We start from the raw sequence: 1,116,288 nt of genomic DNA on the forward strand, positions 1-1,116,288 counted from the left end.
TTATACACTTTTGTAATATTTATGAAATGCATATTGTTATATTTGGTAGCACTTATTTGTTTTTCCTTTGTCTCCAACCCCTTTCGATGTGTGGAACGGATGTGGGTGGGGCTAGGTCTACATAAGGGTGCTAATTTCAGAAAATTCACAAAAGCTCTGACGAAGGCCGTGAGGCCGATACGTAACCTTATTAAATATCAGTGATACTATCAAGAGCAGTGTGCGGTTTCCTTTTTCCTTCATCTTGTTCAACTGTTGCCATGCACCTGCAAAAAATGTTGCTCATGTGCTCAGAATTTTATATAAAGGTGGTATAAAAGGTGTTATATCTGGAGTTTAATAAAGGTGTTATATAAAGGTGTTATATCTGGAGTTTAATAAAGGTGTTATATAAAGGTTATATCTGGAGTTTAATAAAGGTTATAGAAAGGTGTTATATAAATGTGTTATATCTGGAGTTTAATAAAGGTGTTATATAAAGGTGGTATAAAAGGTGTTATAGGTGGAGTTTAATAAAGGTGTTATATAAAGGTGGTATAAAAGGTATATAAAGGTGGTATAAGAGGAAGATTCCTGGAGTGGTTTGTATTTGTGTATTTATCAGGGATCCCCATTAGTTACTCTTCCTGGGATCCAAACACACTAAAGCATCAACATGACATATAAAACAACAGATGAAACAGTGAACTATGTTTGTACTGAATGAGCTAAAGATAAAACAGTACATCATATGACATCCCTACACCACCACATCTCCACAACACAAAATGTTCAATACCACAATACAACAATATCACAATGTGTGCTTATGCATGTGTCTGTACCTTTGTGTGTGTCTCTTCACAGTCCCCGTTGTTCCATAAGGTGGTATTTTTACCTGCTTTTTAAATCTGATTCTACTGCTGGCATCAGTTACCTGATGTGGAAAAGAGTTCCATGTGGTCATGGCTCTATGTAGTACTGTGCGCCTCCCATAGTCTGTTCTGGACTTGGGGATTGTGAAGAGACCTCCGGTGGCATGTCTTGTGGGGTATTCATGGGTTTCCAAGCTGTGTGCTAGTATTTTAAACAGACAGCTCGGTACATTCTGCTTGTCAACAGCTCTTAATAAAACAAGTAATGATGAAGTCAATCTCTCTTCCACTTTGAGCCATGAGAGATTGACATGCATGTCATTAATGTTAGCTCTCCGTGTACTTTTAAGGGCCAGCCGTGCTGCACTGTTATGAACCAACTGCAATTTTCCCAAGTCCCTCTTTGTGGCACCTGACCACACTACTGAACAGTAGTCTAGGTGTGATAAAACGAGGGACCTGCCTTGTTGATAGTGTTGTTAAGAAGGCAGAGTAACACTTTATTATGGACAGACTTCTCCCCATCTTAGCTACTGTTGTATCAATATGTTTTGACCATCACAGTTTACAACCCAGGGTTACTCCAAGCAGTTAATCACCTCAACTTGCTCAATTTCCACATTATTCATAAGGAGACGTAGTTGAGCCACATCCGTTTTTCCAGCAGCAGACTATGATCGATAATGTCAAAAGCTGCACTGAAGTCTAAGAAGACAGCCCCCACAATCATTTTATCATCAATTTCTCTCAGCCAATCATCAGTAATTTGTGTAAGTGTTGAGTGTCGAGTGTCCTTCTCAAACATAATTCTTTCCAGAAGTTTGTTGACAGGCTGATTGGTTGGCTATTTGAGTCAATAAAGGGGGCTTTACTATTCTTTGGTAGCAGAATGACTTTATCTTCCCTCCAGGCCTGAGGGCACACACTTTCTAGTAGGCTTAAATTGAAGATGTGGCAATATCATCTGCTATTATCCTCAGTCATTTTCCATCTCAATTTTTTTAACATTTATTTGATGAGGCAAGACAGTTAATTAAGAACAAATTCTTATTTACAATGACGGCCTATTGGGGTCATTGTGGGTTAACTGCCCTGTTCAGAACAACAGATTTTTACCTTATCAGCTCAGGGATTTGATCCAGCAACCTTCCAGTTAAGGGCCCCAAGCTCTAACCAGTAGGCTTCCTGCCGCCACTAGATTGTCAGACCCCGGTGGCTTCTCATTGTTGAAAGACAACAATCATTTTTTTCACCTCTTCCACACCGACTTTACGGAATTCAAAAGTACATTTCTTGTCTTTCATAATTTGGTCAGATATACTTGGATGTGTAGTGTCAGCGTTTGTTGCTGGCATGTCATCCCTAAGTTTGTTTATCTTGGCAATATCAGTGGGTTTTGCGATAAATGAGCCATCTGATTCAATGTGTGAAGGAGCCGAGTTGGATTCTTTTCCCAGAATTTTGTTTAATGTGCTCCAACGCTTTTTACTATCATTCTTTATATAGTTTCTCTTTGTTTCATAGTATAGTTTATTTTTATTTCATTTAGTCACATGATTTCTTAATTTGCAGTACATTTGCCAATCAGTTGGGCTGCCAGACTTCCTCATCAATGCAAGGAGATTCCTCATCAATGCAAGGATATTTAACAGTTTTTACAGTCATTTCCTTAATAGGTGCGTGCTTATTAGTAACTGGAATAATCAGTTTAATAAATGTGTCAAGTGCAGCGTCTGGTTGCTCCTCATTACACACCACAGACCAGAAAATATTCTAGAAATAGCATTTCACAATCAACATCTTGATCAACTCTATGCAAAGGAGATGTGTCCTGCAGGAGGCTACGACCCCCTTCTCATGTAATGTGGTAGGGACTTCCCAAGGATCCCGGAATGCACGGACGGTGTTAGTGGGGGAACAGGAAGTTCCGGGAAGGCGCCCACCATTCTTCAGTATAAAGAAATCGCCAGAACGATGCGGTCTAGAAGATAATCTTCGTGTCCGTTTCTATTTATTACTACAGGTATGTAATAGCACGTTTAAACTTTCTAAAGAATATATTTACTTGAGATTTCTGAATTCGTTTTGCAAGTTATTGATTTTGTGTAAAATTCACGAGCTGGTAAAATGGCGGCACCACTCGGTCTGCGTCAACGGATTTCTTTATTTTTTTATTGCAACAATAATAACAATATTACACATTAGTACAGGGACATTCCTGTGAATACAATTTAAAAAAATGTAAAGTACAGGCAGTGAGGGTGCAGCAGAGAGACAATTTCACGGTTGCACTACTGTTTTGAAGCTGAATGTGATGATTATCAGTTTTCTACATGTGTACTAATATTCAGAGACATTAAGTTGTTTCTATCTTTATTTATAAATGTTACTATGGTGTGAACAGACATACTATTGGTTTTGATTGAAATAATACAGTGAAGACAAGGTTATTCAGGAAAATAGTACATAGTGCTGCCTAAAACAAAAGGCAACCTTGTACTAAATGGTTTTTGAGACATTTATGCGAATTCAGGAAATCTGCTATAGTTGAAATGCCTTTAAGTTCTGTAGCCTAATTTAAAGTGTATACTTTGTCTAATGTGAATTAATGAATGTTTTGTTGTCAATGCTTAGCTACCAGATTTATTGAAATGAGATCAGTGCTTGACTTGGACAGGAGCTCACTGGAGCTGAGAACCGTCACCTCAAATGTCTACTGTTTGAGCTCATGTTCCTCTTATAGAATATTAGCTTTACAGTATTGTGGAGCTCCTGCACCTAAATATAAACCATATTTTTAGAGAATAAATCAAGTGCCTGAACTGTCAAGACTAACTTTTGTGTCCGTTTCTCTTTATTACTACTGGCCGCCTCAGATTAACCATGAGGGCGGTAAACATCAACAGTGAGGACAAACCCAGCCTGCCTCTCTCCTTCCACACTGAGTCCAAACCTACAGTCACTGGGTCCTGATTGTGACAGTGGAGCCCAGTTTGCACTGCAGGATCCAGAGATGGCATCAGTGAAGCTGGAGGACTGCAGTCAAACACTGGAGCTGAGTGTCAACATTAAAGATGAAGAAGAGGAGGAGAAGATTGGGACATCTGTTAGTCATGGTAAGAGCAGGTTCTATCTAACTAAGTTTGTTGTTCGTTCCAACTTCCTACTGTGCATGAAAAGTTGCAGTAGAACTGTTTCATGATGATGTAACGTGGGTCGTATAAAGGGGACCAAGGCGCAGCGTTTAGAGTGCTCATACTTTACTTTAATGATAACACTTAAACAAAACGACAGCCAACAGTTCCGTCAGGTGATACTCACAAAACAACTACCCACACCAACACAGGAAAAGCAGGCTGCCTAAGTATGGCTTCCAATCAGAGACAACGATAGACAGCTGCCTCTGATTGGAAACCATACCTGGCCAAAACATAGAAAACAAAAACATAGAATGCCCACCCATCTATCACACCCTGACCTAACTAAACAGAAAAACACAGCTCTCATAGGTCAGAGCGTGACAGTACCCCCCCCCCCCCCAAAGGTGCGGACTCCCGGCCGCAAACCTGAACTTATTGGGGAGGGTCCGGGTGGGCATCCATATTTGGCGGCGACTCTGGTTCCGGGCGTAGAACCCCCCCGCCCACTGATCCCCCCCGCTTCTGTGTGTCCGGGGGAACCAGACCGTGGGTCATCGCCGGAGGCTCTGAAACGCCAACCGCCGCTGAAGACTCTGAGCTGAAGGCCGCAGCTGAAGGCTTTGGGCTGCGGACCGCCACTGAAGGCTCCGGGCTGCGGAACGCCGCTAACGGCTCCGGACTGGGGACCGCAGCTGACGGCTCGGGACTGGGGACCGCAGCTGACGGCTCCGGACTGGGGACCGCAGCTGACGGCTCCGGACTGGGGACCGCCGCTGAAGACTCCGGGCTGCGGACCACTGCGGACCGCCACTAACGGCTCCGGACTGGGGACCGCCGATGACGGCTCCGGACTGGGGACCGCAGCTGACGGCTCCGGACTAGGGACCGCCGCTGACGGCTCCGGACTAGGGACCGCCGCTGGAGGCTCCGGACTAGGGACCGCCGCTGACGGCTCCGGACTAGGGACCGCCGCTGGAGGCTCCGTACTGGGGAGCGCCGCTGGAGGCTCCGTACTGGGGAGCGCCGCTGCAGGCTCCGTACTGGGGAGCGCCGCTGGAGGCTCCGTACTGGGGAGCGCCGCTGGAGGCTCCGTACTGGGGAGCGCCGCTGGAGGCTCCGTACTGGGGAGCGCCGTTGGAGGCTCCGTACTGGGGAGCGTCGTTGGAGGCTCCCTACTGTTGAGCGTCGCTGGAGGCTCTGGACTAAGGAGTGTTGCTGGAGGCTCCGGACGGAGGAGTGTTGCCGGAGGGTCCGGACTGGGAAGCGTCATTATCGGTTCCGGACTAGTGACCGTTGCTGATGGCTTCATGCTATGGATCATCACAGGAGGCTTCACACCATGGATGATCTCTACAGGTGCCGGGCTATGGATTATTCCTACAGGCTTTGTGCCAGGGTTTATCCCTGCAGGCTCCGGACCATTTATAATCCCTTCAGGCTTTTTGCAAAGGATTATTTCTACAGGCTCCGGGCCATGGATTACCTCTAGAGGCTTCGTGCCATGGAACATCCTTACAGGCTCCGGGTCATGGATCATCAGTAGAGGCCTCGTGCCATGGATCATCTCTATAGGCTTCGGACCATCGCTTATCACAAGAGGCTTAGATTGTGGAGCTGAAACAGGTCTCACCGGACTAGGAAGACGCACTGAGGACCGAGTGCTCAAAGCAGGCACCGACCGTACTGGGCTATGGAGGCGAACTGGAGGGAGAGTGCGAGGGGCAGGCACAGAACGTACTGGGCTACAGAGGCGCACTGGAGAGAGAGCGCGAGAGGCAGGCACATGCTCACCACAATAAGCACGGGGAGTTGGCTCAGGTCTCAGTCCTGGCCCAGCCAAACTACCCGTGTGCCCCCCCAAATTTCTTTGGGGGGGGCTGCCTCCCATTCTTCCCCGGTAGGCTCCGATATCTCTCTATTACTTGCCCCCAAGTCCAGTTTCTCCTTTCTATCCACTCCTCACTTGACCAGGTGTCCATTTCTGCCCGGGCACGCCGCTTGATCTAATCATGGTGGGTAGTTCTGTAACGCGGGTCGTTTAAAAGGGACCAAGGCGCGGCGTGTAGAGTGCTCATACTTTACTTTAATGATACTTTAATGATAACACTTAAACAAAACGACAGCCAACAGTTCCGTCAGGTGATACTCACAAAACCGAAAAAACTACCCACACCAACACAGGAAAAACAGGCTGCCTAAGTATCTGTATCTCTGATTGGAAACCATACCTGGCCAAAACATAGATGGGTGGGCATTCTATGTTTTTATTTTCTATCACACCCTGACCTAACTAAACAGAAAAACACAGCTCTCCTAGGTCAGAGCGTGACAGATGAACTGTTAAAATGAAGCGGTAGATGTTATTTCATGCTACTGACACTTGCATGGTTTGACACCAGTATTGCCAGAATTAGTTTTATTCACTGGGATATCTGGAGTGATCACTAAATAATTGAAGTAGTGTTTTAAAGTTATATGACATGAGTCTGTGTAGATACTAACCCTTGTGATAGTGATTAGAGGATGACACTCCCCATCTTACCCACTTTTAGAATAGTTTTATTCCCCTTTTGTATTGCACAACCTTCTTATATGAATACATACAGTGCATTTGGAAAGTATTCAGAGCCCTTGGCTTTTTCCACATTTTGTTACGTTACAGCCTTATTCTAAAATTGATTAAATAAAAAAATGATCATCAATGTTCTTCACAAAGGAAACACAGGTTTTTTAGAAATGTTTGTACATGTATTAAAAATTAGAAACAAAAAGACCTTTATTTACATAAGTATTCAGGCCCTTTGCGCTGAGACTCGACATTGAGCTCAGGTGCATCCTGTTTCCATTGATCATCCTTGAGATATTTCTACAACTTGATTGAGAGTCCACCTGTGGTAAATTTAATTGATTGGACATGATTTAGAAAGGCACACACCTGTCTATATAAGGTTCCACATTTGTCAGTGCATGTCAGAGTGAAAACCAAGCCACGAGTTTGAAGGAATTGTCCGTAGAGCTCCATGAAAGGATTATGTCGAGGCACAGATCTGGGGAAGGGTACCAAAACATTTCCAAATAAGAAGTGTAATATGCAGTTGCAGATAATGCAGATTACTCTAAGAACTAGAGCCAATATTCACATAAAAAATAGAGGATTTACAGTTCCAATGCTTCTAGAATATCACCGGTTTGCAAAAACTCACAAAACAGATCCCAAATATTATGAAACTCTGGGGCTTTCTTTTTAACTATATAAGTATATTTGTCAAGAGCCAGGCTTGACGTTAATTATTTTAACCAACGACCAAGTGAGGGAATTGACATGCTTCCATTGGAGAGCAATTGAACGTCTAGCTTGTAATAGACAGAGGTCAACCATTTTATTTTCTCTCCTATGTAAAGAGAGATTCTTTGGGTAAAGATTTAGGAGGCATAGTTTAGGGATTAGTGGTATTTGGGCAGAGGTCATCTCAGAGATATAGCGCAGTACTGAGCTCCAAAACGTTTGTATCTCAACAAATTCCTCCAGGCAATGATACAAGGTGCCTAAATGTGTGTTACATTTAACACACAGCTCTGGGGTATTAGAGTCACATTTGTGGAGCTTAACAAGGGTGATATATGTTCTCATTATCCAATCTCGGGCGGGTGTTTATTGTCTGTATCTGAGCTCTAGAGCATATCATACCCCAATACACTGTACATATCCGAAAGTGGACCTAGAAGTTTGTCCTTAAATATCTATTGGGAGCCCATCTGGACCTGCCTCTTTACCTCCCTTCATATTGAAAATAGCATCAGATATTTCAACACCATCCACTTCCTTTTCCAGATCCAATTTAGTGTCTTCTGAACTAGAGGGAACATCAAGACCTGATTAGTTCTCAGGAGATTCAGTGTTGTAAAGTGTGTTGTAGTAGGAAGCAAATGTTTGGTTTTTTTCTACAGGATCCATTGATAATTGTCCTGTTAATTATGAATTGCAGGAATGGCTCGGTCTGAATTGAACTTCTTAATGCACCAGGCCAGCAATTTAACAGGTTTTCACCATGATCATAGGACTGTTTCAGCCTAGTTAAGCTGTTTGCAGCCTTTGAGGTGGAAAGTTCTTCATACTGAGCTATAAGAGAAAATAATTCCATGTTTACTTCTACTGAGTTATCCAAAAAAGCTTCCCTCTGCAATTCTCTGATTTTGCTGTCCAGCGCTCATTTTCTGATTTAAATTTCATTGAGTTGATTTGAAACTGGTAGAATGTATAGTTTCCCCCCCAATACATGCTTAAGAGGCTTTCAATCTGGTACTCACTGACATTTGTTTAGTGTTCAATACATGACAAGATCCTGAGGGCCATTGTCCTGCCATTCATCCGTCGCCATCACCTCATGTTTCAGCATGACAATGCACAGCCCCATGTTGCAAGGATCTGTACACAATTGAAAATGCTGAATATGTCCCAATTCTTCCATGGCCTGCATACTCAGACATGTCACCCTTTGAGCATGTTTTGGATGGTCTGGATCAACGTGAACGACAGCTTGATCCAGTACCCGCCAATATCCAGGAATTTCGCACAGCCATTGAAGAGCAGTGGGACAACATTCCACAGGCCACAATCAACAGCCTGATGAACTCTAGGCAAAAGAGAGGGAGGCATTGGCAGCTACCCACTTCTCCAGTGCTTCATTTGTAAATTGGGTGGTGCCGGAACCAAAAGTGAACCCAAGAGGGGAGGTGACCTGGGGGGCTCTGAGGTATGTCGTGACTGTCCTGATCAGGTCAGGTTACAGGAGACCAGAACCCTACAGATTATCTCTCACCCCAACAGAGGAGGAGAGAGCTAGGGGTCTGAAGATGTGGGGGTTTTATGACCCCTCACGCCCATGATTTATCTTAGGCCACAGACAAAATTCCTTTGTCCTCTCACTATGGAGAACCAGCCTCAGAACATTAAACATGCTGTAAAGGGACTTTGGAACAATGGTTTCCGTCAGCCACAATGGTGGTCATGATGATAGATGGAATATGAAAATGTATGTAATTTTTGTTTTGTTATTAAAGGTTAATAGATGACGTTATTACAAAAACATTGTAACTTTAAGAGTTTTCCCCGTATATGCCTGATGTTTATACATTGTACGGTGTGGAAAATGTCCAAATCAAAGAGAATGTTTTGGTATAGATGCAATGTGAAGTTAGTTGTCTAAAATTGGATTTGAATAAAATCTAGACCTTGCCTTTTAACTTGGTACGTCCAGAGAATTGCCCTAAAGGCGGTTACGCCCACTTCTGACCCGAGGGTATAAGACATGGGAGTTAAGAATGAACAGATCAGACTAAGTGACCCAAGCTACAGCCGAGGTCTAAAAAGTCAACGAACCCCAAAACGCAACACAAGGTTGAAGACAAATCTCTTTTCTACCCAAGCTACGGATGAGTAGCTGTGTCTAAGTGGGTGAATTCAAGCCGAACCACCTAACCTCCACTCTCCATCGAATCGTGGTATCTACACTGTTTCATTCCTAGGCTGTGAGCTCTGAGCTACAGAGCTGTCTGTCCTCAGAAGACCCCTTCCAGAGCAAGGGCGAGGAATCAGACCACTAAGCCAAAAAGGACACTGACATCGTGAGGACAACCAGAGAGTTGCGCCGGAGAAGTGCGTCATTGAGAAGCCCAAACGACCCACGCGGAGCTTCCCATCTGAGACCTCCAACACGTAATTACGTCATTATATTCTGACCCATAAGAGCGGCAGTTCGGGGCAAGGCTAGGGTTAAAATAAGCATAGCTGACAAATGCACCCAAATGTATATTTCTCTCGTGTACTTTCTCTGTTTCTCTCTTTTAAATCCCCATTTTTGGTAACATGCACCATAGTGTGTTGCCCCGTTATACTAAGTTCTAATCAATAGCCTAGACTGTGTTTTGTGTATCTTTTATCATTATTTTAGCTTTCTAGTAAATAAATAATGAACTAAGATAGGTGTGGTAAACTCATTGGTGGGACCCGGGTCCGTGCAGATTCCCGGATTATGCGACGTTCAGACATGAGACTAGAGGAAATTGATTAATTAGCGACTGTTGTAAAATCGATATTCTGATATTCTTTGAGTTAATTTGGGAAATAGAAACTCAATAAAACCAATTTTCCCATGGTGCCCCAGGTTAATGAGTTAATAATTGCTTGATTCATTTAATCACGCAATTAGAAACCTTTAATCATTCGATGAGCAACAGTCGTCACATTAACTAATACAACGTCACGACAGGTACCAGAACATATTAAATAAAATACCTTTATAATAAGGCATTGCATGCACTATCATGGCTTTAGTGTACTGGCAAAGAGCAGTGGTGTGGAGCCGCTTGCAGAAGTTGTACACATGGAGTACATTTATTGTAGCCTGGAGTCCTGGTAAAATGTTGCCTTTAATAAACAGATTTCTTGCGGTTCTACATCATTTTAGATGGCTGGAGACTTTTGCAGAATCTTTTTTAATACCTCTCAATGACCAAAATGACCGACTCCTTTGACACTGACAAACTGAGAATCTGAGATCAATAAAAACGACCTTGTCTCTAATCCATCAATAGCCTAGGCCAGGTGTGAGGAGAAACACATTGTACAATATGAGGAGGAAGTTATAGTCCTTAACAAGCTTTCCAGTTTCACTGACTCACCCAATGATGTTCAGCTCACTCACCGGCCAAAAGCTCATCTTTCTCTTGCTTTACTTTGTAAAACTATGCTGTTTGCTCAATAGACCTATTTGGAAGTTGATAACTTGGTAACAGACAGATTAGTATGTTCTATTCAGCAGGATCTATTTGCTTTACAACCTATGTTTTCTAGCGATTGTATTAGAAATATAATAGGAAATAAATTATGAAGTGCAATGCTGGAGAGAAGAGTTGCTGGCTCATGTCTATAACAGCACAGAGAGGGAGAGAGATCATAGAAAGTGAATCTCATTTTAGTTCTGTGAGAGATACAGGCGTGCTTCTCTCTCACCACAGCAATGGCCACGCCTTGGTCTAAATAGGCTACAATGTTGCACAAACCATAAACCTGGGATGGCCCAACATCAATCAATTCACAGAATATCAGGCACGTTTTCACATTACGTTTTTTTAGGAGGCATGACAATTACAGAGGAATCCAAATGTAATTACTCTGATGGCTTTTATTAGGATTTTTACATTGCAAATAGTGGACATTTATTTTTCATGCCACAAGAGCTTGGTTACCTGATCCTGACAAATAAGTTCCAGAGCGAAAGACTACAAAACTGAGAGGTGCCGGAAGATCCGGCTCAAATTAAGTACCGCCCTTCTCATATAATGGGGTAGGGACATAATAATCCCTGAAAGCACGGAGGGTTGCACCATATTTTTTTATAACTAAACCGGACGTTTGCAATGGGAAGAGTTGAGTCATAGTGGGCAGAGCCAAGCACAAGGTAACGAGATCCTATTAGCGCGTTCTAGCACACATCTGCATATTTCTTAGGGAACGCCTCCTCTGTGAATATTTATTATGGATCCCCATTAGCTGCTGCTGTTTTTTAAAATAAAATTGTACTGCATAATTGTGGAATAGAGTTCCATGTAGTCATGGCTCTATGTAGTACTGTGCGCTTCCCATAGTCTGTTCTGGGGCATAGTGGGCAGAGCCAAGCACAAGGTAACGAGATCCTATTAGCGCGTTCTAGCACACATCTGCATATTTCTGTTAGGGAACACCTCCTCACCTCTGAAGCGCTCGTGTGCAATAACTCAAGTCACCTTTGCGTTCCTTCTAAACAAAGCGATTTATAAAAAATATAAAAGATAAACTTCTACAAAACGTAGTCCACTCTGTTCATAACAGATTTTAGTTTGGTAGTGAGTGGAAACGCTAAGCGCATACTTCACATTTATACATCTGGTGAAATATCTGTCTCATTGTTCTATCTGTGGCTGCACTGTGGTTGTGGGGGAACAGGAAGTCCCAGGCAGGCACACACCATTCTTCAGAATAAAGAAAACGTTTCAGAACTGTGATGTTAAGGACATAACCCTTGTGTCTGTTTCTATTTATTACTGCAGGTATGTAATGGCACGTTTAAACTTTCTAATTTCGAAAGAACATGTCATACCATGCTAGGTAACATCCGTTAAGGTATCATCACGTTTGGTAAAGGGTTGATGTGTTATTTTTGTGTCAAACCGAGTGAACGTGATACACAGATATTCACATAGCTAGACACTTTGGGTTTGTCTGAGTGGATGTACATAATTTCCTCAAGGTCATTTAATAAAGAATCCATTTATTTGAGATTTCTGAGTTTGTTTAGCATGTTATTGGTTTTGTGTAAAATTCACGAGCTGGTAAAATGGCAACGCCCACTCGGTCTGCGTCAACGAACTAAAGTGCGGGTGCAGAGAGACATTTTCACGGTCACACTACAGTTTTGAAGCTGAATGTAATGAATCAGTTTCCTACATGTGTACTAATATTCAGACACATTCAGTTGTTTCTATATTTATCTATAAATGTTACTATGGTGTGAACAGGAAATACTATTAGTTTTTTATTTGAAATGATAGTGAAGACAAGGTTATTCAGGAAAATAGTATAGTGCTGCCATAAACATACTGTAATCTTGTACTAAAGGCTTTGTTGTCATTTATGCATTTATGTGAATTTGGGAAATCTACTATAGATTAAGTGCATTTAAATTGTGTAGCCTAATTTAAAGTGTATACTTTGTCTAATTTAAATGAATGAATGTTGAGTCAATTCTTAGCTACCTGATCTATTGAAATGAGATCAGTGCTTGACTTGGACAGGAGCTCACCAGAGCTGAGTACCAGTACCTTCTACTGCTTCTGCTCGTTTCTTTTATAGAATATTAGCTCAAAAGTATTGTGGAGTTCCTGCACCTAAATATAAACAGTACCGTCACCCACAATGAGTATCGGCACCTATTTCAGTCCAAGTCCAGCACTGAATTAGATAATTGAACATGAAGAAATATAATATATTTTTAGAGAATAAAGAAAGTGCCGGAACTGTCAAGATTAACTTTTGGTGCCTGTTTCTCATTGTTACTACAGGCAGACTATAATGAAGTATGAGAACAGTGAGGACAAACTTAGCCTGCCTCTCTCCTTCCACAGTGAGTCCAAACCTACAGTCACTGGGTCCTGATTGTGACAGTGGAGCCCAGTTTGCACTGCAGGATCCAGAGATGACATCAGTGAAGCTGGAAGACTGCAGTCAAACACTGGAGCTGAATGTCAACATTAAAGATGAAGAAGAGGAGGAGAAGATTGGGAAATCTGTTTCTCATGGTAAGAGCAGGTTCTATCTAAGTTTGTTCGTTCCAACTTCCCACTGTGTATGAAAAGTTGCAGTAGAACTGTTTCATGATGAACTGTTTTAAATGAGAAGGTAGATGTTATTTCATGCTACTCAGACTTGCATGGTTTGACACCAGTATTGCCAGCATTTGTTTTATTCACTGGGTTATCTGGAGTGATCAGAGAGTAGACTAAAGAAGTGAAGTAGACAAACTGCCAGTGTTTTTAAAATGTGTCTGTAGTTACTGTTGTGTAAATATTGAATAAAATATTTCTCAGATACCGGAGCTTGTGAATTCAAATAGACTTTATTACAAAAGTAACAAAGCCGAGCAATTCCATGGAAGAACTGATTCTCCATTCTTAGTACTCAGCTTTTATACAGTTTTACCCATACATAAGTGTCACTCCACTTTATGTAAAAGATTAATACCTTCTAGCTTTGGCCACCTTAATCTTACTGCCTTTCTTATTGTCTCAGACATTAGGGCATAGATTCTATTGGTGGCGTGACACACAGACATGCACACTCCTACTGCAGGTCTAATGGTGCCTATAACTGATTAGCTAATGTTCCTGTCCATAGGTCTTCACAAGTTCAGGCCGATGTTGTCTATGTATGATTAACCCATGTGCATGTCCAGTAGCCTTCACAAGATCAGACATGGCCCAGACCAGTCATGTCTGTGTTGGTCTACCTTGCCTCATCCACACGGATTATGCTTATGTTCTGTTTTTTACATGTCTAATGGTTAACTCGATGTTGATCAGGCTCTGTACATTCACATGGGCTCAGCCTTCATTCTGCTTACACCTGTCTAATAATTAACCTTAAATCGATTCTTCTTTCTGCTTCAAAGAGAACAGTATAGGTACTGAAAATCACCGGATGACTGGAAATTCTCTAACATTACTAACACTTGTGAGTGGAGAATGACACGCCCCTTTTTTGTTAATTTTGCAAGTGACTATTGTAGCTGGAAACTGCTTTTTTTTTTTTTAATTCTTTTTTTAATGGAATATCTACATAGGTGTACAGAGGCCCATTATCAGCAACCATCACTCCTGTGTTCCAATGGAATGTTGTGTTAGCTATTCCAAGTTTATCATTTAAAAACTATTTTTCTAATGATCAATTAGCCTTTTTAAAATTATAAATTTGGATTAGCTAACACAACGTGCCATTGGAACACAGGAGTGATGGTTGCTGATAATGGGCCTCTACGCCTATGTAGATATTCCATTTAAAAAATCAGCCATTTCCAGCTATGATAGTTATTTCCAACATTAACAATGTCTACACTGTATTTCTGATCAATTTTATTAAACACATTTTTGGGGTTTTCTTTCAAAACAAGGACATTTAAAAGTGACCCAAAACTTTTTTTAAATGTAGTGTATGTCACCCGGTATAGCCAGAAGAGGACCGGCCACCCCTTTGAGTCTGGTTCCTCTGTTTCTTCCTATGTTCCTACTTTCTAGGAAGTTTGTCATAACCACTGTGCTTCTACATCTGCATTGCTTGCTCTTTTGTGATTTTAGGCTGGATTTCTGTAAAGCATTTTGTGATAACTGCTGATGTAAAAAGGTCTTCGTAAAATAAATTTGGTGACATGTACAGTACCAGTCAAAAGTTTGGACACCTACTCATTCAAGAGTTTTTCTTTCTGCATTGTAGAATAATAGTGAGGACATCAAAACTATGAAATAACATGTATGGAATTGTGTAGTAAAAAAAAAAGTGTTAAACAAATCAAAATATATTTGAGATTCTTTAAAGTAGCCACCCTTTTGCCTTGACAGCTTTGCAAACTCTTGGCATTCTCTCAACCAGCTTCATGAGGAAGTCACCTGGAATGCATTTCAATTAACAGGTGTGCCTTGTTAAAAGTTAATTTGTGGAATATCTTTCCTTAATGCGTTCGAGCCAATCAGTTGTGTTGTGACAAGGTAGGGGTGGTATACACAAGAGAGCCCTATTTGGTAAAAGACCAAGTCCATATTATGGAAAGAACAGCTCAAATAAGCAAAGAGAAATGACATTCCATCATTACTTTAAGACCTGAAGCTCAGTCAATCTGGAACATTTCAAGAACTTTGACAGTTTCTTCAAGTGCAGTTGGAAAACCATCAAGTGCTATGATGAAACTGGCTTTCATTAGGACCGCCACAGGAATGGAAGACCCAGAGTTACCTCTGCTGCAGGGGATAAGTCAATTAGAGTTATCAGCCTCAGAAATTGCAGCCCAAATAAATGCTTCAGAGTTCAAGTAACAGACACATCAACATCAACTGTTCAGAGGAGACTGCGTGAGTCAGGCCTTCATGGTCGGATTGCTGCATAGAAACCACTACTAAAGCACACCAATAACAAGAGATTTGCTTGGGCCAAGAAACACGAGCAATGGACATTAGACCTGTGGAAATCTGTCCTTTGGTCTGATGAGTCCAAATTTCAGATTTTTGCTTCCAACCGCCGTGTCTTTGTGAGATGCAGAATAGGTGACCGGATGATCTCCGCATGTGTATTTCCTACCGTGAAGCATGGAGGAGATTTGACGTTGTGGGGGTGCTTTGCTGGTGACACTGTCTGATTTACTTAGATATCAAGGCACACGTAACCAGCATGGCTACCACAGCATTCTGCAGCGATACGCCATTCCATCTGGTTTGGGCTTAGTAGGACTCATTTGTTTTTCAACAGGACAATGACACAACTCACCTCCAGGCTGTGTAAGGGCTATTTGACCAAGAAGGAGAGTGATGGAGTGCTGCATCAGATGACCTGGCCTCCACAATCACCAGACCGTAACCCAATTGAGTTAGTTTAGGATGAGTTGGATTGCAGAGTGAAGGAAAAGCAGCCAACAATTGCTCAGCATGTGTGTGAACTTCAAGACTGTTGGAAAAGCATTCCTGGTGAAGCTGGTTGAGAGGGTGCCAAGCGTGAATCTAAAATACAAGCTATTTTGATTTAACACTTTTTTTGGGGGGTTACTACATGATTCTATATGTGTTATTCCATAGTTTTGATGTTTTCACTTATTATTCAATGTAGAAAATAGTAAAAATAAAGAAAAACCCTTGAATGAGTAGGTGTGTCCAAACGTTTGACTGGTACTGTATAATACACGAACTGACTGGTTCTTCTGATGTTCACACAGGAGATCATGTTGAGACATTCTCTACATCCAGAAAGCAACAGCAGGAAGATCACAGAGCTAAGAGGTCTCACCACTGCCCACATTGTGAGGAGATTTTCCCAATTCTATCAAAGCTAAAAATACACCTAAAAATACATACAGGAGAGAATCTGTATTTCTGCACTGACTGTGGGAAGAATTTCACAACATCAAGGGCTATGACAGTTCATCAGAGAGTACACACAGGAGAAAAGCCTTACTCCTGCTCTGACTGTAGGAAGAGTTTCTCTCAATCGAGCCACCTAAAACAACATGAACGTATACATACAGGAGAGAAGCCTTACTCCTGTTCTGTCTGTGGAAATAGTTTCTCTGGAGTGGGACATCTAAAACAACATGAACGTATACACACAGGAGAGAAGCCTTACTCTTGCTCTGACTGTTGGAAGAGTTTCTCTCACTCGAGCCACCTAAAACAACATGAACGTATACACACAGGAGAGAAGCCTTACTCCTGCTCTGACTGTGGAAAATGCTTTACACAATCGTCTCAGCTAAAAGTTCACCAGAGAACACACACAGGAGAGAAGCCTTACTCCTGTTCTGTCTGTGGAAATAGTTTCTCTGGACTGGGACATCTAAAACAACATGAACGTATACACACAGGAGAGAAGCCATACTCCTGCTCTGACTGTGGAAAAGGCTTCACAACATCAACTGAGCTAAAAGTTCATCAGAGAACACACACAGGAGAGAAGCCTTGCTCCTGCTCTGACTGTGGAAAATGCTTCACAACATCAACTGAGCTAAAAGTTCATCAGAGAACACACACTGGAGAGAAGCCTTACTTCTGCTCTGACTGTAGAGCGAGTTTCTCTCAATCGAGCCACCTAAAACGACATGAACGTATACACACAGGAGAGAAGCCTTACTACTGCTCTGACTGTGGAAAATGTTTTAAATCATCAGCTGAGCTAAACAGTCATCAGAGAACACACACAGGAGAGAAGCCTTTCTTCTGCTCTTACTGTGGCAAGAACTTCTCCCGATTGGGCAGTGTAAAAACACACCAACGGCTACACACAGGAGAGAAGCCTTACTCCTGTTCTGACTGTAGGGTGAGTTTCTCTCAAATGGGCCAGTTAAAAAGACACCAAGGTGTACATAATAGTAGCCTCATCAGTTCTCTCAGACCAGCTAAGATTAGTCACTCCACTTAATTATCATCTCATAAAATAATTGGCAACGTTGAATTGGATCAAATGAAGAAGTGTAGAACACTTGTAATCCTATTGTTTCTCACTGTGAGAACAAGGCAGAGGAAAGGGAGCGTCATAGAATGTTAGCCTCTCTTTACTGATCAGTGTGCACCTTGTCAGTTATGCTGTGTTTTTTTAGCCCGCGTCCGTAGAGACACATACCAGCTCTACTGGTAGTACTGGTACTACCAGCAGTACTGCACCTGTCAACGGCACAAGTTGTTCTGCTTCCATGAGCACATCCAATGCTAGCATCAGCAATTCTACATTTGTTGTTAGCCCAGCTAGCATGGACACTGACAGTTGTGATTCTGATTCAGCCGAAGCACTACTGTCCCTTTACCCGGGAAAGCACCGAACAACAGACGGATGTTGGACCATCGAAGAGGTGCATTTTGGTGAGAACTACATTGATTTGGGGTTCACTTATATTGGGAATAGTGCCTTTCCTCAGCCACAGTGTGTTTATATCTCACAACTCGATGAAACCTTCACTCTTGCGCAGACATTTAGAAACAAAACATGCCAATTTGAAAAATAAGCCACAGGAGTTTTTTGAGCGAGAGTTGAGACAACTTTCGAGTAGGAAGACATGTATAAAAGCAACAGATACCATTTAATAAGAAGGGCCTAGAAGCGTCTTATATGGTGAGCTACCGAGTGGCTAGGACAGGCAAGCTCCATACTATTGTGGAGGACTTAATTATTCCTGCTTCCGCGGATATGGCTGGGACAATGCTGGGGGAAAATGCCCCCAAAATTATACCGTTTCATGACGCATCAGTGACATGGCAGATGTTTTGAAACAATTACTGCTTCGCATACAAGCCAGTGAATTCAGCTGGATGAGTCAACAGACGGGCCTGGCACAGCTCCTGGTATGTCTGTTACGTTTTTGGGGGGTCAATTAAGGAAGACATCCTCTTCTGCAAACCACTGGAAACCTGGATAACAGGATATATGTTTAAAGTACTGGACAGCTTTGTGACATCAAATGGACTTTGGTGGTCAAGATGTGTTGGTATCTGTACTGATGGCGCGAAAGCCATGACAGGGAGACATAGTGGAGTGGTATGCGCGTGCAAGCAGTTGCTCCCAACGCTACTTGGGTACACTAGCATCCACCGAGAGGCTCTTAATGCCAAGGGAATGCCTGACAGCTGGAAAGACGTTTTGGACACTACAGTGAAAATGGTTAACTTTGTTAACAAGGACAACACACAGGTCTTTCCGTCATTGTATGATTTTTTTGTGTGCAAATGAACTCAAGCTTACGGACAATGTCAAATGTGATCTAGCGAAGCACCTGAGTGAGTTTGGTGTGCAAATACGCAGGTACTTTCCTGAAACGGATGACACAAACTAGATTCGTTTTCCGTTTCATGCCCTACCTCCAGTCCACTTACCGATATCTGAACAAGAGAGCCTCATCATAATTTGCAACAAGCGGTTCTGTGAAAATATAATTTAATCAGAAGCTACTGCCAGATTTCTGAATTGGGCTGCGCTCAGAGTATCCTGCTTTGGCAAATCGCGCTGTTAAGACACTGATACCCTTTGCAACCACGTACCTATGTGAGAGTGGATTCTCGGCCCTCACTAGCATGAATACTAAATACAGGCACAGACTGTGTGGAAAAGGATTTAAGACCGACTCTCTCCAATACAACCCAACATTGCAGAGTTATGTGCATCCTTTCAAGCACACACTTCTCATTAACCTGTGGTGAGTTATTCACAATTTTCAATGAGCAAGTAAGGTTTTATATGTAAGATGGCTAAATAAAGAGCAAAATTGATTATTATTATTATTATTTGTGCCCTGGTCCTATAAGAACTCTTTGTCACTTCCCACGAGCCTGGTTGTGACAAACTCACACTCATTCTTATGTTTAATAAATGTATTGTGTGTGTGTGTATGTGTGTGTGTGTGAGACAGGCTAACAATATTTGAGAGCGTGCTGACCCTGGTGCTAGAGGGGGTACGCAGCTGGAGGTTGAATGTTTGAAGGGGTACGGGACTATAAACATTTTGGGAACCACTGGTCTAGATAATCCCAGTTCCTGCTGTGTCATGCTGATGGGATACTAGGGTATGGAGAAAACCATGAGTACATGCATCCATGCCGTGTATCAGCATTGCAGGCTGGTGGTGGTGGTGTGATGGTGTGTTTTCATGGCACACATTGGGCTCCTTGATAAAAGTGGAGCAACGTTTTAATGCCACAGTATATCTAAACATCATTGCCAATCAGGTGCATCCCTTCATGGCAGCAATGTATCCAGCTGCAAATTGATTTTTTCAGCAGCATTATGCCCCATGCCACAAGGCTTGTCCAGGAATGGTTCCATGGAAACCGTGACAGGGAATTCAGCTTACTGCAGTGGCCTGCCGAGTCACCAGATCTCAATCCAATTGTGCATCTATGGGAGGATATGGAACGAGCTATTCGGAGTAGAGATCCACTCCCAGCCAACCCGACACAACTGTGGGAAGCATTGGAGTCATCGTGGCCCAGCATCCCTGTGGGTTTCTTTCCACACCAGGTGGAGTCCATGGCCTGGCGAATTGAGGCTGTTCTGAGGACAAAGGGGATTCCAACTCAATATTAGGAAGGTGTTCCTAATGTTTTGTACACTCAGTGCCAAAGAAAATTATTCAGACCTGGACTTTTTCCACATTTTGTTACAAAAAATCCTCAATCTACACACAATAGCCCATAAAAACAAATTGAAAACACTTTTTTAGATTTTTTGGGGCAAATAATAAACAAGTATTCATACTGTTTACTATGGAGACTCAATTATTCTCAGGTGCATCCTGTTTCCATTAAGTATCCTTGTGATGTTTCAACAACTTGATTTGGAGTCCACTTTGTATATTTAATTCAAACAGGCACACACCTGTCTATATAAGGTCCCACAGTTGACAGTGCATGTCAGAGCATAGTGAAGCATGGTGGTGACAGCATCATGCTGTGGGTATGTTTTTCAACGGCAGGGACTGGGAGACTAGTCAGGATCGAGGGGAAAGTTGAACGGAGCAAAGCACAGAGAAATCCTTGATGAAAACCTGCTCCAGAGTGCTCAGGACCTCACACTGGTCCACCTTCCAACATTACAACAACCCTAAGCACACAGCTAAGACAATGTTTGCAAAATACCTGTTTTTGCGTTGTAATTTGGGGTGTTGTGTGTAGATTGATGAGGAAAAAAACGATTTAATACATTTTATAATAATGCTGTAACGTAACAAAAGGTGGAAAAAGTCAAGGGGTTTGAATACTTTTTGAATGCACTGTATCAGATAAAGATGATGTGATGATCAGTTTTCAGCATTAGTTTCAGTGGATTATTTTTATATTAGCAAACACGTTTTGTTTAATGAGAAACAGGCTATGAATTGACTAGTGTTTATTAAATTGTCTTTTAATGCTAGATTCATTAGTTTAGTCATTGATGAATTTATTTTAACAACTGTTGAAGTTAATTGATATAATGTTTGTACATTAATTTGTTCTGGGCAACATCTTCTCTTGTGTATAATTTTAAGTGAAACAAACTGTTTTAAGTGAAATAGTGTCTATATATGAACCAAATTTGATCCCATTCACATTCTCACAAACAAATGGCGTACACTGTGTATATACAATTGTTGACATCCGATGGTCATTCTTATGGTGGATTGCAAAATGCAGGATCCTTCCAAGTTGAACCCACCAGAGGGGGACTGTCATAACTGGCCTGTGAGGATCAGGTTACAATGGATCACGGTTCTACAGAGATATCTCTCCCTCCCGAAGAGGGGGAGAAGTATAGAGGGATTGATGAGGGGGGTTTATGACCTCACGCCCATCGTAAATTATAAGGCAACAGCCCAACTCCATTCTGTTCTCTAATGTGAGAGACTGGAATGTCTGTGTGCCTTAGGAAGAGTTTACAGCTCAAAACTACACAACATCAAATAAATGGACTTTGGGAAATGTATATTTGATCAGCCAAATGGTGGAAACAATGATGGATGGAATATGAAAATGAATGTCTATTTTATGATGTTCTTAAAAGTGAAATGAGGATGTTATAACGAAAACATTAACTTGAAGAGTTTTCATAATGTATATGTGATGTTTACATACTTTGTGTAGAGAATATGCAGATGAAAGAGAATGTTTTGGTGATGATAAGACTGATTTTAGTTGTCTAAACAAGATCATAGTAAATCCTAATACCTTGCCTTGTAACTAGCTACACCTAGGGAACCCAGAGAGTGTGTCATAAAGATGGAAACGCCCCTTTACTCTACGGTATAAAACATGAGTTAAGAATTTACATATCAGACTAAGTTGACCATGCGCTGCAGCCGAGGTCTACGACTAGTCGTGACCCCGAAACGCAACACGAGGTTGAAGACAAAGTAAATCTCTGAACAATCAAGTTTATGGTGGAGTAGCTATTCTAAGTACTGTATCTAGGAAGTTGAATTTAAGCAGAACCATTCGACTATTCTTTTCAAGTCATCGGTTGTCTACACGGCCCTCTTACCCACGCCGGGAGCATCGACACGGCTCATTAGCCTCCTCAGAAGCCCACTGTCACAGAACGAGTGCAAGGAAACTGACAAGAGAAAGGACATTGTGACATCGTTTGGAAAATCAGAGACTTACACCTGAAGACGAATGAACAAGGCGTTGGCCAAACCTTTCCCACTAAGCGGAACTCGACCCACAAAGAGATACCCAACGGAGAACTTCAACACGTAAATACATGCATTACACTTTTTACCCATAACGGGCAGTTCAGGGCAAGGTGTTAGGGCTGAAACTAAGCATAGTTTACAAATGTATCCAAGTGTTGAATTTCTCTCTTTCTCTCTCTCTCTCTGTAAATCTCCATCTTGTGTTGGTCCACTAGGGACCTGTTGCCATTGTATGAAGTTTTAACCAATAACCTAGACTGTTTGTGTATATTTATCTTATGTTATCATTTAACTGGTTAGTAAATAAATAATCAACTCAATTTGTGTGGTATGTAATAATTAGTGAGACCCGGGTTTGTGCAGATTTACTAATTATATGACATTCAGAATGAGACTGAGGAAATGAATTAATTGGTGACTGCTATGAAATCTATATATTCTGAGTTAATTTGGGAAACGGTAACTCATTAAACAAACTTTTCCCGTGGTGCTCCAGGTTACTGAGTTAATTTTTACAGGATTAATTTAATCACGTAATAATAAACAGTTAATTATTTGATAAATAGCATGTCATCACATTAACGATAACGTCACAACATATTGATGCCCCCGTGCGAGGAATCTAAGATAAAACTAGGCCTCACTGTTGAATTCAGTCCATATTAATTGTGTAGCAAGTTACTCATACACCAATCAGGATTATTGTTGAGAGTGGCGTGTGTGTGGTTTTTCTTTTTCACCAAGATACTAGTGGAGCAAGATTGACTCGTGTTGTATATCTGACACAAATCAGTGTGTAGGGGATTTACTGAATGCTATGAGCTAGGGCGTATGTACCAGCCGATGCAGGCATTCTGAGAAAAATACTAGTTGGGCCCAATGTAGTGTTACTTCTGTCTATCGCGTTCAGGAGCGAGTAGACTTGGTCATAATTAATTTCTTTAGCGTGGACATAGGGCCAGCCAATTAAAAATTGAGTAGATACTGAGGGGGGAAAAAAGTATTTAGTCAGCCACCAATTGTGCAAGTTCTCACACTTAAAAAGATGAGAGAGGCCTGTAATTTTCATCATAGGTACACTATAACGATGACAGACAAAATGAGAAAAGAAAATCCAGAAAATCACATTGTAGGATTTTTAATGAATTTATTAGCAAATTATGGTGGAAAATAAGTATTTGGTCAATAACAAAAGTATATCTCAATACTTTGTTTTATACCCTTTGTTGGCAATGACACAGGTCAAACGTTTTCTGTAAGTCTTCACAAGGTTTTCACACACTGTTGCTGGTATTTTGGCCCATTCCGCCATGCAGATCTCCTCTAGAGCAGTGATGTTTTGGGGCTGTCGCTGGGCAATACTGACTTTCAACTCCCTCCAAAGATTTTCTATGCGGTTGAGCTCTGGAGACTGGCTGGGCCACTCCAGGACCTTGAAATGCTTCTTACGAAGCCACTCCTTTGTTGCCCGGGTGGTGTGTTTGGGATCATTGTCATGCTGAAAGACCCAGCCATGTTTCATCTTCAATGCCCTTGCTGATGGAAGGAGGTTTTCACTCAAAATCTCACGATACATGGCCCCATTCATTCTTTCCTTTACACGGATCAGTCGTCCTGGTCCCTTTGCAGAAAAACAGCCACAAAGCATGATGTTTCCACCCCCATGCTTCACAGTAGGTATGATGTTCTTTGGATGCAACTCAGCATTCTTTGTCCTCCAAACACGACGAGTTGAGTTTTTACCAAAAAGTTATATTTTGGTTTCATCTGACCATATGACATTCTCCCAATCCTCTTCTGGATCATCCAAATGCTCTCTAGCAAACTTCAGACGGGCCTGGACATGTACTCGCTTAAGCAGGGGGACACGTCTGGCACTGCAGGATTTGAGTCCCTGGCGGCGTAGTGTGTTACTGATGGTAGGCTTTATTACTTTGGTCCCAGCTCTCTGCAGGTCATTCACTAGTTCCCCTCGTGTGGTTCTGGGATTTTTGCTCACCGTTCTTGTGATAATTTTGACCCCACGGGGTGAGATCTTGTGTGGAGCCCCAGATCGAGGGAGATTATCAGTGGTCTTGTACGTCTTCCATTTCCTAATAATTGCTCCCACAGTTGATTTCTTCAAACCAAGCTGCTTACCTATTGCAGATTCAGTCTTCCCAGCCTGGTGCAGGTCTACAATTTTGTTTCTGGTGTCCTTTGACAGCTCTTTGGTCTTGGCCATAGTGGAGTTTGGAGTGTGACTGTTTGAGGTTGTGGACAGGTGTCTTTTATACTGATAACACGTTCAAACAGGTGCCATTAATACAGGTAACGAGTGGAGGACAGAGGAGCCTCTTAAAGAAGAAGTTACAGGTCTGTGAGAGCCAGAAATGTTGCTTGTTTGTAGGTGACCAAATACTTATTTTCCACCATAATTTGCAAATAAATTCATTAAAAATCCTACAATGTGATTTTCTGGATTTTTTTTCTCTCACTTTGTCTGTCATAGTTGAAGTGTACCTATGATGAAAATTACAGGCCTCTCTCATCTTTTTAAGTGGGAAAACTTGCACAATTGGTGGCTGACTAAATACTTTTTTCCCCCACTGTATTGGCTTGACCAAGTTAGTAATTATCTCTCTGTCTCGCGTTTTCATTGGTGCGAGTAGACCAACGGGGTATTTGTGTTTTCCGCACGTTCCGGTTAATCGCAAAAAATATTGCTGAAAGGTTGAACGTGAGACGTCACTTAGTAAACCCGTTCTCTTGTTGGAGGGGACTTTTGCTGTGCGGAGTCTCACTTTCCAGCACAAGTGAAGCTAAGCATTGCATCAAATGCTAAGCTAACAAGGGGGAGGAGCCATTTTTGTTTTCCCCTTTGTTCAAAGTGAAATCCCTTGCCGTGCGGGAATCCCATGTGATTTCAGCTTGCGCTATCAGTGACCTCTGGTGCTGAAGAATCGGCAGTAATTGTTTTTAAATAATTCGGGTTACACTGTATGATATGATTTTCAACTTTCTACATAAACTTAGATTAAGCAACGTTTTCAGGTTAATTTAAAGTTTAATTTTCAAATAGCCTAGACAGGTATGATTCATCAATAACATTATTTAAATTGAACAATTACATTTGCAAGCTCATTAGGGCCAACTCCCACTTTACTGATCTGGTATTGTTGGAAGTCCCGCCTTTGCTAGAATCCAGTGGGATTTCAGCTTTCAGGGATAAGTGGTGGTGATGAATAGGAAGTAATTACATTTTTATAATTTCTTTTGACAGCAACCATATGCTCAAATAAAATGTTATTGGGTCACATACACATGGTTAGCAGATGTTAATGCGAGTGTAGCGACATGCTTGTGCTTCTAGTTCAGACAGTGCAGTAAAATCTAACAAGTAATCTAACAATTCCACAACTACCTAATACAGACAAATCTAAAGGGATGGAATAAGAATATGTACATATAAACATATGGATGAGCGGCATAGGCAAGATGCAATAGATGGTATAAGATACAGTATAAAGATGAGTATTGTAGGATATGTAAACATTATTAAAGTGGCATTTTTTAAAGTGACTAGTGATCCATTTATTAAAGTGGCCAATGATTTGAGTCTGTATGTAGGCAGCAGCCTCTCTGTGTTAGTGATGGTTTTTCAGTCTCTCAGTCCCAGCTTTGATGCACCCGTACTGACCTTGCCTTCTGGATGGTAGCGGGGTTAACAGGCAGTGGCTCGGGTGGTTGTTGTCCTTGATATTTTTGGTCTTCCTGTGACATCGGGGGCTGTAGGTGTCCTGGAGGGCAGGTAGTTTTCCCCCGTTGATGTGTTGTGCAGACCGCACCACCCGCTAGAGAGCCTTGCGGTTGAGGGCGGTGCAGTTGCCGTATCAGGCTATGATACAGCCCGACAGGATGCTCTCAATTGTGCATCTGTAAAAGTTTGTCAGGGTTTTAGGTGACGAGCCAATTTTCTTCAACCTCCTGCTGTTGCCGAGGAACTTAAAAACTTTCCACCTTTTCCACTACTGTCCTGTCGATGTGGATGGGGGTGCTCCCTCTGCTGTTTCCTGAAGTCCACGATCATCTCCTTAGTTTTGTTGAAGTTGAGTGAGAGGTTGTTGCTCACGTTTGTTACAACGGGGTACACTGTACTGTATCCAACCAATCTCAACTGATTGGATATCATTGTCTCGTTGACAATAAAAGCCGACAATGACAAACTACTGCTAGACGAGGAACTACATTTGAGAACATATCAATTGCAAGATCAGAGGAACTGCATTTGAGAACAGATTAATTGAAAGATCTGGCTAAGACTTATAACAGAGAACGTGAACAAACTCTTGACCAAGTCCATATTCTACAGGAACAATTCGTTTTAGCCCAAAATATATACGATGAAGTCCACGCAAATCTAAATGAATCAGCTAAAAACAGGGGTGAGCAATTTGATGCCCTGCAAACAGTTTTGTATGAAACCACTCAAAGCAATAATGTTCTATTCCAAAAGCTGCAGACCAAAGACAATCAGTTAATGAACACATTTACCAAGTTGGATGACAAAACAGCGGAACTCCTTGAAGTCGCTGATTCAATGAACGATGAGAAAGTTGGAAAACGTGACCTCTAGGCAAAAGGAGCACATCACTTAATCTCTTGCTTCTCACTCGAGACCTCTCCCTGAAAACAATGACAGATAAGTATGAGGCGGAGCAAGTGCAACACCTATGTGTCTAAGATAAACACCCTCAACTCCCAGGTGGACTCTGCGATACAGCAGAATACCACCCTTAGGTATCATCTGGAGGAACTCCAGAACAGTCACGCGTTTTCGCGGGACTACCTAACCGAGCAACCTAGCTTACAACCAGAGCTCAGGGAACGAAGGAATGTAGATGACAGGAAATTTCAGACTTCACCTCTCTTAGGGGTCCCTCAGTCTTTTCCTCTTGACCATTCGGCCCACAGTACCCTGGCGCCTCCCCGCGCACTTGGCAGGGTTCGCCTTGACAAAATCGTCAAAGTTCCGCATCTTTGACCCCGGTCCTGGAAAGCCAAACGACACTGAGACGTTCTTATCAGACATAGAGGACGCCTTGGATGGCTACCCTAATGCTACAAATACTAACAGGCTTTACCTGTTGAAGCTAACGTCCAACAGACATGTGACAAGGTTCACCCGTCTACAACAGCAACACGTGCAAAACGACTACGCTAAACTTGCCACGGCTTTGAAAATAGAATTCAGTGGTTCTGAGACTCGCAAACATGATAGCTCATTGGCTAACAATGTCAAACAAGCTCGAAATAAACACTCACAAGCCTACTATCATTGTTCAGCTTTGTTCAGCTTACTTTGGCATGCTCACTGAAACAGGAATAGAAGAGCTATTGCCGCTCAAACAATTGTTTCTGTCGAACATGTATCCCAACTTCATTGACTTCTTGGGCCCTACTGCCCACATTGCCAACGGGCCCTTTGCCAATTTCGTCACTTCTAGAGCTTGCGAGCACAGCTAAGAGCCCGGACAACTAGATTTTCATGCTCGATCCAGATCGACTGGGTCGGCCCAGTTGCCAGGTCGGCCAGATGCGAGAAATATCTCCTCACAGTGACTTGCACATTCACAAAGTAGGTGGAGTGCCTGCCCGCAAACCAATGACACAGCGGAAAGCACGGCCATCATTTAGCTCAACCACATTTTCAGTCGTTTCAGCCTGCCAGGAGAAACCATTGACGGCAACAGAGGAACCCACTTTTCAGCAGCTGTAATGACCGAACTGTGGTGGCTCCTGGGAGTCAAAGCTAAACTCCACATCGCGTACCACCCTAGGAGCTCTGGCAGGGTAGTAAGGAGCAACCAGACAATCATCAGAATCCTGAGGAAATATGTGGCAGCCAACCACAAAGATTGAGACCTCAAACTCCCACTGGTACTGATTGCGATCAGAGCCACACGCAACAGGTCTACGGGAATAACACCAATCGAGATGATGACGGGCCGGCAAATGACACTTCTACTGCATCTCCTGTACCAACCGGGAGATGTCGCCGCAGCCACCGCCTACACGGCTCATCAACACGTGACGGACTTGCGAACCCACCTCCAAACTACCTTTGCGTACGCTCAAGGAAAGTTGGAAAGAAGTGCAGAAGGTGACAAGACCCATTACGACAAAAAGGCCTCGCACCAGGTGTTCGAGGTAGGGGATTATGTGTGGTACTACATATACACCAAACCCGCGGGCATTGCGGCAAAGTTCCTGCCCCACTGGACGGGGCCACAAGAGATTGTGGTGTAACTGTCACCTGTAGCTTATCAAATCAGGAAAGGTCGACAATCCACCATGTTAGTGGGTCCACAGGAACCAAATTGTTTTACACTCCCCCATGTCAGCCAGCACCGAATAGACAGAAACCTAGCAAAGTCAGAGGTACTAAGAAAATTCTTACGTTTCCTCAGCTCATCCCTGCCAGGAGATTAGTATGTTGCAGGACAATATCAACAGTGACAACGAATGTACACTACAGTTCAACAGTTTGGGGTCACTTATAAATGTCCTTGTTTTTTAAAGAAAAACACTTTATTTGTCCATTAAAAAAACATAAAATTTATCAGAAATACAGTGTAGACATTGTTAATGTTGTAAATGACTATTGTAGCTGCAAACAGCAGATTTTTAATGGAATATCTACATAGGCTTAGAGGCCCATCATTAGCAACCATCACTCCTGTGTTCCAATGGCACGTTGTGTTAGCTAATCCAAGTTTATCATTTTAAAAGGCGAATTGATCATTAGAAAACCCTTTTACAATTACGTTAGCACAGCTGAAAACTGTTGTTCTGATTAAAGAAGCAGTAAAACTGGCCTTCTTTAGACTAGTTGAGTATCTGGAGCATCAGCATTTGTGGGTTCGATTACAGGCTAAAAATGGCCAGAAACAAAGAACTTTCTTCTGAAACTCATCAGTCTATTCTTGTTCTGAGAAATGAAGGCTATTCCATGTGAGAAATTGGCAAGAAACTGAAGATCTCGTGCAACGCTATGTACTACTCCCTTTGACAGAACAACACAAACTGGCTCTATCCAGAATAGAAAGAGGAGTGGGAGGCCCCGGTGCACAAATGGGCAAGAGGACAAGTACATTAGAGGGTCTAGTTTGAGAAACAGACGCCTCACAAGTCCTCAACTGGCAGCTTCATTAAATAGTACCCGCAAAACACCAGTCTCAATGTCAACAGTGAAGAGGCACTCCAGGATGCTGGCCTTCTAGGCAGAGTTCCTCTGTCCAATGTCTGTGTTATTTTGCCCATCTTAATCTTTTATTTTTATTGGCCAGTCTCAGATATGGCTCAGCATCCCGGAGTCGCCTCGTCACTGTTGACGTTGAGACTGGTCAAGTATTCATAAAATGTTTTTTTGTTTTTTTACATGGCTAAAAGAGAAATAATATAATATATATTGTTTACAGGAAACTCATTCTACAAATATAGATGAGGTTGAGTTTAAAAAGGACTGGGAGGGAGAAAAATATTTTTGTCATGGTCAAAGAAACTCAAAAGGGGTGATTATACTAATTAATACAATTTTTTATCCGAATTGTGCAAATAGAACCGCAAGGAAGATAGATTATTTTAAATATGCTATTGGACCAAAAACAGATCTGGCTAATTAATCTATATGGGCCAAATAATGATGATCCACACTTTTTTTAAAATACATGTAATAATCTATTGAGCTCACAAGCAATGAAATAATCTATTATTATGGTGGGAGATTATAATACGGTTTTAAGTACCTCAATGGATCGTAAAGGAAATCATTCTGCAAACTATCACCCTCAAGCATTTAAGGAGATTACAAAGATCATGGATACATTAGAACTAGTGGATATATGGAGGTTGAAAAACCCTGACCTAGTGTGTTATACATGGAGGAGGCTTAATCAAGCTAGCCGTCTTGATTACTTCCTAGTCTTGTTCTTGCTGGCATCAAAAGTATTAATAGGAGACCGAATGCGATCAGACCACCATCTAATTGGCCTCCATATAGCTCTTACAGAATTTCCACGTGGACAGGGATATTGGAAATTTAATCAAAGCCTATTGGATGACAATTTGTTCTTAACTAAGACAAAATAATTCATAATTGACTTTTATTTGTACAACATAGGTACAGCAGATCCTCTTATTGTATGGGACACTTTCAAATGTACTTTCAGAGGCCATTCAATACAATACTCATCATTAAAACAAAAGCAGTTTAGGTCTAAAGAGATTAGACTAATAAAGGAAAGAGAGGAAGTAACAGAGCAGGTAGATGGTAATGGAAACTATTATAGAGGCACAAAATATGTTAGTGGAAAAACAAAAAGAACTGGAGGTACTTATTTAAGAATGATCAAGTGTAATGTATTACAAAAATAAAGCCAATTTGATGGAAAATGCACACAATTGTTCTTGAATCTTCAACACAGAAATTCTAAGAAAAATAATTTACAGAAACTCATTACAAATGATGGAGTTATCCATGATTCACCAAATGATATTTTGAAAGAGGAAGCAAAATATTTTAAGTAAATGTTTTCTTTTCAGTCTCCTCCATTTCCACTGTTAACTGTAAGCATTTCTTTCATAATAATAATAATGTAAAATTAACACATTTACAGAAAGACCGGTGTGAAGGCCAACTTACAGAAGAGAAACTTTGAGGCAATAAAATCTTTTCAGTCTGGAAAAACACCAGGGCTTGACAGTATACCAGTAGAGGGATATCAGACCTTTTTGTGGTACTCAAAGATCCATTACTAGCATGTTTTAATTACTTTTATACAAATGGTAGACTTTCAGGTACTCAAGAAGAAGGTCTGATTTCATTACTATTAAAACAGGAACAAGGTGGTAAGTATAAAGATCCAGTCCATTTAAAAACTGGAGGCCTCTAACACTTTAATGTTGTGATGTGAAAATCCTGGCAAAATGCATAGCATAGAACAAAAAAAGGTTATACCAGATATTGTTCATCCTGATCAGACAGTTTTTTTACATGGATGATATATTGGAGATAATATACAACAATTACTTGAAACAATTGAACATTATGAAATGTTGAAGATACCAGGTCTGGTCTTCATAGCAGGTTTTGAAAAGGTGTTTGATAAAGTACGATTAGAATTTATATATAAATGCCTGGAATGCTTTAATTTTGGTGAATCTCTTATACAATGGGTTAAAGTTATGTACAGCAATCCCAGATGTAAAATAGTAAACAATGGTTACTTCTCAGAAAGTATTGAGCTTTTAAGAGGAGTAAAACAAGGCTGTCCATTGTCTCCATATCAATTTATTATGGCCATTGAAATGCTAGCTATTAAAATTACATCCAACAAGAACATCAAGGTGTTAGAAATCCAGGGGATAAAAACAAAAGTGTCAATGTATGCTGATAACTCCAGTTTTTTCTTAAGTCCACAATCTGGATCCCTGCACAGTTTCATTGAAGATCTTGATCACTTTTCTAGCGCCTCTGGATTAAAACCTAATTATGACAATATTACGTATTGGATCGTTAAAAAATAGTGTTGACACTACCTTGTAGTTTACCAATAAAATGGGCGGATGGTGAAGTAGACATACTTGGTATTCACATCTCAAAAAATAAATTAATTTACAACAACTAATTTCAATAGAAAGTTAGCAAAATAGATACGATTCTACAACCATGGAGAGGTAAATACTTGTCTAGTTATGGAAAAATTACATTGATTAACTCTTTGGTCCATCACAGTTTACTTGCTTACTAATAGCATTGCCTACTCCAGATGATTTGTTTTTAAAATCATACGAGCAAAAAATATTTCATTTTATTTGGAATGCTAAGCCAGACAAAATTAAACGTGCCTATTTATATAATGAATATGAGTTTGGTGGACTAAAATGATGAAATATTAAAGCTTTAAATATCTCACTAAAAGCTTCATTCATACATAAGTTATACTTAAACCCAAATTGGTTTTCCAGTAGATTAAGAAAAACATCCTTTGTTCAAAAATAGCTTTTTTGCCATCATACAGATTACAACTTCTCATTTCCGACTAATTGAAAATGAAATTTTGTTTAAAGTAGCGCCCCTTCTTAAACAAGCCATACAAAGCTGGCTACAATTTCAGTTTTGTCCTCCAGAAAAGATAGAACAAATATTACAACAAATGTAATGGTTAAACTCAAATATATTGATTAATAAAAAAACATTCTTTATGGAAAAAATGTTTTAAATGGTATTATATTTATTAATGATATTATGAATAGAAAGTGAGGAGTTATGTCACATATGCAGTTGTCGAAAATATATGGGAATATCTCTGGATAAGAGCGTCTGCTAAATGACTTAAATGTAAATGTAAATATCTTCTCAATCCAAATTTAGAACAAACTGATTGCAGCACTACCACAAAAATGGAGGAGGCAAGTGGAAAAGGGAGAAAGTAGGGAACTTGTTTGTCTGCCATATATTAAAGATACAAATTGGCTGAAAGGAATTGGTATAAATAGAAAATATACCAGTTTCATCTGAGGGCAAAAATGTTGACAGCTGAGCCATACAGGTTGCAAAATAAATGGGAGGAAATGTTTGATGTACCAATTCCATGGCACATGGTTTATGAACTGGTACAAAAGACTGCACTTGACTCAACACTTAGTTTTTCAATTTAAATGATTATATAAAAGTATTGCCACCAACAGAATGCTATATAAATGGGGCATACAGCAATCTCAGCTCTGTAATACTCGTAGGAAAGGTTTATCTTTAGCTCACAATCTGTGGATACTATACGTTTAGAAAGATTCAAACATTTTGTAAAACATCACAGCACAATTGAAAAATATATGGCACATGGAAACCAAACAAGGGCAGTCTATGGTGATAGGTGGGATGGGCTGAGAGTGGCTGAAGGTTGGGATTAAAGACTTTGTTTGGTAATGTATTGTTGTTTTATATATAAAAGTACCATGTATGTAAAATATATTGGTAAAATGTGTGTATATGTAGCAAAAAAGTTGTAAAAAAAGAGGACAAATAGGGGTTTAAAAATAAAGAATTATGGAAATTACTCGAATATGGCTTATTGAGAGTGTCTTGTTTTGCACGCTTTGTACAAAACAATAAAATGCAGTACTACAGGATATTTCTTAACGTAGTTCTTTATTAGCTAGCTACAACTGGCATGTTCATGTATCTCCAACCATGATCAACTGACCATGACCTAACCATCTGGGTGGTCTTAACCAATCATAGCACAGTATGATACGGTGGTAAAATGCATCCAATTGCAATTCAGTATGTTTACACATATGAATATTACATCCCCCTTCTTTTAAAACAAAATAATTTTTCTACATATTCTAAGTGTTTCTTTTGAATACATGCTCTGCAGTTTGAACTCAAGTAACCATTTATATTGCATACTACACCAACTGAATCAACATAGACTCTGAAACGATGATCCAACATACTGTTACTTTTCGAACAAGGGATTCTCAGCAACTCGGCTTTCACTGTAGAAATGACATCTTAACATTTCAAACAAATACAATACCAAAGCATTTCAAGTGAACTTTCAATAACAAGTTTACAGTCTGGAACTCTTTTAGGGCAGCGATCCGCCAACACCCTTTGGCATTTCACAGGTCTAGGACAGCTCTGGGCTTGACCTCTCTTCCTGACCTTGTGCAATATGATGCTGAGCATGCTTCTGTGTCTGTCAACAGTTCTTGTGGTGTTGCAGGTAAGTTTGGTGTATGTTGTGCTGTGTGTGTGTTTAGTCCATCACGTTCTCTTTCAGGGGAACAGTTCATCTCATCAGTCTGTTGTTCTTTTGTGTTCAGTAGGTGACGACGATTCTGCGGTGCGGACGTGATATGAACGTTCAGTGTCAGCTGGCTGGATGACGAATGCTGGCTTCCAGAGGCCATGCTCCTGGATTCTAACTGACTCTCCGTCGATCAGTGGTGGCAGTGGTCTAGCTGACCTGTCGTAGTATCGCTTTTGTTGTTGTTGTCTCTGTGCACGCATTTCATGCATTTCCTTGTAGCTGACGACCTCAGGTTGCAGCTGCTGGTTGGTGCTGGGAAGGACTGAGCGAGGTCTGCAGCTCATCAACAGCTGGGCTGGTGATTTGAAGTTGCGGTATTCAAGGAGACTGAGGTAGGGGTCTCTCTTGTCTGCTTTTACTTTGTCCATGAGTGATTTAGCAATCTGCTCAGATTTTTCAGCAAGACCATTACTTTGAGGGTAATGTAGGCTTGTGGTGACGTGTGAACTCCCATGCTTTTGTGAAGGATTCAAACTCATTTGATTTGTAACAGGGCCCATTGTCAGATATTAAAGTCTCTACAATGCGATGCCTGGCAAAGGCTGCTTTCAGCTTGTGTATCACAGCTGTAGATGTGGTGCTGCGAAGCTTGTCGAGTTCGAAGTATCTGCTGTAGTAGTCCACTGTTACGATATAGTCCTCGTTGTTCCAGGTGAACAGGGCGTGAGGGCTTGTAGGCCTGTTGTAAGGCAGGTCCGCACCAGACATCACCGGTAACAACGTCGCCTAAGACAGCGCTACAGGGAGACAGGACGGACAGTTGATCGTCCTCGCCGTGGCAGACCACGTGTAACAACACCTGCACAGGATCGGTACATCTGAACATCACACCTGCGGGACAGGTACAGGATGGCAACAACAACTGCCCGAGTTACACCAGGAACACACAATCCCTCCATCAGTGCTCAGACTGTCCGCAATACGCTGAGAGAGGCTGGAATGAGGGCTTGTATGCCTGTTGTAAGGCAGGTCCTCACCAGACATCACCGGCAACAACGTCGCCTATGGGCACAATCCCACCGGGCTGGACCAGATAGGACTGGCAAAAAGTGCTCTTCACTGATGAGTCGCAGTTTTGTCTCATCAGGGGTGATGTTCGGATTCGCGTTTATCGTCAAAGGAATGAGCATTACACTGAGGCCTGTTCTCTGGAGCGGGATCGATTTGGAGGTGGAAGGTCCATCATGGTCTGGGGTGGTGTGTCACAGCATCATTGGACTGAGCTTGTTGACATTGAAGCCAGTCTCAATGCTGTGCATTACAGGGAAGACATCCTCCTCCCTCATGTGGTACCCTTCCTGCAGGCTCATCCTGACATGACCCTCCAGCATGACAATGGCACCAGTCATATTGCTCGTTCTGTGCGTGATTTCCTGCAAGACAGGAATGTCAGTGTTCTGCCATGGCCAGCGAAGAGCCCGGATCTCAATCCCATTGAGCACATCTGTGACCTGTTGTATCGGAGGGTGAGGGTTTGGGCCATTCCCCCCAGAAATGTCCGGGAACTTGCAGGTGCCTTGGTGGAAGAGTGGGGTAACATCTCACAGCAAGAACTGGCAAATCTGGTGCAGTCCATGAGGAGGAGATGCACTGCAGTACTTAATGCAGCTGGTGGCCACACCAGATACTGACTGTTACCTTAGATTTTTGTCTCAGTTGTTGAATCTTGTTATATTCATACACATGTTACGTTTGCTGAAAATGAACGCAGTTGACAGTGAGAGGACGCTTCTTTTTCTGCTGAGTTTAGATCTAACAGTGGGGAACCATGAGGGCCAAGGCGACCTGCCGCCCCAAGCTTGCTGATATATCTTTGCTGTAATGTTCAGCCAGCTGGCTTGCCGTCTAGTAGAGCGCATCATCTGCGTTGGCCAGGGTAGTTGGATGGATGTAGTCAAACAGACTCGATGTTGCCCTCAGGCTTTTAAATCTGTTTGACAGCTGGTGAATAACGATGTCAAGGTTTGCATTAAAGACTTTGACTCTAAAACTACTCTCCCCATCAGTTGCTCGTCCTCGCATAGCTCATCAAAATGACGCCTCGCCTTCCTTGCCTTCCTTCTCCGAGTGTCTTCAAATGCGTTCTGAGCTCCCCATTTGTCGGCAAGGGTCTTTGCAGTGACTTTGGCCTTCTCAAAATCCTGTCGGAATCCGGACAGGACCTCTATAATGTCCTTGAGTAGGCTAACTGCCCTGTGCAGGTCTGCATCTTTGGCCTGTAGCATTTTGGAGATGACGTTCACATTTTCTAAAACCTTAGTCTGCAGAACGACTAAAATTGAAGTGCTGCTGCATCATCCATCTCGTCCTTCTTGTCACTTAAGCACAATCTTGGTGAGGGCCTTCATTATGTCCACATATCTGTATCTCAGGGCGGCAAGGGACTCATATCTAGATGACCAGCGGGTGGGACCCAGTCATTTTAGAGTTATATTTGATTTTGCATCATAAAAAGAAAATGTACCACTCAACATTGACCATCTCTTTATGCGATGCCTGAAGGTGTATAACAGTTCAACAGTATCATACTGTTTAATCTCTGGCACATTTTTGATAGAGTCGTTGAGAGCCAGGTTAAGATTATGTGCTGCGCAATGCACAAACAGCAAGCGGCTCCTTTTTGGATATTCTGGCCTGCACACCCGAATACAACCCGCTCATGTTAGCAGCTCCATCATACCACTGCCCACGACATTTTGAAATATCCAGCCCCATATCCTCTATGCTGCCCAAGGTTTTTATGTTGAAGTCTCCAGAAATCTCAAAAACAACTCTGTGATGGTCAGATCTGTGGCGACATTATTTGGATCCCATAGTGATAAACTTGGCTTAACTGGTCTACTTTGGATACATCTGGTGTGGTGTCCATAATAATAGAAAAAAATGGGGCTTCCTGCATCTCTCCCTGAATGTCACACTTCACTCGCTCGGCTAAGATATAAATCAGATCATTTTGGATTTGAGGACTGAGATAGTTAACGGGGCATTCTAAAAATTATTTCAGAACTGGGTCGTAAAATGACAGCAGTTCAATTATACTGAGAAAATTCGCAGTGTTGACCTGCCCCAGCTTTTCACAGTGCCCCAGCTGAACGCCAAATTACATGATGCAAGTGTGAGAGTTACATTAACTATGTGCTCCAACACCTGTCGCCAGAAATTTGCTGAGTTACACACGCCTCTCTCCATTTCTGCGTCAATAGTGCCATTGAGCTTCCATTGCTCATATACCAAACAGGCACCCATGTGAATCTGGGATGTCTCATGACATGCTATTTTGGGTGTTAGATGGCGCCAATCTCTCACTCCATTCACCCACGCATCAGAGAAGAAAGGGGCACTCCGATCTCCGAACACCCAGCAAGGCTCACAATACGTACAATCTAGCTTGGCTGAATAACATAGCCATGTACGTGGTAATTTGATTCCAGCCTTGGTTGTTGTGGTGTAATACGACTAGGAAAAACACCGCCTTTCCTCATCTCTTGGGAATGGGCCAGTAGGTTTACACGAGCCTAATGCAATAACGTCCTGTTTAACTTTTGCATCCACATTTGTTGTCAGTTGGATAAGTAAAAAGGCTGTCTGTCCCACTTCCACCTTTTTCCTCAGCCGCCACGATTCTAGCCTCGCCCTGCTCCTCTTCCTCCCCACCCGGCCCGGGGAAAGCTTGTCCGGCCTGGCTTGTGCTCAGGGTCGTATCCGCCGATACATGACAACCTGTATCCTCCTCTGTCAAAGTTGCTTCTTCTGGTACGATGGAACAGCTTGGCCTTGGCTCACTTGACCCGCTAAAAGCTGCTGCTGGCGATGATAAACCTACATCCTCTTCTGGTCCCACTTCATTGCTTGTGCTAGCAATGGCTGCACTTGAACTGCATTTGAAAAAGGAATCTAATGTAACTAATTTTGATACCTCCTTTGCTTTCTCATTTTTGGCCTTGCTTTTTTGGGCTCCACTTTTGTGTTGATACATTGCTGATTTTTAAATCCGTAATTATCTTTTCTCGACATTCTCTCAATTTCTTTTCCCGCCCGTTGTCTCTTGATAGCTAGCTCAACTGTTGCTTAAAACGATGACAGAAACAACAAAGCTTTGGAGAGTATTTGCACAATGAATCCCAGAATGCATTTCATTATCTTAACATGGTATTGAAACTATTGAATAATATGATTTATTTAGCAAATTAATTAGATTTATTGTCGTCAATACACTAAAATATCATGCTGACTTATGTAGTGACAAAAACATTTTGTTGATGAAACCATCATTGGGATCATTTATCATATAGCCTAAATTAAAGAAAGCTCTTCTCGTTAAATCATGGGCATAATGGACTCGTGTCAACAATTAATACTTGGGCATGGAAGAGCGGAATTCAAATTACGTTGGGGGCCCGTGGCTCCGTAGATCCGGGCTCATGTACGCCGCGGGCCTTGGTGCAACCACACCGGCTTAGTTAGTCCAACACAATGCTTGAGCTTTGCTGTCAGCACCATGGAGTGAATCCTTACCACCACTGCACCTGGCTATCAGCCACAGGAGCCTCATTTACTGCCTTTTTAAAAACGTAGCTGATATGGCTGACTTGCTTTAACACATATGGTTTCTACTGACTCCTTGTGGATTTGTGTAAGTCGATAAGAACCGCCTAGTTAAATAAAGGTTAAATAACAATAAAATATGTACATGCTAAAATCGCCACTGTAAAGCACACAGGGTGTTCACTCCTTCCTTTCTGCGTTGGACTTCAGCCTCAAGTCTGGGGTGGATGTAACATGTCTGAATGTAACATGCTTAGATTCATAATGACATCTCAGATTGAACTCTTTGCAAACAGCGACAGTCTCGTTACAAACAAGACACACTGGTTTGAAATTGGAGAAGTACGATGAATATGGGTGATCAAATCCAATTTTATGTCACATGCGCCGAATACAACAGGTGTAGACATTACAGTGAAATGCTTACTTACAAGCCCTTAACCAACAACGCAGTTTTAATAAATAAATAAATATAAAAGTAACAAATTATTAAAGACCAGCAGTAAAATAACAATAGCAAGGCTATATGCAGGGGGTACTGGTACAGAGTCAATGTGCAGGGGCACCGGTTAGTCAAGGTAATTGAGGTAATATGTACATGTAGGTGGGGTTATTAAAGCGACTATGCATAGATAATAACAGAGAGTAGCAGCAGCATAAAAGAGGGGGGACGGGGCAATGCAAATAGTCTGGTTAGCCATTTGATTAGCTGTTCAGGAGTCTTATGGCTTGGGGGTAGAAGCTGTTTAGAAGCCTCATGGACCTTGACTTGGAGCTCCAGTACCGCTTGCCGTGCGTTAGCAGAGAGAACAGTCTATGACTAGGGCAGCTAGAGTCTTTGACAATTTTTATGGCCTTCCTCTGACACCGCCTGGTATAGAGGTCCTGGATGGCAGAAAGCTTGGCCCTAGTGATGTACTGGGTCGTACGCATTACCTTATGTAGTGCCGTGCGGTCGGAGGCCGAGCAGTTGCCATAACAGGCAGTGATGCAACCAGTCAGGATGCTCTCGATGGTGCAGCTGTAGAACCTTTTGAGGATCTGAGGACCCATGCCAAATCTTTTCAGTCTCCTGAGGGGAATAGGTTTTGTTGTGCCCTCTTCACAACGGGCCTTTTTGTGTCTCAGGGTTCAATTTTTAAGATAAAATGTTTATTTAGATTTGTTTATTTCACATCCATTAAGTAGATACTAAATAACCTCAAACTCTTTTTTTTTTTCAGCTTAAATTTTTTACATTTTCTTCAGCATGTCATGTCTGGATTTCACTGTTTTTGTTCTGTCTCACACCTAGACTTTTGACATTATTCTATGTATTACACTTAAAAAAGTATTGATAATTACAAAATATTTAATGCACCTGTAATAACCTTTTTTCAAGCGTTTGTACTTGGTTACCATGGGTATGATGTACTTGGTTACCATGGATATGAATAGTGACAGTGGAGCACATGGATGTCTGTCACGATATCCATCGTGGATTTGAAGGAGGACCAAGGCGCAGCGGAAGTGTGGACACTCATGTTTCTTTAATTAACAAAACAAGTAAAGTATCCACTGGAAAAAACAATAAACAAAACAATGAACAGTACTCACGATACGACAGTGTAGCAGGCTAAACCAAAAAAGCAGTGCTCACAACAATTCCCCACAAACACACAGACAAACACACCCAACTAATATAGGACTTCCAATCAAAGGCAACACCACACAGCTGCCTTCAATTGGAAGTCCACCCCAATTACCTCTACATAGAAACACCCAACCTAGACAGAACAAAGAAAACCCAACTTCTTCTGCCACGCCCTGACCAACCCTTATACACCTACTCCACCTGCTGGTCAGGACGTGACAATGTCATGGAGTCTATTTGGTCATTACCAAATAGTCTATAATTCTATCACATTATGTTAATTTTTGAAATTGTTTTAATTATATGTATTTAGGATATATGTATGCTAGCTGTTCAACTGGAGTTAGCATGCTAGAATCCCTGCTATTTATGACCAAATGTCGTAAAAATTTCATTCCCACCATACGTCATTACCACCACATAATGAACTGTGATGGTAAAGACAGAATGTGGTGGTAATGACAAAATGTGTTAGTTCATACATTTATACTTGCTGTAAGACCTGAAAACACAAACAAATGACATATATGATCATGGTTCAGTTGAAATTGAACACTAAATAAGACCATTACATGTTGTATTGTGTTAGGATGGTTGAGTGATTGATGTCTATTCATGTGACTTACTATGGTTATTACAGGCTGACTACCCCGCTCGCGTCGCAAAATACATTTCGAAACGTGATATCACCGATTTGAAACACTATTAGCGCGCACCCGCTAACTAGCTAGCCATTTCACATCGGTTACACATATAATTAAGAAAACTTACAAATAGTAAAAAAATAATAATAATACAATTCATGTGAAATGTTATATAAAACACCTTAGGTGCAATTTCTGTAATTTCCTTTTCAACTAAAATAGCTAATTTTATGACGTAGTGGTAATGACATTTCCCCTCAGGTATTCGGAGAAACCGATTGTCACGGTTGTCGTAGTGATGAGACCAAAATGCCGCAGCTATGTGTATACTCATCTTCTTTATTATATGGAAAGAAGGCAAACCCAAAATAAACACGTATACAAAAGAAACACACCGACAATAAACAGTCCTGTAAGGCTTGACGCTATACACGGAACAATCTCCCACAAACACAAACACACCCTAATATATGGGACTCTCAATCAAAGGCAAATAGACAACACCTGCCTTCAACTGAGAGTCCCAACCCCAATTAACCAAACATAGAAACAGGCACACTAGACTAAACAGAATACATGAAAATCAAACAGTGCCCAAACACCCCGGAATACTTAAATCAAATGCCCCTTCAACAAACACACCACCCCGAACCACATAAAACGAATACCCTCTGCCACGTCCTGGCCAAACTACAATAACAATTAACCCTTATACTGGCCAGGACGTGACAGTACCCCCCCCCCCCTAAAGGTGCTAACCCCGGAAGCACCTCAAGAATAACAAAACCCCAAACAACAACAAAAAAATCCCCCTAAACTAAAGGGAGGGAAGGGAGGGTGGCTGCCGTCACCGAAGCACTTGTGCTACACCCCCCCTCCCCAACCCACCTATGCAGGTGGTGGTTCAGGCTCCGGCCTATTGTCCTCCAGAGTGCCGACCGACCCGATCAGCCTCGGACCGTAGGCAGACTCCCCCTGCTCCGGATCATGGGCAGACCTCCACCTCTCCACCCTGTATGCAGACTCAGTAATTAAACAGTTAATCTCTTTAAGTTCTGAATTGTCAGGCTTACTCAGTTCAAGGTTGCTGCTAGACTCCCTTGGGTTTTGGTCATCGGCAGACTCTGGGCAGATGGGCCACTCTGGCTGATCCTGGCCGCTGGGGCAGTCTGGCAGCTCCGGGCAGTCTGGCCACTCGGGCAGTCTGGCCACTCGGGCAGCTCCGGGCAGTCTGGCCACTCTGGCAGCTCCGGGCAGTCTGGCCACTCTGGCAGCTCCGGGCAGTCTGGCCACTCTGGCAGCTCCGGGCAGTCTGGCCACTCTGGCAGCTCCGGGCAGTCTGGCCACTCTGGCAGCTCCGGGCAGTCTGGCCACTCTGGCAGCTCCGGGCAGTCTGGCCACTCTGGCAGCTCCGGGCAGTCTGGCAGCTCCGGGCAGTCTGGCCACTCTGGCAGCTCCGGGCAGTCTGGCAGCTCCGGGCAGTCTGGGCGGCTCGGGCGACTCCTGACTGACGGGCGGCTCGGGCGACTCCTGACTGACGGGCGGCTCGGGCGACTCCTGACTGACGGGCGGCTCGGGCGACTCCTGACTGACGGGCGGCTCGGGCGACTCCTGACTGACGGGCGGCTCGGGCGACTCCTGACTGACGGGCGGCTCGGGCGACTCTTGACTGACGGGCGGCTCGGGCGACTCTTGACTGACGGGCGGCTCTAGCGACGTCGGACTGACGGGCGGCTCGGGCGACTCTTGACTGACGGGCGGCTCTAGCGACGTCAGACTGGGATGACGCACTTGAAGCCTGGTGCGTGGTGCTGGTACTGGACGTACCAGACCGGAGACACGCACCTTCGGGCTAGTGCGGGGAGCTGGCCTGGGGCTCCATTCTTGCCCCGCAAACAGCCCTTGTGCCCCCCCCAAAAAAATTCTTGGGGCTGCCTCTCGAGTTTCCTAAACTCCTCCATAGCTCTGGAAACGCTCAACCTTATTTCTGTCCATGTCCATCCTTCCTCCTCGTTCCTCTGCTGCTTGGTCCAAGTTTGGTGGTGGGAGATTCTGTCACGGTTGTCGTAGTGATGAGACCAAAATGCCGCAGGTATGTGTATACTCATCTTCTTTATCATATGGAAAGAAGGCAAACCCAAAATAAACACGTATACAAAAGAAACACACCGACAATAAACAGTCCTGTAAGGCTTGACGCTATACACGGAACAATCTCCCACCAATCACAAACACACCCTAATATATGGGACTCTCAATCAAAGGCAAATAGACAACACCTGCCTTCAACTGAGAGTCCCAACCCCAATTAACCAAACATAGAAACAGGCACACTAGACTAAACATAGAATACATGAAAATCAAACAGTGCCCAAACACCCCGGAATACTTAAATCAAATGCCCCTTCAACAAACACACCACCCCGAACCACATAAAACGAATACCCTCTGCCACGTCCTGGCCAAACTACAATAACAATTAACCCTTATACTGGTGTCGTGACGTTGTATTAGTTAATGTGACGACTGCTGCTCATCGAATGATTAACGGTTTATAATTGCGTGATTAAATGAATTAAGCAATGAATCAAGCAATTATTAACTCATTAACCTGGGGCACCATGGGAACATTGTTTTGATTGAGTTTCTATTTCCCAAATTAACTCAAAGGATATCAGAATATCGATTACAACAGTCGCTAAATTAATCAATTTCCTCTACAGTCTCATAATCTGAACGTCGTACAATCCGGGAATCTGCACGGACCCGGGCTTTACCACTGAATTTACCACACCAATCTTAGTTGATTATTTATTGACTAGCAAGCTAAAAGGATGATAAAAATACACATACACAAAACACATTCTAGCTATTGATTAGGACTTAGTATAACGGGCCAACACACTATGGCGCTTGTTACCCAAAATGGGGATTTTAAAGAGAGAGAAACAAAGGAAGTACACGAGAGAAATATACATTTGGGTTCATTTGTCAGCCATGCTTATTTAACTAGCCTTGCCCCGAACTGCCGCTCTTATGGGTCAGAATATAATGATGTAATTACGTGTTGGAGGTCTCAGGTGGGAAGCTCCGCGTGGGTCGTTTAGGCTTCTAAATGACGCACTTCTCCGGCGCAACTCTCTGGTTGTCCTCACGATGTCAGTGTCCTTCTTGGCTAAATGGTCTGATCCCTCACCCTTGATCTGAAAGGGGTCTTCTGAGGACAGACAGCTCTGTAGCTCAGAGCTCACAGCTTCGGCCCGAACGGGGTCGATACCACGATTCAATGGAGAGTGGAGGCTGGGTGGTTCGGCTTGAATTCACCCGCTTAGACACAGCTACTTGTCCGTAGCTCGTGTAGAAAAATATTTCTTTGTCTTCAACCTTGTGTTTCGTTTTGGGGTTCGTCGACTTTGTTAGACCTTAGCTGCAGCTTGGGGTCAATAGTCTTCTATGTTAATTCTTCACTCTCCTGTCTTATACCCTCGGGTCAGAAGTGGGTGTAACCGCCTTTAGGGCAATTCTCTGGGCGGACCAAGTAAAGGGGGCAAGGCTTAGATTTGGCTAAAAATCCGATTTTAGACACTAACTTCACATTTCATCTTTACCAAAACATTCTGTTTGATTTGGATATTTTCCAAACAGCGTACAATGTATAAACATCAGGCATATACTGGGAAAACTCTTAAAGGTACAATGTTTTCATAATAACGTCATCTCTTAACCTTTAAAAACAAATACAAAAGTTACATACATTTTAATATTCCACTTTTCGTCATAACCACCATTGTGGCTGACGGAAACCATTGTTCCAAAGTCCCTTTATTGCATGTTTAATGTTCTGAGGCCAGTTCTCCATTGTTAGGACAAAGGAATTTCTCTGTGGCCTAAGTTTATTATGGGCATGAGGTGTCATAAAACCCCCACATCTTCAGACCCCTAGATCTCTCCTCCTCTGTTGGGGGTTTGGGAGATAATCTGTAGGGTGGTGGTCTCCTGTACCCTGACCTGATCAGGACAGTCATGACACTGGCCAGGACGTGACACCGATAAAAATCTTTCATTCTTAAATAGTTTGGTCTCAGCCACTATTAGATCTTGTTTCCAGACAGAGTGAAGAAGATATTCAGAGAAAAAGCAGTTTCAAGAGATTTCATTTTCCAAAACATTTAACATCCAAAAGTGCCCGTATTTGCAAAATCAACCATATGTTTTAAAAGAACAGGTAGGCCGCTGCGACCTGTATGCTCTCATTGGCTGGCCCTCGCTTCATATTCGTTGCCAAACCCACTGGCTCCAGGTCATCTATAACTCTTTGCCAGGTAAAGCCCCGCCTTATCTCAGCTCACTGGTCACCATAGCAGCACCCACCCATAACACGCGCTCCAGCAGGTATATCTCACTGGTCTAGGCTATTTGTTAACAGCTTAATTATGTTCTGGCCCACAGACTAGCTACAAGTGTCATGCCCTGATCTGTTTCACCTGTTCTTGTGCTTGTCTCCACCCTCCTCCAGGTGTTGCCCATCTTCCCCACTTATCCCCTGGGTATGTATACCTGTGTTTTCTGTCTGTCTGTGACAATGTGTCTTGTTTGTTCAACCCTACCAGCGGTTTGTGTCTCAACTCCTGCTTTTTCCAGTCTCTTTTCTCGCCCTCCTGGTTTTGACCCCTGCCCGTCCTGACTCCGAGCCCGCCTGCCTGACCACTCTGCCTGCCTGCTGTCCTGTACCTTATACCAACCTTTACTGACCTCTACCGATTATCGACCTCTGCCTGATCTGACCCTGGGCCTGCCTGCTGTCCTGTACCTTTGGCTTTACTCTGGATTACCGACCTCTGCCTGACCTGACCCTGGGCTTGCCTGCCATCCTGTACCTTGGCCCCACTACTCTGGATTATCGACCCCAGCCTACCTTGACCTGTCGTTTGCCTGCTCCTGTTGTTACAATAAACATTGTTACTTCTACACAGTCTGCACTTGGGTCTTACCTGAAACCTGATAACAAGTTAGGCAACAAATTGACTGGAGGCCAAACCTAATTGCCAACCCCCATTGTAAATTCAATCTCCCCCTTCATCATCAAACAGATCATTAAAACATGTGGATATAGGGCTAAACTTGAAGGACTCATTGTCTCTGTGAATTTAAATTATGTTCCCCACCAGTGACCTCAGAAGAGGAAACAACGATACAATGTAGTCTAACAACATCGCTCTCAAACAGCACAGATGTGAGATGTGTTTCACTGTAGAAGCACTGGTCCTCTTACATTTTAATTCCAGGTTGCATACAGTGGGGGGGGAAAAGTATTTGATCCCCTGCTGAATTTGTACGTTTGCCCACTGACAAAGAAAGTATCAGTCTATAATTTTAATGGTAAGTTTATTTGAACAGTGAGAGACAGAATAACAACAAAAATATCCAGAAAAACGCATGTCAAAAATGTTATTTACGTTTACGTCATTTAGCAGACACTCTTAAAGGGATTGCTCCTACCGCAGCGTGTTACCTGTAAAAAAGACACCTGTCCACAGAAGCAATCAATCAGATTCCAAACTCTCCACCATGGCCAAGACCAAAGAGCTGTCCAAGGATGTCAGGGACAAGATTGTAGACCTACACAAGGCTGGAATGGGCTACAAGACCATCGCCAAGCAGCTTGGTGAGAAGGTGACAACATTTGGTGTGATTTTTTGCAAATTGAAGAAACACAAGGAACTGTCAATATCCCTCGGCCTGGGGCTCCATGCAAGATCTCACCTCGTTGAGTTGCAATGATCATGAGAACGGTGAGGAATCAGCCCAGAACTACACGGGAGGATCTTGTCAATGATCTCAAGGCAGCTGGGACCATAGTCACCAAGAAAACAATTGGTAACACACTACACCGTGAAGGACTGAAATCCTGCAGCGCCCGCAAGGTCCCCCTGCTCAAGAATACATATACATGCCCGTCTGAAGTCTGCCAATGAACATCTGAATGACTCCGAGGACAACTGGGGAAAGTGTTGTAGTCAGATGAGACCAAAATGGAGCTCGTTGACATCAACTCAACTCGCCGTGTTTGGAGGAGGAGGAATGCTGCATATGACCCCAAGAACACCTTCTCCACCGTCAAACATGGAGGTGGAAACACTATGCTTTGTGGGTGTTTTTCTGCTAAGGGGACAGGACAACTTCACCGCATCAAAGGGACAATGGATGTGGCCATGTACCGTCAAATCTTGGGTGAAAACCTCCTTCCCTCAGCCAGGTTATTGAAAATGGGTCATGGATGGGTATTCCAGCATGACAATGACCCAAAACACACGGCCAAGGCAACAAAGGAGTGGCTCAAGAAGAAGCACATTAAGGTCCTGGAGTGGCCTAGCCAGTCTCCAGACCTTAATCCCATAGAAAATCTGTGGAGGGAGCTGAAGGTTCGAGTTGCCAAACGTCAGCCTCGAAACCTTAATGACTTGGAGAAGATCTGCAAAGAGGAGTGGGACAAAATTCCTCCTGAGATGTGTGCAAACCTGGTGGCCAACTACAAGAAACGTCTGACCTCTGTGATTGCCAACAAGGGTTTTGCCACCAAGTACTAAGTCATGTTTTGCAGAGGGGTCAAATACTTATTTCCCTCATTAAAATGCAAATCATTTTATAACATTTTGACATGTGTTTTTCTGGATTTTTTTGTTGTTATTCTGTCTCTCACTGTTCAAATAAACCTACTATTAAAATTATAGACTGATCATTTCTTTGTAAGTGGGCAAACGTACAAAATCAGCAGGGGATCAAATACTTTCCCCCCCACTGTATTACAATATTTAAGGAAATATCAGATGGTCTGCTCTGACCATAACAGTCACACCAAGCATAGGGTTGGTTGGTATAAGATTGAAATGGGTAAATAATGTACCCGTGAAAACCCTATGAAATAGCTCCCCAATACCATCTGATGTATATATTTAATGTATTACATGAATGGTGACCACAGCCCTTCCAACAATACATTTAAATAACATTTTACTGTGATTGTCTCCACCCTGCTGCATGTATTCTATGTATTCCATTTCAAATGTGTCTCCCAGTGCTGCTTTACTTCCAGGCTATTATGACACATCTGGCAGTTTCTTCTATGTTCCTAGGTCTAGTACAATAAAAAACATATCGTTTTTTGGTCACTACCATTCCACAAAAATACCATGCTATATATTTTTCATTGTACTACAATCGTACATTTTAGTACAGTTCTTCACATCGGAGTGCTGCTGCATGTCCATTGCATCTCTTGACCATCTCGGGCGGTCCGGGCACAATGCACAAAGGTCAAGGCGGCTCTCCACTTCCCTCCAGTAGTTATTTAACAAGCCTGATAACACATCTCTCCTGACAGACACAAGCAAAAACTCTTGTATAAATGTAGCAGCCTATACACCTAATCATTAGTGATCTGACATGCTGTATTGCATGGAAACTGTAGGCTACTAACAACAGCAGCTACATAGTCTAGCCTACTATGGTCCTGTACCTCTGGCCAGGGTAAACAAAGAGGTAATGTTGTGTATTGTATATACAGTATTTCACTTCAGTTTATTTAATTTAATTATACACAAGAGGAAAAAAGTGGTTAAATTAATGTACAAACATTTTTCATTACATTTATGTCATTTAGTATATGCTCTTACACAGAGCAATTTACAGGACAAATAAGAGTTAATTGGCTTGCTCAAGTGCACAATGCCAGATTATTCACCTAGTCGGCTCAGGATTCAAACCAGCAACCTTTCAGTTACTGGGCCAACACTCTTAACCGCTAGGCTACCTGCCACCAGATCAATTAACTTCAATACAGTTATTCAAATACATTCATCATCAATGACTAAAATAATGAATCTAGTATTAAAATACAATTTAATAAATTCATAGCCTGTTTACCATTTAACAAAAGTTTAGTAATATAAAATAATCCACCCAAAAGAATACAAAAAACTGATCATCGCACCATCTTTATCTGATCTACACGGAGTGTACAAAACATTAGAAACATATTATTGAGTTGCACACCCCTCTGTCCGCAGAAAAGCCTACATTTGTCAGGACATGGACTGTCCAAGGTGTTGAGAGCCTTCCACAGGGATGCTGGCCCATGTTGACTCCAATGCTTCCTACAAGTTGGCTGGGAGTGGATCTACTCCGAATAGCTTGTTCCATCTCCTCCCACAGATGCACAATTGGATTGAGATCTGGTGACTCGGCAGGCCACCGCAGTAAGCTGAATTCACTGTAATGTTCTTGGAACCATTCCTGGACAAGCCATGTGGCATGGGGCATAATCCTGCTGAAAAAATCTATTTGCAGATCGATACACTGCCGCCATGAAGGGATGCACCTGATTGGCAATGATGTTTAGATATTGTGGTGAAATTATTGTAATCAAAAGGAGAGCCTTTTACATTTCTTCAAAACAATCAAACTTTATTATTTAATTACTGCAATATAAAAACACAATTGTGCCATCTGGTTTGCTTAAAAACCTCTTAAGGATCATACCCTTTAAAAAAAAAAAAAAAAAAACACCTAAAATGACATACCCAAATCTAACTGCCGGTAGCTCAGCACCTGAAGCAAAGATATGCATATTCTTGATACCATTTGAAAGGAAACACTTAAGTTTGTGGAAATGTGAAATTAATGTAGGAGAATATAACACAATAGATCTGGTACAAGATAATACAAACAAACAAACAACTGTTTTTCTTTTTCATCATCTTTGAAATGCAAGAGAAAGTCAATACTTTCAGATAGGAGTCTAGGTGTAATTTATATTTTTGTCCACCAGATGGAAGCAGTGTGCACAGTTTGACTGATGCAGTGAAGAATCACATTACTGCACCATATCAAGTCTGCCAGGAGTTTGCCAAAACGTCCCGAATTGGTCAATTGATACATGTGTGTACATAACTATAGAGAAAATATACAAATGCTATGGTAATAAAAAATGTAAGATTACACACTCAGGAATGTCATACACGATGGATCATTAGCTTACACACTAACTTTCACACATCTAGATGGCTGGGCAGGGTGGGTGTGGTGCTAGAGACAGCAGGGGTTCAAAATGTAGAACGCAGTTCCTACATTTGAACAAGAAAATAGATTTTAATCAAACAAAACTATATTACATTTTATCTATGGGACCCTGAGGATGACAAATCAGAGCAAGATTACTGAATGTAAGTACATTATTTACCTTCAGAGGTGAAGGTATCAAACCAGTTGGCGTGATACAAGTTGTTGTTGTACACGCTCCTCAAACAATAGCAAGGTATTTTTCAATGTAATAGCTACTGTTAATTGGACACTGCAGTTAGATTAACAAGAATTTAAGCTTGTCAATGTCCTGGAAAGTTGGCTGTTGAATACAAGGTCATTCTAGTCACATTAGCGCAAGTTAGCAACAACCGTCCGGTTTAGGGACACCCATCCCATAGAGATGAATTTAAGGAATTTGAAATGATTCATACTTTTACTTTGGATACTTAAGTATATTTTAGCTATTACATTTACTTTTGATACATAAATATATTTACAACCAAAAACTTTTAGACTTACACTAAAGTAGTATTTTACTTGGTGACTTTCACTTGAGTTACTCTTGCCACATTAGGAGAATAAGTAAGGCTTCTCTCCTGTGTCTGCTCTCTGATAACCTTTTAGCTCAGCTGTGTTTTAAAACATTTTATACAGTCAGATCAGTGGTAAGGCTTCTCTCCTTTATGTTTACCTTGGTGTCTTTTTAACTGGCCCATTTGAGAGAAACTCGTTCCACAGTCAGAGCAGGAGTAAGACTTCTCTCCTGAATGTAAACGTTCATGTGTTTTTAAGTTGCCCAGTACAGAAAAACTCTTTCCACAGTCAGAGCAGGAGTAAGGCTTCTCTCCTGTGTGTGTTCTCTGATGAATATTTAGCTCAGTTGATGTTGTGAAGCATTTTCCACAGTCAGAGCAGGAGTAAGGCTTCACTCCTGTATGTAAATGTTCATGTATTTTTAAGTTGCCCAGTACAGAGAAACTCTTTCCACAGTCAGAGCAGGAGTAAGGCTTCACTCCTGTGTGTGTTCTCTGATGAACCTTTAGCTCTGTTGATGTTGTGAAGCATTTTCCACAGTCAGAGCAGGAGTAAGGCTTCACTCCTGTATGCATACGTTCATGTGTTTTTAAGTTGCCCATTACAGAGAAACTCTTTCCACAGTCAGAGCAGGAGTAAGGCTTCTCTCCTGTGTGTGTTCTCTGATGAATATTTAGCTCAGTTGATGTTGTGAAGCATTTTCCACAGTCAGAGCAGGAGTAAGGCTTCACTCCTGTATGTATAAGTTCATGTGTTTTTAAGAGGCCCAGTCGAGAGAAACTCTTCCCACAGTCAGAGCAGGAGTAAGGCTTCTCTTCTGTGTGTGTACTCTGATGAACTTTAAGATGAGTTGATGTTGTGAAGCATTTTCCACAGTCAGAGCAGTAGTAAGGCTTCACTCCTGTATGTATATGTTCATGTCTTTTTAAGTGGCCCAGTTGAGAGAAAATCTTTCCACAGTCAGAGCAGGAGTAAGGCTTCACTCCTGTATGTATACGTTCATGTGTTTTTAAGTTGCCCATTACAGAGAAACTCTTCCCACAGTCAGAACAGGAGTAAGGCTTTTCACCTGTATGTATAAGTTGGTGTGTTTTTAAGGTATTGAGTCGAGAGAAACTCGCCCCACAGTCAGAGCAGGAGTAAGGCTTCTCTCCTGTATGTATTCGCTGGTGATATTTTAAGTTGTTCTGTTTAGAGAAACTCTTTCCACAGTCAGAGCAGAAGTAAGGCTTCTCTCCAGTGTGCACTCTCTGATGAACTGTCAGAACCCCTGATGTTGTGAATCTCTTCCCACAGTCAGTACAGGAATAGGGATTCTCTCCTGTGTGTATTTTTAGGTGTGTTTTTAGCTTTGATAGAATTGGGAAAATCTCCTCACAATGTGGGCAGTGGTGAGACCTCTTAGCTCTGTGATCTTCCTGCTGTTGCTCTCTGGATGTAGAGAATGTCTCAACATGGTCTCCTGTGTGAACAGAAGAACCAGTCAGTTGGTGTGATATACCAACTTATTACATCAGAAGTTGTCACAAAGTGCTTAACAGAAACCCATCCTGAAATCCCCAATAGCAAGCAATTCAGATGTAGATGTAAAAGCACAGTGGCCACGAAAACCCCCCTAGAAAATAGGAACCTTGGAAGAAACAGAGAGGAACCAGGCCCAAAGGGGTGGCCAGTCCTCTTCTGGCTGTACCGGGTGACATATTTATTCATATCAGTAGTCTGTACAACACAAAAGGGGAATTAAACTATTCTAAAAGTGGGTAAGAGTCCTCCACTCACTATCACAAGGGTTAGTAACTACACAGACTCATTTCATAGATCTTTAAAACACTGGCAGTTTGTCTACATCCCTTCTTTAGTCTACTCTATGATCACTCCAGATAGCCCAGTGAATAAAACAAATGCTGGCAATACTGGTGACAAACCATGCAAGTGTCAGTAGAATGAAATAACATCTACCTTCTCATTGAAACAGTTCTACTCCAACTTTTCATGCACAGTGGGAAGTTGGAATGAATAACACAAACTTAGTTAGATTGAACCTGTTCTTACCATGAGAAACAGATTTCCCAATCTTCTCCTCCTCTTCTTCATCTATAATGTTGACATTCAGCTCCAGTGTTTGACTGCAGTCTTCCAGCTTCACTGATGCCATCTCTGGACCCTGCAGTGCAAACTGGGTCCCACTGTCACAATCAGGACCCAGTGACTGTAGGTTTGGACTCAGTGTGGAAGGAGAGAGGCAGGCTGGGTTTGTCCTCACTGTTGATGTTACCGGCCTCAGACCTAAATTTAGTCGTCCTGTAGTAACAATGAGAAACAGACAAAAAGTGACTGTCTTGACAGTTCCGGCACTTTCTTTATTCTCTAAAAATATATGATATTTCTTCTTGTTCAATTATCTAATTCAGTGCTTGACTTGGACTGAAATAGGTACCGGTACTGTTTATATTTAGGTGCAGGAGCTCCACAATACTGTTGAGATTATATTCTATTAGAGGAACATGAGCTCAACATTACTTAATTCAAATTAGACAAAGTACACATTTTAAATTAGTCTACACAACGTAAGTTAACTTAATCTATAGTAGATTTCCCAAATTCAGATAAATGCATAAATTACAAAAAACATTTAGTACAAGGTTGCAGTTTGTTTTAAGCAGCACTATGTACTATTTTCCTGAATAACCTTGTTTTCGCTGTGTTATTTCAATCAAAAATCAATTTGTATTTCCCGTTCAAATAATATAATTTATATGAATATTAGTACACATGTAGGAAACTGATAATCATTAAATTAAGCTTCAAACCTGTAGCGCGACCGTGAAATTGTCTCTCTGCACCAGCACTGAAGTCCATTGGCACAGACAGAGTGGGCGCCGCCATTTTACCAGCTCGTGAATTTTACACAAAACCAATAACATGCACAACGAACTCAGAAATCTCAAATAAATTGATTATTTATGAAATGACCTTGAGAAAATAATGTACATCCCTTCAGACAAACCCAAAGTTTCTAGCTATGTGACTTGTAAAACAGTTTATCACGTTCTTCAGTTCGTTTTACACAAAAATAACACATCAAACCTTTACCAAACGTGATAATAGTTGTGTTATCTAGCATGGAATGACATGTTCTTTCTTTATTAGGAAGTTTTGACCTACTATTCCATACCTGTAGTAATAAATAGAAACGGACACAAAGGTTGTCTTCTAGACATTCTTAGTGCTTTCTTTATTCTGAAGAATGATGCCTGCCTGCATGGAACTTCCTTTTCCCCCACAACCACAGTGCAGCCACAGATAGAACAATGAGACAGATATTTCACAGGATGTAGAAATGTGAAGCATCTGCTTAGCGTTTCCACTCACTACCAAATATGATAAATATGATAATAGTTGTGTTATTTAGCATGGAATGACATGACAATAGCAAATATGGTAGTGAGAGGAAGCCCACTGGCAGGCAGTGGGAGAAGATGGATTTTGGCCGACATTCTGCAGATGTTCTAATCGATGAAACATATGATTTTAATATAGTTTTCTGTTCCCAAAACTAAAATCTGTTGTGAACAGAGTGGACAAAGTTTTGTAGACTTTACCCGTTGCAACAATTTTATCACGTTGTTTAGAAGGAACACAAATGTAGTTATTGCACACGAGCGCATCAAAGGAGCCGTTCCCAAACAGAAATATGCAGATGTGTGCTAGAACGCGCCAATAAGATCTCGCTGACTCGTGCTTGGCCCTGCCCACTCTGACTCATCTCTTGCCATTGGAAACGACCGGCTGTGGTCCATCTTGGTTTGGCACAACCGTCCATGCATTCAGGGATCCTTGGGATGGCTCTACCACATTATATGAGAAGGGCGGCGCTTAATTTGAGCCGGATCCTCCAGCACCTCTCAGTTTTGTAGTCTTTCGTTCCGGAACCCATTCGAAAAGATCAGGTAGGCTACCTTGTGGCATGAACAATTATTTCCACTGTTTGCAAGGTAAAAATCCTATTAAAACGAGAGTAATTACATTTGGATTCCTCTGTAATTGTCATGCCCCCTAAAAAACGTAATGTGAAGAAATGCCTGACCTTCTAAGAATGTATTAATGTTGGGCCGCCCCAGGTTTATGGTTTGTGCAACATTGTAGCCTATTTAGACCAAGGCGTGGCCATTGCTGTGGTGAGAGAGAAGCACGCCTGTATCTCTCACAGAACTAAAATGAGATTCACTTTCTATGATCTCTCTCCCTCTCTGTGCTGTTATAGACATGAGCCAGCAACTCATCTCTCCAGCATTGCACTTCATTTATTTCCTAATAGAATAATAGCTGTGGGAAGTGTGTTGAGGTGCTGCAGCACTCTGCAGTCTGTTCAGAAAGAAATGAAATAATTCCCAAAACTACACCAGGAGTATTTAGCTACAGAGGATCAATAGATAATTTAAATAAAATAGCCTAGCTGTGGATTGTGTGTAGCCAAATCACAAGGCATGTCTACAGTCAAGAACATGTGGCAAATCTGTCAGTGACCAGCATGCAGCCAAAACAGGCCTTTAGCAATATTTCTAATACAGTCACTGGAAAACACAGGTTGTAAAGCAAATGGATCCTGCTGAAAATAAAATACTAATCTGTCTGTATGTTACCAAGTTCTCAACTTCTAAATAGGTCTATTGAGCGAACAGCATGTTTTACAAAGTAAAGCAAGAGAGAGATGAGCTTTTGGCCGGTGAGTGAGCTGCACATCATTGGGTGAGTCAGTGAAACTGAAAAGCTTGTTAAGGACTATAACTTCCTCCTCGTATTGTACAATGTGTTTCTCCTCACACCTGGCCTAGGCTATTGATGGATTAGAGACAAGGTCGTTTTTATTGATCTCAGCGTCAAAGTAGCCTGTCATTTTGGTCATTGGTGAGGTGTTAAAAAAGATTCTCAGAAAGTCTCCAGTCATCTAAAATGATGTAGAATTGCATGAAATCCATTTATAAAAGGTCATATTTTTCCACAGGTCTGCAGTTGGGCATACTGCCAGATTCTCTAAAACAACAGTGGAGGCTGCTTATGGTAGAAAAATGAACATTAAAATCTCAGGCAACAGCTCTGGTGGAAATTCCTGCAGTCAGCTTGCCAATTGCATGCTCCCTCAAAACTTGAGACATCTGTGGAATTGTTTTGTGTGACAAAACAGCCCAATTTTGAGTGGCATTTTTGTATTTGCATTAATTAGGGATCCCCATTAGCTGCTGCCAAGGTACCTACTCAGCTCCTCTTGTCCCCAGCACAAGGTGCATCTGTGTAATGATGATCATGCTATTTAATCAGCTTCTTGATATGACACACCTGTTCGGTGGATGGATTATCTTGGCAAAAGAGAAATGCTCACTAACAGGTATGTAAACAAATGTGTGCAGAAATTTGGAACATTTCTGGGATCTTTTATTTCCCCTCATGAAACATGGGACCAACTCTTTACATGTTGCATTTATATGTTTGTTCAGTGTATACAGTATGTAAAAAAAATCTAACTATCAATAACAAAATTAATTCAAATCAGCCAAAAACCATAAAACTATTCAATTAAATCAGCCAGCTTTTCAGTTCTAATCAGGTGCCTACACAGGCTGAGAAGGATCCTGTAAGAGCAGAACATTATCTGGTGACAGTAGTCCTTGTAGTCTTGGAGGCCCAAAAACTTCTCAACTGCAGATATAATGATGTCCAGCTTCTTGGACTTCTTGTGCAGTACAATTCATAACTGTGGCTATAAATGCTACAAAATCCACCTTTTCACAATAAGTGTATCCATATCACTTGATTGACGTAAAACATTTGCAACTGGTTGTGGTGCATCCACCACCATATCTTCTTCAGAACTGTGGCCTCTTGCCCCTATAACTCTTCACCACCTCCACATAGGAGATTTGCTGTACAGTCCTGATCCTTGACACCTCAACCTCTTTCACCCTAACAGGGCACTCTGGGAATTCAGGAATATGACCCCCTCCACAGTTGCAACATTCACATACTTTTCAATAACATATTCCTTCTGTCTGCAAACACTTGACATGTGGCCAAACCTTTAAAATGTCTTGCTTTGGGTCGGGTTTTACACCAACTCTCTTATGGAGTACCTTATATATCCCAGCTTTACATAGGGTGGTAGATACTCTTCATCAAACATCAATAATAGAGATGAACTTTGCTCCTTTTTCACATTCTCCATACGGGTCAAGTGATGTGCACTTTCGTCCTTCTTTGGGATTTGATTGGAGGATCGCATCCAACTTTCAGCTAGATACACCTCCACCTACTGTACTGTTGTGAGGGATTTCACAGCCTACATACATTCAATTCATAGATATAGTAATTAATACAGAGATGCCTTGCCAACTATTAGCCCTCAAAAAAAAATGTGATGAATGTTCTTGATTCGTTCAGGAGATTGTGACCTCCTCCTCAGACCAATTGTCAGTACGCCCGGAACATTGTTCTGGGAACCAAAAGGGATATCTCAGTTTCAAAGTCTCAGCTTGGAAAGAAGAAGCCTCGTGAGGTACTGGTTGATCACATGCAGGAACCAAACGTTAATGATTAATTAATTATGACTAATGAATAATCTAAATCATTCAAATATAACTTGTCTTTCTAAGAAGTGTATATATATATATATATATATATATAACTCTATATAAAAATAACTATATATATATATATTATATATAACTCTCTCATATATATATATATATATAGAGAGAGAGAGAGAGAGAGTTATTTATATATATATTTACACACACAGTTGAAGTTGGGAGTTTACATACACTTAGGTTGGAGTCATTAAAACTTGTTTTTCAATCACCCCACAAATTTCTTGTTAACAAACTATAATTTTGGCAAGTTAGGACATCTACTTCCTAACAGGGAAATGGTTCCAATCCTTTTTCCACCATTCACTTTTCCCATAGAGGATTTTAGAAACACTTAAAATAAGGGCTGTGTTTCGTGTAGGCTTACCCTGGCGTGACGTTTTGAAAACCGTGTAAATCTCTCTAGGACAAGGTGAGGTATCAATATAGTCACCTGTATTTACCAACCACAAAAATGAAATGTTAATTAGCTGCTAATGTGGCTATCATAAAGAACTACAAATGCCATGATGATCTGGACAAGGCTGTCCGAATCGAGGCAAAGGTAAGGATCTCTGGGTTAACTAATGTTAGCTAAATTTAGTAATGAATAAATAGGCTACATTTATTTAAATGGACAATTCTGTGAAATGTCTTGAGCAAGTTTTAAATTGACACAATACCTGTTAGCAAAGGTGTGCGCTAGAGATGACGTTCAAGAGCTTGCAGTGATTTGTTGTTTTCCATGATGTCTACTTTTATGCTAATTGGGTTCAAGTCTGGGCTCTGGCTGGGCCACTCAAGGACATTCAGAGACTTGTCCCGAAGCCACTCCTGCGTTGTCCTGGCTGTGTGCTTAGGGTCGTCGTCCTGTTGGAAGGTGAACCGTCACCCCAGTATGAGGTCCTGAGTGCTCTGGAGCAGGTTTTCATCAAGGATCTCTGTACTTTGCGCCGTTCATCTTTCAATCGATTCCGACTAGTCTCCCAGTCTCTGCTGCTGAAAAACATCCCCACAGCATGATGCTGCCACCACCATACTATACTGTAGGGATGGTGCCAGGATGCCTCAAGACGTGACGCTTGGCATTCAGGCCAAAGAGTTCAATCTTGGTTTCATCAGACCAGAGAATCTTGTTTCCCATGGTCTGAGAGTCTTTTAGGCACCTTTTGGCAAAGTCCAAGCGGGCTGTCATGTGCCTTTTATTGAGGAGTGGCTTCCGTCTGGGCACTCTACCATAAAGGCCTGATTGGTGGAGTGCTGCAGAGATGGTTGTCCTTCTGGAAGGTTCTCCCATCGCCAAAGAGGAAGTCTGGAGCTCTGTCAGAGTGACCATCGGCTTCTTGGTCACCTCCCTGACCAAGGCTCTTCTCCCCCGATATCTCAGTTTGGCCGGGCGGCCAGCTCTAAAAAAAAGTATTGGTGGTTCCAAACTTTTTAAGAATGATGGAGGCCTTCGATCATATCCTTGGACTAAAATGATTGCACATGATGTTCGGCTTGCACACTAACATCATGTGCAAAGGGCCTTTGGGTAACGAAGCACATATTCAACGGTATCCCTTTTCCTTACATAGGCTGTTCATTTCTGATCTTTGATACTTTTTGTAGTTTATAAACGTATCATGGTATACTACATTAACGCTATATGTGAGGGCCATTTTGTTACTTGGTAGCTACTAGCTAAAGACCCTGTGTTGTGGATCATCTACAACTATTTTGGACTGTCCATACTATAACGTTAGTCTCAGGCTTCACTAACTAGCGTTACTGTTTTAGGTGGAGCTATTCTTTGCTACTTTTCAAACAAATACTATGTGATATTTCACATATCTTTCTAGATATGCCTTTTGTTTTGATATTTCACATAACATCTAGCAAGATATGCCTTTAGTTTTGTTCGTGAGGAGTAATGGCCGAGAGAAGGCTGGAGACATTTTGTTTTGTGTCGCTTAGGTTAGACTGCTCCCTTTAATGGATCAGTCGTCCACCAGGCTACACTCTATGATTAGGGGGAGGTGGGAGAGGAAGTGTTGGGTGTCTCAGTTAAGGAGATAGTGGAATGGTACTAACAGTGTTTTACTGTTAGGATAGATGTATTTTTTGTTTGTTCCAACAGATCTTTACATATTTTTCTCACTACAAAATATTCCTGCATTCCTTGTGGTTACTAAACATATTTTAGACATGTCTTTATGCTATAGCTTATTCCATGTTTACAGCTTGGTTAAACGACTTCAAATGCAAAACTGAAATGTACTTTGTGGAATGTTTGTGGAGTTTGTAAACTATTCAAGTTTAAACAGGTTATTACTAGGCTTAACAACTTCATCTATTGTGATCCTAGTAGAAACTCACTTGTTGAAGGCTGAGCTACTGAAAGTATGCAGGAGATGGCAAGTAATAGCATCCTGTTTCTCCTCTCATTCTCATGATGTTATGGTTTTAATTCACAATCTGTTCTGTTTCAAGTGGATAATATTATAACTGATACATCTGGTAGATACATTTTCATACAGGGAACTCTTTTGAATGAGCATATTCATCTGGTTAATGTTTATGGTCCTAATGATGAAATCAAAAATTATTTGAGAATTTATTTCTACTGATAACCAGGAAGAAAGGTTAAGTTCTAATGGCAGAGAATATTATTTGATCCTCATCTAGATTGTTCCTCTGGGTTTAGACATTGTTCTATAGGGATACAAAACGAGTAAAAATACCCTCTAGATGGCGTTTGTATCCCAGATGGTTACAGGACCAAGACTTCATACATTACGTTGGAGTGCATATAGATGTTTATTTTACATTGAACACTGACCAACCGTCAGTGAGTACCAGATGGGAGGCTTTCAAAGCATGTATTAGGGGGCAATTTATACGTTTTACCAGTTTTAAATCAATTCGATCTGAAAATGAGAGAGCTGGACAGCAAAATAAGAGAATTGGAGAGGGAAACTTTTTGAGATAACTCAGTAGAAGTAAACAAGGAATTATTTGCTCTTAAAGCTCAGTATGAAGAACGTTCCACCTCAAAGGCTGAAAACAGCTTAACTAGGATGAAATAGTCCTATGATCAAGGTGGAAAACCTGGTAAATTGGCGGCCTGGCGCATTAAGCTCATTAAGACGTTAATGAGCCATTAATGACTGAGCCATTAATGCAATTCATAATTAACAAGGACGATTATCAATGGATCCTGTAGAAATAAACCAAACATTTGCTTCCTACTACAACACACTTTACAACTCTGAATCTCCTGAGAACTAAATCAGGTCTTGATGTTCCCTCTATTTCAGAAGACACTAAATTGGATCTGGAAAAGGAATTGGATGGTGTTGTTGCTATTTTCAATATGAAGGGAGGTAAAGAGGCAGGTCCAGATGGGCTGCCAATAGATATTTTGAAGATATTTAAGGACAAACTTCTAGGTCCACTTTTGGATGTTTACAGTGCATTTGGAAAGTATTCAGACCCCTTGATCTTTTCCACATTTTGCTACTTTACAACCTTATTCTAAAATGGATTAAATAAAAAAATTCTCATCAATCTACACACAATACCCCATAATGACAAAGTGAAAACAGGTTTAGAAATGTTCGCAAATGTATTTGAAATTAAAAACAGAAAAACCTTATTTACATGGCTATTCAGATCCTTTGCTATGAGACTCGAAATTGGGCTGTGTTCTTGGGGACCTTCAACACTGCAGAATTTTTTTGTTGTTGTCCTATATTGTCCTATATTGACATAACCTGAAAGGCCGCTCAGCAAGGAAGATGCCACTGCTCCAAAACTGCCATAAAAAAAGCCAGACTATGGTTTGCAACTGCACATGGGGATAAAGATTGTACTTTTTGGAGAAATGTCCTCTGGTCTGATGAAAACAAAATAGAACTGTTTGGCCATAATGACCATCGTTATGTATGGAAGGAAAAGGGGGAGGCTTGCAAGCCGTAGAACACCATCCCAACCGTGAAACACGGTGGTGGCAGCATCATGTTGTGCGGGTGCTTTGCTGCAGGAGGGACTGGTACACTTCACAAAATGCATGGCATCATGAGGAAGGGAAATTATGTGGATATATTGAAGCAACATCTCAAGACATCAGTCAAGAAGTTAAGGCTTGGTCACAAATGGTTCTTCCAAATGGACAATGACCCCAAGCATACTTCCAAAGTTGTGGCAAAATGGCTTAAGGACAACAAAGTCCTTAAGTCCTTAAAGGTAAGTCCTTAAAGGTATTGGAATGGCCATCACAAAGCCCTGACCTCAATCCTATAGAAAATTTGTGGGGAGAACTGAAAAGGCGTGTGCGAGCAAAGAGGCCTACAAACCTGACTCAGTTACACCAGCTCTGTCAGGAGGAATGGGCCAAAATTCACCCAACTTATTGTGGGAAACTTTTGGAAAGCTACCCTAAATGTTTGACCCAAGTTAAACAATTGAAAGGCAATGCTACCAAATACTAATTGAGTGTATGTAAACGTTTTACCCACTGGGAATGTAATGAAAGAAATAAAACTGAAATAAATCATTCTCTCTACTATTATTCTGACATTTCACATTCTTAAAATAAAGTGGTGATCCTAACTGACCTAAGACAGGGAATTTTTACTAGGATTAAATGTCAGGAATTGTGAAAAACTGAGTTTAAATGTATTTGGCTAAGGTGTATGTAAACTTCCGACTTCAACTGTATATATTCTTAATTCCATTCCCTTACTTAGATTTGTGTGTATTTTGGCACATGTGGTGATATTGTTAGAAACACAAGCATTTCGCTACACCGCAATAACATCTGCTAAACACATGTATGTGACCAATAAAATTTGATTTGATTTGAAACTTAGTTAGATAGAACCTGCACTTACCATGAGAAACAGATTTCCCAATCTTCTCCTCCTCTTCTTCATCTTTAATGTTGACATTCAGCTCCAGTGTTTGACTGCAGTCTTCCTGCTTCACTGATGCCATCTCTGGATCCTGCAGTGCAAACTGGGCTCCACTGTCACAATCAGGACCCAGTGACCATAGGTTTGGACACATTGTGGAAGGAGAGAGGCAGGCTTGGTCTGTCCTCACTGTTGATGTTACCGGCCTCATACCTGAGTTGGCCAGTAGTAATGATGAGAAACGGAAACAAACGTTTTTTGACAGTTCTGGCACTTTCTTTATTCTATAAAATATATTCAATTTTTTCTTGTTCAATTATCTAATTCAATGCCTGACTTGGACTGAAATAAGTGCCGATACTGTTTATATTTAGGTGCAGGAGCTCCACAATACTTTTGAGCTAATACTTAACCTATAGTAGATAACTGCATAAATTACTCAAAAACATTTAGTACAAGGTTAGTTTGTTTAAGCAGCACTATGTGCTATTTTCCTTAATAACCTTGTCTTCACCGTATTACTTCAATCAAAAAAGAATTGTATTTCCTGTTCACACCAGAGTAACATTTATAGATAAAGACAGAAACAACTTAATGTGTCTGATATTAATACACATGAAGAAAACCGATAATCAATACATTTCATGCATAAACAGTCCGTTGACCCAGACCGAGGGGCGCCGCCATTTTACCAGCTTGTGAATTTTACACAAACCTAATAACATGCTAAACGAACTCAGAAATCTCAAATAAATTGGATTATTTATGAAATGACCATGAGACAATTATGTACATCCATTCAGACAAACCCAGAGTCTCTAGCTATGTGACTTGTAAAATAGTTTTTAATCACGTACTTCACTCGGCTTGACACAAAAAATAACACGTCAAACCTTTACCAAACGTGATCACATGTTAACGGATTTGTTACCTAGCATGGTATGACATGTTCTTTCGACAAAAAGTTTAAACGTGTTATTACATACCTGTCGTAATAAATTGAAACGGACACTAAGGTTATCTTCTTGACTGCACAGTTCTGACGCCTTTTTTCTGAAGAATGTTGCGCGCCTGTCTGGAACTTCCTGTTCCCCCGCTACCACAGTCCAACGGTCCGTGCATTCCGGGATCCTTGGGATGAGAAGGGGGTAGCTCCCGGTGCCTCTTCCTCCGGGACACTTCTCCTTTGCATAGAGTTGGTCAAGCTGTTGAATGTGGCCTGTGGAATGTTGTCTCATTCCTATTTAGTGGAGGACATTTTAGAGTGCCATTTTTTTTCTTCTTACCTGTATCTTTTATATCCCAGTTTTACATAGGGTGGTAGATAGGCTTACCCTGGTGTAACGTTTTGATAACGGTGTAAATCTCTCCAGGACAAGGTGACTTTGAGCAATATATTCGCCAGTATTTACATCCCCAAAAGGAACCGCTAATTAGCTGCTAATGTGGCTATCCTAAAGAACTACAAATGCCATGATGATCTGGACAAGACTGCCGATTCCAGTCAACGGTAAGGATCTCTGATTTAACTATATAATGTTAGCTAAATGTAGTAATGAATAAGTAGACTACATTTATTTAAATGAACAATTCTGTTAACTGTCTTGTGCAAGTTGTAAATTGACACAACACCTGTCAGCAAAAGTATCAGCTAGAGATTACTTGCAGTGATTTGATGCTAATCAGCGTTTTATAATCTGAGAGGAAATAAAGTCGAATATATTGATAAAAGTTACATTGTCCGAGAGAAATGTACATGGTTATCAAAACGTCACACCGGGGTAAGCCTACACGAAACACAGCCCTTATTTTAAGTGTTTATAAAATGAATGAAAATGAAAAATGATTGGAACCATTTCCCTGTTTGACCGCTAGGTTTTATGACACAGTTTTTGCAAATGTAATAAAAAAACTTAAATATCACATTTACGTAAGTATTCAGACCCTTTACTCCGGACTTTGTTGAAGCACCTTTGGCAGCCTTATCTTCTTGGGTATGACACTACAAGCTTGGCATACCTGTATTTGGGGAGTTTCTCCCATTCTTCTCTGCATATCCTCTCAAGCTCTGTCAGGTTAGATAGAGAATGTCGCTGCACAGTTATTTTCAGGTCTCTCCAGAGATGTTCAACCCCCCTGTAATTCACATTAGGACAACAAGATTTCACCAAATTATTTTCCCAATTTCCTTTGTGTCATCACAACTTTTGGAGATATTTAAACAAAATTATTTTGTGGTAAATCGATTTTCTTTTTAATTATGGAGAAAAAGTTGTAGATATATTTCAATTTTATTTATTTTATTTCACCTTTATTTAACCAGGTAGGCAAGTTGAGAACAAGTTCTCATTTACAATTGCGACCTGGCCAAGATAAAGCAAAGCAGTTCGACAACATACAAAAACACAGAGTTACACATAGAGTAAAACAACATACAATCAATAATACAGTAGACAAAAATAAGACTATATACAATGTGAGCAAATGATGTGAGATAAGGGAGGTAAATGCAAAAAAGGCCATGGTGGCAAAGTAAATAAAGTATAGCAAGTAAAACACTGGAATGGTAGATTTATAATTTGAAGAAAGTTCAAAGTTAAAATGTAAATAATATGGTGCAAAGGAGAAAAATAATAAACAAAATAAATAAATACAGTAGGGGAAGAGGTAGTAGTTTGGGCTAAATTATAGATGGGCTATGTACAGGTGCAGTGATCTGGGAGCTGCTCTGATAGCTGGTGCTTAAAGCTAGTGAGGGAGATAAGTGTTTCCAGTTTCAGAGATTTTTGTAGTTCGTTCCAGTCATTGGCAGCTGAGAACTGGAAGGAGAGACGACCAAAGGAGGAGTTGGCTTTAGGGGTGACCAGAGAGATATACCTGCTGGAGCGCGTGCTACAGGTGGGTGCTGCTATGGTGACCAGTGAGCGGAGATAAGGGGGGACTTTACCTAGCAGGGTTTTGTAGATGACCTGGAGCCAATGTGTTTGGTGACGATTATGAAGCGAAGGCCAGCCAACGAGAGCGTACAGGTCGCAGTGGTGGGTAGTATATGGGGCTTTGGTGACAAAACGGATGGCACTGTGATAGACTGCATCCAGCTTGTTGAGTAGGGTATTGGAGGCTATTTTGTAAATTACATCGCCGAAGTCGAGGATTGGTAGGATGGTCAGTTTTACGAGAGTATGCTTGGCAGCATGAGTGAAGGATGCTTTGTTGCGAAATAGGAAGCCAATTCTAGATTTAACTTTGGATTGGAGATGATTGATGTGAGTCTGGAAGGAGAGTTTACAGTCTAACCAGACACCTAGGTATTTGTAGTTGTCCACAAATTCTAAGTCAGAACCGTCCAGAGAAGTGATGCTGGACAGGCGGGCAGGTGCAGGCAGCGATCGGTTGAAGAGCATGCATTTAGTTTTACTTGTATTTAGGAGCAGTTGGAGACCACGGAAGGAGAGTTGTATGGCATTGAAGCTCGTCTGGAGGGTTGTTAACACAGTGTCCAAAGAAGGGCCAGAAGTATACAGAATGGTGTCGTCTGCGTAGAGGTGGATCAGAGATTCACCAGCAGCAAGAGCGACATCATTGATGTAGACAGAAAAAAGAGTTGGCCCAAGAATTGAACCCTGTGGTACCCCTATAGAGACTGCCAGAGGTCCGGACAGCAGGCCCTCCGATTTGACACACTGAACTCTATCAGAGAAGTAGTTGGTGAACCAGGCGACGCAATCGTTTGAGAAACCAAGGCTACTGAGTCTGCCGATGAGGATGTGGTGATTAACAGAGTCAAAAGCTTTGGCCAGGTCAATGAATACGGCAGCACAGTATTGTTTCTTATCGATGGCGGTTACGATGTCGTTTAGGACCTTGAGCGTGGCTGAGGTGCACCCATGACCAGCTCTGAAACCAGATTGCATAGCGGAGAGGGTGCGGTGGGATTCGAAATGGTCGGTAATCTGTTTGTTGACTTGGCTTTCGAAGACCTTAGAAAGGCAGGGTAGAATGGATATAGGTCTGTAGCAATTTGGGTCAAGAGTGTCACCTCCTTTGAAGAGGGGGATGACAGCAGCTGCTTTCCAATCTATGGGAATCTCAGACGACACGAAAGTGAGGTTGAACAGGCTAGTAATAGGGGTTGCAATAATTTCGGCAGATAATTTTAGAAAGAAAGGGTCCAGATTGTCAAGCCCAGCTGATTTGTAGGGGTCCAGATTTTGCAGCTCTTTCAGAACATCAGCTGAATGGATTTGGGAGAAGGAGAAATGGGGGAGGCTTGGGCGAGTAGCTGTGGGGGGTGCAGTGCTGTTGAATGCAGTAGGGGTAGTTAGGTGGAAAGCATGGCCAGCCGTAGAAAAATGCTTATTGAAATTCTCAATTATAGTGGGCTTATCGGTGGTGACAGAGTTTCCTATCCTCAGTGCAGTGGGCAGTTGGGAGGAGGTGTTCTTATTCTCCATGGACTTTACAGTGTCCCAGAACTTTTTAGAGTTTGAGTTGCAGGTAGCAAATCTCTGTTTGAAAAAGCTAGCCTTGGTGTTTCTAACTGCCTGTGTGTATTGGTTTCTAACTTCTCTGAAAAGTTGCATATTGCGGGGGCAGTTCGATGCTAATGCAGAACGCCACAGGATATTTTTGTGTTGGTTAAGGGCAGTCAGGTCTGGGGAGAACCAAGGACTATATCTGTTCCTGGTTCTAAATTTCTTGAAAGGGGCATGCTTATTTAAGATGGTGAGGAAGGCATTTTTTTAAAATAACCAGGCATCCTCTACTGAAGGGATGAGGTCAATATCCTTCCAGGATACCAGGGCCAGGTCGATTAGAAAGGCTTGCTCGTTGAAATGTTTCAGGGAGCGTTTGACAGTGATGAGTGGAGGTCGTTTGACCGCTGACCCATTACGGATGCAGGCAATAAGGCAGTGATCGCTGAGATCTTGGTTGAAAACAGCAGAGGTGTATTTAGAGGGCATGTTGGTTAGGATGATATCTAACTGGCTTTGGGGTTGTACCTGGTGGGTTCATTAATAATTTGTGTGAGATTGAGGGCATCAAGCTTGGATTGTAGGATGGCTGGGGTGTTAAGCATGTCCCATTTTAGGTCACCTAGTAGCACGAGCTCTGAAGATAGATGGGGGGCAATCAGTTCACATATGGTGTCCAGAGCACAGCTAGGGGCCGAGGGGGGTCTATAGCAGGCGGCGACGGTGAGAGACTTGTTTTTGGAGAGGTGGATTTTTAAAAGTAGAAGTTCAAATTGTTTGGGTACAGACCTGGATAGCAGGACAGAGCTCTGCAGGCTATCTCTGCAGTAGATTGCATCACCGCCCCCTTTGGTCGTTCTATCTTGTCTGAAAACGTTGTAGTTAGGGATGAAGATTTCAGAGTTTTTGGTGGACTTCCTAAGCCAAGATTCAGACACAGCTAGGACATCCGGGTTGGCAGAGTGTGCTAAAGCAGTGAATAAAACAAACTTAGGGGGGAGGCTTCTAATGTTAACATGCATGAAACCAAGGCTATTACGGTTACAGAAGTCATCAAAAGAGAGCGCCTGGGGAGTAGGAGTGGAGCCAGGCACTGCAGGGCCTGGATTCACCTCTACATCCCCAGAGGAGCAGAGAAGAATGAGTATGAGGGTACGGCTAAAAGCTATAAGAATTGGTTGTCTGTGACGTCCAGAATAGAGAGAAAAAGGAGCAGGTTTCTGGGGGCGATAAAATAGCTTCAAGGTATAATGTACAGACAAAGGTATGGTGGGATGTGAATACAGAGGAGGTGAACCTAGGCATTTAGTGATGATGAGAGAGATATTGTCTCTAGAAACATCATTGAAACCAGAAGATGTCATAGCATGTGTGGGTGGAGGAACTGAGAGGTTGGATAAGGTATAATGAGCAGGGCTAGAGGCTCTACAGTGAAATAAGCCAATAAACACTAACCAGAACAGCAATGGACATTGCATATTGACATTGAGGAGAGGCAATGAAGTTAGATCTATAATAGTTTTTTAAACATACAAGTAGGAAAGCCTTAAGATAAATAATAACTTGTTTAGAGAGAAACATTTGGATCATTTTTGAGTAAAGTTGTAATATGTTGGATGAGTGTGTTGGGGGCAACTCGCCCTACTTGGGGGTAACTGGCCCCTGGGGGCTAGTTATCCCTTAATGGCTATGAATGTGTTTCGACCTGTCATTTAGACAATAACTGTGTTCGAATACTCATACTAACCGTACTATTTGGGATGTGAATTGAGTATATAGTATTCTTATTCGTCATAGTATGGATATAGTTAAAGTAGTGACTTTTCAAATAAGTTACCTTACACGTTATATTAGCTGACAATTCGTTAGCTACGCTGTCCTTACGAACCACATAGCGTATCATTACAGCAGTATGTACCGGTATGTTCTTAGCTAGCTACCTAACATTAGTTGGCAAAATATACATCCAACTTGCCAGTACATTAACTATAGGCTATCTAACTAACTACCCAACGTTTATTGACTTGATTATTTCTGTCATTCTTAGCTTAGCTAAATGGTATAGTCGTTGTGCAATCTCAATGTACATTCGGGTTCTTTCATAAATTTGCTCTGGCTATCTACACCGATTTCAGAGCTATCTACTCCGATTTTTTCTCATCTGAGTGTACCAGAACGCAGAATAATGAACTTACGAGCGCTCAACACCCATTGAATATGGCCGGTGTCAGTAAACGTCTGCAAAAAAATAAATTGTTGCCAGCAGCACAGTTACAGTCACCAACGCTCTGGATAACATGAAAACTGCCTAACCAGCTCTGCTAGGGCGAGTAAAATGGTCAGAGTGGTCTCATTTGTGTCTGGAAGTAGCTAGCAAGCTAGCCAATGTTAGCTTGGGTGTTTGAATTTTGTTGTAAGGTCAAAATGCTCAAATCAACCTTATTCCTCAGCACGAGTGTCCAGTGTGCGCTCTGCATTTACAAACGGACAATCTGGCAACGCTCTGAATTTACGAGCGCACTCTGGCACTCCAGATTGAATTTAAGAACACACCCAAAGTCGTAAAATGTCTAACTAGTAATTTGTTATGCTAACTAGCTAGACATGCGAAGAGCTAGTACGCTCAACTGAGAGCATACTGTTCATTTACAGTATACTAAAATTAACTAATAGTATGTAGTATATACTCATTAAGTACGTAGTACACAGTATGTTAGTATTCGAACACAGTATGTTAGTATTCGAACACAGTTAATGACTATCCCAGTTAGCACTAGTTTATTCTAACTTGCTAGCTAGCAACTTCACTAGCAGTAAATGCTAGCTAGTTAGCAAAAGCTGCTAGGAGTGCTAGCTAGCAACCTTACTACCAGATCGTCTGAGGTAAAATACATTAAAAAGATAACATAACTTAATTGCAGTTGTAAATGCTTGCATTAGTGACTGACAGCTTTAGAGTTAATGTTACTTTATAGCCTTTTAGATATTTTACACAGCATTTTATGTCATGTAGCTAGATAGCTAGCTAAGTGTTTGAGAGAGCTTTTAAATTGGCATCTCTCCCCCTATTTCAGTGGGGACTAGATTAGGTCTGAGCAGTGCAGGAGGTGGGCTCATGAGTTGTGCTCCAATTTTACTGGGGATTGCTTTATTTTTGACCTATATTCAAACTAGAATTGTGCAATAGCAGAGCATAAGAGAGTTGCCACATCAATGTTACACTGAATTAATTAGTTAAGTTATTGTTGTAAAATGTTATATTCCAGTGTTATTTAATGTTCTATTCCATTCCAATTTGTTTCATGAATTTAAAACAACTATTGAAAAACTTTTGCTCCTGAATGTCATTTTAAAGACTGCTGGGATTTTAAATCTTGCATTATTCAAATAATATTTAGTGCAATTGTACATAATGGATTGTATGGAAAAGGAACCACAAAGAAAGTACAATGAAATTAATGTGCAGGTAGTGCTGATATTAATGGTGACGTGCAATCCCCCCCACATATTGTATTTATATAATTAAAATAAGACAACTAGACTTAGCTTTGAAGTATTACTTACTAAATCATTTCTAAATAAAACTGATAAAATAGATTAACACACCTGTGTGAAACCCTATGCCATAGTCTTCTACCGGGGTAACTGTAGCCATTTAATCTACATACCATTTTCCCAAACGCTGCTTTTTTGTGTCAGTAATTCCCACCTTGTACCCTACCTTGTGACAATGTAGGACTACTGAAATCATTTGTAACACATTTTTGTTAGTCAAGGTGCAAGCATGCTTCCCATCCGAAAGAGTTTGGAAGAATTATGTGCATATATTATGATGACATTTTGTGACCTATGTTTGTAAATGCAGAAAGGGGTCTATGGCGTCTCAAAGTGGACATACAGCTGACGCTTTTTTCTCATTTTTTAAGCAAAGGTCTTTAATAAGGGAGTATGAGAGCAGACTCGTTAGGTTCACCTAGCCTCCTTAAGAGATGACAAAAGCAGTTTTCTTTATAAAATAAATGAATCTTTATTGATAGCACATGCTTAGGGCAAATGCACCTCTAACTAAATGAAACTCCAATGGAACTCCAATTAAAGGGATAGTTCAATCAAATTACAAATGTACAGACTGTTTTCTTCACCCTGTATACAATCCAAATAATGTGCACGTCAACAGTGAAGTTCTGAAGATTGAGGACTTTCAGTACAGCAGTGTTCCCCAATCCTTGTCCAAAAGGGGTGTACATGTGTGTTTTTGCCCTAGCATTCACATACCTTATTCAATTCAAAGGCTTGAGTTGCTTAGTTGAACCCAGTGTGTGAGTGTTATGGCAAAAACAAAAAACGCACCTCTTTGGTCCCCTGGACCAGGATTAGGAAACACTGCAGTACATAGCAGTACATTTTTAAACATCCCTTTCATAGCACTTACCGGTCCATTACAAGAGTAGTTCACTATTTGAAGGCCTGTATGTAAGATTACTAGGTTTGTATTCAGGGGACTAGGTATGTACTCAAGATTCGATGGTGTGTACTCAGGAGATTAATGATTGATCTTAGCAGCGCCATTCTTCCACCTTCACTTCATTGTGCTGTGGTTCTTCAATGTTTTCCTGATTTTTTTTAAAAAAAAATTGGGGGGGGGGGGGTTGTTGATTTTTTTGTTTAATTAACCTGGGTTAATGGAAACCTGTCTAAATGGAAACCTGTCTACTGATGCCATCTCTGGATCCTGCAGTGCAAACTAGGCTCCACTGTCACAATCAGGACCCAGTGACTGTAGGTTTGGAGTGTGGAAGGAGAGAGGCAGGCTGGGTCTGTCCTCACTGTTAATCTGTCAACCCTGGATAGGAACCCAGTTCTAAATAGAAGTCTGAGATCAACTTCCTGGTCCTCCCCTGTGCATGCTACATCCCCTCCCATTGTTACTGTGTGTATGAAAACATTTTGAACAATGGCTGCCTAAAATGCTGTGGTGCTGACTAACACAATAGGAAAGTTTGTGGTAGATGTGGACCATCACAGGTGAGTTCACAGCTCTTTCACTCTGAACATTCATATCAATGACTCACCCTCAAATGGACCATCAATACCAGAGTTCTACAAGACTATTTACATAATCAACTGGGCATTTCAACAGTCTGACCCTCAATATAGTACTGGGGATACAGTATATTAAACTCTAACAATGGGGTGTTGAAAGCGTTTACAAGTTGGAAGGCCACCTCAATTCAAGAATGTATGACCCAAACAACAGTGTCACTATTGTTTGATCACCTCACCAGACCTCCATTTTGGTTGATCCCTGTTTTACTAATCTATCCTCTATCCTTATGGAGCCATATTGAAATAACATTGTGCAATCAAACCAAGTGTATTCATCATTTTGTTAAATTAAAAGTACTTAAAACCTGTTTGGGATAGGGGGCAGTATTTTCACGGCCGGATAAAAAACGTACCCGATTTAATCTGGTTACTACTCCTACCCAGAAACTAGAATATGCATATAATTAATAGATTTGGATAGAAAACACTCTAAAGTTTCTAAAACTGTTTGAATGGTGTCTGTGAGTATAACAGAACTCATATGGCAGGCCAAAACCTGAGAAGATTCCATACAGGAAGTGCCCTGTCTGACAATTTGTTCTCCTTCTGGGGCATCTCTATCAAAAATACAGCATCTCTGCTGTAACGTGACATTTTCTAAGGCTTTCATTGGCTCTCAGAAGGCGCCAGAAAGTGGAATGACGTCTCTGCAGTCTCTGGGCGAAAAACAGCAGGAGTTTTTGTGAGTGGTCAGGCAGGGAACAATGACACTGGAGTGCGCTTCCACGAGAGGACTCCATGTTTTTCTTTCAGTGTTTGAATGAAAATAACGTCGCCCGGTTGGAATATTAGCGCTATTTTACGAGAAAAATAGCATAAAAATTGATTTTAAACAGCGTTTGACATGCTTCGAAGTACGGTAATGGAATATTTAGATTTTTTTTTTGTCACGAAACGCACCTGCGCGTCACCCTTTGGATAGTGACCTCAACGCACGAACAAAACAGAGCTATTTCAATATAACTATGATTATGTCGAACCAAAACAACATTTGTTGTTGAAGTAGAAGTCCTGGGAGTGCATTCTGATGAAGAACAGCAAAGGTAGTCCAATTTTTCCTATAGTAATTCTGAGTTTAGTCAGCACCAAACTTGGTGGGTGTCAAATTAGCTAGCCTGTGATGGCCGGGCTATCTACTCAGAATATTGCAAAATGTGCTTTCGCCGAAAAACTATTTTAAAATGTGACACCGCGATTGCATAAAGGAGTTCTGTATCTATAATTCTTTAAAAAATTATGTTTTTTTGTAAACGTTTATCGTGAGTAATTTAGTAAATTCACCGGAAGTTTGCGGTGGGTATGCTAGTTCTGAACATCACATGCTAATATAAAAAGCTGTTTTTTGATATAAATATGAACTTGATTGAACAAAACATGCATGTATTGTATAACATAATGTCCTAGGAGTGTCATCTGATGAAGATCATCAAAGGTTAGTGCTGCATTTAGCTGTGGTTTTGGTTTTTGTGACATATATGCTTGCTTTGAAAATGGCTGTGTGATTATTTTTGGCAGGGTACTCTCCTGACATAATCTAATGTTTTGCTTTCGCTGTAAAGCCTTTTTGAAATTGGACAATGTGGTTAGATTAACGAGAGTCTTGTCTTTAAAATGGTGTAAAATAGTCATATGTTTGAGAAATTGAAGTTATAGCATTTTTAAGGTATTTGTATTTCGCGCCACGCTCTCCCATTGGATATTGATGTCCCTAACAGGTTATTACATTTTTTTTAATTGTGTGCTCTCACTGAGTGCAAAAAGCAGGGAGGGAGGAGCCCTCCAAACAGTAATCTTTGCCTCTCTGTCATGTTGTCAACAAGGCAGCTAGGTGCATCAACCAGAAACATGCATTTCTTTTCCATAGAAAAAAGGTTACATGTTCAAACTATACTGAACAAAAATATAAACGCAACATGTAAAGATGTAAAGAAATGTTCCACATGCACAAAAAGCTTATTTCTCTCAAATTTTGTGCACAAATTTGTTTACATCCCTGTTTAGTGAGCATTTCTCCTTCGCCAAGATAATCCATCCACCTGACAGGTGTGGCATATCAAGAAGCTGATTAAACAGCATGATCATTACACAGGTGAACCTTGTAAACAGCAGGGGACCCTACAGATTTGACTGATTTTAATATAACTGAAATAACAGTTTGATACATGGAACTAGGAAGCACTGAATTAAGTGGCATATGTGTTGTCATGTGTAAACACGAGAGCTACTTTGTCCCAAAATGCTAAATAGAATTCTAAGAATTCTTTAATTCTAATTCCCCAATAGTAAGTGGGCCATTCTGTAATTGTTGTGGTAATGCTGTCCCTGGACTGTGGCACCTTAGAAAACTATTCAAAATGAATACAGACAAATACATTTTTCATTTTATTTAACTGGTTTTACATAAGGAAACAAATGTAAGTCCTTTATACTGATTAACATATTTGTATGCATTGTAGAAAAATACAGGTGGCTAGCAAAATGGCTTGTCCCTGTGGTGATGTGTAAAGGTGTAGTGACATGTTTTTGAGTAGATCAATGTAAATATATTTTGAATGCCATGATTTAAACAAAAACATTGTATTTTCTGTAAAGATAACCCAGAGGTTGACCAGCAAAAATGCATGTACAACATTTATTTTTCATTAGTAATTCAATTACATTCATTGCAGTTATCCAAATACATTAATCATCAATGACTAAAATAGTAAATCTAGTTTTAAAAGACAATTTAATAAACACATGTATTTGTTTTATAACCTGTGTATCATTAAACAAAAGCCATTTAGTAGAAATAAGTATCCACCCAAACTAATGGTGAAAACTGATCATCACACCATCTCTATCTGATACATGTTGTGTCTACTAACTCATTCCCACAGAGAACTGATCATCACACCATCTCTATCTGATACATGTTGTGTCTACTAGCTCATTCCCACAGAAAACTGATCATCTCTATCTGACACATGTTGTGTCTACTAGCTCATTCCCACAGAAAACTGATCATCTCTATCTGATACATGTTGTGTCTACTAGCTCATTCCCACAGAAAACTGCAGAAGGAAGCAGTGCCACCCAGTCAACCATCACACTCCATTGTTTTAACAAGAGATCACTCAGAGGGTTTTCAACGCTAAGGGCAAATCCAAGGTAATCTCAATATCTTTACAGTAGAAGCTAACAAAACACACCAGAACTGACAAGGTGAATACTGATCACTAAAGTAAAGAGAGGCTAACATTCTATAACGCTCCTTTTCCTCTGTAAAGTTCTCACAGTGAGAAACAATAGGATTACAATAGTGTGTTACTCTCTTAATGTTATCAAATGCACTCTTACCACTTCCTTTATGAGATGAGAATGAAGTGATGGAGTGACTTTAATCTTAACTGGCCTGAGAGAACTGATGAGGCTTCTTTCCTTTATGTATACGTTGGTGTGTTATTAAGTTGCTCTGTTGAGAGAAACTCTTCCCACAGTCAGAGCAGGAGTAAGGTTTCTCTCCTGTGTGTGTTCTCTGGTGAACTTTTAGCTCAGATGATGTTGTGAAGCACTTCACACAGTCAGAGCATGAGAAAGGCTTCTCTCCTGTATGTATAAGTTTGTGTGTTTTTAAGTTGCTCTGTTGAGAGAAACTCTTCCCACAGTCAGAGCAGCAGTAAGGCTTCTCTCCTGTGTGTGTTCTCTGGTGAACTTTTACCTCAGCTGATGTTGTGAAGTACTTCCCACAGTCAGAGCAGGAGTAAGGCTTCTCTGCTTTATGTATATGTTGGTGTGATTTTAAGCTGCTTTGATGAGAGAAACTCTTCCCACAGTCAGAGCAGGAGTAAGGCTTCTCTCCTGTGTGTATACGTTGGTGTGACTTTAAGCTGCTCTGTTGAGAGAAACTCATCCCACAGTCAGAGCAGTAGTAAGGCTTCTCTCCTGTGTGTGTTCTCTGATGAACTTTTAACTCAAATGATGCTGTGAAGCATTTTCCACAGTCAGAGCAGTAGTAAGGCTTCTCTCCTGTGTGTATATGTTTGTGCGAGTTTAAGCTGCTCTGTTGAGAGAAACTCTTCCCACAGTCAGAGCAGGAGTAAGGCTTCTCTCCTGTGTGTATACGTTGGTGTCTTTTTAAGTGACCCAATCCTGAGAAACTCTTCCCACAGTCAGAGCAGGAGTAAGGCTTCTCTCCAGTGTGCACTCTCTGATGAACTGTCAGAGCCCTTGATGTTGTGAAGCGCGTCCCACAGTCAGTGCAGGAATAAGGCTTCTCTCCTGTGTGTATTTGTAGGTGTATTTTTAGCTTTGATAGAAATGGGAAAATCTCCTCACAATGTGGGCAGTGGTGAGACCTCTTAGCTCTATGATCTTCCTGCTGTTGCTCTCTGGATGTAGATAATGTATCAACATGGTCTCCTGTGTGAACAACATCAGAAGAACCAGTCAGTTGGTGTGATATACATGTCAAATGTATACATGCCATATCATCCTCCACTCATTATCACAAGGGTTAGTAACTACCAGGGTTGGGGTCGATTAAATTTTTAATTACAGTCAATTCAAATGAACCAAATTTCTATTTCAAATGTTCCTCTTTGAAAAGCACTGAAGAGAATTGTAATTTCAGTGATCTTCCTGAAATAACTGGAATTTAAAAAAAAATTCTGACAATACTAGTGTCAAACTATGCAAGTCTCAGTAGAATGAAGTAACATCTACCTTCTCATTGAAACAGTTCATCATGAAACAGTTCCACTGTAACATTTCATGCACAGTGGGGAGTTGGAACGAACAACACAAGCAATAGAATGTCAGGGTCATGTGTGAGTCAGATACAGAATTCTACCTAGCAATAGACTGGGTGATAACTTATGGAGGTCTAGCTTATGAAGATAACTTATAGTTAGATAGAACCTGCTCTTACCATGAGAAACAGATGTCCCAATCTTCTCCTCCTCTTCTTCATCTTTAATGTTGACATTCAGCTCCAGTGTTTGACTGCAGTCCTCCAGCTTCACTGATGCCATCTCTGGATCCTGCAGTGCAAACTGGGCTCCACTGTCACAATCAGGACCCAGTGACTGTAGGTTTGGACTCAGTGTGGAAGGAGAGAGGCAGGCTGGGTTTGCCCTCACTGTTGATGTTACCGGCCTCAGCCTTAATCTGAGTTGGCCAGTAGTAATAAAGAGAAACGGACACAAAGGTTATTTTCTTGACAATATATATATATTTTTATTGTTCAACTAAGCATTGACAACATTAATTCACATTAGACAAGTGCACACTTTAATTTACACAACATAAGTGCACTTAACCTATAGTAGATTTCCTACATTAAAATAATGCATAAATGAATCACAAACATTTAGTACAAGGTTACAGTATGTTGTAGGCAGCACTATGTACTATTTTACTGAATAACCTTGTCTACACTGTATTGTTTCACTTAAAACCCATTGGTCAGTGGTGGAAAAAGTACTACATATGCATACTTGAGTGAAAGTAAAAAGTTAAAGTAAATGTCATACATCAAATTCCTAATATTAAGCAAACCAGATGATTTTCTAGTGTTTTTTATGTATTTATTTACAGATGGCAAGGGGCACACTCCAACACTCAGACATAATTGACAACTTTGTGTGTCTCCCCTTCTCGTAGAACCATTTTATGGGGACATCATTTTTATGGATCTGTTGGTCATTGTTAGCAGAGTAGACTAGACTACCCTGGATTTTTTTTCGATTTAACAAATATTCTGCTAATATCTCCAGTCATATAGAGTGTAGTAGAATAGCATTAAATATGTTTTTAAAAGGCCAAGAAACGTATCTGATATAGATCGCCTATTCTACGCAACTACGTGCTCAGACATGCGTTGAACAGTATTTTTTGCAAACAGCGATTGAGTTATATTATTAGCCTAAATTATGACTATACAATCTACTGTCTCGGCGCTCTATGGACAATTCCTTCGACCAAATGGCTTGGCTTTAGCTCTGACATGCACTGTCAACTGTGGGACCTTATCTAGACAGGTGTGTGCCTTTCCAAATCATGTCCAATGCATTGAATTTACCCCAGCTGGACTCCAATCAAGTTGTAGAAACATCTCAAGGATGATCAGTGGAAACAGGATGCACCTGAGCTCAATTTCGAGTCTCATATCAAAGGGTCTGAATACTTATGTAAATAAGGTATTTCTGTTATTTATTGATTTTACATTTGCAAAAATTCCTTAACCTGTTTTCGCTTTGTCATTATGGGGTATTGTGTGTAGATTGATGAGGAAAACATTTTATTTAATCAATTTTAGAATAAGGCTGTAACGTATCAAAATGTGGAAAAAGAAAAAGGGTCTGAATATGTTCCGAATGCACTGTACTCGTGGGTAAACAAAACAACATTGTGGGTTAGTATTATGGATAGCGGGAGCTAGCAATTGCATTTTTATTCATCAAGATGGCCAAGCTTTGTGTGGTAACAGGTTGTAGCAACACTTGCTGTGCAAATGTGACTATGGCCACGCAAATTAAACACTTTAAAAAGCGGGATACATTTGTGGCCACAATGCTGGCGAATTTGACATCTACTCGTCAATCTGTGGGGCATTTAACTTTCATGGCTATCAACAATGGAAGGAGGGCTTCAGCAAAACGTTCCTTTTCAAAGTGGATGCTGTCCATACCAACAACGTGGTTAGAAAGTATCAGAAACAGCCAGCAACAGCAAAGACCGAGCATTATAGCTTCACCAGGTAACTTAAGTGAAAGAGCTAGCTTACTATGCTAGCTAGCTACAGAGCTGCCGCATTCAGATCACGTCTTCCATCTAAATCAACTTGGCCATCTCTTCTTAATGTGATTTTAAACCTAACCCCTAACCACACTGATTAACGCTAAAGTAACATGTCTGCTAGATGTTGGTAGCTAATTTCCGGCGCTGTCATACTATAAATCGTGCAAACATACGGGATAAGATAGTTTTGGTCACGATGGTTAATGTTTACGTATAGAGCCAGATACGTGCACAGAACGGGCTCTCCCTCTGCAGAGCACATTCCCATTTGCCCTTCCAGTCTCCAAAATGCCCTTTTCGGCGGTGGTGTTATATATATATATATATATATATATATTTGTTGTTGTTCTGAACCCACTGCCCGCAAGTCTTTTATAAATGCTCATCTATGTTTCAGAACCAAAACGTTGCATGTCTTGATTGTTGATCAATGACTGTAGAAAAGGCCCATGGAGTTGGTGGAAGAATCCTTTAATTCATGGCCACTTGCTCAGCTGGGCCAGGGGCGCTTTAATTAGATCAGGTGGAAATGTCCGACAGATGTCAACTCATTAAAAGGAGGAAATCGCCACAGCCCGATCTCGCTGCTTCCTCTTCCTTAACTCCGTCTAATCCAGACGTTCTGTGCGTCCATGAATCCACGTAAATCCACCGAATCTGTTACCTTTCATCTGAACTATCTGTAGCGATCGGGAGAGCGGGCCATCAGTTATTGTTTATAGTTATTACCGCGGAGCCTGGCTTGGAGCGCACGCTTCAAACCTATTGTGTAATGTAAATGGTCAATGATCACAGCCCTACAGATCATCACAGGCCAATTATGCCATCGATATATGGTTAATATGCAATGAAATTATATGTACATATGAGGACAAACTTGAAAGTGTGAAATATGAAACGTCATTGTTTGCTGAACTGATCAATTCTGATATCAAACTGATGGGGATTATAGACTGAATAACCGATCACTGACTGAATTATTTATATTCTTATGATTATGATGAATAGTTACGAGCCTAAATGACTCAAGGATGATTCCTATTGAACTGAATTGCTGAATTACCTAATTATGTTAATAATGAATGATTGTTATGATTTGGTCTTTGTGATTATGAATTTGATTGGAGACATGTTATTATGTTTCCTTTGTTATGCAGCACAGACTACCCAGTAAATATACCACTTTATGGTTAAAGGAATTTCTGCCCCAGTCTCATCCATTCCTCTGTCACCTGACCCGTGACCACCTGTTCACCTTCACTGTCAGTCATCCTACCTGTCCAGCTACCCACACAGATTCCACTAATCTTTCAATGACAGTCAGTAAAAAAAAAAGTAAGCTTTTCATTTCCTCTAGTTTGGCAAAAACAGAGTAAGCCTACGTTTATCATCCATATAGAATACAGTTTAGCAATCTACTACCGACTCGTCTCTACTACCGACTCGTCTTTGCCAAAACCTGGTGATTTGATTGATAATTTTCCTATTTCATACAAGCCTTGTTTGGGTGCCTACTGGCTATATGTCTATAGATAAGCAGCTGTTACATCACACTGACTTCAATAGGATGAAGATTTAACATGGTGAATTTATGATATTTGTGAGGAAGAACAGGGCTACCCGGCTGGCAACAAGCATATGCACTCTGCAGGCAGGCTGCCCTCCACAGTGATGGCTGGTGCAGACAGCACATGCTTTCCATCTGATCCTGCAACCTCCTCTGCTACATGTAGCTGTATGATTCTGACATGATATATCCCTAGTTGATTCTGCTCTAGACTCCAGAGAAGTGACATGATATATCCCTAGTTGATTCTGCTCTAGACTCCAGAGAAGAAGTGACATGATAAATCCCTAGTTGATTCTGCTCTAGACTCCAGAGAAGAAGTGACATGATAAATCCCTAGTTGATTCTGCTCTAGACTCCAGAGAAGAAGTGACATGATAAATCCCTAGTTGATTCTGCTCTAGACTCCAGAGAAGAAGTGACATGATAAATCCCTAGTTGATTCTGCTCTAGACTCCAGAGAAGTGACATGATAAATCCCTAGTTGATTCTGCTCTAGACTCCAGAGAAGAAGTGACATGATAAATCCCTAGTTGATTCTGCTCTAGACTCCAGAGAAGTGACATGATAAATCCCTAGTTGATTCTGCTCTAGACTCCAGAGAAGTGACATGATATATCCCTAGTTGATTCTGCTCTAGACTCCAGAGAAGTGACATGATAAATCCCTAGTTGATTCTGCTCTAGACTCCAGAGAAGTGACATGATAAATCCCTAGTTGATTCTGCTCTAGACTCCAGAGAAGTGACATGATAAATCCCTAGTTGATTCTGCTCTAGACTCCAGAGAAGAAGTGACATGATATATCCCTAGTTGATTCTGCTCTAGACTCCAGAGAAGTGACATGATAAATCCCTAGTTGATTCTGCTCTAGACTCCAGAGAAGAAGTGACATGATATATCCCTAGTTGATTCTGCTCTAGACTCCAGAGAAGTGACATGATAAATCCCTAGTTGATTCTGCTCTAGACTCCAGAGAAGAAGTGACATGATAAATCCCTAGTTGATTCTGCTCTAGACTCCAGAGAAGAAGTGACATGATAAATCCCTAGTTGATTCTGCTCTAGACTCCAGAGAAGAAGTGACATGATAAATCCCTAGTTGATTCTGCTCTAGACTCCAGAGAAGTGACATGATAAATCCCTAGTTGATTCTGCCTGCTAACATGAATGACTTTCAGCTCCAAATGCAGGTGTAAAATGCAGTTTGTTTCTGTAGCCTATCTTGCCTTTTATGGCTGTAATGACAGGCTACATTTGCGTAGCAATTGTGCGCTCATGTTTGCGTGTGCACGCATATTGCACAATATTGTACCACTCCTTTTTGTGGGTCACGGGTCAAAAAAGTTTGCAAACCACTGGGATACATGATAGTGGCAACAAATGGAGTTGGGTTGGATATAGTCATGGTAGGCTACAGTATGTCTTACAATCTTCTATTTTGACTGGAATTCAGAAGCCTTTTTCAACCTCAATTACGCTTGAAGTTTTGCATTTCCTGTTCTAAATAGTTTATCTGAATACTTTACTCCTCAGATGGTGCTGCTTTCCCCTCTTCTTGTAATAATAGCTCAACAGAGCCCCACAGTGGAGGTGTCATAATACCCATAAAACCTAGCGGTCAAGAAAGGAAATGGTTCCAATCCATAGGGGATTTCTATTATGATTTTTGTCATTCATTTGCATTGAAGAGCACATAAATAACATGTACCATACATACACAACTTATATTTGCTGTCTTTACAAAGGAGCGGAATTGCATTCATATGTTAAGGGTACATTTTGCCTGTATAGAGCAAATATTTCAAGAGTCTGAATAAGAATACAATTTGGATGAAGCCACAGAAAAACAGAAATAATAAAAAAAATCCAGAAATGACAGAATAAGAGCAGTACGATATGTCAGGAACTGTGGCCAGATCATAGGGGATTTGTTGATAACCATGTAAATCTCTCTCGGACGAGGCAACTTTTTTTCTCCAATATATTTGGCTCTATTTCCTCTCAGATTTGAAAATGCTAATTAGAGTCAAAGTAGACATAATGAAAAACTACAATTTCCTGCAAGCGCCTGCACGTCATCTCTAGCTGACACCTTTGCTAACAGGTATTGTGTCAATTTAAAACTTGCACAAGACAGTACACAGAATTGGTCATTTAAATAAATGCAGCCAATTTATGAATTACTACATTTAGCTAACATTAAATAGTTAATCCAGAGACTCTTACTTTTTCCTCACTTCAGCAGTCTCATCCAGATCAACATGGCATTTGTAGTTCTTTATGATAGCCACATTTAGAAGCTAATTAGCATTTCTTTTTTGGGGGGGGGGGGGGTAAATACAGGCAAATATACTGCTCAAAAAAATAAAGGGAACAATTAAACAACACAATGTAACTCCAGCTCAATCACACTTCTGTGAAATCAAACTGTCCACTTAGGAGGCAACACTGATTGACAATAAATTTCACATGCTGTTGTGCAAATGGAATAGACAACAGTTGGAAATTATAGGCAATAAGCAAGACACTCCTTTATTGGGGGTGGTTCTGCAGGTGGAGACCACAGACCACTTCTCAGTTCCTATGCTTCCTGGCTGATGTTTTGGTCACTTTTGAATGCTGGCGGTGCTTTCACTCTAGTGGTAGCATGAGACGAAGTCTACAACCCACACAAGTGGCTCAGGTATTGCAGCTCATCCAGGATGGCACATCAATGCGAGCTGTGGCAAGAAGTTTTGCTGTGTCTGTCAGCGTAGTGTCCAGAGCATGGAGGCGCTACCAGGAGACAGGCCAGTACATCAGGAGACGTGGAGGAGGCCGTAGGAGGGCAACAACCCAGCAGCAGGACCGCTACCTCCGCCTTTGTGCAAGGAGGAGCAGGAGAAGCACTGCCAGAGCCCTGCAAAATGACCTCCAGCAGGCCACAAATGTGCATGTGTCTGCTCAAACGGTCAGAAACAGACTCCATGAGGGTGGTATGAGGGCCCGATGTCCACAGGTGGGGGTTGTGCTTACAGCCCAACACCGTGCAGGACGTTTGGCATTTGCCAGAGAACACTAAGATTGGCAAATTCGCCACTGGCGACCTGTGCTCTTCACAGATGAAAGCAGGTTCACACTGAGCACGTGACAGACGTGACAGAGTCTGGAGACGCCATGGAGAACGTTCTGCTGCCTGCAACATCCTCCAGCATGACCGGTTTGGCGGTGGGTCAGTCATGGTGTGGGGTGGCATTTCTTTGGGGGGCCGCACAGCCCTCCATGTGCTCGCCAGAGGTAGCCTGACTGCCATTAGGTACCGAGATGAGATCCTCAGACCCCTTGTGAGAACATATGCTGGTGCGGTTGGCCCTGGGTTCCTCCTAATGCAAGACAATGCTAGACCTCAGGTGGCTGGAGTGTGTCAGCAGTTCCTGCAAGAGGAAGGCATTGATGCTATGGACTGGCCCGCCCGTTCCCCAGACCTGAATCCAATTGAGCACATCTGGGACATCATGTCTCGCTCCATCCACCAACGCCACGTTGCACCACAGACTGTCCAGGAGTTGGCGGATGCTTTAGTCCAGGTCTGGGAGGAGATCCCTCAGGAGACCATCCGCCACCTCATCAGGAGCATGCCCAGGCGTTGTAGGGAGGTCATACAGGCACGTGGAGGCCACACACACTACTGAGCTTCATTTTGACTTGTTTTAAGGACATTACATCAAAGTTGGATCAGCCTGTAGTGTGGTTTTCCACTTTAATTTTGAGTGCGACTCCAAATCCAGACCTCCATGGGTTGATAAATTTGATTTCCATTGATTATTTTTGTGTGATTTTGTTGTCAGCACATTCAACTATGTAAAGAAAAAAGTATTTAATAAGATTATTTCATTCATTCAGATCTAGGGTGTGTTGTTTAAGTGTTCTCTTTATTTTTTTGAGCAGTGTATATTGATAAAAGTCACCGTGTCCTAGAGAGATTTACAATGTTATCAAAATGTCATGCCAGGGTAAGTCTACATGAAACACATCCCTTATTTTAAGTGATTCTAAAATCCCCTATGGGAAAAATGAATGGTGGAAAAATGATTGGAACCATTTCATGTTTGACTGCTAGGTTTTATGGGTATTAGGAAAGGACAGGGGGATACCTAGTCAGTTGTACAACTGAATGCCTTAAACCGAAATGTGTCTTCCACATTTAACCCAACCCCTCTGAATCAGAGAGGTGCAGGGGGCTGCCTTAAATTGACATCCACATCTTCGGCACCCGGGTAACAGTGGGTTAAAATGCTTTGCTCGGGCAGAACGACACATTTTTACCTTGTCAGCTCGGGGATTCGATCCAGCAACCTTTCGGTTACTGGCCCAACGCTCTAACCACTAGGTACTCTATGAGTCTGTGACCACAGTTGCTGGGAATTCTTTTTTGGGGGCTGTCCTTTTTTAGCTTGAGCACATGCTCCCCAAAAGGTCTGTGCATGGCTCTGTATAGAGCCCTGTGGCTGGGGTCGAAACTGTGTGTGTGTGTGGATGGTGTGCTAAACCAAGATGTGGCCATGTATTCCATCGTGGATCGGTTGGCATTTTGGAGTAGTCCAGGAGCCAGGTTTTCTTTAGAAGGGTGGATTTTGCTCAATGGGAAAGTTTATTTTGGGAGTTTGGGATCAATGTTGTCACAGTTGCTTCTTGTTGAAGAGGCATTAGCTGACCTTAGCTTGCTCCGATTCTGAATTAATTTGTGTCCGTTTCTTTCTAGCTGGCAAAATAAGTGAGCTAGACTATGTTTGATCCCGCCATGTGTCAATAACATCGTTTGTTTGTCACTGGTATGGGCTAAATATCCTAAACCTAGACAGTGATAGCAGCAAGCTAAAACCAGGGAGAGGGGGAGATAATTCAGGTTCTGTTCGTCTGCTGCTGGCTTGATAATGTTCACTCAAATACGTTTTTCCATACATTAAATGAGATTTGTATTCTCTAAAGATTGTAATTGTGTTCATATCTGATGAATATTGAAGAAAAATCATCACAGCCGTTTGCCATACCAAAATGTGAACTACAATTTGGTGCGCACCATTTTACCATACAATAGGCAGTAAGCTCACCATGTGTCATCAAAATTACCATCTTGTGTACGTGGTTTATATATGAGGGGAGCATAAACGAATAAATAATGGTATAAGTTAGAACCAATGTATATTAGTTAATATACTGTACCAACTACATAAATGTATGATCAGACAGTGGGCGCAGACAGTGGGCGCCGCCATTTTACCAGCTCGTGAGATTTTATTTTTTTACACAACCAATAACCATATAAAACGAACTCAGAAATCTCAAATAAATTGATTATTTTTAAATTACCTTGACGAAATTGTGTACATTAACTCAGACAAACCCCAAATCTCAAGCTATATGACTTCGTCTTCATCACGACACAAAAATAACACATAAAATCTGGTAATCCCTTGACGGATTTGTTACCTATCATGTTATGGCATGTTCTGTCGATATTAGGAAGTGTAAACGTGCTATTACCAACCTGTAGTAATGAATAGAAACGGAGACAAAAATGATCGTCTTCACCTCTGCTGCTTTCTTTATTCTGAACAATGGTGCGCATCCATAGAGATGGATAGAGGACTCATCTTTGTATCTGTGTCATTATAGCGTCTGTGACAGAATATGCAGCGGCATTGAGGGGATTCGATTAATCTGGCCTTGTTTTTGCAAGGGGTGAAAATTGATGGCATTCGTTTTGGAACTGGGCTGCCTTCCAGGCGGGAGACGGGTGCCACATTCAAAGCCCACAGGGAAGTCTCCTCAAAACAAAAGTGTTGTAATTAAGCACTTGGCGCAATGAGTAGGATTCTGTGTTTTCACATGAAAAAATTCGAGCAAATATTTTATGGAAGAGATGTATGTTTCTGGATGATGCACCTTGTTGACTAAATGACAGAACCGTAATCTGCACCTTTCTATTTGAGAAGAGCGCTCCTCCCTTGCCGCATTTGCCTGTTCACCGTTTACACCACAGGCCATAAAACGGTGCCCTGTGGCTCAGCATAATCAAATCTTCCCATTCTCCATTTGAAGTGGTACATTTTCTTCTTCACAATTGGCTTATCCCTCCTGATGACCCAGTTGGACATGACTCCAACGGAGTCACCAGGAGATCTCAGCCAATGAATCTGGAAGTCCCACCCAGTTGACTACATTAAAATGGTGGAAGCCCACAATGCATTTAGTTATAATAAGAACTAGAGACAGCCTCCAAGATGGCCGACCGTTGTTTTGAACGTAATCTACTCACGGTTGCATATGCCTGCTCATGGAGGCTGACATCTTGCTAGTTCCGGTTTCAGGAGCCCATCAGTAAATGCCAGTGGCGGTCGGTGGAGTTTAAGATGGAGGGCCGTTCTTTTTTTTTTTTACCACAGCCTTATTTCTAAAATAATATGTTGGATGACTATAATTCCTATGCCATTCAACCAGCTCAATGTAACATCAATAGGTTTAGGCTACTACATGGTACTCTAATTTTCCCCATACCCATCCTGTGCTTGCTACAACTTAGCCTATGAAGGAAAGTTTACAACGTAGGTGCACAGGTAGAGAGAAATTTGAGACAGACATTGACACATTCAATACCGCCTTGCACACTTTTGCCTGTATCTAGCTGATCTAGGGTGTAATCATTAGTCCAAGAGTTTCTATTGGACAAATTCTGGTATGTTTATCCCAGTTTCATTCCGTTTGCTTCCGTTTTAAGAAACGTTTTTCTACAGAATCGGTGGAATGAATACACCCCTGATCACACACAAACACAGTTCACTTTCAAAGCAGCCACATACAAACAGCAGATCCTGGACTATCCATTCACTTCAGTCAGTCTGTCTCATCTTCCAATGTCAGGAATCCATCACATTGAATGAGCAGGTCCTGGATGAGAGCACGTGAGTGATTTCCATTGTTTTTCCTTCTGCATGTGGTACAAGCTCTTCCATGTAATAGCATGAATATAAAACGCTAATAACTTTGGCTGTGATTGGTGGAGGAAAAAATCGGTCTCGAAGACAATTCATGAAAAAATTCTATGGATTTGTTTTGCACAAAGGTGATAACGAATTTCCTTCTCTACGGTGGCGTCTATTGGAATTATCTTTGTGGAAAGGTGACATCCTATGAGGGTGCCATGTTGAACGTCACTGAGCTCTTCAGTAAGGCCATTCTACTGCCAATGTTTGTGTCACACGTTGATCTGTTTCACCTGTCTTTGTGCTTGTCTCCACCCCCCTCCAAGTGTCGCCCATTATCCCCAGTGTACCTGTGTTCTCTGTCTGTTGCCAGTTCAATTTGTCTCATCAAGCGTAACACCATTTTCCCAGTGCTCCTGTTTTTTTCTAGTTCCTGTTTTCCTGGTTTTGACCATTCTGCCTCCCTGCGGTTATGTACCTTGTCACACCACCCAGGATTACTGACCTCTACCTGCCCTTGACCTGTCGTTTGCCTGCCCCCCTGTTTTAGTAATACACTTTTGTTACTTCTAAAATGTCTGCATCCTGGTCTTCTCCTGAGCGTTAATAGTTTGACTATGGAGATTGCATGGCTGTGTGCTCCATTTTATACACCTGTCAGAAACGGGTGTGATTAAAAATAGCCGAATCCACTAATTTGAAGGTGTGTCCACATACTTTTGGTAGTGTATAATCAGTTGGCTAGAGGCCTATTTCAATGTAATGTTCAATCGAGTTCTATTTTGCTACTTGTAGGCTGGCTACTGTCTGTAATGTATGTCAATAGACGCTGAATGTCCAAAACATTAGAAACACAATACGGAGTTGGACCCCCTTTGCCCTCAGAACAGCCTCAGTTCATCGGGGCATGTACTCTACAAGGTGTCAAGTGTTCTACAGGGATGCTGGCCCTTATTGACTCCAATGCCTCCCACACTTGTGTCAATTTGGCTGGTAGTTGGCTGAATTCCCTGTCATGTTCATGAAACCATTCCTGGACAATCCTAGCCTTGTGGCATGGGGCATTATCCTGCTGAAAAAAAATCAATTTGCAGATGGATAAACTGCTGCCATTGAGGGATGCACCTGATTGGCAATGATGTTTTAGATATCCTGTGGCATTCAAACGTTGCTCCACTTTTATCAAGGGGCCCAATATGTGCCATGAAAACACACTCCACACCATCACCACCAGCCTGCTATGTTAACACGAGGCATGATGGATGCATGTACTCATGTGGTTTTTAAAGATGGCGCCGATTATAAACTCAGCAAAAAAAGAAACGTCCCTTTTTCAGGACCCTGTCTTTCAAAGATAATTTGAAAATCCAAATAACTAAACAGATCTTCATTGTAAAGGGTTTAAACACTGTTTCCTATGCTTGTTCAATGAACCATAAACAATTAATGAACATGCACCTGTGGAACGGTAGTTAAGACATGAACAGCTTAAGCAATTAAGGTCACAGTTATGAAAACTTAGGACACTAAAGAGGCCTTTCTACGGACTCTGAAAAACACCAAAAGAAAGATGCTCAGGGTCCTGGATTGTGGGCTTGTAGGCCTGTTGTAAGGCAGGTCCTCACCAGACATCACAGGCAACAACATCGCCTATGGGCACAAACCCACCGTCGCTGGACCAGACAGTACTGGCAAAAAGTGCTCTTCACTGATGAGTCGCGGTTTTGTCTGATGGTCGGATTCAAATCTATCGTCGAAGGAATGAGCGGTACACCGAGGCCTGTACTCTGGAGTGGGATCGATTTGGAGGTGGAGGGTCTGTCATGGTCTGGGGCGGTGTGTCACAGCATCATCGGACTGAGCTTGTTGTCATTGCAAGCAATCTCAACGCTGTGCGTTACAGGGAAGACATCCTCCTCCCTCATGTGGTACCCTTCCTGCAGGCTCATCCTGACATGACCCTCCAGCATGACAATGCCACCAGCCATACTGCTCATTCTGTGCGTGATTTCTTGCAAGACAGGAATGTCAGTGTTCTGCCATGGCCAGTGAAGAGCCCGGATCTCAATCTCATTGAGCACGTCTGGGACCTGTTGGATCGGAGGGTGAGGGCTAGGGCTATTCCCCCCAGAAATGTCCGGGAACTTGCAGGTGCCTTGTTGGAAGATTGGGGTAACATCTCACAGAAAGAACGGGCAAATCTGGTGCAGTCCATGAGGAGGAGATGCACTGCAGTACTTCATGCAACTGGTGGCCACACCAGATACTGACTGTTACTTTTGATTTTGACCCCCCTTTGTTCAGGGACACATTATTCCATTTCTGTTAGTCACATGTCTGTGGAACTTGTTAAGTTTATGTCTCAGTTGTTGAAACTTGTTATGTTCATACAAATATTTACACATGTTAAGTTTGCTGAAAATAAATGCATTTCACAGTGAGAGGACGTTTCTTTTTTTTGCTGAGTTTACATGGACGCCTAGTTACTTGCACCTAAGCAACTTTGTGCTATTTATTGTGGAGGGGAGGGGTTATTTCTTGCATTATTTGTTCAGAACGTTTCTTGCATTTATTACCTATTGGATTGGTGGTCACTCACCAGCATTTCGACCAGATATACAACTTTCCTGAATTTGATCCTTTGTTCGTACTCTCCAAGGCAATTCCACTGATTCCAGGGGCTGTTCCAAGGCGCCGCAGATGGAGAAGAGGTGTGCGGAGTGGACCTTTGGTTCAACTCACGGTAGGTTTTGACCAGAAGCGGCTCCTCCACTTGACAACACTACGCTCCAAAAGATTGGCCGCTTCCTGGGATTAATCTATTCAAGTAAATCAGTAAATATATTTTGAAAATGCAAAAAAAAAAACTGTATTATTAGCTAGCTAGCCACAGCAGGCCACTGTGTGTAGGCTGATAAGCTGCTAGCTAGCAACTTTACATACTAGAGCTAAGTGAAATATCATCAGCTAGCTAACACCATATTAGCTTGTTGTCTTAATGTTCACCTATTTATCATTCATTGTAAGTTAAAAACTCACAATCCAAATGTGTTTGTAGATAACAGCAATGGAAGAGGGTGAAATGATTTTCTGCTCCAGCTGTCAGAAAAGGGAGTGTTGGTACTAGTTAGACAGGGCAGGTTGTGGCAGGACATTATGACAAGATTCTCCAGTTCGAGTCCTCGAGAGGAAAACTATGAAACCAGAGAGATAATAGTCAGGGCTGCTAATTGGAATATAATGAATCTTCTTTCTTTGTGATGTCTGTTCTCAGATATGGAGAGCTGTGAAAGCCTGTCTGCAGATGAAGAGGTCCCAGTGAAGGTCCCAAAAGACTACAGGCACATCCTTGTATACCATGGGTTGTATGTGTACTGATGTTAGCACATGTTGTACACAACAATACAGTTAAAATTCACACAATGTAGGCTACAAACGTATTACAACTGTAGCAGGCCAATCCTGCTCCTGGAGGTCTGCTGGGTGTGCAGACTTCTTTTCCCACCCTGCACTAACACACCTGATACAACATATCAATCCTAATGAGTTGATAATAATGTGTATTATTGTTGGGCTGGAATAGAAGTCTGCTCACCCAGTAGATCAGGGAGTGGATCAAGGTTGGCCACCTCTGGTATGGATATTTTTATTTTTCTAAAAATGATGCTTTAGTAATAATAGCAAACTTACTAAGATGTCTAACATTTACAAACAAGTTAGCTTATATGTACATTAAAATTATATGTTGATTCATTCCATTTTTATTAATTCTTTAAACTTGTTTTAATTGTTAATGTAAAAACATTCAAGATGAACTAGTATCAATGTTCATTAATTACAGACCAGAATTCTACAATAAAAAGGTGTGAAGGGGATCTGTCACTAATTTGTCTGTGTTTCTGTGTTGCTGTCTCAAATGAATATGACCTTTTAGTCCAGTTGTAATCTCTCTCTTAGTGGTTTTATTTGATTGTCACACTGTCTCAGGATATCATCCATTTAGCTGCTTATCATAATGGCATGCATTACCAATGCAGCCATATGTCTACAGTATGATGGCATTACTGGCCTAATGGACATGTGCAATCAATGTGCCCCTTGTCATTATACATCAGCAGCAGAGAATAGCTAAACTCACATCATTTGCTTATTGTTGAGCTAGCTGTATGTTCTACATTTGAAATAGATAATGTATATGAGGTTAACCATAAGCCATATTTGAGACATGATTTATCTGACATTATATTGTTTAGTGCAAATCCAACCCTTGTATTCTAGGTACAGGATATTGACATGGGACCAAGACTGGGACCAAGACTTTACATGTTGCATGTATATATTTTTTCAGTGTATGAGTGTACTGAGTGTACAAAACATTAAGGACACCTCCCTAATATTGAGTTGAACCCCCCCCCCCCACACACTTTTGCTCTCAGAACAGCCTCAATTCATCAGAGCATGGACTGGGGATTATGGTGTTGATGTGAGCCATGACCAGCCTTTCGAAGCGCTTCATGGATACAGACGTGAGTGCTATGGGTAGGTAGTCATTTAGGCAGGTTACCTTGGTGTTCTCAGGCACAGGGACTATGGTGGTCTGCTTGAAACATGTAGGTATTACAGACTCAGTCAGGGACAGGTTGAAAATGTCAGTGAAGACACTTGCTAGTTGGTCAACACATGCTCTGAGTACACGTCCAGGTAATCTGTCTGGCCCTGCGCCCTTGTTAATGTTGACCTGTTTAAAGATCTTACTTAACGGGGACTGTCAAATTATTATTATTTTTTTTACAATGTTACAGATATTCAGAGATGCAGAGAATGAGGTTGGGTTACTTCTAAGTAACTTTGGCTCACTCCTATGTCATCATTTCCAACCTGTCATCTTCCATTCTAGAGCTTTGCTTTGGTGTGGATTGAGGCCTATACATTCATATCAGTTGTATTCATTGAATACATGGAATTGGATTGTGATGATACCGATGAATGAATGATGCACACAATGTGCTTATTTTTTTAGTTATATATTTTTTGGGGGAATCAAATTTGATGTCTATGAAATTGTTTGGTGAAATATGCATAAAAGGAGAGTAATTGCCAATAATCCTGCACCTTTGGATAGTTGTACTTCCAGTTTTGATCATTATTAGTGACTGCAAAGAACATTTTATGGATCTACTGGTCTTTTTAAAAGACAAACTTTCTATTTTGTCTGCTTGCACTCAAGAGATAAGTACAGTTGTCTATCTTTTTGCAGGCAGACGTGGTCTTTTGATGAATGTATTTGCAATTTTGACTTTATAATATGTTTTTGTTTTAAAAAGACAACTACATTTACAAAAATAATTTACTGTTTTGCAAAAGTTGTGCGTCTTGTGGACTCTGTTTCTTGAATATTGACAACATTGTTCCAAAAAATGCTTGTAAGAATTGAGAGAAACTGTAACACATAAAGAAGGTTGCTCCCTGATTAAATAGTACAAGAGTACACCCTGCTGGACAAAAATGTTTACTGCACCTGGTATTTTCAGGTAGCGTACCATACAAGTACTAACCAGGCCCGACCCATCTTAGCTTCCGTAAAAAATATTTGTTAAAAATATTTGTTGGTCTGATGTGATTAATGAGGAGCATGCAGATGCTGCACTTGATGAATTTATGAGATTGCTTCTTCCAATTATTGATAAACATGCACCTGTTAAGAAACTGACTGTTAGAACTGTTAAGGCTCCATGGATTGATGAGGAATTGAAAAACTGTATGGTTGAAAGAGATGGGGCAAAAGGAGTGGCTAATAAGTCTGGCTGTACAGTCATGGCCAAAAGTTTTGAGAATGACACAAATATTAATTTTAAGTCTGCTTTAAGTCTGCTGCCTCAGTTTGTATGATGGCAATTTGCATATACTCCAGAATGTTATGAAGAGTGATCAAATGAATTGCAATTAATTGCTGGAGTTCACTCTGTCATGCTGATTGAGTTCGAATAACAGACTGGAAGCTTCAAAAGGAGGGTGGTGCTTGGAATCATTGTTCTTCCTCTGTCAACCATGGTTACCTGCAAGGAAACACGTGCCTTCATCATTGCTTTGCCCAAAAAGGGCTTCACAGGCAAGGATTTTGCTGCCAGTAAGATTGCACCTAAATCAACCATTTATCGGATCATCAAGAACTTCAAGGAGAGCGGTTCAATTCTTGTGAAGAAGGCTTCAGGGCGCCCAAGAAAGTCCAGCAAGTGCCAGGACCGTCTCCTAAACTTGATTCAGCTGCGGGATCGGGGCACCACTAGTACAGAGCTTGCTCAGGAATGGCAGCAGGCAGGTGTGAGTGCATTTGCACGCACAGTGAGGCGATGACTTTTGGAGGATGGCCTGGTGTCAAGAAGGTTCAGCAAAGAAGCCACTTCTCTCCAGGAAAAACATCAGGGACAGACTGATATTCTGCAAAAGGGACATGGATTGGACTGCTGAGGACTGGGGTAAAGTCATTTTCTCTGATGAATCCCCTTTCCGATTGTTTGGGGCACCCGGAAAAAAGCTTGTCCGGAGAAGACAAGGTGAGCGCTACCATCAGTCCCGTGTCATGCCAACAGTAAAGCATCCTGAGACCATTCATGTGTGGGGTTGCTTCTCAGCCAAGGGAGTGGACTCACTCACAATTTTGCCTAAGAACACAGCCATGAATAAAGAATGGTACCAGCAACTTCTCCCAACCATCCAGGAACAGTTTGGTGCCTTTTCCAGCATGATGGAGCACCTTGCCATAAGGTAAAAAGTGATAACTAAGTGGCTCGGGGAACAAAACATCGATATTTTGGGTCCATGGCCAGGAAACTCCCCAGACCTTAATCCCATTGAGAACTTGTGGTCAATCCTCAAGAGGCGGGTGGACAAACAAAAACCCACAAATTCTGACAAACTCCAAGCATTGATTATGCAAGAATGGGCTGCCATCAGTCAGGATGTGGCCCAGAAGTTAATTGACAGCATGCAAGGGCGGATTACAGCGGTCTTGAAAAAGAAGGGTCAACACTACAAATATTTACTCTTTGCATCAACTTCATGTAATTGTCAATAAAAGCCTTTGACACTTGTGAAATGCTTGTAATTATACTTCAGTATACATCTGACAAAATGTCTAAAGGCACTGAAGCAGCAAACTTTCTGGAAATTAATATTTGTGTCATTCTCAAAACCTTTGGCCATGACTGTACATCTGACTGGCTTACTTACTGCAAATTGAGAAATTATGTGAATGAACTCAACAAAATGAAGAAGACACTTTATTATGAAGCCAAGATCAATGATATAAAGAATGATGGAAAATAACTTTGGAGTACTCTTTACGGATTGGGGGCAGCATTGGGAAGTTTGGATGAAAAGCGTGCCCAAAGTAAACTGCCTGTTACTCAGGCCCGGAAACTTTGTGAAGACTTTGTATACACAGTGAAACGCTTACTTGCAAGCTCACCTGTGTTTACGACTCTGACGAGCCAGAGGCGGAGGATATACGGCTCGCTTGGGAACAGGCTCCGACCCCCGTGATCTGCGTGAAGAGGAGGCGGAGTAAGAGAGGCCAGAGAGCGGGCTGCCTGCTGAGAATTCAATCGAATAAACCCACATTTCCCTCAATTCTGCTCGCAAACGTCCAATCTTTGGACAATAAAATCAACGAGCTACGGGGAAGATTAAACTACCAATGGAACATTAAAAACTATAACATCTTATGCTTCACGGAGTCGTGGCTGAACGATGACAACATCAACATATTTTACGATGTACCGGCAGGATAGAACAGTGGCGTCTGGTAAGACAAGGGGCAGCGGACTATGTGTTTTTTTAAATAACAGCTGGTGCACTATATCTAAGGAAGTCTCGAGCTATTGCTCGCCTGAGGTTTAGTTTGTCACGATAAGCTATAGACCACATTACCTACCGAGAGAGTTCTCATCTGTATTCTTCGTAGCTGTTTACATACCACCTCAGTCAGAGGTTGGCACTAAGATAGCATTGAATGAGCTGTGTTCCGCCATAAGCAAACAAGAAAACGCTCACCCCGAGGTGGCGCTCCTAGTAGCTAGGGACTTTATGGCAGGGAAACTTAAATCAGATTACCAAATTTCTAACAGCATGTTAAATGTGCAACCAGAGAGAAAATAACTCTGAGCCACCAATACTCCACACACAGAGACGCATACAAAACTCTCTCTCGCCCTCCATTTGGCAAATCTGACCATAATTCCATCCTCCTGATTCCTGCTTACGAGCAAAAATTAAAGCAGGAAGCACCCGTGACTAGATCAATAAAAAAGTGGTCAGATGAAGCAGATGCTAAGCTACAGGACTGTTTTGCTAGCACAGACTGGAATATGTTCCGGGATTCCTCCAATGGCATTGAAGGCATTCTGTCATTGGCTTCATCAATAAGTGCATCGATGACGTTGTCCCCACAGTGACCATATGTACATACCCCAACCAGAAGCCACGGATTACAGGCAGCATCCGCACTGAGCAAAAGGCTAGAGCTGCCGCTTTCAAGGAGCGGGACTCTAACCCGGAAGCTTATAAGAAATCCCGCTATGCCCCAGCCAAAGAGTCAATACAGGACCAAGATCAAGTCGTACTACACCGGCTCTGACACTTGGCGGATGTGGCAGGGCTTGCAAACCATTACAGACTACAAAGGGAAGCACAGCCGAGAGCTGCCCAGTGACACGAGCCTACCAGATGAGCTAAACTACTTCTATGCTCACTTCGAGGCAAATAACCCTGAAACATGCATGAGAGCACCAGCTGTACCGGAAGACTGTGTGATCACGCTCTCCGCAGCCGATGTGAGTAAGACCTTTAGACAGGTCAACAGGGTCATACCAATTACCAGGACGTGTACTGCGAGCATGCGCTGACCAACTAGCAAGTGTCTTCACTGACATTTTCAACCTCTCCCTGTCCGAGTCTGTAATACCAACATGTTTCAAGCAGACCATCATAGTGCCCGTGCCCAAGAACACTAAGGTAACCTGCCTAAATGACTACCGACTCGTAGCACTCACGTCTGTAGCCATGAAGTGCTTTGAAAGGCTGGTCATGGTTCAGATCAACACCATCATCCCAGAAACCCTAGAACAACTCCAATTTGTATACCACCCCAACCGACCCACAGATGATGCAATCTCTATTGCACTCTACACTGCCCTTTCACACCTGGAAAAAAGGAACACCTATGTGAGAATGCTATTCATTGACTACAGCTCAGCATTCAACACCATAGTGACCTCAAAGCTCATCAATAAGCTAAGGACCCTGAGACTGAACACCTCCCTCTGCAACTGGATTTTGGACTTCCTGACGGAAATCCCTTCCACCAGCCTCTATAGGCTGGTACATTTGATCTCTACGGATGAACTCATATCCTCCCCAAAATAAATGAAACAGTACCCGTATGAACATTTTTCTTAGAGACACCGGCATGGGAAACACATAGGCAAGGTTAAATAATGAAGGCAGAATGTCCGCCTTCAGCACTAACACCTTTTCAGCTAAAAGATAGTCGCCTCACTTTCCACAGTCCCAATCTTTTATTAAGCGAAAATTGTTTTTCTTTCCAATTAACATGTCATCTTTAATTTAATTTCCAAAAGATATCCCAAGCACTACCATTGGTCTGGTGCACACAGTCAAACCACATAACCAATCAGTTCTCCATTTCCACTATATTTTATTTCTGCTTTATTCTTGTTTATCTTCAACCCGGAGGCAACAGAGAATTCATCATGTAGCTATCATCTCTATCTATGCAGAAGAGTGCATCTGACTCGGAAGACATCAGTAGATTTATAATTGAACACATTTATAAAGATTTTACACTATTATGGATGTACTGCTTAGATTTTTTTTACCTACAATAGAAATAATCTGAAACAATTTTATGTAATTAACTTAATTATTATTTTTGCCAAATGTCATATTCACAAATGTAAATGTACAAACCAAACACCACATTTTCTTACCTTCCAAAAAGAAATTGAACTGTATTTTAAGACAATTAAAAACTCTACCAACAAAACAAGCGGTTAGAATTATAAATGTGTATGTCCCTTAAGGTCCTTGTCTAATGTGATATTGAACCCCCCCTAGCCCCGCCCCCAGCCCCGCCCCCTATCCCCCCTAGCCCAATTGTCCTTTGTATATGCTTTATATATACTTGTGTTCCCCTATGTACTTTTTGTATTGATTTGTTGTTAATAATAATTATTATATTAATAACAAAATGAGTGCATCCGACTTAGTTTCCTTACCAGAAAACACGTGATACCGTAAAGTGCTGTGTATTTAACGCACGAAAATTCAGGAGGAAACTGAAAATCATAAAACATGTTATGCTGGTCATGTCATTAACAAAAGGAAAATTCTGTGCACTCCAAAATTAAGTGTCAATTTAGCACAACTATTTCACCAATAGTGTTGCCTTCAACCAAATAAATCAATGAATCAGTTAATTTAATTGAACTGTTGGGGTTACAGAGGGTAAAGGAAGCATTATGAAAGGTAGTCAGTCAGAGTGACCAGGAGTGGTTTTGATTTGTATTTGTATTTATTATTGATCCCCATTAGCTGCTGCTAAAGCAGCAGCTACTCTTCCTGGGTTACAGCAAAATGAAGGCAGTTTATACAATTTTAAAAACATTACAATACATTCACAGATTTCACAACACACTGTGTGCCCTCAGTCCCCTACTCCACCACTACCACATATCTACAGTACTAAATCCATGTGTATGTATAGTGCGTAAGTTATCGTGTGTGTGTCTGTGCCAATGTTTGTGTTGCTTCACAGTCCCCGCTGTTCCAAAAGGTGTTTTTTAAATCTAATTTTACTGCTTGCATTAGTTACTTGATGTGGAATAGAGTTCCATGTAGTCATGGCTCTATGTAGTACTGTGCACCTCCCATAGTCTGGACTTGATGACTGTGAAGAGACCTCTTGTGGCATGTCTTGTGGGGTATGCATGGGTATCCGAGTTTAGACGGACAGCTCGGTGCATTCAACATGTCAATACCTCTCATAAATAAAAGTATCGATGAAGTCAATCTCACCTCCACTTTCAGCCAGGAGAGATTAACATGCATATTATTAATATTAGCTCTCTGTGTAAGTCCAAGGGCCAGCCGTGCTGCCCTGTTCTGAGCCAATTGCAATTTTCCTAAGTCATTTTTTGTGGCACCCGACCACACGACTGAACAGTAGTCAAGGTGCGACAAAACTAGGGCTTGTAGGACCTGCCTTGTTGATAGTTTTGTTAAGAAGGCAGAGCATCGCTTTATTATAGACAGACTTCTCCCCATCTTAGCTACTACTGCATCAATAAGTTTTGACCATGACAGTTTACAATCTAGGGTTACTCCAAGCAGTTTAGTCATCTCAACTTGCTCAATTTCCACATTATTTATTATAAGATTTAGTTGAGGTTTAGTGAGTGTTTTGTTCCAAATACAATGCTTTTAGTTTTAGAAATATTTAGGGCTAACTTATTCCTTGCCACTCACTCTGAAACTAACGGCGGCTCTTTGTTGAGTGTTGCAGTCATTTTAGTCGATTTAGTTGAGTATCATGGGACAGACACATGCATTTGTGTCAAGAATTGAGACAGAAATATAATGGTGGCAAGAGGCCAAGGGGTGTAAATCATCTGCATAGAGGGGAGTGACCATGTGTGGAAACCTATAAAGTGGAAACCTATAAAGTCTGAGGTCTGTGGAAAGAGAATTTGGTTCTTCCATGGAAGTGCACGGCTTTGCTACTTTGTAATAAAGTCTAATTTGAATTCACAAGTTCCAGTAAAGGTGTAATATTTCTGAGTCAATATTCCACAAAACTATCAACCATGCAATTTTTCTATTCCTCATCAATACAAGGAGATTTAACAGTTTTTACAGTCATTTCCTTAATAGGTGCGTGCTTATTAGTAACTGGGATAATCAATTTCATAAATGTGTCAAGTGCAGCGTCTGGTTGCTCCTCATTACACACCACAGACCAGAAAATATTCTAGAAATAGCATTACACAATCAACATCTTGATCAACTCTATGCAAAGGAGATGTGTCCTGCAGGAGGCTACGACCCCCTTCTCATGTAATGTGGTAGGGACTTCCCAAGGATCCCGGAATGCACGGACGGTGTAAGTGGGAGAACAGGAAGTTCCGGGAAGGCGCACACCATTCTTCAGTATAAAGAAATCGCCAGAACGATGCGGTCTAGAAGATAACCTTAGTGTCCGTTTCTATTTATTACTACAAGTATGTAATAGCACGTTTAAACTTTCTAATATCGAAAGAATATGTCATACCATTTTAGGTAATACATCCGTTAAGGTATTATCACGTTTGGTAAAGGTTTGATGTGTTTTTGTGTCAAGCCGGTGAAGAACGTGATAACTATTTTACAAGTTACATAGTTAGAGCCGTTGGGGTTTGTCAGAGTGGATGTACATCATTTTCTCAAGGTCATTTCATAAAGAATATATTTACTTGAGATTTCTGAATTCGTGTTGCAAGTTATTGGTTTTGTGTAAAATTCACGAGCTGGTAAAATGGCGGCACCACTCGGTCTGCGTCAACGGATTTCTTAATTTTTTTATTGCAACAATAATAACAATATTACACATCAGTACAGCGACATTCCTGTGAATACAATGAAAAAAATATGTAAAGTCCAGGCAGTGAGGGTGCAGCAGAGAGAGGGGGTTGCACTACTGTTTTGAAGCTGAATGTAATGATTATACATTTTTCTACATGTGTACTAATATTCAGACGCGTTAAGTTGTTTCTATCTTTATCTAGAAATGTTACTATGGTGTGAACAGACATACTATTGGTTTTGATTGAAATAATACAGTGAAGACAATGTTTTTTAGGAAAATAGTACATAGTGCTGCCTAAAACACTGTACTAAATGTTTTTTGCATTTGTGAATTCAGGAAATCTACTATAGATTAAGTGCACTTAAGTTGTGTAGCCTAATTTTAAACTGTATACTTTGTCTAATGTGAATCAGATCTATTGAAATGAGATCAGTGCTTGACTTGGACAGGAGCTCACCGGAGCTGAGAACCGGCACCTCAAATTTCTACTGTTTGAGCTCATGTTCCTCTTATAGAATATTATCTCAACAGTATTGTGGAGCTCCTGCACCTAAATATAAAGTGTATTTTTAGAAAATAAAGTGCCTGAACTGTCAAGACTAACTTTTGTGTCCGTTTCTCTTTATTAATACTGGCCAATTCAGATTAAGTCTGAGGCCGGTAACATCAACAGTGAGGACAGACCCAGCCTGCCTCTCTCCTTCCACACTGAGTCCAAACCTACAGTCACTGGGTCCTGATTGTGACAGTGGAGCCCAGTTTGCACAGCAGGATCCAGAGATGGCATCAGTGAAGCTGGAGGACTGCAGTCAAACACTGGAGCTGAATGTCAACATTAAAGATGAAGAAGAGGAGGAGAAGATTGGGAAATCTGTTTCTCCTGGTAAGAGCAGGTTCTATCTAACTAAGTTTGTTGTTTGTTCCAACTTCCCACTGTGCATGAAAAGTTACAGTAGAACTGTTTCATGATGATCTGTTTCAATGAAAATGTAGCTGTTATTTCATGCTCTTGAGACTTGCATGGTTTGACACCAGTATTGCCAGCATTTGCTTTATTCACTGGGCTATCTGGAGTGATCACTAAATAAGTGAAGTAGACAAACTGCCAGTGTTTTAAAGTTCTAGAAAACTAATCTGTGTAGTTACTAACCCTTGTGATAGTGAGTGGAGGATGACACGCCCTATCTTACCCACTTTTAGAACAGTTTTATTCCCACAGCCTTCCTAAATGAATACAGCCACCGTGCTTCTACACCTGCATTGCTTGCTGTTTGGGGTTTTAGGCTGGGTTTCTGTACAGCACTTTGAGATATCAGCTGATGTAAGAAGGGCTATAGAAATAAATTTGATTTGATTCAGAAAGTATTCAGACCCCTTGACCTTTTCCACATTTTGTTGCATTACTGCCTTATTCTAAAATTTATTAAATAAAAAAATTATCAATGTTCCTCACAATACCTCATAATGACAAAGGAAACAAAGGTTTTTAGAAATGTTTGTACATGTATTAAAAATTCATAACAAAAATACCTTAATTACATAAGTATTCAGGCCCTTTGCTATGAGACTTGACATTGAGCTCAGGTGCATCTTGTTTCCATTGATCATCCTTGAGATGTTTCTACAACTTGATTGAGAGTCCACCTGTGGTGAATTACATTTATTGGACTTGATTTAGAAAGGCACACACCTGTCTACAGTTGATGTCGGAAGTTTACATACACTTAGGTTGGAGTCATTAAAACTTGTTTTTCAATCACCCCACACATTTCTTGTTAACAAACTATAGATTTGGCAAGTCGGTTAGGACATCAACTTTGTGCATGACACAAGTAATTTTTCCAACAATTGTTTACAGACAGATTATTTCACTTCTAATTCACTGTATCACAATTCCATTGGGTCAGAAGTTTACATACACTAAGTTGACTGGTTAAGGTGTATGTAAACTTCCGACTTTAACTGTATATAAGGTCCCACATTTGTCAGTGCATGTCAGAGTAAAAACCAAGCCACGAGGTCGAAGGAATTGTCCGTAGAGCTCCATGAAAGGATTATGTCGAGGCACAGATCTGGGGAAGGGTACCAAAACATGTCCAGTTAAAAAGTATAATATGCAGTCGCAGATAATGCAGATTACACTTCGACTGTAGCCAATTATCACAGAAAAAAATAGAGAATATACAGATTTACAGTTCCACTGCTTCTACAATATCACCGGTTTGCAAAAACTCACAAAACATCCCAAATATTATTAAACTCTGGGGGTTTCTTTTTCACTATATAAGTACATTTCTCAAGAACCAGGTTTGGTGTTAATTATTTTAACCAATGACCAAGTGAGGGAACTGACATACTTCCAGTGGAGAGCAATTGAACATCTAGCTTGTAATAGACAGAGGTCAACCATTTTCTTTTCTCTCCTCTCCTATGTAAAGAGAGATTCTCTGGGTAAAGATTTTAGGAGGCATAGTTTAGGGATTAGTGGTATTGGGGTAGAGGTCATCAAATCAAATGTATTTATATAGCCCTTCTTACATCAGCTGATATCTCAAAGTGCTGTACAGAAACCCAGCCTAAAACCCCAAACAGCAAGCAATGCAGGTGTAGAAGCACGGTGGCTAGGAAAAACTCCCTAGAAAGGCCAAAACCTAGGAAGAAACCTAGAGAGGAACCAGGCTATGAGGGGTGGCCAGTCCTCTTCTGGCTGTGCCGGGTGGAGATTATAACAGCACATGGCCTAGATGTTCAAAAATGACCACCATTGTCAAATAATAATAATCATAGTAGTTGTCGAGGGTGCAACAAGTCAGTAACACAAGAGTAAGTGTCAGTTGGCTTTTTCATAGCTGATCTTTGAGAGTATCTCTACCGCTCCTGCTGTCTCTAGAGAGTTGAAAACAGCAGGTCTGGGACAGGTAGCACGTCCGGTGAATAGGTCAGAGTTCCAGCAGGTCTGGGACAACAGGTCTGGGACAGGTAGCACGTCCGGTGAACAGGTCAGGGTTCCATAGCTGCAGGCAGAACAGTTGGAACTGGAGCAGCAGCACGGCCAGGTGAACTGGGGACAGCAAAGAGTCATCAAGCCAGGTAGTCCTGAGGCATGGTCCTAGGGCTCAGGTCCTTCGAGAGAGAGAGAGAGAAAGAAAGAAAGAGAAAGAGAGAATTAGAGAGAGCATATTTAAATTCACACAGGACACCAGAAAAGACAAGAGAAATATTCCAGATGTGACAGACTGACCCTAGCCTCCCAACACATAAACTACTGCAGCATAAATACTGGAGGCTGAGACAGGAGGGGTCAGGAGACACTGTGGCCCCATCCGATGAAACCCCCGGACAGGGCCAAACAGGTAGGATATAACCCCACCCACTTTGCCAAAGCACAGCCTCCACACCACTGGAGGGATATCTCCAACCACCAACATACCATCCCGGGACAAGGCCGAGTATAGCCCACAAAGATCTCCGCCACGGCACAGCCCAAGGGGGGGCACCAACCCAGACTGGAAGACCACGTCAGTGACTCAACCCACTCAAGTGACTTATCCCTCCCAGGGACGGCATGGAAGAACACCAGTAAGCCAGTGACTCAGCCCCCGTAATAGGGGTAGAGGCAGAGAATCCCAGTGGAAAGAGGGGAAACCGGCCAGGCAGAGACAGCAAGGGCGGTTCGTTGCTCCAGCCTTTCCGTTCACCTTCACACCCCTGGGCCAGACTACACTTAATCATAGGACCTACTGAAGAGATGTGTCTTCAGTAAAGACTTAAAGGTTGAGACTGAGTCTGCGTCTCTCACATGGGTAGGCAGACTATTCCATAAAAATGGAGCTCTATAGGAGAAAGCCCTGCCTCCAGCTGTTTGCTTAGAAATTCTAGGAATAATTAGGAGTGTAGGTATGTACGGCAGGACCAAATCGGAAAGATAGGTAGGAGCAAGCCCATGTCATCCCATGTCATCCCATGCAAGCCCATGTCATCTCAGAGCTATAGCGCAGTACTGAGTTCCAAAACGTTTGTATCTCAACACATTCCTCCAGGCAATGATACATGGTGCCTAAATGTGTGTTACATTTAACACACAGGTCTGGGGTATTGGGGTCACATTTGTGGAGCTTAACAAGTGTGATATATGTTCTCATTATCCAATTGTATTGCAACAATCTCAGGTGGGTGTTTATTGTCTGTATCTGAGCTCTTGAGCATATCATACCCCAGTCCTCTGCTGAAATATATATGATATATATATACCCCAATACACTGTACATATCCAGAAGTGGACCTAGAAGTTTGTCCTTAAATATCTTCTAAATATCTATTGGGAGCCCATCTGGACCTGCCTCTTTACCTCCCTTCATATTGAAAATAGCATCAGATATTTCAACACCATCCAATTCCTTTTCCAGATCCAATTTAGTGTCTTCTGAAATAGAGGGAAAATCAAGACCTCATTAGTTAAGTTCTCAGGAGATTCAAAGTTGTAAAACTTATAATTTGCCCCCTAATATATGCTTTGAAAGCCTCCCATCTGGTACTCACTGACGTTTGGTTAGTGTTCAATGTAAAATAAACATCTATATGCACTCCAACGTATTGTAAGAAGTCCTGGTCCTGTAACCATCTGGGATGCAAACACCATCTAGAGGATCCTTTTACTAGTGTTGTCATTAACGTAGTATACCATGATACGTTTATAAACCAAAAAAAGTATCAAAGATCAGAAATGAACAGCCTACGTGAGAAAGGGATACCATTGAATATGTGCTACATTACCCAAAGGCGCTTTGCACATGGTGTTGCATGTGAGTGTCATCCTTTTAGTCCAAGGATATGATCGAAAATCCTTCATCAAGAGCCTTGGTCAGGGAGGTGACCAAGAACCCAATCAGGCCTATATGGTAGAGTGGCCAGATGGAAGCCACTCCTCAGTAAAAAGCATATGACAGCTGGCTTGGAGTTTTCCAAAAGGTACCTAAAGGACTCTCGGACCATGAGAAACAAGATTTTTTTGGTCAGATGGAATGAAGATTGAACTCTCAAGGCATCACTACTGTGTCTCGCCACCTTGGCCTGGATGAGGGCAAGGTTCTTGGCAGTCTGGCAAAGTACACTTCCAAGCAAGGACTTTGGGATGGAAATGCAATATGGCAGTCGTGCCAACATATCTCATCAGCCTCCTGGTGGAATGGACTTTGTGGATCTGAGGCTCTTTCCCCATGTTGCCTCCAAATCCCACCAACATCAGCCTGCCTCAGAGCGCAACTGGTCCTTGTTTGAGAACACACACACCAAAGCACGCAACAGGCTGACCAATACAAGGGTTGAAAAATTGGTGGCCGTCCGGACAAATTTGAGGCTTTTTGAGCCTGACATCAAACCATCCTCAAAGAGGTTGGAAAGTGACAGTGAAGATGAGTCCTCAGTGTCCTATGTTCAAGAGGTGGACATTGAGGAGGTCCAGGAAGAAGACATGGAAGCCTGAGAGGAAGACAACCAAAGCTTTAGTTTCTAGACTATCAGTTTACAGATGTATGTTGAAAATGTTTTTTGGGAGATGCGATGGATCATTCAATATTCCCTTTTTTGTTTTTCAGTGAAATCATCCCATGTGAATAGTCAACTCATTTAATTGAAAGTTTTTTAAAATTTCTATTGGAAGGATTTAATCATCTGCAATTGTCTACTTATGACAAGGTAAAATGTTTCTGTCTCCATATGATATTGTAAATATATCCAATGCAAAAAACAACTACATTTAAATGGTATTAATTTGCATCTATTCCCATATATTCCTGTTAATTCCCACAGAAAGTTTCCACCTCTGAATATTCCCCAAAATGTGCAACCCTAGGTGTGCAGGAGGGCAAAGATGAAGGAATGTGTGGTATCAGTGGAGATAGTTGTGGGGGTGCCAATGGGGCTAGAGATCTGAGGTGTTAGGTGAGAGAAAGGCAGATTGAGGTTGCCAGGATTACAGTACTACAGAAAGTGTAGTATGCCGAATTAGTGAAGAGAGTGGTAGAGGAAGATGGGTACAGGGTGAGGGATCTTGAGAGGATTCCTGTGAGTAGGCAGAGACCAAGAGAGAGTGGTGGCAATGTGCTTCAGCAAGGTGGGCTTTTTAGCATTTATAGCTATGGTTGTCAGTTGTACTGCAGAAATGGATAGAAGGTCACAGAAAATAGAGGTTGTGGTGGCAGCGGCAGAGAAGTACTTGGGCTTGCATGGATTTACTGCAGAACAGCTGCAGGGGTGTTGAGTGGTAGTGGTCTGGTGTAGGACTAGATAGGGTTAAATAGTGGAATGGGGTGGTGGGTTTTTATTGTGGAAAATCACCACAAAGGGACTCAGTCAAACTTAGGGGAATCATTCTTTATTATCAGCAAGCTAAAGAGGTTCTAACAAACCTAAAGCACCAGAGTACACGTCGGTCGGGAGCTCTGCCGGGGCAGTCCCGTTAGTTCTCCTATATACTGCTTAAACAGACAAGTTATATTTGCATGATTTAAGCTTATTAATTTTTCATCATTAACGTTTGGTTGACCGACCAGTACCTCATGAGGCTTCTTCTCTCCAAGCTGAGACCTTGAAACTGAGAGATCCCTTTTGGTTCCCAACCAAATCCCAAAGAAGGACCCAAATTCACATCGCTTGAACCGTATGGAGAATGTGAAAAAGGAGCAAAGTTAATCTCTATTATTGATGTTTAATGAAGAGTATCTACCACCCTATGTAAAGCTGGGATATATGAGAGTTGTGTAAAACCCAATGCAACGCAAGAAATGTAAAAGGTTTGGCCACATGTCAAGTGTTTGCAGATGGAAGGAATATGTTATTGAAGGGTATGTGAATGTAAAATGTTGCAACTGTGGTAGGGGTCATATTCCTGAATTCCCAGAGTGCCCTGTTAGGGTGAAAGAGGTTGAGGTGTCAAGGATCAGGGCTGTACAGAAAATCTCTTATGTGGAGGTGGTGAAGAGTTAAAGGGGCTAGAGGCCACAACCAGTTGCAAAAGTTGTACCTCAATCAAGTGATCTGGATACAAATATTGTGAAGGTGGATATTTTATTATTTATAACCACAGTTATTAATTGAATGCACAAGAAGTCCAAGAAGCTGGACAACATATCTGCAGCTGATAAGTTTTTGGGCCTTCAAGACTACAAGGACTACTGTCACCAGATAATGTTCCGCTCTTACAGGATCCTTCTCAGCCTGTGTAGGGACCTGATTAGAACAGAAAGCAGGCTGATTTATTTTACATTTCATTATTGATAGTTTGTGATTAAAAAAATAAATACTGTATACACTGAACAAACATATAAACACAACATGTAAAGTGTTGGTTCCATGTTTCATGAGGTAAAATAAAAGATCCCAGAAATGTTCCAGACACACAAACTTATTTCTCTCAAAGTTTGTGCACACATTTGTTTACATCCCTGTTAGTGAGGATTTCTCCTTTGCCAACATAATCCATCCACCTCACAGGTGTGGCATATCAATAAGCTGATTAAATAGCATGATCATCATTACACAGGTGCACCTTGTGCTGGGGACACGTGTAGGTGCTTGGCAGCAGCTAATGGTGATCCCTAATAAATACAAAATTGCCACTCTAAAATGTTCTGTTTTGTCACACAACACAATGCCACAGATGTCTGAAGTTTTGAGGGAGCATGCAATTGGCAAGCTGACTGCAGGAATTTCCACCAGAACTGTTGCAAGATAATTCAATGTGAATTTCTCTACCTTAAGCCGCCTCCAATGTTGTTTTAGAGAATTTGGCAGTATGCCCAACCAGCCTCAACTGCAGACCACCGTGTATGGCGTTGTGTGGGCGTGTGGTTTGCTGATGTCAATGTTGTGAACAGAGTTCCCCATGGTGGGGTTATGGTATGGGCAGGCATAAGCTACAGACTACCAACACAATTGCATTTAACGATGTCAATTTGAATGCACAGAGATACCATGACAAGATCCTGAGGGCCATTGTCCTGCCATTCATCCGCCGCCATCACCTCATGTTTCAGCATGACAACGCACAGCCCGATGTCGCAAGGATCTGTACTCAATTGAAAATGCTGAACATGTCCCAATTCTCCCATGGCCTGCATACTCACCAGACATGTCACCCTTTGAGCATGTTTGGGATGGTCTGGATCGACGTGTATGACAGCTTGTTCCAATATCCAGGAATTTCGCACAGCCATTGAAGAGCAGTGGGACAACATTCCACAAGCCACAATCAACAGCCTGATGAACTCTAGGCAAAAGAGCTGTGTCCCATCAGAGGCAGTGGCAGCAACCCACTTCTCCAGTGCTTAATTTGTAAATTGGGAGGTGCTGGAACCAAAAGTGAACCTGAGAGGTGGTGACCTGGAGGTCTCTGAGGTACCAGAACACACAAAATACCTTTATAATAAAGCATTGCATGCATTATCATGGCTTTAGCATACTGGCATAGAGCAGTGGTGTGGAGACACTTACAGAAGTTACACCATTTATTGTAGCCTATAGTCCAGGAAAAATATGGCCTTTTATAAACAGATTTCATGCAATTCTTCATAATTTTAGATGACTGGAGACTTTTGAAGAATCTTTTTTTAATACCTCACAAATGACCAAAATGACAGGCTACTTTGACACTGACAAACTGAGAATCTGAGATCAATAAAAACGACCTTGTCTCTAATCCATCATGTGAGGAGAAACACATTGTACAATATGAGGAGGAAGTTATAGTCCTTAACAAGCTTTCCAGTTTCACTGACTCACCCAATGATGTGCAGCTCACTCACCGGCCAAAAGCTTCTCTCTCTTGCTTTACTTTGTAAAAAAAAATGTGGTTGCTCAATAGGCCTATTTGGAAGTTGATAACTTGGTAACATACAGACAGATTAGTATTTTATTTTCAGCAGGATTCATTTGCTTTACAACCTGTGTTTTCCAGTGACTGTATTAGAAATATTGCTAAAGGCCTGTTTTGGCTGCATGCTATTCACTGACAGATTTGCCACACGTTCCCAACTGTAGGCATGTCTTGTGATTTGGCTACACACAATCCACAGCTAGGCTATTTTATTTAAATTATCTATTGATCCTCTGTAGCTAAATACTCCTGGTGTAGTTTTGGGAATTATTTCATTTCTTTCTGAACAGACTGCAGAGTGCTGCAGCACCTCAACACACTTCCCACAGCTATTATTCTATTAGGAAATAAATGAAGTGCAATGCTGGAGAGATGAGTTGCTGGCTCATGTCTATAACAGCACAGAGAGGGAGAGAGATCATAGAAAGTGAATCTCATTCTAGTTCTGTGAGAGATGCAGGCGTGCTTCTCTCTCACCACAGCAATGGCCACGCCTTGGTCTAAATAGGCTACAATGTTGCACAAACCATAAACCTGGGACTGCCCAACATTAATACATTCTTAGAATATCAGGCACGTTTTCACATTACGTTTTTTAGGAGGCATGACAATTACAGAGGAATCCAAATGTAATTACTCTGATTGCTTTTATTAGGATTTTTACATTGCCAACAGTGGAAATTATTTTTCATGCTACCTGATCTTGGCAAATGGGTTCTGGAATGAAAGACCACAAAACTGAGAGGTGCTGGAGGATCTGGCTGAAATTAAGCACCACCCTTCTCATATAATGGGGAAGGGCCATCCCAAGGATCCCTGAATCCACGGACAGTTGCACCAAATATTTTTTATAAGTAAACAAAGATAGACCACAACCGGTCGTTTCCAATAGGAACAGATGAGTCATAGTGGGCAGAGCCAAGCACGAGCTAACAAGATCCTATTGGCGCGTTCTAGCACACATATTTATGTTAGGGAACTACTCTGTGAAGTGCTCGTGTGCAACAACTCAATTCGCCTTTGCTTTCCTTCTAAACAATGCTATAAAAAAAGATACACTTTTGCAAGGAGTAAAGTCTACAAAACTTAGTCCACTCTTGTTTATAACAGATTTTAGTTCTGGCAACAGAAAACTGTATCAGACGTTTCATCGATTAGAACATTTGCTGAATGTCGTCCAAACTCCATCTCGTTCCATCTTTGGTTTTGTGTAAAATTCACGAGCTGGTAAAATGGCGTTGCCCAATCTGTCTGCGTCAACGGACTTCAGTGCGGGTGCAGAGAGACAATTTCAGGTCGCACTACAGTTTTGAAGCTGAATGTAATGATAATCATGTGTTCTAATATTCAGACACATTCAGTTGTTTCTATCTTTATAAATGTTCTATGATGTAAACGGGAAATATTATTGGTTTTTGATGTGAAATAATACAGTGAAGACAATGTTATTCAGGAAAATATGACATACTGCTGCCTAAAACAAACTGTAACCTTGAACTAAATGTTTTTGTCATTTCTGCATTTATGTGAATTTGGGACATCTACTTTTGATTAAGTTCACTTACGTTGTGTAGATTCATTTTAAAGCGTGTACTTGTCTAATTTGAATGATTTCAATGCTTAGCTACCTGATCTGTTGAAATGACTTGGACAGGAGCTCACCGGAGCTGAGTACAGTCACCTCACATTTCTACTGCTGAAGCTCATGTTCCTCTTATAGAATATTAGTTCAACAGTATTGTGGAGCTCCTGCACCTAAATATAAACACTACTGGCACCTATTTCAGTCCGAGTCAAGCACTGAATTACATAATTGAACAAGAAGAAATATAATATATTTTTAGAGAATAAAGAAAGTGCCAGAACTGTCAAGACTAACTTTTATGTCTGTTTCTCATTGTTACTACAGGACGACTAGAATTAAGTCTGAAGCCGGTAACATCAACAATGAGGACAAACCCAGCCTGCCTCTCTCCTTCCACACGGAGTCCAAACCTACAGTCACTGGGTCCTGATTGTGACAGTGGAGCCCAGTTTGCACTGCAGGATCCAGAGATGGCATCAGTGAAGCTGGAAGACTGCAGTCAAACACTGGAGCTGAATGTCAACATTAAAGATGAAGAAGAGGAGGAGAAGATTGGGAAATCTGTTTGTCCTGGTAAGATCAGGTTGTGTTTTTCATTCCAACATCCCACTGTGCATGAAAAGTTGCAGTATAATTGTTTCAATGAAAAGGTAGCTGTTATTTCATGCTACTGACACAAGTTTGACACCAGTATTGCCAGCATTTGTTTTATTCACTGGAGTGATCAGAGAGTAGACGAAACTGGTGAAGTAGACAAACTGCCAGTGTTTTAAATTTCTATGAAATGAGTCTGTGTAGTTACTAACCCTTGTGATAGTGAGTGGAGGATGATATGAAATGAGTCTGTGTAGTTACTAACCCTTGTGATAGTGAGAGGAGGATGATATGAAATGAGTCTGTGTAGTTACTAACCCTTGTGATAGTGAGAGGAGGATGATATGAAATGAGTCTGTGTAGTTACTAACCCTTGTGATAGTGAGTAGAGGATGACACACCCCTTTTTAGCTTTCAACTCTTACCCACTTTTAGAATAGTTTTATTCCCTTTTGTGTTGTACACCCTACTGGTATGAATACATATGTCACCCGGTACAGCCAGAAGAGGACTGGCCACCCATTTGAGCCTGGTTCCTCTCTACATTTCTTCCAAGGTTGCTGCTTTTTATGGAGTTTTTCCTGGCTACTGTGCTTCTACATCTGCATTGCTTGCTCTTTCGGGATTTTAGGCTGGGTTTCTGTAGAACGCTTTCTGACAACTGCTGATGTAAAAAGGGCTTCATAATATGCATTTGATTGACATGTATATCACACCAACTGATTGGTTCTTCTGGTGTTGTTCACACAGGAGACCATGTTGAGACATTCTCTACATCCAGAGAGCAACAGCAGGAAGATGACAGAGCTAAGAGGTCTCACCACTGCCCACATTGTGAGGAGATTTTCCCAATTCTATCAAAGCTAAAAATACACCTAAAAATACACACAGGAGAGAATCCGTATTCCTGTACTGACTGTGGGAAGAGATTCACAACATCAGGGAATCTGACAGTTCATCAGAGAGTGCACACTGGAGAGAAGCCTTACTCCTGCTCTGACTGTGGGGCGAGTTTCTCTCGACTGGGCCACTTAAAAACACATGAACGTATACATACAGGATTGAAGCCTTACTCCTGCTCTGACTGTGTAAAATGCTTCACAACATCAGCTGAGCTAACAGTTCATCAGAGAACACACACAGGAGAGAAGCCTTTCTTCTGCTCTGACTGTGGAAATAGTTTCTCTCAACTTTCCCACTTAAAAACACATGAACGTATACATACAGGAGTGAAGCCTTACTCCTGCTCTGACTGTGTAAAATGCTTCACAACATCAGCTGAGCTAAAAGTTCATCAGAGAACACACACAGGAGAGAAGCCTTTCTTCTGTTCTGACTGTGGAAAGAGTTACTCTGTACTGTGCAACTTAAAAACACATGAACGTATACATACAGGAGTGAAGCCTTACTCCTGCTCTGACTGTGGAAAGAGTTTCTCTCGACTGGCCATCTTAAAAACACATGAACTTATACATACAGGAGTGAAGCCTTACTCCTGCTCTGACTGTGTAAAATGCTTCACAACAACAGCTGAGCTAAAAGTTCACCAGAGAACACACACAGGAGAGAAGCCTTACTCCTGCTCTGACTGTGGAAAGAGTTTCCCTCTACTGAGAACCTTAAAACACATGAACGTATACATACAGTAGTGAAGCCTTATTCCTGCTCTAACTGTGGAAAGAGTTTTTCTCAACTGGGCCACTTAAAAACACATGAACGTATACATACAGGAGAGAAGCCTTACTCCTGCTGTGACTGTGTAAAATGCTTCAAAACATCAGCTGAGCTGAAAGTTCATCAGAGAACACACACATCAGAGAAGCCTTGCTCCTGCTCTGACTGTGGAAAGAGTTTTTCTCGACTGGACCTCTTAAAAACACATGAACGTAGACATACAGGAGTGAAGCCTTACTTCTGCTCTGACTGTGTCAAATGTTTCACAACATCAGCTGAGCTAAAAGTTCATCAGAGAACACACACAGGAGAGAAGCCTTACTCCTGCTCTGACTGTGGAAAGATTTTTTCTCAACTGGGCCACTTAAAAACACATGAACGTATACATACAGGAGTGAAGCCTTACTCCTGCCCTGACTGTGTAAAATGCTTCACAACATCAGCTGAGCTAAAAGTTCATCAGAGAACACACACTGGAGAGAAGCCATACTCCTGCTCTGACTGTGGAAAGAGTTTCTCTCGACGGGACTACTTAAAAACACATGAACGTATACACACAGGAGAGAAGCCTTACTCCTGCTCTGACTGTTGAAAGAGTTTCTCTTGAATGTGTCAGTTAAAAAGACACCAAGGTAAACATAAAGGAGAGAAGCCTTACCACTGATCTGACTGTAGATTTTGTTTTTAAAACAACAGCTGAGCTAAAAGGTCATCAGTGAACAGACACAGGAGAGAAGCCTTATTTCTGCTCTTAATGTGGCCAGAGTAACTCAAGTAAAAGTGAAAGTCACCAAGTAAAATACTACTTGAGTTAAAGTCTAAGTATTTGGTTGTAAATAGACTTAAGTATCAAAAGTAAAAGTATGAATAAATTCACATTCCTTAAATTACCCTCTACTGCAGGGGTGGGCAATTCCAGTCCTCGAGGGCCTGATTGGTGTCACAGTTTTGCCCCAGCCCCAGCTAACACACCTGACTCCAATTATCACCTATTCACGATCTTCAGTTTAGAATGCAATTTGATTTATCTGTTGTGTTTGCTAGGGATGGAGAAAAAGTATGACACCAATCAGGCCCGAGGACTGGAGTTGCCCACCCCTGCTCAACGGGATGGGTGTCCCTAAACCGGGACGGTTGTTGCTAACATGCGCTAATTTGACTAGAATGACGTTGTATACAACAGACAACTTTCTGGGACATAGACATGTCTTTATATCGGCAGAAAGCTAAAATTATTGTTAATCTAACTGCAGTGTTCAATTAGCAGTAGCTATGACAGTGAAAAAATATCATGCTATTGTTTGAGGAGAGTGCACAACAACAAAAAATATCTAAACATCATTGCCAATCAGATGCATCCCTTCATGGCACCACTGTATCCATCTGCAAATAGATTGTGCCACAAGGCTTGTCCAGGAATGGTTCCAAGAACATGACAGTGAATTCAGCTTACTTAATTCACTGTAATTGTGCATCTGTGGGAGGAGATGGAACAAGCTATGTGGGAGGAGATGGAACGAGCAATTCGGAGTAGATCCACTCCCAGCCAACTTGACACATTTGTAGGAAGCATTGGAGTCAACATGGGCCATCATCCCTCTGAAACGCACACAACACCTTGGACAATCCATGCCCCAATGATATTAAGGCTGTTCTGAGGACAAAGGGTGGTGCAACTCAATATTAGGAAGGTGTTCGTAATGTTTTATACTCAGTGTATATCAGATAAAGATGGTGTGATGAGTTTTTAGCATTAGTTTGGGTGGATTATTTTATATTACTAAACAACTTTTGTTTAATGATAAACAGGCTATGAATCGACTACTTGTGTTTATTAAATTGTCTTTTAAATCTAGATTCATTATTTTAGTCATTGATGATGAATGTATTTGAATAACTGTATTGAAGTTAATTGATCTGGCGGCAGGTAGCCTAGCGCTTAAGAGTGTTGGGCCAGTAACTGAAAGGTTGCTGGTTTGAATCCCAAGCTGACTAGGTGAAAAATCTTTCATTGTGCCCTTAAGCAAGGCAATTAACCCTTATTTGTCCTGTAAGTCGCTCTGGATAAGAGCATCTGCTAAATGACGATAATGTTATGAAAAATAATGTTTGTACATACATTTGTTTCTCTTGTGTATAATTAAATGAAATAAACTGTTTGAAGTGAAATACTGTATATACAATACACAACATTAAAACACTCTCCTGCAACCCACCTCACCAATTTAAAAAAAAAAGTATTATTTACCTTAAATCTGAAATCCACAACAGAAGCTAGCCAGAAGTTAGCTTGTTCACTAGCTAACGTTAGAATTCTGCTAACCACGGTTGGCGGTCATCAGCTTTCCCTTAGCTCGAAAAGCTATCGGCAGTTTTGTACAACGCGATTCAGACCAGAGCATACCGGACCTATTTTCTCTTCATATCCCCGGATTTCTACCGCAAGCTCTGGACATTTACAGCTGGATCTTGCAGCTAGCTAGCTGCTATCCGAGTGACTATTGGCTAACGTCGGTCCCGGAGCTAACATCAATTATTCCGGAGCTAGCCAGCTGAAGAGTTCCATCAGCCACTCCTGGGCTTCAATCACCTATCCGGACCCGTTTTACTGCCGATGCGGAGCCCCACCGGGCCTTCATGACTGGACTACCGACGTTATCTGCCCGAGGGAGTTATCCAACTGGTCCTCCGTCGAGACGTAACCTGAACGCCCATCTGCGGCCAGCTAATCGTTAGCTGTCTTATCGGCTGCTATCTGAATAGGTCTATCGGGCAATTTTCTTGGGCCACTATAACTATAACTATTTTTGCCAATTGGATTGGTCCCCTCTACCACACGGAACCCCACTAATCTACCGACGGAAACACACGAGGTGGCTAAAAACAGACCCGGCTAGCTGTCTGAACCGCCGTGACCGCAACCAACCTCAACACTCACTGGACCTTTTTGATCACTTGGCTAAGCATGCCTCTCCTTAATGTCAATATGCCTTGTCCATTGCTGTTCTGGTTAGTGTTTATTGGCTTATTTCACTGTAGAGCCTCTAGCCCTGCTCATTATACCTTATCCAACCTCTCAGTTCCACCACCCACACATGTGATGACATCACCTGGTTTCAATGATGTTTCTGGAGACAATATCTCTCTCATCATCAATCAATGCCTAGGTTTACCTCCACTGTATTCACATCCTACCATACCTTTGTCTGTACATTATACCTTGAAGCTATTTTATCGCCCCCAGAAACCTACTCCTTTTACTCTCTGTTCCGGATGTCCTAGACGACCAATTCTCATAACTTTTAGCCGTACCCTTATCCTACTCCTCTGTACCTCTGGCAATGTAGAGGTGAATCCAGGCCCTGCAGTGTCTAGCTCCACTCCTATTCCCCAGGCGCTCTCTTTTGATGACTTCTGTAACCGTAATAGCCTTGGTTTCATGCATGTTAACATTAGAAGCCTCCTCCCTAAGTTTGTTTTATTCACTGCTTTAGCACACTCTGCCAACTCGGATGTCCTAGCCGTATCTGAATCCTGGCTTAGGAAGACCACCAAAAACTCTGAAATCTCCATCCCTAACTACAACATTTTCAGACAAGATAGAACGGCCAAAGGGGGCGGTGTTGCAATCTACTGCAGAGATAGGCTGCAGAGTTCTGTCCTACTATCCAGGTCTGTACCCAAACAATTTGAACTTCTACTTTTAAAAATCCACCTCTCTAAAAACAAGTCTCTCACCGTTGCCGCCTGCTATAGACCACCCTCTGCCCCCAGCTGTGCTCTGGACACCATATGTGAACTGATTGCCCCCCATCTATCTTCAGAGCTCGTGCTGCTAGGTGACCTAAACTGGGACATGCTTAAACTTCTTCTGGCTGGAATCCCGTTAGCGGGATCGATATGACAACAGCCAGTGAAAGTGCAGGGCACCAAATTCAAAACAACAAATTAATATTTATAGCACATGCTTAGAGCAAATGCATCTCTAACTAAATGTAACTCCAAAGGAACTCTAATTAAAGGGATAGTTCAATCAAATTACAAATGTCCACCTTGGTTTCTTCACCCTGTATACAATCCCAATAATGTGCACGTCAGCAAGGAAGTTCTCAAGATGGAGGACTTTCAGTACAGCAGTGTTCCCCAATCCTTGTCCCAAAGGGGTGTACATGTTTGTTTTTGCCCTAGCACTCTCATACCTTATTCAGTTCAAAGGCTTGAGTTGCTTAGTTGAATCCAGTGTGTGAGTGTTAGGGCAAAAACAAAAAAGCTCACCTCTTTGGATCCCCAGGACCAGGATTGGAAAACAATGTAGTACATAACAAAAGGTGTGATGATGCAATTATCATTTTGCTCATTTGCATATAATTTGCATAAGCAGCCCACTTTTTTCTCCATACTGAAAGTGCTCTATCTTGAAAACTTGATTGCTAACATGCAACCTTTTTGGCATTGTATTAACAGTGGACTAATGAACAAAATACGACAAGAATGTTTTTTTTTAAACTTCCCTTTCATAGCACCTACCACTCCATTAAAGGAGTAGTTCACTATTTTGCTACTTGAAGTCCTGTATGTAAGATTACTTGGTTTGTATTCAGGGGACTAGGTGTGTATTCAAGATTTGTGGTGTGTACTCAGGAGATGACTCTCTGATCTTAGCAGTGCCATTCTTACACCTTCACAGCATTGCACTGTGGTTCTTTAATGTTTTCCTGCCCCTGTTCGAACGGATAAAACATTTGTGGATCTTTAGAAAATGTCTCCTGTTTCTGCCGTTTACATCACGTTGCAATGATTGTTTTCATATCAATGACTCACCCTCAAATGGACCATCAATACCAGAGTTCTACAAGACTATTTACATAATCAACTGGGCATTTCAACAGTCTGACCCTCAATATAGTCCTGGGTATATATTGAGCTCTAACAAAGGGGTGTGGAAAAGGTCTGTTGAAATGAATACTGTAGTGGTGTGAGGAAGGTAACACAAGCTTCCTCTCTGGTTCCATTCCCCAATAGTAACTGGGTCATTATTGTATTGTGGTGGTAATGCTGTCCCTGGACTTTGGCACCATAAAAAAAGACTAATAATACATTACAATACTATGCTGACACATGGAATGGTTTTAAGGTCATACCGTGGATTGTTTAGATCATTTATTTAGTATTTTAGGACTACATTAGGTATAAACAATATATTTTAAAATGATTTGATAAAATACTGAATTTGGCCTTTACTACTATATCCCATAGAAACACATTGAATGACACCTTCATTAAAATACTAATGGTGAAAACTGATCAACACGTCATCAATATCTGATACATTTAGTACAATTTAGTATCTTATTAGGATCCCCAGCGGCTACTCTTCCAGGGGTCAAACAGGAATCACAAAAAATACATAATATACATACAAGCTCTACATTTATCATTAAACAAAAGTTGTTTAGTAATATAAAATAATCCACCCAAACTAATGCTAAAAATGGATCATCACACCATCTTTATCTGATATACACTGTGTACAAAACATTAGGAACACCTTCCTAATATTAAGTTGCACCCTCCTTTGTCCTCAGAACAGCCTCAAATCGTCACGGCATGGACTGTCCAAGGTGTTGTGTGTGTTCCACAGGGATGCTTGTCCATGTTGACTCCAATGCTTCCTACAATTGTGTAAAGTTGGCTGGGAGTGGATCTACTCTGAATAGCTCCTTCCATCTCCTCCCACAGATGCACAATTGGATTGAGATCTGGTGACTCAGGCCACTACAGTAACATTTTACATTTTAGTCATTTAGCAGACGCTCTTATCCAGAGCGACTTACAGTAGTGAATGCATACATTTCATTTCATACATTTTTTTGTACTGGCCCCCCGTGGGAATCGAACCCACAACCCTGGCGTTGCACACACCATGCTGGCGTTGCAAACACCATGCTCTACCAACTGAGCCACAGGGAAGACCAGTAAGCTGAATTCACTGTCATGTTCTTGGAACCATTCCTGGACAAGCCTTGTGGCATAATCCTGCTGAAAAAATCTATTTGCAGATGGATACACTGCTGCCATGAAGGGAGGCACCTGATTGGCAATGATTCTTTAGATATCCTGTGGTATTCAAACATTGTTCATCTTTTATCAAGGGGCCCAATGTGGGCCCTGAAAACACACCCCACGCCATCAGCCTGCAATGCTGACACACGCATGGATGCATGCAGTGGTGTAAAGTACTGAAGTAAAAATGATTTAAACTACTTCAGTGGTTTTGGGGGGTATCTGTACTTTACTATTTATATTGTTGACAACTTTTACTTTTATTTCACAAATTATGTACTTTTTACTCCATACATTTTCCCTGACACCCAAAAGTACTAGTTACATTTTTTATGATTAGCAGGACAGAAAATGGTCCAATTCACACACTTATGATAACATCCCTGGTCATCCCTACTGCCTCTGACCTAGCAGACTCACTAAACACAAATGCTTTGTTTGTAAATGGTGTTGAAGTGTGCCCCTGGCTCTACGTAATATAAAAAAACAACACAATTGTGCCGTCTGGTTTGCTTAAAAACCTCAAGGATCGTACCCTTTTTAAAAAACAATGGTCACCTAAAATGACATACCCAAATCTAACTGCCTGTAGCTCAGTACCTGAAGCAAGGATATGTATATTCTTGATACCATTTGAAAGGAAACAATTTGAAGTTTGTGGAATTGTGAAATTAATGTCGGAGAATAACACATTAGATCTTGTAAAAGATGATACAAACAAAAAAACCTTTTTTTTCATCATCTTTGAAATGCAAGAGAAAGCTATACTTTCTGATAAGAGTCTAGGTGTAATTTAGATTTTGGCCACCAGATGGCAGCAGTGTGTTTGCAACGTTTGACTGATCCAGTGAGGAATTACATTACTGCACTGTATCAAGTCTGCCAGGAGTTTGCCAAATTGGTCAATTGATACATTAAAGTACATAACTATAGAGAACATACAAAAATGCTATGGTAATAAAAAAATAAAGTTTACACACTCCCAGGAATGTCATACATGATGGACCATTATCTTATACACTAACTTTCACACATCTAGATGGCCGGGTGGGTTTGGTGGGGAGCCAGAGACAGCAGGGGTTAAAAATGTAGAAAACAGTTCCTACATTTGAACATGAAAATGGATTTTATCAAACAAAACTACGCTATATTCTATCTCTGGGAGCCTCAGGATGACAAATCAGAGCAAGATTACTGAATGTAAGTACATTATTTACCTTCAGAGGTGAATGTATCAAACCAGTTACCGTGATACAAATTGTTGTTGTGCACTCTCCTCAAACAATAGCATGGTATTTTTTTCACTGTAATAGCTATTGTTAATTGGACACTGCAGTTAGATTAACAAGAATTTAAGCTTTCTGCCCATATAAGACATGGCTATATCCCAGAAAGTTGGCTGTCGAATACAATGTCCTTCTAGTCACATTAGTGCACGTTAGCAACAACCGTCCCGGTTTAGGGACACCCATCCCGTAGAGGTTAATTTAAGGAATTTGAAATGATTCCTACTTTTACTTTTGATACTTAAGTATGTTTACAACCAAATACTTTTACTCAAGTAGTATTTTAATGGGTGACTTTCACTTTTAGTTGAGTTACTCTTGCAACATTAAGAGCAGAAGTAAGGTTCACTCCTGTGTGTGTTCTCTACAGTCAGATCAGTAGCAATGCTTCTCTCCTTTGTTTACCTTGGTGGCTTTTTAACTGGCCCATTTGAGAGAAACTCTTTCCACAGTCAAAGCAGGAGTAAGGCTTCGCTCCCGTGTGTGTTCTCTGATTAACTTCTAGATGAGCTGAATTTGTGATGCATTTTACACAGTCAGAGCAGGAGTAAGACTTCACTGCTGTATGTATACGTTCATGTATTTTGACGGTGCTCGGTAGAGAGAGAAACTCTTTCCACAGTCAGAGCAGGAGTAAGGCTTCTCTCCTGTGTGCGTTCTCTGATTAACTTCTAGATGAGCTGATGTTGTGAAGCATTTTACACAGTCAGAGCAGGAGTAAGGTTTCCCTCCAGTGTGCACTCTCTGATGAACTGCCAAAGCTCCTGGTGTTGTGAATCTCTTCCCACAGTCAGTACAGGAATACGGATTCTCTCCAGTGTGTATTTTTAGCTTTGATAGAAATGGGAAAATCTCCTCACAATGTGGGCAGTGGTGAGACCTCTTAGCCCTGTGATCTTCCTGCTGTTGCTCTCTGGATGTAGAGAATATCTCAACAAGGTCTCCTGTGTAAACAACATCAGAAGAACCAGTCAGTTGGTGTGATGTACATGTCAATCAAATTTATATTATGAAGCCCTTTTTATATCAGCAGTTGTCTGCTCTACAAGAAACCCAGCCCAAAATCCCCAAAGAGCAAGCAATGCAAATGTAGAACAACAGTGGCCAGGAAAAACTCCATAGCAAGCAAGAACCTTGGAAGAAATGTAGAGAGGAACCAGGCCCAAAGGGGTGGCCAGTCCTCTTCTGGCTGTACCGGGTGACATACGTATTCATATCAGTAGACTGTACAATACAAAAGGGAATAAAACTATTCTAAAAGTGGGTAAGCGTTGAAAGCTAAAAAGGGGGTGTCGTTCTCTACTCACTATCACAAGGGTTAGTAACTACACAAACTCATTTCATAGATCTTTAAAACACTGGCAGTTTGTCATCTTCACTTCTTTAGTCTACTCTCTGATCACTCCAGATAGCCCAGTTAATAAAACAAATGCTGGCAATACTGGTGTCAAACCATGCAAGTGTCAGTAGCATGAAATAACATTACCTTCTCATTGAAACAGTTCATCATGAAACAGTTATACTGCAACGTTTCATGCACAGTGGGAAGTTGGAATGAATAACACAAACTTAGCTAGAACCTGCTCTTACCATGAGAAACAGATGTCCCAATCTTCTCCTCCTCTTCTTCATCTTTAATGTTGACATTCAGCTCCAGTGTTTGACTGCAGTCTTCCAGCTTCACTGATGCCATCTCTGGATCCTGCAGTGCAAACTGGGCTCCACTGTCACAATCAGGACCCAGTGACTGTAGGTTTGGACTCAGTGTGGAAGAAGAGAGGCAGGCTGGGTTTGTCCTCACTGTTGATGTTACCGGCCTCAGACTTAATCTGAGTTGGCCAGTAGTAATGAAGAGAGACGGACACAAAAGTTAGTGCCAGAACTGTCAAGACTTTCTTTATTCTCTAAAAATATGGTTTATATTTAGGTGCAGGAGCTCCACAATACTGTTGAGCTAATATTCTATAAGAGGAACATGAGCTCAAACAGTAGACATTTGAGGTGACGGTTCTCAGCTCCAGTGAGCTCCTGTCCAAGTCAAGCACTGATCTCATTTCAATAGATCTGGTAACTAAGCATTGACAAAACATTGATTCACATTAGACAAAGCATACACTTTAAATTAGGCTACAGAACTTAAATGCACTTAAACTATAGTAGATTTCCTGAATTCACATAAATGCATAAATTACTCAAAAAACATTTTGTACAAGTTTGCAGTATGTTTTAGGCAGCACTATGTACTATTTTCCTGAATAACCATGTCTTCACTGTACTTTTCCAATCAAAAACCAATAGTATTTCCGTTCACACCATAGTAACATTTATAGATAGACAGAAACAACTGAATGTCTAAATATTAGTACAAATGTAGAAAACTGATAATCATTACATTTAGCTCCAAAACAGTAGTGCAACCGTAAAATTGTCTCTCTGCTGCACCCTCACTGCCTGCACTGAAGTACGTTGATGCAGACCGAGTGGAAACCGCCATTTTACCATCTCGTAAATTTTACACAAAACCAAAAACGACATGTAAAACGAACCCAGAAACCTCAGATAAATGTGTCCTTTATGAAATGACCTTGACGAAATGATATACATCTGTCGTATGATCTAAAATAAGGAGCGGCGACAACGAGGTTCTAGCTCCAGCCTGTTTATTAACCTAACCCTCGCATGTCATACATACATAGGTACATAGGTACGGATACCCCCAAGGGACATCCTACTACATCTTCCCCTCTCCCATGAACAACAACTCAACATGCATAACCACTGAAGCATAACTGAAATGCAATTTGGAAACCAGTATTATTCTCTAACATGCTACTTCACATCCTGAAACAGTATGAAAGCATTAAATCACACAGTATGAACATTAACTTTGGTACAGTCTCTTTTTGCTGGGTATGGTCCCCAACAGTATGTTTTCTCTTCATGTAACATAGTCTTTCAGCCTAGTGGCTTCACATCCCTTTTTGGGCGTCCTTGTGGCTCTGTGAGCATTCGCTCTCCTTCACCCTCTTTTTGTGCATTTTCTGTGGCCTCAGTCTGTGTGGCTGGTAGATCTGGAAGAGCTCTGAGGTGTGTTTTGTTCCTTCGTACCTCTTCTGAGCCTGTGTCCACCACATAGGAGCGTGGGGCATCCGCTTTCCTCAGCACTATTGCTGGTGTCTTTGAGTTTGTAATCCACACACGTTGACCTTCGGTCAGCTCTGGCCTCTCCTTAGCACGGTGTCTCCGATTAAAGTCTCCAGTTTGCGTTTGTTTCAGCCGTTTGTCCCTCTCAGCGAAGGCCTTCCTGTTAGGCCATCGGGGTTTAAGCTGAGCCGGCGAGACAGGCAATGGGGAATGCAGCCTCCTGCCCATCAGGAGCTCGGCAGGCCACGGCCCATGGATGCAGTGGTGTAACTCTGTAAGCTAACAGAGCCCTGTATGGATCCTTGTTCTTTTTCAGCAGTCCCTTGACTGTTTTCACAGCTCTCTCTGCCTCACCATTACTCTGTGCGTGGTAGGGGCTACTGGTCACGTGTGAAGTCATATTCTGCGGCAAAAGCAGAAAAGGAGCTTGCAGTGAACTGGGGAGCGTTATCTGTAACCAGGACCTCAGCGACCCCTTGCCTGGAAAAAATTGACTTAAATCCATTGATAACACCAGCTAATGTGGTTATGGGTGTCTTTGCTATTTCAATGTATCTTGAGTAGTAATCTACCACTAGCAGATAAGTGTCATTTTTCCAATAGAACATATCTGCCACTACTTTTTGCCCTGGCCATTTTGGCAGCTCCGTTGCCATCATTGGCTCCGGATGACAAGGTTGACATTTTGTACAGACCTCACACTGGGCCACCAGCTTGGCAATCTGAGTACTCAGACCAAGCCACCACACTGACTGCTGAGCCCTCAGTCTGCATTTGGTTATCCCCATGTGGCCATCATGCACTCTGTCTAGCATTTCTGGTTGTGGAGTCTCTGGGATAACTATCCGTTGTCCTTTCATGAGGTCTCCATTACAGTGGAAGTCACTTTGGTGCACCCAATAGGGCTTCAGCAGCTGAGGCAGTTCCTCCTGCCTGGGCCATCCCCTTTTGCACTATCTGTCGGCAGATGTGGTCTCGTTGTTGCTCTTCTGCAATCTGCTGCAGTTTGGTCTGAGATGCAGGTAGGCTGTCTCTTACTGCATTAATGGACACCTGTACCTCACCCTCTAGACATTGCTCCTCCTCTGATAATGGACGTTTAATTGGGGCCCTGGAGAGTGCATCTGCTGTGATCAGTGCCTTCCCTGGCACATACACCATCTTGTAGGTGAACCTCAGTAATCTGAGGCGGAAGCGCAGAACTCTGGGAGGCAAGTCGTCCAGTGCTTTTGTCCCTAACAGAGCCAACAGTGGTCAGTCTCTGCTGTAAACTGCAGGCCAATAAGGTATTGGCTGAGCCTTTCACATGCCCATGTGATAGCCAACGCCTCCTTCTCCACTTGAGCATACCTTTGCTCTGTGTCGGATAAGCTTTGGGAGATGTATGCTATTGGACGCCACTCCATGTTGTCTTGCATCTGTGTGAGGACCGCCCCTAGCCCGATGCATCTGCTGATACCTTTGTCTTAGCGTGGGGACGGTACTGGGCCAGCACTCTCTGTGAGGCCAGGTCTCCTTTGATTTTGTCAAACGCTACCTGTTGCATGTGACCCTATGACCAGTCATTCTCTTTGGCTAGTAAGTCTCTGAGGTTTGGTTGTATCTGAGAACTGTGGGAGGAACTTACCCACATGTGTGACCATGCCTAAGAAGGTCCTGACTTCAGCCACGTTCTGGGGTCTGGGCATATCTGTGATGGCGCTGATCTTCTCCGGGTCTGGCTCTATTCCAGCTGCACTGATTGTGTGTACCAAGAACAAGACCTCTGACTGTGCAAAAGTGCATTTTTCATTGAGTGTCAGGCCAGTCTCCTGGAGTTGGGTCAGAACTGCTGTGAGCCTTACATCATTGTTCTGCTCTGTCCCTTCCGCACACGAGCACATCGTCCGTGTGGACTATGACGCCACTCAGCCCATCCAACAGCTGGGACATGCGTCTTTGGAAATGCTCAGGACCGGAAGCGGTTCCAAATGGCAAAACATTAAAACAGTAGCGGCCAAACGGTGTTATAAACGTTGTGAGCGCCCTACTCTCTGATGACAGAGGTATCTGCCAGAAACCTGAGCGGGCATCCAGCTTTGTGAAGACTTGTGAGCCATCCAACTGAGCCAGTGACTGCTCCACTGATGGTAAGATGTGTCTCTCTCTGCAGAGTGCCTCATTCAAGTTAGTCATGTCCACACAGATCCTTATGTCCCCATTGGCTTTTGGGACCACTACCATCCCTGCACACCAGTCTGTGGGACTCTATTTTAGACACTGCCCCAATTTCTTCCATCCTCCCCAACTCTTCCTTTACTCTGGCCAATAAAGGGATAGGCACACGGCGGGGGTGGTAAGGGCATAGGGGACAGCATCCTCTTTCAGGTGGATTTTGTAGTCACCTTCTATCCTTCCTAGACCAGAAAACACTTTTGGGAACACTTCTGGCAGCCCCAGCAACGGTCTGGCTAGAGAGTCAATGACGAAGACAGGCTGGATGGCACTTTTGTCTTTACTCTCCAGTTTAATCACCAAGTGCCCTACCACTGGTAGAATCTTATTACTGGGCCCGTACAGTTTTTTGTTTGTAGAGAGCAAAGGGCCATCTCTGCTATAGCTATACAGCCTAGTTGGGATAGCTGTCACTGCTGCCCCAGTGTCTAGTTTAAATGACACAACCTCCCCATTGAGTTTAATGTCTGAATGCCAGCCAGCATTGTTTTCCTTTACTTCTCCCAGAAAGATGCTGTCCTGCTGTACCTCCTATGAGACCTCATGCATTTGCTTTAATCGACAGACAGCTGAAAAGTGTCCTCTCCTGTGACATCTCCTGCATTCCGCATCCTTTGCTGGGCAATCTTTCCATCTGAGGGAAGGGGATTTCCCACATTTACAACAAACACTTGAACTAGCTACTGGTGCTGTCTGTGATCTGTCTGTTCTGTTTTCCCCTCCGTTTTTTTTAGCTCGGTATGAAAATACATGCATTTTCTCACTCTCTTCGCTCTGCAAGGAGCTGCTGTCGCGCAGTATCGTCTGCTGTCTTTTTACTCTCACTCTGCCTAACCTGGTTTACAACTTTGGACAAGGTAAGCTGGGAATCCAACTAACTTTTCAGGAAGTGATATATTTCTTATTCCCACTACAATCCGATCTCGGATCAGCTCTTCCCTGAGCGCGCCAAACTGACAATGTTCTGCTAGTTTGTGAACAGCTGTGATAAAACTGTCGGTGGTTTCACCCTGCTCCTGTTTGCGCATATTAAACCTAGCTCTCTCAAATATAATGTTGTGTCTCCCTACAAAATGCGTTTCAAAACAGTCTTTAACGGCACTGTAGTTAAATTTCTCTTCCTCAACGTTGAAGCATTTAATATATCCTCGGCTTCATCACCCATAGAGTAGATCAGTGTATTAACTTGAAATGCCTCATTTTCACGTTTAAGCCTGATGCTACCCTGTACCTTTCAAAGCGCCTGATCCTTTTCGGCCAGTTTTGAATGTCCATACAAACAAAATTCTCAGGGGGACTAATGCGAAATCCGTCAGCCCTAGCCACTGGCCTGTCCGTGTTTGCGCCAGAGCCCGTTGAACTTGGAGTCGCAAACCCTGAAATCCCGCCAGCTTCTTCCTCTTGCAACATGTTGCTTAGCAGTAACTTAGTCCTTGCTCGTTAGCTAGCAAAATAATTCTATGCGCTGTTTTATCTCCAACACTGCCCTCCCTGCTTTGAAACAGCCTGAATGTATGATTTACTTGGTACGTCCTTCACGTTTATGTGAATTTTAAAACCTCTTCTGACACCATGTAGTATGATCTAAAATAAGGACGCACGACGAGGTTCTAGCTCCAGCATGTTTATTAACCTAACCCACGCATGTCATACATAGGTACGGATACTCCCAAGGGACATCCTACTACAACATCCACTCAGACTAACCCAAAGTCTCTAACTATGTGACTTGTAAAAAAGTGATCACGTTCACTCACGCGGTTTGACATAAAAATAGCACATAAAACCTTTATCAAACGTGATATTAACTTGACGTATTTGTTACCTAGCATGTTATGACATGTTCTTTCGGTATTATAACGTGCTATTACATACCAGTAGTAATACATTTGAAACGGACACAGAAGTTGTCGTCTCGACTGCACAATTCTGACGTATCCTTTATTCTGAAGAATGATGCGCGCCTGCGCGGAACTTCCTGTTCCCCCACTACCAGTTTCTAAACCCAGAGACGTAACAACGCGAGACTTCAGAGAACGCCTGTGAAGCAGACCAAGCCGTGGTTTGAGAAGTCAATGAGAGAAGAGGACAATTCTGATACTTTTGCAGCGGCTAATGGGGATCCTAATAAATACCAAAAAGATTCCGTCGGCACACACTTGAAACATGGCCATTCTTTTATCAATTTCATAACTGCAGTGGTTTATTCACAATACCAATCTTACATATCGCAGCATCACATGAGTAGGCAGACACTCTTCACTCCTCCAACGAAACTTCAGATATAACACATTTTATCGGTGCCCTGCTCCGAAAAACACAATGCTCTCCCCTTCTCTGCTCTTCTGAGACGCATGAAATCAATACAAAACCACTACTGGTCACTCTGACTACCTTTCCTAATGCCTCCTTCACCATCTTCCTGACCTCAAATGGTCTCCCAAAAATAGATAATTGTTGATGAATCGCGCTCCAAAAGAAACCAATGTTCATTTACAACTTTTGGTCTGTTTGCTCCATTTTTCGTTGTCTCCGTCTTCCATTCATTCTTACCAACTTTACTCAACTGGGAGATATCAGACTTGAACAGCACTTCCGCTTCGCCATATTTCCTACCCAAAACCAGACACACCCCGCTACGGACTAACTCCTGCATGTAGAATCCTGCATTGAATAAAGCCAACAACTACAGGTTAAAGGGGAATTTCACGCTGGCTTTGCCTTGGCATCAGTGGCGACGTCCACTGCTGTTTTCAACTCTCTAGAGACAGCAGGAGAGATACTCTGAATGATCGGCTATGAAAAGCCAACTGACATTTACTCCTGAGGTGCTGATCCGTTGCACCCTCGACAACCACTGTGATTATTTGACCCTGCTGGTCATCCATGAACATTTGAACATCTTGGCCATGTTCTGTTATAATCTCCACCCGGCACAGCCAGAAGAGGACTGGCCACCCTCAGCCTGGTTCCTCTAGGTTTCTTCCTAGGTCCTGGCCTTTCTAGTGAGTTTTTCCTAGCGACCGTGCTTCTACACCTGCATTGCTTGCTGTTTGGGGTTTTAGGCTGGGTTTCTGTACAGCACTTTGAGATATCAGCTGATGTAAGAAGGGCTTTATAAATAACTGGCCCAACACTCTTAACCGCTAGGCTACCTGCCACCAGATCAATTAACTTCAATACAGTTATTCAAATACATTCATCATCAATGACTAAAATAATGAATCTAGTATTAAAAGACAATTTAATAAACACAAGTAGTCGATTCATAGCATGTTTATCATTGACCAAAAGGTATTTAGTAATATAAAATAATCCACCCAAACTAATGCTGAAAACTAATCATCACACCATCTTTATCTGATATACACTGAGTGTACAAAACATTAGGAACACCTTCCTAATATTAAGTTGCACCTCCTTTTGTACTCAGAACATCCTCAATTCATCGTGGATGGACTCTCCAAGGTGTTGAGAGCGTTCCACAGGGATGCTGGCCCATGTTGCCTCCAATGCTTCCTACAATTGTGTCAAGTTGGCTGGGAGTGGATCTCTACTACGAAAAGGTTGTTCCATCTCCTCCCACAGATGGACAATTGGATTGAGATCTGGTGACTCGGCAGGCCACTGCAGTAAGCTGAATTCCCTGTCATGTTCTTGGAATCATTCCTGGACAAGCCTTGTACCATGGGGCATAAACCTGCTGAAAAAATCTATTTGCAGATGGATACACTGCTGCCATTAAGGGATGCACCTGATTGGCAATGATGTTTACAAATCCTGTGGCATTCAAACGTTGTTCCACTTTTAACAAGGAACCCAATGTGTAGCATGAAAATACACTCCACACCATCACACCACCACCAGCCTGCAATGTTGTACCCTAGTCCTTCCATCAGCGTGAAACAGCATGAACCGGGATTCATCAGACCAGGCAATGTTTTTCAAAATTAACCAGTGTCCAGTGTTTTCATTCCTTAGCCCACTGCAACTGCAGTCTCTTGTTTTCTAGTGAAAGCTAAATGGGGATCCATAATAAATACACAACAACTACACTATTAAGGATCATAGCTTTCACCTGGGTTCACCTGGTCAGTCTATGTCATGGAAAGAGTAGGTCTCCATAATGTTTTGTACACTCAGTGTAGGTTGTGTCGACCAGCTCATTCCCACAGAAAACTGCAGAGGCAATCAGAGGCAACCACCCAGTCACCCATCAGACTCCATTGTGAGACGCCTCATAGAGGATATTCAACCGTAAGGTAATCTCAATATCTTTACAGTAGAAACTAACAAAACACACCAATACTGATCAGTGTGCACCATGTCAGTTAAGTAGAGGCTAACATTCTATAACGCTCCCTTTCGTCTGCACAGTTCTCTCACAGTGAGAAACTAAAGGATTACAATGGAGTGTCCTACGCTTTCTTCATTTGATCCAATTCAACGTTGCCAATTATTTAATGACATGAGAATTAAGTGGAGTGTCTAATCTTAGCTGGTCTGAGAGAACTGATGAGGCTGCTCTCCTTTATGTATACATTGGTGTCTTTAAATGGCCCAATCTGTAGAATCTCTTCTCACAGTCAGTGCAGTGATAAGGCTTCTCTCAAGTGTGTATCCATTAGTGTGTTTTTACATTGCCCAATTGGGAAAAACTCTTGCCACATTGAGAGCAGAAGTAAGGCTTCTTTCCGGTGTCTTTTCTATGATAAAGAACAGCTGAGCTAAAAGGTTAACTTATTCTACAGTCAGATCAGTGACAAGGCTCCTCTCTTATGTTTACCTTGGTGTCTTTTAAAATGGCACATTCGATAGAAACTCTTCCCAAAGTCAGAGCAGGATTAAGGCTTCTCTCCTGTGTGTGCTCTCTGATGAACTTTTAACTCAGTTGATGTTTTGAAGTGTTTTACACAGTCAGACCAGTAGTAAGGCTTCACTTCTGTATGTATACGTTCATGTGTTTTTAAGTGGCCCAGTTGAGAGAAACTCTTTCCACAGTCAGAGCAGGGGTAAGGCTTCTCTCCTGTGTGTATATGTTCATGTTGTTTTAAGATGCCCAGTTGAGAGAAACTCTTTCCACAGTCAGAGCAGGAGTAAGGCTTCTCTCCTGTGTGTATACGTTCATGGTTTTTTAAGGTTCCCAGTCGAGAGAAACTCACCCCACAGTCAGAGCAGGAGTAAGGCTTGTCTCCTGTGTGTGTTCTCTGATGATCTTTCAGCTCAGTTGATGTTTTGAAGCATTTTACACAGTCAGAGCAGTAGAAAGGCTTCACTTCTGAATGTATACGTTCATGTGTTTTTAAGTGGCCCAGTTGAGAGAAACTCTTTCCACAATCAGAGCAGGAGAAAGGCTTCTCTCCTGTGTGTATATGTTCATGTCGTTTTAAGGTGTCCGGACGAGAGAAACTCGCCCCACATTCAGAGCAGGAGTAAGGCTTCTCTCCTGTGTGTATACATTCATGGATTTTTAAGGTGCCCAGTTGAGAGAAACTCTTTCCACAGTCAGAGCAGGAGTAAGGCTTCTCTCCTGTGTGTGTTCCATGATGAACTTTTAGCGCAGTTGACGTTTTGAAGCATTTTACACAGTCAGAGCAGGAGTAAGGCTTCACTTCTGTATGTATACGTTCATGTTTTTTTAAGTTGCCCAGTTGAGAGAAACTCTTTCCACAGTCAGAGCAGGAGTAAGCCTTCTCTCCTGTGTGTGTTCCATGATGAACTTTTAGCGCAGTTGACGGTTTGAAGCATTTTACACAGTCAGAGCAGGAGTAAGGTTTTTCTCCTGTGTGTATTTTTAGGTGTATTTTTAGCTTTGATAGAAATGGGAAAATCTCCCTCATAATGTGGGCAGTGGTGAGACCTCTTCGCTCTGTGATCTTCCTGCTGATGCTCTCTGGATGTAGAGAATGTCTCAACACGGTCTCCTGTGTGAACAACATCAGAAGAACCAGTCAGTTGGTATGATATACATGTCAATCAAATGTATTTCATGAAGCCCTTTTTTTACAAGTTGTAACAAAGTGCTTTACAGAAACCCACCCAAAATCCCCAAAGAGCAAGCAATGCAGATGTAGAAGCACAGTGGCCAGGAAAAACTCCCTAGAAGGCAGGAAGCTAGGGAAGAAACGCAGAGAGGAACCAGGCTCAAAGGGGTGGCCAGTCCTCTTCTGGCTGTACCGGGTGACATATGTACTCATTTCAGTAGGCTGTACAACACCAAAGGGGAATAAAACTAGTCTAAAAGTGGGTAAGATATTAAAGCAAAAAAGGAGCAAAAGTCAAATTATGAGCCATATCATCCTCCACTCACTATCACAAGGGTTAGTAACTACACAGACTCATTTCATAGAACTTTATAACACTAAGATTGTCAACTTCACTTCTTTAGTCTACTCTCTGAGCACTCCAGATAGACCAGTGAATAAAACAAATGCTGGCAATACTGGTGTCAAACCATGCAAGTGTCAGTAGCATGAAATAACATTACCTTCTCATTGTAACATCACAGTGGAAAGTTGGAATGAATAACACAAACTTACTTAGATAGAACCTGCTCTTACCATGAGAAACAGATTTCCTAATCTTCTCCTCCTCTTCTTCATCTTTAATGTTGACATTCAGCTCCAGTGTTTGACTGCAGTCTTCCAGCTTCACTGATGCCATCTCTGGATCCTGCAGTGCAAACTGGGCTCCACTGTCACAATCAGGACCCAGTGACTGTAGGTTTGGACTCAGTGTGGAAGAAGAGAGGCAGGCTGGGTTTGTCGTCACTGTTGATGTTACCGGCCTCAGACAATTCTAGTCATCCTGTAGTAACAATGAGAAACAGACAAAAGTTATTGTCTTGACAGTTCTGGAACTTTCTTTATTCTCTAAAAATATATTATATTGCTTCTTGTTCAATTATCTAATTCAGTGCTTGACTTGGACTAAAATAGGTGCCAGTACTGTTTATATTTAGGTGCAAGAGCCCCACAATACTGTTGAGCTAATATTCTATATGAGGAACATGAGCTCAAACAGTAGACATTTGAGGTGACGGTTCTCAGCTCCGGTGAGCTCCTGTCCAAGTCAAGCACTGATCTCATTTCAATAAATCTGGTAGCTAAGCATTGACAACAAAACATTAATTAATTCATATTAGACAAAGTATACACTTTAAATTAGTCTACACAACGTAAGTGCACTTAAACTATAGTAGATTTCCCAAATTCACATAAATGCATAAATGGGAAAAAACATTTAGTACAAGTTTTGTTTGAACCTTGTCTTCACTGTATTATTTCAATCAAAAACCAATTGCATTTCCAGTTCATATGGTGTTGATTGACGGAGATCAAACTGGTTTCATACAAAATAGGCAGACACAGGACAATATAAGGAGAACACTACATGTCATGGACCACATTACTCAGAATAAGACAAGTGCAATATTAATCAGTCTAGATGCAGAAAAAGCCTTTGATTCAGTGGGATGGGATTATCTATTCCAAGTTATGGAAAGATTTGGTTTCAACAAAGAAGTGATACAGTGCATCAAAACACTGTATTCATGTCCGACCGCTAGAATAAAGATAAATGGACATTTGTCACGAACGATAAAATTAGAGCGAGGAGCAAGACAAGGCTGTAGTATTTCACCCACGCTCTTCTCCTTGTACCTCGAACCATTAGCACAGGCAATAAGACAGGACCCAACCTTAGAGGGAATAACAATAAAGAGGCAGTCAACATAAGATATGCATGTATGCTGATGACGTTCTGTTATTCCTTAAAGACCCAGGCTGTACCTAGATTGATGGATGTTTTACAAACATTTGGAACATATTCAGGGTATGTGCTTAACGTACACATGACCCAAGCTCTAGTATATAATTATACCCCACAGGAAGAGCTGAAGAGTAGGTATAACTTCCACTGGACCTCTTCATCCATTAAATATCTTGGATTATATCTACCAAAAGATACTGTTGTGGAAAATATCAAATACTTCTCAGATACCGGAGCTTGTGAGTTCAATAGACTTTATTACAGAGAGTAACAAAGCCGAGCAATTCCATGGAAGAACTGACTCTTCATTCTTAGTGCTTGGCTTTTATACAGTCTTACCCTTACATAACATCGTCACTCCACTTTATGAATCTTGTTGTCTTATTTAGTTTCCATTCTCTTATTGGCTCAGACATTGGGGCATAGATTCTATTTGTGGCGTGACATGCATACTCCTACTGGTGCCTATCACTGATTAGCTAATGTTCCTGTCCAAAGGCCTTCACAAGTTCAGGCCGATGTTGTCTATGTATGATTAACCCATGTCCAGTAGCCTTCACAAGATCAGATATGGCCCAGAACAGTCACGTCTGTGTTGATCTACCTTGCCTCATCCACACGGATTCTGCTTTCTGTTTTTTACATGTCTAATGGTTAACTCGATATTGATCCAGCTCTGTACATTCAAATGGGCTCAGCCTTCATTCTGCTTACACATGTCTAATATTTAACCTTATATCGATTCTTCTTTCTACTTCAAAGAGAACAGTATAGGTACTGAAAATCACCGGATGACTGGAAAACTCTCCGACAATACACCCAAACTTTATTGCATGAATTATGATCACATCAACAAGAAAATATATGATGACCTAGACAGGTGGAATTCACTTCCCTTAGATCGAGGAAGTAGAATTGAAACAATCAAAATGAACATCCTGCCGAGGTTACGGTATTTGTTCCAATCACTGCCCATAGAAATCCCACCTAAACAGTTTAGGGATAAACGGATATCAAGGGTTATCTGGAACAGGAAGAGACCAATAATTAGATATACAACATTACAATTACCAAACAACTGTGGGGGTGTGGCCTTACCAAACCTAAAAGATTATTTTGTGTCAGCCCAATTAAGACCTCTGGTGTGTTGGTGCAATTCAGAATCCGAATCCAAATGGAAAGACATTGAGGCTACTTTGACAGAGAGGACAAAATAAGGACATGGTAATAGAAACATACAATAGACAAAATCAGTGGATTAATTTCTCTCTGAAGACATGGTTTAGGGTAGTTAAGCAAAATAATTTAGATAGCTTCATCCCTGCAACTCAGGACAGCAGATTTAAACAATGGATGCAGAAAGGCATCACATCATTAAGTACAATTATAAGGAATGGGGACCTAGATAACTTCCAGGACCTAAGTAAAAAAAACATGGCTTGGATAAACAAGATTTTTACAGATACCTACAAGTTCGACACTATTTCTTAAGGGAGATAAGTGATTGACCCTCGAGCACCTCAAAAATTAATCCAAGTATTCACTAACGCATACAACTTGGGGAGTAACAAAAAAACTATTTCAAATCTCTACTTGGGTATTCAATCCTCAAAGAAACATTCTACAAACTATATTAAAAAGAAATGGAACTTAACATTGAAATAACTGATGAAACATGGTTGAACATATTAGAGACTCAACAAAGCTCCACCAACTCAAGGTCATGGAGAGAATTCTATTGGAAGAATGTTATAAGTTTCGATATCACTCATCTTTTGAACCTGCCCCGCAATCGAAACTTACTGGGGAGAAATAAGATCTAACATTGGGAAAATAATGGGATTTGACATAGAACAAACATTAATTTCTTTGTACTTAGGTGAAATACCTGATAACTTACACAATAGAGAAAAGTACCTCTTGAAGGTCCTTCTGGCAGCCAGTAAAAAGGCTATCAATAGGAAATGGCTACAAAAAGACCCTCCCACAGTGACACAATGGATAGTCATTGTAAAATCAGTAAACCACATGGAGCGTATGACCTTTGCATTAAGAACACAACAGGAGAGAGTTCAGGAATACTGGGGAAAAATGGGTTTCGTACTTGAAAAAGGTCTAATTCAAAGATGTCAATGTAACTAATATGATGAAGGTATGATGTGCACTGTAACTGCCAGATCTTTTTGTTGTCGTTTTATTTTACTGTATTGGTACTTTCTTTGTGTTCCTCAATAAAAACAAAGTATATAAAAAAAAAAGCTCAGTATGAAGAACTTTCCATCTCAAACGCTGCAAACAGCTTAACTAGGCTGAAACAGTCCTATGATCAAGGTGAAAAACCTGGTAAATTGCCGGCCTGGCGCATTAAGAAGTTAAATTCAGAATGAGCCATTAATGCAATTGATAATTAACAAGGACAATTATCAATGGATCCTGTAGAAATAAACCAAACATTTGCTTCCTACTACAACACACTTTACAACTCTGAATCTCCTGAGAACTAATCAGGTCTTGATGTTTCCTCTATTTCAGAAGACACTAAATTGGATCTGGAAAAGGAATTGGATGGTGTTGAAATATCTGATGCTATTTTCAATATGAAGGGAGGTAAAGAGGCAGGTCCAGATGGGCTCCCAATAGATATTTAGAAGATATTTAAGGACAAACTTCTAGGTCCACTTTTGGATATGTACAGTGTATATATATATCATATATATTTCAGCAGAGGACTGGGGTATGATATGCTGTAGAGCTCAGATACAGACAAACACCCCCCTGAGATTGTTGCAATACAATTGGATAATGAGAACATATATCACCCTTGTTAAGCTCCACAAATTAGACCCCAATACCCCAGACCTGTGTGTTAAATGTAACATGCATTTAGGCACCTTGTATCATTGCCTGTGGGAATGTGCTGAGATAAACGTTTTGTAACTTTAGTACTGCGCTATAGCTCTGAGATTACCTCTACCCCAATACCACTAATCTCTAAACTAGCGGCGCACAATTGGCCCAGTGTAGTCCGGGTTAAGCCGTCATTGTAAACAATTATTTGTTCTTAACCAATTTGCCTAGTTAAATAAAGGTTAAATAAAAAATAAAATAAACACTGCATTAATGTTTTCCCACCCTCCCCCAGATCTGTGCCTTGACATAATCCTTTCATGGAGCTCTACAGAGAATGGTGTCTGAATGTTATTACACATGTAGAAAACTGATAACCGATAAACAGTACTGCAACCATAAAAATTCTCTCTCTCTCTGCCTGCACTGAAGTCCGTTGACGCAGACCGAGTGGGTGCCGCCATTTTACCAGTTTGTGAATTAGTCCTTTCATGGAGATCTACGGACAATTCCGTCGACTTCATGGCTTGGTTTTTGCTCGGACATGCACTGTCAAATGTGGGACCTTATATAGACAGGTGTGTGCCTTTCCAAATCATGTCCAATCAATTGAATTTACCACAGGTTGACAACACTCAAGTAGTAGAAATATCTCAAGGGGCAGAATTACATATTTTTACCTTGTCAGCTCGGGGATTCAATCCAACAACTTTTCGGTTACTGGCCCAACTAATGCAAAAGGGGAATAAAACTATTCTAAAAGTATCTCATAAGTCATGAAAATTATGAGCCATATCATCCTCCACTCACTATCACAAGGGTTAGTAACTACACAGACTCATTTCATATCATCCTCCTCTCACTATCACAAGGGTTACTAACTACACAGACTCATTTCATATCATCCTCCTCTCACTATCACAAGGGTTACTAACTACACAGACTCATTTCATATCATCCTCCTCTCACTATCACAAGGGTTAAAAACTACACAGACTGATTTCATATCATCCTCCTCTCACTATCACAAGGGTTAGTAACTACACAGACTCATTTCATATCATCCTCCACTCACTATCACAAGGGTTAGTAACTACACAGACTCATTTCATATCATCCTCCTCTCACTATCACAAGGGTTAGTAACTACACAGACTCATTTCATATCATCCTCCTCTCACTACCACAAGGGTTAGAAACTACACAGACTCATTTCATATCATCCTCCTCTCACTATCACAAGGGTTAGTAACTACACAGACTCATTTCATATCATCCTCCACTCACTATCACAAGGGTTAGTAACTACACAGACTCATTTCATATCATCCTCCTCTCACTATCACAAGGGTTAGTAACTACACAGACTCATTTCATATCATCCTCCTCTCACTATCACAAGGGTTAGTAACTACACAGACTCATTTCATATCATCCTCCTCTCACTATCACAAGGGTTAGTAACTACACAGACTCATTTCATATCATCCTCCACTCACTATCACAAGGGTTAGTAACTACACAGACTCATTTCATATCATCCTCCACTCACTATCACAAGGGTTAGTAACTACACAGACTCATTTCATATCATCCTCCTCTCACTATCACAAGGGTTAGAAACTATAGACTCATTTCATAGAACTTTAAAACACTGGCAGTTTGTCTACTTCACTTCTTTAGTCTACTCTCTGATCACTCCAGATAGCCCAGTGAATAAAACAAATGCTGGCAATACTGGTGTCAAACCATGCAAGTGTCAGTAGCAGTGATGCACCGATATGACATTTTTTTTGCCAATACTGATATCCGATATTTTCCTTGACAAAAAAAAAACAGATACCGATACTGAAAATTTTTGCGGCCTTTTATGCATTCTAGTACAGTTAAATAGTTCACACACACACACACACACACACACACACACACACACACACACACACACACACACACACACACACACACACACACACACACACACACACACACACACAGCAGTCTAAGGCACAGCATCTCAGTGCAAGAGGCGTCACTACAGTCCCTGGTTCGAATCCAGGCTGTATCACATCAGGCCGTGATTGGGCGGCACACAACTGGCCCAGCGTCGTCCGGGTTTGCCCGGGTAGGCCATCATTGTAAATAAGAATTTGTTATTAACCGACTTGCCTAGTTAAATAAAGGTTACACACACGCACCAAAAAGTTATTGTTGGCATTTACGTATGTCCCCATTACCAGTGAAACATAATCAAAACCTATTTCTTCACTTACTTGCTGTGCTGTTTCCTTGTTCAGTCGTTTCATTCTCAACCAGGATTTCTATGGAACGGCGTTTATGGAAGGCCGTTTGGGTCTTTGCTTGTCAAAAAAGATACAGTAGCACTGTCAAAGCTGTACAAAAAGTAGGCAAACAAGCAAACACTGGCCACGAACTATGTGTTTACAATACCGCGTTGGTAATAAAGCTTCATTTGTTCGACCGCAACTTCTTGGGTAGCTAGCTTTAGCTTGGTACCTAGCTAGCACCAATACAACCAGCCTGAAAACAATGACCAGTAGAAACTGCAGTCATTTTCATTATTCTTAGCAATCCTTGTGAGTAAGTATTAGCTAGGTTGCCACTTGTTGTTCGCCTATTGAAATTGAACTTCAGTTCATGAACACAAACAGCTAGCCAGCTACTTAACCCTGTTGCCCAAAGCTTCCATTATAAGCAGCCATCTGGCTAGTGAGGCTCGACAGGACCGGGTTATGTGTTGTGAAGCTAGCCACAATAAGGATTAGGCACAAAAGTGGAATTTGCGATTTGTTTTCAAAATAAAAGTATGCCATTGATAGTGATGAAAATGAATACAAATAGTAGAATTATGCCCTACTTTTACTTTTTTTAATTTCACCTTTATTTAACCAGGTAGACAAGTTGAGAACAAGTTCTCATTTACAATTGCGACCTGGCCAAGATAAAGCAAAGGAGTGTGACACAGACAACAACACAGAGTTACACATGGAGTAAACAATAAACAAGCCAATAACACAATAAACAAGTCAATGATACAGTAGAAAAAATAAAGTCTATATACAGTGTGTGCAAAAGGCATGAGGAGGTAGGCAATAAATAGGCCATAGGAGCGAATAACTACAATTTAGCAGATTAACACTGGAGTGATAAATGAGCAGATGATGATGTGCATGTAGAGATACTGGTGTAGTATACTGGTGTAGTAACAGATACTGGTGTAGTAACAGTAAGGGGGTGAGGTAGGTAGATGGGGTGGGCAATGTACAGATGGGCTATGTACAGCTGCAGCGATCGGTTAGCTGCTGCTGATGTTTAAAGTTGGTGAGGGAAATAAAAGTCTCCAACTTCAGCGATTTTTGCAATTCGTTCCAGTCACTGGCAGCAGAGAACTGGAAGGAAAGGCGGCCAAATGGGGTGTTGGCTTTGGGGATGACCAGTGAGATATACCTGCTGGAACGTGTGCTACGGGTGAGTGTTGTTATCGTGACCAGTGAACATCGCCGAAATCGAGGATTTGAAGGCTAACCGCAAATTCCACTGTTGTGGCTAATCCTTATTGTGGCTAGTTTCACATAGATGGATCCTGACCACCATTAATCAAATAAGAACTGTCTCATAAATTAGGGTTATTTTAGATGACACCTAGTGTAGGTGAAAATCCATGACAATGGTTGATTTTCCAGTATCTAGACTGTTCTCCCAGCAGTATTAAGACAGAAAACATAGGGTTAATTAATAGACATGTGTAAGCAAAATAAAGGCTGAGCTCAGGAGAATGTACAGACTGGGTCAGCATGGAGTTAATCACTACACATGCAAAAACAAGAACGTAAGCGGAAAATGTATGCCGTGCTGTTGTTATAGGCATGAGGAAGAAATTACCTGGTTCTATGACTTGCGTTGAGACATGTGATTGTATATGTATGTCTGTGCCATTATAGGCGTGGGGAGAGCCATTGTGTAGTCCCATGAGTATCATGGGACAGACACATGCATTTGTGTATGAATCGGTAAACAAGCCAGAATTGAGACAGAAAGATAATGGTGGCAAGAGGTCAAGGGGTGTTAATCATCTACATAGAGGGGAGAGACCATGTGTGTTATCTGAAAGTGTGAACCTATAAAGCCTGAGGTTTGTGGCAAGAGAAGTTGGTTCTTCCATGGAATTGCTCAGGTTTGTTACTTTTGTTATAAAGTCTAATTGAATTTACAAGTTCCAGTATCTGTGAAATATTTGATTCAATATTCCACAACACTAGCTATATAGCTAGCTAGCTAACTATATAGCTACCGAAACCGATTATGTCGGTTTGCGATGTTTTTGGGGAAGAACATTGTTTGCATCCATGAGTTAGCTAGCTTTTTTTATGACCAGCACCATAGGTACGCAAGACAACTTTACTAGCATCATAGCATACGTATTGATAAATCATTGTGACATACAGTAAGGGAAAAAAGTATTTGATCCCCTGCTGATTTTGTACGTTTGCCCACTGACAAAGAAATGATCAGTCTATAATTTTAATGGTAGGTTTATTTGAACAGTGAGAGACAGAATAACAACCAAAAAATCCAGAAAAACGCATGTCAAAAATGTTATAAAATGATTTGCATTTTAATGAGGGAAATAAGTATTTGACCCCTCTGCAAAACATGACTTAGTACTTAGTGGCAAAACCCTTGTTGGCAATCACAGAGGTCAGACGTTTCTTGTAGTTGGCCACCAGGTTTGCACACATCTCAGGAGGGATTTTGTCCCACTCCTCTTTGCAGATCTTCTCCAAGTCATTAAGGTTTCGAGGCTGACGTTTGACAACTCGAACCTTCAGCTCCCTCCACAGATTTTCTATGGGATTAAGGTCTGGAGACTGGCTAGATTGACAGTTCTTTTGTGTTTCTTCCATTTGCGAATAACTGTTGTCACCTTCTCACCAAGCTGCTTGGCGATGGTCTTGTAGCCCATTCCAGCCTTGTGTAGGTCTACAATCTTGTCCCTGACATCCTTGGAGGGCTCTTTGGTCTTGGCCATGGTGGAGAGTTTGGAATCTGATTGATTGATTGCTTCTGTGGACAGGTGTCTTTTATACAGGTAACAAACTGAGATTGGGAGCACTCCCTTTAAGAGTGTGCTCCTAATCTCAGCTCGTTACCTGTATAAAAGACACCTAGGAGCCAGAAATCTTTCTGATTTAGAGGGGGTCAAATACTTATTTCCCTCATTAAAATGCAAATCAATTTATAACATTTTTGACATGCGTTTTTCTGGATTTTTTGTTGTTATTCTGTCTCTCACTGTTCAAATAAACCTACCATTAAAATTATAGACTGATCATTTCTTTGTCAGTGGGCAAACGTACAAAATCAGCAGGGGATCAAATACTTTTTTCTCTCACTGTATGTTAGTGTTTTCTCAGTGGCCATGTTGAGAGAAACTCTTCCAACAGTCAGAGCAGGAGTGAAGCTTCTCTCCTGTGTGTATACGTTGGAATGTTCTTAAGTTGCTCTGCTGAGAGAAAATATTCCCACAGTCAGAACAGGAGTAGGGCTTCTCTCCAGTGTTGAATTATGAACTGTCAGATCCCTTGACATTTTGCAGCTTTTCCCACAGTAAGAGCAGGGATACAGATTCCCTCCTGTGTGTATTTTTGGCTTTGATAGAATTGGGAAAATCTCCTCAATGTTGGCAGTGGTGAGACGTCTTAGCTCTGGGATCTTCCTGTTGTTGCTCTCTGGATGTAGAGAATGTCTCAGTATGGTCTCCTGTGTGAGCAACATCAGAAGAACAAGTCAGTTGGTGTGATATACATGTCAATCAAATGTATTTTATAAAGCCCTTTTTACATCTGCAGTTGTCACAAAGTGTTCTACAGATACCCTAACGTATCAGGCGTAGAAGAAACACCACAAGCTTACGGTTTTCAGGCTTTGGCTTCCTCTCTGTCTTTTCCCTGAAAAACGGATGCTTCCGGTGTTTGTTGACTCCACTGAGGGTGCAGGTACCGAGACTAAAACCCCAAAGAGCAAGCAATGCAGAAGCACAGTGGCTAGTAAAAACTCCCTAGAAGGAAGGAACCTAGGAAGAAACCTTGACAGGAACCAGGCTCCGAGCAGTGGCCGGGCTCTGGCTGGGCCACTCAAGGACATTATGAGACTTGTCCAGAAGCCACTCCTGCGCTGTCTTGGCTGTGTGTTTAGGGTCGTTGTCCTGTTGGAAGGTGAACCTTCACCCCAGTCTAAAGTCCTGAGTGCACTCTGGAGCAGGTTTTCATCAAGAATCTCTCTGACATCTACTGTGGGTGCTGGTACTGTTTATATTTAGGTGCAGGAGCTCCACAATACTTTTGAGCTAATACTTAACCTGTAGTAGATAAATGCATAAATGACTCAAAAAACATTTAGTACAAGGTTCCAGTTAGTTTTAGGCAGCACCATGTGCTATTTTCCTTAATGACCTTCCATGTATTCACTGTATTACTTCAAAAACACAACACAGTAACGCAACCGTAAAATTGTCTCCCTCTGAGGATGAAGTTTGTTGATGCAGACCGAGTGTCGCCGCCATTTTACCAGCTTGTGAACATTTCCTTTCATGGCGTTCTACGGACAATTCCTTTAACCTCATGGCTTGGTTTTTGCTCTGACATGCACTGTCAAATGTGGGACCTTATATAGACAGGTGTGTGCCTTTCCAAATCATGTCCAATCAATTGAATTTACCACAGGTGGACTCCAATCAAGTTGTAGAAACATCTCAAGGATGATCAATGTAAACAGGATGCACCTGAGCTCAATTTCGAGTCTCATAGCAAAGGGTCTGAATACTTACATAAATAAGGTATTTCTGTTTAAATTTGTTTTTTTACAAACATTTCTAAAAGCCTGTTTTCTTTGGTATTATGGAGTATTGTGTGTAGATTGCTGAGGAAAACGTTTTATTTAATACATTTTAGAGTAAGGCTATAAAGTAACAAAATGTGGAAAAAGTCAAAGGGGTCTAAATACTTTCCAAAGCACTGTAGCTAATTAAGAAAAACGGGATTGTCTTTTTGTCCTCCTTTTTAATGTTACAAATAACAATGAAAATCAACAACTCTGTCTCTGTTGTCATATGTTTCTTTCTAGTAAGTCTTTTCCCATCCTGGAGTCTGAGACCTTGTGGAAATCTGTGGTAGAGAAGAATGTATGGCAATTTAGACACTACGTTACCCTACAGTAGTTATCCTGTTGTCCATATTTGAATGTTAGCTGAATTTTATAGCCAGTGATGAGAAACAGATCCTTCCACTGTAAACTAGCTGATAAACTGTATGATTCAGTAACAACAATTTTCAAAGACAAAACTGTTACCTTGTAAAGGTTCATACCCTGCTTGCAATGCAGTGGAAAAGGAAGTTCCTTCAAACTGTGTAATCTGGTTGAAAGGAGTAGCTAGGGAAATTGGCTAATAAAATTAGCATATTAAAGAACGCATTAAGTTAGCATGTGTAAGTGTATATTTAGCAGCTGTAGGCGTTATTTCGACGTGTGCAGGACCACTTGCAGCTGTTTATTTAGCACATTTGCACGCGCTTATTTGACGTGTGTAGGCGTTAATTTAGCGGGTGAAGACGTTAATTTAGCGTCTACACCTGCTTACTTTACACACGCAGCATTAACAATATCGCGTTTTGACCACGTGCTTTAAGACCCAAACGGCGTTCCATACGCAGCAGTCGCAGTGCAAACTGCATTGCTACAGATGCTAGTTCGATGCCAGTGCCGGCCGTGACCAGGAGACATGAGGCGACGCACGATTGGCCCAGCGTCGTCTGAGTTAGGGGAGGGTTTGGCCGGCCAGGATGTCCTTGTCCCATACAGCGTTTCCTCTGACGTAATTTTTTTGGGGGTAGATGGGTATAATTTGTATGCATAATAGTAATTTTGGGGTGGATGGGTATAATTTGTATGCATAATGTATAATAGTAATATTTAAAATTACTGTCGGGTAATTTTGTATACATTTATTTAAATTTGCATCGGGCCGCTTCTGGGGGGGATTCTGGTAAGAATCCAGCAGAGCTGGCTCAATTCCGGTAGATAGGAACAGCCTGATGTACTTGGGCCGATTCTTGGCAGTCATTCATTTTGATTACGGGCCGAGTCCGACACCCGATTCCGGGCCGATTCAATCAGTTCCGGCCCCCCGGAAGAGGGCCGCTTCTGGGCCTATTCTTCATTGCGAAGTTGCTATATATTGTCAGGAACTGGAACAAGCTGTGTTACACGTCGATCCAGACCACCCCAATGCTGCTCTGGACTCAGGCAGGGCCATGACAATGCCAATTAGAAGAACAGACTTAGGTCCTCTTAGCAATAGAGACTAGTTGGAAGGTGTAAATATGTAATTGTGTGACTTGTATGTTGTATTTACAGCTGACGTATCCAGTAGGTTGAATAAATCTGGTGTGTGCTTTTACTAGTTGTCAATCTGAGTTTCTCCTCTGTTCATTCAGAACTTAACAATCCTTTTATTGAGACCACACTTGGCACACTTGATATTGCGGACCCAGCAGAGAATCAGGGAGGAGGGCCGTCATGAGATATAATAAGCAACTAATTCTCAAACCCTGAGCAGTATGACATTTGATTGATTACAAATTACATGACACTCCCTGAACTAAATGTAAAAATACTAAACCCTCCCCTTGACTGAAATCTAAAAAGAATGACACTCCCTCATTTTCCTCCAGGTAACAATTATGTAAATTTCACCTCTCCCTAAGCGACGGTTGTTTAATGATATACATACTTTGAAACTACTACATATGTTTATTAAATTGTCTTTTAAAACTAGATGTATTATTTTCGTCCTTCATGATGAAGAATGTATTTGGATAACTGCATGGAACTTGATTGATCCGCTAATGAAAAATAAATATTCTACATTCTACTGCTCAGCCTATGGGTTATCTATACAGAAAATGTGTTTGTTTAATTGATAGCATGCTAAATAATTTAAATGTCTATGTATCTACTCAATACATGTCACTACACCTCTACATGCCAATTAACTAGCCCCCAGTATGTTTTACAATGCATACAAATAATGTTTTGCACTATAAAGGACATGTTTTCAAATGTAAATAAATGTGAAATAAAACAAATGTATTATTTGTTATTTTTCATAATTTTAAAGTGTTTTCTATGGTGCCAAAGTCCAGGGATAATATTACTACCACAATTCAAGTATGATCCACTTACTATTGGGGAATGGAACCAGAGAGGAAGCTTGCGTTTCCCTTTCCATGTCCCATTGTTCAGAGTGGAAGAGCTGTGAACTCACCTGTGTTGATCCACATCTACCACAACATTTCCTATTGTGTTAGTAAGCACCACAGCATTTTAGGAAGCCATTGTTCAAAATGTGTTCATAGGTAAGATTACAATGGGAGGGGGTGTGGCATGCACAGGGGAAGAAGTTGATCTCAGACTTCTATTTAGTACTGGGATCCAATTCAGAGTTGACAGATTAACAGTGAGGACAAACCCAACCTGCCTCTCTCCTTCCACACTGAGTATAAACCTACAGTCACTGGGTCCTGATTGTGACAGTGGAGCCCAGTTTGCACTGCAGGATCCAGAGATGGCATCAGTGAAACTGGAAGACTGCAGTCAAACACTGGAGCTGAATGTCAACATTAAAGATGAGGAAGAGGAGAAGATTGGGAAATCTGTTAATCATGGTAAGAGCAGGTTCTATCTATAAATTATTTTAAAATGTAGACCTCCATAAATTAAATTATGACCCAGTCTATTGTTAGGTTGAATTCTGTAATTCTGACATCCAATTATCTTCAAAGCTTTTGATTGAGGAAAATGTGGAATTGGAATTTGGGTTACCCTGTGAATTGACTGGAATTGAAATGGAATTGACCCTGACAGTTGCTAACCCTTTTGATAGTGAGCGGGGGATGAGGGAAGTTGGTTTTGAAGTTTCTGTCCTATATCTGAGAGATTAAGAAAGATCAGTAAAACATATATATATATTTACCTGTATTTAACCCATTTTTTCAATATATACTTCTCAAAAAAAATGTTTTTTACTTGTACCTGCTACCTTCAGACACTTGTGGGCGTCCTAGAGCAAAATGTACTTGTTCATGAGTCTCACCTTGTAGACTACAGACAGAAGTTAGTGTCTCCTGGTCTGACAAACAACACCACAGCTCTGCCACCTTCCACCGCAGATGCAAAGGCTGACATCAGCAGATGTGGTGGATTGAGACACAGCACATGCAAAAATACATCTCTAGCTTAAACATTAGGCTTTTGATGGGGATTTTTTATTATTAAGCTAATTTGATTTCGGCAGGGGTGCGGACATTGACTCTTGGGTTTTTAAAAGCACACCAGCGTATACATAAAGAAGAGATGCTGGTAACACTTCCTTTCATGGGGTCCTTATTACAGACTCTAATTAATAATTGCCAGCAATATACCCCCCTGCATCCCACTGCTAGCTAGCCTCTGAAGCTAAGCAGGGTTGGTCCTGGTCGGTCTCTGGATGGGAGAACAGATGCTGCTGGAAGTGGTGTTGGAGGGCCAGCAGGAGCAATCTTTCCTCTGGTCTAAAAAAAATCACAATGCCCCAGGACAGTGATTGGAGACATTGCCCTGTGTGCCATCTTTTGGATGGGACCTTAAACGGGTGCCCTGACTCTCTGCGGTCACTATATTTCCCATGCCACTTTTCATAAGAGTAGGGGTGTTAACCCCAGTGTCCTGGCTAAATTCCCAATCTGGCCCTAATACCATCATGGCCACCTAATCATCCCTAGCTTCCAATTGGCTCATTCATCCCCCCTCCTCTCCACTGTAACTATTCCCTCTCCTTAACACAGATTGTAAACTGGTCACCAAGATGCTATCTAAGAGACGGAAGTCATGTCTTCAGTCATGTCTGTTGGTCAACCCAGATCAGACTGGCTTCATAATTAATAGATTGTCCTCCAATAATCTCAGAAGGTTCTTTGATATAATTCACCTTGCTAACAAAAACAAAATACCTAGTTTCGCAGTCTCCCTCGACGCTGAAAAGGCCTTTGATAGGGTTGAATGGCCATACCTTTTTCGCGTCTTGGAAAAGTTTGGTTTAGGTACCGTGTTTGTAAATTTGATAATATCACTCTACAAATCTCCTAAAGCTAGGATTGCTACCAATGGGATTACTTCCTCCTCTTTCCCTCTCTATAGGGGGAACAGACAAGGTTGCCAAATTAGCCCCCACCTCTTTGCCCTCGCCATCGAACCGTTGGCTGAGGCTATTAGAACGTGCCCTGACATACATGGTTTTGAGGTGGGCCCTCATACCCAGAAGTTATCACTCTTTGCGGACGACCTTATCTCATTTCTAACAAACCCAGAACACTCCCTCTCTCACTTGCAGATCCTACTACAGTGTTATAGTTCTTTCTCTGGTTATAAGGTTCATTTTGATAAAAGCGAAATCTTACCGTTGTCTGTCTTTGACCATCATACCATCAAGCACAAGTTTCCTTTTAGATGGTCGCCACTGGGCTTCACATATTTGGGCATAATGGTGGATGGTAACCTGAACAACCTCTATAAACTCAATCTGGCCAGCTTGTTGCAAAAGGTGGAGGGTGACCTGTGTAAGTGGATGGACTTGCCCCTCACTCTACTGGGTAGAATCAATGTGATTAATATGAATGTCCTGCCCAGATTTCTATATTTGTTTCAATCTCTCCTTATCCCTGTGCCCGCAGCATTCTTTTCCTCTCTCGACAAGCTGACCAGACGGTTTATCTGGCATGGCAAAACCCCTAGGGTTAGCCTGGACAAACTGACCCTTGATTACGGTCAAGGGGGCTTAAACCTCCCCAATTTTAGAATGTACTACTGGGCTGCACAGTCTAGGTTTCTGGCTCAGAGGTTTGACAATGGTCCCTCTCCCTCATGGTTGAACATTGAAAAGCTTGAGGTAAATGATGACACAGGGGCAGAATTGTTTTACAAATGGGACAGAAAATCTATAAAAACCATCACAGACAACCCTTTAATCATACATTCTGTCCTGGCATGGTGCAAACTGCATGAGCTGTTCAGACGAGAGGGATTCCTTTCCCCTAAAACCCCTTTATGGAACAACAGACTGATCCCTATGTTTTTCCAGAATAGTAACTTTAGACCATGGTCTGATAAGGGGATCACTCTTCTGGAACACTGTTATGAGGAGGGAGTTCGTATGTCTTTTTATCAGCTGAAACAGAAATACCACTTGTCTAACAGGGACTTCTTTAGCTACCTACATCTACGAAACTTTATTAGGGTGACTCTCAAGGGACAATGGAACCTACCTAAGATGTCACCTATTGAACAACTCTGCCATGCAGACCAACCACTATTCAAGACCATTTCCCGTGTTTACGCTGCTCTTATGTCAGTACTAACACTGCCTGAGCTAGATAAACCCTGACTTAGATGGGGAAAAGATCTGGGTATTGATCTTGATGAGGGTCTATGGAGTGACCTATGCAGGGATGGTGTTACATCCACATTGAACTCCAGATGACAGACTGATCCAGTTTAATTTCCTCCATCAGCTCTATATCACCCCATCTAGACTGCACAAGTTCAACCCTGATATCTCCTCCCTATGTTTTAGATGTGGCTCAGATGAAGGAACATTCCTCCATTCCATTTGGCAGTGTTCAAAACTACACGGTTTCTGGCAGGGGGTATGAGATACCATATCCTCAATTCACGGGGTTGCATTCCCTTTAGACCCCGAGGTCTGTCTACTGGGTAACTTTACTAACGCCAATCTTAGGCAAAGCCATACTATAAAGCTAACAGAAATATTGCTAGCGATTGCCAAGAAATGTTTTGCCTTGAAATGGAAATCGGATTCCTCCCTGCCAGTTGCAATGTGGCTATCGGAAGTTAATAGTTGTATCCCACTGGAGAAAATCACTTACTGCTTGAGGAATAAGTTAAAGACATTTTACAGAATTTGGCAACCTTTTATTGACTATATGGAGAATCTCCCCCCACATCACACTGATTGAATCTCTAGATAATCCTTATATATTGTTTCACACGTAATGTATAATATGTAGCTTACGGCAGGTGACCATATGATCCAATGTCTAATTATTATTATTTTTTATTTTACTCTTTATTATGACTTATGTATTATGTGTGTTTGTATATATTATTTGTTTTGTTACGCTCGTCTGTTACCGTCACTTTGCCCTATTGTTGTCTAATATCTTTTCACTTTTGTTTTGAATGTTCTTAATTGGAAAATGCAAAAATAAAATATATTTTAAAAAATTAAAAAATGTAATTAGTTTGTATCCTGTTTAGTGAATGATTACTGCGAGTATTAATGGAGTTTAGGACATAAAACTGTGAGGATGCTCATTTAGAAATGTTGACCCAATCAGAGAAGAGGAAATTGCCTCGGATCAGAGAGCAGGGTCAGGCCCAGAACAGAAGATGGACGAGTTGTGATTCTGACATCTGGCTAAACAAAGAGGACCATGGACATTCCACAGGGGAAAAGAGGGAAACTCATTGGGGCCATAAAATGTATAGCTGGGGAGGTGACGCCAATAAGGGAAGAGTATAAAATGTGTTGTGAGCTTTCTGAATGCATGCACTCAGCTGACTGTATCCTTGGTATTAAACACTCTCTTAGACTTCTCTTGAGCTTTAGGTCTCAATTCCTTATTGCAAAGAGGTTGCAATTGCATTTTTCTTTTTAACACTATCAAAGCTAAAAATACACCTAAAAATACACTCAGGAGAGAATCTGTATCTCTGCTCTGTCTGTGGGAAGAGCTGCAAAATATCAAGAGATCTGACAGTTCATCAGTCAACACTGGAGAGAAGACTTACTCCTGTTCTGACTGTGGCAATATTTTCATTCAGCAGAGCAACTTAAAAGGACACCAACATATATAAATATGACAATCCTCCTCTGTTCTGTGACTAGCTAAGATTAAAATCATTCCATCACTTAATTCTCAATAAATCGTATTCTTTCTCACTGTGAGAGAACTGTGCAGAGGAAAGGGAGCGTTATAGAATGTTGGCCTCTCTGTACTTTACTGATCAGTTTGCACCTTGTCAGTTTTGGTGTGTTTTGTTAGCTTCTACTGGAAAGATATTGAGATGACCTTGGATTTGCCCTTAGGGTTGAATATCCTCTGTGGGGCTGGTTAACTGGGTGGTAGTAGTTCCCTCTGCAGTTTTCTGTGGTAATGAGCTGGTAGACATAACATGTATCAGGTAGAGATGGTGTGATGATCAGTTTTCTGTGGGAATGAGTTAGTAGACACAACATGTATCAGATAGAGATGATGTGATGATCAGTTTTCTGTGGGAATGAGTTAGTAGACACAACATGTATCAGATAGAGATGGTGTGATGATCAGTTCTCTGTGGGAATGAGTTAGTAGACACAACATGTATCAGATAGAGATGGTGTGATTATCAGTTTTCACCATTAGTTTGGGGGGAGACATTTTTTACTACATAGCCTGTACATCAATAAACTAAAGTATATGTGTTTATTACATTTTATTTTAAAACTAGATTAGTTATTTTAGTCATTGATGATGAATATGTTTGGACAGCTCCATTGAAGCCAGCTTAATTGATCTTCCCATGAAAAATAAAGTTTGTACATTCATTTGTACTGGTCAAACTCTAATTCTCTTGTATAATGAATTACAAAAAAAAACATATTTTAAGTGAAATATTTAGTGCTTAGACAGGAAGTTGAAATGAGCATCACAAAGCTAAATCTGACCTATTCTCTAACATGTTTTGTCAGCATAAGCAGCTGTGAGACCTTTAATTTAACCTTTATTTAACTAGGCAAGTCAGTTAAGAACAAATTATTATTTACAATGACAGCCTACTAAGGAACAGTGGGTTAACTGCCTTGTTCAGGGGCAGAATGACAGATTTTTTACCTTGTCAGATCGGGGATTCGAGCCAGACAACCTTTCGGCTACTGGCTCAACGTTCTAACCACTAGGTTAACTGTGATGCTAGGATATATGATACGCAGTGACAACTATTGTGAATAAGCCACTGCAATTATGAAATTGATCAAATGTTTCAAGTGTGTGCCGACGGAATCTTTTTGGTATTTATTAGGATCCCATTAGCCGCTGCAAAAGTATCAGAATTGTTCACTTCTCTCATTGACTTCTCAAACCACGGCTTGGTCTGCTTCACAGGCGTTCTCTGAAGTCTCGCGTTGTTACGTCTCTGGGTTTAGAAACTGGTAGTGGGGGAACAGGAAGTTCCGCGCAGGCGCGCATCATTCTTCAGAATAAAGGATACGTCAGAATTGTGCAGTCGAGACGACAACTTCTGTGTCCGTTTCAAATGTATTACTACTGGTATGTAATAGCACGTTCTAATACCGAAAGAACATGTCATAACATGCTAGGTAACAAATACGTCAAGTTAATATCACGTTTGGTAAAGGTTTTATGTGCTAATTTTGTGTCAAACCGCGTGAGTGAACGTGATCACTTTTTTCAAGTCACATAGTTATAGATTTTTTGGTTAGTCTGAGTATAATTTCGTCAAGGTAATTTCATTAAGGATCAATTTCTTTTAGATTTCTGGGTTCGTTTTACATGTCGTTTTTGGTTTTGTGTAAAATTCACGAGATGGTAAAATGGCGGTTCCCCCTCGGTCTGCATCAACGTACTTCAGTCCAGGCAGTGAGGGTGCAGCAGAGAGACAATTTACGGTTGCACTACTGTTTTGGATCTAAATGTAATGATTATCAGTTTTCTACATGTGTACTAATATTCAGAGACATTCAGTTGTTTCTGTCTATACATGTTTCTATGGTGTGAACGGAAATACTATTGGTTTTTGATTGGAATAATACAGTGAAGACGAGGTTATTCAGGAAAATAGTACATAGTGCTGCCTAAAACATACTGCAACCTTGTACTAAATGTTTTTTGAGTCATTTATGCATTTATGTGAAATCAGGAGATCTACTATAGATTAAGTGCATTTAAATTGTGTAGCCTGATTTAAAGTGTATACTTTGTCTAATGTAAATGAATTCATGTTTTGTTGTCAATGCTTAGCTACCAGATTAATTGAAATGAGATCAGTGTTTGACTTGGACAGGAGCTCACTGGAGCTGAGAACCGTCACCTCAAATTTCTACTGTTTGAGCTGATGTTCTTCTTATAGAATATTAGCTCAACGGTATTGTGGAGCTCCTGCACCTAAATATAAACCATATTTTTTGAGAATTAAGAAAGTGCCAGAACTGTCAAGACTAACTTTTGTGTCCGTTTCGCTTTATTACTACTGGCCGACTCAGATTAAGTCTGAGGCCGGTAACATCAACAGTGAGGACAAAATCCAGCCTGCCTCTCTCCTTCCACACTGAGTCCAAACCTACAGTCACTGGGTCCTGATTGTGACAGTGGAGCCCAGTTTGCACTGCAGGATCCAGAGATGGCATCAGTGAAGCTGGAAGACTGCAGTCAAACACTGGAGCTGAATGTCAACATTAAAGATGAAGAAGAGGAGGAGAAGATTGGGACATCTGTTTCTCATGGTAAGAGCAGGTTCTAACTAAGTTTGTTGTTCATTCCAACTTCCCACTGTGCATGAAAAGTTGCTGTAGAACTGTTTCATGATGAACTGTTTCAATGAGAAGGTGGATGTTATTTCATTCTACTGACACTTGCATGGTTTGACACCAGTATTGCCAGCATTTGTTTTATTCACTGGGATATCTGGAGTGATCAGAGAGTAGACTAAAGAAGTGAAGTACCGTAAATTCCGGACTATAAGCCGCAACTTTTTTCCCACGCATTGAACATCGCGGCTTAAACAATGACACGGCTAATATATGGATTTTTCCCACTTTCAAATTTTTTTCCCAAAAAAAACATTCTGTGACGTGCTCAGTTTTTTGGCGGCATGAAGCTTTCATTAGACCAATGAAATTTCCGAACGGGTTATGGTCAAACAACTGTTTTGTTTACTGTTTAGATTAAATCGAGCGCTCTCAAACTTCCCATCATTCTGATTACGGTAGTCATTTTGTCACCCTCATCATGGCAAAGACACGGAGAAATGCATATGATGCAGCTTTCAAGTTGAAGGCGATTGATCTGGCTGTTGGAAAAGGAAATAGAGCTGCTGCACGGGAGCTTGGTCTTAATGAGTCGATGATAAGACGTTGGAAACAGCAGCGTGAGGAATTGACTCAGTGCAAAAAGACAACTAAAGCTTACTGCAAAAAATTTTTTTGTTACAAGCCGTGTTTCGTTAAAGCCTATTTATTTTTGTTACAAGCCGTGTTTCGTTAAAGCCTGTGTAAAGTTAATTTGTTTCAATGTACCGGTAGGCACCTGCGGCTTATAGACATGTGCGGCTTATTTATGTTCAAAATAATAATTTTTTAAAAATTCAGTGGGTGCGGCTTATATTCAGGTGCGCTTAATAGTCCGGAAATTACGGTAGACAAACTGCCAGTGTTTTTAAAGTTCTATGAAATGGGTCTGTGTAGTTACTAACCCTTGTGATAGTGAGAGGAGGATGATATGAAATGAGTCTGTGTAGTTACTAACCCTTGTGATAGTGAGTGGAGGATGATATGAAATGAGTCTGTGTAGTTACTAACCCTTGTGATATTGAGTGGAGGATGATATGAAATGAGTCTGTGTAGTTACTAACCCTTGTGATAGTGAGTGGAGGATGATATGAAATGAGTCTGTGTAGTTACTAACCCTTGTGATAGTGAGTGGAGGATGAAATGAAATGAGTCTGTGTAGTTACTAACCCTTGTGATAGTGAGTGGAGGATGATATGAAATGAGTCTGTGTAGTTACTAACCCTTGTGATAGTGAGTGGAGGATGATATGAAATGAGTCTGTGTAGTTACTAACCCTTGTGATAGTGAGAGGAGGATGATATGAAATGAGTCTGTGTAGTTACTAACCCTTGTGATAGTGAGTGGAGGATGATATGAAATGAGTCTGTGTAGTTACTAACCCTTGTGATAGTGAGAGGAGGATGATATGAAATGAGTCTGTGTAGTTACTAACTCTTGTGATAGTGAGAGGAGGATGATATAAATTATTTTCTTGACTTATGAGTTACTTTTAGAATAGTTGTATTCCCCTTTTGTATTGCACAGCCTACTTATATGATTACGTACAGGTAGCTTAGTGGTTAGAGCGTTGGGCAAGTAACCGAAAGGTTGCTGGATCGAATCCCTGAGCTGACAAGATGGCTCCGACAGAGATGGTTGCCTCGCTTCAGGTCCTTAGGAAACTTTGCAGTTCTGAAGAAGATATGGTGGATGCACCTCAACCAGTTGTAAATGTTATACATCAATCAAGTGATCTGGATGCATTTATTGTGAAGAAGGTGGATATTTTAGTATTTATAGCCACAGTTATTAATTGTACTGCACAAGAAGTCCAAGAAGCTGGACATCATTATATCTGCAGCTGATAAGTTTTTGGGCCTCCAAGACTACAAGGACTACTGTCACCAGAAAATGTTCTGCTCTTACAGGATCCTTCTCAGTCTGTGTAGGGACCTGATTAGAACTGAAAAGCAGGCTGATTTAGTTGAATAGTTTTATGGTTTTTAAAAATACTGTATATACCAGAAATAAAAAATCCCTGAAATGTTCCAGACACAAACTTATTTCTCAATTATGTCCACAAATGTGTTTATATTCCTATTAGTGAGTATTTCTCTTTTGCCAAGATAATCCATCCACCTGGCAGGTGTGGCATATCAGGATCATCATTACACAGGTGCACCTTGTGCCAGGGACAAGAGTAACTGAGTAGGTGCTTGGCAGCAGCTAATGGGGATCCCTAATAAATACAAAAATGCCACTTCAAAATGTAAAGTTTTGTCACACAACCCAATGCCACAGTCTCAAGTTTTGAGGGAGCATGCAATTGGCAGACCGCAGGAATTTCCACCAGAGCTGTTGCCAGAGAATTTTATCTTAATTTTTCTATGTTGTTAGAGAATTTGGCACACTGCAGACCACCATGTATGGCATTGTGTGGGCGTGTGGTTTGCTGATGTCAATGTTGTGAACAGAGTGCCCCATGGTGGTATCAGGGTTATGGTATGGGCAGGCATAAGCTACAGACAACCAACACAATTACATTTAACAATGTCAATTTGAATGCACAGAGAAACCATGACAAGATCCTGAGGCCCATTGTCCTGCCATTCATCCGCCGCCATCACCTCATGTTTCAGCATGACAATGCACAGCCCCATGTGGCAAGGATCTGTACACAATTGAAAATGCTGAACATGTCCCAATTCTTCCACTCAGACATGTCACCCTTTGAGCATGTTTGGGATTGACGTGTACGACAGCTTGTTCCAGTTCCCTCCAATATCCAGGAATTTCACACAGCCTTTGAAGAGTGGGATAACATTCCAGATGCCACAATCAACAGCCTGATGAACTCTATGTAAAGAAGATGTGTCCTGGAGGAGGCAGCAGCAGCTACCCACTTCTCCAGTGCTTACTGTGTATATTGGGAGGTGTTGGAACCAAAAGTGAACCTGAGAGGGGGGTGACCTGGGGGGTTCGGAGGTGCCAGAACACACAAAATACCTTTATAATAAAGCATTGCATGCATTATCATGGCTTTAGCGTACTGGCATAGAGCAGTGGTGTGGAGACGCTTGCAGAAGTTGGCCTTTTATAAACAGATTTCATGCAATTCTACATCATTTTACATGACTGGAGACTTTCGCACAATATTTTTTAATACCTCACAAATGACCAAAATGACAGGCTACTTTGACACTGAGACTCTGAGTTCTCTAATCCATCAATAGCCTAGGCCAGGTGTGAGGAGAAACACATTGTACAATATGAGGAGGAAGTTATAGTCCTTAACAAGCTTTCCAGTTTCACTGACTCACCCAATGATGTGCAGCTCACTCACTGGCCAAAAGCTTCTTTCTCTTGCTTTACTTTGTAAAACAGTGCTGATCACTCAATAGGCCTATTTGGAAGTTGATAACTTGGTAACATACAGATTAGCATTTTATTTTCAGCAGGATGCATTTGCTTTACAACCTGTTTTCCAGCGATTTGTATAAAAAATATTGTGAAAGGCCTGTTAGGAGAGATGAGTTGCAGGCTCATGTCTATAACAGCACAGAGAGGGAGAGAGATCATATAAAGTGAATCTCATTTTAGTTCTGTGAGAGATACAGGCGTGCTTCTCTCTCACCACAGCAATGGCCACGCCTTGGTCTAAATAGGCTACAATGTTGCACAAACAATAAACCTGGGACGGCCCAACATGAATCAATTCATAGAATATCAGGCACGTTTTTACATTACGTTTTTTAGGAGGCATGACAATTACAGAGGAATCCAAATATGATTAATCTGATTGCTTTTATGGGGATTTTTTGCATTGCAAACAGTGGAAATAATTTTTCATGTCACAAGTGGTAGGCTACCTGATCTTGGCAAATGGGTTCCGGAACAAAAGACCACAAAACTCAGAGGTGCTGGAGGATCTGGCTCAAATTAAGCACCACCCTTCTCATATAATGAGGTAGGGCCATCCCAAGGATCCCTGAATGCATGGACGATTGCACTTTTTATAACTAAATCAAGGTAGACCACAGCTGGTCGTTTCCAATGGGAACAGATGAGTCATAGTGGGCAGAGCCAAGCACGAGTCAGTGAGAACCTATTGGTGCGTTCTAGCAAACATCTGCATATTTATGTTAGGGAACTTCTCTGTGAAGCACTCGTGTGCAATAACTCAATTCACCTTTACGTTCTTTCTAAATAACGCAAGTATTTTTTTTGCAAAGGGTAAAGTCTACAAAACTTGGTCCTCTGTTCATAACAGATTTTCGTTTTGGGAACAGAACTGTATTAAGATCAGATGTTTCATAGATTAGAACATTTGCAGAATGTCGGCCAAAATCCATCTCGTTCCATCTTCTCCCACTGCCGGCCAGTGGGCTTCCTCTCACTACCATAATCAAATCAAATTTTATTGGTCACATACACATAGCTAGCAAATGTTAATGCGAGTGTAGTGAAATGCTTGTGCTTCTAGTTTCAACTATGCAGTAATATCTAACAAGTAATCAAACAAATTCACAACTACCTTATACACACATACACACACACACGTAAAGGCATGAATAGAATATGTACATATAAATATATGGATGAGCGATGGCATACGGCATAGGCAAGATGCAGTAGATGGTATAGAATACAGTATATGCATATGAGATGAGTAATGCAGGTTATGTAAACATTATTAAAGTGATGTTATTTAAAGTGACTAATAAATGGACTTAATAAAAGGTATCACTAAAGTGGCCATAGATTTGAGTCTGTATGTTGGCAGCAGCCTCTCTATGTTAGTGATGGCTGTTTAACAGTCTGATGGCCTTGAGATAGAAGCTGTTTTTCAGTCTCTCGGTCCCTGCTTTGATGCACCTGTACTAACCTCGCCTTCTGGATGGTAGCGGGGTGAACAGGCAGTGGCTCAGGTGGTTGTTGTCCTTGATGATCTTTTTGGCCTTCCTGTGACATCGGGTGGTGTAGGTGTCCTGGGGGGCAGGTAGTTTGCCCCCGGTGATGCGTTGTGCAGACCTCACTACCCTCTGGAGAGCATTACGGTTGAGGGCGGTGCAATTGCTGTACCAGGCGTTGTTACAGCCTGACAGGATGCTCTCGATTGTGCATCTGTAAAAGTTTGAGTGTTTTTAGATGACAAGCCAAATTTCTTCAGCCTCCTGAGGTTGAAGAGGTGCTGTTGCACCTTCACCATGCTGTCTGTGTGGGTGGACCATTTCAGTTTGTCCGTGATGTGTACGCCGAGGAACTTAACTTTCCACCTTCTCCACTACTGTTCCGTTGATGTTGATGGGGGGGTGCTCCCTCTGCTGTTTCCTGTAGTCCACGATCATCTCTTTTGTTTTGTTGACGTTGAGTGAGAGGTTATTTTCCTGACACCACACTCCGAGGGCCCTCACCTCCTCCCTGTAGACCGTCTCATCGTTGTTGGTAATCAGGCCTTCCACTGTAGTGTCGTCTGCAAACTTGATGATTGAGTTGGAAGCGTGCATGGCCACGCAGTCATGGGTGAACAGGGAGTACAGGAGAGGGCTGAGAACGCACCCTTGTTGGGCCCCAGTGTTGAGGATCAGCGGGGTGGAGATGTTGTTTCCTACCATCACTACCTGGGGGCGGCCCGTCAAAGTCCAGGACCCAGTTGCACAGGGTGGGGTTGAGACCCAGGGACTCGAGCTTAATAACGAGTTTGGAGGGTACTATGGTGTTAAATGCTGAGCTGTAGTCAATGAACAGCATTCTTACGTATTCCTCTTGTCCAGATGGGATAGAGCAGTCGGTGTGCAGTGTGATGGCGATTGCATCGTCAGTGGACCTATTGGGGTGCTAAGCAAATTAGAGTGGGTCTAGGGTATCAGGTAGGGTGGAGGTGATATGATCCTTGACTAGTCTCTCAAAGCACTTCATGATGACAGAAGTGAGTGCATTTAGTTCAGTTACCTTAGCTTTCTTGGGAACAGGAACAATGGTGGCCATCTTGAAGCATGTGGGGACAACAGACTGGAATATGGATTGGTTGAAAATGTCCGTTAACACACCAGCCAGCTGGTCTGCGCGTGCTCTGAGGGATGCCGTCTGGACCGGCAGCCTTGCAGGGGTTAACACGTTTAAATGTTTTACTCACGTCGCCACGGAGAAGGAGAGCCCACAGGCTTTGGTAGCGGGCCGTGTCAGTGGCACTGTATTGTCCTCAAAACGAGCAAAGAAGTTGTTTAGTTTGTCTGGGAGCAAGACGTTGATGTCCGCGCCGGGCTGGTTTTCTTTTTGTAATCCGTGATTGACTGTAGACCCTGCCACATACGTCTTGTTTTTGAATTGTGACTCGACTTTCTCTATACTGACGCTTTTGTTGTTTGATTGCCTTGTGGAGGGAATAGCTGCACTGTTTGTATTCGGTCATGTTTCCGGTCACCTTGCCATGATTAAAAGAGGTGGTTTGCGCTTTCAGTTTTGCGCTAATGCTGCCATTAATCCACGGTTTCTGGTTGGGGAAGGTTTTAATCGTCACAGCTGGTACGACATCTCCGATGCACTTGCTAATAAACTCGCTCACCGAGTCAGCGTATACATCAATGTTATTGTCTGAGGCTATCCGGAACATATCCCAGTCCACGTGATTGAAGCAATCCGATTGGTCAGACCAGTGTTGTATTGACCTGAGCACGGACGTTTCCTGTTTTAGTTTCTGTCTATAGGCTGGGAACAAAAAAAATGATTAATGGTCAGATTTGCCGAAGACAGGGCGCGGGAGGGCTTTGTATGCATCCCGGAAGTTCGAGTAGCAATGATCCCGAATATTCAGAATAAAGAAAGCGCCAGAACTGTGATGTTAAAAAGATAACCTTGTGTCCATTTCTATTTATTACTACGTGTATGTAATAGTTTAAACGTGCTATATAATATTAAAATAACATGTCATTCCATGTTAGGTAACATATCCGTTAAAGTATTTTCACTTTTGGTAAAGGTTTGTTATTTTTTTGTGTCAAACCAAGTGAACGTGATAAACTATTTTAAAAGTCACACAGCTAGAATCTTTGGGTTTGTCTGAATGGATGTACATAATTTCTTCATGGTAATTTTAATTAAAAATCTATTTATTTGAGATTTCTGAGTTTGTTTGGCATGTTATTGGTTTTGTGTGAAATTCACAAGCTGGTTACATGGCTGGGCCCACTCTGTCTGTGTCAACAGACTTCAGTGCGGGTGCAAAGGGACAATTTTACCGTTGCATTACAGTTTTGAAGCTGAATGTAATTATAATCAGTTTTCTACATATGTACTAATATTCAGAGACATTCAGATGTTTCTATATTTATCTATAAATGTTACTATGGTGTGAACGGAAATACTATTGGTTTTTGATGTGAAATACAGCGAAGACAAGGTTATTCAGGAAAATAGTACATAGTGCTGCCTAAAACATACTGCAACCTTGTACTAAATGTTTTTGTCATTTATGCATTTGTTAGTTTGGGACATCTACTTTTGACTAAGTTCACTTACGTTGTGTAGCCTAATTTTAAAGCGTGTACTTTGTCTAATTTGAATGCATTGATGTTTTGTTGTCAGTGCTTACCTACCTCATCTATTTAAATGAGATGGACAAGAGCTCACTGGAGCTGAGAACCATCACCTCAAATTTCTACTGTTTGAGCTCATGTTCCTCTTATAGAATATTAGTTCAACAGTATTGTGGAGCTCCTGCACCTAAATATAAACAGTACCGGCACCTATTTCAGTCCAAGTCAAGCACTGAATTAGATAATTGAACAAGAAGAAATAATAATATATATTTTTGTGCCAGAACTGTCAAGATTAACTTTTTTTGTCTGTTTTTCATTGTTACTACAGGACGACTAGAAATAAGTCTGAAGCCGGTAACATCAACAGTGAGGACAAACCCAGCCTGCCTCTCTCCTTCCACACTGAGTCCAAACCTACAGTCACTGGGTCCTGATTGTGACAGTGGAGCCCAGTTTGCACTGCAGGATCCAGAGATGGCATCAGTGAAGCTGGAAGACTGCAGTCAAACACTGGAGCTGAATGTCAACATTAAAGATGAAGAAGAGGAGGAGAAGATTGGGAAATCTGTTTCTCATGGTAAGAGCAGATTCTAAGTGTGTTGTTCGTTCCAACTTCCCACTGTGCGTGAAAAGTTGCAGTAGAACTGTTTCATGATGAACTGTTTCAATGAGAAGGTAGATGTTATTTCATGCTACTGACACTTGCATGGTTTGACAGCAGTATTGCCAGCATTTGTTTTATTCACTGGGCTATCTGGAGTGATCAGAGAGTAGACTAAAGAAGTGAAGTAGACAAACTGCCAGTGTTTTAAAGTTCTATGAAATGAGTCTGTGTAGTTACTAACCCTTTTGATAGTAAGTGGAGGATGACAAGTCCCTTTTTAGCTTTCAACTCTTACCCACTTTTAGAATAGTTTTATTCCCCTTTTGTATTGTACAGCCTACTGATATGAATACATATTATTTATTTCACCTTTATTTAACCATGTAAGCTAGTTGAGAACAAGTTCTCATTTACAGAATTTACAGAACTTGTTCTGTCACCCGGTACAGCCAGAAGAGGAAAGGCCACTCATTTGGGCCTGGTTCCTCTAACTTTCTTCCAAGGTTCCTGCTTTCTAGGGAGTTTTTTCTGGCAACTGTGCTTCTACATCTGTATTGCTTGCTCTTTGGGGATTTTAGGCTGGGTTTCTGTTAAGCACTTTGTGACAACTGCTGATGTAAAAAGGGCTTCATAATATACATTTGATTGACATGTATATCACTCCTACTGACTGGTTCTTCTGATGTTGTTCACACAGGAGACCATGTTGAGACATTCTCTACATCCAGAGAGAAACAGCAGGAAGATCACAGAACTAAGAGGTCTCACCACTGCCCACATTGTGAGGAGATTTTCCCATTTCTATCAAAGCTAAAAATACACCTAAAAATACACACAGGAGAGAATCCGTATTCCTGTTCTGACTGTGGGAAGAGATTCACAACATCAAGGAATCTGACAGTTCATCAGAGTGTGCACACTGGAGTGAAGCCTTACTCCTGCTCTGACTGTGGGAAGAGTTTTTCTCGAATGAACTTCTTAAAAACACATCAACGTAGACATACAGGACTGAAGCCTTACTCCTGCTCTGAATGTGTAAAATTATTCACAACATCAGCTGAGCTAAAAGTTCATCAGAGAACACACACAGGAGAGAAGCCTTACTCCTGCTCTGACTGTGGAAAGATTTTCTCTCAACTTGGCCCCTTAAAAAGACATGAACGTATACATACAGGAGTAAAGCCTTACTCCTGCTCTGACTGTTTAAAATGCTTCACAACATCAGCTGAGCTAAAAGTTCATCGGAGAAAACACACAGGAGAGAAGCCTTACTCCTGCTCTGACTGTGGAAAGACTTTCTCTCAACTGGGCCCCTTAAAAAGACATGAACATATACATACAGGAGTGAAGCCTTACTCCTGCTCTGACTGTGGGAAATGCTTCACAACATCAGGTCAGCTAGAAGTTCATCAGAGAACACACACTGGAGAGAAACCTTACTCCTGCTCTGACTGTGGAAATAGTTTCTCTCTACTGTTCAACTTAAAAACACATGAACGTATACATACAGGAGTGAAGCCTTACTCCTGCTCTGACTGTGTAAAATGCTTCACAACATCATCTGACCTAAAAGTTCACCAGAGAACACACACAGGAGAGAAGCCTTACTCCTGCTCTGACTGTGGGGTGAGTTTCTCTCAACTGGGCACCTTAAAACAACATGAACGTATACACACAGGAGAGAAGCCTTACTCCTGCTCTGACTGTGGAAAGATGTTCTCTCAACTGGGCCCCTTAAAAAGCCATGAACTTATACATTTAGGAGTGAAGCCTTACTCCTGCTCTGACTGTTTAAAATGCTTCACAACATCAGCTGAGCTAAAAGTTCATCAGAGAACACACACAGGAGAAAAGCCTTACTCCTGCTCTGACTGTGGAAAGAGTTTCTCTCAACTGGTTCTCTTAAAAAGACATGCACGTATACATACAGGAGTGAAGCCTTACTCCTGCTCTGACTGTGTAAAATGCTTCACAACATCAGGTCAGCTAAAAGTTCATCAGAGAACACACACAGGAGAGAAGCCTTACTCCTGCTCTGACTGTGGAAAGAGTTTCTCTCTACTGTGCAACTTAAAAACACATGAACGTATACATACAGGAGTGAAGCCTTACTCATGCTCTGACTGTGGAAAGAGTTTCTCTCTACTGTGTAACTTAAAAACACATGAACGTTTACATACATGAGTGAAGCCTCACCGCTGATCTGACTCTAGAAAATGTTTTAAAACAACAGCTGAGCTAAAAGGTCATCAGAGAACAGACACAGGAGAGAAGCCTTACTTCTGCTCTTAATGTGGCAAGAGTAACTCAAGTAAAACTGAAAGTCACCAAGTAGAATACCTCTTGAGTAAAAGTATTTGGTTTTAAATATACGTAAGTATCAAAAAATAAAAGTATGAATCATTTCAACATCCTTAAATTAAATGTATCAATTGACCAATTCAGGACATTTGGGCAAACTCCTGGTAGACTTGATACAGTGCAGTAATGTAATTCTTCACTGGATCAGTCAGAACCTTTGCACACACACTAATCTAAATTAAATCTAAATTACACCTAGACTCCTGTCTGAAAGTATTGTTTCCTTTCAGAAGATATCAAGAATATGCATGTCTTTGCTTCAGGTGCTGAGCTACAGGCAGTAAGATGTGGGTATGTCATTTTAGGCTAAAATGTTTTTAAAAAAGGGTACAATCCTTAAGAGGTTTTTAAGCAAACCAGTGAGTCTACCAGATCAGAGGCAGTAGGGATGACCAGGGATGTTATCTTGATAAGTGTGGGAATTGGACCATTTTCTGTCCTGGTAATCATATAAAATGTAACTAGTACTTTTGGGTGTCTGGGAAAATATATGGAGTAAAAATATTTTTTGGGGGGGGGGAATTTAGTGAAATAAAAGTAAAAATTGTCAATAGTAAAGTAGTAAATAGTAAAAAAAATAGTACTTAAGTAACTTAAGTAAAAATGATTTAAAGAACTACTTAAGTACTTTACACCACTGTATGCATCCATGCCGTGTGTCAGCATTGCAGGCTGGTGGTGTGATGGTTGGGGTGTGTTTTCAGGGCACACATTGGGCCCCTTGATAAAAGATGAACAATGTTTGAATGCCACAGTATATATCTAAACATCATTGCCAATCAGGTGCATCCCTTCATGGCAGCAGTGTATCCATCTGCAAAATTATTTTTTTCAGCAGGATTATGCCCCATGCCACAAGGTTTGTCCAGGAATGGTTCCAAGAACATTACTTCTTTGTCCATCTGTGGGAGGAGATGGAATGAGCTATTCGGAGTAGATCCATTCCCAGCCAACTTGACACAATTGTAGGAAGCATTGGAGTCAACATGGGCCAGCATCCCTGTGTTCTGAAGACAAAGGGTGCAACTCAATATTAGGACGGTATTCCTAATGTTTTGTACTCGGTGTATATCAGATAAAGATGGTGTGATCAGTTTTTAGCATTAGTTTGGCTGGATTATTTTATATTACTAAACTTTAGTTTAATGATAAACAGGCTATGAATCGACTACTTGTTTATTAAATTGTATTTTAATATTAGATTCATTATTTTAGTCATTGATGAATGTATTTGAATAACTGTATTGCAGTTAATTGATCTGGTGGCAGGTAGCCTAGCGGTTAAGAGTGTTGGGCCAGTAACTGAAAGGTTGCTGGTTTGAATCACAAGCCGACTAGGTGAAAAATCTGTCATTGTGCCCTTCAGCAAGCCAATTAACTCTTATTTGTGCTGTAAGTTGCTCTGGATAAGAGCATCTGCTAAATGACAAGATTGTAATGAATAATGTTTGTACATGAATTTATGCTGGGAAACCACTTTTTTTCTCTTAAATGAAATAAACTGTTTGAAATGAAATACTGTACGGTATATACAATACACAACATTGCCGCTTTGTTTACCCTGGTCAGAGGTACAGGACCATAGTAGGCTAGACTATGTAGCTGCTGTTGTTGGTACAATACAGCATGTCAGATCGCTAATTATTAGGTGTACAGGCTACTACATTTACTTTTTGCTTGTGGTCTGGTGTGATGTGTTATTAGTAGAGGTCGACCGATTAATCGGTATTTTTGGACGGCGTTTAAAAAAAAAAAGTTTTTTTTTTTTTTTTTAGACCATTATTTAACTAGGCAAGTCAGTTAAGAACACATTCTTATTTTCAATGACGGCCTAGGAATGGTGGGTTAACTGCCTTGTTCAGGGGCAGAACGACAGATTTTTACCTTGTCAGCTCAGGGATTCAATCTTGCAACTTTATGGTTAACTAGTCCAACGCTCTAACCACCTGCTTTACATTGCACTCCACGAGGAGCCTGCCTGTTACGCGAATGCAGTAAGAAGCCAAGGTAAGTTGCTAGCTAGCATTAAACTTATCTTATAAAAACAATCAATCATAATCACTAGTTAACTACACATGGTTGATGATATTACTAATTTATCTAGCCTGTCCTACGTTGCATATAATCGCTTAGGTACACGTTGCTCCAACCATAAACATCAATGCCCTTCTTAAAATCAATACACAAGTATATATTTTTAAACCTGCATATTTAGTTAATATTGCCTGCTAACATGAATTTCTTTTAACTAGGGAAAATGTGTCACTTCTCTTGCAAATAGAGTCAGGGTATATGCAGCAGTTTGGGCCGCCTGGCTTGTTGCGAACTGTGAAGACTATTTCTTTCTAACAAAGACAGCCGACTTCGCCAAACGGGGGATGATTTAACAAAAGCGAATTTGCGAAAAAAGCACAATCGTTGCACGACTGTACCTAACCATAAATATCAATGCCTTTCTTAAAATCAATACACAGAAGTATATATTTTTAAACCTGCATATTTAGCTAAAAGAAATCCAGGTTAGCAGGCAATATTAACCAGGTGAAATTGTGTCATTTTTGCGTTCATTGCACGCAGTCAGGGTATATGCAACAGTTTGGGCCGCCTGGCTCGTTGCGAACTAATTTGCCAGAATTTTACGTAATTGACATAACATTGAAGGTTGTGTAATGTAACAGGAATAACATTTTGTTTTCGAGATGATAGTTTCCGGATTCGACCATATTAATGACCTAAGGCTCGTATTTCTGTGTTATTATGTTATAATTAAGTCTATGATTTGGTAGAGCAGTCTGACTGAGCGGTGGTAGGCAGCAGCAGGCTCGTAAGCATTCATTCAAAATAGCACTTTCATGCGTTTTGCCAGCAGCCCTTCGCAATGCATTGCGCTGTTTATGACTTCAAGCCTGTCAACTCCCAAGATTAGGCTGGTGTAACCGATATGAAATGGCTAGCTAGTTAGCCGGGTGCGCGCTAATAGCGTTTCAAACGTCACTCGCTCTGAGACTTGGAGTAGTTGTTTCCCCTTGCTCTACATGGGTAACGCTGCTTCGAGGGTGGCTGTTGTCGATGTGTTCCTGGTTCAAGCCCAGGTAGGAGCGAGGAGAGGGACGGAAGCTATACTGTTACACTGGCAATACTAAAGTGCCTATAAGAACATCCAATAGTCAAAGGTATATGAAATACAAATCGTATAGAGAGAAATAGTCCTATAATTCCTATAATAACTACAACCTTTCATGAGGTCACAAACATGAAACAAAATGGACCGGGTCGTAGCTAGCTTCTCCACCGATCGTTTACACATTCTCCAAAACATGGATATTGTTCAGTTCTCAAGTTCTGTGATAGAGAGAACAAAGGAACTTCTTCTACATGTGTCTCTTTCTGCATGGCCAGGGGGAGAGAGTCTTCTCCAGGAATTTATGACCTGAGATAACTTGTTATCAGGTTTCAGGTAAGACCCAAGTGCAGACTGTGTAGAAGTAACAATGTTTATTGTAACAACACGGACAGGCGAATGACAGGTCAAGGTAGGCTGGGGTTGATAATCCAGAGTAGTGGGGCCAAGGTACAGGACGGTAGGCAGGCCCAGGGTCAGGTCAGGCAGAGGTCGGTAATCCAGAGTAAAGCCAAAGGTACAGGACAGCAGGCAGAATGGTCAGGCAGGCGGGCTCAGAGTCAGGACAGGCGGGGGTCAAAACCAGGAGGGAGAGAAAAGAAAGACTGGAAAAAGCAGGAGCTGAGACACAAAACACTGTTAGGCTTGAACTAAGAAGACAAACTGGCACAGGCATAAATACCCTGGGGATAAGTGGGGAAGATGGGCGACACCTGGAGGAGGGTGGAGACAAGCACAAGGACAGGTGAAACAGATCAGGGCGTGACACTTGTAGCTGGTGTGGGGGCCAGAACATAATTATCCTATTAACAAATAGCCTATAGCTGCCCAATTCATAGTCCTACACAGTGTGGGCTACACTACACATTTAACACGTGGTTAGTGGGCTAATCAATTCAATGACCATAACATAATAATGTTGATCTGATTACAGTGGTAAAATCACCCATGTCTATATTAATAGTCAACCTGTTCTTTTAAAATATATGGTTGATTTTACAAATACAGGCATGTTAAATGTTTTGGAAAATAAAATCTCTTGAAACTGCTTTTTCTCTGAATATCTTCTTCACTCTGTCTGGAAACAAGATCTAATAGTGGCTGAGACCAAACTATTTAACAACTACAGATTTTTAGCGGTTTCTCCGAATACCTGAGGGGAAATGTCATTACCACTACGCCATAAAATTAGCTATTTTAGTTGAAAAGGGAATTACAGAAATTGCGCCTAAGGTGTTTTATATAACATGTCAGAGGAAGGCCCTAAAAATTGTCAAAGACTCCAGCCACCCTAGTCATAGACTGTTCTCTCTGCTACCGCACAGCAAGCAGTACCAGAGCACCAAGTCTAGGACCAAGAGGCTTCTAAACAGCTTCTACCCCCAAGCCATAAGACTCCTGAACAGCTAATCAAATGGCTACCCACTATTTGCATTGCCCCCCCCCCCCTTTTTATACTGATGCTACTCTGTTATTTTCTATGCATAGTCACTTTAATAACTCTACTTACATGTACATATTACCTCAATTACCTTGACTAACCGGTGCCCACGCACATTGACTCTGTACCAGTACCCCCTGGATATAGCCTCGCTATTGTTATTTTACTGCTGCTCTTTAATAATTTGTTACTTTTATTTTTATTTATTTTTATTCTTAAAACTGCATTGTTGGTTAAGGGCTTGTAAGTTAGCATTTCACTGTAATGTCTACACCTGTTGTATTCGGCACATGTGACATAAAATTGGATTTGATCACCCATATTCATCGTACTTCTCCAATTTCAAACCAGTGTGTCTTGTTTGTAACGAGACTGTCGCTGTTTGCAAAGAATTCAATCTGAGATGTCATTATGAATCTAAGCATGGTACTTTCAGAAGTAGATGTTCCACCCCAGACATGAGGCTGAAGTCCAACGCAGAAAGGAAGGAAGGCCTAAGGAGTGAACACCCTATGTGCTTTACAGTGGTGTTTTTAGCATGTACATATTTTATTGTTATTTAACCTTAATTTAACTAGGCAAGTCAGTTAAGAACAAATTCTTATTTTCAATGACTGCCTTGTTCAGGGGCAGAACGACAGATTTTTACCTTGTCAGCTCGGGGATTCGATCTAGCAACCTTTCGGTTACTACTAATGATCGAACCACTAGGCTACCTGCCGCCCCCACAATTCTGGGATTCATTGTGCAAATACTCTCCAAAGCGTTGTTGTTTCTGTCATTGTTGTAAGCAACAGTTGAGCTAGCTATCAAGTGACGGGTGAAAAAAATAATAAAGACAGAATGTCGAGAATAGAAAATTACGGATTTAAAAATGAGCAATGTATCAACACAAAAGTGGAGCACAAAAAAGCAAGGCCAAAAATGAGAAAGCAAAGGAGGTATCAAAATGAGTTACATTAGATTCCTTTTTCAAGTGCAGTTCAAGTGCAGCCATTGCTAGCACAAGCAATGTAGCGGGACCAGAAGAGGATGTAGGTTTATCATTGCCAGCAGCAGCTTTTAGCGGGTCAAGTGAGCCAAGGCCAAGCTGTTCCATCGTACCAGAAGAAGCAACTTTGACAGAGGAGGATACAGGTTGTCAGGTATTCGCGGATACGACCCTGAACACAAGCCAGGCCGGACAAGCTATCCCCGGGCCGGGCGGGGAGGAAGAGGAGCAGGGCGAAGCTAGAATCGTGGCGGGTAAGGAAACAGGCGGAAGTGGGACAGACGGCCTTTTTACCTATGCAACAAATGTGGATCCAAAAGTTAAACAGCACGTTATTGCATTAGGCTCGTGTAAACCTACTGGCCCATTCCCAAGAGATGAGGAAAGGCGGTGTTTTTCCGAGTCGAATTACACCACTACAACCAAGGCTGGAATCAAATTACCACGTACATGGCTATGTTATTCAGCCAAGCTAGATTGTACGTATTGTGAGCCTTGCTAGTAGTTCGGAGATCAGAGTGCCCCGTTCTTCTCTGATGCATGGGTGAATGGGGTGAGAGATTGGCGCCATCTAACACCCAAAATAGCATGTCATGAGACATCCCAGATTCACATGGGTGCCTGTTTGGTATATGAGCAATGGAAGCTCAATGGCACTATTGACGCAGAAATGGAGAGAGGCGTGTGTAACTCAGCAAATTTCTGGCGACAGGTGTTGGAGCGCATAGTTAATGTAACTCTCACACTTGCATCATGTAATTTGTCGTTCAGCTGGGGCACTGTGAAAAGCTGGGGCAGGTCAACAGTGGGAATCTTCTCAGTATAATTGAACTGCTGTCATTTTACGACCCAGTTCTGAAATAACTTTTAGAATGCCCCACAGGATCCGTTAACTATCTCAGTCCTCAAATCCAAAATGAGCTGATTTATATCTTAGCCGAGCGAGTGAAGTGTGACATTCAGGGAGAGATGCAGGAAGCTCATGTTTTTCTATTATTATGGACACCACACTCGCTGAGATTGGCTGCAATGACAACCAGCTAGGTCCGATGATGCTGTGACACACCGCCCCAGACCATGACGGACCCTCCACCTCCAAATCGATCCCGCTCCAGAGTACAGGCCTCAGTGTAACGCTCATTCCTTCGACGATAAACGCGAATCCGACCATCACCCCTGGTGAGACAAAACCGCGACTCGTCAGTGAAGAGCACTTTTTGCTAGTCCTGTCTGGTCCAGCGACGGTGGGTTTGTGCCCATAGGCGACGTTGGTACCGGTGATGTCTGGTGAGGACCTGCCTTACAACAGGCCTATAAGCCCTCAGTCCAGCCTCTCTCAACCTATTGCGGACAGTCTGAGCACTGATGGAGGGATTGTGCGTTCCTGGTGTAACTCGGGCAGTTGTTGTTGCCATCCTGTACCTGTCTCGCAGGTGTGATGTTTGCATGTACCGATCCTGTGCAGGTGTTGTTACACGTGGTCTGCCACTGTGAGGACGATCTCCCTGTAGTGCTGTCTTAGGCAGCTCACAGTACGGACATTGCAATTTATTTCCCTGACCACATCTGCAGTCCTCATTCCTCCTTGAAGCATGCCTAAGGCACGTTCACGCAGATGAGCAGGGACCCTGGGCATCTTTCTTTTGGTGTTTTTCAGAGTCAGTAGAAAGGCCTCTTTAGTGTCCTAAGCTTTCATAACTGTGACCTTAATTGCCTAACGTCTGTAAGCTGTTAGTGTCTTAGCTACCGTTCCACAGGTGCATGTTCATTAATTGTTTATGGTTCATTGAATAAGCATGGGAAACAGTGTTTAAACCCTTTACAATGAAGATCTGTGAAGTTATTTGGATTTTTACAAATTATCAGTTGTCGTTGTGTAGAAGGAAGGACCAATACGCAGCGGGAATGTCAATGCTCATCTTTATATTTATTAAATAAAGAGACCACGAAAAAACAACAAAACAGTTAGAACGACGAAGGACAGTTTCACAGGCTAAATGAATACTAGCAGTGCAAAATACAACTACCCACAAAACCCAAACCAAACACACACCTAATTATGGGACTCTCAATTAGACGCAACTAGAAACACCTGCCTCCAATTGAGAGTCCAACACCCAAACCTAAACAGAAAAACTAAACTAGACAGAATGTAGAAATACATACAAAGACACAAACCCTCTGCCACGTCCTGACCAAAACGAATACAATTACTCCCTCTGCTGGTCAGGACGTGACAGTACCCCCCCCCCTAAAGGTGCAGACCCCGACTGCACCTAAAAGAAAAGACAAAAACCCCCCAAACAACAAAAAATATCCCCCTAAACTAAAGGGAGGGAAGGGAGGGTGGCTGCCGTCAACGACGGCACTGTGCTACACCCCCCCTCCCCAACCCACCTATATAGGAGGCGGCTCAGGTGCGGGATGTGGACCTCGCCCCACCTTCGGCGTCGCCCACTTAGGTGGCGCCCCTGGCTGTGCCCGGCTGGCGGGCGGCGATGGCTGCGCCGGGCAGACGGGCCACTCTGGCTGACCAGGGCAGACGGGCCACTCTGGCTGGGCCGGAGGACAGGCGGGTCACTCTGGCTGGGCCGGAGGACAGGCTGGCCACTCTTGCTGGGCCGGAGGACAGGCGGGCCACTCTGGCTGGGCCGGAGGACAGGCGAGCCACTCTGGCTGGGCCGGAGGATAGGCGGGCCACTCTGGCAGCTCCAGGCAGACGGGCCACTCTGGCTGATCCAGGCAGACGGGCCACTCTGGCTGATCCGGGCAGACGGGCCACTCTGGCTGATCCGGGCAGACGGGCCACTCTGGCTGATCCGGGCAGACGGGCCACTCTGGCTGATCCGGGCAGACGGGCCACACTGGCTGATCCGGGCAGACGGGCCGCTCTGGCAGCTCCTGACTGACGGGCGGCTCTGGCGACTCCTGACTGGCGGGCAGCTCTGGCCACTCCTGACTGGCGGGCAGCTCTGGCGACTCCTGACTGGCGGGCAGCTCTGGCGGCTCCTGACTGGCAAGCGGCTCTGGCAGCTCCTGACTGGCGAGGCTGGGCTGACGCACTAGATGCCTGATGCGTGGGGCTGGTACTGGACGTGCCAGCCTGGAGACACGCACCTCAAGGCTAGTGCGTGTAGCGGGAAACACTGGACCGTAGAGGCGCACTGGCGGTCTCGAGCTCAGGGTTGGCATCACCCCTTCAGGCTGGATGCCCACTCTCCCCTGGCACATGCGGGGCGCTGGTACTGCGCGTACCGGCCTAAAAATACCAGGCCTCACCACAGCACCTACCCCAAAGCACGGGACCTGTCCAGTCTGTTTCTGTCCAAAAAGAGTATGGGGAGCTGGCCTGGGTCTCCAACCTCGCCCCGCCAAACAGCCCTTGTGCCTACTTTTTCTTCCATACAATTTCCCTGACACCCAAAAGTACTTGTTACATTTCGAATGCTCAGGCAGGAGAGCAATATGGTCCAATAAACGCGTTGTCATCCCTACTGCCTCTGATCTGTCAGACTAACTAAACGCAAATATTGCGTTTGTGTCACGGCTGTCGTATAGAGGGGACCAAAGCGCAGCGTGGTTGTAGTTCCACATTTTATTACATCCTGGAAACTTTGCAAAACATAAATAACTGAACTGACAAAAACAACAAACCGTGACACAGAGAGAAACAAACACTACTCAAAATATAATAACCCACAAAAATCCAGGGAGAAAAACCCCTTCTTAAATATGATCTCCAATCAGAGACAACGAGGACCAGCTACCTCCAATTGGAGATCAACCCAAAAAAACCAACATAGAAATAGAAACTTAGAACATATACATAGAAATACAAAACATAGAAAAACACAAAACACCCCCTGTCACGCCCTGACCTACTCTACTATAGAAAATGACATCTTACTAGGGTCAGGACGTGACAGTACCCCCCCCCAAAGGTGCAGACTCCGAATGCAACATAAAACAACAAAAGAAACCACAAAACAAAAGGGAGGGTAGGGAGGGTGATAATTGTCTATGGCGGCTCAAATGCAGTCCACATAACCTCCAGTAGAGGAGGCGGCTCCAGTTCGGGGCGTAATCCCGCTCCACCCGCTGATCCCTCTGCTTTAGTACCACCAGACCGTGGATCGTCGTCATCGGAACCGGACTGTAGATCATCTCTGGAGGTTCTGGGCTGCAGGCCGGCGCTGGAGGTTCTGGGCTGCAGGCCACCGCTGGAGGTTCTGGGCTGCAGGCCGCCGCTGGAGACTCTGGGCTGCAGGCCGCCGCTGGAGGCTCTGGGCTGCAGGCCGTCGCTGGAGACTCTGAGCTGCAGGCCGTCGCTGGAGACTCTGGGCTGCAGGCCATTGCTGGAGACTCTGGACTGGGGAACTTCTCAGGAGGTTCCGGACTGTAGGCCGTCTCAGAAGGTTCCGGACTGTTGACCGTCTCAGGAGGTTCTGGACTGTATGCCATCTCAGGAGGTTCCGGACTGTGGACCCTCTCCGAAGGTTCCGGACTGTAGGCCGTCTCAGGAGGTTCTGGACGAGAGGCCGTCTCAGGAGGTTCCGGACTGTAGGCCGTCTCAGGAGGTTCCGGACTGTAGGCCGTCTCAGGAGGTTCCGAACTGTGGACCGTCTCAGGAGGTTCCGAACTGTGGACCGTCACTGCAGGCTCCGTGCCATGGATCATCACTACAGGTTCCGGGCCACTGATCATCCCTAAAGGCTTCTTGCCATGGATTATCCCTACAGGCTCCGGGCCAGGGATCATCCCTACAGGCTTCTTGCTATGGATCATCTCTACAGGCTTCGGACCATAGATCATCACTCGAGGCTTCATTCGTGGAGCTGGAATAGGTCTCACCGGACTAGGGAACGTAGCTGGGAGTTCTGGACTAGGGAACGTCGCTGGAGACTTCCTTCGTGGAGCTGGAATAGGTCTCACCGGACTAGGGAACGTCGCTGGGAGTTCTGGACTAGGGAACGTTGCTGGAGGCTTCCTTCATGGAGCTGGAATAGATCTCACCGGACTAGGGAACGTCGCTGGGAGTTCTGGACTAGGGAAGGTCGCTGGAGGCTCCGGATTGGAGAGTGTCGCCGGAGGCCAGGTGCGCAGAGCAGGCACAGGGTATACTGGGTTGTGGAGGCACACTGAAGATCTGGAGCTTATGGCTGGCACAACCCGTCCTAGCTGGATAACCTCCGTAGCCCGACAAGCGCGAGGCGTTGTGTCAGGTCGCACAGGTTTGTGTTGGCGAACTGGCGGTACCGTGCGTAGAGCTGGCGCAGGATAACCTGGGCTGAGAAGACGCACCGGAGACCAGGAGCGCTGAGCAGGCATACTCCTTCCTGGCTGAATGCCAACTCTAGCACGGCACCTGTGAGGAGCTTGCACCGAGCGCACCGGGCTGTGGCTGCGCACTGGCGACACAGTGCGTATCTCAGCATAACATGGTGCTTGCTCGGTCACTCGCCCCCCACAGTAAGCACGGGGAGTTGGCACAGGTCTCCAACCTGACTCTGCCAATCTCCCCGTGTGCCCCCCCCCAAAAAAAAATTGGGGGCTGCAACTCGCACTTGCCTCGCCGTTGGTATCGTGCCTCCACCTGCTTCCCCGGCAGGCTGTTGTATCTCTCCAATACCTGCTCCCAAGTCCAGTCTATCCTTTCCTCCAACTCCTCCAGCGACCAGGATGCCATCTCCTCCCGGGCACGCTGCTTAATCCAGTCCTCCTGCCCACGCTGCTTGGTCCTTTGATGGTGGGTTATTCTGTCACAGCTGTCGTATAGAGGGGACCAAAGCGCAGCGTGGTTGTAGTTCCACATTTTATTAAATCCGTGAAACTTTGCAAAACATAAATAACTGAATTGACAAAAACAAGAAACCATGACGCAGAGAGAAACAAACACTACTCAAAATATAATAACCCACAAAAGCCCAGGAAGAAAAACCCCTACTTAAATATGATCTCCAATCAGAGATAACGAGGACCAGCTGCCTCCAATTGGAGATCAACCCAAAAAAACAACATAGAAATAGAAACTTAGAACATAAACATAGAAATACAAAACATAGAAAACACAAAACACCCCCTGTCACACCCTGACCTACTCTACTATAGAAAATTACATCTTACTAGGGTCAGGACGTGACAGTTTGTAAATGATGCCTGAGTGTTGGAGTGTGCCCCTGGCCATCCATAAATAAATAAAAACAGTCTGGTTTGCTTAAAGATGCGTTATGCAGAAATCCCTCCTCCATTTCCTGGTTGCATGAATTTGAATAAAACTGATAATTTCAGTTTGTGACAAAACCAGCGGTGTGGAGAATCATTGTACCATCTAAACTGGTGTGAAATAACTTTTCCATAACCACAAATATTGTACAGTGCATTTTGAAAGTATTCAGACCCCTTGACTTTTTCCACATTTTATTACGTTACAGCCTTATTCTAAAATTGATTAAATAGTTTTTTTCCCTCATCAATATACACACAATACTCCATAATGACAAAGTAAAAACTTAAATACCACATTTACATAAGTATTCAGACCCTTTACTCAGTACTTTGTTGACACTAAAAATGAAAAAAATAATTTAAAAAAGCACCTTTGGCAGCAATTACAGCCTTGATTCTTCTTGGGTATGACGCTACAAGCTTGGCAGACCTGTATTTGGGGAGTTTCTCCCATCTCCACAGAGAAACTCTGGAGCTCTGTCAGAGTGAATACTTATGTAAAATGTTAGTTTTTTGTTTGTTTTTAAAACATTTGCAAAAATGTCTAAACCTGTTTTTGCTTTTTAATTATTGGGTTTTGTGTGTAGATTGATGAGGAAAACATTTTATTTAATCAATTTTAGAATAAGGCTGTAACGTAACAAAATGTGGAAAAAGTCAAGGGGTCTGAATACTTTCCGAATGAGCGGTAGTTATCCTCTATTTAGGTGTACAAAACCAAAAGACAAGACAAGAACTAAACTTAGGAAGGGAAAGCATAGAAATATCACACACAGAACAGATCTACCGCTTCTTAGACTATAACTCACATTTCTATGTGCATTTGGTCAGGTTGCCCAAAAAGTTACATATTGTAGCTTTATTAATATACGGAATTTGATCTATAGCAGTTACTTTTAACTTTCACTCAAATATAACAATTTAGTACTTTTTTCCACCACTGACCATTGGTTGTGTGTGAAATAATACAGCGAAGACAAGGTTATTCAGGAAAATAGTTCATAGTGCTGCCTAAAACATACTGCAACCTCGTACTAAATGATTTTTGAGTCATTTATATGAATTTAGGAACTCTACCATAGGTTAAGTGCAACTTACGTTGTCTAATTTAAAGTATTTGTGTCTAATGTGAATTCATGTTTTGTTGACAATGTTTAGCTACCTAATCTACTGAAATTAGATAATTGAACAAGAAAAAATATAATATATTTTTTAGAGAATAAAGAAATGCGCCAGTGTAACCGATGTGAAATGGCTAGTTAGTTAGCGGTGGTGCGCGCTAATAGCGTTTCAATCAGTGACGTCACTCGCTCTGAGACCTGAAGTGGTTGTTCCCCTTGCGTTGCAAGAGCCGCAGCTTTTGTGGCGCGATGGGTAACGATGCTTCGTGGGTGTCAGTTGTTGATGTGTGCAAGGGTCCCTGGTTCGAGCCCAGGTTGGGGCGAAGAGAGGGACGGAACCTACACTGTTACACCAGAGCAGTGAAGACAATGACTTTTGTGTCCGTTATTCTTTATTACTACAGGCCGACCGAGATTAAGTCTGAGGCCGGTAACATCAACAGTGAGGACAAACCCTGCCTGCCTCTCTCCTTCCACACTGAGTCCAAACCCACAGTCACTGGGTCCTGATTGTGACAGTGGAGCCCAGTTTGCACTGCAGGATCCAGAGATGGCATCAGTGAAGCTGGAAGACTGTAGTCAAACACTGGAGCTGAATGTCAACATTAAAGATGAAGAAGAGGAGGAGAAGATTGGGAAATCTGATAGTTTGTCATGGTAAGAGCAGGTTCTAACTAAGTTTGTTGTTCGTTCCAACTTTCTACTGTGTATGAAAAGTTTCGTGATGAACCGTTTCAATGAGAAAGTAGATGTTATTTCATGCTACTGACACTTGCATGGTTTGATACCAGTATTGCCAGCATTTAAAAAAAATGCAATTCCAGTTAATTGAACACTGAAATTACAGTTATCATCAATCCTTTGAAAAGAGGAACATTTGGAATTGGAATTTGGTTTGCTTTCTGAATTAACTCCAATAGTAATGGAATTGACTCGAATAGAAATGGAATTGACCCCAACCCTGGTGGTTGCTAACTTGTGATAGTGAGTGGAGGATGATATGGCTCCTAATTTTCACTACTTTTGCCCCTTTTTGCCTTCAACTCTTATCCACTTTTAGAATAGTTTGTTCAGGAAAATAGTACATAGTGCTGCCTAAAACATACTGCAAACTTGTAATAAATGTTTTTTGAGTCATTTATGTGAATTCAGAAATCTACTATAGATTAAGTTCTGTAGCCTAATTTAAAATGTATACTTTGTCTAATGTGAACTAATTCATGTTTTGTTGTCTATGCTTAGCTACCAGATTTATTGAAATGAGATCAGTGTTTGACTTGGACGGGAGCTCACTGGAGCTGAGAACGTCACCTCAAATGTCTACTGTTTGAGCTCATGTTCCTCTTATAGAATATTAGCTCAACAGTATTGTGGAGCTCCTGCACATAAATATAAACAATATTTTTAGAGAGTAAAGAAAGTGCCAGAACTGTCAAGACTAACTTTTGTGTCCGTTTCTCTTTATTACTACAGGCCGACTCAGATTAAGTCTGAGGCCAGTAACATCAACAGTGAGGACAGACTCAGACTGCCTCTTATTGGGAATTTTCCAGTACATGTGTGCACATTATACATCTTAGAGTAGTCAGCAGAATAAGTGCACTCTATATGTGTGTCTAGGTCATTAGGCACCATTAAACATGCACCTGTCTTGGGAGTGGAAATGTCTGTTTATTATTGTACCATTGCTATAGCCTAATATGTACTGTTGCTATGGTTATGCCACAAATGGAATCTATGCCCTACATGCACCTGTCTTGGGAGTGGGCGTGTCTGTTTATTTTTGTACCATTGCTATGGCCTAATATTTACTGTTGCTATGGTTACTCCACGAATGGAATCTATGCCCTAATGTGAAACCAAGCTAAAATTAGTGCAAGGCAATAAGATAAGGGTGGCTAAATGCCAGAGGGGATGAAACATTAACATAAAGAGGAGTTACTATGTGTGTGACGTAAGGAGGAAAACTATAAAAAAGTCTGGAAAGACATTGACTGAATATTTCCACTACACTCTCCTTCCGCACTGAGTCCAAACCTACAGTCACTGGGTCCTGATTGTGACAGTGGAGCCCAGTTTGCACTGCAGGATACAGAGATGGCATCAGTGAAGCTGGAAGACTGTAGTCAAACACTGGAGCTGAATGTCAACATTAAAGATGAAGAAGAGGAGGAGAAGATTGGGAAATCTGTTTCTCATGGTAAGAGCAGGTTCTAAGTTTGTATTTTTCATTCCAACTTCCCACTGTGCATGAAAAGTTGCTGTAGAACTGTTTCAGGATGAACTGTTTCAATGAGAAGGTAGATGTTATTTCAAACCGATGTCAAAGCTGACGTGAATACCTTAAATAACAGATACCGGACCTAATGAACTCACGTGAAATGTTGCACTACACATGCAACACAGCATTCCTATCCTAGCCCTCCATGTCTAGCCCTCCATGTCTGCTGTGTGGATCGACCAGTCATTTGAAAGAGTAAGAACATTTCAGTGAAACAAAGGCGAAATCCATTAAAGCCAAGATAATGGAATTCATTGCCCTTGACAATCAACCGTTCTCTGTCGTGGGTGATGTTGGCTTTCACCGCACTGGTACACACGACCAAGTGCGCTATTTTTCCGATTTCGCCCTACCGGAGTTACACAGTAATAGCGTCACTGCTATTAGCTTCACGACATACATGCTATGGAACGCCGTTTGGGTCATTGTGTGTCAAAAAAAGATACAGTTGCACTGTCAAAGCTGTACAAAAGAAGTCTGCAAACAAGCAAACCGGCCGCGAACTATGTGTTTACAATACCGCGTTGGTAATAAAGCACACTTTGTTCGAACGCAACTTTTGGGGTAGCTAGCTTTAGCCTGGTACCTTAGCTAGCACCAATACAACTAGCCAATGACCAGTAGAAACTGCAGTAATTTTCATTATTCTTAGCAATGATTTAGGAATCCTTGTGAGTAAGTATTAGCTAGGTTGCCACTTGTTGTTCGCCTATTGAAAATGAACTTCAGTTCATGAAAATAAACAGCTAGCCAGCTACTTAACCCTGTTGCCCAAAGCTTCCGTTATAAGCAGCCAGCTAGCTTCATCTGGCTAGTGAGGCTCGACAGGACCGGGTTATGTGTTGTCAAGCTAGCTACAATAAGGATTAGGCAGAATAGTGGAATTTGCGGTTTGTCTTCAAAATAAAAGTGTGTCATTGACAGTGATGCAAATGAATACAAATAGTAGAATTATGCCATACGTTTATTTTGAAGGCTAACTGCAAAATCCACTATTGTGGCTAATCCTTATTGTGGCTAGCAACTGAAACAGATTATGTCGGTTTGCTATGTTTTTGGGGAAGAACATTGTTTGCATCCAATCGTTGACATATGAAATACGAGTGATTGTGTAATCAATGTGTAATAACTACGTACATTTTTTTATGAACTCATAAAATTATTGTGACGGGCAGTCATATTCAGGTCCTGATTGGTCAACAAGCTTATTTGACATGTCAAATAGTGTTATTTGACATGTATCTTTTTTGACACGCAAAGACCCACGGCGTTCCATAGAAATCCTGGTTGAGAATGAAACTACTGAACAAACGAACAAGGAAACAGCACAGCAAGTAAGTGAAAGAAATAGGTTTTACATTTACGTCATTTAGCAGACGCTCTTACAGAGCGACTTGATTATGTTTTACTGGTAATGGGGACATATGTAAATGCTAACAAAATAACTTTTTGGTGTGTGTGAAACCTTTATTTAACTAGGCAAGTCAGTTAATAACACTCGGTCTGCGTCAACAGACTTCAGTGCAGGCAGTGCGGTGATTATCAGTTTTCTACATGTGTAATAATATTCAGACACAATTGTCCATAGAGCTAAATGAAAGGATTATGTTGAGGCACAGATCTGGGTGAGGGTACCAAAACAGGTTTAAGTGTTAAGGAGGAGCAGTTGAAATGGAATATTCCAGGTGTCTGTGATGCCCATCTTTTGGTGAGACGTTGATCCGGTGTAGAGCGCAGGGAAACAGAGAATACATTGTCTGTCATGTGGAGTTTTGATGCAGAGTCTCTGCCAGATAAGGTCAAGGTAGGAAGTGTCAGTTATCCCGTGAGCGCTTTTGTTCCTTAATAACCTCTTATGGCTAGGGGGCAGTATTTTCACGGCTGGATAAAAAACGTACCCAATTTAATCTGATTATTAGTCCTGCCCAGAAACTAGAATATGCATATAATTATTAGCTTTGGATAGAAAACACTCCAAAGTTTCTAAAACTGTTTGAATGGTGTCTGTGAGTATAACAGAACTCATTTGGCAGGCCAAAACGTGAGAAGATTCTGTACAGGAAGTACCCTGTCTGGTGGGTTTTTGTCATCTCTATCTATTACAACGGATCTCTGCTGTTATGTGACACTTCCTACGGCTCCAATGGGCTCTCAGAGCCCGGGAAAAACCTGAATGACGTAATTCAAAGCCCTGGCTGAAACACACGAGTGCTTTTGCTAAGTGGTCTATCAGAGGACAAAGGGCTTAGGCGTGGGCACTGGCCGCCCCCGCCTTTCTGTTTTTCCCTCTGTTTACAGACACGCAGATTCCCGGTCGGAATATTATCGCTTTTCTACGAGATAAATTGCATAAAAATTGATTTTAAACAGCGGTTGACATGCTTCGAAGTACGGTAATGGAATATTTAGACATTTTTTGTCACGTTATGCACCATGCGCACGACCGTGATTTACCATTCTGATAGTGTCTAGAACTCAGGAACAAAACGTCGCTGATGGAACATAACGATGGATTATTTGGGACCAAACCTACATTTGTTATTGAAGTAGAAGTCCTGGGAGTGCATTCTGACGAAGAACAGGAAAGGTAAGACCATTTTTCTTATAGTAAATGTGATTTTGGTGAAGGCTAAACTTGCCGGGTGTCTAAATAGCTAGCCCGTGATGGCTGGGCTATCTACTCAGAATATTGCAAAATGTGCTTCATCCGAAAAGCTATTTTAAAATCGGACATATCAAGTGCATAGAGGAGTTCTGTATCTATAATTCTTAAAATAATTGTTATGCTTTTTGTGAACGTTTATCGTGAGTAATTTAGTAAATTGTTAGTAAATTCCCCGGAAGTTTGCGGGGGGTATGCTAGTTCTGAACGTCACATGCTAATGTAAAAAGCTGTTTTTTGATATAAATATGAACTTGATTGAACAGACATGCATGTATTGTATAACATAATGTCCTAGGTGTGTCATCTGATGAAGATCATCAAAGGTTAGTGCTGCATTTAGCTGTCTTCTGGGTTTTTGTGACATTATATGCTAGCTTGAAAAATGGGTGTCTGATTATTTCTGGCTTGGTACTCTGCTGACATAATCTAATGTTTTGCTTTCGCTGTAAAGCCTTTTTGAAATCAGACAGTGTGGTTAGATTAACGAGTCTTGTCTTTAAATAGCTGTAAAATAGTCATATGTTTGAAAAATGGAAGTTTTCGGATTTTAGAGGAATTTGTATTTCGCGCCACGCCCATCATTGGATATTGGAGCAGACGTTCCACTAGCGGAACATCTAGATGTAAGAGGTTAAATACTACAGTGTTTTAGGTGTCAGGTTTATGGGCCTGTTGCAGCAGTGTGTAGGAGTGAGATGCCTAGATGTGAGAAGTGTGCAGGAGGGCATGAGATGAAGGAATGTGTGGTATCGGTGGATAAAGTTCTGTGTGTTAGTTGTGGGGGTGCCAATGGGGCTGGAGATCTGAGGTGTCAGGTGAGAGAAAGGCAGATTGAAGTTGCCAGGGTTACAGTTGTACAGAAAGTGTTGTATGCCGATGCAGTGAAGAGAGTGGTAGAGGGAGATGGGTACAGGGTGAGTGATCTTGAGAGGATTCTTGTGAGAAGGCAGAGACCAAGAAAGAGTGATGGGAAGAATATGTGCTTCAGTAAGGTGGGCTTTTTAGCGTTTATAGCCGTGATTGTCAATTATAATGCAGAAATGTATAGAAAGTCACAGATAGAGGTTGTGGTAGCTGCGGCAGAGAAGTACTTGGGATTGCAAGGATTTACTGCAGAACAACTGCAGGGGGTGTTGAGTGGTAGTGGTCTGGCATAGGACTAGATAGGGTTAAATAGTGGAATGGGCTGGTGGGTTTTTATTGTGGAAAATCACCACAAAGGGACTCAGTCAAACTTAAATGAATCATTCTTTATTATCAGCAAGCTAGAGAAGTTCTAACAAACTTAAAGCACCATAGTACACGTCAGTCAGGAGCTCTGCCGGGGCAGTCCCGTTAGTTCTCCTATATACTGCTTAGACAGACAAGTTATATTTGCATGATTTAGCTTATTCATTATTCACCAGTACAGTAGGAGTATGCAGCTAAAAGTTTGATGCGATCCGCCAACCAAATCCCAAAGAAGAAGAAGGACGCACGTGCACGTCGCTTGACCAGTATGTAGAATGTGAAAAAGGAGCAAAGTTCATATCTATTATTGATGTTTGATGAAGAGTATCTACCACCCTATGTGAAGCTGGGATATAAAATATACCCCATAAGAGAGTTTGTGTAAAACCCGACGCAATGCAAGAAATGTAAAAAGTTTGGCCACATGTCAAGTGTTTGCAGACGGAAATTTATGCAACTGTGGTGGGGGGTCATATTCCTGAATTCCCAGAGTGCCCTGTTAGGGTGAAAGAGGTTGAGGTGTCAAGGATCAGGACTGTACAGCAAATCTCCTATGTGGAGGTGGTGAAGAGCGTTATAGGGGCAAGAGGCCACAGTTCTGAAGAAGATATGGCAGTGGATGCACCACAACCAGTTGCAAATGTTTTACGTCAATCAAGTGATCTGGATACACTTACTGTGAAGAAGATGGATTTTTTAGCATTTATAGCCACAGTTATGAATTGTACTGCACAAGAAGTCCAAGTAGCTGGACATCATTATATCTGCAGCTGGGACGTTTTTGGGCCTCCAAGACTGCAAGGACTACTGTCACCAGAAAAGGTTCTGCTCTTACAGGATCCTTCTCAGCCTGTGTATGGACCTGATTAGAACAGAAAAGCATGCTGATTTAGTTGAATTTAAATTTTGTTATTGATAGTTTGTATGATTTTGAAAATGCTGTATACACTGAACAAACATACAGTGCCTTGCAAAAGTATTCACCCCCTTGGTGTTTTTTTTGTTCCATTACAACCTGTAATTTAAATGGATTTATATTTCAATTTCATGAAATGGACATACACAAAATAGTTTAAATTGGTGAAGTGAAATGAAATGAAAAAAATAACTTGTTTCAAATATTTCAATTTTTTTTCTCTCAAAAAAACAGAAAAGTGGTGCATGCATATGTATTCACCCCCTTTGCTATGAAGCCCCGAGAAAGATCTGGTGCAACCAATTACCTACAGAAGTCACATAATTAGTTAAATACAATCCACCTGTGTGCAATCTTAAGTGTCACATGATCTCAGTATATCTACACCTGTTCTGAAAGGCCCTGTTCTGAGATTGCCTGCAATGACAACAAGCTCAGTCCGATGATGCTGTGACACACCGCCCCAGACCATGACGGACCCTCCACCTCCAAATCGATCCCGCTCCAGAGTACAGGCCTCAGTGTAACGCTCATTCCTTCAACGATAAACAAGAATCTGACCATAACCCCTGGTGAGACAAAGCCACAACTCGTCAGTGAAGGGCACTTTTTGCCAGTCCTGTCTGGTCCAGTGACGGTGGGTTTGTGCCCATAGGTGACGTTGTTGCCGGTGATGTCTGGTGAGGACCTGCCTTACAACAGGCCTACAAGCTGTTAGAGATTCACCTAGGGGTCATGATAGGGCTGTACTAAATGTTTGATGTATTATAATAATTGATTATGCTTATGTTGTATAGAAGGGGGGGTTATAAGACCCCTCCCTCCTCACATTTATAGGGTCCTAGACTACAGATGAACAAAATATATACGTTATTAGGTTTAATATTGTTCCACAGTACTTTTCTAGTCTCTGCCTCTTATAAAGAAACTGTCTGAGAAATGTGTGACTGTGAAGACAGAACTGTGGGGGAGATAAGAGACTAATCAGACATTCCACAATAAATCAAATTTGTGGAGTGAACATTTAGTGCCTAGCTTTTAGATAACACTGAAACTCTATGTTTGTGTAGTTGTGGATGCATGGGCTTGGTCTGATGAGCCAATGATTTGCAAGGAACATGGAATGAACGAACCCCAACAAAGCCCTCAGTCCAGCCTCTCTCAGCCTATTGCGGACAGTCTGAGCGCTGATGGAGGGACTGTGCGTTCCTGGTGTAACTCGGGCAGTTGTTGCCATCCTGTACCTGTCCCGCAGGTGTGATGTTCAGATGTACCGATCCTGTGCAGGTGTTGTTACACGTGGTCTGCCACTGCGAGGACGACCAGCTGTCCGTCCTGTCTCCCTGTAGCGCTGTCTTAGGCGTCTCACAGTACGGACATTGCCATTTATTTCCCTGGCCACATTTGCAGTCCTCATGCTTCCTTGCATCCTTGCAGCATGCCTAAGGCACGTTCACGCAGATGAGCAGGGACCCTGGGCATCTTTCTTTTGGTGTTTTTCAGAGTCAGTAGAAAGGCCTCTTTAGTGTCCTAAGTTTTCATAACTGTGACCTTAAATTACTACCGTCTGTAAGCTGTTAGTGTCTTAATGACTGTTCCACAGGTGCATGTTCATTAATTGTTTATGGTTCATTGAACACGCATGGGAAACAGTGTTTAAACCATTTACAATGAAGATCTGTGAAGTTATTTTGATATTTAAGAATTATCTATTAAAGACTGGGTCCTGAAATAGGGACGTTTCTTTTTTTTCCTGAGTTTATAACAGCACAGAGAGGGAGAGAAATCATAGAAAGTGAATCTCATTTTAGTTTTGTGAGAGATACAGGCGTGCTTCTCTCTCACCACAGCAATGGCCACGCCTTGGTCTAAATAGGCTACAATGTTGCACAAAGCATAAACCTGGGACGTCCCAACATTAATACATTCTTAGAATATCTGGCACGTTTTCACATTACGTTTTTAGGGGACATGACAATTCCAGAGGAATCCAAATGTAATTACTCTGATTGTTACATTGCAAACAGTGGAAATTACTTTTCATGCCACAAAATGTAGGCTACCTGATCCTGGCAAATGGGTTCCGGAACGAAAGACTACAAAACTCAGAGGTGCCGGAGGATCCAACAACAAGCACTGCGCTTCTCATATAACGGGGTAGGGCCATCCCAAGAATCCCTGAATGCATGGACGATTGCAGCAAAGATCTTTATAACTAAATCAAGATAGACCACAGCTGGTTGTTTCCAATGGGAACAGATGAGTCATAGTGGGCAGTGCCAAGCACGATCTAGCGAGATCCTATTGGCGCGTTCTAGCAAACATCTGCATATTTCTGTTAGGGAACTCCTCTGTGGAGCACTTGTGTGCAATAACTCAATTCGCCTTTTCGTTCCTTCTAAACAACGTGATTTAAAAAAAACTTGTGCAAAGGGTGAAGTCTACAAAACTTAGTCCACTCTGTTCATAACAGATTTTAGTTTTGGAAACAGAAAACTGTATTAAGCTCAGATGTTTCATCGATTAGAACATTTGCAGAATGTCGGCCAAAATCCATCTCGTTCCATTTTCTCCCACTGCCGGCCAGTGGGCATATTTGATAGTGAGTGGAAACGCTAAGCGGATTCTTCACATTTCTACATCCAGTGAAATATCTGTCTCATTGTTCTGTCTGTGGCTGCACTGTTGTAGTGGGAGAACAGTAAGTTCCAGGCAGGCACACACCATTCTTCAGAATAAAGAAAACGCCAGAACTGTGATGTTAAGAACCTTTGTGTCGGTTTCTATTTATTCTTTCTAATATCAAAAGAACATGTCATACCATGCTACGTAACAAATCTGTTAATGTATTATCACGTTTGATAAAGCGTTGATTTGTTATTTTTGTGTCAAACCAAGTGAAGAACGTGATAACTATTTTATGAGCCACATAGCTAGAGACTTTGGGTTTGTCTGAGTGGGTGTACATCATTTTATCAAGGTAACTTAATTTGATAAATAATCAATTTACTTGAGATTTCTGAGTTCGTTTTGCATGTTATTGGTATTTTGTCAAATTCACAAGCTGGGAAAATGGCGGCGCCCACTCTGTCTGCGTCAAAGAGAGAAAATTTCACGGGTGCACTACTGTTTTGAAGCTGAATGTAATGATTATCAGTTTCCTACATGTGTACTTGTCATAGACGGCGTAAGGATTGGACCAAGGCGCAGCGGGTAAAGTGCTCATCTTCTTATTTATTTAAAGAAAACACTTAAACAAAATAAACAAATGACGAAAACAGTTCCATAAGGCGCCCAGGCTATACAGAAAATAACCACCCACAAAACACAAGTGAAACAAACACAACTAAATATGGCCTCCTATTAGAGACAACGACAACCAGCTGCCTCTAATTGGAGGTCATTGCCAAAAAGCCAACATAGAAATAGAAAACTAGATATAAACATAGAACCTAAACCAAACACACAAAACAAACACCCCCTGCCACGCCCTGAGCAAACTACAATGACAAATAACCCCTTTTACTGGTCAGGACGTGACAGTACTAATATTCAGACACATTTAGTTTCTATTTTTGTCTATAAATGTTAATATGGTGTGACGGGAAATACAATTGGTTTTTGATTCAAATAATACATTGAAGACAAAATGATTCAGGAAAATAGTACGTAGTGATGCTTACCTACCGGAGTCGAGTACCGGCACCTCAATTTTCTACTGCTTGAGCTCGTGTTCCTCTTATAGAATATAAGTATTGTGGAGCTCCTGTATCTAAATAATAACAGTACTGGCAACCACAATGAGTACTTACACCTATTTCTGTCCATGTCAAGCACTGAATTAGATAATTGAACAAGAAGAAATAGAATATATTTTAATTGAGAATAAAGAAAGTGCCAGAACTGTCAAGACAATTACATTTTTGTGTCTTTTTCTCATTGTTACTACAGGGCGACTAGAATTAAGTCTGAGGCCGGTAACATTAATAGTGAGCACAAACCCAGCCTGCCTCTCTCATTCCACACTATGTCCAAGCCTACATTCACTGGGTCCTGATTGTGACAGTGGAGCCCAGTTTGCACTGCAGGATCCAGAGATGGCATCAGTGAAGCTGGAAGACTGCAGTCAAACACTGGACCTGAATGTCAACATTAAAGATGAAGAAGAGGAGGAGACAATTGGGAAATCTGTTTCTCATGGTAAGATCAGGTTCTATCTAAGTTTGTTATTCATTCCAACTTCCCACTGTGCATGAAAAGTTGCAGTAGAACTGTTTCATGATGAACTGTTTCAATGAGAAGGTAGATGTTATTTCATGCTACTGATACTTACATGGTTTGACACCAGTATTGTCAGCATTTGTTTTATTAATCTGGGACATCTGGGACGCTAGCGTCCCACCCGCGGTACACACTATCAACAGCCAGTGAAATATCAGGGCGGCAAATTCAAAATTACAAAATCTCATAATTCAAATTTCTCAAACATCCAACTATTTTACACCATTTTAAAGATACACTTCTCCTTAATCCAACCACATTGTCCGATTTCAAAAAGGCTATACGGTGAAAGCATAAAATTAGATTATGTTAGGACAGAGCCTAAACAAGAAAAACACACAGCCATTTTCCAAGCAGGAGAGGTGTCACAAAAAAACAGAAATACAGCTAAGATTAAGCACTAACCTCTGACGATCTTCATCAGATGACACTCCTAGGACTCAATGTTACACAGTACATGTATGTTTTGCTCGATAAAGTTCATATTTATATCCAAAAAAACCATTTTACATTGGCGCGTGATGTTCAGGAAATATTTTGCCTCCAAAACTTCCGGTGAATGAGCACAAAAATGTACAAACATACTCATCATAAACGTTGATAAAATATTAAACTGTTATTCAAAGAATTATAGATAAACATCTCCTTAATGCAACCGCTGTGACAGATTTCATAAAAGCTTCACGGGGAAAGTACACTTTGCAATAATCTGAGTACAGCGCTCAGAAAACAACAGCAGGCAATACAGATACCCGCCATTTTGGAGTCATCTAAAATCATAAATAGCATTATAAATATTCACTTACTTTTGATGATCTTCATCAGAATGCACTCTCAGGGATCCCAGGTCCACAATAAATGTTGTTTTGTTCGATAAAGTCCATAATTTATGTCCAAATACCTCCTTGTTGTTAGCGCGTTCAGTAAGCTACTCCAAATGTAGGAAGCGTGACGAACATTTCACAACGAAAAGGGAAAAAAAGCTCTATTTACGTTCGTAGAAACATGTCAAACGATGTATAGCATCAATCTTTAGGGCCTTTTTAACAGAAGTCTTCCATAATATTCCAACCGGACGATTCCAAAGTCTTCAAAAACGTTATGGAACACAGCTACCTCTCACGTGAATGTGCGCAACTGAACTCATGTCATTTTCTGAATCACCAACTTCAAGGCCTTCTTGTTCGCTCTCTGTTCACTGCAAAAGCCTGAAACAAGGTTCTAAAGACTGTTGACATCTAGTGGAAGCCTTAGGAAGTGCAAAATAAACCATAAGTCACTGTGTGTTAGATAGGCAATGACTTGAAAAGACTACAAGCATCAGATTTCCCACTTCCTGGTTGGATTTTTCTCAGGTTCTTGCCTGCCATATGAGTTCTGTTATACTCACAGACATCATTCAAACAGTTTTAGAAACTTCAGAGTGTTTTCTATCCAAATCTACTAATATCACTAAAAAGTTAAGTGGGCTATCTGGAGTACTCAGAGAGTAGACTAAAGAAGTGAAGTAGACAAACTGCCAGGGTTTTAAAGTATTATGAAATGAGTTTTTTTAACCTTTATTTAACTAGTCAAGTCAGTTAAGAACAAATTATTATTTACATTGACGGCCTACTTCCTGCCAAATCCTAGGTTCCTGCTTGCTAGGGAGTTTTTCGTGGCCACTTTGCTTCTACATCTGCATTGCTTGCTCTTTGGGGATTGAGGCTGGGTTTCTGTAAAGCACTTTGTGACAACTTCTAATGTAATAAGGGCTACATAAAATACATGTGATTGACATGTATATCACACCAACTGACTGGTTCTTCTGATGTTGTTCACACAGGACACCGTGTTGAGACATTCTCTACATCCAGAGAGCAACAGCAGGAAGATCACAGAGCGAAGAGGTTTCACCACTGCCCACATTGTGAGGAGATTTTCCCATTTGTAGCAAAGCTAAAAATACACCTAAAAATACACACAATAGAGAATCGGTATTCCTGTTCTGACGGTGGGAAGAATTTCACAACATCAAAGGCTCTGACAGTTCATCAGAGAGTGCATACAGGAGAGAAGTCTTACTCCTGCTCTGACTGTGTAAAATGCTTCACAACATCAACTGAGCTAAAAGTTCATCAGAGAATACACACAGGAGAGAAGCCTTACTCCTGCTCTGATTGTGGAAAGAGTTTCTCTCAACTGGGCACCTTAAAACACCATGAACGTATACACACAGGAGAAAAGCCTTACTCCTGCTCTGACTGTGGAAAGAGTTTCTCTGTACTGGAACACTTAAAAGCACATGAACGTATACATACGGGCGAGAAGCCTTACTCCTGCTCTGAATGTGTTAAATGCTTCACAACATCAACTGGGCTAAAAGTTCATCAGAGAACACATACAGGAGAGAAGCCTTACTCCTGCTCTGATTGTGTAAAATGCTTCACAACATCATGTAGGCTAAAAGTTCATCGGAGAACCCATACAGGAGAGAAGCCTTACTTCTGCTCTGACTGTGCGGTGAGTTTCTCTCTACTGAGCCACTTAAAACGACATGCACATATACACACAGGAGAGAAGCCTTACTCCTGCTCTGACTGTGGAACGAGTTTCTCTTTACTGTGCCACTTAAAACGACATGAACGTATACACACAGGAGAGAAGCCTTACTCCTGCTCTGACTGTGGAAAGAGTTTCTCTGTTCTGGGCCACTTAAAAAGACACCAACAAATACATAAGGGAGAGAAGCCTTACTCCTGCTCTGACTGTGTAAAATGCTTCACAACATCAACTGAGCTAAAAGTTCATCGAAGAACACACACAGGAGAGAAGCCTTACTCTTGCTCTGATTGTGAAAAATGCTTCACAACATCAACTGGGCTAAAAACTCATCAGAGAAAACACACAGGAGAAAAGCCTTACTCCTGCTCTGATTGTGTAAAATTCTTCACAACATCAACTGGGCTAAAAGTTCATCAGAGAACACACACAGGAGAGAAGCCTTACTCTTGCTCTGACTGTGGAAAGCGTCTCTCTCGAATGGGCCAGTTAAGAAGACACCAAGGAAGAAGACACCTTAATTCTGCTCTCAATGTGGCAAGAGTTTCTCCCGATTGGGCAATGTAAAAACACACCAACGGATACACACTTAAGAGAAGCCTTATCACTGCACTAACTGTGAGAAGCGATTCAGATTGGGCCATTTAAAAGACACCAATGTATACATAAAGGAGAGAAGCCTCATCAGTTCTCTCAGACCATCTAAGATTAGTCACTCCACTTAATTCCAATCTCATAAAGTAATTGGCAACGTTGAATTGGCTCAAATGAAGAAAGCGTAGAGCACTCTATTGTAATCCTATTGTTTCTCACTGTGAGAGAACTGTGCAGAGGAAAGGGAGTGTTATAGAATGTTAGCCTCTCGTTACTTTACTGATCAGTGGGCACCTTGTCAGTTTTGGTGTGTTTTGTTAGCTTCTACTGCAAAGATATTGAGCTGACCTTGGATTTGCCCTTAAGGTTTAATATCCTCTGTGAGGCGTCTCACTATGGATTCTGATGGTTGACTGGGTGGTACTGCTTCCCTCTGCAGTTTTCTGTGGGAATGAGCTAGTAGACACATCATGCACTGAGTGTACAAAACATTAGGTACACCTGTTCTTTCCATGAGTAGACTGACCAGGTGAATCCAGGTGAAGCTATCATCCTTAATGATGTAGTTGTTGTGTATTTATTATGGATCCTCATTAGCTTTCAGCAAAAAACAAGAAACTGCGGTTGCAGTGGAATGAAAACACTGAAAAATTGGGAACATATTGCCTGGTGTGATGAATCCTGGTTCCTGCTATTTCACGCTTTTAGGAGGACTAGGGTATGGAGGAAACCACGAGTACATGCATCCAGTGGTGGAAAAAGTACCTAACTGTCATACTTGAGTTGTAAACGGTACATTATTTTCTTTAGGAATGTAGTGAAATAAAAGTAAAAGTTGTCAACAATATAAATAGTAAAGTACAGATACCCCTTAAAATTATTTTTACTTAACAACTTTACACCTCTGTATGCATCCATGCCATGTGTCAGCATTGCAAGGTGGTGGTGTGACGAGTGGGGTGTGTTTTCAGGGCACACATTGGGCCCCTTGATAAAAGTTGAACAATGTTTGAATGCCACAGGATATCTAAATAATCATTGCCAATCAGGTGCATCCCTTCATGGCAGCAGTGTGCAAATAGATCCATCTGCAAGTATATATTTTTTGTAGGATTATGCCCCATGCCACAAGGCTTGTCCAGGAATGGTTCCAAGAACATGACAGTGAATTCAGCTTACTGCAGTTGCCTGCCGAGTCACCAGATCTCAATCCAATTTTGCATCTGTGGGAGGAGATAGAACGAGTTATTTTGAGTACAGTGGGGAAAAAAGTATTTGATCCCCTGCTGATTTTCTACGTTTGCCAACTGATAAAGAAAGGATCAGTCTATAATTTTAATGGTAAGTTTATTTGAACAGTGAGAGATAGAATGACAACAAAAATATTGAGAAAAACGCATGTCAAAAATGTTATAAATTGATTTGCATTTTAAGGAGGGAAATAAGTATTTGACCCCCTCTCAATCAGAAAGATTTCTGGCTCCTAGGTGTCTTTTATACAGGTAACGAGCTGAGATTAGGAGCACACTCTTAAAGGGAGTGCTCCTAATCTCAGTTTGTTACCTGTATAAAAGACACCTGTCCACAGAAGCAATCAATTAGATTCCAAACTCTCCACCATGGCCAAGACCAAAGAGTTCTCCAAGGATGTCAGTGACAAGACTGTAGACCTACACAAGGCTGGAATGGGCTACAAGACCATCGCCAAACAGCTTGGTGAGAAGGTGGTGCGATTATTGTTGGTGCGATTATTCACAAATGGAAGAAACACAAAAGAACTGTCAATATCCCTCGGCCTGGGGCTCCATGCAAGATCTCCCCTCGTGGGGTTGCAATGATCATGAGAACGGTTAGGAATCAGCCCAGAACTACACGGGAGGATCTTGTCAATGATCTCAAGGCAGCTGGGACCATAGTCACCAAGAAAACAATTGGTAACACACTACGCCGTGAAGGACTGAAATCCTGCAGCGCCCGCAAGGTCCCCCTGCTCAAGAATACATATACACGCCCGTCTGAAGTTTGCCAATGAACATCTGAATGATTCAGAGGACAACTGGTGAAAGTGTTGTGGTCAGATGAGACCAAAATGGAGCTCTTTGGCATCAACTCAACTCGCCGTGTTTGGAGGAGGAGGAATGCTGCCTATGACCCCAAGAACACCATCTCCACCGTCAAACATGGAGGTGGAAACATTATGCTTTGGGGGTGTTTTTCTGCTGAGGGGACAGGACAACTTCACCGCATCATTTGACGGGGACATGTACTGTCAAATCTTGGGTGAGAACCTCCTTCCCTCAGCCAGGGCATTGAGAATGGATCGTGGATGGGTATTCCAGCATGACAATGACCCAAAACACACGGCCAAGGCAACAAAGGAGTGGCTCAAGAAGAACCACATTAAGGTCCTGGAGTGGCCTAGCCAGTCTCCAGACCTTAATCCCATAGAAAATCTGTTGAGGGAGCTCAACGTTCGAGTTGCCAAACGTCAGCCTCAAAACGTTAATGACTTGGAGAAGATCTGCAAAGAGGAGTGGGACAAAATCCCTCCTGAGATGTGTGCAAACCTGGTGGCCAACTACAAGAAACGTCTGACCTCTGTGATTGCTAACAAGGGTTTTGCCACCAAGTACTAAGTCATGTTTTGCAGAGGGGTCAAATACTTATTTCTCTCATCAAAATGCAAATCATTTTATAACAATTTTGACATGCGTTTTTCTGGATTTTTTTGTTGTTATTCTGTCTCTCACTGTTCAAATAAACCTACCATTCAAATTATAGACTGATCATTTCTTTGTAAGTGGGCAAACGTACAAAATCAGCAGGGGATCAAATACTTTTTTCCCCCACTGTAGAGATCAATTCCCAGCCAACTTGACACAATTGTGGGAAGCATTGGAGTCAACATGGGTCAGCATCCCTGTGGAACGCTCTCAACACCTTGGACAGTCCATGCCCGACAAATTGAAGCTGTTTTGAGGACGAAAGGAGTTGCAACTCAATATTAGGAAGGTGTTTCTAATGTTTTGTACACTCAGTGTACATCAGATAAAGATGTTGTGATAAGTTTTTAACATTAGTTTGGGTGGATTATTTTATATTCGTAAACAATTTTGTTTAATGATAAACAGGCTATGAATCGACTAGTTGTGTTTTTTAAATTGTCTTTTAATTCTTGATTCATTATTGTAGTCATTGATGATAAATGTATTTGAATAACTGTATTGAAGTTAATTGATCTGGCGGCAGGTAGCCTAGTGGTTAAGAGTGTTGGGCCAGTAACTGAAAGGTTGCTGGTTTGAATCCCGAGCCGACTAGGTGAAAAATCTGTCATTGTGCCCTTGAGCAAGGCAATTAAGCCTTATTTTTCCTGTAAGTTGCCCTGGATAAGAACATCTGCTAAATGACAAGAATGTAATGAAAAATGTTTGTACATGAATTTATGCTGGGCAACCACTTTTTTCTCTTGTGTATAATTAAATGAAATAAACTGTTTTTAGTGAAATACTGTATATACAATACACAACATTGCTGCTTTGTTTACCCTGGCCAGAGGGACAGGGCCATAGTAAGCTAGACTATGTAGCTGCTGTTGTTAGTAGCTGTCACGTCCTGACCAGCAGAAGGAGCAATTGTATTAGTTTTGGTCAGAACGTGGCAGAGATTTTTGTGTTACGTGTGAGTTGGTTGTTGGACTCCCAATTGAAGGCAGGTGTGTTGAGTTGCCTTTGATTGGGAGTCCTATATAGTAGTGTGTGTTTTTCCTTGTGGTTGTGGGTAGTTGTTTTTGCACTGCGTTTTGTGTGCCTGCAAAACTGTTCCTGTCGTGTTTATAGTTTTTTTTCCTGTGGATGCTTTACTCGTGTTTATTAAAAATATGAGTATCCACATTCCCGCTGTGCCTTGGTCCATTCCTGATGACAGACCTTACAATAGCCTACAGTTTCCATGCAATACAGCATGTCAGATCACTAATGATTAGGTGTATAGGCTGCTACATTTGTACAAGAGTTTTTGCTTGTGTCTATCAGGAGTGATGTGTTATCAGGCTTGTTAAATAACTACTGGAGGGAAGTGGAGAGCGCGCATTGACCTTTGTGCATTGTGCCCGGACCGCCCGACATGGTAAAGAGAGGCAAAGGACATGCAGCAGCACTCCAATGTGAAGAACTGTACAAAATGTACAATTGTACTAGAATGAAAAAAATATAGCATGATATTTTGGTGGAATGGTAGTGACCAAACAACAATATATGGTTTCCATTGTACTAAACCTAGGAACATAGAAGAAACTGCCAGATGCGTTGTAATAGCTCGGAATTAGAGCCACATTTGAAATTGAATGCATGCAGCACGGTGGAAAAAAATCACATTTAAAACATGATTTAAAGGTAAATGTATTTTCGGAAGGACTGTGGTCACTATTCATGTAATACATTAAATACATACATCAGATGGTATTGGGGAGCTATTTCATAGGGTTTTCATGGGTACATTATTTACCCATTTCAATCTTTTACCAACCAACCTTATGCTTGGTGGGACTGTTATGGTCAGAGCAGACCATCAGATATGCCCTTAAATATTGTGATTATCAACCTGGAATTAAAATGTAAGAGGACCAGTGCTTCTACAGTGAAACACATCTCACATCTGTGCTGTTTGAGAGAGATGTTGTTAGACTACATTGTATTGTTGTTTCCTCTTCTGAGGTCACTGGTGGGGAACAACATTTCAATTCACAGAGACAATGAGTCCTTCAAGTTTAGCACTATATCCACACGTTTGAATTATCTGAATGATGATGGTGAAGGGGGAGATTGAATTTACAATATACAACGGGGGCAACTAGGCTTTTAGCTAGTCTGTGGGCCAGAACATAATTAGCCTATTAACAAATAGCCTATAGCTGCCCAATTCATAGTCCTACACAGTGTGGGCTACACTACACTTTTAACATGTGGTAAGTGGGCTAATCAATTCAATGACCATAACATAATAATGTTGATCTGATTACAGTGGTAAAATCACCAATGTCTATATTAATAGTCCTACCTGTTCTGTTACAATATATTCATCGTATTTCTGCAATGCCAAACCAGTGTGTCTTGTTTGCATCGACACTGTCACTGTTTGCAAAGAATTCAATCTGAGATGTCATTATGAATCTAAGCATGGTACTTTCAGAAGTAGATGTCCCACCTCAGACATGAGGCTGAAGTCTGACGCAGAAAGGAAGGTGGGCCTAAGGAGTGAACACCCTGTGTGTTTTACAGTGGAGATTTTAGCATGTAGATATTGTATTATTATTATTTAACCTTTAATTAACAAGGCAAGTTGTGAAACATGCTGACGCCTTAAAGGCTAAGAAAAAGTCTGTCTAACAATGGTTTCAGTGGTCCTACATTGTCACAAGGTATAGGTTGTACACCTATTTAGACCTGAAGTAGCAGACAGTCTAAATCCAGATTAGTGACAATGTCGGACTACTAAAACCATTTGTAACATTATTTAAATTAGTCCAGCATAAAGTTTGAGCTTTCCTTTCAGCACCATGGAGTGAATCCTTACCACCGCTACACCTGGCTATCAAGCCTTATCTGGCAGCGAAGCGGTTAATTCAGCCTCATTTACTGCCTTTAAAAAAAACTGCTGATATGGCTGACTTGCTTAACCAATATGGTTTCTACTGACTCCTTGTGGATTTCTGTAAGTCGATAAGAACCGCCTAGTTAAATAAAGGTTAAACAAAAACAGCCGAAACAGTTCGGAAGAGTTTGTGCATATGTTATGACGACATGTTGTGATGTTTTCGTTTTGGACATTGTGTAAGGTTTTTTTTGGCTATTCCGTGCACACACTTTTTTCCTGGAGGCAGGCCGAAGTCAGTAGCTGAAGTCTAAGCCCCTTCATTGGGGATTGGTCAACATTAATGACAGATTTATTGAGTTATCTGACTATTTTGAGGAAGTAGCTATAGACCCTTTTCCAGTACTGGACACACTGACGTCACTCACAGATGTGTGAGACTCTTGGCGACAGTAGCCTAGATTTGCGTTTTTATTGCTTCTAAACAAAATATATTTTTGCAGTTTATATACGCTTTCAATGTTGTTTTGAATCTTGCTTGAACAGTTGCTAAGATTACAGAATGCTAATGCTCAATTTGTAAGTCGCTCTGGATAAGAGCGTCTGCTAAATGACTTAAATGTAAATGTAATGATATAGGCTATAGCAAAAGCTAGCCAAAGAACCATTTTACTGGTTGAAGTGTTTTTTTAAAGTATAATGCAGCTGATTTGTGATGATGACACAAACATTATATGAAGCAGGACATTCATACAAATCATACAATCCAATTATAATCCAAAAGTAGTGTGAAATGCACTAATAAGCAACATGTAAATAGAGGCTTTTTTTGCTGGCGTTCTATAAGAACTTGTTCTGCCACCAACTTGCGCGCCTCACCCTCTTGCAGCAAATTTGTAAACACAGAAAGGGTTCTATGGCGTCTCAAAATGGACTAACAGCACTACTGCCGCTTTTTATTCAAGCAAAGGTCTTTAAAGGAAGTATGCAAGCACACTCGTTAGGTTCACCTAGCCTTCTTAATTAAAAGATGACTGTGGCGGATGAATCAGAATTAGTTGGGTAACATAGATAATTAAGATGTTTTATTTGCATAATATGCGTTTGTGAGATACTTGTCATTAGAATGTATCCTTTTGGACTCTGGTGTTGGCAGTGGCACTTTTCCCTTAGCTAGGGCTTAGTCACTTGGGGCCCAGAGAGGGGAGAGGTCAGGATTGTCTTTCACATATCCCTGGTGCTATGTAGAATATCAGAAAGGGAAAAGGACAGAATGGAACATTGTCTTCATATGGGAATGTGTCTTTACCTATTCTTAAACCATGTGAAAGGATGGCGTGATTAATGGGGAACCAATTACTTGTCTCCACAATGTCTGTGCGCAAGTCACTCCCTCCTTTGGCATTGGGGGAAGGTGTATGGCAGTGTCTGGAACCATTGTATGTCCCCTCTGATGTTGCACTTATCTTGGGATAGTGTATGACCTAGAGAGTCACTCCCCTCAGTGAGCTTGTCCAGGAGTGGGATTAAGAGGGGGTTTACTTGAGATGGGAGTATCTAGAGTTGTCAATTGATTTATGCCATTGGATGAGATGGTGTTTTTGTGCTATGAAGTACCAGGAACGAGATTAGAACCTCGTCTTAGGGACCAAACTGAACGATAATTTATAGCGAATGTTATCTGGCTAAGGGATACTCCTTTCTCAAATATAAAGTCCCTTTGTGAACTGTTTCTAAGATCTGTGGTTCGTCATGTAGGTTGAGAGGGGTGTACCTTGGCTATAAAATAACTTTGTACTTTTGTGTTGACACTTTTTAATGGTTCGTTAGAGATGGCGCATCATTGAAAGTCAAGTGCTTTTGCAAAAGCTCTTAATTATTAAAGATGTAGTTTAAGTATAACTCTGACTTGTGTGTGAAGTTTGTAACTCTCCTCATTTGGTAATGCAGAAATTAGACACCACATGACAAAAGCAGTTTTCTTTATAAAATAAATGTATGTTTATTTATAGCACATGCTTAGAGCAAATGCACCTCTAACTAAATTAACTCCAAAGGAACTCTAATTAAAGGGATAGTTCAATCAAATTACAAATGCCCATCTTGGTTTCCTCATCCTGTATACAATCCCAATAATGTGCACGTCAGCAGTGAAGTTCTCAAAATGGAGGACTTTCAGTACAGCAGTACCCTTGTCCCAAAGGGGTGTACATGTATGTTTTTGCCATAGCACTCACATACCTTAATCAATTCAAAGGCTTGCGTTGCTTAGTTGAATCCAGTGTGTGAGTGTTAGGGCAAAAACAAAAAAACACACCCATTTGGGTCCCCTGGACCACGATTGGGAAACATTGGAGTACTTAGCAAAAAGTGTGATGATGCAAAATGTATGCAATTATCATTTTGGTCATTTGCATATCATTTGCATCATCTTCACACTTTTTGCTTTGTACTGAAAGTTCTTGAAAATGTGATTACAGTGTACTAATGAACAAAATACTACAACTTTTTTGGGGTGAAACATCCCTTTCATAGAGCCTACCACTCCATTAAAGGAGTAGTTCACTATTTTACAACTTGAAGTCCTGTATGTAAGATTACTTGGCTTGTATTCAGGGGACTAGGTACAGTATGTACTCAGGAGATGAATCTCTGATCTTAGCACCGCCATTCTTACACCTTCACGTCATTGCACTGTGGTTCTTCAATGTTTTCCTGATTGTTATTTTTTATTTTTTTTTATAAACCTGGGTCAATGGAAACCTGTCTACTGATGAACAACGGCTTCCTAAAATGCTGTGGTGCTTACTAACACGAAAGGAAAAGTTGTGGTAGACGTGGGCCATCACAGGTGAGTTCACAGCTCTTTCACTCTGAGAATTCATATCAATGACTCACCCTCAAATGGACCATCAGTACCACAGTTCTACAAGACTATTTACATAATCAATTGCATTTCAACAGCCTGATCCTCAATATAGTCCTGGGGAGACAGTATATTAAGCTCTAACAATGGGGTGTTGAAAGGGTTTGCAAGTTGGAAGGCCACCTCAATTCAATTAGCTCTTCCCCAGCAGTTCCAACCTAGCTAGCTTGCTAGCTCATCCAACAGGTTTAAGCTACAGTGAAACAGAGACCAGACAACCTGACCACGATCCTATTGTGTTTAAGATTTTTAAATAATTTTTATAGATAATATAAATATATTTGTTTCCCCCTCAGAGCTTCCTAATATAGCAAGCCAGTTGATAATACAGTAGCTAGGATGAATGCAATGTATGACATTAGTAACTATATCAAAGACTTTGATTTGTAGCTCATTGTTCTGTGGCTATATGGCCAGGCGACATTAGATCTGAGTGATATTAAATCAGAAGGAATGTCTGATCACATCAGAAAAAGGACACCTATACAGGAATTACTGAGTCTAATGTTACAGATATCCACTGGGAAATCTTTACATAAATTACATCATCAAAAAGGTGCACCAGAGAGACGATTAAATGGTTGCGCCTACTATAGATTAAGTGCACTATTTACGTTGTGTAGCCTAATTTAAAGTGTGTACTTTGTGTCTAATATGAATGAATTCATGTATTGTTGTCAATACTTACCTACCTGATCTATTGAAATGAGATCAGTGCTTGACTTGGACAGGAGCTCACCTCAAATGTCTACTGCTTGAGCTCATGTTCCTCTTATAGAATATTAGCTCAACAGTATTGTGGAGCTCCTGCACCTAAATATAAACTGTACCAGCACCTAAACTCAGCAACAAAAAAAAGAAACGTCCTCTCACTGTCACCTGCGTTCATTTTCAGCAAACTTAAGATGTGTAAATATTTGTATGAACATAACCAGATTCAACACCTGAGACATAAACTGAAGAAGTTCCACAGACATGTGACTAACAGAAATGGAATAATGTGTCCCTGAACAAAGGGGGGGTCCAAAAGTAACAGTCAGTATCTGGTGTGGCCACCAGCTGCATTAAGTACTGCACTGCATCTCCTCCTCATGGACTGCACCAGATTTGCCAGTTCTTGCTGTGAGATGTTACCCCACTCTTCCACCAAGGCACCTGCAAGTTCCCGGACATTTCTGGGGGGAACGGCCCTAGCCCTCACCCTCCGATCCAACAGGTCCCAGACGTGCTCAATGGGATTGAGATCCGGGCTCTTCGCTGGCCATGGCAGAACACTGACATTCCTGTCTTGCAGGAAATCACGCACAGAACGAGCAGTATAGCTGGTGGCATTGTCATGCTGGAGGGTCATGTCAGGATGAGCCTGCAGGAAGGGTACCACATGAGGGAGGAGGATGTCTTCCCTGTAACGCACAGCGTTGAGATTGCCTGCAATGACAACAAACTCAGTCCGATGATGCTGTGACACACCGCCCCAGACCATGACAGACCCTCCACCTCCAAATCGATCCCGCTCCAGAGTACAGGCCTCGGTGTAACGCTCATTCCTTCGACGATAAACGCGAATCCAACCATCACCCCTGGTGAGACAAAACCGCGACTAGTCAGTGAAGAGCACTTTTTGACAGTCCTGTCTGGTCCAGCGCCCATTGGCGACGATGTTGCCGGTGATGTCTGGTGAGGACCTGCCTTACAACAGCCCTACAAGCCCCCAGTTCAGCCTCTCTCAGCCTATTGCGGACAGTCTGAGCACTGATGGAGGGATTGTGCGTTCCTGGTGTAACTCGGGCAGTTGTTGTTGTACTGATCCTATGCAATTGCTGTTACACGTGCTCTGCCACTGCGAGGATGATCAGCTGTCCGTCCTGTCTCCCTGTAGCACTGTCTTAGGCGTCTCACAGTACTGACATTGCAATTTATTGCCCTGGCCACATCTGCAGTCCTCATGCCTCCTTGCAGCATGGCTAAGGCACGTTCACGCAGATGAGCAGGGACCCTGGGCATCTTTCTTTTGGTGTTTTTCAGAGTCTGTAGAAAGGCCTCTTTAGTGTCCTAAGTTTTCATAACTGTGACCTTAATTGCCTACCGTCTGTACGCTGTTAGTGTCTTAACGACCGTTTCACAGGTGCATGTTCATTAATTGTTTATGGTTCATTGAACAAGCATGGGAAACAGTATTTAAACCCTTTACAATGAAGATCTGTGAAGTTATTTGGATTTTTACGAATTATCTTTGAAAGACAAGGTCCTGAAAAAGGGACGTTTCTTTTTTTGCTGAGTTTATTTCAGTACAAGTCAAACATTGAATTTGATATTTGGACAAGAAGAAATATAATATATTTTTTGAGAATAAAGAACGTTCCAGAACTGTCAAGACAATAACTTTTGCGTCCGTTCCTCTTTATTACTACTGGCCGACTCAGATTAAATCTGAGGCCTGAAACATCAATAGTGATGTCATGACGTTGGCCCTCTTTGGGTACAGCGTGTACCATCCCCCTCTCTCTCTCCTACACCCAGGCTGCTGTTAGGCAGGTCATAAATTCATGGAGGAACTCTTCCTCATGGCCAGACAGTATAGAGAGAGAGTGAGTTTTCATAGAGAGAATAATGTTCTGTACACTCAATTTATAAACGCAACATGTAAAGTGTTGGTCCCATGTTTTATGAGCTGAAATAAAATATCCTGTCCCTAGAATACAAGGGTTGGATTTGCACTAAACAATTTAATGTCAGATAAATCATGTAACAAATCTGGCTTATGGTTAACCTCATATACATTATCTATTTAAAATGTAGAACATACAGCTAGCTCAACAATAAGCAAATGATGTGAGTTTAGCTATTGTCTGCTGCTGATGTATAATGACAAGGGGCACATTGATTGCACATGTCCATTAGGCCAGTAATGCCATCATACTGTAGACATATGGCTGCATTGGTAATGCATGCCATTATGATAAGAAGCTAAATGGATGATATCCTGAGACAGCATGACAATCAAATAAAACCGCTCAGAGAGATTACAACTGGACAAAAAGGTCATATTCATTTGAGACAGCAACACAGAAACACAGACAAATTAGTGACAGATCCCCTTCACACCTTTTTATTGTAGAATTCTGGTCTGTAATTAATGAACAGTTAATCTTAATCTAGTTCATCTTGGATAATGTTTTCACGTTACAATTAAAACAAGTTTAAACGATTAATAAAAATGGAATGAATCAACATATAATTTCAATGTACAAATGAGCTAACTTGTTTGTAAATGTTAGACATCTTAGTAAGTTTGCTATTATTACTAAAGCATCATTTTTAGAAAAACAAAAATATCCATACCAGAGGTGGCCAACCTTGATCCACTCCCTGATCTACTGGGTGAGCAGACTTCTATTCCAGCCCAACAATAATACACATTATTATCAACTCATTAGGATTGATACGTTGAATCAGGTGTGTTAGTGCAGGGTGGGAAGAGAAGCCTGCACACCCAGCAGACCTCCAGGAGCAGGATTGGCCTGCTACAGTTGTAATACGTTTGTAGCCTACATTGTGTGTGAATTTTAACTGTATTGTTGTGTACAACTTGTGCTAACATAAGTATACACAAATCCAATGGCATACAAGGATGTGCCTGCAGTCTCTTGGACCTTCACTGGGACCTCTTCATCTGCAGACAGTCTCTTGGGACCTTCACTGGGACCTCTTCATCTGCAGACAGGCTTTCGCAGCTCTCCATATCTGAGGGCAGACATCACAAAGAAAGAACTTCATTATATTCCAATTAGACAGCCCTGACTATTATCTCTGTCTGTCTTCATAGTTTTTCTTTTCTGACAGCTGGAGCAGAAAATCCTTTCACCCTCTTCCATTGCTGTTATCTACAAACTCATTTGGATTATGAGTTTTTAATTTACAATGATAAATAGGTGTACATTAAGATAACAAGCTAATATGGTCTTACCTAGCTGATGATATTTAATTCTATGAGAATTAAGGTGTTTCTAATGTTTTGTACACTCAGTGTCTATTGAGACACATTACAGACAGTAGCCTACAAGTAGCAAAACAGAACTCACTTGACTGACAATTAAATGTATTTCAACATTGAAATTGGCCTATAGGCTACTGTTTATACACTACATTACCAAAAGTATGTGGACACCCCTTCAAATTTGTGGATTTGGCTATTTTAGCCACACCCGTTCCTGACAGGTATTTAAAATTGAGGCACACAACCACCATCTCCATAGACAAACACAGGCAGTAGAATGGCCTTACTGAAGAGCTCAGTGACGTTCAACGTGGCACCGTCATAGGATGTCACCTTTCCAGAAAGATAATTCCAATAGACGCCCCATAGAGAAGGCAATTTTCAAAATTCCAAAAAAGACAGTTTCGTTATCACCTTTGTGCCAAAAATATCAATGGAATTTGTCCATGAATTGTCTTAAAGACAGATTCCCCCCCCCCCCCCACAAATCACAGCTAAAGTTAATGTTTTATATTTATACTATTACATGGAAGAGCTTGTGCCGCACGCAGAAGGAAAAACAATGGAAATCACTCACGCGCTCTCATCCAGGACCTGCTCATTCAGTGTGATGGATTCCTGACATTGGAAGATGAGACAGACTGACTGAAGTGAATGGATAGTCCAGGATCTGCTGTTTGTATGTGGCTGCTTTGAAAGTGAACTGTGTTTGTGTGTGATCAGGGTTGTATTCATTCTGCCGATTCTGTTGAAAAACGTTCATTAAATGGAAGCAAACGAAATGAAGATAAACATACCGGAATTTGTCCAATAGAAACTCTTGTTTGCAACTGTTGGACTAATGATTACACCCCAGGTCAGACAGATACAGGCAAGAGTGTGCAAGGCGGTATTGAATGTGTCAATGTCACCTTGATTACTGAAATTTCTCTCGACCTGTGCACCTATGTTGTAAACCTTCATTCATAGGCTAGGTTGTAGCAACCTCTTGATGGGTATAGGGAAAATTAGAGTATCATGTAGTAGCCTAAACCTATCGATTTTACATTGAGCTGGGTGAATGGCATATGAATGAGTCAACCAATATGCTGTTTTTGAAATAAGGCCATACTCATAAAAAAAAAGACCTGTCCTCCCTTGTCTTAAAGGCACCGACCGCCACTGGCATTTACTAATGGGCTCCTGAAACCGCAGCAAGATGTCAGCCTCCTTGAATAGGCGTATCTGACCGTGAGTAGATTACGTTCAAAACAACGGTCGGCCATCTTGGAGGCTGTCTCTCGTTCTTATTATAACTCAAGGCATTGCCGGCTTCCACCATTTTAATGTAGTTAACTGGGTGGTACTTCCATCTACATTGGCTGATCCCTCCTGACCCTGTTGGAGTCATCTCCAGCTGGCTCATCAGTAGGGATTATGCTGAGCCACAGGGCACAGGTCTATGGCCCGTGATGTAAACGGTGAACAGGCAAATGTGGCAAGGGATTTAGCGCCCTTCTCAAATAGCAACAGAAATCTGCGCTTTTCGGTCATTTTGTCAACAAGGCAGCATGGTGCATCATCCAGAAACATCTCTTTTCCATAAAATATTTGTTCACATTTTTTAAACCAGGTTTCATTGGGAAAGCAGGTAAAGCTTTTTATCAAAACCAATAACTTTTTCATTTGAAAACACAGAATCATTACTCCAAATGCCTAATTACATCACTTTTGTTTGGAGCAGACTATGCTGTGTGCTTTGAATGTGGCACCTGGCTTAAAACAAAACGAATGCCATCAACTTTCACCCCGCCCAAAACACGCCTATCCAGGAGCCCAGGCCAGATGAATCGAATCCCCTCAATGCCGCTGCGCATTCTGTCACAGACGCAATAATGAATGACACAGATACAAAGATGAGTCCTCTATCTATCTCTATGGCTGCGCACCATTGTTCAGAATCTGTGCTGTGAAGACGATGCGTTTTGTCTCCGCTTCTATTCATTACTATAGGTAGGTAATAGCACGTTTAAACTATCTAAAATCGACAGAACATGTCATAACATGATAGATTACAAATCCGTCAAGGGATTGCCAGGTTTCTTATGTTACATTTGTGTCGTGATGAGAACGATTTTACAAGTCAAATAGCTTGAGATTTTGGGTTCGTCTGACTTAATGTACACCATTTCGTCAAGGTAATGTAAAAATATTACATTTATTTGAGATTTCTGAGTTCGTTTAATGTTATTGGTTTTGTGTATTTTAAAAAAATCTCACGAGCTGGTAAAATGGCGGCGCCCGCTGTCTGCGTTTTAAAGTCCAAATAGAAGACAATGGACCGATCATATATTTATGTAGTTGGTGCAGTATATTAACTAATATACATGGATTCTAACTTGAACCATTATTTATTAATTTACAATTGTACAATTTATGCTCCCCGCATATATAAACCACTAACACAAGCTCGTAATTTTGATGACACCTGGTTAGTTTACTGCCTACTGTACATAGTAAAATGGTGCGCACCAAATTGTAGTTCACATTTTGCTGTGGAAAACGGTTGTGAGGATTTTTCTTCAATATTCATCAAATATGAACACAATTACAGTCTTTAGAGAATATAAATCTCATTTAATCAATTGCATGTGGAAAAACGTTATCAAGCCAGCAGCAGATGAAACAGAACCTGAATTATCTCCCCCTCTCCCTGGTTTTAGCTTGCTGCTATCACTGTCTAGGTTTAGGATATTTAGCCCATACCAGTGACAAACTAGCTCACTTATTTTGCCAGCTAGAAAGAAACAGACACACATTTATTCAGAATCGGAGCAAGCTGCCCACCCAGCAAACTGTCTTTAAAAAGACGACTATGCCCGTTCCGTTTTGGTTGAAAGGGACAGTTGAATAGACGTATTTTTCATGTCGTTGAAAAGACGCCTATAAAAAGACGTCCATCTACGGCCCGTTTTGGTTGAAAGTTGAAAATAAGTATTTTTCAGGTCGTTGTTTTAACGACTCGCAAAGAACATAATTTAAATGTACTTGTAGCCTATACACATGGACGCAGTAACCAAAAACATTTATAATAAAAAAAAGTAACAATCACACTACTCATTACATTACTCCAGTATTTGCACAAAACATTCAGTCAAAGAATACTATATAGTACAGTGATAACAGACAAAATACAGTTAAGTTCAAATGAATCTAATTAATTATATTCATTGAATAATTATCCATCAAAATTATAGATATATTTGCTCTACCAGGAGCATGTTTGAGGTGGTCTGCCACAGCTCTCTGAACGTCATGGTCAGTGGCCTTGCTGTTCCATTTCTTGACTGCAGCTGTAACACCAAAATAAACACAGTAAGTTATAGAAAAGACTAATAGATATGGAGCATCTTACAGGTTCCCCACGGCATCTAAATCAGCATTCAGGGCTCAAACCACCGGTTTATCACTAACCAATGGTGGCTATTTTGTGTTGTGCAGTAATAATGATCATTTATTACATTTATTCAGAATAATTTAGAAGTGGATAAATGTGTTTGCTTTTCCGTGTCTGTCAAAGACATAAGCAATTTACAAGATAAGTTTGGTTAAAGTTGTCCTTCTCAGGGGCTGACAATTGATTAGGGCCGGGCTCAAACTTGCACGCAGTGTAGAAAAGAAGAGGGCCTGTTTGAATGGCGCAAGTTGTCTCTTTCACTCCTCCCTAATAGACTATTATAATCACATTCATTGGTAAACTGAACACTGTAGCCTAATATATTTGTCAGTATGCGGAGATCGCAAGTAAAAAATGTTTTTATCAATTTGAAAATGGGGGAATGTTTTGCTGACATTTGACTTGAACTCATAGAAAGAGGAAGGAGACAGCGCTGCATGTGCCAAACAAGTGCTGTAGGCTACTGTATATTTTTTTCTGATTGCTTGGTACAGTGTAAACAACACAAAATAAAATTATAGCTGTTCCAGAGAGTTGATCTGTACTAATGAAAAAAAAATGATAAAGCCTTTATTATTATTATTTAGGCCATTGGATACTGTAGGCTGATTATTCAAGAGAATGCTTGACTGCATTTAAATGCAGGACCAGTAGGCTGTGTGATGAAATGAAGTAATAATAAGGACTAATTGATAACATGCCAGAAAGCTGAACAAAACCAGCATAATGACATTCTAGAGAGTCGAATGAAGAAAAAACATGGTAAAGCATTTATTAGGGCTAAAGCATAGCAAAATAAATAAAAACAAAATTTGAGAAAATCTCACGCTGGATGGACCATTATACATGTTTAAGCATTTAGGGCTACAGCATAGCAAAATACATTTTTTAAAAGAATTCGAGAAAATGTCAACTTGAGCGGACCGTCATACATTTTTAGAGCTTGCCATTAATGCCATTAAGGTCACCTCATTCAAAATTGCCAAGCTCCTAAAACCATTCTTCTCAAAAAGGGACCACACAAATTACCACCATTCAAATTAATAATTGGTTTAGAAGACAAAATAAGAATCTAGCCTATTAAAACAAACAGAGCACGTCATTTTCATTGTGTGACCTTAGTGTCCCTTTAAGCAATGGGAGGGTGTAGTAAAGGCTTTTCTCATGCACAACGCAACTCAGCGTGCCTGGATACTGGTTACAGTACCACAAAAAACAGAGGACTTTGCTTTTACGGCTATGACACTTACAGCCATGATAAAAATGTCATAACACATGGGCTCATGTATTATTGCTTAAATATACCATGGCTGTTAGCCAATCAGCTTTCAGGGCTCAAACCACCCAGTTATTAATACAAAATATACTACAGAATAATGACATGTTTGTAGGTACCGTTGACAACAGAGTACACAGTTGTGTTTCCTAGTCCCTGCTTTGCGTGATGGCCGTTGAAGTTGAACAAGGACATCAGGCCGTTGGTAAAAAGCCTGAAAGTCAAGCACACATAGGATGTTCTTTGTGAATTGAACACTTTCAAACAGCTGAGGAGATTAGGCTCTTGGATTTACTGTCTTTGTTGCAGACAGTTTGCATCACTAACGATACCTTTAAAATTACTTTCTTATTGGATCCATTCTAAAGATATGACATACCTGTCCATGACCTTGTTGGCACAGTCCTTTGTGTCATTACCACCACTTTTGCTTAACCTTCCAATCTGTGTCAAGAGACTGTTTGAAACCCTGGAAGTTATGCAGTAACCTCTGTCTCAGTAGGACTAATTAAAAAATAATAATCAATTCTACAGGCATTGCTTGTAAGAGTGGAATTAACTAATTGTATCGCTTTAGGTAGTGTGAAAACTGCTGACTAAATCTACAGTGTAAATGAAATGTCAAAATAAATGTCAATTTCACCATCAGATTCTATGCATCCACACTTTGGAGCTGCTTCTCTTGTTGCTCAAAGTCTTGCTCCGTCTCCATCATCTTGACATGGAACTCAAAGAGTCTTGGGGCTCTGATCTCCCAACATGTTTCACTTCCTCCAATATCTCCACCAATTTAGTTAGGACACACTTCTGAAATGAGAACATTTTGTTGACACTGTGGAAATATGGGGTTGTCACACGCAAGAGGATCCTGACAGTTGATTGCAAATAAAAGTGGCATTTTACTTGCAATAATACATAGTTCAACATTTCAATAATATTCTATATTCTAATGGAGTCAATGTTTAACTTTAACACAAGTTTCAATTTTGTAGTACATTTTGAGTCGTTCCACAAAATAGGTCCCTTTTGAATTAGTGCATCACTTATACATAAAATATCAGAGAGAATCAAAAGGCACACATTTCATGGAACAATCCACTTACTGGCATTGTTCATGGGAAACAGCTCTGGTCTAGCGGAGGGAATGGGAGGGTGAGAGCTGCGATGCTCTTGGCTCCGTTGGGACTGGCAAATAGAAGTCCAGGATGAATCTGCAGAATTCAAAGCCAACTCAGTGTCAACCCAGAGGTAAACAGCAAAAAGAAATAGTAATTGATTTTTGTAAACCTACACACTACAATACATATTTTAAGGATAGTTTAAATCTTCAGTTATCAAGACTGAACATGATGTGTATAATTTCTGCTCATTGTAAAGAAACTAGCACTGATGAGCGAATGCGTCCCCGTCGTGTGCATATTGTCTGTGTGTGCTCTTTAGTTACTACATAACTGCTCTCACCTTGTCTGGTAGAGTAACAGGATGGATATGGAAAACGTCTGTGCTCTCTGCTCTGGAGGTGGGACTGACTAGTAGAAGCCCTGGATGATTCGACAACATTCAAAACCAATGAATAAACCTTCCTTAGTAGTTGACCGGTTAGCTGATTAAGATTTCTGGACTTGTCTGTCAAGCTGTACTCTTGACCCACCGTGTGTGAAATGAGATGGGGAAGGAGAGCATCTAGAACGGCCAGCTGAATCCCTGGATTGCCCTGAAACACAAATAAAAACCCAATTTGGGTGTGATCAGGACAACTTAAAAGCAAGGATTTGGATAGGAAAATGTACATGTACTGTATATCATGTGTGAATAATGATCCTGGTAGGCAGTGATGCCTGATACAATAAGGAAAATCGCATCTATGCTACTATGTGAAAGGTTTGACATTTCCCACTGACTCTTCAGTTTCTCTTACCCTGTCTAGGCGTGTCCCCATTAAATTCATCCTGGGCTGGGGTAGAGGGAGAACAAGACCGGCTTTTCTGCCTTTTTTGGGACTGCCCAAGTGAACTTCTGGATAGTCCTGCAACAAACATTAAGCACATGACATACAGTAAATCATGCATGCAATGTCATTAGATGCACATCAAAACCCATAATTTATACATAAAATATCAGAGAGAATCAAAAGGCACACATTTTGTGGAACAATCCACTTACTGGCATTATTCATGGGGAAACAGCTCTGGTCTTGATCAGTTGTGGATGTATAATTATAATCTTCACTCTTCATTTTCTGACAAAAGTTCATAGAGGTAAATAGTAAACAAACTGTAGTAATGAATACACTGAGAGCAAGTTTGAACTACAGTTTGACAGGCTTCTTAGCTAGTTAATTTTGGTCAATGCATTTTGCACTCATTCTCCTGTCTTATTTGTAACATATTAACGCCCTCTCTCCTGTGAGCTAACGTTCTTAGCTAGCTAGATATCTAACCCATACTACAGTTAGTTAGCAAACCAACCAGCTTCACGGTAGGTACCCAGAGAGTAACGTTGATGTTGGACTCTAGCTAGTTAATTTTTTTTAAAAAGTCTGTCAAAAAAACATGACTCCACACCGGTTACCAGAAAACATAGCTAACCGTAGTTAGCTAAACCGATACAGTAAGCTAGCTAACAGTACAACTATCAAATATGTTATCCCTGCTTTCCCATCTAGCTAGCAACTAAGTTGGTGTTAACGTTAGCTAGCAAGTTAGCATGCAAGTATCCAGGCAGAGAGAGTTAGCCAAGAGAAAATAATAGTTTGCGACATTAACAGAAACTGCTAATTAATATAACAACCTTATAAAATTAAACGTTTTCAGAAATGTTGAGCTTACAATTATCCGCGTGTCATTGTGTTACCGTTTTGAGGAACAAATGTCGGGTCAATGACTTGCTCTTCCTGCTTCTCCCAGTTTTGAGACATGACGGTTATAAATTGTAATACATTCCATTGTGATATTGTAAACTAATGATTTGAAATTACAGGTAATTTTCAGTCATTCTGTCTATATCAGAACATCTAACAAGCTATTCGATTTAAAAAAAAAATGTAATTCAATATATTTCATTACATTGTGTATATCAAAAAAGAATCAAACTTATACTGTTGGCATGTGGACTAATATGTTGTTGAGTTGTGTTCTTACACTGGTACAGTCATGCCCTATGAGAGATGTATGACTGCGCATGTGCGAAAATAAATAAAGTGCATTTTCCCCGTTCTGGTTAAAACACCAATGATGAACATGTGTGTTTATTCCTCCGTTAAGTAAACCGGTATTCCTGTCCTGAAAATGTCAGCACCAACAGGTTATGGGCCCAGGAGGGAACATGGAAGCCGATTAAATAGATTATATTTCGACGGAGATGAAAAAAACTACGAGTTATGGGAGACAAAGTTTTTGGGGCACTTGCGTTTGCTTGGGCTAAAGGCCGCCATATTGAGCGTGGATGAAGATGAAGAAGACAGAGAGAAAAATGAAGAAGCCTACGCCGAATTGATACAGGTTTTGGATGATAAAAGTCTTTCCCTGATAATGAGAGAAGCAGCAGATGATGGGAGAAAAGCGTTGAAGATATTGAGGGAACATTATGCAGGTAAAGGGAAGCCACGTGTGATTAGCCTCTACACTGAACTAACTTCTCTTCAGAAAGCCGCTGACGAAAGTGTTACGGACTATATCATTCGTGCTGAGACGGCTATTACAGCACTGAGAAATGCTGAAGAGACTTTAAGTGACGGGCTGTTGATTGCAATGATTCTGAAAGGTTTGCCCGACTCATTTAAGCCGTTTGCCATCCACATAAAGCAGAGTGACGAGCCGACAACTTTTGGCAAGTTCAAAACCAAGTTGAGGAGCTATGAAAGCACCGAGAAGTTTAGCGCCATTTCCACTGACGACAACGTGATGAAGGCAAGTAACATTAAAGTTAGCTGGCCAAGAGGGCCAGTTAGCTGGCCTTCCCTGTAGCTCAGTTGGTAGAGCATGGTGTTTGCAACACCAGGGTTGTGGGTTCGATTCCCACGGGGGGCCAGCACAGAAAAAAAATGTATGATGTTGTATGAAATGTATGCATTCACTACTGTAAGTCGCTCTAGATAAGAGCGTCTGCTAAATGACTAAAATGTAAATGTATAAAGGGACTGAGATAACCTGCTTCAACTGTGGCCAGAAAGGGCACAAGGCCCGGGAATGTACCGCTACTGGAGAGCGCAAAGAACGGAGACAGTGGTGTAGTTTTTGCAAGAGCTCCACTCATACTGACGCAAATTGCAGACGAAAAAGAAGAGACAATGTGAAACAAGCAACAGATGCTGAATGCCACACATTTGCATTCAGAATAAGTGACTGTCAGGTTAGTGGACTGAAACAGAAAGGGCTGATGGTTGATACCGGAGCAACATCACATATAGTCACGGACATCGGGAAGTTTAAGGAGTTTGACGAGACTTTCAAACCAGAAAAACATTCCGTGGAGCTGACTGACGGAACAAGAACGAATGGTGTCGCGGAGAGGAGAGGTGCAGCGGAGGTTTACCTGAGAGACAACATGGGTCGTCGAGTAAAAACAACGCTGACGAAGGCGCTGTACGTGCCGTCGTTTCCACAGGGCATTTTCTCTGTTAAAGCAGCGACAGCCAACGGAGCTTCAGTCAACTTTCGACAGGGGTGTAACAAGCTCATCCACAAGAACGGTACCACTTTTGACATCGAGGAGTACGATAGTAAAGTCTATCTTAACACTGTAAGTGATGAAAATGATGATGGATGTCATGGGTGCTATGATATTCACACATGGCACAAAATTCTTGGCCACTGTAATTTTGAGGATGTGTCAAAGTTAGAAAATGTGACAGAGGGAATGAAAATCACAGGTAAGATTGACAAATCTACCCTCAACTGTGAAATCTGCACTCAGGGAAAATTTGTTCAGAGCAGAAACAGAGAGGCTGATGAAAAGGCAAAAGCGGCTCTTGAGCTTGTGCACACTGATTTGGCTGGCCCTATTGAGCCAGAGGCGAAAGATGGGTTCAGATATACTCTAGCATTTACGGATAATTATTCAGGGGCAGTTTTTGTGTATTTCCTAAAAGCAAAGAGTGATACTGTAAAAGCTACTGAGAAGTTTATTGCTGATGTGGCCCCTTATGGGAAAATAAAGTGTGTCAGGTCAGATAATGGCACAGAGTTCACAGCCAAAGAGTTCCAGTCACTGCTCAGTAAGAACGCCATAAGACATGAAACTTCAGCCCCTTACTCACCCCATCAAAATGGGACCGCTGAGAGAAATTGGAGAACACTGTTGGAAATGGCAAGATGCATGCTACTTGAAAGCAACCTACCAAAGAACTTGTGGACATATGCTGTAATGACTGCTGCAGTAATTCGCAATAGGTGTTACAATAAGCGTGTAGGACAGACTCCACACTACATGTTTACTGGGAGAAAGCCTGATCTTTCAAAGATGAAAGAATTTGGATCTGTTTGCTATGCATATAGACAGAACAAGAAAAAGTTAGACTCAAGATGTGAAAAGGGTATTTTTGTCGGGTATGATAAAAATAGTCCAGCATACCTAGTCTACTACCCAGACACTGGGAAAGTTCTTAAAAACAGAGTAGTCAAGTGTGTTACAAAAGGTGTAGTCGAACACCAAACTCAGACAGATTTGGAAATCAGTGATGATCTTCATGGGGAGAGATTTGAAAACCCCATGCCGAAAGCCAAGATGGCAGATCAAAACTCAGAAGAGACACAAGATGTGCAAATTGAGACTTCAGATGGTCAAAGTCCACGCTATCCAGACAGAGCGAGGAAGAAACCCCAGTACTTAAAAGACTATGAGTGTAAAGTGAAATGTGATGACCAGATACCACCTAGTGTTGACTACTGCTACAGAGTAATGTGCAATGCACCACAAACCTTCAAAGAAGCAATGATTTCACCAAAATCAGAGATTTGGGCTACTGCTATGAAGGAGGTAGATGGATTCCCTTAGGGAAAATGATACATTCACATTAACCACACTGCCAGAGGGTAAAAATGCAGTGGGGGGCAGGTGGGTCTATGCGGTCAAAAACAATTCAGATGAGACTGAGACATACAAGGCAAGATATGTTGCAAAGGGGTATAGTCAAGTGGCAGGAATAGACTATAAGGAGACTTTTTCTCCAACTGCAAATATGACATCAGTACGCTGTTTGATGCAGCTAGCAGCTCAGTATGACTTAGAGTTACATCAGATGGATGTCAAAACAGCATATCTACATGCTCCTATTGACTGTGAAGTGTACATGGAGCAACCAGAGGGTTTTGAAGTCAGGTCAGATACAGGTGAGCAACTAGTCTGCAAACTGAACAAGTCACTGTACGGCCTGAAACAGTCAGGAAGGAACTGGAACAAAATGTTGCATGATCACCTTAGTGAAAATGGTTTTACACAGAACCCAGCTGATCACTGTGTTTATAACAAACAAATTGCAACAGAAAGGATCATTTTGATAATTTGGGTCGATGATCTAATTATCGCTGCTAGTGATAGTGACTCACTCACAAGTGTAAAAATTTAAGATGAAAGATCTTGGGAGGCTTGGACATTTCCTAGGCATTGATTTTACACAAAGTGAAGGGAAAATAAAGATGAACCAAACAAGGTACATAACTAAGATACTGGAAAGGTTTGGTATGTCAGACTGTAAAACAAGGTCAACACCATGTGAACAAAAACTAAACTTTGATGGTGATGGTGAACTTACTGATTCAAAAAGGTATCGTGAAGTGATAGGCAGCTTGATATATGTGATGACATGTACAAGACCGGATATCAGTTGGATTGTCAGCAAGCTGTCACAATACCTATCAGAACCAAAAGAGCACCACTGGATAACAGCTAAACATGTGTTGAGGTACTTGAAGGGAACAATGAATCAGGAGTTGTGTTACAAAAAGGGGGTGGAAAAACTCAACCTCGTAGCATATAGTGATGCTGATTGGGCAGCAGATCAAAGTGACAGATGAAGCATAACAGGGTATTGTTTTAGTTTAACTAAATGTGGACCTGTCATTTCATGGAGGTCTAAGAAGCAGCCAACAGTAGCTTTATCTACATGTGAAGCGGAGTACATGGCACTGGCTGCTACTACACAAGAAAGTTTGTACCTTGTACAGTTATTGGGCGAGATGGATAGTGAGTGCCAATATACACCAGTAACAATCTTTGAAGATAACCAAGGTGCAATTGCTCTGTCAAAGAACCCAGTATGTCGTCAGAGATGTAAACATGTCGACATCAGATATCATTTCATTCGATCTGCACTCAGTGATGGTAAAATAAGTATTGAATATTGTCCAACGGCAGACATGGCTGCAGATGTTTTGACTAAACCTGTAACGAAGTTCAAAAATGAAAAATTCTTGGGTTACATGTTTGGAATATAAACTGACATTTGTGAGATGAATAACTGTAAGCTAAATGTGTTGATAAAGTTAGGTTGAATACGACTTGTACAGTATAAGAGCAAGTGGGGGTGTTGGCATGTGGACTAATATGTTGTTGAGTTGTGTTCTTACACTGGTACAGTCATGCCCTATGAGAGATGTATGACTGCGCATGTGCGAAAATAAATAAAGTGCATTTTCCCCCGTTCTGGTTAAAACACCAATGATGAACATGTGTGTTTATTCCTCCGTTAAGTAAACCGGTATTCCTGTCCTGAAGATGTCAGCACCAACATATACTATATGCAATATTGTATTCGTGTATCTCATGCATTTCAATGAGTACAAGCTGATCAGGCTGACCTTCAGCTATATTTGGATCAAAACAGAGGGACAATTTTGGGCGAAATAAAGTCCATGATGAACGTCGCCACTGATGCCAAGGCAAAGCCAGCGTGAAATTCCCCTTTAAACTGTAGTTGTTGGTTTTATTCAATGCAGGATTCTACATGCAGGAGTTAGTCCGTAGCGGGGTGTGTCTGGTTTTGGGTAGGAAATATGGCGAAGCGGAAGTGCTGTTCGAGTCTGATATCTCCCAGAAGCAAACAGACCAAAAGTTGTAATCGAACATTGGTTTCTTTTGGAGCGCGATTAATCAACAATTGTGTATTTTGGGAGATCATTTGAGGTCAGGAAGATGGTAATGGAGGCATTAGGAAAGGTAGAGTCAGTCAGAGTGACCAGTAGTGGTTTTGTTTTGATTTCATGCGTCTCAGAAGAGAGCATTGTTTTTCGGAGCAGGGCACCGATAAAATGTGTTATATCTGGAGTTTCGTTGGAAGAGTGAAGAGTGTCTGCCTACTCATGTGAATCTGCAATATTTTTATTTATTTATTTTTAGTTCATCTTTATTTAACCAGGTCAGAGTGGTGAGGGTAGGTAACAACATCTCCACCCCGCTGATCCTCAACACTGGGTCCCTACAAGGGTGCGTTCTCAGCCCTCTTCTGTACTCCCTGTTCACCCACGACTGCGTGGCCATGCATGCATCCAACTCAATCATCAAGTTTGCAGACGACACTACATTGGTAGGCTTGATTACCAACAACGACGAGACGGCCTACAGGGAGGAGGTGAGGGCCCTCGGAGTGTGGTGTCGGGAAAATAACCTCTCACTCAATGTCAACAAAACAAAAGAGATGATCGTGGACTTCAGGAAACAGCAGAGGGAGCAGCCCCCTATCTACATTGACGGGACAGTAGTGGAGAGGGTGGAGAGTTTTAAGTTCCTCGGCATACACATCACGGACAAACTGAAATGGTCCACCCACACAGACAGCGTGGTGAAGAAGGCGCAGCAGCGCCTCTTCAACCTCAGGAGGCTGAAGAAATTTGGATTGTCACCAAAAACACTCACAAACTTACAGATGCACAATCGAGAGCATCCTGTTGGGCTGTATCACTGCCTGGTACGGCAGCTGCTCCGCCCATAACCGGAAGGCTCTCCAGAGGGTAGTGAGGTCTGCACAACGCATCACCGGGTGCAAACTACCCGCCCTCTAGGACACCTACACCACCCGATGTCACAGGAAGGCCAAAAAGATCATCAAGGACAGCAACCACCCGAGCCACTGCCTGTTCACCCCGCTAACATCCAGAAGGCGAGGTCAGTACAGGTGCATCAAAGCTGGAACCGAGAGACTGAAAAACAGCTTCTATCTCAAGGCCATCAGACTGTTAAACAGCCATCACTAACATTGAGTGGCTGCTGCCAACATACTGACTCAACTCAAGCCACTTTAATAATGGGAAAATTGATGTAATCAATTTATCACTTGCCACTTTATATTATTTATATTAGATAATTTTTACATAACCTACATTATTCATCTCATATGTATATACTGTACGCCATACCATCTACTGCATTTTGCCATCTTGATGTAATTAGATGTATCACTAGCCACTTTAAACAATGGCACTTTATATAATGTTTACATAACCTACATTACTCATCTCATATGTATATACTGTACTCTATACCATCTACTGCATCTAGCCATCCTGATGTAATGTATCACTAGCCACCTTTAAACAATGCTGCTTTATATGTTTTCATACCCTACAATACTCATCTCATATGTATATACTGTACTCCATACCATCTATTACATCTTGCCTATGCCGTTCGGCCGTCACTCATTTATATATTTTTATGTACATATTCGTATTCATTCCTTTACACTTGTGTGTACAAGGTAGTTGTTGTGGAATTGTTAGATTACTTGTTAGATATTACTGCATGGTCGGAACTTGAAGCACAAGCATTTCGCTACACTCGCATTAACACCTGCTAACCATGTGTATGTGACAAATAGATTTGATTTGATTTGAGGTAGGCAAGTACAACTGCGACCTGGCCAAGATAAAGCAAAGCAGTTCGACACATAACACAGAGTTACACATGGAGTAAAACAAACATACAGTCAATAATACAGTAGAAAAATAAGTCTATATACAATGTGAGCAAATGATGTGAGATAAGGGAGGTAAAGGCAATAAATAGTCCATGGTGGCGAAGTAAATACAATATAGCAATTAAAACACTGGAATGGTAGGTTTGACAGTAGATGAGTGTGCAAAGTAGAAATACTGGGGTGCAAAGGAGCTAAATAAATAAATACAGTAGGGGATGGGGTAGTTGTTTGGGCTATTTATAGATGGGCTATGTACAGGTGCAGTGATCTGTGAGCTGCTCTGACAGCTGGGGCTTAAAGCTAGTGAGGGAGATAAGTGTTTCCAGTTTCAGAGATTTTTGTAGTTTGTTCCAGTCATTGGCAGCAGAGAACTGGAAGGAGAGGCAATAATAATGTGTGTGTGTGTGTGTGTGTGATACACAGTGAGAGCTATTGTGAATAAACCACTGCAGTTATGAAATTTGTAAAAGAATGTCCATGTGTCAAATGTGTGCCGACGGAATCTTTTTGGTATTTATTAGGATCCCCATTAGCCGCTGCAAAATTATCAGAATTGTTCACTTCTCTCATTGACTTCTCAAACCCCGTCTTGGTCTGCTTCACAGACGTTCTCTGAAGTCTCGCGTTGTTACGTCTCTGGGTTTAGCAACTGGTAGTGGGGAGAAGGCAGTCCCGCGCAGGCGCGCATCATTCTTCAGAATAAAGGATACGTCAGAATTGTGCAGTCGAGACGACAATTTCTGTGTTGGTTTCAAATGTATTACTACTGGTATGTAATAGCACGTTCTAATATCGAAAGAACATGTCATAACATGCTAGGTAACATACGTCAAGGTATTATGACGTTTTGATAAAGGTTTTATGTGCTATTTTTGTGTCAAACCGCATGAGTGAACGTGAAACCTTTTTTTACAAGTCACATAGAGACTTTGTGTTAGTCTGAGTGGATGTATATCATTTCGTCAAGGTCATTTCATTAAGGATCAATTTATTTTCGATTTCTGGGTTCGTTTTACATGTCGTTTTTAGTTTTGTGTAAAATTCACGAGATGGTAAAATGGCGGTTCCCCCTCGGTCTGCATCAACGTACTTCAGTGCAGGCAGTGAGGGTGCAGCAGAGATAACGTTAGACCCTTTTACGGTTGCACTACTGTTTTGGAGCTAAACGTAATTATCAGTTTTCTACATGTGTACTAATATTCAGAGACATTCAGTTGTTTCTGTCTATAAATGTTACTATGGTGTGAACAGAAATACTATTGGTTTTTGATTGGAATAATACAGTGAAGACAAGGTTATTCAGGAAAATGGTACATAGTGCTGCCTAAAACATACTGCAACCTTGTACTAAATGTTTTTTGAGACATTTATGCATTTATGTGAATTCAGGAGATCTACTATAGATTAAGTGCATTTAAGTTGTGTAGCCTGATTTAAAGTGTATACTTTGCCTAATGTGAATTAATTATTGTTTTGTTGTCTGTGCTTAGTTACCAGATCTATTGAAATGAGATCAGTGCTTGACTTGGACAGGAGCTCACTGGAGCTGAGAACTGGCACCTCAAATGTCTACTGTTTGAGCTCATGTTCCTCTTATAGAATATTAGCTCAACAATATTGTGGAGTTCCTGCACCTAAATATAAACCATATTTTTTGAGAATAAAGAAAGTCTTGACAGTTCTGACACTAACTTTTGTGTCCGTTTCTCTTTATTACTACTGGCTGACTCAGATTAAGTCTGAGGCCTGTAACATCAACAGTGAGGACAAACCCAGCCTGCCTCTCTCCTTCCACACTGAGTCCAAACCTACAGTCACTGGGTCCTGATTGTGACAGTGGAGCCCAGTTTGCACTGCAGGGTCCTGAGATGGCATCAGTGAAGCTGGAAGACTGCAGTCAAACACTGGAGCTGAATGTTAACATTAAAGATGAAGAAGAGGAGGAGGAGATTGGGACATCTGTTTCTCATGGTAAGAGCGGGTTCTATCTAACTAAGTTTGTGTTATTCACTCCAACTTCCCACTGTGCATGAAAAGTTGCTGTAGAACTGTTTTATTTTATTTCACCTTTATTTAACCAGGTAGGCCAGTTGAAAACAAGTTCTAATTTATAACTGTGAGCTCGCCAAGATAAAGCAAAGCAGTGCGACAAACTCAACAACAGAGTTACACATGGGATAAACAAACGTACAGTCATTAACACAATATAAAAACCTATATGCATTGTGTGCAAATGTAGTAAGATTAGGGAGGTAAGGCAATAAATAGGCCATAGTGGCAAAATAATTACAATTTAGCGTTAACACTGGAGTGATAGATGTGCAAGTAGAGATACTGGGGTGCAAAAGAGCAAAAATAAATAACAATATGGGGATGAGTTAGTTGGGTGGGCTATTTACAGATGGGCTGTGTACAGGTGCAGTGGTCGGTAAGCTGCTCTGACAGCAGATGCTTAAAGTTAGTGAGGGAGATACTGTTGAAGTCGGAAGTTTACATACGCCTTAGCCAAATACATTTAAACTCAGTTTTTCACAATTCCTGACATTTAATCCTAGTCAAAATTCCCTGTTTTAGGTCAGTTAGGATCACCACTTAATTTAAAAATGTGAAATTGTCAGAATAATGTTAGAGAGAAGGATTTATTTCAGCTTTTGTTTCTTTCATCGCATTCCCAGTGAGTCAGAAGTTTACATACACTCAATTAGTATTTGGTAGCATTGTCTTTAACCTCTTCGGGCTAGAGGGTAGTATTCGGAAGTTCGGAGAGCTGGCATGCCCAAAGTAAAATGCCTGTTACTCAGGCCCAGAAGCTAGGATGTGCATATAATTTGGATTTGGATAGAAAACACTCTGAAGTTTCCAAAACTGTTAAAATAATGTCTGAGTATAACAGAACTGATATGGCAGACAAAAACCAGAGGAGAACCCATCCAGATTTATTTATTTTTGACCTCACCACCCATTATAATGGGAAAATAAATGGAAATCCTCCCAGATTGCAGTTCCTAGGGCTTCTACTAGATTCAACAGTCTTTAGAAAGCGTTTCAGGCTTGTTTTTAGAAAAATGAGCTGGAATTTGTAGTTTTTCCAGGTGGCTCCCATTTTGGCTTGTAGTGTTATGACGCGAATGGATGAGAGCGCGTACTTTGTTGTTTATCTCTGGTAATGGACATACTATTCTCCGTCTTAAATTGTATCGTTAATTTACATAATACGGCACCTGAGGATTAATTATAAATGTTGTTTGACTTGTTTGGAGAAATTTATTGGTAACGTTTGGGATTCATTTTGTATTCATTTTGAACGAGGTTAACCAGTGGATTACTGAGTCAAGCGCGCCAGCTAAACTGTCTTTTTGGATATAAAGAAGGACTTTATCGAACAAAAGGACCATTTGTGATGTAACTGGGACTCTTATGATTGCAACCAGATGAAGATTTTCAAAGGTAAGTGATTTATTTAATCGCTATTTCTGACTTTAGTGATGACTCTGCTTGGTTGAAAAATGAATGTAATGCTTTTGTGTGCGGGAAGCTGTCCACAGATAATCGCATGGTATGCTTTCACCGTAAAGCCTTTTTGAAATCTGACAAAGGGGCTGGATTAACAAGAAGTTAAGCTTTTAAATTATTTAGGACACTTGTTTAATATTACGAATATTGTATTTTTGAATTTCGCGCTCTGCAATTTCACCGGATGTTGGCCAGATGGGACGCTAGCGTCCCACCTAGCGCAGAGAGGTTAAATTGTTTAACTTGGGTCAAACATTTCGGGTAGCCTTCCACAAGCTTCCCACAATAAGTTGGGTGAATTTTGGCCCAATCCTCCTGACAGAGCTGGTGTAACTGTCAGGTTTGTATGCCTCCTTATTGACACACGCTTTTTCAGTTCTGCCCACAACTTTTCTATAGGAATAAGGTCAGGGCTTTGTGATGGCCACTCCAATACCTTGACTTTGTTGTCCTTTGTGGTGGCTAATTTCTGCATTACCAAATGAGGAGAGTTACAAACTTCACACACAAGTCAGAGTTATACTTAAACTACATCTTTAATAATTAAGAGCTTTTGCAAAAGCACTTAAACTTTCAATGATGCGCAATCTCTAACGAACCATTAAAAAGTGACTACACAAAAGTACAAAGATCTTTTATAGCCAAGATACACCCCTCTCAACGTACATGACGAACCACAGATCTTAGAAACAGTTCACAAAGGGACTTTGAGAAAAGAGTATCCCTTAGCCAGATAACATTCGCTATAAATTATAGTTCAGTTTGGTCCCCAAGAGGAGGTTCTAATCTCGTTCCTGGTACTTCATAGTACAAAAACACCAACTCATCCAATGGCATATATCAATTGACAACTCTACATACTCCCATCTCAAGTAAACCCCCTCTTGATCCCACTCCTGGACAAGCTCACTGAGGGGAGTGACTTGCGCACAGACATTGTGGAGACAAGTAATTGGTTCCCCATTAATCAATTATGCAAATAAAACAAATTAATTATCTATGTTACCCAACTAATTCTGATTCATCCGCCACACCTTAATCCATTTTGCCACAACTTTGGAAGTATGCTTGGGGTCATTGTCCATTTGGAAGACCCATTTGCGACCAAGCTTTAACTTCCTGACTGATGTCTTGAGATGTTGCTTCAATATATCCACATAATATTCTTTCCTCATGATGCCATCTATTTTGTGAAGTGCACCAGTCCTTCCTGCAGCAAAGCACCCCCACAACATGATGCTGCCACCCCCGTGCTTCACGGTCGGGATGGTGTTCTTCGGCTTGCAAGGCTCCACCTTTTTCCTCCAAACATAACAATGGTCATTATGACCAAACAGTTCTATTTTTGTTTCAATAGACCAGAGGATATTTCTCCAAAAAACACAATCTTTGTCCCCATGTGCAGTTGCAAGTGTGGCTTTTAGTATGGCGGTAGTGTGGCTTTTTTTATGGCGGTTTTGGAGCATTGGCTTCTTCCTTGCTGAGCGGCATTTCAGGTTATGTCGATATAGGACTCGTTTTACTGTGGATATAGATACTTTTGTACCTGTTGCCTCCAGCATCTTCACAAGGTCCTTTGCTGTTGTTCTGGGATTGAGTGGCATTTTTTGCACTAAAGTACGTTAATCTCTAGGAGACAGATACGAGTCTCCTTCCTGAGCGGTATGACGGCTGCTTGGTCCCATGGTGTTTATACTTGCGTGCTATTGTTTGTACAGATAAACGTGGTACCTTCAGGCATTTAGAAATTGCTCCCAAGGATGAACCAGACTTGTTGAGGTCTACAATTTATTTTCTGAGGTATTGGCTGATTTCTTTTGATTTTCCAATGATGTCCATCAGAATTATTGAGTTTGAAGGTAGGCCTTGAAATACATCCACAGGTACACCTCCAATTGACTCAAACGATGTCAATTAGCCTATCGGAAGCTTCTAAAGCTTTAACAACATTTTCAGGGAATTTTCCAAGCTGTTTAAAGGTACAGTCAACTTAGTGCATGTTAATTTCTGACCCACTGGAGAATTGTGATACAGTGAATTATAAGTGAAATCTGTTTAAACAATTGTTGGAAAAATTACTTGTGTCATGCACAAAGTAGATGTCCAAGAAATTTGTGGAGTGGTTGAAAAACAAGTTTTAATGACTCCAACCTAAGTGTATGTAAACTTCCGACTTCAACTGTATGTCTCCAGCTTCAGTGATTTTTGAAATTCGTTCCAGTCATTGGCAGCAGAGAACTGGAAGGACAGGTGGCCAAATGAGGAGTTAGCTTTGGGGATGACCAGTGAAATATACCTGCTGGAGCGCTTGCTATGGGTGGGTGTTGCTATGGTGACCAGTGAGCTGAGATTAGGTGGGCCTTAACCTAGCAAAGACTTACCTGGAGCCAGTGGGTTTGGTGACCAATATGAAGCGAGGGCCAGCCTATGAGAGCATACAAGTCGCAGTGGTGGGTAGTATATGGGCCTTTGGTGACAAAACAGATGGCACTGTGATAGACTACATCCAATTTGCTGAGTAGAGTGTTGGAGGCTATTTTGTAAATGAAATCGCCAAAGTCAAGGATCAGTAGGATAGTCAGTTTTACGAGGGTAGGTTTGGCAGCATGAGTGAAGGAGGCTTTGTTGCGAAATAGGAAGCCGATTCTAGATTTAATTTCGGATTGGAGATGCTTAATGTGAGTCTGGAAGGAGAGTTTTCAGTCTAACAAGACACATAGGTATTTGTAGTTGTCCACATATTCTAAGTCAGAACCATCCAGAGTAGTGATGCTAGTCGGGCGGGCGGGTGCGGTCAGCGATCGGTTGAAGAGCAGTTGGAGGCCACGGAAGGAGTGTTGTATGGCATTGAAGCTCGTCTGGAGGTTTGTTAACACAGTGTCCAAAGAAGGGCCACTTGTATACAGAATGGTGTTGTCTGCGTAGACAGAGAAATGTCTGCCCGAGAATTGAACCCTGTGGCACCACCATAGAAACTTCCAGAGGTCCGGACAACATGCCCTCCAATTTTGACACACTGAACTCTTGTCTGAAAAGTAGTTGGTGAACCAGGCAAGGCAGTCATTTGAGAAACCAAGGCTGTTGAGTCTGCCGATAAGAATGCGGTGATTGACAGTGTCGAAAGCCTTGGCCAGGTTGATGATGACGGCTGCACAGTACTGTCTTTTATCGATGGCGGTTATCATATTGTTTAGGACCTTGAGCGTTGCTGAGGTGCACCCATGACCAACTCGGAAACCAGATTGCATAGCGGAGAAGTTACGGTGGGATTCTAAATGGTCGGTGATCTGTTTAGTTACTAACCCTTGTGATAGTGAGTGCAGGATGATCTAGCTCATAATTTTCATGACTTATTAGATACTTTTAGAATAGTTTTATTCCCATTTTGTATTGCACATTCTTATATGAATACACACAGTGCATTCGGAAAGTTTTCAGACCCCTTGACTTTTTCAACATTTTGTTACGTTACAGCCTTTTTCTAAAATTGTTTAACCTTTATGGGACCGGGGGCCGTATTGAGAAGTTTGGATGAAAAGCGTGCCCAAAGTAAACTGCCTGCTTCTCAGGCCCAGAAGATAGGATATGCATATAATTGGTAGATTTGGATAGAAAACACTAAAGTTTCCAAAACTGTGAAAATGTTTGAGATTAACAGAACTGATATGGCAGGCGAAAATCCGACCAGAATTGTTTTTGAATTCAATCACAGGCTTTTATTTTGCAAAGCTATAGAAAACCCCTATGTCCGTCCACCAGATTGCAATTGATATAGCTTTTACTAGCTGTCAACCGTCTTTATTCTAGGTTTTGCGGCTATTATTTTGAAAAATGAATTAGTATTTTGACTTAGTGTGGTGACTGCTAGGGTCACATCAGTGGTTTTGCGCACAATAGAGAAGGTGAGCTCTTGCTAATTTGGCGTTCATTATGAACACAGTCCTTTCCATATGAAATATTATAGTTGTTTTACATTTTAGACAACCTGAGGATGATATAGACACGTTGTTTGACTTGTTTTGACTGAGTTTGCCGGTAGCTTTTAGAACTTTGTCTGCATTTTTCAACGAGAGAAACCGGTGGATTACTGAGTCAAGCGCGCCAGCTAAACTGACTTTTTTTTAATACAAAGAAGAACTTTATCGAACAAAGGGACCATTTGTGATGTTTCTGTGACTCTTATGATTGCAACCAGCTGAAGATCTTCAAAGATAAGTGATTAATTTTATCGCTATTTCTGACTTTCGTGACTCTTCTACTTGGCTTGAAATTGTTAGTATGCTTTCGTAAGCGGGGCGCTGTCCTCAGATAATCGCATGGTATGCTTTCACCGTAAAGCCTTTTTGAAATCTGACATAGCGGCTGGATTAACAAGAAGTTGAGCTTTATTTTGATGTATGATACTACTATTTTCATGAATGTTAAATATTTCTATTTCTGCAATTTGAAATTCGCGCTCAGCAATTCCACCGGATGTTGGTGAGGTGGTGCGCTAGCGGCACGCCTAGCCCAAAGAGGTTTTCATGAAAAACGTTCCTCATCAATCTACACACAATACCCCATAATGACAAAGCAAACGCAGGTTTTTAGAAATGTTTAAACATTTATAAAAAATTTAAAACAGATACCTTATTTACATAAGTATTCATACCCTTTGCTATGAGACTTGACGTTGAGCTCAGGTGCATCTTGTTGCCACTGATCATAAGGTCACACATTTCACAGTGCATGTCAGAGCAAAAACCAAGCCATGAGGTTGAAGGAGTTGTCCGTTGAGCTCCATGAAAGGAAAAATTCACAAGCTGGTAAAATGGCGGCACCCACTCGGTCTGCGTCAACGTACTTCAGTGCAGGCAGTGTGGATGCAGCAGAGGGAGACCATTTTACGGTTGCTCTACTGTTTTGGAGCTAAATGTAATGATTATCGGTTTTCTACATGTGTAATAATATTGACGCATTCGGTTTGTCTTTATCTATAAATGTTACTATGGTGTGAACAGGAAATGCAATTGTTTTTTGAAGTGAAACAGTGAATACAAGGTTATTATCGAAAATGGCACATAGTGATGCCTAAAACTAACTAACCTTGTACGAAATGGTTTTTGAGTCATTTATGCATTTATCTACTATAGGGTAAGTATTAGCTCAAAAGTATTGTGGAGGAAGGATGCTGCATGGAGTCCGTTGACGCAACTTAGGAAATGGCTGCCTAGTTTTTTGTACTGCACATCGGTTGGGTATTTCCCCCCCAAAATTCAAGTATTTACTCTGAGCATTATAATAACTTACTCAAAATGGAAAAGGGGAAAATAGGAAAAGGTCGCGGAGCTACAACAACAACCCGTAACAAGACAGCAGAAGATATAATCGCAGATGAACCCGAGATGGCTAATGCTAGTGCAAATAAGATAGCAGCAGCAAAAGAACCCTCAGTTCGTGAGGTGAGGCGCTCACAGGCTTACGAGAGGAACTTCGAGAAGATGTAATAAAATAACTAAATGAGTTCAAGAAGGACATTAACCAGAATCTCGAATAAAAGCTGTGATGTTCTTCTTTCTAATCAACAAGAATGGGGGACGCAGAACAGCGCATTGGGGAAACGGACACATGGAACTCCGCAGTCAAGGAAATAATTGAACAGTCACTGAAAAGCCAACACGCACTACAGACAAAAGTGACAGAACTCGAAGGTTTCTCACGTCGAAACAACATTAGACTTTATAACGTAGTAGAGGGTGCAGAAAAAGACTCTATGCCCAAATTCGTGGAGGGTCTTTTCAAAGACATACTTGAAGACGACACTGACCTGGGAATCAAGAGAGCACACCGAGCTCTGGCCTCAACCCCCAGCAGCGCCCCACCAAGATGCATAGTAGTACGGTTCCTAAAATTCTCAGTCGAAGAGAAAGTCTTATATGCAACCTGGAAAAAGCCTAACTTCCAAGGCCAACGAGTGTTCTTTGATCATGACTACGCGAGAGAGTTACTGAAAAGAAGGAAAGAATACACCCCCATTAAGAAAGCACTTAAAGAGAAGGGTATTCGCTTCCAAACACCATTCCTGGCAAAAATGCGGGTATTTCTGGAAAATAGCCCGGTCACATACGAGCATGCAGACGAGGCGGCTGAGGTCGAGGGGCATCCCAGTGGAGCATACCGCCAGGAGAAAGGCGACATCACCGGCGGAAAGACTCGAGCAGGCTCTCCCATGGATTGTTGTCGACAAGCAGAGTCATGGAGAACAAGGGAAACCACCTCGGCGAGAGGACGTTCACATCCGAGAGAGACTCAGGCATTTCCAACGGGAAGATGGAAGACACTGAACCGGATTTAACAGAATTAATAGTTACCGGGAGCTGTTAAGACGTTGGGTTGTTACGGTTGACATTGCAATAAGTAAAATATCTCCCCTATTTTCCCCCAATGCTGAACAAGGGCGAGTAGCCAAAAGTATGTGTTCTTTATGAACACACTAAGTAGCGTCATATAAATAACGTATATATTAGTTAACCTCTCTGGGACATCTGGGACGCTAGCATCCCACCCGCGGTACACACTATCAACAGCCAGTGAAATAGCAGGGTGGCAAATTCAAAACAACAAAAATCTCATAATTCAAATTTCTCAAACATACAAGTATTATACACCATTTTAAAGATAAGATTCTCCTTAATCCAACCACATTGTCCGATTTCAAAAAGGCTTTACGGCGAAAGCATAGCATTAGATTATGTTAGGACAGCGCCGAGACAAGAAAAACCACACAGCCATTTTCCAAGCAAGGAGAGGCGTCACAAAAACCAGAAATACAGCTAAAATTAATCACTAACCTTTGATGATCTTCATCAGATGACACTCCCAGGACTCAATGTTACAAAATACATGTATGTTTTGCTTGATAAAGTTCATATTTATATCCATAAACCCCATTTTATATTGGAGCGTGATGTTCAGAAAAGGTATTCCCACCAAAACATCCGGTGAATGAGCACATCAATTTACAAAAATACTCATCATAAACGTTGATAAAATTTACAACAGTTATTGAAAGAATTATAGATACACTTCTCCTTAATACAACCGCTGTGTCAGATTTTAAAATAGCTTTACGGCGAAAGCACATTTTTCAATATTCTGAGTACAGAGCTCAGCCATCAAAGCAAGCTATACAGTTACCCGCCAAGTTCTGGAGTCAACTAAACTCAGAATTAGTATTATAAATCTTCCCTTACCTTTGCTGATCTTCGTCGGAATGCACTCCCAGGACTCTCACTTCCACAAGAAATGTTATTTTTGTTCGAAAAACTCCATATTTATGTCCAAATACCTCCGTTTTGTTCACGCGTTCAGATCACTAATCCAAAGGCATAACGTGAGAGCGCAAAACCAGAGACGAAAAGTCAAATAGTTCCATTACCATTTGTAAAAACATGTCAAATGATATTTACAATCAATCCTTAGGGTATTTTTAACATAAAACTTTGATAATATTCCAACCGGACAATAGCGTATTCATTACAGAGGAAAAAGAAGGAGCGGCGTGCCAGCATGCCCGCGCAGTAAACAACTCACTGGTCCCAGGCAGTCCACTGATTGACTGAGCTCCTATTCTCTGCCCAGTAACAGTAGACACATGAAACAAGTTTCTAAAGACTGTTGACAGCCAATGGAAGCCTTAGGAAGTGCAAAATGACCCCACAGACACTGTAGTTTGAATAGGGATTAGATAGGAAAAACTACAAGTCACTTCCTGGTTGACTTTTTCTCAGGTTTTTGCCTTCCATTTGAGTTCTGTTATACTCACAGACATCATTCAAACAGTTTTAGAAACTTCAGAGTGTTTTCTATCCAAATATAGTAATAAGTAATATGCATATCCTACCTTCTGGGCCCGAGAAGCAGGCAGTTTAATTTGGGCACTTATTCATCTGAATTTCTGAATACTGCCCCGTCACCAAGAAGTTAACCTCTACGGGCTAGGGGGCAGTATTGAGAATTTTGGAAAAAATATGTGCCCATTTTTAACTGCCTCCTACACCAACTCAGAAGCTAGAATATGCATATTATTGTTCAGGTTTGGATAGAAAACACCCTAAAGTTTCTAAAACTGTTTGAATGGTGTCTGTGAGTATAACAGAACTCCTATGGCAGGCAAAAACCTGAGAAGGTTTCATGCAGGAAGTACCCTGTCTGACAAGGTGTTGTTGTTCTTGCTTCTGTTTATTGAAGAGTCAGGATCTTAGCTGTAACGTGACAATTCCTAGGGCTCCAATAGGCTCTCAGAACCCGGGAAAAACCTGAACGATGACGAGGCAGCCTCAGGCTGAAACACAAAATCCCCTTTTCCAAGTGTCCCATCAGAGGACAATAGAATTAGGCGCGATTCGACCCCGTGCAGTATTTTCCTTCGGCTCTTTAGCTAATTGCAGATTCCCGGTCGGAATATTATCGCTTTTCTACAAGATAAATTGCATAAAAATTGATTTTAAACAGCGGTTGACATGCTTCGAAGTACGGTAATGGAATATTTAGAATTTTTTTGTCACGTTCTGCGCCATGCGCACGACCGTGATTTACCATTCTGATAGTGTCTAGAACGCACAAACAAAACTCCGCTGTTTGGATATAACGATGGATTATTTGGGACCAAACCGACATTTGTTGTTGAAGTAGAAGTCCTGGGAGTGCATTCTGACGAAGAACAGGAAAGGTAAGACCATTTTTCTTATAGGAAATGTGATTTTGGTGAAGGCTAAACTGGGTGGGTGTCTAAATAGCTAGCCCGTGATGGCTGGGCTATGTACTTAGAATATTGCAAAATGTGCTTCATCCGAAAAGCTATTTTAAAATCGGACATATCGAGTGCATAGAGGAGTAATGTATCTATAATTCTTAAAATAATTGTTATGCTTTTTGTGAACGTTTATCGTGAGTAATTTAGCAAATTGTTAGTAAATTCCCCGGAAGTTTGCAGGGGGTATGCTTTTTCTGAACGTCACATGCTAATGTAAAAAGCTGGTTTTTGATATAAATATGAACTTGATTGAACAGACATGCATGTATTGTATAACATAATGTCCTAGGTGTGTCATCTGATGAAGATCATAAAAGGTTAGTGCTGCATTTAGCTGTGGTTTGGGTTTTTGTGACATTATATGCTAGCTTGAAAAATGGGTGTCTGATTATTTCTGGCTGGGCACTCTCCTGACATAATCTAATGTTTTGCATTCGTTGTAAAGCCTTTTTGAAATCGGACAGTGTGGTTAGATTAACGAGTCTTGTCTTTAAATAGCTGTAAAATAGTCATATGTTTGAGAAATTGAAGTAATAGTATTTCAAACGTTTTAAAAATCGCGCCACAGGATTCAACTGGCTGTTACGTAGGTGGGACGAATTCGTCCCGCCGGTCCCATAGAGGTTAAGGATTAATTACACATTGACAACGGGGTGACAGAAGGGCATATCAAGGGGAGGATTCATGATATGCACTCATGACCAATATAGTTTTCACTTGTAATTAACTGATGTGTATAAGCGACGAAATAGGCGCCCTTATTATTTTCGGATCCAACAGGTCTTGTTTGTGACAACGTCACGCATTTTCATATCTGAGCGAGGGGCCCCTCCTGCGGATAGGCTCATCCCCTCAAACCCCAGAGGCAAGAGACAGTCCTCTGACATGGGAGTCCAAATACCAAAGTATTTTCCCACTTTGGTTTACCTTATTATTGTTCTTCATTTTTAGGCTCATGATAAGCCGGCAGATATGGTGCACAGGTTTTTTTAAATTTATATCGATGCATCATCAGGAATTTATTAAGGTCATAAGTCTCAATGTAAACGGACTGGGGAGTGCCATCAAGAGAAGTAAGGTAATAGCAAAGATGAAACAGGAGAGAGTTGACATATTATTCTGGCAGGAAACTCACTTATCCACACCTGCAATCTTGATCCCAAATTCAGTTAATTTTGAGTTTGTCAGTAATAAAAGACGAGGGTAGATTTATACTTGTTAAATGTAAACTGGATAACAAGGAATTTACATTATTTAATGTATACGCACCACCAGGGAGTGACATGGTCTTCTACAGGAAGGTGTTTGATTGAATTGCCACAGAAACCTCTGGCACTCTTATCTGTGGAGGGGATTTTAACACGATTTTAAACTCAAAATTGGACAGCACAAATCAACATAGGAAAATGAGTCTAGTTGCTAAAAAGATCAATAGGATATTGCAGGATCTAGGACTGCTCGATGTATGGCGTGACACCCACAAGACAGATGAGGAATATACTTTTTACTCAGCCCGCCACACTGAATACTCCAGGTTAGACTACTTTTTCATGTACAATGCAGATAGACACAGGCTTAAGGATTGTAGGATCGGGCAGAGCGACTTATCAGATCATAATGGAGTTTACGTTTTGCTACACCTTGATAGCAAACCAAGAAATACTATATGGAGACTTAATACAAGCATGCTGAATGATCCAGCATTCAAGGAATCAATAAAGACCGAATTGAACATCTATCTGGAGAATAATGATAACGGGGAAGTATCTCCTGCTACATTGTGGGATGCAGCTAAGGCGGTTATTAGAGGAAAGATCATAGCCACATCATCTCTCAAGAAAAAGATTAAAGCACAGAATCTGCTGAAATTACAGGAAACCCTAAGAAACTTAGAAGGATCTCATAGTCAATACAAAGACCCTCTTACTTTACAAGAGATCCAAAAGGTAAAACAGGAAATTTACCAGATTTATAGTGAAGAAGTAGAGAAAAAGCTGAGGTTCCTGAAACAACGATATTATGGAGCAGGCTCAAAGGCAACCAAATTACTAGCATGGAGACTCCGGAAACAACAAGCACAGAATACCATTTTCAAAATAAAAGACCCCAAAACAAAGAAGATCACATGCAAATTAGATGAAATACAGAATGCATTTGAATCATATTATACATCTGTACAAGCAACCAGAGAAGGCAGATGCACAGACAATAGAGCGTTTTTTGAACTCACTTGATCTCCCCTAAATTGGGACAGAGCAAAATGATAGACTAACTTTAGAAATAACCACCGAAGAAGTTAATAAAGCAATATCTCAACTAAAAGTAAACAAGTCTCCAGGCCCTGATGGCTTCCCTTCAGAATGGTTCAAGACCTTCAGAGAACAACTAACACCTCTACTTAAGGCCTGTTTTAACTGGACTCTGCGGGAGGTCGGTCTCCCACCATCATGGAGGGAGGCCATCATATCTGTAATCCCAAAAGAGGGTAAAGATAAGAAGGAATGCAGTTCATATAGACCTATCGCAATTCTTAACACAGATTATAAACTATATGCATCAATAATAGCCAAAAGAATGGAGAACAAAATCCCAGAATTGATTGACGGAGATCAAACTGGTTTCATACAAAATAGGCAGACACAGGACAATAAGGAGAACACTACATGTTATGGACCACATTACTCAGAATAAGACACGTGCAATATTAATCAGTCTAGATGCAGAAAAAGCATTTGATTCAGTGGGATGGGATTATCTATTCCAATTTAAGAAGTGATACAGTACATCAAAACACTGTATTCAGGTCCGACCGCTAGAATAAAGATAAATGGACCTTTGTCACGAGCGAGGAACAAGACAAGGCTGTAATATTTCACCCACGCTCTTCTCCTTGTACCTCGAACCATTAGCACAGGCAATAAGACAGGACCCAACTTTAGAGGGAATAACAATAAGAGGCAGTGAACATAAGATATGCATGTATGCTGAGGACGTTCTGTTATTCCTTAAAGACCCAGGCTCAAGTGTACCTAGATTGATGGATGTTTTACAAACATTTGGAACATATTCAGGCTATGTGCTTCACGTACACAAGACTCAAGCCCTAGTATATGATTATACCTCACAGGAAGAGCTGAAGAGTACAGTCGTGGCCAAAAGTTTTGAGAATAACACAAATATTAATTTTCACAAAGTTTGCTGCTTCAGTGTCTAGATATTTTTGTCAGATGTTAATATGGAATACTGAAGTATAATTACAAGCATTTCATAAGTGAAAGGCTTTTATTACATGAAGTTGATGCACAATATTTGCAGTGTTGAACCTTCTTTTTCGAGACCTCTGCAATCCGCCCTGGAATGTTGTCAATTAACTTCTGGGCCACATCCTGACTGATGGCAGCCCATTCTTGCATAATCAATGCTTGGAGTTTGTCAGAATTTGTGGGTTTTTGTTTGTCCAGACGCCTCTTGAGAATTGACCAACTTCTCAATGGGATTAAGGTCTGGGGAGTTTCCTGGCCATGGACCCAAAATATCGATGTTTTGTTCCCCGAGCCACTTAGTTATCTCTTTTGCCTTATGGCAAGGTGCTTCATCATGCTGGAAAAGGCATTGTTTGTCACCAAACTTTTCCTGGATGGTTGGGAGAAGTTGCTCTCGGAGGATGTGTTGGTACCATTCTTTATTCATGGCTGTGTTCTTAGGCAAAATTGTGAGTGAGTCTACTTCCTTGGCCGAGAAGCAACCCCACACATGAATGGTCTCAGGATGCTGTACTGTTGGCATGACACAGGACTGATGGTAGCGCTCACCTTGTCTTCTACGGACAAGCTTTTTTCCGGATGACCCAAACAATCGGAAAGGGGATTTATCAGAGAAAATGACTTTACCCCAGTCCTCAGCAGTCCAATCCCTGTACCTTTTGCAGAAAATCAGTCTGTCCCTGATGTTGTTCCTTTAGATAAGTGGCTTCTTTGCTGCCCTTCTTGACACCAGGCCATCCTCCAAAAGTCTTCGCCTCACTGTGCATGCAGATGCACTCACACCTGCCTGCTGCCATTTTTGAGCAAGCTCTGTACTGGTGGTGTCCCAATCTCGCAGCTGAATCAACTTTAGGAGACGGTCCTGGCGCTTGCTGGACTTTCTTGGGCGCCCTGAAGCCTTCTTCACAACAATTGAACCGCTCTCCTTGATGTTCTTGATGATCCGATAAATGGTTGATTTAGGTGCAATCATACTGGCAGCAATATCCTTGCCTGTGAAGCTCTTTTTGTGCAAAGCAATGACGGCACGTTTTTCCTTGCAGGTAACCATGATTGACAAAGGAAGAACAATGATTCCAAGCACCACCCTCCTTTTGAAGCTTCCAGTCTGTTATTCAAACTCAATCAGCATGACAGAGTGATCTCCAGCCTTGTCCTCGTCAACACTCACACCAGTGTTAACGAGAGAATCACTGACATGATGTCAACTGATCTTTTTGTGGCAGGGCTGAAATGCAGTGCAACTGGTTTTGGCGATTCAGTTCATTTGCATGACAAAGAGGGACTTTGCAATTAATTGCAATTCATCTGATCACTCTTCATAACATTCCGAGTATATGCAAATTGCCATCATACAAACTGAGGCAGCAGACTTTGCGAAAATTAATATTTGTGTCATTCTCAAAACTTTGGGCCACGACTGTAGGTATAAATTCCACTGGACTTCTTCATCCATTAAATATCTTGGAGTATATCTACCAAAAGATATACCCAAACTTTATTGCATGAATTACGATCACATCAACAAGAAAATATATGATGACCTAGACAGGTGGAATTCACTTCCCTTAGATCTTAGAAGTAGAATTGAAACAATCAAAATGAACATCCTGCCGAGGTTACTGTATTTGTTCCAATCACTGCCCATAGAAATCCCACCTAAACAGTTTAGGGATAAACGGATATCAAGGTTTATCTGGAACAGTAGGAGACCAACAATTATATATACAACATTACAATTACCAAACAACTGTGGGGGTGTGGCCTTACCAAACCTAAAAGATTATTTTGTGTCAGCCCAATTAAGACCTCTGGTGTGTTGGTGCAATTCAGAATCCGAATCCAAATGGAAAGACATTGAGGCTACTTTGACAGAGAGGACAAAATAAGGACATGGTAATAGAAACATACAATAGGCAAAATCAGTGGATTAATTTCTCTCTGAAGACATGGTTTAGGGTAGTTATGGAAAATAATTTAGACAGAGATCAAACTGCTGAGTTGGCCCGCATACGACCCCAGCTTCATCCCTGCATCTCAGGACAGCAGATTTAAACAATGGATGCAGAAAGGCATCACATCATTCAGTACAATTATAAGGAATGGGGACCTAGATAACTTCCAGGACCTAAGTAAAAAAAACATGGCTTGGATAAAGAAGATTTTTTACAGATACCTACAAGTTCGACACTATTTCTGAAGGGAGATAAAAGCGATTGACCCTCGAGCACCTCAAAAATTAATCCAAGTATTCACTAACGCATACAACTTGGGGAGTAACAAGAAAACTATTTCAAATCTCTACTTGGGTATTCAATCCTCAAATAAACATTCTACAAACTATATTAAAAAGAAATGGAACTTAACATTGAAATAACTGATGAAACATGGTTGAACATATTAGAGACTCAACAAAACTCCATCTCAAGGTCATGGAGAAAATTCTGTTGGAAGAATGTTATACGTTTCTTCATAATACCTAAACTGAAATCAAAACAGACTGGCTCCCTACAACCTTGTTGGAGAGAATGCTGTCTTGAGGGTGGATCACTCTCATATCTTTTGAACCTGCACCGCAATCGAAACCTACTGGGGAGAAATAAGATCTAACATTGGGAAAATAATGGGATTTGACATAGAACAAACATTAATTTCTTTGTACTTGGGTGAAATACCTGATAACTTACACAATAGAGAAAAGTACCTCTTGAAGGTCCTACTGGCAGCCAGTAAAAAGGCTATCACTAGGAAATGGCTACAAAAAGACCCTCCCACAGTGACACAATGGATAGTCATTGTAAAATCAGTACACCACATGGAGCGTATGACCTTTGCATTAAGAACACAACAGGAGAGAGGTCAGGAATACTGGGGAAAAATAGGTTTTGTACTTGGAAAAGCTCTAATTCAAAGATGTCAATGTAACTAATATGATGAAGGTATGACGTGCACTGGTACTCCTGCACCTAAATATAGACAGTACCGACACCCAAAATGAGTATCGGCAACTATTTCAGTCCAAGTCCAGCACTGAATTAGATAATTGAACAAGAAAAAATATTATATATTTAATAGAGAATAAAGAAGGTATCAGAACTGTCAAGAAAATAATTTTTGTGTCTCTTTCTCTTGTACTACTTGCCGACTCAGGTATGAGGCCGGTAACATCAACAGTGAGGACAAACCCAACCTGCCTCTCTCCTTCCACACTGAGTCCAAACCTACAGTCACTGGGTCCTGATTGTGACAGTGGAGCCCAGTTTGCACTGCAGGATCCAGAGATGGCATCAGTGAAGCTGGAAGACTGCAGTCAAACACTGGAGCTGAATGTCAACATTAAAGATGAAGAAGAGGAGGAGAAGATTGGGACATCTGTTTCTCATGGTAAGCACAGGTTCTATCTAACTAATTTTGTTGTTTGTTACAACTTCCCACTGTGTATGAAAAGTTGCAGTGAGAAGGTGAGAAGGTCAATGAGAAGGTCGATGTTGCTTCATTCTACTGAGACTTGCATGGTTTGACACCAGTATTGCCAGCATTTGTTTTATTCACTGGGCTATCTGGAGTGTTCAGAGAGTAGACTAAAGAAGTGAAGTAAAACTGCCAGTGTTTTAAAGTTCTATGAAATGAGTCTGTGTAGTTACTAACCCTTGTGATAGTGAGAGGAGGATGATATGAAATTAGTCTGTGTAGTTACTAACCCTTGTGATAGTGAGAGGAGGATGATATGAAATGAGTCTGTGTAGTTACTAACCCTTGTGATAGTGAGTGGAGGATGATATGAAATGAGTCTGTATAGTTACTAACCCTTGTGATAGTGAGTGGAGGATGATATAGGTCATAATTTTCTTGACTTATGAGATACTTTTAGAATAGTTTTATTCTCCTTTTGTATTGCGCAGCCTACTTATATGAATACGTACAGGTAACCTAGTGGCTAGAGAGTTGGGCCAGTAATCGAAAGGTTGTTGGATCGAATCCCTGAGTTGATAAGGTAAATATAAACTCGGCAAAAAATGAAAACCTCTTACTGTCAACTGCGTTTATTTTCAGCTTACTTAACATGTGTAAATATTTGTATGAACGTAAGATTCAACAACTGAGACATAAACTGAACAAGTTCCACAGACATGTGACTAACAGAAATTGAATAATGTGTCCCTGAACAAAGGGGTGGGTCAAAATCAAAAGTAACAGTCTGTATCTGGTGTGGCCACCAGCTGCATTAAGTACTGCAGTGCATCTCCTCCTCATGGACTGCACCAGATTTGCCAGTTCTTGCTGTGATGTGAGATGTTACCTCAGTCTTCCACCAAGGCACCTGCAAGATCCCAGACATTTCCTGGGGGAATGGCCCTAGCCCTCACCCTCCGATCCAACAGGTCCCAGACGTGCTCAATGGGATTGAGATCCGGGCTCTTCGCTGGCCATGGCAAAACACTGACATTCCTGTCTAGCAGGTGTGATGTTCGGATGTACCGATCCTGTTCAGGTGTTGTTACACGTGGTCTATTCCACAGGCCAAAATCAACATCCTCACCAATTCTATGTAAAAGAGATGTGTCCCGGAGGAGGCAGCGGCAGCTACCCACTTCTCCAGTGCTTACTGTGTAAATTGGGAGGTGCTGGAACCAAAAGTGAGCCTGAGAGGGTTGACCTGGGGGTCTCTGAGGTACCAGAACACATTAAATAAAATACCTTTATAATAAAGCATTGCATGCATTATCATGGCTTTTGCGTACTGGCATATTATAATTGTTTTATTTTATTTAACTAGGCAAGTCAGTTAAGAACAAATTCTTATTTACAATGACGGCCTACCCGTACCAAACTCGGACGCTGCTGGGCCAATTGTGCACCGCCATATGGGACTCCCAATCACGGCCAGAGGTGATACAGACTGGATTCGAACCAGAGACTGTTGTGATGCCTCTTGCACTGAGATGCAGTGCCTTAGACCGCTGTGCCACTCTGGAGCAGTGGTGTTGAACCGCTTACAGAAGTTACACACATGAAGTACATTTTTTGTAGCCTAGAGTCCGGGAAAAATGTGGCAAAACGGATTTCATGCAGTTCTACATCATTTTAGATGACTGGGGACTTTTGAAGAATCTTTTTTAATACCTCACAAATGACCAAAATGACAGGCTACTTTGACACTGACAAACCGAGAATCTGAGGTCAATAAAAACGACCTTGTCTCTAATCCATCAATAGCCTAGGCCAGGTATGAGGAGAAACACATTGTACAATATGAGGAGGAAGTTATAGTCCTAAACAAGCTTTCCAGTTTCACTGACTCACCCAATGATGTGCAGCTCACTCACCGGCCAAAAGCCCATCTCTCTCTTGCTTTACTTTGTAAAAAAAATGCTGTTTGCTCAATAGTCCTATTTGGAAGTTGATAACTTGGTAACATACAGACAGATTAGTATTTTATTTTCAGCAGGATCCATTTGCTTTACAACCTGTGTTTTCCAGTGACTGTATTAGAAATATTGCTAAAGGCCTGTTTTGGCTGTATGCTGTTCACTGACAGATTTGCCACATGTTCCTGACTGTAGACATGCCTTGTGATTTGGCTACACACAACTAGGCTTTTTTATTTAAATTATCTATTGATCCTCTGTAGCTAAATACTCCTGGTGTAGTTTTGGGAATTATTTCATTTCTTTCTGAACAGACTGTAGTGCTGCAGCACCTCAACACACTTCCCACAGCTATTATTCTATTAGGAAATAAATGAAGTGCAATGCTGGAGAGATGAGTTGCTGGCTCATGTCTATAACAGCACAGAGAGGGAGAGAGATCATAGAAAGTGAATCTCATTTTAGTTCTGTGAGAGATACAGGCGTACTTCTCTCTCACCACAGCAATGGCCATGCCTTGGTCTAAATAGGCTACAATGTTGCATAAACCATAAACCTGGGACGGCCCAACATTAATACATTCTTAGAATATCAGGCACGTTTTCACATTACGTTTTTTAGGAGGCATGACAATTACAGAGGAATCCAAATGTAATTAGGATTTTTACATTGCAAACAGTGGAAATTATTTTTCATGTCACTAGAGGTACAGTTGAAGTCGGAAGTTTACATACACTTAGGTTGGAGTCATTAAAACTCGTTTTTCAACCACTCCACAAATTTCTTGTTAACAAACTATAGTTTTGGCAAGTCGGTTAGGATATCTACTTTGTGCATGACACAAGTCATTTTTCCAGCCATTGTTTACAGACAGATTATTTCACTTATAATTCACTGTATCATAATTCCAGTGGGTCAGAAGTTTACATACACTAAGTTGACTGTGCCTTTAACTTCTATGGGCTACGTGGGATGCTAGCGTCCCACCTGCGGGACACAGCCAGTGAAATATCAGGGCGGCAAATTCAAAAACAACAAAATGTCATAATTCAACTTTCTCAAACATACAACTATTTTACACCATTTTAAAGATGCACTTCTCCTTGATGTAACCACATTGTCCGATTTCAAAAAGGCTTTACAGCGAAAGCAAACCATTAGATTATGTTGGGAGAGTACATAGACAAAAATAATCACACAGCCATTTTCCAAGCAAGGACATGTGTCAATAAAACCCAAAACACAGCTAAATGAAGCACTAACCTTTGACGATCTTCATCAGATGACACTCCTAGGACATTATGTTACACAATACATGTATATTTTGTTCGATAATGTTCATATTTATATCCAAAAACAGAATTTTACATTGGCGCGTGATGTTCAGAAAATGTATTCCCACCAAAACTTCCGGTGAATGTGCACATCAATTTACTAAAATACTCATCATAAACGTTGACAAAATATATAACAATTATTTAAAGAATTATAGATAGACTATTCCTGGATGCAACCGCTTTGTCAGATTTTAAAATAGCTTTATGGAGAAAGCACATTTTTCAATATTCTGAGTACATAGCTCAGCCATCAGAGAGCTATACAGACACCCGCCAAGTTCGGGGCAACCTAAACTCAGAATTAGTATTAGAAATATTCTCTTACCTTTGCTGATCTTCGTCAGAATGCACTCCCATGACTACTACTTCCACAAGAAATGTTGTTTTTGTTCGAAATAATCTATATTTATGTACAAATACCTCCGTTTTGTTTGTGCGTACAGATCACTTATCCAAAGGCATAACGCACGAGCGCGGAACCAGAGACGAAAAGTCAAAATGTTCCATTACCGTACTTAGAAGCATGTCAAATGCTGTTTAAAATCAATCTTTATGGTATTTTTAACGTAAAATTGCGATAATATTCCAACCGGACAATAGCATATTAATTCAAGAAGAAAAAGAAGGAACGGGGCACTCGTGTGACCGCGCATATCCCATCCCTTTGTTGCCAGGCAGACCACTCAGTAACTGAGCTCCTATTATCTGCCCAGTGACAGGAGAATGCTCAAACCACTTTCTGAAGGCTTTTGACAGCCAATGGAAGCCTTAGGAAGTGCAACATAACCCCACAGATACTGTAGTTTCGAAAGGGACTAGAAAGAACTACAATTCTCAGATCCTCCACTTCCTGGTTGACTTTTTCTCAGGTTTTTGCCTTCCATTTGAGTTCTGTTATACTCACAGGCACCATTCAAACAGTTTTAGAAACTTCAGAGTGTTTTATATCCAAATCTACTAATAATACGCATATTCTAGTTTCTGGGCCAGAGTAGTAACCTGTTTAAATTGGGTACGTTTTTCATCCGGCCGTGAAAATACTGCCCCCTAGCCCAGACAGGTTAATCAGCTTGGTAAATTCCAGAAAATGATGTCATGGCTGTAGAAGCTTCTGATAGTCTAATTGACATCATTTGAGTCAATTGGAGGTGTACCTGTGGATGTATTTCAAGGCCTACCTTCAAACTCAGTGCCTCTTTGCTTGACATCATGGGAAAATAAAAAGAAATCAACCAAGACTTCAGAAAAAAATTGTAGACCTCAACAAGTCTGGTTCATTCTTGGGAGCAATTTCCAAACGCCTGAAGGTACCACGTTCATCTGTACAAACAATAGTACGCAAGTATAAACACCATGGGGCCACGCAGCCGTCATACCGCTCAGGAAGGAGACGTATTCTGTCTCCTAGAGATGAACATTCCTCTGGTGCGAAAAGTGCAAATCAATCCCTGAACAACAGCAAAGGACCTTGTGAAGATGCTGGAGGAAACAGATACAAAAGTATCTACATCCACAGTAAAACGAGTCCTATATCGACGCTCAGCAAGGAAGAAGCCACTGCTCCAAAACCACCATTAAAAAAGCCACACTACGGTTTGCAACTGCACATGGGGACAAAAATCTTACTTTTTGGGGAAATGTCCTCTGGTCTGATGAAACAAAAATAGAACTTTTTGGCTATAATGACCATCGTTAAATTTGGAGGAAAATGAGGAGACTTGCAAGCCGAAGAACACCATCCCAACCGTGAAGCACGGGGGTGGCAGCATCATACTGCAGGGGGGACTGGTTCACATCACAAAATAGATGGCATCACGAGGAAGGAAAATGATGTGGATGTATTGAAGCAACATCTCAAGACATCAGTCAGGAAGTTAAAGCTTGGTCACAAATAGGTCTTCCAAATGGACAATGACCCCAAGCATACTTCCAAAGTTGTGGCAAAATGGCTTAAGGACAACAAAGTCAAGGTATTGGAGTGGCCATCACAAAGCCCTGACCTCAATCCGATAGAAAATTTGTGGACAGAGCTGAAAAAGCGTGTGCGAGCAAGGAGGCCTACAAACCTGACTCTCTCTCAGGAGGAATGGGCCAAAATTCGCCCAACTTATTGTGGGAAGCTTGTGGAAGGCTACCTGAAACGTTTGACCCAAGTTAAACAATTTAAAGGCAATGCTACCAAATACTAATTGAGTGTATGTAAACTTCTGACCCACTGGGAATATGATGAAAGAAATGAAAGCTAAAATAAATCATTCTCTCTGCTATTATTCTGACATTTCACATTCTTAAAATAAAGTGGTGATCCTAACTGACTTAAAACAGAGAATATTTACTAGGATTAAATGTCAGCAATTGTGAAAAACTAAGTTTTTAAATGTATTTGGCTAAGGTGTATGTAAACTTCCATCTTCATCTGTAGTCTACCTGACCCTGGCAAATGGGTTCCAGAACGAAAGACTACAAAACTGAGAGGTGCTGGAGGATCCGGCTCAAATTAAGCACCGCCCTTCTCATAATGGGGTAGGGCCATCCCAAGGATCCCTGAATGCATGGACGATTGCACTGAAGATAGACCACAACCAGTCGTTTCCGATGGGGAACAGATGAGTTATAGCGGGCAGAGCCAAGCACCAGCTACCGAGATCCAATTTGGCGCGTTCTAGCACACATCTGCATATTTCTGTTAGGCACCGCCTCCTCTGTGAAGCACTTGTGTGCAATAACTCAATTCGCCTTTACATTCCTTCTAAACAACGCAATTAAAAAAAATAATTTTGCGAAGGGTAAAGTCTACAAAACTTAGTCCACTCTGTTCATAACAGATTTTAGTTTTGGGAACAGAAAATTGTATTAAGATCAGATGTTTCATTGATTAGAACATTTGCAGAATGTCGGCCAAAATCCATCTCGTTCCATCTTCTCCCACTGCTGGCCAGCGGGCTTCCTCTCTCTACGATATTTGGCAGTGAGTGGAAACGCAAAGCGAATGCTTCACATTTATACATCCGGTGAAATATCTGTCTCATTGTTCTATCTGTGGCTGCACTGTGGTAGTGGGGAAACAGGACGTTTTGGGCAGGCACACACCATTCTTCAGAATAAAGTGCAACAACTGTGATGTTAAGAAGATAACATTTGTGTCCTTTTATATTTATTACTACAGATGTGTAGTAGCAGGTTTAAACTTCCTAATATCAAAAGAACATGTCATACCATGCTAGGTAACATCCGTGAAGGTATTATCACGTTTGGTAAAGGGTTGATTTGTTATTTTTGGGTCAAACCAAGTGAAGAACGTGATAACTATTTTACAAGTCACATAGCTAGAGACTTTGGGTTTGTCTGAATGGATGTACATAATTTTCTCAAGGTAATTTCAAATTATCAATTTATTTGAGATTTCTGAGTTCGTTTTGCATGTTATTGGTTTTGTGTAAAATTCACAAGCTGGGAAAACTGCGGCGCCCACTCTGTCTGCGTCAAAGAGAGACAATTTTATGTAGTAATATTCAGACACATTCCGTTTCTATCTTTGTCTATAAATGTTAATATGGTGTGAAAGGGAAATACAATTGCTTTTTGATTGAAATAATACATTGAAGACAAGGTTATTCAGGAAAATAGTACATAGTGCTGCCTAAAACATACTGGAACCTTGTACTAAATGGTTTTTGAGGAATTTATGAATTTTTGTAAATCCAAGAAATCTACTATAGGTTAAGTTTAGTTACGTTGTGTAGCGTGTACTTTGTCTAATTTGAATGAATTCATTTTTTGTTGTCAATGCTTACCTACCTGATCTATTGACATGAGATGGACAGGAGCTCACTGGAGCTGAGAACCGACACCTCAATTTTCTACTGTTTGAGCTCATGTTCTTCTTATAGAATATTACCTCAACAGTATTGTGGAGCTCCTGCATCTAAATATAAACACTACCGCCACCCAAAATGAGTATCGACAACTATTTCAGTCCAAGTCAAGCACTGATTTAGATAATTGAACAAGAAAAAATACAATGTATTTTAATAGAAAATAAAGAATGTGCCAGAACTGTCAAGACAATAACTTTTTATGTCTGTTTCTCATTGTTACTACAGGACGACTAGAAGTAAATCTGAGGCCGGTAACATCAATAGTGAGGACAAACCCAGCCTGTCTGTCTTCTTCCACACTGAGTCCAAACCTACAGTCACTGGGTCCTGATTGTGACAGTGGAGCCCAGTTTGCACTGCAGGATCCAGAGATGGCATCAGTGAAGCTGGAAGACTGCAGTCAAACACTGGAGCTGAATGTCAACATTAAAGATGATGAAGAAGAGGAGGAGAAGTTTGGGAAATCTGTTTCTCATGGTAAGAGCAGGTTCTATCTATCTGATTTTGTTGTTCGTTCCAACTTCCTACTGTGCAGGAAAAGTTGCAGTAGAACTGTTTCATGATTAACTGTTTCAATGAGAAGGTAGATGTTATTTTATGCTACTCAGACTTGCATACCAGTATTGTCAGCATTTGTTTTATTCATTGGGTTATCTGGAGTGATCAGAGAGTAGACTAAAGAAGTGAAGTAGACAAACTGCCAGTGTTTTAAAGTTTTATGAAATTACTCTCCTTTTTTTAACCTTTATTTATCTAGGCAAGTCAGTTAACCTCTCTGCACTAGGTGGGACGCTACCGTCCCACCTGGCCAACATCCGGTGAAATTGCAGACCGCCAAATTCAAATTACAGAAATAGTCATAATAAACTTTCATGAAAATACAAGTGTTATATATCAGCTTAAAGATTAACTTCTTGTTAATCCAGCCACTTTGTGAAATCTGACAAAGGCTTTTCGGCGAAAGCATACCATGCGACTATCTAAGGACAGCGCCCCGCTTACAAAAGCTTACAAACATTTTCCAACCAATTAGAGGAGTCACGGAAGTCAGAAATAGCGATGAAATGAATCACTTACCTTTTGAAGATCTTCATCTGGTTGCAATCATAAGGCTCCCAGCTACACAATACATGGTTGTTTTGTTCGATAAAGTCCCTCTTTATATCCAAAAAACTCAAACAAGCCTGAAACCATGTCTAAAGACTGACATCTAGTGGAAGCCATAGGAACTGCAATCGGGCCCTAACCCATGACATAATTAATAGGCTGTCAATGGAAAACCACTCACATCAAAAAGATCCCACTTCCTGGATGGATTTTCCTAGGGTTTTCGGCTGCCATATCAGTTCTGTTATACTCACAGACATTATTTTAACAGTTTTGGAAACTTTAGAGTTTTCTATCCAATACTACCAATTATATGCATATCCTAGCTTCTGGGCCTGAGTAACAGGTTTACTTTGGGTACCTCATTCATCCAAACTTCTGAATACTGCCCCCTAGACCGAAGAAGTTAAGAACAAATTATTATTTACATTGACGGCCTACCCCTGGCCAAACCCGGACGATGCTGGGCCAATTGTGTGCCACCCTATGGGACTCCCAGTTACGGTCAGATGTGATACAGCCTGGTTACTAACCCTTGTGATAGTGACTGGAGGATGATATGATGATAATATTTATGATGATATTTTCATGACTTTTACCCACTTTTAGAATAGTTTTATTCGCTTTTGTATTGTACAGCCTACTGATATGAATACGTATGTCACCCGGTACAGCCAGAAGAGGACTGGCCACCCCTTTGGGCCTGTTTCCTCTCTACGTTTCTTCCTAGGTTCCTTCTTGCTGGGAAGTTTTTTATGGCCACTTTGCTTCTACACCTGCATTGCTTGCTCTTTGGGGATTGAGGCTGGGTTACTGTAAAGCACTTTGTGAAAACTTCTGATGTAATAAGGGCTACATAAAATACATGTGATTGACATGTATATCACACCAATTGACTGGTTCTTCTGATGTTGTTCACACAGGAGACCGTGTTGAGACATTCTCTACATCTAGAGAGCAACAGCAGGAAGATCACAGAGCTAAGAGGTCTCATCACTGCCCACATTGTGAGGAGATTTTCCCAATTCTATCAAAACTAGAAATACACCTAAAAATACACAAAGGAGATAATCAGTATTCCTATACTGACGGTGGGAAGAATTTCACATCATCAAAGGCTCTGACAGTTCATCAGAGAGTGCAGACAAGAGAGAAGACTTACTCCTGCTCTGACTGTGTAAAATGCTTCACAACATCAACTTGGCTAAAAGTTCATCAGAGAACACACACAGGAGAGAAGCCTTACTCCTGCTCTGATTGTATAAAATGCTTCACAACATCAGCTAAACTAAAAGTTCATCAGAGAACACACACAGGAGAGAAGCCTTACTTCTGCTCTGCCTGTGCGGCGAGTTTCTCTCTAATGTGCAACTTAAAACGACATGAACGTATACACACAGAGAAGCTTTACTCCTGCTCTGACTGTGCGGCAAGTTTCTCTCTACTGTGCAAATTAAAACGACATGAATGCATACACACAGGAGAGAAGCCTTACTCCTGCTCTGACTGTGGAAAGAGTTTCTCTCGACTGGGCCACTTAAAAACACATCAACAAAAACATACAGGAGAGAAGCCTTACTCCTGCTCTGACTGTGGAAAGAGTTTCTCTATACTGGGCCACTTAAAAATTCACCAACATATACATACTGGAGAGAAGCCTTACTCCTGCTCTGACTGTGGAAAGAGTTTCTCTCGACTAGGCCTCTTAAAAACACACGAACAAAAACATACAGGAGAGAAGCCTTACTCCTGCTCTGACTGTGTAAAATGCTTCACAACATCAACTGAGCTAAAACTTCATCAAAGAACACACACAGGAGAGAGGCCATACTCTTGCTCTAACTGTGTAAAATGCTTCCCAACATCATCTAGGCTAAAAGTTCATCAGAGAACACACACAGGAGAGAAGCCTTACATCTGCTCTGACTGTGCGGCGAGTTTCTCTCTACTGTGCAACTTAAAACGACATGAAAGTATACACACGGGAGAGAAGCCTTACTCCTGCTCTGACTGTGCGGCGAGTTTCTCTCTACTGTGCAACTTAAAACGACATGAACGTATACACACAGGAGAGAAGCCTTATCACTGCACTGACTGTGAGAAGAGATTCTACAGATTGAGCCATTTAAAAAGACACCAATGTATACATAAAGGAGAGAAGCCTCATCAGTTCTCTCAGACCAGCTAAGATTAGACACTCCACTTAATTATCATGTCATTAAATAATTGGCAATGTTGAATTGGATCAAATGAAGAAAGCGTAGAACACTCTATTGTAATCCTTTAGTTTCTCACTGTGAGAGAACTGTACAGAGGAAAGGGAGCGTTATAGAATGTTTGCCTCCCTTTACTTTACTGATTAGTGTGCACCTTGTCAGTTTTGTTGAGTTTTGTTAGTTTCTACTGTAAAGATATTGAGATTAATTTAGGGTTGAATATCCTCTGTGAGATGTCTCACAATGGAGTCTGATGGTTTACTGGGTATTACTGCTTCCCTCTGCAGTTTTCTGTGGGATTGAGCTGGTAGACACAACATACAGTGGGGGAAAAAAGTATTTAGTCAGCCACCAATTGTGCAAGTTTTCCCACTTAAAAAGATGAGAGAGGCCTGTAATTTTCATCATAGGTACACGTCAGCTATGACAGACAAAGTGAGAGAAAAAAAATCCAGAAAATCACATTGTAGGATTTTTTATGAATTTATTTGCAAATTATGATGGAAAATAAGTATTTGGTCACCTACAAACAAGCAAGATTTCTGGCTCTCACAGACCTGTAACTTCTTCTTTAAGAGGCTCCTCTGTCCTCCACTCGTTACCTGTATTAATGGCACCTGTTTGAACGTGTTATCAGTATAAAAGACACCTGTCCACAACCTCAAACAGTCACACTCCAAACTCCACTATGGCCAAGACCAAAGAGCTGTCAAAGGACACCAGAAACAAAATTGTAGACCTGCACCAGGCTGGGAAGACTGAATCTGCAATAGGTAAGCAGCTTGGTTTGAAGAAATCAACTGTGGGAGCAATTATTAGGAAATGGAAGACATACAAGACCACTGATAATCTCCCTCGATCTGGGGCTCCACGCAAGATCTCACCCCGTGGGGTCAAAATTATCACAAGAACGGTGAGCAAAAATCCCAGAAGCACACGGGGGGACCTAGTGAATGACCTGCAGAGAGCTGGGACCAAAGTAACAAAGCCTACCATCAGTAACACACTACGCCGCCAGGGACTCAAATCCTGCAGTGCCAGACGTGTCCCCCTGCTTATTAAGCCAGTACATGTCCAGGCCCGTCTGAAGTTTGCTAGAGAGCATTTGGATGATGCAGAAGAGGATTGGGAGAATGTCATATGGTCAGATGAAACCAAAATATAACTTTTTGGTAAAAACTCAACTCGTCGTGTTTGGAGGACAAAGAATGCTGAGTTGCATCCAAAGAACACCATACCTACTGTGAAGCATGGGGGTGGAAACATCATGCTTTGTGGCTGTTTTTCTGCAAAGGGACCAGGACGACTGATCCGTGTAAAGGAAAGAATGAATGGGGCCATGTATCGTGAGATTTTGAGTGAAAACCTCCTTCCATCAGCAAGGGCATTGAAGATGAAACATGGCTGGGTCTTTCATGACAATGATCCCAAACACACCGCCCGGGCAACAAAGGAGTGGCTTCGTAAGAAGCATTTCAAGGTCCTGGAGTGGCCTAGCCAGTCTCCAGATCTCAACCCCATAGAAAATCTTTGGAGGGAGTTGAAAGTCAGTGTTGTCCAGCGACAGCCCCAAAACATCACTGCTCTAGAGGAGATCTGCATGGCGGAATGGGCCAAAATACCAGCAACAGTGTGTGAAAACCTTGTGAAGACTTACAGAAAACGTTTGACCTGTGTCATTGCCAACAAAGGGTATATAACAAAGTATTGAGATAGACTTTTGTTATTGACCAAATACTTATTTTCCACCATAATTTGCAAATAAATTCATAAAAAATCCTACAATGTGATTTTCTGGATTTTTTTCTCATTTTGTCTGTCATAGTTGAAGTGTACCTATGATGAAACTTACAGGCCTCTCTCATCTTTTTAAGTGGGAGAACTTGCACAATTGGTGGCTGACTAAATACTTTTTTCCCCCACTGTACTCTGAGTGTACAAAACATTAAGGACACCATGACATAGACTGACCAGGAGAATCCAGGGGAAAAGCTATGATCCTTAATAATGTAGTTGTGGTGTATTTATTATGGATCCCCATTAGCTTTCAGTAGAAAACAAGATACTGTGGTTGCAGAGGGCTAAGGAATGAAAACACTGGAAAATTGGGAACATATTGCCTGGTCTGATGAATCCCTGTTCCTGTTGTTTCACGCTGATGGGAGGACTAGGGTATGGAGGAAACTACGAGTACATGCATTGGAAAAATTACCTAACTGTCATACTTGAGTAAAAGTAATGATACATTAATAGAAAATTACTCAAGTGAAAGTCGCACATTAAAATACTACTTGAGTAAAAGTATTTGGTTGTAAGTATACTTAGGTATCAAAAGTAGAAGTATGAATAATTTCAAATTCCTTAAATTAAGCAAACCAGATCGCACAATCGTCTTGTTTTTTTAAATATATTACAGATAGCCAGGGGCACACTCCAACACTCAGACATCATTTACAAATGGAGCATTTGTGTTTAGTGAGTCTGCCAGATCAGAGGCAGTAGGGGAGGACCAGGGATCTTAATAAGTGTGTGAATTGGACCATTTTCTGTCCTGCTAATCATAAAAAATGTAACTAGTACTTTTGGGTTTCAGGGAAAATGTATGGAGTAAAAAATATTTTCTTTTCTTTAGGAATGTAGTGAAATAAAAGTTATAAACAATATAAATAGTAAAGTACAGATATGCCCAAAAAACTGCTAAAGTAGTCTTTACACCACTGCCTGCATCCATGCCGTGTGTCAGCATTGCAGGGTGGTGGTGTGATGTGTGTTTTCAGGGAACAGATTGGGCCCCTTGATAAAAGTTGCACAATGTTTGAATGCCACAGGATGTCTAAATAATCCTTGCCAATCAGATGCATCCCTTCACGGCAGCAGTGTATCCTTCTGCAAAGGGATCTTTCAGCAGGATTATGCCCCATGGTACAAGGCTTGTCCAGGAATGGTTCCAAGAACATGACAGTGAAATCAGCTTACTGCAGTGGCCTGCCGAGTCACCAGATCTCAATCCAATTGTGCATCTGTGGGAGGAGATGGAACAAGCTATTCAGAGTTGATCCACTCCCAGGCAACTTGACACAATTGTAGGAAGCATTGGAGTCAACATGGACCAGCATCCCTGTGGAACGCTCTCAACACCTTGGACAGTCCATGTCCTGACGAATTGAGGCTGTTCTGAGGATAAAGGGGGTGCAACTTAATATTAGGAAGATGTTTCTAATGTTTTGTACACAGTGAATATCAGATAAAGATGGTGTGATGATTAGTTTTCAGCATTAGTTTGGGTGGATTATTTTATATTACTAAACAACTATTGTTTAATGATAAACAGGCTATGAATCGACTACTTGTGTTTATTAAATTGTATTTTAATACTAGATTCATTATTTTAGTCATTGATGAATGTATTTGAATAACTGTATTGAAGGTAATTGATCTGGTGGCAGGTAGCTAGCGGTTAAGAGTGTTGGGCCAGTAACTGAAAGGTCGCTGGTTTGAATCATTTACATTTACGTCATTTAGCAGACGCTCTTATCCAGAGCGACTTACAAATTGAATCCTGAGCCGACTAGGTGGAAAATCTGGCATTGTGCCCTTGATCAAGCCAATTAACATTTATTTGTCCTGTAAATTGCTCTGGATAAAAACATCTGCTAAATGACAAGAATGTAATGAAAAATAATGTTTGAACATTCATTTTTGCTGGGCAACCTCTTCTTCTCTTGTGTATAATTAAATTAAATAAACTGAAGTGAAATACTGTATATACAATATACAACATTACCACTTTGTTTACCCTGGTCAGAGGGACAGGACCATAGTAAGCTAGACTATGTAGCTGCTGTTGTTAGTAGCCTACAGTTTCCATGCAATACAGCATGTCAGATCACTAATGATTAGGTGTACAGGCTGCTACATTTATACAAGAGTTTCTGCTTGTGTCTGTCAGGAGTGATGTGTTATCAGGATTGTTAAATAACTACTGGAGGGAAGTGGAGAGCCGCCTTGACCTTTGTGCCCGGCCCGCCCGACATGGTAAAGCGACGCAAAGTGCATGCCGCAGCACTCCAATGTGAAGAACAGCCCTTACGGGGAATGGTAGTGACCAAAAAAACTATGTTTTTCATTGTACTAGGCCTAGGAACATAGAAGAAACTGACAGATGTCATTATAGCCCAGATCTAAAGCTGCACTGGGAATGGAATACATTGAATACATTCAGCAGGGTGGAAATGATCACAGTAAAACAAGATTTAAATGTATTTTCGGAAGGACTGTGGTCACTATTCATGTAATACATTAAATATATACATCAGACGGTATTGGGGAGCTATTTCATAGGGTTTTCACAGGTACATTATTTTCCCATTTAAATCTTTGACCAACCAACCCTATGCTTGGTGGGACTGTTATGGTCAGAGCAGACCATCTGATATGCCCTTAAATAGTGTAATATGATATATTGCCAATATACCACGACTAAGGGCTGTGTCCAGGCACTCCGCTTTGCAACCTGGGATTCAAATGTAAAAGGACCAGTGCTTCTACAGTGAAACACGTCTTTGCCGTTTGTTTCCTCTTCTGAGTGCACTGGTGGGCAACAACATTTCAATAAACAGAGCCAATGAGTCCTTCAAATGTAGCACTATATCCACACGTTTGAATTATCTGAATGATAGTGAATGGGGAGATTGAATTAAGCAATAAGGCCCGAGGAGGTGTGATATATGGCCAATATACCACGGCTAAGAGCTGTTATTATGCACGAAGCAAAGCGGAGTGCCTGGACACAGCCCTTAGTCGTGGTATATTGGCAATACATCACAAACCCCGGATTTGCCTTATTGCTATTATAAACTGGTTACCAACGTTATTAGAGCAGTAAGAATAAATGTTTTGTCATACCCAGCTAATCAGCATTCAGGGCTTGAACCACCCAGTTTATAATTTACATTATACAATGTGGGTTGGTAACTAGGTTTGGCCTCCAGTCAATTTAATGCTGAGTTTGTAGCTAGTCTGCAGGCCAGAACATAACTAGCCTATAGCTGCCCAATTCATAGTCCTACACAGTGTAGGCTACACTACACATTTAACATGTGGTTAGTGGGCTAATCAATTCAATGACCATAACATAATAATGTTGATCTGATTACAGTGGTAAAATCACCAATGTCTATATTAATAGTCCTACCTGTTCTGTTACAATATATTCATCGTATTTCTCCAATGCCAAACCAGTGTGTCTTGTTTGTAACGAGACTGTCGCTGTTTGCAAAGAATTCAATCTGAGATGTCATTATGAATCTAAGCATGGTACTTTCAGAAGTAGATGTTCCACCCCAGACATGAGGCTGAAGTCTGACGCAGAAAGGAAGGTGGGCCTAAGGAGTGAACACCCTGTGTGTTTTACAGTGGTGATTTTAGCGTGTACATTTTTTATTATTATTTAACCTTTATTTAACTAGGCGGTTCTTATCGACTTACACAAATCCACAAGGAGTCAGTAGAAACCATATTTGTTTAAGCAAGTCAGTCATATCAGCAGTAACTGAGGCTGAATTAACTGTTTAGCTGCCAGGTGAGACTCCGGTGGCTGATAGCCAGATGTAGCGGTGGTAAGGATTCACTCCATGGTGCTGAAAGGAAAGCTCAAGCTTTATGTTGGACTAAGTAAAATTCTATAACAAATGGTTTAATTGAGCTGTTCTTGCCACAATATGGACTTGGTCTTTTACCAAATAGGCCTATATTCTGTACACCACCCCTACCTTGTCACAACACAACTGATTGGCTCAAACACATTAAGAAGGAAAGAAATTCCACAAATTCATACACATGTTAATTGAAATGCATTACATGAAGCTGGTTGAGAGAATGCCACGAGTGTGCAAAGCTGTCATCAAGGCAAAGGGTGGCTACTATTTTGATTTGTTTAACACTTTTTTTTGGTTAATACATTATTCCGTATGTGCTATTTCATAGTTTTGATGTCTTCACTATTATTCTACAATGTAGAAAAAAGTAAAAATAAAGAAAAACCCTTAAATGAGTAGGTGTGTCCAAACTGTTGGCTGGTACTGTATGTATTCATATCAGAACAACACAAAAGGGGAATACAACTATTCTAAAAGTGGGTAAGAGTTGAAAGCTAAAAAGGGGAGTGTTATCCTCCACTCACTATCACAAGGGTTAGTAACTACACAAACTCATTTCATATCATCCTCCACTCACTATCACAAGGGTTAGTAACTACACAAACTCATTTCATATCATCCTCCAATCACTATCACAAGGGTTAGTAACTACACAAACTCATTTCATATCATCCTCCTCTCACTATCACAAGGGTTAGTAACTACACAGACTCATTTCATATCATCCTCCACTCACTATCATAAGGGTTAGTAACTACACAGACTCATTTCATATCATCCTCCTCTCACTATCACAAGGGTTAGTAACTACACAGACTCATTTCATATCATCCTCCACTCACTATCACAAGGGTTAGTAACTACACAGACTAATTTCATATCATCCTCCTCTCACTATCACAAGGGTTAGTAACTACACAGACTCATTTCATATCATCCTCTCAATATCACAAGGGTTAGTAACTACACAGACTCATTTCATATCATCCTCCTCTCACTATCACAAGGGTTAGAAACTATAGACTCATTTCATATCATCCTCCACTCACTATCACAAGGGTTAGTAACTACACAGACTCATTTCATATCATCCTCCACTCACTATCACAAGGGTTAGTAACTACACAGACTCATTTCATATCATCCTCCACTCACTATCAGTTAGAAACTACAGACTCATTTCATATAACTTTTTAAAAAATAACAGCGTTTTATTAGGTACCAAAGTCCAGAGACAATATTTCCCATTCAATTCGAGAATTACCCACTATCTATCTATTGGGGAATGGAACCAGAGAGGAAGCTTGTGTTACCTTTCTCACACCACTACAGTATTCATTTCAACAGACCTTTTCCATGGCCCTTTGTTAGAGTTCAATATATACCCAGGACTATATTGAGGGTCAGACTGTTGTGATGCCCAGTTGATTATGTAAATAGTCTTCTAGAACTCTGGTATTGATGGTCCATTTGAGGGTGAGTCATTGATATGAATGTTCAGAGTGAAAGAGCTGTGAACTCACCTGTGATGGCCCACATCTACCACAACCTTTCCTATTGTGTTAGTCAGCACCACAGCATTTTAGGAAGCCATTGTTCAAAATGTGTTCATACACTCCGTAACAATGGGAGGGCGTGTAGCATGCACAGGGGAGGACCAGGAGGTTCTCAGACTTCTATTTAGAACTGGGATCCTATCCAGAGTTGACAGATTAACAGTGAGGACAAACCCAGCCTGCCTCTCTCCTTCCACATTCCAAACCTACAGTCACTGGGTCCTGATTGTGACAGTGGAGCCTAGTTTGCACTGCAGGATCCAGAGATGGCATCAGTAGACAGGTTTCCATTGGCCTATGTTTATTTGACTATTTTTTATTATTTTAAATCTGGAAAACATTGAAGAACCACAGTGCAATGATGTGAAGGTGTAAGAATGGTGCTGCGAAGATCAGGTATTTGTATTTATTAGGGATCCCTATTAGCTGCTGCAAAGGTGATATAAATGGTGTTATATAAAGGTGGTATAAAAGGTGTTACATCTCCAGTTTAATAAAGGTGTTATATCTGGAGTTTAATAAAGGTGTTATATAAAGGTGGTATAAAAGGTGTTATATCTCCAGTTTAATAAAGGTGTTATATCTGGAGTTTAATAAAGGTGGTATAAAAGGTGTTATATCTGGAGTTGAATAAAGGTGTTATATAAAGGTGGTATAAAAGGTGTTATAGCTGGAGTTTAATAAAGGTGTTATATCTGGAGTTTAATAAAGGTGGTATAAAAGGTGTTATATCTGGAGTTGAATAAAGGTGTTATATAAAAGTGGTATGAAGGAAAAAGGAAACCGCACACTGCTCTTGATAGTATCACTGATATTTAATAAGGTTACGTATCGGCCTCACGGCCTTCGTCAGAGCTTTTGTGAATTTTCTGAAATTAGCACCCTTATGTAGACCTAGCCCCACCCACATCCGTTCCACACATCGAAAGGGGTTGGAGACAAAGGAAAAACAAATAAGTGCTACCAAATATAACAATATGCATTTCATAAATATTACAAAAGTGTATAAATAACACGTATTAAACACGTCTGTTAAACAACAATGAGGACATGGACCTACCGAGCAAGTTTTCATTAATCATTGGGTACATCGTACGAAAAACATCAGAGTAATCTTAAATAGGCACATAATTCATGTTCAAATTCACAACATAACATACATAGGCATTTCATCATTAAGTCCTTTAGGAAATAATGTCTGGAGGGTGAAAATCCAAATAAATGACATTATTACGTGTTCCACCACCCATGTTATTTACATTATTAAATGTCCATCTGGGCTCTGCTATGTCGGTAAAACATCCCGCTCTCTCAAACAGAGAATTAGTGAACATAAAAGTTAAATCAGGAGAAACGACAGGGATTATCCAGTCGCAGTACATTTTAATGACCTGAAGCATGACATTTCTACCTTTAGATTTTGTGGCATAGAGAAAGTTAAGATATCAGATAGGGGAGGTGATATTAATAATACTCTGAGTAAAAGACAATGTTTTGAGATTTTCACCCTCCAGACATTATTTCCTAAAAGACTTATAAAACAACAGATTAAACAGTGAACTATGTTTGTACTGAATGAGCTAAAGATAAAACAGTACATCATATGACATCCCTACACCACCACATCTCCACAACACAAAATGTTCAATACCACCATACAACAATATCACAATGTGTGCTTATGCATGTGTCTGTACCTTTGTGTGTGTCTCTTCACAGTCCCCGTTGTTCCATAAGGTGGTATTTTTACCTGCTTTTTAAATCTGATTCTACTGCTGGCATCAGTTACCTGATGTGGAATAGAGTTCCATGTAGTCATGGCTCTATGTAGTACTGTGCGCCTCCTAAAGTCTGTTCTGGACTTGGGGATTGTGAAGAGACCTCCGGTGGCATGTCTTGTGGTGTATTCATGGGTTTCCAAGCTGTGTGCTAGTATTTTAAACAGACAGCTCGGTACATTCTGCTTGTCAACAGCTCTTAAAAAAACAAGTAATGATGAAGTCAATCTCTCTTCCACTTTGAGCCATGAGAGATTGACATGCATGTCATTAATGTTAGCTCTCCGTGTACTTTTAAGAGCCAGCCATGCTGCCCTGTTCTGAGCCAACTGCAATTTTCCAAAGTCCCTCTTTGTGGCACCTGACCACACTACTGAACAGTAGTCTAGGTGTGATAAAACGAGGGACCTGCCTTGTTGATAGTGTTGTTAAGAAGGCAGAGTAACGCTTTATTATGGACAGACTTCTCCCCATCTTAGCTACTGTTGTATCAATATGTTTTGACCATCACAGTTTACAACCCAGGGTTACTCCAAGCAGTTTAGTCACCTCAACTTGCTCAATTTCCACATTATTCATAACGAGACGTAGTTGAGCCACATACGTTTTTCCAGCAGCAGACTATGATTGATAATGTCAAAAGCTGCACTGAAGTCTAACAAGACAGCCCCCACAATCATTTTATCATCAATTTCTCTCAGCCAATCATCAGTAATTTGTGTAAGTGTTGAGTGTCGAGTGTCCTTCTCAAACATAATTTTTTCCAGAAGTTTGTTGACAGGCTGATTGGTTGGCTATTTGAGTCAATAAAGGGAGCTTTACTATTCTTTGGTAGCAGAATGACTTTATCTTCCCTCCAGGCCTGAGGGCACACACTTTCTAGTAGGCTTAAATTGACGATGTGGAAACATCATCTGCTATTATCCTCAGTCATTTTCCATCTCGATTTTTTTAACCTTTATTTGATGAGGCAAGTCAGTTAAGAACAAATTCTTATTTACAATGACGGCCTATTGGGGTCATTGTGGGTTAACTGCCCTGTTCAGAACAACAGATTTTTACCTTGTCAGCTCAGGGATTTGATTCAGCAACCTTCCAGTTACTGGCCCCACTAGGCTACCTGCCGCCCCTAGATTATCAGACCCCAGTGGCTTCTCATTGTTGAAAGACAACAATCGTTTTTTTCACCTCTTCCACACTGACTTTACGGAATTCAAAAGTACATTTCTTGTCTTTCAGAATTTGGTCAGATATACTTGGATATGTAGTGTCAGCGTTTGTTGCTGGCATGTCATCCCTAAGTTTGCTTATCTTGGCAATATCAGTGGGTTTTGTGATAAATGAGCCACCTGATTCAATGTATGAAGGAGCCAAGTTGACTTTTTCCCCCCAGAATTTTGTTTAATGTGCTCCAACGCTTTTTACTATCATTCTTTATATAATTTATCTTTGTTTCATAGTATAGTTTATTTTTATTTAATTTAGTCATTTCTTAATTTGCAGTACGTTTACCAATCAGTTGTGCAGACAGACTTATTTACCATACCTTTTACCTCATCCCTCTCAACCATACAATGTTTTAATTCCTCATCAATACAAGGAGATTTAACAGTTTTTACAGTAATTTCCTTAGTAGGTGCGTGCTTATTAGTAACTGGAAAAATCAATTTCATAAATGTGTCAAGTGCAGCATCTGGTTGCTCCTCATTACACACCACAGACCAGAAAATATTCTAGAAATAGCATCACACAATCAACATCTTGATCAACTCTATGCAAAGGAGATGTGTCCTGCAGGAGGCTACGACACCTTCTCATGTAATGTGGTAGGGCCTTCCCAAGGATCCGGAATGCACGGACGGTGTTAGTGGGGGAACAGGAAGTTCCGGGAAGGCGCCCACCATTCTTCAGTATAAAGAAATCGCCAGAACGATGCGGTGTAGAAGATAACCTTCGTGTCCGTTTCTATTTATTACTACAAGTATGTAATAGCACGTTTAAACTTTATAATATCGAAAGAATATGTCATACCATTTTAGGTAATACATCCGTTAAGGTATTATCACGTTTGGTAAAGGTTTGATGTGTTTTTGTGTCAAGCTGGTGAAGAACGTGATAACTATTTTACAAGTTACATAGTTAGAGCCGTTGGGGTTTGTCAGAGTGGATGTACATCATTTTCTCAAGGTCATTTCATAAAGAATATATTTACTTGAGATTTCTGAATTCGTGTTGCAAGTTATTGGTTTTGTGTAAAATTCACGAGCTGGTAAAATGGCGGCACCACTCGGTCTGCGTCAACGGATTTCTTTATTTTTTTATTGCAACAATAATAACAATATTACACATCAGTACAGCGACATTCCTGTGAATACAATGAAATGTAAAGTCCAGGCAGTGAGGGTGCAGCAGAGAGAGAGGGGGTTGCACTACTGTTTTGGATCTAAATGTAATGATTATCAGTTTTCTACATGTGTACTAATATTCAGAGACATTCAGTTGTTTCTATCTTTATCTAGAAATGTTACTATGGTGTGAACAGACATACTATTGGTTTTGATTGAAATAATACAGTGAAGACAAGGTTATTCAGGAAAATAGTACATAGTGCTGCCTAAAACAAACGGTAACCTTGTACTAAATGTTTTTTGAGTCATTTATGCATTTGTGAATTCAGGAAATCTACTATAGTTGAGTGCACTTAAGTTGTGTAGTCTGATTTAAAGTGTATACATTGTCTAATGTGAATCGGAGTTATTGAAATTAGATCAGTGCTTGACTTGGACAGGAGCTCACCAAAGCTGAGTACCGTCACTTCAAATTTCTACTGTTTGAGCTCATGTTCCTCTTATAGAATATTAGCTTTACAGTATTGTGGAGCTCCTGCACCAAAATATAAAGTGTTTTTTGAGGATAAAGAAAGTGCCTGAACTGTCAATACTAACTTTTGTGTCCGTTTCTCTTTATTACTACTGGCCGACTCAGAGTAAGTCTGAGGCCGGTAACATCAACAGTGAGGACAAACCCAGCCCTCCTCTCTCCTTCCACACTGAGTCCAAACCTACAGTCACTGGGTCCTGATTGTGACAGTGGAGCCCAGTTTGCACTGCAGGATCCAGAGATGGCATCAGTGAAGCTGGAAGACTGCAGTCAAACACTGGAGCTGAATGTCAACATTAAAGATGAAGAAGAGGAGGAGAAGATTGGGAAATCTGTTAATCATGGTAAGAGCAGGTTCTATCTAACTAAGTTTGTTGTTCGTTCCAACTTCCCACTGTGTATGAGAAGTTGCAGTAGAACTGTTTCATGATGAACTGTTACAATGAGAAGGTAGATGTTATTTCATGCTACTGAGACTTGCATGGTTTGACACCAGTATTGCCAGCATTTGTTTTATTCACTGGGCTATCAGGAGTGATCACTAAATAATTGAAGTAGTGTTTTAAAGTTCTATGAAATGAGTCTGTGTAGATACTAACCCTTGTGATAGTGAGTAGAGGATGACACTCCCCATCTTACCCACTTTTAGAATAGTTTTATTCCTCTTTTGTATTGCACAGCCTTCTTATATGAATACATACAGTGCATTCGGGAAAGTATTCAGACCCCTTGACTTTTTCCACATTTTGTTATGTTACAGCCTTATTATAAAATGTATTAAATTTAAAAAATGACACAGGTTTTTTAGAAATGTTTGTACATGTATTAAAAATTCTAAACAAAAATACCTTATTTACATAAGTATTCAGGCCCTTTGCGCTGAGACTCGACATTGAGCTCAGGTGCATCCTGTTTCCATTGATCATCCTTGAGATGTTTCTACAACTTGATTGAGAGTCCACCTGTGGTAAATTACATTGATTGGACATGATTTAGAAAGGCACACACCTGTCTATATAAGGTCCCACATTTGACAGTACATGTCAGAGTGAAAACCAAGCCATGAGGTCGAAGGACTTGTCCGTAGAGCTCCATGAAAGGATTATGTCGAGGTACAGATCTGGGGAAGGGTACCAAAACATTTAAAAATAAAAAGTGTGATATGTAGGTTACTCTAGGAACTACAGCCAATATTCACATAAAAAAATAGAGAATATACAGATTTACAGTTCCAATGCTTCTACAATATCACCGGTTTCCAAAAACTCACAAAACAGATCCCAAATATTATTAAACTCTGGGGCTTTCTTTTTAACTATATAAGTACATTTTTCAAGAGCCAGGCTTGACGTTAATTATTTTAACCAATGACCAAGTGAGGGAACTGACATACTTCCTGTGGAGAGCAATTAAACGTCTAGCTTGTAATAGACAGAGGTCAAACATTTTGTTTTTTCTCTTATGTAAAGAGATATTCTCTGGGTAAAGATTTAGGAGGCATAGTTTAGGGATTAGTGGTATTGGGGTACAGGTAATCTAAGAGATATAACGCAGTACTGAGCTCTCAGCACATTCCTCCAGGCAATGATACAAGGTGCCTAAATGCGTGTTACATTTAACACACAGGTCACAACCATTTTCACAGGTCTGGGGTATTAGGGTCAAATTTGTGGAGCTTAACAAGGGTGATATACAGTTGAAGTCGGAAGTTTACATACTTAGGTTGGAGTCATTGAAACTCGTTTTTCCACCACTCCACAAATTTCTTGTAAAAAAAAAACTATCGTTTTGGCAAGTCGGTTAGGACATCTACTTTGTGCATGACACAAGACATTTTTCCAACAATTGTTTACAGACAGATTATTTAACTTAGAATTCACTGTATCACAATTCCAGTGGGTCAGAAGTTTACATACACTAAGTTGACTGTGCCTTTAAACAGCTTGGGTGTCTCGGTTAAGGAGACAGTGGAATGGGGTTCAGTGTTTTACTGTTAGGATAGATGTATTTTTTGTTTGCTCCAACAGATCTTTACATATTTTTCTCACAACAAAATATTCCTGCATTCCTTGTGGTTACTAAACATATTTTAGATATGCCTTTATGCTATAGCTTATTCCATGTTTACATCTTGGTTAAATGACTTCAAATGCAAAACTGAAATGTACTTTATGGAATGTCTGTGGAGTTTGTAAACTATCCAAGTTTAAACAGGTTATTACTAGGCTTAACAACTTCATCTATTGTGATCCTAGAAGAAACTCACTTGTTGAAGGCTGAGCTACTGAAAGTATGCAGGAGATGGCAAGTAATAGCATCCTGTTTCTCCTCATTCTCATGATGTTATGGTTTTAATTCACAAATCTGTTCTGTTTCAAGTGGATAATATTATAACTGATACATCTGGTAGATACAATTTCATACAGGAAACTCTTTTGAATGAGCATATTAATCTGGTTAATGTTTATGGTCCTAATGATGATGATCTTTGCTTTATCTTGGCCAAGTCGCAGTTGTAAATGAGAACTTGTTCTCAACTAGCTTACCTGGTTAAATAAAGGTGGGAAAAAAATAAATTTGGTGGACGACTGATCCGTTAAAGGGATCAGTCTAACCTAAGCGACTAAACAAAACGGTGCCTCCTGCCTTCTCTCGGCCGTTACTCCTCACGAACAAAACAAAAGGCATATCTAGCAAGATGTTATGTAAAATATCACATAGTATTTGTTTGAAAAGAAGCAAAGAATAGCTCCACCTAAAACAGTGGTAGTGGCCAGACAGAAGCCACTCCTCAGTAAAAGGCACATGACAGCCCGCTTGGAGTTTTCCAAAAGGCACCTAAAGGACTCTGACCATGAGAAACAAGATTCTCTGGTCTGATGAAACCAAGATTGAACTCTTTGGCCTGAATGCCAAGCGTCACGTCTGGAGGAAACCTGGCACCATTCCTACGGTGTAGCATGGTGGTGGCAGCATCATGCTGTGGGCATGTTTTTCAGCAGCAGAGACTGGGAGACTAGTCAGGATCGAGGGAAAGATGAACGGAGCAAAGTACAGAGCTCCTTGATGAAAACCTGCTCTAGAGCACTCAGGACCTCATACTGGGGCGACGGTTCACCTTCCAACAGGACGACGACCCTAAGCACACAGCCAGGACAACGCAGGAGTGGCTTCGGGACAAGTCTCTGAATGTCCTTGAGTGGCCCAGCCAGAGCCCAGACTTGAACCCAATCGAACATCTCTGGGGAGACCTGAAAATAGCTGTGCAGTGACACATCCAACCTGACGGAGCTTGAGAGGATCTGCAGATCCGAATGGGAGAAACTCCCCAAATACAGGTGTGCCAAGCTTGTAGCATCATTCCCAAGAAGACTCGAGGCTGTAATCGCTGCCAAAGGTGCTTCAACAAAGTACTAAGTAAAGGGTCTGAATACTTATGTAAATGTCATATTTCTGTTTTTTATTTGTATTCAGTTAGCAAGAGATTGTCATAAAACCTAACAGGGAAATGGTTCCTTTCATTTTAGAAACACTTAAAATAAGGATTGTGTTTTGTGTAGGCTTACCCTGGTGTGATGTTTTGATAACCCTGTAAATTTCTCTCAGACAAGTTGACTTGTATCAATATATTCCGCTTTATTTCCTCTCAGATTATAAAACTCTAATTAGCATCAAAGTAGACATCATGGAAAATAACATCACTGCATCACTGTAGCATATTTATACATTACTAAATTTAACTAACATTAGTTCACCCAGAGATCCTTTGCCTAGATTCAGCACTCTTGTCCAGATCATCATGGCATTTGTAGTTCTTTATGATAGCCACATTAGCAGCTAATTAACATTTCATTTTTGTTGTTGGTAAAAGCAGGCGACTATATTGATACCTCACTGCCCTTATTTTAAGTGTTTCTAAAAATCCTCTATGAGAAAAGTGAATGGTGGAAAAATAATTGGAACCATTTTCTTGTTTGACTGATATGTTTTTTATGGGTATTTTTGATTTATTCTACGGTACTCTATTGGTATGCAGCTACCCAAAGCTAGAGGGGTGTGGATGAGCTGAGACAATTTTTTTGGCGAACAAGGAAAAAAAGTGGAATGGGGGATTGCACAAGCCTTCTGGAAGATCTGATGAAGGAGAAGATGGTGGACAAGGAAAAAAAGGAGAAAGGTGGAATATGTTTTGAGTGAATATGTAATGGAGGATCACACAGAACTTTTAGAAGAGCTACAGGAGGAAAGTGAACGTGATGAGTGAGGATGAATTTACTGCAATGGCCGGTGCAATGATGACCCTCTAGATGGAGCTGAGTGTAGAGGGAAGCAGTGTGGTGAGGAAGGAGCTGAATGTAGAGGGAAGCAGTGTGGTGAGGAAGGAGCTGAGTGTAGAGGGAAGCAGTGTGGTGAGGAAGGAGCTGAATGTAGAGGGAAGCAGTGTGGTGAGGAAGGAGCTGAATGTAGAGGGAAGCAGTGTGGTGAGGAAGGAGCTGAGTGTAGAGGGAAGCAGTGTGGTGAGGAAGGAGCTGAATGTAGAGGGAAGCAGTGTTGTGAGGAAGGAGCTGAATGTAGAGGGAAGCAGTGTGGTGAGGAAGGAGCTGAATGTAGAGGGAAGCAATGTGGTGAGGAAGGAGCTGAATGTAGAGGGAAGCAGTGTGGTGAGGAAGGAGCTGAATGTAGAGGGAAGCAGTGTGGTGAGGAAGGAGCTGAGTGTAGAGGGAAGCAGTGTGGTGAGGAAGGAGCTGAATGTAGAGGGAAGCAGTGTGGTGAGGAAGGAGCTGAGTGTAGAGGGAAGCAGTGTGGTGAGGAAGGAGCTGCATGTAGAGGGAAGCAGTGTGGTGAGGAAGGAGCTGAGTGTAGAGGGAAGCAGTGTGGTGAGGAAGGAGCTGAATGTAGAGGGAAGCAGTGTGGTGAGGAAGGAGCTGAATGTAGAGGGAAGTTGAGTTGATGAAAGTAACTGAGTGGACTCATATTGATTGATTGTTTCTCCTCTGTCCAGAGGAAGCGGGCGCTCCGGATTATGCGATTAGGAACAAGAACTGTGACTCGACTTGCTCTACAGAACAGGGCGGCATTGAAAGGAGTGATAATTGGGATTAGGTTTAAGTGTTAAGGAGGAGCAGTTGAAATGGAATATTCCAGGTGTTTGTGATGCCCGCCGTTTGGTGAGACATAGATCCGGTGTAGAGCCTTGGGAGTTTTGATGCAGAGTCTCTGCCAGAAAGGTAAAGGTAGGAAGTGTCAGTTATCACGTGGGCGCTTTTGTTCCGTAAATACTACAGTGTTTTAGGTGTCAGGTTTATGGGCCTGTTGCAGCAGTGTGTAGGCATGAGAATAAGGAATGTGTGGTATCGTGGAGAAAGTTCTGTTTATTAGTTGTGGGGGGGCCAATGGGGCTGGAGATCTGAGGTGTCAGGTGAGAGAAAGGCAGATTGAGGTTGCCAGGGTTACAGTAGTACAGAAAGTGTTGTATATCGATGCAGTAAAGAGAGTGGTAGAGGAAGATGGGTACAGGGTAAGTGATCTTGAGAGGAAGTGGTCTGGCGTAGGACTAGATAGGGTTAAATAGTGAAATGGGGTGGTGGGTTTTTGTCGTGGAAAATCACCACATAGGGACTAAGTGAAACTTAAATGAATCGTTCTTTATTATCAGCAAGCTGGAGAGGTTCCAACAAACCTAAAGCACCATAGTACACGTCGGTCTGGAGCTCTGCCGGGGCAGTCCTGTTAGTTCTCCTATATACTGCTTAGACAAGTTATATTTGTATGATTTAGCTTATTCATCATTAATGTTTGGTTCCTGCATGTGACCAACCAGTACCTCATGAGGCTTCTTCTCTCCAAGCTGAGACCTTGAAACTGAGAGATCCCTTTTGGTAAATAAAAGCTGAAATAAATCACTCTCTCTACTGTTATTCTGACATTAAAACATTCTTAAAATAAAGTGGTGATCTTAACTGACCTAAGACAGGGAATCTTTACTGGGATTAAATGTCAGGAATTGTGAAAAACTGAGTTTAAATATATTTTGCTAAGGAGTATGTAAACTTCCGACATTAACTGTATGTGAATTTGTGAAATCTACTATAGGTTAACTGCACTTACCTTACTTACCTAATTTAAAGAGTCTACTTTGTCTAATTTGGATGAATTAATGTTTTATTGTCAATGCTTACCTACCTGATCTATTGAAATGAGTATCAGCACCTCACATTTCTACTGTTTGAGCTACATTTACATTTTAGTCATTTAGCAGACGCTCTTATCCAGAGCGACTTACAGTAGTGAATGCATACATTTCATTATTTTTATTTTTTTTCCGCACTGGTCCCCCGTGGGAATCAAACCCACAACCCTGGCATTGCAAACACCATGCTCTACCAACTGAGCTCAACATGAGCTCACGCTCATGTTCCTCTAATAGAATATTAGCTCAACAGTATTGTGGAGCTCCTGCACCTAAATATAAACAGTACCGGTAGCTATTTCAGTCCAAGTCGTGTGGTGAATTAGATAATTGAACAAGAAGAAATGTATAATATATTTTTAGAGAATAAAGTGTCGGAACTGTCAAGACAATAACTTGTCTGTTTCTCATTGTTACTACAGGCCGACTCAGATTAAGTGTGAGTCCGGTAACATCAACAGTGAGGACAAACCCAGCCTGCCTCTCTCCTTCTACACTGAGTGCAAACCTACAGTCACTGGGTCCTGATTGTGACAGTGGAGCGCAGTTTGCATTGCAGGATCCAGAGATGGCATCAGTGAAGCTGGAAGACTGCAGTCAAACACTGGAGCTGAATGTCAACATTAAAGATGAAGAAGAGGAGGAGAAGATTGGGAAATCTGTTTCTCATGGTAAGAGCAGGTTCTATCTAACTACTGTAAATTCCGGACTATAAGCCGCAACTTTTTTCCCACGCTTTGAACCTCGCGGCTTAAACAATGACGCGGCTAATATATGGATTTTTCCCGCTTTAAATTAAAAAAAATAAAAAAAACACATTCTGTGACGTGCTCAGTTTTTTGGCGGCATGAAGCTTTCATTAGACCAATGAAATTGCCGAACGAGTTAAGCTCAAACAGTGACGAGAACGACAATGAAAACGATCCAATATCGGATGAAGCAATTCTGAGGCTATTCAACTCCGACACCGAAGGAGATGACTTCGGTGGTTTCAGTGCACAGGAGGAGGAAGATAGTGACCAATGACTTTCTTGGTAGGCTACTGTTTACTGCTAATTGTTTATTTTTTGTTACAAGCCGTGTTTCGTTAAAGCCTGTGTAAAGTTAATTTGTTTCAATGTACCCTGTAGGCACCTGCGGCTTATAGACATGTGCGGCTTATTTATGTTCAAAATAATACTTTTTTTAAAATTCAGTGGGTGCGGCTTATATTCAGGTGCGCTCAATAGTCCGGAAATTACGGTGATTTTGTTGTTCGTTCCAACTTCCCACTGTGTATGAAAAGTTGCAGTAGAACTGTTTCATGATGAACTGTTACAATGAGAAGGTAGATGTTATTTCATGCTACTCAGACTTACATGGTTTAACACCAGTTTTGCCAACATTTTGTTTTATTCACTGGGCTGTCTGGAGTGATCAGAGAGTAGACTAAAGAAGTGAAGTAGACAAACTGCCAGTGTTTTTGGGTTCTATAAAATGAGTCTGTGTAGTTACTAACCCTTGTGATAGTGAGTAGAGGATGACACACCCCTTTTTAGCTTTCAACTCTTACCCACTTTTAGAATAGTTTTGTGACAACTGCTGATGTTAAAAGGGCTTTGTAAAATAAATGTGATTGTTTAATGTACTGTACCAGTCTAAATTTTGGACACCTACTCATTTAAGAGTTTTTCTTTCTACATTGTAGAATAATAGTGAAGACATCAAAACTATGAAATAACACATATGGAATCATGTAGTAAATAACATATTTTTTGAGATTCTTCAAAGTAGCCACCTTGATGACAGCTTTGCAAACTCTTGGCATTCTCTCAACCAGCTTCATGAGGTAGTCACCCGGAATGCATTTCAATTAACACCTGTGCCGCCTTTAAAGTTAATTTGTGGAATATCTTTCCTTAATGCGTTTGAGCCAATCAGTTGTGTTGTGACAAGGTAGGTGTGGTATACAGAAGAGAGCCCTATTTGGTAAAAGACCAAGTCCATATTATGGCAAGAACAGCTCAAATAAGCAAAGAGAAACGACATTCCATCATTACTTTAAGACCTGAAGCTCAGTCAATCCGGAACATTTCAGGAACTTTGACAGTTTCTTCAAGTGCAGTCGCAAAAACCATCAAGCGCTATGATGAAACTGGCTTTCATGAGGACAGCCACAGGAAAGGAAGACCCAGAGTTACCTCTGCTGCAGGGGATAAGTTCATTAGAGTTACCAATCTCAGAAATTGCAGCCCAAATAAATGCTTCAGAGTTCAAGTAACAGACACATCAACATCAACTGTTCAGAGGAGACTGCGTGAAGCAGATTGCTGCAAAGAAACCACTACTAAAGCACACCAATAAGAAGAGACTTGCTTGGGCTAAGAAACACGAGCAATGGACATTAGACCTGTGGAAATCTGTCCTTTGGTCTGATGAGTCCAAATTTCCGATTTTTGCTTTTAACCGCCGTGTCTTTGTGAGACTCAGAGTAGGTGACCGGATGATTTCCGCATGTGTATTTCCTACCGTGAAGCATGGAGGAAGTGTGATGTTGCGGGGGTGCTTTGCTGGTGACACTATGATTTATTTAGAATTCAAGGCACACATAACCAGCATGGCTACCACAGCATTCTGCAGCGATACGCCATTCCATCTGGTTTGGGCTTAGTGGAACTCATTTTGTTTTTCAACAAGACAATGACCCAACACACCTCCAGGCTGTGTAAGGGCTATTTGACCAAGAAGGAGAGTGATGGAGTGATGCATCAGATGACCTGGCCTCCACAATCACCCGACCTCAACCCAATTGAGATGGTTTGGGATGAGTTGGATCGCAGCGTGAAGGAAAAGCAGCCAACAATTGCTCAGCATGTGTGTGAACTTCAAGACTGTTGGAAAAGCATTCCAGGTGAAGCTGGTTGAGAGAATGCCAAGAGTATGCAAAGCTGTCAAGGCAAAATAAAATATGTTTTGATTCGTTTTAACACTTTTTTGGTTACTACATGAGTCCATATGTGTTATTTCATAGTTTTGATGTCTTCACTATTATTATTCAATGTAGAAAATAGTAAAAATAAAGAAAAACCCTTGAATGAGTAGGTGTGTCCAAACTTTTGACTGGTACTGTATATTACACCAATTGACTGGTTCTTCTGATGTTGTTCACAGAAAACCATGTTGAGACATTCTCTACATCCAGAGAGCAACAGCAGGAAGATCACAGAGCCAAGAGGTCTCACCACTGCCCACATTGTGAGGAGATTTTCCCAATTCTATCAAAGTTAAAGATACACCTAAAAATACACACAGGAGAGAATCTGTATTTCTGCACTGACGGTGGGAAGAATTTCACAACATCAAAGACAGTTCAACAGAGAGCACACACAGGAGAGAAGCCTTACTCCTGCTCTGACTGTGGAAAGACTTTCACTCGACTGGGCGACCTAAAAATACATGAACGAATACATACAGGAGAGAAGCCTTACTCCTGCTCTAATTGTGTAAAATGCTTCACAACATCAGGTGAGCTAAAAGTTCATCAGAGAACACACACAGGAGAGAAGCCTTACTTCTGCTCTAACTGTAGGGCGAGTTTCTCTCAACTGGGAAACTTAAAACAACATGAACGTATACACACAGGAGAGAAGCCTTACTCCTGCTCTGACTGTGGAAAATGCTTCACAACATCAGGTGAGTTAAAAGTTCATCAGAGAACACACACAGGAGAGAAGCCTTACTTCTGCTCTGACTGTAGGGCGAGTTTCTCTCAACTGGGAAACTTAAAACAACATGAACGTATACACACAGGAGAGAAGCCTTACTCCTGCTCTGACTGTGGAAATAGTTTCTCTCGACTGGGCCACTTTAAAACACATGAACATATACATACAGGTGAGAAGCCTTACTCCTGCTCTGACTGTGGAAAGAGTTTCTCTCGACGGGGCGACCTAAAAATACATGAACGTATACATACAGGAGAGAAGCCTTACTCCTGCTCTAATTGTGTAAAATGCTTCACAACATCAGGTGAGCTAAAAGTTCATCAGAGAACACACACAGGAGAGAAGCCATACTCCTGCTCTGACTGTAGGGCGAGTTTCTGTCAACTGAGCCACCTAAAACAGCATGAACGTATACACACAGGAGAGAAGCCTTACTCCTGCTCTGACTGTAGGAAGAGTTTCTCTCAATCGAGCCACCTAAAACAACATGAACGTATACACACAGGAGAAAAGTCTTACTCCTGCTCTGACTGTGGAAAATGCTTCACAACATCATCTGAGCTAAAAGTTCACCAGAGAACACACACAGGAGAGAAGCCTTACTTCTGCTCTGACTGTAGGGCGAGTTTCTCTCAACTTGGAAACTTAAAACAACATGAACGTATACACACAGGAGAGAAGCCTTACTCCTGCTCTGACTGTGGGGCGAATTTCTCTCAACCGTGCAACCTAAAAAATCATGAACGTATACACACAGGAGAGAAGCCTTATTCCTGCTCTGAATGTAGGAAGAGTTTCTCTCAAATGGGCCACTTAAAAAGACACCAAGGTATACATAAAGGAGAGTAGCCTTACTACTGCTCTGACTGTGGAAAATGTTTTAAATCATCAGCTGAGCTAAACGGTCATAGGAGAACAGTCACAGGAGAGAGGCTTTTCTTCTGCTCTTACTGTGGCAAGAGCTTCTCCCGTTCGGGCAATGTAAAAACCCACCAACGGCTACACACTTGAGAGAAGCCTCATCTGTTCTCTCAGACCAGCTGAGATTAGTCACTCCACTTAATTCTTATCTCATAAAATAATTGGCAACGTTGAATTGAACAATGAAGAGAACAGGGAGCATTATAGAATGTTAGCCTCCCTTTACTTTACTGATCAGTGTGCATCTTGTCAGTTTTGCTGTGTTTTTTTTTAGCTTTTACTGTTTTTCTTCACATTTTCAAACAGCCATTTCAATTTTCCAACTGGGCTATACTTGTGGGTGAGGTTTTTTCTCGCCTGAGTAGCCTCGTTTCACTGCCAAAAATACTAGTGTAGCGAAATAACAACACAATGTCAAATACAGGTAGCCTAGTCAAATAATTAACATCCAATCACGTTAACCATTACTCTCTCGCAGGAATTCCACTCATGGTCCGTATGTAGCCAAACGTAGCTGCCACTCATTCCTTTTGCTCGAAAATTGATTAATGGTTAAAACAAGTAAGGCCCGCGTCCATAGAGACACTACACCTGCTTCCACGAGCACATCCAATGCTAGCATCAGTAATTCTACATTTGTTGTTTGCCCAGCTAGCATGGACACTGACAGTTGTGAATCTGATGCAGCCGAAGAGCTACTGTCCCTTTACCCGGGAAAGCACCGAACAACAGACAGGGATGTTGGACCATCGAAGAAGTGCAAATATGATGAGAACTACATTGATTTGGGATTTACTTATATTGGGAATAGTGCCTTTCCTCAGCCACAGTGTGTTTATCTCACAACTCGATGAAACCTTCACTCTTGCGCAGACATTTAGAAACAAAACATGCCAATTTGAAAAATAAGCCACAGGAGTTTTTTGAGTGAGAATTAAGACGACTTTCGCATAGTAAGACATGTATAAAAGCAACAGATACCATTAATAAGAAGGGGCTAGAAGCATTTTATACGGTGAGCTACTGAGTGGCTAGGACAGGTAAGCCCCATACTATTGTGGAAGACTTCATTCTTCCTGCTTCCGCGGATATGGCTGGAGGAAAAGGCGATACCGTTTCACGACGCATCAGTGACATGGCAGGAGATGTTTTGAAACAATTACTGCTTTGCGTACAAGCCAGTGAATTCTATGCGTTACAGCTGGATGAGTCAACAGACATGGCGGGCCTGGCACAGCTCCTGGTATATGTCCGTTACGTTTTTGGGGGTCAATAAAGAAAGACATCCTCTTCTGCAAACCAGGACAACAGGATATCTTTTTAAAGTACTGGACAGCTTGGTGACATCAAATGGACTTTGGTGGTCAGGATGTGTTGGTATCTGTACTGATGGCACGAAAGCCATGACAGGAAGACATAGTGGAGTGGTATGCGCGTGCAAGCAGTTGCTCCCGACGCTACTTGGGTACACTGCAGCATCCACCGAGAGGCTCCTGCTGCCAAGGGAATGCCTGACAGCTTGAAAGATGTTTTGGACACTACAGTGAAAATGGTTAGCTTTGTTAAAGCAAGGCCCCTGAACTCTTGTGCATTTTCTGCACTATGCAATGATATGGGCAGCGACCATTTAACGCTTTCACAACATACAGAAGTGCGCTGGTTATCAAGGGGCAAAGTATTGACACGTTTTTTGGAATTGAGAGACGAGCTTAAAGTTTTCTTCACTGACCATCATTTTCACTTGTCTGACCGCTTGCATGATGAGTTCCTCACACAACTGGCCTATCTGGATGATGTTTTTTCTCACCTGAATGATCTGAATCTAGGATTACAGGGACTCTCCGCAGCAATATTCAATGTGCAGGACAAAATTGAGGCTAGGATTTAAGAAGTTGGAGCTCTTCTCTGTGTGCATTAACAAGGACAACACACAGGTCTTTCCATCATTGTATGATTTTTTTTTGTGTGCAAATGAACTCAAGCTTACGGACAATGTCAAATGTGATCTAGCGAAGCACCTGAGTGAGTTGGGTGCGCAAATACGCAGGTACTTTCCCGAAACGGATGACACAAACAGCTGGATTCGTTATCCCTTTCATGCCCTGTCTCCAGTCCACTTACCGATATCTGAACAAGAGCCTCATCAAAATTGCAACGAGGTTCTGTGAAAATGGAATTTAATCATATGCCACTGCCAGATTTCTGGATTGGGCTGCGCTCAGAGTATCCTGGTTTGGCAAATCGCGCTGTTAAGACACTGATGCCCTTTGCAACCACGTACTTATGTGAGAGTGGATTCTCGGCCCTCACTAGCATAAAAACTAAATACAGGTACAGACTGTGTGTGGAAAATGATTTAAGACTGAGCCTCTCTCCAATACAACCCAACATTGCAGAGTTATGTGCATCCTTTCAAGCACACCCTTCTCATTAACTTGTGGTGAATTATTCACAATTTTCAATGAACAAGTAAGGTTTTATATGTAAGATGGTTAAATAAAGAGCAAAATGTATTATTATTTGTGCCCTGGTCCTATAAGAACTCTTTGTCACTTCCCACGAGCCGGGTTGTGACGACAACTCACACTCATTCTTATGTTTAATAAGTGTATCGTATAGTGTGTGTGTTGACAGGCTTACAATATTTGAGAGCGCGCTGACCCTGGTGCTAGAGGGGGTACGCAGCTGGAGGTTGAATGTTTGAAGGGGTACGGGACTATAAACATTTTGGGAACCGCTGGTCTAGATAATCCCAGTTCCTGCTGTGTAATGCTGATGGGAATACTAGGGTATGGAGAAAACCATGAGTGAATGCATCCATGCCGTGTATCAGCATTGCAGGCTGGTAGTGTGAAGGCGTTGGGGTGTGTTTTCATGGCACACATTGGGCCCCTTGATAAAAGTGGAGCAACATTTGAATGCCACAGGATGTCTAAACATCATTGCCAATCAGGTGCATCCCTTTTTGGGAGCAATGTATCCAGCTGCAAAATGATTTTCTTTCAGCAGGATTATGCCCCATGCCACAAGGCTTGTCCAGGGATGGTTCTACGAACATACGTGAATTCAGTGGCCTGCTGAGTCACCAGATCTCAATCCAATTGAGCATCTGTGAGAGGAGATGGAACGAGCTATTCGGAGTAGAGATCCACTCCCAGCCAACCCGACACAACTGTGGGAAGCATTGGAGTCATCATGGCCCAGCATCCCTGTGGGTTTCTTTCGACACCATGTGGAGTCCATGGCCTGACGAATTGAGGCTGTTCTGAGGACAAAGGGGATTGCAACTCAATATTAGGAAGGTGTTCCTAATGTTTTGTACACTCAGTGCCAAAGGAAAGTATTCAGACCCCTGGACTTTTTCCACATTTTGTTACGTTACAGCCTTATAATAAAATCGATTTAAATAAAAAAATGTCCTCAATCTACACACAATAGCCCATAATGAGAAATTGAAAACAAATTTTTGCAAATAATAAATAAGTATTCATACCCTTTGCTATGAGACTCAAAATTGTTCTCAGGTGCATCCTGTTTCCATTAAGTATCCTTGTGATGTTTCAACAACTTGATTGGAGTCCACTTGGTAAATTCAATTCAAACAGGCTCACACCTGTCTACATAAGGTCCCACAGTTGACAGTGCATGTCAGAGCATGGTGAAGCATGGTGGTGGCGTCATCATGCTGTGGGTATGTTTTTCAACGGCAGGGACTGGGAGAGTAGTCAGGATCGAGGGAAAGTTGAACGGAGCAAAGTACAGAGAGATCCTTGATGAAAACCTGCTCCCGAGTGCTCAGGACCTCACACTGGGGCGAAGGTTCACCTTCCAACAGGACAACGACGCTAGCACACAGCTAAGACAATGTTTGCAAAAATTTTGAAAAACCTGTTTTTGCGTTGTAATTTGCGGGTATTGTGTGTAGATTGATAAGGGAAAAAAACAATTTAATACATTTTAGAATAATGCTGTAACGTAACAAAATGTGGAAAAAGTCAAGGGGTTTGAATAGTTTTTGAATGCACTGTATCAGATAGATGGTGTGATGATCAGTTTTCAGCATTAGTTTCGGTGGATTATTTTTATATTACTAAACAAGTTTTGTTTAATGATAAACAGGCTATGAATTGACTAATTGTGTGTATTAAATTTGTCTTTTAATGCTAGATTCATTAGTTTAGTCATTGATTAATTTATTTTGACTGTTAAAGTTTAATTGATATAATGTTTGTACATTAATTTGTTCTGGGCAACATCTTCTCTTGTGTATAGTTTTAAATGAAACAAACTGTTTTAATTGAAATAGTGTCTATCTATATCTATATCTATATATATATATATCTATATATATATATATATAATGTGAATAGGATCAAATTTGGTTTATATATATATATATAAACCAAATTTGATCCTATTCACATTCTCACAAACAAATGGCCTACACTGTGTATATACAATTGTTGACATCCGATGGTCATTCTTATGGTGGGTTGCAAAATGCAGGATCCTTCCAAGTTGAACCCACCAGAGGGGGACTGACATAACTGGCCTGTGAGGATCAGGTTACAATGGATCATGGTTCTACAGAGATATCTCTCCCTCCTGAAGAGGTGGAGAAGTATAGAGGGATTGATGAGGGGGGTTTACCACCTCACGCCCATCGGGTGGGGTAATGCAAATAGTCTGGGTAGCCATTTGATTAGCTGTCCAGGAGTCTTATGGCTTGGGGGTAGAAGCTGTTTAGAAGCCTCTTGGGCCTTGACTTGGCACTCCAGTACCGCTTGCTGTGTGGTAGCAGAGAGAACAGTCTATGACTAGGGCAGCTGGAGTCTTTGACAATTTTTAGGGCCTTCCTCTGACACCGCCTGGTATACAGGTCCTGGATTGCAGGAAGCTTGGCCCTAGTTATGTACTGGGCCGTACGCACTACCCTCTGTAGTGCCTTGCACAGTGATGCAACCAGTCAGGATGCTCTCGATGGTGCAGCTGTAGAACTTTTTGAGGATCTGCGGACCCATGCCACATCTTTTCAGTCTCCTGAGGGGAAAAGGTTTTGTTGTGCCCTCTTCACAACGGGCCATTTGTGTCTCAGGGTTCGATTTTTAAGATAAAATGTTAATTTAGATTTGTTTATTTCACATCCATTAAGTAGATACTAAAATAACCTTCAACTCTTTTTCAGCATGTCTGGATTTCACTGTTTTTGTTCTGTCTCACACCCAGACTTTTGACATTATTCTATGTATTACACTTAAAAAAGTATTTAATTACAAAATATTTAATGCACTTGTTTAAAAAGAGTCAAATACATGGAAACTATATACATATTAGATGTGCATAAGCCATTTGATACTTTATTTTACACAAAATACAGTCGTCTCTAAGTATTGTGTCATTAACACCACCACAAGCAAATTACATGACAATAACCTTTTTTCAAAAGTTTGTACTTGGTTACCATGGATATGAATAGTGACAGTGGAGCACATGGATGTCATGGAGTCTATTTGGTCATTACCAAATAGGCTATAATTCCATCACATTATGTTAATTTTTGAAATTGTTTTAATTATATGTATTTAGGATATATGTATGCTAGCTGTTCAACTGGAGTTAGCATGCTAGAATCCCTGCTATTTATGACCAAATGTCGTAAAAATGTCATTCCCACCACACGTCATTCCCACCACATAATGAACTGTGATGGTAAAGACAGAATGTGGTGGTAATGACAAAATGTGTTAGTGCATACATTTATACTTGCTGTAAGACCTGAAAACACAAACAAATGACATATATGATCATGGTTCAGTTGAAATTGAACACTAAATAAGACCATTACATGTTGTATTGTGTTAGGATGGTTGAGTGATTTTGATGTCTATTCATGTGACTTACTATAGTTATTGCTGGGTTAAGGTTAAATGACAACATTTAGACATGACAACTCACTACCGAGTTCCAAACTGCCACTATCACAAGGGTTAGTAACTACCAAGGGTGAGAAAGAATTCATTTCAAGTAGTTCCAGTGAAAGAAAATCTTAACGCTACAGCAAACAATGACATTCTAGATGATTCTGTGCTTCCAACTTTGTGGCAACAGTTTTGGGGAAGGCCCTTTCCTGTTACAGCATGACAATGTACCCACGCACAAAGCAAGGTCCATACAGAAGTGGTTTGTTGAGATCGGTGTGGAAGAACTTGACTGGCCCGCACAGAGCCCTGACCCTTACCCCATCGAACACCTTTGGGATGAATTGGAACAAATGGTCTGTTCTATATCTTCAATCAAATTAAACATGTACTACTGTGACATTAAAATGTTTCATGGTATTTTTCCCATATGTGAACCTTTGTTCTTAAGATCATTTCTAAAGTAATGTAAAATATTAAGATTTTGATGTGGTAAATACATGTTTCTGAGTATAATAATCAAGGCATGTATTGATATTTAGACATGACAATGATGAATACATATAATTAAGAACACTTCCAAATAGTAAAAAAAATTCAAATACAATTCATGTGAAATATTATATTAAACACCTTAGGCGCAATTTCTGTAATTTCATTTTCAACTAAAATAGCACATTTTATGACGTAGTGGTAATGACATTTCCCCTCAGGTATTTGGAGAAACCGATAAAAATCTTTAATTGTTAAATAGTTTGGTCTCAGCCACTATTAGATCTTGTTTCCAGAGAGAGTGAAGATATTCAGAGAAAAAGCAGTTTCAAGAGATTTCATTTTCCAAAACATTTAACATGCCTGTATTTGTAAAATCAACCATATATTTATAACAGTTTGACTGTTAATATAGACATTGGTAATTTTACCACTGTAATCAGATCAACATTATTATCTTATGGTCATTGAATTGATTAGCCCACTAACCACGTGTTAAATGTGTAGTGTAGCTTCACTGTGTAGGACTATGAATTGGGCAGCTATAGGCTATTTGTTAATAGGATAATTATGTTCTGGCCCACAGACTAGCTACAAGCTCAGCAACAAACTGACTGGAGGACAAACCTAGTTACCAATCCCCGTTGTAATATAGTCAATTCAGTCTTCCCCTTCACCATCATCCAGATAATTCAAACACGTGTGGATATAGTGTTAAACTTCAAGGACTCATCGTCTCAGTGAATTGAAATTATGTTGTTCCCCACCAGTGACCTCAGAAGAGGAAACAATTATACAATGTAGTCTAACAACATCGCTCTCAAACAGCACAGATGTGAGATGTGTTTCACTGTAGAAGAATACATTTAAATAATGTTTTACTGTGATTTTTCTTTTCAACCCTGCTGCATTTATTCAATGTAATCCATTTCAAATGTGTCTCCCATGCAGCTTTACTTCCAGGCTATTATGACACATCTGGCAGTTTCTTCTATGTTCTAAGGTCTAGTACAATAACAAAAAAAACACGTGTTTTTTGGTCACTACCATTGCAGGAAAAGACCATGCTACTGGAGCAACTAGCAAACCAAAAACAACATAATAGTAGTTATTTAGCCTGATAACACATCACTCCTGACAGACACAAACAGAAATGTAGCAGCCTATACACCTAATCATTAATGATCTGACATGCTGTATTGCATGGAAACTGTAGGCTACTAACAACAGCAGCTACATAGTCTAGCTTACTATGGCCCTGTACCTCTGGCCAGGGTAAACAAAGTGGTAATGTTGTGTATTGTATATACAGTATTTCACTTCAAACTGTTTATTTCATTTAATTATACACAGGAGAATAAAAATGTATGTACAAACATTTTTCATTACATTCTTGTCATTTAGCAGATGTTCTTATCCAGAGCGATTTACAAGACAAATAACGGGTTAATTGCCTTGCTCAAGGGCACACTGACAAATTTTTCACCTAGTCGGCTCGGGATTCAAACCAGCAACCTTTCAGTTACTGGCCCAACACTCTTAACCGCTAGGCTACCTGCCACCAGATCAATTAACTTCAATACAGTTATTCAAATACATTCATCATCAACGCCATCTTTATCTGATATACACTGTGTACAAAACATTAGGAACACCTTCCTAATATTGAGTTGCACCCCCCTTTGTCCTCAGAACAGCCTCAATTCATCGGTGCATAGACTGTCCAAGGTGTTGAGAGCGTTCCACAGGGATGCTGGCCCAATACTTCCCCCAATTGTGGCAAGTTGGCTGCGAGTGGATCTCTACTCTGAATAGCTTGTTCCATCTCCTCCCACAGATGCACAATTGGATTGAGATCTGGTGACTCGGCAGGCCACTGCAGTAAGCTGAATTCACTGTCATGTTCTTGGAACACTTCCTGGACAAGCCTTGTGGCATGGGGCATAATCCTGCTGAAAAAAATCTATTTGCAGATGGATACACTGCTGCCATGAAGGGATGCACCTGATTGGCAATGATTCTTTAGACATCCTGTAGCATTCAAACATCGTTCATCTTTTATCAAGGGGCCCAATGTGTGCCCTGAAAACACACCCCAGCCATCACACCACCAGCCTGCAATGCTGACACACGGCATGGATGCATATAGTGGTGTAAAGTACTTAAGTAAAAATTATTTAAACTACTTTAGTAGTATCTGTACTTTACTATTTATATTGTTGACAACTTTTATTTCACTACATTCCTAAAGAAAATAATGTACTTTTTACTCCATACATTTTCCCTGAAACCCAAAAGTACCCCTTACATTTTTTATGATTAGCAGGACAGAAAATGGTCCAATTCACACACTTCTCAAGGTAACATCCCTGCTCCTCCCCTACTGCCTCTGATCTGGCGGACTCACTAAACACAAATGCTCTGTTTGTAAATGATGTCTGAGTGTTAGAGTGAGCCCCTGGCTGTCCGTAATATATATTTTTTTGAAGACAATTGTGCCGTCTGGTTTGCTTAATTTAAGGAATTTGAAATTATTAATACTTTTACTTTTGATACATAAGTATATTTACAACCAAATATTTCTCAAGTAGTATTTTAATGGGTGACTCACTTTACTTGAGAAATTTTCTATTAAGGTATCATTACTTTTACTTAAGTATGACAGGTAATTTTTCCACCACTGGATGCATGTACTCGTGGTTTCCTCCATACCCTAGTCCTGACATCAGTGTGAAACAGCAGGAACCGGGATTCATCAGACCAGGCAATATGTTCCCAGTTATCCAGTGTCCAGTGTTTTCATTCCTTAGCCCACTGCAACCGCAGTTTTTGTTTTGTTGAAAGGTAATGAGGATCCATAATAAATACACAAAAACTACATCATTAAGGATCACAGCTTTCACCTGGGTTCAGCTGGTCAGTCTATGTCATGGAAAGAACAGGTGTCCTTAATGTTTTCTACACTCATTCAATTCAATGTTGCCAATTATTTAATGACATGAGAATTAAGTGGAGTGTCTAATCTTAGCTGGTCTGAGAAAACGTCTCTCCTTTATGTATACATTGGTGTCTTTTTAAATGGCCCAATCTGTAGAATCTCTTCTCACAGTCAGTGCAGTGATAAGGTTTCTCTCCTGTGTGTATACGTTCATGTCGTTTTAAGTTGCACAGTAGAGAGAAACTCGCCGCACAGTCAGAGCAGGAGTAAGGCTTCTCTCCTGTGTGTATAGTTTCATGTCGTTTTAAGTGGCAGAGTACAGAGAAACTCGCCGCACAGTCAGAGCAGATGTAAGGCTTCTCTCCTGTGTGTGTTCTCTGATGGACTTTTAGCCTAGTTGATGTTGTGAAGCATTTTACACAATCAGAGCAGGAGTAAGGCTTCTCTCCTGTGTGTGTTCTTTGATGAACTTTTAGCTCAGTTGATGTTGTGAAGCATTTTACACAGTCAGTGCAGGAGTAAGGCTTCTCTCCTGTATGTATATGTTTATGTGTTTTTAAGTGGCCCAGTCGAGAGAAACTCTTTCCACAGTCAGAGCAGGAGTAAGGCTTCTCTCCCGTATGTATATGTTGGTGTCTTTTTAAGTGGCCCAGTAGAGAGAAACTCTTTCCACAGTCAGAGCAGGAGTAAGGCTTCTCTCCTGTGTGTATAAGTTCATGTCGTTTTAAGTTGCACAGTAGAGAGAAACGCGCCGCACAGTCAGAGCAGGAGTAAAGCTTCTCTCCTGTGTGTATACGTTCATGTCGTTTTAAGTTGCGCAGTAGAGAGAAACTCGCCGCACAGTTAGAGCAGGAGTAAGGCTTCTCTCCTGTGTGTGTTCTCTGATGAACTTTTAGCCTAGTTGATGTTGTGAAGCATTTTACACAGTCAGAGCAGGAGAACAGCTTCTCTCCTGTGTGCACTCTCTGATGAACTGTCAGAGCCTTGGATGTTGTGAAATTCTTCCCACCGTCCGTATAGGAAAACCGATTCTCTCCTGTGTGTATTTTTAGGTGTACTTTTAGCTTTGATAGAATTGGGAAAATCTCCTCACAATGTGGGCAGGGGTGAGACCTCTTAGCTCTGTGATCTTCCTGCTGTTGCTCTCTGGATGTAGAGGATGTCTCAACAAGGTGTCCTGTGTGAACAACATCAAAAGAACCAGTCAGTTGGTGTGATATACATGTCAATCACATGTATTTTATGTAGCCCTTATTACATCAGAAGTTGTCACAAAGTGCTTTACAGTAACCCAGCCTCAATCCCCAAAGAGCAAGCAATGCAGGTGTAGAAGCAAAGTGGCCATGAAAAACTCCCTAGCAAGCAGGAACCTAGGAAGAAACGTAGAGAGGAACCAGGCTCAAAGGGGTGGTCAGTCCTCTTCTGGCTGTACCGAGTGACATACGTATTCATATCAGTAGGCTGTACAATACAAAAGGGAATAAAACTATTCTAAAAGTGGGTAAAAGTCGTGAAAATTATGAGCCATATCATCCTCCACTCATTATCACAAGGGTTAGTAACCAGGCTGTATCACATCCGACCGTAACTGGGAGTCCCATATGGCGGCACACAATTGGCCCAGCGTCGTCCGGGTTTGGCCGGGGGTAGGCCGTGAATGTAAATAATAATTTGTTCTTAACTTGTTATGGATAGGGGGCAGTATTTTCACGGCCGGATAAAAAACGTACCCGATTTAATCTGATTATTACTCCTGCCCAGAAACTAGAATATGCATATAATTATTAGCTTTGGATAGAAAACACTCCAAAGTTTCTAAAACTGTTTGAATGGTGTCCGTGAGTATAACAGAACTCATTTGGCAGGCCAAAACCTGAGAAGATTCCAAACAGGAAGCGCCCTCTCTGACTATTTCTTGGCCTTCTTGATCATCTCTATCCAAAACAGGGGATCTCTGCTGTAACGTGACATTTTCTAACGCTCCCATAGGCTCTCAGAAGGCGCCAGAACGTTGAATGATGACTTTGCAGGCCATGGCTGAAAAACAGTAGCGCATTTGGATAGTGGTCGATCTGAGAACAATGAGACTGGTGCGCGCGTGCACGAGACGACTCCATGTTTTTATTTTCAGTCTTTGAACGAAAACAGGGTTTCCCGGTCGGAATATTATCGCTTTTTTACGAGAAAAATCGCATAAAAATGTATTTTAAACAGCGTTTGACATGCTTCGAAGTACAGTAATGGAATATTTTGAATTTTTTTGTCACGAAACGCGCCGGGCGCGTCACCCTTCTTTACCCTTCGGATAGTGTCTTGAACGCACAACAAAACGCCACTATTTGGATATAACTATGGATTATTTGGAACCAAACCGACATTTGTTATTGAAGTAGAAGTCCTGGGAGTGCATTCTGACGAAGAACAGCAAAGGTAATCCAATTTTTCTTATAGTAAATCTGAGTTTGGTGAGTACCAAACTTGGTGGGTGTCAAAATAGCTAGCCATGATGGCCGGGCTATCTACTCAGAATATTGCAAAATGTGCTTTCACCGAAAAGCTATTTTAAAATCGGACACCGCGATTGCATAAAGGAGTTCTGTATCTATAATTCTTAAAATAATTGTTATGTTTTTTGTGAACGTTTATCGTGAGTAATTTAGTAAATTCACCGGAAGTGTTCGGTGGGAATGCTAGTTCTGAACGTCACATGCTAATGTAAAAAGCTGGTTTTTGATATAAATATGAACTTGATTGAACAAAACATGCATGTATTGTATAACATAATGTCCTAGGAGTGTCATCTGATGAAGATCATCAAAGGTTAGTGCTGCATTTAGCTGTAGTTTTGTTTTTTGTGACATTATATGCTAGCTTGAAAAATGGGTGTCTGATTATTTCTGGCTGGGTACTCTGCTGACATAATCTAATGTTTTGCTTTCGCTGTAAAGCCTTTTTGAAATCGGACAGTGTGGTTAGATAAAGGTGGGTCTTATCTTTAAAATGGTGTAAAATAGTCATATGTTTGAAAAATTGAAGTTTTTGGATTTTCGAGGAGTTTGTATTTCGCGCCACGCCTATCATTGGATATTGGAGCAGGTGTTCCGCTAGCGGAACGTCTAGATGTAAGAGGTTTTTAACTGACTTGCCTAGATAAAAAAAGGTTAAAAAAAAATGTTTTAAGACTAATTTCATAGAACTTCAAAACACTGGCAGATTGTCTACTTCACCACTTTCGTCTACTCTTTGAGCACTCCAGATATCCCAGTGAATAAAACAAATGCTGGCAATACTGGTGTCAAACTATGCAAGTCGGAGTAGCATGAAATAACATCCACCTTCTCATTGAAACAGTTCATCGTGAAACAGTTATACTGCAACTTTTCATGCACAGTGAGAAGTTGGAACGAACAACAAACGTAGTTAGATAGAACCTGCTCTTACCATGAGAAACAGGTTTCCCAATCTTCTCCTCCACTTCTTCATCTTTAATATTGACATTCAGCTCCAGTGTTTGACTGCAGTCTTCCAGCTTCACTGATGCCATCTCTGGATCCTGCAGTGCAAACTGGGCTCCACTGTCACAATCAGGACCCAGTGAATGTAGGTTTGGACATAGTGTAGAACGAGAGAGGCAGGCTGGGTTTGTCCTCACTATTGATGTTACCGGCCTCAAACTTAATTCTAGTCGTCCTGTAGTAACAATGAGAAACAAACAAAAAGTTATTGTCTTGACAGTTCTGGCAAATTCTTTATTCTCTATTACAATATATTATATTTTTTCTTGTTCAATTATCTAAATCAGTGCTTGACTTGGACTGAAATAGTTGTCGATACTCATTTTGGGTGGCGGTACTGTTTATATTTAGATGCAGAAGCTCCACAATACTGTTGAGGTAAAATTCTATAAGAACATGAGCTCAAGCAGTAGAAAATTGAGGTGCCGGTACTCAGCTGCAGTGAGCTCCTGTCCATCTCATTTCAATAGATCAGGTAGGTAAGCATTGACAACAAAACATGAATTCTTTCAAATTAGACAAATTACCGACATAATCTGCCCGAGGATTGAAACAGGCCCATCAAGCGCGACGTCCCCAGAAGGCCCATTCTGCTAACCACGGCCTGCTACCTATCTAGAGCATATTGGGCTGTTAGTGGTCCAAGAAACTGGCCGATGGATCAGCTATACCCATTTTGCCAATTGTACTTAGACCCCTCTGCTACTTGAAACCCTACTAATTCCATGACTGGTCTATCGACTTTCCCCCATCACGATGTCCTTCTAAGGCCCTTATGCTAGCTTGCTAGCCCCGGCCTACTAACTGCTAGCCCCGGCCTGCTAACTGTCTGAATGGCCGTGTCCCCAGCCAGCCCAACCACTCACTGGACCCATACGATCACTGGGCTACGCATGCCTCTCCCTAATATCAATATGCCTTGTCCATTACTGTCCTGGTTAGTGATTACTGTCTTATTTCACTGTAAAGCCTCTAGCCTTGCACAATATGCCTTAACCAACCATGTTGTTCCACCTCCCACATATGCGATGACATCACCTGGTTTAAACGTCTCTAGAGACTATATCTCTCTCATGTGTACTCAATGCCTAGGTTTACCTCCAATGTACTCTCTTCCTACCATACCTTTGTCTGTACATAAGAACCTTGGCGTGATCCTGGACAACACCCTGTCGTTCTCCACTAACATCAAGGCGGTGACCCGATCCTGTAGGTTCATGCTCTACAACATTCGCAGAGTACGACCCTGTCTCACACAGGAAGCGACGCAGGTCCTAATCCAGGCACTTGTCATCTCCCGTCTAGATTACTGCAACTCGCTGTTGGCTGGGCTCCCTGCCTGTGCCATTAAACCCCTACAACTCATCCAGAACACCGCAGCCCGTCTGGTGTTCAACCTTCCCAAGTTCTCTCACGTCACCCCGCTCCTCCGCTCTCTCCACTGGCTTCCAGTTGAAGCTCGCATCCGCTGCAAGACCATGGTGCTTGCCTACGGAGCTGTGAGGGGAACGGCACCTCCATACCTTCAGGCTCTGATCAGGCCCTACACCCAAACAAGGGCACTGCGTTCATCCACCTCTGGCCTGCTGGCCCCCCTACCTCTGAGGAAGCACAGTTCCCGCTCAGCCCAGTCAAAACTGTTCGCTGCTCTGGCAACCCAATGGTGGAACAAGCTCCCTCACGACGCCAGGACAGCGGAGTCAATCACCACCTTCCGGAGACACCTGAAACCCTACCTCTTTAAGGAATACCTGGGATAGGATAAAATATTTAGATGCACTATTGTAAAGTGGTTGTTCCACTGGATATCATAAGGTGAATGCACCAATTTGTAAGTCGCTCTGGATAAGAGCGTCTGCTAAATGACTTAAATGTACATTATGCCTTGAATCTAAGCTATCGTGCCCAGAAACCTGCTCCCATTACTCTGTTCCGAAAGTGCTAGACGGCCAGTTCTTATAGCCTTTAGCCGTACCCTTATCCTACTTCTCCTCTGTTCCTCTGGTGAGGTAGAGGTTAATCCAGGACCTGTAGTGCCTAGCCACTCCTACTCTCCAGGTGCTCTCATTTGTTGACTTCTGTAACCGTAAAAGCCTTGGTTTCATGCATGTTAACATTAGAAGCCTCCTCCCTAAGTTTGCTTTATTCACTGCTTTAGCACATTCTGCCAACCCGGATGTCTTAGCCGTGTCTGAATCCTGGCTTAGGAAAAACACCAAAAAACCTTACTATCCAGGTCTGTACCAAAACAATTTGAGCTTCTACTTCTAAAAATGTACCTTTCCAGAAACAAGTCTCTCACCGTTGCCGCTTGCTATAGACCACCCTCTGTCCCCAGGTGTGTCCTGGACACCATATGTGAATTGATTGCACCCCATCTATCTTCTGAGCTCGTGCTGCTAGGTGACCTAAACTGGGACATGCTTAACACCCCGGCCATCCTACAATCTAAGCTTGATGCCCTCAATCGAACACAAATGATTAATGAACCTACCAGGTACAACCCCAAATCCGTAAACACGGGCACCCTCATAGATATCATCCTAACTAACTCGCCCTCCAAATGCACCTCTGCTGTTTTCAACCAAGATCTCAGCCTCATTGCCTGCATCCGTAATGGGTCTGCCGTCAAACGACCACCCCTCATCACTGTCAAACGCTCCCTAAAACACTTCAGCGAACAGGCCTTTCTAATCTACCTGGCCGCGGTATCCTGGAATGACATTGACCTCATCCCGTCAGTAGAGGATGCCTGGTTATTTTTTTTGTATTATTTGACCCCCTCTCAATCAGAAAGATTTCTGGCTCCCAGGTGTCTTTTGTACAGGTAACGAGCTGAGATTAGGAGCACACTCTTAAAGGGAGTGCTCCTAATCTCAGGTTGTTACCTGTATAAAAGACACCTGTCCACAGAAGCAATCAATCAGATTCCAAACTCTCCACCATGGCCAAGACCAAAGAGCTCTCCAAGGATGTCAGGGACAAGATTGTAGACCTACACAAGGCTGGAATGGGCTACAAGACCATCGCCAAGCAGCTTGGTGAGAAGGTGACAACAGTTGGTGCGATTATTTGCAAATGGAAGAAACACAAAAGAACTGTGAATCTCCCTCGACCTGGGGCTCCATGCAAGATCTCACCTCGTGGAGTTGCAATGATCATGAGAACGGTGAGGAATCAGCCCAGAACTACACAGGAGGATCTTGTCAATGATCTCAAGGCAGCCGGGACCATTGTCACCAAGAAAACAATTGGTAACACACTACGCCGTGAAGGTCTGAAATCCTGCAGCGCCCGCAAGGTCCCCCTGCTCAAGAAAGCACATATACATGCCCGTCTGAAGTTTGCCAATGAACATCTGAATGATTCAGAGGACAACTGGGTGAAAGTGTTGTGGTCAGATGAGACCAAAATGGATTTCTTTGGCATCAACTCAACTCGCTGTGTTTGGAGGAGGAGGAATGCTGCCTATGACCAAGAACACCATCCCCACCATCAAACATGGAGGTGGAAACATTATGCTTTGGGGGTGTTTTTCTGCTAAGGGGACAGGACAACTTCACCGCATCAAAGGGACGATGGACGGGACCATGTACCGTCAAATCTCAGCCAGGGCAATGAAAATGGGTCGTGGATGGGTATTCCAGCATGACAAGGACCCAAAACACACGGCCAAGGCAACAAAGGAGTAGCTCAAGAAGAAGCACATTAAGGTCCTGGAGTGGCCTAGCCAGTCTCCAGACCTTAATCCCATAGAAAATCTGTGGAGGGAGCTGAAGGTTCGAGTTGCCAAACGTCAGCCTCGAAACCTTAATGACTTGGAGAAGATCTGCAAAGAGGAGTGGGACAAAATCCCTCCTGAGATGTGTGCAAACCTGGTGGCCAACTACAAGAAACGTCTGACCTCTGTGATTACCAACAAAGGTTTTGCCACCAAGTACTCAGTCATGTTTTGCAGAGGGGTCAAATACTTATTTCCCTCATTAAAATGCTAATCATTTTATAACATTTTTGACATGTGTTTTTCTGGATTTTTTTGTTATTCTGTCTCTCACTGTTCAAATAAGCCTACCAATAAAATTATAGACTGATAATTTCTTTGTTAGTGGGCAAACGTACAAAATCAACAGGGAATCAAATACTTTTTTCCCCTCACTGTAGCCCTTGGTTCACTCCAGACCTGTCTGCCCTTGACCAGCACAAAAACATCCTGTGGCGTTCTGTATTAGCATCGAATAGCCCCCGTGATATGCAACTTTTCAGGGAAGTTAGGAACCAATATACACAGGCAGTTAGGAAAGCTAAGGCTAGCTTTTTCAAGCAGAAATTTGCATTCTGTAGTACAAACTCAAAAAGGTTCTGGGACACTGTAAAGTCCATGGAGAATAAGAGCACCTCCTCCCAGCTGCCCACTGCACTGAGGCTAGGAAACACTGCCACTACCGATAAATCCACAAAATTTGAGAATTTCAATACGTTTTTTTCTACGGCTGGACATGCTTTCCACCTGGCTACCCCTACAACAGCCCTGCGCTCCCCACAGCAACTCGCCCAAACCTCCCCCATTTCTCCTTCACCCAAATCTAGATAGCTGATGTTCTGAAAGAGCTGCAAAATCTGGACCCCTACAAATCAGCCGGGCTAGACAATCTGGACCCTCTCTTTCTAAAATTATTTGCCGAAATTGTTGCAACCCCTATTACTAGCCTGTTCAACCTCTCATATCATCTGAGATTCCCAAAGATTGGAAAGTTGCCGCGGTCATCCCCCTCTTCAAAGGGGGAGACACTCTAGACCCAAACTGCTACAGACCTATATCTATTCTACCCTGCCTTTCTAAGGTCTTTGAAAGCCAAGTTACCAAACAGATTAACGACCATTTCGAATCTCACCGTACCTTCTCCGCTATGCAATCTGGTTTCAGAGCTGGTCATGGGTGCATCTCAGCCACACTCAAGGTCCTAAACGATATCATAACCGCCATCGATAAGAGACATTCCTGTGCAGCCGTATTCATCGACCTGGCTAAGGCGTTCGACTCTGTCAATCACAACATTCTTATTGGCAGACTCAACAGCCTTGGTTTCTCAAATGATTGCCTCGCATGGTTCACCAACTACTTCTCCGAGAGTTCAGTATGTCAAATCGGAGGGCCTGTTGTCCGTACCTCTGGCAGTCTCTATGGGGGTGCCACAGGGTTCAATTCTCGGGCCGACTCTCTTCTCTGTATACCTCAATGATGTCGCTCTCGCTGCTGGTGATTCTTTGATCCACCTCTACGCGGACAACACCATTCTGTATACCTCTGGCCCTTCTTTGGACACTGTGTTAACCTCTCTAGGGTAGGGGGCAGTATTTTCACGGCCGGATGAAAAACGTACCCAAATTAAACGGCCTACTACTCGGGCCCAGGAACTAGCATATGCATATTATTAGTAGATTTGTATAGAAAACACTCTGAAGTTTCTAAAACTGTTTGAATGATGTCTGTGAGTATAACAGAACTCATATGGCAAAAACCTGAGAAAAATCTAACCAGGAAGTGAGAATTCTGGTGCTTGTAGTCCTTTCAAGTCATTGCCTATCGAACACACGGTGACTTAGGGTTCATTTTGCACTTCCTAAGGCTTCCACTAGATGTCAACAGTCTTTAGAAAGTTGTTTGAGGCGTCTATGATGAACAGAGAGCGAACAGAGGAAGTTGGAAGTTGTTGACTCAGGAAGGTACTGGCGTTCATTGGCGCGCATTCACGTGAGTTAGCTGTGTTTCAAAACATTTTTCAAGACAATGGAATCGTCCGGTTGGAATATTGTTGAAGTTCTAAGTGATAAAGTCCCTAAAGATTGATGCTATACAACGTTTGAACTAATGTAAATATAACTTTTTTTACTTTTCGTTGTGACATTTTCCGCCCGCTTCCTACACTTGGAGTAGCTAACTGAACGCGCTAACAACAAGGAGCTATTTGGACACAAATTATGGAGTTTATCGAACAAAACAACATTTATTGTGGACCTGGGATTCCTGGAAGTGCCTTCTGATGAAGATCAAAGGTAAGTGAATATTTCTAATGCTATTTATGATTTTAGATGACTCCAAAATGGAGGTATCTGTATTGCCTAGTGTATTTTCTGAGCGCAGTACTCAGATTATTGCAAAGTGTGCTTTCCTCGTGAAGCTTTTTTGAAATCTGTCACAGTGTTTGCATAAAGGAGATGTTCATCTATAATTATTTGAATAACAGTTTAATATTTTATCAACGTTTATGGTGAGTATTTTTGTAAATTGTTGTGCTGATTGGAAGCAAAATATTTTCTGAACATCACACGCCAATATAAAATGGGGTTTATGGATATAAATATGAACTTGATCGAACAAAAAATGCATGTATTATGTAACATGATGTCCTAGGAGTGACATCTGATGAAGATCGTCAAAGGTTAATGCATAATTTTAGCTGGTTTTCTGGTTTTTGTGATGCCTGTCCTTGCTAGGAAAATGGCTGTGTGCTTTTTCTTGTGTTGGAACTGTCCTAAATCAAATCAAATTTATTTATATAGCCCTTCGTACATCAGCTGATATCTCAAAGTGCTGTACAGAAACCCAGCCTACAACCCCAAACAGCAAGCAATGCATGTGAAAGAAGCACGGTGGCTAGGAAAAACTCCCTAGGAAAAACTCCCTAGAAAGGCAAAAACCTAGGAAGAAACCTGGAGAGGAACCAGGCTATGAGGGGTGGCCAGTCCTCTTCTGGTTGTGCCGGGTGGATATTATAACAGAACATGGTCAAGATGTTAAAATGTTCATAAATGACCAGCATGGTCAAATAATAATAATCATAGTAGTTGTCGAGGGTGCAACAAGCACATCCGGTGAACAGGTCAGGGTTCCATAGCCGAGGGCAGAACAGTTGAAACTGGAGCAGCAGCACGGCCAGGTGGACTGGGGACAGCAAGGAGTCATCATGCCAGGTAGTCCTGAGGCATGGTCCTAGGGCTCAGGTCCTCGGAGAGAAAGAAAGAAAGAAAGAGAGAATTAGAGAGAGCATATTTAAATTCACACAGGACACCGGATAAGACAAGAGAAATACTCCAGATGTAACAGACTGACCCTAGCCCCCCGACACATAAACTACTGCAGCATAAATACTGGAGGCTGAGACAGGAGAGATCAGAAGACACTGTGGCCCCATCCGATGATACCCCCGGACAGGGCCAAACAGGCAGGATATAACCCCACCCACTTTGCCAAAGCACAGCCCCCACACCACTAGAGGGATGTCTACAACCACCAACGTACCGTCCTAGGACAAGGCCGAGTATAGCCCACAAAGATCTCTGCCATGGCACAACCCAAGGGGTGGCGCCAATCCAGACAGGAAGACCACGTCAGTGACTCAACCCACTCAAGTGACGCACCCCTCCCAGGGACGGCATGGAAGAACACCAGTAAGCCAGTGACTCAGCCCCTGTAATAGGGTTAGAGGCAGAGAATCCCAGTGGAAAGAGGGGAACCGGCAAGGCAGCAAGGGCGGTTCGTTGCTCCAGCCTTTCCGTTCACCTTCACACTCCTGGGCCAGACTATACTTAATCATAGGACCTACTGAAGAGATAAGTCTTCAGTAAAGACTTAAAGGTTGAGACTGAGTCTGCGTCTCTCACATGGGTAGGCAGACCATTCCATAAAAATGGAGCTCTATAGGAGAAAGCCCTGCCTCCAGCCGTTTGCTTAGAAATTCTAGGGACAATTAGGAGGCCTGCGTCTTGTGACCGTAGCGTACGTGTAGGTATGTACGGCAGGACCAAATCGGAAAGATAGGTAGGAGCAAGCCCATGTAATGCTTTGTAGGTTAGCAGTAAAACCTTGAAATCAGCCCTTGCCTTAACAGGAAGCCAGTGTAGGGAGGCTAGCACTGGAGTAATATGATCAATTTTTTTGGTTCTAGTCAGGATTCTAGCAGCCGTATTTAGCACTAACTGAAGTTTGTTTAGTGCTTTATCCGGGTAGCCGGAAAGTAGAGCATTGCAGTAGTCCAGCCTTGAAGTAACATAATCTAACTTTATGCTTTCGCCATAAAGCCTTTTTGAAATCGGATTTTGTGGTTACATTAAGGAGACGTGTTCCTTTAAAATGGTGTAAAATAGTCCTTTGTTTGAGAACTTTGAATTATGACATTTTGTGGTTTTGAATGTGGCCCTCTGATTTTTCACTGGCTGTTGAATACTTTGAACCGCTAGCGTCCCACCTGCCCAAGAGAGGTTAACCTCTTACATCTAGACGTTCCGCTAGCGGAACACCGCTCCAATTTCCAATGATAGGGCGTGGCGCGAAATACAAACTCCTCGAAAATCCGAAAACTTCCATTTTTCAAACATATGACTATTTTACACCATTTTAAAGACAAGACTCTCCTTTATCTAACCACACTGTCCGATTTCAAAAAGGCTTTACAACGAAAGCAAAACATTATGTCAGGAGCGTACCCAGCCAGAAATAATCAGACACCCATTTTTCAAGCTAGCATATAATGTCACAAAAACCAAAACCACAGCTAAATGCAGCACTAACCTTTGATGATCTTCATCAGATGACACTCCTAGGACATTATGTTATACAATACATGCATGTTTTGTTCAATCAAGTTCATATTTATATCAAAAACCAGCTTTTTACATTAGCATGTGACGTTCAGAACTAGCATTCCCACCGAACACTTCCGGTGAATTTACTAAATTACTCACGATAAACGTTCACAAAAAACATAATTATTTTAAGAATTATAGATACAGAACTCCTTTATGCAATCGCGGTGTCCGATTTTAAAATAGCTTTTCGGTGAAAGCACATTTTGCAATATTCTGAGTAGATAGCCCAGCCATCACAGGCTAGCTATTTTGACACCCACCAAGTTTGGTACTCACCAAACTCAGATTTACTATAAGAAAAATTGGATTACCTTTGCTGTTCTTCGTCAGAATGCACTCCCAGGACTTCTACTTCAACAACAAATGTTGGTTTGGTTCCAAATAATCCATAGTTATATCCAAATAGCGGCGTTTTGTTCGTTCGTTCAAGACACTATCCGAAGGGTAATGAAGGGTGACACGCGTATCGTGACAACAAATTTCATTACCGTACTTCGAAGCATGTCAAACGCTGTTTAAAATCCATTTTTATGCGATTTTTCTCGTAAAATAGCGATAATATTCCGACCGGGAGTCGTTGTTTTCGTTCAAAGACTGAAAATGTGAAATGGCCTCTTCACGTGCACGTGCATGCCCGTCTCATTGTTCTCAGATCGACCACTATCCAAATGCGCTACTGTTTTTCAGCCAGAGACTGCAGAGTCATCAATCAACGTTCTGGCGCCTTCTGAGAGCGTATGGGAGCCTTAGAAAGTGTCACGTTACAGCAGAAATCCTCTGTTTTGGATAGAGATGACAAAGAAGGCCAAGAAATGGTCAGACAGGGTACTTCCTGTACAGAATCTTCTCAGGTTTTGGCCTGCCATTTGAGTTCTGTTATACTCACAGACACCATTCAAACAGTTTTAGAAACTTTGGAGTGTTTTCTATCCAAAGCTACTAATTATATGCATATTCTAGTTTCTGGGCAGGAGTAATAAGCAGATTAAATCGGGTACGTTTTTTATCCGGCTGTGAAAATACTGCCCCCTATCCATAACAAGTTAACTAACCTCCAGATGAGCTTCAATGCCATACAACTCCTTACGTGGCCTCCAACTGCTCTTATATGCAAGTAAAACTAAATGCATGCTCTTCAACCGATTGCTGCCCGCACCTGCCCGCCCATCCAGCATCACTACTCTGGACGGTTCTGACTTAGAATATGTGGACAACTACAAATACCTAGGTGTCTGGTTAGACTGTAAACTCTCCTTCCAGACTCACATTAAACATCTCCAATCCAAAAATAAATCTAGAACCGGCTTCCTATTTCACAACGATGCCTCCTTCACTCATGCTGCCAAACATACCCTCGTAAAACTGACCATCCTACCGATCCTCGACTTCGGCGATGTCATTTACAAAATAGTCATTTACAAAATAGCCTCCAACACTCTACTCAACAAATTGGATGCAGTCTATCACAGTGCCATCCGTTTTGTCACCAAAGCCCCATATACTACCCACCACTGCAACCTGTATGATCTCGTTGGCTGGTCCTCGCTTCATACTCGTCGCCAAACCCACTGGCTTCAGGTCATCTACAAGTCTCTGCTAGGTAAAGCCCCGCCTTATCTCAGCTCACTGGTCACCATAGCAGCACCCGTAGCACGCGCTCCAGCAGGCATATCTCACTGGTCACCCCCAAAGCCAATTCTTCCCTTGGCCCACTCTCCTTCCAATTCCCTGCTGCCAATGACGGGAACGAACTGCAAAAATCTCTGAAGTTGGAGACTCTTACCTCCCTCACTAGCTTTAAGCACCAGCTGTCAGAGCAGCTCACAGATCACTGCACCCGTACATAGCTCATCTGTAAATAGCCCATCCAATCTACCCCATCCCCATACTGTATTTATTTATCTTGTTCCTTTGCACCCCAGCATCTCTACTTGCATATTCATCTTCTGCACATCCTACCATTCCAGTGTTTAATTGCTATATTGTAATTACTTCGCCACCATGGCCTATTTATTGCCTTACTTCTCTTATCCTACCTCATTTGCACATGCTGTATATAGATTTTTCTACTGTATTATTGATTGTATGTTTGTTTATTCCATGTGTAACTCTGTGTTGTTGTATGTGTCGAACTGCTTTGCTTTATCTTGGCCAGTCGCAGTTGCAAATGAGAACTTGTTCTCAACTAGCCTACCTGGTTAAATAAAGGTGAAAAAAAGACAAACCCAAAGTCTCTAGCTATGTGGCTTTTAAAAAAGTTATCACGTTCTTCACTTGGTTTGACACAAAAATAACAAATCAACCCTGTACCAAACGTGATAATACCTTAACAGATTTGTTACCTAGCATGGTATGACATGTTCTTTTAATATTAGGAAGTTTAAACCTGCTATTACATACCTGTAGTAATAAATAGAAACGGACACAAGGGTTATCTTCTTAACATCACAGTTCTGGAGATTTCTTTATTCTTTAGAATGGCGCCGGAAGAAATGGCAGCAGTTTTACGGGCACCAAACCAATTGCACTGGTATGTGTTTTTTCCCGCGTTATTTGTAACTTATTTTGTACATAATGTTTCTGCAACCGTATCTTATGGCAAAAAAGATCTTCTGGATATCAGGACAGTGATCACTCACCTCGGATTAGACAAAGATTTTTTCCACAACAAAGACGACGCACAAGACATTCTCCAAACACCCCACAGGACCGACATCCCCGTTATTTGCAAAAGGAAGCGATGCAGGTACAGAGGACAAAGAGCCGGATGCCTGGTCAGGAGCCGGCGAAGGCGACTGGGAAAGCTGCCGTTACTGTCAATACTACTCGCCAACGTGCAATCATAGGACAATAAATTAGACGAGGTACGATCACGAATATCCTACCAACGGGACATCAAAAACTGTAATATCCTATGTTTCACGGAATCGTGGCTGAATGACGACATGGATATTCAGCTAGCGGGATATACACTGCACCGGCAAGATAGAACAGCACACTCTGGTAAGACGAGGGGGGCGGTCTGTGCATATTTGTAAACCACAGCTGGTGAATGAAATCTAAGGAAGTCTCTACATTTTGCTCGCCTGAAGTAGAGTATAGTGATAAATTGCAGGCCACACTACTTGCCTAGAGAGTTTTCAGCTATACTTTTCGTGGCTGTTTATTTACCACCACAGACAGATGTTGGCACTAAGACCACACTCAGACAGCTGTATAAAGGAAATAAGCAAACAGGAAACCACTCACCCAGAGGCGGCGCTCCTATTGGCCGGAGACTTTAATGCAGGGAAACTTAAATCAGTTCTACCAAATTTCTATCAACATGTTAAATGTGCAACTAGAGGGGAAAAAAATTCTAGATCACCTGTACTCCACACACAGACGCATACAAAGCTCTCCCTCGCCCTCCATTTGGTAAATCCAACCACAACTCTATCCTCCTGATTCCTGCTTACAAGCAAAAATTAAAGCAGGAAGCACCAGTGACTCGATCTATAAAAAAGTGGTCAGATGAAGCAGATGCTAAACTACAGGACTGTTTTGCTATCACAGAATGGAACATGTTCTGGGATTCTTCCGATGGCATTGAGGAGTACACCACATCAGTCACTGGCTTTATCAATAAGTGCATCGAGGACGTCGTCCCCACAGTGACTGTACGTACATACCCCAACCAGAAGCCATGGATTACAGGCAACATTCGCACTGAGCTAAAGGGTAGAGCTGCCGCTTTCAAGGTGTGGGACTCTAACCTGGAAGCTTACAAGAAATCCTGCTATGCCCTGCGACAAACCATCAAACAGGCAAAGCGTCAATACAGGGCTAAGATCGAATCATACTACACCGGCTCCGACGCTCGTCTTATGTGGCAGGGCTTGCAAACTATTATAGACTACAAAGGGAAGCACAGCTGCGAGCTGCCCAGTGACACGAGCCTACCAGACGGGCTAAATCACTTCTATGCTTGCGTCGAGGCAAGCAACACTGAGGCATGCATGAGGGCATCAGCTTTTCCGGACGACTGTGTGATCACGCTCTTCGCAGCCGACGTAAAACCTTTAAACAGGTCAACATACACAAGGCTGCGGGGCCAGACGGATTACCAGGACGTGTGCTCCGGGCATGTGCTGACCAACTGGCAGGTGTCTTCACTGACATTTTCAACATGTCCCTGATTGAGTCTGTAATACCATCATGTTTCAAGCAGACCACCATAGTCACTGTGCCCAAAACACAAAGGCAACCTGCCTAAATGACTACAGACCCGTAGCACTCACGTCCGTAGCCATAAAGTGCTTTGAAAGGTTGGTAATGGCTCACATCAACACCATTATCCCAGAAACCCTAGACCCACTCCAATTTGCATACCGCCCAAACAGATCCACAGATGATGCAATCTCTATTGCACTCCACACTGCCCTTTCCCACCTGGACAAAAGGAACACTTATGTGAGAATGCTATTCATTGACTACAGCTCAGCGTTCAACACTATAGTACCCTCAAAGCTCATGCATGGCCAGGCACGACTCCAACACCATCATTAAGTTTGCAGACGACACAACAATGGTAGGCCTGATCACAGACAACGATGAGACAGCCTATAGGGAGGTCGTCAGAGACCTGGCCGTGTGGTGCCAGAATAACAACCTATCCCTCAACGTAGCCTTGACTAAGGAGATGATTGTGGACTACAGAAAAAGGAGGACTGAGCACGCCCCCATTCTCATCGACGGGGCTGTTGTGGAGCAGGTTGAGAGCTTCAAGTTCCTCAGTATCCACATCAACAACAAACTAGATTGGTACAAACACACCAAGACAGTCGTGAAGAGGGCACAACAAAGCCTATTCCCCCTCAGGAAACTAAAAAGATTTGGCATGGGTCCTGATTTGGCATGGGTCCTTGTAGGCCTAACAACAGGCCTACGAGCCCTCAGTCCAGCCTCTCTCAGACTATTGTGGACAGTCTGAGCACTGATGGAGGGATTGTGCGTTCCTGGTGTAACTCGGGCAGTTGTTATTGCCATCCTCTACCTGTCCAGCAGGTGTGATGTTCGGATGTACCGATCCTGTGCAGGTGTTGTTACACGTGGTCTGCCACTGCAAAGACGATCAGCTGTCCGTCCTGTCTCCCTGTAGCGCTGTCTTAGGCGTCTCACAGTGCATACATTGAAATGTATTGCCCTGGCCACATCTGCAGTCCTCATGCCTCCTTGTAGTATTCCTAAGGCACGTTCACGCAGATGAGCAGGGACCCTGGACATCGTTCTTTTGGTGTTTTTCAGAGTCAGTAGAAAGGCCTCTTCAGTGTCATAAGTTTTCATAACTGTGACCTTAATTGCCTACCCTCTGTAAGCCGTTAGTGTCTTAACGACCGTTTCACAGGTGCATGTTCATTAATTGTTTATAGGTCAATGAACAAGCATGGGAAACAGTGTTTAAACTCTTTACAATTTAGAACTGTGAAGTTATTTGGATTTTTACAAATTATCTTTGAAAGACAGAGTCCTGAAAAAGAGATGTTTCTTTTTTTTGTTGAGATGTCATGCTGCCCGTGCGCCGAAGACATGGATGTCCATTATGGCAGCCCCCTGCACCTCTCTGACTCAGAGGGGTTGGGTTAAATGTGGAAGACACATTTTAGTTGAATGCATTCAGTTGTACAACTGACTAGGTATCCCCCTCTCCCATTTGGAAAGTATTTAGACCCCTTGACTTTTTCCACATTTTGTTACGTCACAGCATTATTCTAAAATTTAGTAAATAAAACATTTCTCAATCTACACACAATACCCAATAATGACAAAGCAAACAAGTTTTTAGAAATGTTTTCACAAAAAAAAACAGAAATACCTTATTTACGTAAGTATTCAGACCCTTTGCTATGAGACTCAACATTGAGCTCAGGTACATCCTGTTTCCATTGATCATCCTTGAGATGTTTCTACAACTTGATTGTTACCAACCTGTGGTAAATTCAATTGATTGGACATGATTTGTAAAGGCACACACCTGTCTAGATAAGGTCCCACATTTGACAGTGCATCTCAGAGCAAAAACCAAGCCATGAGGTCGACGGAATTGTCTGTAGATCTCCATGAAAGGATTATGTCGATGCACAGATCTGGGGGAGGGCACCAAAACATTTCTGCAGTGTTTATTTTTTATTGAACCTTAATTAAACTAGGCAAGTCGGTTAAGAACTAATTATTTTTTACAATGACGGCCTACGCTGGGCCAATTGTGCGCAGCCCTATGGGACTCCCAATAACGACCGGTTGTGATATAGCCTGGAATCGAACCAGGGTCTGTAGTGAGATGCAGTACCTTATACCGCTGCGCCACTCAGGCGCCCCTTGAAGCGTTGAAGGTCCCCAAGAACATAGTGGCCTCCATCATTCATATATATATATATTTATTAGTTCCAAGTATGACAAATCGGCAATTACAGAAATACAATTCTCTTTTCTTTTTTACACCCCCCCTCAACACAAAGATAGAAAAACAAAACAACCAAACAAATAAAAAGTACAATGTGCGGTTGCTTCGACAAGAGCCAATATTCAATGCTTCCACAATATCACCAGTTTGCAAAAACTCACAAAACTGATCAGAAATATTATGAAACCCTAGGGCTTTCTTTTTCACTATATAAGTTAATTTTTCAAGAGCCAGGCTTGATGTTAATTATTTTAACCAATGACCAAGTGAAGGAACTGACATACTTCCAGTGGAGAGCAATTGAACGTCTAGCTTGTAATAGACAGAGGTCAACCATTTTCTTTTCTCTCCTCTCCTCTGTAAAGAGAGATTCTCTGGGTAAAGATTTAGGAGGCATAGTTTAGGGATTAGTGGTATTGGGGTACAGGTAATCTAAGAGATATAACGCAGTACTGAGCTCTCAGCACATTCCTCCAGGCAATGATACAAGGTGCCTAAATGCGTGTAACATTTAACACACAGGTCACAACCATTTTCACAGGTCTGGGGTATTAGGGTCAAATTTGTGGAGCTTAACAAGGGTGATATATGTTCTCATTATCCAATTGTATTGCAACTATCTCAGGCGGGTGTTTATTGTCTGTCTCTGAGCTTTAGAGGATACCATACCTCAATACACTACATATCCGAAAGTGGACCTAGAAGTTCGTCCTTAAATATCTATTGGGAGCCCATCTGGACCTGCCTCTTTACCTCCCTTCATATTGAAAATAGCATCAGATATTTCAACACCATCCAATTCCTTTTCCTGATCCAATTTAGTATCTTCTGAACTAGAGGGAACATCAAGACCTAATTAGTTCTCAGGAGATTCAGAGTTGTAAAGTGTGTTGTAGTAGGAAGCAAATGTTTGGTTTATTTCTACAGGATCCATTGATAATTGTCAATATTAATTATGAATTGCATTAATGGCTCGGTCTTAATTGAACTTCTTAATGAGCCAGGCCAGCAATATACGAGGTTTTTCACCTTGATCATAGGACTGTTTCAGCCTAGTTAAGCTGTTTGCAGCCTTTGGAGGTGGAAAGTTCTTCAAAATGAGCTTTAATGCAGCTGGTGGCCACACCAGATACTGACTGTTACTTTTGATTTTGACTAGAGGTCGACCGATTATGATTTTTCAACGCTGATACCGATACCGATTATTGGAGGGCCAAAAACCCCGATACCGATGAATCGGACGATTTATTTTTTATTTTATATGTAATAATGACAATTAGAACAATACTGAATGAACACTTATTTTAACTTAATATAATACATCAATAAAATCAATTTAGCCTCAAATAAATAATGAAACATGTTCAATTTGGTTTAAATAATGCAAAAACAAAGTGTTGGAGAAGAAAGTAAAAGTGCAATATGTGCCATGTAAAAAAGCTAACGTTTAAGTTCCTTGCTCAGAACATGAGAACATATGAAAGCTGGTGGTTCCTTTTAACATGAGTCTTCAATATTCCCAGATAAGATGTTTTAGGTTGTAGATATTATAGGAATTATAGGACTATTTCTCTCTATATGATTTGTATTTCATATACCTTTGACTATTGGATGTTCTTACAGGCACTTTATTCTTGCCAGTGTAACAGTATAGCTTCCGTCCCTCTCCTCGCTCCTACCTGGGCTCAAACCAGGAACACATCGACAACAGCCTCCCTCGAAGCAGCGTTACCCATGCAGAGGAGGGGAAACAACTACTCCAAGTCTCAGAGCGAGTGACGTTTGAAACGCTATTAGCGCGCACCCGGCTAACTAGCTAGCCATTTCACATGGGTTACACAAGCCTAATCTCGGGAGTTGACAGGCTTGAAGTCATAAACAGCGCAATGCTTGAAGCATTGCGAAGAGCTGCTGGCAAAACGCACGGAAGTGCTATTTTGAATGAATGCTTATGAGCCTGCTGTTGCCTACCACCGCTCAGTCAGACTGCTCTTTCAAATCATAGACATAATTATAACATAATAACACACAGAAATACGAGCCTTAGGTCATTAATATGGTCGAATCCGGAAACTATCATCTCGAAAACAAAACGTTATTCCTGTTACATTGCACAATCTTCAATGTTATGTCATAATTACGTAAAATTCTGGCAAATTAGTTCGCAGCGAGCCAGGCGACCCAAACTGTTGCATATACACTGACTCTGCGTGCAATGAACACAAAATGACACAATTTCACCTGGTTAATATTGCCTGCTAACCTGGATTTATTTTAGCTAAATATGCAGGTTTAAAAATATATACTTGTGTATTGATTTTAAGAAAGGCATTGATGTTTATGGTTGGAGCAACGTGTACCTAAGCGATTATATGCAACGCAGGACAGGCTAGGTAAACTAGTAATATCATCAACCACGTGTAGTTAACTAGTGATTATGATTGATTGGTTTTTATAAGATAAGTTTAATGCTAGCTAGCAACTTACCGTAGCTTCTTACTGCGTTCTCGTAACCTCGTGGAGTGCAATGTAAAGCAGGTGGTTAGAGCGTTAGACTAGTTAACCGTAAGGTTGCAAGATTGAATCCCTGAGCTGACAAGGTAAAAATCTGTCGTTCTGCCCCTGAACAAGGCAGTTACCCCACCGTTCCTAGGCCATCATTGAAAATAAGAATGTGTTCTTAACTGACTTCCCAAGTTAAATAAAGGTCCAAAAAATAATAATAATAATAATAATTGGTTTAAATTAAAAATCGGCGTCCAAAAATACCGATTTCCGATTGTTATGAAAACTTGAAATCGGCCCTAATTAAATCGGCCATTCCGACTAATCGTCAACCTCTAATTTTGACCCCCCCCCCTTTGTTCAGGGACACATTACTCAATTTGTTAGTCACATGTCTGTGGAACTTGTTCAGCTTATATCTCAGCTGTTGAATCTTATGTTCATACAAATATTTACACATGTTAAGTTTGCTGAAAATTAACACAGTTGACAGTAAGAGGACGTTTCTTTTCTTGATGAGTTTATTTTTACCTTGTCAGTTCAGGGATTCGATCCAGCAACCTTTCGATTACTGGCCCAACGCTTTAACCATTAGGCTACCTGTACGTATTCATATGAGTAGGCTGTGCAATACAAAAAGAGAATAAAACTATTCTAAAAGTATCTCATAAGTCAAGAAAATTATGACCTACATCATCCTCCACTCACTATCACAAGGGTTAGTAACTACACAGACTAATTTCATAGAACTTTAAAACACTGGCAGTTTGTCTACTTCACTTCTTTAGTCTACTCTGATCACTCCAGTGAATAAAAAAATGCTGGCAATACTGGTGTCAAACCATGAAATAATATTTACCTTCTCATGGAAACAGTTCATCATGAAACAGTTATACTGCAACTTTTCATACACAGTGGGAAGTTGTAACAAACAACAAAATTAGATAGATAGAACATGCTCTTACCATGAGAAACAGATGTCCCAATCTTCTCCTCCTCTTCTTCATCTTTAATGTTGGCATTCATCTCCAGTGTTTGACTGCAGTCTTCCAGCTTCACTGATGCCATCTCTGGATCCTGCAGTGCAAACTGGGCTCCACTGTCACAATCAGGACCCCGTGACTGTAGGTTTGGACTCAGTGTGGAAGGAGAGAGGAAGGCTGGGTTTGTCCTCATTGTTGATGTTACCGGCCTCGTACCTGACTCGGCAAGTAGTACAAGAGAGACAGACCCAAGTTATTTTCTTGAAAGTTCTGGCAAGGTCTTTATTCTCTATTAAATATATTATATTTTATATTGTTCAATTATCTAATTCAGTGCTTGACTTGGACAGAAATAGTTGCTGATAAACATTTTGGGTGCCGGTACTGTTTATATTTAGGTGCAGGAATTCCACAATACTTTTGAGCTAATACTTAACCTATAGTAGACAGGTGTGTGCCTTTCCAAATCATGTCCAATCAATTGAACTTAACACAGGTTGACAACAATCAAGTTGTAGAAATATCTCAACAATGATCAATGGAAACAAGATGCACCTGAGCTCAATGTCAAGTCTCATAGCAAAGTGTCTGAATACTTATGTAAATAAGGTATTTCTGTTCACATTTTTTATAAATGTGAAAACATTTCTAAAAACCTGCGTTTGCTTTGTCATTATGGGGAATTGTGTGTAGATTGAGGAACATGTTTTATTTAATCCATTTTAGCGTAACGTAACAAAATGTGGAAAAAGTCACGTGGTCTGAATACTTTCAAAATGGATGTATTCATACGAGTAGGCTGTGCAATACAAAAGAGGAATAAAACTATTCTAAAAGTATCTCATAAGTCATGAAAATTATGAGCAATATCATCCTCCACTCACTATCACAAGGGTTAGAAACTACACAAACTCACTTCCTAGAACTTTAAAACACTGGCAGTTTGTCTACTTCACTTCTTTAGTCTACTCTCTGATCACTCCAGATAGACCAGTGAATAAAACAAATGCTGGCAATACTGGTGTCAAACCATGCAAGTCTCAGTAGCATGAAATAACATCTACCTTCTCATTAAAACAGTTCATCATGAAATCCTGCCCTGCCTTTCTAAAGTCTTCGAAAGCCAAGTTAACAAACAGATCACCGACCATTTCGAATCCCACCATACCTTCTCCGCTATGCAATCTGGTTTCCGAGCTGGTCACGGGTGCACCTCAGCCACGCTCAAGGTCCTAAACAATATCATAACTGCCATCGATAAAAGACAGTACTGTGCAGCAGTCTTCATTGACCTGGCCAAGGCTTTTGACTCTGTCAATCACTGTATTCTTATCGGCAGACTCAACAGCCTTGATTTCTCAAATGACTTCCTCGTCTGGTTCACCAACTACATATCAGACAGAGTTCAGTGTGTCAAATCGGAGGGCCTGTTGTCCGGACCTCTGGCAGTCTCTATTGGGGTTCCGCAGGGTTCAATTCTCGGGCCGACTCTTTTCTCTGTATAAATCAATGATGTCACTCTTGCGGCTGGTGATTCTCTGATCTACCTCTACGCAGACGACACCATTCTGTCTACTTCTGGTCCTTCTTTGGACACTGTTAAACCTCCAGACGAGCTTCAATGCCGTACAACACTCCTTCCGTGGCCCCCCAACTGCTCTTAAATGCTAGTAAAACTAATTGCATGCTCTTAAACTGATCGCTGTCTGTACCCGCCCGCCCGACTAGCATCACTACTCTGGACGGTTCTGACTTAGAATATGTGGACAACTACAAATACCTAGGTATCTGGTTAGACTGTAAACTCTCCTTCCAGACTCACATTAAGCATCTCCAATCCAAAATTAAATCTAGAATCGGCTTCCTATTTCACAACAATGCCTCCTTCACTCATGCTGCCAAACCTACCCTCGTAAAACTGACTATCCTACCGATCCTTGACTTCGGCAATGTCATTTACAAAATAGCCTCCAACACTACTCAGCAAATTGGATGTAGTCTATCACAGTGCCATCTGTTTTGTCACCAAAGCCCCATATACTACCCACCACTGCGACCTGTATGCTCTCGTTGGCTGGCCCTCGCTTCATATTCGTCGCCAAACCCACTGGCTCCAGGTCATCTATAAGTCTTTGCTAGGTAAAGAACTGCCTTATCTCAGCTCACTGGTCACCATAGCAACACCCACCCGTAGCACACGCTCCAGCAGGCTTATTTCACTGGTCATCCCCAAAGCCAACTCCTCTTTTGGCCGCCTGTTCTTCCAGTTCTCTGCTGCCAATGACTGGAACGAATTGCAAAAATCACTGAAGCTGGAGTCTTATATCTCCCTCTCTAACTTTAAACATCAGCTGTTAGAGCAGCTTACCGATCACTGCACCTGTGCACAGCCCATCTGTAAATAGCCCACCCAACTTCCTCATCCCCATATTGTTATTTATTTTTGCTATTTTGCACCACAGTATCTCTACTTGCACATCTATCACTCCAGTGTTAATGCTAAATTGTAATTAATTCCCCACTATGGCCTTTATTGCCTTAACTCACTAATCTTACTACATTTGCATACACTGCATATAGATTTTTCTATTGTGTTATTGACTGTACGTTCATTTATCCCATGTGGAAGTCTGTGTAGTTTTTGTCGCACTGCTTTGCTTTATCTTGGCCAGGTCGCAGTTGTTAATGAGAACTTGTTCTCAACTGGCCTACCTGGTTAAATAAAGGTGAAATAATTTAAATAAATAAAACAGTTCTACAGCAACTTTTCATACACAGTGGGAAGTTGGAACGAATAAACAACTTAGTTAGATAGAACCTGTGCTTACCATGAGAAACTGATGTCCCAATCTTCTCCTCCTCTTCTTCATCTTTAATGTTGACATTCATCTCCAGTGTTTGACTGCAGTCTTCCAGCTTCACTGATGTCATCTCTGGATCCTGCAGTGCAAACTGGGCTCCACTGTCACAATCAGGACCCAGTGACTGTAGGTTTAGACTCAGTGTGGAAGGAGAGAGGCAGGCTGGCTTTGTCCTCACTGTTGATATTACCGGCCTCAGACTTAATCTGAGTCAGCCAGTAGTAATAAAGAGAAACGGACACAAAAGTTAGTGCCAGAACTGTCAAGACTTTCTTTATTCTCTAAAAATATGGTTTATATTTAGGTGCAGGAGCTCCACAATACTGTTGAGCTAATATTCTATAAGAGGAAGATGAGCTCAAACAGTAGACATTTGAGGTGACGGTACTCAGCTCCAGTGAGCTCCTGTCCAAGTCAAGCACTGATCTCATTTCAATAAATCTGGTATATAGGCATTGACAAAACATTAATTCACATTAGACAAAGCATACACTTTAAATTAGGCTACACAACTCAATGCACTTAATCTATAGTAGGTTTCCTGAATTCACATAAATGCATAAATTACTCCAAAAACATTTAGTACAAGGTTGCAGTATGTTTTAGGCAGCACTATGTACTATTTTCCTGAATAACCTTGTCTTCACTGTATTATTCCAATCAAAAACCAATAGTATTTCCGTTCACACCATAGTAGTAACATGTATAGATAGACAGAAACAACTGAATGTCTTAATATTAGTACAAATGTAGAAAACTGATAATCATTACATTTAGCTCCAAAACAGTAGTGCAGCCGTAAAATTGTCTCTCTGCTGCTCCCTCACTGCCTGCACTGAAGTACGTTGATGCAGACCGAGTGGGAACCGCCATTTTACCAGCTCATGAATTTTACACAAAACCAAAAACGACATGTAAAACGAACCCAGAAATCTCAAAGATTGATCCTTTATGAAATTACCTTGACGAAATGATATCCATCCACTCAGACTAACACAACGTATCTAACTATGTGACTTGTAAAAAAGGTATCACGTTCACTCACGCGGTTTGACACAAAAATAGCACATACAACCTTTATCAAAACGTTATAATACCTTGACGTATTTGTTACCTAGCATGTTATGACATGTTCTTTCGGTATTAGAACGTGCTATTACATACCAGTAGTAATACATTTGAAACGGACACAAAATTTGTCGTCTCGACCGCACAATTCTGACGTATCCTTTATTCTGAAGAATGATGCGCGCCTGCGCGGAACTTCCTGTTCCCCCACTACCAGTTTCTAAACCCAGAGACGTAACAACGCGAGACTTCAGAGAACGTCTGTGAAGCAGACCAATCCGTGGTTTGAGAAGTCAGTGAGAGAAGTGAACAATTCTGATACTTTTGCAGCGTTTAATGGGGATCCAAATAAATACCAAAAAGATTCCGTCGGCACTCACTTGATACATGGCCATTATTTGATCAATTTCATAACTGTAGTGGTTAATTCACAATAGCTCTCACTGTGTATCTTACATATCCTAGCATCACATGAGTAGGTATTGGAAATCTTCCAGTACATATGTGTTCATTACACATTTTGTAGTCGTCAGCTTGATGAGTGCACTATATATGTGTGTCTAGGTCATTAGACATGCACCTGTCTGGGGAGTGACCATGACTGTTTATTGTTTAACCATTGCTATGGCTCTAATGTTTCCATGCCCTAATATGAAACCAAACTAAAATTAGTGCAAAGCAAAAAGATAATGGTGGCTAAATGCCAGAGGGGATAATCATTAACATAGTTACTATGTGTGTGACATAAGGATGAAACCTGTATAAAAAAGTGTGTGCCAAGGCTAGAAAGTTAGTTGTTTTCATGAACCAGCAAGGCTGATATTACTCTGTAATAAAAGTCTATTTGAACTCACAGGCTCCGGTATTTGAGAAATATTATTGACTGAATATTTCCACAACATAGGCAGACACTCTTCACTCTTCCAACGAAACTCCAGATATAACACCCTTTTATCGGTGCCCTGCTCTGAAAAACACAATGCTCTCCCCTTCTCTTCTCTTCTGAGACGCATGAAATCAAATCAAAACCACTACTGGTCACTCTGACTGACTACCTTTCCTAAGGCCTCCTTTACCATCTTCCTGACCTCAAATGATCTCCCAAAAATAGATAATTGTTGACGAATCGCACTCCAAAAAAAACGATGTTCGTTTACAACTTTTTGTATTTTTGTTAAACTTTTCGTTGTCTCCGTCTTCCATTCCTTCTTACCAACTTTACTGAACTGGGAGATATCAGACTCGAACAGCACTTCCGCTTCGCCATATTTCCTACCCAAAACCAGACACACCCCGCTACGGACTAACTCCTGCATGTAGAATCCTGCATTGAAGAAATTTAACAACTACAGTTTAAAGGGGAATTTCACCCTGGCTCTGCTGTGGCATATAGTCATTAGTATAAGAACATTCCGTTTTTGTAATAAACTTCAAAATTATCCAAACCACAAGCTAGAACTAGTAAGTTTTAATTTCACTGGTAGAATCGGGAAGTTTCTACTTCCTGTGTATTCATCTGCTCATAGTGAACCACCAAGTCCCGCATTCATAGCAGGCATGGCGGGAGTTGAACAGCTGTTGTCAAGTCGAGAGAGAGAGAGCGTAAGGGAGTTTGAGGCACCAATCTTGAATGTCATTGAGTGACTAGAAAAACAGTCTGAGGGTGAGTTATTGGCAGATGTAATCACCAAAGTCTGAAAAATCAATAATTAAATCAATCAATATTACTGTCTGTTGAGCTGTATCTGAACAGCCAATTACATGTTTTGCTTTGCCTCAGGTGAGGTGACATCAGCTCACCTACTTTAAAATATGTCCACCCTGGATGACAGACCAAAAGGATAGCTGTAGATACATCAACTCTCCACTAGGAGGTGCTGGCCAGCCTATTGTCTTTTCTGATAGTGGATATAAGGTTGAAGATATCATGTTGTTTCAAAGGTACAAATTCAACATATATTCAACCTATTTATACAAGGTTTAACTATGTTGAAAATTGGTTAAAATGATGCCATAATCCTGTGGTTGAACCTCAAAACAACAGTTTTTCCAATGTACAGTATTCTACACGTACATTCCACGTCACAATACGTTGACAAATTATGTTGAAACAACATTGATTCAACCAGTTTGTGCCCAGTTGGCACCTTGTCAGTTGTGCTGTGTTTTGTTAGGTTCTACTGAAAGATATTAACTTGGATTTGCCCTTAGAGTTGAATACACTCTGGCTTCTGACAATTAAACAATTTGTGGTGAGAACCAATATAGATAATTAGATATGATATTGATTTTGTTTGATATAGATATGAGCAAGGCATATTGTGATATTGGTTTATCCTTGCTGTTAACCTACACTTTTATGTATAGTAGAACAGCCTATGTGACTGTTGCTGGAGGCTCAAAACCTTCTCAATTTAGCATAGTTAACTGATGGACCATGGTCTATCAATTGGTTCCTATTGTATTCAAACTGTTTAGGTATGTTAGACACCCAGAACAATCACACTTGGCCCAAAGAGCATTCCGCATCACTTTTCTGGACTTCACAAAGCCATGGAAGTGAAGTGTAGACAGTTGCATTGTAATTCATTGAAATAGATATGATCTCAGTGGAGGCTGAGAGGAGGATGGCTCATAATAATGACTAGGACGGAACGAATGGAACGGCATCAAACACCTGGAAACCATGGAAACCATGTGTTTGTATTTTATACCATTCCAACCACTATCACCAGCCTGGCCTCCCCAATTAAGGTGCCACCAACCTCCTGAGTTTGGTATCCATATCAGTTTGAAAAAATCCTACTGTTATTGATATATATATTTTCCATATTGGTGCCCATCACTTAAAACAATGGAGTCTGACAGTTGACTGGGTGGTACTGCTTCCCTGTGCACTTTCTGTGGGAATGAGCTGGTAGACACAACATGTATCAGATAGAGATGGTGTGATGATCCGTTCTCTGTGGGAATGAGTTAGTAGACACAACATGTATCAGATAGAGATGATGTGATGATCAGTTTTCTGTGGGAATGAGTTAGTAGACACAACATGTATCAGATAGAGATGGTGTGATGATCAGTTCTCTGTGGGAATGAGTTAGTAGATACAACATGTATCAGATAGAGATGATGTGATGATCAGTTCTCTGTGGGAATGAGTTAGTAGACACAACATGTATCAGATAGAGATGATGTGATGATCAGTTCTCTGTGGGAATGAGTTAGTAGACACAACATGTATCAGATAGAGATGATGTGATGATCAGTTTTCACCACTAGTTTGGGATAATGTTTTACTACTAAATGACTATTTCTTTAATTATAAACAAGCTGTGAAATGACTGACTACATGTGTTTATTAAATTGTATTTTCAAAACTAGATTTGTTATGTTAGTCATTGATAATAAATATGTTTGGAAAACAACATTCAAGCCAACTAAATTGATCTGCCAATGAAAAATAAAGTTTGTATATGAATTTGTGCTGATCAAACTCTTCTTCACTTTTGTGTAATGAATTACAAAAAATGATGTTTCAAGTGACATATTTACTGTTTTTCTGAAGCTGAACAAGACAGGAAGTTGAAATGAAAGTCCCGTGTGGCTCAGTTGGTAGAGCATGGTGTTTGTAACGCCAGGGTTGTGGGTTTGATTCCCACGGGGGACCAGTACGAAGAAAAAAATGTATGAAATGTATGCATTCACTACTGTAAATCGCTCTGGATAAGAGCGTCTACTAAAATGTAAAATGTTTTAAGTTCCTGGGCCTACACATCACAGACAAACTGAAAAGGTCCACCCACACAGACAGTGTGGTGAAGAAGGCGCAATAGCGCCTCTTCAACCTCAGGAGGCTGAAGAAATTTGGCTTGTCACCCAAAACCCTGGCAAACTTTTACAGATGCACAATTGAGCATCCTGTCGGGCTGTATCACAGCCTAGTACGGCAACTGCACCGCCATCAACCGCAAGACTCTCCAGAGGGTGGTGAGGTCTGCACAACGCATCACCAGGGGGCAAACTACCTGCCCTCCTTGACAGCTACAGCACCCAATGTCACAGGAAGGCCAAAAAGATCATCAAGGACAACAACCACCCGAGCAACTGCCTGTTCACACCGCTATCATCCAGAAGGTGAGGTCAGTACATGTGCATCAAAGCGGGGACCGAGAGATTGAAAAACAGCTTCTATCTCAAGGTCATCAGACTGCTAAACCGCAATCACTAACTCAGAGAGGCTGCTGCCTACATTGAGCCCCAGTCACTAGACACTTTAATAAATGAATCACTAGTCACTTTAAACAATGACACTTTAAATAATGGCACTTTAATCATGTTTACATATCTTACATTACTCATGTCACCTGTATATACCGTATTTTATACCATCTATTGCAACTTGCCTATGCCGCTCGGCCATCGGTCATCCATGTACTTATTTGTACATATTCTCATTCACCCCTTTAGATTTGTGTGATATAGGTAGTTGTTAGGGAATTGGTAGATTACTTGTTAGGTATTACTGCACTGTCAGAACTTGAAGCACAAGCATTTCGCTAACATCTGCTGACCATGTGTATGTGACCAATAAAATGTGATTTGAGCATCACAAAGCCAAATCTGACCTATTCTCTAACATGTTTTTTCAGCATAATCAGCTGTGAGACTTGCTAGAGTACTGTAACTTTATTGATCTACTGAATCATTGTAGTTTTGGGGGGTTATCTTTACAGTAAATATAATGCTTTTGTTTAATTCATGGAATTAAAAATAATACATGTTTATTGATCTACTCAATACATGTCACCACACCTCTACACATTGGGACAAGCCTATTTGCTAGTCACCAATATCCTCTAAATCAAATCAGCGATGACTGTTTAACAGTCTTGTGGCCTGGAGATTGAAGTGGTTTCATTCTCTCTGTCCCAGCTTTGATGCACCTGTACTGTCTCCGCCTGATAGATGGTAACAGGGTGAACAGGCCGTGTCTCTGGTGGCTGAGATTCTTGATGATCTTCTTGGCCTTCCACAGAGATCATCTACAATGCATATGTAATGGGTTGAAAAACTTAGAAACTAAAACAGACACCGCTTTAGTTTTTTAAACTAAGTTTTATTTGTGTTGCTAATCAATCTCACTTTTATATTCTACATGCTTTAGTAGTAGTTAGTCCATCAGTCCAATAGATGGCGCTGTTGCACTGTGGTAGTGGGGGACAGGAAGTTCCGGTTTGGCGCGCACCATTCTTCATAATAAAGAAAACACCCGAACTGTGCTTTCCGTTTCTCTTTATTACTACAGGTATGTAATAGCACGTTTAAACTTCCTAATATCGAAAGAACGTCATAACATGTTAGATAACAAATCCGTCAAGCTATTGGCGCGGCAGGTAACCTAGTGGTTAGAGCGTTGGGCCAGTAACCGAAAGGTTGCTGGATTGAATTCCCGAGCTGACAAGGTAAAAACATGTTGTTCTGCACCTGAACAAGGCAGTTAACCCACTGTTCCCCCGTAGGCCGTCATTGTAAATAATGTGTTCTTAACTGACTTGCCTAGTTAGATAACGGTAAAATAAAATCATGTTTGGGAAAGGTTTTGTCTTATTTTCTTGTCCACCCGAGTGAGAGAAGAACGTGATAAAAAATATGTTACAAGCACACGGAGCGGTGTCCACCACACGTTTTCAATTGTAAGGCTTTCCAGGTTCACACTCTGCTTTTCGCCTGGGGAAGTTCTGTACAAAAACGTCGTGGAAAGTTGCAGATAGAAATGCTGTGAATAGAACTGACATTATTCATTGGAATCAGAGGCATGTTTGTTCTACATAATACATTTATATCTGAAAGTGTCCAACGTCTCCGTCCTCCTGGAAGCAGCCCTGGTATTCGCTTGTCCCTACCTATGTGAAACTAGCCACAATAACGATTAGCCACAATAGTAGAATTTGTATTGAAAGCAATGCAAACTGATACAAATTAATGGAATCATGTAATATTTGGACTAAATAACGCTAAACATGGTTGCAGTGTTACTTAACTTAAAATAAATTACAATAATTCATTAATTTGAAAATAAACAGAACAAACGGTTGAAATCCCACTGTGGATGTTATAGACCACATAATTGCATTGGGGACATTTTTATATGAACTTATGAAACGGGTTGGATTGTGCACCCATATAACGGTGACACCCACAGAATACAATTACCAAGAGTTTACACATATTAATATCTTAGCTCTTATTGCAGGACTTGGACTGAAAAATCACCTTCCCAGTCAGTCTATTGCAGGGATACTCCAGTACTATTTGAGAAGGTCCAGTCACACACATTTCCTAGGTGGCAAAGGTCCAGATGGATATTGTTATTTGTTGGCGTAGTAACAAATCCCTAACTTGAAACCCATACGACCCCAAACTGTTCACAACCCCCTTGTTGGTGGAGAAAATATTTTACAGTTTTAAGGGTATATCCCACAACTCTACGCATTTTGTGATGCGGCCGAGATGGGTTTTTTGGCTGTTTTGAAGCAAATTTCCTGCAATTCAACACGTTTCCATTTCTGTGTGTTTATATGATACCAGGGGTCGAAGCCCGAGGTCCGTATTGATCCCGTTCAGTTGCAGTCCGCCAGTTGAGTATGGAGGGTCTTTTGTTTGTGTTGGACATTTATATTGCACTCTACAGCCTTATCTATGGATTGTTGAGTCTACTCAGTGACACCCACAGAACACAACTATGTAGAGTTTACACAAATATTAGCATCTCCGCTCTATTGCAGGACTCTGAAACCTCTGTTGTCCGGGAGTTGAACCCCGTGTGTAAACGCATTGATTCTCATTGCCAATAGGCTCAGGATAAGTCCTAATTAAATTGGGTAGCTGATGGGTCTATTCAGAGCTCAAATAGACTAAATGATTAGTCACAGGAACTAGGACTAATAAAGCCAATGCAACTGGCTGTTTTACAAACGCTAGGCCTACCACATGGATGGACATTCATAAAATTCCATTGCAGACCGACACTGTAGGATACACCCTAGTAAGGACGGACGGACCGACGCTGACTTCTTTTTAATGCCTTTTTTGACTTGGCCCAAACATTAAACCTGACCAAATCTGAACCACTCACTCAGACATCATTAGGCAGGTTTCCATTGACTCGGGTGAATTCAACAAAAGTAATGTGGCTAAAATACGATGAAGACACTATTATTCAGGAAAAAAGTACTTAGTGACGCCTAAAACATACTGCAATGTTTCTTTGTCATTTATGCATTTATGTAAATTCAGGAAATCTACTATAGATTAAGTTCACTTAAGTTGTGTGGCTTAATTTAAAGCATGTACTTTGTGTCTAATGTGAATTAATTAATATTTTGTTGTCAATGCTTAGCTACCTGATCCATTGAAATGAGATCAGTGCTTGACTTGGACAGGAGCTCACTGGAGCTGAGAACCGTCACCTCAAATGTCTACTGTTTGAGCTCATGTTCCTCTTATAGAATATTAGCTCAACAATATTGTGGAGCTCCTGCACCTAAATATAAACAGCATTTTTAGAGAATAAAGAAAGTGCCAGAACTGTCAAGACTAACTTTTGTGTCTGTTTCTCTTTATTACTACTTGCCGACTCAGGTATGAGGCCGGTAACATCAACAGTGAGGACAAACCCAGCCTGCCTCTCTCCTTCCACACTGAGTCCAAACCTACAGTCACTGGGTCCTGATTGTGACAGTGGAGCCCAGTTTGCACTGCAGGGTCCAGAGATGGCATCAGTGAAGCTGGAAGACTGCAGTCAAACACTGGAGCTGAATGTCAACATTAAAGATGAAGAAGAGGAGGAGAAGATTGGGAAATCTGTTTCTCATGGTAAGCACAGGTTCTATCTAGGTTTGTGTTATTCGTTCCAACTTCCCACTGTGCATGAAAAGTTGCTATGAAGTTGCAGTAAGTCTATTGCAGGGATACTCCAGTACTATTTGAGAAGGTTCGGTCACATAAAGTTCCTAGGTGGCAAAGGTCCGGATGGATATTGTCATTTGTTGTCGTAGTAACAAATCCCTAACTTGAAACCCATACGACCCCATCGAATCCCCGAGCTGACAAGGTAAAAATGTGCGTTCTGCCCCTGAACAAGGCAGTTAACCCACTGTTCCCTGGTAGGCCGTCATTGTAAATAAGAATTTGTTCTTAACTGACTTTCCTAGTTTAATAAAGGTTAAATAAAAATATATAAATATTTGACCCGTATGGAGAATGTGAAAAAGGAGCAAAGTTGATCTCTATTATTGATGTTTGATGAAGAGTATCTACCACCCTATGTAAAGCTGGGATATATAAGATACCCCATAAGAGAGTTGGTGTAAAACCCGATGCAACGGAATAAATGTAAAAGGTTTGGCCATATGTCAAGTGTTTGCAGACTGAAGGAACATGTTAAGAGTGAATGTAAAATGCTGCAACTGTTGTGGGGGTCATATTCCTGAATTCCCAGAGTGCCATGTTAGGGTGAAAGAGGTTGAGGTGTCAAGGATCAGGACTGTACAGCAAATCTCCTATGTCCACTCCCGGCCAATGGCCTTCCTCTCACTACCATATTTGTTAGTGAGTGGAAACGCTAAGCGCATGCTTCACATTTATACATCCGGTGAAATATCTGTCTCATTGTTCTATCTGTGGCTGCACTGTGGTAGTGGGGGAACAGGAAGTTCCAGGCAGGCAGGCACCATTCTTCAGAATAAAGAAAACACCAGAACTGTTATGTGAAGAAGATAACCTTTGTATCCGTTTCTGTTTATTACTACAGGTATGTAATAGCACGTTTAAAATGTCTAATGTTGAAAGAACATGTCATACCATGCTAGGTAGCATCCGTTCAGGTATTATCACGTTTGGTAAAGGTTTGATGTTTCATTTTTGAGTCAAACCAGGTGATTGTGATCAACTATTTAACAAGTCACATAGCTGGAAGCTTTGGGTTTGTCTGAATGGATGTACATCATTTCCTCAAGGTAATCTTAATAAAGAATACATTTATTTGAGATTTCTGAGTATGTTTAGCATGTTATTGGTTTTGTGTAAAATACACAAGCTGGTAAAATGGCGCTGTCCACTCTGTCTTCACCAATGGGCTTCAGTGCTGGTGCAGAGAGACATTTTCACGGTCACACTACAGTTTTGAAGCTGAATGTAATGATTATCAGTTTTCTACATGTGTACTAATATTCAGACACATTCAGTTGTTTCTATATTTATCTATAAATGTTACTATGGTGTGAACGGAAATACTATTGGTTTTGATTGAAATAATACAGCGAAGACAAGGTTACTAAGGAAAATAGTACATAGTGCTGCCTAAAACAATGTGAATTCGGGAAATCTACTATAGTTTAAGTGCACTTACATTGTGTAGCTTAATTTATGTTGTGTAGACTAATTTTAAAGTGTGTACTTTGTCTAATGTGAATGAATTAATGTTTTGTTGTCAATGCTTAGCTACCAGATCTATTGAAATGAGATCAGTGCTTGACTTGGACAGGAGCTCACTGGAGCTGAGAACAGTCACCTCAAATGTCTACTGTTTGAGCTCATGTTCCTCTTATAGAATATTAGTTCAACAGTATTGTGGAGCTCCTGCACCTAAATATAAACAGTACCGGTACCTATTTCAGTCCAAGTCAAGCACTGAATTAAATAATTAAACAAGAAGAAATATCATATATTTTTGGAGAATAAAGAAAGTGCCAGAACTGTCAAGACTAACATTTTGTGTCTGTTTGTCATTGTTACTACAGGACAACTAGAATTAAGTCTGTGGCCGGTAACATTAACAGTGAGGACAAACCCAGCCTGCCTCTCTCCTTCCACACTGAGTCCAAACCTACAGTCACTGGGTCCTGATTGTGACAGTGGAGCCCAGTTTGCACTGCAGGATTCAGAGATGGCATCAGTGAAGCTGGAAGACTGCAGTCAAACACTGGAGCTGAATGTCAACATTAAAGATGAAGAAGAGGAGGAGAAGATTGGGACATCAGTTTCTCATGGTAAGAGCAGGTTCTATCTAACTTAAGTTTGTTGTTCGTTCCAACTTCCCACTGTGCAGGAAAAGTTGCTGTAGAACTGTTTCATGATGAACTGTTTCAATGAGAAGGTAGATGTTATTTCATGCTACTGAGACTTGCATGGTTTGACACCAGTTTTGTCAGCATTTGTTTTATTCACTGGGCTATCTGAACACTCCAGATCGCCCAGTGAATAAAACAAATGCTGACAATACTGGTGTCAAACCATGCAAAAGTAGACTGAAGATGTGAAGTAGATAAACTGCCAGTGTTTTAAAGTTCTATGAAATGAGTCTGTGTAGTTGCAAACCCTTGTGATAGTGAGTGGAGGATGATATGAAATGAGTCTGTGTAGTTACTAACCCTTGTGATAGTGAATGGAGGATGATATGAAATGAGTCTGTGTAGTTACTAACCCTTGTGATAGTGAGTGGAGGATGATATGAAGTCAGTCTGTGTAGTTACTAACCCTTGTGATAGTGAGTGGAGGATGATATGAAATGAGTCTGTGTAGTTACTAACCCTTGTGATAGTGAATGGAGGATGATATGAAATGAGTCTGTGTAGTTACTAACCCTTGTGATAGTGAGTGGAGGATGATATGAAATGAGTCTGTGTAGTTACTAACCCTTGTGATAGTGAGTGGAGGATGATGTGGTTTATTTTCATGACTTTTGCCCCTTTTTAGCTTTCAACTCTTATCCACTTTTAGAATAGTTTTATTCCCTTTTGTGTTGTACAGACTACTGATATGAATAAATATGTCACCCGGTACAGCCAGAAGAGGACTGGCCACCCCTTTGAGCCTGGTTACTCTCTGTTTCTTCCAAGGATCCTGCCTTCTATTGAGTTTTTCCTGGCCACTGTGCTTCTACATCTGCATTACTTGATCTTTGGGGTTTTAGGCTGGGTTTCTGTAAAGCACTTTGTGACAACTGCTGATGTAAAAAGGGTTTGTGAAATAAATTTGATTGACATGGACAGTACCAGTCAAAAGTTTGGACACACCTACTCATTCCAGGGTTTTTCTTAATTTTTACTTTTTTCTACATTGTAGAATAATAGTGAAAACAAACTTTTAAATAACACATGTGGAATCATGTAGTAACCAAAAAAGTGTTAAACAAATAAAAATATATTTTATATTTGAGATTCTTCAAAGTAGCCACCCTTTGCCTTGATTACAGCTTTGAACACTCTTGGCATGCTCTCAACCATCTTCATGAGGAAGTCACCTGGAATGCATTTCAATTAACAGGTGTGCCTTGTTAAAAGTTAATTTGTGGAATTGCCTTTTTAATGCATTTGAGCCAATCAGTTTTGTTGTGACACGGTTGGGGTGGTATAGAAATGACAGTCCATCATTACTTTAAGACATGAAGGTCAGTTAATGCGGAACATTTCTAGAACTTTGAAAGTGTATTCAAGTGCAGTCTCAAAAACCATCAAGCACTATGATGAAACTGGGCTCTCACGAGGACCGCCACAGGAAAGGAAGACCCAGAGATACCTCTGCGGCAGAGGATAAGTTAGATTTGCCAGCCTCAGAATTTGCAGCCCAAACAAATGCTTCACAGAGTTCAAGTAACAGACACATCTCAACATCAACTGTTCAGAGGAGACTGCGTGAATCAGGCCTTCATGGTCAAATTGATGCAGAGAAACCAATACTAAAGGACACCAATAAGAAGAGACTTGCTTGGGCCAAGAAACATGAGCAATGGACATGAGACCAGTGGAAATGTGTCATTTGGTCTGATGAGTCCAAATTTCAGATTTTTGGTTCCAACCGCTGTGTCTTTGTGAGACGTAGGTGAACGGATCATTTCTGCATGTGTGGTTCCCACTGTGAAGCATGGAGGAGGAGGTGTGATGGTGTGGGGGTGCTTTGCTGGTGACAGTGTCTGATTTATTTAGAATTCAAGGCACACTTAACCAGCCTGGCTACCACAGCATTCTGCAGCGATATGCCATCCCATCTGGTATGTGCTTAGTGGGACTATCATTTGTTTTTCAACAGGACAATGACCCAAAACACCCCTCCAGGATGTGTAAGGGCTATTTGACCAAGAATGCGAGTGATGGAGGGCTGCATCAGATGACCTGGCCTCCACAATCCCTGGACCTCAACCCAATTGAGATGGCTTGGGATAAGTTGGACCGCAAAGTGAAGGAAAAGCAGCCAACATGTGCTCACCATATGTGGGAAGTCCTTCAAACGGTTGGTAAAGCATTCCAGGTGAAGCTTTTTGAGAGAATGCCAAGAGTGCAAAGCTGTCATCAAGGCAAAGGGTGGCTACTTTGAAGAATCTAAAATATAACACTTTTTTGGTTACTACATGATTCCATAGTTTTGATGTCTTCACTGTTATTCTACAATGTAGAAAATAGTCAAAATAAAGAGTAGGTGTGTCCAAACTTTGGACTGGTACTGTATATTACACCAACTGACTGGTTCTTCTGATGTTCACACAGGAGACCATGTTGAGACATTCTCTACATCCAGAGAGCAACAGCAGGAAGATCACAGAACTAAGAGGTCTCACCACTGCCCACATTGTGAGGAGATTTTCCCAATTCTATCAAAGCTAAAAATACACCTAAAAATACACACAGGAGAGAATCTGTATTCCTGTACTGACTGTGGGAAGGACTTTACAACATTAAAGGTTCTGATAGTTCATCAGAGAGTGCATGAACAGATACATACAGGATTGAAGCCTTACTTCTGCTCTGACTGTGGAAAAAGTTTCTCTCGACTGGGCACCTTAAAAAGACATGAACATATACATACAGGAGAGAAGCCTTACTCCTGCTCTGACTGTGGGGCAAGTTTCTCTCGACTGGGCCACCTAAAAACACACGAAGGTATACATACAGGAGAGAAGCCTTACTCCTGCTCTGACTGTGGAAAGAGTTTCTCTCGACTGGGCCACCTAAAAACACATGAACGTATCCATACAGGAGAGAAGCCTTACTCCTGCTCTGACTGTGGGAAGAGTTTCTCTCTACTGAGCAACTTAAAAGCACATGAACGTATGCATACAGGAGTGAAGCCTTACTCCTGCTCTGACTGTGGAAAGAGTTTCTCTCGACTGGGCCACCTAAAAACACATGAACGTATACATACAGGAGAGAAGCCTTACTTCTGCTCTGACTGTTTAAAATGCTTCACAACATCAAATGACCTAAAAGTTCATCAGAGAACACACACAGGAGAGAAGCCTTACTCCTGCTCTGATTGTGTAAAATGCTTCACAACATACTCTGGTCTTGAAAGTCATCAGAGAACACACACAGGAGAGAAGCCTTATGCCTGCTCTAATTGTGTAAAATGCTTCACATCATCAACTAACCTAAAAATTCACCAGAGAACACACACAGGAGAGAAGCCTTACTCCTGCTCTGACTGTGGAAAGAGTTTCTCCCGACTGGGCAACTTAAAAAGACATGAACGTATACATACAGGAGTGAAGCCTTACTAATGCTCTGACTGTTGGAAGAGTTTCTCCCAACAGGGCAACTTAAAAATACACCAATGTATACATAAAGGAGAGAAGCCTTACTCCTGCTCTAACTGTGGGAAGTGCTACACAACATCAACTGACCAAAAAGTTAATCAACGACGACACACATGAGAGAAGCCTTAATCCTGCTGTGACTGTGGGAAGTGCTACACAACGTCAACTGAGCAAAAAGTTAATCAAATAGGACACACAGGAGAGAAGCCTTGCTTCTGCTCTGACTGTGGGAAGAGTTTCTCCCAACAGGGCAACTAAAAAATACCCCAACGTATACATAAAGGAGAGAAGCCTTACTCCTGCTCTGACTGTGGAAAATGCTTCTTAGAGTTCATCAGAGAACAAACACAGGAGAGAAGCCTTACTGTTGCTCTGACTGTGGGAAGTGTCTCTCCCAACAGATCCACTTAAAATGTCACCAGCGAATACACACAGGAGAGAAGCCTTACTCCTGCTCTGACTGTGGGAAGAGTTTCTCCCGATTGGCCACCTTATTAAAAACACATCAATGTATACATAAAGGTGAGAAGCCTCATCAGTTGTCTCAGACCAGCCAAGATTAGTCACTACATCACCTCATTCTCATCTTATAAAGGAAGTGGTAACATTGAATTTGATAACATTATCACTCTATTGTAATCATATTTTTTTCTCAATGTGTTATCTGTGCAGAGGAAAGGGAGCATTATAGAATGTCATTGGAAATGATCTTTCTCCATATTTTTTACTACAAAACATAGAAGCGCATCAACATGTACTTTAGCATTTGAGCTAATAAGCAACTTTGCAACAACATTGCATGACCAAAAGTATGTGGACTCCTGCTCGTTGAACATCTCATTCTAAAATCATGGACATTGATATGGACTTGGTCCCCCTTTGCTGAAATAACAGCCTCCACTCTTCTGGGAAGGCTTTCCACTAGATGTTGGAACATTGCCGTGGGGACTTTCTTTCGTTCAGTCACAATGGATGTTGGGTGATTAGGCCTGGCTCGAAGTTGGCATTCCAATTCATCCCAAAGTTGTTAAATGGGGTTCAGGTCAGGGCTCTGTGCAGGCCAGTCAAGTTCTTCCACACCGATCTCGATAAACCATTTCTGTATGGACCTCGCTTTGTGTAAAGGAGCATTGTCATGCTGAAACAGGAAAGGGTCTTCATCAAACTGTTGCCACAAAGTTGGCAGCACAGAATCGTCTAGAATGTCATTGTATGCTGTAGCGTTATGATTTCCCTTCACTGGAACTAAGGGGCCTAGCCTGAACCATGAAAAACAGCCTCAGACCATTATTCCTCCTCCACCAAACTTTACAGTTGGCACTATGCATTGGGACAGGTAGCATTCTTCTGGCATCCGCCAAAACCAGATTTGTCCATCAGACTTCCAGATGATAAGGCGTGATTCATAACTCCAGAGAACGTGTTTCCACTGCTTCAGAGTCCAATGGCGGTGAGCTTTACACCACTCCAGCTGACGCTTGGCATTGCGCATGGTTATCTTAGGCTTGTTTGCGGCTGCTCGGCCATAGAAACACATTTTTTGTGAAGCTCCTGACAAACAGTTCTTGTGTTGACGTTGCTTCCAGAGGCAGTTTGCAACTCGGTAGTGAGTGTTGCAACCGAGGACAGACAATTCTTACGCGCTTCAGCACTTGGCGGTCCCGTTCTGTAAGCTTGTGTGACCTACCACTTCGCTCCTAGACGTTTCCACTTCAATATAGCAGCACTTATAGTTGACCGGGGCAGGTCTAGCAGGGCAGATATTTGACGAACTGACTTGTTGGAAAGGTGGCATCCCATGACGATGCCACTTTGAAAGTCGCTGAGCTCTTCAGGCCATTCTACTGCCAATGTTTGTCTATGGAGATTGCATGGCTGTGTGCTCGATTTTATTCACCTGTCAGTAACGGGTGTGGCTGAAATAGCTGACTCTACTAATTTAAGGGGGTGTCTATATACCTTTCTGTTTATATAGTGTACTAAGCATGTTAGGTTAGCATGCAACTACTTAGCATGTTCATTAACGTTAGCAACAACAAATTGGAATAAGTAAAATATACGTATTGCATATTCGTAACCTATTGTATGAATTGTAATTCGTAACATACTATATGTCATACAAATCTTATTACATTGTACGACTCATTTTACATTTGTAGGCCAATGTAATATAACAAAGCATACTGTATCATACTAAAGTGAGTGGTATGGCTTTTTGTTACATATAATACGTTTTGCTCTGACACCAAGTTGTCCCTCTGCAGTTCTCTGTGGGAATGAAGATAGAGTCAGATAGAGATGGTGTTTTGATCAGTTTTCAGCATTAGTTTGAGTGGATTATTTTGAACTACATAACAACTTTTTTTTAATGATATGCAGGCTCTGAAACGACTACAAGTGTTTTATTAAATTGCCTTAGAAAACTAGATTGATTACTTTAGTCATTGGTTAATGTATTTGGATAACTGCAATGAACTTAATTGATCTGCCTATGAAAAATAAACATTCTACATGAATTTGTGCCGGTCATACTTTGTTTTTTGGGTTATCTATACAGAAAATACAATGATTTGTTTAATTCATGAAATTCAAAATAATTTACATGTCTATCTACTCAAAATATGTCACTACATCTCTACACATCACCATGGGGACAAGCCAATTTGCAGTATAAATGACTTAAATATGTTTCTTATTAAATAACAGTTAAATAAAACAAACAAAGTATTATTTCTTATTTTAAAGTGTTTTATATGGTGCCAAAGTCCAGGGACAGCATTACCACCACAATCCAATAATGACCCAGTTACTATTGGGGAATGGAACCAGAGGAAGCTTGTGTTACCTTTCTCACATCACTACAGTATTCATTCTTCATTGTTAGAGCTCAATATATGCCCAGGATTATATTGAGGCTCAGGCTGTTGAAATGCCTTGTTGATTATGTAAATAGTCTTGTAGAACTCTGGTATTGATGGTGCATTTGAGGGTGTCATTGTTATGAATGCTCAGAGTGAAAGACCTGTGAACTCTCTTGCCGAATGGAACCAGAGTGGAGCTTGTGTTAACCCTTCCACGCCCCATTGTTCAGAGTGGAAGACCTGTGAACTCTCTTACCAAATGGAACCAGAGTGGAGCTTGTGTTAACCTTTCCACGCCCCATTGTTAAGAGTGGAAGAGCTGTGAACTCGCCAGTGAAGGCCCACCTCTACCACAACCTTTCCTATTGTGTTAGTCAGCACCACAGCATTTTAGGAAGCCATTGTTCAAAATGTTTTCATACACACAGTAACAATGGGAGGGTGTGTGGCATGAACAGAGGAGGACCAGGAGGTTGAGCTCAGACTTCTATTTCGGACTGGGATCCTATCCAGAGTTGACAGATTGACAGTGAGGACAAACCCAACCTGCCTCTCTCCTTCCACACTGAGTATAAACCTACAGTCACTGGGTCCTGATTGTGACAGTGGAGCCCAGTTTGTACTGCAGGATCCAGAGATGGCATCAGTGAAGCTGGAAGACTGTAGTCAAACACTGGAGCTGAATGTCAACATTAAAGATGAAGAAGAGGAGGAGAAGATTGGGAAATCTGTTTTTCATGGTAAGAGCAGGTTCTATCTATAAATGATCTTGATAATTTAGACCTCCATACATTATGACCCAGTCTACTGTTAGGTTGTATTCTGTCATTCTGACATCCAATTCTCTTCAAAGCTTTTGAACAAGGAAAATGTGGAATTGGAATTTGGGATACTTTGTGAATTGACTGGAATTGAAATGGACCCTGAGTGTACAAAACATTAAGGACACCTGTTCTTTCCATGAGTAGACTGACCAGCTGAACCCAGGTGAAAGCTATGATCCTTAATGATGTAGTTGTGGTGTATTTATTATAGATCCTCATTAGCTTCCACCAAAAAAACAGAAAACTGTGGTTGCAGTGGGCTAAGGAATGAAAACACTGGACTCTATAATTGGAAAACTATTGCCTGGTCTGATGAATCCTGGTTCCTGCTGTTTCACGCTGATGGGAGGACTAGGGTATGGAGGAAACCACAAGTACATGCATCCAGTGGTGGAAAAATTACCTGTCATATTTAAGTAAAAGTAATGATACCTTAATAGAAAATTACTCAAGTAAAAGTGAGTCACCCATTAAAATACTACTTGAGTAAAAGTATTTGGTTGTAAATATACTTAAGTATCAAAAGTAAAAGAATGAATAATTTCAAATTCCTTAAATTAAGCAAACCAGACGGCACAGTAAAAAGTACATTATTTTCTTTAGGAATGTAGTGAAATAAAAGTTGTCAACAATATAAATAGTAAAATACAGATACTACTAAAGTAGTTTAAATAATTTTTACTTCATTACTTTACACCACTGTATGCATCCATGCCGTTTGTCAGCATTGCAGGCTGGTGGTGTGATGGCTGGGGTGTGTTTTCAGGGCACACATTGGGCCCCTTGATAAAAGATGAACAATGTTTGAATGCTACAGGATGTCTAAAGAATCATTGCCAATCAGGTGCCTCCCTTCATGGCAGCAGTGTATCCATCTGCAAATAGATTTTTTTCAGCAGGATTATGCCCCATGCCACAAGGCTTGTCCAGGAAGTGTTCCAAGAACATGACAGTGAATTCAGCTTACTGCAGTGGCCTGCCGAGTCACCAGATCTCAATCCAATTGTGCATCTGTGGGAGGAGATGGAACAAGCTATTCAGAGTAGATCCACTCCCAGTCAACTTGCCACAGTTGTGGGAAGCATTGGGCCAGAATCCCTGTGGAACGCTCTCAACACCTTGGACAGTCTATGCACCGATGAATTGAGGCTGTTCTGAGGACAAAGGGGGGCTGCAACTCAATATTAGGAAGGTGTTCCTAATGTTTTGTACACAGTGCATATCAGATAAAGATGGTGGTGATGATGAATGTATTTGAATAACTGTATTGAAGTTAATTGATCTGGCGGCAGGTAGCCTAGCGGTTAAGAGTGTTGGGCCAGTAACTGAAAGATTGCTGGTTTGAATCCCGAGCCGACTAGGTGAAAAATCTGTCAGTGTGCCCTTGAGCAAGGCAATTAACCCGTTATTTGTCTTGTAAATCGCTCTGGATAAGAACATCTGCTAAATGACAAGAATGTAATGAAAAATAATGTTTGTACATACATGTTTTTTCTCCTGTGTATAATTAAATGAAATAAACTGTTTTGAAGTGAAATACTGTATATACAATACACAACATTACCACTGTGTTTACCCTGGCCAGAGGTACAGGGCCATAGTAGGCTAGACTATGTAGCTGCTGTTGTTAGTAGTCTACAGTTTCCATACAATACAGCATGTCAGATCACTAATGATTAGGTGTATAGGCTGCTACATTTCTGTTTGTGTCTGTCAGGAGTGATGTGTTATCAGGCTAAATATCTACTATTATGTTGTTTTTGTTTTGCTAGTTGCTCCAGTAGCATGGTATTTTCCTGCAATGGTAGTGACCAAAAAACATATGTTTTTTATTGTACTAGGCCTTGGAACATAGAAGAAACTGCCAGATGTGTCATAATAGCCTGGAAGTAAAGCTGCACTGGGAGACACATTTGAAATGGAATACATAGAATACATGCAGCAGGGTGGAAACAATCACAGTAAAACACGATTTAAATGTATTGTTGGAAGGACTGTGGTCACTATTCATGTAATACATTAAATATATACATCAGATGGTATTGGGGAGATATTTCATAGGGTTTTCATGGGTACATTATTTTCCCATTTCAATCTTTTACCAACCAACCCTATGCTTGGTGTGACTGTTATGGTCAGAGCAGACCATCAGATATGCCCTTAAATATTGTGATTATCAACCTGGAATTAAAATGTAAGAGGACCAGTGCTTCTTCAGTGAAACACATCTCACATCTGTGCTGTTTGAGAGAGATGTTGTTAGACTACATTGTATCGTTGTTTCCTCTTCTGAGGTCACTGGTGGGGAACAACAATTTCAATTCACCGAGACAATGAGTCCTTCAAGTTTAACACTATATCCACACGTTTGAATTATCTGAATGATGATGATGGTGAAGGGGAAGACTGAATTGACTATATACACAACGGGGATTTGTTGCTGAGCTGGTAGCTAGTCTGCAGGCCAGAACATAATTATCCTATTAACAAATAGCCTATAGCTGCCCAATTCATAGTCCTACACATTTAACATGTGGTTAGTGGGCTAATCAATCCAATGACCATAACATAATAATGTTGATCTGATTACAGTGGTAAAATCAACAATGTCTATATTAATAGTCCTACCTGTTCTATTAAAATATATGGTTGATTTTACAAATACAGGCATGTTAAATGTTTTGGAAAATGAAAACTCTTGAAACTGCTTTTTCTCTGAATATCTTCTTCACTCTGTCTGGAAACAATATCTAATAGTGGCTGAGACCACACTATTTAAGAATTAAAGATTTTTAAAAGGGGAAATGTCATTACCACTACGTCATAAAATGTGCTATTTTAGTTGAAAATGAAATTACAGAAATTGCGCCTAAGGTGTTTAATATAACATTTCACATGAATTGTATTTTATTTTTTTACTATTTGGAAGTGTTCTTAATTATATGTATTCATCATTGTCATGTCTAAATATCAATACATGCCTTGATTATTATACTCAGAAACATGTATTTACCACATCAAAATCTTAATTTCTAAAGTAATGTAAAATATTATCTTAAGAACAAGTATAAAAGGTTCACATATGGGAAAAATAATTTATATCAGTTGTAATTTAATAACCTTTTCCACAGAAATATGTACCGTGATGGTAATGACTTAGCGTTGTGGTAATAGAGTGTGGTGGAAATGACATTTCATATAAAACAACTGATGAAAAATACCATGAAACATTTTAATGTCACAGTAGTACATGTTTAATTTGATTGAAGATATAGAACAGACCATTTGTTCCAATTCATCCCAAAGGTGTTCGATGGGGTAAGGGTCAGGGCTCTGTGCGGGCCAGTCAAGTTCTTCCACACCGATCTCAACAAACCACTTCTGTATGGACCTTGCTTTGTGCGTGGGTACATTGTCATGCTGTAACAGGAAAGGGCCTTCCCCAAAACTGTTGCCACAAAGTTGGAAGCACAGAATCATCTAGAATGTCATTGTTTGCTGTAGCGTTAAGATTTTCTTTCACTGGAACTACTTGAAATGAATTCTTTCTCACCCTTGGTAGTTACTAACCCTTGTGATAGTGGCAGTTTGGAACTCGGTAGTGAGTTGTCATGTCTAAATGTTGTCATTTAACCTTAACCCAGCAATAACTATAGTAAGTCACATGAATAGACATCAAAATCACTCAACCATCCTAACATAATACAACATGTAATGGTCTTATTTAGTGTTCAATTTCAACTGAACCATGATAATAGATGTCATTTGTTTGTCTTTTCAAGTCTTACGGCAAGTAAAAATGTATGAACTAACACATTTTGTCATTACCACCACATTCTGCCTTTACCATCACAGTTCATTATGTGGTGGTAATGACGTGTGGTGGGAATGACATTTTTACGACATTTGGTCATAAATAGCAGGGATTCTAGCATGCTAACTCCAGTTGAACAGCTAGCATACATATATCCTAAATACATATAATTAAAACAATTTCAAAAATTAACATAATGTGATGGAATTATAGACTATTTGGTAATGACCAAATAGACTCCATGACATCCATGTGCTCCACTGTCACTATTCATATCCATGGTAACCAAGTACAAACTTTTGAAAAAAGGTTATTGTCATGTAGTTAATGACACAATACTTAGAGATGACTGTATTAAGTGTAATACATAGAATAATGTCAAAAGTCTGGGTGTGAGACAGAACAAAAACAGTGAAATCCAGACATGACATGCTGAAAAAGAGTTGAAGGTTATTTTAGTATCTACTTAATGGATGTGAAATAAACAAATCTAAATTAACATTTTATCTTAAAAATCGAACCCTGAGACACAAAAAGGCCCGTTGTGAAGAGGGCACAACAAAACCTATTCCTCTCAGGAGACTGAAAAGATTTGGCATGGGTCCTCAGATCCTCAAAAAGTTCTACAGCTGCACCATCGAGAGCATCCTGACTGGTTGCATCACTGCCTGGTATGGCAACTGCTCGGCCTCCGACTGCAAGGCACTACAGAGGGTAGTGCGTACGGCCCAGTACATCACTAGGGCCAAGCTTCCTGCCATCCAGGACTTCTATAACAGGCGGTGTCAGAGGAAGGCCCTAAAAATTGTCAAAGACTCCAGCCACCCTAGTCATAAACTGTTCTCTCTGCTAACGCATGGCAAGCGGTACTGGAGCGCCAAGTCAAGATCCAAGAGGCTTCTAAACAGCTTCTACCCCCAAGCCATAAGACTCCTGAACAGCTAGTCAACTTTTTTTTTTTTTTCTTAAAACTGCATTGTTGGTTAAGGGCTTGTAAGTAAGCATTTCACTGTAAGGTTGTATTCGTTGTATTCAGCGCATGTGACATAAAATTGTATTTGATCTCCCATATTCATCGTATTTCTCCAATTTCAAACCAGTGTGACTTGTTTGCATCGACACTGTCGCTGTTTGCAAAAAGTTCAATCTGAGATGTCATTATGAATCTAAGCATGTTACATTCAGAAGTAGATGTTCCACCCCAGAAGTCCGACACAGAAAGGAAGGCCTAAGGAGTGAACACCCTATGTGCTTTACAGTGGCGATTTTAGCATGTACATATTTTGTTATTTTACCTTGATTTAACTAGGCGGTTCTTATCGACTTAAACAAATCCACAAGGAGTCAGTAGAAACCATATTTGTTTAAGCAAGTCAGTCATATCAGCAGTAAATGAGGCTGAATTAACTGTTTAGCTGCCAGACGAGGCTCCGGTGGCTGATAGCCAGGTGTAGCGGTGGTAAGGATTCACTCCATGGTGCTGAAAGGAAAGCTCAAGCATTATGTTGGACTAACTCAAATTCAAATGGTTTATTTGAGCTGTTCTTGCCATAATATAGACTTGGTATTTTCCCAAATCTTCTGTATACCACCCAGTGGCGTAGCTTTAGCCGGTGCAGCCGGTGCGATTGCACCAGGGCCCGCGGCGTACATGAGGCCTGATCTGTGGAGCCACGGCCCCTATGTAATTCAATACCGCCCTACCGTGCCCAAGTATTAATTTTTGACATGGGTCCATCATGCCCACAATTTGAGAAGATTGTTCTTTAATGTAGGCTAAATCATAAATGATCCCACTGATGGTTTCACCAACAATTTCTTTTTTGTCACTATATAAGTCAGCATGATATTTTAGTGTATTGATGATAATAAATCAATACATTTTCTAAATAAAATCATATCTTTCAATAGTTTCAATACCATGTTAAGATAATGAAATGCAATCTGGGATTCATTGTGCAAATACTCTCCAAAGCGTTGTTGTTTCTGTCATCGTTTTAACCTCTATGGGCTAGGTGGGACGTTTGCGTCCCACCCTAGTCAACAGCCAGTGGAATCCCGTGGCGCGATATTCAAATACCTTAGAAATGCTATTACTTCAATTTCTCAAACATATGACTATTTTACACCATTTTAAAGAAATGGCTCTCGTTAATCTAACCACATTGTCCGATTTCAAAAAGGCTTTACAACGAAAGCAAAACATTAGATTATGTCAGCAGAGTACCCAGCCAGAAATAATCAGACACCCATTTTTCAAGCTAGCATATAATGTCACAAAAACCAAAACCACAGCTAAATGCAGCACTAACCTTTGATGATCTTCATCAGATGACACTCCTAGGACATTATGTTATACAATACATGCATGTTTTGTTCAATCAAGTTCATATTTATATCAAAAACCAGCTTTTTACATTAGCATGTTACTAGCATGTGACTAGCATTCCCACCGAACACTTCCGGTGAATTTACTAAATTACTCATGATAAACGTTCACAAAAAACATAACAATTATTTTAAGAATTATAGATACAGAACTCCTTTAAGCAATCGCTATGTCCGATTTTAAAATAGCTTTTCGGTGAAAGCACATTTTGCAATATTCTGAGTAGATAGCCCGGCCATCACAGGCTAGCTATTTTGACACCCACCAAGTTTGGTACTCACCAAACTCAGATTTACTATAAGAAAAATTGGATTACCTTTGCTGTTCTTCGTCAGAATGCACTCCCAGGACTTCTACTTCAATAACAAATGTTGGTTTGGTTCCAAATAATCCATAGTTATATCCAAATAGCGGCGTTTTCTTCGTGCATTCAAGACACTATCCGAAGGGTAATGTAGGGTGACGCGCCCGGCGCGTTTCGTGACAAAACATTTCAAAATATTCCATTACCGTACTTCGAAGCATGTCAAATGCTGTTTAAAATCAATTTTTATGCTTTTTTTCTCGTAAAATAGCGATAATATTCCGACCGGGAAACCCTGTTTTCGTTCAAAGACTGAAAATGTAAACATGGAGTCGTCTCGTGCACGCGCGCCCCAGTCTCATTGTTCTCAGATCGACCATTTACCAACTGCACTACTGTTTTTCAGCCATGGCCTGCAAAGTCATCATTCAACATTCTGGCGCCTTCTGAGAGCCTATGGGAGCGTTAGAAAATGTCACATTATGCCAGAGATCCCCTGTTTTGGTTAGAGATGACAAAGAAGGCCAAGAAATGGTCAGAGAGGGCGCTTCCTGTTTGGAATCTTCTCAGGTTTTGGCCTGCCAAATGAGTTCTGTTATACTCACAGACAACATTCAAACAGTTTTAGAAACTTTAGGGTGTTTTCTATCCAAATCAAACAATTATATGCATATTCTAGTTACTGGGCAAGAGTAGTAACCAGATTAAATCGGGTACGTTTTTTATCCGGCCGTGCAAATACTGCCCCCTATCCCCAACAGGAACAGTTGAGCTAGCTATCAAGAGACAACTGGCAAAAAAAAAGAAAAAGAGAAAGTCGAGAATAGAAAATTACAGATTTAAAAATCAGCAATGTATCAACACAAAAGTGGGGCCCAAAAGAGCAAGGCCAAAAATGAGAAGGCAAAGGAGGTATCAAAATTAGTTAAATTGGATTTATTTTTCAAATGCAGTTCAAGTGCAGCCATTGCTAGCACAAGCAATGTAGCGGGACCAGAAGAGGATGTAGGTTTATCATCGCCAGCAGCAGCTTTTAGCGGGTCAAGTGAGCCAAGGCCAAGCTGTTCCATCGTACCAGAAGAAGCAACTTTGACAGAGGAGGATACAGGTTGTCATGTATCGGCGGATACGACCCTGAGCACAAGAAAGGCCGGACAAGCTATCCCCGGGCCGGGCGGGGAGGAAGATGAGCAGGGCGAGACTAGAATGGTGGCTGAGGAAACAGGTGGAAGTGGGACAGACGGCCTTTTTACCTATCCAACTGACAGGGGGCATCATGCAACAAATGTGGATGCAAAAGTTAAACGGCACGTTATTTATTAGGCTCGTGTAAGCCTACCGGCCCATTCACAAGAGATGACGAAAAGCGGTGTTTTTCCTAGTCGTATTACACCACTACAACCAAGGCTGGAATCAAATTACCACGTACATGGTTACACACAGACATGTGATGAACAGAAATGGAATAATGTGTCCCTGAACAAAGGGGGGTCAAAATCAAAAGTAACAGTCAGTTTCTGGTGTGGCCACCAGCTGCATTAAGTACTACAGTGCATCTCCTCACGTACTGCACCAGATTTGCCAGTTCTTGCTGTGAGATGTTACCCCACTCTTCCACCAAGGCACCTGCAAGTTCCCGGACATTTCTGGGGGGAATGGCCCTAGCCCTCACCCTCCGATCCAACAGATCCCAGACGTGCTCAATGGGATTGAGATCCGGGCTCTTCGCTGTCCATGGCAGAACACTGACATTCCTGTCTTGCAGGAAATCACGCACAGAACGAGCAGCATGGCTGGTGGCATTGTCATGCTGGAGGGTCATGTCAGGATGAGCCTGCAGGAAGGGTACCACATGAGGGAGGAGGATGTCTTTCCTGTAACGCACAGTGCTGTGATTGGCTGCAATGACCCTCCACCTCCAAATCAATCCAGAGTACAGGCCTTGGTGTAACGCTCATTCCTTGGACGATAAACGCGAATCCGACCATCACCCCTGGTGAGACAAAACCGCGACTCGTCAGTGAAGAGCACTTTTTGCTAGTCCTGTCTGGTCCAGCGATGGTGGGTTTGTGCCCATAGGCGACGTTGTTGCCGGTGATGTCTGGTGAGGACCTGCCTTACAACAGGCCTACAAGCCCACAGTCCAGCCTCTCTCAGCCTATTGCGGACAGTCTGAGCACTGATAGAGGGATTGTGCGTTCCTGGTGTACCTCGGGCAGTTGTTGTTGCCATCCTGTACCTGTCCCGCAGGTGTGATGTTCGAATGTTCCGATCCTGTGTAGGTGTAGTTACACGTGCTCTGCCACTGCGAGGACGATCAGCTGTCCGTCCTGTCTCCCTGTAGCGCTGTCTTAGGCGTCTCACGGTACGGACATTGCAATTTATTACCCTGGCCACATCTGCAGTCCTCATGCCTCCTTGCAGCATGCCTAAGGCACGTTCACGCAGATGAGCAGGGACCCTGGGCATCTTTCTTTTGGTGTTTTTCAGAGTCAGTAGAAAGGCCTCTTTAGTGTCCTAAGTTTTCATAACTGTGACCTTAATTGCCTACCGTATGTAAGCTGTTAGTGTCTTAACGACTGTTCCACAGGTACATATTCATTAATTGTTTATGGTTCATTGAGCAAGCATGGGAACCAGTGTTTAAACCCTTTACAATGAAGATCTGTGAAGTTATTTGAATTTTTACAAATTATCTTTGAAAGACAGGGTCCTGAAAAAGGGGCGTTTCTCTTTTTTTGCTGAGTTTAGTTTACTATTGATATTTCCTGGCAACTTTTACTCCACTACATTCCTAAAGAATATATGTACTTTTTGCTCCCATACATTTTCACTGACACCCAAAAGTACTTGTCACATTTCGAATGCTCAGGCAGGAGAGCAATATGGTCCAATTCATGCGTTGTCATCGCTACTGCCTCTGATCTGTCAGACTCACTAAACACAAATGTTGCATTTGTAAATGATCCCTGAGTGTTGGAGTGTGCCCCTGGCCGTCCATAAATAAATAAAAACAGTCTGGTTTGCTTAAAGATGCGTTATGCAGAAATCCCTCCTCCATTTCCTGTTTGCATGAATTTGAATAATACGGATTTCAGTTTGTGACAAAACAAGCGGTGTGGAGAATCATTGTACCATCTAAACTGCTGTGAAATAACTTTTCCATAACCACAAATATTGTACAGTGCATTTGGAAAGTATTCAGACCCCTTTACTTTTTCCACATTTTATGACGTTACAGCCTTATTCTAAAATGTATTAAATCGTTTTTTCCCCCTCATCAATCTACACACAATACTCCATAACGACAAGGTAAAAACTGAAATACCACATTGTCACGCTTGTCGTCGGTGAAGGAGGACCAAAACGCAGCAGGTACGTGCAGGCTCATCTTGACGTTTATTTATATTCAAAATGAACATACAAAAATAACAAAAACACGAACGATCGAACAACAAAACAGTCTGACTAGGCACAAGGCTAAGCACAGAACAATCACCCACCAATCACAAACACACCCCAATATATGGGACTCTCAATCAAAGGCAAAGAGAAAACACCTGCCTTCAATTGAGAGTCCCAACCCCAATTAATCACCCATAGACATACACTCACTAGACTCCACATAGACATACATAAACCTAGACCATAAACCAAAACCCCGGAAATACTAAATCAAACACCCTTTAAACAAACACACCACCCTGAACCACATAAAACAAATACCCTCTGCCACGTCCTGACCAAACTACAATACTAATTAACCCTTATCCTGGCCAGGACGTGACACACATTTACATAAGTACTCAGACCCTTTCCTCAGTACTTTGTTGAAGTACCTTTGCCAGCGATTACAGCCTTGAATCTTCTGTCGTATGACGCTACAAGCTTGGCACACTTGTATTTGGGGAGTTTCTCCCATCTCCACAGAGGAACTCTGGAACTGAATACTTATGTAAAATGTTAGTTTGTTTTTAATACATTTGCAAAAATGTTAACTTGTTTTCGCCTTTTAATACTTGGTATTGTGTGTAGATTGATGAGGAAAATGTTTTATTTAATCCATTTTCGAATAAGGCTGTAACGTAACAGTGGAAAAACTCAAGGGGTCTGAATACTTTCCGAATTCACTGTAGTTATCCTCTATTCAGGTGTACAAAACCAAAAGTAAAAGACAATAACTAAACTTAGGAAGGGAAAGCATAGAAATATCACACACAGAACAGATCTACCGCTTCTTAGACTTGCTTTCAATGAGACTGACAGATCTATAACTCACATTTATATGTGCATTTGGTCGGGTTGCCCAAAAAGTTACATATTGTAGCTTTAATGTAAGGAATTTGATGTATAGCAGTTATTTTTTACTTTTACTCATAACTAACCATTGGTTATGAGCGAAATAATACAGCGAAGACAAGGTTATTCAGGAAAATAGTACATAGTGCTGCCTAAAACATACTGCAAACTTGTACTAAATGGTTTTTGAGTCATTTATATGAATTTAGGAAATCTACTATAGAATAAGTGCACTTACGTTGTGACATTTACAGTATGTGTCTCTAATGTGAATTCAGGTTTTGTTTTCAGTGTTTAGTTACCTGATCTATTGAAATTAGATAATTGAACAAGAAAAAATTGAATATTATTTTAGAGAATAAAGAATGTGCCAGAACTGTGAAGACAATAACTTTTTTGTGTCCGTTTCTCTTTATTACTACAGGCCGACTCAGATTAAGTCTGAGGCCGGTAACATCAACAGTGAGGACAAACCCAGCCTGCCTCTCTCCTTCCACACTGAGTGCAAACCTACAGTCACTGGGTCCTGATTGTGACAGTGGAGCCCAGTTTGCACTGCAGGATCCAGATATGGCATCAGTGAAGCTGGAAGACTGCAGTCAAACACTGGAGCTGAATGTTAACATTAAAGATGAAGAAGTGGAGGACAAGATTGGGAAATCTGTTAATCATGGTAACAGCAGGTTCTATCTATAAGTTATCTTAAGTTAGACCTCCATTCGTTATGACCCAGTCTACTTCTAGGTTAAATTCTGTAATTCTGACATCACACATCCCTGAGAAACTCCAGACTGCACAACAAAGTTTGTTTTTCATTCCAACTTCCCACTGTGTATGAAAAGTTGCAGTAGAACTGTTTCCTGATGAACTGTTTCAATGAGAAGGTAGATGTTATTTCATGCTACTGACACTTGCATGGTTTGATACCAGTATTGTCAACATTTAAAAAAATGCAAATTCAGTTAATTGAACACTGAAATTAGTTATTGTCAAGCCTTTGAAAAGAGGAAATTTGGAATTGGAATTTGGTTTACTTTCTGAATTAACTCCAATAGAAATGGAATTGACTCCAATAGAAATGGAATTGATGGTTGCTAACTTGTCATCCTCCACTCACTATCACATCATTTTCACTCCTTTTGCCCCTATTTTGCCTTCAACTCTTATCCACTTTTAGAATTAGTTTTATTCCCTTTTGTATTGAACAGCCTACTGATATGAAGTCATATGTATATCTCATCAACTGACTGGTTCTTCTGATGTTGTTCACACATGTCACATTGAGACATTCTCTACATCCAGAGAGCAACAGCAGGAAGATCACAGACCGAAGAGGTCTCACCACTGCCCACATTGTGAGGAGATTTTCCCAATTCTATCAAAACTAGAAATGCACCTAAAAATACACACAAGAGATCATCTGTATTCCTGTACTGACTGTGGAAAAAGCTTCAAAACATCAAGGTCTCTGACAGTTCATCAGAGAACACACACAGGAGAGACGCCTTACTCTTGCTCCGAATGTGGAAAAAGTTTCTCTCAACAGAGCAGTTTAAAAACACACCAACGTATACATAAAGGAGAGAAGCCTTACTCCTGCTCTGACTGTGGGGTCAGTTTCTCTGGATTGGATACCTTAAAAACACACAAACATATACATACAGGAGAGAAGCCATATTCCTGCTCTGACTGTGGGAAGACATTTTCTCAACTGGTCCATTTAAATGCACACCAACGTATACATACAGGAGAGAAGCCTTACTTCTGCTCTGACTGTGGAAAGAGTTTCTCTCAACAGAGCAGCTTAAAATCACACCAGCGTATACATACAGGAGAGAAGCCTTACTCCTGCTCTGACTGTGGGAAGTGCTTCACAACATCATCTGCAATAAATGTCCATCAGAGAACACACACAGGAGAGAAGCCTTACTTCTGCTCTGACTGTGGAATGAGTTTTTCCCGATTGAATACCTTAAACTGTCACCAGCTAATACATACAGGACAGAAGCCTTACTTCTGCTCTGACTGTGGGAAGAATTTCTCTCGACAGGGCAGCTTAAAATCACACCAACCTATACATACAGGAGAGAAGCCTTACTCTTGCTCTGACTGTGGGAAGAGTTTCTCTCGACAGGGCAGCTTAAAATCACACCAACGGCTACACACGAGAGAAGCCTTACTCCTGCTCTGACTGGGAAATGCTTCAAAACATCAGCTGAGCTGAAAGTTCATCAGCTAACACACACAGGAGAGAAGCCTTTTTCAGATTAAAACTTTACATTTTGGGTGGATTGACAATGGACCCATGTTTTAAACTACCCTCCTTTTAAATTAAGTCATACAGAGTTGGCTACAATGTCATCCTCCAGATAAATTACATCAAATAATATGGCTAAACTCCAATGTACTGATAGATTAAAAAAATCGATTTTCTTGTAAAAGAAATTGTATAATATCTATGAAGGACATTGTAAACAAGAACAGTCAAATGATGTCACACAACTAACAACAGCGTATGGAGGTGTATACACAATACAAGATAACCAACTCATCGTGGCTCTGCCACAAAATTGGAAGAGTCAATTACTTAAGAAATGAAACAATTTGTCTAGTTTTCTCCCATTTAAAAATCAGAAATGGCTTAAAATTATTAGTATAAATTGAAAAATGTATCTGTTTCACTTAGTCAAAATGTTTGACAGCAATACGGTATAAAATGCAAGCAATTTGGAAACAGGTTTTTGAGGTCCCAATACTTTGGCATCGGGTCTATGAACTGACATAACTATTGACACTGCAGTCCCATTCGCTTCGATATAAGCTATTATACAACATAGTTGTTACAAAAAGAATGCTCAATATATGGGGCATAGAACAGTCAGCCCTGTGCAGACTCTGCCAGGAGGAAACAGAATCAATAGGACAGTCAGCCCTGTGCAGACTCTGCCACGAGGAAACAGAATCAATAGGACAGTCAGCCCTGTGCAGACTCTACCACGAGGAAACAGAATCAATAGGACAGTCAGCCCTGTGCAGACTCTGCCACGAGGAAACAGAATCAATAGGACAGTCAGCCCTGTGCAGACTCTGCCACGAGGAAACAGAATCAATAGGACAGTCAGCCCTGTGCAGACTCTGCCACGAGGAAACAGAATCAATAGGACAGTCAGCCCTGTGCAGACTCTGCCATGAGGAAACAGTATCAATAGGACAGTCAGCCCTGTGCAGACTCTGCCACGAGGAAACAGAATCAATAGGACAGTCAGCCCTGTGCAGACTCTGCCACGAGGAAACAGAATCAATAGGACATATTTTCTGGTACTGTCCATCGGTGGCTCGCTTTTGGAGTCAGGTCCAGGAATGGTTGTGGCGTCATATTATCAGGGTTAAGATGGACTTGCAAACTGTATTGTTAAGGGATCTGAAAAACCACGATCAGTCAGTGGGTAATATCATTATACTCTGGGGTAAAGTATTTATTTTTAGGGCGATATGGTAGAAATGTTACAAATAGGGAGGTTCAGGACCCTCGGGTGACATCACAGTCAAATGGAGACATGTATTGCCAAGTCAAATAGCAAAATGGCATTATACTGGAAAAGGTGGGTTAATCTGTGGACATCGGAGGGTTGGAGTTCAGATCAGAATGAATGGCAATATATGTATAATATACTGCTCAAAAAAATAAAGGGAACACTTAAACAACACATCCTAGATCTGAATGAAAGAAATAATCTTATTAAATACTTTTTTCTTTACATAGTTGAATGTGCTGACAACAAAATCACACAAAAATAATCAATGGAAATCCAATTTATCAACCCATGGAGGTCTGGATTTGGAGTCACACTCAAAATTAAAGTGGAAAACCACACTACAGGCTGATCCAACTTTGATGTAATGTCCTTAAAACAAGTCAAAATGAGGCTCAGTAGTGTGTGTGGCCTCCACGTGCCTGTATGACCTCCCTACAACGCCTGGGCATGCTCCTGATTAGGTGGCGGATGGACTCCTGAGGGATCTCCTCCCAGACCTGGACTAAAGCATCCGCCAACTCCTGGACAGTCTGTGGTGCAACGTGGCATTGGTGGATGGAGCGAGACATGATGTCCCAGATGTGCTCAATTGGATTCAGGTCTGGGGAACGGGCGGGCCAGTCCATAGCATCAATGCCTTCCTCTTGCAGGAACTGCTGACACACTCCAGCCACATGAGGTCTAACATTGTCTTGCATTAGGAGGAACCCAGGGCCAACCGCACCAGCATATGGTCTCACAAGGGGTCTGAGGATCTCATCTCGGTACCTAATGGCAGTCAGGCTACCTCTGGCGAGCACATGGAGGGCTGTGCGGCCCCCCAAAGAAATGCCACCCCACACCATGACTGACCCACCGCCAAACCGGTCATGCTGGAGGATGTTGCAGGCAGCGGAACGTTCTCCACGGCGTCTCCAGACTCTGTCACGCGCTCAGTGTGAACCTGCTTTCATCTGTGAAGAGCACAGGGCGCCAGTGGCCAATTTGCCAATCTTGGTGTACTCTGGCAAATGCCAAATGTCCTGCACGGTGTTGGGCTGTAAGCACAACCCCCACCTGTGGACGTCAGGCCCTCATACCACCCTCATGGAGTCTGTTTCTGACTGTTTGAGCAGACACATGCACATTTGTGGCCTGCCGGAGGTCATTTTGCAGGGCTCTGGCAGTGCTTCTCCTGCTCCTCCTTGCACAAAGGCGGAGGTAGCGGTCCTGCTGCTGGGTTGTTGCCCTCCTACGGCCTTCTCCACATCTCCTGATGTACTGGCTTGTCTCCTGATAGCGCCTCCATGCTCTGGACACTATGCTGACAGACACAGCAAACCTTCTTGCCACAGCTCGCATTGATGTGCCATCCTGGATGAGCTGCACTACCTGAGCCACTTGTGTGGGTTGTAGACTCCGTCTCATGCTACCAATAGAGTGAAAGCACCGCCAGCATTCAAAAGTGACCAAAACATCAGCCAGGAAGCATAGGAACTGAGAAGTGGTCTGTGGTCCCCACCTGCAGAACCACTCCTTTATTGGGGGTGTCTTGCTAATTGTCTATAATTTCCACCTGTTGTTTATTCCATTTGCACAACAGCATGTGAAATTTATTGTCAATCAGTGTTGCTTCCTAAGTGGACAGTTTGATTTCACAGAAGTGTGATTGACTTGGAGTTACATTGTGTTGTTTAAGTGTTCCCTTTATTTTTTTGAGCAGTGTATTTATTTACAGGTACCGTAGATGTGAGCGAAAATAGCTGTATGTAGCAGTAGAAGTATTGTTGTCTGTTGGTTTACTCCAACCAGGGGAGGGACGGTAGGGTCAACCAGTGACCTAAGCAACTTTGAGTGTGGTATGATAGTTGCCAGGTACGTGACTTTGAGCGTGGTATGATAGTCGTTGCCAGGTACACAACTTTGAGCGTGGTTTGATAGTTGCCAGGTACGTGACTTTAAGCGTGGTATGATAGTCGTTGCCAGGTACGCAACTTTGAGCGTGGTATGATAGTTACCAGGTACGTGACTTTGAGCGTGGTATGATAGTTGCCAGGTACGTGACTTTGAGCGTGGTATGATAGTCGTTGTCAGGTACGCAACTTTGAGCGTGGTATGATAGTTGCCAGGTACGTGACTTTGAGCGTGGTATGATAGTTGCCAGATGCGTGACTTTGAGCGTGGTATGATAGTTGCCAGGTACGTGACTTTGAGCGTGGTATGATAGTTGCCAGATGCGTGACTTTGAGCATGGTATGATAGTTGCCAGGTACGTGACTTTGAGCGTGGTATGATAGTTGCCAGGTGCATGACTTTGAGCGTGGTATGATAGTCATTGCCAGGTACGTGACTTTTAGCGTGGTATGATAGTTACCAGGTACTTGACTTTGAGCGTGGTATGATAGTTGCCAGGTACGTGACTTTGAGCGTGGTATGATAGTTACCAGGTACGTGACTTTGAGCGTGGTATGATATTTGCCAGGTAAGCTGGATCCAGTATCTCAGAAACAGCCACCCTCCTGGGCTTTTCACACATGACAGTGTCTAGGGTTTACAGAGAATGGTGCGACCAAACATCCAGTCAGCAGCAGTCCTGTGGGGGTTGAACACAGCTTGTTGAAGAAAGAGGTCGAAGGGGAATGGCGAGAGTCGTGCACACTAACAGGCAGGCCACAAACAGACAAATAATCCCACAGCACAACAAGTGTTGTGCAGAACGGCATCTCGGAATGCTGCAACTTGTCGATCCTTGTCACGGATGGTTCTATTGCAGCAGACAACCTCACCGGGTTCCACTCCTATCATCTAACAACAAGGAAGAAGCGGCTCCAGTGGGCACACCATCAACCCTGGACAATTTGAGGAGTGCAAAAATATTGCCTGGTCTGACGAATCCCAGATCCTGTTGCATCATGCTGATGGCAGAGGCAGGATTTGGCATAAGCAGCATGAGTCTATGGACCCATCCTGCCTGGTGTCAACGGTACAGGCTGGTGGCAGTGGTGTTCCGAGGTCCAATCAGCAGCAACTCTGCTACACAGCTGATGCCTGCTGGACTGTTCATTAACACGGTACTTCATTTTGTTTATCTGTTGGCCCCAGACTCGAACTCAGGCCCTGTGTGTAGCTAACTGACCCTCTCTGCCCATTCATCACCATTTACCCGTTGTTTTTGTCTTAGCTGTTTACCCGTTTTTGTCTCACCCGTTGTCTTAGCTCTCCCAATCGACACCTGTGATTGCTTTATGCCTTTCTCTAATGTCAATATGCCTTGTAAACTGTTGTTTAGGGCAGCTCTCATTGTTTTATTTTACTGCAGAGCCCCTAGTTCCGCTCAACATGCCTCAGATAGCCCCCTTGTCCCACCCCCCACACCTTTCGGAGACTGCACCTAGCTTAACTGGCCTCCAGAGATGCAACCTCTCTCATCGTCACTCAATGCCTAGGTTTACCTCCACTGTACTCGCACCCTACCGTAACCTTACCATGCCCTGAATCTATCTTACCACGCCAAGAAATCTGTTCCTTTTATTCTCTGTTCCAAAAGCATGAGACGACCAGTTCTTATAGCCTTTAGCCGTACCCTCATCCTACTCCTCCTCTGTTCCTCTGGTGATGTAGAGGTTAACCCAGACCCTGTGTGTCCCCAGGTGCTCTCATTTGTTGACTTCTGCATGCGCTCTCATTTGTTGACTTCTGCAACCGTAAATGCCTTGGAATATTTCACCAGGTAGGCAAGTTGAGAACAAGTTCTCATTTACAATTGCGACCTGGCCAAGATAAAGCAAAGCAGTTCGACACATACAACACAGAGTTACACATGGAGTAAAACAAACATACAGTCAATAATACAGTAGAAAAATAAGTCTATATACAAAGTGAGCAAATGAGGTGAGGTAAGGGAGGTAAAGGCAAAAAAGGCCATGGTGGCGAAGTAAATACAATATAGCAAGTAAAACACTGGAATGGTAGATTTGCAGTGGAAGAAAGTGCAAAGTAGAAATAGAAATAATGATGACCTGACCGAGACAATGGAATATTTTAAAATGTTTTGGCAATTGAATGTTCAATATTTTGGCCTTCGGAATTTTCATTAAAAAGCTTTACAATTATTGTTGTCATTGTCCTTATTTATTTAATGTTTTTTATTTTTATTATTTGAAACCAAACCAACTTTCAAGGCAGGCAACACTGAACCATGAGTGAAAGCATCAGCTGTTCCGGCCAACTATATGACCACGCTCTCCGTAGACCTTAAACAGTAAGACCTTTAAACAGGTTAACATTCACAAGGTCGCCGGGGCCAGACAGATTACCATGACGCGTACTCAGAACATGTGCTGACCAGCTGACAAGTGTCTTCAGTGACATTTTCAACCTCTTCCTGACCCAGTCTGTATACCTACATGTTTCAAGCAAACCACCATAGTACCTGTGCCCATGAACACTAAGGTAACCTGTCTAAATGACTATCGCCCCGTAGCACTCACATCTGTAGCCATGAAATGCTTTCAAAGGCTGGTCATGGCTCACATCAACACCATCATCCCAGAAACCCTTGACCCACTCCAATTTGTCTACTGCCCCAACAGACGCACAGACGACACGATCTCTTCCCTGTGGCTCAGTTGGTAGAGCATGGTGTGTGCAACGCCAGGGTTGTGGGTTCAATTCCCACGGGGGGCCAGTACAAAAAAAAAAAAAAATGCATGAAATGTATGCATTCACTACTGTAAGTTGCTCTGGATAAGAGCGTCTGCTAAATGACTAAAATATCAATGTAAATCTCTATTGTACTCAACACTGCCCTCTCTCATCTGGATAAAAGGAACACCTATGTAAGAATGATGTTCATAAGGAGCTTATCGAGGACTAAAGGAAACTGACACGATTTACATTTACTTGCCTCATCGAGCTCTAGTGGCAGGCCGGGTGCCTGCAGGCTGACTTCGGTCGTCAGTTGAACGGTGTTTCCTCAGACACATTGGTGCAGCTGGCTTCCGGGTTAAGTGAGAGGATGTTAAGAAGCGCAGCTTGGCGGGTCATGTTTTGGAGAACACATGACTCGACATTCGCCTCTCCCGAGCCTTTTGGGGAGACAAGATCGTAATCACGAAATTGGGGAGAAAAGGGGGTGTAACAATTAGCCCTCCCCCCAAAAAGTCTAATACTCCAGCCAACCAAGTCATAGACTGCTCTCTCTGCTACCACAAGGCAAGCGGTACCGGAGCGCTAAGTCTGGGACCAAAAGGCTCTTGAAAAGCTTCTACCCCTAAGCCATAGGACTGTTTTATAGTTAATCAAATGGCTAACTGGACTATTTACATTGACACCCTTTATTAGTTATGTCTTAGTTACAATTAATTATTTAGCACTACTTTACACACACAAACTACACATACACACGCATATTGACTTCACACACAAATACACAGCTGCTACTCTGATTATTGTATATCCTGATTGTCTAGTCACTTTTAACTCCTACATGCTGTATTACCTCAATTAACCCTGCACGTTGACTCGGTACTGGTACTCCTTGAACATAGACTCGTTTTTATTGTGCTACTTGTACTTCATTTAGAAAATATTAGCCTCAAATTGTATTACTATGCATTGTTGGGAATGGGCTCGTAAGTAAGCATTTCACTGTAAAGTAAATGTGGAAGACATTTCAGTTGAAGGCATTCAGCCCTTTCCCTAAAGTCTACCAGTTGTATTTGGCGCATGTGACCAATAAAATGTGATTTGGCTAGTAAAAAACAATTGTATTTCCCATTCACACCATAGTAACCAATATAGATAAGATAGAAACAACTGAATGTGTCTGAATATTACTACACATGTAGAAAACTGATAATCATTACATTTTAGGACCACTATTGTTTTCACTATATATTTTACCTCTTGGGGATGTCATTCGAAAACATAATGTTAAATTTCACTGCTATGCGGATGACACACAGCTGTACATTTCAAAGAAACATGGTGAAGCCCCAAAATTGCCCTCGCTAGAAGCCTGTGTCTCAGACATAAGGAAGTGGATGGCTGCAAACTTTCTACTGTTAAACTCGGACAAAACAGAGATGCTTGTTCTAGGTCCCAAGAAACAAAGAGATCTTCTGTTGAATCTGACAATTAATCTGGATGGTTGTACAGTCGTCTCAAATAAAACTGTGAAGGACCTCGGCGTTACTCTGGACCCTGATCTATCTTTTGAAGAACATATCAAGACTGTTTCAAGGACAGCTTTTTTCCATCTACATAACATTGCAAAAATCAGAATCTTTCTGTCCAAAAATGACGCAGAAAAATTCATCCATGCCTTTGTTACTTCTAGGTTGGACTACTGCAATGCTCTACTTTCCGGCTACCCGGATAAAGCACTAAATAAACTTCAGTTAGTGCTAAATACGGCTGCTAGAATCCTGACTAGAACCAAAAAATTTGATCATATTACTCCAGTGCTAGCCTCCCTACACTGGCTTCCTGTTAAGGCAAGGGCTGATTTCAAGGTTTTCCTGCTAACCTACAAAGCATTACATGTGCTTGCTCCTACCTATCTTTCCGATTTGGTCCTGCCGTACATACCTACACGTACGCTATGGTCACAAGACGCGGGCCTCCTAATTGTTCCTAGAATTTCTAAGCAAACTGCTGGAGGCAGGGCTTTCTCCTATAGAGCTCCATTTTTATGGAATAGTCTGCCTACCCATGTGAGAGACGCAGACTCAGTCTCAACCTTTAAGTCTTTACTGAAGACACATCTCTTCAGTAGGTCCTATGATTAAGTGTAGTCTGGCCCAGGGGTGTGAAGGTGAACGGAAAGGCTGGAGCAACGAACCGCCCTTGCCGTCTCTGCCTGGCCGGTTTCCCCTCTTTCCACTGGGATTCCATGCCTCTACCCCTATTACGGGGGCTGAGTCACTGGCTTACTGGTGTTCTTCCATGCCGTCCCTGGGAGGGGTGCGTCACTTGAGTGGGTTGAGTCACTGACGTGGTCTTCCTGTCTGGGTTGGTGCCCCCACCTTGGGCTGTGCCGTGGCGGAGATCTTTGTGGGCTATACTCGGCCTTGTCCCGGGATGGTATGTTGGTGGCTGGAGATATCCCTCCAGTGGTGTGGAGGCTGTGCTTTGGCAAAGTGGGTGGGGTTATATCCTACCTGTTTGGCCCTGTCCGGGGGTTTCATCGGATGGGGCCACAGTGTCTCCTGACCCCTCCTGTCTCAGCCTCCAGTATTTATGCTGCAGTAGTTTATGTGTCGGGGGGCTAGGGTCAGTCTGTCACATCTGGAGTATTTCTCTTGTCTTTTCCGGTGTCCTGTGTGAATTGAAATATGCTCTCTCTAATTCTCTCTTTCTCTTTCTTTCTTTCTTTCTTTCTTTCTTTCTCTCTCTCGGAGGACCTGAGCCCTAGGACCATGCCTCAGGACTACCTGGCTTGATGACTCCTTGCTGTCCCCAGTACACCTGGCCGTGCTGCTGCTCCAGTTCCAACTGTTCTGCCTGCAGCTATGGAACCCTGACCTGTTCACCGGACGTGCTACCTGTCCCAGACCTGTTGTCCCAGACCTGCTGGAACCCTGACCTATTCACCGGACGTGCTACCTGTCCTGGACCTGCTGTTTTCAACTCTCTAGAGACAGCAGGAGCGGTAGAGATACTCTCAAAGATCGGCTATGAAAAAGCCAACTGACATTTACTCTTGTGTTACTGACTTGTTGCACCCTCGACAACTACTATGATTATTATTATTTGACAATGCTGGTCATTTATGAACATTTGAACATCTAGGCCATGTGCTGTTATAATCTTCACCCGGCACAGCCAGAAGAGGACTGGCCACCCCTCATAGCCTGGTTCCCCTCTAGGTATCTTCCTAGGTTCTGGTATTTCTAGGGAGTTTTTCCTAGCCACTGTGCTTCTACACCTGCATTGCTTGCTGTTTGGGGTTTTAGGCTGGGTTTCTGTACAGCACTTTGAGATATCAGCTGATGTAAGAAGGGCTATATAAATAAATTTGATTTGATTTGATTCAGCTTCAAAACAGAAAAGCAACCGTGAAATTGTCTCTGATGCACCGGACTGCCTGCACTGAAGTCCGTTGACTCAGAGTGGACGCCGCCATGTTACAAGCTAATACATTTTTTTTACACAAAAAAATAAAAACACGTAAAACGAACTCAGAAATTAAACTACATTATTTCGTCAAGATTTCATAAAGATTCCATTAACAGGAATCTTTATGAAATCTTGACGTAATAATGTAGTTTAATTCACTCAGACAAACCCAGTCGTCTCGAACTGTGTGACTTATCACGTCCTTCGCTCGGTTTGACACATAAATAACACATAAAACCTTTACCAAACGTGATAATACCTTGACGGATTATCAACCTAGCATGTTATGACATGTTATTAAGATATTAGTAAGTTGAAACGCGCTATTACATACCTGTAGTAATACATTTGAAACGGACACAAAACCTTTCGTCTTCACAGCACAGATCTAGTGCTTAGTGGTGGGGAGTCGATTCCTATTTCTGGGTGCCAAGCGGAATCTACTCCTAAGATTCTGGATTTTTGGCATGGTTGGAAACTATTTTCGGTCGTCTACTTCGAGAGGCATAGGTAGGCAGACAGTCAGAACCGTGCGTCGGGCTTCTGTCACAAAAGTCAATAAAAAGGGGGCCGTTTGGAATCATCCTCTGGAATAATGTAGGATCCATCTGCTTGGATAATATTTACAAAACCAACGTCTCTAGTAATGCCTGAACGTCTCTAGTAATGCCTTAACGTCTCTAGTAATGCCTGAATGTCTCTAGTAATGTCTGAACGTCTCTAGTAATGCCTGAACGTCTCTAGTAATGCCTGAACGTCTCTAGTAATGCCTGGACGTCTCTAGTAATGCCTGAACGTCTCTAGTAATGCCTGAACGTCTCTAGAAACGCCTGTCCCAATAGGGCTTTAACATGGCAAAGAACAGGTTTATCATCCCATGGGATCTGTCAAAGCTACACACAGCAGAAATATCACTGAAATATTCGAGTTCCTACACAACACCTATATTCAAAGTTTTTAGGAGTCACATTATGTTGACAATCCAAAGGGTGGATTGTTCAGCATGATATAGATGCAGTTTAATGGGGTTGAGAGTTTTGTGGGAAGGTGTTGATTTAAATCATTATTTTTACAGTAAAAAATTAGGCAGACCATAAATGATCTCACACTTCAGCACAGGTGGCGGAATGCACCTTAAACGTTTGTTTGCTAGGTAGTTTATGCTTGTGGCTAGAAACTTCAGCGAGAATTTGAAAATGTTTTATACCTGGAGAGAAAGAGGCATGCAGTGTGCGATGCGTGTGTAACAGTGTAGGTTCCGTCCCTCTCTTCGCCCCAACCCGGGCTCGAACCAGGGACCCTTGCACACATCAACAACTGACACCCCACGAAGCATCGTTACCCATCGCGCCACAAAAGCCGCGGCTCTTGCAACGACCCTACTTCAAGTCTCAGAGCGAGGGACGTCACTGATTGAAACGCTATTAGCGCGCACCACCGCTAACTAACTAGCCATTTCACATCGGTTACACGTGTTCGGCCTTGCGTCCACAGAGACAGGGAGGCATCAGGCCATTCATTGGGAGAAAGACGGACATAGGAGGCAGACTCAGGAAGGCTAGAAGATGGCGGAGGGGATGTTTTGTTTGAAACTGATGGCGTGTTGAGTGGAGACGAGTGAAGGAATAAAAGGGGATACTAGAGAAGTGGTCGTGGAGTAAATCCAAGCCTACTTCTGACTGTTCTTTAGATCCATCTAGATACCTGGGAGATCCGTTTGAAGTCTCCATGGTGATGTGTAGGATCCATCTAGATACCTGGGAGATCCGTTTGAAGTCTCCATGAAAATCATAGATGAGTTAATGGGTCTAAGGTTTTTAAACCATTACATATGCATTAGTGAGAATACTTGTGGCTGGCATATTGGCTTGTCACCATGGTGATGTGTAGAGGTGTAGTGACATGTTTTGAGTAGATAAATATAAATATAAATTTTGAATTTTAAGAAATAAAACAAAAACACATTTACAGTATAGAAACCCCCCAAAACAAAGGCTGACCAGCACAAATTAATGTAGAACATTTTCATTAGTAGATCAATTAAGTTCACCACAGTTATCCAAATACATGAATGATCAATGCCTAAAATAACAAATCTACAAAATATAAACGCAACGTAAAGTGTTGGTCCAATGTTTCATGAAGCTGAAATAAAAGATCCCAGAAATTCAACAAGTTCAAATGAGCCTCACAAAGCTGCATTATCATGCTGAAACATGGTGATGGCGGCAGATGAACGGCACAAAAATTGTTTTTGTTGTCCGTAGTTTATGCCTAACAATAGCGTAACCTCACTGCCACCATGGGGCACTCTGTTCACAACATTCACATCAGCAAACCGCTCTCCCACACAACACCATACATGTGGTCTGCGGTTGAGGCCGGTTGGAGGTACTGCAAAATTCTCTAAAACAATGTTGGAGGCAGCTTATTGTAGGGAAATGAACATTCAATTCTCTGGCAACAGCTCTGGTGGGTATTCCTGCAGTCAGCATGCCAATTGCACGTTCCCTTAAAACTTGAGACATCTGTAGCATTGGGTTGTGAGACAAAACTGCACATTTTAGATTGTCTTTTTATTGTCCCCAGCACAAGGTTCACCTGTGTAATGATCATGCTGTTTAATCAGCTTCTTGATATGCCACGCCTGTCAGATGGACAGATTATATTGGCAAAGAAAAAATGCTAACTAACAGGGATGGAAACAAATTTGAGCACAGAATTTGAGAGAAAAATACTTTTTGTGCATATGGAAAATGGGACCAACACTTTACATGTTGCATTTATATATTTTTTTCAGTGTAGATGTTTCAAAGCCTGTTTAAAGTTAAACAAAGTTGATTAATAGCAAAAATAATATACCCAAATTAGTGGTGAAAACTGATCATCACACCATCTCTATCTGATACATGTTGTGTCTACTAACTCATTCCCACAGAAAACTGATCATCACATCATCTCTATCTGATACATGTTGTGTCTACTAACTCATTCCCACAGAGAACTGATCATCACACCATCTCTATCTGATACATGTTGTGTCTACCAGCTCATTCCCACAGAGAACTGATCATCACATCATCTCTATCTGATACATGTTGTGTCTACCAGCTCATTCCCACAGAACACTGATCATCACATCATCTCTATCTGATACATGTTGTGTCTACTAACTCATTCCCACAGAAAACTGCAGAGGACACCTTACCACCCAGTCAACCATCACACTCCATTGTTTTAAGTGATCCCTCAGAGGGTTTTCAACACTAAGGGAAAATCCAAGGTAATCTCAATATGTTTACAGTAGAATCTAAAACACACCAAAACTGACAAGGTGCACACTGATCAGTAAAGTAAAGAGAGGCTAACATTCTATAACGCTCCCTTTCCTCTGCACAGGGAAATTGTTTCTCTCAATTGTTTCTCTCAGTGAGAAACAATTGGATTACAATAGAGTGTTCTACGCTTTCTTCATTTGATCCAATTCACTGTTAACACTTATCAATTGAGAATTAAGTGATGGAGTGACTTTAATCTTAGCTGGTCTGAGAGAACTTCTCTCCTTTATTTATACGTTGGTGTGTTTTTAAGTTGCTCAATTGAGAGAAACTCGTCCCAGTCAGAGCAGTAGTGAGGCTTCTCTCCTGTGTGAGTTTTCTGATGAGATTTTAGCTCAGTTGATGTTTTAAAGCCTTTCCCACAGTCAGAGCAGGAGTAAGGCTTCTCTCCTTTATGTATACGTTGGTGTGTTTTTAAGTTGCCCTGTTGAGAGAATCTCTTTCCACATTCAGAGCAGGAGTAAGGCTTCACTGCTGTATGCATTTGTTGGTGACATTTTAAGGTATCCAATCGGGAGAATCTCCCCCCACAGTCAGAGCAGGAGTAAGGCTTCTCTACTGTGTGTATTTTTTTTTAACTTTGATAGAATTGCGAAAATCTCCACACAATGTGGACAGTGGTGAGACCTCTTAGCTCTGGGATCTTCCTGCTGTTGCTCTCTGGATGTAGAGAATGTCTCAACATGGTCTCCTGTGTGAACAACATCAGAAGAATCAGTCAGTTTGTGTGATATACCAACTCTGTGATTTTTTATGAAGCCTTTTATAAATTAGCAGTTTTCAAAGTGCTGAACAGAAACTCAGCCTAAAACCCCAAAGAGCAAGCAATGCAGAAGCGCAGTGGCTTGGGGAAAACTCAGTAGAAAGGCAGGAACCTAGAAAGAAACAGAGAGCAACCAGTCTCTGAGGGGTGGCCAGTCCTCTTCTGGCTGTACCGGGTGACATATGTATTCATATGTGACCGACCGGCTCGATCTTATGTAGCAACATTTGAAATTATGTTTTTTAACATTGGATAAAAGTAGAGACTCAGAGCTAGAAAATTGTATATCATACACTACAATTGAGGAACAATAGGAAAGTAATTATGCGGAGGAGTAGGGTTGATTCAAGCGTTCTGACCTCACAACAGCAGTCAAGCATCCAAGCGAACTGGTTAACTTTGGCTAGCTTGCTAGCTCCATCCAGTACAAATGAGAGAACTCTGACATTTTACACGCCTTAGCTAGGGTGACCATACGTCCTCTTTTTCACGGACATGTCCTCTTTTTGAACCTAAAAAAATGCGTCCGGCCGGGACGGGATTCGGGATTCGGCTTTTGCTTTCTACAGTCGCCATTCATTGTGTGCGTTTGGGTTTTTTGCGTTGCTTTGACCTTTCTCTTTAGGTCCCGCCTTCTCACACGCCACCATTGGTGGGTCATGTCAAGGCCTACGCAAACATTGGTCAGACGCAACCCCTGTGGTCTACCCCCCGAGAAAGATTCCCCTTGCTCTCCGTGCCCTTCTGAAGAAAGAGTTGGAGAGCATGGAGCAATCTGACATAGTCACCAAGGTTACAGAACCGACTGACTGGGTAAACGCGTTAGTGGTGGTGGAGAAACCCCGCACAGGCAAGCTCCGAGTATGCCTCGACCCAAGAGACTCTAACAAGGCTATCAAACGGCCCCATTACCCTTTACCGACGCTAGATGGTATCACACACAAGCTAGCGGGAGCACACTACTTCAGTGTCATGGACGCTAGATCAGGCTACTGGGCTATCAAGCTCACAGAAGAGTCATCTAAGCTCACAACATTCAACACACCGTTTGGACGCTACGGGTTCCGTCGCCTGCCTTTTGGGATTATCTCAGCCCAAGACGAGTTTCAGCGAAAGATCGACGAAGTGTATGAAGGCCTCGATGGAGTTGTGGCAATTGTGGTCGACATCCTTGTTTATGGTCGAACCAAAGAGGAGCACGACCGAAACCTCCGCGCGATGCTGCAAATGGACTAGGTGCAGTGCTACTGCAAGAAGGAAAGCCCATCAGCTACGCTTCCAAATCTCTCACAGACTGTGAAATCAACTATGCTCTAATCGAAAAGGAGCTCTATGCCATTCTGTTCGGATGTAAACGTTTCCATCAGTACGTATATGGACGACAAGTCATTGTGGAATCCGACCACAAGCCCCTCGAGTCAATCATGAGGAAACCACTAGCTGCAGCCCTGCCAAGGCTACAGAGAATGATCCTTCAACTACAAAAATATGACTTCACAATCACTCACCGTCCAGGCAAAGACATCCCTGTCGCAGACACACTCTCCAGGAAGTTTCTTACCTACAAGGACAGCAGCCTCAGTGAAGGCATGGACATGCAAGTGCACACTGTGTACAGCAACTTATCAGTTAGTGACACGAAACTGAAGGAGAACCAAGCCGAAACAGACAAGGACTCACAACTCACACAGCTGAGGAAAGTCATACAGGATGGATGGCCTGAGGAGAGGAGAAAATGCCCTCAGAGCGTCTCAGAATTCTGGAAACCAGCAGTCGTCATCCAGCCAGCTGACACTGAACGTTCATATCACGTCCGCACAGCAGAAGGAGCAGTGTACCGCCGCAATCGTCGTCACTTACTGAACACAAAAGAACAACACACTGATGAGATGAACTGTTCCCCTGAAAGAGAACGTGATGGACTAAACACACACAGCACAACATACACCACACTTACCTGCAACACCACAAGAACTGATGACTGACACAGAAGCATGCTCAACATCATATCGCACAAGGTCAGGAAGAGAGGTCAAGCCCAGAGCTGTCCTCGACCTGTGAAATGTCAAAGGGTGTAGGCGGATCCCTGCCCTAAAAGAGTTCCAGACTGTAAACATGTTATTGAAAGTTCACTTGACATGCTTTGGTATTGTATTTGTTTGAAATGTTAAGATGTAATTTCTACAGTGAAAGCTGAGTTGCTGAGAATCCCTTGTTCGAAAAGTAACAGTATGTTGGATCATTGTTTCAGAGTCTATGTTGATTCAGTTGGTATAGTATGCAATATAAATGGTTACTTACCTTGAGTTCAAACTGCAGAGCATGTATTCAAAAGAAACGCTTAGAATATGTAAAACATTTTTCTTTTGTTTTAAAAGAAGGGGATTTAATATTCATATGTGTAAACATACTGAATTGTAATTGGATGCACTTTACCGCCGTATCATACTGTGCGGTGATTGGTTAAGACCACCCACGGTTAGGGCATCGTCAGTTGATCGTGGTTGGAGATAGGCGAACATGCAGTTGTAGCTAGTTAATAAAGAGTTATGTTAAGAAACATCCTGTAGTTCTGCGTTTTATTATTTTGTACAAAGCGTGCAAAACAAGACATTCGTCAGGTAAATTTAACTGACTATTTTATGAGAGCAGGTAAAACAGAAGATGCTGTTACTGCTGCGGAGGGAGTTTTTGCATTCCATAACACTAGGGTGACCATACGTCCTCTTTTTCCCGGACATGTCCTCTTTTTCCCGGACATGTCCTCTTTTTCCCGGACATGTCCTCTTTTTCCCGGACATGTCCTCTTTTTCCCGGACATGTCCTCTTTTTCCCGGACATGTCCTCTTTTTCCCGGACATGTCCTCTTTTTCCCGGACATGTCCTCTTTTTCCCGGACATGTCCTCTTTTTCCCGGACATGTCCTCTTTTTCCCGGACATGTCCTCTTTTTTGAAAACTAAAATATGGTCACTCTACCTTAGCAGAGCTGGTTAGGCTGTGTTCATGTTATCCAGAACATTGGTGACTTTATCTGTGCTACAGGCAACAATTTAATTACGCGTTTTTTGCCGACGTTTACTGACACCGGCCCTATTCAAGGATGTGGAGCGTTCGTTTTTCATTATTATTCTGCCCTCTGGCAGCCTCAGACCAGAGTGCTCTGAAATCGGAGTATATAGCCAGAGCGAATTTAGGAACGCGCCCTGAGTGTTGGAATGAGCCCCTGACTATCCGTACATTTAAACACAAGAAAATCGCGCTGTCTGGTTTGCTCAATTTTACTATTACTTTTGATACTTAAGTATATTTTAGCAATTACATTTACTTTTGATACTTATATGTTAAACTAAATACTTTTACTCAAGTAGTATTTTACTCGGTGTCTTTCACTTTTACCTTGATAGGAAAGGACTCAAGTATATTTACTTTTACTCAAGTATGACAATTAGGTACTTTTTCCTCCACTGCCTGCAATGCTTCCAATGTTAATTCCTGAACTCCCAAAAACCTTTCAGCTGCACATACAATTAATCTTTACAATCGGTATCCTTCAACTGGTAAATTACATTATGAATCTCAACCGGCTGCGGGACATCCACTGCCATAGCTTCCTCAGCACCAATCGCTCTTTCAACTATTTCCCGCGCCTCCCAGTAGGAGAACTACTGTACAGTTTCTTGATGTGGATGTTCCCTGATATAAGAAAAATGTATTCATGCCATTGGTCAGTTCCGGTGTTCTGAAACTGATGGAGACTATTTGTAAAAAAAAAATGTATTTAACTAGGCACATAGCATACATAACAGGTTAGGATTATTAAAGTGGCAGGTTAGGATAATTAAAGTGGTAGGTTAGGATAATTAACGTGGCAGGTTAGGAGACTGAGGTTAAGGTTAGGAAAATGGTGAGGGTTAGGGACTTGTTTACCATGCAGGTTTGGATAACTAACGTGGCAGGTTAGGATAATTAAAGTGGCAGGTTAGGATAATTAACATGGCAGGTTAGGAGACTGAGGTTAAGGTTAGGAAAATGGTGAGGTTAGGGACTTGTTTACCATGCAGGTTTGGATAACTAACGTGGCAGGTTATGATAATTAACGTGGCGGTTAGGAGACTGAGGTTAAGGTTAGGAAAAGGGTGATGGTTAGGGATTTGTTTACCATGCCGGTTTGGATAACTAACGTGGCAGGTTATGATAATTAATGTGGCGGTTAGGAGACTCAGATTAAGGTTAGGAAAAGGGTGATGGTTAGGGACTTGTTTACCATGCAGGTTTGGATAACTAACGTGGCAGGTTATGATAATTAACGTGACGGTTAGGAGACTGAGGTTAAGGTTAGGAAAAGGGTTAGGGTTATGTTTAGCTACAATGCTACAGTTGTCAACAACTGTTGTCCCCAACGCAAAAGAAACGGCCACGGACCAATGAGGAGCATCAATTAGTGTAAACTTGATATCATGAAACACCCGATATCAGAGAACGCCCCTAATTGCGGTCTGCAATTACACCCTTTTCGGATCAAGGGGCCAGGCTTCCGGTCTATAAGCATGCTTTCCACTGTGCTCAGAGGACATGTTCGGTACTGCAGTTCAGCTGAAGCACGGCCCAATTCCAATTGACGGCCCCATAGCGAAGTCACTTTTTATTTATTTAAACAAGACAATTTACTCATCAAGTTTGTAAACAAAACATCTATTGAATTATTCAAGTAATTGCCTTAGAGTCTGATTTTTTCCCATCACTCACAGCCAAAGATATTAACCATTTTAGATTCATGCTGTCAGGTGGGTGAGCTTATGCCACATGCAGATGCTGAAGGGAAAACACACCTCTTGACCTGCATGCGCATAATGTAGGTCAAGGAGCAGCTTCGTCTCCTATACTAGAGGTAACAGAGTAAATATAAATCCTGGACTCTCAAAATAGTATTATGCTACGTTTTTATGGTTACTTAATAAATGGAATTTGGTGGTGCTGTACTATAACAGCGAGCTGAGCCAGTTGAAAGTATTGACACCAGATATATATATATATATTGTTGGTGACTGTGTGCTCCTTCATTAGTTTAGTGTTTTTATTCATTTATTTCTGGTACCCTCCTACCTGAGAGGCATGAGGCCTGTGTGGCATTGCACTGATAAAATCATCCCAGTGTGGAGATGAAACACCTGTGTGTTGCAAAGCCACATGCTCTGTCCTCTCTGTTCTACCTAGGTGTTTTAATGTGGATAATACTAATACAGAGATAACCACTGCTCTACCTAGGTGTTTTAATGTTGGTAATACAGAGATAATACTAATACAGAGATAACCACTGATCTACCTAGGTGTTTTAAGGTGGATAATACAGAGATAATACTAATACAGAGATAACCACTGATCTACCTAGGTGTTTTAATGTGGGTAATACAGAGATAATACTAATACAGAGATAACCACTGCTCTACCTAGGTGTTTTAATGTTGGTAATACAGAGATAATACTAATACAGAGATAACCACTGATCTACCTAGGTGTTTTAATGTGGGTAATACAGAGATAATACTAATACACAGATAACCACTGTTCTACCTAGGTGTTTTAATGTGGGTAATACAGAGATAATACTAATACAGAGATAACCACTGATCTACCTAGGTGTTTTAAGGTGGATAATACAGAGATAATACTAATACAGAGATAACCACTGATCTACCTAGGTGTTTTAATGTGGGTAATACAGAGATAATACTAATACAGAGATAACCACTGATCTACCTAGGTGTTTTAAGGTGGATAATACAGAGATAATACTAATACAGAGATAACCACTGTTCTACCTAGGTGTTTTAATGTGGGTAATACAGAGATAATACTAATACAGAGATAACCACTGCTCTACCTAGGTGTTTTAATGTGGATAATACTAATACAGAGATAATACTAATATAGAGATAACCACTGCTCTACCTAGGTGTTTTAATGTGGGTAGTACAGAGATAATACTAATATAGAGATAACCACTGCTCTACCTAGGTGTTTTAATGTGGGTAGTACAGAGATAATACTAATACAGAGATAACCACTGATCTACCTAGGTGTTTTAATGTGGATAATACTAATACAGAGATAACCACTGCTCTACCTAGGTGTTTTAATGTGGGTAATACAGAGATAATACTAATACAGAGATAACCACTGCTCTACCTAGGTGTTTTAACATGGGTAAAACAGAGATAATACTAATACAGAGATAACCACTGCTCTACCTAGGTGTTTTAATGTGGATAATACTAATACAGAGATATCCATTGAACATGCATTTCCCATTTTTTCATTGTGTTTACTACTTCAGTTCCATAAATCTGTAGTTTGAAGCATATACAGGGCATTATACAAGACCCCTTGAGTTTTTCCAGATTTTGTTACATTACAGCCTTATTTGAAAATGTATTAAATGCATTTTTTCCCTCGTCAATATAAACACAATACCCCATAATGACAAAGCGAAAACAGGTTTTTAGACATTTTTGCAAATTTATAAAAATTAATACTTTATTTGGTAACTATTCAGACCCTTTGATCTGAGACTCGAAATTGAGCTCAATTGCATCCTGTTTCCATTGATTATCCTTGAGATGTTTCTACAACTTGACTGGAGTCCACATGTGGTAAATTCAAATGATTGGACATGATTGGAAAAGCACACACCTGTCTATAAGGTCCCACAGTTGATAGTGCATGTCAGAGCAAAAACCAAGCAATGAGGTCAAAGAAATTGTCAGTCGAGCTTCGAGACAGGTTTGTGGCGAGGCACAGATCTGGAGAAGAGTACCAACACATTTCTCAAATCTCTGTTGGCTGGGCTCCCCACGCTTGTGCCGTCAAACTCCTACCCCACGTTGGGTTCAAACCTTTTAAGGGCTCTCGAGTGGCACAGCGGTCTAAGGCACTGCATCTCAGTGCAAGAGGCGTCACTACAGTCCCTGGTTCGAATCCAGTCTAAATCACATCCGACTGTGATTGGGAGTCCCATAGGGACACAATTGGCCCAGCATCGTCCAGGTTTGACTGGGGTAGGCCATCAATGTAAATAAGAATTTGTTCTTAACTGACTTTCCTAGATAAATAAAGAATACGTTTTTTTAAAAGTGGGATGCATGCCAGCAAAGCCACTAAACAATACATTAATTGCAATATAACGGTGAGAAACGGTTCCCACAAACTGTTAGGGCCTACATAAAGCTGCAGCATAGTCCCAACAATTTACCACTGCTACACCTGGCTATCAGCGGAGCCTTGTCTGGCAGCGAAACAGTTCATTAAGCCTCATTTACTGCCTTTAAAAAAAACATGGCTGACTTACTTAAATGGTTTCTACTGACAATTGAGATGTACAAACTATGGCATAAGGGGAGAACAAGCGGATAAGATGCAATCTGTAATTTCGATTAAGACATTAATGAGCGAGCTAGGACGGACGTAGTCAATATAACTATTTGTTCAGCTCTTTTGAAATGTACAGCGACAGAATTCAGAACATGGGCCCGTACGCCAAGTCAGAAGCGTAGGATAAATAAAGGGGCATAAACGCACACAAAGAAAACTCTTACAATATTTAATGATTACATTTCTCAATAACAGGTTATAGGCTACATGTGAACCACCAAGTCAGAACAGTAGGTAAAATTAAGAGTTGAAAATAGACCAAATTATTAGGATGAGGCACATGGGCTACTAACATCTTCCTACACAACATACACTTAGTATTACTTTCTTAACTACAGTATACATATCTCCCTGGCATACTACATCATTTATGCAGCAGCATACAAGACATTTTTGGACTCTCCTTGTTGTGCTGTGCTCACTTGAACAGGAAGGTGGAGCAGTGGTCCTTCGTGGTCATATTTTGTCATCAAATTTTGTCATCAAAGTCTGGCATTCTCTAGATTTATGGTTCTTTCAAGACATCCAGGAACTGGAAGAAAAAAAATGACGTCAGGTCGTAGCTGTAAAAAGAAGCCTGAGTTCCCAATTGACAATTCCGAGTTGGATGAAAGTTCAAAACTTATTTTTACAGTTATAGCTTGTTTTTCCCCGAGTTCCCAGTTGTCTTGAACTCACTCAAGTCAGATTTTGCAGTTCCGAACTAAGTTGTTTTGAGCGCGGTACAAATCAAGCTTAATTGACAGCACGGCCAATGTTGAATGTTTACCATTTTAAACTAGGAAAACAGCCCCTTAATCTTAGACCTGGGACCACACACCCAGTCCACTGAATAGCACGCTAATGATTGCTTTGCGATGCTTGCAGTTGGCCACTGATTCCTTCCAAAACACTCATTGTTGAATTTGCAATTTCCAACTTGTTGTGTAACGTTTATGTCAAATGGCCGATGAGCACCGATACATTTTATCTATAATTTCTCATTATTTCTCTTCATATGATAAAGATTAGAAAGGATTTGCCAGTAGATTGTCGACTTGATTCATGATGATGACTGCTAGCTCAGATTTTGAAAGTATGATGTTGACATGATCAGTCCAATCAAAGTGACTGTAGATATAACATGATTTGACGTTATTTTATCTGTGGACAATGACCTTGAGCCTTCTGGGATGGGCACTTCTAATGTAACTCTATGGCAGTACCCAAGGGGCTTGAATTTTCAAGTTCTACCTTTAGACTTGGCAGTGACAAATTGTCCCCATGAATGACAGAACACTGAGCCAATCACAGCGCAACGCTCCGTATTTTCTGCTGGCTTACTGTCTTACTTAAGAAAACAAAAAAGAGACCATGTCTGTATGCGGCTTTAATAATTACTCAATTATATATGTTTTTTTAACATTGTTTGCAAACAGATGATTTTTTCTCTCACTTTTTCATTGCTAAAACTGTGGGGCTCAAAATAGGTGGTCCACCTGCCCTGAATGATGGGTCACCACTGAACTTATCTAGAACACTGCAGTCTGTCTGGGTGTTTAACCTTGCCAAGTTCCCCCATGTCACCCTGCCCCTCCATACATTCCACTGGCTTCCAGTCGAAGCTCACATCCACTACAAGACAATGGTGTTCACTTACGGTGCAGCAAGAGGAACTGCCCCATCTCTACATTCAAGCTATGCTCAAACCCTATATCCCAACCCGAGCACTCAGTTCTGCCACCTCTGGTCTCATGGCCGTCCCACTGCTACAGGAGGTCAAGCTCCCTCTCAGCCCAGTCAAAGCACTTCTCTGTCCTGGTACCCCAATGGTGGCACCAGCTTCCCTCTGATGCTAGGACAGCAGAGTCCCTGCCCATCTGCCCGAAAAGGTCTGAAACCCTATATCTTTAAAGAGTATCCCCCCAAAAATATAAATAAGAATAATAATACAAATAATGTGACACTTGTCCTACTAACACTGACTAATTGAGGAGAAATGTATTTACTGTGATATGTGGTTGTCTCACCTGGCTATGTTAAGATGAATGTACTTAATGTGCTGGTGACATCACAGGGTCAGAGAGAACTCCTGACTGTAGTCATACAAAAACACTCCCTGCACTCAGCCCATAAGAACCATTCATACTGTCAGATCTAATATGAAGAACTGAATACAACCATAAGAACCATTCATACTGTCAGATCTAATATGAAGAACTGAATACAACCATAAGAACCATTCATACTGTCAGATCTAATATGAAGAACTGAATACAACCATAAGAACCATTCATACTGTCAGATCTAATATGAAGAACTGAATACAACCATAAGAACCATTCATACTGTCAGATCTAATATGAAGAACTGAATACAACCATAAGAACCATTCATACTGTCAGATCTAATATGAAGTACTGAATACAACCATAAGAACCATTCATACTGTCAGATCTAATATGGAATAACTGAATACAACCATAAGAACCATTCATACTGTCAGATCTAATATGAAGAACTGAATACAACCATAAGAACCATTCATACTGTCAGATCTAATATGAAGAACTGAATACAACCATAAGAACCATTCATACTGTCAGATCTAATATTAAGAACTGAATACAACCATAAGAACCATTCATACTGTCAGATCTAATATGAAGAACTGAATACAACCATAAGAACCATTCATACTGTCAGATCTAATATGAAGAACTGAATACAACCATAAGAACCATTCATACTGTCAGATCTAATATGAAGAACTGAATACTAAAGAGAAGAAGAGATTGACCAGTACATATTCATGTAACTTTATTTTACATTGGCAGATCAATAAAGTTTGCTTCAATGCAGTCATCCAAACACCTTCATGATCAGTAACTAAAATAACTAATCTAGTTTTAAAGACAATTAATAAACACATGTATTCATTTCATAAGCTGTCTATCATTAAATCAAGTTGTAAAAGAATCCCTCCAAACTAGTGGTGAAAAGTGATCATCACACCATCTCTATCTGATACATGTTAGGGATGGAAGGTAGCCTAGTGGTTGGAGCGTTGGGCCAGTAACCAAAAGGTTGCTAGATTGAATCCCCGAGCTGACAAGGTAAACATCTGTCCTTCTGCCTCTCACCAAGGCAGTTAATCCACTGTTCCAAGGCCATCATTGTAAATAAGAATTTGTTCTTAACTGACTTGCCTTGTTAAATAAAGGTTCAATAAAAAAAGTGTCTACTAGCTCATCCCCACAGAATACTGCATAGGGACAACCTGGTCTCAGAGCAAAACATATTATATGTTACAAAAACATCCATGCCACTCCATTTAGTATGTTACGTTAGGTTACATTATATTTTGCCTAACAATTTTGCCTAACAATTTTGCCTAACAATATAAACTGAACAATATAAACGAAAACTGTAAATTGTTGGTTTCATGAGCCGAAATAAAAAAATCACAGGAATTTTCCATATGCACAAAAAGCTTATTTCTCTCAAATGTTGTGTTTATATCCCTGTTAGTGAGCATTTCAGCCTTTGTCAAGATAATCCATCCACCTGACAGGTGTGGCATATCAAGAAGCTGATAAAACAGCAGGAGGTGCACAAGGTGCACCTTGTGCTGAGGACAATAAAAGGCCACACAACACAATGTCACAGATGTCTCAAGTTCAGGGAATGTGCAATTTTCATGATGACTGCAGGAATGTCCACCAGAGCTGTTGCCAGAGAATTCAATATTTATATCTCTACGATAAGCCACCTGTAACGTCCTTTTAGAGAATTTGGCAGAAAATCAACCCCGGCAGCCCAGGACCTCTTCACCTGCAGGATTGTCTGGGGGGGGGGCTGAGTAGTATTTCTGTCTGTAATAAAGTCCTTTTGTGGGGAAAAACTCATGCTGATTGGCTGGGCCTGGCTCCCAAGTGGGCCTATGCCCTCCCAAGTCCCACCCATGGCTGGGCCCCTGCCCAGTCATGTGAAATCCATAGATTAGGGCCTCATTTATATATTTAAATGGACTGATTTCCTTATACGAACTGTAAGTCTTTGAAATTGTTGCGTTTAGATTGTTGTTCAGTATAATACGACTTGTAGGACGTATCGTATGTTACGAATTACAATTCGTATGTTATTTTACGCATTGCTATTCATACATTATGTTACGAACTTGTAATATGTATGATATGTTACGAATTCCAATTTGTTGTTGCTAACGTTAGCTAGGTTAGGAGTGAGGGGTTTAAGGTAGAGTTAAATGGGTTTAGGGGAAAGGTTAGCTAACATGCTAAGTAGTTGCATGCTAAGCTAACATGCTAATTAATAGCTAAAAAGAAGTAAGTAGTTGCAAAGTTGCTAATTAGCTAAAATCCTCCGTGACGAGATTCAAACACGCAGCCTTTGGCTAGACGTTTGAGTTACACGCCCACCCCTCCACAGAGCAGGAGTAAGGCTTCTCTCCTACCTGTAAACGGTGGTGTGTTTTTAAGCTGCCCAGTTGAAACTCTCCCCACAGACAGAGTCAGACCAGGCTGAGAGGGAAGCAGTACCACCCTGTCAATTGGCAGACTAGTGTTAGTTTTCAAAATGAGAAGCCTCACAGAGGGTATTCAACACTAAGTGCAAATCTTAGTAGAAGCTAACAAAACAAAGTACACTAAAACTAACAAGGTGCACACTGATCAGTAAAGTAAAGAGAGGCTAACATTCTATAACACTCCCTTTCCTCTGCACAGTTCTCTCACAGTGAGAAACAATAGGATTACTATAGAGTGTTCTACATTTTCTTCATTTGACCAAATTCAACGTTACAACTTCTTTTATGAGATGAGAATTAAGTGATGGAGTGACTTTATTCTTAGCTGGTCAGAGAATTGATGAGGCTTTTCTCCTTAATGTATACGCTGGTGTGTTTTTAAGTTGCTCTGGTGAGAGAAACTCTTGCCACAGCCAGAGCAGACATAAGGCTTCTCTCCTGTGTGTGTTCTCTGGTGAACTTTTAGCTCATTTGATGTTTTAAAACATTTTCCACAGAGAGAGCAGTAATAAGGCTTCTCTCCTGTGTGTGTTTTCTGATGAACTTTTAGCTCAGTTGATGTTTTGAAGCATTTTACACAGTCAGAGCAGGAGTAAGGGTTTTCTCCTGTATGTATACGTTCATGTGTTTTTAAGGTATCCAATCGGGAGAAACTCTTCCCACAGTCAGAGCAGAAGTAAGGCTTCTCTCCTGTATGTGTTCTCTGATGAAGTTTTAGCTCAGTTGAGGTTTTAAAACATTTCCCACAGTCAGAGCAGTAGTAACGCCTCTCTCCTGTGTGTGTTCTCTGATGTACTTTTAGCTCAGTTGATGTTTTGAAGCATTTTACACAGTCAGAGCAGGAGTATGGCTTCTCTCCTGTATGTATACGTTCATGTGATTTTAAGTTATCCAATCGGGAGAAACGTTTTCCACAGTCAGAGCAGTAGTAAGGCTTCTCTCCTGTATGTATACGTTCATGTGATTTCAAGGTATCCGATCGGGAGAAACTCTTCCCACAATCAGAGCAGGAGTAAGGCTTCTCTCCTGTATGTACTTGTTGGTGTGCTTTTAAGCTGCTCATTTGAGAGAATCTCTCCCCACAGTCAGAGCAGTAGTAAGGCTTCTCTCCCGTATGTATACGTTGGTGTGTTTTTAAGGTATCCAGTCGAGAGAAACTCACCCCACAGTCAGAGCAGGAGTAAGGCTTCTCTCCTGTGTGTATTTTTAGGTGTATTTTTAGCTTTGATAGAAATGGGAAAATCTCCACACAATGTGGGCAGTGGTGAGACCTCTTAGCTCTGTGATCTTCCTGCTGTTGCTCTCTGGATGTAGAGAATGTCTCAACACGGTCTCCTGTGTGAACAACATCAGAAGAACCAGTCAGTTGGTGTGATATACATGTCAATGAAATGTATATTAGGAAGCCCTTCTTACATCAGTAGTTTGTCAAAGTGCATTACAGAAACCCAGCCTAAAACACCAAAGAGCAACCTATGCAGATGTAGAAGCACAGTGGCCACGAAAAACTCGCGAGAAAGGTAGGAACCTCGGAACAAACTTTAAGAGGAACCAGGCTCTGAAGGGTGGCCAGTCCTCTTCTGACTGTACCGGGTGACATATGAATTCATGTAAGTTGGCTGTACAATACAAGAGGGAATAAAAATAGTCTAAAACTGGGTAGGAGTCAAAAACTAAAAAAGGGGCGAAAGTCAAAAACCACTCACTATCACAAGAGTTAGTAACTACACAGCCGTATCATAGAACTTTACTACTTCACTTCTTTAGTCTACTCTCTGATCACTCCAGATAACCCAGTGAATAAAACAAATGCTGACAATACTGGTGTCAAACCATGCAAGTCTCAGTAGCATGAAATAACATCTACCTTCTCATTGTAACAGTTCATCATGAAACAGTTCTACTGCAACTTTTCATACACAGTGAGAAGTTGGAATGAATAACAAACTTAGTTAGATAGAACCTGTGCTTACCATGAGAAACAGATTTCCCAATCTTCTCCTCCTCTTCTTCATCTTTAATGTTGACATTCAGCTCCAGTGTTTGACTGCAGTCTTCCAGCTTCACTGATGCCATCTCTGGATCCTGCAGTGCAAACTGGGCTCCACTGTCACAATCAGGACCCAGTGACTGTAGGTTTGGACTCAGTGTGGAAGGAGAGAGGCAGGTTGGGTTTGTCCTCACTGTTGATGTTACCGGCCTCAGACTTAATCTGAATTGGCCAGTATTAATAAAGAGAAACGGACACAAAAGTTAGTCTTGACAGTTCAGGCACTCGGTCTATCCTCACTGTCGATGTTACAGTCCTCAGACTTAATTCAAGTTGTCCTGTAGTTATAATGAGAAACGGACACAAAAAGTTGTCTTGACAGTTCTGCCGCTTTCTTTACTATAACTAAATATATTAAAATGTTTTCTTGTTCATTTCTCTCATTTCCATATATCAGGTAACTAATCATTGACAACAAAACATTAATTGACATTAGACAAAGTGCACACTTTAAATTATACAACATAAGTGCACTTAATCTATAGTAGATTTCCTACATTAAAATAAATGACTCAAAAACCATTTAGTTCAAGGTTACAGTATGTTTTAGGCAGCACTATGTACTATTTTCCTGAATAATATTCACTGTATTATTTAGCGTTATTTTGGCCTTTGGCCGTCCCCATCTACCGTCCAACGGAGAGGGATGGAGGACAGAGATAGGGAGAGAGGACAGAGATAGGGAGAGAGGACAGAGATAGGGAGAGAGGACAGAGATAGGGAGAGAGGACACACACACAGAGAGAAAGAGAGAGTGAGAGAGAGAACGAGAGCGAGCGAAAGATGGAGGGCAGAGAGAGAGAGAGAGGCCGAAGAGAGAGAGAGATGGAGGCCAGAGAGAGAGAGAGATGGAGACCAGAGAGAGAGAGAAAGAGAGATGGAGACCAGAGAGAGAGAGAGAGATGAAGGCCAGAGAGAGAGAGAGAGAGAGAGAGAGAGAGAGAGAGAGAGAGAGAGAGAGAGAGAGATGGAGGCCAGAGAGAGAGAGAGATGGAGGCCAGAGAGAGAGAGAGATGGAGGCCAGAGAGAGAGAGATGGAGGCCAAAGAGAGAGAGATGGAGGTCAGAGAGAGAGATGGAGGCCAGAGAGAGAGAGAGATGGAGGCCAAAGAGAGAGAGATGGAGGTCAGAGAGAGAGAGAGAGAGAGAGAGAGAGAGAGAGAGAGAGAGAGAGAGAGAGAGAGAGAGAAAGAGAGAGAGAGAGAGAGAGAGAGAGAGAGAGAGAGAGATGGAGGCCAGAGAGAGAGAGAGATGGAGGCCAGAGAGAGAGAGAGATGGAGGCCAGAGAGAGAGAGATGGAGGCCAGAGAGAGAGAGATGGAGGCCAAAGAGAGAGAGATGGAGGTCAGAGAGAGAGATGGAGGCCAGAGAGAGAGAGAGATGGAGGTCAGAGAGAGATGGAGGTCAGAGAGAGAGATGGAGGCCAGAGAGAGAGATGGAGGCCAAAGAGAGAGATGGAGGCCAGAGAGAGAGATGGAGGCCAAAGAGAGAGAGATGGAGGTCAGAGAGAGAGAGAGATGGAGGCCAAAGAGAGAGAGATGGAGGTCAGAGAGAGAGATGGAGGCCAGTGAGAGAGATGGACTGACCAGCTGGGAGAGGTAGATATAGGGGGGAGTATGTGTGGAGAGAGTGAGAGTGTGTGTGTGTGTGTGTGTGGAGAAAGAGTGTGTGATATGAACAATTAATCAAATGTAATCAAACAGTACCGACCACTCCCCCTCTCCAGCTATTTGACACCAACACACACCTTTGCAATTTCCATTAAAAAGCTCTACAATTATTGTTGTCATTATTTCATGTAATCTAAAATTTTTTTTTTTTAAATAAACTCAAATCCGTGAGTCTTTTTTAATAATTGAACCGAAACCAAACTGATCTCAAAAACGCACTAATCGCTCAGCACTAGTATTATGGATTACAAAGGGATACCCAGCCGAGAGCTGCCCAGTGACACAAGCCTAAATGCGTTCTATGCTCACTTCGAGGCAAGCAACACTGAACCATGAGTGAAAGCACCAGCTGTTCCCGGATGACTGTATGACCACGCTCTCCGTAGTCTTTAAACAGTAGGATCTTTAAACAGGTTAACATTAACAAGGCCGACGGGGCCAGACGGATTACCATGACGCGTACTCAGAACATGTGCTGACCAGCTGACAAGTGTCTTCAGTGACATTTTCAACCTCTTCCTGACCCAGTCTGTATACCTACATGTTTCAAGCAAACCACCATAGTACCTGTGCCCATGAACACTAAGGTAACCTGTCTAAATGACTATCGCCCTGTAGCACTCACATCTGTAGATATAAAATGTTTTGAAAGGCTGGTCATGGCTCACATCAACACCATCTTCCCAGAAACCCTGGACCCACTCCAATTTGTCTACTTCCCCAACAGACCCACAGATGACGCAATCTCTATTACACTCCCCTTTCTCATCTGGACAAGAGGAACACCTACGTAAGAATGATGTTCAATGACTACAGCTCAGCGTTCAACACCATAGTACCCTCCAAGCTCATCACTAAGCTAAGGACCCTGGGACTGAACACCTCACTCTGCAACTGGATCCTGGACTTCATGACGAGCCGTCCGAGAGGTGGTGAGGGTAGGCAAAAACACATACACCACGCTGACCTGTAACACGGGGGCCTCTCAGGTAGAGGTCGACCGATTATGATTTTTCAACGCCGATGCCGATACCGTTTATTGGCGGACCAAAAAGGCCGATACCGATTAATGAGTCAAAAATGAGAACACAGTCTTTAACACACACACACACACACACACACACACACACACACACACACACACACACACACACACACACACACACACACACACACACAGCTCTGAAGTGACAACGACACTGAAGAGTCTGCTTAGGAGACAAATACTCTCAACTGTTTGAATAATAAAAATAGAGTTTAAGTTACCTGTGATGAATGCTGAAAACAAAAACTGTAATTTCTATATGCAGGAAATCCTATTTTAATAATGGGCATGGTAAGAATTGACTACCAAAGTGCGAGTCACATTTCCCATGACACCTAGCAAAATCTGAAAAGCGGTTCCTTAATTTATTCCATAGGATATTTTTAGATTAACTTAAAATAAGGTCTGTGTTTGGTTTAGGCTTACACCACCTTTCCAATTTTATAACTGTGTAGATATCCATAGGATATAACTGATCAATATAAGCGAAGATCATTTTTTTTGTTGAGTGGATTTATGAAAACATGTTGACAAATGTTACCTAGTGAGATTTACACGGGTATCAAAACGCCGAGGCGGTTTAAGCACAAAACACAGACCTTATTTGAAGTAGATCAAGACATTCTCTATGGAAGACATGAACGGTAAAATAACGAAGGAACCCCTTTCAAGTTCAGCCGCAAGTTATTACAGGAATTATGACGCGTCGACTATTTCTCTCTAAACCATATATCTTTGACTATTACGAGCCTGCTGCTGCCTACCACCGCTCAGGCAGACTGTTCTATCAAATATCAAATCATAGACTTAACTATAATATAATAAACCTTAGGTCATTAATATGGTCAAATCCGGAAACTATCATCTCGAAAACATTATTCTTTCAGTGACATACGGAACCGTTCCGTATTTTATCTAACGGAGTGGCATCCATAAGTCTAAATATTCCTGTTACGTCACACAACCTACAATGTTATTTCATAGTTCCGTAAAAGTCTAGCAAATTAGTTCGCAATGAGCCAGATTCTGTATATCCTGATTCTGCGTGCAACGAACGCAAGAGAACTGACACAATTTCACCTGGTTAATATTGCCTGCTAACCTGGATTTCTTTTAGCTAAATATGCAGGTTTAAAAATATATACTTCTGTGTATTGATTTTAAGAAAGGCATTGATGTTTATGGTTTGGTACAGTCGTGCAACGATTGTGCTTTTTTTCGCAAATGCGCTTTTGTTAAATCATCCCCCGTTGGGCGAAGTCTGCTGTCTTTGTTAGGAAGAAATAGTCTTCACAGTTTGCAACAAGCCAGGCGGCCCAAACTGCTGCATATACCCTGACTCTGTTTGCAAGAGAAGTGACACATTTTCCCTAGTTAAAAGAAATTCATGTTAGCAGGCAATATTAACTAAATATGCCGGTTTAAAAATATATACTTGTGTATTGATTTTAAGAAAGACATTGATGTTTATGGTTAGGTACACGTCGGAGCAAAGACGGTCCTTTTTCGCGAATGCGCACCACATCGATTATATGCAAAGCAGGACAGGCTAGATAAACTAGTAATATCATCAACCATGTGTAGTTAACTAGTGTTTATGATTGATTGTATTTTTTTAGAAGATAAGTTTAATGCTAGCTAGCAACTTACCTTGGCAACGTAAAGCAGGTGGTTAGAGCGTTGGGCTAGTTAACGTAAGGTTGCATCCCCAAGCTGACAAGGTAAAAATCTGTCGTTCTGCCCCTGAACAAGGCAGTTAACCCACCGTTCCTAGGCCGTCATTGAAAATAAAAACGTGTTCTTAACTGACTTGCCTAGTTAAATAAAGGTTTAAAAAAAAAAAAAAAAAAAAAAAAATTAAATTGGCAAATCGGTGGCCAAAAATACCGATTACCGATTGTTATGAAAACTTGAAATCGGCCCTAACTAATCGGACATTCCGATTAATTGGTCGACCTCCACTCTCAGGGGTGCGTGGTCCTGTACTTCCTGTTCACCCACGGCTGCGTGGCAGCGCACAACTTCAACACCATCGTTAAGTTAGCCGACGGTGGTAGGCTTGATCACTGACGACGACGAGGCAGCCTATAGGGAGTAGGTCAGAGACCTGGCAGTGTGGTGCTAGGACAACAACCTCTCCCTCAACATGGGCAAAACTAAGGAGCTTATCGAGGACTAAAGGAAACAGAGGGCCGAACACGCCCCCTCATTCACCTTGACGGGATGTAGTGGAGAGGGTCGAGACCTTCGAGTTCCTCAGTGTCCACGTCACTAAGGACCTATCATGGTCCAAACACAAGAACAGTCATGAAGAGGTCAACGCCTCTTCCCCCTCAGGAGGCTGACAAGTTTAGGCATGGGCCCTCTGAACACTGGCTCTATGCACACCCACTTCTCAACCCACACAAACTACACTGACACTCAACACACATACGCATATTGACTCCACACACACACACACACACACACACACACACACACACACACACACACACACACACACACACACACACACACACACACACACACACACACACACACACACACACACAGAGATTACTATATGCTGATTGTCTAGTCACTTTTACCCCTAGCTACATCCTGTATTACCACAATTAACCCTGCAGATTCATCCTGTATTACCTCAATTAACCCTGCAGATTCATCCTGTATTACCTCAATTAACCCTGCAGATTCATCCTGTATTACCACAACTAACCCTGCAGATTCATCCTGTATTACCTCAATTAACCCTGCAGATTCATCCTGTATTACCACAACTAACCCTGCAGATTCATCCTGTATTACCACAATTAACCCTGCAGATTCATCCTGTATTACCTCAATTAACCCTGCAGATTCATCCTGTATTACCACAATTAACCCTGCAGATTCATCCTGTATTACCTCAATTAACCCTGCAGATTCATCCTGTATTACCACAATTAACCCTGCAGAATCATCCTGTATTACCTCAATTAACCCTGCAGATTCATCCTGTATTACCACAACTAACCCTGCAGATTCATCCTGTATTACCTCAATTAACCCTGCAGATTCATCCTGTCTTACCTCAATTAACCCTGCAGATTCATCCTGTATTACCACAACTAACCCTGCAGATTCATCCTGTATTACCACAATTAACCCTGCAGATTCATCCTGTATTACCACCCTGCACATTGACTCGGTACTGGTACTCCTTGTGCTACTATTACTTTATTAATTTAGAAAATATTTCCCTTTATTTTTTAACTATGTATTATTGGAAGTAAGCGTTTCACTGTAAACGTCTACACATTGTATTTGGCGCATGTGACCAATAAAATGTGATTTAGCTCGCAAAAACCATTTGCATTTACCATTCACATCATAGTAACAAATATAGATGAGATAGAAACAGCTGAAGGTGTCTGAATATGTAGAAAACTGATAATCATTACACTCAGCTTCAAAACAGTAGAGCAACCGTGAAATTGTCTCTCTGATTCAACCTCACTGCCTGCACTGAAGTCCACTGACCCAGACAGAGTTGCCGCCGCCATTTTATCAGCTCGTAAAAAAACATTACACAACAAAACAATAACATGTAAAACGAACTCAGAAATCTCAAATACATATATTCTTTATGAATTTATCTTGACGAAATAATGTATATTCATTCACTCAGACAAACCCAGTCTCTAACGATGTGACTTATCACGTTCTTCACTCACTCGGTTTGACACAACAATAAGGTCATAAAACCTTTAGCAAACGTGACAATACCTTGACGGATTTGCTACCTAACATGTTATGACATGTTCTTTCGATATTAGAAAGTGTAAACGTGCTATTACATACCTGTAGTAAACATTTCAAATGGACACAAAAACTATCGTCTTCATAGCACAGTGCTAGTGCTAGTGTTCCTTCTTCTTCTATGAGGTTTAACGGCGGTTGGCATCCAATGCATGTTTCATTACCGCCACCTACTAGACTGGAATACAACTCGTTAATACTTCGCTTGGAAAAATAAACAAATACGCTACTATCTCCACTTACAAATTAAAAAATAAAAATACACCACACTACTCCACTATTTAAATCTATTTAGTCCTACCTCAGGCCAACAACCTGAAAGGATGGGACACCAACACTTAACACACCCTGTAACTCCTTTGATGTCAAGTCTCGCACACACAAATACCTCTCTGCAGCTGCCACCACAACCTCAGTTTTCTGCGACCTACATTCCATCCCTTCAGTACAGTTGATAACCATTGCTATAAATGCCAAAAATCCAATCTTACTGAAAAATATATCAATTGTTGGTTTACCTCTCTGTGCTGGTACAGATCTATTACTCACACCACTCCTCTCAGAATGCCTCACCCTTGACCCATCTTCCTCTACTTTCTTCACTGCCTTAGCATATGACAACTTCTGCACTACACTAATCCTGGAAACCTCAACCTACCTCTCTCGCACGGGACATTTCTGATCCCCAGCCCCATGGGCACCCCTACAATTAACACATACCACTACTTTCCCCAATACTACACATTCCTTTGTCTCATGCCCTTCTGCACACTTCTCACACCCAGGAACCTCCCTCCTACACACTGCTGCCACATGCCCATAACCTTGACACCTGTAACAACGTAATGTATTCAGCACAAAAGCTTGTACAGGATAACTTATATCCTAACATCACTTTTAGTGCTAGTTCTTCTTCTCCTTCAATGTTAAATGGCAGACTACACGTATTGGTGTATTGCTGCCAACTACAGTACCGGTAGTAAATAAAAAAATCTAAATATCAGGCCTCCCGAGTGGCGCAGTGGTCTAACACACTGCATTGCAGTACTAGCTGTGCCACTAGAGATCCTGGTTCGAGTCCAGGCTTAAACATCTCATTTGAAAATCATGGGCATTATTAATATGGAGTTGGTCCCTCCTTTGCTGCTATAACAGCCTCCACTCTTCTGGGAAGGCTTTCCAATAGATGTTGGAACATTGCTGCTGGGACTTCCTTCCATTCAGCCACAAGAGCATTAGTGAGGTTGGGCAATTAGGCCTGGCTCGCAGTTGCCATTCCAATTCATCCCAAAGGTGTTCGATGGGATTGAGGTCAGGGCTCTGTGCAGGCCAGTCAAGTTCTTCCACACCAATCGACAAACCATTTCTGTATGGACTTCGCATTGTCATACGGGAAACGGCCTTCCCAAAACTGTTACCACAGAATCGTCTAGAATGTATGCTGTAAGATTTCCCTTCACTGGAACTAAGGGGCCTAGCCCGAACCATGAAAAACAGCTCCAGACCATTATGCCTCCTCCACCAAACTTTACGGACAGGTAGCAATCCGCCAAACCCAGATTCATCCATCGGACTGCCAGATGATGAAGCCTGATTGCTCACTCCAGAGAACGTCAATGGCGGGCTTTACACCACTCAAGCCGACACTTGGCATTGCACATGGCTTGTGTGCATCTGCTCGGCTATGGAAACTCATTTCATGAAGCTCCTGATGAACAGTTCTGACATTGCTTCCAGAGGCAGTTTGGAACTCGGTAGTAAGTGTTGCAACCGTGGACAGACGATTTTTACACACTACGCGCTTTAGCACTTGGCAATCCCATTCTGTGAGCTTGTGTGGCCTACCACTTCGCAGCTGAGCTGTTGTTGATCCTTGACGTTTCCACTTCACAATAACAGCACTTACAGTTGACCGGAGCAGCTATAGCAGGACAGAAATTTGATGAAGTGACTTGTTGGAAAGGTGTAAAGTTGAAAGTCACTGTGCTCTTCAGTAAGACCATTCTACTGCCAATGTTTTTCTATGGAGATTGCATTGCTTTGTTACAGAGACATTTTGCAGCCCAAAACTCTTAAGGTCTAAAGACTGAACTTTGGAACAATATTTATAAGATAGGAATGTTACGAATGGTCTGTGGAGATCTAAAGAATAATCCTGTCATATCGCTTTTCATTTTGTGATGTCATTAAAAAACTGTATAACGAAAATACTGTAACTTAGGATGGCAACACATTCTAGCTGTAAAGCTTCCATTCAATAGGATGTTAATACAATATAAAGAACGATAAAACTATTTTTGTTAAGATAGAAACTTCATTTTGGTTTTCTAATGAGATAATGGTTTTTCATGTCCGTTGCACATTAACTAAGCCATGCCCCTAATGAGGTCAGAAGAGCGTATCAGTGTGATGGAACCGCCTTTCCGACCAGAGCGCTTAAAAGGATTCGCTAAGAATTTTTTTAATTTAACATTTTTTATACTTGCAGTGAAGCTGCTCATTAACTACATCATACCAGTCATCCAACAGATTCCCATTCAGAGTGACACACAGATGCATCCAGGGTCAATGCCCTGCTCAAGGTCATGTTGACCAATCTACCACCAGGCCAAAAAAATGTGAACGCAAACCCTCCAAGATCCCCCCACAGTTCCCCAATAGCTGTCCCTCAACCATTTGAGATGCCTCCCACAGTCCCCCCCAGGAAGAAGAAATTAAATAAAAAATACAATTAATTCCATTCCCCACCCCCAAGAACACCCCAATGCACCAACAACCAAGAGAATGAACTAAAGAGAAAAAAGGAAAAGACAGAAGAAAACAGCAAACAACAATGGAAAAAATAAACTAAATAATAAATTTAAAACAAAAGGACATCAAGGACAACTAAAATCATAAGAGCAATGCCAACTGTATATGTTTGTATGCAAGTCTGACACAATTACATGTATGTTCTTGTATGTGTTTATTTGAATGAGAGTGTGTGTATATGCAGGTGTACAAACACCTGCACAGCATCAGCCTCAGGCAAACCGACATTAGTTGTAAAAACACTGCCACTTAGTGTCATTCAAATGTACTTTTTATTATGATTAAAAAAAATATATAATACTTTTATCTTTGACCATCATTCTATCTCTCACACAGCAACTCCACTCCTACTTGTCTCCAATTCCACATACCAACCCTCAGCCCATCCCATCTATCTATGCTGGCCACCCACTTCGGGTTTCTACGCAACACATATCTTTCAACTATACTGTGATGTTTAATGTACAATTTCAATCTATCTAATCGAATAGAATCCACAGATTGCGAGTTGAAGACAAATACTTTTACTAAGAATATTAGTATATTAGTAATTGACTGACCCGGTCTCTCCAGATCTCCTAACAGTAATATTTCTAGGGTATATTTTAGATCACATGGTCCCGTGTGGCTCAGTTGGTAGAGCATGGTGTTTGCAACGCCAGGGTTGTGGGTTCGATTCCCACGGGGGACCAGTACAGGGAATTTATTTTTTGAAATGTATGCATTCACTACTGTAAGCCGCTCTGGATAAGAGCGTCTGCTAAATGACTTAAATGTAGATCAAAGCTATGCATTTTCAGCCATTCCTGAACCTGAGACCAGAAACAGGAGGAGAATTCAATATAATTCAATATAATAATTTTAGCTGAAAAGCACGAAGACTTGAATCTTGCATTGTTTTATATATCAACTCATACACCCTGTACCATGGAATCGGTACATCAAAAATCTCTTCCCAACTATTTTGCAATCTGTATGGCACAGTTGTCAACATCCTGGTCCTCAAATGAAACTGGTATACTTTCCTATTTATGCTATTTTTATTCCTACGTGAGTTTTGATCCTTTATAATGGGCAGACAGGCCAGTTCCCTACCTCCTTCCGCTGCCAACCGCCTCCTCCATTTTTGGGGCAATGCTGTAATCAATTGGTTGTACTCTTGGATTGAGCAGACCTTTCCGTACAATTCTGATAACTCCATGAAGGACATAAATCTACCATTCCAATTTACAACATAATTTAAGAACAAAATATCCTTTTCAAACATCTTTCCCAAAAATACAATTATTTTATCAACCAGCACATTTGAGTTCAACCATAATATTTGTTGTAAAATTTGTTCTATCTTTTCAGGGGGATGAAATTGAAATTTTAGCCAGTTCTGCAACGCTTGTTTGAAAAAGAGAGCAATCTGCACAAAGGCAAAAAGGCAATTTTTAAACAATGGATGAGCTTTTCTTAGTAATCTACTTCAGAAACATTTAGGGTTCAAATACAACTTTTGAATGAGTGAAGCTTTTAGAGAGAGGTTTAGTGCTTTTATATTTAATAATCTCAACCCACCCAATTCATATCCATTATATAGATAGGCACGTTTTATTTTGTCTGGTTTAGCGTCCCAGATAAAGCAAAATATTTTTTGCTCATATGATTTGAAAAACGAATCATCAGGAGTAGGCAGCGCCATAAGTAAGTGCGTAAACTGAGTTATGACTAAGGAGTTAATCAGGGCAATTTTTCCATAATTTTTCCATTGCTCTCCATGGTTGCAGGATCTTGTCTATTTTTACAAGTTTTCTATTGAAATTAGTTGTGGAGAGCTTATTTATATGTTTTGTGATATGAATACCGAGTATGTCTACTTCACCATCAGCCCATTTTATAGGTAAACTGCAGGGTAATGTAAAAGTTGCATTTTTTAAGGATCCAATAATAATGTACACTTATCATAATTAGGTTTAAGTCCAGAGAGTACAGAAAAGTTATCTAGATCTTTAATGAGACATTGCAGGGATCTAGCTTGCAGACTTAATATAAAACTTGAGTCATTGGCATACATGGACAGCTTTGTTTTTAAGCCTTGGATTTCTAATCCTCTAATGTTATTGGATCTGATTTTAATAGCTAGCATTTCGATGGCCATAACGAATAGATATGGTGACAGCAGACACCCTTGTTTAACTCCTCTTGACAATTCAAGAGTAGCCATTATTTACTATTTTACACCTGGGTTTGCTATACATTATTTTTACCCATTTTATAAGAGAATTAACGAAATTGAAAAAAATCCATAAATTTACAAATAAAATCCAGTTTTACTTGATCAAATACCTTTTCAAAATCCGCTATAAATACCATTCCTGGCTTCTTATATGTTTCATGATGTTCTATTATTTCTAGTAGTTGTCGTATATTATCTCCAAAGTATCGTCCATGTAAAAAACCTGTCTGATCATGATAGAATAATTTGTATGTTTTAAGATAATGGCTAAAGTGTTCCACTCTGAAACTGTATAATTGTGTGAAATGTATTAGAATTATAAGACTATAATCCAATAATGTGTGTGTAAGACAAGTTAAGACAAAACACATTGTGTTACTATGTAGCAATGTGAGAAATGTATAGTTGAGACAACAAAGGACAACTGAACTACAGATTACCTATTTATAACTCTGTAAACTGACAACAGGAAAGAGGCCCCTTCAAAGGCCCCTCTAATCTAGGCCCCTTCCAAGGCCCCTCTAATCTAGGGAGGAGAGGAATGGCTAGAAACTGCCAGGCTGGTAGAAAAGTGATAAACTAGGAATGTGAACTGTGGAAAAAGATACAGCCCGCCTAAAAGAAAGGTGGAGTTTCTATTGATAAGAATTCAGTTGTGTGTGTGTGTGTGTGTGTGTGTGTGTGTGTGTGTGTGTGTGTGTGTGTGTGTGTGTGTGTGTGTGTGTGTGTGTGTGTGTGTGTGTGTGTGATAAAGACTGTGTTCTCATTTTTGACTTCAGAGCTCTCTGAATAAAGGACTGATCTATTGCAGACTAGGGCTTTGTCTAATTCTTCATTAACCAGGGTCTTACAAACCTCTGGGAATTGGTCAAAGTTATAAATGATTGTTTAGTTATCATCACTGGGATTGAAAATTCTCGTGACAGATCAGGATGAACAATACCTGGTAAAACCCTTTTAATTCTGAGTGCTATGCATTTTGCTAGTATTTTTGCCACAGCATTGAAGTGGATAGACTGGGTCTTTATATTTGCCATCTGGGTCTTGTTTTAATAATAGAGAAATCAGACCTTCCTGCTGAGTACCTGTCAGACTACCATTTCTATAGGAGTAGTTAAAACAATCTAACAATGGAGCTTTTAGTATATCAAAAAATACTTGATTTACCTCTACCGGTATGCCATCAAGCCCTGGGTTTTTTCCAGACTGAAAGGATTTAATAGCCTCAAAAAGTTCTACCTCTGTAATTTGGCCTTCGCCCTGATCTTTCTGTACATTTGTTAATTTCAATTTTTTTATATTATTTGGAAAGAACTCCTTACCATAATCTTCATTCAGTGGGAAAGGATGAGACGGAAAAGAGAACATCTGCCTAAAATAATTAGCTTCCTCTTTTAAAATATCATTCGGAGAATCATAGATGACTCCGTCTTCAGTAATGAGTTTCTGCAAATTCTTTTTGTTAGCGTTCCTATATTGGAGATTCAGGAAGAATTTTGTGCATTTTTCTCCATATTCCATACAGTTAGCTTTATTTTTGTAATAGATTACATTAGATTGTTCTTGAATAAGTTCCTCAAGTTCTATTTGTTTTTCCTCTAACTTATTTTGTATCTCTGTAGTATCATTTTTATTGCTATCTACCTGTACTATTAGTTCATGGATTTCCCTTGTTAGTCTTGGCTCTTTAGCCAGAAACTGCTTTTTTATTATGGATGAATATTGAATTGAATGACCCCTGAAGGTACATTTAAAGGTATCCCAAAAAATAAGGGGATTTGCTGAACCTATATTATACTGGAAACATTCAGTTATAAATTATTTTGTCTTAGTTAAAAATAAGTTGTCCTCCAGTAAACTTTGATTAAATTTCCAATATCAGTCTGGAAAAAACCCAGGGCTTGATGGCATACTGGTAGAGGTATATCAAGTATTTTTCCACGTGGAAAATCTATACGAGTTATGTGAATGCCAATTAGATGATGATCCGATCGCATTCTGTCTCCTATTAAAACTTTTTTAACCTTTGATGCAAGAGAGAAAGAGACAAGAAAGTAGTCAAGACGACTAGCTTGATTAAGTCTCCATGTATATCTCACTAGGTCAGGGTTTTTTAGTCTCCAAATATCCACTATTTCTAATGTGTCTATAATATTTCTGATTTCCTTAAGGGCACGGTGATGATAGTTTGTAGAGTGATTACCTTTACGGTCCATTGAGGTACTTAACACTGTGTTATAGTCTCCTACCATAATGATTAGATCATTTGTTGCCTGTAAGTTCAATAAATTGGTATAAATGTTTTCGAAGAAGTGTGGATCATCCTGATTTGGACCATATAAATTAATGAGCCAAATCTCTTTTTCGTCCACTTTCATATTCAAAAGGATCCACCTTCCTTGCGAATCATTCCTGACTATTTGCACATTCAGATCGAAATTATTGTTAATTAATATCATGACACCCTTTCCCCATTCCTTTTTCCACGCAACTTCATCTAAGGATGTAGAGTGAGTTTCCTGTAAACAGTATATGTTATATTCCTTTTCTTTTAGCCATGTAAAGACTGATCTTCTTTTTTTATAATCTGCTAAACCATTACAATTATAACTGGCTATACTTATTTCACCCCTTACCATAACTAGATACTATTCTCAGTCTAAATTGACCATAATTAGTGCTTGTAAAGTTACTGCCATCAGAGGTATTATGAAGGTCAAAACTAGAGTTTTCAAATGTCTGATATTTAGAATTCAAGAAATAGGTTCTAGCAATATTTGTTTTATTCCCTTGCCTGTGAGCCAATGCCACAGATGATAGAAAATTGAGACAAGATATTATGTGTGTGGCAAATCTGAGTAGGTTGATGTGTATGATATTGGATGGGATATAGTGAGAGTGTGTACAATGTCTGTATAAGAGTAAGACTATAATCTGTGATGTCCAAATAAATAACAACACTGCCAATTCGCATGGTTGAGTGTCTATGTGTGTAACATGTAGTGCGTATAGCCTTGATATTCATGATGATAATTGTAATCCATATCGTATCACCATCATAGTTTCATCATAATTATGTTTAACATAATTGAAAAACATATCCCAGCATTTCCATAGCAATTGACGTTTCACATGATCATGAAAGAAACCTTACATTACTCTAGAGACGACTTCACTACAGTACAAATGTATTCCATACAATATGTTATTATTCCCCAATGCCCCTATTCTGATAACTTCCCCTTGCTTGTTGTAAACATATACACTGCTCAAAAGAATAAAGGGAACACTTAAACAACACAATGTAACTCCAAGTCAATCACACTTCTGTGAAATCAAACTGTCCACTTAGGAAGCAACACTGATTGACAATAAATGTCACATGCTGTTGTGCAAATGGAATAGACAACAGTTGGAAATTATAGGCAATTAGCAAGACACCCCCAATAAAGGAGTGGTTGTGCAGGTGGTGACCACAGACCACTTCTCAGTTCCTATGCTTCCTGGCTGATGTTTTGGTCACTTTTGAATGCTGGCGGTGCTTTCACTCTAGTGGTAGCATGAGACGGAGTCTACAACCCACACAAGTGGCTCAGGTAGTGCAGCTCATCCAGGATGGCACATCAATGCGAGCTGTGGCAAGAAGGTTTGCTGTGTCTGTCAGCATAGTGTCCAGAGCATGGAGGCGCTACCAGGAGACAGGCCAGTACATCAGGAGATGTGGAGGAGGCCGTAGGAGGGCAACAACCCAGCAGCAGGACCGCTACCTCCGCCTTTGTGCAAGGAGGAGCAGGAGGAGCACTGCCAGAGCCCTGCAAAATGACCTCCAGCAGGCCACAAATGTGCATGTGTCTGCTCAAACGGTCAGAAACAGAGTCCATGAGGGTGGTATGAGGGCCCGACGTCCACAGGTGGGGGTTGTGCTTACAGCCCAACACTGTGCAGGACGTTTGGCATTTGCCAGAAAACACCAAGGTTGGCAAATTTGCCACTGGCGCCCTGTGCTCTTCACAGATGAAAGCAGGTTCACACTGAGCACGTGACAGACGTGACAGAGTCTGGAGACGCCGTGGAGAACGTTCTGCTGCCTGAAACATCCTCCAGCATGACCGGTTTGGCAGTGGGTCAGTCATGGTGTGGGGTGGCATTTCTTTGGGGGGCCGCACAGCCCTCCATGTGCTCGCCAGAGGTAGCCTGACTGCCATTAGGTACCGAGATGAGATCCTCAGACCCCTTGTGAGACCATATGCTGGTGCGGTTGGCCCTGGGTTCCTCCTAATTTTTATTTATTTATTTTATTTTACCGTTATTTTACCAGGTAAGTTGACTGAGAACACATTCTCATTTACAGCAACGACCTGGGGAATAGTTACAGGGGAGAGGAGGGGGATGAATGAGCCAATTGTAATGCAAGACAATGCTAGACCTCATTTGGCTGTAGTGTGTCAGCAGTTCCTGCAAGAGGATGGCATTGATGCTATGGACTGGCCCGCCCATTCCCCAGACCTGAATCCAATTGAGCACATCTGGCACATCATGTCTCGCTCCATCCACCAACGCCACGTTGCACCACAGACTGTCCAGGAGTTGGCGGATGCTTTAGTCCAGGTCTGGGAGGAGATCCCTCAGGAGACCATCCGCCACCTCATCAGGAGCATGCCCAGGCGTTGTAGGGAGGTCATACAGGCACGTGGCGGCCACACAAACTACTGAGCCTCATTTTGACTTGTTTTAAGGACATTATATCAAAGTTGGATCAGCCTGTAGTGTGGTTTTCCACTTTAATTTTGAGTGTGACTCCAAATCCAGACCTCCAGGGGTTGATAAATTGGATTTCCAATGATTATTTTTGTGTGATTTTGTTGTCAGCACATTCAACTATGTAAAGAAAAAAGGATTTAATAAGATTATTTCTTTCATTCAGATCTAGGATGTGTTGTTTAAGTGTTCCCTTTATTTTTTTGAGCAGTATATAAACTTGTAGACAAATACAAAAAAGATAGACAAACAATAAACACATAAAATTATAAAACAGTTCTCGACAATAGAAAGAAAGGGAGAGAAGAGATGAGAAAAGAGAGAAAGAGAGAGAGAGGAGAGCGAGATCAGGTGTGTGTGTGTGTGTGTATGTATAAGTCCGTATGTGTAAGCAAGAATGTAATTGAGTACGTGTGTGTTCATATCCACTTCATAATGTTCAGATCATTTTACAGTTCCCATACCTTTTTTTTTACTCGTAAGCTGAAGTCCCTGTAGAATTTAGTACAGCCACGGTGTTATGGAGCTGTCTCGGAATAGCTGTCCATCTATAAAGAGTTTGTCCACAATGATAAAGGCACGCCTTTGTTGTCTTTGTACCGGATACAGTCTCTTACGACGTTCGTTTATCTCCCTTAGAAATTGGTCAGTGAGACCGAATTTGGTCCCTTTAAACTCCTTTTCTCTGCTTTTGATCAGCTCCTTTTGTTGGTAGTGTTCAAATTTTGCTATGATCGGTCGGGGACCCTTGGTCTTGTCGCTCCGAGCTCCAAGTCTGTGTACTCGGTGGAAAGCCACCTTGTTTACAGACTCTATAGGAAGTTTCAAGGCGGATTGCATGAATTCTCTGATCCCGCCCTCTGGATTATTGGATGCGTCCACAGGAATCCCAGAAAAAAATAGATTTTCACGCATGTCTAGTAGCGACTCCTTCATCACCCTGTTTTCCCTGAGTAGACAATCCATGTTGGAATCATGGATTTTTACCTTGGCTGTGAGTGTCTTGTTTTCTCTTTGGAGCATGAGAATTTCACTCTGGCTGAATTCCAAACTCCCCCTCAGCCCTGCTAAGTAAATCGTCCATGTCTGTAGATTAATCTGTTTTTATTTTTTTGTCGGGTTAAGGTTATTTTGTGAGGTGGTCAGATCTTTCCATGAAGGAGTATGTTGTTCCTCCATAGCATAAAGCTGTTGGTACTCGTCGATTTCCCTCAGGATCTCATTCAACCAGTTGTTTTACGAAAAGATAACAATGAGTCTTTCCCACGACGACGTAAGGTGTCTGTAGTACAGCCAGCTAGCACTCGCTGAATCCACGCAACAACAAAAAAGGAACACAAATGTGCAGTCCCAGCCGCAAAGGCTAACCGCGTCGTGGAATCCTTAGCAACAAAACTTTTGTAAGGATTAACATCGATTTATAAAATGTTTTAATGTAAACAACAAACCGAGTGTAGACAGTACAATGTCCTGTTGCGCGCTCTGATGACGTTTAAAATACTTTTAGACTGTTACTCAAGTAGTATTTTACTGGGTGGCTTTCACTTTTACCTTGATAGGAAAGGACTCAAGTATCTTTACTTTTACTCACATATGACAATTAGGTACTTTTTCCATCACTGCCTGCAATGCTTCCAATGTTAATTCCTGAACTCCCAAAAACCTTTCAGCCGCACATACAATTCATCTTTACAATCGGTATCCTTCAACTGGTGAACGATGTTATGAATCTCAACAGGCTGCGGGCCATCCACTGCCATCGCTTCCTCAGCACCAATCGCTCTTTCAACTATTTCCCGCGCCGCACAGCAGGAGAACTACTGTACAGTCATGGCCAAAAGTTTTGAGAATGACACAAATATACATTTTCTCAAAGTCTGCTGCCTCAGTTTGTATGATGGCAATTTGCATATACTCCAGAATGTTATGAAAAGTGATCAGATTAATTGCAATTAATTGTAGTCTCTATTTGCCATACAAATGAACTGAATCCCCCAAAAACATTTCCACTGCATTTCAGCCCTGCCACAAAAGGACCAGCTGACATCATGTCAGTGATTCTCTCGTTAACACAGGTGTGAGTGTTGACGAGGACAAGGCTGGAGATCACTCTGTCATGCTGATTGAGTTCGAATAACAGACTACAAGCTTCAAAAGGAGGGTGGTGCTTGGAATCATTGTTCTTCCTCTGTCAATCGTGGTTACCTGCAAGGAAACATGTGCCGTCATCATTGCTTTGCACAAAAAGGGCTTCACAGGCAAGGATATTGCTGCCAGTAAGATTGCACCTAAATCAACCATTTATCGGATCATCAAGAACTTCAAGGAGAGCGGTTCAATTGTTGAGAAGAAGGCTTCAGGGCGCCCAAGAAAGTCCAGCAAGCGCCAGGACCGTCTCCTAAAGTTGATTCAGCTGCGGGATCGGGGCACCACCAGTACAGAGCTTGCTCAGGAATGGCAGCAGGCAAGTGTGAGTGCATCTGCACGCACAGTGAGACAAAGACTTTTGGAGGATGGCCTGGTGTCAAGAAGGGCAGCAAAGAAGCCACTTCTCTCCAGGAAAAACATCAGGGACAGACTGATATTCTGCAAAAGGTACAGGGATTGGACTGCTGAGGACTGGGGTAAAGTCATTTTCTCTGATGAATCCCCTTTCCGATTGTTTGGGGCATCCGGAAAAAGCTTGTCCGGAGAAGACGAGATGAGCGCTACCATCAGTCCTGTGTCATGCCAACAGTAAAGCATCCTGAGACCATTCATGTGTGGGGTTGCTTCTCAGCCAAGGGAGTGGGCTCACTCCCAATTGTGCCTGAGAACACAGCCATGAATAAAGAATGGTACCAACACATCCTCTGAGAGCAACTTCTCCCAACCATCCAGGAACAGTTTGGTGACGAACAATGTCTTTTCCAGCATGATGGAGCACCTTGCCATAAGGTAAAAGTGATAACTAAGTGGCTCGGGGGAACAAAACAGATATTTTGGGTCCATGGCTAGGAAACTCCCCAGACCTTAATCCCATTGAGAACTTGTGGTCAATCCACAAGAGGCGGGTGGACAAACAATAACCCACAAATTCTGACAAACTCCAAGCATTGATTATGCAAGAATGGGCTGCCATCAGTCAGGATGTGGCCCAGAAGTTAATTGACAGCATGCCAAGGCGGATTGCAGAGGTCTTGAAAAAGAAGGGTCAACACTGCAAATATTGACTCTTTGCATCAACTTCATGTAATTGTCAATAAAAGCCTTTGACACTTATGAAATGCTTGTAATTATACTTCAGTATTCCATAGTAACATCTGACAAAAATATCTAGACACTGAAGCAGCAAACTTTGTGAAAATTAATATTTCTGTCATTCTCAAAACTTTTGGCCACGACTGTACAGTTTCTTGATGTGGATGTTCCCTAATATAATAAAAATTGCTAATACTAATACAGAGATAACCACTGCTCTACCTAGGTGTTTTAATGTGGGTAATACAGAGAAAATACTAATACCAAGATAACCACTGATCTACCGAGGTGTTTTAATGTGGGTAAAACAGAGATAATACTAATACTGAGATAACCACTGCTCTACCTAGGTGTTTTAATGTGACTAATACAGAGATAATACTAATACCGAGATAACCACTGTTATATGTTTCTATAACGCTCCTGTGGCGGGCCGGGCGCAGTGCACGCTGACCAGGTCGTTACGTGTACGGTGTTTCCTCCAACACATTGGTGCGGCTGGCTTCCGGGTTGGATGTACGCTGTGTCAAGAAGCAGTGCGGCTTGGTTGGGTTGTGTTTCGGAGGACGCATGACTCTCGACCTTCGCCTCTCCCGAGTCCGTACGGGAGTTGCAGCGATGAGACAAGACAGTAACTACTACCAATTGGATACCATGAAATTGGGGAGAAAAAGGGGGTAAAATAATTTAAAAAATGAATTTGTTCTTAACTGACTTGCCTAGATAAATAAAGATTAAATAAAACAATAAAAAAGTGTGATGCATTGCCAGCAAAGCCACTACACAACATAACACTAAACAATACATTAATTGCACTGAAACAGTGCCCACAAACTGTTAGGGCCTACATAAAGCTGTCCCAACAACTTACCACTGCTACACCTGGCTATCAGCAGAGCCTTGTCTGGCAGCGAAACAGTTCATTCAGCCTCATTCACTGCCTTTTAAAAAAACATGGCTGACTTGCTTAAACAAATGTGGTTTCTACTAACAATTGAGATGTACAAACTATGGCATTAGGGGACGACAAGCGGATAAGAGGCCATCTGTAATTTCGATTCAGACATTAATGAGCGAGCTAGGACGGACATATTCAATATAACTATTTGTTCAGCCCTTTTGAAATGTACAGCGACAGAATTCAGAACATGGGCCGTTCTTACAGTGTTCTCCCTGTACGCCAAGTCAGAACCGTAGGATACATAAAAGGGCATACATGCAGACAATGAAAATTCTTACAATGATTACATTTCTCAAAAACAGGTTATAGGCTACATGTGAACCACCAAGTCAGAACAGTAAGCAAAATTAAGAGGTGAAAATAGACAAAATTACAAGGGTGAGGCACAAGGGCTACTAACATCTTACTACACAACATACACTTAGTATTACTTTCATAGCTACGGTATACATATCTCCCTGGCATATTACATCATTTATGCAGCAGCATACAAGACATTTTTGGACCTTATTGTTCTGTGCTCACTTGAACAGGAAGGTGGCACGGCAGTCCTTCGTGGGCATATTTGTCATCAAACTATATAATCAAAGTCTGGCATTCTCTGGATTTATGGTGCTTTCAAGACAACTGAGAACTCGAAGGGAAAAAAATGGAATCACGATGACGTCAGTGATCTTCAGGTCGTAGCTGTAGAAAGAGGCTCGAGTTCCCAATTTACAATTCCGAGTTGGATGAAAGTTTAAAACGTATTTTCTCAGTCGTAGCTTGTTTTTGCCCCGAGTTCCCAGTTGTCTTGAACTCACTCAAGTCAGATTTTGCAGTTCCGAGTTAAATTGTTTTGTGCGCGGCACAAATCAAGCTTCATTGACAGCATGGCCAATGTTGAATGTTTACAGTTTTAAACTAGGAAAGACTTGGGACCACACAGCCACTCCACTGAATAGCAGGCTAATGATTGCTTTGCAATGCTTGCAGTTAGCCACTGATTCCTTCCAAACCACTCATTGTTGAATTTGCAATTTCCAACTTGTTGTGTAATGTTTGTCCAATGGCCGACGAGCACCGATGCGTTTTATCTATAATTTCTCTTCATATGACAAAGATTAAAAAGGATTTGCTAGTAGATTGTCGACTTGATTCATGATGATGACTGCTAGCTCAGATTTTGAAAGTATGATGATCAAAGCGACTGTAGATATAACATGATTTGCTGTTATCTGGTCATTATCTGGTCATTATCATTATCTGTCGACAATGACCTTGAGCCTTCTTGGATGGGCACGTCTAATGTAACTCTATGGCAGCACCCAAGGGGCTTGAATTTTCAGGTTCTACCCTTAAACTTGGCAGTGATGTATTGTCCCCATGAATGACAGAACACTGAGCCAATCACAGCACAACGCTCCGTATTTTCTGCTGGCTTGCCACACCTCCACAGAAAGTACTGAGCTAGGCTGAAACACCTGCATTTTGGAGCTGCCGTACTCAAGAAAACAAAATAGAGACCATGTTTGTATGCGGCTTTATTAATAACTCAATTATATATGTATTTTTTACATTGTTTGCAAACAGATCATTTTATTCTCACTTTTTTATTGCTAAAACTGTGGGGCTCAAAACAGGTGGTCCACCTGCCCTGAATGATGGGTCACCACTGAACTCATCTAGAACACTGCAGTCCGTCTGGGTGTTTAACCTTCCCAAGTTCCCCCATGTCACCCTGCTCCTCCGTACATTCCACTGGCTTCCAGTTGAAGCTCACATTCACTACAAGACAATGGTGCTTACCTACGGTGCAGCAAGAGGAACTGCCCCATCTCTACCTTCAGGCTATGCTCAAACCCTATATCCCAACCTGAGCACTCAGTTCTGCCACCTCTGGTCTCATGGCCGTCCCACTGCTACAGGAGGTCAAGCTCCCTCTCAGCCCAGTCAAAGCACTTCTCTGTCCTGGTACCCCAATGGTGGCACCAGCTTCCCTCTGATGCTAGGACAGCAGAGTCCCTGCCCATCTGCCCGAAAAGGTCTGAAACCCTACGTCTTTAAAGAGTATCCCTCCCCCAAAATACAAATAATAATAATAATAATAGAAATAATAATAATGTGACACTGGTCCTACTAACACTGACTAATTGAGGAGAAATGTATTTACTGTGATATGTGGTTGTCTCACCTGGCTATGTTAAGATGAATGTACTTAATGTGCTGGTGACATCACAGGGTCAGAGAGAACTCCTGACTTGTAGTCATACAAAAACACTCCCTGCACTCAGCCCATAAGAACCATTCATACTGTCAGATCTAATATGAAGTACTGAATACAACCATAAGAACCATTCATACTGTCAGATCTAATATGAAGAACTGAATACAACCATAAGAACCATTCATACTGTCAGATCTAATATGAAGAACTGAATACAACCATAAGAACCATTCATACTGTCAGATCTAATATGAAGAACTGAATACTAAAGAGAAGAAGAGATTGACCAGTACATATTCATGTAACTTTATTTTTCATTGGCAGATCAATAAAGTTTGCTTCAATGCAGTTATCCAAACACATTCATGATCAGTAACTAAAATAACTCATCTAGTTTTAAAGACAATTAATAAACACATGTATTCACAAATACGTAACATTGCAAAAATCAGAAACTTTCTGTCCAAAAATGATGCAGAAAAATTAATCCATGCTTTTGTTACTTCTAGGTTGGACTACTGCAATGCTCTACTTTCCGGCTACCCGGATAAAGCACTAAATAAACTTCAGTTAGTGCCAAATAAGGCTGCTACAGTCCTGACTAGATCCAAAAAATGTGATCATATTACTCCAGTGCTAGCCTCCCTACACTGGCTTCCTGTTAAGGCAAGGGCTGATTTCAAGGTTTTACTGCTAACCTACAAAGCATTACATGGGGATGCTCCAACCTATCTTTCCGATTTGGTCCTGCCGTACATACCTACACGTACGCTACGGTCACAAGACGCAGGGCTCCAAATTGTCCCTAGAATTTCTAAGCAAACACCTGGAGGCAGGGCTTTCTCCTATAGAGCTCAATTTTTATGGAATGCTGTCTCTGCCTGGCCGGTTCCCCTCTCTCCACTGGGATTCTCTGCCTCTAACCCTATTACAGGGGCTGAGTCACTGGCTTATTGGTGTTCTTCCATGCCATCCCTAGGAGGAGTCGCGTCACTTGAGTGGGTTGAGTCACTGACGTGATCTTCCTGTCTGGGTTGGTGCCCCCCCTTGGGTTGTGCCGTGGCGGAGATCTTTGTGGGCTATACTCGGCCTTGTCTCAGGACGGTAAGTTGGTGGTTGAAGATATCGCTCTAGTGGTGTGGGGGCTGTGCTTTGGCAAAGTGGGTGGGGTTATATCCTGCCTGTTTGGCCCTGTCCGGGGGTATCATCGGATGGGGCCACAGTGTCTCCTGACCCCTCCTGTCTCAGCCTCCAGTATTTATGCTGCAGTAGTTTATGTGTCGGGGGGGCTGGGTCAGTTTGTTCTATCTGGAGTATTTCTCCTGTCTTATCCGGTGTCCTGTGTGAATCTAAGTATGCTCTCTCTAATTCTCTCTTTCTTTCTCTCTCTCGGAGGACCTGAGCCCTAGGACCTTGCCTCAGGACTACCTGGCATGATGACTCCTTGCTGTCCCCAGTCCACCTGGCCGTGCTGCTGCTCCAGTTTCAACTAGTCTTCCTCCGACCAACCATGGAAGCTCCATCAGTCTGACAGCAGGTCCTCTTACTATGGGACCAACCATGGAAGCTCCATCAGTCTGACAGTAGGTCCTCTTACTACAGGACCAACCATGGAAGCACCATCAGTCTGCCCTGTAGTTCCACCAGTCTGTCTTACAGGGGGGGGCAGTGCCCCTGTGACAACAATTTTGGACCCCCTTGTGGCCCCCCTAAATGTGGCGTATGAAATAATTTTTACATAACATTTTTTTGCTATCGTTCTTTTTTACATCCGTTATTAGACAGTGGCAACGCGGAACACTAATGATTATGAACATGGTCTTTTGCTTGCTAATGCCTGCAATGCAGTGAAGAAAACGATATGATACCAATAAAGTCTAATGTAACTGGCCCCTCTAGCAGTACAACAGGCCCCAGCTTGGCCCCCCCAGTTGAAATGGTCTAGAACCGCTGCTTACAGTCTCTGCATATGATACATCATGACGGATTCTATATCTCTGAGCATCTCTCTGCACCTGGCATCCACCAAATGCTGCTCTGTGTCCTCCGCACAATTGCAACACTTAACCGTCACATTGCTCCAACATGCACTGTAATCATGTTCCCCACCACACTTGGCACATCTTTCCACTCAACAGCTACATGTCCCATTCTTTGGCATTTAAAAACACTGATGATTCACCGTTGCTGCTCCAGTTTCAACTGTTCTGCTATGGAACCCTGACCTGTTCACCGGACGTGCTACCTGTCCCAGACCTGCTGTTTTCAACTCTCTAGAGACAGCAGGAGTGGTAGAGATACTCTGAATGATCGGCAATGAAAAGCCAACTGACATTTACTCGAGGTGCTGACTTGCTGCACCCTCGACAACTACTGTGATTATTATTATTTGACCATGCTGGTCATTTATGAACATTTGAACATCTTGGCCATGTTCTGTTATAATCTCCACCAGGCACAGCCAGAAGAGGACTGGCCACCCCTCATAGCCTGGTTCCTCTCTAGGTTTCTTCCTAGGTTTTGGCCTTTCTAGTGAGTTTTTCCTAGCCACCGTGCTTCTACACCTGAATTGCCTGCTGTTTGTGGTTTTAGGCTGGGTTTCTGCACAGCACTTTGAGATATCAGCTGATGTAAGAAGGGCTATATAAATAAATCTGATTAGATTTATTCATTTCATAAGTTGTATCATTAAATCAAGTTGTAAAATAATCCCCCCCAAACTAGTGGTGAAAAGTGATCATCACACCATCTCTATCTGATACATGTTAGGGGCGGAAGGTAGCCTAGTGGTTAGAGTGTTGGGCCAGTAACCAAAAAGTTGCTAGCTCGAATCCCCGAGGTGACAAGGTAAAAAAATCTGTCATTCAACCTCTGAACAAGGCAGTTAACCCAGTGTTCCTAGGCCATCATTGTAAATAAGAATGTGTTCTTAACTGACTTGCCTAGCTAAATAAAGGTAAAAAACAAAAAAAGTGTCTACTAGCTCATTCCCAAAGAATACTGCAGAGGGACAACCTGGTCTCAGAGCAAAACGTATTATATGTTACAAAAACATCCGTGCCATTCCATTTAGTATGTTACATTACATTGGCCTACCAATATAAGCTGAACTAAAATATAAACAAAACAAGTAAAGTGTTGCTTCCATGAGCTGAAATAAAAAATTCCAGAAATGTTCCACATGCACAAAAAGCTTATTTCTCTCAAATGTTGTTAACAAATTTGTTCATATCCCTGTTAGTGAGCATTTCAGCCTTTGTCAAGATAATCCATCCACCTGACAGGTGTGGCATATCAAGAAGCTGATAAAACAGCATGATCATTACACAGGTGCACCTTGTGCTGGGGCCAATAAAAGGCCACACAACACAATGTCACAGATGTCTCAAGTTCAGGGAATGTGCAATTGGGGGGGTAGTATTTATGTCTGTAATAAAGACCTTTTGTGGGGAAAAACTCTTTCTGATTGGCTGGGCCTTGCTCCCAAGTGGGCCTATACCCTCCCAAGTCCCACCCATGGCTGAGCCCCTGCCCAGTCATGTGAAATCCATAGATTAGGACCTCATTTATTTATTTCAATTGACTGATTTCCTTATACGAACTGTAAATCGTTGAAATTGTTGCATTTAGATTGTTTTTCAGTATAATACGACTTGTAGAATTACAATTCGTATGTAAGTTTATGCATTGCTATTCATACAATATGTTATGAACTTGTAATATGTATGATATGTTACGAATTCCAATTTGTTGTTGCTAACGTTAGCTGGGTGAGGGGTTTAAGGTAGAGTTAAATGGGTTTAGGGGAAAGGTTAGCTAACATGCTAAGTAGTTGCATGCTACGCTAACATGCTAATTAATAGCTAAAAAGAAGTAAGTAGTTGCAAAGTTGATAATTAGCTAAAATCCTCCGTGATGAGATTCAAACACGCAACCTTTGGCTAGACATTTGAGTTACACGCCCACCCCTCCACAGAGCAGGAGTAAGGCTTCTCTCCTACCTGTAAACGGTGGTGTGTTTTTAAGCTGCCCAGTTGAAACTCTCCCCACAGACAGAGTCAGACCAGGCTGAGAGGGAAGCAGTACCACCCTGTCAATTGGCAGACTAGTGTTAGTTTTCAAAATGAGAAGCCTCACAGAGGGTATTCAACACTAAGGGCAAATATTTACAGTAGAAGCTAACAAAACAAAACACACTAAAACTGACAAGGTACACACTGACCAGTAAAGAGAGGCTAATATTCTATAATGCTCCCTTTCCTCTGCACAGTTCTCTCATAGTGAGAAACAATAGGATTACAGTGTTCTACACTTTCTTCATTTGATCCACTTCAACTTCTTTCATGAGATGAGAATTAAGTGATGGAGTGACTTTATTCTTAGCTGGTCAGAGAACTGATGAGGCTTTTCTCCTTAATGTATACGTTGGTGTGTTTTTAAGTTGCTCTGGTGAGAGAAACTCTTCCCACAGTCAGAGCAGAAGTAAGGCTTCTCTCCTGTGTGTATTCTCTGATGAAGTTTTAGCTCAGTTGATGTTTTGAAGCATTTTCCACAGTCAGAGCAGTAGTAATGCTTCTCTCCTGTGTGTGTTCTCTGATGTACTTTTAGCTCAGTTGATGTTTTGAAGCATTTTACACATTCAGAGCAGGAGTATGGCCTCTCTCCTGTATGTATACGTTCATGTGATTTCAAGGTACCCGATCGAGAGAAACGTTTTCCACAGTCAGAGCAGTAGTAAGGCTTCTCTCCTGTATGTATACGTTCATGTGATTTCAAGGTACCCGATAGGGAGAAACTCTTCCCACAAACAGAGCAGGAGTAAGGCTTCTCTCCTGTATGTATTTGCTGGTGAGCTTTTAAGTTGGTCTTTTGAGAAAATCTCTCCCCACAGTCAGGGCAGTAGTAAGGCTTCTCTCCCGTATGTATACGTTGGTGTGTTTTTAAGGTATCCAGTCGAGAGAAACTCGCCCCACAGTCAGAGCAGGAGTAAGGCTTCTCTCCTGTGTGTGTTCTCTGATGAAGTTTTAGCACCGTTGATGTTTTGAAGCATTTTACACAGTCGGAACAGGAGTAAGGCTTTTCTCCTGTATGTGTTCTCTGATGAACTTTTAGCTCAGATGATGTTTTGAAGCATTTTCCACAGTCAGAGCAGAAGTAAGACTTCTCTCCTGTGTGTGTTTTCTGATGAACTGTTAGCCCAGTTGATGTTTTGAAGAATTTTCCACAGTCAGAGCAGGAGTATGGCTTCTCTCCTGTATGTATACGTTCATGTGATTTTAAGTTTTCTGATCGGGAGAAACTTTTTCCACAGTCAGAGCAGGAGTAAGGCTTCTCTCCTGTATGTAATTGTTGGTGTGCTTTTAAGTTGGTCTTTTGAGAGAATCTCTCCCCACAGTCAGGGCAGTAGTAAGGCTTCTCTCCCGTATGTATACGTTGGTGTGTTTTTAAGGTATCCAGTCGAGAGAAACTCGCCCCACAGTCAGAGCAGGAGTAAGGCTTCTCTCCTGTGTGTATTTTTAGGTGTATTTTTAGCTTTGATAGAAATGGGAAAATCTCTTCACAATGTGGGCAGTGGTGAGAGCTCTTAGCTCTGTGATCTTCCTGCTGTTGCTCTCTGGATGTAGAGCATGTCTCAAAATGGTATCCTGTGTGAACATCAGAAGAACCAGTCAGTTGGTGTGATATACATGTCAGTCAAATGTATTTTATGAAACCCTTTTACATCAGTAGTTGTCACAAAGTGCTTAACAGAAACCCAGCCTAAATTCCCCAAAAAGCAAGCAATGCAGATGTAGAAGCACAGTGGCCACAAAAAACTCCCTAGAAAGCAGGAACCTAGGAAGAAACCTAGAGAGGAACCAGGCTCAGAGCGGTGACCAGTCCTCTTCTGGCTGTACCGGGTGACAGGTAGCCTAGTGGTTAGAGCAACCGAAAGGTTGCAAGATCGAATCCCCGAGCTGACAAGGTAAAAATCTGTCGTTCTGCCCCGAACAAGGCCGTTAACCCACTGTTCCTAGGCCGTCATTGAAAATAAGAATTTGTTCTTAACTGACTTGCCTAGTTAAATAAAGGTTAAAAAAACAATAAAAAATAAAATAAAATACACTACCATTCAAAAGTTTGGGGTCACTTGGAAATGTCCTTGTTTTCGAAAGAAAAGTAGATTTTTTTGTCCGTTAAAATAATGTCAAATTGATCAGAAATACAGTGTAGACATTGTTAATGTTGTAAATGACTATTGTAGCTGGAAACGCCTGAAGATCTCGTAAAACGCTGTGTACTACTCCCTTCACAGAACAGCACAAACTGGCTCTAACCAGAATAGTGTCTAGAAGGCCAGCATCCCGGAGTCACCTCTTCACTGTTGACTTTGAGACTGGTGTTCTGCAGGTACTATTTAATGAAGCTGCCAGTTGAGGACTTGTGAGACGTCTGTTTCTCAAACGAGACACTCTAATGTACTTGTCCTCTTGCCCAGTTGTGCACCAGGGCCTCCCACTCCTCTTTCTATTCTGGTTAGAGCCAGTTTGCGCTGTTCTGTGATGGGAGTAGTACACAGCGTTGTACGAGATATTCAGTTTCTTGGCAATTTCTTGCATGGAATAGCCTTCATTTCTCAGAACAAGAATAGACTGACGAGTTTCAGAAGAAAGGTCTTTGTTTCTGGCCATTTTGAGGAGGTAATCGAACCTACAAATGCTCCAGATTGATCAATTAGTCTATTAAAATTATAAACTTGGATTAGCTAACACAACATGCCATTGGATCACAGGAGTGATGGTTGCTGATAATGGGCCTCTGTACACCTACGTAGATATTCTTTTTTTTTTTAAATCAGCAGTTTCCAGCTACAATAGTCATTTACAACATTAACAATGTCTACACTGTATTAATGATCAATTTGATGTTATTTTAATGGACAATTTTTTAAAACTTTTCTTTACTTACTTTTCAACGGTAGTGTATGTATTCATTTCAGTAGGCTGTATGGGAATACAACTATTCTAAAACTGGGTAGGAGTCAAAAACTACAAAGAGACAAAGTCATGAAAATGATGAGCTATATTATCCTCCACTCACTATCACAAGGGTTAGAAACTACACAGACTCATTTCATAGAACTTTAAACCACTGGCAGTTTGTCTACTTCACTTCTTTAGTCTACTCTCTGATCTCTCCAGACAGCCCAGTTAATAAACCAAATGCTGGCAATACTGGTGTCATCCATATAAGTCTCAGTAGCATTAAATAACATCTACAATGCATTCGAAAAGTATTCAGACCTTGACTTTTTCCACATTTTGTTATGTTGATCAGAAATACAGTGTAGACATTGTTAATATTGTAGATGACTATTGTACATGTTAACGGCAGATTTTTTATGTAATATCTACATAGGCGTACAGAGGCCCATTATCAGCAACCATCACTCCTGTAATCCAATGGCATGTTGTGTTACCTAATCCAAGTTTGTCATTAGAAAACCCTTTTGCAATTATGTTAGCACAGGTTTAAACTGTGGTGCTGATTAAAGAAGCAATAAAACTGGCCTTTGCAATTCTGCCTAGAAGGCCAGCATCTCGGAGTCACCTCTTCACTGTTGACGTTGAGACTGGTGATAAGTGACCCCAAACTTTTGAATTGAGCTCAGGTGCATCCTGTTTCCATTGATCATCCTTGAGATGTTTCTACAACTTCATATATAAAAATATTAAACATATATGTATCAGATATAAATCATCAGGATGTGGTAATCTACTGGTTATGTTCAACACTTCTCCAATCGTTGTTGAGATCTGATATTCTGTGCAGCGCAAAACGATACGTAGGCCTAATCCTCAACCAATCATATTTCTCAAATCCTTTTCAGGCTAAATTCCAGCCGAACATGGAGAGGACAGTAATGCCTAACTACACTGAAAAAAACTATAAACGCAACATTTAAAGTGTTGGTCCCATGTTTCATGAGCTGAAATAAAAAATCTCCGAAATTTTCCAATACACACAAAAAAGCTTATTTCTCTCAAATTGTGTGTACAAATAAGTTTACATCCCTATTAGTGAGCATTTCTCCTTTGCCAAGATAATCCATCCACCTGACAGGTGTGACATATCAAGAAGCTGATTAAACAGCATAATCATTACACAGCTGCACCTTGTGCTGGGGACAATAAAAGGACACTTTAAAATGTACAGTTTTGTTACACAACACAATGTCACAGATGACTCAAGTTTTGAGGGAGCGTGCAATTGGCATGCTGACTGCAGGAATGTCAACCAGACCTGTTGCCAGAGAATTGAATGTTAATTCCTCTACCATAAGCTGCCTCCAACGTCGTATTAGAGTATATGGCAGTACGTCCAACCGGCCTCACAATCGTAGACCACGTGTAACAACGTCACCCCAGGACCTCCACATCTGGCTTCTTCACCAGCGGGATCATCTGAGGGGGGGTATTTATGTCTGTAATAAAGCCCTTCTGTGGGGAAAACTCATTCTGATTAGCTGGACCTGGCTCCCCAGTGGGTGGGTCTGGCTTCCAAGTGGGTGGGCCTATGCCTTCCAAGGCCCACTCATGGCTGCAACTCTGCCCAGTCATGTGAAATCTACAGGTTAGGGCCTAATTCATTTCAATTGACTGATGTCCTTATTATATATATATATATATATATATATATTTTAATTACATTTAACCTTTATTTAACTACGCAAGTCAGTAAAGAACAATTCTTACTGACAATGACAGCCTTCCGGAGAACAGTGGGTTAACTGCATTGTTCAGGGGCAGAACGACAGATTTTTACCTTGTCAGCTCAGGGATTCGATCCAGCAACCTTTCGGTTACAGGCCCAACGCTCTAACCACTAGGCTACCTGCCGCCCCTTATATGAACTGTAACTCAGTAAAATCGTTGAAATTGTTGCATGTTGCGTTTATATTTATGTATAATAAACATACAAGAAGCTGGTGAAGAGCTACAAAAGGAAGTAAATAGCCCTATTAGACTGAACGATAAAGGAATTTCATCAAACTTATGAGCTCCCGTGTGGCGCAGAGGTCTAAGGCACTGCATCTCAGTGCTAGAGGCGTCACTACAGACACCCTGGTTAGAGTCCAGGCTGTATCACAACTAGTCGTGATTGGGAGTCCCATAGGGCGGCGCAAAGTTGGCCAAGCGTCGTCCATGTTTGGCCGGTGTAGGCCGTCATTGTAAATAATAATTTGTTGTTAACGGAGTTGCCTAGTTAAATAAAGGTAAATAATAATAATAATTGTTAGGCTCTCCATGAGCATTAGCTGCTACTTCACTCAAACCCGTTTTAAAAAGTCTCCCTGTGTGACATTCCTTGAGACCAACCAGAAATGTTTCCTTGGCCAAATATTCCCAGATTTTCATAAAAACAGCCAAACATGTTCTCTCGTTCTCTCTCACCAAATGTTGTGCGAGGCAAAAGAGTAGGCTAGGTGAGCATCAATCGCTAGTTCGGTGCAGCAGACTGCAGGGGTGTAGTGCTGCAGGAGCGATGAGCCGCCACAATGGTGTTTGTTTAGTAAAGTTAGATCAATGTCTTGGACGATCACCTAATGATTAATTAGTAGTCCACATAACCAAATATTATAGCATAACATTACTGTTACAACAAAAACAACACCTCATTTCTTACGAGATTTTAGGATGGTTTGCTGAATCGTCCCAAACTCAACAGCGCGCGACATTAGGCAGAATGTGCTTTGATTAAAACAAAATACAGGAAGTCTATATAATTTAACACCATCTGCTCTAATTTGCTAACCAAACAGTAATTTAAGAAGATTTAAATGCATATTCACATGAAATTGATTGAGATCAAACCATTGGCCTGCAGACGCAGCTTGGTCATTTCACTGGTAAAACGTGAAGAATTATAATTCAATATTGACAGTGATGATGCCATGGCCTATTTTGAAATGAGGTATGCCTAACTTGGTGATTGAGGGTATGAAACATTTATAACGTTCTTGAGACAATGTGTGGGCATAGGCAGGCGTTACATGTTTACATTTTTTTGCTTCGCTGTGAAGTCTTGAGTGATTCAGGGATGTGTGATGTCAGAATTACAGAATTCAACCTAGCAATAGACTGGGTTACAACTTATGGAGGTCTAATTTATGAAGATAACATAGATAGAACCTGCTCTTACCATGACTAACAGTTGTCCTAATCTTCTCCTCCTCTTCTTCATCTTTAATGTTGACATTCAGCTCCAGTGTTTGACTGCAGTCTTCCAGCTTCACTGATGCCATCTCTGGATCCTGCAGTGCAAACTGGGCTCCACTGTCACAATCAGGACCCAGTGACTGTAGGTTTGGACTCAGTGTGGAAGGAGAAAGGCAGGCTGGGTTTGTCCTCACTTGATGTTACCGGCCTCAGACTTAATCTGAGTCGGCCTGTAGTAATAAAGACAAACGGACACAAAAGTTATTGTCTTGACAGTTCTGGCACTTTATTCTGTAAAAATATTTTCTCTTTTTTCTTGTTCAATTAACTCATTTCAGTAGATCAGGTAGCTAATCCTTGACAAAACATTCACTCACAGACACAAAGTACACATTTTAAATTGCACAACATAAGCCTGCCCCTGTACAAGGCAGTTCTGCCCCTGTACAAGGCAGTTAACCAACTGTTCCTAGGCCGTCAGTAAAAATAAGAATTTGTTCTTAACTGACTTGCCTAGTTAAATAAAGGTAAAATTAAAAAAATAAAATGTATATCTATAGTAGATTTCCTAAATTCACATAAATACATAAATGACTCAAAAACCATTTAGCACAAGGTTGCAGTATGTTGTAGGCAGTACTATGTAAAAAATAATATGAATAACCTTGCCTTTACTGTATTATTTCACTCACAAAAAACCATCGCATTTCCCATTCACACCATAGTAAGAATTATCAGAGTTCGTACAGTGGCAAATTCAAGGACTTAAGTACTTTTTCAAGCACTAATATTTATTTACTTTAAGCCCGTGTGAAAACCCTGAAATACAGATAAATACAGAAACAACTGAATGTGTCTGAATATTAGTACACATGTAAAAAACTGACAATCATTACATTCAGCTTCAAAACTGTAGCGCAACTGAAATGTTCTCTCTCTGATGAGGCACTACCTGCACTGAAGTCCGTTGATGCCGACCTCCTATGGTATCATGGTGGTCCGCAAACAAACGTTTAAGGTTCATGTCTGTCTAATTCTGTACTAAGAAAATAAACAAAGAAATCCCTATTAACTTCTACCACATCCTCCCCTTCCCCCAAAAACCCTCCCACACCCCTAATAAACTTTATCAATAGATCCCTTTCTGTGTTTGCAAACATTGGGGTTTATATCATGCTGAGACAATCCACCCTTAGGTTATCCAGCTTATCAAATACCATGCCAACAGTAACATCTGTTACCACCACCAACAACTCTGCTGAAGTTTACAAGATCACTTTAAACCTGGTATTTCTGCTTTACACAATCCAAGATGTTGATAAGCTTACCAATGAATGCTATGAAGTACATTTTATTCAATATTAAAGTATCCTTTGTCACAGCGCATTTATGGACACAAGATTTCTGAACAGGCCTCGAAACCATGTCAGGACTAGTAGGATGACCAGTTCTGACAGAAGGTTTTCTTACTACGGGACCAACCATGGAAGCTCCATCAGTCTGACAGTAGGTCCTCTTACTACGGGACCAACCATGGAAGCTCCATCAGTCTGACAGTAGGTTCTCTTACTACGGGACCAACCATGGAAGCTCCATCAGTATGACAGAAGGTCCTCTTACTACAGGACCAACCATGGAAGCTCCATCAGTCTGACAGTAGGTCCTCTTACTACGGGACCAACCATGGAAGCTCCATCAGTCTGACAGTAGGTCCTCTTACTACGGGACCAGCCATGGAAGCTCCATCAGTCTGACAGTAGTTCCACCAGTCTGTCTTACAGCCTCTGCATATCATACATCATGACGGGTTCTATATCTCTGAGCATCTCTCTGCACCTGGCATCCACCAAATGCTGCAATGTGTGCCCTCCGCACAATTGCAACACTTAACCGTCACATTGCTCCAACATTCACCGTAATCATGTTCCCCACCACACTTGGCACATCTTTCCACTCAACAGCTACATGTCCCATTCTTTGGCATTTAAAAACACTGATGATTCACCGTTGCTGCTCCAGTTTCAACTCTTCTGCTATGGAACCCTGACCTGTTCACCGGACGTGCTACCTGTCCCAGACCTGCTGTTTTCAACTCTCTAGAGACAGCAGGAGCGGTAGAGATACTCTCAATGATCGGTTATGAAAATCCAACTGACATCCCTGTAGCTCAGTTGGTAGAGCATGGTGTTTGCAATGCCAGGGTTGTGGGTTCCCACGGGGCCAGCACAGAAAAAAAAGGATGAAATGAAAATGTATGCATTCACTACTGTAAGTCGCTCTGTATAAGAGCGTCTGCTAAATGACATTAATGTGCACAGCCAGAAGAAGACTGGCCACCCCTCATAGCCTGGTTCCTCTCAAGGTTTCTTCCTAGGTTCTGGCCTTTCTAGGGAGTTTTCTAGCCACTGTGCTTCTACACCTGCATTGCTTGCTGTTTGGGGTTTCAGGCTGGGATTCTGTACAGCACTTTGTGACATCAGCTGATGTAATAAGGGCTTTATAAATACATTTGAATGGTTGATTGATGAGGCTGGGTCAAATTCTCTGACATTGAAGCTAAGGAATCCTATTCTGTACTTTTCCAGACAAAACCTTTTCAAACCTCAACAGCACTGATAAGCTTTCACTTCTTTAACCCTCTTTCCTACTGATCAACCTTTAGTCTTCAACCACTGTCTCCCTTCACATGTTCTTTAACAATATCATCCATGGACATAGATATTGGTCATCAGAGATTACTCCCTTCAATTTAGCATGGCTTCTGAGCTTCTTCCCATTATGATTTTCCAATTGAAGAATCTTCCCTTGCTGAACCTGACTAGCAGACGATATTAACAATCTACCATTTTCAATGAACGGCCCAGTTTAACTTCCTCTCTTTTTATGGCCTTGGTTAATCAGATAGGGTGTAAATGAGGCCCTGTGGTCTCCTCAAACACCATCCCAACTTTCCACTGTGACACATTATTACTCTAGCTCCCTACCTTGGACCTCTTTAGAGTTTCTATACTACATGCGCCACTGCTTCCAGTATCATTATCTCTGTTCTTCCTATGTCTTTCACCTACAGGCCATTCACATTCTAGGCCCTCATCCTCCCGCTCCATATCATCAGAACTGTCCCCCACATTGATCGCATTCCAGCACAGCTGTTGCTTCTCAAACTCTCTCTCCATTTCCATTGTTTCAGGGGTGTCAAACTCATTCCATTGAGGGCCGAGTCTCCGCAAGTTTTCGTTTTTTCCTTTCAATTAAAACCTAGACAATTAGGTGAGGGGAGTTCCTTACTAATTATTGACCTTAATTAATTAATCAAGTACAAAGGTGGAGAGAAAACCCGCAGACACTCCATGGAATGAGTTTGACACGTGCTCCGATTCATCCGCATTAATCGACGCCATTCCATGCAGTTGGCCTCTCTCTCCAAATGGTGAAGGATAACTTCAGTTAGCTTCCCTCTACTTTGACACTACATCACACAGCCTCATGTCACCATTTCACCACGAGCAAACTCCTAGAAAGACGACCGAAACCGTTGAAGCCGCCATTTGACTAGCCTCGTCCGAACCATCCTGATCTCGCGAGCTTACATTAATGAAACAGTGTATGTAAACTCGCGAGATCAGGATGGTTCGGACGAGGCTATTTACCAGCTCATAAACAACATTTTACACAAAAACCAAGAACACATAAAAACGAACTCAAATAAGTGGAATCTTTATGAAATTACTTTGACGAAATTGTGTCCATACACTCAAACAAACCCAGAGTCTAGCTGTGTGACTTGTAAAATCGTTTTTAATCACGTTCTTCCCTCACTCGGATTGACCCCAAAACAACACATACAATTAAAACCTTTACCAAACGTGATAATACCTTGACGGATTTGTTACCTAGCATATTATATATTCTTTCGACATTAGAAAGTTTAAACGTGCTATTACATACCTACAACAATACATTTGAAACGGACATAACAGCACAGTTCTGTCGTTTTCTACCCGGAACTTCCTGTTCCCCACAACCACAATACAACAGCGTCATCTTCTTCTCTGGTATACTGACATTTACACAAATATAACCTGTCTGCCGCCACCTACTGTACGGTTAGTAAACTGTAGAAAGAAATACATGTCCATTGCGGAAACAACATCAAAACAAAATACAAAAATAGATAAATAAAAACATCCCACTCCTTCAGTCACAGTCCTATTCAAATCACATCCCTACACAGTCTCATGGACCTCGTAGGGAGGAACATCTTCAGTCAGTAATCCCTGCAATCAGTGGTGTAAAGTACTTAAGTAGAAATATTTTAAGTACTGCATAAGTAGTATTTTGGGGTATCTGTACTTTACTTTTGATATTTTTGACAACTTCTACTTTTACTCCACTACATTCCTAAATAAAATAATGTACTTTCTACTCCATACAATTTCCCTGACACTCAAAAGTACTCGTTACATTTGCATGGACAGGAAATGGACAGGAAAATTGTTCAATTCACGCATCCCTACTGCATCTGATCTGGCAGACTCACTAAACAGAAATACTTTGTTTGTAAATTATGGTTGTGATCTTAAATGTAATCTGGAGTGCCAGAGTGCGCTTGGGCGTTCGTAAATTCAGAGCGTTGTCAGATTGTCAGTTCGTATCGGTCTCGGAGCGTTCAGAACCACACTGGACGCTCTGGCGGAGGAGTATGGTTGATTCAAGCTTTCTGACCTCACAACGGCAGTCAAGCATCCAAGCTAACTGGTTAACATTGGCTAGCTTGCTAGCTCCTTCCAGTACAAATGAGAGAACTCTGACCATTTTACTCGCCTTAGCAGAGCTGGTTAGGCTGTGTTTATGTTATCCAGAGCATTGGTGACTTTAACTGTGCTGCAGGCAACAATTTAATTACGTTTTTTTTGCCGACGTTTACTGACACCGGCCGTACGCAAGGGTTGTTAAGCGTTCGTTTTTCATCATCTGCCCTCTGGCAGCCTCAGACCAGAGTGCTCTGAAATCGGAAAATATAGGCAGAGCAAATTTAGGAACGCATCCTATGTCTGAGTGTTGGAGTGTGCCCCTGACTATCCGTACATTTAAACTACAATAAAATCGTTTGCTTAATATAATGAACATTAAATAATTTATACTTTTACTTTTGATACTTAAGTATATTTTAGCGATTACATGTACTTTTGATACTGATGTATATGTCAAACCAAATACTTTTAGACTTTTACTCAAGTAGTATTTTACTGGGTGGCTTTCACTTTTACCTTGATAGGAAAGGACTCAAGTATCTTTACTTTTACTCAAGTATGACAATTGGGTACTTTTTCCACCACTGCCTGCAATGCTTCAAATGTTAATTCCTGAACTACCAAAAACCTTTCAGCCGCACGTACAATTAATCTTTACAATCGGTATCCTTCAACTGGTAAATGACACCTGCGTGGCAGGTTAGGAGACTGAGGTTAAGGTTAGGAAAACGGTGAGGTTTAGGGATTTGTTTACCATGTAGGTTTGGATAACTAACGTGGCAGGTTATGATAATTAACGTGGTGGTTAGGAGACTCAGATTAAGGTTAGGGAAAGGGTTAGGGTTAGCTACAATGCTACAGTTGTCAAAAACTGTTGTCCCCAACGCAAAAGAAAACGACCACGGACCAATGGGGAGCATAAATTGGTGTAAACTTGATATAATGAAACACCCGATATCAGAGAACGCTCCTAATTGCGGTCTGCAATTACACCCTTTTCGGATCAAGGGGCCAGGCTTCCAGTCTATAAGCATGCTTTCCACTGTGCTTAGAGGACATGTTCGGTACTGCAGTTCAGCTGACGTATGCCATATGCAGATGCTGAAGGGAAACACACCTCTTGACCTGCATGTGCATAATGTAGGTCAAGGAGCAGCCTCGTCTCATATACTAGAGGTAACAGAGTAAATATAAATCCTGGACTCTCAAAATAGTATGATATGTTACGTTTTTATGGTTACATAAGACAGATGGTTACTTAATAAATGGAATTTGGTGGTGCTGTACTGTAACAGCGAGCTGAGCCAGTTGAAAGTATTGACACCAGAGATATATTGTTGGTGACTGTGTGCTCCGTCATTAGTTTAGTGTTTTTTATTCATTTATTTCTGATACCCTCCTACCTGAGAGGCATGAGGCCTGTGTGGCGTTGCACTGTTAAAATCATCCCAGTGTGGAGATGAAACATCTGTGTGTTGCAAAGCCACATGCTCTGTCCTCTCTGTTCTACCTAGGTGTTTTAATGTGGGTAATACAGAGATAATACTAATACAGAGATAACCACTGATCTATCTAGGTGTTTTAATGTGGGTAATACAGAGATAATACTAATACAGAGATAACCACTGATCTACCTAGGTGTTTTAATGTGGGTAATACAGAGATAATACTAATACAGAGATAACCACTGATCTACCTAGGTGTTTTAATGTGGGTAATACAGAGATAATACTAATACAGAGATAACCACTGATCTACCTAGGTGTTTTAATGTGGGTAATACAGAGATAATACTAATACAGAGATAACCACTGATCTATCTAGGTGTTTTAATGTGGGTAATACAGAGAACCACTGCTCTACCTAGGTGTTTTAATGTTGGTAATACAGAGAACCACTGCTCTACCTAGGTGTTTTAATGTTGATAATACTAATACAGAGATAATAGTAATACAGAGATAACCACTGCTCTACCTAGGTGTTTTAATGTAGGTAATACAGAGATAATACTAATACAGAGATAACCACTGATCTACCTAGGTGTTTTAATGTGGGTAATACAGAGATAATACTAATACAGAGATAACCACTGCTCTACCTAGGTGTTTTAATGTGGATAATACTAATACAGAGATAATACTAATACAGTGATAACCACTGCTCTACCTTGGTGTTTTAATGTGGATAATACTAATACAGAGATAACCATTGGACATGCATTTTCCATTATGCCATTGTGTTAACCACTTCAGTTCCTTAAATTTGTAGTTTAAAGCATATATAGGGCATTATACAAGACCTCTTGACTTTTTCCACATTTGTTACATTACAGCCTTATACGAAAATGGATTAATTGCATTTTTTACCCTTCATCAATATACACACAATACTCCGTAATGACAAAGCGAAAAAAAGATTTTTAGACATTTTGGCAAATTTATAAAAATGAATACCTTATTTGCATAAGTATTCAGACCCTTTGCTCTGAGAAGGAGAAAGGCAGGCTGGGTTTGTCCTCACTTGATGTTACCGGCCTCAGACTTAATCTGAGTCGGCCTGTAGTAATAAAGACAAACGGACACAAAAGTTATTGTCTTGACAGTTCTGGCACTTTATTCTGTAAAAATATTTTCTCTTTTTTCTTGTTCAATTAACTCATTTCAGTAGATCAGGTAGCTAATCCTTGACAAAACATTCACTCACAGACACAAAGTACACATTTTAAATTGCACAACATAAGCCTGCCCCTGTACAAGGCAGTTCTGCCCCTGTACAAGGCAGTTAACCAACTGTTCCTAGGCCGTCAGTAAAAATAAGAATTTGTTCTTAACTGACTTGCCTAGTTAAATAAAGGTAAAATTAAAAAAATAAAATGTATATCTATAGTAGATTTCCTAAATTCACATAAATACATAAATGACTCAAAAACCATTTAGCACAAGGTTGCAGTATGTTGTAGGCAGTACTATGTAAAAAATAATATGAATAACCTTGCCTTTACTGTATTATTTCACTCACAAAAAACCATCGCATTTCCCATTCACACCATAGTAAGAATTATCAGAGTTCGTACAGTGGCAAATTCAAGGACTTAAGTACTTTTTCAAGCACTAATATTTATTTACTTTAAGCCCGTGTGAAAACCCTGAAATACAGATAAATACAGAAACAACTGAATGTGTCTGAATATTAGTACACATGTAAAAAACTGACAATCATTACATTCAGCTTCAAAACTGTAGCGCAACTGAAATGTTCTCTCTCTGATGAGGCACTACCTGCACTGAAGTCCGTTGATGCCGACCTCCTATGGTATCATGGTGGTCCGCAAACAAACGTTTAAGGTTCATGTCTGTCTAATTCTGTACTAAGAAAATAAACCAAGAAATCCCTATTAACTTCTACCACATCCTCCCCTTCCCCCAAAAACCCTCCCACACCCCTAATAAACTTTATCAATAGATCCCTTTCTGTGTTTGCAAACATTGGGGTTTATATCATGCTGAGACAATCCACCCTTAGGTTATCCAGCTTATCAAATACCATGCCAACAGTAACATCTGTTACCACCACCAACAACTCTGCTGAAGTTTACAAGATCACTTTAAACCTGGTATTTCTGCTTTACACAATCCAAGATGTTGATAAGCTTACCAATGAATGCTATGAAGTACATTTTATTCAATATTAAAGTATCCTTTGTCACAGCGCATTTATGGACACAAGATTTCTGAACAGGCCTCGAAACCATGTCAGGACTAGTAGGATGACCAGTTCTGACAGAAGGTTTTCTTACTACGGGACCAACCATGGAAGCTCCATCAGTCTGACAGTAGGTCCTCTTACTACGGGACCAACCATGGAAGCTCCATCAGTCTGACAGTAGGTTCTCTTACTACGGGACCAACCATGGAAGCTCCATCAGTATGACAGAAGGTCCTCTTACTACAGGACCAACCATGGAAGCTCCATCAGTCTGACAGTAGGTCCTCTTACTACGGGACCAACCATGGAAGCTCCATCAGTCTGACAGTAGGTCCTCTTACTACGGGACCAGCCATGGAAGCTCCATCAGTCTGACAGTAGTTCCACCAGTCTGTCTTACAGCCTCTGCATATCATACATCATGACGGGTTCTATATCTCTGAGCATCTCTCTGCACCTGGCATCCACCAAATGCTGCAATGTGTGCCCTCCGCACAATTGCAACACTTAACCGTCACATTGCTCCAACATTCACCGTAATCATGTTCCCCACCACACTTGGCACATCTTTCCACTCAACAGCTACATGTCCCATTCTTTGGCATTTAAAAACACTGATGATTCACCGTTGCTGCTCCAGTTTCAACTCTTCTGCTATGGAACCCTGACCTGTTCACCGGACGTGCTACCTGTCCCAGACCTGCTGTTTTCAACTCTCTAGAGACAGCAGGAGCGGTAGAGATACTCTCAATGATCGGTTATGAAAATCCAACTGACATCCCTGTAGCTCAGTTGGTAGAGCATGGTGTTTGCAATGCCAGGGTTGTGGGTTCCCACGGGGCCAGCACAGAAAAAAAAGGATGAAATGAAAATGTATGCATTCACTACTGTAAGTCGCTCTGTATAAGAGCGTCTGCTAAATGACATTAATGTGCACAGCCAGAAGAAGACTGGCCACCCCTCATAGCCTGGTTCCTCTCAAGGTTTCTTCCTAGGTTCTGGCCTTTCTAGGGAGTTTTCTAGCCACTGTGCTTCTACACCTGCATTGCTTGCTGTTTGGGGTTTCAGGCTGGGATTCTGTACAGCACTTTGTGACATCAGCTGATGTAATAAGGGCTTTATAAATACATTTGAATGGTTGATTGATGAGGCTGGGTCAAATTCTCTGACATTGAAGCTAAGGAATCCTATTCTGTACTTTTCCAGACAAAACCTTTTCAAACCTCAACAGCACTGATAAGCTTTCACTTCTTTAACCCTCTTTCCTACTGATCAACCTTTAGTCTTCAACCACTGTCTCCCTTCACATGTTCTTTAACAATATCATCCATGGACATAGATATTGGTCATCAGAGATTACTCCCTTCAATTTAGCATGGCTTCTGAGCTTCTTCCCATTATGATTTTCCAATTGAAGAATCTTCCCTTGCTGAACCTGACTAGCAGACGATATTAACAATCTACCATTTTCAATGAACGGCCCAGTTTAACTTCCTCTCTTTTTATGGCCTTGGTTAATCAGATAGGGTGTAAATGAGGCCCTGTGGTCTCCTCAAACACCATCCCAACTTTCCACTGTGACACATTATTACTCTAGCTCCCTACCTTGGACCTCTTTAGAGTTTCTATACTACATGCGCCACTGCTTCCAGTATCATTATCTCTGTTCTTCCTATGTCTTTCACCTACAGGCCATTCACATTCTAGGCCCTCATCCTCCCGCTCCATATCATCAGAACTGTCCCCCACATTGATCGCATTCCAGCACAGCTGTTGCTTCTCAAACTCTCTCTCCATTTCCATTGTTTCAGGGGTGTCAAACTCATTCCATTGAGGGCCGAGTCTCCGCAAGTTTTCGTTTTTTCCTTTCAATTAAAACCTAGACAATTAGGTGAGGGGAGTTCCTTACTAATTATTGACCTTAATTAATTAATCAAGTACAAAGGTGGAGAGAAAACCCGCAGACACTCCATGGAATGAGTTTGACACGTGCTCCGATTCATCCGCATTAATCGACGCCATTCCATGCAGTTGGCCTCTCTCTCCAAATGGTGAAGGATAACTTCAGTTAGCTTCCCTCTACTTTGACACTACATCACACAGCCTCATGTCACCATTTCACCACGAGCAAACTCCTAGAAAGACGACCGAAACCGTTGAAGCCGCCATTTGACTAGCCTCGTCCGAACCATCCTGATCTCGCGAGCTTACATTAATGAAACAGTGTATGTAAACTCGCGAGATCAGGATGGTTCGGACGAGGCTATTTACCAGCTCATAAACAACATTTTACACAAAAACCAAGAACACATAAAAACGAACTCAAATAAGTGGAATCTTTATGAAATTACTTTGACGAAATTGTGTCCATACACTCAAACAAACCCAGAGTCTAGCTGTGTGACTTGTAAAATCGTTTTTAATCACGTTCTTCCCTCACTCGGATTGACCCCAAAACAACACATACAATTAAAACCTTTACCAAACGTGATAATACCTTGACGGATTTGTTACCTAGCATATTATATATTCTTTCGACATTAGAAAGTTTAAACGTGCTATTACATACCTACAACAATACATTTGAAACGGACATAACAGCACAGTTCTGTCGTTTTCTACCCGGAACTTCCTGTTCCCCACAACCACAATACAACAGCGTCATCTTCTTCTCTGGTATACTGACATTTACACAAATATAACCTGTCTGCCGCCACCTACTGTACGGTTAGTAAACTGTAGAAAGAAATACATGTCCATTGCGGAAACAACATCAAAACAAAATACAAAAATAGATAAATAAAAACATCCCACTCCTTCAGTCACAGTCCTATTCAAATCACATCCCTACACAGTCTCATGGACCTCGTAGGGAGGAACATCTTCAGTCAGTAATCCCTGCAATCAGTGGTGTAAAGTACTTAAGTAGAAATATTTTAAGTACTGCATAAGTAGTATTTTGGGGTATCTGTACTTTACTTTTGATATTTTTGACAACTTCTACTTTTACTCCACTACATTCCTAAATAAAATAATGTACTTTCTACTCCATACAATTTCCCTGACACTCAAAAGTACTCGTTACATTTGCATGGACAGGAAATGGACAGGAAAATTGTTCAATTCACGCATCCCTACTGCATCTGATCTGGCAGACTCACTAAACAGAAATACTTTGTTTGTAAATTATGGTTGTGATCTTAAATGTAATCTGGAGTGCCAGAGTGCGCTTGGGCGTTCGTAAATTCAGAGCGTTGTCAGATTGTCAGTTCGTATCGGTCTCGGAGCGTTCAGAACCACACTGGACGCTCTGGCGGAGGAGTATGGTTGATTCAAGCTTTCTGACCTCACAACGGCAGTCAAGCATCCAAGCTAACTGGTTAACATTGGCTAGCTTGCTAGCTCCTTCCAGTACAAATGAGAGAACTCTGACCATTTTACTCGCCTTAGCAGAGCTGGTTAGGCTGTGTTTATGTTATCCAGAGCATTGGTGACTTTAACTGTGCTGCAGGCAACAATTTAATTACGTTTTTTTTGCCGACGTTTACTGACACCGGCCGTACGCAAGGGTTGTTAAGCGTTCGTTTTTCATCATCTGCCCTCTGGCAGCCTCAGACCAGAGTGCTCTGAAATCGGAAAATATAGGCAGAGCAAATTTAGGAACGCATCCTATGTCTGAGTGTTGGAGTGTGCCCCTGACTATCCGTACATTTAAACTACAATAAAATCGTTTGCTTAATATAATGAACATTAAATAATTTATACTTTTACTTTTGATACTTAAGTATATTTTAGCGATTACATGTACTTTTGATACTGATGTATATGTCAAACCAAATACTTTTAGACTTTTACTCAAGTAGTATTTTACTGGGTGGCTTTCACTTTTACCTTGATAGGAAAGGACTCAAGTATCTTTACTTTTACTCAAGTATGACAATTGGGTACTTTTTCCACCACTGCCTGCAATGCTTCAAATGTTAATTCCTGAACTACCAAAAACCTTTCAGCCGCACGTACAATTAATCTTTACAATCGGTATCCTTCAACTGGTAAATGACACCTGCGTGGCAGGTTAGGAGACTGAGGTTAAGGTTAGGAAAACGGTGAGGTTTAGGGATTTGTTTACCATGTAGGTTTGGATAACTAACGTGGCAGGTTATGATAATTAACGTGGTGGTTAGGAGACTCAGATTAAGGTTAGGGAAAGGGTTAGGGTTAGCTACAATGCTACAGTTGTCAAAAACTGTTGTCCCCAACGCAAAAGAAAACGACCACGGACCAATGGGGAGCATAAATTGGTGTAAACTTGATATAATGAAACACCCGATATCAGAGAACGCTCCTAATTGCGGTCTGCAATTACACCCTTTTCGGATCAAGGGGCCAGGCTTCCAGTCTATAAGCATGCTTTCCACTGTGCTTAGAGGACATGTTCGGTACTGCAGTTCAGCTGACGTATGCCATATGCAGATGCTGAAGGGAAACACACCTCTTGACCTGCATGTGCATAATGTAGGTCAAGGAGCAGCCTCGTCTCATATACTAGAGGTAACAGAGTAAATATAAATCCTGGACTCTCAAAATAGTATGATATGTTACGTTTTTATGGTTACATAAGACAGATGGTTACTTAATAAATGGAATTTGGTGGTGCTGTACTGTAACAGCGAGCTGAGCCAGTTGAAAGTATTGACACCAGAGATATATTGTTGGTGACTGTGTGCTCCGTCATTAGTTTAGTGTTTTTTATTCATTTATTTCTGATACCCTCCTACCTGAGAGGCATGAGGCCTGTGTGGCGTTGCACTGTTAAAATCATCCCAGTGTGGAGATGAAACATCTGTGTGTTGCAAAGCCACATGCTCTGTCCTCTCTGTTCTACCTAGGTGTTTTAATGTGGGTAATACAGAGATAATACTAATACAGAGATAACCACTGATCTATCTAGGTGTTTTAATGTGGGTAATACAGAGATAATACTAATACAGAGATAACCACTGATCTACCTAGGTGTTTTAATGTGGGTAATACAGAGATAATACTAATACAGAGATAACCACTGATCTACCTAGGTGTTTTAATGTGGGTAATACAGAGATAATACTAATACAGAGATAACCACTGATCTACCTAGGTGTTTTAATGTGGGTAATACAGAGATAATACTAATACAGAGATAACCACTGATCTATCTAGGTGTTTTAATGTGGGTAATACAGAGAACCACTGCTCTACCTAGGTGTTTTAATGTTGGTAATACAGAGAACCACTGCTCTACCTAGGTGTTTTAATGTTGATAATACTAATACAGAGATAATAGTAATACAGAGATAACCACTGCTCTACCTAGGTGTTTTAATGTAGGTAATACAGAGATAATACTAATACAGAGATAACCACTGATCTACCTAGGTGTTTTAATGTGGGTAATACAGAGATAATACTAATACAGAGATAACCACTGCTCTACCTAGGTGTTTTAATGTGGATAATACTAATACAGAGATAATACTAATACAGTGATAACCACTGCTCTACCTTGGTGTTTTAATGTGGATAATACTAATACAGAGATAACCATTGGACATGCATTTTCCATTATGCCATTGTGTTAACCACTTCAGTTCCTTAAATTTGTAGTTTAAAGCATATATAGGGCATTATACAAGACCTCTTGACTTTTTCCACATTTGTTACATTACAGCCTTATACGAAAATGGATTAATTGCATTTTTTACCCTTCATCAATATACACACAATACTCCGTAATGACAAAGCGAAAAAAAGATTTTTAGACATTTTGGCAAATTTATAAAAATGAATACCTTATTTGCATAAGTATTCAGACCCTTTGCTCTGAGACTCGAAAGTGAGCTCAATTGCATCCTGTTTCCATTGATCATCCTTGAGATGTTTCTACAACTTGACTGGAGTCCACCTGTTGTAAATTCAAATGATTGGACATGATTGGAAACGGAACACAGCTGTCTATATAAGGTCCCACAGTTGACAGTGCATGACAGAGCAAAAACTAAGCAATGAGGTCGAAGAAATAGTCCGTGGAGCTCCGAGACAGGTTTGTGGCGAGGAACAGATGTGGGGAAGAGGACCAACACATTTCTCAGATCTCTGTTGGCTGGGCTCCCCGCTTGTGCCGTCAAACTCCTGCCCCACGTTGGGCGCAAACCTTTTAAGGGCTCCCGAGTGGCACAGCGGTCTAAGGCACTGCATCTAAGTGCAAGAGGCATCACTACAGTCCCTGGTTTGAATCCAGGCTGAGTCACATCTGGCCGTGATTGGGAGTCCCATAGAGAAGTGCGCAATAAGAAGTCGACCAAAACCGTCATCCCTGTAGAGGTGCAGGAGGAGCTAGCTAACGTTAGCGAATCTAACAACATTGCGGATCCAGGCACAATGGACCTGGTGATTCAAAGGATGACAGATAACATTACTAAAGTGATCGATATTAAGATAAGAACGGTCCTGGAAGCAATAGCAGGCCATTCAGCTGAACTACAGAGGGTTGTCAAACGTGTTGATGAGGCGGAAGGAAGAATTGCTACTGTGGAAACTTCAACTACATCCATGGACACTAAGATAAAAGCACTTGAGAAGCAGGTGCGCGAAATGGCGGAGCACATTGACGACTTGGATAATCGAGGACGCAGATGCAATATCCGTGTTGTGGGACTCCCGGAAAATTCTGAAGGGACACGTTCAGTAAAAATTTTTGAGGAATGGATCCCTGGCTACCTACAAATGGACACTAAGGCTGGTCGTGTGAAGCTAGACAGAGCACATCGCTCTCAAGCACCGATACCCGGTCCCAATCAGCGCCCACGACCAGTGGTTATAAAGTTCCACAACTTTACCGACAAGCAGCGCGTCATGGATGCGGCTAGAAACATCGGTTCTGACGGTAGTCAACGTAAAGGTCTCATTCTTCAATGATTATTCCACAGCGGTTGTACGAAGGCGCAAAGCGTTTGATGAGGTGAAGGCTCGACTCAAGAGAATGAAGATCGACTACGCACTGCTGTACCCGGCCACATTGAAGATTATGGTCAACGGATCGCCTAAAAAACTCTACACATCTGAAGAGGCTGCTGCGTTTATTGACTCTCTCGGGTAAATAACCTTAAGCTGCACCTCCGCAGCATAGGATAACGTCTTATTTCATTTTGAATCTGATCATGAAACAGTGGTGTAAGTTCTCATATGCTCCTGTTCAGTAATATTCGTATCGGTATTATTTTTCTTGCTAAAGTAACTGCCGCCGTAGCTCAGACTGAGATATGTGTGAACCTATATTGGTGCCCAGGCTTGGTTTTAGGTGGAAGAGCCTCAATCTTCTTCTATTGATTTTAATTTCCACATATATAAAGGATGAGGCTATTGAGTGGCAATGCGGACTTAAGAGTCTACATTGGAAAGTTGAAATCCCCTGCATGTTAGCTAGTGGGAAAACCCCCCTTTGGATTTTTACATGTTTATTTTTTGGGTTTTGTATAGTTCAAGTTCAGGGTTCATATCGTTTGTTTACGCTCAGTGAGATAGAGGAGAGTTCAACACATGGAAAAAGGTACCACCCCATTTTTACAGTAAGATTCAGTCTGGATATTGAATGGTCAAAGCGCAATGGCAGGTAACAGACTACGTGTATGTACATGGAACATTAGAGGGAGCCATAACCCCATTAAAAGGAAGAAGGTACTATCCTTTTTGAAAAAAGAAAATATTGATATTGCCCTGTTACAAGAAACCCATTTGAATGATAAGGAGCATCTGAAATTACAACAAGGGGGGTTTGGTCAAGTGTATTTTTCATCATTTACATCCAGAAGTAGAGGTGTAGCAATTCTTGTGAAAAAGAACCTGCCACTTAAGGTCTTGAAGTGTGTGAAAGATAAATTGGGTCGCTTTGTTATAATTAATGGTACTTTACAAGGGCAGAGCATTTCCATAATGAATATTTACTTCCCCCCTGCCCACCCCCCTGACTTCCTCACTAAGGTATTTCTAGACTTTTCAGAATTAAACTCAGACACTGCAGTGGTCGGAGGGGATTTTAATTGTTTGTTGAACCCCCTTATTGATAAGCTTCCCAGTGGTATAGCCTCGCTCTCTCCTCAAGCTAAGTCACTTACAGCCATTTGTGATGATCTGGGGTATGCTGATGTTTGGAGAGCTTTTCATCCCTCCAACAGAGAGTTCACTTTTTTTCTCTGCACCTCATGGATGTCAGACTAGAATAGATTACTTTTTTATGCCCAGGACGTCGCTGCAGTCTGTTTTATCCGCTAGGATAGGAAGCATAGTCATATCTGATCATGCGGAGGTGATCCTGGACATAAAACTCAACGGGGCATTCAATCAGTCAAGACATTGGAGGTTGAATACAACCATTCTTAAAGACCATACATTCACATCATATTTTATTACAGAGTTTAAAGCATTTTTCTCTATTAACTCTCAATCAACAGATAACCCCTCACTCCTTTGGGAAACCTGTAAGGCGTACGCCAGGGGTCTGATTATGTCATACACAGCCACTAAGAGGCGGAAAAAGCGTGAAAAGCAAAAAACACTAGAGGGTGAATTGGGAACTAAAGAGAAGGACTACATTAAAACTCCCACTCCTGCCCTATTAAAGGAAATAGCAGTCATTAGATCAACGCTGGACTCCCTCCTAACACAGGACGCTGAAAAGAAAATGAGATTTGTCAAGCAAAAGCTATATGAACATGGCGATAAGCCAGGAAAGTACTTGGCGTACCTAGCTAAAAAGAGAGCTGACTCACAGTCAATTGCGGCTATTACTGATTCTGATGGCAATCATTTATATGAAAATAAATTGATAAATGACTCATTTAAGACATTTTATGCAAATCTTTACGCCTCAGAACTGCCAAATGACGCACCCAAGTTAATGGAGAACTTCTTTTCTAAGATTGAGCTCCCTACTATCTCCGAAGAACAGAAGTCTCTCCTTAATGCCCCTATTACTGAGGAAGAGATAATGTCCGCAATTAAGAATCTGCAAAATGGTAAGGCCCCAGGACCGGACGGGTTTTGTAGTGAGTTCTATAAAGAGTTCCATGGCCTGATCCTTGAGCCATTGCGTGATATGTTTAACCACTCATTTTCAAATGACCAGCTCCCCCAAACGCTGCGAGAAGCCAACATATCACTTATTCTCAAAAAGGGAAAATGTCCGGAGTCTTGTTCCTCGTACAGACCAATTTCCCTTCTGAATGTGGATAGAAAATTGCTTTCTAAAATCCTAGCCACAAGATTAGAGGACTCACTGCCACTAATTGTGAAAGGAGACCAAACTGGCTTCATTAAGGGACGTAGGTCATGTAACAATGTCAGACGGCTCCTTAATGTAATTGAAGTCTACCAACAAAGTGCTATGGATGGTCTTGTGCTCTCCCTAGATGCTGAGAAAGCATTTGATCGTGTGGAGTGGTCTTACCTATTCTTTGCTCTAAATAAATTTGGTCTGGGGGACAACTTTATAAAATGGGTGAAAGTTTTATATGATGATCCTCAGGCTGCTGTCCTTACTAATGGACTACGGTCAAATAGCTTCTCTATACACAGAGGTACCAGACAGGGCTGTCCTCTGTCCCCCCTCCTATTTGCACTTGTTATGGAACCACTGGCCGAGGCCATCAGGGTAACGCCTGCTATACAGGGGCTGCTCATTGGTGATGTTCACCATAAAATAAGCTTGTATGCTGATGATGTCCTGATATTCATTTCTAATCCCGAGACTTCAATCACATCTCTGATTAACACTATTGAGTTATTCAGCGGATTCTCAGGCTACAAGATTAACCTAACTAAATCAGAGGCTATGCCACTTGGTAACCTTCACTCTGTACCTAACACTTCTCCCCCCTTCCCTTTTAAATGGTCTCCCTCAGGTTTTACGTATCTGGGTATATTTGTAACTCCTAAATTCCAACAAATGTACAAAGCCAATTTTGTTCCCTTGTTTGACACAATAAGACAGGATCTGGAGCGCTGGAACTCTCTTCCGATTTCATGGTTGGGTAGAATATCCCTCTTGAAAATGAACATTTTACCTAGGCTACTTTACCCAAACCAAATGATCCCAGTATTACTCTCCAATAAGGTAATAAAGGATGTAAATGGATGGCTAAGTTCCTTTATATGGAGTAAACGCAAGCCAAGACTTAAGATGGCAATATTGCAGCTGCCAAATTCTATGGGTGGCTTGGATCTACCCAATATCAGGCTCTATCAGTGGTGTGCCCACCTATGTTATATCTCAGACTGGATCACAAACGATGACTCCTCTATTTGGTTAGACATTGAGACTTCTCTTTCAAACTACCCTTTACAGGACCTTTTGTTTCTCACAAGTTTCAAGTCTGTAAAAGATCGCTGTAACAACCCCATTACACTTAACACACTCAAAGTATGGAGGTCAGTTCAACGTTTCCTGGGAAGGTCCAAACTAACCTCTGCTCTTACCCCAATTCTTAACAACCCAGATTTTGTCCCAGGATTGCTGGATGCTGGCTTTAACGTTTGGCTTAATAAGGGCATACGCAGACTAAATGACTTATTTGCGGATAAGATTTTATTGTCATTTGAGCAGATGGTCGAGAAATATCAACTCCCAAAGCAGGACTTTTTCCGTTTCCTACAAGTAAGACACTATATTCTGAAGAGCACCACCTTAATTGGTAACCCTGATATGTCTGTCATTGAAAGAATGCTTTTTTCCCCACAAAGGAAAATGTCTGTAAGTCTGTTTTATGATGCTTTAAGGTCCTTTTCCGCTGTCGACACACAGAGAGTGAAACAAGTGTGGGAGAAAGAACTGTCTGTTACCATTGACGAAGAGATGTGGGAGGACATTTGGAAATATGCAAAAACAATATCTATATGTAATCGTACTAGAGCAATTCAATTAAGAATAATACACAGATTGCATATATCCCCAAATCGCAGACATGCATTTAGCCCCGCTTCCTCCTCTCCTCAGTGTCTCAAATGTAAAACTGATACAGGCACCCTAACACATTGTTTATGGTCATGTCCCAAAATACAAAGATATTGGTCTGGTGTTCTGCAAGAGATTGAAAAGATCCTAGGGGTCGATCTAGAATTGGACCCAGTTTCTCTACTGTTAGGTCTCCCTAGTAGGCATGTAACTTCTGTGGGTAAGAGGAGGCTTTACAACATCCTCACCTTCGCAGCGAGAAAAAACATACTTTTACAGTGGATTAGTGATAAGGTTCCCTCTATTAAAGATTGGCATAAGATACTATTTGAATGGGTCCCGCTGGAATATCTGACATGTACATTGCACTCTAAGACAGATCAGTTCTACAAAGTATGGGAACCTTACCTAAATTACCTAGAACCTGAAGTATCAGCTATTATGCTGCAAGGATTCTCTTAGAATGGTGATCTATGTATTCCAGAATTACACTGTACGGTCCGTGTGAGGAACTCAACTTCTTGGTTTAAACTGAGCATTTTATTTTATTTATTTATTATGTCTTTATTGTTATTTTTTTCTGTTTATGTTTGTTTAAAATGTATGTATTGAGGGATGCAATGGGGGGGATGGGGTGAGAGAAGCGGGGAGAGGGAAACGGTGGGTGTGTGTGTACGTGCGTGCATACATACGGATATGTGTAAGCGAGTGCTGTTTTTTTTGCCTTGTCTTTGTTGTTGTATCTCTTGATATGGGTGAAAATTGTGAAACTCCAATAAAAAATACTGTTACAAAATGATTAAATGAAAAAATGTAAAAAGTGGGATGCATGCCAGCAAAGCCACTACACAACAGAATACTAAACAATACATTAATTGCACTATAACGGTGAGAAACGGTGCCCACAAACTGTTAGGGCCTACATAAAGCTGACCCAACAGCATAGTCCCAACAATTTACCACTACTACACCTGGCTATCAGCGGAGCCTTGTCTGGCAGCGAAACAGTTCATTCAGCCTCATTTACTGCCTTTAAAAAAAAAACATGGCTGACTTACTTAAACAAATGTGGTTTCTACTGACAATTGAGATGTACAAACTATGGCATAAGGGGACGACAAGCAAATAAGAGGTCCTGTGTGGCTCAGTTGGTAGAGCATGGTGTTTGGAACGCCAGGGTTGTGGGTTCGATTCCCACGGGGGGCCAGTACTAAGAAAAAAAATAAGATTAAAAAAATGTATGAAATGTATGCATTCACTACTGTAAGTCACTCTGGATAAGAGCGTCTGCTAAATGACTAAAATGTGTAAAGAGGCAATCCGTAATTTCGATTAAGACATTAATGAGCTAGGACGGACGAGGTCAGTATAACTATTTGTTCAGCCCTTTTGAAATGTACAGCTTCAGAATATGGGCCGTTCTTACAGTGTTCTCCCTGTACGCCAAGTCAGAACCGTAGGATAAATAAAGGGGCATATAAGGAGACAATGAAAGCTCTTACAATATTCAATGATTACATTTCTCAAAAACAGGTTATAGGCTACATGTGAACCACCAAGTCAGAACGGTAGGCAAAATTAAGAGTTGAAAATAGACCAAATTATTAGGATGAGGCACATGGGCTACTAACATCTTCCTACACAACATACACTTAGTATTACTTTCTTAGCTACAGTATACATATCTCCCTAGCATATTACATCATTTATGCAGCAGCATACAATACATTTTTGGACTCTCCTTGTTGTGCTGTGCTCACTTGAACAGGAAGGTTGAACGGCAGTCCTTCGTGGGCATATTTGTCATCAAACTATATAATCAAAGTCTGGCATTCTCTGGATTTATGGTGCTTTCAAGACAACTGAGAACTCGAAGGGAAAAAAATGGAATCACGATGACGTCAGTGATTTTCAGGTCGTAGCTGTAGAAAGAGGCCCGAGTTCCCAATTTACAATTCTGAGTTGGATGAAAGTTCAAAACGTATTTTCTCAGTCGTAGCTTGTTTTCTCGGAACTCAGTCTCGCCTAATCTTCTGAGAATAGATCAACTTGTTTCCTCACACAGACATGTTCCATCCTAACCGACACATTATTTTATGCATTCAATATTTCTCCAACCTACTGTTAAACACACTTACAAATGCTAAATGTTCTCTTCTGTTATTCAACATTAACTCAATAAATGAATACTATTTACAAGTTTTCTCCAACACACGGCACAAATCAAGCTTCATTGACAGCATGGCCAATGTTGAATGTTTACAATTTTAAACTAGGAAAATAGCCCCTTAATCTTAGACTTGAGACCACACAGCCACTCCACTGAATAGCACGCTAATGATTGCTTTGCAATGCTTGCAGTTAGCCACTGATTCCTTCCAAACCACTCATTGTTGAATTTGCAATTTCCAACTTGTTGTGTAATGTTTGTCCAATGGCCTATGAGCACCGATACGCTTAATCTATCATTTTTCATTATTTCTCTTCATATGACAAAGATTAAAAAGGATTTGCCAGTAGATTGTCGACTTGATTCGTGATGATGACTGCTAGCTCAGATTTTGAAAGTATGATGTTGACATGATCAGTCCAATCAAAGTGACTGTAGATATAAAATGATTTGACGTTATTTTATCTGTGGACAATGACCTTGAGCCTTCTTGGATGGGCACTTCTAATGTAACTCTATGGCAGTACCCAAGGGGCTTGAATTTTCAAGTTCTACCCTTAGACTTGGCAGTGACGTATTGTCCCCATGAATGACAGAACACTGAGCCAATTACAGTGCAACGCTCCGTATTTTCTGCTGGCTTGCCCCACCTCCAAAGAAAGCACTGAGCTAGGCTGAAACACCTGCATTTTGGAGCTGCCTTACTCAAGAAAACAAAAAAGAGACCATGTCTGTATGCGGCTTTATTACTAACTCAATTATGTTTTTTTACATTGTTTGCAAACAGATCATTTTTTTCTCACTTTTTTATTGCTAAAACTGTGGGGCTCAAAACAGGTGGCCCACCTGCCCTGAATGATGGGTCACCACTGAACTTATCTAGAACACTGCAGTCCGTCTGGGTGTTTAACCTTCCCAAGTTCCCCCATGTCATCCTGCTCCTCCGTACATTCCACTGGCTTCCATTCGAAGCTCACATCCACTACAAGACAATGGTGTTCACTTACGGTGCAGCAAGAGGAACTGCCCCATCTCTACCTTCAGGCTATGCTCAAACCCTGTATCCCAACCTGATAGAATAATTTGTATGTTTAAGATAATGCCTAAAGTATTCCACCCTGAAACCATATAATTGTATGAAATGTGTTAAGACTCAATTCAATAATGTGTGTGACTAGGCCATTGTGTTACTATTTTGCAATATGAGCTGGGTATAGTTGAGACATTCAAGGACAAATGAACTGTCGACTTGTAACTAATAAGCTGGGTATAGTTGAGACATTCAAGGACAAATGAACTGTCGACTTGTAACTAATAACTGGAAAGAGGCCTCCCCACCCTAAGGAGGAGAAAAACTGTTAGAAATGGCTAGGCTTGCAGAAGATTATGAAACACGTTGCAGAAGTGTGATAAACAATGTATGTGAACTTTGGAAAAATACAGCCCACCTAAAGAGAGGTGGAGTTTGTACTGATGTGAGTTCATTTGTGGGTGTGTGTGCTATAAAAAGATTGTGTTCTCATTTTGAAGACAGAGCGAGCTCTGAATAAAGTATTGATCTATTGCAGAATCTGAGACTTTGTCTAACTCTTTATTAACCGGAGATTTACAACCTCTGGGGAATTGGTCAAAGCTAGAGTGATAGTTGAGTTCAACCATTGAGATAGCAAAATTCTCATGACACAACCCGAGCAGTCAATTCTGCCACCTCTGGTCTCATGGCCGTCCCACTGCTACAGGAGGTCAAGCTCCCTCTCAGCCCAGTCAAAGCACTTCTCTGTCCTGGTACCCCAATGGTGGCACCAGCTTCCCTCTGATGCTAGGACAGCAGAGTCCCTGCCCATCTGCCCGAAAAGGTCTGAAACCCTACATCTTTAAAGAGTATCCCCCCAAAATACAAATAATAATAATAATAATAATAATAATGTGACACTTGTCCTACTAACACTGACTAATTGAGGAGAAATGTATTTACTGTGATATGTGGTTGTCTCAACTGGCTATGTTAAGATGAATGTACTTAATGTGCTGGTGACATCACAGGGTCAGAGAGAACTCCTGAAGGTAGTCATACAAAAACACTCCCTGCACTCAGCCCATAAGAACCATTCATACTGTCAGATCTAATATGAAGAACTGAATACAACCATAAGAACCATTCATACTGTCAGATCTAATATGAAGAACTGAATACAACCATAAGAACCATTCATACTGTCAGATCTAATATGAAGAACTGAATACAACCATAAGAACCATTCATACTGTCAGATCTAATATGAAGAACTGAATACAACCATAAGAACCATTCATACTGTCAGATCTAATATGAAGAACTGAATACAACCATAAGAACCATTCATACTGTCAGATCTAATATGAAGAACTGAATACAACCATAAGAACCATTCATACTGTCAGATCTAATATGAAGAACTGAATACTAAAGAGAAGAAGAGATTGACCAGTACATATTCATGTAACTTTATTTTACATTGGCAGATCAATAAAGTTTGCTTCAATGCAGTTATCCAAACACATTCATGATCAGTAACTAAAATAACTAATCTAGTTTTAAAGACAATTAATAAACACATGTATTCATTTCATAAGCTGTGTATCATTAAATCAAGTTGTAAAATAATCCCCCCCAAACTAATGGTGAAAAGTGACCATCACACCATCTCTATCTGATACATGTTAGGGATGGAAGGTAGCCTAGTGGTTGGAGCGTTGGGCCAGTAACCAAAAGGTTGCTAGATCGAATCCCCGAGCTGACAAGTTAAAAATCTGTCATTCAGCCTCTGAACAAGGCAGTTAACACACTGTTCCTAGGCCATCATTGTAAATAAGATTTTTTTTCTTAACTGACTTTCCTAGTTAAATAAATGTTCAATAAAAAATAAAAAAAGAGTGTCTACTAGCTCATTCCCACAGAATAATGCAGAGGGACAACCTGGTCTCAAACAAAATGTATTATATGTTACATCCATGCCACTCCATTTACCATGTTAGGTTACATTACATTGGCCTACCAATATAAACTGAACTAAAATATAAACAAAACATGTATAGTGTTGGTTTCATGAGCTGAAATAAAAAATTCCAGAAATGTTCCATATGCACAAAAATCTTATTTCTCTCAAATGTTGTGCACAAATTTGTTTATATCCCTGTTAGTGAGCATTTCAGCCTTTGTCAAGATAATCCATCCACCTGACAGGTGTGGCATATCAAGAAGCTGATAAAACAGCAGGATCATTCCACAGGTGCACCTTGTGCTGGGGACAATAAAAGGCCACACAACACAATGTCACAGATGTCTCAAGTTGAGGGAATGTGCAATTGTCATGATGACCGCAGGAATGTCCACCATAGCTGTTGCCAGAGAACTCAATATTTATATCTCTACCATAAGCCACCTGTAACGTCCTTTTAGAGAATTTGGCAGTACATCCAACCGGCCTCACAACTGCAGATCACACGTAACCACGGCAGCCCAGGACCTCTTCACCTGCAGGATTGTCTGGGGGGGCTGAGTAGTATTTCTGTCTGTAATAAAGACCTTTTGTGGGGAAAAACTTGTTCTGATTGGCTGGGCCTGGCTCCCAAGTGGGACTATGCCCTCCCAAGTCCCACCCATGGCTGAGCCCCTGCCCAGTCATGTGAAATCCATAGATTTGGTCCTCATTTATTTATTTAAATTGACTGATTTCCTTATACGAACTGTAAATCTTTGAAATTGTTGCGTTTAGATTGTTGTTCAGTATAATACGACTTGTAGGACGTATCGTATGTTACGAATTACAATTCGTATGTTATTTTACGCATTGCTATTCATACAATATGTTACGAACTTGTAATATGTATGATATGTTATGAATTCCAATTTGTTGTTGCTAACGTTAGCTAGGTTAGGAGTGAGGGGTTTAAGGTAGAGTTAAATGGGTTTAGGGGAAAGGTTAGCTAACATGCTAAGTAGTTGCATGCTAAGCTAAAATGCTCAGTAACAGCAAAAAAAGTAGTAAGTAGTTGAAAAGTTGCTAATTAGCTAAAATACTTAAGTCCTCCGTGATGAGATTCAAACACGCAGCCTTTGGCTAGATGTTTGAGTTACACGCCCACCCTTCCACAGAGCAGGAGTAAGGCATCTCTTCTGTGTGTGTGTTCTCTGATGAACTTTTGGCTAAGTTTATGTTTTAAAGCGTTTTACACAGTCAGAGCAGGAGTAAGGGTTTTCACCTGTATGTATACGTTCATGTGTTTTTAAGGTATCCAATCGGGAGAAACTTTTCCCACAGTCAGAGCAGAAGTAAGGCTTCTCTCCTGTGTGTGTTCTCTGATGACGTTTTAGCTCATTTGATGTTTTAAAACATTTTCCACAGTCAGGGCAGTAGTAATGCTTCTCTCCTGTGTGTACACGTTCATGTGATTTTAAGTGATCCAATCGGGAGAAACGTTTTCCACAGTCAGAGCAGTAGTAAGGCTTCTCTCCTGTATGTATACGTTCATGTGATTTTAAGTGAGCCGATCTGGAGAAACTCTTCCCACAATCAGAGCAGGAGTAAGGCTTCTCTCCGGTATGTATTTGTTGGTGTGCTTTTAAGCTGCTCTTTTGAGAGAAACCCTCCCCACAGTCAGAGCAGTAGTAAGGCTTCTCTCCCGTATGTATACGTTGGTGTGTTTTTAAGGTATCCAGTCGAGAGAAACTCACCCCACAGTCAGAGCAGGAGTAAGGCTTCTCTCCTGTGTGTATTTTTAGGTGTATTTTTAGCTTTGATAGAAATGGGAAAATCTCCACACAATGTGGGCAGTGGTGAGACCTCTTAGCTCTGTGATCTTCCTGCTGTTGCTCTATGGATGTAGAGAATGTCTCAACATGGTCTCCTGTGTGAACAAAATCAGAAGAACCAGTCAGTTGGTGTGATATACATGTCAATCAAATGTATTTTAGGAAGCCCTTTTTACATCCGCAGTTGTCACAAAGTGTTCTACAGAAACCCAGCCTAAAACCCCAAAGAGCAGCCTATGATGTAGAAACACAGTGGCCACAAAAAACTCGCTAGGAAGGTAGGAACCTCGGAACAAACCTAAAGAGGAACCAGGCTCTGAGGAGTGGTCAATCCTCTTCTGGCTGTACCGGGTGACATATGAATTCATGTAAGTAGGCTGTACAATTACAGAACGGGAATAAAACTATTCTAAAACTGGGTAGGAGTCAAAAACTAAAAAGGGGCAAAAGTCATGAAAACTATGAGCCATATCATCCTCCACTCACTACCACAAGTTAGAACCTACACAGACTCATTTCATAAAACTTAACTACTTCACTTCTTTAGTCTACTCTCTGATCACTCCAGATAGCCCAGTGAATAAAACAAATGCTGGCAATACTGGTGTCAAACCATGCAAGTGTCAGTAGCATGAAATAACATCTACCTTCTCATTGAAACAGTTCATCATGAAACAGTTCTACTGCAACTTTTCATGCGTAGTGGGAAGTTGGAATTATTAACACAAACTTAGTTAGATAGAACCTGCTCTTACCATGAAAAACAGATTTCCCAATCTTCTCCTCCTCTTCTTCATCTTTAATGTTAACATTCAGCTCCAGTGTTTGACTACAGTCTTCCAGCTTCACTGATGCCATCACTGGATCCTGCAGTGCAAACTGGGCTCCACTGTCACAATCAGGACCCAGTGACTGTAGGTTTGGACTCAGTGGGGAAGGAGAGAGACAGAAAAGTTATTGTCTTGACAGTTCTGGCACTCTCTTTATTATAACAAAATATATTAAAATGTTTTCTTGTTAATTTCTCTCATTTCCATATATCAGGTAACTAATCATTGACAATAAAACATGAATTCACATTAAACAAAGTGCACACTTTAAATTACACTTAACCTAGTGCACTTAACCTATAGTAGATTTCCTACATTAAAATGAATGACTCAAAAACCATTTAGTTCAAGGTTACAGTATGTTTTAGGCAGCACTATGTGCTATTTTCCTGAATAATATTCACTGTATTATTTAGCGTTGAGCAATTACATTTTTTGTTTGTACAACTAATTGTCAGTTCAATTACTTGAATTCTATTTAGTTAGTTTTTTTGTGTGTGAGCCAAACGTGACATTTCTCTAGAGAGAAATCAAATCATTAAACGAAAGTCAGGAACTCCAATATGTGGTATGCTCGTTCTAAAGAGAGTTGTAGTTTTCATAAAGCAAATATTCAACCTAGTTTAGCACAGAAACTTGGTAATGAACTACAATGACCATCATGGGGTTTTTCAGACTCGACAGATCACTAGATGGATACACTTTCATAGGCCCAACCACTAGGGTGCCAGGCACAGCAAAATCAGTATGAGTTATTCCCCACAAAAGGGCATTAGAACAGACAGAAATACTCCTCAGTTTCATCAGCTGTCAGGGTGGAGGGTCTCAGACAATCCCGCAGGTAAAGAAGCCAGATGTGGAGGTCCTTGGCTGGCACAGTTACACTTGCTCTACGGTTGTGAGGCCAGTTGGACATACTGCCAAATTCTCTAAAACGACGATGTTCATTTCTTAAGGTAGAGAAATTAACATTAAATTCTCTGACATTCCTACAGTCAGCATGTCAATTGCAAGCTCCATCAAAACTTGAGACATCTGTGGCATTGTGTTGTGTGACAAAACTGTACATTTTAGAGTGGCCTTTTATTGTCCCCAGCACAAGGTGCACCTGTTTAATGATCATGCTGTTTAATCAGCTTATTGATATGCCACACCTGTCAGGTGGATGGATTATCGTGGCAAAGGAGAAATGCTCACCAACAGGGATATAAACACATTTCTGTACAACATTTTAGAGTAATAAGGTTTTTGTGCATATTTCTGGAGTCTTTTATTTCAGCTCATGAAACATGGGAGCAACACTTTACATGTTGTGTTTATAATTTTGTTCAGTATAATATACACAACTGAAATATTTGATTTTGTCATAGTAATTGACTACTTTTCTATTGATGTCTACCGAAAATGGACCTGACAGATACAATGGAATATTTTCAATGTTTTTGCAATTGAATGTTCACTATTTTGGCCTTGGGCCATCCCTATCTATCATCAAAATGAGAGGGATGGAGGACAGAGAAAGAGAGAGAGAGATGGAGGACAGAGAAAGAGAGAGAGATGGAGGACAGAGAAAGAGAGAGAGAGATGGAAGACAGAGAAAGAGAGAGAGAGATGGAGGACAGAGAAAGAGAGAGAGAGATGGAGGACAGAGAAAGAGAGAGAGAGATGGAGGACAGAGAAAGAGAGAGAGAGATGGAGGACAGAGAAAGAGAGAGAGAGATGGAGGACAGAGAAAGAGAGAGAGAGATGGAGGACAGAGAAAGAGAGAGAGAGATGGAGGACAGAGAAAGAGAGAGAGAGATGGAAGACAGAGAAAGAGAGAGAGAGATGGAGGACAGAGAAAGAGAGAGATGGACTGACCTGCTGGGAAAGGTAGATATAGGGGAAGTGTGTGTGGAGAGAGAGAGCGAGCGAGAGTGTGTGTGTATGTGTTTAGAGAGCTAGAGCGTGTGATATGAACAATAAGTCAAACCGTACCGACCAACCCCCTCTCCAGCTATTTGACACCAACACACACACACACACACACACACACACACCTTTGCAATTTCCATTAAAAAGCTCTAAAATGATTGATGTCATTATTTCATTAGTTCATGTAATGTAAAGAAAAAATTAAATAATTGAAACTCAAATCCGTGTGCCTTTTTTAATAATTGAACCGAAACTGACCTCAAATATGCACTAATCCCTCAGCAGTAGATTTATGGATTACAAAGGGATACCCAGCCAAGAGCTGCCTAGTGACGCAAGCCTACCAGACAAGCTAAATGCGTTCTATGCTCCCTTCGAGGCAAGTAACACTGAACCATGAGTGAAAGCACCAGCTGTTCTGGATGACTGTATGACCACGCTCTCCGGAGCCTTTAAACAGTAGGATCTTTAAACAGGTTAACATTAACAAGGCCGACGGGGCCAGACGGATTACCATGACGCGTACTCAGAACATGTGCTGACCAGCTGACAAGTGTCTTCAGTGACATTTTCAACCTCTTCCTGACCCAGTCTGTATACCTACATGTTTCAAGCAAACCACCATAGTACCTGTGCCCATGAACACTAAGGTAACCTGTCTAAATGACTATTGCCCTGTAACACTCACATTTGTAGATATAAAATGTTTTGAAAGGCTGGTCATGGCTCACATCAACACCATCTTCCCAGAAACCCTGGACCCACTCCAATTTGTCTACTTCCCCAACAGACCCACAGATGACGCAATCTCTATTACACTCCCCTTTCTCATCTGGACAAGAGGAACACCTACGTAAGAATGATGTTCAATGACTACAGCTCAGCGTTCAACACCATAGTACCCTCCAAGCTAATCAATAAGCTAAGGACCCTGGGACTGAACACCTCACTCTGCAACTGGATCCTGGACTTCATGACGAGCCGCCCGAGAGGTGGTGAGGGTAGGCAAAAACACATTCACCGCGCTGACCGTTAACACGGGGGCCTCTCAGGGGTGCGTGTTCCTGTACTTCCTGTTCACCCACGGCTGCGTGGCAGCGCACAACTTCAACACCATCGTTAAGTTAACCAACGGTGGTAGGCTTGATCACCGACGAGACAGCCTATAGGGAGTAGGTCAGAGACCTGGCAGTGTGGTGCTAGGACAACAACCTCTCCCTCAACATGGGCAAAACTAAGGAGCTTATCGACGACTAAAGGAAACAGAGGGCCGAACACGCCCCCTCATTCACCTTGACGGGATATAGTGGAGAGGGTCGAGACCTTCGAGTTCCTCAGTGTCCATGTCACTAAGGACCTATCATGGTCCAAACACACCAACAGTCATGAAGAGGGCAACGCCTCTTCCCCCTCAGGAGGCTGACAAGTTTAGGCATGGGCCCTCTGAACACTGGCTCTATGCACACCCACTTCTCAACCCACACAAACTACACTGACACTCAACACACACAGCTGCTACTCTGATTATTATACATCCTCATTGTCTAGTAGCTAGGGGTGAAAGTGACATGTACATATGGTATTACCTCAATTAACCCTGCAGATTCATCCTGTATTATCACAACTAACCCTGCAGATTCATCCTGTATTACCACAACTAACCCTGCAGATTCATCCTGTATTACCTCAATTAACCCTGCAGATTTATCCTGTATTACCACAACTAACCCTGCAGATTCATCCTGTATTACCACAACTAACCCTGCAGATTCATCCTGTATTACCTCAATTAACCCTGCAGATTCATCCTGTATTACCTCAATTAACCCTGCAGATTCATCCTGTATTACCTCAATTAACCCTGCAGATTCATCCTGTATTACCTCAATTAACCCTGCAGATTTATCCTGTATTACCACAACTAACCCTGCAGATTCATCCTGTATTACCACAACTAACCCTGCAGATTCATCCTGTATTACCTCAATTAACCCTGCAGATTCATCCTGTATTACCACAATTAACCCTGCAGATTCATCCTGTATTACCACAATTAACCCTGCAGATTTATCCTGTATTACCACAATTAACCCTGCAGATTCATCCTGTATTACCTCAATTAACCCTGCAGATTCATCCTGTATTACCACAATTAACCCTGCAGATTCATCCTGTATTACCACAATTAACCCTGCAGATTTATCCTGTATTACCACAATTAACCCTGCAGATTCATCCTGTATTACCTCAATTAACCCTGCAGATTCATCCTGTATTACCTCAATTAACCCTGCAGATTTATCATGTATTACCACAATTAACCCTGCAGATTCATCTTGTATTACCTCAATTAACCCTGCAGATTCATCCTGTATTACCACAATTAACCCTGCAGATTCATCTTGTATTACCACCCTGCACATTGACTCGGTACTGGTACTCCTTGTGCTACTATTACTTTATTAATTTAGAAAATATTTCCCTTTATTTTTTAACTATGTATTATTGGAAGTAAGCGTTTCACTGTAGAGTCTACACATTGGCGCATGTGACCAATAAAATATGATTTAGCTCGCAAAAAACATTTGTATTTACCATTCACATCATAGTAACAAATATAGATAAGATAGAAACAGCTGAAGGTGTCTGAATATGTAGAAAACTGATAATCATTACACTCAGCTTCAAAACAGTAGAGCAACCGTGAAATTGTCTCTCTGATTCAACCTCACTGCCTGCACTGAAGTCCACTGACCCAGACAGAGTTGCCGCCGCCATTTTATCAGCTCGTAAAAAAACATTACACAACAAAACAATAACATGTAAAACGAACTCAGAAATCTCAAATACATAGATTCTTTATGAATTTATCTTGACGAAATAATGTATATTCATTCACTCAGACAAACCCAGTCTCTAACGATGTGACTTATCACGTTCTTCACTCGGTTTGACACAACAGTAACGTCATAAAACCTTTAGCAAACGTGACAATACCTTGACGGATTTGCTACCTAACATGTTATGACATGTTCTTTCGATATTAGAAAGTGTAAACGTGCTATTACATACCTGTAGTAAACATTTCAAACGGACACAAAAACTATCGTCTTCATATCACAGTGCTAGTGTTCCTGTTCCTTCTCCTTCTTCTTCTTCTTCGGTTGGCATCCAATGCATGTTTCATTACCGCCACCTACTAGACTGGAATACAACTCGTTAATACTTCGCTTGGAAAAATAAACAAATACGCTACTATCTCCACTTACAAATTAAAAAATTTAAATACACCACCCTACTCCACTATTTAAATCTATTTAGTCCTACCTCAGGCCAACAACCTGAAAGGATGGGACACCAACACTTAACACACCCTGTAACTATTTTGATGTCAAGTCTCGCACACACAAATACCTCTCTGCAGCTGCCACCACAACCTCAGTTTTCTGCGACCTACATTCCATCCCTTCAGTACAGTTGATAACCATTGCTATAAATGCCAAAAATCCAATGTTACTGAAAAATATATCAATTGTTGGTTTACCTCTCTGTGCTGGTACAGATCTATTACTCACACCACTCCTCTCAGAATGCCTCACCCTTGACCCATCTTCCTCTACTTTCTTCACTGCCTTAGCATATGACAACTTCTGCACTACACTAATCCTGGAAACCTCAACCTACCTCTCTCGCATGGGACATTTCTGATCCCCAGCCCCATGGGCACCCCTACAATTAACACATACCACTACTTTCCCCAATACTACACATTCCTTTGTCTCATGCCCTTCTGCACACTTCTCACACCCAGGAACCTCCCTCCTACACACTGCTGCCACATGCCCATAACCTTGACACCTGTAACAACGTAATGTATTCAGCACAAAAGCTTGTACAGGATAACTTATATATCCTAACATCACTTTTAGTGCTAGTTCTTCTTCTCCTTCAATGTTAAATGGCAGACTACACGTATTGGTGTATTGCTGCCAACTACAGTACCGGTAGTGAATAAAAAATCTAAAAATCAGGCCTCCCGAGTGGAGTTGTGGTCTAACGCACTGCATCACAGTAGTAGCTGTGCAACTAGAGATCCTGGCTCGAGTTCAGGCTCTGTCACAGCCGGCCACAAACAGGAGACCCATTGGGCGGTGCACAATTGGCCCAGTGTCGTCCAGGTCAGGGGAGGGTTTGGCTGGCAGGGATGTTCTTGTCCCATCGCGCACTAGCGACTTCTCTGGTTTGCTGGGTGCAGTGCATGCTGTGTATGGTGTTTTGTCTGACACATTGGTGCCTCTGGGTTAATAGCCATTGTGGGAAAGGGGGGGAATACAATTTATAAAAAATACAAAAATTTCTACCCCACTCCTTCAGTAATAATCCAAATCACATCCGAACATAGGCTCAGGTGCCTGTGTGAATGGAACATTCATTGACAAGATTCCTTGTAATGCCTCTGTTATAAAATACAGTACATGACCTAAAGTATGTGGACACTTGCTCATTGAACATCTCATTCCAAAATCATGGGCATTAATATGGAGTTGGTCCCTCCTTTGCGGCTATAACAGCCTCCACTCTTCTGGGAAGGCTTTGCACTAGATGTAGGAACATTTCTGCTGGGACTTCCTTCCATTCAGCCACAAGAGCATTAGTGAGGTCGAGCACTGATGTTGGGCGATTAGGCCTGGCTCGCAGTTGCCATTCCAATTCATCCCAAAGGTGTTTGATAGGATTGAGGTCAGGGCTCTGTGCAGGCCAGTCAAGTTCTTCCACACCGATCTCGACAAACCATTTCTGTATGGACCTCGCTTTGTGCAAGGGGGCATTGTCATGCTGAAACAGGAAAGGGCCTTCCCCAAACTGTTGCCACAGAATCGTCTAGAATGTCATTGTATGCTGTAGAAATAAGATTTCCCTTCACTGGAAGGGGCCTAGCCCGAACCATGAAAAACAGCTCCAGACCATTATGCCTCCTCCACCAAACTTTACAGTTGACACTATGCATTCGGACAGGTAGCAATCCGCCAAACCCAGATTCATCCATCGGACTGCCAGATGATGAAGCCTGATTGCTCACTCCAGAGAACACCAATGGCGGCGGGCTTTACACCACTCAAGCCGATGCTTGGCATTGCACATGGTGATCTTAGGCTTGTGTGCGACTGCTCGGCTATGGAAACTCATTTCATGAAGCTCCTGATGAACAGTTCTGACGTTGCTTCCAGAGGCAGTTTGGAACTCGGTAGTGAGTGTTGCAACCAAGGACAGACGATTTTTACATGCTACGCGCTTTAGCACTTGGCAATCCCATTCTGTGAGCTTGTGTGGCCTACCACTTCACAGCTGAGCCGTTGTTGATCCTAGACGTTTCCACTTCACAATAACAGCACTTACAGTTGACCGGAGCTCTAGCAGGACAGAAATTTAATGAAGTGACTTGTTGGAAAGGTGCGAAGTTGAAAGTCACTGTGCTCTTCAGTAAGGCCATTCTACTGCCAATGTTTTTTCTATGGACATTGTATTGCTTTGTTACAGAGACATTTTGCAGCCCAAAACTCTTAAGGTCTAAAGACTGAACTTTGGAACAATATTTATAAGATAGTAATGTTACAAATGGTCCGTGGGGATCTAAAGAATAATCCTGTCATGTCGCTTTTCATTTTGTGATGTCATTAAAAAACTGTATAACGGAAATACTGTAACTTAGGAAGGAAACGCATTCTAGCTGTAAAGCTTCCATTCAATATGATGTTAATACAATATAAAGAACGATAAAACTATTTTTGTTAAGATAGGAATTTGATTTTGGTTTTCTAATGAGATAATGGTTTTTCATGTCCGTTGCACATGAACTAAGCCACGCCCCTAATAGAGGTCAGAAGAGCGTATTAGTGTGATGGAACTGCCTTTCCAACCAGAGCGCATTTAAGGATTCACTAAGAATTAACATAGTCAGACTAACATTACAAATGGTTGAAACTACCAAACCAGAAAAGCATGGAGCGTTAGGTAAATGTGGGAAATGGTTGAAATCGTGGAACCAACACGAGGTGAAGAAGATAACCTCACCTACCAGACCAGAAACATTGACAGTCTGCAGTTGTTCATGTAAACGTGGTCCTAGAACTTTGACTAAAGACACGAGGTGGGAAGGAAGAAATCTCATTACTGGTGCATCTGAGTAGCTTTTTTGAAGAAACATCCACTACAAGCCAGAACAACTAAGGACATTGTGACCTCTGGTGGACAACCAGAGCCTTACACGGAACCCAAACCGGCTGCGCGCGTGCACCATCATGTGCCATCCAGCAATGATTTATTTTGTCCCCCCCACACCAAACGCGATCGCGACACGCAGTTTAAAATATCAAAACAAACTCTGAACCAATTACATACATTTTGGGAAAGGTCGAAAAGCATTAAACATTTATGGCAATTTAGCTAGCTAGCTTGCACTTGCTAGCTAAATTTGTCCTATTTAGCTAGCTTGTTGTTGCTAGCTAATTTATCCTGGGATATAAACATGGAGATGTTATTTTACCTGAAATGCACAAGGTCCTCTACAATTAATCCACACATAAAACAGTCAACCGAATCGTTTCTTGTCATCTCTCCTCCTTCCAGGCTTTTTCTTCTTTGAACTTAAATGGTGATTGTCATCTAAACTTTCATACTATTACCACGACGACCGACAACACAGTTCATCTTTCAATCACCCACGTGGGTATAACCAATGAGGAGATGGCACATGGGTATCTGCTTCTATAAACCAATGAGGAGATCAGAGAGGTAGGACTTGCAGCGCGATCTGCGTCACAAATAGAACTGACTTCTATTTTAGCCCTTGGCAATGCAGACGCTTGTTGACACGCGCGAGCAGTGTGGGTGCAATAATTGAATAATATAGATTTCTAAATGTGGTTCACATGTAGCAAGCGGTGTAGTCAGGGTATTACACCCAATCGAGCCCGTCCCATAGAAGGATCGATTGGTTTCAACAGAGAGATGACAGATAAAGACATCTACACGTCAATATACTGCATTTCTTACCCAAATGGGTGGTGGTTCGTATGCAATGTATATGGTTACTGTGAGCGTAGTTATCCAAATGTACGATAAATATCCCACCCCCTTCTCTCTATTGTCCCCACCCCCTTCTCTCTATTATCCACACCCCCTTCTCTCTATTGTCCCCAACCCCTTCTCTCTATTGTGCCCACCCCCTTCTCCCCATTGTCCCCATCCCCTTCTCTCTACTGTCCCCATCCCCTTCTCTCTATTGTCCCCAACCCCTTCTCTCTATTGTCCCCACCCCCTTTCCCCATCTCTCTATTTTCCCCACCCACTTATCCCTTTTGTCCCCACCCCCATCTCTCTATTGTCCCTACCCCCATTCTCCTCATCTCTTTATTGTCCCCACCCCCTTTTCCCTAATGTCCCACCCCATCTCTCTATTGTCCCCACCCCCTTTCTCCCATCTCTCTATTTTCCCCACCCCCTTTCTCCCCATCTTTCTATTTTCCACACCCCCTTCTCCATCTCTGTGTAATTAGCCATCATATCTTGTCAGTCCACTAGGGACTTTCATCTCATGTAAGTGTCTATGTGTATTCTGTGTTATTATTTAGTTTGTTTGTAAATAAATAATTTAATCAATTTGTGTAGTGCTGAATAATCAGAAAGGCTGGGGTTCTTGCAGATTCAAGAAGTCTGCCACGTTTAGAATGAGACTGATATGAGGTAATGATTAATACACGGCTGTTATATAACTTACATATACAGTGGGGAGAACAAGTCTTTAATACACTGCTGATTTTGCAGGTTTTCCTACTTACAAAGCATGTAGAGGTCTGTAATTGTTTATCATAGGTACACTTCAACTGTGAGAGATGGAATTTAAAACAAAAATCCAGAAAATCATATTGTATGATTTTTAAGTAATTAATTTGCATTTTATTGCATGACATAAGTATTTGATCACCTACCAACCAGTAAGAATTCTGGCTCTCACAGTCATGTTAGTTTTTCTTTAAGAAGCCCTCCTGTTCTCCACTCATTACCTGTATTAACTGCACCTGTTTGAACTCATTACCTGTATAAAAGACACCTGTCCACACACTCAATCAAACAGACTCCAACCTCTCCACAATGGCCAAGACCAGAGAGCTGTGTAAGGACATCAGGGATAAAATTGTAGACCTGCACAAGGCTGGGATGGGCTACAGGACAATAGGCAAGCAGCTTGGTGAGAAGGCAACAACTGTTGGCGCAATTATTAGAAAATGGAAGAAGTTCAAGATGACGGTCAGTCACCCTCGGTCTGGGGTACATGCAAGATCTCACCTCGTGGGGCATCAATGATCATGAGGAAGGTGAGGGATCAGCCCAGAACTACACGGCAGGACCTGGTCAATGACCTGAAGAGAGCTGGGACCACAGACTCAAAGAAACCCATTAGTAACACACTACGCCGTCATGGATTCAAATCCTGCAGCGCACGCAAGATCCCCCTGCTCAAGCCAGCGCATGTCCAGGCCGTCTGAAGTTTGCCAATGACCATCTGGATGATCCAGAGGAGGAATGGGAGAAGGTCATGTGGTCTGATGAGACAAAAATAGAGCTTTTTGGTCTAAACTCCACTCGCCGTGTTTGGAGGAAGAAGAAGGATGAGTACAACCCAAGAACATCATCCCAACCGTGAAGCATGGAGGTGGAAACATCATTATTTGGGGATGCTTTTCTGCAAAGGGGACAGGACAACTGCACCGTATTGAGAGGAGGATGGATGGGGCCGTGTATCGCGAGATCTTGGCCAACAACCTCCTTCCCTCAGTATGAGCATTGAAGATAGGTCATGGCTGGGTCTTCCAGCATGACAACGACCCGAAACACACAGCCAGGGCAACTAAGGAGTGGCTCTATAAGAAGCATCTCAAGGTCCTGGAGTGGCCTAGCCAGTCTCCAGACCTGAACCCAATAGAAAATCTTTGGAGGGAGCTGAAAGTCCGTATTGCCCAGCGACAGCCCCGAAACCTGAAGGATCTGGAGAAGGTCTGTATGGAGGAGTGGGCCAAAATCCCTGCTGCAGTGTGTGCAAACCTGGTCAAGAACTACAGGAAACGTATGATCTCTGTAATTGCAAACAAAGGATTCTGTACCAAATATTAAGTTCTGCTTTTCTGATGTGTCAAATACTTATGTCATGCAATAAAATGCAAATTAATTACTTAAAAATCATACAATGTGATTTTCTGGATTTTTGTTTTAGATTCCGTCTCTCACAGTTGAAGTGTACCTATAATAAAAATTACAGACCTCTACATGCTTTGTAAGTAGGAAACACTGCCAATTTTGCAGGTTATCAAATACTTGTTCTCCCCACTGTATATATTCTTGAGTTTAATTCGGACGATGGTAACTCGTTAAACAGCTTCTTCCATTGTACCCCAAATTCCTAATGAGTTAATTGTTACATGATTCTTTTAAATTGGGTAACAATTAAACATAGTTTATTCGATAAATAAAACTTTGGTCTATTTTCACCTCATAATTTTGCCTACTGTTCTGACTTGGTGGTTCACATGTAGCCTATAACCTGTTATTGAGAAATGTAATCATTGAATATTGTAAGAGCTTTCATTGTCTGCTTATATGCCCTTTTATTTATCCTACGGTTCTGACTTGGTGTACAGGGAAAACACTGTAAGAACGGCCCATGTTCTGAATTATGTTGCTGTACATTTCAAAAGGGCTGAACAAATAGTTATATTGACTACGTACGTCCTAGCTCACTCATTAATGTCTTAATCAAAATTACGGATTGCCTCTTATCCGCTTGTCGTCCCCTTATGCCATAGTTTGTACTTCTCAATTGTCAGTAGAAACCACATTTGTTTAAGCAAGTCAGCCATGTTTTTTTACAAGGCAGTAAATGAGACTGAATGAACTGTTTCGCTGCCAGACAAGGCTCTGCTGATAGCCAGGTGTAGTAGTGGTAAATTGTTGGGACTATGCTGTTGGGGCAGCTTTATGTAGGCCCTAACAGTTTGTGGGCACCGTTTCTCACCGTTATAGTGCAATTAATGTATTGTTTAGTATTGTGTAGTGGCTTTGCTGGCATGCATCCCACTTTTTTTAATTGATTCTTTATTTAACTAGGCACGTCAGTTAAAACCTCTCTAGGGTTGGGGGCAGTATTTTCACGGCCGGATGAAAAACGTACCCAAATGAAACGGCCTACTACTCGGGCCCAGGAACTGGAATATGCATATTATTAGTAGATTTAGATAGAAAACACTCTGAAGTATCTAAAACTGTTTGAATGATGTCTGTGAGTATAACAGAACCCATATGGCAGGCAAAAACCTGAGAAGAATCTAACCAGGAAGTGAGAATTCTGGTGCTTGTAGTCCTTTCAAGTCATTGCCAATGGAACACACAGTGAGTTAGGGTTCATTTTGCAGTTCCTAAGGCTTCCACTAGATGTCAACAGTCTTTAGAAAGTTGTTTGAGGCGTCTATGATGAACAGAGACCGAACAAGAAGGCTGGGAAGTTGTAGACCCATCAGTTCATTGGCGCGCATTCATGTGAGAAGGGACCTGTGTTCCAAAACGTTTTTCAAGACACAGGAACCGTCCGGTTGGAATATTACTGAAGTTTCACGTTCTAAAGGCCCTAAAAATGTATGCTTTCCAACGTTTGACATGTTTGAACGAACGCAAATAGATTTTTTTTTTACTTTTCTTTTCGGCGCGCTTCCTACATTTGGAGTAGCTGAACTGAACGCGCGAACAACAAGGAGCTATTTGGACATAAATTATGGAGTTTATCAAACAAAACAACATTTATTGTGGACCTGGGATTCCTGGAAGTGCCTTCTGATGAAGATTATTAAAGGTAAGTGAATGCTATTTATGATTTTAGACGACTCCAAAATGGCGGGTATCTGTATTGCCTAGTGTATTTTTCTGAGCGCAGTACTCAGATTATTGCAGTGTGCTTTCCCAGTAAAGTTATTTTGAAATCTTTCACAGCGTTAGCATAAAGGAGATGTTCATCTATAATTCTTTGAATGACAGTTTAATATTTTATCAACGTTTATGACGAGTATTTTTGTAAATTGTAGCGCTGATTCACCGGATGTATTGAAGGCAAAATATTTTCTGAACGTCACGCACCAATGTAAAATGCTGTTTATAGATATAAATATGAACTTGATCGAACAAAAAAATGCATGTATTGTGTAACATGATGTCCTAGGAGTGTCATCTGATGAAGATCGTCAAAGGTTAGTGCTTCATTTAGCTGTGTTTTGGGTATTTGTGATGCATGCTAGTTGCTTGGAAATGGCTGTGTGGTTATTTGTGTCTATGTACTCTCCTAACATAATCTAATGTTTTGCTTTAGCTGTAAAGCCTTTTGGAAATCGGACAACGTGGTTCGATTCAGGAGAAGTGTATCTATAAAATGGTGTAAAATAGTCCAATGTTTGAGAACTTTGAATTATGACATTTTGTGGTTTTAAATTTGGCGCTCTGATTTTTTCACTGGCTGTTGAATAGTGTGGGACGATTGCGTCCCACCTCCCCTATAATTTTATGCGGTGTAGATCTCAACAATCAACCTGATACCCCGAAAGTCTAAACCAATTTTGGGCACAGTTGACCAACCCACTCCTTCAGGTACTGATTCTTCTGGCGTCCTTTTTGTCTTCTTTAGATAGTCCAAAGTGGATGGCCATGATAATGTCCCAATTTCAATGTCTCACCTGAGACACCATCACCTTTACCACCCATTATGTCTTGTCCATTCCTCAACCAGTATACCAGCAACATAAGAGGAGTTTAGAACATATTTCTCCCCATGCTCAGCCACGTGGACTCCTCTCACACTCCTGAGAAAAGACATGATAGTGAAGCAGTTGATAGCTTAGATCGGATGCTGTACACCGGTTGCTGGCTCGGACTCATTTCTCTCGGTAGAAGTGGTGCGGACAGGGCCTTGTTCAACGCCTTTGTCACTCTTCTTCAGACAGTTAGAGGGGGGTTTGAGGTACACACACTGTTCTGTCCAATTATCTCTTCCATGCATTAATATACCGTCTGATGTCACTTTTCATGATAACCCCGAGAGGACAGATCAGAACAACAGTTTAGTTCAGTTCATTAACTACATAGTAAATTATTACTTTTACCAATTATTCTTAATACAAATGTCTAAACATATGTCAAAGAGAATAACAACACATTCTATTGAAACTATTCTTTCAAATTGGCTTATGCTCCCCGTCACACTGTCAACTTCATCGCAGAGCCACAGGATCAGGAAGTTAGACCTATAACCCATCGGGAATAGAACAGAACAAACAACACAACAATACACTCCTTCACATATCACTCAAGGTGTAAACTTCAATCCAAAACCTCAAAGGACTGAATTCTCCCCCATTTTTAACACATAACTCTCCATGAGAGTAATGTGTAAAAAAACACTACTACTGGACAAAAAATAAAACAACATTCCAAATAACATAATCAAATTAAAATCACTACTTTTAAAAACTCCATAAAGAAAAATTATTGTACACATATGGTTATAGGAAAATAGAGGCAATGCCCTCTCCTTCTCCACATTGGTCCAAATTACAAATATGGCTAAGAACTATAAACTTTACCATAATTATCAATATTACAAATGACCTTGAAATCAGTATGACAAATGACCTTAAATGCATTATCCAATTGGCTTTCCAATGAGGGTGATCAAACCACAATAGAAAGTCATGACAGAGGTCATAGGTCATACAAACCCTTCAAATAAGTGTTTCTTACTATATTAGACAAATGAAAGAAAAATAGTCAAACATTTCCTACATGTTGTATCCCAGGTTCCCAGAACATTCCTTTATCAAAAGAATTCATGTGTTTAATTAAAACTCAGAAAATAAAAACTTCTGAAAATTCCATGTGTGTGTGCCCCTTTAAGATAACTTGGCACTAAGACAAATGGAAAACTCACTAAACCCAAAGGAAATAGAACAAATCAAACATAGTATTTTAAAAACACCAACAAATAGTCATAACAAATGTGTTGTGTGTGGGTATTTGCAAACCTTAAGGTAAAAACAAACAAAAAATTGCCAGGCCTTATTTAATTTGGTAGTTTACGGCCTCAATCTCACTCACTCTCCCCAAGGTTACAGCCCCAGGAAACATTTTAAAGAGAGACAATGTAACACCCATTTTCTTAAGGTGACTCCAATCAGTCCCGGAAGAAAGAATCCTACTAAAAACACATCAGATAATACAGTGTTTAATTAAATGAAATTCACACCCAAAATAAACAATAAACAATAACCCCTTTCCAGCAATCTAATCATTTCAACCTGTTGCATAAAGTTAGTAAAAACAAACCTGCTGTATAACAAATCTAAAACCATAAAGTTGGTGCTGTCTCATCAGCGTAATAGTCAAAACGAACTTTTCCACTCATAGCTACAATGTTGGCATGCCCCAAAGGTCAATACTGTTCAGCTCACACATGAATGATCTTCCTTCTTTCTGTACAGGGTCTGAAGCGCCAATGTACGCAGATGACACAGTGATATATGCATGCTAGTAGTAAACAACAAGCTATACAAGAACCCACTACTGTAATGGTCCATATGACAAAGTTGCTCATGTTTGCATCTCAATAGAAAAAACAGTCTGCATGTTCCTCACAAAGAGGACAACGGATGCCACTGAGACAGATGTCTATGTATCAGGGGAAAAGCTCCAGGTGGTATCCGATTTTAAGTACCTTGGCATCATACTTGATTCCAACCTCTCTTTTTAAAAAGCAAATGAAAAAGGTGACTCGAATAACCAAATTCAACCTAGCTAATTTCCAAAACATATGAAATTGTTTGACTACAGAGGTAACAAAACTGTACTTCAAATCTATGATACTCCCCCACTTAACATACCACTTGACTAGTTGGGCCCAAGCTTGCTGTACAACATTAAAACCCCATTCAGTCTGTCTGCAAACAGGCACTCAAAGTGCTTGATAGGAAGCCCAATAGATATCATTACTCTTAAATTCTCAGAAAGCATGAGCTCCTGAGTTGGAAAAATATTGTGCAATACACTGACGCCCGTCTTGTATTCAAGATTCTAAATGTCCAGGCTCCCCCTCCACTCAGTACTTTTGTTAAACAGAAAACCCAAACCTTATGGCAGCAGATCCACAAGGTCCTCCATGAGAGGTGACTGTATAGTTCCCTTCTTCTCTAGGATATGTGGGATGCTAGCGTCCCACCTGCGGGACACACTCCCATTAGCCAGTGAAATAGCAGGGCGCCAAATTCAAAACAGCAAAAATCTCATAATTCAAATTTCTCAAACATTGAACTATTATATCCCATTTTAAAGATACACTTCTCGTTAATCTAACCACATTGTCCGATTTCAAAAAGGCTCTACGGCGAAAGCAAAACATTAGATTATGTTAGGAAGGATAGCACCAAGACCAAAAAAACACACAGCCATTTTCCAAGCAAGGAGGCGTCACAAAAACCAGAAATACAGCTAAAATTATGCTCTAACCTTTGACGATCTTCATCAGATGACACTCATAGGACATCATGTTACACAATACATGTATGTTTTGTTCGATCAAGTTCATATTTATATCCAAAAAACCCATTTTACATCGGCGCGTGATGTTCAGAAAATGTTTGCCTCCCAAAACTTCCAGTGAATGAGCACATCAATTTACAGAAACACTCATCATAAACGTGGATAAAATAAACAACTGTTATTTAAAGAATTACAGATAAACTTCTCCTTAATGCAACCACTGTGTCAGATTTCAAAAAAACTTTACAGAACTCATATGGCAGGCAAAAACCTGAGACAAATCCAACCAGGAAGTGTGGAAATCTGAGGTTTGTAGTTTTTCCAAGTGATTGCCTATACAGTATACAGTGTCTTAGGGGTCATTTTGCACTTCCTACGGCTTCCACTAGATGTCAACAGTCTTTAGAATGTTGTTTCATGCTTCTACTGTGAATGGGGAGAGAATAAGAGGTCTAGGAGTCAGATGAGTGAGAAAATGACATGAGCTCAGTGGCGCACACTCACGTGAGAGTTAGCTGTGTTCCTTTTCTTTTTTGAAGACATTGGAATTGTCCGGTTGGAATATTACGGAAGATTTATGATTAAAAACATCCTAGAGATTGATGCTATACATCATTTGACATGTTTCTACAAACGTAAATATAACTTTTTTTTACTTTTCGTCGTGACATTTTGCGCGCGCCTCCTGCATTTGGAGTAGTGGACTAAACACGCGAACAAAAAGGAGATATTTGGACATAAATTATGGACTTTATCGAAACAAAACAACATTTATTGTGGAACTTGGATTCCTGGGAGTGCATTCCGATGAAGATCATCAAAGGTAAGTGAATATTTATAATGCTATTTCTGATTTTAGTTGACTCCAAGATGGCGGGTATCTGTATTGCTTTTTGTTGTTGTCTGAGCGCTGTACTCAGATTATTGCAAAGTGTGCTTTCGGCGTAAAGCTTTTTTGAAATCTGACACAGCGGTTGCATTAAGGAGAAGTATATCTTTAATTCTTTGAATAACAGTTGTATATTTTATCAACGTTTATGATGAGTATTTCTGTAAATTGATGTGCTCATTCACTGGAAGTTTTTGGAGGCAAAACATTTCTGAACATAACACGCCAACTAAGCAACTCAAGGCTTTGAACTGAATAAGTTATGAGAGTGCTAGGGCAAAAACAAACATGTACACCCCTTTGGGACCAGGATTGGGGAATACTGCTGTACTGAAAGTCCTCCATCTTGAGAACTTCACTGCTGACGTGCACATTTTGGGATTGTATACAGGGTGAGGAAACCAAGGTGGACATTTGTAATTTAATTGAACTATCCCTTTAATTAGAGTTCCTTTGGAGTTACATTTAGTTAGAGGTGCATTTGCTCTAGGCATGTGCTATAAATAAACTTACATTTATTTTATAAAGAAAAGCAGTTTTGTCATCTCTTAAGGCTAGGCGAACCAAACGAGTGTGCTCGCATACTTCCTTAAAATACCTTTGCTTAAATAATGAGAAAAAAGTGTTACTAGTACTGTATGTCCATTTTGAGACGCCATAGATCGCTTTGTGTTTACAAACATTGCTGCAAGACGGCAATGCAAAAATTGGTGGCAGAACAAGGGGGAGTTCTTACACAACACCAGCAAAAAAAGACTATTTACATGTTGCTTATGAGTGCATTTCACACTACTTTTGGATAATAATAGGATTTTTAGGCTTGTATGAATGCCCTGCTTAATATAATGGTTGTGTCATCACCAATCAACTGCATCATACTTAAACACTTCAACCAGTAAAAAGGACGTTTGGCTAGCTTTTGCTGTAGACATTTTTACCTTTTTTTTTTTTTACATTTTAGTCATTTAGCAGACGCTCTTATCCAGAGCGACTTACTTTCATGCATTTTTTTGTTTTTGTTGTACTGGCCCCCCGTGGGAATCGAACCCAGAACCCTGGCGTTGCAAACACCATGCTCTACCAACTGAGCCACAGGGAAGTTCAATATGTAGCCAATATCAGTGAACATTAGCATTCTATAATCTTAGTGACTGTTCAAGCAAGACTCAAAACATAATTGTAAGCGAATGACAACCCCAAAAAGTTATTTTGTTTAGATGTAATAAAAACGTAAATCTAGGCTACTTCCTACAAAAGTAACACGCATTTGTGACGTCAGTGTGTAGTGTACTGAAAAAGGGTATATTTAACCACTTCCTCAAAATAGATGACTCAGTAAATCTGTCTCCAATGTTGACGTTTTTACCAAGAAGATCTTAGTCGTGCAATTTTACATCTAACTAAGATGTTTGCGGCAGTATTTCTCAATGAACAAAACGAGTCTTCTAAAGTTTAATAACAAAGACTTTATTGAAGAATCCCTACTGTTGACCAATCACCAACGAAGGGGCGTAAACTTCGGCTAGGGACTTCAACTCGCCTCAAGGTACAAATATGTGCCCAAACAGACGAAAAAACCCTTACCGAAAGTCCAAAACAAAAACATAAAAATGTCATAATATATGCACAAATTCTTCCAAACTGTTTCGGCTGGGAAGCATGCTGACGCCTTAAAACCTGTTGGGGCTAGGGGGCAGTATTTGCACGGCCGGATAAAAAAACGTACCCGATTTAATCTGGTTACTACTCCTGCCCAGTAACTAGAATATGCATATAATTAGTAGATTTGGATAGAAAACACTCTAAAGTTTCTAAACCTGTTTGAATGGTGTCTGTGAGTATAACGGAACTCATATGGCAGGCAAAAACCTGAGAAGAGTCCATGCAGGAAGTGGAAATCTGATTTGTGGAATCACCTTCAACACTTTGCCTATGAAACACACCGTGAGTTAGGATTCATTCCACTAGATGTCAACAGTCTTTACAAAGTGGTCTGAGTCTTCTCCGGTAAAAACTGACCGAACGAGAGGCCTGGAAAGTTGGTCATAGGGGGAGGGCCATTACTACTATGACGTGGGCGCCCATGGGTACCCCTTCGTTCCGAAACGTTTAGTAAGACAATGCAATCGTCCGCCTTGAATATTATTGAAGCTCTGGTTGAAAAAGGCCCTAAAGATTTATGTTATACAACGTTTGACATGTTTGAACGAACGTAAATATATTTTCTTTGCACATTCGTGAAGACAAGTCCCACGCGCTTTAGTACATTATGAGTAGCCTTCGAAACGCGTTAACAAGAAGGAGCTATTGGGACATAAATTATTAACTTTTTCGAACAAAACTACATTTGTTGTGGACCTGGGATTCCTGGAAGTGCCTTCTGATGAAGATAATCAAAGGTAAGGGAATATTTACAATAGTATATTTGATTTTAGATGGTTCCAAGATGGCGCTAACCTGTTTCGCCTAGCCTATTTTTCTGAGCATAGCACCTCGTTTATTGCAAAGTGTGATTTCCCAGTAAAGTTATTTTTAAATCTGGCAATGCGGTTGCATTCACAAGATGTTAATCTATAATTCTTTGAATGACAATATTACATTTTAACAATGTTTTCGAATAGTAATTTTGTAAATTGTAGCGCTGATTCACCGGAAGCATTTGAGGGAAAATATTTTCTGAACTTGCTTTGAAAATGGCAGTGTGATTATTTTTGGCTGGGTACTCTCCTAACATAATCTAATGTTTTGCTTTTGCTGTAAAGCCTTTTTGAAATCAGACAACGTGGTTCGATTCAGGAGAGGTGTATCTATAAAATGGTGTAAAATAGTCCTATGTTTGAGAAATTGAAGTTATAGCATTTATGAGGTATTTGTATTTCGCGCGACGCGATTCCACTGGCTGTTGACTAGGGTGGGACGCAAACGTCCCAGGTTCCCAGACAGGTTAAAGGCTAACAAAAAGTCTGTCTAACAATGGTTTCCTACATTGTCACAAGGTATAGATTGCTACTTCAGGTCTAAATAGGGGTACAGACAGTCTAAATCCAGATTAGTGATAAAGTCGGACTACTAAAACCATTTGTAACAGAATTTTAGTTTGTCCAGCATAAAGCGTGAACTTTCCTCTCAGCACAACGGAGTGAATCACTACACCTGGCTATCAGCCACTGGAGCCTTGTCTGGCAGCGAAACAGTTAATTCTGCCTCATTTACTGACTTTTTAATAAACAGCAGATATGGCTGACTTGCTTAGAACTGTGGTTTCTACTGGCTCCTTGTGGATTTGTGTAAATCGATAAGAATCGCCTAGTTAAATTAAGGTTAAATAACAAAACATGTACATGCTAAAATCGCCACTGTAAAACACACAGGGTGTTCACTCATTAAGCCCACCTTCCTTTTTGTGTCGGACTTCAGCCTCATGTCTGGGGTGGAAAATCTACTTCTGAATGTACCATGCTTAGATTCATAATGACATCTCAGATTGAACTCTTTGCAACCAGCGACAGTCTCGTTGCAACAAGACACACTGGTTTGGCATTGGAGAAATACAACGGATATGCGGGATTTTGAAAATACGGGCATTTTGTGTCCCGGGTTTCGATTTTTAAGATAACATTTTTAATTTAGATCTGTTTATTTCACTTCCATTAAGTAGATACTAGATAATCTCAAACTCTTTTTTTTCAGCTTTTAAAATGTTTTATTTTATTTTCTAAAGCATTCTCACACCCAGACTTTTGACATTCTTCTATGTATTACACTTCCAAAAGTCTTGATAATTACACAATATTTAATGCACCAGTTAAAATATTTTGTCAAACACATGGAAACTATGTACATATTAGATGTGCATCACCCATTTCATAATAAATGTAAATATGTATGTCATTACCAATTCGGCTATAATTTCATCAAATTGTTAGATTTTTTAAATTATGTTTTAATTATGTGAACTTACGATACACATAATGTAAATCATCTAGAATGTCAGCCTAAAATCTTCAGGACTTGGACTGTCCAAGGTGTTGAGAGCATTCAACAGGGATGCTGGTCCATGTTGACTCCAATGCTTCCTACAATTGTGTCAAGTTAGCTGGGAGTGGATCTACTCTGAATAGCTCGTTCCATCTCCTCCCACATATGTACAATTACAGTGAATTCAGTAAGCTGAATTCACTGTAATGTTCTTGGAACCATTCCTGGACAAGCCTTGTGGCATAAGGCATAATCCTGCAGAGAAAAATCTACTTGCAGATGGATACACTGCCGCCATGAAGGGATGCACCTGATTGGCAATGATGTTTAGATATTATGGTGGAATTATTCTAATCAAAAGGAGAGACTTTTACATTTCTTCAAAACAATCAAACTATTATTTAATTACTGCAGCTGGTCAATGATCTGGTGGACTCACTAAACACAAATGCTTCGTTTGTAAATGGTGCTAGAGTGTGCCCCTGGCTATCCGTAATTTAAAAAACCTCTTAATTTACTTTTACTTTTGATACTTATATTTACAACCAAATACTTTAACTTTTACTCAAGTAGTATTTTACTTGGTGACTTTCACTTAAGTTACTCTTGCCACATTAAGAGCAGAAGTTGGGCTTCTCTCCTGTGTCTATTCTCTGATTACCTTTTAGCTCAGCTGTTGTTTTAAAACATTTTCTACAGTCAGATCAGTGGTAAGGCTTCTCTCCTTTATGTTTACCTTGGTGTCTTTTTAAATTGCTCAGTAGAGAGAAACTCTTTCCACAGTCAGAGCAGGAGTACGGCTTCTCTCCCGTGTGTGTTCTCTGATGAACCTTTAGCTCATTTGATGTAATGAAGCATTTTACACAGTCAGAGTAGGAGTAAGGCTTCACTCCTGCATGTATACGTTCATGTGTTTTTAAGGGGCCAAGTTGAGAGAAACTCTTTTCACAGTCAGAGCAGGAGTAAGGCTTATCTCCTGAGTGCACTCTCTGATGAACTGTCAGAGCCCCTGATGTTGTGAATCTCTTCCCACAATCAGTACAATAATACAGATTATCTCCTGTGTGTATTTGTAGGTGTATTTTTAGCTTTGATAGAATTGGGAAAATTTCCTCACAATGTGGGCAGTGGTGAGACCTCGTAGCTCTGTGATCTTCCTGCTGTTGCTCTCTGGATGTAGAGAATGTCTCAACATGGTCTCCTGTGTGAACAACATCAGAAGAACCAGTCAGTGGGTGCGATATACATGTCAATCAAATTTATATGATGAAGCCCTTTTTACATCATCAGTTGTCAGAAAGTGCTTTACAGAAACCCAGCCTAAAATCCACAAAGAGCAAGCAATGCAGAAGCACAGTGGCCAGGAAAAAGTCCCTAGAAAGCAGGAACCTTGGAAGAAACGTAGAGGAACCAGGCCCAAATGGGTGGTAAGTCCTCTTCTGGGTGGCATGTGTATTCATGTACAATACAAAAGGAAAATAAAACTATTCTAAAAGTGGGTAAAAGATTAAAGCTAAAAAGGGGTGTGTCATCCTCCACTCACTATCACAAGGGTTAGTAACTAGACAGATTCATTTTATAGAACTTTAAAACACTGGCAGTTTGTCTACTTCACTTCTTTAGTCTACTCTCTGAGCACTCCAGATAGCCCAATGAATAAAACAAATGCTGGCAATACTGGTGTCAAACCATGCAAGTGTCAGTAGCATGAAATAACATCTACCTTCTCATTGAAACAGTTCATCTCCTCATCTTTAATGTCGACATTCAGCTCCAGTGTTTGACTGCAGTCTTCCAGCTTCACTGATGCCATCTCTGGATCCTGTGGTGCAAACTGGGCTCCACTGTCACAATCAGGACCCAGTGACTGTAGGTTTGGACTCAGTGTGGAAGGAGAGAGGCAGGCTGGGTTTGTCCTCACTGTTGATGTTACCGGCCTCAGACTTAATTGAAGTCGTCCTGTGGTAACATTGAGAAACAGACACAAAAAGTTATTGTCTTGACAGTTCTGGCACTTTATTCTCTAAAAATGTATGATATTTCTTCTTGTTCAATTATCTAATTCAGTGCTGGACTTGGACTGAAATAGGTGCCGGCACTCATTTTTAGGTGCAGGAGTTACAAAATACTGTTGAGATAATATTTTATAAGAGGAACATGAGCTCAAGCAGTAGACATTTCAAATGCCGGTACTCAGCTCAGATGAGCTCCTGTCCAAGACAAGCACTGATCTCATCTCAATAGATCAGGTAGATAAGAATTGACAACAGTACATTAATTCATTAAAATTGGACAAAGCACATGCTTTTACTTTGTCTACACAACTTAAGTGCACTTAACCTCTAGTAGATTTTCCCAAATTCACATAAATTACTCAAAACCATTTAGTACAAGGTTGCAGTATGTTTTAAGCAGCACTATGTACTATTTTCCTGAATAATCTTGTCTTCACTGTATTATTTCAAAAACCAATAGTATTTCGCGTTCACACCGTACTAACATTTACAGATAAATATAGAAACAACTGCATGCGTCTGAATATTAGTACACATGTAGAAAACTGATAATCATTACATTCAGCTTCAAAATTGTTGTGCGACCGTGAAATTGTCTCTCTGCACCCGCACTGAAGTCTGTTGACGCAGACCGAGTGGGCGCCGCCATTTTACCAGCTCGTGAATTTGACACAAAACCAATAACATGCTAAACAAACTCAGAAATCTCAAATAAATAGATTCTTGAGGAAATGATGTACATCCATCCAGACAAACCCAAAGTATCTAACGTTACCTATATGACATGTAAAATAGTTTATCACGTTCTTCACTCAGTTTGACACAACATAACACATCAAACCTTTACCAAACGTGACAATACCTTAACAGATCTGTTACCTAGCATTTCCCATGTTCTTTCGATAATAGGACATTTAAACCATTTAATCCATTTTAGAATAAGGCTGTATCGTAACAAAATTTGGATAAAGTAAAGGTGTCTGAATAATTTCCCAAATCCACTGTATGCGGAATCCTTTCAGCAAGGTTGCTTCCCCTCCTCTCTAAGGAGTGTTGTACTCTCATTCTGAAGCCTGAGAAATCTCCAACAATATGTGAAAGTTAGACCGATTTCTCTTCTGAACTCCGACTCAAGAATTAGTGCTAAAGCCTTAGCAAGGAGATTGGATGGAGCTCTCCCATATCTAATACACAAAGACCAAAATGGCTACGTGAAAAACCATCAAGGTTTTCACAATGTGAGGAGAATACTAAACATAGTGCACATGTGAAGGGTCCCCTGATACTGCCATACGCTCACTTGATGAAGAGAAGGCATTCCATAGAGTTGATTGGTCTTATTTCAAGTGCTTAAGAGATTTGGGTTTGGGAACTACTTCTGTAAATGGATTAAGATTTTATATACCGACCCCACTGCATAAGTTGCAACTAACAACTTGATTTCACAACCTTTTAAGCTTTTCGGGGCATGAGACAAGGATATCTGGCCAGTCCAGGACTCGTTCTTTTAGCTATAGAAACCTTTGCCATTGCATTAATGGAATTAAAACATCAGATTTCGAACATCGAGTGACCCTGTATGCCGATGATACCCTCTTATTCCTAACAGATCTAAAGAACTCTTGCCTCAATTTAATTAATAACTTGTCTGTTTTTTTGGTTTTAAAATTAATAAAACCAAATCTTCCATCCTTTCATCAACAAGCAAGAGAGACTGAATCCAGTTCTACAGCATCTATGTGAATACAGAACATGGTTTCACATATCGTGGCATTAAATTCAAACCAGAAATTAGCACCTTGAGCTCTAGAAATGATGAACCAATGGTAACATAATGCATCAACAGATGAACATTACTGCTTGTATCTATTATTGGTAGAATAAATATCATTAAGATGAATATTCTGCCCAAATTTCTTTATCTATTTCAATCAATTCCTCTGGCTCCACCAACTTTATTTTTCCCAAAGATCTGAAAGATACCTGGAGCAACAGAAAACCAAGGCTTAGACTTTCTCTTCTTTATTTGGCCTGTGACAGAGGGGGGTTGCAACTTCCAAACCTACAGTGGTATTACTTGGCTGCACAACTTGGGGCTGCAATGTTTTGGTTCCCCAAGAAACCATACTTACCCTGGCTGCAGACTGAATGGATGGATTTGTACTCTGATTCTTTCAAGAAATGTCGTGGAAAATTGTCTTAAGAACATAATACTCTTGCAAGAACTTTGTGAATTCAATATAGACTTTAATACAGAGTAGCAAAGCCGAGCCCTTCCATGAAAAATACTAAATTCTCATATTACAGAGTCCTATCTTTATAGGAGTCTGTCTTTGCATAACGTATAGAGTCCCCTCCCTCTATATGAAAATAACTTCCCTAGATCGTTCTTTACCATTATCTCTCCATCTCAGTTCTTGCTTGTTAACGCCCACATCTGACAGCTGTATAGGTTATAATGGTAGCAGGGCCCCTATATGTTCCATTCCTTATATAGCCATTCTGTCTCAGCTCTTCAAAGTGGACAGCCTAAATGCTGCTAATAATGGAAATGGAATCAGAGTCATGAGTTTTGCTCCCACATAAACTAAAGAAGAATACTACTAATCCCTTTGTGTTTTTAACAAACGATATACCACAAAGTACAGCAATATCTGTGTGAATCCCCTGTATTATCCAGTTTACACCAATTTTGGGCAATGACAATTTCACAATAAAGGGTATTGTTAAAGTAATGGACTGGTATTGTTAAAGTAATGAACTGGTTTAAAGAATGGACAACGACAAGTATTGCTAATGTGATGGACTTATACAATATAAAAAAAGGGTCTCATGTTGTTTGAGGAACTAAAGGGAAGATTTAACTTATCACAAAGCATTTTTTCAAATACTTACAATTGAGAAGCTTTTCCAGTTTAAAACAATCATCCCTACAACCTCCATTGACCACTTTAGAAACGCTCTCTGTTCATGTGTGTTACAGGAGAGGTCACATGACGTCATTATATGGGAAAATGGTAGCTACTCATAAAGACAACTCTGATAGTAAGAGACTTCAGTGGATTCAAGATATGCAGGAAGATATTTCAGCAGAGGACTGGGGTATGATATGCTGTAGAGCTCAGATACAGACAATAAACACCCGCCTGAGATTGTTGCAATACAATTGCATAATGAGAACCTATATCACTGTTGTTAAGCTCCACAAATTTGACCCTAGTAGCCCAGACCTGTGTGTTAAATGTAACATGCATTTAGGCACCTTGTATCATTGCCTGTGGGAATGTGCTAAGATAAACGTTTTGGAGCCCAGTACTGCGCTATATCTCTGAGATGACTTCTACCCCAATACCACAAATCCCTAAACTATGCCTCTTAAATCTTTACCCAGAGAATCTCTTTACATTGGAGAAAAAAGAAAATGGTTGACCTCTGTCTATTACAAGCTAGACGTTTAATTGCTCTCCACTGGAAGTATGTCAGTTCCCTCACTTGGTCATTGGTTAAAATAATTAACGTCAAGCCTGGCTCTTGAAAAATGTACTTATATAGTGAAAAAGAAAGCCCCAGAGTGTCATAATATTTGGGATCTGTTTTGTGAGTTTTTGCAAACCGGTGATATTCTAGAAGCATTGGAACTGAAAATGTGTATATTCTACACCAGTCTCAATGTCAACAGTGAAGAGGTGACTCTGGGATGCTGGCCTTCCAGGCAGAGTTGCAAAGAAAAACCCATATCTCAGACTGGCAAATAAAAAGAAAAGATTAAGATGGGCAAAATAACATAGACAATGGACAGAGGAACTCTGCCTAGAAGGCCAGCATCCTGGAGTCGCCTCTTCACTGTTGACGTTGAAACTGGTGTTTTGCGGGTACTATTTAATGAAGCTGCCAGTTGAGGACTTGTGAGGCGCTTGTTTCTCAAACTAGACACTCTAATGTACTTGTCCTCTTGCTCAGTTGGTCACCGGGGCCTCCCACTCCTCTTTCTATTCTGGTTAGAGACAGTTTGTGGTGTTCTGTGAAGGGAGTAGTACACAGCGTTGTATGAGATCTTCAGTTTTTTGGGAATTTCTCGCATAGAATAGCCTTCATTTCTCAGAACAAAAATAGACTGACGAGTTTTTGAAGAAAGTTCTTTGTTTCTGGTCATTTTGAGTCTGTAATCGAACCCACAAATGCTGATGCTCCAGATACTCAACTAGTCTAAAGAAGGCCAGTTTTATTTCTTCTTTAATCAGACAACAGTTTTCAGCTGTGCTAACATAATTGCAAAAGGGTTTTATAATGATCAATTAGCCTTTTAAATTATAAACTTAGATTTGCTTACACAACGTGCCATTGGAACACAGGAGTGATGGTTGCTGATAATGGGCCTAATACGCCTATGTAGATATTCCATTAAAAATCAGCCGTTTCCAGCTAGAATAGTCATTTACAACATTAACAAGGTCTACACTGTTTCTGATCAATTTGATGTTATTTTAACGGACAAAAAAATAGCTTTTCTTTCAAAAACAAGGACATTTCTAAGTGACCCCAAACTTTTGACCGGTAATGTATATTGATGATTTATAAAGCCAGGCACACTTAACAGTTAGGCTATTGATTATAGGTCTAATTAAGTTTGGGTTTCCTCTCTTTCTCCCCTTTTCTTAGACAGTAAGGCAAGGGCTGTTTTCTCATCTCTTCATTCTGCTGCCGTCTCTGCCGCATTGTTCTTAACACCAATATGCTGGTTAACTTTGCTATTATGCATGCACAAAGCAACATGGTCTCTAGGAAAAGGCGCCAATTCAACAGTGCACTGATGTGTTTCAGAACCGCGGACATCGGCCACTATCCAACAAGGGAGAAGGCAGATTTGTTATAAAATATATTTTTTTATTAGTGTTGCACCATTGCTTATGTAATATAACCATATACAATTTCAGTAGCACATGTATTAGAGTGATGGACTGTGCCATCCCCACAGCCTTCACAATGGATCAGTCCACTCAGACAGGAGCCAATCAGACAGTGTCTTGTACACCATGATATTTTGGATGAAAATAAATCTCAGTTGACCAACAGCCTATCGACCAAACTAAATGGGGTCAGCCCTAGATCAATGACATCAACATTTAAGTACATGAAAAATAATTAAAGTGAATCAGAGATTTTTTTTAAATCTCATGTTAGCTAGCTAGATTGCAAGCTAGCCACCTAGCTAACTATGATGGCGAGCTAGCCTGTTGGTCAAGTCAGTCACCCAACACGGAGCAAGTAGCCTACTTGATTTAGCTTGCCTTGTCTTTTTGTTGTTAAACTTTTCTTTGTTAACCTCTCTAGGGTAGGGGGCAGTATTTGCACGGCCGGATAAAAAAAAACGTACCCGATTTAATCTGGTTATTACTACTGCCCAGAAACTGGAATATGCATATAATTATTGGCTTTGGATAGAAAACACCCTAAAGTTTCTAAAACTGTTTGAATGGTGTCTGTGAGTATAACAGAACTCATATGGCAGGCAAAAACCTGAGAAGATTCCTTACAGGAAGTGCCCTCTCTGACCATTTCTTGGCCTTCTACACTCTCTTTATTGAAAACTGAGGATCTCTGCTGTAACGTGACACGCTCTCAGAAGGCGGCAAAACGGTGAATGATGTCTTTGCAGGCCCTGGCTGAAAAACAGTAGCGCATTTGGATAGTGGTCGATCTGAAAACAATGAGACTGAGGCGCGTGCACGAGGCGACACCATGTTTTTATTTTTTTCGTCTTTGAACGAAAACAGGGTTTCCCGGTCGGAATATTATCGCTTTTTTTACGAGAAAAATCGCATAAAAATTGATTTTAAACAGCGGTTGACATGCTTCGAAGTACAGTAATGGAATATTTTGCATTTTTTTGTCACGAAACGCGTCGGGCGCGTCACCCTTCGTCACCCTTCGGATAGTGTCTTGAACGCACGAACAAAACAGAGGATATTTGAACATAACTATGGATTATTTTGAACCAAACCAACATTTGTTATTGAAGTAGAAGTCCTGGGAGTGCATTCTGACGAAGAACCGCAAAGGTAATCCAATTTTTATTATAGTAAATCTGAGTTTGGTGAGGGCCAAACTTGGTGGGGTTCAAAATAGCTAGCCCGTGATGGCGAGCTATCTACTCAGAATATTGCAAAATGTGCTTTTGCCGAAAAGCTATTTTAAAATCGGACATAGTGATTGCATAAAGGAGTTCTGTATCTATAATTCTTAAAATAATTGTTATGTTTTTTGTGAACGTTTATCGTGAGTAATTTAGTAAATTCACCGGAAGTTTGCGGTGGATATGCTAGTTCTGAACGTCACATGCTAATGTAAAAAGCTGGTTTTTGATATAAATATGAACTTGATTGAACAAAACATGCATGTATTGTATAACATAATGTCCTAGGAGTGTCATCTGATGAAGATCATCAAAGGTTAGTGCTGCATTTAGCTGTGGTTTGGGTTTATGTGACATTATATGCTAGCTTGAAAAATGGGTGTCTGATTATTTCTGGCTGGGTACTCTGCTGACATAATCTAATGTTTTGCTTTCGTTGTAAAGCCTTTTTGAAATTGGACAGTGTGGTTAGATTAACGAGAGTCTTGTCTTTAAAATGGTGTAAAATAGTCATATGTTTGAGAACTTGAAGTAATAGCATTTCTAAGGTATTTGAATAACGCGCCACGGGATTCCACTGGCTGTTGAGTAGGTGGGACGATTTCGTCCCACATACCCTAGAGAGGATAACAAAATGAAATGCATTTGTCATTAAGTATTAGAGTTAAAAACTAGCTAGTGATTATATTTTGTCCATAGCTAGCCAGACAAAAGACAGAGGGGTGCTGTGGAGGTAAATTGGATGGCTATATTTGACTAACTGGTCATATCCCCTAGCTAGATGACTAACTGGCTAGATATCATTAGGTGTCTGTCTATCTGTGATATAATATTAAATATTAAGCATTCTGGCTGTTGATTTCAAGATAGAATGATGTAATGTTAGAGCCTAAACCTTATGATAAAAACAGCTTATTGACTTTGACTTTGTGGTGGTCAGTTTGGTAACTAAATGTTCCTGGTAAAGCTGGCTTGTGACTTTGCTACTTACAGGCATACGTAATCATATTATTTCAGTTATGGACTATCAGATATGCAATTATATGACATGTTTTCTCAAATGTTATAGTGAAAACCTTTGGATATTATGTCACTTTGTCACCTTCCAATGGATAACTTGTGGATACATTATTCACTTTCACTGATGATTACCTTTCATGTACTGAAGTGTATTCTGAATAAAACTTTTTGTCAATCTTAGGCTATTCTTTGGAAGGGTTGTCACTGATTTACGTTGAGTTTTAAAATGGATAGAGGAGACCAGTACCAGAGGATAATGCATTCCCTGTCCGTGAGGAGGTGGACACTGACAACAGATGAGCTCTGGGTTATTGCTGCGGAAGGCCTGCAGGATGAGGAGGACTATAAAGGCCTTCTTAGAGTAAGATGCCATTGATGCTACTGGGAGGTCTTCTTAGAGGAAGATGTCCTTGATGCTGAGCTACTGGGAGGAAGTTGAGGAAGTTGAGGAGCCACCAGAAGCCTCTCAGCCAAACTCTTCAACTGGAAGGTAACTTGAAATGGTCTTATTGTTATATATTAATCAGACTATCTATACTTCTGGTCATGTAGTGTATGTGGACAACTGCTTGTCGAACATCTCATTCCAAAATCATGGCCATTAATATGGAGTTGGTGCCCCCTTTGCTGCTATAACAGCCTCAACTCTTCTGGGAAGGCTTTCCACTAGATGTTGTAACATTGCTACGGGGACGTGCTTCCATTCAGCCACAAGAGCATTAGTGAGGTTGAGCACTGATGTTGGGAGACTAGCCCTGGCTCGCAGTCAGCATTTCAATTCATGCCAAAAGTGTTCGATGGAGTTAAGGTCAGGGCTGCGCAGGCCAGTCAAGTCTTTCCACACTGATCTCGACAAAGCAACTCTGTATGGACCTCGCTTTGTGCACGAGCGCATTGTCATGCTGAAACAGGAAAGGGCCTTCCCCAAACTGTTGCCACAAAGTTGGAAGCACCGAATCATCTAGAATGTCATTGTATACTCTAACATTAAGATTTCCCTTCACTGGAACTAAGGGGCCTAGCCCGAACCATGAAAAACAGCCCCAGACCATTATTCCTCCTACACCAAACTTTACAGTTAGCACTATGCATTGGGGCAGGTAGCGTTCTCCTGGCATCCGCCAAACCCAGATTCTTCCATCGGACTGCCGATGGTGAAGCGTGATTCATCACTCCAGCAAACACGTTTCCACTGCACCAGAGTCCAATGGCGGCGAGCTTTATACAACTCCAGCCGACGCTTGGCATTGTGATCTTAGGCTTGTGTGCTGCTGCTCGGCCATGGAAAACCCATTTTATGATGCCCGACTAACAGTTATTGTTACTGATGTTGCTTCCAGAGGCAGTTTGGAACCCGGTAGTCAGTGTTGCAACCTAGGGCAGACGATTTTTACGTGCTACGTGCTTCACACTCTGAGGTCCCGTTCTGTGAGCTTGTCTGGCCTACCACATCGTGGCTGAGCCGTTGTTGCTCCTAGACATTTTCCACTTCACAATAACAGGACTTACAGTTGACCGGGGTAGCTCTAGCAGGGAAGAAATTTGATGAACTGACTTGTTGGGAAGATGTCCTCCTATGACAGTGCCATGTTTAAAGTCACTGAGCTCTTCAGGAAGGCCATTCTACTGCTAATGATTGTCTATAGAGATTGCATGGCTGTGTGCTCAATTTTATACACGGGTGTGGCTGATATAGCCGAATTCACTAATTTGAAAGGATGTCCACATACTTTTGTATATATAGTGTAGTTTGCACCTTGTATTCCCCTAAGATTATTATTTAAATAAAGTTTGTTTTATTAATATTTTAGCACTTGTTTATGTCTTTCCTTGTCATATGTAAGACTAAATGCTATTTGTAAATTGTTTTGGAGCAGAAATGTGTTTAATATACTATCCAGATAAGAAAGTGTCTGATCAAAGAAAAAATATATGGAATACCGTCAGTCACTAAAACATCTGTTACTCATTCACAGTAAAAGGCAGTGTATTCATGGATGCCAAGGAAACCTAGGCTTCCCCCCCAAAGAAAATTTACCAAGAAAAAAAAAACATAGAATAATGTATCTTTGTCTTTTCAAAAATGTCCCTCAGTTCACAAGAGGCTGAATGTGTATCTCACCAGATAAAAGCATCCGAGAGAACGAAACAGTGCCCCTCTGTCTCAGTACGTGTAGCATATCTGATGCCGTCTGGTCCAAAACAGTATAACATTGTTGCTGCCCGTAGCATGGAATGGAAGGGAAGATAGAGCATTTGGCCTCCCTTGATAAAATGTTTTTTGCCAATCAGCGTTGAGCTAAACTGAGTGAACTCAGCTGTGAATGGTCCTGGCGCACCAAAAGGGAAGGGAAGCCAGTTTGGATTTGCCTTCAGACCAATCACATCACATGCTAAACATAACTGACAGAAAAAATCTTGAATTGTTGCATCTCGTTGTGTTGTTGTCCTCCGGTGGCTAGTTAGCTAAAATCGTCCCTTTCCTAAATTAGCCATGGATGGAGAGAGATTTTGACTTGTGGCTTTACTTAATTCTCCGTACTGGCCAATGATTATAACAGTGATTCTGGTCCAACCATACATTGCGCCCCTGGCCTGAGAGGATGGAAGTTCAACATGTAGCTCGATGTAGTATGCTAATTTTATCTAGCTGATAATGGTATAAAGTACTTGAATAAAAAATACTTGAAAGTACTACTTTAGTTTTTGGGGGTGTCTGTCCTTTACTATGTATATATTTTTGCCAACTTTTAAAGAAAAGAATGTACTTTTTACTCCATACATTTTCCCTGACACCCAAAGGTACTCGTTATATTTTGACAGGACAATGGTCCAATTCACACACTTAAAGAGAACATCCCTGGTCATCCCTACTGCCTCTGAACTGGCGGACTCACTAAACACAAATGCTTTGTTTGTAAATGAATGTCTGAGGTGTTGTAGTGTGCCCCTGGCTATCCGTAAATTTTAAAAATTGTGCCGTCCGGTTTGCATAATGTAAGGAATTTGAAATTATTCATACTTTTACTTTTGATACTAAAGTATATTTAAAACCGAAAACTGTTACTCAAGTAGAATTTTACTGGGTGACTATCACTTTTAGTTGAGTCATTTTCTATTACGGTATCTTTACTTTTACTCAAGTACGACAAATCAGTACTTTTCCCACCACTGTTAGCTGGCATGGCGCATCGTTGCCCATGAAAGTAAGTTAGACTAGTGAGCAAGAATTTTAGCCAGCTAGCCTAGGACAACAGAAACTAAAAGTGTTTAGTGTATGACAGAGGCATAGACCGTTTAGGCAACATGAAAGAAGATGGCATTGGTGTTTCTCTACAAGTAGGGGGAGACATGTTTTTCCACTTGCATGCATGCACACAGAAATCAGTACCATGGACAGCCATATCATATTTAGCTTAGGTATTTTTTGATCACTGTATTAGACTAAGCAGATGTGATTAGATTATGTTGAAATGTTGAAGTTGAAATGGTGCTGGAATAGTGGAGGCAGCTCTTGTTTTCTTTGTGTCTTGCGGTAACTCTCTGTGGTTCTAAATCAATAGTTGTTTAGTAGTCCGAAAATGTCGGAAACATTATCTTGCTTGAACATGCTGTAGGTAATGTAACTGTTTGTTACACACTATGTTTTGTAGACTTCACCGGACAGATGTTGCTCTCCCGTTTTGGAATGAAAACAAATGTGTGGTTGAATTTATTCTGCCACTGTGTCTTCTTATTGTCTCGAGCCTTAGGCCTATATATCACGGTGACAAGGCATATTAACTTACAGAGCACTGTAGCTGTAATTATCACAACACATGGTTTGTAATATGTTTTTGCCTTCCTCAGTGATTTTACCCACGCACCACTCTTTGGTAAAAAAGGATTTCTATTCATTTCAGATTATCATTAGAAAGTTGTGAATGGTAGTTGTTTTGGAGAAAAGCGTTGATTATCCTATAAGATACACATTTGCACAGGTGTTTTTTCTTGACTGGTTACAATTTGATTGATGTGGTTATATTGTGTGTTATCATTAAACGCAGACAGAGTGCGCATCGCCATTATACCAGACTTTCTTTTTTTTTACACACAAAGCCAAAAACATGTAAATACATCGACTCTTTATTAAATTACATTTAAATGATACACGTTCAAAAATAAAAAACCTACATCTCTAGCTACTTGATTTATAAAATCGTTTATCATGTTTTTCCACTCACTCGGTTTGACATAAATAACACATACAAACTTTAGAAAACGTGGTAATATCTTGACGGATTTGTTACCTAGCATGTTATGATATGTTCTTTCGACATTAGAAAGTTTAAACGTGCTATTACATACCTGTAGTAATACATAGAAACAGACACAAAGGTTACCGTCTTTACAGCACAGTTCTAGCGTTTCCTTTATCTGAAGAATTGTGCGCGCTTCCCCGGAACTACTTCTTCTTCGGAGTTTTAACGGCGGTTGGAATCGAATGTTACATTACCACCCCCAACTGTACTATAATATAAACCCATTATACTTTTGATACAAAATGGGAAAAGCAAAAACGTTTTAAAAAACGGTACAAAAATAAATACTTATAAAAAAACACTCAACTAACACTAAACTCATTAAAAAACCCACTACCCCATTCCACTACTTTGACCCTATCTGCTCCTGCACCATGCCAATGGCCTGGGAGGACGGGACACCACCACTCAACACACCCTGTACCTCTTCTGAAGTCAAATCGCACACTGCCTGGGTTGTGCTGGCCTGGCTGGATTGGGCTGGCGTGGGAGGACGGGACACCACAATGGGGGAACACAACTGATATGAATGCATAGGCCTCAATCCACACCAAAGCAAAGCTCTAGAATGGAAGGTCACATGTTGGAGATGATGACATAGGAGTCAACCAAAGTTACTTAGAGGTAACTCAACTTTATTCTCTGCATCTCTGAATGTCCACAATATTGTAAAACATGTTACAAAGTAGACAGTCCCCGTTGCCTATATCTTTCCCTATATTGTACATGGTATGACACTGATAGGGTGATTTTACAATTTTGTGCAGTACTATTTACAGATTGCTGAAAACAATTAGCCAATTACACACATTTCTGTTCTGATGAAAACAGAGTGCATTCATATTAATGGGTCTAAGAATAAGAAAGTCAATTCTATGGTTAAAATTAATTTTCTTTTTAATGTGGCATCAACACAACCAGTCATGATATTTTCATCTGATTTGTCAAACAAATCACTTCAAAATGTAGGCTACTTTTGTGCATGCTCTTCCACTCCCAATTTATTTCAGCATGCAAACTGCATGTATAACCTACTAGCGCCATTTGATGAATGGAAATAGACATCTGTTACAAAACACCAAAAGGTTTGCCTAAAGAAGTTCATCAATTGCCATTGATTGGGCCTACATTAATTGATGCGCCTTGCAGACAAATTGACATTTTTTTGTTGCCTGAAAAGTCGTAATGTGCCTACAGTATATCATATATGTAGCCTATTGGGTAACGGCAAAATCATTTGGGCTTTTTTGGACAAGGTGTCATTAAATGTGGTTAATATAGGGCTCATTAAATGTATTTAATATATGGCTCATCAGGCTCAGGTAGCATCAGGTTTGAATTTTCATGCTGATCAAAGCTCCAATCAAATCCAGACATTTAAATGCTTTATAATGCTTTTGAATGACACTTTTGGTTCTTGCGGGAAATACCTGGTTACGCAGGAGAAAAGTGATTTATTCTCTGTTAATACCGGGTTACCCGGGAGAAAAGTGATATATTCTCAGGATGGAACATTTGTAAGATACCGTGAAAATATTGAACCCTAATGAGCATACAGTTTGATTCACAAGACACCAACCAAGTAACTTACATATACTGTACCTTCAACAGTTCTAATGGCATTTTATGTCCATGATATGAAGTTTGTTGTAGTGACTGAGTAAGCCTAAATGTAAATGTAAGCATCAAAAGTGCCATGTTTGTACAGTTTATTATGTGGAGGAAACATTCAGGCAGCCAGGACCACGCCATGCCCGCTCCGTAGGCCATACTGTAGGTCTACCTCTCACTGCAGTCCAGTGCCATGGATGGACATCTTTGAAGTTTGTCCTCTAGTAATTTAGGACGGCAACTTTATGAAGGCCTCCTCACAATGGCCTTATCATACAAGGCTCTACAGAAAGATACAAAAAAGACAGGCTATTTTTATTGTTCACATTATTTGCGTTGATGATGTATTGAAGTCAAGTGGTTCAACATTCAAATGCAGTTTGCGACAGACGCTCTCCACAATAGACCATCAGGCACAGGCCTTGTGAAGGTCCTCTCCAGTCTAGCCCTAAACTATGCCCACCAGCAGAGATGGATAGTGGCCCAATACCTCAGTGTCCAGCAGAGGCACAAGCAGGAAGCTGTGGAGTTGAAGGTACAGGTGGAGAGAAACAGGAAGTTGACGATAAAAGCCAACAAAGACAAACTACTGCTAGCCGAGGAACTGCATTTGAGAACAGATCAATAGAAAGATCTGACTAACACTTATGACAAAGAACGTGAACAAACTCTTGACCAAGTCCATATTCTACAGGAACAACTCGTTTTAGCCTAAAATAAATACGATGACGTCCACGCAAAACTAGATGAATCTGACGAGCTAGCTAAAAACAGGGGCGAGCAACTTGATGCCCTGCAAACAGTTTTGAATGAAACCACTCAAAGCAATAATGTTCTATTCCAAAAGCTGCAGACCAAAGACGATCAGTTAATGAACACATTTACCAAGTTGGATGACAAAACAGCGGAACTCCTTGAAGTCGCTGATTTAATGAACGATGAGAAAGCCCAGGTGAGAAAGTTGGAAAACGTGTCCCCTCTAAGCAAAATGAGGACATCACATCACTTAATCTCTTGCTCCGCACTCGAGACCTCTTCCTGAAAACCATGACAGATAAGTATGAGGCCGAGCGGAGCAAGTGCGACACCTACGTGTTTAAGATAAACACCATCTCCCAGGTGGACTCTGCGATACAGCAGAATACCACCCTAGGTATCATCTGGAGGAACTCCAGAACAGTCACGTGCTATCGCGGGACTACCTAACCGAGCAACCTAGCTCACAACCAGAGCTCAGGGAACGAAGGAATGTAGACGACAGGAGATTTCAGACTTCACCTCTCTTAGGGGTCCCTCCGTCTTTTCCTCTTGACCATTCGGCCCACAGTAACCTGGCGCCTCCTCGCCAACACAACCAAAGCTTGGCTTTTCCTCTTGGCCTTTCGGCCCACAATTCCCTACAGGAGGCTGCAGATGCTCCCCGCGCACTTGGCAGGGATCACCTTGACAAAATCGTCAAACTTCCTCATCTTTGACCCCGGTCCTGGAAAGCCAAGCGACACTGAGACGTTCTTAGCAGACATAGAGGACGCCTTGGATGGCTACCCTAATGCAACAAATACCGACAGGCTTTACCTGTTGAAGCTAATGTCCAACAGACATGTGACAAGGTTCACCCGTCTACAACAGCAACACGTGGAAAAACAACTACGCTAAACTTGCCACGGCTTTGAAAATAGAATTCAGCGGTTCTGAGACTCGCAAACACGATAGCTCCTTGGCTAACAATGTCAAACAAGCTCGAAATGAACACTCACAAGACTATTATCATAGGCATCGTTCAGCTTACTTTGGCATGCTCACTGAAACAGGAATGGAAGAGCTATTGCCTTTCAAACAACTGTTTCTGTTGTACATGTATCCCAACTTCATTGACTTCTTGGGCCCTACTGCCCACATTGCCAACGGGCCCTTTGCCAATTTTGTCACTTCTAGAGCTTGCGAGCATAGCTAAGAGCCTGGACAACTAGATTTCCGAGCTCGATCAAGATCGACTGGGTCGGCCCAGTTGCCAAGTCAGCCAGATGCGACAAGTATCTCCTCACAGTAACTTGCGCATTCACAAAGTGGGTGGAGTGCCTGCCCGCAACCAATGACACAGTGGAAAGCACGGCCATTCTATTGCTCAACCACATTTTCAGTCGTTTCGGCCTGCCAGGAGAAACCGTTGACAGCGACAGAGGAACCCACTTTTCGGCAGCTGTAATGACCGAACTGTGGTGGCTCCTGGGACCCAAAGCTAAACTCCACATTGCGTACAACCCTAGGAGCTCTAGCAGGCTGGAAAGGAGCAACCAGACAATCGTCAGAATCCTGAGGAAATATGTGGCAGCCAACCACAAAGATTGAGACCTCAAACTCCCACTGGTACTGATTGCGATCAGTGTCACAGGCAACAGGTCTACAGGAATAACACCAATCGAGATGATGACGGGCCGGCAAATGACACTTCCACTGCATCTCCTGTACCACCCGGGAGATGTCGCCGCAGCCACCGCCTACACGGCTCATCAACACGTGACGGACATGCGAACCCACCTCCAAACTACCTTTGCGTACGCTCAAGGAAAGTTGGAAAGAAGTGCATAAGGTGACAAGACCCATTACGACAAAAAGGCCTCAGGTGTTCGAGGTCGGGGATTATGTGTGGTACTACATATACACCAAAGTTCCTGCCCCACTGGACGGGGCCACATGAGATTGTGGTGAAACTGTCACCTGTAGCTTATCAAATCAGAATCAGCAAAGGTCGACAAACCACCACGTTAAAGTGGGTTCACAAGAACCAAATTGTTTTACACTCCCCCATGGGAATAGAAGGGGTGCCAGCCAGCACCGAATAGACAGAAACCTAGCAAAGTCAGAGGTACTATGAAAATGTGTAAGTTTCCTCAGCTGATCCCTTCCAGAAGATGAGTACGTTGCAGGACAATATCAACAGTGACAACGAACGTACACTACCATTCAACAGTTTGGGGTCACTTATAAATGTCCTTGTTTCTGAAAGAAAAGCAAAAAAATGTGTCCATTTAAAATAACATCAAATTGATCAGAAATACAGTGTAGACATTGTTAATGTTGTAAATGACTATTGTAGCTGGAAACGGGAGATTTTTTTATGGAATATCTACATAGGTGTACAGAGGCCCATTATTAGCAACCATCACTCCTGTGTTCCAATGGCACGTTCTGTTACCTAATCCAAGTTTGTTTAAATAGATGAATTGATCATTAGAAAACCCTTTTGCAATTATGTTAGCACAGCTGATTAAAGAAGCAATAAAACTGTCCGCCTTTAGACTAGTTGAGTATCTGGAGCATCAGCATTTGTGGGTTCGATTACAAGCTCAAAATGGCCAGAAACAAAGAACTTTCTTCTGGAACTCATCAGTCTATTCTTGTTCTGAGAAATGAAGGCTATTCCATGTGAGAAATTGCCAAAAAACTCTAGATCTCGTACAGCGCTGTGTACTACTTCCTTCACAGTACAGTGCAAACTGGCTCTAACCAGAATAGAAAGAGGAGTAGGAGGTTCCGGTGCACAACTGAGCAAGAGGACAAGTACATTAGAGTGTCTAGTTTGAGAAACAGACACCTCACAAGTCCTTCATTAAATAGTACCCGCAAAACACCAGTTTCAACGTCAACAGTGAAGAGGCGACTCCGGGATGCTGGCCTTCTAGGCAGAGTTCCTCTGTCCAGTGTTATTTTGCCCATCTTAATCTTTTCTTTTTATTGGCCAGTCTGAGATATGGCTCAGCATTCCGGAGTCACCTCTTCACTGTTGACGTTGAGACTGGTCAAGTATTCATAAAAATTGGCTAAAAGAGAAATAATATAATATATATTGTTTACAGGAAAGTAGAGATGAGGTTGGGTGGAAAAAGGACTGGGAGGGTGAAATATATTTTTGTCATGGTCAAAGAAACTCAAAAGGGGTGATTATACTAATTAATACACATTTTTATCCGATTGTGCAAACAGATACACAAGGAAGATGGATTATTTTAAATATGCTATTGGACCAAAAAGAGATCTGGTTAACTAATCTAATAATAATGATGATCCACACTTTTCAAAAAGATATGTAATAACCTACTGAGCTCACAAGCAACTAAATAATATTTTATTATGGTGGGAGATTATGATACAGTTTTAAGTACCTCAATGGATCGTAAAGGAAATCATTCTACAAACTATCACCCTCAAGCACTTAAGGAGATTACAAAGATCATGGATACATTAGAACTAGTGGATATATGGAGGTTGAAAAACCCTGACCTAGTGAGTTATACGTGGAGGAGGCTTAATCAAGCTAGCCGTCTTGATTACTTCCTAGTCTTGTTCTTGCTGGCATCAAAAGTATTAATAGGAGACCGAATGCAATCGGACCACAATCTAATTGGCCTCCATATAGCTCTTACAGAATTTCCACGTGGACAGGGATATTGGAAACTTAATCAAAGCCTATTGGATGACAATTTGTTCTTAACTAAGACAAAATAATTAATAATATACTTTTTGGGGGTTTTGTACAACATAGGTACAGCAGGTCCCCTTATTGTATGGGACACTTTCAAATATACTTTTAGAGGCCATTCAATACAATACTCATCATTAAAACAAAAGCAGTTTAGGTCTAAAGAGATTAGACTAATAAAGGAAATAGAGGAAGTAACAGAGCAGGTAGATGGCAATGGAAACTATTATAGAGGCACAAAATATGTTAGTGGAAAAACAAAAAGAACTGGAGGTACTTATTCAAGAACGATCAAGTGTAATGTATTACAAAAATAAAGTGAATTGGATGGAAAATGCACACAATTTTTCTTGAATCTTCAACACGGAAATAAAACCAAAAAGAATTTTCAGAAACTCGTTATCCATGATTCACCAAATGATATTTTGGAAGAGGAAGCAAAATATTTTAAGCATATGTTTTCTTTTCAGTCTCCTCCATTTCCACTGAATAATAATAATAATGTAAAATTAACACATTTACAGAAAGACCGGTGTGAAGGCCAACTTACAGAAGAGGAACTTTGAGGCAATAAAATCTTTTCAGTCTGGAAAAACACCAGGGCTTGACAGTGTACCAGTAGAGGGATATCAGACCTTTTTTGATGTACTCAAAGATCCATTATTAGCATGTTTTAATTACTTTTATACAAATGGTAGGCTTTCAGGTACTCAACAAGAAGGTCTGATTTCATTACTACTAAAACAGGACCCAGGTGGTAAGTATAAAGATCCAGTCCATTTAAAAAACTGGAGGCCTCTAACACTTCAATGTTGTGATGTGAAAATCCTGGCAAAATGCAATAGCATAGAATAAAACAAGTTATACCAGATATTGTTTATCCTGATCAGACAGGTTCTTTACATGATATATTGGAGATAATATACAACAATTACTTAAAACAATTGAACATTATGAAACATTGAAGATACCAGGTCTGGTCTTCATAGCTGATTTTGCTCAGAGTATTATTAATATCACCTCCCCTATCTGATATCTTGACTTTCTCTATGCCACAAAATCTAAAGGTAGAAATGTCATGCTTTAGGTCATTAAAATGTACTGCGACTGGATAATCCCTGTCGTTTCTCCTGATTTAACTTTTATGTTCACTAATTCTCTGTTTGAGAGAGCGGGATGTTTTACCGACATAGCAGAGCCCACATGGACATTTAATAATGTAAATAACATGGGTGGTGGTACACGTGATTATCGTTTATTTGAAACCGTTTACCTGTGTGGGGGTAGCAGAAATATTCACACTTCATCATATTGTTGCACTGTGCGCATCCTCTACATTTATAGCTACCATTTGGTAGAGGGCGTAAAAGAGCCTGGCTGATTTTCTTTCGTGGCTGGCAGTTGGCATGAACCAATTTATCGCGTAAATTGCGACCTCTCCAATACACAATAAGTGGTGGATTCTTAAATTCAGCCGGCAAAGCTGGGTCCGATGATAAAATATGCCAGTGTTTCTTAACCACACCTCCCACTTTTCGCGAATTCAAAGTATATGTGGTTGTGAACATAACGGAGTGTTCTTTTGCTTTAGCGGGTCTTTTTTGTAACAATTAATCTCGTGTTTTCCCCAATGCCAAATGAAGAGCTTCATCCACACATTGTGGCGAATAGCCTCTTCCTAGAAACCTAGTGCGTATCTCCGCTGCTTTTTCTAGATAATCCTCTGTGGAGTGGCATATACGGCGCAGTCTGAAAAACTGCCTTCTAGGAAGTCCTCTTTTTAATGGCTCAGGATGGAAGCTGTCCCCCTGTAATAGAGTATTTCTGTCTGTTTCTTTTCGATACAGAGTTGTAAACAGGGTTCCATTTGATTTCTCAATCCACATATCGAGGTAATGAACGCGTTGAGTGTCACTTTCAATAGTAAATTTGAGATTGGGATCCATGTCATTGAGTAGTGCCATAAAATCTGACAGATCTTGTTCAGTTCCTTCCCATATGCAAAAAATGTCGTCAATATATCGATACCACTTCAGGATTTTTTTCAAAAATGGATATTCGTTTTTGTTATTGACAAAACGTTCTTCAAATAGACCCACATAAAGGTTAGCATAGCTCGGAGCGAATGTGGAACCCATCGCCGTTCCATTCGTTTGGAGGTAGTATTCATCATCAAACCTAAAATAGTTATACTTCAAAACATATTCTGCCAGCTCTAAAATAAAGTTTGTTGGTGGATATTCATTGGTATCTCTGTCTCCCAAATAGTGAGCTAGTGCTGCCAGCCCCCCCGCATGGGGAATGCTGGTATATAGACTCTCGACATCTAATGTGACCAGAATACAGTCTTCTTTCAAACCCGTTATTGGTGAGATCTTGTTTATGAAGTCTATAGAGTCTTTTACATATGATGGCAATGCTTGCACATGAGTTTTAATAAAAGCGTCTCCAAAGTTCGACAATGGCTCTGGCATTGAGCCTATTCCTGCAACCACTGGTCTGCCTGGATAATTGCCTTGTTGTGTTTTAGGTTTGTGTAATTTCGGTAAAATGTAAAGGCATGGACGTATGGCACATTTGCAGCAAAGATATTGATATTCAGGTTTTGAGATAAGGTGGTTTAATAGGGCTTGCTCCAGATTAGAGCATATATCCCTTTGGAACACCTGTGTGGGATCAACACTTAGTTTTCTATAGAAACGTTCATTACTGAGTTGTCTCTGAATTTCTTCTTTATATTTGTCATAGTCTAGAACAACCACAGCACCCCCCTTGTCTGCAGGTTTAATAACCAACGATGAATCTTTCATTAATTCATTAAGTGCCTGTTCTTCTGTTCTAGTGAGATTTTTCTGAATGTGGTTTGTTTGTCTCGTATACACTGACATGGCTTCTTGTTCGACTAACCTACAATAGGTATTAATCGAAGAGTTGTTAACTATGGGACAGAATTTGCTTTTGGGCTTAAAATGTGTGCCAGTTCGTTGATGTGTTTCTTGGCCCGAAGCAGTGTTTTGGTCTGGTCTGGTCTGGTCTTCATAGATGATTTTGAAAAGGTATTTGATAAAGTACAATTAATATATAAATGCATGGAATATTTTAATTTTGGTGAATCTCTTATACAATGGGTTAAAGTTATGTACAGCAACCCCAGATGTAAAATAGAAAACAACGGTTACTTCTCAGAAAGTATTGAGCTTTTAAGAGGAGTAAAACAAGGCTGTCCACTGTCTCCATGTCTATTTATTATGGCCATTGAAATGCTAGCTATTAAAATTACATCCAATAAGAACATCAAGGTGTTAGAAATCCAGGGGATAAAACAAAGGTGTCAATGTATGCTGATGACTCTATTTTTTTCTTAAGTCCGCAATCTGGATCCCTGCACAGTCTCATTGAAGATCTTGATCCCTTTTCTAGCCTCTCTGGATTAAAACCTAATTATGACAAGTGTACCATATTACGTATTGGATCATTAAAAAAATGTGTTGACACTACCTTGTAGTTTACCAATAAAATGGGCGAATGGTGAAGTAGACATACTTGGTATTCACATCTCCAAAAATATAAATTCATTAACCACAATTAATTTCAATAGAAAGTTAGCAAAAATAGATAAGATTCTGCAACCATGGAGAGGTAAGTACTTGTCTATTTACAGAAAAACTACATTGATTAACTCTTTGGTCCATCACAGTTAATTTACTTACCAATTGCATTGCCTACTCCAAATGATTTGTTTTTAAAATCATATGAGCAAAAAACATTTAATTTTATTTGGAATGCTAAGCCAGACACAATTAAATGTGCCTATTTATATAATGAATATGAGTTTGGGGGGGGCTACAATTATTAAATATTAAAGCTTTAAACCTCTCACTAAAAGGTTCACTCATACATAAGTTATACTTAAACCGAAAATGGTTCTCCAGTAGATTATTAAGAAAAGCCTACCCTTTGTTCAAAAATTGCTTTTTTGCCTTCATACAGATTACAACTTCTCATTTCAGACTAATTGAAAATGAAATTTTGTTGAAAGTATCGCCCTTTCTTCAAACAAACAATACAAAGCTGGTTACAATTTCAGTTTTATCCTCCAGAAAAGATAGAACAAATATTACAACAAATGTAATGGTTAAACTCAAATATATTGATTAATAAAAAAACATTCTTTATGGATTTTTTGTAAATGGTATTATATTTATTAATGATATTATGAATAGAAATGGAGAAGTTATGTCACATATGCAGTTGTCGAAAATATATAGGAATATCTTCTCAATCCAAATTTACAGCAAACTGATTGCAGCACTACCACAAAAATGGAGGCAAGTGGAAAAGGGAGAAAGTAGGGAACTTGTTTGCCTGCCATATATTAAAGATACAAATTGGCTGAAAGGCATTTGCATAAATAGAAAAATATACCAGTTTAATTTGAGGACAAAAATTTCACAGCTGCGCCATACAGGTTGCAAAATAAATGGTAGGAAATGTTCGATGTACCAATTTCATGGCACATGGTTTATGAACTGGTACAAAAAAACTACAGTTGACTCAACACTTAGTTTTTCAATTTAAATTATTATATAAAAGTATTGCCACTAACAGAATGCCATATATATGGGGAATACAACAATCTCAGCTCTGTAGATTTTGTTGCGAAGAGACAGAATCAATAGATCACTTATTCTGGTATTGCCCCTATGTAGCTTGTTTCTAGTCACAGGTTCAGGAATGGTTAAAAAACCACAACATGCACTTGAAATTAACCTTACAAATAGCAGTGTTGGGCGATCTGGAAAGCCATAGGCAATCAATAAATAATACAATAATACTCGTAGGAAAGGTTTTCATCTTTAGCTCACAATCTGTGGATAATATACAATTAGAAAGATTCAAACATTTTGTAAAACATCACAACACAATTGAAAAATATACGGCACATGGTGGGATGGGCTGAGAGTGGCTGAAGGTTGGGATTAAAGACTTTGTTTGGTAATGTATTGTTGTTATATATAAAAGTAGCATGCATGTTAAATGGATATGTAAAATGCATTGGGAAAATGTATGTATATGTAGCAAAAAATCTGTATAAAAAGAGGACAAATGGGGATTAAAGAATTATGGAAATTACTCGAATATGGCTTATTGAGAGGTCAATAAAAAAAAAGCAATTAACCGTTGTTTTTATTCAAATCAATTATAGCCATAGCTCTTGTTTTCCTCATCTTCAGGTTCACCCTCTCAAACTGAACAGGACATCAGTAGGCTTAGTCCACGCACACAGATACTTTGTATTTCTGCAGCCTCGCCTCCTGAAGTGCCATTGTACACAAAAAACTATGGAAAGAAAGTACATTTTTTCATAAATATAACTTTGCACTGTTCTTTTCCGAGCATGGTCTTGGTATAGCCTAGGCCTATAGTATAGTCTATGGATCATGTTGGAAGAGAGAAGAAACCTCTGGGAGGAGGTCCGGAGGGATCCACCCCAACGACACTAACCACAGTCCTATCTCACACACCTCTCCGCTCACGCTGCTCTGAACAGGCAGGGCCATGACCATACCAGTAAAAAGAACAGACTTAGGTCCTCTGAGAAATAGACTGATTGTTTATCTTAGAGGTGGTGAGTGGTGACTCCGCCTAGTTGGAAGGTATAAATATGTCATTGTGTGACTTGTATGTTGTATTTACAGCTGAAATATCCAGTAGGTTGAATAAATCTGGTTTGTGCTTTTACTAGTTGTCAATCTGAGTTTCTCCTCTGTTCGTTCAGAACTTAACAATCCTTTTATTGAGACTACACTTGGCACACTTGATATTGCACACCCAGCAGAGACATACTTTGAAACTACTACATATGTTTATTAAATTGTCCTTTAAAAAATGATGTATTATTTTCATCCTTGATGATGAAGAATGTATTTGGATAACTGCATGGAACTTGATTGATCCGCTAATGAAAAATAAATATTCTACATTCTACTGCTCAGCCTATGGGTTATCTATACAGAAAATGTGTTTGTTTAATTGATAGCATGCTAAATAATTTAAATGTCTATGTATCTACTCAATACATGTCACTACACCTCTACATGCCAATTAGCTAGCCCCCAGTATGTTCTACAATGCATACAAATAATGTTTTGCACTATAAAGGACATTTTTCATATTTAAATAAATGTGAAATAAAACTAATGTATTTGTAATTTAAAAAAATAATTTTAATGTTTTCTATGGTGCCAAAGTCCAGGGACAATATTACTACCACAATTCAAGTATGACCCACGTACTATTGGGGAATGGGACCAGAGAGAAAGCTTGTGTTACCCTTTCCATGCCCCATTGTTTAGAGTGGAAGAGCTGTGAACTCACCTGTGATGGCCCACATCTACCACAACCTTTCCTATTGTGTTCGTAACCAACACAGCATTTTAGGAAGCCATTGTTCAACATGTGTTCATACACAGAGTAACAATGGGAGGGGGTCTGGCTTCCACAGGGGAGGACCAGAAAGTTGATCTCGGACTTCAATCAATCAAATTTATCAAATGTATTTATAAAGCCCTTTTTACATCAGCCGATGTCACAAAGTGCTGTACAGAAACAGTCTATGTTATGGAAAGAGCAGGTGTCCTTAATGTTTTGTACACTCAGTATATGTTGTGAATACAAGCTCATTCCCACAGAAAACTACAGAGGGAAGCAGTACCACCCAGTCAACCATCAGACTCCATTGTGAGACGCCTCACAGAGGATATTCAACCGTAATTGCAAATCCAAGATCTCAATATCGACAAGGTGCTGATCAGTAAAGAGAAGAGAGACTAACATTCTAGAATGCTCCCTTTTTTCTGCACGGTTCTCAGTGAGAAACAATAGGATTACAATAGAGTGTTCTACGCTTTCTTCATTTGATCCAATTCAAAGTTGCGAATTATTTTAAAGGATGAGAATTAAGTGGAGTGACTAATCTTAGCTGGTCTGAGAAAACTGAGGAGACTTCTCTCCTTTATGTATACATTGGGCCATTTAAAAAGACACCAATCTGTAAGGCTTCTCTCAAGTGTGTATCCGTTGGTGTGTTTTTACATTTCCCAATCGGGAGAAACTCTTGCCACATTAAGAGAAGAAGTAAGGCTTCTCTCCTCTGTGTGTTCTCTGATGACCCTTTTAGCTCAGCTGTTGATAAAAAACTAAATCTACAGTCAGATCAGTGATAAGGCTTCTCTCCTTTATGATTACCTTGGTGTCTTTTTAACTGGGCCAGTCGAGAGAAACTCTTTCCACAGTCAGAGCAGGAGTAAGGCTTCTCTCCCGTGTGTGTTCTCTGGTGAACTTTTAGGTCAGTTGACGTTGTGAAGCATTTTACACAATCAGAGCAGGAGTAAGGCTTCTCTCCTGTGTGTGTTCTCCGATGAACTTTTAGGTCAGCTGATGTTGTGAAGCATTTTACACAATCAGAGCAGGAGTAAGGCTTCACTCCTGTATGTATACGTTCATGTCTTTTTAAGTTTTCCAGTAGAGAGAAACTCTTTCCACAGTCAAAGCAGAGGTAAGGCTTCACTCCTGTATGTATACGTTCATGTGTTTTTAAGTGGCCCAGTCGAGTGAAACTCTTCCCACAGTCAGAGCAGGAGTAAGAATTCACTCCTGTATGTATACGTTCATGTGTTGTTAAGTCGCCCAGTCGAGAGAAACTCTTTCCACAGTCAGAGCAGGAGTAAGGCTTCACTCCTGTATGTATACGTTCATGTGTTTTTAAGTTGCCCAGTCGAGAGAAACACTTTCCACAGTCAGAGCAGGAGTAAGGCTTCTCTCCTGTATGTATACGTGCATGTGTTTTTAAGTGGCCCAGTCGAGAGAAACTCTTTCCACAGTCAGAGCAGGAGTAAGGCTTCACTCCAGTATGTATAAGTTCATGTGTTTTTAAGTCACCCAGTCGAGAGAAACTTTTTCCACAGTCAGAGCAGGAGTAAGGTTTCACTCCTGTATGTATACGTTCATGTGTTTTTAAGTTTCCCAGTCGAGAGAAACTCTTCCAACAGTCAGAGCAGGAGTAAGGCTTCTCTCCTGTGTGTATTCTCTGATGAACTGTCAGAGACATTGATGTCGTGAATCTCTTCCCACAGTCATTACAGGGATACAGATTCTCTCCGGTGTGTGTTTTAAGGTGTATTTTTAGCTTTGATAGAATTGGGAAAATCTCCTCACAATGTGGGCAGTGGTGAGACGTCTTAGCTCTGTGATCTTCCTGCTGTTGCTCTCTGGATGTGGAGAATGTCTCAACATGGTCTCCTGTGTGAACAACATCAGAAGAACCAGTCAGTTGGTGTGATATACATATGACTTCATAACAGTAGGCTGTACAATACAGGGAATAAAGCTATAAGACCAATCATTCCCTTGTCGAATTTTGTACATTTTAAATCATGTATTTTCCCATATGTGTTTGAATAAAATCAACTATATGTAGGCTACTGAGCTTATCTGATGCTTTAAGCACTGCAACTTAAAAATGAAGACACACAAAATACTCACGAGGGAGCCAGAGATCAATATAGCGTAACTAGAAGAAAATAAATCTGTTCCCGATTCTCCTCCTCCCGCTGCTGCGTTATGATTTTCATTTGCATATTTTTGTGGAAGAGTTTCATTTCATTTATAATAAAGTCTATATCTCTCAAATCAATGTCATGTGGTTAATCAAAATTATATAAAAATTTAAATTATACAAATCTATTGCCATTGCCAAAACTAGCTTACTTAAAGCCTGCAGATAGAAAATATCCTGATGAAAATAGATATCCTATAAATCAAATTGGCTACACATGGCCTGTCTGCAAGAAACTTGAAACATTGTATCAACTATTAACTTAGTCTGGTATGTGCTAGCAAACTTGCAACATTGTATAAAATATTTTGGGCCCTCAGAGTTTCCAGTGCCAGCGAACTCCAGACAGACAGACAGCTGTAAGCTATTTTGCGCAAAGGATAAGAAGTAATTAGGTAGGCCTGTTTTCTGATGTTTCCACCAGATCAGAGCATGACAGTTTTGGTGGTTATCAAAAGGGAGATAGCTGGAAAGATTTTTCAAATAGGCTACGTTGAGGAACTATTGTCATTCTTAATGGATGTAGAAACAGACTTTGTTTACTTGCTGTTTGAGCTGAACATTTGTTTATTTGAGAAACTCCACAGTGATGGTGAGTTTAGACAATCAGAAATAGTTTCAGATCCCCAAATGGGCACATTTATAGGCCTACATTTGCACAGAGGCCAGCTAGCCTATAGGCCTACTTCAATGCGTAATCAGGTGTGTGTCTTTACTCAACATGGACAGGAGTACTCTAACCAAAAGACAATGAATAAATTGACAACTCGGAAATGGAATGAAATAAACCAAAACGTTTCTCACAAGTGTAGCCTAGGTTGTACGCTCTGCAAACAATGTGTCCACTCCTACAATGACAATGGTAAGACTGTAATAATAATAATATATTGAATGCATTACCGTAACCAAACAAACATTGTAGATTATAAATTATGGGAATTAACGGTAGGCTAAATGTACTACTGGTGATACTGGTGTGCCATCCCCTCCGCAATGGACTAGTCCAGTCAGACAGGCAACGGACTAGTCCAGTCAGACAGGCAACGGACTAGTCCACTCAGACAGGCAACGGACTAGTCCACTCAGACAGGCAACGGACTAGTCCACACAGACAGGCAACGGACTAGTCCACTCAGACAGGCAACGGACTAGTCCACTCAGACAGGCAACGGACTAGTCCACTCAGACAGGCAACGGACTAGTCCACTCAGACAGGCAACGGACTAGTCCACTCAGACAGGCAACGGACTAGTCCACTCAGACAGGCAACGGACTAGTCCACTCAGACAGGCAACGGACTAGTCCACTCAGACAGGCAACGGACTAGTCCACTCAGACAGGCAACGGACTAGTCCACTCAGACAGGCAACGGATTAGTCCACTCAGACAGGCAACGGATTAGTCCACTCAGACAGGCAATGGATTAGTCCACTCAGACAGACAATGGATTAGTCCACTCAGGCAGACAATGGATTAGTCCACTCAGGCAGACAATGGATTAGTCCACTCAGGCAGACAATGGATTAGTCCACTCAGGCAGACAATGGATTAGTCCACTCAGGCAGACGTGAATCAGACAGATGGCTCGTGTGCCATACCTCTTTTATATATACTGTATATATATTTGCCACTGCTTGACTAAATAAAGCTTGGTTGACCAACAGCCTATCTATCGACCAAACAATCTACCAGTTGACTAAATGGGGTCTCAGTCCTAAAAGCTGTTCAACAGTCAAAGGCTAAAAGGGGCAAAAGGGATGAAAATTATTAGTATTTTCATCCTCCACTCACTATCACAAGGGTTAGTAACTACACAGACTCATTTCATATCATCCTCCTCTCACTATCACAAGGGTTAGTAACTACACATACTCATTTCATATCATCCTCCTCTCACTATCACAAGGGTTAGTAACTACACAGACTCATTTCATATCATCCTCCTCTCACTATCACAAGGGTTAGTAACTACACAGACTTATTTCATATCATCCTCCTCTCACTATCACAAGGGTTAGTAACTACACAGACTCATTTCATATCATCCTCCACTCACTATCACAAGGGTTAGTAACTACACAGACTCATTTCATATCATCATCCTCTCACTATCACAAGGGTTAGTAACTACACAGACTCATTTCATATCATCCTCCTCTCACTATCACAAGGGTTAGTAACTACACAGACTTATTTCATATCATCCTCCTCTCACTATCACAAGGGTTAGTAACTACACAGACTCATTTCATATCATCCTCCACTCACTATCACAAGGGTTAGTAACTACACAGACTCATTTCATATCATCATCCTCTCACTATCACAAGGGTTAGTAACTACACAGACTCATTTCATATCATCCTCCTCTCACTATCACAAGGGTTAGTAACTACACAGACTCATTTCATATCATCCTCTCACTATCACAAGGGTTAGTAACTACACAGACTCATTTCATATCATCCTCCTCTCACTATCACAAGGGTTAGTAACTACACAGACTCATTTCATATCATCCTCCTCTCACTATCACAAGGGTTAGTAACTAAACAGACTCATTTCATATCATCCTCCATTCACTATCACAAGGGTTAGTAACTACACAGACTCATTTCATATCATCCACTCACTATCACAAGGGTTAGAAACTACAAACTCATTTCATATCATCCTCCTCTCACTATCACAAGGGTTAGTAACTACAGACTCATTTCATATCATCCACTCACTATCACAAGGGTTAGTAACTACACAGACTCATTTCATATCATCCTCCTCTCACTATCACAAGGGTTAGTAACTAAACAGACTCATTTCATATCATCCTCCATTCACTATCACAAGGGTTAGTAACTACACAGACTCATTTCATATCATCCACTCACTATCACAAGGGTTAGAAACTACAAACTCATTTCATATCATCCTCCTCTCAATATCACAAGGGTTAGTAACTACAGACTCATTTCATATCATCCACTCACTATCACAAGGGTTAGTAACTACACAGACTCATTTCATATCATCCTCCACTCACTATCACAAGGGTTAGTAACTAAACAGACTCATTTCATATCATCCTCCATTCACTATCACAAGGGTTAGTAACTACACAGACTCATTTCATATCATCCACTCACTATCACAAGGGTTAGAAACTACAAACTCATTTCATATCATCCTCCTCTCACTATCACAAGGGTTAGTAACTACAGACTCATTTCATATCATCCACTCACTATCACAAGGGTTAGTAACTACACAGACTCATTTCATATCATCCTCCACTCACTATCACAAGGGTTAGTAACTACACAGACTCATTTCATATCATCCTCCTCTCACTATCACAAGGGTTAGTAACTACACAGACTCATTTCATAGAACTTTAAAACACTTGCAGTTTGTCTACTTCACTTCTTTAGTCTACTCTCTGAACACTCCAGATAGCCCAGTTGTTCAGGGATGTGTTGTCAGAATTACAGAAGTCAACCTATCAACAGACTGGGTCATAAATTAAGGAGGTCTAATTAATAGATAGAACCTGCTCTTACCAATCTCCTCCTCCTCTTCTTCATCTTTAATGTTGACATTCAGCTCCAGTGTTTGACTGCAGTCTTCCAGCTTCACTGATGCCATCTCTGGATCCTGCAGTACAAACTGGGTCCCACTGTCACAATCAGGACCCAGTGACTGTAGGTTTGTGTGGAAGGAGAGAGGAGGGCTGGGTTTTGTCCTCACTGTTGACTTGACCTGAGTCGGCCTGTAGTAATAAAGAGAAACACACACAAAAGTTAGTCTTAACAGTTATGGCACTTTATTCTCTAAAAATATATTTCATCAGGTCGCTAAACATTGACAACAAACCATTTATTAATTTCCCATTAGACAAAGTGCACACCTTAAATTACACAACATTAGTGTACATAACCTACAGTAGATTTCCTGAATTCACATAAATGACAAAAACCATTTAGTACAAGGTTGCAGTTGTTTTAGGCAGCACTATTCACCTGAATAATCTAGATGGCGGGGTTAAAGACATTTACAAACCATAGCACCCAATTTGAAGAAGGCAATGAACATTGATTCTGGAAAATGAATGCTAGCATTAGTACTGCTAGCAGTATTTTAGCCAAATACTATTATAACAGCTCTCTAGTCTTTTATACATGTGCAATAAGCATAAAACAGTTATATAAGGTATTTGCAACTTGTTCTCATTCTGAAAAATAAGGTAGGCCACTTGATTTTAACATCTGAACAAAGTGGACAGGCTAATATGCTTTTCAAGCAGTTGGAGACTGTAGACAGAAGGGTGTGTTCATAACAATTCAACTGTTCAACCTTGTTAGCAAATAGATCCAAGTTGACTAAACTTGAAATATAAAGATTAGCTGGTTAATCACTAGCACGTGGGCTTGAGATATTGTTGATGAGACAGACCTGTGTTCATTTTCTATAGGCTAATAATGCCTGCTACAATAAGTTAGTCCATTTTTAACAAAGGGTCATTTTCATAGACAGAATTGAAAGCCAGATCAGTGATTATTGCAACAACAAAAAATCAGGTTCAACTATTTTGATCAAATAATAAATTATTAGTTGGTGTTATGGTTGTGGAAGGCTTATATTTAGCCTCGGTATAACTTCACAAGCCCTAAAATCATTAGATTATTGCTGACTGTTAGAAAGGCAGTGTATTTGACCTTTAATTGTACAACGCTTATTTAGAGAAAAACTAAATCGAGATATATATCGTCAATCGCCTAGAAGTTTGAAAACTAAAGCTGTATGATTTATTTGTCCATATCGCCCAGCCCTAACAGAGTACTTTACTCTAAAGTACAATACAATACTTTATACTGTACCATACTCTGTACTGTTGTACTCTACTGTACTGAATTAAATTTTACTTTTCTTTCCTGTACTCTGCTGTAGTGCTTTCCAATCTTGAGAAATTAGCTATGTTTCCAATAACTTGTCCAGAGATGGGGGTTTTGTCGCCATTTAGAAAAAGTTGAAATAGAAAATAGATCCAACAATTTCCCGCTCGGGTGTATTTCCATTTAACCATCTTGTGTGGATAAAACAACTGGACGTAATGACACACCCCGTACCGTCATTATGATTCAGCAGTCATCATTTATTCAAAACACACTGTTTCTATCCTCACTTGTCGGAATAAAGAAACTTTGACAAAAAAACCCACCCGTCAAACTTTTGTCGAATGCACCTGGGTCAATGGAAACCTGCCTAATGAGGTCTGAGTGATTGGTTCAGATTTGGTCCAGTCTAATGTTTGGGCCAAGTCAAAAAAAGGCATTAAAAAGACATCGATGTCGGTCTGTGCTTACTGCGGTGTATCCTACAGTGTCGGCCTATAACTGTATTTTATGAATGTCCATCCATGTGGTAGGCCTAGCGTTTGTAAAACAGCCAGTTGCATTGGCTTTATTAGTCCTGGTTCCTGTGACTAATCATTTTGTCTATTTAAGCGCTGAAAAGGCCCATCAGCTACCCAACTTTATCAGGAGTAACCCTGCAATAGACTGACTGGGAAGGTGATGTTTCACAGTCAGTCCTGCAATAAGAGCTAAGAAGCTAATATTTGTTAATTCTTGAAATTAGTTTCTGTTGGTGTCACCTGTTTCGTGGGAGCACAATCTAACTCGATTCATACATTCATATAAGAATGCCCCCAATCTAATGATGTGGTCTAATACTTCCACAGTGGGATTTCAGTTTTTTTTCTGTTAATTTTCAAAATGATTCATTATTGAAATTCATTGTAGATTAATAAAACATTCCAAACATGTTTTAAGTTATTTTGTACAAATATGACATGACTTCCATATTTTGTATCAGTTTATAACTTTCAAATAGGGACTTTTATTTTGAGTGCGAACCACAAATTCCACTATTGTGGCTGGCTTCACATAGGTTGGGACAAGCGGGTACCAGGCCTATGTCCAGCTGGAGGACGGAGATGGTGGCCACATTCAAATATAAATGTAGTATGTAGAACAAACATGCCTGATTCTAAGGAATCATGTCAGTTCTATTCAGAGGATTTCTAGCTGCAACTTTCCAAAACGTTTTTGTATTGAACATCCCCAGGCGAAACCCACTGAGCTAAATACGAACCTGGAAACCCTAACAAATGAACGTGTTGTGGACCCCGCGCCGTGTGCTTTTTTTTTATCATGTTCTTCACTCACTCGGTTTGACACAAAACCTTTCCCAAACGTGATAATACCTTGACTGGTTTGTTATCTAACATGTCATGACGTTATTTCGATATTAGACCGTTTAAAAGTGCTATTACATACCTGTAGTAATACAGAGAAAAGGACAGCACAGTTCTTGCGTTTTCCTTATTCTAAAGAATGGTGTGCGCCTACCGGAACTTCCTGTTCCCCCCCACTACTACAGTGCAACAGCGACATCTATTGGACTGATGGACTAACTACTGCTTAAGCATGTATAACGTAAGTGATATTGATTTGCTAGACAAATAAACCTTGGTTTATAAAAAACTAAAGTGGTGTCTGTTTTACTGTCTACGTTTATCAACCCATTACATATTCATTGTAGATGATCTCTGTGGAAGGCCAAGAAGATCATCAAGAATCTCAGCCACCAGAGACACAGCCTGTTCACCCTGCTACCATCTATCAGGCGGAGACAGTACAGGTGCATCAAAGCTGGGACAGAGAGAATGAAACCACTTCTATCTCCAGGCCACAAGACTGTTAAACAGTCATCGCTGATTTGATTTAGAGAATATTGGTGACTAACAACTTGGCTTGTCCCAGTGTGTAGAGGTGTCGTGACATGTATTGAGTAGAGAAATACAGATATAATATTTTGAATGCCTTGAATTAAACAAAAGCATTATATTTACTGTAAAGATCCCCCCCCCCCCAAAAAAAACTATGATAATTCAGATCAATAAAGTTACAGTTCTCTAGCAGGGCTCCCGAATGGCACTGCGGTCTAAGGCACAGCATCTCAGTGCTAGAGGCGTCACTACAGACACCCTGGTTTGAATCCAGGCTGTATCACAACCGGCCATGATTGGGAGTCCCATAGGGTGGTGCACAATTGGCCCAACATCGTCCGGGTTTGGTCAGTGTAGGTCATCATTGTAAATTAGAATTTGTTCTTAACTGACTTGCCTAATTAAATAAAAGGTTAAATTAAAGGTCTCACAGCTGCTTATGCTGACAAAACATGTTAGATTTAGGTCAGATTTAGGTCAGATTTAGCTTTGTGATGCTCATTTCAACTTCCTGTCTTGTTCAGTTTCAGATAAACACTAAATATTTCACTTAAAATATGTTTTTTTGTAATTCATTATACAATAGAATTCGAGTTTGACCAGTACAAATTAATGTACAAACTTTATTTTTCATGGGACGATCAATTAAGCTGGCTTCAATGGAGCTGTCCAAACATATATATCATCAATGACTAAAATAACTAATCTAGTTTTAAAATAAAATGTAATAAACACATATACTTTAGTTTATTGATGTACAGGCTGTAGTAAAAAATGTCTCCCCCCAAACTAATGGTGAAAACTGATCATCACACCATCTCTATCTGATACATGTTGTGTCTACTAACTCATTCCCACAGAGAACTGATCATCACATCATCTCTATCTGATACATGTTGTGTCTACTAACTCATTCCCACAGAGAACTGATCATCACATCATCTCTATCTGATACATGTTGTGTCTACTAACTCATTCCCACAGAAAACTGCAGAGGGAACTACTACCACCCAGTCAACCAGCCTTAATGAGGATATTCAACCCTAAAGGCAAATCCAAGGTCATCTCAATATCTTTCCAGTAGAAGCTAACAAAACACACCAAAACTGACAAGGTGCACACTGATCAGTAAAGTAAAGAGAGGCCAACATTCTATAACGCTCCCTTTCCTCTGCACAGTTCTCTCATAGTGAGAAACAATAGGATTACAGTTTTAGCTTTGATAGTGTTAAGAAGAAAAATGCAATTGCAACCTCTTTGCAATAAGGAATTGAGACGAAAAGCTCAAGAGAAGTTTAAGAGAGTGTTTAATACCAAGGATACAGTCAGCTGAGTGCATGCATTCAGAAAGCTCACAACACATTTTATACTCTTCCCTTATTGGCATCACCTCCCCAGCTAAACATTTTATGACCCCAGTGAGTTTCCCTCTTTTCCCCTGTGGAATGTCCATGGTCCTCTCTTTGTTTAGCCAGATGTCAGAATCACAACCCGTCCATCTTCTGTTCTGGGCCTGACCCTGCTCTCTGATCCGAGGCAATTTCCTCTTCTCTGATTGGATCAACATTTCTAAATGAGCATTCACACAGTTTCATGTCCTAAACCCCATTAATACTCACAGTAATCATTCACTAAACAGGATACAAACTAACTACAGTTTAACTTGAAACATGTTGCATTTTAATAGAATCCATCAGTTCTAAATGTTCCGTTGCCATGCTGGCTGGCAACACTCTTATCCCTTGCTTGCTAGCTAGCCAACTACAATTAACAGTCACATCAAACCATGCAGCTAGAATAACAGCAAAGTAACTGCTTTTAAATTGACATTTCTTTGTATATATCCATTAAGATTCTGCGGATTCATGATTTCGACTGGCTGAGACAAGATGTCAGATTCGTCCTGACATGTTAATTCTCAATAGCATAGTGCATATTGAATTTCAATATTGAAACAACCCCCTTGCTGCAAAAAAAAATGTTAGGCTAAAAGCAAGGGGAAATAATGTCTAGATGCCTTTTACAGTGAAGATCAAGTTAATGAATTGGCTGGCTGTGCTGATGTGGATGAGCAGGGATCTGTCAGACGGAACAGAAAACAAGATTCCCATTTTTGCATCATAGGCTTATCTGTGCTAAACAGTGTTTTTAGAATGGCTTAGAACACGTCTCAACCAATCACAAAGCTTCTTTTGACCAACCCGTTGTAGAATCTTTTTGAACAATAGCCTGTATAGAAATCAAAAGGTCTTTGGTGCTGCAGTATGCCTCATTCATTGTCATGAACTGTTCTGGTATAAAAAAAAATATTTGGATTGTCTCCAGTCATGCAAAATGATGTATAATAGCATGAAATTAGTTTATAAAAGGCAATTTTTTAATGGAAATAAGATGAGATTCATGCAGTGCTTATATTATAATGGATATATTTTCACCCCTACCCTTGTACACGGTGTTCTGGGAATCCACAACCTTTGACATGTGACGCTTACAAAATGAAGAACTTTATCTAAAACTGCATATCTAAGGCTCTGGTCTGTTCTAGGAGTGAGGGTAAACAATAGGCATGTTCTCTGCTATCCACTTTATGTTTTAATTATTATTTTGGGTATAGGGGAGAGTCACTTGTTTTTCCCAAGCGTTCAGGGAGGGCCGGGTAAAAATATATTTTAGTGAAGGGAGGGGCATACATTTTTATTTCAGAGATGCAATTTTCTCCAGGTATCCCTCATTTGAAATAACGTACAGTCTCTTAGTAGTAAAAAAGAATCCACCCAAACGAATGGAGAAAACTGATCACACCATCTCTATCTGATACATGTTGTGTCTACTAACTCATTCCCACAGAGAACTGATCATCACATCATCTCTATCTGATACATGTTGTGTCTACTAACTCATTCCCACAGAACACTGATCATCACATCATCTCTATCTGATACATGTTGTGTCTACTAACTCATTCCCACAGAGAACTGATCATCACACCATCTCTATCTGATACATGTGTCTACTAACTCATTCCCACAGAAAACTGATCATCACATCATCTCTATCTGATACATGTTGTGTCTACTAACTCATTCCCACAGAGAACTGATCATCACATCATCTCTATCTGATACATGTTGTGTCTACTAACTCATTCCCACAGAAAACTGATCATCACACCATCTCTATCTGATACATGTTGTGTCTACTAACTCATTCCCACAGAAAACTGATCATCACATCATCTCTATCTGATACATGTTGTGTCTACTAACTCATTCCCACAGAAAACTGATCATCACATCATCTCTATCTCATACATGTTGTGTCTACTAACTCATTCCCACAGAGAACTGATCATCACATCATCTCTATCTGATACATGTTGTGTCTACTAACTCATTCCCACAGAAAACTGATCATCACACCATCTCTATCTGATACATGTTGTGTCTACTAACTCATTCCCACAGAAAACTGATCATCACATCATCTCTATCTGATACATGTTGTGTCTACTAACTCATTCCCACAGAAAACTGATCATCACATCATCTCTATCTGATACATGTTGTGTCTACTAACTCATTCCCACAGAAAACTGATCATCTCTATCTGATACATGTTGTGTCTACTATCTCAATCCCACAGACAACTTCAGAAGGAAGCAGTACCACCCAGTCAACCAGCCTCAGAGGATATTCAGCGCTAAGGGCAAACCCAAGGTCATCTCAATATTTTTTGCAGTCGAAGCTAACAAAACTGACAAGTAAAGTAAAGAGGCTAATATTCTATAATGCTCCCTTTCTTCTGCACAATTCAATCACAGTGAGAAACAATAGGATTACAGTAGTGTTCTACACTTTCTTCATTTGATCCAATTCACTATTACCACTTATTTTATGAGATGAGAATTAAGTGAAGGAGTGACATTAATCTTAGCTGGTCTGAGAGAACTGATGAAGCTTCTCTCCTTTTGTTACCAAAAAGGGAGGTTACGTTGAACAGTAAATGGTAAATCAGAGAGTGCGATGGGCCCCATTGTCAATCCAGCAAAAAAATATGTTTTTAATCTGCAAAAGGCTTCGCTCGTTGGTATCCGTTTGTGTGCTTAAATTGCTTTGTTGAGAGAATCTCGCCCCACAGTCAGAGCAGGATTAAGGATTCTCTCCTGTGTGCACTCTCTGATGAACTTTCAAATTATGAAGGCGATGTGCTTTATCTATTACCTAGTGCACAAGTTCACTACCGGTATTTATATAAAAAGTACAAATATTCAAATACCAAAAAAACGTCAGTTAGCAGAATGCTAACAAGTACTAAGGAATCCTCAAAGAGAATACTAGCTAATGCTAATGAACGCATTGCGAACATTTTGTACAGTTTCTGACCTAAACCATACAGGTAACTCAAAAACGCCACTTACAGTTTGTTGCACGAACAAAACGAATATTAGCCTGCAAGGCTCTTGATCCAGGAGGGGATTATCTGCTGTTACCTAGCGAATGCTTGATTTTGGAAGAAGAAAAATAAGATAACCACTTAGCTAACTAGCTACTAAATTAGCAAAGCAAATGCACAACTGCAGAGCATTTAACACATTGTAGATGGTTAACTTAATAGTTATAAGATATCTAGCTGGCAAACATTTAGTTGTGAATTCCATACTGTAATTAGATGGCGCATGCTGCACAACAGTAACTGACTCACAAGACTCCCGTCTCTTCTCGTTGTGTTTGTCATCAAACACCACGTGACTGGGGGACTACCGTAAACTACATAATAATGTGACAGATGAAATTAAGAAGCAAAGTTCTGTATCTCCTAACGTATTGCAAATTGACATTAGTCATTTAGCAGAACAGTAGTGAGTGCATACATTTCAATACTTTTTTTTCGCACTGGTCCCCTGTGGGAATCGAACCCACAACTGGGCTACACGTGACCAACATCTACCTTCTCATTGAAACAGTTCATCACGAAACAGTTCTACTGCAACTTTTTATGCACAGTGGGAAGTTGGAACGAACAACACAAACTTAGTTAGATAGAACCTGCTCTTACCATGAGAAACAGATCCCCCAATCTCCTCCTCCTCTTCTTCATCTTTAATGTTGACATTCTGCTCCAGTGTTTGTCTGCAGTCTTCCAGCTTCACTGATGCCATCTCTGGATCCTGCAGTGCAAACTGGGCTCCACTGTCACAATCAGGACCCAGTGACTGTAGGTTTGGTCTCCGTGTGGAAGGAGAGAGGCAGGCTGGGTTTGTCCTCACTCTCGATGTTACCGGCTTGTCAGAGAAATTCTATAGGAGAGACTGAAGATTCTTTCAAACAACACTTTATTATAAGAATAACTAAAATGGAGCAGTCAACTATGCACTTCAACAGTTGTGCAGTTAAGGCCCAACGAACAGTTACGGGTCTCCGCTTTTATAGAGAAGTACATCCTTTTAGCATATGTGGCAGATAGTGTGTAAAAGGCAATTAGTTGTCTGTGCAGATTGAAGATAGCACGAGGTTGATAGCCCGAGGTCTCAACCATCTAACTGTATTCCCAACAGCAAACACTATAATGTGCTCCTTTCTGCAAGTTTCCATACATGTGACTTCCTGTAGATAGTAAACCCACAGGATGTGACATGCTGCGGACGCACCTAACGGATCATAGCTATACGCCCAGTGTTATGAGTCACACAAAGACAAGTTTGTAGCAGGTTAGAAAAAAACACTAGCATATAACAAGAGACTATTCTTTAAGCAGTAAAACATGGGATAGCAGGACTAATTATGTAATTTTCCACTACAGGCCTCAGACTTATTCTGAGTCGGACAGTAGTAATAAAGAGAAACGGACACAAAAATTTGTCTTGACAGTTCTGGCACTTTCTTTATTCTCTAAAAATATATATATTTTTCTTCAATTATCTAATTTCAATAGATCAGGTAGCTAAGCATTGACAACAAAACATTAATTCATATTAGACAACGTTCACACTATAAATTAGGCTACACAACATAAGTGAACTTAACCTATAGAAGATTTCCCAAATTCACATAAATGCATAAATGACAAAACATCTAGTACATGGTTGCAGTTTGTTTTAGGCAGCACAATGTACTATTTGTAATTGTCTCGCTGCTACCGCACAGCAAGCAGTACCAGAGTGCCAAGTCTAGGTCCAAAAGGCTCCTTAACAGCTTCTACCCCCAAGCCATAAGTTTGCTGAACAATTAATCAAATGGCCACCTGGACCATTTGCGTTGTATTTGAATGTGATTGCTTTTATTAAATATGTTTATTTTGTTATTGTGAGCCGAATTATGTTTTATACACATACAGTACCAGTCAAAAGTTTGGACACACCTACTCATTCAAGGGTTTTACTTTATTTGAACTATTATTCTACAATGTAGAAAATAGTAAAGACACCAACATTATGAAATAACACATATGGAATCATGTAGTAACCCAAAAAATGTTAAACAAATCAAAATATTTGTTATATTTATGATTCTAAGTAACCACCCTTTGCCTTGATGACAGCTTTGCACACTCTTGGAATAGGCTACTAACAACGGCAGCTGCATAGTCTATCTTACTATGCTGCCCTACCAAGCAAAAAGGCAGTAACTGCTCATAGTGTGGAACTGAGAAAAATGTATTTTATTTACCTTGGTTTCACAGTAACTTTATGCAGTTACTGCTAACATGACCCCCATTTTCTCCAAAACACAATAGAGGCAGGATACTGGTTCACATGATTAAGCATGTATTTAATGTAGCAAAAATGACATTAACTCATTTTGAACCAAATTAGCAGTTACTGCTGTCAGGAGTTCACCTAGGGGTCATGATTGGGGCTGTAGCAAATGATTGATGTATTAGAATAATTGATTATGCTTATGTTGTATTAAAAGAAGGGGAGGGGTTATAAGACCTAACCCTCTTTACATTTATAGGGTCCTAGACTACAGATTTACAATATATATACACACATGAGGTTTTAATATTGTTCCACAGTTGTTTTCTAGTTCTCTCCCTCTTATAAAGAGACCCCTCTGAGAAATGTGTGACTGAGACAGAACTCTGCAGGGGAGTGTAGGAGATAAGACAAGTCAGACATTCCACTATAAATCAACTTGGACATTTACTGCTAAGCTTTTAGATAACACACTAAGGAACTTGTTTATATAGCTGTGGAGGCATGGTTTTGGTATCATGAGTAAAAGATAATGACGTAGGCAGTGACATCACTTCGGGTTCGATAAAATAACATGGGACCTTTTCTTTGATGCAGAACTTACTCGGAAACATGAGTGCTACGTTCCTGATTGTCAACTTCTGTCTGCAATTGCATTAATAAAGGTTTTTGAATGATTTAATTAAAGATATTGTCATAATGCTAATTTCAATGATTGACAAGGAACAGGAACGAACCCTAACACTGCCTTTTTGCTTGGTAGGGCAGTATGGCCCTGTCCCTCTGGCCAGGGTAAACAAAGCGGTAATGTTATGTATTTGATATACAGTATTTCACTTCAAACAGTTTATTTCATTTAATTATACACAGAAAAGAAGAGGTTGCACAGCATAAATTCATGTACAAACATAATTTTTCATTCGATTTTTGTAATTTAGCAGATGCTCTTATCCAGAGCGACCTAAGGGACAAAATATGGTTAATTGCATTGCTCAAGGGCACAATGACAGATTTTTCACCTAGTCGGCTCGGGATTCAAACCAGCAACCTTTCAGTTACTGGCCCAACACTCTTAACTGCTAGGCTACCTGCCACCAGATCAATTAACTTCAATACAGTTATTCAAATACATTCATCAATGACTAAAATAATGAATCTAGTATTAAAAGACAATTTAATAAACACAAGTAGTCGATTCATAGCATGTTTATCATTGACCAAAATGTATTTAGTAATATAAAAGAATCCACCCAAACTAATGCTGAAAACTGATCTTTATCTAATATACACTGAGTGTACAAAACATTAGGAACACCTTCCCAATGTCGAGTTGCACCCCCTTTGTCCTCAGAACATCCTCAATTCATCAGGGCATAGACTGTCCAAGGTGTTCCGAGCATTCCACAGCGATTCTGGCCCATGTTGACTCCAATGCTTCCCACAATTGTGTCAAGTTGGCTGGGAGTGGAATTTGTAAGTCGCTCTGGATAAGAGCGTCTGCTAAATGACTTCAATGTAAATGTAAATCTCTACTCCGAACAGCTCGTTCTATCTCCTCCCACATATGCACAATTGGATTGAGATCTGGTGACTCGGAAGGCCACTGCAGTAAGCTGAATTCACTGTCATGTTTTTGGACCACTTCCAGGACAAGCCTTGTGCCATGGGGCATAAACCTGCTGAAAAAATCTATTTGCAGATGGATACACTGCTGCCATGAAGGGATGCGCCTGATTGGCAATGATGTTTAGATATCCTGTGGTATTCAAACGTTGCTCCACTTTTATCAAGGTGCCCAGCGTGTGGCATGAAAACACACTCCCCACCATCACTACCAGCCTGTAATGATGACACACAGCATGGATGCATGTACTCGTGGTTTCCTCCATACCATAGTCCTCCCATCAGTGTGAAACAGCAGGAACCAGGATTCATCAGACCAAGCAATGTTTTTCAAATTCTCCAGTGTCCAGTCTTTTAATTCCTTAGCCCACTGCAACCGCAGTTTCTTGTTTTCTGCTGAAAGCTAATGAGGATCCATAATAAATGCACAACAACTACATCATTAAGGATCATAGCTTTCACCTGGGTTCACCTGGTCAGTCTATGTCATGGAAAGAGCAGGTGTCTAATGTTTGTACACTCAATGTATGTTGTGTCTACCAGCTCATTCCCACAGAAAACTGTAGAGGGAAGCAGTACCACCCAGTCACCCATCAGAATCCATTGTGAGACGTCTCTCAGAGGATACTGATGAGGCTTCTCTCCTTTATGTATATGCTGGTCTTTTTAAATGGCCCATTTGAGAAAAACGCTCCAGTCAGAGCAGGAGTAAGGCTTCACTTAAGTGTTTAACTAGGGAAGGGGGCTACCTAATCAGTTGTACAACTGAATGGATTCAACTGAAATGTGTCTCCCCAATTTAACACAACCCCTCTGAATCAGATGACGATTATGGCATCCCACCCACATAAACATCTTTGGCGCCCGGGGAACAGTGGGTTAACTGCCTTGTACTGGGGCAGAATGACAGATTTTTACCTTGTCAGCTCAGGAATTCGATCCAGCAACCTTTCAGTTACTGGCCCAATGCCCTAACCACTTGGCTACCTATGTATATGTTCATGTATGTATATGTTCATGGGTTTTCAGGTAGTCCAGTCGAGAAAAACTCTTTCCACAGTCAGAGCAGGAGTAAGGCTTCTCTCCTGTGTGTGTTCTATGGTGAACTTTTAGCTGAGATGATGTGGTGAAGCATTTTACACAGTCAGAACAGGAGTAAGGCTTCTCCCCTGTATGTATTCGTTCATGTGTTTTTAAGGTGCCCAGTTGAGAGAAAGTCGCCCCACAGTCAGAGCAGGAGTAAGGCTTCACTCCTGTATGGATACGATCATGTGTTTTTAAGTGGCCCAGTTGAGAGAAACTCTTTCCACAGTCAGAGCAGGAGAAAGGCTTCACTCCTGTATGGATACATTCATGTGTTTTTAAGTAGCCCAGTTGAGAAAAACTCTTTCCACCATCAGAGCCTTTGTGTAAACGTTCATGTTGTTTTAAGGTGCCCAGTTGAGAGAAACTCGCCCCACAGTCAGAGCAGAAATAAGGCTTCTCTCCTGTGTGTGTTCTCTGATGACCTTTTAGCCTAGTTGATGTTGTGAAGCATTTTACACAATCAGAACAGGAGTAAGGCTTCTCTCCTGTGTGTGTTCTCTGATGAACTTTTAACTGAGATGCTGTTGTGAAGCATTTTACACAGTCAGAGCAGGAGTAAGGCTTCTCTCCTGTATGTATACGTTCATGTGTTTTTAAGTAGCCCAGTCGAGAGAAACTCTTTCCGCAGTCAGAGCAGGAGTAAGGCTTCACTCCTGTATGTATACGTTCATGTTCTTTTAAGTGGCCAAGTCGACAGAAACTATTCCCACAGTCAGAGCAGGAGTAAGGCTTCTCTCCTCTGTGCACTCTCTGATGAGCTGTCAGAGCCTTTAATGTTGTGAAATTCTTCCCACAGTCAGTACAGGGATACAGATTCTCAACTGTGTGTATTTTTAGGTGTAGTTTTAGCTTTAAAAGAATTGGGAAAATCTCCTTACAATGTGGGCATTGGTGAGACCTCTTAGGTCTGTGATCTTCCTGCTGTTGCTCTCTGGATGTAGAGAATGTCTCAACATGGTGTCCTGTGTGAACAACATCAGAAGAACCAGTCAGTTGGTGTGATATACATGTCAATCAAATGTATTTTATGAAGCCCTATTACATCCAAAGTTGTCAAAGTGCTTTACAGAAACCCAGCCTAAAATCCTAAAGATCAAGTAATGCAGATGTAGAAGCACAGTGGGCACAAAAAACTCCCTAGAAAGCGAGAACCTTGGAAGAAACGTAGAGGAACCAGGCTCAAAGAGGTGGTCAGACTTCTTCTGGCTGTACCAGGTGAAATATGTATTCATATCATTAGGTTGTACAATCAAAAGGGGAATAAATCTATTCTAAAAGTGGGTAAAAGTTTAAAGCTAAAAAGGGGCAACGGTTGTGAAAATTATGAGCCATATCTTCTATTCACTATCACAACGGTTAGTAATTACACAGACTAATGTCATAGAACTTTAAAACACCGGCAGTTTGTCTACTTCACTTCTTTAGTCTACTCTCTGATCCCCCCAGATAACCCAGTGAATAAAACAAATGCTGGCAATACTGGTGTCAAACCATGCAAGTGTCAGTAGCATGAAATAACATCTACCTTCTCATTGAAACAGTTCATCATGAAACAGTTCTACTGCAACTGTTCATACACAGTGGAAAGTTGGAATGAACAACAAACTTAGTTAGAACCTGCTCTTACCATGAGAAACAGATGTCCCAATCTTCTCCTCCTCTTCTTCATCTTTAACGTTGACATTCAGCTCCAGTGTTTGACTGCAGTCTTCCAGCTTCACTGATGCCATCTCTGGACCCTGCAGTGCAAACTGGGCTCCACTGTCACAATCAGGACCCAGTGACTGTAGGTTTGGACTCACTGTGGAAGGAGAGAGGCAGGCTGGGTTTGTCCTCACTATTGATGATACCGGCCTCAGGCTTAATTCTAGTCGTCCCGAAGTAACAATGAGAAACATACACAAAAAGTGACTGTCTTGACAGTTCCGGCACTTTCTTTATTCTCAAAAAACATATTATATTAGTTCTTGTTCAATTATCTAATTCAGTGCTTCACTTGGACTGCAATAGGTACCGGTACTGTTTATATTTAGGTTGCAGGAGCTCCACAATACTGTTGAGCTAATATTCTATAAGAGGAACATGAGCTCAAGCAGTAGATATTTGAGGTGACGGTACTCAGCTCCAGTGAGCTCCTGTCCAAGTCAAGCACTGATCTCATTTCAATAGATCTGGTAACTAAGCATTGACAACAAAACATTAATTCATTCACATTAGGCAAAGTATACACTCTAAATCAGGCTACACAACTTAAGTGTACTTAATCTATAGTAGATTTCCTCAATTCACATAAATGACCATTTACTACAAGGTTGCAGTATGTATTAGACAGCACTATGTACTATTTTCCTGAATAACCTTGTCGTCGCTGTATTATTGTATCAGAAACCAATAGTAAAACATTTTTAAAAATCAAACCTTTACCAAACGTGATATTACCTGAATGGATTTGTTACCTAGCATGGTAGTACATGTTCTTCTGATATTAGACAGTTTAAACATGTTATTACATACCTGTAGTAAAAAAACAGAAAGACACAAATATTGTCTTCTTAACATCACAGTTCTGCCGCTATCTTTATTCTGAAGAATGTTGCATGCCTGCCCGGAACTTCCTGTCCCCCCACTACCACAGTGCAGCCACAGATAGAACAATGAGACAGATATTTCACCGGATGTTTTTCGCGTTTCCACTCACAACCAAATATGGTAGTGACAGGAAGCCCACTGGCCGGCAGTGGGAGAAGATGGCACGAGAAGGATTTTGGCCGACATTCAGCAAATGTTCTAATTGATCAAACATCTGATACAGTTCTGTTCCCAGAACTAAAATATGTTATAAACAAGAGTGGACTAAGTTTTGTAGACTCTACCCAAAGCAAAACAAAATCTTTGGCACAACCGTCCATGCATTCAGGGATCCTTGGAATGGCCCTTCCCCATTATATGAGAAGGGTGGTGCTTAATTTGAGCCAGATCCTCCGGCACCTCTCAGTTTTGTAGTCTTTCATTCCAGAACCCGTTTGCCAGGATCAGGTAGCCTACCTCATAGAATGAAAAATTATTTCCACTGTTTGCAATGTAAAAATCCTAATAAAACCAGAGTAATTACATTTAGATTCCTCTGTAATTGTCATGCCTCCTAAAAAATGTCATGTGAAAAAATGCCTGATATTCTAAGAATGTATTAATGTTGGGCCGTCCCAGGTTTATGGTTTGTGCAACATTGTAGCCTATCCAAGATGGCATAGCAGTCAAAAGTCCTTCGTCCTCGTCTTGTCGTTTCCCGTGTATATATGTATATTTACATATTTTCTTCGCATGTATATATATTTTTTCTTCTTCTAAAAACTCAACTTCAAAACACTCTCCTGCAACCCGTCTCACAAATTTAAAAATAAAAATAATATTATTTACCTCAAATCTGAAATCCACAACAGAAGCTAGCCAGAAGTTAGCCAGTTCACTAGCTAACGTTAGAATTCAGCTAACCACGGCTGGCGGTCATCAGCTATCCCTTAGCTCGAAAAGTTATCGGCAGTTTTGTACAACGCGACTCAGACCAGAGCATACCGGACCTATTTTCTCTCCATATCCCTGGATTTCTACCGCAAGCTCTGGACATTTACACCTGGATCTTGCAGCTAGCTAACTGCTATCCGAGTGACTATTGGCTAACGTCGGTCCCGGAGCTAACATCAATTATTCTGGAGCTAGCCAGCTGAAGAGTTCCATCAGCCACTCCTGGGCTACAATCACCTATCCGAACCCGTTTTACTGCCGATGCGGAGCCCCATCGGGCCTTCATGACTGGACTACCGACGTTATCTGCCCGAGGGAGTTATCCAACTGGCCCCTCCATTGCGACGTAACCTGAACGCCCATCTGTGGCCAGCTAATCGTTAGCTGTCTTATCGGCTGCTATCTGAATAGGTCTATCGGCCAATTTTCTTGGGCCACTATAACTATAACTATTTTTGCCAATTGGATTGGTCCCCTCTACCACACGGAACCCCACTAATCTACTGACGGAAACGCACGAGGTGGCTAAAACAGACCATCTTCTGCCAGCTTGCTACCCATGGCCCGGCTAGCTGTCTGAATCGCCGTGACCGCAACCAACCTCACTACTCACTGGACCCTTTTGATCACTTGGCTAAGCATGCCTCTCCTTAATGTCAATATGCCTTGTCCATTGCTGTTCTGGTTAATGTTTATTGGCTTATTTCACTGTAGAGCCTCTAGCCCTGCTCATTATACCTTATCCAACCTCTCAGTTCCACCACCCACACATGCGATGACATCACCTGGTTTCAATGATGTTTCTAGAGACAATATCTCTCTCATCATCACTCAATGCCTAGGTTTACCTCCACTGTATTCACATCCTACCATACCTTTGTCTGTACATTATACCTTGAAGCTATTTTATCGCCCCCAGAAACCTGCTCCTTTTACTCTCTGTTCCGGACGTCCTAGACGACCAACACTCATAGCTTTAAGCCGTATCCGTAGCCTACTCCTCCTCTGTTCCTCTGGCGATGTAAAGGTGAATCCAGGCCCTGCAGTGCCTAGCTCCACTCCTATTCCCCAGGCGCTCTCTTTTGATGACTTCTGTAACCGTAATAGCCTTGGTTTCATGCATGTTAACATTAGAAGCCTCCTCCCTATGTTTGTTTTATTCACTGCTTTAGCACACTCTGCCAACCCGGATGTCCTAGCCGTGTCTGAATCCTGGCTTAGGAAGACCACCAAAAACGATGAAATCTCCATCCCTAACTACAACATTTTCAGACAAGATAGAACGGCCAAAAAGGGCAGTGTTGCAATCTACTGCAGAGATAGCCTGCAGAGTTCTGTCCTACTATCCAGGTCTGTACCCAAACAATTTGAACTTCTACTTTTAAAAATCCACCTCTCTAAAAACAAGTCTCTCACTGTTGCCGCCTGCTATAGACCACCCTCTGCCCCCAGCTGTGCTCTGGACACCATATGTGAACTGATTGCCCCCCATCTATCTTCAGAGCTCGTGCTGCTAGGTGACCTAAACTGGGACATGCTTAACACCCCAGCCACCCTACAATCTAAGCTTGATGCCCTCAATTTCACACAAATTATCAATGAACCTACCAGGTACCACCCCAAAGCCGTAAACACGGGAACCCTCATATCATCCTAACCAACTTGCCCTCTAAATACACCCCTGCTCTGTTTTCAACCAAGATCTCAGCGATCACTGCCTCATTGCCTGCATCTGTAATGGGTCAGCGGTCAAACGACCTCCACTCATCACTGTCAAACCCTCCCTGAAACACTTCAGCGAGCAGGCCTTTCTAATCTACCTGGCCTGGGTATCCTGGAAGGATATTGACCTCATCCCTTCAGTAGATGATGCCTGGTTATTTTTTTTAATGCCTTCCTCACCATCTTAAATAAGCATGCCCCATTCAAGAAATTTAGAACCAGGAACAGATATAGTCCTTGGTTCTCTCCAGACCTGACTGCCCTTAACCAACACAAAAATATCCTGTGGCGTTCTGCATTAGCATCGAACAGGCCCCGTGATATGCAACTTTTCAGGGAAGTTAGAAACCAATATACACAGGCAGTTAGAAAAGCAAAGGCTAGTTTTTTCAAGCAGAAATTTACTTCCTGCAACACAAACTCAAAAAAGTTCTGGGACACTGTAAAGTCCTTGGAGAATAAGAGCACCTCCTCCCAGCTGCCCACTGCACTGAGGATCGGAAACTATGTCACCACCGATAAATCCACTATAATTGAGAATTTCAATAAGCATTTTTCTACGGCTGGCCATGCTTTCCACCCTACCCACAGCACTGTACCCCCCACAGCAACTCTCCCAAGCCTTCCCCATTTCTCCTTCTCCCAAATCCAGTCAGCTGATGTTCTGAAAGAGCTGCAAAATCTGGACCCCTACAAATCAGCCGGACCCTTTCTTTCTAAAATGATCTGCCGATATTGTTGCAACACCTATTACTAGCCTATTCAACCCCTCTTTCGTGTCGTCTGAGATTCCCAAAGATTGGAAAGCAGCTGCGGTCATCCCCCCTTCAAAGGGGGGGGACACTCTTGACCCAAACTGCTACAGACCTATATCTAACCTACCCTGCCTTTCTAAAGCCTTCGAAAGCCAAGTGAACAAACAGATTACCAACCATTTCGAATCCCACCGCACCTTCTCCGCTATGCAATCTGGTTTCAGAGCTGGTCATGGGTGCACCTCAGCCACGCTCAAGGTCCTAAACGATATCTTAACCGCCATCGATAAGAAACAATACTGTGCAGCCGTATTCATTGACCTGGCCAAGGCTTTCGACTCTGTCAATCACCACATTCTTATCGGCAGACTCAACAGCCTTGGTTTCTCAAATGACTGCCTCGCCTGGTTCACCAACTACTTCTCAGACATAGTTCAGTGTGTCAAATTGGAAGGCCTGTTGTCCGGACCTCTGGCAGTCTATGGGGTGCCACAGGGTTCAATTCTCGGGACGACTCCTTTCTCTGTATAAATCAATGATGTCGCTCTTGCTGCTGGTGATTCTCTGATCCACCTCTACGCAGACGACACCATTCTGCATACCTCTGGCCCTTCTTTGGACACTGTGTTAACTAACCTCCAGACGAGCTTCAATGCCATACAACACTCCTTCCGTGGCCTCCAACTGCTCTTAAATGCAAGTAAAACTAAATGCATGCTCTTCAACCGATCGCTGCCCGCACCTGCCCGCCCATCCAGCATCACTTCTCTGGACGGTTCAGACTTAGAATATGTGGACAATTACAAATACCTAGGTGTCTGGTTAGACTGTAAACTCTCCTTCCAGACTCACATTAAACATCTCCAATCCAAAATCAAATCTAGAATCGGCCTCATATTTCGCAACAAAGCATCCTTCACTCATGCTGCCAAACATACCCTCGTAAAACTGACCATCCTACCGATCCTTGACTTCGGTGATGTCATTTACAAAATAGCCCCCAACACTCTACTCAGCAAACTGGATGCAGTCTATCACAGTGCCATCCATTTTGTCATCAAAGCCCCATATACTCCCCCCCACTGCGACCTGTATGCTCTCGTTGGCTGGCCCTCGCTTCATATTCGTCGCCAAACCCACTGGCTCCAGGTCATCTATAAGTCTTTGCTAGGTAAAGCCCCACCTTATCTCAGCTCACTGGTCACCATAGCAGCAACCACCCATAGCACGCACTCCAGCAGGTATATTTCACTGGTCACCACCAAAGCCAATTCCTCCTTTGGCAGCAGAGAACTGTAAGGAAAGGCGGAAAATGACTGGAACGAATTGCAAAAATCACTGAAGCTGGAGACATATCTCCCTCACTAACTTTAAGCATCAGCTGTCAGAGCAGCTCACAGATCACTGCACATAGCCCATCTGTAAATAGCCCATCCAAGTACATCATCCCCAGACTGTTATTTTTTTTTTGCTCCTTCGCACCCCAGTATCTCTACTTGCACATTTATCTTCTGCACATCTATCACTCCAATGTTTAATTGCTAAATTGTAATTACTTCGCCACTACGGCCTATTTATTGCCTTACCTCCCTAATCTTACCAAATTTGCACATACTGTATATAGACTTTGCTATTGTGTTATTGACTGTACGTTTGCTTATCCCATGTGTAACTGTGTTGTTGTTTGTGTCGCACTGCTTTGCTTTATCTTGGCCAGGTCGCAGTTGTAAACGAGAACTTGTTCTCAACTGGCCTACCTGGTTAAATACAAAATAAATAAATAAAATACTCTCGGAACACTCCAGATAGCCCAGTGATTAAAACAATGCTGACAATACTGGTGTCAAACCATACAATCCTCAGTAGCATGAAATAACATCTACTTTCTCATTGAAACAGTTCATCATGAAACAGTTCTACTGCAACTTTTCACGCACAGTGGGAAGTTGGAACGAACAACAAACTTAGTTAGATAGAACCTGCTCTTACCATGAGAAACAGATTTCCCAATCTTCTCCTCTTCTTCATCTTTCATGTTGACATTCAGTTCCAGTATTTGACTGCAGTCTTCCAGCTTCACTGATGCCATCTCTGGATCCTGCAGTGCAAACTGGGCTCCACTGTCACAATCAGGACCCAGTGACTGTAGGTTTGGACTCAGTGTGGAAGGAGAGAGGCAGGCTGGGTCTGTCCTCACTGATGATGTTACCGGCCTCAGACTTAATTCAAGTCGGCCAGTAGTAATAAAGAAAAAAAGACACAGAAGTTAGTCTTGAAAGTTCAGGCACTTTCTTTATTCCCTAAAAATATATTATATTTCTTTTTTTCAATTATCTAATTCAGTGCTTGACTTGGACTGAAATAGGTGCCGGTACTGTTTATATTTAGGGGGCAGGAGCTCCACAATATTGTTGATATATTCTATAAGAGGAACATGAGCTCAAGCAGTAGAAATGTAAGTACTCTACTCCGGTGAGCTCCTGTCCAAATCAAGCACTGATCTCATTTCAGTAGATCAGGTAGCTAAGCATTGACAACAAATACAGGACTAACATCAGGACAAAGATCGAATCGTAGTACACCGGCTCCAACGCTCGTCGGATGTGGCAGGGTTTGCAAACTATTACAGACTACAAAGGGAAGCACAGCCGAGAGCTGCCCAGTGACACGAGCCTACCAGACGAGCTAAATAACTTCTATTCTCGCTTTGAGGCAAGGAACACTGAAACATGCATGAGAGCATCAGCTGTTCCAGACAACTGTGTGATCATGCTCTCCGCAGCCAATGTGAGTAAGACCTTTAAACAGGTCAACATTCACAAGGCCGCTGGGCCACACGGATTACCAGGACGTGTACTCCAAGCATGCGCTGACCAACTGGCAAGTGCCTTCACTGACATTTTCAACCTCTCCCTGTCTGAGTCTGTAATACCAACATGTTTCAAGCAGACCACCATAGTCCCTGTGCCCAAGAACACTAAGGTAACCTGCCTAAATGACTACCGACCCGTAGCACTCACATCTGTAGCTGTGAAATGCTTTGAAAGGCTGGTCATGGCTCACAACAGCATTATCCCAGAAACCCTAGACCCACTCCAATTTGCATACTGCACCAACAGATCCACAGATGATGCAATCTCAATTGCACTCCACACTGCCCTTTCTCACCTGGACAAAAGGAACACCTACGTGAGAATGCTATTTATTGACTCCAGCTCCATAGTGCCCTCAAAGCTCATCACTAAGCTAAGGACCCTGGGACTAAACACCTCCCTCTGCAAATGGATCCTGGACTTCCTGACAGGCCGCCCCCAGGTGGCAAGGGTAGGTAACAACACATCCGCCATACTGATCCTCAACACGGGGGCCCCTCAGGGGTGCGTACTCAGTCCTCTCCTGTACTCCCTGTTCACTCATGACTGTACAGCCAGGCACGAATCCAATACCACCATTAAGTTTGCTGATGACAACAGTGGTGGGCCCGATCACCGACAATGATGAGAAAGCTTATAGGGAGGTGATCAGAGACCTGACTGTGTGGTGCAAGGACAGCAACCTCTCCCTCAACGTGATCAAGACAAAAGGAGATGATTGTAGACTACAGGAAAAGGAAGACTGAGCACGCTCCCATTCTCATCGACGGGGCTGTAGTGGAGCAGGTTGAGAGCTTCAAGTTTCTTGGAGTCCACATCACCAACAAACTAACATGGTTCAAGCACACCAAGACAGTCGTGAAGAGGACACAACAAAACCTATCGGGAGACTGAAAAGATTTGGCATGGGTCCTCAGATCCTCAAAAAGTTAATCAGCTGCACCATCGAGAGCATCCTGACTGGTTGCATCACTACCTGGTATGGCAACTGCTTGGCCTTTGACTGCAAGGCACTACAGAGGGTAGTATGTACGGCCCAGTACATCACCAGGGCCAAGCTTCCTGAACTGTTCTCTCTGCTACCGGACGGCAAACAGTACCAGAACCCCAAGTCTTGGTCCAAGAGGCTTCTAAACAGCTTCTACCCCCAAGCCATAAGACTCCCGAACAGCTAATCAAATGGCTACCCAGACTATTTGCATTTGCCGCCCCCACACACTGCTGCTACTACTCTCTTATCTATGCATAGCCACTTTAATAACTCTACCTACATGTACATACTTACCTCGACACCGGTGCCCCCCGCACATTGACTCTGTACCCCCTGTATATTGCTCCGCTATTGTTATTTAGTGCTGCTCTTTAATTATTATTCTCTGACTTTTTTCTAAGGTATTTTCTTAAAACTGCACTGTTGGTTAAGGGCTTGTAAGTAAGCATTTCACTTTAAGGTCTATACATGTTGTATTCGGCGCATGTGACAAATAAAATGTGATTTGAAAACATGAATTAATTCACATTAGACACAAAGGACACAACGTAAGAGCACGTTATAGTAGATTTCCTAAGTTCACATAAAATGACTCAAAAACCATGTAGTACATTGCAAGGTTACTATATTCCTGAACAACCGCGTCTTTATTGTATCATTTCAATCAAAAAACAATTGTATTTCCCGTTCACACTGTAGTAACAGACCGAGTGGGCGCCGCCATTTTACCAGCTCGTTAATTTTACACAAAACCAATAACATGCAACAAAAAATCTCAAATAAATGGATTCTTTATGAAATGACCTTGAGAAAAATATGTACATCCACTCAGACAAACCCAAAGTCTCTAGCTATGTGACTTGTAAAATAGTTTACCACGTTCTTCACTCGGTTTGACACAGAAATTACACATCAAACCTTTACCAAACATGATTATACCTTAATGGATTTGTTACCTAGCATGGAATGACATGTTCTTTCGATATTGTAAAGTTTAAACGTGCTATTCCATACCTGTAGTAATAAACTAAACGGACACACACAAAGGTTATTTTCTTGACTGCACCGTTTTGGCGCTTTCTTTATTCTGAAGAATGGTGCCCGCCTGCCGGGAACTTCCTGTTCATCCCAGAATGCACCTTCCGTGCATTCTGGGATCCTTGGGATGGCCCTTACCCCATTACATGAGAAGGGGATAGATGCTACTACTGCTGCCGCCGCCTCTTCAGTGGGGTAAACTAAAGTACAAAGATAAACAAAATTTAAGAGATGACAAAAGCAGTTTTCTTTATAAAATAAATGAATGTTTATTTATAACACATGCTGAGAGCAAATGCACCTCTAACTAAATGTAACTCCAAAGGAACGGCAATTTAAGGGATAGTTTAATCAAATTACAAATGTACACATTGGTTTCTTCACCCTGTAAACAATCCCAATAATGTGCACGTCAGCAGTGAAGTTCTCAAGATGGAGGACTTTCAGTACAGCAGTGTTCCCCAATCCTGGTCCCAAAGGGGTGTACATGTGTGTTTTTGCCCTAGCACTCACATACCTTATTCAATTCAAAGCCTTGAGTTGCTTAGTTGAATCCAGTGTGTGAGTGTTAGGGCAAAAACAAAAAAGCTCACCCCTTGGGTCCCCTGGACCAGGATTAGGGTACACTGCAGTACATAGCAAAAAAGTGTGATGATGCAAATTACAGGCAATTGTCATTTGTCATTTTCATATCATTATTATCATCATCATCATCATCACACTTTTTGCTTTGTACTGAAAGTTCTTGAAAACGTGATTGCAGTGTACTAATGAACAAAATACTACAATAAAGTTTTTGGGGTGAAACATCCCTTTCATAGAGCCTTCCACTCCATTAAAGGAGTAGTTCACTATTTTACAACTTGAAGTCCTGTATGTAAAATCAAATCAAAGTTATTTATATAGGCCTTCTTACATCAGCTGATGCCACAAAGCGCTGTACAGAAACCCAGCCTAAAACCCCAAACAGCAAGCAATGCAGGTGTAGAAGCACGGTGGCTAGGAAAAACTCCCTAGAAAGGCCAAAACCTAGGAAGAAACCTAGAGAGGAACCAGGCTATGAAGGGTGGCCAGTCCTCTTCTGGCTGTGCCGGGTGGAGATTATAACAGAACATGGCCAAGATGTTCAAATGTTCATAAATGACCAACATGGTCAAATAATAATAATCACAGTAGTTGTTGAGGGTGCAACAGGTCAGCACCTCAGGAGTAAATGTCAGAAGGCTTTTCATAGCCGATCATTGAGAGTATCTCTACCTCTCCTGCTGTCTCTAGAGACTTGAAAACAGCAGGTCTGGAACAGGTAGCACATCCGGTGAACAGGTCAGGGTTCCAAAGCCGCAGGCAGAACAGTTGAAACTGGAGCAGCAGCACGGCCAGGTGGATTGGGGACAGCAAGGAGTCATCATGCCAGGTAGTCCTGAGGCATGGTCCTAGGGCTCAGGTCCTCCGAGAGAGAGAAAGAAAGAAAGAAAGAGAGAATTAGAGAGAGCATACTTAAATTCACACAGGACACCGGATAAGACAGGAAAAATACTCCAGATATAACAGACTGACCCTAGCCCCCCGACACATAAACTACTGCAGCATAAATACTGGAGGCTGAGACAGGAGGGGTCAGGAGACACTGTGGCCCCATCCGATGATACCCCGGACAGGGCCAAACAGGCAGGATATAACCCCACCCACTTTGCCAAAGCACAGCCTCCACACCACTAGAGGGATAACTTCAACACCAACTTACCATCCTGAGCCAAGGCCGAGTATAGCCCACAAAGATCTCCACCACAGCACAACCCAAGGGGGGGCGCCAACCCAGACAGGAAGACCACGTCAGTGACTCAACCCACTCAAGTGACGCACTCCTCCTAGGGACGGCATGGAAGAGCACCAGTAAGCCAGTGACTCAGCCCCTGTAATAGGGTTAGAGGCAGAGAATCCCAGTGGAGAGAGGGGAACCGGCCAGGCAGAGACAGCAAGGGCGGTCCGTTGCTCCAGTGCCTTTCCGTTCACCTTCACACTCCTGGGCCAGACTACACTCAATCATAGGACCTACTGAAGAGATGAGTCTTCAATAAAGACTTAAAGGTTGAGACTGAGTCTCTCTATCACATGGGTAGGCAGACCATTCCATAAAAATGGAGCTCTATACAGTGAGTGAAAAAAGTATTTGATCCCCTGCTGATTTTGTACGTTTGCCTGTTCAAATAAACCTACCATTAAAACTATAGACTGATCATTTCTTTGTCAGTGGGCAAACGTACAAAATCAGCAGGGGATCAAATACCTTTTTCCCTCACTGTAGGAAAAAGCCCTGCCTCCAGCTGTTTGCTTAGAAATTCTAGGGACAATTAGGAGGCCTGCGTCTTGTGACCGTAGCGTACGTGTAGGTATGTACGGCAGGACCAAATCGGAAACATAGGTAGGAGCAAGCCCATGTAATGCTTTGTAGGTTAGCAGTAAAACCTTGAAATCAGCCCTTGCCTTAACAGGAATCTAGTGTAGGGAGGCTAGCACTGAAGTAATATGATGCATTTTATTGGTTCCAGTCAGGATTCTAGCAGCCGTATTTAGCACTAACTGAGGTTTATTTAGTGCTTTATCCGGGTAGCCAGAAAGTAGAGCATTGCAGTAGACTAACCTAGAAGTGACAAAAGTATTGTCACGTCCTGACCAGCAGATGGAGCTATTGTATTAGTTTTGGGGTCAGGACGTGGCAGTTTTGTGTGTGTGAATGTTTGTGTTGGTGATTGGGACTTCCAATTGAAGGCAGGTGTGTTGAGTTGCCTTTGATTGGGAGTCCTATATAGGTGTGTGTGTTTTTCTTTGGGGTTGTGGGTAGTTGTTCTTGCACAGCCAGTCAAGAGTCGCCAGAGCCGCCTGCCAGTCAGGAGCTGCCAGAGCGGCCCGCTAGTCAGGAGCTGCCAGAGCGGCCCGCTAGTCAGTAGCTGCCAGAGTGGCCCGACTGCCCGGAGCTGCCAGAGTTGCCCGACTGCCCGGAGCTGCCTGAGTGGCCCGACTGCCCGGAGCTGCCTGAGTGGCCCGACTGCCCGGAGCTGCCTGAGTGGCCAGACTGCCCGGAGCTGCCAGAGTGGCCCGACTGCCCGGAGCTGCCAGAGTGGCCCGACTGCCCGGAGCTGCCAGAGTGGCCCGACTGCCCTCCGGCCCAGCCCGAGTGGCCCGACTGTCCTCCGGCCCAGCCCGAGTGGCCCGCCTGTCCTCCGGCCCAGCCCGAGTGGCCCGCCTGTCCTCCGGCCCAGCCCGAGTGGCCCGCCTGTCCTCCGGCCCAGCCCGAGTGGCCCTCCTGTCCTCCGGCCCAGCCCAAGTGGTCCGTCTGCCAGGGTCAGCCCGAGTGGCCCGTCTGCCCGGCGCAGCTAGCGGCGCCACCGAAGTGGGCGACGCCGAAGGTGGAGCGAGGTCCACGTCCTGCACCTGAGCCACCTCCAGGATAGGGGGGTTGGGGAGGGAGGGTGTAGCACAGTGCCGTCGTTGACGGCAGCCACCCTCCCTTCCCTCCCTTATTGTTTAGGGGTTATTGTTTAATAGGTTTTTGTTGGGGATTTTTTGTTGTTGGTGTTTTCTGTTGGTAGGTGCATTCCGGGGTCTGCACCTTGAGGGGGGGTACTGTCACGTCCTGACCAGCAGATGGAGCTATTGTATTAGTTTTGGGGTCAGGACGTGGCAGTTTTGTGTGTGTGAATGTTTGTGTTGGTGATTGGGACTTCCAATTGAAGGCAGGTGTGTTGAGTTGCCTTTGATTGGGAGTCCTATATAGGTGTGTGTGTTTTTCTTTGGGGTTGTGGGTAGTTGTTCTTGCACTGTGTTTTTGTATGCCTGTAAGACTGTTCCTGTCGTGTGTAATGTTTTTCCAGTGGATGCTTTACTCCTTTTTTTAAAATTAAAATATGAGCATCCATATTCCCGCAGCAGTTTGGTCTATTCAACACGGCTCTTTTTGTGACAAGTATGGATGAATTTTTCTGCATCATTTTTGGACAGAACATTTCAGATTTTTGCAATGTTACATAGATGGAAAAAAGCTGTCCTTGAAACAGTCTTGATATGTTCGTCAAAAGAGAGATCAGGGTCCAGAGTAACGCCGAGGTCCACAGTTTTATTTGAGACGACTGTACAACCATCAACATTAATTGTCAGATTCAACAGAAGATCTCTTTGTTTCTTGAGACCTAGAACAAGCATCTCTGTTTTGTTCAAGTTTAAAAGTAGAAAGTTTGCAGCCATCCACTTCCTTGTGTCTGAAACACAGGCTTCCAGCGAGGGCAATTTTGGGGCTTCACCATGTTTCATCAAAATGTACAGCTGTTTGTCATCCGCATAGCAGTGAAAGTTAACATTATGTTTTCGAATGACATCCCCAAGAGGTAAAATATATAGTGAAAACAATAGTGGTCCTAAAACAGAACCTTGAGGAATACCGAAATTTACAGTTGATTTGTCAGAGGACAAACCATCCACAGAGACAAACTGATATCTTCCGACAGATAAGATCTAAACCAGGTCAGAACTTGTCCGTGTAGACCAGTTTGGGTTTCCAATCTCTCCAAAAGAATGTGATGATCGATGGTATCAAAAGCAGCACTAAGGTCTAGGAGCACGAGGACAGATGCAGAGCCTCGGTCTGACGCCATTAAAAGGTCCTTTACCACCTTCACAAGTGCAGTCTCAGTGCTATGATGGGGTCTAAAACCAGACTGAAGCATTTCGTATACATTGTTTGTCTTCAGGAAGGCAGTGAGTTGCTGCGCAACAGCTTTTTCCCCAAAATTTGAGAGGAATGGGAGATTCGATATAGGCCGATAGTTTTTTATATTTTCTGGGTCAAGGTTTGGCTTTTTCAAGAGAGGCTTTATTACTGCCACTTTTAGTGAGTTTGGTACACATCCCGTTGATAGAGAGCCGTTTACTATGTTCAACATAGGAGGGCCAAGCACAGGAAGCAGCTCTTTCAGTAGTTTAGTTGGAATAGGGTCCAGTATGCAGCTTGAAGGTTTAGAGGCCATGATTATTTTCATCATTGTGTCAAGAGATATATTACTAAAACACTTGAGTGTCTCCCTTGATCCTAGGTCCTGGCAGAGTTGTGCAGACTCAGGACAACTGAGCTTTGGAGGAATACACAGATTTAAAGAGGAGTCTGTAATTTGCTTTCTAATGATCATGATCTTTTCCTCAAAGAAGTTCATGAATGCATTACTACTGAAGTGAAAGCCATCCTCTCTTGGGGAATGCTGCTTTTTAGTTAGCTTTGCGACAGTATCAAAAATACATTTTGGATTGTTCTTATTTTCCTCAATTAAGTTGGAAAAATAGCATGATCGAGCAGCAGTGAGGGCTCTTCGATATTGCACGGCACTGTCTTTCCAAGCTAGTCGGAAGACTTCCAGTTTGGTGTGGCGCCATTTCCGTTCCAATTTTCTGGAAGCTTGCTTCAGAGCTTGGGTATTTTCTGTGTACCAGGGAGCTAGTTTCTTATGACACATGTTTTTAGTTTTTAGGGGTGCGACTGCATCTAGGGTATTGCGCAAGGTTAAATTGAGTTCCTCAGTTAGGTGGTTAACTGATTTTTTTCCTCTGACGTCCTTGGGTAGGCAGAGGGAGTCTGGAAGAACATCAAGGAATCTTTGGGTTGTCTGAGAATTTATAGCACAACTTTTAATGATCCTTGGCTGCGGTCTGAGCAGATTATTTGTTGCGATTACAAACGTAATAAAATGGTGGTCCGATAGTCCAGGATTATGAGGAAAAACGTTAATTAAGATCCACAACATTTATTCCATGGGACAAAACTAGGTCCAGAGTATGACTGTGGCAGTGAGTAGGTCCGGAGACATGTTGGACAAAACCCACTGAGTCGATGATGGCTCCAAAAGCCTTTTGGAGTGGGTCTGTGGACTTTTCCATGTGAATATTAAAGTCACCAAAAAATTTGAATATTATCTGCTATGACTACAAGGTCCGATAAGACTTCAGGGAACTCCGTGAGGAACGCTCTATATGGCCCAGGAGGCCTGTAAACAGTAGCTATAAAAAGTGATTGAGTTGGCTGCAGACATTTCATGACTAGAAGCTCAATAGACGAAAACGTAATTTTTGTTTTTGTAAATTCAAATTTGCTATCGTAGATGTTAGCAACACCTCCGCCTTTGCGGGATGCGCGGGTGATATGGTCACTAGTGTAACCAGGAGGTGAGGCCTCATTTAACACAGTAAATTCATCAGGCTTAAGCCATGTTTCAGTCAGGCCAATCACATCAAGATTATGATTCACAGGGGTTCCCTGTGGTTCAGTTGGTAGAGCATGGTGTTTGCAACGCCAGCATGGTGTGTGCAACGCCAGGGTTGTGGGTTCGATTCCCACGGGGGGCCAGTACAAAAATAAAAAAATGCATGAAATGAAATGTATGCATTCACTACTGTAAGTCGCTCTGGATAAGAGCATCTGCTAAATTACTAAAATGTAAATGTATGAACAGTGATTAGTTCATTGACTATAACTGCCTTGGAAGTGGGGGATCTAACTTGAAGTAGCCCTATTTTGAGATGTGAGGTATCACAATCTCTTTCAATAATGGCAGGAATGAAGGAGGTCTTTATTCTAGTGAGATTACTATGGCGAACACCGCCATGTTTAGTTTTGCCCAACCTAGGTCGAGGCAAAGACACGGTCTCAATGGGGATAGCTGAGCTGGGGAAGGAGGTTCTCACCCATAGTCGCTCAGTGGGGATGAACATGCACATCTTCAATATGAACCAAACACCCATTGTTCCTCTTTAGTGCATTTAACTATATGTCGCAAGTAAAAGCCCTGAGTAGTGAGTTGATACAATTCCAAATCTGGAAGGTTAAAACTACCCTCAGATTTAGGAAGATGTGAAACTTTCCTTTTTATTCTATGAATTTTATTTGTCCATATACAGTCTTATGACAGAGTATACTTTTTGAAAGAATGTGGGGTAATTGGTATTATGGAAAATAAATACTAAAACTTTGGGAGCCATGCCATTCTTTAGAGGTTTACTCTACCTGTCAGATTGGAAAGATTATTACATTTAATTACATCTGCTGTCATATTGTTAAGTAATGGAATAAAGTTATCTTTATATAGCGTTTTGTTATTTGTTGTCACTTATTAAGCATCCGAAGTATTTCATATTTTGTGGTCCAATATTGGTCAGGTATATCAGGAGATCATCTGTAAATAAGTTTATTTTATATTCATGTTTACCAATACTGATACCTGTTACGTTTGGGTCCTGTCTAATTCTTTCTGCAAGCGGTTCAACTGCCTGCGCAAACAGGAGGGAGAGGGGACATCCCTGTCTTGTGCTCCTTTATAAAACTATTTAATCAGATAATATATTTGTGTATATTTTAGCTTTCTGACATTTATACAATCTTTTTAGAACATTTATTTTTTCTGCTCAAATTTTAAGTTTCCAAAGTTTTGAATAGGAAAGGCCCTTCAAGACAGTCAAAAGCCTTTTCGCCATCAACCACCATTTTTGATAAATCTACATCTCTTTTTTTGCATATTGTATTAAACTGAAATGTGTTTTTGTTTGTCTATTTTTAATATACAATGTTTGATTTGATATGTTAAGTCTAGTAATACTTTTGGCATTCTTATAAGCTTTATTATTTGATCATCACAGTTTATTAAACTTGTGTGTCTATAATCAGTAGGGGACTCTCCGGATTTTCCTGAATTTAGTATAACTGAAATTGTTTGATACATAACGTTGTAACGCCTTGGCCATAGAGAGGGATTTTTGTTCTTTATTTTGGTTAGGCCAGGGTGTTACATTGGGTGGGCGTTCTATGTTCCTTTCTCTATGTTTTTGTATTTCTTTGTTTTGGGCCATGTGTGGCTCCCAATCAGGCACAGCTGAAGCTCGTTGTTGCTGATTGGGAGTCACACATAAGGAGCATGTTTTTCCTCTGGGTTTTGTGGGTAATTGTTTTCTGTTTAGTGTGTTCCTAACAGAACTGTTGCTAGTCGTTTTTTGGTTTCTTTTGTATAGTGTTCGTTGATCATTAAAACCTTTTATGATGAACACTAACTCCGCTGCACCTTGGTCTCTCTCTCATGACAGCCCTTACAAACGTGTGTTGTCATTTGAGTAAATTGGGCCGCTACTTTGTCCCAGAATGTCAAATAAAATTGTATGGGAAAGCTAGTGCTTTCCATACCTGGTGCTTTTCTTCACATGAATGTTTAACAGTGTCTAATATTTACTTTTAGGTGATGTCTTTTATTCTTTTTTTGCTGATAGTTGAGTCTAAGAAGGCTGTAGATCAGTCCAACTGTTATTTAATTCTGATTTGATATAGATTTTCATAGAAGCTTTTTAAATTGACATTAATAGCGTTATTTGTTTTAGAATTATAACTGGTTTGACATGTTTTTGTTTTGTGAGGGCTGTGATTGGCTATTGAGATTTACATTTACATAATTTAGCAGACGCTCTTATCCAGAGCGACTTACAAATTTGTGCATTCACCTTATGATATCCAGTGGAACAACCACTTTACAATAGTACATCTATATCTTTTTTTGGGGGGGGGGGGTTAGAAGGATTACTTTATCCTATCCCAGGTATTCCTTAAAGAGGTGGGGTTTCAGGTGTCTTCGGAAGGTGGTGATTGACTCCACTGTCCTGGCGTCGTGAGGGAGCTTGTTCCACCATTGGGGTGCCAGAGCAGCGAACAGTTTTGACTGGGCTGAGCGGGAACTGTGCTTCCGCAGAGGTAGGGGGGGCCAGCAGGCCAGAGGTGGATGAAGATTGACTGTAGGCCTAGGTTGGGCTTGAGACACTCCATTAGAAAATCTGGATTTTGAGTTTTTTGTAGAAGGGTCTGCTCAGTATAATGGTAAATAAGACCCTATTAGTTGGTAACGCTGTTGTGACAAGTTTAGAGACGATGGAGAGTGCAAGGCTCCCATCGCACTTGTCTGCTCAAGCAGCATAATTATTTGGTTTGACTAAAGCTTGTATTTTGGCTAAAGATAGCTCTGTTAACATATACACCGACAGTAGATATGCGTTGTAGTGCATGATTTTGGAACATTGTGGAAGAATAGAGGGTTTTTGACTTTCTCTGGAAAACAAATTGTTCACAGTAAGCTTGTGTGCTGTCTGTTGGAGGTTGTTCAACTCCCCTCATTAACCTCAGTGATAAAGTATCAGGCCCCCTCCTACAGATGGCAATAGTTCCAGCTCCCACCAACTTTTTCTCTGTTAATGATATTGTTGCTTTACAGGCTACGGCTGATGCTTCAGAGAAACGCAAGTGGGCTGGGTGCTGTCATAAGGACGCCTCGGGTGTATGGCTGGATGAGTGGAGCAGACCTGCCATGCCCCGTTGTACATTCCACTTCCTCACAAATTGTCACATGGTCAGGATCATGTGTCTAAAGGAGGAATGGTGGATCTTGTAAATAAATATTGGTGTACAGTAGGTTTTACTGTTTTTGCAGAACATTTCTGCAAGAAATGTTTGATTTGTTTGACTAACAATGATGGACGCGGCCTTTCAATATCCCCCGCGTCCCATCCAAGGCCTGAAGGACCCTTCGAGCACTTAATTGAGTTGATCCTTGTGGAGGAATAATTATTGTTTGGTGATTGTTGACATGTTTTCTAAATGGATTGAAGCTTTCCCTTGCAGGAGAGCCACAGCGGCCATTGTGGCGAATGCACTCGTGAGAGTGATCAAATAAAATAACATTTTATTGGTCACATACACATGGTTAGTAGATGTTAATGCAAGTGTAGCGAAATGCTTGTGTTTCTAGTTCCGACAGTAACAAGTAATCTATCAATTCCACAACAACTACCTTGTACACACAATTGTAAATGGATGGAATAAGAATATGTCCATATAAATATATGGATGAGCGATGGCCGAGCGGCATAGGCAAGATGCAATAGATGGTATAAAATACAGTACATACATATGAGATGAGTAATGTAGGATATGTAAACATTATTAAAGTGGCATTGTTTAAAGTGACTAGTGATCCATTTATTAAAGTGGCCAATGATTTGAGTCTGTATGTAGGCAGCAGTCTCTCTGTGTTAGTGATGGCTGTTTAACAGTGATGGCCTTGAGACGGAAGCTGTTTTTCAGTCTCTTGGTCCCAGCTCTGATGCACCTGTAATAACACTTAAGATTTTCTGGGCTAACAATGTAAGAAATAATACATAAAAAACAAAATACTGCATAGTTTCGTAAGGACTCGAAGCGAGGCGACCATCTCTGTCGGAGCCATCTTAGGAGATGGGGTCTGCCGTCAAAAAATGTATTATGGCAACGGTTGACATTTCGTAAATAAGATTTTTCTTCCTTGTCAGATTCTTTGCAGATTGATTTGAGAACTCATTGTGCCTATCATCCCCAATCTGCTGGTGCGGTCGAAAGGGTGAACCAATCTCTCAAAACTAAACATGGTTGACTATTGTGTCAACCTCAACAGTATTCTTAAGACTCTTTTCCCCTGGGTGAAGGCTTCTTTGCCAGATCTAGCAGGTGGAACTGAACACTGTTTTAACCCAGGTGATTTTGTGGTGGTGAAGGACTTCAGGAGAAAGAGTTGAAAGGACCCCCATTAGAGAGGCCCGTACCAAGTTCTTCTGACCACCCCCACCACGGTGAAGGTTGCTGAGAGAGATACCTGGATCCACGTGTCGCACTTCAGACGAGTTCCTGATCCAGAAGACGATGGGCCCTCGCCAGTTCCAGCGGTGCAGTGCGGTGCAGTGTGGCCCTCCTCTGCATTAGCACAATCCAATGAATCATGTTGATGTAGGTTTAGATAGCAGTATACAAGACTATGTAAGGAAGGCCCTTCTACAGCTCACTTCAGACCGGTACTTATGCATCTACGTTTGACTGTGACCTCTCCAGCTTGCTGACAAAGAGTGATTCATTTAATATTGACTTTGTCCAGTGTAAGAATTCCCACAACAGTCTGAAGCTGAAAAAGACCTGAAATGAGCATCACAAAGATACATTTGACCTTATGCACTAACAAACTTTTTCAACATACGCAGCTTTGTCACCGTGTACAGTACTGTAGCTTTATTCATCTACTGTACTTCAGCCAACATGTTCTCAAGTTGGATGGGTTGATTAGGATTCAAACCATCTCTTAAACCGCTAGCTAGTTAGTTACAAGCCACAACACACATGTCAAGTTGCTGTAGAACTGTTTCATGGGGAAATATATGTCATCAAAACTACTGGATATCTTTATAAGGAAAACTGTTCTACAAGTTTCTTACACTTAGAACATGTGGAGTAGGTTTTCTAGGTCAGCAGGACAACAACAATATTTAATCCCTATTAAGATTTAAACAACATTTAAAGGGGTGTGTAGGCTTTCACTGTGACTGTATACATACCATTTCTAGCAGAAAACGTTTGACCTGTGTCATTGCCAACAAAGGGTATATAACAAAGTATTGAGACAAACTTTTGTTATTGACCAAATACTTATTTTCCACCATAATTTGCAAATAAATTCATAAAAAATCCTACAATGTGATTTTCTGGATTTCTTTTCTCATTTTGTCTGTCATAGTTGACGTGTACCTATGATGAAAATTACAGGCCTCTCTCTTCTTTTTAAGTGGGAGAACTTGCACAATTGGTGGCTGACTAAATACTTTTTTGCCCCACTGTATTATATCCATGACTTATAAACAGAGTGAGACATATTATATCCATGACTTATAAACAGAGAGAGACATATTATATCCATGACTTATAAACAGACAGAGACATATTATATCCATGACTTATAAACAGACAGAGACATATTATATCCATGACTTATAAACAGACAGAGACATATTATATCCATGACTTACAAACAGAGAGAGATATATTATATGCATGACTTACAAACAGAGACATATTATATCCATGACTTATAAACAGAGAGAGACATATTATATCCATGACTTACAAACAGAGAGAGACATATTATATCTGACTTATAAACAGACAGAGACATTATATCCATGACTTACAAACAGAGAGAGATATATTATATCCATGACTTACAAACAGAGAGAGACATATTATATCCATGACTTACAAACAGAGAGAGACATATTATATCCATGACTTACAAACAGAGAGAGACATATTATATCCATGACTTACAAACAGACAGAGACATATTATATCCATTACTTACAAACAGACAGAGACATATTATATCCATTACTTACAAACAGACAGAGACATATTATATCCATGACTTACAAACAGAGGCCTGGAGGCGAAAGAAGCGCACTGTCACTTCAAACAGTTTATTTCATTTAATTATACACAAGAGAAGAAGAGGTTGCCCAGTATGAATTCATGTACAAACATTTTCATTACACTTGTGGCATTTAGCAGATCTCTGGATAAGAGCGACTTACAGGACAAATAAGGGTTAATTGGCTTGCTCAAGGGCACAATGAGATTTTTCACCAAGTCGGCTCGGGATTCAAACCAGCGACCTTTCAGTTACTGGCCCAACACTCTTAACCGCTCGGCTACCTGCCGCCAGATCAATTAACTTCAATACAGTTTTTCAAATACATTCATCATCAATGACTAAAATAATGAATCTAGTATTAAAAGACAATTTAATAATCAAAAGTAGTCGATTCATAGCCTGTTTATCATTAAACAAAGTTATATAGTAATATAAAATAATCCACCAAAACTGACGCTGAAAACTGATCATCATCAGCTCGTTCCATCTCCTCCCACAGATGCAGATTGAGATCTGGTGACTCGGCAGGCCACTGCAGTAAGCTGAATTCACTGTCATGTTCTTGGAACCATTCCTGAACAAGCCTTGTGGAACGGGGCATAATCCTGCTGAAAAAATCTATTTGCAGATGGATACACTGCTGCCATGAAGGGATGCTCCTGATTGGCAAGGATTCCTTAGATATCCTGTAGCATTCAAACATTGTTCATCTTTTATCAAGGGGCCCAATGTGTGCCCTGAAAACACACCCCAGCCATCACACCACCACCCTGCAATGCTGACACACGGCATGGATGCATACAGTGGTGTAAAGTACTGAAGTAAAAATGATTTAAACTACTTTAGTAGTATCTGTACTTTACTATTTATATTGTTGACAACTTTTACTTCACTACATTCCTAAAGAAAATGTACTTTTTACTCCATACATTTTCCCTGACACCCAAAAGTACCTCTTACATTTTTTATGATTAGCAGGACAGAAAATGGTCCAATTCACGCACTTATCAAGATAACATCCCTGGTCATCCCTACTGCCTCTGATCTGGCGGACTCACTAAACACAAATGCTTCATTTGTAAATGATGTCTGAGTGTTGGAGTCTGCCCCCGGGTATCCGTAATATAAAAAAAACAAGACAATTGTGCCGTCTGGTTTGCTTAATTTATGGAATTTGAAATTATTCATACTTTTACTATTGATACTTAAGTATATTTACAACCAAATAATTTTACTCAAGTAGTATTTTAATGGGTGACTTTCACTTGAGTAATTTTCTATTAAGGTATCATTACATTTACTCAAGTATGACAGTTAGGTAATTTTCCCACCACTGGATGCATGTACTCGTGGTATCCTGCATACCCTAGTCCTCCCATCAGCGTGAAATAGCAGGAACCAGGATTCATCAGACCAGGCAATATTTTTCCAACTTTCCAGTGTCCAGTGTTTTCATTCCTTAGCCCACTGCAACCGCAGTTTCTTGTTTTCTACTGAAAGCTAATGGGGATCCATAATAAATACACCACAACTACATCATTAAGGATCATAGCTTTCACCTGGGTTCAGCTGGTCAGTCTATGTCATTGAAAGAACAGGTGTCCTTAATGTTTTGTACACTCAGTGTAGGTTGTGTCTACTAGCTCAATCCCACAGAAAACTGCAGAGGGAAGCAGTACCACCCAGTCAACCATCAGAATCCATTGTGAGACGTTTCACAGAGGATATTCAACCCTAAAGTAATCTCAATATCTTTACATTAGAAACTAACAAAACACACAAAAACTGACACGGTGCGCACTGATCAGTAAAGTAAAAAGAGGCTAACATTCTATAACACTCCCTTTCCTCTGCACAGTTCTCTCACAGTGAGAAACAATAGGATTACAATAGTGTTCTACGCTTTCTTCATTTGATCCAATTCAACGTTGCCAGTTATTTAATGACAAGAGAATGAAGTGGAGTGTATAATCTTAGCTGGTCTGAGAGAACTGATGAGGCTGCTCTCCTTTATATATACACATTGGTGTCTTTTCAAATGACCCAATCTGTAGAATCTCTTCTCACAGTCAGTGCAGTGATAAGGCTTCTCTCCTGTGTGTATACGTTCATGAAGTTTTAAGTTGCACAGTAGAGAGAAACTGGCCGCACAGTCAGAGCAGGAGTAAGGCTTCTCTCCTGTATGTTTTTGTTCATGTGTTTTTAAGTGGCCCAGTCGAGAGAAACTCTTTCCACAGTCAGAGCAGGAGTAAGGCTTCTCTTCTGTGTGTATACATTCATGTCGTTTTAAGTTGCACATTAGAGAGAAACTCGCTGCACAGGAAGAGCAGAAGTAAGGCTTCTCTCCTGTGTGTGTTCTCTGATGAACTTTTAGCCAACTTGATGTTGTGAAGCATTTTACACAGTCAGAGCAGGAGTAAGGCTTCTCTCCTGTGTGCACTCTCTGATGAACTGTCAGAGCCTTTGATGTTGTGAAATTCTTCCCACCATCAGTATAGGAATACCGATTCTCTCCAGTGTGTATTTTAAGGTGTATTTTTAGCATTGATAGAAATGGGAAAATCTTCCTGCTGTTGATCTCTGGATGTAGAGAATGTCTCAACACAGTGTCCTGTGTGAACAACATCAGAAGAACCAGTCAGTTGGTGTGATATACATGTCAATCACATGTATTTTATGTAGCCCTTATTACATCAGAAGTTGTCACAAAGTGCTTTACAGAAACCCATCCTGAAATCCCCAAAGAGCAAGCAATGCAGATGTAGAAGCACAGTGGCCACGAAAAACTCCCTAGCAAGCAGGAACCTTGGAAGAAACGTAGAGAGGAACCATGCTCAAAGGGGTGGCCAGTCCTCTTCTGGCTGTACCGGGTGACATATGTATTCATATCAGTAGGCTGCACAATACAAAGGGAATAAAACTATTCTAAAAGTGGGTAAAAGTCGTGAAAATTATGAGCCATGTCATCCTCCCCTCACCATCACAAGGGTTAGTAACCAGGCTGTATCCCATCCGGCCGTGATTGGGAGTCCCATAGGGCGGCGCACAATTTGCCCAGCGTCGTCCGGGTTTGGCCGAGGGTAGGCCGTCAATGTAAATAATAATTTGTTCTTAACTAACTTGCCTAGGTAAATAAAAGATTTTAATGATAAAAAAATCAAAAATGACTCATTTCATAGAACTTTAAAACAGTGGCAGTTTGTCTACTTCACTTCTTTATTCTACTCTCTGATCACTCCAGATAGCCCAGTGAATAAAACAAATGCTGGCAATACCGGTGTCAATTTAGTGTCAGTAGCATGAAATAACATCTACCTTATCATTTAAACAGTTCATCATGAAACAGTTCTACTGCAACTTTTCATACACAGTGAGAAGTCGGAATGAATAACAAACTTAGATAGAAACTGTGCTTACCATGAGAAACAGATTTCCCAATCTTCTCCTCCTCTTCTTCATCTTTAATGTTGACATTCAGCTCCAGTGTTTGACTGCAGTCTTCCAGCTTCACTGATGCCATCTCTGGATCCTGCAGTGCAAACTGGGCTCCACTGTCACAATCAGGACCCAGTGACTGTAGGTTTGGACTCAGTGTGGAAGGAGAGAGGCAGGCTGGGTTTGTCCTCACTGTTGATGTTACCGGCCTCAGACTTAATTCTAGTCGTCCTGTAGTAATGATGAGAAACGGACACAGAGTTATTATCTTGACAGTTTTTTTTAACCTGAAAATATATTATATTTTTTATTGTTCAATTATCTAATTTCAACAGATCAGGTAAAACATTAATTCAATCACAGACATGTGTACACTTTAAATTACACAACGTAAGTGCATTTAAATTCACATAAATTAATAAATGACTCAAAAACCATTTAGTACAAGGTTGAAGTATGTTTAAGGCAGCACTATGTACTATTTTACTGAATAACCTTGTCTTCACTGTATTATTTAGCGATTAACCAACATTTCCAATTTTTGGGGTTATTTGACTGCATGGTCAAACAGGGATCTCCCGAGTGGCACAGCGGTCTACGGCACTGCAGTGTTGCAGCGTCACTACAGCCTGGGGTTCGATCCCAGGCTGTGTCACAACCGGCTGTGACCGGGAGTCCCATATGGATGCGCACAATTGGCACAGCATTGTCCGGGTTACGGGAGGGTTTGGCCGGGGGGGCTTTACTTGCCTCATCAAGCTCTAGTGGCAGGCCGGGCACCTGCAGGCTGACTTCGGTCGTCAGTTGAACGGTGTTTCCTCAGACACATTGGTGCAGCTGGCTTCCGGGTTAAGTGAGAGGATGTTAAGAAGCGCAGCTTGGCGGGTCATGTTTTGGAGGACGCATGACTCGACATTCGCCTCTCCCGAGCCTTTTGGGGAGACAAGATCGTAATCACGAAATTGGGGAGAAAAGGGGGTGTAACAATTAGCCCTCCCCCCAAAAAGTCTAATACTCCAGCCAACCAAGTCATAGACTGCTCTCTCTGCTACCACAAGGCAAGCGGTACCGGAGCGCTAAGTCTGGGACCAAAAGGCTCCTGAAAAGCTTCTACCCCTAAGCCATAGGACTGCTGAATAGTTAATCAAATGGCTAACTGGACTATTTACATTGACACCCTTTATTAGTTATGCCTTAGTTACAATTAATTATTTAGCACTACTTTACACACACAAACTACACATACACACGCATATTGACTTCACACACAAATACACAGCTGCTACTCTGATTATTGTATATCCTGATTGTCTAGTCACTTTTAACTCCTACCTTCATGTACATACTGTATTACCTCAATTAACCCTGCACATTGACTCGGTACTGGTACTCCTTGTACATAGACTCGTTTTTATTGTGCTACTTGTACTTTATTTAGAAAATATTTGCCTTAAATTGTATTACTATGTATTGTTGGGAATGGGCTCGTAAGTAAGCATTTCACTGTAAAGTAAATGCGGAAGACATTTCAGTTGAAGGCATTCAGCCCTTTCCCTAAAGTCTACCAGATGTATTTGGCGCATGTGACCAATAAAATGTGATTTCGCTACCAAAATCAATTGTATTTCCCATTCACACCATAGTAACCAATATAGATAAGATAGAAACAACTGAATGCGTCTGAATATTACGACACATGTAGAAAACTGATAAGCATTACATCCAGCTTCCAAACAGAAAAGCAACCGTGAAATTGTCTCTGATGCACCGGACTGCCTGCACTGAAGTCCGTTGACTCAGAGTGGACGCCGCCATGTTACAAGCTAATACATTTTTTTTACACAAAAAAATAAAAACACGTAAAACGAACTCAGAAATGTTAATGGGATCTTTATGAAATCTTGACGAAATAATGTACATTAATTCACTCAGACAAACCCAGTCGTCTCGAACTATGTGACTTATCACGTCCTTCGCTCGGTTTGACACATAAATAACACATAAAACCTTTACCAAACGTGATAATACCTTGACGGATTTGCAACCTAGCATGTTATGACATGTTATTAAGATATTAGTAAGTTGAAACGCGCTATTACATACCTGTAGTGTAATACATTTGAAACGGCCACAAAACCTTTCGTCTTCACAGCACAGATCTAGTGCTTAGTGGTGGGGAGTCGATTCCTATTTCTGGGTGCCAAGCGGAATCTACTCCTAAGATTCTGGATTTTTGCATCGTTAGAAACTATTTGCTGTCGTCTACTTCGAGAGGCATAGGTAGGCAGACAGTCAGAACCGTGCGTCGGGCTTCTGTCACAAAAAAAGTCAATAAAAAGGGGGCAGTTTGGAAAAACGTATCTTGTGTGAATCATCCTCTGGAATAACGCACATGCTTGGATAATAATTACAAAACCAACGTCTCCAGGCAGACCATAAATTATCTCACACTCCAGCACAGGTGGCGGAATGCACCTTAAACGTTTGCTTGCAGACCCACATGATATCATCGAAGAAGAAGCCAGCTAGGTAGTTTATGCTTGTGGCTAGAAACTTCAGCGAGAATTTGAAACTTTTTTATGCCTGGAGAGAAAGTGGCATGCAGTGTGCGATGCGTGTTCGGCCTTGCGTCCACAGAGACAGGGAGGCATCAGGCCATTCATTGGGAGAAAGACGGACAGAGGAGGCAGACTCAGGAAGGCTAGAAGATGGCGGAGGGGATGTTTTGTTTGAAACTGATGGCGTGTTGAGTGGAGACGAGTGAAGGAATAAAAGGGGAAACTAGAGAACTGGTCGTGGAGTAAATCCAAGCCTACTTCTGACTGTTCTTTAGATCCATCTAGATACCTGGGAGATCCGTTTGAAGTCTCCATGAAAATCATAGATGCGTTAATGGGTCTAAGGTTTTTAAACCATTACATATGCATTAGTGAGAATACTTGTGGCTGGAATATTGGCTTGTCACCATGGTGATGTGTAGAGATATGTTTTGAGTAGATAAATAGAAATATACATTTTGAATTTTAAGAAATAAAACAAAGCTCATTTACAGTATAGAAACCCCAAAAAACAAAGGCAGGCCAGCACAAATTAATGGAGAACATTTATTTTTCATTAGTAGATCAATTAAGTTCAATACAGTTATCCAAATACATGAATCATCAATGATGAAAATAACAAATCTACACTGAACAAAAATATAAACACAACGTAAAGTGTTGAGCTGAAATAAAAGATCCCAGAAATTCAACAAGTTCAAATGAGCCTCACAAAGCTGCATTATCATGCTGAAACATGGTGATGGCGGCGGATTAATGGCACAAAAATTATGTTTGTTGTCCGTAGTTTATGCCTAACAATAGCGTAACCTCACTGCCACCATGGGGCACTCTGTTCACAACATTCACATCAGCAAACCGTTCGCCCACACAACACCATACACGTGGTCTGCGGTCTTCTCCAAAACAATGTTGGAGGCAGCTTATTGTAGGGAAATGAACATTAAATAATCTGGCAACAGCTCTGGTGGGTATTCCTGCAGTCAGCATGCCAATTGCACGTTCCCTTAAAACTTGAGGCATCTGTGGCATTGGGTTGTGTAACAAAACTGCACATTTTAGACTGTCTTTTTATTGTCCCCAGCACAAGGTTCACCTGTGTAATGATCATGCTGTTTAATCAGCTTCTTGATATGCCACACCTGTCAGATGGACAGATTACATTGGCAAAGAAAAAATGCTAACTAACAGGGATGGAAACAATTTTGAGCACAGAATTTGAGAGAAATACGCTTTTTGTGCATATGGAAAATGGGACCAACACTTTACATGTTGCATTTATATATTTTTTCCAGTGTAGATGTTTCAAAGCATGTTTATCGTTAAACAAAGTTGATTAATAGCAAAATAATATACCCAAACTAGTGGTGAAAACTGATCATCACATCATCTCTATCTGATACATGTTGCGTCTACTAACTCATTCCCACAGAGAACTGATCATCACACCATCTCTATCTGATACATGTTGTGTCTACCAGCTCATTCCCACAGAAAACTGCAGAAGGACAACACACAGTACCACCCAATCAACATCACACTCCATTGTTTTAACAAGAGATCCCTCAGAGGGTTTTCAACACCAAGGGTAAATCCAAGGTAATCTAAATATGTTTACAATAGAATCTAACAAAACACACAAAAACTGACAAGTTGTAAACTGATCAGTAAAGTAAAGAGAGGCTAACATTCTATAACACTCCCTTTCCTCTGCACAGTTCTCTCTCAGTGAGAAACAATTGGATTACAATAGAGTGTTCTACGCTTTCTTCATTTGATCCATTCACTGTTACCATTTCTTTTATCAGATGAGAATTAAGTGATTTAATCTTAGCTGGTCTGAGAGAATTGATGAAGCTTCTCTTTTTTATGTATACGTTGGTGTGTTTTTAAGTTGCTCAATTGAGAGAAACTTGTCCCACAGTCAGAGCAGTAGTAAGGCTTCTCTCCTTTATGTATCCGTTGGTGTCTTCTTAAATTGCTCAATTGAGAGAAACTCGCCCCACAGTCAGAGCAGTAGTGAGGCTTCTCTCCTGTGTGTGTTCTCTGATGAGATTTTAGCTCAGTTGATGTTTTAAAGCCTTTCCCACAGTCAGAGCAGGAGTAAGGCTTCTCTCCTTTATGTATACGTTGGTGTGTTTTTAAGTTGCCCTGTTGAGAGAAACTCTTTCCACATTCAGAGCAGGAGTAAGGCTTCACTCCTGTATGTATTTGTTGGTGACATTTTAAGGTATCCAATCGGGAGAAACTCTCCCCACAGTCAGAGCAAGAGTAAGGCTTCTCTCCTGTGTGTCTTCGCTGATGCGATTTTAGCTCAGTTGATGTTTTAAAGCATTTACCACAGTCAAAGCAGGAGTAAGGCTTCTCTCCTGTATGTATTCGGTGGTGACATTTTAAGGTATCCAATCGGGAGAATCTCCCCCCACAGTCAGAGCAGGAGTAAGGCTTCTCTCCTGTGTGTATTTTTAGGTGTATTTTGAGCTTTGATAGAATTGGGAAAATCTCCTCACAATGTGGGCAGTGATGAGACCTCTTAGCTCTGTGATCTTCCTGCTGTTGCTCTCTGGATGTAGAGAATGTCTCAACACGGCCTCCTGTGTGATCAGAAGAATCAGTCAGTTTGTGTGATATACATGTCAATCACAACTCTGTGATTTTTTATGAAGCCCTTTTTAAATGAGCAGTTTTCAAAGTGCTGAACAGAAACTCAGCCTAAAACCCCAAAGAGCAAGCAATGCTGAAGCGCAGTGGCTTGGGGAAAACTCAGTAGAAAGGCAGGAACATAGGAAGAAACAAAGAGAGGAACCAGGCTTCGAGGGGTGGCCAGTCCTCTTCTGGCTGTACCGGGTGACATATGTATTCATATGTGACCGACCGGCTCGATCTTATGTAGCAACATTTGAAATTATGTTTTTTACATTGGATAAAAGTAGAGACTCAGAGCTAGAAAATGGTATATCATACACTACAATTGAGGAACAATAGGAAAGTAATTATGCTTTAAAAGTTGATAAACTTGTAACCTCACTTGAGAAAATGGCCTTTGAATGTTTTGGTACACCTACTGGAGACCTCTGTCTACACCAATTCAGCATCGTTCACACCCTGTGCTGTTGGCAACAATTTACGTTTTTTTGTCAACTTTTACAGACACAGCCATATTCAACAGGTGTTGAGCGTTCGTAAATTCGTAATTTATTCTGCGCTCTTGTACACTCAGACGAGAGTGCTCCGAAATCAGAGTAGATAGACGTAGCTGGTACATTCGCTCTAGCTATCAATAGTTGTTGCAGTGACATAAACATTCTACTGAAATGGTTACTTGCATAGTGTTAAGACATGTAGTTAGCTAGCTAAACAATGAACCATAGTCCCAACTCTTGCCGTTAGTACCCTGCATTAATCTGCTGGCAGCTAACAAACCAGCTAGCTAACATCAGGCTATAACTAGCAACGCAAATTGCTCTGAGATATGAATAATATTACTACACAGATCATAACGTTAGCTAGCTAGCTAACAGTACACTAACTTGAAATGAAAATGACTGACAAAATTAGAAACGTGTAATATCTGAAAATGTAGCTAGACTATCTTCCAAGATGGCGTAGCAGTTCAGACGTCCTGTCGTGTCCCGTGTATATATATATATTTACATATTTTTTTTTTCTTCACTTATCTTTTTACATTTTTTTATTCTGAATACTCAACCTCAAGGCACTCTCCTGCAACCCGCCTCATCAATTAAAAAAAAAAAAAGAAAGTATTATTTACCTCATCTGAATTCCACGACAGAAGCTAGCCAGAGGTTAGCTATTTTCACAGGCTAACGTTGAAGTTCAGCTAGCTACGGTTAGCTGTCCTCAGCTATCCATTAGCTCGAAAAGCTATCGCCAGTTTTTGTACAGCGCGACTCAGACCAGAGCATATCGGACCTATTCTCTCTCCTTTCCTCGATTTCTACCGCAGGCTCTGGACATTTACACCTGGATCTTGCAGCTAACTAGCTGCTACCTGAGTGACTATTGGCAACGTCGGTCTCGGAATTAACACACACAATTACGGAGCTAGCTAGCTAGCCAGCTGAAGAATTCCGTCAGCCACTCGTGGGCTACTCCTGAGCTAGCCAGCTGAAGTGTCTCCTGGGCTACAACTCACCTATCCTGACCCGTTTTACTGCCGATGCGGAGCCCCATTGGGTCTTCACGACTGGATCACCGACGTTATCTGCCCGAGGGAGTTGTTCCAACTGGCCCCTCCGTCGCGACGTAACCTGATCGCCCATCTGCGGCCAGCTAATCGTTAGCTGTCTTTTCGGCTGCGATCTGAATAGGTCTGTCGGACACTTTTCTTGGGCCACTATAACTAACTATTCTGCCAACTTGGACAGGTCCCCCCTTCCACACGGAACCCCACTAACCCACAGACGGAAACGCACGAGGCGGCTAAAAACAGACCTCCCTCCCATCTTCCACCAGCTTGCTACCTATGGCCCAGCTAGCTGTCTGAATCTCACTGGACCCTCTGATCACTCGGCTAAGCATGCCTCTCCTTAATGTCAATATGCCTTGTCCATTGCTGTTCTGGTTAGTGTTTATTGGCTTATTTCACTGTAGAGCCTCTAGCCCTGCTCATTATACCTTATCCAACCTCTCAGTTCCTCCACCCACACATGCTATGACATCTTCTGGTTTCAATGATATTTCTAGAGACAATATCTCTCTCATAATCACTAAATGCCTAGGTTTACCTCCTCTGTACTCACATCCCACCATACCTTTGTCTGTACATTATACCTTGAAGCTATTTTATCGCCCCCAGATACCTGCTCCTTTTTCTCTCTATTCTGGACGTCACAGACGACCAATTCTTATAGCTTTTAGCCGTACCCTCATACTTATCCTTCTCTGCTCCGCTGGGGATGTAGAGGTGAATCCAGGCCCTTCAGTGCCTGGCTCCACACCTACTCCCCAGGCGCTCTCTTTTGATGACTTCTGTAACCGTAATAGCCTTGGTTTCATGCATGTTAACATTAGAAGCCTCCTCCCTAAGTTTGTTTTATTCACTGCTTTAGCACACTCTGCCAACCCGGATGTCCTGGCTGTGTCTGAATCTTGGCTTAGGAAGTCCACCAAAAACTGTGAAATCTTCATCCCTAACTACAACGTTTTCAGACAAGATAGAACGACCAAAGGGGGCGGTGTTGCAATCTACTGCAGAGATAGCTTGCAGAGTTCTGTCCTGCTATCCAGGTCTGTACCCAAACAATTTGAACTTCTACTTTTAAAAATCCACCTCTCCAAAAACAAGTCTCTCACCGTTGCCGCCTGCTATAGACCCCCCTCGGCCCCTAGCTGTGCTCTGGACACCATATGTGAACTGATTGCCCCCCATCTATCTTCAGAGCTTGTGCTACTAGGCGACCTAAACTGGGACATGCTTAACACCCCAGCCATTCTGCAATCCAAGCTTGATGCCCTCAATCTCACACAAATTATTAATGAACCCACCAGGTACAACCCCAAAGCCGCAAACACTGGCACCCTCATAGACATCATCCTAACCAATATGCCCTCTAATTACACCTCTGCTGTTTTCAACCAAGATCTCAGCGATCACTGCCTCATTGCCTGCACCCGTAATGGGTCAGCGGTCAAACGACCTCCACTCATCACTGTCAAACGCTCCCTGAAACATTTCAACGAGCAAGCCTTTCTAATCGACCTGGCCCTGGTATCCTGGAAGGATATTGACCTCATCCCGTCAGTAGAGGATGCCTGGTTATTTTTTAAAAATGCCTTCCTCTCCATCTTAAATAAGCATGCCCCTTTCAAGAAATTTAGAACCAGGAACAGATATAGCCCTTGGTTCTCCCCAGACCTGACTGCCCTTAACCAACACAAAAATATCCTGTGGCGTTCTGCATTAGCATCGAACTGCCCCCGCGATATGCAACTTTTTAGGGAAGTTAGAAACCAATACACACAGGCAGTTAGAAACGCCAAGGCTAGCTTTTTCAAACAGAAATTTGCTTCGTGCAACTCCAACTCTAAAAAGTTCTGGGACATTGTAAAGTCCATGGAGAATAAGAACACCTCCTCCCAACTGCCCACTGCACTGAGGATAGGAAACTCTGTCACCACCGATAAGCCCACTATAATTGAGAATTTCAATAAGCATTTTTCTACGGCTGGCCATGCTTTCCACCTAACTACCCCTACTGCATTCAACAGCACTGCACCCCCCACAGCTACTCGCCCAAGCCTCCCCCATTTCTCCTTCTCCCAAATCCATTCAGCTGATGTTCTGAAAGAGCTGCAAAATCTGGACCCCTACAAATCAGCTGGGCTTGACAATCTGGACCCTTTCTTTCTAAAATTATCTGCCGAAATTATTGCAACCCCTATTACTAGCCTGTTCAACCTCTCTTTCGTGTCGTCTGAGATTCCCATAGATTGGAAAGCAGCTGCTGTCATCCCCCTCTTCAAAGGAGGTGACACTCTTGACCCAAGTTGCTACAGACCTATATCCATCCTACCCTGCCTTTCTAAGGTCTTCGAAAGCCAAGTCAACAAACAGATTACCGACTATTTTGAATCCCACCGCACCCTCTCCGCTATGCAATCTGGTTTCAGAGCTGGTCATGGGTGCACCTCAGCCACGCTCAAGGTCCTAAACGACATCGTAACCGCCATCGATAAGAAACATTACTGTGCTGCCGTATTCATTGACCTGGCCAAAGCTTTTGACTCTGTTAATCACCACATCCTCATCGGCAGACTTAGTAGCCTTGGTTTCTCAAACGATTGCGTCGCCTGGTTCACCAACTACTTCTCTGACAGAGTTCAGTGTGTCAAATCGGAGGGCCTACTGTCTGGACCTCTGGCAGTCTCTATGGGGGTACCACAGGGTTCAATTCTTGGGCCAACTCTTTTCTCTGTATACATAAATGATGTCGCTCTTGCTGCTGGTGAATCTCTGATCCACCTCTACGCAGACGACACCATTCTGTATACTTCTGGCCCTTCTTTGGACACTGTGTTAACAACCCTCCAGACGAGCTTCAATGCCATTCAACTCTCCTTCCGTGGTCTCCAACTGCTCCTAAACACAAGTAAAACTAAATGTATGCTCTTCAACCGATCGCTGCCTCCACCTGCCCGCCCATCCAGCATCACTTCTCTGGACGGTTCTAACTTAGAATTTGTGGACAACTACAAATACCTAGGTGTCTGGTTAGACTGTAAACTCTCCTTCCAGACTCACATCAATCATCTCCAATCCAAAGTGAAATCTAGAATTGGCTTCCTATTTCGCAACAAAGCATCCTTCACTCATGCTGCCAAACATACCCTCGTAAAACTGACCATCCTACCAATCCTCGACTTCGGCGATGTCATTTACAAAATAGCCTCCAATACCCTACTCAACAAGCTGGATGCAGTCTATCACAGTGCCATCCGTTTTGTCACCAAAGCCCCATATACAACCCACCACTGCGACCTGTATGCTCTCGTTGGCTGGCCTTCACTTCATCATCGTCGCCAAACACATTGGCTCCAGGTCATCTACAAGACCCTGCTAGGTAAAGTCCCCCCTTATCTCCGCTCACTGGTCACCATAGCAGCACCCACCTGTAGCACGCGCTCCAGCAGGTATATCTCTCTGGTCACCCCTAAAGCCAACTCCTCCTTTGGTCGTCTCTCCTTCCAGTTCTCAGCTGCCAATGATTGGAACGAACTACAAAAATCTCTAAAACTGGAAACACTTATCTCCCTCACTAGCTTTAAGCACCAGCTGTCAGAGCAGCTCACAGATCTCTGCACCTGTACATAGCCCATCTTTAATTGAGCCCAAACTACTACCTTTTCCCCTACTGTATTTATTTATTTTGCTCCTTTGCACCATATTATTTATATTTATATTTTAACTTTAACTTTCTTCAAACTACAAATCTACCATTCCAGTGTTTTTTCTTGCCATACTTTATTTACTTTGCCACCATGGCATTTTTTTGCCTTTACCTCCATTATCTCACATCATTTGCTCACATTGTATATAGTCTTATTTTTTTCTACTGCATCATTGATTGTATGTTGTTTTACTCCATGTGTAACTCTGTGTTTTTGTATGTTGTCGAACTGCTTTGCTTTATCTTGGCCAGGTCGCAATTGTAAATGAGAACTTGTTCTCAACTTGCCTACCTGGTTAAATAAAGGTGAAATAAAATAAAAAATAAAATAAAAAATCTAACCCGTATACGGATGGACGCTTCTCACTCTCTCACTGATGTCATCGTTACCCTTAGTTTGAAGATGTAATCCAGAGACATGTGTTTTCTCCATCTCCTTAGCTATCATACTCTAATTCCACTGATTTCAAAACTCAGTCCTCCAGAAAGTGGAGAGCAACACTTTTGGAGTTCCACTACGAAATATTTATTTTTAAAGCCACAGACAGGATTACCTACACATACTGACCAGCTCAAATAGACAAAAGCATGCTATATGTCTCTAGGCATGTCCAGCTCACTCATCTCAGCCACTGATGGCTAGCTGGAAGGTTGCTGTCTTTTTCTGTGGCTAAACCAACTAGGCTCAGAATCGTTTTATTTTATTTGTCTTTACAGATGGCATACATGTTTGTTATTAAGGCACATGAAAGTTCACATGTTCCAGAAGGCATTTCTGACAAAAAACACATTTTCATTCAAAAAAAAGTTGGCATTCAAATGGCTCTACTGTGATGCAGTGATGTGTGACATACACCTAGTCTCCTGAAACGAGTCACATATCAGGTGTGGCCAGTCCTCTTCTGGCTGTACTGGGTGACATATGTATTCATATCAGTAGGCTGTACAATACAGGGGAATAAAACTATTCCAAAAGTGGGTAACAGGCAGGGTTGGGTCAATTCCATTTAAATAACAGTCAATTCAGAAAGTAAACCAAATTCCAATTACAAATTTTCCTAATTGAAAAGCATTGAAGAGAATTGGAATTTCAGTCTATTTTCTGAAGTATCTGGTATTGACCCTAACCCCAGTAACAGCGGAAGTCAAGGGGCAAAAGGAGTGAAAATTATGAGCCATATCATCCTCCACTCACTATCACAAGGGTTAGAAACTACACAGACTCATTTCATAGAACTTTAAAAAAGTGGCAGTTGGTCTATTTCCCTTCTTTAGTCTACTCTCTAAGCACTCAAGATGGCTTAAGATGTGTGATGTCTGAATTACAGAATTCAACCAAGCAACAGGCTGGGTCATAATTTATAGAGGTCTAACTTATGAAAATAACGTAGCAGTGCATTCGGAAAGTATTCAGACCCCTTCACTTTTTCCACATTTTGTTATGTTACAGCCTTATTCTAAAATGTATTAAATATTTTTTCCCTCATCAATCTACACACAAAACCCCATAATGACAACGCAAAAACAGGTTTTTAGAAAATGTTCGCAAATATATAAAAAATTAAAAACAGAAATACCATATTTACATAAGTATTCAGACACTGCTATGAGACTCGAAATTGAGCTCAGGTGCATCCTGTTTCCATTGATCATCCTTGAGATGTTTCTACAACTTGATTGGAGTCCACCTGTGGTAAATTAAATTGATTGGACATCATTTGGAAAGGCACACACACCTGTCTATATAAGGTCCCTAAGTTGACAGTGCATGTCAGAGCAAAAACCAAGCCATGAGGTCAAAGGAATTGTCCGTAGAGCTCCAAGACAGGTTTGTGTTGAGGTACAGATCTGGGGAAGTGTACCAAAAAATGTCTGCAGCATTGAAGGTCCCCAAGAACACACTGGCTTCCATCCTTCTTAAATATAATTAGTTTTGAAACACCAAGACTCTTCCTAGAGCTGGCCACCCAGCCAAACTGAGCAATCGGGAGAGAAGGGCCTTGGTCAGGGAGGTGACCAAGAATCTGATAATCACTCTGACAGAGCTCCAGAGTTCCTCTGTGGAGGTGGAAAAACCTTCAAAAAGGATAACAATCTCTGCAGCACTCCACCAATCAAGGCTTTATGGTAGAGTGGCCAGACGGAAGCCACTCCTCAGTAAAAGATACATGACAGCCCGCTTGGAGTTTGCCAAAAGGCACCTAAAAGACAAAGACCATGAGAAAGAAGATTCTCTGGTCTGATTAAACCACGTTTGAACTCTTTGGCCTGAATGCCAAGCATCACATCTGGAGGAAACCAGGCACCGCTCATCACCTGGCCAATACCATCCCTATGGTGAAGCATGGTGGTGGCAGGGACTGGGAGACTGGTCAGGATTGAGGGAAAGATGATCGGAGCAAAGAACATTGAGATCCTTGATAAAAACCTGCTCCAGAGCGCTCAGGACCTCAGACTGGGGCAAAGTTCCACCTTCCAACAGGACAACGACCCTAAGCACACAGCCAAGACAATGCAAGAGTGGCTTTGGGACAAGTCTCTGAATGTCCTTGAGTGGCCCAGCCAGAGGCCGGACTTGAACCCAATCGAACATCTCTGGAGAGACCTTAAAATAGCTGTGCAGTGACACTCCCCATCCAACTTGACAAAGAATGGGAGAAACTCACCAAATACAGGTGTGCCAAGCTTGTAGTGTCATACCCAAGAGGCTGTATTCGCTGCCAAAGGGGCTTCAACATTACATTTGCAAACATTTCTAAAAACCTGTTTTTGCTTTGACATTATGGGGTATTGTGTGTAGATGGATTAAATTGTAGTTTTCATCAATTTCCGAATAAGGTTGTAACATAAATTATGGAAAAAGTCAAGGGGTCTGAAAACTTTCAGAATGCACTGTAGATAGAACCTGCTCTTACCATGACTAACAGATTTACCAATCTCCTCCTCCTCCTCCTCATCTTTAATGATGACATTCAGTTCCAGTGTTTGACTGCAGTCTTCCAGCGTCTCTGATGCCATCTCTGGATCCTGCAGTGCAAACTGGGCTCCACTGTCACAATCAGGACCCAGTGACTGTAGGTTTGTCCTCACTGTTTATATTAACGGCCTCAGACTTAATCTGAGTTGGCCTGTAGTAATAAAGACAAACGGACACAAAAGTTATTTTCTTCACAGTTCTGGCACTTTCTTTATTCTGCAAAAATACACTTTTTTCTTGTTCAATTATCTCATTTCAGTAGATCAGGTAGCTAATCCTTAACAAAATTCATTCATTCACATTAGACACAAAGTACACATTTTAAATTGCACAACATAAATGCACTTAATCTATTGTAGATTTCCTAAATTCACAGAAATGCATACATGACTCAAAAACCATTTAGTGCAAGATTGCAGTATGATTTAGGCAGTAATATGTAATTTTTTTATGAATAACCTTGTCTTACCTGTATTACTTCACTCACATAAAACAATTGTATTTCCCATTCACACCATAGTAAGAATTATCAGGGGTCGTACAGTGGCAAGTCAAATTCAATGACTTTTTCAGGCACTAATATTTATTTACTTTAAGCCCCGTGTGAAATCCCTGAACTATAGATAAATATAGAAACAACTGAATGTGTCTGAATATTAGTACACATGTAAAGAACTGATAATCATTACATTCAGCTTCAAAACTGTAGTGCAACTGAAATGTCTCTCTCTGATGAGGCACTACCTGCCTCATTGTACAGACCTATGGTATCATGGCGGTCCGCAAACCCCCAACAACTCTGCTGCAGTTTACAAGATAACTTTCAACCTGGTATTTCTGCTTTACACAATCCAAGTTGTTGATAACCTTACCAATGAAAGCTATGAAGTACATTTTATTCACTATTAAAGTATCCTTTGTCAGCACATTTATGGACACAAGATTTCTGAACAGGCCTCGAAACCATGTCAGGACCAGTAGGAAGACCAGTTCTGACAGTAGGTCCTCTTACTACGGGACCAACCATGGAAGCTCCATCAGTCTGACAGTAGGTTCTCTTACTACGGGACCAACCATGGAAGCTCCATCAGTCTGACAGTAGGTCCTCTTACTACGGGACCAACCATGGAAGCTCCATCAGTCTGACAGTAGGTCCTCTTACTACAGGACCAACCATGGAAGCTCCATCAGTATGACAGTAGGTCCTCTTACTACAGGACCAACCATGGAAGCTCCATCAGTATGACAGTAGGTCCTCTTACTACGGGACCAACCATGGAAGCTCCATCAGTATGACAGTAGGTCCTCTTACTACGGGACCAACCATGGAAGCTCCATCAGTATGACAGTAGGTCCTCTTACTACGGGACCAACCATGGAAGCTCCATCAGTATGACAGTAGGTCCTCTTACTACGGGACCAACCATGGAAGCTCCATCAGTCTGACAGTAGGTTCTCTTACTACAGGACCAACCATGGAAGCTCCATCAGTATGACAGTAGGTCCTCTTACTACAGGACTAACCATGGAAGCTCCATCAGTCTGACAGTAGGTCCTCTTACTACGGGACCAACCATGGAAGCTCCATCAGTATGACAGTAGGTTCTCTTACTACAGGACCAACCATGGAAGCTCCATCAGTATGACAGTAGGTCCTCTTACTACAGGACCAACCATGGAAGCTCCATCAGTCTGACAGTAGGTCCTCTTACTACAGGACCAACCATGGAAGCTCCATCAGTCTTACGGTAGGTCCTCTTACTACGGGACCAACCATGGAAGCTCCATCAGTATGACAGTAGGTTCTCTTACTACAGGACCAACCATGGAAGCTCCATCAGTCTGACAGTAGGTCCTCTTACTACAGGACCAACCATGGAAGCTCCATCAGTATGACAGTAGGTCCTCTTACTACAGGACCAACCATGGAAGCTCCATCAGTATGACAGTAGGTCCTCTTACTACGGGACCAACCATGGAAGCTCCATCAGTATGACAGTAGGTCCTCTTACTACGGGACCAACCATGGAAGCTCCATCAGTCTGACAGTAGGTTCTCTTACTACAGGACCAACCATGGAAGCTCCATCAGTATGACAGTAGGTCCTCTTACTACAGGACCAACCATGGAAGCTCCATCAGTATGACAGTAGGTCCTCTTACTACGGGACCAACCATGGAAGCTCCATCAGTATGACAGTAGGTCCTCTTACTACGGGACCAACCATGGAAGCTCCATCAGTCTGACAGTAGGTTCTCTTACTACAGGACCAACCATGGAAGCTCCATCAGTCTGACAGTAGGTCCTCTTACTACGGGACCAGCCATGGAAGCTCCATCAGTCTGACAGTAGTTCCACCAGTCTGTCTTACAGCCTCTGCATATCATACATCATGACGGATTCTATATCTCTGAGCATCTCTCTGCACCTGGCATCCACCAAATGCTGCACTGTGTGTCCTCCGCACAATTGCAACACTTAACCGTCACATTGCTCCAACATTCACCGTAATCATGTTCCCCACCACACTTGGCACATCTTTCCACTCAACAGCTACATGTCCCATTCTTTGGCATTTAAAAACACTGATGATTCACCGTTGCTGCTCCAGTTTCAACTGTTCTGCTATGGAACCCTGACCTGTTCACCGGACGTGCTACCTGTCCCAGACCTGCTGTTTTCAACTCTCTAGAGACAGCAGGAGCGGTAGAGATACTCTCAATGATCGACTATGAAAAGCCAACTGACATTTACTCCTGAGGTGCTGACCTGTTGCACCCTCGACAACCACTGTGATTATTATTATCTGACACTGCCGGTCATCTATGAACATTTGAACATCTTGGCCATGTTCTGTTATAATCTCCACCCAGCACAGCCAGAAGAGGACTGGCCACCCCTCATAGCCTGGTTCCCCTCTAGGTTTCTTCCTAGATTCTGGCCTTTCTAGGGAGTTTTCCTAGCCACTGTGCTTCTACACCTGCATTGCTTGCTGTTTGGGGTTTTAGGCTGGGTTTCTGTACAGCACTTTGACATCAGCTGATGTAAGAAGGGCTTTATAAATACATTTGATTGGTTGATTGATGAGGCTGGGTCAAATTCTCTGACATTGAAGCTAAGGAATCATATTCTGTATTTTTACAGACAAAACCTTATCAAACCTCAACAGCACTGATAAGCTTTCACTTCTTTGCCCCTCTTTCCTACTGATCAACCTTTAGTCTTCAACCACTCTGTCTCCCTTCACATGTTCTTTAACAAGATCATCCATGGACATTGGTAATCAGAGATTACTCCCTTCAATTTAACATGGCTTCTGAGCTTCGTCCCATTATGATTTTCCAATTGAAGAATCTTCCCTTGCTGAACCTGACTAGCACAAGATATTAACAGTCTACCATTTTCAATGAACGGCCCAGTTTAACTTCACCTCTCTTTTTATGGCCTTGGTTAATCAGATAGGGTGTAAATGAGGCCCTGTGGTCTCCTCAAACACCATCCCAACTTTCCACTGTGACACATTATTACTCTAGCTCCCTACCTTGGGCCTCTTTAGAGTTTCTATACTACATGCGCCACTGCTTCCAGTATCATTATCTCTGTTCTTCCTATGTCTTTCCACTACAGACCATTCACATTCTAGGCCCTCATCCTCCCGCTCCATATCATCAGAACTGTCCCCCACATTGATCGCATTCCAGCACAGCTGTTGCTTCTCAAACTCTCTCTCCATTTCCATTGTTTCAGGGGTGTCAAACTCATTCCATTGAGGGCCGAGTCTCCGCAAGTTTTAATATCTTCCTTTCAATTAAAACCTAGACAATCAGGTGAGATGAGTTCCTTACTAATTAGTGTACTTAATTCATTAATCAAGTTCAACGGTGGAGCGAAAACCCGCAGACACGTGGTCCTCCATGGAATGAGTTTGACAGGTGCTCTGATTCATCTGCATTAATCGACGCCATTCCATGCAGTTGGCCTCTCTCTCCAAACGGTGAAGGATAACTTCAGTTAGCTTCCCTCTATTTTGACACTCCATCACACAGCCTCATGTGGCCATTTCACCACGAGCAAACTCCTAGAAAGACGACCGAAACCGTTGAAACCGCCATTTGACTAGCCTCCTCCGAACCATCCTGATCTCGCGAGCTTACATTAAAGAAACAGTGTATGTAAACTCGCGAGATCAGGATGGTTCGGACGAGGCTATTTACCAGCTCATAAACAACATTTTACACAAAACCAAGAACATGTAAAAACGAACTCAAATAAGTGGAATCTTTATGAAATTACCTTGACGAAATTATGTACATACACTCAGACAAACCCAAAGTCTAGCTAAGTGACTTGTAAAATCGTTTTTAATCACGTTCTTCACTCACTCGATTTGACCCCAAAATAACACATACAATTAAAAACCTTTACCAAACGTGATAATACCTTGACAGATTTGTTACCTAGCATATTATATATTCTTTCGACATTAGAAATTTAAACGTGCTATTACATACCTGTAATAATACATTTGAAACGGACACAACCCCTATCGACATACAAGCACAGTTCTGTCGTTTTCTACCCGGAACTTCCTGTTCCCCACAACGACAATACAACAGCAGCATCTTCTTCTCTGGTATACTGACATTTACACAAATATAACCTGTCTGCCGCCACCTACTGTACGGTTAGTAAACTGTAGAAACAAATACATGTCCATTGCGGAAAAGGGGAGGGGGAACAACGACATCAAAACACATAAATAGATAAATAAAAACATCCCACTCCTTCAGTCACAGTCCTATTCAAATCACATCCCTACACAGTCTCATGGGCCTCGTAGGGAGGAACATCTTCAGTCACAGTCCTATTCAAATCACATCCCTACACAGTCTCATGGGCCTCGTAGGGAGGAACATCTTCAGTCACAGTCCTATTCAAATCACATCCCTACACAGTCTCATGGCCTCGTAGGGAGGAACATCTTCAGTCACAGTCCTATTCAAATCACATCCCTATACAGTCTCATGGGCCTCATAGGGAGGAACATCTTCAGTCACAGTCCTATTCAAATCACATCCCTACACAGTCTCATGGGCCTCGTACGGAGGAACATCTTCAGTCACAGTCCTATTCAAATCACATCCCTACACAGTCTCATGGGCCTCGTAGGGAGGAACATCTTCAGTCACAGTCCTATTCAAATCACATCCCTACACAGTCTCATGGCCTCGTAGGGAGGAACATCTTCAGTCACAGTCCTATTCAAATCACATCCCTACACAGTCTCATGGGCCTCGTAGGGAAGAACATCTTCAGTCAGTATTCCCTGCAATCAGTGGTGTAAAGTACTTAAAATATTTGTACTTAAGTACCACATAAGTCGTTTTTGGGGGTATCTGTACATTACTTTTGATATCTTTGACAACTTCAACTTTTACTTCACTAGATTCCTAAAGAAAATAAGGTACTTTCTACTCCATACATTTTCCCTGAGACCCAAAAGTACTCGTTACATTTTGAATGATTAGCAGGACAGGGAAATTGTTCAATTCACACATCCCTACTGCATCTGATCTGGCAGACTCACTAAACACAAATACTTTATTTGTTAATTATGGGTGTGATCTTAAATGTAATCTGGAGTGCCAGAGGGCGCTTGGGCGTTCGTAAATTCAGAGCGTTGTCAGATTGTCAGTTCGTATCGGTCTCGGAGCGTTCAGAACCACACTGGACGCTCTGGCGGAGGAGTAGGGTTGATTCAAGCTTTCTGACCTCACAACGGCAGTCAAGCATCCAAGCTAACTGGTTAACATTGGCTAGCTTGCTAGCTCCTTCCAGTACAAATGAGAGAACTCTGACCATTTTACTCGCTATAGCAGAGCTGGTTAGGCTGTGTTCATGTTATCCAGAGCATTGGTGACTTTAACTGTGCTACAGGCAACAATTTAATTACGTGTTTTTTGCCGACGTTTACTGACACCGGCCGTATTCAATGATGTTGAGCGTTAGTTTTTCATGAATTATTCTGCCCTCTGGCAGCCTCAGACCAGAGTGCTCTGAAATCAGAGTAACACTATGTCTGAGTGTTGGAGTGTGACCCTGACTATCGGTACATTTAAACTACAAGAAAATCGTTCTGTCTGGTTTGCTTAACATAATGAATTTGAAATGATTTATACTTTTACTTTTGATACTTAAGTATATTTGAGCAATTACATTTACTTTTGATACTTATGTACATGTTAAACTAAATACTTTTAGACTTTTATTCAAGTAGTATTTTACTGGGTGGCTTTCACTTTTACCTTGATAGGAAAGGACTCAAGTATCTCCTCTTTCTCAAATATGACAATTGGGTACTTTTTCCACCACTGCCTGCAATGCTTCCAATGTTAATTTCTGAACTTCCAAAAACCTTTAAGCCGCACGTACAATTCATCTTTACAATCGGTATCCTTCAACTGGTAAATGACATTATGAATCTCAACAGGCTGCGGGACATCCACTGCCATAGCTTCCTCAGCACCAATCGCTCTTTCAACTATTTCCCGCGCCTCCCAGTAGGAGAACTATTGTACAGTTTCTTGATGTGGATGTTCCCTGATATAATAAAAAATGATACATGCCATTGGTCAGTTCCGGTGTTATGAAACTGATGGAGACTATTTGTTAAAAAAAAGTATTTATTTAACTAGGCACATAGCATACATAACAGGTTAGGATAATTAAAGTGGCAGGTTTGGATTATTAAAGTGGCAGGTTATGACAATTAACGTGGCAGGTTAGGACAATTAACGTGGCAGGTTAGGTGAATTAGCATGGCAGGTTAGGAGACTGAGCTTAAGGTTAGGAAAATGGTGAGGGTTAGGGACTTGTTTCCCATGCAGGTTTGGATAACTAACGTGGCAGGTTAGGATAATTAACATGGCAGGTTAGGAGACTGAGGTTAAGGTTAGGAAAATGGTGAAGGTTAGGGACTTGTTTCCCATGCAGGTTTGGATAACTAACGTGGCAGGTTATGATAATTAACGTGACGGTTAGGAGACTGAGGTTAAGGTTAGGAAAAAGGTTAGGGTTATGTTTAGCTACAATGCTACAGTTGTCCCCAACGCAAAAGAAACGGCCACGGACCAATGGGGAGCATCAATTAGTGTAAACTTGATATCATGAAACACCCGATATCAGAGAACGCCCCCTAACTGTGGTATACAATTACACCCTTCTCGGATCAAGGGGTCAGGCTTCCAGTCTATAAGCATTTTTTCCACTGTGCTGAGGGCATGTTCGGTACTGCAGTTCAGCTGAAGCACGGCCCAATTCCAATGTGACTTCCCCATAGCGAAGTCACATATTTCTTTTTAAAACAAGACAATTCACTCATCAAGTTTGTAAACAAAACATCCATTGAATTATTGAAGTAACTGCCTTCGAGTCTGATTTTTTTCACATCACGCACAGCCAAAGTTATTAACCATTTTAGATTCATGCTGTGAGGTGGGTGAGCTTATGCCACATTCAGATGCTGAAGGGAAAACACACCTCTTGACCTGCGTGTGGATAATGTACAGTTGAAGTCGGAAGTTTATATACACCTTAGCCAAATACATTTAAACTCAGTTTTCACAATTCCTGACATTTAATCCTAGTAAAAATGCACTGTCTTAGGTCAGTTAGGATCACCACTTTATTTTAAGAATGTGAAATGTCAGAATAATAGTAGAGAGAATGATTTATTTCAGCTTTTATTTCTTTCATCACAATCCCAGTGGGTCAGAAGTTTACATGCACTCAATTAGTATTTGGTAAGTTTGCCTTTAAATTGTTTAACTTGGGTCAAACATTTCGGGTAGCCTTCCGCAAGCTTCCCACAATAAGTTGGGTGAATTTTGGCCCATTCCTCCTGACAGAGCTGGTGTAACTGAGTCAGGTTCGTTGGCCTCTTTGCTCGCACACGCTTTTTCAGTTCTGCCCACACATTTTCTATAGGATTGAGGTCAGGGCTTTGTGATGGCCACTCTAATACCTTGACTTTGTTGTCCTTAAGCCATTTTTCCACAACTTTGGAAGTATTCTTGGGGTCATTGTCTATTTGGAAGACCCATTTGCGACCAAGCTTAAAGTTCCTGACTGATATCTTGAGATGTTGCTTCAATATATCCACATAGATGGCATCATGAGGGAGGACAATTATTTTGTGAAGTGCACCAGTCCCTCCTGCAGCAAAGCACCCCCACAACATGATGCTTCCACCCCCGTGCTTCACGGTTGGGATGGTGATCTTTGGCTTGCAAGCCTCCCCCTTTTTCCTCCAAACATAACGATGGTCATTATGGCCAAACAGTTCTATTTTTGTTTCATCAGACCAGAGGACATTTCTCCAAAAAGTACAATCTTTGTCCCCATGTGCAGTTGAAAACCGTAGTCTGGCTTTTTAATGGCGGTTTTGGAGCAGTCGCTTCTTCCTTGCGGAGTGGCCTTTCAGGTTATGTTGATATAGGACTCGTTTTACTGTGGATATAGATACTTTTGTACCTGTTTCCTCCAGCATCTTCACAATGTCCTTTGCTGTTGTTCTGGGATTGATTTGCACTTTCTGCACCAAAGTACGTTCATCTCTAGGAGATAGAGCGCGTCTCCTTCCTGAGCGGTGTGACGGCTGCGTGGTCCCATGGTGTTTATACTTGCATACTATTTTTTTGTACAGATGAACGTTTTACCTTCAGGTGTTTGGAAATTGCTCCTAAGGATGAACCAGACTTGTGAAGGTCTACAAAAAAAACAAATCTGACTTCTTGGCTTATTTCTTTTTATTTTCCCATGATGTCAAGTGAAGAGGCACTGAGTTTGAAGGTAGGCCTTGAAATGCATCCACAGGTATATCGCCAATTGACTCAAATGATGTCAATTAGCCTATCAGAAGCTTCTAAAGCCATGACATCATTTTCTAGAATTTTCCAAGCTGTTTAAAGGCACAGTCAACTTAGTGTATGTAAACTTCTGACTTGTGATATGGTGAATTATAAGTGAAATAATCTGTCTGTAAACAATTGTTGGAAAAATTACTTGTGTCATGCACAAAGTAGATGTCCAAACCGACTTGCCAAATCTATAGTCTGTTAACAAGAAATTTGTGGTGGTTGAAAAACGAGTTTATAGACTCCAACCTAAGTGTATTTAAGAGAGTTATAGGGGCAAGAGGCCACAGTTCTGAAGAAGATATGGTGGTGGATGCACTGCAACCAGTTGCAAATGTTTTACATCAATCAAGTGATCTGGATACGCTTACTGTGAAGAAGGTGGATATTTTAGTATTTATAGCCACAGTTATTAATTGCACAAGAGGTACAAGAAGCTGGACATCATTATATCTGCAGCTGAGAAGTTTTTGGGCCTCCAAGACAGCAAGGACTACTGTCACCAGATAATGTTCTGCTCTTACAGGATCCTTCTCAGCCTGTGTAGGCACCTGATTAGAACAGAAAGCAGGCTGATTTAGTTTAATTTACATTTCGTTATTGATAGTTTGTATGATTAAAAAAATAACAATACTGTTTAAACTGAACAAACAAACGCTACATGTAAAGTGTTGGTCCCATGTTTCATGAGGTGAAATAAAAGATCCCAGAAATGTTCAAGACACACAAACTTATTTCTGTCAAATTTTGTGCACACATTTGTTTACACCCCTGTTAGTGAGCATTTCTCCTTTGCCAAGATAATCCATCTACCTGACAGGTGTTTCATATCAAGAAGCTGATTAAATAGAATGATTATCATTACACAAGTGCACCTTGTGCTGGGGACAAGAGTAGCTGAGTAGGTGCTTGGCAGCAGCTTATGGGGATCTCTAATAAATTCAAAAATGGCACTCAAATGTGCTGTTTTTTTTCACAACACAATGCCACAGATGTCTGAAGTTTTGAGGGAACATGCAATTGGCAAGCTGACTGCAGGAATTTCCACCAGAGCTGTTGCCAGATAATTTAATGTGAATTTCTCTCCCTTATGTTACCTCCAACGTTGCTTTTGAGAATTTGGCAGTATGCACAACCAGTTTCACATCTGCAGACTGCCGTGTATGGCGTTGTGGGTGTGCGGTTTGATGATGTCAATGTTGTGAACAGAGTGCCTCATGGTGGTATCAGGGTTATGATATGGGCTGGCATAAGCTACAGCCAACCAACACTATTGCATTTAATGATGGCAATTTGAATGCACAGAGAAACCATGATAAGATCCTGAGGCCCATTGTCCTGTCGTTTATCCGCCGCCATCACCTCATGTTCCAGCATGACAACGCACAGCCCCATGTCGCAAGGATCTGTACACAATTTAAAATGCTGAAAATGTCCCAATTCTTCCATGGCCTGCATACTCAGACATGTCACCCTTTGAGCATGTTTGGGATCGACGTGTACGACAGCTTGTTCCAGTTCCCGCGAATATACAGGAATTTCGCACAGCCATTGAAGAGGAGTGGGACAACATTCCACAGGCTACAATCAACAGCCTGATGAACTCTATTCAAAGAAGATTTGTCCCGGGGAGGCAGCAGCAGCTACCCACTTCTCCAGTGCTTACTGTGTAAATTGGGAGGTGCTGGAACCAAAAGTGAACCTGAGAGGGTTGACCTGGGGGTCTCTGAGGTACCACAACACATTAAATAAAATACCTTTATAATAAAGCATTGCATGCATTATCATGGCTTTAGCGTACTGCCATAGAGCAGTGGTGTGGCTCCGCTTGCAGAAGTTGCACACATGGAGTACATTTATTGTAGCCTAGAGTCTGGGGAAAATGTGGCCTTTTGTAAATGGATGTCATGCAATTCTACATTTTAGATGACTGGAGACTTTCACAGAATCTTAAAAGGTAAATTATTATTTTATTTAACGAGGCAAGTCAGTAGAGAACATATTCTTATTTACATTGACGGCCTACCCCTGCCAAACCCAGATGACGCTGGGCCAATAGCCCTTATGCACATTCCATGATCGAACGTTCTAAACACACTTCCTATCGGCGTGGCATTTTCCGGTCAGTCTAGTTATCGACGATATAACGTTACTACCACTATGTCGCAGTTTTTTACTAGGTGTCTTCAGGACCTGCCTCAAATTAATATTAATGATGTACATCGAATTGTTAAATCAGCCTCCGAGACTCCAGCTAGCAAGAATGAAAAGGGGTTGAATATGTATATAGGAAGCTACATAGACAACTATGAAGGTGAGTACCAAGTCAGTGACAGATATAACGTTAGCTAGCTAATTTAACTATTAACTGTAGCTAGCTAGTTACTTCGTAAAATGATGTAACATTGACAGAATCTACCTGAGAATGTGTGTATTTTCGTTAGCTTGGTTAAGTTACGCTTGCTAGCTATATTTGCTAGCTAAAAATAATTGTTATTCATATCTTCTACACAGTATCTCACAAAGATACATTGACAGGGCAGATCACCATGAGGGCTGCCTGTCACAGGTCCATGACGAAGAGTGAAAAGCCACACAGCATGAGAGTAGGGAAAGGTTATAGATAGGTACTAGGGACCTTGTTAAACATCTCCTGTGAGACACTGTCATCATGGTCAAAATGTGTTGGAGACAGTGTCAACGTTTAATCTTATCAGTAGATAGATTTTAATGATGGGTCCCAATCCCAATTTAGAATTGCCCACTTAATAACAGGTTATTTGGTAAAGATCTGTAGATGCAGTGTTTGGTAATTGTGTTACTGAGACACAATCTATTCCTGTATAGTTAGCACCTAGTTAAGAAGACTAGACACTACTATGTTTATTGTTATTTATGGTGCGCATGATTCTTGTTTCTCACTTCAGTCTTTCATCACACTTATCTTCACAGATGGTGTTAAAGCACTCCGTACCAGTGATAGTGGTCCAAAGCCACTGCTCCTGTGTTGCAGGAAGTGCTCTGTGTATGCAGACCATGGAGATGAAGAGGGGGCTAGCCATGGAGCCAGTGGCTGTACAGGAGTACTGCACACTGAAGAATGTAAACTTTTCTTTCCGTGTGGCTTCGTAGTGCACCCTGATGCTCCGTGGTTAGGATCCTCTCCAAATGGAATCATATTTGATCCCAGTGTGAGACCACACTTTGGAATATTAGAGGTCAAGTGCCCAAATGTATCAAGTTATGTTGACTGCCCTTACCTGAAGATACAGAATGGAGAGCTGAAGTTGAAGAGATCTCATGCTTACTACTGGCAAGTGCAAGGTCAAATCCTTCTCACAGGTTGTAGCTGGTGTGACTTTGTCATCTGTGCACAGGAGGACATCCTAGTTGAAAGGATATACACTGCTCAAAAAAATAAAGGGAACACTAAAATAACACATCCTAGATCTGAATGAATGAAATAATCTTATTAAATACTTTTTTCTTTACATAGTTGAATGTGCTGACAACAAAATCACACAAAAATAATCAATGGAAATCCAATTTATCAACCCATGGAGGTCTGGATTTGGAGTCACACTCAAAATTAAAGTGGAAAACCACACTACAGGCTGATCCAACTTTGATGTAATGTCCTTAAAACAAGTCAAAATGAGGCTCAGTAGTGTGTGTGGCCTCCACGTGCCTGTATGACCTCCCTACAACGCCTTGGCATGATCCTGCTGAAGGTGGCGGATGGTCTCCTGAGGGATCTCCTCCCAGACCTGGACTAAAGCATCCGCCAACTCCTGGACAGTCTGTGGTGCAACGTGGCGTTGGTGGATGGAGCGAGACATGATGTCCCAGATGTGCTCAATTGGATTCAGGTCTGGGGAACGGGCGGGCCAGTCCATAGCATCAATGCCTTCCTCTTGCAGGAACTGCTGACACACTCCGGCCACATGAGGTCTAGCATTGTCTTGCATTAGGAGGAACCCAGGGCCAACCGCACCAGCATATGGTCTCACAAGGGGTCTGAGGATCTCATCTCGGTACCTAATGGCAGTCAGGCTACCTCTGGCGAGCACATGGAGGGCTGTGCGGCCCCCCCAAAGAAATGCCACCCCACACCATGACTGACCCACCGCCAAACCGGTCATGCTGGAGGATGTTGCAGGCAGCAGAATGTTCTCCATGGCATTTCCAGAGTCTGTCACGTCTGTCACGTGCTCAGTGTGAACCTGCTTTCATCTGTGAAGAGCATTGGGCGCCAGTGGCGAATTTGCCAATCTTGGTGTTCTCTGGCAAATGCCAAACGTCCTGCACGGTGTTGGGCTGTAAGCACAACCCCCACCTGTGGACGTCGGGCCCTCATACCACCCTCATGGACTCTGTTTCTGACCGTTTGAGCAGACACATGCATTTGTGGCCTGCTGGAGGTCATTTTGCAGGGCTCTGGCAGTGCTCCTCCAGCTCCTCCTTGCACAAAGGCGGAGGTAGCGGTCCTGCAGCTGGGTTGTTGCCCTCCTACGCCCTCCTCCACGTCTCCTGATGTACCGGCCTGTCTCCTGGAAGCGCCTCCATGCTCTGGACACTACGCTGACAGCAAACCTTCTTGCCACAGCTCGCATTGATGTGCCATCCTGGATGAGCTGCACTACCTGAGCCACTTGTGTGGGTTGTAGACTCCGTCTCATGCTACCACTAGAGTGAAAGCACCGCCAGCATTCAAAAGTGACCAAAACATCAGCCAGGAAGCATAGGAACTGAGAAGTGGTCTGTGGTCCCCACCTGCAGAACCACTCCTTTATTGTGGGTGTCTTGCTAATTGCCTATAATTTCCACCTGTTGTCTATTCCATTTGCACAACAGCATGTGAAATGTATTGTCAATCAGTGTTGCTTCCTAAGTGGACAGTTTGATTTCACAGAAGTGTGATTGACTTGGAGTTACATTGTGTTGTTTAAGTGTTCCCTTTATTTTTTTGACCAGTGTATTTTTCCTAAACCTCAACTTCTAAATACTCTCCTGCTACCCGCCTCACCCAATGTGGTGTGTATCTGTTTTCTTTTCTAAATTATTTCCATTTACCGCCAAACTGGAATCCCTCAACTGAAGCTAGCTAGCTAACTAGCTACCAGCTATCAGTCAGCTAACCACTGCTAGCGGTCATCAGCTAACCTTTAGCTCGGAAAGCTCTCGCCAGTTCGTACAACGCGTTTCAAACCGGACCTATTTTTCTCTCCATATCCTCCGGATTCCTGCAGCAAACTCTGAACCTTTTCATCTGGATCATCGCAGCTAGCTAACCGCAACCCGGGTTGACTACTCCTGGCTAACGTTTCCGTCCCGGAGCTAGCACAACTGAGGAGCCTGTTGGAATCCTCGGGCAGATTATGTCGGTATTCCAGTCGTGAAGGATCAGGTTCCGTGCCCCGTACTAGCAGTAGAAGGGGTCCGGATATTGTAGCCGAGGAGTGAGCTTCAGGAGTAGCCAAGGAGCCCTAGCCGGGAGATGGGCTTAGCATGGGCTAGCCCCAAACTTGGTGGGTGTCAAATTAGCTAGCCTGTGATGGCCGAGCTATGTACTCAGAATATTGCAAAATGTGCTTTCGCCGAAAAGCTATTTTAAAATCTGACATAGCGTTTGCATAAAGGAGTTCTGTATCTATAATTCTTAAAATAATGTATGTATTTTCTCAACGTTTATCATGAGTAATTTAGTAAATTCACCGGAAGTTTTCGGTGGGTATGCTAGTTCTGAACATCACGTGCTAATGTAAGAAGCTGGTTTTTGATATAAATATGAACTTGATTGAACAAAACATGCATGTATTGTATAACATAATGTCCTAGGAGTGTCATCTGATGAAGATCATCAATGGTTAGTGCTGCATTTAGCTGTGGTTTTGGTTTTTGTGACATATATGCTTGCTCTGAAAATGGCTGTGTGATTATTTTTGGCAGGGTACTCTCCTGACATAATCTAATGTTTTGCTTTCGCTGTAAAGCCTTTTTGAAATCGGACAATGTGGTTAGATTAACGAGAGTCTTGTCTTTAAAATGGTGTAAAATAGTCCTATGTTTGAGAAATTGAAGTTATAGCATTTTTGAGGTATTTGTATTTCGCGCCACGCGATTCTACTGGCTGTTGACTAGGGTGGGATGCAAACGTCCCACCTAGCCCATAGAGGTTAACCAACCATGTTGTTCCACCTCCCACATATGCGATGACATCCCCTGGTTTAAACGTCTCTAGAGACTATATCTCTCTCATCATTATTGAATGCCTAGGTTTACCTCCAATGTACTCTCTTCCTACAATACCTTTGTCTGTACATTATGCCTTGAATCTACGCTATCGTGCCCAGAAACCTGCTCCTTTTACTCTCTGTTCCGAACGTGCTAGACGGCCAGTTCTTATAGCCTTTAGCCGTACACTTATCCTACTTCTCCTCTGTTCCTCTGGTGATGTAGAGGTTAATCCAGGACCTGCAGTGCCTAGCTCCTCATTTGTTGACTTCTGTAACTGTAAAAGCCTTGGTTTCATGCATGTTAACATTAGAAGCCTACTCCCTAAGTTTGCTTTATTCACTGCTTTAGCACATTCTGCCAACCCGGATGTCTTAGCCGTGTCTAAATCCTGGCTTAGGAAAACCACCAAAGACCCTGAAATTTCCATCCCTAACTATAACATTTTCTGCCAAGATAGAACTGCCAAAGGGGGCGGTGTTGCAATCTACTGCAGAGAGAGCCTGCAGAGTTCTGTCCTACTATCCAGGTCTGTACCTAAACAATTCAAGCTTCTACTTCTAAAAATGTACCTTACCAGAAACAAGTCTCTCACCACTGCCGCTTGCTATAGACCACCCTCTGCCCCCAGCTGTGCCCTGGACACCATATGTGAATTGATTGCACTTGATACACTTCAGCGAACAGGCCGTTCTAATCGACCTGGCCGGGGTATCCTGGAATGACATTGACCGCATCCCGTCAGTAGAGGATGCCTGGTTTTTCTTTAAAAGTGCCTTCCTCGCCATCTTAAATAAGCATGCTCCATTCAAAAAAATGTAGAACCAGGAATAGATATAGCCCTTGGTTCACTCCAGACCTGTCTGCCCTTGACCAGCACAAAAACATCCTGTGGCGTTCTGCATTAGCATTGAATGGCTCCGTGATATGCAACTTTTAAGGGAAGTTAGGAACCAATATACACAGGCAGTTAGCTAAGGCTGGCTTTTTCAAACAGAAATGTGCATCCTGTAGTACAAACTCAACAAAGTTCTGGGACACTGTAAAGTCCATGGAGAATAAGAGCACCTCCTCCCAGCTGCCCACTGCACTGAGGCTAGGAAACACTGTCACTACTGATAAATCCACAATAATTGAGAATTTCAATAAACATTTGTCTACAGCTGGCCATGCTTTCCACCTGGCTACCCCTACCCCGGTGAACAGCCCTGTGCTCCCCACAGCAACTCGCCCAAACCTCCCCCACTTTTCCTTCACCCAAATCCAGATAGCTGATGTTCTGAAAGTGATGCAAAATCTGGACCCCTACAAATCAGCCGGGCTAGACAATCTGGACCCTCTCTTTCTAAAATTATCTGCCGAAATTGTTGCAACCCTTATTACTAGCCTGTTCAACCTCTCTTTCGTATCGTCTGAGATTCCCATAGATTGGAAAGCTGTCGCGGTCATCCCCCTCTTCAAAGGGGTAGACACTAGACCCAAACTGCTACAGACCTATATCTATTCTACCCTGCCTTTCTAAGGTATTTGAAAGCCAAGTTAACAAACAGATTACCAACCATTTCGAATCTCACCATACCTTCTCCGCTATGCAATCTGGTTTCAGAGCTGGTCATGGGTGCACCTCAGCCACGCTCAAGGTCCTAAACGATATCATTACCGCCATCGATAAGAGACATTACTGTGCAGCTGTATTCATCGACCTGGCTAAGGCTTCGACTCTGTCAATCACAACATTCTTATTGGCAGACTCGACAGCCTTGGTTTCTCAAATTGCCTCGCTTGGTTCACCAACTACTTCTCCGATAGAGTTCAGTATGTCAAATCGGAGGGCCTGTTGTCCGGACCTCTGGCGGTCTCTATGGGGATGACACAGGGTTCAATTCTCGGGCCGACTCTCTTCTCTGTATACATCAATGATGTCGCTCTCGCTGCTGGTGATTCTTTGATCCACCTCTATGCAGACGACACCTTTCTGTATACCTCTGGCCCTTCTTTGGACATTGTGTTAACTAACCTCCAAATGAGCTACAATGCCATACAACTCTTCTTCCGTGGTCTCCAACTGCTCTTAAATGCAAGTAAAACTAAATGCATGCTCTTCAACCAATCGCTGCCCGCACCTGCCCGCCCGTCCAGCATCACTACTGTCATGACGTTGCCCTCTTTGGGTACAGCGAGCACCATCCCCCTCTCCATACCCCTTTCACCAGGCTCTGTAAGAGAGGTCGTAAATTCCTGGAGGTGATCCTCTCCTCATGGCCACAGTATAGAGAGAGAGTGAGTTTCATAGAGAGAACAAAGGAATTTCTTCCACCTCACAGAACTGGAGAACTGAACGACATTTATGTTCTGGAGAAGGTATAAAAGACCGGTGAAGAATCCAGCTACGAACTGGTCCGTTTGGTTCAATTTTGTGAAACTCATGAGAGACAATACCGCCACATTACCATAATCATGTTTATAGAAGAGTCTCAGGTATGAGACTTACATCTAATGGTTGTATAAAATGAATGAATAAGGATGAAGCTTTTTGTGAGATGATGGGATGCTATGTAATGATGTTAATGTCAGAGAATTCTATTCCTGTTTAAAGTTTCACTAAATCATTGGCACGCCCCCAGGGGCACAGACAGGACCTGGCGTCATGAGACAGCCTTTTTCTATGTCCGGAATAAAACCCCCACCTAGGTTTTCTATCACCAGACCAGCTTACCTCGATAACGACAGGGCCAAGGTGTGAGACCAGACCAAGCTTACCTCAATTACGAGATGGCTAAAGGTTGCAGACCATGCATTTCTCTTGCTGAACTTTTAACCATACCACGTGGTTAAACTCTTAGACTATCGATACCGACAGAATAAGAACAAGTCTTTGATATTAATTACTAGTCTGCAGCTAGGAATTCGGTATCAGTGAACGCGAAGACCGACAACCGCCGAAACATCTATTCTATAACGACATGAATGTCACTCTGAACTAACCATTCTAAACACGACAGAGGGCGGACAGACTCTCCAACAGAAACAAACTTTTCAACAGAGATCCTGACGACACACTGAGCGTAAATATATATATTGATTGCAATTGTTCTCGAATGAGTGAGCGTTCATGTGTAAAGGATTAGCATTTCAATTGTTATAATATTCAACTCTGCAGTGCCTTCTCAGCTGACCCCCACTCCCCTTTTGTCTAACAAGCCGCCATGCCGGTTTAGCCCACTAGGGCACATTCTCCTATCATTTCCTTGTAACCATATCTACTGTTTGTTATGCATTTCTGTGAATTACCTAGTTAGTAAATAAATGATTTTAAGACAATTGATGTATGGATGACTCAGTGAAGACTGGGTTCGTGCAGATAACCAACAATTTACGTCGTTTGGAATGAGACTAACGTGAGGTAACTAATAATTCATTAATTCGAAGACTAATTGATCAGATATTAAAATATCTGAAAGTTATATTAGGAAAATTATAACTTTGAAATCTGAAAATTTTCCTTGGAGCCCCGACTTCCTAGTTAATTACAGTTACATGATTAATCAGGTTAATCGCGTAATAATAATTACAGAGAGTTATTTGATAAATACGTCTTCAGTTTTAATGACGCCAAAGACACGTCACTACTCTGGACGGTTCTGACTTAGAATATGTGGACAACTACAAATACCTGGGTGTCTGGTTAGACTGTAAACTCTCCTTCCAGACTCAAACATCTCCAATCTAAAAATCAATCTAGAATCGGCTTCCTATTTCGCAACAAAGCATCCTTCACTCATGCTGCCAAACATACCCTCGTAAAACTGACCATCCTACCAATCCTCGACTTCGGCAATGTCATTTACAAAATAGCCTCCAACACTCTACTCAACAAATTGGATGCAGTCTATCACAGTGCCATCCGTTTTGTCACCATAGCCCCATATACTACCCACCACTGCGACCGGTATGCTCTCGTTGGCTGGCCCTCGCTTCATACTCGTCGCCAAACCCACTGGCTCCAGGTCATCTACAAGTCTCTGCTAGGTAAAGCCCCCCCTTATCTCAGCTCACTGGTCACCATAGCAGCAGCCACCCGTAGCACGCGCTCCAGCAGGCATATCTCACTGGTCACCCCCAAAGCCAATTCTTCCTTTGGCCGCCTTTCCTTCCAGTTCTCTGCTGCCAATGACTGGAACGAACTGCAAAAAAAAAAATCACTAAAGCTGGAGACTCTTACCTCCCTCACTAGCTTTAAGCACCAGCTGTCAGAGCAGCTCACAGATCACTCCACCTGTACATAGCTCATCTGTAAATAGTCCATCCAATCTACCTCATCCCCATACTGTATTTATTTATCTTGCTCCTTTCCACCCCAGTATCTCTACTTGCACATTCATCTTCTGCACATCCTACCATTCCAGTGTTTAATTGCTATATTGTAATTACTTCGCCACCATGGCCTATTTATTGCCTTACCTCTCTTATCCTACCTCATATGCACATGCTGTATATAGATTTTTGTACTGTATTATTGATTGTATGTTTGTTTATTCCATGTGTAACTCTGTGTTGTTGTATGTGTCGAACTGCTTTGCTTTATCGTGGCCAGGTCGCAGTTGCAAATGAGAACTTGTTCTAAACTAGCCTACCTGGTTAAATAAAGGTGAAAAAAAAGACAAACCCAAAGTCTCTAGCTATGTGGCTTTTAAAAAAGTTGACGTTCTTCACTTGGTTTGACACAAAAATAACAAATCAACCCTTTACCAAACGTGATAATACCTTAACAGATTTGTTACCTAGCATGGTGTGACATGTTCTTTTGATATTAGGAGGTTTAAACCTGCTATTACATACCTATTGTAATAAATAGAAACGGACACAAGGGTTATCTTCTTAACATCACAGTTCTGGAGATTTCTTTATTCTGAAGAATGGTGCCGGAAGAAATGGCAACCAATGAATGTTTATCCATGGCTACTATGTGTTTTTTTTCGCTTTATTTGTACTTATTTTGTAAATAATGTTTCTACAACCGTATCTTACGGCAAAAAAGAGCTTCTGGATATCAGGACAGCGATCACTCACCTCGGATTAGACAAAGATTTTTTCCACAACAAAGACGACGCACAAGACATTCTCCAAACACCCCACAGGACCGACATCCCCGTTATTTGCAAGAGGAAGCGACGCAGGTACAGAGGACAAAGAGCCGGATGCCTGGTCAGGAGCCGGCGAAGGCGACTGGGAAAGCTACCTTTACCGTCAATACTACTCGCCAACGTGCAATCATTTGACAATAAATTAGACGATGTACGATCACGAATATCCTACCAACGGGACATCAAAAACTGTAATATCCTATGTTTCACGGAATAGTGGCTGAATGACGACATGGATATTCAGCTAGCGGGATATACGCTGCACCGGCCAGATAGAACAGCACACTCCGGTAAGACGAGGGGGGCGGTCTGTGCATATTTGTAAACAGCTGGTGCACGAAATCTAAGTAAGTCTCTATAATTTTGCTCGCCTGAAGTAGAGTATATTGTGATAAATTGCAGGCCACACTACTTGCCTAGAGAGTTTTCAGCTATACTTTTCGTGGCTGTTTATTTACCACCACAGACAGATGCTGGCACTAAGACCACACTCAGTCAGCTGTATAAGGAAATAAGCAAACAGGAAACCACTCACCCAGAGGCGGCGCTCCTAGTGGCCGGAGACTTTAATGCAGGGAAACTTAAATCAGTTCTACCAAATTTCTATCAACATGTTAAATGTGCAACCAGAGGGAAAAAATTTGAGATCACCTGTACTCCACACACAGACACGTAGAAAGCTCGCCCTCCATTTGGTAAATCCGACCATAACTCTATCCTCCCGATTCCTGCTTACAAGCAAAAATTAAAGCAGGAAGCACCAGTGACTCGGTCTATAAAAAAAGTGGTCAGATGAAGTAGATGCTAAACTACAGGAATGTTTTGCTATCACAGACTGGAACATGTTCCGGGATTCTTCCGATGGCATTGAGGTGTACACCACATCAGTCACTGGCTTTATCAATAAGTGCATTGAGGATGTCGTCCCCACAGTGACTGTACGTACATACCCCAACCAGAAGCCATGGATTACAGGCAACATTCGCACTGAGCTAAAGGGTAGAGCTGCCGCTTTCAAGGTGCGGGACTCTAAACCGGAAGCTTACAAGAAATCCTACTATGCCCTGCGATGAACCATCAAACAGGCAAAGAGTCAATACAGGGCTAAGATTGAATCATGCTACACCGGCTCCGACGCTCGTCTTATGTGGCAGGGCTTGCAAACTATTACAGACTTCAAAGGGAAGCACAGCTGTCAGCTGCCCAGTGACACGAGCCTACCAGACGAGCTAAATCCCTTCTATGCTCGCTTCGAGGCAAGCAACACTGAGGCATGCATGAGAGCATCAGCTGTTCCGGACGACTGTGTGATCACGCTCTCCGTAGCCGACGTGAGTAAGACCTTTAAACAGGTCAACATACACAAGGCTGCGGGGTCAGATGGATTACCAGGACGTGTGCTCCGGGCATGTGCTGACCAACTGGCAGGTGTCTTCGTTGACATTTTCAACATGTCCCTGATTAAGTCTGTAATACCAACATGTTTCAAGCAGACCACCATAGTCCCTGTGCCCAAGAACACTAAGGTAACCTGCCTAAATGACTAGACCCGTAGCACTCACGTCCATAGCCATGAAGTGCCTTTGAAGCTTGGTAATGGCTCACAACACCACTATCCCAGAAACCCTAGACCCACTCCAATTTGCATACCGCCCAAACAGATCCACAGATGATGCAATCTCTATTGCACTCCACACTGCCCTTTCCCACCTGGACAAAAGGAACACTTATGTGAGAATGCAATTCATTGACTACAGCTCAGCGTTCAACACCATAGTACGCTCAAAGCTCATCACTAAGCTAAAGATCCTGGGACTAAACACCTCCCTCTGCAACTGGATCCGAGATCCTGGACTTCCTGACGGGCCGCCCCCAGGTGGTGAGGGTAGGTAGCAACACATCTGCCATGCTGATCCTCAACACTGGAGCTCCACAGGAGTGCGTGCTCAGTCCCCTCCTGTACTCCCTGTTCACCCACGACTGCATGGCCAGGCACGACTCCAACACCATCATTAAGTATGCAGACAATACAACAGTGGTAGGCCTGACCACATACAACGACGAGACAGCCTATAGAGAGGTGGTCAGAGACCTGGCCGTGTGGTGCCAGAATAACAACCTATCCCTCAACGTAGCCAAGACTAAGGAGATGATTGTGGACTACAGGAAAAGGAGGACCGAACACGCCCCCATTCTCATTGACGGGGCTGTAGTGGAGCAGGTTGAGAGCTTCAAGTTCCTCGGTGTCCACATCAACAACAAACTAGAATGGTCCAAACACACCAAGACAGTCGTGAAGAAGCCTATTCCCCCTCAGGAAACGAAAAAGATTTGGCATGGGTCCTGAGATCCTCAAAAGGCTCTACAGCTGCAACATCGAGAGCATCCTGACTGGTTGCATCACTGCCTGGTACGGCAATTGCTCGGCTTTACCGTCCCGCCACCCCCTCTTTTATGCTACTCTCTGTTCATCATATATGCATAGTCACTTTAACCATATCTACATGTACATACTACCTCAATCAGCCTGACTAACCGGTGTCTATGTACCCTCACTACTTTTATAGCCTCGCTACTGTATATAGCCTGTCTTTTTACTGTTGTTTTATTTCTTTACTTACCTATTGTTCACCTAACACCTTTTTTGCACTATTGGTTAGAGCCTGTAAGTAAGCATTTCACTGTAAGGTCTACACCTGTTGTATTCGGTGCACATGACAAACTTTGATTTGGTGCGTGCCTGCCCGGAACTTCCTGTTCCCCCACTACCACAGTGCTGCCACAGATAGAACAATGAGACAGATATTTCACCGGAGGTATAAATGTGAAGCATCCGCTTAGCATTTCCACTCAATACCAAATATGGTAGTGAGAGGAAGCCCACTGGCCGGAAGTGGAAGAAGATGGAACGAGATGGATTTTGGCTGACATTCTGCAAATGTTCTAATCGATGAAACATCTGATCTTAATACAGTTTTCTGTTCCCAAAACTAAAATCTGTTATAAACAGAGTGGACTAAGTTTTGTAGACTTTACTCTTTGCAAAAGTTATAAAAAATGGCTTCGTTTAGAAGGAATGTAAAGGTGAATTGAGTTATAGCACACGAGCGCTTCAGAGAAGGCATTGACTAACAGAAATATGCTGATGTGTGCTAGAACGTGCAAATAGGATCTCGGGAACTGGTGCTTGGCTCTGCCCGCGATGACTCATCTGTTCCCCATCGGAAACGACTGGTTGTGGTCTATCTTGTTTAGTTATAAAAAAAATCTTTGGTGCAATCATCCATGCATTCAGGGATTCCTGGGATGGCGCTACCCCATTATATGAGAAGGGCGGTGCTTAATTTGAGCCGGATCCACATGTACTCCATGTGTGTAACTTCTGTAAGGGGCTCAACACCACTGCTCCCGAGTGGCACAGCGGTCTAAGGCACTGCACCTCAGTGCAAGAGGCATCACAACAGTCCCTCGTTCGAATCCAGTCTGTATCACATCCGGCCGTGATTGGGAGTCCCATACGGCGGCGCACAATTGGCCCAGCATCATCTGGGTTTGGTACGGGTAGGCCGTCATTGTAAATAAGAATTTGTTTTTAACCGACTTGCCTAGTTAAATAAAATAAAACAAGTATAATATGCCAGTATGCAAAAGTCATGAAAATGCTTTATTATAAAGGTATTTTATTTAATGTGTTCTCGGGCTCACTTTTGGTTCCAGCACCTCCCAATATACACAGTAAGCACTGGAGAAGTGGGTAGCTGCCGCTGCCTCCTCCAGGAAACATCTCCTTTGCATAGAATTCATCAGGCTGTTGATTGTGGCATCTGGAATGTTATCCCACTCATCAAAGGCTGTGTGAAATTCCTGGATATAGGAGGGAACTGGAACAAGCTGTCGTACACGTCGATCCGGATCATCCCGAACATGCTCAAAGGGTGACATGTCTGAGTATGCAGGCCATGGAACTGGGACATTTTCAGCATTTTTAATTATGTACAGAGTCTTGCGACATGGGGCTGCGCATTGTCATGCTGAAACATGAGGTGATGGCGGCAGATGAATGGCAGGACAATAGGCCTCAGGATCGTGTCATGGTATCTCTGTGTATTCAAATTGCCATTGATAAAATGCAGTTGTGTTCATTGTCTTTAGCTTATGCCTGCCCATACCATAACCTCACCATGGGGCACTCTGTTCACGACGTTGACATCAGGGATCCCCATTAGCTGCTGCCAAGGTACCTACTCAGCTACTTTTGTCCCCAGCACAAGGTGCACTTGTGTAATGATGATCATGCTATTTAAATCAGCTTCTTGATATGCCTCACCTGTCAGAAGGTTGGATTATCTTAGCAAAGGAGAAATGCTCACAAACAGGGATGTAAACAAATTTGTGCACAACATTTGTGAGAAATAAGTTTCTGTCGGGAACATTTCGGGGATCTTTTATTTCACCTCATGAAAAATGGGACCAACACTTTACATTATTGCGTTTGTTTGTTCGTTCAGTGTAAACAGATTTTTTTTAATCATACAAACTATCAATAACAACATTTAAATTAAATCAGCCAGCTTTTCAGTTCTAATCAGGTGCCTACACAGGCTGAGAAGGATCCTGTAAGAGCAGAACATTATCTGGTGACAGTAGTCGCAGTCTTGGAGGCCCAAAAACTTCTCAACTTCAGATATAATGATGTCCATCTTCTTGAACTTCATGTGCAGTACAATTCATAACTGTGGCTATGAATACTAAAATATCCACCTTCTTCACAATATGTGTATCCAGATCACTTGATTGGCATACAACATTTGCAACTGGTTGTGGTGCATCCACCACCATATCTTCTTCAGAACTGTGGCCTCTTGGCCCTATAACACTCTTCACCACCTCCACATAGGGTGAATGTACAGCAAATCTCCTAACAGGGCACTCTGGGAATTCAGGAACATGACCCCCTCCACAGTTGCAACATTTTACATTCACATAACCTTCAATAAAAAATGTCTGTCTGCAAACACTTGATATGTGGCCAAACCCTTAGCATTTCTTACATGCATCGGGTTTTACACCAACTCTCTCATGGGGTATCTTATATATCCCAGCTTTACATAGGGTGGTAGATAATCTATTATTGATGTTTGATTTAGAGTAACTTTGCTGCTTTTTCACATTCTACATACGGGTCAAGCGACGTGCATTTGCGTCCTTCTTCTTTGGGATTTGGTTGGCGGATCACAACTTTCAGCTAGATACACCTCCACCTACTGTACTGGTGTGAGGGATTTCACAGCCTACATACATTAAATTCAATGATACAGTAATTTATACAGAAATGCCTTGCTAACTATTAGCCCTCTAAAAAAATGTGAAAAATAATTTGTGCATGAGATTGTGACCTCCTCCTCAGACCAATTGTCAGTACGCCCGGAACATTGTTCGGGAACCAAAAGGGATATCTCAGTTTCAAAATATCAGCTTGGAAATAAGAAGGCTCGTAAGGTACTGGTCGGTCACATGCAGGAACCAAACGTTAATGATGAATTAATTATGAATAATGAATAAGCTAAATCATTCAAATATAACTTGTATGTCTAAGCAGTACATAGGAGAACTAACGGGGCTGCCCCGGCAGAGCTCCCGACCGACGTGTACTCTGGTGCTTTAGGTTTATTGGAACCTCTCCAGCTTGCTGATAATAAAAAATGATTCATTTAAGTTTGACTGAGTCCCTTTGTGGTGACTTTCCACAATAAAAATCCACCAGCCCATTCCACTATTTAACCTCTCTAGGGTGTGTGGGACGCTACCGTCCCACCTGGCCAACATCCAGTGAAATTGCAGAGCGCCAAATTCAAAAACAGAAATACTCATTATGAAAATTCATGAAACATACAAGTGTTATACATCGGTTTAAAGATGAACTTCTTGTTAATCCAACCACGGTGTCAGATTTCAAAAAGACTTTACGGCGAAAGTAAACCATGCGATTATCTGAGAACAGCGCACAGCAGACAAATCAATACAAACAGTAACCAGCCAAGTAGACGAGTAACTAAAGTCAGAAATAATGATAAAATTAATCACTTACCTTTGATAATCTTCATATGGTTACACTCACAAAACTCCCAGTTAGCCAATAAATGTTTGTTGTGTTTCGATCAAGTCCCTCTTTATGTCCAAAAACCTGTTTTGTTGGTGCGTTTTGGAACAAAGCGCGGTCACAACAGACAGACGAAAAATAAAAAAAGTTCCATAAAAGTTTGTAGAAACACGTAAAACAATTTTTATAATCAATCCTCAGGTTGTTTTTGTCATTAATAATCGATCATATTTCAACCGGACAATAGCTTCATCAATAGAAAAGGAGAAACAAGAAAGGTCTGGAAATGTCTACTGTCCTCTCATTGAAAGGGGTGGTTCTCCCTCATTTTTCAGAGAAAAAGCCTGAAACTAGAGGTCGACCGATTATGATTTTTCAACGCCGATACCGATTATTGGAGGACCCAAAAAAAAGCCGATACCGATTAGTCGTACGATTTTTTTATTTGTAATAATGACAATTACAACAATACTGAATGAACACTTATTTTAACTTAATATAATACATCAATAAAATCAATTTAGCCTCAAATAAATAATGAAACATGTTCAATTTGGTTTAAATAATGCAAAAACAAAGTGTTGGAGAAGAAAGTAAAAGTGCAATATGTGCCATGTAAGAAAGCTAACGTTTAAGTTCCTTGCTCAGAACATATGAAAGCTGGTGGTTCCTTTTAACACGAGTCTTCAATATTCCCAGGTAAGATGTTTTAGGTTGTAGTTATTATAGGACTATTTCTCTCTATACGATTTGTATTTCATACACCTTTGACTATTGGATGTTCTTATAGGCACTTTAGTATTGCCAGTGTAACAGTATAGCTTCCGTCCCTCTCCTCGCTCCTGCCTGGGCTCGAACCAGAAACACATCGACAACAGCCACCCTAGAAGCAGCGTTACCCATGCAGAGCAAGGGGAACAACTACTCCAAGTCTCAGAGCGAGTGACGTTTCAAACGCTATTAGTGTGCACCCGCTAACTAGCTAGCCATTTCACATCAGTTACACCAGCCTAATCTTGGGAGTTGATAGGCTTGAAGTCATAAACAGCGCAATGCTTGAAGCACAGCGAAGAGCTGCTGGCAAAACGCACGAAAGTGCTGTTTGAATGAATGCTTACGAGCATGCTGGTGCCTACAACCGCTCAGTCAGACTGCTCTATCAAATCATAGACTTAATTATAATATAATAAACACACAGAAATACGAGCCTTAGGTCATTAATATGGTCGAATCCGGAAACTATCATCTCGAATACAAAACGTTTTTCCTTTCAGTGAAATACGGAACCGTCCCGTATTTTATCTAACGGGTGGCATCCCTAAGTCTAAATATTCCTGTTACATTGCACAACCTTCAATGTTATGTCATAATTACGTAAAAGTCTGGCAAATTAGTTCGCAACGAGCCAGGCGGCCCAAACTGTTGCATATACCCTGACTCTGCGTGCAATGAACGCAAGAGAAATTACACAATTTCACCTGGTTAATATTGCCTGCTAACCTGGATTTCTTTTAGCTAAATATGCAGGTTTAAAAATATATACTTCTGTGTATTGATTTTAAGAAAGGCATTGACGTTTATGGTTAGGTATACGTTGGAGCAACGTGTACCTACCGATTATATGCAACGCAGGACAGGCTAGATAAACTAGTAATATCATCAACCATGTGTAGTTAACTAGTGATTATGATTGATTGATTGTTTTTTTTACAAGATAAGTTTAATGCTAGCTAGCAACTTACCTTGGCTTCTTACTGCATTCACGTAACAGGCAGGCTCCTCGTGGAGTGCAAGGTAAAGCAGGTGGATAGAGCGTTGGACTAGTTTACCGTCAGGTTGCAAGATTGAATCCCCGAGCTGACAAGGTAAAAATCTGTCGTTCTGCCCCTGAACAAGGCAGTTAACCCTATCTAGTCCTACACCAGACCACTACCAATCAACACCCTCTGTAGCTGCTCTGCAGTAAATCGTCAATATCCCAAGTACTTCTCTGCCGCGGCCACCACAACCTCTATTTTCTGTGACTTTCTATCCATTTCTGCAGTACAATTGACAACCATGGCAATAAATGCTAAAAAGCCCACCATGCTGAAGCACATATTTTTCCCATCACTCTCTCTAGGTCTCTGCCTACTCACAGGAATCCTCTCAGTGTCCCTCATCCTGTACCCATCTTCCTCTACCACTCTCTTCACTGCATCGGCATACAACACTTTCTGTACTACTGTAACCCTGGCAACCTCAATCTGCCTTTCTCTCACCTGACACCTCAGATCTCCAGCCCCATTGGTTACCCCACAACTAACACAGAGAACTTTCTCCACGATACCACATATTCCTTCATCTCATGCCCTCCTGCACACTTCTCACGCCTACACACTGCTGCAACAGGCCCATAAACCTGACACCTAAAACACTGCAGTATTTACGGAACAAAAGCGCCCACGGGATAACTGACACTTCCTACCTTTACCTTTCTTGCAGAGACTCTGCATCAAAACTCCACATGACAATGTATTCTCCGTTTTCCAACGCTCTACACCGGATCTACGTCTCACCAAACGGCAAGCATCACAGACACCTGGAATCTTCCATTTCAACTGCTCCTCCTTAACACTTAAACCTAATCCCATTATCACTCCTTTCAATGCCGCCCTGTTCCGGAGAGCAATTCGAGTCACAATTATTATCCCCAATCGCGAAATCCGGAGTGCAATCTCTTGACTTTTTCCACATTTTGTTACGTCACAGCCTTATTCTAAAATTGAGTACATAAAACATTTCTCAATCTACACACAATACCCAATAATGACAAAGCAAATCAGTTTTTAGAAATGTTTTCACAAAAAAAAAAAAAAAAATACCTTATTGACGTAAGTATTCAGACCCTTTGCTATGAGACTCAACATTGAGCTCAGGTGCATCCTGTTTCCATTGATCATCCTTGAGATGTTTCTACAACTTGATTGTTATCAACCTGTGGTAAATTCAATTGATTGGACATGATTCGTAAAGGCACACACCTGTCTAGATAAGGTCCCACATTTCACAGTGCATGTCAGAGCAAAAACCAAGCCATGAGGTCGACGGAATTGTCCATAGATCTCCATGAAAGCATTATGTCGATGCACAGATCTGGGGGAGGGCACCAAAACATTTCCGCAGTGTTTATTTTTTCTTGAACCTTTATTTAACCTCTTACATCTACACGTTCCGCTAGCGGAACGTCTGCTCCAATATCCAATGATGGGCGGGGCGCGAAATTCAAACTCCTCTAAATCCGAAAACTTACACTTTTCAAACATATGACTATGTTACAGCTATTTAAAGACAAGACTCTCCTTTATCTAACCAAACTGTCCGATTTCAAAAAGGCTTTACAGCGAAAGCAAAACATTAGATTATGTCAGCAGAGTACCCAGCCAGGAATAATCACACAGCCATTTTTCAAGCTAGCATATCATGTCACATAAACCCAAACCATATCTAAATGCAGCACTAACCTTTGATGATCTTCATCAGATGACACACCTAGGACATTGTGTTATACAATACATGCATGTCTGTTCAATCAAGTTCATATTTATATCAAAAACCAGCTTTTTACATTAGCATGTGACGTTCAGAACTAGCATTCCCACCGAACACTTCCGGTGATTTTACTAAATTACTCACGATAAACGTTCACAAAAAGCATAACAATTATTTTAAGAATTATAGATACAGAACTCCTCTATGCACTCGATATGTCCGATTTTAAAATAGCTTTTCGGATGAAGCACATTTTGCAATAATGTAAGTACATAGCCCGGCATTACAGGGCTAGCTATTTAGACACCCTGCAAGTTTAGCCTTCACCAAAATCACATTTCCTATAAGAAAAATGTTCTTACCTTGCTTGTTCTTCATCAGAATACACTGCCAGGACTTCTACTTCAATAACAAATGTAGGTTTGGTCCCAAATAATCCATCGTTATATCCAAACAGCGACGTTTTGTTCGTGCGTTCTAGACACTATCCCAACGCTAAATCTCGGCCACGAGCATGACGCAAAATATGACAAAAAATTTCTAAATATTCCATTACCGTACTTCGAAGCATGTCAACCGCTGTTTAAAACCAATATTTATGCAATTTATCTCGTAGAGAAGCGATAATATTCCGACCGGGAATCTGCCTGTCTGTAAACTGAGGAAAAAACCGAAAGCCGGGGGCGGGGCGTGTCACGCGCCTAAGGCTTAGTCCATTGACTGACCACTCAGCTTTTGCTCTCGTGTGCTTCAGCCAGGGCTTTGAATGACATCATTCCTGTTTTTCCCGGGCTGTGAGACTCCATTGTTGACGTGAGAAGTGTCACGTAAGAGCAGAGATCCTTTGTAAACGATAGAGAGAATCAAGAAGGGCAAGAAATGTTCAGACAGGGTACTTCCTGAACAGAAGCATCTCAGGTTTTTGCCTGCCATAGGAGTTCTGTTATACTCACAGACACCATTCAAACAGTTTCAGAAACTGTGGAGTGTTTTCTCTCCAAAGCTAATAATTATATGCATATTCCAGTTTCTGGGCAGGACTAATAATCAGATTAAATCGGGTACGTTTTTTATCCAGCCGTGAAATTACTGCCCCCTAGATGTAAGAGGTTTTAACTATGGAAGTCGGTTAAGAACAAATTATTTTTTACAATGACTGCCTACCCCGGACTACGCTAGACCAATTGTGCGCAGCCCTATGGGACTCCCAATCACGACCGGTTGTGATATAGCCTGGAATCGAACCAGGGTCTGTAGTGAGATGCAATGCCTTACACCGCTGCGCCACTCAGGCGCCCCTTGAAGCGTTGAAGGTCCCCAAGAACACAGTGGCCTCCATCATTCATTTATATATGTATGAATTTACAACTCTGAATCTCCTGAGAACTAATCCGGTCTTGATGTTCCCTCTTGTTCAGAAGACACTAAATTGGTCATTGGCTATTTTAACCAATGACCAAGTGAGGGGGGACTGACATGCTTCCAGTGGAGAGCAATTGAACGTCTAGCTTGTAATAGACAGAGGTCAACCATTTACTTTTTTCTCCTACGTAAAGAGAGATTCTCTGGAAAAAGATTTAGGAGGCATAGTTTAGGGATTAGTGGTATTGGGGTAGAGGTAATCTAAGAGATATAGCGCAGTACGGAGCTCTCAGCACATTCCTCCAGGCAATGATACAAAGTGCGTAAATGCGTGTTACATTTAACACACAGGTCTGGGATATTAGGGTCACATTTGTGGAGCTTAACAAGGGTGATATAGGTTCTCATTATCCAATTGTATTGCAACTATCTCAGATGGGTGTTTTTTGTCTCTGAGCTTCAGTGGATACCATACCCCAATACACTATACATATCCAGAGGTGGACCTAGAAGTTTGTCCTTAAATATCTATTGGGAGCCCCTCTGGACTTGCCTCTTTACCTCCCTTCATATTGAAAATAGCATCAGATATTTCAACACCATCCAATTCCTTTTCCAGATGCAATTTAGTGTCTTCTGAACTAGAGGGAATATCAAGACCTGATTAGTTCTCAGGAGATTCAGTGTTGTAAAGTGTGTTGTAGTAGGAAGCAAATGTTTGCTTTATTTCTACAGGATCCATTGATAATTGTCCTTGTTAATTATCAATTGCATTAATGGCTCTGGCTGAATTGAACTTCTTAATGCGCCAGGCCAGCAATTTACCAGGTTTTCACCTGGATCATAGAAGGACTGTTTCAGCCTAGTTAAGCTGTTTGCAGCCTTTGAGGTGGAAAGTTCTTCAAACTGAGCTTTAATGCAGCTGGTGGCCACACCAGATACTGACTGTTACTTTTGATTTTGACCCCCCCCCCCCCCTTTGTTCAGGGACACATTACTAAATTTCTGTTAGTCACATGTCTGTGGAACTTGTTCAGCTTATGTCTCAGTTGTTGAATCTTGTTACGTTCACACGGGACACTGTGTTAAACCTCCAGACGAGCTTCAATGCCATACAACACTCCTTCCGTGGCCTCCAACTGCTCTTAAATGCTAGTAAAACTAAATGCATGCTCTTCAACCGATCGCTGCCCGTACCCGCCCACCCGACTAGCATCACTACTCTGGACGGTTCTGACTTAGAATATGTGGACAACAACAAATACCTAGATGTCTGGCTAGACTAAACTCTCCTTCCAAACTCACATTAAGCACCTCCAATCCAAAATTAAATCTAGAATCGGCTTCCTATTTCGCAACAAAGCCTTCTTCACTCATGCTGCCAAACATACCCTCGTAAAACTGACCATCCTACCGATCCTCGACTTCGGCGATGTCATTTACAAAATAGCCTCCAACACTCTACTCAACAAATTGGATGCAGTCTATCACAGTGCCATCCGTTTTGTCACGAATGCCCCATATACTACCCACCACTGCAACCTGTATGCTCTCGTTGGCTGGCCCTTGCTTCATATTCGTCGCCAAACCCACTGGCTCCAGGTCATATATAAGTCTTTGCTAGATAAAGAACTGCCTTATCTCAGCTCACTGGTCACCATAGCAACACCCACCCGTAGCACGCGCTCCAGCAGGCATATTTCACTGGTCATCACCAAAGCCAACTCCTCTTTTGGCCACCTGTCCTTCCAGTTCTCTGTTGCCAATGACTGGAACGTATTGCAAAAAAATTAAAATAAATCACTGAAGCTGGAGACATATCTCCCTCTAACTTTAAGCATCAGCTGTCAGAGCAGCTTACCGATCACTGCACTTGTACACAACCCATCTGTAAATAGCCCACCTAACTACCCGATCCCCATATTGTTATTTATTTTTGCTCTTTTGCACCCCAGTATCTCTACTTGCACATCATCATCTGCACATCTATCACTCCAGTGTTAATGCTAAATTGTAATTATTTCACCACTACAGCCTATTTATTGCCTTACCTCACTAATCTTTCTACATTTGCACACACTGCATATAGATTTTTCTATTGTGTTATTGACTGTACGTTTGTTTATCCCATGTGTAACTCTGTTGTTGTTTTTGTCGCACTGCTTTGCTTTATCTTGGCCAGCTCGCAGTTGTAAATGAAAACTTGTTCTCAACTGGCCTACCTGGTTAAATAAAGGTGAAAATAAATAAATAAAACAGTTCTTCAGCAACTTTTCATGCACAGTGGGAAGTTGGAATGAAAAACAAACTTAGTTAGATCGAACCTGTGCTTACCATGAGAAACAGATGTCCCAATCTTGTTTGACTGCAGTCTTCCAGCTTCACTGATGCCATCTCTGGATCCTGCAGTGGAAACTGGGCTCCACTGTCACAATCAGGACCCAGTGACTGTAGGTTTGGACTCAGTGTGGAAGGAGAGGCAGGCTGGGTTTGTCCTCAGTATTGATGTTACCGGCCTCAGACTTAATCTGAGTCGGCAAGTAGTAATAAAGAGAAACTGACACAAAGGTTAGTGCCAGAACTGTCAAGAATTTCTTTATTCTCAAAAAATATGGTTTATATTTAGGTGCAGGAGCTCCACAATACTGTAAAGCCAATATTCTATAAAAGAGGAACATGAGCTCAAACAGTAGACATTTGAGGTGACGGTTCTCAGCTCCAGTGAGCTCCTGTCCAAGTCAAGCACTGATCTCATTTCAATAGATCTGGTAGCTAAGCATTGACAAAACATTAATTAATTCAGATTAGACAAAGTATACACTTTAAATTAGGCTACACAACTTAAATGCACTTAATCTATAGTAGATTTCCTGAATTCACATAAATGCCTCAAAAAACATTTAGTACAAGGTTGCAGTATGTTTTAGGCAGCACCATGTACCATTTTCCTGAATAACTTCGTATTCACTGTATTATTCCTATCAAACATCAATAGTATTTCCGTTCACACCATAGTAACATTTATTGATAGAAACAACTGAATGTCTCTGAATATTAGTACACATGTAGAAAACTGATAATCATTACATTTAGCTCCAAAACAGTAGTGCAACCGTGAAATTGTCTTTCTCTACTGCACCCTCACTGCCTGGACTGAAGTACGTTGATGTAGACCGAGGGGGAACCGCCATTTTACCATCTCGTGAATTTTACACAAAACAAAAGACGACATGTAAAACGAACCCAGAAATATCAAATAAATTGATCCTTAATGAAATTACCTTGACGAAATGATATACATTCACTCAGACAACCCAAAGTCTATGTGACTTGTAAAGTGATCACGTTCACTCATGCTGTTTGACGCAAAAATAGCACATAAAACTTTTTTCAAACGTGATAATAACATTTGTTACCGAGCATGTTATGACATGTTCTTTCGGTATTAGAACGTGCTATTACATACCAGTAGTAATACATTTGAAACGGACACAGAAGTTGTCGTCTCGACCGCACAATTCTGACGTATCCTTTATTCTGAAGAATGATGCGCGCCTGCGCGGAACTTCCTGTTCCCCCACTACCAGTTTCTAAACCCAGAGACGTAACAACGCGAGACTTCAGAGAACGCCTGTGAAGCAGACCAAGCCGGGGTTTGAGAAGTCAATGAGAGAAGAGGACAATTCGGATACTTTTGCAGCGGCTAATGGGGATCCTAATAAATACCTAAAAGATTCCGTCGGCACACACTTGAAACATGGCCATTATTTTATCAATTTCATAACTGCAGTGGCTTATTCACAATAGCTCATACAAATTCCAGCATCACAGGTAGCCTAGAGCGTTGGGGCAAGTAACCGAAATGTTGCTGGATCGAATCCCCGAAATGACGAGGTAAAAATATATCTCTCTGCCCTTGAACAATGCCGTTAACACACTGTTCCCTGGTAGGCCATCATTGTCAGTAAGAATTTGTTTTTAACTGACTTGCCTTGTTAAATAATAAATAAAAAAATTTAATCACATGAGTAGGCAGACCGAGGTAAAGTTGGTTTTATATTCATTCATTCGTCAAACGCCATTTAAAATTGAAAAATCAATAACTAATTAATGGTCACAAAAATAGATATGGTTTATTCTAAAAATGTCTAGCATACTTTTACAACCTTTGTTTTGAGTAGAATTTCCAGTTTTTACTTGATAGAAATACAATCTGTCAAATGTCATAAAACTGTATAAAACAACAAATTCACCGTTTGTCACAGAAACAAACTATGTATGATTTGTTCTATAAATGTCAAGTATATAGTCTAGTAGATTGTCGCGAAAGAAAAAACGTTATAGACAAGACAAACTCGTCAAGACCGGAGAGAGAGAGGTACCTTTTCCATTGAATTTGTTTAGTTTTCTTTTCGGGATACATGGATTCTGTTGGGCGATTTAGCATAGGAAGTTAGCTAGAATTTTGGTCTGCTAGCTAACTGCAGTGCCATAACTGTAGCTAGCAAACGTACCTAGCTAGGTTGCAAACCTTAGCTAGCGTTATTGTTAGGCCTGCTAACTAGTTACCATATCACATTGTACAGAATATACTTTCCATGTAGTATGTTGAGTTTTGTTTGGATTAGTTAGGTCGTTACCTAACCTAAAGCTGACAAATAGCTATGATATGGGCGCTACTCGCTAGCTAGCTGGGCTCACCTTTGTGTGACGCTAGCCACAATAACGATTATCCTCATCAGTGGAATTTTACGGCTCGCCTTCATAATAAAAGTCCCCAATTGGAAACAACAGGGTGTGGTCAATCTTGGGTAAGTTATACAAATCTTTCGTGTTAGCGTGCACTTTTATAGCTAGCTGGAAAACAAAATAACTACAGTTAGCAAGGCCTAGCGACCTATGGAAAGCATGATGGAAAGCATGATGATAACTATTATAGGGTAACGTAGTGTCTAAATTGTCATACATTCTTCTCTACCAATGATTTCCACAAGGTCTCAGACTCCAGGATGAGAAAATGCCAACTAGAAAGAAACATATGCCAACAAAGACAGAGTTGTTGATTTCCATTGTTATTTGTAACATTAAAAAGGAGGACAAAAAGACAATCCCGTTTTTCTAAATTAACTACAGTGCTTTGGAAAGTATTTAGACCCCTTTGACTTTTTCCATATTTTGTTATTTTATAGCCTTATTCTAAAATGTATTAAACAAAACGTTTTCATCAGCAATCTACACACAATACCCAATAATACCAATGAAAACAGGTTTTTAGAAATGTTAGCAAAAAAAACCAAATTTAAACAGAAATAGTTTTTCACATAAGTATTCAGACCCTTTGCTATCAGACTTGAAATTGAGCTCTGGTGCATCCTGTTTCCATTGATTATCCTTGAGATGTTTCTACAACTTGATTGGAGTCCACCTGTGGTAAATTCAATTGATTGGACATGATTTGGAAAGGCACACACCTGTCTATATAAGGTCCCACAGTTGACAGTAGATGTCAGAGAGATTCTTGATGAAAACCTGCTCCAGAGTGCGCTCAGGACTTCAGACTGGGGTGAAGTTTCACCTTCCAACAGGACAACGCAGGAGTGGCTTCCGGACAAGGCTCGTAACGTCCTCTATCAAAGCTAAAAATGCACACAGGAGAGAATCTGTATCCCTGCTCTTACTGTGGGAAGAGCTGCAAAATATCAAGGGATCTGACAGTTCATAATTCAACAATGAAGAGAATCCCTACTCCTGTTCTGACTGTGGGAATATTTTCTCTCAGCAGAGCAACTTAGGAACACTCCAACGTATACACACAGGAGAGAAGCTTCACTCCTGCTCTGACCGTTGGAAGAGTTTCTCTCAACATGGTCACTTAAAAAGACACCAACATATACATAAATGTGAGAATCCTCATCAGTTCTCTGACTAGTGAAGATTTAAAATCATTCCATCACTTAATTATCAAGAAGTTGTAACACCCTATTGTAATCCTATCATTTCTCACTGTGAGAGAACTGTGCAGAGGAAAGGGAGTGTTATAGAATGTTGGCCTCTACTTTACTGATCAGTATGCACCTTGTTAGTGTTGGTGTGTTTTGTTAGCTTCTACTGTAGAGCTATTTAGAGCACCTTAGATTTGCCTTTAGGGTTGAATATCCTCTGTGAGGCTGGTTGACTGGGAGGTACTGCTTCCCTCTGCAGTTTTCTGTGGGAATGAGTTAGTAGACACAACATGTATCAGATGGAGATGGTGTGAGGATCAGTTTTCACCATTAGTTTGGGTGGATACTTTTTGTTTATTAAATTGTATTTTAAAACTAGATTTATTATTTTAATTATGAATATGTTTGGATAACTTAATTGAAACCTGCTTGATTTATCTGCCAATGAAAATTAAAGTTTGTACATGAATTCATACTGATCAAACTCTCCTCTTCTGTATAATGAATTACCAAAAAACTGTTTCAAGTGACATATATACTGTTTTCTGAAGCTGAACAAGACAGGATGTTGAAAGGAGCATCACAAAGCTAAATCTGACCTATTCTCTAACATGTTCTGTCAGCATAATCAGCTGTGAGACCTATTAGAGAACTGTAACTTTATTGATGTACTGAATCATTGTAGTTTTGGGGGTAAATATAATGCTTTGTGATGGATGCAGTGATGGAGTGCTGCATCAGATGACCTGGCCTCCACAATCACTGACCTCAACACATTACTGAGATGGTTTGTGCTGAGTTGGACCGCAGAGTGAAGGTAAAGCAGCCAACAAGTGCTCAGCGTATGTGGGAACTCCTTCAAGACTGTTGGAAAAGCATTCCAGGTGAAGCTGGTTAAAAGAATGCCAAACATGTGCAAAGCTGTTATCAAGGCAAAGGGTGGATACTTTGAAGAATCTCAAATATAAAATATATTTTGATTTGTTTAACACTTTTTTGGTTACTACATGATTCCATATGTGCTATTTCATAGTTTTGATGTCTTCACTATTATTCTACAATGTAGAAAATAGTAAGAAATAAATAAAAACCCTGGAATGAGTAGGTGTGTCCAAACTTTTGACTGGTACTGTATATCTGTATTTATCTACTCAATACATGTCACAACACCTCTACACACTGGGACAAGCCAATTTGCTAGCCACCAATATTCTCTAAATCAAATCAAGGATGACTGTTTAACAGTCTTGTGGCCTGGAGATAGAAGCGGTTTCATTCTCTCTGTCCCAGCTTTGATGCACCTGTACTGTCTCCGCCTGATAGATGGTAGCAGGGTGAACAGGCGGTGACTCGAGTAGCTGAGGTTCTTGCTGAAGTTCTTGATGATCTTCTTGGCCTTCCACAGAGATCATCTACAATGAATATGTAGTGGATTGAAAACTTAGATACTAAAACAGACACCGCTTTCGTTTTTTAAACCAAGTTTTATTTGTGTAGCTAATCAATCTCACTTTTATATTCTACATGCTTTAGCAGTAGTAAGTCCATCAATCCAATAGATGTCGCTATTTGGAGTACTGTGGTAGTGGGGAACAGGATGTTCCGGTAGACGCACACCAATCTTTACAATAAAGAAAACGCCTAAACTGTGCCGTCCGTTTCTCTTTATTACTACAGGTATGTAATAGCACGTTTAAACTGTCTAATATCGAAAGAACAGCACATGTTAGATAACACACCCGTCAAGGTATTATCATGTTTGGAAAAGGTTTTGTGCCAAACTGAGTGAGTGAAGAACGTGCAAAACAATAGTTTACAAGCGCACGATGCGGAGTCCACCACACGTTCTTGTGTGAGGCTTTCCAGTTTCGTATATAGCTCAGTGGGTTTTGCCTGGGGATGTTCAGAACAAAAACGTTTTGGAAAGTTGCAGATAGAAATCTTCTGAAAAAAACTGACCTGATTCCTTTGGATCAGAGTCATGTTTGTTCTACATAATACATTTATATCTGAATGTGGCCAACGTCTCCGTCCTGCTGAACTCAGCCCTGGTACTCGCTTGTCCCTACCTATGTGAAGATGGCTACAATAACGATTAGCCACAATGATGGAATTGGCGGTTCGCCCTCAAAATAAATGTCCCTCGTTGAAAGTGACGCAAACTGATAGAAAATAATGTAATCATGCCATTTTTGGACTAGGTAACGCTAAACATGGTTTGAATGTTGTTAATTTAAAATAAATTACAATCATGAATTAGTCCCATAGGGCGGCGCACAATTGGTCCAGGTTTGGCCGGTCTAGGCCGTCATTGTAAATAAGAATTTGTTCTTAATTAACACATCTACACGTTCCGCTAGCGGAACGTCTGCTCCAATATCCAATGATGGGCGGGGCGCGAAATACAAACTCCTCTAAAATCCGAAAACTTCCCATTTTTCAAACATATGACTATTTTACAGCTATTTAAAGACAAGACTCTCCTTTATCTAACCACACTGTCCGATTTCAAAAAGGCTTTACAGCGAAAGCAAAACATTAGATTGTCAGCAGAGTACCCAGCCAGAAATAATCAGACACCCATTTTTCAAGCTAGCATATCATGTCACATAAACCCAAACCATAGCTAAATGCAGCACTAACCTTTTATGATCTTCATCAGATGACACACCTAGGACATTGTTATACAATACATGCATGTCTGTTCAATCAAGTTCATATTTATATCAAAAACCAGCTTTTTACATTAGCATGTGACGTTCAGAACTAGCATTCCCACCGAACACTTCCGGTGATTTTACTAAATTACTCACGATAAACGTTCACAAAAAGCATAACAATTATTTTAAGAATTATAGATACAGAACTCCTCTATGCACTCGATATGTCCGATTTTAAAATAGCTTTTCGGATGAAGCACATTTTGCAATAATCTAAGTACATAGCCCAACCAGTTTAGCCTTCACCAAAATCACATTTCCTATAAGAAAAATGTTCTTACCTTGCTTGTTCTTCGTCAGAATACACTGCCAGGACTTCTACTTCAATAACAAATGTAGGTTTGGTCCCAAATAATCCATCGTTATGTTCCGTTCTAGACACTATCCCAACGCTAAATCTCGGCCACGAGCATGACGCAGAATTTGACAAAAAAATTCTAAATATTCCATTACCTACTTCGAAGCATGTCAACCGCTGTTTAAAACCAATTTTTATGCAATTTATCTCGTAGAGAAGCGATAATATTCCGACCGGGAATCTGCCTGTCTGTATACTGAGGGAAAAACCGAAAGCCGGGGGCGGGTCGCGAGCGTAAGGCTTAGTCCATTGAGTGACCACTCAGCTTTTGCTCTCGTGTGCTTCAGCCAGGGCTTTGAATTACGTCATTCCTGTTTTTCCCGGGCTCTGAGACTTCATTGGAGACGTGCGAAGTGTCACGTAACAGCAGAGATCCCTTGTAATAGATAGAGAGAATCAAGAAGGGCAAGAAATGTTCAAACAGGGTACTTCCTGAACAGAAGCATCTCAGGTTTTTGCCTGCCATAGGAGTTCTGTTATACTCACAGACACCATTCAAACAGTTTCAGAAACTGTGGAGTGTTTTCTCTCCAAAGCTAATAATTATATGCATATTCTAGTTTCTGGGCAGGACTAATAATCAGATTAAATCGGGTACGTTTTTTATCCAGCCGTGAAAATACTGCCCCCTAGCCATAAGAGGTTGTTCTTAACTGACTTGCATAGTTAAGGAAATGTATTAAAAAGTTTAAAAATAACCAGAAAAAAAACTGTTGAAATCACACTGGTGGTTTTAGACCGCAAAATTGCATTGGGGGCATTCATATATGCATTTATGAATCTAGTTGGATTGTGAACCAATGAAACGGGTGACACCCACAGAAAACAATTACCAAGAGTTTACACAAATATTAGCGTCTTAGCTCTTACTGCAGTACTTTGACTGAAAAATCACCTTCCCAGTCAGTCTATTGCAGGGTTACACCTGATAAAGTTGGGTAGCTGATGGGCCTATTCAGAGCTCAAATAGACAAAATGATTAGTCACAGGAACCAGGACTAATAAAGCCAATGCAACTGGCTGTTTTACAAACGCTAGGCCTACCACATGGATGGACATTCATAAAATAAAGTTATAGGCCGACACTGTAGGATACACCCCAGTAAGCAGGGACTGACGTCGACGTCTTTTGGATGTCTTTTTTTATTTTTTATTTACTTGACCCAAACATTAGACCTGACCAAGTATGAACCACTCACTCAGACATCATTAGGCAGGTTTCCATTGACTCGGGTGAATTCAACAAAAGCTATGTGGCAAAAACAGTATTTGCGACATGTGTAATGGAAACGCCAGATATAGGAGAAATATTTTAATGCTCGAGAACATTTATATCTGTTTGACGGGTGGATCTTTCTTTTGTCAAAGTTTCTTTAGTCTGACAAATGAGGATGAAAACAGTATTTATGAAATAAATGATGATTGCCAAATCATTTTGACAGTACGAGGTGCGTCATTACGCCCAGCTGTTTTTATCAACACAAGATAGTTAAATGGAAACAACCTAGCGGGCAATTGGCTGATCTATTTTCTATTCAAACCTTTTCTAAATGTCAACAAAACAATCACTGGGTAACTTCTTGGAAACATAGCTACTGTTTCACAAGATTGGAAAGCACTGTAGAGTACTTAAGGGTTAGTTCAGTACAGGACTATAGTACAGTATAACGTACTGTACTCTACTCTAATGTACTCCGTTAGGGCTGGGCGATATGGACTAAAAATCATACAGCTGTATCTTCAGTTTTTCAAACTTAATGGCAATTCACGATATATATTTCGATTTAGTTTTTCTCTAAGTAAGTTGTACAAGTAAAGGTCAAACACTGCCTTTCTAACAGTCAGCAATAATCTAATGAATTCAGTGCTTGTGAAGTTATACCGAGGCTAAATATAAGCCTTCCACAACCATAACGCCCACTAATAATTTGTTATTTGATCAAAATAGTTTAACCTGCTTTTTTGTTGTTGTCGCAATAATCACTGATCTGGCTTTCAAGTCTATTAAAATACCCTTTTTTGTTACAAATGTAACTAGTAGTGACTAACTTATTGTAGGCATTATAGAAAATTAACACAGGTCTCAAAAATCTCTCAAGCCCACATGCTAGTGACTAGCCAGCTAATCTTTATATTTCAAGTTTAGTCAACTTGGATCTATTTGCTAACAAGGTTGAACAGTTGAATTGTTATGAACACACCCTTCTTTCTGTCACCAACTGTTTGAAAAGCTTGTTAGCCTGTCCACTTTGTTCAGATGTTAAAATCAAGTGGCCAACCTTATTTCTCAGAATGAGAACGAGTTGCCAATTCCTTACAGTGCATTCGGAAAGTATTCAGACCCCCCTTCCCCTTTTCCACATGTTGTTACGTTAGCCTTATTCTAAAATTGATTAAATAAAAATGTTCATCAATCTACACACAATAACCCACAATGACAAAGTGAAAACAGATTTTTAGATTTGTTTGCAAAAACAAATGCTTTATTTCCATAAGTATTCAGACCCTTTGCTAAGTATCCCAATTAAAGGTGTTATTACGTGTTCCACTAAGGCAGTTATTTATCTTATAACTTGTCCCTGTGGTAAAAACGATGTGGGTAAAACAAAGCTAAATTAAAAGTACGTATCTCAGAGCATCGCAGCACCATTAGGTGCAAAAACTTGACTTACCCAGTTGCGGCCCACTTTTTGGAAGCAAACCATTCGATTTCGTCTCTGCGTTATATTGGCATCGAACATGTCACCCTCCCGAGGAGAGGGGGTGACCTTGATAATTTATTGTTAAAACGAGAGGCTGCCTGGATCTTTAATTTAAAGACCCTCGCTCCCTTCGGTATCAACATAGACTTTGATCTGAAGCCATTCTTGTGATTATTGTGACTTTGCCTTTGAAATTGTTTGTTAGATACATTTTAGACTACAAATGCTATGAACGTATGTTATCCATTTGTTTGTCTTTTTGTATGTTCTTTGTATACCATTTTTTTAAATATTTGAGTTAACCAATGATATTAGGCCATACTTGGCCATGATTACAAACACCTGTGTGTCTCTTGACACTATATAAATGACTCATCTCGCAGTGTTTGTGATGATACCCTGATGAAGACAGCTTCGCTGTCGAAACGTTGGTTATTACATTTTTGCATCTGAGCTCTTAGAGTGTGAGGCTTTCCTTTATTTTCTAGTGTTCTACTCCGCTAGCCAGCACCTCGCCTTTATAGGTGTGCGTTTCTTTTTTCTAGATTGTTCAGCGATGCTCACCATCCAACCTGGCAGAGCATGAGAGGAAAGGCAGAGAAGAATGGGAGAAACTCCCCAAATACAGGTGTGCCAAGCTTGTAGCGTCATACCCTAGAAGACTCGAGGCTGTAATCGCTGCCGAAGGTGCTTCAAAAAAGTACTGAGTAAATGGTCTGAATACTTATGTAAATGTAATATTTCAATTTGTAATTTTTAATACGTTTGGGGGAAAAAATCTAAAAACATGTTTTTGCTTTGTCATTATGGGGTATTGTCTGTAGATTGAAGGAAAAAACTATTTAATCCATTTTATAATAAGGCTGTAACTTAACAAAACGTGGAAAAGTCATGGGGTCTGAATATTTTCCCAGTGCTCTGTGTGTGCATTTAGAAAATCTACTATAGGTTTAGTGCATTTACATTGTGTAGACTAATTTATAGTGTGAGCCTTGTCTAATTTGAAATTAATTGAATGGTTTGTTATCAATGCTTAGCTACCTGATCTAGTATAGTTTTAGAATAAAGAAATTGCCAGGACTTTCAAGACTAACTTTTGTGTCCGTTTCTCTTTATTACTACAGGCCGACTCAGATTAAGTCTGAGGTCGGTAACATCAACAGTGAGGACAAACCCAGCCTGCCTCTCTCCTTCCACACTGAGTCCAAACCTACAGTCACTGGGTCCTGATTGTGACAGTGGAGCCCAGTTTGCACTGCAGGATCCAGAGATGACATCAGTGAAGCTGGAAGACTGCAGTCAAACACTGGAGCTGAATGTCAACATTAAAGATGAAGAAGAGGAGGAGACGATTGGGAAATCTGTTAATCATGGTAAGAGCAGGTTCTATCTATAAGTTATCTTCATAAATTAGACCTCCGTAAGTTATGACCCAGTCTATTGATAGGTTGAATTCTGTAATTCTGACATCACACGTCCCTGAACAACTGGGCTATCTGGAGTGATCAGAGTGTAGACTAAAGAAGTGAAGTAGACAAACTGCCAGTGTTTTGAAGTTCTATGAAATGAGTCTGTGTAGTTACTAACCCTTGTGATAGTGAGCGGAGGATGATATGACTCATAATATTCACCTCTTATGCCCTTTTGGCCTAAATTGCTGACCTCATTTAGTCAACTGATCGATTGTTTGGTGGATAGATGTTGGTCGACCAAGCTTTTTTAAGTCGATCAGTGGCAAATACACTGCTCAAAAAAATGAAGGGAACACTTAAACAACACAATGTAACTCCAAGTCAATCACACTTCTGTGAAATCAAACTGTCCACTTAGGAAGCAACACTGATTGACAATACATTTCACATGCTGTTGTGCAAATGGAATAGACAACAGGTGGAAATTATAGGCAATTAGCAAGACACCCCCAATAAAGGAGTGGTTCTGCAGGTGGGGACCACAGACCACTTCTCAGTTCCTATGCTTCCTGGCTGATGTTTTGGTCACTTTTGAATGCTGGCGGTGCTTTCACTCTAGTGGTAGCATGAGACGGAGTCTACAACCCACACAAGTGGCTCAGGTAGTGCAGCTCATCCAGGATGGCTCATCAATGCGAGCTGTGGCAGGAAGGTTTGCTGTGTCTGTCAGCGTAGTGTCCAGAGCATGGAGGCGCTACCAGGAGACAGGCCAGTACATCAGGAGATGTGGAGGAGGCCGTAGGAGGGCAACAACCCAGCAGCAGGACCGCTACCTCCGCCTTTGTGCAAGGAGGAGCAGGAGAGGCACTGCCAGAGCCCTGCAAAATGACCTCCAGCAGGCCACAAATGTGCATGTGTCTGTTCAAACGGTCAGAAACAGACTCCATGAGGGTGGTATGAGGGCCCGACGTCCACAGGTGGGGGTTGTGCTTACAGCCCAACACCGTGCAGGACGTTTGGCATTTGCCAGAGAACACCAAGATTGGCAAATTCGCCACTGGCGCCCTGTGCTCTTCACAGATGAAAGCAGGTTCACACTGAGCACATATGACAGAGTCTGGAGACGCCGTGGAGAACGTTCTGCTGCCTGCAACATCCTCCAGCATGACCGGTTTGGCAGTGTGTCAGTCATGGTGTGGGGTAGCATTTCTTTGGGGGGCCGTACAGCCCTCCATGTGCTCGCCAGAGGTAGCCTGACTGCCATTAGGTACCGAGATGAGATCCTCAGACCCCTTGTGAGACCATATGCTGGTGCGGTTGGCCCTGGGTTCCTCCTAATGCAAGACAATGCTAGACCTCATGTGGCTGGAGTGTGTCAGCAGTTCCTGCAAGAGGAAGGCATTGATGCTATGGACTGGCCCGCCCGTTCCCCAGACCTGAATCCAATTGAGCACATCTGGGACATCATGTCTCGCTCCATCCACCAACGCCACGTTGCACCACAGACTGTCCAGGAGTTGGCGGATGCTTTAGTCCAGGTCTGGGAGGAGATCCCTCAGGAGACCATCCGCCACCTCATCAGGAGCATGCCCAGGCGTTGTAGGGAGGTCATACAGGCACGTGGAGGACACACACACTACTGAGCCTCATTTTGACTTGTTTTAAGGACATTACATCAAAGTTGGATCAGCCTGTAGTGTGGTTTTCCACTTTAATTTTGAGTGTGACTCCAAATCCAGACCTCCATGGGTTGATAAATTGGATTTCCATTGATTATTTTTGTGTGATTTTGTTGTCAGCACATTCAACTATGTAAATAAAAAAGTATTTAATAAGATTATTTCATTCATTCAGATCTAGGATGTGTTATTTAGTGTTCCTGTTATTTTTTTGAGCAGTGTATATACTGTGCTGCTTGAAAGTCTGAACCCCTTGTGCAATTATATATTTTTTCGTTTTTACCATGAAACCTTTATTTAATTAGAACCAGTCTTTTTGATCTGACATTACAGGTTTATTTTTACCAATACCAACTGACTGGTTCTTCTGATGTTGTTCACACAGGAGATTATGTTGAGACATCCTCAACATCCAGAGCGCAACAGCAGGAAGATCACAGACCTAAGAGATCTCACCACTGCCCACGTTGTAAGGAGAGTTTCTCAATTCTATCAAAGTTAAAAATACACCTAAAAATACACACAGGAGAGAATCTGTATTCCTGTACGGACTGTGGGAAGAATTTCACAACATTAAAGGTTCTGACAGTTCATCAGAGAGTGCATGAACGGATACACACAGGAGAGAAGACTTACTCCTGCTCTAATTGTGTAAAATGCTTCACATCATCAACTAATCTAAAAATTCATCAGAGAACACACACAGGAGAGAAGCCTTACTTATGCTCTGACTGTGGGGCTAGTTTCTCTCGACTGGGCCACCTAAAAACACATAAACGTATACATACAGGAGAGAAGCCTTACTCCTGCCCGGACTGTGGAAAGAGTTTCTCTCGACTGGGCAATTTAAAAACACATGAACGTATGCATACAGGAGTAAAGCCTTACTCCTGCTCTGACTGTGGAAAGAGTTTCTCTCGACTGGGCCACCTAAAAACACATGAACGTATACATACAGGAGAGAAGCCTTACTTCTGCTCTGACTGTTTAAAATGCTTCACAACATCAACTGAGCTAAAAGTTCATCAGAGAACACACACAGGAGAGAAGCCTTACTCCTGCTCTGATTGTGTAAAATGCTTCACAACATGCTCTGGGCTTGAAGGTCATCGGAGAACACACACAGGAGAGAAGCCTTACTCCTGCTCTAATTGTATAAAAAGCTTCACATCATCAACGAAGCTAAAAATTCATCAGAGAACACACACAGGAGAGAAGCCTTACTTATGCTCTGACTGTGGGGCGAGTTTCTCTCGACTGGGCCACCTAAACACACATGAACGTATACATACAGGAGAGAAGCCTTACTCCTGCTCCGACTGTGGAAAGGGTTTCTCTCGAATGTGCAACTTAAAAACACATGAACGTATACATACAGGAGAGAAGCCTTACTTTTGCTCTGACTGTGTAAAATGCTTCACAACATCAACTGAGCTAAAAGGTCATCAGAGAACACACACAGGAGAGAAGCCTTACTCCTGCTCTGATTGTGTAAAATGCTTCACAACATACTCAGGGTTAATAGGTCATCAGAGAACACACACAGGAGAGAAGCCTTACTCCTGCTCTGACTGTGTATGCATACGTTCATGACTGGGAAAAGTTTCTCTCGACTGGGCCACCTAAAAACATAATCGTATGCATACAGGAGAGAAGCCTTACACCTGCTCAGACTTTGGAAAGAGTTTCTCTCGAATGGGCCAGTTAAAAAGACACAAAAAAGACATAAAATATACATAAAATCAGAAGAGCCTCATCAGTTCTCAAAGACCAGCTGAGATTAAAGTCACTCCATCACTTAAGTCTCGTAAAATAAGTGATAACTGTGAACTGGATCAAGTGAAGAAAGTGTAGAACACTATTGAAATCCTATTGTTTCTCACTGTGAGAGAACTGTGCAGAGGAAAGGGAGTGTTATAGAATGTTAGCCTCTCTTTACTTTACTGATCAGTGTGCACCTTGTCAGTTTTGGTGTGTTTTGTTAGCTTCTACTGTAAAGATATTGAGATGACCTTGGATTTGCCCTTAGGGTTGAATATCCTCTGTGAGGCGTCTCACAATGGAGTGGTTGACTGGGTGGTACTGCTTCCATGAGATGGTTGACACAACATACACTGAGTGTACAAAACATTAAGGACACCTGCTCTTTCCATGACATAGACTGACCAGGTGAATCCAGGTGAAAGCTATAATCCTTAATTATGTAGTTTTTGTGTATTTATTATGGATCCTCATTAGCTTCCAGCAGAAAACAAGATATGGCTATGGAATGAAAACACTGGACACTGGAAAATTTTAAAAACATGGACTGGTCTGATGAATCCTGGTTCCTGCTGTGTCATGCTGATGGGAGGACTAGGGAATGTAGGAAACCACGAGTACATGTATCCCTGCTGTGTGTCAACATTGCAGGCTGGTGGTGATTGTGTGGAGTGTGTTTCATGGCACATATTGGACCCCTTGATAGAAGTGGAGCAGCGTTTGAATACCACAGGATATCTAAACATTGCCAATCAGGTGCATCCCTTCATGGCAGCGTATCCATCTGCAAATAGATTTTTTTCAGCAGGATTATGCCACAAGGCTTGTCCAGGAATGGTTCCAAAAACATGACAGTGAAATCAGCTTACTGCAGTGGCCTGCTGAGTCACCAGATCTCAATCCAATTGTGCATCTGTGGCAGGAGATGGAACGAGCTATTCGGAGTAGAGATCCACTCCCAGCCGACTTGACACAATTGTGGGAAGCATTGAGGTCAACATGGGCCAGCATCCCTGTGGAACGTTCTCAACACCTTGGACAGTCCATGTCCTGATGAATTAAGGCTGTTCTGAGGACAAAGGGGGGTGCAACTGAATATTAGGAAGCTGCTCCTAGTGTTTTGTTCACTCAGTGTATATCAGATAAAGATGGTGTAATGATCAGTTTTCAGCATTAGTTTGGGTGGATTATTTTATATTACTAAACAACTTTTGTTTAATGATAAACAGACAATGAACTGTATTTTAATACTGGATGTATTATTGTAGTTATTGATGATGAATGTATTTGAATAACTATTGAAGTTAATTGATCTGGTGGCAGGTAGCCTAGCGGTTAAGAGTGTTGGGCCAGTAACTGAAAGGTCACTGGTTTGAATCCCAAGCTGACTAGGTGAAAAATCTGTCATTGTGCCCTTGAGCAAGGCAATTAACCCTGAATATTCCTGTAAATCGCTCTGGATTAGAGCATCTGCTAAATGACAAGAATGTAATAAATGTTTGTACATGATAAAAAAATGTTTTACCATTATTTAACTAGGCAAGTCAGTTAAGAACAAATTCTTATTTTCAATGATGGCCTAGGAACAGTGGGTTAACTGCTTTGTTCAGGGGCAGAATGACAGATTTTTACCTTGTCAGCTCGTGATTCGATTTTGCAACCTTTCGGTCACTAGTCCAACGCTCTAACCACTAGGCTCTAACCACTAGGCTCTAACCACTAGGCTCTAACCACTAGGCTCTAACCACTAGGCTCTAACCACTAGGCTCTAACCACTAGGCTCTAACCACTAGGCTCTAACCACTAGGCTCTAACCACTAGGCTCTAACCACTAGGCTACCTGCTGCCCCGGTGCGCAACCACTTTTTTTTCTCCTGTGTATAATTAAATGAAATAAACTGTTTGAAGTGAAATACTGTATATACAATACACAACATTACCACTTTGTTTACCCCGGTCAGACGGACAGGGCCATAGTAAACTAGATTATGTAGCTGTTGTTGTTAATAGCCTACAGTTTCCATGCAATACAGCATGTCAGATCACTAATGAGTCTGTGTTTAGGCTGCTACAGTTATGCAAGCATTTTTGCTTGTGTCTTTCGGGAGTGACGTATTATCAGGCTAAATAACTACTGGAGGGAAGTGGAGAGCGCGCCTTGAACTTTGTACCCGGCCTGCCCGAGATGGTCAAGAGACGCAGAGAGCCTGCAGCAGCACTCTGAAGTGAAGAACAGCCCTTACAAAAATGTACGATTGTAGTACAATTAAAAATACATAGCATGGTATTGTTGTGGAATGGTAGTGACCACAAAACTTGGAACATAGAAGAAACTGCCAGATGTGTCATAATAGCCTGGAAGTAAAGATGCACTGGGAGACACATTTGAAATGGATTACATTGTTTCCACCCTGCTGAATGTATTCAATCACAGTAAAACACGATTTAAATGTATTGTTGGAAGGGCTGTGTTCACCATTCATGTAATACATTAAATATATACATCAGATGGTATTGGGGAGCTATTCACAGGTACATTATTTACTCATTTCAATCTTTTACCAACCAACCCTATGCTTGGTGTGACTGTTATGGGCAGAGCAGACCATCTGATATGCCCTTAAATATTGTAATATGTAACCTGGAATTAAAATGTAAGAGGACCAGTGCTTCTACAGTGAAACACATCTCACATCTGTGCTGTTTGAGAGAGATGTTGTTAGACTACATTGTATCGTTGTTTCCACTTCTGAGGTCACTGGTGGGGAACATAATTTCAATTCACAAAGACAATGAGTCCTTCAACTTTAGCACTATATCCACATGTTTGAATGATCTGTTTGATGATGATGGTGAAGGGGGAGATTGAATTGACAATTGTTAGGGTTGAACTGGCTATTTGTATGCATAACCTTTATAATATACCGGGGAAGCTATGCTACAATATTAAGTATATAAACTACGGATAAATCAACTGCTGAAGACAGGAAGAACGACACCCGGCGACAGGAAGTGCGTCACTAGGCTGGGACCAGCCTGCACGCCGACGATAGGAGGAGCAAGTTTAAACCACGCTCCTCCTCCCTCTGACAGACCAGCCTTGAGCGGGAACTATCTCTGTCAGAGTATATAAGCGAGAACAATAGGATGTGTCGCTCTCTTCTCTGTTCGCCCTGCGAGGTATAACATCGAGACCATATATATACGAACCACCCATTTACCACACACGTGTTTGCATTAATTAAAGTACAAATAAATCAGAAGTTACTACGTGCTGACTATTTTGTTCTGATACCAGAAACGAACTGTCGCAACTTTAACACAATATACAACAGTGGTTGGAAACTAGGTTTGGCCTTCAGTCAATTTGTTGCCTAACTTGTTATCAGGTTTCAGGTAAGACCCAAGTGCAGACTGTGCAGAAGTAACAATGTTTATTGTAACAACAAGGGCAGGCAAACGACAGGTCAAGGCAGGCAGGGGTCGATAATCCAGAGTAGTGGGGCCAAGGTACAGGACGGTAGGCAGGCCCAGGGTCAGGTCAGGCAGACGTCGGTATAAGGTACAGGACAGCAGGCAGAATGGTCAGGCAGAGTGGTCAGGCAGGCGGACTCAGAGTCAGGACAGGCAGGGGTCAAAACCAGGAGGGAGAGAAAAGAAAGACTGGAAAAAGCAGGAGCTGAGACACAAAACACTGTTAGGCTTGAACTAACAAGACGAACTGGCACAGACAGACACAAAACACAGGTATAAAAACCCTGGGGATAAGTGGGCAAGATGGGCAACACCTGGAGGAGGGTGGAGACAAGCACAAGGACAGGTGAAACAAATCAGGGCGTGACACTTGTAGCTAGTCTGTGGGCCAGAACATAATTATCCTATTAACAAATAGCCTATAGCTGCCCAATTCATAGTCATACACAGTGTAGGCTACACTACACATTTAACACATTTCGAATCCCACCGTACCTTCTCCACCGTGCAATCCAGTTTTCGAGCTGGTCACGGGTGCACCTCAGCCACGCTCAAGGTACTAAACGATATCATAACCGCCATCGATAAAAGACAGTACTGTGCAGCGGTCTTCATCGACCTGGCCAAGGCCTTCGACTCTGTCAATCACCGCATTCTTATCGGCAGACTCAATAACCTTGGTTTCTCAAATGACTGCCTCGCCTGGTTCACCAACTACTTCGCAGACAGTGTATAGTGTGTAAAATCGGAGGGCCTGTTGTCCGGACCTCTGGCAGTCTCTATGGGGGTACCACAGGGTTCAATTCTCGGGCCGCCTCTTTTCTCTGTATATATCAATGATGCCGCTCTTGCTGCGGGTGATTCCCTGATCCACCTCTACGCAGACGACACCATTCTGTATACATCTGGCCCTTCTTTGGACACTGTGTTAACTAACCTCCAAATGAGCTTCAATGCCATACAACACTCCTTCTGTGGCCTCCAACTGCTCTTAAACGCTAGTAAAACCAAATGCATGCTTTTCAACTGTTCGCTGCCTGCACCCGCCCGCCTGACTAACATCACTACTCTGGACGGTTCTGACCTAGAATACGTGGACAACTACAAATACCTAGGTGTCTGGCTAGACTGTAAACTCTCCTTCCAGACTCATATCAAACATTCCAATCCAAAATCAAATCTAGAATCGACTTTCTGTTTTGCAACAAAGCCTCCTTCACTCACGCCGCCAAACTTACCCTAGTAAAACTGACTATCCTACCGATCTTCGGCGATGTCATCTACAAAATAGCTTCCAATACTCTACTCAGCAAATTGGATGCAGTATATCACAGTGCCATCTGTTTTGTCACCAAATCACCTTATACCACCCACCACTGTGACCTGTAGGCACCAGTCGGCTGGCCCTCGCTACATATTCGTCGCCAGACCCACTGGCTCCAGGTCATCTATAAGTCTATGCTTGGTAAAGCTCCACCTTATCTCAGTTCACTGGTCACGATAACAACACTCACCCATGGCACGCACTCCAGCAGGTATATCTCACTGGTCATCCCCAAAGCCAACACCTCCTTTGGCCGCCTTTCCTTCCAGTTCTCTGCTGCCAGTGACTGGAACGAATTGCAAAAATCACTGAAGCTGGAGACTTATATCTCCCTCACTAACTTTAAACATCAGCTATCTGAGCAGCTAACCGATCGCTGCAGCTGTACATAGCCCATCTGTAAATAACCCACCCAATCTACACCAGTATCACTACTTACACACCATCATCTGCTCATCTATCACTCCAGTGTTAATCTGCTAAATTATAATTACTTTGCTACTATGACCTATTTATTGCCTTACCTCCTCATGCCATTTACACACACTGTATATAGACTTTCTTTTTTTCTATTGTGTTTCCATCAGTTAGCTGTATTTTTATCTAACATGTGTTCCCCAGAATAAACCTCAAGAACAAGGAGATTTTCCTGATGCTCAGGAGGTCTCTGAAGTTCTACTGTCTGGGTGTTATGTGCTTAATATATTGTTTATTTTCAAAAAATATATCCTTAGATACATTGATGAATTCAGTTGATATTGGGAGTTAGCTAGCTATATAGCTATTCCCCAGCAGTTTCATCCTAGCTAGTTACCTAATGGCCTTTTTATAATCTTGATAGATAATACAAATATATGAAGTTTCCCCTCGCTTCTAGAGCTGCCTAATACAGCAAGCCAGTTGATAGTACAATAGCTAGGATGAATGCAATGTGTGACATTACTAGCTATATGGGGGACATTAGCTAACCTTAGATAATTGATTGATGAAATCCGAAGAACGACATCACATCAGAAAAAGGTTTATAGCCAGACTGGAATTACTGAGTCTATCATTACAGATATCCACTGACAAATCCTTACATAAATGAGATCATCAAAAACATGTTGAAATAGCATTTGGCTGAATTAGCTAGCTATATTTCTTACATGATAACAAGCACCTTGCTGTGAGTCCACCATGTTGCAATGTAAACATCCTGTTGTATGGGTACCACCACCCATTTAGCTAGCCAATCAATGGCATTATAATGAAAAGTACAGTAGTTGCATGGTAAGAAACAGAAGAGAAAAAACACAGCTCAATCAAAACCATCTAACCTATAGCGCTTTAGACACACCCACTCCTTTCCAGACGCCTAATACTTTCCTTTAGACACACCCACTCGCCCTTACTCCGGTAGCCATATAGAGCCCCACAGTGGAAGTGTAATAATACCCATAAAACCTAGCAGTGAAACAGGGAAATAGTTCCCATCGTTTTACACCATTCATTTTTCATTCATTTTAGAAACACTTAAAATAAGGGCTGTGTTTGAGATGATATATGAGATGATATAATGCTAATTAGCATCGAAGTAGACATCATGCAAAAGAACAAGCTCCTGCACATCAGCTGACACCTTTTGCTAACAGGTATTGTGTCAATTTAAAATTTGCACAAGACAGTTCACAGAATTGTCCATTTAAATAAATGTAGCGTATTTATTCATTACGACGTTTAGCTAACATTAGATAGTTAACCCAGAGATCCTTACCTTTGCCTCGATTCGGCAGTCTGGTCCATCATGTCACTTGTAGTTCTTTATGATAGCCACATTAGCAGCTAATTAGCATTTTATTTTGGGGGGCATTGAAGAGTTTGTGAATGTAAAATGTTGCATCTGTGGTGGAGATCATATTACCGAATTCCCAGAGTGCCCTGTTTGGGTGAAAGAGGTTGAGGTGTCAAGGATCAGGACTGTACAGCAAATCTCCTATGTGGAGGTGGTGAAGAGAGTTATAGGGGCAAGAGGCCACAGTTCTGAAGAAGATATGGTGGTGGATGCACCGCAACCAGTTGCAAATGTTGTACGTCAATCAAGTGATCTGGATACACTTATTGTGAAGAAGCAGTGGCGGGTCTAGACCATTTCAACTGGGGGGCTAAGCTGGGCCCAGTTGTACTGTTAGAGGGGCCAGTTACATTAGACGTTATTTTTGTCATATCGATTTCTTCACTGCATTGCAGGCATTAGCAGGCAAAAGACCATGTTCATAATCATTAGTGTTCCGTGTTGCCACTGTCTAATAACGGATGTAAAAAAAGAATGATAGCAAAAATTAGTTATGTAAAAATTATTTCATACTCCACATTTAGTGTCTCCTGACCCCTCCTGTCTCAGCCTCCAGTATTTATGTCGGGGGGCTAGGGTCAGTCTGTCACATCTGGAGTATTTCTCTTGTCTTTTCCGGTGTCCTGTGTAAATTTAAATATGCTGCCTCTAATTCTCTATTCTCTCTTTCTTTCTTTCTCTCTCTCGGAGGACCTGAGCCCTAGGACCATGCCTCATGACTACTTGGCTTGATGACTCCTTGCTGTCCCCAGTTCACCTGGCCGTGCTGCTACTCCAGTTCCAACTGTTCTGCCTGCGGCTATGGAACCCTGACCTGTTCACCGGACGTGCTACCTGTCCCAGACCTGCTGTTTTCAACTCTCTAGAGACAGCAGGAGCGGTAGAGATACTCTCAAAGATCGGCTATGAAAAAGCCAACTGACACTTACTCTGGTGTTACTGACTTGTTGCACCCTCGACAACTACTATGATTATTATTATTTGACCATGCTGGTCATTTATGAACATTTGAACATCTTGGCCATGTTCTGTTATAATCTCCACCCGGCACAGCCAGAAGAGGACTGGCCACCCCTCATAGCCTGGTTCCTCTCTAGGTTTCTTCCTAGGTTTTGACCTTTCTAGGGAGTTTTTCCTAGCCACCGTGCTTCTACACCTGCATTGCTTGCTGTTTGGGGTTTTAGGCTGGGTTTCTGTACAGCACTTTGAGATATCAGCTGATGTAAGAAGGGCTATATAAATAAATTTGATTTGATTTAGGGAGGCCACAAGGGGGTCCAAAATTGTTGTCACGGGCACTGGTCCCCCCCCCCCAGAACCGCCCCTGTGAAGAAGGTGGATATTTTAGTATTTATAGCCACAGTTATTAATTGTACTGCACAAGAAGTTGGACATAATTATATCTGCAGCTGAGAAGTTTTTGGGCCTCCAAGACTTCACGGCAGAAGGACTGCAAGGACTACTGTTGCCAGAAAATGATCCTTCTGAGCCTGTGTAGGAACCTGATTAGAACAGAAAAGCAGGCTGATTTCAGTTTAATTTACATTTTGTTATTGATAGTTTATATTATTTTTGTATACTGTATGTACTGAACAAAAATATAAACGCAACATGTAAAGTGTTGGTCCCATGTTTCATCCTAGAAATGTTCCATACATACAAAAATATTATTTCTCTCAAATGTGCACAAATTTGTTTACATCCCTGTTAGTGAGCATTTCTCCTTTGTCTAAATAATCCATCCACCTGACAGGTGTGGCATATCAAGAAGCTGATTAAATAGCATGATCATCATTACACAGGTGCACCTTGTGCTGGGGACAGGAGTAGCTGAGTAGGTGCTTCCTTGGCACCAGCTAATGGGGATCCCTAATAAATATAAATACAACAATTCCACTCAAATGTTTAGTTTATCACACAACCCAATGCCTCAGATGTCTCAAGTTTTGAGGGAGCATGCTATTGGCTGTTGCCAGATAATTATATGTTAATTTCTCTACCATAAGCCACCTCCAAGTTGTTTTAGAGAATTTGGCAGTATGCCCAACAAGCCTCTCAGTTGCAGACCACGTTTATGGTGTTGTGTGGGGAGCATTTGCTGATGTCAATGTTGTCAACAAAGTACTCCATGGTAGCATTGGGTTATGGTATGGGAGACAACGAACGCAATTGCTATTTATCGATGGTAATTTGAATGCACAGAGATACCATGACAAGATCCCGAGGCCCATTGCCCAACTATTCATCTGCCGCCCATTTCTGAAGGATCTGTACACAATTCCTGGAAGCTGAAAATATCCCAATTCTTCCATGGCCTGCATGCTCATCAAACATGTCACCCATTGAGCCTGTTTGGGGTGGTCTAGATCGACGTGTACCACAGTTTGTTCCAGTTCCCGCCAATATATAAACTCAGCAAAAAAGGAAACGTCCTCTCACTGTCAACTGCTTTTATTTTCAGAAAACTTAACATGTGTAAATATTTGTATGAACATAACAAGATTCAACAACTGAGACATAAACTGAACAAGTTCCACAGACATGTCACTAACAGAAATTGAATAATGTGTCCCTGAACAAAGGGGGGGTCAAAATCAAAAGTAACAGTCAGTGTCTGGTGTGGCCACCAGCTGCATTAAGTACTGCAGTGCATCTCCTCCTCATGGATTGCACCAGATTTGCCAGTTCTTGCTGTGAGATGTTACCCCACTCTTCCACCAAGGCACCTGCAAATTCCTGGACATTTTTTGGGGGAATGGCCCTAGCCCTCACCCTCTGATCCAACAGGTCCCGTACGTGCTCAATGGGATTGAGATCTGGGCTCTTCGCTGGCCATGGCAGAACACTGACATTCCTGTCTTGCAGGAAATCACGCACAGAATGAGCAGTATGGCTGGTGGCATTGTCATGCTGGAGGGTCATGTCAGGATGAGCCTGCAGGAAGGGTACCACATGAGGGAGGAGGATATCTTCCCTGTAACGCACAGCGTTGAGATGGCCTGCAATGACAACAAGCTCAGTCCGATGATGCTGTGACAGACCGCCCCAGACCATGACGGACCCTCAGGAGTACAGGCCTCGGTGTAATGCTCATTCCTTTGACGATAAATGCGAATCTGACCATCACCCCTGGTGAGACAAAACTGCGACTCGTCAGTGAAGAGCACTTTTTGCCAGTCCTGTCTGGTCCAGCAACGGTGGGTTTGTGCCCATAGGCGAAGTTGTTGCCGGTGATGTCTGGTGAGGACCTGCCTTACAAGCCCTCAGTCCAGCCTCTCTCAGCATTTTGCGGACAGTCTGAGCACTGATGGAGGGATTGTGCGTTCCTGGTGTACCGATCCTGTGCAGGTGTTGTTACACATGGTCTGCCACTGCGAGGACGATCAGCTGTCCGTCCTGTCTCCCTATAGCGCTGTCTTAGGCGTCTCACAGTACGCACATTGCAATTTATTGCCCTGGCCACATCTGCAGTCCTCATGCCTCCTTGCAGCATGGCTAAGGCATGTTCACGCAGATGAGCAGGGACCCTGGGCATCTTTCTTTTGGTGTTTTTCAGTAGAAAGGCCTCTTTTGTGTCCTAAGTTTTTATAACTGTGACCTTAATTGCCTACCATCTGTAAGCTGTTAGTGTCTTAACGACCGTTCCACAGGTGCATGTTCATTAATTGCTTATGGTTCATTGAACAAGCATGGGAAACAGTGTTTAAACCCTTAAAATGAAGATCTGTGAAGTTATTTGGGTTTTTACGAATTATCTTTGAAAGACAGGGTCCTGAAAAAGGGACGTTTCGTTTTTTGCTGAGTTTAGCAACTTCGCAATTGAAGAGGATTCCCAGCCAGCCAAACCCTGCCCTTACTCGGAGGACGCGGCCGGCACCGGAACGCAGTTCCCACTGCTTGATGCGTCAGGTAGCCTATAGGTTAAAGCGTTGGGCCAGTTACCGAAAGGTTGCTGTATCGAATCCGCAAGCTGACAAGACGAAAATCTGTTGTTCTGCCATGTCATTGTAAATACGAATTTGTTCTTAACGGACTTGCCTAGTTATATAAAAGGTTACGTTTAAAAAAATTAGACCCACTGTGCCGCTCGGGAGGCTCCACCCACAAAGTTTTTAATGCTTATCAATTGCCTTGCACAAAGTATCAAAATACTAAAATGCAACTTAAACAGGACTCTTAAAGAATTGAAATGTTAACTGTATTTTTTTAAATCACAAGAACAATGAGAAAATATGGAAAAATAAATAAATAATGCATGTTATTAATTATATAAAGCAGCACGTGTAATAATCTGCCAGAGAGTAGCCCCAATCGGCCCGAGCCCCAAGTAATACATTTGGTCCAGATAACTCACACTGGAACCGGCCCGAGCCCCAAGTAACACATTTGGTCCAGAAAACTCACACCGGAATCGGTCCGAGCTCAATACCCGCATCCCAGCCATAAGTAATACTGCTTAACTCAGGCCAAGACTCGGGCCACAAGACGTCGGCCGAGTCTGACTCTCAGCTTGAATCGGCCCAGATCCACTGTGCTAGCTGGGATGGGACAACATTCCACAGGCCACAATCAACAGCTTGATCAACTCTATGCAAAAGAGATGTGTCCCGGAGGAGACAGCGACACCTTCTCATGTAATGGAGTAGGGCCATCCCAAGGATCCCGGAATGCACGGACGGTGTTAGTGGGGGAACAGGAAGTTCCGGACAGACGCGCACCATTCTTCAGAATAAAGAAAGCACCAAAACGGTGCAGTCAAGAAGATAACATTTGTGTCCGTTTCAATTTATTACTACAGGTATGTAATGGGTTTAAACTTTCTAATATCGAAAGAACATGTGATACCATTTTAGGGGATACATCTGACACGGTATTGCCAGTGTCACGTTTGGTAAAGGTAAGATGTGTTCTTTTTGTGTCAAGCCGAGTGAAGGAAGTGGCAACTATTTTACAAGTTACATAGTTAGAGCAGTTGCCGTTTGTCTGAGTGGATGTACATCATTTTCTCAAGGTAATTTCATAAAGAATCTATTTACTTGAGATTTCTGAATTCGCTTTATTGGTTTTGGGGTTTTGTTATTGGTTTTGTGTGAAATTCACGAGCTGGTAAAATGGCGGCGCCACTCGGTTTGCGTCAACAGACTTCAGTCCAGGGAAGGAAGGAGGGAGGGAGAGAGATTTCACGTTTGCACTACGGTTTTGAAGCTGAACGTAATGATTATCAGTTTTCTACATGTGTACTAATATTCAGAGACATTCAGTTGTTTCTGTCTATCTATACATGTTACTATGGTGTGAACGGAAATAATATTCGATTTTGATTGAAATAATACAGTGAAGAAAATGTTATTCAGGAAAATAGTACATAATGCTGCCTAAAACATACTGCAACCTTGTACTAAATGGTTTTTGAGTCATTGATGCATTTATGTGAATTCAGAAAATCTACTATAGATTAAGTGCACTTAAGTTGTGTAGCCTAATTTAAAGTGTATACTTTGTCTAATGTGAATTAATGTTTTGTTGTCTGTGCTTAGCTACCAGATTTATTGAAATGAGATCAGTGCTTGACTTGGACAGGAGCTCACTGGAGCTGAGTACCGACACCTCAAATGTCTACTGTTTGAGTTCATATTCCTCTAATAGAATATTAGCTCAACAGTAATGTGGAGCTCCTGCACCTAAATGTAAACCAGATTTTTAGAGAATAAAGAAAGTGCCAGAACTGTCAAGACTAACTTTTTTTTTCTTTTTTTTTCCGGTAACATCAACAGTGAAGACAAACCCAGCCTGCCTCTCTCCTTCCACACGGAGTCCAAACCTACAGTCACTGGGTCCTGATTGTGACCAGTTTGCACTGCAGGATCCAGAGATGGCATCAGTGAAGCTGGAAGACTGCAGTCAAACACTGGAGCTGAATGTCAACATTAAAGATGAAGAAGAGGAGGAGAAGATTAGGACAACTGTTAGTCATGGTAAGAGCAGGTTCTATCTAACTAAGTTTGTGTTATTCATTCCAACTTCTCACTGTGTATGAAAAGTTGCAGTAGAACTGTTTCATGATGAACTGTTACAATGAGAAGGTAGATGTTACTTCATTCTACTGAGACTTGCATGGTTTGACGCCAGAATTGCCAGAATTTGTTTTATTGACTGGTCTATCTGGAGTGATCAGAGGGTAGACTAAAGAAGTGAAGTAGACAAACTGCCAGTGTTTTAAAGTTCTATGAAATGAGTCTGTGTAGTTTCTAACCCTTGTGATAGTGAGTGGAGGATGATATGAAATGAGTCTGTGTAGTTTCTAACCCTTGTGATAGTGAGAGGATGATATGAAATGAGTCTGTGTAGTTACTAACCCTTGTGATAGTGAGAGGAGGATGATATGAAATGAGTCTGTGTAGTTACTAACCCTTGTGATAGTGAGTGGAGGATGATATGGCTCATCATTTTATTGACTTATGAGATGCTTTTAGAATAGTTTTTATTCCCCTTTTGTATTATACAGCCTACTTATATGAATATGTACAGGTAGCCTAGTGATTAGAGCATTGGGCCAGTAACCGAAAGGTTGCTGGATCGAATCCCTGAGCTGACAAGGTAAAAATATGTAATTCTGTCCTTGAGCATAGCAGTTAACCCACTGTTCCCCGGGCGCCGAAGATCGATTATGGCAGCCTCCCGCACCTGTCTGATTCAGAGGGGTTGGGTTAAATGTGGAAGACACATTTCAGTTGAATGCATTGTTGTACGACTGACTAGGTATCACCCTCTCCCATTCGGAAAGTATTTAGACCCCTTGCCTTTGTAACGTAACAAAATGTTGAAAGACTTACTCTAAAATTTATCAAATAAAACACTCCTCAATCTACACACAATACCCCATAATGACAAAGCAAACACAGGTTTTTAGAAATGTTTTCACATTTTATCAAAAATTTGAAACAGAAATATGTTATTTACATAAGTATTCAGACTCTTTGCTATGAGACTCAACATTGAGCTCAGGTGCATCCTGTTTACATTGATCATCCTTGAGATGTTTCTACAACTTGATTGTTGTCAACCTGTGGTAAATTCAATTGATTGGACATGATTTGGAAAGGCACACACCTGTCTATATAAGGTCCCACATTTGATAGTGTATGTCAGAGCACAAACCAAGCCATGAGGTTGACGAAATTGTCCGTAGAGCTCCATGGAAGGAAAAATTCACAACCTGGTAAAATGGCAGCACCTGCTCGGTCTGCGTCAACGTACTTCAGTGCAGGCAGTGAGGGTGCAGCAAAGAGACAATTTTACGGTTGCACTACTGTTTTGAAGCAAAATGTAATGATTATCGGTTTTCTACATGTGTACTAATCTTCAGACGCATGCAGTTCTTTCTATATTTATCTGTAAATGTTACTATGGTGTGAATGAGAAATACTATTGGTTTTTGATTGAAATAAGACAAGGTTATTCAGGAAAATAGTACATAGTGCTGCTTAAAGCATACAGAAACCTTGTACTAAATGGTTTTTTAGTCATTTATGCGAATTTGGGAAAATCTACGAGAGGTTAAGTGCACTTACGTTGTGTAGACTAATTTAAAGCAGGTACTTTGTCTAATTTGAATGAATTAATGTTTTGTTGTCAATGCTTAGCTACCAGATTTATTGAAATGAGATCAGTGCTTGACTTGGACAGGAGCTCACTGGAGCTGAGAACCATCACCTCAAATGTCTACTGTTTGAGCTCATGTTCCTCATATAGAATATTAGCTCAACAGTATTGTGAAGGTCCTGCACCTAAATATAAACAGTACCGGCACCTATTTCAGTCCAAGTCAAGCACTGAATTAGATAATTGAACAAGAAGAAATATAATGTATTTAATAGAGAATAAAGTGCCAGAACTGTCAAGACCATAACTTTTTGTGTCTGTTTCTCAATGTTACTACAGGACAACTAGAATTAAGTCTGAGGCCGGTAACATCAATACTGAGGACAAACCCAGCCTGCCTCTCTCCTTCCACACTGAGTCCAAACCTACAGTCACGAGATCCTGATTGTGACAGTGGAGCCCAGTTTGCACTGCAGGATCCAGAGATGACATCAGTGAAGCTGGAAGACTGCAGTCAAACACTGGAACTGAATGTCAACATTAAAGATGAAGAAGAGAAGATTGGGAAATCTCTTTATCATGGTAAGAGAATACCAAGATTGTGCAAAGCTGTCATCAAGGCAAAGGGTGACTATTTGATGAATCTCAAATATAATATATTTTGATTTGTTTAACACATTTTTGTTTTGGTTACTACATGATTCCATATGTGTTATTTCATAGTTTTGATGTCTTCACTATTATTCTACAATGTAGAAAATCGTAAAATTAAGAAACCCTTGAATGAGTAGGTGTTCTAAAACGTTTGACCTGTAGTGTATATCACACAACTGACTAGTTCTTCTGATTTTGTTCACACAGGAGACCATGTTGAGACATTCTCTACATCCAGAGAGCAACAGCAGGAAGATCATAGAACTAAGAGGTTTCACCACTGCCCACATTGTGAGGAGAATTTTTCAGTTCTATCAAAACTAAAAATACACCTAAAAATACACCTAGGAGAAAATCTGTATTCCTGTACTGACTGTGGGAAGAATTTCTCTACATCAAAGGTTCTGACAGTTCATCAGAGAGTGCATACAGGAGAAAAGCCTTACTCCTGCTCTGACTGTGGGGCGAGTTTCTCTCAACTGGGCACCTTAAAACGTCATGAACGTGTACACACAGGAGAGAAGCCTTACTCCTGCTCTGACTGTGGAAAGAGTTTCTCTCGACCCGATGACTTAAAAACACATGAGCGTATACATACCGGAGTGAAGCCTTACTCCTGCTCTGACTGTGGAAAGAGTTTTTCTCGACTGGGCCACTTAAAAACACATGAACGTATACATACAGGAGTGAAGCCTTACTCCTGCTCTAACTGTGGAAAGAATTTCTCTCAACTGGGTGAATTAAAAATACATGACCGTATACATACAGGATTGAAGCCTTACTCCTGCTCTGACTGTGGAAAGAGTTTCTCTCAACTGGACAGTGTGAAAACACATGAACGTATACATACAGGAGTTAAGCCTTACTCCTGCTCTGACTGTGGAAAGAGTTTCTCTAAACTGGACAACTTAAAAAGACATGACCGTATACATACAGGAGTGAAGCCTTACTCCTGCTCTGACTGTGGAAAGAGTTTCTCTCGACTGGGCCACTTAAAAACACATGAACGTATACATCCAGGAGTGAAGCCTTAAAATGCTTCACATCAACTCACCTAAAAGTTAATCAGAGAACACAGATGGGAGAGAAGCCTTACTGCTTCTCTGACTGTGGAAAGAGTTTATTTTGAATGTGCCAGTTAAAAAGACACCAAGGTAAACATAAAGGAGAGAAGACTTACCACTGAGCTAAAAGTTCATCAGAGAACACACACAGGAGAGAAGCCTTACTTCTGCTCTGACTGTGGCAAGAGTTTCTCCGGATTGGCAATTTAACGACACACCACCTGATACACACAGGAGAGAAGACTTATCACTGCACTGACAGTGAGAAGAGATACTACAATTTGGGCAATTTAAAAAGACACCAATGTTTACATAAAGGAGAGAAGCCTCATCAGTTCTCTCAGACCAGCTAATATTAGACACTCCACTTAATTATCATCTCATAAAATAATTGGCGATGTTGAATTGGATCAAATGAAGAAAGCGTAGAACACTCTATTGTAATCCTATAGTTTCTCACTGTGAGAGAACTGTACAGAGGAAACGGAGTGTTATAGAATGTTAGCCTCTTTACTTTACTGATCAGTATGCACCTTGTCAGTTTAGGTGTGTTTTGTTAGCTTCTACTGGAAAGATATTGAGATGATCTTGGATTTACCCTTAGGGTTGAATATCCTCTGTGAGGTGTCTCACAATGGAGTCTGATGGTTGACTGGGTGGTACTGCTTCCCTCTGTAGTTTTCTGTGGGAATGAGCTGGTAGACAACATGCACTGAGTGTACAAAACATGAAGGATGCCTGCATTTTCCATGACATAGACTGACCAGGTGAACCCAGGTCAAAGCTATAATCCTTAATGATGTAGTTTTTATTATGTATTTATTATGGATCCCCATTAGCTTTCAGCAGAAAACAAGAGACTGCAGTTGCAGTGGGCTAAGGAATGAAAACACTGGACACTGGAGAATTTGAAAAACATTGCCTGGTCTGATGAATCCTGGTTCCTTCTGTTTCACGCTGATGGGAGGACTAGGTATGGAGGAAACCACAAGTACATGCATCCAGTGGTGGGAAAAGTATCTGTCATACTTGAGTAAAAGTAATGATACCTTTTTTAATAGAAAATTCCTCAAGTAAAAGTCACCCATTAAAATACTACTTGAGTAAAAGTATTTGGTTGTAAATATACTTAAGTATCAAAAGTTAAAGTATGAATCATTTCAAATTCCTTAAATTAAGCAAACCAGATCGCACAATTGTCTTGTTTTTTTTATATATTACGGACAGCCAGGGGCACATTCCAACACTTAGACATCATTTACAAACAAAGCATTTGTGTTTAGTGAGTCTGCCAGATCAGAGATCATGGATGTTATCTTGATAAGTGTGTGAATTGGATCATTTTCTGTCCTGCTAATCATAAAAAATGTAACGTGTACTTTTGGGTGTCAGGGAAAATGTATGGAGTAAAAAGTACATTATTTACTTTAGGAATGTAGTGAAGTAAAAGTTGTCAACAATATACGTAGTAAAGTACAGATACCCCCCAAAAACGACTAAAGTAAATATGATTTAAATAACTACTTTACACCACTGTATGCATCCATGCCGTGTGTCAGCATTGCAGGCTGGTGGTGTGATGGTTGGGGTGTGTTTTCAGGACACACATTGGGCCCCTTGATAAAAGATGAACAATGTTTGAATGCTACAGGATGTCTAAACATCATTGCCAATCAGGTGCCTCCCTTCATGGCAGCAGTGTATCCATCTGCAAATAGATTTTTTCAGCAGGATTATGCCCCATGCCACAAGGCTTGTCCAGGAATGGTTCCAAGAACATGACAGTGAATTCAGCTTACTGCAGTGGCCTGCCGAGTCACCAGATCTCAATCCAATTGTTCATCTGTGGCAGGAGATGGAAGTAGCTATTTGGAGTACAGATCCACTCCCAGCTAACTTTACACAATTGTGGGAAGCTTTGGAGTCAACATGGACCAGCATCCCTGTGGAACGCTCTCAACACCTTGGACAGTCTATGCCCTGATGAATTGATGTTCTGAGGACAACTGGGGCTGCAACTCAATATTAGGAAGGTGTTCCTAATGTTTTGTACACTCAGTGTATATCAGATAAAGATGGTGGTGTGATCAGTTTTTAGCGTTAGTTTGGGTGGATTATTTTATATTACTAAACCACTTTTGTTTAATGATAAACAGGCTATGAATTGACAACTTGTGTTTATTAAATTGTATTTTAATACTAGATTCATTATTTTAGTCATTGATGATGAATGTATTTGAAAAACTGTATGGAAGTTAATTGATCTGGCGGCAGGTAGCCTAGCGGTTAAGAGTGTTGGGCCAGTAACTGAAAGGTCGCTGTTCACCTAATCGGCTCGGGACCAATCTGTCATTGTGCATTTTAGCAAGGCAATTAACCCTTTTTTGTCCTGTAAGTCTCTCTGGATAAGAGCATCTGCTAAATGACAAGAATGTCATGAAAAAATGTTGTACACAAATTTATGCTGGGCAACCTCTTCTTCTCTTTTATATAATTAAATGAAATAAACTGTTTGAAGTGAAATACTGTATATACAATACACAACATTGCTGCTTTGTTTACCCTGGCCAGAGGTACAGGACCATAGTAAGCTAGACTATGTAGCTGCTGTTGTTAGTAGCCTACAGTTTCCATGCAATACAGCATGTCAGATCTCTAATGATTAGGTGTATAGGCTGCTACATTTATACAAGAGTTTGTGCCTGTGTCTGTCAGGAGAGATGTGTTATCAGGCTTGTTAAATAACTACTGGAGGGAAGTGGAGAGCGCGCCTTGACCTTTGTGCCTTGTGCCCGGCCCGCCCGAGATGGTCAAGAGAGACAAAGGGCATGCAGCAGCACTCCGATGTGAAGACCTGTACAAAAATGTAGGATTGTAGTACAATGGAAAAAATACAGCATTGTATTTTCGTGGAATGGTAGTGATCAAAAAACAGTATGTTTTCCTTTGTACTAGACCTAGGAATATAAAATGTTTATTTATAGCACATGCTGAGAGCAAATGCACCTCTAACTAAATGTAACTCCAAAGGAACTCTAATTAAAGGGATAGGTCAATCAAATTACAGATGTCCACCTTGGTTTCCTCATCCTGTATACAATCCCAATAATGTGCACGTCAGCAGTGAAGTTTTGAAGATGGAGGACTTTCAGTACAGCAGTGTTCCCCAACCCTGGTCCCAAAAGGGGTGTACATGTGTGTTTTTACCCTAGCTCTCATACCTTATTCAATTCAAAGGCTTGAGTTGCTTAGTTGAATCCAGTGTGTGAGTGTCAGGGCAAAAACAAAAAAGCGCACCCCTTTGGGTCCCCAGGTCCACGATTGGGAAACACTAGTACATAGCGAAAAGTGTGATGATTCAAAATATATCTATTTTACAGTTTGAAGTCCTGTATGTAAGATTACTTAGTTTGTATTCAGGGGGCTAGTTATGTACTCAAGATTTGTGATGTGTACTCAGGAGATGAATCTCTGATCTTAGCAGCATCATTCTTACACCTTTGCAGCATTGCATTGTGGTTCTTCAATGTTTTCCTGCCGCTATGAACAGATAAAACATTTGTGGATCTTTAGAAAATGTCTCCTGTATCTGTCATTCCCATCATGTTGCAATTATTTTTTTTGCAAAATGTAGAATAAACCTCTCTGGATCCTGCAGTGCAAACGAGTCTCCACTGTCACAATCAGGACCCAGTGACTGTAGGTTGGGAGTCAGTGTGGAAGGAGAGAAGCAGGCTGGGTTTGTTCTCACTGTTAATCTGTCAACCCTGGATAGGATCCCAGTTCTAAATAGAAGTCTGAGATCAACTTCCTGGTCCTCCCCTGTGCATGCTACACCCCCTCTCATTGTTACTGTGTGTATGAACACATTTTGAACAATGGCTTCCTAAAATGCTGTGGTGCTGACTAACACAATAGAAAAGGTTGTGGTAGACGTGGGCCATCACAGGTGAGTTCACAGGTCTGTCACTCTGAGCATTCATATTAATGACTCACCCTCAAATGGACCATCAATACCAGAGTTCTACAAGACTATTTACATAATCAACTGGGCATTTCAACAGTCTGACCCTCAATATAGTCCTGGGAATATATTGAGCTCTAACAAAGGGCCATGGAAAAGGTCTGTTGAAATGAATACTGTAGTGGTGTGAGAAAGGTAACACAAGCTTCCTCTGGTTCCATTCCCCAATAGTAACTGGGTCATTATTGAATTGCATGGGTAATGCTGTTTCTGGGCATTGGTACGCTATAAAACACTTATTTAATAAGAAAACACATGCACTTTATACTGATAAACATCTATTTGTATGCATTGTAGAAATTACTGGTGCCTAACGAATGGGCTTGTCACCATGGTGATGTGTAGAGATGTAGTGACATGTTTTGAGAAGATAAATAGAAACATATATTCTTTAGAATTCCATGAATTAAACAAAGACATTCAGTACATCAATAAAGCTGCAGTATTGTATCTGGTCTCAAAGTTGATGCTGAAAAACCATGTCAGTGCTGAGGTCAAATGAATTGCTGATTTAAATTTCATGTTCGTTTCAGCTTCATACAAACAGGAATTTTTTTTGCTTAAAACAGTTTTTAGTATTTAATGATACAGAAGAGAAGAGATTGAGCTGCACAAATTCATTCATTCAATTCTAACTTCATTTTTCATTGTCAGATCAATAAAGTTCAATGGAGTAATCCAATCACATTCATCATCAATGACTAAAATAACAAATTTAGTTTTAAAATACAATTTAATAAACATGTCATTTCATAGCCTGTGCATCAATAGTAAAATTACGTGGTAAAATATGTATCTACCCAAACTAGTGGTGAAAACTGATCATCACACCATCTCTGATACATGTTGTGTCTACCAGCTCATTCCCACAGAGAACTGATCATCACATCATCTCTATCTGATACATGTTGTATCTACTAACTCATTCCCACAGAAAACTGATCATCACATCATCTCTATCTGATACATGTTGTGTCTACTAACTCATTCCCACAGAAAACTGATCATCACATCATCTCTATCTGATACATGTTGTGTCTACTAACTCATTCCCACAGAAAACTGATCATCACATCATCTCTGATACATGTTGTGTCTACCAGCTCATTTTCACAGAAAACTGAAAACAGCATTTCCTATCCACCCTCCCCTCAGATCATTGTGAGAACTGTAATACAATGACCAAGGGGGATTTCTTCCTTCACCCTCATACCGGAAAGAAAATGTATGTCAGGTAGAATTTCCTGTTAAACAACATTTGTGGTATATTTCCGGGCCATGTGGTTATTATTTTGGAAAGCCTAAGAGAAAATATTATATTATATCCATGACTTACAAACAGATCTCTTGAGCTTACATTATGTTAAGCTACATGTATCCGTGAGATCTGGATGGTTCCTACGAGGCTACAAACAGAGTCTGAAATAAACCTAGATCAGGCATCTTGCAATTGGATCAATAACTATCTAACGGACGTAATGTGTGGTTGCTTAGTGACGGTATCAAATCTAGATTCCTCAATATTGTGAAAGGTGTTCCTGCAGGCAACGTTCTCTCTAAACTGTGCGCGGCTGCTCACTTCCTCCAGGACTGCAGTCAGAATAAATTCCATGCCGCACAGAGACGGAAGAGATTGAACTTCACGGAGTTCGCCCCATTAGTTTGCACTATATAGAGCAACGTTTTTTTCTATGATCGAACCGATATTATATCAGCCCCTTTTCAATGCAACAAACCAAAACAAATAACTTTTCAAGATTGAGTCTGTGATTTTGTTGTAGGCAGAGCCAGTCCGAACCGAGTAGAATTGTATTGGCTCGAGTAGCCCACGAGAAGTCTTTCAATCACCAGCGAGTGAATGCGCTGTTCAGATCAGAGCTGCGGGTGTTGACTATCTGTTGATATTCTTTGCTAGTTAGCGAGATATTAAACCAGTTATACATGGGTATAGGTCAGCAATGGGGAATTACTGCTCGTCTACAATTCAAGCTGTCTATGAAAAGGCTACATTTCAAACTGTCTTTGAAAAGCCAGTCAGGGAAAAAGCTTGTCTTAATTAAAAGGGCAGTGTTCTATTTTGAGACAGGCTTGAATATGCAAATAAGCCAATAAGTGCACGGTTTCGGCTGGGAAGCATGCTGACGTGTTAAAGGCTAACAAAAAGTCTGTCTTACAATGTTTTCAGTGGTCCTACATTGTACCCCTATTTAGACCTGAATTAGCAGACAGTCTAAATCCAGATTAGTGAAAATATCGGATTACTTAAACCATTTGTAGCAGAATATCAGTTAGCCCAGCATAAACCTTTCCTTTCAACACCATGGAGTGAATCCTTACCACTGCTACACCTGGCTATCAGCCACCCGAGCTTAGTCTGGCACTGAAACAGTTAATGCCTTTAAAAAAACATAGCTGATATGGCTGACTTGGTTAAACAAATATGGTTTCTACTGACTCCTTGTGGATTTGTGTAACCTAGTTAAATCAAGGTTAAATAACAATAAAATATGTACATGCTAAAATCTCCACTGTAAAACACACAGGGTGTTCACTCCTTAGGCCCACCTTCCTTTCTGCATCAGATTTCAGCCTCATGTCTGGGGTGGAACATCTACTTCTGAAAGTACCATGCTTAGATTCATAATGACATCTCAGATTGAATTCTTTGCAAACAGTGACAGTGTCGTTACAAACAAGACACACTGGTTTGGCATTGCAGAAATACGATGAATATATTGTAACAGAACAGGTAGGACTATTAATATAGACATTGGTGATTTTACCACTGTAATCAGATCAACATTATTATGTTATGGTCATTGAATTGATTAGCCCACTAACCACGTGTTAAATGTGTAGTGTAGCCCACACTGTGTAGGACTATGAATTGGGCAGCTATAGGCTATTTGTTACTAGGATAATTATGTTCTGGCCTGCAGACTAGCTAAAAGCCTAGTTGCCCCCGTTGTATATTGTAAATTCAATCTCCCCCTTCATCACCATCATCATTCAGATAATTCAAACATGTGGATATAGTGCTAAAGTTGAAGGACTCATTGTCTCGGTGAATTGAAATTATGTTGTTCCCCACCAGTGCACTCAGAAGAGGAAACAACGATATAATGTAGTCTAACAACATCTCTCTCAAACAGCACAGATGTGAGATGTGTTTCACTGTAGAAGCACTGGTCCTCTTACATTTTAATTCCAGGTTGATAATCACAATATTTAAGGGCATATCAGATGGTCTGCTCTGACCATAACAGTCCCACCAAGCATAGGGTTGGTTGGTATAAGATTGAAATGGGTAAATAATGTACCCATGAAAACCCTATGAAATATCTCCCCAATACCATCTGATGTATATATTGAATGTATTACATGAATAGTGACCACAGCCCTTCCAACAATACATTTAAATCGTGTTTTACTGTGATTGTTTCCACCCTGCTGCATGTATTCTATGTATTCCATTCCCAGTGCTGCTTTACTTCCAGGCTATTATGACACATCTGGCACTTTCTTCTATGTTCCTAGGTTTAGTACAATAAAAAACATATTGTTTTTTGGTCATTACCATTCCACAAAAATACCATGCTATATTTTTTTAATTGTACTACCATCGCACATTTTTCTAAGGGCTGTTCTTCACATTGGAGTGCTGCTGCAGGCTCTCTGTGTCTCTTGACCATGTCGGGCGGGCCGGGCACAAAGGTCAAGGCGGCTCTCCACTTCCCTCCAGTAGTTATTTAACAAGCCTGATAACACATCTCTCCTGACAGACACAAGCAGAAATGTAGCAGCCTATACACCTAATCATTAGTGATCTGACATGCTGTATTGCATGGAAACTGTAGGCTACTAACAACAGCAGCTACATAGTCTAGTTTACTATGGTCCTGTCCCTCTGACCAGGGTAAACAAAGTGGTAATGTTGTGTATTGTATATACAGTATTTCATTTAAGAGAAAAAAGTGTTTGCCCAGCATAAATTCATATACAAACATTTTTCATTACAATCTTGTCATTTAGCAGATGCTCTTATCCAGAGCAAATTACAGGACAAATAAGAGTTAATTGGCTTGCTGAAGGGCACAATGACAGATTATTCACCTAGTCGGCTCAGGATTCAAACCAGCAACCTTCCAGTTACTGGCCCAACACTCTTAACCGCCAGGCTACCTGCCGCCAGATCAATTAACTTCAATACAGTTATTCAAATACATTCATCAATGACTAAAATAATGAATCAAGAATGAAAAGACAATTTAATAAACAAGTCAGTTCATAGCCTGTTTATAATTAAACAATAGTTGTTTAATATAAAATAATCCACCCAAACTAATGCTAAAATGATCATCACACCATCTTTATCTGATATACACTGTGTACAAAACATTAGAAACACCTTCCTAATATTGAGTTGCACCCCTCTTTGTCCTCAGAACAGCCTCAATTCGGCAGGGCATGGACTGTCCAAGGTGTTGAGAGCGTTCCACAGGGATTCTGGCCCAATGCTTCCCACAATTGTGTCAAGTTGTCTGGGAGTGGATCTACTCTAAATAGCTTGTTCCATCTCCTCCCACAGATGAACAATTGGATTGAGATCTGGTGACTCGGCCGGCCACTACAGTAAGCTCAATTCACTGTCATGTTCTTGGAACCATTCCTGGACAAGCCTTGTACCATGGGGCATAATCCTGCTGAAAAAAACTATTTGCAGACGGATACACTGCTGCCATGAAGGGAGGCACCTGATCGGCAATGATGTTTACATATCCTGTGGTATTAAAACGTTGCTCCACTTCTATCAAGGGACCCAATGTGTGCCATGAAAACACACCCCTCACACCACCACCACCAGCCTGCAATGTTGACATATGGAGTGGATGCATGTACTCATGGTTTTCTCTATACCCTAGTCCTCCCATCTGCATGAAACAGCATGGATTCATCAGACCAGGAAATGTTTTTCAAATTCTCCAGCGTCCAGCCTTTTAATTCCTTAGCCCACTGCAACTGCAGTCTCTTGTTTTCTGCTGAAAGCTAATGGGGATCCATAATAAATACATAATAAAAACTACATCATTAAGGATTATAGCTTTGACCTGGGTTCACCTGGTCAGTCTATGTCATGGAAAGAGCAGGCATCCTTCATGTTTTGTACACTCAGTGCATGTTGTCTACCAGCTCATTCCCACAGAAAACTACAGAGGGAAGCAGTACCACCCAGTCAACCACTCTATTGTGAGACGCCTCACAGAGGATATTCAACCCTAAGGGCAAATCCAAGGTCATCTCAATATCTTTACAGTATAAGCTAACAAAACACACCAAAACTGACAAGGTGCATACTGATCAGTAAAGAGAGGCTAACCGTTCCTCTGCACAGTTCTCTCACAGTGAGAAACAATAGGATTACAATAGTGTTCTACGCTTTCTTCATTTGATCCAATTCAACGTTGCCAATTATTTTATGAGATGATAATTAAGTAGTGTCTAATCTGAGCTGGTCTGAGAGAACTGATGAGGCTTCTCTCCTTTATGTACACATTGGTGTCTTTTTAAATTGCCCAATCTGTAGAATCTCTTCTCACAGTCAGTGAAGTGACAAGGCTTCTCTCCTGTGTGTATACATTCATGTCATTTTAAGTGGCACAGTAGAGAAACTCGACGCACAGTCAGAGCAGATGTAAGGCTTCTCTCCTATGTGTGTTCTCTGATGACCTTTTAGCTCAGCTGTTGTTTTAAAACATTTTCCACAGTCAGATCAGTGGTCCTTTATGTTTACCTTGGTGTCTTTTTAAGGTGCCCAGTCGAGAAAAACTCTTTCCACAGTCGGAGCAGGAGAAAGGCTTCTCTCCTGTGTGTGTTCTCTGATGACGTTTTAGCTCAGTTGATGTTGTGAAGCATTTTACACAGTCAGAGCATATGTAAGGCTTCTCTCCTTTATGCATACGTTCATGTGATTTTAAGTTGCTCAGTAGAGAGAAACTCTTCCCACAGTCAGAGCAAGAGTAAGGATTCTCTCCTGTATGTATACGTACATGTGCTTTTAAGTTGCTCAGTTGAGAGAAACTCTTTCCACAGTCAGAGCAGGAGTAAGGCTTCTCTCCTGTGTGTGTTCTCTGGTGACGTTTTAGCTCAGTTGATGTTGTGAAGCATTTTACACAGTCAGAGCATAAGTAAGGCTTCTCTCCTGTATGTATACGTTCATGTCTTTTGAAGTTGCTCAGTAGAGAGAAATTCTTCCCACAGTCAGTACAGGAATACAGATTCTCTCCTGTGTGTATTTTTAGGTGTATTTTTAGCTTTGATAGAAATGGAAAAATCTCCTCACAATGTGGGCAGTGATGAGACCTCTTAGCTCTATGATCTTCCTGCTGTTGCTCTCTGGATGTAGAGAATGTCTCAACATGGTTTCCTATGTGAACAACATCAGAAGAACTAGTCAGTTGGTGTGATATACAGTACAAGTCCAACGTTTGGACAAGCTTACTCATTCAAGGGTTTTTCTTTATTTTTACTATTTTATACATTGTAGAATAAGTGAAGACATCAAAACTATGAAATAACACATATGGAATCATGTAGTAACCAAAAGTGTTAAAACAAATCAAAATATATTTTAGATTCTTCAAAGTAGCCACCCTTTGCCTTGATGACAGCTTTGCACACTTGGCATTCTCTCAACCAGTTTCACCTGGAAGGCTTTTCCAACAGTCTTGAAGGAACTCCCACATATGTTGAGCACTTGTTGGCTGCTTTTCCTTCACTCTGCAGTCCAACTCATCCCAAACCATCTCATTTGGGTTGAGGTCGGGGGATTGTGGAGGTCAGGGCATCTGATGCAGCACTCCATCACTCTCATTCTAAGTCAAATAGCCCTTACACAGTCTGGAGGGGTGTTTTGGGTCATTGTCCTGTTGAAAAACAAATTAGTCCCACAAAGCCCATACCCGATGGGATGGCATATCGCTGCAGACTGATGTGGTAGCCATGCTGGTTAAGTGTGCCTTGAATTCTAAATAAATCACTGAGTGTTACCAGCAAAGCACCCCACCATCACACCTCCATGCTTCACGGTGGGAACCACACATGCAGAGAACATCCATTCACCTACTCTGCGTCTCACAAAGACACAGGAGTTGGAACCAAAAATCTCAAATTTGGACAAATCGCACCAAATTACAGGATTTCCCCCGGTCTAATGTCCATTGCTCGTGTTTCTTGGCACAAGCAAGTCTCTTCTTCTTATTGGTGTCCTTTAGTAGTGGTTTATTTGCATCAATTCGACCATGAAGGCCTGATTCACACAGTCTACTCTGAACAGTTGATGTGTCTGTTACTTGAATTCTGAAGCATTTATTTGGGATGAAATTTCTAAGGCTGATACTCTAATGAACCTTTCCTCTGCAGCAGAGGTAACTCTTGGTCTTCCTTTCCTGTGGCGGTCCTCATGAGAGCCAGTTTCATCATAGCGCTTAATGGTTTTTGCAACTGCGCTTGAAGACACTTTCAAAGTTCTATAAAATGTTCTGCATTGATTGACCTTCATGTCTTAAAGTAACGGGCTGTCATTTCTCTTTGCTTATTTGAGCTGTTCTTGACATAATATGGCCTTGCTCTTTTACCAAATAGGGCTGTCTTCTGTATACCAACCCTACTTTGTTACAACACAACTGATTGGCTAAAACGCACTAAGGAAAGAAATAACACAAATGAACTTTTAACAAGGCACACCTGTTAATTGATATGCATTCCAGGTGACTTCCTCATGAAGCTGGTTGAGAGAATGCCAAGAGTGTGCAGAGCTGTCATGAAGGCAAAGGGTGGCTACTTTGAAGAATCTCACTTTTTTGGTTACTACATGACTACATATGTGTTACTTAAAGTTTGTTTTCACTTATATTACAATGTAGAAAATAGTAAAAATAAAGAAAACCCTGGAATAAGTAGGTGTCCAAACCTTTGACTGGTACTGTCAATGTCAATCAAATGTATTTTATAAACCCTTTTACATCAGCAGTTGTCACAAAGTGCTTTACAGAAACCCAGCCTAAAACCCCAAAGATCAAGTAATGCAGATGTAGAAGCACAGTGGCCAGGAAAAACTCAATAGAAGGCAGGAAGCTAGGAAGAAACACAGAGAGGAACCAGGCCCAAAGGGGTGGCCAGTCCTCTTCTGGCTGTACCGGGTGACATATGTATTCATATCAGTAGGCTGTACAATACAAAAGGGAATAAAACTATTCTAAAAAGGGGCAAAAGTCATAAATGAGCCATATCATCCTCCACTCACTATCACAAGGGGTAGTAACTACACAGACTAATTTCATAGAACTTTAAATCACTGATAGTTTGTCTACTTCACTTCTTTAGTCTACTCTCTGAGCACTCCAGATAGCCCAGTGAAAAAAATAAATGCTGGCAATACTGGTGTCAAACCATGCAAGTGTCAGTAGCATGAAATAACATCTACCTTCTCATTGTAACAGTTCATCATGAAACAGTTCTACTGCAACTTCTCATACACAGTGAGAAGTTGGAATGAATAACAAACTTAGATAGAACCTGCTCTTACCATGAGAAACAGATGCCCCAATCTTCTCCTCCTCTTCTTCATCTTTAATGATGACATTCAGGTCCAGTGTTTGACTGCAGTCTTCCAGCTTCACTGATGCCATCTCTGGATCCTGCCGTGCAAACTGGGCTCCACTGTCACAATCAGGACCCAGTGAATGAATGTAGGTTTGGACAAAGTCTGGAATGAGAGAGATAGGCTAGGTTTGTCCTCACTATTGATGTTACCGGCCTCAGACGTATTTTCTAGTTGTCCTGTATTAACAATGAGAAACAGACACAAAAGTTAGTCTTCACAGTTCAGGCACTTTCTTTATTCTCCAAAAATATATTATATTTCTTCTTGTTGTCTCAACCAAGACGGCATAGGAGTCAGACGTCCTTTGTCGTCCTCTTGTCGTGTCCCGTGTATTTATATATTTACATATTTTCTTCACATATATTTTTAAATATTTTTTTTCTTCTAAAAACTCATCCTCAAAACACTCTTCTGCAACCCGCCTCACCAATTAAAAAAAAAAGTATTATTTACCTCAAATCTGAAATCCACAACAGAAGCTAGCCAGAGGTTAGCCAGAGGTTGGCAAGTTCACTGGCTAACGTTGGAGTTCAGCTAGCCACGGTTGGCGGTCATCAGCTATCCCTTAGCTCGAAAAGCTATCGCCAGTTTTGTACAGCGCGACTCAGACCAGAGCATACCGGACCTATTTTTCTCTCCATATCCCCGGATTTCTACCGCGAGCTCTGGACATTTACACCTGGATCTTGCAGCTAGCTAGCTGCTACCCAAGTGACTTTTGGCTAACGTCGGTCCCGGAGCTAACATCAATTATTCCGGAGCTAGCCAACTGAAGAGTTCCATCAGCCACTCCTGGGCTACAATCACCTATCCGGACCCGTTTTACTGCCGATGCGGAGCCCCATCGGGCCTTCACGACTGGACTACCGACGTTATCTGCCCGAGGGAGGTATCCAACTGGCCCCTCTGTCGCGACGTAACCTGAATGCCCATCTGCGGCCAGCTAATCGTTAGCTGTCTTATCGGCTGCTATCTTAATAGGTCTACCGGAGAAGTTTCTTGGGCCACTATAACTATAACTATTTTGCCAATTGGACTGGTCCCCCCTACCACATGGAACCCCACTAATCTACAGACGGAAACACACGAGGTGGCTAAAAACAGACCTCACTCCATCTTCTGCCAGCTTGCTACCTATGGCCCGGCTAGCTGTCTGAATCTCACTTGGACATTTATGATCACTCGGCTAAGCATGCCTCTTCTTAATGTCAATATGCCTTGTCCATTGCTGTTCTGGTTAGTGTTTATTGGCTTATTTCACTGTAGAGCCTCTAGCCCTGCTCATTATACCTTATCCAACCTTTCAGTTCCACCACCCACACATGCTATGACATCTTCTGGTTTCAATGATGTTTCTAGAGACAATATCTCTCTCATCATCACTCAATGCCTAGGTTTACCTCCACTGTATTCACATCCTACCATACCTTTGTCTGTACATTATACCTTGAAGCTATTTTATCGCCCCCAGAAACCTGCTCCTTTTACTCTCTGTTCCGGACGTCCTAGATTACCAACACTCATAGCTTTAAGCCGTACCCTTATCCTACTCCTCCTCTGGAGATGTAGAGGTGAATCCAGGCCCTGCAGTGCCTAGCTCCACTCCTATTCCCCAGGCGCTCTCTTTTGATGACTTCTGTAACCATAATAGCCTTGGTTTCATGCATGTTAACATTAGAAGCCTCCTCCCTAAGTTTGTTTTATTCACTGCTTTAGCACACTCTGCCCACCCGGATGTCCTAGCCGTGTCTGAATCCTGGCTTAGGAAGTCCACCAAAAACTCTGAAATCTTCATCCCTAACTACAACATTTTCAGACAAGATAGAACGGCCAAAGGGGGGGGTGTTGCAATCTACTGCAGAGATAGCCTGCAGAGTTCTGTCCTACTATCCAGGTCTGTACCCAAACAATTTGAACTTCTACTTTTAAAAATCCATCTCTCTAAAAACAAGTCTCTCACTGTTGCCGCCTGCTATAGACCACCCTCTGCCCCCAGCTCTGCTCTGGACACCATATGTGAACTGATTGCCCCCATCTATCTTCAGAGCTCGTGCTGCTAGGTGACCTAAACTGGGACATGCTTGACACCGCAGCCATCCTACAATCTAAGCTTGATGCCCTCAATCTCACACAAATTATCAATGAACCTACCAGGTACCACCCCTAAGCCGTAAACACGGGCACCCTCATAGATATCATCCAAACCAACTTGACCTCTAAATACACCTCTGCTGTTTTCAACCAAGATCTCAGCGATCACTGCCTGCATCCGTAATGGGTCAGCGGTCAAACGACCTCCACTCATCACTGTCAAATGCTCCCTGAAACATTTCAGTGAGCAAGCCTTTCTAATCGACCTGGCCCGGGTATCCTGGAAAGATATTGACCTCATCCCGTCAGTAGAGGATGCCTGGTTATTTTTTTTAAATGCCTTCCTCACCATCTTTAATAAGCATGCCCCATTCAAGAAATGTAGAACCAGGAACAGATATAGCCCTTGGTTCTCTCCAGACCTGACTGCCCTTAACCAACACATAAACATCCTGTGGCGTTCTGCATTAGCATCGAACAGCCCCCGTGATATGCAACTTTTCAGGGAAGTTAGAAACCAATATACACAGGCAGTTAGAAAAACCCAGGCTAGTTTTTTCAAGCAGAAATTTGCTTCCTGCAACACAAACTCTAAAAAGTTCTGGGACACTGTAAAGTCTATGGAGAATAAGAACACCTCCTCCCAGCTGCCCACTGCACTGAGAATAGGAAACTCTGTCACCTCTGATAAATCCACTATAACTGAGAATTTCAATAAGCATTTTTCTACGGCTGGTCATGCTTTCTACCTGGCTACCCCTACCGCGGTCAACAGCACTGCACCCAACACAGCTACTCGCCCAAGCCTTTCCCATTTCTACTTCTCCCAAATCCAGTCAGCTGATGTTCTGAAAGAGCTGAAAAATCTGGACCCCTACAAATCAGCCGGGCTAGACAATTTAGACCCTTTCTTTCTAAAATGATCTGCCGAAATTGTTGCAACCCCTATTACTAGCCTGTTCAACCACTCTTTCGTGTCGTCTGAGATTCCAATAGATTGGAAAGCAGCTGCTACCATCCCCCTCTTCAAAGGAGGGGACACTCTTGACCCAAACTGCTACAGACCTATATCCATCCTACCCTGCCTTTCCATGGTCTTCGAAAAGCCAAGTCAACAAACAGATTACCGACCATTTTGAATCCCACCGCACCTTCTCCACTATGCAATCTGGTTTCAGAGCTGGCCATGGGTGCACCTCAGCCACGCTCAAGGTCCTAAACGATATCGTAACCGCCATCGATAAGAAACAATACTGTGCTGCCGTATTCATTGACCTGGCCAAGGCTTTCGACTCTCAATCACCACATCCTCATTGGCAGACTCAATAGCCTTGGTTTCTCAAATGATTACCTTGCCTGGTTCACCAACTACTTCCCTGATAGAGTTCAATGTGTCAAATCGGATGGCTTGTTGTTCGGGCCTCTAGTAGTCTGTATGGGGGTGCCACAGGGTTCAATTCTTGGGCCAACTCTTTTCTCTGTATACATCAATGATGTCGCTCTTGCTGCTGGTGAGTCTCTGATCCACCTCTACGCAGACAACACCATTCTGTATACGTCTGGCCCTTCTTTGGACACTGTGTTAACAACTCTCCTGACGAGCTTCAATGCCAAACAACTCTCCTTCCGTGGCCTCCAACTGCTCTTAAATAGTGCTCTTAAAAAAAACTAAATGCATGCTCTTCAACCGATCGCTGCCTGCACCTGCCCGCCCGTCCAGCAGCACTACTCTGGACGGTTCTGACTTAGAATATGTGGACAACTACAAATACCTAGGTGTCTGGTTAGCTCTCCTTCCAGACTCACATCAAACATCTCCAATCCAAAGTTAAATCTAGAATTGGCTTCCTATTTCGCAACAAAGCATCCTTCACTCATGCTGCCAAACATACCCTCGTAAAACTGACCATCCTACCGATCCTCGACTTCGGCGATGTCATTTACAAAATAGCCTCCAATACCCTACTCAATAAACTGGATGCAGTCTATCACAGTGCCATCCGTTTTGTCACCAAAGCCCCATATACTACCCACCACTGTGACCTGTACGCTCTCGTTGGCTGGCCCTCGCTTCATACTCGTCGCCAAACCCACTGGCTCCAGGTCATCTACAAGACCCCGCTAGGTAAAGTCCCCCCTTATCTCCGCTCACTGGTCACCATAGCAGCACCCACCTGTAGCACGCGCTCCAGCAGGTATATCTCTCTGGTCACCCCCAAAGCCAATTCCTCCTTTGGCCGTCTCTCCTTCCAGTTCTCTGCTGCCAATGACTGGAACGAACTACAAAAATCTCTGAAACTGGAAACACTTATCTCCCTCACTAGCTTTAAGCACCAGCTGTCAGAGCAGCTCACAGATCACTGCACCTGTACATAGCCCATCTATAATTTAGCCCATACACCTACCTCTTCCCCTACTGTATTTATTTATTTTTCTCCTTTGCACCCCATTATTTCTATTTCTACTTTGCACTTTCTTCCACTGCAAATCTACCATTCCAGTGTTTTACTTGCTATATTGTATTTACTTTGCCACCATGGCCTTTTTTACCTTTACCTCCCTTATCTCACCTCATTTGCTCACATTGTATATAGACTTATTTTTGTACTGTATTATTGACTGCATGTTTGTTTTACTCCATGTGTAACTCTGTGTTGTTGTATGTGTCGAACTGCTTTGCTTTATCTTGGCCAGGTCGCAATTGTAAATGAGAACTTGTTCTCAACTTGCCTACCTGGTTAAATAAAGGTGAAATCATTTTTTTTTTTTTTTTTAATCGTTCAAATATCTAATTCAGTGCTTGACTTGGACTGAAATAGGTGATGGTACTCAGCTCCGGTGAGCTCCTGTCCAAGTCAAGCACTGATCTCATTTCCATAGATCTGGTAGCTAAGCATTGACAACAAAACATGGATTCATTCACATTAAACAAAGTACATGCTTTAAAATTGTCTGCACAACGTGAATGCACTTAAACTATAGTCTATATGCAGTTAAACTATAGACTCCACAAATTCACATAAAAGCCAAAATGACTCAAACCATTTAGTACAAAGTTGCAGTATGTTTTAGGCAGCACTATGTACTATTTTCCTGAATAACCTTGTCTTCACTGTATTATTTCAATCAAAAACCAATTGTATTTCCGTTCACACCATAGTAACATTTATAAAGATAGAAGAAACAACTGAATCTGCTTGAATATTACAACACTTGATAATCATTACATTCAGCTTCAGACCATGAAATTGTCTCTCTGCACCTGCACTGAAGCCCATTGGTGAAGACAGAGTGGACAGCGCCATTTTACCAGCTTGTGAATTTTACACAAAACCAATTACATGCTAAACATACTCAGAAATCTCAAATAAATGCATTCTTTATTAAAATTACCTTGAGGAAATTATGTACATCCATTCAGACAAACCCAAGGCTTCTAGCTATGTGACTTGTAAAATAGTTGATCACAATCACCTGGTTTGACTAAAAAATAAAACATCAAACCTTTACCAAACGTGATAATACCTTAACGGATGCTACCTAGCATGGTATGACATGTTCTTGACATCACAGTTCTGGCATTTTCTTTATTCTGAAGAATGGTGTGTGCCTGCCTGGAACTTCCTGTTCCCCCACTACCACAGTGCAGCCACAGATAGAACAATGAGACAGATATTTCACCAGATGTATAAATGTGAGGCATCCGCTTAGCGTTTCCACTCACTACCAAATATGGTAGTGAGAGGAAGCCCGCTGGCCGGCAGTGGGAGAAGATGGAACTAGATGGATTTTGGCCGACATTCTGCAAAATGTTTTAATCTATGAAACACCTGATCTTAATACAGTTTTCTGTTCCCAAAACTAAAATCTGTTGTGAACAGAGTGGACTAAGTTTTGTAGACTTTACCCTTTGCAAAAGTTAAATAATTGCGTTATTTAGAAGGAAAGTAAAGGCGAATTGAGTTATTGCACACGAGCGATTCACAGAGGAGTTCCCTAACAGAAATATGCAGATGTGTTGTATAACGCACCAATAGGATCTCGCTGACTCGTGCTTGGCTCTGACCACTATGACTGATCTGTTCCCATTGGAAACGACCAGCTGTGGTCTAATCTTGGATTAGTTATAAAAAAACTTTGGCGCAACCGTCCATGCATTCAGGGATCCTTGGGATGGCCCTACCCCATTATATGAGAAGGGTGGTGCTTAATTTGAGCCAGATCCTCCAGCACCTCTCAGTTTTGTGGTCTTTCGTTCCAGAACCCATTTGCCAGGATCAGGTAGCATGAAAAATAATTTCCACTGTTGCCAATGTAAAAATCCTAATAAAAGCAATCAGAGTAATTACATTTGGATTCCTCTGTAATTGTCATGCCTCCTAAAAAACGTAATGTGAAAACGTGCCTGATCTTCTAAGAATGTATTAATGTTGGGCAGTCCCAGGTTTATGGTTTGTGCAACATTGTAGCCTATTTAGACCAAGGCGTGGCCATTGCTATGGTGAGAGAGAAGCACGCCTGTATCTCTCACAGAACTAAAATGAGATTCACTTTCTATGATCTCTCTCCCTCTCTATGCTGTTATAGACATGAGCCAGCAACTCATCTCTCCAGCATTGCACTTCATTTATTTCCTAATAGAATAATAGCTGCGGGAAGAGTGTTTTTATTTATTTAACTAGGCAAGTCACAAATTCTTATTAACAATTACAACCTACCCCGGCCAAACCCAGACAACGCTGTGCCAATTGTGCGCCGCCATATGGGACTCACAATCACGGCCGGATTTGATGCAGCCTGGATTCGAACCAGGGACTGTAGTGACGCCTCTTGCACTGAGATGCAGTGCCTTAGACCGCTGCACCACTAAGGAGCCCAAGGTGCTGCAGCACTCTAGTCTGCTCAGAAAGAAATGAAATAATTCCCAATACTACACCAGGAGTAAGCCTAGAATTTAGCCACAGAGGATCAATAGCAAAAAAATGTTTTTAAATAGACTAGTTGTAGATTGTGTGTAGCCAAATCACGAGGCATGTCTACAGTCAGGAACGTGTGGCAAATCTGTCAGTGAACAGCATGCAGCCAAAACAGGCCTTTAGCAATATTTCTAATACAGTCACTGGAAAACAGAGGTTGTAAAGCAAATGGATCCTGCTGAAAATAAAATACTAATCTGTCTGTATGTTACCAAGTTATCAACTTCCAAATAGGTCTATTGAGCAACCGCATTGTTTTACAAAGTAAAGCAAGAGAAAGATGAGCTTTTGGCCGGTGAGTGAGCTGCACATCATTGGGTGAGTCAGTGAAACTGGAAAGATTGTTAAGGACTATAACTTCCTCCTCATATTGTACAATGTGTTTCTCCACACACCTGGACTAGGCTTTTGATGGATTACAGACATGGTCGTTTTTATTGATCTCAGATTCTCAGTTTGTCAGTGTCAAAGCAGCCTGTCATTTTGGTCATTTGTGAGGTATTAAACCTGGACGGAGCACAATTGGCACAGCGTCGTCCAGGTTTGGCAGGGGTAGGAAGTCATTGTAGATAAGAATTTGTTCTTAACTGACTTGCCCAGTTAAATAAAAATTAAATAATAATTTACCTTTTAAGATTCTGTGAAAGTCTCCAGGCATCTAAAATGTAGAATTGCATGAAATCTGTTTTATAAAAGGCCACATTGTTCCTGAACTCTAGGCTACAAAAAAGTGTCTCCACACCACTGCTCTATGCCATGACGCTAAAGCCATGATAATGCAACCAATGCTTTATTATAAAGGTATTTAATGTGTTCTGGTACCTCAGAGACCCCCAGGTCACCCCCCTCTTGGGCTCACTTTTGGTTCCAGAACCTCCCAATTTACACAGTAAGCACTGGAGAAGTGGGTAGTTGCTGCTGCCTCCCCGGGACAAATCTTCTTTGCCTAGAGTTCATCAGGATGTTGATTGTGGCATCTGGAATGTTGTCCCACTCCTCTTCAATGGCTGTGCGAAATTCCTGTATATTCACGGGAACTGGAACAAGCTGTCGTACACGTCGATCCCAAACATGCTCAAAGGGTGACATGTCTGAGTATGCAGGCCATGGAAGAATTGGGTCATTTTCAGCATTTTAAATTGTGTACAGATCCTTGCGACGTGGGGCTGTGCATTGTCATGCTGAAACATGAGGTGATGGCGGCGGATAAACGACAGGACAATGGGCCTCAGGATCTTATCATGGTATCTCTGTGCATTCAAATTGCCTTCATTAAATGCAGTTGTGTTCGTTGTCTGTATCTTATGCCTGCTCATATCATAACCCTGATACCCCATGAGGCACTCTGTTCACATCATTGACATCAGCAAACCACACGCCCACAACGTCATACACGGCAGTCTGCAGATGTGAGGCTGGTTGGGCATACTGCCAAATTCTCAAAAACATTGTTGGAGGCAGCATAAGGTAGAGAAATTCACATTAAATTATCTGGCAACAGCTCTGGTGGAAATTCCTGCAGTCAGCTTGCCAACTGCATGTTCCCTCAAAACTTCAGACATCTGTGGCATTGTGTTGTGAAAAAAAACCAGCACATTTGAGTGGAATTTTTGAATTTATTAGAGATCATCATAAGCTGCTGCCAAGCACCTACTCAGCTACTCTTGTCTCCAGCACAAGGTGCACTTGTGTAATGATAATCATGCTATTTAATCAGCTTCTTGATATGCCACACCTGTCAGGTAGATGGATTATCTTGGCAAAGGAGAAATGCTCACTAACAGGGGTGTAAACAAATGTGTGCACAAAATGTGATAAGAAATAAGTTTGTGTGTCTGGAACATTTCTGGGATCTTTTATTTCACCTCATGAAACATGGCACCAACACTTTACATGTTGTGTTTGTTTGTTCAGTGTAAACAGTATTTATTTTATTTTTTTAAATCATACAAACTATCAATAACAACATTTAAATTAAACTAAATCAGCCTGCTTTTCTGTTCTAATCAGCTCCCTACACAGGCTGAGAAGGATCCTGTAAGAGCGGAACATTATCTGGTGACAGTAGTCCTTGTAGTCTTGGAGGCCCAAAAACTTCTCAGCTGCAGATATGTTGTCCAGCTTCTTGGACATCTTGTACATACAATTAATAACTGTGGTTATAAATACTAAAATATCCACTTTCACAATAAGTGTATCCAGAACACTTGATTGATGTACAACATTTGCAACTGGTTGTGGTGCATCCACCACCATATCTTCTTCAGAACTGTGGCCTCTTGCCCCGATAACTCTCTTAAATACACTTAGGTTGGAGTCATTAAAACTCCTTTTTCAACCACTCCACAAATTTCTTGTTAACAAACTATAGATTTGGCAAGTCGGTTAGGACATCTACTTTGTGCATGACAGAAGTAATTTTTCTAACAATTGTTTACAGACAGATTATTTTACTTATAATTCACTATATCACAATTCCAGTGAGTCAGAAGTTGACTGTGCCTTTGCTTGGAAAATTCCAGAAAATGATGTCATGGCTTTAGAAGCTTCTGATAGGCTAATTGAAATTTGAGTAAATTGGAGATGTACCTGTGGATGCATTTCAAGGCCTACCTTCAAACTCAGTGCCTCTTCGCTTGACATCATTTGAAAATAAAAATAAATCATCCAAGAAGTCAGAAAAAAAAATTGTAGACCTCCACAAGTCTGGTTCATCCTTGGGAGCAATTTCCAAACACCTGAAGGTAAAACGTTCATCTGTACAAAAAAATAGTACGCAAGTATAAACACCATCGGATCACGCAGCCGTCACACCGCTCAGGAAGGAGACGCGTTCTGTCTCCTAGAGATGAACATACTTTGGTGCGGAAAGTGCAAATCAATCCCAGAACAACAGCAAAGGACATTGTGAAGATGCTGGAGGAAACAGGTACAAAAGTATCTATATCCACAGTAAAACGAGTATTGAAGCAACATCTCAAGACATCAGTCAGGAAGTTAAAGCTTGGATGCAAATGGGTCTTCCAAACGGACAATGACCCCAAGCATACTTCCAAAGTTGTGGCAAAATCGCGTATGCACAACAAAGACAACAAAGTATTGGAGTGGCCATCACAATGCCCTGACCTCAATCCTATATTAAAAGCATGTGCGCGCAAGGATGCCTACAAACCTGACTCCGTTACACCAGCTGTCAGGAGGAATGGGCCAAAATTCACCCAATTTATTGTGGGAAGCTTGTGGAAGGCTACCCAAAACGATTGACCCAAGTTAAACAATTTAAAGGCAACGCTACCAAATACTAATTGAGTGTATGTAAACTTCTGACCCACTGCAAATGTGATGAAAAATAAAAGCTGAAATAAATAATTCTCTCTACTATTATTCTGACATTTCACATTCTTAAAATAAACTGGTGATCCTAACTGACCTAAGACAGGGAATTTATCTAGGATTAAATGTCAGGAATTGTGAAAAATTTAGTTTAAACGTATTGACTAAGGTGTATGTAAACTTACGATTTCAACTGCAGGAGATTTGCTGTACAGTCCTGATCCTTGACACCTCAACCTCTTTCACCCTAACAGGGCACTCTGGGAATTCAGGAATATGACCCCCACCACAGTTGCATAATTTTACATTCACATACTAAACAATAACATATTCCTTCCGTCTGCAAACACTTGATATGTGGCCTAACCTTTTACATTTATTCCGTTGCATCGGGTTTTACACCAACTCTCTTATGGGGTATCTTATATATCCCAGCTTTACATAGGGTGGTAGATAATCTCTATTATTGATGTTTGATGAAGAGTAACAACGCTCTTTTTTCACATTCTCCATACGGGTCAAGCGATGTGCATTTGCATTGTCCTTCTTTGGGATTTGGTTGGCGGATTGCATCCAACTCTTCGGTGCATACACCTCCTACTGTACTGGTGTGAGGCCATTCATAGCCTACATACATTCAATTCATTGATACACTGATTCATACAAAATTTCCCTGCCAACTATTTGCCCTCTAAAAAATGTGAGGAAAAATGTTCTTGGTTCGTGCAGTAGACTGTGACCTAGGGGGCCTGTCATGGTCTGGGGCGGTGTGTCACAGCATCATCGGACTGAGTTTGTTGTCATTGCAGGCCATCTCAACGCTGTGCGTTACAGGGAAGACATCCTCCTCCCTCATGTGGTACCCTTCCTGCAGGCTCATCCTGACATGACCCTCCAGCATGACAATGCCATCAGCCATACTGCTCGTTCTGTGCGTGATTTCCTGCAAGACAGGAATGTCAGTGTTCTGCCATGGACAGCGAAGAGCCCGGATCTCAATCCCATTGAGCACATCTGGGACCTGTTGGATCGGAGGGTGAGGGCTAGGGACATTCCCCCCCAGAAATGTCTGGGAACTTGCAGGTGCCTTGGAGGAAGAGTGGGGTAACATCTCACAGTAAGAACTGGCAAATCTGGTGCAGTCCATGATGAGGAGATGCACTGCAGTACTTAATGCAGCTGGTGGCCACACCAGATACTGACTGTTACTTTTGATTTTGACCCACCCCTTTGTTCAGGGACACATTATTCAATTTCTGTTAGTCACATGTCTGTGGAACTTGTTCAGTTTATGTCTCAGTTGTTGAATCTTGTTATGTTCATACACATATTTACACGTTAAGTTTGCTGAAAATAAGCGCAGTTGACAGTAAGAGGACGTTTCTTTTTTTGCTGAGTTTATTTTTTACCTTGTCAGCTCAGGGATTCGATCCAGCAACCTTTTGTTTACTGGCTCAACGCTCTAACCACTAGGATACCTGTACGTATTCATATAAGTAGGCTGTGCAATACAAAAAGAGAATAAAACTATTCTAAAAGTATCTCATAAGTCAAGAAAATTATGACCTATATCATCCTCCACTCACTATCACAAGGGTTAGTAACTACACAGACTCATTTCATATCATCCTCCTCTCACTATCACAAGGGTTAGTAACTACACAGACTCATTTCATATCATCCTCCACTCACTATCACAAGGGTTAGTAACTACACAGACTCATTTCATATCATCCTCCTCTCACTATCACAAGGGTTAGTAACTACACAGACTCATTTCATTTCATCCTCCACTCACTATCACAAGGGTTAGTAACTACACAGACTCATTTCATATCATCCTCCACTCACTATCACAAGGGTTAGTAACTACACAGACTCATTTCATATCATCCTCCACTCACTATCACAAGGGTTAGTAACTACACAGACTCATTTCATATCATCCTCCTCTCACTATCACAAGGGTTAGAAACTACAGACTCATTTCATAGAACTGTAAAACACCGGCAGTGTGTTTACTTCACTTCTTTAGTCTACTCTCTGATCACTCCAGATAACCCAGTGAATAAAACAAATGCTGGCAATACTGGTGTCAAACCATGGAAGTGGTTTACCTTCTCATGGAAACAGTTCAACATGAAACAGTTATACTGCAACTTTAAAAAAAAAAAAAAAAAAATTCAACATTTTTTTGTCATTTAGCAGACGCTCTTATCCAGAGCGACTTACAGTAGTGAATGAATACATTTCATGCATTTATTTTTTTGTTTTTTTGTACTGGCCCCCCGTGGGAATCGAACCCACAACCCTGGCGTTGCACACACCATGCTGGCGTTGCAAACACCATGCTCTACCAACTGAGCCACAGGGAAGATCATTTTCATACACAGTGGGAAGTTATAACAAACAACAAAATCAGACAGATAGAACATGCTCTTACCATGAGAAACAGATTTCCCAATCTTCGCCTCCTCTTCTTCATCTTTAATGTTGACATTCAGCTCCAGTGTTTGACTGCAGTCTTCCAGCTTCACTGATGCCATCTCTGGATCCTGCAGTGCAAACTGGGCTCCACTGTCACAATCAGGACCCAGTGACTGTAGGTTTGGAGTCAGTGTGGAAGGAGAAAGGCAGGCTGGGTTTGTCCTCACACCTGAGTCGGCAAGTAGTACAACAGAAACAGACCCAAAAGTTACTATCTTGAAAGTTCTGGCAAGGTCATTATTCTCTATTAAATATATTATATTTTTTATTGTTCAATTATCTAATTCAGTGTTTGACTTGGACTGAAATAGTTGCCGATAAACATTTTGGGTGCCGGTACTGTTTATATTTAGGTGCAGGAGCTCCATAATACTTTTGAGCTAATACTTAACCTGTAGTAGATAAACGCATAAATAACTCAAAAACCATTTAGTACAAGGTTACAGTTTGTTTTAGGCAGCACTATATGCTATTTTCCGTAATAACCTTGTATTCGCTGTTTTACGACAAAAAAAAAAAAATCCTGTTCACACCATAGTAACGTTTATAGATAAAGACAAACTTAATGTGTCAATATTATTACACATGTAGAAAACCGATAATCATTACATTTAGCTTCAAAACAGTAGTGCAACTGTAAAATGGTCTCCCTCTGCTGCACCCTCACTGCCCGTCTCATAGCAAAGGGTCTGAATACTTATGTAAATAAGGTATTTCTGTTGTTCATTTTTTATAAATGTGAAAACATTTCTAAAAACCTGTTTTTGCATTGTCATTATGGGGTATTGTGTGTAGATTGACGAGGAATGTTTTTTATTTAATTCATTTTAGAATAAGGCTGTAACGTAACAAAATGTGGAAAATGTCAAGGGGTCTGAATACTTTCCGAATGGACTGTATGTATTCATGAGTAGGCTGTGCAATACAAAAGGGGAATAAAACTATTCTAAAAGTATCTTATAAGTCATGAAAATTATGAGCCATATCATCCTCCACTCACTATCACAAGGGTTAGTAACTACACAGACTCATTTCATATCATCATCCTCTCACTATCACAAGGGTTAATAACTACACAGACTCATTTCATTTCATCCTCCACTCACTATCACAAGGGTTAGTAACTACACAGACTCATTTCATATCATCATCCTCTCACTATCACAAGGGTTAATAACTACACAGACTCATTTCATATCATCCTCCACTCACTATCACAAGGGTTAATAACTACACAGACTCATTTCATTTCATCCTCCACTCACTATCACAAGGGTTAGTAACTACACAGACTCATTTCATATCATCCTCCACTCACTATCACAAGGGTTAGTAACTACACAGACTCATTTCATATCATCCTCCTCTCACTATCACAAGGGTTACTAACTACACAGACTCATTTCATATCATCCTCCACTCACTATCACAAGGGTTAGTAACTACACAGACTCATTTCATATCATCCTCCACTCACTATCACAAGGGTTAGTAACTACACAGACTAATTTCATAGAACTTTAAAACGCTGTCAGTTTGTCTACTTCACTTCTTTAGTCTACTCTCTGATCACTCCAGATAACCCAGTGAATAAAACAAATGCTGGCAATACTGGTGTCAAACCATGCAAGTGTCAGTAGCATGAAATAACATCTACCTTCTCATTGAAACAGTTCATCATGAAATCCTGCCCTGCCTTTCTAAAGTCTTCAAAAGCCAAGTTAACAAACAGATCACCGACCATTTAGAATCCCACCGTACCTTCTCCGCTATGCAATCTGGTTTCCGAGTTGGTCATGGGTGAACCTCAGCCACGCTCAAGGTCCTAAACGATATCATAACCGCCATCGATAAAAGACAGTACTGTGCAGCCGTCTTCATCGACCTGGCCAAGGCTTTCGACTCTGTCAATCACCGCATTCTTATCGGCAGACTCAACAGCCTTGGTTTCTCAAATGACTGTCTTGCTTGGTTCACCAACTACTTCTCAGATAGAGTTCAGTGTGTCAAATTGGAGGGCCTGTTGTCCGGACCTCTGGCATTCTCTATGGGGGTGCCACAGGGTTCAATGCCATACAACACTCCTTCCGTGGCCTCCAACTGCTCTTAAATGCTAGTAAAACTAAATGCATGCTCTTCATCGCTACCCGACTTGCATCACTACTCTGGACGGTTCTGACTTAGAATATGTGGACAACTACAAATACCTAGGTGTCTGGTTAGACTGTAAACTCTCCTTCCAGACTCACATTAAGCATCTCCAAACCAAAATGAAATCTAGAATCGGCTTCCTATTTCGCAACAAACCTCCTTCACTCATTCTGCAAAACATACCCTCGTAAAACTGACTATCCTACCGATCCTTGACTTCGGCGATGTAATTTACAAAATAGCCTCAACAAACTGGATGCGGTCTATCACAGTGCCATCCGTTTTGTCACCAAAGCCTCATATACTACCCACCACTGCGACCTGTATGCTCTCGTTGGCTGGCCCTCGCTTCATATTCGTCACCAAACCCACTGGCTCCAGGTCATCTATAAGTCTCTGCTAGGTAAAGCCCTGCCTTATCTCAGCTCACTGGTCACCATAGCAACACCCACCCGTAGCACGCGCTCCAGCAGGCATTTTTCACTGATCATCCCCAAAGCCAACTCCTAATTTGGCCACCTTTCCTTCCAGTTCTCTGCTGCCAAAGACTGGAACAAATTGCAAAAATCACTGAAGTTGGAGTTTTATATCTCCCTCTCGAACTTTAAGCATCAGCTATCAGAGCAGCTTACCGATCACTGCACCTGTAAACAGACCATCTGTAAATAGCCCACCTAACTACCTCATCCCCATACTGTTATTTATTTTTGCACCCCAGTATCTCTACTTGGACATCATCATCTGCACATCTATCATTCCAGTGTTAATGCTAAATTGTAATTATTTCACCACTACGGCCTATTTATTGCCTTACCTCACTAATCTTACTACATTTGCACACACTGCATATAGATTTTTCTATTGTGTTATAGACTGCACGTTTGTTTATCCTATGTGTAACTCTGTGTTGTTGTTTTCGTCGCACTGCTTTGCTTTATCTTGGCCAGGTCGCAGTTGTAAATGAGAACTTGTTCTCAACTAGCCTACCTGGTTAAATAAAGGTGAAATAAAATAAATAAATAAAACAGTTCTACTGCAACTTTTCATACACAGTGGGAAGTTGGAATGAATAACAAACTTAGATAGAACATGCTCTTACCATGAGAAACAGATTTCCCAATCTCCTCCTCCTCTTCTTCATCTTTAATGTTGACATTCAGCTCCAGTGTTTGACTGCAGTCTTCCAGCTTCACTGATGCCATCTCTGGATCCTGCAGTGCAAACTGGGCTCCACGGTCACAATCAGGACCCAGTGACTGTAGGTTTGGATTCAGTGTGGAAGGAGAGAGGCAAGCTGGGTTTGTCCTCACTGTTGATGTTACCGGCCTCAGACTTAATCTGAGTCGGCCAGTAGTAATGAAGAGAAACGGACACAAAGGTTAGTGCCAAAACTGTCAAGTATTTCTTTATTCTCTAAAAATAGTTTATATTTAGGTGCAGGAGTTCCACAATACTGTTGAGCTAATATTCTATAAGAGGAACATGAGCTCAAATAGTAGACATTTGAGGTGACGGTTCTCAGCTCCAGTGAGCTCCTGTCCAAGTCAAGCACTGATCTCATTTCAATAAATCTGGTAGCTAAGCATTGACAACAAAACATTAATTAATTCATATTAGACAAAGTATACACTTTAAATTAGGCTACACAACTTAAATGCACTTAATCTATAGTAGATTTCCTGAATTCACATAAATGCCTCAAAAAACATTTAGTACAAGGTTGCAGTATGTTTTAGGCAGCACTATGTACTATTTTCCTGAATAACCTTGTCTTCACTGTATTATTCCTATCAAAAACCAATAGTATTTCCGTTCACACCATAGTAGTAACATGTATAGATAGACAGAAACAACTGAATGTCTTTGAATATCAGTACACATGTAGAAAACTGATAATCATTACATTTAGCTCCAAAACAGTAGTGCAACCGTAAATTGTCTCTCTGCTGCACCCTCACTGCCTGCACTGAAGTACGTTGATGCAGACCGAGGGGGAACCGCCATTTTACCATCTCGTGAATTTTACACAAAACTAAAAACGACATGTAAAACGAACCCAGAAATCTAAAAGAAATTGATCCTTAATGAAATGACCTTGACGAAATGATATACATCCACTCAGACTAACCCAAAGTCTATGTGACTTGTAAAAAAGTGATCACGTTCACTCATGCGGTTTGACATAAAAATAGCACATAAAACCTTTATCAAACGTGATAATATCTTGACGTATTTGTAACCTAGCATGTTATGACATGTTCTTTCGGTATTAGAACGTGCTATTACATACCAGTAGTAATACATTTGAAACGGACACAGAAGTTGTCGTCTCGACTGCACAATTCTGACGTATCCTTTATTCTGAAGAATGATGCGCGCCTGCGCGGAACTTCCTGTTCCCCCACTACCAGTTTCTAAACCCAGAGACGTAACAACGCGAGACTTCAGAGAACGTCTGTGAAGCAGACCAAGCCGTGGTTTGAGAAGTCAATGAGAGAAGTGAACAATTCTGATACTTTTGCAGCGGCTAATGGGGATCCTAATAAATACCTAAAAGATTCCGTCGGCACCCTCTTGAAACATGGCCATTCTTTTATCAATTTCATAACTGCAGTGGCTTATTCACAATACCTCTCACTGTGTATCATACATATCACAGGTAGCCTAGTTATTAGAGCGTTGGGGCAAGTAACCGAAATGTTGCTGGATCGAATCTCCGAAATGACGAGGTAAAAATATATCTCTCTGCCCCTGAACAATGCAGTTAACACACTGTTTCCTGGTAGGCCATCATTGTAAGTAATAATTTGTTTTTAACTGACTTGCCTTGTTAAATATATATATTTTTTTAAATCACATGAGTAGGCAGACCGATGTAAAGTTGGTTTTATATTCATTCATTCATTCACCAAAAGCTATATAAAATTGAAAAATAAATAACTAATTCATTGTCACAAAAATAGATATGGTTTATTCTATAAATGTCTAGCATACTTTTACAACCTTTGTTTTGAGTAGAATTTCCAGTTTTGACTTGATATAAATACATAATCTGTCAAATGTCATAGAAACATCAAACTATGTATGATTTGTTCTATAAATGTCAAATATATAGTCTAGTAGATTGTCGCGAAAGAAAAAACGTCAAGACAGGAGAGAGAGAGGTACGTTTACCATTGAATTTGTTTAGTTTTCTTTTGGGGATAAATGGATTCTGCTGGGCGATTTAGCATTGGAAGTTAGCTAGCAGGCCAAAATTCTAGCTAACTGCAGTGCCATAACTGTAGCTAGCAAACGTACCTAGCTAGGTAGCAAACGTTACCTGGTGTTATTGTTAGGCCTGCAAACGAGTTACCATATCACATTGTACAGAATATACTTTCCATGTAGTATGTTGAGTTTTGTTTGGATTAGCTAGGTAGTTTTCTAACCTCGACTAGCTACTGTAGTTAGCTGATTTACCTAACCTAAAGCTGACAAATAGCTATGATATGAGCGCTACTCGCTAGCTAGCTAGGCTCACCTTTGTGTGAAGCTAGCCACAATAACGATTATGCTAATCAGTGGAATTTTACGGCTCGCCTTCATAATAAAAGTCCCCCATTGGAAACAATAGGGTGTGGTCCACCTTGGGTTAGTTATACAAATATTTTGTGTAAGTGTAACAGTACTCTTCTTGAGTTGTGTACAATCAATCATCGACACGAACGCCAACTTACAACACCAGTCGTCGAGCTTTATTCTGATAGGAACAGCACAAAATTGCACGTCATGCAATGCAAAATATACAACCCCCCCACCAGTCACAGTAAGTTGCTAGCTAATATTAGCTGGAATTCTCTACAACAAAATGCACAACAAATATTCACCAAAAACCGCTGCATCTTATGTATATTGTTCGAATAACATTTACAAACAAATTGATATAAATTGTACATTTAAATCATCACTTGGGAATATAAAAATCACTTTTGACGTACGCTGGTTTGGTGCTTGTTCACTGGAACGATTCTAACTGAAACATCCTCCCTCGTAAGCAAGCTACGCAAACCAGCCAATAAGATGCCATGTTGAGTAGGTGAATGCAAGACAAAACTAAAACCCACTGGTTTAACAAGGGGAATCACCAATATAACCCTGATACACTAGCATGCACTTTTATAGCTAGCTGGACAACACAATAACTAGTTAGCAAGGCCTAGCGAAACTATAGACTTAAACTATGGAAAGCATGATGACGATAACTACTATTGGGTAACGTAGTGTCTAAATTGTCATACATTCTTCTCTACCAATGATTTCCACAAGGTCTCAGACTCCAGGATGGGAAAGGCTTACTAGAAAGAAACATATGCCGACAGAGTTGTTGATTTCCATTGTTATTTGTAACATTAAAAAGGAGGACACAAATACAATCCCGTTTTTCAAAATTAACTACAGGGCTTTGGAAAGTATTTAGACCCCTTTGACTTTTTCCACATTTTGTTACTTTATAGCCTTATTCTAAAATGTATTAAATAAAACGTTTTCCTCAGCAATCTACACACAATACCCCATAATACCAATGAAAACAGATTTTTAGAAATGTTTACAAAAAAACACAAATTTAAATAGAAATACTTATTTACATAAGTATTCAGACCCTTTGCTATCAGACTTGAAATTGAGCTCTGGTGCATCTTGTTTCCATTGATTATCCTTGATGTTTCTACAACTTGATTGGAGCCCACCTGTGGTAAATTCAATTGATTGGACATGATTTGGAAAGGCACACACCTGTCTATATAAGGTCCCACAGTTGACAGTAGATGTCAGAGAGATTCTTGATGAAAATCTGCTCCAGAGTGCGCTCAGGACTTCAGACTGGGGTGAAGTTTCACCTTCCAACAGGACAATGCAGGAGTGGCTTCTGGACAAGTCTCGTAATGTCCTTGAGTGGCCCAGCTAGAGCCCGGCCACTGCTCGGAGCCTGGTTCCTGTCTAGGTTTCTTCCTAGGTTCCTTCCTGCTAGGGAGTTTTTACTAGCCACTGTGCTTCTGCATTGCTTGCTCTTTGGGGTTTTAGTCTCGGTACCTCCACCCTCAGCGGAGTCAACAAACACCGGAAGCATCCGTTTTTCAGGGAAAAGACAGAGAGGAAGCCAAAGCCTGAAAACCGTAAGCTTGTGGTGTTTCTTCTACGCCTGATACGTTAGGGTATCTGTAGAACACTTTGTGACAACTGCAGATGTAAAAAGGGCTTTATAAAATACATTTGATTGACATGTATGTCACACCAACTGACTTCTTCTTCTGATGCTGTTCACACAGGAGACCATACTGAGACATTCTCTACATCCAGAGAGCAACAACAGGAAGATCACAGAGCTAAGAGGTCTCACCACTGCCCACATTGAGGAGATTTTCCCAATTCTATCAAAGCTTAAAATACACACAGGAGAGAATCTGTATCCCTGCTCTTACTGTGGGAAGAGCTGCAAAATGTCAAGGGATCTGACAGTTCATAATTCAACACTGGAGAGAAGCCCTACTCCTGTTCTGACTGTGAGACTATTTTCTCTCAGCAGAGCAACTTAAAAACACAACAACATATACACACAGGAGAGAAGCTTTACTCCTGCTCTGACCGTTGGAAGAGTTTCTCTCAACATGGCCACTTAAAAAGACACCAACATATACATAAATGTGAGAAACCTCATCTGTTCTCTGACTAGTGAAGATTAAAGTCATTCCATCACTTAATTCTCAATAAATTGTAACACACTCCACTGTAATCCTATTGTTTCTCACTGAGAGAGAACTGTACAGAGGAAAGGGAATGTTATAGAATGTTAGCCTCTCTTTACTTTAGTGATCAGTGTGCACCTGGTCAGTTTTGGTGTGTTTTGTTAGCTTCTACTGTAGAGCTATTTAGAGCACCTTAGATTTGCCTTTAGGGTTGAATATCCTCTGTGAGGCGTCTCACTATGGAGTCTGATGGTTGACTGGGTGGTACTGCTTCCCTCTGCAGTTTTCTGTGGGAATGAGCTGGTAGACACAACATGTATCAGATGGAGATGGTGTGAGGATCAGTTTTCACCATTAGTTTGGGTGGATACTTTTTGTTTAATAAATTGTATTTCAAAACTAGATTAGTTATTTTAATCATTAATTATGAATATGTTTGGATATTTTAATTGAAACCTGCCAATTCTTTTGTACTGGTCAAACTCTTCTCTTTTGTATAAGGAAATACCCCCCAAAAAATTTCAAGTGACATATTTACTGTTTTTCTGAAGCTGAACAAGACAGGAAGTTGAAATAAGCATCACAAAGCTAAATCTGACCTATTCTCTAACATGTTTTGTCAGCGTAAGCAGCTGTGAGACCTGCTAGAGTACTGTAACTTTATTGATGTACTGAATCATTGTAGTTTTGGGGGTAAATATAATGCTTTTGTTTAATTCATGGCATTCAAATTAACAACAGGAATAGCTGTGTAAGGGCTATTTGACCAAGAAGGACAGTGATGGAGTGCTGCATCAGATGACCTGGCCTCCACAATCACCGACCTCAACACATTATTGAGATGGTTTGTGATGAGTTGGACCGCAGAGTTAAGGAAAAGCAGCCAACAAGTGCAAAGCATATGTGGGAACTCCTTCAAGACTGTTGGAAAAGCATTCCAAGTCAAAGGGTGGCTACTTTGAAGAATCTAAAATATATTTTTATTTGTTTAACACTTTTTTGGTTACTACATGATTCCATATGTGCTATTTCATAGTTTTGATGTCTTCACTATTATTATACAATGTAGAAAATAATAAAAATAAAGAAAAACCCTGGAATGAGTAGGTGTGTCCAAACTTTTGACTGGTACTGTATATCTGTATTTATCTACTCAATACATGTAATGACACCGCTACACATTGGGACAAGACAATTTGCTAGTCACCAATATTCTCTAAATCAAAATCAAGGATGACTGGCCCAGCTTTGATGCACGTGTACTGTCCCCGCCTGTTAGATGGTAACAGGGTGAACAGGCCGTGTCTCTGGTGTCTGAGGTTCTTGATGATCTTCTTGGCCTTCCACAGAGATCATCTACAATGAATATGTAAAGGGTTGAAAACTTAGACACTAAAACAGACACCCCTTTAGTTTTTTAAACCAAGTTTTATTTGTGTAGCTAATCAATCTCACTTCTATATTCTACATGATTTAGCAGAAGTTAGTCCATCAATCCAATAGATGTCTCTGTTGCACTGTAGTAGTGGGGGGAACAGGAAGTTCCGGTAGGCGGGCACCATTCTTTAGAATTTATAAAACGCTTAAACTGTGCTGTCCGTTTCTCTTTATTACTACAGGTATGTAATAGCACGTTTAAACTGTCTAATGTCAAAATAACGTAATAACATGTTAGATAACACACCTGGCAAGGAATTATCACGTTTGGGAAAGGTTTTGTGCCAAACCGAGTGAGTGAAGAACGTGCAAAAAAAATGTTTTTTTTAAATCGCACGATGCGGAGTCCACCACGCGTTCATTTGTGAGGCTTTGCAGGTTCGTATATAGCTCAGTGGGTTTCGCCTGGAGATGTTAAAGAACAAACACGTTTTGGAAAGTTGCAGATAGAAATCCTCTGAATAGAACTGACATGAATCCTTAGAATCAGAGTCATGTTTGTTCTACATAATACATTTATATCTGAATGTGGCCAACGTCTCCGTCCTCCTGCTGAACTCAGCCCTGATACTCGCTTGTCCCTACCTATGTGAAGATGGCTACAATAACGATTAGCCACAATAGTGGAATTTGCGGTTCGCCCTCAAAATAAATGTCCCTCGTTGAAAGTGACGCAAAATGATACAAAATAGTGGAATCATGCCATATTTGGACTAGATAATGCTAAACATGGTTTGAATGTTGTTACTTAATTTAAAATGAATTACAATAATGAATTCGTTTAATTATTGAGTCCCATAGGGCGGCACACAATTGGCCCAGCTTCGTCCAGGTTTTGACCGGACTAGGCCGTCATTGTAAATAAGAATTTATTCTGAACTGATTTGCCTATATAAATAAATGTTAAAAAAGTAATACAAAAGTTTGAAAATAACCAGAAAAAAACTGTTGAAATCACACTGGTGGTTTTAGACCGCAAAATTGCATTGGGGGCATTTATATATGCACTTATGAATCGGGTTGGATTGTGCACCCATGAAACGGTGACACCCACAGAATACAATTACCAAGAGTTAACACATATTAATATCTTAGCTCTTATTGCAGGACTTGGACTGAAAAATCACCTTCCCAGTCAGTCTATTGCAGGGATACTCCAGTACTATTTGAGAAGGTCCAGTCACACACATTTCCTAGGTGGCAAAGGTCCAGATGGATATTGTCATTTATTGGCGTAGTAACAAACAACTTGCAACCCCAAAATCTTAACAACCCTCCTCTTAGCGGAGAAAACATTTTGCTGTTTTAAAGCTAATTTCCTGCAATCCTAAACCTGTCCATGTCTTTTGTGTGTTTATATGATACCAGGGGTCGAAGCCCAACGGCAAAAATTAGGGTTTCCGTATTGACCCCATTCTGTATCCGGACCGCGGCCCGCCAGTTGAGTATGGAGGGTCTTTTGTTTGTGTTGGACATTTATATTGCACTCTACAGCCTTATCTATGGATTGTTCAGTCTACTCAGTGACACCCACAGAACACAACTATGTAGAGTTTACACAAATATTAGCATCTCCGCTCTATTGCAGGACTCTGAAACCTCTGTTGTCCGGGAGTTGAAGCCTGTCAGCTAAATTGTCATGATAATCAGTGGTTTAAAGTTTCTCTGTACATTTTTGACGAGATGATCATGGCAAAAAATTAATACTTCTGCATTTCCCGCTGTGTAAATGCATTGATTCTCATTGCCAATAGGCTCAGGATAACTCCTGATAAAGTTGGGTAGCTGATGGGTCTATTCAGAGCTTAAATAGACAAAATAATAAATCACAGGAACCAGGACTAATAAAGCCAATGCAACTGGCTGTTTTACAAACGCTAGGCCTACCACATGGATGGACATTCATAAAATACAGTTATAGGCCGACACTATAGGATACTACACCCCAGTAAGCACAGACTGACGTCGACGTCTTTTGGATGTCTTTTTTTATTTTTGATTTACTTGACCCAAACATTAGACCTGACCAAGTATGAACCACTCACTCAGACATCATTAGGCAGGTTTCCATTGACTCGGGTGAATTCAACAAAAGCTATGTGGCAAAAACAGTATTTGCGACATGTGTAATGGAAACGCCAGATATAGGAGAAATATTTTAATGCTCGAGAACATTTATATCTGTTTGACGGGTGGATCTTTCTTTTGTCAAAGTTGATTTATTCTGACAAATGAGGATGAAAACAGTATTTATGAAATAAATGATGATTGCCAAATCATTTTGACAGTACGAGGTGCGTCATTACGCCCAGATGTTTTTATCAACACAAGATAGTTAAATGAAAACACTAGCGGGCAATTGTGTCTATTTTCTATTCAAACTTTTTCTAAATGTCAACAAAAAGAATCACTGGATAACTTCTTGGAAACATAGCTACTGTTTCACAAAATTGGAAAGCACTGTAGAGTACACTACAGGAAAGAAAAGTAACGGTTAGTTCAGTACAGTATAACGAATCTTCAGTTTTTCAAACTTCTAGGCGATTCACGATATATATCTCGATTTAGTTTTTCTATAAATAAGTACAATTGTACAATTAAAGGTCAAATACACTGCCTTTCAAAACAGTCAGCAATAATGGAATGAATTCAGGGCTTGTGAAGTTATACCGAGGCTAAATATAAGCCTTCCACAACCATAACACCCACTAATAATTTGTTATTTGATAAAAATTGTTTAACCTGTTTTTTTGTTGTTGTCGTAATAATCACTGATCTGGCTTTCAAGTCTATTAAAATACCCTTTTTTGTTACAAATGTAACTAGTAATGACTAACTTATTGTAGGGATTATAGAAAATTAACACAGGTCTCAAATCTCTCAAACCCACGTGCTAGTGACTAGCCAGCTAATCTTTATATTTCAAGTTTAGTCAACTTGGATCTATTTGCTAACAAGGTTGAACAGTTGAATTGTTATGAACACACCCTTCTTTCTGTTTCCAACTGTTTGAAAAGCTTGTTAGCCTGTCCACTTTGTTCAGATGTTAAAATCAAGTGGCCTACCTTATTTCTCAGAATGAGAACGAGTTGCCAATTCCTTACAGTGCATTTGGAAAGTATTCAGACCCCTTCCCTTTTTCCACATTTTGTTACGTTAGCCTTATTCTAAAATGGATTAAAATTTTCCTCATCAATCTGCACAGAATACCCCATAATGACAAAGCGAAAACAGATTTTTTGATTTGTTTGCCAAAAAAAAACAAATGCTTTATTTACTTAAGTATTCGGACTCTTTGCCATGAGACTCAAAATTGAGCTCAGGTGCATCCTGTTTCCATTGATATCCTTGAGATGTTTCTACAACTTGATTGTTGTCCACCTGTGGTAAATTCAATTGATTGGACATGATTTGGAAAGGCACACACCTGTCTATATAAGGTCCCACATTTCACAGTGCATGTCGGAGCAAAAACCAAGCCATGAGGTCGAAGGATTTATCTGTAGAGCTCTGAGACAGGATTGACTCTTCCTAGAGCTCGCCGCCCGGCCAAACTGAGTAATTGGTTAGAAGGGCCTTGGTCAGGGAGGTGACCAAGAACCCGATGGTCACTCTGACAGAGCTCCAGAGTTCCTCTGTGGAGATGGGAGAACCTTCCAGAAGGACAACCATCTCTGCAGCGCTCCACCAGTCAGCACTTTATGGTAGTGTGTCCAGATGGAAGCCACTCCTAAGTAAAAGGCACATGACCTCAGTAAAAGGCACATGACAGCCCACTTGGAGTTTGTCAAAAGGCGCCTAAAGGACTCTCAGACCATGAGAAACAATATTCTCTGGTCTGATGAAACACATCTGGAGAAAACCTGGCACCATCCCTACGGTGAAGCATGGTGGTGGCATCATCATGTTGTGGGGATGTTTTCAGCGGCAGGGACTGGGAGACTAGTCAGGATCGAGGGAAAAATGAATGGAGCAAATTACAAAGAGATCCTTAATGAAAACCTTCCAAGGACCTCAGACTGGGGTGAAGGTTCACCTTCCAACAGGACATCGACCCTAAGCACACAGCCAAGACAACACAGCCAGATCGAACATCCCTGAAGAGACCTGACTATGGCTGTTCAGCGATGCTCACCATCCAACCTGACAGAGCTTGAGAGGAAATGCAGAGAAGAATGGGAGAAACTCCCCAAATACAGGTGTGCCAAGTAGAGGTCGACCGATTATGATTTTAACACCGATGCCGATTATTGGAGGACCCAAAAAAAGCCTATACCGATTAATCGGCCAATATAATGACAATTACAACAATATTGAATGAACAATGAACACTTATTTTAACTAAATATAATACATACATGAAATCTATTTAGTCTCAAATAAATAATGAAACATGCTCAATTTGGTTTAAATAATGCAAAAACACAGTGTTGGAGAAGTAAAAGTGCAATATGTGCCATGTAAAAAAGCTAACGTTTAAGTTCCTTGCTCAGAACATGAGAACATATGAAAGCTGGTGGTTCAATATTCCCAGTTAAGAAGTTTTAGGTTGTAGTTATTATAGGAATTATGACGCATCGACTATTTCTCTCCATACCATTTGTGTTTCATATACCTTTGACTATTGGATGTTCTAATAGGCACTTTAGTATTGCCAGCCTAATCTCAGGAGTTGATAGGCTTGAAGTCATTAACAGCGCTGTGAAGCAAGCATTGCTAAGAGCTGCTGGCAAACGCAGTAAAGTTTGAATGAACGCTTATGAGCCTGCTGGCGCCTACCACCGCTCAGTCAGACTGACTATCAAATCATAGACTTAATTATAATATAATAAACACAGAAAACGAGCCGTTGGTCATTATGGTCAAATCCGGAAACTATCATTTCGAAAACAAAACGTTTATTCTTTCACTGAAATACGGAACCGTTCCGTATTTTATCGAACGGGCGGCAATCGTAAGTCTAAATATTGCTGTTACATTTTTGTACCTTTTTTTGCACAACCTTCAATGTTATGTCAGAATTATGTAAAATTCTGGCAAATTAGTTCGCAACGAGCCAGGCGGCCCAAACTGTTGCATATACCCTGACTCTGCGTGCAATGAACGCAAGAGAAGTGACACAATTTCCCTAGTTAATATTGCCTGTGTAACAGTACTCTTCTTGCTTTGTGTAAATCAATAATCGACACGAACTCCAACTTGCAGCACCAGTCATGGAGATTTATTCTGATAGAAACGGCACAAAATTGCACGTCATGCAATGCACGGCTCACCATCCAACTCTGCACTCACGCACTGTACAAAATATACAAACCCCCCCACCAGACACAGTAAGTTGCTAGCTAGTATTAGCTGGAATTCTCTACAACAAAATGCACAACAAATATTCACCAAATAATGCTACATCTTATGTGTGGTGTTCTAGTAACATTTACAAACATATTGATATAAATTGTACATTTAAATCATCACTTGGGAGTATAAAAATAACTTTTGACGTACAGTGCTTTGCAACCAACAATTTACCGCTGGTTTGGTGCTTGTTCACTGGAACGATTCTAACTGAAACATCCTCCCTCGTAAGCAAGCTACGCAAACCAGCCAATAAGATGTCATGTTGAGTAGGTGAAGGCAAGACAAAACTAAAACCAAAACCCACTGGCTTAACAATAAAGTGGCAAGGGGAATCACCAATATAACCCTGTTACACCTGCTAATATTAATATCTTTAACTAAATATGCAGGTTTAAAAATATATACTTCTGTGTATTGATTTTAAGAAAGGCATTGATGTTTAGGTACATTCGTGCTATGATTGGGCTTTTTGCGCGAATGCGCTTTTGTTAAATCATCCCCCGTTTGGCGAAGTAGGCTGTGATTCGATGATAAATTAACAGCCACCGCATTGATTATATGCAAGGCAGGACAAGCTAGTTAACCTAGTAATATAATTTACCATGTGTAGTTAACTAGTGATTATGTTAAGATTGGTTGTTTTTATAAGATAAGTTTAATGCTAGCTAGCAACTTACCTTGGCTCCTTGCTGCACTCGCGTAACAGGTGGTCAGCCTGCCACGCAGTTTCCTCACGGAATGCAATGTAATCAGCTATAATCCGTATTAAAATGCCAATTACTGATTATGAAAACTTGAAATCGGCCCTAATTAATCGGCCATGTCGATTAATCAGTCGACCTCTAGTGCCAAGCTTGTGGCTCATACCCAAGAAGACTTGAGGCTGTAATCGCTGCCAAAGGTACTTCAAAAAGTACTGAGTAAATGGTCTGAATACTTAAGTAAATGTGATATTTCAGTTACATTTTTAATAGATTTTCAAAAAATTCTAAAAACATGTTTTTGCTTTGTCATTTTGCGGCATCGTCTGTAGAATGGCGAGGGGGAAAAAACAATTCAAAGTCAAGGGGTCTGAGTACTTTCTGAATGCTCTGTGTGTGAATTTAGGAAATCTACTATAGGTTTTGTGCATTTACGTTGTGTAGACTAATTTATAGTGTGAACCGCCTAATTTGAAATTAATTGAATGGTTTGTTAATGCTTAGGTACCTGATCTAATATAGTTTGAGAATAAAAAAAGCGCCATAAATGTCAAGACTAACTTTTGTGTCCGTGTCTCTTTATTACTACAGGCCGACTCAAATTAAGTCTGAGGCCAGTAACATCAACAGTGAGGACAAACCCAGCCTGCCTCTCTCCTTCCACACTGAGTCCAAACCTACAGTCACTGGGTCCTGATTGTGACATTGGAGCCCAGTTTGCACTGCAGGATCCAGAGATGGCATCAGTGAAGCTGGGAGACTGCAGTCAAACACTGGAGCTGAATGTCAACATTAAAGATGAAGAAGAGGAGGAGGAGATTGGTAAATCTGTTTCTCATGGTAAGAGCAGGTTCTATCTACAGTCGTATGAAAAAGTTTGGGCACCCCTCTGAGGCTGCATAATAATTTACTCTGTCATCACAGAAAATTATCACAGTGGCATGCCATTCATTTTCTAATAAAAGCTGAGTACTGGGGTATTGTCCAGACAAAGTTTTTTAGTGTAGCAATATTAAGTTGTATGAAATTAAATCAGATGTGAAAAACAGGCTATGCAAAAATTTGGGCACCCTTTGTCATTCTGTTGATTTGAATACCTGTTAACTACTTAGCACTGATTAATTGGAACACACAATTGGTTTGGTGAGCTCATTAAGCCTTGAACTTCATAGACAAGTGCAGCCAATCATGAGAAAAGGTATTTAAGGTGACCAATTGCAAGTTGTTGTTCTCTTTGACTCTCCTCTGAAGAGTGGCAACATGGGGGCCTCAAAATAACTCTCAAATGACCTGAACACAAAGATTGTTCAACATTATGGTTTAGAGGAAGGCTACAAAAAGCTATCGCAGAGATGTAAGCTGTCAGTGTCCACTGTGAGGAACATAGTGAGGAAATGGAAGACCACAGGCACAGTTCTTGTTAAGGCCAGAAGTGGCAGGCCAAGTAAAATATCGGAGAGGCAAAGGCGAAGGATGGTGAGAACGGTCAAAAACAGCCCACAGACCACCTCCAAAGACCTACAACATCATCTTGCTGCAGATGGTGTCACTGTGCATCGTTCAACAATTCAGCGCACTTTGCACAAGGAGAAGCTGTATGGGAGAGTGATGCGGAAGAAGCCTTTTCTGCAGACACGCCACAAACAGAGTCGCTTGAGGAATGCAAATGCACATTTGGACAAGCCAGCTTCATTTTGGAATAAGGTGCTGTGGACTGATGAAACAAAGATTGAGTTATTTGGTCATAACAAGGGACGTTATGCATGGCGGCAAAAGAACACAGCGTTCCAAGAAAAACATTTGCTACCCACAGTAAAATTTGGTGGGGGTTCCATCATGCTGTGGGGCTGTGTGGCCAGTGCCGGTACTGGGAATCTTGTTAAAGTTGAGGGTCACATGGATTCCACTCAAAATCATCAGATTCGTGGGAATAATGTTGAAGAATCAGTCACAAAGTTGAAGTTACGCCGGGGCTGGATATTTCAACAAGACAACGACCCAAAACACTGCTCAAAATCTACCCGGGCATTTATGCAGAGGGACAAGTACAATGTTCTGGAATGGCCATCCCAGTCCCCAGACCTGAATATCATTGAGAATCTGTGGGATGATTTGAAGCGGGCTGTCCATGCTCGGCAACCATCAAACCTAACTGAACTGGAGATGTTTTGTAAGGAGGAATGGTCCAAAATACCTTCATCCAGAATTCAGACACTCATTAGAGGCTATAGGAAGCGTCTAGAGGCTGTTATTAAAGGAGGCTCTACTAAATATTGATGTGATTTTTCTATTGGGGTGCCCAAATTTATGCACCAGTCTAATTTTGTTTTGATGCATATTACACATTTTCTGTTAATCCAATAAACCTCATTTCACTACAGAAATATTACTGTGTCCATCAGTTATTTGATAGATCAAAATGAAATTGCTGATCCAAACACCCAATTATTTATAAATGGAAATCATGGAAATTGTCAGGGGTGCCCAAACTTTTTCATACGACTGTATAAGTTATCTTCATAAGTTAGACCTCCATAAGTTATGACCCAGTCTATTGATAGGTTGAATTCTGTACTACTGACATCACACGTCCCTGAACAACTGGGTTATCTGGAGTGTTCAGAGAGTAGACTAAAGAAGTGAAGTAGACAAACTGCCAGTGTTTTAAAGTTCTATGAAGTGAGTCTGTGTAGTTACTAACCCTTGTGATAGTGAGTGGAGGATGATATGAAATGAGTCTGTGTAGTTACTAACCCTTGTGATAGTGAGAGGAGGATGATATGAAATGAGTCTGTGTAGTTACTAACCCTTGTGATAGTGAGTGGAGGATGATATGAAATGAGTCTGTACTTTCTAACCCTTGTGATAGTGAGTGGAGGATGATATGAAATGAGTCTGTGTAGTTACTAACCCTTGTGATAGTGAGAGGAGGATGATATGAAATGAGTCTGTGTAGTTTCTAACCCTTGTGATAGTGAGAGGAGGATGATATGAAATGAGTCTGTAGTTACTAACCCTTGTGATAGTGAGTGGAGGATGATATGACTCATAATATTCACCCTTTTTGCCCTCAACTGTTGAACAGCTTTTAGGGCTGACCCCATTTAGTCGACTGGTCGATTGTTTGGTGGATAGATGTTGGTCGACCAAGCTTTTTGTAGTCGAGCAGTGGCTAATATATACAGTGCTGCTTGAAAGTATGTGAACCCCTTGTGCAATTCTCGATTTTTTTGTTTTTACCATGACATCTTCATTTAATCAGAACCAGCCTTTTGATCTGACATAACAGGTTTATTTTTACCAATATCATATGTTGGTGTAGAGGAAATTATGCGTGTAGTCAAAAAATAACATTAAAACGGAATTAGTGCAGGTCAAAAATAAGTGAACTTCAAGTTGCATTGGTTAAATCAAGTAGGTAAGTAGATTCAGGTGGGTAAATAATTGGGTACCAAATGAACCAATCAAAGGAGAGATCATTAGGAAAGAGTTTGGGCGGGACTCTGACAGAGATAAGAAATCTGGTCAGTTTGGTGTTACCCATCCAGGTGAATGCAAAGCACACCAAGCCGAGAGGAAAGTAGATCTCAGAGGACAACAGGACGAGGGTAGTTGGAACACATCAGTATGGGGAAGACTATAAAATCATCTCAAAAAGTTTTGAGCTCCTTCAGTCCACTGTGAGGCAAACAATTTACGTATGGAAAGCATTTAACATGACAGAAACTCGGCCTAGAAGTGGACACCCTTCCAAAATATCCCCAAGAGCCACAATAACAATAATAAATCAGGTAAAAGCCAACCCAAACATAACATCTAGAGATTTGCAGACCTCACTTGCTGCATCTCAGGTAACTGTGCATGCTTCAACAATAAGAACACTGAATCAAAATGGGAGGGTTGCTAGGAAGAAGCCTCTGCTGTCACACAAGAACCAAACTGCCCGTCTTAACTTTGCCAGAGACCACCTGGACAAACCTGAAGGTTTCTGGAAGTCCATTCTCTGGACCGATGAGTCCAAATCAACACTGCCTACCGCCAAAATAACCTTATCCCCAAAAGTCAAGCATGGTGGTGGGAATGTCAAGATTCCTCTGGATCTGGATGACTCCACATCATTAAGGGAACCATGAATTCTGAGTTATACCAGGAGATTCTTTCAATCGGCTGAGTTCTGTAAGGAGGAGTGGGGAAAAATCCCTCTAACAGATGTCAGAGATTGATTACTGGCTATAGGAGATGTTTACGCCAAGTTATCGCTGCTAGTGGGGGTGCAACAAGCTATTGACTGAAGAGGTTCACATATTTTTGCACACATCAAATCTGAGTTTGTTATATAAACCACTTTTGTTAAATAAACAATGAAAAAATATCACTTTTTATTTTATTTACTTGAATGTCTTTATTACGAATTGGGGTTTAGATAAGGATTTTATGTTTATTTTAATATTTTATAGCAAAATAATGACCAGCCCTGTAGGGTTCACATACTTTCAAGCAGCACTGGATATAACATTTTTTATGGCACACAAGACACCTGTCTGATTCACGTCTGTCTGAGTGGACTAATCCGTTGCCTGTCTGAGTGGACTAATCCGTTGCCTGTCTGAGTGGACTAATCCGTTGCCTGTCTGAGTGGACTAATCCGTTGCCTGTCTGAGTGGACTAATCCGTTGCCTGTCTGAGTGGACTAATCCGTTGCCTGTCTGAGTGGACTAATCCGTTGCCTGTCTGAGTGGACTAATCCGTTGCCTGTCTGAGTGGACTAATCCGTTGCCTGTCTGAGTGGACTAGTCCGTTGCCTGTCTGAGTGGACTAATCCGTTGCCTGTCTGGGTGGACTAATCCGTTGCCTGTCTGAGTGGACTAGTCCGTTGCCTGTCTGAGTGGACTAGTCCGTTGCCTGTCTGAGTGGACTAGTCCGTTGCCTGTCTGAGTGGACTAATCCGTTGCCTGTCTGAGTGGACTAGTCCGTTGCCTGTCTGAGTGGACTAGTCCGTTGCCTGTCTGAGTGGACTAGTCCGTTGCCTGTCTGAGTGGACTAATCCGTTGCCTGTCTGAGTGGACTAATCCGTTGCCTGTCTGAGTGGACTAGTCCATTGTGGAGGCTGTGGGGATGGCAAACCAGTATCATCAGTAGTACTTTTACTGTTAATTCCCAGAATTTCTAATCTACAATGTTTGTTTGGTTATGATCATTTCTGTTAATGCATTCAATATATTATTATTACAGTCTTACCATTGTCATTGTAGGAGTTGGCACATTGTTTGCAGAGCATACAACCTAGGCTACACTTGAGAGAAAAAACTTTTGGTATATTTCATTCCATTTATGAGTTGTCAATTTATTAGTTGTCTATTGTTTGGAGCGCTCCTGTCAATCTTGAGTAAGGACACGCACCTGATTATGCATAGAAGTAGGCCTAGGCTAACTGGCCTGAACTCAAATGTAGGCCTATAAATGTGCCAACTAATACTGTTTCTGATTGTCTTAACTCATTGGACAGGAAAAGGCGCAAATCTCGCTCACCATAATTTCAAAAAAGTTTTATTAAGCAAGTTTAAAAGATTGACGTTTGAAGGCCGAAACGTCAATCTTTTAAACTTGCTTAATAAAACTAAGAATGTTTAATGGTTAGCGAGTGTTGCGCCTTTTCCTCAGGGCCCAGAATATTTTATACAATGTTGCAAGTTTGCTAGCACAGGCCAGACCAAATTAATAGTTGATACAATGTTTCAAGCTCCTTGCAGTCAGGTCATGCATAGCCAATGTGATTTATAGAATATTTATTTTCATAAGAAATATGTTCTACATGCAAGCTGCAGTGTTTTTATTGTTGGCTTTATGTAGGCTATCTTTACATATTGGCAATGGCAATAGAAGTTACTTTTAGAATTGCATAATTTTAATATAGTTATAATTTATTTACATGACGTTGATTTGAGATATAAAGACTATTATAAATTAAATGAAACGGTTCCATGAAAATGTGCAGATGAAAATCATAACTGGCACGCAGATCAGTAGAAATGGTACGATACCTTGGCACTCCAAATGGACCGCTGGTGTAGCCTTTTACCAGCAACTTCAGGAGAGTAACGACAGAATCTGCGGAGAACAGCAGCAGTGGGGAGAAGAGGGGGGGGGTCTGGAACAGGTTTTTTTTCTTCTGGTTAGGCTATATTGATCTCTGGCTCCCTCTTGAGTCATTTATGTGTTTTCATTTTTAATTGCAGTGCTTAAAGCATCAGACAAGCTCAGTAGCCTACATATAGTGGATTTTATTCAAACATAGGGTGTGTCTATATATGGAAAAAAATATACTTTTTACAATTTCGACCAATCGATTGGTTGAAAGAACAGACGACTCTCGGTCAACCAGGATTTATTTTAGTCGGGGACGGCCCTAATAGCTTAATTCCCTTTTGTATTGAACAGCCTACTGATATGAAGTCATATGTTCAGTACCAGTCAAAAGTTTGGACACACCTACTCATTCAAGGGTTTCTTTAGTTTGACTATTTTCCACATTGTAGAATAATAGTGAATACATCAAAACTATGAAATAACACATATGGAATCATGTAGAAACCAAAAAGGTGTTAAACAAATCTAAATGTATTTTACATTTGAGATTCTTCAAAGTAGCCACCCTTTGACTTGATGACAGCTTTGCACACTGGAATTCTGTCAACCAGCTTCATGAGGAATGCTTTAACAAATGTCTTGAAGGAGCTCCCACGTACAGTGAGGGATAAAAGTATTTGATCCCCTGCTGATTTTGTACGTTTGCCCACTGACAAAGAAATGATCAGTCTATAATTTTAATGGTAGGTTTATTTGAACAGTGAGAGACAGAATAACAACAAAAAAATCCAGAAAAACGCATGTCAGAAATGTTATAAATTGATTTGCATTTTAATGAGGGAAATAAGTATTTGACCCCCTCTCAATCAGAAAGATTTCTGGCTCCCAGGTGTCTTTTATACAGGTAACGAGCTGAGATTAGGAGCACACTCTTAAAGGGAGTGCTCCTAATCTCAGTTTGTTACCTGTATAAAAGACACCTGTCTACAGAAGCAATCAATCAATCAGATTCCAAACTCTCCACCATGGCCAAGACCAAAGAGCTCTCCAAGGATGTCAGGGACAAGATTGTAGACCTACACAAGGCTGGAATGGGCTACAAGACCATCGCCAAGCAGCTTGATGAGAAGGTGACAACAGTTGGTGCGATTATTCGCAAATGGAAGAAACACAAAAGAACTGTCAATCTCCCTCGGCCTGGGGCTCCATGCAAGATCTCACCTCGTGGAGTTGCAATGATCATGAGAACGGTGAGGAATCAGCCCAGAACTACACGGGAGGATCTTGTCAATGATCTCAAGGCAGCTGGGACCATAGTCACCAAGAAAACAATTGGTAACACACTACGCCCTGAAGGACTGAAATCCTGCAGTGCCCGCAAGGTCCCCCTGCTCAAGAAAGCACATATACATGCCCGTCTGAAGTTTGCCAATGAACATCTGAATGATTCAGAGGACAACTGGGTGAAAGTGTTGTGGTCAGATGAGACCAAAATGGAGCTCTTTGCATCAACTCAACTCGCCGTGTTTGGAGGAGGAGGAATGCTGCCTATGACCCCAAGAACACCATCCCCACTGTCAAACATGGAGGTGGAAACATTATGCTTTGGGGGTGTTTTTCTGCTAAGGGGACAGGACAACTTCACCGCATCAAAGGGACGATGGACGGGGCCATGTACCGCCAAATCTTGGGTGAGAACCTCCTTCCCTCAGCCAGGGCATTGAAAATGGGTCGTGGATGGGTATTCCAGCATGACAATGACCCAAAACACACGGCCAAGGCAACAAAGGAGTGGCTCAAGAAGAAGCACATTAAGGTCCTGGAGTGGCCTAGCCAGTCTCCAGACCTTAATCCCATAGAAAATCTGTGGAGGGAGCTGAAGGGTCGAGTTGCCAAACGTCAGCCTCGAAACCTTAATGACTTGGAGAAGATCTGCAAAGAGGAGTGGGACAAAATCCCTCCTGAGATGTGTGCAAACCTGGTGGCCATCTACAAGAAATGTCTGACCTCAAAACAAGGGTTTTGCCACCATGTATTAAGTCATGTTTTGCAGAGGGGTCAAATACTCATTTCCCTCATTAAAATGCAAATCAATTTATAAAATTTTTGACATGTGTTTTTCTGGATTTTTTGTTGTTATTCTGTCTTTCACTGTTCAAATAAACCTACCATTAAAATTATAGACTGGTCATTTCTTTGTCAGTGGGCAAATGTTCAAAATCAGCAGGGGATCAAATACTTTTTTCCCTCACTGTATGCTGAGCACTTGTTGGCTGCTTTTCCTTCACTCTGCGGTCCAACTCATTCTAAACCATCTCAATTGGGTTGAGGTCGGGTGATTGTGGAGGCGAGGTCATCTGATGCAGCACCTCATCACTCTCCTTGGTCAAATAGCCCTTACACAGCCTGCAGGTGTGTTTTGGGTCATTGTCCTGTTGAAAAACAAATGATTGTCCCACTAGGCGCAAACCAGATGGGATGGCGTATCGCTGCAGAATGCTGGTTAAGTGTGCCTTGAATTCTAAATAAATCACAGACCGTGTCACCAGCAAAGCACCATCACACCTCCTTCTCCATGCTTCATGGTGGGAACCACACATGCAGAGATCATCCATTCACCTACTCTGCGTCTCACAAAGACACGGCGGTTGCAACCAAAAATCTCAAATTAGGACTCCTCAGACCAAAGGACAGATTTCCACCAGTCTAATGTCCATTGCTTGTGTTTCTTGGCCCAAGCAAGTCTCTTCTTATTATTGGTGTCCTTTAGTAGTGGTTTCTTTGCAGCAATTCGACCATGAAGGCCTGATTCACGCAGTCTCCTCTGAAGAGTTTATGTTGAGATGTTACTTGAACTCGGTGAAGCATTTATTTGGGCTGCAATCTGAGGTGCAGTTAACGCTAACTTATTCTCTGCAGCAGAGGTAACTCTGGGTCTTCCTTTCATCTGGCGGTCCTCATCAGAGCCCAGTTTCATCATAGTGCGTGATGGTTTTGGAACTGCACTTAAAGAAACTTTAAAAGTTCTTGAAATGTTCCGCATTGACTGACCTTCATGCCTTAAAGTAATGACAGACTGTTGTTTCTCTGTTTTATTTGAGCTTTGAAATGCAAGAGAAAGGTCACACTTTCAGCTAAGAAGCTGGAGGTAATTTAGATTGTGTCCACAAGAGGGCAGCAGTTTGTCCAAAGTTTCAGACCGATAACTTCAAGAATGAGCAAGCTACATGACATTTAGTATGAAGTCACCCAGGTGTCCTTCACGATTCGCCCAAAACAATCAAATGTATTTATAAAGCCCTTATTACATCAGCTGATGTCACAAAGTGCTGTACAGAAACCCAGCCTAAAACTCCAAACAGCAAGCAATGCAGGTGTAGAAGCACAGTGGCTAGGAAAAACTCCCTAGAAAGGCTGGAACCTAGGAAGAAACCTAGAGAGGAACCAGGCTATGAGGGTTGGCCAGTCCTCTAACAGGAGACAAGAATGCTGATACAATGTCTCCAAACACAGAAGTGAAATATTTAAGATTAGGGCTAAGTTAGCAGCCAACACTGATCTAATGTCATAAGTGAACACACCACAAACCACACACAAAGTAAAAAACAAACAAACAAAAACGGTACATACTATTTATAATTACAGTATTTAGAACACCCTCTACACAAGATTGTGCTGCTGATCCCAAGTCCCTTTCAGCTGTAAAGCACTTACCATGTACTTGTAGGCTGGCTGGGTATTCCCACCTCTTGATGGCTGGGCAGGGATTGTTGTGGAGCCAGAGAGAGCAGCAGTCAGACTAAGTGGGGGATGGAGGACTTGAATGTGGTCTCTTTGAAGTCAGTCTTTATTACTATAACAAAATCTTTAAGAATTCAAGTTTAGAGCTTATTTTTTTGAACCTTTAGTTTAGCAATTCATCAAATAAACAACACATCTATAAACATATATTATATAGAGTGGAGAACACCGGTGAAGTGTGTACCAATTATATGTTTCTTTTTTATATTAAACTTTCTTTAACTAGGCAAGTCAGTACAAATTCTTATTTACAACGACGCCTACCCTGGCCAAACCCGGACGACGCTGGGCCAATTGTGCGCTGCCCTATGGGACTCCCAATCACGGCCGGATGTGATGCAGCCTGTATTCGAACCAGGTACTGCAGTGTGTTAGACCACTGCGCCAGTTGGGAGCCCAATGTGTATTGGATGTTGACTTTGACATGTTGTGGCTTTTGGCGCCTATGATCCTCACCCAAAAGGGCAAGTCATGACATGACCCAGTCTATTGCTAGGTTGAATTCTGTAGTTCTGACATCACATCGCTGAGAAACTCCACACTGCACAACAAAGCTTGTGTTGTTCGTTCCAACTTCCCACTGGGCATGAAAATTTGCAGTAGAACTGTTTGATGATGAACTGTTACAATGAGAAGGTAATGTTATTTCATGCTACTGAGTCTTGCAGGGATGACACCAGTATTGCCAGCATTTGTTTATTCACTGAGCTATCTGGAGTGCCCAGAGAGTAGACAAAAAAATGTAAGTGGAAAAACTGCCAATTTTTTAAAGTTCTATGAAATGAGTCTTTGTAGTTAGTAACCCTTATGATAGTGAGTGGAGGATGATATGGCTCATAATTTTCACGACTTTTGCCCCTTTTTAGCTTTCAACTCTTACCCACTTTAGAACAGTTTTATTCCCCTTTTGTATTGCACAGCCTACTGACATGAATACATACAGTTGAAGTCGGATGTTTACATGCACCTTAGCCAAATACATTTAAACTCGGTTTTTCACAATTCCTGACATTTAATCCTAGTAAAAATTCCCTGTCTTAGGTCAGTTAGGATCAGCACTTTATTTTAAGAATGTGAAATGTCAGAATAATAATACAGAGAATGATTTATTTCAGCTTTTATTTCTTTCATCACATTTCCCAGTTGGGTCAGAAGTTTACATGCTACCAAATACTAATTGAGTGTATTGCCTTTAAATTGTTTAACTTGGGTGAAACGTTTCGGGTAGCCTTCCATAACCTTCCCACAATAAGTTGGGTGAATTTTGACCCATTCCTCCTGACAGAACTGGTGTAACTGAGTCAGGTTTCTAGGCCTCCTTGCTCACACACAATTTTTCAGTTCTGCCCAAAAATGTTCTATAGGATTGAGGTCAGGGCTTTGGGATGGCCACTCCAACACCTTGACTTTGTTGTCCTTAAGCCATTTTGCCACAACTTTGGAAGTATGCTTGGGGTCATTGTCCATTTGGAAGATCCATTTGCGACCAAGCTTTCACTTCCTGAGTGATGTCTTGAGATGTTGCTTCAATATATCCACATAATTTTCCTCCCTCATGATGCCATCTATTTTGTGAAGTGCACCAGTCCCTGCTGCAGCAAAGCACCCCCACAACATGATGCTGCCACCCCCGTTCTTCACGGTTGGGATGGTGTTCTTCAGCTTGCAAGCCTCCCCCTTTTTCCTCCAAACATAACGATGGTTATTATGGCCAAACAGTTCTATTTTTGTTTCATCAGACCAGAGGACATTTCTCCAAAAAGTACTATCTTTGTCCCCATGTGCAGTTGCAAACCGTAGTCTGGCTTTTTTATGGCGGTTTTGGAGCAGTGGCTTCTTCCTTGCTGAGCGGCCTTTCAGGTTATGTCGATATAGGACTAGTTTTACTGTGAATATAGATACTTTTGTACCTGTTTCCTCCAGCATCTTCACAAGGTCCTTTGCTGTTGTTCTGGGATTGATTTGCACTTTTCGCACCAAAGTACGTTCATCTCTAGGAGACAGAACGCGTCTCCTTCCTGTGCGGTATGACGGTTGCGTGGTCCCATGCTGTTTATACTTGCGTACTATTGTTTGTACAGATGAACGTGGTACCTTCAGGCGTTTGGAAATTGCTCTCAAGGATGAACCAGACTTGTGGAGGTCTATAATTTTTTTTGTGAGGTCTTGGCTGATTTCTTTTGATTTTCCCATGATGTCAAGCAAAGAGGCAGAGAGTTTGAAAGTAGGCCTTGAAATACATCCACAGGTACAACTCCAATTGACTCAAATGATGTAAATTAGCCTATCAGAAGCTTCTAAAGCCATGACATAATTTTCCAAGTTGTTTAAAGGTACAGTCGACTTAGTGTATGTAAACTTCTGACCCACTAATTGTGATACAGAAAATTATAAGTGAAATAATCTGTCTGAAAACAATTGTTGGAAAAATTAATTGTGTCATGCACAAACTAGAACCGACTTGCCAAAACTATAGTTTGTTAACAAGAAATTTGTGGAGTGGTTGAAAAATGAGTTTTAATGACTCCAACCTAAGTGTATGTAAACTTCTGACTTCAACTGTATGTCACTCGGTACAGCCAGAAGAGGACTGGCCACCCCTTTGAGCCTGGTTCCTCTCTGTTTCTTCCAAGGTTCCTATTTTCTAGGGGGGTTTTCGTGGCCACTGTGCTTCTACATCTGCATTGCTTGCTATTGGGGATTTTGGGTGGGTTTCTGTAGAATACTTTCTTACAACTGCAGATGTAAAAAGGGCTTCATAATATACATTTGATTGACATGAATATCACACCAACTGACTGGTTCTTCTGGTGTTGTTCACACAGGAGACCATGTTGAGACATTCTCTACATCCAGAGAGCAACATCAGGAAGATCACAGAGCTAAGAGGTCTCACCACTGCCCACATTGTAAGGAGATTTTCCCACTTCCATCAAAGCTAAAAATACACCTAAAAATACACACAGGAGAAAAGCCTTACTCCTGCTCTGACTGTGTGGCGAGTTTCTTTCGACTGGGCACCTTAAAACAACATGAACGTATACACACAGGAGAGAAGCCTTACTCCTGCTCTGACTGTGTAAAATGCTTCACAACATCAACTGAGCTAAAAGTTCATCAAAGAAAACACACAGGAGAGAAGCCTTACTCCTGCTCTGACTGTGGGGCAAGGTTCTCTCGACTGGGCACCTTAAAACAACATGAACGTATACACACAGGAGTTAAGCCTTACTCCTGCTCTGACTGTGTAAAATGCTTCACAACAATAACTGAGCTAATAGTTCATCAAAGAACACACACAGGAGAGAAGCCTTACTCCTGCTCTGTCTGTGGGGCGAGTTTCTCTCGACTGGGCACCTTAAAACAACATGAACGCACACACACAGGAGAGAAGCCTTACTTTTGCTCTGACTGTGGAAAGAGTTTCTCTCAACTGGGCCACTTAAAAAGACATGAACGTATACATACAGAAGTGAAGCCTTACTCCTGCTCTGACTGTGTAAAATGCTTCAAAACATCAACTGAGCTAAAAGTTCATCATGGAACACACACAGGAGAGAAGCCTTACTCCTGCTCTGACTGTGTAAAATGCTTCACAACATCAACTGAGCTAAAAATTCATCAGAGAACACACACAGGAGAGAAGCCTTACTCCTGCTCTGACTGTGGGGTGAGGTTCTCTCGACTGGGCACCTTAAAACAACATGAACGTACACACACGGGAGAGAAGCCTTACTCCTGCTCTGACTGTGGGGCGAGTTTCTCTCGACTGGGCAACTTAAAACAACATGAACGTATGCACACTGGAGAGAAGCCTTACTCCTGCTCTGACTGTGGGGCGAGTTTCTCTCATCCGGGCACCTTAAAACAACATGAACGTATACACACAGGAGAGAAGCCTTACTCCTGCTCTGACTGTGTAAAATCCTTCACAACATCAACTGAGCTAATAGTTCATCAAAGAACACACACAGGAGAGAAGCCTTACTCCTGCTCTGACTGTGGAAAGAGTTTCTCTCAACTGGGTGACTTAAAAAGACATGAACGGATACACACAGGAGAGAAGCCTTACTCCTGCTCTAACTGTGGGGCGAGTTTCTCGCATCCGGGCACCTTAAAACAACATGAACGTATACACACAGGAGAGAAGCCTTACTCCTGCTCTGACTGTGGGGCGAGTTTCTCTCGACTGGGCACCTTAAAACAACATGAACGTATACACAGAGGATAGAAGCCTTACTCCTGCTCTGACTGTGGAAAGCGTTTCTCTCAACTGGGTCATTTAAAAAGACACCAAGGTGAACAGAAGAGAGGAGCCTTACCACTGATCTGACTGTAGAAAAGGTTTTAAAACAACAGCTGAGCTAAAAGGTCATCAGAGAACAGACACAGGAGAGAAGCCTTACTTCTGCTCTCAATGTGGAAATAGTTTTTCCCGATTGGGCAATGTAAAAACACACTAACGGATAGACACTTGAGAGAAGCCTTATCATTGTACTGATTGTGAGAAGAGATTCTACTGATTGGGCCATTTTAAAAGACACCAATGTATACATGAAGGAGAGAAGCCTCATCAGTTCTATCGGACCAGCTAAGATTAGACACTCCACTTAATTCTCATGTCATTAAATAATTGGCAATGTTGAATTGGATCAAATGAAGAAAGCGTAGAATGCTCTATTGTAATCCTATACAGTTGAAGTCAGAAGTTTACATACTTAGGTTGGAGTCATTAAACTCGTTTTTCAACCACTCCACAAATTTCTTGTTAACAAACTATAGTTTTGGCAAGTCGGTTAGGACATCTACTTTGTACATGACACAAGTAATTTTTCCAGCAATTGTTTACAGACAGATTATTTCACTTATAATTCACTGTATCACAATTCCAGTGGGTCAGAAGTTTACATACACAAAGTTGACTGTGCCTTTAAATAGCTTGGAAAATTCCAGAAAATTATGTCATGGCTTTAGAAGCTTCTGATAGGCTAATTTACATCATTTGAGTCAATTGGAGTTGTACCTGTGGATGTATTTCAAGGCCTACCTTCAAACTCAGTGCCTCTTTGCTTGACATCATGGGAAAATCAAAAGAAATCAGCCGAGACCCCAGAAAAACTATTGTAGACCTCCACAAGTCTGGTTCATCCTTGGGAGCAATTTCCAAACGCCTGAAGGTACCGCGTTCATCTGTACAAAAAATAGTATGCAAGTATAAACACCATGGGACCACGCAGCCATCTGTCACCTAGAGAACGTACTTTGGTGCGAAAAGTGGAAATCAATCCCAGAACAACAGCAAAGGACCTTGTGAAGATGCCGGAGGAAACGGGTACAAAAGTATCTATATCCGCGGTAAAATGAGTCCTATATCGACATAACCTGAAAGGCCGCTCAGCAAGGAAGAAGCCACTGCTCCAAAACCGCCATAAAAAAGCCAGACTACGGTTTGCAACTGCACATGGGGACAAAGATCGTACTTTTTGGAGAAATGTCCTCTGGTCTGATAAAACAAAAATAGAACTGTTTGGCCATAATAACCATCGTTATGTTTGGAGGAAAAAGGGGGAGGCTTGCAAGCCAAAGAACACCATCCCAACCATGCAGCACGGGGTGGCAGCATCATGTTGTGGGGGTGCTTGGCTGCAGGAGGGACTGGTGCACTTCACAAAATAGAAAATGATGTGGATATATTGAAGCAACATCTCAAGACATCAGTCAGGAAGTGAAAGCTTGGTCGCAAATGGGTCTTCCAAATGGACAATGACCCCAAGCATACTTCCAAAGTTGTGGCAACATGGCTTAAGGACAAAAAAGTCAAGGTATTGGAGTGGCCATCACAAAGCCCTGACCTCAATCCTATAGAACATTTGTGGGCAGAACTGAAAAAGATTGTGTGAGCAAGGAGGCCTAGAAACCTGACTCAGTTACACCAGCTCTGTCAGGAGGAATGGGCCAAAATTCACACAACTTATTGTAGGAAGCTTGTTGAAGGCTACCTAAAACGTTTGACCCAAGTTAAACAATTTAAAAGAGACGCTACCAAATACTAATTGAGTGTATGCAAATTTCTGAACCACTGGGAATGTGTTGAAAGAAATAAAAGCTGAAATAAATCATTCTCTCTACTATTATTCTGACATTTCACATTCTTAAAATAAAGTGGTGATCCTTACTGACCTAAAACAAGGAATTTTTACTCGGATTAAATGTCAGGAATTGTCAAACTGAGTTTAAATGTATTTGGCTAAGGTGTGTGTAAATTTCCGACTTCAACTGTAGTTTCTCACTATGAGAGAACTTTACAGAGGAAAGGGAGTGTTATAGAATGTTAGCCTCTCTTTACTTTACTGATCAGTTTGCACCTTGTCAGTTTTGGTGAGTTTTGTTAGTTTCTACTGTAAAGATATTGAGATTAATTTAGGGTTGAATATCCTCTGTGAGATGTCTCACAATGGAGTCTGATGGTTGACTGGGTGGTACTGCTTCCCTCTGCAGTTTTCTGTGGGAAAGAGCTGGTAGACACAACATACTCTGTTTACAAAACATTAACGACACCTGCTCTTTTCATGATATAGACTGACCAGGTGAATCCAGGTGAAAAGCTATGATCCTTAATAGTGTAGTTTTTGTGTATTTATTATGGATCCCCATTTAGCTTTCACTAGAAAACAAGAGACTGCAGTTGCAGTGGGCTAAGAAATTAAAAGACTGGACACTGGAGAATTTTAAAAACATTGCCTGGTCTGATGAATCCCGGTTCATGCTGTTTAATGCTGATGGGAGGACTATGGGGCGTGGGGTGTGTTTTCAGGGCACACATTGGGCCCCTTGATAAAAGTTGAGCAATGTTTGAATGCCACAGCATTCTAAAGCATCCTTGCCAATCAGGTGCATCCTTTCACGGCAGCAGTGTATCCATCTGCAAATAGATTTTTTCAGCAGGATTATGCCCCATGCCACAAGGCTTGTCCAGGAATGTCTCCAAGAACATGACAGTGAATTCAGCTTACTGTAGTGGCCTGCCGAGTCACCAGATCTCAATCCAATTGTTCATCTGTGGTAGGAGATGGAAGGAGCTATTCGGAGTAGAGATCCACTCCCAGCCAACTTGACACAATTGTGGGAATTATTGGGCCAGCATCCCTGTGGAACGCTCTCAACACCTTGGACAGTCCATGCCCCGACGACTTGAGGATGTTCTGAGGATAAAGGGGGGTGCAACTCAATATTAGGAAGGTGTTCCTAGTGTTTTGTACACAGTGTATATCAGATAAAGATGGTGGGGTAATCAATTTTTAGCGTTAGTTTGGGTGGATTATTTTATATTACTAAACAACTTTTGTTTAATGATAAACAGGCTATGAATCGACTACTTGTGTTTATTAAATTGTATTTTAATACTAGATTCATTATTGTAGTCATTGATGATGAATGTATTTGAATAACTGTATTGAAGTTAATTGATCTGGTGGCAGGTAGCCTAGCGGTTAAGAGTGTTGGGCCAGTAACTGAAAGGTTGCTGGTTTGAATCCTGAGCCGACTAGGTGAAAAATCTGTCATTGTGCCATTGAGCAAGCCAATTAACCCTTATTTGTCCTGTAAGTCTCTCTGGATAAGAACATCTGCATAATGTAATAAAATGTTTGTACATGAATTCATGCTAGGCAACTTATTTTTATCTTGTGTATAATTAAATTAAATAAACTGAAATGAAATACTGTATATACAATACACAACATTACCACTTTGTTTACCCTGGTCAGAGGGACAGGACCATAGTAAACTAGACTATGTAGCTGCTGTTGTTAGTAGTCTACAGTTTCCATGCAATACAGCATGTCAGATCACTAATGATTTGGTGTATAGGCTGCTACATTTATACAAGAGTTTGTGCTTGTGTCTGTCAGGAGTGATGTATTATCAGGCTAAATAACTACTGGAGGGAAGTGGAGAGCCGCCTTGACCTTTGTGCCTTGTGCCCGACCCACCCGACATGGTCAAGAGAGACAAAGGGCATGCAGCAGCACTCTGATGTGAAGAACTGTACAAAAATGTACGATTTGTAGTACAATGAAAAAAATAAAGCATGGTATTTTCGTGGAAAAATGATATATGTTTTTTTATTATACTATGCCTAGGAACATAGAAGAAACTGACAGATGTGTCATAATAGCCCGGAAGTGAAGCCGCACTGGGAGACACATTTGAAATGGAATACATAGAATACATGCAGCAGGGTGGAAACAATCACAGTAAAACACGATTTAAATGTATTGTTGGAAGGGCTGTGGTCTCCATTCATGTAATACATTAAATATATACATCAGGGGTGGCAGGTAGCTAGTAACCGCAAGGTTGCAAGATCAAATCCCCAAGCGGACAAGGTAAAAATCTGCCGTTCTGCCCCTGAACAAGGCAGTTAACCCACTGTTACTAGGCTGTCATTGAAAATTAGAATTTGTTCTTAACTGACTTGCCTAGTAAAATAAAAAAATATGGTATTGGGGAACTATTTCATATTATTTACCCATTTCAATCTTATACCAACCCTATGTGACTGTTATGGACAGAGCAGATCTGATATGTCCTTAAATATTGTGATATGCAACCTGGAATGAAAATGTAAGAAACACTGTAGAAGCTTCCTGCCATCTAGGACCTTTATAACAGGTGGTGTCAGAGGAAGGCCCTAAAAACTGTCAAAGACTCCAGCCACCCTAGTCATAGACTGTTCTCTCTGCTACCGCAAGGCAAGGCAAGCAGTAGAAGCTGGTATCATCCGGTACCTACAATATACCTATAATATTACCTCAACTAACCAATGCCCCTGCACATTGACACTGTACCGGTACCGCCCCCTGTATATAGTCTGCCTATTGTTATTTTACTGCTGCTCTTTAATTACTTGTTACTTTTATTTCTTATCCGTATTTTTTTTTAAACTGCATTGTTGGTTAGGGGCTCGTAAATAAGCATTTCACTGTAGGTCTACACCTGTTGTATTCGGCGCATGTGACTAATAAAATTTGATTTGATATCTCACATTTGTGAGGTTTGCAGCCGATGTTAGACTACATTGTATCGTTGTTTCCTCTTCTGAGTGCACTGGTGGGCAACAACATTTCAATTCACAGAGACAATGAGTCCTTCAACTTTAGCACTATATCCACACGTTTGAATTATCTGAATGATGATGGTGATGAAGGGAGAGATTGAATTTACAATATACAACGGGGGCAACTAGGCTTTTAGCTAGTCTGCAGGCCAGAACATAATTATCCTAGTAACAAATTGCCTATAGCTGCCCAATTCATAGTCCTACACAGTGTGGGCTACACTACACATTTAACACGTGGTTAGTGGGCTAATCAATTCAATGACCATAACATAATAATGTCCATCTGATTACAATGGTAAAATCACCAATGTCTATATTAATAGTCCTACCTGTTCTGTTACAATATATTCATCGTATTTCTCCAATTTCAAACCAGTGTGTCTTGTTTGTAACGAGACTGTCACTGTTTGCAAAGAGTTCAATCTGAGATGTCATTATGAATCTAAGCATGGTACTTTCAGAAGTAGATTTCCCACCTCAGACATGAGGCTGAAGTCTGACGCAGAAAGGAAGGTGGGCCTAAGGAGTGAACACCCTGCGTGTTTTACAGTGGTGATTTTAGCATGTAGATATTGTATTATTATTATTTAACCTTTAATTAACAAGGCAAGTTGTGAAACATGCTGACGCCTTAAAGGCTAAGAAAAAGTCTGTCTGACAATGGTTTCCTACATTGTCACAAGGTATAGGTTGTACACCTATTTAGACCTGAAGTAGCAGGCAGTCTAAATCCAGATTAGTGACAATGTCGGACTACTAAAACCATTTGTAACATTATTTAAATTAGTCCAACATAAAGCTTGAGCTTTCCTTTCAGCACCATGGAGTGAATCCTTACCACCGCTACATCTGGCTATCAGCCACCGGAGCCTCGTCCGGCAGCTAAACAGTTAATTCAGCCTCAGTTACTGCTGATATGACTGACTTGCTTAAACAAATATGGTTTCTACTGACTCCTTGTGGATTTGTGTAAGTCGATAAGAACCGCCTAGTTAAATCAAGGTTAAACAAAAACATCCGAAACAGTTCGGAAGAGTTTGTGCATATGTTATGACGACATGTTGTGACGTTTTCGTTTTGGACATTGTGTAAGGGTTTTTTCGGCTATTCCGTGCACACACTTTTTTCCTGGAGGCAGGCCTAAGTCAGTAGCTGAAGTCTAAGCCCCTTCATTGGGGATTGGTCAACATTAATGACAGATTTATTGAGTTATCTGACTATTTTGAGGAAGTAGCTATAGACCCTTTTCCAGTACTTGACACACTGACGTCACTCACAGACTATTGGCTGCAGATTTGCGTTATTGCTTCTCAACAAAATAACTTTTTGCCGTTATATACGCTTTCAATGTTGTTTTGAATCTTGCTTGAACAGTCGCTAAGATTACAGAATGCTAATGCTCATTGATATAGGCTATAGCAAAAGCTAGCCAAAGAACCATTTTACTGGTTGAAGTGTTTTTTTAAAGTATTGTGACGACCCTGGGGACACCAGTGTAATGAAACAGGCAGGCAGGGAGCAGGTCTCGAACCCTCGACCTTCATGCCCGAAGTCCGGCGCGCTATCGACTGTGCCGCAAAAGCATGCTCGAGCGGCAGAGTCGATTTCCGCGCTTATAAACCCAGGGTCGTCACAGTATAATGCAGTTCATTTGTGATGACACAAACATTATATGAAGCAGGACATTCATACAAATCGTAAAATCCAATTATAATCAAAAAGTAGTGTGAAATGCACTAATAAGCAACATGTAAATATAGGCTTTTTTTTGCTGCCATTCTATAAGAACTTGTTCTGCCACCAACTTGCGCGCCTCGCCCTCTTGCAGCAAATTTGTAAACACAAAGGGTTCTATGGCGTCTCAAAATGGACTAACAGCACTACTGCCGCTTTTTTCACGTTTTTCAAGCAAAGGTCTTTAAAGGGAGTATGCAAGCACACTCGTTAGGTTCACCTAGTCTTAAGAGATGACAAAAGCACCTTTATTTATCAAATAAATGTATGTTTAGAGCAAATGCACCTCTAACTAAATGTAACTCCAAAGAAACTCTAATTAAAGGGATAGGCCAATCAAATTACAAATGTACACATTGGTTTCTTCACCCTGTATACAATCCCAATAATGTGCACGTCAGCAGTGAAGTTCTCATGATGGAAGACTTTCAGTACAGCAGTGTTCCCCAATCCTTGTCCCAAAGGGGTGCACATGTTTGTTTTTGCCCTAGCTCTCATACCTTATTCAATTCAAAGCCTTGAGTTGCTTAGTTGAATCCAGTGTGTGAGTGTTAGGGCAAAAACAAAAAAGCTCACCTCTTTGGATCCCAAGGACCAGGATTGGAAAACAATGTAGTACATAACAAAAGGTGTGATGATGCAAATGATATGCAATTATCATTAGGACATTTGCATCATCTTCACACTTTTTCCTCTGTACTGAAAGTTCTCCATCTTGAAAAGTTGATTGCAGTGGACTAATGAACAAAATACTACAATAAAGTTTTAAAAAAATAGTGAAACATCCCTTTCAAAGAACCTAATACTCCATTAAAGGAGTAGTTTACAACTTGAAGTCCTGCATGTAAAATTACTTGGTTTGTATTCAGGGGACTAGGTGTGTATTCAAGATTTGTGGTGTGTACTCAGGAGATGAATCTCTGATCTTAGCAGTGCCATTCTTACACCTTCACAGCATTGCACTGTGGTTCTTCAATGTTTTCCTGCCCCTGTTGAACAGATAAAACATTTGTGGATCTTTCGAAAATGTCTCCTGTATCTGCCATTTCCATCATGTTGCAATGGTTGTTTTGCAAAATGTTTTTTTTTTGTAGAGCTGGGCCAATGGAAACCTGTCCATTGATGTCATCTCTAGATCCTGCAGTGCAACAAGTCTCCACTGCCACAATCAGGACCCAGTGACTGTAGGTTTGGACTTGTGTGGAAGGAGATAGGCAGGCTGGGTTTGTCCTCACTGTCAATCTGTCTGAGATCAACCTCCTGGTCCTCCCCTGTGCAGGCCACACCCCCACCCATTGTACTGTATGTATGATCACATTTTGAACAATGGCTGTTGAAAATGCTGTGGTGCTGACTAACACAATAGGAAAGGTTGTGGTAGATGTGGGCCATCACATGTGAGGTCACAGCTCTTTCACTCTAAACATTCATATCAATGACTCACCTTGAAATGGGCCATCACCACTAGAGTTCTAGAAGACTATTTACATAATCAACTGGGCATCACAACAGTCTGACCCTCAATATAGTCTTGGGTATTGTGGCAAAGAAGGGGGTCGAGTGATAAATGGCAGATATGTGAGGGCAGAACTAATAAACGGGCTCTGCCCGATCACTAAAATGGCCACCCCGATCAGAACTACAGATCACAAAATGGCCGACTGCCAAAACTACAATTCCCAGAAGCAAGGGGAACCCTCAGAAGGTGGAGCCGACCCACAGATAAAAGGTCAAGAAAAACCAGGAAGAGAGAGAGAGAGCGGGAAGGATCTATGAACCATAGAGAGAGAGACATTCTACATTGGCTGGATTTACCGTGTACGAGCTGGACTGTTTTGGACTTACCTGTTGGCGTTTAGACCTGGACCTACCGAGAACCAGATTTGTGTACCGAATCCTGCTATCCTTGACCTTACCTGCGACCTGGGTGGACCAGGACAGAGAAACAAACATACAGGTACTGTCGTGTTCGAAAGAACTTTAATTCTGGGCTGACTTTGGTGACAGTTTCTCACTTAATTTGTGACAAACGCTCCTAGCTTTGAAGAGGTTTGCCACACGTGGTGGAGAATGTGGGCATTGGATTAACCATACCGCTGGTTAGGTAGAAAAAAAAAAAAGAAAAAAAAGTTTAGTTAGCACTCCAAAGGGGAGTCAAGTTTTTTTTTTGTTTGTTTTTTTTGTGGCTTTGTTTGGTTAGGACAGTTTTTTCAGGAAAATGAGTATGGAGGGAGCCATACAGGCCCTGTTACAAGCGGTGGCCGCCCAACAAGAGGCAACTAGAGCTCAACAAATAGCTCATCAGGATGCAATGCGAATGTATCAGGACACGTTACAGGTCCAGCACCACACCAACCAGCTGCTCAGAGAAGAGCAAGAGAGAAACACCCGGGAGTTAAGAGAAGGCCTAAAGGGGCTAGCGGACCAAATTGGGACTCAGTTACCAGCTGCAAATACCCAAAGGTGGGCCAATCATTTTCCCCACTTCATCATGAAAAATGGTTTGGTGTACAGAGTCTCAAAAATAGGGGTTGATGTGGTGGAACAGTTGTTGGTCCCCACCCGGTACAGAAAGACAGTGCTGGATCTAGCTCATGGGCACATTCTGGGTGGACACCTTGGTATCGATAAAACCCGAGACCGGATTGTAAGGAGGTTTTACTGGCCAGGAATTCAGGCTGAAGTGGCTCGGCATTGTGGAGAGTGCCCGGAGTGCCAGGTAACAGCTCCCCGACCAGCGTTTAGAAGCCCGTTAGTGCCACTCCCCATAATCGAAACGCCATTTGAGAGGATAGCGATGGACATAGTGGGCCCACTACCCAAATCTGCCAGAGGGCACCAATACATTCTGGTCATTCTAGATTATGCCACTCGCTACCCAGAAGCCATTCCCCTTCGGACAATGGCTTCCAAAAATATCGCCAAGGAACTAGTGCTATTGTTCACCAGGGTTGGGGTCCCAAAGGAGATCCTTACTGACCAGGGGACCCCCTTTATGTCCCGCCTTATGGCAGACCTTTGTAAATTGTGGCAGGTGAAACAGTTGAGGACATCAGTTTACCATCCACAGACGGACGGGCTGGTTGAGAGATTCAACCGGACCCTGAAGTCAATGCTCAGGAAGGTAATCGACAAGGATGGGAAAAACTGGGATTGCATGTTGCCATATCTGATGTTTGCCATTAGAGAGGTTCCTCAAGCCTCGCTGGGGTTTTCTCCCTTCGAGCTGGTATATGGGAGGCACCCCCGGGGAATCTTAGACATTGCCCGGGAAACCTGGGAACACCAATCCACCCCGTATACTAGTGTCATAGAGCACGTCACGGCAATGCAAAACAGGATAGCCACAGTCATGCCCATCGTCAGAGAGCACATGAGACAAGCACAAGAGCACCAGCGGCACACTTATAACCGGCAGGCTACCCTGAGGGAATTTCAACCGGGAGATAAGGTGTTAGTGCTGATCCCCACGGTAGAGTGCAAACTACTAGCCACATGGAAAGGACCATATGAAGTACTGGAGAGAATAGGAGAAGTTAATTATCGGATCCGACAGCCAGGTCGACGGCCCCAGGAACAGATCTATCACATAAACCTGTTAAAAGCATGGAGAGAGAGAGAAACACTAATGGTCACGTACCCCACACACACTCAGGAGACAGCTGAAGTAAATATTTCACCTACTTTGTCCCCAGCACAAGTACAGGAAGTAAAGACCCTGATCCAGAAAAACAGAGATGTGTTTTCAGAAGTACCCGGCCGAACTGAGGTTACAGCTCATGATATCGTTTCCCTACCAGGGAGAAAAGTGAGCATGAGGCCATATCGGGTACCCGAGGCTCGACAGGCAGCGATTAGAGCAGAGACGGAGAAAATGTTGACAGCTGGAGTGATCGAAGAGTCACATAGTGAGTGGTCTAGCCCAATTGTGATGGTCTCCAAGCCCGATGGGTCTTTGCGGTTCTGTAACGACTTTCGGAAGGTAAATGAAATCTCCAAGTTTGATGCCTACCCCATGCCCAGAGTAGACGAACTACTGGAGAAAATTGGTAAAGCTCGGTACATTACGACCCTGGACCTGACAAAAGGGTACTGGCAAATTCCTCTGACCCCCAGGGCCAAAGAAAAGACAGCATTTGCAACCCCTGACGGTTTGTTTCAATACACCGTCATGCCATTCGGCCTACATGGGGCCCCAGCCACCTTTCAACGGCTCATGGACAAGGTCCTAAAACCGCACCAAGCATACGCCGCAGCTTATTTAGATGACGTGGGGATCTACAGCCCAGATTGGGAATCCCACTTACCCCGGGTACAGGCGGTGTTAGACGCCCTTAGAAAGGCAGGGCTCACGGCGAACCCTGCCAAGTGTTATGTGGGGTTAGAGGAAACGGAGTATCTGGGATACACCGTGGGAAGAGGATTAATCAAACCCCAACGTAAGAAGGTGGAGGCAATTAGAGAATGGCCGAAACCAGTAAATAAGAAGCAGGTTCGAGCCTTCCTAGGGCTGACCGGGTACTACCGGAAGTTCATCCCAAGTTATGCCACAGTGGCCGCCCCACTCACCGACATGACTAGAGCCAGAGGGCCAAACATGGTCAAGTGGGATGAAAGGGCCACCAAAGCATTTAGGACATTACAGGAGGCCCTCTGCTGTAATCCAGTGCTGGTGGTACCAGACTTTGAGAGAGAGTTTGTGGTTCAGACGGATGCTTCAGAGGTCGGCTTGGGAGCAGTGCTGTCCCAAGAGGTAGAAGGGGTGGAACACCCCATCCTGTTTTTAAGCAGGAAGCTGGAACCACGGGAAACCAACTACTCAGTTGTTGAGAAAGAGGCGCTGGCAGTAAAGTGGGCTCTGGAAAGCCTGAAATACTACCTGCTGGGGCGCCACTTCACCCTCATCAGTGACCATGCACCACTCACCTGGATGCATAGGGCTAAAGAGAAGAACGCTCGGGTGATGCGGTGGTTTTTGAGTCTCCAACCGTTTCACTTTGACTTGAAACACAGAGCAGGAAAGGAAATGGGAAATGTGGATGGGTTATCCCGCATGCACGCATATTTTGCTGCGGTAGCCCGACCTAGGGGGTCGGATCTAGGGGGGGAGATGTGTGGCAAAGAAGGGGGTCGAGTGATAAATGGCAGATATGTGAGGGCAGAACTAATAAACGGGCTCTGCCCGATCACTAAAATGGCCACCCCGATCAGAACTACAGATCACAAAATGGCCGACTGCCAAAACTACAATTCCCAGAAGCAAGGGGAACCCTCAGAAGGTGGAGCCGACCCACAGATAAAAGGTCAAGAAAAACCAGGAAGAGAGAGAGAGAGCGGGAAGGATCTATGAACCATAGAGAGAGAGACATTCTACATTGGCTGGATTTACCGTGTACGAGCTGGACTGTTTTGGACTTACCTGTTGGCGTTTAGACCTGGACCTACCGAGAACCAGATTTGTGTACCGAATCCTGCTATCCTTGACCTTACCTGCGACCTGGGTGGACCAGGACAGAGAAACAAACATACAGGTACTGTCGTGTTCGAAAGAACTTTAATTCTGGGCTGACTTTGGTGACAGTTTCTCACTTAATTTGTGACAAACGCTCCTAGCTTTGAAGAGGTTTGCCACAGTATATATTGAACTCTAACAAAGGGCCATGGAAAAGGTCTGTTGAAATGAATACTGTAGTGGTGTGAGAAAGGTAACACAAGCTTCCTCTCTGGTTCCATTCCCCAATAGTAACTGGGTCATTATTGGATTGTGGTGGTAATGCTGTCCCTGGACTTTGGCACCATAAAAAAGACTAATAATACATTACAATACTATGCTAACATATGGAATGGTTTAGAGAATTGATTGTTTACATAATTTATTTAGTATTTTAGGACTACATTAGGTATAAACAATATATTTTAAAATGATTTGATAAAATACTGAATTTGGCCTTTACTACTATATCCCATAGAAACACATTGAATGACACCTTCATTAAAATACTAATGGTGAAAACTGATCAACACGTCATCAATATCTGATACATTTAGTACAATTTAGTATCTTATTAGGATCCCCAGCGGCTACTCTTCCAGGGGTCAAACAGGAATCACAAAAAATGCATGATATACATACAAGCTCTACATTTATCATTAAACAAAAGTTTAGTAAAATAAAATAATCCACCCAAACTAATGCTGAAAACTGATCATCACACCATCTTTATCTGATATACACTGTGTACGAAACATTAGGAACACCTTCCTAATATTGAGTTGCCCCCCCTTTGTCCTCAGACCAGCCTCAAATCTTCAGGACATGGACTCTCAAGGTGTTGAGAGCGTTCCACAGGGATGCTGGTCCATGTTGACTCCAATGCTTCCTACAATTGTGTCAAGTTGGCTGGGAGTGGATCTACTCTGAATAGCTCGTTCCATCTCCTCCCACAGATGGACAATTACTGTTCTTGGAACCATTCCTGGACAAGCCTTATGGCGTAATCCTGCTGAAAAAATCTACTTGCACATGGATACACTGCTGCCATGAAGGGATGCACCTGATTGGCAATGATTATTTAAATATCCTGTGGCATTCAAACATTGTTCATCTTTTATCAAGGGGCCCAATGTGTGCCCTGAAAACACACCCCACGCCATGGATGCATGCAGTGGTGTAAAGTACTTAAGTCGTTTTTTTTGAGTATCTATACTTTACTATTAATATTTTGTACAACTTTTACTTTGAAAATTCCTAAAGTAAATAATGTACTTTTTACTCCATACATTTTCCCTGACACCCAAAAGTACTAGTTACATTTATGATTAGCAGGACAGAAAATGGTCCAATTCACGCACTTATCAAGATAACATCCCTGGTCATCCCTACTGCCTCTGATCTGGCGGACTCACTAAACACAAATGCTTTAATTGTAAATGGTGTTGGAGTGTGCCCCTGGCTATTGGTAATATAGTAATATAAAAAACCAACAGAATTGTGCAGTCTGGTTTGCTTAAAAACCTCAAGGAAGAAGTAAGGTTCACTCCTTTGTGTGTTCTCTACAGTCAGATCAGTGGCAAGGCTTCTCTCCTTTGTTTACCTTGGTGGCTTTTTAATTGGCCCATTTGAGAGAAACTATTACCACAGTCAGAGCAGGAGTAAGGCTTCACTCCTGTATGTATACGTTCATGTCTTTTTAAGTGGCCCAGTCGAGAGAAACTCTTTCCACAGTCAGAGCAGGAGTAAGGCTTCTCTCCTGTGTGTGTTCTCTGATGAACTTTAAGCTCAGCTGATGTTGTGAAGCATTTTACACAGTCAGAGCAGCAGTAAGACTTCACTCCAATATGTCTACGTTCATGTTTTTTTAAGTGGCCCAGTCGAGAGAAACGCTTTCCACAGTCAGAGCAGGAGTAAGGCTTCTCTCCTGTGTGTGTTCTCTGATGAACTTTAAGCTCAGCTGATGTTGTGAAGCATTTTACACAGTCAGAGCAGGAGTAAGGCTTCACTCCTGTATGTATACGTTCATGTGTTTTTAAGGTGCTCGGTAGAGAGAAACTCTTTCCACAGTCAGAGCAGGAGTAAGGCTTCACACCTGTATGTATACGTTCATGTGTTTTTAAGTGGCCCAGTAGAGAGAAACTTGTCCCACAGTCAGAGCAGGAGTAAGGCTTCTCTCCGGTATGTATACGTTTATGTGTTTTTAAGTTGCCCAGTAGAGAGAAACTCTTTCCACAGTCAGAGCAGGAGTAAGGCTTCTCCCCTGTGTGTGTTCTCTGATGATCTTTTAGCTGAGCTGATGTTGTGAAGCATTTTACACAGTCAGAGCACGAGTAAGGCTTCACTCCTGTATGTATACGTTCATGTGTTTTTAAGTGACCCAGTCGAGAGAAACTCTGTCCACAGTCAGAGCAGGAGTAAGGCTTCACTCCTGTATGTATGCGTTCATGTGTTTTTAAGTTGCCCAGTAGAGAGAATCTCTTTCCACAGTCAGAGCAGGAGTAAGGCTTCACTCCTGTATGTATACGTTCATGTGTTTTTAAGTTGCCCAGTAGAGAGAATCTCTTTCCACAGTCAGAGCAAGAGTAAGGCTTCTCTCCTGTGTGTGTTCTCTGATGAACTTCTAGATGAGCTGGTGTTGTGAAGGATTTTACGCAGTCAGAGCAGGAGTAAGGCTTCCCTCCAGTGTGCACTCTCTGATGAACTGCCAAAGCTCCTGGTGTTGTGAATCTCTTCCCACAGTCAGTACAGGAATACGGATTCTCTCCCGTGTGTATTTTTAGGTGTGTTTTCAGCTTTGATAGAATTGGGAAAATCTCCTCACAATGTGGGCAGTGGTGAGACCTCTTAGTTCTGTGATCTTTCTGCTGTTGCTCTCTGAATGTAGAGAATGTCTCAACACGGTCTCCTGTGTGAACAACATCAGAAGAACCAGTCAGTTGGTGTGATATACATGTCAATCAAATTTATATTATGAAGCCCTTTTTACATCAGCAGTTGTCAGAAAGTGCTTTACAGTAACCCAGCCAAAAATCCCCAAAGAGTAAGCAATGCAAATGTAGAAGCACAGTGGCCAGGAAAAACTCCCTAGCAAGCAGGAATCTTGGAAAAAATGGTTATACCGGGTGACATATGTATTCATATCAGTTGGCTGTACAATACAAAAGGGGAATAAAACTATTCTAAAAGTGGGTAAGAGTCCTCCACTCACTATCACAAGGGTTAGGAACTACACAAACTCATTTCATAGAACTTTAAAACACTGGCAGTTTGTCTACTACACTTCTTTAGTCTACTCTCTGAACACTCCAGATAACCCAGTGAATAAAACAAATGCTGGCAATACTGGTGTCAAACCATGCAAGTCTCAGTAGCATGAAATAACATCTACCTTCTCATTGAAACAGTTCATCGTGAAACAGTTCTACTGCAACTTTTCATACACAGCGGAGAAGTTCTAACGAACAACAAACTTAGATAGAACCTGCTCTTACCATGAGAAACAGATTTCCCAATCTTCTCCTCCTCTTCTTCATCTTTAACGTTGACATTCAGCTCCAGTGTTTGACTGCAGTCTTCCAGCTTCACTGATGCCATCTCTGGATCCTGCAGTGCAAACTGGGCTCCACTGTCACAATCAGGACCCAGTGACTGTAGGTTTGGACTCAGTGTGGAAGGAGAGAGGCAGGCTGGGTTTGTCCTCATTGTTGATGTTACCGGCCTCGTACCTGAGTCGGCAAGTAGTACAAGAGAAACAGACACAAGTTATTTTCTTGACAGTTCTGGCAAGGTCTTTATTCTCTATTAAATATATATATATTTTGTTGTTGTTCAATTATCTAATTCAGTGCTGGGCTTGGACTGAAATAGTTGCCGATACTCATTTTGGGTGCCGGTACTGTTTATATTTAGGTGCAGGAGCTCCACAATACTTTTGAGCTAATACTTAACCTATAGAAGATAAATGCATAAAAGACTCAAAAACCATTTAGTACAAGGTTACAGTTTGTTTTAGGCATCACTATGTGATATTTTCATCAATAACCTTGTATTCACTGTTTTACTTCAAAAAACAATTATATTTCCTGTTCACACCATAGTAACGTTTATAGATAAAGACAAACTGAATGTGTCAATATTATTACACATGTAGAAAACCGATGATCATTACATTTAGCTTCAAAACAGTAGAGCAACTGTAAAATTGTCACACTCTGCTGCACCCTCACTGCCTGCACTGAAGTCTGTTGACGCAGACAGAGTGGATGCTGCCATTTTACCACCTTCTGAATTTTTCATTTCATGGAGCTCGACGGACAATTCCTTCGACCTCGTGGCTTGGTTTTTTCTCTGAAATGCACTGTGAAATGTGGGACCTTATATAGACAGGTGTGTGCCTTTCAAAATTATGTTCAATCAATAAAATTTACCACAGGTTGACAACAATCAAGTTGTAGAAATATCTCAAGGATGACCAATGGAAACAAGATGCACCTGAGCTCAATGTCGAGTCTCATAGCAAAGGGTCTGAACACTTAAGTAAATAAGGTATGTTTTTACTTTTTTATAAATGTTTAAACATTTCTAAAAACCTGCGTTTGCTTTGTCATTATGGGGTATTGTGTGTAGATTGATGAGGAACAATTTTTATTTAATCCAATTTAGAATAAGGCTGTAACGTAACAAAATGTGGAAAAAGTCAAGGGGTCTGAATACTTTCCGAATGCACTGTATGTATTCATATCAGTAGGCTGTGCAATACAAAAGGGGAATAATACTATTCTAAAAGTATCTCGTACGTCATAAAAATGATGAGCTATATCATCCTCCACTCACTATCACAAGGGTTAGTAACTACACAGACTCATTTCATATCATCCTCCACTCACTATCACAAGGGTTAGAAACTACACAGACTAATTTCATAGAACTTTAAAACACTGTCAGTTTGTCTACTTCACTTCTTTAGTCTACTCTCTGATCACTCCAGATAGCCCAGTGAATAAAACAAATGCTGGCAATGCTGGTGTCAAACCATGCAAGTCTCAGTAGCATGAAATAACATCTACCTTCTTTTGAAACAGTTCATCATGAAATCCTGCCCTGCCTTTCTAAAGTCTTCAAAAGCCAAGTTAACAAACAGATCACCGACCATTTAGAATCCCACCGTACCTTCTACGCTATGCAATCTGGTTTCCGAGTTGGTCATGGGTGCACCTCAGCCACGCTCAAGGTCCTAAACGATATCATAACCGCCATCGATAAAAGACAGTACTGTGCAGCCGTCTTCATCGAACTGGCCAAGGCTTTCGACTCTGTCAATCACCGCATTCTTATCGGCAGACTCAACAGCCTTGGTTTCTCAAATGACTGTTTTGCCTGGTTTACCAACTACTTCTCAGATAGAGTTCAGTGTGTCAAATCGGAGGGCCTGTTGTCCGGACCTCTGGCAGTCTCTATGGGGGTGCCACAGGGTTCAATTCTCGGGTCGACTCTTTTCTCTGTATAGATCAATGATGTAGCTCTTGCTGCTGGTGGTGATTCTCTGATCCACCTCTACGCAGATGACACCATTCTGTATACATGTGGCCCTTCCTTGGACACTGTGTTAACTTCTCCAGGGCCAGTGGGACGAAATCGTCCCACCTACGTAACAACCAGTGGAATCCTGTGGCACGTTATTCAAATACCTTAGAAATGCTATTACTTCAATTTCTCAAACATATGACTATTTTACACCATTTTAAAGACAAGACTCTCGTTAATCTAACCACACTGTCCGATTTCAAAAAGGCTTTACAACGAAAGCAAAACATTAGATTATGTCAGCAGAGTACGTCAGCAGAGTACCTAGCCAGAAATAATCAGACACACATTTTTCAAGCTAGCATATAATGTCACATAAACCCAAAACACAGCTAAATGCAGCACTAACCTTAGATGATCTTCATCAGATGACACACCTAGGACATTATGTTATACAATACATGCATGTTTTGTTCAGTCAAGTTCATATTTATATCAAAAACCAGCTTTTTACATTAGCATGTGACGTTCAGAACTAGCATACCCCCCCGCAAACTTCCGGTGAATTTACTAAATTACTCACGATAAACGTTCACAAAAAGCATAATTATTTTAAGAATTATAGATACAGAACTCCTCTATGCACTCGCTATGTCCGATTTTAAAATAGCTCTTCGGTGAAAGCACATTTTGCAATATTCTAAGTAGATAGCCCGGCATCACAGGGCTAGCTATTTAGACACCCACCAAGTTTAGCCCTGACCAAAGTCAGATTTACTATAAGAAAAATGTTATTACCTTTGCTGTTCTTCGTCAGAATGCACTCCCAGGACTTCTACTTCAATAACAAATGTTGGTTTGGTTCAAAATAATCCATAGTTATGTTCAAATATCCTGTTTTGTTCGTGCGTTCAAGACACTATCCGAAGTGTAAAGAAGGGTGACGCGCACGACGCATTTCGTGACAAAAAAAATCGAAATATTCCATTACCGTACTTCGAAGCATGTCAACCGCTGTTTAAAATAAATTTTTATGCCATTTTTCTCATAAAAAAGCAATAATATTCTGACCGGGAAAGCGTGTTTACGTTCAAAGAGAGAGAAAATTAAAAAATGTGATCCCCTCGTGCACGAGCCTCAGTCTGATGGTCCCCTGATAGAGCACTTACCAAAGGCGCTAATGTGATTCAGCCTGGGGAGAGCCTATGGGAGCCGTAGGAAGTGTAACGTTACAGCAAAGATCCTAAATGTTCAATAAACAGAGCCAAGAAGCCCAAGGAATGGTCAGAGAGGGTACATCCTGTTTGGAATCTTCTCAGGTTTTTGCCTGCCATATGAGTTCTGTTATACTCACAGACACCATTCAAACAGTTTTAGAAACTTTAGGGTGTTTTCTATACAAAGCCAATAATTATATGCATATTCTAGTTTCTGGGCAGTAGAAATAACCAGATTCAATCGGGTACGTTTTTTATCCGGCCGTGTAAATACTGCCCCCTAGCCCTAACAGGTTAACAAACCTCCAGACGAGCTTCAATGCCATACAACACTCCTTCCGTTGCCTCCAACTGCTCTTAAATGCTAGTAAAACTAAATGCATGCTCTTCAACCGATCGCTGACCGCAGCCGCCCGCCCGACTAGCATCACTACTCTGGACGGTTCTGACTTAGAATATGTGGACAACTACAAATACCTAGGTGCCTGGTTAGACTGTAAACTGTCCTTCCAGACTCACATTAAGCATCTCCAAACCCAAATTAAATCTAGAATCGGCTTCCTATTTCGCAACAAAGCCTCCTTCACTCATGTTGCCGAACATACCCTGGTAAAACTGACTATCCTACCGATCCTTGACTTCGGCGATGTCATTTACAAAATAGCCTCCAACACTCTACTCAGCAAATTGGATGTAGTCTATCACAGTGCCATCTGTTTTGTCACCAAAGCCCCATATACTACCCACCACTGCGACCTGTATGCTCTCGTTGGCTGGCCCTCGCTTCATATTGGTCACCAAACCCACTGGCTCCAGGTCATCTATAAGTCTTTGCTAGGTAAAGCCCCACCATATCTCAGCTCACTGGTCACCATAGCAACACCCACCCGTAGCATGCGTTCCAGCAGGCATATTTCACTGGTCATCCCCAAAGTCAACTCCTCATTTGTCCACCTGTCCTTCCAGTTCTCTGCTGCCAATGACTGGAACAAATTGCAAAAATCACTGAAGCTGGAGACATATCTCCCTCACTAATTTTAAGCATCAGCTGTCAGAGCAGCTTACCGATCACTGCTCCGGTACACAACCCATCTGTAAATAGCCCACCCAACAACCTCATTTCCATATTGTTATTTATTTTTGCTCTTTTGTACCCCAGTATCTCTACTTGCACATCATCATCTGCACATCTATCACTCCAGTGTTAATGCTAATTTGTAATTATTTCACCATTACGGCCTATTTATTGCCTTACCTTCCTAATCTTACTACATTTGCACACTGCATATAGATTTTTCTATTGTGTTATTGACTGTACGTTTGTTTATCCCATGCGTAACTGTGTGTTGTTCTTGTCTAACTGCTTTGCTTTATCTTGGCCAGGTCGCAGATGTAAATGAGAACTTGTTCTCAACTGGCCTACCTGGTTAAATAAATGCGAAATAAAATAAATAAAACAGTTCTACAGCAACTTTTCATGCACAGTGGGAAGTTGGAATGAAAAACAAACTTAGATAGAACCTGCTCTTACCATGAGAAACAGATTTCCCAATCTTCTCCTCCTCTTCTTCATCTTTAATGTTGACATTCAGCTCCAGTGTTTGACTGCAGTCTTCCAGCTTCACTGATTCCATCTCTGGATCCTGCAGTACAAACTGGGCTCCACTGTCACAATCAGGACCCAGTGACTGTAGGTTTGGACTCAGTGTGGAAGGAGAGAGGCAGGCTGGATTTGTCTTCACTGTTGATGTTACCGGCCTCAGACTTAATCCGAGTCAGCCAGTAGTAATAAAGAGAAACGGACACAAAAGTTAGTGCCAGAACTGTCAAGACTTTCTTTATTCTCTAAAAATATTGTTTATATTTAAGTGCAGGAGCTCCACAATATTGTTGAGCTAATATTCTATAAGAGGAACATGAGCTCAAACAGTAGACATTTGAGGTGATGGTTCTCAGCTCCAGTGAGCTCCTGTCCAAGTCAAGCACTGATCTCATTTCAATAGATCTGGTAACTAAGCATTGACAACAAAACATTAATTAATTCACATTAGGCAAAGTATACACTTTAAATTAGGCTACACAACTTAAATGCACTTAATCTATAGTAAATTTCCTGAATTCACATAAATGCCTCAAAAACATTTAGTACAAGGTTGCAGTATGTTTTAGGCAGCACTATGTACTATTTTCCTGAATAACCTTGTCTTCACTGTATTATTTCAATCAAAAACCAATAGTATTTCCGTTCACACCATAGTAACATGTATAGATAGACAGAAACAACTGAATGTCTCTGAATATCAGTACACATGTAGAAAACTGATAATCATTACATTTAGCTCCAAAACAGTAGTGCAACCGTAAAATTGTCTCTCTGCTGCACCCTCACTGCCTGCACTGAAGTACGTTGATGCAGACCGAGGGGGAACCGCCATTTTACCATCTCGTGAATTTTACACAAAACCAAAAACGACATGTAAAACGAACCCAGAAATCTCAGGTAAATGTATATTTTATGAAATTACCTTGACGAAATGATATACATCCACTCAGACTAACCCAATGTCTCCAACTATGTGACTTGTAAAAAAGTGATCACGTTCACTCACGCGGTTTGACAGAAAAATAGCACATAAAACCCTTATCAAACGTTATAATACCTTGACGTATTTGTTACCTAGCATGTTATGACATGTTCTTTCGGTATTATAACGTGCTATTACATACCAGTAGTAATACATTTAAAACGGACACAGAAGTTGTCGTCTCGACTGCACAATTCTGACGTATCCTTTATTCTGAAGAATGATGCGCGCCTGCGCGGAACTTCCTGTTCCCCCACTACCAGTTTCTAAACCCAGAGACGTAACAACGCGAGACTTCAGAGAACGCCTGTGAAGCAGACCAAGACGGGGTTTGAGAAGTCAATGAGAGAAGTGAACAATTCTGATACTTTTGCAGCGGATAATGGGGATCCTAATAAATACCAAAAAGATTCTGTCGGCACACACTTGAAACATGGCCATTCTTTTATCAATTTCATAACTGCAGTGGCTTATTCACAATACCTCACACTGCGTATCATATATATATATCCTAGCATCACAGGTAGCCTAGTGGTTAGAGCGTTCGGCTAGTAGCTGAAAAGTTGTGGATCGGATCCCCGAGCTGACAAGGCAAAAATATGTCGTTCTGCCCCTGAACAATGCCGTTAACCCACTGTTCCTTAGTAGGCCGTCATCGAGGTAAAGGTAAAGGTAAAAAAAAAAAAAAATCACATGAGTAGCTAGACCATGGTGAAGTTGGTTTTATTTTCAGACATTCATTCGCCAAATATCATTTAAAACTGTATAAATCAATAACTAATTCAGCGTTTGTCACAGAAACATCCATCTATGTATGATTTATTCTATAAATGTCTAGTATACTTTTACAACCTTTGCTTTGAGTAGAAATTCCCGTTTTGATTTGATAGAAATACATAAAATCTCAAATATTGCATTTAAAGATGAAGAAATCAATAACTAATTCAGTGATTGTCTCAAAAAAGTGAGAATATGCATTTAATAAATGTTAATTTCAAGTGCAATTTGTTCTATATGAAGTTAGACAATGTTTACATAAAGTTGTACAATGTTTACAATATTAAATTGTATGTCAAATCAATGTTTGCATTTTTAGTGCAACAGTTCCACATTTTAAAGTAGTTACAAGGCACAACAGTCATTTATTTATACGTCTCTAATTTAACAGCAAAAAGTCCCCTTCCAATAATTTTCTATTTTGGCTTTGTTGAGGTCCTTCTTTGTCATCCCCAGACAAGCTAAATGGAACCATCTCTGGCACACAGAGCATTCTATCTGCAGTATTAAAGACATAAAACAGGGTTATGTTTATTTACATGTAAATAACAGTTCTGGAATACACAAATTCTGTTACATGCTTTTGCAATTAGGAACATTTTCAAATTGAATTGGATTTTTGTTCAATCACTAAATTGACATGCATTTGACCAGAACACTGACAGAAGCACACATAACTGAGGTGTTATTCATCGTTGAGTATTCAGGCAATATAAATCGTTTGCAAAAAACGTATGCGTTGATAAAAAAAGGTATCACATATCAATGTTGTAATATTAAACATTACAAGAATGGCATCTTATAGATGTTATATATTTCCATCAAATCAAAATTGGATTTTTTATTCAAACAAAGGTTGTAAAAGTATGCTAGACATTTATAGAACAAACTATATCTATTTTTATATTTCTGTGACAATCAATGATTTAGTTACGTATTTTTACAATTATAAATGGCTTTTTGCAAATGTCTGCTGAATGTCCGTTGAATGTCCGAATGTGTGAATATAAAAGCAACTTTACCTCGGTAGTAGGCAGATTATCTTCTTCAATCAACGGTAAAACGGATTGACTTTCTTCCTTCTGTCCATCTTCTACACGGTTTAGCGCTCCAACCACTCCTGGAATATTTTACTCAAGACGATGAACCTCAATATATAACGAAACCCCAGATATAACACCCTTTTATCGCTGCCCTGCTCCGAAAAACATGCAATCAATACAAACCACTACTGGTCACTCTGACTGACTACCTTTCCTAATGCCTCCTTCACCATCTTCCTGACCTCAAATGATCTCCCAAAAATAGATAATTGTTGATGAATCGCGCTCCAAAAGAAACCGTTGTTCGTTTACAATATCACAACGGAATGTATTACAATATATAACCTTCATGCCTCAAAACTGGGAGAAGCATAAAGAGCAAGTCATTCACCCGCCATTTGTTCCTCAAGACGGGTAACACAACGACACGCGTCAACATTTTTTAAAACGTTTGTAATTTTATAAGGTTGCTATATTAATGATCAGTTTCCGTTAATATCGCAAACTATTATTTCTCTAGGCTAACATAAGAAACCCTGCCTGGATACTTGCATGCTAGCTAATATTAACTTAGCTGCTCTAGCCTACTATGGTCATGTTCCTCTGGCCAGGGTAAACAAAGCGGCAATGTTGTGTATTGCTGCGCTGCACGAATTGATTGTGAGACTGTGTTGGCCGTTTCCATTACACATGTCGAAAATATTGTTTTTACCACATTGCTTTTGTTGAAAGCACCCGAGTCAATGGAAACCTGCCTAATAATGTCTGGGTGATTGGTTCAGATTTGGTCAGGTCTAATGTTTGTGTCAAGTAAAAAAAAGAAGGAAAAAAAAGACATCAATCGACATCGGTCGGTGCTTACTGGGGTGTATCATATAGTGTCGGCCTATAACTGTATTTTATGAATGTCCATCCATGTGGTAGGCCTAGCGTTTGTAAAACAGCCAGTTGCATTGGCTTTATTAGTCCTGGTTCCTAAGATTCATTATTTTGTCTATTTAAGCTCTGAAAAGGCCCATCAGCTACCCAACTTTATCAGGAGTTATCCTGAGCCTATTGGCAATGAGAATCAATGCATTTACACAGCGGGAAATGCAGAAGTATAATTTATTTTGCTATGATCATCTCGTCAAAAATGTACAGAGAAACTTTAAACCACTGATTATCATGACAATTTAGCTGACAGGCTTCAACTCCCGGACAACAGAGGTTTCAGAGTCCTGCAATAGAGCGGAGATGCTAATATTTGTGTAAACTCTACATAGTTGTGTTCTGTGGGTGTCACTGAGTAGACTGAACAATCCATAGATAAGGCTGTAGAGTGCAATATAAATGTCCAACACAAACAAAAGATCCTCCATACTCAACTGGCGGACCGCGGTCCGGATACAGAATGGGGTCAATACGGAAACCCTAATTTTTGCCGTTGGGCTTCGACCCCTGGTATCATATAAACACACAAAAGACATGGACAGGTTTAGGATTGAATTGCAGGAAATTAGCTTTAAAACAGCAAAATGTTTTCTCCGCTAAGAGGAGGGTTGTTAAGATTTTGGGGTTGCAAGTTCGAGGTTTGTTACTACGCCAATAAATGACAATATCCATCTGGACCTTTGCCACCTAGGACATTTGTGTGACTGGATCTTCTCAAATAGTACTGGAGTATCCCTGCAATAGACTGACTGGGAAGGTGATTTTTCAGTCCAAGTACTGCAGTAAGAGCTAAGACGCTAATATTTGTGTAAACTATTGGTAATTGTTTTCTGTGGGTGTCACCCGTTTCATTGGTTCACAATCCAACTAGATTCATAAGTGCATATAAAAATGTCCCCAATGTTATTTTGCGGTATACCTCCACAGAGTGATTTCAACAGTTTTTGTCTGGTTATTTTCAAACGTTTTAATTAAATATTTTAACCTTTATTTAACTGGGCAAGTCAGTTAAGAACAAATTCTTATTTACAATGACGGCCTAGACCGGACAAACCTGGACGAAGCTGGGCCAATTGTGCGACGCCCTATGAGACTCAATAATGAAACTAATTCGTTATTGTAAATCATTTTAAATTAAATAACATTCAAACCATGTTTAGCGTTACCTAGTCCAAATATGGCATGATTCCACTATTTTGTATCATTTTGCGTCACTTTCAATGAGGGACATTTATTTTGAGGGCGAACCGCCAATTCCACCATTGTGGCTAATCGTTATTGTAGCCATCTTCACATAGGTAGGGACAAGCGAGTACCAGGGCTGAGTTCAGCAGGAGGACGGAGACGTTGGCCACATTCAGATATAAATGTATTATGTAGAACAAACATGCCTCTGATTCTAAGGATTCATGTCAGTTCTATTCAGGGGATTTCTATCTGCAACTTTCCATAACGTTTTTGTTCTGAACAACCCCAGACGAAACCCACTGAGCTATATACGAACCTGCAAAGCCTCACATATGAACGTGTGGTGGACTCCGCATCATGAGCTTGTAAAATATTGTTTTTGCACGTTCTTCACTCACTCGGTTTGGCACAAAACCTTTCCCAAACGTGATAATACCTTGACGGGTGTGTTATCTAACATGTTATTGCGTTCTTTCGATATTAGACCGTTTAAACGTGCTATTACATACCTGTAGAAATAAAGTGAAACGGACAGCACAGTTTCTGTGTTTTCTAAATTGAAAAGGATGATGTGCGCCTACCGGAACTTCCTGTTGCCCCCACTACCACAGTGCAACAGCGACATGTATTGGACTGATGGACTAACTACTGCTAAAGCATGTAGAATATAAAAAGTGAGATTGATAAGCCAGACAAATAAAACTTGGTTTAAAAAACGAAAGGGGGGTCTGTTTTAGTGTCTATGTTTATCAACCCATTACATATGCATTGTAGATTATCTCTGTGGAAGGCCAAGAAGATCATCAAGAACCTCAGCAAGAACCTCAGCTACTCGAGACACGGCTTGTTCACCCTGCTACCATCTATCAGGTGGAGACAGTACAGGTGCGTTAAAGCTGGGACGGAGAGAATGAAACGGCTTCTATTTCCAGGCCACAAGACTGTTAAACAGTCATCGCTGATTTGATTTAGAGAATATTGGTGACTAGCAAATTGGCTTGTCCCAGTGTGTAGAGGTGTCGTGACATGTATTGAGTAGATAAATACAGATATACAGTACCAGTCAAAAGTTTGAACACACCTACTCATTCCAGTTTTTTTAAACATTTTTACTATTTTCTACATTGTATAATAATAGTGAAAACATCAACACTATAAAATAGCACATATGGAATCATGTAGTAACCAAAAAAGTGTTAAGTCAAAATATATTTTACATTTCAGATTCATCAAAGTAGCCACCCTTTGACTTGATGACAGCTTTGCACATGCTTGGCATTCTCTCAACCAGCTTCACCTGGAATATTTTTCCAATAGTCTTGAAGGAGTTCCCACATACGCTGAGCACTTGTTGGCTGCTTTTCCTTCACTCTGCGGTCCGTCTCATTACAAACCATCTCAATAATGTGTTGAGGTTGGTGATTGTGGAGGCCAGGTCATCTGATGCAGCACTCCATCACTGTCCTTCTTGGTCAAATAGCCCTTACACAGCATTCTCCTGTTGTTAATTTGAATGCCATGAATTAAACAAGAGCATTATATTTACCCCAAAACTACAATGATTCAGTAGGTCAATAAAGTAGAGGTCGACCGATTAAGATTCTTCAACGCCGATACCGATTATTGGAGGACCCCAAAAAAACCGTTGCCGATTAATAGGCAGTTTTTTATTTTTTTTATTTGTAATAATGACAATTACAACAATACTGAATGAAAACTTATTTTAACTTAATATAATACATCAATAAAATCTATTTAGCCTCAAATAAATAATGAAACATGTTCAATTTGGTTTAAATAATGCAAAAACAAAGTGTTGGAGAAGAAAGTAAAAGTGCAATATGTGCCATGTAAAAAAGCTAACGTTTAAGTTCCTTGCTCAGAATATGAGAACATATGAAAGCTGGTGGCTCCTTTTAACATGAGTCTTCAATATTCCCAGGTAAGAAGTTTTAGGTTGTAGTTATTATAGGAATTATAGGACTATTTCTCTCTATACGATTTGTATTTCATATACCTTTGACTATTGGATGTTCTTATAGGCACTTCAGTATTGCCAGTGTAACAGTATAGCTTCCGTCCCTCTCCTCGCTCCTGCCTGGGCTCGAACCAGGAACACATCGACAACAGCCACCCTCGAAGCAGCGTTACCCATGCAGAGCAAGGGGAACAACTACTCCAAGTCTCAGAGCGAGTGACGTTTGAAACGCTATTAGCACGCACCCGGCTAACTAGCTAGCCATTTCACATCGGTTACACCAGCCTAATCTTGGGAGTTGATAGGGTTGAAGTCATAAACAGCGCAATGCATTGCGAAGGGCTGCTGGCAAACGCACGAAAGTGCTATTTTGAATGAACGCTTACGAGCCTGCTGGTGCCTACCACCGCTCAGTCAGACTGCTCTATCAAGTCATAGACTTAATTATAACATAATAACACACAGAAACACGAGCCTTAGGTCATTAATATGGTCGAATCCGGAAACTATCATCTCAAAAACAAAACATTATTCCTTTTACATTGCACAATCTTCAGTGTTATGTCATAATTACGTAAAATTCTGGCTAATTAGTTCGCAACGAGCCAGGCGGCCAAACTGTTGCATAAACCCTGACTGCGTGCAATGAACGCAAAATGACACAATTTCACCTGGTTAATATTGCCTGCTAACCTGGATTTCTTTTAGCTAAATATGCAGGTTTAAAAATATATACTTCTGTGTATTGATTTTAAGAAAGGCATTGATGTTTATGGTTAGGTACAGTCGTGCAACGATTGTGCTTTTTTCGCAAATGCGCTTTTGTTAAATCATCCCCCGTTTGGCGATGTCGGCTGTCTTTGTTAGGAAGAAATAGTCTTCACAGTTCGCAACAAGCCAGGCGGCCCAAACTGCTGCATATAACCTGACTTTGTTTGCAAGAGAAGTGACACATTTTCCCTAGTTAAAAGAAATTCATGTTAGCAGGCAATATTAACTAAATATGCAGGTTTAAAAATATATACTTGTGTATTGATTTTAAGAAAGGCATTGATGTTTATGGTTGGAGCAACGTGTACCTAAGTGATTATATGCAACGCAGGACAGGCTAGATAAACTAGTAATATCATCAACCATGTGTAGTTAACTAGTGATTATGATTGATTGATTATAAGATAAGTTTAATGCTAGCTAGCAACTTACCTTGGCTTCTTACTGCATTCGCGTAACCTCGTGGAGTGCAATGTAAAGCAGGTGGTTAGAGCATTGGACTAGTTAACCGTAAGGTTGCAAGATTGAATCCCTGAGCTGACAAGGTAAAAATCTGTCGTTCTACCCCTGAACAAGGCAGTTAACCCACCGTTCCTAGGCCGTCATTGAAAATAAGAATGTGTTTTTAACTGACTTGCCTAGTTAAATAAAGGTCTAAAAAATATATGAATAAATAAAAAAATCGGCCAAATCGGGGTCCAAAAATACCGATTTCCGATTGTTATGAAAACTTGAAATCGGCCCTAATTAATCGGGCATTCCGATGAATCGGTCGACCTCTACAATAAAGTTACAGTACTCTAGCAGGTCTCACAGATGATTATGCTGATAAAACATGTTAGAGAATAGGTCAGATTTAGCTTTGATGCTCATTTCAACTTCCTGTATTGTTCAGCTTCAGAAAAACAGTAAATATGTCACTTGAAACATCATTTTTTGGTAATTCATTATACAAAAGAGAAGAGTTTGACCAGTACAAATTCATGAACAAACTTTATTTTTCATTGGCAGATAAATCAAGCAGGTTTCAATTAAGTTATCCAAACATATCCATAATTAAAATAACTAATCTAGTTTTAAAATACTTTTTGTTTATTAAATTGTATCCACCCAAACTTATGGTGAATACTGATCATCACATCTCCATCTGATACATGTTGTGTCTACCAGCTCATTCCCACAGAAAACTGCAGAGGGAAGCAGTACCACCCCATCAACCAGCCTCGCAGAGGATATTCAATCCTAAAGGCAAATCTAAGGTGATCTCAATATCTTCACAGTAGAAGCTAACAAAACACACCAAAACTGACAAGGTGCACACTGATCAGTAAAGTAAAGAAAGGATAAATTTAAATAACGCTCCCTTTCCTCTGTACAGTTCTCTCACAGTGAGAAACTATAGGATTACAATAGAGTGTGTTACAATTTCTTGAGAATTAAATGATGGAATGATTTTAATCTTCACTAGTCAGAGAACAGATGAGGATTCTCACATTTATGTATATGTTGGTGTCTTTTTAAGTGGCCATGTTGACAGAAACTCTTCCAACGGTCAGAGCAGGAGTAGGGCTTCTCTCCAGTGTTGACTGACGAACTGTCAGATCCCTTGATATTTTGCAGCTCTTCCCACAGTCAGTGCAGGGATACAGATTCACTCCTGTGTGCATTTTTTGCTTTGATAGAAATGGCAAAATCTCCTCACAGTGTTGGCAATGATGAGACCTCTTAGCTCTGGGATCTTCCTGCTGTTGCTTTCTGGATGTAGAGAATGTCTCAACATGGTCTCCTGTGTGAACATCAGAATAACCAGTCAGTTGGTGTGACGTACATGTCAATCAAATATATTTTATAAAGCCCTTTTTACATCTGCAGTTGTCACAAAGTGTTCTACAGATACCCTAACCTAACGTATCAGGCATAGAAGAAACACCAGAAGCTTACGGTTTTCAGGCTTTGGCTTCCTCTCTGCCTTTTCCCTGAAAAACGGATTCTTCCGGTGTTTGTTGACTCCACTGAGGGTGCAGGTACCGAGACTAAAACCCCAAAGAGCAAGCAATGCAGAAGCACAGTGGCTAGTGAAAACTCCCTAGCAGGAAGGAACCTAGGAAGAAACCTAGACAGGAACCAGGCTCCGAGCAGTGGCCAGGCTCTGGCTGGGCCACTCAAGGACATTACGGGACTTGTCCAGAAGCCACTCCTGCGTTGTCTTGGCAGTGTGTTTAGGGTCGTTGTCCTGTTGGAAGGTGAACCTTCACCCCAGTCTGAAGTCCTGAGCGCGCTCTGGAGCAGGTTTTCATCAAGAATCTCTCTGACATCTACTTTGGGTGCTGATACTGTTTATATTTAGGTGCAGGAGCTCCACAATACTTTTGAGCTAATACTTAACCTGTAGTATATAAATGCATAAATGACTCAAAAAACAATTTAGTACAAGGTTCCAGTTAGTTTTAGGCAGCACTACGTGCTATTTTCTTTAATAACCTTCCTTGTATTCACTGTATTACTTCAAAAAAACAACACAGTAGTGCAACCGAAAAATTGTCTCTCTCTGAGGATGAAGTTTGTTGATGCAGAACGAGTGGTGCCGCCATTTTACCAGCAAAAAAATATGTCTTAACCAACTTGCCTAGTTAAATAAAAACTGTAGAAATGTTTTGGTACCCTCCCCCAGATCTGTGCCTCGACATAATCCTTTCATGGAATTCTACTGACATTTGTGTCTGAATATTACTACACATGTAGAAAACTGATAATCACTACATTTAGCTTCAAAACAGTACTGCAACCGTAAAAATTGTCTCTCGCTCTGCTGCACCCACAGTGCCTGCACTGAAGTTTGTTGACGCAGACCGAGAGGGCACCGCCATTTTACCAGTTTGTGAATTATTCCTTTCATAGAGATCTAAGGACAATTCCTTCGACCTCATGGCTTGGTTTTTGCTCTGACATACACTGTCAAATGTGGGACCTTATATAGACAGGTGTGTGCCTTTCCAAATCATGTCCAATCAATTAAATTTACCACAGGTGAACTCCAATCAAGTTGTATAAACATCTCAAGTATAATCATTGGAAACAGAATGCACCAGAGCTCAATTTCGAGTCTCATAGCAAAGGGTCTGAATACTTATGGAAATCTGTGGTAGAGAAGAATGTATGGCAATTTAGACACTACGTTACCCTACAGTAGTTATCATCATCATGCTTTCCATAGTTTAAGCCTATAGTTAGCTAGGCCTTGCTAACTAGTTATTGTGTTGTCCAGCTAGCTATAAAAGTGCATGCTAACACGAAAGATGTGTATAACTAACCCAAGATTGACCACACCCTGTTGTTTCCAATGGGGGACTTTTATTATGAAGGCGAGCCGTAAATTCCACTGATGAGGATAATCGTTATTGTGGCTAGCTTCACACAAAGGTGAGCCCAGCTAGCTAGCGAGTAGCGCCCATATCATAGCTATTTGTCAGATTTAGGTTAGGTAACGTAGCTAGCCAAGGTTAGAAAACTACCTAACTAATCCTAACAAAACTCAACATACTACATGGAAAGTATATTCTGTACAATGTGATATGGTAACTAGTTAGCAGGCCTAACAATAACGCCAGCTAACGTTTGCTAGCTACAGTTATGGCACTGCAGTTAGCTAGCAGGCCAAAATTCTAGCTAACTTCCTATGCTAAATCGCCCAACAGAATCCATGTATTCCGAAAAGAAAACTAAACAAATTCAATGGAAAAGGTACCTCTCTCTCTCCGGTCTTGACGAGTTTGTCTCGTCTATAACGTTTTTTCTTTCGCGACAATCTACTAGACTATATACTAGACATTTATAGAATAAATCATACATAGTTTGATGTTTCTGTGACAAACGGTGAATAAGTTGTCATTTAAAACTGTATAAAACATTTGACAGATTATGTATTTCTATCAAGTCAAAACTGGAAATTCCACTCAAACAAAGGTTGTAAAAGTATGCTAGACATTTATAGAATAAACCACTAATATTTTTGTGACAATCAATTAATTAGTTATAGATTTTTGCAATTTTAAATGGCTTTTGGCGAATGAATATATATAACACCAACTTTACTTCGGTCTGCCGACTCATGTGATTTAAAAAAAATAATCTTTATTTAACAAGGCAAGTCACTTAAGAACAAATTCTTATTTACAATGACGGCCTACCAGGGAACAGTGGGTTAACTGCATTGTTCAGGGGCAGAGAGATATATTTTTATCTTGTCATGTCGGGGATTCGACGCAGCAACATTTCGGTTACTTGCCCCAACGCTCTAATAACTAGGCTACCTGTGATATGTATGATACGCAGTGAGAGGTATTGTGAATAAGCCACTGCAGTTATGAAATTGATAAAATAATGGCCATGTTTCAAGTGTGTGCCGACGGAATCTTTTAGGTATATATTAGGATCCCCATTAGCCGCTGCAAAAGTATCAGAATTGTCCTCTTCTCTCATTGACTTCTCAAACCCCGGCTTGGTCTGCTTCACAGGCGTTCTCTGAAGTCTCGCGTTGTTACGTCTCTGGGTTTTGAAACTGGTAGTGGGGAACAGGAAGTTCTGCGCAGGCGCGCATCATTCTTCAGAATAAAGGATACGCCAGAATTGTGGAGTCGAGGCGACAACTTCTGTGTCCATTTCAAATGAATAATTTCTGGTATGTAATAGCACGTTATAATATCGAAAGAACATGCCATAACATGCTAGGTAACAAATACGTCAAGTTATTATCACGTTTGATAAAGGTTTTATGTGCTATTTTTTTATTTCAAACCGCGTGAGTGAAAGTGATAACTCTCTGAGTGGATGTATATCATTTTGTCAAGGTAATTTCATAAAGGACACATTTATTTGAGATTTGTGGGTTCGTTTTATATGTCGTTTTTGGGTTTGTGTAAAATTCACCAGCTGGTAAAATGGCGGTTCCCACTCGGTCTGCGTCAACGTACTTCAGTGCAGGCAGTGAGGGAGCAGCAGAGAGACAATTTTACGGTTGCACTACTGTTTTGGAGCTGAATGTAATGATTATCAGTTTTCTACATTTGTACTAATATTCAAAGACATTCTGTTGTTTCTGTCTATCTATACATGTTCATATGGTGTGAACAGAAATACTATTGGTTTTTGATTGGAAAAGTACAGTGAAGACAAGGTTATTCAGGAAAATAGTACATAGTGCTGCCTAAAACATACTGCAAACTTGTACTAAATGGTTTTTCAGTCATTTTTGCATTCATGTAGATTAAGTGCATTTAGAGTTGTGTAGCCTAATTTAAAGTGTATACTTTGTCTCATGTGAATTAATTCATGTTTTGTCAGTGCTTAGTTACCAGATCTATTGAAGTGAGATCAGTGCTTGACTTGGACAGGAGCTCACCGGAGCTGAGAACCGTCACCTCAAATTTCTACTGTTTGAGCTCATGTTCCTCTTATAGAATATTAGCTCAATAGTATTGTGGAGCTCCTGCACCTAATTATAAACTATTTTTAGAGGATAAAGAGTGCCAGAACTAACTTTTGTGTCTGTTTCTCCTTTATTACTACATTTACATTTAAGTCATTTAAAGTAGAAACCTACAGTCACTGGGTCCTGATTGTGACAGTGGAGCCCAGTTTGCACTGCAGGATCCAGAGATGTCATCAGTGAAGCTGGAAGACTGCAGTCAAACACTGGAGCTGAATGTCAACATTAAAGATGAAGAAGAGGAGGAGAAGATTGGCAAATCTGTTTCTCATGGTAAGAGCAGGTTCTAAGTTTGTGTTGTTCATTCCAACTTTCCACTGTGTATGAAAAGTTGCAGTAGAACTGTTTCATGATGAACTGTTTCCATGAGAAGGTAGATGTTATTTCATGCTACTGATACTTGCATGGGTTGACACCAGTATTGCCAGCATTTGTTTTATACCTGGGCTGTCTGGAGTGATCAGAGAGTAGACAAACTGCCAGTGTTTTAAAGTTTTATGAAGTGAGTCTGTAGTTTCTAACTCTTCTGATAGTGAGAGGAGGATGATATGAAATGAGTCTGTGTAGTTTCTAACCCTTGTGATAGTGAGTGGAGGATGATATGAAATTAAATGAGTCTGTGTAGCTACTAACCCTTTTGATAGTGAGTGGAGGATGATATAGCTCATCATTTTTATGACGTACGAGATACTTTTAGAATAGTTTTATTCCTCTTTTGTATTGCACAGCCTACTGATATGAATACATACAGTGCATTCGGAAAGTATTCAGAAACCTTGACTTTTTCCACAGTTTGTTTCTTTACAGCCTTATTCTAAAATGGATTAAATAAAAAACGTTCCTCATCAATCTACACACAATACCCCATAATGACAATGCAAACACAGGTTTTTAGAAATGTTTCACATTTATTAAAAATTAAAAACAGAAGTACCCTATTTACAAGTATTCAGACCCTTTGCTATAAGACTCCACATTGAGCTCAGGTGCATCTTGTGTCCATTGATCATCCTTGAGATGTTGCTACAACTTGATTGTTGTCAACCTGGTGGTAAATTCAATTGATTGGACATGATTTGGAAAGGCACACATCTGTCTATATAAGGTCCCACATTTGACAGTGCACTCTGTCAATCACCACATTCTTATCGGCACACTCAACAGCCTTGGTTTCTCAAATGACTGCCTCGCCTGGTTCACCAACTACTTCTCTGATAGAGTTCAGTGTGTCAAATCGGAGGGCCTGTTGTCCGGACCTCTGGCAGTCTCTATGGGGGTGCCACAGTGTTCAATTCTCGGGCTGACTCTCTTCTCTGTATACATCAATGATGTCGCTCTCGCTGCTGGTGATTCTTTGATCCATCTCTACGTAGTCGACACCATTCTGTATACCTCTGGCCCTTCGTTGGACACTGTGTTAACTAACCTCCATACGAGCTTCAATGCCATACAACTCTCCTTCTGTGGACTCCAACTGCTCTTAAATGCAAGTAAAACTTAATGCATGCTCTTCAACCGATCGCTGCCCGCACTTGCCCGCCCGTCCAGCATCACTACTCTGGACGGTTCTGACTTACAATACGTGGACAACGACAAATACCTAGGTGTCTGGTTAGACTGTAAACTCTCTTTCCAGACTCACATTAACTTCTTACATCTAGACGTTCCGCTAGCGGAAAACCGCTCCAATATCCAATGATAGGGCGTGGCGCGAAATACAAACTCTTCGAAAATCCGAAAACTTCAATTTTTCAATCATATGACTATTTTACACCATTTTAAAGACAAGACTCTCCTTTATCTAACCACACTGTCCGATTTCAAAAAGGCTTTACAACGAAAGCAAAACATTAGGTTATGTCAGCAGAGTACCCAGCCAGAAATAATCAGACACCCATTTTTCAAGCTAGCATATAATGTCACAAAAACCAAAACCACAGCTAAATGCAGCACTAACCTTTGATGATCTTCATCAGATGACACTCCTAGGACATTATGTTATACAATACATGCATGTTTTGTTCAATCAAGTTCATATTTATATCAAAAAACAGCTTTTTACATTAGCATGTGTCGTTCAGAACTAGCATTCCCACCGAACACTTCCGGTGAATTTACTAAATTACTCACGATAAACGTTCACAAAAAAAACATAACAATTATTTTAAGAATTATAGATACAGAACTCCTTTATGCAATCGCAGTGTCCGATTTTAAAATAGCTTTTCGGTGAAAGCACATTTTGCAATATTCTGAGTAGATAGCCCGGCCATCACAGGCTAGCTATTTTGACACCCACCAAGTTTGGTACTCACCAAACTCAGATTTACTATAGAGAAAAATTGGATTACCTTTGCTGTTCTTCGTCAGAATGCACTCCCAGGACTTCTACTTCAACAACAAATGTTGGTTTGGTTCCAAATAATCCATAGTTATATCCAAATAGCGGCGTTTTGTTCGTGCGTTCAAGACACTATCCGAAGGGTAACGAAGGGTGACGCGCCCGCGCGTATCGTGCCAAATAAATTCAAAATATTCCATTACCGTACTTCGAAGCATGTCAAATGCTGTTTCAAATACATTTTTATGCGATTTTTCTCGTAAAATAGCGATAATATTCCGACCGGGAGTCGTTGTTTTCGTTCAAAGACTGAAAATGTAAAATGGACTCTTCATGGACTCTTCACGTGCAAGCGCGTGCGCCCGTCTCATTGTTCTCAGATCGACCACTATCCAAACGCGCTACTGTTTTTCAGCCATGGACTGCATAGTCATCATTCAACGTTCTGGCGCCTTCTGAGAGCCTATGGGAGCCTTTGAAAGTGTCACGTTACAGCAGAGATCCTATGTTTTCAAAAAAGAGGCTAAAGAAGGCCAAGAAATGGTCAGAGAGGGCACTTCCTGTTTGGAATCTTCTCAGGTTTTGGCCTGCCATATGAGTTCTGTTATACTCACAGACACCATTCAAACAGTTTTAGAAACTTTAGAGTGTTTTCTATCCAAATCAAACAATTATATGCATATTCTAGTTTCTGGGCAGGAGTAATAAACAGATTAAATCAGGTACGTTTTTTTATCCGGCCGTGAAAATACTGCCCCCTATCCATAACAGGTTAAGCATCTCCAATCCCAAATTAAATCTGGAATCGGCTTCCTATTTCGCAAGAAAGCATCCTTCACTCATGCTGCCAAACATACCCTCGTAAATCTGACCATCCTACTGATCCTTGACTTCGGCGACGTCATTTACAAAATAGCCTCCAACACTCTACTCAACAAATTGGATGCAGTCTATCACAGTGCCATCCGTTTTGTCACCAAAGCCCTATATACTACCCACCACTGCGACCTGTATGCTCTCGTTGGCTGGCCCTCGCTTCATACTCGTCGCCAAACCCACTGGCTCCAGGTCATCTACAAGTCTTTGCTAGGTAAAGCCCCGCCTTATCTCAGCTCAGTGGTCACAATAGCAGCACCCACCCGTAGCACTGGCACCCCAAAGCCAATTCCTCCTTTGGCCGCCTGTCCTTCCAGTTCTCTACTGCCAATGACTGGAACGAACTGCAAAAATCACTGAAGCTTGAGACTCATATCTCCCTCACTAGCTTTAAGCACCAGCTGTCAGAGCAGCTCACAGAACACTGCACCTGTACATAGCCCATCTGTAAATAGCCCATCCAACTACCTCATCCACATACTGTATATATTTATCTTGCTCCTTTGCACCCCAGTATCTCTACTTGCACATTCGTCTTCTGCACATCAATCACTCCAGTGTTTAATTGGTATATTGTAATTACTTTGCCACCATGGCCTATTTATTGCCTTACCTCCCTTACCTCATTTGCACACACTGTGTATAAAGACTTTTTCTACTGTATTATTGAGTCTGTTTGGTTATTCCATGTGTAACTCTGTGTTGGTTTATGTGTCGAACTGCTTTGCTTTATCTTGGCCAGGTCGCAGTTGTAAATGACAACTTGTTCTCAACTAGCCTACCTGGTTAAATAAAGGTGAAATATATACATATATACATATAATTATTATTTGTTTTAAATGTCAGAGCAAAAACCAAGCCATGAGGCCGAAGGAACTGTCCGTAGAGCTCCGTGAAAGGAAATGTTCACAAGCTGGTAAAATGGCGGCGCCACTTGGTCTGCATCAACAAACTTCATCCTCACAGGGAGACAATTTTATGGTTGTTACGGTGTTGTGTTTTTGAAGTAATACAGTGACGACAAGGAAGGTTATTAAGGAAAATAGCTCGTAGTGCTGGCTAAAACTAACTGGAACCTTGTACTAAATAAATGGTTTGAGTCATTTATGCATTTTCTACTATAGGTTTAGTATTGGCTCAAAAGTATTGTGGAGCTCCTGCACATAAATATAAACAGTACCAGCACCCAAAATGAGTATCGGCAACTATTTCAGTCCAAGTCCAGCACTGAATTAGATAATTGAACAAGAAAAAATATAAAATATTTTTAGAGAATAAAGAAAGTATCAGAACTGTCAAGAAAATAACTTTTGTGTCTGATTCTCTTGTTCTACTTGCCGACTCAGGTATGAGGCCGGTAACATCAACAGTGAGGACAATCCCAGCCTGCCTCTCTCCTTCCACACTGAGTCCAAACCTACTGGGTCCTGATTGTGACAGTGGAGCCCAGTTTGCACTGCAGGATCCAGAGATGGCATCAGTGAAGCTGGAAGACTGCAGTCAAACACTGGAGCTGAATGTCAACATTAAAGATGAAGAAGTGGAGGAGAAGATTGGGAAATCAGTTTCTCATGGTAAGAGCAGGTTCTATCTAACTATGCTTTTTGTTCATTCCAACTTCCCACTGTGTATGAAAAGTTGCAGTAGAACTGTTTGATGAACTGTTTCAATGAGAAGGTAGATGTTATTTCATGCCACTCAGACTTGCACACCAGTATTGCCAGCGTTTGTTTTATTAACTCATCATTACTCAATGCCTAGGTTTACCTCCAATGTGCTCACATCCTACCTTACCTTTGTCTGTACACTATGCCTTGAATCTATGCTATCGTGCCCAGAAACCTGCTCCTTTTACTCTCTGTTCCGAACGTGCTAGATGGCCAGTTCGTATAGCCTTTAGCCGTACCCTTATCCTACTTCTCCTCTGTTTCTCTGGATATGTAGAGGTTAATCCAGGTCCTGCAGTGCCTAGCTCCACTCCCACTCTCCAGCTTCTCTCATTTGTTGACTTCTGTAACCGTAAAAGCCTTGGTTTTATGCATGTTAACGTTAGAAGCCTACTCCCTAAGTTTGTTTTACTCACTGCTTTAGCACACTGCCAACCCGGATGTCTTAGCCGTGTCTGAATCCTGGCTTAGGAAAACCACCAAAAACCCTGAAATCGCTAACTATAACATTTTCCGCCAAGATAGAACTGCCAAAGGCGGCGGTGTTGCAATCTACTGCAGAGAGAGCCTGCAGAGTTCTGTATTACTATCCAAGTCTGTACCCAAACATTTCGAGCTTCTACTTCTAAAAATTCACCTTTCCAGAAACAAGTCTCTCACTGTTGCCGCTTGCTATAGATCTCCCTCTGCCCCCAGCTGTGCCCTGGACACCATATGTGAATTGATTGCCCCCCATCTATCTTCTGATCTCGTGCTACTAGGTGACCTAAACTGGGACATGCTTAACTTCACTAGGGTAGGGGGCAGTATTTTCACGGCCGGATGAAAAACGTACCCAAATTAAACGGCCTACTACTCGGGCCCAGGAACTAGAATATGCATTCTGAAGTTTCTAAAACTGTTTGAATGATGTCTGTGAGTATAACAGAACTCATATGGCAGGCAAGAACCTGAGAAAAATCCAACCAGGAAGTGGGAAATCTGGTGCTTGTAGTCTTTTGAAGTCATTGCCTATCTAACACACAGTGGCTTAGGGTTCATTTTGCACTTTCTAAGGCTTCCACTAGATGTCAACAGTCTTTAGAACCTAGTGTCAGGCTTTTGCAGTGAACAGAGAGCGAACAAGGATGCCGGGAAGTTGGTGACTCAGAAAATTACATGAGTTTTGTGGCACGCGTTCACATGATGAGGTAGCTGTGTTCCAAAACATTGGAATCGTCCGGTTGGAATATTATTGAAGTTTTATGTTAAAAGGGTCCTAAAGATTGATGCTATACAACGTTTGACATGTTTCAACGAACGTAAATATAACTTTATTTTAAACTTTTCGTCGTGAAATTGTGGGCGAGCTTCCTACATTTGGAGTAGCTTACTGAACGCGCAAACAACGAGGTATTTGGACATCAATTATGGACTTAATCGAACAAAACAACATTTATTGTTGACCTGGGATCCCTGGAAGTGCCTTCTGATGAAGATCATCAAAGGTAAGTGAATATTTATAATGCCATTTATGATTTTAGATGACTCCGAAATGGCGGGTATCTGTATTGCCTGGTGTATGTTTCTGTGCACCGTACTCAGATTATTGCAAAGTGTGCTTTCCCCGTGAAGCTTTTTTGAAATCTGTCACAGCGGTTGCATAAAGGAGATGGTTATCTATAATTCTTTGAATAACAGTTTAATATTTTATCAACGTTTATGATGAGTATTTTTGTAAATTGTTGTGCTGATTCACTGGAGGTATTGGAGGCAAAATATTTTCTGAACATCACGCGCCAATGTAAAATGCGGTTTTTGGATATAAATATGAACTTTATCGAACAAAGCATACATGTATTGTCTAACATTGAGTCCTAGGAGTGTCATCTGATGAAGATCGTCAAAGGTTAGTGCTTAATTATAGCTGAATTTCTGGTATTTGTGACCCCTCTCCTGCTTGGAAAATGGCTGTGTGGTTTTTCTTGTGTTGCACCTGTCCTAACATAATCTAACTTTATGCTTTCGTCGTTAAAGCCTTTTTGAAATCGGACAATGTGGTTACATTAAGGAGAAGTGTACCTTTAAAATGGTGTAAAATAGTCGTATGTTTGAGAACTTTGAATTATGACATTTTGTTGTTTGGAATTTGGCGCTCTGATTTTTCACTGGCTGTTGAATAGTGTGTCCCGTGGGTGGGACGGTAGCGTCCCACCTGCCCAAGAGAGGTTAACACCCCGGCCATCCTACAATCTAAGCTTGATGCCCTCAATCTCACACAAATTATCAATGAACCTACCAGGTACAACACCAAATCTGTAAACACGGGCACCCTCATAGATATCATCCTAACTAACTCGCCCTCCAAATACACCTCTGATGTTTTCAATCAAGATCTCAGCGATCACTGCCTCATTGGCTGCATCCGTAATGGGTCTGCAACCAAACGACCACCCCTCATCACTGTCAAACGCTCCCTAAAACACTTCTGCGAGCAGGCCTTTCTAATCAACCTGGCCGGGGTATCCTGGAATGACATTGACCTCATCCCGTCAGTAGATGATGCCTGGCTATTCTTTAAAAGTGCCTTCCTCACCATCTTAAATAAGCATGCCCCATTCACAAAATGTAGAACTAGGAATAGATATAGTCCTTGGTTCACTCCAGACCTGTCTGCCCTTGACCAGCACAAAAACATCCTGTGGCGTTCTGCATTCGCATCGAATAGCCCCCGTGATATGCAACTTTTCAGGGAAGTTAGGAACAAATACACAGGCAGTTAGGAAAGCTAAGGCTAGCTTTTTCAAACAGAAATTTGCATCCTGTAGTACTAACTCAAAAAAATCTGGGACACTGTAAAGTCCATGGAGAATAACAGCACCTCCTCTCAGCTGCCCACTGCTCTGAGGCTAGGAAACACTGTTACCACCGATAAATCCACTAATTGAGAATTTCAATAAGCATTTCTCTACGGCTGGCCATGCTTTCCACCTGGCTACCCCTACCCCGGTCAACTACCCGGCACCCACCACAGCAACCCGCCAAAGCCCCCACCATTTCTTATTCAACCAAATCCAGATAGCTGATGTTCTGAAAGAGCTGCAAAACCTGGACCCCTACAAATCAGCCGGGCTAGACAATCTGGACCCTCTCTTTCTAAAATGATCTGCCGAAATTGTTGCAACCCCCATAACTAGCCTTTTCAACCTCTCTTTCGTATCGTCTGACATTCCCAAATATTGGAAAGCTGCCGCGGTCATCCCCCTCTTCAAAGGGGTGACACTAGACCCAAACTGCTACAGACCTATATCTATCCTACCCTGTCTTGCTAAAGTCTTCGAAAGCCAAATTAACAAACAGATTACCGACCATTTCAAATCCCACCGTACTTTCTCCGCTATGCAATCTGGTTTCAGAGCTGGTCATGGGTGCACCTCAGCAACGCTTAAGGTCCTAAACGAAATCATAACCGCCATCAATAAGAGACATTACTGTGCAGCCGTATTCATCGACCTGGCCAAGGCTTTCAACTCTGTCAATCATCACATTCTTATTGGCAGACTCGACAGCCTTGGTTTGTCAAATGATTGGCTCGCCTGGTTTACCAACTACTTCTCTGATAGAGTTCAGTGTGTCAAATCGGAGGGCCTGATGTCCGGACCTCTGGCAGTCTCTATGGGGATGCCACAGGGCTCAATTCTCGGGCCGACTCTCTTCTCTGTATTAGAGGTCGACCGATTAATCGGAATGGCCGATTTTAATTAGGGCCGATTTTAAAGTTTTCATAACAATCTGTATTTTTGGCCACCGATTTAAAAAAGTTTAAAAAAATACTATTATATATTTTTTTAACTAGGCAAGTCAGTTAAGAACACATTCTTATTTTCAATGACGGCCTAGGAACGGTGGGTTATCTGCCTTGTTCAGGGGCAGAACGACAGGTTTTTACTTGTCAGCTCGGGGATTCAATCTTGCAACCTTACGGTTAACTAGTCCAACGCTCTAACCACCTGCTTTACATTGCACTCCACGAGGAGCCTGCCTGTTACGCAAATGCGATAAGAAGCCAAGGTAAGTTGCTAGCTAGCATTAAACTTATCTTATAAAAAAAATCAATCAATCATAATCACTAGTTAACTACACATGGTTGATGATATTACTAGTTTATCTAGCCTGTCCTGCGTTGCATATAATCGGTAGGTACACGTTGCTCCAACGTATACCTAACCATAAACGTCAATGCCTTTCTTAAAATCAATACACAGAAGTATATATTTTTAAACCTGCATATTTAGCTAAAAGAAATCCAGGTTAGCAGGCAATATTAACCAGGTGAAATTGTGTAATTTCTCTTGCGTTCATTGCACGCAGAGTCAGGGTATATGCAACAGTTTGGGCCGCCTGGCTCGTTGCGAACTAATTTGCCAGACTTTTACGTAATTATGACATAACATTGAAGGTTGTGCAATGTAACAGAAATATTTATACTTAGGGATGCCACCCGTTAGATAAAATACGGGACGGTTCCGTATTTCACTGAAAGGAAAAACGTTTTGTATTCGAGATGATAGTTTCCGGATTCGACCATATTAATGACCTAAGGCTCGTATTTCTGTGTGTTTATTATATTATAATTAAGTCTATGATTTGATAGAGCAGTCTGACTGAGCGGTGGTAGGCACCAGCATGCTCGTAAGCATTCATTCAAACAGCACTTTCGTGCGTTTTGCCAGCAGCTCTTCGCTGTGCTTCAAGCATTGCGCTGTTTATGACTTCAAGCCTATCAACTCCCGAGATTAGGCTGGTGTAACTGATGTGAAATGGCTAGCTAGTTAGCGGGTGCGCACTAATAGCGTTTGAAACGTCACTCGCTCTGAGACTTGGAGTAGTTGTTCCCCTTGCTCTGCATGGGTAACGCTGCTTCTAGGGTGGCTGTTGTCGATGTGTTTCTGGTTCGAGCCCAGGCAGGAGCGAGGAGAGGGACGGAAGCTATACTGTTACACTGGCAATACTAAAGTGCCTATAAGAACATCCAATAGTCAAAGGTGTATGAAATACAAATCGTATAGAGAGAGAGAGTCCTATAATTCCTATAATAACTACAACCTAAAACATCTTATCTGGGAATATTGAAGACTCATGTTAAAAGGAGCCACCAGCTTTCATATGTTCTCATATTCTGAGCAAGGAACTTAAACGTTAGCTTTTTTTACATGGCACATATTGCACTTTTACTTTCTTATCCAACACTTTGTTTTTGCATTATTTAAATCAAATTGAACATGTTTCATTTATTTATTTTATTGATGTATTATATTAAGTTAAAATAAGTGTTCATTCAGTATTGTTGTAATTGTCATTATTACAAATAAATAAATAAAAATCGGCCGATTAATCGGTACCTGCTTTTTGGGCCCTCCAATAATCGGTATCGGCGTTGAACAATCATAATCGGTCGACCTCTAGTTGAAATGGAAGATTACAGATGTCTGGGATGCCCGTCTATTGGTGAGTAGTAGATCCAGTGTAGAGCGTTGGGAAACAAGAGAATACTTTGTCATGTGGACTTTTGCATTAATTATGTATCAATTAATTGAATGTATGTAGGCTGTGGAATCCCTCACACCAGTACAGTAGGTGGCGGTGTATGCAGCTACAGTGGGGTATGGGGTATCTTATATATCCCAGCTTTACAAAGGGTGGTAAATACTCTTCATCAAACATCAATAATAGAGACTAACTTTGCTTCTTTTTCACATTCTTCATACGGGTCAAGCGAAGTGCACTTGCGTCCTCCTCCTTTGGGATTTGGTTGGCGGATCACATCCAACTTTTACAGTGAGGGGGAAAAAAGTATTTGATCCCCAGCTGATTTTGTATGTTTGCCCACTGACAAATAAATGATCAGTCTATAATTTTAATGGAAGGTTTATTTGAACAGTGAGAGACAGAATAACAACAAAGAAATCCAGAAAAACGCATGTCAAAAACGTTATAAATTGATTTGCATTTTAATGAGGGAAATAAGTATTTGACCCCCTCTCAATCAGAAAGATTTCTGGCTCCCAGGTGTCTTTTATACAGGTAACGAGCTGAGATTAGGGGCACACTCTTAAAAGGAGTGCTCCTAATCTCAGTTTGTTACCTGTATAAAAGACACCTGTCCACAGAAGCAATCAATCAATCAGATTCCAAACTCTCCACCATGGCCAAGACCAAAGAGCTCTCCAAGGATGTCAGGGACAAGATTGTAGACCTACTGTTAAAGGAATTTTATATCTTTGATGATAATAATCAATAATCAATTCGCCTTGACTAATGCCCAAGGTTTGTAAGACAATGGGTTAAAATAATTAGGCAAGGACTCAGCTTTCTGCAAAAGGTTTCTGTAGCTTTATTCATGAGAACGTTCTGGCGTCAGGATATCAAAACAGTCATTAAATAGTTCTTGCTTACTTACGCACATGCATTTACACACAATCTGTTGGTGACCTGCAACCCCCATAAACTTCTCACGCTGTTTATCACCTTCTGGCTCAGCCTGTTCCTTTCCTTCAAGGTTAGGAACTCTCTGAAGTTTTACTCCCTTGACCATCTGCTTCTGTAGCTCTCTATACTAATTGCATACACACATTTCTTTCCCTCTCCAGTGGTTCCTGGACTTTCCGGAACTAATCAGACCAATCGATCCCTACATTGATCATTACATTGATTATTCATTAACCATGCTGTATGACTAATAATTCATCATGGTTTATTGATTCATTTACCTTTATTAGATAATTCTCTTATCACCTACACAAGGCTGGAATGAGCTACAAGACCATCGCCAAGCAGCTTGGTGAGAAGGTGACAACAGTTGGTGCGATTATTCGCAAATGGAAGAAACACAAAAGAATCTCCCTCGGCCTGGGGCTCCATGCAAGATCTCACCTCGTGGAGTTGCAATGATCATGAGAACGGTGAGGAATCAGCCCAGAACTACACGGGAGGATCTTGTCAATGATCTCAAAGCAGCTGGGACCATAGTCACCAAGAAAACAATTGGTAACACACTACGCCGTGAAGGACTGAAATCCTGCAGCGCCCGCAAGGTCCCCCTGCTCAAGAAAGCACATATACATGCCCATCTGAAGTTTTCCAATGAACATCTGAATCATTCACAGGACAACTGGGTGAAAGTGTTGTGGTCAGATGAGACCAAAATGGAGCTCTTTGGCATCAACTCAACTCGCCGTGTTTGGAGGAGGAGGAATGCTGCCTATGACCCCAAGAACACCATCCCCACCGTCAAACATGGAGGTGGAAACATTATGCTTTGGGGGTGTTTTTCTGCTAAGGGGACAGGACAACTTCACCGCATCAAAGGGACGATGGACGTGGCCATGTACCATCAAATCTTGTGTGAGAACCTCCTTCCCTCAGCCAGGGCATTGAAAATGGCCCAAAACACACGGCCAAGGCAACAAAGGAGTGGCTCAAGAAGAAGCACATTAAGGTCCTGGAGTGGCCTAGCCAGTCTCCAGACCTTAATCCCATAGAAAATCTGTGGAGGGAGCTGAAGGGTCGAGTTGCCAAACGTCAGCCTCGAAACCTTAATGACTTGGAGAAGATCTGCAAAGAGGAGTGGGACAAAATCCCTCCTGAGATGTGTGCAAACCTGGTGGCCAACTACAAGAAACGTCTGACCTCTGATTGCCAACAAGGGTTTTGCCACCAAGTACTAAGTCATGTTTTGCAGAGGGGTCAAATACTTTTTTCCCTCATTAAAATGCAAATCATTTTATAACATTTTTGACATGCGTTTTTCTGGATTTTTTTTGTTCTGTCTCTCACTGTTCAAATAAACCTACCATTAAAATTATAGACTGATCATTTATTTGTCAGTGGGCAAATGTACAAAATCAGCAGGGGATCAAATACTTTTTTCCCTCGCTGTAAATGTGATCCGCCAACCAAATCCCAAAGAAGGAGGACGCAAGTGCACTTCGCTTGACCCGTATGGAGAATGTGAGAAAGGAGCAACGTTACTCTTCATCAAACATCAATAATAGAGACTATCTACCACCCTATGTAAAGCTGGGATATATAAGATTCCCCATGAGAGAGTTGGTGTAAAACCCGATGCACGTAAGAAATGCTAAGGGTTTGGCCACATATTAAGTGTTTGCAGACAGACATTTTTTATTGAAGGTTATGTGAATGTAAAATGCTGCAACTGTGGTGGGTGTCATGTTCCTGAATTCCCAGTGTGCCCTGTTAGGGTGAAAGAGGTTGTGTCAAGGATTAGGACTGTACAGGAAATATTCTATGTGGAGGTGGTGAACAGAGTTATAGGGGCAAGAGGCCACAGTTCTGAAGAAGATATGGTGGTGGATGCACCACAACCAGTTGCAAATGTTATACGTCAATCAAGTGATCTGGATGCACTTATTGTGAAGAAGGTGGATGTTTTTAGTATTTATAGCCACAGTTATTAATTGTACTGCACAAGAAGTCCAAGAAGCTGGACATCATATCTGCAGCTGAGAAGTTTTTGGGCCTCCAAGACTACAAGGACTACTATCGTCAGAAAATGTTCCGCTCTTACAGTATCCTTCTCAGCCTGTGTAGGGAGCTGATTAGAACAGAAAAGCAGGCTGATTTAGTTTAATTTACATTTTGTTATTATAGTTTGTATGATAAATAAAACTGTATTCACAGAACAAACATATAAATGCAACATGTAAAGTGTTGGTCCTATGTTTCATGAGGTGAAATAAAAGATTCCAGACATGTTCCATTTACATCAGTGTTAGTGAGCATTTCTCCTTTGCTAAGATAATCCATCCACCTGACAGGTGAGACATATCAAGAAGCTGATTAAATAGCATGACCATCATTACACGGGTGCACCTTGATCTGGGGACAAGAGTAGCTGAGTAGGTACCTTGGAGGCAGCTAATGGGGAGCCCTGATGTCAGTGTTGTGAACAGAGTGCACCATGGTGAGGTTATGGTATGGGCAGGCATAAGCTACAGACAACGAACACAACTGCATTTTATCAATGGCAATTTGAGTGCACAGAGATGCCGTGACACGATCCTGAGGCCCATTGTACTGCCATTCATCCGCCGCCATCACCTCATGTTTCAGCATGACAATGCACAGCCCGATGTCGCAAGAAAGACACTGTACACAATTGAAAATGTCCCAATTCCATGGCCTACATACTCACCAGACATGCCACCCTTTGAGGATGGTCCGGATCGAAGTGTACGACAGCTTGTTCCAGTTCCCTCCTATATCCAGGAATTTCACACAGCCTTTGAAGAGTGGGATAATATTCCAGATGCCACAATCAACAGCCTGATGAACTCTATGTAAAGAATGTGTCCTGGAGGAGGCAGCAGCAGCTACCCACTTCTCCAGTGCTTACTGTGTAAATTGGGAGGTGCCGGAACCAAACGTGAGCCTAAGAGAGGGTTGACCTGGGGGTCTCTGAGGTACCACAACACATTAAATACAATCACCCTTAATAAAGCGTTGCATGCATTATCATGGCTTTAGCATACTGGCATATTTTTATTTTTTTATTAAAAAATGTATTTGACTAGGCAAGTCAGTTAAGAACAAATTCTTATTTACAATGACGGCCAAACCCGGACGATGATGGGCCAATTGTGCGCCGACCTAGGGAACTCCCAATCACGGCCGGATGTGATACATCCTGGATTCGAACCAGGGACTGTCGTGAATCCTCTTGAACTGAGATGCATTGTGTTAGACTGCTGCGCCACTCAGGACCAGTGGTGTTGAGCCGCTAACAGAAGTTACACACATGGAGTACATTTTTATTGTAGCCTAGACTCCAGGAAAAATGTGGCCTTTTTATAGATGGATTTCATGCAGTTCTACATCATTTTAGATGACTGGGGACTTTCAATACTTTTTTAATACCTCACAAAACACACTACTTTGACACTGACAAACTGAGAATCTGAGGTCAATATAAACGACCTTGTCATGAATCCATCAATAGCCTAGGCCAGGTGTGAGGAGAAACACATTGTACAATATGAGGAGGAAGTTATAGTCCTAAAAAAGCTTTCCAGTTTCACTGACTCACCCAATGATGTTCAGCTCACTCACCGGACAAAAGCTTCTCTCTCTTGCTTTACTTTGTAAAACTATGCTGTTTGCTCAAAGACCTATTTGAAAGGGACTTTTTGTTTTAGAAATATTCTGAAAGTATATTTCACAATATATTTTGGATGCATGCTGTTCAAGGACAGATTATTATTTTCTTTTCAGCAGGATCCATTTACAACCTGTTTTCCAGCGTTTTTACAGCATTTTTACATTGCAAACTTGATTTTTCATTTCACGAGGTAGGCTACCTGATCCTGGCAAATGGGTCCCGGAAACAAAACTGAGAGGTGCTGGAGGATCCGGCAACAAATTAAGTGCCACCCTTCTCATATAATGGGTTAGGGCCATCCCAAGGATCCCTGAATGCACGGATGGTTGCACCAAAGATTCTTTATAACTAAACCTAGATAGACCACATTTCCGATGCGAACAGATGAGTCATAGCAGGCAGATCCAAGCACGAGCTAGAGAGATCTTATTGCCGCGTTCTAGAACACATCTGCATATTTCTGTTAGGCAATTAAAAAATATATATACTTTTGCAAATGGTAAAGTCTACAAAACTTAGTCCACTCTGTTCATAGCAGATTTTAGTTTTGGCAACAGAAAACTGTATTAAGATCAGATGTTTCATAGATTAGAACATTTGCAGAATGTCGGCCAAAATCGATCTCGTTCCATCTTCTCCCACTGCCGGCCAGTGGGCTTCCTCTCACTACCATATTTGGTAGTGAGTGGAAACGATAAGCAGATTCTTCACATTTATACATCTGGTGAAATCTATCTGTGGCTGCACTGTGGCTGCACTGTGGCTGCACTGTGGCTGCACTGTGGCTGCACTGTGGCTGCACTGTGGCTGCACTGTGGCTGCACTGTGGCTGCACTGTGGCTGCACTGTGGCTGCACTGTGGCTGCACTGTGGTAGTGGGGGAACAGGAAGTTCCGGGCAGGCACGCACCATTCTACAGAATAAAGAAAGCGCCAGAACTCTGATGTTAAGAAGATAATATTTGTGTCCTTTTATATTTATTACTACAGGTATGTAATTAGCAGGTTTCAACTTCCTAATATCAAAGGAAAATGTCATACCATGCTAGGTAACATCCGTGAAGGTATTATCACGTTTGGTAAAGGGTTGATTTGTTATTTTTGTGTCAAACCAAGTGAAGAACGTGATAACTATTTTACAAGCCACAAAGCTAGAGACTGGGTTTGTCTGAGTGGATGTACATCATTTTCTCAAGGTAATTTCATAAATAATACATTTATTTTGCATGTTATTGGTTTTATTTAAAATTCACGAGCTGGGAAAACCGCGGCGGCCACTCTGTCTGCATCAAAGAGACAATTTTATGTAGTAATTTTCAGACACATTCAGTTTCTATCTTTGTCTATAAATTGTTAATATGATGTGAACGGGAAATACAATTGGTTTTTGATTGATATAATACAGTGAAGACAAGGTTATTCAGGAAAATAGTGCTGCCTAAAACATACTGCAACCTCGTACTAAATAGTTTTTGAGTCATTTATTAATTTATGTAAATCCAAGAAATCTACTATAGGTTAAGTTTAGTTACGTTGTGTAGCGTGTACTTTGTCTAATTTGAATGAATTAATGTTTTGTTGTCGATGCTTACCTACCTGATCTATTGACATGAGATGGACAGGAGCTCACTGGAGCTGAATACCGGCACCATCATTTTCTACTGCTTGAGCTCATGTTCTTATAGAATATTACCTCAACAGTATTGTGGAGCTCCTGCATCTAAATATAAACAGTACCAAGATGAGTATTGACAACTATTTCAGTCCAAGTCATGCACTGAATTAGATAATTGAACAAGAAAAAATTGAATATATTTTAATAGAGAATAAAGAAAGTTCCACAACTGTCAAGACAGTAACTTTTTGTCTGTTTCTCCTTGTTACTACAGGAAGACTAGAATTAAGTCTGAGGCCGGTAATATCAACAGTGAGGACAAACCCAGCCTGCTTCTCTCCTTCCACACTGAGTCCAAACCTACAGTCACTGGGTCCTGATTGTGACAGTGGAGCCCAGTTTGCACCACAGGATCCAAAGATGGCATCAGTGAAGCTGGAAGACTGCAGTCAAACACTGGAGCTGAATGTCAACATTAAAGATGAAGAAGAGGAGGAGAAGATTGGGAAATCTGTTTCTCATGGTAAGCACAGGTTCTATCTAACTAAGTTTGTGTTAATCATTCCAACTTCCCACTGTGTATGAAAAGTTGCAGTAGAACTGTTTCATGATGAACTGTTTTAATGAGAAGGTAGATGTTATTTCATGCTACTGAGACTTGCATGGTTTGACACCAGTATTGCCAGCATTTGTTTTATTCACTGGGTTATCTGGAGTGATCAGAGAGTAGACTAAAGAAGTGAAGTAGACAAACTGCCAGTGTTTTAAAGTTCTATAAAATTAGTATTTTTTTAACCTTTTATTTAACTAGGCAAGTCAGTTAAGAACAAATTATTATTTACATTGACGGCCTAACCCCGGCCAAACCCAGACGACGCTGGGCCAATTGTGCGCCGCCCTATGGGACTCCCAATCATGGTCGGATGTAATACAGCCTGGTTGCTAACCCTTGTGATAGTGAGTGGAGGATGATATGGCTCATAATTTTCACGACTTTTACCCACTTTTAGAATAGTTTTATTCCCTTTTGTATTGTACAGCCTACTGATATGAATACGTATGTCACCCAGTACAGCCAGAAGAGGACTGGCCACCCCTTTGAGCCTGGTTCCTCTCTACATTTCTTCCAAGGTTCCTGCTTGCTGGGGAGTTTTTCGTGGCCACTTTGCTTCGACATTTGCATTGCTTGCTCTTTGGGGATTGAGGCTGGGTTACTGTAAAGCACTTTGTGAAAACTTCTGATGTAATAAGGGCTACATAAAATACATATGATTGACATGTATGTCACACCAATTGACTGGTCCTTCTGATGTTGTTCACACAGGAGACCGTGTTGAGACATTCTCTACATCTAGAGAGCAACAGCAGGAAGATGACAGAGCTAAGAGGTCTCATCACTGCCCACATTGTGAGGAGATTTTCCCATTTCTGTCAAAGCTTAAAATACACCTAAAAATGCACACAGGAGAGAATCGGTATTCCTATACTGATGGTGGGAAGAATTTCACATCATTAAAGGCTCTGACAGTTCATCAGAGAGTGCATAAAGGAGAGAAGCCTTACTCTTGCTCTGACTGCGTAAAATGCTTCACAACATCAACTGAGCTAAAAGTTCATCACCGAACACACACAGGAGAGAAGCCTTACTCCTGCTCTGACTGTGGAAAGAGTTTCTCTCAACTGGGCACCTTAAAACAACATGAACGTATACATACGGGTGAGAAGCCTTACTCCTGCTCTGACTGTGGAAAGAGTTTCTCTGTACTGGACCACTTAAAAACACATGAACGTATACATACGGGTGAGAAGCCTTACTCCTGCTCTAACTGTGTAAAATGCTTCACAACATCAACTGAGCTAAAAGTTCATCAGAGAACACACACAGGAGAGAAGCCTTACTCCTGCTCTGATTGTGTAAAATGCTTCACAACATCAACTAGGCTAAAAGTTCATCAGAGAACACACACAGGAGAGAAACCTTACTTCTGCTCTGACTGTGCGGTGAGTTTCTCTCTACTGGGCCACTTAAAACGACATGAACGTATACACACAGGAGAGAAGCCTTACTCCTGCTCTGACTGTGGAAAGAGTTTCTCTCTACTGGGCCACTTAAAACGACATGAACGTATACACACAGGAGAGAAGCCTTACTCCTGCTCTGACTGTGGAAAGAGTTTCTCTCTACTGGGCCACTTAAAAAGACACCAACATATACATAAGGGAGAGAAGCCTTACTCCTGCTCTGACTGTGGAAAGAGTTTCTCTCGACTGGGCCGCTTAAAAACACATGAACATATACATACAGGAGAGAAGACTAACTTCTGCTCTGACTGTGAAAAATGCTTCACAACATCAACTGCGCTAAAAGTTCATCAGAGAACACACACAGGAGAGAAGCCTTACTCCTGCTCTGATTGTGTAAAATGCTTCACCACATCAACTGGGCTAAAAGTTCATCAGAGAACACACACAGGGGAGAAGCCTTACTCCTGCTCTGATTGTGTAAAATGCTTCACCACATCAACTGGGTTAAAAGTTCATCAGAGAACACACACAAGTTAAGCTTTACTCCTTCTTTGACTATGGGAAGAGTCTCAACTGAACGACTTAAAACAACATGAACATATACACAGGAGAGAAGCTATTCTCCTGCTCTGACTGTGGAAAGCTTTTCTCTCGAATGGGCCAATTAAAAAGACACCAAGGTAAACATAAAGGAACTGAATTGTATCATTGAATTGGATCAAATGAATAAAGCGTAGAACACTCTATTGTAATCCTATTGTTTCTCACTGTGAGAGAACTGTACAGAGGAAAGGGAGTGTTATAGAATGTTAGCCTCTCTTTACTTCACTGATCAGTGTGCACCTGGTCAGTTTTGGTGAGTTTTGTTAGCTTCTACTGTGAAGATATTGAGATGACGTTGGATTTGCCCTTAGGGTTGAATATCCTGTGAGGTGTCTCACAATGGATTCTGATGGTTGACTGGGTGGTACTGCTTCCCTCTGCAGTTTTCTGTGGGAATGAGCTAGTAGACACAACCTACACTGAGTGTACAAAACATTATAGACACCTGTTCTTTCCATGAGTAGACTGACCAGCTGAACCCAGGTGAAAGCTATGATCCTTAATGATATAGTTTTTGTGTATTTACTATAGATCCTCATTAGCTTTCAGCAAAAATCAACAAACTGCAGTTGCAGTGGGCTAAGGAATGAAAACACTGGACACTGGAAAATTGGAAAACTATTGCCTGGTCTGATGAATCTCCCGGTTCCTGCTGTTTCACGCTGATGGGAGGACTATGGTATGGAGGAAACCACGAGTACATGCATCCAGTGGTGGGATAATTACCTTCATAGAAAATGACTCAATTAAAAGTGAAAGTCACCCAGTAAAATACTACTTGAGTAAAAGTCTAAAAGTATTTGGTTGTAGATATACTTAAGTATCAAAAGTAAAAGTATGAATCATTTTAAATTCCTTAAAATTAAGCAAACCAGACCGCACAATTGTCTTGTTTTTTTATATTACAGATAGCCAGGGGCACACTCCAACACTCAGACATCATTTACAAACAGAGCATTTGTGTTTAGTGAGTCCGCCAGATTAGAGGCAGTAGGGATGACCAGGGATGTTATCTTCATAAATGTGTGAATTGGACCATTTTCTGTCCTGCTAATCATAAAAAATGTAAAGAGTACTTTTGGGCGTCAGGGAAAATGTATGGAGTAAAAAGTACTTTATTTTCTTTTGGAATTTAGTGACGTAAAAGTTGTCAACAATATGAATAAATGTAATATTTATATAAAAATATAAATAGTAAAGTACAGATACAACTAAAGTAGTTCTTAAAATAATGTATTCTTAAGTACTTTACACCACTGTATGCATCCATGCTGTGTGTCAGCATTGCAGGCTGATGGTGCGATGGCGTGGGGTGTTTTCAGGACACATTGGGCCCCTTGATAAAAGTTGCGCAATGTTTGAATGCCACAGGATATCTAAATAATCATTGCCAATCAGGTGCCTCCCTTCATGGCAGCAGTGTATCCATCTGCAAATAGATTTTTTCAGCAGGATTATGCCCCACAAGGCCTGTCCAGGAATGGTTCCAAGAACATGACAGTGAATTCAGCTTACTGTAGTGGCCTGCCGAGTCACCAGATCTCAATCCAATTGTTCATCTGTGGGAGGAGATAGAACAAGCTATTCAGAGTAGATCCACTCCCAGCCAACTTGCCACAGTTGTAGGAAGCATTGGAGTCAACATGGACCAGCATCCCTGTGGAACGCTCTCAACACCTTGGACAGTCTATGCCCTGATGAATTGAGGATGTTCTGAGGACAAAGGGGGTGCAACTCAATATTAGGAAGGTGTTCCTAATGTTTTGTACACTCAGTGTATATCAGAAAGGATGGTGTGATGATCAGTTTTTAGCGTTAGTTTGGGTGGATTGTTTTATTACTAAACAACTTTTGTTTAATGATAAACAGGCTATGAATCATCTAATTGTATGTATTAAATTGTATTTTAATACTAGATACATTATTTTAGTCATTGATGATGAATGTATTTGAATAACTGTATTGAAGTTAATTGATCTGGTGGCAGGTAGCCTAGCGGTTAAGAGTGTTGGGCCAGTAACTGAAAGGTTGCTGGTTTGAATCCCGAGCCGACTAGGTGAAAAATCTGTCATTGTGCCCTTGAGCAAGCCAATTAACTCTTATTTGTCTTGTAAGTCGCTCTGGATAAAAATTGCTGAATGACAAGAATGTAATGAAAAATAATGTTTGTACATGAATTTATGCTGGGCAACCACTTTTTTCTCTTGTGTATAAAAAATACCACATCGGTTACAGTCACCCCCCCCCCCCCCTTTGTGCAACGTTCCTTAAAAATACACACAGGAGAGAATCTGTATCCCTGCTCTGTCTGTGGGAAGAGCTGCAAAATATCAAGAGATCTGACAGTTCATAATTCAACACTGGAGAAAAGCCCTACTCCTGTTCTGACTGTGGCAATATTTTCTATCAGCAGAGCAACTTAAAAGGACACCAACATATACATGTGAGAATCCTCATCTGTTCTCTGACTAGCTAAAATTAAAATCATTCCATCACTAAATTCTCAATAAATCGTAGCACAATTTACTGTAATCCTATTGTTTCTCACTGTGAGAGAACTGTGCAGAGGAAAGGGAGCGTTATAGAATGTTAGTATTCACCTTGTCAGTTTTGGTGTGTTTTGTTAGCTTCTACTGGAAAGATATTGAGATCACCTTGGATTTGCCCTTAAGGTTGAATATCCTCTGTGGGGCTGGTTAACTGGGTGGTAGTAGTTCCCTCTGCAGTTTTCTGTGGTAATGAGCTGGCAGACACTACATGTATCAGATAGAGATGGTGTGATGATAAGTTTTCACAATTAGTTTGGGGGGAGACATTTTTTACTACATAGCCTGTACATCAATAAACTAAAGTATATGTGTTTATTACATTTTATTTTAAAACTAGATTTGCTATTTGAGTCATTGATGAATATGTTTGGACAGCTCCATTGAAGCCAGCTTAATTGATCTTCCCATGAAAAATAAAGTTTGTACATTAATTTGTACTGGTCAAACTTTAATTCTCTTGTATAATGAATTACAAAAAAAACATATTTTAAGTGAAATATTTAGTGTTTATCTGAAGCTGAACAAGACAGGAAGTTGAAATGAGCATCACAAAGCTAAATCTGACCTATTCTCTAACATGTTTTGTCAGCATAAGCAGCTGTGAGACCTATAATTTAACCTTTATTTAATTAGGCAAGTTAGTTAAGAACAAATCCTTATTTACAATGATGACCTACACTGGCCAAACCCGGACGCTGTTGGGCCAATTTTGCGGCACCCTATGGGACTCCCAATCATGGCCGGTTGTGATACAGCCTGGATTCGAACCAGGGTGTCTGTAGTGACGCCTCTAGCACTGACCGCAGTGCCATTCGGGAGCCCTGCTAGAGAACTGTAACTTTATTGATCTGAATCATCATAGGTTTTTTTTTGGGGGGGGGGGGGATCTTCACAGTAAATATAATGCTTTTGTTTAATTCAAGGCATTCAAAATAATATATATATCTGTATTTCTCTACTCAATACATGTCATGACACCTCTACACACTGGGACAAGCCAAGTTGTTAGTCACCAATATTCTCTAAATCAAATCAGTGATGACTGTTTAACAGTCTTGTGGCCTGGAGATAGAAGCGGTTTCATTCTCTCTGCCCCAGCTTTGACGCACCTGTACTGTCTCCGCCTGATAGATGGTAGCAGGGTGAACAGGCCGTGTCTCTGGTGGCTGAGGTTCTTGATGATCTTCAGAGATCATCTACAATGAATATGTAATAGGTTTAGAAACGTAGACACTAAAACAGACACCGCTTTAGTTTTTTAAACCAACTTTTATTAGTCTAGCTAATCAATATCACTTACATTCTACATGCTTTAGCAGTAGTTAGTCCATCAGTCCAATAGATGTCGCTGTGGCACTGTGGTAGTGGGGGGGAACAGGAAGTTCCGGTAAGCGCACACCATTCTTCAGAATAATAAAAACGCAAGAACTGTGCTGTCCTTTTCTCTTTATTACTACAGGTATGTAATAGCACTTCTAAACTGTCTAATATCGAAATAATGTCATGACATGTTAGATAACAAACCAGTCAAGGTATTAATACGTTTGGGAAAGGTTTTGTGTCAAACCGAGTGAGTGAAGAACGTGATTTTAAAAAAGCACACGGTGCGGGGTCCACAACACGTTCATTTGTTAGGCTTTGCTGGTCGTATATAGCTCAGTGAGTTTCGCCTGGGGATGTTCAATACAAAAACGTTATGGAAAGTTGCAGATAGAAATCCTCTGAATAGAACTGACATGATACCTTAGAATCAGGCATGTTTGTTCTACATAATACATCTGGACATAGGTAGGGACAAGCGGGTACCAGGCCTATGTGAAGCTAGCCACAATAGTGGATTTTGTGGTTCGCACTCAAAATAAAAGTCCCTCTTTGAAAGTGATAAACTGATACAAAATAGTGTAATCATGTCATATTTGGACAAAATAACGCAAAACATGGTTGTATTGTTGTTACTCAATTTACAATGAATTACAATAACGAATTATTTTGGGAAAAAACTGAAATCCAAAACAACATCATTGGATTGGGGGCATTCTTATATGAATTTATGAAACGAGTTAGATTGTGCTCCCACGAAACAGGTGACACCAACAGAAAACTAATTTAAAGAATTAACACATATTAGCTTCTTAGCTCTTATTGCAGGACTGACTGTGAAACATCACCTTCCCAGTCAGTCTATTGCAGGGTTACACCTGATAAAGTTGGGTAGCTGATGGGCCTTTTCAGCGCTTAAATAGACAAAATGATTAGTCACAGGAACCAGGACTAATAAAGCCAATGCAACTGGCTGTTTTACAAACGCTAGGCCAACCACATGGATGGACATTCATAAAACAAAGTTATAGGCCGACACTGTAGGTTTTATCCACACAAGATGGTTAAATGGAAATACACCCGAGCGGGAAATTGTTGGATCTATTTTCTATTTCAACTTTTTCTAAATGGCGACAAAAACCCCCATCTCTGGACAAGTTATTGGAAACATAGTTCATTTCTCAAGATTGGAAAGCACTACAGCAGAGTACAGGAAAGAAAAGTACAATTTAATTCAGTACAGTAGAGTACAACAGTACAGAGTATGGTACAGTATAAAGTATTGTATTGCACTTTAGAGTAAAGTACTCTGTTAGGGCTGGGCGATATGGACAAAAAAAATCATACAGCTTTAGCTTGAGTTTTCAAACATCTAGGCGATTCACGATATATCTCGATTTAGTTTTTCTCTAAATAAGCGATGTACAATTAAAGGTTGAATACACTGCCTTTCAAACAGTCAGCAATAATCTAATGAATTCAGGGCTTGTGAAGTTATACTGAGGCTAAATATAAGCCATCCACAACCATAACATCCACTAATAATTTATTATTTGATCAAAATAGTTGAACCTGCTTTTTTTGCTGTTGCAATAATCACTGATCTGGCTTTCAATTCTGTCAATGAAAATTACCCTTTGTTAAAAATGGACTAACTTAATGTAGCAGGCATTATTAGCCTATAGAAAATGAACACAGGTCTGTCTCATCAACAATATCTCAAGCCCACGTGCTAGTGATTAACCAGCTAATATTTAGATTTCAAGTTTAGTCAGCTTGGATCTATTTGCTAACAAGGTTTAACAGTTGAATTGTTATGAACACACCCTTCTGTCTACAGTCTCCAACTGTTTGAAAAGCATATTAGCCTGTCCACTTTGTTCAGATGTTAAAATCAAGTGGCCTACCTTATTTCTCAGAATGAGAACGAGTTGCCAATTCCTTATATAATTGTTTTATGCTTATTGCACATTTATAAAACAGACTAGAGAGCTGTTATAATAGTATTTGGCTAAAATACTGCTAGCAGTACTAATACTAGCATTCATTTTCTAGAATTAATGTTCATTGATACTCTGGTTTTAGTAGTGTAGCTCTGCTCTCAATCTGAGTAGTTGAGACATAAAAAGGATATTGATAGAAAAAGTAACTTCTCTATTACAGTAAAATAATGTCTCAATGTGTTTGTGTCCATATGAACCATTCTTTTGGACCAAACCACAAATGTAAATAGCTATTTTAAACCGCTTGCCAGAGAGGAAGATGTGGTGATCTTGCAACTTTGCTGGTGTGAGATGCAGGGGTAGGGTCTTGGTGTGTGTAAATCCTAGAGAAAAAGGCTAATGCTTTTCTATGAGCTTGTTTTGGACCTAAGCTTGTCCCCTGCCTTCCCACCTTTGGGATAACGATTTCCCGTTTTAGGATGGACATTGCCACTGAGGGCTTCTACCATTTTAAAGTAGTCAACTGTGTGGGGATTCCTATGGGTTAGGAGCAATAAGCCAATTATCAGAGCATTGCCTTCTTCAAATTGGGTGCTATGGTTTGTAAATGTCTTTAACCCCGCCATCTAGATTATTCAGGTGAATAGTGCTGCCTAAAACAACTGCAACCTTGTACTAAATGGTTTTTGTCATTTATGTGAATTCAGGAAATCTACTGTAGGTTATGTACACTAATGTTGTGTAATTTAAGGTGTGCACTTTGTCTAATGGGAAATTAATAAATGGTTTGTTGTCAATGTTTAGCGACCTGATCTAATATATTTTTAGAGAATAAAGTGCCATAACTGTTAAGACTAACTTTTGTGTGTGTTTATCTTTATTACTACAGGCCGACTCTGGTCAAGTCAACAGTGAGGACAAAACCCAGCCCTCCTCTCTCCTTCCACACAAACCTACAGTCACTGGGTCCTGATTGTGACAGTGGAGCCCAGTTTGCACTGCAGGATCCAGAGATGGCATCAGTGAAGCTGGAAGACTGCAGTCAAACACTGGAGCTGAATGTCATCATTAAAGATGAAGAAGAGGAGGAGAAGATTGGTAAGAGCAGGTTCTATCTATTAATTAGACCTCCTTAATTTATGACCCAGTCTGTTGATAGGTTGAATTCTGTAATTCTGACAACACATCCCTGAACAACTGGGCTATCTGGAGTGTTCAGAGAGTAGACTAAAGAAGTGAAGTAGACAAACTGCAAGTGTTTTAAAGTTCTATGAAATGAGTCTGTGTAGTTACTAACCCTTGTGATAGTGAGTGGAGGATGATATGAAATGAGTCTGTGTAGTTACTAACCCTTGTGATAGTGAGAGGAGGATGATATGAAATGAGTCTGTAGTTACTAACCCTTGTGATAGTGAGTGGAGGATGATATGAAATGAGTCTGAGTGGACTAGTCCGTTGCCTGTCTGAGTGGACTAGTCCGTTGCCTGTCTGAGTGGACTAGTCCGTTGCCTGTCTGAGTGGACTAGTCCGTTGCCTGTCTGGGTGGACTAGTCCGTTGCCTGTCTGGGTGGACTAGTCCGTTGCCTGTCATAGTGGACTAATCCGTTGCCTGTCTGAGTGGACTAGTCCGTTGCCTGTCTGAGTGGACTAGTCCGTTGCCTGTCTGAGTGGACTAGTCCGTTGCCTGTCTGAGTGGACTAGTCCGTTGCCTGTCTGAGTGGACTAATCCGTTGCCTGTCTGGGTGGACTAGTCCGTTGCCTGTCTGGGTGGACTAGTCCGTTGCCTGTCTGGGTGGACTAGTCCGTTGCCTGTCTGGGTGGACTAGTCCGTTGCCTGTCTGAGTGGACTAGTCCATTGCGGAGGGGATGGCACACCAGTATCACCAGTAGTACATTTAGCCTACCGATAATTCCCTCACTTCTAATCTACAATGTTTGTTTGGTTACGGTAATGCATTCAATATATTATTATTACAGTCTTACCATTGTCATTGTAGGAGTGGACATTGTTTGCAGAGCGTACAACCTAGGCTACACTTGTGAGAAAAATTTTGGTTTATTTCATTCCATTTTCCGAGTTGTCAATTTTTTCATTGTCTTTTGGTTAGAGTGCTCCTGTCCATGTTGAGTAAAGACACACACCTGATTACGCATAGAAGTGGGCCTATAGGCTAGCTGGCCTCTGTGCAAATGTAGGCCTATAAATGTGCCCATTTGGGCATCTGAAACTATTTCTGATTGTCTTAACTCACCATCACTGTGGAGTTTCTCAAATAAACAAATGTTCAGCTCAAACAGCAAGTAAACAAAGTCTGTTTCTACATCCATTAAGAATGATAATAGTTCCTCAACGTAGCCTATTTGAAAAATATTTCCAGCTATCTCCCTTTTGATAACCACCAAAACTGTCATGCTCTGATCCAGTGGAAACGTCATAAAATAGGCCTACCTGATTACTTCTTACCCTTGCGCAAAATAGCCTACAGCTGTCTGTCTGTCTGGAGCTCGCTGGTACGAGAAACTGAGAAATTTTATACATTGTTGCAAGTTTGCTAGCACAGGCCAGACCAAATTAATAGAATGTTTCAAGTTTCTTGCAGACAGGCCATGTGTAGCCAATTTGATTCATAGGATATCGATTTTCATCAGGATATTTTCTACCTGCAGACTGCAATGTTTTTATTTGTTGGCTTTATGTAAGCTAGTTTTGACAATGGCAATGGAAGTTACTTTTAGTTTTGTATCATTTTAATTGAGATATAATTTTGATTAACCACATGACATTGATTTGAGATATGAAGACTTTATTATAAATTAAATGAAACTCTTCCACGAAAATCATAACGCAGCAGCGGGAGGAGGAGAGTCGGGAACAGATTTATTTTCTTCTAGTTACGCTATATTGATCTTTGGCTTCCTCGTGAGTATTTTGTGTCTTCATTTTAAATCGCAGTGCTTAAAGCATCAGACAAGCTCAGTAACCTACATATAGTTGATTTTATTCACACACATATACACGGAAAAATACATGTTTTAAAATGTAAAAATTCGATTGGTCGAAAGAAAAGACTCGGTTGACCAGGATATCTTTTTTTGTCGGGACAGCTCTAATAGCTTTATTCCCTGTATTGTACAGCCTACTGTTATGAAGTCATATGTATATCACACCAACTGACTGGTTCTTCTGATGTTGTTCACACAGGAGACCATGTTGAGACATTCTCCACATCCAGAGAGCAACAGCAGGAAGGTCACAGAGCTAAGAGGTCTCACCACTGCCCACATTGTGAGGAGATTTTCCCAATTCTATCAAAGCTAAAAAAACACCTTAAAATACACACAGGACAGCATCTGTATCCCTGTACTGACTGTGGGAAGAGATTCACGACATCAAGGTCTCTGACAGTTCATCAGAGAATGCACACAGGAGAGAAGCCTTACACCTGCTCTGACTGTGGAAAGAGTTTCTCTCGACTGGGCAACTTAAAAACACATGAACGTATACATACAGGAATGAAACCTTACTCCTGCTCTGTCTGTGGAATGAGTTTCTCTCGACTAGGCGACTTAAAAACACATGAAGGTATACATACTGGAGTGAAGCCTTACTCCTGCTCTGACTGTGGAAAGAGTTTCTCTCGACTGTGTCACTTAAAAACACATGCACGTATACATACAGGAGTGAAACCTTACTTCTGCTCTGACTGTGGAAATCATTTCTCTCGACTGGGCAACTTAAAAACACACGAACGCATACATACCGGAGTGAAGCCTTACTCCTGCTCTGACTGTGGAAAGAGTTTCTCTCGACTGGGTGACTTAAAAACACATGAACGTATACATACAGGAGTGAATTCTTACTCCTGCTCTGAATGTGGAAAGAGTTTCACTCGACTGGGCCATTTAAAAACACACGAACGCATACATACCGGAGTGAAGCCTTACTCCTGCTTTGACTGTGGAAAGAGTTTCTCTCGACTGGAAAACTTAAGAAGACATGAACGTATACATACAGGAGTGAAGCCTTACTCTTGCTCTGACTGTGTAAAATGCTTCACAACATCAACTGACCTAAAAGTTCATCAGAGAACACACACAGGAGAGAAGCCTTACTCCTGCTCTGACTGTGGAAAGAGTTTCTCTCGAATGGCCCAGTTAAAAAGACACCAAGGTAAACATGAAGGAGAGAAGCCTTACCACTGATCTGACTAGATTTTTTTTTTCATAACAGCTGAGCTAAAAGGGTCATCAGAGAACACACACAGGAGAGAAGCCTTACTTCTGCTCTTAATGTGGCAAGAGTTTCTCCAGATTTGGCAATGAAAAGACACAAAAACTGATACACACTTGAGAGAAGCCTTATCACTGCACTGACAGTGAGAAGCGATTCTACAATTTGGGCCATTTAAAATACCCCATTGTGTACATAAAGGAGAGAAGCCTTGTCAGTTCTCTCAGACCAGCGATGATTAGTCACTCAATCACTTAATTTTCATCTCATAAAATAATTGTCAACTTTGAATTGGATCAAATGAAGAAAGCGTAGAACACACTTGTAATCCAATTGTTTCTCACTGTGAGAACTGTGCAGAGGAAAGGAAGCGTTCTAGAATGTTAGCCTCTCTTTACTTTACTGATCAGTGTGCACCATGTCAGGTTGTGTGTTTTGTTAGCTTCTACTGTAAAGATACTGAGATCTTGGATTTGCCCTTAGGGTTGAATATCCTCTGTGAGGCGTCTCACTATGGAGTCTGATGGTTGACTGGGTGGTACTGCTTCCCTCTGCAGTTTTCTGTGGAAATGAGCTGGTAGACACAACACACTGAGTGTACAAAACATTAAGGACACCTGCTCTTTCCATGACATAGACTGACCAGGTGAACCCAGGTGGGCTAAGGAATGAACACTGGACACTGGAAAATTTGAAAACTATTGCCTGGTCTGATGAATCCCGGTTCCTGCTGTTTCACGCTGATGGGAGGACTATTGTATGGAGGAAACCACAAGTACATGCATCCAGTGGTGGAAAAAGTACCTAACTGTCATACTTGAGTGAAAGTAATGATACCTTAATAGAAAATTACTCACGTAAAAGTGAGTCACCCAGTAAAATACTACTTGAGTAAAAGTCTAAAAGTTTTTGGTTGTAAATATACTTAAGTATCAAAAGTAAATGTAATTGCTAAAATATACTTCATCAAAAGTAAAACAATGAATCATTTCAAAATCCTTAAATTTATAAATCTTCTTCGGGATCGGCTAACGTAGGCTAATGCGATTAGCATGAGGTTGTAAGTGACAAGACAATTTCCCAGGACATAGACATATCTGATATTGTCAGAAAGCTTAAATTACTGTCCAATTTACAGTAGCTATTACAGTGAAAGTATACCATGCTATTGTTTGAGGAGAGTGCACAATTTTGAACATGAAAAGTTATTAATGAACAAATTAAGCAGATTTGGGCAGTCTTGACACAAATTTTGACCAGAAATGCAATGGTTCATTGGATCAGTCTAAAACATTGCACATACACTGATACCTGGGCTGGAATAATACATTATGGCCTTTCTCTTATATTAAAAAAATATATACAAACGAGCGGTTGTTTTTTCTATCTATTATCTTTTACCAGATCTATTGTGTTATATTCTCCTTCTTTCGTTTCACATTTCCATAAACTTCAAAGTGTTGCCTTTCAAATGGTACTAAGAATATGCATATCCTTGCTTCAGGGCCTGAGCTACAAGCAGTTAGATTTGGGTATGTCATTTTAGGCGAAAATTGAAAAAAAGGGGCTAATCTGCAGACCAGATGACACAATTGTCTTGTTTTTTAAATATTACAGATAGCCAGGGGCACACTCCAACACAGTGAGTCTGCCAGATCAGAGATCAGGGATGTTATCTTGATAAGTATGTGAATTGGATCATTTTCTGTCCTGCTAATCATAAAAAAATGTAACGAGTACTTTTGGGTGTCAGGGAAAATGTATGGAGTAAAAAGTACATTATTTTCTTTAGGAATGTAGTGAAATAAAAGTTATCAAAAATAGTAAAGTACAGATACTACTAAAGTAGTTATTTAAATGATTTTTACTTAAGTACTTTACACCACTGCATACATCCATGCCGTGTGTCAGCAATGCACGGTGGTGGTGTGATGGCGTAGGGTGTGTTTTCAGGGCACACATTGGGCCCCTTGACAAAAGTTTAGCAATGTTTGAATGCTACAGGATATCTAAAGAATCCTTTCCAATCAGTGTATCCTTCTGCAAATATATATTTTTTGCAGGATTATGCCCCATGCCACAATGCTTGTCCAGGAATGGTTCCAAGAACATGACAGTGAATTCAGCTTACTGCAGTGGCCTGCCGAGTCACCAGATCTCAATCCAATTGTGCATCTGTGGGAGGAGATGGAACAAGCTATTCGGAGTAGAAATCCACTCCCAGCCAACTTGACACAATTGTGGGAAGCTTTGGAGTCAACATGGACCAGCATCCCTGTGGAACGCTCTCAACACCTTGGACAGTCTATGCCCCAACGAATTGAATATGTTTTGAGGACAAAGGGGGGTGCAACTCAATATTAGGAAGGTGTTCCTAATGTTTTGTACACAGTGTATATCAGATAAAGATGGTGTGATGATCAGTTTTTAGTATTAGTTTGGGTGGATTATTTTATATTACTAAACAACTTTTGTTTAATGATAAACAGGCTATGAATCGACTACTTGTGTTTATTAAATTGTATTTTAATACTAGATTCATTATTTGAGTCATTGATGAATGTATTTGAATAACTGTATTGAAGTTAATTGATCTGGTGGCAGGTAGCCTAGCGGTTAAGAGTGTTGGGCCAGTAACTGAAAGGTCGCTGGTTTGAATCCCGAGTCGACTAGCTGAAAAATCTGTCATTGTGCCCTTGAGCAAGGCAATAAACCCATATTTGTCCTGTAAGTCGCTCTGGATAAGAGCATCTGCTAAATGACAAGAATGTAATGAAAAATAATATTTGTACATGAATTCGTGCTGGGAAACCACTTTTTTCTCATGTGTATAATTAAATTAAATGTTTTTAGTGAAATACAACATTACCGCTTTGTTCACCCTGGCCAGAGGGACAGGACCATAGTAGGCTAGAGCAGCTAAGTTAGTGTTAATGTTAGCTAGCTAGTTAGCTAGTATGCAAGTATCCAGGCAGAGTTGCTAATGTTAGCATAGAGAAAATAATAGCTTGCGACATTAACAGAAACTAATAATTAATATAACAACCTTATCAAATTACAAACGTTTTCAAAAATGTTGTTGCTTACAATTATCCGCGTGTCGTTGTGTGACCGTCTTGAGGAACAAATGTCGGGTGAATGACTTGCTCTTTCTGCTTCTCCCAGTTTTGAGACATGACGGTTATACATTGTAATAAATTCCGTTGTGATATTATAATTATTTGAAATTACAGGTAATTTTCAGTCATTCTGTCTATATCAGAACATCTAACATTTTTTATTTTAAATCAATATATTTGATTATATTGTGTATACAATTTCGGAGCAGGACACCGATTAAAGGTGTTAAATCTGGAGTTTGGTTGGATATTAAGGTTCATCGTCTTAAGCGGAAGATTCCTGGAGGGGTTGGAGCACTAAACCCTGTAGTAGATGGAAAGAAGGAAGAAAGTCAATCCGTTTTACTGTTGTTTGAAGAATAGTATCTGTCTACTAACGAGGTAAAGTTGGTTTTATATTCACACATTCTGACATTCAACAGACATTCGCCAAAAACCATTTATAATTGTAAAAATCAATAACTAATGAATTGATTGTCACAGAAATACAAAAATATTTATGGTTTATTCTATAAATGTCGAGCATACTTTTACAACCTTTGTTTTGAAGAAAACATCCAGTTTTGATTTGATGGAAATATATAAAATCTTAAATTCAATTTAAAGCTGTATAAATCAATAACTAATTCACCCGTTGTCACAGAATCATCAAACTAGATATGATTTATTCTACGATTTATATTGCCTGAATACTCAACGATGATTAGCACCTCAGTTATGTGTGCTTCTGTCAGGGTTGTGGTCAAATGCATGTCCTTTAAAGTCAATTTAGCAATTGAACAAAAATCCAATTCAATTTGAAAATGTTCCTAATTGCAAAAGCATGTAACAGAATTTGTGTATTCCAGAACTGTTATTTACATGTAAATAAACATAACCCTGTTTTATGGTTTTAATACTGCAGATAGAATGCTCTGTGTGCCAGAGATGGTTCCATTTAGCTTGTCTGGGGATGACAAAGAAGGATTTCAACAAAGCCAAAATAGAAAATTATTGGAAGGGGCCTTTTTGCTGTTAAATTAGAGACGTATAAATAAATGACTGTTGTGCCTTGTAACTACTTTAAAATGTGGAACTGTTGCACTAAAAATGCAAACATTGATTTGGCATACAATTTAATATTGTAAACATTGTACAACTTTATGTAAACATTGTCTAACTTCATATAGAACAAATTGCACTTGAAATTAACATTTATTTTAAGTTATTTTAAATAAATGCATATTCTCACTTTTCTGAGACAATCACTGTTATTGATTTCTTCATCTTTAAATGCAATATTTGAGATTTTATGTATTTTATCAAATCAAAACTGGAATTTCTACTCAAAGAAAAGGTTGTAAAAATATATTAGACATTTATAGAATAAATCATACATAGTTTGATGTTTCTGTGACAAACGGTGAATTAGTTTTTAATTTAATTTTTTTTAATCTTTATTTTAACAGGCAAAACAGACTGAGACCTGGATCTCTTCTACGGTTCTGCCCTGTGTAAACATGTTGACATGTACAGTTTTAGGCATACAGACAAGAACATTTCAAACATACAAAACAAAGACACAATTCAACAGAAACAATCACAGACAACATCATATTGATGCTCCATAACATATTTGAAATGGGCAAGGGACACCTGAGTGTCTAACTTAAGTTGGATCTGCAGTTTGTTCCATAAATAAGATGCAAAGGAACTAAAGGCAGTCCTACCCAACTCTGTGGAGACCGCAAGAGTCTCTAATGTAATCCACATCTGTGATCTGGTTTTAAAATTAGTATATCTAGTGGAAATTAATGATGATATATATGGAGGTAGTTTTAAAAGAAGTGCTTTATAAATAAACAAGAGAGCATGTTGCTCTCGCCTCACAGATAGAGAGGCCCAACCCACGTTGATATAGGATACAGTGATGAGTTTTGTAACTATCACCCGTGATAAACCTGAGTGCACAATGGTAAATAGCATCCAGTGGTTTTAATGTGTTTGCCGATGCATGCATATAGATAATATCACCATAATCTAAAACGGACATAAAAGTATCCTGCACAATTTGTTTTCTATTTATAAAGGGACCCTATCTTGAATTTGAACATTTTTCCCAATTCAGTAACATGTTTTTTAAAAGAAAGCCTATCATCTAACCATACCCCTAAGTATTTATTTGCAGAGACCTGTTTGATTTGAGTGCCATCCAAGCTAGTGATTACAAAAGTGTTTCTAACTGAGAGTTTAGACCTAGAAAAAACACATTACATTTGTTTTCTTAGCGTTTAAAACAAGTTTAAGCTGTAAAAGAGTTGTTGATTTATACAGTTTTAAATTACATTTGATAGATTTTATGCTAGACTTTATAGAATAAACCATATCTATTTTTGTTTCTGTGACAATCAATGAATTAGTTATAGATTTTTGCAATTTAAATGGCTTTTGGCGAAAGAATGTCTGAATATAAAACCAACTTTACCTCGGTCTGCCTACTCATGTGATTTTTTTAACTAGACAAGTCAGCTGAGAACAAATTCTTATTTACAATGACGGCCTACTAAGGAACTGCCTTGTTCAGGGGCAGAACGACAGATTTTTACCTTGTCAGATCGGGTTTTCGAGCCAGCAACCTTTCGGCTATTGGCCCAACGCTCTAACCACTAGGCTAACTGTGATGCTAGGATATATGATACGCAGTGAGCGCTATTGTGAATAAGCCACTGCAGTTATGAAATTGATAAAAGAATGGCCATGTTTCAAGTGCGTTCCGACGGAATATTTTTGGTATTTATTAGGATCCCCATTAGCCACCGCAAAAGTATCAGAATGGTTCACTTCTCTCATTGACTTCTCAAACCACGGCTTGGTCTGCTTCACAGGCGTTCTCTGAAGTCTCGCGTTGTTACGTCTCTGGGTTTTGAAACTGGTAGTGGGGGAACAGGAAGTTCCGCGCAGGCGCGCATCATTCTTCAGAATAAAGGATACGTCAGAATTGTGCAGTCGAGACGACAACTTCTGTGTCCGTTTCAAATGTATTACTACTGGTATGTAATAGCACGTTATAATACCGAAAGAACATGTCATAACATGCTAGGTAACAAATACAATTGTAAATGAGAACTTGTTCTCAACTTGCCTACCTGGTTAAATAAAGGTGAAATAAATAAAAAATACGACAAGTTATTATCACGTTTGATAAAGGTTTTATGTGCTATTTTTCTGTCAAACCGCTTGAGTGAACGTGATCACTTTTTTACAAGTCACGTAGAGACTTTGGGTTAGTCTGAGTGGATGTATATCATTTCGTCAAGGTAATTTAATTAAGGATCAAATTCTTTTAGATTTCTGGGTTCGTTTTACATGTCGTTTTTGGGTTTGTGTAAAATTCACGAGATATTAAAATGGCGGTTCAACGTACTTCAGTGCAGGCAGTGAGGGTGCAGCAGAGAGACTATTTTACGGTTGCACTACTGTTTTGAAGCTAAATGTAATGATTATCAGTTTTCTACGTGTGTACTAATATTCAGAGACATTCAGTTGTTTCTGTCTATAAATGTTACTATGGTGTGAACGGAAATACTATTGGTTTTTGATTGGAATAATACAGTGAAGACAAGGTTATTCAGGAAAATGGTACATATTGCTGTCTAAAACATACTGCAACCTTGTACTAAATGTTTTTTGAGTCATTTATGCATTCATGTAAATTCAGGAAATCTACTATAGATTAAGTGCATTTAAGTTGTGTAGCCTAATTTAAAGTGTATACTTTGTCTAATGTGAATTCATGTTTTGTCAATGCTTAGCTACCAGATTTATTGAAATGAGATCAGTGCTTGACTTGGACAGGAGCTCACCAGAGCTGAGTACCGTCAACTCAAATGTCTACTGTTTGAGCTCATGTTCCTCTTATAGAATATTAGCTTTACAGTATTGTGGAGCTCCTGCGCCTAAATATAAACCATATTTTTAGTGAATTAAGAAAGTGGCAGAAATGTCAATACTAACTTTTGTGTCCATTTCTCTTCATTACTACTTGCCGACTCAGGTACGAGGCCGGTAACATCAACAGTGAGGACAAACCCAACCTGCCTCTCTCCTTCCACACTGAGTCCAAACCTACAGTCACTGGGCCCTGATTGTGACAGTGGAGCCCAGTTTGCACTGCAGGATCCAGAGATGGCATCAGTGAAGCTGGAAGACTGCAGTCAAACACTGGAGCTGAATGTTAACATTAAAGATGAAGAAGAGGAGGAGAAGATTGGGACATCTGTTTCTCATGGTAAGAGCAGGTTCTATCTAACTAAGTTTGTCTTATTCATTCCAACTTCCCACTGTGTATGAAAAGTTTCCGTAGAACTGTTTTATGATGAACTGTTTCAATGAGAAGGTAGATGTTATTTCATGCTACTGAGACTTGCATGGTTTGACACCAGTATTGCCAGCATTTGGTTTATTCACTGGGCTATCTGGAGTGATCAGAGAGTAGACTAAAGAAGTGAAGTAGACAAACTGCCAGTGTTTTAAAGTTCTATGAAATTAGTCTGTGTAGTTTCTAACCCTTGTGATAGTGAGTGGAGGATGATATGAAATGAGTCTGTGTAGTTACTAACCCTTGTGATAGTGAGTGGAGGATGATATGAAATGAGTCTGTAGTTTCTAACCCTTGTGATAGTGAGAGGAGGATGATATGAAATGAGTCTGTGTAGTTACTAACCCTTGTGATAGTGAGAGGAGGATGATATGAAATGAGTCTGTGTAGTTACTAACCCTTGTGATAGTGAGTGGAGGATGATATGAAATGAGTCTGTGTAGTTACTAACCCTTGTGATAGTGAGTGGAGGATGATATGAAATGAGTCTGTGTAGTTACTAACCCTTGTGATAGTGAGTGGAGGATGATATGGCTCATCATTTTCATTCCTTATGAGATACTTTTATTCTCTTTTTGTATTGCACAGCCTACTGATATGAATACGTACAGGTATCCTAGTGGTTAGAGCGTTGGGCCAGTAACCAAAAGGTTGCTGGATCGAATCCCTGAGCTGACAAGATGGCTCCGACAGAGATGGTTGCCTCGCTTCAGGTCCTGAGGAAACTTTGCAGTTCTGAAGAAGATATGATGGTTGATGCACCACAACACCACAATACCCTCTGGAGAGCCTTGCGGTTGAGGGCGGTGCAATTGCTGTACCAGGCGGTGATACAGCCTGACAGGATGCTCTCGATTGTGCATCTGTAAAAGTTTGAGTGTTTTTAGATGACAAGCCAAATTTCTTCAGCCTCCTGAGGTTGAAGAGGTGCTGTTGCGCCTTCACCATGCTGTCTGTGTGGGTGGACCATTTCAGTTTGTCTGTGATGTGTACGCCGAGGAACTTAACTTTCTACCTTCTCCACTACTGTCCTGTTAATGTGGATGGGGGGGAAGGGTGCTCCCTCTGCTGTTTCCTGTAGTCCACGATCATCTCTTTTGTTTTTTTGACATTGAGTGTGAGGTTGTTTTCCTAACACCACACCCCGAGGGCCCTCACCACCTCCCTGTAGGCCGTCTCGTCTTTGCTTGTAATCAGGCGTACCACTGTAGTGTCGTCTGCAAACTTCATGATTGAGTTGGAAGCGTGCATGGCCACGCAGTCATGGGTGAACAGGGAGTACAGGAGAGGGCTGAGAACGCACCCTTGTGGGGCCCCAGTTTTGAGGATCAGCGGGATGGAGATGTTGTTTCCTACCTTCACCACCTGGTGGCGGCCCGTCAGAAAGTCCTGGACCCAGTTGCACAGGACGGGGTTGAGACCCAGGGTCTCGAACTTAATAATGAGTTTGGAGGGTACTATGGTGTTAAATGCTGAACTGTAGTCAATGAACAGCATTCTTACATAGGTATTCCTCTTGTCCAGATGGGATAGGGCAGTGTGATGGCGATTGCATCGTCAGTGGACCTATTGGGGCGGTAAGCAAATTGGAGTGGGTCTAGGGTGTCAGGTAGGGTGGAGGCGATATGATCCTTGACTAGTCTCTCAAAGCACTTCATTATGACAGAAGTTAGTGCAATGGAGCTATAGTCATTTTGTTCAGTTACCTTAGCTTTCTTGGGAACAGGAACAATGGTGGCCATCTTGAAGCATGTGGGGACAACAGACTGGGATAGGGATTGGTTGAATATTTCCGTAAACACACCAGCCAGCTGGTCTGCACATGCTCTGAGGGATGCCGTCTGGGCCGGCATCCCTGCGAGGGTTAACACATTTAAATATTTTACTCACGTTGGCCACGGAGAAGGAGAGCCCACAGGCTTTGGTAGCGGGCCGTGTCAGTGGCGCTGTATTGTCCTCAAAGTGAGCAAAGAAGTTGTTTTATTTGATTGGGAGAAGCGGGGCTGGTTTTATTTTTGTAGTCCGTGATTGACTGTAGACCCTGCCACATATGTCTCGTGTTTGAATTGTGACTCTACTTTTTCTCTATACTGACGCTTTGCTTGTTTGATTTCCTTGCGGAGGGAATAGCTGCACTGTTTGTATTCGGTCATGTTTCCGGTTGCCTTGCCATGATTAAAAGCGGTTGTTTGCGCTTTCAGTTTTGCGCCAATGCTGCCATTAATCCACGGTTTCTGGTTGGGGAAGGTTTTAATCGTCACAGTGGGTACAACATCTCAGATGCACTTGCTAATAAACACGCTCACCGAGTCAGCGTATACATCAATGTTGTCTGATGCTATCCAGAACATATCCCAGTCCACGTGATCGAAGCAATCTTGAAGCGTGGAATCCGATTGGTCAGACCAGCGTTGTATTGACCTGAGCACGGACGTTTCCTGTTTTAGTTTCTGTCTGTAGGCTGGGAACAACAAAATGGATTCATGGTCAGATTTTCCGAAGACAGGGCGCGGGAGGGATTTGTATGCATCACATTCAGTTTCTGTCTATCTATACATGTTACTATGGTGTGAACAGGAAATACAATTGGTTTTTGATGTGAAATACAGCAAAGACAAGGTTATTCAGGAAAATAGTACATAGTGCTGCTTAAAACAAACTGTAACCTTGTACTAAATGTTTTTGTCATTTATGGATTTATGTGAATTTGGGACATCTACTTTTGATTAAGTTCACTTACGTTGTGTAGCCTAATTTTAAAGCATGTACTTTGTCTAATTTCAATGAATTAATGTTTTGTTGTCAATGCTTACCTACCTCATCTATTTAAATGAGATGGACAGGAGCTGATTACTGCCACCTCAAATTTCTACTGTTTGAGCTCATGTTCCTCTTATAGAATATTAGTTCAACAGTATTGTGGAGCTCCTGCACCTAAATATAAACAGTACCGGCACCTATTTCAGTCCAAGTCTAGTACTGAATTAGATAATTGAACAAGAAGAAATAATAATAATATATATTTGTGTGCCAAAACTGTCAAGATGAGCTTTTTTGGTCTGTTTTTCATTGTTACTACAAGACAACTAGAATTAAGTCTGAAGCCGGTAACATCAACAATGAGGACAAACTCAGCCTGCCTCTCTCCTTCCACACTGAGTCCAAACCTACATTCACTGGGTACTGATTGTGACAGTGGAGCCCAGTTTGCACTGCAGGATCCAGAGATGACATCAGTGAAGCTGGAAGACTGCAGTCAAACACTGGAGCTGAATGTCAACATTAAAGATGAAGAAGAGGAGGAGAATATTGGGAAATCTGTTTCTCATGGTAAGCACAGGTTCTATCTATCTAAGTTTGTTGTTCGTTCCAACTTTCCACTGTGCAGGAAAAGTTTCTGTAAAACTGTTTCATGATGAACTGTTTCCATGAGAAGGTAGATGTTATTTCATGCTACTGATACTTAAATGGGTTGACACCAGTATTGCCAGCATTTGTTTTATTCACTGGACTATCTGGAGTGCTCAGAGAGTAGACTGAAGAAGTGAAGATGACAAACTGCCAGTGTTATAAAGTTCTATGAAATGAGTCAGTGTAGTTACTAACCCTTGTGATAGTGAGTAGTGGATGACAAGTCCCTTTTTAGCTTTAATCTCTTACCCACTTTTAGACTAGTTTTATTCCCCTGTATTGTACAGCCTACTGATATGAATACATATGTCACCCAGTACAGCCAGAAGAGGACTGGCCACCCCGTTGAGCCTGGTTCCTCTCTACGTTTCTTCCTAGGAGCTGGCCTATCTAGTGAGTTTTTCCAAGCCACTGTGCTTCTACATCTGCATTGCTTGCTCTTTGGGGATTTTAGGCTGGTGTTTCTACAAAGCACTTTGATGTAAAAATGGCTTCATAATATAAATTTGATTGACATGTATATCACTCCAACTGACTGGTTCTTCTGATGTTGTTCACACAGGAGACCATGTTGAGACATTCTCAACATCCAGAGAGCAACAGCAGGAAGATGACAGAGCTAAGAGGTGTCACCACTGCCCACATTGTGATGAGATTTTCCCAATTCTATCAAAGCTAAAAATACACACAGGAGAGAATCCGTATTCCTGTGCTGACTGTGGGAAGAGATTCACAACATCAGGGAATCCGACAGTTCATCAGAGTGCGCACACTGGAGAGAAACCTTACTCCTGCTCTGACTGTGGAAAGAGTTTTTCTCGACTGGACTTCTTAAAAACACATAAACGTAGACATACAGGACTGAAGCCTTACTCCTGCTCTGAATGTGTAACATACTTCACAACATCAGCTGAGCTAAAAGTTCATCAGAGAACACACACAGGAGAGAAGCCTTACTCCTGCTCTGACTGTGGAAAGAGTTTCTCTCTACTGTGCAACTTAAAAACACATGAATGTATTTTTATTTTATTTTTATTTTACCGTTATTTAACCAGGTAAGTTGACTGAGAACACATTCTCATTTACAGCAACAACCTGGGGAATAGTTTCAGGGGAGAGGAGGGGGATGAATGAGCCAATTGTAAGCTGGGGATGATTAGACAGCCGTGATGGTATGAGTGCCAGATTGGGAATTTAGCCAGGACACCGGGGTTAACACCCCTACTCTTACGATAAGTGCAATGGGATCTTTTTTAATGACCTCAGAGAGTCAGGACACCCGTTTAACGTCCCATCCGAAAGACAGCACCCTACACAGGGCAGTGGGGCATTGGGATATTTTTTAGACCAGAGGAAAGAGTGCCTCCTACTGGCCCTCCAATACCACTTCCAGCAGCATCTGGTCTCCCATCCAGGGACTGACCAGGACCAACCCTGCTTAGCATCAGAAGCAAGCCAGCAGTTGGATGCAGGGTGGTATGCTGCTGGTATGCTGCTGTATACGTACATGAGTGAAGCATCACTGCTGATCTGACTCTAAAAAAGTTTTAAAATAACAGCTGAGCTAAAAGGTCATCAGAGAACAGACACAGAAGAGAAGCCTTACTTCTGCTCTTAATGTGGCAAGAGTAACTCAAGTAAAACTGAAAGTCACCAAGTAGAATACTACTAGAGTAAATGTATTTGGTTGTAAATATACTTAAGTATCAAAAGTAAATGTAATAGCTAAAATATACTGAAGTATCAAAAGTAAAAGTTAGAATAATTTCAAATTCGTTAAATTAACCTCTATGGGATGGGTGTTCCTAAAACGGGACGGTTGTTGCTAATGTGACTATAATGATGTTGTATACAACAGCCAACTTTCCGGGACATAGGCATGTCTTTTTATATGGGCAGAAGCTTAAATTCTTGTTAATCTAACTGCAGTGTCCAATTAACAGTAGCTATTACAATGAAAAAAACATGCTATTGTTTGAGGAGAGTGCATAACAACAGCTTATCATGGCAACTGGTTTGATACATTCACCTCTGAAGGTAAATAGTGTACTTGCATTCAGTAATGTTGCTCTGATTCGTCATCTTGAGGCTCCTAGAGATGAAAATGTAATATAGTTTTGGTTGATTAAAATCAATTTTTATGTTCAAATGTAGGAACTGGGTTCTATATTTTGAACCCCTGCTGTCTCTGGCTCCACACCTACCGCGCCTGGCCATCTAGATGTGAAAATTCGGCACATTTGGGCAAACTTCTAGCAGACTTGATACAGTGCAGTAATGTAATTCCTCACTGAATCAGTCAAACTTTGTGCACACACTGCTGCCATCTGGTGGCCAAAATCTAAATTACACCTAGACTCCTATCTTAAAGTATGGCCTTGCTCTTGCATTTCAAAGATGATAAAAAAGAAAAACAGTTTTTTTGTCGTTTGTATGCTCTTTTACCAGATCTAATGTGTTATTCTCCTACATTAATTTCACATTTCCACAAACTTCAAATTGTTTCCTTTTCAAAAGCCTTCCCTGTAGCTCAGTTGGTAGAGCATGGTGTTTGCAACACCAGGGTTCGATTCCCACGGGGGGCCAGCACAGGAAAAAAAAAAAATGTATGAAATGTATGCATTCACTACTGTAAGTCGCTCTGGATAAGAGCGTCTGCTAAATGACTAAAATGTAAATGTAAAATGTATGAAGAATATGCATGTTTTTGCTTCAGGTGCTGAGCTACAGGCAGTTAGATTTGGGTATGTCATTTTAGGTGAAAATGTCAAAAAAGGGTACGATCCTTAAGAGGTTTTTCAGTGAACCAGACGGCACAATTGTGTTGTTTTTTTAAATTACGGATAACCAGGGGCACACTCCAACACCATTTACAAACGAAGCATTTGTGTTTAGTGAGTCTGCCAGATCAGAGGCAGTAGGGAGGACCAGGGATGTTATCTTGATAAGTGTGTGAATTGGACCATTTTCTGTCCTTGTAATCATAAAAAATGTAACTAGAGAAAATATGGACATTGTTTTCTTTAGGAATTTAGTTAAATAAAATACAAAGAAATTAAATAGTAAAGTACAGATACCCCAAAACTTAAGTCAAAGTGATTTAAAGAACTACTTTAAAGATTTAAAGAACTACACCGTGTGTCAGCATTGCAGGCTGCTGGTGTGAAGGCGTTGGGGTGTGTTTTCATGGCACACATTGGGCCCCTTGATAAAATATGTGCAATGTTTGAATGCCACAGTATATCTAAACATCATTGCCAATCAGGTGCATCCTTTCATGGCAGCAGTGTATCCATATGCAAATTGATTGTTTTCAGCAGGATTATGCCCCACAAGGCCTGTCCAGGAATGGTTCCAAGAACATTACGGTCATGGTCACTAATTGTGCATCTGTGGAAGGAGATGGAACGCGCTATTCAGAGTTGATCCAGCCAACTTGACACAATTGTAGGAAGCATTGGAGTCAACATGGACCAGCATCCCTGTGGAACGCTCTCAACACCTTGAGTCCATGCCCTGAAGATTTTAGGCTGTTGCAACTCAATATTAGGAAGCTGTTCCTAATGTTTGTGCACTCCGTGAATATCAGATAAAGATGGTGTGATGATTAGTTTTCAGCATTAGTTTGGGTGGATTATTTTATATTACTAAACAACTTTTGTTTAATGATAAACAGGCTATGAATTGACTACTTGTTTATTAAATTGTATTTTAATACTAGATTCATTATTTTAGTCATTGATGAATGTATTTGAATAACTGTTGAAGTTAATTGACCTAGCGGCAGGTAGCCTAGTGGTTAAGAGTGTTGGGCCAGTAACTGAAAGGTCGCTGGTTTGAATCCTGAGTCGACTAGGTGAAAAATCTGTCATTGTTCCCTTGAGCAAGGCAATTAACCCTTATTTGTCCTGTAAGTCGCTCTGTATAAGAGCATCTGCTAAATGACAAGATTGTAAGGAAAAATAATGTTTGTAGATTAATTTATGCTGGGCAACTGCTTTTTTTTCTCTTAACCTCTCTGGGAAATGTGGGACGCTAGCGTCCCACCTGCAGGACACACTATTCAACAGCCAGTGAAATAGCAGGGCGGCAAATTCAAAACAACAAATCACATAATTCAAATTTCTCAAACATACAACTATTATATCCCATTTTAATGATACACTTCTCGTTAATCCAACCACATTGTCTGATTTCAAAAAGGCTTTATGGCGAAAGCATAGCATTAGATTATGTTAGGACATCGCGAGACAAGAAAAACCACACAGCCATTTTCCAAGCAAGGAGAGGCGTCACAAAAACCAGAAATACAGCTAAAATTAATCACTAACCTTTGATGATCTTCATCAGATGGCACTGCCAGGACTCAATGTTACACAATACATGTATGTTTTGCTCAATAAAGTTCATATTTATATCCAAAAACCCAATTTTACATTGGCGTGTAATGTTCAGAAATGTTTTGCCTCCCAAAACTTCCGGTGAATGAGCACATCAATTTACAGAAATACTCATCATAAACGTTGATAAAATATTAAACTGTTATTCAAAGAATTATAGATACGCTTCTCCTTAATGCAACCGCTGTGTCAGATTTTTAAAAAACGTTACAGCGAAAGCACACTGCAATAATCTGAGTACTGCGCTCAGACAACAACAACAAGCAATACAGATACCCGCCATTTTGGAGTCAACTAAAATCAGAAATAGCATTATAAATATTCACTTACCTTTGGTGATCTTCATCAGAATGCACTCCCAGGCATCCCAGGTCCACAATAAATGTTTGTTTTGGTCGATAAAGTCCATCATTTATGTCCAAATACCTCCTTTTTGTTGGCGCGTTTAGTCCACTACTCCAAATGCAGGAAGCGCGTGCGAAATGTCACGACGCAAAGTCAAAAAAAGTTATATTTACGTTCGTAGAAACATGTCAAACGATGTATAGCATCAATCTTTAGGATGTTTTTAACATAAATCCTCCATAATATTCCAACCAGACGATTCCTTTGTCTTCAAAAAAGAAAAGGAACACAGCTAACTCTCACGTGAGGGCGAGCCACTGAGCTCATGTCATTCTCTCAGTCATCCAGCTCCATATGCTCTTATTCTCTCCCCATTCACACTAGAAGCATGAAACAACATTCTGAAGACTGTTGACATCTAGTGGAAGCCTTAGGAAGTGCAAAATGACCCCACAGACACTGTAGTTTGGATAGGCAATCACTTGAAAAACTAAAAACCACTTGGATGTTTTTCTCAGGTTTTTGCCTGCCATATGAGTTCTGTTATACTCACAGACATCAAAGTGTTTTCTATCCCAATCTACTAATAATATGCATATCCTACTTTCTGGGCCCGAGTAGCAGGCAGTTTAATTTGGGCACGTTATTCATCTGAATTTCCTAATACTGCCTCGTCACCAAGAAGTTAACATTTTATCTTAATCGAACCCTGAGACACAAAGGCTTGTTGTGAAGAGGGCACAACAAAACCTATTCCCCTTAGGCGACTGAAAAGATTTGGCATGGGTCCTCAGATCCTCAAAAGGTTCTACAGCTGCACCATCGAGAGCATCCTGACTGGTTGCATCACTGCCTGGTATGGCAACTGCTCGGCCTCCGACCACAAGGCACTACAGAGGGTAGTGCGTACGGCCCAGTACATCACTAGGGCCAAGCTTCCTGCCATCCAGGACCTCTATACCAGGCGGTGTCAGAGGAAGGCCCTAAAAATTGTCAAAGACTCCAGCCTCCCTAGTCATAGACTGTTCGCTCTGCTACCACACGGCAAGTGGTACTGGAGCGCCAAGTCAAGGTCCAAGAGGCTTCTAAACAGCTTCTACCCCCAAGCCATAAGACTCCTGAACAACTAATCAAATGGCTACCCAGACTATTAGCATTGCTGATAAGGGAATTATATGCTTAAAGGTAATGATTAAATAATTCCACCCTGAAACCTAACTATTAGTGATTATTAGTTTATGTGGCATGTATAATGAATGATTAAAGTACTACATGTAAGTCCAATAAGGTTTGGTAGAGATGTGAGGGATAGAAATGTGTGTGTGTCTAAGAAAATACTGAGAACAATTCAACTGTGTTTGACCCGACCTGGCTAGAACTGAGAAACTTATGATAGGACAGGGAGTCATTTTCAAGGTTCCTCTAATCTCGGGGGAATGGAACTGACAGCGCTAGGTAGTGATAAACAGTGGTGAGAACTCTGGGGAGGGTTACAACTCACCTACTGTTAGTGTGTATGTCTGTGCGTAAGTAGGGAATTAACTATAAAATGGATGTCTTTGTATTATGGACTTCAGAACGGTCTCTGAATAAACTGTACGAACCTTTTGCAGAAGCTGAGTCTTTGACTAATTATTATTAACCCAGTGTCTTACAAAACTTGGGGATTAGTCAAAGCTTATTGATTGTTAGTTATTATCATTGGGATTGAAAATTCTCATGACAATTGCACCCCCCCCTTTTATGCTGCTGTTACTCTCTGTTATTATCTATGCATAGTCACTTTAATAACTCCACCTACATGTACATATTACCTCAATTACCTTGACTAACCGGTGCCCACGCACATTGACTCTGTACCCCCTGCATATAGCCTCGCTATTGTTATTTTACTGCTGCTCTTTAATCATTTGTTACTTTTATATTTATTTATTTATTAAAACTGCATTGTTGGTTAAGGGCTTGTAAGTAAGCATTTCACTGTAAGATCTACACCTGTTGTATTCGGCGCATGTGACATAAAATTGGATTTGATCACCCATATTCATCGTACTTCTCCAATTTCAAACTAGTGTGACTTGTTTGTAATGAGACTGTCACTGTTTGCAAAGAGTTCAATCTGAGATGTCATTATGAATCTAAGCATGTTACATTCAGAAGTAGATGTTCCACCCCAGAAGTCCGACACAGAAAGGAAGGCCTAAGGAGTGAACACCCTGTGTGTTTTACAGTGGCGATTTTAGCATGTACATATTTTATTGTTATTTAACCTTAATTTAACTAGGCGGTTCTTATCGACTTACACAAATCCACAAGGAGTCAGTAGAAACCATATTCGTTAAAGCAAGTCAGCCATATCAGCTACGTTTTTAAAAAGGCAGTAAATGAGGCTCCTGTGGCTGATAGCCAGGTGCAGCGGTGGTAAGGATTCACTCCATGGTGCTGAAAGCAAAGCTCAAGCATTATGCTGGACTAACTAAAATTCAAATGGTTTATTTGAGCTGTTCTTGCCATAATATGGACTTGGTATTTTACCAAATCTTCTGTATACCACCCAGTGGTGTAGCTTCAGCCGATGTGGTTGCACCAGGGCCCGCGGAGTACATGAGCCCGGTGACGAGCCCGGATCTAAGGATGTATTTTGAATTCCGCCCTACCATGTCCAATTATTAATTGTTGACGTGAGCCCATCACGCCCACGATTTGACAAGAAGATATTTAATGTCGGCTATATGATAAATGATCCCACTGATGGTTTCACCAACAAAATGTTTTTTGTCACTACATAAGTCAGCATGATATTTGAGTGTATTGATGATAATAAATCTAATTCATTTGCTAAATAAATCATATTATTCAATAGTTTCAATACCATGTTAAGATAATAAAACGCGTTCTGGGATTCATTGTGCAAATACTCTCCAAAGCTTTGTTGTTTCTGTCATCGTTTTAAGGAACAGTTGAGCTAGCTATCAAGAGACAACTGGCGAAATAAATAAAGAGAGAAAATCGAGAATAGAAAATTACTGATTTAAAAATCAGCAATGTATCAACACAAAAGTGGAGCCCAAAAGAGGAAGGCCAAAAATGAGAAAGCAAAGGAGGTATCAAAATTAGTTACATTAGATTCCTTTTTCAAATGCAGTTCAAGTGCAGCCATTGCTAGCACAAGCAATGTAGCAGGACCAGAAGAGGATGTAGGTTTATCATCACCAGCAGTAGCTTTTAGCGGGTCAAGTGAGCCAAGGCTAAGCTGTTCCATCGTACCAGAAGAAGCAACTTTGACAGAGGAGGATACAGGTTGTCAGGTATTCGCGGATACGACCCTGAGCACAAGCCAGGCCGGACAAGCTTTCCCCGGGCCGGGCGGGGAGGAAGAGGAGCAGGGCGAGGCTAGAATTGTGGCTGAGGAAACAGGTGGAAGTGGGACAGACGGCCTTTTTACCTATCCAACTGACAGGGGGCGTTATGCAACAAATGTGGATGCAAAAGTTAAACAGCACGTTATTGCATTAGGCTCGTGTAAACCTACTGGCCCATTCCCAAGAGATGACGAAAAGCAGTGTTTTTCCTAGTCGTATTACACCACTACAACCAAGGCTGGAATCAAATTACCACGTACATGGTTATGTTATTCTGCCAAGCTAGATTGCGCGTATTGTGAGCCTTGCTGGCTGTTCGGAGATCGGAGTGCCCCTTTCTTCTCTGATGCGTGGGTGAATGGGGTGAGAGATTGGCGCCATCTAACACCCAAAATAGCATGTCATGAGACATCCCAGATTCACATGGGTGCCTGTTTGGTATATGAGTAATGGAAGCTCAATGGCACTATTGACGCAGAAATGGAGAGAGGCGTGCGTATCTCAGCAAATTTCTGGCGACAGGTGTTGGAGCGCATAGTTAAAACCTCTTATGGCTAGGGGGCAGTATTTTCACGGCTGGATAAAAAACGTACCCGATTTAATCTGATTATTAGTCCTGCCCAGAAACTAGAATATGCATATAATTATTAGCTTTGGATAGAAAACACTCCAAAGTTTCTAAAACTGTTTGAATGGTGTCTGTGAGTATAACAGAACTCCTATGGCAGGCAAAAACCTGAGAAGGTTCTGTTCAGGAAGTACCCTGTCTGAACATTTCTTGCCCTTGTTGATTCTCTCTATCTATTACAAAGGATCTCTGCTGTTACGTGACACTTCCCACGTCTCCAATGGGCTCTCAGAGCCCGGGAAAAACAGGAATGACGTAATTCAAAGCCCTGGCTGAAGCACACGAGAGCAAAAGCTAAGTGGGCAATCAGTGGAGAAATGCTTAGGCTCGCGACCTGCCCCGCCCCCGTCTTTCGGTTTTTCCCTCAGTTTACAGACATGCAGATTCCCGGTCGGAATATTATCGCTTTTCTACGAAATAAATTGCATAAAAATTGGTTTTAAACAGCGGTTGACATGCTTCGAAGTACGGTAATGGAATATTTAGAAATTTGCGCGCGACCGTGATTTACCATTGGGATAGTGTCTAGACCGCACGAACAAAACGTCGTTGATGGAACATAACGATGGATTATTTGGGACCAAACCAACATTTGTTTTTGAAGTAGAAGTCCTGGGAGTGCATTCTGACGAAGAACAGGAAAGGTAAGACTATTTTTCTTATAGGAAATGTGATTTTGGTGAAGGCTAAACTGGTTGGGTGTCTAAATAGCTAGCCCTGTGATGTACTTAGAATATTGCAAAATGTGCTTCATCCGAAAAGCTATTTTAAAATCGGACATATCGAGTGCATAGAGGAGTTCTGTATCTATAATTCTTAAAATAATTGTTATGCTTTTTGTGAACGTTTATCGTGAGTAATTTAGTAAATTCACCGGAAGTGTTCGGTGGGAATGCTAGTTCTGAACGTCACATGCTAATGTAAAAAGCTGTTTTTTGATATAAATATGAACTTGATTGAACAGACATGCATGTATTGTATAACATAATGTCTTAGGTGTGTCATCTGATGAAGATAATCAAAGGTTAGTGCTGCATTTAGCTGTGGTTTTGTTTTTTGTGACATTATATGCTAGCTTGAAAAATGGGTGTCTGATTATTTCTGGCTGGGTACTCTGCTGACATAATCTAATGTTTTGCTTTCGCTGTAAAGCCTTTTTGAAATCGGACAGTGTGGTTAGATTAACGAGAGTCTTGTCTTTAAATAGCTGTAAAATAGTCATATGTTTGAAAAGTGGAAGTTTTCGGATTTTAGAGGAGTTTGTATTTCGCGCCCCGCCCATCATTGGATATTGGAGCAGACGTTCCGCTAGCGGAACATCTAGATGTAAGATTAATGTAACTCTCACACTTGCGTCATGTAATTTGGCGTTCAGCTGGGGCACTGTGAAAAGCTGGGGCAGGTCAACACTGCGAATTTTCTCAGTATAATTGAACTGCTGTCATTTTACGAGCCAGTTCTGAAATAACTTTTAGAATGCCCCACAGGATCCGTTAACTATCTCAGTCCTCAAATCCAAAATGAGCTGATTTATATCTTAGCCAAGCGAGTGAAGTGTGTCATTCAGGGACAGATGCAGGAAGCACCATTTTATTCTATTATTATGGACACCACACCGGATGTATCCAAAGTAGACCAGTTAAGCCACGTTTATCGCTATGTGAGAGTGATCAGGGATGCAAATAATGTCGCCACATATCTGACCATCACAGAGTCATTTTGGGGATTTCTGGAGACTTCAACATAAAAACCTTCGGCAGCATACAGGATAAGGGGCTGGATATTTCAAAATGTCGTGGGCAGGGGTATGATGGAGCTGCTAACATGAGCGGGGTCTATTCGGGTGTGCAGGCCAGAATATCCGAAAAGGAGCCGCTTGCTGTTTATGTGCATTGCGCAGCGCATTATCTTAACCTGGCTCTCAACGACTCTATCAGAAATGTGCCAGAGATTAAACAGTTTAAACAGTATGCTACTATTGAACTGTTATACACCTTCTTCGGGTATAGCATAAAGAGATGGTCAATGTTGAGTGGTATATTTGATTTTGCATCAGAAAAAGAAAATGGAACTCTAAAACGACTGTGTCCCACCCGCTAGTCATCTAGATATGAGTCCCTTGCCACCCTGAGATACAGATATGTGGACGTAATGAAGGCCTTCACCAACATTGTACTTTTAAGTGACAAGAAAGACAAGATGGATGATGTAGCAGCACTTACATTTTAGGCGTTCTGCAGACTAAGGTTTTAGAAAATGTGAGGTCGTCTCCAAAATGCTACAGGCCAAAGACGCAGACCTGCACAGGGCGGTTAGCCTACTCAAGGACATTATAGAGGTCCTGTCCAGATTCCGACAGGATTTTGAGAAGGCCAGAGTCACTGCAAAGACCCTTGCCGATAAATGGGGAGCTCAGAACACATTTGAAGACACTCAGAGAAGGAAGGCAAGGAAGGCAAGGCGTCATTTTGATGAGCTATGCGAGGACGAGCGACTGATGGGGAGAGTAGTTTTAGAGTCAACGTCTTTAATGCAAACCTTGACATCGTTATTCACCAGCTGTCAAACAGATTTAAAAGCCTGCGGGCAACATCGAGTCTGTTTGACTACATCCATCCAACTACCCTGGCAACGCAGATGATGCGCTCTACTAGACGGCAAGCCAGCTGGCTGAACATTACAGCAAAATAACAAAAGTAACAGTCAGTATCTGGTGTGGCCACCAGCTGCATTAAGTACTGCAGTGCATCTCCTCCTCATGGACTGCACCAGATTTGCCAGTTCTTGCTGTGAGATGTTACCCCACTCTTCCACCAAGGCACCTGCAAGTTCCAGGACATTTCTGGGGGGAATGGCCCTAGCCCTCACCCTCCGATTCAACAGGTCCCAGATGTGCTCAATGGGATTGAGATCCGGGCTCTTCGCTGGCCATGGCAGAACACTGACATTCCTGTCTTGCAGGAAATCACGCACAGAACGAGCAGTATGGCTGGTGGCATTGTCATGCTGGAGGGTCATGTCAGGATGAGCCTGCAGAAAGGGTACCACATGAGGGAGGAGGATGTCTTCCCTGTAACGCACAGCATTGAGATTGCCTGCAATGACAACAAGCTCAGTCCGATGATGCTGTGACACAACGCCCCAGACCATGACGGACCCTCCACCTCCAAATCGATCCCGCTCCAGAGTACAGGCCTCGGTGTGACGCTCCTTCCTTCGACGATAAACGTGAATCCGACCATCACCCTTGGTGAGACAAAACCGTGACTCGTCAGTGAACAGTGACGGTGGGTTTGTGCCCATAAGCGACATTGTTGCCGGTGATGTCTGGTGAGGACCTGCCTTACAACAGACCTACAAGCCCTCAGTCCAGCCTCTCTCAGCCTATTGCGGACAGTCTGAGCACTGATGGAGGGATTGTGCGGTCCTGGTGTAACTCGGGCAGTTGTTGTTGCCATTCTGTACCTGTCCCGCAGGTGTGATGTTTGGATGTACCGATCCTGTGCAGGTGTTGTTACACGTGGTCTGCTGCTGCGAGGATGATCAGCTGTCCGTCCTGTCTCCCTGTAGCACTATCTAATGCATCTCACAGTACGGACATTGCAATTTATTTCCCTGGCCACATCTGCAGTCCTCATGCCTCCTTGCAGCATGCCTAAGGCACGTTCACGCAAATGAGCAGGGACCCTGGGCATCTTTCTTTTGGTGTTTTGCAGAGTTAGTAGAAAGGCCTCTTTAGTGTCCTTGGTTTTCATAACTGTGACCTTAATTGCCTACCGTCTGTAAGCTGTTAGTGTCTTAACAACCGTTCCACAGGTGCATGTTCATTAATTGTTTATGGTTCATTGAACAGGCATGGGAAACAGTGTTTAAACCCTTTACAATGATGATCTGTGAAGTTATTTGGATTTTTATGAATTATCTTTGAAAGACTGGTTCCTGAAAAGGGATGTTTCTTTTTTTGCTCAGTTTAGATAAGTCACTTATTCATGTATTTTTACTTCATATCAGTCACATTCTGAACGTTGCAAAATTCTTGGATATCTGCACGAACCCTAGTCTAGATGATGAATCAGCGATACACAAATTGGCTTAATTATTTATTTACTAACTAACTAAATAATCACACAGAATAGATTATACGTTGATTACTAACATGATGCAATGAAAAGTCCCTAGAGGACTAATCCGATATGACGGCTTGTTACACAATGAAACGGGGGAGAAAGCAGGAGAAGAAGATGCAAAGGAATTCAACTATCGTTCATACAGTTGAATAATACGGTCATTTACGTTTGTATGTCTGTCGTTTCTCTCTGTTGAAATCACCCGATCCGTCTGTGACAAATAGTTTGACAGAAAGTCTCTGAGGTCACCATGTCCTTAGTAGTTGTAGTAGGCTTCTTTGTTCTGAAAGTGTTCGTTAGAATGGATACATCCGAGTACCACACAGTGGTGAGAGGGAAATGTTCTTCCCCTCTCGTCTTCGTTAGACTGGATCCTTCAAAAAGGTACATGAGGTGGTTCTCGATCGAATTTACATGACTAAAGTACTTAAACAGCTGCAGACTGAATGTTCCGATGCAGTCTTTATGTTTTTAACTCGAGAGTTTGAGGGTCTTACCATTTCTAATGTATTCAGCTCGCACTGCACATATTCTGGTAGTCTAACCATTCGTGACGTCCGGCTTACCGTCTGCCTACTTTGTCTGTTGTAGTTTTAAACCATTTGTCAGCCGTGTAGCCACCGCTCCACGCTGTCTGATCTGGTAGTTTTAAACCATTTTACATGTCAGTAGCAACCCATCAATGTACTGGTCTAATATGTTAATTCTAAAGCAAATCTTTTTAAGCACTCATCTTGGAGGGCGGTTCCATCACATTGCCACAATGTCTGAGCTCACGTGGGCGTGGTTACTGACTTGGCAAAAGTCTATATGAAAAAAAATGATCTCATTTAGAAGGCTAAAATCACATTTCATCTTTTCACAAATAGTTTCATTTAATCATATAAGTATTACAACATTTAGATGTAACTCTGACATATACATTGTGAAAGCTCTTAAAGTTACAATGTTTCCGTTCTAACGTCTTTAATGATATCACAAATCAACAACTGATTTGACATGATTGTTCTTTAAGTCCCTCCCGAACATTTCCCACATTATTTACATAATAAATATTGTTTCAATGTCCAACATTTTGATGTTAAAGTTTTGGGGCAGTCTCTCTCTACACACAAAGGATTTTTGACTTCTCCATACTGCAGTGCACAAGAGAGAGTTCCTGCAAGGTATTTACGACCGTCATAAAACTAGCCAACTTCCCCCCCTTCCTCTCTGGTGGGAGGGGAGGGGGGGCTCTCTTTGATCCTCACCCAGGAGGGAAAGTCATGACACACATGTATCTACGGGGAAGGATGCCCAGCCACAGAGGACGGTGATTTTCACTAAGGAGGAGGAGGAGGCCATGCTGACAGAGATGCATGCTGGACATTTCGGAGTGAAGCGCATGATTGCCAAAACCAACCTACGCTTCTTCTGGCGTGGGATTGTCAAGGATGTGGACAGCTGAGCAAGTGAAATAACCTTTTGTTTATAAATCACATGCTTTTATATTTGAAAATATTATGATTTCGATGAATGTCATAGAGCAAACACAGTGTTTCAATTTGTAATTTTGTGCTTATAGGTCAGTACCTGTCTAGCCTGCCAGAAGTTTGAGAGGGTGAAGACTGTGGCGCCGGAGTTGAAGCCCATCAAAGTTGTTTCATCATGGCACATGATCGGTAAGTGTGTCACGATTCAAATTTTGCATTGATAAGTTGTTTTTTAAATGGTTGCTTTATTTGACCACAGCAGACTTCAATATGATCAAATGTTTGTGTCAGTATCCATACAAATATGAAAACTGCATACTGTATGACACAGATACGGGTAAGAATAAAGTAACCTAACATTTTAAATGTTAGGGGTGGACCTCATCGGACCCTTCACGAAATCCAGGAATGGCAACCGCTGTTGTCTGACGGCAAACGATTATTACACCAAGTGGGTGGAGGCAATACCCATTAAGGTCAGTAATGCTTAACTCTAAATTCCCTCCTGTAACCCATTAAAAAGTGTGCTTGGAATCAAAAAAGCAATTTTCATGTTGTATAATACCCATCAAGGACAAGACTGGCGAGGCCACCTCCAAGGCGATGATGGACATCTTCAACACCCACGGTGCTCCTGAGGTCATCTTGAAACAGTCTTACTCTCTGCAGAGATGAGCAACCCTCCATGGCACGATACCATCAGAAATCCATGAGAAAACATATTTTCTCTTGTTTTCAGGCTGTGCACCTGGCACCATTTCCCAGTCCCGATTCCAGTCCCTGTCCTGGGTCCAGGCCCTGTCCTGGGTCCAGGCCTCGCAAGGTGTCCACACCCTACACAACAGAGGTCAGTATCCACTGCTTCTGTTGGAAATATGTGAGAGAAGGTAAGGGGGTGGCCCGGTGCAGGAGATGCGGCAAGTATTTTAACGTGTGTTGTTTGTCTCATGTCGTCAATGTGCGGGAATTTGTCTGTCCATCGTGTCCATTGTCCGTCATCTGTTTTGTCTGATGTTTTCCCCACCATTGTTTTCACTGCTTGGCCGGCTCCCCGCCTCAAGACAGTAGGTATTTTACTACATTGCATCTTGTTGTATAATGTATGTTATGGTAAATAACCTTAATAACCTGTTGTAATATTGTTTTAAATTTTATAAAGATGTGTTTTCTTGCAGATATTGGCAATGAAGTTGGTAAGTTGTTTGGTAAGTATAAAGCATATGTATCTGTAAATATTTGTATATTTTTCCATTTGTTTGCTGGTAAATATTTGAAATTTGCTCAAATTGGATGTAAATGTAAACATTTGCATATTAAATGTATTCATTGCAAGTAAAATGTTCAATTGACCAGTTCCTTACTGGTCCTTAACCCCTTCTTCCTAACCATTAATCTTTGGTGTCCAATTCCAAATCAAATTTTAGGCCAGGACTGGTATGGAATTGGACATTGGTTTCTAGTTAGTGTTTGTATATCTGGAGGTTGTAGATTTGTTGAGTCATCACCACATTGCTACACCTATCCAAGCCCCATTAGGTAAAACACTACAAAGATAGAGTAGGGGGCTAAAGGCCTTAATTAAACTGGATAAAACATTTTTTTTTTATCCTTCTCTCGGCCTGGTGAGAGGGCTTCCAACTAAACCAGGCCCCTGTTATTGAACCCCTGACTGAGACTGGCTGCCTGTCGAGGACAAGTGACAGGAAGAATTAGCCACAGCACCTGATCAAGCATCTCTTGCTTCTGCCTCCTTCCTCATTTTTTAACTCTTTCTCTCCTCTCCCTCCAGATGAAATTCTGCATCTAGTGACTTCTGATTTCCCAACAATCTGCCCACTCATCTCATCCCCTCCATCTCATTACATAATTTAAAGCTACTGTTATTGTCATGTCATTATCTGCTAATAAAGTTTGCGAGCCATATCATACTGGGCATATAATATGTGAGATACACAGATGAAGTAAAAACTACTAGCACTGCAAACACTCAGAACAAAGAGAGCAGCAGTGCCTGGACTTCGCAGTCTCCCTCTTCAAATCCCCCTTCCGAGACTGCCTATTGAGAACAAGTGACAGGCAGAACCTCCCAACCACAGAGCACCCACCTCTTTATTCCACACACCAGAATTAAGTATTTCTGTTTGCCATGTGTGTACAAAAAATAATCTGTGAAAATAAATGAATAACAACTGTACCAAAAAACAATCAGAGTTTATATATTACAATCTTAAATATTGCCAGGTGTCCTTTGATGTTATTTATTTGTTACACATTATTCATTGTTGTATGCTAGGACCTACAATAGATACATACATATATATATATTCAACCACAAGGGCTAGGTTAAAATAACAGTTAAAATAAAACAGGACAGCCAGACAAGCCCGTTTATGAATCAAATGGAAATTAGCTGACTTCGTGATCTATAAGTTAAGACACTTTAATGTGTCAAGCAGATTACATGTGTTCTTTGCCATTTCCAAAATGTAGCAACATTTAAGACATGGATTTCATGTTGTAATGTTAACAAGGTACCAAAAAGTAGTACCAATTCATGTTTGTATTTTATTAGCTAAACAAAACTTTTAAACAGTGAAATTGTCGGGGAAATCGGCCTTGTTTGCATAGCGAGGATGAAAAGAACGTAATTTAGGCTGTAATGATCTCCAAAATTCTAATCATTAGGTCATCACACCATTGGTATAGCAACGGACGCTAATAGTTTATCGAATCCCATTGTGACGTAGAGGGGGACATTATTTGGCATGAAATGCCCAATGTGTGCCATGAAAACAAACCATCACACAACCACCACCAGCCTGCAATGCTGACACACAGCATGAATGCATGTACTCATGTTTTTTTCCATACCCTAGTCCTCCCATCAGCATGAAACAGCAGGATCAGGGATTCATCAGACCAGGCAATGTTGTTCAAATTCTCCAGTGTCCAGTGTTTTCATTCCCTAGCCCACCACTTCTTGTTTTCTGCTGAAAGCTAATGGGGATCCATAATAAATAAACAGCATCAAGGATTATATCTTTCACCTGGGTTCACCTGGTCAGTCTGTCATGGAAAGAGCAGGTGTCCTTAATGTTTTGTACACTCAGTGTATGTTGTGTCTACCAGCTCATTCCCACAGAAAACTGCAGAGGGAAGCAGTACCACCCAGTCAACCATCAGAATCCACTGTGAGACGTGTCACAGAGGATATTCAACCCCAAGGGCAAATCCAAGATCATCTCAATATCTTTACAGTAGAAGCTAACAAAACACACCAAAACTGACCAGGACCACACTGATCACTAAAGTAAAGAGAGGCTAACATTCTATAAACACTCAATTCCCTCTGCACAGTTCTCTCACAGTGAGAAACAATAGGATTTCAATAGTGTTCTATGCTTTCTTCATTTGATCCAATTCAACATTGCCAATTATTTTATGATAATTAAGTGGAGTGTCTAATCTTAGCTGGTCTGAGAGAACTGATGAGGCTTCTCTCCTTTATGTATACTTTGGTGTCTTTTTAAATTGCTCTGTTGAGAGAATCTCTTCTCACAGTCAGTGCAGTGATAAGGCTTTTCTCCAGTGTGTATCCGTTGGTGTATTTTAACATTACCCAATCGGGAGAAACTCTTGCTGCAGTAAGAGCAGAAGTAAGGTTTCTCTCCTGTGTGTGATCTCTGATTACCTTTTAGCTCCGCTGATGATTTAAAACATTTTCCATCGTCAGAGTAGAAGGAAGGCTTCTCCCCTTTATGTATACCTCGGTGTCTTTTTAAGTGGCTCGGTTGAGAGAAACTCTTCCTACAGTCAGAGCAGGAGTAAGGCTTCTCTCCTGTGTGTGTTCTCTGATGAACTTTTAGCTCAGTTGATGTTGTGAAGCATTTTACACAATAAAAGCAGGAGTAAGGCTTCTGTCCTGTATGTTTACGTTCATGTATTTTTAACTGGCCCAGTTGAGAGAAACTCTTTCCACAGTAAGAGCAGGAGTAAGGTTTCTCTCCTGTGTGTGTTCTCTGATGACCTTTTAGCTCAGCTGTTGTTTTAAAACATTTTCCACAGTCAGAGCAGATGTACGGCTTCTCTCCTGTATGTACACGTTCATGTAGTTTTATGTGGTCCAGTCGAGAGAAACTCAACCCACAGTCAGAGCATAAGTAAGGCTTCTCTCCTGTATGTGTTCTCTGATGAACTTTTAGATCAGTTGATGTTGTGAAGCATTTTATACAATTAAAGCAGGGGTAAGGTTTCTCTCCTGTATGCATACGTTCATGTATTTTTAAGTGGCCCAGTCGAGAGAAACTCACGCCACAGTCAGAGCATAAGTAAGGCTTCTCCCCTGTGTGTGTTCTCTGGTGAAGTTTTAGCTCAGCTGTTGTTTTAAAGCATTTTCCACAGTCAGAGCAGTAGTAAGGCTTCTCTCCTGTATGTATACGTTCATGTGTGTTTAAGTTATCCAATCGGGAGAAACTCTTCCCACAGTCAGAGCAGGAGTAAGGCTTCTCTCTTGTGTGCGTTCTCTGATGAACTTTTAGCTTAGTTGATGTTGTGAAGCTCTTCCCACAGTCAGTGCAGGAATACAGATTCTTTCCTGTGTGTATTTTTAGGTGTATTTTTAGCTTTGATAGAAATGGCAAAATCTCCTCACAATGTGGGCAATGGTGAAACCTCTTAGCTCTGTGATCTTCCTGCTGCTCTCTGGATGTAGAGAATGTCTCAACACGGTCTCCTGTGTGAACAACATCAGAAGAACCAGTCAGTTGGTGTGATATACATGTCAATCAAATGTATTTTATGAAGCCCTTCTTACATCAGCAGTTGTCACAAAGTGCTTTTCAGAAACCCAGCCTAAAACACCAAAGAGTAAGCAATGCAGATGTAGAAGCACAGTGGCTAGGAAAATCTCCCTAGAAAGCAGGAACCTAGGAAGAAACGTAGAGAGTAACCAGGCTCAAGGGGATGGCCAGTCCTCTTCCTACTGTAATTGGTGACATGTATCCATATCAGTAGGCTGTACAACACAAAAAGAGAATACAACTATTCTAAAAGGGGGTACGAGTCAAAAACTAAAAAGGTACAAAAGGAGTGAAACTTATGAGCCATTTCATCCTCCACCACCATCACAAGGGTTAGTCACTACAGACTCATTCTACAGCAACTTTTCATGCACAGAGGGAAGTTGGGACGAACAACAAACTTAGAAAGAATTTGTGCTTACCATGAGAAACAGATTTCCCAATCTTCTCCTCCTCTTCTTCATCTTTAATGTTGACATTCAGCTCCAGTGTTTGACTGCAGTCTTCCAGCTTCACTGATGCCATCTCTGGATCCTGCAGTGCAAACTGGGCTCCACTGTCACAATCAGGACCCAGTGACTGTAGGTTTGGACTCAGTGTGGAAGGAGAGAGGCAGGCTGGGTCTGTCCTCACTGTTGATGTAGTAATAAAGAGAAACGGACACAAAGTTATTGTCTTGACAGTTCTGGCACTTTCTTTATTCTCTAAAAATATTTTATATTTCTTCCTGATTAATTATCTAAGTCGTCTGCTGGCTGCACCGGGTAACAGTGTATTCGGAAAGTATTCAGATCCCTTGACTTTTTCCACATGTTGTTGCATTACAAGGTTTTTCTAAAATGATTCAAATGTTTTTCCCCCTCATCAAGCTACACACAATACCCCATAATGACAAAGTAAAACAGTATTTTTTCATGTTTGCAAATAAAAAAAAAAACTGAAATATCACATTTACATAAGTATTCAGACCCTTTACTCAGTACTTTATTGAAGCCCCTTTGGCAGTGAGTACAGCCTTGAGTCTTCTTGGGTATGACGCTACAAACTTGGCACACCTGTATTTGGGGAGATTCTCCCATTCTTCTCTGCAGATCCTCTCAAGCTCTGTCAGGTTGGATGGGAGCGTCGCTGCACAGCTATTTTCAGGACTCTCCAGAGAACTTTGAACGGGTTCAAGACCGGTCTCTGGTTGGGCCACTCAAGGACATTGAGAATTGTCCTGAAGCCACTCCTGCGTTGTCTTGCCTGTGTGCTTAGTGTCATTGTCCTGTTGGATTTGTGAACCTCCGCCCCAGTCGGAGGTCCTGAGCACTCTGGAGCAGGTTTTCATCAAGGATCTATCTGTGCTTTCTCTGTTCATCTTTCCCCTCGATCCTGACAAGTCTTCAAGGCCCTGCCGCTGAAAAACATCCCCACAGCATGATGCTGCCACCACCATACTTCCCCGTAGGGATAGTGCCAGGTTTCCCCCAGACATCACGCTTGGCATTCGGGCCAAAGAGTTCAATCTTGATTTCATCCAACCAGAGAATCTTGTTTCTCATTGTCAGAGTCCTTTAGGTGCCTTTTGGCAAACTCCAAGTGGGCTTTCACGTGCCTTTTACTGAGGAGTGGCTTCCGTCTGGCCACTACCATAAAGGCCTAATTGGTGGAGTAATGCAGAGATGGTTGTCCTTCTGGAAGGTTCTCCCATCTCCGCAGAGGAACTCTGGAGCTCTGTCAGAGTGACCATCAGGTTCTTGGTCACCTCCCTGACTAAGGCCCTTCTCCCCAGCTTGTTCAGTTTGGCTGGCCGGCCAGCTATTGGAAGAGTCTTGGTAGTTCCAAACTTCTTCCATTAGAGAATGATGGAGAGGACACTGTGTTCTTGGGGACCTTCAAAGCTGCAGAAATGTTTTGGTACCCTTCCCCAGATCTGTGCCTCGACACAATCCTGTCACAGAGGTCTACAGACAATTCCTTCGACCTCATGGCTTGGTTTTTGCACTCACATGCACTGTCAACTGTGGGACCTTACATAGACAGGTGTTTGCCTTTCCAAATCATGTCCAATTCATTGAATTTACCACAGATTAACTCCAAGTTATATAAACATCTCAAGGATGATCAATGGAAACATTATATGGAAAAAGTCATGGGATCTGAATACTTTCTGAATGCTCTGTACATCATCCACTCACTATCACAAGAGTTAATAATGACAGACTCATTTCATAGAACAATACTGGTGTCAAACCATGCAAGTCTCAGTAGCATGAAATAACATTACATTCTCATTGAAACAGTTCTACTGCAACTTTCATTCACAGTGGGAAGTTGGAACGAATAACAAACTTAGATAGGGACATCTGTTTCTCATGGTAAGAGCAGATTCTATCTTCTCCTCCTCTTCTTCATCATCTTTAATGTTGACATTCAGCTCCAGTGTTTGACTGCAGTCTTCCAGCTTCACTGATGCCATCTCTGGATCCTGCAGTGCAAACTGGGCTCCACTGTCACAATCAGGACCCAGTGACTGTAGGTTTGGACTCAGTGTGGAAGGAGAGAGGCAGGCTGGGTTTGTCCTCACTGTTGATGTTACCGGCCTCAGACTTAATTCTAGTTGGGCAGTAGTATTAAAGAGAAACAGACACAAAAGTTAGTCTTGAAAGTTCTGGCATTTTCTTTATTTTCTAAAAATATATTATATTTCTTCTTGTTCAATTATCCAAGTCAGTGTTTGACTTGTTTTGACTTGAAATAGGTGCCAGTACTGTTTATATTTATGTGCAGGAGCTCCACAATACTGTTGAGCTAATATTCTATAAGAGGAACATGAGCTCAAACAGTAGAAATTTGAGGTGACGGTTCTCAGCTCCAGTGAGCTCCTGTACAAGTCAAGCACTGATCTCATTTCAATGGATCAGGTAGCTAAGCATTGGCAACAAAACACTAATTAATTCACATTAGACACAAAGTACATGCTTTAAATTAGGCAATGCAACTTAAGTGCACTTAATCTATAGTAGATATACTGAATTTACATACATGCATAAATGACAAAAACCATGTATTACAAGGTTGCAGCTTGTTTGTATTATGTACTATTTTCCTGAATAACCTTGTCTTCAAAATATTGTTACAAAACCAATAGCATTTCCGTTCACACCATACTATACTCCCGGGGAAGGACTGCCCATTCCATGATCTCGCCATCACGGTTGACAACTCCATTGTGTCCTCCTCCCAGAGTGCTAAGAGCCTTGGCGTGACCCTGGACAACACCCTGTCGTTCTCCGCTAACATCAAGGTGGTGACCCGATCCTGTAGGTTCATGCTCTACAACATTCGCAGAGTACGACCCTGCCTCACACAGGAAGCGGCGCAGGTCCTAATCCAGGCACTTGTCATCTCCCGTCTGGATTACTGCAACTCGCTGTTGGTGGGGCTCCCTGCCTGTGCCATTAAACCCCTACAACTCATCCAGAACGCCGCAGCCCGTCTGGTGTTCAACCTTCCCAAGTTCTCTCACGTCACCCCGCTCCTCCGCACACTCCACTGGCTTCCAGTTGAAGCTCGCATCTGCTACAAGACCATGGTGCTTGCCTACGGAGCTGTGAGGGGAACGGCACCTCCGTACCTTCAGGCTCTGATCAGTCCCTACACCCAAAGAAGGGCACTGCGTTCATCCACCTCTGGCCTGCTCGCCTCCCTACCTCTGCGGAAGCACAGTTCCCGCTCAGCCCAGTCAAAACTGTTCACTGCTCTGGCACCCCAATGGTGGAACAAGCTCCCTCACGACGCCAGGACAGCAGAGTCCATCACCACCTTCCGGGGACACCTGAAACCCCACCTCTTTAAGGAATACCTGGGATAGGATAAAGTAATCCTTCTAATCCCCCCCAAAAAAGATATAGAGCTAAATGACGTAAATGTAAATACTAACATTTATAAAGATTGAAACAACTGAATGTATCTGAATATTACTACACGTCGAAAACGGATAATTACTTTCAGCTTCAAAACAGTGCAACCGTCAAATTGTCTCTCTCTGCTGCACCCTCACTGCCTGAAGTCCGTTTACGCAGACCGAGTGGGCGCCGCCATTGTTCCAACTCGTGAATTTTACACAAAACCAATAATGCAAAACGAACTCAGAAATATCAAATAAATGTACTCTTTATGAAATTACCTTGAGAAAAGTATGTACATCCTCTCAGACAAACCAAGTCTCTAGTTATGTAACTTGTCAAGTAGTTATCACGTTCTTCATTCTGTTTGACACAAAAATAACACATCAAACCTTAACCAAACGTGATATTACCTTAATAGATTTGTTACCTAGCATGGTATGACATGTTCTTTCGATATTATAAAGTTTAAACATTCTATTACATACCTGTAGTAATAAATAGAAACGGACACAAGGGTTATCTTCTTGACTGCACGCTTTCTTTAGTCTGAAGAATGGTGCGCTTCTGTCCGGAACTTCCTGTTCCCCCACTAACACCGTCCGTACGTTCCGGGATCCTTGGGGCGGCCCAACCCCATTACATGAGAAGGGGGTTGGTGCCACCGACTCCTCCTCCTCCGGGACATATGATCGTAAAAAAAGCCGTGCGTGAAACATGTAACGTAACCGTAAAAAGGAAATCGGTAAACGTCCTATGTTACGACAATGAATGAACATTTACACTTAAATGTTTACTTTACGTCTCCCTTTACTCGGTTACAGATCTTTTTTATATGTACAAACGTCTGTCTGGAATGTGACATCTGCAAAGCCGAATGTAGCTAGTCAATCAAGCAACTCTGCCCAGACGTTAGAGTTGTTTTGCAGCTTCCGGTTTCATTTCCAAAATAAAAGTCTAGATCTTGTTTTAGAACGACATTGTACCAGTCGATGGCGTAGTATAGGCTTGGGCCTTCAGCAAATGACTTCTGTGAGAATTATATAATAAAGACACAGAAGAGCATTGTCTAGAAAAACCGTTTGAGCTGCAAAACAGAAAGTAAATATGATTTAGGCTAGGCCTATTCCACTATCTAAATATGCCATGGTGTTGTGTGTTATTTAATGGCCATATAATTGCATAATTTATTTTTATAGCCATGTGGGGCTAATGAATCATGTAACCTTATGAATCACATTATTTCTACTATTTGGGAGCACGGACTTATATTAGGCATTTTGATTGTTTGAGTGCGAATTCCACTCTGTATGGAGGCTCGTTATAGTAATTTGCGTTGCACAACCCCATCACGTAGAGGCTATATCCATATCAATAAATGAGACAAAACAAAATATTGATTAAGTCTTGGCTACAGTGGCGATTTTAGCATGTAAATCTTGGTGGGGCAAAAAAATAAATAAATTGGGATGCATGCCAACAAGTTTAAATGTTTTTGAGCAGCCTACGTGAGAAAAAGAGATACCATTGAATATATGCTACGTTACCCAAAGGCCCTTTGCACATGGTGTTAAGATTGCATGTGAGTGTCAATGATTTTAGGACATGGATATTATCGAAACTCCTCCAAGAGCCTTGGTCAGGGAGGTGACCAAGAACCCAATGGTCACTCTGACATAGCTCCAGAGTTCCTCTGTGGCGATGGGGGAACCTTCCAGAAGGACAACAATCTCTACAGAACTCTACCAATCAGGCATATATGGTAGAGTGGCCAGACGGAAGCCACTCCTCGGTAAAAGGCATATAACAACATGCTTGGAGTTTGCCAAAAGACACCGAAAGGACTCTCGGACCATGAGAAACAAGATTTTCTGGTCTGATGAAACCAAGATTGAACTCTTTGGCCTGAATCTCAAGTGTCACGTCTGGAGGAAACCTGGCACCATCCCTACGGTGAAGCATGGTGGTGGCAGCATCATGCTGTGGGGATTTTTTTCCACATCAGGGACTGGAAGACTAGTCAGGATCGAGGCAAAGATGAACGGAGCAAAGTACAGAGATCCTTGATGAAAACCTGATCCTGTGCGCTCAAGACCTCATACTGGGGCGAAGGTTCACCTTCCAACAGGACAACAACCCTAAGCACACAGCCAAGAGAACGCAGGAGTGGCTTCGGGACAAGTCTCTGAATGTCCTTGAGTGGCCCAGCCAGAGCCCAGACTTGAACCCGATCGAACATCTTTGGAGAGACCTGAAAACAGATGTGCAGTGAGAAGAATGGGAGAAACTCCCCAAATACAGTTATGACAAGCTGTAGTGTCATACCCAAGAAGACTCGAGGCTGTAATCGCTGCCAAAGGTGCTTCAACAAAGTACTGAGTAAAGGGAATGAATACTTGATTTAAATTGATCAGTTTTTATTTTTTATTACATTTAGAATATGCATATTGTCATAAAATCTAGCGGTCAAACAGGGAAATGGTTCCAATCATTTTTCCTTTTCATTCATTTTTCCCATAGAGGGTTTTAGAAACACGTAAAATAAGGGCTATGTTTCATGTAGGCTTACCTGTCATGATGTTTTGATAACCTTGTAAATCTCTCTCGGACAAGGTGACTTTTTTATTAATATTTGGCTATTTCCTCTCAGACATCAGACATCATGCAAAACAACAAATCACTACAACCTCCTGCATGTCATCTCCAGCTGACGACTTTGCTAACAGGTGTTGTGTCAATTTAAAACTTGCACAAGGCGGTTCACAAAATTGTCTATTTAAATAAATGTAGCGTATTTATTAATGACTAAATTTAGCTAACATAGTTAACCCAGAGATCCTTACCGTTGCCCAGATTCGGCAGTCTTATTCAGATCATCATGGCATTTGTAGATCTGAGGTGTCAGGTGAGAGAAAGGCAGATTGAGGTTGCCAGGGTTACAGTAGTACAGAAAGTGTAGTATGGTGAAGCAGTGAAGAGAGTGATAGAGGAATATGGGTACAGGGTGAGGGATCCCGAGAGGATTCCTGTGAGTAGGCAGACCAAGAGAGAGAGATGGGAAGAATATGTGCTTCAGCAAGATGGGCTTTTTAGCATTTATAGCTATGGTTGTCAATTGTACTGCAGAAATTGTAGACAAATTTGTTTACATCCCTTTTAGTGAGCTTTTCTCCTTTGCCAAGATAATCCATCCACCTGACAGGTGTGGCATATCAAGAAGCTGATTAAATAGCATGATCATCATTACACAGGTGCAGGACAAGAGTAGCTGAGTAGGCGCTGCCTTGGCAGCAGCTAATGAGGATCTCTATTAAATACAAAAATGCCACTCTCAAATGTGCTGTTTTGTCACAACACAATGCCACAGGTGTCTCAAGTTTTGAGGGCGCATGCAATTGGCAAGCTGACTGCAGGAACATCCATCAGAGCTGTTGCCAGAGAATTTAATATGAATTTCTCTACCATAAACTGCCTACAACATTGTTTTAGAGAATTTGTCAGTATGCCCAACCAGCCTCACATCTGCAGACTGTCGTGAATGGCGTTGTGTGGGCGTGTGGTTTGCTGATGTCAGTGTTGTGAACATAGTGCCCCGTGGTGATATCGGGGTTATGGTATGGGCAGGCATAAGCTGCAGACAACCAACACAACTGCATTTTATCGATGGCAATTTGAAAGCACAGAGATACCATGAAAGATCCTGAGGCCCATTGTCCTGCAATTCATCTGCCGCCATCACCTCATGTTTCAGCATGACAATACACAGCCCCATGTCGCAAGGATCTGTACACAATTGAAAATGTCCCAATTCTTCCATGGCCTGCATACTCAGACATGTCACCCTTTGAGCATGTTTGGGATCGACATGTACGACAGCTTGTTCCAGTTCCCTCCTATATCCAGGAATTTTGCACAGCCATTGAAGAGGAGTGGGACAACATTCTACAGGCCACAATCAACATCCTCACAAATTCTATGCAAAGGAGATGGGTCCCGGAATAGGCAGGGGCAGCTACCCACTTCTCAAGTGCTTACTGTGTAAATTGGGAGGTGCTGGAACCAAAAGTGAGCCCAAGAGGTGGTGACCTGGGGGTCTCTGAGGTACCAGAACACATTAAATAAAATACCTTTATAATAAAGCATTGGTTGCATTATCATGGCTTTAGTGTACTGGCATAGAGCAGTGGTGTGGCTCCGCTTGCAGAAGTTGCACACATGGAGTACATTTATTGTAGCCTGGAGTCCGGGAAAAATGTGGCCTTTTGTAAATGGATTTCATGCAGTTCTACATAATTTTAGATGACTGGAGACTTTCGCAGAATATTTTTTAATACCTCACAAATGACCAAAATGACAGGCTACTTTGACACTGACAAACTGAGGATCACAAATCAATAAAAACGACCTTGTCTCTAATCCATCAATAGCCTAGGCCAGGTGTGAGGAGAAACACATTGTACAATATGAGGAGGAAGTTACAGTCCTAAACAAGCTTTCCAGTTTCACTGACTCACCCAATGATGTGCAGCTCACTCACCGGCCAAAAGCTTCTCTCTCTTGCTTTACTTTGTAAAACATTGCTGTTCGCTCAATAGACCTATTTGGAAGTTGATAACTTGGTAACATACAGACAGATTAGTATTTTATTTTCAGCAGGATCCATTTTCTTTACAACCTGTGTTTTCCAGTGATAATATTAGAAATATTGCTAAAGGCCTGTTTTGGCTGCATGCTGTTCACTGACAGATTTGGCACACGTTCCCGACTGTAGTCATGCCTTGTGTTTTGGCTACACACAATCCACAGCTAGGCTATTTAAAAAATAAATAGCTACTGATCCTCGATTGCTAAATTATAGTTTTACTCCTGGGGTATCCCTGAATACACGGACGGTTGTGCCAAAGATTTTATAACTAAACCAAGATGGACCACAGCTGGTGGTTTCCAATGGGAACAGTTGAGTCAGTGGGCAATACCAAGCATGAGCTAATAAGATCCTATTGGTGTGTTCTAGCACATATCTGCATATTTCTGTTAGGGAACGCCTCTGTGAAGCGTTTGTGTGCAAAAACTCAATTCGCCTTTGCGTTCCTTCTAAACAATGCATTTTTTTTTTACTGTTGCAAAGGGTGAAGTCTACAAAACTTAGTCCACTCTGTTCACAACTGATTTTAGTTTTGGGAACAGAACTGTATTAAGATCAGATTTTTCATCGTTTAGAACATTTGCTGAATGTCGGCCAAAATCCATCTTCAACCACTGCCGGCCAGTGGGCTTCCTCTCACTACCCTATTTGGTAGTGAGTGGAAAAGTTTAGCGAATGCTTCACATTTATACATCCAGTGAAATATCTATCTGTGGCTGCACTGTGGTAGTGGGGGAACAGTAAGTTCCGGGCAGGCACGCACCATTCTTCAGTATAAAGAAAGCGCCGGAACTGTGCAGTCTGTTTCTGTATTACTACAGGTATGTAATAGCAGGTGTTAAACTTTCTAAAATCGAAAGAACATGTGGATCTACATTTCCATGATAGGTAACACATCTGTTAAGGTATTATCAGGTTTGATGTAATTTTTCTGTCGAACAGTGAACGTGATAACTATTTTACAAAGTCCCATAGCTAGAAACTTTGGGTTTGTCTGAATGGATCTACATTTCCTCCAGGTAATTTAATAATCAATTTATTTGAGATTTCGGAGTTCATTTAGCATGTTATTGGATTTGTGTAAAATTCACGAGCTGGTAAAATGGCGGCGCCCACTCTGTCTCCGTCAACGGACTTCAGTGCGGGTGCATCAGAGTGTAACGGCTGTCGGAAGGAGCGGACCAAAGCGCAGCGTGTTGAGTGCTCATAATTAATATTTATTTAAACTCAGAACACTAAAGATAAATAACAAAACGAAAGCGTACAGTTCTGTCAGGAATATCAACTAAACAGAAGACCACAACCCACAAACACAGGTGGGAAAAAAACCCTACTTAAATATGATCTCCACTTATAGACAATGAGGACCAGCTGCCTATAATTGGAGATCAACCCAAAAACAACATAGAAATAGAAAACTAAAACTAAACATAGATATAGAAAACATAGAACAAAACACCCCCCTGTCACGCCCTGACCTACTCTACCATAGAAAGTAACCTCTTACTATGGTCAGGACGTGACAGTACCCCCCCCAAAAAAAAAAAAAAACACAAAAGGAGGGTAGGGTGGGTGACTAATGTCTATGGTGGCTCATGTGCAGTACCCAGAACCTGCGCGTCCCCCAGTGGAGGAGGCGGCTCTGGTAGTAACCCCCGCTCCGCCCGCTGATCCCTCTGCTTCTGTGCCACTGGACCGTGGATCATCGGCGGAGGGTCTGTACTGCAGACTGCCGCTGGAGGTTCTGGGCTGCAGGCCGTCGCTGAAGACTCCGGGCCGCAGGCCGTCTCAGTAGGTTCCGGGCCGCAGGCCGTCTCAGTAGGTTCCGGGCCGCAGGCCGTCTCAGTAGGTTCCGGGCCGCAGGCCGTCTCAGTAGGTTCCGGGCCGCAGGCCGTCTCAGTAGGTTCCGGGCCGCAGGCCGTCTCAGTAGGTTCCGGACTGGGAACTATCGCCGGAAGCTCTGGACTGGGAACTGTCGCCGGAGGCCTGATGCGTGGGGCTGGCACAGGAGGCGCCAGACTGGTAACACGCACCTCAGGGCGAGTGCGGGGAGCAGGAACGGGACACCCCGGACTGGGCAGGCTCACTGGAGGCCTGATGCGTGGGGCTGGCATAGGAGGTGCCAGACTAGTAACACGTACGTCAGGACAAGTGCGGGGAGCAGGAACAGGACACCCTGGACTGGGCAGGCGCACTGGAGGCCTGATGTGTGGGGCTGGCATAGGAGGCGCCAGACTGGTAACGCACCTCAGGACAAGTGCGGGGAGCAGGAATAGGATACCCCGGACTGGGCAGGCGCACTGGAGTCCTGATGCGTGGGGCTGGCATAGGAGGCGCCAGACTAGTACCACGCACCTCAGGGCAAGTGCGAGGAGCAGGCACAGGACATACTGGGCCGTGGAGGCGCACTGGAGATCTCGAGTGTAGAGCTGGCACCACCCGTTCTGGCTGGATGCTCAACCTAGCTCGACAAATGCAGGGCGCGGGCACAGATCGCACCGGCCTGTGAATGCGCACTGGCGATATAGTGCACATCATCGCAGAACTCAGTGCTTGCCTCGTCACCCGCTCCCCACAGTAAGCACGGGGAGTTGGCTCAGGTCTCTACCCTGACTCTGCCAAACTACCCGTGTGCCCCCCCCCTCCCAAAAAACCCGTTGTGGGGCTGCCTCTCGCACTTGCCTCTTGGTCGATATAGCGCCTCGTAACGTTGCCGCTCCTCCCTTGCTGTCTCCACCTGCTTCCATGGCAGGGTCTTATCCCCTGCCATTACCTCCTCCCATGTCCAGGACGTCCTCCATTCTCTCCTCTCCCTGGCCCAGGATCCCTGCTCCTCCTGGGCACGCTGCTTGGTCCTTTTGTGGTGGGTTGTTCTGTAACAGATCTCGTAAAGAGGAGACCAAGTGCAGACCTACTCTACCATAGAAAATAACCTCTTACTATGGTCAGGACGTGACACAGAGAGAGACAATTTCACGGTCTCACAAACAGTAACCTCGTACTATATGGTTTTGTGCATTTATGTGAATTTGTGAAATCTACTGTAAGTTAAGCGCACTTATTTAAAGGGTCTACTTTGTCTAATTAGGATGAATTCATGTTTTGTTGTCAATGCTTACCTCCTGATCTATTGAAATGAGATCAGTTTTTGACTTGGACAGGAGCATACCGGAGCTGAGTACCGGCACCTCAAATTTCTACTGCTTGAGCTCATGTTCTTCTTAGCTCAACAGTATTGTGGAGCTCGTCCATGTAAATATAAACAGTACCGGCACCTATTTCAGTCCAAGTCATGTGGTGAATTTGATAATTGAACAAGAAGCAATATAATATATTTTTAGAGAATAAAGAAAGTACCGGAACTGTCAAGACAATTACTTGTCTGTTTCTCATTGTTACTACAGGCCGACTCAAATTAAGTCTGAGTCCGGTAACATCAACAGTGAGGACAGACCCAGCCTGCCTCTCTCCTTCCACACTGAGTCCAAACCTACAGTCACTGGGTCCTGATTGTGACAGTGGAGCCCAGTTTGCACTGCAGGATCCAGAGACGGCATCAGTGAAGCTGGAAGACTGCAGTCAAACACTGGAGCTGGATGTCAACATTAAAGATGAAGAAAAGGAGGAGAAGATTGGGAAATCTGTTTCTCATGGTAAGCACAGGTTCTGTCTAAGTGTGTTGTTCGTTCTAAGTTGCAGTAGAACTGTTTCAATGAGAAGCTAGATGTTATTTCATGCTACTCAGACTTGCATGGTTTGACACCAGTATTGCCGACATTTGTTTTATTCACTGGGCTATCTGGAGTGATCAGAGAGTAGACTAAATAAGTGAAGTATACAAACTGCCAGTGTTTTTAACATTTCTATGAAATTAGTCTGTAGTTACTGTCGTGGAAATATTGAATCAAATATTTCTCAGATACCGGAGCTTGTGAATTCAAATAGACTTTATTACAAAAGCAACAAAGCCGAGCAATTCCATGGAAGAACTGATTCTCCATTCTCAGTACTCAGCTTTTATACAGTTTTACCCTTATGTAACATTGTCACTCCACTTTATGTAAATTATTAATACCTTCTAGCCTTGGCCACTCTAATCTTGCTGCCTTTCTTATTGGCTCAGACATTAGGGCATAGATTCTATTGGTGGCGTGACACACAGACATGCACACTCCTACTGCAGGTCTATTGGTGCCTATAACTGATTAGCTAATGTTCCTGTTCAAAGGTCTTCACAAGTTCAGGCTGATGTTGTCTATGTATGATTAACCCATGTCCAGTAGCCTTCACAAGATCAGATATGGCCCAGACCAGTCTGCGTTGGTCTACCTTGCCTCATTCACACGGATTCTGCTTACATTCTGTTTTTTACATGTCTAATGGTTAACTCGATATTGATTCAGCTCTGTACATTCAAATGGGCTCAGCCTTCATTCTGCTTACACATGTTTAATATTTTACCTTATATCGATTCTTCTTTCTACTTCAAAGAGAACATTATAGGTACTGAAAATCACCAGATGACTGGAAATTCTCTAACATTACTAACCCTTGTGATTGTGAGTAGAGGATGACACTCCCCTTTTTAGCTTTCAACTTTTACCCACTTAGAGTAGTTTTATTCTCCTTTTGTGTTGTACAGCCTACTGATATGAATACATACACTACCGTTCAAAAGTTTGGGGTCACTTAGAAATGTCCTTGTTTTGAAAGAAAAGCACTTTTTTGTCCAATAAAATATAAAATTGATCAGAAACAGTGTAGACATTGTTAATGTTGCAAATGACTATTGTAGCTGGAAACTGCTTTTTTAAATATTGTTTTTATATTGAATATCTACGTAGGTGTACAGAGGCTCGTAATCAGCAACCATCATTCCTGTGTTCCAATGTAATGTTGTGTTAGCTAATCCAAGTGTATAATTTCAAAAAAATAGTTTTCTAATGATCAATTAGCCTTTTTAAAATGATAAACTTAGATTAGCTAACGCAACGTGTCATAGGAACACCGGAGTGATGGTTGCTGATAATGGGCCTCTGTACGCCTATGTAGATATTCCATAAAAAATCTGCCGTTTCCAGCTACGATAGTCATTTACAACATTAACAATGTCTACACTATTTGTGATCAATTTGATATTTTATTTGACAAAAAAATAGCTTTTCTTTCAAAACAAGGACATTTATAAGTGACCCAAAACTTTTTTTAAATGTAGTGTATGTCACCCGGCACAGCCAGAAGAGGACTGGCCACCCCTTTGAGCCTGGTTCCTCTCTGTTTCTTCCTAGGTTCCGGCTTTCTAGGAAGTTTGTCATAACCATTGTGCTTCTACATCTGCATTGCATGCTCTTTTGTGATTTTAGGCTGGATTTCTGTAAAGCACTTTGACAACTGCTGATGTAAAAAGGGCTCTGTAAAATAAATGTGATTGACATGTACAGTACCAGTCAAAAGTTTGGACACCTACTCATTCAAGGGTTTTTCTTTCTGCATTGTAGAATAATAGTGAAGACATCAAAACTATGAAACAACATATATGGAATCGTGTAGTAACCAAAAAAGTGTTAAACAAATCAATATATTTGAGATTCTTCAAAGTAGCCACCATTTGCCTTGATAGCTTTGCAAACTCTTGGCATTCTCTCAACCAGCTTCATAAGGTAGTCACCCGGGATGCATTTCAATTAACAGGTGTGCCTTTGTATAAGTTAATTTGTGGAATATCTTTCCTTAATGCATTTGAGCCAATCAGTTGTGTTTTGACAAGGTAGGGGTGGTATACAGAAGAGAGCCCTATTTGGTAAAAGACCAAGTTCATATTATGGCAAGAACAGCTCAAATAAGCAAAGAGAAACGACATTCCATCATTACCTGGAGCTCAGTCAATCCGGAACATTTCATGAACTTTAACAGTTTCTTCAAGTGCAGTCGCAAAAACCATCAAGTGCTACGATGAAACTGGCTTTCATGAAGACCGCCACAGGAATGGAAGACCCAGAGTTACCTCTGCTGCAGGTGATAAGTTCATTAGAGTTACCAGCCTCAGAAATTGCAGCCCAAATAAATGCTTCAGAGTTCAAGTAACAGACACATCAACTGTTCAGAGGAGACTGTGTGAATCAGGCCTTCATGGTCGGATTGCTGCAAAGAAACCACTACTAAATCACACCAATAAGAAGAGACTTGCTTGGGCTAAGAAACACGAGCAATGGCCATTAGACCTGTGGAAATCTGTCCTTTGGTCTGATGAGTCCAAGTTTCAGATTTTTGCTTCCAACCGCTGTGTCTTTGTGAGACGCAGAGTAGGTGACCGGTTGATCTCCGCATGTGTATTTCCTACCGTGAAGCATGGAGGAGGTGTGACGTTGTGGGGGTGCTTTGCTGGTGACACTGTCTGATTTACTTAGAATTCAAGGCACATGTAACCAGCATGGCTACCACAACATTCTGCAGCGATACGCCATTCCAGCTGGTTTGGGCTTAGTGGGACTCATTTGTTTTTCAACAAGACGACCCAACACACCTCCAGGCTGTGTAAGGGCTATTTGACCAAGAAGGAGAATGATGGAGTGCTGCATCAGATGACCTGGCCTCCACAATCACCAGACCGTAACCCAATTGAGATGGTTTAGGATGAGTTGGATTGCAGAGTGAAGGAAAAGCAGCCAACAATTGCTCAGCATATGTGTGAACTTCAAGACTGTTGGAAAAGCATTCCTGGTGAAGCTGATTGAGTGCCAAGAGTGTGCCAAGCTGTCAAAGCGGCTACTTTCAAGAATCTAAAATACAAGCTATTTTGATTTAACACTTTTTTGGGGGGGTTACTACATGATTCCATATGTGTTATTCCATAGTTTTGATGTTTTCACTATTATTCAATGAAAGAAAATAGTTAAAATGAAGAAAAACCCTGTAACGGCTGTCGTAGTAATGAAACCAAGGTGCAGCGGAGGATGTGTGTTCATCTTGAAATTTAATTGAAAAAGAGAACAATACAAAAATAAACAAAAGACGACAGCAAAACAGTCCTGTCAGGAAATACTCTAAACAAAAAACAATCACCCACAAACCCCAAAGGAAAAACAGGCTACATATGTATGACTCCCAATCAGCAACAACGAACTACAGCTGTTCCTGATTGGGAGCCACACACGGCCAACCAAAGAAACAAACCCACATAGAAAAATAAACACAGAACGCCCACCCATGTAACACCCTGGCCTAACCAAAATAGAGAACAAAAACCCCTCTCTATGGCCAGGGCGTTACAAACCCTTGAATGTGTAGGTGTGTCCAAACTTTTGACTGGCACTTTATATTACACCAACTGACTGGTTCTTCTGATGTTCACACAGGAGATCATGTTGAGACATTCTCTACATCCAGAGAGCAACAGCAGGAAGATCACAGAGCTAAGAGGTCTCACCACTGCCCACATTGTGAGGAGATTTTCCCAATTCTATCAAAGCTAAAAATACACCTAAAAATACATACAGGAGAGAATCTGTATTTCTGCACTGACTGTGGGAAGAGATTCACAACATCAGGGGTTCTGACAATTCATCAGAGAGTGGACACAGGAGAGAAGCCTTACTCTTGCTCTGACTGTGGAAAATGCTTCACAACATCAACTTTTCTAAAAGTTCACCAGAGAACACACACTGGAGAAAAGCCTTACACCTGCTCTGACTGTGGAAAGAGTTTCTCTCAATCGAGCCACCTAAAACAACATGAACGTATACACACAGGAGAGAAGGCTTACTCCTGCTCTGACTGTGGGGCAAATTTCTCTCAACTGGTTCACTTAAAAAGTCATCAAGGTATACATAAAGGAGAGAAGCCTTACTCCTGCTCTGACTGTATGAAGAGCTTCTCTCAACTGGGCTACTTAAAACGTCACCAAGGTATACATAAAGGAGAGAAGCCTTACACCTGCTCTGACTGTAGAAAGAGTTTCTCTAACTCGAGCTACCTAAAACAACATGGACGTATACACACAGGAGAGAAGCCTTACCCCTGCTCTGACTGTGGAAAATGCTTCATAACATCAACTGTTCTAAAAGTTCACCGGAGAACACACACTGGAGAAAGGCCTTACTTCTGCTCTGACTGTAGGGCGAGTTTCTCTCAATCGAACCACCTAAAACAACATGAATGTATACACACAGGAGAGAAGCCTTACTCCTGCTCTGACTGTGGAAAATGCTTCATAACATCTGTGCTAAAAGTTCATCAAAGAACACACAGGAGAGAAGCTTTACTCCTGCTCTGACTGTGGAAAATGCTTCATAACATTATCTGAGCTAAAAGTTCATCAAAGAACACACACAGGAGAGAAGCCTTTCTTCTGCTCTTACTGTGGCAACACATAAATACATGCATTACACTTTTTACCCATAACAGGGGCAGTTCAGGGCAAGGTGTTAGTGCTGAAACTAAGCATAGTTTACAAATGTATCCAAGTGTTGAATTTCTCATTTGCGCTCTATCTCTCAATCTCTCTCTGTAAATCTCCATCTTGTGTTGGTCCACTAGGGACCTGTTGCCATTGTATGAAGTTTTATCCAATAACCTAGACTGTTTGTGTATATGTATCTTGTGTTATCATTTAGCTCATCGGTAAATAAATAATCAACTCAATTTGTGTGGTACGGAATAATTAGTGAGACCCGGGTTTGTGCAGATTTACTAATGATGCGACATTCAGAATGAGACTGAGCAAATTAATTAATTGGTGACTGCTATGAAATCTATATATTCTTTGAGTTAATTTGGGAAACGGTAACTCATTATTAAACAAACTTTTCCCTTGACTTGTGTTGTATATTTGACACAAATCAGTGTAGGGGATTTACTGAATGCTATGAGCTATTAGTGACCTCTGGTGGTGAAGAATTGCCAGTAGTTGTTTTTAAATAATTCAGGTTATAGTGTATGATATGATTTCATTTAACTTTCTACATTAACTTAGATTAAGCAACGTTTTCAGGTTAATTAAAGTTTAATTTCCAAATAGCCTAGACAGGTATGATTGATCAATAACATTATCTGAATTGAAATTACATTTGCGAGCTCATTAGAGCCAACTCCCACATTACTGATCTGGTATTGTTGGAAGTCCTGCCTTTGCTAGAATCCAGTGGGATTTTCAGCTTTCAGGGATAAGATTTAAAAAAAATGTTTTTTATATAATTTCTTGTGACAGCAACCATATGCTCAAATCAAATTTTATTGGATCACATACACATGATTAGCAGATGTTAATGCGAGTGTAGCGACATGCTTGTGCTTCTAGTTCCGACAATGCAGTAATATCTAACAAGTAATCTAACAATTCCACAACTACCTAATACAGACAAATCTAAAGGGATGGAATAAGAATATGTACATATAAATATATGGATGAGCGGCATAGACAAGATGCAATAGATGGTATAAGACACAGTATAAACATATGAGATGAGTATTGTAAGATATGTAAACATTATTAAAGTGGCACTTTTTAAAGTGGCCAATGATTTGAGTCTGTATGTAGGCAGCAGCCTCTGTGTTAGTAATGGTTTTTCAGTCTCTCAGTCCCAGCTTTGATGCACCTGTACTGACCTTGCCTTCTGGATGGTAGTGGGGTAAACAGGCAGTGGCTTGGGTGGTTGATGTCCTGGAGGGCAGGTAGTTTGCCCCCGGTGATGTGTTGTGCAGACCGCACCACCCTCTGGAGAGCCTTGCGGTTGAGGGCGGTGCAGTTGCCGTACCAGGCAGTGATACAGCCCGACAGGATGCTCTCAATTCTGCATCTGTAAAAGTTTGTCAGGGTTTTAGGTGACAAGCCAAATTTCTTCAGCCTCCTGAGGTTGAAGAGGCGATGTTGCACCTTCTTCACCACACTGTGTGGGTGGACCATTTCAGTATGTCTGTGATGTGTACGCCGAGGAACTTAAAATGTTCCACCATCTCCGCTACTGTCCTGTGGATAGGGGGGTGCTCCCTCTGCTTTTTCCTGAAGTCCACTATCATCACCTTTGTTTTGTTGACGTTGAGTGAGAGGTTGTTGCTCACGTTTGTTACAACAGGGTACACTGTATGGTATCCAACCAATCTCAACTGATTGGATATCATTGTCTCATTCAATTTAATAAATAAGTTAAATTGCCATACTACCTTTTCAGGTCATTTATTGGGATAATACACGAACTGATTGAGACATTGTTAACCTTTTCCACATTAACATAGATACAGCAACGCTTTCAGGTATTTTAAAGTTTAATGCCAAAATAGCCTATAAAGGTTGAATTTATCATTAATATTGATAAATCAATAAAACTTTGCCAACTCCCACATTACTGATCCAGTATTGATGATTCATTGACGTCTATAAACTGATTTAAGTCGTGTTTGCAGCTTCCAACTCAACCCTAACTATATAAATTGAAATAACTGATCATCTTTATAATGAGCAAGCTATCGGATGAGTTGCCACCCATTCCCTCGCTAATAAGTGAACCCCCAACCACGGAAAGATTGATCGCTGACCTCCGCAGTGATGCCAATCCTAACTATGCCGAGGGGCTGAGAATGTTAGATCACAATGCCATCAGCGAAAAAACTGCAGAAATTGCGACAGACGCTCTCCACAATAGACCATCAGGCACAGGCCTTGTGAAGGTCCTCTCCAGTCTAGCCCTAAACTATGCCCACCAGCAGAGATGGACAGTGGTCCAATACCTCAGTGCCCAGCAGAGGCACGAGCAGGAAGCTGTGGAGTTGAAGGTACAGGTGGAGAACCAGGAAGTTGACAATAAAAGCCGACAAAGACAAACAACTGCTAGCCGAGGAACTGCATTTGAGAACAAGCAAAAGGAGGACATTGCATCACTTAATTTCTCGCTCCGCACTCGAGACCTCTCCCTGAAAAACATGACAGATAAGTATGAGGCCGGGCGGAGCAAGTGCGACACCTACGTGTCTAAGATAAACACCCTCAACTCCCAGGTGGACTCTGTGATGCAGCAGAATACCACCCTTAGGTATCATCTTGAGGAACTCCAGAACAGTCACGCGCTATCGTGGGACTACCTAAACGAGCAACCTAGCTCACAACAGGAGCTCAGGGAACAAAGGAATGTAGACGACAGGAGATTTCAGACTTCACCTCTCTTAGGGGTCCCTCAGTCTTTTCCTCTTGGCCATTCGGCCCACAGTAACCTGGCGCCTCCTCGGCAACACAACCAAAGCTTGGCTTTTCCTCTTGGCCTTTTGGCCCACAATTCCCCACAGGAGGGTGCAGATGCTCCCCGCGCACTTGGCAGGGATCGCCTTGACAAAATTGTCAAACCTCTGCGTTTTTGACCCCGGTCCAGGAAAGCCAAACAACACAGATGTTCTTAGCAGACATAGAGGACGCCTTGGATGGCTACCCTAATGCTACAAATACTGACAGGCTTTACCTGTTGAAGCTAATGTCCAACAGACACGTGACACGGTTCATCCGTCTACAACAGCAACACGTGGCAAAACGACTACGCTAAACTTTCCACGGCTTTGAAAATTGAATTCAGTGGTTCTGCCACTCGCAAACACGATAGCTCGTTGGCTAACAATGTCAAACAACCTCGAAATGAACACTCACAAGCATACTATCATAGGTTTCGTTCAGCTTACTTTGGCATGCTCACTGAAACAGGAATGGAAGAGCTATTGCCTTTCAAACAACTGTTTCTGTCAAACATGTATCCCAACTTCATTAACTTCTTGGGCACTACTACTATTGCCCACATTGGGGCGGCAGGTAGCCTAATGGTTAGAGCATTGGACTACTAAACGAAAGGTTGCAAGATCGAATCCCCGAGCTGACAAGGTAAAAATCTGTCATTCTGCCCCTGAACAAGGCAGTTAACCCACTGTTCTTAGGCCGTCATTGAAAATAATAAAATGTTCTTGACTGACTTGCCTAGTTAAATAAAGGTAAAATAAAAAATTGCCAATGGGCATTTTGCCAATTTTGTCACTTCTAGAGCTTGTGAGCAAAGCTAAGGAACCCGGACAGCTAGATTTTCGAGCTTGATCCAGATCGACTGGGTTGGCCCATTTGCCAGGTCGGCCAGATGTGACAAGTATCTCCCCACATCATCAGAATCCTAAGGAAATATGTGGCAGCCAACCACAAAGATTGAGACTTCAAACTCCCACTGGTACTGATTGCGATCAGAGCCACACGCAACAGGTCTACAGGAATAACACCAATCGAGATGATGACGGGCTGGCAAATTACACTTCCACTGCATCTCCTGTACCAACCGGGAGATGTCGCTGCAGCCACCGCCTACACGGCTCATCAACACGTGACGGACTTGCGAACCCACCTCCAAACTACCTTTGCGTACGCTCAAGGAAAGTTGGAGAGAAGTGCAGAAGGTGACAAGACCCATTACGACAAAAAGGTGTTTGAGGTCGGGGATTATGTGTGGTACTACATATACACCAACCCTGCGGGCGTTGCGGCAAAGTTCCTGCCCCACTGGACAGGGCCTCACGAGATTGTGGTGAAACTGTCACCTGTAGCTTATCAAATCAGAATCAGCAAAGGTCAACAAACCACCACGTCAAAGTGGGTCCACAGGAACCCCCCATGGGAATAGAAGGGGTGCCAGCCAGCACCGAATAGACAGAAACCTAGCAAAGTCAGAGGTACTAAGAAAATTCTTAAGTTTCCTTAGCTGATCCCTTCCAGGAGATCAGCACGTTGCAGGACAATATCAACAGTGACAACGAACGTACACTACCATTCAACAGTTTGGGGTCACTTTATAAATGTCCTTGTTTTTGAAAAAAAGCACTTTTTTTGTCCATTTTAAAATAACATCAAATCGATCAGAAATACAGTGTAGACATTGTTAATGTTGTAAATGACTATTGTAGCTGGAAATTTGTGATGGAATATCTACATAGGCTTACAGAGGCCCATTATTAACAACCATCACTCCTGTGTCCCAATGGCACGCTGTGTTAGCTAATCCAAGTTTATCATTTTAAAAGGCGAATTGATCATTAGAAAACCCTTTTGCAATTATGTTAGCAGAGCTGAAAACTGTTCTGATTAAAGAAGCGATAAAACCTACCTTTTTTAGACTAGTTGAGTATCTGGAGCATCAGCATTTGTGGGTTCGATTACAGGCTCAAAATGGCCAGAAACAAAGAACTTTCTACTGAAACTCATCAGTCTATTCTTGTTCTGAGAAATGAAGGCTATTCCATGTGAGAAATTGTCAAGAAACTGAAGATCTCGTACAGCGCTATATACTACTCCCTTCACAGAACAGCGCAAACTGGCTCTAACCAGAATAGAAAGAGGAGTGGGAGGCCCCAGTGCACAACTGAGCAAGAGGACAAGTACATTACATTAGAGTGTCTACTTTGAGAAACAGACGCCTCACAAGTCCTCAACTGGCAGCTTCATTAAATAGTACCCGCAAAACACCAGTCTCAACCTCAACAGTGAAGAGGCGACTCCGGGATGCTGGCCTTCTAGGCAGAGTTCCTCTGTCCAGTGTCTGTGTTCTTTTGCCCAACTTAATCTTTTCTTTTTATTGGCCAGTCTGAGATATGGCTCAGCATCCCGGAGTCGCCTCTTCACTGTTGACGTTGAGGCTGGTCAAGTATTCATAAAATGGTGGTAATGGATGGTAATGGAAACTGTATTATAGAGGCACAAAATATGTTACAGGAAAAACAAAAAGAACTGGAGGTACTTATTCAAGAACGATCAAGTGTAATGTATTACAAAAATAAAGCGAATTGGATGGAAAATGGGGTAAAATACACACAATTGTTTTTGAATCTTCAACACAGAAATTCTACCAGAAAGAATTTACAGAAACTCATTAAAATGATGGAGTTATCCATGATTCACCAAATGATATTTTGAAAGAGGAAGAAAAAATATTTTAAGCATATGTTTTCTTTTCAGTCTCCATTTCCACTGAATGATAACTGTAAGGATTTCTTTCCTAATAATAATAATAATATTAATAATTATAATAATGTAAAATTAACACATTTACAGAAAGACTGGTGTGAAGGCCAACTTACAGAAGAGGAGCTCTGAGGCAATAAAATCTTTTCAGTCTGGAAAAACACCAGGGCTTGACACTATACCAGTAGAGGGATATCAGACCTTTTTTGATGTACTCAAAGATCCATTAATAGCATGTTTTAATTACTTTTATACAAATGGTAGAATTTCAGGTACTCAACAAGGTCGGATTTCATTACTACTAAAACAGGACCCAGGTGGTAAGTATAAAGATCCAGTCCATTTAAAAAACTGGAGGACTCTAACACTTCACATTATTCAATGCATAGCATAGAATAAAAAAGGTTATACCAGATATTGTTCATCCTGATCAGACAGGTTTTTTACATGGATGATATATTGGAGATAATATACAACAATTACTTGAAACAATTGAACATTATGAAACATTGAAGATACCAGGTCTGGTCTTCATAGCAGATTTTGAAAAGGTGTTTGATAAAGTACGATTCGAATTTATATATAAATGCCTGGAATACTTTAATTTTGGTGAATCTCTTATACAATGGGTTAAAGTTATGTACAGCAACCCCAGATGTAAAATAGTAAACAATGGTTACTTCTCAGAAAGTATTGAGCTTTTAAGAGGAGTAAAACAAGGCTGTCCGTTGTCTCCATATCTATTTATTATGGCCATTGAAATGCTAGCTATTACAATTACATCAAACAAGAACATCAAGGTGTTAGAAATCCATGGGATAAAAACAAAAGTGTCAATGTATGCTGATGACTCTAGTTTTTTCTTAAGTATGCAATCTGGATCCCTGCACAGTCTCATTGAATATCTTGATCACTTTTCTAGCGCCTCAGGTTTAAAACATAATTATGACAAGTGTACCATATTACGTATTGGATCGTTAAAAAAATAGTGTTGACACTACCTTGTAGTTTACCAATAAAATGGGTGGATGGTGAAGTAGACATACTTGGTATTCACATCTCAAAAAATATAAATTCATTTAACACAATTAATTTCAATAGAAAGTTAGCAAAAATTGATACGATTCTGCAACCATGGAGAGGTAAATACTTGTCTATTTATGGAAAAATTACATTGATTAACTCTTTGGTCCATCACAGTTTACTTACTTACTAATAGCATTGCTTACTCCAGATGATTTGTTTTTAAAACCATTTGAGCAAAAAATATTTCATTTTATTTGGAATGCTAAGCCAGACAAAATTAAACGTGCCTATTTATATAATGAATATGAGTTTGGTGGGCTAAAATGATTAAATATTAAAGCTTTAATTCTCTCACTAAAAGCTTCACTCATACATAAGTTATACTTAATCTACTGGAAAACCAATTTGGGTTTAAGAAAAACTCATCCTTTGTTCAAAAATTGCTTTTTTTGCCTTCATACAGATTACTTCTCATTTCCGACTAATTGAAAATGAAATTTTGTTTATGGTATTGCCCTTTCTTAATCAAGCCATACAAAGCTGGCTACAATTTCAGTTTTGTCCTCCAGAAAAGATAGAACAAATATTACAACAAATGTAATGGTTAAACTCAAATATATTGATTAATAAAAAAAACATTCTTTATGGAAAAAATGTTTTAAACGGTATTATATTTATTAATTAAATTATGAATAGAAAGTGAGGAGTTATGTCACATATGCAGTTGTCGAAAATATACGGGAATATCTTCTCAATCCAAACTTAGAACCAACTGATTGCAGCACTACCACGAAAATAGAGGAGGCAAGTGGAAAAGGGAGAAAGTAGGGAACTTGTTTGCCTGCCATATATTAAAGATACAAATTGGCTGAAAGGAATTGGTATGAATAGAAAAATATACCAGCTTCATCTGAGGACAAAAATGATGACAGCTGAGCCATACAGGTTGCAAAATAAATGGGAGGAAATGTTCGATGTACCAATTCCATGGCACATGGTTTATGAACTGGTACAAAAACCTACAGTTGACTCAACACTTAGTTTTTCAATTTAAATTATTATATAAAAGTATTGCCACAAACAGAATGCTATATATATATGGGGAATACAACAATCTCAGCTCTGTAGATTTTGTTGCAAAGAGACAGAATCAATAGATCACTTATTCTGGTATTGCCCCTATGTAGCTTGTTTCTAATCACAGGTTCAGGAATGGTTAAAAAACCACAACATGCACTTGAAATGAACCTTACAAATAGCAGTGTTGGGTGATCTGGAAAGCCATAGGCAATCAATAAATAATACAATAATACTCGTAGGAAAGGTTTTCATCTTTAGCTCACAATCTGTGGATAATATACGATTAAAAAGATTCAAACATTTTGTAAAACATCACAGCACAATTGAAAAATATATGGCACATGGAAACCAAACAAGGGCAGTCTATGGTGATAGGTGGGATGGCTGAGAGTGGCTGAAGGTTGGGATTAAAGACTTTGTTTGGTAATGTATTGTTGTTTTATATATAAAAGTACCATGTATGTAAAATGTATTGGTAAAATGTATGTATATGTAGCAAAAAAGTTGTACAAAAAAAAGAGGACAAATAGGGGTTTAAAAATAAAGAATAATGGAAATTATTCGAATATGACTTATTGAGAGGTCAATAAGAAAAAACATTGCAATGAAACATTGTTTTTATTCAAATTAATTCTAGCCATAGCTCTAGTTTTCCTCATCTTCAGGTTCACCCTCTCCAACTGAGCAGGACATCAGTAGGTTAAGTCTGCGCACACAGATATGCAGCCTTGCCTCCTGAAGTGCCATCGTACAAAAAACTATGAAAAGAAAGTACATTTTCTTATAAATTTAACTTTGCACTGTTTGTCTCCGAGCATGGTCTTGGTATAGCCTAGGCCTATAGTATAGTCTATGGATCATGTTGGAAGAGAGAAGAAACCTCTAGGAGGAGGGCCTGGAAGGATCCACCCCAACGACACTAACCACAGTCCTATCTCACACACCTCTCCGCTCACGCTGCTCTGAACAGGCAGGGCCATGACCATACCAGTAAAAAGAACAGACTTAGGTCCTCTGAGAAATAGACTGATTGTTTATCTTATAGGGGGTGAGTGGTGACTCTGCCTAGTTGGAAGGTATAAATATGTCATTGTGTGACTTGTATGTTGTATTTACAGCTGACGTATCCAGTAGGTTGAATAAATCTGGTTTGTGCTTTTACTAGTTGTCCATCTGAGTTTCTACTCTGTTCGTTCAGAACTTAACAATCCTTTTATTGAGACTACACTTTGCACACTTGATATTGCACACCCAGCAGAGAATCAGGGAGAAGGGGCATCATGACATATAATAAGCAACTAATTCTCAAACCCTGAGCAATGTGACATTTGATTGATTGCAAATTACATGACACTCCCTGAACTAAATTAAAAAATACTAAACCCTCCCCTTGACTGAAATCTAAAAAGAATGACACTCCCTCATTTTCCTCCAGGTAACAATTATGTAAATTTCACCTCTCCCTAAGCAACTTTTGTTTAATGATATACATACTTTGAAACTACTACATATGTTTAGTAAATTGTCTTTTAAAACTAGATGTATTATTTTCGTCCTTGATGATGAAGAATGTGTTTGGATAACTGCATGGAACTTGATTGATCCGCTAATGAAAAATAAATATTCTACATTCTACTGCTCAGCCTATGGGTTATCTATACAGAAAATGTGTTTGTTTAATTGATAGCATGCTAAATAATTTAAATGTCTATGTATCTACTCAATACATGTCACTACACCTCTACATGCCAATTAGCTAGCCCCCAGTATGTTCTACAATGCATACAAATAATGTTTTGCAGTATAAAGGACATTTTTCATATTTAAATATATGTGAAATAAAACTAATGTATTTGTAATTTTTTTACATTTATTTAGTGTTTTCTATGGTGCCAAAGTCCAGGGACAATATTACAACCACAATTCAAGTATGATCCACTTACTATTGGGGAATGGTACCAGAGAGGAAGCTTGTGTTACCCTTTCCATGTCCCATTGTTCAGAGTGGAAGAGCTGTGAACTCACCTGTGATGATCCACATCTACCACAACCTTTGCTATTGTGTTAGTAAGCGCCACAGCATTTTAGGAAGCCATTGTTCAAAATGTGTTCATACACACAGTAACAATGGGAGGGGATGTAGCATGAACAGGGGAGGACCAGGAGGTTGAGCTCAGACTTCTATTTCGGACTGGGATCCTATCCAGAGTTGACAGATTAACAGTGAGGACAAACCCAGCCTGCCTCTCTCCTTCCACACTGAGTACAAACCTACAGTCACTGGGTCCTGATTGTGACAGTGGATCCCAATTTGCACTGCAGGATCGAAAGTTGGTATCAGTGAAACTGGAAGACTGCAGTCAAACACTGGAGCTGAATGTCATCATTAAAGATGAAGAGGAGGAGAACATTGGGAAATATTTTATTCATGGTAAAACCAGGTTCTAGCTATAAATGCTATTAATAAATTAAACCTCCATAAGTTATGACCCAGTCTATTGCTATGTTGAATTATGACATTACACATCACTGAAGAACTTCCAACTGCACAAATGTAGTTATGAAAGTTCAATCAGTAAGGCTGGTCTGAATGGATCGTCACTTCATTCATCTAGTAAACTCTATGGTGCAGTGCAGCTGACATAGATTAAGCCTAATCCTAGAATAAATTCCACTTTTAAACTGTACTAACTGAAATGGCTTTTCTCAGACACGGTTTAAAATAGTCTCAGACTTGTCCTAGTCTAGATTTAAAGTCAGGATGATTTAATCTAGATCTGAAGGCTAAGGCTTGATAAAAATGTATATATTATTTTAAATAAAATTTCGTTTCTAATTTGTATTTCATCGTTACAATTCTTTTCATTTGTATTTCGTTTTAACAATAATTGTAAACATTTTCTAATTTCATCTCTTCAGTTGTTGTTGGAAAGAGAAGGGTTAACACTGAAGAGAAAAAAATATCCAATCAGGATTTTCTTTGGTGGTCTCTGGGTAGAAAAATCTAGCTAGCTCAGCCAGCCATAAGCAAGAGTCTTTGGTAACAGCATATATAGATTGTGTCTGAAAGTGGGCGTGTTGACTGAAGTGGGAGGATCAACAGAGGTGGGTGTATGGAAAGTGAATCAGCTAATTGAGAAGATTTGTTGCCACTCAAGACCGTTTTGTGTGGCTGATTTGATTGTTGCACAACCAGTTGATTGTTTGACAACTGTAGCATTTTATCTAAGCAAAACCCTAACCTTTTTCCTAACCTTAACCTCATTATCATAACCTGCCACGTTAATTATCCTAACCATTTTCCTAATCTTAACTTCATTCTCCAAACCGGCCATGTGAATTATCCCAACCTGCTAGGTTAATTATCCCAACCTGCCAGGTTAGTTCTCTTAACCTGCTATGTAAACATTACGCTGATCAGCATGGACCTGGGTATGGTTGGTCTGACCAATAATGGAGTGCTGATGTTAAAATTCCACCTTTCCAGAAACAAGTCTCTCACCGTTGTCGCTTGTTATAGACCCCCTTCAGCCCCCAGCTGTGCCCTGGACACCATATGTGAATTGATTGCCCCTCATCTATCTTCAGAGTTCGTACTGTTAGGTGACCTAAACTGGGACATGCTTAACACCCAGGCCGTCCTACAATCTAAGCTAGATGCCCTCAATCTCACATAAATGATCAAGGAACCTACCAGTTGCAACCCTAAATCCGAAACCATTGCCCTCTAAATACACCTCTGCTGTCTTCAATCAGGGTCTCAGCGATCATTGCCTCAATGCCTGCATGCGTAATTGGTCTGCGGTCAAACGACCACCCCTCATCACTGTCAAACGCTCCCTAAAACACTTCAGCGAGCAGGCCTTTCTAATCGACCTGGCCCGGGTATCCTGGAAGGATATTGACCTCATCCCGTCAGTAGAGGATGCCTGGTTGCTCTTTAAAAGTGCTTTCCTCTCCATCTTAAATAAGCATGCACCATTCAAAAAATATAGAACTAAGAACAGATATAGCCCTTGGTTCACCGCAGACTTGACTGCCCTTAACCAGCACAAAAACATCCTGTGGCGTTCTGCATTAGCATCGAATAGCCACCGCGATATGCAACCTTTCAGGAAAGTCAGGAACCAATATAGTCAATCAGTTAGGAAAGCTAAGGCTAGCTTTTTCAAACAGAAATGTTATTAATTTTATTATGAACGCATTAGATTGACAGTAACAGTAGTCAGATTAGGCTACAGGTAAAATAAATGTTAAAAAACACTGGCTGTTGTTGACAACCATATTCAGTTAACATTCATATTGTTCATATTTAATTCAGTGATTGAAATGATGAGCCCATCCCTCAGTAGCCTATTCCAGCAGGTAATTGAGAAATTGTCTCGCTTTCATGTTGAATAAATTAGTCTGGAAATCTAAAGTAAGCAAGCTGCTAAATCGTTCAGTTTACATCTTGCCTACATCTTGTCTAGGCTACTGTAGACTATCTGAAATGATATGTAGGTCTATCAGGCTACCTGCCTTTATCGAAGCAAACTATGTCAAAATGTAATTAGAAACATAAACCCAGATTTTAGTCTGTTGCCTATGTCTTTTGAAATGACAAGTCAATCTCGCAAATAGGTCATTTATAACGGCTGTAGTCTTACAATCTGGCACATAATAACTGCACAATTGCCATAAATTAGCCTAACATTCGTTTGTTTTATGTTCATCCAAATGTTTCTTGCTCAGAGATTTCGAGATCCTCTGCCAGCTTTCATCTCTCAAACTCTCCTTTCGGATTTATCTATAGTTATGCACATGTGCAAAGGGTATTTATTTACAATAATGAACCTGATTCAAGCCCAGAATGCTGATTGGCTGAAAGCCGTAATATATCAGACCATATACCAGGGGTATGACAAAACATTACTTTTTACTGTTCTAATTACGTTGGTAACGAGTTTATAATAGCAATAAGGCACCCCTGGGGTTTGTGGTATATGGCCAGGCACTCCGCGTTGCGTTGTGTTTAAGAACAGCCCTTAACCGTGGTATGTTGCCCATATACCATACCCCCTTGTGCCTTATTGCTTAATCAAGTCGACATTCATTGATAGAAAATGATCTGGTGAGTTTAATAAAGGTGTTATGTAAAGGTCGTACAAAATGTGTTATATCTGGAGTTTCCTCGGACAATGAGGTTCATCTTCTTATGCAGAAGATTCCTGGAGTGTTTGGAGCACTAAACCGTGTGTAGATGGAAAGAAGGAGGAAAGTCAATCGGTTTTACTGATGTTGGAAGAAGAGTATCAACCTACTAATCTTTTTGGTATTTATTAGGATCCCCATTAGCCGCTGCAAAAGCATCAGAATTGTTCACTTCTTTCCTTAACTTCTCAAACCCCGGCTTGGTCTGATTCCCAAGCGTTCTCGCAAGTCTCGCGTTGTTGCGTCTCTTGGTTTAGGAACTCTGTGGCTGTAGTGGGAGAACAGGAAGTTCCGGCCAGGCGCGCATCATTCTTCATAACTAAGAAAGCGCCAGAATTGTGCAGTAGAGACGATTACTTTTGTCTCCGTTTCAAATTCATTGTTACAGGTATGTAATAGCACGTTTAAACGTTCTAATATCGAAAGAACATGTCATAAAAACGTTAAGGTATTATCACGTTTAGTTAAGGTGTTATGTTCTATTTTTGTGTCAGACTGAGTGAGTGAAGAACGTGATAAAAAATAATGTTCAATTTACATAACGTTAGCTAGTTAGAGACTTTCGGTTTGCCTGAGTGGATGTACATCATTTCGTCAAGGTAATTTAATAAAGAATCAATTTATTTGAGATTTCTGAGTTTGTTTTACATGTCGTTTTGTGTAAAATTCACGAGCTGGGAAAATGGCGGTGCCCACTCTGTCTGCGTCAAAGAGAGGCAATTTTACGGTTGCACTGTTTTGAAGCTGAATGTAATGATGATCAGTTTTCTACATGTGTAATAATATTCAGACACATTCAGTTTCCATCTTTATCTATAATTGTTACTGGTGTGAACGGGAAATACAATTTGTCTTTGAGTGAAATAATACAGTGAAGAGAACATTATTCGGGAGAATCAAATGTGTCACATGCCGAATACAACAAGCGTTGACCTTACTGGGGTCAATGCAAATAGTTCTGGCAGCCATTTGATTAATTGTTCAGCAGTGTTATGGCTTAGGGGTAAAAGCTGTTAAGGAGCCTTTTTGACCTAGACTTGACGCTCTGGTACCGCTTGCCGTAAAATTGTACATAGTGCTGCCTAAAACAAACTGCAACCTTGTACTAAATGTTTTTTGTCATTTATGTGAATTTGGGAAATCTACTATAGATTAAGTGCACTTACGTTGTGTAGCCTAATTTATAGTGTGTACTTGTCAAATGTCAATTAGTGTTTTGCTGTCAATGCTTAGCTACCTGACCTGTTGAAATTAGATAATTGAACAAGAAAAAAATATAAAATTTTTAGAGAATATAGAATGTACCTGAACTGCCAAGACATTTAACTTTTGTGTCCGTTTCTCTTTATTACTACAGGCCGACTCAGATTAAGTCTGAGACCGGTAACATCAACAGTGAGGACAAACCCAACCTGCCTCTCTCCTTCCACACTGAGTCCAAACCTACAGTCACTGGGTCCTGATTGTGACAGTGGAGCCCAGTTCGCACTGCAGGATCCAGAGATGGCATCAGTGAAGCTGGAAGACTGCAGTCAAACACTGGAGCTGAATGTCAACATTAAAGATGAAGAGGAGGAGGAGGAGATTGGGAAATCTGTTTCTCATGGTAAGCACAGGTTCTATCTAACTAAGTTTGTTATTCATTCCAACTTCCCACTGTGTATGAAAAGTTGCAGTAGAACTGTTTCATGATGAACTGTTTCATTGAGAAGGTAGATGTCTGTCCTGTGTAGCTCAGTTGGTAGATCATGGTCCTCTCATCGCCAGGGTTGTGGGTTCGATTCCCATGGGGACCAGGATGAAAAAAGTATTAATGTATGCACTCATTACTGTAAGTTGCTCTGGATTTGAGCGTCTGCTAAATTACTAATGTAAATTTGCAGTACGTGAGGAGATAAAGAACATTGTTTTCTTCATTACATCTGTCACATTATTATGTAGTTTACGGTAGTCCCCCAGTCACGTGGTGTTTGATGACAAACACACAACGAGAAGAGACCGGAGCCTTGTGAGTCAGTTACTGTTGTGCAGCATGCGCCATCTAATTACAGAATGGAATTCACAACTAAATGTTTGCCAGCTAGATATCTAACATCTGTTAAAACCTCTCTGGGGTATGTGGGACGAACTCGTCCCACCTACGTAACAGCTACTGAAATTCCAGTGGCGCGATTTTTGAATCGTTAGAAATACTATTACTTCAATTTCTCAAACATATGACTATTTTACAGCTATTTAAAGACAAGAATCTCGTTAATCTAACCCCACTGTCCGATTTCAAAAAGGCTTTACAACGAAAGCAAAACATTAGATTATGTCAGCAGAGTGCCCAGCCAGAAATAATCAGACAGCCATTTTTCAAGCTAGCATATCATGTCACATAAACCCAAACCACAGCTAAATGCAGCACTAACCTTTGATGATCTTCATCAGATGACACACCTAGGACATTGTGTTATACAATACATGCATGTCTGTTCAATCAAGTTCATATTTATATCAAAAAACAGCTTTTTGCATTAGCATGTGACGTTCAGAAAACGCATAACCCCCGGCAAACTTCCGTTGAATTTACTAACAGTTTGCTAAATTACTCACGATAAACGTTCACAAAAAGCATAACAATTATTTTAAGAATTATAGATACATTACTCCTCTATGCACTCGATATGTCCGATTTTAAAATAGCTTTTCGGATGAAGCACATTTTGCAATAATCTAAGTACATAGCCCGGCATTACAGGGCTAGCTATTTAGATACCCACCCAGGTCAGCCTCCACCAAAATCACATTTCCTATAAGAAAAATGTTCTTACCTTGCTTGTTCTTCATCAGAATACACTGCCAGGACTTCTACTTCAATAACAAATGTTGGTTTGGTCCCAAATAATCCATTGTTATATCCAAACAGCGACGTTTTGTTCGTGAGTTCTAGACACTATCAGAATGCTTCTTCACGGTCCCACGCATGGCGCATTGGCGTGTCAAAAATGTCTAAATATTCCATTACCGTACTTCGAAGCATGTCAACCGCTGTTTAAAACCAATTTTTATGCCATTTAACTCGTAGATTAGTGATAATATTCCGACCGGGAGTATGCATTGAGCCTAAACAGCCGAATAAAATTTCTCCTCAGGAGCGACTCATGCACGCGCCTCATTCAAAGGTCCTCGGAGCAGCCACTTACAAAAGGTGATAATGTGTTTCAGCCTGAGGTTCCCTCGTAAACCTTCAGTTATTTCCCGGGCTCTGAGAGCCTATCGGAGCCCTGGGAATTGTCACGTTACAGCTAAGATCCTTACTTTTCAATAAAAAGATGCAAGACGCACGACTCCTTGTCAGACAGGGTACTTCCTGCTTGAAACCTTGTCAGGTTTTTGCCTGCCATAGGAGTTCTGTTATACTCACAGACACCATTCAAACAGTTTTAGAAAATTCAGAGTGTTTTCTATCCAAACCTGAACAATAATATGCATATTCTAGCTTCTGAGTTGGTGTAGGAGGCAGTTAAAAATGGGAACATATTTTTTCCAAAATTCTCAATACTGCCCCCTAGCCCAGACAGGTTAAGTTAATTTTTCTTGTAATCTAACAGCACCTATTTGGCACACATAATATGCACACAGCGCTTGCTTGGGTGGGTTATTTACAGATGGGCTATGTACAGCTGCAGCGATCGGTTAGCTGCTCAGATAGCTGATGTTTAAAGTTAGTGAGGAAAATTATAAGTCTCCAGCTTCAGCGAAAAAAAAAAAAAAAAAAAAAAATATATATATATATATAATTATTTTTTTTGTTAATTATTATTTTTATTTTTTTGCAATTCGTTCCAGTCATTGAAAGTATTCCACAGAGAGGCTGGCCAGTTTTGACTCAATGTTGACTCAAGCTTCCCACAGTTGTAAAGTTTGATGGATGTCCTTTGGGTGGTGGACTGTTCTTGATACATATGGGAAAATGTTAAGCATGAAAAACCCAGCAGCATTACAGTTCTAGACACAAACCGGTGCACCTGGCACCTACGATCATACCCTGTTCAAAGGCACTTAAATCTGTTTTCTGTAAGTCGCTCTGGATAAGAGCATCTGCTAAATGACTAAAATGTTTAAAAAAATGTTACAAATCTTTCTTTAACCCATCTCCTTCCCTTCATGTACACCGATATGAAGTGGATTTAACAAGTGACATCAATAAGGGATCATAGCTGTCACCTGGTCAGTCTGTCATGGAAAGAGCAGGTGTTCATAATATTTGTACCACTGACTTTTTTCTTCTGATGCTGTTCACACAGGTCACGTTGAGACATTCTCTACATCCAGAGAGCAACAGCAGGATGATCACAGAGCTAAGAGGTTTCACCACTGCCCACATTGTGAGGAGATTTTCCCATTTCTATCAAAGCTAAAAATACACCTAAAAATACACACAGGAGAGAATCTGTATTCCTGTACTGACTGTGGGAAAAGATTCACAACATCACATTCTCTGACAGTTCATCAGAGAGTGCACACAGGAGAGAAGCCTTACTCCTGCTCTGACTGTGGGGGGAGATTCTCTCGACAGAGCCACTTAAAAAGACACCAACATATACACACAGGAGAGAAGCCTTACTCTTGCTCTGACTGTGGAAAATGCTTCACAACATCATCTGACCTAACAGTTCACCAGAGAACACACACAGGAGAGAAGCCTTTTTCCTGCTCTGACTGTGGGGGGAGATTCTCTCAACTGAGCAGTTTAAAAAAACACCAACATATACACACAGGAGAGAAGCCTTACTTCTGCTCTGACTGTGGAAAGAATTTCTCCCTATTGGATTCCTTAAAAGCACATGCACGAATACATACAGGAGAGAAGCCTTACTCTTGCTCTGACTGTGGGAAGAGGTTCTCTCAACGGAGCAACTTAAAAATACACCAACGTTTACATACAGGAGAAAAGCCTTATTCCTGCTCGGACTGTGAAAAGAGTTTCTCCCAATTGGATAAGTTAAATAGTCACCAGCGAATACATACAGGAGAGAAGCCTTACTTCTGCTCTGACTGTGGGACTTGTTTCAGCCAAATTGATACATTAAAATGTCACCAGCGTATACATACAGGAGAGAAGCCTTACTCTTGCTCTGACTGTGGGCAGAGTTTCTCTCAACACAGCAGCTTAAAGAAACACCAACGAATACACACAGGAGAGAGGCCTTACTCCTGCTCTGAATGTGGGACGAGTTTCTCTCTACAGGACAGCTTGAAATCACACCAACGTATACACACAGGAGAGAAGCCTTACTTCTGCTCTGACTGTGGAAAGAATTTCTCTCGACACAGCAGCTTAAAGAAACACCAACGTATACACACAGGAGAGAAGCCTTACTCCTGCTTTGAATGTGGAAAGAGTTTTGCAACATCAAGTGCTCTGACAGTTCATCAGAGAGTGCACACAGGAGAGAAGCCATACTCCTGCTCTGACTGTGGGGGAAGTTACTCTCGACTGGGAAACTTAGAAACACACCATCGTACACATACGGGAGAGAAGCCTTACTCTTGTTCTGACTGTGGTAAATGCTTCACAACATCAAGTGCTCTAACAGTTCATCAGAAAACACACACAGGAGAGAAGCACACCAACAGATACACACAAGCCAAGACTTTTGCATATTCAAATCTTACGTTTTCGGGGGATTGACAATAGACCCGTTTTAAAGTATCCTTTTTTGGTAACAGTTCTCTCAGACCAGCTAAGATTAAAGTCACTCCATCACTTAATTCTCATTAAAGAAGTGGTAAGTGAATTGGGTCAAATGAAGAAATTGTGGAACACTACTGTAATCCTATTGTTTCTCACTGTGAGAGAACTGTGCAGAGGAAAAGGAGCATTACAGAATGTTAGCCTCTCTTTACTGATCAGTGTGCAGCTTGTCAGTTTTGGTGTTTTGTTAGGGTCTACTGCAAAGATATTGAGATGAACTTGGCCCTTAGTGTTGAATATCCTCTTAGGTTTCTCTTGTTGAAACAATGGAGTCTGATGGTTGACTGTGTAGTACTGCTTCCCTCTGTAGTTTTCTGTGTGAATGAGCAAGTAGACACAGCATGTGTGTGATGATCAGTTTTCAGCATATATATATTATATACAAATGTCAATAGAAAAACAAGTAAAAATAAATTAAATGCAGCTACTTTGCTGTTATTCTAGGTTTCACATGACTGTTAGCCATAGTTGGCTAGCTAGCAAGCAAGCAAGGGATAACAAACGACTTGGTCGCATCCATAGATACAGAATAAGTCGAGTCTCTCGAGTCTCTCTATCCAATAGAATGAACGGACATCTTTTCTCAGCCAATCAAAATCATGAATCAGCGTGATTTTTATGGATATATACAAAGAAATGTTGATAGAAAAACAGGTAAAACGACATGAAATGCAGCTAGTTTGCTGTGTTACCAGCGTCAGTTTGAAATGATTGTGTTTGCTGTGTAGATGGCTAGCTTCTCTGAACAGTGTCCTGACTAGCTTCTCTGAACAGTGTCCTGACCAGAGAGCACATTTTCTATGCCATGTGAAATCCAAAACAGCTTAAACAAATGCAGATGCAGCTACTTTGCTGTTATTCCAGCTGCACTGTTTGACCTGTTTTTAAAAAAAAATTTATTGGTAACCCATTGTATAAAAGCAAATGTTCACTAGAGGTTGTGGACAACTTTCTTTTTTTTTTTAGCACGGCTGTGCTGATCTACGGTACTCTTACCTATGACTGCAGCACAGCCGTGCTAAAAAATTGTTTTAGTATAGTCTGTGATGTGCCATCTGTAAATACGAACACATTTGTTTAAATTACGAGCCTAGTTGGTACTTCTGCATAAGTGTTGCTCTCCACTTTTCTGGAGGACCGAGTTTGAAATCAGTGGAATTAGAGTATGTTAGCTAAGGAGATGGAGAAAACCCATGTCTCTGGATTACATCTTCAAACTAAGGGCAAACATGGCATCTGTGACAGGGAGACGCATCCATCCATGATGTATACGGGTAAGATAATGTAGCTAGCTAGACTTTCAGATATTACACGTTTCTAATTTTGACAGTGGTTTCATTTCAAGCTAAAGTGTACTGTTAGCTATCTAGCTAACGTTAGCTGGCTGGCTCGCTAGCTTACATTACATGTATGATCTTATTATTTGTATCTCAGAGCCATTTGCTTTGCTAGTTATAGCCTAATGTTAGCTAGCTAACATTGAACCTGGTTGGTTAGCTACCTGCAGATTCATGCAGGTAGTAACGTCATGAGTTGGGATTATGATTAATTGTTTACCTAGCTAGCTACATGTCTTAACAAAAGACTCCACTATGCAAGTAACCATTTCAGTTGCATTTGTAAATTCAGTCTGAGTATGCCGGAGCGCAGAATAACTGATGAATTTATGAACACTCAACACCAGTTGAATGTGGCCAGAGTCGGTAAACATCTGCAAAAAAGCGTAAATAAATTGTTGCCAGCAGCACAGTTAGTCACCAACGATCTGGATAACATGACAACAGCCTAACCAGCTAGGGCGAGTAAAATGGTCAGTTGGGTGTCCTCTCATTTGTGTCTGGAAGTAGCTAGCAAGCAAGCCAATTTTAGCCAGTTAGCTGTGGGGCTAAAGCTTAAGAGGGTGTGAACGATGCTGAATGGGCAAAGAAGAGCTCTCCAGTAGGTGCCAAAAATATTCAAAGTCCATTTCTCAAAAGTGAGGTTACAAGTATCAAGTTAATGGCCGATCTGGCCGCCCAGCCAAACTAAGATATTGGGGGAGAAGGACCTTTGTCAGGGAGGTGACCAAGAACCCAATGGTCACTCTGACAGACCTCCAGAGTTCCTCTGTGGAGATGGGAGAACCTTCCAGAAGGACAGCCATCTCTGCAGCACTCCACCAATCAGCACGTGACAGCCCGCTTGGAGTTTGCCAAAAGGCACCTAAAGGACTCTCAGACCATGACAAACAAGATTTTCTGGTCTGAAGAAACCAAGTATGAACTCTTTGGCCTGAATGCCAAGCTTCACGTCTGGAGGAAACCTGGAACCATCCCTACGGTGAAGCGTGGTGGAAGCAGCATCATGCTGTGGGGATGTTTTTCAGCCGCAGGGACTGGGAGACTAGTCAGGATCGAGGGAAAGATGAACAGAGAAAAGTACAGAGATCCTTGATGAAATCCTGCTTCAGAGCGCTCAGGACCTCCGTCTGGGGCGAAGGATCACCTTCCAACAGGACAACACAGGAGTGGCTTCAGAACAAGTCTCAATATCCTTGAGTGGCCCAGCCAGAGCCCGGACTTGAACCCGATCGAACATCTCTGGAAAGACCTGAAATTAGCTGTGCTGCGACGCTCCCCATCCAACCTGACAGAGCTTGAGAGGATCTGCAGAGAAGAATGGGAGAAACTCACCAAATACAGGTGTGCCAAGCTTGTAGTGTCATAACCTGGAAGACTCGAGGCTGTAATCGCTGCTGAAGGTGCTTCAACAGAGTAAAGGGTCTTAATATATATATATATATATATATATTAAGTATTTGAGTTTTTTTGCAAACATTTCTAAAGACCCGTTTTTGCTTTGTCATTATGGGGTATTGTGTGTAGATTATGTAACGTAACAAAATGTGGAAAAAGTCAAGGTGTCTGAATACTTTCCGTGTGGGTAGGTGTGTGTGTGTGTGTGTGTGTGTGTGTGTGTGTGTGTGGGTGGGTGTGATGTGGTAGCCTATTTCTTTCAGTTAAAGTCAACACAGTATTAAGATTATTAATAATGGGTTATGCATAATAAGCTAATAACTTATAGCCTCTGTCTCTTGTGCAATACGCACCTGTGCTCCGCTGGCCTCTCCTTAAACCCTCCTTAGCTCTTGGACTCGCATTTCTTCTACTAACAGACTATTGGAAGAGAGAAGCAAGCTCTTTTTTTGCTGAATATTCATTACAGCAGCCAATAGAACTCACGGGTAGTTTGAAAGAGCCAACGCTCAATGGTGGTAAAATATATAGCAGTTATTGATTCAGACCCAAAACCATTCAATCTTCGTGAAGAGAAAGCCGTCTGCATCTTATTGTAGTCGTATATTATCTTATTGTAGTCCTATATTATATTGTAGTCCTATATTATTCAAGCATGTCATTACAATAATAAAGATGAGGACAACAGGACTTATTTAACTGTTGAAAGTCAGGAAGGAATGAAGCAACCATAGAAAAAGGAGGTAGGCTAATAACATGAGGGGAAATATTATGAATCCATATGCATCTGCCTACTAATTATACAAATGTAAAATAGTCCCTATTATATTTCAAAATGATTATCACATTTGCTAGCTTATAATTGTAACTTTGTAGGCCGCATGTCCTGCACCAGATTGGCATGTTCTCTCCACAGTTCATGGAATGAAAGAGGTGAGTAATTCCAGTCCAGATAATACAATATAATACAGTCCACACTCAAAGATTAGCCTACTGGAGCTAGTTTCATGTATTTACCCAAAAGAGCATGGGCTTTTATGTTTTTCTGTGTGTATGTATTGGATAATGGCACAATCATTTGGGGCCCACCCCAACGACACTAACCACAGTCCTATCTCACACACCTCACGCTGCTCTGGACTCAGTCAGGGCCATAACAATACCAGTAAGAGGAACAGATTTAGGTCATCTTATCAATACAGACTGATTATCTCTGTGAGTGGTGACTCGGCCTAGTTGGAAGGTATAATAATGTACTTGTATGTTGTATTTTCATCTGAAGCATCCAGCGGGTTGAATAAATCTGGTTTGTGCTTTTACTAGTTGTCCGTCTATTTATACTCTGTTCGTTCAGAACTTAACAATCGTTTCATTGAGACTACACTTGGTACACTTGATATTGCTTACCCAGCAGAGAATCAGGGATGAGAGGCATCATGATATAATAAGCAACTAATTCTCAAACCCTGAGAAATATGACATTTAATTGATTCCAAATGACATGACCCTCCCCTGAAATAAATGTACAAATTACTAAACCCTCATTTTTCTCCAGGTAACATTTGTCAATTTTTTGTTTTAATTATACTTTGAAACTCTTTTATTAAATTGTCTTTTAAAACTAGATTTATTATTTTTGTCATTGATGAATAATGTATTTGGATAACTGCATTGAACTTGATTGATCCGCTAATGACAAATTCATATTCTACATTCATTTGTGCTGCTCAGTCAATGGGTTATCTATACAGAATTTTTTTTGTTTAATTCATAGCATGCTAAATCATATAAATGTCTATCTACCCAATGCATGTCACTACCCCTCTACATGCCAATTAGCTAGCCTCCTTTCATATTTAAATAAAAGTGAAATAAAACAAAACAAATTCAAATCATTTAAAAGTTTTCTATGGTGCAAAAGTCCAGAGATTAAATTAATACCACAATTCAAGTATGACCCACTTACTATTGGGGAATGGAACCAGAGAGGAAGCTTGCGTTTCCCTTTCCATGTCCCATTGTTCAGAGTGGAAGAGCTGTGAACTCACCTGTGTTGATCCACATCTACCACAACCTTTGCTATTGTGTTAGTAAGCACCACAGCATTTTAGGAAGCCATTTATCAAAATGGGTTCATTCATACAGTACAATGAGAGGGGGTGGAATGCACAGGGGAGGACCAGGAGGTTGAGCTCAGACCTCTATTTTGGATTAGCATCCTATCCAGAGTTTCCAGAATACCACTGAGTACAAACCCAGACTGCCTTTCTCCTTCCACACTGAGTACAAACCTACAGTCACTGGGTCCTGATTGTGACAGTGGAGCCCAGTTTGCACTGCGGGATCCAGAGATGGCATCACTGAAGCTGGAAGACTGTAATCAAACACTGGAGCTGAATGTCATCATTAAAGACGAAGAAGAGGAGAAGATTGGGAAATCTGTTATTCATGGTAAAACCAGGTTCTAGCTATAAATTATCTTCATAAATTTGACCTCCATAAGTTATGACCCAGTCTATTGCTGTGTTGAATTATGACATTACACATCACTGAAGAACTTCCAACTGCACAAATGTAGTTATGAAAGTTCAATCAGTAAGGCTGGTCTGAATGGATCGTCACTTCATTCATCTAGTAAACTCTATGGTGCAGTTCCGCGGACACAGATTGAGCCTAATCCTTGAATAAATTGCACTTTTAAACTGTACTAACTAAAATGGCTTATCTCAGACACGGTTTAAAATAGTCTCAGACTTGTCCTAGTCTAGATTTTAAAAGTATGATTTCCAGAAGGATGATTAGAGTTAATCTAAACTCAGCTAAAAAGAAACGTCCCTTTTTCAGGACCTGGACTTTCAAAGATAAAAAATCCAAATAACTTCACAGATCTTCATTGTAAAGGGTTTAAACACTGTTTCCCATGCTTGTGCAATGAGCCATAAACAATTGATGAACATGCACCTGTTTAAGACACTAACAGCTTACAGACTGTAGGCAATTAAGGTCACAGTTATGAAAATTTAGGACACAAAAGAGGCCTTTCTACTGACTCTGAAAAACACCAAAAGAAAGATCCCCAGGGTCCCTGCTCATCTGCGTGAACGTGCCTTAGGCATGCTGCAAGGAGGCATGAGGACTGCCGATGTGGCCAGGGCAATAAATTGCATATCCGTACTGTGAGACGCCTAAGACGGCGCCACAGGGAGACAAGATGAACAGCTGATCGTCCTCGCAGTGGCAGACCACATGTAACATCACACCTGCGGGACAGGTACAGGATGGCAACAACAACTGCCCGAGTTACACCAGGAACGCGCAATCCCTCCATCAGTGCTCAGACTGTCCGCAATAGGCTTAGAGAGGTTGGACTGAGGGCTTGTAGGCCTGTTGTAATGCAGGTCCTCACCAGACATCATCGGCAACAACGTTGCCTATGGGCACAAACCCACCGTCGCTGGTCCAGACAGGACTGGCGAAAAGTGCTCTTCACTGACTGACGAGTCGCGGTTTCGTCTCACCAGGGGTGATGGTTGGATTTGCGTTTATCGTCGAGGGACTGAGCGTTACACCGAGGCCTGTACTCTGGAGCGGGATCGATTTGGAGGTGGATGGTCCGTCATGGTCTGGGGCAGTGCGTCACAGCATCATCAGACTGAGCTTGATGTCATTGCAGGCAATCTCAACGCTGTGCATTACAGGAAAGACATCCTCCTTCCTCATGTGGTACCCTTCCTGCAGGCTCATCCTGACATGACCCTCCAGCATGATAATGCCACCAGCCATACTGCTCATTCTGTGCGTGATTTTCTGCAAGACAGGAATGTCAGTGTTCTGCCATGGCCAGCGAAGAGCCCGGATCTCAATCCCATTGAGCACATCTGGGACCTGTTGGATTGGAGGGTGAAGACTCGGGCCATCCCCCCCCAGAAATGTCTGGGAACTTGCAGGTGCCTTGGTGGAAGAGTGGGGTAACATCTCACAGCAAGAACTGGGAAATCTGGTGCAGTCCATGAGGAGGAGATGCACTGCAGTACTTAACGCAGCTGGTGGCCACACCAGATACTGACTGTTACTTTTGATTTTGACCCCCCCTTTGTTCAGGGACACATTATTCCATTTCTGTTAGTCACATGTCTGTGGGACTTGTTCAGTTTATGTCTCAGTTGTTGAATCTTGTTATGTTCATACAAATATTTACACATGTTAAGTTTGCTGAAAATAAACTCAGTTGTACAGTGAGAGGACACTTCTTTTTCTGCTGAGTTTAGATCTAACAGTGGGGAACCATGAGGACCTAGGCTACCTGCCGCCCCAAGCTTGCTGATATATCTTTGCTGTAATGTTCAGCCAGCCGGCTTGCCGTTTCGTAGAGCACATCATCATCTGCGTTGGCCAGGGTAGTGGGATGGATGGAGTCAAACGGACTCGATGTTGCCCGCAGGCTTTTAAATCTGTTTCACAGCTGGTGAATAACGATGTCAAGGTTTGCATTAAAGACGTTGACTCTAAAACTACTCTCCCCATCAGACAGTCGCTCGTCCTCACATAGCTCATCAGAGTGTCTTAAAATGCCTTCTGAGCTCCCCATTTGTCGGCAAGGGTCTTTGCAGTGACTTTGGCCTTCTCAAAATCATGCCGGAATCCGGACAGGACCTCTATAATGTCCTTGAGTAGGCTAACTGCCCTGTGCAGGTCTACGTCTGTGGCCTGTAGCATTTTGGAGACGACGTTCACATTTTCTAAAATTGAAGTGCTGCAGCATCATCCATCTCGTACTTCTTGTCACTTAAAAGCACAATCTTGGTGAGGGCCTTCATTACGTCCACATATCTGTGTCTCAGGGCGGCAAGGGACTCATATCTAGATGACCAGCGGGTGGGACACAGTCGTTTTGGAGTTACATTTTCTGATTTAAAATCAAATTTACCACTCAACATTGACCATCTCTTCATGCTATACCTGAAGAAGGTGTATAACAGTTCAACAGTATCATACTGTTTAAACTGTTTAATCTCTGGCACATTTCTGATAGAGTCGTTGAGAGCCAGGTTAAGATTATGCGCTGCGCAATGCACATAAACAGCAAGCGGCTCCTTTTCGGATATTCTGGCCTGCACACCCGAATAGACCCCACTCATGTTAGCAGCTCCATCATACCCCTGCCCACGACATTTTGAAATATCCAGCCCCTTATCCTCTATGCTGTCGAAGGTTTTTATGTTGAAGTCTCCTGAAATACCAAAAACAACTCTGTGATGGTCAGATCTGTGGCAACATTATTTGCATCCCTTATCACTCTCACATAGTGATAAACTTGGCTTAACTGGTCTACTTTGGATACATCCGGTGTGGTGTCCATAATAATAGAAAAAATGGGGCTCCCTGCATCTCTCCCTGAATGTCACACTTCACTCGCTCGGCTAAGATATAAATCAGCTCATTTTGGATTTGAGGACTGAGATAGTTAACGGATCCTGTGGGGCATTCTAAAAGTTATTTCAGAACTGGGTCGTAAAATGACAGCAGTTCAATTATACTGAGAAGATTCCCACTGTTGACCTGCCCCAGCTTTTCACAGTGCCCCAGCTGAACGCCAAATTACATGATGCAAGTGTGAGAGTTACATTAACTATGCGCTCCAACACCTGTAGCCAGAAATTTGCTGAGTTACACACGCCTCTCTCCATTTCTGCGTCAATAGTGCCATTTGAGCTTCCATTGCTCATATACCAAACAGGCACCCATGTGAATCTGGGATGTCTCATGACATGCTATTTTGGGTGTTAGATGGCGCCAATCTCTCACCCCATTCACCCACGCATCAGAGAAGAAAGGGGCACTCCGATCTCCGAACAGCCAACAAGGCTCACAATACGCGCAATCTAGCTTGGCCGAATAACATAACCATGTACGTGGTAATTTGATTCCAGCCTTGGTTGTAGTGGTGTAATACGACTAGGAAAAACACCGCTTTTCGTCATCTCTTGTGAATGGGCCAGTAGGTTTACACGAGCCTAATGCAATAACGTGCTGTTTAACTTTTGCATCCACATTTGTTGCATAATGTCCCCTGTCAGTTGGATAGGTAAAAGGGCCGTCTGTACCACTTCCACCTGTTTCCTCAGCCGCCACCATTCTAGTCTCGCCCTGCTCCTCTTCCTCCTCGCCCGGCCCGGGGATAGCTTGTCCGGCCTGGCTTGTGCTTAGGTTCGTATCCGCCGATACCTGACAACCTGTATCCTCCTCTGTCAAAGTTGCTTCGTCTGGTACGATGGAACTGTCATAACCGTCGTATTGAACAGACCAAAGCGCAGCGTGTAGAGTGCTCATCTTCTTTTATTAGAGTAACGTGAACACTTAAACAAAAATAACAAAATGACACACGACAGTTCAGTAAGGTAACATAGACTATATGGGAAAACAACCACCCACAACCCACAGGAAAAAACAGGCTGCCTAAGTATGGCTTCCAATCAGAGACAACGAAAGACACCTGCCTCTGATTGAAAACCATACTCGGCCACACATAGAAAATGAACATAGAAAATGAAAACTAGAACAAATCCCCATGAAACAAACCAACCCCAAAACATACAAAAACAACACCCCCTGCCACGCCCTGACCATACTACAATGACAAATGACCCCTTTTACTGGACAGGATGTGACAGTACCCCCCCCCCCCCTCCCCCGAAGGTGCAGAACCCGACTGCACCTCAAAACAAAAAACCCCACAAAACAACCCCAAACCTAAAGGGAGGGAAGGGAGGGTGGCCACCGTCAACGACGGTTCCTGTGCTACACCTACGCCAATCCTCCCACTACGGAGGTGGCTCTGGCTCCGGGCGTAGCTCCCGTTCTGCGCTGCTGACCCCCGCTGGAGGCTCTGGGCTGTAGACCGTTGCTGAAGACTCTGGGCTGCAGACCACCGCTGAAGACTTTGGGCTGCAGACCACCGCTGAAGGCTCTTGGCTGCAGACCACCGATGAAGGCTCTTGGCTGCAGACCACCGCTGAAGGCTCTGGGCTGAGGAGCATCGCTGGAGGTTCCGGACTTCGGACCTTCACTGTAGGCTCCGTGCCATGGGTCATCACTACTGGTTCCGCGTCATGGATAATCACTGGAGGCTTTGTGCCATGGATCATCACTGGAGGCTCCGGGCCATGGGTTATCACTGGAGGCTTCGTGCCATGGATTAACACTACAGGCTCCGGGCCATGGATCATCACTGGAGGCTTCATGCCATGGATTATTGCTGGAGACGTCGGACCATTGACCATCATTAGAGGCTTCCTTCGGGGCGCTGGAACTGGTCTCACCGGACTGGGGAGACGTACTTCGGACCGTGTGCTCACAGCAGGCACCGGCCTTACCGGGCTATGGTGGCGCACTGGAGGTCTGCTACGTGGGACTGGTATAGGAGGCGCCAGACTAGTTCCACATACCTTCGGGCTAGTGCGGGGAGCAAGAACAGGGCGTATTGGGCTATGGTGGCGCACTGGCGGTAGAGTGCGCGGAGCAGGCATAGGGTCCACTGGGTCTTGGAGGCGCACTGGAGGTCTGGAGCGCACGGCCTGCACAACCCGCCCTGGCTGGATACTCAACTCTGCTCGATCACTGCAGGGTGCGGGCACAGTTCGCACCGGCCTTTGTATGCGCCCTGACGACACAGTGCGCGTCACCGCAAAATACGGTGTCTGCTCCATCACTTGCTCCTCATAGTAAGCCCGGGAAGTTGTCTCAGGACTCCATCCTGACTCTTCCCAACTCCCCTTGTGCCCCCCCCAAAAAAAAAATTGGGCTGCCTCTCAGTCTTGCCTTTAGGTGCGTTTAGAGCCTCCTCTCATCACCGCTCTGCTCTTGCTGCCTCCACTTCTTCCGATGGACGGCGATTCCATCCCTTCTGGATCTCCTCCCATGTCCAGGATCCCTTGCCGTCCAATATCTGCTCCCATGTCCATTCCTCCTGCTGCTCCTTCTTACGCTGCTTGGTCCTTCTTTGGTGGGTGGTCCTGTCATAACCGTCGTATTGAACAGACCAAAGCACAGCATATAAAGTGCTCATCTTCTTTTATTAGAGTAACGTGAACACTTAAACAAAAAATAACAAAACGACATACAACAGTTCCGTAAGGTAACATAGACTATACGGAAAACAACGACCCACAACCCACAGGAAAAAACAGGCTGCCTAAGTATGGTTTCCAATCAGAGACAACGAAAGACACCTGCCTCTGATTGGAAACCATACTCGGCCACACATAGAAAATGAACATAGGAAATGAAAACTAGAACAAATCCCCATGAAACAAACCAACCCCAAAACACACAAAAACAACACCCCCTGCCACGCCCTGACCATACTACAATGACAAATGACCCCTTTTATTGGTCAGGACGTGACAGGAACAGCTTGGCCTTGGCTCACTTGACCCGCTAAAAGCTGCTGCTGGCGACGATAAACCTACATCCTCTTCTTGTCCCACTACATTGCTTGTGCTAGCAATGGCTGTACTTGAACTGCATTTGAATCTAATTGCATTTGAATCAAACTGCATTTGAATCTAATTTAACACGTTTTGATACCTCCTTTGCGTTCTAATTTTTGGCCTTGCTCTGTTGGGCTCCACTTTTGTGTAGATACATTGCTGATTTTTAAATCCGTAATTTTCTATTCTCAACATTCTCTCAATTTTCTTTGCGCCCGTTGTCTCTTGATAGCTAGCTCAACTGTTTCTTTAAACGATGGCAGAAACAACAACGCTTTGGAGAGTATTTGCACAATGAATCCCAGAACGCGTTTTATTATCTTAACATGGTATTGAAACTATTGAATAATATAATTTATTTAGCCAATTATGTAGTGACAAAAAACATTTTGTTGGTGAAACCATCAGTGGGATAATTTATCATATAGCCGACATTAAAGAAAGATCTTCTCCTCAAATCGTGGGCATGATGGACTCGCGTCAACAATTAATAATTGGCCATGGTAGGGTGGAATTCAAATTACGTTGGGGGCCCGTGGCTCCGTAGATCCGGGCTCGTCACCGGGCTCATGTACGCCGCGGGCCCTGGTGCAACCACACCGGCTGAAGCTACACCACTGGGTGGTATACAGAAGATTTGGTAAAGTACCAAGTCTATATTATGGCAAGAACAGCTCAAATAAACCATTTGAATTTTAGTTAGTCCAACATAATGCTTGAGCTTTGCTTTCAGCACCATGGAGTGAATCCTTACCACCGCTGCACCTGGCTATCAGCCACCGGAGCCTCGTCCGGCAGTTCATTCGGACTCATTTACTGCCTTTTTAAAAAACATAGCTGATATGGCTGACTAGCTTAAACAAATATGGTTTCTACTGATTCCTTGTGGATTTGTTTAAGTCGATAAGAACCGCCTAGTTAAATCAAGGTTAAATAACAATAAAATATGTACAGTGAGGGAAAAATGTATTTGATCCGCTGCTGATTTTGTACGTTTGCCCACTGACAAAGAAACGATCAGTCTATAATTTTAATAGTAGGTTTATTTGAACAGTGAGAGACAGAATAACAACAAAAAAATCCAGAAAAACACATGTCAAAAGTGTTATAAAATGATTTGCATTTTAATGAGGGAAATAAGTATTTGACCCCCTCTCAATCAGAAAGATTTCTGGCTCCCAGGTGTCTTTTATACAGGTAACGAGCTGAGATTAGGAGCACACTCTTAAAGGGAGTGTTCCTAATCTCAGTTTGTTACCTGTAAAAAAGACACCTGTCCACAGAAGCAATCAATCAATCAGATTCCAAACTCTCCACCATGGCCAAGACCAAAGAGCTCTCCAAGGATGTCAGGGACAAGATTGTAGACCTACACAAGGCTGGAATGGGCTACAAGACCATCGCCAAGCAGCTTGGTGAGAAGGTGACAACAGTTGGTGCAATTATTCGCAAATGGAAGAAACACAAAATAACTGTCAATCTCCCTTGGCCTGGGGCTCCATGCAAGATCTCACCTCGTGGAGTTGCAATGATCATGAGAACGGTAAGGAATCAGCCCAGAACTACACGGGAGGATCTTGTCAATGATCTCAAGGCAGCTGGGACCATAGTCACCAAGAAAACAATTGGTAACACACTACGCCGTGAAGGACTGAAATCCTGCAGCGCCCGCAAGGTCCCCCTGCTTAAGAAAGCACATATACACGCCCGTCTGAAGTTTGCCAATGAACATCTGAATGATTCAGAGAACAACTGGGTGAAAGTGTTGTGGTCAGATGAGACCAAAATGGAGCTCTTTGGTATCAACTCAACTCGCCGTGTTTGGAGGAGGAGGAATGCTGCCTATGACCCCAAGAATACCATCCCCACCATCAAACATGGAGGTGGAAACATTATGCTTTGTTTTTCTGCTAAGGGGATAGGACAACTTCACCGCATCAAAGAGATGATGGACGAGGCCATGTACCATCAAATCTTGGGTGAGAACCTCCTTCCCTCAGCCAGGGCATTGAAAATGGCCCAAAACACACGGCCAAGGCAACAAAGGAGTGGCTCAAGAAGAAGAACATTAAGGTCCTGGAGTGGCCTAGCCAGTCTCCAGACCTTAATCCCATAGAAAATCTGTGGAGGGAGCTGAAAGTTCGAGTTGCCAAACGTCAGCCTCGAAACCTTAATGACTTGGAGAAGATCTGCAAAGAGGAGTGGGACAAAATCCCTCCTGAGATGTGTGCAAACCTGGTGGCCAACTACAAGAAACGTCTGACCTCTGTGATTGCCAACAAGGGTTTTGCCACCAAGTAGTAAGTCATGTTTTGCAGAGGGGTCAAATACTTATTTCCCTCATTAAAATGCAAATCATTTTATAACATTTTTGACAAGTATTTTTCTGGATTTTTGTTGTTGTTATTCTGTCTCTCACTGTTTAAATAAACCTACCATTAAAATTATAGACTGATCATTTCTTTGTCAGTGGGCAAACTTACAAAATCAGCAGGGGATCAAATACTTTTTCCCCTCACTGTAAATAGCCCACCCAACTACCTCATCCCCCATACTGTTATACATTTTATTTATTTTGCACCCCAGTATCTCTACTTGCACACTCATCTTCTGCACACTCCAGTGTTTAATTGCTATATTGTAATTATTTCTCCACTATGGCTTATTTATTGCCTTTCCTCCCTTATCCTACCTCATTTGCACACACTTTATATATACTTTTTCTATTGTATTATTGACTGCATATTTGTTTATTCCATGTGTAACTGTGTTGTTGTTTGTGTCGCATTGCTTTGCTGTATCTTGGCCAGGTCCCAGTTGTAAATGAGAACTTGTTCTTAACTAGCCTACCTGGTTAAAAAAAAATTATAATAAATATAGACATTGGTGATTTTACCACTGTAATCAGATCAACATTATTATGTTATGGTCATTGAATTGATTAGCCCACTAACCACATGTTAAATGTGTAGTGTAGCCTACACTGTGTCGGACTTTGAATTGGGCAGCTACAGGCTATTTGTTAACAGGTTAATTATGTTCTGGCCCCCAGACCAGCTACAAGTGTCACGCCTTGATCTGTTTCACCTGTCCTTGTGCTTGTCTCCACCCCCCTCCAGGTGTTGCCCATCTTCCCCACTTATCCCCTGGGTATTTATACCTGTGTTTTCTGTCTGTCTGTGACAGTGTGTCTTGTTTGTTCAAGCCTACCAGCGGTTTGTGTCTCAGCTCCTGCTTTTTCCAGTCTCTCTTTTCTCGCCCTCCTGGTTTTGACCCCTGCCCGTCCTGACTCCGAACCCGCCTGCCTGACCACTCTGCCTGCCTGCTGTCCTGTACCTTATACCGACCTCTGCCTGACCTGACCCTGCCTACCTTCCTGTACCTTGGCCCCACTACTCTGGATTACGACCCAAGCCTACCTTGACCTGTCGTTTGCCTGCCACTGTTACAATAAACATTGTTACTTCTACACAGTCTGCACTTGGGTCTTACCTGAAACCTGATAACAAGTTAGGCAACAAATTGACTGGAGGCCAAACCTAGTTGCCAACCCCCATTGTAAATTCAATCTCCCCCTTCGTCATCAAAAAGATCATTAAAACGTGTGGATATAGTGCTAAACTTGAAGGACTCATTGTCTCTGTGAATTTAAATTATGTTCCCCACCAGTGACCTCAGAAGAGGAAACAATACAATGTAGTCTAACAACATCTCTCTCAAACAGCACAGATGTGAGATGTGTTTCACTGTAGAAGCACTGGTCCTCGTACATTTTAATTCCAGGTTGATAATCACAATATTTAAGGGCATATCAGATGGTCTGCTCTGCCCATAACAGTCACACCAAGCATAGGGTTGGTTGGTATAAGATTGAAATGGGTAAATAATGTACCTGTGAAAACCCTATGAAATATCTCCCCAATACCGTCTGATGTATATATTTAATGTATTACATGAATGGTGACCACAGCCCTTCCAACAATACATTTCAATAACATTTTACTGTGATTGTCTCCACCCTGCTGCATATATTCAATGTATTCCATTTCAAATGTGTCTCCCAGTGCAGCTTTACTTCCAGGCTATTATGACACATCTGGCAGTTTCTTCTATGTTCCTAGGTTTAGTACAATAAAAAACATGTTTTTTTTGTCATTACCACTCCACGAAAATATCATGCTATATATTTTTCATTGTACTACAATTGTACAGGTCTTCACATCGGAGTGCTGCTGCAGGCTCTTTGTCTCTCTTGACCATGTCGGGCGGGTCGGGCACAACGCACAAAGGTCAAGGCGGCTCTCCACTTCCCTCTGGTAGCTTCTTTAACAAGCCTGATAACACATCACTCCCGACAGAGAAAAGCAAAAACTCTTGTATAAATGTAGCAGCCTATACACCTAATCATTAGAGATCTGACATGCTGTATTGCATGGAAACTGTAGGCTACTAACAACAGCAGCTACATAGTCTAGCTTACTATGGCCCTGTCCCTCTAACCAGGGTAAACAAAGTGGTAATGTTGTGTATTGTATATACAGTATTTCACTTCAAACTGTTTATTTCATTTAATTATACACAAGAGAAGTAGCTGCCCCGCATAAATTCATGTACAAACATTTTTCATTACATTCTTGTCATTTAGCAGATGCTCTTATCCAGAGAAACTTACAGGACAAAAAAGGGTTAATTGCCTTGCTCAAGGGCACAGTGGCAGATTGGTCCTGAGCCGATTAGATGAACAGCGACCTTTCAGTTACTGGCCCAACACTCTTAACCGCTAGGCTACCTGCCGCCAGATCAATTAACTAAAATACAGCTATTCAAATACATTCATCATCAATTACTAAAATAATACATTCAGTATTAAAATACAATTCAGTCTGTTTATCATTAAACAAAAGTTGTTTAGTAATATAAAAAAATCCACCCAAACTAATGCTAAAAAACTGATCACACCATCTTTATCTGATATACACAGTGTACAAAACATTAGAAACACCTTCCTAATATTGAGTTGCACCCCCCTTTGTCCTCAGACCAGCCTCAAATCGTCAGGACCATGGACTGTCCAAGGTGTTGTGTGTGTTCCACAGGGATGCTGGTCCATGTTGACTCCAATGCTTCCCACAATTGTGTGAAGTTGGCTGGGAGTGGATCTACTCCGAATAGCTCGTTCCTTCTCCTCCCACAGATGCACAATTACAGTGAATTCAGTAAGCTGAATTCACTGTAATGTTCTTGGAACCATTCCTGGACAAGCCTTGTGGCATAAGGCATAATCCTGCTGAAAAAAATTATTTTGCAGATGGATACACTGCTGCCATGAATGGATGCACCCGATTAGCAATGATGTTTAGATATCCTGTGGCATTCAAACATTGGTCCCCTTGATAAAAGTTGAGCAATGTGTGCCCTGAAAACACACCCCACCCATTACACCACCAGCCTGCAATGCTGACACACGGCATGGATGCATGCAGTGGTGTAAAGTACTTATGTAAAAATTAAGTCGTTTTTTGGGGTATTTGACAACTTTTACTTTTATTTCCCAAAAATTCCTAAAGAAAATAATGTACTTTTTACTCCATACATTTTCCCTGACACCCAAAAGTACTCGTTACATTTTTTTAAAATAATTAGCAGGATAGAAAATGGTCCAATTCACACACTTATCAAGATAACATCCCTGGTCGTCCTTACTGCCTCTGATCTGGCGGACTCACTAAACACAAATGCTTCATTTGTAAACGGTGTTAGTGTGCCCCCGGCTATCCGTAATATAAAAAACAACGACACAATTGTACCGTCTGATTCACTTAAAAACCTCTTCTTATGGCTGAAATCCCGTTAACAGGATCGATTTGACAACATCCGGTGAAATGGCAGAGCGCCAAATTCAAAAGAAAATTATTACAAATATTTAACTTTCATACATTCACAAGTGCAATACACCAACTTAAAAGCTGAACTTCTCGTTATTCTATCCACCGTGTCAGATTTCAACAAGGCTTTACTGTGAAAGCAAACCATGCTATAATCTGAGGACTGCACCCCATCAAACAAATACAGACAATCATATTTCATCCCACCAGGCGCGACACAAAACTCAGAAATAACATAATTCATTCACCTTTGACGAGCTTCTTCTGTTGGCACTCCAATATGTCCTATAAACATCACAAATGGTTCTTTTGTTCGATTAATTCCGTTGTAAAATGTCCATTTATTTGGCACGTTTGATACAGAAAAACACCCGTTCCAACTCGCGCAACATGACTACGAAATATCTCGTAAGTTACCTGTAATCTTTGTCCAAGCACCTCAAACAACTTTCCTAATACAACTTTAGGTATTTTTTAACGTAAATAATAGATCAAATTTAAGACGGGATAAACTGCGTTTAATACCGGAGGAAAACAAAGTGGAGTGTGCTTTTCAGGTCGCGCGCCTCTATCAAAAAGTACACTTCCCTCTACCCTCATTCTGAACAGGGCTACTTCTTCATTACACAAAGGAAAAACATCAACCAATGTCTAAAGACTGTTGACATCCAGTGGAAGCGATAGGAACTGCAAGCAACTGCCTTAGAATTCTAGATTCTCAATGAAAACCCATTGAAGAGAGAGTGACCTAAAAAAAAAAAAAAAAATCCTGGATGGTTTGTCCTCGGGGTTTTGCCTGCCAAATAAGTTGTTATACTCACAGACATCATTCAAACAGTTTTAGACATCATTCAAACAGTTTCTATCCAAATCTACTAATAATATGCATATCTTAGCTTCTGGGCCAGAGTAGCAGGCAGTTTACTCTGGGCACGTCAGTCATCCAAGCTACTCAATACTGCCACCCATCCATAAGAAGTTAAGGATCGTACCCTTTTTTTGACATTTTTACCTAAAATGTAACTGCCTGTAGCTCAGCACCTGAAGCAAAGACATGCATCTTTTTGATACCTTTTGAAAGGAACCAATTTGAAGTTTGTGGAAATGTGAAATTAATGTATGAGAATAACACATTATATCTGGTAAAAGATCATACAAACAAAAAAAACTTTTTCATCTTTGAAATGGAAGAGAAAGGCCATACTTTCAGATAGGAGTCTAGGTGTAATTTAGATTTTGGCCACCAGTTTGACTGATGCAGTAAAGAATTACATTACTGCACTGTATCAAGTCTGCCAGGAGTTTGCCCAAATGTGCTGAATTGGTCCTTTAAGTACATAACTATAGAGAACATATAAAAATGCTATGGTAATAAAAAAATTAAGTTTACACACTCCCAGGAATGTCATACATGATGGGCCATTAGCTTATACACTAACTTTCACACATCTAGATGGCCGGGTGGAGTGGGTGTGGAGCCAGAGACAGCAGGGGTTCAAAATGTAGAAACCAGTTCCTACATTTGAACATTGATTTTATTAAACGAAACTATGCTACATTTTATCTGTGGGACCCCCAGGATGACAAATCAGAGCAAGATTACTGAATGTAAGTACATTATTAACCTTCAGAGGTGAATGTATCAAACCAGTTGCCGTGATACGTTTTTTTATTGTTGTGCACTCTCCTCAAACAATAGCATGACATTTTTTCACTGTAACAGCTACTGTTAAATTGGAAACTGCAGTTAGATTAACAAGAATTTAAGCTTTCTGCCCATTTAAGACATGTCTATGTCCCGGAAAGTTAGCTGTTGTATTCAACGTCATTCTAGTCACATTAGCGCACGTTAGCAACAACCGTCCTGGTTTAGGGACACCTATTCCACAGAGGTTAATGGTAGTTCTCCCTCTATTCAGCTCCTAGTAATGGTAATTCTCTCTCTATTCAAATTATTCATACTTTTACTTTTGATACATAAGTTTATTTACAACCAAATAATTTCAGCCTTTTACACAAGTAGTATTTTACTTGGTGACTTTCACTTGAGTTACTCTTGCCACATTACGAGTGGTAAGGCTTCTCTCCTTTATGTTTACCTTGGTGTCTTTTTAACTGGCCCATTTGCGAGAAACTCTTTCCACAGTCAGAGCAGGAGTAAGGCTTCAGTCCTGTATGTATACGTTCATGTCTTTTTAAGTTGCCCAGTAGAGAGAAACTCTTTCCACAGTCAGAGCAGGAGTAAGGCTTCTCTCCTGTGTGTGTTCTCTGATGAACTTTTAGATCAGTTGATGTAATGAAGCATTTCACACAGTCAGAGCAGACATAAGTATTCACTCCTGTATGTATATGTTCATGTCTTTTTAAGTGTCCCAGTTGAGAGAAACTCTTCCCACAGTCAGAGCAGGAGTAAGGCTTCTCACCTGTGTGTGTTCTCTGATGAACTTTTAGCTGAGCTGATGTGAAGCATTTCACACAGTCAGAGCAGGAGTAAGGCTTCACTACTGTATGTATAAGTTCATGTTTTTTTAAGTGGCCCAGTCGAGAGAAACTCTTTCCACAGTCAGGGCAGGAGTAAGGCTTATCTCCTGTATGTATAAGTTCATGTTTTTTTAAGAGGTCCAGTCGAGAAAAACTCTTCCCACAGTCAGAGCAGAAGCAAGGCTTCTCTCCTGTATGAATATGTTCATGTCTTTTTAAGTGGCCCAGCCGAGAGAAACTCACCCCACAATCAGAGCAGGAGTAAGGCTTTTCTCCCGTGTGTGTTCTCTGGTGAACTTTTTGCTCAGTTGATGATGTGAAGCATTTTCCGCAGTCAGAGCAGGAGTAAGTCCTCTCTCCTGTGTGCACTCTCTGATGAACTGTCAGAGCCCTTGATGTTGTGAAGCTCTTCCCACAGTCAGCGCAGGAATAAAGATTTTCTCCTGTGTGTATTTTTAGGTGTATTTTTAGCTTTGATAGAAATGGGAAAATCTCCTCACAATGTGGGCAGTGGTGAGACCTCTTAGCTCTGTGATCTTCCTGCTGTTGCTCTCTGGATGTAGAGAATGTCTCAGTATGGTCTCCTGTGTGAACAACATCAGAAGAACCAGTCAGTTGGTGTGATATACATGTCATTCAAATTTACATTATGAAGCCCTTTTTACATCAGCAGTTGTCACAAAGTGCTTTACAGAAACCCAGCCTAAAATCCCGAAAGAGCAAGCAATGCAGAAGCACAGTGGCCAGGAAAAACTCCCTAGAAAGCAGGATCCTTGGAAGAAAGGTAGAGAGTAACAAGGCTCAAAGAAGTGGCCAGTCCTCTTCTGGCTGTACCGGGTGACATATGTATTCATATCAGTAGGCTGTACAATACAAAAGGGGAATTCAACTATTCTAAAAGAGATTAAAGCTAAAAAGGGGCCTGTCATCCTCTACTCACTATCACAAGGGTTAGTAACTACACAGACTCATTTCATAAAACTTTAAAACACTGGCAGTTTATCTACTTCACTTCTTTAGTCTACTCTCTGATCACTCCAGATAACCCAGTGAATAAAACAAATGCTGGCAATACTGGTGTCAAACCATGCAAGTGTCAGTAGCATGAAATAACATCCACCTTCTCATTGAAACAGTTAATCATGAAACAGTTCTACTGCAACTTTTTATACACAGTGGAAAGTTGGAACGAGATAGATAGAACCTGCTCTTACCATGAGAAACAGATTTCCCAATCTTCTCCTCCTCTTCTTCATCTTTAATGTTGACATTCAGCTCCAGTGTTTGACTGCAGTCTTCCAGCTTCACTGATGCCATCTCTGGATCCTGCAGTGCAAACTGGGCTCCACTGTCACAATCAGGACCCAGTGACTGTAGGTTTGGACTCAGTGTGGAAGGAGAGAGGCAGGCTGGGTTTGTCCTCACTGTTGATGTTACCGGCCTCAGACATAATTCTAGTTGTCCTGTAGTAACAATGACAAACATACAAAAAGTTATTGTCTTGACAGTTCTGGAACTTTCTTTATTCTCTATTAAATACATTATATTTCTTCTTGTTCAATTATCTAATTCAGTACTAGACTTGTACTGAAATAGGTGCCGGTACTGTTTATATTTAGGTGCAGGACCTCCACAATACTGTTGAGCTAATATTCTATAAGAGGAACATGAGCTCAAACACTAGAAATGTGAGATGGCGGTACTCAGCTCCTGTGAGCTTCTGTCCAAGTCAAGCACTGATCTCATTTCAATAGATGGGGTAGGTAAGCATTGACAACAAAACATTAATTCATTAAAAAGTACACGCTTTAAAATTAGTCTACACAACATAAGTGAACTTGATCTATAGTAGATTTCCCAAATTCACATAAATGCAGAAATGACAAATACTGCAACCTTGTACTTAATGTATGTTTTAGGCAGCACTGTGTACTATTTTCCTGAATAACCTTGTCTTCACTGTATTATTTAAATCATAAACCAATAGTATTTCCTGTTCACACCATAGTACTATTTATAGATAAATATAGAAACAACTGAATGTCTCTGAATGTTAGTACACATGTAGAAAACTGATAATCATTACATTTAGCTCTGCACCTGCACTGAAGTTTCACTGAAGTATAAATGTGAAGCATCCGCTTAGCGTTTCCACTCACTGCCAAATCTACCAAATATGGTAGTGAGAGGAAGCCCACTGGCCGGCAGTGGGAGAAGATGGAACGAGATGGATTTTGGCCGACAATCTGCAAAATGTTTTAATCGATGAAACATCTGATCTTAATACAGTTTTCTGTTGCCAAAACTAAAACCTGCTATGAACAGAGTGGACGAAGTTTTGTAGACTTTACCCTTTGCAAATTTTTTTAACGTTTTTCATAGGGATGTTTAGAGGGAACGCAAAGGCGAATTGAGTTATTGCACACGAGCGGATCACAGAGAAGTTCCCTAACAGAAATATGAGAAGGGCGGTGCTTAATTTGAGCCGGATTTTCCGGCACCGCTCAGTTTTGTAGTCTTTCGTTCCAGGAACCCGTTTGCCAGGATCAGGTAGCCTACCTCGTGGCATGAAAAATTATTTCCACTGTTTGCAATGTAAAAATCCTAATTACATTTGGATTCCTCTGTAATTGTCATGCCTCCTAAAAAACGTAATGTGAAGAAATGCCTGATATTCTAAGAATGTATTAATGTTGGGCCGCCCCAGGTTTATGGTTTGTGCAACATTGTAGCCTATTTAGACCAAGGCGTGGCCATTGCTGTGGTGAGAGAGAAGCACGCCTGTATCTCTCACAGAACTAAAATGAGATTCACTTTCTATGATCTCTCTCCCTCTCTGTGCTGTTATAGACATGAGCCAGCAACTCATCTCTCCAGCATTGCACTTCATTTATTTCCTAATAGAATAATAGCTGTGGGAAGTGTGTTGAGGTTCTGCAGCACTCTGCAGTCTGTTCAGGAAGAAATGAAATAATTCCCAAAACTACACCAGGAGTATTTAGCTACAGAGGATCAATAGATAATTTAAATAAAATAGCCTAGCTGTGGATTGTGTGTAGCCAAATCACAAGGCATGTCTACAGTCAGGAACGTGTGGCAAATGTCAGTGAACAGCATGCAGCCAAAACAGGCCTTTAGCAATATTTCTAATACAGTCACTGGAAAACACAGGTTGTAAAGCAAATGGATCCTGCTGAAAATAAAATACTAATCTGTCTGTATGTTACCAAGTTATCAACTTCCAAATAGGCCTATTGAGCGAACAGCATGTTTTACAAAGTAAAGCAAGAGAAAGATGAGCTTTTGGCCGGTGAGTGAGCTGCACATCATTGGGTGAGTCAGTGAAACTGGAAAGCTTGTTTAGGACTGTAACTTCCTCCTCATATTGTACAATGTGTTTCTCCTCACACCTGGCCTAGGCTATTGATGGATTAGAGACAAGGTCATTTTTATTGATGAAAAAGATTCTTCAAAAGTCTCCAGTCATCTAAAATGATGTAGAATTGCATGAAATCCGTTTATAAAAGACCACATTTTTCCTGGAGTCTAGGCTACAAAAAATGTATTCCATGTGTCTAACTTCTGTAAGCGGCTCAACACCACTGCTTCCGAGTGGTGCAGCGGTCTAAGGCACTGCATCTCAGTGCAAGAGGCGTCACGAAAGCCCCTGGTTCGAATCCAGTCTGTATCACATCTGGCCGTGATTGGCAGTCCCATAGGGCTGCGCACAATTGGCCCAGCAGCGTCCGAGTTTGGTACGGGTAGGCCGTCATTAGAAATAAGAATTTGTTCTTAACTGACTTGCCTAGTTAAATAAAATAAAACAATTATATTATGCCAGTACGCAAAAGCCATGATAATGCATGCAATGCTTTATTATAAAGGTATTTTATTTAATGTGTTCTGGTACCTCAGAGACCCCCAGCTCACTTTTGGTTCCAGCACCTCCCAATATACACAGTAAGCACTGGAGAAGTGGGTAGCTGCAGCTGCCTCCTCCAGGACACATCTTCTTTACATAGAGTTCATCAGGCTGTTGATTGTGGCATCTGGAATGTTATCCCACTCTTCAAAGGCTGTGTGAAATTCCTGGATATAGGAGGGAACTGGAACAAGCTGTCGTACACGTCGATCCAGAACATCCCAAACATGCTCAAAGGGTGACATGTCTGAGTATGCAGGCCATGGAAGAACTGGGACATGTTCAACATTTTCAATTGTGTACCGAGTCATGCGACATGGGGCTGAGCATTGTCATGCTGAAACATGAGGTGATGGCGGCAGATGAATGGCAGGACATTGGGCCTCAGGATCATGTCATGGTATCTCTGTGCATTCAAATTGCCATTGATAAAATGCAGTTGTGTTCGTTGTCTGTAGCTTATGCCTGCCCATACCATAACCTCACCATGGGGCACTCTGTTCACAACGTTGACATCAGGGCTCCCCATTAGCTGCCTCCAAGGTACCTACTCAGCTACTCTTGTCCCCAACACAAGGTGCACCTGTGCAATGATGATCATGCTATTTAATCAGCTTCTTAATATGCCACACGTGTCAGGTGGATGGATAATCTTAGCAAAGGAGAAATGCTCACTAACAGTGTTGTAAACAAATTTGTGCACAACATTTGTGAGAAATAAGTTTGTGTATCGGTAACATTTCTGGGATCTTTTATTTCACCTCATGAAACATGGGACCAACACTTTACATGTTGTGGTTATTTGTTAAGTGTTTACAGTATATATTTAAAAAAATCATACAATCTATCAATAACAAAAATGTTATTAAACTAAATCAGCCTGCTTTTCTGTTCTAATCAGGTCCCTACACAGGCTGAAGAAATTCGGCTTGTCACCAAGAACACTCAAAACTTTTACAGATGCACAATCGAGAGCATCCTGTATCACCCACCGCCTGTTACGGCAACTGCTCTGCCCACAACCGTGAGGCTCTCCAGAGGGTAATGAGGTCTGCACAACGCATCACCGGGGGCAAACTACATGCCCTCCAGGACACCTACACCACCCGATGTCACAGGAAGGCCAAAAAGATCACCAAGGACAACAACCACCCAAGCCACTGCCTGTTCACCCCGCTATCATCCAGACGACGAGGTCAGTACAGGTGCATCAAAGCTGGGACCGAGAGACTGAAAAACAGCTTCTATCTCAAGGCCATCAGACTGTTAAACAGCCATCACTAACATTGAGTGGCTGCTGCCAACATACTGACCCAACTCTAGCCACTTTAATAATAGAAGAATTGATGTAATAAATGTATCACTAGCCACTTTAAACAATGCCACTTGATATGTTTACATACCCTACATTACCCATCTCATATGTATATACTGTACTCTATACCATCTACTGCATTTTGCCTATGTCGTTCGGCCAACACTCATTCATATATTTTTATGTACATATTCTTATTCATTCCTTAACACTTGTGTGTATAAGGTAGTTGTTGTGAAATTGTTAGGTTGGATTACTTGTTAGATATTACTGCATGGTCGGAACTAGAAGCACAAGCATTTCTCTACACTCGCATTAACATCTGCTAACCATGTGTATGTGACAAATAAAATTTTATTTGAGGCTGAGAAGGATCCTGTAAGAGCAGAACATTTTCTGGTGACAGTAGTCCTTGTAGTCTTGGAGGCCCAAAAACTTCTCAGCTGCAGATATAATGATGTCCAGCTTCTTGGACTTCTTGTGCAGTACAATTCATAACTGTGGCTATAAATACTAAAATATCCACCTTCTTCACAATATGTGTATCCAGATCACTTGATTGACATACAACATTTGCAACTGGTTGTGGTGCATCCACCACCATATCTTCTTCAGAACTGTGGCCTCTTGGCCTTATAACACTCTTCACCACCTCCACATAGGGTGAATGTACAGCAAATCTCCTAACAGGGCACTCTGGGAATTCAGGAATATGACCCCCTCCAAAGTTGCAACATTATACATTCACATACCCTTCAATAAAAAATGTCACTCTGCAAACACTTGACATGTGGCCAAACCTTTTACATCTCACGGGATAACTGACACTTCCTACCTTTACCTTTCTGGCAGAGACTCTGCATCAAAACTCTACATGACAATGTATTCTCTGTTTCCCAACGCTCTACACAGGATCCATGTCTCACCAAACGGCAAGCATCACAGACACCTGGAATCTTCCATTTCAACTGCTCCTCCTTAACACTTAAACCTAATCCCATTATCACTCCTTTCAATGCCGCCCTGTTCCAGAGAGCAAGTCGAGTCACAATTCTTGTCCCCAATCGCGAAATCCGGAGCGCCCACTCCCTCTGGATATAAGACAAACAATAAATCATTATGAGTCCACTCCGAGTTACCTTCCCCAATCTTGTTTCTCATGGTGTGAGAGTCCTTTAGGTGCCTTTTGGCAAACTCCAAGCTGGCTATCATATGCCTTTTACTGAGGAGTGGCTTCCATCTGGCCACTCTACCATATAGGCCTGATTGGTAGAGTGCTGCAGAGATTGTTGTCCTCCTGGAAGGCTCTCCCATTGCCACAGAGGAACTCTGGAGCTCTGTCAGAGTGACCATTGGGTTCATGGTCACCTCCCTGACCAAGGCTCTTGGAGGATTTCCGATCATATCCTTGGACTAAAATGATTGACACTCAAATGCAAGCCTAACACCATGTGCAAAGGGCCTTTGGGTAATGTAGCACATATTCAATGGTTTCTCTTTTCACTGTCAACTGTGTTAATTTTCAGCAAACTTAACATGTGTAAATATTTGTATGAACATAACAAGATTCAACAATTGAGACATAAGCTGAACAAGTTCCACAGACATGTGACTAACAGAAATGGAATGATTAACCCCTTCCCTGAACAAAGGGGGGGGGGGGGGGGGGGGGTCAAAATCAAGTCAGTATCTAGTGTGGCCACCAGCTGCATTAACCTCTTAGAGACCCCTTAACACTCGGATCCTGTTAACGGGATTGATTTTGACAACAGCCAGTGAAAAATCAGAGCGCCAAATTCAAAACAACAAAAATGTCATAATTCAGATTTCTCACACATACAAGTATTATACACCATTTTAAAGATAAGATTCTCCTTAATCTAACTACATTGTCCGATTTCAAAAAGGCTTTACGGCGAAAGCAAAACATTAGATTATGTTAGGACACCACCTAAACAAGAAAAGCCACACAGCCATTTTCCCAGCAAGGAGAGACGTCACAAAAAACAGAAATACAGCTAAAATTAAGCACTAACCTTTGATGATCTTCATCAGATGGCACTCATAGGACTTCATGTTACACAATACATGTATGTTTTGCTCGATAAAGTTCATATTTATATCCAAAAACCCCATTTTACATTGCCGCGTAATGTTCAGAAATGTTTTCCCTCCAAACCTTGCGGTGAATGAGCACAATGAGCACACATATTACAGAAATACTCATCATAAACTTTGATCAATATACAAGTGTTATGCACAGAATTATAGATACACTTCTCCTAAATGCAACCGCTTTGTCAGATTTCAAAAAAGGTTCACGGCGAAAGCACAATTTGCAATAATCTGAGTACAGCCCAGAAGACACCAACAACAAGCAAACAGGAACCCACCATCTTGGAGTCAATAAAACTAAGAAATTACATTATAAATATTCACTTACCTTTGATTATCTTCATCAGAATGCACTCCCAGCAATCCCAGCTCCACAATAAATGTTCGATAAAGTTTATCTTTATGTCCAAATACATCCATTTTGTTCACGCGTTAGGTTCACTATCCAAATCCACAACGCGTGCTTACTTAGTCCAGACGAAAAGTCAAAAAAGTTATACTACAATTTGTAGAAACATGTCAAACGATGTATAGAATCAATCTTTAGGTTGTTTTTAACATATATCTTTAATAAAATTCCAACCGGACCTATCCGTTCTCTTTAGATATGAATATGAACTCAGCTCGCTCCCAAGCCTCTGCGCGTGACTGAACCCATGCCTTATAATGGGACACCTACTTCCTTGGGCTGTTATTCCCTTCAAATTCACCATAGAATCCTCAAACAAGGTTCTAAAGACTGTTGACATCTAGTGGAAGCTTTAGGAAGTGCAAAATGAACCCTAAGTCACTGTATACTGTAAAGGCAATCACTTGAAAAAACTGCAATCTCAGATTTCCCATTTCCTGGGTGGATTTTTCTCAGGTTCTTGCCTGCCATATGAGTTCTGTTATACTCACAGACATCATTCAAACAGTTTTAGAAACTTCAGAGTGTTTTCTATCCAAATCTACTAATTTGCATATCCTACCTCCTGGGCCCAAGTAGCAGGCAGTTTAATTTGGCTGTGAAAATACTGCCCCCTATCCCTTAAGTACTGCAGTGCATCTCCTCCTCATGGACTGCACCAGATTTGCCAGTTCTTGCTGTGAGATGTTACCCCACTCTTCCACCAAGGCACCTGCAAGTTCCCAGACATTTCTGGGGGGGAAGGCCCTAGCCCTCAAATCCAACAGGTCCCAGACCTGCTCGATAGGATTGAGATCCAGGCTCGTCGCTGGGCAGAACACTGACATTCCTATCTTGCAGGAAATCACACACAGGATGAGCAGCAACACCAAAATTTCAGGGTCCCTGCTCATCTGCGTGAACGTGCCTTAGGCATGCTGCAAGGAGGCATGAGGACTGCAGATGTGGCCAGGGCAATAAATTGCAATGTCCTTACTGTGAGATGCCTAAGACAGCGCTACAAGGAGAAAGGACGGACAGCTGACCGTCCTCGCAGTGGCAGATCACGTGTAACAACACCTGCACAGGATCGGTACATCCGAACATCACACCTGCGGGACAGGTAGAGAATGGCAACAACAACTGCCCGAGTTACACCAGGAACGCACAATCCCTCCATCAGTGCTCAAACTGTCCACAATAGGCTGAGAGAGGCTGGACTGAGGGCTTGTAGGCCTGTTGTAAGGCAGGTCCTCACCAGACATCACCAGCAACAACTTCACCTATGGGCACAAACCCACCGCCGCTGGACCAGACAAGACGGGCAAAAAATGCTCTTCACTGACCAGTCGTGGTTTTGTCTCACCAGGGGTGATGGTCGGATTCGCGTTTATCGTCGAAGGAATGAGCGTTACACCGAGGCCTGACTCTGGAGCGGGGTCGATTTGGAGGTGGAGGGTCCGTCATGGTCTGGGGCGGTGTGTCACAGCATCATCGCATTCTTATTGGCACACTCAACAGCCTTGGTTTCTCAAATGACTGCCTCGCCTGGTTCACCAACTACTTCTCTGATAGAGTTCAGTGTGTCAAATCGGAGGGCCTGTTGTCCGGACCTCTGGCAGTCTATGGGGATGCCACAGGGTTCAATTTTCGGGCAGACTCATTTCTCTGTATATATATCAATGATGTAGCTCTTGCTGCTGGTGATTCTCTGATCCACCTCTACGCAGACGACACCATTCTGTATACGTCTGGCCCTTCTTTGGACACTGTTAACAAACCTCCAGATGAGCTTCAATGCCATACAACACTCCTTCCGTGGCCTCCAACTGCTCTTAAATGCTAGTAAAACTAAATGCATGCTCTTCAACCGATCGCTGTCCGCACACGCCCGCCTAGCATCACTACTCTGGACGTTCTGACTTAGAATATGTGGACAACTACAATTACCTAGGTGTCTGGTTAGACTGTAAACTCTCCTTCCAGACTCACATTAAGCATCTCCAATCCAAAATGAAATCTAGAATCGGCTTCCTATTTCGCAACAAAGCATCCTTCACTCATGCTGCCAAACATACCCTTGTAAAACTGACTGTCCTACTGATCCTTGACTTCTATCACACCAGTGTTAATGCTAAATTGTAATTACTTCGCCACTATGGCCTATTTATTGCCTTACCTCCCTAATCTTACTACATTTGCACACACTGCATATAGATTTTTCTATTGTGTTATTGACTAAGTTTGTTTATCCTATGTGTAACTCTGTGTTGTTGTTTTTGGCGCACTGCTTTGCTTTATCCTGGCCAGGTCGCAGTTGGAAATGAGAACTTGTTCTCAACTGGCCTACCTAGTTAAATAAAGGTGAAATAAAATAAATAAAACAGTCCTACAGCAACTTTTCATGCACAGTGGGAAGTTGGAATGAAAACACAAACTTAGTTAGATAGAATCTGCTCTTACCATGAGAAACAGATTCCCCAATCTTCTCCTCCTCCTCTTCATCTTTAATGTTGACATTCAGCTCCAGTGTTTGACTGCAGTCTTCCAGCTTCACTGATGCCATCTCTGGATCCTGCAGTACAAACTGGGTCCCACTGTCACAATCAGGACTTAGTGACTGTAGGTTTGGACTCAGTGTGGAAGGAGAGAGGCAGGCTGGGTTTGTCCTCACTGTTGATGTTACCGGCCTCAGACTTAATCTGAGTCAGCCAGTAGTAATGAAGAGAAACGGACACAAAAGTTAGTGCCAGAACTGTCAAGACTTTATTTATTCTCTAAAAAAATTGTTTATATTTAGGTGCAGGAGCTCCACAATACTGTTGACCTAATATTCTATAAGAGGAACATGAGCTCAAACAGTAGACATTTGAGGTGACGGTTCTCAGCTCCAGTGAGCTCCTGTCCAAGTCAAGCACTGATCTCATTTCAATAGATCTGGTAGCTAAGCATTGACAAAACATTAATTAATTCATATTAGACAAAGTACACACTTTAAATTAGGCTACACAACTCTAAATGCACTCAATCTATAGTAGATTTCCTGAATTCACAAAATGCCTCAAAAAACAGTTAGTACAAGGTTGCAGTATGTTTTAGGCAGCAATATGTACTATTTTCCTGAATAACCTTGTCTTCACTGTATTATTCCAATTAAAAACCAATAGTATTTCCGTGCACACCATAGTAGTAACATGTATAGATAGACAGAAACAACTGAATGTCTGAATATTATTACACATGTAGAAAACTGATAATCATTACATTTAGATCCAAAACAGTAGTGCAACCGTAAATTGTCTCCCTGCTGCTCCCTCACTGCCTGCACTGAAGTACGTTGATGCAGACCGAGGGAAAACCGCCATTTTACCAGCTCGTGAATTTTACACAAAACCAAAAACGACATGTAAAACGAACCCAGAAATCGAAAATAAATTGATTATTAATTAAATTACCTTGACGAAATGATATCCATCCACTCAGACTAACACAAAGTCTCTACGTGACTTGTAAAAAAGTGATCACGTTCACTCATGCTGTCTGAAACAAAAACAGCACATAAAACCTTTATCAAACGTGATAATACCTTGACGTATTTGTTACCTAGCATGTTATTACATGTTCTTTCGGTATTATAACGTGCTATTACATACCAGTAGTAATACATTTGAAACGGACACAGAAGTTGTCGTCTCGACTGCACAATTCTGATGTATCCTTTATTCTGAAGAATGATGCGCGCCTGCGCGGAACTTCCTGTTCCCCCACTACCAGTTTCTAAACCCAGAGACGTAACAACGCGAGACTTCAGAGAACGCCTGTGAAGCAGACCAATCCGTGGTTTGAGAAGTCAATGAGAGAAGTGAACAATTCTGATACTTTTGCAGCGGCTAATGGGGATCCTAATATATACCTAAAAGATTCCGTCGGCACACACTTGAAACATGGCCATTATTTTATCAATTTCATAACTGCAGTGGTTTATTCACAATAGCCCTCACTGCGTATCGTACATATCGCAGATTCACATGAGTAGCCAGACACTCTTCCAACGAAACTCCAGATATAACACATTTTATCGGTGCCCTGCTCCGAAAAACAATGCTCTCTCCTTCGGCTCTTCTGAGACGCATGAAATCAAAACAAAACCACTACTGGTCACTCTGACTGACTCTACCTTTCCTAATGCCTCCCTTAACATCTTCCTGACCTCAAATGATCTCCCAAAAATAGATAATTGTTGATGAATCGCGCTCCAAAAGAAACCAATGTTTGTTTACAACTTTTGGTCTGTTTGCGTCTGGGAGCCATCAGACTCGAACAGCACTTCCGCGTCGCCATATTTCCTACCCAAAACCAGACACACCCCGCTACGGACTAACTCCTGCATGTAGAATCCTGCATTGAAGAAATTTAACAACTACAGTTTAAAGGGGAATTTCACGCTGGCTTTGCCTTGGCATCAGTGGCGACGTTCATCATGGACTTTATTTCGCCCAAAATTGTCCCTCTGTTTTGATCCAAATATAGCTGAAGGTCAGCCTGATCAGCTTGTACTCATTGAAATGCATGAGATACACGAATATAATGTAATGAACAGGCAGGGAGCAGGTCTCGAACCCTCGACCTTCAAGCCCGAAGTCCGGCGCGCTATCGACTGTGCCGCAAAAGCATGCTCGAGCGGCAGAGTCGATTTCCGCGCTTATAAACCCAGGGTCGTTACAATAATATTGCATATAGTATAAGTTTGATTATTTTTCTGATATACACAACATAATGAAATATATTGATTTAAAAATAAAATAAAAAACGAATAGCTTGTTAGATGTTCTGATATAGACAGAATGACACATTACCTGTAATTTCAAATCATTAGTTTACAATATCACAATGGAATTTATTACAATTTATTACCGTCATGTCTCAAAACTGGGAGAAGCAGAAAGAGCAAGTCATTCACCCGACATTTGTTCCTCAAGACGGGTAACAACGACACGCGGATAATTGTACGCTCAACATTTCTGAAAACGTTTGTAATCTGATAAGGTTGTTATATTAATGATCAGTTTCTGTCGCAAACTATTATTTTCTCTTGGCTAACTCTCTCTGCCTGGATACTTGCATGCTAGCTAGCTAACGTTAACACCAACTTAGTTGCTAGCTAGATGGGAAAGCAGGGATAACATATTTGATAGTTGTACTGTTAGCTAGCTTAGTGTATCGGTTTAGCTGACTACGGTTAGCTATGTTTTCTGGTAACCGGTGTGGAGTGATGGTTTTTTGACAGACATTTTTTTTTAAAATTAACTAGCTAGAGTCCAACATCAACGTTACTCTCTGGGTACCTATCGTGAAGCTGGTTGGTTTGCTAACTAACTGTAGTATGGGTTAACTAACTAGCTAGCTAAGAACGTTAGCTCACAGGAGAGAGGGCGTTAATATGTTACAAATAAGACAGGAGAATGAGTGCAAAATGCATTGACCAAAATTAACTAGCTAAGAAGCCTGTCAAACTGTAGTTCAAACTTGCTCTCAGTGTATTCATTACTACAGTTTGTTTACTATTTACCTCTATGAACTTTTTTTCAAAAATTAAAAAGAGTGAAGATTATAATTATACATCCACAACTGATCAAGACCAGAGCTGTTTCCCCATGAATAATGCCAGTAAGTGGATTGTTCCATGAAATGTGCCTTTTGATTCTCTGATACTTTATGTATAAGTGATGCACTAATTCAAAAGGCACCTATTTTGTGGAACAACTCAAAATGTACTACAAAATTGAAACTTGTATTAAAGTTAAACGCTGATCCATTAGGTTATAGAACATTATTGAAATGTTGAACTATATGTATTATTGCAAGTAAAAATCCTCTTGCGTGTGACAACTCCATATTTCCACAGTGTCAACAAAATGTTCTCATTTCAGAAGTGTGTCCTAACTAAATTGGTGGAGATATTGGAGGAGGTGAAACGTGTTGGGAGATCAGAGGCCCAAGACTCTTTGAGTTCCATGTCAAGCTGATGGAGACAGAGCAAGACTTTGAGCAACTATAGAAGCCGCCTTCAAAGTGTGGATGCACAGAATCTGATGGTGAAATTTACATTTATTTTGACATTTCATTTACACTGTAGATTCAGTAAGGATTTTTCACACTACCTAAAGTGATACAATTAGTTAATTCCACTCTTACAAGCAATGCCTGTAGAATTGATTTTTAAATTAGTCCTACTGAGACAGAGGTTAATGGATGAAACGGAGCCATCCGGTAGTCGTTACCACGCTAGGTGAGCGGGAGACAGGGCGTTCAGAGAGCTAGCAGGCCGGGGCTAGCAGATGGGTCTTCAACGACGCAGAGGCCGGTTGAGAGCACATCGGCCGAAATACGTCAGCAGACCAGTCGTGATGGATCGGCGGGCACCGTGTCGACAAAGGGTCCAGATCAATTGGCAAGAGAGGTATTGTAGTTGGTGTACTTCGTTTGCTAGCCGTGGGAATAGGCCTACCTCGAGGCTAACTGGTGCTTGCTTCTGGACAAAGGCATTAGCCATTCTGTAGCAGCTAGCTAGCTGCGATGATCCGGTGTAATGGTCCAGAGCTTGTGGCAGTAATCCAGTGATGCAGTGGGAAAAAAAGAATAGCAGTCTGACATGCTCAGGGCTGATATCACGCTGTGCAGACTGGCAGATACAATCCGGGCTAAAGCGGCTGGTGTCTGTGCTAAAGGTAAAGACCGCTAGCAGTGGCTAACAATGACAAAATAGCTAGTAGCTAATTAGCTGGCTAGCTGCTAATGGAGTTTACAGTTATAAGGTAAAAAAAAAATAGATCCGTACCACATTGGGTGAGGCGGGTTGCAGAAAGGTATATTTAATTTGAAAATGGAAAAAGAGATTGAAATGTATACAGAAAAACGGAAAAGGCTGAATATTTACACGGGACAAAAACAAATGCGTCTTGCTACTATGCCATCTGGCATTTTAACCTATTGATGCGCAAGTTCTAAAAATGTATAACAGTCTGCCCAACGAGACATTTTCTCATTCTGTTTTAATTTTATTTGAATTCTGCACCTTTGTATAAATTGTACTTCCAGTTTTGATCATCATGATTTAGTGACTGCAAAGAACATTTATGGATCTACTGTGATTTTTAAAAGACAGACTAACTTTCTGTTCTGTCTGCTTGAACTCAAGAAATAAGTATATAAGTTCTGTAATAAGTTCTGTTGATGAATGTATTTGCAATTTTGATGGTATTATATTTTTTATGAATGTTATGTTTTTTTAAAAGACAACTACATTTTCAAAAAGCATTTACTGTTTTGCAAAAGTTGTGTTTTGTGGAGTCTGTTTTGAAAATCTACAACATTGTTCTAAAAAATGATTGTAGTCGATTGAGAGAAACTAATACATAAAGACAGTTGCTCTCTGATTAAATAGTACAAGAGTACACCCTGCCGGACAAAAAAGCTTACTGCAGCTGGTATTCCCAGGCAGCAAGTACTAACCAGGCCCGACCCTACTTAGCTTCCGAGACTGTATTGTGTTTATATGATATGTAATAATGCTGTAAGCGAAGGAATAACTCTTGCTACACTATATCAAGTTTATGTCACTTGAAAAAGTGCGGTGTGAAATCATAGAAATAGAATCAATGGGATAAACAGACAGTTACTTTAACACAGGCAGATAGATGAGTTACACCTTTTAAACATTTGACGACATATATTTGAGTCTTGTGAAAATAGCAGGCGTTTGAAATAATGACTTCAGACAAATACATCAGATAACGTTACCAGTACATGACTTTAGCACATTTCATAGTTTATATTGTGTATCCAATCATATATATTTTTTAACTACTTTATTACTTAGCTATTTGTGTATATTTTTGATCATGTGTATTGTCACTGTTGAGGAGAGAGCATTTCACTGTAAAGTTTACACACTATATACATTTTAGTCATTTAGCAGACGCTCTTATCCAGAGCGACTTACAGTAGTGAATGCATACATTTCATTTTTTCCGTACTGGTCCCCCGTGGGAATCGAACCCACAACCCTGGCGTTGCAAACACCAGGCTATACCAACTGAGCCACATGGGACCACACGTGCACGTGACGAATACATTTTCGCACCATTCACATCAGCTATCATAGTCAATTTTACGGTAACAGACTTGACCAGCACTATCTAGCCATCACTGACACTAAGATGAACTTACTAGATGTGAAAATAAAATATAGATCATGATCCTAACAAACTTAAACGAAGCAACTCCTGATTTATATTTACAACGACAGGGGGTGCACCGTTCCTGGAGGTACTGCAATACCAGGTCGATGCGTGGAGTGGACGGAGCAAGCCCCTATTCCATCTCCCTGTTCCAAAAATCAATTTAATATATGGTCCCCAGATAGGGGACGTATCAGATATTAAACTGATAAGAACAGATACTACACTTGATCTTAGCCAAAAGGCCGAGAAGCGATACCGCAATGCTTTCGGGAGGAAGTCGCCGTTCTCCGACACGTCAAATTCGACGATGGTTACACCAAAATTAGCTCGGTATACTTTTTTTCCCCATAAAAAAAGATAATGCTTTAAATAAATGGTGGCATGGATTGCGAGTTGATCAACGTCAGGAATAACCACGTTTGACTGTTACAAAGTAACACAGTTGTAGGTTTTAAAGTCACGTGGTCATCCCCCTCCAATCAGAAATTAGAGAAAGCGTTGTTTAATTAAAACCATATTAACAGCTAAATTGGAATAATAATATATCACGAGTGGGGGGGACAATTTGGAGATAATAATATTGACCTCAAATTTGATCTTGTATCAAATATCTCTGCTGCCACAACGGAACAGAAGCAATTGTCCACTTGGTGGCGCCAGAGTTCCACCGACCGTCGCTTTTTCCAAGCTGTCCTGTGTGGTACATCAAACTGCATTTGAATGTTGAAGCACTTGACTTCAATACGTCATCAATGCAAATAATGTGAACAATAAAAATAGCCTGTCTTTTTTCTGTAGAGCATTGTGTGAGGAGGCCTTAATAAAGTTGCCCTCCTAAATTACTCGAGGACAAACTTCAACGATGTCCATCCATGGCACTGGACTGCAGTGAGAGCTTGGCCAGAGCGGCTATGGTCCTGGCTGTCTAAATGTTTCCTCCTCATAATAAAGATGGCACTTTAGAGGCTTACTTTTACAATTAGGCTTACTCAGTCACTACAAGAAATGTCATATCATGGTCATAAAATGCCATTATGGAAATGAAATGGTTGTGCTTTTTGTATTGTTCTGACTTCATGGGGCCTACTGGAATGAATGGGCTGCTTATTCTGTTACATTACTTGATGCTGTGTGTGACTGCTGTCTCCTTCAGCGCCATGGAATGCACAGGTATTACGGTCGCTGTCCTTTCAGCACCCCGAGCCTTTCACCATTGATGTGACACTGTCGTTGTCTCTATTGGTGATTTTGTGATAGTGGTGCTGGCTACCATCAGCAGTCTAAACAGTGAAGAGGCGACTCTGGTATGCTGGCCTTCTAGGCAGAGTTGCAAAGAAAAAGCCAAATCTAAGACTGACCAATAAAAGATTAAGATGGGCAAAAGAACACAGACACTGGACAGAGGAACTCTGCCTAGAAGGCCAGCATCCCAGAGTCGCCTCTTCACTGTTTAGACTGATGTTTTAACTATTTAATGAAGCTGCCAGTTGAGGAAGTGAGGCGTCTGTTGACCTGGACTCAAACAAGGTTCAGAATGTCCGCTGACTACCCTTCTATATCGCAAACCCTTAAGTTTGTCCATTTTCATCTCACATGATTTTACATACATTTTTCAACGTTTATCATTTCAATAGCTCCTTGGTAATGTCACCTACCAACCTCAAACTACTTTCAGAACGGCGGAGACGGGCACCGCGAGGCATCCAGTGCGTTAACGCGACCGATCCCGGAGAAGCTGGCTGGAGCCCCGGGGAGAGTTCTCTTTTCTTTGTGAAGGGCAGGGCGCCCTGGAATGGGTTCACCCCGAGAGAGGGTCCCAAGCCCTGGAAAGCGTTATGGTTTCGGAGGCGTCTGGTGAGCTCTCCCTGGCCCTTGAAAATCCAGGGGAGAGGGTGTAAATCTCACGCCGGGCCGTACCCATATCCACAGCAGGTCTCCAAGGTGAACAGCCTCTGACATGTTATATAACAATGTATGTAAGGGAAGTCGGCAAGTCAGATCCGTAACTTCGGGATAAGGATTGGCTCTAAGGGCTGGGTCGGTCGGGCTGGGGTGCGAAGCGGGGCTGGGCTCAAGCCGCGGCTGGGGGAGCAGTTGCACCGTGGCCCTCCTCTCGCCACCATTGTAAGTTCATTGTGTGGCTCATCTCGCAGTCTCTCGTGCGTGGTCTCGCAAGGAGCTGTGTGCGGGGGTTCGTCGGGGTGGTACTGTCGGCGGACCGGTGGGGGTGGGGGTTGGTTCCGGCGGTTGGAGGCGGAAACTCTGGACGTGTGCCGGACTCTTCTCGTGGATCTCCCCAGCTACGGCGCTCGCCGGCCCCACATTGTAGGTGGGAAGGTCTCCTCTACGCTCACTAGACTTGAGGCGGAGACTAAACCCATTGGCCCCACAGTGATAGGGCATCGCATGGATCTGGCTCATGCCCTACGATGTGGGGAGAGGTTTCTGTCCCGGAGGGCTGAGTGGGCAAGCAAATGATTGAAAGGGGATAATTATTTTCTGTTGCTTCTTCCAACACCCGGTCGATGGGGCCGCGAGATACTGCGATGGGTATTTGGTTCTCAAGTCTATAAGTATTGCGCTGGCACTTGATGTTGATTGGGTGTAAAAACCCAGTTAAAGTCCCCTGAAGGTTAGTAGCGGCAACTGATGTCCAGTTTGTAAGACAGAACAGCCTCTGATGATACCGGGCGTGACTCGAATGGATGTCAATTTGATGATATCTGACCGTAGCATGCTACCCTTCGCGGTCGCAGTCAAACCACCTTCGGGGTGGCTGTGACCCCCTCATGTCAAAGTGAGTAAATTTGATAAAGCGGGGGTAAACGACGGGACATAAGAGTCTCTTGAGGTAGCCAAATGCCTCGTCATAGTGACGTACATGAATGGATGAACAAGATTCCCACTGTTCCTACCTACTATCTATCGAAACCACAGCCAAGGGAATGGGCTTGGCGGAATCAGCGGGGAAAGAAGACCCTGTTGAACTTGACTCTAGTCTGGCACTGTGAAGAGACATGAGGGGTGTAGAATAAGTGGGAGGCCCCAGCCGCCGGTGAAATACCACTACTCTTATCGTTTTTTCACTTACCCGTTAAGGCGGGGAGGCGCGCCCCGGGTGCAACCCGCTCTGGGGACAGTGGCAGGTGAGGAGTTTGGCTGGGGAGGTACACTGGTCAAACGGTAACGCAGGTGTCCTAAGGCAAGCTTAGGGAGGACAGAAACTTCCCATGGAGCAGAAGGGCAAAAGCTTGCTTGATTTTGATTTTCAGTATGAATACAGACCGTGAAAGCGGGGCCTCACGATCCCTCTGAATTTATGGCCTTTAAGCAGGAGGTGTCAGAAAAGTTACCACAACAATAACTGGCTTGTGGCGGCCATGCGTTCATAGCAACGTCGCTTTTTGATCTTTCGATGTCGGCTCTTCCTATCATTGTGAATCAGAATTCACCAAGCGTTGGATTGTTCACCCACTAATAAGGAACGTGAGCTGGGTTTAGGCCACCGTGAGACAAGTCAATTTGACCCTACTGACGATGTGTTGTTGCAATAGTAATCCTGCTCAGTACGAGAGGAACTGCAGGTTCAGACATTTGGTGTATTTGCTTGGCTGAGGAGCAAATGGTGCGAAGCTACCATCTGTGGGATTATGACTGAACGCCTCTAAGTCAGAATCCCCCCTAAATGTAATGATACCATAGCGCCGCGGATCTTCGGTTGGCCCGGAATAGCCTGCCCCTTTTGGCAGGTGAGTAGATCCGTTCGTGACGGGGTTGGGGTGCGGCCGGATTAGTTGCTGCCCCTCTCCTGATGCGCACAGCATGTTTGTGGGGAACCTGGTGCTAAATCCCTTGTAGATGACCTGATTCTGGGTCAGGGTTTAGTACGTAGCAGAGCAGCTCACTATTGAAAGTCAGCCCTTGATCCAAGCTTTAGTCGGGGACGGAAGGCGTCTTCCTCCACCATCCTCCTTCTTTACTTACGGGTTACCAGGTGCACGGAGAAGGGCCAGGGGCCAGACACAGAGTGTGAGAGAGCCCAGGCAGGCGGGTAGAAGGCATAAGACATTGGGCTCTGGATAGGTAGGGGGCTAGGTGGTGGTCGCCCATCTGGTGGGACTGTGAGTCAGGTTGGGACTCACCGTGGAAGTCAAAAGGTCACCAGGTGCACAAGGAGGCCTCCGCCAAGGCGGGGGGCACTCAGAGCCCGAGCACGGGTGGCCGGACTCAGGTGCTGGGGGCAGCACTCAAGCCGTGGAGGTTGGGTTAGGGATTTAGTCTCTAAGCCGATAAAAGCTCTGTCACCAGGTGCACAGAGCTTGTTTCAGGTTACCAGGTGCACACGGAGGCCTCCATCAAGGTGGGGGGCACTCCGAGTCCAAGTAGGGGCGACCGGACGGACTCTGGGGCTAGGGGCAGCACTCAGGCCATGGAAGTTGGAGTGGGGACTGAGCAGATAAAAGTGGGTGGGTCACCAGGAGCACAGAGCCTGTTTCGGGTTACCAGGTGCACGTGGTTCCTGACAGCGGGACTATAGACGTCTTAGTAATTTCAGGGAGTAAGCTATACTCTAAGGCCAAGGGAGAGGGGTGTTGACCGGGTAAGGAGAGTAGGTGTGGAGGCCTGGAGGTCTGTAGTTCCAGGGAGTAAGCTATACACTCTTAGACCCAGGGAGAGGGCAGGCAGGCATGCAGGAGTGTAGGCCTAGAGGCCAGGAGTCAGAGGTCACCAGGTCAATGGGGGCCTGCCTGGAGGTCAGGAAGGCCCCAAGGAGAAGGCCCAAGTGAATTGGTGTGTGAGTGACACTGTCCTTCAGGGGGGCAGAGCAGGCAAATTAATGTAACATTGTGTGAGATGAAAATGGACAAACAAAAGGATGTGCAATGTGTAGGCACGCTGAGTGGACATTCTGAACCTTGTTTGAAGTCAGTAGGTCACATGACCAAGGAGCTTTTGAAATTCAAATGTAAAAAAAAGTGTGTAGTTTGTTTACGCTGCCTAACTAATTCAACTAGGAATACAAAATGCTGTTCACATTTCCACATGTTTATTAGCTTTGAAAAGCGAAAAAATGTCCAAATCGTGAAAATAAAACCTGTGCAATGTTGTGCGCAATTATTCCAACTTCATGACACTTATTTGGAGTCTGTGGCAAGTGGTTTGAAAGCGCGAATATCCAACCTGAAACTGGCTTTGCCTCGGTCTCCATAAGTAGGGTTTTCAGCTGTTACATTTGCCCATATTTGGCTCTGTGTAAACTACAATTCCGACGCTGTGTTTTAACGTTGAGAAACGTAAATAATCATCGCTTTCGAAACATATGCTGATATGCCCCTTATCTTTCATGCCAACGAGAACTAATGTTTCAAACAGACAGGTGGGTACCTATGTCTTCCGTTAACAAGTGCTGTAACATGGCGATAGGACCGTGTGGGAACACTAACCCTATAAAGGTGTGTAGTAACTTAACCTTGTTTTTTGAAAATGATATTTTGCTGATATGAAAGATACGTTTCTTATGTTTCCAAACAAGTACTGCAAGCGATGCGTGTTAATGTTTAGACTAGTTTTGGGGCTCTTAAAACTCCCCTGGTCAGAAGATACTATCGTCAATAAGCACTAAAGCAGTTAACGTCTACGAATGGGGTAGCGGTGCAGGAGAGAGAAACAATTTCACAGTTGCACTACTGTTTTGAAGCTGAATGTAATGTTTATCAGTGTCTACATGTGTACTAATATTCAGACACGTTGTTTCTATCTTTATCTATAATTGTTACTATGGCGTGAATAAGGAAATACAATTCGTAGTGGTGTAAATGAATAAAGTGTCACGTCCTGGCCAGTATAAGGGTTAATTAGTATTGTAGTTTGGTCAGGACGTGGCAGAGGGTATTTGTTTTATGTGGTTCAGGGTGGTGTGTTTGTTAAAAGGGTGTTTGAATAAGTATTCCTGGGTTTTTGGGCACTGTTTGGTTTTCATGTATTTCTATGTTTAGTCTAGTGTGTGTGGTTCTATGTTGAGTTAATTGGGGTTGGACTTCCAATTGAAGGCAGCTGTTTGGTGTTGCCTTTGATTGGAAGTCCTATATTAGTTGGGTGTGTTTGTCTTGTATTTTGTGGGAGATTGTTCTGTGTTTAGCCTTGTGCCTTACCAGACTGTTTTTTGTCGATCGTATTTCTGTTTGTTATTTTGGTGTTCATTTTGATAGTTAATAAAAGTCAAGATGAGCCTGCACATACCTGCTGCGTTTTGGTCCTCCTTCACCGACGACAAGCGTGACATAAAGTAAAAATACAACCTTTTTTATGTAAATTGCATGTTATAGAAAGGTCCAGACACCATTTTTGTGATTTCACATGTTTAAGAAAAATGTACCCCAAAGAGCAAATCACTTCTTCATCGTCGTTATGTGGTATGGAGGTCCTGAAAAAACGTGAACAAAATGTAATAAAACACCCCAAGATGTCCTTTTAGAAATGGCTCTCAGTATAATGATGTTGTACACATGAAGTTGTTTTATTACGAACTTTACCTGCAAGGTTATATTCCATTTTCTGCGACTCGGGCCGTCTCGAGCGATTCCATTTTCCATGTAGCCTGCTGCTACAGGTAACTGCAGAAATAAAGGAAACTACAACATATAGTGTATTTTTAAGTACGCAGAGGACATGGCTCTGGTAGGACTCTTTAATAATAATAAAAAAGATGCTACGTCAGATGGGGACAGCAATTTTAAACAGACCAACAACCTTCAAGAATGGTGTTTGTCAACGCCCTCCATATCAATGTGGAAAAGACAAAGGAGCTGATCATCAATGGCAACAACTTGCCAATGTCCCAACCACTCTCTCTGAACGACCAACCAGTGGAGGTGGTTGAGTGTTTTAAATACCTAGGGGGACACATTGATAACACGCTGAGTTTTACAGAGAATGCAGACTGTATTTTTAAATTAGCAAGCTAACGCCTGTTCTTAATCAGGAAATTAAAGGGGTTTGGGGTCAGCCAGGATGTTCTGGAGAGGGTGTACTCACGTTCAATATGACAGTCTGGTATGGTAATCTGAGTTGGTGGAGAGCATCCTCACGTTCAATATGACAGTCTGGTATGGTAATCTGAGCTGGTAGAGAGCATCCTCACGTTCAATATGACAGTCTGGTATGGTAATCTGAGTTGGTGGAGAGCATCCTCACGTTCAATATGACAGTCTGGTATGGTAATCTGAGTTGGTGGAGAGCATACTCACGTTCAATATGACAGTCAATTGTCCACTTGGTGGCGCCAGAGTTCCACCAACCGTCGCTTTTTCATCAAACTGCATTTGAATGTTGAACCACTTGACTTCAGTACACCATCAATGCAAATAATGTGAACAATAAAAATGGCCTATGTCATTTTCTTCTGTAGAGCGTTGTATGATAAGGCCATTGTGGGGAAGCCTTCATAAAGTTGCCCTCCTAAATTACTCGAGGACAAACTTCAAAGATGTCAATCCATGGCACTGGACTGCAGTGAGAGCTAGGCCAGAGCGGCTATGGTCCTGGCTGTCTAAATGTTTCTCCTCATAATAAAGATGGCACTTTGAGGCTTACTTTTTATAATTAGGCTTACTCAGTCACTACAAGAAATTTAATATCATGGTCGTAAAATGCCATTTTGGAAATTAAATGATTGTGCTTTTTGTATTGTTCTGACTTCATGGGGCCTACTGGAATGAATGGGCTGCTTATTCTGTTACATTACTTGATGCTGTATGTGACTGCTGTCTCCTGGTTATGTGTTTGACCAAAACTGTCTCTCCTTCAGCGCCATGGAATGCACAGGTATTACGGTCGCTGTCCTTTCAGCACCCCGAGCCTTTCACCATTGATGTGACACTGTCATTGTCTCTATTGGTGATAGTGTGATAGTGGTACTGGCTACCATCAGCTGTGTAAACAGCTGTGTAAACAGTGATGTTATGCTGTGTGTCATGTTGTGTCCATGCCGGTTCTGTCTGTGTGTGCAGCCCGAAGCGCGGCCAGGCCTGTTTGATTCATTCATAATGTCATCAAAAAGCATTGCTCCTCCTTCACTAGAACGGCTCAACTACAGACTATATAATGTTGGACACATGAAGTGATGCTATGTTTTCTGTTATTTTCATGATTCTTTAGTTTGATACAAGGTATTGGAAGATTTTTGGTCCCTCTGAAGGCCTAGGTCCTATAGTCACGGTTCACCACTGGATCTAAGTGAAGGCTTCAATTAAACCTGTCCAGAGGCAGGTTTAACTTGAGATGAATGGATGTTGGCCCCCAGGTTGACCTTGGCAATGAGAGAAACTGGATTACCTGGACTATTTTAATGATCTGAGAACAATTGGTGTTTTAAAATGAGTTTTTGATCCTGTGTTTAATATTTCTTTATTTTTTAGTTTATAGTGTTTAGAATGGTATCATGTTAGGGGTTAAGACAATGGGATGATTCTGGAAGGTGTTCCGGAAAGACAATTCAGAAAGAGTCACACTTTGCCAATACTCCCTCTTTTAAAAGTAAAAAATATTCTTCACATATTTAGTCAGTTTATCTACTGTTTATTATTTCTCCAGTGGATGTCAATTCTGGTGTTATACATTAGAGGAGTAATCAATAATTTGGAAAGGTGGAATTATTGAATATTATGTTGATAATACTAATAACAATTCACTATCAAAAGGAACAATGCATTTTTACCTGTAGATGTTATATTTTATTATGAATTAGTTTTTCTAGCCATTTACCAAAACGTATTACTGTGTTGATAATTTATTAGAAATAATGATTGTGCTTTTAATATATATATATATATATATATATATATATATATATTTAATGTTATCTTATAAGGAGGGATTGAATTTGGACTTTTCAGTAGTCGTTAGAAGTTAGAAACAGGAATGTATATTTAGGTTTGAACTAACAGGTTGCCTCCCACAATGTAGACAATGGCTGTTGCGATTGAACCACATGATTAAAGATGTTGTCTTTGTCTCAGCTCACCTTCCCTTGAAACCTCTGTGGTTCATTTCTTTACTATCAAATGAGGAGACAAACTTCACAAAAACAAGTCAGAGTTATACTTAAACTAAATCTTTAATAGTGAGAGCTTTGCAATAGCGATGGCTTGTCGACGAATCACCACTTCGGATGATCCATTGAAAGCGGCGAGACAAAAGTACAAAGGTCTGTTATAGTCAAGATACACCCCTTTCAACCTACATGATGAACAACAGATATATAGAATGGGTCACAAGGTTAAGATTTGTATGAAAGATACCTATAATACATAACAGACAATATCTGCTGTGTCAACAGTAGAAAATGATTGTAAATAATATTTGTAAATAATGATTGTGAATACCGATTGTGAATAATGATTGTAAATAATGATTGATTGTAAAGAAATAAAGAATCAGCACAACAATGTGACATCTATCAATATGGTGGGTGTCTGTTGTTCTCCAAACAATGATGAAGGCCTCCTCCATTTGTGTTGACCTCTGCTGCTAAAAAAGAATATATTACAACTTAAAGAATATTTCAGTGAATGGGTTTTTCATTTCTTCCAATCTGGTTTTAGACCTGAACATATGTTTCAGCGGCTACACTAGATGAGGTGCTATATTGTTTAGACCAGGGGTGTCAAATTTATTAAATTGAGGGCCTTGTGTCTGCAGGTTTTTTCCTTACAATTCTAACCGAGACAACCAGGTTTGGGAGTTCCTCACGAATTAGTGACCTCAATTGATCAATCAAGTACAGTCGTGGCCAAAAGTTTTGAGAGTGACACAAATATTAATTTTCACAAAGTTTGCTGCTTTAGTGTCTTTAGATATTTTTCTCAGATGTTACTATGGAATACTGAAGTATAATTACAAGCATTTCATAAGTGTCAAAGACTTTTACTGACAATTACATGAAGTTGATGCAAAGAGTCAATATTTGCACTTCTTTTTCAAGACCTCTGCAATCCGCCCTGGAATGTTGTCAATTAACTTCTGGGCCACATCCTGACTGATGGCAGCCCATTCTTGCATAATCAATGCTTGGAGTTTGTCAGAATTTGTGGGTTTTTGTTTGTCCACCCGCCTCTTCAGGATTGACCACAAGTTCTCAATGGGATTAAGGGGACTCTGGGGAGTTTCCTGGCCATGGACCCAAAATATCTATGTTTTGTTCCCCGAGCCACTTAGTTTCATCAGCCACTTAGTTTCAAATCACTTTTGCCTTATGGCAAGGTGCTCCATCATGCTGGAAAAGGCATTGTTCGTCACCAAACTGTTCCTGGATGGTTGGGAAAAGTTGCTCTCGGAGGATGTGTTGGTACCATTCTTTATTCATGGCTGTGTTCTTAGGCAAAATTGTGAGTGAGCCCACTTCCTTGGCTGAGAAGCAACCCCACACATGAATGGTCTCAGGATGCTTTACTGTTGGCATGACACAGGACTGATGGTAGTGCTCACCTTGTCTTCTCCGGACAAGCTTTTTTCCGGATGCCCCAAACAATCGGAAAGGGGATTCATCAGAGAAAATTACTTTACCCCAGTCCTCAGCAATCCAATCCCTGAACCTTTTGCAGAATATCAGTCTGTCCCTGATGTTTTTCCTGGAGAGAAGTGGCTTCTTTGCTGCCCTTCTTGACACCAGGCCATCCTCCAAAAGTCTTCACCTCACTGTACGTGCAGATGCAGTCACACCTGCCTGCTGCCATTCCTGAGCAAGCTCTATACTGGTGGTTCCCCGATCCCGCAGCTGAATCAACTTTAGGAGACGGTCCTGGCGCTTGCTGGACTTTCTTGGGCGCCCTGAAGCCTTCTTCACAACAATTGAACCGCTCTCCTTGAAGTTCTTGATGATCCGATAAATGGTTGATTTAGGTGCAATCTTACTGGCCTGTGAAGCCCTTTTTGTGCAAAGCAATGATGACGGCACGTGTTTCCTTGCAGGTAACCATGGTTGACAGAGGAAGAACAATGATTCCAAGCACCACCCTCCTTTTGAAGCTTCCAGACTGTTATTCAAACTCAATCAGCATGACAGTGTTCTCCTGCCTTGTCCTCGTCGACACACATCTGTGTTAATGAAAGAATCACAAACATGATGTCAGCTGGTCCTTTTCTGGCAGGGCTGAAATGCAGTGGAAATATTTTTGGGGACTCATTTGCATGGCAAAGAGGGACTTTGCAATGAATTGCAATTCATCTGATCACTCTTCATAACATTCTGGAGTATATGCACATTGCCATCATACAAACTGAGGCAGCAGACTTTATGAAAATTAATATTTGTGTCATTCTCAAAACTTTTGGCCACGACTGTAAAATCGAGGAGTGAAAACCGGCAGCCACTTGGTCCTCCGTGGAATGAGTTTGACGCCTGTGGTTCAGACCATACAAATCATTGCGCTGCCTTATTGACCTGTCGAAGGCATTTGTTACGGTTGACCATTTCTTACTTTTTTAAAGGTTGTCTGAAATAAACCTAGATCAGGCATCTTGCAATTGGATCAAGTACTATCTAAAGGACATCATGTGTGCTTGCTTAGTGACGGTATCAAATCTAGATTCCTCAATATTACAAAAGGTGTTCCTGCAGGCAACGTTCTCTCTAAACTGCGCGCCTGCTCACTTCCTCCAGGACTGCAGTCAGAAGAAATGCCATGCCGCGCAGAGACCCAAGCGATTGAACTTCAATGAGTTCGCACTATATAGATCAACGTTTTTTCTGTGATCGAATCGATATTATCAGTCATAATAGGCCAATTATGTTCTGGCCCGCAGACTAGCTACAAGCCCAGCTACAAATTGACTGGAGGCCAAACCTAGTTACCAACCCACAATGTATAATGCAAATTATAAACTGGGTGGTTCGAGCGGTGAATGCTGATTAGCTGGGTATGACAAAACATGCACTTTTACTGCTCTAATAACGTTGGTAACCTGTTTATAATAGCAATAAGGCACCTCCGAGGTTTGTGATGTATTGCCAATATACCACGACTAAGGGCTGTGTCCAGGCACTCCGCTTTGCTTCGTGCATAATAACATCTCTTAGCCGTGGTATATTGGCCATATATCACACCTCCTCGGGCCTTATTGCTTAATTCAGTCTCCCCATTCACTATCATTCAGATAATTCAAACGTGTGGATATAGTGCTACATTTGAAGGACTCATTGGCTCTGTTTATTGAAATGTTGTTGCCCACCAGTGCACTCAGAAGAGGAAACAAACGGCAAAGACGTGTTTCACTGTAGAAGCACTGGTCCTTTTACATTTGAATCCCAGGTTGCAAAGCGGAGTGCCTGGACACAGCCCTTAGTCGTGGTATATTGGCAATATATCATATCATATTACACTATTTAAGGGCATATCAGATGGTCTGCTCTGACCATAACAGTCACACCAAGCATAGGGTTGGTTGGTAGAAGATTGAAATGGGAAAATAATGTACCTGTGAAAACCCTATGAAATAGCTCCCCAATACCGTCTGATGTATATATTTAATGTATTACATGAATGGTGAACACAGCCCGTAAGAAAATACATTTAAATCTTGTTTTACTGTGATTTTTCTCCACCCTGCTGCATGTATTCTATTCCCAGTGCAGCTTTAGATCTGGGCTATTATGACACATCTGTCAGTTTCTTCTATGTTCCTAGGCCTAGTACAATGAAAAACAGAGTTTTTTGGTCACTACCATTCCACGAAAATACTGTTGTACTACAATCGTACATTTTTGTAAGGCCTGTTCTTCACATCAGAGTGCTGCTGCAGGCTCTCTGCGTCTCTTGACCATGTCGTGCGGGCTGGGCACAAAGCTCAAGGCGGCTCTCCACTTCCCTCTGGTAGTTATTTAACAAGCCTGATAACACATCACTCCTGACAGACACAGGCAGAAACTCTTGTATAAATGTAGCAGCCTATACACCTAATCATTAGTGATCTGACATGTGTTATTGCATGGAAACTGTAGGCAACTAACAACAGCAGCTACATAGTCTAGTTTACTATGGCCCTGTACCTCTGACCAGGGTAAACAAAGTGGTAATGTTGTGTATTGTATATACAGTTTTTCACTTCAGTTTATTTAATTATACACGAGAAGAAGAGGTTGCTCAGCATAAATTCATGTACAAAAATTTTTCATTACATTCTTGTCATTTAGCAGATGCTCTTATCCAGAGCAATTTACAGGACAAATAAGAGTTAATTGGCTTGCTCAAGGGCACAATGCCAGATTTTTCACCTAGTCGGCTTGGGATTCAAACCAGCAACCTTTCAGTTACTGGCCCAACACTCTTAACCGCTAGGCTACCTGCCGCCAGATCAATTAACTTCAATACAGTTATTCAAATACATTCATCAATGACTAAAATAATGAATCTAGTATTAAAATACAATTTAATAAGCACAAGTAGTCGATTCATAGCCTGTTTATCATTAAACAAAAGTTGTTTAGTAATAAAATAATCCACCCAAACTAATGCTGAAAAGTGATCGTCACACCATCTTTATCTGATATACACTGTGTACAAAACATTAGAAACAGCTTCCTAATATTGAGTTGCACCCCATTTGTCCTCAGAACAGCCTCAATTCGTCAGGCATAGACTGTCCAAGGTGTTGAGAGCGTTCCACAGGGATGCTGGTCCATGTCGACTCCAACACTTCCTACAATTGTGTCAAGTTGCCTGGGAGTGGATCTACTCTGAATAGCTCGTTCCATCTCCTCCCACAGATGCACATTTGGATTGAGATCTGGTGACTCGGCAGGCCACTGCAGTAAGCTGAATTCACTGTCATGTTCTTGGAACCATTCCTGGACAAGCCTTGTGGCATGGGGCATAATCCTGCTGAAAAAATCTATTTGCAAATGGATACACTGCTGCCATGAAGGGATGCACCTGATTGGCAATGATGTTTAGACATCCTGTGGCATTCAAACATTGTGCAACTTTTATCAAGGGGCCCAATGTGTGCCCTGAAAACACACCCCACGCCATCACACCACCAGCCTGCAATGCTGACACACGACATGGATGCATACAGTGGTGTAAAGTACTGAAGTAAAAATGATTTAAACTACTTCAGTAGTTTTTGGGGGTATCTGTACTTTACTATTTATATTTTTGACAACTTTTACTTTACAACATTTCTAAAGAAAATGTACTTTTTACTCCATACATTTTCCCTGACACCCATAAGTACTTGTCACATTTTTTTAGGATTAGCAGGACAGAAAATGATCCAATTCACGCACTTATGAAGATAACATCCCTGGTCATCCTTACTGCCTCTAATCTGGTGGACTCACTAAACACAAATGTTTCATTTGTAAATGATATCTGAGTGTTGGAGTGTGCCCCTGGCTATCTGTAATATAAAAAATAAAAAAAGTTGTGCAGTCTGGTTTGCTTAATTTAAGGAATTAGAAATTATTCATACTTTTACTTTTGATGAAGTATATTTTAGCAATTACTTTTACTTTTGATACATAAGTATATTTACAACCAAAAGCTTTTAGACTTTTGCTGAAGTAGTATTTTACTGGGTATTTTACTGAGTCATTTTCTATTAAGGTATCATTACTTTTACTCAAGTATGACAGTTAGGTAATTTTTCCACCACTGGATGCATGTACTCGTGGTTTCCTCCATACTCTAGTCCTCCCATCAGCGTGAAACAGCAGGAACCAGGATTCATCAGACCAGGCAACAGTTTTCCAATTTTTCAGTGTCCAGTGTTTTCATTCCTTAGCCCACCTGGGTTCACCTGGTCTGTCTGTCATGGAAAGAGCAGGTGTCTTTAATGTTTTTTTTTTTACAATAGTGTTCTATGCTTCATTTGATCCAATTCAATGTTGCCAATTATTTAATGACATGAGAATTAAGTGGAGTGACTAATCTTAGCTGGTCTGAGAGAACTGATGAGGCTTCTCTCCTTTATGTATACATTGGCGTCTTAAAATGGCCCAATCTGTAGAATCTCTTCTCAGTCAGTGCAGTGATAAGGCTTCGGTCAAGTGTGTATCCGTTGGTGTGTCTTTACATTGCCCAATCGGTAGAAACTCTTGCCATATTAAGAGCAGGAGTAAGGCTTCTCTCCTGTGTCTGTTCTTTGACAAACTTTTAGGTCAGTTGATGTTGTGAAGCATTTTACACAATGAGTGCAGGATTAAGGCTTCACTCCTGTATGTATACGTTCATGTCTTTTTAAGTTGTCCAGTTTAGAGAAACTCTTTCCACAGTCAGAGCAGGAGTAAGGCTTCACTCCTGTATGTACACGTTCATGTCTTTTTAAGTTGTCCAGTTGAGAGAAACTCTTTCCACAGTCAGAGCAGGAGTAAGGCTTCACTCCTGTATGTATACGTTCATGTGTTTTTAAGTGGCCCAGTTGAGAGAAACTCTTTCCACAGTCAGAGCAGGGGTAAGGCTTCACTCCTGTGTGTATACGTTCATGTGTTTTTAAGTCCCCCAGTTGAGAGAACCTCTTTCCACAGTCAGAGCAGGAGTAAGGCTTCTCTCCTGTGTGTGTTCTCTGATGAACTTTTTGCTCAGTTGATGTTTTGAAGCATTTTTCACAGTCAAAGCAGGAGTAAGGCTTCTCTCCTGTATGTACACGTTCATGTGTTTTTAAGTCGCCCAGTTGAGAGAAACTCTTTCCACAGTCAGAGCAGGAGTAAGGCTTCTCTCCTGTGTGTATACGTTCATGTCTTTTTAAGGTGCCCAGTTGAGAGAAACTCGCCCCACAGTCAGAGCAGGAGTAGGGCTTCTCTCCTCTGTGCACTCTCTGATGAACTGTCAGAGCCTTTGATGTTGTGAAATTCTTCCCACAGTCAGTACAGGAATACAGATTCTCTCCTGTGTGTATTTTTACATGTAATTTTAGCTTTGATAGAATTGAAAAATTCTCCTCACAATGTGGGCAGTGGTGAGACCTCTTAGCTCTGTGATCTTCCTGCTGTTGCTCTCTGGATGTAGAGAATGTCTCAACATGGTCTCCTGTGTGAACAGCATCAGAAGAACCAGTCAGTTGTGTGATATACACTACAGGTCAAAAGTTTTAGAACACCTACTCATTCAAGGGTTTTTCTTTATTTTTACTATTTTCTACATTGTATAATAGTGAAGACATCACAACTATGAAATAACACACATGGAATCATGTAGTAACCAAAAGTGTTAAACAAATCAAAATACATTATATTTGATATTCTTCAAATAGCCACCCTTTGCCTTGATGACAGCATTGCACAATCTTGGTATTCTCTTACCTTGAGAAAGAGATTTCCCAATCTTATCTTCCTCATCTTCAATGTTGACATTCAGCGCCATTGTTTGACTGCAGTCTTCCAGCTTCACTGATGTGATCTCTGGATCCTGCAGTGCAAACTGGGCTCCACTGTCACAATCAGGACCCAGTGACTGTAGGTTTGGACTCAGTGTGGAAGGAGAGAGGCAGTCTGGGTTTGTCCTCACTGCTGATGTTACCGGCCTCAGACTTATTTCTAGTTGTCCTGTAGTAACAATGAGAAACAGACACAGAAAGTTATTGTCTTGACAGTTCTGGCACTTTCTTTATTCTCAAAAAATATATTTCTTCTTGTTAAATTATCTACTTCAGTGCTTGACTTGGACTGAAATAGGTGCCTGTACTCATTTTTACATGCAGGAGCTCCAAAATACTGTTAATATTCTGTCCAAGTTAAGCACTGATCTCATTTCAATAGATCAGGTAGATCAGCATTTAGAACAAAACATGAATTCATTAAAATTAGACAAAGTACCTGCTTTAAATTAGTCTACACAACGTAAGTGCACTTAACCTATAGTAGATTTTCCCAAATTCGCATAAATTACTAAAAACCATTTAGTACAAAGTTGCAGTATGTTTTAGGCAGCACTCATGTTCTATTTTCCTGAATAACCTTGTCTTTATTGTATTATTTCAATGAAAAACCAATTGTATTTCCCATTCACACCATAGTAACATTTATAGATAAATATAGAAACAACTTAATGTGTCTAAATATCAGTACACATGTAGAAAACTGATAATCATTACATTAAGCTTCAAAACTGTAGTGTGACCGTGAAATTGTCTCTCTGCACTAGCACTGAAGTCAGTTGACGCAGACTGACTGAGCGCCACCATTTTACCAGCTTGTGAATTTTACAAAAAAAACAATAACATGCTAAACAAACTCAGAAATCTCAAATAAATAGATTGAGGAAATTATGTATATCCATTCAGACAAACCCAAAGTATCTAACGTTACCTATGTGACTTGTAAAATTGTTTATCACATTCTTCACTCAGTTTGACACAACATAACACATCAAACCTTTACCAAATGTGACAATACCTTAACAGATTTGTTACCTAGCATTGTATGACATGTTCATTCGATAATAGGACGTTTAAACCTGCTATTACATACCTGTAGTAATAAATAGAAACCAACACAAAGGTTCTTGACATCACAGTTCTGTCTCTTTCTTTATTCTGAAGAATGGTGCATACCTGCCTGGAACTTCCTGTTCCCCCACTACCACAGTGCAGCCACAGATAGAACAATGAGACAGATATTTCACCGGATGTAGGAATGTGAAGCATCTGCTTAGCGTTTCCACTCACTACCAAATATGGTAGTGAGAGGAAGCCCACTGGCCGGCAGTGGGAGAAGATGGATTTTGGCCGACATTCTGCAAATGTTCTAATTGATGAAACATCTGATCTTAACTTCTTACGGATCATTGGGACGCTAGCGTCCCACCTCGACAACATCAGGTGAAATTGCAGAGCGCGAAATTCAAAATACAAAAGTAGTAATATTAAACATTCATGACAATACAAGTGTTATACACCATTCTTTAGCTTAGAATCTTGGTAATCAAACCGCTTTGTCCGATTTACAAAAGGCTTTACGGCGAAAGCATAGCATTTGATCGTCTGAAGACAGCGCCTTACCCACTTCCTGCATTAACATAAATTCATAACCTGCACAGGTGTCACAAAACTGAAAAATAGCGATAAATAAATAACTTACCTTTGAAGATCTTCATCTTTTTGCAATCCAAAGGGTCCCAGTTACACAATGAATGGTCGTTTTGTTCGATAAAGTCCTTCTTTATATCCCAAAAATGTCAGTTTATTTGGCGCGTTTGATTCAGAAATCCACCTGTTCCAACTCGCCCAACATGCCTACAAAGGAATCTAAAAAGTTACCTGTAAACTTCTTCCATACAATTCAAACAACGTTTCTAATCCAACCTCAGGTACCCTAATATGTAAACAATCGATAAAATTTAAGACGGAATATACTGTGTTCAATACTGGAGAAAAAGAACGAGGAGTGCGCACTCATTCACGCACGCCAAAAGACTAGAGTCCTTCTGAGGTATACTTCTTCATTTTTCAAAAAACAAGCATGAAACAATTTCTAAAGACTGTTGACATCTAGTGGAAGCCATAGGAACTGCAATCTGTGTCCTAATTATTAGACTTTCCCATAGAAAAGCATTGAAAAGTCCAATGACCTCAAAAATACAATTTCCTGGATGGATTGTCCTCGGGGTTTCGCCTGCCAAATCAGTTCTGTTATACCCACAGACAACATTTTAACAGTTTTAGAAACTTCAGAGTGTTGTCTATCCAATGCTACCAATTGCATATCCTAGCTTCTGGGCCTGAGTAACAGGCAGTTTACTTTGTCATCCAAACTTCTAAATACTGCCCCCTAATACAGTTTTCTGTTCCCAAAACTAAAATATGTTATGAACAGAGTGGACTACGTTTTGTGGACTTTACCCTTTGCAAAAGTATAAAAAAAAAGACGTTGTTGAGAAGGAACACAAAGTCGAATTGAGTTATTGCACACGAGTGCTTCACAGAGGAGGCGTTTCCTACCAGAAATATGCAGATATGCGCTAGAACGCGCCAATAGGATCTCGCTAGCTCATGCTTGGCTCTGCCCACTATGACTCATCTCTTCCCAATGGAAACGACCGGCGGTGGTCTATCTTGGTTTAGTGGATACTTGGGATGGCCCTACCCCGTTATATGAGAAGGGTGGTGCTTAATTTAAGTTGGATCCTCCAGCACCTCTCACTTTTTTTGTCTTTCGTTCCAGAACCCATTTGCCAGAATCAGGTAGCTTACCTCTTGTGGCATGAAAAATAATTTCTACTGTTAGCAAAGTAAACATCCTAATTAAAGGAATCAGAGTAATTACATTTGGACAAGCTGTCGTACACGTCGATCTAGACCATCCCAAACATGTTCAAAGGGTGACATGTCTGGTGAGTATGCAGGCCATGGAAGAATTGGGACATTTTCTGCATTTTCAATTGTGTACAGATCCTTGTGACATGGGGCAGTGTATTGTCATGCTGAAACATGAGGTGATGGCGGCAGATGAATGGCAGGACAATGGGCCTCAGGATCTTATCATGGTTTCTCCGTGCATTCAAATTGCCATCGATAAATGCAATTGTGTTGGTTGTCTGTAGCTTATGCCTGCCCATACCATAACCCTTATACCACCACGGGGCACTCTGTTCACAACATTGACATCAGCAAACCGCACAACTCCATACTAGTGGTCTGCAGTTGTGAGGCTGGTTGGGCATACTGCCAAATTCTCTAAAACAACATTGAAGGCGGCTTATGGTAGAGAAATTAATATTACATTCTCTGGCAACAGTAGTCCTTGCCGTCTTGGAGGGCCAAAAATGTCAGCTGCAGATATAATGATGCCCAGCTTCTTGGACTTCTCGTGCAGTACAATTAATAACTGACTATAAATACAAAATAATCCACCTTCACAGTAAGTGTACCCAGATCACTTGATTGACGTACAACATTTGCAACTAGTGCGGTGCATCCACCCCCATATCTGCTTCAGAACTGTGGCCTTTTGCCCCTATAACTCTCTTCCACCTCCACATAGGAGATTTGCTGTACAGCCGCTTATCCTTGACACCTCAATCTCTTTCACCCTAACAGGGCACTCTGGGAATTCGAGAATATGACCCCATCACAGTTGCAAAATGTTACATTCACATACTTTCAATAACATATTCCTAGCCTGATACCACAACACAGGGTCTTTAGCTTGTAGCTACTGATGGATTCTGGGTACTAACTCCTAAACTTGGGTTAGGGTTAATTATCAGGTATCCTATTGAAATATTGAGTGCTTAGGTTTAGAGGGTCTACACCAGAAGTAAATGGTTATCTGTAGGAGGAAGGTATATAGTGTGTGCAATTAAGCTTGGAATGTGCTGAGTGCAGGGAAAGCGATCACGTGGCAGGCATTGTTAAGGGGAGAGAGCCATGGATTAGTGATGAAGGGGGTCGAGGTCTGGTCAGGTCACGTTAAGGGAGAAAGACACGTTTATGGCTGTATCACTTAGTTTCCTGCCTAGCAGTTAAGATACAATGTTTGTTCAGATGTGTAGGAGGAGAATCAGCCTAGGAGAAAGGGTTAAATATCAGTGCTTGTGTGAACAATGTCTTTGTCTAATGCAGCTGTATTGATCCTCTGGGAAGAATAAACTTGGTTTGAGCTTTCATAGTGTCCGTAAAGTTTTTACTCTGAGAATTAGAACCTAACACTACTAAGTAACAAAATGGTCCATACATTTAGCATTAACGCAGTATATACATACCATGATACCTTAATAAACCAAGAAAGTATCAAAGATCAGAAATTAGGGCCTCCCCTAGTGCTAGCTGCGCCACCAGAGATTCTGGGTTCGCGCCCAGGCTCTGTCGCAGCCGGCCGCGACAGGGAGGCCCATGGGGTGGCGCACAATTGGCCCAGCGTCGTCCGGGTTAGGGAGGGTTTGGCCGGCAGGGATATCCTTGTCTCATCGCGCACTAGCGACTCCTGTGTCGGGCCGGGCGCAGTGCACGCTGACCAGGTCGCCAGGTGTACAGTGTTTCCTCCGACACATTGGTGCGGCTGGCTTCCGGGTTGGATGTGCATTGTGTCAAGAAGCAATGCGGCTTGGTTGGGTTGTGTTGTGTTTCGGAGGACGCATGGCTCTCGACCTTCGCCTCTCCCGAGTCCGTACGGGAGTTGCAGCGATGAGACAAGACTGTAACTACTACCAATTGGATACTACGAAATTGGGGAGAAAAGGGGGTAAAATATATATATATTTTTTTAATTAATAAAAAAAGATCAGAAATTAACAACCTGTGTAGAAAAAGCGATACCATTGAATATGTGCTACATTACTCAAAGGCCCTTTGCACATGATGTTAGGCTTGCATGTGAGTGTCAATCATTTTAGTCCAAGGATATGATCGAAATGGAAGAAGTTTGGAACCACCAATAATTTTTCTAGAACTGGCCGCCCGGCCAAACTGAGATATCGGGGGAGCAGGGCCTTGGTCAGGGAGGTAACTGGGGGACTAATCAGGATCAAGTGGAAAGATGAAAGGAGCAAAATACAGAGAGATCCTTGATGAAAACCTGCTCAAGAGTGCTCAGGAACTCAGACTGGGGCCAAGGTTCACCTTCCAACAGGACAACGACCCTAAATACACAGCCAAAACAACGCAGCAGTGGCTTCGGGACAAGTCTCTGAATGTCCTTGAGTGGCTCAGCCAGAGCCCAGACTTGAACCTGATTAAGCATTTCTGGAGACCAGAAAATAGCTGTGCGGCGACACTCTCCATCTAACCTGACAGAGCTTGAGAGGATCTGCAGAGAAGAATGGGAGAAACTCCCCAAGTACAGGTGTGCCAAGCTTGTAGCGTCATACCCAAGAAGACTCGAGTCTGTAATCACTGCCAAAAGGTGCTTCAACAAAGTACTGAGTAAAGGGTCTGAATACTTATGTAAATGTAATATAACATCGGGAAAAATTTCTAAAAACCTGTGTTTGCTTTGTCATTATGGGGTAGTGTGTAGATTGATGAGGGAAAAAAAACGATTTAATCTATTTTATAATAAGGCTTTTATAAAAAGTCAAGGGGTCTGAATAAATTCGCAATGCACTGTATGCTGAATCCTTTCAGCAAGGTTGCTTCCCCTCCTCTCTAAGGAGTGTTTTACTCTCATTCTGAAGCCTGATAAATCTCCAACAATATGTGAAAGTTAGACCGATTTCTCTTCTGAACTCCGAATCAAGAATTAGTGCTAAAGCCTTGGCCAGGAGATTGGATAGAGTGCTCCCATATCTAATACACAAAGACCAAAATGGCTTCGTTAACCTGTTTGGGATAGGGGGCAGTATTTTCACGGCCGGATAAAAAAAACGTACCCGATTTAATCTGGTTACTACTCCTGCCCAGAAACGAGAAGATGCATATAATTAGTAGATTTGGATAGAAAACACTCTAAAGTTTCTAAAACTGTTTGAATGGTGTCTGTGTATAACAGAACTCATATGGCAGGCCAAAACCTGAGAAGATTCTATACAGGAAGTGCCCTGTCTGACAATTTGTTCTACTTCTAGGGCATCTCTATCAAAAATACAGCATCTCTGCTGTAACGTGACATTTTCTAAGGCTTTCATTGGCTCTCAGAAGGCGCCAGAAAGTTGAATGAGAGCTCTCCAGTCTCTGGGCGAAAAACAGCAGGGGTTTTTGTGAGTGGTCCTTCTGGGAACAACGACACTGGCGCGCGCGTGCACGAGACGACTCCATTTTTTTCCTTCAGTGTTTGAACGAATACAACGTCGCGCGGTTGGAATATTATCGCTATTTTACGAGAAAAATCGCATAAAAATGTATTTTAAACAGCGTTTGACATGCTTCGAAGTACGGTAATGGAATATTTTGAATTTTTTTGTCACGAAATGTGCCCGCGCGTCACCCTTCGCATACTGACCTCAACGCACGAACAAAACGGAGCTATTTCAATATAACTATGGATTATTTCGAACCAAAACAACATTTGTTGTTGAAGTAGAAGTCCTGGGAGTGCATTCTGACGAAGAACAGCAAAGGTAATCCAATTTTTCTTTTAGTAAATCTGAGTTTGGTGTGGGCCAAACTTGGTGGGTGTCAAATTAGCTAGCCGTGATGGCCGGGCTATCTACTCAGAATATTGCAAAATGTGCTTTCGCCGGAAAGCTATTTTAAAATCTGACACCGCGATTGCATAAAGGAGTTCTGTATCTATAATTCTTAAAATAATTGTTATGTATTTTGTGAACGTTAATCGTGAGTAATTAAGTAAATTCACCGGAAGTTTGTATAACATAATGTCCTAGGAGTGTCGTCTGATGAAGATCATCAAAGGTTAGTGCTGCATTTAACTGCGGTTTTGGTTTTTGTGACATATATGCATGCTTTGAAAATGGCTGTGTGATTATTTTTGGCAGGGTACTCTCCTGACATAATCTAATGTTTTGCTTTCGCTGTAAAGCCTTTTTGAAATCGGACATTGAGGTTAGATTAACGAGAGTCTTGTCTTTAAAATGGTGTAAAATAGTCATATGTTTGAGAAATTGAAGTTATAGCATTTATGAGGTATTTTTATTTCGCGCCACACGATTCCACTGGCTGTTGACTAGGTGTGACGCACCTTGCCCAGGGAGGTTAAAAGAGTCTGATACAGATTTAAGCATGTCCCAGTTCAAATCTCCTAAAATAACGAATTCAGAGTCATTTAACTTGTGCAGGACATCAGAAAGAGAGTTTAGTGCTTCTCCGGTTTGTAGCAGCCGACTACAGTGATGTGGGAGTCCTTATATACGTTCACTTTAACCGCAAGCAATTCAAAATGTTTGGCTTTGGTAATCGAGAGCATTTCAGAGGTGTTCAACTCGGATTTAACATAAATTGCAACCCCTCCTCCTTTACTCATCCGATCAGCTCTACGAACCATGTACCCATCAAAAAAAAATCCAGTTATTTGACACAGATTTCTTTAGCCAAGTTTCTGATAAAAAACCATTACGTCTGCATTTGTCGTTTTGGCCCATATTCTAATCATGTCTAGTTTTTGGAAATAGACTTCTGACATTAAAATGCAAGAGGCCAAAACCTGCTCTGATTTTAAAATCATAGGGAGTTGGTAGAGATTGCATGGTATCTACCGGCCCAGGGTTTGGTCACACATTACCAGAGATCAACAATAAAAGCATAACAATATATCTCAGTTGGCCAATGCGTAAGGACATGGCGGAGCCAGCACCATTGTCAATAAAATGAACTGAGTCCTTCGACACAGAAAAAAAAGTAATTCAATAGTTAGAGATTTTGGAAGTATGCCAACAAGTGTAGGTCCAGTTGTGTTTGAGAGTGGTACAAATGCAGAGAGAGACCAAGTTCCTGGTGGTATTGACATGAAGGTCTTGTCAGAGTGTTTGGAAATTGTAGGGCATAAGGCGAAGATAATTCACTCACCCATTGATCATCCAGCCTATTTAATCCAGGATGGCATTGAGTAAAGAGCAGGCACAGTAACAGATACATTATACAGTTTTTAGAGGTATTTCAGCACCCGTAAGCGTTGTGTAGAAAGTAGATTTTCCCATGGCCCACGGTGCATCTGGTTTTCCAATCAGATAACCGTTTCTCCGCTCCTAGCCTTCAGTGCGCACCAGCGCTCGCGTAGCAGGCCTTGCGTGCAGACACACGCTCCTGACTCGGCAAGTTCCAACTCCAGAAAGGTGGAGGGGGAAAAAAGGCTTCTCAATCCAAAATCTTTGTACAAGTAAATCTCGTAAAATACACAGATCTAAAAATAATATTTGTTATATACAGCATCCACCTTCATATCAAAAGTGTTTGCTTCTTTAAACAGGATCAGGGTCATTAAAACATCAAAACTCTTTTGGCAAGCGAAACCCCGAGGACAAACCATCCAGGGAAGAAAAAATATTGAGGTCATAGGATTTTCCAATGGTTTTCTATGGGATGCCCTTATTTTCAGGAACCTGGTTGCAGTTCCTATGGCTTCCACTAGATGTCAACAGTCTTTAGAAATTGTCCGATGTTTTCCTTTTGAGAAATGAAGAAGTAGTGCTATTCATTGTAAGTGTCACTCCAGGTGGACTCTACTGTTTTGGTGCGCGTGAACAGGAGCTCGCTCCATGTTGTTTTTATCCGGTATTAGAAAGAGTTTATTCCATCTTAAATTTTATCGATTATTTACGTTTTAGGGTACCTGAGGTTGGATTAGGAACGTTGTTTGAAATGTTTGGACCAAGTTTACAGGTAACTTATTAGATACTTTGTAGGCATGTTGGGCGAGTTGAAACCGGTGTATTTCTGAATCAAACGAGCCAAATAATTTGACATTTTTGGGACATAAAGAAGGCCATTATCAAACAAAAGGACCATTTGTGATGTTTCTGGGACATTTTGGCGTGCCAACAGAAGAAGATCTTCAAAGGTAAGGCATTAATTATATCGCTATTTCTGAATTTTGTGGCACACCTGCCTGAAATATATTTTTCATGGTTTTGTATGCGGGGCGCTCTCCTCAGATAATCGCATGGTTTGCTTTCGCCGTAAAGCCTTTTAGAAATCTGACACAGTGGCTGGATTAACAAGAAGTTAAGCTTTATTTTGACGCATAACACATATATTTTCAAGAATGTTAAATATTTGAATTGAGTATTTTTGAATTTCACACACTGCAATTTCACCGGATGTTGGCCAGGTGGGACGCTATCGTCCCACGTACCCTAGAGAGATTAAAACTCTGATCTCAAGGATCACATAAAAACAGACAGACTGATTGGCTACCATGTTGGTTTTGTAAATGTAATTAATAAAGTTAATAATAAAACCAAATCTTCCATCCTTTTCCTCAACAAGCAAGAGAGACTGAATCCAGTTGTACAGCATCTATTTGTGAATACAGAACAAGGTTTCACATATCTTGGTATTAAAATCACACCAGAAATTAGCTCCTTGAGCTCAACAAATTATGAACCAATGGTAACGAGTAACAAGTAACATAATCCATCAACAGATGAACATTACTGCTTGTATCTGTTACTGGTAGAATAAATATCATTAAGATTAATATTCTGCCCAAATTTCTTTATCTATTTCAATCAATTCCTCTGGCTCCACCAACTTTATTTATTTTTCCCAAAGATCTGAAAGATACCTGGAGCAACAGAAAACCAAGGCTTAGACTTTCTCTTCTTTATTTGGCCTTTGACAGAGGGGGGTTGCAACATCCAAACCTACAGTGGTATGTATTACTTGGCTGCACAATTTAGGGCTGCAATGTTTTGGTTCTCCAAGAAACCATACCTACCCTGGCTGCAGACTGAAATGCTATCCACTAAAGGCTTAACTTTGGATGGTTAGAGTGTTGGGCCAGTAACCGAAAGATTGCTAGATCGAATCCCCGAGCTGACAAGGTAAAAATTGTCGTTCTGCCCCTGAACAAGGCAGTTAACTGTTCCTAGGCCATCATTGAAATTAAGAATTTGTTCTGACTTGCCTAGTTAAATAAAGGTTAAATAAAATAAAAAAAACTCTTCCCCTTTAACTAAAGAAGAATACTACTAATCCCTTTGTTAAAAACACCAACTATATGCCACAAAGTACAGCAATATCTGGGCAAATCCCCTGTATTATCCAGTTTTACAACAATTTGGTGTAATGACAATTTCACACCTGGTAAAATTGACTAGGGGTTTAAATAATGGTCAAGAAAAGGTATTGCTAAAGTAATGGACTGGTTTAAGGAATGGACAACGACAGGTATTGTTGAAGTAATTGACTTATACAATAAAAAAAAGGGTCTCATGTTGTTTGAGGAACTAAAGGGAAGATTTAACTTACCACAAAGCATTTTTTCAAATACTTACAATTGAGAAGCTTTTCCAGTTTAAAACAATCAGCCCTACAACCTCCATTGACCACTTTAGAAACGCTCTCTGTTAATGTGTGTTACAGGAGAGGTCACATGACGTCATTATATGGGAAAATGGTAGCTACTCATAAAGACAACTCTGATAGTAAGAGACTTCAGTGGATACAAGATATGCAGGAAGATATTTCAGGACTGGGGTATGATATGCTGTAGAGCACAGATACAGACAATAAACACCCTCCTGAGATTGTTGCAATACAATTGGATAATGAGAACATATATCACCCTTGTTAAGCTCCACAAATTTGACCCCAATATCCCAGACCTGTGTGTTAAATGTAACACGCATTTACGCACTTTGTATCATTGCCTGGAGGAATGTGCTGAGAGCTCAGTACTGCGCTATATCTCTGAGAGGACCTCTACCCCAATACCACTAATCCCTAAACTATTGATAAGGGAATTTATATGTTTAAAGGCAATGATTAAATAATTCCACCCTGAAACCTAACTATTAGTGATTATTAGTTTATGTAGCATGTATAATGAATAATTAAAGTACTAAACGTAAGTCCAATAAGGTTCGGTAGAGACATGTGAGGGAGAGAAATGTGTGTGTGTGTGTCTAAGAAAATACCGAGAACAATTCAACTGTGTTTGACCCGACCTGGCTAGAACTCTGAGAAACTTATAATAGGACAGGGAGTCATTTTCAAGGTTCCTCTAATCTCGGGGGAATGGAACTGACAGCGCTAGGTAGTGATAAACAGTGGTGAGAACTCTGGGGAGGGTTACAACTCACCTACTGTTAGTGTGTATGTCTGTGCGTAAGTAGGGAGCAATTTATAAAATGGATGTCTTTGTATTATGGACTTCAGATCATTCTCGTGAATAAACTGTACGAACCTTTTGCATAAGCTGAGTCTTTGCCTAATTATTATTAAACCCAGAGACTTACAAACCTTGGGGATTGGTCAAAGCTTATTGATTGTTAGTTATCATCACTGGGATTGCAAATTCTCGTGACAACTATGCCTCCTAAATCTTTACCCAGAGAATATCTCTTTACATAGGAGAGAAAAGAAAATGGTTGACCTCTGTCTATTACAAGCTAGATGTTCAATTGCTCTCCACAGGAAGTATGTCAGTTCCCTCACTTGGTCGTAGGTTAAAATAATTAACATCAAGCCTGGCTCTTGAAAAATGTACTTATATAGTGAAAAAGAAAGCCCCAGAATTTCATAATATTTGGGATCTGTTTTGCGAGCTTTACAAACCAGTGATATTGTAGAAGCATTGGAACTGTAAATCTGTATATTCAAACATTTTTGTGAATTTTGGCTATAGTCGAAGTGTAATCTGCATTATCTGCGACTGCACATTATACTTTTTATTTATTTTTATTATTGGAAATGTTTTGGTACCCTTCCCCAGATCTGTGCCTCAACATAATCCTTTCATGGAGCTCTACGGACAATTCCTTCGACCACATGGCTTGGTTTTTGCTCTGACATGCACAGTCAAATGTGGGACCTTATATAGACTGGTGTGTGCCTTTCTAAATCATGTCCAATCAATGTAATTTACCACAGGTGGAGTCTCAATCAAGTTGTAGAAACATCTCAATGATGATCAATGGAAACAGGATGCACCTGAGCTCAATGTTGAGTCTCATAGCAAAGGGCCTGAATACTTATGTAAATAAGGTATTTATGTTTTACATTTTTAATAAATGTGCAAACATTTCTAAAAACCTGTGTTTGCTTTGTCATTATGGGGTAGTCTGTGCAGATTGATGAGGAACTTGTTTTATTTAATACATTTTAGAATAAGGCTGTAACGTAACAAAATGTGGAAAAAGTCAAGGGGTCTGAATACTTTCCGAATGCACTGTATGTATTCACATAAGTAGGCTGTGCAATACAAAGGGGGAATAAAACTACTCTAAAAGTGGGTAAGAGTTGAAAGCTAAAACGGGGGGCAAAAGTCATGAAAATTCTGAGCTATATCATCCTCCACTCACTATCACAAGGGTTAGTAACTACACAGACTCATTTCATATCATCCTCCACTCACTATCACAAGGGTTAGTAACTACACAGACTCATTTCATATCATCCTCCACTCACTATCACAAGGGTTAGTAACTACACAGACTCATTTCATAGAACCCTAAAACACTGTCAGTTTGTCTACTTCACTTCTGTAGTCTACTCTCTGAACACTCCAGATAGCCCAGTGAATAAAACAAATGCTGGCAATGCTGGTGTCAAACCATGCAAGTATCAGTAGCATGAAATAACACCTACCTTCTCATTGAAACAGTTCTACTGCAACTTGTCATGCACAGTGGGAAGTTGGAATGAACACAAACATAGTTAGATAGAACCTGCTCTTACCATGAGAAATAGATTTCCCAATCTTCTCCTCCACTTCTTCATCTTTAATGTTGACATTCAGCTCCAGTGTTTGACTGCAGTCTTCCAGCTTCACTGATGTCATCTCTGGATCCTGCAGTGCAAACTGGGCTCCACTGTCACAATCAGGACCCAGTGACTGTAGGTTTGGACTCAGTGTGGAAGGAGAGAGGCAGGCTGGGTTTGTCCTCACTGTTGATGTTACCGGCCTCAGACTTAATCTGAGTTGGCCTGTAGTAATAAAGAGAAACAAACACAAGTTATTGTCTTGACAGTTCTGTCACTTTCTTTATTCTCAAAAAATATTTTTTAAAGTCAATTATGTAATTACAATAGATCAGGTAGCTAAGCATTGACAAACAACAAAATATTCACATTAAACAAAGTACATATTTAAATTACACAACACAAGTGCACGTAACCATAACATGCCATTTATAAAAAAGAAAATGTCTCCTTTAAGCAGTACTTCAAAGTATTTTTACTTAGTTACTTTACATCACTGCCAATTGTATTTCCTGTTTACACCATAGTAACAATTATAGATAAAATGTAAACAACTGAATGTGTCTTAATATTAGTACACATGTAGAAACTGATAATGATTACAGTTAGCTTCAAAATAGTAGTGCGACCGTGAAATTGTCTCTCTCTCATGTACCTGCACTGCTACCCCATTCAGAGATGCTAACTGCTTTAGTACACCTGCACTGCTACCCCATTCAGAGATGCTAACTGCTTTAGTACACCTGCACTGCTACCCCATTGAGAGATGCTAACTGCTTTAGTACACCTGCACTGCTACCCCATTCAGAGATGCTAACTGCTTTAGTACACCTGCACTGCTACCCCATTCAGAGATGCTAACTGCTTAGTACACCTGCACTGCTACCCCATTCAGAGATGCTAACTGCTTTAGTACACCTGCACTGCTACCCCATTCAGAGATGCTAACTGCTTAGTACACCTGCACTGCTACCCCATTCAGAGATGCTAACTGCTTTAGTACACCTGCACTGCTACCCCATTCAGAGATGCTAACTGCTTTAGTACACCTGCACTGCTACCCCATTCAGAGATGCTAACTGCTTTAGTACACCTGCACTCCTACCCCATTCAGAGATGCTAACTGCTTAGTACACCTGCACTGCTACCCCATTCAGAGATGCTAACTGCTTTAGTACACCTGCACTGCTACCCCATTCATAGATGCTAACTGCTTTAGTACACCTGCACTGCTACCCCATTCAGAGATGCTAACTGCTTTAGCACACCTGCACTGCTACCCCATTCAGAGATGCTAACTGCTTAGTACACCTGCACTGCTACCCCATTCAGAGATGCTAACTGCTTTAGTACACCTGCACTGCTACCCCATTCAGAGATGCTAACTGCTTTAGTACACCTGCACTGCTACCCCATTCATAGATGCTAACTGCTTTAGTACACCTGCACTGCTACCCCGCTCATAGATGCTAACTGCTTTAGTACACCTGCACTGCTACCCCGCTCATAGATGCTAACTGCTTTAGTACTTATCGACGATAGTATCTTCTGACCAGGGAGTTTTCCTAAGATCCATGACTCTAGTCTTTTTCCACATTTTGTTACATTACAGCCTTATTCTAAAATGGATTAAATCGTTTTTTCCCCCTTATCAATCTACACACAATAACCCATAATCACAAAGCAAAAAGAGGTTGAGAAATGTTCGGCAGATTTATTCCAAAGAAAAAAATATACACTGCTCAAAAAAATAAAGGGAACACTTAAACAACACAATGTAACTCCAAGTTAATCACACTTCTGTGAAATCAAACTGTCCACTTAGGAAGCAACACTGATTGACAATAAATTTCACATGCTGTTGTGCAAATGGAAGACAACAGGTGGAAATTATAGGCAATTAGCAAGATACCCCCAATAAAGGAGTGGTTCTGCAGGTGGGGACAACAGACCACTTCTCATTTCCTATGCTTCCTGGCTGATGTTTTGGTCACTTTTGAATGCTGGCGGTGCTTTCACTCTAGTGGTAGCATTAGACGGAGTCTACAACCCACACAAGTGGCTCAGGTAGTGCAGCTCATCCAGGATGGCACATCAATGCGAGCTGTGGCAAGAAGGTTTGCTGTGTCTGTCAGCGTAGTGTCCAGAGCATGGAGGCGCTACCAGGAGACAGGCCAGTACATCAGGAGACGTGGAGGAGGCCATAGGAGGGCAACAACCCAGCAGCAGGACCGCTACCTCCGCCTTTGTGCAAGGAGGAGCAGGAGGAGCACTGCCAGAGCCCTGCAAAATAACCTCCAGCAGGCCACAAATGTGCATGTGTCTACTCAAACGGTCAGAAACAGACTCCATGAGGGTGGTATGAGGGCCCGACGTCCACAGGTGGGGGTTGTGCTTACAGCCCAACACCGTGCAGAACGTTTGGCATTTGCCAGAGAACACCAAGATAGGCAAATTCGCCACTGGCGCCCTGTGCTCTTCACAGATGAAAGCAGGTTCACACTGAGCAAGTGACAGACGTGACAGAGTCTGGAGACGCCGTGGAGAACGTTCTGCTGCCTGCAACATCCTCCAGCATGACCGGTTTGGCGGTGGGTCAGTCATGTTGTGGGGTGGCATTTCTTTGGGGGGCCGCACAGACCTCCATGTGCTCGCCAGAGGTAGCCTGACTGCCATTAGGTACCGAGATGAGATCCTCAGACCCCTTGTGAGACCATATGCTGGTGCGGTTGGCCCTGGGTTCCTCCTAATGCAAGACAATGCTAGACCTCATGTGGCTGGAGTGTGTCAGCAGTTCCTGCAAGAGGACGGCATTGATGCTATGGACTGGCCCGCCCGTTCCCCAGACCTGAATCCAATTGAGCACATCTGGGACATCATGTCTCGCTCCATCCACCAACGCCCCGTTGCACCACAGACTGTCCAGGAGTTGGCGGATGCTTTAGTCCAGGTCTGGGAGATCCCTCAGGAGACCATCTGCCACCTCATCAGGAGCATGCCCAGGCGTTGTAGGGAGGTCATACAGGCACATGGAGGCCACACACACTACTGAGCCTCATTTTGACTTGTTTTAAGGACATTACATCAAAGTTGGATCAGCCTGTAGTGTGGTTTTCCACTTAATTTTGAGTGTGACTCCAAATCCAGACCTCCATGGGTTGATAAATTGGATTTCCATTGATTATTTTTGTGTGATTTTGTTGTCAGCACATTCAACTATGTAAATAAAAAAGTATTTAATAAGATGATTTCTTTCATTCAGATCTAGGATGTGTTGTTTAAGTGTTCCCTTTATTTTTTTGAGCAGTATATATAATCACACACCCCTCTTGTTGGCGGAGAGAACATTTTGCAGTTTTAAAGCTAATTTCCAGCTAAAGTTTTGTACACAAAATCCCTAATTTGTTTAGGAAAAACATTCCCTATCCCTCAACCCTTACTCTCTTTATGTGACACATGTATGCATGGCTAGAGAACCTTATGTAATTATTACTCCAGAATGCCTGTTATTCCAGAGGATGAGTCGGACGGGATTATTTTTTCCCCCAAACTGCCCCCTGTAATTCTTTATTTTCCCCCAATAAATTGGCAGTTATGATGCAAGCCTGGAGGATTTTATTCTAGGAGTGAAGATACAGTATTTCAACATTTCCAGGTGATAGGGCCACACTGATAACTCCAGCTTGGTTTCTCAACCATCTATCCTATAGTGTCACCATAATATTTGAATTGAGAAAGTGAGATCATAATCATTAGCATATTTTAGCAATCCGCAGTACGTCCTAAATGCCCCTCAGCGTTCAGATGTGAGCTAAACAGTTCAATTGCACTCCAGAAGCATTTTAAGCCCATGGATAAGAAAGTTAACTTATAATTTACAAACCTTTAGGTCAGTTGTATGCTGCTGCTTTGCCATCTATTAACAGCAAGGGTTGCATTAAATTGTCTCAATATTTTTTACTGATGCATTTGGTAATATTCAATTCATAAACACAAAACATATAAACAAAAGCATTCACTGAAAGTTGATGGGTTACATGTAACCCATCCATAATGCACAGCACTTAACTGATTCGATAATGAACTATTGTTTTCTTGCTCAAACCGAGAGCAACACCTGTTGCCAAACAGAACTGACAGAAAAAATCTTGAATTGTTGCATCTCATTGTGTTTTTGTCCTCTGGTGGATAGTTAGATAATATTGTCCCTTTTCTAAATTAGCCATGGATGGAGATAGGGATTTGGACTTGCGGCTTTACTTAATTCTCCGTACTGGCCAATGATTATAACAGTGATTCTGGTCCAACCATACATTGCGCCCCTGGCCTGAGAGGATGGAAGTTCAACATGTAGCTAGATGTAGTATGCTAATGTTACCTAGCTGGCCTAGCGCATTGTTTCCCATGAAAGTAAGTTAGACTAGCGAGCAAGAATTTTTGCCAGGTAGCCTAGGACAACAGAAACTAAAAGTGTTTACTGTATGACAGAGTCATAGACCTTTTAGGCAACATGAACGAGGAGGATGGCATTGGTGTTTCTCTACAAGTAGGGTGAGACATGTTTTTTCTACTTGCATGCATACATACACATAGAAATCAGTACCTTGGACAGCCATATCATATTTAGCTTATGTTGATTGGACTAAATAGTTTTTGGTATCTTTTTGTGGTCACTGTATTAGACTAAGCATAGGTGATTAGATGATGTTGAAGGTGAAATGGTGCTGGAATAGTGGAGGCAGCTCCTGTTTTCTTTGCGACTTGCAGTAACACTGAAAATGTCAGAAACATTACCTTGCTTGAACATGCTGTAGGTAATGTAACTGTTTGTTACACACTATGTTTTGTAGACTTCACCGGACAGATGTTGCTCTCCCGTTTTGGAATGAAAACAAATGTGTGGTTGAATTTATTCTGCCACTGTGTCTTCTTATTGTTTTACATTTTTACATTTTAGTCATTTAGCAGACGCTCTTATCCAGAGCGACTTACAGTAGTGAATGCATACATTTCATACATTTTTTCCCGTACTGGTCCCCCGTATTGTCTCGGGCCTGAGGCCTATATATCACGGTGGCAAGGCATATGAACTAACAGATTAACGCGCAAACACATAGGTTGTTATATGTTTTTGTATGTTTTATTATTTTGGCTTGGCTTCTGCAGTGACTTCCCATGCACCGATACTGGTAAAATGTATTTCTATTCTGATTTCAGATTATCAATCCTTACAAAATAGTTTTTCTATATCACCATTAGAAAGCTGTGTAAATGGTAGTTGTTTTGGAGAAAAGCATTGATTATCGTATAAGATACACATTTGCACGTGTTTTTTCTTGACTATTACAATTTGATTGATGTGGTTATATTGTACGTCATATCATTAAACGCAGACAGAGTGGGCACCGCCATTATACCAGCACGTGAGACTTTTTTTTATTTTTACACAAAGCCAATAACATCTCAAATACATTGACTCTTTATTAAATTACATTTGAATGATACACGTTCAAAAAGAAATATCTAGCTACGTGACTTGCAAAATCGTTTATCACGTTTTTCACTCACTCGGTGTGACACATAAATAACACACAGAACCTTTACCAAACGTGATAATACCTTGACGGATGTGTTACCTAGCATGTTATGACGTGTTCTTTCGACAACAGAAAGTGTAAACGTGCTATTACATACCTGTAGTAATAAATACAACGGTTACCGTCTTCACAGCACAGTTCTAGCGCTTTCTTTATCTGAAGAATGGAGCGCGCTTCCCCGGAACAACTTCTTCCTCTGCTTTGGAGTTTAAAGGCGGTTGGAATCAAATATGTAGCATTACCGCCCCCAACTGGACTATAATATAAACCCATTACACTTTATGATACAAAATGGGAAAACGGGGAATGCAAAAACTCTACAATCATTAAAAACCCACTACCCCATTCCACTACTTTGACGCTATCTGCTCCTGCACCATGCCAACGGCCTGGGAGGATGGGACACCACCACTCAACACACCCTGTATCTCTTCTGAAGTTAAATACCCAGATACTTCTCTGCAGCTGCCTCAATTATTTTCTGTGACTTAGTTCCATTGCTGAGGTAAAGATGATTACCATTACTAAGAAGCCAACCTTAATAAAGCATACAGTATATCACTCAAATCAAATCAAATTGTACTCACATTCGCCGAATACAACAGGTTACCGTGAAAGGCATACTTAACAACCAACAATGCAGTTCAAGAAATAGAGTTAAGAAAATATTTGTGAAATAAACTAAAGTAAAAAAAAGAAAAAAAGTAACACAATAAGATTACATAAAATCTAATGACTAAGTCAAAATTCAAACCCTCCTTGTAAGATTAAAATAACAAAAAATGTATAGAAATACAGTGTAGACATTGTTAATGATGTAAATTACTATTGTAGCTGGAAACGGCTGATTTTTAATGGATATCTACATATGCATACAGAGGCCCATTATCAGCAACCATCACTCCTGTGACGTTGTGTTAGCTAATCCAAGTTTATAATTATAATTATGATCATTACAAAACCCTTTTTCAATTATGTTAGCACAGCTGAAAACTGTTGTTCTGATTAAAGAAGCAATAAAACTGGACTTCTTTAGACTGGTTGAGTATCTGGAGCATCAGCATTTGTGGATTCAATTAAAGGCTCAAAATGGTCAGAAACAAATAACTTTCTTCTGAAACTCGTCAGTCTATTCTTGTTCTGAGAAATGAAGGCTATTCCATGCGAGAAATTGCCAAGAAACGGAAGATCTCGTACAACGCTGTGTACTACTCCCGTCACAGAACAGCGCAAACTGGCTCTAACAAGAATAGAAAGAGGAGTGGGAGGCCCCGGTGCACAACTGAGCAAGAGGACAAGTACATTAGAGGGTCTCAACGTCAACAGTGAAGAGGCGACTCCGGGATGCTGGCCATCTAGGCAGAGTTCCTCTGTCCAGTGTCTGTGTTTTTTTGCCCAGTGTCTGTGTTCTTTTGCCCATCTTAATCTTTTATTTTTATTGGCCAGTCTGAGATATGGCTTTTTCTTTGCAACTCTGCCTAGAAGGCCAGCATCTCGGAGTCGCCTATCATATCGCCTATCATATATACAATACAGTCATTGGCTTACGGCCATACCAGCTCTAATACGTCCAGTCTCAGAAGCTAAGCAGGGTCGGGTCTGTTTAGTACTTTGATGGTACACTGTAAACATTTTTGTCCAGCAGGGTGTACTCTTCTACTATTTAATCAGGGAGCAACTGTCTTTATGTGTTACAGTTTCTCTCAATCACCTACAAGCATTTTCTCTCGATCGCCTACAAGCTAAACAGAGTCAACAAAACACACAACTTTTGCAAAACAGTAAATGCTTTTTGAAAATGTAGTTGTCTTTTTAAAACATAAAAACATTCATAAAAAAAGATATTATACCGTCAAAATTGCAAATACATTCATCAAAAGAAAATGACTGCCTGCGAAAAGCTGGAAGAACAACTATCAAAAGGGGCAGAATTATGGGCAATTACTCTCCTTTTATGCATATTTCACCAAACAATTTCATACACAAAAAATGAAATACTGAAATAAGCACATTGTACATGATTCATTCATGGTGTAAGTAAAGACTTGGTGGACTGTATATTCTTTAGGTTAGGTTCTACATGATGTATTTCTCTCCCGTGTGCTGGTAAGGGCACAGATGACAGACAGGTAGGATTCCAGTTGAGGTGGTTTAATAACACTGAAGATGTACAGGCACAGAACAGGCACAGTGTACGCAGGGGCGGAAATCCCGGGGGGGACGGGGGGGACACGACCCCCCATCCTGGGAAAAATATGATTTGACCCCCCCAATATATCACTGAAACATAACTATGTAATTTAAATAATATTAATAATACGCAATGAAAGCAATTGTGCTGATTATAGACACTTAATAGCGCGTTTTTAAGTTTCAAAAGATTGCGACCCCCCCCCCACCCTTTTCCTCACAATGGTTTGATCCACTGGCAAGGTAACAGAGGGGTCGTAGCCACTGTCTGAAAGGCACTCAATGAACGTAACTGACGTGAGGTTAATCCAGTCAATCGCGCACACACACTAGCTGAATATGCAGAGCTAGCGCGCAATTATTAACTATTAAGCTAGCTAGTACCTATTCCATTTATGTGGCCTCGTCAAAGATGGAATCTTTGCTATCGTCAATTTATTCCGAGATCAGCATGCAGATGATGTAAGTTAGTGCTTCAAAGTCCCTGTGATAAGGTTAGCGATAAACTGAAGTCCAAACTGAACAGAACTACACTCTCTTCTACCATTGTCTTAAATATATTTAATGGTCTCGTTGCAAAAGCTAAATTGTCGCAAGGGAACTTTTATTTATTTATTTTATTTAACCCGGGTAGCAAAGATTATAGCAAACACCACTGAAACTGAATTGGTGCTCACTAGCTTTGCAAATTCAGCTATTGTTGGAAGCCAGCCAATATGAAAGAAACTATTAAAATTACAAAAGGTTGCAGCATATGTTGTGTAAATGGTGAACTCATACAGCTGTCAACTCTTGTCATTTTAATCCGTTTCACATTTGCTAGCTACCTTTTAGATCGAAGCCCAAATAGAATGATAAAAGATAAGATGATAGAAGTCCATCTCCTACTGTAAATAACCTAAACACTGTGTGTGTGTGTGTAGCCAGCCAGCAAGGTAGAAAGGCAGAAAAATAAAAGACGGACATCAGAGTATTTTTCAGTACACCAAAACGCAAAGTAAGAACCCTAGTAGCCTAATATCTCAAAGACTAGTTGATAAAATGTTCATAAGAAAGAAATGAAATTCTAATGGAAATGTTTCACAATGATGTCATTAGGCAGAGCAGGCAACAGATGGCACACAGACAGCAGAGTTGGGGACAGATATGCAGGGACAGACTGGCAGAGACAGGGAGTCTCAGGTAAGTTTGTTGAGTCTTTGTTTGGCAACATTATGAAAGGTTCTCCATTTTTTTTACTTGTAAAATAGGAACATAATTGGAAAATGCCATGGATACCCCCACTCTCAACTTAAACTGGTGACTGAACTAAGATTTGTTAAAGGCAATGGTATTGCTGTTGTGAGTAGTTGTGTCGTTTTGGGTACCGGTAGTTAGGAGTACGGCAAACACCTTATTTCTTTGGTTCCTCAATATACATTTACCATATTACAATGTAGGCTATGTGTTACAGCACTACTTTTGGTGTCCCCCTCGGGAATTGCTCTTGAGAAAATGTCATGTAATTGTCCCCCCCAAAGTTGATATCAGATTTTTGCCCCTGAGTGTACGTAGTATGGATGGGCTAAGGAACTTAGTGGTCTGGCAACTTGCCTCAAACAAAGTGTGTGTGTGTCTGCAAATAAAGAAATACATCAAGATACACTAGTGAATAACTGAGTACAATCTCCAATTCACATCTCTTATAAACAATATGCATGGCTAGAACATGACTATGATGACGTAATGCTATACAGGACCATACAGCGCAATATAAGATAAAATAAAAGATGGGAAATATGTACTTCCATGTCAACAAGGACGCACACTGGCACACTGGCCTTGGCTAACACAATGAAAGCTAACTGGTGGGAAAACACAAGGATGGCTGGAACTTTCTCTCACTTCACTTCTCTCCAGCTGATCTTCTCTGAGCTGGAGATCACCCAGCATGCTCTGCACCACTTCACCGGTGGGCGGAGCTACAGCTCTGATAAGATTTACTAACATTACTGATATGATTAACTTCAAATACTTCCTAGCCTTTTGTACAGTCATTCTTTTCAAAGGGATAGTGAACAGCAAGGAGCTACAACAACAAAAACGATGCCACTCACCAGATGATCATTTGTAAATAAAGTTTATCTTGAAAAGGGTGATGTTAACAAGTTAGCAACAACATCCACCTTGAAGTTGATAACAGCTGCTGCAGCCGCCATTGTCACACTACTACCACAACACAAGCTAACTAACGTTACTAGAGTTAACGTGGGAAAACTACTGCTTTCCCCACTGATTCTTTTCTCTTGTCACTCTAAAATTCTGCTCTAATACAGTTGAATAGCAGAGGCCTTCTGTTCAGTTTCTGAAGGCCTAGCCAATCAAGTATGGTTAACACAGCATAACATCAGTGGGTGGATCAACAGTGATGAGTGTAACATCAGTGGGTGGATCAACAGTGATGAGTGTAACATCAGTGGGTGGATCAACAGTGATGAGTGTAACATCTGCACTCCATTATTGGTTAGACCAGCATAGCCAGGTGCATGCTGGTCAGCTTAATGTTTACATAGCAGGTTAAGACAACTAACCTAGCAGGTTGGGATAATTAACGTAGCAGGTTAAGATAATTCACGTGGCCGGTTAGGATAATGAAGTTGAGGTTAGGAAAATGGTTAGGATAATTAACATGGCAGGTTAGGATGATGAGGTTAAGGTTAGGAAAGGGGTCTGGGTTTTGCTTAGCTAAAATGCTACAGTTGTCAAACAATCAACTGTTCGTGCAACAATCAAATCAGCCACACAAAATGGTCTTGAGTGGCAACAAATCTTCTCAGTTAGCTGATTCACTTTCCATACACCCACCTCTGTTGATCCTCCCACTTCAGTCAACACGCCCACTTTCAGACACACTCCATATATGCTGTTACCCATGACTATAGCCAATGGCTGGCTGATCTAGCTAGATTTTTCTACCCACAGTCCACCAAAGAAAATCCTGATTGGATATTTTTTTCTCTTAATTAATTAATAACCCTTCTCTTTCCAACACAAACTGACGTGATTAAATCAGAAAATTATTACTTCATATTATTGCTTCCTAAAATGCTGTGGTGCTTACTAACACAATAGGAAATGTTGTGGTAGATGTGGGCCATCACAGGTGAGTTCACAGCTCTTCCACTCTGAACAATGGGGCATGGAAAGGGTAACACAAGCTTCCTTTCTGGTTCCATTCCCCAATAGTAAGTGGGTCATACTTGAATTGTGGTAGTAATATTGTCCCTGGACTTTGGCACCATAGAAAACACTTTTAAATTATTTATGAAAACATGTCCTTTATACTACAAAACAGTATTTGTATGTATTGTAGAACATACTGGGGGCTAGCTAATTGGCATGTAGAGGTGTAGTGACATGTATTGAGTAGAGACATAGACATATAAAATATTTATCACGCTATCAATTAAACAAAAACATTGTCTGTATAGATAACCCATAGGCTGAGCAGTAGAATGTAGAACATGTATTTTTCATTAGCAGATCAAATCAAGTTCAATGCAGTTATCCATTCAATGCAGTTATCCAAACACATTCTTCATCATCAAGGATGAAAATAATACATCCAGTTTTAAAAGACAATTTAATAAACATATGTAGTAGTTTCAATGTATGTATATCATTAAACAAAAGTTGCTTAGGGAGAGGTGAAATTTACACAATTGTTACCCGGAGGAAAATGAGGGAGTGTCATGCTTTTTATATTTCAGTCAAGGGGAGGGTTTAGTATTTTTTTTCATTTAGTTCAGGAAGTGTCATGTAATTTGTAATCAATCATTGTCATACTGCTCAGGGTTTGAGAATTAGTTGCTTATTATATCTCATGACGACCCTCCTCCCTGATTCTCTGCTGGGTCCGCAATATCAAGTGTGCAAAGTGTAGTCTCAATAAAAGGATTGTTAAGTTCTGAACGAACAGAGTAGAAACTCAGATGGACAACTAGTAAAAGCACACACCAGATTTATTCAACCTACTGGATACGTCAGCTGCAAATACAACATACAAGTCACACAATGACATATTTATACCTTCCAACTAGGCAGAGTCACCACTCACCACCTATAAGATAAACAATCAGTCTATTTCTCAGAGGACCTAAGTCTGTTCTTTTTACTGGCATTGTCACGGCCCTGCCTGAGTCCAGAGCAGCGTGAGCGAAGAGGTGTGTGAGATAGGACTGTGGTTAGTGTCGTTGGGGTGGGCCCCTCTGGCACTCCTCTCAGAGGTTTCTTCTCTCTTCAACTGTTATCCTCATCTCCATGTTGAAGTTCCACATCTTTGCTTGCCCTCCTTCCACAGAAACTAACTTGACTTATCAGGAACTGAGCCTGTTTCCCTTTACCTCCATCCTTATTAATACACAGCCAGAACATGTCTGGACACGTTCTGTACTTGCCTCACAGTAACTTTCCCAAAGTTCAATAAAGTAGCCATCTAGTGACAGGAATAAGTCTATTTCAAGTTAGAATCCAACATGATCCATAGACTTAACTATTGGCCTGGGCTATACCAAGACCATGCTCAGAGAAGCACCGTGCAAAGTTATATTTCTAAGAAAATGGACTTGCTTCCCTAGGTTTTGCACTGCTGGGATGGTGTATATAAAACTATATAAGACTCTTAAATAATTTAATTTAAATGTTAAATAGTATTTTTTGATCACAAAAACAATGAGAAAATATGGACAAATAAATTAATAATGAAATGTTAATTATATAAAGCAGCCCGTGTAATCATCTGCCAGAGAGTAGCCACAATCGGCCAGAGACCCTAGCAATACATTTGGGCCAGATAACTCTCACCGGAATCGGCCCAAGATCCAAGTAATACATTTGGACCAGATAACTCACACCGGAATCGGCCTGAGCTCAATCCCCGCATCCCAGCCATAAGTAATACTGCCTAAGGCGGACCAGACTCGGGCCACAAGACGTCGGCCGAGTCTGACTCTCAGCTTGAATCGGCCCAGATCCACTGTGCTAGCTGGGATGGGACAACATTCCACAGGCCACAATCAACAGCTTGATCAACTCTATGCAAAAGAGATGTGTCCCGGAGGAGACAGCGACCCCTTCTCATGTAATGAAGTAGGGCCATCCCAAGGATCCCAGAATGCACGGACGGTGTTAGTGGGGGAACAGGAAGTTCCGGACAGAATCACACCATTCTTCAGAAAGCGCCAAAACGGTGCAGTCAAGAAGATAACATTTGTGTCCTTTTCTATTTATTACTACAGGTATATAATAGCACGTTTAAACCTTCTAATATCGAAAGAACATGTCATTCCATTTTAGGTAACACAGCCGTTAAGGTATTATCACGTTTGGTAAAGGTTTGACTTGTTATTTTTGTGTCAAGCTAAGTGAAGAACGTGATAACGTTAACTATTTTACAAGTTACATAGTTAGAGCCTTTGGGGTTTGTCTGAGTGGATGTACATCGTTTTCTCAAGGTAATTTAATAAAGAATATATTTACTTGAGATTTCTGAATTCGTTTTACATGTTATTAGGTTTGTGTAAAATTCAAGCTGGTAAAATGGCGGCGCCACTCGGTTTGCGTCAACAGACTTCAGTCCAGGCAGTGAGGGAGCAGCAGAGAAACACCATTTCACGGTCACACTACTGTTTTGAAGCTGAATGTAATGATTATCCGTTTTCTACATGTGTACTAACATTCAGACCCTTTAAGTTATCGTTGTCTTTAAATATTACTATGGTCTGTACGGAAATCCTTTTGGTTTATGATTTAAATATACAGTGAAGAAAAGGTTATTCAGGAAAATAGTACATAGTGCTGCCTAAAACATACTGCAACCTTGTACTAAATCGTTTTTGAGTAATTTATGCATTTATGTGAATTCAGGAAGTCTACCATAGATTAAGAGCTGATTTAAAGCGTCAACTTTGTTTAATGTGAATGAATTCATGTTTTGTTGTCAATGTTGAGCTACCAGATCTATTGAAATGAGATCAGTGTTTGACTTGGACAGGAGCTCACCGGAGCTGAGTACCTGCACCTCAATTAAAGTACCTGTTATAGAATATTAGCTCAAAGTATTGTGGCGCTCCTGCCCTTAAATATAAACAATATTTTTTGAGAGTAAAGAAAGTGAACTGAGAAGACTACGTTTTGTGTCTGTTTCTCTTTATTACTACAGGCCGACTAGAATTAAGTCAGTCCGGTAACATCAACAGTGAAGACAAATCCAACATGTTTTTTGTCATTTATGTGAATTTGGAAAATCTACTATAGATTAAGTGCATTTACGTTGTGTAGCCTAATTTATAGTGTGTACTTGTCAAATGTCAATTAGTGTTTTGCTGTCAATGCTTAGCTACCTGACCTGTTGAAATTAGATAATTGAACAAGAAAAAAATAGAATATTTTTAGAGAATATAGAATGTACCTGAACTGCCAAGACATTTAACTTTTGTGTCCGTTTCTCTTTATTACTACTGGCCGACTCAGATTAAGTCTGAGGCCGGTAACATCAACAGTGAGGACAAACCCAGCCTGCCTCTCTCCTTCCACACTGAGTCCAAACCTACAGTCACTGGGTCCTGATTGTGACATTGGAGCCCAGTTTGCACTGCAGGATCCAGAGATGGCATCAGTGAAGCTGGAAGACTGCAGTCAAACACTGGAGCTGAATGTCAACATTAAAGATGAAGGAGAGGAGGAGAAGATTGGGAAATCTATTTCTCATGGTAAGCACAGGTTCTATCTAACTAAGTTTGTGTTATTCATTCCAACTTCCCACTGTGTATGAAAAGTTGCAGTAGAACTGTTTCATGATGAACTGTTTCAATGAGAAGGTAGATGTTATTTCATGCTACTGACACTTGCATGGTTTGACACCAGTATTGCCAGCATTTGTTTTATTCACTGGGTTATCTGGAGTGATCAGAGAGTAGACTAAAGAAGTGAAGTAGACAAACTGACAGTGTTTTAAAGTTCTATGAAATGAGTCTGTGTAGTTACTAACCCTTGTGATAGTGAGTGGAGGATGATATGAAATGAGTCTGTGTAGTTACTAACCCTTGTGATAGTGAGAGGAGGATGATATGAAATGAGTCTGTGTAGTTTCTAACCCTTGTGATAGTGAGTGGAGGATGATATGAAATGAGTCTGTGTAGTTACTAACCCTTGTGATAGTGAGTGGAGGATGATATGAAATGAGTCTGTGTAGTTACTAACCCTTGTGATAGTGAGTGGAGGATGATATGAAATGAGTCTGTGTAGTTACTAACCCTTGTGATAGTGAGTGGAGGATGATATTGCTCATCATTTTCATGACTTATAAGATACTTTTATAGTAGTTTTATTCCCCATTGTATTGCACAGCCTACTGATATGAATACATACAGTAACCGCCTACTGATATGAATACATACAGTAACCGCCTACTGATATGAATACATACAGTACCCGCCTACTGATATGAATACATACAGCACCCGCCTACTGATATGAATACATACAGTACCAACCTACTAATATGAATACATACAGTGCATTCGCGAAGTATTTAGACCCCTTGACTTTTTCCACATTTTGTTACGTTACAGCCTTATTCTAAAATGGATTAAATAAATGTTCCTCGTCAATCTACATTTTACATTTTTTTACATTTTAGTCATTTTTAGCAGACGCTCTTATCCAGAGCGACTTACAGTAGTGAATGCATATACTTCATAAAACATTTTTTTCCGTACTGGTCCCCCGTGGGAATCGAACCCACAACCCTGGCGTTGCAAACACCATGCTCTACCAACTGAGCCACACGGAACCTACACACAATACCCCATAATGACAATGCAAAAACAGGTTTTTAGAAATCTTTTCATATTTATGAAATATTTAAAACAGAAATACCTAATTTACACAAGTATTCAGACTCTTTGCTAGGAGACTCGACATTGAGATCATATGCATCCTGTTTCCGTTGATCATCCTTGAGATATTTCTATAACTTGATTTTTGTCAACCTGTGGTAAATTCAGTTGATTGGACATGATTTGGAAAGGCACACACCTGTCTATATAAGGTCCCATGTTTGACAGTGCATGTCAGAGCAAAAACCAAGCCATGAGGTTTAAGGAATTGTCCGTAGAGCTCCATGAAAGGAAAAATTCACAAGCTGGTAAAATGGCGGCGCCACTCGATCTGCATCAACAGACTTCAGTGCAGGCAGTGTGGATGCAGCAGAGAGAGACAATTTTACGGTTGCACTACTGTTTTGAAGCTAAATGTAATGATTATCGGTTTTCTACATGTGTAATAATATTCAGACACGTTGTTTCTGTCTTTATTTATAAATGTTACTATGGCGTGAACAGGAAATACAATTGGTTTTTGAAGTAATACAGTGAAATACAAGGTTAAGGAAAATAGCACGTAGTGCTGCCGGAAACAAACTGTAACCTTGTACTAAATTGTTTTTGAGTCATTTATGCATTTATCTACTATAGGTTAAGTATTGTCTCAAAAGTATTGTGAAGCTCCTACACCTAAATGTAAACAGTACCGGCACCCAAAATGAGTATCGGCAACTATTTCAGTCCAAGTCAAGCACTGAATTGGATAATTGAACAAGAAAAAATTGAATATATTTTTAGAGAATAAAGAAAGTGCCAGAACTTAAGACAATAATGTTTGTGTCTGTTTCTCTTATACCACTTGCCGACTCAGGTATGAGGCCGGTAACATCAACAGTGAGGACAAACCCAGCCTGCCTCTCTCCTTCCACACTGAGTCCAAACCTACAGTCACTGGGTCCTGATAATGACAGTGGAGGCCAGTTTTTACAGCAGGATCCAGAGATGGCATCAGTGAAGCTGGAAGACTGCAGTCAAACACTGAAGCTGAATGTCAACATTAAAGATGAAGAAGAGGAGGAGAAGATTGGGAAATCTGTTAGTCTTGGTAAGAGCAGGTTCTATTTAACTTAGTTTGTTGTTCGTTCCAACTTCCCACTGTGCATGACAAGTTGCAGTAGAATGATTGTGTAGTTACTAACCCTTGTGATGTTGAGTTGATGATATATATATATATACCTCATCATTTTCATGACTTATGAGATACTTTAGTAGTTTCTTATTACCCTTTTGTATAGCACAGCCTACTTACATGAATACTTACACGTAGCCTAGTGTTTAGATCGTTTTGCCAGTAAACGAAAGGCTGCTGGATTGAATCCCCGAGCTGACAAGGTAAAAATGGGTCGTTCTGCCCCTGAGCAAGGCAGGTAACCCCTGGGCGCCAGAGATGTGGATGTCGATTATGGCAGCCCCCCACAACTCTCTGATTCAGAGGTTGGGTTAAATGCGGAAGACACATTTCAGTTGAATGCATTCATTTGTACAACTGACTAGGTATCCCCCTCTCCCATTCAGAAAGTATTTAGACCCCTTGACTTTTTCCACATTTTGTTACCTTACAGCCTTATTCCAAAATGTATTAAATAAAAAATGTTCCTCATCAATCTACACACAATACCCCATAATGACAAAGCAAATCTGTTTTTAGAAATGTTTTCACATTTTATACTTAAAAAAAACAAATACCATATTTACATAAGTATTCAGACCCTTTGCTATGAGACTCGACATTAAGCTCAGGTGCATCCTGTTTCCATTAGATATGTTTCTACAACTTGATTGTTGTCAACCTGTGGTAAATTCAATTGATTGGACATGATTTGGAAAGGCACACACCTGTCTATATAAGGTCCCACAGTTGACAGTGCATGTCAGAGCAAAAACCAAGCCATGAGGTTGAAGGAATTGTCCGTAGAGCTCCATGGAAGGAAAAATTCACAAGCTGGTAAAATGGCAGCGCCCACTCAGTCTGCGTCAACCGACTTAAGTGCAGGCAGTGTGGGTGCCGCAGAGAGACAATTTTACGGTTGCACTGCTGTTTTGACATGAAATGTTATGATTTGGTTTTCTACATGTGTACAATTATTCAGACACATTTGTCCGTAGAGCTTCATGAAAGGATTATGTCGAGGCACAGATCTGGGGGAGGGTACCGAAACATTTCTGCAGTGTTTTTATTAAAATGTTTATTTAACTAGACAAGTCGGTTAAGAAGAAATTCTTATTTACAATGACTGCCTAACCCGGATGACGCTGGTTCCATTGTGCGCCGCCCTATGGGACTCCCAATCACGGCAGGTTGTGATGCAGCCTGGAATTGAACCAGTGTCTGTAGTGACGCCTCTAGCACTGAGATGCCTTAGACTGCTGCGCCACACGGGAGCCCCTTGAAGCGTTGAAGGTCCCCAAGACCACAGTGGCCTCCATCATTCATAATTTTTTTACACATATTTAATAGTTCCAATTAGGACAATCAACAATTACAGAAATACTGTTTTATTTTGATGCAGCCAGAGGAATTTATTGAAATAGATGAAGGAATTTGGGCAGAATATTAATCTTAATGATATTTATTCTACCAGTAACGGATACAAACAGTAATGTTCATCTGTTGATGGATTATGTTACACTCGTTACCATTGGTTCATCATTTGTTGAGCTCAAGGAGCTAATTTCTGGTGTGATTTTAATACCAAGATATGTGAAACCTTGTTCTGTATTCACAACTAGATGCTGTACAACTGGATTCAGTCTCTCTTGCTTGTTGAGGAAAAGGATGGAAGATTTGGTTTTATTAACTTTAAGCCCAGAAAATGTATAAAATTTTTATTAATTAAATTGGAGAGGGAAGAGTTCTTTAGATCTGTTAGGAATAAGAGGGTATCATCAGCATACAGGGCCACTCAATGTTCAAAATCTGTTTTAATTCCACTAATTGACGGTTGGGCCCTTACTGCAATGGCAAAGGGTTCTATAGCTAACAGAAAAAGTCCTGGACTGTCTGGACATCCTTGTCTCGTGCCCCGATAAATCTTAAAAGGTTGTGAAATGAAGTTGTTAGTGGCAACATCTGTAGTGGGGTCGGTATATCATATCTTAATCCGTTTTACAGAAGTAGTTCCCAAATCTCTTAAGCACTTCAAATAAGACCACTCAACTCTATGGAATGCCTTCTCTGCATCAAGTGAGCGTATGGCAGTATCAGAGGACCCTTGACATGTGCACTGTGTTTTAGTACTCTCCTCACATTGTGAAAACCTTGATGGTTTTTCACGAAGCCATTTTGGTCTTGGTGTATTAGATATGGGCGCACTCTGTCCAATCTCCTTGCTAAGGCTTTAGCACTAATTCTTGAGTCGGAGTTCAGAAGAGAAATCGGTCTAACTTACCCATTTTGTTGGGGATTTATCAGGCTTCAGAATGAGAGTAAAACACTCCTTAGAGAGGAAGGGAAGCAACCTTGCTGAAAGGATTCAGCATACAATGCATTGGGAAATTATTCAGACCCCTTGACTTTTTCCATATTTTGTTACGTTACAGGCTTATTATAAAATATATTAAATTGTTTCTGTCCCCCACCAATCTACACACAATACCCCATAATGACAAAGCAAAAACAGGTTTTTAATTTTTTTTACCAAATGTAAAAAAAAATCACAAATATGGAAATATAACATTTACATAAGTATTCAGACCCTTTACCCAGTACTTTGTTGAAGCACCTTTGACAGCGATTACAGCCTTGAAGCTTTAGTATGACGCTACAAGCTTGGCACACCTGTGAATGCACAAAGATCCCATGACAAGATCCTGAGGGCCGTTGTCCTGCCATTCATCTGCTGCCATCACCTCATGTATCAGCATGACAACGCACAGCCCCAAGTCACAAGGATCTGTACACAATTGAAAGTGCTGAACATGTCCCAATTCTTCCATGGCCTGCGTACTCACCAGTCATGTCACCCTTTGAGCATGTTTGGGATGGTCTGGATCGATGTCTACGACAGCTTGTTCCAGTTCCCGCCAATATCTGGGAATTTCGCACAGCCATTGAAGAGGAGCGGGACAACATTCCACAGGCCACAATCAACAACCTGATGTGTCCCAGTGGAGGCAGCAGCAGCTACCCACTTCTCCAGTACTTAATGTGTACATTGGGAGGTGCTGGAACCAGAAGTGAGCCTGAGGGGGGGGGGGTCTGAGGTACCAGAGCACATATTAAATGAAATACCTTTATAATAAAGCATTGGTTGCATTATCATGGCTTTAGCGTACTGGCATAGAGCAGTGGTGTGGCTCCGCTTGCAGAAGTTGCACACATGGAGTACATTTATTGTAGCCTAGAGTCTGGGGAAAATGTGGGCGTTTGTAAATGGATTTCATGCAGTTCTACATAATTTTAGTTCACTGGAGACTTTTGCAGAATCCTTTTTAATACCTCACAGATGACCAAAATGACAGACTACTTTGACACTGAGATCAATAAAAACGACCTTGTCTCTAATCCATCAATAGCCTAGGCCAGGTGTGAGGAGAAACACATTGTACAATATGAGGAGGAAGTTATAGTCCTAAACAAGCTTTACAGTTTCACTGACTCACCCAATGATGTGCAGCTCACTCACCGGCCAAAAGCTCATCTCTCTCTTGCTTTACTTTGTAAAACAATGCTGTTTGCTCAATAGGCCTAGATGGAAGTTGATAACTTGTTAACATACAGACAGATTAGTATTTTATTTTCAGCAGGATCCATTGGCTTTACAACCTGTGTTTTCCAGTGACTGTATTAGAAATATTGCTAAAGGCCTGTTTTGGCTGCATGCTGTTCACTGACAGATTTGCCACACGTTCCTGACTGTAGACATGCCTTGTGATTTGGCTACACACAATCCACAGCTAGGCTATTTTATTTAAATTATCTATTGATCCTCTGTAGCTAAATACTCCTGGTGTAGTTTTGGGAATTATTTCATTTCTTTCTGAACAGACTGCAGAGTGCTGCAGCACCTCAACACACTTCCCACAGCTATTATTCTATTAGGAAATAAATGAAGTGCAATGCTGGAGAGATGAGTTGCTGGCTCATGTCTATAACAGCACAGAGAGGGAGAGAGAGCATAGAAAGTGAATCTCATTTTAGTTCTGTGAGAGATACAGGCATGCTTCTCTCTCACCACAGCAATGGCCACGCCTTGGTCTAAATAGGCTACAATGTTGCACAAACCATAAACCTGGGACGGCCCAACATTAATACATTCTTAGAATATCAGGCACGTTTTCACATTACGTTTTTTAGGAGGCATGACAATTACAGAGGAATCTAAATGTAGGTTTTATTAGGATTTTTACATTGCAAACAGTGGAAATAATCTTTCATGCCACGAGGTAGGCTACCTGATCCTGGCAAACAGGTTCCTGGAACGAAAGACTACAAAACTGAGATCCGGCTCAAATTAAACACCGACCTTTTCATATTATGGGGTAGGGCCATCCCAAGGATCCCTGAATGCATGGACGGTTGCACCAAAGATTGTTTATAACTAAACCAAGATAGACCACAGCCGGTCGTTTCCAATGGGAACAGATGAGTCATAGCGGGCAGTGCCAAGCACGAGCTCCTATTGGCGCATTCTAGCACATGACCTGCATATTTCTGTTAGGGAACGCCTCTGTGAAGAACTCGTGTGCAATAACTCAATTCGCATCAGTGTTCCTTCTAAATAACGTGATTATTTAAAACTTTTGCACAGGGTAAAGTCTACAAATCTTAGTCCACTCTGTTCACAACAGATTTTAGTTTTGGTAACAGAAAACCGTATTAAGATCAGATGTTTCATCGATTAGAACATTTGCAGAGTGTCGGCCAAAATCCATCTCGCTCCATCTTCTCCCACTGCTGGAGTGGGCTTCCTCTCACTACCATATTTGGCAGTGAGTGGAAACGCAAAGCGGATGCTTCACATTTATACTTCTGGTGAAATATCTGTCTCATTGTTCTATCTGTGGCTGCACTGTGGTAGTGGGGGAACAGGAAGTTCCGGACAGGCACACACCATTCTTCAGAATAAAGAAAGCGCCAGATCAGTGCAGTCAAGAAGGTAACCTTTTGTGTCCGTTTCTATTTACTACTACAGTTATGTAAAAGCAGGTATAAACTTTATAATATCAAAACATGTCATACCATGCTAGGTAACAAATCAGTTAAGGTATTATCACGTTTGGTAATGTTTTTTTTTTTTTTTGTCAGATCAAGTGAATGTGAAACTATTTTAAGTCACGCAGCTAGAAACTATGTTTGTCTGAATGGATATACATAATTTCTTCAAGGTCATTTAATAAAAAATCGATTTCTGAGTTTGTTTTGCATGCTATTGGTTTTGTGTGAAATTCACAAGCTGGTAACATGGTGGCGTCCATTCTATCTGCGTCAACAGACTTCAATGCTGGTGCAGAGACAATTTCACAGTCGCACTACAGTTTTGAAGCTGAATGCAATGATTATCATTTGTAGTAATATTCAGACACATTCAGTTCTATATTTATCTGTAAATTATGGTGTGAATGGGAAAGGTGATTGGTTTTTGATGTGAAATACAGTGAAGACGAGGTTATTCAGGAAGATAGTACATAATGCTGCCTTAAAACAAACTACAACCTTGTACTAAATGGTTTTTGAGTCATTTATGCATTTGGGAAATCTACTATAGGTTAAATTAATTTACGTTGTGTAGACTAATTTTAAAGCGTGTACTTTGTCCAATTTGAATGAATTAATGTTTTGTTACCTACCTCATCTTTTGAAATGAGATGGACAGGAGCTGAGTACCGACACCTCAAATTTCTACTGTTTGAGCTCATGTTCCTCTTATAGAATATTAGTTCAACAGTATTGTGGCGCTCCTGCACCTAAATATAAACAGTACCGGCACCTATTTCAGTCCAAGTCAAGTACTGAATTAAATAATCGAACAAGAAGAAATATAATATATATTTTTGAGAGTAAAGAAAGTGTCTGAACTGTCAAGACAATAACTTTTTTTCTGTTACTCGTTACTATAGGACGACTAGAATTAAGTCTGAAGCCGGTAACATCAACATTGAGGACAAACCCAGCCTGCCACTCTCCTTCCACACTGAGTCCAAACCTACAGTCACTGGGTCTTGATTGTGACATTGGAGCCCAGTTTGCACTGCAGGATCCAGAGATGGCATCAGTGAAGCTGGAAGACTGCAGTCAAACACTGGAGCTGAATGTCAACATTAAAGATGAAGAAGTGGAGGAGAAGATTGGGACATCTGTTTCTCATGGTAAGCACAGGTTCTGTCTAAGTTTGTTGTTCATTCCAACTTCCCACTGCAGGAAAAGATGTAGTAGAACTGTTTCATGATGAACTGTTACAATGAGAAGGTAGATGTTATTTCATTCTACTGATACTTGAATGGTTTGACACCAGTATTGCCAGCATTTGTTTCATTCACTGGGCTATCTGGAGTGATCAGAGAGTAGACTAAAGAAGTGAAGTAGACAAACTGCCAGTGTTTTAAAGTTCTATGAAATGAGTTTGTGTAGTTACTAACCCTTGTGATAGTGAGTGGAGGACTCTTACCCACTTTTATGTTGTTATGTAGTTTAATTCCCCTTTTGTATTGTACATCCTACTGATATGAATACATATGTCACCCGGTACATCCAGAAGAGGACTGGTCACCTCTTTGAGCCTGGTTCCTCTCTGCATTTCTTCCAAGGATCCTGCTTGCTAGGGAGTTTTTCCTGGCCACTGTGCTTCTACATCAGCATTGCTTGCTCTTTGGGGATTTTAGGCTGGGTTTCTGTAATGCACTTTGACATTTGCTGATGTAAAAAAGGCTTCACAATATACATTTGATTGAGATGTATTAGAGGTTGACCGATTATGATTTTTTTAACGCCGATATCGATTTATTGGAGGACCCGAAAACAGCCGATACCGATTAATCGGCCAATTTTTCTACATTATTTTTTTTGTTATTTGTAATAATGACAATTACAACAATACTGAATAAACACTTATTTTAACTTAATATAATACATCAATAAAATAAATTTAGCCTCAAATAAATAATGAAACATGTTCAATTTGGTTTAAATAATGCAATAACAAAGTGTTGGAGAAGAAAGTAAAAGTACAATATGTGCCATGTAAAAAAGATAACGTTTAAGTTCCTTGCTCAGAACATGAGAACATATGAAAGCGGGTGGTTCCTTTTAACATGAGTCTTCAATATTCCCAGGTAAGAAGTTTTAGGTTGTAGTTATTATAGGAATTATAGGACTATTTCTCTCTATACTATTTGTATTTTATATACCTTTGACTATTGGATGTTCTTATAGGCACTTTAGTATTGCCAGTGTAACAGTATAGCTTCCGTCCCTCTTCTCGCTCCTACCTGGGCTTGAACCAGGAACACATCGACAAAAGCCACCCTCGAAGCAGCGTTACCCATGTAGAGCAAGAGGAAACAACTACTCCAAGTCTCAGAGCGAGTGACGTTTGAAACGCTATTAGCGCGCACCCGGCTAACTAGCTAGCCATTTCACATCGGTTACACCAGCCTAATCTTGGGAGTTGACAGGCTTGAAGTCATAAACAGCGCAATGCATTGCGAAGGGCTGCTGGCAAAAAGCACGAAAGTGCTATTTTGAATGAATGCTTACGAGCCTTCTGCTGCCTACCATCGCTCAGTCAGACTGGTCTATCAAATCATAGACTTAATTATAACATAATAACACACAGAAATACGAGCCTTAGGTCATTATATGGTCGAATCCGGAAACTATCATCTCGAAAACAAAACGTTATTCCTGTTACATTGCACAACCTTCAATGTTATGTCATAGTTACGTAAAATTCTGGCAAATTAGTTCGCAATGAGCCAGGCGGCCCAAACTGTTGCATATACCCTGACTGCGTGCAATGAACGGAAAATGACACAATTTCACCTGGTTAATATTGCCTGCTAACCTGGATTTATTTTAGCTAAATATGCAGGTTTAAAAATATATACTTGTGTATTGATTTTAAGAAAGACATTGATGTTTATGGTTAGAGCAACGTGTACCTAAGCGATTTTATGCAACGCAGGACAGGCTAGATAACTACACATGGTTGATGATATTACTAGTTTAACTAGTGATTATGATTGATTGATTGCTTTTTATAAGATAAGTTTAATGCTAGCTAGCAACTTACCTTGGCTTCTTACTGCATTCGCGTAACAGGCAGGCTCCTCGTGGAGTGCAATGTAAAGCAGGTGGTTAGAGCGTTGGACTAGTTAACCGTAAGGTTGCAAGATTGAATCCCTGAGCTGACAAGGTAAAAATCTGTCGTTCTGCCCCTGAACAAGGCAGTTAACCCACCGTTCCTAGGCCGTCATTGAAAATAAGAATGTGTTCTTAACTGACTTGCCTAGTTAAATAAAGGTAAAATAAAAACATTAAAATCGGCCAAATCGGCGTCCAAAAATACCGATTTCCGATTGTTATGAAAACTTGAAATCGGCCCTAATTAAATCGGCCATTCTGATTAATCGGTCGACCTCTAACATGTATACCACACCAACTGACTGGTTCTTCTGATGTTGTTCACACAGGAGACCATGTTGAAACATTCTCTACATCCAGAGACAAACAGCAGGAAGGTCATGGAGCTAAGAGGTCTCACCGCTGCCCACATTGTGAGGAGATTTTCCCAATTCTATCAAAGCTAAAAATACACCTAAAAATACACACAGGAGAGAATCCGTATTCCTGTACTGACTGTGGGAAGAGATTCACAACATCAAGGGCTCTGACAGTTCATCAGAGAGTGCACCCTGGAGAGAAGCCTTACTCCTGCCCTGACTGTGGAAAGATTTTCTCTCGCCTGGGCCACTTAAAAAGACACGAACATATACATACAGGAGTGAAGCCTTACTCCTGCTCTGACTGTGTAAAATGCTACACAACATCATCTGAGCTAAAACTTCACCAGAGAGTGCACACTGGAGAGAAGCCTTACTCCTGCTCTGACTGTGGGAAGAGTTTCTCTCGACAGGGTTTTTTAAAAGTACATAAACTTATACATACAGGAGTGAAGCCTTACTCCTGCTCTGCGTGTGGGAAGATTTTCTCTCAACTGGGCCACTTAAAAAGACATGAACGTATACATACAGGAGTGAAGCCTTACTCCTGCTCTGACTGTGTAAAATGCTTCACAACATCAACTGAGCAAAAAGTCCATCAGAGAACACACACAGGAGAGAAGCCTTACTCCTGCTCTGACTGTGTAAAATGCTTCACAACATCAACTGAGCAAAAAGTCCATCAGAGAACACACACAGGCGAGAAGCCTTACTCCTGCTCTGACTGTGGAAAGAGTTTCTCTCAATCATGCCACTTAAAAAGACACCAAGGTAAATTTAAAGGAGAGAAGCCTTACCACTGATCTGAATGTAGAAAATGTTTTTAAAACAACAGCTGAGCTAAAAGATCATCAGAGAACAGACACAGGAGAGAAGCCTTACTTCTGCTCTTAATTTGGCAAGAGTAACTCGAGTAAAAGTCTAAAAGTATTTGTTTGTAAATATACCTTAGTATCAAAAGTAAAAGTGAATAATTTCAAATTCCTTAAATGAACCTCTACGTGATGGGTGTCCCTTAACCTGGACGGTTGTTGCTAACCTTCGCCAATGTGACTAAAATGATGTTGTATACAACAGCCAACTTTCCAGGACATAGACATGTTTTTATATGGGCAGAAAGCTTAAATTATTGTTAATCTTCTAGTGTCCAATTTAACATTAGCTGTTACATTGAAAGAATACCATGCTATTGTTTGAGGAGAGTGCACAACAACTTTTATCATGGCAACTGGTTTAATACATTCACCTCTGAAGGTCTATAATGTACTTACATTCAGTAATCTTGCTCTGCTTTGACATCCTGAGGGTCCCAGAGATAAAATGTAGCATCGTTTCATTTGCTAAAATCTATTTTTATGTTCAAATGTAGGAACTGGTTCTACATTTTTAACCCATGCTGTCTCTGGCACCACACCCACCCTGCCCAGCCATCTAGATGTGTAAAGGTTTGTGTATAAACTAATGGTCCATCATGTATGACATTCCTGGCAGTGTGAAAACTTAAATGTTTTATTTCCATAGCATTTTCTTATGTTCTCTATAGTTTTGTACTTAAATGTATCAATTGACCAATTCAGCACATTTGGGGAAACTCCTGGCAGACTTGATACAGTGCAGTAATGTAATTCTTCACTGGATCAGTCAGAACCTTTGCACACTGCTGCCCTCTGGTGGCAAAAATCTAAACCACACCTAGACTCCTATCTGAAAGTATGGGCTTTCTCTTGCATTTCAAAGATGAAAAAGAAAAACACAGGTTTTATTGTTTGTATTATCTTTTACCAGATCTAATGTGTTTATTTTCCAACATTAATTTCACATTTCCACACACTTCAAATGGTATCAAGAGTATGCATATCCTTGCTTCAGGTGCTGAGCTACAAGCAGTTAGATTTGGGTATGTTGTTTTAGGTGAAAATGTAAAAAAAGTGTACGATCCTTAAGACGTTTTTAAGCAAACCAGATGGCACAATTGTGTGTTTTATTTTTTACATTACGGTAACCAGGGGCACACTCCAACACCATTTACAAGCAAGCATTTGTGTTTAGTGAGTCCACCAGAACAGAGGCAGTAGGGATGACCAGGGATGTTATCTTGATAAGTGTGTGAATTGGACCATTCTGTCCTGCTAATCATAAAAACATTTGAGTTCTTTTGGGTGTCAGGGAAAATGTATGGAGTTAAAAGTATTATTTACTCTAGGAATTTCGTGAAATAAAAGTAAAAGTTGTCAAAAATATAAATAGTAAAGTACAGATGCCCCCAAAAAATGCCTTAAATAGTTTTTTACTTCAGTACTTTACACCACTGTATGCATCCATGCCGTGTGTCAGGGTGAAGGTGTGGGGTGTGTTTTCATGGCACATATTGGGCCCCTTTTTAAAAGTTGAGTAACGTTTGAATGCCACAGAATATCTAAACATCATTGCCAATCAGGTGCCTCCCTTCATGGCAGCAGTGTATCCATCTGCAAATGGATGCTTTTAGCAGGATTATGCCTAATGCCACAAGGTTTGTCCAGGAATGGTTCCAAGAACATTACTTCTTTGTCCATCTGTGGGAGGAGATGGAATGAGCTATTCGGAGTAGATCCATTCCCAGCCAACTTTTTTACATTACATTTTAGTCATTTAGCTGACGCTCTTATCCAGAGCAACTTACAGTAGTGAATGCATACATTTCAGACAATTTCATACATTTCATACTTTTTTTTCTGTGCTGGCCCCCCGTGGGAATCGAACCCACAACCCTGGCGTTGCAAACACCATGCTCTACCAACTGAGCTACAAGGAAGGCTATAACTTAACACAATTGTAGGAAGCATTGGAGTCAACATGGGCCAGCATCCCTTTGGAACGCACTCAACACCTTGGACAGTCCATGCCCTGACGAATTGAGGCTGTTCCTAGGACAAAGGGGGGTGCAACTCAATATTAGGAAGGTGTTTCAAATATGTTGTACTAGGGATGCACCGATATGACATTTTTGGCCAATACGCTATCCAATATTTTCCTTGCCAAAAGAACGATACCAATAACCGATATTTAACATTTTAGCGGCCTTTTAAGCATTCTAGTACAGTTAAATAGTTAACACGGACGCAGTGGTCTGCAAGAGGCGTCATTACAGTCCCTGGTTTGAATCCAGGCTGTATCAAATCCAGACGTGATTGAAAGTCCCATAGGGCGACGCACAATTGGCCCAGTGTCGTCCGGGGTAGGCCGTCGTTGTAAATAAGAATTTTGTTCTTAACTGATTTGCCTAGTTAAGTAAAGTTTACACACACAGTCTTGTATTTGTAACCAATTTAGGACTCCTCACAAATCCATACCTTTTGAGGACCATGCTTTCCAGACATCTTAGAATCACAGAATTACACTCATGAGTTAGAAAACAAATCTATTATGAGGAAATCACCTAAAGTTGCTGACTCCTTGAAAAAAGTGAACTTGTAATTTTACCAACTACTTGAGACCGTACATTGCAAATCAAATCAAATTGTATTGGTCACATACACATGGTTAGCAGATGTTAATGCGAGTGTAGCGAAATGCTTGTGCTTCTAGTTCCGACCGTGCAGTAATATCTAACAAGTAATCTAACAATTTCACGACAACTACCTTATACACACACAAGTGTAAAGGAATGAATAAGAATATGTACATATAATCTAAGGATGAGCGATGGCCGAACGGCATAGGCAAGATGGTATAGAGTACAGTATATACATATGAGATGAGTAATGCAGGGTATGTAAACATTATATAAAGTGGCATTGTTTAAGTGACTAGTGATACATTTATTACATCAAATTATTAAAGTGGCTAGAGATTGAATCTGTATGTTGGCAGCAGCCACTCAGCCATCGAGAGAATCCCTCTTATGAAATCTATAAAAGTTATCCAACTGCCTACGTTTTATCTAATGGAAGCGTAAAATAATTAACAAGTTTAAATTCTCGATATTTGACGCATTCATTCTATTTTATGACTGAAAATATTCATGTTGAAGCCACAATGATGCAACACGGATGGCAACTCAACGGCTGAAGTGTAGTTCTTCTGTAAAGTATTTCAACTGGAACAACCATTTCACTAATGGATTCAATATATCCAAGTAACAGTTTAATAGTTTAGAATGTATTTTTTTTTCTTTCTGTAACATTCAAAGTCAGCAGGCTTGGTATTCTTGAGACCTTAGTCACTCCAAAAGTGAACAACCCACCTGGGAAAACTTCCCCTGAACAGAGTGAGATGGAGGACATTCGTCAACTGCCTATGAGCTTAAGTCAAATAAGTCCCATTAAATCCTCAGAGGTACACCAAGATACCCAGAAGCATCTCATACACTTATTTTCTCTGATCTGCAACTATTCTGTTGTGTACATAGAACTTAGAACTTTACTGCTCTCCAGTCCCTGTTTACTAGCGCTTGGGGAGAAGCAGCAATGCATTTCTGTCTTGTTTTCCAGGCGTTTTTCCCATTCGGATAAAATCTTCAACTGCATCCACCTCTTTTCGACCAATACCTTTTTGTTTCTTTGGAAAGAGATGACATCATGAATGACTACATTATATAAAGGTTGAGTACAATACAGTACTTGAACATCTCTCTGTATTTACTCTACAAGGTTGCAGCTGTATCTGCAGAGGGTGTGTTGAGGTTAAACTAACAATCCCATCTAAATAACTACATAGAGAAGGATGTGAGAGAAGAATGTGCAATGCTGACATTAAGGCAGACTCAATCTGTATGGAATCTAAGCCCAACAAATTGTTTGCAATGTAAACCTTATAATAAAAGCAATACTTATTAAATTAAGTTCCCTCCCCCAAGAAAAACAATGTAAAGCGTGGTAATCCTTCTGTATTATCATCTATCCTGACACACTAGTTCCCTCCCCCAAGAAAAACAATGTAAAGCGTGGTAATCCTTCTGTGTTATCATCTATCCTGACACACTAGTTCCCTCCTCCAGGTAAAACAATGTAATGCGTGGTAATCCTTCTGTGTTATCATCTATCCTGACACACTAGTTCCAGATCTGATGTCTTGACTTGTGTCCAATCCAAACTGAACCGTTCTGTACTGGCATGGCTGGAAATACACTAACTGATGAAGACAGGATTGATCTGGACCAGCACAGTACCATACGTTGACACTACAGTGTGAAAATGCACTGACTGAAGGCAGCAGGAAACATGCTAACCGTGTGAGCCTCTCTTGTCCCAGCTTTCCCTTGGTCATTGGCTGTTTGGCCCGAATCGCTGACATCTCTCCTGGAAAACATCAGTGGAAAACATGTATTTTTCGAAAAGGACATTGTAATTAAGAATACGTCCATGTCTATGTAAGGTATAGGCATACCGGTCAGATTTTCTTCATAGGATTTTTCAGACGACTCCTTTCTCTCAGTCATTCTCTGATGAACAAGAGTCTGTAGCCTCATTATTTTCAGCCATGTTTATTTATTAAAGATAGCCAAAAGAAGAATGCTAAATTGAGGCAAGCTAAATCTGCGCAAAACAAAACCTTGGTTTTTATTGTCAAAGTGTAAACTTTTTGCCATTAAACTAAACACTGGGACTGGGAAAACACTGGGAAAACTTACCACTGGGACTGATGGTTATTTGATCCAGAGTTTTCTCCTTGAACTCTGCCAATCTGCCCTGTTCACACGCCATCAGTATTTTACTTCTTTTTGCCAACTGAAGCGTTCCCTCTGGAAGACGGTAGAACTTTCGATGAATCCGAATGTCGTGACCCAAGAAGTCAGCAAACTGGTCGTGTTCTGTATCATTGAGATTTAACACTCTGGAGAGGGTGGCAACCTGTTTTCGTAGTTTAGTTGATGATAATGCTTCAGGTAACTTGGCACCACATTGTTTGGCATAGACGCGGATTCAGTCATTCCCCCAAAAATGTGTATCATCCTGGCCTGGCAAATAAGTAGATATTTCCGCTCACTCCACATGAGCACCGCTCTTTGATAAGCAGCTCTAAAGATTCCACCATCACTGGAGTGAGGATTACAAGCACCTTACTGCCACGCTTCCCACAGGTTTCAATGTGTTCAAAATGCGCACAGAGGAGTCTCTCAACCTCTGTTAGCGCCACTGCAACATCTTTGTTAAGTGGGGATTTGTCCCTGGAGTGAAATGTTGCCAAAGACATCTTTGACACCTCTCCCTCTCTTTTCCTGTTGAAGATAATCATCTGAGCCAGTATCACTTTTGCTTGATTGCTCCATTTTCTTGACGTTTTCTCATCGCACAGTTGGTTGTAGTATTGTTTCTGCTTTTTGTGTATTTTTTTAACGTCATCTGCTAATGGAATAAGCTGCGGTGCGTTCCATTTCTTCTGTTCAAGTGTACGATATGCAGCAGAAGAGATCATTTCATTCCAGCGAAGACGGTAGATGCCTTGGAAGTCTCGGACAAGCTTCAACTTTTCTTCATTCTGGGTAATAATATCTTCACACTCCATGACGTCTGCAATTTTCTGGATGCTTTGCCCAAGCTCTGTCGCCAGGGTTGCTTTGCCCAAGCTCTGTCGCCAGGGTTGCTTTGCCCAAGCTCTGTCGCCAGGGTTGCATTTTCTGTTTTGTCTTTTCATCATAGCCCGTCACTTCTTTGACAGCTTTTATGATGTGTTGGAAGTGTTTTGGGTTGATATAATCCTTCATCTTTTTCAGTGGTGTCACCTTTCTACCTTTAATCACGAGTCTCCCTAGTTCTTGCAAAGTTTGACAAATGTGCTGGTGTTGTGAGGGGTTTTATTTTTATTTTTTGAATTTCACCTTTATTTAACCAGGTAGGCTAGTTAAGAACAAGTTCACATTTGCAAGTGCGACCTGGCCAAGATAAAGCGTAGCAATTTGACACATACAACAACACAGAGTTACACATGGAATAAACAAACATACAGTCAATAATACAGTAGAACAAAATAAAACAAAAAATGTCTATATACAGTGAGTGCAAATGAGGTAAGTTATGACAATAAATAGGCCATGGTGGCGAAGTAATTACAATATAGCAATTAAAACACTGGAATGGTAGATGTGCAGAAGATGAATGTGCAAGTAGAGATACTGGGGTGCAAAGGAGCAAGATAAATAAATACAGTATGGGGATGAGGTAGGTAGATAGATAGATGGGCTGTTTACAGACGGGCTATGTGCAGGTGCAGTGATCTGTGAGCTGCTCTGACAGCTGGTGCTTAAAGCCAGTGAGCGAGATATGAGTCTCCAGCTTCAGAGATTTTTTCAGTTCGTTCCAGTCATTGGCAGCAGAGAACTGGAAGGAAAGACGACCAAAGGAGGAATTGGCTTTGGGGTGCCAGTGCTACGAGTGGGTGCTGCTATGGTGACCAATGAGCTGAGATAAGGCGGGGCTTTACCTAGCAGAGACTTGTAGATAACCTGTAGCCAGTGGGTTTGGCGACGAGTATGAAGCGAGGGCCAACCAACGAGGGTTCTCCCCTTTTTTGTTGTACATTTTTTCACCCAATGCCAAGATGTATCTGTCTTCTTTTACTGCATGGGCTACATCATCTTGAGCCATGTTACTCACAAGTTTCCATACCTTTTCGCTCACTCCTTTAGCAACCGGTTGAGCATTAGCACAGAGTGCCTGTATTCTGGTAGCCTAGCGGTTAAGAGTGTTTGGCCAGTAACTGAAAGGTCCCAAGCCGATTAGGTGAAAATGTGACATTGTGCCCTTGAGCAAGGCAATTAACCGTTATTTGTCCTGTAAGGCTCTCTGGATAAGAGCATCTGCTAAATGACAAGAATGTAATGAAAAATGTTAGTACATTAATTTATGATGGGCAATCACCTTTTTCCTCGTGTGTAATTAAATGAAATAAACTGTTTGAAGTTAAAAACTGTATATATTTTGGCATGGGGCAGCTTTTCGGCACAACACCGTCATCAAACTGCCATCTGGTGTAACCCAGTGTCTTAGACCGCTGCGCCACTCGGGACTCTCCAGCCGAAAAGTTTTTAATGCTTGTCAATTGCGTTGCACAAAGTATCAAAAATACTTAAATACTACTTAAACAGGACTCTTAGATAATTTAATTTAAGTGTTAAATAGTATTTTTTGATCACAGAAACAATGAGAAAATATGGAAAAATAAATTAATAATGAAATGTTAATTATATAAAGCAGCCCGTGTAATCATCTGCCAGAGAGTAGCCCCAATCGGCCCGAGCCCCAAGCAATACATTTGGACCAGATAACTCACACCGGAATCGGCCTGAGCTCAATCCCCGCATCCCAGCCATAAGTAATACTGCCTAAGGCGGACCAGACTCGGGCCACAAGACGTCGGCCGAGTCTGACTCTCAGCTTGAATCGGCCCAGATCCACTGTGCTAGCTGGGATGGGACAACATTCCACAGGCCACAATCAACAGCTTGATCAACTCTATGCAAAAGAGATGTGTCCCGGAGGAGACAGCGACCCCTTCTCATGTAATGAAGTAGGGCCATCCCAAGGATCCCAGAATGCACGGACGGTGTTAGTGGGGGAACAGGAAGTTCCGGACAGACGCACACCATTCTTCAGAAAGCGCCTAAACGGTGCAGTCAAGAAGATAACATTTGTGTCCTTTTCTATTTATTACTACATGTATATAATAGCACGTTTAAACCTTCTAATATCGAAAGAACATGTCATTCCATTTTAGGTAACACAGCCGTTAAGGTATTATCACGTTTGGTAAAGGTTTGACTTGTTATTTTTGTGTCAAGCTAAGTGAAGAACGTGATAACGTTAACTATTTTACAAGTTACATAGTTAGAGCTTTGGGGGTATGTCTGAGTGGATGTACATCGTTTTCTCAAGGTAATTTCATAAAGAATATATTTACTTGAGATTTCTGAATTCGTTTTACATGTTATTAGTTTTGTGTAAAATTCACGAGCTGGTAAAATGGCGGCGCCCCTCGGTTTGCGTCAACAGACTTCAGTCCAGGCAGTGAGGGAGCAGCAGAGAGACACCATTTCACGGTCACACTACTGTTTTGAAGCTGAATGTAATGATTATCCGTTTTCTACATGTGTACTAACATTCAGACCCTTTAAGTTATCGTTGTCTTTAAATATTACTATGGTCTGTACGGAAATCCGTTTGGTTTATGATTTAAATAATACAGTGAAGAAAAGGTTATTCAGGAAAATAGTACATAGTGCTGCCTAAAATATACTGCAACCTTGTACTAAATCGTTTTTGAGTCATTTATGCATTTATGTGAATTCAGGAAGTCTACCATAGATTAAGAGCTGATTTAAAGCGTCAACTTTGTCTAATGTGAATTAATTCATGTTTTGTTGTCAATGTTGAGCTACCAGATCTATTGAAATGAGATCAGTGTTTGACTTGGACAGGAGCTCACCGAAGCTGAGTACCTGCACCTCAATTAAAGTACCTGTTATAGAATATTAGCTCAAAGTATTGTGCCGCTCCTGCCCCTAAATATAAACAATATTTTTTGAGAGTAAAGAAAGTGAACTGAGAAGACTACGTTTTGTGTCTGTTTCTCTTTATTACTACAGGCCGACTAGAATTAAGTCTGTCCGGTAACATCAACAGTGAAGACAAACCCAGCCTGCCTCTCTCCTTCCACACTGAGTCCAAACCTACAGTCACTGGGTCCTGATTGTGACATTGGAGCCCAGTTTGCACTGCAGGATCCAGAGATGGCATCAGTGAAGCTGGAAGACTGCAGTCAAACACTGGAGCTGAATGTCAACATTAAAGATGAAGACGAGGAGGAGAAGATTGGGAAATCTATTTCTCATGGTAAGAGCAGGTTCTGTCTAACTAAGTTTGTTGTTCGTTCCAACTTCCCACTGTGAAGGAAAAGTTGCAGTAGAACTGTTTCATGATGAACTGTTACAATGAGAAGGTAGATGTTATTTCATGCTACTGATACTTGCATGGTTTGACACCAGTATTGCCAGAATTTGTTTTATTCACTGGGCTATCTGGAGTGATCAGAGAGTAGACTAAAGAAGTGAAGTAGACAAACTGCCAGTGTTTTAAAGTTCTATGAAATGAGTCTGTGTAGTTACTAACCCTTGTGATAGTGAGTGGAGGATGATATTGCTCATCATTTTCATGACTTATAAGATACTTTTATAGTAGTTTTATTCCCCATTGTATTGCACAGCCTACTGATATGAATACATACAGTAACCGCCTACTGATATGAATACATACAGTACCCGCCTACTGATATGAATACATACAGTACCCGCCTACTGATATGAATACATACAGCACCCGTCTACTGATATGAATACATACAGTACCAGCCTACTCATATGAATACATACAGTGCATTCGAAGTATTTAGACCCCTTGACTTTTTCCACATTTTGTTACGTTACAGCCTTATTCTAAAATGGATTAAATAAATGTTCCTCGTCAATCTACATTTTACATTTTTTTACATTTTAGTCATTTTTAGCAGACGCTCTTATCCAGAGCGACTTACAGTAGTGAATGCATATTTCATAAATTTTTTTTCTCTCCGTACTGGTCCCCCGTGGGAATCGAACCCACAACCCTGGCGTTGCAAACACCATGCTCTACCAACTGAGCCACACGGAACCTACACACAATACCCCATAATGACAATGCAAAAACAGGTTTTTAGAAATCTTTTCACATTTATGAAATATTTAAAACAGAAATACCTAATTTACACAAGTATTCAGACTCTTTGCTAGGAGACTCAACATTGAGATCATATGCATCCTGTTTCCGTTGATCATCCTTGAGATATTTCTATAACTTGATTGTTGTCAACCTGTGGTAAATTCAGTTGATTGGACATGATTTGGAAAGGCACACACCTGTCTATATAAGGTCCCATGTTTGACAGTGCATGTCAGAGCAAAAACCAAGCCATGAGGTTTAAGGAATTGTCCGTAGAGCTCCATGAAAGGAAAAATTCACAAGCTGGTAAAATGGCGGCGCCACTCGATCTGCATCAACAGACTTCAGTGCAGGCAGTGTGGATGCAGCAGAGAGAGACAATTTTACGGTTGCACTACTGTTTTGAAGCTAAATGTAATGATTATCGGTTTTCTACATGTGTAATAATATTCAGACACGTTGTTTCTGTCTTTATTTATAAATGTTACTATGGCGTGAACAGGAAATACAATTGGTTTTTGAAGTAATACAGTGAAATACAAGGTTAAGGAAAATAGCACGTAGTGCTGCCGGAAACAAACTGTAACCTTGTACTAAATTGTTTTTGAGTCATTTATTCATTTGTCTACTATAGGTTAAGTATTGTCTCAAAAGTATTGTGAAGCTCCTACACCTAAATGTAAACAGTACCGGAACCCAAAATGAGTATCGGCAACTATTTCAGTCCAAGTCAAGCACTGAATTAGATAATTGAACAAGAAAAAATAGAATATATTTTTAGAGAATAAAGAAAGTGCCAGAACTTAAGACAATAATGTGTGTGTCTGTTTCTCTTATACCACTTGCCGACTCAGGTATGAGGCCGGTAACATCAACAGTGAGGACAAACCCAGCCTGCCTCTCTCCTTCCACACTGAGTCCAAACCTACAGTCACTGGGTCCTGATAATGACAGTGGAGGCCAGTTTTTACAGCAGGATCCAGAGATGGCATCAGTGAAGCTGGAAGACTGCAGTCAAACACTGGAGCTGAATGTCAACATTAAAGATGAAGAAGAGGAGGAGAAGATTGGGAAATCTGTTAGTCTTGGTAAGAGCAGGTTCTATTTAACTTAGTTTGTTGTTCGTTCCAACTTCCCACTGTGCATGACAAGTTGCAGTAGAATGAGTGTGTAGTTACTAACCCTTGTGATGTTGAGTTGATGATATATATATATATATACTGCTCAAAAAAATAAAGGGAACACTTAAACAACACAATGTAACTCCAAGTCAATCACACTTCTGTGAAATCAAACTGTCCACTTAGGAAGCAACACTGATTGACAATACATTTCACATGCTGTTGTGCAAATGGAATAGACAACAGGTGGAAATTATAGGCAATTAGCAAGACACCCCCAATAAAGGAGTGGTTCTGCAGGTGGTAACCACAGACCACTTCTCAGTTCCTATGCTTCCTGGCTGATGTTTTGGTCACTTTTGAATGCTGGCGGTGCTTTCACTCTAGTGGTAGCATGAGACGTAGTCTACAACCCACACAAGTGGCTCAGGTAGTGCAGCTCATCCAGGATGGCACATCAATGCGAGCTGTGGCAAGAAGGTTTGCTGTGTCTGTCAGCGTAGTTTCCAGAGCATGGAGGCGCTACCAGGAGACAGGCCAGTACATCAGGAGACGTGGAGGAAGCCATAGGAGGGCAACAACCCAGCAGCAGGACCGCTACCTCCGCCTTTGTGCAAGGAGGAGCACTGCCAGAGCCCTGCAAAATGACCTCCAGCAGGCCACAAATGTGCATGTGTCTACTCAAACGGTCAGAAACAGACTCCATGAGGGTGGTATGAGGGCCCGACGTCCACAGGTGGGGGTTGTGCTTACAGCCCAACACCGTGCAGAACGTTTGGCATTTGCCAGAGAACACCAAGATTGGCAAATTCGCCACTGGCGCCCTGTGCTCTTCACAGATGAAAGCAGGTTCACACTGAGCACGTGACAGAGTCTGGAGACGCCGTGGAGAACGTTCTGCTGCCTGCAACATCCTCCAGCATGACCGGTTTGGCGGTGGGTCAGTCATGTTGTGGGGTGGCATTTATTTGGGGGGCCGCACAGCCCTCCATGTGCTCGCCAGAGGTAGCCTGACTGCCATTAAGTACCGAGATGAGATCCTCAGACCCCTTGTGAGACCATATGCTGATGCGGTTGGCCCTGGGTTCCTCCTAATGCAAGACAATGCTAGACCTCATGTGGCTGGAGTGTGTCAGCAGTTCCTGCAAGAGGACGGCATTGATGCTATGGACTGGCCCGCCCGTTCCCCAGACCTGAATCCAATTGAGCACATCTGGGACATCATGTCTCGCTCCATCCACCAATGCCACGTTGCACCACAGACTGTCCAGGAGTTGGCGGATGCTTTAGACCAGGTCTGGGAGGAGATCCCTCAGGAGACCATCCGCCACCTCATCAGGAGCATGCCGAGGCATTGTAGGGAGGTCATACAGGCACGTGGAGGCCACACACACTACTGAGCCTCATTTTGACTTGTTTTAAGGACATTACATCAAAGTTGGATCAGCCTGTAGTGTGGTTTTCCACTTTAATTTTGAGTGTGACTCCAAATCCAGACCTCCATGGGTTGATAAATTGGATTTCCATTGATTATTTTTGTGTGATTTTTGTTGTCAGCACATTCAACTATGTAAACAAAAAAGTATTTAATAAGATTATTTATTTCATTCAGATCTAGGATGTGTTGTTTAAGTTTTCCCTTTATTTTTTTGAGCAGTATATATATATATATATGTATGTATGTATATATGTGTATATGTATGTGTGTGTGTGTGTGTGTATACCTCATCATTTTCATGACTTATGAGATACTTTAATAGTTTCTTATTCCCCTTTTGTATTGCACAGCCTACTTACATGAATACATACACGTAGCCTAGTGTTTAGATCGTTTTGCCAGTAAACGAAAGGCTGCTGGATTGAATCCCCGAGCTGACAAGGTAAAAATGGGTCGTTCTGCCCCTGAGCAAGGCAGGTAACCCCTGGGCGCCAGAGATGTGGATGTCGATTATGGCAGCCCCCCGCAACTCTCTGATTCAGAGGTTGGGTTAAATGCGGAAGACACATTTCAGTTGAATGCATTCATTTGTACAACTGACCCTCTCCCATTCGGAAAGTATTTAGACCCCTTGACTTTTTCCACATTTTGTTACCTTACAGCCTTATTCCAAAATGTATTAAATGAAAAAATGTTTCTCATCAATCTACACACAATACCCCATAATGACAAAGCAAATCTGTTTTTAGAAATGTTTTCACATTTTATATTTAAAAAAAATCAAATTCCATATTTACATAAGTATTCAGACCCTTTGCTATGAGACTCGACATTAAGCTCAGGTGCATCCTGTTTCCATTAGATATGTTTCTACAACTTGATTGTTGTCAACCTGTGGTAAATTCAATTGATTGGACATCAAATCAAATTTATTTATATAGCCCTTCGTATATCAGCTGAAATCTCAAAGTGCTGTACAGAAACCCAGCCTAAAACCCCAAACAGCAAGCAATGCATGTGAAAGAAGCACGGTGGCTAGGAAAAACTCCCTAGGAAAAACTCCCTAGAAAGGCCAAAAACCTAGGAAGAAACCTAGAGAGGAACCAGGCTATGAGGGGTGGCCAGTCCTCTTCTGGCTGTGCCGGGTGGATATTATAACAGAACATGGTCAAGATGTTAAAATGTTCATAAATGACCAGCATGGTCAAATAATAATAATCATAGTAGTTGTCGAGGGTGCAACAAGCACGTCCGGTGAACAGGTCAGGGTTCCGTAGCCGCAGGCAGAACAGTTGAAACTGGAGCAGCAGCATGGCCAGGTGGACTGGGGACAGCAAGGAGTCATCATGCCAGGTAGTCCCGAGGCATGGTCCTAGGGATCAGGTCCTCCGAGAGAAAGAAAGAGAGAATTAGAGAGAGCATATTTAAATTCACACAGGACACCGGATAAGACAAGAGAATACTCCAGATGTAACATGACTTGGAAAGGCACACACCTGTCTATATAAGGTCCCACAGTTGACAGTGCATGTCAGAGCAAAAACCAAGCCATGAGGTCGAAGGAATTGTCCGTAGAGCTCCATGAAAGGAAAAATTCACAAGCTGGTAAAATGGCAGCGCCCACTCAGCTCCCACTCAGTCTTAAGCACTTCAAATAAGACCACTCAACTCTATGGAATGCCTTCTCTGCATCAAGTGAGCGTATGGCAGTATCAGAGGACCCTTGACATGTGCACTGTGTTTTAGTACTGTCTTCACATTGTGAAAACCTTGATGGTTTTTCACGAAGCCATTTTGGTCTTGGTGTATTAGATATGGAATATGGGAGCACTCTGTCCAATCTCCTGGCCAAGGCTTTAGCACTAATTCTTGAGTCGGAGTTCAGAAGAGAAATCGGTCTAACTTACCCATTTTGTTGGGGATTTATCAGGCTTCAGAATGAGAGTAAAACACTCCTTAGAGAGGAAGTGAAGCAACCTTGCTGAAAGGATTCAGCATACAATGCATTGGGAAATTATTCAGACCCCTTGACTTTTTCCATATTTTGTTGCGTAACAGGCTTATTATAAAATATATTAAATTGTTTCTGTCCCCCACCAATCTACACACAATACCCCATAATGACAAAGCAAAAACAGGTTTTTAGAAATTTTACCAAATGTAAAAAAAAATCACAAATATGGAAATATAACATTTACATAAGTATTCAGACCCTTTACTCAGTACTTTGTTGAAGCACCTTTGACAGCGATTACAGCCTTGAAGATTTAGTATGACGCTACAAGCTTGGCACACCTGTGAGTGCACAGAGATTCCATGACAAGATCCTGAGGGCCGTTGTCCTGCCATTCATCTGCTGCCATCACCTCATGTTTCAGCATGACAACACACAGCCCCAAGTCGAAGGATCTGTACACAATTGAAAGTGCTGAACATGTCCCAATTCTTCCATGGCCTGCGTACTCACCAGTCATGTCACCCTTTGAGCATGTTTGGGATGGTCTGGATCGATGTCTACGACAGCTTGTTCCAGTTCCCGCCAATATCTGGGAATTTCGCACAGCCATTGAAGAGGAGCGGGACAACATTCCACAGGCCACAATCAACAACCTGATGAACTCCAGGCAATGGAGATGTGTCCCAGTGGAGGCAGCAGCAGCTACCCACTTCTCCAGTGCTTAATTTGTTAATTGGGAGGTGCTGGAACCAAAAGTGAGCCTGAGAGGAGGGGTCTGAAGTACCAGAGCACATATTAATTAAAATACCTTTTATAATAAAGCATTGGTTGCATTATCATGGCTTTAGTGTACTGGCATAGAGCAGTGGTGTGGCTCCGCTTGCAGAAGTTGCACACATGGAGTACATTTATTGTAGCCTAGAGTCTGGGGAAAAACGTGGGCGTTTGTAAATGGATTTCATGCAGTTCTACATAATTTTAGTTCACTGGCGACTTTTGCAGAATCCTTTTTAATACCTCACAGATGACCAAAATGACAGACTACTTTGACACTGAGATCAATAAAAACGACCTTGTCTCTAATCCATCAATAGCCTAGGCCAGGTGTGAGGAGAAACACATTGTACAATATGAGGAGGAAGTTATAGTCCTAAACAAGCTTTACAGTTTCACTGACTCACCCAATGATGTGCAGCTCACTCACCGGCCAAAAGCTCATCTCTCTCTTGCTTTACTTTGTAAAACATTGCTGTTCGCTCATTAGGCCTAGATGGAAGTTGATAACTTGTTAACATACAGATTAGTATTTTATTTTCAGCAGGATCCATTTGCTTTACAACCTGTGTTTTCCAGTGACTGTATTAGAAATATTGCTAAAGGCCTGTTTTGGCTGCATGCTGTTCACTGACAGATTTGCCACACGTTCCTGACTGTAGACATGCCTTGTGATTTGGCTACACACAATCCACAGCTAGGCTATTTTATTTAAATTATCTATTGATCCTCTGTAGCTAAATACTCCTGGTGTAGTTTTGGGAATTATTTCATTTCTTTCTGAACAGACTGCAGAGTGCTGCAGCACCTCAACACACTTCCCACAGCTATTATTCTATTAGGAAATAAATGAAGTGCAATGCTGGAGAGATGAGTTGCTGGCTCATGTCTATAACAGCACAGAGAGGGAGAGAGATCATAGAAAGTGAATCTCATTTTAGTTCTGTGAGAGATACAGGCATGCTTCTCTCTCACCACAGCAATGGCCACGCCTTGGTCTAAATAGGCTACAATGTTGCACAAACCATAAACCTGGGACGGCCCAACATTAATACATTCTTAGAATATCAGGCACGTTTTCACATTGTTTTTTAGGAGGCATGACAATTACAGAGGAATCCAAATGTAATTACTCTGGTTTTATTAGGATTTTTACATTGCAAACAGTGGAAATAATGTTTCATGCCACGAGGTAGGCTATCTGATCCTGGCAAACGGGTTCCCGGAACGAAAGACTATAAAACTGAGAGGTGCGGTTGGATCCGACTCAAATTAAGCACCGACCTTTTCATATTATGGGGTAGGGCCATCCCAAGGATCCCTGAATGCATGGACGGTTGCACCAAAGATTGTTTATAACTAAACCAAGATAGACCACAGCCGGTCGTTTCCAATGGGAACAGATGAGTCCTAGCGGGCAGTGCCAAGCACGAGCTCCTATTGGCGCATTCTAGCACATGACCTGTATATTTCTGTTAGGGAACGCCTCTGTGAAGAACTCGTGTGCAATAACTCAATTCGCATCAGTGTTCCTTCTAAATAACGTGATTATTTAAAGTCTACAAATCTTAGTCCACTCTGTTCACAACAGATTTTAGTTTTGGTAACAGAAAACCGTATTAAGATCAGATGTTTCATCGATTAGAACATTTGCAGAGTGTCGGCCAAAATCCATCTCGCTCCATCTTCTCCCACTGCTGGAGTGGGCTTCCTCTCACTACCATATTTGGCAGTGAGTGGAAACGCAAAGCGGATGCTTCACATTTATACTTCTGGTGAAATATCTGTCTCATTGTTCTATCTGTGGCTGCACTGTGGTAGTGGGGGAACAGGAAGTTCCGGACAGGCACACACCATTCTTCAGAATAAAGAAAGCGCCAGATCAGTGCAGTTTCTATTTATTACTACATGTATGTAATAGCAGGTATAAACTTTCTAATATCAAAACATGTCATACCATGCTAGGTAACAAATCAGTTAAGGTATTATCACATTTGGTAATGGTTTGTTATTTTTGTGTCAAGCCAAGTGAACATGATACTATTTTAAGTCACACAGCTAGAAACTATGTTTGTCTGAATGGATGTGCATAATTACTTCAAGGTAATTTAATAAAAAATCTATTTGAGATTTCTGAGTTTGTTTAGCATGCTATTGGTTTTGTGTGAAATTCACAAGCTGGTAACATGGTGGCGTCCATTCTATCTGCGTCAACAGACTTCAATGCTGGTGCAGAGACAATTTCACAGTCGCACTACAGTTTTGAAGCAGAACGCAATGATTATCATATGTAGTAATATTCAGACACCTTCAGCTTCTATATTTATCTGTAAATTATGGTGTGAATGGGAAATGCGATTGGTTTTTGATGTGAAATACAGTGAAGACGAGGTTATTCAGGAAAATAGTACATAGTGCTGCCTGAAACAAACTGCAACCTTGTACCAAATGGTTTGAGTCATTTATGCATTTGGGAATTTTGGAAATCTACTATAGACTTTGTGTAGACTAATTTTAAAGCGTGTACTTTGTCCAATTTGAATGAATTAATGTTTTGTTACCTACCTCATCTTTTGAAATGAGATGGACTGGAGCTGATTACTGCCGCCTCAAATTTCTACTGCTTGAGCTCATGTTCCTCTTATAGAATATTAGCTCAACAGTATTGTGGAGCTCCTGCATCTAAATATAAACAGTACCGGCACCTATTTCAGTCCAAGTCATGTGGTGAATTAAATAATCGAACAAGAAGAAATGTAATATATATTTTTCAGAGTAAAGAAAGTGCCTGAACTGTCAAGACAATGACTTTTTGTCTGTTACTTGTTACTATAGGACGACTAGAATTAAGTCTGAAGCCGGTAACATCAACAGTGAGGACAAACCCAACCTGCCTCTCTCCTTCCACACTGAGTGCAAACCTACAGTCACTGGGTCCTGATTGTGACAGTGGAGCCCAGTTTGCACTGCAGGATCCAGAGATGGCATCAGTGAAGCTGGAAGACTGCAGTCAAACACTGGAGCTGAATGTCAATATTAAAGATGAAGAAGTGGAGGAGAGGATTAGGACATCTGTTTCTCATGGTAAGAGCAGGTTCTGTCTAAGTTTGTTGTTGATTCCAACTTCCCACTGTGCAGGAAAAGTTGCAGTAGAACTGTTTTATGATGAACTGTTACAATGAGAAGGTAGATGTTATTTCATTCTGAGACTTGCATGGTTTGACACCAGTATTGCCAGCATTTGTTTTATTCACTGGGTTATCTGGAGTGCTCAGAGTAGACTAAAGAAATGAAGTAGACAAACTGCCAGTGTTTTAAAGTTCTATGAAGTGAGTGTGTAGTTACTAACCCTTGTGATAGTGAGTGGAGGACTCTTACCCACTTTTAGAATAGTTTAATTCCCCTTTTGTATTGTGCAGCCTACTGATATGAATACATATGTCACCCGTTACAGCCAGAAGAGGACTGGCCACCGCTCTGGGCCTGGTTCCTCTATCTTTCTTTCTTTCTTCCGTTTCTGCTTTCTAGAGAGTTTTTCTTCTACATCAGCATTGCTTGCTCTTTGGGGATTTTAGGCTGGGTTTCTGTAAATCACTTTGACATCTGCTGATGTAAAAAGGGCTTCATAATATCGATTTGATTGACATTTATATCACACCAACTGACTGGTTCTTTTGATGTTGTTCACACAGGAGACCATGTTGAGACATTCTCCACATCCAGAGAGCAACAGCAGGAAGATCACAGAGCTAAGAGGTCTCACCACTGCCCACATTGTGAGGAGATTTTCCCAATTTTATCAAAGCTAAAAATACACCTAAAAATACACACAGGAGAGAATCCGTATTCCTGTACTGACTGTGGGAAGAGATTCACAACATCAGGGAATCTGACAGTTCATCAGAGAGTGCACACTGGAGAGAAGCCTTACTCCTGCCCTGACTGTGGAAAGATTTTCTCTCGACTGGGCCACTTAAAAAGACATGAACATATACATACGGGAGTGAAGCCTTACTCCTGCTCTGACTGCGTAAAATGCTACACAACATCAACTGAGCTAAAACTTCATCAGAGAGTGCACACTGGAGAGAAGCCTTACTCCTGCTCTGACTGTGGGAAGAGTTTCTCTCGACAGGGTTTTTTAAAAGCACATGAACTTATACATACAGGAGTGAAGCCTTATTCCTGCTCTGACTGTGGGAAGATTTTCTCTCAACTGGGCAACTTAAAAACACATGAACGTATACATACAGGAGTGAAGCCTTACTCCTGCTCTGACTGTGTAAAATGCTTCACAACATCAACTGAGCTAAAAGTCCATCAGAGAACACACACCGGAGAGAAGCCTTACTCCTGCTCTGACTGTGGAAAGAGTATCTCTCTACTGTGCAACTTAAAAACACATGAACGTATACATACAGGAATGAAGCCTTACTCCTGCTCTGACTGTGTAAAATGTTTCACAACATCAGCTGAGCTAAAAGTTCATCAGAGAACACACACAGGTGAGAAGCCTTACTCCTGCTCTGACTGTGGAAAGAGTTTCTCTCAAATGTGCCACTTAAAAAGACACCAAGGTAAACATAAAGGAGAGAAGCCTTACCACTGATCTGACTGTAGAAAATGTTTTAAAACAACAGCTGAGCTAAAAGGTCATCAGAGAACAGACACAGGAGAGAAGCCTTACTTCTGCTCTTAATTTGGTAAGAGTAACTCGAGTAAAAGTCTAAAAGTATTTGGTTGTAAATATACCTTAGTATCAAAAGTAAAAGTGAATAATTTCACATTCCTTAAATGAACATCTACGTGATGGGTGTCCCTTAACCTGGACGGTTGTTGCTAACGTGCGCCAATGTGACTAAAATGATGTTGTATACAACAGCCAACTTTCCGGGACATAGACATGTCTTTATGTGGGCAGAAAGCTTAAATTATTTTTAATGCAATACCATGCTATTGTTTGAGTAGAGTGCACAACAACTGTCATGGCAACTGGTTTAATACATTCACCACTGAAGGTCAATAATGTACTTATATTCTGTAATCTTGCTCTGATTTGTCATCCTGACGGTCCCAGAGATAAAATGTAGCATAGTTTAATTTGCTAAAATCTATTTTTATGTTCAAATGTAGGAACTGGGTTCTACATTTTGAACCCCTGCTGTCTCTAGCACCACACCCACCCTGCCATCTAGATGTGTGAAAGTTAGTGTATAAGCTAATGATCCATCATGAATGACATTCCTGGCAGTGTGTAAACTTAAATGTTTTATTTCCATAGCATTTTTGTATGTTCTCTATAGTTTTGTACTTAAATGTATCAATTGACCAATTCAGCACATTTGGGGAAACTCCTGGCAGACTTGATACAGTGCATTAATGTAATTCTTCACTGGATCAGTCAGAACCTTTGCACGCTGCTGCCATCTGGCGGACAAAATCTAAATTACACCTAGACTCCTATCTGAAAGTATGGCCTTTCTCTTGCATTTCAAAGATGAAAAAGAAAAACACAGGTATTTTGTTTATCTTTTACCAGATCTAATGTGTTATTCTCCTATATTTCACATTTCCACAAACTTCAAATGGTATAAAGAATATGCATATCCTTGCTTCAGATGCTGAGCTACAATCAGTTAGATATGGGTATGTCACTTTAGGTGAAACTTTTTTTTTAAAAAGTGTATGATCCTTAAGTTTTTAAGCAAACCAGATGGCACAGTTGTGTTTTATTTTTTACATTACGTAACCAGGGGCACACTCCAACACCATTTACAAGCAAAGCATTTGTGTTTAGTCAGTCCGCCAGATCAGAGGCAGTGGGGATGACATCTTGATAAGTGTGAATTGGACCATTTTCAAACCTGCTAATCATAAAAAATGAAGTTGAGTACTTTTGGGTGTCAGGGAAAATGTATGGAGTTGAAAGTATTATTTACTCTAGGAATTTAGTGAAGTAAAAGTTGTCAAATATGAATAGTAAAGTACAGATACCCCCAAAAAACGACTTTAAATAATTTTTACTTAAGTACTTTACACCACTGTATGCATCCACGCCATGTGGCAGGGTGGTGGTGTGGGGTGTTTTCAGGGCACACATTTGGACTATTGATAAAAGTTGAGTAAGGTTTGAAAGCATCCCTTCATGGCAGCAGTGTATCCATCTGCAAATGGATGCTTTTAGCAGGATTATGCCCCATGCCACAAGGTTTGTCCAGGAATGGTTCCAAGAACATTACTTCTTTGTCCATCTGTGGGAGGAGATGGAATGAGCTATTCGGAGTAGATCCATTCCCAGCCAACTTGACACAATTGTAGGAAGCATTGGAGCCAACATGGGCCAGCATCCCTGTGTAACACACACAACACCTTGGACAGTCCATGCCCCGATGAATTGAGGCTGTTATGAGGACAAAGGGGGGTGCAACTCAACATTAGGAAGGTGTTTCAAATATTTTGTTCTAGGGATGCACTGATATGACATTTTTGGCCAATACGCTATCCAATATTTTCCTTGCCAAAAGAACGATACCGATATTTAAAATGTTAACAGCCTTTTAAGCATTATAATACAGTTAAATAGTTAACACACACACAGACTCAGCGTGTCACTACAGGCCCTGGTTTGAATCCAGGCTGTATCACATCCGGACGTGATTGAGCGTCCCATAGGGCGGCGCACAATTGGCCCAGCGTCGTCCGGGGTAGGTCGTTATTGTAAATAAGAATTTGTTCTTAACTAATTTGCCTAGTTAAGTAAAGGTTATACACACACCACACCGACCAAAAGTTATTTTGTTGGCATTTACGTATGTCCCCATTACCAGTAAAACAATCAAAACCTATTTCTTTCACTTGCTGTGCTGTTTCGTTGTTCAGTCGTTTCAATCTCAACCAGGATTTCATCATATATTTCAAGCAGTGAAATTTCAGCTCTGTCTGTCAGTAGCCTCTCTTCCTCATGCGCACTTTCACTGTGTCCGTTTCCATCTTGTCCAGCTGTTTATGTAACATGTCACATAAACCCTGTTTCTTGTCTGCATTGAAGTAGCGGTCCTTGTACCTAGCATGATGGCGACACAGTAAAGAGGCTCAGAGAGAATGCCACCGAATCGCTTGTTCACAGCATCGAGTACTTTTGTAAGTTAACCCCACGGTCTGTGTCCGTAGTTTTGTTGAGCAGGGGTTGCAATGCCATGAAAGAGTGTATCACGTCTGCTGCAGGCGCAGTTGATTAGCTTATTTCTCGAGTCAGATGTTCGAATGGCGCTAGGAGTGTGTTCATGTATCCAAGTTTTAAACACCGTTGAAATGTCTGCAGCGGTATGAGAACCAGCACATTCTTGAACATGCAATACGGCTTTCCTCAGTACGAATTCCTCGTCGACCCTCTGTGCTGTCAGACTCAGTATGCTCATGGTGCTGACATCGCTGGTCCAAATATCAGTTGTGAAGCTAATAGCAGTGACGCCCATAGATGTGCGTTTTAACAATACTGTGTAACTCCGGTAGAGCACCATCTGAAAAATTGTGTGTACCGGGGCTCGACCAGTCGGCGAAAGCCAACGTCATCCACGACGGAGGACGGTTGATTGTCAAGGGCAAGGAATTCCATTATCTTGGCGTTAACGGATTTCGCCTTTGAGTTGTCTCGCTGAAATTGTCTTACTCTTTTCAAATGACTGCTTGACTTGAACCTGTTTAGTTGTTGGAAGTGTGCTCTTAGTATTTTTCTGCTTTTGTTCTGTGTAGCGCTGTATTTTTCGTGGGGTCATTACTTCATCTACCTACGTTATATAGGTATGCATGTCAGCTTTGACATCCGTTTTGCACATCCGCATTAATTCGGACGTTGGACCGATGTCGGCATTTTTAGCTAATATCGTCCGATTCCGATATGTTCAACGATATATTGTGCATCCCTATCCGTGTATATCAGATAAAGATGGTGTGATGATCAGTTTTTAGCATTAGTTTGGGTGGATTATTTTATTACTAAACAACTTTTGTTTAATGATAAACAAGCTATAAATCAACTACTTGTGTTTATTAAATTGTATTTTAATACTTGATTCATTATTGTAGTCATTGATGATGAATGTATTTGAATAACTGTATTGAAGTTAATTGATCTGGTGGCAGGTAGCCTAGCGGTTAAGAGTGTTGGGCCAGTAACTGAAAGGTCGCTGGTTTGAATCACGAGCTGACTAGGTGAAAAATCTTTCATTGTGCCCTTAAGCAAGGCAATTAACCCTTATTTGTCCTGTATGTCGCTCTGGATAAGAGCATCTGCTAAATGACAAGAATATAATTCTAAATGTTTGTACATGAATTTATGCTGGTGTAACAGATGTATATCGTACTCTCCTTGCGTTGTGTTTTCTCCTAATAAATCACATCAGCCAGTGGTCCCAGTTGAGCATCATTTATTCCTGTTGTTAAATGAGAAACAGCACGGTAGTTGTGCAGGGCTTAATGATACTAATGGCTGTCGATGGCAAAAGCTGTAGCATGAAGACAACTGTGTTAGCAGTGGGCTTATGTGACCATTACAACGGTGTATGCTAGCTAACACTTATCTACAGCAATCATATGCCAAAGCACATCACAGAAAGCCCCTCAATCCCTAACAGGTACCATATACCCACACATGTATAAATCAGTAACGTACAGCAAACTTGTACACATTGTAAAATATAAAACAGTATTCAGAACGTGACCTACCCCTTGCATCACATTTTCATACTGGGAAGACCTGACGTTCGCGATCTCCCCCTATCTGCAAGCCAATCACAACACACCTTATTGTCATCAGTTGAACCAACCAATACGAATGCTTGAACATTAAGTACACATTTCTTTAGAGGCAAGTGGAAACATAACCAACCCTGTTACACTGGGCAACCTCTTTTCTCTTGTGTATAATTAAACGAAATAAACCGTTTGAAGTGAAATACTCTTTATACAGTTGAAGTCAGATTACATACACCTTAGCCAAATACATTTAAACTCAGTTTTTCACAATTCCTGATATTTAATCCAAGTAAAAATTCCCTGTCTTAGGTCAGTTAGGATCACCACTTTATTTTAAGAAAGTAAAATGTCAGTAATAGTAGAGTGATTTATTTCAGCTTTTATTTCTTTCATCACATTCCCAGTGGGTCAGAAGTTTACATACACTCAATTAGTATTTGGTAGCATTGCCTTTAAATTGTTTAACTTGGGTCAAATGTTTCGGGTAGCCTTCCACAAGCTTCCCACAATAAGTTGGGTGAATTTTGACCCATTCCTCCTGAAAGAACTGGTGTAACTGAGTTAGGTTTGCAGGCCTCCTTGCTTGCACACGCTTTTTCAGTTTTGCCCACACATTTTCTAAGTGATTGAGGTCAGGGCTTTGTGATGGCCTCTCCAATACCTTGACTTTGTTGTCCTTAAGCCATTTTGCCACAACTTTGGAAGTATGCTTGGGGTCATTGTCCATTTGGAAGACCCATTTGCAACCAAGCTTTAACTTCCTGACTGATGTCTTGAGATGTTGCTTCAATATATCCACATAATTTTCCTGCCTCATGATGTCATGTATTTTGTGAAGTGCACCAGTCCCTCCTGCAGCAAATCACCCCCACAACATGATGCTGCCACTGCCGTGCTTCATGGTTGGGATGGTGTTCTTTGGCTTGCAAGCCTCCCTTTTTCCTCCAAACATAATGATGGTCATTATTGACAAACAGTTCTATTTTTGTTTCATCAGACCAGAGGACATTTCTCCAAGAAGTACGATCTTTGTCCCCATGTGCAGTTGCAAACTGTAGTCTGGCTTTTTTTATGGCGGTTTGTTTTGGAGCAGTGGCTTCTTCCTTGCTGAGCAGCCTTTCAGGTTATGTCGATATGGGACTCGATATAGATACTTTTGTACCTGTTTCCTCCAGCATCTTCACAAGGTCTTTTGCTATTGTTGTGAGATTGATTTACACTTTTCGCACTAAAGTATGTTCAACTCTAGGAGACAGAACGCATCTGCTTCCTGAGCGGAATGGCGGCTGCGCGGTCCCATGGTGTTTATACTTGCGTACTATTGTTTGTACAGATAAACGTGGCTGAGTTCTTTTGATTTTCCCATGATGTCAAGCAAAGAGGCACTGAGTTTGAAGGAAGGCCTTGAAATACATCCACAGGTATGCCTCCAATTGATTCAAATGATGTCAATTAGCCTATCAGAATCTTCTAAAGCCATGACATCATTTTCTGGAATTTTCCAAGCCTTTTAAAGGCACAGTCAACTTAGTGTATGTAAACTTATGACCCACTGAAATTGTGATACAGTGAAATAATCTGTCTGTAAACAATTATTGGAAAAATGACTTGTCATGCACAAAGTAGGTGGCCTAACCGACTTGCCAAAACTATATTTTGTTAACAACAAATTTGTGGAGTGGTTGAAAAACGAGTTTTAATGACTCCAACCTAAGTATGTAAACTTCCGACTTCAACTGTATATCTCCCTCACTAACTTTAAGCATCAGCTGTCAGAGCAGCTTACCGATCACTGCACCTGTACACAGCCCATCTGTAAATAGCCCACCCAACTACCTCATTCCCATATTGTTATTTATTTTTGCTCTTTTGCACCCCAGTATCTCTACTCGCACATCATCATCTGCACATCTATCACTCCAGTGTTAATGCTAAATTGTAATTATTTCACTACTATGCCTATTTATTGCATTACCTCCCTATACTTACTACATTTGCACACACTGTATATAGATTTTTCTATTGTGTTATTGACTGTACGTTTGTTTATCCCATGTGTAACTCTGTTGTTTGTGTCGCACTGCTTTGCTTTATCTTAACCAGGTCGCAGTTGTAAATGAGAACTTGTTATCAACTGGCCTACTTGGTTAAAAAATGGTGAAATAAATAAAATAAAAATGGATGCGATCCGCCAACCCAATACCGAAGAAGCGTTAGACTTTCTTTTTTTAGTGTCCTTTCATTGTATATTATAAGATACAGATGAGAACATGATATCATGGTTTGTTATAGTTTTTAAGTTGATCTTTTAACCTTAACCATTTTACTTGTAAATGTAATGGGATAAGGCCATCCCAAGGATCCCGGATTGCAAGTAAAGGGGAACGGGAAGTTCCGGGAATGCACGCACAGTTCTTCAGAATAAGGAGTGTCCGTTTCAAATGTATTACTACAGGTATATAACTAATAGCACTTTCTAATATCGAAAGAACATGTGAAAACATGCTAGCTAAACAAATCTGAAAAGGAATTATCACGTTTGGTAAATATGTTGTGTTATTTGTGTTTTTACATCCGAGTGAACGTGATAACTATTTTACAAGTTACATAGCTAGAGACTTTGGGTCTGTCGTGAATGTACATCATTTCCTCAAGGTAATTTCATAAATAATTTATTTATTTGAGTTCGTTTTGCATGTTATTGGTTTTGTGTAAAATGGTGGCGCCCACTCAGTCTGCGTCAACGGACTAAAGTGCAGGCAGTGACCGCAGTGACCTAGGTAAAGTCAGTTTCAAGTTGGATATTCGACGGATATTCACGCTTTCAAACCACTTGAGCCACAGACTCCAAACAAGTGTCATGATGTTGGAAAAATTGCGCACAACATTGCACAGGTCTAATTTTCACGATTTGGACATTAATTCACTTTACAAAGCTAATAAACATGTCTAAATGTGAGCAGCATTTTGTATTCCTAGTTGAATTAGTTAAGGAGCGTAAACAAAGTACCAACTTTTTTTTCTACTATAGAATTTCAATAGCTCCTTGGTCATGTGACCTACTGACTTCAAACAAGGTTCAGAATGTACACTCAGTGGGCCTACAAGTTGCACACCCTTTAGTTTGTCAATTTTCATCTCACTCGATTTTACATTAAATTTTCAAACGTTCAAATTTCAATAGCTCCTTGGTCATGTGAACTACTGACTTCAAACAAGGTTCAGAATGTACACTCAGTGGGCCTACACATTGCACATCCTTTAGTTTGTCCATTTTCATCTCTTATGTTTTTACATGACAGCCTCTTGGACCTAGACTTGGTGCTCTGGTACCACTTGCCTAGGGGTAGCAGAGAGAAAAGTCTATGACCATTTTTAGAGCCTGCCTCTGACACCGCCTGGTATAGAGGTCCAGGATGGCAGGAAGCTTGGCCCCAGTGATGTACTGGGTCATTGTTCGCACTACCTTCTAGAGTGCCTTGCGGTCGGAGACTGAGCAGTTGCCGACCAGGCAGTGATGCAACCAGTCAGGATGCTCTTGATGGTGCAGCTGTAGAACCTTTTGAGTATCTGAGGACCCATGCCAAATCTTTTCAGTCTCCTGAGGGGGAATAGGTTTTGTCGTGCCATCTTCACGACTGTCTTGGTGTGCTTGGACCATGTTAGTTTGTTGGTGATGTGGACACCAAGGAACTTGAAGCTCTCAACCTACTCCACTGCAGCCCTGTCGATGAGAATTGGGGCGTGCTCGGTCCTCTTTTGCCTGTAGTCCACAATCATCTCCTTTGTATTGCTCACGTTAAGGGAGAGGTTGTTGTCCTGGCACCACATGGCCAGGTCTCTGACCTCCTCCCTAAAGGTTGTCTCGTCGTTGTCGGTGACCTACCACAGTTGTGTCATTGGCAAACTTAATGATGGTGTTGGAGTCGTGCCTGGCCGTGCAGTCATGAGTGAACAGGGAATACAGGAGGGGACTAAGCAGGCACCCCTGAGGGGCCCCTGTGTTGAGGATCAGCATGATGGATGTGTTGTTACCTACCCTTATCACCTGGGGGCGGCCCGTCAGGAAGTCCAGGATCCAGTTGCAGAGGGAGGTGTTTAGTCCCAGGGTCCTTAGCTTATTGATGAGCTTTGAGGGCACTTTGGTGTTGAATGGTGAGATGTGGTCAATTAATAGCATTCTCACGTAGGTGTTCCTTTTGTCCAGGTGGGAAAGGGCAGTGTGGAGTGCAATAGAGATTGCATCATCTGTAGATCTGTTGGGGTGGTATGCAAATTGGAGTGGGTCTAGGGTTTCTGGGATGATGGTGTTGATGTGAGCCATGACCAGCCTTTCAAAGCACTTCATTGCTACAGACATGAGTGCTATGGGTCAGGTAGTTATTTAGGCAGGTTACCTTAGTGTTCTTGGGCACAGGCACCATGGGGGTCTGCTTAAAACATGTTGGTATTACAGACTCGAACAGGGAAATGTTGAAAATGTCAGTGAAGACTCTTGCCAGTTGGTCAGCGCATGCTCGTAGTACACGTCCTGGTAATCCGTCTGGCCCTGCGGCCTTGTGAATATTGACCTGTTTAAAGGTCTTACTCACATCGGCTGTGGAGAGTGTGATCACACAGTCGTCCGGAACAGCTGGTGCTCTCATGCGTGTTTCAGTGTTATTTGCCTCGAAGCGAGCATAGAAGTAGTTTAGCTTGTCTGGTAGGCTCAAGTCACTGGGCAGCTCTCGGCTGTGCTTCCCTCTGTAGTCTGTAATGGTTTGCAAGCCCTGCCACATCTGACGAGCGTCGGATCCGGTGTAGTACGATTCGATCTTAGTCCTGTATTGACGCATTGCCTGTTTGATAGTTCATTGGAGGGCGCATCAGGATTTCTTAAAAGCTTCCGGGTTAGTGTGAAAGCAGCAGCTCTAGCCTTCATTTAGCTCAGTGCAGATGTTGCCTGTAATCCATGGCTTCTGTTTGGGGTATGTAAGTACGGTCACTGTGAGGACGACGTCGTCGATGCACTTATTGAGGAAGCCAATGACTGATGTGGTGTACTCCTCAATGCCATCGGAAGAATCCCGAAACATATTCCAGTCTGTGCTAGCAAAACAGTCCTGTAGCTTAGCATCTAAACATCACAAATCTGAGGTAAAAAGGATGTGTATTTCCATTAAATGTTATAGGGTGAAAATGCTAGCTTGTGTAAGGTAGTAATAGTAGCACAAAATGTACACATTGTGGAAATTAAAGCAAAATAGAATAGTTCAATTACAAAATAATTCAACATGCCAATTTAAAATGATAGCATATGTTGCCCACTCAAACTATTGCAACAATGACATCTATTTCTCACTCATTTAACTATTGAGAGTTTAAAATGCTCTCAAACACAGTTTATGGAGGCTTTAGAGCACCTGGTTAGAGTCTGTGCAGCAGGATGAACCTTACTAACACAATAGGAGAGGTTGTGGTAGACGTGAGCTATCACATATTCCAGTCTGTGCTAGCAAAACAGTCCTGGAGCTTAGCATCTGATTCATCTGACCACTTTTTTATTGATGTAGTCACTGGTGCTTCCTGCTTTAATTTTTGCTTGTAAGCAGGAATCAAGAGGATAGAATTATGGTCAGATTTGCCAAATAGAGGGCGAGGGAGAGCTTTGCTTGCATCTCTGTGTGTGGAGTAAAGGTGGTCCAGAGTTTATTTTCCTCTGGTTGCACATTTAACATGCTGATAGAAATTTGGTAAAACGTCACAGTATGTCCTTTTGAGTTTTGAATCAGAGTCTTTACCCGACAATCATGTTAGAATATATAAATTATCCTGTTAGAAGACTTGTTTCCGAGGTGATCAGGGGGATTATGATATGGAGTTACGTCGGGATGCCACCAGGCCGCTAGCAAAGCTGGGAGAAGAGTATTGGGACGAGGAGTATTGGGACAGGGACACAGGGAGGAGGAGGGAGAAGAGGGGTATTGGACGGGGCCACAGTGTCTCCCGACCCCACCTGTCTCAGTCTCCAGTATTTATGCTGCAATAGTTTATGTGTCGCGGGGGCTAGGTTCAGTCTGTTATATCTGGAGTATTTCTCCTGTCTTGTGTGAATTTAAGTATGCTATCTCTAATTCTCTCGGAGGACCTGAGTCCAAGGACCATGCCTCTTGACTACCTGTCCTGATGACTCCTTGCTGTCCCCCATCCACCTGGTCGTGCTGCTGCTCCAGTTTCAACTGTTCTGGATGCGGCTATGGAACCCTGACCTGTTCACCGGACGTGCTACCTTGTCCCTGACCTGCTGTTTTCAACTCTCTATACTCTGAATGATCAGCTATGAAAAGCCAACTGACATTTACTCCTGAGGTGCTGACCTGTTGCAGCCTCTACTAAAACTGTGATTTATTATTATTTGACCCTGCTGGTCGTCTATGAACATTTTAACATCTTGGCCATGTTCTGTAACAATCTCCACCCGGAACAGCCAGAAGAGGACTGGCCACCCCTCATAGCCTGGTTCCTATCTAGATTTCTTCCTAGGTTTCGGCCATTCTAGGGAGTTTTTCCTAGCCACCATGCTTCTACAGTACACCTGCATTGCTTGCTGTTTGGGGTTTTAGGCTGGGTTTCTGTACAGCACTTTGTGACATCAGCTGATGTAAGAAGGGCTTTATCAATACATTGATTGATTATTGGGACAGGGCCACAGAAAGGTGGATTTCAGAGGAGGAGGGAGAGGAGGAGTGTCACAGTCTGTCCTTTTGCGTTTTGAATCAGTCTTTACCCGACAATCATGTTAGGATATATCAGTTATCCTGTTGGAGCTTTTGTAATGAATCCACTTCAGTGTTTCAGGTGACACAGGAGGGAGAGTGCAGGAGGGAGATTCCAAGATGTGGGAAGTGTGCTGGAGGGCATCAGACAGGGTATCGTGTAGTTTCGGTGGATAAAGTTGTGTGTGTCAACCAATTCCACTGAGCAAATTTCAGGTCTTGTGAAAATTCTGTTCAAATTCCATTGCCTGTTTACTGTGAGCACAGAGGCTGTACTCACTTTAAGTTAGTTTTAAATCAAATCAAATCAAATTTATTTATATAGCCCTTCGTATATCAGCTGAAATCTCAAAGTGCTGTACAGAAACCCAGCCTAAAACCCCAAACAGCAAGCAATGCATGTGAAAGAAGCACGGTGGCTAGGAAAAACTCCCTAGGAAAAACTCCCTAGAAAGGCCAAAAACCTAGGAAGAAACCTAGAGAGGAACCAGGCTATGAGGGGTGGCCAGTCCTCTTCTGGCTGTGCCAGGTGGATATTATAACAGAACATGGTCAAGATGTTAAAATGTTCATAAATGACCAGCATGGTCAAATAATAATAATCAGAGTAGTTGTCGTGGGTGCAACAAGCACATCCGGTGAACAGGTCAGGGTTCCGTAGCCGCAGGCAGAACAGTTGAAACTCGAGCAGCAGCATGGCCAGGTGGACTGGGGACAGCAAGGAGTCATCATGCCAGGTAGTCCCGAGGCATGGTCCTAGGGCTCAGGTCCTCCGAGAGAAAGAAAGAAAGAGAGAAAGAAAGAGAGAATTAGAGAGAGCATATTTAAATTCACACAGGACACCGGATAAGACAAGAGAATACTCCAGATGTAACAGACTGACCCTAGCCCCCCGACACATAAACTATTGCAGCATAAATACTGGAGGCTTAACCATGTCCAAGTAGGCTACTGTGACTATTTGATCATAATATAGGCCTACCAGAGTGGCATACCATCAAAAACAATGGAGAATATGCATCCCATAACATTTTAACATGGATATAGCTGTTCTATCATTCAGCCTACAGTAGCAGCCAATGAGTGGTGTTCAATGTAGGCCTACATTTCATGAGACTTTTGAAAAAAAAACATGTAGGGCTTGACATTAATCTGTTCATCCACTTGTCCTTCAGACAAGGTGACAAAAAAATGTCTTGTTTGATGCAAGAAACAACTTTCAAAAATAAAATTCATTATTATTCCCATACCATTATTACAGAATATCAGACAAATTATGCTACCCTCTAGCTTATTCAAGACCTTCTCAAAATAAAACACTGCCCCTTTAAGACATAAAAAAGCTCTTTACCTGATTTGCTTTTCAAAGTTGTCTAGAAATGTATACATTTTGTGCTGTTGTAGGAAGCAATCACTCCCCCATTGTTGACTACAAATAATATATAACAAAAAAATCCATGAAATGTATGCATTCACTACTGTAAGTCGCTCTGGATAAGAGCGTCTGCTAAATGACTAAAATGTAAAATGTAAATGTAAATAGAACTGGGCTAATAACTCACTAACCAGCAAAGGACATGTACAAAATGTGCATACGTGGCTACATGCAGCTCCTGCTTTGATTTCAAAACAACCGCATCAACTCACGACCCTTCATGCTGTAAACACAGTCCAGTTCAAACTAAATGGCACAGATCAATATATGGCATATATCTATTTGCATATAGGCCTACTGCAGCTCTGATTGGTTATGCCGCACCGGTCTGCGTCGAGTACGGGCTGAGTTGTGCATGTCAACGCAATAGAATCTTACTCTGATGCGTTCTGCCTACAACAAAGTATTTTGCATAGTTAGTTTTGCATACTAAGTCTTGCATAGTTCATTTTATTTCGGTATGTTATATTGAAAGTGGCTATTGTGTTGATTCGATCAAAGTTGCCACAGTAAAGGGAAAAGTTGATAGTGTTAAATAACAAGGAAAACTCTAGAAAGTTGAGTGAAGTTCAATCTCTGCCTCTCTCTGTGGGCTGATACTTCTGTGCTGCAGTCCTGGGGGAGCTGCGCATCAGTCTCGGAGCTACTGCGTGCCCACGTGCAGTTTAGAGGGAACATTGGTGTCAACTGTAGGGGTGCCCATGTTGCTGGGGATTGGAAATGTCCGGTGCGAGAGAGGCAGGTTGAGATGTTCAGTCACAGTAGTGCAGAAGGTGTCATATGCTGAAGCAGTGAAGAAAGTAGAGGAAATTGGGTCAAAGGTGAGGGATCCTGAATGAGATTTGACTTCAGAAGAGTTACAGTGTGTGTTGAGTGGTGGTGTCCCGTCCTCCCAGGCCGTTAGCATGGTGCAGGAGCAGATAGGGTCAAAGTAGTGGAATGGGGTAGTGGGTTTTTAATGAGTGTAGGGTAAGTTGGAAGGGTGTTATTTAAAATATATATTTTTTTTTCACCCCTTTTTTCTCCCCAATTTCATGGTGTCCAATTGGTAGTAATTACAGTCTTGTCTCATCGCTGCAACTCCCGTACGGACTCGGGAGAGGCGAAGGTCGAGAGCCATGCGTCCTCTGAAACACAACCAAACCAAGCCGCACTGCTTCTTGACACAATGCCCATCCAACCCGGAAGCCAGCCGCACCAATGTGTCGGAGGAAACACCGTACACCTGGCGACTGTGTCAGCTTGCACTGTGCCCAGCCCGCCACAGGAGCCGGCCAAACCCTCCCCTAACCCGGACGATGCTGGGCCAATTGTGCGCCGCCCCATGGGCCTCCCGGTCGGCTGTGACAGAGCCTGGACTCGAACCCAGAATCTCTAGTGGCACAGCTAGCACTGCGATGCAGTGCCTTAGACCACTGCGCCACTCGGGAGGCCATCAAAATATTTTTTATTGAGTATAATGGATTTATACTATAGTTCAGTTGGAGGTAATGCAACATATTGGATACCAACCGCTCTTAAACCCCACCAAAAAAGAACACGCTTGTTCAACCTCAACACTGGTAGGCTGGGGCTTTCCCAAGAGGAGTAGACTTGTGACGCAGCAAACAGTTTTCTAAATGTTCTTTGTCTCATCAAAAACATGACAGGGCCGGCCCATGTTTGAGTGTGAGAGAGCCATGTCCCAGGTGCTTATGCTAGGGGGAGGGGAGTCATTATTTATTTTTTATCCTGTTTTCTCCCCAACTTCGTGGTATCCAATTGGTAGTTAGTCTTGTCCCATCGCTGCAACTCTCGTACAGACTCGGGAGAGGCGAAGGCCGTGCGTCCTCCAAAACACAACCCAGCCAAGCTGCTTCTTGACACAATGCCCGCATAACCCGGAAGCCAGCCGCACCAATGTGTCGGAGGAAACACCCTACACCTGGCGACCGTGTCAGCATGCATTGGCCCGACCCGCCACATCACGCCATGGCTGCTCCTCCTGCGTGATGGGACAAGAACATCCCTGCCGGCCAAACCCTCCCCTAACCCGGACGATACTGGGCCAATTGTGCTCCGCCCTATGGGCCTCCCAGTCGTGGCCGGCTGCGACAGAGCCTGGACTCGAACCAGGGCCTCTAGCAGCACAGCTAGCACTGCGATGCAGTGCCTTAGACCACTGCGCCACTCAGGAGGCCCATGGATGATATTATTAAATAAAATGTGACGGGAGTCAGAGTAATTGAGGCCAAAAGGTTGATCAGTAGGAAAGAGGGTCAAAGAAGTGGAAGCTTATCAGTGCTGCTGAGGTTTGAGAAGGTTTTGTCTGGAAAGGTACAAAGAGGATTCCTTAGTTTCAATTTCAGAGTATTTGTCCCATCCCCATTGCATTGTTTTAAATGCCAAGAAAAGATTTCCCAAGTGTGGAGGGGAACATGATTACGGTGAATGTGGGAGCAATGTGAATGTTAGGTGTTGCATTGTGCAGCATTTGGTGGATACCAGGTGCAGAGAGAGGCTCAGAGATATAGAATCAGTCATGATGTATCATATGCAAGGGCTGTAAGACAGATTGGTGGAACTACATTGCAGACTGATGGAGCTTCCATGGTTGGTCCCGTAGTAAGAGGACCTACTGTCAGACTGATGGAGCTTCCATGGTTGGTCCTGTAGTAAGAGGACCTACTGTCATACTGATGGAGCTTCCATGGTTGGTCCTGTACTAAGTGGACCTACTGTCAAGGCTGGTGCTTCTGCTGGTCCCAACCTATTGCACATACAAAAGTGGGATTTGATGTTATTCCCTAAATACTACTCTCTCGCTTTATGTTTTAGCACAACCCTATGTTCCCCTATAACTCTGTTTTAAATATCCATAATTGTAATATATGTCCGAGGGATCTTAGACCAACACTTACAAACCCTCCAGTGTATGAGTTTCATAGTATTTAATGGAACAGAAGCAGGCACACCCGGTGGCTCTCCAGGAACAGGGTTGGTGGCCAATGCCCTACATACCATGACAGGTCAGGAAAGCCTGATCCCTAGTATGGGCAGACCTACTATATTTAATAGCACAAATAGTATCTTGTTATTGTGGTGTTGATCTGGGCCTGAACTCAGAGCCCAGGGTCTTGGTTCATTGGCACAAATCCCTGAAAACCCCAATAAACACCTAGTTGATCTTATTGTGTAGATCTGGAAGTATTGGATAGGTGTAAGCAATATGCTGGTAGCTCCATCTGGAACTCTGATAGGCCAGGTGGGATTAAGGAAATGTCCTGTTGTGTTGTTTTTTGTATTTGAAATTGGTATTGGTACACACTGCTGTTGGGTTGCTAGCTACAGTAGCTAGGTCTCAAAACGAGCTTGCTGGAGCTCTGATCTTTACTCTGCAAGACACTACTTATCTCTGCAATATAGATACAGACAATTAGCTAGGTACACATGCAGGTAAATATAATACATATAACTATTTGCCTTGTTAATAACACATTAAATATGCTCTCTCTCTCTCTCTCTCTCTCGCAGATTATATATATATATATATAATCTATCTATCTATCTATCTATCTATCTATCTATCTATATATATATATATATATATATATAATGTGTTACTATTTATTTTATATCTATTTGTTAATTTTCTTATTTTTTTAACTGCATTGTTGGGAAGGGCTGGTAAGTAAGTATTTCATGGTAAAGTATACGGTTGTGGTATAAGGCGCGTGTGACAAATACGATTTGATTTGACGGCCGTGTCGCAAGATAAATGCAAAAACGTAAGAAAAATCGTTAGGGCCAATGAGAGTAGAGCTACTGAGTTCGGTTTCACAAACACTTGTCCATATATGGTATTTCGTTGGCAGCCATATTGGATTTTCTATCGAGTGATGTCCCTGCAACCGGGAAACGTTATACCTCCTATCCGGGTTGCCATGTCTGCGGTTTTCTTGTGGTCTACTTGGAAAACGATGTCGGGTGAAAATGTATTGGTTGCGGGTTTTTGGGCTACTTCTTAATTGCACCGCAGCCGCCATAGCATTTTACTTTAAAATATTTATTTCACTGTGACCTGCTGCTGACTATTAGGCAGTGAGGCAGTCTGTTGCTGAGCGAGTGAGTGGTGGGGAGGGCTGGAGGCCGAGGTGTGTGTGGTTTGAGACTGAGCGCTGCAGCAGGCAGCTGAGTAACGTGAGTAACGTGAGTGACGCCTTGATAGCATCATCTGGATATGTGGGCAACAAAAGTTAAACATTCACCTTCTGCTACCATTTCTGTCAAACCGTTTACGCAGACAGTTTCACTCACACGTTCGATACATTCAATGTATGCACCACACATAACGCACTACAACTGCCTCTGCAACGCAATGCTGCAAGGCAAACAAAGCGTTCCATTGGAAACGAATTGTACTTCTGGTGTACCAAAATGCAAGATCACTGTCGGTGTGATGGAGGCGTGAGAGGAGACAGAACGACACGCGCGAAAACTATGTAAAGCAAAGGGTTATAAGCATGCTCAGTTCATGGATCTCGAGCAGGACATTTTAAATAGAGGTTATGGAACTCCCTCGCGTGCTTCTGTTACGGAAAAGTCCACAATGAAACTGACATTAAATGTGGAGAATGATACATATGTTGGCCATTAAGTAGCCTATTAATTTGTATGCCTATGTAAGCAAATGTAGCCTACCATTTCATACAATAAACACTTCAGTTTATTGTTCTTGTAGTCTTGTGTTATTATGCAATTATTAATGTCCATGTTTAGTTAATGAAATGGGAAGTTATCAGTTGTGATCATGGTCACAGTTCTATCTATCAGCTGTTGCTAGAATGCATTAGATTGAAGGTAACAGTCAGTCAGATTAGGCTACAGGTAAATATATAAATTATTAATATATGAATCAGTGATTGAAATTCAAAACCCATCTAGCTTATTCCAGGAGGCTATTGGGCAACATAACCATTTCTTACGTTACAATCGCCTCGCTATTCATATTAACTAAATGCTCTGTCAATTTGAACTAAGCAAGCTGCTAAATCATTCATATTTTATCTTGCCTAGGCTACTGTCGGCTGTCTGGCTATATACTACTTGCTTCTAGCTAACCAAACCATGGCAAAGTTGAATTACAATCATAAACGCAGATTTTAGTCACTAGGCCTAGCCTATGCCTATTTGAAATGACAAGTCAATAGCCTAACATTCGTTTTTTGAAGTTCGTCCAAGTGTTTCTTGCACAGAGATTTCGAGATCCTCTGTCCAACTTTCATCCCTCAAACTCTTCTGTTGGATTGATCAATAGTTATGCACATGCACATAAGGGATTTATTTACAATCATAGCAGTTAAATCTATATCCAATGACTGAAAATGATCTGGCGAGTTTGATAAGAACGAATTGTTTTTGGTCTTGGGACATATTCAAATGCCTTTATTATTCATGTTAGCTTGCAATAATGATTATTTTGATGGAAAACCAAATGTAACTTCTTACGTCGATATTCCTTCTTAATTCGCTCCATAACGTTATGGAAAAGGCGATAACTATGGCAAAATGTGTCAACTCCTCTCTTGCGGCTGAAAACAAATCGGCAAGTTTTCAGGCCTTGTGGACGGGTTTTGATCATCGGGCTAGACATTTTTGATACACCTGGCAACCCAGATCGCATTCTTCAGAATAAAGAAACGCCATAACTGTGATGTCAAGAGGATAACTTTTGTGTCCGTTTCTCTTCATTACTAAAGGTATGTGATAGCAAGTTTAAACAGTCTAATATCGAAAGAACGTCATAACATGCAAGATAACAAATCCGTCCGGTATTATGAGTTATTGTTTGTGTCAAACCCAGTGAGTGAAAAACGTGATTAAAAACTATTTTACAAGTCACATAGACTTGGGGGTCTTCTGAGTGAATGTACATCATTTCGACAAGGTCATTTCATAAAGAATCTATTTGCGATTTTTTTGTTCATTTGACATGTTATTGGTTTTGTGTAATATGAAGCTCATGAGCTGGTAAAATGGCGGCGTCCACTCTGTCTGCGGAGGAGCCCTCGACTTCTTTTGGATGTCTATTTTGGGGGTCTTTTTTGGTGCGGTCCGGCGGGCTGGATTTCAACATCCACGGACCGGCCCAATCTTATCCAATTATAGACGTTTATGTTTTACAATTTCAGCCAACCCTTGGCTTGGCTCAAACATTTGACCGGACCGAATTCATGCAGCTTTAAGGAGAGGGGTCCAGCTGCAACGTCATCTCTCAGAGCAGTCGGCCCTGTGCAGGTCTCTGTGCTGCCTGCCGATAGGTCGTCTATCGGTGCAGTGCATCTCTCAGGAAAAGTGGGGGTTTCGAAAGGTGCCACTCAATACTTCGTTTGGGTTATCAGACTTTAGTCATGATCTGCAGAAATGACAGTAAGGAATTTCAGATATGCAAAAAAAACCTCACTGAACTGTATCTTTGAACTTTACCTACCTAACCATAGTTAAGTTGTTCGTAAATGTAAATGCTAGCTAACGTTAGCTACCTTATAACAAGCATTTATTTTACTATGTATTATTTGTTATTGAATATTTTAACCCCCACTTCTCCTGATATTGTTCCTTTGGAAATCCCCACTTCTCCTTTGTATCATTCCTTTGGAAACCCCCACTTCTCCTTATATAGTTCCTTTGGAAACCCCCACTTCTCCTTTGTATCATTCCTTTGGAAACCCCCACTTCTCCTTATATAGTTCCTTTGGAAACCCCCACTTCTCCTTTGTATCATTCCTTTGGAAACCCCCACTTCTCCTTATATAGTTCCTTTGGAAACCCCCACTTCTCCATATATAGTTCCTTTGGAAACCCCCACTTCTCCTTATATAGTTCCTTTGGAAACGCCCACTTATCCTGAGAGATGCGCTGCACTGAGATGACATATCAGTAGGTGGCAGGCAACATAGAGACTCTGAGAGATGATGTCACAGCTGGACCCTACTGGCTTTAGGGTTTGTTTGTAAATTCACTCGAGTGCGCTCTGGGCGTTGGTAAATTCAGAGGATTGTCAGATTGTCTGCGTTTCGCTCAGTGCAGGCAGTAAGGGGGCAGCAGTAGAGACTGTCACACTACAGTTTTGAAGCAGAACGTAATGATTATCAGTTTTCTACATGTGCACTAATATTCAGACACATTCAGTTGTTTCCATCTTTATAAATGTTACTATCGTGTGAACGGGAAATACAATACATTTTTGTAAGTGTTAATACGTCAGAGACATGGTTGTTCAGGAAAATAGTTCATAATACTGCCTAAAACAAACTGCAACCTAAATGGTTGAGTCATTTATGGATTTATGTGAATTGAGGAAATCTACTATAGGTTAAGAGTACTTACGTTGTGTCATTTAAAGTGGGCACTTTGGGTCTAATGGGAATGAATGTTGAGTTGTCAATGCTTAGCTACCTGATCTATTGAAATTAGATCATTGAACAGGAAAAAACATAATATTTTACAGAATAAAAAAGTGCCAGAACTGTCAAGACAATCATTTTTTGTGTTTGTTTCTCTTTATTACTTCAGGCTGACTCAGGTCAAGTCTGAAGCCGGTAACATCAACAGTGAGGACAAACCCAGCCTGCCTCTCTTCTTCCACACTGAGTCCAAACCTACAGTCACTGGTTCCAGATTGTGACAGTGGAGCCCAGTTTGCACTGCAGGATCCAGAGATGGCATCAGTGAAGCTGGAAGACTGCAGTCAAACACTGGAGCTGAATGTCATCATTAAAGATGAAGAAGAGGAGGAGGAGATTGGGACATCTGTTAATCATGGTAAAAGCAGGTTCAATCTATTCTGTCATTCTGACATCACACATCCTTGCCAAATTCCAGACTGCACAGCCATGGTTGTTTTGTAAATTTTTACACTTACATTTGAGTCATTTAGCTCGGGTTGGGATGTAGGATTTGAGCATAGCCTGAACGTAGGGAGGGGCAGTTCCCTTTGTTTCTCTGTTGGCAAGCACCATGGTCATGTAGTGGATGCGAGCTTCGACTGGAAGCCAGTGGAATGTACGGAGGAGCAGGGTGTGACATGGGGGAACTTGGGAAGGTTGAACACCAGACAGGCTGCAGTGTTCTGGATAAGTTGCTAGACAAAGTGACTAGGCGTAATAGTGCCTGAAATAATGTGATTTCTCTCGTATGAGACATGCTTTTGCTAGGCCTATGGGGCGGCAGGTAGCCTAGTGGTTAGAGCATTGAATTTGTAACCGAAAGGTTGCAAGATCGAATCCCTGAGCTGACAAGGTAAAAATCTGTCGTTCTGCCCCTGAACAAGGCAGTTAACCCACTGTTCCTAGGCCGTCATTGAAAATAAGAATTTGTTCTTCACTGACTTGCCTAGTTAAATAAAGGTATAAAAAAATGTAAAATAATATTAAGATGAGCTGAGGCCCACTAGAGTTAACAATTATTTGTGGGAACTGCGAACTACTTACCCTAAACATCCCCCAAAACTACATGGATGGGAAGCATGTGTGATAAAACCTGTACTCAGAAGCCGACTGTCTAACTCATGAAACTTTGAGATCAGGCACTGTTGCAGCATGACCATAGAAACTGTAGGACCACCCGTGAAAAGGCACTTGAGTAAAAGTATTATGAAAAACTGAGCGCTAACCAAGGACAGATGAACCAGTAAGGGAACCAATGTGGTAAAAACCCGTTGCTGGGTAGCCTTCATTTGCAACTAGAAAGTGGTGACTGGGACCAAATCGTTGTTAGTAGGGTAGGATGTTGAAACTTGTATAGAGAAGCATTTCCCCGAATCAATTCAGGCAAGGTGAATCCCGGTACATAGAAACTGAAGCAAATGAACAAATTGTTAGAATTATTAGTGTATTCTCCTCCCAGCTGCAAACCAAGTGTCAAGGTGGCTATCGTCAATAATGTATCGGAAAAGAACTGTGGCTTTAAGCTTCAGTCACGTTGCCTGTAGCCTATTATGCTAAATTCATGTTTTTTTCTCCATAATTCTATTATCATGTCATGGGGGTATGATATGTTTGTGTCTGTAACTTTCTCACTTATCATTATTCACAATATACAAGGCTACTATACGAAGCCTGCTAATGATAACGACATTACTTATTATTTTAACGATAATCATAACAATAGTTATAATAATAACAAGAAGAAGGATAGCAAGAGTGGCACAGTGGTCTAAGACACTGCATCTCAGTGCAAGAGTCATCACTGCAGTACCTGGTTCGAATCCAGGCTGCATCACATCCGGCTGTGATTGGGAGTCCCATAGGGCGGCGCACAATTGGACCAGCGTCGTCCCGGGTTTGGCCAGTGTAGGCCGTCTGTGATGTTTCTATTGAGAAGTAGAGGAGTCAGGCGCAGGACACAGGAATAAGTGTAAACAAAACGTGTTTACTCAAATATATCAATAAACTTCTCACAGAAAATAACATGGTTTAAAAAAAACACCAACAACCACAAGACGGGAAACAATCACGGACAAGACTAACAGGAAAGGCAGAGGGTTAAATAATGAACATAATTAGGGAAATGAAAAACAGGTGTACACAATAAAGACAAAACCAAACGAACAGTGAAACATCGATCGGTGGTAACTAGTAAGCCGGCGACGCCGAACGCCGCCCGAACAAGGAGAGGGGCCGACTTCGGCAGGAGTCGTGACAGTACCCCCCTCCTGACCTGCGCGCCGACACCGGCCTCGGGGACGACCCAGAGGACGGGGAGCAGGGCGATCCGGACGGAAGCGGTGAAAGCGGTGAACCTCCCGTACCTCAGACTGCTGGAGCGGACCAGCCACCACCGGCCTGAGGAAAGACACATGGAACGAGGGGTTAATATGATAATCAGGGAGAAGTTGTAACCTATAACAAACCTCATTCAATCTCCTCAGGACTTTAAATGGCCCCACAAACCACGGACCCAGCTTCCGGCAGGGCAGGTGAAGGGACAGGTTTCGGGTCGAGAGTCAGACCCGATCCCCCGGTGCATAAACCGGGGCCTCACTGCGGCTGTCGGCACTCGCCTTTTGCCGCCTGATGGCTCGTTGAAGACGTAGATGGGCAGCGTTCCATGTCTCCTCCGAAACCATTCATCCACCGCAGGAGCCTCGATCTGGCTCTGATGCCATGGTGCCAGGACCGGCTGATACCTGACCCCTTTTCAGTGTGTGCTAGGGTTAGTAGAAGAGTGGTGTAGGGAATTTTGGACCATCTCTGCCCAGGGGATAAACGATGCCCACTCTCCCGGCCGGTCCTGGCAATAGGACCGCAGAAACCTACCCAACTCTTGGTTGACTCTTTCCACCTGCCCGTTACTTTCGGGGTGGAACCCTGAGGTAAGGCTGACCGAGACCCCCAGGCGTTCCATAAACACCTTCCAGACTCTAGACGTAAATTGGGGACCCCAATCAGAAACTATATCCTCAGGCACCCCGTAGTGCCGGAATACATGGGTGAACAGGGCCTCCGCAGTCTGTAGAGCCGTAGAGAGACCGGGCAAAGGAAGGAGACGGCAGGACTTAGAAAACCGATCCACAACGACCAGGATCGTGGTGTTACCCCGTGACGGGGGAAGATCCGTCACGAAATCCACCGATAGGTGTGACCACGGTCGTTGCGGAACGGGAAGGGGTTGTAATTTCCCTCTGGGCAGATGTCTAGGTGCCTTGCACTGTGCGCATACCGAACAGGAGGAGACATAAACCCTCACGTCCTTGGCTAACGTGGGCCACCAGTACTTCCCCGTAAGGCAGCGCACCGTCCGACCGATACCAGGATGACCAGAGGAGGGTGATGTGTGGGCCCAACAGATCAAACGATCGCGAACATCAAACGGCACGTACACGCGCCCAACGGGACACTGGGAGGGAGTGGGTTCTGCACGTGACGCCCGTTCGATGTCCGCGTCCACCTCCCATACCACCGGTGCTACCAGGCATGAAGATGGAATTATGGGAGTGGGCTCTGTGGACCGCTCCTCTGTATCATACAGCCGGGACAGTGCGTCTGCCTTGACGTTCTGGGAACCTGGTTTGTAGGAAAGAGTGAAAGAAAAGCGTGTGAAAAACATAGCCCACCTAGCCTGGTGAGGGTTCAGTCTCCTCGCTGCCCGAATATACTCCAGATTTCGGTGGTCAGTCCAAATGAGGAAAGGGTGTCTAGCCCCCTCAAGCCAATGTCTCCACGCTTTCAGAGCCCCGACAACAGCTAACAACTCCCTATCCCCCACATCATAGTTTCGCTCCGCCGGGCTGAGCTTCTTCGAAAAGAAAGCACAGGGGCGGAGTTTTGGTGGCTTACCCGAGCGCTGAGATAGCACAGCCCCTATTCCAGCCTCGGATGCGTCCACCTCAACTATGGATGCTAAGGAGGGATCAGGATGCGCCAGCACTGGAGCCGTGGTAAACAGAGCCTTCAGGTTACCAAAAGCGCTCTCCGCCTCAGCCGACCACCGCAATCGCACCGGTCCCCCCTTCAGTAAGGAGGTAATGGGAGCCGCCACCAGGCCAAAACCCCGGATAAACCTCCGGTAGTAGTTGGCAAACCCTAAAAACCGCTGCACCTCCTTTACCGTGGTTGGAGTCGGCCAATTACGCACGGCTAAAATGCGGTCAGTCTCCATCTCCACCCCTGACGCGGACAAACAGTACCCAAGAAAGGAGAAGGACTGTTGAAAGAACAGACATTTCTCCGCCTTGACGTAAAGGTCATGCTCCAACAGTCGACCAAGCACCATTCGTACAAGGGACACATGCTCAGCGCGGGTAGTGGAGTATATTAGAATATCATCTACAGTCGTATGAAAAAGTTTGGGCACCCCTCTGAGGCTGCATAATAATTTACTCTGTCATTCACAGAAAATGATCACAGTGGCATGCCATTCATTTTCTAATAAAAGATGAGTACTGGGGTATTGTCCAGACAAAGATTTTTAGTGTAGCAATATTAAGTTGTATGAAATTAAATAAGATGTGAAAAACAGGCTATGCAAAAATGTGGGCACCCTTGTCATTCTGTTGATTTGAATACCTGTAACTACTTAGCACGGATTAATTGGAACACACAATTGGTTTGGTGAGCTCATTAAGCCTTGAACTTCATAGACAAGTGCATCCAATCATGAGAAAAGGTATTTAAGGTGGCCAATTGCAAGTTGTTGTTCTCTTTGCAACTCCTCTGAAGAGTGGCAACATGGGGGCCTCAAAATAACTCTCAAATTACCAGAAAACAAAGATTGTACAACATTATGGTTTAGAGGAAGGCTACAAAAAGCTATCGCAGAGATTTAAGCTGTCAGTGTCCACTGTGAGGAACATAGTGAGGAAATGGAAGACCAAAGGCACAGTTCTTGTTAAGGCCAGAAGTGGCAGGCCAAGTAAAATATCAGAGAGGCAAAGGATGGTGAGAACAGTCAAAAACAGCCCACAGACCACCTCCAAAGACCTACAACATCATCTTGCTGCAGATGGTGTCACTGTGCATCGTTCAACAATTCAGCGCACTTTGCACAAGGAGAAGCTGTATGGGAGAGTGATGCGGAAGAAGCCTTTTCTGCAGACACGCCACAAACAGAGTCGCTTGAGGAATGCAAATGCACATTTGGACAAGCCAGCTTCATTTTGGAATAAGGTGCTGTGGACTGATGAAACAAAGATTGAGTTATTTGGTCATAACAAGGGACGTTATGCATGGCGGCAAAAGAACACAGCGTTCCAAGAAAAACACTTGCTACCCACAGTAAAATTTGGAGGGGGTTCCTTCATGCTGTGGGGCTGTGTGGCCAGTGCCGGTACTGGGAATCTTGTTAAAGTTGAGGGTCGCATGGATTCCACTCAATATCAGCAGATTCGTGGGAATAATGTTGAAGAATCAGTCAAAGTTGAAGTTACGCCGGGCCTGGATATTTCAACAAGACAACGACCCAAAACACTGCTCAAAATCTACCCGGGCATTTACGCAGAGGAATAAGTACAATGTTCTGGAATGGCCATCCCAGTCCCCAGACCTGAATATCATTGAGAATCTGTGGGATGATTTGAAGCGGGCTGTCCATGCTCGGCAACCATCAAACCTAACTGAACTGGAGATGTTTTGGAAGGAGGAATGGTCCAAAATACCTTCATCCAGAATCCAGACACTCATTAGAGGCTATAGGAAGCGTCTAGAGGCTGTTATTTTAGCAAAAGAAGGCTCTACTAAATATTGATGTGATTTTTCTATTGGGGTGTCCAAATTTATGCACCTGTCTAATTTTGTTTTGATGCATATTGCACATTTTCTGTTAATCCAATAAACCTCATTTCACTACAGAAATATTACCGTGTCCATCAGTTATTTGATAGATCAAAATGAAATTGCTTATCCAAACACCCAATTATTTATAAATGGAAATCATGGAAATTGTCAGGGGTGCCCAAACTTTTTCATATGACTGTATATACACCACTACACCCCGCCCGTGCAGGTCCCTGAAGATCTCATCCACAAATGATTGGAAGACGGATGGAGCATTCATTAACCCATACGGCATGACGAGGTACTCATAGTGCCCAGAAGTAGTGCTAAATGCCGTCTTCCACTCTCCCCTCCCTTGATACGCACCAGGTTGTACGCGCTCCTGAGGTCCAATTTTGTGAAGAAGCGCGCCCCGAGCAATGACTCTGTCATACTGGCGATCAGAGGCAGAGGGTAACTGTATTTAACAGTAATCTGGTTCAAACCTCGATAGTCAATGCACGGGCGTAAACCTCCATCCTTCTTCTTCACAAAAAAGAAACTCGAGGAGACAGGTGAAATGGAGGGCCGAATGTATCCCTGTCCCAGAGATTCAGCGACATATGTTTCCATAGCCGCCGTCTCCTCCTGTGACAGAGGATACACGTGACTCCTGGGAAGTGCAGCGCCCTCCAGAAGATTTATCGCACAATCCCCTGGTCGATGGGGTGGTAATTGAGTCGCCTTCCTTTTACAGAAGGCGATTGCCAAATCGGCATATTCGGGAGGAATGTGCATGGTGGAAACCTGGTTTGGACTTTCCACCGTAGTGGCACCTAAGGAAACACCTAAACACCTCCCTGAACACTGACAGGACCATCCCTTGAGAACCCTCTGTTGCCACGAAATAATAGGATCATGAGAAGCCAACCAGGGAAGACCCAACACAACGGGAAACACAGGAGCGTCAATCAGAAAGAGACTAATACTCTCTTCATGACTCCCCTGCGTTACCATAGCAATGGGAGCTGTGACCTCCCTAATCAGCCCCGACCCCAACGGACGACTATCTAGGGCATGTACAGGGAAGGGAACATCAACGGGAACAATAGGAATCCCTAATCTATGGGCTAAGGACGATCAATAAAGTTCCCAGCTGCGCCTGAATCTACTAGCGCCTTATGCTGGGAATGCGGGGAAAACCCCGGAAATCCTATAGATACCCACCCACGTGAGCAACAGGGGGGTCTGGGTGAGTCGTGTGCCTACTCACCTGAGATGAACCACCAGTGTTCCGCCTACCACCTCGACTACCTGGAAAACCTCCCCAGCACCGATCAGCAGTGTGCCCTCTGCGGTCACCTCTAGTGCCTGGAATGGTCTCCCCTCCGGTCTCCCTAGTACCAGCCCCTCCCAACTCCATAGGAGTTGGATCTAAGGGACTGGGGGATGGAACCAACGGACCCCGATCCGGACGTCCGCGGGAGGCCAGCAGGTTATCCAGCTGGATCGATAAGTCCACCAGCTGGTCCAGGTGGATGGTGGTGTCCCTGCAGGCTAGCTCCCTACGAACGTCCTCTCGCAAACCACACCTGTAGTGATCGATCAGGGCCCGCTCATTCCATCCTGCACCAGCCGCCAGAGTTCTAAAGTCCAGTGCAAACTCCTGAGCGCTCCTCATCTCCTGTCTTAAATGTAACAAGCGCTCTCCCGCGGCTCTCCCTTCTGGTGGATGATCAAAAACTGCCCGAAAGCGGCGGGAGAAGTCCTCGGAGTCTTCCAGAGTCGGGCCTTCCTATTCCCAGATGGCGTTGGCCCACTCCAGGGCTTTACCAGTCAGACAGGAGATGAGGGCGCGCACTCTCTCGCGTCCCGAGGGTGCCGGCTGGACAGCCGCCAGGTAGAGCTCCAGCTGGAGTAGGAACCGCTGGCACCCGGCAGCTGTTCCGTCATACGCTCCTGGGAGCGAGAGCCGAATCCCACCGGATACTGACGACGGATGGGTAGAAATGGGTGTATCGGGAGGTGCGACTGGCGGTGGTGTGGCTGGGTTGAAGGGAAATCTTGTTCTCTCCACTCTCTCCATGGTCTGCAGCACGCAATCCATAGCTGTCATGAGACTGTATATTACTCGCTTGCTGCAGGACGCGCTCCTCTACAGTAATAGGAAAGCTGGCTGCTCCTGCTGACTCCATAGTCGTGGTCCGTGATTCTGTAATGGTTTCTATTGAGAAGTAGAGGAGTCAGGCGCAGGACACAGGAATAAGTGTAAACAAAACGTGTTTACTCAAATATATCAATAAACTTCTCACAGAAAATAACATGGTTTAAAAAACCACCAACAACCACAAGACAGGAAACAATCACGGACAAGACTAACAGGAAAGGCAGAGGGTTAAATAATGAACATAATCAGGGAAATCAAAAACAGGTGTACACAATAAAGACAAAACCAAACGAACAGTGAAACATCGATCTGTGGTAACTAGTAAGCCGGCGACCCGAACAAGGAGAGGGGCCGACTTCTGCGGGAGTCGTGACACCGTCATTGTAAATAAGAATTTGTTCTTAACTGAGTTGCCTAGTTAAATAAAGAAAAAGGAAAAAAAAAGAAAAGGATGGTATTGGAGCGAGAGCTGCATGCGTAGCCTATTGTGTGGCAAACAGGTGCTGTGAGATTACAATATTATATTTCTGACCATTTGGAACAGTTGTAAACGACACTAAATAAATTATTAGGTGTTCTAACGGAAAATGATTGTAAAGCCTTTATTACAGCATAGCACACATTAAAACCTTTATTACAGCATAGCACACAGTAAAACCTTTATTACAGCATAGCACACAGTAAAACCTTTATTACAGCATAGCACACAGTAAAACCTTTATTACAGCATAGCACACAGTAAAACCTTTATTACAGCATAGCACACAGTAAAACCTTTATTACAGCATAGCACACAGTAAAACCTTTATTACAGCATAGCACACATTAAAACCTTTATTACAGCATAGCACACATTAAAACCTTTATTACAGCATAGCACACATTAAAACCTTTATTACAGCATAGCACACACTAAAACCTTTATTACAGCATAGCACACATTAAAACCTTTATTACACCACAGCACACATTAAAACCTTTATTACAGCATAGCACAAAAAACTGCTCAAATTGGGAAATTGCTTTATCTGACATGTTGCAATTGCGTGAGGCTTGGCGCTCACATCAATAGGCTATCAAACAAACTCAAACAGGCAACAGAAGCAGGATCTATCTTCTTTCTGTAGATACAGTGCATTCGGAAAGTATTCAGACCCCTTGACATTTTCCACATATGGTTAACATACATCCTTATTCTAAAGTTGATAAAATAGTTTTTTCCCCCCACTTTTCTCATGTAATGACAATGCGAAAACAGATTTTTAGAAATTTTTGCAAATTTATTTGAATAAAAAAAACTGAAGGACACCTAAGTGGCCAGCAGTCTAAGGCACTGCGTCACAGTACTTGAGGCGTCACTACAGACCCGGGTTCGAACCAAGGCTGTGTCACAACCGGCCGTGACCGGGAGCCCCATAGAGCGGCGCACAATTGTCCCAGCGTCGCCCGGGGTAGGGGAGGGTTTTGCCTCTCATGAGCCCTTTGGGGGAGTTGCAACGATGAGAGAAGATCATAGTTAGATATGATGAAATTGGGAAGACATTTTTTTTTAAATAAAACACTGAAATACTGCATTTACATAAGTATTCAGACCATTACTCAGTACTTTGTTGAAGCACCTTTGGCAGCGATTACAGACACGAGTCTTCTTGGGTATAATGCTACAAGCTTGGCACACCTATATTTGGGGAGTTTCTCCCATTCTTCTCTACAGATTCCCTCAAGATCTGTCAGGTTGGTTGGGGAGCGTCGCTGCACAGCTATTTTAAGGTCTCTCCATTGGTGTTCAATCAGGTTCAAGTCTGGGCTCTGGCTGGGCCACTCAAGGACATTCAGAGACTTGTCTCGAAGCCACTCCTGCATTATCTTGGCTGTGTGCTTAGGGTTGTTGTCTTGTTGGAAGCTAAATCTTTGCCCCAGTCTGAAGTCCTGAACATTAGCTCCCTGGATGCAATTCCTATGGCTTCCACGGGTGTCAGCAGTCTATGTTCAAGGTTTCAGGCTTGTAACTTCAAAAACGAATAAGAAACATCAGTTTTAAAACAGGGACACAGTCTTGGAAATTCGTGTTTGCGCGCCATGAAGACAGGACGCACCTGCTAAAGTCGGTTTCCTATTGAACATACTTCTTTCCGTAAGAAATATTATAGTTTGATTACATTTTAGGGTATCTGAGGAGTAAATATAAACGTATTTTGACTTGTTGAAACAAAGTTTAGGGGTAGATTTTCGGATTCCTTTCTCTACATGTTGAACGAGTGGATTACTCAAATCGATTGCGCCAACTAAACTGACTTTTTGGGAAATAAAGAAGGATTTTTTTCTAACAAAACGACACTACATGTTATAGCTGGGACCCTTTGGATGACAAATCAGAGGAAGATTTTCAAAAAGGTAAGTGAGTATTTAATCGCTATTTGTGAATTTATGAAACCTGTGCCGGTGGAAAAATATTGATGTGGGGCGCCGTCCTCAAACAATCGCATGGCATGTTTTCGCTGTAATAGCTACTGTAAATCGGACAGTGCAGTTAGATTAACATGAATTTAAGCTTTCACCCGATATAAGACACTTATATTTATGTAAATGTTTAATATCCATAATTTTTATGATTATTTATTTGAATTGCGTGCCCTCCAGTTTCACCGGAAGTTGTCCCGCTAGCGGGACGCCAAGGGACCTTAAATGCTGCAGACATGTTTTAGTGACCTTCTCCAGATCTGTGCCTCGACACAATCCTGTCTCCGAGCTCTACAGACAATTCCTTTGACCTCATGGCTTGTTTTTTAGTTTTTTTCAATATTTGGAAGGTGTGCTTAATGTTTCATACACTCAGTAAATATGGATGATTTCTAAAAGTACGAGAAAAAAAAAATTATGTATGAAATTAATTGAAATGTATGCATTCACTACTGTAAGTCGCTCTGGATAAGAGCGTCTGCTAAATGACTAAAATGTAAATGTAAATGTAAAACCAGGCACATTTAACAGTTAGGCTATTGATTACAGACCTATTTAAGTTGGTTTCCACACTCTTCAAAAATATTGTTTCAGAATCACAGACAGTGACCGCTATCTAACGTGAGAGAAAGCGCATGTTATAAAATAATGTAATTTTTATTAGTGTTGCACCATTGTTCTTACATAATATAACCATATACAATTTCAGTAGCACATGTCTTAGTGATGGACTGTGCCATCCCTATGGCCTCTGCAATGGATTAGTCCACCGAGACAGGAGCCAATCAGACGGGTGTCTTGTGTGCCATGAAAAAATGAATCTATTTGCGACTGTTCGACTGCTACTATACACATCATGTATGGTTCACACTCTCCTTCGTCCCCTGGAACTTTCCAGTGCTTGTAGCACTCTATGCCATATGGCCTCAAATTGTACTGTTCTGTTTTTCTCATTACACCCTTTCAATATTTTAAATATTACATTTGATTCATCCACTGTCGAGGAGATGGAGGATTCTTTTCAAAACCATTGACGAGAAAAGTATGGTCTACCCCATTGGGTAGCTCACTGCACCCCCATATACCATGTCTTGAAATATGCAGATAGACAGATTCAAAGTAAATTTACATTGTAAATTCCGCCCATAACTTTTTAAATGTATTGCACTACAAGAAGGCATGGATTATTGAGTCATCGTTAGTTTTACACTTAAGACATGGAGAGCAGCCTTTGGTGGACCTGGGAGGGCATAGGCCCACCCACTTGGAAGCTAGGGCCAAAAAAATCTTATTGAGTTTTTCCCCACAAAAGGGCAGTATTACAGACCGAAATACTCCTCAGTTTCATTAGCTGTGGCTGGTCTCAGACGATCCCACATGTGAAGAAGCCGGATGTGGAGGTCCTGGGCTGGCGTGGTTACATGTGGTCTGCGGTTGTGAGGCCGATTGGACATACGGGCCAAATTCTCTAAAATGATGTTCGAGGTGGCTTATGATAGAGAAATCAACATTAAATTCTCTGGCAACAGCTCTGGTGGACATTCCTGCAGTCAGCATGCCAATTGCACGCTCCCTCAAAACTTGAAACGTCTGTGGTGATGTTGTGACAAAACTGCATATTTTAGTGGCATTTTGTCCCCAGCAGAAGGTGCACCTGTGTAATGGTCATGTTGTTTAATCAGCTTCTTGATATGTCACACCTGTCAGGTGGATGGATTATTTTGTCAATGGAGAAATGCTCACTAACAGGGATGTAAACATTTTTGAGAAATAAGCTTTTTGTGAGTATGAAACATTACTGAGATCTTTTATTTCAGCTCATGAAACCTTTCGACCAACACTTTACATGTTGCATTTATATAGACCACAAGCCTGACTGTTACCCACTTTTAGAATAGATGTATTCCCCGTTTGTATTGTACAGCCTACTGATGAGTTCATATGTTACCGGTACAGCCAGAAGGGGACTGGCCACCCCTCAGAGCCTGGTTCCTCCTTTCTAGGGAGTTTTTCCAAGCCAATGTGCTTCAACATCTGCATTGCTTGCTCTTTGGGGTTTTAAGCTGGATATATTTTAAAGCACTTTGTGAAAACTGCTGATGTAAAAAGGGCTTCATAAAATACATTTGATTGACATGTATATCACACCAACTGACTGGTTCTTCTGATGTTCTTCACACAGGAGACCATGTTGAGACATTCTCTACATCCAGAGAGCAACAGCAGGAAGATCACAGAGCTAAGAGGTCTCACCACTGCCCAAATTGTGAGGAGAGTTTCCCAATTCTATCAAATCTAAAAATACACCTCAAAATACACACAGACCAGAATCTGTATTCCTGCACAGATTGTGAGAAGAGATTCACAACATCACAGGCTCTGACAGCTCATCAGAAAGTGCACACTGGAGAGAAGCCATACTTCTGCTTTGTCTGTGGGGAGAGTTTCTCTCAACAGGGCCACTTAAAAACACACCATCGAATACACACAGGAGAGAAGCCATACTCCTGCTTTGACTGTGGGGAGAGTTTCTCTCAACAGGGCCACCTAAAAACCCACCAACGAATACACACAGGAGAGAAGCCTTACTCCTGCTCTGACTGTGGAAAGAGTTTCTCTCAACTGGGCAGCTTAAAAACACACCAACGTATACACACAGGAGAGAAGCCTTACTCCTGCTCTTACTGTGGGGAGTGTTTCTCTCAACTGGGCAACTTAAAAACACACGAACGTATACACACAGGAGAGAAGCCTTTCTCCTGCACTGACTGTGGGAAGAGCTTCACAACATCACAAGCTCTGACAGTTCATCAGAGAGTGCACACTGGAGAGAAGCCTTACTACTGCTCTGAATGTGGAAAGAGTTTCTCCCAATTGGATATGTTAAAATGTCACCAACGAATACATACAGGAGAGAAGCCTTACTCCTGCTCTGACTGTGGAAAAAGTTTCTCTCAACTGGGCAACTTAGAAGCACACCAACGTATACACACAGGAGAGAAGCCTTACTCCTGCTCTGACTGTGGGAAGTGCTTCACAACATCAGCTGAGCTAAAAGTTCATAAAAGATCACACACAGGAGAGAAGCCTTACACCTGTTCAGACTGTGGAAAGAGTTTCTCCCGATTGGATATGTTAAAATGTCATCAGCGAATACATACAGGAGAGAAGCCTTATTCCTGCTCTGACTGTGGAAAAAGTTTCTCCCAACTGGGCAACTTAGAAGCACACCAACGTATACACACAGGAGAGAAGCCTTACTCCTGCTCTGACTGCGGGAAGAGTTTCTCCCGATTGGATACCTTAAAACGCCACAAATGTATACATAAAGGACAGAAGCCCCATCAGTTCTCTCAGACCAGCTAAGAATTAAAGTCACTCCATCACTTAAATATGCACTATGTAGAAATCACTCCACCATTTCCTGGATGTTAAAATTGCAATAGTTCTAATAGCCTAAAACAAGCAGTCATTGTACCATCTAAACCGCTGGGAAATATATTTTCCATAACCAAAATATTGTATTTTGAGCTGTTGTACAAAAACGGAAGTAAAAAAAACGCAAAAAACAAAACTTCAGAACAGGAAAGCATAGAAATAGTGCACATAGAATAGATCTACTGCTTCTTAGACCGAGAGAAGCCTCACTCCTTGTCTGGAAAATGGAAAATGCTGGAAAATGCTGGAAAACTGGAAAATGCTTCACAGCACTGGGTGATCTAAAAGTTAATCAGCGAACACACACTGGGGAAAAGCCTGTGTGTACTGCACTGCCTGTGGGAATATTTTATCTCTATTGGACACCTTAGCTAGGCTTGGGCTTTATCCAGATTGTCATACCTTCATACCGACCTTGTGCCATACCAGAATATTAGGTAATACTGGCACTGAACACAAGGGGTGCTATTTTCAAACCCCACAATGCCTCTGAAGGTTAGCGATGCTAACAAATCCCATAGAGATTGCTAACGAGGTCTCTGACCGAAACTTTTTTTCAGAACAGACATCCCAGCTCAAAGTTATACGAGCAACAAATAAATAATACTCACAGTTCACTGCACGCAAAAAAAATATATGTATATTAGACAGCATCCAGGAGTAGTTAGCTAACTACTATATTAGCAAACCAAATGCACAACTGCAGAGCATTTAGCACATTTTAGACTGTTAACTTAAAGGGATATTCCTCATCTCCAGCACCACCCCAACATCAACGTGAATATTGCGTGTATCTGTAGTAAAAAAAGATTGAGGAAGATAAGTGTTTCTAATGACATCATCGGTGGGCATCGTGTGATTTTTTTTGACCAATTTATGAGGAGGCATTGCCTACTAATTGGTTGATGATGTCATTTTCACATGTTGATGTTTGGTTGGTGCTTCATTTCCCTTTAATAGAGTTATAAGATATTATATATTTATTTGTCACATATATGTACCGACAGATGTAGCCTATTGAATACCATTATAGAATATGCATTAAATGCATCCTCCAATTGTAAAGTCTGTCTGTGCCCATACAGGAGACAGTGTTGAGAGTAGCATGAAGATCACAGAGCAGAGGTCTCACCACTGCCAGTTCTCTCAGAACAGTTAAGATTAGAGTCATAAAATAAGTTGTAACAGTAAATTTAATCAAATGAAGAAAGCGTAGAACACTCTATTGTAATCCTATTGTTTCTCACTGTGAGCGAACTGTGCAGAGGAAAGAGAGCGTTATAAAATGTTAACCTCTTTACTTTACATATCACTGTGCACCTTGTCTGTTTTGGTGTGTTTTGTTAGCTTCTAGTGTAAAGATATTGAGATGACCTTGGATTTTCACTTAGTGTTAATTAAGTGTGAGGCTTTTCATTTTAAAAACAAACAGTTTATAGTTTAACAGTTGATGGGGTGGTACTGCTTCCCTCTCAGCCTGGTCTGACTCTGTCTGTAGGGAGAGTTTCAACTGGGCAACTTTAAAAACACACCAACTGAATACACACAGGAGAGAAGCCTTACTCCTGCTCTGTGGATGGGTGGGCGTATAACATGAACATCTAGCAACCCAAAGGTTGCAATGTTTGAATCTCATCACAGATGACTTTAGCATTTTAGCTAATAAGCAACTTTGCAACGACTTACTACTTTTTAGCTACTACTTAGCATGTTAGCTAACCCTCCCCCCCAAAAAAGTTTTACCCCTAACCCTAAACTTAACCCAAAGCATAGGCACCTAGCTAGCATTAGCAACAATACATTGTAATTCGTAACATATTGAACATTTGTAACATATCATACAAATTGTAATTTATACGTCCTACAATTTGTATTCTACATTACATGACCAAAAGTATGTGGACACCTATTCATCGAACATCTCATTCCAAAAACATGGGTATTAATATGGAGTTGGTCCCCCCTTTGCTGCTATAACAGCCTCTTCCGGGAAGGCTTTCCACCAGATGTTGGAACATTGCTGTGGGCACTTGCTTTCATTCAGGTTGTCCCTCTGCAGTTCTCTGTGGGAATGAGTTAGTAGACACAACATGTATCAGATAGAGATGATGTGATGATCAGTTTTCTGTGGGAATGAGTTAGTAGACACAACATGTATCAGATAGAGATGGTGTGATGATCAGTTCTCTGTGGGAATGAGTTAGTAGACACAACATGTATCAGATAGATGATGTGATGATCAGTTTTATGTGGGAATGAGTTAGTCGACACAACATGTATCAGATAGAGATGATGTGATGATCAGTTTTCTGTGGGAATGAGTTAGTAGACACAACATGTATCAGGTAGAGATGGTGTGATGATCAGTTCTCTGTGGGAATCCGTTAGTAGACACAACATGTATCAGATAGAGATGATCAGTTTTCACCATTAGTTTGGGGGGATTATTTTTGCTATTAAACAACTGTTTAATGATACACAGGTTATGAAACAACTACATGTGTTTATTAAGTTATCTTTTAAAAGCAGATTTGTTTTAGTCATTGATAATGAATGTGTTTGGATAACTGCATAAGTTAAGTTAATTGATCTGCCAATTAAAAATAAAGTTACATGAATTTGAACTGGTCAAACTCTTCTCTTTTATAGTTAGTTCTTCATATTAGATCTGACAGTATGAATGGTTCTTATGGTTGTATTCAGTTCTTCATATTAGATCTGACAGTATGAATGGTTCTTATGGTTGTATTCAGTTCATCATATTAGATCTGACAGTATGAATGGTTCTTATGGTTGTATTCAGTTCTTCATATTAGATCTGACAGTATGAATGGTTCTTATGGTTGTATTCAGTTCTTCATATTAGATCTGACAGTATGAATGGTTCTTATGGCTGTATTCAGTTCTTCATATTAGATCTGACAGTATGAATGGTTCTTATAGTTGTATTCAGTTCTTCATATTAGATCTGACAGTATGAATGGTTCTTATGGGCTGAGTGCCTGTAGTGTTTTGGTATGACTACAGTCAGGAGTTTTCTCTGACCCTGTGATGTCACCAGGACAGACCACATGTCTCTATCACATTCCAGCCCAGAAGGTGGCAGTGATGCACCTTTCCCGTTGGTCTGAACACCACCAATAAACACCAAACAAGAAGAATGCACGCTCAGTGATCATGCCGCAAAGCAATGGAGAGCAATGGTAATGGTCTTTTTGTAGGCACTAAAAGAAGGTCTGTGGTAAACACAGGCTTAGGAGATCTTATACATCACTTTTTTTGCATTTTGATGCATTTATGTATCAAATAAAGCACATAAAAGCTTCATAATTCCTAAAGGTCATGTTAAATGACTGATATCTCGTAGAACAAAACGTGTAAGATCTCCTAAGCCTGTGTTAACCTCAGACTTTATTTTCTGGATTCATCCCAAATCATATTCTTTCTCCATAGGGATGGCTCAACTCCTTTCCAGTCTTTAGGACCACATGCTGGTGAGTTCTATGAAAGATCACACAGCGAGTGCACACAATCAAACATTTGTAAATACTTTTAATTCAACAAAATTATGAATACACTCGGTTTCATTGCACACAATATCATTTTATTTAACTGTTATTTAATAAGAAACATATGTAAGTCCTTTATAATACAAAACATCTATTTGTGTGCATTGTAGCAAATACTGGTGGCTAGCAAATTGGCTTGTCCCCATGGTGATGTGTAAAGGTGTAGTGACATGTTTTGAGAAAATAAACATGTAAATTATTTTGAATGCCATGAATTAAACAAAAACAGTTTTTTCTGTATAGATATCCTAAAAAACAAAGGTTGACCAGCACAAATGCATGTACAATGTTTATTTTTCATTAGCAGATCAATTAAGTTCATTACAGTTATCCAAATGCATTAATTATCAATGACTAAAATAATGAATCTAGTTTTAAAAGACAATTTAATAAACCGGTAGTCGTATCATTAAACAAAAGTCATTATGTAGTAAAAAATAATCCCCCCAAACTAATGGTGAAAACTGATCATCACACCATCTCTATCTGATACATGTTGTGTCTACTAACTCATTCCCACAGAGAACTGATCATCACATCATCTCTATCTGATACATGTTGTGTCTACTAACTCATTCCCACAGAGAACTGATCATCACATCATCTCTATCTGATACATGTTGTGTCTACTAACTCATTCCCACAGAAAACTGATCATCACACCATCTCTATCTGATACATGTTGTGTCTGATAGCTCATTCCCACAGAAAACTGATCATCTCTATCTGATACATGTGTCTACTAGCTCATTCCCACAGGATACTGATCCATCATCTCTATCTGATACATGTTGTGTCTACTAACTCATTCCCACAGAGAACTGATCATCACACCATCTCTATCTGATACATGTTGTGTCTACTAACTCATTCCCACAGAGAACTGATCATCACACCATCTCTATCTGATACATGTTGTGTCTGATAGCTCATTCCCACAGGATACTGATCCATCAACTCTATCTGATACATGTTGTGTCTACTAACTCATTCCCACAGAAAACTGATCATCACATCATCTCTATCTGATACATGTTGTGTCTACTAACTCATTCCCACAGAGAACTGATCATCACATCATCTCTATCTGATACATGTTGTCTACTAACTCATTCCCACAGAAAACTGATCATCACAACATCTCTATCTGATACATGTTGTGTCTACTAACTCATTCCCACAGAGGACTGATCATCACATCATCTCTATCTGATACATGTTGTGTCTACTAACTCATTCCCACAGAGAACTGATCATCACATCATCTCTATCTGATACATGTTGTGTCTACTAACTCATTCCCACAGAAAACTGATCATCACACCATCTCTATCTGATACATGTTGTGTCTGATAGCTCATTCCCACAGAAAACTGATCATCTCTATCTGATACATGTGTCTACTAGCTCATTCCCACAGGATACTGATCCATCATCTCTATCTGATACATGTTGTGTCTACTAACTCATTCCCACAGAGAACTGATCATCACACCATCTCTATCTGATACATGTTGTGTCTACTAACTCATTCCCACAGAGAACTGATCATCACACCATCTCTATCTGATACATGTTGTGTCTGATAGCTCATTCCCACAGGATACTGATCCATCAACTCTATCTGATACATGTTGTGTCTACTAACTCATTCCCACAGAAAACTGATCATCACATCATCTCTATCTGATACATGTTGTGTCTACTAACTCATTCCCACAGAGAACTGATCATCACATCATCTCTATCTGATACATGTTGTCTACTAACTCATTCCCACAGAAAACTGATCATCACAACATCTCTATCTGATACATGTTGTGTCTACTAACTCATTCCCACAGAGAACTGATCATCTCTATCTGATACATGTGTCTACTAGCTCTTTCCCACAGAGAACTGCAGAGGGAGAAATTGTTGTCAGAGCAAAACGTACTATATGTTACAAAAACCATACCACTCAATTTAGTATGATACATATGTTATGTTACATTGGCCTAAGATGTATAGTATGAATTACAATTCGTACAATATGTTACGTATTTGCGATACGTATGATATTTTACAAATTCTAATTTGTTGTTGCAAACACTAATTAACATGCTAAGTACACTATATATACACACAAAATAGTGGATTTGGCTACTTCAGCCACACCCGTTGCTGACAGGTGTATAAAATCAAACACATGGTCATGCAATCTCCATAGACAAACATTGGAAGTAGAATGGCCTTACTGAAGAGCTCAGTGACTTTCAATGTGGCACCATCATAGGATGCCACTTTTCCAACAAGTCAGTTCGTCAAATTTCTTCCTTGCTAGAGCTGCCCTGTTCAACTGTAGGTGCTGTTATTGTGAAGTGGAAAGGTCTAGGAGCAAGAATGGCTCAGCCGTGAAGTGGTAAGCCACACAAGCTCAAAGAACGGGACCGCCGAGTGCTGAAGCACGTAGCATGTAAAAATCGCCTGTCCTATCGAGTTCCAAACTGCTTCTGGAAGCAACAGCAGCAGAAGAACTGTTCGTCGGGAGCTTCATGAAATGGGTTTCCATGGCCGAGTAGCCGCACACAAGACTAAGATCACCATGCCAAGCATTGGCTGGAGTGGTGTAAAGCTCACCGCTATTGGACTCTGAAGCAGTGGAAACCTGTTCTCTGGAGTGATAAATCACGCTTCATCATCTGGCAGTCCGATGGAAAAATCTGGGTTTGGTGGATGCCAGGCGAACGCTACCTGCCCCAATGCATAGTGCCAACTGTAAAGTTTGGTGGAGGAGGAATAATGGTCTGGGGCTGTTTTTCATGGTTCGGGCTCCTTAGTTCTTCTGTGCTGCCAACTTTGTGGCACCAGTTTGGGGAAGGCCCTTTACTGTTTCAGTATGACAATGCCCCTGAGCACAAATAGACGTCCATACAGAAATGGATTGTCGAAAACGGTTTGAAAGAACTTGACTGGCCTGCACAAAGCCCTGACCTCAACCCCATCGAACATCTTTGGGATGAATTGGAATATCGATTGCGAGCCAGGCCTAATCGCCCAACATCAGTGCTCAACCTCACTAATGCTCTTGTAGGCTGAATGGAAACACGTCCCCGTAGCAATGTTACAACATCTAGTGGAAAGCCTTCCCAGAAGAGTGGGGGCTGTTGTAGCAGCAAAAGGGGGACCAAGTCCATATTAATGCCCATGATTTTGAAATGAGATGTTCGACGAGCTGGTGCCCACATACTTTTGGTTATGTAGTGTAGTTGAAAAGGTGCTTATTAGCTAAAATGCAAAAGTTGTCCGTGATAAGATTCGAACATGAAATGGTTGGGTTGCTAGACGTTCATGTTATATGCTGACCCATGTATCCACCCGACCAACCACCCTCCTTTTGTTTTTGCCTTAACTTCTATGGGCTAGGTGGGACGTTTGCGTCCCACCCTAGTCAACAGCCAGTGGAATCGCGTGGCGTGAAATACAAATACCTCAAAAATGCTATAACTTCAATTTCTCAAACATATGAATATTTTACACCATTTTAAAGACAAGACTCTTGTTAATCTAACCACATTGTCCGATTTCAAAAAGGCTTTACAGCGAAAGCAAAACATTAGATTATGTCAAGAGAGTACCCTGCCAAAAATAATCACACAGCCATTTTCAAAGCAAGCATATGTCACAAAAACCCAAACCACAGCTAAATGCAGCACTAACCTTTGATGATCTTCATCAGATGACATTCCTAGGACATTATGTTATACAATACATGCATGTTTTGTTCAATCAAGTTCATATTTATATCAAAAAACAGCTTTTTACATTAGCATGTGATGTTCAGAACTAGCACCGAAAACTTCCGGTGAATTTACTAAATTACTCATGATAAACGTTGACAAAATACATCATTATTTTAAGAATTATAGATACAGAACTCCTTTACGCAAACGCTGTCAGATTTTAAAATAGCTTTTCGGCGAAAGCACATTTTGCAATATTCTGAGTACATAGCTCGGCCATCACGGCTAGCTATTTTGACACCCACCAAGTTTGGGGCTCACTAAACTCAGAATTACTATTAGAAAAATTGGATTACCTTTGCTGTTCTTCGTCAGAATGCACTCCCAGGACTTCTACTTCAATAACAAATGTTGTTTTGGTTCCAAATAATACATAGTTATATCCAAATACCTCCGTTTTGTTTGTGCGTTCAGGTCACTATACGAAGGGTAACGCGTGAGCGCATTTCGTGATAAAAAGATTCAAAATATTCCAATACCGTACTTAGAAGCATGTCAAACGCTGTTTAAAAACAATTTTTATGCTATTTTTCTCGTGAAATAGCGATAATATTCCAACCGGGCAACGTTGTATTCACTCAAAGGCTGAAAGAAAAAAAATGGAGAAGTCTCGTGAATGCGCATCTCAGTCTCACTGTCCCCAGGCTGACCACTCACAAACAGATCTGTTGTACTTTGCCCAGAGACAGCAGACACCCCATTCCACTTTCTGGCGGCTTTGAGAGCCAATGGAAGCCTTAGAAAGTGTCACGTTACAGCACAGATGCTGTATTTTCGATAGAGATGCAACAGAAGGACAACAAATTGCCAGACAGGGCACTTCCTGTATGGAATCTTCTCAGGTTTTGGCCTGCCATATGTTCTGTTATACTCAAAGACACCATTCAAACAGTTTTAGAAACTTTAGAGTGTTTTATATCCAAATCTACTAATTATATGCATATTCTCGTTTCTGGGCAAGAGTAGTAACCAGTTTAAATCGGGTACGTTTTTTATCCGGCCGTGAGAATACTGCCCCCTAGCCCCAACAGGTTAAAGGGACATTTCTAAAATGTTTCAACTTCATATTCATCATCTCCAGCACCACCTCACCATCAACACATGTGCAAATGGCGCAGTAAAAAAAGGATAGAATTTCCAAAGACATCATTCTATAACGCACTCTTTCCTCTTCACAGTTCCCTCACAATGAGAAACAATATGATTACAATAGTGTGTTACTCTTTCTTAATGTTATCAAATTCACTGTTACCACTTCTTTTATGAGATGAGGATTAATTGATGGAGTGACTTTAATCTTAGCTGGTCTGAGAGAAGTGATGTGAATTCTCTCCTTTATGTATACATCGATGTGTTTTTAAGGTAGCCAATCGGGTGAAACACTTCACACAGTCAGAGCAGAAGTAAGGCTTCTCTCCTGTGTGTCTTCTTTGATGAACTTTTAGCTCAGTTGATGTTGTGAAGCACTTCCCACAGTCAGAGCAGGAGTAAGGCTTCTCTCCTTTATGTATACGTTGGTGTGTTTTTAAGTTGCTCTGATTTGAAAAACTCTTCCCACAGTCAGAGCACGCGTAAGGCTTCTCTCCTGTGTGTATACGTTGGTGTGACGTTAAACCGCTCTGTTGAAAGAAATTCATCCCACAGTCAGAGCAGTAGTAAGGCTTCTCTCCTGTGTGTATTCGCTGGTGACATTTTAAGTGGCCCTGTTGAGAGAAACTCTTCCCACAGTCAGAGCAGCAGTAAGGCTTCTCTCCTGTGTGTGTTCTCCGATGAACTCTCAGCTCAACTGATCTTGTGAAACATTTTCCACAGTCAGAGCAGTAGTAATGCTTCTCTCCTGTATGTATAAGTTGGTGTGACTTTAAGCTGCTCTGTTGAGAGAAAATCGCCCCACAGTCAGAGCAGGAGTAAGGCTTCTCTCCTGTGTGCACATGTTGGTGTTTTTTTAAGCTGCTTGATGAGATGAAACTCTTCCCACAGTCAGAGCAGGAGTAAGGCTTCTCTCCTGTGTGCATACGTTGGTGTGTTTTTAAGCTGCTCTGTTGAGAGAAACTCTCCCCACAGTCAGAGCAGGAGTAAGGCTTCTCTCCTGTATGTATACGTTGATGTGTTTTTAAGTTGCTCTGATGAGAGAAACTCTCCCCACAGTCAGAGCAGGAGTAAGGTTTTTCTCCAGTGTGCACTCGCCGATGAACTGTCAGAGCCTGTGATGTTGTGAAACTCTTCCCACAGTCAGTGCAGGAATACGGTTTCTCCCCTGTCTGTATTTGTCGGTGTATTTTTAGCTTTGATAGAATTGGGAAAATCTCCTCACAATGTGGGTATTGGTGAGACCTCTTAGCTCTGTGATCTTCCTGCTGTTGCTCTCTGGATGTAGAGAATGTCTCAACATAGTCTCCTGTGTGAACAACATCAGAAGAACCAGTCAGTTGGGGTGATATACATATGACTTCATATCAGTAGGCTGTACAATACAGGGAATAAAGCTATTAGGGCTGTCCCGACAAAAAAAATAATTTTGGTCGACCGAGTCGTCTTTTTTTATTTCGACCAATCGTTCCCTAGTCAAAATGTTTTAATTTTAAAATGTTGATTTTTCCAATATGTGTTGAAATAAAATCAACTATATGGAGGCTACTGAGCTTGTCTGACGCTTTAAGCACTGCGATTAAAAATGAAGACACATAAAATCCTCAAGAGGAAGCTAGAGATCAATATCGCCTAACCAGAAGTAAAAAAATCTGTTCCGACTCTCCTCCTCCCGCTAAGCTCCTGACGTTGCCGGTTGGCACCCTTTTCCATTTGGAGTGGCAGGTTATCGTACCATTTCTACTGATCTGCGTGCCAGTTATGATTTTCATCTGCACATTTTCATGGAACCGTTTCATTTAATTTATAATAAAGTCTTCATATCTCAAATCAATGTCATGTAGTTAATCAAAATTCTATAAAAATGATACAAATATAAAAGTAACTAATATTGCCAAAACTAGCTTACATAAAGCCAACAAATAAAAACATTGCAGTCTGCAGGTAGATAATATCCTGATGAAAATAGATATCCTATAAATCAAATTGGCTACACATGGCCTGTCTGCAAGAAACTTGAAACATTCTATCAACTATTAATTTGGTCTGGCCTGTGCTAGCAAACTTCCTCAGAGTTTCCCGTGCCAGTGAGCTCCAGACAGACAGAAACAGCTGTAGGCTATTTGCACAAGGGATAAGACGTTTCCACCAGATCAATGCATTACATTTTTTCCCCTTTCATGCTGAGTGGTTATCAAAAGGTAGAGAACTGGAATTTTTGTAGAAACAGACTTCGCTCACTTGCTGTTTGAGCTGAACATTTTTTTATTTGAGAAACTCCAAAGTGACGATGAGTTAAGGAAATTAGAAATAGTATCAGATCCACTCAGACAGACGTCTCCTGTGCCATACATGTTTTATATACACAGTACCAGTCAAACGTTTGGACACACCTACTCATTCAAGGGTTTTTATTTATTTTTACTATTTTCTACATTGTATAATAAGACATCAAAACTACTCTCAACACATATGGAATCATGTAGTAACCAAAAAAAGTGAAATCCAAATATATTTTATGTGAGATTCTTCAAAGTAGCCACCCTTTGCCTTGAAGACAGCTTTGCACACTATTGGCATACTCTCAACCAGCTTCATGAGGTAGTCACCTGGAATGCATTTCAATTAACAGGTGTACCTGTCTTCCAGCTTCACCTCAGATGGCAGACCAAATAAATGCTTCACTGAGTTCAACAGACATCTCAACATCAACTTTTCTGAGGAGACTGCATGAATCAGGCCTTCATGGTTGAATTGCTGCAAAGAAACCACTACTAAAGGACACCAATAAGAAGAAGAGACTTGCTTGGGCCAAGAAACACGAGCAATGGAAATTAGACCGCTGAAAATCTGCCTTTGGTCTGAGGAGTCCAAATATGAGATTTTTGGTTCTAACCTGTCTTTGTGAGACGCAGAGTAGGTGAACGGATGATCTCCGCATGTGTGGTTCCCACCGTGAAGCATGGAGGAGGAGCTGTGATGGTGCTTTGCTGGTGACACTGTCATTGATTTATTTAGAATTCAAGTCACACTTAACCCGCATGGCTACCACAGCACTCTGCAGCGATACACCATTCAATCTGGATTGCGCTAAGTGGGATTAACATTTGTTTTTCAACAGGCAAATGACCCAAAACACACCTCTAGGAGTGATGGAGTGCTGCATCAGATGACCTGGCCTCCACAATCACCCGACTTCAACCCAACCCAATGGTTTGGGATGAGTTGGAGCGCAGAGTAAAGGAAAAGCATCCAAGAACTGCTCAGCATTTGTGGGAACTCCATCAAAACTGTTGGGAAAGCATTCCAGGTGAAGCTGGTAGAGAGAATGCCAAGAGTGTGCAAAGATATCATCAAGGCAAAGGGTGTCTACTTTGAAGAATCTAAAATCTAAAATATATTTTCATTTGTGTGTCCAAACTTTTGACTGGTACTGTATATAAACAATTGATATATTTGCCACTGCTCGACTACAAAAAGCTTGGTCGACCAACATCTATCCACCAAACAATTGACCAGTCGACTAAATGGGATCAGCCCTAAAAGCTGTTCAACAGTTGAGGGCAAAAAGGGTGAATATTATGAGTCATATCATCCTCCACTCACTATCACAAGGGTTAGTAATTACACAGACTCATTACATATCATCCTCCACTCACTATCACAAGGGTTAGTAACTACACAGACTCATTTCATATCATCCTCCACTCACTATCACAAGGGTTAGTAACTACACAGACTCATTTCATATCATCCTCCATTCACTATCACAAGGGTTAGTAACTACACAGACTCATTTCATATCATCCTCTCACTATCACAAGGGTTAGTAACTACACAGACTCATTTCATATCATCCTCCACTCACTATCACAAGGGTTAGTAACTACACAGACTCATTTCATATCATCCTCCTCTCACTATCACAAGGGTTAGTAACTACACAGACTCATTTCATATCATCCTCTCACTATCACAAGGGTTAGTAACTACAGACTCATTTCATATCATCCTCCACTCACTATCACAAGGGTTAGTAACTAAACAGACTCATTTCATAGAACTTGTTCAAGGATGTGTTATGTCAGATTTACAGAATTAAACCTATCAATAACTTATGGAGGTCTAACTTATGAAGATAACTTATAGACAGAACCAGCTCTTACCATCATAAACAGATCCCCCAATCTTCTCCTCCTCTTCTTCATCTTTAATGTTGACATTCAGCTCCAGTGTTTGACTGCAGTCTTCCAGCTTCACTGATTCCATCTCTGGATCCTGCAGTGCAAACTGGGCTCCACTGTCACAATCAGGACCCAGTGACTGTAGATTGGGTTTGTCCTCACTTTTGATGTTACCGGCCTCAGACATAATCGGAGTTGGCCTGTACTAATGAAGAGAAAATGGCCCCCAAAAAGTTATTGTCTTGACAGTTCTGGTACTTTATTCTCAAAAAATTATATTAGATCAGTTAGCTAAACTTTGAAAACAAACAATTTATTCATTTCACATAAGACAAAGTGCACACTTTAAATTACAGTGCACATAACCTATAGTATATTTCCTAAATTCACATAAATGCATAAATTACTCAAACTATTTAGTACAAGGTTGCAGTATGTTTTAGGCAGCATTATGTACTATTTTCCCGAATAGCCTTGTCTTCACTGAACTATTTAACTCCAATTGTATTTCCTGTTCACACCATAGTAACATTTATAGATAAAGATGGAAACAACTGAATGTGTCTGAATATTATTACACATGTAGAAAACTGATAATCATTACATTCAGCTTCAAAACAGTAGTGCAACCTTGAAATTGTCTCTCTCTGCTGCACCCTCACTGCCTGAGCGGAAGTCCGTTGACACCACAGTTCGCGCCACCTGCAGTGCTGGAGTCCTGAACCAATTAGTGTCATTCAGTTATTGGCCACTAGATGGCGATGTTAAATATTTACAAACCATAGCACCCAATTTGAAGACAAGGCACTAATAATTGGCTGATTGCTCCTAACCCATAGGAATCCCCATTCATTTGACTACTTTAAAATGGTGGAAACCCTCAATGACAATGTCCATGCTAAAACGGGTTACATAGAGGTTGAGTCTTCTATCCGTCTCTATGGTTGACGCAGATACAGGCCGGTCCTGGCTGTTCTGCCGCCCTCCTCCTCCTCCTATGAACTACAATAGTACCAGTAAGCAAAAAAACGTCTAAAATACTTATTTCTCCAAACGTTGAAGTTAGATTCATTTTAGGTTATGAATGAAAGTTGAAAAGTCCTATCTGGACGTTTAAAAAAAAAAGTATTTTCTGGACGTTGAAATCAGTTAATTGAAAGTTGAAAAGACGTCTTGAGTACACAACATTAGAGTAAAGTAAGGTACAATACAGTACATTATACTCTACTATACTCAGGGCTGGGCGATATATAGAATTATTTTGCGCGACATTCCAAATCCCTGTATTTACTTGAATTTTTATGAGTGTTTATGTCCGCTTGTCAAATTGTATTTTTGGTCTCGTCTCCTTTGCTCCTCTGTGCCGTGTGCACCTTCCCATTTACACCAGAGATCTGTATATAATGACAAGATGCACGTCTTCACCCTAACAATGGGAGTCGTTGACCCAAAGGCGGAAGGCAGGCAACAAGCTTAGGTCCAAAACAAACCCATTGAAACGCATTGGGCTTATTTTAGACAGAATTTAGCGAGAGTGAAACCTCTTGCTTCGCCTTTCTCTATGACATACACACACCAAGCACCTCCCCCTGACTTTCACGACAACAAAGTTGCGAGATCACATCTTCCTCTCTGGCAAGCGGTTTCAACTAGCTATTTACATTTGTGGTTTGGTCCAAAAGAATGGTTCATATGGACACAAACACATTGAGACATTATTTTACTGTAATAAGAGAAGTTACCTTTTCTATCAATACCCTTTTATGTCTCAACTACTCAGATTGAGAGCAGAGCTACACTACTAAAACGCGAGTATCAATGAACATTGATTCTAGAAAATGAATGATCAGTTTGTCTCGCACGGTATTGGTACCGCTAGCAGTATTTTAGTCAAAGACCATCATACCAGATGTCCAGTCTGTGTACCGCAAGCAACGTTTTAGCCAAAGGCCATTATACTAGCTGTCTAGTGTGTTTATTATTATTATACCTTTTGGGGGGTGGAAGATCAGCTTTAATATTGCAGATAGATTGTGGCTTCCATCAATGTAATTGTCTGCATCATTTCCAATAACCCATAAAAATATATAAATATACACAGTACCAGTCAAAAGTTTGGGCACACACACTCATTCAAGGGTTTTTCTTTATTTTACTATTTTCTACATTGTACAATAATAGTGAAGACAATCAAAACTATGAAATAACACATGGAATCATGTAGTAACCAAAAATAAAAGTGTTAAACAAATCAAATATATATTATATTTGAAAGTAGCCACCATTTGCCTTGATGACAGCATTGCACACTCTTCGGCAAACTTAATGATGGTGTTGGAGTCATGCCTGGCCATGCAGTCATGAGTGAACGGGGAGTACAGGAGGGGACTGAGCACGCACCCCTGAGGGGCCCCCGTGTTTAGGATCAGCGTGGCAGATGTGTTGTTACCTACCCTTACCACCTTGGGGCAGCCCTTCAGGAAGTCCAGGATCCAGTTGCAGAGGGAGGTGTTGTCTCAGTGTCCTTAGCTTAGTGATGAGCTTTGAGGGCACAATGGTGTTGAACGCTGATCTGTAAGTCAATTAATAGCAATCTCACATAGGTGTTCCTTATGTCCAGGTGGGAAAGGGCAGTGTGGAGTGCAATAGAGATTGCATCATCTGTGGATCTGTTGGGACGGTATGCAAATTGTTGTGTGTCTAGGGTTTCTGGAATAATGGTGTTGATGTGAACCATGACCAGCCTTTCAAAGCACTTCATGGCTACTGACGTGAGTGCTACAGGTTGGTAGTCATTTAAGCAGGTTACCTTAGTGTTTTTGGGCACAGGGTCTATGGTGGTCTGCTTGAAACATGTAGGTATTACAGCCTCAGTCAGGGACAGGCTGAAAATGTCAGTTTAGACACTTTCCCGTTGGTCAGTGCATGCTCGGAGTACACGTCCTTGGTAATCTGTCTGGCCCTGTGACCTTGTGAATGTTGACCTGTTAAAAGGTCTTACTCACATCGGCTACGGAGAGCGTGATCACAGTCGTCTGGAACAGCTGATGTTCTCATGCATGCTTCAGTGTTGCTTGCCTCAAAGTGAGGATAGAAGTAATTCAGCTCGTCTGGTAGGCTCATGTCACTGGGCAGCTCGCGGCTGTGCTTCCTTTTGTAGTCTGTAATATTTTGTGAGCCCTGCCACATCCTTGTAAGCAGGAATCATGAGGATAGAATTATGGTCAGATATGCCAAATAGAGGGTGAGGGAGAGCTTTGTATACGTCTCTGTGTGTTGAGTGAAGGTGATCTAGATTAGTTTTATTTGCATCCATGACATGCTGGTAGAAATGGGGCAGAACGGATTTCAGCATTCCTGCATTAAAGTTTCCGGCCACTAGGAGTGCTGCCTTTGGATGAGCATGTTATGGCCTTATACAGCTCATTGAGTGCAGCCTTACTGTCAGCATTGATTTGTGGTGGTAAATAGACAGCAACAGAAAATATAGACAAACTCTCTTGGTAAATAGTGTGGTCTACAGCTTATCATGAGATCTCTACCTCAGGCGAGCAAAACCTTGAGACTTCCTTAAAATTAGATTTTGTGCACCAGCTGTTGGCTACAAATATACACAGACGCCACCCCTTGTCTTACAAAAGGCAGCTGTTCAATCTTGCCGATGCAGCGTAAACCCTGCCAGCTGTATGCTATCTGTGTCATCGTTCAGCCACGACTCGGTGAAACATTAGACATTACAGTTTATTTGTGATCGTAGCTCGTCTATTTTGTCATCCAATGATTGTACGTTGGCTAAAAGGACTGAGGGTAGAGGCAGATTACCCACAAATTATGCCAAAAAACACACAATAGCACAATTGGTTAGAAAACCATAAGACAGCAGCCATCGACTCCGGCACCATTCTTCTCAATTTTTAATTAAGTAACAACATTCTAACCATGTTTAGCGTTGCCTAGTCCAAATTTGAAATGATTACATTATTTTGTATCAGTTTGCATCACTTTCAATGAGGGACTTTTATGTTGAGGACGAACCGCAAATTCTACTATTGTGGCTAATCTGTCTCGCTTCACATAGCTAGGGACAAGCAGGTACCAGGGCTGCTTCCAGGAGGGGGACGGAGACGTTGGCCACATTCAGATAGAAATGAATTATGTAGAACAAACATGCCTCTGATTCTAAGGAATCATGTCAGTTCTATTCAGGGAATTTCTATCTGCAACTTTCCACAACGTTTTTGTACTGTACATCCCCAGGCGAACCCCACTGAGTTATATATGAACCTGGAAAGCCTCACAAATGAACGTGTGGTGGACCCCGCTCCGTGTGCTTGTAAAATATTTTTTATCACGTTCTTCACTCACTCGGTTTGACAGAAACATTACACAAAACCTTTTCCAAACATGATAATATCTTGAAGGATGTGTTATCTAATAGGTTATGACGTTCTTTCGATTTTAGACAGTTTAAACGTGCTATTACATACCTGTAGTAATAAAGCGAAACGCACAACACCGTTCTGTCGTTTTCTTTATTCCGAAGAATGGTGGCAGGCTACCCGGAACTTCCTGTTTCCCACTACCGTAGTGCAACAGCGACATGTATTGGACTGATGGACTAACTACTGCTGAAGCATGTCAAATATAAAAGTGAACTTGATTAGCAAGACAAATAAACCTGGTTTAAAAAAACTAAAGGGTGTCTGTTTTAATGTGTAAGTTTTTCAAACATTACATATGAATTGTAGATGGTCTCTGTGGAAGGCCACAGAGATAATGCCAGTTTAATAATGTTTACATATCTTGCATTACTCATCTCATATGTATATACTGTATTCTATACTATCTATTGCATTTTAGCCTGTCCCGGTCTGACATTTCTTATCCATATACAGCCATAAGACTGTTAAATAGTCATCACTGATTTGATTTTGAGAATATTGGTGACTAGCAAATTGGCTTGTCCCAATGTGTAGAGGTGTCGTGACATGTATTGAGTAGATAAATACAGATATGTATTTGAATGTCATGAATTAAACAAAAGCATTATATTTACTGTAAAGATAACCCCCCAAAACTACAATGATTCAGTAGATCAATAAAGTTACAGTACTCTAGCAGGGCTCACAGCTGCTTATGCTGACAAAACATGTTAGAGAATAGGTCAGATTTAGCTTTGTGATGTTCATTTCAACTTCCTGTCTTGTTCAGCTTCAGAAAAACAGCAAATATGTCACTTGAAACATTGTTTTTTGGTAATTCATTATACAAAAGAGAAGAAGAGTTTGACCAGTACAAATTCATGTAAGTTATCCAAACATATTCCTCATTAATGACTAAAATAACTAATCTAGTTTTAAAATACAATTTAATAAACAAAAGGTATCCACCCAAATGAATGGTGAAAACTGATCTTCACAACATCTCTATCTGATAAATGTTGTGTCTACCAGCTCATTCCCACAAAATCTGAAGAGGGAAGCAGTACCACCTTCATAGATGATATTCAATCCTAAAGACAAATCCAAGGTCATCTCAATATCTTTCCAGTAGAAGGTAACAAAATACACCAAAACTGACCAGGTGAATACTAACATTCTCTCACAGTGAGAAACTATAGGATTACAATAGAGTGTGTTACAATTTCTTGAGAATTAAGTGAAGGAATGATTTTAATCTTCACTAGTAAGAGAACAGATGAGGTTTCTCACATTTATGTATGTTGGTGTCTTTTTAAGTGGCCATGTTGAGAGAAACTCTTCCAACAGTCAGAGCAGGAGTAAAGCTTCTCTCCTGTGTGTATATGTTGGAGTGTTCTTCAATTGCTCTGATGAGAGAAAATATTCCCACAGTCAGAACAGGAGTAGTACAAAAAAAAAGAATGTATGAAATGTATGCATTCACTACTGTAAGTCGCTCTGGATAGGAGCGTCTGCTCAGTGACTAAAATGTAAATGTAAAATGAGTAGGGCTTCTCTCCAGTGTTGAATGATGAACTGTCAGATCCCTTGACATTTTGCAGCTCTTCCCACAGTCAAAGCAGGGATAAAGATTCTACATTGTCTGTATATTTTTAGCTTGATAGAATTGGAAAATCTCCTCGCAACGTAGGTGGTGAAACCTCTTAGCTCTGTGATCTTCCTGCTGTTGCTCTCTGGATGTAGAGAATGTCTCAACATGGTCTCCTGTGTGAACAACATCAGAAGAACCAGTAAGTTTTTGTGATATACATGTCAATCAAATTTATTTTATAAAGCCCTTTTTACATCTGCAGTTGTCACAAAATGCTTTACAGATACCCTAACCTAACATATAAGGTGTAAAAGAAACGCCTAAATGAAGTTGACAGAAACCAGCTTCCAGGTTTCAGGCTTTGGCTTCCTCTCTGCCTTCTTTCTGAAAAATGGATGCTCCCGGTGTTTGTTGACTCCTATGAGGGTGCAGGTACCGAGACTAAAACCCCAAAGGGCAAGCAATGCAGAAGCAGAGTGGCTAGTAAAAACTCCTTAGAAGGAACCTAGGAAAAACCTAGAGGGGAACCAGGCTCCGAGCAGTGGCCACTCCTCTTCTGGCTGTACTAGGTGACAAATGACTTGGTATATAGTGCCTTCGGGAAGTATTCAGACCCCTTCACTTTTTCCAATTTTCCAACTATTTGTTATGTTACAGCCTTATTCTAAAATAGATTAAAACATCCCCCCCCAGAATCTGTGGGGTTTTGTTTGTCCACCCTCCTCTTGAGGATTGACCACAAGTTCTCAATGGGATTAAGGTCTGGGGACTTTCCTGGCCATGGACCCAAAATATCGATGTTTTGTTCCCCTAGCCACTTAGTTATCACTTATGCCTTTTGGCAAGGTGCTCCATCATTCTGGAAAAGGTATTGTTCATCACAAAACTGTTCCTGGATGGTTGGGAGAAGTTGCTCTCGGGGGATGTGTTGGTACCATTCTTTATTCATGGCTGTGTTCTTGGCCAAAATTGTGAGTGAGCCCAATCCCTTGGCTGAGAAGCAACCCCACACATGAATGGTCTCAGGATGCTTTACTGTTGGCATGACACAGGACTGATGGTAGCGCTCACCTTGTCTTCTCCGGACAAGCTTTTTTCCGGATGCCCCAAACAATCGGAAAGGGGATTCATCAGAGAAAATGACTTTGCCCCAGTCCTCAGCAGTCCAATCCCTGTACCTTTTGCAGAATATCAGTCTGTCCCTGATGTTTTTCCTGGAGAAAAGTGGCTTCTTTGCTGCCCTTCCTGCCCACCAGGCCATCCTCCAATAAGTCTTCACCTCACTGTGTGTGCAGGTGCACGCACACCTGCCTGCTGCCGTTCCTGAGCAAGCTCTGTACTGGTGGTGCCCCGATCCCGCAGCTGAATCAACGTTAGGAGACGGTCCTGGCGCTTGCTGGACTTTCTTGGGCACCCTGAAACCTTCTTCACAACAATTTAACCGCTCTCCTTGAAGTTCTTGATGATCCGATAAATGGTTGATTTAGGTGCAATCTTACTGGCAGCAATATCCTTGCCTGTGAAGCCCTTTTTGTGCAAAGCAATGATGACGGCACGTGTTTCCTTGCAGGTAACCATGGTTGACAGAGGAAGAACAATGATTCCAAGCACCACCCTCCTTTTGAAGCTTCCAGTCTGTTATTCAAACTCAATCAGCGTGACAGAGTGTTCTCCAGCCTTGTCCTCGTCAACACTCACACCTGTGTTAACGAGAGAATCACTGACATGTCAGCTTGTCCTTTTGTGGCAGGGCTGAAATGCAGTGTAAATGTTTTTGGGGAATTCCGTTCATTTGCATGGCAAAGAGGGACTTTGCAATTAATTGCAATTCATCTGATCACTCTTCATAACATTCTGGAGTATATGCAAATTGTCATCATACAAACTGAGGCAGCAGACTGTGAAAATTAATATTTGTGTAATTCTCAAAACTTTTGGCCACGACTGTACACACAATACCCCAGAATGATAAAACAAAAACAGGGTTTTAGAAATGGCTATTTTGATTTTTTATGGAAATATCACCTTTTCCCACCCTTTACTCAGTACTTTGTTGAAGCACCTTTGGCAGCAATTACAGCATCGAGTTCTCTTGGGTATGACACTACAAGCTTGGCACACATGTATTTGGGGAGTTTCTCCCATTCTTCTCTGCAGATCCTCTCAAGCTCTGTCAGGTTGAAAGGGGAGCGTTGCTGCACAGCTATTATCGGCCAGCTCTAGCAAGCGTTTTGGTGGTTCCAAACTTCTTCCATTTAAGAATGATGGAGGTCACTGTGTTCTTGGGCTGCAAAAAACTTTGGTACCCTTCCCCAGATCTGTGCCTCCACACAATCCTGTCTGAGCTCTACGGTTATTTCCTTCAACCTCATGGCTTGGTTTTTGCTCTGACATGCACTGTCAACTGAATACTTATGTAAATAAGTTATTTATGTAGAATTTTTATTTTTTTATTTTAAAAACCTGTTTTCGCTTTGGCATTATGGGATATTGTGTGTAGATTGCAGAAGGAAAACTTTTATTTAATCAATTTTAGAATAAGGCTGTAATGTAACAAAATGTGGAAAAAATCAAGGGGTCTGAATACTTTCCAAATGCACTGTAGCTAATTTAGAAAAACGGGATTGTCTTTTTCTCCCCTTTTTAACATTACAAATAACAATGGAAATCAACAACTCTGTCTCTGTTGTCATATGTTTCTTTCTAGTAAGTATTTTCCCATCCTGGAGTCTGAGACCTTGTGGAAATCTGTGGTAGAGAAGAAGAATGTATGACAATTTAGACACTACGTTACCCTATAGTAGTTATCGTGATCATGCTTTCCATAGTTTAAGCCTATAGCTAGCTAGGCCTTGCTAACTAGTTATTGTGTTATCCAGCCAGCTAAAATATTGCATGCCAACACGAAAGATTTGTATAACTAGCCCAGGATAGACCACACCCTGTTGCTTCAAACGGGGGACTTTTATTATGAAGGCAAACCGTAAATTATACTGTTGTGGATAATCGTTATTGTGGCTAGCTTCACACAAAAGTGAGCCCAGCTAGCTAGCTAGCAGCGACCACAACATAGCTATTTGCCAGTTTGTCTTAGGTAATTTAGCTACAGTGGCTAGTCAAGGTCAGAAAACTATCTAGCGTGCTAGCTAATCCACACAAAACTCAACATACTACATGGTAAATATATTCTGTACAATGTGCTAGCTAGCTAGCTAGACTAGTTGGTAGGCCTAACATTAACGCCAGCTAACGTTTGCTACCTTGTTAGGCAAGTTTGCTACAGTTATGGCTCTTCAGTTAGCTAGCTAGCCAACAATTTGCTAGGTAGCTGCCAAATGCTAGCTAGCTAGTTATCAAACGTCCTATGCTAAATCGTTAAGCAGGATTCATGTATTCCCAAAAGGAAACGAAACAAATTGCATGGAAAACGCACCTTTCTGTCTTGACGTTTTTCTTTTTTTTCTTTCAGGGTAATCTGTCATGTCCAGATTTTGCACGCTGACCTTCTCGACCTCTGTTCTAAAGAAAATCATGTACTTTTTACTCAATACATTTTCCATGACACCCAAAAGTGCTCATTACATTTCGAATGCTTAGCAGGACAGGAAAATGGTCCAATTCACAGTTACCAAGAGAACAACCCTGGTCATCCCTACCTCCTCTGACCTGGTGGACTTACTAAACATAAATGCTTTGTTTGTAAATTATGTCTGAATGTTGGAGTGTGCCCATTGGCCATCCATAATATATATTTTTAAATTGTGCCATCTGGTTTGCTTAATATAAGGAATCTGAAATTATTAATGCATTGACTTTTGCAATTTAAGTATATTTAAAACCAAATACTTTTAGACTTTTACTCAAGGAGCATTTTACTGGGTGACTTTCTATTAAGGTGTCTTTACTTTTACTCAAGGAGCATTTTACTGGGTGACTTTCTATTAAGGTGTCTTTACTTTTACTCAAGGAGCATTTTACTGGGTGACTTTCTATTAAGGTGTCTTTACTTTTACTCAAGGAGCATTTTACTGGGTGACTTTCTATTAAGGTGTCTTTACTTTTACTCAAGTATGACAACTGGGTACTTTTTCCACCACTGGCTATTGGTTCACTGTAATTACAAGTAAGTACCCCTCAAGATAGGCTTCATTATAACTGGTCAAATCCTGTGTAACACCTAGGAATTATATTGTACTTGTGCAGATATTAAATATACTCTGTGGTGTACTAGTGTATTTGTTATGTCACTTCCACAAGCTTTAAATTGAGGGCCAGGTTGTCAGGGTGGGTAATGTACTGTATAGGTACACATTAATTACTCCTAAAGATACACTTCACTTTAACTAGCTAAATCCATGTAAGAAGTAGAATTTAGCAAAACATTACATGTGCTTTGAACGTTTCTTATTCCTCATCTGGGATGAGACTTGTATTATATTTGTTTTCGTAAACTCAACCAAGTTAACCCAGATCATATGCTTTATTTTGGGGGCTAGTGCTAGCAACAGCGTTGACTGTAGATATATTTTGAACAGTGCACATTAATGTTTAAGTAATTACATGTTTTATTTTACCAGGGAAGTTGACTGAGAACACATCGTTCCCTCACGACGCCAGGACAGTGGAGTCAATCACCACCTTCCGGAGACACCTGAAACCCCACCTCTTTAAGGAATACCTGGGATAGGATAAAGTAATCCTTCTAACCCCCCCCCCCCCCCAAAAAAAGACATCGATGTACTATTGTAAAGTGGTTGTTCCACAGGATATCTTAAGGTGAATGCACCAATTTGTAAGTCGCTAAGGATAAGAGCGTCTGCTAAATGATGTAAATGTAAACACATTCTCATTTACAGCAACAACCTGGGGAATAGTTACAGGGGAGAGGAGGGGGGGTGAATGAGCCTGGAAGCTGGGGATGATTAGATGGCCATGATGGTATGAGGGTCAGATTGGGAATTTAGCCAGGACCCCGGGGTTAACACCCCTACTCTTACGATAAGTAAGAGAAATGTAACACAATCTTCCTCAGGTTCCATTCCCTAATAGTATGTGGGTCATTGTTGATTGTTGGCGGTAATGCTGTCCCTGGACATTGGTACCATATAAAACACTTTAAAATGACAATACTTTTCCCCATTTTATTTAACTGTTATTTAATTAGAAACATATGTAAATCCTTTATAATACAAAACATCTATCTGTGTGCATTGTAGCAATTACTGGTGGCTAGCAAATTGGCTTGTCCCCATGGTGATGTGTAAAGGTGTAGTGACGTTTTGAGTAGAAAATAGACGTAAATTATTTTGAATTCCATGAATTAAACAAAAACATTGTATTTTCTGTATAGATAACCCAGAAAACAAAGGTTGACAGCACAAATTCATGTAGAATGTTTATTTTTCATTAGTATATCAATTAAGTTAATTACAGTTACCCAAATACATGAATCAATGACTAAAATAATGAATCTAGTTTTAAAAGGCAATTTAATAAACACATGCAGTCATTTCATAGCCTGTGTATCATTAAACAAAAGTCATTATGTAGTAAAAAAGAATCCACCCAAAGTAATGGTGAAAACTGATCATCACACCATCTCTATCTGATACAGTGGGGGGAAAAAGTATTTGATCCCCTGCTGATTTTGTATGTTTGCCCACTGGCAAAGAAATTATCAGTCTATAATTTTAATGGTATGTTTATTTGAACAGTGAGAGACAGAATAACAACAAAAATATAGAGAAAAACACATGTCAGAAATGTTATAAATTGATTTGCATTTTAATAAGGGAAATAACTATTTGACCCCCTCTCAATCAGAAAGATTTCTGGCTCCCAGGTGTCTTTTATACAGGTAACGAGCTGAGATTAGGAGCACACTCTTAAAGGGTGTGCTCCTAACCACAGCTTGTTACCTGTATAAAAGACACCTGTCCACAGAAGCAATCAATCAATCAGATTCCAAACTCTCCACCATGGCCAAGACCAAAGAGCTCTCCAAGGATGTCAGGGACAAGATTGTAGACCTACACAAGGCTGGAATGGGCTACAAGACCATCGCAAAGTAGCTTGGTGAGAAGGTGACAACATTTGGTGCGAATATTCGCAAATGGAAGAAACACAAAAGAGCTGTCAATTTCCCTCGGCCTGGGGCTCCATGCAAGATCTCACCTCGTGGAGTTGCAATGAGCATGAGAACGGTGAGGAATCAGCCCAGAACTACACGGGAGGATCTTGTCAATGATCTCAAGGCAGCTGGGACCATAGTCACCAAGAAAACAATTGGTAACACACTATGCCGTGAAGGACTGAAATCCTGCAGCGCCCGCAAGGTCCCCCTGCTCAAGAATACATATACATGCCCGTCTGAAGTTTGCCAATGAACATCTGAATGATTCAGAGAACAACTGGTGAAAGTGTTGAGGTCATATGAGACCAAAATGGAGCTCTTTGGCATCAACTCAACTTGCCGTGTTTGTAGGAGGAGGAATGCTGCCTATGACCCCAAGAACACCATCTCCACCATCAAACATGGAGGTGGAAACATTATGCTTTGGGGGTGGTTTTCTGCTAAGGGGACAGGACAACTTCACCGCATCATTTGACGGGGCCATGTACTGTCAAATCTTGGGTAAGAACCTCCTTCCCTCAGCCAGGGCATTGAAAATGTGTCATGGATGGGTATTCCAGCATGACAATGACCCAAAACACACAGCCAAGGCAACAAAGGAGTGGCTCAAGAAGAAGCACATTAAGGTCCTGGAGTGGCCTAGCCAGTCTCCAGACCTTAATCCCATAGAAAATCTGTGGAGGGAGCTGAAGGTTCGAGTTGCCAAACGTCAGCCTCGAAACCTTAATGACTTGGAGAAGATCTGCAAAGAGGAGTGGGACAAAATCCCTCCTGAGATGTATGCAAACTTGGTGGCCAACTACAAGAAACGTCTGACCTCTGTGATTGCCAACAAGGGTTTTGCCACCAAGTACTAAGTCATGTTTTGCAGAGGGGTCAAATACTTATTTCCCTCATTAAAATGCAAATCAATTTATAACATTTAGATTTTTTTGTTGTTATTCTGTCTCTCACTGTTCATATAAACCTACCATTAAAATTATAGACTGATAATTTCTTTGTAAGTGGGCAAACGTACAAAATCAGCAGGGGATCAAATACTTTTTTCCCCCACTGTACATGTACAGTTGAAGTCGAAAGTTTACATACGCCTTAGCCAAATACATTTAAACTCAGTTTTTCACAATTCCTGACATTTAATCCCAGTAAAAATTCCCTGTCTTAGGTCAGTTAGGATCACCATTTTATTTTAAGAATGTGAAATGTCAGAATAATAGTTGAGAATGATTTATTTCAGCTTTTATTTCTTTCATAACATTCCCAGTGGGTCAGAAGTTTACATACACTCAATTAGTATTTGGTAGCATTGCCTTTAAATTGTTTAATTTGGGTCAAATGTTTTGGGTAGCCTTCCGCAAGCTTCCCACAATAAGTTGGGTGAATTTTGGCCCATTCCTCCTGACAGAGCTGGTGTAACTGAGTCAGGTTTGTAGGCCTCCTTGCTTGCACACGCTTTTTCAGTTCTTCCCACAAATTCTCTATAGGATTGAGGTCAGGGCTTTGTGATGGCCACTCCAATACCTTGATTTTGTTGTCCTTAAGCCATTTTGCCACAACTTTGGAAGTATGATTGGGGTCATTGTCCATTTGGAAGACCCATTCGGCCAAGCTTTATCTTCCTGACTGATGTCTTGATGTTGCTTCAATATATCCACATAATTTTCCTGCCTCATGATGCCATCTATTTTGTGAAGTGCACCAGTCCCTTCTGTAGCAAAGCACCCCCACAACATGATGCTGCCACCCCCGTGCTTCATGGTTGGGATGGTGTTCTTTGGCTTGCAAGCCTCCTCCTTTTTCCTCCAAACATAACGATGGTCATTATGGCCAAACAGCTCTATTTTTGTTTCATCAGACCAGAGGACATTTCTCCAAAAAGTATGATCTTTGTCCCAATGTGCAGTTGCAAAATGTAGTCTGGCTTTTCTTTGGCGGTTTTGGAGCAGTGGCTTCTTCCTTGCTGAGCGACCTTTCAGGTTATGTCGATATAGGACTTGTTTTACTGTAGATATAGATAGTTTTGTACCTGTTTCCTCCAGCATCTTCACAAGGTCCTTTTCTGTAGTTCTGGGATTGATTTGCACTTTTCGCACCAAAGTACGTTCATCTCTAGGAGACAGAACGCGTCTCCTTCCTGAGCGGTATGACGGCTGCGTGGTCCCATGGTGTTTGTACTTGCGTACTATTGTTTGTACAGATGAACGTGGTACCTTCAGGCGTTTGGAAATTGCTCCCACAGATGAACCAGACTTGTGGAGGTCTACAATTTATTTTCTGAGGTCTTGGCTGATATCTTTTTATTTTCCCATGATGTCAAGCAAAGAGGCACTGAGTTTGAAGGTAGACCTTAAAATACATCCACAGGTACCTCTCCAATAGACTCAAATGATGTCAATTAGCCTATCAGAAGCTTCTAAAGCCATGACATCATTTTCTGGAATTTTCCAAGCCGTTTAAAGGCACAGTCAATTTAGTGTATGTAAACTTCTGACCCACTGGAATTGTGATACAGTTAATTATAAGTGAAATAATCTGTCTGTAAACAATTGTTGGAAAAATGACTTGTCATGCACAAAGAAGATGTCCTAACCGACATGCCAAAACTATAGTTTGTTAACAAGAAATTTGTGGAGTGGTTGAAAAACGAGTTTTAATGACTCCAACCTAAGTGTATGTAAACTTCTGACTTCAACTGTATCTACTAACTCATTCCCACAGAAAACTGATCATCACATCATCTCTATCTGATACATGTTGTATCTACTAACACATTCCCACAGAAAACTGATCATCACACCATCTCTATCTGATACTTGTGTCTACTAACTCATTCCCTCAGAAAACTGATCATCACACCATCTCTATCTGATACATGTGTCTACTAACTCATTCCCACAGAGAACTGCAGAGGGACAACTTGGTGTCAGAGCAAAACGTACTATATGTAAAAATAAATTTAAAAAATACCACACAATTTAGTATGTTATGTTACATTACATTACATTGGCCTATAACTGTAATACGATTTGTATAGTATGTTACGAATTACATTTCGTACAATATGTTACGAATTTGCTATACGTATGATATTTTACGAATTCCAATTTGTTGTTGCTAACATTAACATGCTAAGCACACTATATACACAAAAGTATGAGGACACCCCTTCAAATTGTGGATTTGGCTATTTCAGCCACACCCGTTTCTGACAGGAGTATAAAATCGAGCACACAGCCATGCATTCTCCATAGACAAACATTGGCATTAGAATGGCCTTACTGAAGAGCTTAGTGACTTTCAATGTGGCACCGCCAGTTCATCAAATGTCTGCCCTGCTTGAGGACCGCCAAGTGCTGAAGCATGTAAAAATTGTCCGTCCTCGGTTGCAACACTCACTATCAAGTTCCAAACTGCTTCTGGAAGCAATGTCCACAAGAACTGTTCATTGGGAGCGTCATAAAATGGTTTTCCATGGCCGAGCAGCAGCACACATGCCTAAGATCACCATGTGCAATGCCAAGCGTTGGCTGGAGTGGTGTAAAGCTCACCGCCATTGGACTGACGTAGTGGAAACATGTTCTCTGGAGTGATGAATCATGCTTCATCATATAGCAGTCCGACGGACGAATCTGGGTTTGGTGGATGACAGGAGAACACTACCTGCCCCAATGCATAGTACCAACTGTAAAGTTTGGTGGAGGACGAATAATGGTCTGGGATTGTTTTTCATGGTTCGGACTAGTCCCATTAGTTCCAGTGAATGGAAATCTTAACGCTACAGCATACAATGACATTATAGATGATTCTGTGCTGCCAACGTTGTGGCAACAGTTTGGGGAAGGCCCTTTCCTGTTTCAGCGTGACAATGCCCCCGAGCACAAATATACGTCCATACACAAATGGTTTGTCGAGATCAGTGTGGAAATCAGTGTGGAAGAACTTGACTGGCCTGCACAGAGCCCTGACCTTAACCCCATCAAACACCTTTGGGATGAATTGAAACGTTGACTGCGAGCCAGACCTAATCGCCCGACCTCACTAATGCTCGTGGCTAAATGGAAAAAGTCCCCACAGCAATGTTCCAACATCTAGTGGAAAGCCTTCCCAGAAGAGTGGAGGCCGTTATTGCAGCAAAAGGGGGACTAAATCCATATTAATGCCCATGAATTTGGAATGAGATGTTCGACGAGCAGGTGCCCACATACATTACCGTTCAAAAGTTTGGGGTCACTTAGAAATGTCCTTGTTTTTGAAAGATCTGGGGGGGGGGGTTTGTCCATTAAAATAACATCAAATTGATCAGAAATACAGTGCAGTCTCAACGTCAACAGTGAAGAAGCGACTCCGGGATGCTGGCCATCTAGGCAGAGTTCCTCTGTCCAGTGTTTGTGTTCTTTTGCCCATCTTAATCTTTTCTTTTTATTGGCCAGTCTGAGATTTGGCTTTTTCTTTGCAACTCTGCCTAGAAGGCCAGCATCCCGGAGTCGCCTCTTCACTGTTGACGTTGAGACTGGTGTTTTGCAGGTACTATTTAATGAAGCTGCCAGTTGAGGACTTGAGAGGCATCCGTTTCTCAAACTAGACACTAATGTACTTGTCATCTTGCTCAGTTGTGCACCGGGGCCTCCCACTCCTCTTTCTATTCTGGTTAGGTCCAGTTTGTGCTGTTCTGTGAAGGGAGTAGTACACAGCGTTGTATGAGATTTTCAGTTTCTTGGCAATTTCTTGCATGGCATAGCCTTCATTTCTCAGAACAAGAATAGACTGATGAGTTTCAGAAGAAAGTTATTTGTTTCTGGCCATTTTAAGCCTGTAAGCAAACCCACAAATGCTGATGCTCCAGATACTCAACTAGTCTAAAAAAGGCCAGTTTTATACCTTTTTTAATCAGAACAACCGTTTTTAGCTGTGCTAACATAATTGCAAAAGGGTTTTCTATTGATCATTTAGGCTTTTAAAATGATAAACTTGAATTCGCTAACACAACATGCCATTGGAACACAGGAGTGATGGCTGCTGATAATGGGCCTCTGTACGCCTATGTAGATTTTCCATTAAAAAATCTGCCGTTTCCAACTAAAATAGTAGTTTACAACATTAACAATGTCTACACTGTATTTCTGATCAATTTGATGTTATATAAAACGGACAAAAAAATAGCTTTTCTTTCAAAAACAAGGACATTTCTAAGTGACCCCAAACATTTGAACGGTAGTGTACTTTTGGTCATGTAGTGTAGTTGCAAAGTTGCTTATTAGCTAAAATGCTAAAGTTGTCCATGATGAGATTTGAACAAGCAACCGTTGGGTTGCTAGACTTTCATGTTATATGCTGACTCATCCATCCACCCGACCAACCACCATCCTATTGTTTTTGCCTTAAAAGGGACATTTTAAATGTTTGAACTTCATATTCATCATCCCAGCACCACCCCAACATCAACATATGTGAAAATGGCGCGTTTCTATGTTTTGTAGTAAAAAATATGATTTCCAATGTCATAATTTTATAACGCTTCCTTTCCTCTGCACAGTTCTCTCACAGTGAGAAACAATAGGATTACAAAAGTGTTCTAAGCTTTCTTCATTTGATCCAATTCACTGTTACCACTTCCTTTATGAGATGAGGATTAATTGATGGAGTGACTTTAATCTTAGCTGGTCTGAGAGAGGTGATGAGGCGTTTCTCCTTTGTGTACACATTGATGTGTTTTTAAGGTAGCCAATCGGGAGAAACTCTTCCCACAGTCAGAGCAGCAGTAAGGCTTCTCTCCTGTGTGTGTTCTCTGATGAGATTTTAGCTCAGTTGATGTTGTAAAGCACTTTCCACAGTCAGAACAGGAGTAAGGCTTCTCTCCTTTATGCATACGTTGGTGTGTTTTTAAGTTGCCCTGTTGGGAGAAACTCTTCCCACAGACAGAACAGGAGTAAGGCTTCTCTCCTGTGTGTATTCGCTGATGGCATTTTAATATATCCAAATGGGTGAAACTCTTCCCACAGTCAGAGCAGGAGTAAGGCTTCTCTCCTGTGTGTATTCGCTGGTGACATTTTAAGTTGCTCTGTTGAGAGAAACTCTTCCCACAGTCAGAGCAGCAGTAAGGCTTCTCTCCTGTGTGTGTTCTCTGATGAACTCTTAACTCAGCTGATGTTATGAAGCATTTTCCGCAGTCAGAGCACAAGTAATGCTTCTCTCCTGTATGTATATGTTGGTGGGTTTGTAAGTGGCTCTGTTGAGAGAAACTCGCCCCACAGTCAGAGCAGAAGTAAGGCTTCTCCCCGGCGTGTATTTTTAGGTGTGTTTTTAAGTTGCTTGATACGGAGAAACTCTTCCCACAGTTAGAGCATGAGTAAGGCTTCTCTCCTGTGTGTATACGTTGGTGTGTTTTTAAGCTGCTCTGTTGAGAGAAACTCTCCCCACAGTCAGAGCAGGAGTAAGGTTTTTCTCCAGTGTGGACTCGCAGATGAACTGTCAGAGCCTGTGATGTTGTGAAACTCTTCCCACAGTCAGTGCAGGAATACAGATTATCTCCTGTGTGTATTTTTAGGTGTATTTCTAGTTTTGATAGAATTGGGAAAATCTCCTCACAATGTGGGCAGTGGTGAGAACTCTTAGCTCTGTGATCTTCCTGCTGTTGCTCTCTGGATGTAGAGAATGTCTCAACATGGTCTCCTGTGTGAACAACATCAGAAGAACCAGTCAGTTGGTGTGATATACATATGACTTCATATCAGTAGGCTGTTCAATACAGGGAATAAAGCTATTACGGCTGTCCCAACAACAACAAAGAAATTATTCCTGGTCGACCGAGAGTCTTGTTTTCTTTCGACCAAATGTTTTAATTTTAAAACATGTATTTTTCCATACATATGTGTTGAAATAAAATCAACTATATGGAGGCTACTGAGCTTGTCTGACGCTTTAAGCACTGCGATTAAAAATGAAGACACGTAAAATCCTCAAGAGGAAGCTAGAGATCAATATCGCCTAACTAGAAGTAAAAAAATCTGTTCCGACTCTCCTCCTCCCGCTGCTGCTGGCCTTCCGTTATGCTCCTGACGTTGCCGGTTGGCACCCTTTTCCATTTGGAGTGGCAGGTAATCGTACCATTTCTACTGATCTGCGTGCCAGTTATGATTTTCATCTGCACATTTTCATGGAACCGTTTCATTTAATTTATAATAAAGTCTTCATATCTCAAATCAATGTCATGTAGTTAATCAAAATTCTATCAAAATGATACAAATCTAAAAGTAACTAATATTGCCAAAACTAGCTTACATAAAGCCAACAAATAAAAACATTGCAGTCTGCAGGTAGATAATATCCTGATGAAAATAGATATTCTATTAATCAAATTGGCTACACATGGCCTGTCTGCAAGAAACTTTAAACATTCTATCAACTATTAATTTGGTCTGGCCTGTGCTAGCAAACTTCCTCAGAGTTTCCCGTGCCAGTGAGCTCCAGACAGACAGAAACAGCTGTAGGCTATTTGCACAAAGGATAAGACGTTTCCACCAGATCAATGCATTACATTTTTTCCCCTTTCATGCTGAGTGGTTATCGAAAGGTAGAGAACTGGAATTTTGTGTAGAAACAGACTTCGCTCACTTGCTGTTTGAGCTGAACATTTTTTATCTGAGAAACTCCACAGTGACGGTGAGTTAAGACAATCAGAAATAGTATCAGATCCCCAAATGGGCAAATTTATAGGCCTACATTTGCAAGCAGGGCAGGTAGCCTATAGGCCTACTTCTATGTGTAATCAGGCCAGGTAGTCTATAGGGCTACTTCTATGTGTAATCAGGGCCAGGTAGACTATAGGCCTACTTCTATGTGTAATCAGGCCAGGTAGACTATAGGCCTACTTCTATGTGTAATCAGGCCAGCTAGCCTATAGGCCTACTTCTATGTGTAATCAGGCCAGCTAGCCTATAGGCCTGCTTCTATGTGTAATCAGGGCCAGGTAGCCTATAGGCCTACTTCTATGTGTAATCAGGGCCAGGTAGCCTATAGGCCTACTTCTATGCATAATCAAGTGTGTGTCCTTTCTCAACATTGACAGGAGCACTCTCAACAAAAGACAAATAATACATTGTAAACTCGTAAATGGAAGGAAATAAACCAAAACTTCTTTCTCGCAAGCATAGCCAAGGTTGTACGCTCTACAAACAACGTGTCCACTCCTACAATGACAAGACTGTAATAATATATTGAATGCATTACCGCAATCAAACAAACATTGTAGATTAGAAATGATGGGAATTAAAAGGTAGGCTAAATGTACTACTGGTGAGCCATGCCCTCCGCAATGAAGACAGGCGTGAATCAGACAGATGTCTCGTGTGTCATACATTTGTTTATATACACAGTATCAATCAAAAGTTTGGACACACCTACTCATTCAAGAGTTTCTTTATTTTTACTATTTTCTACATTGTATAATAATAGCGAAGACATCAAAAGTATGAAATAACACATACAGAATCATGTATTAACCAAATAAAGTGAAATCAAAATATATTTAATATTTGAGATTCTTCAAAGTAGCCACCCTTTGCCTTGATGACAGCTTTGCACAGTCTTGGCATACTCTCAACCAGCTTCATGAGGTAGTCACCTGGAATGCATTTCAATTAACAGGTGTACCTGTCTTCCAGCTTCACCTCAGATGGCAGACCAAATAAATGCTTCACAGATTTCAACAGACACATCTCAACATCAACTTTTCTGAGGAGACTGCGTGAATCAGGCCTTCATGGTTGAATTGCTGCAAAGAAACCACTACTAAAGGACATCAATAAGAAGAAGAGACTTGCTTGGCCCAAGAAACACGAGCAATGGAAATTAGACCTGTGGAAATCTGTCCTTTGGTCTGATGAGTCCAAATGTGAGATCTTTGGTTCTAACCTCTGTCTTTGTGAGACGCAGACTAGGTGAACGGATGATCTCCGCATGTGTGGTTCCCACCGAGAAGCATGGAGGAGGAGCTGTGATGGTGCTTTGCTGGTGACAGTGATTGATTTATTTAGAATTCAAGTCACAATTAACCAGCATAGCTACCACAGCACTCTGCAGCGATATGCCATCCCATCTGGTTTGCGCTAAGTGGGATTCTCATTTGTTTTTCAACAGGCAAATGACCCAAAACACATTTCCAGGAGTGATGGAGTGCTGCATCAGATGACCTGACCTCCACAATCACCTGACTTCTACCCAACCCAATGGTTCGGGATGAGTTGGACCGCAGAGTGAAGGAAAAGCATCCAAGAAGTGCTCAGCATATGTGGGAACTCCTTCAAGACTGTTGCAAAAGCATTCCATGTGAAGCTGGTTGAGAGAATGCCATGAATGTGCAAAGCAAAGGGTGGCTACATTAAAGAATATAAAATCTAAAATATATTTTAATTTGTGTGTCCAAACTTTTGACTGGTACTGTATATAAGAAATGTATATATTTGCCGCTGCTCGATTAAAAAAAAGCTTAGCCTGTTGGTCTACTATCTATCGACCAAACAATCGACCAGTCAACTAAATGGGGTCAGCCCTAAAAGCTGTTCAACAGTTGAGGGCAAAAAGGGGTGAATATTATGAGTAATATAATCCTCCACTCACTATCACAAGGGTTGGTAACTACACAGACTCATTTCATATCATCCTCCACTCACTATCACAAGGGTTGGTAACTACACAGACTCATTTCATATCATCCTCCTCTCACTATCACAAGGGTTAATAACTACACAGACTCATTTCATATCATCCTCCTCTCACTATCACAAGGGTTAGTAACTACACAGACTCATTTCATATCATCCTCCTCTCACTATCACAAGGGTTAGTAACTACACAGACTCATTTCATATCATCCTCCACTCACTATCACAAGGGTTAGTAACTACACAGACTCATTTCATATCATCCTCCACTCACTATCACAAGGGTTAGTAACTACACAGACTCATTTCATATCATCCTCCACTCACTATCACAAGGGTTACTAACTACACAGACTCATTTCATATCATCCTCCACTCACTATCACAAGGGTTACTAACTACACAGACTCATTTCATATCATCCTCCACTCACTATCACAAGGGTTAGTAACTACACAGACTCATTTCATATCATCCTCCACTCACTATCACAAGGGTTAGTAACTACACAGACTCATTTCATATCATCCTCCTCTCACTATCACAAGGGTTAGAAACTACACAGACTCATTTCATATCATCCTCCACTCACTATCACAAGGGTTAATAACTACACAGACTCACTTCATATCATCCTCCTCTCACTATCACAAGGGTTAGTAACTACACAGACTCATTTCATATCATCCTCCATTCACTATCACAAGGGTTAGTAACTAAACAGACTAATTTCATAGAACTTGTTCAAGGATGTGTTATGTCAGATTTACAGAATTAAACCTATCAATAACTTATGGAGGTCTAACTTATGAAGATAACTTATAGACAGAACCTGCTCTTACCATCATAAACAGATCCCCCAATCTTCTCCTCCTCTTCTTCATCTTTAATGTTGACATTCAGCTCCAGTGTTTGACTGCAGTCTTCCAGCTTCACTGATTCCATCTCTGGATCCTGCAGTGCAAACTGGGCTCCACTGTCACAATCAGGACCCAGTGACTGTAGATTGGGTTTGTCCTCACTTTTGATGTTACCGGCCTCAGACATAATCGGAGTTGGCCTGTACTAATGAAGAGAAAATGGCCCCCAAAAAGTTATTGTCTTGACAGTTCTGGTACTTTATTCTCAAAAAATTATATTAGATCAGTTAGCTAAACTTTGAAAACAAACAATTTATTCATTTCACATTAGACAAAGTGCACACTTTAAATTACAGTGCACATAACCTATAGTATATTTCCTAGATTCACATAAATGCATAAATTACTGAAAAACCATTTAGTACAAGGTTGCAGTATGTTTTAGGCAGCATTATGTACTATTTTCCTGAATAGCCTTGTCTTCACTGAACTATTTAACTCCAATTGTATTTCCTGTTCACACCATAGTAACATTTATAGATAAAGATGGAAACAACTTAATGTGTCTGAATATTATTACACATGTAGAAAACTGATAATCATTACGTTCTGCTTCAAAACAGTAGTGCAACCTTGAAATTGTCTCTCTCTGCTGCACCCTCACTGCCTGAGCGGAAGTCCGTTGACACCACAGTTAGCGCCACCTGCAGTGCTGGAGTCCTGAACCAATTAGTGTCATTCAGTTATTGGCCACTAGATGGCGATGTTAAATATTTACAAACCATAGCGCCCATTTTGAAGAAGACAAGGCACTAATAATTGGCTGATTACTCCTAACCATTAAGAATCCCCACCCATTTGACTACTTTAAAATTGTGGAAACCCTCAATGACAATGTCCATGCTAAAACGGGTTACATAGAGGTTGAGTCTTCTATCCATCTCTATGCTTGCCGCAGATACAGGCCGGTCCTGGCTGAAATACCGCCCTCCTCCTATGAACTACAATAGTCCTAGTAAGCAAAAAAAATGTCTAAAATACTTATTTTTCCAAACGTTGAAGTTAGATTCATTTTAGGTTATGAATGAAAGTTGAAAAGTTATATCTGCACGTTTAAAATAAGTATTTTCTGGACGTTGAAATCAGTTAATTAAAAGTTGAAAAGACGTCTTGAGTACACAACATTAGAGTAAAGTAGGGTACAATACAGTACATTATACTCTACTATACTCAGGGCTGAGCGATATATATAGAATTAATTCAAAGGTATGTTTTTGCGCAACATTCCAAATGCCTGTATTTACTTTCACTTTTGAGTGTTTATGTCCGCTTGTTGTCATGTTGTATTTTTGGTCTCGTCTCCTCTGTGCCGTGTGCACCTTCCCATTTACACCAGAGATCTGTATATAATGACAAGATGCATGTCTCCACCCTAACAATGGGAGTCGATGTCCCAAAGGCAGGAAGGCAGGCAACAAGCTTAGGTCCAAAACAAGCCCATAGAAACATATTGGGCTTATTTTAGACAGAATTTAGCGAGAGTGAAACCTCTTGCTTCTCTATGACATAGACACACCAAGCACCTCCCCCTGACTTTCATGTCAACAAAGTTGCGAGATCACATCTTCCTCTCTGGCAAGCGGTTTAAAATAGCTATTTACATTTGTGGTTTGGTCCAAAAGAATGGTTCATATGGACACAAACACATTGAGACATTATTTTACTGTAATAGAGAAGTTACTTTTTCTATCAATACCCTTTTTATGTCTCAACTACTCAGATTGAGAGCAGAGCTACACTACTAAAACCAGAGTATCAATGAACATTAATTCTAGAAAATGAATGATCAGTTTCTCTCGCACGGTATTGGTACCGCTAGCAGTATTTTAGTCAAAGACCATCATACCAGATGTCCAGTCTGTGTACCGCAAGCAACGTTTTAGCCAAAGGCCATTATACTAGCTGTCTAGTGTGTTTATTATTATTATACCTTTTGGGGGGTGGAAGATCAGCTTTAATATTGCAGATAGATTGTGGCTTCCATCAATGTAATTGTCTGCATCATTTCCAATAACCCATAAAAATATATAAATATACACAGTACCAGTCAAAAGTTTGGGCACACACACTCATTCAAGGGTTTTTCTTTATTTTACTATTTTCTACATTGTACAATAATAGTGAAGACATCAAAACTATGAAATAACACATGGAATCATGTAGTAACCAAAAATAAGTGTTAAACAAATCAAAATATATATTATATTTGAAATTCTTCAAAGAAGACACCATTTGCCTTGATGACAGCATTGCACACTCTTCCGCAAACTTAATGATGGTGTTGGAGTCATGCCTGGCCATGCAGTCATGAATGAACGGGGAGTACAGGAGGGGACTGAGCACACACCCCTGAGGGGCCCGGTGTTGAGGATCAGCGTGGCGGAAGTGTTGTTACCTACCCTTACCACCTTGGGGCAGCCCTTCAGGAAGTCCAGGATCCAGTTTCAGAGAGAGGTGTTGTCTCAGTGTCCTTAGCTTAGTGATGAGCTTTGAGGGCACAATGGTGTTGAACGCTGATCTGTAAGTCAATTAATAGCAATCTCACATAGGTGTTCCTTATGTCCAGGTGTGAAAGGGCAGTGTGGAGTGCAATAGAGATTGCATCATCTGTGGATCTGTTGGGACGGTATGCAAATTGTTGTGTATCTAGGGTTTCTGGAATAATGGTGTTGATGTGAACCATGACCAGCCTTTCAAAGCACTTCATGGCTACTGACGTGAGTGCTATGGGTTGGTAGTCATTTAAGCAGGTTACCTTAGTGTTTTTCGGCACAGGAACTATGGTGGTCTGCTTGAAACATGTAGGTATTACAGCCTCAGTCAGGGACAGGCTGAAAATGTCAGTGAAGACACTTTCCCGTTGGTCAGTGCATGCTCGGAGTACACGTCCTTGGTAATCTGTCTGGCCCTGTGGCCTTGTGAATGTTGACCTGTTAAAAGGTCTTACTCTCACATCAGCTATGGAGAGCGTGGTCACAGTTGTCTGGAACAGCTGATGCTCTCATGCATGCTTTAGTGTTGCTTACCTCGAAGTGAGCATAGAAGTAATTTAGCTCGTCTGGTAGGCTCATGTCACTGGGCAGCTCGCGACAGTGCTTCCTTTTGTAGTCTGTAATAGTTTGTGAGGCCTGCCTCATCCTTGTAAGCAGGAATCATGAGGATAGAATTATGGTCAGAGTTGCCAAATAGAGGGCGAGGGAGAGCTTTGTACACGTCTCTGTGTGTGGAGTAAAGGTGATCTACATTCGTTTTTTTTTTTCTCGCATCCGTGACATGCTAGTAGAAATGGGGCAAAACGTATTTTAGCTTTCCTGCATTAAAGTTTCCAGCCACTAGGACTGCCACCTTTGGATGAGCATTTTATTTTTTTCTTATGGCCTTATACAGCTCATTGAGTGCAGCCTTACTGCCAGCATTGATTTGTGGTGGTAAAAAGACAACAACGGAAAAATAGACGAAAACTCTCTTGGTAAATAGTGTGGTCTACTGTCATCGTTCAGCTGCGACTCGGTGAAACATAAGACATTACAGTTTATTTGTGATCGTTGCTCATCTATTTTGTCATCCAATGATTGTACGTTGGCTAAAAGGACTGAGGGTAGAGGCAGATTACCCACAAATTATGCCAAAAAACACACAATAGCACAATTGGTTAGAAAACCATAAAACGGCAGCCATCGACTCCGGCACCATTCTTCTCAATTTTAAATTAAGTAACAACATTCTAACCATGTTTAGCGTTGCCTAGTCCAAATTTGAAATGATTACACTATTTTGTATCAGTTTATCACTTTCAATGAGGGACTTTTATGTTGAGGACGAACCGCAAATTCTACTATTGTGGCTAATCTGTCTCGCTTCACATAGCTAGGGACAAGCAGGTACCAGGGCTGCTTCCAGGAGGGGGACGGAGACGTTGGCCACATTCAGATAGAAATGAATTATGTAGAACAAACATGCCTCTGATTCTAAGGAATCATGTCAGTTCTATTCAGGGAATTTCTATCTGCAACTTTCCACAACGTTTTTGTACTGTACATCCCCAGGCGAACCCCACTGAGTTATATATGAACCTGGAAAGCCTCACAAATGAACGTGTGGTGGACCCCGCTCCGTGTGCTTGTAAAATATTTTTTATCACGTTCTTCACTCACTCGGTTTGACAGAAACATTACACAAAACCTTTTCCAAACATGATAATATCTTGAAGGATGTGTTATCTAATAGGTTATGACGTTCTTTCGATATTAGACAGTTTAAACGTGCTATTACATACCTGTAGTAATAAAGCGAAACGCACAACACCGTTCTGTCGTTTTCTTTATTCCGAAGAATGGTGGCAGGCTACCCGGAACTTCCTGTTTCCCACTACCGTAGTGCAACAGCGACATGTATTGGACTGATGGACTAACTACTGCTGAAGCATGTGAAATATAAAAGTGAACTTGATTAGCAAGACAAATAAACCTGGTTTAAAAAAACTAAAGGGTGTCTGTTTTAATGTGTAAGTTTTTCAAACATTACATATGCATTGTAGATGGTCTCTGTGGAAGGCCACAGAGATAATGCCAGTTTAATAATGTTTACATATCTTGCATTACTCATCTCATATGTATATACTGTATTCTATACTATCTATTGCATCTTAGCCTATGCCGCTCTGACATTGCTCAACCATATATTCATATATATTCTTATTCCATTCCTTTACTTAGATTTGTGTGTATTAGGTATTTGTTGGGGAATTGTTAGATATTACTTGCTAGATATTGCTGCACAGTCGGAACTAGAAGCACAAGCATTTCGTTACAATCGCAATAACATCTGTTAACCATGTGTACGTGATCAATAACATTTTATTTGGAAGATCAAGAACCTCATCCACCCGAGCCACGGCCTGTTCACCCTGCTACCATCTATCAGGCGGAGACAGTACAGGTGCATCAAAGCTGGGACAGAGAGAATGAAACCACTTCTATCTCCAGGCCACAAGACTGTTAAACAGTCATCACTGTTTTGATTTTGGGAATATTGGTGACTAGCAAACTGGCTTGTCCCACTGTAGAGGTGTCAGGACATGTATTGAGTAGATAAATACAGATATATTTATTTGAATGTCATGAATTAAACAAAAGCATTATATTTACTGTAAAGAACCCCAAAACTACAATGATTCAGTAGATCAATAAAGTTACAGTACTCTAGCAGGTCTCACAGCTGCTTATGCTGATAAAACATGTTAGAAAACAGGTCAAATTTAGCTTGTGATGCTCATTTCAACTTCCTGTCTTCAGGCGTTGGCTTCCTCTCTGCCTTCTTCCTGAAAAACGGATGCTCCCAGTGTTTGTTGACTCTGCTGAGGGTGCAGGTACCGAGACTAAAACCCCAAAGGGCAAGCAATGCAGAAGCAGAGTGGCTAGTAAAAACTCCTTAGAAGGAACCTAGGAAAAACCTAGAGGGGAACCAGGCTCCGAGCAGTGGCCACTCCTCTTCTGGCTGTACTAGGTGACAAATGACTTGATATATAGTGCCTTCGGGAAGTATTCAGACCCCTTGACTTTTTCCACATTTTGTTATGTTACAGCCTTATTCTAAAATAGATGAAATCGTCCCCCCCTTATCAATCTACAGGCCAAAAGTTTTGAGAATGACACAAATATAAATTTTCACTAAATCTGCTGTCTCAGTGTCTAGATATTTTTGTCAGGTGTTACTATGGAATTTTGAAGTATAATTACAAGCATTTCACAAGTGTCAAAGGCTTTTATTGACAATTACATGAAGTTGATGCAAAGAGTCAATATTTGCAGTGTTGACCCTTCTTTTTCAAGACCTCTGCAATCCGCCCTGGCATGCTGTCAATTCACTTCTGGGCCACATCCTGACTGACGGCAGCCCATTCTTATAGTGCCATCGGAAAGTATTCATACCCCTTGACTTTTTCCACATTTTGTTACGTTACAGCCTTATTCTAAAATAGATTAAATAGTCCCCCCCCCCATCAATCTACACACAATACCCATGTTTTTAGAAATTGCTTCTTTTTTTTTTTTTTACCCGGAAATATCACATTTTCAGATCCTTTACTCAGTACTTTGTTGAAGCACCTTTGCCAGCGATTACAGCATCGAGTTCTCTTGGGTATGACACTATGTACACATGTATTTGGGGAGTTTTTCTCCCATTCTTCTCTGCAGATCCTCTCAAGCTCTGTCAGGTTGAAAGGGGAACGTTGCTACAAAGCTATTTTCAGGTCTCTTCAGAGATGTTTGATCGGGTTCAAGTCCAGGCTCTGGCTGGGCCACTCAAGGACATTACAAAACTTGTCCCGAAACCACTCCTGCGTTGTCTTGGCTGTGGCAGAGTGACCATCAGGTTCTTGCTTACCTCCCTGACCAAGGCCCTTCTCTCCTGCTTGCTCAGTTTGCCCGGGCTGCCAGCTCGAGCAAGCGTCTTGGTGGTTCCAAACTTCTTCCATTTAAGAATGATGAAGGCCACTGTGTTCTTGGGGACCTTCAATACTGCAGATATTTTTTGGTACCCTTCCCCAGATCTGTGCCTCAACACAATCCTGTCTGAGCTCTACGGACAATTCCTTTGACCTCATGGCTTGGTTTTTGCTCTGACATGCACTGTCAACTGTGGGACCTTATATAGACAGGTGTGTGCCTTTCCAAATCATATCCAATCAAATGAATTTACCACAGGTGGACTCCAATCAAGTTGTAGAAACATCTCAAAGATGATCAATGGAAACAGGATGCACCAGAGCTCAATTTCGAGTCTCATAGCAAAGGGTCTGAATATTTATGTAAATATGGTATTGATGATACATTTTTTTTAAAGAATTCTAAAAACCTGTTTTCACTTTGGCATTATGTTATACATTATAAAATAGATGGCCATGATGGTATGAGGGTCAGATTGGGAATTTAGCCAGGACCCCGGGGTTAACACCCCTACTCTTACGATAAGTAAGAGCAAGGTAGCACAATCTTCCTCTCTGGTTCCATTGCCTAATAGCAAGTGGATCATTGTTGATTGTTGGTGGTAATGCTGTCCTTGGACATTGGTACCATATAAAACACTTTAAAATGACAATACTTTTTTTTCTTCATTTTATTTAACTGTTATTTAATAAGAAACATATGTAAGTCCTTTATAATACAAAACATCTATTTGTGTGCATTGTAGCAAATACTGGTGGCTAGCAAATTGGCTTGTCCCCATGGTGATGTGTAAAGGTGTAGTGACATTTTTTGATTAGATACATGTAAATTATTTTGAATGCCATGAATTAAACAAAAACATGTATTTTCTGTATAGATAACCCAAAAAACAAAGGTTGACCAGCACAAATTCATGTACAATGTTTATTTTTCATTAGCAGATCAATTAAGTTCATTACAGTTATCCAAATGCATTAATGATCAATGACTAAAATAATGAATCTAGTTTTAAAAGACAATTTAATAAACACGTAGTAGTTTCATAGCCTGTGTATCATTAAACAAAAGTAATTATGTAGTAAAAAAAAGAACTGACACCATCTCTATCTGATACATGTTGTGTCTACTAACTCATTCCCACAGAGAACTGATCATCACATCATCTCTATCTGATACATGTTGTGTCTACTAACTCATTCCCACAGAAAACTGATCATCACATCATCTCTATCTGATACATGTTGTGTCTACTAACTCATTCCCACAGAAAACTGATCATCACACCATCTCTATCTGATACATGTGTCTACTAGCTCATTTGCAGAGAACTGCAGAGGGACAACTTGGTGTCAGAGCAAAATGTATTATATGTAAAAAAATAAATAAAGAAATAAAGAAACACAGCGCACAATTTAGTATTTTACGGTATGTTATGTTACATTGGCCTATAACTGTAATACGATTTGTAGGATGTATAGTATGTTACGAATTTGCTATACGTATGATATTTTACGTATTCCAATTTGTTGTTGCTAACATTAACATGCTAAGCAGACTATATATACAAAAGTATGAGGACACCCCTTCAAAATAGTGGATTTGTCTATTTCAACCACACCCTTTGCTGACAGGAGTATCAAATCGAGCACACAGCCATGCATTCTCCATAGACAAACATTGGCAGTAGAATGGCCTTACTGAAGAGCTTAGTGACTTTCAATGTGGCACCGTCAGTTCATAAAATTTCTGCCCTGCTTGAGCTGCCCTGTTCAACTGTAAGTGCTGATATTGTGAAGTGGAAATGTCTAAGAGCAACGGCTCAGCCGTGAAGTGGTAAGCCACACAAGCTCAAAACACCGGACCGTAGAGTGCTGAAGAAGCATGTAAAAATTGTCTGTCCTCGGTTGCAACACTCACTATCAAGTTCCAAACTGCTGCTGGAAGCAACGTCAACAAGAACTGTTCATTGGGAGCTTCATAAAATGGGTTTCCATGGCCAAGCAGCAGCACACATGCATAAGATCACCATGCACAATGCCAAGTGTTGGCTGGAGTGGTGTAAAGCTCACCGCCATTGGACTGACACAGTGAAAACATGTTCTCTGGAGTGATGAATCGCGCTTCATCATCTAGCAGTCCGACGGACGAATCATCTGGGTTTGGTGGATGCCAGGAGAACGCTACCTGCCCCAATGCATAGTGCCAACTGTAAAGTTTGGTGGAGGACGACTAATGGTCTGGGGCTGTTATTCATGGTACGGACTAGTCCCATTAGTTCCAGTGAAGGGAAATCTTAACGCTACAGCATACAATGACATTATAGATGATCCTGTGCTGCCAACTTTGTGGCAACAGTTTGGGGAAGGCCCTTTCCGGTTTCAGCGTGACAATGCCCCCGAGCACAAATAGACGTCCATACACAAATGGTTTGTCGAGATCAGTGCGGAAGAACTTGACTGGCCTGCACAGAGCCCTGACCTTAACCCCATCTAACACCTTTGGGATGAATTGAAACGTTGACTGCGAGCCAGACATAATTGCCCAACATCAGTGCCCGACCTCACTAATGCTCGTGGCTGAATGGAAAAAGTCCCCACAGCAATGTTCCAACATCTAGCGGAAAGCCTTCCCAGATGAGGAGTCCTTTATTGCAGCAAAAGGGGAACCAAGTCCATATTAATGCCCATGATTTTGGAATTAGATGTTTGACGAGCAGGTGCCCACATACACTACCGTTCAAAAGTTCGGGGTCAATAAGAAATGTCCTTGTTTTTGAAAGAAAAGCAATTTTTTTGTCCATTAAAATAACATCAAATTGATCAGAAATACAGTGCAGTCTCAACGTCAACAGTGAAGAAGCGACTCCGGGATGCTGGCCATCTAGGCAGAGTTCCTCTGTCCAGTGTTTGTGTTCTTTTGCCCATCTTAATCTTTTCTTTTTATTGGCCAGTCTGAGATTTGGCTTTTTCTTTGTAACTCTGCCTAGAAGGCCAGCATCCCGGAGTCACCTCTTCACTGTTGACGTTGAGACTGGTGTTTTGCAGGTACTATTTAATGAAGCTACCAGTTGAGGACTTGTGAGGCGCCCGTTTCTCAAACTAGACACTAATGTACTTGTCATCTTGCTCAGTTGTGCACCGGGGCCTCCCACTCCTCTTTCTATTCTGGTTAGGCCAGTTTGCTTTGTTCTGTGAAGGGAGTAGTACACAACATTGTACAAGATTTTTCGTTTCTTGGCAATTTCTCGCATGGAATAGCCTTCATTTCTCAGAACAAGAATAGACTGACGAGTTTCAGAAGAAAGTTATTTGTTTCTAGCCATTTTGAGCCTGTAATCGAACCCACAAATACTGATGCTCCCGATACTCAACTAGTCTAAAGGCCAGTTTTATTGCTTCTTTAATCAGAACAACCATTTTCAGCTGTACTACATAATTGCAAAAGGGTTTTCTAATGATCAATTAGCCTTTTTAAATGATAAACTTGGATTCGCTAACACAACGTGCCATTGGAACACAGGAGTGATGGTTGCTGATAATGGGCCTCTGTACACCTATGTAGATTTTCCATTTAAAAAAATCAGCTGTTTCCAGCTACAATAGTAATTTATAACATTAGCAATGTCTACACTGCATTTCTGATCAATTTGATGTTATTTTAAATGGACAAAAAAAAAAAGATTTCCTTCCAAAAACAAGGACATTTCTAAGTGACCCCAAACTTTTGAACGGTAGTGTACTTTTGGTCATGTAGCTTATTAGCTAAAATGCTAAAGTTGTCCGTGATGAGATTTCAACACGCAACCGTTGGGTTGCTAGACTTTCATGTTATATGCTGACTCCTTCCTATTGTTTTTGCCTTAGAGGGACATTTTAAAATGTTTCTACTTCATATTCATCATCTCCAGCACCACCCCAACATCAACACATGTGAGAATGGCGCGTTTCTATGTTTTGTAGCAAAAAAAGATGGCGAAAGATGATTTACAATGTCATCATTCTATAACGCTCCCTTTCCTCTGCACAGTTCTCTCACAGTGAGAAACAATAGGATTACAATAGTGTTCTACGCTTTCTTCATTTGATCCAATTCACTGTTACCACTTTTATGAGATGAGGATTAATTGATGGAGTGACTTTAATCTTAGCTGGTCTGAGAGAAGTGATGAGGCTTTTCTCCTTTATGTATACATTGATGTGTTTTTAAGGTAGCCAATCGGGAGAAACTCTTCCCACAGTCAGAGCAGTAGTAAGGCTTCTCTCCTGTGTGTGTTCTCTGATGAGATTTTAGCTCAGTTGATGTTGTGAAGCATTTTCCACAGTCAGAACAGGAATAAGGCTTCTCTCCTTTATGTATACGCTGGTGTATTTTTAAGTTGCCCTGTTGGGAGAAACTCTTCCCACAGACAGAGCAGGAGTAAGGCTTATCTCCTGTATGTATTCGCTGGTGACATTTTAATATATCCAATCGGGTGAAACTCTTCCCACAGTCAGAGCAGGAGTAAGGCTTCTCTCCTGTGTGTATTCGCTGGTGACATTTTAAGTGGACCTGTTGAGAGAAACTCTTCCCACAGTCAGAGCAGCAGTAAGGCTTCTCTCCTGTGTGTGTTCTCTGATGAACTCTTAACTCAGCTGATGTTGTGAAGCATTTTCCGCAGTCAGAGCAGAAGTAATGCTTCTCTCCTGTGTGTATATGTTGGTGGGTTTGTAAGTGGCTCTGTTGAGAGAAACTCGCCCCACAGTCAGAGCAGAAGTAAGGCTTCTCCCCAGTGTGTATTTTTAGGTGTGTTTTTAAGTTACTTGATACGGAGAAACTCTTCCCACAGTCAGAGCATGAGTAAGGCTTCTCTCCTGTGTGTATACGTTGGTGTGTTTTTAAGCTACTCTGTTGAGAGAAACTCTCCCCACAGTCAGAGCAGGAGTAAGGTTTTTCTCCAGTGTGGACTCGCAGATGAACTGTCAGAGCCTGTGATGTTGTGAAACTCTTCCCACAGTCAGTGCAGGAATACAGATTATCTCCTGTGTGTATTTTTAGGTGTATTTCTAGTTTTGATAGAATTGGGAAAATCTCCTCACAATGTGGGCAGTGGTGAGACCTCTTAGCTCTGTGATCTTCCTGCTGTTGCTCTCCGGATGTAGAGAATATCTCAACATAGTCTCCTGTGTGAACAACATCAGAAGAACCAGTCAGTTGGTGTGATATACATATGACTTCATATCAGTAGGCTGTTCAATACAGGGAATAAAGCTATTAGGGCTGTCCCAACAAAAAAAATATTCCTGGTCGACCGAGAGTCTTGTTTTCTTTCAACCAAATGTTTTAATTTTAAAAACGTGTTTTTCCATATATATATATATATATATATTGAAATAAAATCTACTATATGGAGGCTGAGCTTGTCTGATGCTTTAAGCGCTGCGATTAAAAATGAAGACACAAATTACTCAAGAGGGATCCAGAGATCAATAAAGCCTAACCGGAAGAAAATAATATGTTCCCGAGTCTCCTCCTGCTGCGTTATGATTTTCGTGGAAGAGTTTCATTTCATTCATAATAAAGTCTTCATATCTCAAATCAATGTCATGTAGTTAATCAAAATTCTATCTAAATTAAAATTATACAAATCTAAAAGTAACTTCCATTGCCAAAACTAGCTTACATAAAGCCAACAAATAAAAACATTGCAGCCTGCAGGTAGAACATACATACCCTGATGAAAATAGATAAGCTATAAATCAAATTGGCTGCACATGGCCTGTCTGCAAGAAACTTGAAACATTGTATCAACTAATCATTTGGTCTGGCCTGTGCTAGCAAACTTGCAACATTGTATAAAATATTCTGGGCCCTTAGAGTTTCCCATGCTGGTGAGCTCCAGACAGACAGACAGAGCTATAGGCTATTTTGCGCAAAGGGATAAGAAGTAATCAGATAGGCCTATTTTATGAAGTTTCCACTGGATCAGAGCATTACATTTTTTCCCCTTTCATGCGAAGTGGTTATCAAAAGGGAGAGAGATGGAAAGGTTTTTCAAATAGGCTACGTTGAGGAACTATTGTAGAAACAGACTTTGTTTACTTGCTGTTTGAGGTGAAGTAATTTTTTTATTTGAGAAACTCCACAGTGATGGTGAGTTAAGATAATCAGAAATAGTTTCAGATCCCCAAATGGGCACATTTATAGGCCTATATTTGCAAGCAGGCCAGCTAGCCTATAGGCCTACTTCTATGTGTAATCAGGCCAGCTAGCCTATAGGCCTACTTCTATGTGTAATCAGGCCAGCTAGCCTATAGGCCTACTTCTATGAGTAATCAGGCCAGCTAGCCTATAGGACTACTTCTATGTGTAATCAGGCCAGCTAGCCTATAGGCCTACTTCTATGAGTAATCAGGCCAGCTAGCCTATAGGCCTACTTCTATGAGTAATCAGGCCAGCTAGCCTATAGGCCTACTATTTGTAATCAGGCCAGCTAGCCTATAGGCCTTCTATGTGTAATCAGGCCAGCTAGCCTATAGGCCTACTTCTATGTGTAATCAGGCCAGCTAGCCTATAGGCCTACTTCTATGTGTAATCAGGCCAGCTAGCCTATAGGCCTACTTCTATGTGTAATCAGGCCAGCTAGCCTATAGGTCTACTTCTATGTTTAATCAGGCCAGCTAGCCTATAGGACTACTTCTATGTGTAATCAGGCCAGCTAGCCTATAGGCCTACTTCTATGATTAATCAGGCCAGCTAGCCTATAGGCCTACTTCTATGAGTAATCAGGCCAGCTAGCCTATAGGCCTACTTCTATGTGTAATCAGGCCAGCTAGCCTATAGGTCTACTTCTATGAGTAATCAGGCCAGCTAGCCTATAGGCCTACTTCTATGAGTAATCAGGCCAGCTAGCCTATAGGCCTACTATTTGTAATCAGGCCAGGTAGACTATAGGCCTACTTCTATGAGTAATCAGGCCAGGTAGACTATAGGCCTACTTCTATGTGTAATCAGGCCAGCTAGCATATAGGCCTACTTCTATGTGTAATCAGGCCAGCTAGCCTATAGGCCTGCTTCTATGTGTAATCAGGCCAGCTAGCCTATAGGTCCTACTTCTATGTGTAATCAGGCCAGCTAGCCTATAGGCCTACTTCTATGAGTAATCAGGCCAGCTAGCCTATAGGACTACTTCTATGTGTAATCAGGCCAGCTAGCCTATAGGCCTACTTCTATGTGTAATCAGGCCAGCTAGCCTATAGGCCTACTTCTATGTGTAATCAGGCCAGCTAGCCTATAGGCCTACTTCTATGTGTAATCAGGCCAGCTAGCCTATAGGACTACTTCTATGTGTAATCAGGCCAGCTAGCCTATAGGCCTACTTCTATGTGTAATCAGGCCAGCTAGCCTATAGGCCTACTTCTATGTGTAATCAGGCCAGCTAGCCTATAGGCCTACTTCTATGTGTAATCAGGCCAGCTAGCCTATAGGCCTACTTCTATGTGTAATCAGGCCAGCTAGCCTATAGGCCTACTTCTATGTTTAATTAGGCCAGCTAGCCTATAAGCCTACTTCTATGTGTAATCAGGCCAGCTAGCCTATAGACGTAATCAGGTGTGTGTCTTTACTCAACATGGACAGGAGCACTCTAACCAAAAGACAATGAATAAATTGACAACTCGGAAATGGAATGAAATAAACCAAAACTTTTCTCACAAGTGTAGCCTAGGTTGTACGCTCTGCAAACAATGTCCACTCCTACGATGACAATGGTAAGACTGTAATAATAATATATTGAATGCATTACCGTAACCAAACAAACATTGTAGATTAGAAATGATGGGAATTAACGGTAGGCTAAATGTACTACTGGTGATAGTGGTGTGCCATCCCCTCCGCAATGGACTAGTCCACTCAGACAGACAATGGACTAGTCCACCCAGACAGGCAATGGATTAGTCCACCCAGACAGGCAATGGACTAGTCCACCCAGACAGGCAATTGACTAGTCCACCCAGACAGGCAATGGACTAGTCCACCCAGACAGGCGTGAATCAGACAAGTGTGAATCAGACAGATGTCACTTGTGCCATACATTATTTATATGTACAGTACCAGTCAAAAGTTTGGACACACCTACTCATTCAAGGGTTTTCTTTATTTTTACTATTTTCTACGTTGTAGAATAATAGTGAAGACATCAAAACTATGAAATAACACATCTGGAATCATGTAGTAACCAAAAAAGTTTTAAACAAATCAAAGATAATTTTATATTTGAGATTCTTCAAAGTAGACACCCTTTGCCTTGATGACAGTGCTGCACACTCTTGGCATTCTCTCAACCAGCTTCATGAGGTAGTCACCTGGAATGCATTTCAATTTTAATTTGTGGAATTTCTTATCTTCTTAATGTGTTTGAGCCAATCAATTGTGTTGTGACATGGTAGGGGTAGTATACAGAAGATAGCACTATTTGGTAAAAGACCAAGTCCATATTATGACAATAACTGCTCAAATAAGCAAAGAGAAATGACAGTCCATCATTACCTTAATACACGAAGGTCAGTCAATCCGGAAGATGTCAAGAACTTTGAAAGTTTCTTCAAGTGCATCGCAAAAACCATCAAGTGCTATGATGAAACTGGCTCTCATGAGGACCGCCACAGGAATGGAAGACCCAGACTCTGCTGCAGAGGATAAGTTAATTAGAGTTACCAGCCTCAAAAATTGCAGCCCAAATAAATGCTTCACAGAGTTCAAGTAACATACATCCCAACATCAACTGAGATTTTTGGTTTCAACCACTGTGTCTTTGTGAGGCGCAGAGTAGGTCCTCCTTCCCACCGTGAAGCATGGAGGAGCAAGAGTGATGGTGTGGGATTGCTCTGCTGGTGACACTGTCAGTGATTTATTTTGAATTCAAGGCACACTTAACCAGCATGGCTAACACAGTATTCTGCAGCGATACGCCATTCAATCTGGTTTGATCTTAGTGGGACTATCATTTGTTTTTCAACAGGACAATGACCCAACACACCTCCAGGCTGTGTAAGGGCTATTTGACCAAGGAGAGCTGCATCAGATGACCTGGCCTCCACAATCACCCGACCTCAACCCTATTGTGATGGTTTGGGATGAGTTGGACCGCAGAGTGAAGGAAAAGCAGGCAACAAGTGCTCAGCATATGTGGGAACTCCTTCAAGACAATTGGAAAAGCATTCCTCATGAAGTTGTTCGAGAGAATGCCAAGAGGTTGTGCAAAGCTGTCATCAAGGCAAAGGGTGGCTACTTTTAAGAATCTAAAATATATTTAGATTTGTTTAACACTTTTTTGGTTACTACATGATTCCATATGTGTTATTTCATAGTTTTGATGTCTTCACTATTATTCTACAATGTAGAAAATAGTAAAAAATAAAGAATGAATGGGTGTGTCCAAACTTTTGACTGGTACTGTACATTTGCCACTGCTTGACTAAAAAAAAATATTGGTCTACTAACAGCCTATTGACCAAACAATCGACCAGTCGACTAAATGGGGTTGGCCCTAAAAGCTGTTCAACAGTTGACGGCAAAAAGGGGTGAATATTATGAGTCATATCATCCTCCTCTCACTATCACAAGGGTTAGTAACTACACAGACTCATTTCATATCATCCTCCACTCACTATCACAAGGGTTAGTAACTACACAGACTCATTTCATATCATCCTCCTCTCACTATCACAAGGGTTAGTAACTACACAGACTCATTTCATATCATCCTCCACTCACTATCACAAGGGTTAGAAACTACACAGACTCATTTCATAGAACTTTAAAACACTGGCAGTTTGTCTACTTCACTTCTTTAGTCTACTCTCTGAACACTCCAGATAACCCAGTTGTTCAGGGATGCGTGACGTCAGAATTACAGAATTCAACCTATCAATAGACTGGGTCATAACTTATGGAGGTCAAACTTCTGAAGATATAGTTAGAACCTGTGCTTACCATGAGAAACAGATGTCCCAATCTTCTCCTCCTCTTCTTCTTCATCTTTAATGTTGACATTCAGCTCCAGTGTTTGACTGCAGTCTTCCAGCTTCACTGATGCCATCTCTGGATCCTGCAGTGCAAACTGGGCTCCACTGTCACAATCAGGACCCAGTGACTGTAGGTTTGGACTCAGTGTGGAAGGAGAGAGGCAGGCTGGGTTTGTCCTCGCTGTTGATGTTACCGACCTCAGACTTAATCTGAGTCGGCCTGTAGTAATAAAGAGAAAAAGACACAAAAGTTAGTCTTGAAAGTTCTGACACTTTCTTTATTCTCAAACTATATTAGATCAGATAGCTAAGCATTGACAACAAACCATTAAATGTATCTTTACATTAGACACAAAGTTCACACTATAAATTAGGGTACACTACGTAAATGAATTAAGCGTATTCTAAACTAGATTTCCTAAACTAGATTTCCTAAGCATTCAGATAATATTCAGACCTCTTGACATTTTACACATTTTGTTACGTTACAGCCTTATTCTAAAATGTATTAAATCATTTTTCCCCCTCATCAATCTACAGACAATACCCCATAATGACAAAGCGAAAACAGGATTTTAGAATTTTTTGCAAATGTATAAAAAAAATTGAAACAGAAATATCACATTTACCTAAGTATTCAGACCCATTTACTCAGTACTTTGTTGAAGAACCTTTGGCAGCGATTACAGCCTCAAATCTTTTTGGGTATGACATTATACGCTTGGTACACCTGTATTTGGGGAGTTTCTCTCATTCTTGATCCTCTCAAGCTCTGGATGGGGACTGTCGCTGCACAGCCATTTTCAGGTCTCTCCAGAGATGTTCAATCTGGATCAAGTCCGGGCTCTGGCTGGGCCACTCAAGGACATTCAGAGACTTGTCCCAAAGCCACTCCTGCATTGTCTTGGCTGTGTGCTTAGGGTCGTTGTCCTGTTGGAAGGTGAACCTTCACCCCAGTCTGAGGTCCTTAGCAGGTTTTCATCAAGGATCTCCCTGCTCCATTCATCTTTCCCTCGATCCTGACTTGTCTCTCAGTCCCTGCCACTGAAAAACATCCACACATCATGACGCTGCCACCACCATGATTCACTGTAGGGATGGTGCCAGGTTTCCTCCAGATGTGACACTTGGCATTCAGGCCAAAGAGATTAATCTTGGTTTCATCAGACCAGAGAATCTTGTTTGTCATGGTCAGAGTCCTTTAGGTGCCTTTTGGCAACTCCAACCGGGCTGTCATGTGCCTTTTACGAAGGAGTTGCTTCCGTCTGGCTACTCTACAATAAAGGACTGACTGGTGGCGTGCTGCAAAGATGGTTGTCCTTCTGGAAAGTTCTCCCATTTCCACAGAGGAAGTCTGGAGTTCTGTCAGAGTGACCCTTGGGTTCTTGGTCACCTCCCCGACCAAGGCCCTACTCCCCCTATTGCCCAGTTTGGCCGGGCAGCCAGCTCTTGGAAGAGTCAATCCTGTCTCAGAGCTCTACGGACAATTCCTTCGACCTCATGGCTTGGTTTTTGCTCTGACATGCACTGTCAAATGTGGGACCTTATATATATACACCTTATATGACAGGTGTGTGCCTTTCCAAATCATGTCCTATCAATTGAATTTACTACAGGTGGATAACAATCAAGTTGTAGAAACATCAAGGATGATCAATGGAAACAGGATGCACCTGAGCTCAATTCTGAGTCTCATAGCAAAGGGTTCGAATGCTTATGGAAATAAATCATTTAGGTTTTGATTTTTTTGTTGTAAATTTGCAAATAATTCTAAAAACCTTTTTTTGCTTTGTCATTATGGAGTATTGTTTGTAGATTGATGAGGAAAAACTTAATTTAATCAATTTTAGTATAAGGGTAAAGTAACAAAATGTGGAAAAGGGAAGGGGTCTGAATACCTTCAGAATGCACTGTAGGGAATAAGCAACTTGTTCTGATGCTGAGAAATAAGGTAGGCCACTTGATTTCAACATCTGAACATGTTGGACAGGCTAACAAGCTTTTCAAACAGTTGGAGACAGAAAGAAGGGTGTGTTCATAACAATTCAACTGTTCAACATTTTTATCTAGCAAATAGATCCAAGTTGGCTAAACTTGAAATACACTGCTCAAAAAAATAAAGGGAACACTTAAACAACACAATGTAACTCCAAGTCAATCACACTTCTGTGAAATCAAACTGTCCACTTAGGAAGCAACACTGATTGACAATAAATTTCACATGCTGTTGTGCAAATGGAATAGACAACAGGTGGAAATTATAGGCAATTAGCAAGACACCCCCAATAAAGGAGTGGTTCTGCAGGTAGGGACCACAGACCACTTCTCAGTTCCTAAGCTTCCTGGCTGATGTTTTGGTCACTTTTGAATGCTGGCGGTGCTTTCACTCTAGTGGTAGCATGAGACGGAGTCTACAACCCACACAAGTGGCTCAGGTAGTGCAGCTCATCCAGGATGGCACATCAATGTGGCAAGAAGGTTTGCTGTGTCTGTCAGCGTAGTGTCCAGAGCATGGAGGCGCTACCAGGAGACAGGCCAGTACATCAGGAGACGTGGAGGAGGCCGTAGGAGGGCAACAACCCAGCAGCAGGACCGCTACCTCCGCCTTTGTGCAAGGAGGAGCAGGAGGAGCACTGCCAGAGCCCTGCAAAATGACCTCCAGCAGGCCACAAATGTGCATGTGTCTGCTCAAACGGTCAGAAACAGACTCCATGAGGGTGGTATGAGGGCCCGACGTCCACAGGTGGGGGTTGTGCTTACAGCCCAACACCGTGCAGGACGTTTGGCATTTGCCAGAGAACACCAAGATTGGCAAATTCGCCACTGGTGCCCTGTGCTCTTCACAGATGAAAGCAGGTTCACACTGAGCACGTGACAGAGTCTGGAGACGCCGTGGAGAACGTTCTGCTGCCTGCAACATCCTCCAGCATGACCGGTTTGGCGGTGGGTCAGTCATGGTGTGGGGTGGCATTTCTTTGGGGGGCCGCATAGCCCTCCATGTGCTCGCCAGAGGTAGCCTGACTGCCATTAGGTACCGAGATGAGATCCTCAGACCCCTTGTGAGACCATATGCTGGTGCGGTTGGCCCTGGGTTCCTCCTAATGCAAGACAATGCTAGACCTCATGTGGCTGGAGTGTGTCAGCAGTTCCTGCAAGAGGAAGGCATTGATGCTATGGACTGGCCCGCCCGTTCCCGAGACCTGAATCCAATTGAGCACATCTGGGACATCATGTCTCGCTCCATCCAGTAACGCCACGTTGCACCACAGACTGTCCAGGAGTTGGCGGATGCTTTAGTCCAGGTCTGGGAGAAGATCCCTCAGGAGACCATCCGCCACCTCATCAGGAGCATGCCCAGGCGTTGTAGGGAGGTCATACAGGCATGTGGAGGCCACACACACTACTGAGCCTCATTTTAACTTGTTTTAAGGACAATACATCAAAGTTGGATCAGCCTGTAGTGTGGTTTTCCACTTTAATTTTGAGTGTGACTCCAAATCCAGAGCTCCATGGGTTGATAAATTGGATTTCCATTGATTATTTTTGTGTGATTTTGTTGTCAGCACATTCAACTATGTAAAGAAAAAGGTATTTAATAAGATTATTTCATTCATTCAGATCTAGGATGTGTTATTTTAGTGTTCCCTTTATTTTTTTGAGCAGTATATAAAGATTAGCTGGCTAGACACTAGCACGTGGGCTCGAGAGAAGTGATTATTGCAACAATAAAAAATAGCAGGTTAAACTATTTTGATCAAATAATAAATTATTAGTGGGTGTTATGGTTGTGGAAGGCTTATATTTAGCCTCGGTATAATTTCACAAGCCCTGAATTCATTCCATTATTGCTGACTGTTAGAAAGGCAGTGTATTCAACCTTTAATTATACAACGCTTATTTAGAGAAAAGCTAAATCTTTCTCTATATATTATATATATATCTCGTGAATTGCCCATACGTTAAAAAAACTCAAGATACAGCTAGCTGTATGATATTTATTCCATATCGCCCAGCCCTAACGCAGTACATTAGAGGATATTACAATACAGTACGTTACACTGTACTATACTCTGTATTGTTGTACTCTACTAAACTTTATTTTCATTCCTGTACTCTGCTGTAGTGCGTTCCAATCTTGTGAAACAGTAGCTATGTTTCCAAGAAGTTACCCAGTGATTGTTTTGTTGACATTTAGAAAAAGTTGGAATAGAAAATAGATCAGCCAATTGCCCGCTAGTGTTTTCATTTAACTATCTTGTTGATAAAAACAGCTGGGCGTAATGACGCCCCTCTTCAAAATGATTCCGCAATCATTATTATTATTTTCTTTAAACAGAGCTTCTATCGTCACTTGTCATAATAAAGAAAATTTGACAAAAGAAAAATCCACTATCAAACGATTAAAAATGTTGTTGAGCTTTATAACATTTCTCTTATATCTGCCGTCGCAAAGATTTTTTTGACACAATACTTTTGTCGAATGTTCCTGGGTCAATGAAACCCTGCCTAATGATGTGATTGGTTCAGATTTGGTCAGGTCTAATGTTTGAGCCAAGTCAAAAAAATACATTCAAAAGACGTCGACGTCAGTCTGTGCTTACTGGGGTGTATCCTACAGTGTCGGCCTATAACTGTATTTTATGAATGTCCATCCATGTGGTAGGCCTAGCGTTTGTAAAACAGACAGTTGCATTGGCTTTATTAGTCCTGGTTCCTGTGACTAATCATTTTGTCTATTTAAGCTCTGAAAAGGCCCATCAGCTACCCAACTTTATCAGGAGTTATCCTGAGCCTATTGGCAATGAGAATCAATGCATTTACACAGCGGGAAATGCAGAAGTATTAATATTTTGCTATGATCATCTCGTCAAAAATGTACAGAGAAACTTTAAACCACTGATTATCATGACAATTTAGCTGACAGGGTTAAACTCCCGGACAACAGAGGTTTCAGAGTCCTGCAATAGAGCGGAGATGCTAATATTTGTGTAAACTCTACATAGTTGTGTTCTGTGGGTGTCACTGATTAGGCTGAACAATCCATAGATAAGGCTGTAGAGTGCAATATAAATGTCGGACCGCGGGCTGGACCCAGAGCGGGTCAATACGGACCACGGGTCCAAAAAATATATATAATAATACTTTTTTGGTTGGGCTTTGACCCCTGGTATCATATAAACACACATAATACACGGAAATGTGTAAAATTGGAGGAAATTAGCTTTAAAACTGCAACCACAAAAATCTTGCTCCATCGCAAAATGTGTAGAATTGTGTGATATTACATTTAAACCTGCCAACAAGAAGGTTGTGAAGATTTTGGGGTTGCAAGTTAGGGATTTGTTACTACGCCAACAAATAACAATATCCATCCAGACCTTTGCCACCTAGGAAATGTGTGTGACTGGACCTTCTCAAATAGTACCGGAGTACCCCTGCAATAGACTGACTGGGAAGGTGATTTTTCAGTCAAAGTCCTGCAATAAGAGCTAAGATATTAATATGTGTTAACTCTTGGTAATTGTATTCTGTGGGTGTCACCGTTATATGGGTGCACAATCCAACCCGCTTCATAAGTGCATATAAAAATGCCCTCAATGCAATTATGTGGTCTATAACATCCACAGTGGGATTTCAAACGTTTTTTTCTCCTTATTTTCAATTTAATCAATTATTGTAATTCATTTTAAATTAAGTAACATTCCAATCATGTTTAGCGTTATCTAGTCCAAATATGGCATGATTCCACTATTTTTTATCCGTTTGCCTCACTTTCAATTAGGTACTTTTATTTTGAGGTCGAACCGTAAATTCCACTATTGTGGCTAATCGTTATTGTAGCCATCTTCACATAGGTAGGAGCAAGCGAGTACCAGGGCTGAGTTCAGCAGGAGGACGGAGACGTTGGCCACATTCAGATATAAATGTATTATGTAGAACAAACATGCCTCTGATTCTAAGGATTCATGTCAGTTCTATTCAGGGCATCTGCAACTTTCCAAAACGTTTTTGTTCTGAACATCCCCAGGCGAAACCCACTAAGCTATAAACGAACAATGAAAGCCTCACAATTGACAACGTGTGGTGGACACCACGCCGTATGCTTGTAAAATATTTTTTATCACGTTCTTCACTCACTCGGTTTGACACAAAAATTACACAAAACTTTTCCCAAACGTTATTTCGCTATTAGTCCGTTTAAACGTGCTATTACATACCTGTAATAATAAAGAGAAACGGTCAGCACAGTTCTGGCGTTTTCTTTATTCTGTAGAATGGTGGGCACCTACCCGGAACTTCCTGTTCCCCCCCACTACCACAGTGCAACAGCGACATTATTGGACTGATGGACTAACTACTGCTAAAGCATGTGGAATAATAAAGTGAACTTGATTAGCTACACAAATAATCCTTGGTTTAAAAAACTTAGTGTCTAAGTTTTTCAACCCATTACATATGTATTGTAGATGATCTCTGTGGAAGGCCAAGAAGATCATCAAGAACCTCAGCCACCAGAGACACGGCCTGTTCACCCTGCTACCATCTAGGAAAGGGGGATACCTAGTCAGTTGTACAACTGAACGGCTTCAACTGAAATGTGTCATCAGCATTTAACCAAATCCCTCTGAATCAGAGAGGTGCGGGGTTGCTGCCATAATCGACATCCACGTCTTCGGCGCACGGGGAACAGTGGGTTAACAACAGATATTAAACTTGTCAGCTCGCTCTAACCACTAGGCTACCTGCCACCCCTAGCAGTTGGAGACAGTACAGGTGTATCAAAGCTGGTACCAAGAGAATGAAACCGCTTCTATCTCCAGGCCATAAGACTGTTAAACAGTCATCACTGATTTGATTTAGAGAATATTGGTGACTAGCAAATTGGCTTGTCCCAATGTAGAGATGTCATGACATGTATTGAGTAGATCAATAAACATGTATTATTTTTAATTCCATGAATTAAACAAAAGCATTACATTTACTGTAAAGATAACCCCCCAAAACTACAATGATTCAGTAGATCAATAAAGTTACAGTACTCTAGCAGGGCTCACAGCTGCTTATGCTGACAAAACATGTTAGAGAATAGGTCAGATTTAGCTTTGTGATGTTCATTTAAACTTCCTGTCTTGTTAAGCTTCAGAAAAGCACAAAATATGTCACTTAAAATATGTTTTTTCTGTAATTCGTTACACAAAAGAGAAGGGTTTGACCAGTACAAATTAATGTACAATCTTTATTTTTCATTGGCAGATACAGTAAGCAGGCTTCAATTAAGTTATCCAAACATATTCATAATGAATAACTAGTCTCGTTTTAAAATACAATTTAATAAACAAAAATAATCCACCCAAACGAATGGTGAAACTGATCATCACATCATCTCTATCTGATACATGTTGTGTCTACTAACTCATTCCCACAGAGAACTGATCATCACATCATCTCTATCTGATACATGTTGTGTCTACTAACTCATTCCCACAGAGAACTGATCATCACACCATCTCTATCTGATACATGTTGTGTCTACTAACTCATTCCCACAGAAAACTGATCATCACACCATCTCTATCTGATACATGTTGTATCTAAGTGTTTTAGTACTATATCTCTTGACATAATGATGAAAATAATCATGGCCTCCAAACCCTCAAGCTGCATACTGGACCCTATTCCAAATAAACTACTGAAAGAGCTGCTTCCTGTGCTTGGCCCTCCTATGTTGAACATAATAAACGGCTCTCTATCCACCGGATGTGTACCAAGCTCACTAAAAGTGGCAGTAATTAAGCCTCTCTTGAAAAAGCCGAATCTTGATCCAGAAATTATAAAAAACTAATCGGCCTATATCGAATCTTCCATTCCTCTCAAAAATTTTAGAAAAAGTTGTTGCACAGCAACTCACTGCCTTCCTGAAGACAAACAATGTATACGAAACGCTTCAGTCTGGTTTTAGACCCCATCATAGCACTGAGACTGCACTTGTGAAGGTGGTAAATGACCTTTTAATGACGTCAGACCGAGGCTCTGCATCTGTCCTCATGCTCCTAGATCTTAGTGCCGCTTTTGATACCATCGATCACCACATTCTTTTGGAGAGATTGGAAACCCAAATTGGTCTACATGGACAAGTTCTGGCCTGGTTTAGATCTTATCTGTCGGAAAGATATCAGTTTGTCTCTGTGAATGGTTCGTCCTCTGACAAATCAATTGTAAATTTCGGTGTTCCTCAAGGTTCCGTTCTAGGACCACTATTGTTTTCACTATATATTTTACCTCTTGGGGATGTCATTCGAAAACATAATGTTAAATTTCACTGCTATGCGGACGACACACAGCTGTACATTTCAATGAAACATGGTGAAGCCCCAAAATTGCCCTCGCTAGAAGCATGTGTTTCAGACATAAGGAAGTGGATGGCTGCAAATTTTCTACTTTTAAACTCGGACAAAACAGAGATGCTTGTCCTAGGTCCCAAGAAACAAAGAGATCTTCTGTTGAATCTGACAATTAATCTGGATGGTTGTACAGTCGTCTCAAATAAAACTGTGAAGGACCTCGGCGTTACTCTGGACCCTGATCTCTCTTTTGAAGAACATATCAGGACTGCTTCAAGGACAGCTTTTTTCCATCTACGTAACATTGCAAAAATCAGAAACTTTCTGTCCAAAAATGACGCAGAAAAATTAATCCATGCTTTTGTTACTTCTAGGCTCGACTACTGCAATGCTCTACTTTCCGGCTACCCGGATAAAGCACTAAACAAACTTCAGTTAGTGCTAAATACGGCTGCTAGAATCCTGACTAGAACCAAAAAATTTGATCATATTACTCCAGTGCTAGCCTCCCTACACTGGCTTCCTGTTAAGGCAAGGGCTGATTTCAAGGTTTTACTGCTAACCTACAAAGCATTACATGGGCTTGCTCCTACCTATCTTTCCGATTTGGTCCTGCCGTACATACCTACACGTACGCTACGGTCACAAGACGCAGGCCTCCTAATTGTCCCTAGAATTTCTAAGCAAACGGCTGGAGGTAGGGCTTTCTCCTATAGAGCTCCATTTTTATGGAATGGTCTGCCTACCCATGTGAGAGACGCAGACTCAGTCTCAACCTTTAAGTCTTTACTGAAGACTTATCTCTTCAGTAGGTCCTATGATTAAGTATAGTCTGGCCCAGGAGTGTGAAGGTGAATCGGAAAGGCTGGAGCAACGAACCGCCCTTGCTGTCTCTGCCTTGTCGGTTCCCCTCTTCCCACTGGGATTCTCTGCCTCTAACCCTTTTACAGGGGCTGAGTCACTGACTTACTGGTGTTCTTCCATGCCGTCCATGGGAGGGGTGCGTCACTTGAGTAGGTTGAGCCACTGACGTGGTCTTCCTGTCTGGGTTGGCGCCCCCCCCTTGGGTTGTGCAGTGGCGGAGATCTTTGTGGGCTATACTCGGGCTTGTCTTCGGACGGTAAGTTGGTGGTTGTAGATATCCCTCTAGTGGTGTGGGGGCTGTGCTTTGGCAAAGTGGGCGGGGTTATATCCTGCCTGTTTGGCCCTGTCCGGGGGTATCATCGGATGGGGCCACAGTGTCTTCTGATCCCTCCTGTCTCAGCCTCCAGTATTTATGCTGCAGTAGTTTATGTGTCGGGGGGCTAGGGTCAGTCTGTTACATCTGGAGTATTCTCTTGTCTTATCCGGTGTCCTGTGTGAATGTAAATATGCTCTCTCTAATTCTCTCTTTCTCTCTTTCTTTCTTTCTCTCGGAGGACCTGAGCCCTAGGACCATGCCTCAGGACTACCTGGCATGATGACTCCTTGCTGTCCCCAGTCCACCTGGCCATGCTGCTGCTCCAGTTTCAACTGTTCTGCTTGCGGCTACGGAACCCTGACCTGTTTACCGGACGTGCTTGTTGCACCCTCGACAATTACTATGATTATTATTATTTGACCATGCTGGTCATTTACGAACATTTTAACATCTTGACCATGTTCTGTTATAATATCCACCCGGCACAGCCAGAAGAGGACTGGCCACCCCTCATAGCCTGGTTCCTCTCTAGGTTTCTTCCTAGGTTTTTGGCCTTTCTCAGGAGTTTTTCCTAGGGAGTTTTTCCCAGCCACCGTGCTTCTTTCACATGCATTGCTTGCTGTTTGGGGTTTTAGGCTGGGTTTCTGTACAGCACTTTGAGATTTCAGCTGATGTACGAAGGGCTATATAAATAAATTTGATTTGATTTGATTTGATACTAACTCATTCCCACAGAAAACTGATCATCACATCATCTCTATCTGATACATGTTGTGTCTACTAACTCATTCCCACAGAGAACTGATCATCACATCATCTCTATCTGATACATGTTGTGTCTACTAACTCATTCCCACAGAGAACTGATCATCACATCATCTCTATCTGATACATGTTGTGTCTACTAACTCAATCCCACAGAAAACTGATCATCACACCATCTCTATCTGATACATGTTGTGTCTACTAACTCATTCCCACAGAAAACTGATCATCACATCATTTCTATCTGATACATGTTGTGTCTACTAACTCATTCCCACAGAGAACTGATCATCACATCATCTCTATCTGATACATGTTGTGTCTACTAACTCATTCCCACAGAAAACTGCAGAGGGAAGCAGTACCACCCAGTCAACCAGCCTCACAGAGGATATTCAATCCTAAAGACAAATCCAAGGTGATCTCAATATCTTTCCAGTAGAAGCTAACAAAACACACCAAAACTGACAAGGTGAATACTAACATACTATAACGCTCCCTTTCCTCTGCACAGTTCTCTCACAATGAGAAACAATAGGATTACAATAGAGTGTGTTAGAATTTCTTGAGAATTAAGTGATGGAATGATTTTAATCTTCACTAGTCAGAGAACAGATGAGGATTCTCACATTTATGTATAGGTTGGTGTCTTTTTAAGTGGCCATGTTGAGAGAAACTCTTCCAAAGGTCAGAGCAGGAGTAAGGCTTCTATCCTGTGTGTATATGTTGGTGTCTTTTTAAGTGGCCATGTTGAGAGAAACTCTTCCAACGGTCAGAGCAGGAGTAAGGCTTCTTTTGCCAAGACTAAACCCCCACAGAGCAAGCAATGCAGACGCCCAGTGGCGAGGAAAAATTCCCTAGAAGGAAGGAACCTAGGAAGATACCTAGAGAGGAACCAGGATCTGAGCAGTGCCCAGTCCTCTTCTGGCTGTACTGGGTGACAAATGACTTCGGGAAAGTATTCAGACCCCTTGACTTTTTCCACATTGTTACGTTATATCCTTATTCAAAAATGTATTAAAATGTTTTTTTATTCCTCATCAATCTACACACAATACCCCATAATGACAAAGCAAAAACAGGTTTAGACATTTTTGCTAATATATTTTTAATTTTTGCCAATCTACCATAAAAGCCTGATTGGTGGAGTGCTGCAGAGATGGTTGTCATTCTGGAAGGTTCTCCCATCTCCACAGAGGAACTCTAGAGCTCTGTCAGAGTGACCATAAGGTTCTTGGTCACCTCCCTGACCAAGGCCCTTCTCCCCCGATTGCTCAGTTTGGCCGGGCGGCCAGCTCTCGCAAGCGTCTTGGTGGTTCCAAACTTCTTCCATTTAAGAATGATGGAGGCCACTGTGTTCTTGGGGACCTTCAATGCTGCAGATATTTTTTGGTACCCTTCCCTAGATCTGTGCCTCGATACAATCCTGTTTCGGAGCTCTACGGACAATTCCTTTGACCTCATGGCTTGGTTTTTGCTCCAACATGCACTGTCAACTGTGGGACCTTATATAGACAGGTGTGTGCCTTTCCAAAGCATGTCCAATCAATTGAATTTACCACAGGTGGACTCCAATCAAGTTGTAGAAACATCTCAAGGATGATCAATGGAAACAGGATGCACCAGAGCTCAATTTCGATTCTCACAGCAAAGGGTCTGAATACTTATGTCAATAAGTTTTTATTTTTTTAATAGATATATTTTGAAATAAATATATAAAATCCTGTTTTCGCTTTGGCATTATGGGGTATTGTGTGTAGATTGCAGAATAATTTTTTTATTTTATCAATTTTAGAATAAGGCTGTAATGTAACAAAATGTGGAAAAGTCAAGGGGTCTGAATACTTTCCGAATGCACTGTAGCTAATTTTGCTAAACGGGATTGTCTTTTTCTCCCCTTTTCAATGTTACAAATAGCAATGGAAATCAACAACTCTGTCTCTGTTGTCATATGTTTCTTTCTAGTAAGTATTTTCCCATCCTGGAATCTGAGACCTTGTGGAAATCTGTGGTAGAGAATAATGTATGACAATTTAGACACTACATTACCCTATAGTAGTTATCGTCATCATGCTTTCCATAGTTTAGGCCTATAGCTAGCTAGGCCTTGATAACTAGTTATTGTGTTATCCAGCTAGCTACAAAAGTGCATGCTAACACTTAATATTTGTATAACTAACCCAATATTTACCTCACCCTGTTGTTTCCAATGTGGTACTTTTATTATGAAGGCAACATTCCACTGTTATTCATAATCGTTATTGTGGCTAACTTCACACAAGGGTGAGCCCCGCTAGCTAGCATAGCGATTTGCCAGCTGTAGGTTAGGTAATTTAGCTAGCTACAGTAGCTAGTCAATGTTAGAAAACTAGCTAGCTAATACAAACTCAATATACTACATGGAAAGTATATTCTGTACAATGTGCTATGGTAACTTGTTAGCTAGCTGGCGTAGTTGGTAGGCCTAATAATAACGCCAGCTAACGTTTGCTACCTAGCTACATTTAGTTAAGTACGTTTGCTAACGTTAGCTAGCTACAGTTATGCCTCTGCAGTTAGCTAGCTAACACTTGGTGAGCATAATAATAAAGAAATCCCCATCAAAATCCTTCTGTTTAAGCATTAGATTTATTTTTGCATGGGCTGTGTCTCAATCCACCGCATCCGCTGATGTCGTCCTTCCGTGGCAGAGCTGCGGTGTTGTTTGTCAGACCAGGAGACACCAACTTCTGTCTGTATCGTCCGAAAAGTTCGGCCTTCAAGCTGAGACTCACGAACAAGTACATTTTTCTCTAGGACGCCCACAAGTGTCTGAATGTAGCAGGTACGAGTAAAAAACGTATTTTTAAAAGTATATATTGAAGTATTTTAGTGCAAAAAAAAAGGGTGCTAAATACAGGTAAATATATGTTTTACTGATCTTAATCTCTCAGATATTGGTTCAGAAACTTCAAAACCAACTTCCCTTTGAAAAGTGTTAGCTATATCTTCTCACACTCGTTATCGCAAGGGTTATCAACTGTCAGGGTCAATTCCATTTCAATTACCGTAGTCATTCTCAAAGTAACCCAAATTCCAATTCAACATGTTCCTAATTCAAAAGCGTTGAAGAGAATTGGATGTCAGAATTACAGAATTCAACCTAACAATAGACTAGGTGATAATTTATGGAGGTTTAATTTATCAAGATAATTTATAGTTAGATAGAACCAGCTCTTACCATGATTAACAGATTTCCCAATCGTCTCCTCCTCTTCTTCATCTTTAATGCTGACATTCAGCTCCAGTGTTTGACTGCAGTCTTCCAGCTTCACTGATGACATCTCTGAATCCTGCAGTGCAAACTGGGCTCCACTGTCACAATCAGGACGCAGTGACTGTAGGTTTGGAGTGTGGAATTTGTCAACTCTGAATAGTATCCCAGTCCTAAATAGAAGTCTGAGATCAACCTCCTCCCCTGTGCATGCCACACCCCCTTCCATTGTTACTGTGTGTATGAACACATTTTGAACAATGGCTTCCTAAAATGCAGTGGTGCTTACTAACACAATAGGAAAGGTTGTGGTAGATTTACATAATCAATTGGGCATTTCAACAGTCTGACCCTCAATATAGTCTTGGGAATATATTGAACTCTAACTAAGGGTCGTGGAAAAGGTCTGTTGAAATGAATACTGCAGTGGTGTGAGAAAGGTAACACAAGCTTCCTCTCTGGTTCCATTCCCCAATAGTAACTGGGTCATTATTGTATTGTGGTGGTAATGCTGTCCCTGGACTTTGGCACCATATAAAACACTTTAAAAATGACAATTTGTTTTTGTTTTATTTAACTGTAATTTAATAAGAAACATATTCAAGTCCTTTACACTACAAAACATTAATTTGTATGCATTGTAGCAAATTGGATTGTCCCAATGGTGGTGTGTAAAGGTGTAGTGACATGTTTTGACTTAATAGATATTTTGAATGCCATGAATTAAACAAAAACATTGTTTTTGGGGTTAACTATACAGAAAATACAAAAGGTTAAACCAGCACAAATTCATGTAGAATGTTTATTTTTCATAGGCATATCAATTACATTCATTGCAGTTATCCAAATAAATGTATCCATGACTAAAGTAATCAATCTAGTTTTATAAGACAATGTAATAAACACGTAGTCATTTCATAGCCTGTATCATTAAACAAAAGTCATTATGTAGTAAAAAAAGAATCCACCTAAACTAATGTTGAAAACTGATCATCACATCATCTCTATCTGATACATGTTGTGTCTACTAACTCATTCCCACAGAGAACTGATCATCACATCATCTCTATCTGATACATGTTGTGTCTACTAACTCATTCCCACAGAAAACTGATCATCACACCATCTCTATCTGATACATGTTGTGTCTACTATCTCAATCCCACAGAGAACTGATCATCACATCATCTCTATCTGATACATGTTGTGTCTACTAACTCATTCCCACAGAGAACTGATCATCACACCATCTCTACCTGCAGGGGAATAACTTTTTATTTTATTTATTATCATTGTTGAATATTTAAAACATACAATTTATTTGCAGTGAAGCCGCTCGACATCTACATCACATTAGTCATCTGACAGACTCCCATCCAGAGCGACAAACAGATGCAACAACGGTCAAAGCCCTGAGGGACAACTTGGTGTCAGATCAAAACATATTATATCTTACAAAAATCCATACCGCTCACTTTAGTATGATACCAGTATATTATGTTAAATGACATTGGCCTACGAATGTAATATAATACGATTTGTAGGACGTATAAGTATATTACGAATTACAATTCATACAATATGTTACGAATATGAAATACGTATGATATTTTACTTATTCCAATTTGATGTTATTAACATTAATTAGCATGCTAAATAGTTACATGCTAACCTCACATGCTGAGTACACCATATAAACTTAGCAAAAAAAGAAACGTCCCTTTTTCAGGACCCTGTCTTTCAAAGATAATTTGTAAAAATCCAAATAACTTCACAGATCTTCATTGTAAAGGGTTTAAACACTGTTTCCCATGCTTGTTCAATGAACATGCGCCTGTGGAACGGTTGTTAAGACACTAACAGCTTACAGACGGTAGGAAATTAAGGTCACAGTTATGAAAACTTAGGAGACTAAAGAGGCCTTTCTACTGACTCTGAGAAACACCAAAAGAAAGATGCCCAGGGTCCCTGCTCATTTGCGTGAACGTGCCTTAGGCATGCTGCAAGGAGGCATGAGGACTACAGATGTGACCAGGGCAATACATTTCAATGTCCGTACTGTAAGGCGCCTAAGACAGCGCTACAGGGAGACAGGACGGACAGCTGATTGTCCTCGCAGTGGCAGACCACGTGTAACAACACCTGCACAGGATTGGTACATCCGAACATCACACCTGCGGTACAGGATGGCAACAACAACTGCCCGAGTTACACCAGCAACGCACAATCCCTCCATCAGTGCTCAGACTGTCCGCAATAGGCTGAGAGAGGCTGGACTGAGGGCTTGTAGGCCTGTTGTAAGGCAGGTCCTCACCAGACATCACCGGCAACAACATCGCCTATGGGCGCAAACCAACCGTCGTAGACAGGACTGGCAAAAAGTGCTCTTCACTGGCGAGTCACGGTTTTGTCTCACCAGGGGTGATGGTCGGATTTTCGTTTATCGTCGAAAGAATGAGCGTTACACCGAGGCCTGTACTCTGGAGCGGGATCGATTTGGTTGAGTGTCTGTCATTGGTCTGGGGCGGTGTGTCACAGCATCATCGGACTGAGCTTGTTGTCATTGCAGGCAATCTCAACGCTGTGCGTTACAGGGAAGACATCCTCCTCCCTCATGTGGTACCCTTCCTGCAGGCTCATCCTGACAATGCCACCAGCCATACTGCTCGTTCTGTGCGTGATTTCCTGCAAGACAGGAATGGCCAGCGAAGAGCCCGGATCTCAATCCCATTGAGCACGTCTGGGACCTGTTGGATCGGAGGGTGAGGGCTTGGGCCATTCCCCCCAGAAATGTCCGGGAACTTGCAGGTGCCTTGGTGGAAGAGTAGGGTAACATCTCACAGCAAGAACTGGTAAATCTGGTGGAGTCCATGAGGAGGAGATGCACTGCAGTACTTAATGCAGCTGGTGACCACACCAGATACTGACTGTTACTTTTGATTTTGACCCCCCCCCCCCCCCCCGCCCCCCCCCTTTTGTTCAGGGACACATTATTCAGTTTCTGGTAGTCACATGTCTGTGGAACTTGTTCAGTTTATGTCTAAGTTGTTGAATCTTATGTTCAAACAAATATTTACACATGTTAAGTTTGCTGAAAATAAACGCAGTTGACAGTGAGAGGACGTTTCTTTTTTTGCTGAGATATCTATATATCTCTCTATATATCTGTATACACACACAAAAGTATGTGGACACCCCTTAAAATTAGTGGATTCGGCAATTTCAGCCACACCCATTACTGACCGGTGTATAAAATCGAGCACACAGCCATGCAATCTCCATAGACAAATGTTGGCAGTAGAATGGCCTGAAGAGCTCAGCAACTTTCAAAGTGGCATTGTCATAGGATACCACCTTTCCAACAAGTCAGTTCGTCAAATTTCTGCCCTGCTAGAGCTGCCCCGGTCAACTATAAATGCTGTTATTGTGAAGTGGAAACGTCTAGGAGCAACAACAGCTCAGCCGTGAAGTGGTAGGCCACACAAGCTTACAGAACAGGACCGCCAAGTGCTGAAGCGCGTAAAAATACTTTGTCCTCAGTTGCAACACTCACTACCGAGTTCCAAACTGCCTCTGGAAGCAACGTCAACATAAGAACTGTTCGTTGGGAGCTTCACAAAAAAGGGGTTTCCATGGCCGAGCAGCTGCACACAAGCCTAAGATCACCATGTGCAATGCCAAGCGTCAGCTGGAGTGGTGTAAAGCTATTGGACTTTCTGGAGTGATGAATCACGCCTCATCTGGAAGTCTGATGGACAAATCTGGGTTTGGTGGATGCTAGGCGAACGATACCTGCCCCAATGCATAGTGCCAAATGTAAAGTTTGGTGGAGGTATAATGGTCTAGGGCTGTTTTTCATGGTTCGGGCTAGGTCCCTTAGTTCCAGTGAAGGGAAATCTTAATGCTACAGCATACAATGACAGTCTTGACGATTCTGTGCTTCCAACTTTGTGGCAACAGTTTGGGGAAGGCCCTTTCCTGTTTCAGCATGACAATGCTCCTATGCACAAAGCGAGGTCCATACAAAAATAGTTTATCGAGATCGGTGTGGAAGAACTTGACTGCCCTGCACAGAGCCCTGACCGCAACCCCATCGAACACCTTTGGGATGAATTGGAACGCTGACTTCGAGCCAAATGAAAGAAAGTCCCCACAGCAATGTTCCAACATCTAGTGGAAAGCCTTCCCAGAAGAGTGGAGGCTGTTATAGCAGCAGAGGGGGGACCAAGTCCATATGAATGCCCATGATTTTGGAATGAGATGTTCTTTTTACTTTTGGTCATGTAGTGTAGTTGCAAAGTTGCTTATTAGCTAAAATGCTAAAGTTGTCCGTGATGAGATTCAAACAGGAAACCTTTGGGTTACTAGACGTTCATGTTATATGCTGACCCATCCACCCCGACCAATCAACTACCCTCCTTTTGTTTTTGACTTAAAAGAAAATGTTTAAATGTTTCAACGTCATATTCAACATCTCCAGCACCACCCCAATTTCCAATGACATTCTATAACGCTCCCTTTCCTCTGCACAGTTGTCAGTGAGAAACAATAGGATTACAATAGAGTGTTCATCTTAATGTTATCAAATTCACTGTTACCACTTCCTTTATGAGATGAGAATGAAGTGATGGAGTGACTAATCTTAACTGGTCTGAGACAACTGATGAGGCTTCTTGCCTTTATGTATACGTTGATGTGTTTTTAAGGTAGCCAATTGGGAGAAACTCTTCCGACAGTCAGAGCAGAAGTAAGGCTTCTCTCCTGTGTGTCTTCTTTGATGAACTTTTAGCTCAGTTGATGTTGTGAAGCACTTCCCACAGTCAGAGCAGGAGTAAGGCTTCTCTCCTTTATGTATACGTTGGTGTATTTTTAAGCTGCCCTGTTGGGAGAAACTCTTCCCACAGTCAGAGCAGGAGTAAGGCTTCTCTCCTGTGTGTCCTCTTTGATGAACTTTTAGCTCAGTTGATGTTGTGAAGCACTTCCCACAGTCAGAGCAGGAGTAAGGCTTCTCTCCTTTATGTATGCGTTGGTGACATTTTAAGTTGCTCTGTTGGGAGAAACCCTTCCCACAGTCAGAGCAGGAGTAAGGCTTCTCTCCTGTGTGTATTCGCTGGTGACATTTTAAGTGGATCTGTTGAGAGAAACCCTTCCCACAGTCAGAGCAGTAGTAAGGCTTATCTCCTGTGTGTGTACGTTGGTGTGTTTTAAAATTGCTCTGTTGAGAGAAACTTTCCCCACAATCAGAGCAGTAGTAAGGTTTCTCTCCAGTGTGCATTTTCTGATGAACTGTCAGAGTCCTTGATGTTATGAAACTCCTCCCACAGTCAGAACAGAAGTAAGGCTTCTCTCCTGTGTGTGTTCTCTGATGAACTCTTAGCCCAGTTGATGTTGTGAAACATTTTCCACAGTCAGAGCAGTAGTAAGGCTTCTCTCCAGTGTGTATACGTTGATGTGTTTTTAAGTTGCTCTGATGAGAGAAACGCTCCCCACAATCAGAGCAGGAGTAAGGTTTCTCTCCAGTGTGCACTCTCTGATGAACTGTCAGAGCCTGTGATGTTTTTAAACTCTTCCCACAGTCAGTACAGGAATACAGATTCTCTCCTGTGTGTATTTTTAGGTGTATTTTTAGTTTTGATAGAAATGGGAAAATCTCCTCACAATGTGGGCAGGGGTGAGACCTCTTAGCTCTGTGATCTTCCTGCTGTTGCTCTCTGGATGTAGAGAATGTCTCAACATGGTCTCCTGTGTGAACAACATCAGAAGAACCAGTCAGTTGGGGTGATATACATATGACTTCATAACAGTAGGCTGTAGAATACAGGGAATAAAGCTATTAGAGCTGTCCCGACAAAAAAATGTATCCTGGTCGACAGAGTCGTCTGTTCTTTCGACCAATCGATTGGTATACATTTTAAAACTTGTATTTTTCCAAATATAGACACACCCTTTGTTTGAATAAAATCAACTTTATGTAGGCTGCTGAGCTTGTCTGATGCTTTAAGCACTGCAATAAAAAAATCAAGACAAATTACTAAAGAGGGAGCCAGAGATCAATACAGCCTAACCAGAAGAGAAAAAAAACCTGTTCCCAACCCTCCTTCTCCCCACTGCTGCTGGCCTTCTCAGATTCTGCCGCTACCCTCCTGAAGTCGCTGATAATAGGCTACACCAGCGGTCGGTAATAGGCTACACCAGCGGTCGGTAACAGGCTACACCAGGGTCGGTAATAGGCTACACCAGCGGTCGGTAATAGGCTACACCAGCGGTCGGTAATAGGCTACACCAGCGGTCGGTAATAGGCTACACCAGCGGTCGGTAATAGGCTACACCAGCGGTCGGTAATAGGCTACACCAGCGGTCGGTAATAGGCTACACCAGCGGTCGGTAATAGGCTACACCAGCGGTCGGTAATAGGCTACACCAGCGGTCGGTTATAGGCTACACCAGCGGTCAACAGATTTTTCCATTTGGAGTGGCAGGTTATCGTACCATTTCTACTGATCTGCGTGCCAGTTATGATTTTCATCTGCACATTTTCATGGAACCGTTTCAAGTCTTAATATCTCAAATCAATGTCATGTGGTTAACCAAAATTATATCTAAATTAAAATTATTCAATTCTAAAAAGTTACTTCTATTGCCAATATGTAAAAACAGCCTACATAAAGCCAACAAAAACACTGCAGCCTGCATGTAGAACATATCCTGATGAAAATAGATATCCTATGAATCAAATTGGCTACACATGGCCTGTCTGCAAGAAACTTGAAACATTGCATCCAACTAATCATTTGGTCTGGCCTGTGCTAGCAAACGTGCAACATTGTATAAAATATTCTGGGCCCTTAGAGTTTCCCATGCTGGTGAGCTCCAGACAGACAGACAGAGCTATAGGCTATTTTGCGCAAGGGATAAGAAGTAAACAGATAGGCCTATTTTATGACATTTCCACTGGATCAGAGCATTACAGTTTTTCCCCTTTCATGCTAAGTGGTTATCAAAAGGGAGAGAGATGGAAAGATTTTTCAAATAGGCTGTTGAGGAACTATTGTCATTCTCACTGGTTGTAAAAACAGACTTTGTTAACTTGCTGTTTGAGGCGAAGAAAAATTACTTTGAGAAACTCCACAGTGATGGTGAGTTAAGACAATCAAATTTGGAAAGAAGATGAAGGTGCTCAACCAACGTGAGTAGAGGTGCAACCTAAAAATGTGTAAACATCATTGAACAGCAAAAGGCGCAACACTCGCTCACCATTTCAAAAATCTTAGTTTTATTAAGCAAGTTTAAAAGATTGACGTTTCGGTCTTCAATGCCCTTCAAACGTCAATATTTTAAACTTGCTTAATAGAACAAAAACAAAGTCATGAGTGAGAGTTGCGCCTTTTCCTGTCCAATGAATTAAGACAATCAGAAATAGTATCAGATCCCCAAATGGGCACATTTATAGGCCTACATTTGCACAGAGGCCAGCTAGCCTATAGGCCTACTTCTATGTGTAATCAGGCCAGGTAGCCTATAGACCTACTATGTGTAATCAGGCCAGGTAGCCTATAGGTCTACTTCTGTGTGTAATCAGGCCAGCTAGCCTATAGGTCTACTTCTATGTGTAATCAGGCCAGCTAGCCTATAGGCCTACTTCTATGTGTAATCAGGGCCAGGTAGCCAATAGGCCTACTTCTATGTGTAATCAGGCCAGTTAGCCTATAGGCCTACTTCTATGTGTAATCAGGCCAGTTAGCCTATAGGCCTACTTCTACGTGTAATCAGGGCCAGGTAGGCTATAGGCCTACTTCTATGTGTAATCAGGCCAGCTCGCCTATAGGCCTACTTCTATGAGTAATCAGGCCAGGTAGACTATAGGCCTACTTCTATGTGTAATCAGGCCAGGTAGACTACAGGCCTACTTCTATGAGTAATCAGGCCAGGTAGACTATTGATCTACTTCTATGTGTAATCAGGCCAGGTAGACTATAGGCCTACTTCTATGAGTAATCAGGCCAGGTAGACTATAGGCCTACCTCTATGAGTAATCAGGCCAGGTAGACTATTGATCTACTTCTATGTGTAATCAGGCCAGGTAGACTATAGGCCTACTTCTATGAGTAATCAGGCCAGGTAGACTATAGGCCTACCTCTATGAGTAATCAGGCCACGTAGACTATAGGCCTACTTCTATGAGTAATCAGGCCAGGTAGACTATAGGTCCTACTTCTATGTGTAATCAGGCCAGCTAGCCTATAGGACTACTTCTATGAGTAATCAGGCCAGGTAGACTATAGGCCTACTTCTATGAGTAATCAGGGCCAGGTAGACTATAGGGCTACTTCTATGTGTAATCAGGGCCAGGTAGACTATAGGCCTACTTCTATGTGTAATCAGGCCAGGTAGACTATAGGCCTACTTCTATGAGTAATCAGGCCAGGTAGACTATAGGCCTACTTCTATGTGTAATCAGGCCAGGTAGACTATAGGCCTACTTCTATGTGTAATCAGGCCAGGTAGACTATAGGCCTACTTCTATGAGTAATCAGGCCAGGTAGACTATAGGCCTACTTCTATGTGTAATCAGGCCAGGTAGACTACAGGCCTACTTCTATGAGTAATCAGGCCAGGTAGACTATTGATCTACTTCTATGTGTAATCAGGCCAGGTAGACTATAGGCCTACTTCTATGAGTAATCAGGCCAGGTAGACTATAGGCCTACCTCTATGAGTAATCAGGCCAGGTAGACTATAGGCCTACTTCTATGAGTAATCAGGCCAGGTAGACTATAGGCCTACTTCTATGAGTAATCAGGCCAGGTAGACTATAGGCCTACTTCTATGAGTAATCAGGCCAGGTAGACTATAGGCCTACTTCTATGAGTAATCAGGCCAGTAGACTATAGGCCTACTTCTATGAGTAATCAGGCCAGGTAGACGATAGGCCTACTTCTGTGTGTAATCAAGCCAGGTAGCCTATAGGCCTACTTATGTGTGTAATCAGGCCAGGTAGACTATAGGCCTACTTCTATGTGTAATCAGGCCAGTTAGCCTATAGGCCTACTTCTATGAGTAATCAGGCCAGGTAGACTATAGGCCTACTTCTATGTGTAATCAGGGCCAGGTAGACTATAGGCCTACTTCTATGTGTAATCAGGCCAGGTAGACTATAGGCCTACTTCTATGAGTAATCAGGCCAGGTAGACTATAGGCCTACTTCTATGTGTAATCAGGCCAGGTAGACTATAGGCCTACTTATGTGTGTAATCAGGCCAGGTAGCCTATAGGCCTACTTGTGTGTGTAATCAGGCCAGGTAGACTATAGGCCTACTTCTATGAGTAATCAGGCCAGGTAGACTATAGGCCTACTTCTATGAGTAATCAGGCCAGGTAGACTATAGGCCTACTCCTATGTGTAATCAGGCCAGGTAGACTATAGGTCCTACTTCTATGTGTAATCAGGACAGGTAGACTATAGGCCTACTTCTATTAGTAATCAGGCCAGGCAGACTATAGGCCTACTTCTATGTGTAATCAGGCCAGGTAGACTATAGGCCTACTTCTATGTGTAATCAGGCCAGGTAGACTATAGGCCTACTTCTATGTGTAATCAGGCCAGGTAGACTATAGGTCCTACTTCTATGTGTAATCAGGCCAGGTAGCCTATAGGCCTACTTCTATGTGTAATCAGGCCAGGTAGACTATAGATCTACTTCTATGTGTAATCAGGCCAGCTAGCCTATAGGACTACTTCTATGTGTAATCAGGCCAGCTAGCCTATAGGCCTACCTCTATGTGTATTCAGGCCAGATAGCCTATAGGCCTACTTCTATGTGTAATCAGGCCAGGTAGACTATAGGTCTACTTCTATGAGTAATCAGGCCAGGTAGACTATAGGTCTACTTCTATGTGTAATCAGGCCAGGTAGACTATAGGTCTACTTCTATGTGTAATCAGGCCAGCTAGCCTATAGGCCTACTTCTATGTGTAATCAGGCCAGGTAGAATATAGGTCTACTTCTATGTGTAATCAGGCCAGGTAGACTATAGGTCCTACTTCTATGTGTAATCAGGCCAGGTAGACTATAGGCCTACTTCTATGAGTAATCAGGCCAGGTAGACTATAGGCCTACTTCTATGAGTAATCAGGCCAGGTAGACTATAGGCCTACTTCTATGAGTAATCAGGCCAGGTAGACGATAGGCCTACTTCTGTGTGTAATCAAGCCAGGTAGCCTATAGGCCTACTTATGTGTGTAATCAGGCCAGGTAGACTATAGGCCTACTTCTATGTGTAATCAGGCCAGTTAGCCTATAGGCCTACTTCTATGAGTAATCAGGCCAGGTAGACTATAGGCCTACTTCTATGTGTAATCAGGGCCAGGTAGACTATAGGCCTACTTCTATGTGTAATCAGGCCAGGTAGACTATAGGCCTACTTCTATGAGTAATCAGGCCAGGTAGACTATAGGCCTACTTCTATGTGTAATCAGGCCAGGTAGACTATAGGCCTACTTATGTGTGTAATCAGGCCAGGTAGCCTATAGAGCTACTTGTGTGTGTAATCAGGCCAGGTAGACTATAGGCCTACTTCTATGAGTAATCAGGCCAGGTAGACTATAGCACTACTTCTATGAGTAATCAGGCCAGGTAGACTATAGGCCTACTCCTATGTGTAATCAGGCCAGGTAGACTATAGGTCCTACTTCTATGTGTAATCAGGCCAGGTAGCCTATAGGCCTACTTCTATGTGTAATCAGGCCAGCTAGCCTATAGGCCTACCTCTATGTGTAATCAGGCCAGGTAGCCTATAGGCCTACTTCTATGTGTAATCAGGCCAGGTAGACTATAGGTCTACTTCTATGTGTAATCAGGCCAGGTAGACTATAGGCCTACTTCTATTAGTAATCAGGCCAGGTAGACTATAGGCCTACTTCTATGTGTAATCAGGCCAGGCAGACTATAGGCCTACTTCTATGTGTAATCAGGCCAGGTAGACTATAGGTCCTACTTCTATGTGTAATCAGGCCAGGTAGCCTATAGGCCTACTTCTATGTGTAATCAGGCCAGGTAGACTATAGGTCTACTTCTATGTGTAATCAGGCCAGCTAGCCTATAGGCCTACTTCTATGTGTAATCAGGCCAGCTAGCCTATAGGCCTACCTCTATGTGTAATCAGGCCAGATAGCCTATAGGCCTACTTCTATGTGTAATCAGGCCAGGTAGACTATAGGTCTACTTCTATGAGTAATCAGGCCAGGTAGACTATAGGTCTACTTCTATGTGTAATCAGGCCAGCTAGCCTATAGGCCTACTTCTATGTGTAATCAGGCCAGGTAGACTATAGGTCTACTTCTATGAGTAATCAGGCCAGGGAGACTATAGGTCTACTTCTATGTGTAATCAGGCCAGGTAGCCTATAGGCCTACCTCTATGTGTAATCAGGCCAGGTAGACTATAGGTCTACTTCTATGTGTAATCAGGCCAGGTAGCCTATAGGCCTACCTCTATGTGTAATCAGGCCAGGTAGACTATAGGTCTACTTCTATGTGTAATCAGGCCAGGTAGCCTATAGGCCTACTTCTATGTGTAATCAGGCCAGGTAGCATAGGTGCGTGTCCTTACTAGATTGTCTATTGTTTGGAGCGCTCCTGTCAATGAATAAATTGTAAACTCGTAAATGCAATGAAATAAACCAAAATGTTTTTCTCACAAGTGTAGCCTAGGTTGTTGCTCTGCAAACAACGTGTCCACTCCAACAATGACAATGGTAAGACATTATTATTATTATTATTATTATTATTATTACAATATTGAATGCATTCCCATAATTAAACAAACATTGTAGATTAGAAATTATGGGAATTAACGGTAAAAGTACTGCTGATGATACTGGTTTGCCATCCCCACAGCCTCCGCAATGGAGTAGTCCACTCAGACAGGCAACGGACTAGTCCACTCAGACAGGCAACGGACTAGTCCACTCAGACAGGCAATGGACTAGTCCACTCAGACAGGCAATGGACGAGTCCACTCAGACAGGCAATGGACGAGTCCACTCAGACAGGCAATGGACGAGTCCACTCAGACAGGCGTGAATCAGACAGGTGTCTTGTGTGCCATACATTATATATATATATGCCACTGCTCGACTAAAAACATATTGGTCGACCAACAGCCTATCGACCAATCGACTAAATTGGGTCAGCCTTAAAAGCTATTCAACAACCTAAGCCAAAAAGGGGCGAAAAGTATGAGTCATATAATCCTCCTCTCACTATCACAAGGGTTAGTAACTACACAGACTCATTTCATATCATCCTCCACTCACTATCACAAGGGTTAGTAACTACACAGACTCATTTCATATCATCCTCCTCTCACTATCACAAGGGTTAGTAACTACACAGACTCATTTCATATCATCCTCCTCTCACTATCACAAGGGTTAGTAACTACACAGACTCATTTCATATCATCCTCCTCTCACTATCACAAGGGTTAGTAACTACACAGACTCATTTCATATCATCATCCACTCAATATCACAAGGGTTACTAACTACACAGACTCATTTCATATCATCCTCCTCTCACTATCACAAGGGTTAGTAACTACAGACTCATTTCATATCATCCTCCTCTCACTATCACAAGGGTTAGTAACTACACAGACACATTTCATATCATCCTCCTCTCACTATCACAAGGGTTAGTAACTACACAGACTCATTTCATATCATCCTCCTCTCACTATCAAAAGGGTTAGTAACTACACAGACTCATTTCATCCTCCACTCACTATCACAAGGGTTAGTAACTACACAGACTCATTTCATATCATCCTCCTCTCACTATCACAAGGGTTAGTAACTACACAGACTCACTTCATATCATCCTCCTCTCACTATCACAAGGGTTAGTAACTACACAGACTCACTTCATATCATCCTCCTCTCACTATCACAATGGTTAGTAACTACACAGACTCATTTCATATCATCATCCTCTCACTATCACAAGGGTTGGTAACTACACAGACTCATTTCATCCTCCACTCACTATCACAAGGGTTAGTAACTACACAGACTCATTTCATATCATCCTCCACTCACTATCACAAGGGTTAGTAACTACACAGACTCATTTCATATCATCCTCCACTCACTATCACAAGGGTTAGAAACTACACAGACTCATTTCATATCATCCTCCTCTCACTATCACAAGGGTTAGTAACTACACAGACTCATTTCATATCATCCTCCACTCACTATCACAAGGGTTAGTAACTACACAGACTCATTTCATATCATCCTCCTCTCACTATCACAAGGGTTAGTAACTACACAGACTCATTTCATATCATCCTCCACTCACTATCACAAGGGTTAGGAACTACACAGACTCATTTCATATCATCCTCCTCTCACTATCACAAGGGTTAGAAACTACACAGACTCATTTCATATCATCCTCCTCTCACTATCACAAGGGTTAGAAACTACACAGACTCATTTCATATCATCCTCCTCTCACTATCACAAGGGTTAGAAACTACACAGACTCATTTCATATCATCCTCCTCTCACTATCACAAGGGTTAGTAACTACACAGACTCATTTCATATCATCCTCCACTCACTATCACAAGGGTTAGTAACTACACAGACTCATTTCATATCATCCTCCTCTCACTATCACAAGGGTTAGAAACTACACAGACTCATTTCATAGAACTTTAAAACACTGGCAGTTTGTCTACTTCACTTCTTTAGTCTACTATCTGAACACTCCAGATAGCCCAGTTGTTCAGGGATGTGTGATGTCAGTAGTACAGAATTCAACCTATCAATAGACTGGGTCAAAACGTATGGCGGTCTGTTACTCATGCTCTTACCATGAGAAACAGATCCCCCAATCGTCTCCTCCTCTTCTTCATCTTTAATGTTGACATTCAGCTCCAGTGTTTGACTGCAGTCTTCCAGCTTCACTGATGCCATCTCTGGATCCTGCAGTGCAAACTGGGCTCCACTGTCACAATCAGGACCCAGTGACTGTAGGTTTGGACTCAGTGTGGAAGGAGAGAGGCAGGCTGGGTTTGTCCTCACTATTAATGTTACCGGCCTCAGACTTAATCTGAGTCGGCCTGTAGTAATAAAGAGAAACGGACACAAAAGTCTTGAAAGTTCTGGCACTTTTATTCTCAAACTATATTAGATCACGTACCTAAGCATTAACAAACTATTCAATTAATTTCAAATTAGACAAGGTTCACACTATAAATTAGTCTACACAATGTAAATGCACTAAACCGATAGTAGATTTCCTAAATTCACACACAGAGCATTCAGAAAGTATTCAGACCCCTTGATTTATTCCACATTTGTTACATTACAGCCTTATTGTACAAAGGATTAGATACCCCATAATGACAAAGCAAAAACAGCTTTGTAGTTTTTGGCAAATGAAATATGACATTTACATAAGTATTCAGACCCTTTACTCAGCACTTAGTTGAAGCACCTTTGGCAGTGATTACAGCCTTGAGTCTTCTAGTGTATGACACTACAAGTTCGGCACACTTGTATTTGGGGAGTTTCTCACATTCTTCTCTGCAGAGCCTCTCAAGATCTGTCAGGTTGGAAGGTGAGCATCACCGCACAGCCATTTTCAGGTCTCCAGAGATGTTCGATCTGGTTCAAGTCCGGGCTCTGGCTGGGTCACTCAAGGACATTCAGAGACTTGTCACTAAGCCACTCCTGCATCGTCTTGGCTGTGTGCTTAAGGTCGTTGTCCTGTTGTAAGGTGAACTTTCACCCCTGTCTGAGGTCCTTAAAAGGTTTAGGAAGAGCCAGCTCTAGGAAGAGTCAATCCTGTCTCAGAGCTCTACGGACAATTCCTTCGACCTCATGGCTTGGTTTTTGCTCTGACATGCACTGTCAAATATGGGACCTTATATAGACCGGTGTGTACCTTTCCAAATCATGTCCAATCAATTGAATTTACCTGTACTCTGTTGTACTGAACTAAACTTGTATTTCCTGTACTCTGCTGTAGTGCTTTCCAATCTTGTGAAACAGTAGCTATGTTTCCAAGAAGTTACCCAGTGATTGTTTTGTTGACATTTAGAAAAAGTTTGAATAGAAAATAGATCAGCCAATTGCCCGCTAGTGTTTAACTATCTTGTTGATAAAAACAGCTGGACGTAATGACGCACCTCGTACTGTCAAAATGATCCCACAAACATTATTATTATATATATCTTTCTTTAACACTTTAACATCCTCTAATGCTAAAAAATGTTTGAGCTTTTGAACATTTCTCCTGCGGTCTCCAATACACATGTCGAAGATTTTTAGCCACGTTGCTTTTGTCGAATGCACCTGGGTCAGTGAAAACCTGCCTAATGAGGTCTGAGTGATTGGTTCAGATTTGGTCCAGTCTAATGTTTGGGTCAAGTCAAAAAAATGACAACCAAAAGACGTCGGTCCGTGCTTACTGCGGTGTATCCTAGTATCGGCCTGCAATGAAATTTTATGAATGTCCATCCATGTGGTAGGCCTAGCGTTTGTAAAACAGCCAGTTGCATTGGCTTTATTAGTCCTGGTTCCTGTGATTCATTATTTTGTCTATTTAAGCTCTGAATAGACCCATCAGCTACCCAACTTTATCAGGAGTTATCCTGAGCCTATTGGCAATGAGAATCAATGCATTTACACAGCGGGAAATGCAGAAGTATTATTTTTTTGCCATGATCATCTCGTCAAAAATGTACAGAGAAACTTTAAACCACTGATTATCATGACAATTTAGCTGACAGGGTTCAACTCCCGGACAACAGTGGTTTCAGAGTCCTGCAATAGAGCGGAGATGCTAATATTTGTGTAAACTCTACATAGTTGTGTTCTGTGGGTGTCACTGAGTAGACTGAACAATCCATAGATAAGGCTGTAGAGTGCAATATAAATGTCCACCACAAACAAAAGACCCTCCATACTCAACTGGCGGACCGCGGTCCGGACCCAGAGCGGGTCAATACGGACCACGGGTCCAAAAAATATATATAATAATACTTTTTTGGTTGGGCTTTGACCCCTGGTATCATATAAACACACATAATACATAGAAATGTGTAAAATTGCCGGAAATCTGCTTTAAAACTGCAAAAAAAATCTCGCTCCCATCACAAAATGTATAGAATTGTGTGATATTACATTTAAACCTGCCAACAAGAGGGTTGTGAAGATTTGGGGGTTGCAAGTTGTTTGTTACTACGCCAATAAATGACAATATCCATCTGGACCTTTGCCACCTAGGAAATGTGTGTGACTGGACCTTCTCAAATAGTACTGGAGTATCCCTGCAATAGACTGATTGGGAAGGTGATTTTTCACAGTCCAAGTCCTGCAATAAGAGCTAAGATATTAATATGTGTTAACTCTTGGTAATTGTATTCTGTGGGTGTCACCGTTATATGGGTGCACAATCCAACCCGATTCATAAGTGCATATAAAAATGTCCTCAATGCAATTATGTGGTCTATAACATCCACAGTGGGATTTCAACCGTTTGTTCTGTTTATTTTCAAATTAATGAATTATTGTAATTCATTTTAAATTAAGTAACATTCCAACCATGTTTAGCGTTATCTGGTCCAAATATGACGACATTCCATTAATTTGAATCAGTTTGTATCATTTTCAATGAGAGCGAACCACAAATTCCACTATTGTGGCTAATCGTTATTGTGGCTAACTTCACATAGGTAGGGACAAGGGATGCATCCTGCAGGAGGACGGAGACGTTGGCCTCGATCAGATATAAAGGAATCATGTCAGTTCTATTCATGGGATTTATATCTGCAACTTTCCAAAACGTTTTTGTTCTGAACATCCCCGGGTGAAATCCACTGACTTATATACGAACCTGGAAAGCCTCACAAATGAAAACGTGTGTGTAACCCCGTGCTGTGTGCTTGTAAAATATTTCTTATCACGTTCTTCACTCACTCGGCTTGACAGAAAAATAAGACATAACCTTTCCCAAACGTGATAATACCTTGACGGATTTGTTTTTTAACATGTTATGACGTTCTTTCGATATTAGTCCGTTTAAACGTGCTATTACATACCTGTAGTAATAAAGAGAAACGGTCAGCACAGTTCTGGCGTTTTCTTTATTCTGTAGAATGGTGGGCGCCAACCCGGAACTTCCTGTTCCACACTACCACAGCGCAACAGCGACAATATTGGATTGATGGGCTAACTACTACTAAACCATGTAAAATATAAAACTGAGATTGATTAGCTAGCCTCTACGGGCTAGGGGGCAGTATTGAGAATTTTGGAAAAAATATGTAACTGCCTCCTACACCAACTCAGAAGCTAGAATATGCATATTATTGTTCAGGTTTGGATAGAAAACACCCTAAAGTTTCTAAAACTGTTTGAATGGTGTCTGTGAGTATAACAGAACTCCTATGGCAGGCAAAAACCTGAGAAGGTTTCATGCAGGAAGTACCCTGTCTGACAAGGTGTTGTTGTTCTTGCTTCTGTTTATTGAAGAGTCAGGATCTTAGCTGTAACGTGACAATTCCTAGGGCTCCAATAGGCTCTCAGAACCAGGGAAAAACCTGAACGATGACGAGGCAGCCTCAGGCTGAAACACAGAATCCCCTTTTCCAAGTGTCCCATCAGAGGACAATAGAATTAGGCGCGTGCGCGATTCGCCCCCGTGCAGTATTTTCCTTCGGCTGTTTAGCTAATTGCAGATTCCCGGTCGGAATATTATCGCTTTTCTACGAGATAAATTGCATAAAAATTGATTTTAAACAGCGGTTGACATGCTTCGAAGTACGGTAATGGAATATTTAGAATTTTTTTGTCACGTTCTGCGTCATGCGCACGACCGTGATTTACCATTCTGATAGTGTCTAGAACGCACGAACAAAACGCCGCTGTTTGGATATAACGATGTATTATTTGGGACCAAACCTACATTTGTTATTGAAGTAGAAGTCCTGGGAGTGCATTCTGACGAAGAACAGGAAAGGTAAGACCATTTTTCTTATAGGAAATGTGATTTTGGTGAAGGCTAAACTGGGTGGGTGTCTAAATAGCTAGCCCGTGATGGCTGGGCTATGTACTTAGAATATTGCAAAATGTGCTTCATCCGAAAAGCTATTTTAAAATCGGACATATCGAGTGCATAGAGGAGTAATGTATCTATAATTCTTAAAATAATTGTTATGCTTTTTGTGAACGTTTATCGTGAGTAATTTAGCAAATTGTTAGTAAATTCCCCGGAAGTTTGCGGGGGTATGCTTTTTCTGAACGTCACATGCTAATGTAAAAAGCTGGTTTTTGATATAAATATGAACTTGATTGAACAGACATGCATGTATTGTATAACATAATGTCCTAGGTGTGTCATCTGATGAAGATCATAAAAGGTTAGTGCTGCATTTAGCTGTGGTTTGGGTTTTTGTGACATTATATGCTAGCTTGAAAAATGGGTGTCTGATTATTTCTGGCTGGGCACTCTCCTGACATAATCTAATGTTTTGCTTTCGTTGTAAAGCCTTTTTGAAATCGGACAGTGTGGTTAGATTAACGAGAGTCTTGTCTTTAAATAGCTGTAAAATAGTCATATGTTTGAGAAATTGAAGTAATAGTATTTCAAACGTTTTAAAAATCGCGCCACAGGATTCAACTGGCTGTTACGTAGGTGGGACGAATTCGTCCCGCCGGTCCCATAGAGGCTAGACAAATAAGCCTTGGTTTAAAAAACTAAAGCGGTGTCTGTTTTAGTGTCTAAGTTTTCAACCCATTACATATTCATTGTAGATGATCTCTGTGGAAGGCCAAGAAGATCATCAAGAATCTCAGCCACCAGAGACACGGCCTGTTCACCCTGTTACCATCTAACAGGCGGGGACAGTACAGGTGCATCAAAGCTGGGACAGAGAGAATGAAACCACTTCTATCTCCAGGCCATAAGACTGTTGAACAGTCATCACTGATTTGATTTAGATAATATTGGTGACTAGCAAATTCGCTTGTCCCAATGTGTAGAGGTGTGGTGACATGCTCATTTCAACTTCCTGTTCTCCTTAGCTTCAGAAAAAAAACTAAATATGTCACTTGAAACATCGTTTTTTATAATTTATTATACAAAAGAGAAGAGTTTGACCAGCATAAATTCATATACAAACTTTATTTTTCATTGGCAGATCAATTTAGTTGGCTTGAATATGGTTTTCCCAAACACATTCAATATCAATGACTAACATAACAAATCTAGTTTTGAAAAGACAATTTAATAAATACATGAAGTTTATCATTAAAGAAATAGTCATTTAGTAGTAAAAAAAATGATCCCAAACTAGTGATGAAAACTGATCATCACACCATCTCTATCTGATACATGTTGTGTCTACTAACTCATTCCCACAGAGAACTGATCATCACACCATCTCTATCTGATACATGTTGTGTCTACTAACTCATTCCCACAGAGAACTGATCATCACATCATCTCTATCTGATACATGTTGTGTCTACTAACTCATTCCCACAGAGAACTGATCATCACACCATCTCTATCTGATACATGTTGTGTCTACTAACTCATTCCCACAGAAAACTGCAGAGGGAAGCAGCACCAAAGCACCCCCACACCATCACACCTCCTCCTCCATGCTTTATGGTGGGAAATACACATGCCGAGATCATCTGTTCACCCACACCGTGTGTCACAAAGACACAGCGGTTGGAACCAAAAATCTCCAATTTGGACTCCAGACCAAAGTACAAATTTCCACCGGTCTAATGAACATTGGTCATGTTTCTTGACCCAAGCAAGTCTCTTCCTCTTACTGGTGTCCTTTAGTAGTGGTTTCTTTGCAGCAATTTGACCATGAAGGCCTGATTCACACAGTCTCCTCTGAACAGTTGATGTTGAGACGTGTCTGTTACTTGAACTCTGTGAAGCATTTATTTGGGCTGCAATTTCTGAGGCTGGTAACTCTAATGAACTTATCCTCTGCAGCAGAGGTAACTCTGGGTCTTCCTTTCCTGTGGCGGTCCTCATGAGAGCCAGTTTCATCAAAGCGCTTGATGGTTTTTGCGACTGTACTTGAAGAAACTTTCAAAGTTCTTGACATTTTCAGTATTGACTGACCTTCACGTCTTAATAAGGTAATGCTAGACTGTCATTTCTCTTTGCTTATTTGAGCTGTTGTTGCCATAATATGGACTTGGTCTTTTACCAAATAGGGCTATCTTCTGTATAGGTATATTGAGTGAGGGATCTATATTTTGTCACAACACTACTGATTGGCTCAAACGCATTAAGAAGGAAAGAAATTCCACAAATTAACTTTTAAAAAGGCTCACCTGTTAATTGAAATGCATTCCAGGTGACTACCTCATGAAGCTGGTTGAGAGAATGCCAAGAGTGTGCAAAGCTGTCATCAAGGCAAAGGGTGGCTATTTGAAGAATCTCAAATATAAAATATATTTTAATTTGTTTAACACTTTTTTGGTTACTACATGATTCCATGTGTTATTTCATAGTTTTGATGTCTTCACTATTATTCTACAATGTAGAAAATAGTAAAAATAAAGAAAAACCCTTAAATGAGTAGGTGTTATAAAACGTTTGACCAGTAGTGTGTATATATATATTTTTTTACTTTGTTTGCAAACTGATATGTGACACGTATTAATGCCAAAATAACATTTTATTTTTAGCTAAACAGGTTCTGTCCCACCTGTCCTGAATGACACGTGGCCACTGCCTAAATCTATTATCACTGCGCTTTCAACCATATAAAAGCAAAACAAAGTTCAAATGGGAAAACAATGTTAGATATTTAGTTTATTTATCCAACAACAACGTGTTATCACTGGGCTTCAATTGAGTTTGCATTAACAGTACATGGTGCAAGTGGTAAACGCTGTTCAATAAGGTTCTGACAGATTATTACAACAATTGTGAAGATCTCACAGACCTGAAACCTGCTGTCCTGAACATGCACACTTTCTCTGACTACATAAGAACATTATAGTTCCAGTAACCCCAAAATATGTCCATGGATGTTTTATTTGTTTAAAGGTTGAATAAATACTATTACATTAGTTTGTAAGATAACCAAAAAAGTCAAAAGTGAAGGTTAGTACATGATTCCATGTGTTATTTCATAGTTTTGATGTCTTCACTATTATTCTACAATTTAGAAAATAGTACAAATAAAGAAAGACCCTTGAATGAGTAGGTGTTCTAAAACATATATTTGAGTTAATAAAGCCGCGTACAAACATGGTCTCTTTTTTACTTTCTTGTTAAAGGCAGCTCCAAAATGCAGGTGTTTCAGCCTAGCTCAGTGCTTTCTGTGGTGGAGGGGCAGCCAGCGGAAAATACAGAGCGTAGGGGTTGGTAATGTTCTCTAGTTGCGCCGTGATTGGCTCAATGTTCTGTCACTCATGGGGACACAACATCACCGCAAAATCTACGGGTAGAGCTCAAAAACTCTAGGATATTGGGTGCTGCCATAGACTCACATTAGAAATGGCCACCCAAGAAAGCTCAAGGTCAGATAAAATGACGTCAAATCACTTGCGCTGCCCTATGGGACCCCTGATCACGGCCAGTTGTGACCGAGCCCAGGATCGAACCAGGATCTGTAGAGAAGAGAAATTATAGATAAAACGTATCGGTGCTCATCGGCCATTGGATATAAACATTACACAACAAGTTGAAAATTGTAAATTCAACAATGAGTGCCAAGGCGCCATTGCAGCCCCGGGTTTGATCCCAGGCTGTATCACATGACCCATGAGGCGGCCACAATTGGTCCAGCATCGTCCAGGTTAGGGGAGGGTTTGGCTGGCGGGATGCCCTTGCCTCATGATGCTCCAGCGACTCCTTGTGGCGGGCCGGGCGACTGCAAGCTGACTCTAGTGGTCAGTTCGACAGTGTTTCCTCCGACACATTGGTGCGGCTTGGCTCTTGAGTTAAGCGAGCAGCGTGGTTTGGCTCTCAACCTTTGCCAAGTCCGTAGGGGTGTTACAGCAATGAGAAAAAAATCGTAACAACCAATTGGATATCACAAAAAAGGAGGTAACGCCAGGGGCCAGAAAAGTTTGAATACATTGGCCATAATGTCAATCCAGCATGACTTCTGTTGCGTTCAAAACAACTGGATAGTCAGAACTGGGAAATCTCAGACTTCAGTGAGTTCAAGACAACTGGGAGCTCGGACAAAACTAGCTCCGACTGGTGAAAATACAGAAAAGATTATGTTGAACAGTCATCCAACTCGGAATTCCACGTTGGGAATTCAGGCCTCTTTCTAGAGCCCACAAGAAGGATCGCCGCGCCACTTTCCTGTTCAAGTGAGCATGGCACAACAAGGTAAGTACAAAAATGTCTTGTATGCTGCTGCATAAATGATGTAATATGCCAGGGAGATATGTATACTGTAGCTAAGAAAGTAATACTAAGTGTATGTTGTGTAGGAAGATGTTAGTAGCCCATGTGCCTCACCCTATTTTCGACACAATTGGCTGGAACACCTCAATGATTCAGGAAACTTTGATTCCCCATCACTAGAGACAATAAACAAAAAATCTGATGTTGTTAAAATAAAGGTACTTACAAAATGTTTAATTGTGTGTGGTCACTGAATGCACACTCATTGTTTTTGCAGCATGGGGAAGGGGTGTGGTCACTAAGTATACATTCTTCTTCTATGGTGTTTATTGGTAGTGTGCAAACCACCATTAACTGTGCATCACTGCCACCTTCTGGGCTGGAGTGTGATAGAGACATGTGGTTCTGTCCTGGTGACATCACAGGGTCAGAGAGAACTCCTGTCTGTAGTCATACCAAAACACTACAAGCACTCAGCCCATAAGAACCATTCATACTGTCAGATCTAATATGAAGAACTGAATACAACCATAAGAACCATTCATACTGTCAGATCTAATATGAAGAACTGAATACAACCATAAGAACCATTCATACTGTCAGATCTAATATGAAGAACTGAATACAACCATAAGAACCATTCATACTGTCAGATCTAATATGAAGAACTGAATACAACCATAAGAACCATTCATACTGTCAGATCTAATATGAAGAACTGAATACAACCATAAGAACCATTCATACTGTCAGATCTAATATGAAGAACTGAATACAACCATAAGAACCATTCATACTGTCAGATCTAATATGAAAGAACTAACTATAAAAGAAAAAAGTTTGACCAGTTCAAATTCATGTACAATTTAATGTATTTATTAAATCGGCAGATCAGTTAAGTTTGCTATCTAAACATATTCATCATCAATGACAAAAATAACTAAGCTAGTTTTAAAATGTAACTGAATAAACAAATGTAGTTGTTTCATAACCTGTATATAATTAAACAAAAAGTTGTTTAATAAATCAAATAATTCCCCCAAACTAGTGGTGAAAACTGATCATCACACCATCTCTGATACATGTTGTGTCTACTAACTCATTCCCACAGAAAACTGATCATCACATCATCTCTATCTGATACATGTCTACCAGCTCATTCCCACAGAAAACTGCAGAGGGAAGCAGTACCACCCAGTCACGCCAGCCTCATAGAGGGTATTCCACCCTAAGGGCAAATCCAAGGTAATCTCAATATCTTTACAGTAGAAGCTAACAAAACACACCAAAACTGACAAGATGCTCACTGATCAGTAAAGAGAGGCTAAAATTCTATAATGCTCCCTTTCCTCACAGTGAGAAACAATAGGATTACAATAGTGTGTGCTACGATTTCTTGAGAATTAAGTGATGTAATGACTTTAAATGTAGCTGGTCTGAGAGAACTGATGAGGCTTCTCTCATTTATGTATACGTTGGTGTGTTGTTAAGGTATACAATCTGGAGAAACTCTTCCCACAGTCAGAGCAGTAGTAAGGCTTCTCTCCTGTGTGTGCTCTTTTATGAACTTTTACATCAGTTGATGTTGTGAAGCACTTCCCACAGTCAGAGCAGGAGTAAGGTTTTTCTCCTTTATGTATAAGTTGGTGTGTTTTTAAGTTGCCCAGTTGGGAGAAACTCTTCCCACACTCAGAGCAGCAATAAGGCTTCTCTCCTGTATGTATTCGCTGGTGGCATTTTAATATATCCAATCGGATGAAACTCTTCCCACAGTCAGAGCAGGAGTAAGGCTTCTCGCCTGTATGTATTCGCTGGTGACATTTTAAGTGGTTCTGTTGAGAGAAACTCTTCCCACAGTCAGAGCAGCAGTAAGGCTTCTCTCCAGTATGAATATGTTGGTGTTTTTGTAAATGGATCTGTTGAGAGAAGCTCTTCCCACAGTCAGAGCAGGAGTAAGGCTTCTCTCCAGTGTGCACTCTCTGATGAATTGTCAGAGTTCCTGATGTTGTGAAGCTCTTCCCACAGTCAGTACAGGAATATGGATTCTCTCCTGTATGTATACGTTCATGTGTTTTTAAGGTATCCAATCGAGAGAAAGTCTTCCCACAGTCAGTACAGGAATACGGATTCTTTCCTGTATGTATATGTTCATGTGTTTTTAAGGTATCCAATCGGGAGAAAGTCTTCCCACAATCAGAGCAGGAATACGGATTCTCTCCAGTGTGTATTTTTAGGTGTATTTTTAGCTTTGATAGAATTGGGAACATCTCCTCACAATGTGGGCAGTGGTGAGACCTCTTAGCTCTGTGATCTTCCTGCTGTTGATCTCTGGATGTAGATAATGTATCAACATGGTCTCCTGTGTGAACAACATCAGAAGAACCAGTCAGTTGGTGTGATATACATGTCAATCAAATGTATACTGCTCAAAAAAATAAAGGGAACACTTAAACAACACATCCTAGATCTAAATGAAATAAATAATTTTATTAAATACTTTTTTCTTTACATAGTTGAATGTGCTGACAACAAAATCACACAAAAATAATCAATGGAAATCCAATTTATCAACCCATGGAGGTCTGGATTTGGAGTCACACTCAAAATTAAAGTGGAAAACCACACTACAGGCTGATCCAACTTTGATGTAATGTCCTTAAAACAAGTCAAAATGAGGCTCAGTAGTGTGTGTGGCCTCCACGTGCCTGTATGACCTCCCTACAACGCCTGGGCATGCTCCTGATGAGGTGGCGGATGGTCTCCTGAGGGATCTCCTCCCAGACCTGGACTAAAGCATCCGCCAACTCCTGGACAGTCTGTGGTGCAACGTGGCGTTGGTGGATGGAGCGAGACATGATGTCCCAGATGTGCTCAATTGGATTCAGGTCTGGGGAACGGGCGGGCCAGTCCATAGCATCAATACCTTCCTCTTGCAGGAAGTGCTGACACACTCCAGCCACACGAGGTCTAGCATTGTCTTGCATTAGGAGGAACCCAGGGCCAACCGCACCAGCATATGGTTTGAGGATCTCAGGGGTCTGAGGATCTCATCTCGGTACCTAATGGCAGTCAGGCTACCTCTGGCGAGCACATGGAGGGCTGTGCGGCCCCCCAAAGAAATGCTACCCCACACCATGACTGACCCACCGCCAAACCGGTCATGCTGGAGGATGTTGCAGGCAGCAGAACGTTCTCCACGGCGTCTCCAGACTCTGTCACATCTGTCACGTGCTCAGTGTGAACCTGCTTTCATCTGTGAAGAGCACAGGGCGCCAGTGGCGAATTTGCCAATCTTGGTGTTCTCTGGCAAATGCCAAACGTCCTGCACGGTGTTGAGCTGTAAGCACAACCCCCACCTGTGGACGTCGGGCCCTCATACCACCCTCATGGAGTCTGTTTCTGACCGTTTGAGCAGACACATGCACATTTGTGGCCTGCTGGAGGTCATTTTGCAGGGCTCTGGCAGTGCTCCTCCTTGCACAAAGGCGGAGGTAGCGGTCCTGCTGCTGGGTTGTTGCCTTCCTATGGCCTCCTCCACGTCTCCTGATGTACTGGCCTGTCTCCTGGTAGCGCCTCCATGCTCTGGACACTACGCTGACAGACACAGCAAACCTTCATGCCACAGCTCGCATTGATGTGCCATCCTGGATGAGCTGCACTACCTGAGCCACTTGTGTGGGTTGTAGACTCCATCTCATGCTACCACTAGAGTGAAAGCACCGCCAGCATTCAAAAGTGACCAAAACATCAGCCAGGAAGCATAGGAACTGAGAAGTGGTCTGTGGTCCCCACCTGCAGAACCACTCCTTTATTGGGGGTGTCTTGCTAATTGCCTATAATTTCCACCTGTTGTCTATTCCATTTGCACAACAGCATGTGAAATGTATTGTCAATCAGTGTTCCTTCCTAAGTGGACAGTTTGATTTCACAGAAGTGTGATTGACTTGGAGTTACATTGTGTTGTTTAAGTGTTCCCTTTATTTTTTTGAGCAGTGTATTTTATGAAGCCCTTTTTACATCTGCAGTTGTCAGAAAGTGCTTTACAAAAACCCAGCCTAAAAACCCAAAGAGCAAGTAATGCAGATGTAGAAGCACAGCAGCTAGGAAAAACTCCCTAGAAGTCAGGAACCTAGAAAGAAACATAGAGGAACCAGGCTCAGAGGGGTGGCCAGTCCTCTTCTGGCTGTACCAGGTGACATATGTATTCATATCAGTCGGCTGTACAATACAAAAGGGGAATTCAACTATTCTAAAAGTGGGTAAGAGATTAAAGCTAAAAAGGGGCATGTCATCCTCCCCTCACTATCACAAGGGTTAGTAACTACACAGACTCATTTCATATCATCCTCCTCTCACTATCACAAGGGTTACTAACTACACAGACTCATTTCATATTATCCTCCACTAACTATCACAAGGGTTAGTAACTACAGACTCATTTCATATCATCCTCCACTCACTATCACAAGGGTTAGTAACTACACAGACTCATTTCATATCATCCTCCACTCACTATCACAAGGGTTAGTAACTACACAGACTCATTTCATATCATCCTCCTCTCACTATCACAAGGGTTAGTAACGATACAGACTCATTTCATATCATCCTCCTCTCACTATCACAAGGGTTAGTAACTACACAGACTCATTTCATATCATCCTCCACTCACTATCACAAGGGTTAGTAACTACACAGACTCATTTCATATCATCCTCCTCTCACTATCACAAGGGTTAGTAACGATACAGACTCATTTCATATCATCCTCCTCTCACTATCACAAGGGTTACTAACTACACAGACTCATATCATAGAACTTTAAAACACTGGCAGTTTGTCTACTTCACTTCTTTAGTCTACCCTCTGATCACTCCAGATAACCCAGTGAATAAAACGCTCCCTTTACTGGTGTCAAACCAGGCAAGTCTCAGTCGCATGAAATAACATCTACCTTCTCATTGAAACAGTTCATCATGAAACAGTTCTACTGCACCTTTTTATGCACAGTGGGAAGTTGGAATGAACAACACAAGCTTTGTTGTACAGTCTGGTGTTCTTCAGGGATGTGATGTCAGAATGACAGAATTTACAATAGCAACAGACTGGGTCATAACTTATGGAGGGAACTTATAGTTAGATAGAACCTGCTCTTACCATGATTAACAGATTTCCCAATATTCTTCTCCTCCTCTTCTTCATCTTTAATGTTAACATTCAGCTCCAGTGTTTGACTGCAGTCTTCTTGCTTCACTGATTCCATCTCTGGATCCTGCTGTGCAAACTGGGCTCCACTGTCACAATCAGGACCCAGTGACTGTAGGTTTGGACTCAGTGTGGAAGGAGAGAGGCAGGCTGGGTTTGTCTTCACTGTTGATGTTACCAGCTTCAGACTTAATTCTAGTCGTCCTGTAGTAACAAGTAACAGACAAAAAGTCATTGTCTTGACATTTCCGTCACTTTCTTTATTATCTAAAAATATATTATATTTTTATTTAGAGTGTTTATATGCTGTTTAATATGACATGTAGTCTATTTAGAGTGTTTATATGCTGTTTAATATGACATGTAGTCTATTTAGAGTGTTTATATGCTGTTTAATATGACATGTAGTCTATTCAGAGTGTTTATATGCTGTTTAATATGACATGTAGTCTATTCAGAGTGTTTATATGCTGTTTAATGACATGTAGCCTATTTAGAGTGTTTATATGCTGTTTAATATGACATGTAGCCTATTTATAGTGTTTATATGCTGTTTAATATGACATGTAGCCTATTTAGAGAGTGTATATGCTGTTTAATATGACATGTAGCCTATTTGGAGTGTTTATATACTGTCTAATATGACATGTAGCCAATTTAGAGTGTTTATATGCTGTTTAATATGACATGTAGCCTATTTATAGTGTTTATATGCTGTTTAATATGACATGTAGCCTATTTAGAGTGTTTATATGCTGTTTAATATGACATGTAGCCTATTTAGAGAGTTTATATGCTGTTTAATATGACATGTATCCTATTTAGAGTGTTTATATGCTGTTTAATATGACATGTAGCCTATTTAGAGTGTTTATATGCTGTTTAATATGACATGTAGCCTATTTAGAGTGTTTATATGCTGTTTAATATGACATGTATCCTATTCAGTGTTTATATGCTGTTTAATATGACATGTAGCCTATTTAGTGTTTATATGCTGTTTAATATGACATGTATCCTATTTAGAGTGTTTATATGCTGTTTAATATGACATGTATCCTATTTAGAGTGTTTATATGCTGTTTAATATGACATGTAGCCTATTTAGAGTGTTTATATGCTGTTTAATATGACATGTAGCCTATTTAGAGTGTTTATATGCTGTTTAATATGACATGTAGCCTATTTATAGTGTTTATATGCTGTTTAATATGACATGTAGCCTATTTAGAGTGTTTATATGCTGTTTAATATGACATGTAGCCTATTTAGAGTGTTTATATACTGTTTAATATGACATGTAGCCTATTTAGAGTGTTTATATGCTGTTTAATATGACATGTAGCCTATTTAGAGTGTTTATATGCTGTTTAATATGACATGTAGCCTATTTAGAGTGTTTATATGCTGTTTAATATGACATGTATCCTATTCAGTGTTTATATGCTGTTTAATATGACATGTAGCCTATTTAGTGTTTATATGCTGTTTAATATGACATGTATCCTATTCAGAGTGTTTATATGCTGTTTAATATGACATGTAGCCTATTTAGAGTGTTTATATGCTGTTTAATATAACATGTAGCCTATTTAGAGTGTTTATATGCTGTTTAATATGACATGTATCCTATTCAGTGTTTATATGCTGTTTAATATGACATGTAGCCTATTTAGAGTGTTTATATGCTGTTTAATATGACATGTAGCCTATTTAGAGTGTTTATATGCTGTTTAATATGACATGTAGCCTATTTAGAGTGTTTATATGCTGTTTAATATGACATGTAGCCTATTTAGAGTGTTTATATGCTGTTTAATATGACATGTAGCCTATTTAGAGTGTTTATATGCTGTTTAATATGACATGTATCCTATTCAGTGTTTATATGCTGTTTAATATGACATGTAGCCTATTTAGTGTTTATATGCTGTTTAATATGACATGTATCCTATTTAGAGTGTTTATATGCTGTTTAATATGACATGTATCCTATTTAGAGTGTTTATATGCTGTTTAATATGACATGTAGCCTATTTAGAGTGTTTATATGCTGTTTAATATGACATGTAGCCTATTTAGAGTGTTTATATGCTGTTTAATATGACATGTAGCCTATTTATAGTGTTTATATGCTGTTTAATATGACATGTAGCCTATTTAGAGTGTTTATATGCTGTTTAATATGACATGTAGCCTATTTAGAGTGTTTATATACTGTTTAATATGACATGTAGCCTATTTAGAGTGTTTATATGCTGTTTAATATGACATGTAGCCTATTTAGAGTGTTTATATGCTGTTTAATATGACATGTAGCCTATTTAGAGTGTTTATATGCTGTTTAATATGACATGTATCCTATTCAGTGTTTATATGCTGTTTAATATGACATGTAGCCTATTTAGTGTTTATATGCTGTTTAATATGACATGTATCCTATTCAGAGTGTTTATATGCTGTTTAATATGACATGTAGCCTATTTAGAGTGTTTATATGCTGTTTAATATAACATGTAGCCTATTTAGAGTGTTTATATGCTGTTTAATATGACATGTATCCTATTCAGTGTTTATATGCTGTTTAATATGACATGTAGCCTATTTAGAGTGTTTATATGCTGTTTAATATGACATGTAGCCTATTTAGAGTGTTTATATGCTGTTTAATATGACATGTAGCCTATTTAGAGTGTTTATATGCTGTTTAATATGACATGTAGCCTATTTATAGTGTTTATATGCTGTTTAATATGACATGTAGCCTATTTAGTGTTTATATGCTGTTTAATATGACATGTAGCCTATTTATAGTGTTTATATGCTGTTTAATATGACATGTAGCCTATTTATAGTGTTTATATGCTGTTTAATATGACATGTAGCCTATTTAGAGTGTTTATATGCTGTTTAATATGACATGTAGCCTATTTAGAGTGTTTATATGCTGTTTAATATGACATGTAGCCTATTTAGAGTGTTTATATGCTGTTTAATATGACATGTATCCTATTTGAAATGACGAGCGCTTCTTACATTCACATTTTCATGTTTATTAAAAACTTTTAATTCAAATCATATGGCTTGGTTTCAATACTTCAAAACCAAATGGTAGGTCCATGTAGTCACAAAAATAGATGAGTGTTGGTTGCATTGTGATTTTAATGAATGGAGCGGCAATTTTCTTTCCTGTAAACTAAGTGCAGTTTTTAGCAGAGCATTTGGAAAGGACGTGGAACGCCGGAGCAGTGAGCGGGATTTCCGACCGCTCAACTCCGGGCATCTACTCTCTGATGCATCCGCACTGCCTGTACTGAAGTCTGGTGACGCAGTTGTTGGCGCCGCCATTTTACTAGCTCGCGTCACTAATTTAGAAATGTCAAATAAATGGATCCTTTATGAAATGACCTTGATGAAATGATGTACATTCACTTAGACAAACCAACGTCTCTAGCTATGTGACTTGTAAAATAACTTTTTTATCGCGTCCTTCACTCATTCGGTTTAACAGAAAAAAAAGAGCACATAAAACCTTTACCAAACGTTATACCTAACATGATAATAGACGGATTTGTTACCTGATATGTTATGACATATTCTTTCGAAATTAGGTTTAAACGTGCTATTACAAACCTGTAGTAATACAAAAGCTATCGTTTCGACAGCACAGTTCTGCGGCTTTCTTTGTTATTTTTTTTAACTTCCTGTTCCCCCACTACCACAGTTTCAACAGCGACATCACAGATAGAACAATGAGACGGATATTTCACCGGATGTATAAATGTGAAGCATCCGCTTGGCGTTTCCATTCTGGCTGGCAATGGGAGAAGATGGAAAGAGATGGATTTTGGCCGAGATTTTGCATTTTCTCATCGAAGAAACATCTGATCTCAATACAGTTTTTTGTTCCCAAAACTGAAATGCTATTAACAGAGTAGACTAAGATTAGTAGACTTCACTCTTTGCAAGTTTTTAACAATCGCGTTGTTTAGAAGGCGTGCAAAGGCGAATTGAGTTATTGCACAAGTGCCCTTCAAAGAGGAGGCGTTACCTAACGGAAATATGCAGATGAATGCTAGAATGCGCCAATAGGATCTTGCTAGCTCGTGCTTGGCTCTGCCCAGCTCCTTGCTTATTCTGCACACTATGACTCATTTGGTCCCGTTGGAAGGCTGCAGTCTATCTTGGTTATAAAACCCTTTGGCGACATCTTATTTTTTGGTATAATGGCATTCTGCCACCTACACTACAGGTGGGTAATAAAGATCCCTAAAATGAAATAATACAGGTTTAAAAAAAGAATATATACTTTAAAGACGAATCCATACAAACTATAAACATTTAAATTAGACTGAATCAGCCTGCTTTTCTGTTCTAATCAGGTCGGTTTTCTGCAGCCAATAGTCCTTGTAGTGAAGTCTTGGAGGCCCAAAAACGTCTCAAATGTAGATGATGTCCATCTTACTGGACTTCTTGTGCATTACAATTAATAACTGTGGCTATAAATACAAAAAAAATCCACCTTCACAATATTTGTATCCAGATCACTTGATTGACGTATAACATTTAGGTTTTACCCTCACCACCTGGGGTCGGCCTGTCAGTAAATCTAGGACCCAGTTGCACATGGAAGATTTCAGAACGAAGGCCCTGAGCTTAGTGACGAGCTTGGAGGGCACTATGGTGTTAAAAGCTGAGCTGTAGTCACTAAACAGCATTCTTACATAGGTATTCCTCTTGTCCAGGTGGGATAGGGCGGTGTGCAGTGCAATGACGATTGTGCCGTCCGTGGATCTGTTGGGGCGGTAAGTGAATTGTGTGGGTCTACGTTGTAAGGTGGAGGTGATATGATCCTTGACTAGTCTCTCAAAGCACTTCATGATGACAGAAGGGAGTGCTACAGGGCAAAAGTAATTTAGTTCAGTTACCTTCGCTTTCTTGGGTACAGAAACAACAGTGGACATCTTGAAGCAAGTGGGATAGGGAGAGATGGAATATGTCCATAAACACTCCAGCCAGCTGTACACAAGAATAATACAAAAGAGAAGAGATTGACCAACACAAATACACATAGAAAATGTATTGGCAGATCAATGCAGTTATCCAAACATGTTCATCATCAATGACTAAAATAACAAATGTAGTTTTAGACAACTTAATAAACATGTAGTCGTTTCATAGCCTGTGTATCATTAAACAAATAGTAATTAGTAGCAACAAATAATCCAGCCAAATTTATGGTGAAAACTGATGATGTGATGATCTCTATCTGATACATGTTGTGTCTACTAACTCATTCCCACAGAAAACTGATCATCACATCATCTCTATCTGATACATGTTGTGTATACTAACTCATTCCCACAGAGAACTGATCATCACACCATCTCTATCTGATACATGTTGTGTCTACTAACTCATTCCCACAGAGAACTGATCATCACACCATCTCTATCTGATACATGTTGTGTCTACTAACTCATTCCCACAGAAAACTGATCATCACACCATCTCTATCTGATACATGTTGTGTCTACTAACTCATTCCCACAGAAAACTTTAGATGAAAGCAGTACTACCACAGTCAACCCTCAGACTTTATTGTTTCAATGAGAGACACCTCAGAGGGTATTCAACCCTAAGGGCAAATCCATGGTGATCTCAATATCTCTACAGTAGAAGCTAACAAAACACACTGATCAGTAAAGTAGAGGCTAACGTTGTAGAAAACGTTCCCTTTCCACTGCACAGTGAGAAACAACAGTGTGCTACGCTTTCTTCTTTTGATCAAATGAACTGTTACTACTTCCTTTATGAGATGAGAATTAAGTGATGGAGTGACATTAATCTTAGCTGGTCTGAGAGAACGGATGATGCTTCTCTCCTTTATGTATATGTGGGTGTGTTTTTAAGGTATTCAATCTGGAGAAACTCTTGTCCACAGTCACAGTGGTAAGGCTTCTCTCCCGTGTGTTCTGCGATGAACGTTTACCTCAGCATTTACCATGATCAGAGCAGGAGTGAGGCTTCTCTCCTTTATGTATACATTGGTGGGTTTTTAGGTTGCCCGATATGGAGAAACCCTTCCCACAGTCAGAGCAAGAGAATGGCTTCTCTCCTGTGTGTATACGTTGGTGGGTTTTTAGGTTGCACGATACGGAGAAACTCTTCCCACAGACAGAACAGGAGAATGGCTTCTCGCCTGTGTGTATACGTTGGTGGGTTTTTAAGGTATTCAATCTGGAGAAACTTTTCCCACAGTCACAGTGGTAAGGCTTCTCTCCTGTGTGTGTTCTCCAATGAACATTTACCTCTGCTGATGTTTTGAAGCATTTCCCACAGTCAGAGCAGGAGTAAGGCTTCTCTCCTTTATGGATACGTAGGTGGGTTTTTAAGTTGCCTGACATGGAGAAACTCTTTCCACAGTCAGAGCAGGAGAATGGCTTCTCTCCTTTATGTATACGTTGGTGGGTTTTTAGGTTGCCCGATACGGAGAATCCCTTCCCACAGTCAGAACAGGAGAATGGTTTCTCTCCTGAGTGTATACGTTGGTGGGTTTTTAAGTTGCCCAGTTGAGAGAAACTTTTCCCACAGTCAGAGCAGACGTAAGGTTTCTGTCCTTTATGTATTAGTTGGTGACTTTTTAAGGCATCCAATCGGGAGAAACTCTCTCCACAGTCAGAGCAGGTGTAAGGCTTCTCTCCAGTGTGCACTCTCTGATGAATGGTTAATTTAGCTGATTTAATGAAGCATTTCCCACAGTCAGAGCAGGAGTAAGGCTTCTGTCCTTTATGTATTAATTGGTGATTTTTTAAGGTATCCAATCGGGAGAAACTCTTTCCACAATCAGAGCAGAAATAAGGCTTCTCTCCTGTGTGCACTCTCTGATGAATTGTCAGAGCCCTCGATGTTGTGAAGCTATTCCCACAGTCAGCGCAGAAGTATGGCTTCTCTCCGGTGTGTATACGTTGGTGTGATTTTAAATGGCCATATTGGGAGAAACTCGATCCACAGTCAGAGCAGGAGTAAGGCTTCTCTCCTGTGTGCACTCTCTGATGAATGGTTAATTTAGATGATCTATTGAAGCATTTCCCACAGTCAGTGCAGGAGTAAGGCTTTTCTCCAGTGTGCTCTCTCTGATGAACTGTCAGAGCTCTTGATGTTGTGAAGCTCTTCTCACAGTCGGTACAGGAATTCAGATTCTCTCCTGTGTGTATTTTTAGGTGTATTTTTAGCTTTGATAGAATTGGGAAAATCTCCTCACAATGTGGGCAGTGGTGAAACCTCTTAGCTCTGTGATCTTCCTGCTGTTGCTCTCTGGATGTAGAGAATGTCTCAACATGGTCTCCTGTGTGAACAACAGAAGAAGAACCAGTCAGTTGATGAGATATACATATGACTTCATATACATTGCCTTCAGAAAGTATTCACATCCCTTGACCTTTTCTACATTTTGTTGTGTTTCAGCCTGAATTTAAAATGGATTAAATTGAGATTGTATCATTGGCCTACACCCAATACCACACACATACAAGGGCATGGATACATGACTAGATATTGGATATTGTTGTACCAACATGAATTCTACTATGACTATCTAGCATCTGAATATGAATACCACATCTGTAGATTCTAAACCACCAGTTGGAGGACAGATCACCTGGAGGACAGATGGAACTAAACCACCAGTTGGAGGACAGATCACCTGGAGGACAGATGGAACTAAACCACCAGTTGGAGGACAGATCACCTGGAGGACAGATGGAACTAAACCACCAGTTGGAGGACAGATCACCTGGAGGACAGATGGAACTAAACCACCAGTTGGCCAGAAAGTGTTATATATGGGAACCCTGAAAACTATTTTGTCTTTACCCCACAACGTCAGTGGAATACCCCACAACGTCAGTGGAATACCCCACAACGTCAGCGGAATACCCCATAACGTCAGTGGAATACCCCACAACGTCAGCGGAATACCCCACAACGTCAGCGGAATACCCCACAACGTCAGTGGAATACCCCACAACGTCAGTGGAATACCCCACAACGTCAGTGGGGTACCCCATAACGTCAGTGGAATACCCCACAACGTCAGTGGAATACCCCATAACGTCAGTGGAATACCCCATAACGTCAGTGGAATACCCCACAACGTCAGTGGAATACCCCATAACGTCAGTGGAATACCCCACAACGTCAGTGGAATACCCCACAACGTCAGTGGAATACCCCACAACGTCAGCGGAATACCCCACAACGTCAGCGGAATACCCCATAACGTCAGCGGAATACCCCATAACGTCAATGGAATACCCCACAACGTCAGTGGAATACCCCATAACGTCAGTGGAATACCCCATAACGTCAGTGGAATACCCCATAACGTCAGTGGAATACCCCACAACGTCAGTGGAATACCCCATAACGTCAGTGGAATACCCCATAACGTCAGCGGGGTGGAATACCCCATAACGTCAGTGGAATACCCCATAACGTCAGTGGAATACCCCACAACGTCAGTGGAATACCCCATAACGTCAGTGGAATACCCCATAACGTCAGTGGAATACCCCATAACGTCAGTGGAATACCCCATAACGTCAGTGGAATACCCCATAACGTCAGCGGGGTGGAATACCCCATAACGTCAGTGGAATACCCCATAACGTCAGTGGAATACCCCATAACGTCAGTGGAATACCCCATAACGTCAGCGGAATACCTCATAATGTTGAGTCAATAACTATTCAACCCCTTTGTTATGGCAAGCTTAACAAGTCACATGGTCTCACTCTGTGTGCAATAATAGTGGTTAACATGATTTATGAATGACTACCTCATCTCTGTAACCCACAAATACAATTATCTGTAAAGGTCCCTCAGTCAAGTTGTGAATATCAAACACAGATTCAACCATAAAGACCAGGGACATTTTCTAATGCCTGACAAGGAAGGGCACCTATCAGAATATGGGTAGAACATTTTATAAAAGACATTGACTATCCTTTTGAGCATGGTGAAGATATTAATTACACTTTGGATGGTGTATCAATACACACAGTCACTACAAAGATACAGGCGTCCTTCCTAACTCAGTTGCCAGAGAGGAGGGAAACTGCTCAGGGATTTCACCATGAGGCCAATGGTGACTTTAAAACAGTTAGACTGAGGATGGATCAACAACATTGTAGTTACTCCACAATACTAACATCAATAACAGAGTGAAAAGAAGCAAAGCTGTACAGAAAAACAATATTCCAAAACATGCATCCTGTTTGAATTAAGGCACTAAAGTAAACTGCAAAAAACGTGTCAAAAATAATTAACTTAAAATCTAATTTTATTAGTCACATGCGCGCCGAATACAACAGGTGTAGACCTTACAGTGAAATGCTTACTTACGAGCCCCTAACCAACAATGCAGTTTAAAAAAAATACAGATAAGAATAAGAAATACAAGTAAAAAGTAATTAAAGAGCAGCAGTAAAATAACATGTGCGGGGGAACCGGTTAGTTGAGGTAGTATGTACAAGGTAGAGTTATTAAAATGACTATGCATAGATAACAACAGAGAGTAGCAGTTGTTTGGGGCAAATCCAACACATCAAGAGTCCCACTCTATACATGGTGGTAGCTGTATCATGTTATGGGTATGCTTGTCATCGGCAAGGACTTTAACATTTTTGAGGGGGATAAAAAGAAACGGAATAGAGCTAAGCACCGGCAAAATCCTAGAGGAAAACCTGATTGTCTGCTTTCCAACAGACACTGGGAAACAAATTCACATTTCAGAAGGGCAATAACCTAAAAAAACAAGGCCAAATATACACTGGAGTTGCTTACCAAGATGACATTGAGTGTTCCTGAGTGGCCTAGTTACCATTTTGACTTAAATCGGCTTGAAAATCTATGGCAAGACATGAAAACCGCTGTCTAGCAATGATCAACAACCAACTTGACAGATCTTAAATAATTTGTACAACATTGTACCATCCAGGTGTGCAAAGTTCTTAGAGATTTAACCAGAAAGACTCACAGCTGTAATCGCTGCCAAAGGTGTTTCTACAATGTATTGACTTGGGGGTGTGAATACTTATGTAAATGAGATATTTCTGCACTTCAATTTGTATAAATTTGCAAACATTTCTAAATACATTATGTATGTCATTATGGGGTATTGGGTATATTAAATATCAATTTCATCCATTTTGAATTTAGGCTGTAACACAACAAAATGTGGAATAAGTCAAGGGGTATGAATAATTGCCAAAGGCACTGTAAGTATACTGTACAAAGCAAAAGGGGAATACAACTATTATAAAAGTGGACGACAGCTGATTGCAAAAAGGAGTGAAAATGATGAGCCATATCATCCTCCACCATCACAAGGGTTAGTAACTACACAGACTCATTTCATATCATCCTCCACTCACTATCACAAGGGTTAGTAACTACACAGACTCATTTCATATCATCCTCCTCTCACTATCACAAGGGTTAGTAACTACACAGACTCATTTCATATCATCCTCCTCTCACTATCACAAGGGTTAGAAACTACACAGACTCATTTCATATCATCCTCCTCTCACTATCACAAGGGTTAGTAACTACACAGACTCATTTCATATCATCATCCACTCACTATCACAAGGGTTAGTAACTACACAGACTCATTTCATATCATCCTCCACTCACTATCACAAGGGTTAGTAACTACACAGACTCATTTCATATCATCCTCCACTCACTATCACAAGGGTTAGTAACTACACAGACTCATTTCATATCATCATCCACTCACTATCACAAGGGTTACTAACTACACAGACTCACTTCATAGAACTTTAAAACACTGGCAGTTTATCTAGTTCACTTCTTTAGTCTACTCTCTGATCACTCCAGATAGCCCAGTGAATAAAACAAATGCTGGCAATACTGGTGTTGGAAAGAACAACACAAGCTTTGTTGTACAGTCTGGTGTTCTTCAGGGATGTGATGTCAGAATTACAGAATTTACAATAGCAACAGACTGGGTCATAACTTAGTAAGATAGAACCTGCTTTCACCATGAGAAATAGATTTACCAATCTTCTCCTCCTCTTCTTCATCTTTAATGTTGACATTCAGCTCCAGTATTTGACTGCAGTCTTCCAGCTTCACTGATGCCATCTCTGGATCCTGCAGTGCAAATTGGGCTCCACTGTAACAATCAGGACCCAGTGACTGTAGGTTTGGACTCAGTGTGGAAGGAGAGAGGCAGGCTGGGTTTGTCCTCACTGTTGATGTTACCGGACAGACTTAATTCTAGTCGTCCTGTAGTAATAAAGAGAAACAAACACAAGTTACTGTCTTGACAGTTCTGGCACTTTCTTATTCTCTAAAAATATATACATTTTTTCTTGTTCAATTATCTCATTTCAATAGATCAGGTAGCTAAGCATTGACAACAAAACATTCATTCACATTAGACACAAAGTGCACACTTTAAATTACACAATGTAAGTGCACTTAACCTCTAGTAGATCCCCTACATTTACATAAATGACTCAAAAAACATTTAGTACGAGGTTGCAGTATGTTTCAGGCAGCACTATGTACTATTTTCCTGAATAACCTTGTCTTCACTGTATTATTTAAATCAAAAACCAAAAGGATTTCCGTTCACACCATAGTAACATTTATAGATAAATATAGAAACAACTGAATGTGTCTGAATATTAGTACACATGTAGAAAACTGATAATCATTACATTTAGATCCAAAACAGTAGAGCAACCTTGTCTCTCATGCACCCACACTGCCTGATCTGAATTCGTTGACGCTACTGAGTTACCGCCACCTGCAGTACTGGAGTAAACATATCGAATTAATATGAATGTATGTTTTTGCGCTATATTCCATATGCCTGTATCGCAAGGTTTTGTTATTTTTCATTTTTATGAGCGTTTATGTCGGCTTGTTGTCATGTTGTATTTTTGGTCTCGTCTCCGTCGCTTCTCTTTGACGTGTGCACCTTCCCATTTACACCAGAGAACTGTATATAATGACGAGATGCACGTCTCCGCCCTAACAATGGGAGTCGGTGTCCCAAAGGCGGGAAGGCAGGGGACAAGCTTAGGTCCAAAGCAAGCCCATAGAAAAGCATTGGCCTTCTTTTGGATAGATCTTTTGGACAGATTGAATTCTCTCGCTTCACCTCTTCCTCTAGGATATCCAAACACACCAAGCCCCTACCGTTCACGCCAGGAAAGTTGCGAGACCATATCTTCCTATTTTTTTTAATTTAACCTTTATTTTTAGCATGTTTCTACGGCTGGCCATGCTTTCCACCTGGCTATCCCTACCCCGGTCAACAGCACTGCACCCCCCACCGCAACTCGCCCAAGCCTTCCCCATTTCTCCTTCTCCCAAATCCAGTCAGCTGATGTTCTGAAAGAGCTGCAAAAAAATCTAGACCCCTACAAATCAGCCGGGCTAGACAATCTGGACCCTCTCTTTCTAAAATTATCTGCCGAAATTGTTGCAACCCCTATTACTAGCCTGTTCAACCTCTCGATAGTGTCGTCTGAGATTCCCAAAGATTGGAAAGCAGCTGCGGTCATCCCCCTCTTCAAAGGGGGGACACTCTTGACCCAAACTGCTACAGACCTATATCTATCCTACCCTGCCTCTCTAAAGTCTTCAAAAGCCAAGTCAACACACAAATTACCGACCATTTCGAATCCCACCGCACCTTCTCCACTATGCAATCTGGTTTCAGAGCTGGTCATGCGTGCACCTCAGCCACGCTCAAGGTCCTAAACGATATCATAACCACCATCGATAAAAAACAATACTGTGCAGCCGTATTCATCGACCTGGCCAAGGCTTTCGACTCTGTCAATCACCACATCCTCATCGGCAGACTCAACAGCCTTGGTTTCTCAAATGATTGCCTCGCCTGGTACACCAACTACTTCTCTGATAGAGTTCAGTGTGTCAAATCGGAGGGCCTGTTGTCCAGGCCTCTGGCAGTCTCTATGGGGGTGCCACAGGGTTCAATTCTTGGGCCGACTCTTTTCTTTGTATACATCAATGATGTCGCTCTTGCTGTTGGTTAAACTGTGTTCAATACAGGACGAAAACAAAGTGGAGCGTGCTTTCAGGTCACGCACCTCTAACAAACAGTACACTTCACTCGACCCTCATTCTGAAATGCCTTACTTCTTCATTTCTCAAAGGAAAAACATCAACCAAGACTGTTGACATCCAGTGGATGCGATAGGAAATGCAAGCAAGTGCCTTAGAAATCTAGATTCCCATTGAAAACCCATTGAAAAAAGAGTGACCTCAACAACAACAAAAAATCTGTATGGTTTGTCCTCGGGGTTTCGCCTGACAAATAAGTTCTGTTATACTCACAGAGATCATTCAAACAGTTTTAGAAACTTCAGAGAGTTTTCTATCCAGATCTACTAATAATATGCATATCCTACCTTCTGGGCCCGAGTAACAGGCAGTTAACTTTGGGCACACTTTTCATCCGGATGTGAAAATACCGCCCCCTAGCCCAAAGAAGTAAACTATATTGATAAAATAATACAATGAGAAAAAAAGAGCATACTCCCGGACAACAGAGGTTTCAGAGTCCTGCAATAGAGCGGAGATGCTAATATTTGTGTAAACTCGACATAGTTGTGTTCTGTGGGTGTCACTGAGTAGACTGAACAATCCATAGGTAAGGCTGTAGAGTGCAATATAAATGTCCAACACAAACAAAAGATCCTCCATACTCAACTGGCGGACCGCGGTCCGGACCCAGAGCGGGTCAATACGGACCACGGGTCCAAAAAATATATATAATAATACTTTTTTGGTTGGGCTTCGACCCCTGGCATCATATTAACACACATAACACATGGAAACGTGTAGAACTGTAGGAAATTAGCTTTAAAACAGAGAACAAATCTCAGCCCCATCGTAATGTGTAGAATTGTGGGATATTAGCATTAAAACTGCTAAATGTTCTCTCCGCCAACAAGAGGGTAGTGAACAGTTTGAATAATTTCAAGTTAGGGGGTTGTTACTATGCCAATAAATGACAATATCCATTTGGACCTTTGCCACCTAGGAAATTTGTGTGACTGGACCTTCTCAAATAGTACTGGAGTACCCCTGCAATAGACTGACTGGGAAGGTGATTTTTCGGTCAAAGTCCTGCAATAAGAGCTAAGACGCTAATATTTGTGTTAACTCTTGGTAATTGTATTCTGTGGGTGTCACCGTTATATGGGTGCACAATCCAACCCGCTTCATAAGTTCATAGAAAAATGTCCTCAATGCAATTATGTGGTCTATAACATCCACGGTGGGATTTCAAACGTTTTTTTTTCTGTTTATTTTCAAATTAATGAATTATTGTAATTCATTTTAAATTAAGTAACATTCCAACCATGTTTAGCGTTTCTAGTCCAAATATAGAATGATTCCACTATTTTCTATCCGTTTGTATCACTTTGATTTGGGACTTTTATTTAGAGGTCGAACAGCAAATTCAACTATTGTGGCTAATCGTTATTGTAGTCATCTTCACATAGGTAGGAGCAAGCGAGTACCAGGGCTGAGTTCAGCAGGAGGACGGAGACGTTGGCCACATTCAGATATAAATGTATTATGTAGAACAAACATGCCTCTGATTCTAAGGAATCAAATCAGTTCTATTCAGGGAATTTCTATCTGCAACTTTCCAAAACGTTTTGTACTGAAATCCCCAGGCGAAACCCACTGAGCTATATACGAGTATGGAAAGCCTCACAAATGGAAACGTGTGTGCTTGTAAAATAGTTTTTATCACGTTCTTCACAGAAAAACAAGACAAAACCTTTCCCAAACCTGATCATACCTTGACGGATGTGTTATCTAACATGTTATGACGTTCTTTCGATATTAGTCCGTTTAAACGTGCTATTACATACCTGTAGTAATAACGATTAACGGTCAGCACAGTTCTGGCGTTTTCTTTATTCTGTAGAATGGTGGCAGGCTACCCGGAACTTCCTGTTCCCCCCCACTACCACAGTGTAACAGCGACAATATTGGACTGATGGACTAACTACTGCTGAAGCATGTAGAATATAAAAGTGAGATTGATTAGCTAGACAAATAAACTTTGGTTCAAGAAAACTAAAGCGGTGTCTGTTTTAGTGTAAGGTTTTCAACATATTACATATGCATTGTAGAAGATCTCTGTGGAAGGCTAAGAACACGGCCTGTTCACCCTGCTACCATCAGGCGGAGACAGTACGGGCGCATCAAAGCTGGGACAGAGAGAAGGAAACCGCTTCTATCTCCAGGCCACAAGACTGTTAAACAGTCATCACTGATTTGATTTCGAGAATATTGGTGACTAGCAAATTGGCTTGCCCCAATGTGTACTGGTGTCGTGACATGTATTGAGTAGATAAATACAAATATATATTTTGAATTCCATTAATTAAACAAAAGCATAATATTTACTGTAAAGATAACCCCCCAAAACTACAATGATTCAGTAGATCAATAAAGTTACAGTACTCTAGCAGGGCTCACAGCTGCTGATGCTGACAAAACATGTTAGAGAATAGGTCAGATTTAGCTTTGTGATGTTCATTTCAACTTCCTGTCTTGTTCAGCTTCAGAAAAACACTAAATATGTCACTTGAAACTATTTTTTGTAATTCATTATACAAAAGAGAAGAGTTTGACCAGCATAAATTCACATACAAACTTTATTTTTCATTGGCTGATCAATTTAGTTGGCTTGAATGTGGTTTTCCAAACACATTTATTATCAATGACTAGTCAATGACTATCAATGACTAACAAGTTTTGAAAAGACTATTTAATAAATACATGAATTTGTTTCATAGCTGTTTATCATTAAAGAAATAGTCATTTAGTAGTAAAGAATGATCCCAAACTACTTATGAAAACTGATCATCACATCATCTCTATCTGATACATGTTGTGTCTACTAACTCATTCCCACAGAAAACTGATCATCACACCATCTCTATCTGATACATGTTGTCTACTAACTCATTCCCACAGAGAACTGATCATCACACCATCTCTATCTGATACATGTTGTGTCTACTAACTCATTCCCACAGAAAACTGATCATCACATCATCTCTATCTGATACATGTTGTGTCTACTAACTCATTCCCACAGAAAACTGATCATCACATCATCTCTATCTGATACATGTTGTGTCTACTAACTCATTCCCACAGAAAACTGATCATCACATCATCTCTATCTGATACATGTTGTGTCTACTAACTCATTCCCACAGAAAACTGATCATCACAACATCTCTATCTGATACATGTTGTGTCTACTAACTCATTCCCACAGAAAACTGCAGAGGGAAGCAGTACCACATAGTCCACTGTCAGGCAACAATATGGAAAATATATATCAATAACAGTAGGATTTTTTCAAACTGATGAATTTTTCAAACTCAGGAGGTTGGTGGCACCTAAATTGGGGAGGCCAGGCTGGTGATAATGGTTGGAATGGTATAAAATACAAACACATGGTTTCCATGGTTTCCAGGTGTTTGATGCCGTTCCATTCGTTCCGTCCTAGTCATTATTATGAGCCATCCTCCTCTCAGCCTCCACTGAGATCATATCTATTTCAATGAATTACAATGCAACTGTCTACACTTCACTTCCATGGCTTTGTGAAGTCCAGAAAACTGATGCTGAATGCTCATTGGGCCAAGTGTGATTGTTCTGGGTGTCTAACATACCTAAACAGTTTGAATACAATAGGAACCAATTGATAGCCCATGGTCCATCAGTTAACTATGCTAAATTGAGAAGGTTTTGAGCCTCCAGCAACAGTCACATAGGCTGTTCTACTATACATAAAAGTGTAGGTTAACAGCAAGGATAAACCAACATCACAATATACCTTGCTCATATCTATATCAAACAAAATCAATATCATATCTAATTATCTATATTGGTTCTCACCACAAATTGTGGCCAGAGGGTATTCAACCCTAAGGGCAAATCCAAGGTCATCTCAATATCTTTTCAGTAGAAGCTAACAAAACACAGCACAACTGACAAGGTGCCAACTGGGCACAAACTGGTTGAATCAATGTTGTTTCAACATAATTTGTCAACGTATTGTGACGTGGAATGTACGTGTAGAATACTGTACATTGGATTTGCAAAAACGGTTGTTTTAAGGTTACAACTACAGGATTATGTCATCATGTTAACCAATTTTCAAAATAGTTAAACCTTGTATAAATAGGTTGAATATATGTTGAATTTGTACCTTTGAAACAACGTTAGATCTTCAACCTTCTATCCACTATCTACAGCCTCCATAGTCAGAGACTGTTCTCTCTGCTACCACACGGCAAGTGGTACCGGAGTGCCAAGTCTTGGTCCAAGAGGATTCTAAACAGCTTCTACCCCCAAGCCATAAGACTCCTGAACAGCTAATCAAATGGCTACCCACTATTTGCATTTTACACCACTGCTACTCTCTGTCGTTATCATCTATGCATAGTCACTGAAATAACTCTATCTACATGTACATATTACCTCAACTAACCGGTGCCTCCTGTATATAGTCTCGCTATTGTTATTTTACTGCTGTTCTTTAATTACTTGTTACTCTTATTTCTTATTCTTATCCGTATTTTTTCTTATACTGCATTGTTGGTTAGAGGCTCGTAAGTAAGCATTTCACTAAGGTCTACACCTGTTGTATTCGGCTCATGTGACTAATAACATTTCAGTTGATAATAGGCTGGCCAGCACCTCCTAGTGGAGAGTTGATGTATCTACAGCTATCCTTCTGGTCTCTGGGTGGACATGTCACCTCATCTGAGGCGAAACAAAACACATGATTGGCTGTTCAGATACAGCTCAACAGACAGTAATATTGACTACATCTGCCTTAGTTCAAAATAAATACAATATAAATGCAGTTTTCACTGTGCATTCCCTTTATCCTAGACCTGCTTAGCATTTATATTTGTCACTGACTATTACCAACGTTCTATCTTGAGATTAATTATTGAGGCACAATGTTCCCTCTAAACTGCGTGCCTGCTTGGGCACTGCTCCCCTCAGGCTGCCCCGCAGAAGAAATATCAGCCAGCGCAGAGAAGCACAAGATTGAATTTCCCTCAACTTTCTAGAGTTTTCCCCCTTAAGTTAAACACTATCAACGTTTCACTCTACTGTGGGAATTTTGCTCGAATCAACACAATATTAGCCACTTTCAATGTAACATACCCAATCAAAACAAACTATGCAAAGACTTTTAGTATGCTAAACTGTGCAAGAAATGTTCTTGTAGACAGAGCGCATTGGAGTAGGATTCTATAGCATTGACAGACAAGATTCAGGTCATTACTCTACACAGACCACTGTGCCATAACCAATCAGAGCTGCTGTAGGCCTAAATGCAAATAGCCCATTGTCATACATGGATCGGCCATTCACTTTGAACTGGACTGTGCTTACAGTACGAGTGGTCACAAGTAGATGGGCTTGTTTTGAGATCAAAGCGAGAGCTGCATGTAGCCACCTGTGCACCTTTGTTCATATTCTTTGGTAGTTAGTGAGTTTTTAGCCCAGTTATAGCTAATTTCTAGTCAACAATGGGGGAGTGGTTGCTTCCTACAAGAGCACAAAATGTCTGCATTTTTAGCCATCTTTGAAAAGCCAGTAAGGTAAAAAGCTTTTTTTTTATCTCTTAAAGGGGCATTGTTGGATTTTGAGAAGGTCTTGAAGAAGCCAAGTAGCCAATAGGCAGAGAGTAACATAATTAGTCTCATTCTCTATGATAACGATATGGGAATAATAATGCATTTTGTTTTCTAAAGTGATTTCTTGCATAAAACAACATGTTTAGTCACCTTGTCTGAAGAACAAGTGGATTAACAGGTTAATGTCAAGACCTGCATGTTTTTTTTTAAGTCTCATGGAATGTAGGCCTACATTGAACACCACACATTTGCTGCTACTGCAGGCTGAACAATAGAACAGCTATTTCCATGTTAAAACATTATGGGATGCATTCTTCTCCATTGCTTTTTATGGTATGCCACTCTGGTAGGCCTACATTATGATTAAATAGCCACAGTAGCCTACTTGGCCACTGTCAGAACTGTAACTTAAAGCGGTTACAGGAAGTTGCACAGAACTTTGACAACATTCATGTTTTTGCTCAGCAGACCTGAAATTTGCTCAATGCCCAAAACAATTATAGGGAACATTGATTGACTGATCTCAATAGTTGACATGTTGGATTCACGTCTCCATCTCAACCAATAATCCAAGTTAAAGAATAGGACTAAGCCAGTGGCACATATGGAACTATCCAAGCAGTAGATACATCTCCCTCAAATGTTATTAAACGCAATTCAATATTACTTTTGTGATAACGTATATAGTCAAAAGTGAAGGTTATCTTACAAACTAATGTAATAGTATTTATTCAACCTTTAAACAAATAAAACATCCATGGACATATTTTGGGGTTACTGGAACTATAATGTTCTTATGTAGTCAGAGAAAGTGTGCATGTTCAGGACAGTAGGTTTCAGGTCTGTGAGATCTTCACAATTGTTGTAATAATCTGTCAGAACCATATTGAACAGCGTTTACCACTTGCACCATGTACTGTTAATGCAAACTCAACTGAAGCACAGTGATAACACGTTGTTGTTGGATAAATAAACTAAATATCTAACATTGTTTTCCCATTTGAACTTTGTTTTGCTTTTTTATGGTTGAAAGCGCAGTGATAATAGATTTAGGCAGTGGCCACGTGTCATTCAGGACAGGTGGGACAGAGCCTGTTTAGCTAAAAATAAAATGTTATTTTGGCATTAATACGTGTCACATATCAGTTTGCAAGCAATGTAAAAAAAATATTGAGTTAATAAAGCCGCATACAAACATTGTCTCTTTTTTGCTGCTTCAAAATGTAAGTGTTTCAGCCTAGTTCAGTGCTTTCTGTGGTGGTGGGGCAGCCACCCCCTACAGAGCGTAGGGGTTGGTAATGTTCTCTAGTTGCGCCGTGATTGGCTCAATGTTCTGTCACTCATGTGGACAATAAGTACCGCAAAATCCACGGGTAGAGCAAAAAATTCTAGCCCCTTGGGTGCTGCCAGACTTACATTAGATGTGCCTATCCAAGAAGGTTCAAGGTCATTGGCCACAGATAAAATAACATCAAATCACATTAGATCTACCATAGCTTTGATTGGACTGATCATGTCAACATCATATTTTCAAAATCTTAGCTAGCAAGCTAGCTGTTATCCTCATGAATCAAGTAAACAATCTACTGGCTAATCCTTTTCAATCCTTGTCAATCGAAGTTAAATTATAGATAAAGGGTATTGATGCTTGTTACGGATACAGGTATGCTGTGTGTGTATTTGTTTTCTTTCATTCTGCCCTAGTCACAGGTGTCACTCATCAGTCGCCAATCAGAAGACACACCTGCTCCTTTTTTATTTTTTTATTTTTTATTTTTTTATTTCACCTTTATTTAACCAGGTAGGCTAGTTGAAAACAAGTTCTCATTTGCAACTGCGACCTGGCCAAGATAAAGCGTAGCAATTCGACACAATACAACAACACAGAGTTACACATGGAATAAACAAACATACAGTCAATAATACAGTAGGACAAAAGAAAACAAAAAGTCTATATACAGTGAGTGCAAATGAGGTAAGTTAAGACAATAAATAGGCCATGGTGGCGAAGTAATTACAATATAGCAATTAAACACTGGAATAGTAGATGTGCAGAACATGAATGTGCAAGTAGAGATACTGGGGTGCAAAGGAGCAAGATAAATAAATACAGTATGGGGATGAGGTAGGTAGATAGATGGGCTGTTTACAGATGGGCTATGTACAGGTGCAGTGATCTGTGAGCTGCTCTGACAGCTGGTGCTTAAAGCCAGTGAGGGAGATATGAGTCTCCAGCTTCAGAGATTTTTGCAGTTCGTTCCAGTCATTGGCAGCAGAGAACTGGAAGGAAAGGCGGCCAAAGGAGGAATTGGCTTTGGGGGTGACCAGTGAGATATACCTGCTGGAGCGCATGCTACGAGTGGGTGCTGCTATGGTGACCAGTGAGCTGAGATAAGGCGGGGCTTTACCTAGCAGAGACTTGTAGATAACCTGTAGCCAGTGGGTTTGGCGACGAGTATGAAGCGAGGGCCAAGCAACGAGAGCGTACAGGTCGCAATGGTGGGTAGTGTATGGGGCTTTGGTGACAAAACGGATGGCACTGTGATAGACTGCATCCAGTTTGTTGAGTAGAGTGTTGGAGGCTATTTTATACATGACATCACCGAAGTCGAGGATCGGTAGGATGGTCAGTTTTACGAGGGTGTGTTTGGCAGCATGAGTGAAGGATGCTTTGTTGCGATATAGGAAGCCGATTCTAGATTAAATTTTGGATTGGAAATGCTTAATGTGAGTCTGGAAGGAGAGTTTACAGTCTAACCAGACACCCAGGTATTTGTAGTTGTCCATGTATTCTAAGTCAGCGGGCAGGTGCGGGCAGTGATCGATTGAATAGCATGCATTTAGTTTTACCTGCGTTTAAGAGCAGTTGGAGGCCACGGAAGGAGAGTTGTATGGCATTGAAGCTCGTCTGGAGGTTAGTTAACACAGTGTCCAAAGAGGGGCCAGAAGTATACAGAATGGTGTCGTCTGCGTAGAGGTGGATCAGAGAATCACCAGCAGCAAGAGCAACATCATTGATGTATACAGAGAAGAGAGTCGGCCCGAGAATTGAACCCTGTGGCACACCCATAGAGACTGCCAGAGGTCCGGACAACAGGCCCTCCGATTTGACACACTGAACTCTATCAGAGAAGTAGTTGGTGAACCAGGCGAGGCAGTCATTTGAGAAACCAAGGCTGTCGAGTCTGCCAATCAGAATGTGGTGATTGACAGAGTCGAAAGCCTTGGCCAGGTCGATGAATACAGCTGCACAGTAATGTCTCTTATCGATGGCGGTTATCATGTCGTTTAGGACCTTGAGCGTGGCTGAGGTGCACCCATGACCAGCTCTGAAACCAGATTGCATAGCGGAGAAGGTACGGTGGGATTCGAAATGGTCAGTAATCTGTTTGTTAACTTGGCTTTCGAAGACCTTAGAAAGACAGGGTAGGATAGATATAGGTCTGTAGCAGTTTGGGTCTAGAGTGTCACCCCTTTGAAGAGGGGGATGAGCGCGGCAGCTTTCCAATCTTTGGGAATCTCAGACGATACGAAAGAGAGGTTGAACAGGCTAGTAATAGGGGTTGCAACAATTTCGGCAGATAATTTTAGAAAGAGAGGGTCCAGATTGTCTAGCACGGCTGATTTGTATGGGTCCAGATTTTGCAGCTCTTTCAGAACATCAGCTATCTGGATTTGGGTGAAGGAGAAATGGTGGGGGCTTTGGTGGGTTGCTGTGGAGGGTGCCGGGCAGTTGATGGGGGTAGCGGTAGCCAGGTGGAAAGCATGGCCAGCCGTAGAGAAATGCTTATTGAAATTCTCAATTATAGTGGATTTATCAGTGGTAACAGTGTTTCCTAGCCTCAGAGCAGTGGGCAGCTGGGAGGAGGTGCTCTTATTCTCCTTTTCTCTTACCCAATCACATCCCCTTTCCCTTGGTTTAAAAGAAACCCAATCAGTTGTCTCTGGAGTTCTCTCTCTTTTGTTTTTGCACCTACATGTCACATTTGTCCGTTATTATGTGAGTATGTATTGTTGTGGTGTATGACTGTTTGTTTGTTGTTGGGAAAAGGGGATACCAAGACAAGTCGCCCATGGGCATACACTACCCGTAGGATAACATTGTCTAAGAACCCTAGTTAGAACTGGGCGGACCACCCACTGTATTTTATTTGTTAGTTAGCTAGCGGTTATTGAAGCAAGTAAGACTAGCTTAGGGTTTTTTGGATATTTATTATTTCTTTCCTTGAGTCCAGCTCAGCCCCCCCCCCCTTTACCGTGTGTTTAACAAATAAATCATAAGTGTTTGACGGTAGATTTAGGTTGTCTGTTGTTATTAGTTCTCACTGTTCCTTTTCACTATTATGATTTGCATGAGATATGTTACGGGTCTCGTTTCCATCCCCCCTAGACTGCAGGGCCAAAGGGGTTCGTAACAGTGCTCATCGGCCATTGGACAAACATTACACAACAAGTTGGAAATCGCAAATTCAACAATGAGTGCTAAGGCGTCACTACAGACCCGGGATCAATCCCAGGCTGTGTCACAGCCGGCCGTGACACCCATGAAGTGTCGCACAATTGACCCAGCATCATCCTGGTTAGGGGAGGGTTTGGCCGGCCAAGATGTCCTTGTCTCATGGTGCTCTAGCGACTCTTTGTGGCGGGCCGGGCGCCTGAAAGCTGACTCTGTTGTCAGTTCGACAGTGTTTCCTCCGGGTTAAGCGAGCGGCTTGGCTTGGCTCTAGACCTTCGCTGAGTCTGTAGGGGAGTTGCAGCGATGAGACAAGATCGTAACCACCCATTGGATATCACAAAAAAAGGGGGTAACGCCATGGGCCAGAAAAGTTTGAATACATTGGCAATAATGTCAATCCTGCATGACTTCTGTCGCGTTCAAAACAACTGGCAAGTCAGAACTGGGAAATCTCAGACTTCAGTGAGTTCAAGACAACTGGGAACTCGGATAAAACTAGCTCCGACTGGGAAAATAAGGGAAATAATTTTGAACGGTAATCCAACTCAGAATTCCAAGTCAGGAACTCTGGACTCGTTCTAGAGCCCACAAGAAGGACCGCTGCGCCACCTTCCTGTTCAAGTGAGCATGGCACAACAAGGTGAGTCCAATAATGTATTGTATGCTGCTGCATAAATTATGTAATATGCCAGGGAGATATGTATACTGTAGCTAAGAAAGTAATACTAAGTGTATGTTGTGTAGTAATCTGTTAGTAGCTCATGTGCCTCACCCTAATAATTTGGTCCCTTTCCATCTCATAACTTAGCCTACTGACTTGGTGGTGCACATGTAGCCTATAGCCTGTTTTATAGAAATGAGCTTTCATTATCTGCTTATATTACCCCTTTATTTATCCTACGGTTCTGACTTGGTGTACAAGGGGAATACTTTAAGAACGGCCCATGTTCTGAATTCTGTCACTGTACATTTCAAAAAGTGCTGAACAAATAGTTATTGACTACGTCCGTCCTAGTTCGCTCATTAATGTCTTAATCAAAATGATGGATTGCCTCTCATCCGCTCATCATCCCCTTATGCCATAGTTTATACATCTCAATTGTCAATAGAAACCACATTTGTTTAAGCAAGTCAGCCATATCAGCTATGTTTTATAAAGGCAGTAAATGAGGCTGGATGACTGCTTCACTGCCAGACAAAGGTCTGCTGATAGCCAGGTGTAGCAGTGGTAAGGAGTTTCCCCACCAAGATTTACATGCTAAAATCACCACTGCATTTAGGTGACAATTAGTGATGTTACGTTTAATGCCAGAGCACTGAGGCATGTGTCGTAATCGCTAAGCAGTGTACTTGGAAAAAGTGTGCCAATGCCTATATCACTTTATCAGAAGGACGTGATCAATGACGTCCGAAACTTCGTTTCCTCAAACAACCACCTCATTGGTTTGCTTGAAGGGAAAAAGGCTACGGTGCGCACCCGCTACAGGACAGTAGATCTCCAGGAAGAGGGTCGGACTGAAAACCCAGAGGACAGCAAATCTCCAGGAAGAGGGTCGGACTGAAAACCCAGAGGACAGTAAATCTCCAGGAAGAAGGTCGGACTGAAAACCCACAGGACAGTAAATCTCCAGGAAGAGGGTCGGACTGAAAACCCACAGGACAGTAAATCTCCAGGAAGAGGGTCGGACTGAAAACCCACAGGACAGTAAATCTCCAGGAAGAGGGTCGGACTGAAAACCTACAGGACAGTAGATCTCCAGGAAGAGGGTCGGACTGAAAACCCACAGGACAGTAAATCTCCAGGAAGAGGGTCGGACTGAAAACCCACAGGACAGTAAATCTCCAGGAAGAGGGTCGGACTGAAAACCCAGAGGACAGTAGATCTCCAGGAAGAGGGTTGGACTGAAAACCCACAGGACAGTAGATCTCCAGGAAGAGGGTCGGACTGAAAACCCACAGGACAGTAAATCTACAGGAAGAGGGTCGGACTGAAAACCCACAGGACAGTAAATCTCCAGGAAGAGGGTCGGACTGAAAACCCACAGGACAGTAGATCTCCAGGAAGAGGGTCGGACTGAAAACCTACAGGACAGTAAATCTCCAGGAAGAGGGTTGGAGTGAAAACCTACAGGACAGTAGATCACCAGGAAGAGGGTTGGAGTGAAAACCTACAGTACAGTAGATCTCCAGGAAGAGGGTTGGACAGCCCTGCGCTACAGGGTGTGGGACATCGTCCATAAGAATTAGCCTGCTCTAAATTATTTTGACCAGCAGGTGCCACATGTGTACACTGTGTTGACCAAAGACTTGAATAATGAATCTATTTTCGACACAATTGGCTGGAACACCTCAATGATTCAGGAAGCTTTGATTCCCCATCACTAGAGACAATAAACAAAAATCTGACATTGTTGTTAAATTAAAAGTACTAACAAAATGTTTAATTGTGTGCAGTCACTGAATGTACATAAATTGTTTTCTTGCATGGGGAGGTGGTGAGGTCAAAGTACGCAGTCTTCTTCTATGGTCTTTACTTGTAGTGTGCAAACCAACATTAACTGGGCATCACTGCCACCTTCTGGGCTGGAGTGTGATAGAGACATGTGGTTCTGTCCTGGTGACATCACAGGGTCAGAGAAAACTCCTGACTGTAGTCATACCAAAACACTACAGGCACTCAGCCCATAAGAACCATTCATACTGTCAGATCTAATATGAAGAACTGAATACTACCATAAGAACCATTCATACTGTCAGATCTAATATGAAGAACTGAATACAGCCATAAGAACCATTCATACTGTCAGATCTAATATGAAGAACTGAATACAACCATAAGAACCATTCATACTGTCAGATCTAATATGAAGAACTGAATACAACCATAAGAACCATTCATACTGTCAGATCTAATATGAAGAACTGAATACAACCATAAGAACCATTCATACTGTCAGATCTAATATGAAGAACTGACTATAAAAGAAAAGAGTTTGAAAGGTACAAATTCATGTACAATTTCATGTTTTTTTTATTGGCATGTCAATTAAGTTGGCTTCAATACAGTAACCTAAACATATTCATCATCAATGATGAAAATAACTAATCTAGTTTTAAAATACAATTTACTAAAACACATGTAGTTGTTTCATAACCTGTGTAGAATTAAACAAATAGTCCTTTAATAGCTAAAATAATCCCACCCAAAATAATGGTGAAAACTGATCATCACATCATCTCTATCTGATACATGTTGTGTCTACTAACTCATTCCCACAGAAAACTGATCATCACATCATCGCTATCTGATACATGTTGTGTCTACTAACTCATTCCCACAGAAAACTGATCATCACACCATCTCTATCTGATACATGTTGTGTCTACTAACTCATTCCCACAGAGAACTGATCATCACATCATCTCTATCTGATACATGTTGTGTCTACTAACTCATTCCCACAGAGAACTGATCATCACACCATCTCTATCTGATACATGTTGTGTCTACTAACTCATTCCCACAGAAAACTGCAGAGGGAAGCAGTACCACCCAGTCAACCAGGCTCACAGAGGATATTCAACCCTCAGGGCAAACCCAAAGTCCTCTCAATATATTTAAAGTAGGAGCTAACAAAACACACCAAAACTGACCAGGTGCACACTGATCAGTAAAGTAAAAAGGAGGCTAACATTCTATAACGCTCCCTTTCCTCTGCACAGTTCTCTCACAATGAGAAACAATAGGATTACAATAGTGTGCTACGCTTTCTTGAGAATTAAGTGATGTAATGACTTTAATCTTAGTTGGTCTGAGAGAACTGATGAGGCTTCTCTCCTTCATGTATACATTGATGGGTTTTTAAGGTATACAATCTGGCAAAACTCTTCCCACAGTCAGAGCAGTAGTAAGGCTTCTCTCCCGTGTGTGCTCTTTTATGAACTTTTACGTCAGTTGATGTTGTGAAGCACTTCCCACAGTCAGAGCAGGAGTAAGGCTTCTCTCCTTTATGTATAAGTTGGTGTGTTTTTAAGTTGCCCAGTTGTGAGAAACTCTTCCCACAGTCAGAGCAGCAGTAAGGCTTCTCTCCTGTATGTATTCGCTGGTGGCATTTTAATATTTCCAATCTGATGAAACTCTTCCCACATTCAGAGCAGGAGTAAGGCTTCTCTCCTGTATGTATTCGCTGGTGAGATTTGAAGTGGTTCTGTTGAGAGAAACTCTTCCCACAGTCAGAGCAGCAGTAAGGCTTCTCTCCTGTATGTAGACGTTTGTGTTTTTGTAAGTGGATATGTTGAGAGAACCTCTTCTCACAGCCAGAGCAGGAGAAAGGCTTCTCTCCAGTGTGTACTCTCTGATGAATTGTCAGAGTCCCTGACGTTGTGAAGCTCTTCCCGCAGTCAGTACAGGAATACGGATTCTCTCCTGTATGTATACGTTCATGTATTTTGAAGGTATCCAATCTGGAGAAAGTCTTCCCACAGTCAGTACAGGAATATGGATTATTTCCTGTATGTATACGTTCATGTGTTTTTAAGGAATCCAATCGGGAGAAAGTCTTCCCACAGTCAGAGCAGGAGTAAGGCTTCACTCCTGTATGTACATGTTGGTGTATTTGTAAGTGGAACTGTTGAGAGAACCTCTTCCCACACTCAGAGCAGGAGTAAGGCTTCACTCCTGTATGTACATGTTGGTGTATTTGTAAGTGGATCTGTTGAGAGAACCTCTTCCCACACTCAGAGCAGGAGTAAGGCTTCTCTCCAGTGTGCACTCTCTGATGAACTGTCAGAGATTGTGATGTTGTGAATCTCTTCCCACAGTCAGTGCAGGAATACGGATTCTCTCCTGTGTGTATTTTTAGGTGTATTTTTAGCTTTGATAGAAATGGGAAAATCTCTTCACAATGTGGGCAGTGGTGAAACCTCTTAGCTCTGTGATCTTCCTGCTGTTGCTCTCTGGATGTAGAGAATGTCTCAACATGGTCTCCTGTGTGAACAACATCAGAAGAACCAGTCAGTTGGTGTGACACAAACAACTTCATATACAGTGCCTTCAGAAAGTATTCACACCCCTTGATTTTTTCCTACGGTTTGTTGTTTCAACCTGATTTTTAAAATGATTACATTTGAGGATTCATGTCATTGACCTACACACAATACCACACACATGGATACATGACTAGATATTGGATATTGTTGTACCAACATGAATTCTACTACGACTATGTAGCATCTGAATATGAATACCACATCTGTAGATTCTAAACCACCAGTTGGAGGACAGATCACCTGGAGGACAGATGGAACTAAACCACCAGTTGGAGGACAGATCACCTGGAGGACAGATGGAACTAAACCACCAGTTGGAGGACAGATCACCTGGAGGACAGATGGAACTAAACCACCAGTTGGCCTTAAAGTGTTATATATGGGAGCCCTGAAAACGGTGTTGTCTTTACCCCACAACGTCAGTGTAATACCCCATAACGTCAGTGGAATACCCCACAATGTCAGCGGAATACCCCGCAACGTCAGTGGAATACCCCACAACGTCAGTGGAATACCCCACAACGTCAGTGGAATACCCCATAACGTCAGTGGAATACCCCACAACGTCAGTGGAATACCCCATAACGTCAGTGGAATACCCCATAACGTCAGTGGAATACCCCATAACGTCAGTGGAATACCCCACAACGCTAGTGTAATACCCCACAACGTCAGTGGAATACCCCACAACGTCAGTGGAATACCCCATAACGTCAGTGGAATACCCCACAACGTCAGTGGAATACCCCATAACGTCAGTGGAATACCCCACAACTTCAGTGGAATACCCCACAACGTTAGTGGAATTAAGTTTTTCTAAATGTTTACAAATTAATTTAAAATGAAAAGCGGAAATCTTGAGTCAATAAATATTCAACCCCTTTGTTAAGGCAACGATAAAATGTTGCATAACAAGTCACATAAGTAGCATGGACTCACTCTGTGTGCAATAATAGTGTTTAAAATGAATTTTGAATGACTACTTTGGTAGCAGGATTACAAGATTATGTTACATTTAAGCACCAAATGGATGTTTTATGAAATAAATCCTAATGGCGCAGAGTGATGATGTCAGAGAGTGATGTGGTGAGAATGGGATGGTCTGAGTAAGGTTCTTAGGACTCTCTCTCTCCCTTAACTGAGAGGAGTCTTTTTGAAGCTTGCTGGCAACTGTTAAAGAGATGGTTTCCAGTCTAGCTTCCTGCAGTTAGTCTGGGCGTAGGGTCAAGGAAATGGGTTTTTGCTAGATAGCTTGGGCTGACAATGACTTGGTGATAATTACCTAAAGCTGGCACTCCATAGACAATATGTGGTGTGTGTGACCCAAGATAGAGATAGCCTGGAAGAGTTTAGAACAATGCCTCATTGTCTCATCTTCCTGGCATCTGGGAAACTAAGCTGGGTTGGGGGTAAAACACCATCCTGTGTAAATAACCAAGGTGGCTTATGGGAGTTGGAACCAGCCTGACTTTTTTATGTCCTATATAAGGTCTCGGTTTTATCATTATCAGTTAGGCTGCTCAGCTCAACAGTCAAGACTGTTTGGCTGACTGGTTTCATTACTGCAATAATTAATCAATATTAAATAAGATGATTGTTTGAAGAAATGACCAAGTCTCTCACTTGAATAGAATATTTCACCACACTTCCTCAGCTCTGTAACCCACACATGCAATTATCTGTAAGGTTCCTCAGTCAACCAGTATATTTCAAACATAGATTCAACCACAAAGACCAGGGAGGTTTTCTAATGCCTCACAAAGGGCACTTATTGGTAGATGGGTAAATGTTTTAATAAAAGACATTGAATATCCCTTTGAGCATGGTGAAGTTATTCATTTCACTTTCGATGGTGTATCAACACAGCCAGTCACTCCAAAGATATAGGCGTCCTTCCCAACTCAGTTCCCGGAGAAGAGGCCAATCCAACACAACACATCACGGAGTACCACTCTTCACATGGTGGTAACTGCATCATGTTATGGGTATGCTTGTCATCGGCAAGGACTTGGAGGTTTTTGGGGGATATAAAATCAAACGGAATAGAGTTAAGCACTGGCAAACTCCTAGAGGAAAACCTGGTTCAGTCTACTTTCCAACAGACACTGGAAGACAAATTCACATTTCAGCAGGACAATAACCTAAAACATAAGGCCAAACATACACTGGAGTTGCTTACCAAGACAACATTGAATGTTCCTGAGTGGTCTAGTTACCATTTTGACTGAAATCGGCTTTAAAATCTATGGCAAGACTTGAAAATGGCTGTCTAGCAATGATCAACCAACTTGAGATAGCTGCCAATAATAATGTGCAAATATTGTACAATCCAGGTGTGGAAAGCTCTTAGAGATTTACCCAGAAAGACTCAAAGCTGTAATCGCTGACAAAGGTGCTTCTACAAAGTATTGACTCAGGAGTGTTTCTGCATTTACATTTTTTACATTTCAAAAAACTTTGCCTGTCATTACAGGGTATTGTGTGTGCAGATGGCTCCGAAAAAATATCAATTTAATCCATTTTGAATTCAGGCTGTAACATAACAAAATGTGGAATAAGAAAAGGGGTATGAATACTTTCTGAAGGCTCTGTAAGTATACTGTACAATACAAAAGGGGAATACAACTACTCTAAAAGTCTGAGCCATATCATCCTCCACTCACTATCACAAGGGTTAGTAACTACACAGACTCATTTCATATCATCCTCCACTCACTATCACAAGGGTTAGTAACTACACAGACTCATTTCATATCATCCTCCACTCACTATCACAAGGGTTAGTAACTACACAGACTCATTTCATATCATCCTCCTCTCACTATCACAAGGGTTAGTAACTACACAGACTCATTTCATATCATCCTCCACTCACTATTACAAGGGTTAGTAACTACACAGACTCATTTCATATCATCCTCCACTCACTATTACAAGGGTTAGTAACTACACAGACTCATTTCATATCATCCTCCTCTCACTATCACAAGGGTTAGTAACTACACAGACTCATTTCATATCATCCTCCACTCACTATCACAAGGGTTAGTAACTACACAGACTCATTTCATATCATCCTCTCACTATCACAAGGGTTAGTAACTACACAGACTCATTTCATATCATCCTCCACTCACTATCACAAGGGTTAGTAACTACACAGACTCATTTCATATCATCCTCCACTCACTATCACAAGGGTTAGTAACTACACAGACTCATTTCATATCATCCTCCTCTCACTATCACAAGGGTTAGTAACTACACAGACTCATGTCATATCATCCTCCTCTCACTATCACAAGGGTTAGTAACTACACAGACTCATTTCATATCATCCTCCACTCACTATCACAAGGGTTAGTAACTACACAGACTCATTTCATATCATCCTCCACTCACTATCACAAGGGTTAGTAACTACACAGACTCATTTCATATCATCCTCCACTCACTATCACAAGGGTTAGTAACTACACAGACTCATTTCATATCATCCTCCACTCACTATCACAAGGGTTAGTAACTACACAGACTCATTTCATATCATCCTCCTCTCACTATCACAAGGGTTAGTAACTACACAGACTCATTTCATATCATCCTCCTCTCACTATCACAAGGGTTAGTAACTACACAGACTCATTTCATATCATCCTCTCACTATCACAAGGGTTAGAAACTACACAGACTCATTTCATATCATCCTCCTCTCACTATCACAAGGGTTAGTAACTACACAGACTCATTTCATATCATCCTCCTCTCACTATCACAAGGGTTAGTAACTACACAGACTCATTTCATATCATCCTCCACTCACTATCACAAGGGTTAGTAACTACACAGACTCATTTCATATCATCCTCCTCTCACTATCACAAGGGTTAGTAACTACACAGACTCATTTCATATCATCCTCCACTCACTATCACAAGGGTTAGTAACTACACAGACTCATTTCATAGAACTTTAAAACACTGGCAGTTTGTCTACTTCACTTCTTTAGTCTACTCTCTGATCACTCCAGATAACCCAGTGAATAAAACAAATGCTGGCAATACTGGTGTCAAACCATGCAAGTCTCAGTAGCATGAAATAACATCCACCTCCCCCTAACCATGTGTATGTGACCAATACAATTTGATTTTGATACAGTTCACCATGAAACAGTTTTACTGCAACTTATCATACACAGTGAGAAGTTGGAATGAATAACAAACTTAGATAGAACCTGCTCTTACCATGAGAAACAGATTTCCCAATCTTCTCCTCCTCTTCTTCATCTTTAATATTGACATTCAGCTCCAGTGTTTGACTGCAGTCTTCCAGCTTCACTGATGCCATCTCTGGATCCTGCAGTGCAAACTGGGCTCCACTGTCACAATCAGGACCCAGTGACTGTAGGTTTGGACTCAGTGTGGAAGGAGAGAGGCAGGCTGGGTTTGTCCTCACTGTCGATGTTACCGGCCTCAGATTTGATCTGAGTCGGCCTGTAGTAATAAAGAGAAACGGTCACAAAAGTTATTTTCTTTTTTTCTCAAAAAATCTATTAGATTTTTTGTTGTTCAAGTATCTCATTACAATAGATCAGGTAGCTAAACATTGATAACAAAACATTCATTCACATTAGACAAGTGCACACTTTAAATTAGAGGCCGAACGATTAAATCGGCATGGCCGATTAATTAGGGCCGATTTCAAGTTATCATAACAATCGGAATCGGCATTTTTGGCCGCCGATTACATTGCATTCCATGAGGAAACTGCGTGGCAGGCAGACCACCTGTTACACGAGTGCAGCAAGGGTCAAAGGTAAGTTGCTAGCTAGCATTAAACTTATCTTATAAAAAACAATCAATCTTAACATAATCACTAGTTAACTACACATGGTTGATGATATTACCAGGTTAACTAGCTTGTCCTGCGTTGCATATAATCAATGGGATGCCTGTTAACTTATCGAATCACAGCCGACTTCGCCAAACGGGGGATGATTTAACAAAAGCGCATTTGCAAAAAAAGCACAATCGTTGCACGAATGTACCTAACCATAAACATCAATGCCTTTCTTAAAATCAATACACAGAAGTCAATGTTTTTAAACCTGAATATTTAGTTCAAATAAATTCATGTTAGCAGGCAATATTAACTATGGAAATTGTGTCGCTTCTCTTGGGTTCATTGCACGCAGAGTCAGGGTATATGCAACAGTTTGGGCCGCCTGGCTCGTTGCGAACTAATTAGCCAGAATTTTACATAATTATGACATAACATTGAAGGTTGTGCAATGTAACAGAAATATTTATACTTAGGGTTGCCACCCGTTCGATAAAATACAGAACGGTTCTGTATTTCACTGAAAGAATAAACGTTTTGTTTTCGAAATGATAGTTTCCGGATTTGACCATATTAATGACCATAGGCTCGTATTTCTGTGTTTATTATATTATAATTAAGTCTATGATATGATATTTGATAGAGCAGTCTGACTGAGCGGGGGTAGGCGGCAACATGCTCGTAAGCATTCATTCAAACTTTACTGCGTTTGCCAGCAGCTCAGCAATGCTTGATTCACACGCTGTTTATGACTTCAAGCCTATCAAGTCCTGAGATTAAGCTGTCAATACTAAAGTGCCTATTAGAACATCCAATAGTCAAAGGTATATGAAATACAAATGGTATAGAGAGAAATAGTCAACGCGTCATAATTCCTATAACTAGAACCTAAAACTTCTTAACGGGGAATATTAAAGAACTGAGAATATTGAACCACCAGCTTTCATATGTTCTCACGTTCTGAGCAAGGAACTTAACAGGTCCGTCTGGTGTCATGTATCTGGTTGGATCACCATGTCTTCCTCTACAACTCACTGTATGCTGGATCCATTGTAGGTTATAGAGGAACTGTATACTGGATCCATTGTAGGTTACAGAGGAACAGTATACTGGATCCATTGTAGGTTATAGAGGAACTGTATACTGGATCCATTGTAGGTTACAGAGGAACAGTATACTGGATCCATTGTAGGTTACACAGGAACTGTATACTGGATCCATTGTAGGTTACAGAGGAACTGTTTACTGGATCCATTGTAGGTTACAGAGGAACTGTATCCTGGATCCAAAGCTACCTTTCACTGGTGACTGTCAGCAGCATTACTTTGAAAGACATACTACTGGGCTTATAGTCTCTCTCTCTCGAAACTGAAAGTGGACCTCTGGGAGATAACACTGACAGGAGATTTACGATGTCTTTTTGGTGATAAAACCTAAAGAGCATTCCAGAGCATGAGTTAATGTTTCTGTTCTATACGGTACCAGAGAGAGATGGCGCCAGTAGGGCCAGACACTGGTCTCTACACAATGAAAACTGCTGTGAATTATAAGTATCTTTCATACAAAATCTTAACCAAAATCTTATAGATCTTCTCATTGAAAGCAAGTCTAAGAAGCGGTAGATCTGTTCTATGTGCGCTCAAACAGGATTCATTGCTTGTCCGACCAATCAGAATCCACGCTTCAAGATTGGTTTGATCACGCAGACTGGGACATGTTGCAGGTAGCCTCAGAGATTAATATTGATTTATACGCTGATTCGGTGAGTGAGTTTACAAGGAAGTGCATTGGAGATATTGTACCCACTGTGACTATTAATACGTTCCCTAATCAGAAACCGTGGATAGATGGCGGCATTCGCGCAAAACTGAAAACGCAAACCACCGCATTTAACCATGGAAAGATGACTGAGAATATGGCTGAATAAAAACAGTGTAGTTATTCCCTCTGCAAGGCAATCAGCGAAATGTCGGTATATGGACAAGGTGGAGTCGCAATTCAACGGCTCAGACACGAGACGTATGTGGCAGGGTCTACAGGCAATCACGGACTACAAAAACAAAACCAGCCACATCATGGACACCGACGTCACGCTTCCAGACAAACTAAACACCTTCTTTATCCGCTTTGAGGATAATACAGTGCCACGGACGCGGCCGCTACCAAGGACTGCAGGCTCTCCTTCTCCGTGGCCGACGTGAGTAAGACGTTTAAACGCGTTAACCCTCGCAATGCTGCTGGCCCAGACAACATCCCTAGCAGCGTCCTCAGAGCATGCGCAGACCAGCTGGCTGGTGTGTTTACAGACATATTCAATCTCTCCCTATCCCAGTCTGCTGTCCCCAAAATGCTTCAAGATGGCCACCATTGTTCCTGTACCTAAGAAGGCAAAGGTAACTGAAGAAAATGACTATCGCCCCATAGCACTCACTTCTGTCATCATGAAGTGCTTTGAGAGACTAGTCAAGGTTCGTATCACCTCCATCTTACCTGTCACCCTAGACCCACTTCAATTTGCATACCGCCCCAACAGGTCCACAGATGATGCAATCGCCATCACACTGCACACTGCCCTATCCCATCTGGACAAGAGGAATACCTATGTAAGAATGCTGTTCATTGACTACAGCTCAGCATTCAACACCATAGTACCCTCCAAGCTCATCATTAAGCTTGGGGCCCTGGGTCTCAACCCCGCCCTGTGCAATTGGGTCCTGGACTTCCTGAAGGGCTGCCACCAGGTGGTGAAGGTAGGAAACAACTTCTCCACTTCGCTGATCCTCAACACTGGGGACAAGGGTGCGTGCTCAGCCCCCTCCTGTACTCCCTGTTCACCCATGACTGCTAGGCCATGCTCGCCTCCAACTCAATCATCAAGTTTGCAGACGACACAACAATAGTAGGCTTAATCACCAACAATGACGAGACACAGCCTATAGGGAGGAGGTGAGGGCACTCGGAGTGTGGTGTCAGGAAAACAACCTCTCACTCTATGTCAACAAAACAAAGGAGATGATCGTGGACTTCAGGAAACAGCAGAGGGAGCACCCCCCTATACACATCAACGGGACAGCAGTGGAGAAGGTGGAAAGTTTTAAGTTCCTCGGCGTACACATCATGGACAAACTGAAATGGTCCCCCCACACAGACAGTGTGGTGAAGAAGGCACAACAGCGCCTCTACAACCTTAGGAGGCTGAATAAATGTGGCTTGTCACCTAAAACCCTCACAAACTTTTACAGATGCACAATTGAGAGCATCGTGTCAGGCTGTATCACCGCCTGGTACGGCAACTGCGCCACCTGCAACCGCAGGGCTCGCAAGAGGGTGGTGCGGTCTGCACAACGCATCAACGGGAGCAAACTACCTGCCCTCCTGCACATCTACAGCACCCGATGTCACAGGAAGGCCAAAAAGATCATCAAGAACAACAACCACCTAAGCCACTGCCTGTTCACCCCGCTACCATCCAGACAACGAGGTCAGTACAGGTGCATCAAAGCTGGGACAGAGAGACTGAAAAACAGCTTATATCTCAAGGCCATCACTATTAAACAGCAATCACTAACACAGAGAGGCTGCTGCCTACTTACAGACTTGAAATCATTTGCCACTTTAATAAATGGATCACTAGTCACTTTAATAAATATCACTTTAATAATATTTACATATCTTGCATTACTCATCCCATATGTATATCCTGTATTTTATACCATCTATTGCATCTCGCCTATGCCGCTCGGTCATTGCTCAACCATATATTTGTATGCCTATATTCTTATTCCATCCATTTTACTTAGATGTGTGTGTATTCGGTAGTTGTTGTGGAATTGTTAGATATTACTGCACTGTCGAAACTAGAAGCGGAAGCATTTCACTACACTCGCAATAACATCCACTAACCATGTGTATGTGACCAATACAATTTGATTTGATTTACTTCTATGCTTCGCGTTCTTAAGTTTCGTTTTTGCGTCTTTTACTTTCGGGTTGTACACCAGCTTCAAAATATATTTCACAGCGCTTTAGATGGTACAATGATTCTCTACACAATGACTGCTTGTTTTGTCACAAACTGAGATTAGGAAAACTATTAGAATTTTAGCAACCAGGAAATGGCAGAGCATATTGCACCTTCAAGTACAGTGGTGGGGAAAGTTATTAAGTAAAAGTTAATGTTATACATCAAAATCCTTATATTAAGCAAACCAGATGGCACCATTTTGTCAGGGAAAATGTATGGTAGTAGAAAGTACATATTTTGGTCCCGCTTCATTTCAAGTGCATCTTATGAAGGCTTCGTAAAGCATTCATATAGGCTTCATTGCACTACATAAATAGGTCACAAATCATCTATAACCGTATTTCATGCTCTATAAAGGATGAATAAATGTGAACAAATAAATGGATGCTTGTCACACAGTTAAACCACATTATGAATGTTTATTGAGCATATGTAGTGGTTCATTTCTTTATCAAATGAGGAGAGAAACTTATCACACAAGTCAGAGTTATACTTAAACTAAATCTTTATTCACTTATAAACAACCCGCGCAATATGAACTGGAATAACATGAGTCTATTACTGAACTGTCTGTTAAACAAGAGACTGTCACTGGCAACCATGGTTACGAGGAGGGGATACTATAATATAATGTTATTGGGTCTGTAACTTACCACCCTCCTCGTTGAGAAAAGCACCAGAGATAATTATAACACACAAAGTAATAAAAACAATGAAATGCATCATTCTAACACTGCCTAAAATGATGAATAAGATACTAATGAGAGACCTTTATAAGTAATATAACAATACTGATGTACAAACTATGACATAAATGACGATAAGTGGTATGAGGCAAGCCGTCATTTCCATTAAGACATGAGCGCGCTGAGACAGATGTAGCCTATACGCCGCCTATTTGTGCAGCATTTTTTTAATTGACAACGACATAATTCCAAACATGGGTCGTTCTTACAGTATTGTCCCTGTACACGCTTGCTTCCAAACCACTCCTTGTTGAATTTGAAATTTCCGGCTTGTTATGTAATGTTTATGTCCAATGAGCACCAAGACATTTTATCTATAATTTCTCTTCATATGACAAGGATAGAAGACTTTTTGCCAGTAGATTGTCGACTTGATTCATGACGATGACTGCTAGCTAAGATTTTGAAATTATGATGTTGACATGATCAGTCCAATCTATGCTACTTTACATACAACATGATTTGACACCATTTTATCTGTGGCCAATGACCATGAGCCTTCTTGGATGGGCACTTCTAATGTAACTATGGCAGCACCCAAGGGACTTAAAATGTTCCAGCTCTCCCTGTAGATGTTGCGGTGACGTAGTGTCCCATGAGTGACAGAACACTGAGCCAATCACGGTGCAACTAGATAACATTACCAACCCCTACGCTCACAAACGTCTCGCTCTGTGCCTCCAACTCTCTCTTCCTTGCTTTTGTGCTGCTTCCCTCACTCTGATTGGATGTCCTTTAGGTCTTTTTGGAACAGGTTTTAAAATTGTATTTATATTGGGTTTGAGATTTTCCTGTGTCCATTTTAGAACGGGAGCCAGGAGAATGCTAAATGCACCAATGCGTAGTGCCAACTGTAAAGCTTGGTGGAGGAGGAATAATGGTATGGGGCTGTTCTTCATGGTTCAGCCTAAGCCTTGTAGCTCCAGTGAAGGGAAATCTTAACACTACAGCATACAATGACATTCTAGACGATTCTGTGCTTCCAACTTTTTGGCAACAGTTTGGGGAAGGCCCTTTCCTGTTTCAGTATGACAATGCCCCCGTGCAGGGGTCCATAAAGAAATGGTTTGTCGAGATCGATGTGGAAGAACTTTCCTGGCCTGCAGAGCCCTGACCTCAACCCCATCGAACACCTTAGGGATGGATTGGAACACAGACTGCGAGCAAGGCCTAATCGCCCAACATCAGTGCCCAACCTCCCTAATGCTCATGGCTGAATGGAAGCAAGTCCCCTCAGCAATGTTCCAACATCTAGTGGAAAGCCTCTGTTGTGGAAAATGACATAATTAGTCATTCTATCCCGTGTTTTACTGGTTAAAGAATAGTCTCTTGTTATATGCTAGTGTTATTTCTAACCTGATACAAACTTGTCTTTTTGGGACTCAGCCATAAGACTGGGCGTATAGCTACGGTCCGTTTGGGTGCGACCGCAGCATGTGACATCCCGTGGGTTTACTATCTACAGGAAGTCACATGTAAGGAAACTTCAGAAATGAGCACATTATAGTGTTTGCTGTTGGGAATGCAGTTAGACGGTTGAGCCCTCGGGCTATCAACCTCGTGCTATCTTCAGTCTGCACAGACAACTAATTACCTTTTACACACTCTGCTCACTGCCACGTATACAGAAAGGATGTACTTCTCCATAAAAAGCAGAGACCCGACTATGTTTGTTAAGCTTTCAACTCTGAACTATTCTTGGTGATGGTTGATTGCTTCATTTTTGCAAATATTATAATAAAGCTGTTAGAAGAATCTACAGTCTCGCTCTTCCTATAGAATTTCTACCACGCCTTCCCAATACAGTGGAGGCTGTGATAGCAGCAAAGGGGAAGACCAACTCCATATTATTGCCTATGATTTTGGAATGAGAGGTTTGACGAACAGGTGTCCACATACTTCTGGTCATGTAGTGTAGTTATGGGATAGCTAGGCTAATATTCTCCTTTGCTTGCTAGCTAGTACATCAAGCAGCTGAAATGACAGCAAACTATGTGCATTATCATTTGTTTTAGCTACTACCTTTGTTTCTATTGCCAGTTCTTTGGATATATCGTTAGAATGATCCTGATGAAAGAATTTGCTTGGATCAGAGAAGCTGTCAGTCTTGTCACGTTCATATGCATGGCACAGTGGAGATGCAACATGTTGCACAGGTCAGATAGGCTAGTAGCATGGGGAAATATTGTCCAGCGACGCTTTTTTCCAGGGCAGATTAGGGTTATAAATTGACTGGCCGGGCAGTGGGACAGCGGATGTGATAAATTTAATGGAACTGTTAACAGGCATTATGCGTGGATTGTGGTGATAACTCCTTGCTATCAACCAATCAGCATCCAGGATCCAAACAACCCATTTTATAATGTGACAAAGAGATTGGTAAATGATATAACACCCCGTTATAACATCTGGTATAAAGACACTTATGTAGCAGGTAATAGGATAGGACATAAGTTGTCATGCAGACTGTGTAATAGCAGTTGTTATTAACAGTAGACATTAGCGCATATGACAACAGGATAAACAGTCATCTATAAACACCCATTATAAACTAGTTTCGTAAGATTTTTTTGCCGTTACTCATTACTGTTGTTATATAGGGGTTATAAAATGCTTAATTAATACATGACTAAGGACACCTACAGTAAAGTGTTACCCCAACTTTTCCTGATCGAAAAGCATTGAAGAGAATTGAAATTTGAATGAGTGTATTTCCTGAATTGAATGGAATTCAAATGGAATTGACAGCAACCGTGGCAACTACACAGACTCATTTCATAGAACTTCAGAACACTGGCAGTTTGTCTACTTCACATCTTCAGTCTGCGCCAGGTCGCAGTTGTAAATGAGAACTTGTTCTCAACTAGCCTACCTGGTTAAATAATGGTGAAAAAAAATGAAAAAAGTCTACTCTGAACACTCCAGATAGCCCAGTGAATAAAACACATGCTGACAATACTGGTGTCAAACCATGCAGGTCTCATTAGCATGAATTAACATCTACCTTCTCATTGAAACAGTTCTATAGCAACATTCAACGCACAGTATGAAGTTGAAACGAACAACAGTCTGGAGTTCTTCAGGGATGTGTGAGTCAGAATTATAGAATCAACCTGAAGATAGAATCTGCTCTTACCATGATAAACAGATTTCCCAATCTTCTCCTCCTCTTCTTCATCTTTAATGTTGACATTCAGCTCCAGTGTTTGACTGCAGTCTTCCAGCTTCACTGATGCCATCTCTGGATCCTGCAGTGCAAACTGGGCTCCACTGTCACAATCAGGACCCAGTGACTGTAGGTTTATACTCAGTGTGGAAGGAGAGAGGGAGGCTGGGTTTGTCCTCACTATTGATGTTACCGGCCTCAGACTTGGCTTAAGTAAAAAAAAACGTTTTAATAATTTTCACATAACAGTAGTTCCCCTGACCCCTATCCTTCTGATAATGCATGCAGTTTACGCAGCACTATTTACTATGTTCCTGAATAACCATGTCTTCAATGTATTATTTCACCTCACAAAAAAATCTATTGTATTTCCCATTTTCACAAGATAGGAACAATTATTGATAAAGATGGAAACACCTGAATGTCTGAATATTGTTACACATGTAAAAAAAAAAATAAGTGGACCGGGGCTGCCTGCACTGAATGCAGTTGACGTAGATAGAAGGGGAGCCGCCATTTTACCATCCCGTGAATTTTACACAAAACCATTAACGAACTCAAAAATCACAAATAAATAGATTTTTTAAATGAAATTAGCTTTACTAAATGATGTTCATTCACTCTGCCAATCCCAAAGTCTCTAGCTATTTGACTTATAAAATAGTTAAGCTCACTCGGCTTGACACAAAAGTAACACGTAAAACCTTTACCAAACGTGATAATACCATAAAGGATGTGTTACCCAGCACGTTATGACATGCTATTTCGATATTACAAAGTTTAAACGTACTATTACATACCTGTGGTAATACATGTGAAACGGACATAAAATATATCGTCTTCACCACACAGTTCTGGCGCCTTCCCGGAACTTCCTGTTCCACCACTGCAACAGAGCAAATGCGACATCACAGACAGAACAATGCGACAGATATTTCATTGGATGTATAAATATGGCAGTGAGAGGAAAGCCCACTGGCAGACAGTGGGAGAAGATGGAACGAGATGGATTTTGGCCGATATTCGGCAAATTTTCTCATCAATTAAACATTTTATCTCAATACAGTTTTCTGTTCCTCAAACTAAAATCGGTTATGAACAGAGTGGACAAAGTTTGCTTAGGAATCCAAAGGCAAATTGAGTTATTGCACACAAGCGCTTCACCGAGTAGAGGTTTCCTAAAGGAAATATTCAGAGGTTTGCTAGAACACGCCAATAGGATATCACTAGCGGGTGCTTGGCTCTGCTATGACTCATTTGTTCCCATTGAAAACAACATGTGGTCTATCTTGGTTTACATAAACATATTTGGAGACATCTTCTCAGTGTAAATATTGGGCAGACTAGACACTGCGTATTGCGTATTGCAGACTAGACACTGCGTATTGCGTATTGCAGAATAGACACTCTTGCGTGTTGCTGCCTATCGCAGGTTGGAGTACGGATTTCAAATTTAGGTCACAAAAAAAAAACTGGGAAAAGGAGAATGGGAAAATCTTAATTTCCACCATCTAATCCTGCACCTACACACTATCCCCAAAAACTAACCAAACCATCCCACTACTTTGGCCCTAAACAATCCTACACCAGGCCATCTGCTTTGGAGGATGGAACCACTTCCCTCAACTTCTTCTGCACTAAAATCTCTCACACCCAAATATGTATCTGCTGCTGCAACTACCACATCTATTTCATGTGATTTCCACTCCATCAGTGCAGTACAATTGATCACAATGACTATAAACGCAAGAAATCCAACCTTACTAAAACTCATCCTCAGCAAGAATACAAATTCCTGCAGGAAGCTCCCACAGGTAGTCTCTAGCCGACACTGTCAGCTACCGTTCACCACCGCGATCAGCGAGACCTCCTGGGTCCAATCCATGAATGTACTTCCCCTTTCTCTGTTTTAGCTGCTCACTGGCTACACGTTAGCTAGCTAGTTAGCAGAGCAGTAGATCAAACATCGTTGTTTTACTTAGGCTAGGTAATTGTTTGTATAGTATGTCAACGTTGGTGTCTATTTCAGACCTTATGGCATTTTTCAAGGATTAGCATAAGAGCATTGGAAGAGGAAAAGACCACTAAAAGTCTGGCCATGTAAGTGACAATTTACCGGTTTGGTCAGGCCCAGCATAAGGGATAAAGATTATTTTGTGTCTGGTTAGTGTAGCTTTAAGTGAAGTTTGAGCATCTTTGCAATACAATATGTTCTATACAGCTGTCAACATTCTACAAGGAAAGAGCCACATAACTATATAATCATTAACCAGATTACTCCGGATACCGGACTTCGATGAGTGATAACTCAGTTCTAGAATGTTGCCATTGATGAGAATGAATCTAAATCTATTGACATTCAGAACTGATTTAGTTTAGACATCCAGCCTGTTTTGTAGTTTAATGACCAGACACAAATCTTCAAAAGGCACTGTATTTATTTATTCAGAGTGGTACATGCATTCACAGTCTTTATCTAGTGTCACGTTCGTCGTTGTAATGATGGTCGGACCAAGGCGCAGCGCCAGTAGCGTTCCACATCTTTTATTAGAAAGTGAAACTTAGCCAAAATACAAAACAAACAATAAATGAATAAACGAACCGTGACTACAGAGATGCTACGTGCACTAACTCAAAACATAAACAATATCCCATAACCCACAGGTGGAAAAAATGCTACTTAAGTATGATCCCCAATTAGAGACAACGATAACCAGCTGCCTCTAATTGGGAATCATACAAATCACCAAAACAGAAAAATGAACCTAGAACCCCACATAGAAAATATAAACTAGAACAACCCCCCAGTCACGCCCTGACCTACTCTACCATAGAAAATAAAATAAAAGCTTTCTATGGTCAGGACGTGACATCTAGTTGTGTTTTTTTAAAGTGAAGACTGTTATTTTATCAAATCAATTCTCTGTAATTATTAAAACGTGATTAAACTAATCATGTAAATGTAGTTAACAAGGAAGTCGGGGCACCAAGGAAAATCTTCAGATTACAAAGTTATAATTTTCCTAATATAACTCTTCAGATATTTTAATATCTAATCAATTAGTCTTCTAATTAATGAATTATTCTTTACCTCACATTAGGTCTCATTCCAAATGTCGTAAATTGTTGGTTATCTGCACGAACCCAGCCTTTACTATGAATCGTCCATACATCAATTGTCTTAATCATTTATTTACTAACGAACTAAACAATACAGTAGATATGGAGGAAATGATAGGGGAGGTTCCCTAGTGGGCTAAGCCGATATGACGGCTTGGTGGACAAAGGGAAGTGGGTGTGGACTGAAGAGGGCGGGAAAGACAAAAGGAGTCACTACACAGTTGATATTTATATTAATTGAAATGCTAATCCTTTGCACATGAACACTCACTCATTCGGGAATAATTGCAATCAATTTATATTTACGCCCAGTGTGTCGTCGTGATCTCTGCTGGCATCGTCCGTCTGTCTGTTGGAGAGTCAGTTCATCAGTCTCTCTTTTCTGCCTCCCTGAAGGCGTGGTTAAAATGGATACTTCAGAATACTATTCAGAAATGTTTTCATTAAATAGATGTTTCGGCGGTTGTCGGTCTTCGCATCCCAGTTTGACATCATTTCTAGCTGCAGACTAGTAATTAGTATCTAAGATTTGCTCTTATTCTGTTGGGATCGATAGTCTCAGAGTTGAACCATTTCCACCCGTGTAGCCAATGCTCCATGTGGTATGGTTAGGAATTCAATAACCATTACAACCTTAGCTTATACTGAGGTTTTTGTGGTCTGAAGAGGATATCCTCAGGAGAGGGTTTTATTCGTAACAGTTGAAAAGGGCTGTTCCATGACGCCAGATCATGTCTGTGTTCCAATGACTTGGTTAAACTTTAAAGGGTATACAATTCTCTTTCATTAAAGGTTTAACATCACCTTACATCATTTCACAAATCTTTCATCTTTACTCATTCATTTTATACAAGAATTAGATGCAAACCCCATAATTGAGAAATGTACATATTCAGAGATATAGTCATGTGTGTTTCCTGTCCTCTCTGAGGTCAACAAATGAAACACACTCGTCCCTTAAGTGACCACAGACCTTTCCCACCTTCTCACAAGTGGACATTTTGTATCAAATCCTCCTTTTGGGAATTTAGGAGTTCGCCATGTGAAATCCTTTGTTCTCTCTAGGTGTCTCTTTCTGCATGGCCAGGGGGAGAGTCTCCTCCAGGTATTTACGACCTGAGATAACAGAACCTGGGTGTTGGAGAGAGGGGGGGGGGCACTAGCTATACCCAAAAAGGGCCACGTCATGACAATCTATAGGATCCTTCCCACTGTATGATTGATGCCAAGTGATAAAATCCCAAGTTATCAATTAAAAGGTCATGGAAAAACCACTTGTCCTGAAAATTACAGTTTATTAAATATTCTACAGCGGTAATGTCATCAATCAAATCAAACAATTTATATGGCACATGTCTTACAACGAATGCATTTCAAGGTGTTCCAAGTCATTCATTGAAAGGCATGTGTCACTTAACATCCATCCTCTTGGCAGGTCTCTATAGGTGACTAGGGGGTTCTCTCTACCACATGTGAATGCCTCCGTGGAGCTCATCAGTGGAGCCATGCAGCCTATTTTGGCGGTTCACAATATCGTCCGTACGGATGCCAGCCGTGCCCAACCAGGTGCAGTCAGTGGAGGACCTGTACCCGGCCGAAGACGACAACCCTCTGTCCCGAGAGCCCACAGAGGAGGATCATCAGAGGGTAAGGAACAGTCTCTGTGGCAGGTTCAGTGGAAGGAAATGTCTTCTTGAACCTGAGCCAGAACAATCGCTACCCTCCACGTCATCCCTGTCTGTACCGGACATTGTTAAAACAAGGGCACCTGGGGCATGCAGGCATCCTGGCTGGCATGGCGCTGTCGGTGGAGCAGCAGGAGGCTAAACGGTAGGCAACAGTTGGACAGCACACCAACAGGCACACCATGAGGAGGGAGGTTGACGGACAGCAATTATGGAGCTGTGGTTAGGACCAAGGGCGTTACTCCGTCACTGCTAAAAACAGTCCTCAGATCAGTCGTTGGATGGGGTGTTGTCTGATAACGAAGAGGAGGGCATCAAGGCATTCAAATGGATTCAGGGATGGATGTGCAGGAGTCAGGGTTTTGGGTCACAGGGTCTGGGTGCCTCACCGGATGGTCTGGTGGGCAAGGGACCTTACCCATTGAATAGGAAGGATTTCAACTTCACTGAAAAATGTGAATGTTCGATCATAAAGTGAGAACATTTAGTTTCCCTGGCTGATATGGTTGCTACTTAGAAATACTAGAACAATACATTAATAGATTACATTCACTGCTATAAAATCGGTCTCCAATTTAAATCACATAGTTTACATAGACCCACCATGGACCTTTGACAAATAAATCTCAGTGTGAAAAGGCTTTCCACGGTCTGTTTGGTCAACGAACTCAATGTATTCCAAACACTGGTGGTATTAGATGATCCTAATAAGTGATGTAGCCTAGTAAACGATGCCCTCCTCTGGAATGTTCTATTGAACTGTCTGGGACTCGTTGTTTCCCTGCTTACTACTCAAAGATATTTCACTGATTAAGTCAAAGACGAAATTAACTTCAATGCACTGGTCTGAAATGTATTAGCATAACTAGGCTACACAGAACCAAGGCTGATCCATTGTAAAATGAGAGGCTTTATTATATTAAAACGTGTCCCAGTCCAACGTGCCTAGCTCTGCCCACTGGGGCGTGGCTTACGGAACGCTCTCTGAAATAAAACGCTCTTATCACCTTATTCCAACAGATTGAGTTCTCACCACACCCGTGGTTCGAAAACGTGGAGACATGTTTCTGTCAAGCCGCTTTGTTGACAACTCTAACCATCTCACGATGTGCCTTTGAACGGGGTATGGTAGGATGGGGTATGGGGTATGTCGTTAATATTAAATACCTGTTATGCTGCCAACATAACATAAACACTACCATGGATACCTGCTATGCTGACAACATAACATAAACACTACCATGGATACCTGCTATGCTGACGACATAACATAAACACTACCATGGATACCTGCTATGCTGACAACATAACATAAACACTACCATGGATACCTGCTATGCTGACAACATAACAAAAACACTACCATGGATACCTGATATGCTGCAACATAACATAAACACTACCATGAATACCTGCTATGCTGACAACATAACATAAACACTACCATGGATACCTGCTATGCTGACAACATAACATAAACACTACCATGGATACCTGCTATGCTGACAACATAACAAAAACACTACCATGGATACCTGCTATGCTGACAACATAACATAAACACTACCATGGATACCTGCTATGCTGACAACATAACATAAACACTACCATGGATACCTGCTATGCTGACAACATAACATAAACACTACCATGGATACCTGCTATGCTGACAGCATAACATAAACACTACCATGGATACCTGCTATGCTGACAACATAACATAAACACTACCATGGATACCTGCTATGCTGACAACATAACATAAACACTACCATGGATACCTGCTATGCTGACGACATAACATAAACACTACCATGGATACCTGCTATGCTGACAACATAACATAAACACTACCATGGATACCTGCTATGCTGACAACATAACATAAAACACTACCATGGATACCTGCTATGCTCATGAGGAAACATTATAATCATTACCATAGCCACAGGAAGTAGAAGTGCTGGGCTCCAGTCACAATCAGAAACCAGTGACTGTAGTAGTGATGGGTTGTTCGTGAACGAGTCGGCTCTAAGAACCGGCTCTTGTAGGTGAACGTTGGGAGCCGGCTCGCATATCAGAAGAGCCAAATCTATTTATAAAAATATACAAAAATGAAGATATGAATAATCAAAAGATTTAAATGAATAGAATTAACTAATTCAAAGAATGAAAAAAATAAATACAATAATATTGGCCTAAATGCTCAAGCACACACACATTTGTTCTGAAAGATCTGCAGATCCTCTGAGCTGGTGGAAGAACAAGGCCTTTGTAGGTCCCTTGTGGCTCAGTTGGTAGAGCATGGTGTTTGCAACACCAGGGTTGTGGGTTCGATTCCCACAGGGGACCAGTACGGGAAAAAGAATGTATGAAATGTATGCATTCACTACTGTAAGTCACTCTGGATAAGAGTGTCTGCTAAATGACTAAAATGTAAATGTCTACCCACGGCTTACTAAAGTCATGACAGGGAGACTGCATAGTGGCCACATCCGTTACCTCAGAGGGTCTTCTTGAAAACGGGACAAATAATTACTGAGAGAAGAAACAGCATCAGCCCCTTGAAAGTGAGGCAGCTTGCATTTCTAAATGCAAATCTCTCATAAAAGCAAAATATGGTCAGCATTGCTGTGTGCTGCTGGTTATGAGAGATTTGCATTCAGAAATGCAACATGGCAATAAAGAGGAGAGAAAAGAGGGACCAGTTTAGTGTTTTAAGTGGGATGCTGCAGTTTTGCAAATTGTTATTTTTCTTTGACATGGTATAATATTATATTATGCTGTTCAGATTGTATTCGTTTTGATTAGATTTATATGCACTTTGTTTAAATACATTAAAAAGTTATACTTTAAATGCAAATGTTTAATAGCATTCTTTTTAATAACAAACCAATGCATTTTTAAATACATGATTTCATTAAATCATTTAATTAGAATTGTTTTAACACCAATCATAGTCAAACTATCGCAAACTGTTTGGCTTGAAAAAATACAAAACACACTTTTTTTAAAGAGCTGTTTGGGAGCCAAAAGAGTCGGAATGCCATCACTAGACTGTAGGTTTGGACTCAGTGTGGATGGAAAGAGGCAGGCTGGATTTGTTCTCACTGTCAATCTGGAAACTCTGGATAGGATCCCAGTCCTAAATAGAAGTCTGAGCTCAACCACCTGGTCCTCCCCTGTGGATGCCACACCCCCTCCCATTGTGACTGTGTGTATGAACACATTTTGAACAATGGCTTCCTAAAATGCTGTGGTGTTTACTAACACAATAGGGAAGGTTGTGGAAGATGTGGGCCATCACAGGTGAGTTCGCAGCTCTTCCACACTGAATAATGAGGCACGGAAAGGGTAACACAAGCTTCCTCTCTGGTTCCATTCCCCAAAAGTAAGTGGGTCATACTTGAATTGTGGTATTAATATTTTCCCTGGACGTTGGCACCCTAGAAAACACATTACAATTATACATTGACAAAATAAATGTTATTTTATTTAACTTTTATTTAAATATGAAAACATGTCCTTTATACTGCAAAACTATTTGTAAGTATTGTACAACATACTGGGGGCTAGCTAATTGGCATGTAAAGGTGTAGTGACATGTATTGAGAAGATAGATACATAGACATTTATATTAGTTTGAATAACATCAAGTAAACAAAAAACATTGCATTGTCTGTATAGATAATCCAAAGTTTGACCAGCACAAACTCAAGTAGAATATGTATTTTTAATTCGCACATCAATTAAGTTCAAAGCAGACATCCAAATACATTCATAAATGACGAAAATAATAAATCTATTTAAGACAATTTAATAAACATGTTTATCGTTTCAAAGTATGTATATCACCAAACAAAAGTAGCTTAGTAGTAAAAAACAAAAAACAACCAAACTAAATAGTGAAAACTGATCATCACATCATCTCTATCTGATACATGTTGTGTCTACTAACTCATTCCCACAGAAAACTGATCATCACACCATCTCTATCTGATACATGTTGTGTCTACTAACTCATTCCCACAGAAAACTGATCATCACATCATCTCTATCTGATACATGTGTCTACTAACTCATTCCCACAGAAAACTGATCATCACACCATCTCTATCTGATACATGTTGTGTCTACTAACTCATTCCCACAGAAAACTGATCATCACATCATCTCTATCTGATACATGTTGTGTCTACTAACTCATTCCCACAGAAAACTGATCATCACATCATCTCTATCTGATACATGTTGTGTCTACAAACTCATTCCCACAGAAAACTGATCATCACATCATCTCTATCTGATACATGTTGTGTCTACTAACTCATTCCCACAGAGTAGCACACAGTCAACAGTCAGACTACATTGTTTCAAAGTAAGAAGCCTCGTAGGATATTCAACCCTAAGGGCAAATCCAAGGTACTCTCAATATCTTTAGAGTAAAAGCTAACAAAACACAACAAAAAACTGACAAGGTGCTCACTGATCAGTAAATTAACGAGAGGCTAACATTCTATAACACGCTCTTTCCTCTGCACAGTTCTCTTACAGTGAGAAACAATAGGATCCCAATAGTGTTTTACTCTTTCTTAAACGTTATCAAATTCACTGTTACCACTTCCTTTATGAGATGAGAAGGAAGTGATGGTGACTTTAATCTTAGCTTGTCTGAGAGAACTGATGAGGCTTCTCTCCTGTATGTATACATTGGTGTGTTGTTAAGCTGCTCTGATCAGAAAAACTATTTCCACAATCAGAGCAGGAGAAAGGCTTCTCTCCTGCATGTATACGCTGGTGACATTTTAAGGTATCCAATCGGGTGAAACTATTCCCACAATCAGAGCAGAAGTGAGACTTTGTCAATATGTATTCGCTGGTGACATTTTAACTTTTCCAATTGGGAAAAACTCTTTCCATAGTCAGAGCAGAAGTAAGGCTTCTCTCCTATGTGTGTTCTCTGATGAACTGTTAGCTCAGTTGATGTTTTGAAGCACTTACCGCAGTCAGAGCAGGAGAATGGCTTCTCTCTGTGTATTATTTGGTGACTTTTTAACTTATCCAATCGGGAGAAACTCTTCCCACAGTCAGAGCAGGAGTAAGGCTTCTCTCCAGTGTGAACTCTCTGATGAATTGTCAGAGCTTGTGATGTTGTGAATCTCTTCCCACAGTCAGAACAGAAGTAAGGTTTCACTCCTGTGTGTGTTCTCTGATGAACTTTTACCTCAGTTGATGTTTTGAAGCATTTACCACAGTCAGAGCAGGAGAATGGCTTCTCTCTGTGTATTAGTTGGTGATTTTTTAACTTATCCAATCGGGAGAAACTCTTCCCACAGTCAGAGCAGGAGAAAGGCTTCTCTCCAGTGTGCACTCTCTGATGAATTGTCAGACATTGTGATGTTGTGAATCTCTTCCCACAGTCAGAGCAGAAGTAAGGCTTCACTCCTGTGTGTGTTCTCTGATGAACTTTTAACTCAGTCGATGTTTTGAAGCATTTACCACAGTCAGAGCAGGAGTAAGGCTTCTCTCCTGTGTGTGTTCTCTGATGAACTGTTACATCAGATGTTGTGGTGAAGCATTTTCCGCAGTTAGAGCAAGAGTATGGCTTCACTCCTGTATGTACACGTTCATGTACTTTTAAGGCATCCAATCGGGAGAAACTCTTTCCACAGGCATAGCAGAAGTAAGGCTTCTCTCCTGTGTGTGTTCTCTGATGAACTTTTACCTCAGTTGATGTTTTGAAGCATTTACCACAGTCAGAGCAGAAGTAAGGCTTCTCTCCTGTGTGTGTCCTCTGATGAACTGTTAGATCAGATGTTGTGGTGAAGTATTTTCCGCAGTCAGAGCAAGAGTATGGCTTCACTCCTGTATGTACACGTTCATGGACTTTTAAGGTATCCAATCGGGAGAAACTCTTTCCACAGGCAGAGCAGAAGTAAGGCTTCTCTCCTGTGTGTGTTCTCTGATGAACTTTTACCTCAGTTGATGTTTTGAAGCATTTACCACAGTCAGAGCAGGAGAATGGCTTCTCTCTGTGTATTAGTTGGTGACTTTTTAACTTATCCAATCGGGAGAAACTCTTCCCACAGTCAGAGCAGGAGTAAGGCTTCTCTCCAGTGTGCGCTCTCTGATGAATTGTCAGAGCTTGTGATGTTGTGAATCTCTTCCCACAGTCAGAGCAGAAGTAAGGCTTCACTCCTGTGTGCACTCTCTGATGAACTGTCAAAGCCCTTGATGTTGTGAAGCTCTTCTCACAGTCAGTACAGGAATTCAGATTCTCTCCTGTGTGTATTTTTAGGTGTATTTTTAGCTTTGATAGAAATGGGAAAATCTCACAATGTGGGAGGTGGTGAGAACTCTTAGCTCTGTGATCTTCCTGCTGTTGCTCTCTGGATGTAGAGAATTTCTCAACATGGTCTACTGTGTGAACAACATCAGAAGAACCAGTCAGTGAGATATACATATGACTTCATATACATTGCATTTAGAAAGTATTCACACCCCTTGATTTTTTCTACATTTTGTTATGTTTCAGCCTGAATTTAAAATAGATTAAATTGAGTCATTGGCCTACACACAATATCACACACATACAAGGGCATGGATTAGAGGTCGACCGATTAATCGGAATGGCCGATTAATTAGGGCCGATTTCAAGTTTTCATAACAATCGGACATCGGTATTTTTGGACACCGATTTGGCTAATTATTCGTATTATTTTTTTACACTTTTATTTAACTAGGCAAGTCAGTTAAGAACACATTCTTATTTTCAATGACGGCCTAGGAACGGTGGGTTAACTGCCTTGTTCAGGGGCAGAACGACAGATTTTTACCTTGTCACCTCGGGGATTCAATCTTGCAACCTTACGGTTAACTAGTCCAACGCTCTAAACACCTGCCTTACATTGCACTCCACGAGGAGCCTGCCTGTTACGCGAATGCAGTAAGAAGCCAAGGTAAGTTTTTATTTATTTTATTTCACCTTTATTTAACCAGGTAGGCAAGTTGAGAACAAGTTCTCATTTACAATTGCGACCTGGCCAAGATAAAGCAAAGCAGTTCGACAACATACAAAAACACAGAGTTACACATGGAGTAAAACAACATACAATCAAGTTGCTAGCTAGCATTAAACTTATCTTATAAAAAACAATCAATCAATCCTAATCACTAGTTAACTACACATGGTTGACGATATTACTAGTTTATCTAGCGTGTCCTGTGTTGCATATAATCGATGCGGTGCGCAATTGTGAAAAAGGACTGTCGTTGCTCCAACGTGTACCTAACCATAAACATCAATGCCTTTCTTAAAATAAATACACAAGTATATATTTTTAAACCTGCATATTTAGTTAATATTGCCTGCTAACATGAATTTCTTCTAACTAGGAAAATTGTGTCACTTCTCTTGCAACAGAGTCAGGGTATATGCAGCAGTTTGGGCCGCCTGGCTCGTTGCGAACTGTGAAGACTATTTCTTCCTAACAAAGACAGCCGACTTCGCCAAACAAAAGCGCATTTGCGAAAAAAGCACAATCGTTGCACGACTGTACCTAACCATAAACATCAATGCCTTTCTTAAAATCAATACAGAGAAGTATATATTTTTAAACCTGCATATTTAGCTAAAAGAAATCCAGGTTAGCAGGCAATATTAACCAGGTGAAATTGTGTCACTTCTCTTGCGTTCATTGCACGCAGAGTCAGGGTATATACAACAGTTTGGGCCGCCTGGCTCGTTGCAAACTAATTTGGCAGAATTTTACATAATTATGACATAACATTGAAGGTTGTGCAATGTAACAGGAATATTTAGACTTATGGATGCCACCCTTTAGATAAAATATGGAACAGTTCTGTATTTCACTGAAAGAATAAACGTTTTGTTTTTGAGATGATAGTTTCCGGATTCGACCATATTAATGACCTAAGGCTTGTATTTCTGTGTGTTATTATGTTATAATTAAGTCTATGATTTGATAGAGCAGTCTGACTGAGCGATGATGGTAGGCACCAGCAGGCTCGTAAGCATTCATTCAAACAGCACTTTCGTGCGTTTTGCCAGCAGCTTTTCGCAATGCTTGAAGTATTGCGCTGTTTATGACTTCAAGCCTATCAACTCCCGAGATTAGGCTGGTGTAACCGATGTGAAATGGCTAGCTAGTTAGCGGGGTGCGCGTTAATAGCGTTTCAAATGTCACTCGCTCTGAGACTTGGAGAATTTGTTCCCCTTGCTCTGCATGGGTAACGCTGCTTCGAGGGTGGCTGTTGTTGATGTGTTCCTGGTTCAAGCCCAGGTAGGAGCAAGGAGAGGGACGGAAGCTATACTGTTACACTGGCAATACTAAACTGCCTACAAGAACATCCAATAGTCAAAGGTATATGAAATACAAATCGTATAGAGAGAAATAGTCCTATAATTCCTATAATAACTACAACCTAAAACTTCTTACCTGGGAATATTGAAGACTCGTTAAAATGAACCACCAGCATTCATATGTTCTCATGTTCTGAGCAAGGAACTTAAATATTAGCTTTTTTACATGGCACACATTGCACTTTTACTTTCTTCTCCAACACTTTGTTTTTGCAATATTTAAACCAAATTGAACATGTTTCATTATTTATTTGAGACTAAATTGATTTTATTGATGTATTATATTAAGTTAAAATAAGTGTTCATTCAGTATTGTTGTAATTGTCATTATTACTAATACATAATGTTTTTATTTTGTTTTTTAATTATTATTTGTTATTTAAAAAAAATGAAAAAAAAAAGTTTAACCTCTTATGGCTAGGGGGCAGTATTTTCACGGCCGGATAAAAAAACGTACCCGATTTAATCTGATTATTACTCCTGCTCAGAAACTAGAATATGCATATAATTATTAGCTTTGGATAGAAAACACTCCAAAGTTTCTAAAACTGTTTGAATGGTGTCTGTGAGTATAACAGAACTCACTTGGCAGGCCAAAACCTGAGAAGATTCCAAACAGGAAGTGCCCTCTCTGACCATATCTTGTCCTTCGTGATCATCTCTAACCAAAACAGGGGATCTCTGGCATGACGTGACACTTCCTACGGCTCCCATAGGCTCTCAGAACCCGGGAAAAAGCTGAATGACGTAATTCCAGGCCCTGGCTGAAAAGCATTAGCGCATTTGCTAAGTGGTCTATCAGCGGACAATGGGACTGAGGCTCGTGCATGAGACGACACCATGTTTTTATTCTTTCGTCTTTGAACGGATACAACAACTCCCGGTCGGAATATTATCGCTTTTTTACGAGAAAAATAGCATAAAAATTGATTTTAAACAGCGGTTGACATGCTTCGAAGTACGGTAATGGAATATTTAGAATTTTTTGGTCAAGAAATGCGTCGTGCGCGTAACCCTTCTTTACCATTCGGATAGTGTCTTGAACGAACGAACAAAACGCCGCTATTTGGATATAACTATGGATTATTTTGAACCAAACCAACATTTGTTATTGAAGTAGAAGTCCTGGGAGTGCATTCTGACGAAGACAGCAAAGGTAATAACATTTTTCTTATAGTAAATCTGACTTTGGTGAGTGCTAAACTTGGTGGGTGTCTAAATCGGCTAGCTCGTGATGGCTGGGCTATCTAGTCAGAATATTGCAAAATGTGCTTTCACCGAAAAGCTATTTTAAAATCGGACATGGCGAGTGCATAGAGGAGTTCTGTATCTATAATTCTTAAAATAATTGTTACGTTTTTTGTGAACGTTTATCGTGAGTAATTTAGTAAATTCACCGGAAGTTTGTGGGGGGTATGCTAGTTCTGAACGTCACATGCTAATGTAAAAAGCTGGTTTTTGATATAAATATGAACTTGATTCAACAAAACATGCATGTATTGTATAACATAATGTCCTAGGGTTGTCATCTGATGAAGATCAAAGGTTAGTGCTGCATTTAGCTGTGGTTTTGTTTTTTGTGACATTATATGCTAGCTTGAAAAATGGGTGTGTGATTATTTCTGGCTGGGTACTCTGCTGACATAATCTAATGTTTTGCTTTCGCTGTAAAGCCTTTTTGAAATCGGACAGTGTGGTTAGATAAAGGAGAGTCTTGTCTTTAAAATGGTGTAAAATAGTCATATGTTTGAAAAATTGAAGTTTTCGGATTTTAGAGGAGTTTGTATTTCGCGCCACGCCCATCATTGGATATTGGAGCAGGTGTTCCGCTAGCGGAACGTCTAGATGTAAGAGGTTTTTAACGTAATTTTTTTTATATATATATAAAATCGTCCGATTAATCAGTATCGGCTTTTTTTGGTCCTCCAATAATCGGTATCGGCGTTGAAAAATCATAGTTGGTCGACCTCTACCCATAATGCCAGTGGAATAGCCCATAACGCCAGTGAAGTAGCCCATAACGCCAGCGGAGAACCCCATAACGCCAGCGGAGTACCCCATAACGCTAGTGGAGCATCCCATAACGCCAGTGGAGTACCCCATAACGCTAGTGGAGCATCCCATAACGCCAGTGGAGTACCACATAATGTCAAAAAAATACAAAATAAAACAGACATTGAATATCCCTTTGAGCATGGTGAAGATATTAATTACACTTTGGATGGTGTATCAATACACCCAGTCACTACAAAGATACAGGCGTCTTTCCTAACTCAGTTGCCGGAGAGGAGGGAAACTGCTCAGGGATTTCACCATGAGGCCAATGGTGACTTTAAAACAGTTAGACGGAGGATGGATCAACAACATTGTAGTTACTCCACAATACTAACATCAATAACAGAGTGAAAAGAAGGAAAACTGTACAGAATAACAAATATTCCAAAACATGCATCCTGTTTGAATTAAGGCACTAAAGTAAAACTGCAAAAAATGTGGCAAAAATAATTAACATAAAATCCTGAATACAAAGCGTTATGATTGGGGCCAATCCAACACAACATATCATAGAGTACCACTCTATACATGGAAGTGGCTGCATCATGTTATGGGTATGCTTGTCATCGGCAAGGACTTGGACGTTTTTTGTTTGTTGATAAAAAGAAACGGAATAGAACTAAGCACCGGCAAAATCCCAGAGGAAAACCTGGTTCAGTCTGCTTTCCAACAAACACTTTCACCTTTCAGAAGGACAATAACCTAAAACACAAGGCCAAATATACACTGGAGTTGCTTACCAAGACATTTAATGTTCCAGAGTGGCCTAGTTACAGTTTTGACTTAAATCATCTTGAAAATCTATGGCAAGACTTGAAAATGTCTGTCTAGCAATGATCAACAATCAACTTGATAGAGCTTGAAGACTTTTTTCCAGAATAAATGTGCAAATATTGTACAATCCAGGTGTGCAAAGCTCTTAGAGATTTACCCAGAAAAATTCACAGCTGTAATCACTGCCAAAGGTGCTTCTTCAAAGTATTTACTCAGGGGTGTGAATACTGTGGTGGTTAATTTCTTTACTATCAAATGAGGAGTACAAAACATATCACACAAGTCAGAGTTACACTTAAACTAAATCTTTAAATCACTTATTAATAAGGGAGCAGGTCAATACAACACACACATATAAAGTGAATCGATTGAGTGCTCTACGATAATGATGGCTGGTCATGGCTGGTTGACAAATTCACACTCAGATGATTCATTGAGAGCCACATGGGGTATTGTGTGTAGATGGCTCAAAAATCTATTTTTAATTTAGGCTGTAACATAAAATGTGGAATAAGTCAAGGGGTATGAATACTTTCTGAAGGCTCTATACTGTACAATACAAAAGGGGAATACAATTATTCTAAAAGTGGACAACAGCTGATTGCAAAAAAGAGTGAAAATTCAGACCTATATCATCCTCCACTCACTATCACAAGGGTTAGTAACTACACAGACTCATTTCATATCATCCTCTCACTATCACAAGGGTTAGAAACTACACAGACTCATTTCATATCATCCTCCTCTCACTATCACAAGGGTTAGTAACTACACAGACTCATTTCATATCATCCTCCTCTCACTATCACAAGGGTTAGTAACTACACAGACTCATTTCATATCATCCTCCACTCACTATCACAAGGGTTAGTAACTACAGACTCATTTCATATCATCCTCCTCTCACTATCACAAGGGTTAGTAACTACACAGACTCATTTCATATCATCCTCCACTCACTATCACAAGGGTTAGTAACTACACAGACTCATTTCATATCATCCTCCTCTCACTATCACAAGGGTTAGTAACTACACAGACTCATTTCATATCATCCTCCTCTCACTATCACAAGGGTTAGTAACTACACAGACTCATTTCATATCATCCTCCTCTCACTATCACAAGGGTTACTAACTACACAGACTCATTTCATATCATCCTCCACTCACTATCACAAGGGTTAGTAACTACACACTCATTTCATAGAACTTTAAAACACTGTCAGTTTGTCTACTTCACTTCTTTAGTCTACTCTCTGAACACTCCAGATAACCCAGTGAATAAAACAAATGCTGACAATACTGGTGTCAAACCATGCAAGTCTCAGAATGAAATAACATCCACCTCCTCATTGAAACAGTTCATCATGAAACAGTTCTACTGCAACTTTTCATACACAGTGGGAAGTTGGAATGAATAACACAGGTTTTGTGCAGTCTGGTGTTCTTCAGGGATGTGATGTCAGAATGACAGAATTCACAATAGCAACAGACTGGGTCACAACTTATGGAGGTCTAACTTATGAAGGGAACTTATAGTTAGAATCTGTGCTCACCATGAGAAACAGATGTCCCAATCTTCTCCTCCTCTTCTTCATCTTTAATGTTGACGTTCAGCTCCAGTGTTTGACTGCAGTCTTCCAGCTTCACTGATGCCATCTCTGGATCCTGCAGTGCAAACTGGGCTCCACTGTCACAATCAGGACCCAGTGACTGTAGGTTTGGACTCAGTGTGGAAGAAGAGAGGCAGGCTGGGTCTGTCCTCACTGTTGATGTTACCGGCCTCAGACTTGACCTGAGTCGGCCTGAAGTAATAAAGAGAAACGGACAAAAGTTATTGTCTTTTAGTTCTGGCACTTCCTTTACTCTCCCCCCCAAAAAATATATTTTTTTTGTTCAATAATCTAATTTCAATAGATCAGGAAGTTAAACATTGACAACAAAACATGAATTCACATTAGACGAGTGCACACTTAATTACACGTAAAACAACTTTACACTTAAAAAATAATGCACTTAAGAGTGGAACTGACAGAGTTTAAACTACTTTGCAGATATGAAAGAAACAGACAGACAATCATAATATAAGTCAAAAATATGAAATTCCCAGTTTATGCTACAAAACCAACTTTATAAGAGGCTTTAATAGTCAATATCCCTGACATTTAATCCTGGTAAAATTTCCCTGTTTTAGGTCAGTTCGGATCACCACTTTATTTTAAGAATGTGAAATGCCAGAATAATAGTAGAGAGAATAATTTATTTCAGCTTTTATTTCTTTCATCACATTCCCAGTGGGTCAGAAGCTTACATACACTCAATTAGTATTTGGTAGCATTGCCTTTAAATTGTTTGACAAGGGTCAAACGTTTCGGGTAGCCTTCCACAAGCTTCCCACAATAAGTTGGGTGAATTTTGGCCCATTCCTCCTGACAGAGCTGGTGTAACTGAGCCAGGTTTGTAGGCCTCCTTGCTTGCACATGCTTTTTCAGTTCTTCCCACAAATTTTCTATAGGATTGAGGTCAGGGCTTTGTGATGGCCACTCCAATACCTTGATTTTGTTGTCCTTAAGCCATTTTGCCACAACTTTGGAAGTATGCCTGGGGTCATTGTCCATTTGGAAGATCCATTTGCGACCAAGCTTTAACTTCCTGACTGATGTCTTGAGATGTTGCTTCAATATAGTCACATTGTTTTCCATCCTTATGATGCCATCTATTTTGTGAAGTGCACCAGTCCCTCCTGCAGCAAAGCACCCCCACAACATGATGCTGCCACCCCTGTGCTTCACGGTTGGGATGGTGCTCTTCGGCTTGCAAGCCTCCCCCCTTTTCCTCCAAACATAACGATGGTCATTATGGCAAAAAACATTATATTTTTGTTTCATCAGACCAGAGGACATTTTCCAAAAAGTACGATCTTTGTCCCCATGTGCAGTTGCAAACCGTAGTCTGGCTTTATGGCGGTTTTGGAGCAGTGGCTTCTTCCTTGCTGAGTTTCAGGTTATGACTTTCAGGTTATGTCGATATAAGACTCGTTTGACATATTATGGTCCCGGTTTATTTCAAGTGCATCTTATGAAGGCTTCATAAAGCATTCATATAGGCTTCATAAGCACTACATAAATGGGTCACAAATCATCTAGAACCGTATTTCATGCTCTATAAAAGGATGAATAAATGTGAACAAAATAACTGTGACATAACCATCAATTTAAGCCACATAATGGATCTTTATTGAGCATGATGTTACGGCAAACAACGTTTCCACTCCAAGAATGAGGTACGGTAAATTACTGTAATTAACACGGTAAATTACTGTAATTAACACATGCATTAACAGGCGCTCATTGTTACTGTAGACTGCACATCTTCCTTCACAGCTTTCACAAATCCTGTTGTGATTTTGTGGCAAAATTATATTTGTTTCCATTTAGTTTCAAAATTGCTTTTTGGCATGTTATTATAATAATATAATGTCGTTTTTTTTTATATCTGTAAGTGGTTCTGCTTGTACAACTCAGTAGTTTGTCATCTTAAATATATATATACATAAGCATCTCTGTCTATGCTCCAATTTGCCCATATTTCTTGGAGGACCTGAATGTTTCTGTGATACTATCAACTCTGCAGTACTAAGCACATTCATAACTGCTTTATAACATCTCAAATTAATATCAGTCTACTTAAGGAGTCTGTGCACACTATAATGGCTTATGACATGGTTATGACACCCATCATTCCATTCAATGTTATAGTTAAGTAATAAGGGATGAGAATCCAGGGATTATCGTGTAATAACTCCCTTAGGGTTTATGGTAGAAAATTACAACATTATATTGTTATACTGTTTGTTTATGCATCGAATAAGGTTTCTCAGTACTCTCTCATCTGTGTCTGTGTGGACTGAGTTGGGGCACTGGCAATTGATTTATGATGGCTTGGTGATAAAACCTACAGCCTGCATACCATAGATTGAGTTGGTGTTTGTGTACTATGAGGTACCAGGGAGGAGATGTCTCTGGTCTGGATAGCTGATGAGAAGAACCCCGTCTTGGGGGCCAAACCCTGGTTTCTATACAATGACAACAGTCTTCACAACACGTTTTCATTAAAAACCATTATTTTAAAATCAGGATATTCATTATATTTATCCTTTCACCAGACAATGGGTGTGATATGGGTGTGATAGTAAATTCACCCTGGCAATCTACTCCGCTTTCAGAGTACTCTAGTTTGACAGTGGCAGAGCGCAGAATAACTGAGGAATTTACAAACGCCCTAAAGTCGGGTTGTTATGACAGACAGTGGCGATTTAAGCATGTCAATCTTGGTGGGACAAAAAACATGTATTTTTTTTAGATGCATGCCAGCGAAGAAACTACAACACTACACAAATACATTAGATGCACTATAACGGTGCCCACAAACTGTTAGGGTCGACATAAAGCTGTCCCAACAGGGGAGCTTATGGCTGACTTGCTTAAATAAATATGGTTTCTACTGACTCCTTGTGGATTTGTGTAACTGGATAAGAACCGCTTTCTCCTTCAATAATAATGAATGTCGACATGAGTTGAAACATACACAAACATTATTACATTTATGTTCTGTACATTCACAATGTTTGTTCTTCGATAATTAACACTTAGCTCTTAAGTATAAGCAAGTTCAAGCAAACGAGCTGCGATGAGGTAGGCCTATTCTTTCATCAATTTCTAAATGGACAACGACAGAAATTCAGATAGATAGTAGTTCAGATAAATTCAACAAGATGTTGAAGCCTTAACTTTACTCTTCTTTAAGTCACCACAGAGCGAGAGACCCAGACTCAGCGGTTAGCCTACCATTTGAAGTATTTTATTAGTCCTATGTGGTCTAAAAGGGAAGGACAATACAACCACGAGGATCCACTTTTGTAGACATTATACAGACGCACTGAAAGTGCACTGAGCAAACAAAACTACCCTCACAATATGAATTGGAATAACATGGGTCTATTACTGAACTGTCTGTTGAACAAGAGACTGTCACTGGCAACCATGGTTACGAGGAGGGGATACTATAATGTAATGTTATTGGGTCTGTAACTTACCACCCTCCTCGTTGAGAAAAGGACCAGAGATAATTATAACACACAAAGTAATAAAAACAATGAAATGCATCATTCTAACACTGCCTAAAATGATGAATAAGATACTAATGAGAGACCTTTATAAGTAATATAACAATACTGATGTACAAACTGTGACATAAATGACGATAAGCGGTACGGGGCAATCCGTCATTTCCATTAAGACATGAGCGCGCTGAGACAGATGTAGCCTATACACCGCCTATTTGTGCAGCACTTTTGAAATGGACAGTGACATAATTCAGAACATGGGTCGTTCTTACAGTATTCTCCCTGTACACCAAGTCAAAACAGGAGGATAAAGTAACAGGGGTACATAAGCAGACAATGAAAGCTCTTACAATGGGGGCAGGTAAGCCGGCTGTTACAATATTAAATTACATTTTTCTAAAACAGGCTATAGGCTACATGTGCACCACCAAGTCAGAACAGTAGGCTAAGTTCTTAGGGGGGAAAGGGTACCAAATTCCTATGGTGAGGCACATGGGCTACTAACATACACTTAGTATTACTTTGGTATTCTCTGGATGAAGTCATGCTGGATTGACAGCATGGCCAAAGCATTTAGCCTTTCTGGCCCATGGAGGTGCGTATGAAGGTTTTTTATCCTTTTAAGGTAGAAAAGTTTCTCTCCGACTCGGCAGTTGTCATCGGAGTGGTGATGATGATTTTGAGAAGAGAGACCGTCTCAGACAAGGCCTCCTGCAGGTTGTTCTCGTAGAGTGATTTCAATAAAGAAAGTGCTGTGTTTCCAGTGTGCAGCTCAGGATTCCGGTAGACAGTGAACAACTTCTCCTGGTTGCCCACAAGCCATAGCTGGGTAGAACACTGGAGTTCTGCGGTGGGAAAGGAATCCTTCAGTAGCGTTTGGACACCACGTACATTACCACTCATCAGCGCTGACCAACCGTAGGTTTGTGCAACCAGATTCTCCTTTACATTCAGTGGAGCTAGGACTTGTTTGATGGTGTTGGAGAAGCCAACACCAGTTTTGTCCTTCACCTCTACAAACACCTCTCACACACACTGTTGTCTGGTGTTGGAATCAGCTAAACTTTGAACATTGAGATATTAAATAAATGATAAAGACAAAGCCTTGAATAGAAAGAGTTTGTTAAAAGCCAGAAGGCTTTGCAATGTGTTTGATGGAGGAGAGGAGAGTGTTGTGTTGATATAGTGAAGACAGATGGATATCTGTGGGTCAGGAGGTGAGGGGTCAGGTCAGTTCCCCTTAAGGGAGTAATCAGGGTTGCTATCTGGTTACCTTCTTTCCTGTGGAGCCATAAACTGTAAGGAAGAGGAGTGTCTTAAGTAGGATGTATATAAACTATGATGTCTGAAATGTTTTGCGGTCTGATTTCAGCTGCACGGAACCTTTGTGGAAATTAAACTTGGTTAAAGCTTCTCTAGTGTCCGTGAGTTATTTACTCTGAAAAATAAGAACCTAACAGTTGGCGTTGTCAACAGGAGAATTGAACCCTGTGGCACCCCCACAGAGACTGCCAGAGGTCCGGACAACAGGCCCTCCGATTTGACATACTGAACTCTATCGGAGAAGTAGTTGGTGAACCAAGCGAGGCAATCATTTGAGAAACCAAGGCTGTTGAGTCTACCAATAAGAATGTTGTGATTGACAGAGTCGAAAGCCTTAGCCAGGTCGATGAATACGGCTGCACAGTAATGTCTCTTATCGATGCCGGTTATGATATCGTTTAGGACCTTGAGCGTGCCTGAGGTGCACCCATGAGCAGCTCTGAAACCAGATTGCATAGCGGAGAAGGTACGGTGAGATTCGAAATGGTCGGTAATCTGTTTGTTAACTTGGCTTTCAAAGACTTTAGAAAGGCAGGGTAGAATGTATATAGCTCTGTAGCAGTTTGGGTCTAGAGTGTCTCCCCCTTTGAAGACGGGGATGACCGCGGCAGCATTCCAATCTATGGGAATCTCAGACGATATGAAAGAGAAGTTGAACAGGCTAGTATTAGGGGTTGCAACAATTTCGGCAGATAATTTTAGAAAGAGAGGGTCCAGATTGTCTAACCCGGCTGATTTGTATGGGTCCAGATTTTGCAGCTCTTTCAGAACATCAGCTATCTGGATTTGGGTGGGGGAGTTTTGGGCGAGTTGCTGTGGGGAGCGCAGGGCTGTTGATCGGGGTAGGGGTAGCCAGGTGGAAAGCATGGCGAGCTGTAGAAAAATGCTTCTTGAAATTCTCAATTATTGTGGATTTATCGGTAGTGACAGTGTTTCCTAGCCTCAGTACAGTGGGCAGCTGGGAGGAGGTGTTCTTATTCTCCATGGACTTTACAGTGTCCCAGAACATTTTTGAGTTTGTACTACAGGATGCAAATTTCTGTTTGAAAAAGCTAGCCTTAGCTTTCCTAACTGCCTGTGTATATTTGTTCCTAATTTCCCTGAAAAGTTGCATATCACCGGGGCTATTCGATGCTAATGCAGAACAACACAGGTTGTTTTTGTGCTGGTCAAGGGCAGACAGGTCTGGAGTGAACCAAGGGCTATATCTATTCCTGGTTCTACATTTTTTGAATGGAGCATGCTTATTTAAGATGGTGAGGAAGGCACTTTTAAAGAATAACCAGGCATCCTCTACTGACGGGATGAGGTCAATGTCATTCCAGGATACCCCAGCCAGGTCGATTAGAAAGGCCTGTTCGCTGATGTGTTTAAGGGAGCGTTTGACAGTGATGAGGGGTGGTCGTTTGACCGCAGACCCATTACGGATGCAGGCAATGAGGCAGGGATCGTTGAGATCTTGGTTGAAAACAGCAGAGGTGTATTTGGAGGGCGAGTTAGTTAGGATGATATCTATGAGGGTGCCCGTGTTTACGGATTTGGGGTTGTACCTGGTAGGTTCATAGATAATTTGTGTGAGATTGAGGGTATCAAGCTTAAATTATAGGATGGCCGGGGTGTTAAGCATGTCCCAGTTTAGGTCACCTAGCAGCACGAGCTCAGAAGATAGATGGGTGGCAATCAATTCACATATGGTGTCCAGGGCACAGCTGGGGGCAGAGGGTGGTCTATAGCAAGCAGCAATGGTGAGAGACTTGTTTCTGGAAAGGTGAACTTTTAGAAGTAAAAGCTCAAATTGTTTTGGTACAGACCTGGATAGTAAGATAGAACTCTGCAGGCTTTCTCTGCAGTAGATTGCAACACAGCCTCCTTTGGCAGTTCTATCTTGGCAGAAAATGTTATAGTTAGGGATGGAAATTTCTGGGTTTTTGGTGGTTTTCCTAAGCCAGGATTCAGACACGGCTAAGACATCCGGGTTGGCAGAATGTGCTAAAGCAGTAAATAAAGCAAACTTAGGGAGGAGGCTTCTAATGTTAACCTGTCTGGGCGAGGGGGCAGTATTCTCACGGCCGGATAAAAAACGTACCCGATTTAAACTGGTTACTACTCTTGCCCAGAAACGAGAAGATGCATATAATTAGTAGATTTGGATAGAAAACACTCTAAAGTTTCTAAAACTGTTTGAATGGTGTCTGTGAGTATAACAGAACTCATATGTCAGGCCAAAACCTGAGAAGATTCCATACAGGAAGTGCCCTGTCTGACAATTTGTTGTCCTTCTGTTGCATCTCTATCGAAAATACAGCATCTGTGCTGTAACGTGACACTTTCTAAGGCTTCCATTGGCTCTCTAAAGCCGCCAGAAAGTGGAATGGGGTGTCTGCTGTCTCTGGGCAAAGAACAGCAGCAGAGTTTGTAAGTGATGGGTCCGTAATGGGTCTGCGGTCAAACGACCACCCCTCAGCCTGGGGACAGTGAAACTGAGATGCGCATTCACGAGACATCTCAATTTTTTTTCTTTCAGCCTTTGAATGAATACAACATTGCCCGGTTGGAATATTATCGCTATTTTACGAGAAAAATAGCATAAAAATAGATTTTAAACAGCGTTCGACATGCTTCTAAGTACGGTAATGGAAAATGTTGACATTTTTTGTCACGAAATGTGCTCGCGCGTTACCCTTCGGATAGTGACCTGAACGCACAAACAAAACGGAGGTATTTGGATATAACTATGGATTATTTGGAAACAAAACAACATTTGTTGTTTAAGTAGAAGTCCTGGGAGTGCATTCTGACGAAGAACAGCAAAGGTAATCCAATTTTTCTAATAGTAATTCTGAGTTTAGTGAGCCCCAAACTTGGTGGGTGTCAAAATAGCTAGCCTTGATGGCCGAGCTATGTACTCAGAATATTGCAAGATGTGCTTTCGCCAAAAAGCTATTTTAAAATCAGACATAGCGTTTGCATAAAGGAGTTCTGTATCTATAATTCTTAAAATAATTGTTATGTATTTTGTCAATGTTGATCATGAGTAATTTAGTAAATTCACCGGAAGTTTTCGGTGGGTATGCTAGTTCTGAACATCACATGCTAATGTAAAAAGCTGTTTTTTGATAAAAATATGAACTTGACTGAACAAAACATGCATGTACTGTATAACATAATGTCCTAGGAGTGTCATCTGATGAAGATCAAAGGTTAGTGCTGCATTTAGCTGTGGTTTTGGTTTTTGTGACATATATGCTTGCTTTGAAAATGGCTGTGTGATTACTTTTGGCAGGGTACTCTCCTGACATAATCTAATGTTTTGCTTTCGCTGTAAAGCCTTTTTTAAAATCGGACAATGTGGTTAGATTAACGAGAGTTTTGTCTTTTAAATGGTGTAAAATAGTCATATGTTTGAGAAATGTAAGTTATAGCATTTTTGAGGTATTTGTATTTCGCGCCACGCGATTCCACTGGCTGTTGACTAGGGTGGGACGCAAACGTCCCACCTAGCCCATAGAAGTTAATGCATCATATGATAGAGTCACTTGTCACGTTCATATGCATGGCATAGTGGAGATACATGTTGCACAGGTCAGATAGGCTAGTAGCATGGGGAAATATTGTCTAGAGACGCTTTTTTCCAGGGCAGATTAGGTTTATAAATTGACTGGCCGGGCAGTGGGACAGCGGATGTGATAAATCTAATGGAACTGTTAACAGGCATTATGCGTGGATTGTGGTGATAACTCCGTGCTATCAACCAATCAGCATCCAGGATCCAAACAACCCATTTTATAATGTGACAAAGAGATTGGTAAATGATATAACACCCTGTTATAACATCTGGTATAAAAACACTTATGTAGCAGGTAATAGGATAGGACATAAGTTGTCATGCAGACTGTGTAATAGCAGTTGTTATTAACAGTAGACATTAGCGCATATGACAACAGGATAAACAGTCATCTATAAACACCCATTATAAACTAGTTTTGTAAGATTTTTTTGCCGTTACTCATTACTGTTGTTATATAGGTGTTATAAAATGCTTAATTAATACATGACTAAGGACACCTACAGTAAAGTGTTACCCCAACTTTTCCTGATCGAAAAGCATTGTAGAGAATTGAAATTTGAATGAGTGTATTTCCTGAATTGAATGGAATTCAAATGGAATTGACAGCAACCGTGGCAACTACACAGACTCATTTCATACAACTTCAGAACACTGGCAGTTTGTCTACTTCACATCTTCAGTCTGCGCCAGGTCGCAGTTGTAAATGAGAACTTGTTCTCAACTAGCCTACCTGGTTAAATAATGGTGAAAAAAAATGAAAAAAAAGTCTACTCTGAACACACCAGATAGCCCAGTGAATAAAACACATGCTGACAATACTGGTGTCAAACCATGCAGATCTCATTAGCATGAAATAACATCTACCTTCTCATTGAAACAGTTCTATAGCAACATTCAACGCACAGTATGAAGTTGAAACGAACAACAGTCTGGAGTTCTTCAGGGATGTGTGAGTCAGATAAAATTTAACCTAGCAATAGGCTAGGTCATAACTTATGAAGGTAGAACCTGCTCTTACCATGAGAAAGAGATTTCCCAATCTTCTCCTCCTCTTCTTCATCTTTAATGTTGACATTCAGCTCCAGTGTTTGACTGCAGTCTTCCAGCTTCACTGATGCCATCTCTGGATCCTGCTGTAAAAACTGGCCTCCACTGTCACAATCAGGACCCAGTGACTGTAGGTTTGGACTCAGTGTGGAAGGAGAGAGGCAAGCTGGGTTTGTCCTCACTGTTGATGTTACCGGCTTCAGACTTAATCTGAGTCGGCCTGTAGTAATAAAGAGAAACGGACACAAAAGTTATTTTCTTGACAGTTCTGGCACTTTCTTTATTCTCTAAAAATAAATTACATTTGTTCAATTATCTCATTTCAATAGATCAGGTAGCTAAGCATTGACAACTTAACATTCATTCCCATTAGATACAAAGTGCACACTTTAAATTACACAACGTAAGTGCACTTAACCTATAGTAGATTTCCTACATTTACATAAATTACTCAAAAAAACATTTAGTACAAGGTTGCAGTTTGTTTTGATTTTATTGGGATATATTTTACTTCTCATTTGGACTAATCTTCCAAGAGTCCTTAAAACATTAAAAACACAATTTACAATGCGATCACATTTTCACATATAACACACTGTTACAAAGAGACATAATACACTGACATATTGACCAGATTAATACTCTAACAGTCTGAAAAGATAGATTGATTCCTCCATCTACCCTTGTCCTGCACAACCTTCCAATATATTATATTTAAATGGTTCTAAAGTACTGTTTGAATTTATATATTGAAATGTTTCTGGTTCGCTCAGATAAATTATTCAATTTCGTTATTGCTCTGAATCTAAATGTTATTTTGCCTATTTCTCATTTCTGTCTGGATAACACAGATTGTGGACAATCTATTCCTGGTATTGACAGAATGTCTGTCTCTAACCAACTGAATACTGTTGTGAATAGAGTTTGTCCGTTTTAAATGGTGTGCATTGTGAAATAAAATAAGCATGTTTTTTTCAATTATCTTGTTGATTGATGAACAACCAAGAGCATTTAGCATGAATACAACAGAAGAACCATATATCCACCTTAAAACAATCCTTGCTTGTTTGTTCTGTTCAATCTGCAGCCTCCTACTAACTTGACTTGCTGATGCACGTCCCCAGACCACAGAACAGTAGTTCACCTGACTCCCAATTAATGCTTGGGTTGTTTGCTTAAGAATCTTACCTGGTAAATATTTAGCTATCCTTCTGATCATGCATGCAATTTAGGCAGCACTATGTACTATGTCATTGTATTAGTTCACCTCACAAAAATCTATTGTATTTCCCATTTGTCACAACATAGTAACAATCATAGATAAAGATAGAAACACCTGAATGTCTGAATATTGTTACACATGTAAAAAAAGAAAGAAAATAAAAGTGGACCCTCGCTGCCTGCACTGAATGCAGTTGACGTAGACAGAAGGGGAGCCGCCATTTTACCATCCCGTGAATTTTACACAAAACCAATAACGAACTCAAAAATCCCAAATAAATGGATTTTTAAAATTAAATTAACTTTACTAAATGATGTTCTTTCACTCTCCCAAACCCAAAGTCTCTAGCTATGTGACATAAAATAGTTATGCTCACTCGGCTTGACACAAAAATGACACGTAAAACTTTTACCAAACGTGATAATAACTAAAAGGACGTGTTACCTAGCACGTTATGACATGTTATTTCGATATTACAACGTTTAAACGTACTATTACATACCTGTAGTAATACATGTGAAACTGACACAAAATATATCGTCTTCACCACACAGTTCTGGCGCCTTCCCGGAACTTCCTGTTCCACCCCTGCAACAGAGGCAGTGTTGCCAACTCCTCAGTAAGGAAAGTAGCTATTGGCTGTCTTTTAAAAACATTTTAAATCAATACAGGAAGTACATGAGGGAACGCAAGTATATATGAATAATATACAATGGATAATTGGGCTAGGGGGTACAATTTCACATTACACAAGGACCTTAAGGGACATACATACAGTTCAATTTCTTTTTTTAAGTTAAGAAAATGTTGGTTTTTTTTTTGTAAATGTACATTTGTGAATATGACATTTGGCCAAAACAATAATGAAATGAATTACATAAATATGTTTCAGCTTATTTCTATCATAGGTAAAGACTGCAAGCAGTACATCTCTCCACAATAGTGTAAGATCTTCATAAATGTGTTCAATTATAAATCTACTGAGGTCTTGCCACAATTTTCTTACATGAATACAATGCCAAAAAAGATGCAACACTGTCTCTGGGTGGTCATTAAAAAAGGAGCAATTTGAGTTGATGTTTTCCTTAAACTTCTTCATATAGTGGTTGGCAGGATAATATTTAAGAATACTTTTAAAGGAAACTTCCTTAATTTTGTTAACAAGTAGGTATGTGTGTGGCAACATCCAAACTTTTTTCCAACAGATATTATCAATAAATCCATTCCAATAAGGCATGACATAAGGTATAGATACAACACTCTGCTGAAACAAGGTTCGTATCGCTCTGTTGTTGAATGGACCTAAAGAGAAACAAATCTTTCCTACTGATGAGTCAACAGGGTCAACGGAAGGTAGGCTCTGAGGGTCAGGTCTTGACACGATCCTGAATAATATAGCAACACCTGATGGAATGGCATCTAAAACAATTGCAAAATCTTTAAGTGTTACAGGGACCTTGTAAAGTGATAAGAATTCCTTATAACTGAGTAAAAGACCCTCTGCATTTACCAATTGGCTCACCAATAGGATATTATTTACCAGTTGGCTCACCAATAGGATATTTTTTACCAGTTGGCTCACCAATAGGATATTATTTACCAGTTGGCTCACCAATAGGATATTATTTACCAGTTGGCTCACCAATAGGATATTATTTACCGGTTGACTCACCAATAGGATATTATTTACCGGTTGACTCACCAATAGGATATTATTTACCGGTTGGCTCACCAATAGGATATTATTTACCGGTTGGCTCACCAATAGGATATTATTTACCGGTTGGCTCACCAATAGGATATTATTTACCAGTTGGCTCACCAATAGGATATTATTTACCAGTTGGCTCACCAATAGGATATTATTTACCAGTTGGCTCACCAATAGGATATTATTTACCAGTTGGCTCACCAATAGGATATTATTTACCAGTTGGCTCACCAATAGGATATTATTTCGGAACCAATATTCTAAAAACAAAGCAGTATTTTTATACAATGTATCCTGATTATTCCATATATAATATCTGTGTGGAGAAAAATGGTGCTTATAAATTAAGGACCATGACAAGAAAACCTGCCGATGAAAAGCAGACCGTTTCACTGGAACTTTGTCAATATTATAATTGCAAACCAACATGAAAGTAGAGAAGACATGATGAGGAATAAAATTCCACATAGAAGTGGGTCTGTCAGCTACCGTTCACCACCGCGATCAGCGAGACCTCCTGGGTCCAATCCATGGCTTTCGACTCAATCACCACATCCTCATCGGCAGACTCAATAGCCTTGGTTTCTCAAACGATTGCCTCGCCTGGTTCACCAACTACTTCTCTGATAGAGTTCAATGTGTCAAATCGGATGGCCTGTTGTCCGGGCCTCTGGTAGTCTCTATGGGGGTGCCACAGGGTTCAATTCTTGGGCCAACTCTTTTCTCTGTATACATCAATGATGCTTGCTGCTGGTGAGTCTCTGATCCACCTCTACGCAGACGACACCATTCTGTATACTTCTGGCCCTTCTTTGGACACTGTTAACAACCCTCCAGACGAGCTTCAATGCCATACAACTCTCCTTCCGTTGCCTCCAACTGCTCTTAAATACAAGTAAAACTAAATGCATGCTCTGCACCTGCCTGCCTGTTCAGCATCACTACTCTGGACGGTTCTGACTTAGAATATGTGGACAACTACAAATACCTAGGTGTCTGGTTAGACTGTAAGCTCTCCTTCCAGACTCACATCAAACACCTTCAATCCAAAGTTAAATCTAGAATTTTCTTCCTATTTCGCAACAAAGCATCCTTCACTCATGCTGCCAAACATACCCTCGTAAAACTGAAATAGCCTCCAATACCCTACTCAATAAACTGGATGCAGTCTATCACAGTGCCATCCGTTTTGTCACCAAAGCTCCATATACTACCCACCACTGCGACCTGTACGCTCTCGTTGGCTGGCCTTCGCTTCATAATCGTCGCCAAACACATTGGCTTCAGGTCATCTACAAGACCCTGCTAGGTAAAGTCCCCCCTTATCTCAGCTCACTGGTCACCGTAGCAGCACCCACCTGTATAACGTGCTCCAGCAGGTATATCTCTCTGGTCACCCCCAAAGCCAATTCCTCCTTTGGCCGTCTCTCCTTCCAGTTTTCTGCTGCCAATGACTGGAACGAACTACAAAAATCTCTGAAACTGGAAACACTTATCTCCCTCACTAGCTTTAAGCACCAGCTGTCAGAGCAGCTCACAGATCTCTGCACCTGTACATAGCCCATCTATAATTTAGCCCTCTTCCCCTACGGTATTTATTTATTTTGCACCCCATAATTTCTATTTCTACTTTGCACTTTCTTCCACTACAAATCTACCATTCCAGTGTTTTACTTGCAATATTGTATTTACTTTGCCACCATGGCCTTTTTTGCCTTTACCTCCCTTATCTCACCTCATTTGCTCACATTGTATATAGACTTATTTTTCTACTGTATTATTGACTGTATGTTTGTTTTACTCCATGTGTAACTCGTGTTGTTGTATGTGTCGAACTGCTTTGCTTTATCTTGGCCAGGTCGCAATTGTAAATGACAACTTGTTCCCAACTTGCTTACCTGGTTAAATAAAGGTGAAATATTTTTTTTTTTAAATGAATGTACATCCCCTTTCTTTGTCAAAGCAACTCACTGGCTACACGTTAGCTAGCTAGTTAGCAGAGCAGTAGATCAAACATCATTGTTTTACTTAGCCTAAGTAATTGTTTGTAAAGTATGTCAACATTGGTGTCTATTTCAGACCTTATGGCATTTTTCAAGGATTAGCATAAGAGCATTGGAAGAGGAAAAGACCACTAGAAGTCTGGCCATGTAAGTGACAATTTACCGGTTTGGTCAGGCCCAACATGAGGGATAAAGATTATCCTGTGTCGGTGAGTGTAGCTATTAAGTGAAGTTTGAGCATCTTTGCAATACAATATGTTCTATACAGCGGTCAACATTCTACAAGGAAAGAGCCACATAACTATATAATCATTAACCAGATTACTCCGGATACCGGACTTCGATGAGTGATAACTCAGTTCTAGAATGTTGCCATTGATGAGAATGAATCTAAATCTATTGACATTCAGAATTGATTTTGTTTAGACATCCAGCCTGTTTTGTAGTTTAATGACCAGAGACAAATCTTCAAAAGGCACTGTATTTATTTATTCAAAGTGGTACATGCATTCACAGTCTTGATCTATAGGAACCTTCCCACTGTATGATTGACGTCAAGTGATAAAATCCCAAGTTATCAATTAAAAGGTCATGGAAAAACCACTTGTCCTGAAAATTACAGTTTAATAAATATTCTACAGCGGTAATGTCATCAATCAACTCAAACTTTATTTATATGGCACATTTCTTACAAAGAATGCATTTCAAGGTGTTCCAAGTTATTCATTGAAAGGCATGTGTCACTTAACATCCTTCCTCTTGGCAGGTCTCTATAGGTGACCAGGGGGTTCTCTCTACCACATGTGAATGCCTCCGTGGAGCTCATCAGTGGAGCCATGCAGCCTATTTTGGCGGTTCACAATATCGTCCGTACGGATGCCAGCCGTGCCCAACCAGGTGCAGTCAGTGGAGGACCTGTACCCGGCCGAAGACTACAACCCTCTGTCCCGAGAGCCCACAGAGGAGGATCATCAGAGGGTAAGGAACAGTCTCTGTGGCAGGTTCAGTGGAAGGAAATGTCTTCTTGAACCTGAGCCAGAACAATCGTTACCCTCCACGTCATCCCTGTCTGTACCGGACATTGTTAAAACAAGGGCACCTGGGGCATGCAGGCATCCTGGCTGGCATGGCGCTGTCGGTGGAGCAGCAGGAGGCTAAACGGCAGGCAACAGTTGGACAGCACACCAACAGGCACACCATGAGGAGGGAGGTTGACGGACAGCAATTATGGAGCTGTGGTTAGGACCAAGGGCGTTACTCCGTCACCGCTAAAAACAGTCCTCAGATCAGTCGTTGGATGGGGTGTTGTCTGATAACGAAGAGGAGGGCATCAAGGCATTCAAATGGCTACAGGGATGGATGTGCAGGAGTCAGGGTTTTGGGTCACAGGGTCTGGGTGCCTCACCAGATGGCCTGGTGGGCACCACAGCAATGTCTTTATGGTGCAAAGGACCTTACCCATTGAATAGGAAGGATTTCAACTTCACTGAAAAATGTGAATGTTCGATCATCAAGTGAGAACATTTAGTTTCCCTGGCTGATATGGTTGCTACTTAGAAATACTAGAACAATACATTAATAGATTACATTCACTGCTATAAAATCAGTCTCCAATTTAAATCACATAGTTTACATAGACCCACCGTGGACCTTCGACAAATAAATCTCAGTGTGAAAAGGCTTTCCACGGTCTGTTTGTCAACGAACTCAATGTATTCCAAACACTGGTGGTATTTGATGATCCTAATAAGTGATGTAGCCTAGTAAACGATGCCCTCCTCTGGAATGTTCTATTGAACTGTCTGGGACTCGTTGTTTCCCTGCTTACTACTCAAAGATATTTCACTGATTAAGTCAAAGACGAAATTAACTTCAATGCACTGGTCTGAAATGTATTAGCATAACTAGGCTACACAGAACCAAGGCTGATCCATTGTAAAATGAGAGGCTTTATTATATTAAAACGTGTCCCAGTCCAACGTGCCTAGCTCTGCCCACTGGGGCGTGGCTTACGGAACGCTCTCTGAAATAAAACGCTCTTATCACCTTATTCCAACAGATTGAGTTCTCACCACACCCGTGGTTCGAAAACGTGGAGACATGTTTCTGTCAAGCCGCTTTGTTGACAACTCTAACCATCTCACGATGTGCCTTTGAACGGGGTAATGTAGTAGGTACCAGGGACATCCAGCCAACTTGACACAACTGGGAAGCAGAGGAGTCAACATGGGTCAGCATCCCTGTGGAACGCTTTCAACGCCTTATAGAGTCCATGCCCCGACGAACTGAGGCTGTTCTGAGGGCAAAAAGGTGCAACTGAATATTAGGAAGATGTCGTTAATATTAAATATCTGTTATGCTGACAACATAACATAAACACTACCATGGATACCTGCTATGCTGACAACATAACATAAACACTACCATGGATACCTGCTATGCTGACAACATAACATAAACACTACCATGGATACCTGCTATGCTGACAACATAACATAAACACTACCATGGATACCTGCTATGCTGACAACATAACATAAACACTACCATGGATACCTGCTATGCTGACAGCATAACATAAACACTACCATGGATACCTGCTATGCTGACAACATAACATAAACACTACCATGGATACCTGCTATGCTGACGACATAACATAAACACTACCATGGATACCTGCTATGCTGACACATAACAAAAACACTACCATGGATACCTGATATGCGGCAACATAACATAAACACTACCATGAATACCTGCTATGCTGACAACATAACATAAACACTACCATGGATACCTGCTATGCTGACAACATAACATAAACACTACCATGGATACCTGCTATGCTGACAACATAACAAAAACACTACCATGGATACCTGCTATGCTGACAACATAACATAAACACTACCATGGATACCTGCTATGCTGACAACATAACACCTGCTATGCTGACAACATAACATAAACACTACCATGGATACCTGCTATGCTGACAGCATAACTAAACACTACCATGGATACCTGCTATGCTGACAACAATAACATAAACACTACCATGGATACCTGCTATGCTGACAACATAACATAAACACTACCATGGATACCTGCTATGCTGACGACATAACATAAACACTACCATGGATACCTGCTATGCTGACAACATAACATAAACACTACCATGGATACCTGCTATGCTGACAACATAACATAAAACACTACCATGGATACCTGCTATGCTCATGAGGAAACATTATAATCATTACCATAGCCACAGGAAGTAGAAGTGCTGGGCTCCAGTCACAATCAGAAACCAGTGACTGTAGTAGTGATGGGTTGTTCGTGAACGAGTCGGCTCTAAGAACCGGCTCTTGTAGGTGAACGTTGGGAGCCGGCTCGCATATCAAGAAGAGCCAAATCTATTTATAAAAATATACAAAAATGAAGATATGAATAATCAAAAGATTTAAATGAATAGAATTAACTAATTCAAAGAATGAAAAAAATAAATACAATAATATTGGCCTAAATGCTCAAGCACACACACATTCGTTCTGAAAGATCTGCAGATCCTCTGAGCTGGTGGAAGAACAAGGCCTTTGTAGGTCCCTTGTGGCTCAGTTGGTAGAGCATGGTGTTTGCAACACCAGGGTTGTGGGTTCGATTCCCACAGGGGACCAGTACGGGAAAAAGAATGTATGAAATGTATGCATTCACTACTGTAAGTCACTCTGGATAAGAGTGTCTGCTAAATGACTAAAATGTAAATGTCTACCCACGGCTTACTAAAGTCATGACAGGGAGACTGCATAGTGGCCACATCCGTTACCTCAGAGGGTCTTCTTGAAAACGGGACAAATAATTACTGAGAGAAGAAACAGCATCAGCCCCTTGAAAGTGAGGCAGCTTGCATTTCTAAATGCAAATCTCTCATAAAAGCAAAATATGGTCAGCATTGCTGTGTGCTGCTGGTTATGAGAGATTTGCATTCAGAAATGCAACATGGCAATAAAGAGGAGAGAAAAGAGGGACCAGTTTAGTGTTTTAAGTGGGATGCTGCAGTTTTGCAAATTGTTATTTTTCTTTGACATGGTATAATATTATATTATGCTGTTCAGATTGTATTCGTTTTGATTAGATTTATATGCACTTTGTTTAAATACATTAAAAAGTTATACTTTAAATGCAAATGTTTAATAGCATTCTTTTTAATAACAAACCAATGCATTTTTAAATACATGATTTCATTAAATCATTTAATTAGAATTGTTTTAACACCAATCATAGTCAAACTATCGCAAACTGTTTGGCTTGAAAAAATACAAAACACACTTTTTTTAAAGAGCTGTTTGGGAGCCAAAAGAGTCGGAATGCCCATCACTAGACTGTAGGTTTGGACTCAGTGTGGATGGAAAGAGGCAGGCTGGATTTGTTCTCACTGTCAATCTGGAAACTCTGGATAGGATCCCAGTCCTAAATAGAAGTCTGAGCTCAACCACCTGGTCCTCCCCTGTGGATGCCACACCCCCTCCCATTGTGACTGTGTGTATGAACACATTTTGAACAATGGCTTCCTAAAATGCTGTGGTGTTTACTAACACAATAGGGAAGGTTGTGGAAGATGTGGGCCATCACAGGTGAGTTCGCAGCTCTTCCACACTGAATAATGAGGCACGGAAAGGGTAACACAAGCTTCCTCTCTGGTTCCATTCCCCAATAGTAAGTGGGTCATACTTGACTTGTGGTATTAATATTTTCCCTGGACGTTGGCACCCTAGAAAACACATTACAATTATACATTGACAAAATAAATGTTATTTTATTTAACTTTTATTTAAATATGAAAACATGTCCTTTATACTGCAAAACTATTTGTAAGTATTGTACAACATACTGGGGGCTAGCTAATTGGCATGTAAAGGTGTAGTGACATGTATTGAGAAGATAGATACATAGACATTTATATTAGTTTGAATAACATCAAGTAAACAAAAAACATTGCATTGTCTGTATAGATAATCCAAAGTTTGACCAGCACAAACTCAAGTAGAATATGTATTTTTAATTCGCACATCAATTAAGTTCAAAGCAGACATCCAAATACATTCATAAATGACGAAAATAATAAATCTATTTAAGACAATTTAATAAACATGTTTATCGTTTCAAAGTATGTATATCACCAAACAAAAGTAGCTTAGTAGTAAAAAACAAAAAACAACCAAACTAAATAGTGAAAACTGATCATCACATCATCTCTATCTGATACATGTTGTGTCTACTAACTCATTCCCACAGAAAACTGATCATCACACCATCTCTATCTGATACATGTTGTGTCTACTAACTCATTCCCACAGAAAACTGATCATCACATCATCTCTATCTGATACATGTGTCTACTAACTCATTCCCACAGAAAACTGATCATCACACCATCTCTATCTGATACATGTTGTGTCTACTAACTCATTCCCACAGAAAACTGATCATCACACCATCTCTATCTGATACATGTTGTGTCTACTAACTCATTCCCACAGAAAACTGATCATCACATCATCTCTATCTGATACATGTTGTGTCTACTAACTCATTCCCACAGAAAACTGATCATCACACCATCTCTATCTGATACATGTTGTGTCTACTAACTCATTCCCACAGAAAACTGATCATCACACCATCTCTATCTGATACATGTTGTGTCTACTAACTCATTCCCACAGAAAACTGATCATCACATCATCTCTATCTGATACATGTTGTGTCTACTAACTCATTCCCACAGAAAACTGATCATCACATCATCTCTATCTGATACATGTTGTGTCTACAAACTCATTCCCACAGAAAACTGATCATCACATCATCTCTATCTGATACATGTTGTGTCTACTAACTCATTCCCACAGAGTAGCACACAGTCAACAGTCAGACTACATTGTTCAAAGTAAGAAGCCTCGTAGGATATTCACCCTAAGGGCAAATCCAAGGTACTCTCAATATCTTTAGAGTAAAAGCTAACAAAACACAACAAAAAACTGACAAGGTGCTCACTGATCAGTAAATTAACGAGAGGCTAACATTCTATAACACGCTCTTTCCTCTGCACAGTTCTCTTACAGTGAGAAACAATAGGATCCCAATAGTGTTTTACTCTTTCTTAAACGTTATCAAATTCACTGTTACCACTTCCTTTATGAGATGAGAAGGAAGTGATGGTGACTTTAATCTTAGCTTGTCTGAGAGAACTGATGAGGCTTCTCTCCTGTATGTATACATTGGTGTGTTGTTAAGCTGCTCTGATCAGAAAAACTATTTCCACAATCAGAGCAGGAGAAAGGCTTCTCTCCTGCATGTATACGCTGGTGACATTTTAAGGTATCCAATCGGGTGAAACTATTCCCACAATCAGAGCAGAAGTGAGACTTTGTCAATATGTATTCGCTGGTGACATTTTAACTTTTCCAATTGGGAAAAACTCTTTCCATAGTCAGAGCAGAAGTAAGGCTTCTCTCCTATGTGTGTTCTCTGATGAACTGTTAGCTCAGTTGATGTTTTGAAGCACTTACCGCAGTCAGAGCAGGAGAATGGCTTCTCTCTGTGTATTATTTGGTGACTTTTTAACTTATCCAATCGGGAGAAACTCTTCCCACAGTCAGAGCAGGAGTAAGGCTTCTCTCCAGAGTGAACTCTCTGATGAATTGTCAGAGCTTGTGATGTTGTGAATCTCTTCCCACAGTCAGAACAGAAGTAAGGTTTCACTCCTGTGTGTGTTCTCTGATGAACTTTTACCTCAGTTGATGTTTTGAAGCATTTACCACAGTCAGAGCAGGAGAATGGCTTCTCTCTGTGTATTAGTTGGTGATTTTTTTAACTTATCCAATCGGGAGAAACTCTTCCCACAGTCAGAGCAGGAGAAAGGCTTCTCTCCAGTGTGCACTCTCTGATGAATTGTCAGACATTGTGATGTTGTGAATCTCTTCCCACAGTCAGAGCAGAAGTAAGGCTTCACTCCTGTGTGTGTTCTCTGATGAACTTTTAACTCAGTCGATGTTTTGAAGCATTTACCACAGTCAGAGCAGGAGTAAGGCTTCTCTCCTGTGTGTGTTCTCTGATGAACTGTTACATCAGATGTTGTGGTGAAGCATTTTCCGCAGTTAGAGCAAGAGTATGGCTTCACTCCTGTATGTACACGTTCATGTACTTTAAGGCATCCAATCGGGAGAAACTCTTTCCACAGGCATAGCAGAAGTAAGGCTTCTCTCCTGTGTGTGTTCTCTGATGAACTTTTACCTCAGTTGATGTTTTGAAGCATTTACCACAGTCAGAGCAGAAGTAAGGCTTCTCTCCTGTGTGTGTCCTCTGATGAACTGTTAGATCAGATGTTGTGGTGAAGTATTTTCCGCAGTCAGAGCAAGAGTATGGCTTCACTCCTGTATGTACACGTTCATGGACTTTTAAGGTATCCAATCGGGAGAAACTCTTTCCACAGGCAGAGCAGAAGTAAGGCTTCTCTCCTGTGTGTTCTCTGATGAACTTTACCTCAGTTGATGTTTTGAAGCATTTACCACAGTCAGAGCAGGAGAATGGCTTCTCTCTGTGTATTAGTTGGTGACTTTTTAACTTATCCAATCGGGAGAAACTCTTCCCACAGTCAGAGCAGGAGTAAGGCTTCTCTCCAGTGTGCGCTCTCTGATGAATTGTCAGAGCTTGTGATGTTGTGAATCTCTTCCCACAGTCAGAGCAGAAGTAAGGCTTCACTCCTGTGTGCACTCTCTGATGAACTGTCAAAGCCCTTGATGTTGTGAAGCTCTTCTCACAGTCAGTACAGGAATTCAGATTCTCTCCTGTGTGTATTTTTAGGTGTATTTTTAGCTTTGATAGAAATGGGAAAAATCTCACAATGTGGGAGGTGGTGAGAACTCTTAGCTCTGTGATCTTCCTGCTGTTGCTCTCTGGATGTAGAGAATTTCTCAACATGGTCTACTGTGTGAACAACATCAGAAGAACCAGTCAGTGAGATATACATATGACTTCATATACATTGCATTTAGAAGTATTCACACCCCTTGATTTTTTCTACATTTTGTTATGTTTCAGCCTGAATTTAAAATAGATTAAATTGAGTCATTGGCCTACACACAATATCACACACATACAAGGGCATGGATTAGAGGTCGACCGATTAATCGGAATGGCCGATTAATTAGGGCCGATTTCAAGTTTTCATAACAATCGGACATCGGTATTTTTGGACACCGATTTGGCTAATTATTCGTATTATTTTTTTTACACTTTATTTAACCAGGCAAGTCAGTTAAGAACACATTCTTATTTTCAATGACGGCCTAGGAACGGTGGGTTAACTGCCTTGTTCAGGGGCAGAACGACAGATTTTTACCTTGTCACCTCGGGGATTCAATCTTGCAACCTTACGGTTAACTAGTCCAACGCTCTAAACACCTGCCTTACATTGCACTCCCACGAGGAGCCTGCCTGTTACGCGAATGTCAGTAAGAAGCCAAGGTAAGTTTTTATTTATTTTATTTCACCTTTATTTAACCAGGTAGGCAAGTTGAGAACAAGTTCTCATTTACAATTGCGACCTGGCCAAGATAAAGCAAAGCAGTTCGACAACATACAAAAACACAGAGTTACACATGGAGGTAAAACAACATACAATCAAGTTGCTAGCTAGCATTAAACTTATCTTATAAAAACAATCAATCAATCCTAATCACTAGTTAACTACACATGGTTGACGATATTACTAGTTTATCTAGCGTGTCCTGTGTTGCATGTAATCGATGCGGTGCGCAATTGTGAAAAAGGACTGTCGTTGCTCCAACGTGTACCTAACCATAAACATCAATGCCTTTCTTAAAATCAATACACAAGTATATATTTTTTAAACCTGCATATTTAGTTAATATTGCCCTGCTAACATGAATTTCTTCTAACTAGAAAATTGTGTCACTTCTCTTGCAACAGAGTCAGGGTATATGCAGCAGTTGGGCCCGCCTGGCTCGTTGCGAACTGTGAAGACTATTTCTTCCTAACAAAGACAGCCGACTTCGCCAAACAAAAGCGCATTTGCGGAAAAAAAGCACAATCGTTGCACGACTGTACCTAACCATAAACATCAATGCCTTTCTTAAAATCAATACAGAGAAGTATATATTTTTAAACCTGCATATTTAGCTAAAAGAAATCCAGGTTAGCAGGCAATATTAACAGGGTGAAATTGTGTCACTTCTCTTGCGTTCATTGCCCGCAGAGTCAGGGTATATACAACAGTTTGGGCCGCCTGGCTCGTTGCAAACTAATTTGGCAGAATTTTACATAATTATGACATAACATGAAGGTTGTGCAATGTAACAGGAATATTTAGACTTATGGATGCCACCCTTTAGATAAAATATGGAACAGTTCTGTATTTCATGAAAGAATAAACGTTTTGTTTTTGAGATGATAGTTTCCGGATTCGACCATATAATGACCTAAGGCTTGTATTTCTGTGTGTTATTATGTTATAATTAAGTCTATGATTTGATAGAGCAGTCTGACTGAGCGATGATGGTAGGCACCAGCAGGCTCGTAAGCATTCATTCAAACAGCACTTTCGTGCGTTTTGCCCAGCAGCTTTTCGCAATGCTTGAAGTATTGCGCTGTTTATGACTTCAAGCCTATCAACTCCCGAGATTAGGCTGGTGTAACCGATGTGAAATGGCTAGCTAGTTAGCGGGGGTGCGCGTTAATAGCGTTTCAAATGTCACTCGCTCTGAGACTTGGAGAATTTGTTCCCCTTGCTCTGCATGGGTAACGCTGCTTCGAGGGTGGCTGTTGTTGATGTGTTCCTGGTTCAAGCCCAGGTAGGAGCAAGGAGAGGGACGGAAGCTATACTGTTACACTGGCAATACTAAACTGCCTACAAGAACATCCAATAGTCAAAGGTATATGAAATACAAATCGTATAGAGAGAAATAGTCCTATAATTCCTATAATAACTACAACCTAAAACTTCTTACCTGGGAATATTGAAGACTCGTTAAAATGAACCACCAGCATTCATATGTTCTCATGTTCTGAGCAAGGAACTTAAATATTAGCTTTTTTACATGGCACACATTGCACTTTTACTTTCTTCTCCAACACTTTGTTTTTGCAATATTTAACCAAATTGAACATGTTTCATTATTTATTTGAGACTAAATTGATTTTATTGATGTATTATATTAAGTTAAAATAAGTGTTCATTCAGTATTGTTGTAATTGTCATTATTACTAATACATAATGTTTTTATTTTGTTTTTTAATTATTATTTGTTATTTAAAAAAAAAAGAGAAAAAAAAAGTTTAACCTCTTATGGCTAGGGGGCAGTATTTTCACGGCCGGATAAAAAAACGTACCGATTTAATCTGATTATTACTCCTGCTCAGAAACTAGAATATGCATATAATTATTAGCTTTGGATAGAAAACACTCCAAAGTTTCTAAAACTGTTTGAATGGTGTCTGTGAGTATAACAGAACTCACTTGGCAGGCCAAAACCTGAGAAGATTCCAAACAGGAAGTGCCCTCTCTGACCATATCTTGTCCTTCGTGATCATCTCTAACCAAAACAGGGGATCTCTGGCATGACGTGACACTTCCTACGGCTCCCATAGGCTCTCAGAACCCGGGGAAAAAAGCTGAATGACGTAATTCCAGGCCCTGGCTGAAAAGCATTAGCGCATTTGCTAAGTGGTCTATCAGCGGACAATGGGACTAAGGCTCGTGCATGAGACGACACCATGTTTTTATTCTTTCGTCTTTGAACGGATACAACAACTCCGGTCGGAATATTATCGCTTTTTTACGAGAAAAATAGCATAAAATTGATTTTAAACAGCGGTTGACATGCTTCGAAGTACGGTAATGGAATATATTTAGAATTTTTTGGTCAAGAAATGCGTCGTGCGCGTAACCCTTCTTACCATTCGGATAGTGTCTTGAACGAACGAACAAAACGCCGCTATTTGGATATAACTATGGATTATTTTGAACCAAACCAACATTTGTTATTGAAGTAGAAGTCCTGGGAGTGCATTCTGACGAAGACAGCAAAGGTAATAACATTTTTCTTATAGTAAATCTGACTTTGGTGAGTGCTAAACTTGGTGGGTGTCTAAATCGGCTAGCTCGTGATGGCTGGGCTATCTAGTCAGAATATTGCAAAATGTGCTTTCACCGAAAAGCTATTTTAAAATCGGACATGGCGAGTGCATAGAGGAGTTCTGTATCTATAATTCTTAAAATAATTGTTACGTTTTTTGTGAACGTTTATCGTGAGTAATTTAGTAAATTCACCGGAAGTTTGTGGGGGGTATGCTAGTTCTGAACGTCACATGCTAATGTAAAAAGCTGGTTTTTGATATAAATATGAACTTGATTGAACAAAACATGCATGTATTGTATAACATAATGTCCTAGGGTTGTCATCTGATGAAGATCAAAGGTTAGTGCTGCATTTAGCTGTGGTTTTGTTTTTTGTGACATTATATGCTAGCTTGAAAAATGGGTGTGTGATTATTTCTGGCTGGGTACTCTGCTGACATAATCTAATGTTTTGCTTTCGCTGTAAAGCCTTTTTGAAATCGGACAGTGTGGTTAGATAAAGGAGAGTCTTGTCTTTAAAATGGTGTAAATAGTCATATGTTTGAAAAATTGAAGTTTTCGGATTTTAGAGGAGTTTGTATTTCGCGCCACGCCCATCATTGGATATTGGAGCAGGTGTTCCGCTAGCGGAACGTCTAGATGTAAGAGGTTTTTAACGTAATTTTTTTTTATATATATAAAATCGTCCGATTAATCAGTATCGGCTTTTTTTGGTCCTCCAATAATCGGTATCGGCGTTGAAAAATCATAGTTGGTCGACCTCTACCCATAATGCCAGTGGAATAGCCCATAACGCCAGTGAAGTAGCCCATAACGCCAGCGGAGAACCCCATAACGCCAGCGGAGTACCCCATAACGCTAGTGGAGCATCCCATAACGCCAGTGGAGTACCCCATAACGCTAGTGAGCATCCCATAACGCCAGTGGAGTACCACATAATGTCAAAAAAATACAAAATAAAACAGACATTGAATATCCCTTTGAGCATGGTGAAGATATTAATTACACTTTGGATGGTGTATCAATACACCCAGTCACTACAAAGATACAGGCGTCTTTCCTAACTCAGTTGCCGGAGAGGAGGGAAACTGCTCAGGGATTTCACCATGAGGCCAATGGTGACTTTAAAACAGTTAGACGGAGGATGGATCAACAACATTGTAGTTACTCCACAATACTAACATCAATAACAGAGTGAAAAGAAGGAAAACTGTACAGAATAACAAATATTCCAAAACATGCATCCTGTTTGAATTAAGGCACTAAAGTAAAACTGCAAAAAATGTGGCAAAAATAATTAACATAAAATCCTGAATACAAAGCGTTATGATTGGGGCCAATCCAACACAACATATCATAGAGTACCACTCTATACATGGAAGTGGCTGCATCATGTTATGGGTATGCTTGTCATCGGCAAGGACTTGGACGTTTTTTGTTTGTTGATAAAAAGAAACGGAATAGAACTAAGCACCGGCAAAATCCCAGAGGAAAACCTGGTTCAGTCTGCTTTCCAACAAACACTTTCACCTTTCAGAAGGACAATAACCTAAAACACAAGGCCAAATATACACTGGAGTTGCTTACCAAGACATTTAATGTTCCAGAGTGGCCTAGTTACAGTTTTGACTTAAATCATCTTGAAAATCTATGGCAAGACTTGAAAATGTCTGTCTAGCAATGATCAACAATCAACTTGATAGAGCTTGAAGACTTTTTTCCAGAATAAATGTGCAAATATTGTACAATCCAGGTGTGCAAAGCTCTTAGAGATTTACCCAGAAAAATTCACAGCTGTAATCACTGCCAAAGGTGCTTCTTCAAAGTATTTACTCAGGGGTGTGAATACTGTGGTGGTTAATTTCTTTACTATCAAATGAGGAGTACAAAACATATCACACAAGTCAGAGTTACACTTAAACTAAATCTTTAAATCACTTATTAATAAGGGAGCAGGTCAATACAACACACACATATAAGTGAATCGATTGAGTGCTCTACGATAATGATGGCTGGTCATGGCTGGTTGACAAATTCACACTCAGATGATTCATTGAGAGCCACATGGGGTATTGTGTGTAGATGGCTCAAAAATCTATTTTTAATTTAGGCTGTAACATAAAATGTGGAATAAGTCAAGGGGTATGAATACTTTTCTGAAGGCTCTATACTGTACAATACAAAAGGGGAATACAATTATTCTAAAAGTGGACAACAGCTGATTGCAAAAAAGAGTGAAAATTCAGACCTATATCATCCTCCACTCACTATCACAAGGGTTAGTAACTACACAGACTCATTTCATATCATCCTCTCACTATCACAAGGGTTAGAAAAACTACACAGACCATTTCATATCAGCCTCCTCTCACTATCACAAGGGTTAGTAACTACACAGACTCATTTCATATCATCCTCCTCTCACTATCACAGGGTTAGTAACTACACAGACTCTTTCATATCATCCTCCACTCACTATCACAGGGTTAGTAACTACAGACTCATTTCATATCATCCTCCTCTCACTATCACAAGGGTTAGTAACTACACAGACTCATTTCATATCATCCTCCACTCACTATCACAAGGGTTAGTAACTACACAGACTCATTGCATATCTCCTCTCCTTCACTATCACAAGAGGTTAGTAACTACACAGACTTCATTTCATATCATCCTCCTCTCACTATCATCAAGGGTTAGTAACTACACAGACTCTATTCATATCATCCCTCCTCTCACTATCACAAGGGTTACTAACTACACACGATTCATTTTCTATCATCCTCCCTCACTATCACAAGGGTTAGTAACTACCACTCATTTCATAGAACTTTAAAAAACACTGTCAGTTTGTCTACTTCACTTCTTTAGTCTACTCTCTGAACACTCCAGATAACCCAGTGAATAAAACAAATGCTGACAATACTGGTGTCAAACCATGCAAGTCTCAGAATGAAATAACATCCACCTCCTCATTGAAACAGTTCATCATGAAACAGTTCTCTACTGCAACTTTTCATACACAGTGGGAAGTTGGAATGAATAACACAGGTTTTGTGCAGTCTGGTGTTCTTCAGGGATGTGATGTCAGAATGACAGAATTCACAATAGCAACAGACTGGGTCACAAACTTATGGAGGTCTAACTTATGAAGGGAACTTATAGTTAGAATCTGTGCTCACCATGAGAAACAGATGTCCCAATCTTCTCCTCCTCTTCTTCATCTTTAATGTTGACGTTCAGCTCCAGTGTTTGACTGCAGTCTTCCAGCTTCACTGAGCCATCTCTGGATCCTGCAGTGCAAACTGGGCTCCACTGTCACAATCAGGACCCAGTGACTGTAGGTTTGGACTCAGTGTGGAAGAAGAGAGGCAGGCTGGGTCTGTCCTCACCTGTTGATGTTACCGGCCTCAGACTTGACCTGAGTCGGCCTGAAGTAATAAAGAGAAACGGACAAAAGTTATTGTCTTTTAGTTCTGGCACTTCCTTTACTCTCCCCCCCAAAAATATATTTTTTTTGTTCAATAATCTAATTTCAATAGATCAGGAAGTTAAACATTGACAACAAACATGAATTCACATTAGACGAGTGCACACTTAATTACACGTAAAACAACTTTACACTTAAAAAATAATGCACTTAAGAGTGGAACTGACAGAGTTTAAACTACTTTGCAGATATGAAAGAAACAGACAGACAATCATAATATAAGTCAAAAATATGAATTCCCAGTTTATGCTACAAACCAACTTTATAAGAGGCTTTAATAGTCAATATCCCTGACATTTAATCCTGGTAAAATTTCCCTGTTTAGGTCAGTTCGGATCACCACTTTATTTTAAGAATGTGAAATGCCAGAATAATAGTAGAGAGAATAATTTATTTCAGCTTTATTTCTTTCATCACATTCCCAGTGGGTCAGAAGCTTACATACACTCAATTAGTATTTGGTAGCATTGCCTTTAAATTGTTTGACAAGGGTCAAACGTTTCGGGTAGCCTTCCCACAAGCTTCCACAATAAGTTGGGTGAATTTTGGCCCATTCCTCCTGACAGAGCTGGTGTAACTGAGCCAGGTTTGTAGGCCTCCTTGCTTGCACATGCTTTTTCAGTTCTTCCACAAATTTTCTATAGGATTGAGGTCAGGGCTTTGTGATGGCACTCCAATACCTTGATTTTGTTGTCCTTAAGCATTTTGCCACAACTTGGGAAGTATGCCTGGGGTCATGTCCATTTGGAAGATCCATTTGCGACAAGCTTTAACTTCCTGACCTGATGTCTTGAGATGTTGCTTCAATATAGTCCACATTGTTTTCCATCCTTATGATGCCATCTATTTTGTGAAGTGCACCAGTCCCTCCTGCAGCAAACGCACCCCCACAACATGATGCTGCCACCCCCTGTGCTTCACGGTTGGGATGGTGCTCTTCGGCTTGGCAAGCCTCCCCCCTTTTCCTTCCAAACATAACGATGGTCATTATGGCAAAAAACATTATATTTTTGTTTCATCAGACCAGAGGACATTTTCCAAAAAGTACGATCTTTGTCCGCCATGTGCAGTTGGCAAACCGTAGTCTGGCTTTATGGCGGTTTTGGAGCAGTGGCTTCTTCCTTGCTGAGTTTCAGGTTATGACTTTCAGGTTATGTCGCTATAAGACTCGTTGACATTATTATGGTCCGGTTTATTTCAAGTGCATCTATGAAGGCTTCATAAAGCATTCATATAGGCTTCATACGCACTACATAAATGGGTCACAAATCATCTAGAACCGTATTTCATGGCTCTATAAAAGGATGAATAAATGTGAACAAAATAACTGTGGACTAACCATCAATTTAAGCCACATAATGGATCTTTATTGAGCATGATGGTACGGCAAACACGTTCTCCACTCCAAGAATGGACGGTACGGTAAATTACTGTAATTAACACGGTAAATTACTGTAATTAACACATGCATTAACAGGCGCTCATTGTTACTGTAGACTGCACATCTTCCTTCACAGCTTTCACAATCTGTTGTGATTTGTGGCAAAATTATATTTGTTTCCATTTAGTTTCAAAATTGCTTTTTGGCATGTTATTATAATAATATAATGTCGTTTTTGTTTATATCTGTAAGTGGTTCTGCTTGTACAACTCAGTAGTTTGTCATCTTAAATATATATATACATAAGCATCTCTGTCTATGCTCCAATTTGCCCATATTTCTTGGGAGGTCCTGAATGTTTCTGTGATACTATCAACTCTGCAGTACTAAGCACATTCATAACTGCTTTATAACATCTCAAATTAATATCAGTCTACTTAAGGAGTCTGTGCACACTATAATGGCTTATGACATGGTTATGACGCCCATCATTCCATTCAATGTTATAGTTAAGTAATAAGGGATGAGAATCCAGGGATTATCGTGTAATAACTCCCTTAGGGTTTATGGTAGAAAATTACAACATTATATTGTTATACTGTTTGTTTATGCATCGAATAAGGTTTCTCAGTACTCTCTCATCTGTGTCTGTGTGGACTGAGTTGGGGCACTGGCAATTGATTTATGATGGCTTGGTGATAAAACCTACAGCCTGCATACCATAGATTGAGTTGGTGTTTGTGTACTATGAGGTACCAGGGAGGAGATGTCTCTGGTCTGGATAGCTGATGAGAAGAACCCCGTCTTGGGGGCCAAACCCTGGTTTCTATACAATGACAACAGTCTTCACAACACTTTTTCATTAAAAACCATTATTTTAAAATCAGGATATTCATTATATTTATCCTTTCACCAGACAATGGGTGTGATATGGGTGTGATAGTAAATTCACCCTGGCAATCTACTCCGCTTTCAGAGTACTCTAGTTTGACAGTGGCAGAGCGCAGAATAACTGAGGAATTTACAAACGCCCTAAAGTCGGGTTGTTATGACAGACAGTGGCGATTTAAGCATGTCAATCTTGGTGGGACAAAAACATGTATTTTTTTTAGATGCATGCCAGCGAAGAAAACTACAACACTACACAAAATACATTAGATGCACTATAACGGTGCCCACAAACTGTTAGGGTCGGACATAAAGCTGTCCCAACAGGGGAGCTTATGGCTGACTTGCTTAATAAATATGGGTTTCTACTGACTCCTTGTGGATTTGTGTAACTGGATAAGAACCGCTTTCTCCTTCAATAATATGAATGTCGACATGAGTTGAAACATACACAAACATTATTACATTTATGTTCTGTACATTCACAATGTTTGTTCTTCGATAATTAACACTTAGCTCTTAAGTATAAGCAAGTTCAAGCAACGAGCTGCGATGAGGTAGGCCTATTCTTTCATCAATTTCTAAATGGACAACGACAGAAATTCAGATAGATAGTAGTTCAGATAAATTCAACAAGATGTTGAAGCCTTATACTTTACTCTTCTTTAAGTCACCACAGAGCGAGAGACCCAGACTCAGCGGTTAGCCTACCATTTGAAGTATTTTATTAGTCCTATGTGGTCTAAAAGGGAAGGGACAATACAACCACGAGGATCCACTTTTGTAGACATTATACAGACGCACTGAAAGTGCACTGAGCAAACAAAACTACCCTCACAATATGAATTGGAATAACATGGGTCTATACTGAACTGTCTGTTGAACAAGAGACTGTCACTGGCAACCATGGTACGAGGAGGGGATACTATAATGTAATGTTATTGGGTCTGTCAACTTACCACCCTCCTCGTTGAGAAAAGGACCATAGATAATTAAACACACAAAGTAATAAAAACAATGAAATGCATCATTCTAACACTGCCAAAATGATGAATAAGATACTAATGAGAGACCCTTTATAAGTAATATAACAATACTGATGTACAAACTGTGACATAAATGACGATAAGCGTGTACGGGGGCAATCCGTCATTTCCATTAAGACATGAGCGCGCTGAGACAGATGTAGCCTATACACCGCCTATTGGCAGCACTTTTGAAATGGACAGTGACATAATTCAGAACAGGGGTCGTTCTTACAGTATTCTCCCCTGTACACCAAGGTCAAAACAGGAGGATAAAGTAACAGGGGTACATAAGCAGACAATGAAAGCTCTTACAATGGGGGCAGGTAAGCCGGCTGTTACAATATTAAATTACATTTTTCTAAAACGGCTATAGGCTACATGTGCACCACCAAGTCAGAACAGTAGGCTAAGTCTTAGGGGGAGGAAAGGGTACCAAATTCCTATGGTGAGGCACATGGGCTACTAACATACACTTAGTATTACATTTGGTATTCTCTGGATGAAGGTACCATGCTGGATTGACAGCATGGCCCAAAGCATTTAGCCTTCGGGCCCATGGAGGTGCGTATGAAGGTTTTTTATCCCTTTAAGTAGAAAAGTTTCTCTCCGACTCGGCAGTTGTCATCGGAGTGGTGATGATGATTTTGAGAAGAGAGACCGTCTCAGACAAGGCCTCCTGCAGGTTGTTCTCGTAGAGTGATTTCAATAAAGAAGTGCTTGTGTTTCCAGTGTGCAGCTCAGGATTCCGGTAGACAGTGAACAACTTCTCCTGGTTGCCCACAAGCCATAGCTGGGTAGAACACTGGAGTTCTGCAGGGGGGGTAAAGGAATCCTCAGCTAGCGTTTGGGAGCACCACGTACATTAACCACTCATCAGCGCTGACCAACCGTAGGTTTGTGCAACCAGATTCTCCTTTACATTCAGTGGAGCTAGGACTTGTTGATGGTGGGTTGGAGAAGCCACAGCCAGTTTTGGTCCTTCACCTCTACAAACACCTCTACACACACTGTTGTCTGTGTGGAATCAGCTAAACTTTGAACATTGAGATATTAAATAAATGATAAGACAAAGCCTTGAATAGAAAGAGTTTGTTAAAAGCCAGAAGGCTTTGCAATGTGTTTGATGGAGGAGAGGAGAGTGTTGTGTGATATAGTGAAGACAGATGGAGATCTGTGGGTCAGGATGGTGAGGGGTCAGGTCAGTTCCCCTTAAGGGAGTAATCAGGGTTGCTATCTGGTTACCTTCTTTCCTGTGGACCATAACTGTAAGGAAGAGGAGTGTCTTTAAGTAGGATGTATATAACTATGATGTCTGAAATGTTTTGCGGTCTGATTTCAGCTGCACGGAAACCTTTGTGAAATTAAACTGGTTAAAGCTCTCTAGTGTCCGTGAGTTATTTTACTCTGAAAAATAAGAACCCAACAGTTGGCGTGTCAACAGGAGAATTGAACCCTGTGGCACCCCCACAGAGACTGCCAGAGGTGCCGGACAACAGGCCCTCCCGATTTGACATACTGAACTCTATCGGAGAAGTAGTTGGTGAACCAAGCGAGGCAATCTATTTGAGAAACCAAGGCTGTTGAGATCTACCAATAAGAATGTTGTGATTGACAGAGTCGAAAGCCTTAGCCAGGTCGATGAATACGGCTGCACAGTAATGTCTCTTATCGATGCCGGTTATGATATTCGTTTAGGACCTTGAGCGTGCCTGAGGTGCACCCATGAGCAGCTCTCGAAACCAGATTGCTAAGCGGAGAAGGTACGGTGAGATTCCGAAATGGTCTGTTAATAATCTGTTTGTTAACTGTGGCTTGCAAAGACTTAGAAAGGCAGGTAGAATGTATATAGCTCTGTAGCAGTTTGGGTAATAAGAGTGTTCCCCCTTTGAAGAACTGGGGATGACCGCGGTCAGCATTCCAATCTATGGGAATGCTCAGTACGATATTGAAAGAGAAAGTTGAAAGCAGGCTAGTATTAGGGGTGCAACAATTTCGGCAGATAATTTAGAAAGAGAGGGTCCAGATTGTCTAACCGGCTGATTGTATGGGTCCAGATTTTGCAGCCTCTTCAGAACATCAGCTATCTGGATTGGGTGGGGGAGTTTTGGGCGAGTTTGCTGTGGGTAGCCGCAGGGCGTTGACTCGTGGTTAGGGGTAGCCAGGTGGAAAGCCATGGCGAGGCTGTAAGAAAAATGCCTTCGTGAAAGTCTCAGTATTGGGGATTATCGGGAAAATAGTGACAGTGTTCCTAGCCTCAGTACAGTGGGCCAGCTGGGAGGAGGTGTTCTTATTCTCCATGGACTTTACAGTGTCCCAGAACATTTTTGAGTTTGTACTACAGGATGCAAATTTCTGTTTGAAAAAGCTAGCCTTAGCTTTCCTAACTGCCTGTGTATATTTGTTCCTAATTTCCCTGAAAAGTTGCATATCACCGGGGCTATTCGATGCTAATTGCAGAACAACACAGGTTGTTTTTGTGCTGGTCAAGGGCAGACAGGTCTGGAGTGAACCAAGGGCTATATCTATTCCTGGTTCTACATTTTTTGAATGGAGCATGCTTATTTAAGATGGTGAGGAAGGCACTTTTAAAGAATAACCAGGCATCCTCTACTGACGGGATGAGGTCAATGTCATTCCAGGATACCCCCGCCAGGTCGATTAGAAAGGCCTGTTCGCTGATGTGTTTAAGGGAGCGTTTGACAGTGATGAGGGGTGGTCGTTTGACCGCAGACCCATTACGGATGCAGGCAATGAGGCAGGGATCGTTGAGATCTTGGTTGAAACAGCAGAGGTGTATTTGGAGGGCGAGTTAGTTAGGATGATATCTATGAGGGTGCCCGTGTTTACGGATTTGGGGTTTGTACCTGGTAGGTTCATAGATAATTTGTGTGAGATTGAGGGTATCAAGCTTAAATTATAGGATGGCCGGGGTGTTAAGCATGTCCCAGTTTAGTCACCTAGCAGCACGAGCTCAGAAGATAGATGGGTGGCAATCAATTCACATATGGTGTCCAGGGCACAGCTGGGGGCAGAGGGTGGTCTATAGCAAGCAGCAATGGTGAGAGACTTGTTTCTGGAAAGGTGAACTTTTAGAAGTAAAAGCTCAATTGTTTTGGTACAGACCTGGATAGTAAGATAGAACTCTGCAGGCTTCTCTGCAGTAGATTGCAACACAGCCTCCTTTGGCAGTTCTATCTTGGCAGAAAATGTTATAGTTAGGGATGGAATTTCTGGGTTTTTGGTGGTTTTCCTAAGCCAGGATTCAGGACACGGCTAAGACATCCGGGTTGGCAGAATGTGCTAAAGCAGTAAATAAAGCAACTTAGGGAGGAGGCTTCTAATGTTAACCTGTCTGGGCGAGGGGGCAGTATTCTCACGGCCGGATAAAAACGTACCCGATTTAAACTGGTTACTACTCTTGCCCAGAAACGAGAAGATGCATATAATTAGTAGATTTGGATAGAAAACACTCTAAAGTTTCTAAAACTGTTTGAATGGTGTCTGTGAGTATAACAGAACTCATATGTCAGGCCAAAACCTGAGAAGATTCCATACAGGAAGTGCCCTGTCTGACAATTTGTTGTCCTTCTGTTGCAATCTCTATCGAAATACAGCATCTGTGCTGTAACGTGACACTTTCTAAGGCTTCCATTGGCTCTCTAAAGCCGCCAGAAAGTGGAATGGGGTGTCTGCTGTCTCTGGGCAAAGAACAGCAGCAGAGTTTGTAAGTGATGGGTCCGTAATGGGTCTGCGGTCAAACGACCACCCCTCAGCCTGGGGACAGTGAAACTGAGATGCGCATTCACGAGACATCTCAATTTTTTTTCTTTCAGCCTTTGAATGAATACAACATTGCCCGGTTGGAATATTATCGCTATTTTACGAGAAAAATAGCATAAAAATAGATTTTAAACAGCGTTCGACATGCTTCTAAGTACGGTAATGGAAAATGTTGACATTTTTTGTCACGAAATGTGCTCGCGCGTTACCCTTCGGATAGTGACCTGAACGCACAAACAAAACGGAGGTATTTGGATATAACTATGGATTATTTGGAAACAAAACAACATTTGTTGTTTAAGTAGAAGTCCTGGGAGTGCATTCTGACGAAGAACAGCAAAGGTAATCCAATTTTTCTAATAGTAATTCTGAGTTTAGTGAGCCCCAAACTTGGTGGGTGTCAAAATAGCTAGCCTTGATGGCCGAGCTATGTACTCAGAATATTGCAAGATGTGCTTTCGCCAAAAAGCTATTTTAAAATCAGACATAGCGTTTGCATAAAGGAGTTCTGTATCTATAATTCTTAAAATAATTGTTATGTATTTTGTCAATGTTGATCATGAGTAATTTAGTAATTCACCGGAAGTTTTCGGTGGGTATGCTAGTTCTGAACATCACATGCTAATGTAAAAAGCTGTTTTTTGATAAAAATATGAACTTGACTGAACAAAACATGCATGTACTGTATAACATAATGTCCTAGGAGTGTCATCTGATGAAGATCAAAGGTTAGTGCTGCATTTAGCTGTGGTTTTGGTTTTTGTGACATATATGCTTGCTTTGAAAATGGCTGTGTGATTACTTTTGGCAGGGTACTCTCCTGACATAATCTAATGTTTTGCTTTCGCTGTAAAGCCTTTTTTAAAATCGGACAATGTGGTTAGATTAACGAGAGTTTTGTCTTTTAAATGGTGTAAAATAGTCATATGTTTGAGAAATGTAAGTTATAGCATTTTTGAGGTATTTGTATTTCGCGCCACGCGATTCCACTGGCTGTTGACTAGGGTGGGACGCAAACGTCCCACCTAGCCCATAGAAGTTAATGCATCATATGATAGAGTCACTTGTCACGTTCATATGCATGGCATAGTGGAGATACATGTTGCACAGGTCAGATAGGCTAGTAGCATGGGGAAATATTGTCTAGAGACGCTTTTTTCCAGGGCAGATTAGGTTTATAAATTGACTGGCCGGGCAGTGGGACAGCGGATGTGATAAATCTAATGGAACTGTTAACAGGCATTATGCGTGGATTGTGGTGATAACTCCGTGCTATCAACCAATCAGCATCCAGGATCCAAACAACCCATTTTATAATGTGACAAAGAGATTGGTAAATGATATAACACCCTGTTATAACATCTGGTATAAAAACACTTATGTAGCAGGTAATAGGATAGGACATAAGTTGTCATGCAGACTGTGTAATAGCAGTTGTTATTAACAGTAGACATTAGCGCATATGACAACAGGATAAACAGTCATCTATAAACACCCATTATAAACTAGTTTTGTAAGATTTTTTTGCCGTTACTCATTACTGTTGTTATATAGGTGTTATAAAATGCTTAATTAATACATGACTAAGGACACCTACAGTAAAGTGTTACCCCAACTTTTCCTGATCGAAAAGCATTGTAGAGAATTGAAATTTGAATGAGTGTATTTCCTGAATTGAATGGAATTCAAATGGAATTGACAGCAACCGTGGCAACTACACAGACTCATTTCATACAACTTCAGAACACTGGCAGTTTGTCTACTTCACATCTTCAGTCTGCGCCAGGTCGCAGTTGTAATGAGAACTTGTTCTCAACTAGCCTACCTGGTTAAATAATGGTGAAAAAAAATGAAAAAAAAGTCTACTCTGAACACACCAGATAGCCCAGTGAATAAAACACATGCTGACAATACTGGTGTCAAACCATGCAGATCTCATTAGCATGAAATAACATCTACCTTCTCATTGAAACAGTTCTATAGCAACATTCAACGCACAGTATGAAGTTGAAACGAACAACAGTCTGGAGTTCTTCAGGGATGTGTGAGTCAGATAAAATTTAACCTAGCAATAGGCTAGGTCATAACTTATGAAGGTAGAACCTGCTCTTACCATGAGAAAGAGATTTCCCAATCTTCTCCTCCTCTTCTTCATCTTTAATGTTGACATTCAGCTCCAGTGTTTGACTGCAGTCTTCCAGCTTCACTGATGCCATCTCTGGATCCTGCTGTAAAAACTGGCCTCCACTGTCACAATCAGGACCCAGTGACTGTAGGTTTGGACTCAGTGTGGAAGGAGAGAGGCAAGCTGGGTTTGTCCTCACTGTTGATGTTACCGGCTTCAGACTTAATCTGAGTCGGCCTGTAGTAATAAAGAGAAACGGACACAAAAGTTATTTTCTTGACAGTTCTGGCACTTTCTTTATTCTCTAAAAATAAATTACATTTGTTCAATTATCTCATTTCAATAGATCAGGTAGCTAAGCATTGACAACTTAACATTCATTCCCATTAGATACAAAGTGCACACTTTAAATTACACAACGTAAGTGCACTTAACCTATAGTAGATTTCCTACATTTACATAAATTACTCAAAAAAACATTTAGTACAAGGTTGCAGTTTGTTTTGATTTTATTGGGATATATTTTACTTCTCATTTGGACTAATCTTCCAAGAGTCCTTAAAACATTAAAAACACAATTTACAATGCGATCACATTTTCACATATAACACACTGTTACAAAGAGACATAATACACTGACATATTGACCAGATTAATACTCTAACAGTCTGAAAAGATAGATTGATTCCTCCATCTACCCTTGTCCTGCACAACCTTCCAATATATTATATTTAAATGGTTCTAAAGTACTGTTTGAATTTATATATTGAAATGTTTCTGGTTCGCTCAGATAAATTATTCAATTTCGTTATTGCTCTGAATCTAAATGTTATTTTGCCTATTTCTCATTTCTGTCTGGATAACACAGATTGTGGACAATCTATTCCTGGTATTGACAGAATGTCTGTCTCTAACCAACTGAATACTGTTGTGAATAGAGTTTGTCCGTTTTAAATGGTGTGCATTGTGAAATAAAATAAGCATGTTTTTTTCAATTATCTTGTTGATTGATGAACAACCAAGAGCATTTAGCATGAATACAACAGAAGAACCATATATCCACCTTAAAACAATCCTTGCTTGTTTGTTCTGTTCAATCTGCAGCCTCCTACTAACTTGACTTGCTGATGCACGTCCCCAGACCACAGAACAGTAGTTCACCTGACTCCCAATTAATGCTTGGGTTGTTTGCTTAAGAATCTTACCTGGTAAATATTTAGCTATCCTTCTGATCATGCATGCAATTTAGGCAGCACTATGTACTATGTCATTGTATTAGTTCACCTCACAAAAATCTATTGTATTTCCCATTTGTCACAACATAGTAACAATCATAGATAAAGATAGAAACACCTGAATGTCTGAATATTGTTACACATGTAAAAAAAGAAAGAAAATAAAAGTGGACCCTCGCTGCCTGCACTGAATGCAGTTGACGTAGACAGAAGGGGAGCCGCCATTTTACCATCCCGTGAATTTTACACAAAACCAATAACGAACTCAAAAATCCCAAATAAATGGATTTTTAAAATTAAATTAACTTTACTAAATGATGTTCTTTCACTCTCCCAAACCCAAAGTCTCTAGCTATGTGACATAAAATAGTTATGCTCACTCGGCTTGACACAAAAATGACACGTAAAACTTTTACCAAACGTGATAATAACTAAAAGGACGTGTTACCTAGCACGTTATGACATGTTATTTCGATATTACAACGTTTAAACGTACTATTACATACCTGTAGTAATACATGTGAAACTGACACAAAATATATCGTCTTCACCACACAGTTCTGGCGCCTTCCCGGAACTTCCTGTTCCACCCCTGCAACAGAGGCAGTGTTGCCAACTCCTCAGTAAGGAAAGTAGCTATTGGCTGTCTTTTAAAAACATTTTAAATCAATACAGGAAGTACATGAGGGAACGCAAGTATATATGAATAATATACAATGGATAATTGGGCTAGGGGGTACAATTTCACATTACACAAGGACCTTAAGGGACATACATACAGTTCAATTTCTTTTTTAAGTTAAGAAAATGTTGGTTTTTTTTTTGTAAATGTACATTTGTGAATATGACATTTGGCCAAAACAATAATGAAATGAATTACATAAATATGTTTCAGCTTATTTCTATCATAGGTAAAGACTGCAAGCAGTACATCTCTCCACAATAGTGTAAGATCTTCATAAATGTGTTCAATTATAAATCTACTGAGGTCTTGCCACAATTTTCTTACATGAATACAATGCCAAAAAAGATGCAACACTGTCTCTGGGTGGTCATTAAAAAAGGAGCAATTTGAGTTGATGTTTTCCTTAAACTTCTTCATATAGTGGTTGGCAGGATAATATTTAAGAATACTTTTAAAGGAAACTTCCTTAATTTTGTTAACAAGTAGGTATGTGTGTGGCAACATCCAAACTTTTTTCCAACAGATATTATCAATAAATCCATTCCAATAAGGCATGACATAAGGTATAGATACAACACTCTGCTGAAACAAGGTTCGTATCGCTCTGTTGTTGAATGGACCTAAAGAGAAACAAATCTTTCCTACTGATGAGTCAACAGGGTCAACGGAAGGTAGGCTCTGAGGGTCAGGTCTTGACACGATCCTGAATAATATAGCAACACCTGATGGAATGGCATCTAAAACAATTGCAAAATCTTTAAGTGTTACAGGGACCTTGTAAAGTGATAAGAATTCCTTATAACTGAGTAAAAGACCCTCTGCATTTACCAATTGGCTCACCAATAGGATATTATTTACCAGTTGGCTCACCAATAGGATATTTTTTACCAGTTGGCTCACCAATAGGATATTATTTACCAGTTGGCTCACCAATAGGATATTATTTACCAGTTGGCTCACCAATAGGATATTATTTACCGGTTGACTCACCAATAGGATATTATTTACCGGTTGACTCACCAATAGGATATTATTTACCGGTTGGCTCACCAATAGGATATTATTTACCGGTTGGCTCACCAATAGGATATTATTTACCGGTTGGCTCACCAATAGGATATTATTTACCAGTTGGCTCACCAATAGGATATTATTTACCAGTTGGCTCACCAATAGGATATTATTTACCAGTTGGCTCACCAATAGGATATTATTTACCAGTTGGCTCACCAATAGGATATTATTTACCAGTTGGCTCACCAATAGGATATTATTTCGGAACCAATATTCTAAAAACAAAGCAGTATTTTTATACAATGTATCCTGATTATTCCATATATAATATCTGTGTGGAGAAAAATGGTGCTTATAAATTAAGGACCATGACAAGAAAACCTGCCGATGAAAAGCAGACCGTTTCACTGGAACTTTGTCAATATTATAATTGCAAACCAACATGAAAGTAGAGAAGACATGATGAGGAATAAAATTCCACATAGAAGTGGGTCTGTCAGCTACCGTTCACCACCGCGATCAGCGAGACCTCCTGGGTCCAATCCATGGCTTTCGACTCAATCACCACATCCTCATCGGCAGACTCAATAGCCTTGGTTTCTCAAACGATTGCCTCGCCTGGTTCACCAACTACTTCTCTGATAGAGTTCAATGTGTCAAATCGGATGGCCTGTTGTCCGGGCCTCTGGTAGTCTCTATGGGGGTGCCACAGGGTTCAATTCTTGGGCCAACTCTTTTCTCTGTATACATCAATGATGCTTGCTGCTGGTGAGTCTCTGATCCACCTCTACGCAGACGACACCATTCTGTATACTTCTGGCCCTTCTTTGGACACTGTTAACAACCCTCCAGACGAGCTTCAATGCCATACAACTCTCCTTCCGTTGCCTCCAACTGCTCTTAAATACAAGTAAAACTAAATGCATGCTCTGCACCTGCCTGCCTGTTCAGCATCACTACTCTGGACGGTTCTGACTTAGAATATGTGGACAACTACAAATACCTAGGTGTCTGGTTAGACTGTAAGCTCTCCTTCCAGACTCACATCAAACACCTTCAATCCAAAGTTAAATCTAGAATTTTCTTCCTATTTCGCAACAAAGCATCCTTCACTCATGCTGCCAAACATACCCTCGTAAAACTGAAATAGCCTCCAATACCCTACTCAATAAACTGGATGCAGTCTATCACAGTGCCATCCGTTTTGTCACCAAAGCTCCATATACTACCCACCACTGCGACCTGTACGCTCTCGTTGGCTGGCCTTCGCTTCATAATCGTCGCCAAACACATTGGCTTCAGGTCATCTACAAGACCCTGCTAGGTAAAGTCCCCCCTTATCTCAGCTCACTGGTCACCGTAGCAGCACCCACCTGTATAACGTGCTCCAGCAGGTATATCTCTCTGGTCACCCCCAAAGCCAATTCCTCCTTTGGCCGTCTCTCCTTCCAGTTTTCTGCTGCCAATGACTGGAACGAACTACAAAAATCTCTGAAACTGGAAACACTTATCTCCCTCACTAGCTTTAAGCACCAGCTGTCAGAGCAGCTCACAGATCTCTGCACCTGTACATAGCCCATCTATAATTTAGCCCTCTTCCCCTACGGTATTTATTTATTTTGCACCCCATAATTTCTATTTCTACTTTGCACTTTCTTCCACTACAAATCTACCATTCCAGTGTTTTACTTGCAATATTGTATTTACTTTGCCACCATGGCCTTTTTTGCCTTTACCTCCCTTATCTCACCTCATTTGCTCACATTGTATATAGACTTATTTTTCTACTGTATTATTGACTGTATGTTTGTTTTACTCCATGTGTAACTCGTGTTGTTGTATGTGTCGAACTGCTTTGCTTTATCTTGGCCAGGTCGCAATTGTAAATGACAACTTGTTCCCAACTTGCTTACCTGGTTAAATAAAGGTGAAATATTTTTTTTTTAAATGAATGTACATCCCCTTTCTTTGTCAAAGCAACTCACTGGCTACACGTTAGCTAGCTAGTTAGCAGAGCAGTAGATCAAACATCATTGTTTTACTTAGCCTAAGTAATTGTTTGTAAAGTATGTCAACATTGGTGTCTATTTCAGACCTTATGGCATTTTTCAAGGATTAGCATAAGAGCATTGGAAGAGGAAAAGACCACTAGAAGTCTGGCCATGTAAGTGACAATTTACCGGTTTGGTCAGGCCCAACATGAGGGATAAAGATTATCCTGTGTCGGTGAGTGTAGCTATTAAGTGAAGTTTGAGCATCTTTGCAATACAATATGTTCTATACAGCGGTCAACATTCTACAAGGAAAGAGCCACATAACTATATAATCATTAACCAGATTACTCCGGATACCGGACTTCGATGAGTGATAACTCAGTTCTAGAATGTTGCCATTGATGAGAATGAATCTAAATCTATTGACATTCAGAATTGATTTTGTTTAGACATCCAGCCTGTTTTGTAGTTTAATGACCAGAGACAAATCTTCAAAAGGCACTGTATTTATTTATTCAAAGTGGTACATGCATTCACAGTCTTGATCTATAGGAACCTTCCCACTGTATGATTGACGTCAAGTGATAAAATCCCAAGTTATCAATTAAAAGGTCATGGAAAAACCACTTGTCCTGAAAATTACAGTTTAATAAATATTCTACAGCGGTAATGTCATCAATCAACTCAAACTTTATTTATATGGCACATTTCTTACAAAGAATGCATTTCAAGGTGTTCCAAGTTATTCATTGAAAGGCATGTGTCACTTAACATCCTTCCTCTTGGCAGG

General features: G+C 41.2%; 20 protein-coding genes, 11 long non-coding RNA genes, 3 other non-coding genes and 3 pseudogenes across 75 annotated transcripts; 18 read left to right on the forward strand and 19 right to left on the reverse strand.

Annotated features, from left to right (window-relative positions):
* Nucleotides 1–2,563: 2,563 nt before the first annotated feature.
* LOC115179515 (zinc finger protein OZF) lies at nt 2,564–922,011 on the forward strand. 12 transcript variants are annotated; one of them, XM_029741118.1, is made up of 4 exons: nt 874,748–875,329; nt 875,447–875,519; nt 876,040–876,286; nt 919,423–922,011. In XM_029741118.1, the coding sequence occupies exons 3-4, from the start codon at nt 876,184–876,186 to the stop codon at nt 920,604–920,606; spliced, it is 1,287 nt and encodes a 428-aa protein (XP_029596978.1). In that variant the 5' UTR covers nt 874,748–875,329; nt 875,447–875,519; nt 876,040–876,183; the 3' UTR covers nt 920,607–922,011. The 12 variants fall into 12 exon arrangements, 10 of the variants coding, with proteins under 10 accessions (XP_029596977.1, XP_029596975.1, XP_029596982.1 ...); XM_029741117.1 differs by lacking the exons at nt 874,748–875,329; nt 875,447–875,519; nt 876,040–876,286 and adding exons at nt 2,564–2,877; nt 3,731–3,970; XR_003872931.1 differs by lacking the exons at nt 874,748–875,329; nt 875,447–875,519; nt 876,040–876,286; nt 919,423–922,011 and adding exons at nt 2,576–2,877; nt 3,731–3,970; nt 13,157–13,213.
* On the forward strand, nt 14,004–17,745 carry LOC115179211 (gastrula zinc finger protein XlCGF17.1-like). Its single transcript, XM_029740605.1, has 2 exons — nt 14,004–14,021; nt 16,548–17,745. The coding sequence occupies exons 1-2, from the start codon at nt 14,004–14,006 to the stop codon at nt 17,700–17,702; spliced, it is 1,173 nt and encodes a 390-aa protein (XP_029596465.1). The 3' UTR covers nt 17,703–17,745.
* On the reverse strand, nt 49,878–564,553 carry LOC115179511 (zinc finger protein 665). Of its 8 annotated transcripts, none has more exons than XM_029741106.1 (3): nt 563,652–564,553; nt 303,980–304,218; nt 49,878–52,197 (listed from the first exon to the last, which is right to left on the reverse strand). In XM_029741106.1, the coding sequence occupies exons 2-3, from the start codon at nt 304,080–304,082 to the stop codon at nt 50,861–50,863; spliced, it is 1,440 nt and encodes a 479-aa protein (XP_029596966.1). In that variant the 5' UTR covers nt 304,083–304,218; nt 563,652–564,553; the 3' UTR covers nt 49,878–50,860. The 8 variants fall into 8 exon arrangements, with proteins under 8 accessions (XP_029596966.1, XP_029596965.1, XP_029596964.1 ...); XM_029741105.1 differs by lacking the exon at nt 563,652–564,553 and adding an exon at nt 305,935–306,576; XM_029741104.1 differs by lacking the exon at nt 563,652–564,553 and adding an exon at nt 305,177–305,471.
* Nucleotides 74,826–86,509, reverse strand: LOC115179212 (gastrula zinc finger protein XlCGF17.1-like). The gene is made up of 2 exons (XM_029740606.1): nt 86,478–86,509; nt 74,826–76,138 (listed from the first exon to the last, which is right to left on the reverse strand). The coding sequence occupies exons 1-2, from the start codon at nt 86,507–86,509 to the stop codon at nt 75,217–75,219; spliced, it is 954 nt and encodes a 317-aa protein (XP_029596466.1). The 3' UTR covers nt 74,826–75,216.
* LOC115179589 (uncharacterized) lies at nt 89,674–91,023 on the forward strand. The gene is made up of 2 exons (XR_003872967.1): nt 89,674–89,884; nt 90,416–91,023. It is a non-coding gene; the product is annotated as an uncharacterized LOC115179589 (long non-coding RNA).
* On the forward strand, nt 110,903–118,600 carry LOC115179213 (zinc finger protein 665-like). The gene is made up of 5 exons (XM_029740607.1): nt 110,903–110,917; nt 111,675–112,431; nt 112,479–112,644; nt 112,729–113,054; nt 118,566–118,600. The coding sequence occupies exons 1-5, from the start codon at nt 110,903–110,905 to the stop codon at nt 118,598–118,600; spliced, it is 1,299 nt and encodes a 432-aa protein (XP_029596467.1).
* Nucleotides 128,443–131,726, reverse strand: LOC115179537 (gastrula zinc finger protein XlCGF17.1). Its single transcript, XM_029741154.1, has 2 exons — nt 131,253–131,726; nt 128,443–131,137 (listed from the first exon to the last, which is right to left on the reverse strand). Exon 2 carries the CDS (start codon nt 131,051–131,053, stop codon nt 130,058–130,060), a length of 996 nt encoding a protein of 331 aa, XP_029597014.1. The 5' UTR covers nt 131,054–131,137; nt 131,253–131,726; the 3' UTR covers nt 128,443–130,057.
* LOC115179528 (zinc finger protein 135) lies at nt 161,421–163,208 on the forward strand. Its single transcript, XM_029741144.1, has one exon. The coding sequence runs from the start codon at nt 161,617–161,619 to the stop codon at nt 162,829–162,831; it is 1,215 nt and encodes a 404-aa protein (XP_029597004.1). The 5' UTR covers nt 161,421–161,616; the 3' UTR covers nt 162,832–163,208.
* On the forward strand, nt 178,068–191,551 carry LOC115179518 (zinc finger protein 501-like). The gene is made up of 3 exons (XM_029741126.1): nt 178,068–178,107; nt 186,951–187,199; nt 189,106–191,551. Exons 2-3 carry the CDS (start codon nt 187,097–187,099, stop codon nt 190,386–190,388), a joined length of 1,386 nt encoding a protein of 461 aa, XP_029596986.1. The 5' UTR covers nt 178,068–178,107; nt 186,951–187,096; the 3' UTR covers nt 190,389–191,551.
* On the forward strand, nt 242,683–247,064 carry LOC115179513 (zinc finger protein 501-like). 2 transcript variants are annotated; one of them, XM_029741111.1, is made up of 3 exons: nt 242,683–244,180; nt 245,734–246,406; nt 246,575–247,064. In XM_029741111.1, exons 1-3 carry the CDS (start codon nt 243,871–243,873, stop codon nt 246,996–246,998), a joined length of 1,407 nt encoding a protein of 468 aa, XP_029596971.1. In that variant the 5' UTR covers nt 242,683–243,870; the 3' UTR covers nt 246,999–247,064. The 2 variants fall into 2 exon arrangements, with proteins under 2 accessions (XP_029596971.1, XP_029596970.1); XM_029741110.1 differs by having other exon boundaries at nt 242,684–244,180; nt 245,734–247,064.
* Nucleotides 254,745–255,000, forward strand: LOC115179590 (uncharacterized). Its single transcript, XR_003872968.1, has 2 exons — nt 254,745–254,776; nt 254,814–255,000. It is a non-coding gene; the product is annotated as an uncharacterized LOC115179590 (long non-coding RNA).
* On the forward strand, nt 310,079–868,249 carry LOC115179539 (gastrula zinc finger protein XlCGF17.1-like). Of its 5 annotated transcripts, none has more exons than XM_029741157.1 (3): nt 310,079–310,388; nt 855,095–855,644; nt 866,448–868,249. In XM_029741157.1, exons 2-3 carry the CDS (start codon nt 855,542–855,544, stop codon nt 867,278–867,280), a joined length of 936 nt encoding a protein of 311 aa, XP_029597017.1. In that variant the 5' UTR covers nt 310,079–310,388; nt 855,095–855,541; the 3' UTR covers nt 867,281–868,249. The 5 variants fall into 5 exon arrangements, with proteins under 5 accessions (XP_029597017.1, XP_029597019.1, XP_029597018.1 ...); XM_029741159.1 differs by lacking the exon at nt 310,079–310,388 and adding an exon at nt 854,091–854,171 and having other exon boundaries at nt 855,406–855,644; XM_029741158.1 differs by lacking the exon at nt 310,079–310,388 and adding an exon at nt 854,147–854,229.
* LOC115179538 (oocyte zinc finger protein XlCOF7.1-like) lies at nt 317,649–319,483 on the forward strand (annotated as a pseudogene).
* LOC115179532 (gastrula zinc finger protein XlCGF17.1-like) lies at nt 360,462–362,945 on the reverse strand. The gene is made up of 2 exons (XM_029741148.1): nt 362,828–362,945; nt 360,462–362,189 (listed from the first exon to the last, which is right to left on the reverse strand). The coding sequence occupies exons 1-2, from the start codon at nt 362,928–362,930 to the stop codon at nt 361,210–361,212; spliced, it is 1,083 nt and encodes a 360-aa protein (XP_029597008.1). The 5' UTR covers nt 362,931–362,945; the 3' UTR covers nt 360,462–361,209.
* Nucleotides 389,971–400,000, reverse strand: LOC115179522 (zinc finger protein 501-like). Its single transcript, XM_029741130.1, has 3 exons — nt 399,763–400,000; nt 395,798–396,044; nt 389,971–391,260 (listed from the first exon to the last, which is right to left on the reverse strand). The coding sequence occupies exons 2-3, from the start codon at nt 395,898–395,900 to the stop codon at nt 390,029–390,031; spliced, it is 1,335 nt and encodes a 444-aa protein (XP_029596990.1). The 5' UTR covers nt 395,901–396,044; nt 399,763–400,000; the 3' UTR covers nt 389,971–390,028.
* Nucleotides 421,860–422,945, reverse strand: LOC115179571 (uncharacterized). The gene is made up of 2 exons (XR_003872950.1): nt 422,518–422,945; nt 421,860–422,314 (listed from the first exon to the last, which is right to left on the reverse strand). It is a non-coding gene; the product is annotated as an uncharacterized LOC115179571 (long non-coding RNA).
* On the reverse strand, nt 519,277–533,588 carry LOC115179542 (gastrula zinc finger protein XlCGF7.1). Of its 2 annotated transcripts, none has more exons than XM_029741163.1 (3): nt 533,411–533,588; nt 528,838–529,050; nt 519,277–520,606 (listed from the first exon to the last, which is right to left on the reverse strand). In XM_029741163.1, exons 2-3 carry the CDS (start codon nt 528,938–528,940, stop codon nt 519,843–519,845), a joined length of 867 nt encoding a protein of 288 aa, XP_029597023.1. In that variant the 5' UTR covers nt 528,941–529,050; nt 533,411–533,588; the 3' UTR covers nt 519,277–519,842. The 2 variants fall into 2 exon arrangements, with proteins under 2 accessions (XP_029597023.1, XP_029597024.1); XM_029741164.1 differs by having other exon boundaries at nt 528,856–529,050; nt 533,411–533,587.
* On the forward strand, nt 540,123–578,014 carry LOC115179214 (zinc finger protein 501-like). The gene is made up of 6 exons (XM_029740608.1): nt 540,123–540,128; nt 540,767–540,916; nt 541,081–541,138; nt 573,182–573,280; nt 575,384–576,460; nt 576,647–578,014. Exons 1-6 carry the CDS (start codon nt 540,123–540,125, stop codon nt 576,736–576,738), a joined length of 1,482 nt encoding a protein of 493 aa, XP_029596468.1. The 3' UTR covers nt 576,739–578,014.
* Nucleotides 600,985–605,359, reverse strand: LOC115179580 (uncharacterized). Its single transcript, XR_003872959.1, has 2 exons — nt 605,320–605,359; nt 600,985–603,159 (listed from the first exon to the last, which is right to left on the reverse strand). It is a non-coding gene; the product is annotated as an uncharacterized LOC115179580 (long non-coding RNA).
* Nucleotides 614,425–616,620, reverse strand: LOC115179575 (uncharacterized). Its single transcript, XR_003872954.1, has 2 exons — nt 615,983–616,620; nt 614,425–614,597 (listed from the first exon to the last, which is right to left on the reverse strand). It is a non-coding gene; the product is annotated as an uncharacterized LOC115179575 (long non-coding RNA).
* LOC115179549 (zinc finger protein 135-like) lies at nt 646,658–648,265 on the forward strand (annotated as a pseudogene).
* LOC115179215 (zinc finger and SCAN domain-containing protein 2-like) lies at nt 661,335–663,020 on the reverse strand. Its single transcript, XM_029740609.1, has 5 exons — nt 663,011–663,020; nt 662,713–662,796; nt 662,269–662,520; nt 661,765–662,184; nt 661,335–661,680 (listed from the first exon to the last, which is right to left on the reverse strand). The coding sequence occupies exons 1-5, from the start codon at nt 663,018–663,020 to the stop codon at nt 661,457–661,459; spliced, it is 990 nt and encodes a 329-aa protein (XP_029596469.1). The 3' UTR covers nt 661,335–661,456.
* LOC115179577 (uncharacterized) lies at nt 676,881–678,540 on the reverse strand. The gene is made up of 2 exons (XR_003872956.1): nt 677,848–678,540; nt 676,881–677,692 (listed from the first exon to the last, which is right to left on the reverse strand). It is a non-coding gene; the product is annotated as an uncharacterized LOC115179577 (long non-coding RNA).
* On the forward strand, nt 697,476–711,715 carry LOC115179217 (gastrula zinc finger protein XlCGF17.1-like). The gene is made up of 3 exons (XM_029740610.1): nt 697,476–697,497; nt 698,542–698,571; nt 709,691–711,715. The coding sequence occupies exons 1-3, from the start codon at nt 697,476–697,478 to the stop codon at nt 710,689–710,691; spliced, it is 1,053 nt and encodes a 350-aa protein (XP_029596470.1). The 3' UTR covers nt 710,692–711,715.
* LOC115179531 (oocyte zinc finger protein XlCOF22) lies at nt 698,518–700,817 on the forward strand. The gene is made up of 2 exons (XM_029741147.1): nt 698,518–698,571; nt 699,373–700,817. Exon 2 carries the CDS (start codon nt 699,504–699,506, stop codon nt 700,608–700,610), a length of 1,107 nt encoding a protein of 368 aa, XP_029597007.1. The 5' UTR covers nt 698,518–698,571; nt 699,373–699,503; the 3' UTR covers nt 700,611–700,817.
* Nucleotides 743,248–745,285, reverse strand: LOC115179559 (uncharacterized). Its single transcript, XR_003872938.1, has 3 exons — nt 745,118–745,285; nt 744,911–744,992; nt 743,248–743,337 (listed from the first exon to the last, which is right to left on the reverse strand). It is a non-coding gene; the product is annotated as an uncharacterized LOC115179559 (long non-coding RNA).
* Nucleotides 756,530–776,706, forward strand: LOC115179556 (zinc finger protein 260-like). The gene is made up of 2 exons (XM_029741188.1): nt 756,530–757,492; nt 774,945–776,706. The coding sequence occupies exons 1-2, from the start codon at nt 756,554–756,556 to the stop codon at nt 776,220–776,222; spliced, it is 2,217 nt and encodes a 738-aa protein (XP_029597048.1). The 5' UTR covers nt 756,530–756,553; the 3' UTR covers nt 776,223–776,706.
* On the reverse strand, nt 797,237–808,280 carry LOC115179560 (uncharacterized). Its single transcript, XR_003872939.1, has 4 exons — nt 807,269–808,280; nt 807,071–807,155; nt 806,079–806,317; nt 797,237–797,338 (listed from the first exon to the last, which is right to left on the reverse strand). It is a non-coding gene; the product is annotated as an uncharacterized LOC115179560 (long non-coding RNA).
* On the reverse strand, nt 811,922–812,112 carry LOC115179887 (U2 spliceosomal RNA). The gene has a single exon (XR_003873015.1). It is a non-coding gene; the product is annotated as a U2 spliceosomal RNA (small nuclear RNA).
* LOC115179570 (uncharacterized) lies at nt 827,446–841,071 on the reverse strand. Its single transcript, XR_003872949.1, has 2 exons — nt 840,995–841,071; nt 827,446–827,883 (listed from the first exon to the last, which is right to left on the reverse strand). It is a non-coding gene; the product is annotated as an uncharacterized LOC115179570 (long non-coding RNA).
* A 7,259-nt stretch (nt 922,012–929,270) lies between the features above and the next one.
* Nucleotides 929,271–1,084,443, reverse strand: LOC115179502 (zinc finger protein OZF). 18 transcript variants are annotated; one of them, XM_029741078.1, is made up of 4 exons: nt 1,024,713–1,024,731; nt 937,790–939,487; nt 933,285–933,507; nt 929,271–930,427 (listed from the first exon to the last, which is right to left on the reverse strand). In XM_029741078.1, the coding sequence occupies exons 3-4, from the start codon at nt 933,487–933,489 to the stop codon at nt 929,328–929,330; spliced, it is 1,305 nt and encodes a 434-aa protein (XP_029596938.1). In that variant the 5' UTR covers nt 933,490–933,507; nt 937,790–939,487; nt 1,024,713–1,024,731; the 3' UTR covers nt 929,271–929,327. The 18 variants fall into 18 exon arrangements, with proteins under 18 accessions (XP_029596938.1, XP_029596937.1, XP_029596936.1 ...); XM_029741077.1 differs by lacking the exon at nt 1,024,713–1,024,731 and adding an exon at nt 955,949–955,977; XM_029741076.1 differs by lacking the exon at nt 1,024,713–1,024,731 and adding an exon at nt 952,033–952,564.
* On the forward strand, nt 942,337–943,078 carry LOC115179563 (uncharacterized). Its single transcript, XR_003872942.1, has 2 exons — nt 942,337–942,491; nt 942,784–943,078. It is a non-coding gene; the product is annotated as an uncharacterized LOC115179563 (long non-coding RNA).
* Nucleotides 1,040,362–1,042,074, reverse strand: LOC115179218 (zinc finger protein 135). Its single transcript, XM_029740611.1, has 2 exons — nt 1,042,069–1,042,074; nt 1,040,362–1,041,740 (listed from the first exon to the last, which is right to left on the reverse strand). Exons 1-2 carry the CDS (start codon nt 1,042,072–1,042,074, stop codon nt 1,040,670–1,040,672), a joined length of 1,077 nt encoding a protein of 358 aa, XP_029596471.1. The 3' UTR covers nt 1,040,362–1,040,669.
* Nucleotides 1,061,774–1,061,847, forward strand: trnaa-ugc (transfer RNA alanine (anticodon UGC)). The gene has a single exon. It is a non-coding gene; the product is annotated as a tRNA-Ala (tRNA).
* Nucleotides 1,084,444–1,090,316: 5,873 nt separating the features above from the next.
* Nucleotides 1,090,317–1,090,390, forward strand: trnaa-ugc (transfer RNA alanine (anticodon UGC)). Its single transcript has one exon. It is a non-coding gene; the product is annotated as a tRNA-Ala (tRNA).
* A 2,481-nt stretch (nt 1,090,391–1,092,871) lies between these two features.
* LOC115179241 (zinc finger protein 2-like) lies at nt 1,092,872–1,093,587 on the reverse strand (annotated as a pseudogene).
* Nucleotides 1,093,588–1,094,609: 1,022 nt separating this feature from the next.
* Nucleotides 1,094,610–1,112,549, reverse strand: LOC115179557 (uncharacterized). The gene is made up of 4 exons (XR_003872936.1): nt 1,112,312–1,112,549; nt 1,110,559–1,110,807; nt 1,101,061–1,101,309; nt 1,094,610–1,094,703 (listed from the first exon to the last, which is right to left on the reverse strand). It is a non-coding gene; the product is annotated as an uncharacterized LOC115179557 (long non-coding RNA).
* Nucleotides 1,112,550–1,116,288: the final 3,739 nt, after the last annotated feature.

This window comes from Salmo trutta, chromosome 39 (assembly GCF_901001165.1).
Source record: "Salmo trutta chromosome 39, fSalTru1.1, whole genome shotgun sequence".
In the NCBI taxonomy this organism is placed as follows: Eukaryota; Metazoa; Chordata; class Actinopteri; order Salmoniformes; family Salmonidae; genus Salmo; species Salmo trutta.

Bases quoted from the DNA above. Each gene is read 5' to 3' on its own strand.
- LOC115179212 (XM_029740606.1), bottom strand. From the start codon at position 86,509: ATGTCAGCCTCCATGAGCAGGCATATGCAACC. The intron at 76,139-86,477 runs GTGAGTAGATTA...TTGTGAGGAGAT, and splicing joins ATGAGCAGGCATATGCAACC to TTTCCCATTTCTATCAAAGC.
- LOC115179515 (XM_029741115.1), top strand. From the start codon at position 110,601: ATGAGGACAAACCCAGCCTGCCTCTCTCCTTCCACACGGAGTCCAAAC. The intron at 110,812-919,422 runs GTAAGATCAGGT...TTCTTCACACAG, and splicing joins TGGGAAATCTGTTTGTCCTG to GAGACCATGTTGAGACATTC.
- LOC115179213 (XM_029740607.1), top strand. The intron at 112,432-112,478 runs GTTTCCCTCTAC...GTATACATACAG, and splicing joins CTGCTCTGACTGTGGAAAGA to TAGTGAAGCCTTATTCCTGC. The intron at 113,055-118,565 runs GTATACACACAG...ATCTATTTGCAG, and splicing joins CTACTTAAAAACACATGAAC to ATGGATACACTGCTGCCATG.
- LOC115179537 (XM_029741154.1), bottom strand. From the start codon at position 131,053: ATGAGGGAGATTTTCCCATTTCTATCAAAGCTAAAAATACACCTAAAA.
- LOC115179528 (XM_029741144.1), top strand. From the start codon at position 161,617: ATGAACTTCTTAAAAACACATCAACGTAGACATACAGGACTGAAGCCT.
- LOC115179518 (XM_029741126.1), top strand. From the start codon at position 187,097: ATGGCATCAGTGAAGCTGGAAGACTGCAGTCAAACACTGGACCTGAAT. The intron at 187,200-189,105 runs GTAAGATCAGGT...TTGTTCACACAG, and splicing joins TGGGAAATCTGTTTCTCATG to GACACCGTGTTGAGACATTC.
- LOC115179513 (XM_029741110.1), top strand. From the start codon at position 243,871: ATGTGCCAGAACTGTCAAGACAATAACTTTTTATGTCTGTTTCTCATT. The intron at 244,181-245,733 runs GTAAGAGCAGGT...TTGTTCACACAG, and splicing joins TGGGAAATCTGTTTCTCATG to GAGACCGTGTTGAGACATTC.
- LOC115179511 (XM_029741102.1), bottom strand. From the start codon at position 304,993: ATGGATATCATTTCGTCAAG. The intron at 304,219-304,973 runs GTAATTTCATAA...TGGCTGACTCAG, and splicing joins ATGGATATCATTTCGTCAAG to ATTAAGTCTGAGGCCGGTAA. The intron at 52,198-303,979 runs GTAAGCACAGGT...CTGTTCACACAG, and splicing joins TGGGACATCAGTTTCTCATG to GAGACCATGTTGAGACATTC.
- LOC115179532 (XM_029741148.1), bottom strand. From the start codon at position 362,930: ATGGCATCAGTGAAGCTGGAAGACTGCAGTCAAACACTGGAGCTGAAT. The intron at 362,190-362,827 runs GTAAGCACAGGT...TTGTTCACACAG, and splicing joins TGGGAAATCTGTTTCTCATG to GAGACCGTGTTGAGACATTC.
- LOC115179522 (XM_029741130.1), bottom strand. From the start codon at position 395,900: ATGGCATCAGTGAAGCTGGAAGACTGCAGTCAAACACTGGAGCTGAAT. The intron at 391,261-395,797 runs GTAAGAGCAGGT...ATGTTCACACAG, and splicing joins TAGGACAACTGTTAGTCATG to GATACCATTTTGAGACATGC.
- LOC115179542 (XM_029741163.1), bottom strand. From the start codon at position 528,940: ATGGCATCAGAGACGCTGGAAGACTGCAGTCAAACACTGGAACTGAAT. The intron at 520,607-528,837 runs GTAAGAGCAGGT...CTGATCACACAG, and splicing joins TGGTAAATCTGTTAGTCATG to GAGGCCGTGTTGAGACATTC.
- LOC115179214 (XM_029740608.1), top strand. The intron at 573,281-575,383 runs GTAAGAGCAGGT...TTGTTCACACAG, and splicing joins TGGGAAATCTGTTAATCATG to GAGATTATGTTGAGACATCC. The intron at 576,461-576,646 runs GAGAGAAGCCTT...GTATGCATACAG, and splicing joins TCATCAGAGAACACACACAG to GAGAGAAGCCTTACACCTGC.
- LOC115179215 (XM_029740609.1), bottom strand. The intron at 662,185-662,268 runs GTCACTTAAAAA...TCACAACATCAG, and splicing joins ACAGAGTTTCTCTCGACTGG to CTCAGCTAAAAGATCATCAG. The intron at 661,681-661,764 runs GCCACTTAAAAA...TCACAACATCAG, and splicing joins AAAGCGTTTCTCTCGACTGG to CTGAGCTTAAAGTTCATCAG.
- LOC115179217 (XM_029740610.1), top strand. From the start codon at position 697,476: ATGCTAGGTAACATCCGTGAAG. The intron at 697,498-698,541 runs GTATTATCACGT...ATGAAGAAGAGG, and splicing joins GCTAGGTAACATCCGTGAAG to AGGAGAAGATTGGGAAATCT. The intron at 698,572-709,690 runs GTAAGCACAGGT...TTGTTCACACAG, and splicing joins TGGGAAATCTGTTTCTCATG to GAGACCATGTTGAGACATTC.
- LOC115179531 (XM_029741147.1), top strand. From the start codon at position 699,504: ATGCACACAGGAGAGAATCGGTATTCCTATACTGATGGTGGGAAGAAT.
- LOC115179556 (XM_029741188.1), top strand. From the start codon at position 756,554: ATGTGTAGGTGTGTCCAAACTTTTGACTGGCACTTTATATTACACCAA. The intron at 757,493-774,944 runs GTGCTAAAAGTT...TTTCTATCAAAG, and splicing joins GAAAATGCTTCATAACATCT to CTAAAAATACACCTAAAAAT.
- LOC115179539 (XM_029741157.1), top strand. From the start codon at position 855,542: ATGGCATCAGTGAAGCTGGAAGACTGCAGTCAAACACTGGAGCTGAAT. The intron at 855,645-866,447 runs GTAAGCACAGGT...TTGTTCACACAG, and splicing joins TGGGAAATCTATTTCTCATG to GAGACCATGTTGAAACATTC.
- LOC115179502 (XM_029741071.1), bottom strand. From the start codon at position 1,081,846: ATGGCATCAGTGAAGCTGGAAGACTGCAGTCAAACACTGGAGCTGAAT. The intron at 1,072,515-1,081,743 runs GTAAGAGCAGGT...TTATTACTTCAG, and splicing joins TGGGAAATCTCTTTCTCATG to GCCGACTCAGGTCAAGTCTG. The intron at 1,065,916-1,072,265 runs GTGAGCACAGAT...TTGTTCACACAG, and splicing joins TGGGACATCTGTTTCTCATG to TAGACCATGTTGAGAAATTC.